Source organism: Mustela erminea, chromosome 10 (assembly GCF_009829155.1).
Source record: "Mustela erminea isolate mMusErm1 chromosome 10, mMusErm1.Pri, whole genome shotgun sequence".
NCBI classification, from domain to species: Eukaryota; Metazoa; Chordata; class Mammalia; order Carnivora; family Mustelidae; genus Mustela; species Mustela erminea.
Window position 1 is genome coordinate 40,938,524 of NC_045623.1, and position 1,153,433 is coordinate 42,091,956.

At 36.7% G+C, this 1,153,433-nt stretch overlaps 2 protein-coding genes, 3 long non-coding RNA genes, 2 other non-coding genes and 1 pseudogene across 28 annotated transcripts; 4 read left to right on the forward strand and 4 right to left on the reverse strand.

Moving 5' to 3' along the window:
- The first annotated feature begins 159,368 nt into the window (after positions 1-159,368).
- Positions 159,369-161,051, forward strand: LOC116568193 (annotated as a pseudogene).
- A 64,490-nt stretch (positions 161,052-225,541) lies between these two features.
- On the reverse strand, positions 225,542-292,789 carry LOC116567026. 5 transcript variants are annotated; one of them, XR_004276080.1, is made up of 6 exons: positions 292,687-292,789; positions 287,946-288,069; positions 278,704-278,850; positions 277,613-277,765; positions 267,428-267,571; positions 225,542-225,854 (listed from the first exon to the last, which is right to left on the reverse strand). It is a non-coding gene; the product is annotated as an uncharacterized LOC116567026 (long non-coding RNA). The 5 variants fall into 5 exon arrangements; XR_004276082.1 differs by lacking the exon at positions 225,542-225,854 and adding an exon at positions 255,791-255,858; XR_004276081.1 differs by lacking the exon at positions 287,946-288,069.
- Positions 292,790-333,180: 40,391 nt separating this feature from the next.
- ADGRL2 (adhesion G protein-coupled receptor L2) lies at positions 333,181-842,072 on the reverse strand. Of its 17 annotated transcripts, XM_032360958.1 has the most exons (25): positions 842,005-842,072; positions 723,499-723,604; positions 559,156-559,197; positions 486,760-486,932; positions 418,343-418,556; positions 389,680-389,789; positions 382,608-383,408; positions 376,033-376,326; positions 375,080-375,183; positions 374,023-374,208; positions 370,109-370,292; positions 360,312-360,437; positions 359,614-359,819; positions 358,344-358,517; positions 357,184-357,393; positions 356,013-356,233; positions 354,624-354,690; positions 346,403-346,494; positions 345,529-345,573; positions 344,392-344,560; positions 341,046-341,174; positions 340,441-340,537; positions 338,590-338,718; positions 335,910-335,962; positions 335,124-335,218 (listed from the first exon to the last, which is right to left on the reverse strand). In XM_032360958.1, exons 4-24 carry the CDS (start codon positions 486,830-486,832, stop codon positions 335,925-335,927), a joined length of 3,669 nt encoding a protein of 1,222 aa, XP_032216849.1. In that variant the 5' UTR covers positions 486,833-486,932; positions 559,156-559,197; positions 723,499-723,604; positions 842,005-842,072; the 3' UTR covers positions 335,124-335,218; positions 335,910-335,924. The 17 variants fall into 17 exon arrangements, with proteins under 17 accessions (XP_032216839.1, XP_032216845.1, XP_032216846.1 ...); XM_032360948.1 differs by lacking the exons at positions 335,910-335,962; positions 842,005-842,072 and having other exon boundaries at positions 333,181-335,218; XM_032360960.1 differs by lacking the exons at positions 335,910-335,962; positions 338,590-338,718; positions 842,005-842,072 and adding an exon at positions 338,277-338,329 and having other exon boundaries at positions 335,096-335,218.
- On the forward strand, positions 576,220-648,829 carry LOC116600724. 2 transcript variants are annotated; one of them, XR_004289777.1, is made up of 3 exons: positions 576,220-576,273; positions 645,642-645,793; positions 648,260-648,829. It is a non-coding gene; the product is annotated as an uncharacterized LOC116600724 (long non-coding RNA). The 2 variants fall into 2 exon arrangements; XR_004289776.1 differs by lacking the exon at positions 576,220-576,273 and adding an exon at positions 637,863-637,946.
- Positions 578,659-578,764, reverse strand: LOC116568353. Its single transcript, XR_004276571.1, has one exon. It is a non-coding gene; the product is annotated as a U6 spliceosomal RNA (small nuclear RNA).
- LOC116600723 lies at positions 783,500-805,125 on the forward strand. Its single transcript, XR_004289775.1, has 4 exons — positions 783,500-783,752; positions 784,555-785,188; positions 790,099-790,196; positions 804,295-805,125. It is a non-coding gene; the product is annotated as an uncharacterized LOC116600723 (long non-coding RNA).
- Positions 815,948-842,080, reverse strand: LOC116600722 (cytochrome c oxidase subunit 7B, mitochondrial-like). The gene is made up of 2 exons (XM_032360965.1): positions 842,005-842,080; positions 815,948-819,370 (listed from the first exon to the last, which is right to left on the reverse strand). The coding sequence occupies exon 2, from the start codon at positions 819,217-819,219 to the stop codon at positions 818,977-818,979; it is 243 nt and encodes an 80-aa protein (XP_032216856.1). The 5' UTR covers positions 819,220-819,370; positions 842,005-842,080; the 3' UTR covers positions 815,948-818,976.
- A 296,080-nt stretch (positions 842,081-1,138,160) lies between these two features.
- On the forward strand, positions 1,138,161-1,138,310 carry LOC116568444. The gene has a single exon (XR_004276636.1). It is a non-coding gene; the product is annotated as a U12 minor spliceosomal RNA (small nuclear RNA).
- Positions 1,138,311-1,153,433: the final 15,123 nt, after the last annotated feature.

The window sequence follows — 1,153,433 nt, forward strand, 5'->3', positions numbered from 1 at the left end:
TGCCAGGCAGATTACATTTGACCACTTACTTCCATCATAGCAGGGACAAAACTTAGTTCTCACTGGAATTACTCTGGATACATTTGCCTTCCCTGCCTGCAATGTTTTTGCAAAAACCACCACTAAGGACTTACAGAATGCTTCACTCACCATCTGGGTATTCCACCCAGCATTGCTTCTCAACAGGGAACTCATTTTATAGCAAATGAAGTGTGGCAATGGGCTCATGTTCGTGGATTCACTGGTCTTGCCATGTTTCCCATCACCCTGAGGCAGCTAACCTGACAGAATGATGAACTGACCACTTGAATAATTAGTTACAGCACCAAATGGATGACAATGTCTTGCAGAGCTAGGGTAAATGGGTAATGTTCTCCAGGACGTGGTCTACACTCTGAATCAGTAACCGAAGTAGAAATTTCACTCATACCTCAGATTCTCATGTCTAGGAATCGAAGAACAGAAATAGGAGTAATTCTTTCCACTATTAGTCTTAATTATAAATTAATGACATGTGTATTTCACATTCTTGCAATTTACAGCTCTGTTTGGTTTATAAGTCTTAATTCCCAAGAATGGTATGTTCCACCAGGGAACACAACAATGGTTCCATTAAACTGAGACCTGTAGGCTCCTGATGTTACTGAACTCAATGGAAAAAGGGCTGTTATTATGCTGGATTTGGTGATAGGTTCCGATTATTAATAAGAAATGGTGTCGTTTTTACATAATGAAGCCACAGAGGAGTGCATCTCAAAGCAGAACATCTTGGGCACCTATAAGCATTCCATGATATAATATGATATCATAAGATTTTATCTTATGATAAAAGTAAATGTAAAACTTCCATAACAGGCAGGAAAATAGGTAAGTACCCTAATGTTGCAGACTATTCCGAAGTGACGTTTTTGAGTCACCCAAAGGCAAGAAACTGGAAAGCTAATGGCAAGGAAGTTTTTGAGGGAATGATATGAACACAGATTTCTCTGATTGGTTACAGAATGTAAAGATATTCGTGTTCCATGTAAAGGTGTACCAAAAGGCAACCTTAGCAGAGGAAAGGTAATAGGTAATACAGAGTGGAAAAGAAAGGTTATACATATAATAAATGAGGACTGTAATAGTTATGAGTAGTTCTTCCTTGCTTTGAGTATTTTTAAATATATAGTAATTTCCTCTTTTTCATTCTTTTATTTCTTCTTTGTCCATCCCCCTTTTATCTATATGTTGCTGCTAATGCTTCTTTAAATGTAAAATATAATTTTTGGTCTTAAGTAATATTGGATACTATACCATGATAGTGAATGAAACATTTCAACGATCAATGGATGATGGTGATTATGGGAGGATTGTGGGCAGCAAAGGCAAATACATATTCAGAAGTTTTAATTTATGTCAAAGCACTATCCTTTCCATGACTGAAGAAAACTAATTAAACGACTTCCACCAAGCCGACTAACCCCTCCTGAGATTGGGGCTACATAAAAGTCTTAGTGTTGTTTCCCTTTGATATTGGCCAAGTTAGTCTCTGAACCGGGACAGTAACCACATTAGCAGAGGTGTGAGAAAGTCTATGTGTACAACCCTAGGCCAATTAGGTTATGACTTCACTTTAGCTAACCTGAGATTACAGAAAATTTCCGGGATGTATAGTGGGAGCATTTCAGCCTTGAAAAAAATGTGTTCTTTTTTTCTACTTTCCTGTCCACTTAAATAATACTAGATCTGTCGTCCACAGAGATATTGATTGATTCAAGTTTTAATTGTTTCATACATATGTTATAGCTATGATTCTGGCAGATGCAAATAGAGCAGCATTCCGCTGACAACGAAATAATTCTTGTGAATGAATACTGATTATATACGCATTGCAGTTTATCGAACACAATGGCCATTTTGCCCTATTAAGTATAGTATAGGAAATTTATTGAGAATGATAACAATCTCTTCTGTTTGGACCAATGCAACAAATTTCTAGTCTTTTTTTTTTTTTAAGATTTTATTTATTTATTTGACAGACAGAGATCACAAGTAGGTAGAGAGGCAGGCAGTGGGGTCGGGGGGAAACACGCTCCCTGCTGAGCAGAGAGCCCGATGTGGGGCTCTGTCCCAAGACCCCGAGATCACGACCTGAGCCACCCAGGCTCTGACTCTCTGTGAGCCTGAGCAAGTCATTTACACTTTAAGAGTTTTGATCCTCCATCTGTAAAATGGGATAATTAAATAGACTTCGAGATGTTCAGATGAAAGGAATGATGTAAGCACAAAATAACCTATTCATCATTAGGAGGACAAGATTATCATCTCATGAAAGTGAGTGGTACTAGAAAAACTATGGTCAAAGGGAAAAAAAAACACTTAAGGAGATGTTTATAATTATAACAAGCTAATTTGACTAACTTATTCATTAAGACAGGTATGCATTTTATTCCATATATTATCTCCTCTATAAGATAACAATACTATCTCTGCAATTCTTTAATGATAATAGTATCTCAAAAGAGTAATTCACTATGGTTTATAGTTCCCATGAGAATTTTAAAAGCATTACTCAATAATTTCTTTTAAATCTTTAAAATGGTCCCCATAAAGCAAACATATTAATTTATTTTGTTCCTATATTTCATTGTTTTGAGATTAACTGTGGATAAAAATATACATCTAGTTCTTTTAGGTTGTAATTCTATTTAGTTTCTGAATTTGTCAAACTGAAGTAGGGCAGAGATTTTCTACATAAGTTTTAAACTCTTGTCTTGCCATTGGTAAATAGTACCAAGGCAACTATAACCTCAATATCATAGATTCTAAGTGAACTTTATACAATTTTGATATTACTTTAAGGCATTCTTTGCAAGTAATTCCCAAGATCTATTTTTTTCCAAGCTGTACACCAAAATCAGGTACTGATTTTAGGATTAATTACAATGAATTATGAAAAGGGTCACTTGAATACATAAATACAATAAAATAATCAGGGTTCTCTGTACAATTTTTTCTCAGAAATATAAATTCTTTTGAGTACTTTTTAAAAGATTTATTTATATATTTGAAAGCGAGGGGCAGAGGGAGGGAGAATCCAAGCAGATTCCATGTTGAGTGCAGAGCCTTAAAGCAGGGTTCAATCTCATGACCCTGAGATCACGACCTGAGCTGCAACCAAGAGTCAGATGCTCAACCGACTGCGTCACCCAGATGTCATACCCAGAGAGAGAGAAAGACAGAGAGAGAAAGAAAAAGAAAATGTCTTCAGGGAAAACATAAGTTTTTACCTATACTTCTAAACCCCAAAGCTGCTGCTGATTCATTTGTCCCATCTGCAAGAATTGTGCATACCTTCCAGAAGTTCCAGTTTTAAGTAAAATGTTTATGTATAAACACTACATTCTCATTGTCATCAATTTATTTTCCTACAGACTAACCACAATAACATTTATATGTAATTGGCAGTAACAATTTCCAAACAGTTCCAAACTTAGAGGCTTAAAGGGGTAGTAACTTGGAGGAAAACCAAAAACAAAAAAACAAACAAAAAAAAAACCCCACAAACAAACAAACAAAAAAAACATAAAACAAAAACCACAGATGTGAAAAGTAGGCATCTGTGGGGTTGGTTTCCAGGGGTAGCTCTTTGGCCTCCTGCTCCAGTGAAGGGAAGTATCCAATTAACGCAACCTTAGATTTTTAAAAACTAAGTCAACAGCTAGATAATTGCTCTAAGTCCCATACTGAAAAGTATAAATTACCAATAGATTTCCTTTACAATGCAGGGAAGAACTTTATTCTCAAATGTATACAGGCGCAATTTTTAAATGTTATGGATCACTGAAAAAAGGAGTAATAAATTAAGCAAAATTTAAAGTGAAATAGATACCTTTATACTTCTCCTGGCTATCTTTTGAATATCTGGTGATAATTATGCCGCCAATAGGTATATCCATGTGGCATGCTGGGCTTCCCTGTCTGTCGTGAAAGAACCTGATACATGACTTTTCCCTGAGGCTAGGGAGAAAGGTGGAGAATATTCAAAACCATAAAGTTCAAGTATACAGCTAACTTCAGAATGAAATAAGTGACCAATGACATATGAGTTCAGTGTTGTGAAAGCAGTCAAAAGTAGGGATTTAAGGACAAAGAAAATTCTTGCTAAGTTATGAGGAAGCCCAGGATAACTGAATTGAAAAAGATCTAAGAGTTGGCTGGAGATAAATAAGCAGGGTCTAACTCCCTGAAAAGGAGAATAGCAAGGATCTAGTAAATTGCCTGGGGAGGTTTCCCAGGGAACCAGAATGCAAATCAGAAATACGGCCAGGGCATGGACATATGGGGTGAAAGAAAAAGTATGATGATCACTTTGGTGTTCTGTGTAAGTTTTCCTATTCAGTTCTCACAACATTGGGGGACATACAGCTCACAACATACAGCTAATAAGAGACAGAGTCTGCCCTAAAACCCCAATCTTTCTGTCTTCACAACCCACGACTCTGACCTTTATAAACATCTTTAATATATCAACTTCAGTTTAATCTTTACATTCATCCTGATAGGTGAGTATTTGTAATCACCATTTTGCAGATGTGAAAACTGAAATGATGAGATCTGCCCAAGGTCAAATAAATAATAAACAGCAAAAAAAGACAATCCTCCTGAATACTAGAGGACAGTAACAGAACACATACGGTTGGGAATAAGTTCCTAATAAGACACTATACTTTATTTTTAGTGATGCAAACATTGGTTAGGGAAGAAACTTCAGAGTTGAAGCAGCTAAATACTGACAGGTATTGATATAAAGACATTAAAATCTTTATCTTAATCCAGAAAAAAAGTGAGACTAAGATTTGTTAAACCCGTGCTCGCTTCGGCAGCACATATACTAAGATTTGTTAAACCCTCTTACTAGAAGTCAAAAGATTAGCAATTCAAGATATATAGAAGGGCTGGGAATTCTTGGCAGGAGCTAACTGTGAGAGCAATCAATATTCCAGGTAGGAGATCTGGAGCTACACCCAATAGGGAGGTTTCTGTCAGCCACAGAGATGCCATGAATGAATGGACAACTGGGAATGGAAGCCAGAAAACATAGCCAGAAATTGAAAGTCAGGAAGATAGCCATTCCATGAGTGACACCAGAATTACTAATCAGAAACAAGGCTACAGAATATGTGAAAGTTGACAAAGAGAGTGCTTTAAGAGCACCAGACATATAAAGTGGCATTTCCCCTCCTGACAGCCTATAGGTTATGCAATCACCATGGGCTACACATTGAGTTATTGTGTTATAACTTACAAGGAACTCATTCAATTTAACAAATGTGTTCTAGCTGCTACACATACAGTGAAGAACAAGACAAAGGTCTGGACCTCAGAAGGCTTATATTTTGCTATAGAAGACAGATAATAGAAAAATAAATACATGAAACATTGTTCAATGGTAGTGCCAACAGCAATGCTTGAAAATATTGGAAGAAAGCATAAAGCCTTTGAGAGGAGAATGTCAAAGAGAGGGTTTCTGAGGTAGGGACATTTGAGCATAGACAGGAATGAACTTTAAAGAACTAGACCTGAGACCATCAACGGGAAGAGAACAAAAGGAGAAGACCCATGAAAAACAGGTAAATTTCATGTTTGAGCATAATCAGGAAAACCAGTCTTCTGCTGCAGAATCAGCAAGGCATTCTGAGGTAGCAGAGAGAGGCAGGGTTCAGATTATGTAAGGCCATGTAGGTAAGGAAGCTGGTCTAAGTTTAAGCAAGAAAGTAACAACTTCAATTAGCATTTTGAAAAGGTCAATAGTGACAACAGAAAATAGCTCAGTAGCCTAGGTGCAAGAAAGATGATGGCAGCTTGGACAAGGGTAGTCAATGGTGGTCATGGATGCAGTGTATCTTTTGAGAGTAAGGAGGAGAAAATCTGCTTAATCAATATGTGGGTATGAGGGAAAGAGAGGAGTCAAGAACAACTTTCTAGGTGTTTTGGCCTAAGCAACTGAATAAGCAGAGGTATCACCCATTAAAAGGGGAAAGTTGGGAAAGGGCCAGGTGTCAGGTGTTGGTAGGGAGAGGCAGTGAGGGGTGAACAAGGCACATTTGATCAAGAGCTCAGTATTGGAAGTGTTCAGTTTGAGAGGATCATTGGACACCTAAGCAGAGATATTGAGTTGCAACTATAGAGGAAATGTCTAGGCAAAAACTATACACTAAGAGTCATCCATGTACACATTTACAGTCATGAGATTGGAGAAGACCCAGAGAAACACTGAGAAAGAAAGCATTCTCACTAGAAAAAAAACAGAGGCCTGAGAGTTTGGGCTAGGTTCCTCACGATGGTCATCTACATAGAAGGAGGAGATGCCAGGAGTGGAACCAAGACATCTCCAAGTTCACTATCTCGTTCTGTACTTTCCAAAACCCTGTACTATATAAATGCTGATTTAATAATCTCCATAACAACCTTGTGAACAAAGTATTCTATGACCATTTATATGTGAGAAAATACTTTTCAAAATTATGCACAGTTAGTAAATTACAAAACACCTGCATCCTATGAAAAGTTGAACAAATCATTATTGGAAAACACAGGCTCAGAAGATGAACTAGACACATCCAGTTCTAGCTCCATTGCTTGCTATGTGTCATTGGGCAAGTTAACAAAACTTTCTAAGTTTCAGTTTCTTTATCTATAGAGATAATAATAATACCTCCCTTATAGATTGTTGTGATGGTTAAAGTTGAAAGACTTGAAGAGTTCCCAGCACATAGTAAAAGTTATAAGGTTACAGCTAGGATTTTATGTAGGTCAAAGGCTGCATAGTAGAATGGCTAAGAGCAAGTGCTATTACCAGATTGCCTAACAATACTTTCTGGCTCTCTATTCATTGACTATTGGGCATTATGCGAGTTAACCTAGATGTTAGTTTCTTCATTTATATACTGGGCTTCAGAAAACACACACCTCACATGATCACCATGAAAATCCAATACATTAATACATCTATATCATTTAGAATAATGCATGGCACATAATAAATGCTCAATGAATTTTAAGTATTGATATCCACTCCAAGGTCCACTCCAATATCCAGTATACCTCAACTGTATTTTGGGCATCAGAAAATAACTATTACGAAAAACATAACTAGCACACTTACAAGAGCTCAAATTTCACAAAACTCACCTTTTGGACACTTTTATGAAACAAATCTATAAATATTTAGAGGCTTACTTGACACTAATCAACATCAGTGCTTTCATACAAGGCAATAAACACTCAGAATTTTCATGAGAGGTATTCTGAGTAGGACAGATGCTTTTGTTCATAAATTGGGTGGTAACCTCAATCATTAATAAACAAATCATGGTCAGAGCAGCAAAGAATGTAAAGAGTAATTTTGTAAGGAATCCAATAAATTTATTCCACACAAATAATCAAAACAAAGAATTTATTCTTAATCCTGCCATGCTAATGGCTTCTGTTAAAATGAAAATGATTAAATCAAATTTGGCTTTAATTTGCTGAGGCTAGATGCAGTTTTCCCCAATGTGATAAATTACTGTGTGAGCAAGTCAAATAATGTGAAATTTACTATGAGCCTGCTGTTGCATGAAAGTAGAATGAAACAAGAAACAATTCAAGAGTTATTTAGCATATAGTTCACTGAATTCAAGAAGGGAAAAGTATTACTAAAACCTCATATACCTTTACTACTGTTAATCTGTTGTTATAGGAAAAAAAAATGACTTTTACATCAAAGCTGCTATATAGCAAAATCTTCCATGTCCTGCCCTGCCGTGTGCTTCTTGGGGCAAACCATTATCCATGATCTGAATATTCTTTCAACTCCAGAGCTGTCATGGAATCACAGGATGCTTCTGCTCTGAGACCTGCCAGAAAGGGCTTATTCCATCTATCTCAATTTATAAACTAAGAAAAGTAAGCCCAGAAAGGTTCAGTGACCTCCTCAAGTCCCACTTGGGACACAGCCAGAAGTCAGACGCAGTTGCACTGAGCTCTTAGTCCAGATCGAAAAGAAAGAAGGAAAAGAAGTGAAGACAGTAAAGAGAGAGGTGCTAGTCTCTCAGCCTGTGTAGATTCAATATTCATAAAACACAATTTTCTAAAGCTCTTCTTTCTCCAGTGAGGAAGGTATTAACTGAATATCCAATCATGTAACAGCTCTGTCCCAACTTTTATTCTTTACTATTTTAAAAGTTGGGCTAGGCTAGAGCTGGGTTGGATTTGTGAACTTTAAATATATTTTTAAGAGATTATTTCAAAGAGCTCATCTATTTTTGTCCTGTCAAGCTTTCAAAGAAATTGGTGGATAACATCTGTATTTTTCCATCATTAAAAAAGAAAAAAAAAAAAAAAGAGTGGAAGCATAATTGAAAATTATAGGAAAAGAAAGTCGAAGCACCTGCAAACAGAACAGAAGGAAAGGCCACAGGGGGTAATGAAGGGTCACAGCAGAAAGAAGGAGAAAGATAATCAGAATGACTCAGAAATTTTCACTTGGTATCGAAACAGAATGTGGTAAATTTAATCTGTCATGAGGAAGCTGGCCTACTAGACACTGGCAAAGAGTAATTAAGGAGTCACTCTCCAAAGAAAACTATTTTTATAAGTGGAAATCAATGGGTGCATTCCGCCCCCACCACCACCACCGTCTGCCACGGAATTTGTGGTTTTGCATTCCACCTGAAGAGGCTGATTAAATCACTGACACTTGGGGCAGAACAGGGACTTGTAATCTTTATACGGCTCTACGCTAATTGGGCTAGCAACTGTGCAAGGGACAGTGAGACCTGAACTTCTGTCCTGACAGCACTAAGTGGAGGAAAAAGAGACATATTCAAGATCTTAAGCTATTCTGGGGCTGAGCACTGGTTATGTCAGTTTAAGAGAAAAGACAGTATGAGAAGACTTGCCTAAGGTCAGGACTTTAATCGTGAAAAGAAAAGATGATTTGCTGAAATTCACCATGCCAACTCCTGCCGAGAACACTTTCTTTTTTTTCCCCTCCCCTAGCTGCTACTCAAAATATGAACTAGAAAGAATAAAGAAAGGACTAAGGCGGGGGTGGGGGGGCGGGAGGAGTCCAGTATCCCAGGGTCCGGGTTGATTTAAGCTTTGCTCAAATTCATACACTAGTGATACAGGCAAAGGGAATAATAGAACATGGGTCTTCTCTCCTAGACAAGGGCCCTTTACATTATGGCAGAAGCTCTAATCCTTGGCTGAACATCAGGACTTAGGTCATAAATGGGTCTTTCTTGAACTCATCCAGCAACTCCATATGGGTTAAAATCACAGTGAGAATCCTGCAGATACCAGTTTGTAGAAATGAAATATTCTTATCACCGAACAGGCTTACCTGTCAACAGCATATGCACAATTTTCTCCATCCAAAATGGTTCAACTCCCCAGATATTCTTAGTTCTTCAAGCCTGCCCAAAACTCACTGTCCTTCACATCCATTCTGACAAGTAACATCTTCATATTATTTAATACTGGCAATATGGGTAATTTTTCTCTTTTCCTTTCTTTCTACCATTGTATACAAGAAACTGTAAGTACTGTCTTAGTCACTCAGGCTACTGTAACAAATTACCATAGTCTGGGTGGCTCATAAACAACAGAGATTTATTTCTTGCAGTTCTGGAGACTGGTAAATCTGAGATCCAGGCATCCCACAGTAGATGTCTGGTGTCTGTTGAAAGCCTGTTTCCTGATTCATAGATAACTGTGTTCCCCCTCTGTTCTTACATGCTGGAAGGGGAGAGGGAGTTCTCTGGATTATCTTATAAGAACACGATAGCCCATTTATAAGGACACATAGCTTAATCACCTTCCAAAAACCCCACCTCCACGTAATATCACCTTAGGAATTGGATTTTAATATATGAATTTGGGGAGGGGGTGACAGTTCACTCTACTGCCTTAAAAGGGTCTGAGTTCAAAAGGTACCAAGCCAGTTTGATATGCCAAGAACCAGTATCCAAATTAACTGATGGCATTCTATTTAAATTTCATTTCTATGAACAAATACTCAGGTGCTTAGTCTAGATCAATTGATTTTTACATCATTGTCAAATTAATTTGCCATGCAGAAGAGATTGCTGGTACGATTTACAGTTTATAGAGAATAAGCCACAACCTTAAATTTTAAATTTCTGCATGACCCATAACAACTCAGTCCAAAAATGTAGGATTTGCAATGAGTTTATCATATTCTGCCTCCACGCTGTAACATGATAAAGAGGCAGCACATTACTGAGACATCCTTGACCCTGTCCCACAGGACCCATTTGTCTTATAAACCAGTCCTTACAGTGTCAGAACCAGTGCCACGACTACACAAAACAAAGGAGCAATTTTGTTTGCAAGGGTTAGCTGCAGCTAGCTCAGATGCCTCACTTTCTGACAATGAGAGGAAATACTAAAATCTCAAGTTTTTGAACTGTGACTTTGAATCAGGGTAGAGCAACCATTAAAACCCAGACTGAGACTTTCCATAGCACTTTTAATGGATACTCTATCTGAGGAAGCAGACTCAGGGCCCGTCCTCTTTACTCCCTTTCAAGGAGGTTTGTACTTAGTTACTAGTGTTCAATAGGTCTGAGGACTTGGTGTCTGCAAGGTAGCAAAGGTGCTGAATATGCAAAACACTTGAAGCATCATCTTTCTAAATGGCGAGTCTGAAACTGGCCACTCCTCTCCCCCTGAAGTCCTTGAGTGACTCCTGTTGCCCTCTAGACAAATATGAAACTCCTGAGCCTACATTATCATCCCTGAGGCTTCTCCATCTCAGCTCTCACCAATGCTCTTCCCTCTTCTCTGCAGCTGGGCAGTTCTCAGCCACACTGAGCTCTTTTTACCTTGAGCCTTTTCACACTGGCACCAATACAGCTGCCTGGCTTACTCAACTTTGGCACCTTCCTCACTGAGCCAGCTAAAAGCATTATCTCCCATTCCATTTCAGCCATAGACACCACCAGTCAGATGCACAAAAAAATGAAGACAAAAAATGGGGGGCAATGCTTTATTCAAACATTTGAAAATTTCGATACCATTTATTCAAATATTAGCTCAAAAATTGACAGGTCAATTCTTATTTATTCGAGAGGACTTACCAACTATGGGGAACATTCCCTTGAAGGAACCTGTAATTTTAAACACAATGCCACATAAAAATATCAAACCCTTTAAGGTGAATGTGAGAGCAACTATAGGTCATCATTCATTCATTCTTTAAAACAGTATTTGTTGGCTTCTTTCCACATGTTCAAAGAAAGAACTGAAATCAATACATGTATTGGTGACTCACTGTCTGCCAGGGATGATGGGATAAGTTATGCTGCGGTATCAAAGAATCCCTAAATCTCTGTAACCTAGAACAAGAAAGCTTTATTGCATGTTCATGCTAAGATTCCACCATGATTGGAGGCTCTGGATCTTTTCATTCTGGAATTCAGGCTGACAAAATAGAGAACACTTTGGATATTCCTGTTCATTCTATCAGAGGACATAAAACTGTCTTCAGAAAGGTCTCCACTCTGAAAATAATGGAATGCTCTTCTATTCATGACCAATTAGACAGGAGTAGTCACGTGGGTCAATGCAATCACAAGGGAACCAGGATGTCCTCAGAAGGAAAGAGAACCTGTAATGTTTAACAAATATCAATAGTGTCCACTATAATCTACCCTTCTGGGATCACCAAATTTTTGTTTCATCCTTCCTTCTGCAGAAAAATATGCTTATCTTTACTATGGGTGAGAAAACTTCTAAATTCCATATATCTTAGCATCAAGCTTTGGGCTCTACCTGGTGGTTTCTACATTGGGGTTATATACCCCAAGAATAGGTATATAATAGGTGCATCATATCCAGACTGGTATTCTCTATATCTAGAGAACTATACATGAAGAACCCAAGTTATCCATATCTTCCACAACCAATATGAAATGTTGGAACGGGAACAAGATAATTGCAATAAACACCCCTATTCAGAAAGGGTAGGAGTGAGAGACCCACACCAGACATGCATTGATCTACAGCCTCTACCCTAGAGTACGGGGTACTTCTTGGAGTAGGCTGAAATTCTTTCCCCTGGAAAAGGTTCTTTAGTTCAGGGCTCTCCACAGCCCTTAGTTCTGATTTCTGTCCACTATACTCTCTGCCCATTTTTAAGTAGGCATCAATAAACAGGTCAAATTTGTAGGCCAAGAAGCTTTTCCGGTCCTCTTCCTACCTACTGAAAGTTGGAGGCCATAGGGTCATCTTAAGTATCAAGCAATCATTAAATCTTGTTAATCCAGGTACTAGTTTCTTACTCATGGGTGTCCTTTTCTCTTTTCTTGCTCAATAAATGCATGAGCAGACAGCTGCACCAACAGTTCCCCTTAAGACATGTCTCAGGGTCTTGACTTAGTGACATGTATCTGCAAGTTGTATGGCTTCTGGAATAGAGCCACACCCTAATCTCTTTCCCGAAATGATTTTCCTTTGAACTGAAAAGATCTACTGGGTACTTCTTAATCCCTTTAGAAGTTTTAACCATAGATTTGATAACCAAGTTCTTGATTTTATCCTTGTTCTAGGATGAGTTTTAATAGGTATTTGTAGTATAAAAGGTTCTTCTTAAGAATCTCTCTATATTCTTTCAGTCCTATTTGCAAATTGAGCAGTTATTTTCCAGAAAGGCTTATTTCTCTCTCTCACACCATCCTGTCAGATGCCACTAAAAACAGTCAACATACCCTACCAACATTCTAATACCATTTCTTTCCCTGAAAGCTGCAAACTTGTGGGGTCTATCATCTTCCTTCCCTTGGTATCCCTAGTAACATCCTATCAAATTTCCATGACCACAAAACATGGATTGCCTTTCTTCTAGCCTCTGATATCAGTTTCCTGACACTTGCCAACTGACCCCACATCAAACTAATCCCATATATCTTAATTTTCTATTTGTTTCAGTAGCATTCCACTCTTCAACCAACTTCTGGAGTATTCAGTGTGCGCTAGTTTAAACTGAGTCAAAAACTACCCCCAAAATTTCAGTAACTGATAACATGTAGATTTTTCTTTTCTTTACAGAAGGAAATCAGGTTTTTCTGCTCTACATTTTGCCATTGCCTTAGCATAGAAGATTCATATGATTTTTCCTTAGGTCATTTCAGAAGTCTCACTCTCGAGTCTTGAACTCGTAACACCACAAATGGCCTAGAGAATGATCTATGTATGATACAAATCTGATTATGTTCCTTGAATTTACGTCTTTCAATTCTCCCCAATCATATTGAAAGTAAAATCATTTTCTTTTCTTTTTTCTTAGTAACTTCTTTCATGATCTAATCATTGACTGCCTTTCAAGCTCATCTCTGGCCGTTCATCAACATACACTTATATTCCAGCCACACAAAAACACGCTGATCATTCCTGCCTCCATCTGGACAGCTTTCCCCCATTTCCTCCCTTTTGTTAATACCTACACATTTTTTTTTAAGACTCAGCTCAAACACAGAGAAACCATTCCAAGACTCCTGCTGCAATTTAGGTTACTTAAATTTCCTCCTTCCTTAGTATCCTGTGAATAACTTTATCATAAATTGCATACTGCATCATATTTTATGGTTTATTTTTATTTCCTAGAGTGGATTATAAGCCCTTTGAAGTCAGTGACTGTATTTCTAATTTGTCTTGATTCCTAGAACAATGACAGACACATGATAGGTGTCTACTATTCATTAATTCATTCAGCCCATATTTAAGGCATACTTACTCTCATTAGGCACTGTGCTAAACTCAGAAAAGAGAGAATAATTTGAATAACCTTTTCTTTCTTTAGCTCATGACCCCCTCTCACTGTATACATTGATGTCATTTCCTGACTATGCCATGAAACTCTTCTCATCCCTGAAGGCATAGATAGAAACATTGTATTATGGGGGGCGGGGGGAAGGTCTGATTTAGACAAGTGGGATGGTTGTCTCATATTTTAATATTGTCAAAATCTTGACCCTGATCTCTAAACACACTAAGGGTAGTCTGATTCTATCATACACATTTTTGTAATATGTTTTACTAAATTTAGTGTAAGTCATAGGACAGGATTTTAATTCTCTTATTTTTCTCTTTCTGGCACTATTTGCTTTTATTAATGAAAAATTAATTTACGAAACTTAAAGCTCCTTATTTTATTTAAGGGGTACAAAACCTTATTCATAATGATTATACAGATTTAGTTTTTGAACAAGTGGAATAGAGACTGTAAAGTCTTAAGTCTAGTTATTCTTGTTTTAGTACATGGATATTTCCATTTCCTATGGATTACCCCAATACCTATTATTGTTTAGGTGTCTTACTACTCAAAAATCTAGTTACTGAAATATTTTATGCTACTTTCAGGGTTATGCCTTTGTGCTCATAATTTTAAAAGATTATTTATTCCTTTTTGTAATAACTGCTCATAGCCCACGGGGTTTACTTTGCCATATGCTCACCAAAAATCACTTAAACTTTGAAGTTCTCTTTCTGTAGAAGTTGTTGTTTTTGCTGTTGATTTTAATTCAGAACTGTTAAATACTCTGAAAAGAAAGAAGAGGAATTCTAAAAAGAAGAAAGCTTTTAAATTTTGTGTGTCTGTTAATGGTAAAGATAAGAATGGTGCAAAGAGATGTGTGTAGTCAACATGCCCCTAACCCAGGGCCCAACTAGATGGGGCCGGACCTTATTTTAAGGTCCTTTTGACTGAACATGAGACATATGGAGGTTGTGTGCCATGATGGACAGAGAACAAAATTTGGAATCAGACACACCTGAGAATAAGTGGAGATATGGGCATATACTAGTTCTGCACCCTCATCCCATGACTCAGAGTAGATACTTGAAGGGATATAATGTTATATTATCTTTGAAGACATAAAGAAGGTCATTCTCCTTAAACCTTTATAATTTACACTATCAGTTATCTGGGGGCCTTTTCCCCTTTTCTCCCTATTTTTCACAGATTAGTATTTCTTTAAAAAACAGACCAAAAAAAATGGACAAAAAATTATGATCATGTTATTAAGCATTCTGACCACAGTTATGGATAATATTATTATAAGAAAAACTCTAAGGTGATCAGTGAGGATGAATTTTTAAGTAACAAATAAAGGGAATATTGTAATATGACAAGCAATTAGGGAACTGGAGTTGAACAGTTAGAGTCCCCATGGTTAGCAACCTGGAATGGAAATGGGAGGGCCCTCCTGGCACTCACAGTACTTTAAATTTAAGTCTTAGATAACCCAAACACTTTAAGGAATAGGAATCCTAGAATAACAGATGGTAGTAACCTGACAACTCAGCCCAGCAGAGAAGGTAAACAGTGATGGCAGCCGATCAGGATACACCTTGACTAGGAATACAAATAGAATGCAAGGAAAACTGACAAACTTGCACACCCTGCTCTTAATTTATGTGACAGAAGAGATATTTTTAATGAACAATCCAAAATCCAATAGAGTGAGCTCTTGATTAACTAACTGCAAATGCAGAGCAGGAAATGTGTGGATAGCATTTTTTAAAAAATCAACAATAATAAAACTTGCGATATGATGTTGAAAAGCAGGAACACTCTAAAGCAGCATTATACATGTTCAGATTCTTACATACTCACCTCTCAGACTTGAAACCTAAGGTAATCATACTATTAGTTGCTCAGATTCTATAAGTATGTGAGGAAAATAGTCTTAAGATTATTTAAATTTACAGAATTTGATGTTTATTTATATCCTTCTTTGATTTTTTGGGTTTTAGTCTACCAATTCATGGGTCCATAAATTTATTTATTTATTTATTTATTTATTTATTTAAATTCAATTAGCCAACATATAGTACACCATTAGTTTCAGATGTAGAACTCAATAATTCATCAGTTGCATGTAATACCCAGTGTTCATCATATCATGTGCCTTCCTTAATGCCCCACACCCAGTTACCCCATCCCCTTCACAACCTCCCCTAGAGCAACCCTCAGCTTGTTTCCTAGAGTTAAGAGTCTCTCGTGGTTTGTTTCCCTCTCTGATTTCTTCGCATTCAATAATATTTAAGTTATATTTCCTCCGTGAAAGCAATTATTGATTTCAAGGTTAGTTGCCATCAATTACCAATATCTGAGGCCCTTGGGACCCTGAAAGCCTTAAAAACACCAACCAGAAGACAGGGATATGGTCTTGGGTTGACATTGGGTTCACAGCCTCAGTGGGGTGGTGGTGAGGAGGGTTGGTGGTAGAATTGAGAAAAATGTGAACATAATAAAATGTCCATTTTTATTCTGCTTTCATCATATTCTGTTCTTCTGGTCTGAAGAGAAAATGTCAGATATGTAACAAAACAATATATCAGGAGGACCTCAGTTCACTTTTATAACACCCCAAAATAAGCTTAATAGGCACTGACTTCTCCAAAGGTGGATTATAAGTAACCAAAACAGTGGCCAAAGTGGCAGAATTAAGGTGCTTGGTCAGCCTTCTGTATGAACTTCCTAACCTTTAGAACTTCAGAACTTTAAAATTACAGCATTCCAGTAATAGAAATTTTATTAGGACATTCCTACACTTAAGAAGATGCTGAAGGTGTCATTCCCCCCTCCCCCAAGAAGCTAGTCACAATGACTTTAAATTTCTACATAACTTTTAAATTTCCTGTACTGGAAAAAAACAAAAAGCCCCACTTAAAAATCCTCAGATTCTGATGTACCCTCTTGCCTAAGTGAAAAATCCATCAAAAACCTCCACCTTTCTTTTTAAGAAGTTTGCTTATGTGCTGTGGTGAGTGCTCTGAAATGTGTAAGCCTGATGATACACAGACCTGTACCCCTGGGGCAAATAATACATTATATGTTAATAAAAATAAAATAAAATAATTTAATTTAATTTTAAAAAAAAGAAGTTTGGTTATAGTTTCACACTTTTGTCTGAGTGACACAGTGCCTCTGGAACGGTCAGGTTTTTATTTTCCAGTGTGTGTGTATTGTGGGGGGACTAGCTCAGTCATGCCACCTTTTAGTCCTTCAACTGGTATTTGTCACATATTAAATACATGCTATATATTGCTATGTTGGGAAGAGACACATGCATAATGACATACAACATAATCACTGCCGTTTATGAGAATTGGAGAGAAATGGACAAGACCAAAATTCAAGGAGCACGTTAAAAATGCCGTATGTATAGCATGAATAATACTCGGGTGAGGGAAAAAGATCGTTTCTGCCTAGAGCAAACTGCTTAATGTACTCTTAGAATTCTGTGCTCTCTCATATAATTCATGTGTTTTAATAGACTTACTGTCTCTTCACATGAAAAAAAATCTCCAACCTCCCAACTGTTTTTTTCTCTCCCGGGGAACCTGGTAGACTTCTACATTTTAGTGTCATAATCCCAGAGGGCCTGCCCCAGGCCGGATTAGGAAGTGTGCTATTGTGGCTCCTTATGATAATATATGTTTCGTAGTATACAGCTATATGTTACATATTATAAGTTACATCATATAGTACATTTCTATTTTAATAGGGACAATGCCATTAATCTGTTTCCTCAGCACACTGCACAAAGTCTGCAACACAGTAAGCATTTTTGAAAAAGATTATAAAACGATTAAAAAACCTGTTTTTATTGGATCTTCAAGGAGGAGTAGGACTTCTGAACAGCAGATGACAGAGAGGGGACTCTAAGGAAGAGCAGTACGTCTAAAAACACAAGACATATTAACAAAATGATAAAGGGAGATTAGGTTTCTAAAACAGGGAACAGGTAGCAGGAGAGAGAATTTAAAGGCAGCTGAGGGAAAATTTCCAAAGACTTTACATTCAAGAGTGAGGTATGCGGCCTCCAAAATCTTCACTACTTTTTCTCCCACGTACACCCAATCTCCTCCACACTTCACTGAATCGTGAAGGTACATCACAAGAGTTGATGAGACAGCCAAAGAGCTTAATAGGGTAGAAAAGAACAAGAGAAACTTTCAACAATGGCCATATTTAGGGAATAAGAAGAGGAAGAGAGATTGATGAAGACAGAAAGGAGGAGTAATCGGATTTAACTGAATTATGAAATTGCAAAGAGGCACAAGCTAAGGAGTTCTGAGAAGGAAAAGTGGCAAATGTACCAAACCGGCAAACGTGAGGAGGCAGATGCAACCTGAGGACAGTTTACTGAATGTGGTAACTCAGAGCTTTATTACCGACTGACAAATGAGACAATTCAGTAGACTAGTCAAAGCACGAGACAGATGAAAGGGACCGCAGGAAGGGGCAGGGAGAGGAAACCAGACAGAGATGTAAGCCACTGGGAAATTATCTCGATATGCCAGAGGAGGGGATTTGAAGATATACAGTATATATTATGGAGGTAATTTTATGCTGTTCCAGGACCCATGTATATTTATGTGTTGTCAGGAGTTTAAAATTTTGGAGAAGGAAAATTCTCACTCCGTTGACAATCTCCTTATTCTTTGCCTTCATAAGTAAAAATAAGAAAAGCTCTCATACATTCACTCGTTTTACAAACATATCGTTAGCCAGGAAAAAGAAATGAGAAAGGAAGGAAAGGAGGGGAGAGAGACTGGTTTATTTGGGTTCCTTCTATCTCCTCAAAGAGCAAGGAGCCCAAATGCACTTACGGTTAACCTTTCAATTTCCCTCCTATCTGGAAGCAGGAATGTTGATTTGGCATGCATCTGATTCTAGATGCTTTCCAGACAGATTCTCCATACAAACCCACTGACTGCACATATATTCAGTTTACTACTTATTTGATACGAAAAACCCACCAAGTAACACTACCACTTGGGGACCCCCTGGCTGACTTGAGTAGGAAGTTCTGAACTACAAAACAGTGCTACCACTTCCACCCTCGGACACTCACCGGTATGAACTTGTTGATTTCCTCCCCAAGCAACCATACTCATATTCACATTTTCTGGATCATTACTTACGATACCCAATTCACTTTGTGTTTGGGGACATGGCTAAGAATCTTATGATTTTAGAGTGGGAAACGACCGGATAGAATATATGTCCCAACCTCCTTATTAACAGATAAAAATTCAAAGCTCCAAAAACAAACATGAGCTTACACAGTTAGTGAGTCTCTAAGAAAGGTCTAGCATTCACATTCTGACTTGAGTTTCAGGGCTCTTCCCCAGTCATGCTTTGGATTGTGTGTTGACAATCATTTCTTATCACTCATCTATATTTCTACTATCCATTTTGCCATTAATTATCTTTTTCCAACCATAAGCACATTATTCTACTTACAGACCTCAGTTTTCTCAGGTGCAAAATGAGTGAGCTAAATGAGCTATCTATTGTCTGGTCTAGGAGATAGTATGATTCCACAACCATCAGGAAACGCATTGTCTTATTCCTAGGTATTTCTGTTTCATGTAACAGAAACCCAATCAAGCAAGTGTAATTAAATAGGCAGATTTATTAGAAGGATACAAAGCTATCTCCTAAGTCCCAAAGTAAAGAAGTATGGGGGTCTCCATACTTTTTCTCCATACCAGGAACTGGGACTATGAACTGGGACTGTCACAAGTTTATTGATTGATTTCTTCTGTCTCTGTGGGACCCCTGCATTCTTCCCTGCTAGTTTCTGAATATTACGCTAATTTTTCTTTCCTTTCAGATCAGTTCTCACTGCTTCACCAGGCACAGAATGTAGCCGTCCAGAAGGGCAGCCTTCCCACTCAGTTCAAATACCACTAGAGTCTAACTAGCATCTCCAAATCCCAATTCCAAAGGTCTTCCCAATCCAGTCTGGTTGATCCACCCGGGCTGGGTTAGATGTCGACCAGCCTCAGTAAGCTGGGGACCAGTATGAAGCTAGAATTCACTCCATCTTCACAGAAGGACAATTTGGTCTAAGCAGGGGACCCAGAAGAATGGATGCTATATATTCAGAGCTAGTAGACTCCGTTGCTACTTGATTGGCATGAGATGACAAAGATTCTGTGGCTAAATCAAGAATTACCTAAGCAGAAAGCCCAGTATGAATGTCTTATTCTCTCAGGGTTTGACCAAAATCTACATCAATAATATAGGTAACTATTTAACCTCCTTAGCTATTTCAGATGGTCCACATCGGAAAGATTCCATATTCAGGTTTCCAAAAAAGCCCACATGGAAAAGTAAATTCAAGTTAACAGTTTAAAATGAAAATTAAATGTAGAGCCAGGAAGTAAAGAAGCAACAAAAACCTCTCTAGAGAGAAGAGTGAACCCATAGCAACAACTAAAGGAATCCCACAAAAGAGAATAGTCTCCAGATACTGAAGAAGTGTAGCTATTCCTTTGGGAGGGCCTTGGTTTAAAGGGATTAAGGTAAATATTTAGGATAAAAAAAGAATCAACTAGGACAAGACAGCAAGGAATTCAGTGTGATTTCTCTTTGAACAGGAGCTGGTTTGTTATTATAATGAAACAAGCCCCCTGCTGACACCTTTTCCGTGACTTGCTTCCAATCCTATTGAGATTTCTACCCTTCAAAAGAAAGGATGTGGATTATTAGACTCTTGGCAGGGGGTACAGAAGAATCTGTGTAGCTCCAGGTCCAACCCAGCAGTGGCGGATTAAGGTGTGATTGAATGGATTGGTAATCGCCCCTTATTCAGAAGAGAACCTCCAGATTCCATCAGGATTCTCAACAAGGCAGTTTTTCCGGCAGAATTCCCCTTTGTTGCTTCCATGTCTTCTTTACATTTTTTCATTTACCTCCTTGAATTCCGCTGGTGAACTTACTGATCTGCCACCAGGCTGTTTCTTCAAATACCACATTTTCTAAAGGTGTTAAGAAGGGGAGAAAGATTTCCTTAGTTACATTTGAAGTAAACACAATGTTGGGGCATCTTTATCTTTATCATTGTATAGCATGAATTGTTTGAATCAATCTGCTTGTATCAGTTTGAATCAGGCTATGCCAGGGAACTTTTTTTATGGCAATTTAGTCTGCTATTCTTAAAAAAGAATAACATGTTTCATTTTCTGTTGTTTTACCCTCCAGACTTCCCAAATAGCATTTTACACATAAAGAGAACACCAGAATCTCGAATTCTCATATCTTTAATGGGAAAAAACTAGAAACATATCTAAATATTATCTATATTCACGTGTTTTATCTATATTATATATTATCTATATTCACATATATATGTATCACATTATTATACATACTATATATGTGTATACACACATATACACATCTATACATCATTACAACTATTTTCCTGTGTATATGTATCATATGTAATAAGTCTGTCTATTAATAATATCTATGCTGGGGGTGCCTGGGTGGCTCAGTGGGTTAAAGCCTCTGCCTTTGGCTCAGCTCGTGATCCCAGGGTCCTGGGATGGAGCCCCACAGTGGGCTCTCTGCTCAGCAGGGAGCCTGTTTCCCCCTCTCTCTCTGCCTGCTTCTCTGCCTACTTGTGATTTCTGTCTGTCAAATAAATAAATAAAATCTTTTAAAAAAATAATATCTATGCTGTATCAGAGTTTATATCAGCTTATGCTGTATCAGAGACAAAGGCAAATAACCTGAATGATTATCAAATTCATGGACCAGATTTTATTTAACATTCATATCTGGATTTGGGCATAAGCAGGATAAAACTTCCCAAGTAAGCCCTTGAAGACTTCTCTCCCTGACTTAGAAGGCTTTATCTTCCTTTCTTATACCATTATTGACTATGTGTAAATAAAAGTCAGTTTGTTTTTGCCTTGGCACTTTTTCAGCTGTGAATGACACTGAAAAAAGTAAAAGACCTTTCTTTAATATGTCACTCTTAAGAATTCAAGTAGAAACAGAACTCTGGTTTGTCACTTTAATGATCATGGTCATTATGATCACCTCCTTCTCATGGATTGATATTAGCCATTTTCAGTATTCACATGTCATGGCTGTTATGTAGCAACAGACCCATTTTCTGTCCAGCATGTTTAACCCATGCAAGAATATGGGAGCTTTTACCAAAATATAAATACCTCCCAAACTCTTAAGATTATTTTCTCTTCATCTTATTATTTTTTTTTAAGATCTGATTTATTTATGTATTTGAGAGAAAGAGAGAGAGGGCCTGAATGCATGCCAGTAGCAGAGAGGAGAAGAGAGGCAGAAGGAGAAAAAATTTCAAGCAGACTCCATGCTGAGCACAGATCCCTGCAGGAGGCTCCATCCCACAACCCCAAGATCATAAACTGAGTTGAAACCAAGAGTCGGAGGCTTAACCAACTGAGCCACCCAGGTGCCCCAGTTTTCTCCAATTTTAGATAAGCAAGGTAAAGAACACATGGTCTAATGAAAAATAGTTTGCTGCCTTTTCCTGCTTTTCTGAATTATCAAGACCCTCTTTTTGAACTAGCACTATCAGAACCTAACTAAAGTCTCCTAATCCTAATTCCAAATGTGTCCTCAATCAAATCTGATTGATTTAGCCAGGTCAGATTTCCACCCAGCTCAGTAAACTAGGGGCAGGAGGGCAAGGCCAGAATCCTTCTGTCTTCAGAGAAGGCCATCTAGTATAAGGAGATCTGGTTAGAGATTAGATCTCTAGAGACCCCTCTAATTTGGGATTGGTTTATGTCAGCCTACACAGTGAAAACTTCTTCCCTCTCACATTAAAACGAAGAACAAGAAATTGTAGAGCAGTGGTTTCCAAACTATTCCTTGCATCCCACATTCCAAGTTGGGGAATGTAAAGGGTTCTCTGTTTTAACAAAGAACTAGAGAACAGTAAGAGAAGACCAAGTCAATAGCAAGAAAGCAGAATGAATGAAAGTTTTAAAAGACACACCTAAAAATATTTCAACAAATATGTGACTACCCAAAAAAGTAGCCACTGAAAGTCATTATTAAATCAAGATGCTCTGAAGATGAAACATCCTTCCTCAATACTGCAGGAGTTTCATGTACATGTATAGTATAGAAGCTTTACAAAGTTTTCAAGGATTTTGTGGAAGCCAAATCTCTTATGGGAATACAGAATTGGGGTCTTCCTGGTCTAGCAATGTGAAGCTTTTGCTTAAAGATAAAAATTAAAATTTGCTTAAAGATAAAAAGTTTTGCTTAAAGATAAAAATTTTGCTGCCCCTTAAAAACTCAACACTTTATTAAAGTAAATAGCCCAATTTCCTTTGGAATAATAGGTATTGAATTGCAAGACATTTCATAAAAGAACTAAATACATGACTTACTACTTTTATTTTTCCATGCAGTTGGGAAGATAACTGTGGCCCACGTGAAGCTCAAGGATGGTGTGGAGAAAAACACAGGTCCAGAGATACAGTTCTACAACGAACTTCCTATCTAACAACTGAGAACTAAGTCAGGTCTTAGCTAAATTCCTTGATTAATAAATTTTGTGGGGCCTCATTCTCTAACCACTGATGAGAAAAAAGGAAAAACAAGATGGTGGAATTATGAATTTTTGCTGTTCTTCTTTCAAAGTCTTTGCTTCCTCTCTCTGTTTGTTCCCTCCCATTAGCCAAGCACAGTGAGTATAGAAGGGGAAAAAGAAGTTGTAATTGCTTAATTGATTGTTTATTAATTAATTGATACATGTACCTATTATGTCATGTGAAAGTTTGTAGGAATGGCTTTTATATTTAAGTGGAGGATGAGATCTAATTTATGTCACTTTGTTCTTTTTTGTATTGTTTGGTTTTTACATGCTAAACACCATGTGTATCAGAAGTACTTTTACTTCAGCCTACAGTTAGACTGCAGTTGAATTTTAGAATTTTCTAGATTTTTGCTTCTGACCAAAAGTTTGCACTTCTTACACAACCCATGATATTAGTCCTCGGTAAATCCTCCTGAAATTCAATCAGTTATCAAATGTGATACTACTTCCCAAAACTAAGTAGTCAGTAAAGTCTTCTAAGATTCTACCAATACCTAAAATGATGGGAATGTCCCAGACCGGTGCCATTTTCTTGACAAAGTTTGATTTCGGTCTAAACCTTGGCCAAGAAAGGGAAAAGATACAAATGTACAAATCCACTTGGGGGAAAAAATATTCTCAGTAACTGAAGAACAAAAATATTAACCAGTGACTAACTGTTCTTAAAGAAATGATTATTCATTACATAAAACAGATATTTTATATAGTTTTCCATCCAGTGTATCTAACTTTTTACTTTTATACATTCCTGTGAGAGTCAGGAAATGTCCTTAGGAATCTCATCGATTGATGATCAATAACAAATAAGGATCAATCTTCAATTATAAAGTTGTTAAATTAAAACTATGCAATTACACCAATAGTAAATTAGAATTCTTTGTAGGAAAATAATTATTTTACATATAACTTTGCATAATGTAATCCATTACTTCTGCTTTAAGTAGACCAGACCCTTTGGATAATGCTTAGACCATATTGTTTGAAAAGTTGCTGCAGAACCAGAATTGAATCATTCTATCTCTTCTAGCTACCATGTATTGAGTGTTTACTATTTGTAAGACATTGTACTTCATGGCTAATATATCTAGTTTAATTCTCTCAGTATTTCCTCAAGTAATTATTATCTTCCTCATACTAAAAATGAGAAAATCAATACGTAAACAGGTAGGATCACATTCTTCTACCATAAGGAAAATTTGGAATAAAAATCTTTGCTTGTCTGTCTCTAAAACTGTGTTCTTAACTACAAAGCAGCTTTTCTCAAGAGTAACAAAAGCAAATCCCTTGCCTTTGCTTGCAGAAGAAAAAAAAAGTCCTAAAGGCTAAAGACTTATGCTTTAAATTTATGTAGGGAGGAGAACCTACATTTCTTTTCTCTCCCTTAAAGGAGGTTTGGGGGCATGACATGAAACTGACAACCAAAGAAGAAGTAAATATTGATAATATCCCGGGTGGTTGAATGGGTTTCTAATTTTTTATTACTATTCAGGAAGTGTCACTCAAACTAGATTCCTTTATTGCAGTGGTGCTATGGATCACTGTCATAAATTTTCTGTTTGTACAATTTTCCCTCTCATATTGTCAAGTATCTTGTGGTTTTATTAGTGGCTTGCCTGTAATTAGATTCCAGGTACAGACTCACACTCATCTTTCCAGTCAGGAAATCAGAAAGACTATCACTTGTCTTCTGCTATTCCAGTGAATTCAGTTTGGGATATAAGATACGTTAGAGGTAATTTCGTTTGTGGGTTGCTCAATACCCAGTGACAATGGACTCTACTCTCCTGATGTTTCCATAACCTCCTCATTTGGGATTTTGTTCCACCTGAACACTTACATTTTTAAGTGATAATATCTCTTATATTTGAGGAACTATACAAATTAAAATCAGAAAGAAGAAAAACACATGTAAGTGTAGCTGCTTCTTTTGATTTTTCTGTATACTCAAGTACTTCACTGGGTTCCTTACAATCTTTTTTGTAACTCCTGGCATCAGGAGAAGGAATTAATTTTTAAATAAAGTATCCTTCCCATGAACAAAATCCCCAGAGGCCGTTTATTGTTTTCTTTTTCTGAAATCCATAGGCTAATGACATTTATTTCCTTTTATTTGTAGTTCTGCTGGCTAAGTATACACTCGAAAGTGAAGTTCTTGGTGATGCATGATTATTTTCTTCCTGACACCCAAATGAAATGTTCAAATGGTATGACTTCAATTTAGAAAATTTTTAAAAATCTGCCAGTGACTCTGTTATTATTACATGTATTAGCACTCTGTTCCCAGGGGCTACCAAGCAAAAAAGGGCAAAGAAGCCTTTGGATATGGTAAAATGGATAAACATTTTACTACAAGAAAAGCCAAAAACAATATTATAATCTTTCAGATCATGAAATGGCCACCCCAAGAAGGAAAATATGGAGGCTCCTTTTTTTTCCCCTATCAGCCCAGAAATTCACAATTCATCACGCATATGCACTTCAGAACAAATTAAGGTAAAAAGATGCTCAGATATTAATGGAAATCTCCCATTTTCTTTTGATTAATTAAAAGGGTTTTAGGAGAAAACTAATAATGGTCTACAGGGAAGAAAAGGCCATTAAAGTCATGGAATATATATTAGCAATTATCTTTCTTTATTTACAACCCATTTTTCTGCTGAAAACTGGAATGCATAAAATATATAAATTGCATAAAATAATAAATATATGTAAAATTCATGAAAACCTGATAACAGATTGTGAATGTAATGATATTATTAAGAATTAAAATAATTCAGTATTTTTCAGCAGCCAAAATATATGAGATGAGCTTTCAAATAATGTTAAATAAGTAAAGTAGGATTGTAATTGGATGTAGGCCTAATTAGCTTCTCTTCATTTTGATCTTCATTTAAACATCTTCTAATTCCCTTTTACAGAAAAACATAGATTAGAAATTGGTGTAAGATTATGTAATCAACTAGGCAAATTCGAGGGTTTATTATTGCATAGAGGTTGGAATATCAAGATGGATTCCTACAAGTAAATATCTGAGCTTTGAACTTCAACAAATATTAACAGTGTAGTCCTCGTCTAGATTTGTTCTGGGTGCACACTGACCTCTTTACTAAAAAACTGGAATAATCCCAAGAAATCTCTGTTTTCCAGTACCTGAATCTGGAATGTGGCTTACAATTTAAGGAAATTTCTCGTGGGAATCCCAGGGTTCCAGACAAAGGAATTACAGTATTGTGCATTTGGACACTGATGTTCACTTTAGCAGACCCAGAGGTCAAGCAAAGGGGTAAGTCTAAGTACCTTTTCCTCAAATAAAGACCCACTCTAAAATGAACTGACATGAGTTACTAATTACCAAATAGTTATTAAACAACTTTAGTGCACAGCACACTTTCTGATTACAGAAAAAAACAAGAAGGGATCTGTTTCAAGTTTAATTTAAAAAACATAAGCTATTGATAAAAGGTAAGTAGCATGGTGTTTGGGGGGGAGGTTAATCTTTGGAATTAGATTCCAACTGGATTATACATTTCTCCACCTCCTTAATCCTCAGTTTTTCCCTCTATAAAATGGGAGTGAAAAATGTCTACTTCATAATGTTATTCTGATGATTAAATGAGTGTTTGTTTACCAGGCTTCTGGCACATGGTGAACACTCAATTGATTGTAGCCACTAAATACATTTAAAATACTTAGTAGTATATTAGACACACTTGATAAAGACTAATTCTTTTCACCTAACTCTATGCATCAATTGGATAGGTGCCAAAATAACTGTTCAGAAAATAAGGATCATGAAAATTCACTGAGGATTAAGACAGTGACAAAAGCTTCCCAGAGAATGTGGGTCTTAAGTAAAAATGTGGGAGAAGACATAACAGGAAAGTAAAGGTATAGAGGAGGGAATTATTTGAATGTTTGAAGAATAATCAATGGAAAAATTCAGTCAGTCAAACTGGAGGCACAATAATGTAAAATGAAGTGAAGAACATTAAGACTGGAGAAGGGGAAGTTGGAGAAATATCCAGTTTTTCATGAACATCACATAGAATATGGATGGCATTTTAATCAAGTAGAAAGAAATTAAGGAAAAGTGTTCTGAAGTGCTTTATAATAAGACATTCAAAAAGAAAGCTTTTCAGCAATGAATGTTACATGAGTTATATTAAATTGCACTTTGACCATATATACGCATTAAGTAAATGGTTGCTGCTGTGACAAGCAGACCCCAAATCTTAGTGGCTTAGCACAATAAAGTTTATTTTCATTCACATAAATGATGTGTTCCTGGTCAGTGAACAGTCTGCCATATTGGCAATCACGGATCCAGACTCCTTCTGTATTACAGTTTTGCCCTCCTCTGGATCCCCATTTGGCAGAAAAACAGGCAAAGAGAAGAATTACTATAGAAGGTTTTAATTGGCGAAGCCTAGAAGCACTGTCCATCATCTGTGTCTAAACTCCATTGGCTAGAATTCAATCACATGAACCAACCAACTGAAAGGGAGGCTGGGAAGAAAGAAAAGGGTTTTATTTTTTAAAAAACACAAAGTGATATGCCATACCATCTAAGATGTTTTTTCATTCAGGCTAGAATTTATAGCACTCAACTTTTGGTAAACATAACATATGAGCAAGAAGAGATGAAAACTGATGTCTGTATTATTAATCATGGCATCATTCTTTTTTTTTTTTTTTTAAAGATTTTATTTATTTATTTGACAGAGAGAGATCACAAGTAGTCAGAGAGGCAGGCAGAGAGAGAGAGGGAAGCAGGCTCCCTGCTGAGCAGAGAGCCCGATGCGGGACTCGATCCCAGGACCCTGAGATCATGACCTGAGCCGAAGGCAGTGGCTTAACACACTGAGCCACCCAGGCGCCCTCATGGCATCATTCTTATTGAGAATTGACTTATTAGCCTCATAATAAAACACTATAATTTTCATTATTTTAATAAGTAGATCTAAATCAAGATGGGTGACAACTTGGATTCTAAACTATCTAAAATTTAAGAAAATATTCTAATTATTTAGGTCTGTCTTAATGCCTTGATACAGGGAACTATCTTAATATTTCATTTCAATACTGTGAATGAATTTTACATGTGGACTACTGAAAAAAAATTTTGTTGTTAAATATTACAAGAGTGTCATGGGAAATCTAGATGTAAGATACTGTAAAATTTTAAACTGCACCTGAAACACAGACAGAAATTTCTTAATTACACAAAAGTATTACATAAGAAAAAACATCATATAAACTAGCTTATGAAACACTTAACAACAGAGAAAGTACATGATAAAATTTCTTTCTATTAACTTAAGTAGTGGAGATAGTATGCTATGATGCAACTAGGGGCTACACTGTGCTCCCTCAAAATTCATAGGTTGAAGATCTAACCCCCAATATCTCAGAAGGTGATAGTATTTGGAGATAGTGCCTTTAAAGATTTGAGTACATTAAAATGAGGCATTAGGATGGGCCCTAATCTGATCTGACTCATGTTCTGTTAAGAAGCTGAAATTTGGACACACAAAGAAGAGGGATCCATGCACACAAGAGGAAAGACCATGTGAGGCTACAATGAGAAAGCTGTCATCTGTCATCCAAGAACAGAGGTCTCAGGGAAAAACAAACCTGCTGACACCTTGATCTTGGACTTCCAGTCTCCAGAACTGTGAGAACACAAATTTCTGTTTATTAGCTCCCCAGTGTATGGTATTTTGTTATGGCCACCCAAGTAGACTAGGGCAGATGCTTATGAGATGACATGACTGATTTGAAGTTGAAGGTCTCAAAGGCAAATATTCACCATAAGGATTTTGCCAAAGGAAGTAGTTTAGGGTGCTTCTACAATCAGAAAATCCAATAAAGAGCTGAATATCACCAGGGAACTGAAGCACAATTCTTTCATGTATAATCCTGGAAAATTGTGGAATTATCACCCAAATGATATATTTTGAAAGTTGTTTATAGCCTAATTATTTGAAGAATGCAAATTCTTATATTGAAATAGTAATAGTAGGGAGTTATTAATAACAAAAGATTACATTTATCAGGAAAATAGAAAAACGTTAATTTATATTCCCCTAAGAGCATGATCTCAAAATACATAAAACAAAATTTGACACACATAAAAGAAGAAATAAAAAATATATAATCCTGAAAAGATACTTTAATACACCTCTCCCACTATATAATAAGACAAGCAAACAAGAACAGTGAAAATATAGAAATCTGCACAATATGAATCACAAATGATATAACTGTTGTATGGAACATTGTATCTTACAACAGCAGAGCATTTCCTAAACTGACCATAATAAGAAACATAAAGCAAGTTCAACAGATTTCAAATGATTGAAATTATACATCTTTTATTTTTGAAATACAGTGGTGTTAAGCTAGAAATCAGTAACAAAAAGTTAAGAAAAAAATCCCCAAATGTTTGGAAATTAACCACTACACTTCTAAATAAGTCATAGGTAAAGAATAAATTTCAGTGAGTATTAGAAATACTTTTAACTAAATGAAAATCAAAACTAATTTAAAACTTACATATACATATTGAAAGAAGGAAAAAAAGGCTGATAATAAACTATGTATGTAACTGCCAAAAAAAAGTTAGGAAAAAAGCAGTTACTTAAACCCAAAAGTAGTAAAAAGAAGAAAATGATGAAAGTTAATAGATAGAAGAAAAAAAAAAACCCCTCAGAAGACAAAACGAATGAAGCATGAAGCCAAATTATGTTCTTAGAAGGACAAATAGAGTAGCAAGACTCTACGAAAAAAAAAAAAAGCAAAAAATAATAAACACACAAATATAAATAGTAAATATTAGGAGTAAAAAACAGACATCAATACAGAAATAGATTAAAAATATAAAAAGAAGCAGTTATATACAACTTTAAGTCAACTTATGTGAAGATTAGGATCAAAGACAGATAACTATAAAAACATAACTAAGCACAACTGATGGGAAAACCCCCAGAAATCTGAATAGTCTTGTATGTATTAAAGATATTAAACACGGAATGAAAATCTTCACCTCATTAACCATGAGAACAATGCAAATTAAAACCAAATTAGTACTATACACACCCACCCCAACTGCTAAAGTTAAAAAGACAGAAAATAAGTGTTCATCCGATATGGAGCTACTGTAACACCCCCTCACCACTGGGAGTGCACATCTGTGCAACCGCTTAGCCATCTGAAAACCCAGGGTTCAATCTCACACAAAAGAAGCATGACACAAAACATTCTTACTATGGGATTTCATTTATATTCTGTTCACAAATAGGCAAAACTAATCTATGTTACTTTTGGCATAGAAAAGAAGAGATACTGGTTAGGATATGTAAGAAGCTTCTAGGATTCATAAGATGTTCAATTTATTGATCTGAATGGTGGTAAAAGGGGTATGTTCATTTTTTATCAAGCTAATTATGTGTGTGTGTGTGTGTGTCCACACTTCAGTAAAATATCCATATAATAATAATATGAGATATGATCATTATTTCGTACATGCTGAGATATGTTACAAAATTCTCTGGCCCTTTTATTCTAAAACAAATGAGTCGATGTGTCATATGACCTGGGGAGAACAGGTCATTGTGAATTAATCATGAGCAAATGAAGCAGTGAAATATTTGTAACAACACAAAAAGAGCAGCATAGAATTTCAGTTGAGGAAAGGTTATTCCAAGTTTATTCCAGAATCAGAAAAAATATTGTATTTGTTACAAAAGCAGGACAGAAAAATAAAAACGAAGGTAAATATTGAAGACGACTATACCATAAAAACTGTACAGAGGTTGACTCCTCTAACAGACAGGAAGAACAGAACCTGTGAATTCAAAAGAATCAATTGAGACATTGTTGTTCACGCTAATTAACAAAGAGGTGTTAATGTGGCATGTAATGCTTAGATTTTAGCTCCTGAACAGATGAAAATAAGATGGGAAAGACTGAGCCCAAACGGTAATAAAAAGGCCTCAGCAAACCTGTGTATGCACTAATTTCCACCATTATCACTTTCCCCATCGAGGCAAGTTAACCTCCAGCAGTTTCAGCACACCACCACCTCTACCCCTCACCCCAACCCCACCTCGTCTGATTTGGTTATCTAGACTGGGGCCAAATCCACGAGGAAGTCTAGATTAGTCCAATCCAACAATGAATACTAGTTACAACCTCCTTGTAGTAAGTAGACATTAAAAAGATTGTATTGCCTAGTTTTTACCTATGAGAGTGCTTCGTGTTAAGGTAGCTCTGAAAGAGACAAGAAGATTAGGCATTTATTTTCCCCCATGCCTCTGAACACTGATGTGCCTTGAGATGTTATGACCAGCTTGCTCCATGAGGGGATAGGATCCATGTTTCTGAGAAGAAAGAGTAATGTTATTGTTGAAATGTCACATTAGTGAGCCGTCCTGATTAGGATACCTACCATCCTTTACTGCAAGACAATACATCCAGTTGTTTAAGTCAGTGATTCTTAAAGTATAATTCTCAAGTCAGCAGCATCCAGATAACCTGGAAACTTGTCAGAAATGCAAATTCCCAGAAACCACCCCAAACCTACTAAATCAGACTCTGGGCAGGTGATCTTGATGGACCCTTAAAGACTGCTAACTACTGGCTTAAGTCATTTTGAGTTGGGTTTTCTGTTACTCGTGGCTAAAGCTTCCTATTTGATAGAGCACACAGTAGCAAGCAAGATAAAACCAAATGGGGATTATGAGATAAGAGAGAAAGGAAAAACTGTGAAGAGCAAAGGTTAGGATAAAACTAGGATCTGGTGAATCTTCTTGTAGGTAAATTATATCTCACAAAGACATACAAGAGGCCAAAATTGAGTTAATTCCTCAATTTCTGTGCTATATACCTCAAGCACCTCTGAGACTGATAGCAGATTCATATGATAAAAATACCTCAAGATCTCAGCATCATCTTTGTTGTTGGATTCTTTACATTAATGAAGATTCATTACATTTATTGTAGCTTCCAGGATTAAAAAGTCAAGGAACAGAGTGATTATAGTCTTGCTTCCTCTTAAAAATCACTGAAAAACAATGAGCATAACTGAGGAAACAGAATCACAAATACTTTTACCTTTCCAAAATTACAGAATATCATAACACTAAACCATAACATTTGCTGAAGAACTGCCAAGTGTACCAAAGAGGGGACAAGTGTGGAAAAACACCAATGAGAAAGTCTACAGATCCCAAGCAAGCCAACAGAGCACAGTTATTCTTAAATAAAAACTTCATCTAAGGAGCAAAAGGAATGATCTTCTTTAAAAAAACTTTTCTGGTTATAACAAAAGAAATGGAATGCCTAGGCTAGTGAGAAAATGCCATATGCCACCAAGATGTATCAGAAAGTCCACAAGGAAATGCACAAACATATTTGGCATGACTGGAGGGATTGGTGGCATACTAGAAGAGAGAAACTGAGGAATTGGAAGCCTCCTATAACTGTTGATCTTTACTGGCTCTGGAGAAGTCATGACTAAAATAAATCTCTCACATATTCATCTTGGGTTTCTTTTGGTACTAAGGTGAATTCTGACCACCCCACAGGGCTACCATGTTCTCTTTCTCACAAAAATTTCCTGTAAAAAGCCAGGCCAGGAAGAATTGATTCAAACAACCAGACTGAAACAGTATGGAATCTTCCCCCTCAAATACTAGAAAACAATAAATGAAGGCTAGAAACAACAACCAGGAAAAATAACAACAACAACAACCAAACAGAAAACAAAAAGAATCACAAAAAAATAATTATTTTTTAATTAATAAAATCTCCAAAGAATTCAAGGCAAGTACAGTATGTAGGGCTTAAGGAACATATATGATGGGTACAAAGAAAAAGGAGCAGAGAGCTCAAGAAAGAAGCTGAGGAGGAAAAAAAAATTGGTGAAGCATCACTGATCACAGTACAAAGGAAAACATCATGCTAAACAGACAAAACAAGTAAATGGAGAACAAGATTAAGAAAGAAAACGTGTTATATATAGATACAATGATTTTTAAAAGCAGTATCAAGGATTAGGATGGAAAAATAATCAAAAATGTAATTCAAATATATTTTCTAGAATTGTAAGACTAACCCACAGAGTAAAAAGATATACACTGTGCAGGAAAACATGGATACAGAATGATCAACACTGAAACATAGACCATACAGGTGTCAGTCTTCTCTAAACAAGACAAAACAGAAAAGCTCTGTTGGGCCTTAAGTCAAAAACATAAAGTCACCAACAAAGTGAAGATTCAAGCCAGCCTTAGAGACTTATGTTCAGCATTCTTCAATGGTAATTGAGGTTTGCAAATGGCTACAATGTTTTCAGAGAAAGAAAGTATAACACAAAAACTTTATAAACCGTGAACTGTGGATGAAAACAAAGGCAGAAGATAGGCATTTTTACATGTTCAGGAATTCCAACTCCCATGAGTCCTTCTTTAAGGAAATCAATGGAGCCAAGGAAAATATTAATAAAGAAACTATGGGAAACAATTGGTTAATACTTTGGATTCATTCAACTGTAGGAATAAGACCAAACATTTGATAAAATTGTAAGAGCAGAAGAAAATGTCACAAACTACAAAATTTAAGCAAATATATACAAACAAAAAATCTGAAGCAAAAGGAAGAAATAAGAGAGAGAGAAATATAAGTATTTTATTTCTTCATTACTAAGCTGGTGATTAAAATATTATTTTTTAAGAAATAGAATAGAAATATAAAAATAAAATATAAGTATAATATATAGAAATGGAAATATAAAATAAATAAATAGAAAAACAATAGAAATAGAACTGTTTTTAAATATGTAAAGGTAGAGAGTAGACTAAGAAAAAGGTGCTATTTATCGGTAGTTTGAAAGTAGAAAAAAAAGAAGAGATTGGGGAATTACAGCAATTTTGCTATTCCACAAAATGGAGACTCAAAAGTTACTACCTAAAGACACAGAGTAGTAAGTGTATTATATAAAATTATGGTATAAACAATCACTAAAAGAACTGACAATGAAGATACAACCTACAATTTATCAGAAAGAGTCTACACACAAGACAAAACCAAAGAGAAGAACTCCCAAATAATAATACAAAAACAATCAAAGAAGCCATAAAAAGTGAAAGTATAATATAAAGGACTATGAAAGAACTAAGTCCGAACAAATCTGTCACCTCAATAAATACAGGTAGGCTAAGGACTCCTATTAAAAGAAAAGGAATCTCAGGTTGAGCAAAGCTTATAAAAAAAGAAACCAAAACAAAATGTCTCAAAAAGATTGAAAATAAAATGATAGGGAAAGACATACAAAGAAAATGCAAAGAAAAATAAGGCAGGATTAACAGTCTTAATACTATGTAAGGTTACATTCAGGGCAAAAATAAAAAGAGGCAATGCAAATAAAAAAAACTGAAAACTATTAAAAGTCATAAGAATTGGGGGGAATAAGGCTCTTAGATTATCTCTGTACAAACGGCATGACAATATATCTAGAAAACCAAAGAGAATTATTACTATATATTAGTATATAAAATCACATAAAGAGAGATGGAAATAACCAATTGAAGAAAAAAGCCATTTATAATGACAGCACAAAAATTACATATTTAGGAGTAAGCTTAGTAAGAAATGTGGAAAAAAAGAGAAAACTGTAAAAACACACCTGAAAGACACAAAGGTAGACCTGAACAAATAGAAAGCATTCCTCATTATTAGAAAGGTTACTTTTCAAATTTATCTTTTCCAAATGATACAGATTTAAAATGATCTCTCAAAAATACATCAGTAGTTTTTGTTTTTGTTTGAAAGCTAGACAACTTTATCCTAGAGTTCATTTGGGGGGAAAAAAATGTAAGAAAAACTAATAAAAATAAAGCCCAACAAAGAAGAACGCTACCACTGCTGCAATCTCACTAGAGTAATTGAAATTTAAACACTATCAAAAACAAAGATTAAACAACTGAAATTCACACACATTAGGTAAAAGAATGGCAATTCCTTATACAACTAAACGTTCATCTACCCCACACCCCCCAAATTTTACTGCTAGGTATTTACCTAAGAGAAAGGAAACATACATTCTCCCAAAGTTATTTAACAGTGTTCATTACACTTTTAGATGTAATAGCCCAAAACTCTGAGGGTTTATCAGTAAAATTAAACAAAGTATGGTATATTTATAGAATAGAACACAACTCAGCAATTAAAAGAAATTATTTACTCATACACACGATATGGATGACTATCAAAACATATTGCCAAGTTAAAAAAAAAAACTTGAAACAAAAGTTTACTTCAATTTTACAAAGCCCAAGAACAGGCAAAACTAATTTATGGTGGGGGAAAAAAAAAAAAAAAAAACCTACATAATAATTGTCTTTAGACTCTGACTGGGGATTTACCGGGAGAGTGAATGAGAGAACTTTACTATATCACAAGGTATATCAATTTGTGAGAACTTACTGGATGCTATACTAAAGATTTATGCATCTCATTGTAAGAAAATTTATCATAAAAAAAGAGAAAACTCTAACAAATATTTAATTCTATCTGATGTTATGGATACTGAAGTATTTAGGAGGATGATAGTGATGTCTGCTAGTGATTTACTTTGGAATGAACCCAAAAAATAAGATGGACTGATGGACAGACAGAGGGATGGATAGATGAACTAATAAAGAATAAAGTGAGCTTAGAAGAAAATAATTGTTTGAATATGTGTGGTTGTATATGGGTGTTCACCGTAAAATTTTTTCAACCTTTCTTAACATTTCAAATGTTTTCATGATGACAAAATGGGGGGGAGGGGGAGGAAGAAAAGAAGTGCAGGGCAATAGCCCTCCCTGAAATGAAAACATACTATAATGCTTCTAAAATTTATCAAGTAAAGTGGTACTGTTGCAAGAATACATATGACAGTGGAACAGAACAGACTATCTAGAAATTGACTTAAGTACAGATGAAAGTTTATATATGATAAAGGTGACCTCTCAAATCACTGAAAAATGATAGACATTTTAATAAACAGTGTTGACGTATGAGATAACCATTTGGATAACAGGTAAGAATGGATGCATACCACCAAACACCGTAATAAATTCCAAATGGATAAGGTTTGTGTGTTAGTCGAGTTCTCCAGAGAAACAAAACCAACGGGGAGGGAGAATTACTTTAAACAATTAATTCATGTAATCGTGGAGGCTTAGTGAGTCCAAAATTTGATGGGCTAGGCTGGCAGGCTGGAGACTCAGGGAAGAGTTACAGTTCGGCCCAAACAGTCAGCTGGCAGCATTCCTTCTTGTTTGGAGGTCAGTCTTTGTTCTGTTAATGCCTCAGTTGATTGGATGAAACCCTCCCACACTACGGAGGGCAATCTGCTTCACTCAAAGTCAACTGACTGAAAGATGAATCTCATCCCAAAAACACCTCACAGAAACATCCAGAGTAATATCTAACCAAATATCTGGGCATCTAGAAGTAATACAAGTAAAATAGTAATAGTTTTGACTATTTAAAACATGTTGCATGGCAAAAACAAACAAATGAAATAAAACAAAACAAAAACCACTATAAGCAAATTTAAAAAGCAAGTAGGTTTAGATTTAATTATAAATATAAACATCTTTTTTTTTTTCAAATGAAATATAGGAAGGATATAGTGAGATATAATAAAAGGGTTACCCACAGGTGTGTGTGGATATAGAAAGGCTACAGAATGAGTAAGAATATTCTTAGCACACCTATATGTGTTAGTATCCAGGCAGGAAAACAGAAACCATGTAAACTAGGCTGACAAAATAGGAGCTTATCTAGATCAATGTTGGAAGAATGAAAAGGTAACCATGGAACACTAAGGTTACATAGAGATTATAAATGCCTGGAGCAGCTCCTACCCAAAAAGCTGGAAGAAAAGGAAGGAAACTGAAGGAAGAAATTTACAAAGTTGGAATACATTTTTCTGAATGCAGGGCACTTCCCAGATGGTGCTAGAACCTTAGGAGCTCTGAGGCATCATGAAATTGGGACTCAGACCACTGAAAAAATAGTGTTCTTAGTGACTAGTCTAAAAGTATTAGAAGAAGAGATATGCTGAAACAACTATTACTAGAAAGATCTCCCACTGTCTGGATAAAGGGTTGTCGCTGGAGAGACTGAGAAAGAAACAACAAATAAACAAGAAGAAACCAGCCCTTTCTCCTATCTTCCTTCTTTTCTCCAGTCTCCTGTGACACCCTATAGTAGAAACTAATAGGACAAAAAGTGGCAACGGTGATACAGAGTTTAGAGAGTGCCAGCATCACAGAGAACATTAGGGAGTGTTTGGAGGAAGAGAAAATAGCCAGCACAGTCCATTCCTTTGGCTACTCAATGGCCATACACATGTTCCTAAACATATGTGAAATCTTATGTAGTGAAGTAACACTTTTAGGCTTTCATGAATTTGATGTGTTAACATTTTATGCACCTATCCCTCACTCAGATATGACTCTTCTTTCATTTTGCCCTAAAAGGGTAAACACAGTCTTCATTATATCGATATACATTTCTGGTCAGTGTTAATTACTCCCAAACACAATTGCAGTCAAACTTGAATATTACGTAACCTAAAGAAAAAGAAATTGAAACTAAATCACCAACAATTCTTACATAAAATAATAAAGGGAGCAGGGATTAAGAAAAAATAAAATTTAGGGGTGTCTGGTTGGCTTCAGTCAGAAGAGCATGAGACCCTTGATCCCATGGTTGTGAGCTCAAGCCCACACTGGTAATAGAAATTACTTAAAAATAAAATATTTAAACAAGAAAGAAAGAACGAAACACAGCAAGAACGAAAGACAGAACCAAAGAAAGCACGAGACCGAAAATAAATTTTGAGCAATGAAAACATTTTATATTTTCAAAAATAAATCAATAAAGTTGTAATAAAGGCAGCAAAATTAATTACACACAGAAACGAATGGATGCAACCATATCAAATGGGTAATATAATTACATAGGAATAACACAACAAATTTAACTATCTTTTGACTGTACTATTTCAACTATACATCCTGGATATATTCTAATTACAAAGACAGCAAAAATAGCTTTATCTTTACTCAGTGGGGTTGTGGCTTGCAGGATTTTGTTTAAAACTTTCAATTAATAAGTGAAAGATGATGATGATGGAGAAGGATGAGGAGGAGGAGACAGATAGATAGATGAATGAGTGGAGAGGCAGACAGAGTGGCAATGAGTAAACAGATTAATGTTATCTTGGAACCAGAATTCTCACTGAGAGAAGAAATTATGGGAGAAAGATGGGAAAAAACTGAGGTCCCTGTAAACACACATGATTTTTATTTTTTGTTTATTTCCTGGCTCTGCGCAAAGAAAAGCCCTAAAAATGGAATCCCAGTAACAACGAACAGACTGGCACCAGATCTTGATCTGCAAATGCCATTTTATTTTGTAAATACCATTTGAAGAAATAACTGATCACAAATGTGGGCAAAGAAATAAAAATAAAAGGCTTTTTATGCCTGAAAGTGCCCCAAAAGTATCAAAGGATTTAAGACGCTTCCACGGACTAAATTTGGGGAAATTTAAGCATATAAAGTTAAAATAATTTTAATAAATTATAACACATCAGATTTTAAAAATCCATGAATTCTACCTCTGGAAAAAAAAAAAAAAGAGGAGGAAAAAGGAAAGAAGGAAGGCTCACCTTTATAGAACACTCCCAGCTAATATATGTAGAAGGAAAAATGTAAAAACACTATTTTGCAAATGCCAGTGTAAAAATAGATTTAGGCTAGGATTTTCAATGGATATTAAAACCATTAAAGAAGGTTATTGAGAACATAAAATCCAAAGTCTTAAAGCTTTGGTGAAACTGAGTTTCCTACAGATTATGTATTACTTATAAAGGATAACAGATATCCTAATAGCGAATAAGTCTCAACTGACACTATCTCAACTAAGTCATTAATTTAACATTACCTAGAAAGAGGCAAAATTACCTTATGTATTTTCTGATGCAATGCACTGAGAAGGACAGGGTATCACCTATTTAGTATTATTTCCACAAATGTTGAATATGAACTTACTCATAAGGAAACAATCACACAAACCCAGATTGTGTGACATTCCACAAAACAATTTTCCAAACTATTAAAAAATATGGTTAAAAAAGAGGAAAGTTGGGGAGCTGTTGTAAATTAGACTTAAAGAGACAAATGCAAGCTGTGATTCTTGATGGATCCTCAGTGAGAAGAAACAGCTATCAGAGATATTATTAGGACACTGGGAAAATTAGGATATGGATTGCATATCAGACAGTTGTGTATCAATGTTTCATCCCTTGAGACGGACAATATCATCATGGCTACGCAGCAGAATGTCCTTATTCTTGGAAAATAAATGCTGACACTTCAGGGTGATGCATCATAACGTCTGAGACATTCTTCTGAAACTCCAGCAATTTGCACATGTATGTATACATATATAAAGATAAATGTGGCAAATGGGTGAATTTAAGAGATGCTCATATGCCTGTTCGTTGTACTTTTCTTTCATCTTTTCACAGGCAACTCTAAGACTAGAACAGCCCTTCGAAATTTCTCCAAGCTGGGCTAAGGTGACCAGGCTTTCCGTATCCCTCCACCCACATTATCAGTCATCTGATGGGGGCTGACCTAAACAAAGCGTGGTCTGAGCAGGGTCACTCTCCACCTGAGGCAGTCCCTAAAGGGGATTCCTGAAAGCCTTCTGTCTGCGGTGCTCCCAGCAGCTGGGCTGACAAGTGCCCCTTCTAGGGGCATCTGGGCAGCACATCACAGTGTCCACTATGAATGCTTCAAAATACATAAAGAAACTTCAGAAGCTATTGCCAGAGGGGACGTTATTTCCCCAGCTAAAGAAAAACAAATGGGAAGGCGGATCCTCTGTACCGATGTGACTCTTGATAACACTCCACATTCTCTCCTAGTATTGTCATTGCTGCCAAGGATTTATTTTTGCAGCTATCCATTTAAGCCAACTTGTGTTTAGGTGATTCTAAAGAAAACAACTCTTTTCACCCTGAAATTATGTGCCTGGTTTAGCTGAAAGAAATATGGTAATACATAATCTTAGCTGAAACATAGTACAGCAATTTTCCTCTGAGAAGGTCAGGGTTAACCTTCAACGCCCTTACTCGCATAAGGAAACATCTTAAACTTGTATCAGCATATTTTCATTAAGTTCACATCGCCCTTCAAGGTGCAAAAGGGCTTTCATCTCTAAGAAGGCAACAACTAATTAGAAATAAAGTTGCAAGAAAGGCACACATTAAGCTGCAAGAATGGCACAGCCATTGCAGGCAAAGCATTCCAAAGGATCTAGAAAACACTTAGAAGTGCAAAATAGAAACCAGAAACTCGGCTCTTTCACAGGAGACATTTCAAAGGTGCAGTGGCCTTTCTCTTACAATTCTAACATTCATAAAGGGATGGGGGAGGAGGGGCGCACAACAATTTAAAGGGCATTTTTTTCTGGTGGTTCAACGGGATGGGGTCTTCAGTTTGTGTAGGAAAGTCAGAATTACAAATGGCCTATCCTTTTGTTCCCAGAGCATAAACCATTATTTCATCAGCAACTTCCAAGTCTGACATTCAGAATACAACTATCAATTGGTATCTGTAACCTGAAAATTAACTTCTCGTTCATTGCATATTAGAGGTAGGAGATTACAGCTGATACACGGGAAACTGCAAGACCATGGGAAATGCAGGAAGATCCGCTCCCAGACTATGTGTCCATTTTTAAATTTTTATTTAGAAGAACAGCATCATGCCTGACACATAATAGGCATGCAATATGCATTCATTGTATAAATTTTCATGTCTCCCCAACAGAGAAAACCCTGTCATTTTTAGGAAGTATAAAAATGATACTGATTAAAATGCTCTGAGCAATTTTGATAGGTAGAATCTCATTAAGAGGACCTTATTTAACTATTGATGTCCTGAGCAATTTTAATGGGTAGAATCCCATTAAGAGGAACTTATTTAACTATTGATGTTTTATTTTTCATAAGCTCCATCAAATAAATATTTGCCTGGCTTTGTGGATAGTATTGCTCATCTTTTTTAAGAAAATATAATTTCTAAAAATCAACAGGCACGTTGAGTGTCTACTTTATATGTTGGTCCAGTGAGTTTCTGTGGCATTTTTCTGGCCATGTAACTAATTCAAAAGATATAGTATCTACAAATACATATTTTCTTTTCTTTCTTTTTTTTCCCCCTCAATACCCCATGGGGTGGACTTTCTAATTATTTTTCAGCTTTATATGAAAAGTACATAAGATCATACTTAGGAGTTGTCAAACTGAATCAATTTTTCTCAGTTTACCTTAAAGTGGTTGCTTACATAAATTGAATAAATATGCCCACATAGGGATAGCAAGGGGGAAAAGTCAATAGATTGGAAAATTCCTACATACATGCATCTTGAAACAAGTTGCAAAAGCTACTGGAAGGTTAATATTTGTGAGATAGGTATAGTTTTAATCATAAATTTAAGAACTACTGAGTTTGACAAAACAGTCCTAGGGCAATTTGGCTTACTACTATTTACTTTCCAAAATATTTGCTATTGCCTTGACAGGACAGAAAAGATGAGTTGTTTGAAGTTGAGTGTAAAAGTCTGTTTTCTATCAATTAAATCTGCTTCTCCTCACCCCATCCCCCCGCCTTTAAAATGTTTCTCGGTATGGTACTTGTTCTGGTGCGTTTGATTTTATTTTGAAATGAATTTTTTTGTAGTTTGTTTTGTTTTTTTTCTCCTTCTTGAGGTATTCATTTTGAATCTCTATGTCAGGAGACAGAAGTGTTATCTCTAAATGAGAAGCGTATGCAAGAAACTCAGCCAATGTTGAATTTCAATGAACTTGGTGGTTCTAATGTCATAAAACTCTGTCAAATGTTAACAGAAATTATAGATAGAATTCTTAAGGAAGCTTTCAAATCACACCCTTTTCTGTCAGTATTTGATAATAACCTAACATCTATGCTCTATCAAGGTACTGAAGTGTGCTAGTGAGCCCCTGAGGAAAAATCATGACATTCTTAGGCCAGTATAATAATATGCATTTCCAGTTTCAATCATTTCTAAGTTTCCTAAGTGTATTTTTTTAGACTGCTGCATGGTAAATATGAAAAATAATGGACAATGAAAATATTCGACATTTGGAAATATTTCTCATTAAAATGATGGTATGTTTACTTAACAGTTCTCTCTTTTCATATATTAAGGAAGAAAAACTAATATGAAAATTTTATAGGCTTTTCTTTATCCAAATATTCTAAATGTAGGCACAACAAATGTTATTTAATAACTCAACCACTGTATTAAAATACGTATTTTTAAAAGTCTTTTCCATTGTATGTGTCAATGCCATTACATTTCCTTAAAGACAAATACGCAGTAGAGATAATGTTGCTTACCTTACGTTAGACTGGCTTTTTAAAACAATGATGCAAAAATCTGTGGAAATCAATAATCAAGTGGTGGTGAATGCCTTGGAACATTTGCAGAGTTCAAAAGGCTGTCACTTTCACTTAACTAAGACCAACCTCATCCTTCTTCCTCCCTCATCTACTACTTTCTCTGTTCTTGAATATTCAAGGCTGGAAAAGTAGAACAGAAGTAGAACAGAAATTTGGAAGAAAAAAGGTTGAAGAAAACCCACGGACTATCTTTATTCCTATCCAAATGGGCCCAGTGACAAATGATTCCACGGCTGCTGATCTTGGTCCAAGCCGTTACTTACACCACTGCGAGGGAACATCTGGAATACAGACTAGCTACCTTCAACAACAGTTGATAGAATTAAAGACCTGAGTTATAATGGCCCACTCCATAAACAGCTGCAACAAAAGTGCCACATCATCCCATTCTTACATTGTAAGGGAAAGGGCTTTATAGCATTATTTTCAGGCACATTCACAAGCAGATACACTGTGTAAGCTCTGAAAGAATGGGGTCTGATTTACGTTCTGTTTCCTACTATTCTCTGTATTCCCTGCTCCTAGGACAGTGCCTGAGACAGTAAATAAATAGATATACAAAGAATGAATGTGCCAAGGCTCTTGAATCACTGTTACCAGCTATCTGGGTCTCTTCCTTTCCCATAGTCTCCCTGAAGCCAATCATACAACCGCAGTAAATATCCTTGAGCAGATACACTGTGTGTGTGTGTGCATGTGTGTATGACTATTATGAATGGGACACAACAGTGATGAATATCCCAGCCAAGAATATGGATTGGCAACTCCACATACCCTTTTAAGATACAGATGTTAAAGTTATGCCACTGGAAGTCAAAAGCACAGAACAATGCCATGTTTAGATAGTCAAATTTTCCCAAATTTGAATGTATTATGGAGTTATTCAAAATTTCAAAACTCCATTAGGGAGTTTTCCAATAGGAATTTAGGTTTTAATCTTCGCACTACCTGAAGACTAGGAAGGTTATTGCAATTAAAGTAATGATTAGTTGGGTTTTTCAAAAAATTTCTCAAAGATTTTATTTATTTATTTAAGAGAGAAAGTGAGTGGGAAAGGAACAGAGGGAGAAGGACAAGCAGAATCTATGTTGAGCATCGACTCCAGGACCCTGAGATCATCACCTGAGCCAAAACCAAGAGTTGGACGCTTAACCAACTGAGCCACCCAGGCAACCTGTGATTAGTTTTTAAAAGATTTTAAGCTGAAAATCAAATCACGGATTGAAATTCAAATCAAAGGAAATAAAGATATTTAAGTATAATGGAAATAAAACTTTCCAAGGCAATTTATGCAATACAAATATAATTTGCTATTTGTTTGGAGAACTGAGTCAAATTCACAACTAGAGTATTATTTCAATTATATTTTTACATCCATCAACAAGAAGGAAGAAATTGTCTTCTTCGACTCATACCTTAAATCACAATGCTTCCTACCTTTCTATTCATGTGAGATGTTTTTTGCTGTCTTCACAGTTTATATTAATTAGGTAATTTTCTCTCACACTCTAACTCTTGCAGATATTCCTAAATATCTTCAAACTGCTCTCATCCAAGAACTCTTTTGTGAGATTCAGGTTTACATATCTATCTAGACATCTCTATTTAGATGTTCACAGGCTTTAAATTCTTCATGTCAAAGCTGATTGCATCATCTCCTACCTAACCCCTAAATCCCAGAACTCTTACTATATTTATCTCATTATCTACTTAGTTACTCCAAATACTACAAAGCCAAAACCAACCACTTTTCTTTCCTAATTCTCTATACACAATTTAACATCAATTCCTATCAATTCTACCTCCTAAAGTTCTTAATTTATCCACTTCTGACTCAGGCCATCATTGTCCCTGGTCTGGCTGGCTGCCATGTTCTGTTAACCAGTCTCTCTGCATCTGATCTGTCTCTTGCCACTGACCCCGTCTCCATTCATCTCTCATCTGGTAGCCTGAATGATCCATACAAAGGGCAAATCTGATCACTGTAGCTCATCTGACAAAATCCTTCAGTGGTTCTCCAGTGCCCTAAGATTTATTAACTTAGACACACAGTCTGACATTCAAGCATTTTATGATCTTTCCCATTCCTGTACTTCATTGACTAAACTTAAGAAATACTGAACTGCTGGGGTGCCTAGGTGGCTCAGTGGGGTTAAAGCCTCTGCCTTCGGCTCAGGTCATGGTCTCAGGGTCCTGGGATTGAGCCCCACATCGGGCTCTCTGCTCAGCAAGGAGCCTGCTTCCTCATTTCTCTCTCTGCCTGCCTCTCTGCCTACTTGTGATCTCTCTGTCTCTCAAATAAATAAATAAAATCTTAAAAAAAAAAGAAAGAAAGAAAGAAAGAAAGAAATACTGAACTGCTGAAATAAGACTTTTCCTCTCTGTTATGGATGATTGTGTCCCCATACCCTCCTCAAAATTCCTATGTTGAAGCCCTAACCTCCAATGTGACTTTAACAAGATAATTGAGGTAAAATAAAGTCTTAAGGGTAGGGCCCTAATCTAATAAGATTAGTGTCCTTATATGAAAAGGAGGAGATACCAGGAGTCCATGCACACAGAGGTGAGGTCATGTGAGGACCTTGGTGACCATTTGCAAGCCAAAGAGAACAGCTTCACAGAAACCAACCCAGGTGACATTTTGATCTTAGACTTCTAGCCTCCAGAACTGTGAAAAACTGAATTTTTGCTGTTTAAGCCACTTAGTCTGTGGTATTCTTTTATAGTCCCCCTAGCGGACCAATATACCCTTCTTCCATTCTGAGCCTAGAAATACCACTCTGCCTTTTCTGCATCCCCTCTGCAATCCCCACACTGGACAGATTAATTCCTGCTGGTATTTCACACCTCAGTGAAACTATTAATTTCCTTAACAATCTTGACTTCTCCTCTGGGCAATGCTAAATTAGTTGTTTCTCATAGATTACAGACACATAGCTCCTTATTGTTGTATTCAAATGGTCTAAATTTAAAATTCCTAATTGCAAATTATTTGCAAGCAGGGAATGTATTTTATGCATTCCTTTATTCTCAGGGTCTAGAACAAATACTCAACATATTCCGCGAACAAATGAACAGGATCCAGTACGTACTAGATGCTCAGTAACTGATAAATAAAAGAAAGGTAGGTTATGTCAAAACTTCCACCAATACTGAAGGGAACTTCAACTGACTATAATTAAAGAGCTATGTGTGACTGCAAAACTTCAGTGAATGAGCAAGTCAAGGAAAAATAAAGCACTTCAGTTTGATGTCCAGACATATGGGAAGCAGAGACGCATAAACAACAGCAAAGCAGAGATCAGATAGCATATTTGGAAAAGATTTAGACAGAAGTAATTGTTCTACAACAAATAGCTTTGTGCATTTGTACAAGAGTGCAAATTTTATCTCCTTGGTGTCTTTTTCCTCTACATACACCTCTAGGAAAAATGGTTATAAAATAAACCTTTTAAGATTTCATGAGATATTTCATGTTTGGTCCTTCTAATGGTTCTATTAAGTCTCTTCAAAGGGGCACTTTTCTACCAGAGCAAACTTGAAAGAACAGAACATTTATTCCAAAAGCAATTTCCTTCCCCAGTTATTTTCTGTATTCCCTTGGCAGTATTTTTCGACAGTTTTACTTGAATAAGAGCTTATTTGGTCCCAAACCAGTTTCTCCTGCTGCTTGAACCTATACTCAAGTCTGAGACCTTTGTGTGTGACCCCTGATCTGCTACCATGGAAATGACTACGATCATACAAATACATATTTTCTTGCAAGATGAGTTCAGATATTTATAAAGAGAAAAATTAAAGCAAACTCTTACATTTTTTTTAATTCATTGTGTTGCTTTCTTTTATCCATTCAAAGAAAGTGAACAGATTCCCAAATGGAACTTTTTATATTTACAGGAAAATGTTAATGACAATGTGACAGTGGTGATGATAACTACATTACTAATGATAATGATTCCTTCTTAGTATGTAATATTGTAAAAGTTTGCAACAGGATAGCTTACAACCGCCATAGGAAGAAGGATGGCTTAATTTTTTTTTTTTTTTAAATTTACTTATTTGAAAGAGAGAGAATGAGAGAGACAGCATGAGACGGGGTAGGGTCAGAGGGAGAAGGAGACTCCCCACAGAGCAGGGAGCCAGATTCAGGGCTGGATTCCGGGATTCCAGGATCATGACCTGAGCCAAAGGCAGTCATTTAACCAACTGAGCACCCAGGAGCCCCGAGGATGGCTTAATTTTAATATTCCCATTTTACAGATAAGATGGATAAGAAAACAGATTCAGAGAAGTTGATTTACCTAAAATTGTTAAGTTTTTCAATGAGAAGAGTCATTACAGAAATGACTGGCACCAGTTCCTTTGTTTTTTTGTTTTTAAAGATTTTATTTATTTGACAGAGATCACAAGCAAGCAGAGAGAGAGAAGGGGAAGCAGGCTCCCTGCCAAGCAGAGAGCCCGATGTGGGGCTCGATGCCAGGACCCTGAGATCATGACCCGAGCTGAAGGCAGAGGCTTTAGCCCACTGAGCCACCCAGACGCCCCCCAGTTCCTTTGTTTTGCAAGTAAGAAATTTGATGATCAAATCAAAGGTGACTTTCCCAAGATCAAACATCTAGGAGGTGGTGAGCCTCTCCCCAGACTGCCCTATACAGAGAGCTGCATAGGCGAATGGGGTCTTCAATGCACAAACTCCACATCAGGAATAAAGCCAGTCTTTGGAAATGTTATTATCTTTTGGCCACTATTTGATAAGATTTGAAGCAATCAAGTGGTCTCAAGTAGTCATAGGTGTCAGTAAAAGAAATCTTCCTGGGATGTTTAGACAGTGACTAACAGAAAGAATCTGCCCAAGATTGAAGCCTGTGAGGGTTTTTGAGGCATATCTGATGCCCCAATAACTAGTTTTCAGCACAGTGTTTCCTGACTTTCAATCTTCTGGGGTGCCCCTTTGGGAGGAGAGCACATGAACGACAAGTGGGTTTTTCAATTTCTTCCAACTTTGAATTTTACCTTCTCTCCCTCAACACTGTTCCTACTGGAGATTTAAAAAAAAGTTTGTTGGAAAGGAAAATGAGTGCCTCATTAGAAAATGGTCATGGGTTCATGGTGTAAAAAAGCCTGAATGCAATCAAGTTCAGCAAGCATCCAAGGGATACAGTAATTCCTCCTAATATACATTTTCACTTTCCTTGGTTTCGGTGACCTGTGTTCCACTGTGGTGGACTTCCTTCTGACATACAGTTGGAAGGTTGATAGTGGCACACTGACTCCATCACTCACCTCACTTCAAGTCATCACATAGGCATTTTATCATTTCACATCATCACAAGAACGAAAGAGTGAGTATAGTACAGTAACATATTTTGAGAGAGACCACATTCATTTGACTTTTTTTACAGTATTATTGTGATAGTTGTTCCATTTTATTATTAACGCTTATTGTTAATTTCTTACTGTGCCTGATTTAAAATTAAACTTTATCATTGGTGTGTATATGTAAGAAAAAACATAGTGCTCAGTATTACCTGTAGTTTCAGGCATCTACTAGAGGTCTTAGAACCTATCCCCCATGGACTTTTGGACTTTTATGTCTTCATGAAAGTATTTTAAACTATACCATTAATAGCCTGGCAGGAGTAGTGTTATTTTTAACAATTACATATATATATATATACTTTCCACACAAGGAGCTATATAACAGTTTGCTTCTGCTTAAAGCCAAACTCCAAATCTATTCTTTTGGTAGGTGCTTAGTTTTCTGTTGTCCCACTCAAACCCTGACCATAACTTTAGAACTTCTCATGTTAGAAGACTACCTCACAATCAGGCAGATTGTGCTTTTCCATCAAAGGAGCAAAAATAACCACAGCAGCCTCTTCCTGATACCTCTCTAGGTCCTTAGGTGACTCCATGAAGTTTTTGGATCACTTCCTTTTCTAACCAACCACTTACACCAAAGTAGCTTGGATCTCATCAGATAAGGGAAAATAACCATTTTGTTCTCTAAACATACACTTCACATATCACTCAGAAGATTCCACTTGCCCCGTAGTTGTGGATTTTGGGAAGGAAATGGAGGCATCTTCCATACTTCCAGCTCCGTGGTAACACTATGTCTATGAAAGGACAACACAGGCGCCTTTCAGTGCAAGATTCCAGATCCTCCACCTCAGTTCCCCCAAATCAGCCCCAACCTTTGAATCTCCTTCCTCGATTCACCTTTCCCACCTCATTTCCCCCCAACCCCTGCCTTCTTTTCTCAGCCTTTCAAATAGTGCTGCCCGTGTTTGTTCTCTGACTGGTGTTTTAAGGCTGCAGTCCCCAGATGCTCATGCTAAAATACCTGGGGCAGAGAACATTTATAGTTCAACACATGTTTTCATAGTCAATGGGAAAAATTTCTTCCTCTACTCCTAATGGACTTTCTTTAGTAATATGCTTCATGGCACCCTTGAATATGTGGGGAGACTGATGTTGCCTGAATATTTCTTTTTTACGGCTTTTGTTGCTTTGACAGCTTTGATTTTATGGCAACTTTAATCATGTGTGTCCTATTCCTTCACCTCTGGCATTTTGTAAATATTCTATTTCTCTATCACTGCTACCATAACTGCCTTCAACAAATTGTGATTCATCAAATTGTTTCCCCTATGTCCTTCTACTACATCCACAGGGGAAACCCCAAAGGGAATTGCATCAAGCAAACAGGGTGATGCTAAATGCTCGTGAACAAGAAAATCTATTAATTAAAAGAGGGAGGGGAGAGGGAACAGGAAGGAAGAGAAATTACGTGTATAAGTTAATGCAGCCCCAAGACACCACTGGCAGTAACTTACATGCTGACACTTTAAACAGGCTTTATGAGTCTGTTTACTCTATTCACGACTATTCATGAAAACGAATGCGCTATCAAGTATAACAACACAATGTACATGTGTTATCTTAAAGATACAGTGACTCAATAAATCATACCTGAGATTTAACAATATTATACTTCCTTTTCTTGTATATTCATAGAATAATGGAAGTGGAAATGAAAAAGAGCTAGAGATGGCAAAGACCAAATAGGTTATCCATTCAATCTTGCTCTGACAGAGGATCAGTCTAGAGCAATACATCTTAGATTCTGTCATCTGGAAATTAGTGCCTTCTCTGTGTCACAGCTTTCTACTGCCTTTCTTAGCAGTTTATTTCTGAAATAGCAGAGTTCTTAGACGCTAGTTGTTTTCCCTTAAAGGCAGAACTTTAATTTGACTTTGCTAATTTTTTCTTCCTCTCTCTCATTCAAATTCCCTGGATCCTGTATAAAAAAAATCTCTCTGCTGTGTATATTTATACTAATATTCCAAGGATTATTCTCCGCTTCTTATTACTCATCCAAGATAAATCCAGTGGCTGGTCATATATACCAAGTATGTATCTCCCTTTGTGCCAAATGCTCTGTGTGCACTGTTATCCCAAGAGGGTGAGATTAGGACAATGTCCAGAAGATGTTTGCAAAAGGTAATGTCTCTCCTCAACCACCCTAATTCTAGCACTCTCTAAACTAGGGAGAGATTTGTCCATGAGCCTCTGCAGCTATCTCTCTTCACCCCCAGAAGCCATTTCTGCCTATTGAACATCTAGGTTTCTGATGGATTTGTCCCATTTTGCATTTGTATCTTACTTAGTGGGAAGCTCAATTCCTGTTCTAAGACAGTGTGGTCCATTTTTATGATTCCCTTTTTCTTCCAAATATTGGCATTGCCTTCAAATTTCATTAAAATGCTATTTACTACCCTTTATAGATCATTAAAGATTTTTTCACTAAGAGTGAAGTTAATGCTACAGTATACTAACTACCTCTTCAAATTGATCAATTCATGCCATTTTAAAACACTGCAATGTTTTGTTTACAAAGCTAAGCCAGTTATCAAGTTGTTGGCTTTGAGGGCACTCAAAAGGGGAAAAAAAAAGATATCATGCTATAAAATATTTTACAGAAGTCATGACTATTATCATAAGTATATAAATATCTAGTAACTGTTTTAGAGTTTGTGTCACTGGTGCAAAAAAATATAGATTGTAAGCACCAATCGTTTATTCACTTTTCCTTCCAGACCTGGCATAAAGCAGATACTCAATAAGTAAACATAGAGTTAAATGTGTATTTTTAGATAATACATTATTTGTTTAGAGCCAAATAATTTTAAGTGTGTTAATTTTGCTATATAAAACTTAGTTTTAGGGGCGCCTGGGTGGCTCAGTGGGTTAAGCCGCTGCCTTCGGCTCAGGTCATGATCTCAGAGTCCTGGGATCGAGTCCCGCATCGGGCTCTCTGCTCAGCGGAGAGCCTGCTTCCCTCTCTCTCTCTCTGCCTGCCTCTCCATCTACTTGTGATTTCTCTCTGTCAAATAAATAAATAAAATCTTTAAAAAACAAAAACAAAAACAAAAACAAAACTTAGTTTTAACTTCACAAATATGAAATCAAGGGTTAGAAGATGGCTGTGTAGATATCCAGAAATCGTGCTGTTGAATTTACATGTAAGTCTAAACTTTGCAAGATCCCTAGAAGTCAAAAGGGCAAGTTCAAGTACAGGAAGGTAACTTGCTTAAGATCACAACAAAGAGGAGGGAAGCAAGATGGCAGAAGATTAGCAGACTAAAACAGGATTAGGTTCCAGAAATTCAGCTAAGTTGTTATCAAATCATTCCAAACACCTACAAACTCAAGAGGAGATAGAAGAGAAGAAGAGCAGCAATTAAAGGAACAGAAAATTGACCATTTTCTGGAAGGTACAATGTGTGGAGAAGTGAATCCGAAGCAATGGGAAGATAGACCATGGGGGGAGGGGCTGGCTCCCCAAAAGCAGTGGAGCACTGGAGCATAAAATTGGAACATTCAGAAGTCTGCTCCACTGAGAGACATTGCTCCAGAGGCTAAGTAGGGGTGGAGCCCTCGCAGGGACAGTGTGATCTCAGGATCTGTGGCGATACAAAAAGACTAGGGGTGTCTGAGTGTGGCAGAGCTGCCAGGTATCAGAGCAGGGAAACCGACTACAAAGACAGAGCCAAAGAGTGAGCTCTCACCTCAGGGTTACCTTATGCAGTGATCCAAGGCACAGTTGGACCACTGCTCTTCGAGCAGGGACCCCACAAGTGGCAGATCCAGAGAGAGCCCATCCTTCCTCCTCTGGGAGGAGCAGCAAGGGAGCATGTAGCAGGAATCTACTGGGATTGGAGACTCCAAATGAGGCTTTGCACCAAAGATAGAAACACTTGGTCTCAGGCTGGGTGAGCACAAAGCATGGCCAGAAACCAGAGAGATGGGAGGTACTGACTGCTTCTCTCTGAGGGCACACTAAGGAGTGGGGCCCTGAGCTCTCAGCTCCTCCAGGCCAGAGATTGGGAGGTCGCCATTTTCATTCCACCATCCAAAGCTGTACAGATAGTGTTCACGGAACAAAAGCTCCTGAGAGCGAACCCAAGCAGATTATTATATTAGCCTGTCCCCTGGGGAGGGTGGTGCAATTCTGCCTCTGGCAAAGACATTTGGAAATCACTGCAAGAGGCCCCTCCCCCAGAAAATCAGCAAGAACATCCAGCCAAGACCAAGTTCACTGATCAATGAGAATTGGTACTCCAGAGCTAGAAGAAAGCAATGCATAGAATACAGGGCATTTTTCCCATGATCCCTTAGTCCTGCAAAGTGAATTTTTTTTTAATTTTACTTTTTTCTTATACTTTTTCTAACTTTTCCTCTTTCATCTTTTAGCATTAACTATTTTATCTTAACAATGACTTTATAAAAAAATCTTTTACAACTATCATATGATCTCCCTGATATGAGGAAGTGGTGATGCAACATGGGGGCTTAAGTGGGTAGGAAAAGAATAAATGAAACAAGATGGGATTGGGAGGGAGACAAACCATAAGTGACTCTTAATCTCACAAAACAAACTGAGGGCTGCTGGGGGGAGGGGGTTTGGGAGAGGGGGGTGAGGTTATGGACATTGGGGAGGGTATGTGCTATGGTGAGTGCTGTGAAGTGTGTAAACCTGGTGATTCACAGACCTGTACCCTGGGGATAAAATACATTATATGTTTATAAAAAAATAATAATAAATTTTTTTTAATCTTTTAAAATTTTCATTGTTAAAGACATATTCTATCCCTTCAATGTATTTAAGTTTATTTTTTTGTATACATATAGATTTGTATTCTTTAAAATTTTGGGATACAATTTCTTCTAATACATCAAAATACACCCTAAATCTAAAACATGGCTTTGTTCTAGTCTCCATCCTGATCACAGTCTCTCCTCTTTTGTTTTTCTTTTCTTTTTTAAACCAACTTATCTTATCAATTCCTTAAAAAAAAATTTTTTTTTTCATTTCCTCTTTACAGTCATATTGCATCCCTTCATCGTGTGTACATATATGAGTTTTTCTTTCTTTAAAATTTTGGGAGGTAGTTTTTTCTAAGAGACCAGAATACACCCTAAATCAAGTGGGGGGCTCTGTTCTAATCACCAGTGTAATGTGTATGTATATACACACACACACACACACACATATACACACACACACACACATATATATATATAATTTTTTTTTATTCTCCCCCTTTTCTTCTCCCACTAGTTTCTGGTCTCTTCTGATTTGGTTAGCATATAATTCCTGGGGTCTTTGTCACTCTTTTAATATTTTATTTTCTCATCAATATATTCATATCTGGATAAAATGACAAGGCAGAAAAATGCAACACAAAAAAAAGAACAAGAGGCAATACCAACAGCTAGGGACCTAATCAATACAGACATTGGCAATATGTCAGAACTAGAGTTCAGATTGACAATTATCAAGGTGCTAGCTGGGCTCAGAAAAGCATGAAAGATACTAAAGAATCCCTTTCTGGAGAAATAAAATCCCTTTCTGGAGAAATAAAAGAACTAAAATCTAACCAAGTTGAAATTTTAAAAAGCTATTAATGAGGTGCAATAGAAAATGGAGGCTCTTACTGCTAGGATAAATGAGGCAGAAGAGAGAATTAGTGATATAGAAGACCAAATGACAGAGAATAAAGAAGCTGAGAAAAAGAGAGGCAAACAACTCCTGGATCAAAAGGGGAGAATTCGAGACATAAATGATACCATAAGATGAAACAATATTAGAATAATTGGGATTCCAGAAGAAGAAAAAAGAGAAAAAGGGAAAAAGGTATATTGGAACAAATTATAGTGGAGAATTTCCCTAATATGGCAAAGGGAACAAGCATTAAAATCCAGGAGGCACAGAGAACCTTCCTCAAAATCAGTAAAAATGGATCCACACCCATCATCTAATAGTAAAACTTATAAGTCTTAGTGACAAAGAAAAAATCCTGAAAGCAGCTCAGGGCAAGAAGTCTAGAACATACAATGGTAGAAATATTAGATTGGCAACAGACTTATCCACAGAGACCTGGCAGGCCAGAAAGAACTGGTGTGATATATTCAGAGCACTAAATGAGAAAAATATACAGCCAAGAATACTATAGCTGGCTAGGCTGCAATTAAAAAGAGAAGGAGAGATAAAATTTCCAAGACAGACAAAAACTAAAAGAATTTGCAAATACCAAACCAGCCCTGCAGGAAATATTGAAAGGGTCCTCTAAGCAAAGAGAGAGCCCAAAAGTAGTAGACCAGAAAGGAACAGAGACAATATACCTTACAGGTAATACAATGGCACTAAATTCATATCTTTCGATAGTTACCCTGATTGTAAATGGGCTAAATGCCCCAATCAAAAGACGCAGGGTATCAGAATGGATTAAAAAAAAAAAAAAAAACAAGACTCATCAATATGCTGTTTGCAAGAAACTCATTTTAGACCCAAAGACATCTCCAGATTTAAAGTGAGGGGGCGGAAAACAATTTACCATGCTAAGGGACATCAAAAGAAAGCTGAGGTGGCAATCCTTATACCAGATAAATCAGATTTTAGGCCAAAGACTATAGTAAGAGATGAAGAAGGATACTATATCATAATTAAAGGGTCTGTCTAACAAGAAGATCTAAAAATTTTAAATATCTGTGCCCCTAACATGGCAGCAACCAATTATATAAACCAATTAATAAAAAATCAAAGAAAAACATTGACAATAATACAATAAACAGAAGAGGACTTTAACACCCCCCCTCACTGAAATGGACAGATCATCAAAGCAAAAGATTAACAAGGAAATAAGGACTTTAAAAGACACAGTGGGCCAGATGGACATCACAGATGTACTTAGAACATTTCATCCCAAAGCAACAGAATATACATTCTTCTCTACTGCACATGGAACTTTCTCCAGAAGAGATCACATCCTGGGTCACAAATCAGGTCTCAACCAAGACCAAAAGACTGGGATCATTCCCTGCATATTTTCAGACCACAATGCTCTTCAGCTAGAACTCAACTACAAGAGGAAAGCTGGAAAGAACTCAAACACATGGAGGCTAAAGAGCATCCTATTAAAGAACGAATGGGTCAACCAGGAAATTAAAGAAGAATTGAGAAGAGTTCATGGAAACAAATGCAAATGAAAACACAACTGTTCAAAATCGTTGGGACACAGCAAGGGTGGTCCTGAGAGGAAAATATACATTCTCAAGAAACAAGGAAGGTCTCAAGTATGCAACCTAATCCTACCCCTAAAGGAGCTGGAGAAAGAACAACAAAGAAAGCCTCAACCCAGCAGGAGAAAAGGAATCATAAAGAACAGACCAGAAATCAATGAAATAGACCCAAAAGAATGGTATCACAAATCAACAAAACTAGGAGCTGTTTCTTTGAAAGAATTAATAAGATTGATAAACCCCTGGCCAGACTTATCAAAAAGAAACGAGAAAGGACCCAAATTAATAAAATCATGAATGAAAGAGAATAGATCACAGCCAACACCAAAGAAATACAAACAATTATAAGAATATATTATGAGCAACTATACGCCAGCAAATTTGACAATGTGGAAGAAATGAATGCATTTCTAGGGAATATAAACTACCAAAACTAAACCAGGAAGAAATAGAAAACCTGAACAGACCTAGAACCAAAGAAAAAGATTGAAGCAGTCATCAAAAGATGACTGAAGATTGAAACAGTCATCAAAAATCTCCAAACAAATAAGAGCCAAAGGCCAGACAGCTTCCCAGGGGAATTCTACCAAACATTTAAAGATTTAATACCTATTCTTCTGAAACTGATACAAAATAGAAATGGAAGGAAACCATCCAAACTCATTTTATGAGGCCAACATTACCTTGATCCCAAACCAGACAAACACCCCACCAAAAGGGAGAATTATTGACCAATATTCTTGATGAACACTGTTACAAAAATTCTCACCAAAATACTAGCCAATAGGATCTAACAATACATTAAAAGGATCATTCACCGTGTCCAAGTGGGATTAACTTCTGGGCTTCAACGTTGGTTCAACATATGCAAATTAATCAATGTGATACAATATATTAATAAAAGAAAGAATAAGAACCATATGATCCTCTCAATAGATGCTAAGAAAGCATTTGACAAAGTACAGCATCTTTCTTGATCAAAACTCTTCAAAGTGTAGGGATAGTAGGTACATGCCTCAATTTCATCAAAGCCATCTATGAAAAACCCACAGCAAATATCATTCTCAATGGGAGAAACTGAGAGCTTTTTCCCCAATGTCAGGAACATGGCAGGGATGTCCACTATCGCCACTGATGTTCAACACAGTACTAGAAGTCCTAAGCTCAGCAATCAGACAATGAAAAGAAATAAAAGGCATCCAAATCAGCAAAGAAGAAGTCAAACTCTCACTCTTTTCAGATGACATGATACTTTATGTGGAAAACCCAAAAGACTCCACTTCAAATCTGCTAGAACTTGTACAGGAATTCAGTAGTATCGGGATATAAAATCAATGCATAGAAATCAGTTGCATTTCTATACACCAACAGCAGGACAGAAGAAAGAGAAATTAAAGAATCAATCCCATTTACAATTACACTCAATACCATAAGATACCTAGGAGTAAATCTAACCAAAGAGGCAAAGAATCTGTACTCAGTGCTCGCTTCAGCAGCACATATACTAAAATTGGAACAAAGAATCTGTCCTCAGGTAAACTATAAAGTACTCATGAAAGAAATTGAGGAAGACACAAAGAAATGGAAAAACATTCCATGCCCATGAATTAGAAGAACAGATATTGTTCTATACTACCTAAAGCAATCTACACATTTAATGCTATCCCTATCAAAATACCATCAATTTTTTTCAAAGAGATGGAACAAATACTCCTAAAATTTATAAGAAACCAGAAAAGAACCCAAATAGCCAGAGGAATGTTGAAAAAGAAAGCAAAAGTTGGTGGCATCACAATTCCAGACTTCAAGCTCTATTACAAAACTGTAATCATCAAGACAGTATGGCACTGGCACAAAAACAGACACAAAGATCAATGGAACAGAATAGAGAACCCAGTAATAGACCCTCAACTCTATGGTCAACTAATCCATAACAAAGCAGGAAAGAACGTCCAATGGAAAAAAGACAGTCTCTTCAACAAATGGTGTTGGAAAAATTGGACAGCCACATGCAGAAGAATAAAACTGGACCTTTTCCTTACACCACACACAAAAATAGACTCTAAATGGATGAAAGACCTCAATATGAGACAGGAATTCATCAAAATCCTTGAGGAGAACACAGGCAGAAACCTCTTTGACCTCAGCCACAGCAACTTTTTCTTAGAAACATTGCCAAAGGCAAAGGAAGCTAGGGCAAAAATGAACTACTGGGACTTCATCAAGTTCAAAAGTTTTTGCACAACAAAGGAAACCGCCAACAAAACCAAAAGACAACTGACAGAATGGGAGAAGATATTTGCAAATGAGATATCAGATTAAGGGCTGGTATCCAAAATCTATAAAGAACTTCTCAAACTCAACACCCAAAGAACATATAATCTAATCAAGAAATGGGAAGAAGACATGAATAGACATTTCTGCAAAGAAGACATCCTGACGGCCAACAGACACATGAAAAAGTGCTCCACATCACTTGGCATCAGGGAAATACAAATCAAAACCACAATGAGATACCACCTCACACCAGTCAGAATGGCTAAAATTAACAAGTCAGGCAATGACAGATGTTAGAGAGGATGTGGAGAAAGGGGAACCCTCCTACATTCTTGGTGGGAATGGAGCCACTCTGGGAAACAGCACGGAGTTTCCTCAAAAAGTTGAAAAGAAAGCTACCCTATGATCTAGCAAAGGCACTACTAGGTATTTGCCCTAAAGATACAAATATAGGGATCCAAAGGGGCACATGCACCTGAATGTTTATAGCAGCAATATCCACAATAGCCAAACTATGGAAAGAACCTAGATGTTCATCAACAGATAAATGGAGAAAGAAGATGTGGCAATGTACAATGGAATACTATGCAGCCCTCAAAAGAAATGAAATCTTGCCATTTGCCATGATGTGGATAAAACTAGAGGGTATTATGCTGAGTGAAATAAGTCAATCAGAGAAAGACAATTTTCCTATGATCTCTCCGATATGAGGAATTTGAGAGGCAGGGCAGGGCTGGGGCATTAAGGGGTAGGGAAGGGAAAAATGAAACAAGATGGGAGCAGGAGGGAGACAAACCATAAGAGACTCTTAATCTCACAAAACAAACTGAGGGTGACTCGGGGTGAAGGGTTAGAAAGAGGGTGGTTGGGTTATGGACATTGGGGAGGGTATGTGCTATGGTGAGTGCTATAAAATGTACAAGCCTGATGATTCACAGACCTGTACCCCCAGGGCAAATAATACATTATATGTTAATAAAAATACATTTGTAAAAAAGATCACAACAAAGATTAGGGGACAGAGACAGAATCCGAATGCAGAGGTGTCTCCCAACAATAGGCAGGATATACAGAATATGAATTGAAAGAAAAGACCAGACCTGGGGGTTAAATGAGGGAGCTAGTGAGGGATCTCTGACCATGGTCCACTGTGGTGCAGAAGCATAAACTAGCCCAGTACATACTGGGAACATGGTAAATTAAAGATACGTATAAAGGGGAGCTGCAGTTATTACAATACAAGAAATAAATAAATGGGGGCGCCTGGGTGGCTCAGTGGGTTAAAGCCTCTGCCTTTGGCTCAGGTCATGATCCCGGAGTCCTGGGATCGAGCCCCGCATGAGGGTCTCTGCTCAGCAGGGAGCCTGCTTCCCCTCGTCCCTCTCTCTGCCTGCCTCTGCCTACTTGTGATCTCTGTTTGACAAATGAATAAATAAAATCTTTAAAATCTTTAAAAATTTTTAAAAATAATAAAAATAATAAATATTTTTAAAATATTTTAAAAATAATAAAAAGAAAAAAAGAAAAAGTTAAAAAGAAATAAAAATAATTAAATATAATAAAAATAATTAAAATAATAAAAGAAAAAGTTAAAAAGAAATAAACTCATGGAAGCCTGGTCATAGAGACCTTGCTCTTTGCTCCCAAAAAGAGTTTAGAGTTTATCTTATTGGGAAATAGAGCCATTAAACACTTTAAGCAAAGACTTTGAGGGTCTCTCTGGCTTGTAGCATTAGGAACTGATTTGAGAATAAGGAGAGATAAGGAAACCTGCTAAGAGTGATTATACAATAGTCCAGGTAAAGAATGAAAAAGCCTTGAACTACGACAGGGACACTGATAGCAGAAATAATGAGTAACATTAATTAATTAATTTAAGGAAGGAGGAAAGAAAGGAGGAAAGAAGAAGGAGGAAAGATGAGTGAAAGGAAACCGGCTTATTGCTGAGTAACGTTGATGTCCTCTACTGATATGAATGTAGAGCCTAGAAACTCTTGTAGGACAAAATATCTATATATGGGTGTGGGTACATTGGAAGGAAAAGGGAGGGATGGGCTAGATGAGTTTGTTTGGAGATCCTAAGTTCAACTTAGTATATGCTGAGTTTAATATATCCAGTCCAGTAGAATATTGATGGCTGGGAGATCAGGGTATTAGACACAATTACTCACAAAATGATCTGTTTATTTTGTGAGAATTTTCCAAAATATGTATGTGTAGGCCTTATCTTAGATATCATGATTCAGTACTTCTGCGCTGAAGCTTAGGCTAATAAAAACAAACCAATAATAACAAACAAACAAACAAACAACAAACAACCGGCCCACACTAACAAAACACATCTATAGGACCTCTACCAGATAGAGCCCCAAAGTCTCTAGGTTACCTTCTTTTCACTGTTTTTATACCAGTAGTAGCAGTAGTGGTATTGTGTTACTAACTATGTGTCACAATCTCTTGATTGCTCATTAAATCAATTTAATAGATTGCAATAAATGTGTTAGTGAAATTTAACAACAACAAAAAAAATATCAGAACTAATTGCACACAGAAGACTAAGTATGTTGGGATGCCTGGGTGGCTCAGTCAGTTAAGCATCTCCTATCAGCTCAGGTCATGATCCCAGGGTCCTGAGGGAATGAGTCCCGCATCAGACTCCTTGCTCAGCAGGAAGCCTGCTTCTCACTCTCCTCCCCCCTAGTTTGTGCTTGCTCTCTCTCTCTCTCTCTCTCTCTCTGACAAGTGGAGAAATAAATTTTTTTTAAGTATTTTTTATAATTTTATACCTGTTTTATATATATTTGAGTAGATACATGTGTAGTGCATGTGCATGCAAATGCACACTTGTATTGGTTTGTAATGTAAGATTATACTTTCTTTCACAATCAAAAAAAGGTTTTTTTAAATATTTATTTATTTATTAGAGAGAGAGAGAGAGCTTGAAAAGGGGCAGAGAGTGCGGGAGAGAAACATTAGCAGACTCCACACTGAGAGTGGACCAGTGGGGGCTCAGGGGATCTCAGGACTCCAAGATCATGACCTGCAGATAAACTAATAGCCACAACTGTGGCCAACTGTGCCACCCAGGGCCCACAACATAATACTTCCTAAATATTAATAGATATTTCTGGGAGGAGAAATGATTGCTTCTACTGGTATTCAATAATCATATTAATCAATCAATGCCTAATAGCTAAAGATTTCATGAGATTTTTCTTTCATCACCCACTGAAGCCAATACTGTAGACACATACTCTAAATCTATTTTGCTGAGAAAATATTTTTCTTTCATATTTTGTTCAACTCTTGAAAGAGAGATTAATGATTATCTACCCATAATTTCCACTTATTTGTCAAAGAAACTCCAATTTTATCCGTGTACCTATAACTTAGAAAATATATTTCTGGGGTGCCAGGGTGGCTCAGTGGGTTAAGCCTCTGCCTTCGGCTCAGGTCATGATCTCAAAATCCTGGGATCAAGGCCTCATAGTGGACTGTATGCTCAGCAGGGAGTCTGCTTCCCCCTTTCTCTCTGCCTGCCTCTCTGACTACTTGTGATCTCTCTCTCTCTTTGTGTCAAATAAATTAATAAAATCTTAGGGGGAAAAAAAGAAAATATATTCCTGTTCTCAGCTCAAAAGCAAATCCTGAACATCATACCTCTATCAAGTTTATAAAAATCTCCTTAAGAATGATTGGTTTACAATGGACATATGACCCATTCTGGTCAATGAGCTCTAAAGAGAGGTCTCCTAAGTCTAAGGGGAGGGATTCATCAAAAGAAACACAAAGAAGAGACTGCTGTTTTATTCCTCTGGATGCTGAAGTTGTCTGGATGTGACTACTGGAACTGTGGGACCCATACTGCAACCACGAGAGCAGCTGGGCTGAGGACCGATGCAGCTCCCTGAAACTGTGGCAGTGGGAAAATGGAAAGAACCTTAATCTCTGATGATATTGTTGAGCTGCTTAACTACTTGACCTTGGGAGTCATCCTATATCCAAATAACTTACATGCAAAGTGTTAAACTTTCTCTAGAGTTAAGCATTTTAAGATATATTTTTCGCCCTTGCAGCCAAACATATCCTAACCAATAAAATCTCCCATACATACATTTGGTCTTTATGGCAAACTTTTGAGAGTAAATATCTTAAGTTTCCACTTAACTAATTTTTTTCCACTTTAACAATAATTTAGGAATATTCTAATCCTGCCTATGTTTTTTTAATACAGTTAATCTAAAATAATATTTTATGATTATCGCATTTTTTAATTGAGAGACTATTTTCCAAGATGTTTTATATATTTAGAGAATCCAGTTTTTATAAGCCATTCAGAAACACAGCAGATAAATAATGACATCCAATATATAAAAAGCATTCATATGATAATAATATCTCCAAAGTGTTTAATTTGGAAAATATTTAGTTGACTCATTTCTTACTTCTTTGACTTAACTACCATACGTGTAACATGGTCTATGTGTTATAAAGGTGGATGGTAACCTAGCCAGTGGACATAAGGGTGATATAAATGGCCTCGGGGTTGCATCTGACACCCTCCTGAAATTTTATTCAAAACTGCTTATGTGTGTTTATGCATATTTCTCTAGGTGGACTATCCATAACTTTTATCAGTTTCAAAGGATTAAGAGCTACTATGTATGAGAAAATAAATCCTTTCTTTTATTATTTTTGAATCAGATCAACAGAAGCCAACAAACTTTCATTCAAATAAAGAATGATTTCATCTCTGATTTGCCACTTCATATGACCACAGCTCATGTACACAGATTATATACAAGACTATACCACTTTGTGGAGACGGAAAAATACTAAAAGCATTCGATGCTTTTTCAGAAAGGAAAACATAAATTAGGCAATTGGATTTTTAGTTCTGCATCAATTCATCCACAGCAATATAGAGTGGTTTAATTTTCTTTCCAATACTCAATAAAATAAGCATAGGAAAAATGTAGAAAAAAATCTTTGGAATGGTACAGTATTCATAAGTTATACTGCTAAACTTTGAAAGAATAAGCCTAATACATTTATCATAGTGTCTACCATTGAAGGTTTATCTCTGAAAACTCTTGTCACACCCCCTACTCCAACCACTCTTATGCTCCAACTATAAAGAAAGTACTCTCCTTTCTAGAATTAAAACTGCCATTTCTTTGTGCCTTTGAACATCTCTCTTCTATAATGTCTTCCCCTTGCTCCTTTATTTATTGCCTGGCATAGTCCCATTACTCAATAGTTATTCCAGAATCACATCCACTGAGAAGAACCTCCTAGGAATAATATGACACTCCCCCCTCTGTGCTCTTGGAAGACCGCAGGCACTCATTCAACAAATATTTATCTAATGCCTCTAAGCACTGGGAATATGGCAGTGATCAAAACAACATTCTTGCTCTCATGGAGATAATATTCTCATGGGAGCAGATAGATAATAAGCAAATAAGCACATGATATATAGAAGAAGTAATAAGTTCTCTAAAGAAAAAGAAAACAGGGTAAGAAAGAGTATTAGGGGTAGAAGACCACTGTTGTGTCTAAGGTGGGGAGAAAAATCCACCAAAACAGTGGAATATTTGAGCAAATATCAGAATTAAATGAGGAAGATAGTGACCACTTAGGAGAATAGCATCTGAGGAAAAAGGGGCAGCAAATGCATAGGTTTGGAGGTGAAGGCAGATCTATAAGTTTTAAAGAAAAAAATAAAAGGAAGAGAGGGAGGGGAAGAGGGTGAGAAAAATGGGAGATAAGGTCAAGAAAGTAGCTGGGTGCCAAGGCATGCTCTTCTAAGCTTTGGCAAGGACTTGTAACTTTTATTTTAGTAAGATAAAAGCACTGGGAAATTTTGAGCAAGATGTGACTTGACTTTATTTCTATTTCTAAAGGTTCACTCTGGCTTCTTTGAATATAGTGCATGCTTGTCAGTGAGACAGCAAAGAGACATCGAAGAGGCTACTGCATTGGTCCAGGTGGAAACTGGTGGTGGAAGCTTGTCCTGGGATGACTGCAGAGGCAGGAAGTGAAAACTATGAACCTTGGCAACACTTAAGGGAGTTTGTTACAGCAGAGAGAAGAGAAATGGTTAATTCACTGGAGAGGGTAGTGAGGTCAATGGATAATTTTCACTATGATATATTATAGCACACATTACACCAATGGGAAAGATCCAGGTAAGAAGAAAATGTTGATAATACAGGGTTGAGAGGGTCTAATTGCCATGTCCTTTAGTAGGTGAGAGAGGGTGGGATGCAGGATGCAAAAAAATGAGGTGACCTTTGTGGACCAGTGACAGTTCAACTATAGTAGTGACAGGGATGTGGAGTATTTGGGTGCAGGTACAGGTGGAGTATTTGGGTGCAGGTACAGGTGGGGTAGTAGATTTTGTGGTATAACTAGATAGGCATTCTATACATGGGGAGAAGATAGGAGAGAATTGTGGCAAGGTATTTTCTCAGATGTGCAGGACGTGGCTGACTGAACAGAGACATATTAGGCTAACTGGGCAGCACTAACAGAATTTTTGATGTTCTGGGTTTTGTGAGTGCAAAGTGAGATCAATCAGCATGCACCTGTGTAAAGATGAATGCAAATAATTCTTATAATTATGCACTATAGAATAGACCAATAAAGGAAGGAAGTGAGAACAAATGGTAGTAATACACAATGAAAAGGGCAGGACCAAGGGTTCAAAGAATTATTGAAGCAGAGAACTTAAAGGAGTATCCTGGAGAAAAATGTGGGGAGTTAAGAATGGGATATCTCAAACTGAGGCTTTGGTGGTGGCAGAACGTTTGGTGTGACTGTAGGAGTGGGTAGCTACAGTGAGGCAGAAGACAAGATCATAAGAAGCACCTTATTGGGTGTTGTATTTCTCTTAGAAGGAAAAATATACTGTGGACAGTATGGAATAGTAGGCAATTCACAGGATCGTTGGGAAGGTCAAAGAATCATCAGGGCCTATCCAACCAGGACAATTGCCAAATTACAATGACACAATTGCTCACAGGACATAATTTTCCACTGCTTTTGGGAACCCCAGATTTTCCTGCCTATAGATCCCCAAGTCCAGCTGGTGGAACCCATAAAACACTGGCTATCTGTCAATTAACCTCAGCAAACAAATAGGCACTGTACTCTGCTTCCATCTTTCTGCAATTTGTCTCCTAACCAAAATCTTGCTTGGAAACCTTTGATAGGAGAAATCTACATCATATTCTTGAGCTCTAGTTGTAAAAGAAGTTTAAAATTTAAGTTTCTGGCATCTACCTTGGAGACTGAGATTTCATAAGGGGAGAGATTCCCTCAACATAAAAAGGGTACTCATGAGATGTGAGCAAACAATACTGCAACAAACATAAACTATGAGTATTTACATATTTGTCATAGTATCATCAAAACTTTTCTCAGTACACACAATAAAAATAAGCATATGATCATTTTTCTTGAATAAAAAATACAAATGAATGAGGAACTACATTTTTAATGCACAGTCACTTGTTATTTCTTTGTTTTGACTCCTGGTCCCCACCTTATATGATACAAATAATATACAATAACTGGAGCATTAGAGAGTTACATTGGGGTGTCTTATAGTATTAAAATACTACCTTCAATCTCTATTCTAGATATTAAGACTCTTCGGGGAATTGACTCATTTTGAGCTCCTATTCATTTCAACACAACTGTCCTAAGAAGGTTCTAGAGCTCTGGTACAGTAATGTTTGAGAATAGTAGAACAGAGTATTTATTCATGAAGTAGGTACTTATTGACCACCTAACTACAGTTAGATATTGTTGTAGGTGTTGAGCACTTAGCAATGTACAAGAGATAAAAATCCCTGCTAATGGCATTTGCGATTCTAGAAAAAAGGGATGCTTTCGACATGACAATTACCTTTAAGTTGTTACAAAATTAGAGCATGCTTATGACACAAAAGCATAAGAAGAAAAAAATTCACTATAGCACTAATGCAACTCTTGTGCTTTTTGATACATGTTACTATAGTTCTTTGTAAGTATATAAACAGAAATATTTATTGCAAAAATAGAATGCTATGTAAACATAGTTTTCTATTTTCCTTTTTTCACTTGACATTAGTTCATGAATATTTTTCTATATCATTATGCCATTTTTAAAACGTTTTTATATGTGTACATATTATTCTGTCATAATAAAAGAGCCATAACCAGGTCCCTTTTATTGATCATTTAGTTTCCAATTTTCCATTATTATAAACAATGCTGCAGTGAACATCCTTGCACCTGTATATCTGCACATTATCTGATTTTTCTTTAGAATAGTGTTGCAGATGTAATACTGCTAGGTCAAAGAGTAACCATATTTAAACATTTAATGTATAGACCAACTCCTCTCCAGAAAAAACTTGTGCCAGTTTCATTCTCAGTTGCACAATGCCTATTTCCTACACCCTAGAAGATTCTACTTTTCTGATTATCAATCAACTTCTGATGATTCAGCCAGTGACTCTCACAGTAGGGAAAGAGGTAGTTGGGCAGCTGTGGCTAAATGATAAGTCAACAGAGTTTTTTGATATGTGCCATTTTATCCACAAGGATTACCCTGCGCCCAGTGGGATCCTTACCTGTATCATGCTGATAGGAATGCTTAAAAAACTTCTGAAGGAAGAAAAGAAAAAAGAGGAGAGCAAATGTGTCAGTAAACCTCACCCTCATCATTGAAATCAACCCATTTTTTTCATTAGCAAACAATATTAATTGCACTGGAAAAATATTTAAATAATGTCGGTATGGCAAGGACAATTTAGCTATATAGATAGGTTTGTACGCAGTACACAGAGCTATTGAAGGCAAATGGGAATACAATTGAAATTGCATATTATGCATCATTAAATAATATACTCTGAACAATTGAGAAAGCATCTTCTAGCTCTTGGGATGCCCATATCCTATCCTGACAATCTAGAGAATCCAAAGAAGAAATGATGCTAAATGGAGTCATTTTTCATATATGTCTGTTCCACTTCCCAAATTGCATTAGTTAATACTTACAGATTTTAGTTGATTACGTTAATGTTTATTGTTCCAGTTTTATGCCAACTGTTTCCTGAGATGCAGCCAATCACCACTTAACACCGGGATAAGAGAATGTTCCAGTGAGACAACTCCAGAGGTCATTTGCCTCTAATTCAGAATTAGTCCCTCTAACTCAGAAATCTCTATCATGTAAGATCCCAGGAGAACCTGGACAGCTTAGCCAAGCCTGTGTCAACTAGGAAAACCACTCAGAGTGCATAGCCCTTCATTGTTACTATTGGCATTACCAGGATCCCATCTCTGTCTGCCCAGCCTGGGCCCAAAACCTTCAATCTCCCTACACCAGGAGAGAGTGGTTCATAACCAGAACAAAGGTGAGAAAGCCCCTATCCTCATCACAAGCAACACCTCGTCATCTTTAAAGGTCCACTGAATTGGTGCCAGTTCTGATCTGTACCCAAGCTCCTAATCAAAATCCTCTTGTTTCCTATTAATGATGTCCTTCTTCCTGGTTTGAACTCCTCCTTGGTGAACAAACCCTGCCTCATCAGATCAAAATCTGTTTATGGCTTCCACTCTGGCCTCAGCCATTCCCATCCATTTCCCATAGACCACAGTGTCTCCAGCTGTATAAAGAGGGTCCCCCCTGCTGGCACCCTAACTCTGCCTTTCTCTTAGCAGAAACAGATAATTATATATGTTCCAGAAAGGGAAATTCAGTCTGAACTCCCTTAGGATTCAGACTGAGCATCTTCTGAATGAGTTTGGTGTTAAATAAATTTCTATGATTTCGTCCTTTAATTTTCATAACAATTCTAAGGACTAGATCCTCCCTTTATAAGTGAGAAAACTGAAGCACAGGCAAATTAGGTGATTTGTCTAGCTTTTACATAATGGAGCCAAGATTGGAATCTAGGTCTCCTGAATCCAAACCAATGTTTTTCCACCTATTACATGAAGATGGAACGACTTAGGTCAGACTTAAACACATTTTGAAACAGAGGTGTTCTCCCCTGGCTTGATGTAGTAATTTTCAGATGAATAAAAAATTCCCAGGGTGCCTGGGTGGCTCAGTTGGTTAATTGTCCGGCTCTTGATTTTGGCTCAGGTCATGATTTTAGGGTCCAGGGTCGTGAGATCGAACCCAGAGTCGGGATCTGCGTTCAGCAGGAGTCTGCCTGAGATTCTCTCCCTCTCCCTCTGCCCTTTCCCCCACTTGCTCTCGCTTTCACTCGCTCTCTCTCTCTCTCTCTCTCTCAAATAAATAAATCTTAAGAGAAAAAAAAAAATCCTGTGTCCTGGCCATGTGGGTCCCTCACCTACACCACCAGGCCAAAAGATAGACTCATGCATCTGACAGGCAACCACCCCTTGCATATTATCTATAATGTCAGATTTGAAGTACAATCAACAAATAAAAGCAAATCTGGCCAATGTTTAATAACAGATGGTGGACTTAACTGAGCTATGCAAATCTTAGAGTGCACAGAGAAATTATAAAAGTAAGAAAGTATCATACTGCCTTTCTTATACCCCACATGGTCCCCTCAGCAAGATATGCCATCCCAACAGGAGTCCCATCCAAACATTTCCCAATTAGTAAGGGACCTTAGGCATCTCAACATGTAAAACAGCATTCAAAAGGATCGTGATTACATAACATGCCATATTTTCCCCCAAAATAGGAGAAAAAGAAAAATTCTACTTTATAGCTCTTGCTTAATTGCCCTCATAGACTAATCAGGAAAGAGAATGATGCTATCTCCTCTTGCTAACTTTTTGGTCTGCTCCCTAGCAGGGTTTATTTCATTTCCTCAAAACCACAAAAAGAATAGAACAAGGTGATCAAGGCTGAAGTCATCCCCTTTGCAGTTTTTCCTGACTTAACATACTTTTTTACTGCTAAGCCAAATCTTGTAAGATTTCTATTTAATAAATCACAGTGTTATTACTGCTTATTGTTACAAAATTTCTTAACAAAATGCTCCTTTATTTAGATGTCCATATATATATATATATATATATATATATATATATATATATATATATTTCTGAAATGCATTGTGGCAGTTATGTTAACTGATTGCAATTAAAATTCTGGTTTGTACTAAGATGGAATGACCTCTATATCAACACAAACAAGAGTTTTGGAGTTGACATAGCTAGTTTACAGTAAAAGACGAGTCAGTTTCTGAAACACTCCTTATGCCATGCAGAATATTACTGGAAATTCTATTAGGCTTTAAGTAGACACTGTGCTGTATTATGAATACCAATACTATTAGTTCCCAAGTTTGCACACAAATTGTATAATCACTCAAGACACTGCAGGGGTTACTTAGAAAACAAATGCGACATCATTTATCATATTGATCTTGTCTATAAACAAAGAACTTGTATCTTTCCCTCTCGACAGCAGTTTTCCTAATGTCATTTAGTATTAACCAGAGAAACAAAATAATAACATTTTCAAAATCAGTATTAGCATTTAGGTTGTTGCTGGAGATCTTAAGATATGAAGGAAGTAGCCTTTAGTCCTTGTCTGAGGGGAAAAAAAAGAGGAGGAGACTTAACAGATGCTCATGCTTATCTTAGTCTAGAAAATATGCTATATTATACTTCTTTCCTCTAACATCAGAGAATGGGCACCTGCTTATCTGTTTTTATCTAAGTAATCTTTTCTATAAGTTTAAAATAAATGAAGTGTTTTACCTCTAGAATTATAGAGTTGTGTTTATTGTGGGTTTTGTTTGTTGTTTGTTTTGTTTTGTTTGTTTTAATACCTTGAGTGGACCCTTGGTGATTAATGAATCTACTATGATCCAGAGGCCAAATGTGTCTGTCTGATTCTACCTTTAATTTACCAAACACAAGATTTTCCTAATCTTACTTATAGCTTAATGAAGATGTTCTCCAAGAAGAAAAATACAACAGTAAGTGATAAACATCATCAATTACTGTTCGTCAACTTATTATGCTTGAATAAGAACACATTAGGTTAAGAATTGCTTTTCTTATCATTGTCGTATGTTGGACATTTTACTTGATAAAAGAGAAAATGTCTTGTGTGCTACTTGTCCACAATTCTTCACACCAATATAGCTAGCCAAGTGAAATTAGTTGCCTAATTAGAATTGGAAGAGATGAATGTACTTTAAATGGGTCCACAATATATTATGGCACATGCACATTTTTTTTTCTTCTTCGATTCGACATTTTTGTTTGTAATTGGAAACTGTCAGAGTTCACATCAAGAAGATTTTAGCATTCTCTCATGATCCTTTCACAGCATAGCTCCAATCCACAATACCAATGTAAGTGTTATTTTACATTCCAAAATTCAGTCAGAACACTGCTTCTTTATTATCTTGAAAAAAATGGAACATAAAACCTGTTTTGACTAAGATGGTTCTCTGTTCTCTTATCTGTCCCTTCAAAGAAAGTTTCTCTCTTCCTCTCTTGATTATACCTTTTACCTATACTATAAACCTTATTCCTTCCCACTTTTATAATAATACATGCCTCCCCCGTGGTTTCTTCAGTTAAACTTTACATATTGGTTGTTATGCTTCCATCTTCAAAAAGGTTCCGGTTATTATTTTTCTATTGTTCTTAATAAACTAGTTATTTGTACCTTTTTAACTCCCTTCACCTCTTTCATATACCTCCCCTTGCGTGCCCACCCCAGAACTACCAGTTTGTTCTCTGCATTTATAAGTCTATTCGGTTTTTCTTTGTTTTTGAGAGTCCATATATAAGCAAAATAATATGGCAATTGTCCCTGTTTAGTTATTTTACTAAGTATAATATTCTCTATGTCCACTCATGTAGTCACAAACACAATAGTTCATTCTTTTTCGTGGCTGAGTAATATTCCATTGAATATACCACATTGCCTTTTTCCATTCATCTATCAATGGACATTTAGGTTGCTTCCATATCTTGGCAACTATAAACAATGCTGCAGTAAACATAGGGGTGCACCATCTTTTTGAATTAATGCTTTCATTTTCTTCATGTAAATACTTAGAAGTGGAATTATTAGATCATACAGTACTTCTATTTTTAATATTTTAAGGAAAACTCCATACTACTTTCCATAGTGGCTACACCAATTTACATTCCCATCAATAGTGTACAAGGATTCCCTTTCTCTAAAGTCTTGCAGACATCTGTTATTTCTTTTCAATACTAGCCATCCTGACTGGTGTGAGGTGATATTTCATTGTGGTTTTGATTTGCACTTCCCTAAGATTAGTGATTTTTGAGTACCTCATGTGTCTGTTGGTTATCTATATATCTTCTTTGGAAATATGTCTATTCAAGTCCTCTAGTCAGAAATGAGCACACACATCTATGGTCAATTAACCTACAACAAATACAGCAAGGATATACAATGGGAAAAATAAAGTCTTTTCAATAAATAGTATGGGCAAAACCTGGACAGCTATATGCAAAAGAATGAAATTGGACCACTTTCTAAATCATACACAAAAAATAAGTTCAAAATGGATTAAAGACCTAAATTTAAAACCTGAAGCCATAAAACTCTTAAAAGAAAACATAGGCAGTAAATTCTTGAATGCTGTCCTTAGCAATATTTTTCTGGATCTGTCTCTCCAAGTGAGGGAAACAAAAGCAAAAATAAACAACTGGGACTAAATCAAACTAAAAGGCTTTTCCACAGTGGAGGAAACCATCAACAACAACAACAAAAAATCCACCTATGAAATGGGGAAAGATATTTGCAAATGATATATCTGATAATGAGTTAAAATCTAAAATATATAAAGAACTCTTATAATTTAACACCAAAAAGAAAAAAAAATCAAATTTAAAAAGGTTACTGTTGTTTTAAGTAAATTTTTCTAGCAATTATGTTCCATTAAATTAGAAATAACTTCCTTCTAGTAATTCTAAATGGCAATTTTCTGACTGATCCTGACCTACTCCTTTCTGGAGATTCTTTCATGATTTGATTTCAGTGGCAAAGAACAATCATAAGTTTTTACTTTTTCCTCTTTGGTTGGTTTTTTAATCTCTTATGTTCCTCAGTTGTGTTTCTCATGACTCTTCCCTTAGTTCTTTATTCTTCAATTCTCCTTCGAGTCTTTCGATTTTAATCACTATCATCAACCACCCCTTCTATAGGAATAATTCCTGTGTTATTCATGGATGGCAAACCCCTAAATTTTTGGATTGCTCATACAATGACCCCACCCAGATGTTCCTGGTCAGTCACCTCCCTGGTCAGCTCTCCCACAATTGTCCCATTCCATCCATGAAGTCCTCAGAATTCTTCACTAGATCCTCTGTGAGAAAAAGAGGGGAAATAAAGTATTATCAGGAATTTTGTATTTCCTTGTGTTTTTTGTTTTGTTCTTATTTTGGACCCAGCTTGGAAGCTGTACCCATCACTTTGAGCCTACAGCATATTGGCCAACACTTGGTGAGATAGGGAATCTAAAAGATCAATAAATAATATAGAAAGAATGTATACATGGCGAGAGACTGCCTAATATAGTTGTAAAGAGCACAGCTTACAAAGCCAGGTGACCAGAGTTTGAATCCTTCTTGACAGTGGACAAGTCACTTAATTAATCTCGGTTCTAGTTTTCTCATATGTAAAATAGGACCAATGATATTCCCAAGCTCAAAGGGTTGTTATGATAATTAAATAAGCTAATATTTTCTGCAAAGCCTAGAACAGTGCCTTGTTGATAGAAAGCCCTGACTAAGTGCTTGCTGAATAGATGGGTGTTAACTGAAACAATAAAGCAGGGAAGATGGAAAGGCATGAGGTTTCAGAATTGTAGATCAGGTAAGCAGAGAATACCTGACTGGGAATGTGAGATTTGAGCGGAGAGTTGACAGAAGTCAAACAGCAAATTGTTTTGATAACTCATGGAAGAACATTCTAGGCAAAAAAAATCTTCAAGTACAAAAGTACTTAAGAAGGAGTTTGTCTAGTAGGTTTGAAAAACTCTAAGGAGGTCAGTGTATCTAGGGAGAGCATGAGAGGCACATTAGACAAATCAACGTGAAATAAGAAAGGGAAATAAAGTGCTGGTGGAGGATTTGAGGTACGGGGATATTGGGATTTTTGACTGTGATTTACACAAGTTCATTCTGGCTGTGATACTGAAAATAGTTTGAAATGAGGCAACAAACTATTTATGAGGCCACTGCAACATAATCAGATGAAAGATGTTGGTGGCTGTGATCAGACAGGGAGTGGCAAAATGGTAACAAGTGGTAAGATTTGAGATATATTTTAAAATTAGAGTCAATATAGTTTGCTGTCTGAGTAGATATGAGGTGTGAGGAAAACAGATGAACCAGGGAATTAATAACAGCTTTAGCCTAAGGAACTGGAAAGAGAATTACAATTAAATTAGATGAGAACCATTATAAGAATCATAGGTTGAGGACTAAGATCGCAAATGTGGTTTTCAATGTAAATATGAGATGCCAATTGTTTTTCTAAGATGTAGAGTACACAGTGGAGTCTAGAGTTCAAAGGGATGGTGAGACTAAAAATATACACTTGGGAGTTATCAGTGATAGATAGCAATCAGAGCCACAAGAATGGACAAGATAATCTAGGAGGTGCACATAATTTAATGAAACAGAGAACATATCCAAGGATTGATCCCCAGAGTACTCAAAGGTTTATAATAGAAATGAGCAACAAGCATAGGAGACTGGGAAGGACCAGTCAGTGAAGCTGAAAGAAAACCAAAGAAATGTGGTGTTCTAGAAGTGAAAGAAATCATTTCAAGAAAGAGGAAGTGGTCACCTCATCAAGTGATCAACTCTGTCAGGTAGTTTAGTTACAAAGAGAACCAAGAATTACAAGTTTGGGATGCCTGGGTGGTGTGGTAAGTTGAGCATCCACCTCCTGGTTTTGGCTAGGGTGGTGATATCAGAGTCATGGGAGTCAAGCACAGAGTCTGCTTGAGATTCTCTCTCTCTCCCTCTCCCTCTGCCTCTCCCACTCATGCTTTCTCTCTCTCTCTCTCTCTCAAATAAAGAAATAAATCTTTATAAAAAATTGTGAATTAGATTTAGTAACTGAAATTTCTTTAGTGAACTTGAAAAGATGAGTTGCAGTGAAGTCATAGGAACAAAATCCTGGGATCAAAAGACATGGAAAAGAAGAATTAAACAGAATGAATATAATTTTTAAGGAGTTTTGTTACAAAAGTAAGGAAAGAAATGAGGTGGTAGGTGGAGAGTTAAACAAAGACAAATTAGATTTTTTTTTTTGAAAAAATATTTTTATGCTAATGGGAAGAATCCAGTAGGAAAAAAAAAATAAATGAAGAGATCAGTAACATTTACTCCCAGTCCAATCACCGAGCCCATCCCTCCCCTGTGAACTACACTTTTACTGCTGCTCCTATCTACCTATTAATTTACTCAGTCCAATCATCAAAAGTCCAAATCCAAAGCACGCTTTTCTCTGGGTTCTCTGCCACCAATTTTATAAGCACCCCCATTTGTTTGCTAACAAATTTGGAAATCATGAGAATCTTTTCCTAGAATACTACCTCTATCCCTTAATGTTACATGGGGACTAATTTTCCCAAGATGGTGCCTCTTCTCCAGAAACTGATGCAAGTGGAGAATGAATGCTCATGTTCTCAGGCTCACTTTGATCAATTGCTCAATCTTTTTTTTTTTTTTTTTTAAGAGTTTATTTATTTATTTGACAGAGAGAGATCACAGTAGGAGAGAGGAAGGGAAGAGATCACAGAGAGAGAGGAAGGGAAGCAGGCCTCCTGCTGAGCAGAGAGCCCGATGTGGGCCTCGATCCCAGGACCCTGAGATCATGACCCGAGCCGAAGGCAGTGGCTTAACCCACTGAGCCACCCAGGCGCCCCTCAATTGCTCAATCTTGATTCATTTATCTGACTACTCTCTGGCACCTTGTGGACAATCATTTTGACCATATCATTGTTACTAAAACCTTCAATTCTCTTTCCTCCCCTTTTTGTTCACCACACTTAACTCTTGCACTGACTACGTGCACAGTAAATGTTTCCAATCTTCGCTGAACTTCAGTATCATTCAGAAATTATTTTACTTATTCTATTCAACAATTTTCCCCCATCGTCTGCAGTGGCTGATCAAATCTGTTAGGTTCCTATCTTCATGTTTTTCTCTCATTCTAAGATTATTGGGTTCACTCATTTTACCTTTACTGAAGGTAAAATGCTGTATGTTTAATTCTGGTTTTGGCCCTACTTATCCAAAGGTCCTTGACTTCAAAGATCTCAAGAGTGTCACAAAAGGAAGAGAATAGGATTAAAAAAACAAATCAAGGGAAAATAATGGAACAGAGAAAAATATAAACAGAATCAAACAAACAAAACAACCTCTCATACAATTTGGTTCATGTTTTAACAAAGGTACTAAGCAAATTAAGTAAGTACAGGAGAATAAAGAACGCTGTAAGGGGAAAGTCAGGAAAAATCTGACAGAAGAGGTGTTACTTGGTTTGGGAGTTAAAAGGTAACTGTAAGTGTTACAAGTTCCATTAGAAGAGACTGGGCAGAAGGTAATTCTAAGCAGAGAGAATTTCTAGAGCAAGATAATGAGGCAAAAAATCATTCCTTTCTCATGAAATAACCACTAAGTCCAATGTTCCTAGAGTACAGAGTAGAAGCTAAGGATTTTGGACTACTTTTCTACTAATCTAAGAACCATGAAAGGTTTTTGCAAAGAATGGGTAGAGACATGTGTGTGTCTGTTTAAAAAATATTCCTGGGAGTAATGTGGAACACAGACCTAAGAAAGAGACAGACTCAACACAGTTAACTGGAAATTATGGCAATTGTCTAGGAAATAAATGATAAAGGTCTCTAGAGCAATGTCGTCAGGGGGGGGAAAAAAGAAAGAAAGAAAAAGAAGAAGCTGGCTTGGTTAATTTTTATGAAAATATAATTTAAAAGATTTGCTGATAAACTGGATTTAGCGGACTATGAAAGGAAAGGGGTTAAGCTTGGCTTCAAGACTTCTAGCTTGGGCGATTGGGTGTATAGCAGGTGTATTAATTACACTAATGAACACAGGAATTTCTGAAATAGAGGGAATGGGAAAGCAACAAAGAGGTTAGGTCTGGGATGCCTTTAAAACATCTGAGTACAAATGTCCTGTCAAATTCAGCACTGGAGCTTCTGAGAGATATTGAGGCTGGAGATATTTATCTAGACGTCGTCAGGATGTAGGTGGAAGTTAAACTTGAAACACTGGACTAAATCCTCTGAGAAAGTGTCAAGGAAGGGGGGAAAAGGATATCATGAAAAAGATATACACTCTGAAGGCTGTTAGGGTTGTATCCAGAATATAGTCTCTTTACCATCTATACTTGCTACCTATTTCCTCAATCTTATTAAGTAATAAAAACTGACAAGGCTTAGCTCCTACACTTAAATCTTAAAAAGTACTGGTCCCAGCTTTTTTTTTACCTGTCCTAGCTTTCTTGTCTATTTTTTTTTTAAAGATTTTATTTATTTACTTGACAGAGAGAGATCACAAGTAGACAGAGAGGCAGGCAGAGAGAGAGAGAGGGAAGCAGGCTCCCTGCTGAGCAGAGAGCCCGATGTGGGGCTCGATCCCAGGACCCTGAGATCATGACCTGAGCCGAAGGCAGCGGCTTAACCCACTGAGCCACCCAGGCACCCTTTTTTTTTTTTTCTTTTTAAAAATCGATCTCTATTTTCAGAAAGTATCACCTGATTTCTTCAAGTTTCTCTTCCATAACAGGTGGCAGAAATGCCCGAGAATTTGAACCTCAGAGAATTCTTTCATCATTTGTTCATAATAACACCATTTAATTGGACAATTCCACCACTTTAGTACATTATCATCTGTTTTGTTTTCCTAATGGATACAAGTACTTTATTTTCAGAAGTTAGTTTTGGCATGTGACTGACATTTCAAGGCTCACATTCAGCAAGTGATTCTTCTAGATTCCAGAACATTTAACACTCCATGCTGTATCACATCTCCCTTAGACACCCAGTAACCTACGTAGCCTTTTTACTATAAATTTTTTGGATAAATTTGCCAGTATCACGAAGTCCACGATCACAAAAATAACATTCTTTTCCCTAAGAAGATATACAACATTTATGCCCCCGAATACAGGACACAAGGGATACACCTGGATAGAGTATGACTTGATTTCAGCAATAAATTGTGAGTCAACGCAACTAGGCAAAATATGAAACCACTGCAAGTCTTGAACTGGGATATTTTTAGAATTTCATTTGAGTACACTCAGATGAGAACCTGTCCTTATTAATGGATTAGAAAGTTAATTGATCTGTATTATGCCTGAAAGTGGCCAGAGAACATGAAAAATAAGGGTACTCATCCTGTGCCCTACTCATATATTTAAGCTCTCTCTATGTACTTTTAACTTACACCATCAGCACTTAATATACAGATAACTCATTTTAAAATTGAAAGGGTTACAGGGTTATAATTTTTATAATTTCTTCTCACTAATGCTTTATATATTACATTTAAAGCACCTAGTAAAATACATCCTAAGGATTTCTGCACCTCACAAACTTTACGGAAATTTCTTGGCCAGCGACTAAAACCCGAGCCTGTTTGAGACTGAATATAACTACCGAATGAGGTAAGCAATAAAATTATTCTTATGTGTATGCACTCTCAAGAATTTTTAAGCTCTTTACGTATTTTAAGAATTAAAAAAAAAAATTAAATCTGAAATTAGGTTCTGGGCTTTTACCAATCCTCAGTCTACACAGTCTTTTATCACTAGCAGAATTTGCAATTCACCCCTTCCTCTCTTCCTTCTCTCTCCACCCCCTGCCCCCAGAGCATAAATAAACTGAACCGCTCCACTCACAGTATAGTCTTCAGAGTATCCATTTACCTTGCATCATGTACCCAGAGGCCCATAGCGTCTTTCTGTTCTTTGTTTTCCTTCAGTAAGTGGTTTTGAAATCCCTAACAGTACCTTCGACCTTTGATCTTTCACTATTTAATCTTTAAAGGCTTTATGAAAATTCTGTTAAATTTGTTATCAATCATATCGTGTCACTCTTTTTGTTTCGTTTTGTTTTGCTTTTTTGCCTGTAAAGTTGCTCAAAACAATCTTTCAGATTAATGAAACAAAATTCTTTTAGAAGAAAGTTGTTTTCCCATACTCGTGAATGGTTATGCGCAGCCACGTATGATAACCAATCTCTACTTGTGGCACTGTGGTTCTGCAAACATATGCATGAGGAATGGGGGGAACCAATGTTGGGTTGATTATTACAGAGCAGACTCAAGGCTACTTCTGTACTATTTTCAGCATCAGTGATTTCAGTATTATGTGATCTAAAATTCTTTCCTGCCAGGATCCTGTCTTCCCTTCCAGAAGATAGTGTTTCTCTGCCAACACTAAATGACAACATTCCCTTCCGTCACCAACAGCTGTACATCTTTCAGTTCTCGCGTTGGATGTCACAGGCTTGCCTCCCACTCTTCCTGCTGCTGCGAGCTGAATGTGGAGGAGAACGCAATTCTCGTAGGCGTTCATAAAGGCTCAAATGACAGATGAATTTTTCTACCCCTGCTGCTCTCTAAACTTTGGGAAGTATCAAGTGAACCATTAGCCATTTCATGATATTCGACTTGGGTGACCATGCTGGGAAGAGTTGCAATTTAATTCCTTTTTAAATGTATGGTTATGGGTTATAGTGTATGTAGTTCTATTACATTTTTCTACCATGTTTTCCTTTTATTGTGCCATTAAAAATTTATTTTTTTTTTATTTTCATTATCACATTATAGTAATTGTTACATTTCCATTATTGTTTTCTCATTTCTTTTTATAATGGTTGTAAAATTAATAAAATGTTTGACATTTTCTTGGGAGGTCCAGAGGGCCCACGAAGTGCCCTCTGCAAGCTTGTCATTATGCATACCTTGCTCAGGTCCTTTCTGAGCACCTCCTGAATGCGTTACAGTGGAGAACAGTTGACTCAGTCAATTCACTTGCTTGTTTGTTTGCTTGTTTGTTTTTAAAGATTTTATTTATTTATTTGAAAGAGACAGTGAGAGAGAGCATGAGAGAGGAAAAGCAAACTCCCCGTGGAGCTGGGAACCCGATGAGGGACTCGATCCTGGTACTCCGGGATCGTGACCTGAGCCGAAGGCAGCTGCTTAACCCACTGAGCCACCCAGCTGCCGTGTTTGTTTTTTAATCTGTAAATTGTACATAATATATAAATATATATAATATACATATTATATATATAGTATAAATATATATAAATTATAATATATATAAATCTAACAGCCGGGTAATGGTATTCAGAAAATGAAACCATTTTTTCTTGGCAACCTAAAAAGGCCATTATTTCTAGGAAAAGTAAAGAAATATGTGAAAACTAAATACCTCAAAAATATTATTTAATGATATCTAAATAGAGTCAAACCATAAAATATCAGAGATGGTAATAATATTAACAGTGCAGCTGAAATCCATTATTAAAATTATTAACTTTAATAATTTTAATAATTTATTAAATTTATGTTATTAAATTTAATAATAACAGAGGAAGGGAGAAGTTTAACTTTAACAGGAGAGAACGATATTGATTCAAAATAGAAATGAAAAAAAAAAAAAGAAGCCCTGAGACATGGTATTTAAATTTATTTGACATCAGTTTCTTTATAAACTTAAGAGGCACTCCACTGTTGTAAATAAGGCCTCAATTAACAAGAGTTCTGTTTTTCCACTGCTGTCTTTAAATTGTCCTAAGTTGTCGCATTCTTTGTGGAGAAAACTGTTCACATCTTCAGCAAATGGTCAATCATATGTAATGTAATGTTCATGAGGGCACAGACCATGTTGAACTCACTACTGCAGCTCTAGTGCCCAGATCACAGATTCTCAATAATACCTGTTTGCTGAATAAATCAATAAATAGGATATATATATATATATATGTACATAACATAACATATATATGTTACATTAATTTAATACATAACTGATTGACACAAATATCACATTACATATGCAATACTGCACTTAGAAAAAAGACAACACTTGGACAACCTTTGTGGAATTTTACCTAAGTTTTTTATATTGATGTTATTAGAGAGCATACAGACAAGGACATACAGTTTTTTGTATACCAGAGTATGAGACTTTGTTTTAACACTTATCTTTCCCAGAGAATACATATAAATCAAAGAAATTTTTTTTTACTCTCTGTAGAAAGAGAAAATACAATACATTTAATTTTTGCTTTACAAGAGTACATGTCAATGCATGTCTCATATCTTTCTGATCCAATGCCTAGTGCCTATTGGCTACAAACTGAGGAACTACTAACACTAATTAGCAAATAAAATACACATCTAATAGGGCTCCTAAAAGATATGTTGTAGTATAACCCCGTACTTTGAATTTTAGCAGAGCAGCCAAAGATAAAAGAAAATAGCATGTCAGCCTCATAATTGATCATTATGTCACCTACCTTTCCTTATACAAAAACCATGCTTGTAAAATATTTGCTAAAGGCCATTTGATTTTCCTCAGATGTGAACACCAGACCTAATTAAAGAGTACATTTAATTTCTAATAAACCTCCTTTCTTTGTATGTTTTCTGTTCTTGAATATATTTCTACTCAGGTGTTGATTTCAGATCTTAGGAATTTTAAGTGATGAAAAAATTAAAACAATAACAAATTCCACTTACAATTTACTAAAATAACTTAATCTTTCATCTAATGTTTGGGTTAGTGATATAAATGTATAGTTAAACAAATACACATGGAACTTTTATAAAACCTCAATATAATTCTATCCTGGAGGTCCATAACTGAGAGCATCGTATTTATAAAGTCCATTGACAATTAGCCACTACTATCTAAACAAGAGATCTTGAAAGAAAGCCATTTTATATCAAATTCCAAAATATGTATTATTTCATTACCCGTTTCCAGTCTATATATTAAGACATGAAAAATGTATTTGGAGGTTAGACACTCACTCACTCAGGCATCCAATAATTAGACCAGTGAAACCTGGAAACCTGAGTGATCTATACTGAGATATGTATTATTTAAATGTGCTTTGATTTTCTTATAAATTCGAAATTTTCCAGATGTAAGATAGGTGCTTATATTAATATAGAGAAAAAAGATCAAGAGTGGTAGAACCCAAGAGCAGAGGCAGTATATCCTTCCAAACATCCTAGCTGGAAAGAGATAGCACTTTTAAATTAGGTAATTAGAGAAGAGTTTAAAAGGGAGAAATTTATAAAGACCTTGGGCTAGTAGTAGTGAGGAGCTATCCCTAGGTCTGATGAGAAGTAGAGAGAAGGTATTAGCATGAATGAGAAGACAGAGTCACATGGAGAGAACCCCTAACTTGATTCAACCAAACCTGGTGATCCCATAGGAAGATAACTGTGGAAATAATCTCCTCATAATCCCTTTTCCCTTTGTTGGTCACAACTTCCTCAGGAACTCCCCTCATATACTCCAAAACTAGTCCCTTTGAGCAAAGGGTAAGGGAGACCAAAAAAAAAATTTTTTTTTTTTTTTTAAAAAAAGGGAAGACCACACCAGATTGGTAGGTGGCAGGTTTAATAAGCAAAGGAATTTACATATGATGCTTGTCTTGGGCAGCCACAGAGAATACATCTTTGCACCTGCTTACAAAATCTTAATAGTTTATGTAGAGCCCTTAACTGGATTCAGTCACATATACCATCCTAGTGGTTTTAGTATCACATCACTATCTCCCTGGGGCAGCTTCTGGGAACAGGGAAAACAAGTGGAACACATGTGCCAAGGACAGAGGAGGGGGTAGGGAGCTTCTGATTGCTGGGGTTCAGTTCACGGGCCAAGCAGTCATCACACGCTCTCAAAGATCTCCCTCAGCACCCTTTCCTCGCTGGCCAAACATATATAGAAGCCAGGAAACATGGGGGTCATTGATGTAGACCATTATTTAAAACAGAGCAGAGTAGAGAAGAAGGCAAATGAATCTAGAGGAGCCAACAGAATATATTATGCACAAAAGAGAACTGAAAAGGACATCTGTCAGAGGACCAAGGAAGTAGACAAAGGAGATGTAAAATGTGCAAGGAAAAGCAATGGGTTATCAACTAAATATGCAAGAGAAATTAATGAGAATTCATCATACTCTCAACTGGATGTCACAATAGGTAGAAGCAAGAAAGCTTCTAGAAGAATCATGAAGAAATTCTAAAATAGATGAAGGAAAGGAAATTAACAATTACAGCACAACTGTTGTGTACCAAACATTGTGTTAGGTAGTTTTTTTTTTTTAAATAAGTAATATTTTTTAATTCTTACAATATTTCAGTAAGAAAGTTGTGATTATAATAATTTTAAAGATACAGAAACTATAATCTATAAGGCAATCTGCCCATCTATCCCTGTTTGAAGTGCCTCTGTGTATTACCACTTAGTCTCCACAAAACAGTTTAACTACCAAAGCTAAGGGATCCAAAGCTGCTTTTAAATTAAACCTAGTCTGGTGATGAATCACGGCTCAAGACTTTTCTGGCCTAAAAGGAATGGATAAAAACTTCTTGTCTCCTTTCCAGAAACTTCCGCATCTCTTTGTCTCACCAGGATCTCTGGAGACAATGAGCATAAGATTGTGCTACTCTGTATGCCAAGTCACCTTCTACTAGATCTCTCATTCCCTTCCCTTCAAACGGAGCCAGGGAAAGTAAGTCAGGCATATAGTCTTACATTACTAATGTATGGAATCCATTAGGCAATTCTATTTGGACCTAAAAAATAATAACTCTGCTTTTCTTCCAACTTGAAGTCAGCTGTCGCAATCCCACACTCTTTCAAAGCTATTTCCAGCAAGTTTACATTGTAGCTATGGTAGCATATATGCCTTATCAAATCCCTTTTATCAACAAAACTAATTTTGTATTTTTTGGCTCTGGCTTTATAGTTTTCCTTCAAGTTCCCCCCATACAAAACCACTCCAAACTCCTGAGGTTTAACAACAATAACAGCTAACATTTACAATGGGTCATGCCCTGGACTAAGGATCAAGACATGATTTATCTCATGGAATCTTCCCAGTGAATTTGAGGTAGGTGCTATTGTTAGCCCCATTGCAGAACTAAGTAACCTGAGGTTTAGATTAAGCAGTCTGCCATTATTCCCACACCAGGAAGTGTTAAAAATAAGCTTTAAATGCTGTGAATATACCTACCAATACTAAATTTGCACCTAACAAGGCTTAAGCAGGTAAATTTCATGTGATGTGTATTTTACCCCAACTAAAAATAAACACACAACAAAGAATCAGGAAAACAAAACAAAACAAAACAAAAAAAATAAATAAGCTTTAAGCCCAGGAATTCTGGCCCCACAAACTACACGTTTAACTAGTTAGTGCCCTCTGTTGCTTCCTGATGTTTTGAATGAAACTCTGTTCCCCATATCCCCTCCCTTTGTCTCCCAAGCAACCAACAGAGGGATGTGAAACTTGTTTTCCACTCCCTTTCTCAGAAAGCCACGTTTTCTTTTTCCCCTTGATTTATTTATTTATTACTTTCCCCTCTAGTTATAAACAGCATTGACTGGGCGCCTGGGTGGCTCAGTCCTTAGGCGGGCGTCTGCCTTCGGCTCAGGCCAGGGTCCTGGGATCGAGTCCCACATCAGGCTTCCAGCCCCACCAGAAGCCTGCTTCTCCCTCTCTCACTACCCTTGCTTGTGTTCCCTCTCTTGCTGTGTCTCTGTCATTTATAAATCAATCTAAAAAAAAAAATTAAATTAAAAAAAAAAAACAATAGCATTTACTTTCCCCTTCACTTAGGACAATATTAAAGCATCTTGCAACACTCCAAACAGTCAGTAATTTTCCCAGCAATGCCAGTTAGCCAATGGACAGTCTCAGACCATCAAGTCATGTTTAAATTTGTCAATATATATAGCAAAACCACATTTAGCAAAATTATACATTCAGACAAATTGTTGATAAGTACTACTTCATGAAGTGCTTTACCATTTTCAGCCAGGTAATCGCCAATCAGGGAAATTATGAAGAACAAAATGTACCAATTCTGATGACTACATTAGTGACATGAAATTAAAACCAAAAATACTTCAGTCCTAGAAGCACTAAGGAGACTGGTTTCAATATGGAAAAAATCAAACCCTCTTCACTAATAATTAAAGAATCCTGTGTGGAATCTGAGACCTAAAGGCAAAATCATTTTATTTGAATTTTCAGTATAATAACGTTTTCAGTATAATAATGTTTGAAATAGTGACTAACCAAACTCAGATGTGAGAAAAGATGGCTTCAGAAATACCAGACAAAAGAAAATGAAAGGTTTTCAGCATTCTCAAGGGGAGACACCAACATCTAATAGTTTCACTTTGGTATGTAGAATACCGTAAAGCTTCTATATCTCTATATTTTCTTTACATCCATGATAATATACCCGGAAGGTTTTTTCCTCTAGGGCACTGATTAGGATCATTGTTTTTGATTCTGCATTTTCATCTCTCTTTTCAAACACAGCATAAAACCATTGTTTTTGCTCCTTTCTTAGGTCTTATCATATGTAATTAGTATAGGTACTCACAGGACTGTGGGACAGCTGGAGTTACTATGAAGTTGGTGACATAAATTTTGCAGCCAGCCTGACACTGATTTAAAATGCATTTCAGACTGATGAAAGCTGGTGGATTCACAGTCCCCGAGACTGAAGTTCTCTGGTTCTCCACTGAACAAAGAACGCCCGGGGAACTGCAGTGCCCCATAAACTTGCTTCAGCTGTGAGGTGACATTCACCATAAAGAGGCATGTTGGGGAGGTACAGCTGAAAGAACTGGAAAGAAAGCCACTCATCACTGAGGTCTGAAAAGAGTAGTTGGATTGCTTCTATTGTTAGATGAGTTAAATTAGAGCATCCACATTGTCATTCATTCAACAGTAATTTTAGGATTGTTTATCATGTTTTTTCCCCTCAAAATGCCTAGATTTTTCAAATATATACAATTGCTAGAAATTTACATTTGTTTTTATTCCGAACTTTTCACTAACTTGTGCAAAATTAGGCAAGTCACCATGTCTCTGTATGATTTAGTTAATGTATCTATTAAATGGGGGCTAATCTAGGTGGTATATAAGACACATTCCAACTAAAATCCAGATATATGGGGGCACCTGGGTGGCTCAGTGGGTTAAGCTTCTACCTTCGGCTCAGGTCATGATCTCGGGGTCCTGGGACCAAGCCTCGCATCGGGCTCTCTGCTCAATGGGGAGCCTGCTTTCCCCTCTCTCTCTCTGCCTGCCTCTCTGCCTACTTGTGATCTCTCTCTCTCTCTCTGTCAAACAAATAAATAAAATCTCTGAAATCCAGATATACAGTCACGGTTTATCATGAAAGGAAAATGTCCTTATGATCCCACGGAGCTATCTTAACAAAGTAGCACACTGCGTTCCATCTGATTTGTTGGATTATAAAACATAACAGACATCTAGAATTAGGAATAAAGACAATCTCATGTAGCTTTCACAATAATATGGAGAGGTATATCTCAAAAGGTTTTGGTTTTTTGTTTCCATTTTACATGTTGAATGGGCATGCTAGCCATTTCCTGTCTCATTCTTATACAATTTCAGTTTGAGAAAAAGAGAGAATAAGAAGACAACTAGCCCTTGTCCCTTTGGCAAATAGATAAATGTTTTAAGACTGAGCTATAAGGAACCAACTCAGAAAAGATAGCTGTTGGAATTTGCTCTAACAAATCCAGTTCTCTATCATTCAGAAATATTCTCATGCTACGGGTCATGCTATTTGCCTCCAAACAGATTTTTCCAGTTATACAGACCTCATATTGAAATAAAACTGGAGGGGAAAATATAGTTCCGTAGAGTTGTCTTACTTCCCAACAGATTTAAACCAGATCTAATGGAATGGCAGGAGAATGATAAGCAGGGCAAGAAAAAACATAGCAAGAGACATAAGAAGCGTGTGCTCCTTTGGATTCTGACTGCAATCAGGGCTTGGGGTTTGGAGCATTTGGATTCTTTGTGTGAGGCATTTTATCTTGATTTTATTCTCTTTCCCACTCTTAATCCCTTCTGCTCTAATTCACCTAATTCACACACACATACATAGAAGACACTCCAACGTACAAATATTTAATTCAATCTACCTGCTTATTCTCTATATCCTTATGTTATTGAGACCAATCATACATGTCAGCATGTTACGTGATCCAAGGCAACATATGCAGGATGCAGGGACCTTCCAGCTACCTCCCCGTGTCACTCAAAAGACAACACTAGCTTCTTTTAAGTGTCGTAAAAATGACAGAAGAAAAATTTTGTAAGGAAGCCATCTACAGTTCCCCTAATTTAACCCATCACTTTAAAAATATCTCTTTTTTAGAGACACTAAAACTAAATACATGAGGGAAATAAGGCATTCATCTCCAAGAGAGGTCAGGCTTAATTGCTTGTGTTCCCATAAAAGTCCATTAGATGAAAAAGAAAGGGGGGGAGGGAAATAATGGGCAATAAGAAGTGATTATCAAATAGAGAAGGAAACCAGCTTTAATACCAAGTCTTTAACATGTAACAGAATGTATGCTATCGGCAGCATTGTATTTATGGTGACCTAAACCCCGTGATTACGCTTTTGAGTCAACTCTCTGAGCCAAGAAGGACAGACCTTTTGTCTACTGAACATGCAGCGTATAAAGCAAGTGTGCTTCTCTGTTTCCCTCAGTGTGTGTGTGACAGTGTGCCATGCACATGCTACCGCACAGCTTCAAATCACGATGTTCTAGAGGCGCCTGGGAGGCACAGTCGGTTAAGGGCTGACTGTTGGTTTCAGCTCAGGTTGTGATCACAGGGTCATGTGGTTCTGCACTGAGCTCAGAGTCTGCTTAGGATTCTCTTCATCTGCCCCTCCCCACTGTATTCTCTCTCTCTCTCAAATAAATAAATTAATGTTTAAAAAAAGAAGAAGAAGACACTCTAAATTATGTATCCTTCACATCTAGATGGGCAACTGTATGGCTAAGAAGCAGCATTGAGTAGTGGAAAGAATCATGAACATTCCATCATGTACAAGAAATTCTCTGACTAGTCCTGTCTCAGTTTCTTCAACTGTGAAATGATAATGATAGTGTCTTCCTTGTCTGCTTCACAGCTTTGCCATGAGCATCAAGTAAAATAAATAACAGCATCTTTATTTATTGAGCACTTAGATAATAAACATGCAAAAGATTTCACAAGCATTATCTCAATTAGCCATTAAAACAAACTGATGAAATGAGCAATATTGATCCAGTTTTGCAGTTGAGAATAGTTAGGCTCCAAGGAATTAAAATTCCACAGACTATAAATGGGAAAGCAGAGAGATTTGATCCCAGGATTTTAAGCGACATCTTGTGTAGGTGATATGATTTAAACTTTATGTATTCATTGAATACCAACAAGGACAGTGTTCTGTTCTTTTAGCTCTTTGTTTTCAAATAATGACATTTGGTGATAATAAACTGCACTTCTGCTGAAAAGAAAAAAAAAAAACTTCTACAGCCAAACACTAAATTAATAGGACACCAAATCACTGAAGTTTAATTAGAAAACTCGAAGGAAATTTAGAGGAACTTTCTCCTTTCATAGGTAAAGCTCTTTTTTGTTTGTTTGTTTGTTTGTTTCACTTTCTTTTAACTTCTGTTAAAAGGTTAAGGGGATGGTCTTGCTACTTTTCTTTCTTCTGTGCCCCTGAATGCTGCTAATAATTACCTTCTGCCAATGTTAAAGTCCTCTCATTTACCTAAAGATGGAACTCTTTTAAAATAGAAATCTCCAGTGGTAAAGGTGATATTAGGCCATGTAAGGTCCCATCTGCTTTTCAAAATCCAGTTAAGGGTATTTAATTTCTCTTATTCAGGAAAAGATGCAAATAACCCTTTGACCAAACTGCTATCTAATTAGACCAAGAGCACTAAAAAGTCGCTTGCTCTCCACTTGCTCAATGTAGCTTTGAAACAGACAAAGGTCTGTCTGTTTTGGATGGTTTTTCCCTTAGATGGGTAATTGAAATGCTTCTAGTTTGGTGGCTTAAGCACTAAAATGTCAGAGTGATGACTGTCATAAGATAAATATAGGGATAGCTTCTTACAAATACATATTTTTTCAATCTGATGTTGCATATGGATGCCTGGAATAAGTAATGTAAACTGGTCTCTTCTAATTTACATTTAAACAGGGGCTTAAGAAGGATCAGGGAGCACCACTCTGCCTTGAAAAGCTACAGCCTAAAAAGAGTGACAGGAATTGTCATCTGTATTATAATCATTACCAAGTTCCAAAAAAAAAAAAAAGACCCTTGTTAGGAATGGATCCATCTCTGCAGGGGATAGCCAAGACTATGGTGCTTGGATAAAATAAGAATCAAGGACTAATGCCAAAAATTCAAATTACATTTTTAAAAGATGTTACATTAAAATAGTGATAAGCTGGGTAATTATAGAGAATTTATGCATCTTTTAACATAATCAATAACATAAAACACTTTAGTTTGAAATTTGAAGTCCAACTATTTTAAATTTGTTTCTGAATTTACACGTATCATTAGAACAAAAATAAATTAGAATGGTTAGATTAATAACTATAAACTAAACATGGATTAGATTTTTGTCCATTTGTGAACATTACAAAAGAAAGCAAGAATTTCTTCTCATATTAAATAGATTCTAGTTAACTGTAGGGCATTTGCTAAAACTAATATTAATATTATCTTAGTTAACTTATCCTATATAAAAAGTGCTGGGTAAATAAACCCTGTATGAAATCTGGAATGTAATTTATAATGAATTTGTGCTAATGATATTTAATGTGCCTAGTTAAAATGGAAGCTTTATTGAGAATAAATGTTGCTCATTTACTTCAAAGGGAGTTACCAAACATGTGTAATTTCATGGTAATTGAAGAAATAAAACAATGTTAGCTAATATAAGTATGATTTACAAATTTCCTTATGAAAATGCAGTGCATATGTTACATATTTTTCTTAATTGTTTACTAGTAAAAAATTTAAGAATCCATGGGCTCACCAAAAATTCACACCAATAACTATTTGAGAATAAATATTTGTGGTAGGCAGAATAATGCTTCTACCCAAAATGTGTACACCTTAATTAATCCCTAGAACCTGTGAATATGTAACATTGTTACATAGCAAAAGGGACTTTATAGGTGTAACTAAGGTTATGGACCCTAAAATAGGGAGATTCTCATAATCCTGGATTATCCAAGTGGACCCAATCTAATCACATGAGCCTTTAAAAATAAAACTTTCTCCAGATGCAGTCAAAGAAACTTAGAAGAATAAACAGAAAGGATGATGAAGCCACAGAGGAGGTCAGTTAAGTAGGAAAGAGCCCCACCCATCTTTGCTGGTTTTAAAGATGGTTATCTGGGCAGCCTCCAGAAAACCACAAAGGATTCTTGGCCAAAAGCCAGCAATGAAACGGTGATCTCGATCCTACAACTGCTTGGAACTGAATTCTACCAAGACCCCGGATGAGCCTGGAAACAGGAGACTTCCCCCCCAGAGCAGCCTATATAGAAGTCAACTCTATTGCCATCGTAGTTTTAGCCCAGTGACACCATGGTGGCCTTCTAACCTATAAAACTGTGAGATAAGAAATGGGCGTTATTTTAAATCATGGAGTGTATGTGATAATTCGTTAAGGCATCATAAGAAACTGATATTATACTGTCTTTATATATACAATATAAATACTTATTAGTGAGTGTTAAAATGATCAAAATTCACTTTCACTGTAGGTCCTCATGGTATCGACATAAACTAAAATTTTGAAATTCTAAAATTTTAGAGAATAAATTCTCTAAGAATTGACATCTTAACTCATGATATAAAACAAATAAGTAAGCAATTAAAATAATCCAGAGCTTTAAAAAAAAATGAAAGCAGAGGTTTGCATATTCAACTATACTAAGGGAGCTCACAATGTGATTTATTTTTCATTATCCCAAGTAAAGATTGAGTGATCTTGCTCTCCCCTCTTTTATTTCCTCCAAAGAACTTTATCATTTTAATAAAACTATAGTTTATTACTATAGCTCATCTTTATTCATCAATGATATGTATTTTTTAATAAATTTTAAGAAATTTTAAGAAATATTTTAATTAGTTCCTGTGAAAAAGCTCCAGTTTGAATTAATGGTAGGTCCATTCTGAATCAAAGATGTGACTTGGCTCTATGACTATAATGCAATCTCATAGAAAATAACAAGTGAAAACCAAATAATAGTAATAATCATTGTTTATTAAAAGCATAATATCTATGTTATCTCAATAACTTTTAATACCCTACAGTTAGGTATTAATACTCCATTTTACAGATGGGGACATAGGTTCGGGGAGTTTATTACTCACTCATAGTCATACAGCCAGTTACTATAAAATTAGTATTAAAATCTTTTCTAGCATGTTCTTTCTCTTATAATATAGAAAGTACTTCTTGTCCTGTTACATTCTATAAGCATTAGCCCAGCACCTTGTGGATTCTAAAAAATTAAGGTAAATATATATACATACCGCTAATGCCATTATATCCATGATAGCTAAATAGCATGGTTTTTATCCATCTGATAAAATGATATCCATCTGATCTCTCTTATGACTAAAATGTTCTTTCTTCTTAACATACTTGCTATAAATTTGTTCTTTGATCTTCACCTTTGCTTCTATCTGCTGCCTTTTTTAGCCCAACTGAAAGCTGTAAATTATTAGCAATTTTTTTTTAATTTTAGAACTATGCATTGATCACTGTTTTTTGCTGGCCTACTCTAATTCGTAAAGAAGAAAGTGTTCTTATACCAAAACTTTTTGTTGTTTTATTCAAAATAAAATATGACACCCATATAACCAGAAGTTCAATTTCCAGAAACGTCAATCAATTATTTAGTTTCAACTTGCTACATCATCTGCTGTGCCTCCACAGCAAGCCATCCCTATTTCTCAAGCTTCCAGAGACAGAAAGTAAATTCTTCTCTCCCAGAAGAAAACAAAGAGCATGGAGTGTACACCCTTTTCCTTTTCCCCATCAGCATACTTCCCCCATAGAAGAGAGGGATTTTCTTGGCTTGGTGAGATCAGAGAGTCTAATTCCCATTGTTTGCCTATCAGAAATGCTCACTTTTTCTAATTTTGGAAATAACCACTGAATAATGTATTTCAAAGTATAGGAGAATTTTGATAAAATAATAAAACAAAGATAAACCATTCAACAGCTATTTTAAAACTGTGCTTTGTGTGAGTAACAACCTGACTTTTCATAGGGAAGCATAGGAAAATAATCCTAATATTATTTTCAGTCTCCCTACCTTGCTTGTAAGAAAAAGAGAGAGAGAGAGAGAGAGAGAGAGAGAGTGTCAAACTCCCAAACTCTATAATGGAGATTTCCAAAAATCCTCAGATTGTTTACAAATACATGCCCTCCTCTGCTCTCACTTAGCAATTTGTTCCTACCTCACCAATAAGACTTGCATTGCATTTTTTGTTCTTATGTGTATTTCCTGTCCTTCTAACTCCCCATCTCAGAACTTCTTTGCTACTCCTGATACTTTTTTCTCCTTTACATTCATTTCCAATTTATGTCCAAGTCCTATAGATTCCACTTCCCACTCTAAAATCTGTCCCCCCAACTGCAACCACCTGCATCAAAGCTCCTATCACCTAGCCTTGGAGCTTAAGAATTGCTTCCTAACATCTAATCATATCTCTGTCAAATCTTTTCTACTCTACAGACTTGGAGATCTTTCCAAAATAGGAATCAGATAATCTCTCCTGCTCTTGGCTACTTCTCAGTCTCTTCTTGAGTTACATTTATCTTCTCATATTTACCTTCTAAATATACATTGAATCTTAGCATATGCTGAACATATTGTGCCATGTGCTTTACACATATCATTTCACTTAGTCCTCACCAACCACTTTGAGGTTGCTATGTAACTTGTGTGATTCTCCTTAAACATTTGATAAAGTTATTGCAGAACATAGTTAAATAATTTGCTCAAAGGGTCACAGCTAGTTATTGGTAGTTCTTTGTTAAAAACCAAGTCATTTAGGTCCATAGTCTACACTCTGAATTACCACTCCATAATTTAGCTTTCATTTAGTTTTTTTAAATACTGCCTGTTCCTCTTCACTTTCTTCATACATCTCCCCCTCCACCACCTTCCTCTCCATCTTTGCCTCAATAGTCACTTCTGATTCATTGTATCAGCTCAAGCGTGACTTACTCACAGAACACGTTCCTAACTCTTTAGTCCCTTCTGTCATTGGGCCCTATTCCTTCCTTCATAGCTTTTACTGTATAATCAGTCACTCATGGTTGTATTTAGTCCTTCAGTGCCTATCTCCAACAGAAGACATTTCATCAGCTAAGCCCCCCGAGGAACAGGCAACTTGACTGGTTCTGCTCGCCATTGTGCCCTTAATGCTTATCACTATCCAGCAACCAGGTGCTCAACAAACATAGAATAAAAGACTGAAGCAATGCTTCTTCCTGCTTTCAATCACGTTCTGTCTAATGATCCCACTACATGGTATGGTACCAAACTGCCAGGATTTTTTGAGCATCACAGCATTTAGCTTCTCCCTCAGAGACAGATTCAATGAAGTTTATTCTTTCTGCTTCAGTTTGAAAATGTCTACATTGGGACCTTGTCTGGCATGACTTAAATCAGGTCCTATTCCTAGTCTGACTAATTCTGATCAAAGAAACCACATCAGAATGCACTTCCGACTAACGGGACCATTCTGAGAAAGGGGGATATTACACTTTGCTAACAAGACACTCCAAGCCATGTCCATAACATCTAAGTAGATAGATATGACTGGGTCTCAGAAACTAGTTCAATTGAACTTAATTAAAATAATGGTAATATAATAACCAATTACTATAAGCAAAGCATACTGCTAGATGTTTTACCTATGTTATTTAACTCATATTGATGATAATCCTGTGAGGTAGGAATCCTCTTTTGTATTATTATCCCATTTCACGAGTGAGAAAGTGAGGCTTAGGGAGCTTAACTCATTTACTCAGAATCACATTGCTAGAAAATGGCAGAGTGAACTCAAAATTATCTAAATCCAAAGTTTGTGTTCTGACCTGCTAAAAATCTTGCCTTGTTAACAGCAAAGCTATTCAAGTATATAGAGTGAGCCAAAACTTACTAGATAATCAGCTGTATTGGTATGCAGATGCAAAGGAAAGAATCTGCCCAGTAATTATATACCAAGTCTGTAGTGAAAAGGTGGCATGTCAGGAGGAATTAAAAATGTATACAAAATACAGCAGGGGCTATCTCTGTCTAGTAACAGTGAAGGACTACATGTAAACAAATAAGATTATGTGAAGTTGTATTAACCATAGTTATGCACACAAATATAAACAAGCAGAGGTGCCTGGCTGCCTCAGTCGGTAGAGCATTTGACTTTGGACCTCAGGGTTGTGAGTTCAAGCCGCAAGCTGGGTGTAGAGATTACTTAAAAATAAAATCTTTAAAAAAAAGAAAAGAAAGAGCATTTCACAAGCAAACACATCACAAATAAGCAAGGAATTTCAGGCTATTTCAATACTGTGTTGTGCATGACCTACCCCAGAAGTCGAATAAAGTCCTCTCTCAATATGGCAAAAAGAATAAATGCATATTATTGATCAGAAAACCATAATTAAATGAACACATTTTAATTTTCAAAGTTGAAAAATTTATTTAATCCCCAAAAGTATTGTATTCTAAATCTACTGAAGATAAATCTTTATAAATGAAAATACAAATTGCATTTCATATGCTGACACTCTTTATTTTAGGGATTCAGGAATAAAAGATAAAAGAAACTAATTTTCTGTAAATCCTGATACATTATCAAAATGGTACATTAAATTTTTCATATTAAATTATTTAACTATTTAGCACATTATAAAATTTAAAATGACATTTCTGTTTAAATGATTATGAGGCACTGAATTTGAATATAATTTAATAAAAGTATGCAAAATACATTACCATATGAAGTCAATCTGATCAATTTCATAATACTACATATTATGATGTAGAATACTATTAAAATTGTATTAACATAGTTCCCTTTAAAGCATTTTTTTTCTCTGCTATTGGGCATATGACCGAATGCTTTAATTTATTCTCTAAACATTATCTTGACACTATTGATTTCTGTAATCGCTTTTTAGATTATTTAACTATGAAAATTTCAAGATTTTAGTTTTATTAAGTATGTGATACACAATTAAACTGTATGACTATGTTAGATATCTCAGAATGTTCCCGTAATTAAACCAGAGAAGTATTTATAAATTGTAATTTATTCTAATTCTGATGTTTTTAAAAAATGAGGTGAAAATAAATATAAACATCTGAGAAACTTAAGGGAAATGGTATATTTATGAATCAGGTTTTAAACATCTACAATGGAACATTCAAAGAGTTCATTCAAAATAAAATAATAATAAAGTCATAGACTTTTAACATAACAGATCTGGTAGATATTTTTCTTTGTCCTTTTAAATATTCAATCAGTTACTATATGTATATTAAATATCTTCTGTGTAACAGAAATATTTCTTTACACACTGTAAGCTGGAAGAATATTCAATTATGTATTTGTTCGATTGACATCTGACTCCAATAAAATTTTTTCTAAATAAACTAATATAGGTTTCTTTTAAAAAAATAAATAAAGCAGCACAAGTACAGAGTAGTCGTCAGATTAGTGGACCCAATCAATGCCACAGGGCCCTCAGTCTAACATTTGGGCACAGCTCATCAGCCGGATAGTATACAAAGCTCTATGTTTGCATCTTCCACAGTAAAGTTCTCTCTGCCTCCCCATTCCTCTTGTCTTTTTCCTTAATAACTCAGCACCCCTTAACAGACATCTTACAACCAACAAACACCACTATTAGACTCATTCTAAACACTATACCTGACCAGTGGCCATCAGTTCATGTTTACATGTACTGCTGATGTGAACTGATATCACCAAGCCTTAATTATTCCTTTGTTTTTAAGAACTTACATATTTCAATTCTGGCTGAATACCAGTCTAAATGCATATCCTATAGGCACTTTTTCATTAACATCTTAAAAACTGAGTTCATACCATCTCTACTCCCTAATCCATGCCTGGGTCTTCACCTGCATCCGCTGATTCAATGCAACAATATCTAACCACAGTTGAAGGCAAGACTTGGGAACCATTCTAGGTGCTTTCCCTTTCTTACTCCACATTTCTTATCCCTTGCATTAATTAATCACCACTTACTGACTGGCTTCACTATGGACTCATGATCACTAAACTCTAGCATGCCCTTAGCAATCCTACAGCATCTAGACAATCAGTTCACTCTCTCTCTCTTAAGTGACTATTTCACGAATTTTCCTTCTCCTCAAAGTACCAATATCCATCTCTGGTCTTCACTCTCAGCTGATGACTCTGCATATTATTTCACTGAGAAATAAAAATGATCCAAAAGATTTCTATAAGTTCCTACCTCCACATCAGGACCCACATTCACTGAGTCTTCTGAAGCCAGACACTCTATACCCATTCAGCTCCATTCCCTTCTCAAGAGGAGGGCTCAATCACCTACCTCATCAACTTTCTTTCTCTCTCTTGGATTATTCCCCTAAACATACACACTACTATTAAGAAACAATTATGGAGGTGCTTCGATGGTGCAGTTGGTTAAGCATCTGACTCTTGGTTTCGGCTCAAGTCATGATCTCGGGGTTCTAAGATCAAGCCCCATGCTGCGCTCTGTGGTCAGTGTGGAGTCGGCTTGAGAGTCTCTCTCCCTCTTCCTTTGCCTCACACACTTGTGCTCTCTCTCTCTTTCTCTCTCTCTAAAATAAATAAATAAATCTTTTTTAAAAAGAAAGAAGAAAAGAAATAACTATGACTTCTCCTTGCATACCCCTCCAATGACTGCGGCTGCCCATCCCCTTTATAAGATTCCTCCCTTTAAATATAGTCTACTTATCCATCAAAATCCTTGAGGAGAACACAGGCAGCAACCTCTTTGACCTCTGCCGCAGCAACATCTTCCTAGGAACAACGCAAAAGGCAAGGGAAGCAAGGGCAAAAATGAACTATTGGGATTTCATCAAGATCAAAAGCTTTTGCACAGCAAAGGAAACAGTTAACAAAATCAAAAGACAACTGACAGAATGGGAGAAGATATTTGCAAACGACATATCAGATAAAGGACTAGTGTCCAGAATCTATAAAGAACTTAGCAAACTCAACACCCAAAGAACAAATAATCCAATCAAGAAATGGGCAGAGGACATGAACAGACATTTCTGCAAAGAAGACATCCAGATGGCCAACAGACACATGAAAAAGTGCTCCATATCACTCGGCATCAGGGAAATACAAATCAAAACCACAATGAGATATCACCTCACACCAGTCAGAATGGCTAAAATCATCAAGTCAGGAAATGACAGATGCTGGCGAGGATGCGGAGAAAGAGGAACCCTCCTACACTGTTGGTGGGAATGCAAGCTTGTTCAGCCACTCTGGAAAACAGCATGGAGGTTCCTCAAAATGTTGAAAATAGAACTGCCCTATGACCCAGCAATTGCACTATTGGGTATTTACCCTAAGGATACAAACGTAGTGATCCAAAGGGGCACCTGCACCCGAATGTTTATAGCAGCAATGTCCACAATAGCCAAACTATGGAAAGAACCTAGATGTCCATCAACAGATGAATGGATCAAGAAGATGTGGTATATATACACAATGGAATACTATGCAGCCATCAAAAGAAATGAAATCTTGCCATTTGCGACAACATGGATGGAACTAGAGCGTATCATGCTTAGCGAAATAAGTCAAGCAGAGAAAGACAACTATCATATGATCTCCCTGATATGAGGAAGTGGTGATGCAACATGGGGGCTTAAGTGGGTAGGAGAAGAATAAATGAAACAAGATGGGATTAGGAGGGAGACAAACCATAAGTGACTCTTAATCTCACAAAACAAACTGAGGGTTGCTGGGGGGAGGGGGTTTGGGAGAAGGGGGTGGGATTATGGACATTGGGGAGGGTATGTGCTTTGGTGAGTGCTGTGAAGTGTGTAAACCTGGTGATTCACAGACCTGTACCCCTGGGGATAAAAATATATGTTTATAAAAAATAAAAAATTAATTAAAAAAAAATATATATAGTCTACTTACTGTCTCCAATTTTTCACTCACTCTCTCTCTCTCTCAGATTCTCTTCTTCTCTGCCTTTTTTTTCTTATCAAAAGTATACATGGTAAGCAAAATTTGTTAAGAAAACAACACTATCTTATATTTTCCTCCTAAGACAAAAGAAATTTTGAATCATTTAGGTGAGATGAGTGTTTTTAGGTGCATTCCCCGCCCCACCCCCATTCATATGCTGAAGACCTAACGCCTAGTACCTCAGGATGTGCTTGCATTTATAGATAGGGTCTTTGAAAAGCTGACCAAGTTAAAATAAGGTCACTGGAGCATTAGAGTAGGCCCCAACTCAATATGACTGGTGTCAATAAGAAGAGAAAATCTGGATACACACAGGCACAGAGAGAAGACCATGTGAAGAACCAGAATGAAGACAGCCACCTACAAACCAAGGAGAGGGGACTCAGAAGAAACCAACCCTGCAGACACCTTGATCTTAGACTATTAGCCTCCGGAACTGTAAGCAAATAAATTTCTATCCTTAAACCACCCAGTCAGTCATACTTTGTTACTCACCTGGAAAATATAGAACAAAATAAATTATTAAGGTATATCTGATTTTTTTCAAATTCAGATTCTGACTGCTACAAATCACCTGGTTGATTGACAGTCTTACTATCCATGTTTTTCCACATGGTCATCCTTTGTACCAACCAGAATGTTGACGGTGATGTTTTCATAAAAGAATGCTCAAAATACTAAAAGGCTCTGATGTTTGTCTCTTCATCTAGTTTTGCACTATATACAGCTAGCCAGATTTTTTTACTCCCATTTTGGGAATATTACTAAATACCTGTACTGCACTACCTCACTTTGTCCCCACACCATCGGTTCCTTACGTATGTATACACCTATGTAATCATTATCAAATCAATTACAGAATACCTCCACAACCTCGTGATGCTGGCATTTGTTGATGTTCATGTTTACATAGCTAATGACAATCTTACTATGAATTGCCGCATGGCAAACAACATTTATAAAACATCATTTATTGTAAGATGGTCCTAATTTTTAGATATGCTAAACTGTGCAGGTTAGAATTAATAAAATTCAAAATATTATCATTTGGTTAAATAAGTATTTAATAATCATTTATTAGATTCATGAAGATGCTAATGACTGCAGTAGTGAATTTACTGTGAAGTTAGTAAAGGACCCCTCACTGGGAATAAGCACCTTCAAGGCGAGGGGAGGGGACCTAGGAATGTGTTTGCATCGTGATGTTTTGCGTAAAAATTTCAAAAGTAAGGCATTTTAATTGAAACCAGTTAAGTTCACAGGCCTTTTCTGCTCTGGGTTTACAGGTATCATCTGCCACGTTACTCCTCATGATTGGTTAGTCATAAACTTGTAAGGGAAACTGAGGTGAAGATACACTGCGTTTGGGTTTGGAGGGACACCTTCATGTACATTGCTGCCATTTCCATGTGCTAGCCACCATTTTACTGTGCCATCTCACCAGGCATTCATGACCTGAAGTTCAGAGTGAAATCTGATTGCAACTGGAACAGTCTCTAAGGTTCTGATGACATGCTTACCCCAAATCCTAAACCCTCTTCACCTGATAGTCTCCCTAAGTCTGATGTCTTCTTTTGCCAGTGTCCTAGGAAACTGTAGTTGCCTGAAGAACTTTGTCAATTCACAGCTACACACACTTGTTTAAAAAAGAAACAATTAAAAAAAAAAGAAACAATAGAAATATATAACTGTAACACAACTGTTCTCTCTCTCTTTCTGGTTCTCTCTTTTCTTCTATTAGACTCAATCAGTTAAAAAGAATCAATAATATAAATCCACACAGTATTTCACCAGCCAGGAATTTTGTTGTTTTTTGGTGTTGTTTTTTTAAAAAGCCTCCCATATCTCTTTCTTCACTTCTCTACACAACTTTTCCATCCTATTACATTGGCCCAAAAGTGGGTAACCCCACTTTTTCAAAAGAAAAAAAAAAAAAAAAAAAGCTCCTGAATTTAAAATAACTTCATGGAAAAACATAATCCAAAATAGCATATCAAATAAAGAATGTTGACTAAGAAAAGAAAAATATAGCATCCCTGAGGAGTCTGAGAAAAAGGTCTGTGTACTCCAAGATGGACTCTCCCAGCAGATTGCTGTTCAACTTAATAATGGTTTAAGATGTGCACATGTGAAATTAATATTTGGGATCCTGGTGATTTGAAAAACGGCAACTGGCCACTATTTGAATTCAGTCTTGTAATCCATCTTTTCCCATGAAACAACTATAATACAGTATCAGTGCTCAGATTTCTGGAAAGAGAAAGCAGTGGTCCTACTTTTTTAAAAAATAATAATGCATATGTAACTTGAATACGAAAGGGGGGATTACATTAAAACCGAGGGAAAACTACAAAGCTTCCACCGTTTTAGTCCCAAACCAAGAAATCCCCACTTAGTTCCTTAAATCTATTCAGAATGTCATTACACACAGACCAATGCCATATTCTTACAACAATCTCTGAGCCTTGCCTACATTCATGTACGTCATAGCTTTGCATGGTCAGAAGTAGAGATATGAAATTCAGGATGAGACCTAGACTAGTTTCACTGAAACTGCACTGATGATACCCCATCTTTACCTGCCACTCTTCCCCATGCTTGCTAACAAACACTGTCCAGGGACATATGCCCCAGGGAAATAAGCAAAGCGACTATCCTCTCCAAGCCTCCATTCTGGTCCAAAGAAGTTCTGATTCCTGGTTTCTAAGTCTCAGCATCTCCTTTCCACAAATATCTAAGGCCCCAATTTTCCCATGTCCAGCAAATCTCTGTCAGGGAGCCAACACATCCTCGTGGAACTTTCTGGCTCCTTCTCCATATCGGACACTTTTATGGGGATCATTCAATTTCATCCTCTCCATCCTGCCTTGTCACTATCAGAGGGATAAAACTTGGTATGTAGAAAAACTTCAAGTTTGGGGTGGGGTCTAGTCTCCATTTCTCTCTCATGGCCATGTAACCTTGGGTAAGTTACTTTACTATGTTGGATGCTTTTTTGTTTGTTTGCTTGTTTACCTAGATAAATATAGGTGCATTTTATTTACAGGATTGTAAGCATCAAATGAGAAAAATATATATATATATGTAAAATATCCAGAACAGGGACTACCACAGAAGATAGCACTGGTAAATCATGTTCCTTCCGCTGCCAAGAACAAAGCCAATGCCACTGAGGTCATGTTGTGCTGATGGATCCCATCAGATAGTTGACAGAGTGAGTGCTGAATCAAGCTGCCTCTGCTACTGTGGCGAGATATTGCCACTTCACCCTCTAAGCCTGATCTTAGATGTATAACCTTTGTTCACAGTTGTGTTCCTGCCACACTGGCTTTCCATAAGTTGGAACACTAATTCCTCGCTTTCCCCAGATTCTTACAAGTACCTTTCTCTTGGCTCTTCTTATGACTATTCTTTGTTCTTCAGTCTCATTGGAAATGTTATTCCCTCAGAGAAGCCTTTTCTGACTATCCTTACCTAAAGGAAGTCCTTTGTATTTTTTATTCCAGCACCTACTCCTTTTTTTTCTAAACACACAACACAATCTGTAATGATTTTATTTATTTGATTGTGTATTATAATAGAGTCTGCCTGAAGATCTTTGTATCTTTCATATACATCCAGAAGAGTACCTGGTGCACAGCAGATATAAAATAAATATGGTATTTGTTGAAGGAATGAATGAATGCACAAACTACTGTAATTTCACAACTACCTCTGTTTTGTTTCATCTTAAATTCAATTTAGGTCACATATACTGTATTATTAGTTTCGGGGACAACTGCTTCTGTTTTTAAGAAGCTTTTCTGGCTGCACTCCCACTTAGATGAAGCACTGGTAGGCATCAATTCTTTTCTTAGTTTTGAAGAAAGTTTTATGAAAAAATAAATTAAATGTTGGTACAATAAGGGTGAGTCATCAATACATAGTAATTATCTGTTGTAGTATTTTCATTAGTTAGAGACCAGTAGCCTCAGTACTATAAGAGCACATAGTACCTTCACCTCCCTTTGCCTTGATTACCTTAACTATAAATTAAGAAAACCAATCAAAGTGCATGGTGTACGTTATGAAGATTAAATAGGTTTATACATACAAAGTACTTGGAATGGTACCTGGAACACAATCAGTGCTAAAAGATTTGATACTTCAGTCTATAGCAAAGACTATTTCAAGTTAACTGATTGGTTCATCTCACTGAAGCCAGACGTGGGGAAAGGCAGCATCTATGTGGCACTGATCAATAGAGCCCTGCTGTCATACACAGGGTTAAAGTCTATAATTCTATTTAGTGAGAATTAGTGTAATTTAACACTTACATTATTTGACAAGATGAAAATTTTGTTTCACTGAAATCCCTGCAGAGGTTATAACCTTAAAAAGTTTTGGAGGAAACTATTTTCACTGAAACATGTGACTATCAAGTGTTAAATCCGTGCTGCCCAAACTGATTAGATATAACAAGATATTTATGGGTATTCTGGTCAAATGGACACCAAAGCTTCTTGGATAAAATCCATGCCAGTTGGATTTATGGTAATACATAAGTCAGCAAGTCCCTGGATTTGTCTGTTATACTTTCCGCTATGTATTATCACAACCCTTGAATAAAGATTCATTTCAGTACCACTGGTAAGATTTTCTTTTATGTGAATCCACTATAAATTCAGAATTTTGAACTGACAATAAACTCAATGTGTCTGTTTATAAAGATAAAAAGTTAAAAAAATGCTAGGGGAAAACTAAAAATAGCAAATGGTCCCATATTTATATCTCAGTAGTCAGAATACAAATAAACATCCTTGGTGAAAACACATCAGTGCTTCCAATTAAGGCAATATAATTGCATGCTTTGAAGTGGAACAATGGAAAAATCTGACAATCCATTGTATTAATATGAGACACAGACTTTAGAGACATATAAAAAATAACATTTAATCTTTGAGAGGCATCTGCTTCTATATACATTTTGCATAACATTTATGCATTGTGTGTAAACACACACATTAGATAGATAAATAGATAGCTGGATAGATAAACATATGTTAAAGAGCTAGATGAAATCTGGTGCAACCTTCTAATTCACTTTAGTAAGCCATTTTACTGTTACTGCTGCAAGTTCTATTGTCTTCTAGAGTTTCATTATTTTCAAGAGGTGATAGAAAGGCTCTACACATTTATACTCAATTAATGTACTTACCTGGCACAGATCTCAAATGACCATTGTCTAAGTAGAGGACAGAGTCTCAAATAAACTAGAAAGTGGTGTAAAGCTGAGAGCAATGCTTTTTCTCTTATGTATGCCTTCAAGTGTTTTATTTCATTTATAAAGTAGAGTGTAATATATAACCATTTGAGAAAAAAATAACAGGTCAACTAACAATCTTATGTAAACAACTATTTGGAACATACAATTGTTTCTCCAACTCTTCCTGAGATTGCATCAAACTATGACTTAGTGAGAAGTTTCCAAATATCGGTGTTCCCTTCCTTTGCTCTCTAAAACAACCTAAACAAAACTAAACATCATTTACAAATTTCTTTGTTAAGATTCTTGGTTTCTGGTCTACTGACTCTGTCTACAACAGTATTTGATTGTATAAACTTTAAGCAAAACTACCTCTTAAATTTCCTCCTCAAAAAAGACCTGAACATACAGATAAAGAAAACTAGGAGGGGGGGGTGCAATTAAGGTAACTACTTCGGTGAATGAATCATTAATATTCCAATACCGATGGTTGCAAATTATAGACCTTTATAAAATTCCATTGCAAGATTGGTTGTATGCTAATGGTTATATAATGGAAGAAGAATTTTCATTAGAACATTTTGGTCTAGATCTAGAAATGAAGTAGAGAGGAAGGCAGCCAGTTATAGAAAAGAGCAAAGAATTAATCACAGTTGCCTTGCAGTTATCACCAATAGATCAGTTACAATTAGTTATAATTACAGTCAGTTACAATTTAATTCCAACTCTTCGACCTTGGCCACAATCATAAGAAATTCTCTTCCTACCTTTTTCTGAGTTTTTTTTTTTAACATTAAAAATATATTAAGCTACTCTGTAGTACCTAAAATTAATTATCTATAATATCTGAACCATCTTCCACTAGAATCAAAAGTCCTATAATGTAAACATGCTACAATATTACAGATTGGAATAATTTTCTTTTTTTTTTTTAAGATTTTATTTATTTATTTATTTATTTATTTGAGAGAGAGAAAGATAGATAGCAAGAGAGAGCAGGAGCCGGGAGACGAGGGAGAAGCAGGTTCCCCACTGAGCAGGGAGCCCAACATGGGACTTGATCCCAGAACCTTGGGATCATGACCTGAGCCAAATGCAGACACTTCACCAACTGAGCCACCCAGGTGCCCAAGAATGACCAGTTTTTACAGAAAATTATTCCAGGGCACCAGGGTGGCTCTGTAGATAAAAGTATCTGCCTTCGCCTCAGGACATGATCCCAGGGTATGGGATCAAGCCCCACATCAGGCTTCCTGTTGAATAAATATTAAAAAACAACAACAACAACAACAACAACAAAAACCCTGATCATTCTTTAGTATCACATGTAGCTGGAGATAAATTTTAAGGAAGGAGTATTTATTTTTTTCTTAAGAAAGAAAGATAAGGAAGTTAACATTTACTAAAAATACAATGAGGGGAAAAAAATACAATGAGGGAGATATGCAAGTAATATAGAAGAAGCCATCAACTGTCAAATGACATTACTGTGCCAGGAAAGTTCAACATTTACCATTCTGCATAGGATTTCCCCATACAACTCTTCAGGAGTTAAAAGCTTTATGGTTCAGACTCTATAACACTGGGAAAATCATTCTCCTGGTTCATTTAGGGATCTTTGTAAATTTTGAGAGACATTTGAAGTGTTGTAGCAGGTTTAGAGTCAGACATTTGAAAGCTTTGCACTCCTGGGTGAAGCCATTTCAAATACTAAGATGGAATTACAGCAAGTGAAAAATAATAACACATTAACTTTTAATTCATTGTTGTCTTAGAGTGTGAAGGCCTCTGAGAGCTTTAACAAAAGACCACTAAGAATTACATGCTTGAAATACACTCCAAAGAAGAAGAAAGTAAACAATGAACCTCAAATAGTTCAAGGCAAGGCACACTTACAGCATGCAGGACCAAAAATAAAAGTCTAAAGAGAAACTAAAAAGCTTTGAGACTGGCCTTTAGGATGGTGCATATGAGAAGGGGAAGAATTTCCAGCTAAAGCCTTTCAAGATCCAACAGATTATACTTTTTGATGGCCAATAGTATCATTCTGACCTTGACTGCTGCTGTAGGAAATAGCGGGGCATTCAAATATGGCCATGCATTTGCTCCACGTCAGTCAGGCACTGGGGATAATGATGGCCCAAGAATAGAGGTCCTTTTGCTATATTCTTTGTTCTCTGTGGGAGGAAAATCTGAGAAAGACGTTCTATTATATCCCAAATAGCATTCTTTCTGGCAGTCCGTAATAGTGGGGAAAAGGGAGAGAATTATTAAATGAGGGGAAAAGTTTACCTAAGAAAATATGTACATAAAGAAACTTCAGTTTATTACATACCACAATAGTTTAGCATACTTGTAGGCAATTCATGTGAATTTATTTAATCCTAAAGACATTCAGAGGTAGGAACTGTTATTTCTATTTTGTGGACTAAAAACCAAGAGGGAGAGTGGTAAACCATTTGCCCAAACACACTCAGTAGCTGAGTGATAGAGGCAAGGTTGCACTAAAGCCTGTTGAGTCCAAAGCCCCAGTCTTTAACCATGATGTAATTCTACCCATTATTAAATCTCAGGAGTTGTAGGATCACCGTCCAGTGAGTCCTTTCTTTTCACGTACCCATCGTAGCAAATGTTATCTAGAAAACCTTGAATTCTACTGTATGCTGTAGGGAAACAGCTGACTGCTCGATGATGATTAAGAATTTGCCTTTGAAGGACGCGCTACCAAGCTGCACCCAGCTCTTCTACCAGTCAAGTTCCAAAGGACCTGAAGGATGAATTCATTTCACTAAAATAAAAAGACTGTAACTCAGCTGACCTGGTGAGCAGAACTGGACCACAGCAATCCATCCAGTATATGAAAAAACTTGACTCTTCAATCCATAGACATGACAGAAAAACTCCACAATCCAGGTGAGGAATATCCCACTGATGCAATTTCAAACGAGGACTGTCTCCCTGAAAAGTTACACTCTTCGCAGAGATTGTTTTAATGCCAGTACCAAAATAATTAAGGAGGCCCACACCTACAATAATCAAGTAGAGTAGATTATTATACTGCCATTTATTTGGGGCATTATTTCAAGTGTTTGCAATGAAATAACTCCGTCTTCAAAATAGATTCACTGATCTGGTAGAGAGCCCTCATCTAAAATCACATCAATAATTTATTTTTTCTGCAAAATGAGAAAATACTGTCCTATACAAATACCTCTTTCCATAATACTATAAAAAGTATGATTTTAAAAATCGAGTCCTAAATATCCCAGCTATAGTTGGATAAGCTTACAAAACTAAAATGATACGTGAATTCTGAGAAAGTCTCCATTTGAACTCAATAAGATTAACCATTCACAATAGAAAGCCATTTGAAATGCAGCATTTGGGAAGGATCATCCATCACAGAGACTAGCACATTCTCCATGCTAGACTGAAGCTTGGAACTTAATGGGAAGTTACTGACAGCTTTCGTCTTCACAGCTGCCCCTGAAATTTGTTAACAAGTCAGTTCTCCTGACAGGGAGATACTAGGAAAAACCTCGTAATATTCCAGTAAACACAATACAAGAAATGAAATCCGCTAAAAAATTATTCCTTCAGTCCTTTTGACTAAGTAAATATAACTTTTAGAGGTCATCAGCCAACTGTTTAACAAATCTTAGCCTTGTGGTTTTTAGCCTTCGATATAACTATTTGTAGCAAACAGTAAAAAGAATTCAATGTGTCAGAATTCCCACATTCTTCTTTTTTAAATTGCAACTCTCATATGCCAGTTCTATCATCAATTATGCCATCAGCAGCCTATTAAAATGTAAATAGTGTATTAACATTTACCATGTTGACAATTCTCAAACAATCTTCTATGAAAGGTATGATTGATCTTTTTTTTTTTTTTTTTTTTTTTTTGTGGCAGATAAGTAAACTGAAAGCCCTGAGGCATTAAAGGATATGACCAGATTATAAGTTAGGTATTGGCAGAATGACCAATTCTTTTCTATATCAGTAAAGATCTACTTTTCCATAGAGATAGAGAATTAACTTTAGAATTGAAGTGAGAATTAATGAATTGGTCTATTTTAATGCAAATTAACAATAGTTTCTTAAAAAAAATCATATGTACTGGAGTAAAAGAGAGTCAAAACTAAATTTTCTTACAGGCATCTTTAGCCCATATAATTTTTTGCATACACACACACACACACACAGAGAAATCTGAGAAACTCTATATAAATATCTATACATTAAGCAAATCATTGCTCAATAGATGAACAGGTGACTTCCTTTATAGAAACTCTGAAAGACAGGAATAAACCCTCTGCCAAAATTCTGACCACATTGCCACCATCACCATACTTATCACTAGGATTTCACAGTTCCCTAATTCCACCATGAGTCATATTCTTGACTTGAGGCATCAAAGACTCTTGTTAAAACTACTATGTGAGGTTGGGGTGTATCACATTCAGTCATTATAAGTCATTAATGTCATTCTACAATCCTGTTTAACTAATTAACTGTAATCATCTAATAGGTACTTGAAGAACTAGATCACCAAGAACAAGAACAGGTAAGTTTGATACCAGAGGATGGAGGAAGGAAATGCTAAGAGCTTTCATGGGCTTCATATTCCTAAAACATACATTGAATTTAATTTGCCAGGTTCTTCTCAGAGCTGATGGAAATGGCCACTGAACACATTAATGCAAAAAACACTCTAACAGATATTGTCACATTTTATAGTGATAGAATGGCTTGTTCTCAGCAGAGCCCCATCTCCCCACAGTGACCCTAGACTTTCAGTCTCATGGGGCTCTTCCATACAGTGCCGTCCATACATGATTTTATAGAGCATGTTTTTCTGTCTCCTTTCCTTCTTTCAAGTTCTGTTCTCCATTTCTCTTTTAACAGGGAGCAAATGAAGTGGAAGTGGCAGCTAAGGTACATTTTCCCCTCATAAACAATAATTGCATATTTGTGGCTAAACAATCACACCTAAATATCAAAGGCAGGTCCTGGACTGGTGCCAGGCGTAATAGCATAGTTCATCAGGAAATAGCTCCTGGAATCACAAACAACCTATCACAGGTTCTTCTCTGAAGACTCCCCTTGAACCACCCTATACTTAAGTAGAGTATGAAAAAAAGAGGATAGTTATTTGGGATATGCGTTATTTTAAAATGTATTTTAATAACAATTTCAAGATTGGGAGGACTAAATTTATATAGTTTTCGCTAAGCTTGTCTACATATTCTCATATATTTACATCTATGAGACATTCCAGTGTCAAGAAATAAAAGATTTATCAATGGTCCTAAAAAATATTACCTCTAAGAACACTGCTGAGGCCATAAAACCATCCACTGTGTTCACCCGCATCTGCTCAAACCATGCCAACTCAAGTTGCTACAGGTTTAAAAACTTTTCACTTAAAAAATGTATAGTTTTGTCCTTTAAAGAAGTCCCTCCTCTCAAATAGTTACTATTCTCTAAAAACCTCATAAGAAAAACTTGAGAAGTACCAAGATCCCAAAAAACAGATGAGCAAAGAACAAGGACAGTTTACAAATGAGTAAGCACAACTAGAATGAAAACACAAGAAAACTGTTCAAAATTGTTTAGGATTTCCATTAATAAAAAAAAAATCAAGTAAATCAAGTAAATCAAAGAGAATCCATCAATCCAATCAATCCAACGAGAATCAATAACTTTTTAATTATGTAAAATGAAACATAGTTGAGAGCATAAATTTCCTAAGGCTTTTTGGGAAAGTAATTTAGTAATATGTGTCAAGACTACGGGAAGTTGCCTTTGAACTCAAGGAAATAAACCTAAATGTGAGAGAGCAAAGCATGTTTAAAAAATTGGTTTATCACAGCATTTGTCCTAACACTGGAAAACTAGAAATAATCCAACAATATCCAACAGTAAGGGAAAAGGTATGTAAATGGTGTTATAGCTAATACATTGTATTTATAAGGTTTAAAAATGAGATGAAAACAGACTGGTCAAATGTAGAAGTGGGGTGATAGGTACATGAGCTGATTATACTCTTTAAAAACAATTAGAGAAATTCTTAAACCACAGTTTTAAAGGAAAGGAAACACAGCTTTGTGTTGGGAGAAAAAAATACATAAAAACACAGCAAAATATGCATAATGAATAATTTCTTAAAGACTTAACTTGTTTGAGCAGTTTTAGGTTTATTGTAAAATTGACAGAAAAGTACAAAGATTTCCCATTAACCTCCTGCTCCCACACTTGTATGGCCTCTCCCTATATCAACATCACTCTCCAGAATTGTACATTTGTTTCCAAAGATGAACCCATACTGATACATGGTCATCACCCAAAGCCCATGGTCTACCTAAGTGTTCCCTCTTGGTGTTGTATATTCAGTGGGTTTAGACAAATGTGTAATGACATGGATCCATCATTACAATATCTCGTGGAGTATTTTCACTGCCCTAAATATCCTCCGTGCTCCGTACATTCATCTTTCCTCCCACAACTTACTGATCTTTTTATTGTCTCTATAGTTTTGCCTTTTTCAAAATGCCACATAGTTGAAATCATGTAGAATGAATACATATTTAAAAAATTAAGATCTCTATTAATAATGAAAAAACAATCCTTGGTACATAAATATTACCCTTTGCATAAGACCTATCTATAGAAGCCATGAGGATTCCTCCATGAGAGTAAAGCAGGTATTGGTAAAGTAAAACCTCCAAGAAAATAAAGAAGGCTGATATGTTGATAATGATAATTCAACTCAGAACACTAGAAGAGATGAATAATTTGCTAGAGAAATATTATAAGTTTAGAAATGGTTTCTTTTCACAAACAAAACCCTTGGGAAACGAATTATCTGTCCCTGGCAATGAAACACCTTTGACAGCCTGATTCAGAATCAAGACTGAATGTGGACATGGAAGAGATGGAGAGAACAAAGTGGAGGAAGAACCAGAGAGCTATCCAAAAACTGAATCTTTCAGAAAAAAAGTAAGAATGCTTTCTGCACAAAGAAGGCGGAAAGAAGAAAGGAAAGGAGGGAGGGAAAAAAGGAAGGAAGGAAGCAGACAAATGAAGATCTATAAACTTTTCTGAGAGGACTCAATAATATTTCTAAAGAAATCTTTGGTTGCTTCTAATCTGAAAGGACTTCTATTGTTTTCCAGCCTTTCAGTATACTTTGGAAAGGAACCATGACCTGAGGTAGTGTTGTCTTTGGAGATTAAGAGAAATGCAGTCCTCTGCTATCATTCTTCTGATCCTCTCCAATTATAACCAGTTGTAGGCAGTTATGTGTGGCCTTTGCAGCTTGGTGACTACTAAATAATTGGAGTTGAGATGTCAAATATTTCCCTAATGAGCTCAAGGTCCAAAGTAAATCCTGAACTGCAATCGCAATACTGAAGCATTGCAATGTGTCTGCTTCTGGATGGGTTAGAGCGCTTATGCCTCCAAAAACATGTGCATGATTGCTTGGGGAAAAATAAAGAAAGGGTGAGAATGAAGATAAAAAAGAAAGGAATCTCTTTCCATAATAAATTATGAGGATTATTGTTTTTAAATTGTTATTTCGATCACTTAGCTTTAGAAACTCAGCCCCAGTATGACCGATATCTGAACACTTCTAATTCTATTTAAACCAAACCCAATGTAGAAAGCTAGAGAAAGAAAACTGCTTGGGAAAATAAAATGATACCATAAGCCCTCTTCAGAAATGACTAGCATATTGGTGGAAGTTTTGCTATTTTTGACAAAGGGGTATCTGGCACCTCGAAGCACAGATAAACACAGGTGTTACTTATAAACACAGCCAAGCCCCATCCCCCAGTGAATGCTCCAGGCTGCTGCCTGTTCTGTCATGTGGAGGTGAAGGTGAACCAGAGTGCTCCATAACTCCCAGCCCGGATGACTCTGACGGCTGTTGACTTCTTTGCTAAATAAGTAGTTAAAACTGCACAAGGATATTAATGGTGCTTGTTACTCTAAAATTTAAAGGGATAATATAGTGATTAAGGGCTATCATTATCACAGAGTCTCACAGCTTTAGTTAAAGGTCTCTTCAGAGACTTTCCTGGAGTGGGGGAAATCAACGTTCTGCTGGTTGATACGGTCTTCAAATCCTTACGCCATTACAGCAAGAAGGTGGAAATCTTAAATTAGCAATTTGCATTAGAAAATAATTTCCTGTAGTCCCTCCTCCTTCTTGGAACAATCATTGTAAGCAACCCTTCATATTGTAAACATGGCTATTTGAACTATATTTTATTAAACACAAGCTTTCCAATCCTTTGAATCAGTATGTTGGCTTGAGAGAAGACTTTGCCTCACTATTTGGAGTATGGACACGTTTGTGCTTGTCTCTTTTTATTGCTTTGGGGATTTTCCCAATATAAATCCTCTTGGAACTCAACTCTCCAGCTTTGTACAGATGTACTGTAACTGACTCTTTGTTTATGATCCTATATCCAGTTTTGTTTTGTTGTTTTTTTTAATGGGAGTAGACAGATTAGATGCACTTCTAAGGACCTATTGTGCATTGTGAGCACTGTGTACTTAATTGCAAAAAGGAAAGAAAAAAAAAAAACAGCAACAACCCAGCTGTTTAATTTATGGATATCAACAACAGGGCCAGCAATTTCTATATGGAAAGTGGAACTGCCATCATTCATAAAGCTGGCAAGAGTTTCTTATGAATTTCAGATCGAACAAGAATCTCTTTGTTTTTCTCCAATTACTTTTTCAAACAACTAAACTGAGTGCTCATGGAAGGTGCTTGTTTTCCTTAGTGAAGTCCTCTATTTCACCAGTGAACAGGTGCAACAGAGGGAGTGGCTTTTAAAGCATTACAAGTTTCCCCAAAGTCCACAAGTATGCCTTCTGCTTAATCTAGATGCTCTATTTTTTAAGGATCAATAAAGTTGAGCCTCTGTAACCTATCTTGGTCTATCCCTTGACATTATTCATAAAATGAACAATTATAATGGTAATTTTTCAGAATCAGCTAAGCCTGGAAATAAATATACTACTTCTCTAATGTATTACCTCATACAATTTTGACTCATTTCCTTCTGTACTTGGCCCAGAGCCATCAGTCTAGGGATTCCTCATTGCCCTCCAACTAAAACAGAGGTTATGTGTTGAGGATGGCAAGGACAAGGCCAGTGCCAACAGCTCTCTTCTTGGCCTGGCCTTATTCTTCTCTAGGCTTTCTGACCTTTTCTTTGGCAGAATGCACCCTTTCCCACCTAACAGTAAATGTTTTAGGGGATGGACCAGTGATACAAGAGAGCTCAAAATCATCTCTATCTTGATGTGCTACATAATGTGCTACTTTACAAGAATGTGATGACACTTTCTTATGAAGCTGTCCTTGGACTCTCAAGACTTTGGAATCTTCTTGAAATAAGACTGTGTGAAATAATAAGTAATTGCTGTTTTAGCAATTAAATTCTCTTGGATGGGATCCAAAAAGGATTTGCTTTAATTACGAAAGTATTTTCAGAGGCAAATAGTCTTAAAGTGGAGTTTCAGTGTACTGTGAACAGATGATCTTTAGCATGAAACCATGTCAGAAGAGTAAGTCATGAGAAGCACCTGTTCAGCAGTAAGCAAAAGGAGTCAGGAAAGAAAACACATGCACATGGAAATGTTGTTCTTAAAAGTAAAAATGTCAATGCACAATGATCCATTAAGCAGACGAATTCCAACCTAAATTATTCCAGCAGAGCTTCTAAAATTCCCAAATGCAATAGATTTTTGGTTACTAATAACTGAGTTTGGATTCCTGCCCACAAATTAAAGATAACATGCTCCCGTATCCCATTACTAATTCCTTTAACAAGGTTTCCTCTGAATAATTTTCACGTTTTAACCCTTTTGGTTACGGAAACTCCATTTAACAGAGTAGCTTCATAGGAGCCACCTCAATCTTATTTCTGTCCAAGCATTGGGATGCAGCTATTTAACAAGATGTCCCAATTGTTATTGTCATGTATTATAGAAAAGAGCCAGTTTTGCATAGCCACATTGAAATCTGTGAAGAAAGAACAATCTATTTCTGTATACAGAAAGATGCATATAAAATGACAACTTCAGTAAGCCTGACGATTCACAGACCTGTACCCCTGGGGCAAATAATACATTATATGTTAAAAAATAATTTTTAAAAAATGACAACTTCACTGTATATCCAGAAACCCTCTTGAACAGGAGACATTTATTTTTTTCACTCCATTAGAGAAGCCAGAACCTAAAGTAGAGACATGAACCAATGGTACCAACTTGTATTAAATATATTATACGTATTTGGTTTCTTTAACTATTCATAGAATGGGCTCCCAGTTAGAATGCTCCTATATATGTAATTAAAACAAACAAACAAACAAAAAATCTTGCCACTGGGCTAGGAATTGTGGGTCTTATTCTAGTTCTGTCACTAGCTAGTTTTAGAAGCAAAGGCAAGATACAGCTTCTTAGGTGATTTATTCATTTCCTCATGCACAATATAATAATTATGATTGGCTTACATCCTTCAGGATTGGTATAAAGATTAAATGTTGCCATACGCAGAAAGTTACTTTAATAAAAGCACCATCTAAATACATAAGACTGTTATATATGCCCCCCCACAAAAAATCTGGTTGTTAGACCATCAACCCAATGTTCATGAGATTTAAACTGGAACCATATACTAGCATATTGAAATGCAGCCTTTTTATAACCTTAACAAGAAGCTAATGGGCATTATATGGTGACGGATGGTAGCTACAGTTTCAGTGAGCATAATATATAAACTTGTCAAATCACAATGCTGTACCCCTGAAACTAATGTACCAATTGTATGTCAACAACACTTCAATTAAAAAAAAAAGAGAAAGAGGCTAATGGGAAGCCTCTTCTGGTTTTAACATTTCTTCATTCAACAAACCTTTACTCAACGCTCATCATTTCTCAATTATTTTGTTAGCTGCCAGTTACCAAGTGATCAATAAGTCATATGTAAACTTTTCTGCATGGAGCTTGGAGTCTAATGGGGGGCTAGATATTAAGCAGATAATCACATGACCATTAGACCATTAAAATCATGACAAATGTTATGAAAGAAGAGTACATTTTGAGAACGTAAAACAAAGCCTAAGCCCTATTTCAGGGTTTGGTGAAGTTCTGAAAGGAAATGACATGAGCTGAGACCTAAAGGACAAGTAGGAGCTACCCAGACACATGCAACAGGTAGGACAGCAGTCAGAAAGCAGAACAGATGAGAGCCTGAGACACAGCATATAAGGGGCAGAAAGGAGCTGGGGGTGACATTAAAAAGGTAGGAAGAGGTAAGATCCCACAGGAGTATAGATATCAAGGATATGGAATAGATATCCCTATTCCATAAGGATAGTATTAAAATCTTTAACACAGAAAGCAATCCAGACTGCAAATATAAACTCATGATTTCTTTTTATCTGAGTATAAAATTAAAAATATGTTCTTGCAACAAAATTAAAAATATGTTATTTAATATTAGACCCTTTCACCCTGTATCAGTGATGTTTACACCATGCTCTCTGGAGGCCTAGCCTTCTCCAGAGTTGCCTCAGCAGGAATCTGAGGTGGGCTAGGTACAGGAAGGAAGGCTGGGAGGAGGGTTACAGGCCAACAGCATCATATCGTTCCATCCACAAACCAACCTGCCACCAAGACAGAGCAGGCACACTCTTAGTTTATATATTGGCTTCTATATAAGAATCATTGTAAGAAGGATTCTGAAGTCAGGAAAGGCCGGAAGACTAGAAGAGAGAAAGAGAAAGAGTTCCCATCTTCTATGAGTGACAAGGCTGTTTATTTATGGCCTTCATCCACATTTTCTTCTCCCCCCGCCACAGAGCTGTGTGTTTTGTTTTCTGAGAGCTTATCGCTGTTTTCTCTGCTGACTTCTTGTACATGGATCATCATATTAAATCAGATCATTTGTCTTAAAATGGGGCCTACCTCACTAGTCCACAAGGCCTCAGGAAATCTGTGACGCCTCAGGAGGCAGGCTTGTGAGTACCCTCTTTATGGAAGGGAGGGCCTTCTTTTTCCACTGGGCAGCACTAATCTGCCTTGACTGTGGTGGTACATCCTCAGGCTCTCCTTTCTGAGGTTTTAAAACCTTTTTATTGCAGCTTCCAGGGCTTTGTTCAGGATGGTTGATGGTGTTCTGAGATCTGAGGAGAGAGGAATAACAACCATAATACACACCGTACATTGGGGAAATCTGGATGCTGAGCTCTGTCTTCAGACAAGAAACAGTGTGAGTGCCTGCCCACTGGCTCACAGGAAATAGGAAGGACACAGCCTTGCCTTCCCTCACCCACCTCATGTTCTGTCCCTCAGGTTAGCTGAATGAAGGCTAACCTTGATACAAACTGGATGTGGGTTCGGCAAACAAGGTAATAAAAGAAGGTAAAGTAAAAGTTCATTCCCCGAGGAGTCAATCCCAAAATCTCCAGAGAGCCAGTGTTGCTGATCCATTTGTTATTTTCTATCTATTTTTCTTGTTCCTGGTGGAATGCCACCTTTCGACATTTCCCTCCCCAGTCCAGCAAGCTGGCAATTCTATGCCAAATCAGGCATCCATGAAGCTGCTAAATGTTACCGTATATTTTGTAAATAAATGTCTTTCAAAATTAATTTTCCTAGTTTTAACTTGCTAAAGGAGGAAAGCATAGACAGAAGGTCGTGTGTATGCCTAACTTGGAGAAATCCCCACATGGAACTTGGAAGCCATTCCAGGATTACCTAGTTCTGACTAAAACAGTCCAGGAATAGCTAAAAAGCCTAACCTGCATGCTATTGTTTTAATACCTCAATAGACAACATGGCCTCCTTCACTCAAGTAGAGAGAAGCATGCTCAACAAATACAGTACATGCTCCCTGACATTTTCCAGCCTCTCTTGAAGGTACATTGGGGCCACTGACTCCTCAGGAAATCAGGCTGGGAGCTGAAGAGATGCCATGGTCTGATGCACTTAGGACTAGTTGTGAGTCCCCTACAATCTCTCTTCTGCTCCCTGAGCAACCAGGAAACTGGTTGGCATGCTGAGATGCTGCATGGATGAGGCTTTCCTGCTGTAACCACCTGAAGTGACTTCTTGAAAGGGTCCCTTTCCTATGGTACCAATAGGATTTCACCAAGGCTACCTTCCAATAATACAACCCCCGAAACTAACAAGTCAAATCTTCATTTAAACCTCCTGACCCTTCAAGTTCACAATCCATTCACTGCAATGTTTCTCTATATTGTCACCTTCGTGTCATGTGACTGACTTCAATCCTGCTTCCTCAGGATGACCAGTGAGTAGTCTGAGAATATCACGCCAACAATTTCTTCTTAGTAATCATCTTTTTATCTCCCTGGAACATTTGGCATTCAGCATTGAAAGCCAACCTTGTTTTTCTCTAAATTCTCAATTCCCTGTTTTTGTGTGTATGTGATTCTATTATACCAATTAACCAACAAGTGTCTGCTGAGCAACTATGTACCCTAAAATTGTCTGTATCACTTGGGCTCTGTTCCCTCCATACTTTCCCATTGAGTTATCTTAGCTCTATCCATAGATTCCCTAAGCTTTGGTTTCCTAATTGATAAAATAGGAATGACAACATTCTCCCTTTCAGTTTCTATGAAGGTTAAATGAGAGTGTTTATAAAGGAACCTGTGGCAAAATACAAACCATGGGAATTGTGGAGTCAATCTCCTTTACCGCTGCTGTTGTGAAGTGACAACTAACTATTCAAACTACTGTCTGCAGTCCTCATCTTTCCAGCAATTTCTGGTCTTCCTTCTTAATTTCTAAGGGACACTTCAAATAGAACATTCACATTCACCTCAAATTCTAACAACTGAGCTGACAATTCTCCACACCACTCCCATCACAACCATCCACCCCCCAAAAGTTTCTATTTTTTTCCAGTGGTCCTAGTACTAACCCAGTCATCATGGCTTGAAGCTGAAGAGTAAGCTTCACTCATTGAAATCTCCTGCTGATCTCTTCATTCTATTCAACTTAGTCAAACAGTAACTGAGCCAGAACACTACAATTGGCAACACTGCTATCAAGCAGACACAACCCCTGCCTTAGATTGGAGAAGTATAGAATAGATTTGTCAAAAGAACAAGATGAGTGAAATCTGAGGGTTTAGCAGAAGAGGCCTGTATGTTACTGCAACATGAAGTTGCAAAGAGATAATGATAGACTCTCAAAAACCTGGAGGTTATTAATAAGATGGAAGAGAAATTTTAGTGGAATTAGGGATCAAAGGAACTGGGGAGGCTAATAAGTTGTCTTGTTGTTGCCAATGAGTGGGTTCATAGAATGGAAGAGTCATGGGTACTGACAAAGGCCAGTTGTGGCCATGGGAGAAGACTGTTTAAAGGCAAAGTGTTTTGTTTTGTTTTGTTTTTTAAATACTGAAATTAGTTGTCAGGTGCATTATCTGTGGTGGGGGTAGGGAAAGAACTGTAAGAATATGTCAACTTCCTCAGTAAAAAGATATGCTGACAGGAGGCAAACCAAAAGAAACGCTGAACTCTAAGAAACAAACTAAGGGTTGCTGGAGGGGGCATGGGTGGGGGGAAGTGATAATTGGGTAATAGGCATAAAGGATTACTTGATGTCATGAGTGCTGGGTGTTACATGCAACTGATGAATCATTAAATTCTACCCCGAAACTAATAATGCAGTATATGCTATTTAAATTGAATTTAAATAAAGAATTAAAAAGAAGAAGAAGAGGAAGATGTGGTGACCAGAACACAGCAGATGATAATCAGAAGCTCATTCAGACGGCGTGAGCCTCAGGTTATTTTGTGTAAAGTTGGCTTAGTGTGAAAGAGGCAATGGGAGAGCTAGGAGAATGCCGTCTGTGGAAAAGCTCCAGATTTGCACCTTTTTGTAATGGAACCTCGCCATCCAAATTACTAATGTGGGGTAGAATTAAAAATTGGATGGGTTTCTGAAGTAAATGAGACACCTCACTTTTTTAAAGTTTCTCATATAGGAGGATTTCAACAGAGATTTCAAAGGCGCATTAAAGAATTTTCTAGCAAATTTGTGAGCTGTTAAAATTATTTACCTTAAATAAATCTCGAGAGTCTTCTTCGGTTCTAACTTACACAGGTCACTAACCAAGACTAACAAAGACCACCTACAAAGAAAGCTAAAAATTTTATCGGCTGCATCTTAGTCGTGTGGATGGCATCCAAAGATTTCTAGTCCCCAGATTTCATAGGATTGTGAATTTATATAAACCACTAACATTCTGAGGTTAGTGGTGCAAAGAATAAACAGAAAGCTGAACGGATAATTCAAGCTGTGTAGCAATTTGGAAAAAGTAGTTCTATCTCAGATTAATAAAATGGAAATTTGCTTCTAGAACTATGTTGCTTCCTGCTACTGCCAAATCTCTTTTGCATTTGTATGATCAAAAACTCATAATCCTATTGAATGCACACAAAATTGGATAATAAAGTTCTCCAAGTGTTATTGTTAGTATCTGCTCACCAATACCAACACAGAGGGAAAGCTGCATGCACAGAGGATGTTACAATACTATAAACTTCTGAATATTTTTAATATTTTATTTTCAGTGTTCAAAAGATATGTCCAAATTAAGAATTGAAAAGTCATTTGATCACGCAGAACAGTCATATCTATCACATAAAATAGTAATGTGATTAGCTATTGACTGTATGGGAAAAATAGAATTGTTACAATTTGCATTTTTTGCATCAAGAACTGAAGAAAAGTTTGGCTACAAAACCAATAGTTGTTCTGAAATGGCTTATTTTTTTCTTTTTTTCCACAGTATTATGTTTAGGCTGTGAAGTAAGGTTTTATCATATACTAATACCATAAAAGGGGAATCTGTGCAGGTGGATGAGAATGCGTTAGGGGGAGGGACAGAAGGCTGATGATGGTGATTAACAGAAATTGATAATACAATATTGATTTTCATTTCCTTTCTCATCCCAACATTGCCATCAGACAGACCACACAAACACCCGTAAGATAGCAAAAGTTAGGCACATAAACTCTTTCATTGAATCCAAACACAACATATTAGAAGAAATTCTAGGGCAAATGTTTCCTTTGGAACATTAAATTGGTACAATACCAAGTGCATTCTTTTATGAACCTTTAAAACAATATGACTCACAGAAATTCTGTGAAGTAGGATGTAAGTAGGGAGAGAGAATCCTAATTTCAGCTTTATCTGAATTTCAAAATCATTTGAGTAGGAGGGGGGTAAACTTATCCCTTACAAAGGGAATATAGTACTTTAAAAACAAAAGGACAAGTTTCCTTTCATTCAGTTTTGTTTTGTATCTGGAATTATAACAGAAATTGAGAAGTTCCTAGATTTAATGGCCTATACCTACTCCGTGGAGGTCATGCTGGTATTGAATAGTGCAGGAAGAGGAAGGGTGAGGTGGGATGTGCGGAATGGCATTCTGTTATGCATCCCCTGTTCAACATTACTGAATTATTTATGTGCCAGTTGTTTGCCACATGTTTATCATATAGATTATGCATATACCTTTTAGACAATGAAGAAAAACAGATATAATTTCTTTTTCATCTCACTCTGGAGACAAAAGAAGATTTGGAATCATTAAAGACATGTAGCTGTGTTCCAGAATAGTTTAGGTGATGTTCAACCAAAGAAGCCTGCATGTGTGATGTTGGCATTGACACTCTTCTGTGCCATTCTTCCTTTAGTGTCTCTTAACTATTAATTTTATTCCGTCCAGAAATCACTGCCATTTTGCTTTACCAAAGACACAGTATTCAGCATCCAGATGACTTCTTTCCTCTAATTCCAGCAGAGAAAAAAGAAAGCTTTGTGTTTAAGAAAATGTAGCCCACAAAATTGAAGTTTACAAAGGAAAAAGCTGAAAGATTCCCTTAAAAAATTTTTTTTCAGCCTGAAGTAGTCACCATAGATAGAGTAGAAAGGAGAAAACGACTAGGCGGTGTGAGAGAGAAAGTGGAAAAGAATAGAGAGAAACCTAGAATGATATAATATCCTACAGTATTAAATTTTTAATCTCTTACCAGAGCAAGCAATTCCTCTCTGTCGGACAGTGTCACCCTAATGCAACCTCCCAATATCCTGATGACTTTGCGTGACCCACAGAGCTTCTCTTGGTTATGTATAGTTTTCTAGAAATCTGGGTCCATGGTGAGAAATCACTACGCTAAGTTTTTCTTGTTGTTAAGCAAAGGCTAAGTAATTAATTTCTTGATATTTGTTTCCTTCCCCACAGGTTTACGGTCTGTTCTTTTTCTCTTTTTCAAAAAAATTATGGCTCCTAACACATGTGCTGGAGAAAGTCATCAATAAAATGTGTTTTATGAAGACTGAAAATAATACCTATCAGTTTTACATGCGTTAAGGTAAAGGCAAGCCTCAAAGATGAAATAATCTTGACATTTATTCAAAAAGTTTCCAAAATTTTCCATGTTTCTCACATAGGAAATTTCTGGGGTCGGGGGAGAAGAATATTAGAGATTAGCAAAAGATAGACTTCGAACACTATTTAAAGGATTAAAGTTATGAAAACTCTTCACTTGTATTCAAAAACCCCACTGGTTTTAAGGGAGTTTCCTTATACAACTGGGGCTGGGGAGCTAATACGCAAGAGCCCGGGAGACAGTGATGAAATAATACTTTATATGCTCCAGTGCGCATGCAAACATTTGGCTGAGGATATGTATGCTTTCCTGACATCAGAGTATGACATTCCATAGACCTACCATACGGCTCCATTATGCAGAAGGATCCACTAGAGAACTCCTGTTATGAAGCAAAGCTGAGATATCGGCCTCTTTTATGCAGGCAATATTCCATTTTAAAATGTTTTCCAATCTGGCTCGGAATAACCCCCTCTGTGAACCAAATGTGTTCGCTACCAAATATTCTCCATGGTTTCCCTCCAAGGACCAAGACAGCCTCCAGGTGTTAGTAATGACCTAATCATACAAAAGCTAGCATATTTATCTACTCGTACCCCAAGAAAATGTGGTTATGCTTCCTTCTTAGTCTACTTTGCTTCGACAGCCTTCATACATCTGCTGATTATATATTTGTAAATCTCTCCTTTTATCTCCCCAACAGATGCACGCTGTGATGAGAAATGCCGAAGCACACATTAGAAGCAATGATGGTTATCAGCCTAGCAGAGGCTGATGGGCTTCCTCGGATCTCGCCATGGAACCAATGGAATGCCAGAAAATGATTGGCTGGGGAGCTCTTCCACATTGTCAGGAGCATTGGAAAAAAGGCTGCAAGAGAATGATGAGAAAAAACCTGGAGAACGGCAAATGCTTCACTGAAGCAATCTGTTATGTGCCTCCTTGCAGAGTGGGACGCCTGGCCTGAGATCAGAGGAGAAGCAAGAGGGCTGGGAGGAAGCAAGCTAAGGAAATAGAAGCTGAGGAGGGCAGGACAGAGAGCAACGATTTGCAGCATGTTCCGTAACCGCACTCATATTTTCGGCTTCTCCTGAGTTTAATCCAACTTCCATGCTACTGAAAATACATTATTTCCCTTATGCGTTAGTAGAAAAGAGACCCAAAATGAGTATGAAAGATGGAAAGAGATGGGGGGTGAGGGGGACAAAAACAAAGGGAACCAGGAGTCTAATTCCTGTTTCTCCTTCTTTTGTCAGACTAAGTAAAACCTTGAAAATCATCAGCCGATATTGACTGATTCTCATCATTTTGAAAGTGGCTATTCCAACCTTTTAGAGAAGGGCCTGGTCCTTGTGCCAGTTATTGGCCAAGGTATGACATGCACTAATAGCACTTCAGGGACAATGGCCTTTCGATGACCATCAGGTACCAGTGCCTCTAAATTGGCCAATTTCGTGTGTCAGGAGGCCAGAAGACATACAATCACATAAGAAAAACACTTTAATCCAGTCATTATAAGGTAGGAGCCAAACAGAGTGGCTGAGGTGTTTATGGGTATTGCTGTAATTTCAGCCTAGGTTCATTCAGTCAAGAAGATTGTTTCCAGTCTACTAGAAAACACTTCCAATAAGCTTGAATTACAACCTCAATATCTTTTTTTTTTTTTCCAGGTTAACATGTGAAATAAAGAGATTTCCTCTGTCATACTTACTTTTACTGCCTCCAAACCAATGAATATCTTCCCTCTAGAACAAAATACTATTGTTTCATTTTAATCTCCTATCAGACTGGTAGTAACCAAATTGGTTTTGAATTTTCCCTTTTCATTTACTTTTCTGCAATTGATTACTGCCCTTAAAAAGATGAGAAGATAAATTTCAGCTGCTATCTTCTACGGTGGTTCTCATTCATTAGTTGTTTTTCTTTTCTCCCTTCTTTCCCTCCAATCTTTTCCTTGCCTGTTACATCAGCCACAGCTCTCACCGCAAGTTCACATAATTCCTGTTGTGTGTCTTTGCGACATCTAATTTGTTATGATGTATTATGCATGCAAATGCAATTGCAGAGGAGGAGTTAAGCAGAATGACAGCTTAAAGAGGCATATTTTTTTGACTCTGTCACTCCCAGAAAACAGCATAAAGAGATCTGGGACAACTAAATGTCGTGATGCAACCATTAGAATGTCAGGATATCAAATTAAACAATAGAACTGTCCTACTGAACCTGCTTCATCTGTCATAGGCAATGAGAGCCCCAAACAGAGAAGAAAGCTATATGAAGTCAAGGCAGTTATTTGTCCTAAAATCTGCCTCTAATTCTTACATGTGTAAAACAAAATGAAAATTGTGCTTTCAGCACAACACTTTTGGTGAGAAATGTACAAACATACTTTGTCACACTATATAATTACTTATTTTTGGACCACTTAGTTTGTGAAAAATCATATTAACAAAAACAATAACCTGAAAGCTAACTGAATAAATCTTAATAGCACCAACCACAGTCTTAAAACTTGAGGGATCTTACATTGATCCTGTGTCTGAAGAAGACTACAGTGATATGGGAAATAACTTACTTCTTATATCAAGTATCAAAGAACACGGCATACCCATTAAAAGTTAAGAGGACTTTTTTAAACACTTTATTTATTTATTCATGAGAGACAGAGTGAGGCAGAGGGAGAAGCAGGCTCCCCTCTGAGCAGGGAACCCGATGCAGGACTCTATCCCAGGACCCCGGGACTATGACCTGAGCCAAAGGCAGATGCTTAACCATCTGAGCCACCTAGGCACCTGAGGATATGTTTCTTAAACTACAATGCTAAAAAAGTAATTTCAAAATTATTAGTTTAAGTTGTTAATATGAACTGTAAAATATGATCTCAAATGGATTCATTTTATATGGAACACATTTCAGGCAATAAATTTTAATTTCAAAAAAAAAAAAATCACTGACCTGTTGTTTACATGGTAAAAAGTGAAACAGAGACTTCTTGAACAGGTTCTTAATCTGGAGCATCTTCCCATGCAAACCAGACTCTCCTTTTTTCAGATCTACCATTGCATATGCTCATTATTTCTGGAGACCCAGACATGTTTGGAAGATATTCACAGAAAGGGGTTTATATAGACCAAAAGTCCATAGTTGGGTAGTAGCCTCTCTACTTGAGCAAGAATAAAGCTAGGAAATGGGACACTTGACAACAAGTGTTTCTCTACACCAGCTAATTCCATTGTCCTGAAAATTCATTCTTATCCAGTCATGTTTTAGACAGTCATGGAAAGTAGAGGATGAAGAAAAACAGGAGTACAGGAGAATATGGCACTGAGAACAGAAATTTAGCAAGAGTAGCAAAGCAGAAACTCAGGCCTGAACTGGGGCTTAGCAGAATTCTGAGAAGCTGGGATTCAGATGGGTGACTGGTTCCTTATTTCTTTTTCTCTTTTTTTGAAATGTATGTATCTATCTTTCTTCCTATCTATCTATCTATCTCTATTTTAGGCCAAGGAGTAAGTCTTGTTTTCATTATTAAGCTTAAAGCCAGACTGACATTATTCAATATCTTTATACTGGAGAAAACACAAATCTTGGGGAAGATCCAGACAAGCGTTGACATGGCACTACTCTTCACTATTCAGGTCCCTGCTTAACCTGAAACAGAGTCTCCCTCTTACATTACCCTGGAATACAAGATGGGATACGAGATGAATGAATGAACGAATATAAGATGGAAACCAACTCACACAGTGACCTGTACTTTCAACATATTTGCTGCTGTAATAACAGTGAAGAAATCCACCTGGGGCTTCCGCTTATTTGCTACACGAACTCTCAGAAACCCATTTTCAACTTTTTTTTGTTCTTATTTATGGAATAAGTGCTACCCAAATACACCATAATTAAAGGGAGATTGAATTTGCAACTTGAGACAAGTTCCAATAATACTGGAACTTATTGTGTAGCTCAGATCAGCTTTTAAAAAAGGGCAGTTCAGACAATGAATGAGTGCTAGGTGACCCTTACCAGCACATCCAGGAAGCGATGGAATACTAAACTGCACTAGACTGGAAGAGGGTAAGAGAACACAGTCTCCTGAATGGCTTGGGATCTAAAGCAGTGGACATTTCCTTGCAGGAAAACACCACTGTGCCAGCTAGTCTTCTGGTTATCTAACAACCTTGTTTCTTTGACCTGAATTAAAGCAGGTCTTAGCACCAAAATCTAAATGACAAACATAGCTGTTTAAGCCTTACAGATAACGATGGTTCTCAGGAGCAAGATGGTTCCTCAGAATGCATCACTGCAAGAAAAAGCAGCCTGGCAGGGTTATAAAAATGTCTTTATTTTCTTTGGTTGCTTTCTCAGTAGCCCTACTACTCTGATTCCGCTATGTTCATAGCAGCCCCTCTTAACCTTTGTGGCCCTCCTGCTAGTGAATTACTGTATTACTCTCATGGGAAGAAGAAACGGCTAGAAAGACTAAGATCTAATAACATGTCAGAGGTAGTATCCAAAAATTTCTCTGCAATGACTTAAGTTCCTCCATATCCTAGCCTACACCTACCTTCTGGTTTTCTCTGCTACCCACTCTAAACTTCAGTAACGACCAACTGATGACTACACACTGAATGGACTATGGTATGTAATAGCTTCACTACTTTATGTATGCTGTTTCCTCTGTGGAACACTAACACCCCTTCACCCATCCTTTCTCTTGGCCAGATCACTTCCAAGATACTTTCCCTGACTCTCCACTAAAAGAGCCCATTGGGGATTTGCTTGCTGCAGGTGACTCTGTTAAATCCTCTGCCACACTACCTTAAAACTGTTGACTCACCCCTCCTGCACTCAGACAACTCTCAGAGGTCCCCAGTTCTCGTCATTATACCAGATTCTTCTAAGTCCAAATCATGAGTCGCAGGATAGAGGGAGAAGGGAAAATAGGAGTAATTTAGAAAGAATCCAGCTACAACTACTTTCGGACAGGGAGAAAAGTAAAGGCAAAAACAGTTTTAAAAAATCTGTCCTAAGGGTGCCTGAGGGGTCAGTGGATTAAGCCTCTGCCTTCAGCTCAGGTCATGATCTCTGGCTCCTGGGACCAAGCCCCACATCAGGGTCTCTGCTCAGCAGGGAGCCTGCTTCTCTCTCTCTCCCTCTCTCTCTCTCTCTCTGCCTGCCTCTCTGCCTACTGTGATCTCTTTCTGTCAAATAAATAAATAAAATCTTTTTTAAAAAATCTGTTCCATAAGTGCACAAATAAGTGATATTTAAAAGCCACAGTTTTAGGCTACCACTGGTGCTGCTGTCCGAAGAGGGATGCACTGGATCTCGGAGGCAGGACTGAGGGAGCAAGAGACCCGCCACTTGGGCACTCTCTGCCTGAGTGTAGATGAACCAAGGGGAATCAAACAGAGCAGTTAAAAAAATAAAATAAAATAAAAAAGTAAAGTAAAATAAAATTAAACCACAATTTTATCAGTGGTGCAGAAACCTGCATTTTTTTTTAATTTCAAAGTTACAATTTTATTTATTTATTTATTTATTTGAAAGACACATCACAAGTAGGCAGAGAGGCAGGCAGAGAGAGAGAGGAGGAGGAGGCAGGCTCCCTGCTGAGCAGAGAGCCCGATGTGAGGCTCCATCCCAGGCCCCTGAGATCATGACCTGAGCCGAAGGCAGAGGCTTTAACCACTGAGCCACCCAGGAGCCCCCAAAGTTACAATTTTAAATCACACTGCCTAATGTTACTGTGAAGTCCAAGAAATATAATCCTCCGTAAGTGCATTGATGGCTTCTGATATTTAACACATATTTTAGTTAGAACAGTTCTGCCACTGATATCAGCAGGGGAACAAAATCTCTTTCCTTTAATAAATGGTAGTTGGACATCCATTTGAACAGTGTGAACCACCAGCCACCTTTAAGAATATTCATCACCTGCCTTGTTAGACTTAGATGCCATCCTATGCTGGGAGGCAAACTGGTGAACTCTGTGACTTCTCTAAGTCCTTCTTAGCCCTCTGATTTTAGTTCTTTGATTTTCTATTTATGATCTTCCAGGGCAGAGAAATGGAGTTGATTTATTCACATTAAGCCCATTGATATATTTTGAATAAGGTGTAGAGGAGGGTTTTGAATGACTCCTCACTCATGCGAAGGTCTGTGACCTGTGAACTGCCTCAAGGCTCTCTCTTCAACCTCTCTCTGGGGTATTCTCAACCTTTTCAAGATCTTTCTTAAGCCCTCCACTCTTTGGATGAAGATTTTATTTTCAGTATTTATGGAATTAGTCTATTCATTACCAAACATGTGCCTACTTCACTAATTAGTAGGTATGTCCAATAAATAAGCAAATAAAGCAGTAAGGACAGAGTTTCATCAAGAATATCTCAATGCTCATTGAACATCTGTGATCTCAGTGTGTGAAGTACATAGCCCCCAGGTAACACTACCCTCTGAACTGAGTTAGCTCATATTTTTTTTCCTAGCCCATCTGTACTTGTCAAGTAAAAGCTTGATTCAAAAATGTGCTGTAAGGAAGGGCTTTTCTGCATGTTAGAGTAGTTATTTCACATCTCCCACTCTAAACCAGACTCCCAACGGCCCACATACATTCCTTTCTTATTCCTCAAGGAAACAGCAATTCTTCTATGATTGCAGTAATTTCTCTAGAAAGGCTATTTCTCGCAATTTGAGAAAAGCACCCCCTTTTTCCCTCTTCTGGGATGTGTGTACTTCAGGGCCGTGGTTATGCTACATGAAAGGGGGACTGAGTGCCCTGTGGAGGTGCTGTCACATCTTCTGAACCCACCCAGAAAAGGCACGCCATGGTAGCGTTTCTAACAACCATCAGTTAGTTGAAGAGCAGAACCAAATGGCTTTATCGCATCTGTACTCATGCGGTCAAGTTTGTTTTAGTAAATCCTGTGGAGAAAGAGAGCCACTTAGGTTTCTTTGAAAATAACACCCACAAATGAAATGAAATATCCCAATTCATGAAAATAATCCTTTTACAAGATGATTTTGTACAAATTAAAAGTATTTTGTTTTGTAACTTGTTTTTGAAAACATAATTTGGAATTGTATAATGGAATTTTGATCAAAAGTGTGAATAAGTTTTCTGCAAGGAACTTATATGAAGCCTTATATGCACTCTATTTCAATAGTAATTATTTCTCTCAATCACAGTGTTTTATGATTCTTATTCTTAAAAATAATAGGGAAAGCTACTGTGTGACAGTATAGTTGTGAGACATGTGTATTGACAAAACTTCTGAAAGTTACTTTTAGTTTTTTCATAAAGAAATACTAATTGAAACAAATAAATGCATATTCTTTTTTGTTGTCCCTGTATTCCAAAAAGACAATGGAAAAAAATAAGTCCAAGAAAGCTAAAAAGCATTTATTAAATATCTATTGTGAATCTGGCTCCAGAGTAAATGTGGAAAAACAGCTCAAAAAAAAAAAAAAAGAAAAGAAAGAAAGAAAGAAAGAAAGGAAGAAAGGAAGAAAGAAAAAGAATTGGGCAGGAAAAGACATTGCTATGCTAAGGATCACCTTTATTACCTCCACTAACGCTGGTTAAAAAAAATTAGCAACGTATATTAGCTATTATAATATGGATGCTAAAGCAAACCAACTGCCAAATTTCAAGGCTTAACCCAGTAAAATTTAACTCATGGCTCACATTACAGTCTAATTCCACTATCTCTGGTGAGCATGCAGCTTTCTAAATTTTAATTTACAGATAAAGGCATTTTCATATTGTGGCTCTGTAAGAGTCCTGGAAGGGTCATCAAGGAAAGGCTAGAAAGATCACACACAAGGGATGTTGAAGGATCGGGTCTGAATGTTGTGCCTATCACTTCTGCCTACATTCTCTTAGCTAGAATTAGGTTGCAGGGTATATCTAACTGCAAAAGGACAGGGAATGTAATACAGCTGTGTGCCCAGAAGATGAGGAAGAGGATCTGATGAGCAGCTAGCCACAAGATGACTTCGTAGAAAGAACAGTAGGTAGAAACTGAAAGTCAAAGTTTTAGATTTTGTGGTACTTCATCGTAGTATATGATGCAGGGTAAATTTTTACAGTTTTGGGCCATAATTTTTGCATAAATGAAGTTAGGTGTGAGATTCCGATCCTGCATCAGTAAAGTGTAAGAACAAATTTATGGAAGCATTGTCATGTTAGAAGGAAATTAAAATACAGTTGTTGCAAACTGGAAAGTGTTATAATAAATCTGTATAAAACATACTTTCTCAACAGCTTTATTGAGATATAACTGACATACAGTGCACATATTTGATGGAATCACCTTAAGTTTTCACAAACATACAAAACCATCTCATCAAAATTAACATATCCTATGCTCCCAAAAGTTTTCTCTTGCTACTCCATGCTGCATTTCTAGGCAACCACTAATCTATTTTGGCCACTTTAGTCTGCCTTTTCCAGAATTTTATACAAATAAAAACAAACTCTTTTTTTTTTTGACTGATTTCTTTCATTTATCATCATCGATTTGCGCTTTTTATGCTCTCATTGTTGTATATATCAATGGTTGCGTGTATCAGTGGTTCACTACTTTTGATTGTTGAATAGTCCAGTGTCTGGATATAGCACAATTTGCTTATCCATTTATCTGTTGGTAGATATATGGATTATTTCCAGGTTTTTGCTATTACAAATAAAGCAGCTATGAACATTTGTATACAAATGTTTCTGCAGGTATATGTTTTCCTTTTGCTTGAATAAATGCCTAAAAGTGGAAGAGCTGGATCATATTGTCCTCAGGTTCTGTTTTCTACTTTTTCTGCCTTCTCTTGGGTTAACTGATCAGTTTTTCTGATTCTTTTATATCTCTTCTGTTGAATTATGATGTGTATCTTTTTTAACCATTTTGATGGTTGCCATAGGGTTTTCCAATGTACATTTTCAAACTATCTGACTCTATCCTCAAATAATATATCACTTAAGCTGTAATGTTAGGATTTATAAAACTATATCCCCAATCTCTCCCTCATGTCCTTTGCACCACTGTCATATTTTTAAAATATATACACTAGAGCACACAGGGCACCATTATTATTTCTGACTTAACAATCAGTGTCTTTTAGAGATACTAAGCTGTAAGAAAAACACAAATTTCATTTTATCTTTATTTATTCATTTTTCAATATGCCTCATTTTTTCTGATTGATATCATAATACTGTCTGAAAAACCTCCTTAAAAACAAAAAACAAACAAAAACAAAAAAAACCCTGCCTCCTTTAAAACATTAATGCAGAGTAGGTCTACTAGAAATGAATTACCTCCATTTTTATATGTATGAGAAAGTATTTCTCCTCCATGTATAGAGGGTATCTTTGCTGGGCATAGAATGCTGGGTTAACAGGTTTTTGTTCTTCTTCTATCAGCATTCTAAAGATGTTACACACTTGTCTTCTTCCTTCCACGGTTTCTGATGAGAAGTCTGCTGTAAATATTATTTCATTCTACCATACATAATGTATCTTTTTCCCTCTGGGTGCCTTCAAGATTATCTTTTGTGTTTCATTTACAGTGTCTTGAACAGAAAATTTCTGGATGTGGTTTTATGATATTTATCCTACTTCATGTTGCCTTATCTTCTCAGACTAGTTTGCATGTACGTCACTAATTTTGCAACACTTTTAGCGTTTACTTCTTCAAATATTTGTACTACCTTACTTCTCCTTCTGGAATTCCAATTATGGCATTGTTGTTGTTCTTCACCACCACTACCCACCCTTAAAGGTTAAGGCTTTTGATCAGAAAGAGAAATAGGAAAAATAGTTGTGCGCCTAGTTTTGGCAATGGCTGTCCTTCCCTTCCCCCAAAGAGAACCATGAGAAGACCTATTTCAGGACTCTTGCTATCCTTCTCAGTGCCTTGTGGAGTTAAGGCAAGTGTGTAAGCATATTATTAGTATCTGAAGTCCCAGGACCTTTTTGCTTTGATGCCAACCTTCATTCCATCTTTAGCAATTTATTAAAAATTTTTAGATATCCTCTTACCATCTTTTAAACAGCCAATGGTGCCTGCCCCTGGTAAGCAAAGGCTTGGATCCTATTTCTCTTTGTAGTTGTCTTACTACCCCCAATAATTCCCATTGCAATTCTCTGGTAAATTCAAAAAACATCGTTAATTTACAGTTTGCATTTTCTTGTTGTATGATACATGTTCCTATTATTTCCAGATTTCTCCATCTCTAAGCTGAAATAAAAGATGACCTGGTTACAAAATTCTTCCTTGGCAGGTTTTTTTTTCTTTTTCACATTAGTATTCTTAGTTTATGAATCCTCTCATGAAAAACCTGCACAATCACCACAGATAAAGCCATGGCAGCATCTTTACTTCTCCTCTTGTCCAGTCTCTAATTCACTTCTTTTTCTCAGCAACAGTGGCTTTTGCAGTCTCCCTGCCTTTCTTCACTCTGTTCTGCATTCCTCTTGCTGTTGTTTTTTAATGTCTTTTTCTTCTCATACAGGCTGTGTCTTACAAGTCTATGTTGAGTTCATTTTTCTTTGTATACTCCAAGGAATCATAAACCATGCCAAAGCCAGTTGTCTTGCCAATATGGGTTCTGAATCCAAATACAAATATGACATCTGGTGCAGTCTTGTACATTTTAGCTAGTTTTCCCCTGAATTTCTGTCTTGTGTGTTATTGCCTTTCCAGGGTGAAGGACATTAATCAATGACCATCTGAAGCAGTCAATTGGTTACGAACTTCCTGGTCTAGATAGTGAATCTGCCTGAAGTTGTCCCCCAACTTCTGATGATCTAGTTTCATTGTTATTGTTTTCTTTAGCGTCTTTTCCATGTCTTTTCACTTTCCATAGCTTCTACTGATAGAGCTGAAAGTTCACTAATCATTTCTTCTGCAATGTCTAGTCTACAACTAATCCTATCCAGTGTATTTTTCATCTTAGACATTAGAGTTTTCATCTCCAGAAGTTTGATTTTGGTCTTTTCCTTATCTTCCGTATCTCTGTATAACATTTTCTATTTTCCTCTGGCTTTTTGAACACATGGAGTATAGTTATAATAATTGTTTTAAAGTCCTTGTCTGCTAATTCTAACCTGCGCTTCAGAGCTGGGCTGCTTTTCATTGACTAATTTTTCTCCTCTTTATGTATTTAATTTTCCTGCTTCCTTTCGTGACTGGTAATTTCTTGATTATATGCCAGAATATAAGTCATAACTTTTGGGGTGCTGGATATTTTTATATTCCTCTAAAATTCTTTATCTTTGTTCTGGGATCCAGTTAAGTCACTTGGAAACAGTTTGATCCTTTTGGATCCTGCTCTTAATATTCGTTAAATTGAAGTAAAACAGTAGTCGGTGTTTCATTTTTCCCCTCTACTGAGGCAAGACCCTTTTGAGTATTTACCCAATTCTCTGAATTAGATGATTTTCCAGTCTGGCTGGGAAATAAGCAATATTCTTGGCCTAGGGTGAGCTCTGACTACTGTTGCTTTTAATGCTATCAGCTAGTTCTTCCCTTGGCCTCCAGTAGTTTTCTCACACATATTTGCTGAGCAGTACTTTCCTAATTACTCCAGGAGGACTCCCTACAGATACCTACAATTATTTTTCATTTGGTTGGTTCGTGGGTTTTTGCGTACCTCAGTCTCCCAAGACTCTCAGCTCCTTTCCTCCCAAATCAAAAAGTCTGCCAGGCATTGTCTGGGTTTCCCTTCCATGCACTGCAGCCTGGAAATCCTCTTATACCAATAAGCTGGGACAATTATAAGACTCACCTTATATGTTACCTGACTCTTAAGAATTGTTGCCCTTCATTCTCTAATGTTCAAGTTCTTGAAAAAATTAATACATTTTGTCTACTTTTTCAGCTTTCTGGACTGGGGAGGACAAATCTGATGTCCTATTACTCCATCTTGATTGAAAACATCTTGATCTTAAAACATATCTGAATACACAAAATATGTGGAATCTCTACAGAATGTATAACTTCTTCATTAGAAACAACCACAGCATAATGTGCTCCTGGTGAAATAATGATATGGTGTAGTTTTAGCATTTATATTAGATAGTTGATTTTTTTTTCTTCTACCCAGCATTCCATTCTGCTTTTCCTATGATTACACCAAAATTTCTTTGGAGATTCCACCTTTCTGACTAGTCTGTGTGGATTATTTGGGGTTCTATTCCCAGTTTAAATAATTGAAAAATAGTATTTCAGTATATTTTACATTTGTGTTCATGTCATTAGCAAGGTTAAGCAAATCTTCATATGCTAAAGAATCATTTGTATTTCATTTTCAATGAACTGTCAGTTCATAGTCTGCGTCCATTTTTTCTTTTGGGTCATTTGATTTTTCTTAACAATTTCTGTAAGCATTCTCTATAGCTGAAAGATTGATCCCTTTATCTCATTATACTGTTGCACTGACCAATTGTTTGCCCACTGAATTTTACCTTTGCTTAAGGCTTTTTATTTTTTTCACTTTGGAGATGATCTTCATTTTATATAGTAAATCTTTTCTTTTTTGACCTCTATATTTTCAATCATAGTTAGACCTTTCAAACTCCTAGGATAATTTTTCAATGTCTCATTTTAGTATTTTTATTGTTTTTTTTAACATGACTTCTTACAAATTAGTTTCTAACATTTATTAACAATTTTCCCCAAATATTCCAGTCATGATGGATTGGTTTTGAATTCTTCCAGTGATGACTGGCTCACATCATTTATTATAATTATTTGCTTTCTTAATATTTTTATATTATAGTGTTTTATGTATGTCATGGTCCCAAACTAAATTATGAGCTTGTGATAAACAGATCACAGTTTTTCTTCCTTCATGAACACGAAGTCCTAGTTCAATGCTAAACACAGAATATAACTTGAGAAAGAATAGTTCTTGGTACCAAAGTGGAGAGGAAGGTATTATGTTTCCCATCTTATTAATTCCCCAGCATTTTTTAAGTGGTATGTTTCTAATGACTGTTCAATTAGTATTTTTAGAAAACTGGACTGTAAGTATAATAATTAAACTAAAGATGGGATTTCTTTGTGCTAAAATAATTTGACAAATCTAATAGCACATAGGGTATATATGATACATATGAAATGATAAATATATAATTTATAATAACAATATTCCTGCTATAATTCAATGGACTTTATATGGTTTAATTTCAACTTCAAATGACTTTCACAGTGACTTTTCCTATGATTATTTTCTGATTTCTTCAAGGTATACATGATCTCATTTGAGGCCTATGGTTTAAAAAATCATTTTCATCATATTTCCTAAACTCCTGAATTTTCTAAATATTATATATCTTAGACAAGTTAAATAAATTTCCTGAACCCATTTCCTTACTTATAAATGGGAATAGTAAGATCTTTGTCAAAATTCAAGAATTAGAAAAAAAAGAAAAAGAAGAAAAAAGGAAAGAAATGGGGGGCCTAAACTTAAATGCCTAGTACAGATCCTGGGAAATAGTCAGTATTTATAAAATGGTATTATCATCGTTATGAGTATCGCCATCATCTTTATTCCCATTGTTTATTTTAGTTCTTTTTTTAACCTCTTTCACATGTGTGATTCCTTTCATCTTTTCTATCTTTTCTACTTTTTTCTATTTTCCTGTTGTTTTTCTTTAGTATGCTCACCTGCTCCAGTCTTGCTTTAACTTCACTCTTCTACTCTGAGTACACTTCTGCACTTCATCAGACATCTTGAACTACTCGGAAACACTTAGGGCTTTACTCAAATTCCCAGTTTTAACTTATTTTTATCTGTATTAGGTAGGCATTATCTAAAAGATGTTCAACAAATGTAGGCTCCCAGCATGGGCACTGAGTCCCCATTTCCCAGAGGCAAGAGGTATAATCCTCGTCTCCTACTCCACCATGCACCCCTTCTCTCCCACTTTCCCCTTCTCCCTTTAAGCTCCATCACTGATGTAAGCAGAGAACATTGTTCTTTGTGTAGAAAAGTACCATAAAAGGCACCTCAGATCTGCCATGTGATAACCACTTTGCAAGAGCTTTAACTGCCACCTCTGAAACAATCATCTTGAATAATGAATCATAAAAGTAACTACCATTTACTGAATGTTTGCTACTTAGCAAGCAATATTCTAAAAGTTTTATGAGTGTTGTCTCATAAAATCTGCCATAGAACCTTTGACAGTGTATTCAGGTAGATATTCTGACCTACTTACAAAGAATAAGAGATGTTACGTAAGTTACTCAAGGTCACACAGCTGGTAGGTGGCAGGCCAATTGAAGCCAGACATGTATGACTCCAAAACCCATCCATTCTGCCTACAACGCTGATTCTATACTTTAAGAAAAGGAAGTACACTCACCATGTCACTTGACACCTCTCCTTTCAAAACAAATACCTAGTGAGAATGACAGACGACCAAAAAACTGGCTTCGAACCTGGAAAATGCCCAAGAAATTGCCAATCGAATGACCTCTGAACCACAGGCAGATATCACAGAACAAGTTAAAAAACAAATGCTTCACTGAAACAAAATTTCCAGGAGGGATTGAAAATGCTCTTTCAATCCACTACAATATTTTACCAAGGGTACAGTATATTTTCCCTTCAGTCTTGAAGTAGAGAAAATGTCAGCTTTGCTTTCATATTTCTTTAAGTTCAGGATGGTCAAATATTGAACTTTAGACCCTCTCAACTGATAAGGTTTCAATATCTCTTGAACTCCTCTTACAGTATGAACAAAATGAATTTCTATTGTCTGTTGTTTGTTCTAAACTCCTGCCTATTTTTTTTAAACTCTGTTTTTAAATTAGTAATTTTCACTACCTCATGCAATCTTCTAAATTACTTTTTAGAGTGCTGGCTATTAATATTTTAGGTAGCTTTGATGTTTTACTTTATAGTCTTCAATTTTATTTTACATTTCACAGGTTCCTAGTTGCAAATAATCCTACAGGCAATTTTCTCACACTGCAACTATTCCTTGAAAGATATGCTAATGCTGCACGACACTTGCAATACTGGGGGTTAAGTTAATCACCCAAAATGAGTTGTATTACTGTCAGCAGTGTATAAAGACATCCCATAGTGAATTACAAGGAAGGCTAGCTTTAAAGCTGCATTTCAAAAAACACCCAAAGCTAGAGATGAACAAAAATAAGCATTTATTTCAAAGTCCATTGAGCTAAAGAATCAAACATTTGTTATTTCTGGTCTCAAAGTTACCCAATATAAATAAAGGGATTCATATCCTTTTCAAAATTTAATTACCAGGAAAACCTTTACAAATCACACACTCTGTCTCTGGGCAAGACAAACACTGCAAAGCAGTTTCTGCCGTCATATTTGTCTGCAGAAAAAGGAAGAAATCACTATTTTGCTCTCTGTTTAGCTGAACCAACATGCCATCTCCAAAAACCTGGGCAGCAAATTGCCATCCTCTCCTCCCTCAGTGAAAGTGACACTCGTGGCAGGAACACAATCAAAAGATGACTTGGCCAGAAATCAGGAGGCAGTACGTTATACATGTATTCATCTACTTCATTCCACCGTTCAGCCGTTACTTGTGCTTTACATCTGGATTAGATAAGAGACTTAAGGACCTGCCAATTATGTGACCCTGTGAAATCTTTGAAATGCAAGTCACTTGTAAGACTATTTTCTAACTGTCCCATATCAGTAAGGACACATGTCCAACCACCTTAACTTCTTGCTTCCAATACTCCTGACTTTGTTCTTGGGAGAGATTAACAATACCTTGCCCCCATGCCCAGATGCAGAGCCACACTGCAGCTCCATTTTCTACGTGCTCTCATACACACAAAGCTAAGGGCAGCCATCAGTGCCAGCCCTGATGCTGACTGGCAGCATCGTATGCATTGCTGCTGTGTTTTTCCATATAGGCAGCAGATTAAGGACTTCCAGGAAGCCTTAATCCTTTCTTTCAGAAGCACACTTCTCAGTAGACTGGCTGCTCAGAGGCCAACTGAGGTAGAGTTCCGAGCTGCATTTTAAAACAGCGGCAAGTCTGCACTGACAATGATCTAGATTTCTCTTTTCTGCCTTGCAAAAATATTGAAATAAGATTTAGTTACACTGTTGTGATACGCATTTTTATGAGAGAAGAAATATATTGTGAAAAGCACGTTACTTTACTTGAAAAGATCAAGACAGTGGGGAAGGAATAAAGGTTTACCGGGAACATAGTATTTATTTGCCATGCATATTTGATATGAGTTCATTAAATACGCAATAGAAGTGTCAACATCAAGTGCTGTTTAGATCAAGCTATGAAAACAAACTGCCCTGGTATTAACATTGGAATATACTGAGCTATGGTTAAATATAAGCCTATTTACTATACGGTAAAGAAATATTTTATTGACTGTTGTTAAATAACCATCTATTTAGCCTAATTGAATTTACCCTTTTTTTTTTTTTATAAAGACTGATGGATCTAATTCTAGGACAGTGTGGTTGGCACTTTTATGCGCCATCCCTTTGCCGTTACATGGATTTTTCTTTGCTCACCCATTGACATTCAATAATTAGCAATTATCACCAGTCCGTGCCTAATTTGAGAGTATTTTCTCAGTCTCCCTGGACCAGTGCCAAAGCTCTACCCAGTGAGGAAGCAAAGAGCAGAAGCATCTCTTTAAGGAACGCTTGCTGTAAAACTGCACCACAGCGTGAAAATCCACTCACTGGCACAAGTAAGTGTTTCATAAGACAGAGTCGACTCGTTTGAGTCTCTTCTGGGATTTGAATTTAAACATAGATATTTTGGATTAAAAGGCAGATACCTCAGGCAGAAGGAGAAGGCTGGGTAGTCTTCCTGGCACATTGCCTTACTGACGATCATTAACATAATGTAAAAGTACGAAGCCGGGAGACTATTATTATCCTCATGTCTCATGCAATATGCAGGAAAGCTAAACCTGCTGTAATTAATACTGACCCTTTCTTTACTGGTAGCTCTCCTACCAATTTTGTAGGACAGAATATCAGAAGAACAAATGCATCGATAAAATTTTTAAAAACCCAGGTTTTGCCTTACAAATGATTTCTGCTCCTGTTCTGACCCGGATCCTTTAGGGTAACAGAAATAAAGGCCATGAGTACAGATGAGGCTGTCAGGATATATAAACATTTTACAAACATAAGGAAAATATCAGAACTTACTCAAACTCATTTCTAAGATGTTGGAACCATGTATTCAAACACCGTTTCCCCAACTAAGGTTAATAATGCAAAAAGTACACTTATCAAATAGTCTTAATTTCAGCCGTGCATTTTCCGTTTTTGTTCACTTTGTGATTTCTGAAGCATCTATTAATGGAGTTGTTGATGTGAAGTCGGAGATAGTAGTTTTTAAATTATTTTTAAATTTAATGGCAGGGCATATTCTTCCTTGGTCTTCCTCTACTTAGTCTTTCAGTTTAAATAGTTTGAAAGGATAACTATTTTTCAAGGCTCAAGATTCAAAAGAATGGGTATAAACTCTAAAATTAACTTCTAGTTGTAGTGATGGAATAGTGGATTCAAATTATATAGTTTCAGTTATCTGTCATTCTTCTTTAATTGTTTTCTACAAATTTCCCACTGCCACCTAGACTAAGGAGTTTCATGTCATAGTTGGACTCTGATAAACATGACAATTAAAGTATCGAGGTTCTCTCTCTAGAGGGAAAAACAGGGTCTTCATGTGACTAGGCAACATACAATTTTCCCCAGTGATTTCAACCAAGTCATTTTGTACAAATACAAAGTCATTACTTTGTATAAATAACACTTCAGACAGATGTAGCCAAAAAAAAAAAAAAAGACTTCATTTATAGTTTTTTCCCTTCAGGACCATTTACCACTTAAAAATCTCAGCAAACAAGTGATACCAATAACCAGGTAAGATGGTTCCAAACTAGCCAATTTCTGATAGATTTTTATTTTGGTTCATTTTTTAGTTGATACACACTGAATACAGAAGTTCTTTTCACTAATGAAAAACTGGTCCATTGTCACAGAATTCTCAAATACATAGTTGTGAATGTTCAGTACATCAAGACTGGCAGATGCCAAAGAACTATAAAAATTCACCACAATCTTCTCCATTGCACCCTCTTCCACCTTCCTTTCCCAACATATAGCTCCTTTGCTGGGTCCCCCTTCTCCTTTTAAAGAAACACCATTAATTCAGTCAACCAAACTGCAAACCCTGAAGTCATCTTTGATGACTCTTCCTCCCAGCTTCCGTTGTGTCACCTGTAGTCCTTCTTCCCTTCAATCCATCCTCTCTTGTTGCCATTGATAGCATTCTAAAATGAGGTGCACATACAGGTGCAAGCCAATGTGGTATGATTGAAAAGGAGAAAATATAGGGTGATGATAGTATTGATCACCTTGTTATTTACATCATTGATGTTGCTACATCTATTCAGTTCAAAACAAGAATAGGTTTTTGGAATCAAAGTTATGACTTTGGGTGTAACCCTTAAAATTAGGTGTTCCTGGAAAACTACTTGATGTTTATAAGCAATGCTTCCCTCCTCTGTGGAGTGCTCATAAATTGGAATCCCTCTTAACCAAAACGTAACATCATATAATTTATTGCCAATCAGGCCTCTTAAGTGAATAGTCTATATTCATTTTTTTTGTAGTTTCATAAAATCAATCCATCATACGAAAAATCTAAGAGCCATTTCTACCCCCCCCCAACTAAAACTGCTCTCGTCCAAGTCATCCATAAATTCTTTTTTTTTAAGTTATCTATGAATGCTAATCCCAGACTCAACAGACATATTTCAGACTACATCTTAGTAAACCTATATGTGGGATTTAGCTCTATTATTTTCTCATTCTAGTCCCTTTCATGGTTCTCTGTATCTGTTTGACTGTTCCTTCTTTATATCCTTCATGTGCTTCTATTTTATTCAAATCCTGATTTTTCCCTCAGGGTTCCATCTCAACAATTATTTTGCCTTACCTCTGTTTCAGATTTGTATATGAAATTGACTGGCGCACGCCTGTGTGTGTGTGTGTGTGTGTGTGTGTGTGTGTGTGTGTTGGGGGGGTGTCTCTAAAAAGTTCTAATTCTCCTTTTAGATATTAACATGAAATTTTCTTCAATCTCCAAAGGAAAAACCTACCATTCCTACTCCCTCTACATTTATCACCATGTACTTAATCACCTAATACTTGGAATTTTCTCCTGAATATTTCTTTTATATAATACCTGCTTTCTATTCTTAGTTTCACTGATCCAGATCATTCCCCGTTTTTTTGAACCAAAGCAATAGACTTCTTTCTAATGCATCTCTCTCTCTGGCTTTCCCTACTTTGTGCTGTATCCTCCCTACAACAATAAAGTGACAGATCTAAAATTAAGTCTGACTATTCCTCTACTCAAAAATTTTCAGCAGCTCCCCACTGCCCATGGCTTCTTAGCATGGTATGACCCTATCTACCCATACTTCATAGTCCACTCTCACTGCCATAAACATTATATTTGTTGTATTATACATTGTTATACAAATAACACATACCACACTTCAATCTTTAAGCTCTGTTAATTCACCCTTGTCTTTGCTTTGCTTTGCTTGGTCTCTCTGCTTGATATATTCTTCCTCCTTTTCAACTTCAAGATCCATTCTCCAAAACTCAGCAAAAAGAATTTTTCAATAAATTTCTAACCCAATTTAAAAAGATTTTTTTTCTATATAGTTCTTACCACTGACCACAATAAAAGTGAAATTATAATTTTATGTCAATTTCCCCTCCTAGATATAACCTACTCAAGGACAGAATCTGTATCTTAATCAACTTTGCACCGTCAGCATCTAGCATAGTACTAAACGCACAGAGATGATTCTGTGAAGACACCCAATTTCAGTCTTGGGTAACTGAGTAGATGATGATGCCATTCATTGAAACAAGAAATAAAGGGAGCCACAGGCATATGGAGCTAGACTGTATTTCAGATGTTAAGGGACAAACAGACGAAACTATCTAGTAGATAGACAAGTATATGCGTCTAAGGCATTTTGAAGGGATGTAGGCTGGAGATAAAGGTTGGAAAGTCATAATTATATAAATGGTAATAGTGTAATAAGGAAATTTGTGAATTGTTTTCTATTTAAACCTCCATGCTGAAAGCTAATTATTTAGACCTTCTGCTTTAATCAGAGTTGCTACTACAGAAAATCATTTTAATTAACTCAAATACTCAAGAATCTGGATGCCTGCAATATCCTTTGGTCTAGATTAAGAAACACAGTTTTGATTTCAAATAGACTGTTATGTTATTGTTTTGGAATTGAGAATTACCCATATGAAGCTATTAAATAATCATGACAAAACATATAAATTGAAAGGTTGAATTAAACATTACTGAGTTCTAATAGGCATGACACTAAAGAATAAATGCTGCTTTGTGGTACAAAAGTGGATAATATGCCTGTAATTCTAACATCCTTATGACTTCTAAACCCCTCTTATTGGGGCTATAATAAAATGTGAATTCACTTGTATATGCAAAGGCATATATATAAAATTGTCCAGCTAGGTAATAAAAAGGTCAAAGGCATACTAGATATGCATTTCTTTTTTAATTCCTAGAACTATGAACAGGATGATGGAAACCTATAATGGACATATAATGGACAAAAAATTATATAATTCATTTATTCTTTAAATATTCATCAAATGTTTTGAGTACCTGCTGTATGTCATCACTGTTCCGTGTACTAAAAATAGAGTAGTAAAGAATACAGGCAAAAATTCCTATCCACATTCAGCTGACAGTCTAGGTAGAAAGGCATGCCGTAATAAGATAAATAAATAAAATAGAAAGGATGCTAGATGGTGATGAGTCATATGACGTAAACTGAAGCATCAAAAGGCAATGTGGAATGCAAGACAGGGGCAATTAACTTGAAATGTGGTAGACAACAAAGTTGCACATTTTAACAACAATCTGAAGGAAGTTTAAGAGTGAGCACTGTGAGTATTTGAGGGAAGAAAATTCTGGGCAGAAGCCAAAACTATGGTGAAAAGATTGCAGGGAAGTCCAAAGAACAGCAAAAAGACTTTGTGTGAGAGTCAAGAAAGCAAGGGGAAAGTAGTCAGATAGATAATGGGCGCCCTATCAGGTAAAACACTTAGATCCTTTCAAGAACATTGGCTTTTACGAGCTTTTATTCTGAGTGGGAGACACTGATGTGAGCTGAGCAGAAGAATGTCATGATCTAACCTATTTTTTAATATTTCTAGTGCATTAGTATGGTGTCTATGCTAAGAGTACACAGTGGAGATAGAAGAACTTAAGCAATAATCCAGAAATAGAGGCATGGTGGCTTATACTAGTGTGGCAGCAGAAGACATGCCAGGCAGTAGTCGAAGTCAGGATATATTTGAAACTAAAACCACAGCATTTAATAACAGCTTAAATGTAAATTATAAGAAAAAAACTGAAGCATGGAGAATGACTATAATATTTTTGGTAAATCAATCAGAATAATGAAGCTGTCATTAGCTGAGCTGGGGACAACTACAGAGGCAGCAGTTTTGGAGAAGATGGTGGGGGGGAATCAGTTTTACTGCGGGTCTACTGAGGTACTTGTTAAACATTTCAATAGAGATGGTAGGTGGGCTGCTAGATAAAGGAGTCTGGAATTTAGGAATGAGGACTGAGCTAGAGATACAAATTTGAGAGTTGTAAATACACAGATAGTGGAAGAAAAACAGAGAACATGAAATAATGATGTAGGAGAGTTAAATAGTAAATGGACTAAGAAAATTCACTATGACTGCCTAGCTACACAAAGGGCCCACTTACCTACTTGATTATAAATTTAAAGCGAGACCAATGGCAAAGTCCAGGTACAGGAACAAAATCAGCAGAGATGGACTTAACTACTATTGTACTTTTCCCAGCTGTTCCCTATGCTGAGATGGAATTTGGAGTGTAAAAGGTTTTGGGGAAATAATGCCTCTGAAATGAAAGAGACGGAAGCAAGAATGGAAAGAGGGAGCCGGCAGACCCTGAAACAGATGGACAAACCCCACTAGTGGAATAGGAAGCCCATTAAAGAAGTCCTGCATTGAGTGGTAATGGCTAGACCTTGAGACCATCATTTGCTCAGTCATTGGCTGGAATCATCGGACCACTCCAAAGAGTTCACGGCAGACCCATAGCTGTCAAAAGCTGGAGACTACCAGTCAACTATATGCCCTACCATTTGACAGTTTCTTTCTCAAAGGGGGATCTGAGCAACACATCTCCTCAAGCCTATCAGACCAATCTTTTCATAACTCAGTGAAAGAGCTGAGGGTGAATGAAAGGAGGTAATTTTATTAATTGAACATGAAATTTAAGGTGTCTAGGGAGGACTTGTGAACACAAGATATGTAATGGACAGTAAAAACAGGAGAGGCAGTGGATGTAGGTTTCAGCAGGACTGAAAGATTGTTGGGGTAAAGATATTAGAAGAATTGAACGAGAATATAGGAGGTGGTGGCCACTGTGTGAATTTAGGATTATGGGAAGGCTTTTAGTAATGAGAAGATTTAGGATGTGACCCTGAGAGTGAATGAATGGATGCAATCAGGTGAGAGACAGAAAGAGTAAAGGAAGAGGTTAAGGAACTGAGAGGTCACATTATAGGAATGATCACCTATAATAATATTAAAATCACTGGAATGCCTGGGTAGCAAAGTCAGTTAAGCGGCCGGCTCTTGATTTGGACTCAGGTCACGATCTAAGAGTTGTGAGACAGAGCCCAGCATCCCCCTCAATGCTTAAGATTTTCTCTCTCTGTCTCCTTCTCCTTCAGTCCCTCCATCTCCCTCTCTAAATCAATCAATCAATCAATAAATAAATATGGACTCTGAAAAACAATGTGAGGGGTTTGAAGTGGCGGGGGGGTGGGAGGTCGGGGTACCAGGTATATAATACCAGGTAGGTATTATAGAGGGCACGGACTGCATGGAGCACTGGGTGTGGTGAAAAAATAATGAATACGGTTATGCTGAAAATAAATTAAAAATTTAAAAAATAAATAAAAATATAAATAAAAATCACTGAGACTGAGGATGGCCTTGGGTTGAGAAACAAAGAGCCAGGAGCAAAAATCTTTAAGAAATGAAGGGGTGTGACCCGAGATTGGGAGCTGACTTCAACAAAGCAAAGGTGGTAAAACGACAGATGACATGGGACTCAAAGCCGGGAGGAGAAAAGGAAACAGTCCTGAGGAACAGGGTAGATACCTACCATACAGCTATGTAAGTGGAGCAGGAAAAAACTGAACATCCACTTAGAGAGGGTTGCAGAAGTAGCTGTGTTGAGAACCATGTGGCCAGTCAGAGGGAGAAGGTGAGGTGAGTGTTCAAGAATGTGCTGAATGTACAGGGGATTCTGAGGTTCATTACCCATAATTTCTTCAGGGCCCTATGGCAGGATTTCCTGAACTAATACAGGGTGTTAGAGTGCAGGAGATGAAGGGTGGCCTGGGATTCTGGGGCATTTTATGGAGACAAACATAACAGAAATCACAGTATAACATGGTTTGGTCTGTGAGTCTCAGAGCAGCTAAGGGTGGTGAGACTGGAGTGACAGTTGGGAGAACAGGTAGGGTCTCGAGTCTCCACTACTGTTGATGGAGACACAAAACACGGCGGAGGGTGCTGAAGGCCTATATTATACACAGAAAATTATTGTTTGATGTTCTTGATTAGATAATGATATTAAGTGCATTTGCATTTTTATGTATGTAGACATTTTTACATAATAACCAATGCACAATACTGATTTTGAGAGAGAATGAACCCAAAGCAATTTTTTGAGTAGTCTGAGAGGTGGAGTTAATTGTTTTCACATACTTTATCTCAATCAACTTCTTAATACATCTATTAGAAGGGTATTACTAGTTTTTCACACATGAAAAAGCTGAGATTCAGAAAGGTCAAGTGGCTTGTCTAAGATCACAGCTAATTCTCAACAAGAAGTAAGATTTTTCAATTACATCTGTCTGACTTAAAGCCTGGACAACGTTTGCTATGCTATGCCTTAACACCCATCTTACAGGATCCCTCTCTATCACAGTGGTTTTAATTTTTTTTTTCTGAAAATAGTACCATTTTTGACATGTGATATTAAATATATTTTGCTATGAGTATAAACACATGTATATGTGCATATATGTAGTGAAATATTATCCCTTATAATAATTTTAAACAAATTAGCTTATAATTCTACCAAAAATGTCTAGTTCCCTATGTGTTATGCATTTGTTTTCCAGACTATAGCCCATTTGTCAGAATCACTGGTCATCTTAAATTTACAGAGGTAGCAACAGATTGGATGAGACTGAATAGAGAAGTTTGAGGGTCAAAGCATCCACAGCTTAGATTTCTATCACAAACTGAAAAGGAACTACATGTGACAAGAGCTTCAGATCTGGAACCCATAAGCACTAGTAAAACCAAAGGCCCAGATTCCATACAAACTATGCATTTTCCATCTATATCAAACTAAGTTGTTACAAATGTATGTACTTTCCTACATTTATGAAACTGGGTAAGAGACACCATATATATTAAACTCACTATATATATATATATATATATTTCTTTTTAAGATTTTATTTATTTATTTGACAGGCAAAGAGCAGCAACAGCAGCAGCAGAGGGAGAGGGAGAAGCAGACTCCCTGTCGAGCAAGGAGCCAGATGTGGGGCTTGGTCCCAGGACCCTGGGATCATGACCAGGGCTGAAGGCAGATGTTTAACCAGTTGAGCTACCCAGACGCCCCCTCCTTTTTTTAAAGATTTTATTTATTTATTTGACAGAGAGTGCTTATTAAAATTATAATAAATAACTGATTTAATAGTAATACAATAAAGTACTTTGAATAATTATATAAAAAACTTGTTATAATCATAACAATTTTTGTCTACAGTGTGGCCATTTTTATCAAATGTATTTTTATTAAATGTATCAACCATTATTTTGAATCATTCTATACTCAGACAAAAAAGAATGACTACACCCAGTTATATTTAATAGAAAGGATTATTATACTGTCCTTTTTTAAAAAACAAAATAATCCCAATGTAGTATTAAAATAGGTGCTCTAGAAATGATGTGGATTTTTTTTGGATCTGCCAACAAAGGCATCCACAAATATTTGACAAAGCTTGTTTCCTAGGCGCTCTCATCCTTGTAAGTGCCAATCAGCCAATTATACTGGTGACAAGGAGAGAGGAAGAACTTGAATTACAAAGCATATTCAGTTCCCAAAGAGAATAAATCCTTGAAAATTAATGCTACCGTATTTCATGGACTCTACAATGCATACTTTCTGAAATTGGGGTGCCTTTTTGTAATCAAAATCATCTTAGATTTGATAAAATTTGTTAAATCATTGAATGACTTTTAATCAATTCAGCTTGGCACAGGGAGAAGCAGGCTCCCTGCTGAGCAGAGCCCAACATGGGATGGGGCTCCTGGGGCTCATCCTAGGACCTTGAGATCATGATCTGAGTTGAAGATCATGACCAGAGGTTTAACCAACTGAGACACCCAGGCGCCCCTGAAGTTAGAATAGTAAAAAAATAATTTAAAATTTTTTTTTAAATCTCAAAGAAATGTTCATCTATATTCCCTCAGATCTCTCATGTTCCTTGTAATCCAATTACCTTTGTGCATATTGCAATTTCCCCATTATAGCTGGAAAACACCACTACATATCAGAAATCAGGATTAACTATGTATTAATTTAGAATGATAGTTATAGAATGGTAAATTATAGTAGGAAAGTAAAATAATGTGTCCAACTGAGAAATTTCTATTTTTGGACAGAATCTCTAGCACCTTTTTAGTGATAAACCAGTCTCTTATTAATGTCTTAACCATCAGTGAGTGCTGATTGTGATACACTTTACTCATAATATTTCACTTAATCTTCATGGCAATGAAACAGATATTATAATCCTCATTTTTACAGATGACCAAAAAAAGAAAGACATTAAATAATTTGCCTAAGATGAACTGAGCAGCATTTCTAAACTGGCCTTTCAAACCTCAAAATCCATTTTCTTAACCATTACACTATACTCCCTCCTGGCCCTACTGAATTGCCATAATGTAATTTGAAGGTGGGAATGCAGTGACATTACAAAACCAGGAATTGAGAACGAAGGATGTAGGAATCCCTATAATCAGCTATTTCTGATTGCTCAACATTTTCCAAATGGCATATCACATCCAGTCAAGACAAACTGTGTGCCGACAGAAATTAGTCCATAAAAGGCAAGAGTGCTGTGGAAAAGAAGAGGCATTCATGTGAGGAAACACGTTTTTTAAAAAATAGGATAGGCAACTTAATTTTTCAATTCCTTGAGTTTTACAGTGAAGATTTAAGTAAGAGTTACAACATGAAATGTTCTGAGGTTTTGAAGAGCAGAATTACTTCCCAAATTCCTCTGGAAGACATGAAAGACTATAGTGGGCTAATATTTTTAATGATACTGAACAAATCTCACTAGAACATTTAGATTGCAGAAAAGAAGCTTCTCAATACTAAATACTTAGGAAAATCTCCTTTCTTTGATGTGAATGATGATCTTTAGCATGAAAACACTTTACAGCCAGGGAGACTCTAGGCCAAAATCAGCAAAAAATGACAATCCCTGGTAGGCAGTACGTTGTTGCATGCGGATGTGAGTGAGATGCGAGAGGGCAGAAAGAAAAAGTTATATGGCAGCAATGACATCTCTATGCTGGGAGCTCCTGCCTGCAGACACACACAAAAGACTGCAAAGGTTATCTGAAAATCTCCAACATTTACACATAATCTTCAGTAGAAAAATTACTCCTTCAAAAATAAACGAATCTGGGGCGCCTGGGTGGCTCAGTGGGTTAAGCCGCTGCCTTCGGCTCAGGTCATGATCTCAGGGTCCTGGGATCGAGTCCCGCATCGGGCTCTCTGCTCAGCAGGGAGCCTGCTTCCTCCTCTCTCTCTCTCTGCCTGCCTCTCTGCCTACTCGTGATCTCTGTCTGTCAAATAAATAAATAAAATCTTTAAAAAAAAATAAAATAAAATAAAATAAACGAATCTGGAATTTTTTTTTTAATATACAGGTTTGATAGGTAATTCAAAATAGCCTGAGATGTGAAAGATCAAATTCTAATGATATAATAATCTTATAATTAGGTTAACAACCTAGGCTAGTAATTTTGACAACCAAATAAAAGTACCAGTAGTGGGAAGTCAGATAACATCTAAACAGGACAAAGTCATCATCAAGAACTAGTCATGAGCCAACTGTTAGTTAGGGGTTTTTGGGGGGGGCAGGGGGAGGTTGGGGGTTGGCCTCCAGTCTCCTTTCATCTCCTTTCATACAAGAAAAGTGAACCCTTACCTCCAAATCTATTTATCTCATTTATCTGAGTTCTCAATAATTGGAGAATTTCAGGAGCTACCCCAAGGTAACGACATACATGTGGTTCCAGCAAAATCCACATCCACCTAAGTAGAAGGAACTGCTAAAGAAGACTTACAGATTTTTCCCATCAGCCCTCCCATTCCTTGCTCCAGGGTTCACTCCTCCTAGCAACCCTTCTCTGTCTTTCATCCCACTCTGCTGGAATCATTTCACAGAACTTGGGGAAATGTTTCTAGCAGTGCTCATATCCCACTGTTGCCGCAAGTTTGAAAGAACTGTTTTGATCCCCACTTTTGCCAAACAGACTCTGACCTATACAGGGGATATGAAAGTCTATTATAATTCCAGGTACTATCTCAAATTGTTGGGGGAAAAATGAAGGTGGAAACAATCGAGTTTTATTCTGAACATATTCTGCCAATTCCAATTAAAAACGACAGCTATAGATATGTCTTTTCCAACTTGTGGGAAATCTACTGCTTTCTGGTAACAACCTCCTACTTCTCTCTACAAAATTGCAGCTTATAAGTGAGGAGATAATGAAAAAAAAGGGCAGGCTCCAAAGGCCTTAATTTGTCTGAACCTGTTTCATACTGGCACACAGAGCTGGAGAGGCAGGCAACTAACCCCCTCAGACAAACTGAAGGGGAAATCCAGCAGAAGGGCTGGAACTTACATTAGTCCTCCCAGACTATGGCACTGGGCTTCTTAACCATGCTGTGCCCTTAATTTTTCTTTTCCCAGAGCAGAACCAAAAGGAGGGAGAGAAAAGAGAGAGGAAAGTTGGATGTTACATCTCCAGTAGTTTTTCAGTCCAGGAATTTAGGAACGGTGCTAAAAGGAAATTCAAGCTGGAGCACCTTTAGCTACAGACCTTTGGAAAAAAGAAGAAAAAAAGAAATCTTGTCTCCATAGCCTCCCGCACACCAGACATCGTTGTCTTTATTTTATGAAGACGTCACTCTACCATCCATAAGAGTGCTGGAGGTGACTGATAATAATTAATATATCTCTTCAATTACAGCCTCTGACAATATTACTGATAGGCATGTCATGGGTAACATTACATAACAAAAGATATGCTGAAAGTATTTTGTTACATGACTATTCCATCACTTACATTTTCTACATCTGCTACTTTCCTTTCTCCTACTAGGATTGATGTAACTGTTTCCACTGGCATTTGCAAAATTCCAGTTGTACCTCTAGGACCAAAGCTTCATGGAGCACTGCTATATTCACTTGCAGAAAACCATATTCACTATTTCCAGAGATGGATTTGACTCAAGCAAAAATATCACCTAACATGGTATGCAGATGTTACACTTTCTTTAACTGAGGCCTGGGACTAAGGGAGTCTGAATTATGAATCTGTATTTTTTAATGTGAGAAAGCCAACTCTGTGCTTTTTGAAAATGTAGCTCTCAATGTATATTTGGTTCTCAAGAGGAAACTCAGGCATCATGGTGTATTTCCTAAATTAATCCAATTATAATGATTTCTATATTTAACGATGAGCCACAAATGTTTTTAATCATGTCTTTCTCCCTATAGTACAGCTTACACAATACCACTGCATATAAGCTACAGAACAGCACAAAAATACCCTTGTACACTAAAAGAATACCTGGCAAGTCAAAGAATTCATCCTCAAAGCTCAAATCACTCTCTGAGAGGGCAGAAGCCACAGACTTGAAACCAAACTAAAGTTTGTCACGCTTGTGTTTTCTTTGGCTTTTTCTATCTAGCCTAACTGGATGATTACAATAAAAAGAATTCACCTCGGGGTCTAAAATTATGCCCTTAAAATTAACAGGATAATTACCACTTTGTATTTCTCTTTTATTCTAAAGACATAGAGTTGTTTTATGGCTTCCCGGAAGAAATACTAAGAATTTTTTTTTTTTAACATTTTATGTATTTGAGAGAGAGAGAGAGAGGGAGCACAAGCACAGAGAGTAGTAGAGGGAGAGGGAAAACCAGGCTCTCCACTGAGCTGGGAGCCTGATGTGGACAGCATGACCTGAGCAGAAGGCAGATGCTTAGCCAACTGGGTCATCCAGGTGCCCCCACGGAATACTAAGAATTTTTTTTTTAAAGATTTTATTTATTTATTTGACAGAGATCACAAGTAGGCAGAGAGGCAGGCAGAGAGAGAGGAAGCGAAGCAGGCTCCCCACGGAGCAGAGAGCCCGATGTGGGGCTCGATCCCAGGACCCTGAGATCATGACCCGAGCCGAAGGCAGAGGCCTTTACCCACTGAGCCACCCAGGTGCCCCAATACTAAGAATTTAATAGAGGGAAAAAAAATTATCAGGATTAGAACCTCCCTACATTACCTTGGGTGCCAGCATCAAAATCCAGATTGATGACTGGGGTCCTGCCTTGAAAATACCAGAAAGCATTTGATGATTCTTTTCATTTGTGATCTAAATATAGTTACATAACAATGTAATTAAAAATGAAATTTTATCTAGAATTAAATAGAAGTCAGTAGAATTAGTTCTATGTGTTCAAAAGGATGTTTGGCAAGAACCAACCAGAAGCTACAGGATGAGTTAGGGTGACATCTTAGTTATGTGTGCTCATTTGGAAGCTTTGGCTCTTTAACTTTTGAATATTCTCCAAAGGGAAACAGTGAAGGGGATTGTGTTAGTTTCCTGGGGCTGCCAAAACAAAGTAGCACAAATCAGGTTGGCTTAAAGAATAGAAATGTATTGTCTCATAGTTGTGGAGTCTAGAAGTCCAAAATCAAGCTGCCAGAAGGGCTGTCCCTCTGAGGATTGAGGGGAACAATCTATTCCATGCCTCCCTGCTAGCTTTCATCTCACATGTTTCTTGACTTATAGGTGAGGAATTCTCTGTGCTTTCACACTCTCTTCCTTCTATAATTGTGTCAAAACTTCCCCCGTTTTTATGAATGCCAACCACACTGGATTAGAACCTTCCCTAATGAACTCATCTTAATCTGGTCATTGACAAAAACCCTATTTCCAAATAAGGTCATATTCAGAAATACTAGGGGTTAAGACTTAAAATATTTTTGGGGGGAGTGCATAATTCAACCTGTAACAGGGATTAAACTCTTTCCAAAAACACTGAGGATCTATTAATCTAGAAGTAAGTTTCCTAGAAAATTATTTTCCACCATGCAATATCACCTGCCCTTGACTGAGTAGTATAGAGATAGATGAGTGATTCTCCACCAGCTGTACAATGGGGAGAGTAGATAAAGATTAAGGAAGACATGATGGGGAGTAATGACTAAATATCATGGAAGAAAAATATACCACAGATGAGTATCAGAATCAAAACGAAGAGCCCAATGAAGGGCTTGGACGCACAACCCTGAGAAGACCTAAGCTGAGATCCAGAGTCATACACTCAACTGACTGAGCCACCCAGGTGCCCTAAAAAAATAATAATTTCTAATATTAAAGGCAAAAAGTAAACTTCAGCAAAGTATTGTTGGCTGGTGGAAATAAATGAAAGATATTTCTAGTCTCTCCTTGTCCATGCTCCTCCTCTAGGATCAGTATATGGCTTGGGAGTGGGAATTTTGGAGGGTTGCACACCACTAATCTCCTGTCACTGTTCCCTAGAAACAGTAGCTTCTCTGTCTTTATTTCAGTCCTCTGGTGGTCTACCAGTTCTCCTGGCACCCCTGGCCACCCTCACAGAAGCCCTGTGACATGCTGGAAATATCCACATCTGAGGTGTCTTGTGGAGTGGGAGCTGGTGATCTATAATCTGAAAGCCAATCCAGCCTACTAATTGATTTTATAAATAATGTCTTACTGAAACACAGACACACCCATCCATTTATGTATTATCTACGGCAGTTTTTGTGCTATTACTACAGATTTGTATTATGTAGTCCACAAAGCCTAAAATATTACCTGAGTTTTAACAAGAAAAGTTTGCTAATCCATGCTCTATATGTTTGCAATCTTTAGTTGTATACCCAAGGAAGTTATGCTACTACATACTACTACACACACACACACACACACACACACATACACACAACTATACATTCACAGCCATGTTCCTGGACTCCTCAGTAACATGTAGATAAGTATAATTCTTCATTTTACTTTGGTCTTACTTTTCCCATAACTCAAGAGCGCAATAAGGGGTAGATCTTTTTTATATCCTGTTCTTTTATTTGTTCCAGACACATTAAAAAACAAAAACAAAACAGTAACTTCTATACTCTAGTAATGCATGTCTGGGTCTTGTAAATAAGGGCCAAAGGAAATGGAAAATGCTTTTCTTTCTTGAGATTGTCCGGATATCACTATTACAGCCTTGTACTCACAACAGCCAGCCTTAAGATTCAAAGCACATCAATGACCTTATGGGTTCCAGGAAGGAGCCATTCTCTCTCATTCCCTAAAGCAATAAGCTTCACCTCTCAGCCTTAGGAATGGAATGCTAAAAGGGAATATGATTTAAGCTGACAAATACATTGGTTTAATATCACAAAAGTATTATCACAGCTGCATTAATGTGCATCATCATGCACATGATGTATAGGAAAATAGAGATTGCAGCATCCGTGTACAGGCTTTAGGGTTTGTTTGTTTGTTTTTTAAGGGGGGAGTCAGGCAAATGTTTTGGCAACCAGCCCTCCCCTCCACATATATCTCAATAAAAATGAGACTGTTCCTGTTGCTCTAAAACTCAATGGAGGGAAATAAGTCACTGCGTCATATTTATAACGTAAAAGAAATCTCCAGCTAGATAAAAAATTTGCAAAAACCCTCCTTGAAAGTTGGGAGGCCAGCCAACCTACTAAGTGGGAGAAAATATTTGCAAAACATATATCTAATAAGGAGTTAATATCCAAAATATTATATGAAGAACTCATACAACTCAATGGCAAATAAGAATAATTGTAACCAATTTAAAAATGGAGAGAGGATCTGAATAGAGATTTTTCTAAAGAAGATCTACAAATGGCCAGCAGGTATATAAAAAGATTATCAATATCCCTAATCAGAGCACTACAAATCAAAACCACAATAAAATATCACTTCACACCTGTTAGAATGGCTATTAGAAAAAAGACAAGAAATAACAAGTATTGGCAAGGATGTACAGAAAAGGAATCACTGTGTACTGTTGGTGGAAATGTAAATTGGTGCAGCCACTATGAAAATAGTAGTATATATTATTCAGCCATTAAAAAAAGGAAGTCTTTCTATCTGTGACAACATGGACAGACCTTATCGGCATTAGGCTCAATGAAATGTCAGATCGAGAAAGATAAATGCTATTATTCCATTTATATGTATAATCTGAAACTGTTCCAAAAAATAGAAATGGAAGGAAAACTTCCAAACTCATTTTATGAGGCCAGCATCACCTTGATCCCAAAACCAGACAAGGATCCCATCAAAAAAGAGAGCTATAGACCAATATCCTTGATGAACACAGATGCGAAAATTCTCACCAAAATACTAGCCAATAGGATTCAACAGTACATTAAAAGGATTATTCACCACGACCAAGTGGGATTTATTCCAGGGCTGCAAGGTTGGTTCAACATCCGCAAATCAGTCAATGTGATACAACACATCAATAAAAGAAAGAACAAGAACCATATGATACTCTCAATAGATGCTGAAAAAGCATTTGACAAAGTACAGCATCCCTTCCTGATCAAAACTCTTCAAAGTGTAGGGATAGAGGGCACATACCTCAATATCATCAAAGCCATCTATATGTATAATCTAATACTAATAAACAAAACAACCAAAAGCAGTTACAGAGAGCAAATATGTAGTTGCTTGAGGTGGAGGGGGTCGGCAAAATGGGTGATGGGGTCAAAACATACAAACTTCCAGTTATAAAATAAGTCCTGGGGGTGTAATGTTCAGCATAGTGACTACAGCTAATAATACTCTATTATATATTTGAAAGTTGCTAAGAGGTTAAATCTTAAAAGTTCTCAACACAAGAAAAAAAATCAAGGGCGCCTGGGTGGCTCAGTGGGTTAAGCCACTGCCTTCAGCTCAGGTCATGATCTCAGGGTCCTGGGATCGAGGTCCACATCGGGCTCTTTGCTCAGCAGGGAGCCTGCTTCCTCCTCTCTCTCTGTCTGCCTCTCTGTCTGCTTGTGATCTCTGTCTGTCCCATAAATAAATAAAATCTTTAAAAAAAAAATCAAAACTATGTGTGTAAAATAGACATTAACTGAACTTACTGTGCTGATCATTTCACAATATATATAAATGTTGAATCACTACACCTAAAACCAATGCTATATGTCAATTATATTTCAATTTTATTTTATTTTTTTAGATTTTATTTATTTTAGAGGGGAGGAGGGGGGAGGGTAGAAGAAAAGGAAGCGAGAAATCCAGGCAGACTCGGGACTGAGCATAGAGCCCCACACAGGTCTCGATCCCACAATCCCAATATCAGACCCCGCTGAAATGAAGAGTCAGATGCTTAACTGACTCTCCAACCAGGTGCCCCTACAACTCAATTTTAAAAAAGAAAAAAGTTGGGATGCTGGAGGAGTTATAAATATGTGTTTATATGTTTATATTTGTATATAATACCACACAAAATAATGATAGCTCCTACTTACTGGCTGCCAGGAACGTCATTAGATCTCTACACCCATGTACCATTTCATTGGTGTCTCTTTATGTTACGAAGAAGATATTATTAACTCTGCTTAACAAATAAGGAAACTGAAGCCAACTCACCTTACCAAGTTGCCCATAGTCACAGCGTAAAGGAGAAATAGAGCCAGGATTGAGCCCAAATCTACTGAATGCTAAAGTATAATCCAAGAAAATGCTTTCCACGTTGAGCGCTTACAATCTAGTGACACTTTGATAAGACGTGATGAAATTAACCTGTTAGCCAAAGGGACTCAGAAGGGTCAACTGATGAGGGAGAGTGAAGGGAAGGCACTTCTGAGTGAAGCATAGATGGGGAACAGCTGGCTCAACATTTTTAGGGAAATATAGGGGCACTACGTATCTAAGCACAAGGGAGTATCTTCATGGGAAATTGAATACCTCAGAGAGGGTCTGGTCCCAAGAATTTCTTCTCCTATTACTTTTTCAACTTACCCATCTCACGCACAACAATTTGCTAAGCTTATTAGGCAATAGTGACTAATACAGATCAATGATCCCCTTCAGCAACTGGAACTCCACTCCTAACCACAAGCTAACCTTCTACCATGCATCCAAATAGACCAGTGGTATACTGGTTAATGTTTCTCAAGCAAGTCTCCGCTAAAAGACAAAAACAAAATAAAAACAAAGAGAAAGGCACGATTTGTAGTATTTACCATCTTCCACATTATAAATATTTTCCATTGTGACCAGTATTCACTACCAACATGGCAACACTCAATTCAGAGTTAGGGAAAAAATACCCGTAGTTGGCCTCTGGGCGATGGCATGAGCTAGCTCCAGCATACCACTGACCCAAATGGTGTCCTTCTACCTCCACAGAATTTTCTTCCCAACCACTTTATCCCACATTTTCTTCTTTTTCAAAACACCTACAGCTTTGAAGTCAACGGCACATTGCTTGAAAGTCTTTCTTTTATGGCCATATTATATTCCATGTTGTATTACAGTAATCTCTGGCTACATCCAGCCTTAGGAAAAGGAACAGCTGATTTATCTTACCATTCTAAGTGTCACTTTACAGATAGTTTTGTCTATTAGTGCCAGGTATGATGAATGGTTAGTTTTCTTTTAGAACTAGTTCTCAAACTTCTTAAGGACAGAGAAAATATCTAATATTTCTTATTTATTTCTCAGAGAATACCTAAGAATGTGCTGGTGGTTAAAAAATACTTGTTGACTGATCTTTCTAGGTCACGTTCAGACCTTTGAAACTACTACAAACTTACGAACTGCAGCTACTGCACATGTGTTTTGGGAACTTGCAAAGCTTGCAGATAATACAGAGTTTTGTTTTGTTTTGTTATTTCCTTCCACCTTCATAAAGAAAATCTCAGGCTTTAAAGCTGAGGTCCTGAACAACTCACTCTGAACCAAATATATCCAGTGCTCTCTCCACCTCTACTCTAAAATCTGCTCACTGCTTAGTTCCAAACATCTCTAGGAAGTCTGCTCCACAGAGCATCTATGGGAAAGGAAGAATTTGCTGATTCAGGTTGGATCCTCCTTGTTGTAGAAATTAAAATCTAGGATCATAGTTAAAAAGTTCAAAAATTTAATAGCAGTTTTGTTTTTTTTTTCCTTAAGAGAAGCTAGTTTCCATGTGATCAGGGATCTTTTCTGGTTTGTTCACACTTAAATCTCTAGAACCTAGAACATTATAGATGTTCAATGAATATAAATGAAAGGCAGTACAGCCATAAAAGTGAAAAGAAAGAGAAAAGTGAAATGAAACTATAAAATATTGGGCAGAAACTCAAGTATAAAGAATATACAAATGATGCTCAGGTATGAATTTATTTTATAAGTTTGAATTCATAATATTCACTCAGTGAGACAATCGATAAGAAAACAAGATTACTGGACTGTACATGAAACTTTGAAATGAGGCACCACAATTGATGGTTGTAATCTAATTTCAGCATGAGTATCCAATTTATTTCTGCATTTGTTTTGGTTGCAGAGGCTAGAGAAAATTCTGATTTACACAGATGATGAGTAAATTATTTTAACATCTTTCTTTGTAACCTCAGAAGTCTTCAATTAAACACATCCAGAATCTTGAAAGAGGAGTAGTACAAAATCTGTGTTTGTAATATGAATTAGTAATATCTCAGAATTACATTTGATGGTTTTTTCACCAAGTTTAAAATTATATATATATGTATATATGTGTGTGTGTGTATACATTATATACCTCTCTTGAAATATTATGAAATTCAGTAATGTCACTGAAGAATATTATACATTTCAATGCCCATCTCAATCACATATTTACTCAGTTTTATAAGAATCAAATTTGCTTTGTTTTTACATTGAATCCAAATTTTAAGTTTCAATTTTATTGCTGATTTTATAGGTAGTTGTAAATGAGATTAACAAGGCACGCTAGCATTGTCATACTGAGTTTCTTCAGCTTATTAAAAATGTCAACAAGAGACACAAGCAGGCAAAACCATGTTTTAAGAGAGGGTCTGTTAATTGTGTTATTACCAGGAAGGAGGGGAAAAAAAAAAGAGTTCTTGTCTCTTTTGGAAGATTTGTATCAGCACTTAGCCTTGGGAGAAGTAACTTCAATTGAAAAGGGAATTTTGGAACTCATTTTGCACGCACGTGTGCGCCCGCACACACACACACAATGCTAAAAATTCTGCATTACAAAGAGTACACCTTTAAAATTTGGCAATTTCTACCAAAAAAATAAAAGATTGTTTGAAAGATGCTTATTAACCTACTTCATAGCAAATGATTGTCTGCTTAATATACCACAATTATTTGAACTCATTTTGGCAACTGCTCCTGTATTACAAATCCCATAGTTTTTCTAACCATTACTTTCTCAATGCTAATTGCATACCAATCCATTTTTGACAACTGACTTGATGGAAATTTTTTTTAACTAAAATTAGCTTAAACACTTTCCCTGTTGTATGTGCTTCAAGGATCTTATTCAGTAATGTATATCCTTTGTGTTTATTTGTTTGATCCTATCTTACCAACAAATTGGTGTACTGCGTAGTACTCACACCTTGAAACAGGTGAATTAAAATAGTTTCACATATTTCACTTTTTGAAATAAACAATTCTTTATGAGCAGCTTCTTGGTATCTTTTTCACACAGTATTTTAAAGGAATGGCAATAAGTGTGTACCTCATTTCTTGCTCATTTACCATGACTGTAGCAAAATCAATAGCATAGGATTGAGTGAGTCTTTTCCTGATACTTTGTGCTTTTTCCTTTACTTACATGATAACTTCAAATGGTGCTGTAAATACATTTTTACTGACAGATTTACATTTTTAAGTGTACTTTTTCAATAACATTAACTGGTGGCTCAAACTGTACTAAAAGATGCTGGGAGACTTATTTTTTAGTCAATCTTTCATTTCAGAACTTAAGAACACATCAGAATTCACAGAACAAAGAACTTTGCAAATTTTAATTTCACGAACACAATGAAGACTTTGTGTAGAGGACACTGTATTTGGGGCTGATGTAACTTAACTTGTGTCATGTTATCCTTATAATTTTCATAGTATTAGCCAGGAAATTCTATTTTCTTTGAAACTTCCTGTTTTTAATTAGTGATTGATTTCTAGTTTGAACAGCAATTATCCCACCTCAATTTTCACAGTTACACTTATGTGTATATTTAATTTAGGCAAGTAACATCTGACACTTCATTTGGAAAGTAGGGCCATGACGCAGTGTGTAGAGTTCACCTGTTACTGCACAATTGTCTAATAAGCCATGATGAGAGCATGAGCGAGCAGATGTGCCTGAGCCCTGCTTGGCATTTACTGGAGCACAGTACACACGTGCTGAACTAGTGAGCTCATTTGTACCATTTGACATGGGCAGATATGTACAGGCTTGAATTCAAGGAAAGACCAGAGAAAAGCTCCTTCCTTCCTACTAAAGTACACACTTGTAGGGAGGACAAATATATGCATAAATAAGCAAAAGGAACCATAGCTTAAAATCTGCATGAAAACAAAATAAACCCTGTGTACCTGATATGTTTCATAGTCTCTAAAGTGCTAAAAATTGGCAGATACATTGTAGAGTCTGTTGTTTCAGCTTTAAGTTTTCGCTTTGGTTTTGATTACAGCTTTTAAAATAATGAAATATAATTTTTAGTTGAATTAAACTTGAAACTCTATAGAAGCATCTTGTAGTAACCTGAGGTTCCCAGAAAGCAGTTTTGTTTTTTGTTTTTTAAGATTTTGTTTATTTGACATAGAGAGAGACAGCAAGAGAGGGAATATAAGCAGGGGAGTAGGAGAGGGAGAAGCAGACTCCCCACTGAGAAAGGAGCCTGATGTGGGGCTGGATCCCAGGATCCTGGGATCATTACCTGAGCCCAAGGCAGACACCTAACGACTGAGCCACCCAGGAGCCGCCGAAAGCATTTCGAAAGTACACCAACATCCCCAAAACACCTAGCCCAACATAAGGCATAGTCAAACTGTTTGGCTTGTCACTTCCCAAATAAAATCACTCGCTGAGAACAGGCATAAGGAAAATGGAAGGTCATGAAAAGGAAGAAGGAAGGGAGAGAAGGAAAGGTAGGGAGGGGATAGGGGAGGAGAAGCGAGGCAGGAGACGGAATGGGGGAGGGAGGGAGACAAGAAAAAGGGGATGGAAGGGAAGGAGGAAGGAGAGAAAGAAGAAAAAGAATGTGTCTTGAGCTAGTGTTGTGTGACTGGTCATGTTCACATTCTCTTAAGCCTCTACCTCCACTGCTTCCCGCTCTTACCTAAGAGAAGCCTCCCTCTCTTACTGTCCACCTCCCACTAGTCCTGCTCTCTGTCAAACTCTCCACACCCTGAACTCTTCTTGTAGAAGCAAACCTCATTTTACTGTGCTTCACTTTATTATTCTGTTTCTTTTGTGCTTTGCTGATATTGCATTTTTTGCAAATGGAAGGTTCGTGGCAATCCTGCATCTAGCAAGTCTATCAGCAACGCTTTCCCAACAGATATGCTTGCTTTGTGTCTCTGGGTCACACTTTAGTAATTCTCATACTATTTCAAACTTTTTCATTATTATTATATTTGCTATGTGTATCTGTGATCAATGATCTTTGATATTACTACTGTAATTGTTTTGGGGCACCACAACTGTGCCATATAAGACAGCAAACTTAATTGATAAATACCGTGTGTGCTATGACTATTCCATTGACCAGCTGTTTCCCTATTTTTCTCCCTCTCTTTGGGTCTTCTATTTCCTGAGACACAACAATATTGAAATTAGGCCAATTAATAACTCAACAATGGCCTCTAAGTGTTTAAGTGAAAGGAGGAGTCACATGTTTCTTACTTTAAATCAGAAGCCAGAAATGATTAAGCTGAATGAGGAAGGCATGTCTAAAGCCAAAGCAGGCTGAAAGCTAGGCCTCTGGCATCAGCTAGCCAAGTTATAAATGCAAAAGAAAAGTTCTTGAAGGAAATTAAAAGTGCTACTTCAGTGAACACATGAATGACAAAGCAAAACAGTCTTATTGCTGATATGAAGAAAATTTTGGTGGTCTGGATAGAGCAAACCAGCCACAGCATCCCCTTAAGCCAAAGCCTAATCCAGAGCAAGTCCCAAACCCTCTAACCCTCTTCAATTCTATGAGAGCTGAGAGAGGTAAGGAAGCTACAGGAGAAAAATTGGAAGCTAGCACAGGTTGACTCATGGGATTTAAGGAAAGAAGTCTTCTCCATAACATAAAAGTGCAAAGTAAAGCAGCAAATTCTGATAGAGAAGCTGCAGCAAGCTATCCAGGATATTTATCTAAAATAATTAAGGAGGGTAGCAACACTAAACAACAGCTTTTCAATGTAGACTAAATAGGCTTATACTGGAAGAAGAAAGACTTCTCATACCTAGACAGGAGAAGTCAATGCTGGCTTCAAAGCTTCATAGGACAACTTGACTCTCCTCTTAGGGCAATGCAGCTGATGATTTCAAGTTGAAGCCAATGCTCATGTACCAGTCTGAAAATCCTAGAACTCTTAAGAACGATGCTAAATCTACTCTGCCAGTGATCTAGAAATGGAGCAACAAAGCCTGGATGACAGTACATCTGTTTATAACATGTTTTAATAAATATTTTAAGCCTACTGTTGAGAACTACTGCTCAGAAGAAGATTCCTTTCAAAATATTACTGCTCATTGACAATGAACCTAGAGCTCTGGTAGAGATGTACCACAAGATCCATGTTGTTTTCATCTCTGCTAACACAACCTCCATTCTGCAGCCCAGGAATCAAGGATTCATTTTGACTTTAAAGTCTTATTATTTAAGAAATACATTTCTTAAGGCTATAGCTGCCATAGATAGTGATTCTTCTGCTGGATCTGGGCAAAGTCAACCCTTCTGGAAAGGATTTCCATTCTAGATGCTGTTAAGAACATTTGGGATTCACAAGAAGTGGTCAAAATATCAATATTAACAGGAAGTGAAGAAGTTGATTCTAACCCTCATGGATGACTTGGAAGGGTCCAACACTTCACTGGCGGCAGTAACTGCAGAGGTGGTAGAAGCAGCAAAGGAACTAGAATTAGGAGCGGAGCCTGAAGATGTGACTGAACAGTGGCATTCTCATGATCAAACATTCATGGGTGAGGAGTTGCTTCTTAGGAATGAGCAAACAAACTGGTATCTTGAGATGAATCTACTCCTAGCGAAGATGCTGCAAAGACTGTTGAAATGAAAACAGAGGATTTAGAATATCACATAAACTTAGTTAATAAAGCAGCAGCAGGGTTTGAGAAGATTGACTCCAATTCAGAAAGAAGTTCTGCTGTGGGTAAATGTTATCAAACAGCATCACATGCTGGAGGAGGAAAAAAAAATGTTGGTGAAAGAAATAATCAATTGACATGAAAAATGTCATTGCTACCTTATCCTAAGAAATTGTCACAGCCACCCCAACCTTCAGCAACCACCATCCTCATCAGTCAGTAGCCATCAACACTGAGGCAAACAACCTCACAAAAAGATCGTGACTCCCTAAAGGCTTCGATGATGATTAGCATTTTTAAGTAATAAAGCACTGTTTAGTTAAGGTATGTACATTGCTGCTTTAGACATAATGCTACTGTACTCTTAATAAACTACAGTATAATGTAAACATAACTTTTATATGCACTAGGAAACCAAAAAACTCATTTGACTCACTTGATTGCAATATTCACTTTATTGCAGTAATCTGGAACTAAATCTGCAAAATCTTGGAGGTATGCCTCTAATTTTCCTTCCCACAACTCAAAGCCATTTCATGAGGTGTGGTGTGTGTCTATCCCCAGAAGACACAACAGAAGAAGGCATGAGGTGCTATGTTCTTTGCTGGACTGGTAAGGGACTAATAATTTTTATGAAGTTGCAATTAACCATGCCAATAACAAACATGACTTTTTTATTTCATTAATCTGTGACTACAGGAAACATTCATTAAACAAATGCTTCTTGAGCACCTACTGTATGAGAACGAGTGTTAAAAAAAAAGATTGTAATGACCATTTATCAACCACTTATTATGTGCCAGGCACTGGGTTAAGTGCATTCCATACATAATCTTTTCATTTTTCACAACACTATGAGACAGGAAATATAATCCTCTTTTCTCATATGGGAAATTTTTGGCTTAAAAACATCAATAGCCTAAAGTCAAACAGTTGGTAAAGGGATAGGGAGAGAATTCAAACTATATCTATGTGATACAAAATCTGTGTTAATAACTCAAACTCCATAACTCTTCCTTCAAACTTGCATAATCTTTAGCTCACTGTACCTCCGACCAATTAATTGCTCAGGAGTTAAATTTTCCATCTGACTTAGTCCATTGTTGCAGATTATAATTTATTTTAAGAGATATTTTTTCTGTATCATCATTTTAACTTTACACTTAACCTGCCCAATGCAGGAGAAAGGACATAGAGACATTTTTTTTTTTAAAGACTGACAGATTTCAGTGTATTCTTAAAACCCAGGATTTTAAAATCCTGCAATTGTAACAATGGTCTGAAATCAATAGGAAACTTTTATCTGCATCTATGCTTCACCAGAAAAAAAATCCTGAACTTTTTTCAACTTTTAGTATTCAAGTAAAACTTCTGCCAAGCATTACTGGGAAAGCAAAGGAACTGCAGCTTAGCTAGATGTCTACCTCTCAGTGGAGAATGCACACATGTACAGAGGAAGGGAGCTGTCTGAATGTGCATTCACACATTCAAACACACGTACAAACACGTACACACACTCTGCACTTGGCTTCTCATCCCCTCACTCTGCTTTCTCTGCTGCAAGATCCTCTGCCTCCTGCTTTTTAATCCAGGGAAAGCTTTCTAAATGACCTCCTCACAGTACAACATTGCCAAAGTTAACCAACAGATTCTAATACTCCCCAGCAGTCAGTGACACTGAGTCTCCTTTTCCTTCTCAGACATCCTCTACACGATCATTTGTAAGCATTTCCCACAGTACTCCCTAGTAGGTAGAGATTGAGTTCCTGAAATTGATCAGCAGATAGTCAATCCTTGAGCTGTGGTTATTAACTGTGTCTCTCCTTTGTTCAAGTCATAGCAGGATAATATTTTTAAAGTGGAAAAGATTTTGCCCAACCCCCTTATTTCACAGATGAAGAAACTATGGCTCATTAAAGCCTAGAGAGGTAAAGTGCTAGGAATAGTCAAGCCTGCACAGTGAAGCTGTTGGAGTTAGAATCCTGTACTGCAGGCAGAGCTGATATATTCAGCAGTCCACTCCTGCACACACAGTGTAGTGCCTGTGGCATACCACCCACAAAGATGGAAATGCCATCTCAACTATTACTACTAGGTCTGTAGCCTGACTCTTAAGCATTAGCTCTTTTATCAGACAACCAACTGGCAGCTACTTGAGCAAATGAATTCTATGTCTCATTTTGTAAAATGATTTTATCCTTCCTTTATTATTCTATGATGGATATTCTTTCACATTCATATTACTCTGGCATGGTACACTCATGCTGGTTTATGGGGAAAAAAATACCCTACTTTAGAGTAGACTATTATTATACAATCTTGATATAACCAGTGTCACCTCATATAATGAATGAGTTAATAAAGTGCACAAAATGATTGCTTCTCTTCCCCATTTTCTGTATATCATAGTTGAGGCTGCTACAAATACATGTAATACAATAATTATTATTGTGTTCTATTGTCAAAATATATTGAAGGCTTAACAACTACTGATGAGCAAATCTCAATGGGGGTGGAGTTGCAGACTCTTTAGACAAAACAACAACAACAAAACACTCAATAAAGTAGACTTCTCATAAAATCCTTAGGGTTCCTTAGTCTCCACTGAGAGAAAAATTCTGTAATAACATTTTTCCTTATATTTCTGGCATATACGATTAAAATCATTGCCTAGACTGAGTTATTAGCTTAAATTCTATTCTCTCCAAACCCTCACTGTTAAAACGTGTGCTTCAATCAACAATCCTAATGCTGCTTTGTGTCTTTAATCTTTCAGGAGAATACTATTTATTTTTATATGCAGTATTTTTCTGACATATATCCTAGGTTTTAGGACCCATGTTTCACACCTGTAACAAAATTTTTCCTTCTATCTTTTAGTATTGTCATCCTTAATCCCAATGAAGGATGATTTATGTAATTTTTCACAGATGATTAATCCACATTCAAGTAGAAACAACATTTTCTTAACTAATTAGCATATACACAGCAGGAATGGGAAATCGCCTTCTTAAAAGTTGAATCCAGGTAAGCCTGGATTTATTTTATCTAGTTCTTGGGTCAAATATCAAACAGCAATGTTGCCATGTATGCCTCATGTTGTAAAAATGCAACATCACAATACATTGTTAATAATAAAATCAGGTGGTGCCTGGGTGGCTCAGTGGGTTAAGCCTCTGCCTTCACCTCAGGTCATGATCTCAGGGTCTTGGGATCGAGCTCTGCATCGGGCTCTCTGCTCAGCAGGGAGCCTGTTTCTCCCTCTCTCTCTCTGCCTGCCTCTCTGCCTATTTGTGATCTCTGTCTGTCAAATAAATAAATAAAATATTTTAAAAAATCAGAAAATATCATAAACTGGATATGTTGCCCAACTATTTTCTCTCATCTTTAGTATTCTTTCTAGGTCCTTCTCTTTAGCCTGTTTTCTGTGTTCCTTACCATTCCTTAACAAATATTTATGGTCCAGATACTATGGCAGGCACTAGAAATACAAAGGTAAAGAAGTTAAAGCACACCTCCCATTTCTGTCATTTTTCAATATGTCATTCCTCAATGTCATTTCTCTCTCTCTTTCACACACACACACACACACACACACACACACACAGTCTCATAAACACACAAACACACACACATAATTCTCTCAAACTCAGCTCAGGTCTGTTTCTCTCTAAAAAAGTAACTGCCATAATTATTGCAAGGGAACGCAGCCACACACCCTGGGAATTCAGCACATTCCCTGCTGACTAAATCTGAAGAGATACTTTGTGGTCTGGCTGTAATTCCTGGTTAAGACCCTGCCTGAGAAGTCCCCCTGAAGCACAAAGGACTTCAATTCTTGCCTTGCCAAGCCATCCAGATAAATTCACCCTCCAGCACTACTTTCAGCACCCCTCAAAGGAATGGCATAGAAAACTATGTGCTGTTCTACTCTACCCTCCGTGGGAGGGAAATTTTGAGGTAGCCAAGCCCTATCTTTGCCTACACAAACAAAATTCTGACTGTTCTATTGTTCTCACGTGCCTGTATGTCTTTCCAGATTTCCAAACAAGACCTTTCTACTTTAGATTTTTCTCTCAATCCTGCTAAGTTTTCTCCCTTGCTGTTGTCTTCCGATCCCCGTCTCTGAAGTCCTGGATCCCCGAAGGACCTAAGCATGTTCCATCTCCAGTCTCATTCCCACAAAATCTCTCCCTTGCTCAAGGCTCTCTCAGCCTTAGGAACTCTCCATTCTCATAGGCAGTGAAAACTTCTTTTACACGATTATGTTGAGTTGTAGACATCTAAAGCTTAAAATAAATCCTATGCTCAGTCTTGCTCCAATCTGGACTCATTACTCTCTAGGCCTCCTGTTCAGCTGGGCTTTCACTTCATGATTCTCCTGTATTGGATTTTCCTGTTTTCTAAACCCTATGACATTTTTTCTTTTAATTTTTCTATCACTGTGCTGAAACAGCTTTTAGTATATTTCTTAGAGAATTTGTTTCCGAGAATTTGCAGGTTTGACAATTTCTTTATTCCAACTCTCATACCTGATTGTTAGTTTATTTCTTTTTATATAGGATGAAAATTCTTTCCCTTCTATACATGAAATGAATCACTCCATTATTTTCTAGCTTAAAGTGCTGCTAATGAGTAACCAAGTAATATTCTCCTTTACCCTTCACATTACTTGTCATTGTTGTTTCTCTGTGTGAGTTTCTAAGTTCTTTTCTTTATCTCTGGGTGTGGCAGAGGCTGTAGTTGCTCCTTAATTAACTTCAGTCTCTGTTCTTCCTTCAGTAGTTTGAGCTCTAAGATTTAACCAGGCACAGGGCAGCCCAAACTAAGGACTGTCATTCCCAGCTTCCCTTGTGGGCGGGATGACCATGTGACCAACTCTGGGCCAACCAGATATGAGCAGAAATTATATACAGCCTCTAGAGTGGGCCCTGGAAAAAAAAAGACGGGCAAATGGCCTCACTTCCCCTTTCTCTTCTTCCTGCTAGCTATAAACAGACGTGACAATGAGAGCTAAAGCAGCCATCAAACCAAGAGAGGAAACCACATTTTAAGGATGGCAAGAGCAAAAGAGGAAAGCAGCTTGGGTTCGCGATACCATGAAGCAGCTTGTGCTTTGACTAATATTTGAGTGACAAATTTCCATCTTATTTCAGTCACTATTGTTTTAGCCTTTGCAGCAAAAGAAACACTGTATGATAAGTAATATCTGTTTCCTCATAAATTCATTCATGGTCATTGTTAGGAGCACGTGGTAGTCTCTTTGAACATGGAGACCTTTCTTTAACAATAGTGAAATCCACCTTTGTATAATTTCTTTGATAATTTCCTCCCCTCTGTTTTTTGTTTCTCTCTGGAACTAATTGTTGGATCTCTAAAATTGGTCTTTTAATGTTCTTAGTTATTTCCACCCCCCACCCCCCATTTTCCATCTATCTTTTTATTCTAATTGCAGGGAGATAAACTCAACTATCTACTGAACTTTTATTTTGAATGTTATACATCTAAAGCCTCTTTCTTTTTATTGCTTCTTTATTTTTAGAATCCTATTTTGTTTCACAGATACAGTATCTTTGGTTTTTGTTCTAAGAATATTATGACAGGGCCTTTGTTCAAGTATTTTCTGCTTCCCTTATGGCTCTGCTTCCTAAGAGTTCCATTTTACAGATTATTTTGTTTTTTTTTCTCTTTCATGGCAGAGACTTTCCTCCATTAACTGGCGACCTTCCCTGTCCATTTTTATATGTTTAAGAGTCAGATATTTAAAACACTCATGAGAAGTTCTATGTGTTAGGGTGGGTCTTGGTAAGTGTTGAACCTTGAGTGACAAGCTACATTTTTTTGTGGAAGATCCCACCAATGTCAAGATTTAAAGATTATTATTTATTCTTTTAGAGCCGTTCTGCTTTTTCAAAGAAAAGTTCTCCAGGCTTTTACCTGGGTATAGGAGTGGAAGGGGGCTGTCCTTCTGGCTCTCTGCATTCTAATAGATGAGAGAATGGGAGAGAAAATAAGAAAAAGAGAGAGAGAGTGTATGTGTGCAAGTGCAGGAAAGCAGAGCCCCAAGCTGGCTACCCCACCGTTTAATATGCAAATGTCAATCTTTCATCCTATTTTCATCAATTAAACTGACCCTACCTCCAATTGGGTCTGCGGTACCTAAAATCAGACATGCTAGTCCAATTTCAAAAGAAGTTGAACCTCTAGTCATGAATGAAAGTTACAGATTAGCCTGGAGATGTGGGGGGGGGCAAGGGATAGGGGTGTAGAGCATAAGAATCAGGGTTATTGAGGGGATCATGTTGGGAAGGTGACCCAGGGAGCCCAACTGTCCATACACAGACCCTTTATGTTCATTGCCATGCCTCTTTCATGTCTTCGGAGGTGGCCAGTGCCTCCTTTCTGCAGTTCTGCAGAGGAAATTTAATCCCCTTTCTGCAGTATCCTCTGTTGCACCTTGGCCTAAATCAGATTCAATCCTCAATCCTCTCTCTCCCAAAATTCATACTGTTGCCTTCTCTTCTGTTATTTTTCTCAGGTGTATGTGTGCTTTTTCTTTTTTAATAATTCCTTTACTGTACTAGGCTTTTGAGTGAGAACTTAAAGAAATGTGTATTTAATCATCCAGATGACCTGGCACACATTTAAGCTATCTTGGAGCATAACATGTTGCATCTATGATATCTCAGTGTGTTTCAAATGGCAAATTCCCCGGATTATTGTGATAATTGCTTCCTAGTGTCAAATACAGTCCTTTACCTAGTCTCAATACATAATTTAAAAATATTAATAGGTGATTCAGGTTTTTTTTCTCATTTTAGCCAATTTTTCTAGAAAGTACATATGTAATATAAATTCTAGTACATAAACAGCATAAATTCTATTTATAGAACAAGCTACAGTAATTTACTTAGAAAGAAAACAGGCTTTTTTCCTCCATGAAAACATTTCACACGCATGACTTTGTTTGCAAATTCACTTACAAGTAAAGATAATGTTGGCCAAAGAATCACACTAAGACTGACCCCAGACAACTTATTTTCCTGGAAAACTTCCTGTTAAATTAGCCCTGTTCCTCCAGGTCAAGCCCTTTGGGTAATGGGAGAAAGTCATTGGTAGCTACTGTTTCAAAGGGTCCCTAAGATATAAGTAAGTCTACTGGAGCCTCCAGGACAAGGCATGCCTGGTCTTTCCGTTATACTGTGGTCCTGAACCTCAAGTCACTACCCAGTCAAAAAAGTTGACAGAAATGTGTCTGCATCTCTGGAATGCCTGCTACAATGAAAATCTCATATCAGCTTTCGAAGGACAGACCCTGTCTTTGCTGAGTGTCATTACAGGAAATTTACATTCTCTGGTGAATAGAAATTAGTCCAAGGAAATGACATCTTGGGTTTAACAGTTACATGGTGTTGGAAAGCTACTGACATTTAATTTCTGTTAGTGTTCAAACCCTACAAACTTTGTATTATAAACCACCGAAAACTTCTATCTCATTTGATGCATTGCCATAATTCAGAAAAATCTGCCTTTGGAACTTTTCTGAGGTGTTCTGTTGTTTTTGTTTGTTTGGTTGGTTGGTTTGGTTGTTGTTGTTTTCAATCCCTTTACATGCTCTATGTTCCATTTTGCTCACTCATTGGCTATTATTTTACTTATCATTCTTCTTTCAATTATTCAATTATATTCACAATTGTACATATCCTGAATGCCATTCCAGGTCACACACTCAGCTGGTTTTCATCAGAATGTGGAGTTATGCTAATTTGCCTATCCCTACCCTTTCTGTTCCAGAAATCATGACTTTCTCTGCTCCTCTCCTCTAACCTTTCTCCCTCAAATTGCCTTCTGACTCCCTTGGAGTTCAGTCAGCTTTTCATTCCAGTTGGAAAAATGTCAGGATTATTACTCAGATACTTGGTTGAAAACTCCACTCCTGAGAAAGATTTTTTTTTCCCCCTCTCAACATTGACAGGAAATATAACACTGAGACTGTCCAAGGCAGGAACAACACAGGAACTAGGCCCAGTGCCACAATCGTTATGTCACAACTTCTGATGAAACTCAGCCTTCCACAATTCAGGCACTTTTGTAGCATAAACAGATTCCAGAGTCTACCCCAGATCCAAAAATCATTTATGGTCTACTTAGTTTGCCCTGATGAATGTCAATGCCCTAGTATTCGATTCTTCCTTAAAATAGTTCTAGATGACAAAAACGCACCATTGCATATCTGCAAACCCCAGGCATGTTAGATTCCAAATATGTACGTCAAATATGACAAGTTCTCCAGGTTGGCCAATGAGACTAATGAGATGAAAATAGCAGACAAAGGGATTAAGCAGGAGGGGAGATAGGTTTTTTTTTATTTTAGCTCATTAAAGTCCCATGCCACTGTCCTGTTACCAAATTATGAGTAGGTTATCAGACATGGCAGGATGCATTTTAAAGCTCCCACACTCTAGATTCAGCTATGTCTGAATTTGTTTCCCAACTCTGCCTCTGAGGAATGTGTGACATTGAATGAGTTTTTTAACCTCTCTAAATGGCCATCTCTTCTTCTGCACGTCCTAATAGTAATAGGTACTTGGAAGCTGATATTCAGAAACCACTGAAAAAAATAAGCATTAACGACAAACTATGCAAAGCAGACAGCCTGATGCAACATAAGTACCCAACAGGTACTTATGACATTAACATCATAAACATAGCATCATTGTCTCTCTTTGAGAGGTTGCCAAAAATCATCCTAAGTGTCACTGAAAATAAAACAAAATCACCAAGTCAGGCCTTATAAGAGAAAATACTGTATGCTGACACTGACCTATAACCTTACTTGTACCACTACAACCATTTTTATTCTTTAAAATGTTACATAATAATGATGCGCATACTGAGCAGAAGCCAAATACGTTTGAAGATTTTTTAAAAAGAAACACAGCTGCTTTTATAGGAGTTAGAGACTACTAATTCTGCCACCTGCCAGAATTAAATTTCTCACCCCCTCATGTTTAATCCTGGTTATGGTAAAGATACACAAATCAAAACTTGACAATATCTGAATTCCAGACATAAATGTTAATCAGTACATCCTCATTCTAATTAGGTTCTTCGTTCTTCACTGACTATCCCATATTCCAGTCAATGTGTTGACTTTTTAGTTAGGCGGTATTTCTGATGCTCTGGAGATGATGGATAGATAGGTAGGTAGACAGATAAATAGATACATAGTATAATAAAGATTTCATATTATTAAACATATGATTCAAATACCAGTTTCAGAAAATTTAATGAGTCCAGCTAATCTGTTTTTCAGCCTTCTTTAGGACTGAAGAAGTGGTTATTACTCATAATGTGTATAAAAATATCCTGGCATGCTTGTTAAAAATATGTTTTCTGGCCTGACCCCAGAAATTTTGATTCAATATATCTGGGATAGGGCCAAGAAGGGGCATTTTAATAGATGTCCCAGGTGATCCTCATGGGCATATGTCTAAAAGCTCACTTGGAGAAACACAGGGCTAAAGGCACAATTGATAATACTGTGCTTCCTTTTCATAAGAAATTCTCAATAGCATTACAAAAATCATTGTAGATTCCTTTAAATATCACATCTTCTCCCTACATACTCTTTTACAGCTGAAAAATTGTGCTCTTACACATACACAAATATGCCTATTTTTCCCCATTTTAATAGCAAGCTTGCTCAATCTTACTCCAATATTCCAGAAAACAGATATTAAGAAAATACAACTCATAAAAACACTGAAGCTAGAGACTAGACAAGTCAAGGTATGTTTTGTTTTGTTTTGTCTTTTACACAGGTATTTATTTTTCGAAAGGATATACTCTGGATTTATTTGAATACTGAGTTTTCAGTATTCAGTTCTCAGTATTAAGTGTGTATCACTTAATACTTCTTGCTATAGAGTCTGTTGGGACAGACATAATTAAAGTTAGAGTGGCAAGGCCACAACCAATTAAATATCAATCAGAAATGAAAATAAAGCAGCTCTGAAATTAGAATGTAAATTCAATGTAAATATATTCATCCATTCTTTTTATTAGCTACTATTTATTAAGCACCCACTATATGCCAAGAGATCATGTTTCAATTTATTTTAAAAAGACCTCTATTGTATAAAGCAAAATATATCCACATGGGATAACAGAGTGACATTTACTGGCTCTTTGGGGTATATTTAAATTTATGTCTGATCTTCAAGAGCAGGTCTTTGAACACAAAAAAAGCGATGGAGCTGAATTAAAATAATCACAAAAATTATCACGAAAACCTTCACAAAGTCTGCCCATCAATTTTTCCCAACCTTCCACAATCTTATTTTTAACTTCCAAAGCATGTAGCCCATAGCGTTAGTTCATGTTACTTATTTTTAAGCTGACTAAATTCAGTTTTATAATAAGTCTCTATAAAGGGACAGGCTACATGTCCTTGACATTCTTCAAGATTCCTCAACAACACTCAAAAAAGCAGGAGTCATCTTTAAAACGAAATCAATAGTATTTTTTAAAAAACACTGCTGAGATATCTGGGGAGGAAGAATATTTGAAACTGTATTGTTTAATGGCTGTCTGCAGAGTATTACTACATGTGTGGCCCTGGATAAGACATAGAACTGCCCTGAACAACAATGTCTTCATGTGTTAAATAGGACAAATAACATCTCATTGCAGGACTGGTGTGTAAGAATTCACAGAGGTAATGTATGTAAAAAAGCAAGTATAGAGTCCGGCAAGAGTAAGTGATCAATAACTAGAAGTTGGGTGATGAGATAATGAGGCTGATGTTACTGCTGAATTGGTCTCTAATTGTTTCCTGTGTGTATATTTTATCTGTTCTACTAGACTGTAAATTATTTGAAAGCAGGAATGATGTCACCTTTTTTTTTTTAATCTCCAGCAATCTGGTATAGTATTAAGTAAATAATATCCACTGTATGGATTCATGTAATTGAATTCATATCAATTGACAAGAGTGTAATTGTTTTTCTCTTACTAAAAGTGTGAGCCATATCTTACCTAAGAACATAACTTGAAGTGTCTCAAGTTTTGGAACAAATGCCTCCTGAAGAAAGCTAAGCACTACAATCATAGTAATAATAGCAAATTGCATTTTGGTGCTCTCTATGAGCCAAATGCTGTTCAAAGCACTTTGCATATATTAACTCATGTAATCCTTTCACCAATCCTACAAGGAAAGTACCATTATTATCCCTGTTCAATGAGTGACAAACTGGGAATGCGAGAGGTTAAATGACTTCCCAAGGTCACACAGCTAGCAGTGATGGAAGCAGGATATGGAAACCGGAGTGCTGGGCCCAAGTCTGCACTTAACTGCTATTCTGTACTTCAGCTATGCTAGATTAAGGGGGTGGGGGAAAGGCTGGGGAGGAGAAAAATTTTTGGTCTTAAGTACAGGAAAAAACAGATTTAAATCTAATAAAATAGATTGTTGACCCTTATGCTCATCACTTCCTTTTTAAATTGCAGGACACTGAAATGACTGTGAGGGTGTTCACTTCCTCCCTGAGGAACAAGTTTGTGCAGAAAAGTACCTTAATTAATACTCATCATGCAGTTCAGGCAAAGAGACACATATATATCATTATGGAAGAAAGCATTTTGTTGCATTTGGAATCACCCGAAAATTAGTGACGCCAAATTTAACAGCAAGTTCTAAATTTAGTGAGCTTGGAGTTCCCTTGCCTCTAGCAACATACATGTTCTAGTCTGCTACAGAGTTTGGGGGTGAGAGCTCTTAGTTTATTATTGGTTGTTGTTGTTTTATCTTCTTTCCCTACAGTTTTTATAGACATAGGAACAGAACTTCTCTCTAATATCAATATACTTCCAACTCCTCAAAATCTTCAAACGATTTAGAAAGAGAAGGTTAACTATTTACTTAATAGTGATCTTAATACCAGTTTTATTAGGGTCCAGCAAACTCTTTCTATAAAGGGTCAAACAGTAAATGGTTTAGGCTCTGCTGGCGAGACAGTCTCTGTTAGAGCTACTCAAGTCTGCTTTTAAAGGGTGGAAGTGTGAAAGCTGCCACAGACAATAAATAAGTTAATAGGTGAGGCTGTGTTCCAATAAAACTTTATTTACAAAGGCAGCAGATGGGCTTTGAATCCCAGGCTATGGATCCCAGGCTATAAACCTAGGATCCCAAACCATAGCCTGGGATCCTAGGCTTAGAGTAGCCCACGATCTTACAAGTCTACTTGTTTTTGAATTATTACAATTTGCCTGCCACTTTATCCCAACCTAAATTATCTTATTCAATTCTCCCAGGAACCCTTAGAAGTGGAAAAAAAAGGGGGGGTGGTTGGGCAGATCAAGTGGACAAAAATTAAACATGTAGCAACTTTCAGAGAAATTACAAGCAATTAATAAATAAATAAAACCCAAATGGTTTGTTTACAAGCTTTCATTCTGCATCTCACTCTGCCTGATACACAAGGCCAGAGCACTTATGGAAACTTTAAAATAATACATTCAAATATTTTTCATTTAAATGGATTGTAACCAGAGGTAATTGGTTTCAAAAGCAGTAACTTTGAGAGAATGGAAGACTGAATTATTGACCAAAATATTTAGAATACAGAGCACTGAGCTGGCCTTTGACTAATCTTCTCATAAGAATAGAAAAGAAGGCTAGAGAATGCATGCCCATCTAATACTTCAAAACAGTAAGGATATAATTAATAGCTAGACTGGGCATAAAGTCCTTATAAAAACTGTTCCATCAGTTTTATATTTAATCTGTGTTTTAGCATTATGAAATTAAATCCTAACTACTATGGTTATAAGATAACTCTCTTGGGACATTCTGACTTCTTAAGCTGCAGCATTATATATTGCTAATCTCAAGGTTATGATGTATGTTTTACTTGTTTGTTGTAGGAAAGTATATTTATTCATTATACAGTTGATAGATGATATTAAGTTTAATTTATTCATAGACTTTATACTATTTAATCATCTATGACTATGAAGAAAAATGCCTTCTTTCTCTTACATAGTTGTGCAAATAAAAATTATAATTGTAACAGAATCTTTTTAAAAATAATACAGAACCTTACCATTTTCTCATACTCTTCCTACTAATTTCTCTTATTCCAATACTTGTTGATCTGTATTGAGAATATCCAGGGTTGGTCACCTTTGAAATATCTGCTTTGAAAATTCCAACTTGCAACATTTTTTTTTTTTTTTAATGGTGGGTGGAATGCAACCATATTCTGAAAACTTCACCTAGATACCTGTCCGTGGAAAGGATAATATTCCCTAAGGGATAGTTTTTTTTTAATTGGTCTTTTAACTAAAAACGTTGTAAAGGGAAATTTTACAGTGTCATATCCAATCGTAATTAGAAACCATGGCTTGAATTTTCTAGTTGGAACATCACACAACACTTTCAGAATAGTGAATTGACCACAGTTTTATTATTCTTCAAAAAAAAAAAAAACTATTAGAAAATGTTCAATCAACTTGATGAAAAGGGAAATGCATAATAGGTCATTAAGCAGAAAAACGAATAAAAGGAAATGGGTTGTTTTTAATTAACACAGTGGTGCTATGTAAAGTGGTCATCATTAGAAAGGATGGAAATGGTGTCATACTTGGTATGAAAGCCTTGTAATTTGGGTCCAAATTAGCCTAGGAACAAGACGGAAAGGAGGCAGATACTACTCTTCTGTTGGTAGAAATCCTGCATCCCATTAAGTTGCTGATGCTCTGGCATCAGACTTCAACAGTCCTAAATTGAACCTCTAATGATAACTGTACTTTAAAAGGTAACTCCAGGGGCACCTGGATGGCTCAGTGGGTTGAAGCCTCTGCCTTCAGCTCGGGTCATGATCTCAGGGTAGTGGGATCGAGCCCCGCATCGGGCTCTCTGTTCGGTGGGGAACCTGCTTCCTCCTCTCTTCTCTCTGCCTGCCTCTCTGCCTACTTGTGATCTCTGTCCTTCAAATAAATAAAATAATCTTTAAAACGTAACTCCAGGGGCCCCTGGGTGGCTCAGTGGGTTAATCCTCTGCCTTCAGCTCAGGTCATGATCCCAGGGTCTTGGGATCAAGCCCCGCATTAGGCTCTCCGCTCCGCAGAGAGCCTGCTTCCTCCTCTCTCTTTGCCTGCCTCTCTGCCTACTTGTGACCTGTCTCTGCCAAAGAAATAAATAAAATCTTTAAAACAAAACAAAACAAAACAAAAACGTAACTCCAACCCAATCAACACTTAAAAAAATAACTCCATGGGCACCTGGGTGGCTTAGTTGGTTGAGTGTCCGGCTCTTGATTCTGGCTCAGGTCATGAACTCAGGGTCCTGAGATTGAGCCTTGCATTGGGCTACTTGCTCAGCAGGGAATCTGCTTCCTCTTTCCCTCCTCCTGCTGGCACTGTCTCTCTTTCTCTCTCATGAATGCACTCTCTCTCTCAAAAATAAATAAATAAATCTTAAAAAAAGAATAATACCAACTCTATTAGTCAGGATACTCCAGAAAAATGGAATCAATAGGGTGTGTGTGTGTGTGTGTGTGTGCGCGCGTGTCTAAAAACATATATGGAAATTACATACTGGCTCACTTGATTATGGAGGTTGGCAAGTCCAAACTCTAGTGTGGGCCAGTAGGCTGGAGACCCAGGAAAGCCAGTGGTGCAGTTCTAGTCCAAAGCTGGACAGGCATAAACCTAGGAGAGCCAATGTTCCAGGTCATCTCAAGGCTGTCTGGTGGAGAATTTTCTTTTGGTCAGGGAGGCCAGTGTCTTGTTCTATTCAGGCTATTAACTGATTGAATGACTGCCATCCACATTATGGAGGGCAATTTGCTTTATCCAAAGTTCACTGATTCAAATGTTAATATGATCCAAAAACACCCTCCAAGTTGACACATAAAATTAACTATCACACCAAAGATACCAAACTCGGAGGCAGGAATGTATTACATATAGAATTAGCTGCAGATCCCAGAGATAAAATATACTAGCTGTCTGACCTTAGGCAAAGCACCTACTCTCTCTAAAATTCAGTTTCCTCATTAGTGCCTACTTCAGAGAATGGCTGTGAAAATTAAATGAGAAAATAAGGATAAATGCACTCAAACAGGTCCTTGCTACTAACAGGGCTTTTTAAATATAATTTTAAATTTCTATTATCAGAATTACTGAAGGAATCCTAACTGACAGAAGTGCCCACAGTACCCATTAAGTAAGCATTTCGAGTACTGACACTGATCATCTTTATATTTAAATGCATTGCCTATGCCTTGGAGGGAGGAGGAAACATGGAACTAGGAAGGAGAAGTAGTAATACATTTTTTTTCTAGACAGATGTAATATGAATTTGCACACTGAGATATGCTATAGCTCACCTGAAACATTGCATTCAACTAAACGCCATCATAACAAAATTAAAAGAATTCAAGGGGAGAGAAGGCAGAATGCCTGTGAGGATAGAAGGTTACTGTAGGAGAACAATGTTCAAAGCCCTCAGTCTAGAAAGGTGACAGCTTTGGTGGGAAACTCAATCAAAGTTTACAAAATCAAGAAAACTACAGAGGCACCTGTCTGAGTGGCTTAGTCAGTTGAGTGCCTGACTCTTGATTTCAGCTCAGGTCATGATCTCAGGGTCTGAGGATGGAGCCCCACGTCATGCTCCACGATCAGTGAGGAGTCTGCTTGAGATTCTCTCCCTCTGCCCCTACCCCTGCCTGCATGCACGCTGTCTCTCTCTAAAATAAATAAATAAACGTCTTAAAAAATCAAGAAAACTAGACAAGAAGTTAAGAAAATCAAGCTGAACAAGGATGATATAAGCACAATTCATTATGTATACACTCCATATGCAATACATCAGCAAACCTTGTTGGCCCATGGCCTTTCCAGTATTCTCCAAACCCAGCTACTTTTCACCACCTCCACGGTTGACCTTCTTGTCTAAGCCATGGTTCTCTCTAACCTGAGTTATGTCAGTAGCCTAATTCATCACTCCACTACCAATGTTGCCTCCTTACAGGGTTTTCTCAACAGGGCAAACGAACTGTTTAAAACCAGTCTTTTCTTAAAACCCTCAAATGATTTCCCATCCCAAAGCAAACACCGAGTTTCTTTAATTGGCCAACACAAGGCTGTCCAGTCAGGGCCCCGCATATCCCACCACTTCATCCACTGCATGCAGCCTCCTTGCTTTTCCTTGAAAATACCAGGCCTGCTCCTTCACCAGGGCCTTGGCATCTCCTCTTCCCTAGACGTGAGACTTTCTTCCCCTAGATGCTACATGGATTACTCCTCACCTTCCTTGGGGATTTACTCAAACGCCATCTTTTCATTGAGGCCTTATGTGACCACCCAATTTAGAACCATCATCTCTTTCTCCCCAGACCCGAAATGCCACCCTCCCTCCTTTTCTTCTCCCTTGCCCTGTAGCTCACTTATCTCCACTTATTTTAATGTTTTTATTGTGATGATCTTTCCTTTGGAGTATAAACCCAAGGAGGGAAGATTTTTATCTGGTCTCCTCAGTGCCTGAAGCAATTACTCGACACAGAGCAGGTGCTCAATAAACGTTTGTTAAAAAAATTAATAAATATCTTCTAGCCAAGGTATGGAGCTCTGGAAGAAAAAAAAATACATATGCAAACAACAACAACAGTGTTTGTGTATTCTTGGATGATTAATCCTCAGAGGGTTTTACTTCGATATCAGGGTTTCTGCTATGCAAAGCCACCATGGCCTCCAGGAAATCCTTCTCCTTTGTGTCACTCTAAGATACAAAACACAAAGCTGAATAGGCCGCGTCATCGATTCAGTACAGCATGTTCTATGTTCTACTCTGACATCTAATAGTACCAGCGTTCTCATAATACCGCTTCTGCCCCACTTTTATCTACATTTTGAAAGGTGGCATTTAAAATGATAGGTCGCTTTATATCTATTCTCCTCCCTCTCTAAAAAGTAATCATGGGATAAGCACTCAATAGTATGAAAACAAGCACCATGGTAAATGCTCAAATGGCAAGGGGGAACGCCAAGAGGTTTCAGATTTCCCGCAACACGCCTATAGGAAAAAAAGAGGTTTCATAATCCAAATCCATTCCTTTTTGAATGCCTGCTGCCTGTGTAAATAGTGCTTAGATAAATGACTCCTTGTCCAATGTATTTGTTCCCCCACAGTTGTTAACAGTTCTCAGAGCAGTTGCTGCCTCAATCAGTACTAGGGGCTCTATCTCCACTTACCAGAGTCCTCATACCCTACTTTTGTCTCCCATCCAGATGGCCTTCATTACAGAGAGAAATTTTGCCAACAGGTGCCTCCTGTGCCTGGAAATGCCATCTGAAATCCAAGGAAGAGATAATCTTCTGTGTGTGTTAGTGATGTGTGTGGCTTTAATTGTATGCATGGTTTGAGAAGCCTATACTCTGTTGACATATTTCTTGACATCCATAGGTTTACTTCTTGCTCTTAGAAAAATCTACCCAAATCATAGGAAATGAAATCTCATAATCTTAATTTCACTCTCGTAGGGCTAGATGCCACTTGGAAGAAAGATAAACTCCTTCATAAGCCTGTACAAACCAGGTATTCCTACAGAACAGTTGAAATGGAAAGAATAGGTTATTATAGAAGTTCTTGAGTAGTCATTAACAACTTTAACCAAGCTCATTCCCTCACGGACATCTTCTAAATTGCCAAGCAAAATCTTCCATTTCAAAATTAGTGTGTCCCTTCTCTTTCCAGAGTTCGGTTTTTTTGGTAGTTCCATAGGATGGGGTTCGTTGGTCGCGCTCTAAATCCGACTCCTAATTCCGTAGCTGAAGGTCACTGCTTTCACCACGTGCAAAACAACTGTTTTACTATGGAAAAAAACAAACAGACACTCAGCTCATTGATCTTAGAAGAAATTACTGAGATGGTGGGGGAATCTGTCCTGACAAGAAATGATTTTAGGACTTCAAATGATCCAAAATTCTTTCTGTGGCACACATTAGTGATAATCAGAGAGCGTTGCTATGGTTCAGTAGAAGTCAGCACTGAACTTCACAGAACTCTTTCAACCTTTCCTCTCTCACTGTGTAAATGTGAAAGTAACAATAAATCTTGTTGACAATTACTTCCACGTCTATTGGCAGGAAGTCAGCAGCAGTTTGAAGAGTATTGTGAGCAGTATGTGCAGTGGAGCCAACACCCATTAACTATCTCCCTAGTTTCTCCTGTGACTTATAGAACATGTTATTTTTCCCCAGCGAGCAACGCTTCCAAATGTTGAATTAGTAATATTAGCACCAAATACCACTAATTTGTCAGCTAAGCTGTGTTTTTCCATAGCGCTTACAGTGGGGTCCGATTACCCCTTTGCAACAACAGCTGAGCAAAGACGAAAATCTGAAGACATTTTATTTATATAATTTCGCCAGGCTTTACAAAAACACATTAAAACAGTCACAGAGGTGATTTAGTTACAGTTCAAAATACTCACCCAGACTACAAACAGAATCCTGACATTTCAACCTAAGTCTCTGATGAAGGTGGCATTTTGGCAGAACCATGATTATTTCTGAATTCCACAAACTAAGCTTTAATTCTTTATTTTTCAATGTAAAAAATCCTATGTTCATCCTGAATAGAGCAATTTGTTGTTCTTCCTTTGAAGCTGTCTTGGAGTTTTATGAAGAACTAGGGGTGGATAGCTGAGCGGGGAAAGGAAGGAAAAAGGTATCTTGAAAACCCCACAAGTGTTTCCATCCGACACCACTGCCCAGCACAGGAGGCCAAGGCAGGATGCGTGTTCCCAGCTGCGGTGTCAGCTGCTCTGAGCAGAAGGGGTGGAATGCGTACTAGCTTGCTTATTTCTAAGAGCACAGATGCTGCCGAAGTTTCAAATTCGAAAGGGTTTTCAGCGTCAATTTGGAGTCCTGCATGGTTCATCAGAAACTGTACTCTGAACTTCATTTAATCAAAATATCCCACCTTAGTTGGGCAACAGATCTCCCTTACAGATCTTTGAAAGCTAAAAGGCATGCAATTCCCTACGCCCTCACAAATATCAGCCAAGGCAGCAAGCCCCCCGGGGGACAGAGCAAGGGGCCGGAAGAGCAGGAAGAGCACTCAGCAATGCAGACTGCCCAGGGACTCCATGTGTCCTCAAACACCATTCCCACATGGTTTTCCAGGGAAAAACCCACTACCTTAGAGAAATGAGTTATAAGGGGTTTTTTTTCTTTAAATATTTTGTTTCCCTATAACTAGTGAAAAAATAAAATTAAGATGATTGTATAACTTACTGCCCAGATCAGAACATTTTTGAGAATGCTAACAGGTGCTAGCATGTATGCCAAGAGGATGGGTGTAAATCAATGCCACTGGGGAAAACTGGAATTTGTGGACCTCCCCTACCCAAATAAATGCTGAGGTCTTTGGGGATGGGAAACATGCTCTTAGATGTTTGGGGATAGAAGGGAAGCTTAATTCTTTGCTCTTTGGCAGAGGACTGAGAAAAGGGATAGAGTGATCCAAATTTCCCCACACCCACAAGCACTCTCATCCAAAGTTTAGCACAATACCGGGTTTGGGATCATATCCAGTACATATCTGTTCAGTCCTAATGTTTGCAGACATTAAAATTTACCATCCTATGAGTACAACCTTATGAGAGCACTTGCTACTTTGGACTCCCCAAATCCATTTCCTGGTCATGGAGCATATCTGCTTGTAGCTTTGGGAAGAGATTTGAAATCTGTAGATTTGAGAAGCAGAATGAGAAAAATGCTACAAATACAGGCTTTGGGTCAGTGTCACACATCCTTACTCTCTACATGACTTTGCAAGTGACATAACCTTTGTGAGTTTTCAGTTTACACTTTTGTAAAGTCGTGAAAGTACAGCAACCTTTCAGGGTTCTTACAAAGATTAAATGAGATAACTATGTGCATTTAATTGTTGAGCACAGGGGCTAGTACTTGGAGTTCAATCGGTAAACAACAGTGGTCGCTAATAACAATGTTATTCTCATCATTAAGTGTCAAGAGGAGTGGCCTCAAGTCTGTGCTGTTGCCTTGGATTTCTGTTGCCCGAAGTTAGCAGTCTTGGTCTTTTTGTCATTCTGTGGTTCGGTGTACACAAACTGTAGTTTCAACGTGGACGACAGTAGTTTACAAAACAAAGACTGCCTTGGTGCAGAATTGGTGCTCTTTTCCTTGCCTTTTTACTGTTAAACACAGATTAACTGATCAACCGTAAGGACTAGTCAGTTTCTTAACATTTACTTAATAGACTTACGTCTTGGCAGCAGCGTTCCCCAACTTTTCAAGTTCTGACGTGCATGCAGATACTTGCATGGTCACCTACTGGCATTTTTCCTTGTACAGTATTTCTTTGTGTAATTCCTTAGGAAGTGGCCCCAGAGAGTTTCAGATGATCCATCAGGCTGCATGTGGAGGGGGTTAGGAAAAGGCCCTATAGGGGTTCTCCATTCAGAATGGGAAGGGGAGTACGCTAACTATGAAAAATCTAAACAATTTTGCATGGTATGTGGTTTCAACTAGCTGCTCAGTTCTTTCCCAGATGCTGGAAAGCCAGAGAACCAATAGATCTTCTTTCAGCTGACAGTTCTTCGCACCTTGTAATGCCCTTAGCAAAACTGTTTATAAGTGGTGACAACATCTACAGACAGTTTGTTCGTTGTTCTCGCACCTTCCCTTAAAAAAAAGCAGTATGTCCAAACATAAATTTGAAATAGTAGTTCTTTCTTACATGAGTCAAGTCCCAAGTGATGAAAATTCAAAACAGCAAGGAGAAGTGTGTTCAGGCCCCGGAACAGCTATGCCCAGACCTGAGGATGGCTTACCTTCACATGAAGGCAAACAACATAGTCCTCTTTTTGTCACAGTTCACCAGTTATATGCATACAATAACATTGATTCATATGACTTTTATTAATTAATCTTCTTAAAGAGGTAAATATAAAAATTTACAGGACAAATACATCAAAAAGAACAGCAGCAGGATATCCCTGTCCCAGCCAGCCTCAAAATAAACCTTTAATTTACTAGCATCTTATAATCCTGATGACTCTGAAGGAGCAGAGAATTTTTCAAGGATAGAACATCACAGAACCCCTACGGGGAGGACAGATAGATACCTCTCATACTGACTTCCCAAGCTGAGTTGATACAGGGAAGCAATTCATGTCTTAGTGTGTTATATGTGTTGCAGAATAAACATGGGAACAGCTGAACTCTGACACAGGCACTTCAGTACCCCCCAGGCCCAAGACTATGCTGGGTCTGACAAGGTGGTAAGTTAGAAAATAGGACCTTAGGTCCTGCCTCAGAGCTGGTCACAGATTATGTATCCAATTGATAAACCCAATCAACTATCCAAACAACTAGATGTGATTTTTCTGTATGTGGATGTTGGGCAGGATTCATATTCTACAGTGGTCTTTGTTCTCAAAAAAATTCTTCATAAAAAGGATTTTTTTTTAATTTTAGAAGAATTTTGGCAATATATCTTGACACAGGAGAAGTATTATATTATACTGGCATATTAACTAGCTCTTTTATCCACACAACTAACATTTTTTTTTCTTTTGCCAGTCACTAGGCTAGAGCATCCAGATGCAAATTTAAATGAAACATATGAAGTGTGATCAAGGAAGGAGCCAGACGTGTAAGAAACAATTATAATGCAGTGTGATTACTGCAAAAGACCAGCACAGGGTGCCATGGTAGAATCGAACAAGACATGGCACATTCATCAGAGAGGAAAATTAGGTCCTGACCTTCAAAGATAGGTGGGAATTTCTAGAAGCAGGAAAAAAGAACTACTGGCCTGAAAAATTAAATGTGATAATATTATCATCTAATATTTTTTAGCCCAGCTATGTTTCAAGTAATAAAACTTTACAGATATCATTTCAATGAAGCAATCCACTAATGTAGGTATAATATATTTACATTATAGATGAGGAAGCTGAGGTACAGAGATGTCAAGCAACTTGCCCAAGATCACACAGCTACAAGGTAGTGGAGTACTCAGGAAGGTTTAAATAATCATAACATCTTTATGAACAGGCCAGAAGTCTGATACAATTTAGACATTATACATGAGATTAAATAGCACAGAAAGAAAGTGTGCATCACCCAGGAGAGTCAGAAGTATATCAGTAATATATCACAGCATTATAATATTATGGTATTATTTACCAGCAGCACTAAAAGCCCACTTGAAGATCTCTGTGATGAATTTGAAGTGAAGCCATTCTGTGTGATGTTGGGTTTGTCTCTAATCTCTTTCAGCTGTATGGTTATGGACATAAAGTAGGCAAAGGGTTGTAAAGAATCAAAAGTCATGGTTTTCCTCAAGTGAATAAAATATAACAAGAGTAGGGTAGGGGGCTGAGGAGCCCAGTGTTAGAAAGATCAACCCTGTGCATACTGAAGTCATCACAAATGAAACCATGAAGTTGGAAGTAATACTGGAGAGACGGGCAATGAGCTATGTATGAAAATTGTTGTGCTAAGAGGGGATCACCCGGAAGTTAGTAGATGACAGCAACAATGGGGAGTAGCTGACAAATGAGATCAAACTTGGGATTTTTAGAGGGGAGGGGAGAGAGACTGATGTGAAAAGGGCAGGGAGGATCAAGGGCACCTACTCTACCTGCAGGCCAGTGGGGAGAGGACTGTGGGGAGAAAAAGAGAGCTCCCACTTGAAAGGGATGTAAGAAAATTTGTCCTTAGAACAAAACCAGATTTTCATTCAAATGAAACTACGAAGGGAAAATTTAGAGATAAAGTTGGGAGCACAGGATATTTCCCTAATATTACATTAGAATCACATTGGAAGAATGGCAGGAGTTTGCAGGAAGGATATGGGATATAGGTGAGTTTGTGGGGATTAGAGTATGGTAGAAAGGGGTGACCTGCACCCTGGGGGCTCTTGAGGTAACTGACATAGTCAGGAAAAAGTATGACGGGCTCAAGGCAGATAGTGGTAGAAAGACTTGTGATGGGAAAGGTAGGTTTCTGGGGCTTCCTTTTCTAACCATGAAGATGGACGCAGAAATCTGTGGGAAGAGGGCTCTCTCAGACTCAAGAAAATTCAAATTTACTACAGTATTCCAAACTGTTTTCACTGAGCTTATAGTAAAAGAGAAAATTCATCTGAACTGGAAGGTAGAGCAATCCTTCTAAGTTCTTTAAGTCCAGAAGAATAGCTGAAAGAGATGCCTGCTACTCAAAGCTGAATGTGGCAGGAGCTGCAACCCCCACGGGAAGGGCTCGCATCCTGAGCCCGACAACCTGCACCCTCTATGCTTTACGTCACTTCTCCAGTAGCAACCCCTCCTTGCTGTACATTCTTTGTCCATTTCCCTTTGCCTAAAATAAAGGCAAGATTGTTGCAAAATTATTTATTCCATTTGCTTTTTTTTTTTTCCAGTTGCTTTTGTTTTAAATTATCCAAGAATCAGAGGTTACTCCAACAGCAAACTAAGAGAATGGAAGAAGAAGGATTAATGGCGCTCTCTCTAAAGAACAACGGATCAGATTCTCATCCGAAAGACAATGGTTGTGGATACTACTAGGCAAGTGGAGAAATTTTAACATGAAGAAAATAAAAAGAAACAATCCAGAAGAAAACAAAAGGTCAAGGAATCGTCCTATCCTTTTTAATGCTTGGGGCCTCTGTTGAGCAGGGAAACATTGAAATAGACATTAGTGTCATCTCTTGCCTCTGCCTGTCCCATTTTGGTTGCTTTATCTCCACCTATAACTTAGAAAGAGCAATTATAAACAAATGGGGCCCAGCATGAGCACCTCTCTGCCAGCCTCTCAGGGTCAACTGTCTCCTCCCCAGTTCCTGCACCAGCAGAGTGATGCATAGCCCCTGGATGTCAGCATGAGGAGGAACCAAGGAGGCAAGCGGCCTGTGATTTAAACCCATGCCTGCCTTTGTCCGCTCCACGTGGAATTGCACCAGGAAGGGAGCCTGGACAAAGCTTTGCTACTTTAGAATACAGGAATGGATATGGGATATATGATGAGCATACAGAGTAATTTAAAGGAAAAAAAAAAAAGCGATGGAAATCATTTCCCATTATAATCCCCGTGAATTGCCTTACATCTCTAATATAGATCGCCTGGGAAATAATTTAAAAGCATTTAAAAATATCTTCCATTTTCTATTATGAGCCTTTGGATTTCCACAGTTTGAAAGAAGGAAGAGACTGTAGCTTAGAAAACTAATTACAAAACATAAAAATGCTCAAGTCTAATGGAATATATCAGATTGGAGGAAGATTCCAGCAATGGCAGGCAGTATTACAAATGTACCCCGAATGAAAGAGCCACATCTGAAGCAGAGACAGCAGTCCTACCTAAACGTCTTGTTCTCAACATCTTTGTTTTACATTTTCTTTGTTCCTGTTGGCTTACTAATTAGCTGTGATTTTTTTTTAATGCCCCTTACAGTAGGTTAATTTTGTCTAACTCACCAGCAGGGGTTTTTGTAATACATAATTCACAGAGCAATGTCAATGATTAAAATTCTTTCATTAACACAGCACCTTAAAGATAATAAATATGAAGCATTTAGCTCCCAATCTATGGGTGCAGAAAGCCTAATTCTGTATGGAAAGAAAGTGCATGCTCAGATAACTTGGCACTGGAGAACAAAATGAAATCTGTTTTAGGGTACTGCAAACACAAAGTCAAATAAATCATAGAGCACTTACTTTGAGAACAATAATGTAATGGGGGGGGGTTCAGATAAGGAATTCAAACAATGTACTTGAAGAATACAAAACAAGCAGCCAGAAGTGCTCTTCTCTGGCACTGCTGTGGGCAGTTCTATGCCACTGCAGATGCTCAGCTGAACAGAGGGTCAACAACATGGCTTGGGCTGAAAGTCATCAGTGGTGCGGTGCCAAGTTGCTTTGGTCTCCATGTCCATTACTCTTCACTCTCCCCAAGATTTTTAACAGGTCTGATTTATCAGGATACAAGAAGAGCAATGCAGTAATTAGACATAGGGCACGAGATCTCATTTTGAAAAGTTTTTATAACTCTTAGAACATCTGTTCCTCTGAACTTTATCACTTCCTTTCCACCTACACTCAAATGATTCTTATATTTCATCGCTACGTGCAGGCTGTTTGTTCCATGTGTTCATCCTGATACAAAAAGGATAATAATTGCAGATGCCTTGGCAACAGCAGCCAAGAAAACAGAGAATCTGATCACTAAATGTGATTTTGCTTAGAGCTCTTCCCCCTGATGCCTTTTTTTTCCTACTTCCCTTCTCCAAAGATGAATCAGATTCTTTTTTGTTTGGGGGGGCGTGGAACAGAGGGTATACATATATATTTGGGGAGGGTAGTAAGAACAATAATCACTTCTCCAATTCAAAATATTTTCCTGCTTTAAATATATCAACTGAGAGTAACTCTGCACAGAATTCCAAACAGCTTTAAGTTCAAAGACATGAAAGTAAAATTAAAAACCACATAATTGTCACCCAGTCCAAAGGTTATGGCTCAAATTTAACAGGTGGCCCTGACAAAATGCATTTTCTGCTCTCAGCTATGGTTCTAATGGGTTTGTCTCTGGAACCAAAGTGCAGCATCAAACTAAGCCCTCAACTGGCATTTTGCGCTAAAGAGACATAGAACCAAGTGAGAGAAGATGGTTCTCCAACATGTCATCCATTCAAGTAAATGGGCTGTCCACTTCAAGAGGGAGGTCAGCAGCAGGCCGGTCAGAGAGAATGTTCATGGCTTGTCCCAGCTCTGTAATTTGCCTGTGGCTCATTTCATAATTTCTATTTTTAGCATTTGGTTGCTCCCATCGCTCTCATAAGCACAAATAATTGCTCCCATTTTTTAAAAGAAAGAAATAGCCCTTTTAGTAAGGAGAGCCACTAATTTTAGTTACTAAAATTAATACTGAATACCACTAAGAGAAATTTGCTACTGATCAACACATTAACAGGAAAGTTGTAACAAATGGTTCTGTTTAAAAAAAATGATAGTGAGGCAAAGTTAGTTCTTTTAGCCCAGGCAGAGTTTTTAAACTAGAAGTGTTTTAATTTCACACATATAAACCAAAAATAATTGATTTTTTTTCCTTGTTTCCCCTTATAGATTAAAGTCTGGGTAGCTTGCCAACCTTGGTCAACCGATTACTGTTAACGATAACAGATGAGGTAGGTGCAGAGGGACTGACACCCGTAACTATTGGGCAATAGATACATATGATTCAAATAAATCAAGAATTTTATATGGATAGATAGAATCATAACTTGAGCATCTGAATTCATAGTTCTTCAATGTCACATAAAAGAGGATGGTAAAAGGCTAAGAGTAAAGCCTTTATGTCAAATCAATCACCTTCCTCCCACTGAAAAGATTCACAATTTAAGAATTTTCTTCTTCCTAGAGCATCCAGGGCCATGTCTAACCAGATTGGTCTTATTGTCAAAAACTAGGTTGACTATTTGTCAATCAAATACTCAAACCTCTATGTCCTGTGCACTCCATCTCCTCCACCACAGACAACCATATTAACAAGCTTCACCTTGGCTTTAGAAGTGGGAGTAAAGGAGGAAACTATCTATATAGGGCCTATAGGACATAGCCTTTCACCCTCACATCCAACCTTTCATACTAGGTACTTGCTACTATGGTCAAGGAGTTCATGGTAAGGACTTTGGATTTTGCTTTGAAATGGGAAGGGTTTTGTTTTTTTTTTTAATTCCAGTATAATTAACATAAAATATTATATTAGTTTCAGGTATATGTACAACAATTAACTAATTCTATACATTTCTCAGTGGTCATCATAGTAAGTGTACTCTTAATCCCCACCACCTATTTCATCAATGCCCTTCCTACATCCCCTCTGGTAATAGTTAGTTTGTTCTATAAAGTTAAGTCTATTTTTTGGTTTGTCTTTTTTTTTCTTCATTAGTTTGTTTTGTTTCTTACATTTCAAATATGGCTGAAATCAAATGATATTTGTCTTTTTCTGGCTGACTTATTTCACTTAGCATTACACTTTCTAGACCCATCCATGTTGTTGCAAATGACATTTCTTTCTTTTTTATTGCTAAGTAATATTCCATTGTACATATATGTACCACATCTTCCTTATCCATTCATTAGTCAGAGAATACTTGACTGCTTCCATAATTTGGTTACTGTAAATAATGTTGCAACAAACATAGGGGCACATATATCTTTTTAAACTAGTAGAAATGGGAAGATTTTAAAATTGAAGAGTGATATGATCTGGCTTTAAAAGATCATTCTAGATGTGCTGTGTTGACAAGAATCTTTGTTGAGCCAAAGAGCAGTAAAGAAGACCAGTTAGAAGGTTAATGCAACAGTCTAGGAGAAAGACAATGATGGCATGGACTGGACGGAAAAGGGATACAGATTATGGAAAGTGGTCGGATTTGGATTTATTATAAACAGAATTTACTGATAGAATGATAGACTAGGAGAGACAGAAGTCAAGTTCATTAGCATATAAACAATTTTGAGAGGGTGTATATGTGTTTGTCCAACTGACTGACCTACAGCATTTCTAATAGAGACTGCAAATATAACAGACCCTCAGTAATTATTTGTTGAATAAATATGGTGCCTCCACCTCCAAGGTTTTGAACAGAGAAACTAGATGAATGATGTTACTAATTACTGAATGTCCCTAGGAACAGCCGCAGAGGCATGTTGTTTGTTTTGTTTGTGGAAAAGTGTGAATCAGTAGTTCAGTTTTGGGCATGTTAAATTTGAAATGCCTACAAGATATTCAACTGGAGAGAGCAAGTTGGTAGTACATGTCTGGAATGTGGAGAAAAAACAGAGAATTATTAGAGGATAGCCCTTATTAGAGAAGAGATGATGCTTAGAGCAATGGGGAAGATGAGATCATCCAGGTTGTGAATACCAAGCAAGTTTAAGGATCACTTGAGTATGTATAGGTCACGTGAGTATGTATAGGTCAGGAAAACAAACTTTAAAAAAGCACAGAAAGAGGAGCCAATGAAATGGAAGGGGAACCAAGAGTGAGTGGTATCTCTGATACAAAGAAAAAAAATGTGTTCTGAAAAAAGTGTTAAGCAACTGTGTCTAATGCTACTGATGAGTCCATTAAAAAAATATGAAATTGATCACTGGACTTGAGACATACAGGTGAACAGTGACCTTGACAAAAGCAGTCTTAACAGCCTCAGCATAAATTAGCACTAAAAAATAAGCTGGATCCCTAGCATCCAGAACAGTGCTAACACAGCAGGTACTCAACAGACATTTAAATGAATGAAGAGCATTATCATTCTATTTAAGGTACATTTAAAGTAAAAAATAAATAAGTAAATTAGTTTTATGAAGATGGTGCCAAAAGCTAAGAAGGAATCCCCCACCCCTCCCAAAGCCAAAGCCAAAGCAAAGGCTTTGAACGCCAAGCAAGCAGTGATGAAAGGCATTCACAGTCACAAAAAACAGATCCGCCGGTCACCTAAGTTCCGACTACCCAATACTCTGCATCTCAGAAGGCAGCCCAAATACCCTGGAAAAAGCGTCGCCAGGAGAAACAAGCTTGATCACTATGCCATCTTCAAGATCAGCCATAAAGAAAATAGAAGACAACAACATGCTTGTGTTCATTGTGGATGTCAAGGCCAACAAGCACCAGATCAAACAGGCTGTGAAGAAGCTCTACGACATTGATGTGGCCAAGGTCAACACCTTGATCAGGCCTGATGGGAAGAACTTCTTCTTCCCATCTTCTTCATATGTTCAACCGGCCCCTGACTATGATGCTTTGGATGTTGCCAACAAAATTGGGATCATCTAAACTGAGTCCAGCTGGCTAAATCTAAGTATAATTTTTGTCATCATAAAAAAAAAAATTAAAAAATTTTTAAAGTGATTCATACATATCCCATGCTGGTCATGCCTCAAAAGGAGATTAATTTAGACCCTGAGAAGGAAAATGTATTTATCACATAAATCATTAGAAATATATGAAGATTTGGACCAAACATGTTTATCAGAGTATTATTTGTAATAATAAAATGAAAAATAACTGAATGTCAAACTATAATAGTTAATTTTAGCTTACCCATATAATGGACTAGTAAGTAGCCATTAAAAATGTTCAATGGAAAAAAGAAGTTAAGCGTCCAATAGTATGGGTTGATATTATGTAATAGATCAAATGATATAATATGCAAATTACAATTACAAGAATAACTTGAATTATTTAAAATGTTTATATGGGGGCACCTGGGTGGCTCAGTAGGTTAAAATGTTTACATGAATTTGATGAGTATTTGTGTAGAGGCATGTGTGTGTGTGTAATTGTTTCTTTATGGGAGGAAGAGATTGAAGGAACATGCCAAAATGTTAGAAGATTACCTCCATATGATTACTCTCTTCCCTTTAATATTTTCTCTAGTCTCCATAATATATTGTATTTCTCCATTTTCTTCAAATCTGAATATTTTGCTTTTAAAATTCAAAAGAAGTAAACTTTAAATTTTAGTTAACATTATTAATTATTGTATATATACACATATGTTGTATATGTAAAATTCAATAATTTTTAGAACGTATTTAATTGTCCACTAAACACCTGATATCAGCCAAAGACATCTATGATAACTAATGTGAACTGTAGTTAGAGTTATGTCCCCCACGAATTCTGTTTTTGTATCAACTATCAAAAGATGATGAGACAGGGTATTTATTAGGGGCCATGTCCACACTTCTTGCTGTATTTTTCATCAGTACACATTCATGTGTATTTTTCATCACTATCTTAAGCCCTACACATATGTGCTGAATTTCAGAATGTTCATCCATTTTCAGTCTTCCAAGTGGACAAATCAGATTTACTTCATAGTTAATAAAAGTGATTCTGCAAAAATAAATCATGAGACTGCCTAGAAAAATAAATAACTAAAAATAATCATTCATCAACTGTGAAGACAAATTTTTGGCAAAACACCTAACATACTGACCCAGTGATGCTAACAAATAATGTGGTATATCAGCTAACTACAGATTCAAATTAAAGAGAGATTTTATAACTTTAGTATCATAATGAAATCTGGTCCTCTAAATTCTCCAAATTATTAACTACCCTAATAGGACTCACGAAATATTTTCCTTACAACAAAGGCCACTATTATAAAATTTTAATGGAATCAATTTTAAGCAAATGAGTAGCTATTTTTTTCTTTTAGTTGTGTGACTTAATTAGTCTAAAAATGAGGCTGAAAAATAGTAAGAATATTGTTGTTCTCAGATTATTTTATTACACTTAAAATGATATTTTAAATGTTCTATTAGATGCTTTTAAACTTCAGCTACATTTGAATAGAAGAAAGGTATAATTAATGAGAGAATAAATGAAGGGGTAGATAGAGTAATGCATTTTAAAAACCACTATTATTTTCTACTGAATTCAGATTCAATAGCATATATTAATCATTTAGCCTCTGTGTTAGATTTCACATGTACTTAATTTTCTAAATAAAAGCAATACCTATTTTCTTACTAATCTCAGCCAAAAGAAATCCCTCTGTATAAATGACCAAATGAAAACCAAGTATTTTACCTAAGCTTTTTATCTTGATACATTTAAAGAGTCTCCTTTTTATCTTGATACATTTAAAGAGTTTATTCTAATATAAATGAAAATGCTTGTGGTTATTGAAAGGTATAATATAAATGAGAAATAAGCCAGATAACCTTATTATGTCATCAACTCTATGAATTCACCTACTTTTCTAGAGACATATACAGAAATATAATCCACTAAATAATTTCACTGTTATCTTTGACTCAACAATTTAGAGAACGCTGACACTAATCAATTGTCCTATTATTTAAAGTATAAGCCAAAGACTAATGATTTTTAAACACATTTTTACAATTACAAAATTAAATTCTTAGTATTCTTGATCAGGAAACACCAAGAATTACAAAAAAATTAATAAGTAAAGTCACACACAAGACATCCCCAAAACATAATAGCTTTAACATGCAGATGGATCACTTCTGTGTTATTAATGCATATATTATTTTCCATTTTAAAACTAGACACCTCTAGTGATGAAACTGGTCTTTTTGTTTTCAGTGAAACACTATAAATAATCCCAGAATTTTAAGTATCCAGATATGAGATATTTTTAATGGCAGCTTAGTATTGCATCAAATGGATTTGCCATAATCTGTTCAAGCAATCCCATGATGAATATGTGGATCATTTCTAATTTTCTCCATTATGAACAAAATGACAACATTCTTTTAGATAAATATTTGTACAATATCATGATTCTATCATTTGGCTACATTTTTTAATTTAGCTTATTATCAAGCTTCACTATATTTCTGAAACTATAAAAATGTATAGAAACTTGAAGTAATCTGTTCTTTCTCTCAAAAAGTAGATTCTTTCTTTATTGGAAGGGAACCCAAGATTTTGCAGGTGCTACTGCGAGGTGATTTTATAATCCTCTCAATAATCCTGTTTGATAGATTCTATCATCTCCAATCTTATAGAAAAGGAAAGTAAGACTCTAAAAGGTTAAGTAGCTTTGCCTAAAGTCACATCGTTGGTAAAAAACAAAACTAGAATTTAAATTTAGGTATGCATCCAAAGACCAAGCTCTCTTAATTCAAGCAAGTCGCAAGCTTCTGTGGGTGGGGAATGACTTGTCCTATATTACACTCCAGTTCCTTTACAGGATACTGAAAACCTAATCTAAGAAGCAGCAGAAAGTGAAAAATCAGATCACAAAATACATTGTTTTTCAAAACAACCACTTTGAGGAGCAAGATTTTGTTGTTTGGTTATAATCAGAATGCAGTATCATTGGCTTGTTTTATTAACTTCTTTTTTTTCTTCAAAGTAGTTATGGTGGTTCCCTCCACATTTATCTATCTATCTTTCTTTCTTTCTTTCTTTCTTTCTTTTTTTCTTTCTTTCTTTCCTTCCTTCCTTCCTTCTTTTAAACACTATGACTCTTTGGGGGTTTAGGATTGGAAGGAGCCTACAAGTCCAAACAGTTCAGAGCTTTCACTGTCCTTATTGTCTGGCCAGGCTGAATGTCTCAACATCACACTCAAGACAACCCTGGCATTACAATTAGCCACACTTCCTTTTGAGCACAAGCCTTCTGGAATTCAAACTTCCCCCACCTGACAGTGCATGATTCCAGTAGTGTGGAACAAAGCTCCTACACATCACAACGAAGGTAAAATCTGACAAGAGAAAATTCATGGTTCTCACTCTCTATGACTCCTTTCGATAGGTTTTCCTATATCCATGACATTAGACAGAGAGAACTAAAGATCCTGAGATCATTCCTGTATCATCCTAAGCAAAAAGATTCTTCCTTTCCAAAGAAGAAAGAGAATTCAATTTAATTTTAAATTAAAACTAAAATGAAGATAAGTACTCTATGGTTATTTTCTATCTGTTAAAATTAATCATAATTATGTTTGTCAAATATAAGTTTTTATACAATCAAACTGAAAAGTATATTATCGAAGTCTGCAAAGCATTTAATTAAAATTGAATTTTTTTTTATCCATTCCACCGCTCATCTCCCGAAGGTTCTTCTTATTTGCATGGTTTTTTCCTTATTTTGTTTAATGAATATATTTTCTCAGGACCTTCAATCAAATTGTCCATTTTTCCTAGGTCTTAAATCTTCTCAACCACACATACCTGAAGCTCTCTTTCTTTCCAAATTTATCTTTCCTTCATTCCTTTTTACAAAAATTTTACTGAGCATCTACTATAGCCCAGATGTTATTTTAGCTCCTCAAAATATAAAGATTTATTTTTGGAAGAAGAAAGAGTGAAATTATTGCATTAGAATATCCTCTGAGGGGTGTCTGAGTGGCTCAGTGGGTTAAGCCTCTGCCTTCGGCCCAGCTCATGATCTCAGGGTCCTGGGATAGAGGCCTTTGTCGGGTTCTCTGCTTGGCAGGGAGCCTGCTTCCCCTTCTCTCTCTCTGCCTGCCTCTCTGTCTACTTGTGATCTCTGTCAAATAAATAAATAAAATCTTTAAAAAAAAAAATCCTCTGAGTAACTGGAATTCATGAGATTATTTATCCCTCAATAGCAGTTCTGATATGCAAATTTCATGTCTCAAATTTCACTTTCCCAGCAATGTGTAAGCAATGTACAAACTACTGTATACCATATAGGTATGTGGTTCAACTTATTTTTTGGTTGGTGTTGGCACTTGTCTGTGTATTTTCTAATCTGTTGATGCAGGCACTACTCATATGAAACTTTTAGAGGTGGTTTGGGGATCTGTTTACATTTAACTTGGATGTGCATAAATCAGCAAGCATCAATATCAATCCAGACGGGTATTTATTGAGCTATTCAATAATTATAACACCCCTTAAGTTCTTAATATAGGAATGACTGTATTTTAGTGCACCACCAGTCAAATAGCCACACTATTCAGGCATTGCCTAGGGACCAAAATTATACTGATGGTAGCCACCCTATTTTGATATGGACAGAAGATTTACTCATATGTTTATCCATACAGCTTTTCACACTGGCCTTCAGCCAGGCTATGACAAAGTGAGAAGATCCTTGCCAGTTCCTATCTGGCAGATCCATGTGACTTGAAGGAATCTTTGGCCTAGAGTTTGATCAATAATGCCAGAATCGCCTGGAGAATTGAGAACATATGGACAACTTCCTGGGCTTCCAAACATTGATTAACTATATTTGTTGATTGAAGATATTTAATTATTATAAGAATATTTTAAAACTCTCCCAATGTGGTAATTTTTTTTATTGGCATGTAAAACTTTGGCATATACAGTTTTCTTCATTGACAGGTGTAGTTGTTAAGTGTACATATTGGATATTGGGGTGATATAAGCCTTTTTAAGTTCCAGAGGTCCCTAAAGAATAAACTATTTTACTAAAATGCAAGCTAACATGATCACCACTTGTAGAGCTCTGAGGTATATATGCTTTTCATTGTGGAGTTCCTCCTTTTTTGGGGTAGGGAAGAGGGACCTGGACTTCTCCTCAGAGGTAAAATGCCAGATACTCCAAATAGGAAAATTATCCTATACAGTATGGCTTACAAAACAATAGGACAATTCTGTCAAGTCTGTTTTTAATTGACTGGTTATCTTTCAAATATAGAAATCAGAAATAAACCATTACTTTAGGTTTAAAAAGATGATGGTAATTTATCTTCTGACCAAATAATGGTTCTTACTGGTACCATTGGGAGTACATTTTTCTTACCAGCTCTCTATGGATGAGGAATTGTATTAGCCTGTCCTTCACATAATACATATAGCAACACTGATAGATGGACCATCCATCTCTCAATCTAGTGGCCCAGTCCCCCTGGGGGTTTGCCTGGTGGCAGTTAAATAGTTGCTATAACCCCTGTGCGCTAGGGTTCCTAATGCAATTGAACAAGGTTTTGAGTGATGGATGACACTGAGTACCTCCAAGTGAAGGTGGTCCTTTTGGTGAGGACATCAAAGTCAAATAGTCCTGAGCCCTGCAGTTCCTCTGAGATCAAAATGCTTTCTTCCATTCCAGACTGCCACAAGATGAACATGGATAAGGGGAAAAGCCTGAAGAAATTAACTGGTAAATTTAACATGGATTATTTGCTTCTTCCCTTGTAGGAAATCATTAGGATAATAGATACAAAACTAAAATGGAATGTCATTAAAATAGTTGTATCTTTTTACAAACATACCTTTTCACTGCTATTACCTACATAACTATGTTTAAACAAGCATTTTAAAGATTTATTTATTTGAGAGAAAGAGAGAGAGAGAGAGCAGGAGCAGTGGGAGGGGCAGAAGGATTAGCAGACTCCCCCATGAGCAGAGAGCCCGACGTGGGCCTCAATCCCAAGACTCTGGAATCATGACCTGAACAGAAAGCAGATGCTTAACCAACTGAGCCAGTGCCCTTACATGAGCATTTTAAAGTTACTTTTAACTTTTATGAATTTGTTTCAAAGTCACCCATCACCAAAAGTTATATATATCAAAAAACTTCACAAAGTTGACAAGAAGAAGATAGCTAGAAAAATAAATCCATAAATAAGTAACAAAATGCTAATATTCATAATCTAATAAATAGCTTATATTTATGAGTACTTTCTGGGCAACAGGCACTGTTCTTAGTGGTTTACTGGTAATACTTCTAACAAATCCAAGGGGTAGTTCAATTCCAATGATCCCCAAGGGAAAAGAGGATAAGTAACTTGCAGATTACGAATAAGAGAATAGCACATGAACAGTGCCAGTACATGAACCTAGAAGTTTAAAATCCAGAATCAGTCATTTGGTTCTCTCCATACCCTAAAATTAGTTTTATGAATCAGAGAAAAAAAAATGAACTTCTCTTTAGGGAGAAAAAAAGGCCAACCATAGGAACTAATGATTCCAAAAGGAAAACAAATAGCAGCTGCCCCCTCTTACAAAAGAAAAATCTCACCAGTTACAGTGACATGCAGATTCCCATCATATGCACACTGCTGTGCTGTGAAAGGGTTCCAGGTTTGCCCAGACATGGGTCTGCCCAGAACCTTCAGCTGACTGGCTCTAATAGGAATCATCCTAATCTCCTTTCCCCAGTGTGCCTCACAGATGTAATAGTCTCAGTGTTCTAGGACTTGAAAAAGTCAGGCAGTTCTGATAAACGTCTTTGATTTTCAATCAGTGAAGTAGTCTGTAGGGTGCTTAGCAAAGTGCTAGGTACATCATAACCACTCAAAACTAACATTACCTGCTTTAGGCTGAATGATATATGCCACCCAATAGCCCATCAGCCGTTGTGAGAAATGTTTTATACCCATTTTTCCTCCTGCCAAATATTGCTGGTATATGCTAACCCACTACCCACTAGGGGATTTTTAATAAAATTGGTGCAAGGTAGCCATTATTAAATATGTGGAAGAACTAGTCTAACTGCAGGCCTGTACCAGCAGAATTCTGAGTTGGACACTTGCTCCTGTTACTGACTTCTAGGTTATGGTGAAGGTAATACTCTCTCATCTCAACCTCTACAAAGTAAAAATTTGCGTATTATACAACAAAAGTACAAAAGCTAATTACTGTATCTAGTACTTCATAATGCACCAAGAAGCAGAACCTATGGTAAAAGCCTTACAAATATCTACATATCACATAGTATGCCATTTTAAGAACAGACGCATTTGTTTGATTACTGGATAGCTTGCTTTAAGACTTGATCATTGATCATTCCCCTGCTCCCTGGAAGGAAGAAGGGAAATGATGGACAGTAACAAGGGGAGAGAAAAAGAGACGTTAAGTCATATCCAAAAGAAACAAATATAAAATGATTTGACAGTAACAATTTGTGAGTCAACAGGGAAGCTTTGTACAGTGAAGTGCGGTGAATCAAAATGATCAAATGATTTTATTAGTTTCGTTTTATTAGTCAGATCTATTACCTTTTTTTTTATGATCAGGGAAAAACAAAATAATTATAATCAGTTTATCAAGGCAGACCCTGGCGGAAAGCATACCCGAGTCCCTGATTCCACTCCAGCCAAGCTATAACCACTGCCCTTGGACAAATACTTAGCCTCCTAATTCATTCATTCCACACAGGGAGGACACTGAATGCAGCAAACAAAGGTTTCTCACAAAACGACATCACAACATCAAAAGAAAAATAAAGTGTGAGCTATTGTATTTAAAAAGCACTGGAGATGGACACTGCTCAAAGCTGAGGGGGTGGGGTGGGGGGATTCTTAATTTATCTTCAAGCCCCAGACTGTAAATACACTGCCAGCACTCACAGCAGAAGCCTTTCTCACACTACCGCCCTCTTTCCCAAGCCCATGAACCTCACCTGGAGTAATCACATTCTCAGTGGGAGAGAGGGGATTCAGTTACCGTGATAGCTAATTCCTGGACCTCCCCGAAGCAAAGACGAACAGTCATTATAAGCCATTCCGAATTATAGATGGGCACTCTGTGATGTAGACTGGCGTAGACAGGGCTGAGACAATTATCAAATGAAAGAAATATTATTATTTTAAGAAATCTAACATTTTAATACAATCTGAAAAATGATGAGGGAATAATAAATGGAGTACATAAAAAGAGCTAATAATAAAAAAGAGCTTGGTGAGAAGTCCCGCTGTAATATTTGCATTTACCCTGAAACTAATGCCATGCCATTTCTGAATGCAAATAATTCACGAGAGGAAGCAAAATGAGGGTGTTAATAATCATTTTTCCCTTAATGAGAAGCTGTTCTTTGACTGAAAGGTGCTTTAAGATGGACTAAGTGGGGCTTAACAAAAGAGTTCCTTTTGGGGGGAATGCATAAATGAAGGCAGTTGAGTTTCAGTCTGGGATTCAAAGGCAGCAGCATTAACATTATCATCACAAATATTATTTCTACATTTTTAAATAATAAAAATTCACCTTGTCAAATTAAAATTCCTCCTTGTGCTGATTTTAGCTCAAAGTGATATATCTTGTGGGGTTTCCAGGTATTAAAAGCATCTTTCAGTAATACTTTTAGCCATGTCAAACTTATACTACTTTTAATAATAATAATTAACATTAACTGATTGCTTATCATTGACCACGAACTGTCCTGAGTTTGACAAGGGTCACTCTCATCTTAGAGCTAATGAAACTCCCAGAGACAGGGGTGAAACTTGTCCAAGGACACCAGCGAGTAAGCAGAATTTATTTAAACTCAGGAGATCCAACTGCCCTTTCCATCTTGGTGGCCCCCGTCCCTTTTGATATTATGAACAGACCCACGTGGCCTCAGCAACAAGCCATAAGGACTGACACACAATGACACCAGAACACAATGTAAAGCCTAGAGATGCTCTGCTCTTCAAACTGAGTTTACAATCTGTCTTCTTTCCCTCCCTTCTTTCCTTGTTTCCTTCCTTGATTCCTTCAAGTAGGTGCTAAGTAAGGGGTGGGGGGTGCCTAAGGACAGGGTAAGTTTTAGAAAGTCAGCCCCAATTAATATACCTGTGGCTCCATATCCACCTCACTCAGTGTGATTTATTCCAAGGTTCAATGGCCTGACTGCCAGTGTCATTCCAATGGAACCAATTCATGTTACAGAAATGCTTCCATTCCAAGAGCAAACCATTCCAACATGTTTTCCTGCTGACTGATTTGCCACAGAGTCAGTGTTGTATAGTGGCTGATAATACAAGTTTTATAGCCAAAGTATATTGGGAGACAATTCTCCATGGGTCTTTCACATTTCTGCATGTCTTTCAAGCAACAGTACTGAATGACTTTCTTCCAAACTATCTCTTCAAACATGATTAAATAGCAAACATTTTTGTAAGACTGAGATAGCATTTCTCTCCAGAGTAAAAGGTAGTGATACTTACTGCCTATTATAAAAGATCAGTTTCCTCAACTCAGGCGTCCTGTCCTATAATGCAGCTCACTGCCTGTGCAAGTTACACCTGGCCCTCTTCTCGCCATTCTGTAGGAAATGCAGCCCAAAGAAATACTGACACTACGAGTACTACTATTAATATGAATAGTAAAGTCCTTTGTCTCTAATCTGAGAGTCTTAGGTCTTCTGCCAGCATCCATGAAAAAAGGTTAACTTGTTCAGTTTGCAAGGAAATTAAAAAGTTCCTTCATAGCCCTTCAAAGCTCTTGACAAGGCCCATATTGGAATCCTAGTTCTTTTGTTTACAAATTATATGATGTTAAAAAAGTAATTTAAACTCTCTAAGCATCAGTATAGACTCCATTGTCAGGTGGGGCCAGCCTTAAGAGTTTAATGCTACATGGTGTAATATATATTATCTTATATAGTATAAAACACATGCATTACCATAATGCAAGGCACAGAGTATAAGCTCAATAAATTTACCAACTATGGCTCTATTATAATGCAGGAATCACTAGGAATGAGGAACCCAATTCTAGCCCACATTCTATAGCCTCAGAAGTCACCCAACTCATCTAGGACTTTATTTTACCCTCTGTAAAATGAGACAGCTAGATGACTTGATCCTAAGTTTCCTAAAAGCTTTAAATCCTGAAACTTTATTGAAGCTTCTCCTCATCATATTCCTTCTTTTGTCTGAAAAGCAGTTTCTCTCATCAAATCTTTCCAGAGGTAACAGATCCAGCATAGAGCCTAAACAGAGCTAGAACCAAGCCCAACTCTGATCTAAAGGAGTAAAGTCTGGCTGCTACAGACTTTTGCTAAGGCCAGCTAAAAATGAAGCTAGCACTGCTATCACTTTATAAACTAAAAGAGTCCTGCTAATTTTAGCCATTTCTATTCTCTCTAACCCACACCCAGCTGGCTTTCCTGTTGTAGCTAAAACAAGGGCAGAGACTATGAAAATGTTGAAGAGGTCTTGGATATCAGAAATAATAAGCAGAATCAATAACTGGACTTGTTGCCTAAGTTGATATGGTGGGTGAGCAAAATTATGAGAAGATCTAACATTTATATCCAGCTCTGTACACAACAGACTGTGTGACCCAAATTAATCTGTTGACTCTTGCTAGGTCTCAGTTCCCTTACTGGTACTGTGAGGACACTGGATCAGACGATTCCTGAGGTCTTTTCTGACTTTATAATTCTATGACTAACTAATGTTACTAACACTTTCACCTCCGTGAATAATTTAGCTGAAGAAATGACTAAATTTATCTTAGTGCAACTGCAGGCAGAGGGATCAAATTAAATGACATCAAGTTTTTTGTACATAGCCAGGAGTGTGTAAGCAGAGAACTGTTAACAGTCATCTTGATCTAGAATCTATGTTAGTCCCATTGTAAAATCCAGCCAAAGATATGTCAGATCTAGGTGACAACTGACAAGTCTATGTGCATCTGAGTACTCCACTTTTGACATACTTTTCCATATTGAATGACTTTTCCAATAGCAGTGATACCCTTGCTCATTTTCACCCACAAATACCTTCACTGTTCTTCTTGGACCCAAGACACATATTCATGAAACAATTTGCAGAGGTAGGGCAGGCATATAGAATGGTATCAGAGAACACAAAGTAGACCAGTCAATGACTTAGCCCTAACAATTATCTTATTAGCAACAACCTCTAACCAACCAATGTCAGGAAAATACATTACTCAGCAATAACGACAATGGGGAAGAAAAAAAACAAAAAAACCTAAGTTTCTTCCCATGGTACATCATTGATATTTTTAACACTTAGCAAGATATATACTTTTTAATATCTCTGCCATGACTAAACTGATTTCTTCTGGGCTGCATCATTTTTATCTTTGCACCTACCCTTGTGATTCACTGGATAATGCTTTGGAATTTAGCATACTGGTTTTAAATTCTGGTTTTGCCATTTGCTAACTGTGTGACTCTGGGCAAGTTACTTAACCTCTCAGAGACATAGTTATTTCACCTGTGCAATTAACATAATAATATCTACCGCACAGAGAGGTTGTTAGAATTTACTGAGACAACTTTTAAGGTGTCAAGTACTTTGTCTGACCTATAAGATTTAATGTAATACAGTTTTTACTATAGCAGATCATCAATAAATACTTACTGAATAATATAGTTTCTTGATTGCTTGTGTACCAGGCCCTAAGGTGTTATTTCACACAAACCTATGTGAAGTAAGTACCATTACAGGCCTCATTGGAAGATACAGACCTGAGAACAGAGCAGTGAAGTGAAATGCTTCCATAGGTCCATCAGTCAGTAAACGGCAGAGCCAGAATTTAAACTCAGGTAATCTAGCTCCACAGCCCAAACTCCTAATAACACACAATTTTACCTCCAAATGAATGATTTGATTTCAAATAGAACTAGGCAGCCAGAATAGATTGAGATGATTTATTATATACTTAAAATCTTAAAACAAGTCCCCATATCTTTATCTTGAACTACATACAGACCCATATTTATTAAATTTATATTGTCAGTTTTCAAAATCCTGAAGAGGAAGACATGGAAGAGAAATATATTCCACTAATTAGCATACAAATATTTCTACATATTTGTGACTTCCAGTGTCCATAGACAGGAAGATAAATTAGAAAATTCACTAAATCTCCTATAGTTTATATTTCAGTTTCATAGTCAATATCATGCAGATAAGGCTTTTCTCTGTATAGGTATTATTTGAAATGGTCTCTGGTAGAAAAGAATGAAAGGTAAAATTCTAACTTACAGATGAAACTAAAATGCAGCTTTCTTGTGAATAACTGTTATTAAGCATACTGAAAAAAATCTTCCTAGTAAAAATGGCAAAATATTTTTAACAGAGTTTAAAGAATTCATTTGCAAACAATTCTTTGTAGTAAATCTTTAGCCCTCTTCCTATATTTTAAAGCTTTTTCCTTTGTTTTTCTTTGAAGATAAAGTGGTTTGTAAATCTCCATATTATAACAAGTACATTCTGATATTATTCATCTACTAGAAAAATCTTTTCATGCTTTAGGTTAAATAATAAAACTACAATTCAAGAGGCAATGTCATTCATCATTCCAATACATACACTCACACACGAAAGTGTGAGTTCATTGTTCTCACTGTTTTATGGAAGAGAATCCAAAACAAGGAGAAGAAAAGTCTTTGTCCAAGATCAGAGAAGAAATAAACCCAGTAAAATGGGCCTGGCTACTCAACGTCTCACCCAAGTCTGCAGAAGAAACAAATCTAAAAAATGCAGAATGATTCAAATAGAAGGGAAGCTTCTTTCTTACTTGCATAAAAGACTGAGATGTTCCTGTTAGCAGATGACACAGCACCCCTTCCCGAACCTCTACCACAAGGTAACTCAGAGACCCAGGCCCCTGCCAAGCTGTGTCCCACCCACCCTTAGTACCTCATCATGGTCTGCTTATAACTGGAAGAAAAGGAGACAGAGTGAAGGTGGGCATACCCTTCCTTTAAAAGCCTAGAAATGGCACACATAACATCCACCCTATTCATATTCCACTGGAGGAACTCAAACATATTGTTACATGTCAGATCAAAACAGTTAGGGAAATACAGTCTAGTGCAGGAAAAATAAGAAATAAGCATTCGATGAATAGATAATAGTCTTTCCCACACTTTGTATGCCCTACTCCATGTGACTCCAGAACTGAAAGAATTCAGATGCACAGAATTTCTAAGAAGTCTTCCATTACATCTTTTTAAACATTCTAGAATATTTCAAGCAACAGTTTAGCCATGTACAATGATACAATATAGGATAACTATAATCAAAATGCATTTTCTCTTTGTTCTACACAAATAAAAACCCTTTTAAATTTGGACAATCTTTGCCAGAATTCTCTTTTGTCTTACCAGAGTAACAATAACTAGAAATGGTATTTAAATATTATCTGATCCTGGGGTGCCTGGGTGGCTCAGTGAGTTAAAGCCTCTGCCTTCGGCTCAGGTCATGATCCCGGGGTCCTGGGATCAAGCCCCGCATTGGGCTCTCTGCTAAGCGGAGAGCCTGCTTCCTCCAATCGCTCTCTGCCTGCCTCTCTGCCTATTTGTGGTCTCTGTTTGTCAAAAAAAAAAAAAAAAAAAAAAAAATCTTAAAAATTATCTGATCCATTGTTCTGCACTCAGGAAGGTCAACACCTACACCATTCTATTTTAATGGAAACACTTTTTCAAAGATGCGCAAAAGCAATTCCAGCAAGTCCTTGTATGCCCAATAACCCTTACTGTCAGGAAATTCTTTCTTGTTGCTAATTTAAATTTGTTATCCTATAGCTTAAGCCCACTTCCTTTTAGATTTTTCTTAGACATAAAAAACAGATGTTCTTTTATCCCTAGTATATTACACATTCCCACATTTCTACATTTAGCCTTGTCCCTAGCAAACTGAATAATCCCAGAACCTTTCCCCATAGGTCTCATGCCCAAGCCCTTTAACTGTATTTATGACTCTCCTTAGAAATCTCTTCAACTTTCTCATGTTCCCTTTAAGTCGTCATGGTCCATAACGAGGTCCTTGTAATTTAGCCAATTTGTAGAAATACCTGCTCTATGAGTGCATAGCATACACAGAGAGAAAATGAACCTAATATCCAAGAAAATGATATTCTATCAACAATAAAATAAAATCTCATCACTATATTTTGTCTTTTTCTTGCCAGTTGCTGCTTTCACATTTGTCATCCCCCTTAAGCAGAAGTCTTGGCTCGCAATCCTCGTTTCCAGTTACAGAACTGGCAAAGCCTCATACTCCCTTCTCCGCACACCCTTATCTCAGAAAACTCAACACTTTTCCCCATAAATGTTGGGACTCTTTCACAATTTCACAACCAAGACACTTAAAATATTTCACATTCAAATAGCCCCTTTACAGTTTGCAGAATGCTCTAACACATATGTTCTCATTAAATCTTCACAATAACCATGTGAGGTAAATTACATATCTTCACTTGAAGGACAAGGAACCCAGAACTAGAGGTTAAGTGGTTTGCCTAAGTCAGCTTAGGGACAGGTGGCAGTTGTACATCACTAACTCAGAGCACTTAAGGCCAAATCTAGTGCTTTTGCAGACGATACAGGGGAACAATTTCTTTGTTTTTAGATCTACTGCTTAAGAATCTTAACAGAAACAAATAATACAATTCTTCAAAGTAAAAAGATGTTGTATGGGTCATGTCAATAAAAATATCTGATTTGAAAAGTATCTCCTATTATTATTATTTCAACAGGAAGGTGTTGAAATATAACTTGAATGATTTAAGATTGATTTTCATGCAATGATTGCATAAAACATTGGTCTTGACCATGATTCAATAAAAGTGTGACTGTATATATTCTTGGCAGGGGGATAATGTGTTTGGTACGCAGTAGATGCTTGGTAAATGTGCATCTGAGCAAAACATCCTTATTCGTTATTCTTATGTAACTATTTGTAGAGTTTAGCAGAGCTTTCCAAAACTTAGTCAAACCACTCACATACTCATGAAAAGAAAATCCAATCCATGCACGCATTGATCAGTCTTGATAAAGATAACAAACTTTTCTCACATATAGATCTTTTTATTTCAGTCAAGGTATTTAAGAGGTTTTTTTGCATATTTTCAGAAAAACTTTTTAAGGAGAAATTAAAATACATTTTTTTTCCTTTTTTTTTTTTAATTTATTTCCAGCATAACAGTATTCATTATTTTTGCACCACACCCCGTGCTCCATGCAATCCGTGCCCTCTATAATACCCACCACCTGGTACCCCAACCTCCCACCCCCCGTCCCTTCAAAACCCTCAGATTGTTTTTCAGAGTCCATAGTCTCTCATGGTTCACCTCCCCTTCCAATTTCCCCCAACTCCCTTCTCCACTCTAAGTCCCCATGTCCTCCATGCTATTTGTTATGCTCCACAAATAAGTGAAACCATATGATAATTGACTCTCTCTGCTTGACTTATTTCACTCAGCATAATCTCTTCCAGTCCCGTCCATGTTGCTACAAAAGTTGGGTATTCATAAAATACATTTTATGAGACATTGAAAACACAATATTTAATTCAAACTTCCAGGGCAAACAAGTTAATCTCATGTAAAGATACAGCTATAAATATACATATATATGTATGTGTGTGTACACACACACACACACACACACACACATATACATACCCGTGTATATATATGTATATGGCTTATTTTTATAAAAATAAATATATGACTTAATTTTTATAAAAAATGAAGTTTATTAATTTGGAACTTTTCAGGTATTTTTTGCCATTATTATCCATTAATCTCCTATCCAAATAAGAGTAATAATAGTTAAATTAGACCAAACCTTGCTTATCCCATGTCTGTATAAGTTTTATTGGCTATTCATTTGACTTAGGAGGCACGCATGATTTTCAAAGACTCCCTCCTCATTATCCACTTGATTTTTAAATTTTTTTCTTTTGAGAAAGTTTCTAATATCAAGTAATTTTTATCAGTATACACTTCCTTTTTATTTAAGGAATAAATAAAAAATTTGCAACTATGGAACTTCCTTTCCAGAGCTATACAACACTTCAAATCTTTAACAACTAATGGATTTTAATTTTCTTCAGTATATTCTGGGCAATGCATATTTTAATTATATATATATGATTACTTTTGGGATTTTTGCTTGAAAATGAGCCTAAAAATAGATACTGTATATTTGGTATCCATTTTTTACCTAATCATGGCAAACTTATTAGCCTATAAAAGAGACATTTAAATTTAAAGCATAATTTCACACTCTTATTCTGAATGATTTCACATATTTAGCTTTTGTCTTAATTAGAAGTAATTGGCTGGGGGGGTGCGGATGCCTGGATGGCTCAATTGGTTAAGCGTCCAACTCTTGATTTTAGCTCAGATCATGCCCTCAGGGTTGTGAGATTGAGCCCTTCTTCAGGCTCTGTGCTAGGTGACAGGCCTGCTTTGGAGACTCACTATCCTCATCCCTCTGCTCCTCCCCCAAACTTAAGCACTCTCTCTCTCTCTCTCAAAAGAAAAAAAAAAAAAAAAAACACAAAAACTTACTTGAAAATAATGTCATGAGAAGACGAATATAAATTTAGAATTTTTTTTTTAAGATTTTATTTATTCTATTTGACAGACAGAGACCACAAGTAGGCAGAGAGGCAGGCAGAGAGAGAGAGAGAGAGAGGAGGAAGCAGGCTCCCTGCTGAGCAGAGAGCCCGATGCGGGACTTGATCCCCGGACCCTGAGATCATGACCTGAGCCGAAGGCAGCGGCTTAACCCACTGAGCCACCCAGGCGCCCCAGAATTTTTTTTATTACTTCATACAAAGAAGAAACTTACATACTTTTGCTAATATCGTATGATTACACTACAGTTTCCTCTGGTACTTTTTATTTAATTAAAATATGCAATTTTTAACAATAATTTTAAAAACTTAAATAGGATGTTTAACTATCAAATGTTAATTTATTTATTTCATGCTAAAATATATGTTTTGTCCTAAAAATATAGATTTGTAAACCAAGCTCAAAACGTGACTGCAATATTTTATATTACAGATAAAGAATGGGATAAATCACTACAAGTTTTTCAAGCAGAAAAAGAATATGCTTTGAGCTTCACAAAATATTTGTTTTAGGCCCTAACACTCTTAAACTGAACTTTCTAAGGTGCGTTAATATTTGTAAACAAGTCTATCATTGAGTGAGGAGCTTAGCTTTGAGGGAATAATTTCAGCAACAGAAATATCTACCTAGTTGTATAATATAATTTCACACTTAGAGAGCTTGCTACATGGAAATCACTTTCCTCTTTCATTTTGGTTTGCATGTCCTTGGGTACTTGCCATTTAATTTCAGGTTACTCATGCCTTGGAAGTTAGAGGAAACAACACCTAAAATGCTGAAACCAAACTTCTGCAACCACAGAATTATGGATCATGAAGATATGATGTGAAATTCCAATGATGTTACATTCATTCACAAGGCTGCCATCATAGGCTGTTATAGAGAGTGCTGGGGATATTCACTGGTCTGTGCATTTCTATCAAGTAGGAATATTAGTATCTGAAAACTAAGTCAGTCCATACCACATTCACTAATTAAGCAACATCATTTCAAGTTCTGCCATTTTAATAATTAACTTTTATGGAAGCTATAATTTCTGAGCCAAAATCATGGCGCAAAACATTTACAGATGCAGTTACAGCTGCTTTTCTGTAAATCAATGTTTAGCATGAGCCACTGTTGAAGGGAAGAAAGAGAAAAAAAAAAAAACACTGGGAGAAATGCCTATAAATTAATAGATTTATTCAAAGAGATTTTTTTTAAAGATTTTATTTATTTGAGAGAGACAGAGAGAGCATGAGTGGAGGTAGGAGCAGCACAGAGGGACAAGGTGTAAAACTCCCTGCCAAGCAGGGAGCAGGACACAGGGCTTGATCCCAGGACCCATGACCTGAGCTGAAGGCAGATGCTCAATTGACTGAGCCACCCATGTGACCCCAAAGAACTTTTTTTAATCTTTTAATTTATATCTTAATTAGAAACTGGAGAAAGATGGAGATGAAAAATAAGAAGAGTACAAAGTAGGAAGAGAAATACAAGAGTACTGGCACCTTCCTTTCCACAAAGAAAAACAACATGGGCTTATCCTCAGAAATTTACAGCATGGATGTAAATAAATAACTAATAATGATAGACAGAACAACGCCACAGGTGATGTGGCAATTGTAATTAACTTTACTGTCATATAAGTGACAGGTAATAGAGACCCTTCACCACCTTGGAGATTTACAGAACAAAATACCTGTGTATAATTTAGCAAATATATATTTTTATAGAGGAGATTTACCATGTGTTAATTAGGAGGTAGTTTCAAGGATTTACTGCAGCAGAGGAAAAAAGATGCATCCACAGTAGGTAAACAGAGTAAAAAAGAGAAAAGGTCAGGAATGGGAATTTGGCTAATTAAAAGGAGAAAGCAGGTGGGTGGAAGACACAAGATGAAGTGGGAAAGTATTTTTCACACAAGATACCCAGATATGTCATCTGTAAAGCATGTACCTTTGCTAGTAAGCAGGTTAAATACATATTTCTCCTCCAGTTTTTGTTTTAGATTCATAACCTTCTGCTTCTTATCAAATGATGAATGACTCCATATGCTAATAGATACTACATTAGGAATCTAAGACCAACGGTGTCTAGCAAAACTCTGGATTTCCTAAGGAGAGTGCCAGCTAATTAGATGGCAGTATGCAGAGTTTGGATAAGGGTTTTACCACCCTGTAGAATCACTGATGTCCTTAGGACTTGAAGCCTGATTCCTTCGATAAAAAGCTATTCTGGATTCACAGGCTAATGAGTTGACAAAGAAGCAGAGAAACTATATATGAAAATAAGTTTGGCTTCTTAACAAAAAAGGAGGGGGAGAGAGAAAATATCAATATCAAATCTTTACTTCTGAAATTAAAACTGTTGCTTTAGATTTTTTCTCCTTTTTAATTTTTTTGTTTTTATTTTATTGGGGGGGGGGGGTCTGTTTTTGCCTTTCTTCTTCTTTTGATGAAAAGCTGAAAACTTAAAACACAAAGTGTTCACCAGCCCAGCAAATAGATTCATGGCTTAAATAAGTCCTTGAAAATTGAACAGGTTCCCATTCTTCTTTAACACTAGAAGAGGCCAGACTGGGGCAAGCATTTCATGGAAGTCTCAGATCTTTGCCACATTATTTACATTGTGTGGGAAAAGAGCCTTGGCCAGGTAAAGGTTTCTCATTAATTTATAATGGTGATGATGTTTTCCATTCGGCATGGAAGAGGTACACAGATGGGCCCTACGTTTCTTGATTTCCGCTCTACAAGACATCAAGTGCAATGCTTTGCACCAGATTCCTGGTGGGAGAGGTAGAAAGGAGATTTTTCATGCTCCTTATAGAAGCCGAAGGATAATAACTCAGAAAGAGTCATTTACAGAGTTTAGGGAACATTGGTGCCTGCTTCATTGTTCCTTTCACAGCAGGCTAGAGGGCAAAAGTTTATCAGAAGGAAAGAAAAAAAAATTGAGGGTTAAATGGAACTAAAAAGAAAATCAAATATGCTTAAATAAAATTTTCTCTTGGGCTTTAATTCTAGTCTTTGATTTACATTCTTCTAAAAAAAAATTAAGTGATGTTTTAAAAATGGCAGTCCTTTTGTATCCTTCATTTAATCACAAAACTTTGACTTGGGGCATTGTTAATAACATTAAATATTGGGCTTAGATTGTTAGCTTAATAGTAAGTGGGAAGGATGGCTTTGTAATTGTATGATTTTTCTCACTTGAGCCTTTTCTTTTAATAAGTCAGTTTAAAAATTCAAGAGGCAGTTTAATATTAGGGTCCTTACTAGAGGAACTACTCATCCAAGAAAGAAGCATAGCCAGTGCAAATCATTTAAAATTTAGAAATTAATGAGTTTTACTAACTGAGTTTATACTTGAAAATTACCAAAATACTACCTAAAATGTGTATTAATTGGGAATACAGTATCTTGGGATTCTTAAATATTTCAAGCCAGTTTTTAAATAACATTTGAAAATAATAAACCCAAAAGAAATCAGCCACTAATTCTTTATAGGACCTTCAACCTTCTATTCTAAAGTAGGTTGTTTATAATATAAAGTAACTGTGAAGTTTTACATTTAACTTAGCAAAATATCATTAGTAAGGGTTATTTAATATAACTGGCCTAAAGTCATGGATACTTTCTAATCTGAGGTGCTCACTACTCAAATCAGTTTCATGAATAATGTTTCAAGGTTAAGAAATGGTCACATAATAGTTTAAAGAGTGTTTAGGGATATTCAGTGGTTTGTGTATAATGCTGTAGAAATAATGGCACAGAAAACCAAGTCAATCTGAGCAAATTTATGTCTACACAGTTTTTCTCTTAATAAAAGAAATGGCGTGTGTGTGTGTGTAGTAGCATCACTTCTGTAACAAAAATCATTAGTTATCTATCAATAACTACTCTCTCCTTTTATGACAATAGGACTGAACTAAGCTTGCCAACAGTCCTCTCAGCTATAGAGGATATACTCTACCGTTAGAATGGCCATTTGCCTAGGTTCTAAGGAATAAGATCAGAGCAGAAGAGATAGATAGATAGATAGATAGATAGATCGATCGATCTATATACATATCTGTATTGATATATTCCAGTTTGAGGATTTCTCCCCGACAAAAGATCATACATGTACTCCCAAGCTCTTTGTTCTCTCTGGTTGGGAAATGATAGCAACTGGAGTGGCCACCAGGGTACCAGAGAATATAGATATGTAACGGTAGCACCATCTTCTTACCAGCTTTGGATCACAAAGTCTGGATTGTTGTAAGAGAAGTAGACTACTTTGAATTCTCTTTGTTAGAGAATTTTAGCCTGTACCCAGTTTAACACTTCCTATTAGGGAAGGAAAAAATGGCAGGTGTGGTGATGGAAAACACTCAATAAATGAGAAAGGGCACATGGTTGCAACTACAAAACACATCATGACAAATTTAACTCTAGTTAATATGCTAGAGTTATTTCACACAAAAAAATGGAAAAATGAACATATATTATTTGAATTTCTTTACAAAATCTTTTTAAAACATAATTCCAATTTCCTATGGTATTGTTTTCATCTACTAAAATTTATAAAAGCTTTCTATTTTCTATTTATCTATTCATGTCAACAGTTCTTGATATTAGTATAAGAATTAATCAACTAGAAAACAAAAGCAGGGTTAAAGACTTCGCCTCTGTTATAGGTAAGCCCCACACCAATTCCAAGAATGAAATATGCTGTGTCTTAACTTGTAAGGTTTTAGACCAAGATCACTAGGTTTTCTTGATGTATGTGAAAGTTTTTGGAAAATTTTAAAAAATACAATATAATATTGAAATATAAAGGGTTGTTATTATTACTATCATTATTATTATCCAGAGTTTTTTTTTTTTTTCAAATTGTGATAGCTATTAACCCAATGCTTGAGAGCTAAGATAGAGAGGGGAAGAGAGATATATAAAAAAGAAAGAATATTTCTGAAATTCATAGAATAATTATAACTCACAAAGCTGAATTTAGACTTTAGATTTTAAATGCTTTACCCTCAAAATGACTCATAGTCATACACAAATATGAGTCATTTTTGAGGGTATATAAATGAAAGCAAGTGGGAACACAAAGCTCTGAAATAAGAATTACTAAATTTGATATTAACCAATCATGAATCTTATCAATATTGGTTCATGTCCTTATAGGGAGATTTGGTTTTAAAAACTGTACAGCTTATCACTTTACAACCATGACTGACAGAAAATTATCTAAGTATAATTTATAGCTAAACAGAGGACTAAAATATGCATGTGGTCATTTATCTTGATTCTTCCAAAATCAAAAACAAGACAAACTCCATAGTGTCTCTTTTTATTTCTTTTCTTTAGAGCAGATGTTGGCATATTTTTGTAGGGGGTCAGACAGTCAAAATTTTAGGCTTTGTAGGTCTTACAGTCTGCATAGCAGCTATGTAACTGCCACTCAGAGCAAAATCAGCCATAGATGATACAGAAATGAATGAACATGTCTGTGTTGAATAAAACTGTTCATGAGCACTAAAATCTTCATTTCTGACAATTTTCACATATCATGAAATATTACTCCTCCTTTGATTTTTTTCTAAACATTTAAAAACATAAGAGAAATTTTAAATTTACAAGCCTCACAAAACAGGCAACAGGCCAGATTTTGCCTGTAGGCCATAGTTCGCCAATCTCTCATATAAAATGATCACAAAATCAAATCAATATATACAGATACATTTACCTACATAGGATGAATTTTAAATCTCTGCCTTATTTAGGTCAGTTAAAAGGGTTGCAAGACATAATTGAAAGTCATTCATTCACCAAAAATTAGTGAGACCCTACTGGGAACCAAGCACATAATACAAATGGAGCAAATCTTTGCCTCATGGGAATTATGGTCCAGTTTGTGAAACAGACATGAATGCATAACTCATGCAAATAAATTAATAAACCCCATCAACCACAAGACCTAGTTTAATTAAAAAACTAAGTAAAGCTATGGTTTTCAACAAAGTTTTGTTTCATTTATATAAACCAAAATTTTTATATTTTCAATCAAAATGATGATACAGAGAGGCTGAGCAAATTGAACAAAATATCAGACTAGTACCTCAAAGGTAAAGATGGAGCTAGAAGCTAGAACTAGCAAATGGAAAGATGTATATAATTACTCCGTATTTTAATATCTTGACCTTATTTTGTTTGAGTTTCATAACAGTCTCATATTGGATCCCAAGGGTCCTGAACAATACTTCTATTAAGACACAAAGACAAAAACAAGGAAAAATAAAAGGAAAGACAATGAAACAACCCCTTTACATCTTCTCAAATCAAGCTAGTTTTCTCCAAATTAGAACCTGGAAAACTACTTACCAATCATTAAATATTTTATACATGCAAAGCATTATGATACAGAAATAATAACAGATACTATTTGGGGTATTTGCTATATTCATTAGATACTATAATAATATTATATAAATATATATATATGTTCTCAAATTTAATTCTCACACAGCTCTAGTTAAGAGATAATATTCTCATGATTTCAAACATGAGATAATAAGTGTACAGAAGTAAAGGTGTGAATCCAGATCTTTCTAATGTCCAAACATGTGCTCTGTAACACTAGCCTATACTACCCTCCAGGTGCATACCACGGTAAATATAGAATGAATATAAAAGATACTAAGTTTCATGAGCACATAAAGCTAATATGAATTAATTAATAATATTAATAGTATGCAGAATTTACTTGAGCAATTATGTTGTGCCAAACGCTTTTTAAAGAACTTCTACAAATTTTAAGATTTAATCTCTACTTAATCTCTTTGAGGCAAGTATTTTTATCTTCCCCATTTTATATATAAGGACAATAAGGAAGATGAAAACAAAGTAACTTATCAAAGGTCAGAGGGTTCATAAGTAATGGATCCAGGATTTATATCCAAGAAATCTCTTTCCAGGGCTTAAACATTTATGTCGGGACCACTGCCCACTGCCACACAGGTAATAACTCTGCACAGCTCTTGGAAATATCATTCATTGATCACAAAGAACTTTGTATAATGTGGCAATGATACTGGACTTTATCTACAAATACTGGTGAGCCACTGAAATGCTCTGTTTTGGATAAAATGAATATGTTTTGGAATGATTACCCTAAAGACAGAGGAAGGACAGACTCTAATAGCTTAAGTTATCAATGCCATAGTCCTATCCAAAATAAATAAATAAATAAATAAATAAATAAATAAATAAATAAATGCTAAAAACCTGAACTGTGGCAGCAGAAGTGGGAAGAGAATGGTTCTCAACTTAATTAATCCAGACAGGAAAGTTGAGGAGGGTGTACAGAATTGGGTGTATAGATTGGATAGAAAAAGTGATTGATGCTTGAGGTGTGCAAGTTGTAAAGAGTATAAAGTTCTGTGGCACTTCAGGAAGAGATGGTTAAAAGGTTGGACATGTGGCTCAGGGTAGGAGTTGAATAGATTAACATAGTTACCAAAAAAAACCAGGTAGTAATATCTTGGGTTTTGGTTAAGAACCCAAAAATGCAAAGAAGAGAAAGACAAGATTTACAGATAAAACCATGTAAAACAGTTACAGTTAAGCAGTAAGTGAAGAAAGAGTTTTCCTTGAAAAGGAATAACAGGAATGGTCAAAGACATATAAGAATAGGGAAAAAATGATGACATGGAAGAGTCGAATGATGGCTGCTCAGAAGGCAAGTAAATCAGACTGAACCACAGAACTGAGCAAATAATTGGAGACTCCAAGTAAGAGGAATTTGTATGAAGTAAATTAAATAGTTGCAGCCTAGGTCAAAACATGCCTGGAAGACATCAAGTAGTTACTGAGTATCCATGATCCTCTCATCATTGTATCCAGTATTGCAGGTATGAGAGTAAACAAACTTGCAGTCTACTAGAAGAAATGGTTGGGAACAGGCATGAATAATACAGCATAAGTAATACAGTAGGAGTAAACATGAGGTTTTATTAGTGGGGCCCATTTGGGGGACATAAAACTTAGTCTGGTGTGGTAGAGGTCATGCGAAGCAATGCATTCTGGGTGGTGGGGGTAATGTCTAAACTGAAGAATACATTCCATTTTGCTACATATGGAAGGCTAATGTCCCACCAAACATATCCACACGGTATTCACCAGAATTTGTGAGTTATGTTACCCTATGTGGCAAGAGGGATTTAGCAAAAATTATTTAAGTTATTAGCATTTTATGATGAGGCGATTATCTTTTATTATCCAAGTAAGCCAAATATAATTACAAGCATTATTATAAAAGAGAGACTGAGAAAGAGGGGGAATAAGGGGAGTAAGAGAAAAAGTAGATGTGATGACAGCAAAATCCAAAATCCAAAATCCAAAAAAGCCTCGAAAATGCTACGCTGCATGAAGATGAAGAAAGAGGCCACAAGCCAAGGAGTGCAAGCAGCCTCTAGAATCTGGAAAAGGAATGAAAACAGATTCTTCTCTAGAGTGTCCAGAAGGAACGCAGCCCTGATGACACCATGATTTTAGCTCAGTGAAATACATTTCAGATTTCTCACCTGCAGAACTTAAGATAATAAATTTGTGTTGTTTGAACCACTAAATTTGTGATAATTTATGTTGCTATAATGCAACAATAGCAAAGCAGTAATACAGGAAATTAACTCTCCCCAGAGTGAACAATACTTGCTAAAGAATAGATGTGGGAAAGTTTACATTTACCAGTCTGAGCCTAAATTCTAAATTTGGTTATAATATCATGATATTCCCAACCATGTAGACCAATGCTGCTGAAATACTCTTGGAAACATTTTATAATCTATATCCTCCCATGGGAGTTGTCCAAACTTGGTCATCTATTATTGCTGCACACAGAATATAAACAATTTAATAACATTGGGAATAAACTGCATTACCCACGTAACCCAAACCCACCACACCCACTACTCTTCTTTACCACTTCATGATCATACCACTCTCTCTATTTGAAGTGACCCACCAAAACCTTCCATTTATACCATATTCTCTGCTGAGAAACCTTGTGTTATATGACTGAAGAAACCTGAAACAAACAAGAGTCCCAATTTTTATCAGTTTAGCTGACATAAATATAAACTGCAATCAGCAGTTTTTATTGATCAAAATTAACTCACACTTAGGAGGGGAAAAATATCACACTATCTTACTGAATACACTGTCCATGAGCATTTCCTTTCTGTAAATGATTACGTCTACCTAAAGAAAGATACATTATTAGACTGTCCAACTGTGAAGAAAATGCTAGATGCACATTTAATTTTTCCAGAGCAGCTAATTTATATAGCTGCTTTCAAATATTTTCTAAGTGCAGCAGTGTGGAGAAAAATCATGTGGTTACATAACTGTTCAACAGACACTGTGTTCAAGTTGATTTTAAAATTGTTCAAAAGAATGAAAAAAACACTCCTTTAAAAATGAGGTCACACATAAAAATAATTTATACTGGGATCATGCTGAACTAGTAGAGGTAAGGTACACATTATATTAAGTTAAATAACTCTTATATTATCTATACTATGGAGAAAAGTGAGAACTGACTGTCCTCTCAAGCAGTAAAGAGAATTTAGATATAGACAATCATAAAGAAAATTCATTTATTTCAGCATTTCTCAAAGTGTGCTTTGCAAATCACTAAGCTCACACATAGTATGAGTAGTAGGAATAGTAATTTTGGAAAATACTAACACATTTCCTTCTAAAAGGGTCAAAATGCATATTAGCACATTAATCAGGAGAAATCCTGCAGTAAGGAAAAATTTAATTTGTTTTACTAACTGTTTCCTTAACTATCTGACCTTTGACTAACCCCACCCATTAAAATTCCTTTTAACACTTGTTATATGGAAATATTTAGGGAAACTTTCACTAGAGCAAGGTCAGCAAACTTTTTTGTAAAGGGACAAATAAGTATTCCTTTAGGCTTTACAGTCCACTGTGGTATCTGTAGCAACTCTAAATTCTACCTCTGCAGCAAGAATAAAAAATTTTAATTGATATGTAAATGAAGGGGTGTGGCTGTGTTCCAATAAACTTTATTTCCAGAAACACAGCAGACCATATTTAGTCAGTGGGCCATAGTTTGCCAACCCTGAAATAGAAGCATGATCATTCTCCCAGGAATAGAAGCTGAAAATTCGCCATCTTTATCCATTAGGGTTTGTCTTCAGGGAGCAATGAGGAGTTTCCTTAAACTTCGCTGTGACTTGAAAAGACATATGCCAGGAATGAAGGTCTAGTTTTATCAACTGTGCTAAATAAAGGAAAGACACCCCAAGTACTAAGATACTACAACCCTCATCTCAAAATAAGATGCCTTCAGTTTAGTAGATGACTGGGATAATTGTACCAATTTTAAAGAGCTATATGCTTCTATGCAAATGGAAAGAATTAAGCTGGACATACACCTCAAAACCAGAATTGACTATTTTTACTAAATATGCTAGAAAATTGAAAAGATAATACTTATGTAGTTTTTATTTTGGTTAGTAATTATGCAAATTGCAAAGTTGTATTTTCTTACACTGACGTATTATTCTAGCAAGTGACTAAAAATAAGGGATAAATAGTAATCATCTCTTCACATATACCTAGTGATGTCTATCTTACCAATGTTCCCATGAAGCCAATACTATCATCTCATGGAAATAACCTCAGGTAACTAGAACAACAAATAGTGATGTAAAATGGAGTATTTCTCCCCATTACAGTTCCTTCACTGCTCTCATCCTGTTGTTTAGAAGTTCATATAACTTATCAAATTAGCAAAAACGTTAGCAAGTATTAGAGTCCTAGCTCCTAGCATTAGTTTTGATCATTTGGCTCATTTCTTCAATTCTCTGGAGGTTCAAAAGACCTTTGGCAATTCCATTAAATGATGTGTTACTTTCCTCAGTAAATGTCATTTCCCTAATCTAGTAATTAATAAAAAACAAAGAACAGTTTTCTCAGCGAATGTTGCTTGCTTTCTTTTTGTGCTGCATTTCTACCATTTGCCATTTCTTACCAAAAAAAATTAAAAAGTAAAAATGAGGTTTTTGTTATTAATGACTAGCATTTAATTAGGTTGTTTGATCTTTGGTTAAACAAGTTTGCAGATTTCCATTACCATACCTACAAAGATCAGCCCAACTATTTTAATGAATATGGATGTCCTCATATAATGACAAAGCCCTTGATTCTCTGGCTGCTAAATTACTGGGCAATGATCACAAGAAAATATGTGATACACACTAAGCAGAAAACCTTAATTTTTCACAGAAATCTCACTTGTAATAAAGGATTTAGGTCAATAATTTGTATTGTATGATCATAATTACATCAATATGGAGCTTAATAAACAGGAGAGTTTCTAATTATTCAGAGTTTAGGCATAAATGCTAAGTTCATATGGAACTGATTTTTAACATCTCATTTTCACAGTATTAGAAATTTTTTCAATAGGTTGCCCATATCAACAGACTATTTGACTTGGCATTCAAAGGCATTCCTTGTGTGGTCACAATGTACCATTCTGTGGCCAATCACTCCCTTTATGACCTCCATCCTCACCAACACTGCCACTAAGCCAGTTCATGAGATGCTACAAACATACCAAATTACTGATTGCGACTTAAATATATCATCCTGGCTCACACTTCTAGGATATTGCAGCTGCCTTCCCATTTACTTAAAACAACCTACTCTGCCTCACCTACACTGTTAATAGCTACCCATAAAGACTTTGCCCAAATATCATTTCTTTTATTCATTCATTTGTTCAAAAGTATACTGACTATCCCCTATATGCCAATTAATCTTTGGGCACTGGAGAGACAATGGTGAACAAGATAGTCCCCAGTCTCTGGGAGTTTACCTCTGGAAGCAGACAGACCATAAACAAAAGTAAAAATAAACATGATAATTACAGATCTTCCATGACTTACAATGGGGTTAAAACTCAACAAACCCATTAAAGTTGGAAATACCTTACATTAAAAATGCATTTAATAAACTAACCTACTAACCATCATGGCTCAGTCTAGCATATCTTAAACATGCTCAGAACACTAGTATCTGCATACAGTTGGGCAAAACCAGGTAACACAAAGCCTATTTTATAATAAAGTATTGAATATCTCATGTCATTTATTGAATGCTCTATTGAAAATAAAAGGATGGTTGTGTGGGTAAAGAATGGTTGCCAGTGTATCAGTTATCTATACTCAAGACAGCGAGGCTGACTGTGAGCTAAGTTTCACTGCTACTGCCCAGGATCATGAGAGAGGATCATACACATGTTGCCTAGCCCAGGAAAAGATGAAAATTCACAACATGATGTATGGTTTCTACTGAATGTGTATTGCTTTCACACCACCATTAAGTGAAAAAGTTGGAAGTCAAACCATCGTAAATCGGGAATGATCTGTTATAAACTGTTAAAATGGCCATGAAGTAAATGGGGTGATGTGAGAGAAAATAAAGTATGGGGAAGTGTGAATGCAGATACGTGTTGAGGGAAGGACTCTCAGTAGAAGTGACATTCCAACTGGAACCTGAAGAGGAGAAGTGACCAGGTATGCAAATCCTTGGGACTAGAGTTTGCCTGCTCAGGAATTAAAAGGAGGTCAGTGTGAATGGAGCATAAAACCTTGAGCTAAGGTGGCAGAACATAAGCTTCTGCTCCTAAACTTCTGGATCCCATCCTCTTGAAGTCAGTCTATCAGCAGCCCCTTTCATAACTGCACATGATGTCATAATGCACCATTAAAACTGTCTGCCTACAACTGAACTTGGAGCTCTCTGACAGCAAATTACCAAATATGTGTTTGTGTGTATATACATATGGGTGGGTGGGTGGATGTATGTATAGAAATATAGCCACACATATTTTACACACACATATTTGTGTGTGTGTGTGTGTGTTTGTATTTGTGTGTTTGCGTGTGTGTGTGTATATAACATACATATACATAACACATCTTTATAAATACAACACCTATTAGGGACAAGTATGTACTATGTATTCAATATTTGTTCACTACTAATGTCTGTACCTATATTCTTGATTCTTGATTCTAACCCCTTTTGATGCTTTCAAGGACTCACTTCATTGTTTTCCACATTTATATACACCTCAAGTAACTCAATGCATAAATAACTTCAAATCTTTCCAATTTAAAAAAGGGAGGGGTGCGCCTGGTTGTCTCGGTCGTGAAGCGTCTGCCTTTGACTCAGGTCATGATCCCAGCATCCTGGGATGGAGCCCCATATTGGACTCCCTGATCAGCAGGAAGCCTGCTTCTTCCTCTCCAGCTTTCCCGTGCTTATGCTTCCTCTCTCACTATCTCTCTCTCTGTCATAAATAAAATCTTTAAATAAATATTTTTTAAAAATCTTCCTTCAGCCTCACCTTACCTCTAGCGAGGACCTCTCCAATTTACTTTATGAAAATTCCTTGAGAAAGGTATTTACTCATTATTTCTACTTCCTGATTTCCCCTACACTTCCTCATCTCACTGCAATTCAGCTTTATATTTTGGTTTTGTAATTCTTCAGCACTGTCAAAGCTGGTTCTTACGTATCTGAACTAGGGCATCAAACTGTGTGGATATGAATATTTGTTTTGTTTTATCATGTGGGTCCGATGACTTAAACTCTTTGTGTGTTAGCAGCCTAATCTGTAACATGGAGACAAAATCATAGGACCCATAGTTTTGAGGATTAAATGAGCTATCATATGTAAAGCATCTGGCAAAGTGAGTACACTTGTTGTCTTACCCTTTACATTCACAGTAGAATTTACTCATCACACTGACAGTTCTATACCTCTTCTTGGTCTTGAAACTATTTCCTCCTATAGTTTTCATATCACCACTGTCTCTTCATTTCCCTTCTCCCTTTCTGGCCATTATTTCTCGATTTCATAAATCCTTTCTTCCTGTTCCTCCTAAATGTCAGTATCTACCAGAGCTTTCTCCTTTTCTACTCCCCACTCTTCATTCAAATCCATCAGTTTCAGTCACCCCTTAAATCTTAATGAACTCCAAACCCCTATCCTGAGTACAGATCTTTTATCTAAGTTTTAGACCTATACATCACTCCTTTCAGATTATCCCCCATCCAGCTTTTCAGAAGACCCTCAAACTCAATACCTCCATCTGTGAAATCAGCTTTCTAATTCCTCTGGGGCATCCCTGCTGCAAAGAATGGCAGGAACCCCATTCTATCCCAAGTATCCAATGCAAAAACATTAGATTCCTAGACTCTGATCTTCTCCTGTTCTTCTGAACCAGTCTTTTTTCTCCACTTTCCAGGTGTCCCCAGAATGTCTCCTCCATAGCTCATTTCCATTATAGCACCTTGGACCAGACTTTCACCATCTCTCTTGAGTAAAAATCTTCTTCCCTGATTTCTATACCTTCAGGCTCACAAACTTTGCATCTATCCATACACAGCAGCCAACAAGATCTTTTTAAAATGCAAATCCAATCATGCCATTGCCCTGCTTAAACCCCCACAATGATTCCCCAAAGCTTTAAGGATACAGTTCAAACTCGTCCATTTAGTTCAAGGCCCTCTGCCTGAGCCAGATCAGTGCCCTTAACAGCTCCCTCCTCACCGATTCAGGAGGCTGCAAGTGCCCTATAAAAATCTGCTGCAGCTATGTTCCGGCTGCTCAGGAAATTCCTCCAAGCCCCACATCACACCCAGGTTGCAGCTTTGAGCCTTTGCTCTAAGTCCCTGTTTTCCCTCAGTCTCTGCCTCCATCCTGAACACTGCCTGTCTGCTTCCTTAGATGTCAGATCTTCACACTCTAAATTTCTCAATCTCTCCAAAGTATGGTCTCTTTAATCACCCCTCATGCTCTGCTGCACACTGTGGCCCATGAGCAGGGGGCAATGCAGCCACAGTTCCTGATCCAGGCTCCCCTGACACTGTCCCCCAGCCTCACCCAGCACCCAGTTCCTACCTGCTTGTAAGAGGACATGGGAAATGTCTGCACAAGCTCATCAATTCTTGTGCCCCATCCACAGGAACACCTGTGTTCCCTAAACAGTTCCTGCTTTTTCACACCTTTGACCCTTTACACAAGCTCTTCCCTTTGAGTAGAATATGCTGGTCTTCCCCCACCACTCATGCATACCACATTGCCTAATATATATATATATGTGCATCAGCTTAGGCCGGCACTTAAAAGATTCCACTCTCCGAAGCTTTTGGTGATGCTTCCCCTGGTCTTAATTAGAAACCATTCTTTTGTCCTCTCAATTCTTCTATATAAATCTAACATAGTACCCTCTATTAAAAAGTCCTTTTCTTTCCATTTTCTCCACTATTAGACAACACCACTATCTGAGGTCAGGTTTGTATCTCAGTGCCCAGTAAAGTGCTGAATTTTCATGAGTACCTACTAAGTAATTGTTCAATGAATCAATGAATGTATTTCATAGTCCTGGAATAAACTGAATAAATGTCATTTTGAAACACTTTTTGGATGTAAGAGAAATTTCATTTCACAGTGATATGTTGGCAACTCTAATGTGTTTCGATATAGTACCTTTAAACTAGATATATTCAAAATATCTCTATTTTAACTTAGACTTATAATGACTGATTCCTTTCAAAATGAAATCAATATCCACCAATTTCCTTCTCTAGAAGGCCTGTGTGATGAGGTAGGGAGTCCCAGCAGAGATTATCCATGTGCAGATTTATGTAGTGTTTCTGATGTGAATAGATTCCCACCAGGGAATAAAAAAAGATGCCCCCATTCTTTTTCACCGGGTATTTGCAAGGCTTTAGGAAAGAACATTTGCACTGCAACTTTCTGAGCAACTTAGCTTCAGTAGCGTTTTTAATTGCGCCATTTATACCTGACACTATTATCCCTATGACTAAATGTAATATTACTGAACATAGATAGTTATTGGATATATTATTAAAACTGGTAAAGATAAATGTGTGGAATACAGAATACTGGTATTATTTTACCTAATATAATATTTCATAGTTCTAAGCCCTAACACACACACACACACACACACACACACATCTTTAACTATATTTAAATAGCATGTGGTGCATAATGTTAAGAATAACCAACACTTCTTGAGTGCTCACAATGAGCCAAGAACTGCTCTGAGAATTTTATATATATTTTAACATTTAGATCTAACAACAATCCTAAGAAACAGGTAGTATTACTACCCTGCTTTTTCAGTTGAGGAAATGGAGACAAAGAAAGATAAACAGCTTGAGGTCATACAGCTAGTAAGTGATAAAGCCAGAACAGAAATCCAGGCAGTCTAATTTGAGAGCTCTGCTTTTAATTTCTTTGTTATCTTGTCTTTGTACATAACATAGTATAAAACAAAGATTTGCATGGCTTTACTGAGAAAGGTGTTTAAAAGAAAGAGAAAACAGGTGAAAGTGCTTTCCATCCCATAAGCGGAATTCTATGCATGCAATGAAAATCAGTATGATTTGTGTGTGTGTGTGTACTTTTAATCGTAACTACCAATCTCTTCTCCCCCACAACAGACACTAATTAACCTTATACCTCTGATATATGGCAGAGACCCTGATATATAAAAGGTGCCAAAAAAGTTTTAATGATGACATTTATGAATACATACCAACATAGATAGAATTTCATAAATAAATTTTAAAGCTACAGATTAAACAATGTGATAAACACTTTGTTTTCAGTTATTATTGATTCAAATATTTTTGTAATTATTGATTCAGATTTACTGATATTATTGATTCGGGTACTGTTGATATTATTGATTCAGGCATTATTGTAATTATTGAGTCTTCAATAATTACATGGGGTAGAAATATCACATCTATCTTACCAATCTTTTTTGTGGGTTACAGAAATGAAATAACTTACCTAAGATTACATAGCTGGTAAATGGCAAAACCAGAATTCAAACCCACATCTGTTTTACTACAAATCTCAGTACTATTAAAGTTTTTAAGCACCTTTAACTTACAATCTTAGTACTAAAAGAGACCAAATACTGGGTTGGATTTGCCACAATCCTGTCCAGCCAGGGAAATTTTGTGTCTTTATGAGTCCTTAATCTCTAGCTGCAAAATTTTAAGACATCAACGCTGCCAATTATACAGGTATAATACATATGAGGCAAACAAATTCATGGACATTGTTTTCTCCAAGAATTTTTTACTCTCATTTTATTTAATTTTCATTCCTAATGTATATGCATACAAAAGTTAGGATACGGAACTCTAACATTATTATGCAAGAAGGAATTCGAGGTTAGTCAAGCTTCCAGGTGACCCTTGCAGAGCCTCACATTTCTGTTTCCATATGAGCAATGCTGCATGAGGTCAATGGAACGGGTGAGTCTAACAGAATTCTGGAGAAGCCCAAACAAAACTTATAATTCAATATATTGCTCAAAGTTAGAAAATGAGAATGTATCTTGAAAAAACCTCCTATAGCATATATTTTTTGATGTCAGCATAAAACCAAAAACACATTTAGTGGAAAGTAATGAAGAATAAAATATAAGTTTCATACTAAGTAAAGACTGGAAAGAGTAGAAAATTACTCATCATTTAATAAGGTACCTCCCCAGAGTAGGCACTCAGTAAATACTTACTGAACAAATAAATGAGGTTCACATTTGGTTCTATAAAATAGGTGACATCTCACTAAAAGTAACTTTGGTGACATACATTATCAAAATTATTATAAATAACTATAAAATCTAGCTCAAGCCTTAAAATTTCAAATAAATGTTTAAAAAGTGACAATTCCAATATCTTAAAATAATTTTCATCTACTTCAATTTATGTGATTAGTGTCTCCCCAGCTAGGTGAATAGCAGACAGATTTAAAAGTTATTTTCTAGTAACTCCAGAATTCAAAGCATATTGTGCTATTCACTAGTATAAAAGTTTTTGCAGAACACCCCTAACATACTGAGGCATTAAAATGAGAAGTGTTTACTGCTGCTGTTTCGGTTCTCGTTTTATTCAAGATTTTCTATCATTTTCCTAAAAGTCAAGAGCATTTTCTAATTCTTATTAAATCAGATTACAGGGGCACCTGCGTCGCTCAGTCGGTTAAGCATCTGCTTTGGCTCAGGACATGATCTCGGAATCCCAGGATCTGGCCCATGTCACATCCGGTTCCCTCTCAGGGGGAGCCTGCTTCTCCCTCTCCCTGTGCCACTTCCCCTGCTTGTGCTCTCTCACTCTCTCTGTCAAATTAATAAATAAAATCTTTTCTTAAAAAATTCAGATTACATACCAGCTGAGATCTCATTCAAATATAGTATCCCACCAGTCTATCATTCTCCAAAATTGGTAACAACTCAATTTTTTCTTTTTTCCTTTTTTTTTAAGATTTTTATTTATTTATTTGACAGACAGAGATCACAAGTAGGCAGAGAGGCAGGCAGAGAGAGAGAGGAGGAAGCAGGCTCCCTGCTAAGCAGAGAGCCCGATGCGGGGCTCGATCCCAGGACACTGGGATCGTGACCTGAGCCGAAGGCAGAGGCTTCAACCCACTGAGCCACCCAGGTGCCCCAACAACTCAATTTTTTATGTAAAATTGAGATTGCTATTCAATTGACCAGACTTTACAAGACAGAAAACATGTTCTGAACATTAAATGACTCTAAGCAAATCCGATCAGAAACAAGTAATAAAATCAACCTGAATAATTAGTATCACTTTTCACTGTAGGAGTAAAGGATGGCTCCTTCAGAACTCCACCATGGCCTAGATAATCTCACCAATCTACTTTTTTTTCTGTTATGTCAATTAAACATCAGACATCAAGACTTAATTTAATAGTATTTTTACCCTATTGATCACTATTTCCTTTAAATAGTTCTGAGTGCCTTTGCTACAGCTTACTTTTTTTTTCTTTAAAATTATATTAAGAAGTAGAAATGTTTCTTTTTCATTTATTTTTAAGGACAAAACCGAAACTATATATTTTTTTAAACACAAATTTTATTTTACTATATTAACAATTACATGGAGTTAATATGATTCCCCCCCCACACACTAAGAAGATATCTCTATCATCATCCTAGTATTGATACTAGGGAGTATAAACGTGTTATTAGTCAAATGCCCTTTCTGTATGTCCTCAGTAGTCTCTCATATAGATTAATATTGATACAAGTTAATTTTCTAATTCTAAAAATTTTAATTCAAACAACTTTGCCTGGTTCCAGATCCAAATGTATCTCCCTGAATCATTTTTTTCAGATCCTTTTGTAATATCCATCCTAAACAGAAATCCTGGTTTATTCTGGCTCTGATTCAAGCTTCCAAAATTTCCTCTCTGTTTACTTGGGTCTTTGGAAAAGTTCCAAGTTTGACTCCAGTCTCTGAAAAAAGATGAATGAAATTAAAATTACATTTACTGTTCTTCTGATTCTCGTGTTTGTGCTCAAAGACAGATCTAATTTCTCTGACAATTTTCATAAAGAAAAACTACCAAATTCATTTATTTTAGCACTCACTAAAACGGGGCTTATTCACAGCTAATATAACCTTATTCCCATTCTTTTATTAAACAATAAAATCCTTATTAAATTAAAGATTATTTTTTCCCAAGTATACCTATAAAAAGCTTTATACAATCACAAGCATTTTGAAGTAACCTAAAAGTTAAACTCCTTTAAGAGTTGAAGAAATTGAAGCCTGGAACACTTAGAGGCTCCTCTAAGGTCATGTGGCTAATTAGTGGCCAAGCTAAGACTGGAAACCCAGTCCAGTACTAGATTGCCTGTAAAAATTCTCAGATTATTGAACTGCTGATTTGATCTTCAAAGATTTTATGGAATGTTGAAAAGTCAACTATTTGTCTCATTCTTTCCATTACTGTGCACTGCTGTTATCCTGATCTTTCTCAAAAGAGAAATAAGAATAAATAAACATCAAAAATCATTATGTGCCATAAATATGGAAAAAAACCACAAACTGTATATCTTGAGAAAATATGTAGAAAATGAATGATAGGGTGATAAGCACCGTAGAAGTAGATGGCAGACCCAGAGATTGATTGATAGAAAATTTGCCCACTATTACATTTTCAATACATAACACTTAACTCCTCAAAGGTTTTTGTGCACACATACAAAAGAACCCTGAGCTTAGGGGCATCTATGAATTTTTAGTAGTCTGGGAAAATATTTCAATTCAAAAATACAACATGTCAAGTATTGTCCTACAAAGATGTAAAATACTTTAAATTGCTCAAAAGAAGATGTTTTGTACGAGACAAAATAAAGTTTTATATTATCATTATAATGATTTGCTTATGTCCCATATTTCTTCTGATTATTAGTTTATAAAGGCATACAAGCATCTGCAAAAGACTGAGAAATAAATATGTACCTGGCCTAATGCAATAGCTAGGTTTCATAAAATTCGGGAATGAATCAATTTTTTGTAAATCATAATATTATTTTAAAATGCATTGCAAGCTTTCTATTTAGGGGCACTCTGCGGTAACTCTTACAAAGAATAATTCAAAACAATCACCCTATTTTATCTACAAAACAGGCAAAGAGAGAAACCGACCGGATGGATGTCTAAGGCAAACCCTGTGAGGCAGCCAGCGATATGATGGAGTGAGCATGCTACGGGATTTGGTCCCTGCTTGGAAGGTCTGGGCCAGTTCTCAGTCCCAGCTACAATCCGTAATCAATTGGACAGCTTATAAAAATATAACAAGTCCCAGGCCCCATCCCAAACTAATTAAGTCAAAGCCTCTGGGCATCAGTATTGATAATACTAATAAGAGCAGCTCCACTGGAGTACAGCTACCAAAACCTGAAAGAAGTGGGTTCAAGAAAAAACAGGAAGAAGAGAATTAGAAACAAAATACGAGCAACTCTTTCAGGGAGGTTTAGTCCAAAAGGAATAAATGAAATAAGCATTGGAAGTAGATTCATAGACAAAAGAAGGTTTTATTTGGTTGGTGTTTGGTTTCATTTGTCTTTTAAGATGGGAACTACTGTAACACGTCTGCGTGTTGGTGAGGATGATCTGAGAGAAGAGAAGTTTGTATCATCAGAGCAAGAAGGACCAATTGCTGGTGTGCTGGCCATGAATCAGCAAGAGGGAATAGGATGCAGAGCACAGGGGAGAAGGTGAATTTTACATTGGAGCAGGACAGTTCATCCTAGGAGCTGGGGAAAGGCAGACTGTGCGGGCACAAGTGCAGGAAGAGGTAGCATTCTGGCAGAAGAAGCTCACAGAAGTTTCCTCTGGTATCTTTCATTTTCTCAGTGAAAAAAGAACTAAGGTCCTCAAGTAAGAGTGAGAAACGCAGATGGGATGTTGCAGATCTCTAGACAGGGCAGATGTAAAATAATCATGCAACTAGATGGATGATATGCCTAGAGAAACGTCACCACGTTGGTCTGTTGCAGCAGAAAATCAATTTCATTCAAAAATGAAATGTATTCTTCTCACATGCTTTGATCTTACTGAGTCTACACTGAGTCCTAGTAACCACCTTTTCCTCTAACTAAAGTGTGAAACCACCTTCCTCTAGTTCATTCTGGTCTTGCGAGAGATCAATGAAGATGGTCACTCTATAGTTTGCAAAGTATTTCTTCCCTTTTTCAAAACTGAGTGATATTTGCTTATCTCCAGTTTGCCGAATCCTTGTCTCCATAATTCTTTAACAATAAAATCACTGAAAATTGCTCCGCAATCTCATTTTTGAGCACTCTGAAAACCACTCAGAAAAATCCCACTGAATCAGTACATGTGAACTCATTTAAAAATACTAGGATCTTCCCCCTCCAGCTGCACCATAACTCAGCGCAGTGAGAAATGCTTAACCTAATCTCACTGAGTTCCATTCTATTTTACCAGCCTGATCTGTTACACACCCAGCAAATTCTGCACACCGCATTTGCTCATTTCTAAACTCTTAAATTATGTAATAGTCTACATGCACTTGTAAGTACTTCCAAAGATGAATTTAGATGAACTTTTTCTTATCGAATGAATGAAAGACCTGAAGTGACTTTTGAACTTCTGGAAACTAAAAGCATTTAAGAGACTTAATAAGCATCACTTACACTCAGAAGAAATAAAATCACATTATTCTTTTGTCTAACCGTAGTATCACCTTAGTTAAGGCTTCTTCTTTTCGGCTCTGGATTTACTTTATTAAATTCTCAAAAAATCCTCTCATTCTCAGTCTCTTCCCCCTTCCAATTTATCTAAATATTGCTTCCGGGCCAACTTTCACTTAATATAATTTTGTTGATCTCACGGTAATAGGAAAAACACACAGCATTTGCTTCCCCCACAGACTTTGGCTCAAGTCCTCCACTGTGTTACGGGTTAGTTGCTTCATCTCTTTTAAGTAGAACTGTCCTTATTTGTAAAGTGACGATAACAAGGTAATTACACACAGTATACAAAACAGGCTGTCTTTCCTGTGCTTAGAACATACTAAGTGTTCAATAAAAACATGTTCTGGGGAACCTGGGTGGTTCGGTTAACAAGTATCTGCCTTCGGCTGAGGTCATGATCTCAGGGGTCCTGGGATAGAGCCCCCCATCATGGTTCCTGCTCTGTGGGGAGCCTGATTCGCCCTCTCCCACTCCCCCTGCTTGTGTTCCCTCTCTCACTGTGTCTCTCTCTGTCGAATAAATAAATAAAATCTTTTTTTAAAAAATGTTCTGCTCCTTTCTTTCCCTCTCCTATTCACAATTGGCCCCATTTTCCCAATAAGACTAAGTGTGAAGTAACACTTCTTTTTTTTTTTCTGGTAAATGCAAACAACGACCTCTATCATTTTCCTTCTTGAAAATTTTTCACATTTTACTCAGTTCAGAGTATACTTGCTCATATCACACTCTAATATATCTTTAAGTTATTTTGTAGATTAATATATCATTAGTTCCCAGATGAAGAGAGAGCAAGAGAGACAGAGAAATATATAGATAAAAAGATATAAAAATTGATGGAGGTATAGGTGGATGTCTGTTTAGATACAGATATGAATATGGTTATATATGTGAGTTTTTTGTATATGTATGTTTTTTTTAGATATATAATTTTACATATACACAGCATTTTATTTTAGGTACAACAACTTAGCATAGAGAGCCAGGAAGAAAAGTCTGTTCAGCTAGACAGGTAAGACTTCAAGCCCTCACTTAGGATTTAGGATTATATTCCTATATAATTGTAAAAACAAATAAACAAAAAAGGCTTAAATTCTCTAAGCCTCCATTTCTTTGTCTGTAAAATAAAAACTTCACTGCAGAGCTGTTGTATTTAGGGACACCGTTTATAAAATCCTGGTACATAGTAGGTTCCCTGTGAGTTGCTGTCATTTGTATTATTATTTTCACAAGCCCTATTTTTTCTGTAGTGCCAGACATTTTTAGCAGCAACAATAAATAAATGCCTGCTGAGTTAAATATTGCTATGATTTTATCTTGTTAATAGTAATGAGTAAATTGGCAGAGTTGACGTTTTCAAATTTTAAAAGATGCCATCTTTTGAGTGAGTCTTATAACATCTGTGGTATAGCTACAAAAAGATTACTCTGATAGATAAGATTTTTTCTTAACTTACACATCAAATGAAACAGCTATATGACATTATATTGCTGAAGTAGTCCTTCCGCAAGCGTGTGCAGTTTTGCTACAGTGTTCCAACATATGCATGAATAATAAAGGTAGGGGCTCTTTGACAAATAAAGTCCAGCTTCTAGGACATAGTTCTTTATTTTGAATTTTCTCTCCTTCCTTTTCCCTCTCTCTCTCTCTCAATCTTAATATCTTGCTCTCTCTTCCTCACTCTCTCTTCCCATATATACTTCTGATTTCATATATATTCACTATTCTCTTTCAAGATTTTTTTTTAAGATTTATTATTTGAGAGAAAGAGAGACAGACAGAGGGAGAAGCAGGCTCCAGGGAGCTGGATGTGAGGCTCAAACCCCAAGACTCTGGGATCATGACCTGAGCCAAAGGCAGATGCTTATTCTTATCTGCCTGAGCCACCCAAGTGACCCCCACTGTTGTTTTTTTGATAACCAAATTTACCTTTAAAGACTCTACTACTGACTTTTCTGTATTTTCTCCATTTTTCTACATGTCATACAGAGCAGAAACTAATGAAAATTGAACAATTTCTTGTTATTATATCTCCTACTTTTCCTTTTCATCAATAATATTTTTTGCTAAAACAAATAGTAGAGATATATCTAGTTCAGTCACTGAAGCTCACTGCAAAGGAATTTCAAGGCCAAAAATACAAAACAGATATTATTGGCTTGATAGTTAGAGAGACTAGAAGAATAAAAAGTTGCACTAGATCTAAAAGAATTACCTCTGAATTGATTCCTGAAAGTAAATCAATCTCCTAGTCTTTTTACACGTTGGCAAGTTAATGGAAAGAAATAGGCTTATTTATTTATTTGAGTGATATTCAACCTAGTAACATTTCAGTGAGTGAGAAAAAGAAACTAAGGGAGAAAATTCCTTAAGGGATGTAGTTAAATTGAAAAATGTAGACTTTTTTTTCCTCTTCAGAGGAATGTTTATATTCTCAAAATTGATGAAGGATTGTTTTCACATGTACTTCATTTGACTTGCATAGCATAGTATTTTGGATCAATAAATATGCTTACTTAACCTAGAGTTGTTGTCAGACGCTGGGAGTACATAGTTGTCATTCCGGTATTTTTTTAATTCAAAAATGGTTGTGATTTTTTTCTTTAATGCACCTAAAAAAGCAACTTCGTGTAACAAACACAAAAAGTTCTAGTCTTTGTACAATGATATATCCTAGAATGCACAATTTTTTACCTCTCTGACTTTGGGAAAGATATTTGGCCACAATAAGTCTTAATTTTCTCAACAATAACATACAAATAATAGTAATATCACTTTGCAGATTATTGTCAGATTTAAAATATGTATTTCATGAAAAGTACCTGGTAAATATTCTTATGAGAATGGACCATTAGTGCAGGACCAAAGTTCCCCAGTAGTATTACTTGTTTTTCATTTATGTGTGTGCTTGAATATTCTCAAAGCAAATATTTCTAAGAATTTTTTAAACTTTTTAAAAGCTGTGAAAAGAGAATAATAATAGGTTTGCCTCTGATTTAAAAGGTACCATTTGGCTAAGCCACGAAAATTTTGATGAAGCACTGACATATAAGGAAGAAATGGCAACTCCCAAGATAACAAGTATGTGTTTGCTACCTCCAAGTGCTTCACATGCATTGCACCATCAACATTATACACCCATCGGGAGATTAACATTTCTTTCCATTAAAAACCCTAAGTTTATACAGATTATGAAATCTAGCTGATGATTACCATATCCGAACTCTAAGGACTGAGCTCTTGACCACTATGCTGTCATCATCTGCTTGGGGTAGGTATAATTAACTCCAAACAAATACTTCAGGTTGGTGCAGCAAAAGGGAAAGAAACTCTTCTTGTACAAATCTCTAAAGAGAACACTGTGATTTACACCCATTTCCAAATTTTTTCTATTTTATCCTTACAACTAATCATAAGTCCATTCCTGCACATCTCTTCGACCAAAATTTTCTGCCAAGAACCATGCACTCAGCCCTATGGGACCTCAGAATCAAAGATAACACATACTAAAATAAATATTTGATGATAAAATGTGGGTAAGGAGAATAAATATCAAATCTAATCATTAACATAAAACTATTCCTCAAAGTTTCAAATGCCCCACTACAGAGAGATAAAATTCTACAAATCAAGCTATCACAAAAAAAAAAATTAAAATATAGTTCCATAGCCTGTGGAACAAGTAGAGATATAATGGCTTAATATGATCAGCACAGCCATTATTAAAATAAATTTTCTTTTTAGTAAATCACTAAGTAACAGATTTAGCTCTACAGAATTAAAGGCAAAAGAAATTTGAAAAAAAGCTATGGGCACTTGGTTGTGTTAAAATGTAGGCAGAGCACAGTAAAGTGGTATGCCAGTGAGAGAAGTGAACCTTTTTATTTTGAACAACTCTAAACTTACAAACCAAGGACATTTAAGTGACATCCAGATAATATTTGATCCTATCAAATACTGAGCGTGCAAATCAGTAAACTGTGTATATAATGGATGATTAGGTGAGCACAACTGCAGTCTGTGCTTGCAATTCAAATTTACATGCTTAATCATCACACATATATTTCATGGAGAATCGTTTACACATACATATAAATTGTAAAGTTTTCATGCATATCTATTTTTACACCTATGGTTTCTATTTCTGGTACAGACAAATAACCCCCTTGTATAGATTTCCTTTGAAGTTAATCTTATTTTCTGTATTATTACATACATTATATAAACACCTTAGGCTGCTGGACTATGTGTTTATCGTTTGTCAATTTCTTTGGTTGTATCTCTGTACCCTGCTTCAGATCTGGGAGCACAGTATAGTAAGGAAGGAAACAGGTTTTCTACCTTTTGAACATACTGCTTTTTCAATAATATCTTAAGCATTTTAAACATCTAGAACATTTGATTTTAAAATTCAAAAAGAAGCTAGGTAAAGTATAATACAATATATACTGATATGACATAATTCTCAGTCCAACACAGCTAATCCTTAAATTCACACTTCGCATATCTGTTTCAATTTGGGAACTGTCCCATAGGGATCATCCAACATCAGGTTTAGAGAAGAGGAAACTGAGGTCCCATAAGGCTAAGTGTTTTTCAAAAGCCACTACTCTCCCATAACTTTCTGATATTATTTCAAAGGAAAGAAAAAGATAATGTATCCTGTTTAATCATACAAAAGACTTACCAAGGATTTCACTTCAGCCCTTTGCAAGCTTCAACCTAACTTCCTTCATCTTAGCTGGGCATTTCTGTCTGGATGCCACTCTTGCACTCAACAAAATGTTTCTCATTCTTCCTAAATCTGTTAGTCAATTCCTAAAATGCCCTACCATTCCTGAGTCATATCACTCAGAAATGCTTCTTCCCTTTGATGCCCTCGGCTGATCAACAATAAGCCCCTTCCATTCTTCATGTCATTGTCCCTCTTTGTGTATCATGACTTCCCACCCACCATACTTGGCCCTTTGAACATCACAGCAGCTTTACTGCCGAAGTATCTCACTAGTCTTGTTGCCTCACATCCTCTCCCCTGCAATCCACCACACACCACACCATCTAATTCATTCAAAACTCTTCTTTCGCTATGTATTTGCATCTGGGGCTCCACGCTCAGGGGAGAGTCTGCTTCTCTCCCTCTTGCTCTGCCCCTCCTCCTGCTTACACACAAGCATGTTCCCTCTCTCTCACTCTCTCTCTCAAATAACTAAATCTTTTTTTTTTAATTTTTTAAAAAGAACTTAAGATTATTTTCTTAGAGAAGGAGAAATCCTTGGTATCTATTCATAAGTTTTTCAAGTATGCATAGAATTAGTGAGAAGAGGCTGGCTGACCACTTGTTTCCCATACCTCATAGGAGCTGAAGAGAGTTCAGCTAAATGAACCCTGGTTTAGTTTAAGCTAAAATGTAAGGAATATCAGTTGCACATCAGGCAAAATTCCATTAGGAGAAAGGAGATAAAATAATAGGCAGTGGGTAAACTTAATCTTTTATCCACCACATTTCTGTTTTGAATATGTAGAATCCAAGATCATAAAGGCACAATGGAGATTATTTTAGACAAACTCTTCATTTTACAGGTTAGGAAACAGAGATCCGGAGAATTGAAGTGATTTGCCCAAGGTCACAGCTGCTCAGTATCAAAAGCAAAATAACCGCTCAGATTTTCTACTTCAGAGGAACATCCACTTTTCTCCATTCTCTTCTCAACTCTCATGTGATTTAGATACTCAGTAGTTAATTTCTTGAGTTTACCTTTGATTTATAATTTAGGAAAACTTTATTTCCCCAACATGTAATTTTTTTTTTCCCAACATGTAATTTTTAAACTGCAGTATTTCATCAAATCAAGTTGCCATTAATTGTAAGATGCACCACTAGGAAATCAAACAAATGTTGACAAACAAACTAGGACACAATGCTTTCTTACTACATGGGGGTTTTATTTCATATTTTGTGAAGGAGCTTTTTTTTTTTTTTTTCATGATTTTAATTTATTTATTTGACCGACAGAGATCACAAGTAGGCAAAGAGGCAGGCAGAGAGATTGGAGGAAGCAGGTCCCTCACTGAGCAGAGAGCCGGATGTGGGGCTCTATCCCAGGACCCCGGGATCCTGACCTGAGCCGAAGGCAGAGGCTTTAACCCACTGAGCCACCCAGGCGCCCCTGAAGGAACTCAGATTCATTTACATATAGATTTTTATCATGCATTGTTCTCATTCATAGGTTAAAATAAAAATATTAACACAATATATTGTTATAGCTTAAAAACTTCTGCACTAGAATCCAACCTTCCTGAGCTACATTTCATCTCAGAGTCATAGATATTACATTACATGATAGTAACCTCTGTGCTATCAAGAGCATTGGTGACGCAGCATTTCTTAAAATTGTCCCCTGCCTCTTCTTTCAAACTGACTCCCATTTTGCACTCATATTCCTTCCTCAAATAATCCTGATGGTTTTTGACTGAAATGTCAAGAGGTTCCCACTGCCCAGGCACGCCACAGAGAATAACAATTAGGCTCACACATGCACACAGTGACACCTTCCTTACAACTGCCACTTCATCAATAGCTAATGTAAAACTCCATCAATTATAATACATTCTAACTTAAACTATGTTAAATGTGAAAAAAAGTGCATAAGAACAAAATATAGTATTTTTTTTCTATTTTACCCCTTAAAATAAATATGCATAAATAGCTTCCATTTCATTTTAAGATTGACTAAGCCCAGGAGTGCCTGGGTGGCTCAGACGATTAAGCTTCCCACTCAGTTTCAGCTCAGGTCATGATCTCAGGACACTGGGATCCAGCTCCCAATCCAACTCTGTACTCAGAGGGGAGTCTATTTCTCTGCCTCTTCCTCCTCTACCTCTGCCCTTCCCTTGCTCATGAATGTTCTCTCAAATAAATAAATAAATCTTTAAAAAGAAAAAATTACTAAGCCTCAGGGCCCCTGGGTGGCTCAGTTGGTTAAGCCTCAGACTCCTGATTCCACTCAGGTCATGATTTCAGGGTTGTGAGCTGAATCCTGCATCAAACTCACGCTGGGCAGGGAGCCTGCTGACGATTCTCTCTCTGTCCTCAAGATTCTCTTCCTCCCTCAAATTCACTAAGCCTTTATGTACAACTACAGACCAGCAAATGATGTATTATTACGCAAGCAGAGTAAGAATCCTCTGGTTTCTCCAGCTCATACTCACAGGGAGAGTGGACAGGTATTTCTACTATTCTTTAAAGTCATTGATACAACCTTCTCAGTTGCAAAAACTGTCCTATCCCATTTGGGAATGGAGCTCATTATGAGGCAACTAATACCTCCTCACTGGTTCTGCACTGTCACATTCCTTTTCCCAGAAAAGAACAAAACCAAAAAGACTTGGAGATAGGTAAAGGTCAACTCACTTAATTATAAGAGGAACTCAGTTAATTACCTGACATGCTGGCATCTCACCCCATTGTGCCATCCTCCTTCCCTTCATTCCCCACATTTACTATCTTTTATTCTTTAAAAAAAAAAAAAAAAAAAAAAAAAAAGTTGCTATTCCTCCCTCTGCCTTAGCTCCTCTCTGATCTTTCCAAAGTGTATCATAGATGTTAAAAGTTATATTGTTCTACAGTTTGTCTTTCCCACTTTATCTCTGTCTATTTCAAAATCTCATTCAAGGAAGAGCAAAGAAAGGTCAGGATTGGCCTTGGCTGGCTATTATAATGTGCACCATAGCCTCACCCTTAGCCCAAGGGCCCACAAAAGGAGTAGTATCCTTTAATGCTTTTGAAAGCATCAAGAGAAGAAGAAAAAAAGAAAGAAAGAAAGAAAGAAAACCACTTCCAATCCTATCCTTGTAACCAGGAGCCCATTGATCAGTGTAGGTAAAGGGATAGCACATTAAGGGGGAATGACATTCAGAAAGTATGATTTGATCCATACAGCTGAGTGATCACGGCAAGTTCAAATCCCATCTGAGCTAGGGAATAAATCTATACTACTGTCAGCTCTGAAATATCTAATTCATGAAGCACAGGTAAGAAATCACCTCTAGTTGCCATTAATTATTAAACATATTTGAGTTAAGTAACTACTTCACCTATGCAGTGATCCATGTATGAAGTTTTACAACTGAGAGAACAATGTAGCTACAGAAACTCAGTACCATCAGTAACCTAACATCAAGATCTGAACTCTAGTTTTTCTACTAAATGGCTGAGAATTGGGTCTCAAAAACTGCCTGTCTAGGATTCAGTTTATTAAATAAAAAAGAAGAAGAAGAAGAAGAAGAAGAAAGAAAGAGTTTAGCCTATTAAAATGGCCAAAATCTAGAACAGTGCCAAGACCAAACACTCCTGAGGAAACAGAGCAGCGGCAATTCTCATTTACCACTGGTAGGGGTGCAAAATGGTAGAGCCACTTTGTAAGACAGTTTGGTGGTTTCCTAAAAAACCTAATCATACTCTTACAATCCAGCAATCATTCCCTTGATAGTTACCCAAAGGAGTTTAAAACTTATATCCATGGGGCTCCTGGGTGGCTCAGTGGGTTAAGCCTCTGCCTTCAGCTCAGGTCATGATCTGAGAGTCCTGGGATCAAGCCCAGAGTCGGGCTCTCTGCTCAGCAGGGAGCCTGCTTCCCCTCTCTGTCTCTGTCTGCCTACTTGTGACCTCTCTCTCTCTCTCTCATAAATAAATAAATAAATAAAATATTTTTAAAAAAAATAAAAAAATAAAACTTACATCCACGCACACACACAAAACCTGGATGTGTATGCTTATAGTAGCTTTATTCATAATCACCAAAACTTGGAAGCAAACAAGATGTCCTTCAGTAGGGTAATAAATAAATGGGGTTCCTCCAAACAACAGAATATTATTGACACTAAAAAAGAAATGCACTCTCAAGCCATGAAAAGACATGGAGGAAACAAATGCATATTAGTATGTAAAAGAAAATATTCTGAGAAGGAAACATACTAAATGATTCTAACTATATGACATTCTATAAAAAGCAAAACTATGGAGACAATAAAAACATCACTGGTGCCTGGACTTAAGCAGGAAGGTGGCAGAGCAGAGGCTTCTTAGGGATATGAAAATGCTCCATATGATGTTATGATGAAGTATATATATATATGTCATTATATATTTGCCCAAACCCAGAGAATGTACAACACGAGTGAACCCTATGGTAAATTGTGGATTTGGGTGATTATGATATGTCAATGTAGGTTCATCTTTCATAAAAAAATTCTAGCAAGTGAGTATGATAATGGGGGTGATTATGCATGTGTGGGGGCAGGAGGTAAATGGGAGATTACTGTACCTTTCCCTCAATTCTATTGTAAACTTAAAATTACTCCAAAAAATAATTAAAAAAAAAAAAAAGGAAGGGTTAAGTGAGCTTCTCTCAAAAGAAACAGCTTCCAGTACAAGTTAAAATCTTAAACTCTGGAGGGGCACCTGGGTGGCTCAGTGGGTTAAAGCCTCTGCCTTTGGCTCAGGTCATGATCCCAGGGCCCTGGGGTCAAGCCCCACATTGAGCTCTCTGCTCAGTGGGGAGCCTGCTTTCCCTTCTCTCTCTCTGGCTGCCTCTCTGCCTATTTGTGATCTCTCTGTCAAATAAATAAATAAATAATAAATAAAATCTTAAAAAAATAAAATAAAATCTTAAACTCTGGAATCAGAAGAGTCTTGAGTTCAACTTCGAACTCTTACACTCACTACCTCCTAACCTTGATAAACTTACTAACTACTCCAAGCCTCAGCTTTTTCATCTATAAAATGGGGATAACAATTGTTCTAACCTTAAGAGGTATATAAAATGTGTGCTATAGGTCAATAATATGGTCAGAATTCCAAGAACATATTTCAGTTTCCAAATATTGAAAAACAATTTCACATAATCTCAGAACTGTCCTCCCTACTTGTGTTATTATGAATATCAACTGAAATAACATCAAAGTATTTCAAAAACTATATATCAATGTATAGATATGAAGAAATATTCACAGTATTTTGCTCTTCTTACTTTTAAAGGTCTAAATAAAAACCATCCCTAAGATGGTTTTTATTCTCAGTATCAGGCTGAGAAATGTAAATTCAAAATTAAAAAAATCACCTAGTTTTGGCAAAATTTTACAGAGGAAATTTGAGACAATATGTCTCTAAAAACCAACTTCTAAAAATAAGTACAAATATAAGAAAAAAACATTGAAAAATTAAACTAACCAGTATAGTTAAATTATGTTGACCAAAAATACTTTTGACTGATATGGACCTTGTTTTCTCTTTTCCATTGTATTATGATGAATCAGATTGTTTTTATTCGGCATGAATTTTAATCAGAGCTGCTAAATCACAGGTAAGAGGGTGCCAAAACAAATGGACTTCATCTCAACTCTGGGAAACCTGAAATGATTAACAATGAGGGAAAATAGAGCTGAAGGAATGTCAAATCTCATCATTTTCATCCTCTTTTCCCTAATGATTGAGTTTCTTTCTCCCATATTTCTTGTACTTATCATTCTTTTTTTCTTCTTCTTCTTCTTCAGGCATTTTGGTCATACACACATACACATAAAGGTCTGCCTGTCTAGAAAACAACAAATCAAACCAAACACTTGCTGGAAGTTGCCGAAGTCAATAAATCCCCCATGCTGCTGAATTTGGAAATGCTTTACAGCTGCTTAACCTAACTCTTCCATGATTGAAATTTTAAAAAAGCAATTCATTAAAAATAGAATTTTATTAAGACAGTTAAGAATAATTTCTTTGTTCCATGCAACTTCATATTCTTAAAAGTCCTGTTGATAAAGTGTGAGAAGAGGAGAATTAGTAAAAGTCATACTTCAGTATTTTTTTTTTAAACCACTAAGGTACGACTTCACAAAAATGATGTTGACCTGTCAGTTATACCTTCTTTTCTCTGTGGGTATGCCTCCATTTTGCATGGGAGATATACATATTGGCATGTATTGAAATAGTCTGAATCAAATTATCATCTAGTTGAGATGGGGATGTAGCAAGGGGATGTCTCCATGACTCAAAATTCCACAGAGAGGAACCGCAGTGTCAAACTTGTGATATGGTGTCAAGATGAAATATGCTTTGAATTTTATTAATAGTAGGGAGCATATTTCACTGCTCATTCAAGTGTCATGCTAGAACTAGGTGAGTGTTGCCAATATAAGTGGATGGAAATCAACACTTTTTTGACACTCCTGCTACCAAGTGCCTATAAAATGTTTATACCTGTAATTGTGTCAAATTATGCTAATTGAGTACTGAAAAGACACTATAAGTTGAAGTATTCAAAAAGTATATTTCTCAGAATCTCCTGGGGCTCTTCAAGTTAGCACTTGGGGAACATTTTTCCCTCCACCAAGTACCATCAAAGTACAATGTCTTAGAGTGTCATCTTGGTCTTAATTTAATTTTTAATAGTAAGTACCAGGAAAGCAAATTCATTTAAATTCTTGATCATATATGCATTAGATATTAAGGATTCTATCTTCAATAGTTTTTTTTTTTTTTTTTACAACCCAGCTATACTAATATCAGTTAGGAATATTTATTTTATACAAAGTTTGTGTTTATTATAAATGATACTTCAAGCACAGCTCAGGGGTGTTTAACAACCTCAGCCACCGGTAGATGTTAACAATAAATCAGGTGTGATTGTGAGTCAGGAAGAAAGTGAAATAAGATATTGGTTCCTAGGAGAGATTTTTTTTCCCCTAACTCCTTCTCTCAGGTCAAAATAAATAGGGATTTTTCTGTATGTCATTACAGAAGAATACAACTTCAATGACTTCTCAATTTTATGTGAAAATATTCTACTTTCAGGAATATAGATAACAATCCTTGAGTTCCCAAATTCTGACCATATTCTATTAAAATCATTTTTCCACTTTTCTGTTAAACTGCATTTAATCCTTTGTGTCAATGTGCTGAGGAAGATAGTAAAGATATATCTGAACTTTGCCTTAAACTTCTTTAATCTTTTTTTAAGCTCTCATTCATGTAACACAGCTTCAGCAATCTGATTTCAATACCCTGTCTCCCGGGGGAAAAATGCTAAGATTTCCAAGTTCAGAGACCAGTGTGAAACTGGTTCTCCTCAACTAAAAGGTATTTAATTCTAACTGCAGATTCTCTATAGTGCCTCCTGGAGGCCTTTCAAGTCTTTTGAATTCCAATGATAGTAAAGAGGTCTTTTGTACTGGCTAAAGGGGTCCTCGAGCTGAGGGGATTGGTAATGGCATATGGCACAGGTGGTCACAGAGAATTTTTATCTGGTGTGGAAAACATCAACCCTCTTACAAGGCAGTATATGCCGCCAAGAACACATTTACCCAAAACCTTTGTTCGCTTTGCTGGCTACAAGTACAACTTAGCAGCCAATATAAAATGCTGTTGTATTTCCAAGGCCCTTAATGATGTGGGATTCAGTTATGGAGGAAACCAACTGATAGCACATGTCCAGCCACATTCCCTTCGTTTTTCTACAGCACAAAAGGAAGAATAAATCTCTCCAGAAAATGTTTGTTTGCAGGCCTGAGAGTCTATTCCTAGCTCTTGTCTCTTCTCATCCAATTCCAAGAGCACTCTCCAGGGTGAAGTAGTTCTGAACTATTTTGCCTGTAAACAAGAAACCCCACTGTTTTCGACCATTCCTCACTGTTTCCATTCAATGTCCCTTATCTCAATTAAAATAAAAGTCACTTTATCTCATGCCTCTTTGGTATACTTCTAATATTTTTGCATGAGAAATTACGTTCCAATAGCAGTGATAGTTCCATGCCTAAGGAGATCTGCTGGCAGATGGAGTGCAAGTCAGTGCTCTCTAGGCCTGAACTGACAATTAAAACATCTAGCCCAGATTGGCGGTGATTACTGTCTACCAGTTATCCAAAAGCTTTATGACCCAAGCTGATAGTGACAGTTCATGCTATGGCAACAGAACCAAATCACAGCACACACTTGATAAAGAGCCTTTCATTTATATGAATAGCTTTAGCAATTAGCTTCTTTGTAACAGAGAGAGCAAGAGATTGCATTCTACTAGTATCATATGACAAAAATGGTGGAATGATTTTTTTAAAAACCTTAGCCATCCAGAGCAAATATAAAAATTATCATTATAATACATAATATTGAATTGCAGTACCGATGCATTGTACATAGAAGCTAAACTAAAAGAACAGCATGCTATATTAGAAAAACCATAATCAGTACACTTAATATCCTAATATAGGTTTGGTTCCCTTTCCTGGAAACACCATGGTCAGTAGAAGAAACCATGGAATTATTATCCCTACAACTAACCATGGCTATGAGATAGTCTTTATAGGGAAGAAATGACTATCTTAGCCAAACTAGATCTTTCAGCGTTATGAATCTTTTTCCTTTTGGAATGTGTAATGTCTTCTGAAAAAAGGATTTTTGTTGTTCACTGCACCTCAAGTCAGTGGCAGTTTTAAATGATCAACTTATCTGACAGGCATTTTGAGACCTTCCTATCTTTCTCAGAAAGAAAAGACGGAGCAGCAAAATGGAAAGTAAAACATGATAAGTGTAATAGTTGTAGTTATTTCAGCAGATGGAAAATATGGACTGCTAACTCAGCTTTCTAGAAAATTAATCTCTGCAACAATCCAGGAAGTAGGGAAAATGCTTAAAAAATTTTTCGTTTTTGCTCAAATTGTTCCACATTTAGCCATTGAGAACTCTTGTGTGTCCCCTTAGAAAATACCAAGATTTTGTTTTGTTTTGTTTTGTTTTGTCCTGGTTATTTTAGCATTTCCTTGCTTTCTAGCATGGCTACAGAGATTAAATCCTGCATGGGTGGCACTGGAAACACAGCAGAGATAAAACCTCCATAGCCTGGGTTACCAAGTGACTACATTCAGCAGAGCTCCCAGTTGCCCTGCAACTAGAAGAGAAATAAACTGTGATATATCTAGCCAATGGAAATTTGAAATTGTTTGTTACTACAACATAACTTGAGCATTGCAGGAGATACACACATTATCTATCACTTAATAACACAACAAGTCTCCAAAAGTCACAGCAGAAAATTAATTCCTTAGGGGATGTGTATTTATCACAGTGTACTTAAAATATAGGTGCAAATCAAGCATTTTAGGCAGATTTAGAATAGGAATAAGACTGAGTCTTTTACATGATTGGCTTACTGCCAATTCAGAACTTTTAAACCTTTTTAGTGATTCTCTTACATTGTAACTATGGAGATTTATCTTTAGTTATGAATAGGAAAACTGTTCCTATTGTAGTTTATACTAGATTTTCAGGTAGACAAGGGTTAAATCACTGTGTCTGGAGATAATTTGGGAGCTTGTTCTCTTTTCAAACCACTCTTAAAATTGTTCTTTCTCCCTTAATGAGAGAGGACAAGTAAAATGGCGACTATTTTTTAAGGGAAAATAAATGTTTCACAAAGAGAAAAATCTTGAAAACATATCCAGCAATAAAGCATAGGGAAGATTCATTTTTTTATAATGTAATTTTAAGAGGGAAAACAATCTTTTATGATCCTTATAAATAGGTTAGTTAGATATTCCTTCCACACTGATGTACATTAAAAAACATAAAAACTGTTGTAGAGAAATAGACTAATGATCCTCTTGAGGAGGTATAAAACCACCATAATGCACTTGATAGTGTGGTACTCTGGAGTATCAAGAAAGGATAATTCCTTCATTTCCCCTCTCAGAGCTCAGTTATGCAGGAAGCATTAGGATTTTAAAACTTCAGGGCCTTTATCCGGATTCTGATGGCCATATGCTTATACCTTCAATGACATCCTCTGGCACTATGTTCCAAAATCAAAATTTGTTTTATTTAAAATACATTTGCCAATTAAAAGCTATTAACACACATGACTTTCTTTACTAAGCACAGAAACATCACTGGGCCTGGGGAGTTTAATAACTGTCATGAGAACAGCACTCTCTTAAAAATAAAATACGGGGTCTACCATATTCCTTTCTAAAAGACTATTTTTAAAAACATAATTTGTAATAAATTAACCCATCTTAAAGGCCAAACCAGATGTAACCTCAGCACATGACAGATTTTCCATAAAAGTATATTTTTAAAATATTGTATATATACACATATATATTATTCCATAAGAATATTACTCTGCTTAGCTCAATAAACTTATTTGACTGAATGAGTCTTGCAAAGTATTTTGTTTGCCTCTATAACAGTAGATTCATTACCTCATATTTATACTTCAAATAGTGATAGAAACTCAGAAAATGATTGCTTATCTTGTATACCACCAGTTTTACCATATTGTCATGGCTGACACTGAATAAGGACTGGTAATGGAAGAGAAAATTTTCCCAAAGGAAAAAAGATGACTTTCAAAGGGGCTAGATAAAGAAAAAATAATGACTTAAAAAGACATGACTTTTTACCATAGCTATACAGAATTATAGAGAACACAAATACATTTTTTGATAGATCATAAAGAAAAGTTAATTGTGTTTGGGTGGAAGGGTTGTGGGATAATGGGTTTTAATGCTCTAAAATGATCACTACTAAAATACTCTGAGGAAGGAGATAAGTTGATCAATAAGGGTAAATGAGATAAATGTTGAAAATGCAGGCAGAATATTCAAAACTTCAAGCTTTTACAAATAAAGTATATTTTCCCTGGCACCTTAAACTCTTTAAAATAACCAAAAGGTATTTTTTCCCACAAAAATCCATTTAAAATAAAATGTATAACACCCAGGAATCCCACTGAGCTCATCTCTTCTTTTGAAAACTAGCAGGTGTACTTTAAATAGTTGGGGTCTTGATGTGATAGTTCAGTTTATAAACTGCAACAACACATCTCCCCTTATTACTTACAGGAAGATCATTTTCCACAACAACTCACTGATGTTTCTCCCTCTAATCATCATTTCTGCAGCATTTAGGTACAGGATCCATGATGCCCTCTTCTCAGATGCCAACAGAATGACAATGAGCCAGCAGCATGAGCTGATGGAGTCACAGGGAGAGGCAAACACAAGAGGACTTCCAGGCACCAGAGAGAGGTACCCTGCAAATGTGGCTCATCAAGAATACAGGCTACTCTCAAAAGAACATGTAAACTAAGGAATATCACTGCCCATAATTGCCAGATACTCTGTCTCTGGGATTTTAATGAAGCAGAGCAAAATCCGTTAGCCCTTGAGATTCATGTAGAACAAGGAAGGAAATATCCTGTCATTCATTGTCCCTTCAATTACTGATGTTACCTGACTCTATCACACATTCTAATGTTTAAGGGGGGAAAAAAAGAGGTTCCCTGGACAGTGTCCTGGAATTGAGTTCATAACTAGCAAAATATAGTGTTTTTAAACACGTTAAAATAACCTGTGATGCTGCGATGATTAATTTTCTGTGTCAATATGACTGGGCTATGGGTGTCCAGCTATTTGGTCAAACATAATTCTGGGAGGGGAGGCAAGATGGCAGAGGAGTAGCAGACTGAGATGACATCAGGTCACAGGAGTTCAGCTACATAGTTATCAAACCATTCCAAACACCTACAAACCCAACAGGAGACTGAAGAGAAGAAGAGCAGCAATTCTAGGAACAGAAAATCAACCACTTTTTGAAAGGTAGGACTTGCGAAGAAGTGAATCCAAAGCTACGGGAAGATAAACCGCAGAAGGAGGGGCTGGCTCTCCGCAAGCGGTGGAGGAGCAGAACCCAAAATCAGAACTTTTAGAACTCTGCTCCACTAAGGGACATCACTCCAGAGTCTAAGCAGGGGTGGAACCCTCGAGGGGATGGTGTGGTCTCAGGTCCCGTGGGGTCAGTGAAAGATCGGAGGTGTCTGAGTGTGGCAGAGCTCACAGGTATCAGACCAGGGAAGCTCCATAAAGACAGAACTGAAAAGTGGGCTTTCTCCCCATGATCCTTTAGTCTTGCAAAGTTAAATTAAATTTCTCTTAATTTTATTTTTTTCTTACTCTATTTTTTTAACTTTTCATCTTTCCTTTTTTAACTTTATAAACTAGTATCTTAACAATACCTTTCTGAAAAAAAATCTTTTTAAACATTCATTATTATTGTCATAATAATGTAATAATTGTCATATTTGATCCTTCACTGTATATAACCTTATTTTTTGTAAACATATAGGGTTGTTCTTTTTTTTTTCCTAAAAAATTTCAGGACATAATTTCTTCTAATAGATCAAAATAGACCCTAAATCTAGCACAGGGTTTTATTATAGTCTCCAGCCTGAGCACATTCTCTCCACCTTTTTTTTTTTCTCTCTCCAAACAACTTACCAATTCCCATTTTAGAATTTTTTTTTTAATTTTCATCTTTACAGCCATATTCCATCCCTTATCATGTTTACCCTTATCTTGTAAGTGTATATAAGTTTTTCTTTCTGTAAAATTTTAGGAGGTAATTTCTTCTAAGAGACCAAAATACACCCAAAATCAAGTGGGTGGCTCTGTTCTATTCACCAGTCATATATATACATTATATGTATGTATAATCAACCAAAATTCGTTGAAATATATTTTTCTTTTCTTTCTTTTTACCCCCTTTCCTCTCCCCCCAATTTGGGGTCTCTTCTGACATGGTTAGTGTGTATTTTTCTGGGGCCTTTGCCACCCTTTTAGTAATTTTATTCTCTCGTTCATATATTCTTATCTGGATAAAATGAAAAGGTAGAAAAACTCACCACAAAAAAAAAAAAAAAGAACAAGAGGCAGTAATGAAGGCGAGGGACCTAAAAAGTACAGACATTGATAATATGTCAGATCTAGAGTTCAGAGTGACAATTCTCAAAGTGCTAGCTGGGCTCGAAAAAGACATGGAGAATATTACAGAAACCCTGTCTGGAGAAATAAAAGCCCTTTCTGGAGAGATAAAAGAACTAAAATCTAACCAAGTTGAAATCAAAAAAGCTATTAAAGGGAGTAAACAAAAATGGAGGCTCTTACTGCTAGGATAAATGAAGCAGAAGAGAGAATTAGTGATATAGAAGACCAAATGACAGAGAATAGAGAAGTTGAGCAAAAGAGCGAAAAACAACTACTGGACCACAAGGGGAGAAGTCAAGAGACAAGAGGTATCATAAAATGAAAAAATATTAGAATAACTGGGATTCCAGAAGAAGAAGAAAGAGAGAGGGGGGAAGAAGGTTTATTGGAACAAATTATAGTAGAGAATTTCCCTAATACGGCAAAGGAAACAACCATCAAAATCCAGGAGGCGCAGAGAACCCCCCTCAAAATCAATAAAAATAGGTCCACACACATCATCTAATAGTAAAACTTACCAGTCTTAGTGACGAAGAGAAAATCCTGAAAGAAGTCTGTAACATACAATAGTAAAAATATTAGATTGGCAATAGACTTATCCACAGAGACCTGGCAAGCCAGAAAGAACTGGCATGATATATTCAGAGCACTAAATGAGAAAAACATACAGCCAAGAATACTATACCCAGCTAGGCTATCATTGAAAATAGAAGGAGAGATAGAAAGTTTCCAGGACAAACAAAAACTAAACGAATTTGCAAACACCAAACCAGCTCTACAGCAAATATTGAAAGGGGTCCACTAAGCAAAGAGAGAGCCTAAAATCAATAGATCATAGAGAAACAGAGACAATATACAGTAACAGTCACTTTACAGGCAATACAATGGCACTAAACTCATATCTCTCAATAGATACCCTGAATGTTAATGGACTAAATGCCCCAATCAAAAGACACAGGGCATCAGAAAGGATAAAAAACAAAAGCCATCATTATTCTGTCTAAAGAAACTCATTTTAGATCCAAAGACACCTCCACATTTAAAGTGAGGGGGTAGAAAACAATTTACCATGCTGATGGACATCAAAAGAAAGCTGAGGTGGTAATCCTTATATCATATAAATTAGATTTAAAGCCAAAGACTGTAACAAGAGATGAGGAAGGACACTATATCATACTCAAAGGATCTTTCCAAAAAGAAGATCTAACAATTTTAAATATCTGTGCCCCTAACATGGGAGCAGACAACTATATAAAGCAACTAATAACAAAATCAAAGAAACACATCGACAATAATACAATAATAGTAGGGGACTTTAACACCCCCTCACTGAAATGGACAGATCTAAGCAAAAGATCAACAAGGAAATAAAGGCCTTAAATGACACACTGGACCAGCTGGTCATCAAAGATATATTCAGAATATTCCATCCCAAAGCAACAGAATACACATTCTTCTCTAGTGCACATAAAACATTTTCCAGAATAGATCACATCCTGGGTCACAAATCCAGTCTCAACTGGTACCAAAAGACTGAGATCATTCCCTGCATATTTTCAGATCACAATGTTCTGAAGCTAGAACTTAATCACAGGAGGAAAGTTAGAAAGAACACAAATACATGGAGGCTAAAGAGCATCCAACTAAAGAATGAATAGGTCAACAGGAAATTAAAGAAGAATTCAAAAAATTCATGGAAACAAATGAAAATGAAAACACAACTGTTCAAAGTCTTTGGGACACAGCAAAGGCCATCCTGAGAGGAACGTATATAGCAATACAAGCCTTTCTCAAGAAACACGAAAGGTCTCAAGTACACAACCTAACCTTACACCTAAATGAGCTGGAGATAGAACAGCAAAGAAAGCCTAAACCCAGCAGAAGAAGAGGAATCATAAAGAGCAGAGTAGAAATCAATGAAATAAAAACCAAAGAACAGTAGAACAAATCAATGAAACTATAATGTGGTTCTTTGAAAGAATAAGATTGATAAACACCTGTCCAAACTTATTAAAAAGAAAAGAGAAAGGACCCAAATTAATAAAATCATGAATGAAAGAGGACAGATCACAACCAACACCAAAGAAATATAAACAATTACAAGAATATATTATGAGAAAATACACACAAGCAAATTTGACAATCTGGAAGAAATGCATGTATTCCTAGAGAAGTATAAACTACCAACACTGAGCCAGGAAGAAAGAGAAAACCTGAACAGACCCAGAACCACTAAGGAGATCGAAGCAGTCATCAAATATCTCCCAACAAACAAGAGCCCAGGGCCAGACAGCTTTCCATGGGAATTCTACCAAACATTTAAAGAAGAATTAAGACCTATTCTCCAGAAACTGTTCCAAAAAATAGACATGTAAGGAAAACTTCCAAACTTACTTTAAGAGGCCAGCATTACCTTGATTCCCAAACCAAAGACCCCATCAAAAAAGGGAATTACGGACCAATATCCTTGATGAACACAGATGCGAAACTTCTCACCAAAATACTAGCCAATAGGATCCAACAGTACATTAAAAGGATCATTCACCACATCCAAGTGAGATTTATTCCTGGGCTGCAAGGTTGGTTCAACATCTGCAGATCAATTAATGTGATATAATACATTAATAAAAGAACAGGAACCATATGATCCTCTCCATAGATGCTGAAAAAGCATTTGACTAAGTACAGCATCCTTTCTTGATCAAAACTCTTCAAAGTGTAGGGATAAAGGGTACATACCTCAATTTCATCAAAGCCATCTATGAAAAACCCACAGCAAATATCATTCTCAATGGGGAAAAATTGAGAGCTATTCCCCCAAGGTCAGGAACATGGCAGGGATGTCCACTATCACCACTGATGTTCAACATAGTACTATAAGTCCTAGCCTCAGCAATCAGACAACAAAAAGAAATTAAAGGCATCCAAATCAGCAAAGAAGAAGTCAAACTCTCACTCTTTGCAGATGATATGATACTTATGTGGAAAACCCAAAGACTCCACTCCAAATCTGCTAGAACTTGTACAGGAATTCAGTGTCAGGATATAAAATCAATGCACAAACTTGTACAGGAATTCAGTAAAGTGTCAGGATATAAAATCCATGCACAGAAATCAGTTGCATTTCTCTACACCAACAGCAAGACAGAAGAAAGAGAAATTAAGGAGTCAATCCCATTTACAATTGCACCCAAAACCATAAGATACCTAGGAATAAACCTAACCAAAGAGGCACAGAATCTATACTCAGAAAACTATAAAGTACTCATGAAAGAAATTGAGGAAGACACAAAGAAATGGAAAAATGTTCCATGCTCCTGGATTGGAAGAATAAATATTGTGAAAATGTCTATGCTACCTAAAGCAATCTACACATTTAATGCAATTCCTATCAAAGTACCATCCACCTTTTTCAAAGAAATGGAACAAATAATGCTAAAATTTATATGGAACCAGAAAAGACCTCGAATAGCCACAGGGATATTGAAAAAGAAAGCCAAAGTTGGTGGCATCACAATTACGGTCTTCAAGCTCTATTACAAAGCTGTCATCATCAAGACAGCATGGTACTGGCACAAAAACAGACACATAGATCAATGGAACAGAATAGAGAGCTCAGAAATAGACCCTCAACTCTATGGTCAACTAATCTTCTACAAAGCAGGAAAGAATGTCCAATGGAAAAAAGACAGCCTCTTCAATAAATGGTGCTGGGAAAACTGGACAGCCACATGCAGAAAAATGAAATTGGACCATTTCCTTACACCACACACAAAAATAGACTCAAAATGGATGAAGGACCTCAATGTGCAAAAGGAATCCATCAAAATCCTTGAGGAGAACACAGGCAGCAACCTCTTCGACCTCAGCCGCAGCAACATCTTCCTAGGAACAACGCCAAAGGCAAGGGAAGCAAGGGCAAAAATGAACTATTGGGATTTCATCAAGATCAAAAGCTTTTGCACAGCAAAGGAAACAGTTAACAAAATCAAAAGACAACTGACAGACTGGGAGAAGATATTTGCAAACGACATATCAGATAAAGGACTAGTGTCCAGAATCTATAAAGAACTTAGCAAACTCAACACCCAAAGAACAAATAATCCAATCAAGAAATGGGCAGAGGACATGAACAGACATTTCTGCAAAGAAGACATCCAGATGGCCAACAGACACATGAAAAAGTGCTCCATATCACTCGGCATCAGGGAAATACAAATCAAAACCACAATGAGATATCACCTCACACCAGTCAGAATGGCTAAAATCAACATTTCACGAAATGACAGATGCTGGCGAGGATGCGGAGAAAGGGGAAACCTCCTACACTGTTGGTGGGAATGCAAGCTGGTGCAGCCACTCTGGAAAACAGCACGGAGGTTCCTCAAAATGTTGAAAATAGAACTGCCCTATGACCCAGCAATTGCACTATTGGGTATTTACCCTAAAGATACAAACGTAGTGATCCAAAGGGGCACGTGCACCCGAATGTTTATAGTAACAATGTCCACAATAGCCAAACTGTGGAAAGAACCTAGATGTCCATCAACAGATGAATGGATCAAGAAGATGTGGTATATATACACAATGGAATACTATGCAGCCATCAAAAAGAAATGAAATCTTGCCATTTGCGACAACGTGGATGGAACTAGAGCGTATCATGCTTAGCGAAATAGGTCAAGCAGAGAAAGACAACTGTCATATGATCTCCCTGATATGAGGAAGTGGTGATGCAACATGGGGGCTTAAGTGGGTAGGAGAAGAATAAATGAAACAAGATGGGAATGGGAGGGAGACAAACCATAAGTGACTCTTAATCTCACAAAACAAACTGAGGGTTGTTGGGGGGAGGGGGTTTGGGAGAAGAGGGTGGGATTATGGACATTGGGGAGGGTATGTGCTTTGGTGAGTGCTGTGAAGTGTGTAAACCTGGTGATTCACAGACCTGTACCCCCTGGGGACTAAAAATATATGTTTATAAAAAATAAAAAATTAATAAAAAATATATATATACAAAAAAAATCAATGCACAGAAATCAGTTGCATTTCTATATACCAACAGCAAGACAGAAGAAAGAGAAATTAAGGAGTCAATCCCATTTACAGTTGCACCCAAAACCATAAGATACCTACGAGTAAACCTAACCAAAGAGGCAAAGAATGTGTACTCAGGTAAACTATAAAGAACTCATGAAAGAAGTTGAGGAAGACACAAAGAAATGGAAAAACGTTCCATGCATATGGACTGTTAGAACAAATATCGTGAAAACATCTATACTACCTATATATACTATACTACCTAAAATACCACCAATTTTTTTGTTTCAAAGAGATGGAACAAATAATCCTAACATTTATATGGAACCAGAAAAGACCCTGAATAGCCAGAGGAATGTTGAAAAAGAAAGCAAAAGTTGGTGGCATCACAATTCCAGACTTAAAGCTCTAATCATCAAGACAGTATGGTACTGGCACAAAAACAGACACACAGATCAATGGAACAGAATAGAGAATCCATAAATAGACCCTCAACTCTATGGTCAACTAATCTTCAACAAAGCAGGAAGTTCAGAACGTCCAATGGAAAAGACAGTCTCTTCAACAAACTGTGTTGGGAAAATTGGATATCCACATGCAGAAGAATGAAACTGGACCATTTCCTTACACCACACACAAAAATAGATTCCAAATGGATGAAAGACCTCAATGTGAGACAGGAATCCATCAAAATCCTTGAGGAGAAGGCAGGCAGAAACCATGTCCACCTCAGCCGCAGCAACTTCTTCCTAGATACATCGCCAAAGGCAAGGGAAGCAAAGGCAAAAATGAACTGTTGGGACTTCATCAAGATCAAAAGCTTTTGCACAGCAAAGAAACAGTCAACAAAACCAAAAGACAACTGACAGAATGGGAGAAGATATTCACAAACAAAATATCAGATAAAGGGCTAGTATCCAAAATCTGTAAAGAACTAATCAAACAACACCAGAAGAACAAATAATCCAATGAAGAGATGGGCGGAGGACATGAACAGACATTTCTGCAAAGAAGATATCCAAATGGCCAACAGACACAAAAAAGTGCTCCACATCACTCAGCATCAGGGAAATACAAATCAAAACCACAATGAGATACCATCTCACACCAGTCAGAATGGCTAAAATTAACAAGTCAGGCAATGACAGATGTTGGAGAGGATGCAGAGAAAGGGGAACCCTCCTACATTGTTGGTGAGAATGCAGCCACTCTGGAAAACAGCATGGAGATTCCTCAAAAAGTTGAAAACAGAACTACCCTACAACCCAGCAATCGCACGGTATTACCCTAAAGGGTATTTACCCTAAAGATACAAATGTAGTGATGCGAAGGGGCACGTGCACCTGAATGTTTATAGCAACAATGTCCACAGTAGCCAAACTATGGAAAGAACCTAGATGTCCATCAACAGACGAATGGATAAAGAAGATATGGTATATATACAATGGAATACTATGCAGCCATCAAAAGAAATGAAATCTTTTCCTTCACAACGATGTGGAGGGTATTATGCTGAGCAAAATAAGTCAATCAGAGAAAGACAATTATCATATGATCTCTCTGATATGAGGAATTTGAGAGGCAGAGTGGGGGGTTTGGGGGGTAGGGAAGGAAAAAATGAAATGAGATCGGATCAGGAGCGAGATAAACCATAAGAGACTTTTAATCTCACAAAACAAGCTGAGGATTGCTGCGGGGAGGGGGCGTATGGAGAGGGTGGTTGGGTTATGGACATTGGGGAGGGTATATGATATGGCTGAGTGTTTTGAAGTGTCTAAGCCTGACAATTCATAGATCTGTACCCCCTGGGGCAAGTAATACATTATATGTTAATACAAATAATAATAAAAATATATATTTCTGGGCTTTTCTGAATGAGATTAATTAATATCTGAATCAACAGACTGGGTAAAGTACATTACCTCCCAGAATGTGTGTGGGCCTTGTTCAATCAGTTGAAGGCCTGAACAGAACAAAAATGCTGACTCTCCCTTGAGTAACAAAATTCTTCCTGCATAATGGCCTTTAAACCATAAGGCTTGACTTTGCACCCAAACTGAAACATCAGTACTCCCTGAGTCTTAAGCCTAACACCGTTTGGATGGGAAATAAAACCTTTACTATCATGGTTCTCAGAACATTGGACTCAGACTTTAACTATATAATTGGCTCTCCTGGATTCCCACCTTGCCAACTCACCCTGCAGATCTTAGAACTTGCCAGCCTCCATAATCAAATGAGTCAATTCCTTATAATAAGTCTCTTTCTTTTTCATTCTCTGTGTGTGTGCCTATATATATATATCTTATTAGTTATATCTTACTAGTTCTGCTTTTTTCTGAAGAAATCTAATGAATACAGTCACCTTTGTAAGGGAGAAAGGTTTGGCTCACTCAATTTTATAGATGTGCTGAGCAGTGTCTGCATATACAGTGAACATAATTTGTTTAACTGAGTTGGCCAGTCAATTTAGAAAAGCATAATCATCAACCACTTGGTTTTGTTCAATGGAGTAGCCAGTTTAAAGATCAAACAAACTGTACATGTACATGTGGAAAAGGGAAGAGGGGATTAATCTAAATTATGTGTAAGCAGTGTTTAAACTTCAATATAAAAAAAGGTCATTTATCAAAAGTTTCATTTAAGAAGATCTGAAGATTAAGCATGCATGCACACACACACACACACACACACACACAGGGGAATAAATTGCAGTTAGGAAAATTTCAAGAGAACTTTGCAGCCCTAATATTTGGAAATTGAGACAATTTCCAATAGCTGAAGTACATGTCAGAAATATTATGCCCCGAATTAAGGGACAACAAATGAAAGGCTGCCTTTAAATATCTAACATTCCCCATACAGTTGATCTGGCAGAATATCAGAGTATCAGAATATCAGAAGATCAGAATGATCTGATACATAATCTGTTAGCTGCTCTCAGAAGGATCTTTGTTCAATGGTTGGATAGATTTCACCGATTGCTAGCCCCTGAGGATGTCAATAGTACCAGGTAGATATAGAAGACATAGCCCAGCAAAAACAGGAAAAACTAAGAGAGGAAGTAATGATGTCTCAGCACTCTAGTCCAAAAGGAAGAAAATTTTGCTCACCCTGATAAATATAACTTTAGTTGTAATAATTGTATGATCCTATGGTTGTAGCCTCCTTTGCGAGCTTTTCGAGTTTCTATAACAACTTGATGCAAATTTTTAATGTGGTTGTAACTTTCTCTGAATTTAAGATCTCTCAGAATTTTTTTCTTCCTGTGGCTTAACAATAATGAAATGCAATAACATTAATTTCATAATTAACCTCCTTTAGTAATTCAGTTCCAGATCTATTCCAGCTCCAAGGCAACCTATGTAATTTGAAGAGGGAAACATGACTGTTGAAGACTTACAACCCCTGAGAGGGAAGTTCAGTGTTTCTATTTCTCTTATCTGTATCTTGTCACTTAAAATATTTTTTAAAATATTTTATTTTATATTCTCAATTTATAGTATCCATAGCTATTTTTACCTTTTGATTCTGACTTACCATTCCAAGGCTTCAAAGGCTATGGTCTAACAGAGAAGCAGATAGCAGAAACAGATGACAGATAAGAGAAAAGCAGAAAGGGGATTAAGCTAGAGGGAAACCTTACCATCTTATTTGTTTCCTTTGCTCTATGTATTAGATCAAAATTTTTAAGTGAGAAGGGGTTAGGCATGAAGGTCAATTACATAAGCCTTCTAATCCTCAGTTTCCACATCTGAAAAATAGAGAAAATAAAACCCATCATATATATAACATGTAAAATACCAAGTGCAAGCACTAAGCATGTTACAAGCCCTCAAAAAATAGCAGAAAGAGGTCCCTGCCTCTTGGTATTATTTATTTTACTCATATTATTAGTTTCCTACTAACAATGTTAGTCTCACTCAATCCCCCATTAAATGTGGGAGTCTTCCACATTCTATTTTCTGGAACCTGTGAACAGGTTATGCTACAAGGTTAAAGGAAGCTTGCAGACCCAAACAATGTCATAGACTATACAATCCCCACCTTCCTGGGGCTCACAATACAGTGGGAGAAATAGACATGTACAAAAAAACAAAAACAAAAACACTACGAATTTGTGAAATAGAAGTCATCTCAGGAATATAATTCAGATTATTAAACTTCATAATACTCCAGATTTCAGTCATGTGCCTGGCCCAGAAGTTAATGCCAACATCTGCCACTGACCAGGTAAACAGATTCCTTGCCTCCAAGTAGAAGCCACAAGTTGTACCATTCTCATGTTCTGTGATTACAGTTCTTGTTGTAAAGGCCATAGCACCAAGGATGATTTTACATCAATTATTTGAGCCTCTTCAATACAAACTGGATTGCAAAATGAAAACTGTGGAAAAAAATGTTAGGATTACTTAAACACAAAACTTAGAAAGGCAGCTCTTCTTTCTTCCTCCTTAAAATGCACATACAAACACAAACCTCCTTGCAAACTGTTTAAAATTTTGAATACTGAAAATACTGTATCAGGAAAAACAGTGACTTCACAGTGGAGAAACCCAGGAGACACTACCTTAACCAAGTGACCATGATCAGTATCATCAGTAACAAGACTTAGCCACATCACGTACTCTAGATATGAAACACATGTCATGTCTGTAGTATTCTTGCACAAATGCATAACCTTAATCTAATGTTGGAAAAACTGAATTCAAAGCAGACAAACCAAATTCAAAAGACAATCTACAAAATATTGACCAGTACTCTGAAAAAATGTCAAGGTCAAGAAAGACAAGGAAAGAGTAAGGATCTGTCAAAGATTCAAGCAGACTACAAAGAAATCCTAACTAAATGCAATGTAGGTATCCTGGCTTGGCTTCTGGAACAGAAAAAAAGACACTAAAGGAAAAACTGATGGTATCTAAATAATCTTGAATGTGAAAAAAATTAAACTATAATTCATTTAATACCATGACAGACGTTTTAACAAGTGTGCCATGGTTAAGTAAGTTTAAATATTAGTGGAAGCTGGGTAAAGAGTATAGGTGAACTTTCTGTAAGGTTTCTCCAAATCTGTGTAAGTCTAAAATTGTTTCAAAATAAGCAATTGAAAATTTAAAAAAAAAAAATAATCTATCATAGCAGGAATTAGGCAGCCCCAGGTTGACTCAGTGCAAAGCAGCTCTCCCTTGTAGTGCCATAGTCATATTTGAGCTTCTCAAAAGCTTCTCTCCAAAGTGGCCAGTTAGGGACAAGTGGGAAGCTCAGCCATAAGACTGGCCAAATGTTTTGATAGAGCGGCCCCGGGGAAAGCTGGGAACTGAATTGTGAGACAGGCCTGCTAATTTCACTCAGACCACCTGCCTGGTTCGGATACAAGCCAGTGACCTAAACATGATGGGCCATTACCAGCCCTCTGCTGGCATTCTGAAATGACTACATAGAAGACAAATTTGGGAACAATGAGATTTGCAAATGACATGAGAACAATAGAGGAGTAATGACTTTTCATGAGCATTCTGAGACACCTCACACACACAAACATAAAGTCACCAGGAGCTATGCTGCATGAATTAACAGGGATTATTCGCCCAAAATAAAACTTTCCACCACTAAGTTGCAACACGCAATGCAATGCATTATCAAAAAGAAAAATCTCTAAATGGAACTTTTCATCACATTTCTTGAGGCAACAGAATAAAAATTTTTAATACAATTTTTTCTTAGTTTGCTCCTTTTCTGTCAAGCATGCAACTGCTTTTCCTTTCTTCTGAAGCAGTTCATATTATGATGAGTGAAAGGAGAGAAATAAAAAGAGCTATGATCATGTCAACCACAACTGAACAAATACATTTATTAAAAAGAACTCCCACCAGAAATCTTAGAAGCCTCACAAAGTCTCATTCTTTTTCATACACTACCTCTATTATGAACTGAAATGTCCCTTTCTTTTATTTTAAATTATTGTCATCGTCCCCTGTGCATGTACCAACCAGTGATTTACGCTGTGTCAGATGATAATACACTAGTAAATTTGGTGTTTTAATGGCTGTAATAGCTCTAATAAAGAAATTAAATCAGATGTCATATGCAGAATGTACGTTTTTTGCCGCTAACAATAAACTGAATTATAGCAAGCTAAATACTATAAAGGAACACATGTATCCATTTGCAATTGAAAGCGTGTGTTGAAACTACTCTAAGATAAGCCGAAGAGGCTCTGGAGGAGGCAGAAGAGCAAGGAAGGTACTGGGATTTTTTTTTTTTTTTTGTCCTTTTTCCCAATCCTTTCAACTCCATCCTTTATAATGATTCACTCCGAATTTTATCCTGAAGACCACCATGCTGTACCCTTTCCCTCCTCTGGTCCAGTGGAAATCCTAGAACCCAGGCCCGTAATTTTAATATGCATATAATTTCACACAGTTGATGAATATAACACACCATGGGTAAACAGCAGGGAGGGGCTAAATGGAAAACTCATTTGTTAGTTTTCCCTCTTGGAGGTTGTTATTTCTTAAATTACTGATATTGGACACTGTAGGAGTGCCCTTTTTCATACACACTGAAGCACTCCACTGGCCCCAGGAGTCACTAAGACTAGTGGATTTTAATAGTTATAGATCTTAAATGGAGGGTTAGAAATTGTTTCTTTTCATTACAATTACAACAAGGAATTAACCCCAAGGGTATCCACTTAATTTCATAATATATAGACTGGAACGCTAATGTGGCTCTTCTACAGTGTAATAAAGAGGCAACTGGCCCTTCTCTCCCCGGGGTGGGTTTCTATAAAATGTATCACCAAAAAAATGTAAAACGAACAAGATTTGAAGTTAACAAGCTCCCTAATGTCACCAGCTCCAGTGCCCAGCATGAGTGGGCCCTCACAGGCACTGAGCGCTGCTTTTTCTTTTTCCAGTGGGAACTCAGTACTGGCAATGTTCTTTGAACCGCTTCACTGACACAAAGAAAATGGAAAAGGAGAGAAGGAAGGATAATTTACAATTAAGCAGAGGAAGTCAAAAGGATGGAAGAGACTTGGAGCAGACAGTGAATCACCAGGTTCGGAAGACGGGACCAGCAGTACAAGCTGTCCAATTGCGGTCAGGCCCATTTAACCCTTTGCACTCTGCAGTGACCACGGCTCTGTGTTATGGGAACTCCTTCCCTACTTGCTGGAACCTTAAGCAACACCAAGGGTTAGGATTTTCCATCTTCAGGCTCCAAGTGTCTGAAGCCACTTCCTGGCAGAGATTTGAAATCTTGAATCCCTGCTGATTAGCCCTCCCAGTTGAAGGCATTTTTTATTTCCCAAAGCTTTTTCATGATGTTTGACTACGTCTCTCTGGGACGAATGAAAGGACAAAAATAGAGCTTGAAACAGAAGTGGGACAGGGACAGTGGGAGAGGCAAATGGCAATTTGATAAAAGCACATCCTGGAAAGAAGAATGTTCTGCTTTTGTATTATGCATTTCCAACACGTATTGTAACATTTGGCCCACTATAGGCTTCCAGCCAGCCATAGCCTGAGACTTCACTTCTTCCTTTCCCAATGAATGTGTCAGCCTGGTAAAAATCTGCAAATTTGCCAGTCAACTAGGGAAAGAAAAACTGATGATCCAGAGAGAAGAAATTGCACATCATTCAACTCATTTGTTCATATCTATCATGCAGATCACATTTCTGGAGGCAGATAAGATTGTAGATGAAAGCCACAAAGGAACTCTGGCTTCAGTGAAAAGCACCCCTTTACAAATCAAAATTCCCAGCTTCCCTCCTGAGACAGGAAGCAGCGGGTTGAAGCAGATGTCAAGAGGCTGCCAGGAGAGCCACAAGAGATGAAAAGTCACTAAAGAGGGCTGAGGGAGATATTTATCACAAGAGAAAGTTGAGAGTTCCCCTTGCTGGCTCAAGCTATAGGAACCATTTCCAGGGGAAGTCGGTATTGTTTGCACACCCATGAGATACTGAAAGGGGAGAAGAAGGCACATCACCCCCAGAAAACAAACCTACTGAGGATTCCACCAGAAAACCAATGAGATGGGGTACATGATTTAGCAGCTGGTAATTCTCAGCTTAGCCAAGTGGCCAAAACTTTGTAAATATAAACCATGGACCCATTATCAAGGATGACAGGCGTGATGCATATGCTGCTCAATGGTTTATAAACTTTTCTATCCCCACACTTCCTCATTCCCCATTTCCTCCCCCTTAAAACCGCATGTCCCATAAGCTAAGCATCCCGAATATATCAATTTTTGACTTATTAAAAGTTGTGCGTATCACAAAATAACTCCTTAAGTGTTTTTCCCCAGTGGCTTTAATTGTGTTTGTTCTGGGCTCATAAACTTGGGGAACTTGAAGCATTTAAAAAACACACACAAATGTGGTATCCAAATGTTTTGGTTTTTCTAAGCTCAATGCACTCTAATTGGCTCTTTCCTTTAAAAATTATAATTAAAAGGAGCAAGCTCACCTATGTAGAAATTTCTCATTTCTTTATTTGCCTTAAATCTCTCCATGCAGTAAACTGTTAATGTTCTTTGTTTTGTTTTGTGTTAAATAGAAACAGGATACAAAGTAATTCTCTAATTAGAATTGCATGGGATGTATGCCTTACAAGTTTGATTTTCTGAATTTCCCCCTGACATTTTCAAATTGAATATCATATTCAATATCAATCTAACCAATATAAAGCAATTTAATTTTTATAATGAACCAAGAGAATATCTAAATTTGGCATATTAGACAGTTTTTTGTCTCTGTTGAATTATTTTAGGAGATAGTTTAGTTAACTGACTTACAATAGCAAATTTCACACCCTTCAAGTAATATAAGGGAATAGCCTCCTGATACATTATCATTATTTAGGGCTAAAATTTATTCTTATCAAACCACGCTTGCTGAAGTGTCTGAAATACCTACTACTATTTCTGCTTCTAATGGTACTTGCTTTATAGGTCTTAAGAGATAGTAAGCTTTTCAGTATCAGATACATCATAGTATTTGATTTTCCAGTATCTTTTACAATGTTAGTGATTATTTGGATTCAACAAATACTTAAAATAGCATAAATGATACAAATGCTTATACTACAATATGAATAGGATAAGCAAATCTATTTATCATTTGTTGCCTCCACCAAAGGACAAAGGCTATTTCAAAAACAGAATATAAATACACCAAAAACAACAAGAACAATAAGCCTTTTGTTCTTTTCTAGATTCCCAAGATCACACTGGTAGACGGTCAGAGAAGAACAAAAATCTTATCTCTGACAGCTATATTGCATGAAAATTAGAAACATTCCCCTAATTCTTTAACTCTGGTCCCCACAGTCTCTTGAAATTTCACCCAACATGACCAGTGACCCTGGATACAGTGGTCCAAAACTGAATGCTTTGGTTTCTATCACAAAACTGTTTTTTCTCCCATGTTTCCCTTTTTGGTCAAAGGGAAAAATCATTTTCTAAGGCAACAGTGATTTTAAATCTATAAAATTATCTAAATGGTATAAATGGAAAAGAGGAAAAATGTGAGAACTGAGTTCTAGAAAACTCCAAAATCTAGAGAAGAAAAGAGGAAGCTACCCAAGGATGTGAAAAGGAGCAGGTGGTGTGGAGGGGTAAGTATTCTGGCTCCTGCAATATCCTGTACTTCAAGTGAAGCAGGTGTTTGGAGAAGGAGAGCGATGGACCCTGTCAACCACTACTGATAGGTGAGGTTTAGATAATCACAGGCTTTATCAACATTGTGATTATCAGTGAACCCGATAAGAGCAGCGTCAATGAGTGCTAAGGGTGAAAACATTATTGGAGTGGCTCCAAAAGTGGAGTGGTAAAGACAAAGAGGAAAGATTTTAAGACATCTCCAATAAGAGGGAGTGGATAACTAAGGTGGTAACTGGTAAGGGATGCAGAGTCAAGCATTTCTTAAGATCAAAAAAAAAAAATTTACAATCTGCCTATGTATGGATGGGAATGAACTATAAGAAAGTGAAAATTTGGTTTTGCAATAGATCAAAGAAATGACTGCTGTCTGATTCCCTTGAATAGGAAAGAGAGGATGGAATCCAGTTGACAAGTGAGGGAGACAAGCAGGGGGAGTGAATCCACAGCACTAGGGAGTAGGGCAGAGTTCATGAGGTGGATAAATGTGGTGGTGGCAGCACATGAAAATATCTCATCTGATGGTTTATGTTTTCTTATCACTCAGGTCTCAGAGCAGCTGCCACCACTCAAAGAACCTTCCTTGACCACTGAATCTAAGGAGCTCTCCCTTTCACAGAGTCCCATACAACCCTATTTCACTACGTTTATCGCACTTGTGGCTTTTTTTGAAATTGGTATATAATTTGTTTTCTTAATAATGTGTACATTTCCCAACTAAGACCATAGACCTTACTTCTCTTCTTTACTCCTATATCCTCAGTTCCTATAACTGAAAAGCAAGGAATACAAATACAAGCTTAATATTATAACAGCTGAATGAATAAATCAATGAGAGCTTCAGAAATAAGTATTTCCTAGAATCCAAATGATTTCAAATGTTATATTACCAGTTTCAAGTATTTTTTCTAGATTGACTCATATAAGTAGCAAAGTCAATGGATAGTTGTGCCTGTACTACTTGCTCCATTGAAACTGTATACTCTTGAGTTTTGTAGTAGTGAGTTAGGTCACTCATGGGCATGTTACAGGCTGTATACCAGAAACATTACAGAAGAAGAGCTGAAATCTCCAACACAAATGGTTTAGATAGTCTTGCTGAGGCACTGCCCTTAGCTTACAAAGGAGGATGCAGGGAAGGAAAAGGTTAGTCCGAAAAAAGAAAAAAGCCCAGGAACTCAAAACCATTAAACAGGAGAAAATTATCCTTAAATGTTTGTCTAGCACCTGATATTTGCTTTCCATAATTTTTATTAGTACTGCACAAAATCACTTCAGAGGTCAGTTAGTAGTGTTGGACTCACTTTTACACAGCCATAAACTGAAACTCTAAGGGCTTCAGTGCTCTGCTCAAAAGAAGTTATCTGCATTTGCTGAAAAAGAACTCACAATCATGCTTCCTGCTTTTCTTAGCTCTCCTGAGCTTACCATTCCCTAAAAGCCACAGAATGATAAGAGTCAATGGTAGGATGATCACTAACTGCAATAGTTGACATTTTTCATTCATTCATTCATTCATTTATATATCTTCCCCCTGATACTAACTTTACTTCTCTAGGTTGACTTGCATTGACCTGAATTGAGAATATTTATAAACAAGAAACTGTTTAATCTATGAATACCAAGTCCGAATTCTGCTAAGAGTGTTCATGCTTTGGTTGAGCTATGCCAAAAAGCAATTAGAACTTCTCCAGTACTCCTGGGGTTAACCTGTTATTTCTACCAGGTAGGCAGAGGGAATTCATTGCATTATCTATGGCTAGGCACCTTGGAAATTTTCCCAGGCTATTTTCAAAGGTTAACTGCTATTGCTGGTCACCTTTGGCAAACAGAAAAAAGAAGAGGGAGAGAAATGAGGGAACTGAGAAATAGGGACACAGACATTCTCAGGGGAGAGGGAAGATGTTTAGTAGAACACGAGGCAATTTTGATAAGAGAAAAAAAGGAAAATACAAGATTAAATCTAAGAGTTTGCCCTTTTGCTTTAATTTTTTTCATTTTTAGAAGTGGAAGAGACTTTGTTTTGAGAAGTTGATCATTCTTCTTCCAAAACTGTGTTCCCAAATGAGAAATAACATTCCATTCTCTTCTAAGTCTCCGATGAAGGAGAATTTCACACCCCAGTTCCAAACCACATATTAGAATAATAATATTCTGCCTGAGGTGTAGAATGACTCCCAAAATCCGCCCCCTTGTTCACCACACAAAGACTTTTGCAAAAGTAGAGTACAAAGCAATATTGTTTGATTATGTTCCCCCAAATGAGGTAAGTGTCATTTAGTTAAGGGGAAAGTAGAAGATCAATTTACAAAACCCATAAATGTGTAAGGATAATCGAGATTTGTTCACTCTTTTGTAACTTCTTCCTCCCTTCTTTCTTTCCTCTTCTTCTCTATTAGGTTTTATGATGTTTACTGCCATTCTTGGACCATGAAAAATAATCAGATTGTGGTCTGGTCATTAATAAATGTCATCCTCAAACTGAGAGAGAGAAGTCAGACCCTGTTAATAAAATAACATACTTTGGGGCCTGATCTCTTCTGTTGGTCTGATCATCTTAACTGCTTTCCCTCAACCTTTAAACCTGAATCATTTTCTACTTCTGGGATTCTATCCTAAGACATCATCCAAATTTGAGGGAAACGTTGTGAATAAAGCTATATCCATTAACTTGAGAAACAAGACAGAGGATCATAAGGGAAGGGAGGGGAAAATGAAACAATACAATACCAGAGAGGGAGACAAACCATAAGAGACTCTTAAACTCAGGAAATAAACTGAAGGTTGCTAGAGGGGAGGGGAGTGGGAGGGATCAGATGGTTAGTGGGGATGGACATTGGGAAGGGTATGTGCTATGGTGAGTGCTATGAATTGTATGAGACAGATGAATCACACAACTGTACCCCTGAAACAAATAACATATTATATGTTAATTATTTTAAAAATCTAATAAATAAATAAATAAAATTTTTGAAAACCATATCCATTAAAGCAAATTAAAAAATACAAGAACTCTCCCAAATTAGAAGTTCTAAGTAAATTCTAAATTATTTTTAAAAGTTATTTACAAAAACATTCAGTACATATGGGAATTCTTTGGATATTCAATGTTAAATGAAAAAAAAAAAACAGGATACAAAATTGCACCTTTATGATTAAAGTATATAGAAAGTAGAAAGAGAAAACACAATTAAATGTTAAAAGACAAGTGAAGATCGTTTTGTTTTCTCTATATTCCAAATTTTCTATGAAGTCAAAATACATTTTGACCTGATTTTTCAGTTTAAAAGAGATGTGTGATATAAAAGAACCCATACTTATTCCAATTGTTCTTTTTCTTTTTTAGGTATTTCTTGGAATAGATGTTTGTGGGCAAAGAAACATTTTTGGATTAAGCCAAGTTTCTCTTCTCTGAGCCAGTTGATAAGGGCAGGGATTTAGAAGGAGAAAGAGTTATATAATCAGAATTTTATTAAAACTGCCTGGGATTTTATAGATCATCTGTTTGAGAGTCCACATTTTATAATGGAGAAACCGAGAAGGGATAGTTAGAAAAATATAACAGGCAGACATATGGGTGGATCCAACAGACATAGTGTGAGTTTAATGAAATTTTTGTAATAGTAATTATTTCAAAGAGCTCTGAATATAAATAACAATAGATCTAAGTAGTAGAATACCACTGTCTAACTCACTCTCCCTGGCCCCACTCTTTCCTAGTGACCTCCAGTTCTTTGCATCAGAAAAAATCTGTTTCTCTGGAGAGTCCACAGAACAATGTTTACAGAACCCCGAAATGGTACTGTAAGATATCTGTTAGAACTGCCTAAGTACCAGAAACAATATATGGTGCTGTGGGACCCCCTCTGTGCTGAGGCTCCCATTCTGTTTCTGGATGTGAGGGCGGCTGACTGCCCTCTCTGAGTCCCTTTCTGTGCATCACCCTTGGTCAAAGCCACCTCACTCTCCTCCTGGGGTGGCAGTCTGCACCCCAGACTGGGGTGGTTCAGTGGGGGCATGAAGACCCAGCTCTCCTGCTATGATTTGGGACAGATGAGAGGACCATTTCATTTCCAGAGCTGCCCATAGCATCAGCCAGGGCTCTGCTGCAAATACATTCTGCTCAAATTCTCCCCATACCCATCCTGCTTCCCTTGCTCCTGAGTAAACCTCCTACAGGCAAATCTCTGCCTCAAAGTCTATTTTCCAGGGCACCCATCCTAAGGCAATGAAACTGTACCAACACATGAGAAGCCCACTATAAATCTTGGAGTTCACTGTAACTGAAATTGTGTTATTTTCAACTTCTTATTGAAGATGAAACAAAAACAAGGGTCTGGTTTTAAAATTAAACACCCTCTCTTCCCAAGCAGCAAAATTAAGTAGAGTTGAACAATTGTCTTTTGAATTTTATCAATTTAGACAACTAATCTTGCTTGAATACTCTTTCCCTTAATAAGAAGCCTATACACTGATTAATTTTTTCTTTATTTCTTATCCTCTCTGTTGAAGTTATAAGCATGTATGATAGGAAAATTAATCAAGGTAATCTTTATCCTTGCTACTCAAAATGTGGTCACTGTACCAGCAGCATGGGCATCACCTGGGGGGAGCTTGTTAGAAATGCAGAACCTCAGACGTCATTTCAGAATGGCGTCTACTAACTCAGAATCTGCATTTGATCAAGATTCTCAGATGACTTCTATGCACATTAAAATCCAACAACCATTGAAATGCTCCACTGTTGTCAAATCAACCTGCTAATTAAGACTGAGCATCATCAGAGGGAAAACAAGCACTGGAGTCGGAGAATTCAGAAGTCCCAACTATGCTTCCAGCTTGTTGAGCATCTTAGGCAGGTAAGTCTTCATTTCCTGAGTACCTATTTGATCACCCTTAGAAGTTCTTATAACAAGATGTGCCTTACAGGATTTTTATGAAGATTTATACTTGCTTTTATTCAAATACATTTTCCTGTGCATCTGTAATGGGCCAGACATTGTTTTAAAGCCTCAAGCACTATGAAGAATAAGACAGATTCAAGTCCTGCCTGTCAGACATTCCACAAACATGCATGGAGCATGGACTATGTGCTGTGGTGCTAGAATTGTAGCAATAAAAAAAGATGGACTCTTTTGGAGCCAAAAGTTGAAAACAGGACAAACACTGAATGAATTATCATGAAAAAAACTATCAGAGTTACAAAGGAGAAATATAGGTGCCAAGAGAACTTATAGTAGGGGAATTAATGTTGGCTAGAGGAGGGAGTTCCCAAAATATCTCCATGTTCATGTGGCTTCCTGGCTAATGAGTGTGTACAGACAAATATGAAATCTAATATCAGGTATGATTCATGTCAACAGTGATGTGTGGGTACATAGGGGGCCCTCCACACAGGCCTGAGGGGGAAGGGGCACAGAGTGGGGATGAGATGGATGAGACTAAGGAAGCATATCCCAGAAGAAATGTCATTCACTGAGACTTATAAAATAAATAGGACTAATTCTCCTAAATATGGAGGTTAAAGTGAGGCAAACAGGGAGAAGAGCATAAAATAATTTAGGGTTTTAAAAAAAGAGAAATGAACATAACAACACAATTTTGAAGAATCTCTTTTCATTATAGAGGTAGATTAGATTGATAGTATACCCTGTAAATAAAGCCTCTTCCCTCTGCTGCTTGACCAAGCCTGGTGTTTCCCCATGAGGCCTTACATGGTGTGCACCTGCTCCTCTTGGGAACTGTAAGTAACAAAGTATCTTTTCAATGGCGGATCCTGATCTGTTGACCCCACCATATAAGAATAAAAATAAAATCTACACTTTAAAAGTCACAAATATACAAATATACAAATATATTTGGAATGTGTTTGGCTTTTTTTTTTTTTAAATGTATGTTCTAAGAATTGAATCACAGAAAAAAACTCTCTCAATATTCTAACAGGTAAAGAAAGCTGGAGCCTTTTTAAGGATGCCACAGAAATTAAATCAACCTATTATTCTCTTTTTTAAACTACTTTATTTCTCTATCAGCTGCTTCTTTTTATTCCATTATCAGTGTCTCTCTCTGTGGCTTAAGAACCACTATACAGATGATCTAATTGGATCCAGTTAGCACCTCTTTGGAACTGCAGCACCTCTTTGGAACTAAATTCTCAAATGGGGTCCCTTTGTAGATCACAAGCCAACCTGCTCATGATTGCCTTGGTCAGGCACATAATCCTAATACAGCCTGCCACAACCAGACTTGTGGAAGGTCTTAATGACACTTTGTGCCCCGTAACTCACCTCTGGCAGCTTAGCTCTGAAGGCAGCTTTGGGTGAGACAAAGTCTCACAGTTTCATAGATTCTTCTCCAAAATAGTATTGTGAATGTGTTTTCCATGAGTAGAGCTGCATTCATTATTTTCAGTTTACTGTTGGCTTAGTATTCTAGAGAGTAGGAAAATATTGAACTGTAGGGTTAGCCACCCATGGCACAGCTAACAGATGGGTTTTTCAAGACAAAGAAAAATATGTAAGACACACATCTTCTAGCCATTTTATCTCCGTTATGCATAGAATTTTTTCCTAGATTTTTTTAATGGCACCTACAACCTTCTACAGATTGTCACTATTTGTTATAGTATTGGGTTTTGATAATTTACATTTTGAATTATTACAGAAATGGTACTGTTACCATGACAAAAATGCAAACTGAGTTATTCTCTCAAACATGTAGGTCACCCAGTGAGCACAACAGAAAACTATGATAATTGTGAATTTAAGCAAGAAGAGAAAACAGATCAATTCTGAGCAAAGGGCACGACTAATCTATAAGTAACCTTTAAACTATGGAGCATTATGTAAAATATTAAACGATTTTTTTAAAGGGTAAAAAGGAACTGAAACAAAAACTAAAATTTATCTCATAAATTCAGCTTTTTATAAACATAGGAAAGACACATTAAAGAAGAAAACCTATCAGTTAACTGGTATACATATTTACTTTGGTCACTTCATTGCAGTGATAGGTATGATGGGAAGGGGATCCTGGAAGCACCCTGTGTCCATCACTGGAAAATGGATGAACCAAGGTGCTGAATGCACAACATGGAGCATGATGTGGCAAACAGAAACACCAAATGAGATTTGGTCAAGGTAACATGGATAGATCAAAAAAATAAAATAAAAAGAATAAAGAAAAACAGAATGAAAGAACATTATCCAGTACCATTTTCATAAATTACAAAATGTATATACAAAACAGTAAAACACAATCTGAAACAAAAAGATGCACTAGAAAGTAGTTGCCTATGGTAATGGAACTAATACCTTTCAATAAACTATCCAAATAGTACAAGAATTTGCTGAATCCCCTTCAGATTACCTTGTGTGCCATCTTCGATGGCCAAGAATTGTGGGAGCTAAAATGCCCAAACTAAGGCTTTGTAAGCTCTTCCATTCTAGCTGCCTTTTCTCTAAGGAGAATGGGTGCTATAGAGATAAAAGGGAATAAAGTTGAAACAAGTAAGAGAAATTCTCTGCACCAAACAGATGCTAGTTTGTCTGCTAGAAACCAAGGAGTATAATTAGACAGCATGTGAGATGGGGGTGGGGAAAAAGCAGAGGAAGAGAGAGAGAGAAAGATAGCACTCTCTGGCTATCACAGAGATAGCATTAATGCTAATGTGCTAATGTCTAATGTCTAGCACATTAACTAGACAGTATATTCTCAGTTTATGTGGGGTTTGGTTTTGTTTTGTCTATAATACCCCAGGTTCAAGAGAATTTAGACCCAAACACCTAGGAAAAGTATTACAGTTAAGAATCAAACCTTAGCAGCCATTCCATTAGTTGCTTAAACCTCAGCACAAATCAATCGAAAAGCAATAGACTCAAAACTACCTAGAGATGTGGATTAATCATCAACAGTACATCCATCACTTGGTTAGGTTTGGGATTCTGCAAGCCACAAATATTATGTTCCAATAAGTAGGATGTGACAAGTAGGCAGGAAAATAAAAGGGGGTTGTGGTACTGAGTATTGCAGGTTATCGGAAGTCAGGCCCCAAACCTTCCCACAATTGAAAATGATTAGTGAGTATTCCCTGTGATAAAGTTTCAGGGCACTAGATCCTAGTGAGCCTGGTAAAGACAACTTTTCTAATAGCTAAGGGAAAGGTAGAAGGACCTAAGTAATAGAAAATAGCCAAGACCAGTTTGGAAGCTTGCAATCACATGTAACAAAGCACATTCTTTTTTCAGAGCATTGTGGCCAGGTGGGGGATTGGCTTATGAAAAAGAGTCTCTACATGACATGATTTATGGAGAGAACCACAAACTTGCTGACTCGATGCCATACAATGACACACTGGACAAGTTATATGGCTTTCCAAAGGAGATGTATACGGGATTAGAAATAGAAATGATATTTTATTATCTAAAAAACAAATCACAGCCTTCCTGCAGTCACATGTTCAACATTTAATCTCCAAATTATTACAACCGGAAAAACCAATATTTCCATTCCTGAAGAATGAGTGACACAGGGTTTAATGTTCCTCTCCCCTTCTGGGAATGCACTTTCCCCAAGAGCCCAATGAAAGGAGGCTTGTCTGGTCGTATCTCTGGAAAGGGATCATTGACTATGCCAGCTTTGATCTTTATTACCTTCCTACAGTGAAGCTAGAAAATTTTGAAAAAAAAATTTAGAAGCAAAACAAAGGCTGTGTCTCAGTATACTCTCATAGAAGTTCTATGTAGTTCTGTTTTGGCAACATTCTTTCTTCTCCTAAGGCCAGGGGTGACGTGACATTCACCATTATGAAACAGCCAATGTGGCACCCACACAGACCAACCAAACCACATAAAAATCAACTATACTCACACTGGTCCTATTGGCATGGCACGGCCTAAAGTCCTACTGAGATAACCCCCAAATACTAAAGACTATTTTCCTACTTTGTACTGGGATAAATCCAAGGAGCTGGTTTAGTTTTCCAGAATCATCTCATAAATTTGCTGAAGGCCCCTCTAGTCCTTCACTGCATGGATTCCCAAGCCTGGGGCCACCGTACATTGTCCCAGTCAAACTCAACAGGCACAAAAGCAGAACAGTGCCTCAAAATGACGGGCTACCCCCAGATTTATCCAGAGAGAAAAATATTCACTCCACTCCATATTCTGCTAAGGAGCTAAGGAGCAAAGAAGTCAGAAGATTAAAGTGCCCAGTCCCACTCTGAGCCCCTCAGAGGGTACATTCCCAGAAGGAACTGGAGCAAGGGCAGGCAACACAATTCCACAGTGCCACGTGTGGAATTGGGTTCCCCACTCCTTCTTTCTCTCCTAATAGGGTCCTACTAAATGAACAGAAAGCCAGGGCTTTTCCCAGGATAGTGGAGGTATAGGAGCCCACAGTCACTTTTTGGGCAAGAGGAAACTCACAGAAGGAACCATAGAACAGGCTCAATACCCCGTCTGACCTAAGACATTCTAATTCTGAAAGAACAAACAAGCCAACCCTGCCACACTGATCCTAGTAGTACTTTTTTGTTTGTTTAACTTTAATACTTTTTACTTTTTTAAATTATAGTTAATACACAATGTTATATGTTTCAGATACACAATAGAATGGTTCAACATTACTCAGTGTTCATCAGGGTAAGTGAACTCTTGACCTCCTTTACTTACCTGACCCACCTTCAATCCACCTCCACTCTTGGCAACCACCAGTTTGCTCTCTATATATGAGAGTCCATTTTTTTGTTTTTCTCTTTTTTTCTTTGTTTCTTAAATTTCACATATAAGTGAAATCACATGGTATTTGACTTTCTATGATTGACTTATTTCACTTAGGATTACACCCTCTGGGTCTATCCAGGTTGTTGCAAATATTAAGATTTCTTTCTTTCTTATGGGTAATATTCATAGATAGATAGATAGATATAATATTCATATATACATGTATACAATATTAATATATATAGTATTAACCATGAAGATATATATATAGATAGATTGATAGAAGATATAGATATATATCTTCATCTTTATCCATTCATCTATTAATGGCTAATGGGTTGCTTCCATACCTTGGCTATTGTAAATAATGCTGCAATAAACATAGGGGTGCATATGTCTTTTTTTTTTTAAGATTATATTTATTTGTTTATTTTAGAGAGATAAAGAGAGAAGAAGCGGGGCAGGGGAGGGACAGAGGTATAGGCAAACTCTTCCCTGAATAAGGAGCCCAATGCGGGGCAGGATCCCAGAAGCCTGGGATCATGACCTGAACTGAAGGCAGACACTTAACCAACTGAGACACCCAAGCATCCCACACATCTTTTTAAATCAGTGCCTTTGTTTTCTTTGGGTAAATACCTGGTAATAGAATTCCTAGATCATATGATAATTCTATTTTTAATTTTGGGGGAATGTCCATATTGTTTTCCACAGTATCTGCAACAGCATGCATTCCCACCAACTGCATTCTTGTAAACACTTGTTATTTCCTGTGATTTTGATTCTAGCCATTCTTACAGGTGTAAGGTGATATTTCACTGTGGTTTTAATTTGCATTTCCCTGATAATTAATGATGTTAAACATCTTCTCTTGTGTCTCTTAGCCATCTGTATCTCTTCTTTGGAAAAATGTTTACTCAGGTTCTCTGCCCATTTTTAATTGGATTATTTGTGTTTTGGCTATTGAGTTGTATGAGTTCTTTATATTTTTGGATATTAACTGCATATTGGATATAGCATTTGCAAATATCTTCTTATATTCAGTAGGTTGCCTTTTTGTTTTATTGATGGTTTCCTTCACTATCAAAAGCTTTTTATTTTGGTAGAGTCCCAATAGTTTAATTTTGCTTTTGCTTCCCTTGCTTAAGGAGACATATCTGGAAAAAATATTTCTATGGTTAGTGTCAGAAAAATTACTGTCTATGTTTTCTTTCAGGAGTGTTATGGTTTCAAGTTTCACATTTAGGTCTTTAATCTATTTTGAGCTTATTTTCATGCATGGTGTCAGAAAGTTTCATTCTCTTACATTTAGCTGTCCAGTTTTCCCAGAACCATTTATGGAAAAGACAGTCTTTTCCCCATTGTATATTCTTCCCAACTTTGTCATAGATTAATTGACCATAAATTGTGGGTTTATTTCTGGGCTCTCTATTCTGTGTTAGATCTATGGGTCTATTTTTGTGCCAGTACCATATTGTTTTGATTACTACAACTTTGTAGTAGATGTTGAAATCTGAGATAATGATATCTGCAGTTTTATTCTTTTTTCTCAGGATTGCTTTAGCTATTTGGGGTTTTTTTGGTGTTCCATACAAATTTTAGCATTATTTGCCCTACTTCCATAAGAAATGTTGGTATTTTGATACGGATTGCATTAAATCTGTAAATTGTTTTGGATCATACAGATATATTAACAATATTCATTCTTCTAATTCATGAGCATGGAATATCTTTCCATCTGTGTCATGTTCAGTTTTTTTCATCAGTGTTTTATAGTTTTTGAAGGATAGGTCTTTCACCTCCTTAGTTAAGTTTATTCATAAGTACTTTATTATTTTTGGTGCAACTGTAAATGGAATGTTTTCTTAATTTCTTTTACTGCTGCTTCATTATTAGTGTGAAAAATTCAACATATTTCTGTATATTAACTTTGTATCCTGAGACATTACTAAATTAATTTATTCAGTTCTAGTAGTTTTTTGGTGGAGTCTTTAGGGTTTTCTATATATACTGCTATGTCACCTGCAAGGAATGAAATTTTACTTCTTCCTTAACAATCTGGATGCCTTTTATTTATTTTTTTTCCTTGTCTGATTGCTGTGGCTAGGTCTTCTAGTACTACACTGAAAAAAGTGATGAGTGGACATCCTTGCCTTGTACCCGATCTTAGAGGAAAAGTGCTCAGGTTTTCATCAGTGAACTTGATGTTATCTGTGGGGTTTTTATACATGGCCTTTGTTATGTTGATGTATGTTCCCTCTATACCTTCATTGAGACTTTTTATTATGAATAGATGTTGTACTTTGTCAAATGATTTTTCTGTACTTATTGAAATGATCATACGGTTTTTATCCCTTTTCTTGCTAATGTAGCATATCATGTTGACTGGTAAATACTGAACCACTCCTGCAATCCTGGAATAAATCCAACTTGACTGTAATGCATGATTTTTTTTTTAATGTATTGTTGGATTCAGTTTGCTAATATTTTGTTGAGGATTTCTACATCTATGTTCATCAGAGATATTGGCCTGTAGCTCCTGTATTTGTTATGTTTTATCTGGTTTTGGTATCAGGGTAATCATAAAATGAATTTGGGTGCTTTCCTTTCTCTTCTATTTTTTTTTTGAATAGTTTGAGAAGAACAGGGTATTAACTTCTTTGAGTGTTTTGTAGAATTCACTTGTGATGCCATCTGGTCCTGGACTTCTGTTTTTGGCGGGGGGGGGGGGGGGAGTTGATTACTTATTCAATTTCATTGCTAGTAATCAGTCTGTTCAAATTTTCTATTTCTCCCTGATCCAGTTTTGGAAGGTTGTATGTTTCCAGGAATTTATGCATTTCTTTTAGGTTGTCCATTTTCTGGAATATAATTTTTCCTAATATTCTCTTATAATCCTTTGTATTTCTGTGGTGTTGGTTTTTTTTTTTTCTCCTTCATTTATTATTTTATTTACTAGAATCTTCACTCTTTTTTCCTTAATAAATCTGGCTAAAGGTTTACCGGTTTTGTTTATCTTTTCAAATAACCAGCTCCTGATTTCATTGATCTGTTCCATTGTTGTTTTAGGCTCTAGTTAACTTACTTCTGCTCTAACATTTATTATTTCCTTTCTTTACTGATTGGAATTTGTTCTTCTTTTGTCTGGTCCCTTTAGATGTAAGGTTAGGTTGTTTGAGATTTGTCTTGTTTCTTGAGGTAGGCCTCTTTATTACTATAATATTCCTTCTTAAAACAGCTTTTACTGCACCTCAAATATTTTGGACTATTGTTCATTTTCACTTGTCTCCATATATATATATTTTTTAACTTCCACCTTGACTTCCTGTTTGACCCATTCATTGTTTAGTAGCATGTTATTTAGCCCCCATGTATTTGCGTTCTTCCCATGTGTTTTTTGTGGAATTTGACTGAATTCTAGTTTCATATCACCATAGTTGGATAAGATGCATGATACAATTTCAATCTTTTTTAATTTATTGGGACTTGTTCTGTGGCTCAACATATGATTGATTCCAAAGAATGTTCCATGTGTACTTTCAAAGAATGAGTATTCTGCTGGCTTTGGATGGAATGTTCTGAACATATCTATTAGGATAATCTGGTCTATTGTATCCTGGTGGTACTTGTTATCTCAAAGAAATACAGAGACAGTCCTGTCCTACTGCTGTGGAGAATTCTTATCACTTGTTGGAACACTAAAACAATGCTTTGAGTGTACACATTCATGAAATCATATGCACTGTACAGGGGAATGTTATACTGTCACTGTTGACTAATACAGATTTTACAGTGTAACTCTACTTACAGAGGGGTTACATCCCAGTAAGCCCACATAGGTTGAAAATATCTTAAGTCAAAAATGCATTTAATACACCTAAGCTACCTAACATCATAGCTTAGCCTAACCTACCTCAAATGTGCACAGAACACTTATATTAGCCTACAGTTGGGCAAAATCATCTAAGACAGAGCCTATTTTATAATAAAGTATTAAATACCTCATGTGATTTATTTAATATTGTATTGAGAGCAAAGTATAAAACAGTTGCATGGGTACAGAATGGGTATAAATATGTATATTGGCTGTTTACCCTCATGATCTCATGGCTGACTGGAGCTATGACTCATCACCCCTGCCCAGCAGCATGACACAGTATCATACTGTGTATCACTATCTCAGGAGAGGATTACAATTCAAAATTTGAAGTATGGTTTCTACTGAATGCATATAGCCTTTGCATCATCATAAAGTCAAGAAATCTTAAGTCAGACATCATTAAGTTGGGGATCATCTGTACAAATTTTCTAACCACTTCTATATGAGAACCCTCATATACACTTAGAGACATATATATGTAGTAACTGAAAACATAGGCTAGAGCCAGACTAATATCCTCACTGGCCCACTTAATGGCCATGGACTCTTGAGTCAGTTTCTTAAACTCTTCAGGTTAAGTCTCCTCATCAATAAAATGAGGATAGGGCTAACATCATAGGATCCTTGCGAATATTAAAAAAATTTTACATGAAAGGTGCTTACAGTAATACACATAGTAGGCATTTCATAATTAATAAATGGGATATATTTTCACAGCACAGACAAAATAGTTGATTCTGATAAACCAAAGCAAGAATCATCAGACTTTCTAGAATCTTACAGATAGTTTTTTGTAAAAATGTTCACAATTTACCTGATTGGTTTGTCCTCATGGACTTATGGATTTAATCAACAGATACTTCTCAAGACATAACTACATGTCAGACCCAGTGCCAGCAGCTGAGAATATAAAAAGGAATGAGGTGCGGTCCCTGCCACTATAAAGATTATAATCAAGTGGTAGAGACAGATATATTCACACATAATGCAATGCAGAGAGTGGTTTTAGAAAGAAGGCATTACCCCGTATCAGAGAGCCAAACTGATACATGAACCCAAACACCTGGGAATAGTGGCACTGTGGGGTCAAAACTTATATATGATACAAAATTAGACTCATCGTACCTATAAGGCTTAATTGATGACAGAAGCAAAAACCAGATTTTTCCCTTTCAAAGTAATTTAGACCCTTCTTTTTTAAGCTTAATCTCTTCTGGAGAGCCAAATTCCAGGCTTGCCCCCAACATCATTCTCCTATCCCTAAATGGCTTATTAATTGTCTTGTCATTTGGGGTGCATGGGTGGCTCAGTCGATTAAGTGTCTGCCTTCAGCTTAGGTCATGATCCCAGGGTCCTGTGATTGAGCCCCATGTCCTCTGGCTTTGGACTTTTTACTCAGTGGCGAGCCTGCTTCTCCCTCTCCCTCTGCCTCCTACTCCCGCTGTTGTGCTCATCCCCAGCCCGCCCCATCAAATAAATAAATAAAATCTTAAAAAAACAAAAACAAAAACAAAAACAGAAAAACCTGTCCTGTTAAGAGAAAGAATATCTAGCTCTTGCTTGGCATCTAAGAACCAACCACATCCATCACTGCACCAAACTGTATGACCCCGATATCTATGGTCTGATTCCCTAGCATAGAGGTGATAGCTTTCAGGTAACTCAGTTTCTCTGACAATAGCCTCAGTCTCTCACCTCAGCACTAACATCCACAACTGACATTCTGAGATTTAGCTATACATCCATCCACATGGGGCCCCTGTTTTGGACTATCCAATCTGTAGTTTCCAATTTAAGTTGTGGCAGCCTCCTGGCAGACATGCAATTTTCTAATTCTCATTTTCCTTTGCTTCAAATTTGAAGAATTTTAGGGACTTCCCTGGATCTCATCTCTGAATCTGAAGGACAGCTTGAGAATGGGCCGGCTCAGGCCTGATCATCTCACACACATAACACCTTAATTTCTGCTCTACCAAGGAAGCCCCTTTTAAGGAAATCACCTCCATTTAGTGTTCCAGGCAAGATGTGAGGACCAAGCTCCCTTTAATCAGTAATGTTAAAGTCACATAGGGTCTCTGACTCACCCAGGCCCAGGAATCCGACCCAACTCAGGACTCCACATTCTTGCTTTCCTCTTACTCTTTCTCTCCAGACTCCTCCCCATCAGTTTTGGTTGGCTTTGTTTCTTTACAGGGATTGGAAAATGAATTTTGTGTTACATTCTGCATATTTTGTATTCTGTGGCTTGTAGTACACCTTTCTTCCTTCAATCCTGTAACTTCTTAATATTTTAAAGGAATAGTTAATATTTAAAGCAAAGCTTCTGATTTCTCTTTCAACAAATCCAGGTATTGCAAGTGAATGCCTTGGCTTTTCACAACTATTGTCTCTGAAATTAGCTTCAAGAGCATGATCTGGAATTCAAAAACTGAACATCGTTTCCTTTGTTCTGGCTGAGTCCTGCCCTCCCCCTGAAGCAATGGATATCATGACTCAATGGACGGAAATATAAAGCCAACGAACTAAAGGGAATTAAAAATACAGAAGAGAAGTTTCAAAATCATGCCTTCTTTGCCCCAAAATTTTAAAAAGAAAATTAATTCTAGGGGCACCTGTGTGGCTATGTCAGTTAAGCATCTGCCTTCAGTTCAGGTCATGATCCCAGGGTCCTGAGATCGAGCCCCGCCTCGGGCTCCCTGCTCAGCAGGCAGCCTGTTTCTTCCTCTCCCACTCCACCTGCTTGTGTTCCCTCTCTCGCTATTGCTCTCTCTATCAAATAAATAAATAAAATCTTTTTAAAAAGAAAAAAAAATTAATTCCAAAAGATTGGGTAACAAAATGACATTGAGTACTTCTGATCTCTAACATACCTTTGCAATCCCGTGGCCTAGAGCATGTCACAGGAATATAAAAGCAAAAACGTTTTCAAACAGGTGGAGCTTTATCATCATCCTGATTCCGGGGTGAGTGAATGTCCAACTTCAGCAAAAAGAAGGATTTGCCACTCTCTGCAATAAGCAAGGCTGTTGTGGAGGTGAGAGGAAGGACAATGGGAGAGGCTGACATAAAGACAGATGCCGTGGATTTAAAAAAAAAAAAAAAAATCCTATATGACTGTCCATGAGCTGATCATTCATTCAAAATTACCTAATTATAGTTTCCAATATCAACCTTAGACATTAAGAACCATTGTTCTAGCTCTCTAAAATTAATTAGATGTGTTCCTGTTTATTTTATTTGACTTTCTCTATGAAGTAGTTACAGGAACCAAATTTTCATTTGAAGAATCCAAAGCCCACTGACTTTCTCAAAGCCAAATAGTGCTAATGATATAAAACAGGTTCAGACCTCCATACTCCACCTTGAAAAGGCTATTTACATTCTTCATCCTTCAAAATGTTGTTTCTTAAGCCTCTTCTTAAAATCATGCCCAACTTTTATCCCATGGCTTGTAATTATTTGCTTATGATGTTTATTCTTCCCAAATATCGACAGACTGAATTATCACTAACTCATGCAGGTTCCCTCCCACATTGTGTATATACAATGGCTTGCTGACCCTGAATGTCATCAGTCAGTTCATCTGCATAGTTCTTCTGTCCCCTGAAATCACCCCTAATCCTGAGGAAGCTTGCACTCTGTATAAGATGCCTCATGAGTTCTGTTTGTTAGCCACTGTTCATTCCCTAAAGAAGATACTTTCTTCTGTCACTTTCCAACTCCTACTCAAGATATCTACTGTCTCAAGTCTTCCACTGCCCAGGTCATTCCATCTAGGACTCTCCTTTTAAAGAAACGCCCCATGTGTATGTCAGATCTCACCACCTATGATCTTAGCAAAATATAGCAACAGCTATTTTAATTTAGCAAATTAAAAAAGTGACGTATCTATAATAATTAACTTCTACTGCATAGTAACCCCCAAATTTAATAGTTTTAAAAAAACATTTATTTAGCTCACAATTCTGCAGGTCAGCAATTTGGGCTAAGCATAGCTGCTGTGTAGTTCTGGCCTTGGCTGGACTCAGTCAATGCATCTGTACTCAGCTGCCAGGTCAGCTGGGAACCAGTTGGTCCAGGATGACCTCAGCTGGAACGGTTGCCTAGACTTGTTCACAAAGCAAGAGAGCAGAGGGAAGATAGAGGCTTAGAACTGACATACCATCATTTTTGTCACATTTTACTAGCCAAAGCAAATTCTAAAACCAGCCAAGATTCAAGGACTGGGTAGAGACTCTTGATGTGAGATGCTGCAAAAACACATCATAATGATGAGGTGATTTTTTTTTTTTAAATCAAACCAAAGGATCTGTGGCAAAAAGTGGTCCAACAGCAAACTTTATTAAGTTTGACTACAAGACCTGCACTGCTAGGCACCCTTATATGAATAAATATTTAACCATTTCCCAACCAACTATTTATTTGCCAAAGGAAACAATTATTTAATTAAAATTAGTTTAATTCCATTCAGTCTGCCAAACATTACTCGGGCATCTAATGCTAGGCACTAAGCTAGTCATGAAAAACAGGCAAATAAGAAAATCACTACCATTAAGAAGCTTGTAGTCTAGTAGAGGAAACAAATAGTAACATGCAATTATAGATATTTGGGGTTACAAAGAAAGGGGACATGACTCAGAAAATTTCCCAGAGAAGATTACAGAATGTCAAGTATCAGAGAAATCCAGAAGGATGAGAAGTACTGCATTCTATGTGTATGGGCAAATAACCATGAATCCATAGCTCCCAGCCTTGAGCGATGGTCAAGAAATTACTTCACTGACAGACTTGGGTCACCATGAATAGCATACTTGATACCAGAGGCTTTCAACAACCTAGCATTAAGTTGATTTAGCCCACCAGTCCCCTCCCATTACCTTCCAGCAATGATCTTAGGTAAACAGTCTTGCTCTCTGCCAAAAATATCAAAGTCAGCATTGCTTGTTTTCTATCTCCCCAGCACTCCTCACTATTCAATCTATGATCAACATCCAGGTTCCTCTACTTTTAGCATTTACATTCCTAAAATCTCCTTCATCCTCAATACTGAGATGTGGCTTCCATGTCAGTTGTCTTAGGCAGTTTTGTTTGTTTGTTTTTAATATTTTAATTTTTTTATAAACATGTAATTTATTATTAGCCCCAGGGGTACAGGTCTGTGAATCGCCAGGTTTACACACATCACAGCACTCACCGTAGCACATACCCTCCCCAATGTCCATAACCCCACGACCCTCTCCCGACCCCCCTTCTCCCAGCAACGCTCAGTTTGTTTTGTGAGATTAAGAGTCTCTTATGGTTTGTTTCCCTCCCCATCCCATCTTGTTTCATTTATTCTTTTCCTAACTTACTAACCCCCCACGTTGCATCTCCACTTCCTCATATCAGGGAGATCATATGACAGTTGTCTTTCTCCGATCGACTTATTTCACTAAGCATAATACCCTCTAGTTCCATCCACGTTGTCACAAATGGCAAGATTTCATTTCCTTTGATGGCTGCATAGTATCCATTGTATACCACCTATTCTTTATCCATTCATCTGTTGATGGACATCTAGGTTCTTTCCATAGTTTGGCTATTGTGGACATTGCTGCTATAAACATTCGGGTGCATGTGCCTCTTTGGATCACTACGTGTGTATCTTTAGGGTAAATACCCAGTAGTGCAATTGCTGGGTCTTAGGGTACCTCTATTTTCATCTTTTTGAGGAACCTCCATGCTGTTTTCCAGAGTGGTTGCACCAGCTTGCATTCCCACCAACAGTGTAGGAGGGTTCCCCTTTCTCCGCATCCTCGCCAGCATCTGTCATTTCTTGACTTGTTAATTTTAGCCATTCTGACTGGTATGAGGTGGTGCCTTAGGCAGTTTTTACCCTATTTTTCAAGTCCAATACCAGTCATACATTAATTCATGCAATAATGATTTACCAAGACCAGCTATGGCCTAGAAGTACTATATAACAATCAACAATATAATTACAGCCTTTATTCTCATGACTCTCGTAATCTGTAGAGACTGACATTAAAACAGGAATTGCACAAGTGATTTTCAACTATCTTTATATGTCCTGTGAAGAAACATATAAAAGGTATAATAACAAAACAAGGAACATTTTAAGTAGTCCCCTAACAGATGAGCACAAATTCATCCTAACAGAGAATTGCAGGGACCCAGAGGACACAGAGCCTTTGTCCTAGGCTAAGGACACACTGTGAAGGAGCTGGGTGTGAAGGAGCCTGGCATGTTGGAGGAACAGAAAGATAGCCAATGGGACTGGATGTGAGTAAAAAGATGAATCATAGGCAATGGGGCTGGGGGGGTAGAGGGGTACAGAAAACAGCCAGTCTGAAGGAATGGATTCACCACTCTGCATAAAGATACTTTCCTCCAAAACCACATGAAACTTAGGATGCATGGGACTTCAAATTAATTCAATCTTAAAATTTTTAAATTTCATTTCCAGTTTATCATTTAAAGAGTATCTTAACTTCCCAATCCACAAGTTTACCTATAATTTTAACTAATCCCAGTGTCTTGTATATTTCCTCAAAATACGGTTTGTTAACTTTGATCCAACCAGTCAGAAACTAAGTAGATAAAACACATTTTACAGGATTGTGCCAATTGAAAACATCTCCTGGGGCATAAAATAAAGAATGGTAGAGGAACCAGAGCTAGGATCTGGTTTGCTCTGCTTTCTCTCTAAGGACGTTAATTAAAGCTTAAAGTTAGTTATGCCCTACCTCCTTACTCCTAAAATCTAAGAAGGAGAGGTTACCCCAGGGCATTCTAAGAATTTCTCCAGGCCTCTTGTCTATTTTACTACCCAAAACCTTTCTTTATCTCTAATATTCTCTGTTACATTATTTTAAAATTGGAGTTTAGAGTAGAATGTACTTTATATGCAAATAGTTGGCTGTTTATGTGTGTAAATGCAGTTCAAAATAAAAGCTATAAAAACAAAAGTAGAAAACCCTGAAACCTCTGTACATCCATTGGTCTGAAGTTGGTGTGGCTGGATATTTGAAGATGGCTGGAAGTTGCTGGCAGAAAACAAACCAGAAGGAAGAATTATACTATTTCTTATTTCTGTGAGGCTTACACATTTATTTGATCAGACTCCGATTCCACCCCCCCTTTTTTTCAAATTTTATCTAGTTAAAGAATTAATATGCAACCATTATTCTTTCCTCCCAACGTTTCCTATGCCACCCTTCCCCAAAGCAGCAGTACAACAACCTTATTCTGGACTCATGGTCATTGTGGGTTTTCCTACTATAATGCAACTTAACCCATTACTTAAGTCTGTATTCTTCTAGCATTTATTTAGTGTGTGATACTTGGGTCCACACTATTCAATTCACCTGAGTTCAAAGAAAACCTGTGCTAACTCTGAGGTCAAAAGTTTGTGGGCCACTCTTTTTCCCAGAAGGTACACTTGATCTGGGAGTGTGATGCCATTTTCTAACCATTTTCAAAGTTGAAAACATAATCCCGAATTAAAACACTTTGCATTTTAGGAGCTCAGTTCCTACCCTGAGTTCTGTTATTTTAAAACTTTAGCTAAAAATTTCCTGGAGGTGACTGAGTTTTCTCAGTCTCGGGGGAAGCTGCTGTGAATGACTTTCCATAATGCCTCTTCTGAGAGTCGCCAAGTTCACTTTTTGCAACCTAAGTGCATGCCAGGGGCATTTAAATTGAAGGAACCAATGAAAATTCTAAAAGGAAAGTTTTTAAATGAACATAGGAACAGAGAGCTTAACTTAAGGAGGTAATAAAGTAAAAACAAAGCTTAGGGTTCCAATCTCACCCTAAGCCGTGGGACCCTAAGCAAACTGCTCTGGCTTCCCATTCTATCTCAGGGACTTCATGGCATTCTTTCAGAGTTTAAATGAATTAACACATGTAATTCATTTCTTGCCTTTGGCTTTCCTGATGTCTAACTAGACTGCATGATAAGACAGGGAGTAACTCATGTTCTTTTTTTTTTTTTTTTTTTTTAAATGAACTAATGGAGATTCATTGATTTATGCAGTCAATTATAAGTGTGGGCAACAGCCAAATAGGCAAGTTACTTGACGGGGGGGAAAAAAAAAAAAAAAATCCTCAGGTCACTGAAGCAGCAATTAGCAAGTATTGTGGGGAGAAGAGGAAAAAGGAGGAGGAAAAAGGCCTGATGAGGCAAATTGCCTTTAATTATCTTTAAACATTTTCTCCTCTTCTTTTGATGCCATAAGCCCCCCTGCAGTTCCAAAATAAAATAAGCCAGAGTTTTGTTTTGCTCTTTTAAATAGGAACATAATAGCCACTGTGGAAACATGTTCTTAATCAAAGGTATTAAACTCCTGGCTGCTCTCCTTCTTTGAAATTGCCTGGGTTCATTATTATCAAGGGGAAGAGCAGTCTAGTCACCATTTAGCTCCCTTCTTAGTAAATTAAAATATTAATTACAAAATACGTTATTTTTATCTTATATCTTAAGCTATTGGTTACTGTGGCTGGGTTAAAAAAAAAAAAAAAAAAAAAAAGAGGGTTCATTTTGTGCTGAAGTAATTTCCCTAACAAAGCATTCATAGTTACTTTCTAGTTCCTGGACATCCAATCCGTACATGAAATGCTGCATTGGGAGAGCCATCTGAATAAATTCGATAGCAACTTCATTTATTTCTTGTCTCCGAGATAAGTGTACAATTAGAGTTGCCGTGTCCATGTGCTCATGGCATGTGCCTGCTCAGACAAGGCCCTGGCTGCAGCCAATGCCCAGCAGAGCTCAAGAGGAAAGAAAGAATGTTTCCTTTTCATTTCCACCACACAATGCAGTAATCGATCTTATGCCCATAGACACAAATGCTCAATCTTTGGGAAAGAGGCAAATAAAGCCACAGAATAGACATCAGAGCTAACTAAAACCCTCATTGTCTGCCTCTTCAAAGACTCAAATTACCAGCAAGGTATTGGGGTAACAGTAGAAAACCTTAAGAAAACACAAACCAAGGACCAGCAAACCCACAACCGTATGCAGATGACCTGGTCCTGTGGTGCCTCAAGTCATCACAAAGTAAACCAAAGCTGTGCTCTCTTTTACAGGTGAGGGGCACACGCAGTAAGCATGCATGTAGGCAGTTGATTTGTCAAGCCTCTAAAAGCCACCCACTCCCTTGCAAAATATTCCCTCCTTTCCCTACTAACTGCATGATGCCTGAAATTTGATTTTTCCCCCTCTTACATTTGGAAGGATATTCAGTTTAAGAGGTCCCTATTTAATTCCAGAAAGCTAGAGAGATAAGACTTACAGCCAATACCATTTATTAAGTGCCACTATGTACTAAGTATTTTACATACATTATTTTCCTGAATCATTACAATAATCTTATGATGTAGACATTTTTTTTAGCACCTTGTTACTTGCAAAAACTGAGGCTTAGGAAGATTAAGTAACTTGAACAACTGACAAGTGATACAGTGAAGATCTAAAACCAGGTGTCTAACTGTAAAGCCCCTGCTCTTGCTCCATCTATCAGCTTCTATCTGATAGTATGTGTTGGGGTACAAGGAACAGAGGGCTGGGGCACTGGAAAACAGAAATGAGGATGAGAAAGGTGGTGGAGGGGCACTGGAGAGCACTAGACATGCCCTCGGAAGGGAGAAGTCCTCTTTGCCAGACTGCCAGATGGAAGCATTAATGCTTGCCTGCTCAGCCCTCCCACTAAACATCATCCAAACCAACCTTCTTCTCAGAACTTTCGTGCATATATCTCACTGAATTGTCCAAAACTCATGGTGCCTGTGAATGGGCAAAGAGGCTGTAATTCTTTCACACACTTTTTTATGTCCTTAGTAAATTTCTGACATATGACCCCTTCCCTCTGAAAGGGGCAGGCTCACTGGTCTCCACACATCAAAGCCCCTGGGAAGCAGGAGAGTGTAGGGTAGTGGGACAGGGCATGACTCTGCTGCCCATCTATGTGTACCTTAGGCAAGTGACGTAAGCCTCTGTTGCCTCAGATCCCTCATTTGAAAAAAGGCATCAATAATAATGCCTCCTTCACAGAACTGCAGTGGCTAGCAGATAGAAAATACTGAATGGATGTTAGCCTGTGCTGGTAGTAGTAACCCATCAACTGACTTAACTGAATAGGACAGCGTTCCTCAAAGGTATACTGTAAAACAACTCCTGAACCAAATAAATTTGGAAACCTTGGCCACTTGACCTGCTCTTACAAACACTCTTCCGATGTACCTTAAAACACAAGAGAGTCCCTTAAACTGCAATCAAGAAACCCAGTTTAATATATTTAACATGTTCATTCCATGAAGCACGCCTGAGGGATTAGTGTTCCAACGAATTCCCTACGGGAATTCTGAATGGGGACAAAGTAATGTAGTGCATTTAACTGTACCAGTTCTCTTGTCTCTGTTACAGATTCGTACTTTAGAACCAAACCCCTTTTTGGATTAAAAATTCAAGTGGCCAGTTAGGAGACTGGCCTTGAACAAACTACTCATCTTTTAAGTCTCAGTTTCTTACACACACAAGTCTGTCTTGTCAAAGATAGGGATCACCCTTAGTCATCTCTGAATTTCCAACATGTATGTTTGTAAAATGGAACAATGAGTCTCGACTGGGACCTAGATGGAACAAAATGGTTGATCTACTATCACCAGCTCCATCCAATCCCATAGACTTTTGCAGAGTCAATGCAAATCCTTCTGCCAGCAGACACTGAAACTGCATTAGGAGTGCAAGAGGTTAACCGGCAGATACTGCCTGTGAAAGATAAAGCGGGAGGAAGCAGGACTTGGGCAGAGAGTCTCAGACTGCATTGCAGACCTGACACTCAGCCAGCCTAACCTAATGGGGAGCTCCAGAGCAAACACTGTCCTTTGTAGGTGCCGCGCAAATAGCAGAAGTGGATGAGCAGCCCCAGCACCTCCACCATGCTCAGTGGCTGGGGGCTGCACAAAATGAGCTTGGCCTTGGCTCAAATGCTGCAGTCCATGGAGGCAGATCTCCAAACCACTGCAACTGGAAAGTGTCAGCTAACTATTCCTCACAGCTGAAGGGGAAGTTCTTTCCTGAGATCAGACCCAGCAGTGCACCTCTAGATGGCTGAAATGACCCTCTTCCATGTCCCTAACTCAGATCCAGAGATAAACAAGGCTTAAACTTTACACTAGACTATAGTGTGATAAAATTAACCAATGCTTTAATCTAAGAAAGCAGTACATGAATAGTTCTCTAAGGAAAGACAGACCTGTTATGGGATGACCGATTAACAATGTCTTCCATGAACAAAGGAGGAGACAGTAATTGTGCAAAGAACATGTATTTGCCATCCCTGGCCTACCCCTTCCCTCTGCTAACTCAAATGTCCCTCAAGGTTCAGCTATAGTTTCACATTTTCCATAATTTTCTTGACTCTGGAAAGGTCTCTCCATAAGGTCTTTCCTTTCATAACCAGCTTCAACATTTATTATTGTCTCAGAATTCATTACAGAATTTATATTTCCTGTATTATCTGACAACTGCTTCTTTCCATTGCAGCTAGTCTCAATTAACCAACTATGAACAATTTGATAGCAGATATAATGTCTCATACTTTCTTTTTTTTTTAATTTTTTTTTTTTTTTGGACAGACAGGATCACAGAGAGAGAGGAAGAAGCAGGCTCCCTGCTGAGCAGAGAGCCCAATGCGGGGCTCGATCCCAGGACCCCGGGATCATGACCTGAGCCAAAGGCAGAGGCTTTAACCCACTGAGCCACCCAGGTGCCCCTGTCTCATACTTTCTTACTCTTCCCTTCTTGAATAGCCCCACAACCACTCAACACACTGTAGAGAAATAGGATTTGGTCAATGCCTACATTTACATTATGGATCAAATTACTAGATTCATAGGTCAAGATTCATAGGTCAAATCAGCAACTTTGTTGGGAGAAATTCAGGAGTATATGTCCTTCAAAAGTCTCCAAAAGAAAATAGCAAGCATCATTCCCAACTGGGATGGATCTGCACACCTACTTGTAGGTTTCTATTGCATGTATTCCTTTTATGGGTCCTACTACCTACTGGCAGCTTATAGGATGTCTAAGGAGAGAAATGAAGGCTTTACGAACATTTCTATAATCTCTATCAGTTCCACCCCACTATCATCTGAAATGTCTAACCTGAATTTTCTAGTTTAACATAAATTTCCCCCTAAGCACAACTTCAAGCATCCTGGCCACCAGCACCCCTTCCAACAACAGTACCACCACTGAGCCTCACAGACAGAAATCATGAGGCTGCTTCTGCTACTTTCCTCTGAAATTCATTCAGATAATAAAGTGTGGTTTCTGCTTCTATTTTCAAGGTCAAAATCCTCTAGGGACTGGTGAAGTCAACTCCATTTCCCTTACTCCCACTTCTGCTATTTTGGTTCCCATCCAACCTCTCTTCAAGGATCAACTTTCCAGTTAACACGTTATAGAAAAAAACAAAACAGATCAAGAGAAAAAAAGTATGTTTCGGATGAATCGTTTTTTTTTTCCTGTAAAACAGTTTGCCTTCTATACATTTGGCTTTATTTACAGGGGGGTGGGGCGTGGAAGGGAAGAAGGACATTTGCTTCTAAACTCACTGAAGTTGAATCTACTCATTCACAATAGCTTACCTTTTTAAATTTTAGCTAACATTACCAGTCTGCTCCTTCATACTACTCATAACATTTAAAGTAAATAGTAGCTTTCAGGAAAATCTCTTTAAACCCTAACCTAAAAACTAGTTCTCATCACAGCCCATATGTTTACATGGTCACAATTGCCATCGTAATTTTAAAGCTCACTTAAAAGAGCGTCAGAAGGTAAGTGATTTGCCAGAGGTCACAGGGAATCCAGGGTGAGTTAAAAATAGAAGCCAGCTTTTTGGACTAGCTGCCCCATGCTCTAATCACCTCAACAACATTCATTCCCACACACCCCATTATTACAGAGACACTTGTCCCAGAGCCCTGTCCAATTCATCTTCTACAACACAGGCTGTGGAAACACTCAAACTACCCCTCTCACTTCTCAAATTTGACTCTGACTCACTGCAAAGCCTCCTTCCCAGTTATACTCACTAAGTCATTTTCAGATCAAATAATCTTGTTAGTAAATTGGCAGGCTGTTTTCTTATTTAATACTAAATATCACTGTAGATGCTAAATATTTTGCCAACTCACATGTGTAGAAATTTTTTCTCACTTCATATGTTGGTGTGAATTGAGTGAGTGCTCCCTGTGTGCTTGGCACTGTACTATTAGAGATACAAAACGGAGTCCTCAGCTTCCAGCAGTTGACCCTTTACTGTAGAAGACAAACAATTAAGCAGACAATAAAATATGCTAAGTCCCATCATAGTGGAAATACCAAGACTTTACATTCACAGAAAGGATACTTAACCTCAGCTTGGAGGATCACAAAGACTGCTTAAAAGCTGAGTTCTCAGAGAACATACCAGCCAGCTATTATGGGTCAAACAGTGCCCCCCTAAGAAAGATATGTTGGGGGGCACCTGGGTGGCTCAGTCATTAAGCGTCTGCCTTCAAATCGGGTCACTATCCCAGGGTCCGGGGATTGAGCCCTGCGTTTGGCTCCCTGTTCTGCAGGGAGCTTGCTTCTCCCTCTCCCACTCCCCCTGCCTGTGTTCCTTCTCTTGCTGTCTCTCTCTCTCTACCAAATAAATAAATAAATAAAATCTTTAAAAAAAAGAAAGAAAGAAAGAAAGATATGCTAGAGTCCTAACTCCCAACACCTCAGAATTTTACCTTATTTGGTTATAGAGTATACAGATAATCAAACTAAAAGTAGATAATTAGAGTAGACCCTTATCCAATGTGACTGAGACGGTTTGGACAAAGAGACAGATGGGCACACAGGGAAGTGATGTGTAGACACTGAGAGAGAACACCATGGGAAGATGGAGGATTGGAGTGATGCATCTATAAACCAAGAAACAACAAAGACTGCCGACAAACTACAAGAAGCTAGGAAGAGGCAAAGAAATCCCCTACATACAGGTTTCAGAGGGAACAGGGCCCTGCCAACACCCTGATTTCAGACTTCTCGTCTCCAAAACTGTGGGAAAATAGAGTTCTGTTGTTTTAAGCCACACAATCTGCAGTACTTTGTTAAAGCAGCCCTATGAAACTAACATGCCAGGACAAAAAAACCAAAAACTAAAAACCAAACCAAACACAGCAACAACAAAAACAAAGGAGCATACAGGTAAGGAAAATCAAAAAGGCAAATGCCTTAAAATAAAACATCTCCCCTGGCTAGTTTGAGCTCAGCGTGGTGAAGACCTGAATGTAGAGGAGGGGAAAGCAGAGAGCCAAGGCATGATAGGGAGTCAGAGCCCAGCCCTTGAGTACTCAGTGCAACATATTTAGTCTGCCGTTTGTAATCGTGGAAACTATGGAATCCCCAGTGTTTCTACTATGGGGAGAAAATTTTCTGGATAGTCTATGTTCAGTACATCTTAGGGCATTTGACTCATTAATGGCACGCTTTCTCCACTGTGAAAGCTCCACTGATAAGCTTTACACCCTGCATTTCCTCTGCAGTCAGCAGCTTGAAGCATCAAAGCTTCTGTTTCAGCACTGCATCAAAACTCAGGAAGCTTTAAAGTTCATCCAAACACCCAGCTTTTGCTGAAAGAAGACACCAGGACTCTGGAGACAAGCAATGTACTGTCTTCAGGGTCCCTCTGAAAAATAAATATCTGATAAGTGGTCCTTTATTTATATCCTCCAGTGTCCTTTCCTGTTCAGGTCTTCTCCAGTCAGAGATACAAGACACTATATCAATTCCATCTAAGGAAAGACAGTGCCCCAGCATAGGCCAAAACACAAGTACAGCAAAACCCTGACACTCAGACCACTAACAGCCCCTTGCTTTTGCTTTATAAAGAGACATCTAGGGCCATCACCCTGGACCGTGCAAACATGTTCACGTGGAAATGGGCTAAAATTAGCAGCTTCAATTCCTCTCTGAAATATCCCTACACTAAAAAAAGGTATTTTTGGCAGACTTCCCATGAAGTCCAGCTTAATGCATTTCCTGCCAGACATCTGAATGGAGAGAAGCTCATATGATCCACCAAACTGAGGAATTCTGGTCAGTGAAGGAAGGCTTCCCCTAGCTCAGCAGAACTGAGAAAGGGAAGAGAAAGGAGGAGATGTCCTTCAGGAAGATGTGTGAAGAGTCAAGGACTTTGTTTCCACCTTTGATGTGGGTGGATATAACCTTTATGAGAAGAGCTGCCTTGTGGAAACAGTGGAGAAAGCGTGCCATTAATGAGTCAAATGCCTGCAATGCTTGCTTTCACAGCCTGGTCACTGGGTCTATGTTTAGAGCAAGTGTCACCTGTGCCACACTTTAACCTCTTTGTGAAGACGGAACTCCTTTAAGAGGTTTGAGGGCTGGAGAAGACTGAGTTTTCCTCCTCCTTTCAAACACAAACACTGGGTTTGAATTTTGATGGTTTTTAGTTATAGCTGATTTTGTTTCCTTTGTGTTCCTGCATTGAAATTAAGGGGATTAAATGTGGATTTATTGCTAGGCACAACACCCAGTTGTACAAACAGCAGGGGATTTGATTTTAGTATTACAGTACATTTTTACTCATAGTAATCTGCATTCACCTTCCCTAATATATCCCTGGATAGAATTTTCCCTTCAACCCTGTCTCGAGTCTTCGTCCAGAGTTTAGTGAAGAGCTTACCCCCACATTCACTGTAACTTAGTGCCATATCTCTTCCTTCATAACAATGGCATCTTAATCACCTTTGAATCCCCAGCTGCCAAGACAGAATAGGTACACCATTAATTCTTCCCAAATTAATGAATAACATACATCTTGGACAACCACAATATTGCAGAGCCAAATTTGCCATTTCAGCTAATCACTGCTTGTCCTGAGAGTTGTACCAATACTCTCATATGTGATTGCTGAAAACACAAAACAGCACACGTAAGGCCCCTCAGAGAATGCTCTCCTGTTGCTTAATTTCAAATTTTTCTACCTTTGATTCTTCTCACTTTCCTTAGAAGGCAGAAAATAGCTTAAGTGGGTAAGGAGCTTAGAAGATGTCATTCTAAAACAAGGGAGTTGCAATCATATAGTATGTTCTACTATATAGATATTTATATACACATAGTTTAATACTGCATTTATATAAACTATGCATGCTAAATTTAATGTCTACTCTTTATTTAAATGCGTTCTTTGCAAAATGCAATAAACTTCTTTATAACCAGGGTAGCTTGGCTTGTGATAGTTTGTCTTAAAAATACAAAGCATTTAATTGGCTTTCCCATCTACCCTTTTCACACCCTCATCATCTCAGGAAAGGAGAGGCAAAGTATTTCCCTCATTTGCTGAGGGGAAGACAGAGCCAGTGAGTCAGTGACTGAGTTAAAAAACAGCAGTGCTCTGGAACCACTCTGGAGTAAATATAGCAGATTTCAGTACAGGCCTGGTCCATCTTGGCTTTCATTCAAAAAGGGTTTTGTTAGGGAAGCAAAATATTACCTCTATTAATGAAGAAGTTATGCTCAAATGGCATACTTTATTGTCAGAAATCTTATTAGCAGAGCAAAAAATATATGAGGCATTAGGGATTTGGTATGTCAGTAAAGGACCCAATTATGGTCTGATCATATCATCAACACTAACAGAAATAATATCACGTTTTAGAACATAAAATTATGATTCAAAGATCTTATGACAAAAGGAGGGCAAAATTTGGGTTTGAGGATGTCTGAAAACAGAAAAACTATACAGGCTTCCAGTTATTGGAAGAAACATGTATAGCTAAAATATATATGGCCCAATATCCTCATCTCAAAACTTCTGGGCTCTACTCAGAACCCAGAAATAAGTCACCCAGAAACAACTATAACCAAGCCTTCTCATTTTTCCTATAAAAGTTAGCAGTCACCCAAGAGGAGAGAATCATGAAGCCGTTTTTGTAAGTCCAACTAGTAAAGAGAGACAGTGAGAGACAGTGGAAAGAGGAAACAGGCTTACAGTCCAGATAAGCCAGAATGAGAATCTTACTGTCTAAACTTGGCTAAATTACCTCACCTACTGGAGCCTTAGTCCTCCTTATCAATAAAATAAAGGTGTTTAATTTACCATGTGATTTGAAAATTTGAGAATATGTAGGTAAAGCATTTAACATGGTTCCGGCAAATACCAAGTGTTCAATAAAAGGGACCTATTATTATAACTAAAATATTAAATTACATTTACCATCAGTACAGACTTGTGGAAAATGAGATTTAGTAGTATTCAGGTCCAAAAGCAATTTGTCTCCTATTAAAAGAATTTTAAATGTCAGCAAACAAGAGGAAGAAAGTCTTTTCTTTATATAACAGAAAGGGATATGTAAAAGGTAAGTGATTGAAAGATTAAAACCACACTAAAATGTAATCAATCAATCACCAAGTATAAATTGTTGACACTAGATTCTTTTCCATTTTTGTTTTACTGGAGAAGAAAAAGGATAATAAAAAGCAGGGAAATCGAAGAAGTGAAAGAAAGAACAACCTGAAGAAGAAAAGGAACCAGAAAGGAGAGAATGGGGGTGTTCAAACTGAGTTTAAACAAAAGATACATTTAAAGGAAAAAAATGGAAAGCAACAACCATTTATAACAAAAGAAGAAGATATTCCTATTTCCAAATTTTCCTAATCAAAACAACTAAGATGATAGATAAAATATAAAATAATATTATTTTAATATATTATTAAGCAAGCATAATATTTTTTAAAAACCAGGGAACTAAAAACAAAGTAATAGGACCCTGGAGTAAAGTTGGCTTTGCCCCAAGAGTTCTTCATCTTAGACACAGTGTGAGCAACAGATAGGAAATAAAATTGGAGAGGGTTCAAGGTGAATGATCTAGTAGAAGATACCTGCATTGATGGAATCCCAAAGATCTCTATCCTCAGTGTAAGAAACTTGAAATGAAATATGCTGTAGAGTGGTGATTAACAAAGAGACTTTCCTGCCAGGGCCTTGGTTCTGTGGGGAGAAAACAGATTTCTCCTCACCATTTTTAAATGCAACTGTCCCACAAAGAGGTTAGTGATCCAAATTTGTGTTTATATATCTATATATCTATATCTTATCTATATGATCATAAAATATCAAAGTGGGTAATTTAATATAAAGTGATCCAGAGCTGTTAGTGCCACAAATGACTGCTAGAAGCAAATATAAATCCTCATTAAAAGAATTAAAATTCAACCTGGTCTTTGAAAAATATAACTGAATATGTAAGAAAAATAGATAACCGACAGTAAAAATCAAAACAAAAAAATCACATCACAAAACATACCCAAAGAGAAGACATAATGAATGGGAATCATAAGAAATAGCAGAAATAAGACACAGGACCACAAGGACTTCAGAAACTGACACTTAAATACAGCACAGAAATGAAAAAAACATGTGTTTGAATTTTTTTAAAAAGACAGCAAAACATGAAAAGTGATCAGTGAATGAGTGATTAAAAAGGATGACCAAACATGTTTGAAAAAGAATCGAAACAGAATTTCTATAAATTAAAAATGCAATTACTTAAGTTAAGGGAACCAATGAATGCATTAAACAAAAGAACAGATAGCACTGCAGAGAGAATTAGTGAACTGGAGATAAATTTTTAAAAAACTATCCAGAACATACTCTAGAGAAACAAAGAAATAGAAAATATGGACATATAGATTCACAGAAATAAAAATGAGACAATATAATCAAAGTTCCAGATGGAATTAATAGAGAAAATAGGAAAGAGACAATATTCAAAGACATACTCGCTGAAAACTTTTCAGAATTGATGAAAAAAACACTAGCAGTCAGATAGAGAAAACTCCAAAAAATTTCCACACAGGAAATTATTAGAGTATCACACCTAGATAACTCAGAATGAAACTATAGGGTACAAAATTTAAAAGGGAACCTAAATGCAACCAGAGAAAAATGACAGCTCATTAACAAAGAAGTAAAGCAATTAAACTGACTTCAGAATCTAAAGGCAATAAAACAATATCTTTGATGTTTTGACAGAAAATAACTTACAGCATAGAGTTTTATCTAAGTTGAAACATGGAAGCAATCTTTCAAGAACTGAGGAGGAGGGAGAAATAGACATTCTTAGAAAAACAAAAACTGATGTTTTTACCACAAGAAAAATGTTTTTACTAAGGAAAACTGCAAAGGGTCTTCTTCAAACAGAAAGAAATGATCCAAGAAGTAAGAAGAAATGCTGAGTTGGATATTTCTTGTGTATCTCTTCAAATTCTCTTGGTCAAACCTTTTATTCCAGCCAAAGCTACACCAGCCAATTGTATGCAAACTTTAATCAACTTCACCCATCTGTAGCCTGACAGCTCTACACCTTTCACTTCCTGTTCGGGAATTCTTACACTTACCTAACCTAGGATAAATGGAAATTTTGACCAATGGGGACTAGGAACCAACAAATAATGCCTCTACTTCTTTCCCAGAATCTGAGACTCGTTCAATAAGGCTCATCCCATGGTCTTAAAAGATTGCATATGCAGTTACCTCTAGTAGTGGTTAATTCAACATCCCATCTTTATACTATCTCTCCCTCTGTCTATCTCACTTTACTCCCAGATAAACTACTTGCTTATAAACTTTTGTCTCAGGCTCTGCTTTCTGGGGAACCTGGATAATAAAATACTATACAAAAAAAAAAAAATTATAATGACTAATTTGCTGAATGTGGAAGCATCAAGAAACAAGCTAAGTCAAAAATACTTCAAATAAAGGCATGTTAAATTGGGAAGGAGCTGGTAAGAGTCAATGCCTTCTAAAATCCTTTTATTGCTTGAGCAATGGGTAAAATATTAAATAATTTTAGAATTAGTTAAGTATGCATTTTAAATTAGCAACAAAACCACTAAGGGAATAAATATAAACTGTACAATTTCTAAAGAAGGAAGAAAAGAGGAAGATTTGGGGTGTGGGGGTGTTGAATAAGGAAGGCAGGGGTAGGCTGACTGGAAACTCATCCAGCATAAACAAACAAACTAAATTAAGGCAAAACAGGAGCAGGAAAAAAGTAACAGGCAGACACTTGTCACTATCCATTTACCCAGACTCAAAGAATCCACAATAGCAAGAGTGAATCATAATGTAAACTATGGACTTCAAGTAATTATGATGTGTCAGTGTAAGTTCATCAATTTTAACAAACGTACCACTCTGGTAGAGGAGGTTGATTATAGGAAAAGCAATGCATGTGTGGAGATAAGGGGTATGTGGGAAATCGTTGTACCTTTCCCTGAATTTTTTTGTCAGCCTAAAATTGCTCTTAAAAAAAAAAAAAAAAAGTCTTAATTTAAAAAAGTAACAGGAGAAAAGGGACAAATGGAAAACACAAAATAAAAACTAGAAACAATTCAAATATACCCATGTAGACTGCCTAAGCTTTCTAAATAAAATAAAAATGTTATTGTACAGATTAAAAGAAAATTCAGATATATGCAATATAAGATATTCCTAAAATGTAAGAAAAGAAAACAGAAAGTAAACAGTTAATAGGATAAATAGGAAAGCCAGTCTGGAATAAGCTAAATAATGTGCCCAAAGTTACAGGTTTCTAGTGCTGTTTTGTTTTTGTTTTTGTTTTTGTTTTCTAATCCCTGCATTCAATTGTTTTTCCATTATGTCATGCCAGTTACTGAGGGTAGGGCCACTATTTTATTCATCTCTATGAAACTACTATCCAGCATAGCAACAAAGCAATATCTGCTGATTTCATGAAATCAAAATTGTACTAGTGTGCAATCCATCAGAAACATGGTAAGCCTTCTCAAAAAGAGCAACAATGTTTCATTTAATTTATGAAGACTGATTTATTCTGATATTTCTAACATAATAAATGAGCTTTATATCTCCCTAGAGGATAAAATCAAAGCATAACTCAACTTAGGAAATATCTACATGTGTGGTCATTTACAAGGTGACAGGCAAGACCATAAAAGATGGCATTCATTTATTCTACAGATATTTATTCACCTAATCTGTGCCAGGTACTGGGTAGGCATTTGGATACAATGATAAATAAAACAGACACAATCCTTGACATTTTGAAGTTTCCAGACGAGTTGTATAACAAAGTGCTAGTCTAAAGTAATTTAGATTAGTTTAAACACCCTAAGTTTTACTGCTTTTAGATTATATTGTAGTTAGGAAATATCTTGACCACAAAGAAAAATTTCAGCTAGTCTTAATTTCTTAGTTTATAATCTTGGGCACATCATACAGTCAATTAGACCATTTGCTGCTCTGAAACTCAAGTTTCTTATCTCAGATTTTCAAAATAATCCCAACCTCTCATTACGACAATTATCTAAAATGATGTGCCAGGCATAGCAATGTTCAATAAATGCCAATTCTCTTTAGAACCAATTTGTTACTAGCATGTTCAAATTTAATATATACCATATCCCATTTACAAATATTAAGTATTATGCAGTCTAGGAATCAGGTTTCAGAAAAAAGGGGACATCTAGATGCGGCAAGACTGTTATTTATTAGAAACAGGTTTACTGAGGTCTAAATGGGAATATAATGTATGTATATTTATTCAAACTTTGTATCTATTACATAGATGGTGACCTAGCCACTATGATTTGAGTAGTCTACTGGCATTGACTAGCAATAATGATCCTATTATATTCTATAGCGTTTACACATATAGTTTAAGGTATTGCCTTCCACCCCCGAAAAAGCATATGATCTAATGAAAACTTAAAATTTTAACACTGTTTTGACCATTATTTCCAAGCTCATTCTTCACCCAAGCAGATGGAGAAATGTATTATTAGATATGCTGCATAAAGCTAAAGACTTTGAAATTAATAGAGACCTGGTTGCCACAGGATATGACTACACCTAATGGGCTATTAAAAAATGATTAATATATGTCCCAGTGGGCCAGCAAAGAGAAGGGCCATGATTATGCATAAAAATGAAAGATTTGACTTATCGTGGCAACAAGAAGTGCTAGTCCAAGTTGCAAAGCATTGACTGTGGGAAGAGGCTAAAAGCTTTCGCTGGCTTTATTGGCTTCTAAAAAAACAATATTTCCTAAAGAAGAAGAAAAAAAAAAGCAAAGTTTACTAGAATGAGCTTTGTGTTTGGTCTTGCCGCAGTGGCTCAATCTTTCAACCTTAAGTGCTATTTTGCCTCTGATTCACCATGTCAGTGTGCCATAAGTCAATTGCATGAGAGGAGCATTAAACAGTGCCTTTGGGAAAAATACTAAACTCCTTAGGATGTTGTAATGAAAGGTACTTTATAATTGCAAGAATTTATTAATAACTCTTTTTATTCAGACTCTGATTTTCCAATATTTTCCATTATAGATGCAAAGTTTAAGATGGCAATGTAGGAAGATCCCGAATTCACTTCCCCCCACAGATACGCTGAGTCTACAGCTACATACAGAAAAATTATCTCTTTAAAAACCTAAATGCTGGGGTTCCTGGGTGGCTCAGTACCTTAAGGTTTAGACTCTTGGTTTCGGCTCAGGTCATGATCTTAGGGTGGTGGTATCAAGTCCCACATGGCTGGGCTCCAAGTTCAGTGGGAAGTCAGTTTGGGATTATGTCCCTTTTCCTCTCCCTCTCTCCCTCTCCCCACTAGTATGCATACAGGATCTCTCAAATAAATAAATAAAAGCTTTACAAGAAAACAAAACCCTAAATGCTGGCTGAGTGATGACCACATGTGGAGCATATGCGAAGAAAACTACATCTTAGCGGGTAGGAGAGGACAGACCCAAATCTTAGCACACACGCCACCTCTGGCGCACTGACCCACCGGGGGAGGAAAAAGGCAAGAGCTTCTCCCTGAGGAGCCAAAGATTTGAACCCCACACCGAGAACCCCAAAATTTAAGACATGCACTTGACAAACAAGTCCCCCCAAATATCTAACTTTGAAGATCTCGGTGTCTTATCCCAAGACCCACAACACGGTAGCCATCTGAGTAACAACTTTTTTAAACGGTTCACACGCTGGGATTCACCAGGCCCAGAGCCCAACTCAGGGGCAGCAGATCACATCCGAACTTCGAGGGAAAGAGGCTGGCCACTTGTATGCAAGCGGTGGACTGAGGACAGGCGTCTCATTCAGCACACACACCTGGGAGGCTGCCGGGACGCTCTCCACAGGAGCCCGGCTGGCGCCATCTTGGGGCTCCTGCGCCTGCTCCAGAGCGCACGTCTGGGCAGGCGGGAGACTTCACAGCCCCCGCGGCTCAGGGGATCCTCCGGATCGCTCAGCTCTGGAGGCCGGGGAGGTTGCGTTCAGGTAAGGACACTGGAATGATGGCTGTCACCCAGAAAGGAACTTGTAGCACCCCTATGTGGCGCGCCCCTTCTCGTGACTGCTGGTAGGAAGACACCTCCCCCATTGCTTGTCTCTCATGGCCCCCGGGATTTGCTCCCTCGCCTCACAGGACTGTAATCAATGCAGAGAAAGTTTATAAACAGCCACTGTCAGCAAGGCGCAGCAAGAGGAACAGACCCAAAGGGTACCTGGGGACTTAGTATGTTGACCGTCCGACTTGGGCTCGGTCGTGATACATCAGTCGTGATACCTGGGTCGTAGGATCGAGCCTCAGGTCAGGAACCCTGCTCCGTGGGGAGCCTGCTTCTCCCTCTCCCTCTGTGCTCACGCGCTCTCTCAAATAAATACAAATCTGTTACACACGCACACACACCACACCCCACCCCGGTGGCAACAGACCTGGGAGCTTGATCTTCCTGTGAAGGAGACCTATTAGCTAATGATCACGGCTGGGACCTGAGGCGCAGGCGTTTTTTTTCAAACCTCTCGGGGCCGACAGTAGTCCGTTCCAGAGACCTGGGAGGACGGACGCTTTCTTTTGCTCGTCCTCTGCCCGGCCACAGTGCCAGCGTCTCCTGGAAGGCAGCCTTACGTGAGGGTGACGTACAGGGGACACCTTCAATGACTTCGCTCTGGTGACTGAAGAGGCTTACGCGGCGCGATTCCATGGAGAGGTGGCAATCAGAGGCCTGATGTGGATAGGCTGCACCCCTAGGGCACTGCATAGATAGCCGACTGAGGAACACCCCACAGTCTTGCCACTGGGCTTGTCCTAGAGCTTCAGACTGAGAAGCAGGCTTCAGGTCTGACACACATTTAGTGGCCTATGGAGCTGCTTTAAAGGAACACAGGCTGTGGCTGCCATCTTGACACTCTCCTGTGCCCAGCTGCAGCTCCCCAGTATCTCCCAGGAAGGAGCTTCTAGATCATGTGGAGCCCAGATTGTTGCAGCTCAAGAGGAAACTTCCAGATCACCGGGCTCTAATGACAAGTGGGACGTACTTGCAGCCCCTTGGGACTATACATTTATATTTGTAGCCTCTTAAAAGTTGTTCCCTGAGTGCCTGTCGTCCAACCTGAATCTAGGTGCTGAGGTCCTTCCCTTTGGGACACTGACAGGTATTGGCACATCCTCAGCTACTGGAAGCTATTAAAAATATAATAGGCTGCTTGGACAAGCACAGAGGTTGGAGAAATGATCAAGAGCTGGGGTGGGGCTGAACAAAAAGGTTTATCTTCTACAGGAGGCCATTCATTCAAGACTGGAACAAGTGGTGGTTTCATCTACTCTATACAAAGCAATACAGAAAGTCAAGCAAAATGAAGAAACAGAAAAGTATGTTCCAAATGAAAGAACAAGATAAAAAATAAAACTCTGGTGTTGGGGAGGACACTTAAATGACAAATAGCTTACTGATAAAGAGTTCTAAGTAATGGTCACAAAGAGACCTCACTGAACTGGGGAGAGGAATGTGAAAACACAATGAGAGCTTCCAGGTGGGAAATATAAGAAACTACCAAATAGAAGTCACAGAGTGAAGAAAACAATATGTAAACAGCCTAAGTATCAATCAAAGATGGATGGATAAAGAAATTGTGAGGTATATATCTCACAATCTCACACACACACAATGGAATATTAGACAACCATAAAAAAAGAATGACATCTTACCATTTGCAACAACATGCATGGACCTCAAAGGCATTATGCTAAGTGAAATAACTCCAAGAAAGACAAATATTGTTTGATCTCTCTTATATGTGGAATCTAATAAGATAAGCTCATAGATACAGAAAACAGACTGGTGGTTGCAAGAGGTAGGGAGCAGGGTTTGGGGGAGAAGAGTGAATTGGGATTTTTAGTTTAAATAAATTGAATAAAATTATTTTAATAAAAAATAAGAAAAAAAATCCTATTCTTTATGAGCAATGTAAAGCCCCATCTCTTCTTCCAGAACACAAACTAAAGATGCTTAAAATATTATAAAGCTTTGTGTCTTTACTGTTTTGTATTCAGGGCCACATATGAATAGATTATGTCTTTCTTCTCAGCAGCTATAAGATGAGCCATTAAATCTCTTAGATAGTTTGGATGCCTTAGTTGTTGAATAAAGCATTTTTAAAATTCAGATTCTTTTTTAATTGTTACTTTTAAAACATTCCCTCTTTGGCTTCAATGTGAGTATTACTGGTTATTTCTTATTATTACCTGCTAAATACAGTCAGTCAAATGATAAAATTTTCCAGAAGCCACACATGAAAGAATAAGTTGTGGAGGTGTCAAGAAAATTGATCATGACATTTGTAAAATTAAAAACATAATAGTCAGATATCTTCTTGAAATAAATGACTAAAGACAGTTAAGTACATTAATTTTTAATTCACCATTTTAGGAATGGAAAAGCCAATCAGACCTCTTTCAAGCATTAATAATATAAGTCGCTAAATCCAAAAATTTATTTAAATAACTATACAAACATTGCACAAAATAATGAGAAAAAGCCCCTCATGGTGAGAGGAAAGATAGGAAAGAGATTTCTAGAAAAGACCAAGATGCCAGGTTTATAGATGCTTCCTCCTACTGATTGGCTATTTTAATATCTGTCCCACAAACACAAATTCACACATTTACGTATTCACAGGGGAAGGAGGACTATACTTTAGTGCTTATTATGTCCTAGACACTTGATATATTTATCTTCTTTAATCTTTACTTCTAAAGATTAGGAAGCATGTATTATTATTATTAGCTCCATTTCACAAATGTTTATAGTGAAACTCAGAAACCTAAAGTAATTTGTCTAAAGTTACATGGCTAATAAGAGGTAAAGTTAGATTTTCACACACAGATCTGATTAAGACCAAGCCTAAACTCTTTCCATTATTTCATTCATCCATTCATTTTGTTGAACACCTGCTATGTTTCTGGCCATATAAGGGGGATGCAAATCCTTCTAAGATAATACTCTGAGCCTTGGGAAATCAAGAGCTCCATCCTGGGAAATGTGTAGGAAGTTGAAGTGTCTATGCTACCAGGCAAGAAGTAGAGAAGAGGTTGGTCAGAACAGATGATAGGAAAAGGTGAAACCAAAACCAAGTCTTCAGACATGAGTAGGTGTGGCCACAGAGGCCAAGCAGAGAAGGCCTTAGAGACAGCAGTGTGGACAAAGGCAGATTAGCCTGAAATTTTAAATTTAGGAGAAATTTCTAGAAATACAAGTTTCAAAGAAGGGTGTGGGATTTGGGTGCCATGTTTTAGATGGGAACTTGAGAAATTTTTCAAATGCCTTTCCCACATAAAGTAACCTATTCATAAAATAGTGAAATCTGTATGAGAAAAAGCAAAAACAAACAAACAAATCAATTCTAATAAAATTGGACAGAGGATCAAGTGAAAAAGCACTGTCTATACGGAAAGCATGGAGCAGGATTTACCTTCTCATAGTGAAAATGAATCTAATGACTGTGCTCATAGTCTGCACCCCTAGTTATAGCACCAGGGTACCCTGAGATTTTAGCAAGGGCTGGGTTGGTTTTAGGGGTGTCACTTGGAATTTATGAACATATTACTGGAACCAACGAATATCCACAAGGACATTGTATACTGTAGCAGCTCCTATTTCTTGACATTTCTTGACTCTACACCACTTCCTCTAAAATGCACAATGAGTAATTCCGTTTCAGTGTAACACTAGCTACTTTGTGATGTGCTCTAGAGCCAGCTTCACAAAGATTGTCCTGAGTAGCCTGTGAGACTTCCTCTTGGCCTTTTGGCTAATGTATGCATTGGCAGGAAGAAAGAAAGAACGAGGTGAAGTACTCCAATTAGGATGCTCCAAAGGTAACCCTAGATTGTAGGAAACAACGGGCAGATTAACTCAAGTTGGCACCAGGCTCCATGAGATGCTTACCAGAAGCAGCTGCAGCAGTCTCTTCAAACACCATAGCTGCCAACATCTGATGAGATTCCCTGGGGCCCTGACTGAGTGAACCAGGCACTAGATTGATTTCACATTAATAAGCTTCAGCCTCTAGGTTTTTAAAGCACACGGAGTGATGTGCTTCTTTTCGGCGGGGAGGGGAGGTGGGGAGTAGCAGGAGGAAGCAGAGTGAGGTTATATTTAAATTTCCATTGTCTTTTTGTTTTGTTTTGTTTTTAAAGATTTTATTTATTTGAGAGAGAGAGAGAGCAAAATCAGGCAGAGTGGCAGGCAGATAGAGGGAGAGAGAGAAGCAGGGTCCCTGTTGAACAGGAACTCCATTCAGGGCTCCCACCTAGGACCCTGGGATCATGACCTGAGCTGACCTGAGCTGAAGGTACATGCTTAATGGACTGAGCCACCCAGGTACCTCTCCATGATCTTTTAAACTCCTGCTGTGCAGATAAATCCAAAGATGAAAAATGGTGAGCAACAGACTGACATAATAAATTGCCCCAAAAATGTGTTCATAATCACATGATAACCAAAAATGGGAATCAGGCCACCAATTACATTAAATTCATGCTACCTTGGCAAGGATTGTTAAATTAACTTTGAAAGCAACAATTAGACACTTGGTAGAACACCAGGAAGATTTTTCCACTCCTGTCTCTGCCTCCATTTCTCTTCATCACTTGCCTTTCCTTGCCTACTGTCCCTGTCTGCCTTTCTGCCTTGCTGCCTTCCCTGGATTCTTTTTTCTCTCTCAGTCTATTTCCAATTTCTCTGGAATTACAGCCACGATCCTCTAAAATATTTTAGGTTTAGGTTATTGGAATAATGGTTTCATTTGATAGAAAAGTGCCTGTGGGTTCTTGACCAAAGTAGGACACACACTCTCAGAATTAAACTATTTCTAGCAATAAAATGAGACTCAACCAGAATTTCCTTTCATGGCTCTCTAAAAATTGAGGGAATAAACAATCTACTGCAATAAATTTTTGTGTCAAAAGATAAAGATGTGGATAAACCAGTCACAGAGCCTTTCCATTTCCTTCGAGCGATATTTCTTTATGCCAAGTGTTCTTTTACTTTCTTTGGAAAGGTGGAAGCTAACACATTGCCAAGTGTAGATATTGTTTCCCACACATGGGAAAGAACTTCCTTGAGCTGTACACATGCCATGTTAAAAAAATTGATTAAAAAATTTCTTAAACTTGCCTTCTAAACTTTATGAATGAACCCATTATATATCTAATTCTGTACTTTCTTAAAAACAGATTTGTAATGAGGTGTTTCATGCTCCTTAAATAATTTAAAATCTCAAAGATGAAGTTTTCACTAAGGCTTTAGCATACACATTGGTATGTGCTGCCCTTCTTTTACCCATCTAGTCAAAAGGATATTTCAGGCTTTCAATATTTTCTATATTGGTTTGAAAGAGCTATTTATTATCGCAGAGCCATCTCACCAGTAAATATTTATAGGCAGTTTTATTTCTAGTTTAGGGTTTGAGCTTTGTACCTAAAAGAGGTATTGTTGATTTCCTATTTTAGTTTTTGATAGAGAGTGTGTTTATGGCATGGCTGTGGGAGGTTTTTTCTTTAATAATTTACAAAATTACCTGCAGTAAAATCTTCACCTGTTCTTTGTTTTCTTAGCACCACAAAATTGGAATTACATATAAAATCTTTCCTCCAGGAGATTTATGTCTACCATGGAAAGAAAATCTCCACTTAAATTTTTATGAAACATCGAAATTACAGTCAGCTTTAGCAAAACAATACAAAGGAGCCTTTTGTTGGGTGAGGAGTATTTCCAATATTTGAGGACATCATTCTTTATCTCCCATTTAATTTTTATTTTCCTGTGGAAGCTTCTTTTGGTTTCATTGATTCCCCTGTTTGTAAGTGCAGTGTGCTAATTTGTCTTTCATTACAGAAAGTTCCTAGTGCCAACCACAGAGGCTAACCCCAGCCAGAGGACAGGCCTCCAGACTGGCTGTGCTTTTCACAGTTTAATTTGAGGTTGTTACATGAAAAGGCTGATGGCTGGTTGTTTCTCTCTTTTCCCCAAGAATGAGCACCCCATCCTTGAAGAGGGTAATAGTCCTCACCTGGCAGCCCCAATTTAGCTGCACAGGAAAGCAAAGAAAACCAAATGCTGTCCTTCACTTGATTTGGACTTAAATCTCTCATTATTGAATTATGTGTTTTAATAAAGGGTTTATATAATATCCACAGAGCAGTTATCAATTAATTACCCATGGAATTTAAGGGATGTTACACAGTGGTAGTTATAATACCCAGGGTATTAGACATATGTTACATAAAAGATGCAGTCACCTTGAAATTATATTGGCAAGGCTCCCTTTTTTCCTATAGAATATTTTACATTCTAATGTGAAAATTGAGTTAAAAACCTATTAGGATATAGGAATGGCATGTTCCAAATGGTTTAAGATAGGCTTATACACATTTCCAGTAAGCTCAGCAGACTTTTAGGAAAATGTGCCCACTGTTTGAGACATGTGTTACTTTCTTAGGATATTCTTGTCTTCTGTGGATTGGATTCATTCAGAGCCACCCACTTAAGTGGAGGGAGATGATGTGTGTCCCTCCAGGTAGGTGCAGTCCTAAGGCTGAGAGTTTTGTGCCTATGCACGAGCACTTAAATGCAGGTGCAAGAAAGACAGGGTAACATGAATAATGGAGAAGATTGATGGATGGTGACAGTGACCCAGGGTATGACTAAAAAGAAGAAGAGAAAAGAGATCTTCCAGATCCCAGAACAGTGGTGGAACCACTGAGCATAGCAGGGCCATTGGGGGAGGGAGGCAGAGAGGAGCCTACCAGAACCTCAAGCCAGTACAAGGCTGCCAACAGGTTTAAAATTATTCCGCTCTGTACATGCCCTGAAAACTGCCCAAACTCTCAGCGTCCAAACAAGTTTTCCATGGCTGAAATAAAAGCTTACCTTGCTTTAGGGGAGAATAATATGGTACTGTTTGTTATTTTGTGTCTTCTCAATTTATCAGGGATAAAAATTACCTTCCTTCCTGGCTGAAGAAATTAAAGAGTTGCATTAGCTATTTTTGAAGCTATAATCTAAAGTATCAGGAAATCAAAGTCATTACTTTGGGGCATTGTACTACATTGATTTTTAGAAAAATTACCTCCACGGTTATAGTTTAATTAAAAAATACCAGAAACCAGTGAAATGTTTTCATTTAGCTATTCATTAAACAAATTCGAACAAAACCTAAGTCAAAAATTCACCCTAACACACTGCTACTATAAAAGTAGAAGGAATGCATTCAAGTATTCAGCATTCAGTTTTGATTGAGTTCATCCCTGGAGAGTCACTATTGGGGAAACATAAACAAAAGACATAGCCCCTGAGCTCAACAGTAAAGGGTGAGGCAGCAATGAAAACATACAGCCAACCCTTGAACAATAGGGGGTCAGGGATGCCAGCCCCCACACAGTTGAAAATCTTCGTGAAGTTTTTGACTCCCCCCAAATTTAACTACTAAGAGCCTACTGTTGACCAGAAGCCTTCCCAGTGACATAAACTGTTGATTAACACATATTTTATGTATGTATTACGTGCTGTATTCTTTCAATAAAGTAAGCTAAAGAAAAAAAGTTACTAAGAAAATCATAAGAGAGAATGCATTTACAGTACTGGGTTGTATGTATCCAAAAGAAATCTGTGTCTCAGTGGACTTATGCAATTCATGTGTTGTTGAAGAGTCCACTGTAATCACGTCCCAAGGGAATAAGTGATCTGCCAGGATACCATGGGAAGGGATGTGAACACCAAGAGGCATGAGGGCTTTATTTTACAAGCAAAACCTGGGCAAGGAATGCAGGGTCACAGCTGAGCCTTGACAGACTGACAACAGTTCAAAAGATGGAAGAGGGGAAAATGAGACCCGTGAAGAAGACCCACAAAGCACAGAGTGAGTCCGCCAGGGTCCACTCTCCTTTCCTACAACTGTGATTATAGAAGGCATCTGCAATGACACTTGGGTTGGCCTCTTCTGGTTGGTGTACCTGAGCCGGACTCAGACACTGAGAAGGCCTTGACTATTTCTGGGAGCCAAGATTTTCCCTGAAAATCCCACTGACTCTACGTGAGAGTGACTATGAAAGGCAGTGAGGAACCAGAAATATCACAGATTCTTTTCATCCAGGGCCTGATTTGCTCTATTAGAATTTTGGTCACTCACTGACATCAGCAATAGCTTACAGGAAAATTAACGAGGTGCTTATGATGAGCTCTTAAATGAACCGCAAATGACTTATTAAATACAAAAGATCATCACACCTGAGAATGAACTAAATCTGCTGTGCAGAGAGTGTTCTGGGGGTAAATACATGGCATTTTAATTACACAATCAGATTAGCTGTCAAATGACAATAATCTCTAATATTTAATGTTGTTGTCACATTCATTCTACCCTTTGAGCCTTAAAACAAAGTCATGGAAGCTAGGAAGATGGTACTGTTATTGTCGTTTTACAATACAGAAAGGTTTGATGATATACCCAAAGCAAACTGGATCATCAATGGCAAAATTGCCAAAGTGCCCATCTTCCTAAACCTATCAGTTGAACCTCTATTTAGTGGTACACCCACCATCCAAAAATTATAACAAGCTTCTCCAAATTCAAAATTTTAAATATAATATTAAGCTAAAGATGAGGGATTCTTTTTCATACTAAGTCAAAATGAAGATTATCCACTAATTTAATCTACTTCTCTTCTACATAGAGGGTTTGATGTTTTCTGTCACTTATAGCATGGAATGACCTGACATGGACAATATATCATAGAACAGGGCGATGTTCTGAGGCTGCCCCAGAAGAAAGCTGGTAAACCCTTATCTGTGACATTTAACAAAGATTTAGAAGATGGAAAGAAATTACTGCTTATATTAAAATGGAAAAAATAATTAATTGACATATGAAATTAGAAGTCAGAAAAGAAGCATAGTTCAAGTAGATAATGAATCTGAATAATTTGGGCTACCAAAATAACCCAAATATTCCTGGCAGCATTAATTATCCAGATTCAAGTTTTACTTTGAGCTTATTGAATAAGGGCCAAAATCATTTTATTTATATATTTATGGTTTATATTAATTGTGAATTTTAAAGCTCCATTAAAAAAAAAAACATTTGATTTATTTAAGAAAGAGAGCATGAGTGGGGTGTACAGAAGGAGAGGGAGAAGTGGACTCTCCTCTAGGCAGGGAGCCCGATGCAGGACCCTCGGATTATGACCTCAGCTGAAGGCAGCCACTTAACCAGCTGAGCCACCTAAAGCTTCAAGTGCCCCTAAAGCTTCATTTTTAATAAGCTTTAAATATTACTTCCATAAGATAATTGTCTTTCTCCGATTGACTTATTTCGCTAAGCATGATACCCTCTAGTTCCATCCACGTCGTCGCAAATGGCAAGATTTCATTTCTTTTGATGGCTGCATAGTATTCCATTGTGTATATATACCACATCTTCTTTAGCCATTCTTCTGTTGATGGACATCTAGGTCCTTTCCATAGTTTGGCTATTGTAGACATCACTGCTATAAACATTCAGGTGCACGTGCCCCTTTGGATCACTACGTTTGTATCTTTAGGGTAAATACCTGATATGAGGAAGTGGTGATGCAACATGTGGGGTTAAGGGGGGTAGGGGAAGAATGAATGAAACAAGATGGGATTGGGAGGGAGACAAACCATAAGTGACTCTTAATCTCACAAAACAAACTGAGGGTTGTTGGGGGGAAGGGGTTTGGGGGGGTGGGGTTATGGACATTGGGGAGACTATGTGCTATGGTGAGTGCTGTGAAGTGTGTAAACCTGGCGATTCACAGACTTGTACCCCTGGGGATAAAAATACATTATATGTTTATAAAAAATAAAAAATAAAAATATTACTTCCAGTTCCAAAGTAGAAAAATAAATACATTACTAATATGTAAATGAGCCTTAGTCCTTTATTCCACACTTTAAAAACATGTTTAAGATGGAAATTCAAAGCTACTAATGACTCTCTTTAAGTTCTTTAAAAATATTATAAAAGTAACATCTTCTGTAGTGCTGACAGAACAATAGATTTATTCATCTTGTCTTACTGTTTTGGCTTTTCATTACTGATAGTACATTGTGTTCTTGTTGCTGTTTATAATAATTATAATCTAAAGAATTGTTAGGGCTAAAAGGTAACTGCCACCAGAAATCTATGAAAGCAAATTCATTAATACATTTTATAGTTTAAGAGGAATATATTTTAAACACCCATTGCATTCGTGTACTTATAGTGTACTTAAATGGTCACTGTATTACTCAGGTCTAATGCTAGGTCTGCCATATTTTAGGACTGCCATAACAAATCAGCACAAACTTAGTGGCTTAAAACAACAGAAGTTTATTTTTTCACAGTTCTAGGGGGCAGAAGTCTGAAGTCAAGCAATCACCAGGGCCATGCTCCCTTCGAAATCTAAAGGAGAGTCCTTCCTTGCCTCAGGTTCTGGTGGCTTTGGCCATTCCTTGGCTTATGGCCAGGTCACTCCAATTTTTGCCCCTGTCTTCCTGTGGCCTTCATTTCAGTGCCTCTCTCCTCTGTGTGTCTTTTCTAGAAATACTTGTCATTGGATTTGGCACCCTGACTGATAATGCAGAACAGTCTCATCTTGACATCTTTAACTTAATTATACCTTGCAAAGACCCCTTTTCCAAATAGGACCACATTCACAGTTTCTAGGAGTTAGAACAGAGACTTGTCTTTTGGGAGGCCACCAGTCAACCTGCTATTGTCACCTGCCAAGGATTTTTACTCATACACTCATCCCCATTAAATGGTTATTCAATACTGTCACTGCAGGGATAGGGGCTAGAACACACCAAATCTCTGATGCCATTGCAGAGTCCCAATCATGGTGATCATGTGTCCAGGGAAGAAAGGGCTCTGAGAAGTGCACCTTTTGATTTATGTTAGCAACAGCCTCATTGAAGAAAACCCAGCCTCAGACTGCTAATGTCCTGGGCCATCAGTTACTCCTGGTTTCTTCTTTTGACACAAATTTAACCTAGCAGTTTGCAAGTACATGTGTCTCTTGTTACAGGATCCTTCAGGAGAACCTATTGAAATCATGTCCCCTCTTTTTGGTTCCTCCCATCTGTCTTGAAAACATGTTTTTCCTATTAGGTTAGGTTTGAAAGGGTCCCCCCCACTTTTTTTTTAATTAAAAATTTTTTTCGTAAGTCTGGACTTCACTCAGGTATCAGGAACCCCCCCCCCCCCACTGTTCTAGGACATTTTTTCCATGTTGACAAGTCCTTTAAAAGTGCTGTCATTGCTTCTTCAAAGAAAAAAACACATTGGAAAAAATCTACAGCATTTGTTCAAACTGAAAGATTTTTTTCATGAGCCCCCAACAGGCAAAATAAAGAGTATTCAACTTTTTCACTTGTGCAGTTTACCACTGAATGATTTTGCTGCATTTTACTTTAAATCTCAGGACACTTTCAAGAAGGCATTTCTCTCTAATGAGTGATATGTCAGATGGAGAGTGGATACAATAGTCCCATCTGCCCACATCATAGCTACCAAAGATTTCATTTCTCATTTCTTTTTTACAGAGCCCTTAACCAATCCTAGCCAAGGTGGGCAGATCACTGAGCTCCCCAGCTCAAGAATTAATCTTGCTGTGACAGATCAAGTTTCAGTATGCCCAAGGCAGGTAATAATATCACTCATGTGCAACATTGTCCCAGACCCTGTAGGCACAGCATCTGTCTCACCCCCAGGTCAACATAGGCTTAGTGATTACAGAAGACATTTTAGACAGAGCTTCTACATATAAATAATTTAGCTGGACTTAGTCCCTGGTTCCTGAGAGGTAACTTCTAAATTTTGGAATTTTCTGAGTGGGAGGAGTGTTATTCATGGTGAACCTGACCACACCTGAGTTTATGCTAATGAAATGATGCAGAGCTGGCCCTTAGATCATTTGTGCTAACAGGATGACTCAGAATGGGAGCTGGCCATGCTAGAAAAGCCGCCCACATGATTAGAGAACTGGGGCTTTGAGCCGTGTGATATTAGCCCAACTTCTGGGGATAAGAAGACCACTAGGGATTAAGGTCAACCACATAGCCAGTGATTTAATCAGTTGTGCCTGTATAATAAGGTTCCAATAGAAACTCTGGACACTGAGGCTTGGGAGAGCTTCCTTGATTGGCAATACTCTGCTATTGTCACATATCCATGTGCTGGAGGAATAATGCATCCTGACTTTATGGGGAGAAGACAGCAGAAGCTTCACATTTGGGACCCTTTCAGACCTCACTCTGTGCATCTCTCCCTTAGGTTCTAATTTGTATCCTCTTCCTATAGAGAAGTATAGTCATAGTATAATGCTTCCTTGAGTTCTGTATCGGTTGTTCTAGCAATTATCAAAACTGAGGGGTTAGTATGAAATCCTGAATCTGTAGTTAGTTGGTCAGAGTGAGAGTGGCCTGTGGACCCCAGGCTTATGACTGAAGTGGGGGCAATCGTATAGAGGACTATGGCCTTAAGCTGTGAAGTTTGGCCCAAGTCCAAGTAGCTGGTATCAGAAACCATTGCAGCCCCAAACTTACTACTTACTAGGTACTTTGTGTAGTGCATTAGTTTCCTATTACTGCTGGTCACAATCACCACAGACTAAATGGCTAAAAACAATGCAGTGATCTTCTTACAGTTTGGGAACTTAGAAGTCTGAAATGAGTTGAAAAGTGCTGCATTCCTTCTGGAGGTGCTAGGGTAGAATGTGTTTTATTTTCTGTCCCAGCTTCTAGAAGAGGACTGCACTCCTTGCCTTATAATATCATTGTATTTCCTTCATCCCCTAGTCTTGTGTACACAAGACTCTACTAGTCTTGTGTACACAAGACTCTACTAGTAGTGTCTACACCTACCCACCATAATCTTAAGAGTTTATATAGAGACCTTGACTGGGTTCAGCCGTGTGTGTGGTCCAAATGGTATCAACAATACTTCACATTCCAAGAACAGAAGAGGTGAGTGCCCCGTTCAGCTCACAGGTAAACAGGTAGTTATATCCTCCAAATGACCTCCTCCAACACTCTGTTTCTATTGTCACACAACTTCTCTGACTGTTGCCTTTCTGCCTTCCTCTTCTAAGGGCCCCTGTAATTGCATTCAGCCTATGTGCAATCCAAGATATATCAAGATTCGTACTTTAATCACTCTGCAAAGTCTCTTTTGCAGGTGAGTTAACATATTTACAGGTTCTGGGGATTAGGTCATGGGCATATTTGGGGAACCATTAGTCTGCTTACTATATATGGCTTTTGCCAATGGAAGAAAGAAGTAGACTTCCCTAGGTTTTTGTTCAAAGCCAAAACCATACTTCGAAATCATTTCAAAAGGCACAAGTATATTTTGCTAAATGTAATTGGTTTCTGTCTACATAGGCCTTTCTTGTTAAAATTTAATTATTACTACCCTTAGGGTTGTCTTTACTTTTCTTTTTATTTCCTCTTACATACCTATTATTATTAACCCAGATCCCTTACACCAGAAGTTTATATCTGAGAACAGAGAATAGGATTCTAAATTCTATTGCTAAAGTTCATTATAATCCTTCTTAAAATGGTTTCTGATCCTAATGCCCTCATTTTTCTCAATAGCAATATAGCAGAATAGTAATTGTGGATAAGACAATGAGCAGAGGAATTAATTGTATCGTAGTTACAAGTTTGGCTCCCCCATTTCACTAGTCATACGTTCTCAGAGAAGCTACTAAATCTCTCTAAAGTTGAGTTTCTTCATCTGCATAATGACAATAATAGTTTTATTGTGATCACATTAATTAAATTGCTGTGATGATGAGAGACCCAGTACAGTGTCTTGGACACGGTAGGTCAAAAAATTCCCTTCTTTCCTTCACCTTCACCAACATTGCAGACCCAAAGGGATGCCTACCTGCTCATGTGAGACTGTAATTCTATCTGCCCACCTTAAGCCATACATTCTACATACACACATCACTGAGCCTTGGCCTGTGGGTCTGTTCCCAGTGTCAATGTTTTTTAAACCATCCAGGCATGTATTACCTGGCTGTGGGCGGTGTGGGTGATGGGGTGGTGGGGGGGGGGTATGAAATATGCTATGAGAGGACTGGTTCTGTACCGACTCTTACTATATTCTTCCAACTTCATCTCATTCTACTCTGCAGCCAGAGTGCTTGAAATCTCCATGAGAAAAGAAAACAATGTCTGCCCTGTTAGTCTGTTTCTCTAGCCACTGGCAGAATGTGGGACACACAGACCTCCCTCCATAAATATTTGCCAAATTAATTGAGAAAACTAAAAAATGCCTTGCTCCTTCTTGGTTGTGTGTGCACGTGTGTGTGTGTGTGTGTGTGTGTGTGTGTGTGTGTGTGTGACTTCTGCTCTACCTTCCACTCCCCACTGTTATTTTTCATCTCTGACCTACAGTCATAATTTAAGGACCAGCCCAAGGACCACCCAGGCCTCGCTCTCTTGCGAGGTTTTTCTGACCACTTCGCAGGGCCGGTCCTCAACAGCTTCTAAATTCTTCCAACATTTCCACTATCTGGGTCTTCTAGTGGGCACTGTATTTCTCATAACCTCTTCACCACTGTTAAATAATATCAGTTGAAAGCCCCTCAAGGACAAACAATTTGTCCTATACTTCTCTTACTAGTGCAGGTATCATTCATTTTATTGCACTTGACTTTGTTGTACTTCATAAATTCTGAGTTTTTTTTTTTTTTTTACAAATGGAAGTTTTGTGACAACTCTGCATTGAGCAAGTTTATCTGTCCCCTTCTTCCAATGACATTTGCTCATTTCATGTCTCTATGTCACATTTTACAGACTCTGGTAAGAGTTCGAACTTTTTTGTTATTAATATATTTGTTATGGTCATCAGTGATTGCAGTGTGCCAAAAGGTCAGATGATAGCATTTTTTGGCAATATTATTTATTTACGGTATCTACATTTTTTTTTTAGACATAATGTTACTGAACACTTAATAGACTACAGTTAGTGTAAACTAACCTTATATGCTCTGGGAAACAACAACAAAAAAAAGATTTGATTTGCTTTATTGTGATGCTTGCTTTACTATGGTGGTCTGGAACTGAACCCACAGTATCTCTGAGGTGCACCTGTACATAGCCCGAACATGTAGTAAGCATTTGATAAATGCTTCTGGAATTGGCCTTCTCTTGCTCCAAGTAACACACATAGCAGGAGAACCGTAAGGAATATGACTGTGGTTGTGGTTATACTTATAACTAGTTCATTTTGATGGAATTGGCAACATTATTTAATTAAATTGCCCTTCTTTTTTTTTTTTTTTTAAACAACAGGCCTCATTGATATACTGAATTGACTACACAAAATCCAGTTGCAATTCACATTTGCAGTTTGCGACCATTAAATGATATGTACTGGGGGCCACCAAAAATGTTGCTGGGCTACTAATGGCATTCCCAGGTTGCATTTTATAGAATTTTTGCCTCAAGTTTTGGGATTCCTCATTGTTTCTTTCAGAAAGTATCACTCCACGGTGTGTGTAGGGGCTGGGTGGTTATAGCAAATGGCAAACTGTGTTAATGGGAGTCAGGGAGGAACTTAATTATTCTTCCAATTTCCAAAGGCAATGATGTATCACATTAATACTTTTGCTTTGCTTTTCCTGCACGCTAGTTGCTGAAAGTGAAATGATGTCCCAATCCCCAGTGTGTTTGCAAAGGTGTCATAAATTATACTTCTGCACCTTTTTCAGTGTAAGAGCTGTTTTCTCCTGATGCTTGTTGTCTGCACAGACCGCAGACAGAATGGCACAGGCCACAGACATAGTGAAGACAATGGGTTATTCCAAATTTACTTTAGGAATCTTTTGTTTTGTTTTGTTTTATAATTCAGGGATGTTCCATAAATGATTTCCATTCTGCAGGGCTGATGATTCTTACTAACCAACTCTTCCTAGGGTGTGATTTTTTTTTTTTTTTTAATTAGCCTATTCAATCAATTTTAGTAGTATCCTTCAAATCTCTGAAATTCTGAAAATAACACACCTGCGATTTTACAATTCTGTGACTGGGCAACTCGATACTTCCTGATGAAGGATATAAATCGCTGGGGTGGTTCCTAATGGTGAGTGACTAGGGCCAGTGCCTCCGCATCACTCAATCCCCAGTGCAGATGGGGGAGTCAATTGAACTGATGATTCTCACTGTCTGAGCCAATGCAACCAAGTTCTTAAAATATCAGCTTACGTGACTTTTAGCAAAACAAGCTTTGAGTGTAGCTTGTACAACTGTCAGGTGGAATCCTCAAGTTAGAAATGTTCTGAGGATTACTAGATAAAATTGCTAAGGCAGTAGAAATTTGTAGAAATAAAACTTCCCCTTAAATTCAAAATATTATTAAAGTCTATAATGTTGAGTATAAACATCCAGTTAAGACAGAATAGTTTTATATGGAAAAAAAAAAAAGAAAAAGAGGGAGAGACTGAGGGGAAGAGGGAGAGAAGAGAGAGAGGAAGAAAGGAAGGGAGAGTGAGAAGGAAATGGATTTTGAGCTCTTTAAATAAAGTTAATTCTGCCTTTTGAGATTGCATATCAGTTCTTCTTGCTTATCTCAGCTTACTTTCTTATATAATAATATGTCTTATAAACAAAAAATTACATTTGTGAAAAAACTATATAGAAATGTCCAGAGTGCCAAAATATTTATTTTATGAAAAAATTATTTAGAAGTGTCCACATCCACAGAGAAATGCCTCATCACCCATTTTTCTCAGCTACCCAGATTTCCATTTACTTACTTGCTCAAAACAATAGTTACACATTTCTTTACACATTTTTTCATGAAAAAGTGATTGGAAAATACATTTTAATTTTACTTTTCCACAATATTTATTTAATTAAGCTCTCTAGATACTTCAGCCTTATAGATCAGATGTAAATTGATGGTCCAACTTTCCTTTTAACATATTTTTAAAAAGATTTATTTATTAATTTTTGAGAGAGAGAGAGAGAGAATCTTAGATTCCACACTAAGCACGGAATCCAGGGTGGTGCTCGATCCCACGACCCTGAGATCATGACCAAGTCAAGAGTTGGATACTCAACCAGCTGTGCCATCCAGGCACCCCAATGGCCCACCTTTTCTTAAGTTATAAAAAGTAACAGAAAAATTCTTTATTTTTAGGAGCATTCAGCTCTTCATAGCTACTAAAAGTCCAGGTATCAAGTGCAGGATGAAATGCTAGCATAACAGTTATGTTTGGTTTTTTGTTGCTTGTCTAGCTCCTTTGGTTCTCAATTAAATTTCTGGGAAAAAATTAAGACTTAAGAATTAAAATAGTCTAAAAGGAAGAGAACTGGACCTATTGGTAATAAGAAATTGGGCTTCTGTTCTTGGATCTTTCAGGCCCGACTGGCCTTGGGAAATAATTTAATGCCTCCATTGCTTTTATTCCCACCTCCCACCCCCAAGTAAGATAGGAATGAGAGCAACCCTTTCTACTCAGGGATGTAATAAAAGAACAATAAATAATAAATATGTAAAAGTCCTATGTACAGTTAACAAGGAGTATTATTACCAGATTGTTGGGGGGAGGTGCTCCAATTACCCATTAGTTTGTGACAGGCCCTATGCTAAGCACTTGGTATGCATCATATCTTTTAAGCCTTCAACAAGCTATACTATTATTGTCTTTTAGAGTTATAAAACTCTAACCGATTCAGTTTATGCATCCCCAAAGGTCTGATTGTTTGCCGTGCTGTCTAGCTGGAGAGACTAAAGCAAATGTGGAGGGCTGCTCCGCCATCATTGAGCTGGTCTCTGTGGTCTGCTATGGCAGGTGTTCCCCACCCCACGTGTTGCTCATAGCCCAGCAGCCTCCTCTGTGCTCCTGGACTTCCCTGTCACCACTGAGGCGTGAGGTTCTGCCACATCCATGCATACACAAATCAGAAATGTCTGGGAGCTCAAATCTCATAGGGCAAATGTTGACCAGTACGAGATGGAAGTGAGAAGATATATTTTTCTCTCTTCTTGTCTATCCTCTATGCTGTTTGGAAGCACGGTAACTTCATTCAGCTTTTCTGAAGACATCTTCAGAAACCAAACAGTTTATCACAAAGTTATGGCCAGCTCTGTACCACCTTAATATCTGTTCTTTCCTGGCCTTGCCTTCCTTCTGCCTCACCTCTACTTCCCCGGGTTTCCACTTCCATAAACTACTAATACTTAAGCTTTCACTTCCAGTTTTGTCTTCTAGAAAATCCATCCTAAGAGAGAAAGCCATCAGGAATAGACCAGATAGGGAATTAGAGAATCGTAACCAAAGGATCTATTTGGTAGAGTACCACAAAATATAAATCATATGTCAAGAAAAATTTCTTTCAGATCACTATTTATCTGACATAAGTAATAGTATATCCTTTCGACACAACAAAATGTGAAAGAATAATAGCAAACAAACTCATAAAAACACCAATATCTCTCTATTAGTTAGAGCTGGCTATACTTTTGTCACAGTAACAAACTATCCCCAAATCTCCGTTCCTGAAAATATAAACTATTTTTCAGACAATTCTCCATAGAAGTCAATCATCCATGTGATAACTAAAGGATTCAAGCTGCTTCAGTCCTGTAGCTCTGCCATCTCAACCCATTGCCTCTACTGTAGACAATGAAGGGGGAAAGAAAGAGCTGGAAAAATCATGCAGATGTTCATTGCCTCCACTCAGGAGCATGATTCTTAGTCATATGTCTTCACCCAGTTGTAAGAAAGTCTGAAGAGTAGCTTTCAGTGGTTCTCTGAAGAGACATCATACTGAAAAATACTAGTGTTGTCAACTATAATCAACCAGAACCTACTTATAATTTACACATCTGAAGTAGCTACTGCTTGTCATTGTTTTATGTTCAAAAATTTGTTTACCAGGGTAATAATAAACCCAAATCTGAATTATTTATCAGAGTTCACTGATGCTACTTGGTTCAGTAATCTGTCACAGAAATCCGATGACTCAATGCCCATTATTATTCAATATCCAAAGTCACTTGGGAAAGTCACTTCAACCTCTTGGGCCTTAGTTTCTTGACCTACAAGTAGGACTTGGGAGTAGAGTCCCTTCCAGAATTTCCATTTCATAAGTTTTGCCTCAGTTGCACTGGGCACCTAGGATAAGCTATAAAAAGACTGCCCAAGACTTTTTGCTCAGTCTTCTACTGCCATCTCGCAGTCAGTCCTGTGGGCGCCGTCCGCCCAGGATTTGACCTGGAGGATACCCCTCATTTCCAATTTCAGGAATGAGGATGCTGATGTCGCACCTGCTAGTGTTTCTCGTGTTTCTCGCTGTGCTCCAATAAGTGACTGAATGTCAAAGTAAAACTTAGTGCATGACTCTTAACACAGAAAATGGTGCACTAAATTTTGTCATTTTCCCCACTGTTTTATTATCCTTACCTGTTGAGAGAGAAGTGATTAAGCAGTGAGTGTTAACTTTACTTGCAGAGTTGGAAGAAACAGTGCATGCTGGTGGAACGGCTCCTGCTCCATGATTAGCTAATGAAGCAGAGGGGAGAGTGTATGAGAGGAAAATAATAACAGCAGCCTGAACCAGGGTTCAGGGAGAAATAACACCTTCCCTTTGGGGTGAGGGGGCAGGTTTGTTAGGTGAAGTTCACTGAAGACACATGTGATTTTCCTCTTCTTTTTTTGTTTTCTTGTCCCAGTCTCTGACCTCTAGGTTCAAGCCTTGTGTCATGAAGCGCAAATATACACAGACGGATTATGGCCGTTCTGCACACAGCCTGAGTCTGATTCCTCCTATCAGTGCTGCAAAATGGTACCCACTGCACTACTTCTTAATAGTGCATTGAGTCCCGTTGTGCTACCCTTACGCTTTTCTAAACGAGCTAAATAAAATCAACTCCTGTTGTCTACATGCTTACATTTCAGACCACGCTATATTAGTGTAGTCAAATAGAATTATCCAACCTGGGTAACGTTAGTGCCAAAGCAAGCCAATTCCAAATAAGTATTACATTATGTTTTGAGTTCAGCAGTTGTGGGTTTTGAGGAGTGAGCAAGTAGCATGTGAGAATAAAGGAAAGATTCATTATCACACACTCGGACTTGATGGGCTACAGGGGGGAAGGGAGATGAAAGACATCTTTGGAGACGGTGAGGGAAAGTATTTGGCAAATCCAAGAAGGGGAAACACTGTAGACATGGGGGCTGGAAAGCATAAAGGTATGCAATTAGAAGAAAATTGAGGTGTCTCCAGAATGAAGGAGAACAGAAACTGAATGAAGGGTGGAAAATTGAACTGAGTGGTAAGGAGATTAGTATGGGAGGAGGGAGAAGAATGGGCCAAAAGATGCCAAGAATAACTAGAAGGAGTAGAAGAAGGCATGAGAGAGTCTCACCAGCTTGCTCACACTCCAGTACACACGGTGCTATTTCCTTGCATGTACAATTGGAGGTACTGCTTCTCAAATTTCTTTTCTTCCTCTATTTTCTTGGAGTTATGAACATCCAAATCCTGTGGCTGGCATTTCGGTGTTTGAACTGTTGATTAGACTCAGGTGATTTGCCAAAAAGTCCTCAACTTTAGAACAATTTTCTGTAAAGGTCTGGGAGAAAGGTCAGCTTACCTGCTTGACCCATTCATTTGAGAGACATTTACTGAAATAATCTATTCCCTTAACTGCCTGAGTTGATTTAAATCTCTTTGTTATTTAGTCACAGATTCAAAAATATCCTTGGCTTCATTTTGCATGTATTAAGAGACCAGGGTTTTGGCAGGATATTTAAAATCTGAATAAACAAATTAAAAACTTATGAAAGTTAATGACCTAGAGAATTAACACATTTCAGAAATTATGGTCAACTATATGCAGATACTATTCACGATACATTGTGCAGATGCATTCACCTACCTATTTATGAAATTGATAAAAAGAAAATACCTTCAGCTTTCCTTTCCCTCCCATGACATACAGTTAGCAATTAAGTTCTATGTATCCTTTCTCCATAATGTCTCAAACTAAGAAGACCTCCTGCCCATCCCCACTCTTCTCTTCCCCACCTAGTATCCAAGCTACTTCAATACCACAAGACTACAGTTCTCACCCTGACACATATTCACCACTGGAGTAAGAACTACGCGCGGTGCTATAAACACTTCCATAGTTAGTCATTCCTGTCCTCAAAAGCTCACGAAGGCCTGCCTTGAATAAAATACAAACCTGTATCACAGTGTCCTAAGTTTCCCACAATCTACCCTCAGACTATTTTCCAACCAGATTGTCCTCCATGGCCCTTCACATCTACACATTTGTCTTAACCCTTCTGTGTTCTAATTTCTTCATCTCAGAAAAGGACAAGAAGGGGTGCCTGGGGGGTTCAGTTGGTTAACCAACCGACTCTTGATTTTGGCTCAGGTCATGACGTCAGGGTCATGAGATCGAGCCCTGCATCCAGCTCTGCCCTGGGCATGGAGTCTGCTTGAGCTCCCCCCACTGCACTTGCACGTGCTCTCTCTGTCTCTCTAAATAAATAAATCTTAAAAAAGAAAGAGAAAATTAAACTGCTTCCTTCAGGGAGTTATTGAAGGATTAAGTATCTGGCACATAGTAAGCATTCTCTGCATTAATATTATAATTATTTGTAGCACTAATGTAAACCCAGCTTTCAATATTTGAACAATGAATATATATATATATGTATATACATATATATATATTTTTCCTAATTCTCAACTATATGTTCGCTACAGTGCCCAGTTTTATTTGCTGAAGTGACTGCTACGATCAGAATCTGGGTGAGGAATTTTCACATTGTTCACGTTGTTACCTTATTTAATCTGCTCCAGGTGGACCCTGAGAGAATATTTAATTTTCATAGAACCACAGGGTTCTTTCAGTGGAGAGGGTAACTTGTTCTGTTTGCTTGATATTGTAACAAATCAAGTACTGTGTGTAAGTGGAAGCTATAAAGATAGAGGAATATTTTAGCCTGGAGCCTGAAAGCTGGTTTTATTGAGCATCGAGGTCTATTTAAAACATGCCTTTTTAAAGCTATCTTGCATAAGGTCTGGATTTGGAATCACCACTCCAGAGTGGTCCTTGAGAAGGTTTTTAGTAGAGCTTCCAACCTAAAACAGAAGCACCCTGAGATAGAAGAAAATCTCTTCTGTTTTAAAATATCATCTGAAAAGATTTTCCATCTTTCATAACCTACTGCGAAATTGGTATCTCAGAATATCCAAAATTCTCAACTGCAATATAAATTATCCTGTGAGTACTACTTCCTATTTTTCTTTTTTCTATTGAAGTGATCCAGTTAGTACCCTTTGATATAGTAATAATTCTACTTCTACTGTTTTAAGCAATTCTTTTTCTTAGATTTAATACATACCAGTTTCTTTGAGTTTGCTATGTAGGTCTTACAATCTAATCATCCCTGTGCTTCTTCATTGAGCTTGCTTAGAAATTTCCTACATAAATTTGTAAAGGTCAAAACAATGCAGAGAACTGTGGTTTCACTATTGACAAATTCAGTAAATATAGTAACTCGGGTTCTTCAGTTAGATACTTTGCTGTGATGTTGCACTTATTTTACTACCTGATGAGTTCTCCCAGGTAAAAATTTATGTCTGCTTGATACAGTAAACTTGCATCTATTTTAATATATTTTTAAAAGATTTTATTTATTTATTTGACAGAGAGAGAGTGATCATAAGTAGGCAGAGAGGCAGGCAGAGAGAGAGGGAGAAGCAGTCTCCCCGTTGAGCAGAGAGCCCGATGGGGGCTCGATCCCAGGATCCTGTGATCATGACCTGAGCCGAAGGCAGAGGCTTAGCCCACTGAGCCACCCAGGTGCCCCTGTATTTTAATATTTTTATTAAATATTGCTTTTTGTATTTATTTTCATTATTTATATCGAGAGTTTTATGTTTCATGTGACCTAATCATATTTATATTGCTTTTCCTTCATTGATCTGATGATTATAAAATCTTTCTATATCTAAGCCTCTCTATCATATTTTTTAACTTTAAAACATGCAACTTTTATCTTTAACTCATTAATGTTCATGATTTTGTTTGTTTGTTTGTGCATGTCACCTCAGGTAAGATTCTATTTTTTTTCCTCCAAAAGTAAAATATTTCCTGTAGTAAAATATTATTTTTAATACATGAAGGTCTCATATAGACCAAAGGTCTCCTGTGGGAAAAAAAAAACCTATTTTTAATTAGTCACTGGGTCTCTTTTAAACCAGTTGTAGATAGGTAAAATAAATATTTAATTAAATAATTGATATTTTATAATAAACAGGAGATTAAACATGGGAAAACACTCCAGATAAGTTTTTAAATTATAACAAAATACATGTGACATAAAATTTACCACTTTAACTTTTTTTTAAGTATACAGTTTGGTGTCATTAAGTAGATTCACGTTGCTCTACAACCATCATCACCATTCATCTCCAGAACTTTTTTGAAACACCAAAACTGACATCCCTTTTCAATAAGAGAGGAGGCTGATATTTTCTTTCCCTTTTGCTATAATATTTTATCATGGCACCATTTTGTTTTGTTTTGTTTCATTTACCCAATAGGGTCTGTGATTGACTTCCCAGTCTTTTGCCTTCCCGGGGGCAATCCCTTGAAATCCTCAGCTTGTGGGCAGTTTGATATAAATAATTCCTAACCCAAATCCAAATGACTATGTATTCTTGGGAAAGAGCTCTCCTAGACCAGGCAATACCCAAGCGAGACCAGGTAGTACCAAGACCTCGGTTGTTTCGGTTTGACAGGGTTCATGAAAAGCAGCTGTCTGCAAGATGTACCAAGATCCTGGCTCTTCCTGACTCTGGCTACAAAAAGGGCATGAAATTACTATAATACTGAATGTCAACTATGCCTCAGTAATAAAGAAAGAAAGAAATCAGTGGACTTTGCGTAAAGCAGATTGTGGGTGGGCTTCCTCCAACTACCTGAAGGCCTGAATAGAACAAAAGTTTGACCTCCTCTGAACGGAAGCGAATTATGTGGCCTGACGTGACAACCTTTGGACTTAAGCTGCAGCACTGGGTCACCCCAGGCTCTTCCCATTTTCTGCCAGCCTGCTGAGTTTGCACCTGCTGCCCTCCGCAGTAGTGTGAACTAATTCCTTGAAACACATCGCTTTCTTCATGCAGAGACACATCCTACTGGTTCTGTTTCTCCAGAGAACTTTGACTAACATAGCAAATATCAAAATATTTTTCCTTGGGAAAATTCTTTCCTTCCCCAGCCTGTTTGTTAAGGGCAATGTTTCTACCGGTTTTCTGATGATCAAACTCAACTCTGTGATGAAACAGCCTTCCTTTAGCTTTAGTGGGTGATAAAAATCCTCAAGGATATTCTACTTCATTGCAAACACCTCCTTTCACTTCATGAAAGTAAATCTTCCTCACAGAACTCTGTTAAACTGGGGCCCAGGAACATTTAAACTACATCAGCTTGCTACTGTTAAATATTCATATTTGCACTGCCAAGCAATATTGCATTTTAATACCGGTTGCATCTTTAGGAAGGCAAGAGCTTGAACTTGCTGAATCAGATTGTATTCTCGACACTTCCAAACTTCTGTCAAACTCCTCTCAACTCTTCATTTTCTTCAGCATACACTGCCACTTTTCCGCACTCATTGGCACTGTTTGTACATTAGTCAGTGTATGTCAAGACAATGATAATTAAATCTCACTTGAAGATCAGAGACAGCGTGATTTCATTTAAACTTACATCATTCTGAAATAGGTAGCTTTCTTGTATTTCACAGAGGGAAAATTCTACTTGAGTATTAGGAGGAATGTAATTATCTTGTTCAAGATACTAGATCTTTCAAGAAACAATACAATATTATCTTGGGTAGAAAGAGGGTAATCAGAAATTCAGAGCAGGTTTTCTTACAGTTATTTTACATTTTCAGGATGTAACTGTCCTTCCCTCACATACAGACATTTGCTGCAGCCCCAAAGAGAAAGGAGTGCAGGGAAGCCTCTGTTTACCTTCCTCAATGTAGAAGAAAAGGAGGAGAAAATCTGGCATCTCTCTGTGGCAGAAGGACAGACACCTGATGAGGTGATCTGATCAGCAAAAGCTTCACAGTCGCATGGCAATAGTAGCCTCAGTTCACTTTCGCAAGAATCTGTGGGCCACCAAGATGCCTGGCGGCAGAGTCTCCCCAGGAACGTGGAACCCTGTCCCGCATGTGGCTCTAGTCCCTCTCGACTGGGTCTGGGCATAGGAGGAGGACAATCTTTGCTCAAAATTGGTCATGGTCGTTAAGGATACCCGGATTGTCAGATCTAGTTGTGCTATCAGTGATCTCATTCAAATTCGCTTCCCGAGCAGCAGGGCGATTCCATTTCCCACTGCCCTGTGACTTTAATTCAGCTGCGTCCTCTCAACCTCCATCCAGCACTGATGAAGGAATCTGAATGCAGAAGTCAAAGCTGCATTACAAGCGGAGGCTGTGCATCAGTGCTGAAGTGACAATCATCCCTATTCTCGGTGTGAACTGGGAGCAAGCACTAATTAAAATTATAAGCTAGAGAGAACATGCATTGAAAAAAAGAAGCCGTCCCTAACCAATAATTCCAGGGATAAATTATACTTGATTTGCTAACATATAGAAGTGTCCAGGAACTATGATCTACAAATGTCTTGAATATGGTTCTAATCAATCTGCAGAACAATAATCAAGGAGGCATATAATTAGAACCGACTCATCCGACGATCAGCACATAACATTGTCTCACCTTGAAACAGAGCAGAGCATCCTCTCTCAAAAGTAAGAACTAATCGCAAACAGAGGCTGTTTTCTTATGGGAAATGCTTCCTGACAGACTTCTGGCAGTCCCTGAAATGCAGTTTTGGACTTCAGAGGTGTCCCGGGCAGGTCTCACTGAGGCTCCAGCTCTTGTGGCATCCTTCTCCCTTGGGATTCAGACCCAAGAGGCCCTACTTGGCGATGTACACTCCATAGTGAAAAAGACAGGAGACTGAGAAAATGGTCTGTCGCCACCTTTCCCAAGAGCTACTGACAACCTCCGGCAGCTGCTGGTCGCACCACTGCCCTCAGGTAGGGACGGCAGGGGAGAGCACGAACAAGAGGAAACGGAAATGTGAGCACTTCTTACTTGCTTTGTGGGTGTTCTAAGCCTTTCTGTAGATCACCACAGAAAGACTAATGCAGTGGATTATGAAAGAGCGGTGTAGAAAGAAAAATGCCTCTGGTAGGTGTTGAAGGTGATGTTTGAACCCATGTCTCTATAGCTCTAACGTGTCCGTGGCTAAGGCTGCTTTCCTCTCCACTGTCCTCCTTTCTGACCTTAAACATGCCAAGCTCGTCCCTGACTCGGGAGCCTTTCTACCTGATGTTCATGGCGCCTGGAATGTTCTCTCTCCAGATCTTCAAACAAATGCCACCTCTTCACTATTCAGATCTCCAGCTCAGACATGCCTTCCTCGGGCGGCCTTTCCCTACATGCTAACCAGACCGGGCTTCTCATCACCATATTCTTTATCATTGTACCCCTCCTAGCTCTGCGGTTATGTGCACAGACCCTGGAGCCAAACCGTCTGAATTTGAACTCTGGTTCCTCCGTTTACAAACCGGGGCACGAACCAGGGAGGACTTGTCCTCTCCAGGCTTCAGCATCATCATCTGTAAAATGAGGATCACGAGAATAACTACTGTACCTATCTCATGGATTTGTTTAGAAAAACACACAAAGTAATACAGATAAAGTACTTAGAACAGGGCATGCTACGAACTCACACTGTATGCATGTTTCTTACTGTCTTCTTCATAGTACTGTGAGTGCCCAATTCTACCTTCTTCTCACCTAAATATTTATCGGGAGGGTTTTATTCCTTACTACGTCCTTAGCAGCCAGAAGGATCCGTGGTACACAGTAAACTATTATGTAATGCACTCAATAAGGTATCGTTAACTAGAGATTCAATGATTCAAACCTCATGTTATACTGCTCTTCCAGCTTTCGGATGGGATGGTCCTGGGTCAAAGACTTTGTTCTGGTACTTTCGAACTCTGTGATTTAAAACTAGTTATTTAGGAGCACCTGGATGGCTCAGTCAGTTAAGCAGCCGACTCTTCATTTCGCTCAGGTCATGATCTCAGGGTGGAGGATGGAGCCCCACATCAGGCTCCATGCTCAGTGGGGAGTCTGCTTGAGATTGTCCCTCTTGCTCTGTACCCCCCCATCTCTTTCTCTCAAATAAATAATCTTTTTTAAAAAATCGTTATTAACCTCTCCAAGTTTTGTCATTTTAATATTAGCTATTCTGCGTCTAGATAATGAATTTATGATGTAGTCATCAATGGAACATTATGTAACAATGAAAAGGAATGAACTACAACTGCATATGCCCGTCTGAATGGATTTTGCAAACATAGTATTGAAGAAAAGAAACCATACACAACATATGATATATTGCCATATTCTAGAGTTCAAAAGAGGCAAGGTTACACTATGGTGTTAGGAGTCAAGTAGTGTTACCCTTGGGGGTGCCATGACTGAGAGAGGAAACATGGCAGTTTTTGGACTTCCATATTCTGTTTCCCATTCTGCATGCTATGTTAGTGTGCTCACTTTGTGAAAACTTAGTAAGATCTACTCTTATCATTTGTATGCTTTAAGTAATAATAATAATAATCACATACTTCCTTGTATGGTTGTGAGAATTAAATGAAATAATGTAAATAAGGGACATAGAGATCTTACTAAACACTAATTCCCTTCCCTTCTTCCAACATGGTTATCAAACAACAGATCATTTCCAGCGCCTCAGGGGCATTCAAGTCCCTTTCAATCTGGTCTCCATCTATGTCCCTAGATTTTTGGTCACCACACACCCATCAGACACATTATAATGTTCCGGCCCCACAGAACTTCTCCCTCAAATCAGCTCATGTTTTTTCACACTTGTTTGCTTTTCACATGATCTTCCATCTACCTAGAATACTCCTGCTCTATTTTGGTCGCCTAGCAGGCTCCTACTTATTCTTCAAAGTCCAGCTCCAACACTGTCTCCTCAATAAAGCCTTTCTTGGGATTCCTTTCAGTCAATCACTCTCTCCTTTGTGCTCTCACAATAGTTAAGCCTTTATCTTATGTTGTAATTATCCTTTCAAATATGTTTTGGTTTCAAGCTGTGTAAGTTGTATCATAACAAGGTCTCTTAGGTTCTCAGGTTCTCCAGTGACTAGATTTTTAATCCTCAGCAAGTTGTTTCACCTTGCTAAGCTTTTGTTTCCTCACTTACAAGAATGTAGGTGATAATAGTTTCTACAGGAATATTACAAAAATCAGAATTTTTAAATGAAATAATATTCATGAAGGGTTTAAATACAGAATTTAGCAAACAGTAGGTGGTCAGTGCTAGTTATTACCATTATTAGTTGAAGGGGAGACATCCTTCATTTCTGTGTTCTGCCACCAATTTTATAAAACACATAGTAGATACTCAATATCATTAAAGAAAGAGGCAATCAGTAAAGCAAGAGATTTGTCTACTGCTTTGTAGGCAAGAGCAAGAAGGCAAAGGGAAGGAAAAGAGGAAGTACAGAAGTGGAAAACTGAGTGACACACGTCTCTGCATAAGATAAATATTTTTTTTAATTAGCTAAATTAATATTCCATAAGGAGACTGAGAGACCTGGTCCCCTTTGCTCTCATTAACCCACATCACTGCAGGGAGCTGAGCGTTCCCTAGAGTCACCCATCTCTCACAGGCGGGAGCCGGTGCCTTGGTCCTAAAGTGTGACTGATACACCCTAGCCACATGGCTTGAGGCAGATAATGACAATCCAGTTGAAGTCCTGATGACTGATTATTTTCATAAAACTTAGAGTCAGGAGATGTTTATGCTACTCACAGTATTTTCCTAAGGAAAAAAGCTACTATCTATTGAGTGCCTATCACGTGCCGACGCTGTGCTAAGGCACTTTACATACATTACTTCTAATCCGCACAGCAACCCTTGGCAAGGTAGGCTGATTCCAATTTTACGGAGGCGGAAACAATTTGAGAGAGGTTAAGCAATTTGCCCAAGAGAGAGCAAAGTTAAACCTATGTCTATGTGAATCTCAAGTTTCCATAACCATTATACCTCTATTTGATTAAATTATTTATGTGAATATCTTATATAAAATAAACACTAAAATTGGGATAAATATATAAGAATTACAAGTAGGACTGACATGCTGGAGACTTTTTCAACGCAGCCATCTTCATGGCAGTAACTCTGGCTGACTACTGGAAGAGAAAGTTAACAAAAAAGAAATTAAGAAGAAACAGAGGGTCTTTTTTTCTTTTTTAAGGAATGTGAAGGGCAAAAAGAAAATTAGAAGGAAATTAAAAAGTAAAATTAAAAAGAAATTTAAAGTAAGCAATTTATTTCCAATAAAGTTAATACTAAAAATAATATAAAATTATGAGATTTATAAAAACGCATATGAAGCTAGAAGATGGTGAGATTAAAGAGGAAATCCACAGACTAAAATATATATGCTCTAGTAAGAAAAAGGGCTAAAGTCCATTAAATGAAAAGATGATATATAAAAGTAGATATGATTAAGAACTAAAATAGTTTTTCCTAATAAAATAAATACCACCACCACCACCAAAAAGCTTGAAGAGAAAACAAAGGAGGGAGAATAAGGCACCAAGGGAGGCAAGCAGGTGCCAGCAGCATTAGGAACAGCACCAAGAAGGCCATTCAGACAGCCCTCAGGTGTGGTGGTCAGGCGTGGGGGGGTGGTGGGGGTTTGGGGGAAGCAGGGAAGAGACAGTGTTTAAGTGGACAGGAGCCCGTAGGACAAAGTCTCAGATCCCTTGTGTATTCTTCCCTTTCCTCTGTCACCCCAGGACCAGCTACTTAATGAGCAGAAAAGTCAGTGCTTTTTGGTACTTTTTGGTACATCCCAACTGCTGGGATGGAGGTGGGGGATGGCTCGAGGCTGACTGACCATCCCCAGACAGTGTTTAAGTGCCTGGGCTCAGGCATGAAGCTGAGTTCTGATTCCCACACACTGCTTGTAGTTGGCTAAGTTGATGTACTTAGGTAACTCAGTTTCCTCACTTGTAAGAATATTTACCTTCAACAGTTGTGAGAATTAATTCAATAAATCAGAAAGATTCATATAATACCTGCCTTAGTAGACTACATTTCCAACAAACTTCATTTTTCAAAAGAAAAGAATAGGTTTCTGTCCGAATGTTAAAGACAGTGCTACATTATGAACTTGAAAAGCCCTAAATACACACACACACACACACAGACACACACACACATCCACTCACCTCATTTTACACACCATTTAAATTTAAAACAATATTAAGAGTTAAGGAAACTCAAATAATTTGATTTTTTCACATGTTTTTTTCATTGTTATTATGACTTGATTGTGAAGGAAAAGAAAAAGCATGTACTTGACTAAGCTGTTTTTCATTTTTTGTGGCTGTTGACTGAATGAGCGAGCATTATTCTAATGGTCAGGCGAGGACTAGAAATTCGACATCCGTAATGAAAGTCTTTTGCTTCTTTTTCCTGTCACAACTCCCTCATGATGACCTTTTATTTCCAAGGGAAATGGTAAATTAATAACCAGTAAACTTTCCAGTAGACTACCACTTAGATAATATGCCCACTTCTGCTAAAATTTGAGGTAAATAAGTGGTCTTTTAGCTGGCTATCTTCTTCTGAGCACTTTGACTTAATTAACTGACTTCTTTACTTCATTTTTCTTTACAGCCCTAGAAACCCAAAGCCAACCAACCAACCAGCCAAACCCCTCTGACTACCACCAGAGACAGAGTCCGGGAAATAAAAAAATATTCTTGGAACTCCGAGTTAAACCAGAGGTGACCTATGTTGGCTAAATCCTCAGACTCTGTAGCCAAACAAACATCTCGCCAGCTCAGGTCTGGCCACCCACCAGCTGTGAGACCTTAAGCAAATTATTTATCTTCTTTGGCAAATGTGGATAAGGAGTCCACTTCTCAGAGGGCTGTTGAGAGGATAGAGTGCAATGGACCACGTAATATTTAGCACAGAGCCTGGCACATGTGAGACATCTATTAAATGTAGGCTGGTAGGCACTAGCACTTTTATTGTTGTAATATGTAAAAATTAGTAAATGGGATGTCATTTAGTCTGAGACATCTTTTAAAAATTACACAGTGATTCTTACAGTTCCTTCATTATACCGTTAAAAGAATTTACTGTGAGCTAGTGCTATGTTTTGGTGTAAAAGCTATCTATTAGGATTTATATTTCAGCAGAAAAACATAAATGAATCTTTCATCTAATCAATATCTCTGATACCTATCATTATTATTCCTGGGTGTTCTATATAGTAGCTGTCAGCCTTTCTAAGAGAGTATCAAAGGGTTGGTCATTTTATGCCTAATAAAATCAGACAACAAAGCCATCTTGTTGTGACTGCCAAAATGCTTTTTAAAAAGCTTAGTTCTGACATAGGACTTTAAATGCTTGTGAAAAACATTGAGGAAACTATTCAAACCTTGATCATTCATCACTGGTCTCTTATGCTCAGACAACATTGGTTTGCTTAAGACTAACTATGTCTTTTAAACATTTCTAAGGCATTTTGGTCTTAAATTTTCAATAAGCAAATAGGGGAAATGTGTGAAAGATTAACAGGCAGTCTTTTTTTTTTTTCGTAGCAGGTAGACTTTGGTCAGTTCAGTTGTGCTGGGTTATCTGTTTTGTTTCTTATTTCATACAATGGTCTCGAATGTTAAATATTAGGACACCTGACAGCATTTCACAATCTATTAATTCAGAAAAATCTTACCAGTTAAAACATTAGGCTTTAAAAATCAAACTGACATCTGAAGACTTCTTTCTCAGAACCTGCACACTCAGTAAACAGTAAAGCCATCAGGAAAAGGAGGAGGAATTCAGAGAAACCTTATTAAGACAACAGGGAATGATCTATAATGTTTGTAGTAGGTTTAGTGAGCCTCATTATATGGTGCACCTACAGCTTACTGTTAATACATTCTGACAGATATTTTACCCTGGCCTTGAAAGTTCAGTGGCCACAGTGCCTTGAAATGAACTTGAATAATGTGCAGAAATTTCCACCGGTCCCAAACATTTTGGAACAAAATACCAATAATATGCACAAGGTACACGTTGGTTAAGTGTGTTCTCTCCTTCTGTTTGGTACATTTAGCTAACATAATGTGTTTCTATGACCATTTGGAGAAAGACCCAAAGTGACATAACAGAAAATCCTCATTCCATACCATTCCATACCATTCAAATGATAATTAAGACTGCCATGAATTAATCTGCAAACCACCAGTGCTTCCAGTCTGCCAGTGCATACTATTGAAGGGCTACTCAAAATCAACATGGTGCTTACCAGCAGGAAGCGCGAGATACAGCGTTTTCACCAAAAAGTACACTAATTTGATTACCCTGTGAAGCAGTCCTCATCTGTATTCAGCATGCTCATAACTCTTCATACTAATGTGTGAGATTAAATGCAACAATTTCATGGAAAGAGAAGTATGTGAAACAGAGGACTGTGTGAACACTTGGTACTCAGTTTTACTTGAAAAACTCTGCAGGGATTACTGTCTTTAAAGAAAATTTCAATATCAACCAAATATGAAGAGCTGTTCTCACTGCAGAAATTCAACTTGTATGAATTCATTCAAGCTTTTCTAGTTAGGTTAAAACTGCAATAAAAATTTTCTGAGTTAAAATTCTTTACAAAACACTCTATCCTACAAGAACATGTTGAAGGGTGGCTCAGTGGGTTAAAGCCTCTGCCTTCGGCTCAGGTCATGATCCCAGGGTCCTGGGATCGAGCCCCACATCAGGCTCTCTGCTCAGCAGGGAGCCTGCTTCCTCCACTCTCTCTCTGCCTGCCTCTCTGCCTACTTGTGATCTCTGTCTGTCGAATAAATAAAATCTTAAAAAAAAAAAAAAAAGAACATGTTGAAGGTCAGTTTTAAGTCTGAAGTTGAATTGATGGAAACATACATTTTCTCCTTTCTTAAATAAATAAAGCAGACATCCGAATACACCCCTTTAATAAGTGCACATAAATTTGTTTTTGAAATTTGTTAATGAATTTGTGCATAATGCCTCTGTGGAGAGAGGATAGTGATGGTGATTTTGTCAAATATGTGCAGCTGTTGTTTTATTGGTTAAAATATTATCTATAACTACCCTCAAATGAATGTGGAGGAGGAGTTTGAATTGACAACTATTTAAGTAATTTATAGATTTGTAAGGATTGTCTTCCTTATTCCCAAGTGATTTTAAAAGCCTATAAGACAACCTATGTGTGTGTGTGTGCATGTGTATAAAAGAACAAAACCGAGCCTATATTTTAAAATAAAATAAAGTTCAATCTGAATTAACCTGTATCAAGCTGTGTCTAAAGTAAACGGCAAAAAAAAAAAATTTTATTACTAGTAGACCAGTTGTATCTGTCCCTGAGACCAGGTACACTAATGTGAACAAGTTTACAATTGTGACTATTGTAAAGAGAAACAATCAAGGATGTGGAAATTCTATATGCAGGTGAAGTCCGAGAGCATCCAAAGAAATCACTGGGTTAATAAACAGACTAATGTGTCGGTCAATGGATTAATAATTTTAAATGTAAGAAATTAATTTGTACTAGGGAACATCCTGAATGGATTTTAAGGCAACATTTATGTACTTTAAAAAAGAAATCCATTTTAAAAATGATTCTTCTTTTGGTGACAAAGATGAAAGATATCTTCCAGACTGTATTCTCTAATATAGACTCATAATAAATTACATTTTCTAAAGAGAACAGTAACCGTGTAGGTACTATGTACTTACGTACCTGTTCACATCATACCAGTTTTAAGAACTGCTTCAAGAGAAAGAAATGAGTACTAACTGAATAATCAGTGCCTTTTGTGGGGGGGGGAGGGGGGACGCTAATTCATTCATCCAGCCCAGCCCTACTTGGATTATATACTGATAAGTACGTATCATACAACACTGTAAGTTTGATAGGAAAAAGGTGTAACAAAATAGAAAATTAAAATGTTTGATTATATAATGCCCCAAATAAAGTCTTGTAAATTCCTGAAGGATTTTAGCCAAAGAAATAAAAATACCCTTTTAAAAGATTTATTAAATCTGTTTGAATATTAATACAACTTTTTATAGTCAGTCTCCAACCTAAATATTAACTATGTGTGAATACACACCTCTGTTGTTACTCTATTATTAAACTATGGATACTATATCATACAGTGCCTGCCTTACTATATCTGCATTTAGATATATCAATATATACTTGAAAAAACTTTTCTCATTTTTTTTTAAAATTCAATAGGCATGACGAAGTGTGTCCACATTAAAAAATCAAGCTATTTCTAACTTAGCTGAAGCACTTGAGAGCCACTACCCTTTAGAAGAATCTGGTATAAATCCTTTTGATGTAGACAGGAAAAATCTATTTGTTGAGATTCAATTATATGATTTTTGAACCTTTCTCTGATAACAAATATTGTTATTCACGGCAGCCTATAGGGATAGTTTAAAATTGTAAAAGTATGCTTTAGGAATGTCTTCTCAATTCTGCTGAAAAATTAATTTTTTTACGATGCCAAAATTTGTAGAATTTCCTACCCTTCTTCTTTTTGTAATTTTTGTTTTAGTTTTGACACAATGCAACTTGAAAAAAGTACTTTCAGTAGATTTCTCTATTGAAACTTTTCTGCCAGATCCTGTATGTGGGAAATGGGCAATTTGAATACAAACATATTCTCGACAACACCCAGAACCATCAAGGCAGCTTAAGTGTATTCTTTCTCATACCCGTGGGTTATTATTATGAAGGGACCCACGTATGCCATGGGGGAACACCATTTAACACCAGTGTGTTAAAGCCAGTTATGTCTCATACATAAAAGTGCACGTTATAACTACTTGAAAAAATTCACATTTATTTACTGTCAAACCGTGTTAAACTTTACACTGGATATTAGTGATGGGCTCATTATTAACAGGTTTACACAAAGGGATGAAAAGAAAAGCAGAATTTTGCGGAAACAATTTACATTTCATTAGAACTTTATCATAAAATAAATTAATTACTAAATATAGGCAGAAGGAATATGGAAGAGTAATATTTATGTTTTATTTTATTTTTTAAAAAAGAATAGGCACCTTTTGTTCACTAGAAAGTTTGTGAGAAGTGCCCAGTGCCCTCACTGCCCTCCGTTCAAGAATAAACAGAGGGGTAACACACACTCTTTTCTAGATTTCACCACATTTGTGCAAGGCATGGCGTAACTGGCTTCGAAGAGTTTTTTTCCCCCCATAAAACGCGTTCTTTTGGCAATAAGAAATTTAAATGTAAGAATAAAGACTAACTGGTCAAAGCAGAACACTGTGTACAGTGGAAAATAAGTGAAAATGGGTAGAACTTACCATGACAGAGTGTAAGAAAAAACATTTCATAACATATGTGCAACCAAGAGCTTTTCACAATATTTTCTTCAAACTCTTTAAAATTATTTTAATGACAATTATATTTCAGTTGGACACAAATGTATTTATTTTACCCTAGCAATAGAACAAAATATAATTTCTTTAGCCATTTTTCATGAGAATAGTTCATTGTACAGTTGAGGAAACATATGAAATAAGGCCTGTGGCTTGATTGCTAGTGGTTAAACATGTTTTCAATCTTTGCCTTAATGTAAAAGATTTGCAGCGAACGAACTGCAAACTGACGCAGAATGGCTCTCCTGCTTTTCCAAGTCTTGTCAGGAACAGTAAGGTACAGTAAATTTGTCCCACAGGATTTTAAAGCCTACGTCTTGTATATAATACAATGCAGGCCTACAAAAACGGTGCAGCCATATTTACAGATCTAGTTCACAGACTGCTGCAGTAGAATGGCTGGAAAAGTTTTGTTTTGCTTGCTTCACAATTTCTCTAAACAGCAGCAGAATCTTAAAATACCTGGTTGGCATCTCTTTTCTTTGTAACAAATAATCATTTTAGTATACTCTGTGTATATACAAAGTTTCTGTACGTTCTATAAAAATTCACAGAACTTCAAGGTTCAGTCATCTTTTTACACTGGAGAACCACAGGTCAACAGAGCCATCTCTCCGAGCAGAGTCTGAGGGAGCTGCACTGGGCCAGCGGAGTCTTTATTAATACTTGCCTGTGGCCCCTGGAATTCCTTAGCTGCTCTATTAAAGACTCGTGACCAGCTGCATTTGTCCTTCTCTAACGTCTCCTTCGGGAATACACCCTTCCTTGTTAATGGGGATTATGTAACCATCACTATTGCCCCTGCTGATCTGGTAACACATCTGAAGCTGATGGCCAGCTCCAAGATTTGGCATGCTTTTATAGTAAATGTCCTCGTTCTCACTCCTCCTGGAGGGAGAGAGGTCCTCTTCTATGTCAGGGCTGCTCTCCTGGTAGGGAGAGTCTCTAAGATTGGGCATGCTCGTATAAAGAGAGTCTCTGTTGGGGGACTGGAGGTGGTCCTCGGCCTCCGCGGTCAGCTGGGAGACGTAGCTGTCAGTCCCCTCGGGCTTCACCTTCTTCTGCGGCTGGTACAGAAGGGAGTGAGTCCGCTGAGGAATGAGCGGCGCCTCGAGCTCCTTGTGGTGGAGCTCCAGCCCCGGGTTGTCGCCGTGCATCAAAGAGGAAGCGTCCGCCACGATCGCGTCGTCTTCGCTGCTGCTGCCGCCGATCACGGGTTTGACTGGCAGCGTGAGCTCGAGGTTGTGAGTCTTGCTGCCGCCCCGCAGGTTGTTGTGCACTAACTCTGAAATGATCATTTTCTCGAAAGCGGTATCATTCAGACTTAGTCCACAGTCCACGACTTGCACGCTGTCATTATAGTCCCCCTTGCGCAGTGAGTAGCTGTTGTTAAAGTTACCATTTAGCGGTAGAGTATCCATGGCACTTGTATCCCTGGCATTGTTCAGTGAATGTCCTGAAACGGGAAAGGGGGGGGTTTCCGTTACTGCCGCTGTTCCTTCCCAAAGCATCTTTACTTCTTTCGTACAAAACTTTTTAATGTCGTTCAGGACAAAGTTGTATTTGAAAGCTAACACTTGAACAGTGCCAGGCTTTCCCGCATTCCCAACGGTAAACAGTTGCAACCCCTTAGATAATAGGAAGAAGTGTGAAAGAATAATACTGTTTTCCAGGGAGGGAAGATGGCATACAGAATATTATTTGATCAATTTCGGGGAGACGGTAGTTATCAATTGATTTTTGGTCAAATCTCTGACACTCTTACAAGGAAGACTTCACTCCATGCCCTTGCATAGTTAATGCAAAGCAATTCATTAGTGACATTTACATTTTAAAGTACAAGACTATGGTTTATAAAAATAAAATTAACAGAATTTGTCCTAAACAACACTAAATTAAAAAAGGAATAAGTCACATACAAAAACCGAAGGCAAATGTACAACATAAACCCACATAACTGGCAAGCAACTTTTTAAACAACATTCTAACATTTCCTTTTTCTGGAGATGGAGTAAAAAAAAGAATGAAAAAAATGGACAGATACAAAGAATCATGTTCAACGAAGACAGCCATCTCTCACACTGACGGGACCAAGGGCCCACAAGCACCATCCGACAACACGATAGACAGCAGGTGGAATGACTCACTTTGGACAACTCACATCATGTCTGTCTGCTCAGGCTATCTGGCCTAAGAGTAGCTGATATATAAAAGAAAGTAAAATGATTTATTGTAACATGATGAAGAATTTCTAAGCTTCTCAGCAACTTAGTCAGAGCAAGGGTTCAACAAATTAGATTACCAGCAATAGCAGCCTTTTGCTTTTTCATTTAATAGTTATCGTTTTGATTTTTTTGTTTCCTTTTGGTACTAATACTCTCTCTAATCGCAACGGCCCCAGGCTCCTAATGGTCAAAGTTTGCCTGCAGCCCTGCAGTTGCATCAGCCACAGTGACAGCACCGAATGAACCAGCAGAGTCTACTGTACGAGACTGGCCCACAGACACCATGGGCATGGAGGTTAGACGCAGAAATGTTAGAGATTTCTTAAGTATGGGTCACAGAAATCAAACCAATAATAGATATTAACTATGGAATGGGAAAAGGGTGTCAGCCTTGGCTAATATATATTTATCTCTAAAGGAATGAAAGACTGGATAAGTCTGCTGAAGATATGAAAAGAGGTTTAGAAGGAAAAAAAAGATGGTAACATGCTCTCTTGGAATCAGAGTTGTATTTCTACAGACACATAAACATGTAAACTGAGACATCACAGTGCTTCTCAGGCAAATGAAAATAAAAAGTTTTAGAGAAAATTAAATGATCTGCACCATGGTAAGTTAGGTTATTCATTCTCAAAATCCTAGAGAAAAAAAAAAATCACTTGTTTACAGATAGGTCTGGAAAAAAAAAAGAATGAAATGATGTTACTGAATGACACTGGCCACTGTGAGGCTGCTGCATTGTATGCAAGGCTTGGAGGAGTCGAGGAAAAATTTCATTCTTGGAAAAAATAGGAAATTTCCCTTTTTTGTGCTGACTCCACTCTTAAAGCTGCAGATTATCCTAGAAAACTCGATTTCATGACCAATAAATATGTGGGAACTGTTCAATAGCTTCTCATTAGCAGAAAATGAGTAAGTGTGTGTTGTATGGGGGGTATACCTGTTGGTGACTGGTTTTATTTTAAAAAACTCTGATCCAACGTCTACATTGGAAAAACAGACAATTTCATTTTTACCAGGCTCCACATATAACAAAATGAAGTTATTACAATAGTATCTGTAAGGCTTCCTTTAGTTTGATTCACATAACTGTCTAGCTACCTAATTCATGCATGTGCCACCATCTTTATTTAGAAAACATTTGGTGTTTAAGTTCTAGGTGACACACAGATCACTTTCTAGCATTTGTTTCCTCTATCGAGGTTCGATCGTGCCATTTTTCTTTCCTTTTACCATTGCTTAATAAATATAAAAATATATACTGGGTAATGCAAAAGGTGTTTTCTATGATATACTGCAGATTTAAGCACATCTTTGACTGGTTTTGAAGAGGCAACTTTTTCTGCCCAAGTTCAGGTAATTCACTTGAAGACTTTCCACAGCCTGTAGCAAGATTACTGTGGGAATGCAGAAATGATAAGTCAATTATTAAGCTTTCTGGTTGACAGCACCTCAGGCTTTAAAGAGCAAATTATTTCAGCATTGCATATACTTAAGTATGGACAGCATTTGCTACAGACCTCTATTACTGACAAAAGGCAGTACAGACAGATGTACTGTTTGAATTTGGTACCAGTTTAGTTGGAAATTGTGAACCACTTGCCCGCTGAGTCTACTTCATGACTGCTAATTATGTTTTAATTGTGCCGGTTAAAAATCATGCTGAAAAAATTTACATTTGATAGGCAAAGTTAAGTTTGACTCCCATACTTGTCTCTCTGTAGGTTGCTAGAGGAAAGCATAAGGAAAGTAAGAAAAACAAGAGAATGAAAAGAGAAACTGCAGTTACGTTAAAAAAGAATTTAAGAAAAAAAAAAAGGAAACAAAGTTCTTTGTTTAATTTAGTGGCAAATATCAATCACAAGTAAATTTTACGTGCTAACAATAATTATGTGATAACTTTTACTGAAGTCTTGCAAACTGTGTTAATATTAAATGCTTTTTATTTTAATAAGCTATTAGAAAACATAGTAATACAGGATGGGTTAGTGACAATCTCTCCCCCTCCCCCAATAAACAACTAAAGGTATAAACTGACTAATAGTAACTTCATTCTCAAAGTTTTTTTTTTTAAGGAAAAAACAAACAAACAAACAAACAAACAAACCAAAAAAAAAAACCACTACCATAAAGCTGCACTATACTATAGTTTGGTTACATTGATAATGCTGGGTGTAGTTTTCTATACCTAGGCATCCAAATTATCTTTATTAGCTAATTCATTCCAGAAGCAAATTCTGTCTGCAAGCTTTAGGGTAAACTGAACAGTATATTACATAGATAGGATACCTCTAAATGATATAAATCTTGAAGATGGGCTCTCGGACCATGTGATGTCAGTCCTGTAATAATATATTAAGATTTATGCCACCTGTGTTAAAAACATGGATAATTATTGGTAAATACTATCATGACTGAATTTTTACTATAATATAGTGCAGTTTTAGAAGCCTGGCATGGGCAATACCGTAGTTCTTTAAACTGAGAAATTAAAGATGTAATAATAAATATATGGCAACTTGAGTACTCTAGAAAAGGGGCAAAGATCAGAGCTCTGTTTAGCAGCAAAGAAAGGAAGTTTTATTCGTAAGTATAAGCACACCTGGTGAGTTAAATACAGGAGCTGAAGGGGCATTACATACAACTGTTTCAGCGAGCAATGTGTTATAGGGGTTGTTAGTGCCGTGGGGTCGAAGAAGAGGGTTTGTTAGTAGGTAATTGCCAGTCATTCCTAAAGCAAAGAAACAGAAAAGAAAAATACATCAGTTCTCTTATTTTTGTGTTACAGTTGCAGTAAAGTACTTTTTGTATTCATCAAGGGTAGCAGACAAGTTGGCAATGGATTATCTGCTGAAATTTTCTGACTGTATTTGAACTACTAATTTGAAGGAGAAAGGGGAGAGGGAAGTTAAATTTCAGTAATTCACAGGTGCTTTCTAAGTCCCTCAAGTAAACACCTGCTGAGGATGACATTTACTAATTTATACAAAATCACTTTTAAACAAAAATGGCAATTAAATGCACAGAGATCAACATTATGTTTCAAGATGTTACTGCTTAATATTAAAAACCTAACCACTGAGGCCCAGAAGAGGGAATCTCAAACTTTCAGATTTACAGGTGTGGGATTATCCCTCATGAAAACATCTGTGTTAATATCAACTTTGACACAAGCAGGAGGAAAACAACTTTCACAAACAAGTAAAGTACGACACACTGCACAAAGCTTCTCTTAGTAAATGCGAGAGCACACATGCCAAGGGGGAAGAAAGAGACTGTGTGTATGATGAATTATTAGACCATTCACAAACTCCATATAGTAAGAATTTTCATTCCGTAATCTTATTTGCCAGGTTTCAAAAATGAATCATTGAATAATTCATTTCCTTTTTGATAGTCATCTTAACAGAATTAGGTAAAACATCAGAGCAATGGAATAAACACACATTTCACTCATTCTAATTGACAAATTACAAACCTTTCAATACTTATCAAACATATGTTTTGCATAGCTAATGTAATTTGACTAAAAATACTTTAAAATTCAAGTTGGTTTTGATGCCATACATACTCCTTTCTTCATTTTAAACCAGAATCTCATCAGAACAATGTCAACAGTGAAAAATGTCTTTAATATTTGTGATAAAATAGAACATGTTCTATTATATTACAAATCAATATATCAAAACAAATTACCTGGATAAATTACCTTTTTAAGGATATATATATATATATATATACACACAATAACATTATTTTTTTCATATCAAATTCAAATTTACTAAGCTTGCACTCAGGATTATGTGTGTCTATGTGCACTTGTGTCCTCATCCTGCTTAATTATTTTATTTGCCAGCTTATTTTAAGTAATAATTCGTCATTTATACAAGTTTAAAATTGTAAACACCTTAAAAATAGTAATTCAAATAGAAAAAACTGCTTTATAGATTCTCATTTATTTAACTAGTCGCTTATGAAAATTTACTATAAATGTTTTTGACACTTTTTTACTTTTGGAAAGAAGTGTAAAGTAAAATAATTTTACAAATAAGAATTTTCACCATAAAATTGGCAGTTTAATGTGAATAGTAGTTATTCTAACTATATTAATGTTTTAAAAAGAAAACTTCCACAAATGTCTCAGAAAAGATAAATTTGTATTCACTAAAGGAAAATATTTTTAATCTGTGGCAAAATATGTTCTTAGTAATTACTTTTTTCACCCTTATTCTGTTACTGTGGAGTTTAAAATTCTACTTTTTGCATTACATTATTGAGTAAGACGAATTTATATGTACTTTCATAAAGGATAAAAGTTGACTCAACAGGTTTAATAGCTTGTGAGATAAACCCATTTGAGAGGAAAAAAATCAGGAGTTTCTCTAGAGTTATTGTAAATTGGCAAAAAGGTACAAAATTTATATTGTAAACTCAAATTTTCCTAGTAACTGACCTTGATTAAGTGTTGAAGTGCTATTGATGTCACCTGAGATAAAAGAAGATTCAGACTGTTTTCTCACAGTGTCATTCCACATCCTTCTTATACGACTCTATTAATATAAAATAGCAAGACATATGTTATGTTAGTTTCCCCAAGCTCACCTTATGAAAGACACATAAAGATCTACCCTAAGCAATCTGTGGAGGATTATCTGGTGGCTGTTAAAAAGAAATGTGTGTTGATTCTGGTCTAAAACTAAGGAAGTCTAGAACTGAAGAACGAATATTTAATCCTCCACTCTTCGTGGAGATGACTGATTATTTAACAAACGTTTAGTGAGTACCCACCAGGAGTACCGTGCTATGTGACCTCAGGGTATCCCCAAAATGATCATATACATCTTAAAGAAGTTACACTTCTCAAAAATGATGCTCACGCCTAAAGAAACACCTTGAATAAATACTTAAGAAGAAATTAAGACCAAAAAACTAAAAGAGCAAGTATTTGCTACCTAGATCATTATAATGAGGAGACAATTAGTGCATGTGAACAGAACATGTCTCTGTAGGCTTTCGATAAAGAAGGTTAATTAAAGATGTTGTCAAATTCTTTGTTACCTGTGTGCCAGAGGAATACCGAGCACTAGTTCTGGTGGTTGATGCCTTCACGGAACTGTGGGGGCTCTCAGTCGGGAGGCCGCCGCAGCAATAGGAGTGTCTGAAGCACTTGCCATATTCTTTTCGTACCTGCATTGAATAACCACGAGACTGAGAGATGAACACAAACATACCTGCTTCTCTCTGTCACTCTAATTAAATGAGCAGTGGAAACAACTAAGAAGAGTAAGTTCACTAACACTTTTCTGTGGAGCAAATAAATTGAATTTCTAAAATCAAGTTCAACTGAAAATGCTGAAAGAGTAATCAGAAAAATAATCTTTGCCTCCCAGACTGACTAGTAGGAGCTTCAAAATGTGATGTAATATGTGAAAATGTTTGATGCCTATTGTTACACAAATGTTATTAATACATACATAATAATGTTTTAAAGCTTTATCCATATACTTAGCAACTCCGATTTTCTATTTTATGCTAAGAAAAAAAGGACAAAAAATTAGAATTTTCCTGCTTAATTACATTTAACCACTCATAATCCAGTCATTTAAGTTTCATACGCTTCATGTCCTTTTAGGTAGGTCAATACATAAACTTCTTTTACCGGATTGCACACTTTCGCAGATAACCTCTTTATAATGACAAGACTACTTTGGCACACGAATAAAGAAGAAAAGGACTTTGATACATATGCTATTAATTAGGATGGAATGTTTTCTTCATTTTCTGATGTGTCTAGCTTTAACATTTAGTGTAGAGAGTCTAAGATGCCTATTCACTTCATTAGCACACAAGGGAACTATTTATGCAATTTCCAATCACATTAATGTGTGACCCATGTAATTTCCCTTTTCCCCTGAAGCTAGGATATATGAATAGATAGGAAAGCTGTCAGATCTAAAGAAAGTTTAAAGTCAACTTTAAAAACTGAATCCCCAAAAATTGTAAAGAATAGGGCCCCATTTAGGAAGGTGATGCAGAATTGGGAGGAGCGGAGAAGAGGGCTGGATTTTGTGCAGCTCTATTGGCCTGTGAACAAGTTCTGCTCTGGCTTAGAGCCAGACTGAAATTAGAACTCTGCGTAAGAAATTACTTTCCTTTTTTTTTTTAAATTTATTTATTTGATAGACAGAGATCACAAGTAGGCAGAGAGGCAGGCAGAGAAGAGAGGAGGAAGAAGGTTCCCCACTGAGCAGGGAGCCCAATGTGGGGCCCGATCCCAGGACCCTGCGATCATGCACTGAGCCGAAGGCAGAGGATCTAACCCACAGAGCCACCCAGGCGCCCCAAAGAAATTACTTTCCAGTAGGTTGCCAAAAACACTCAAAAAGACTCCTCCCTCCCCCCACCCCACACCTCCCTTCCCCACCCAACACCATTCTATTCTCAGTAGATCTGCTTGCAGACCCAGGACTTTGACAATTATTCCTTGAAAAAATTACAGAATTAAAGTTGCTAGATGACTTTTTAAACCCAAGTGCACTTGCATTTTCATCCTGTTAGCCTTATTTAACTACACCTATTAGAACAAATAACAATGGGCTTGAGCTTTCAAAGCATTTTCTTGGCCTAAATATGCTCACTCAAGCAGTAAGAAGCATGATTTTAACTAACTCATTTTGTATCATATTCTTAGCCATTCATTCTGGCAGCACCCAACAGGACATACCCAAGACTAGGTAGAAGGTGTTCAAAGGGAAGCCTAACACATTGTTCAAAAAATGTGATTTTTAATTAAAAAGCACAGCAATGGGGTGCCTGGGTGGCTCAGTGGGTTAAAGCCTCTGCCTTCGGCTCAGTTCATGATCCCAGTGTCCTAGGATCGAGCCCCGCATCAGGATCTCTGCTCAGCAGGGAGTCTGCTTCCCCTCCTTTCTCTCTGCCTGCCTCTCTGCCTACTTGTGATCTCTGTCAAATAAATAAATAAAATCTTTACAAAAAAATAAAAAAATAAAAAGCACAGCAAAATCTCTTTGTTCAATTAATACACATAACCTGTATGAGGAAATAATTCATGCTTTATGTTAAACACTTTTGGAAGAAATTATGATATGTGATCCTATACATGTATACAAAAGGCTCGTTTGAGTAAGGTAAAGTAAAACCCAAAGTAATTACACGATTATACCTGTATAATGTTTAGAAAACTAAAGTTCAGTGTTATTAAATAACACCTGATACCTCAACAAAATTTTTTTTTGGACATTTCATGGCTATTAACTGCTCTGAAATGCTGTATGACCAAGTCTATGGCAATCAAAATGGTATTTTATCCAAATAATACACTCCAGTGTTGGTTTTGCCTAATGCCTATATTGCTGTGAATGTACATTATCTGTCAGTATTGCACATCCCACTGTCATTATCTCAAAATTATAGCTTACTCAACAACTGATGGAAGTAACAACACTATCATCTTGTCAGGACTGAAAACATAATAGTTTTCACTTTCAAAATTCTATTTCGCTGTTCAATTTAGTGACCAACTAGTAATAACAGAATAAAAAGACTATATTAGATATGCAGGCAGAGAAAAGATGATACCTAGTTAAAAGGCGGCTAAGCTATTCTCTTAAGGTTTACATCGTCTTGCAAGTTTTTCATCTTTAACTTTAATTTTTGAATCATTTTTACTGACTCCAGTTAACATAAAATCAGGACAAAATAATAAGATCTGAGATATTAAATTACTGGGTTTTAGATTTTTCACAACGACTCAAAAGGTAACATTAATATTAATTTTTTGTATGTCTGGTGCTTTTAAAATCAAGGTCATTTATTCTTATGTTCAATTTCGTTTTGAAACACTGCATTCCCTTTATCAAGCAAAAAATGAGATTATTTAACCTTTTTTTTAAATCTTGTATACTTTTTTTTTTAAGATTTTAGTTATTTTTTCATGAAAGACAGAGAGAGAGAGAGAGAGAGAGGCAGAAGGAGAAGCATGCTCTCTGTAGAGCCAGGAGCCCAATGCAGGACTCGATCTCAGGACCCTGGGATCATGACCTGAGCCGAAGGCAGACACTTAACCAACTGAGCCACTGAGCCACTGAGAGGCCCCCATCTTATATACCGTTTGCACAAAGCATGTTTGTAGACCCCACTAGCAAAGAAGAAATCTTAACATCAGTGTCTAATATTTTCAAAGTGAGATCCAAAAAGATGATTGGTATTGACTTATTTTATATGTGAAGCCTGAATTTCCAGACATGCGTGACAATTAATTTATGATTAAAAATGATTCTATTTCGTAATATGTCAGCTGTAAAATTGTAAAATCTTCTCCATTTCATCTCTGATTTTCAAACCAAAGAACAAACAACTAGAATCCGTAGGTGTCTTCACTTACTTTCTTTTGGAGAGCACAGTGAAAGATGAAAATGAACACTCCCTGGAAAGCATTAAAGATGGTGAAGAGATATGCCATCACAATAGTCTCCTCATTAATAAAAAGCAACCCAAATGACCAGGTTAGGCCAAGAAGACATAGGAGAGCAAAAGCGCCAAGCACCCAAGACCTGAAAAAATAAAGTGAATTTTATTAACAAGTCCAGTGAGAGAACACCACATCACACTTAAATATCAACATATCAGTAGTAGCGGTTGACTTTCTCTATGTTCACATTCAAATTCAACAGCATTTTGGCTTTAACCTTTCATTGATTAGAGAAAGAACAATAGCATTTAGTACTGCAGCCTCCAGTGAAAACAGCAACAGCAGGTATGACCTTTTCTTACTCCAGCATTAACAAGGTATCAGAACTATATTAAAATACAAGGTGTAAAACATCCCCCGTGACTTTATTGTCTTTTATGTGCATTTTAGTCAAAGAAATTAAGGAGTCCTTAATGAGTTTACTCCTGTCTTTTTATCCCTGTGGAGCACTCATGACACTGAATAATGTGACACATACAGAAAGGTTAAATGGCAGATAATCACTTCACACCTAAACTGCAGATTCTAATAAACTGATCTTAGGTGAGCCTAAGGTATTTTAACTAAAGCATGAAGAAGCCTCGCTGAAATGGGACAAAAATATGAGAACAACTTCAAAATAAAATAATTTTGGAGAGATTTCATCATGAATAGCTTAAGGAGAAAAGAACTGTAGAAAATAGGACGGAATGGAAAGGATTTAAAGTCAGTGCATTCCATGTCTAACTAATGATCTTACTTGATAAATGGCTTATTATCTTCATAGCTAGAAAGCATTATAAGCAGAAAAGAGAAACAAAATTATTAGACAGAATTAAAATAGAAAGTAATAAGAAAGCATTTATATATTTTATAAATTAGTCAAAATTAAGAAAGTCAAAATGCAGAGGCAAGCAATTAAAAAATAAAGGCATATTATAGTTTTAAAATACTACAGCAAATTAGATATTCCAAAATAACTATAAAAATTAAGGGCAATTCATGATATTGACGGATTTGTAAAAAATATAAATCATGCCATAAATTTGTTAATGTAGGGTTCTACCTTACCCAGGTAAGTCCGTATTATAGTAGCCATCACAAACACGGTAATTACTGGTGTAGATGAGAAGACAGAAAGAGGAAAAGGAAGAAAAGAGAGAGATGCTAAAGATTAGCTCTCTCTCTCTTACCATGCAACATGCAATGAAGCTGGCACTAACCTATCTAAAACATCTACTTTTTTAAAAGAAAAATTACCCTTACTAGAGATCTGCCATTTTTTACATTACAAATATTTTTCACAATCCCATTATAACCAACTTGAATAATACCTCCTCAAATCTTAAATTAACTCATATCTAAAAGATAGCTCTGAAAATCCTTCCATAAATGACTTAATGAATCAACAGCTATCAATTATTTAATTAGATAGCATTTGCCATTGATAGGATATTGTAGTTTTTATTCAATATTGAAATAAAGTAAACATTTCTTCAATTATCATGAAAAACAACAGATAATCTCCAAGTTAACAATAGTAATAGAGTAAATTATCTTAGGAAAACAAGATTAGAAGTAGAAACTGCTCAGAATCCTTAAATCAAAAAAGTCATTTAACAAAACAAACTTAATATCATCATATCAGCCATGCAAACAGCAACATCATTTTGAACTGCATTTTAAATTTAAATGAAACTGCTACAGTGATATGGAATTTCCACAAAGCCACTGAAACAATTTCTTGGCTCTAGATCAAGACAGAAATCATCATCTAATTTTTGACCAATGTCTGTGACATGGTTAACAGTGAGACTCAACCTTGATCAGTAAAACTTCATTCTGAATAATTTCTACAGTTGAAGGAAAGCATTTATGTATTCTCTGTGGAGGGTATCTTTCACTTAGTTTGTCAAGCACTAAAATTCAAATACTAAATACTTACTTAATGTTTTCCAACCTGCTAGAATCTGGTTTCAAAGTGTTTGAGTGCTTCACCATTTTGCATAATGTGATCACCAGGAAGATAATATTTAGCTGTTACAACAAATAAAGAATTAGACCACTGTAACCACAGAGTAAAAAAATGAGCAAGTTTTGCAAATACACTTAATGAGTTAATGCAGCTAAATATCAATGACATGAGTATATAGTAGACATTCACTGACTCAGTTTTACATAGGCAATGATCAAGTTGAGTCTAAATAAAAAATACTCCAGCTATGTATGATCGTTTTTTTTTAATAGATCATTTGACATGAAATTACAACCTCATTAAATCAGCATCATGTGGTGATGATTAAATAAATTAGAAAATCTAAATTAGTTTCTTTAGCTAGAGGTACTCCAGGGCCTAAAAGCCATCTAATGGAAATACTGAAGTGAATTCTTCAGAAGGGACATTTACATCATGTAGCTTACAAGGACTGCGGGATTTGGGACCCTAAGACTTAGCTGAGAGTCTAGCTTTTGATTTTGACTGATCAGAGAAAGATAATCACATTTGTATGATCTATTTGTGAGGTAATTGTAAGAATCAAATGAAATAAAATATATGAAAAATTATGAAAAAATACATGAAAAATATTTATTAGTTCCAGAAAGACAAACTTTTAAAATATTTATATATTTGCTACTAAATGGTTAAAAGCCATCAGTCCTTTTGTTCTTATGCCTCTCTGATGAATGGGCGTAGGTAAATTCTGAAGAAAGGCTGCTTTGAGTCCCTCTAAACACTGAGCTGTGTAAAGAATCTAGGTGCAAACAAAATCAAAAAGAGGGAAGATGGAACCAGACATGGAAGGAAGGTTTGGGAGGTCAACATGAGTGAACTGAGAAGAAAAAAGACAAGTTTTGACTGGAGAGAGATAATGTTTGCCATTTTGCATTTGGTTGTACAGAAACCTAGCAGAATGCTGGACAGAGGGAAGGCAGTTCCATTTCTAGCTCTAAAAACAGAACTAAGCCTGATCACTCCTGGATTTCTTTGACATTTTATTTACTCCCGATTATTACTTTTAAAAAGACAAAACAAAATTATATTTTGTGAGCTTTACTTGGCTTAGACAGTGCAAGCCCCAATGGTGTATTCAGGAAAGGACAAATAGGGACAAAGACAATTCCTTGGTGGTAAACATTCAACATAATTTTGTTATAATAAGATGATCACTTTTACTGAGTCACAATACCATCTGATAAAATGATAATGCTGTTTTACTCATTCATCACTACTTCTGATTTTGTAATTAGGAAAATTTATATAGGGCAATAAATAAAATTTCCAAGTCGTTCCTAATGAGGAGTTTAGGAACACAGTGAAGGCTTTCATCTAAGCTGTTTATCACTCATTTTGTCAACTGTGCCTTATTGTTTCTCTTAGATGTAGAATTTCCTCTTAAGGGATAAAATGAGGTCAATGGCTATAATTTGCAAGTGTTGGCAGATAGCATTCTATTGTTTCATGTTAATTACTTAATATTAACAAAAGAGGGACAAAAGAAACTCTCTGTTTAAAACACCTACTTAAACATTAACTTATTAAAAAACTTGTCCAGAGAAAAAGCAAACAAATATGTAGAAACACTAGCTTTATATTCTAATGATTATTCCAGGTGGTCACCTATAAATAAATGTTTACATTTTCAGAGATATTACAATATAATGCAATTCATTCAACTAATATGTATTGACCTTACTGCTCCATACAAGAATGTGCCTATTGTATTGCACGTAAGATACAATTTCTACCTTTGAAAAGTTAGGGAGATCCTTCTGATAGGACAGTAAATAGCTGACTTAATTTCTAAAGATGATGGTACAGTACATCTCTAATTTTTTAAAGGCAAAATCAACAGTGTTTTTACTTTTTATTTTATGCAACACTAGGTCTTAACTAGTAAAATTAGAGAATGGTTACAAATAAGATCTCCAAATATTCTAAAAACAAACAAAACAAAATGCAAATAAACACTGATGCAACTCTTAGGGAAAAAAAGCTGCTTTGTAGATTCAGAGTTAAAATCCTTTAAACTTCTGGACCCTTCCTTTTGAATGTCGTAATATAACCATTTCTTTCTTTCACTCCGTAATTCTGGACTTTGGGTTATTTTTTCCCCCTTCCTTTTCTTATACAATTTCGTAAAACATATAGGGTCACAATTTGGTGTTCATCACTTTCTAAGCATGTTAATTAACCCCTCAGGAATAAATAGTAGTGGTAGTACACTCCAGGAAGGAAAAAGTTATACAACTTCCTTGTAAAATTGTATAATGTAAAAACTACAAGAAAATAAAGAATGCGAATTTGGAAAAATGTGGATGTATAAGGTATTATGTTATGAAAAGAAAAGGAGTACAAAATGTGAAATCTTGAAGATGAACACATACCAACATTTTTCAATGAAGATGACCATGTTAAAATTCTGAAGTAAAATAGTTACTTCAGAACTAACACATTTTCAAATAAAACTGAAATGGAAATGGAGTTCACACACTGAAGAATAGAATTAAATTTAAGTATGATACAAAACCATTTTTCTTTCTTTCTTTGTTTCTTTCTTTCTTCCTTTCTTTTTTTCTTTTTTTTTAAGACTGAGAATTAATCAAGTTGAATGTGACACAGAAAGCCTATCTTATTTAATCCTTAAAAAACAACCTGGTAGATAGATACCTCTTCTTCCTCTCGTATCACTCTACTGAGGATTGTTAACATTATATATGTGTTTAGTTCTTCTTTCTAGTTACAAATATAGTACATTCACTTATAATAATCCTATGTCCAGAGGTAACATGAAGCACTTGGAGAGTCAGTTTACATTCTAAGATGTTAAGTACCTTGCCAGAGATTACTTAGGTGCTATAATATCAGTGCTGGGATTTAATACACTTTGTGATGGCTCCATAGCCCAGCAACTTTACAGATAGAATTAACCAGTTTATTCTGGTGAGAAAAGTAAGAGTCTCTCCTAGCAAAGCAAAAACATACTAGTTTTTTATTTAAAAAAAAAAAAAGATTCTACATCTAGAAAGAGTCATGCATTTTAGAAATCACTCAGAGATGATGAGTGAGTTGAAGATAAATAATAAATTCATATACAAAATACAGCCTCAAGGAAATTCTGAACATAAGGGATGTGCTCTTCAAATGACTTCTACCTGATCGACTTGCTAGAATAACTAATTCTCTATTTCTTTGTTAAACACTACCATCCCATGATCAGCAAATGACTAAAGTGTCCACACACTCCTACTCCCAGTAGACAAACAGTATGTTTAACAGTTAGTTCTGTTTTCTCAAACCTGTTTGTGTTCCACTCACATAACTAAACATCACACAAACTCATAATTGAGTCCAAAAAAGGACTGTCATTTCTAACATAGTAGAATTGAATGTTTCAAAAGATGTTTTAAAAGAGAATCTTTTAAAAAAACAATTAAAATAGTAGAAAAATAATCATAAAACCAAAGAAAGATTTTTGCACTCAAATTGTTTCACGAATATCTGTGATTTCTCCAATTTAAAAAGCCAAACAGAAGAATTATGATTAGCACTCTAAAATTAGAGTTGCCAAGAAATTTATAGTTAAATCCAATACTAATTTAGACTTTGAAATACAACTTGAAAATATACAAATAATGAAGCAATGGTGTCTTCAACAGGACAAAAATACCATCATTTCAAGAAAAACTAATTACGAAAAAAAGCACACAAGACATATTATAAACCATAAAACACAACAGGGAAAAAAAAAAAAAAGCTAAACACAAGGTACTTTTCTTTTCCCCAAATCCACATTAAAAACTTCACTGATGGGGCGCCTGGGTGGCTCAGTGGGTTAAAGCCTCTGCCTTTGGCTCAGGTCATGGCCCCAGGGTCCTAGGACTGAGCCCTACATGGGGCTCTCTGCTCAGCAGGGAGCCTGCTTCCTCCTCTTTCTCTGCCTGCTTCTCTGCCTACTTGTGATCTCTGTCAAATAAATAAATAAAATCTTTAAAAAAAAATTTCACTGATGTGTTTATTAGTCTTACTAAAATAATAAAAAAGATACTCATGTCATTTAGGTATTGAATATCTTAATATATTATCACCAATATGTATGACAGTAAAATGCTTTCTGGAATTAAATAGAATAAATCCTGAAATGTAAACAATTTTTTAAAAGGAAGTTTTAGAGTTCTTTCTTTCTCTCCAGTGCTAAAAAATATACATATATTTTCATAGAAAAAATACTGTTGGCTGTGATCTTTTTCAGGAGGTGATAACACTTCATAAGAGTCATGATTCTGTAGAGTAAAATATTTTTTTCCCTCTCTTCTTTGCCATTCTCTTAAAAAGTAACTAAGGGAATCAGAACAAGAAATCGAAGGGCAAATAGAAATATCTTTGATTAAATCTATCATTCCAAACAGTCACAGGCAAAAAAAAGTTAGTTTCAAATGAATTACTGATTGCAAATCTGACTTGTTCCTTCTTTGCATTTTCCCCATAACACAAATGGCTCTTTCCAGACATAAACTTCTGGGCTGCTGCTGCTGCTGCTTTTTTTTTTTTTTTTTCCTCTTTCTAATTAGAGTAAGTGATCTCCTTCTCCTCACTTTTATTTCCTCTCAATTTATTTTCCTGCATTTGGCATGCATTTAAAAAATAAAAGAAATCCCAACCATCAAAGGAATTTCTCCTATTTCTTCCTGGAAAGCAGGCAAAAAGCCAGGGAGAGAAGAATGTCTCTATCATCAAGTGCTGCTCTTCTCCCCTCAAATTCCAATGCAACCACTTTTTGTCCACTTGCTTTTTTTGTTTCTTTCTTTCCAACATGAATACCAGTAACCTTAAACAGAGTACATATTTTGGGATAGGTTGAAAGGCATTACGCATCAGTGAGAAAGGAAAAAGACGGAGTTACAACTCTGTATACAAAAAACCTGGAAAGTGCATGTCATGACTCAATCATTCACAGAGAAGTCACTAGTAAGTACAGCTGTAGGACTGTGTTACATACGAAATACCAACCCACCAAGCTTAACACCCACACTGATGATTAATTTTAGAGATGAAGCAACTCATCCAGGAATTAATCCAATTTTATCTCTGCTGTGTGTGTGTTTATGTGTGTACACACAGGTAAACAGGCATCTCTTAATGAAATTCTACGTGAAAGAGACAGCAAATTCAGAAGAAACAGATTTTCCTATTCAGCTAAATGGAGTTAATTGCCAAATGGGGTACTCCTTCTCTTGTAATGACAAATAAGACTCTTTCACTTATCTCAAAATAATAATTTCATGAGTTCCAGTACAGATAATCTGCCAGTATCATTTGCTGCTTGATGACAGGGCATAGCCAACTACCCACCCACACCGGGGACACGAAAATCAAAGGACTTGGAAACAAGCAGAGGGAACCAATGATGGCGGGAGCGCACCGTTTGTTTTAGAGTCATCAACCTGCTCAATTGAATCACATCCGTCTGAGCTTAGCAGCTTAAAATTCATTCCACAGCTCGCAGTGCTGACATGGATATGATAAGACAGAAGAACAGAAACACCACTCTGAAGTAACCTAACTGAACTGCACATGTTCTGACCCTTTTTGTCCTCCCTGGAGCTTTTGCTACCTAGCAAATGCAACTCTAAACTGCACTTGTATCTCCAGATCTTTCCTGTTAGCCGAGCAGAAGCCTATTTCTCCCTGGGACTAGCAGCCAGAGAGGTGTTCTCTGAAGAAGACTTCTAAATGAGTGTGTGAGCTGAACTCTTACTGAACTGAATTAATTATTAACGATGCAGATGGAGCTGTCCAAATGATAAGAACAGCTCCTGACGTGTCATGATCCAAGCTTTCATTAAACCATTTCAGGCATACTAATGGTTTCCCACTGCTCATTACTTACAAGCACTTTTCTCATAGATATAATAACTCTAGTGCCTGTAGGCAAGACAGTCTATAGAAATACAGAAGCAAGAAGTTTTATCTTCCATAGCATGTTATTTTTCTTCATAGAACATTATAAAAAGCATACACTTACTTAATATTACTAAGTTAAATGGCTTCAATTCAGAAAAGTTGGAAAGGCAAAATTCCAAAAGGAACACAATCCCCTTCCGGGAATTGTAATGAGTACTTTTTGTTCTAAGAGTACTCCTTAAAAGGGTAGTATATAATGGAATTTATGTTACTAAGATTTGTGTTTGTATTGACTTTTAAATATCCTTTCTCATCAGCAGGATGTATGTGTTATAAATATATTAACATTCAACAAACATGCTGAACAATCATATATCTCAGTTTAGGTTATGCATGATGTTTTACACCTCTATACCACTCTTTGCCTCTCTGCGTCCGGAGAATTAGAGGACAAAGCAGCTGCAGGACAATTACTCCTAGGATCTATATTGTCAAAACAGCTACTTGCTGTGTTTGGGTTTTGTTGGTTTTTTTTTTTTCCCCCTTAAAGTTGGGAACACTATTCCTCAAAGCCCTTCACATTTCAACCTAAATGATTGGGTACAGGATAACAATGATGACAAAACTAATAAATAACAGTAGGGTTCACACTGTAAATGGGCAATATAATGTCCTTCACTTCTTTTCTTACTAGAAACTGAGTATATGTGAACATTAATGTCTTTTGTCCAAGTGAAAGAAATTTTAATACTCTAAAGTGAAAATAAAATTTAATACTCTAAAGTCAGTATTTATTTTTAGATGGAAATAAACAAAACTAGTACAACAGAAGTTAACACATACTTTAATAGATTAGATTATCTCTGAAATGGTCTTTATAATTTTCAAAGTTATCAATATGATTAGCTAAGGGTTCAGGGGGAAAAAAAGAGAAGCGTGTGTCTTTAAGGATCATGCCACTTCAATTCAGCTGTTTACCATTTAATTTGAGAGTGGTTTAGGGTATGTTAACTTAAATAAACCGAGAACTAAAACGAGAGTAATCATTTGGATTGAGTAATTCTGGTGAGAAATAAGCTTTCCTAGGAAGACTTGAGAATGATTTACTGGCTTGATTCATACAGGCATTCACCTCAAATTTTCATTTTGCTTTGTGTAAGTGTATAATTCATTTTAAAGACAAAAGTACATACATTTGAAGTGGTTTTAAGTTTCCTTGAACTACTACATTTTTTCCCCTCAATTTTATGAAACACTAGTTAAATACAGAAATATCCTAATAAGTTCATGTGTATCACCTCTTTTAAAAAGTCCTTAAAATAGGTATTTAAAAGAAAATATTTAAACTTGCTTATGTTTCCCTTTCAATCTTATAATGGTCAGTAGCATCTATCTGTAACAGCATAATGTTAAAACTCAGTGAAAAGTTTTAAATACCGAAAACCAAATATTTTAGCTACATCCTTTTATTTCAACTATATTTCAAATATTTGACTAATGATAATGTAAGCAGTTAAAAAACACCTATGTCATGTTATATTTAACGGGTAAACAATTTATTTTTAAAAAATTTCTTGAAGACCAATATTTTTATTTGGCATTTGAAAAGTAACTTTAATTTCTTTTGAGTTAAAAATTGATTTAAGATTCAGTTATTAATCTAAGCTTAAAAAATGTTTTTGTGCTCTAAAAAGCTTAGGGTGTGGACATTTATTTAAAAGCACTAAATTATTATGTGGAAATTAATATAATAAGTATTAAGCTAATGTTCTTTCAATTCCATAAAACATTCGTTTAATTTATAAATGCCACATAACTTGATACAGGGCTAATATTACAGATTTTGGAGACAAAACTCCTGAACCACAACTCTTAGCAAAAAACTCAACTATCCAAAACCAAAATACACTATACATTTCAGTTATTCCTTTCTAATTATTAAACTAGGCCCGAATCATGCAATCTAAACATAATTTACATATTTTTTTTAGATTATGACATGCATTGTAGCAAACTAAATTAGATAAGAAAAAGTATTTTTTAGAGGAAAAAGGATTTTTGAAATAGACCAATCAGCAAGTACATAAACTCTCAATAATGGTATAACATTTAAGGTATATACGCAGTTTTATCCTGTAGGTTAGACATGTTTATAAACCCTTGAATGCACAGATTAATTAAAAATAAAACCAGTTATCTTTGTTTCAGTGGCACTACAAAAGTAGCAAGCTAAAAATGAAGGGAAAACACAGAGTTTGCTTACCAGAATAATGAAGGTAACTGGTCCAATGAAACTCCATATAAAATAGTTATCAACATGAAGCCAGCAACTATTATGAAAAGAAGGTTATGTATTAAGTAGCTTCAATGGATCCTCAACATTACCAAAAATATAGGATTCTTAAAAATCTAACAAAACTATCTTTATATCTGCCTTTGAAAATTCATTTGTCATGGCTAAGAACAATTTTAATAATTCTGAGTTGGCTTTGATATAAAGAGTAGTAATTTATTTACTTCAGTTTACTGTTTTTCATTTCAGGTTTTAAATTTGGTAAAGGCATTCATTATTCTGCTCGTATGGGATAAACAATAAACCCCACCACACCCCAATCCCTAAATCTTAAGACCTCTGACTATATCAAGGAAAACTTGAAACTCAATATTCCAAATGGTCTCATCATTTTAAAGTTCTTATCTTCAAAATTTGCCTTTCAGATCAATACCTGAGCGACAGTGTTTAACCCTATGAAACAAAACAGACAAAATATTCAGCTGTTATGCCTGTTTCAAAACAGCACAGCATAAATATAATACCTCAACTGGGAATGGATGAATACGAGATAAAAAAATCAAAGCATAGCACTCATATAGTATTAGAGTAAATGATGCATAAACTTATTAAGACAGATTTTACTTAGTGGTTCATTTTTCATATAACATTGAATCCCCACTGAATTTTTTTTATTTGTCTTTCATCATCTGTTTAGTCAAAAAGCTTTCTTTAGTCCAAGGAATCTTTATATAACTAATTTTATCAAAGGCAAATACAAGCAGAATTGGGAGGCAAATTCATGCTTCTAGCAAATAAAAGCCTTACAAATATGGCTATGTCTACCTTCTGTCATTTTCCATAAATATCTATATTTTTTATAAATGAAAGACAGTGACTTATTTTAATCCTTTTAAACTGCCTGACAAAATATTATCAAAGTAGAACATATGGGATGGAATGTGCTACTGTCACAATTCAGAATGAGAGTTAGCTAGAGGGTCGGCTGCACAAAGAGAGCTAATGAAGCATTAGGTTAAAACTGAGTAGTTAAACCTGTCAGATGCTTTAAGTTCAGAAGAATTTTTACTTAATATCTTTCTAAGGCCAAAAAGTTATTTACTTTTTCAATTTGTTTCAGGTCAATCTTTTGTGTTAAAAATAAAGTCCATAATTTAGAATCTGCCTTGCCAGAGTACAAATCCTCTGAACCTAGAAAATTACAAAAGACTTGATTGTAATTTGTGCACGGCATGCCCATTCTCTTACCAATAAAGCTTTCAGATGCTATTTTAGTCTGTCAGGGACCCGCACTGACAGCTAACAGGCTTTAAAAAATTATTCACTTGAAAAACACTCAGGTCGCTTGCAATTACTTACGCTTTTTCTGTTCCATAGCTCTTATAGTCAATAGCAGCTGAAACCCCAACCACGGTGGCAGGAAACAAGTAACCAGCAACATAATAATATTTCTTCCTTGAATATTCACTTTCAAACACTTCAACCAACATCAGGTAGAGCTGTACACCTTCTAGACACATCCAAGCAAAAGCGGCCAAAAAGAAAAAGTGTAAAAGTCCTGCAAATATTGGACAAGCAATCTAGAAAGGAAAAGAACAAAAAACCCAAGAGAGAACACATGAATACAAGCAGGGCACCCCAAAATGATGCAATATTCACAGACAGTGCTCATGATTGTCTTTAAAATACAACATTATTTAGAGTAAATGTTTCTTAAAAAAAAATTTTTTTTTAACAAATGGAAATGAGTTCTAAACACTACAAATTTGAAGAGTTTAATGCTTAATAGAGCATAATGGCAGGTGTGCTAGAAATTTCATCACTGTGAGGCCCAACTATTTTTAGTAAAATTAAGTGTAAATAAGAAAATACATGTTAATTTCCTTTCTAAATTATCCACTATTAAATCTGAATATTCTACTTACAGATTATTTGCTCCATATGTCTTTAGAACAATTGTTTCCAAGTATATTATTTTTATTTTTTCAGTAACAGAATTTAAAAATTCACTTTAGTGATGAATACCCTGGATCTAATTCCTAACATTCTTTTCCTGTCATATGCGGAGCATTCTTAAAATTCATTCCAGTGCAGATGAATACAGGGTAAAGCATTAACTACTGATTAAGTACTATTTCTGACACGGAGGCCTCCTGATGATGAACAAATTGCTCAGAAGACGAAGAAATGATCACTGACCAGAATGACTATGTAAGCAAAATGAAAACTGTAAAAATAGGATCTTTTCATTTCAGTGTCCCTGGCACTCTTCTATTCAAATTACGTGTCTTAATAACGACCCAGAAAAATGCAAAAGCATTTTTATCTGCAATAAATGCAAGAAATGAGTTCGCTCATAATAATAATACCTAACGATTACGCTTTTATTACAAATTATCTGCCAAGATCACCACTGTCAACTTTATTGTTACAAGATCAAATAAATATCTATATAGGCATCGTGTGTGGATTCACACCTGATATAGTAATTGTCAGAGATCCAAGGGTGATAAGCTGAAGGGGTGCTTACCATGTATTTCGTCTTGTCAATGCCTATTAGGAAAATAAATTCCGCAATGAAAAGGTTGATACAAAGGTTCTTGTGAATAGTATTGCGGTCACTCTGCAGACCACGGAAAAAGCAGAAGGTGAAGATGCATATAGCCAGGCAAACAAGGGAAATGACAATTCCCACCCAGGTGATGACTGTAAGGAGTAATTCGTGAACTCCATCTTTGTACTGAAAACAAAAATAGTATGAGGAACATTAGTATTCCTGCATTGCTTCAACTAAAAGGTTAAGACAGCTTTCACCATGGTAGCTCATCTTTTAATACCAAACTCTATGAATATTCTTATGTGTTCAAGCTAAAATGAAAACTTGATCACATAACAGATCAATCTTATCTTATATCCAAAGAATGACCTAAGAAAGTGAAAGATTTTACCTAGAAAATAATGCAAGAATCCAATCATTTCAAAGTAACGGCTGAAATAATTACCTACATAAACCCAGATATTTATATAATAGGATAAAGGATATTCAGTTATGATTAAAAATAATTGGTATCTTAATGACTTTCCTGGCTAACTAAAAAATTTTAAGTTTTCATTTCCCCCTTGAGTTTTGATATTTATTTATATACTGAGTCAAATACACAACAGACCTGTGAGTTTTCGTGCTCTATTTCTTAAAATGTTTTTATCTTCTGGCTATCATTCCCTTCATCACAGAAAGGAATATGAAGAAACATCCCAGAAGCTATCCTGACCTTTAAAATCTGCAGTTCTGCACAGTGTGTAAAGTTGTGAGAAAAACTTAAAACAAAAGCTGTAAAACAAGATTCAAACATTCCAGATGAAGAGAGTGTGTTCAATTTTAGAGCCCTCGGTCTCTTTTGTAGGACCCATCGCTATTCATTTTTTAAATCCCCGATTGCCTCTGCTAAACACCTGCCCAAAGGAGAAAAATTTAGAATGAATCTGCAAAACACATGATTTTGAGAAGTAACAATAAATAGAGTGCCAAGACATTCAAAAAATATACGGACAGTGTAATGACATTTAGAAATCCACATTACTTTGTTTGCTTTTTAGTTACGATAAGCACCCAAAGAAGGGACTATTATAAAGCTGTTTTGAATCTCCTGAGGTTTTTCTCTGCTACTAATTAGAAGTGCAAATACTTACTGCAATTTCCCTGTGGGCCATGAGAATTGCAAAATTGGTTAGGTGGCTGCATGCACACGTTGTACGGGTTTTATTAGTGTCAACCAGCTTGCAGCCCTGGGTAGACCAATATCCCATCATAGTTCTTTCTGAGTAGTTCCAGAAGGAGCAGTTTGCATTGAAATAATTGTCAGGCTGGGAAATAAAATGACAAGATAAAATTAGGATTTTACACTCTAAGATGGCAATAGCAATTGTTTAATATGTGTAAAAGGTAATTTAGATTAAACTTTGCATGTTTCGGACTATAAAGTTTTTCATCAGCAAAATTGTAGACTATGTTATACAAGGCAGATATCTAACTTAAAAGGGGTTTTATAGTCCGAAACATTCTAAAGTGTACTCCAAATTACCAAAGACCCATTTTACACAATTACAATTTCCATCTTATGATTTTACATACTGATGGTACATTGGAATCATTTTTTTTTTTTCTTTTCTGACAAAATGACACCCATGAATTTGTCCTGTCCTGAGAAAATTCTGTAAGGATCAAGTGTTTTAAAATCGATTTGGGGCCCATTTTTATTCTAAGTGACATGTTAGCAACATCAGGGTTTTTAAGAGAGTGAACCAACTGCAGCAGATGTAAGAGAATGCCTGCACGAATTTTTTTTTTCTTTGCCGATTCTGGAGATACACTTGGGCTGTCTGTGGGCACTTATTCATTCTGCTTATAACAGAAGCCAAAATCCTGCAATCTTCCAACACAGTGCAATAATTTAAACCAACTTCATTCTAAGGCACTGCAGAGAAATCACGTCTTCAAGCCTAGATTTTTAAAAACCCAATGCTTGATAACAATTGTGTCACATAGGATCAGTAAAGTCAAAAAGAACAAAAACAAAAACAAAAAGGTCTGCCACACTAAAAAGGCAGAGTCCTAAGAGTTAATGTTCGGTTATCCTGCTGTTAAGGTAAGAGTTAATTTTCATTCTCAAACAAATTACAGTCATTTACATTTTCCTGTTGATTACTGAATTAGCTTTCATTAAGAATACACTTAAGTTCTAATAATCACTGAACCAGGCTCATTTAATTTTATGTTCACAGACTTAAATAAACTTATGTCTGACCTAATCCAACATTTGAAATTCAAATGGAAAGGTCTTTCCTCTCCTCTCCGCAATCTTCCCATTCCCTCTCTCCCCATCCCCAGCACGTCAAGTTTTGCGTTCTTTCCTCACTGGTTTTATAACCTTCCACTACTTCATCAGCACATAGAACTTACATCAATGTGTGGCAGGGTGAAAAGCACAGGATCTGTCAAGTAGACTCGGCTGGATTCTTTATTGAGTGAAACGGAAATGACGTGGGAATTCACTGCAATCGTGCTATTCCGACCAATAAAGTCAGCACCCAGTTTTATGGTTGCATTTTCTGTACTAAGAAACTGTCCCAAACTCCGGTAAATGATGAACACCAACTTTGCAAGCCCTAGGAAGGTAAAAGTAGTCATATGCCTTTTTTTTTTTTTTTAAAGATTTTATTTATTTATTTGATAGACAGCGATGACAAGTAGGCAGAGAGGCAGGCAGAGACAGGCAGAGAGACAGGAGGAAGCAGGCTCTCCAAGGAGCAGAGAGCCCGATGCGGGGCTCGATCCCTAGGACCCTGGGATCATGACCTGAGCCGAAGGCAGAGGCTTTAACCCACTGAGCCACCCAGGCGCCCCAGTCATATGCCTTTCCAGGAAATATGCTTATGAATAAAATAAAATACATTCAAGTAAGAATAAAAGGGAAAAAAAAGTCCTTATGGACTCTATAGATTAAGTTTCTTGGGAAAGAGTAAAGCATTATTTTAAATCTGCTTTTAAATGGTAAGCAGCATTGTTACATTAGGAGTCAAATAGTTGGCATTTTAGGGTTAATAGAGTTAAATGAACAAAAAACCTGCCAATTTTTAAAAGACTCTGCTCCATCTTACCATTCCTGCTGTTCTGTTTGACAGTATTTGCAGAGAGCTGGATTGAGCTGCCTGCGCCTTTGATGCCCAGAGGAAATTTAAAGTCTTGAACCTGTCCTTCGGTACTGAGTACTGCAACTTCCAGAACTGGATGAGGGGAAGGAGAAAAGGGCATTCTTTAAACTACAAAGAGGCAAATGATAATTGCATGAAAACCACTGCTTCTTTTTTTTCTACTTACAAAACTTTACTGTTACATTTCAATAAAATCATGAACTAAATGACTCGAGGAGGTCTAAAACCTTGACCACTCTAAAAATTTTTATATAATAATTTTAACATTTTTTCATAGTTTTGTATCTTTTGTTATCAACTAATTCCAGACATTGACCCTAGGAATACTAATGGTGTATGAGCTGAAAGCGCACAACTTTCAAAGTTTCATTTATATTGAAAATAAACAAACCTATTTCAAAATGAGTTTTTTGGCTCTGTACATTAAATAACTTTTCAATGAACATTCCTTGACAATAGCAAAATGAAATATGAAGCATAAATCTGAGTGCCTTTATTACATGTATACATTTATTTCTTTGCATAGGATACATTTTAATAGATAATGAGATTGCATAGCTCAATTTTGCAATACTTGATTTTCTCTGATTTCTAAACCTGGTGAGACCAGCACAGCACAACATTTTATGAGAAAATGTCTGGCATTATGTTAAAACCTCCCATTAATTCTCACTAGTTACTATAAATGTTTACATATTTAAGTTGGGCAAAACAGGCCCTGTGTGCCAAATCTGTCCTGTCATCTTTTCTTGTAAATAAAGTTTTTACTAAAATACATCCATGTATGCTCATTTACACATTCTTTATGGCTGCTTGGGTGCTACAATGTCCGGTAAGCGTTTGCAACTCAGACCATGTGGTTTAGTTGCCTAGGATATATATTATTTGGGCCTTTATAGTAAAAGTTTACTCAACTACTGTACTTAATATTCCAAAGTTCAAAAATTCATGGAAAGGCAAACAAGCTGACATACAACACTAAGAACATTAACCCAATCAACAAGACCAATGTTAAACTTTTTTTCCATACACACACACACACACATAATTTAATAGTCATCAACATAAACATATCTACTATAATTCCAATAAAGATTATAATACTTTACATCAATATTCATCATATTCACATAATTTTTAAAAAGAATGGAAAAGTACTATTGTTTCTGCTAAAGTCAACTACTTTATACTAGTAATAAGATTATGCCATTTTACTGATGAAATGAGAGGAATTATATACAAAATTCATTAGTTTCATATATTAGAATTTTTAAAAGTAACAAATACTTTTTAAATAATTCAATACATACAGTTCATACATTTTTCTCTGAACTTCACTCTACTGGTATATATTTTTGTATAGCTATTTCCATACATAGACAAAGGTGAGTATATGTGTTTGTAGACACACACACACACACAGATATGATTAATTCATCCACCCCCTTTCCTTTTACAGATAAGAACTTATACTATTGTAGTAACTTTTGGATAATAATTTATTCTTCTAAATCTTTCATAAATTTGTTGTGTAAATTACACATAGATTTAGTTTTATCTATGAAATCAGAACATTGTAAGATTTTCATGTGTCAAGCACCTAAAATACAAATTTATAATGACAGCTATACAAATCTTAGAATTCTATAAGCAGCAGAAGCTGGTTAAAATATTTATTTTATTGGTTTACGCTGAGAAATATTAAGCAGGTGGGTAGGTAGGTGATCTTCATTCATCATATCAGATCCCATGTGTGTGGGAAGAAGGAAAAGTAGGGGAAGAAAAGAGAAAAATATACATCTAATGTATGCCTCACTCTTTTTACACTGAAAGAGACTCTCAGTTATTAACTTTTCTCTTTTTTTCCAATTCCTAACTTTTCTTAAAGCAAGACAGAAGACAGGGTAAAAAACTGAAATCTTTTGAGTTTTCATGAAAAGTTCCAAATATAGACATATACGTACAAAGAGTTAATTTCTTTTTAAAGATTTTATTTATTAATTTGAGAACAAGAGGGAGAGGGAGAAGTAGACTCTGCACTGAGCAGGGAGCTGATGTGGGGGCTCCATCCCAGGATCCTAAGATCATGACCTGAGTCAAGGACAGATGCTGAACTCACTGAACCACCCAGGCACCCCCCCAAAGAGTTAATTGTGTTCAACAAATATTTCTGATCAAACTTTAATTTCAGTCAATGTAAATTTACATAAGCTTAAAAATCAAATCCATAGCAAAAAAAGGGTAATAATTTGAATTTTAAAAGGATCATTAATACAGATCTTTGTAGAGAATCAATAATCAACTTCATATTAATCAATAAATTTATATCAATAAATAAGTAAATTTAAAAACAGACAAAAGGGAAAACTTCCAAGAAACAAAAAACTGAAAAAAAAAATATGAAAAGCTCTAACAGTTTATCACCATTACAGAAAATAAAATAATAGCTAAATACGTACTCAATCTTAAAAAACTGTTCCAGAATACAGAAAGAATGCTTTTCAACTCATTTCATAAGACTTGTATAATCCTGATGCATAAAACAGCATAAGGAAAAAATTACAGAATATTCTCTTATTAAAAGGTTGTAAAAATGTTTAACAAATTATATGGACACTAAGTATAATCTTGAACAAACTGAGGTTAAGTCTAAAAGGCATTAGAAAATATATTAATGTAATTCACCAAATTAAGAAATTAAGCACACAAAAAAATTATTAACCAAAAGAAATCAACAAACACCAAAACCAATTCAATTTAAAAACAGTTTACAAAATAATAAAAGAAAAGAAAAAATCTTTGCCTGGGGAAAGGTTTTGTTATCAGATGAAGTTTTATCTAACTAAATCTACAGGCAAAGTGAAAAACTCAAGAAGCATTCTTTCTAAAGCCAGGAAGACCCCTATTAGGGGTTTTATTTATTAGCGTTGTACTAAAAGACCTAACGAATTCAGTAATTCAAGAAAAAAGTTGTATGACACCTGGGTGGCCTTAGGTGTCAGTTAAGTGTCTGCCTTCTGCTCAAGTGATGATCTCTGGGCCCTGGAACAGAGCCCCCATTGGGCTCCCTGCTCAGCAGGGAACCTGCTTCTCCCTCTGCCTCTACTCCTACCCTTGAGGGCTCATGCTCTTTTGTTAATCCTCTCTCACAAATAAATAAGTAAATAAATAAAAAATTTTTTTAAGAAAAAAGAAAAAAAAAGGTGTAAAGACTGAAGAAAAAAGCAAACTTTTTATTTACAGAAGATATAATTAACTACATAGCAATTTTGAAAGAGCCTCCATATGATTGGAAGTAAAAGAATTTAGCAAGGGTGCAATCAGCAAAATCAACTGTGATCCTATACACTGAGCAACAGACAATTAGAATATGTAACCTTAAAAAAGATACTTTACAATAAAAACAAATAGTGCAAGTTATCTAAGAATAAACCTGATTTTTCTAAGTGCAAGACATTAATGGGAAAAATACAGAACGTCATTAGAAGACCTAACAACAAATGGAGAATTATATGAGATCTTATTTGAGATACTTCAACAGGTAAATAAATCTGTGAAACTTCTTTCAAAATCAATCTACAAACTCAGCTTAATTCTTTTTTTTAACATAATATTTTATTTTTAATTTCTTCAAATTTTTATTTAAATTCCAGTTAGTTAACATACAGCATGATACTCATTTCAAGAGTAGAATTTAGTGATTTATCACTTACATAAAACACCCAGGGCTAATCACAAGTGTCCTCTTTAATGACCATCATCCATATTTAACTCACCCCCCACTCACCTCCCCTCCAGCAACCCTGAGTGTGTTCCCTACAGTCAAGGGTCTCTTACGGTTTGTTTCCTTCTCTTCAGCCTAATTCTAATAAAAATTCCAACAAGACTTTTTGTAAGGAAAAAAAAAAAAAAAAAAGATTTTTTGAGACTGTGGAACTCGATGACTGACTTTATGGAGAAGACATGCCAAAAGCAGCTAAGGCAATTCTTCCAGGAGCAGAAATAAAAGAACTCACCAGATAGCAATATCATTCAAACAAAAACAAAAGGAGCAATGCATAACACACTTCTAATGTGTATAGAAAACAACAGAGATAGCCTTGCAAACCAAAAGGAAAAGTTAAGAATTATGAAATAAAAGTACTGAAACAACATATTATCCCCAAAAAACCCCAGAAAACAAAAACCAAATTAGTTTCTTCCTTCATACCACAAACAAAACATAATTATTAAAAACACATATATTAAAACAAAATTATAAAAAGGCAAAATTTTTATCATTTCTGAATTCTTATATAAGATCATTTAAAAAGTTACAGGTATAACTATAGAGAAAATTTTCTTGAGAACACCAAAAAGGAAACCTGCTTAATAACACCCCAAAAGCACCTACCCTAAGAGAACAGACTGATAAATTTGACTTCATTATTCTGTAAAACAAAAGATACCATAAACAAAGTAAAAAAGAGAAAGCATGCACAGAAAAAATATTTTCAAACTATACAGCCTGCAAAGAATTAGTGTCCAGAACGCATGAACTACAAAGAAACAGATGCATACGTCAAAGTCGTGGAGAACAAATTCACAGAAGAGAAATCTGAAATAACCAATAAAGGCATTAAGTAATCTGAGAACTGCAAATTAAAACAATAATGTGATCAATTCTAACCCATTAGAACAATAACATTTATGTCAATAACAAAGTGTTATTTAGCAAAGAGATTGATGGGGAGAGAACAATGGCATTAACAGGTGAGGATGTAAATTGGTAAACAATATTAGAGAGCAACTTGGCAGTATTTAATAAAGTTGGAGATGGGCATGCTCCATCATTCAAAAATTCTATTTCTAGGTATGTATATCCATATATGTCTAGAAAGGCACATACACATGACAACAAAGACATACAAAAACCTTCACGGTTTTCCTTATTATTAGCAAAAAAGCATAAGCCACTAAAAAACCTATCATTGGCATATTAAATAATTGTGATGTACCTTAGATCAAACAAAAGAATTAACTAGAGATGAACATATTAACATGCATAAGAATAAAAATATAATGGCAAGGGACAATTATACAACCACAACTATAGTGTGAAATCATTAATGTTAAAAGTGTAAAAAGCAACTGTTAAATGTACATAGTTGTAGACCAAGTTTGGGGGGGGGGGCTTATTAAGGAAAGGTTACACCCTTCTTGGTCTGATCAAGAAATAGAGGACCCAGAAGACTTACACATTATTGATAACTCCATATTTTCCCCAAAATGTGAGGCGAATATGGTACAATACTAAGATGTGGTTCAGCTGGGTGACTGGAATACAAATTATTTATGATATTTTCTGTATCTATATATTCTGTATGCTTAAAATAATATATGCCTTGTACCACAGATTTCCTGACACTGAATACACTTCATTCATAGGAAAGCCTCCCTCACAACCAATGCTATAGATCGTATTTTAATATATTTTTCTATCCTTGTACTTTTCAGATTCATTTCTGAGTAATGGCTCCAGTGAAAGAAGAGGGGAAGAAGAGAGAACATACAGGAAAATCTATGGTGTGTGCCAGAAGACCTGCAGCATTCTAGGCTCCATCAGTCTGAATCCAAGGTACAAACAATATGGAGCTGACTAAAGATGACAGTCGCACAGCCAGAACCAAACCTCAGTGGTGATGCGGCGTGAAGGAGTATAAGCCTTCACTCTTGCAAGATGCTGTGACTTTGGGGGTTTTGTTACCACAATATAACTAAGTCTAAATTGACAATCATGTTGGCTGCTAAGCCCACTGGGAAAATAAATGATACGGAATTTTATAACAAATGGATTAGGCTGATAAAACCTAAGTCACCTAATCAATCATAAGATCACAAAGAAAGACAACCTAACATGTGCCTCTTTCGCAGGATGCAGCAGCAATTTCTTTGAGAAAATATACAAAGAAACAAACTTAAACCTGACCTGATCAAGCCTCTAGATCCAATTACAGTACATCTCAATCATGTAAAATGGTATCACGGGGATGAAAACAGCCAAATATAGGATGTGGGAAATTCCATAGTACAAATCATCTGCTCAATTTCTTCAAAAAAAGGGGAAAAGTTTATAAAAAAGATGTAGAGAGAAATGACTCAAGCAATGTATCAAATGTACTACATGGACTTGTCTGTATCCTGGTCAAAACAAATTAAGTATTAACAAATTTACAAAATGAAGTAAATTTAGACATATTTTTGAACATACTATTTTTGTTAATCTTCAAATGTGTGAAAATGATATTACTGTTCTTTTAAGCATGGGATGCATATTAAGGTATTTACAGTAGTAATATGATACTAAAATTTGCTTTAAAATACAATGGTGAGAGGAATAAGTGAAGTAAGATTAACCAGATGCTGTGGAAGGTGCATAACTTTTTAGCAACATGAGAAACTTCTGCTCCTCTTAAGACATCATTAAGAAAATAAAAAGAAAAGTCACATGCTGAGGGAAAATATTCACAGTTCATACAGTCAGCAAGACTTACTATATAAGGGATAGATTATAAATCTTCATAACTCATTATTAAGAAGAAAAACAGAGCAAATAGAAATGGGGAAACTATAGGGACACTTTACATAAAAATACATGAATGACTGACCTATAAGCACGTAAGAGTTGAATAGTTATCAGCCCTAAGAACCACAGCGAGTCTATAAATGCAAAATAGAACTAAGATGAGATGACACTACAAGCCACTTGAATGGCTAAAATTAAAAGGACTGACAATCCCAAATGTTAGTGAGGCAAGTCTCATGGCAGTCAGGAGTATGAAATGGTACGACAACTTGGGAAAACTGCGGCTTTACAAGTAACAGTGAAAAGGGGAAAACGATGCAAACCCCTAATAAGAGAATGAAAACACAAGAAGTGGTGTTTCCTTATAATGGAATATTACTCAGCAACAAAAAGGACTAGACTACAGATGCTCCTACCAACACAGACAAATCTCAAAAACACTACTCTGTGTAAAAATGCACGATCAAAAAGAGTACATATTGTATGATGCCATTCAACTAACGGTCCAGAGTAGGCAAAAATAGATTACGGTGACAGAAAACAGATCATTGGTCATCTGGGGCTGGGGTTTGAGCAGATCTACTGCTAGAGAATAAAGGGCCCTTCTGAGGTGACAGAATGTTGACCATGCTGTCGGTCACATAGTGTGCATTTGTTGGAACTCACCAACTATACACGTATGACAACTATTATATATAGATTTTATCTCCAAGTTGACTTAAAAAAGCTATAATCAGATATATTTATGACAGATATAACTGTACCATTTTTATGAGGTCATATATTCTAAGGATAAATCACACAATGAAGTTAAACTAAGGATTCAAGCAGAAATCACTAAGGAGTAAATCAAATTGTCTTAATAACCTAAGATAGTGTACCATGCCCTAAATTTAGATAAGAACTTCAGAAAAGTGAGGATCTAAAGGAATAATAAGCTATTTTAGTCCTCATGTCTAAAAAAAGAACAGTTCCTAGGAAAAAGGTAAATGCTTTCCTCATACTAGAGCATGGACTGTATTTGCCACAAAATTATATTTTAGCAACAAACAAAAAGACCTAACTGTGCAAGAGAATGTAAAATGACTTTCATACTGATAATTCTTTGGTAATCTACATGCATATGGTAAATTCAGGCCATTATTTTTGAGAAGTCAGTAACATGTGTACTACATACTGTAAGAGTCTTTACCCACAATGTTCTTTTTAAATTTTTGTAAAGATATTTTAGTTTTTTAAGCAATCTCTACACCCAATGTGGGGCTTAAACTAACAACCCCAAGATCAAGAGTCACATGCTCTACTGACTGACCTAGCCAGGCACCCAATCTTTTTTAATTAAAATTTTCTTTTAAAAAACAGAGTGAAGATGAATCCCTTATAATTCTGAAAAACAGGCATTAGAAAAAATCTTTTCCTGGACATTAACATTTTCAGACTCTGTCTCAAGCTGGTGTAGAAATATCTCAGAGATTGAACAACAGCGCATCCTGTATATGTGAGGCTCATGGGAGCATAGCACGTCGTGCTGGTCCATCCAATATTCTTGCACTCTTTGAGAGGGTGTAGGAGGGAAATAACAGGTGTTTTTAAAAAGATAGCGATTGGAAGATTTGGAAAACAAATGTCACTTCAAACAATATTTTCTATGATTCACTCTCTAAGATGATCAAGTTTACACTCTCTTATCCGTACAGGTACATTGCTGGGAAAATTTGAGAAGAATTGTTCAATGCACATTGATTCAATGCACAAGGGATTTTATGAGACCAGCTAATAAATTAGCCAAATTTAATGAAAGCTTTAGACAGAAAGAGGGAGCTTTCTTCATTTTGTATTACTGCTAAAGGTATGGTAGAGCGTCACTTTCCTTATGACTAGTATCCCAGATCATGGCCAGCCAAATTACGTATCTTGACTTCATTTAATTTGAAGTTACTGAGTTATCTATCATCCCTAAAGCTCATAGTACATAAAAACATGATTTTCATAATGATTTTTTCTTTCTAAAATTTCAGCTACTTAAAATAAACTTGAGGTTTTAAATTTAAATTCCGTTATTGTAATTTGATTCTATACTTTTTTTAATTTTTATTTATTTATTTGCTAGACAGAGATCACAAGTAGGCTGAGAGGCAGGCAGAGAGAGAAGAGAAGCAGGCTTCCCGCTGAGCAGAGAGCCTGATGCAGGGCTCGATCCCAGGACCCTGGAATCATGACCTGAGCCGAAAGCAGAGGCTTTAACCCACTGAGCCACCGAGGCGCCCCAGATTCTATACACTTTTATTTTCTGCATTTTAGAATACAAATTCCCATGACTTAGGAAGGCACAATTAGGCAATGAGATAGGGCGTCCCACAGAGCAATACCTTATTCAGTACCTGTTGTGCCAATGCACTCTTTTGCTGCAAAAGTTGTCTGTGTTCTCTTCTGGCTTTTTTTTTCCCACTTGAATGATTGGGAAACTTTTTTACTTTACTAAAAGATATTATAAATATCGCTTGAGTTCAACCTCTCTGAATAATCAACAATTCTACATCAGTCAAGCCTAAATGAATATAATTTTACTGTACGTACTGTAATTTTTCAAATATTATCAAAAGTGAATTCCCACCTCTCATGGACAGCATTTAAATGCCAAATTTAAGTGCTTCGAAACTATCTGCAGCTATTTTGCAATCTATGAAGCATGGACAGTCTGCATTATGGGAGATGTAGTTCGCAGACCACATTTTCACATGAAGGCAGTTGTGTTTAGTATAAACATTTGGCTCAAATTCTGTGTGCCTAAAATATTTGATTTGGAGAACACATTCCAGAAAGTAATTTAAATTCATTAGGAACATATTACATAAAATGGAAAAGCATTTGCCACAGTTCCATACCAAGTACTTTCATTACTTACGCAATCCATATACTGGCATTTAAGTACTCTAAGCTTCTTTCCTTTAATGATTTTTCAGTTGGGGGTGGGGTGGGGAGAAACCCTACATAAAACCAACTTTTAAAAGATATAGACAGATTTCGGCTTTTGCATTAAATTTATGAAGTGTGATCAATAATAATTTGATGAAAGAGAAGTCTGGCCCTGGGAAAGAACAGATTCAGAAAGGAAGCATCATTCTCTTAAACATTTATCTTCTAAATCAAAATTAATCCTGACAATGTACTCACTTACCGATATTTTCTGTAGGCATGGAGACCCTCGTTGGTTCTACAAGATTGTCAGCCAGGACAAAAGCTCCTTCTTCCAATGTATCAAGTAACATTGTTGCTGTATGAGCTTGCTCAGAAGAATTCATGTGTTTCCAGGATTCCAAAGCTTCAGGTCTCAGAAGATTGTCCACTGTGTCCACAATTGCCTACATCCATTAGAAAACCACCATTAGTTCTGACTGCTTCTAGTACCAAGGTGATTTTCAATCACTGACTAGTGACAACTGTAGTATTTATCTGTCATGATGATTTACTCTTACTTCAAGATGGAAGAACACCTGAACAACATACACCTGGCTGATTAGGAACATATCTTACCATCTCAAAATAAAACTAACTGAAGATTAGTAGATTGCTATGTGATTATAAAGGGTAAATGTGAACAGATGGCTTGTGGATACTTACCTAACAATATCTCCATTGTCAAAGAGAAGCCCAACCAATGTCAACTCTTAACCTGAGGTATTACTGGTACATGCATGGTCACTCTTATTTATGACCTCAAGGTTTAAATGTTCTAGATAGAAACACTGATGTCTCTGGAATAGCCTTTTATTTATGCCTGAAAGTTACACCATACTGTTTTCTGGAACCTAAACTAAAGTAATAGCCAAAATTGTGCCTTAGAACATTGTCTACTTATTACGCCATTGGGGAAAAAACCAAGATGATTTCAAAGTTCATATATTATCTGTGAATATTTCACTTTTCCAATTCTCCATCCAGCTAGAAAACACTTGAGAGTACACCTTAGATGATAGACAATGATCTGTTTTTATAGAAGGATCAAGAGATCAAAACGTTTAAAGCCTATTTGAACAATTTAATGAAAACTAATAGTTTAATGAAAAATTTTAATGAACTATTAAGAAAAATAGAATAAGGTCTTCATAAACATCCAGGTTGTACATGTTCGTATTTGTAGGTTTTGTTTACTACCATGCAAAATAACAAATAAAAAGTAAGACCCAGTCAGCTAAGCAACTGAAGGCAGGCCTTTGTACTGATACTTAGTATAGCTATATACTGACCATGGCTTGAATACCTGAAACCACTAAGTTTACTTACTCTACCCCATGTACCCAGCCACAACATGTCATTAAGACCGTACATAAATTGTTTTAATCTATTGGTAATCACTGAGGGAAAAGAACATACATTGTGCAAAGAACAACAACAAAAATTGCTAGTTTGAGGTACGACATTGAAATAAGCAGGGGGAAAAGTTGTGTGAAGCTACTGTCAGAGTAAGAGTAATTAGCTTAATCCATCTTAATATCCTCGTTCTGTCTGCCTTGTGAGCCCCCATAACCTTCCTGGCAGGTGGAAGATACTTCCAAGTGGCGTTAAAGGCTTTCTTCCCTCTCTCTAATGGGAGACAGAATAGTCAAAATGCACACAGTGATACTGCCGCAGCCATTAACTAGAGTGGAACAAAAATTGGTCTGCCGAGGCCAGATTCATTAGTCACCAAGAAATACAGACTGGAGTCTCTAATCTAAGTTACAAATGAATCCTCTGTCACAAAGTGGGAACTCGCTTCATTTGCATAGTGTAAGTCAGCTTCTGATTTGTAATTTAAGAAGTTTTATTAGTCTTATCTGAGCAGAGAAGCTCATTTTGAGAGATACTGAAAATGACACTGGTCAGAAATTAAGGTCATGCTGAAACTTACTACATACACACATAACTCGCTGATGACATGCTTTTATTAATTTGAAACACTCTTTATTTATTACCATTTGTACTTTTCTAGCAGAATCAAAAACGATCATTAGCCTAATCATATTCCTTAAGTAGTCTCTCCCTGCCAAAGAGAAAAAGCTATTCTCTTGCCACTAAGATATATGTCCCGGGCAACATACCAATTATTACATTTCATACATTAACTAATACCTTAAAGGTGAACTGAAAATTTCAGTACGACAAATTCTATACACTTCAGCAGTTTTTTCTTTGCCCCCATTAAACAGGCTAAAAAGGACATTCAGAATATTACTACCTAAAAACGGACTTTCCCACCACTTTTCCTTGTCAGGTTCTCGAGTCCAACAATGTCTATTTGCAAACTAGGGACATGACTTCGTTCTTTTGTTCTTTTTTTCCTTCTAGATCTTGCTGACCGAAACTGGTAGTCATGGCTTTTGAATAACCTCTATTCCACAAAACTACAAGCTGCTTTTGTTTTGTCGTCATACTCATATGGGTTAGTTCTTAAGGTTTGATTTACTAAGGATATGGTCCTCAGATGAGTACGATTAGAAAATAACCATCACCCTAAAAGAAACATCTAAAATTCACATAATAAAACCAAATGCAAGCTGGTAATGTTATTCTGATCTATCACACAGAACTAGAATGGCATAGTCTACCGTCAGCCTCAGCATGCTTCCTATTACTTGGATATACCAGGGAGAAAAACCTGCTGGAGTGAACAAGGATTCTGAGCCAAACAGTGGCTTTCTGTTTCTATTAGCCTGATAAAAACCAACATAGAACATACATTGATAACTCTGTCACATTATGTATATTCCATTTCTAGTAACCCATCCCCATGTATCAACCTGATTCTAGAAATGACTCCTAAAAATTTCAGGACAAAGCCTATTTTATTTAAGAGTACACCACAGGGATAAGAAAGCAGTGACTTTTTCATGCACATACATTATGACTATACAGTCTTTGATATGATAAACTGCCAAGAATATATCATAGCTGTTTTAACTCAAGTTGTTCTTAAATCCACATAGATGACAACAGGAAACAAAGAGATTATAGGATTACTTTCCAATTCAGAGGATATTTCATTTAAATTCTTGTATGTTTGGATGAATGGAAAAAAAGCAAAAATTATAAAGGTAAATTATTTGCTTTTTCTGAGAGTAATATACCTGAGAAAAGTCAACATTTGTACAGCTGATATGGGGCACATTATATAATTATCAAAGACTGAAATACATTGGATCATGCAGCAAGATGATAAAGCGTGGCTGAAGAAGGGAGAAAGCAGGGTGACAGCACAGGAGAGATACCTTAAGGTAAGCCCTGCATGTCTTCTCTCGTTTTTGGAGCTTTTTAGTGAAAGAAAAGAAAATCAGAGGTTAGATTTTGTCTTTTGAAAAGGAGGAAAAAAAGAAATCCTCAAAACTTAGGCTGGTGTTCCTGATTTCAAAGTTTGTTATGCAAGGTGGTCCTCTGGATTTTTGTGAGTTTAACACTGATTGCCAAAACTGCATATTTATAGTTCATAGCTGCATTTTGTTAAGTGTACTAATCCAAAGTATCACGATAAAACCAGAACAAAAATGTCTGTTTTTTAACCCTATAACACCATATTACCCACAGATTTTGGCTTAATATGAATTTCCTATGCTTGTTGGGTAGTATGGTTAAAATAACTATCAATTTTTTGTTGTATTAGAAAAAATTAATGGCACTAATATACTATCCTCCTAGAGAGGGAAACGTGCCCTTCTCCCAAAACCTGCAATTGAAAGCAGTATTGTAGTGGATAACATTCCTCTGTGCATTACAATTTTAGTGCAACCACAAAAGCTGCATGTATTAGTGTACAGAGTATATGAGACGTAGAACACGCACTCTCTCCAAGTGCAGATAATGCATTCTTAAGTGGGAATACCGACCACAATCAGGCAATGTCTGCCACCAACTAAAATCTCCCTAGAAATTTTACCTTCCCCACCCCCCCATGTTGTTCCTTTTTCAACTGTAATTCTTTCTTGGGAAATTAACCATATCAGAAATTTTGTTTCTGAGTATATGTCAAGGGGGCCAGAGGTTTGGCAGTCCAGTGCTGGAGGAATCAAGAGCTGCCATATAAAATGTCTGATTAAATAACAGGAAATTCCTACCTACCTTGTTATAACTCCGTCCGGCGGAATCCTTTTCACTAGGTTTCAGTTCCTGCAGCTGTGCATCAAGAATGTCCACCAACTGCTCCATCAATCTCACTGAAGAACTCACATCCCCAGCAAACACCGGCCCTTTGGTATGTTTAGCCAGTTCATTGGCAAGACTAGCAGCATTTTCTCCACTTCTGATCTGAAATGACAATTTATATTATCTCAGTGTGATTTCTTGCTCTGTTTGCGGCTTCTTGTTCTTTTCCTGAGTATCTTTGTTGTGGTGAGAGAAATATTTGCAAATATGTCAAAATCTGCAACTAATTGAGGCCAATAACTTTCTCCTCATTTCATATGATTAAAGGTTCTTAGATCCTCAACACACAAAAGAAATTCTTAACCAGACCTTTAAAAGGAATGAAAGGAAAAAAAAAGAAAACCAGAAGTCTTTTTAAGTTTTTCAGATAGCTTTCTCATTTCACCGCCACCCATTTGTAAGCTGCTGTTTAAAAATCTTATTTATTTATTCCAATGATCCAGAAATTTAAATTAGAATGTAATCAGTATGATACTGGGAGTTATTATCTACTCTTCGCTTGCATTTCAGAAAGGTAAATGACAAAGAGGAAACTAAAATGCCACCGCATTGTGTTGTAATATTAAAGTTACTAATGCCTTTTAAAGTCGTTTTTACTTATTCTATCATAATCATCTGTGATATAAACATCTGCTTGCATTCTGTGGATTCAGTTGCAACCTTAATGGTATTTGATTTATTAGGCCGATGGGCTATTCATCTTACAAACATCAAAAGAAACAGAACAAACTGAATATAAATGAAATCAAGCAAGTATCTACTCATTAAAAAGCTTAACTTAGAAAACAGCATGCCCCAAAACATAAGTAACTTTGAATAAATAGTTTACAGACAAAACTATACATGATTTTCTTATTTTTCTACTGAACAAAGAACGATGAAGCCAGTTTCGACATACAAAGCTAAATTATTTATGCTAGACCTTAACACCCTTAATCATCAATGTGTATCATATTAAAAGGTTCCAACCAACCTTCTGAGCCAGCTGATTTACCCAGTGTGAGGTACAGTTGCTAAGATCGGGGCCCTTAGGGTTCCATGTTCCAGTGGAAACCATGCAGAGATAGGATGCAGTTCCTACAACAGATGTAGAAAACAGCAGTGAAATTGAAACTATTTTTCTGCATGCATTCAGGAAATCAGCTATGATGATACTACACTACATGTTAAATTTTGAATAAACACCAATGGAACTGGTTGACAGAAACTGACAAAGAGTAGGGTATAATGCAGATTATAAACAGTAAATATAAAGTCAGCATAGAAATATCAGCAGAGAGAGTCAATTATCATATGGTTTCACTTATTTGTGGAGCATAACAAATAGCATGGAGGACATGGGGACTTAGAGTGGAGAAGGGAGTTGGGGGAAATTGGAAGGGGAGGTGAACCATGAGAGACTATGGACTCTGAAAAACAATCTGAGGGTTTTGAAGGGACGGGGGGTGGGAGGTTGGGGTACCAGGTGGTGGGTATTATAGAGGGCACGGATTGCATGGAGCACGGGGTGTGGTGCAAAAATAATGAATACTGTTATGCTGGAAATAAAAAAAAAAAAAAAAAAAAAGAAATATCAGACGTTTATAGCAAACAAACAAAGAGCCCTTGATTTTCTTGGGACTTATCCAAAACGATACTTGCAATGAGAAAGGCAGCAGTAAGGAAGCCTCCCTGGAGTCCATGGGCAAAAAAATGTCAGGCTTGACCCCTCTAGGCCTTCAACAGGGAGAGAGGTAATTCGGGCCTGACCTTAAATAACTATGAGCCTGTAAGTTATCTACCAATGCTCTATTACCAAAGTTAACAAAAATAGTAAAAAAATAAGCTATCATAAACGTCTCTCTTTCCTCGAAATCACTTCAGTGTAATTCAGAACCTACTCACACTAAATTTAAAAATATAAGTTTGGCATTTTACAAGAACTACCTCTTGTTCCCTTGGGACATGGCCGTTCAACCATCATTCCCCTTTGTGTCTGAGGCCACTTTATCCCCCTCGCGTCTAATGCTTCGCAGAATCTCTCTGGCAGGGGAAAAATATTTGTTACAGGAGGAATTTTGGTTGTAGAAACTGCTGGAGGTGGTTTTGTCCCTTTGCTTCCTTCCTGTGATCCAGCTACAGTTGTGCTCATGGGGCCTTTCTGTGAAGTAGTGCTTGTGGTTGATACTGTGGTTTTGAACAGCTCAGCTGAAGAAGTTATTGTCACAGCTGTGGTAGGCACTACGGAAAAAAGATGAGTATGTTAATCTCACACACACTCGCACTCATATACAGGCACACACGTGAATGTGTATATGCACACACACAACACAAAACCCCTCCCAACCAACTATCCCAAAACCACTAAAATGAGAATTAGTGGGAACACCAGTTGGGAGGAGCAAGAATAAATCCCCTCATTTATTCCAATTTATTCATATTGTTGGCTAAGTAATGATAGTTTAGACTTTACTATGGATTTTTCTGTATGACTCTAATTGTCTTAAGTCTACTTCTAAATGAAATATTTGATAATACAGCTTAAGTATACTTCATCATTTATCATCCAACAGAAACTGAAGGACAGTTTTAGTGTCTAGACCAGGTATATGTCACTATGAAACAATATAGAAAAATTCTTTTTTTATATAAGCCCATACCCTGTAAGTAATCAAATTCAAAGCATCAATAAAAATCTGAGAATTACATATAATTAGGACAACAGAAAAATCAGTCACCCACTCTACATCTTGCAGGAAAATAAATACTGTGACATCTTTCCACCCAGCAGCCATTCTTGCTTGAGAGATTTTTGAGCATGCCTGATTAGATCCAAACAGAAGATAGGCTTGGCATGCTTGTGCTGTGTTAGTAAGGAAACATCTGAGGCTTCATTAAGCATATTTACATTTGAAAACGTAGGTAGAAAATGCAACCAACTAGTTCTGGTCAGAGGTTACGATGTAATCTCTTATCAGGATAACAGGTTAGATCAAATTATGCCTAATTTGAAACCAACCCTACATACCATACTGACAATACAGAGTGTAAAAGGAACTACAGTTACACATTTGAAATTATTTTAAAAGGTTATTTTTTATTTCCAGCATCACTTCCAAACTGTTTAATCTACCAGGTTTAAAAAAAAAAAAAAATGGAGCTTAATGTTTCCTTCATTGATTGCCATTTAATTAGTTTTAACAACTAAAATTCTGCCAGTAAAACTTTAATGCTACCACTTAAAATCTATTAGGTGATCACACTAAAGTTTCATCAACATTTGCAGATAACTGGCTCTCGAAACCTTATACATATGATGCTTCTAATAGAGTATAACAAGTTAAAAAACTATTTTTTAAACATTAACTTTTTTTATGCTTTCTCTATAATGTAAGAAACAAACCAGAATATTAAAACTTAAAAAACAAGTTCATCTTATCACTAATATGTTCATTATTTTAAGTTTTGGTTCAAAAGTAGTTGTTTATATAGTATGGATACTACTGACAGAATATTCTAAGTCCATCACAAAAAGTAGTGTGTACTTGTTTATAGTTCTTGAAGAGAGAGAAACTTCTTGTCAAAAAAGGCATAGACATTTCCTACACTTTTTTCCTTCTACCTCAAGAGAAATTTTTTAATCATGTGTTTTATTTCCAGGGCATAATTTATTGACCATATGAGAGATGCTGTGTCAAACATCATGTCTACCCAGCTGCTGCAGAAACCGATTCAAACCTGTCTATCTTTTTCTGTAAAGCACTTGCCTGACATCTTGTTAAACCTCTGTAATTTTCTTTTGATTACAATGCAGCCAGGCTTTCAGTGCTTTCTCAATTAACATTTGTCAAAAGCATCACCTTCTTTTACACAACTGTCAAATGACTGCCTCTGAATCAAATCTTAAGTAGTGGGAAATTGGAGCATAAACGAAAAGGACAGAGGAAAATGGTTTAGTGCCACACCACCTTATGTATCCCTTGACACTGCACTAATTACTATGTCTTTAGTCATGGAAATATGTCTTAACAATACTACAATTAGTGATCTGCTAGCTAAGCATCAGGAAAGCATCATGATAACTGAATCAAGGTAGGTAATAAAATGATCTCTGGTAAATGCACAAAATTTCTTGTAGCATGTGAAGTAGTGCTTGTGGTTGATACTGTGGTTTGCATGTGTTTTTGATAATAAATTTCATATATTTTCACCTTTTGTTCATCAAAAGTTTAAAGGAAATCAATCTTCTTCAAAGATAAATCAAAGAAATATTGGGACATCATGAAGAACCTAAAAGTAAACTTGTAAGTGGCAAAACTAAACCCTTTTGAAAGGCCATCAGAATTTCTGGAATTTTGCAAAGCTGAAGTTTTGCAACTGTACAGAAAGCAATTTTTTCTAATGATGAAGCCATAAGCACAGAGGTTGTTTCTAAAAATTAACATTTCTTCCATAAGTGAAGACAGGTCCCAACAGGGCATCTGATAGTGATAAAAGCCGGCACTTATTCAGATTTATGTACCAGATGCTATGTTAATCACCATTCATGGATCATCAGATCATCTTATTTAATCCTTACCACACAACCCCATGAAGTAGCCACTATGATCATCTTCCTTTTACAGATGAGAAAATTGAGCCATGGTGAAGGTTAGGCAATTTGCTTAAGGTCACCTGGACATACTCTTGAATGTTATGATCTTACTTTTCTAGGCAAAAGATTTTCATAGAATCTGGAAAAAGTATGGCATCCCACAAAGTAATCTGCCCTTATTCTGGAGCATCTAACTGATACTTTTCTGTGTAAATCTCTAAAACAAGAAAAGATGTAGGAAGATAATATAAAATACTAGAGCAACAGATGATAAAAAGTTTCGTAATGTAACTTCTATGGCAAAAGATTCAAAACTCAGGAATGTCCTATAAATAGTAATAGAAAACATGGCAATTCACAGCTGAATTGTATCTCAAATCTAAACCTTATTTTACAAAGTTCTGTCCCAGAGTTATCAGAGTGTCATATCAAGCAACCAGATTAAGTGACTTAGCACTCTGCTTAGTTTTGTCATTTGGGTATAGAGACCCAAAAACAGTACTAATAAAATGCTCATAAACATATTTAAGAACTGCCCTTGAAAATTTCAACAAACACATACAGAATGCCTCAATTTACTATTGAGCAATCATTATCAGTGGAGAGATGTTTCAAGAAGTATATATTCTATGCTAAACACTTCCTAAATAAATAAACCTAACTAGTTCTCTTGATAAAAATTTTTCCCTCATACTACTGAAGTGTCTTACTTCATAATTTCTCTAAGACAAATATTCAGGAACTGCCAAAACCCAAGACATAAAATCTTTTCAATATTTGGGAGGGACACCTGGGTGGCTCAGTCAGTTAAGTGTCTGTCTTTGGCTCAGGTCATGATTCCAGGGCCTTGGGCTTGGGCCCCAAGTCAGCTCTCTGCTCAGCGGGGAGCCTCCTTCTCCCTCTCTACTCCCCACAGCTTGTGTGCGTGCTCGCTCTCTCAAATAAATAAATAAAATCTTTAAGAAAAATAACATTTGGGACATCAAATTTGCAGACAAAGTAAATATAAAGCAATTCAGATTAAGAAACAGAGTTGAAATAGGACTGAAAGGGTTTTTCCTAAGCCCACTTTAGAGGGGGAGAAGGTAAAAGGAAATAAAGAGCTAGTCTAGAGAAATGGAGCAACTGAACTATGTAGAGATAACATAAGGATAAAAATTCAAAGGAAAAAAAAAACATGTATCTGAAAACCATGATTAGGGCAAAGAAATAATATACTTGCCCTGTTAGGAGAGAAAAGGCTTGCGTTTATAAAAGGGGAAAAGTTTTGAAGCTAACGGACTATGAAACAGTCCACAACAAAAATTGAAAGGAATGGTAATTTTACAGCATGCTGTATACCTTAGAAACATAAACAGTAGCAAATCTAGTACATAGGCTAAACTACAGCCAACCAGTCAATCATTGTTTTATGACGGCTAAAGATCTGAATTCTCTGACTGCTCTGTCCTATCAGTTTTGTGGATCTTGCTTCAGAAAAGCTGACAGTGGCTTATTGATTTGACCTAAACTGATGGGCCAGAATAGTTCTGCAAGGCCCCATTTACATGCATATAGATATCAGCCCATCTGAGAGAGACAGGAGTCTCTAAGAGCACATGAAGATAAATCACAAGAGAGAAAAGAGAATATGTTTCAATCAGGAGCAAGAGAGATTTAGGTCATATAAAACTTGGTATCACTAAGAGTTTAATACGGGGCCAATAAGAATTTTTACTTTCTGGGAATATTTATGAGTGGCTAATTATATTGGGTAACAAAACTCAGTTGTGGAAACACAACTACCAAATATGCCCGTTTCCCATTTTCAAAGCTGATAACTGGTTTTCAAAAAATATCTAAATTATTGAAGACTTTTTCATCTGAAATGGATCAAATTCTTTACTAGAATATAAGCCACATATGGAAAATCACATCAGTACTCATCTTGCATTCACAAAGTACTTTGTGACAAGTAGACAGGGCAATGACTCTTTGTTGAATTGAGTCTGTCCTCAATTTATTCACAGTCTTTCAGGTGTTGTCTGATTATGAATTTGCATTTTTAAAAGTATTTTATTTCTCTTTTTCCTAATGGAGGGGGAAGAGATTTATTGTTGCACCAAACAAATGTAACAGCTGTGTGTGAGTAACACAGGTTACAAAAAGATTAACGCAGCAATCAATATACAATGTCAGATTTTGTCAATTCCTGAATTCTGCCTTTGACAAACCTATAGGATAAAGGAGAAGAATGGTACTAGCTTTTAGAAAAACAGCCGAGACATTGGGGGCTATGGTGAGTGCTGTGAATTGTGTTAGACTGATGAATCACGGACCTGTACCCCTGAAACAAATAATACATTATATGTTAATAAAACAAGGAAAGAAAAAGAAAAACAGCTGAGATACAGAAAATGTTCCAAATTGCTGGCCTTATGAGAAAAAGACAGTCTGATTGAGTCTCTCTTCCTCTCCATCTCTGCCCTTTGGCTCATGTTCTCTCCCTCTCTCTCTCTCTAAAATAAATAAATAAATCTTTTAAAATATTTAAAAAAGTAAATGATGCTATGATATTATCCTTGAAGATTTAATTGCTGAAAATTTAACAATGGACATTACTACTATAAATTTAATGCAAAAACTTCCAGCCATACATGAATTAGAATAAAAGGGGTCTTGCGTTAAGTCAATTTGTCATTATTCTCTTACTTTTTAAAGAAAAAAAATAACATATTTTGGTATACTATAACGATTCAAATTAGAAAGTCAACTATAAAAAGTTGTGACTTTTGCTTTTAAGGTCCTTCCTGACCCTATTACAATATTTAGAACTTAGTAACAGTATATCTTAAAAAATGTTTAGGTACATGTAATTATGTTTAAGTGTGTAGAGTGTGAGTATTGCTTTGACAGAAAGATATACTAATTTCTTTTTCACCTTGTTGAAGAGATTGATTTAGTCACTCCAAAGAACTTCTTGGTTCCTAAAATTTTCAAGTAACTTAATACTTGGAAAATTCCAAATAACTGAGTATATTGAAATATTCAGATCTTTAAAGCACAAATATCACTGTTCAAATAGAAAAGACTTATAATTAGTATAAGCTCTGTAACAACGTATGAATAGGTTACTTTTATCATGAGTATAGGTAATCTTGTTTTAATGAAATATTCATTTAATTTACCCTCATAAATTGTTTCCCACAGAACTGAATTCAGTTGATCAACTAAAATATATTTCCCAAGATTTTACATTACTTTCTAAAGTAATGATCCTCCACAAAGATACCTAAAGAGAACACAAATCGAAAATGTTAGCTGATCCATCTTCATAAATCACCACGTGGGATCACTTAATGCTTAGTCTATGTGTGACAGTTGAAGTCAAAGAAATATTTACTTAAAACCATCACTAATTTATCAGGAAATAAAAATGTGTAATTTTACTAGGAGGATGTTGGATGACTCCCTCTCCTATCCCGACAGCAATACCAAAACTTCAGAACATTTATGCCTGACATTTTACATCAAGCCTAGCAATTCTCCTGGGACTTCCTAACACACATTTCCCTTAACCACTGGCGCCAAGAAGTTAAAAGGTCTACACATAGATTGTAATCAATTCAGAAGTCAGGTAGGAAAAAAACAAAACAAAACAAAACACAAAGCTAACAGGTTTGTAGCTGGTTATTATATTTTTAGCAATGAAAAACTGAACTGACCAATGATGCTACAATTTTCTGTCATCGACATTTAAATGAAAAAATTCAGTGAAAGAAAATAGGCCAAACTAAGGCTAAAATGTACCCGCTATGTGACGGCATGAAATACATTATCCTTTGAGCTTTGACTATGAAAAGGAGAAGGAAACAGACAGGAAAAAAAACTTTCAAGTCTTTTAAAAATAAGCTTAATGCCAAAAGCATTAGCAAGCAAACATTCTTACCTTGGGCAGGATCAGGTGGACCAAACTCCAGAGAATATCGTAAAATGAAGTTATTGTTCCACACGTAGAGTTGGTTATCTCTAGGATTGTAATCCACTGCAGCAATATACTGGTATTGGTTGGGGAAGGGAACATCTACATATTCTCCTCGGTTTAATCGGGTATTGTAAATGTAATCGATTGCATTCTTGCCTGTTTCACTCTCATTGTCTTGATAAACTGACCTGACCACATAGAGGACTCCGCAGATCATAAAAGCATTTGATGCAGCACGTTTGTCATACACAGTCTCCCACGTTGCTTCAAATCGAAGAGTATATGGATTTAGTTGGCTAATAACTATCATTCCATTGTTCTGTTCAGTGGCGTAAATGACCCATAAGCCATTTTCATCAACTGCTAGGTCGATATCAGTCTTCCCTCCCCATCTATATGGTGAGGTATCATGATAGTTGGCATAGTTAATTATGGCCTCTCCACTCTTAATTCTAGTCCTCAAGTCAAATTTCACAATGTTCCTGGTTCTCTCTTTGTTAAAGAAGACAGCACCATCATATACCACAAATCCAGTACCATCTACTCGATTTGGAAGTTTATATGTCGTTGTTTGGCGACTATTTTGGAAATCTTCTAAAGAAGCATATTCTATTAAAGTATCAGTACGATAGGGAGTCCAGGGCATGAAATAAATTTTATCTGCAGCCTGAAGAGGGTCCTTGCACCAAGCACCTGCCTTTTGTTCAGCTTCATATATACATGGTGAATCCACAATTGCTTTCAAGGTCCCAGGGCACACAAAAACTAACAGTCACAGAGAAAAGACAATAATTAAGCCAAGTTAGAAAATGAAACAGGCAAACACAAATTTTAATGATCATAAATCAGAAGAGAAAAAAAGTGTTTTATTAACATTAGATTTAACCAAAATTTATACTTAAAACAGTACCACCCTTCTTTCCTTAAGTTACAATAATCAATGTAGCAGCATACAAAGTGGCTGGGGTTTATTTTCACACATACAAGCCTAAGTTTAAGACCATTCATAACTGAGCTGACAACGTGCATTTTTGTTACGAGCTTTTAATCTTATAATCTGGTAATTAATATTTCAAAACTTTGAGCTTTGTGTGTAACAGCGTACAAAGTACTTTAATTTAGTCCCAACGGTGTCCCCTCCCTTCCCTACCCTACTTACAAACCCCCAAAAGCAAAACACTAAAATAAAGGAAATAAAACAAAAACCCAATGTGAAGGCTTATTTAGAACTTTTATAGAAGTCAGACTGAAAACAAAGGTGCTTCAATTGAAGAAACATAAATATTCAGGAAATGTAATTAGGAACGGAGAAAAGTAAATACAAGGAAAGCAGTGATGAAACAACCGGGAGACCCTGTAACCATGGCATGCTATGGAGAGGGTTCTGGAAGCCAGGCAGGATGACACGTTAATAATAAAATATCCAGGGGTGTCCGAAAAAAGAGATAAAGGGTAAAAAAGAAACCCAGAAAGGAGCAGCTCCCCCTCGCCGACTTCAGAATTTTTACCCCATCACCAGATTTAGCAGTCATGTAATTTCATCGTAAACAGTTGACTTCTTTATGAGGTGCATTTATGAGATCCTGCTGATTATTTTAATGTCAGGAGTGTTGTGGAGGGAGGGAAGGGAGGGGTGACATCCATAAGGCACATAACAGGGAGCTGGGGTTCAGACTGTATACGTTATTTACCTTTTTGCTCCACTTCTATTTTAAGCATCGGAAGAAAAACAAAAAAAAGTGCGAGGAAAAAAGAAAAAAGATTAAAATAAATTGACTATTAGTCTAAGACTGAATTCGTAATAGATGCTAAATATAGGAAGAATAAGAGCTGTACTACTTTGGATAAAGAGAAACACACAACAGGAAAACCTAGCAGGAGAAAGATTCTAAAGTTACATAAAGGAACATGGATCAATCATTTTAGTAGATTAAGGAGGCAATACAAATACGTTGGCATGTTGCTTCACTTAGTGTACCTGAATAAATAATGAAACTCTTCACTAATGCATGGTATATATACTCTTGCCTTTCTAAAGTCACTCAGCATTTTTATCCAGTTTTACTTTATATACTTATGCTACAGACACAAATGCATGCAAAGGTGTATCATCCCCATCTATCTTATTATTAAGCTCAATATTAAATTGACTAAAATCAGGTAAGCATAATAACAGGAAAATATATCATAAAAAAACGAAACTCAATTTTAGACCTTAGGTCAAAATTAATGAATATTGATACGGTTATATTTTAACACTCTCCCAAAGACATTTATGTAAGAATAAATATATAATTATGCATCTTAGTACTTTTTAATGTCTCTTTATTATTTTCTATTTCTAGAAAAATCCATCTTAATTATAAGAAAAAAAAATGCCTCCTTTGCAGGATATATAAATCTCTCCTGCTACCCCAATAAGGATTCTGAAGGGTGGGGTAACATAGTGTCTTTCTTTCCCACCAAGAATTAGTAAATTTGCTTATTTAGGTTTATATATACTTTACAAAATAAAATTCTTACTAAATTCCCTATATTACATATCTCAAACTCGTTATATTAAGTCTATTTTTTTTTAAAAAAAGTAAGCAAAAATACATACAAGGAAAAAGCAAGCACAGTAGGCAAGGAGAAAAAGGAAGAAAGAATTATGGTTAGCTTATTATGACATTGTCTACCATCATCAATTTACACAGAAAGCAAGCTGGCATGCAACGACAATCATACCAAGCATTCAAAGCAAATACCTTGACTCCACAGACCCCATAAGAGGTAAATGCTTTCATAAAACAAACCTGATTAGTACAGTTATATGAGAGAAAAAAATCCTCCCTCCAAGAAGTCTAAAGAAACGGATTATACAGTTAGGAAGGGTGCTATATAAGATTCTTGTTGGTAAATAGAAGTCTAATAATTACAAACCATAAAACACTATTTTGGATTGTATGTAGGCTCTGAAGTATGTTGCCTGAATTTCATAAAGTGACCAGATTAATGTCTGTGATTCTCCCTCTTTCCTTATTAAAATGCATTAGGGTGTGCTAATATTCTATCTCCAAACTGATTACTCAAAGACACTGTAGTTGCACATTTCATTAAGATGTCTTAGCTTGATTAATTTTTAAAAATTACAATAATTCATCAAGATTAAATACTGACCTCCGGAAATACCTCAGGGAGAAATGCCATACAAATATTTTGCTACAGGAATAGCATATAACCCTCTGCATTAAGCAATACCACCTCCCCATCCAACTTGGTCTATTTGACCACTTTCAGGAAACATACTTGCCCTATAATGTGTAATTCTGACTATATCCAGGAAAAGTAAGTTCAGCGTTACTGATATGAAACAGATCTTTTTTATAAACCAGTAGGCCTAAAACTACTCTTCAACGAAGAGCAATATTATACCTGTTTAGAATCAATAACGGAAGGGCGTGGTGGGAAAATGAGCATAAGAGAAATTATTAGTCTTGTGACTTCTCAGACTATATTTAAAAACAGCCATATTCTTTTTTTCTGGAAAGAATGATTTTACTGAGTGAATCAATTAAATGTAAAGGATGGGAATAATACATTTTAAAATATGTTACATATTTAAAACAGAACTTAAAACAAGTTCATTAAGGAATGTATAAAAATATATTGTTTCCCATTCATTGAAAATGGCTAGGCTTTATTATGTGATACACTAAAATGACCGTGCATTTGCTTAGCACAATACTAAATAGGGAAGTCTTCCTTTGTGATTTAACTAATCACTTGAAGAAACGAAAATGTATAGAAGTTGTACATAATTTAAAACTGATGAAAACAGAAGTAACAGCCAAATGTAAAAATAAAAAATAATTAAATAAAACTTTGATGATTGATGAATCATGTAAGATATGGATATTGAAAACAAAAGTCCTTACATTATGATTTTTATGAAAACCGAAAGGACAGAGATCTGTCAAACCAGCCAAAACTTCATCAACCCAGAAGAATATAAAAATACGATAAAATTAATGAAATTAGCATTCTTCATCACATGCCAAATGTATATTGCAACTTGTTTTAAAAGACTATGAATTAATTCATAACAATATATTTGCTATTCTATAGACCAAACATAAATACACAACTCACTAATATCAGTGGAGGACTAGATGGATATGCAAAAAACAAAATTGCCCCAAACAAACTTAAGCCTACATACTCTGTATCTGAAGTGACACACTATTTCATTTTGAATAATCTCACATAGATTCATTAAAAAATTTAATTAATAGTAATGGTTATTTTCTCAGACAAAACTTATAGCTAAAATTATAGTATAATTTGTATAATTTAATGATAATTTGAAAAATAGGGCACAAATAGCAAAACCAATCTTGCCTATAAGGTACGAAATTCTAATAATTATTTTCAGGCATTATCTGGGTAGGTATAAATGTCACATGTAGTATTACATGTGTCTGTCTATAAACATAAAAAGTAAAACAATCAATGACATTTCTAATAAATTCTGTTGGGTAAATTTATTATAAAATTTTCAAAAATCATAGAAAATTTCTGGATTTTTTTTTAAAAGGAGGTAAAGTATTTAGATGTGTAAACCGCTTGAGAATTTGCTCTGGATAGAAACTGGCATAAAGCCAGATGGTAAAAGACATATAATTAATGTTTTAGTGACAATTTTTATCAATTATATAAAGTTTGAAGGGGGTATGCAAATTATACGGGGTACTAAAACAAGGAGGAGGGGCATCTGGGTGGCTCAGTCAGTTAAGCATCTGCCTTGAGCTTAGGTCATGATCTCAGGATACTGGAATAGAGCCCCACATTGGGTTCCCTGCTCAGTGGGAAGCCTGCTTCTCTCTCGCCCACTCCCCCTGCTTGTGTTCCCTCTCTTGCTGTCTCTCTGTGTCAAATAAATAAATAGAATCTTTAAACAAACAAACAAAAAAACAAGGGAAAGGGGAAAATACGGGCTTAAAATAAAAGTATAAGGGATGGGTATAACAGAAACATAAAGAAACAAAAGGAGAAGAAAATAAGGAAAAGAGATAAGGAAATACAGAATCATACCTAATGTCAAAACAATTCAAATGATTCTTTGCATTAATTTCTGTATTAGTGAAAATCATGCAATAGATAGTGTGTCACTACTGTACAGTATATAGGAAATATAATTCTATTCTTTAGCATGGAATAATTTGGGGGAAAAAAAAAAAAGCCAGACTTATTTCTGCCTCGTGCAAACATCTAGAAAGGTAACAGCGAATTAATTACTGTTTTTTTTTTTAAAGGACACAAACTAAAAAGAACAAATACTTCTCTGAATATAGCTATTTGCAAGTTTAGTGCACAATATACAATACTTCTGGAGAACTGAAAAAGTAAAATTTTGAAAGTTAGATGTTCCAGAAGATATCCACATTTTCCTTTCTAAAACAGCACAAGAAATAACTTAAGAGTCTGAAAATAATATTTGCTTAACACTGTTCTTGGTCTATAGACTAGGTTACAGGAACTGGCTCCAGAAAGACAATTCTTGGCAGCTCTGACTGATTCCACTGTTTGGGAATGGATGCTGTATTCCTTTTCTAATTTGAGGACAGAAACCATAATAAATTCAAATGAAAGTGACTTTACAGAACAAAATTTTGGTTAGCTCAAAAGAATACAATATTCCTCTAGTGGCACAGGAGAATGATTATGTAAGCCACCAACACTACACACAAGAGAAATAATATAAAGATCAGTGCACTCAGTAGGCTTCCAATCCTACAAATGGTATAGAAAATACTGAAAACATAAAAAGCATCCATTTCACTGTAACACAGGAACACAGAGCGGGGATGAAAAGAAAAGATAATCTGTGTTTGGCCTTTAACTGATACCCACAAAAAAACAATTTATCGAAACTGTGGGCAGAGAGGAGAGAGCCCGCACCATTCACAGGACATGTTAGAATGTACTACTAGTATATTGGACATATATTTATCTGAATTCAGTCCTTTGGTTTTAAAAATATTGATAGTTTGGACATAGAAATCTATCAGGAATAGTGATCTAGCTTTTGAGGTTCTAGAAAAGGCAATTTCATTATTTAGTTCAAATCCACCTTTTTAAAAGAGGGAAGTGTATAAAACTTTCTCAGATCATTGCTGCTAAAGATAACTGCTGCTAAAAACTTCAATTCAAATGCCCATGAATCCAGGTTACAAGATACATTTTTTTTTATTTGAAAAAGTAAAGAAGAACACTATTAAACAAACTAGCTTATGAAAATTACCTAACATACTGAAACTTCTGGTCGTCTAAAATGCTTTTTTCTACTGAAAGGGCAGAACACAATTCAGCAGTATGAATTCTGAGGTTAGGAGGAAAACTACACAGAATTAGAGCGGGAGCTGAAGAGTACTTATGAAACTTCCACCTGAATTTTAAATATCCCTCTACAGGATCTAATGGATGTTGTCAAATTAAAAATAGACGCATATGCAAGGTTTTGTTCTATCTATTTTATTTACTCTTAAGATTTTAACACTGAATCTGGTAAAAGAAAGGCTCGTGTAAGGACAAGGAAACAAAAAAAGGAAAGCACTTGCCTCAGTTACTACAACGGTAGCTTTTACCGGGCACTAAAGTTACCACAACAGCAGGTAGCCATTCAAGTAGCTCACGATTAAAACCGAAGTCAATTCCTTCTTTAGAAAACTGTGAGCCAAACCAATTTGTCAGCAACTGGTATTGGGCAAAAGTACAGATTTCTATCTGCCCTAGTGAATAGCTAATTCAAGTTTGTTTTCTGGAAAAACACTAGTCTTAAAAGCCAAACACTTAAGAACACAGACAGACACTTGGCCAGCATCACACTGTGGCTTCCTTCCACACTTCATGAAGCTAATTGGAGGCCCGAGTCTGTTAGTGCTCTGCATGCATAATGGTTTTGTAGGCCATAAACATATGCTTCTTTCACATGTGTAGTCTTTCAGCATCAACGAGGAATGCTGGAGAAAGTGAACATCACAAACTTCATACTTACTGTAAGGGACACATTCATACTGGACTTCAAGATATTTGTATGTTCCAGGACAGGGATCAGGAAATACATCTGACCCAGTAACTACTATACACTGTGTTCGATTGTTGCACCTAGAAAACAAAACAAACCAAACTTGTGTAACGTAATCATTAGTTTGTTTTTAATAAAGAAATCTAAGACAGAACTGATTCATATTTTAAGCAACTAGTACCATAAAACAAAAAAATTCAACTGATATTAGGTTGCTCCACATTATTAAATACAGAGCCATAAAAATCTTATTTTATATTGTACTATTTCTTTATCACGGGCCACACTATATTTTCATTCAAAGCAAAAAGAAAGGAAGAGTTCTCTATTATTCTACTATACACCTAATTGGAATTTTTAGCATTTTCGACATGTACTAAGAAAAAAGTATATTTTGCATATTTAAGAACTAAAATAACAATTAAAAATGATACTATGGTTAAACAGAAACAGTCAGAAATTGAATAGCTTGGAAGTAAGTTCTGAGAACAATTAAAACAAAGAAGAAGCCAGGTTTTTAGGTTTATCCATTAAATCCAGTTTGTGTTACATTTTCTATTACAGGAACTTTCTGCACTCTTCCATAACAGATAGCAAGTTGACAGATCACACCTTCAGTGCTCTGGCTTGATCGATGACAGAACACATTTAGAGCAGTGAGCACAGTGCCTGGCACATATTGTGTCTAAGACTGTTCTTACTCCTGTCATGTTCATTGATTCCCCACATGCTTATACTAAATACAACATGACTATGAACCTAGGTTCTTTTAAATTAATACTCTCTGAAATAGAATGTTAAGGAGAAGAGCACTAACATGATGTCTAAGATGTCCTATTTATTATTTTATTTTTATGTTGTCACTTACTCATCAAGATTATTAGGATTAAGGCAGAATTTTAGGTAAGATGATACTTATTTAAGTTCTATGAATTTTTTCAAAATGATCTTTTTATAAGCTTTATAAAGGCAAGAACCATTTCCCTTTATAATTTGCCCTGATTACAACTCAACGGAATGTAATGTTTGCAGGATTTTATTATATTTTGAGATAGTGCATAAATTAAGAAGGCAAAGCAAGCAGAACAAGAGCATTATAACAAAATTTATTTAACAATCTGAATACCAAATATTCTTAGAGTGTGTAAAATAACTGGACTAAAAATGGCCGATAAAAAATGGAAAAAAAAAAAAACAACCCAGCTCCGTCTTTTTTTAGCATGACAACTAATGAAGACAGTGGAAGGAGATATGCATTAAAGAGGGGTAGGCATGCTAAGTCATGCAAACTTGCAGCCATTTCAACTCAAACCAGGCAGTTTCATCCTTGAAGAGCAGCAAGACCTGAAAACTCTTACAGGATCAAACAGGTAAGTTTCATAGGTCAAAGTATATTCAAAAACTTCAAACAAAAGTCCTAAATATTACATAAACTATAATACTGCTTGCACAGATATTAAACTAATAATAACTTTTATCACAATTCATCTAGAGTAGTGTATGCTATTTATTTTAAAAAACATACCACATAGAATAATTTTCAAAAGCACAGACAATGGAAATGGTGCAGTGTCACATTCTTAGGCAACATCATGTTTTACTTCCATTATCTGCATTTCTCTTAAACTGATTCAATCATTTGAAGAAATTTGTCAGTGGTTCTCCATTTAGTGTAAGTGAATTATTTTAACGTGAACCACATAACCAATTTCATATCTTAAAATTTTAAACAACTGATGAATTTAAGATTTGTCAATACATCAGTATCTAATGTTTCATATTTTCTTCTTTCTTAAATTTTACAACAATAAGAGAGTTCCCCACTTTGTTCTTGATCTTCCAGGAATCCTCACCCACTACCTGGTCCTTTCCTTCCTTATACTGACTTATACCTCCAAGGATCCTCCCGTTTTCTCACTCCCATACCTATCAGAAACAGGCAAATCTAAACTCCTGCGACTTAACATCCCTGTTATATATTCCCTTAGTGTGCCTTTTACAGCTACTCGACAAAACCCTGCCATGTTTTCGGGAAAACATGGCCAGAGTAAAGGAGCTGCACTCAAGGTTGAAATAGACCAAGACTGTGAAGGATTCTGGACCAGAGTGAAAGAGGGTATAGCCCAAAGGATTTAGGAATTCACATCATAGAATAAATAAATAAATAAATAAATAACCCATGCATGTGTTCTTTTTCTCTCTCTCTAAAATAAATAAATACATCTTTTAAAAAATAAAGAATATATCGACAATTATCCATCTCCCCCCTGATGATCAGATAAATAAATATGAATATAATATGGGATCAAAAATGTCTTTTATTTGGGGCACCTGGGTGCCTCAGTTGGTTGAGCATCTGCCTTTGGCTCAGGTCATGCCCTTTCCCCCTGTTCATGCTCTCTTTCTCTCTCATTCTCTCTCTGAAAAAAATTAAACTCTTTAAAAAATCTCTTTGGGGCGCCTGGGTGGCTCAGTTGGTTGAGCAACTGCCTTCGGCTCAGGTCACGGTCCTGGAGTCCTGGGATCGAGTCCCACATCGGGCTCCCAGCTCCATGGGGAGTCTGCTTCTCCCTCTGACCTTCTCGCCTCTCATGTTCTCTCTCACTGTCTCTCTCTCAAATAAATAAATAAAATCTTTAAAAAATATCTTTTATTTCATACATTTCAATGCCACAGGATGTCTGCAAGAGGTATACAAGGGGTAAGATTTCCTTCTTCCACTATATTTTAAGAGAGACCAACACCATAAAATGAAGAATAACTATTCATATTTACTTTCTCTGAACTTTTTTGCATTAGTCATCTGACCACAAATACAAGTTCAAATGAATGTCAAACGCAATTACCAAAGTTTATATCAACCATATGATTTTTATGTCTTTTAATAATCACACTGTACAAAACATTTATTTTATGAAAGCAGAAAGTGTTACAGGGTTATAATCTTAAGTAAAATGAAGGTAAGAAGACTTAACGGAGTTCCTGAAAAAAAAATTATAAAGATTTCTAGAATTCAAAGCTTCCCAAGATATCAAAAATATTCTTTTTATATATGGGAAATACTAGAACTTGATCTTGAGGAAAAAAAAAATGGAACTGGGGGCTAAAACAAGACCGGCAAGAGAAACGCAATTGTAAAAAGAATAAGACTATCAGATTTGCATACCAGTATCATGGGAAAGAATACCTAAGCTTTTGGAGAACAAAGTGATGGAAATAAAATACAATTATATACATTCATTTATGAATGAAGAAGTGAGAACCTGAAGTTTTCAAATTCAGTAAGTGTGGGGACACAAGGGGAAAGAAAATACCAAATAAGAGCTGTTAAGACTGAGAAAAATCTGAAAATTCCTTAGCCAGTATATGGTTAGTAAGATTGTAAAGCTATAAACGACTCTCATTTAAGAAGATAGGGAAAGAGAAAGCAATTAGCCACAGAAGCAAAGTAAATTCTCACCAACTGCTCTGCTTCAAGTTTTCATTCTAATGAAAATGAAAGGTACAACTAAGCCAAGAAAAGAAGGCCTTCAGTTGCTTGTGTTCTCAGTCCTGGGCATAGTTCCTGGCTTAATTTTCTCCCTCTTCCCCCACAGAAAAAGATTTATCTATTAATTGTTAGATTATCGGCATATTTTGGTAATATTATATGGATTCATTGTTAAAAATCTATACTTTTCTTAAACGTTAAGCATAAAAAATTAAGTATGAATGAAAACAAGGCAGAAGAATACGGTTTTTTAAATAGGTGCATCTCATTTACACTCATTTTTAATAACAGAAGGAAGATATAATCTTTTTCTAAATATTTGCTAGCTAATGAAAATTTCTAACACTAAATAAATCTGGATATAAAACTTTTGACAATCTGTGAAATTACACCATGCTTCCTAGGAGAATGTCATTAAAAATAGTAACAACAAAAAAGATCCACTCTAATCACTGTAAATTTTTCTATATTCAACCTATGACTTCTTTATTAAAACAAATTTTAATAAGGTGGTTCAACTACAGGAAGAAAATAATCGTTTTTAGAACTCGAGGGCATAAAGGCAACCCTTGCAAATAATGTCTAAGCAATCTCTGGGGTATAATGTATGCTTTAACACAAACTAGTAGATAAATGTTGACGTACCTAATAGGCACTCAGTCTCAAAGTCTAAGCATTTAATCATTTTTAATACTTAAGCACATTTCCAAAAATTTCCCAAAGCTGGCATGTACAGACAAAAGGCTTATTACTTCACATCACTGTGTTAAAACCACTATTAAAAAGATCACCTATATATTATTTCTACACATTATTTTAGGTTGTAACTTTCTATCATTTTAAATATTTTTTCTACTGATTTTCTTACTAATCTAAAATACACAGAGTACAACACTCATCCTGAGAATTCCACATGTTCACTAAAATAAATCCAATAATAAATGCTTTGTAACATTATCAAATTCAAACACCAGAAGAAAAGTATTATTTCTGATATTAATATTCGTAAAACTTACATTTTAATCATAAAACCCATCATCTACAATGATGAAAATCCTAAATCCTACTTTATAGGTCAAAAAGCTGCTTTAAATGGAGCAAAAAACCTGAATTTTAAAAATTAGCTTAAAACTAATTTATGCAAGTCTTTCTACTTTAAATGGAAAAAAATATTCTACTTAGGAATGAAACCAAATGTACATCTCAAGAGCTGATGAAAATAAAACTACATAATTTTGGAGATTAGTACCTATTGGTTTTACATCCTTTGCATAAGGGAATGACAATACCTTTGTTTCTCAGCAAAATTCAGAGTATGATATTTAAAGTCATTGATAATGTCTAGGTTTGTGCATAATATATAATAGAAAAATACTTTACAAAATATCTAATGACTCTCTTAACAATCACAATGAGCATACAGTAAAAGTTGAAAGTATTAAAGCTGTGTATCTATCTTCCAGATGCAATCAATATTCTCAGGTTTCAATATTAACTTTTAAGTCATCCACAGTCATTTTTGAAATTAAGTTAAACGTTGCCACCAAAATGTATAATTGATGAAAAGGCAATTTATAAATGTGTATTATCATTAATTTACATATGTATATGGAAATTACCTTAGAAATTGTCATGCACAAATTAGCAGTACTTTGAAGAAACATTATCTTTTTTTATTTTGGGGACGGTACTGATTCATCACTAATGAAATATTAATAATGCAAACAAACTATTAATATGTTGCTTTTCCTTCATCTTTTAAAAGTGTAAATGAAAGAAAGCTCAATGCACACATTACTTATAATCTGAAAATAAACTATATAAGAATAACAATATAGAGTACCATTTGACTTTGTTCAGAAGCAAAATCATTTGCTATTAGGGAAAATTAGTGTTTAAAAGCAGACAATTTAGAGTCAGAAAAAACTGGGGTTTCTATTCCAGTCTGTTTGTTGCCTTTACTAGGAGCCCCTACGTAATGTAGTAAAGCTTACAACCTTCTTTCGAAGTTTATCTCTAAGGTTAGATGGGATAATGCAGGCGAACTCTTTGCACAATGCAACAAAAATGAAATACCAAAAATATCAATAATAAGTACTCCCTTACATAAGGTGGACATAGATTTGCAAACCTGAGGGGGATCTGACTAGGGGCAGAATATGTTTTATTGTTCCAGAGTAGTTCCTATCCTGTGCATAAGATTTCCTATGTACAGTTTTAAAAACAGGCCAACTATTCATGCAAATTTGTTTCCTTTCCAATCCTAACCTTAGATTGTACAATGCCCAGCAAATTGCTTTTACTCTTCTTCTGATTATCTTATGCTCATTATTACACTTTACCAAGTGCAAAGTATGGAGATGAGATTCCATGTGTAATCTATTGTGAGAGGTGTTTTAATCAATAGTCTTGTTCTGCTGATTAAGCAGGGGCTTCTGTTTTGGGAAGATAACATTAGTTTTTCCAGTCATGCTCCAAAAACCATTGGGAATCTTCAGCAGATCATTAGATATGCTACAATAAAGCTTTGGTACATTCTCTTTTCTTCCTTAAATTACTTCTCCACTGTCCCATCATTCCCTGTCTCCATGGCACTGCATTATTATTGCATCTCCCCTGAAACTTGCACTACAGCTATGTCTCCAGGCCATAGGACGCCATTTTCAATTGAAGCTTCTGCTTGAAAATATAAATTAAGAAAATTTCATTATCTCCTGCCAGGGGCCATTATTCACCACAGTTCTAAGGAAGATTAAAAATGCAAAATCTACCGACTTGAACAAATACTCCAGCATTCAACAGAAAAGCTCATGACAGAAACTAAAAATTAATGTTTGCGTAAATTTGGAGTCACCCTCTAGAATTAGTCCAATTCTTTACTGAGCCTGTAGGTTCAGTGAAGATTGCTTCCACAATTTCAGTTTCTTCATGGCATCTGTTACTTTTAAAATTCAATTATAAAATACTAGCAATAACGGGTCTGTTTTCTTTCCTGAGTAATCTTCTACCTCAGTTAAAACTGCTCACTTTTTTGGAAACAAACAACATGTTTTCAAGGTACCAGGGTATAATGTAATGACACTCCTTTCCAAAGTGCCATATATAAGCAGAACATTCACAAGAGTACCCTGGAAGAGTTTAAACCACATACACATGGGGGATAATTTCTTCTTAATGAACCCAACATCTATAGTTGAATTACTGCAACTGAATCCATTCTCTCATAATAAATAGGAATGATATTAATTCCTGAGTCTCAATTACTAAAACCATAACAAAAACTAAACAAACCTATTGTATGTCTGTAAGTAAATTTTATTCTACTCAAATAAACCAGTTTAAAAAAAATTAGAAAAGTTACCTCAAAGGGCAAACATAAAAAGAAACAAAAGAAAAAGGATATTGTCAACCTCTACATTTTTATTGGAGGTGATTATATGCCTGGCACATAACAGAGATTCAGTAATTGTTTTTGAATGAATGAAATAAATGATGAGTAGTTAGCCTGGCTATTTCTGTTTATAAATAAACACAGTTAGTAGAAAATAAATACCAGACATCCAATTCTGCTTCAATCAGCTGTACCTGATTCTCAGAGAATTCTGTCAATTTGGACATAATTTTGTATCATGAAAGCCAATGATACAGCACTTAGGAGAGAGACTATTTAAAGACAGAGGAAAAAAGTACACTTTAAACTTCCAAATCACTTCAAACACTAACAATTCCAAATGACCAAGAACGAATGTACAGTACTCTAGGCACTAGAACTCTTGACCTTCTGAGTCCAAATTAAGAATAAATTTTTACACATATAGCAGGTGACCTTAAAATACGAATAGGTAAGATCTAATGAGAATAGATTTATTCAAGGAAAGTAATCAAACCGAGGGGATAAAAAGAAGCTATGTTCCAAGATAAAAGGCGACAATGAACAACACAAATCAAAGAGGGAAACTGAGGCGAATATCACATCAAACCTCTTCTTTTCTTATTGTATAATGCTTTTTTAGTATCTAAACTTCTATTCTGTAGAGCTAAGAAAAGTGGGTCCCGTTTTCTTTAAATATTTATTAATGATGATTTGTGAGCCTAACTAATTGCTAGGTAAACATAACATTAGGAAGCTAAATGGTGTGTAATTATTATGGAAAAAGAAGAGGTGTTCTGTAGTAATGTTCCCATTTGTCACATAACTATGTTCTCATAATTTATTTAGTAACTTGTGCATTCTTGTAGATTTCAATCCATCATATAGTATTTAATTGTTAGGCATGTTAAGACATTATACTCAAAGCATTACAGAATATGTGTTGGTTGAAGTATTTTGAAATCACTGAAACGAAGCTAAATTACAGAAAAAAAGTTACTAGTAGAATCTCTAGGAAAATATTCTTGAATATTGGTACACGACATGAATACATAATTTGGAAAAAATAACAATTTCTGTTCTGTTCAGTTTCCAATATGCTGGTGTTTTCAAAATTTTTAAATACCAATCTGATTCCCAAAAAACTAACCGTGATTACATCTCTGCAACTGTATTTAAAAGAAAAAGGTATAGAAAAAGGCAATTGATTAATTAAGTAACCAAGAGCAAAAACACAAAGTAAAGTTCTTTCAGTACTATCAATACATAAACGTAAACCTAGTTGGCTGTAAAAGTGTACAGTACACAACAGAAATAGAAAGTCAAAATAATTAAATATCAGATAACCCACAGCAAGTGAACAAAAGCTTTCACAGTCAAATCCTGTTTAAGCCCATGTCTAAAATATTTTCATTCCATTTTTCAGTATATTAAAAACAGGAATAACATAAAGGTGATACCTTCCACAATCATTTTGTGTCTGAATAAAATGTTAGGAATTATAACCAGTTTGCATACTTCATTATTTGCAAGTTAAATGTGCATCTGAGAAACTTAATAATCCTCAGAAATTCCACATTAATTACTAAAATAAGCATTTGAAATGGCAATGCTGATTTGCTTAAAAACAACTTACTATGTTTTAGAAACCTCTGAAATTCCTTGCAGTTTTTACTGGACCTTGGGGTCAGTTTAATGCAAATTAGGCTTGACTCATTCAGAGCCTTATTAATCCAGTACAAAATCTCTTGTTTGCAGAAATGCACATTCAACATAAATGTGCTTGCTTTTATTAGCAAAATAAGAAGTATTTATTTACAAAGCATGCCACTGAGACTAAGTTTCATTCACAGGGTCATCAGGTCTAACTACTTAATGAAAAGAGTAAGATAATTTAAGTCAGGATAAACTATAAAATTTTGGAATACTTAAAAAATATAGCTTCTGTGTCCAAATTTTCAAGACCTCTGCTTTTAATAATTCAAAAAATTATTATGACCTGTATCAATTAAGAACAATTATTTATAAAAATGTTAACCTACTACAGTTTGCATTTGCAGAAACTATCACATTTTTAACAAGGGAAATGGGAAATCACTTTGGGATGCCCTAGTTAGATTAAATTAGCAAGAAACTTGTTACCAGACCATATAAAAGACACAGCGTAATAAGACATGACCTTGCTGAGCCTTGGAGCCAATCTGTGATGTTTTTCCTTTCTATAACCCTTGCTAATTATCTGCAAAGTTGCAGACCCTTTTGTCGTGGGTTATTTTTCTTCAAATTGTGAGGGGATTTTTGGTTTCTAAATATTTAATTAGTCTTGTTATGATACGAGAATTGTTGTACATGCCAAGCATTTTGATTTTCATACTCTATTCCTTCTAATTATCCTCAGATTTAGATTGGTCATCCCAAATCTTTTTCTTTTGTAATTATTTACTTCTTAAAGATCATTCGGTGAAGAAATATTTCCACCCTTATGGCTCTTCTTTTTCACAAATGGCTTTTCTGGTCCGTTAATTACCCGCTCAGAGGATTAGAGTTTGAAATAATGCAAAAGAACCTGCAACTAAAAGGAGTTTTAGAGGACAACACTGAGTAAACTAGATTTTTGTCTTTGCAATTTTAAATTCACCTTAAAAGATTATTCCCTTGGTTTGGATGTGATTTTGAAAAACAAGAAAATTATGCCATAAATACATTTTTCTGCCTCCCAAGATGTTTGATGGGGCATCATTTGGTCAGCATTGTAGATCTCTGCATATAGAATAAAGGAGTATCTAATCTAATTGATGGCTAATATAATTTCGGCTTTTACAGACCTCACTTTGATTACAGCACAGCCAACAAATGTTCACAGAACTCCTATACAAATCAAACGGCAAGCAAAGAAATAAAATCACAAGACTTGATAGCATGACTTTTAAAAAATTTCCATCTATAAAAAACTTAAGACTAAATACAACTTTTTGCTGAAGTATTTAAATGACTCAGAAGTATTTCATTTTTTATTAAAATGACCATATTCTACTCTACATGCCTGGGTTTTGTTTTTTGATCAAGAGGCAAGAAAGCACTGCTATTCTTTACCCGAAGTGAATTCTTTTGGCATAAAATCTTTTTCATATTTCACTACTATTATTTTCTCATAAAAAATCTTCAATTAAATATACTTTTCTTGTATAGTTTTTATATTAATTTATTTTCCTCATGCAACTTATGGAATATTTAGTAATAAAATATGTGGCATAGTTTATAAACAAAAATATAGGAGGGCCTTGCATAAAAGGGGATGCAAAAGCATGAGTGAGCAGTGTCTTAATAATAGGATTTGAATCAATAAATCAATAAATTAATAAACGAATGAATTAATTCAGGGAAAATGCTTCGTCAACATTTCCCCAAAGGGTCAAGAAAGTGAAAACACTCATTCCAAAAATAAAGTGCTACATAATTAATCTAAAAGTTATGAACATGCTTCTATTAGTTATCTTTTTAATTTTGCACCCATAAAAACTGTTATCTGTGTTTTCTTTATGTTGTTCTTGTTCATCTAGAAAGATGCATCAGAACAGAATTCTCACAAAAATAACTATCTGTATATACTTCTTTGAACTATTTTCTTCTTAACAAGAAGACCATTGGAAAGACCTTAAGTCTCTGAGGTAGAACATTTCTAGAACTGAGGACAATAGGCTACTAGTTTGCTAAACTTTTGTTTTCCATCTTTCAGTCGTGCCTCTATGCAAGTCGTTGCCATGTACTTCAGTGTGAGGGAGACACACACATTTGCAGGAAGTATCTAAGAAGTATCTAAGGTGGAGGTGTAAAGAAAGCCAGCACATCAACGATGCAGGTCAACAGTATTATATTCATCCCTGATTAACGGCACCTGAAGTGATCTTTGTCTCTCTCCCTATAGCAGGAATGGTCTATGTAACTAATTTGGCAATTAATCACATTCTGCTTTGTGGCATCTCTTGTATATTTTGCATTTTAGCTTTTATTTAACTCAGCAAGTACCTTGCATGTTTCGAATTAACTGGTAAACTTCTCAAGTTCTTGTTTACATTCTTTCCCAAATACCCCCTAAGAGTGCCAGGCACTTATTTGCATCAGGTTTCCAGGTCTCATTCAATGCCCTATTATTAGCTCTCCAGCTTCTTTTAAATCCATCAGAATGCCTAGTCCTGTTAACAGCAGAAAGTACTCACTCAATAAATACTTTCTATATCAGAATTCTCGTTCCTCTATTATTTTATGAAGGGTTTATTTTTTTTAAATCAAAGAGACAACTCAAAATATTCCTGTTGATAGATACCACTTGTCATTTCTTTAATAAAAAGGTAGGAATTTTGTATAGATGTTTACTTAACTTTCTGTAAGACAAGAGATGAAAATTAATACAGACAAAAAGCTGGAACCATAGAATCTTGGGTTAGTCTCAGCAGTAGAGCAGGTGTAGAAAGCTAAAAACAATGCTTAATATCTATAATCTGAATATAAATAATCAAATTCATTAGAGGCTCTTTATAAAGAGGTGGATACTGTGTGGTTCATACACTCTCTAAATTAATGCAGTCTCACCTGACTGATAAAAAATATGGCAAATTTCACTGGCTTACTTATGATAAATCAGAAGTAATCTTTAATCATGACAAAATATTCATAATCTAATCCTTTTATCAAATTGACTATCACTGCAGGAGTCTCATGTGTTTGCACAATTAAAAACCCCATGTTAGCTGTATATAATAAGGCATTACATTTGATGCAAATCCTTTTCTATTGAAATAAGTGCCAAGCTGACAGCAGGAAGTAGCTGATAAGAAAGCAACAAGGCATTGCTCATGGCATTCTCGATAACTGAACACCTACTCATAAGCATTCAGTCTTCAGCATATTAACCCAAGTGCTCTTAAAAAAAAAAAGCGCACAGATCAAGGGAAGTGTCCTCTTACTACATCTCAGTCTCAAAGGCAAGAAATTATCAAACAATAAACAAATGACAGATAGGTAGAGATAGAAAGTAGACAAATAGGAAGGAAGGAATGGAGGGAGGGAGAGAGAAGGGGAGGAAGGAAATGAAAATTTTATATCCACCTGTGATTCTGGCACTAGAAACAGCAATGTAAGACATATGCTGCTATAGTCTAGATATAGAAATACCTACAATTTTAAAAGTATAGAAATACCCTAAATATACCACATCCAAACAATATGCAGAAGGAAATTAACAATGAATATGAAATTATGCATTATAGTTCTCTGCCATAAAAAGGGTGAACTCACTTGCTGAATTAATAAAGGATCTAAAGCCCTAGTGTCATTTTCCATATTCACATTACAAGGTTAAAAATAATTTTTAAAATATATTTTATAGAATTTTGAGAAACATGAAGAACACAATCTTTGAAAGATCCTTCCTTCCTTAGCCTAAGTACAAGAAAAGAATTTACAGTGCCCCAAAAGAAGAAAGCTATGAGATGCTCCATGGTATAGGAAGTTTGAAAGGGTGAGGTCAGAAGTTGAATAACTCCCTAAAACAGACCTTATTCAGCATTCCCTCAACATATAGCACATCTTCCTACCTCAGGACATTACTCATCACTTTCCCTTCTCCATCAGTTTTTAGTAGTCTATTGTACTGAGAGATTTGGTATCATACTTATTTCTGCACACATCTCATCTTCATCACCAGACTACATCTTTGAGGGGCTCATGCCTGCTTTAAGAATCTCTGACAACATGCAGTGCATAATGCTGTGACTTATTCCACAATTTATTAACTCCATAAACATCTGTCTGTAGACTTACAAATATATATCCTTATCAGTTGTTCATAAATACCATTACAGAGTTTGGCACATTCGCTTGTATATCATATAGCTCAGGAATTATCTGGGAGCATCAGTCAATGAATGAAAGATAAAATATAATTTTCAGAAGTATAGTTCCATACGCATATGACAGAAACCAAATTAAAACTTTCCTGATTTACATGGTTTGTGTAGGTTTTTAAAAACAAAGAAGGCAGACGCTTCCATTCCATGTTATACTCCTAGCCCGAATTAGCTTCATATCAGTAACTTGTCTGAAAGGCTCAGTTCATCGTGACCTATAAAATGTTAGACTCAAGAGCTTTTAATACCACTAACACCATGTACAGGCTTGGGAGTACAGGGCTGTGTGCTGTGAAGCAGCAACATCACTCCTCTGAAAGCGGACATGCCGTCTTAGGCCACAGATATAAACAGGGGAGCATAGTCAATAATGAATGTCTAGGAAACCATCTTTATCACTGCAGACTAAAGACACAATGTATACCTTATTACATTGTACATATTAAGATCTATGAAGCTATTTAAAATTTGTTACAAATCTTATAAAAGTTATAGAGATATGTAATATTATCTTAATTTAGTAAACTGCATTTGAGGTTGTGTAATTCATAGCTAGGGAGTGTTAGAATTATTTTTATTTGCAAAAAAAAATTCTAATCCTTAAAGTTCTACACTTAACACATAACATTACAGATTTTATGTTAGGAATCATAGTCAATTTACTAAGTGTATTTGATATCACTATTAAGAAAAAGAAACACTAGAAAAGCTTGCTACTATTCTTATCTTTGACCCTTCAACTTTTCCATTTCAATAACCTCATTAATGTCAAAATGCCATGAGAATGTTGGCCCACTTTTAAATCTCTACAGCCTGGGCAAGGCAAAATCTTTTGAGTTCAATCAGGAGTGCTTTCTTTCTGCATTCAGCTAAAAAGCATAATAATACCACAAAGGTCAGAATATTACCTTTATTAAAGAAAAAGGATCACATGACAAAGATAAAATGCCATCTGTAGACCTGAATTGGGTAATGGGGGGGGGGGGGGTTTACAGGGGTTGTGGGGAGTAAAACTATTTTAGTTTTTAATTGCTGTATTCCTACAATGTGTGTACCCAGTCCCACTGACAGGACTTGTTTTTATATTTATTAGTAGTACCTTTCTTAGGTTAGGTAACATGGGAAGCACAATCGGAGGTGGAGATCTCTGGAAGGCTTACTGTACTCTTGGAACTATCAGGGAAGCAGAATTGGATAGAGTCTAATGTGGCTGCAACAAAGGCGCCACAAATTCCTTAGGGAGGGAGCTCTGGAGTTAGGAAAGTGCCCTTCAGAGCTGTCTCAAAATGAAGCAAAGGATGAGGAGGCCAAGCCTTTGTACTTTGGCAATCAGTGAGGGCTGTCTCCGGGGAGAAGGGTTTCAGATCCCTTTAGCCCAAGGCAGTCTTGGACGGGGACTCACTGGGAGTCCAACAGCAGGCTGGGGGAAAGATTGGCCGGTCCTGAATGGGGAATCTGAGGGCACACCACAACATCCACTACCACACCGTTATTGTAAAGAGTTTAATGAACTGTTTTCAAAAACAGTTCTTTTAATGATACTTCTCATTTTCACAGATTTTATTGCATTTCATCTTCTTGTACACCCTGACATGTCAATCCTGTTTACTAAGCGATATTCAATGGGTTTCCTATAGAGCAATGAACCTTAACAGGCAGCTTTTAATTGGCCCACATAGGCAACCGCATTACTATTAATTCCACAGCTACCGCAAAAATAAAACCATTGCTTCTCAAACTCTAGAGCAATTAGACCTCTCGGCTATTTGGCTAACTCTGCTTCATGATACCCAATGCAGTTAATTATATTTTTTGATGTTAATAGTCTCTGTCAGTTTCAAGCATAACTTCTCTTTGATGAATATTTAAATTATATTTGAATAAAAAAATAATCTTGGTTACATTTCATATTCAGTAATCATCACAGCTTAATAAAGGTCTACTCGTCAAGGGTTGAAATAAATGGCAATGCACATATAAAGGTCTCAAATCAACTTATCGGATAATGTATTTGTAATGACCACTATTTATCTTTCTGTCTAACATACCTGTTTATACACATTTTCAAATAGCATAGTCTCATTCACCTAACAACCCACTAACAGATTTCAAAAGTTACTTATAAACATTTTTAAAATTATATCTACAGAAATCCATGGATTAACAATGAGAACAACTTAGGACTGTCATAATATAATATAATGTAGGGAAAAAACCCCACAAATTATAACATATCCTAGCAAAATCGGCATACTTTCTCTTGCCTCTTCTTACTACATTGTTTTCGCAAGTTTCAAGACTAAGAAAAATAAAAAGGTTTGATTTACTAAAACGTTTTTTGATTATGGATCTTATAGAAACCCATGAAATAATTACTAAAGAAAAGTAACTTAAAAATATATTTTTTTTTCTCCATATAAAGGCTATAATAGGACTGTGGGATGAGGGCAAAGGAAACTTCCAGAATTGGGGAATGGGGAGAATGGAGAAAAGTATAAAAGCAAAGCCTATTAGTACAATTTCTTAAAAATTTGTTTAAACCACATTTAGTTTAAAACTCTCTTCATTTAGGGACGCCTGGGTGGCTCAGTTGGTTAAGCAGCTGCCTTCGGTTCAGGTCATGATCCCAGCGTCCTGGGATCGAGTCCCACATCGGGCTCCTTGCTCCGCAGGGAACCTGCTTCTCCCTCTGACTCTGCCTGCCACTCTGTCTGCCTGTGCTCGCTCTCGCTCGCTCTCTCTCTGACAAATAAATAAATAAAATCTTTAAAAAAAAAAAAACAACTCTCTTCGTTTAGCCTACATCATAATAGAAAGGTTTTATATAAAACATTTATTATCTTATCTACTTAATATCCCTTAATAAATTTATTTGTTTTTAATTTTTCACATTTTCATCCCAAATTCTAAATCTTTAGCCTATAATGTAGACACAATGAAATAAAATAAAAAAGATACAATGAAATGTCCTGAAATGCATACATCAAGCTGTGAATGTCAAGTAGAACACTGCCAATTTCTCAAAATCAACATATTATAAATAAAAATGGTAGGGGTAGATTCAAGTTTTGTGAGGTCCAAAGCTCAAATTAAGGTGTACCACTTTAACGAAATAAACAAACAGAAAAATTACACGTAGAAAATTAGGTACCAAAGTGAATAGTTATTTAGGAAAAGAAAAAAATCACAAAACAACCGTGTATCACAAGCAACAAAATCCAGAGACCTGAAATAACATTTTGATAAATTAATTGCCGGCATTCCTTTATGACATTTTCCTTAGTAATTTTTTTTTTTTAAAAGGATCTTTTTTTTTTTTTTTTAAAGATTTTATTTATTTATTTGACAGAGAGAGATCACAAGTAGGCAGAGAGGCAGGCTGAGAGAGAGAGAGAGAGAGGAGGAAACAGGCTCCCCGCTGAGCAGAGAGCCCGATGCGGGACTCGATCCCAGGACCCCGAGATCATGACCTGAGCCGAAGGCAGCGGCTTAACCCACTGAGCCACCCAGGCGCCCTCCTTAGTAATTTTTTAACCACAAATCCTACCATTGTCTCATACATAACAATTTCACAAATTCACTTTCTATAATTTTGGTTTTCCTCTAGAACAGCTGCTCAGAATTTGTTATTTATTACTGATGATTTGGATACATAAAGTGAATGAATGCCTACAAGGTCACGGGGGCTTGTGTTTGTTGAACTGCTACAGCCTATGCCCCATGAATACTGGTATCCTGGTAAATTCTATTTTATCTGATACTCACTGAAAAACAGAACAATATGTTGTCTTTATAATTTTAAGTGCTATACCTGAAATGGTGTCCATGTACTCCCCCAAGAATACATAGGAGAGAACTTCTGTTTTGATTAGTTATATATAAGAACCAAATCCCCCACTTACTGTTTAACACAATTAATAACTGAAAAGATTCCACAGACTAGCTTCTGGCTCCCTACATTTCAAACATTATTTCTTCTCCACTTGCCACATATTTCAGGTGCCATAGGACACATTCAAATTGTAATATGACATCTGGCCTTGCACATTTATGTCACAATCAGTAAGGCAATATAATGAATAATAGGAGTAATTCTAGAGGCCATTTCTTCTCCAGAACAGCTAGCAATAACTAAACTGTACATGAGTGTCTGCAGAAACATAAAAATACCTCACTGAATCCAAACTGAATTTATCACCAACTGAACCTCGACTTAACAGAATCCTGGTAGCTTTTGGCTACTCCTAAGTGACCATAAATGAGGAGAAGTGTAACAGAGAAGAAGTCAGAGAATGAAACCAAACCCTTAAAAGATTGTGTTTAAATATCATACTTCAGCAAACTTTACAAAAACATACGATCCTTTGAGCACACTGGTAGGGGCCCCAGCAGTGTCTTAGAAGAGCCTGGCAACTGAACGGCTCTAACATTTAAGATTCTTTAGCTTCATGGTAAATCCAATTTTAGGAACAGTAGTATTTTCACAAATTACAGGCGAGCTCAATAACAATGACAGATCTCTGGTCTGAAAGAAATGAACAGAAAGACCACTGCTTGGGCACCAGGGTGGCTCAGTTGGTTGAGCGTCCAGCTCTTGGTTTCAGCTCAAGTCAGAATCCTGGGGTTGTGGGATCTAGCCCTAAGTCAGGCTCTGCACTCAGAGAGGAGTATGCCCGTTCCTCTCGCTCTCAAACAAATAAATAAATCTTAAAAAATAAATAAATAAATAAAATAAAAGACCACTGCTATAATCTCAAGACAGCTTATACAGAGTAACTATCATTTCAGACACTCTAAGGCCTGGGGAGTGTTGTTTATGTGAGTTCTAAAATCATGTCTGTGTTGGCTGTATATGACGTGAAGAATATTGGGAAAACGGGGAAATGCATTAAACAATAAACTTGACTGATTTATATGAAATTTATCAAGACTACAGAATCGTTCACTTCATTTCTTCAAAACCTGATTTTTCCTAGAAACACCAGAAATATTAGGTCCAAACCTACTGTGGAATAGCAAGCAGCATTAAGAACTATAACTAAATTGCTTTATTTGTAAAAGTAAAAAGTAAAAAGAACAGGTCTTTAAAACCTCTAAGACAGATAAATCTGTAATGCTATCAGAAACCTAATTAACCACAATAATTTTCTTTAGACTACATACAGAGTAGTATATTGATACCAGTGTTTTTTGTTACCGCTGCTATTGTTAATATGGTCCAGGTATAATTTCATTATATGATATATAGAAAAATTAGTAAGCCCATAATAAATGACAGCTGAGCTCTTTTGAAATAATTCAATATCAAATATTTTTCTCTATATATTTGATAAAATTAGCCATTAGAATATATTATAAATGATATTGATTCACAATTGCTACCTGCTTTTGAGTGGCAAAGCAGAATTCCTCATCTCCTACTAAGAAAATAAAGTAAGGATTTGGAATAAAACAAAGACTAAGGATTTTTTTTCTCTACCAAATAACATGTAAGTTTTTCTCTTTTTCTTACTTAGGAATTTCAATAAAATAAAAAAGAAAGTTAGAATGGAAGATTCTCATTTTCACTCAAAATTGTATTTTATTCTCATTTATTGCATAATAAAATATATTAAATAATCAACAGTGTATTTTCAGGCAGTGAATTTTTGTCAAAGTCTTTATGAATACATGTATTAATTTCCTGGTAATAAACATGCTGTTAAGAAGTTGCACTACATACAAAAAACAACTCCAAATTCTTAAGTGAAGTTAAAATTCGCAGTTTATTTTTATAATGGTAGAAAATACATATTACATTGCACTTCAGTAGCATTTTGCTATGACATTTTGGTGGGGAGTGGTAAGAGAAAGCCAAAAAAAAAGAAAAAACAGTGACTATGTATTGATTTGAAAATCTACTAAAATATCATTTCTATTCTCTATAATTGACCAAGTATCTATTTTTTGTTTAAAGTATGGCTTTTTTAAAAAAGACGCTATATGACACTAGTAATATGCCATCAGAGAACAGCTATACACTAAAAAAAAAAATCACACCGTACAAAACAAAGTACTCATCGGGTATTTGAAGCTAGTCTAATGTAAGCAGATACAGTGTGCTTTCATTTAGTTATTTAACATTGATTATGTAGTACATTTAGGTAATATAACACTAAACTGGACTTCGTTTCTGTCAATTAACATAATTAATGTTTAAACTGACTTTGTAAATAGAAACCGATATTTTAGTGTGATGAAGTCAGGAATGTTCTGAGTAAAAACTACAAGGTATATGACATTGTATGTGCTATTGAGATACCATTGTAAACTCATCAGAAACATCTTTCAAATGAGAAAGCAGGAGTAAATAATACTTAAAACTATGAAAAGCATTATGAACAGATTATTTACAATGATAGTGAAATTTGTATGTCTAAACAATGTTCACATTTGCTCTTATTTTATTTCTTTACCTCTCCACTTTGGTTTCACAAAATAAAGACAACTTCTAAAAATAAAAACTGAAGCAAAATTAGCAATTGAAATGTGATGTCTTTCCTTTTGAGAACTAACTTCAACTAACTTCCCTTTTCTCTCATCTGACCAGAATCCGAAACAAAAATCAAATTCAAACTTTTAAAGTATTATTCAGACCTCTTATTTCACTGAATAAGCCTTAGGAAATACTGAGGTTAGTAATGTTTAGTCCTAAGGAAAACTGGTCCTGGCTTCCTTGACCAAAAGACATAAGATAAAAGGTTAAAAAAACCCTCATATTAGCTAGAAGTGGGCAATTCACACTTATTCTCTCAGTCCTCATTAACCAGTAGAATTGTTTCACTAATTTTCATTTTAAAAGGAGAAACAAAGGACCCTGTAGGGCAGAATCTTTGATGTGACATTGTTTCTTTCTTCCACATTTGATAAGCAGGGTCGTAAGGGATATTTAGATTATTTGTCTTCTAAGCCATTTTACAATTTATTAGTCTTTCTTGCACAGTAAATGTGAATGTTTAATATGTTTCATGTTTATTACTGCCAACAGTCTCCCCTTCCTACAATGAATGCTTTGGTTTAAATACCCATCAGTAAGTGACATGCAAAGTGTGTGTCCAATTAGATAGACCAATTAGAGCTTTAACGGTTATTTATTCCTATACTAAGGTTCAAGAGTCTATACTAGTAACCTCCCAATCCTTGGCCAAAGAGAGATGCTTGTAATTCAGTTAGCAGTCTTAAAGCAGCTTGGCCAAGAGTAAAAGAATTAGTGGAAATGCATCACCTAACAGAAAATAACCTAATATATTGCACAGAGATGATGAGTTAGTAGCATCTGAGTTATTCATTTTCCCCAGATACATTTCATCTTAATGGACAAATGGCTGATAAATCTGACACCACAGATAGATAAAAGCACTTGAGATAAACAGTACAAAGGTAAGAATGTAGTTCTTCAGAAATGGCAGGCTTAAATCCTATGAGAAGGAATAGGTTCAATGAAAAAATACACTAAACAAGAGAAAAGTATCCCTGACCAGTATTTACAATAATGCAAGAAGAAAATATACAAAACCCCCAAATATTACAAACTATGAAATTAGGGGGAAAGGCAGATTGGCTTATTTTTTTCTTCTAAAAAAGTTCCATTAATAAAAAAAGGGATATGAATATTTAGAAGCACAGGTTTTAAATGTATTGATAACTATAAAGAGAGACCAGGAAACAGGAAAAATAATTAAACTCTCATACAGCTCTGACTTGGATACAAAGCTTCTTTATAAAGGCTGAATGATCAATATAAAAGTTGAGAGGGTTGTATGTGAAGGAAAATAAACCCATACCGAAATCTATAATCATGAAGTCTCCCAGAGAATACTGGCAGAACTGTGACTGCATTCTAATGGATTTTCTTGGTTAAATTGTGAGAAGCTTCCAATCTCCATCAGTTCTCATAGGAAAATTTGTATATATATGTGTGTATTTAAGTATCTCTTTTAAATATTTTACAGATACTTAATATCTTACCAGTGTACTTGAAAATAGCAGAAACAAGTTTTTAAAACCTAGGTAACAGAATTATTATTTAAGACTAGTTATCACTAATAATAAATTTTCATGCCATTAAGATACTAGCTAATAAGATTCCAGGTATAGACGAATTGAAGTTTCAGTTCCTATTGTAAATCACTCAACCTTTCTGAAGGTTCATAAAGTGAAAAGAGGGATATCATGTTGTCACACCTTCCCAAGTATATTTTTAAAGCAAGTGAGGAGAAAATACATGCTGCAGTGTGGACAAAATGTACTGAATGCAATGACAGTTGATTCCCTGATGTAATGAAAGGGAACTAGAATATGATGAGTCCCAAGTTCCTCAGCAGTTCTAACAATGTTATTCAATAGCTCTCTTAAAATAGAAACAATCACATATGTCCCCACCACTGACCCGCACAGAGGGTCCCTCGTTATGTGCCCTGACTGGTAGCAAGAATGGGAGGTAGAAAGGCAGAGGAAAGATTCTTGTGCTTATTCCGTACTAAGGTATGCTGGTCCTTTCCATGGAGCCTTCTAACTACATGCTGAGAATACGCACTACATTTCCGAAACTCACTCTTCATCACTACAATGGAACGAGGCATGGAACAGAATAGGTAATGCACCTACATATATAATAGCATGTTCCTTCGAATCCTCATACACGCAAGGAACTGTCACCACTTGAGTTGCTGTTGGGTTGACATGTTAAATAAAATGTAATTATGCTCGGTGATAATAGGCTGGGACACTGATAGGTTTAAAAAAGGGAAATTCGAGGATACAAAAGTTACTGAATGGGATACAGGACGGGAAGGGATTACCTGGTTCCTAGATATTTGAGCTCATCTTCATCACCCCAACCAATATGGAAAAGATCTAGGCTCTGAAATAAGTTTTGTCATCTACATATTTAGCTTCATTTAATGAAATTGTACCCAAGTTCGAGAAGCAGATCCTTTCCCTTTAAGACAAAAGTCCCTGTACTGTACCCCTACTTTAAGAATCTAGGTCATGTATTTATTCATTGGGGGCTCTGTGACTTCTAGTCTAGGCAAGGCTAAGTGCCATTTTCTTGATTTCTATTCTCAAACTCTACCATGAAAACCCTATGTATTCTTTTATATGCGCTGTCTAGATAAAATAAAGATCTTCAACACCAATAAGAAAAAAGTGTACACCTTGGCAGGGCACCTGGGTGGCTCAGATGGTTGAGCGTCTGCCTTTGGCTCAGGTCATGATCCCAGGGTCTGGGCATCAAGCCCTGCATCGGGCTCCCTGCTCAGCGGAGAGCCTGTTTTGCCCTTTCCCTCTGCTGCTCCCCCTGCTTGTGCTCTCTTGCTCTCTTCTGTCAAATAAATAAATAAAATCTTAAAAAAAGAAAAAGTGTACATCTTTTATACTTTACTATTATTATTTTACTATTGCTATGACTATTAACTTTGCTATTGGCTCTATGAGACATTACCTTCTTGTGCCTGTCCTGGTTCCTTTGATGGCAACTTTACCTCCGTCCCTTACATTCAGGTGTTCTCTAGAGTTTTTGCATGCTTTAACTATAGAACCTCTGTGCATGACATCATCCTTTCACCAACAACTGTCAACTTTGCGTTTGTTTGCTTCATCTATATGTTCTTTCACTAGTCTTGTGAGTGCCAATTCTGTATAAACAACTGCTTGCTGAACTATTCATTTATATGCAAAATTGCTCCCAAAAGAAACTTAAATGGGTAGCACAACCAAAAATACACTGACCTTTATTTAATAAGAAACGTCATGCAGTTATGCTATAAGGTTCTAGCCAGTTGGGTCTACATGTGGGCTAAAATTTTGGCCAGAAGTTTAAAGGAGCCAGACTAGTTCTCCATGTCTAGGACAGTCCTTTATTCTCCTTGGGCAATTCCAAAATGACAACAGCCTATTTTTTAATCAATTACACAACATAAACCTTTCCTACAGTAAGAAAAAAACTGAGGCATGTATCCTTTCTATCTTCTTGAGGGGAACACATATTAATTTCAGAACCTCTTTGCATTGATAGAAGTACAATGACGCATGTCTGGTAGCATGAGTTAAATCTGTAACTCATCTGATGTAAAAACCTCACCTACCCATGCCCATTCAACTAACATTAAATATTGAAAAAAGTACATATTTACTTTCAGATCTCTAAACCAAAGTGCTAAAAACTTAAGGGCACATTATAAAGCATCGTTTAAGGCAGCAAACTCCCTTGATCAGAATGGGCAGGCTCTCAGAGTGAAGAACATGAAGAGAGAAACAGCCATAAATGACAATGGAAGATGATCGCAGATACAATTCAGCACATCACTTTAAAAACTAGATTGTACCTGAAGGCTGCAGAAACCCGATTTTATTGGGAAATTCTAATTTCCTTATTAATCAAATACTTCAGAACAGTAGTAAAGTTTTTTGTTTCTGTCGTTTTAATGAAAGCAAAGAGCGGAAACTGTTGTACAATTTTTTAAGGTATCTCACGATAATTATCTTCAAAAAGTGCTAATAACTTTATCTTTAATGGTCATTATTTTATTATTTTTTAAAGATTTTATTTATTTGTCAGAGAGAGAGAGAGGCAGAGACAGAGAGAAAGAAAGCACAAGCAAGGGACAAACAGGTAGAGGGAGAAGCAGACTCCCCACTGAGCAGGGAGCCCCATGCAGCGACTCAATCCCAGGACTCTGGCATCATGACTTGAGTTGAAGGCAGATACTCAACCGACTAAGCCACCCAAGGCGTCCCTTTTTTTTTAATTAAGATTTTATTTATTTATTTGTCAGAGAGAGAAAGCACATGCTGATTTTTAATGAATTTATTAAGTTTATTAAAATACATAGCATTTTAGGGACGAATTTCATTTCTCACTTGTTCAGATGAGCCATTTGTTGTACTTATAAGACAAATGTACTATCAGTTTCATATAGAGCCTTGGTTTCACACTTTTGAGTGAATAGGAAATAAAAAGCGAAAGATGAAGCACAATTATTAATATTTTTACCACCACTACAGCCAAAATTGTAAGTGTCTTTATTTACTTGGCTTTCAACTGTTGGAAGTGATGACAATGGAGAAAGTACCTCCATTTTACCCTCCATTCAGGGGTGAAAAAACCTTGAAATACAATACAAACATATTTTAATTTCAGTAGTATTGAAATTAGTGTTTATCTCCATCATTATAGTTTAGAAATTTAATAGAAAACTTCAAGTGGTTTTTATTAGAGCTTTCTAGAGGAATTTATCTTATCTCAGAGCAAAAAATGTCTCTTTCCTATATTATCAAATATCACATTTTCTGATAATTATAAATAGAAAATTTGCTAAATTATTAGGAATTTGCTAAAAATAACTCTTACTTTTTATCTGTAAACACTGAAAGTATTTTTCAATAAAAAAAAAACAACAGGGATATACTTAAACAATGGGGTGCCTGTCTGGCTCAGTTGGTGATGTGTAAGACTCTTGATGTCCAGGTTGTAAGTATAAAGCTTACTTAAAAAACAAAAATAAAAACAAAAACCCCAGGGCACTCAATTATTATTCAGTAATAATTCAGCTGCAAAAATGTTGTCTGCATATTTTATTACAGTTTTTTGTAACTTCATACTGGTCAAGTATGGTAGACTGAAGGTTTATATTCTGACAAAGGCAGAATGAAGTACTTACAAGCTACTACTATGAAACTCTTTTTTAAGTTCACTTAACATCGTCTTCCTCACTAAAGTGTTCTTGTTTAAACTGTTATTGTGCTGACTAAATAATTATAAGCCACCAGTATAATACAACAATGTAAAAATGGGGGTCCTACAGCTAGTTTTGGAATTAACCCCTTATTTGCACTAGTACATCATAAATTGTTCGAAACTTTTGATAATAAGGGTACAGTGAACAACTGTATGCTTCCAAAGAAATTAAATACTCCCAAAACTCTAGTTCCTTTTAAAGTATTATAAAAAATGCAGCCCTGCTTTTATAACATGATGAAACAATAAAAATAACTTAGCTTCTACATGTTCTATAAAATGTAATTATATTTACTAGATACAAATATGATGTAGACCTACACATTTTGTTAGATATTGAACTGTGTATTTAACTGTAGACATCCACAAACAACGATAAGTTACCTACAATGTACAGTCCCCTCAAGGCCAACTCTTCCAAACCTTCTCTTTGTACCAACTCCTCTGATCTTTGTTTGTCAATTTTGTAAAAACAGAGAGTTGCACATATTTCTCTACTTCCCACTTCTCTCTGGCCTACTTCTAAATGCTCATCTAATACCAATTAAATTAAATTGTTCAATTATATTTTTTTAAAGATTTTATTTATTTATTTGACAGAGAGAGATCACAAGTAGGCAGAGAGGCAGGAGAGAGAGAGAGGAGGAAGCAGGCTCCCTGCTGAGCAGAGAGCCCAATGTGGGACTCGATCCCAGGACCCTGAGATCATGACCTGAGCCGAAGGCAGCGGCTTAACCCACTGAGCCACCCAGGCGCCCAAATTGTTCAAATATTAAACAGCTCAACATGTAAAGAATGGATAAATGGTCCATTATTAGTGGCTGCCTTTACTGTCTCTCCAGTATGGACGGTTCCCAAAATTTTGAAATACTATGTGCAAATTGTTCTATTACAATTTACTGGAGCACAGAATCCATTCTTCCAAAGAAGGTGAGTTATTTTTTACAGTTTATTTCACAGACCAGATTCCAAATGGTACACAATAGTGAACTTCTGTTTTAAATTTGAAAAACCTTTCTCAAGTACCATTTATGCAAATAAGATTTTGTCTTAACTATTTAATAATGAGACCTTAAGAACTAAAAATAAAACAATTTTTTAAAAAGATCTTATTTTTTTCAAGTAATCTGTACATCCAATGTAGGGCTCCAACTCACAATCTTGACATCAAGAGTCACATGTTCTACTGACTGAGCCAGCCAGATGTCCCCAGAATTAAATCATTTTGTTGGAAAATCTTTGGTTATGATGGAAACCAAAATAAAAATCTGATGAAATCTGTTCTCTGGTTTCTTAAAAAAATCTTGACCAGTATTAACACTAAAGAAAAATTACTTATAATGTGCTACTTATAATATGGCCAATACCTATTCTCTATGAAATCAAAGATTTTACAGCAATTTGTACCCATATTCTTATGACATGGGTTTTTTTTTTTAAGATTTTATTTATTTATTTTACAGACAGAAATCACAAGAAGGCAGAAAGACAGGCAGAGAGAGAGGAAGGGAAGCAGGCTCCCTGCGGAGCAGAGAGCCCGATGCAGGGCTTGATCCCAGAACCCTGGGATCATGACCTGAGCCTAAGGCAGAGGCTTTAACCCATTGAGCCACCCAGGTGCTCCTCTCATGGATTTTTTAAAAAACAGTTTTTCTACTTTTTTTTTCTTCATTGCCTCTTAGCACCTTCTGATGTTTTCATTTTGCTTATACTAACCAGACCCCAGTCTAGAAATTTTGCTATTCTACTTTAAGGTACACTAAGAAATAAGCTAGAAAGTTAGACAAAATATTGTGTCCAGTGGGGGAAAAGAAGCAGGAGAAAAGGGTGAAGGCTTTGAAGGGAAAGATGAAGGGTTTTCCTAGTAAACAAAATACAAAAGCAATAATGTATAATAAACTCTGTGATATTTAAATGTTCCTTCAGAGAGTTTCTGTGTTCCAAATAACTACAACTGCAGGATATTATTGTATCGGTTGACCATAACTAACCACAATTTTAATATCTTATATATAAGAAAATTTTAATTAAGATGCCAAGTGTAGCAAAATTGAGAAAAGAGAAAAATATAAGGCCAGGAGTTAGGTGCTCTGTAGTAAGGCCGAGAAAAAGCAATATCCATTCTCAGCAGTTTTTCTGGTATTCTATCTATATGTAGGAAGGTAATTATCTCCTTAAGAGATATCATTTATATATTTTAAATTTTATAACACACCTTCCAACACACATCATTTTCAGAAATCTTTTTTTGTTTTTAAAGATTTATTTAAGAGAGAGAGAGAGGGTAACAGGAGGGGCAGAGGGAGAGGGAGAGAGCTCAGAACCAGACTCCGGGCTTGATCTCACATCCCTGAGATCATGGCCTGAGCTGAAAACAAGTCAAGACACTCAACTTATGGAGCCACTCCAACACACCATTTTAAAAAACATAATATTAATCAATGAGATAAATATATGGAAGGAGAGTTAGACAGAAAGCACACTATTTGTTTTCTTAACCCGAACTTGCTGTTTTTTTTTTTTTTTTTTAAAGCTGTTTTGAGAGAATGAGAAGACAACAAACCACAGGCTGATAGGAAATATTTGCCAACAACCCTATCTGATAAAGAATTGTTACCCAAAATATATAAAGAACTCTTAAATGAACAATTGACTAAAAAATGGACAAAAGACCCGAATAGACAACTCACCAATGAAGATATATGATGGCAAGTAAGCATATTAAAAAATGGTCAATATGACATGTCACTGGGAATGCAAATCAAAGCTATGACACATCACCATACACCTATTAAAAGGGCAAAACTACGTTGTACGATACTACAATGATGGACACAGGCCATCATAAATTTGTCACAACCCATAGAATACTCAACACTAAGGATAAACCTTCACGTAAACTATGGACTTTAGATGATAATAAGGCATCAGTGTGGGATCATCTATTCTAACAACTGAGCCACCCCAACACAGGGCGTCAGTAACTGGGGAGGTTGTGTCTATGTAGCAACAGAAGTATGATAACTCTACTTTCTCTGCTCATTTTTGTTGTAAGAAATATAACTCTAGCAACAGAAGTATGATAACTCTACTTTCTCTGCTCATTTTTGTTGTACGAAATATTAATCAAAAAATTAAGGACTGGGGTGCCCTGGTGGGCCAGCCAGTTAAGCGACCGACTCTTGATTTTGGTTCAGGTGTTGATCTCACTATTGTGAGATCGAGCCCCATGCTCAGCAGGGACTAAGGTTGAGGATTCTTTCTTTCCCTTTGATCCGGCCCCTCCCTGTTCTAAAATAATAAATAAAAATTTTTTTTAAACATTTTATTTATTTATGTGAGAGAAAAAGAAAGTGTGAGCAGGACAATATGAACGGGGGGAAGGCAAAGGCAGAGGGAGAAGCAGACTCCACTGAATAGGGAGTCTGATGAGGGACTCTGTCCCAGGACTGGGGATCATGACCTGCACTGAAAGGCAAACATTTACCCAACTGAGCCACCCATATGACCCTAAATAATCCTTTTTAAAAAATTAAGGATGAGGGCGCATGGGCGGCTCAGTCAGTTAAGCGGATTGCCTTCAGCCCAGGTATGATCCTAGAGTCCCGGGATTGAGTCCCACATCAGCTTCCCTGCTCAGCAGGGAGTTGACTCCTCCCGCTGACCTCTCTCTTCTCATTCTCTCTTTCTCAAATAAAAAAATAAAATCTTTAAAAAAAAAATTAAGGACCAATTATGCCAAAGACCCAGAGAGTTATATATTTTTAATGTTACAAAAAAATTCCAAAATCCTGAAGACCTAAAAAAAGATTACATTTGGAATATTATTCTTACTCTGTATTTTATGATATATAAAAATCAAAGAAAGTTATTACATATTCCTTCTGATATGTCAAACTATATAAAAATGATATTGAGATTTAAATATTGAAAGCTTAAAAGGAGAAATCAACATTAGTAGGTAAAAGCCTCATTCAGTTTAATAAATGGGCTGAGATATGGACTCTATTCATCTACTTTGGAATTATTATAATTTTACCAGTTTGGATGCAGTAGCTAAAATGGGATATTAACACATAGGTATTTACCTTTGAGTCATAATTTTGAAGGCATCTGGGAGGTAGCAGTCTGTATTCTCCATCTGAAATGGGTCAGCATCGCAAATCTTGTCATCCGTCCGACCATAGTTAGCGCTCTCAATCATGATGACATCACTGCCTGGACATCGCAGATCTATAGAATAACCTTCACAGGATAATTCTCGCCTAACTAGCCCGAATGGTAAAGCTGCTCTGCTGAAACCTTAAAAATAAAAGAAAGAAAAAAGAAATTAAAATCAACACATTTATGAAATATATTATTTTTTTTTAAAGATTTTATTTATTTATTTGACAGACAGAAATCACAAGTAGGCAGAGAGAAATGAGAAAGCAGGCTCCCTGCTGAGCAGAGAGCCCGATGCAGGGCTCGATCCCAGGACCCTGGGATCATGACCTGAGCCGAAGGCAGAGTAAGCTTTAACCCACTGAGCCTCCCAGGCGCCCCTGAAATATATTATTTTAACAAGGCATTTCAAGTAATATGATTCATGTCTACATTCAAGAGGTGTCACAAAAAGTATGTTTTTTAAGTCACCCATTCACACATTAAATAATTCTTTGACTCCTTATGTTAAGAGTTTTTTATCTTTTTAAATATGTATCTTTAGCTGAACTATTCACCTGCATAATTTAAAATTACACAATCAAAATATTTTCTGTATAATCTAATCACAAGCAGAAACTAAACGACTCTTTTGAGTCAATCCAAAGAAAAATGACCAATTTAATCAATGGATTTATAAATAATGATGTTTTACAAATACAGAATGGAACAACTAATCAAGAAACAATCTTCATTTAGGCAGTGGATAAAATCTCTGTATATAATGACTTGACTTTCTCATTTAATGTAGACATATTAATTGCTGTTAGTAGCATTATCTTAAAAAATACTTTTGTCTTAGCAGTTTTGCACCCCTCCAAGAAAAAAAACCAAAGATACAATGACAACAACATATTATGGCATATTAGCTTATGTCAATTTATAGACACTTTATTTAAAAGTGGCATCAATGGACGCATGCAGCAGCTAGGCATTCAAAGGCGTCAACACCCCCTGTCTGACAAGCTGAAAAAACCCAGGAAGGGCAAAATTTGTCTAAGAGTCACTTTTGTCATCTACAGAACGGAGATGAAACACCTGTGATGTGACTTTTCCTACCTGGATGACTCTAAGATAAGATCATGTACATAACCGTGCTCAATTAAAAATGCTATATGAATGTAAGTGTGGTGTATTAGAAAGAGTGCAGACACCTTCTGTTCATGAGTGCTGAAAAAAATCTGCAGATGGAATAAAAGATTAGGATTTTAAATTACCAACCAGGGACCCATGAAGTAGCAACACAGCGTAGGACAAAGATAAGTGAGTGAAGTCCATCTTCACTGTGCTGGTGTTCTACCCATGCATGGTTAGCTACCAGTATCAAAAACTTCTCCAGCATTGCCTCAATTTTGTATTTCAATTTTCTAACCTGTCACCATCTCAAACATTCCTGTTATAAAAGACTAGCAATAATTTTAGTATTTTTTCTTATCTCTATCCTTTTAATTACTCTGCATCACGTAAGTTATCCTTTATGTCCCCTTTTTGTAGGAAAAAAACCTGACCTTCAGAAGTAAATGGTTCCAAGTTATGAACTTCAAGTTCAAAACTAGGTTATGGAGGCACCTGGGTGGCTCAGTGGGTTAAAACCTCTGCCTTCGGCTCAGGTCATGGTCCCAGGGTCCTGGGATCGAGCCCCAAGTCGGGCAATGGCAAAAGCTTTGTGGAAATTCAAAAAAGCAACATACAAAATTTTGAAACACAAAGTATTTTAAAGATATCTATTTTGTAATGATAACTCCTTAATAAATGAGAATAAATCATATTACTAGAAAGTACCGTGAATTTTAGAACACATTAGAAGACTGGCTAGGAGCCATAATTCACAACTTTCACTACTTGTCAAAAATATAGGATTGACTATGAAGCATTGTGGTTTTTAAAATAAGCCCTTAATTTTTGTTGCTGTTGATAGTATGCAGGATTACAGTTATTAAGGTTCTAAGTTAATTTTTCTCTGCTTTTGAAAGATATTTAAGAAATTGCATTGTTGAGTGTCCTGCTGTTTCGGTAATTCGGTGAGAGGATTTTTAAACCTTAGCTATAGTCATCCAAACAGGTAAAGTAAGGAAGAAAAGAAAAAAAAAAAAAAACAAGGGAAAGGGACAGAAAGATCTGTATACTTTAATAATTTCGATTTCTAATGTAGAATCTTCTGGAGAAGAGAGATCATGGTGCTTACGCTTTGCAGAGAACTAAATGAGTTCTTAATAGTGAATATTGCTTTATTAAATGCCACAATGTCTATTGTTTTGAATCACAAGTGTTCTTTACAAATTCTTGCTCTCTCCCCTGTTTCCATTGAACTTTATACTTCTTCATGAAAGTGCTTATTGTTACCACACAGTACTATGCATATTCATTTTTAATTTATATCTTCCCTGCTAGACTATGATGATAGAGTTCTTATAATTCCAATGCCTAGGTGGGTACGTGACACGTAATTCCAACAAGTATTATCAAACCAAAGCTAAATCGAGCTGGTGTTTGTTAAAACCATAAATAATTACAATCTTTCCCCTCTGTAATACCTATTTCCTTTGGTCATGGAAATAAAAACAGTTAGCATTTAGAAACAGATAAATCACTTATAATCAGTGAAAATGATATGCCATCCTCAAAAAAGAAAAAAAATTCTGCCAATTATTTTCTAGGTACTGCTGGGGTTCATTAATGTTTAACATAAAGACAGGTGAGTAATTTGTTTGTGAGCTTTCATTTACTTAAACCCTGTTTTTCCAATCAGAAACACAGAAGTTCAAATAGGAACACAGAAAACTTGTTATAATAGCTAACATTTACAACACTAATTATTATGTTCTGGCACTGTGCTAAATGCTTTATATGGATCCCTTTTTTAATGCTAACCAACATCAAGATCAACAACGGAGTAAGTTACTATTATAATACCAGTTTTACAGAGTATGAAACTAAGGCATAAAGTTCGGCATCTCAAGGATTACTACAGGCTTGTCTATAATGTACACAGGTTCTCAGACTTCTGAGCTCACGCTCTTCTTAGTGGCAATAAACAGAAGAGTATTGTGTGACTTCTCAAGCCACCTTACTGATAATAATTTTATAAATTTTCACACAATCTGAAAATCTACCAATGAATATTAGTAAATTTGACAGGACAAAATTATGGGAAAGGTTCACAGAACATATAGATAATAATGAAAATTCTATTTTTGGAAATGTAGTGTAGTATGCCATAAATATAAAGAGAGCACAGCCTACACTCTTCAAATAAATATACATGGCAAGAACATGGGATACTAAAGCACGTGTGTCTGGGTGAGGCTTGTGGGTTTGGCAAAAACATTTTATATTCCTGGGTTATAATTTCTTTTTCTGAAGAATTAAAGTCATTTCAAATTTGCATCAAATTTCATCAATCTGTGATTCTAAGTAGGCAAGTTCCTTTTGATCAGGTAACACATGCTATTCTAACATTCTCAAGCAGTAACTGAGTAATAAATTACTCGCTGTTTTCTTTAAAATATAAACATACATGAGAAGGCTAACATGGATGTGTCATGGCACAACTGTGTAGCTTACTACTGTCTGTGTAGCTTACTACTACAGCTTACTACTGTACTTACTACTGTAGCTTACTACTGTCAAGGTAATTCTCCAAAGCATATGTGATGACTAGGCAGCCAGGGTTCACACAAATCATAAGCAGACATCATTCTGGATTAACTATTTTAATCAAGGACAGTCAAAGGGATAAAATAAACATAGGCCAACATGGGATCACAAGAAAAATTCACATTAATTTCTTAGTAAAATGTAAATGGCTGTGCCTTCTTCAGCCACTTCACACTATTTTTCCTAAAAACTTCAAGGAGTGGGTTCAGTCTCTTCAACAATGGTACACAGGAGAAGCTTTGGAAAGGTCTTAAATAAAACTGTTGCCATTGATATTAATTTTTTTAATTCAACATTTTCACTAAGAAAATGTGATGGGGAAAAAAAAAAAAAACAGAACAGATCTTATTCCCAAATACATTAATTTACTCCTTTATTTACAACACGTTAATGACTTACTATATTGAGTCACAGAAATAAAACATTACAGGTATGGCTACTATTTCTTAACCACACTTTCTTCCTTTGTATATGATGTAACTCTTAAGTGTTTAAAGTGGGTATTTTTAGGACTTTTTTTTAAGTCACTTGCCAGGACTATATAAGTCATTCCCAAACATGATTTTGCATCAGAGTCAACTGGTAAATGTTTTCAAAAAGATCTTCAAGCCCTAATTCAGACCTACTGAATCACAATTTCTGGGTTCAGATAAAGCTGGGTATCTGTATTAGGGAAGGAAAATGTTAATTTATTTGCAACACAATGATATAATAACTAATATGTGCCAAGAATTTCTCCAAGGCCTTTTTAAATTAGTTTTTATTTCTCTATTGAGATTACATACTTATTAAGTCATTGCCATCATATTTCCTCTTAATTTTCTAATATAGATGTAGTTTTACTTTAATCTTTGAACATATTCATAATAGCCACTTTGAAATTTTTATCTGCTAAATCTAACATCTGGGCCTACATCAGACACAGTTTCTACTCAATGCTTTTTCTCCCGAGTATGGGTCAATTTCCTTGTTTCTCTGCAAATCTTGTAAATTTTTTGTTGTTAGAAACTAGACATTTTAAAAAATATTCTGTTAGCAACTGCAGATCCAGATTTTCTTCCCCAGAGAATTGCTGCTACTGTAATTATTTTCTCTTTAGAATCTTGACTGATTTAAGCTACAGAATCTGTCCCCTCCATCTTCTTCCGCTGCTGTCTCTGCTCACTATTGTTATTTTAATTCTTATTTTCATTTTCTAGCCTGGCTTCCTAGGGATCATTCCTGTCTCTGCATAGCTTAGTGATGGGCCAATGATTGGGCAGAGTCTTTACCTTAAACACCATGAACACATAACAAGGTCTGTACCCTCTGCTGACTGATCTGAGTGTGTGTTAGGGAGAGTGTGCAAGGTTCAGGCAGTTTCCAAGTCAGCCTCAGTTATTTACTTTCTGCCAACTCCTCTCACATCTCTTTGGCATGTGTGTGTAGCTTCCCACTTAGTCAAGAATGCATAGAGAACTTTGGCTCTTTTCATTTCAAAGATTCCCTGGGTTTGTTTCAGACTGGCCCTCCAGTCTCCCCAATAGGGACTACAACCTCAGGCTAGCAGAGCTGAGTCTTTCCCATCTGTTTTCCGCAGTGTTTACTACTTTCATTGGCAACACTGCTGGGCACGGGTTTCCATCCTCCACTCCAAATCAAGCCAACTCTCTCTGGCAGCAGTCACTGACTTTCAAGGCCAGCCTTGCCCTAATGAAACTAGCACAAAGACTTAGTAAGGAGTGGAGGGTAGGAGCAGCCCCAGGCTAGAAGGCTTTGAACTTCCATTGTTCATTCCAGAAGTTGTATATCTTTTCATAAATAAATGCTTCCCAATTTCTTATTTGGCTCTAGTTCATTTCCACAGCCTTAAATTGTTGTGGTTCACAATTCTGTACAGATTTATACTTGTTTTGGGAGAGGATTTGCCACCTTCTTCATCCCCAACATCTGAAGAAGCTCCTCAAAGGACTTTATGAATATTTACAAGTAAAATGCTCAAAACTGTATGGGGTAGGTGATATTACCATTATCACCATTTTAAAGAGGAAGAAACTGAGGCACAGAAAAATTACTTTTTCCATCATCATATCATCCAGTAAGAATGAAATCAAGGTTTGAGATACATTAATGCAGATACATTAAGTTCATATCCTTAAATGTTACTTTAATGCCTCTTAGAAGCAGGTCTGCAGACCCTGGGCAGGGGAATTAGTTAGTAGGATGTACTGGGTGCTTTCCAGTCTTAGGGGAAGAAGAGCAGGAAAGGAAATAATAGTGTGTTTGATTGTTAAGCTTACTATGAAACTGTCCAATCAACATAATCAACATAAAGAAATTCCCAAATTAAAGCCCTTTAATTATACTATTACTATGACATTTATTCTAAGTCGTATTTTCAATCTATTTCTATTTCAACAAAGTGGGGTGGGGGAGGGGGAGCCTCCCAGCAAACAAAGTATAATCCAATCCATCGTGCAACCCTGACAATCAAAGAAAAAAACTTGTGGGAGACCCTGTGAGCAAAAAAATCAATATTGCAGCTTTGTGCTGTGCAAATGTGAATATCCCCAAATAGTGGTGCTTAGAGTAAAATGAACTATTTTGCTCCATTTTCTCCACTCTGAACAAATGATTTTGAAAAGACGGGTTTTTTTTTCCCCCCAAGCTATAAAATGTCAAGCAATAATTCTCTGTGCTTTAGGCTAGTGATTGGAATAAATATCTCCCAGCAACAGGTGTGGTGACTTAGGACTGAATCATTCACATTCAGAGGATAACTCCTAATAAACAGATGCACTTCTTTGAGATGTGAATTTGTAAGATCGGAATTGGAACTGTCATTGGATTTTGCATCATATAAGCATTTTTGCAAGAATAGATGCTACTCTGGTGACAGTATACTCTGCCATAAGCTTACACTTGTGATAAACTTTAGGCACTTGATTATAAAAACTTTACTTTTCTGACATTGTCTCCATTCATTTTGCTCTTTATATAGATTTCTGCAAAATCATACATTCCTATATAAGTCTTATTAAGCTATAATATAAAAACATCAACTTTTCTGGAACCGTTTTTTCTTAATTACTTTGAACTAAACCCTGTCATGGATGCTACTGCTCTTGCTGTCTGGGGTCCTGGTAAGCACCATGTCTTCTGATTATCAGGGACCTTTATGGAACTGAGGCTGTGACTTCAAGCTCTACTGAAACATTAACGCAAGTCACAGTCTACTACCAGTGCTGGCATATTGAAATCTGATTTATTTCTGTTTATATATGTTAATGATTTTTCCCCCTAAAATGGAAATGAGAAAACTACTTAATAGGTGGGGACATGGTTTCAACCAGGCTGACCTACAGCCTACAAGCTTCCAGAAAACTTTTTTCCATTCCATTTTCGTTCAGATGAAAAGAAAATGTTAAAAATAAGCGTAAAAGATCATTTATTTCACTAATGGTTCAACATTTTTATTTCTTTCTGAATATTCATGATGTCATCAAGACAATGTTAAAATTCAAGGATGTATAAAAAAAGCTTTTGTTGGTAGGGGAACATGATTGGCTCAATTGGTAGAACATGTGACTCTTGATCTCAGGGTCATAAGTTCAAGCTTGATGTTGGGTGGAGAGCTTACTTACACTCATTATTAAATCACAAGTGCCACTAAAATACAGCAACTTAGTGATATAATACTATCAGTTTAATATTAATTCTCAATATTAATTAATTAACTAATATTAATTCTTTTAGAAAAGAAAAATTCCTGGGCGCCTGGGTGGCTCAGTGGGCTAAGCCGCTGCCTTTGGCTCAGGTCATGATCTCAGGGTCCTGGGATCGAGTCCCGCATCGGGCTCTCTGCTCAGCAGGGAGCCTGCTTCCTCCTCTCTCTCTCTCTGCCTGCCTCTCTGCCTACTTGTGATCTCTCTCTGTCAAATAAATAAATAAATAAAATCTTTTAAATTAAAAAAAAAAAAAAGAAAAGAAAAATTCCTGATAAGCATGTCTACTGAAATATTACATGCAACTTGAAGAGGTGCTTTTAATTGCTTCAGTAAAAGCTATAACTTCTTCAAAGTTCAGAAATGTAGGATACTTTAATTCTGATCTACTTCTAAAAGAAATTAGTAAATTTTGTATTAAGCCTCAATATTTCCCTGCCTATGTTTAAACTGTGCCCTCTGTGTAGAATATTCTACTCATTTTTCTCTTAGGCAACAATTACTCTCCAAATCCTGTCAAGCCTTCTCTACACAAAGAGGAAAAGAATCTGAGCTCAGGTTTTGGGTCATCTATTTTTTTTTTTCTTCCAATAATATTTACTGCCCCCCTACTATGTGTCTAGCACTTTTCTAGGCGCACAGGTTAACAGTGAACAAACATGACAATGATCCCTGCGCCTAGGTAATTTACATGGGTAGTGAGTTCTCCTTGAGAAAAGGTATCACATCTATCTAGTTCACCATTACAAGGCCAAAACCTAACAGTTAGCTGACAGGGCTCTCTTCATAGAAGGCATGAAATAAAGATATATTAAATAAATGGATGTGCAAAAGAACTAAGTGAATGAACAATTATGAGCTCCTCTGGCAGAGGAGGCAACATGCTTCTAAGAGTCTCCTTACTTAATATTCCTCCCCTGCTGAACTCTGAGCTACTCAACAGAAAAAAGTGAATCCTATTTACTTTTGTATCCTTGGTTTCCGGCACAATGCATAATGCACAATAGGCATTCAATTTTTACTTAATTTTATTTAGTGCTGTATTTTATACCTTAATTCCTTATACAAAAAGATGTCAAATACACCCAGGAACATAAAATGAAGATGTTTTTACAAGGGAAAAAAACAAAACCACAATTCTATATTAAAATGTTTTAAAACTTAAAATAAAATCCAGATATCAGGAAATAAAGAATACAAATGTAACAAAGATGACATCTTCACCGGAGTCCCCAAATCAGTGGGTCTCAGCAATGAAATGCACCCCTAAATGACCAACCATCTGCTGGACTTCACAATCATCCAGGAATCCATGTAAAAACATTACAAAAACCAGAATAACAACTTTACCCTGTTTTCCCTACCCCACTAAATAGGAAACACTCTTTACATTTATTATTTCTTAAAACTAGTTAAAACCAGTTTAACATTATGAAGTTACTATCAGAAATGCAATTTCTCAAGTCAGTCACATTGGATTATCCAATTTAAAGTCTTAACTAATTCTGTATAATTTATTCATTGACATCAAAAAACCCAGAGGTAACAATCACAGAATAAGTAACAAAACAACAATTCCATCATCTCCTCAGGTACAACAATTTATTTCTACTTCCACATTGATTAACACAACTTTCTAACGATTTTCTTTCTTTTACTGTTCTGTTATAAATTCCATTAACAACTCCCAATCCCAACCAGGTCGAGTGTTTGTTCTCAAAAGAAGTTAAACAAAAAGCAAAAATGGAAAATTGTGATTTGTTCCCTCATCCATTGACTTACCCCAAAACATACTAGCTAAAAGATTCTATTCCTTTCCTGTCACTGTATTATTAGTCTGACTAATAAAACTAGTTAGAGGCAGAGCCCTCATTTAAAGTACTCCCCAGATAGGTCTCCCAGGTCAAAGAGAGTCAAAATTTGGATTCTGAGTCTTTTTCTTAGTGCCATGTGTATTTAAAATAACCAATATTTTTTAAATGCCCCCCAAAACCCCCCAAAAACTGCTAGGCATTATTTCATTCTTCAAAACGTACATTTAAGTAGACTCAAAAAGGGAAAACAATGTACATGAATTTAAGATTTCCAGGTCAATTACATTTATTTGACAACAATTAACTCTCTATAAAAAGTCGTAAAGAAGTTACCTGTGTAACAACTGGGTTCCTCATTAAAGGTATCTAATAAAGGGGCCAAATTAATACTAATTCTAAAACTTATTTGAGTTAACTACATTGAAACTGCACTGAAACCACCCACTCATTTCTCTCAATCCCAAACAGCAATCCAAAGGTAATCGCATTCAACGACAGTGACTCACAAAGTGTCCTAGAAGGAAAAGACATTATATCTCCATATACATTTCTATGAAGTATTTATTTCTCACTTCAGGTAGGAAAGATTAATGTAGCCTGAAACCAGTCTCAACTGTTACCCTGACTTTTCACAAACTGTCACGTACACTAACACTTCGATCATTTAAATAAAAAGTGTCAGCCATTTAACCTTTTTCCTACTGAAGAAGGGAGAAATTTCATGTCTTTCCTCTACATGCTGTAAAAGGTACTCTTCTTTCCCTAAAACCTCAAAGGACTCCTGAAAGTTAGTTTTTTGTTCTGGGTTTTTGTTTGTTTGTTTGTTTGTTTACTCACAGTAATACTACGGAAGATGACAGAAAGGCTTTTCTGTTACAGGAGTGAGAAAGCATCTTCCAATAAGATTCTAGGGAGAAAAATGCTTACGGGAGTACTGTCCCATCTCAAAAAAGCTATTCAGGACACCAAAGTTGATTTTTAAAATTTCCTACCTTTTTTCTCTTAAATAATGCTTAAAATTTGATTCTAAATTATGCTATATACATGAATTTCTTTTTTCAAAAGAAATTTATTTTATTTTAGAGAGAGAGAATGCACTCACACATGGGGAAGGAGCAGAAGGAGAAGCACAAGCTGACTCCCTCTGATGCAGGGTTTGATCCCAGGACCCTGAAATCATGACCTGAGCCAAAATCCAGTCACACGCTTAACCGACTGAGCATCCAGGTGCCCCTACATGAATTTTTTTCTAGCCCAAACTCTGGACTATCATTCCTAACATGTAAAACTTCCTTTAAAGCTGAAGGTTATTTTTATCCCATGAAAAATTTGGAAAGATAAATTTCTAAATGATACATGGAGCTATGGAAATAACTAATCACGTGACTAATACCATCTACAGGAAACAAAATTACTCCACTGTACTATTATGCTATTACTTTTTTCAATGAATATTCCTGGGCAAATTAAAAACTGCAAAATGACAAAATGAGTGAAACTAAACACAGCAGTGAGCCCATTTTGTGAACTTTACTTCAAAATACAAACTCAAAATAACCCAAACCACCACTAAATGAAAATAGCATCTGTAATGTTATCTCTTACTAACATCTTTGTCAGCCTCACCCCAACACTTTATTGCTCATTCATCCATCCGTCCATTATGTACTTGTCTCTGTAGCACATTCGAATTCCTCCATCAGGCTATTTTGGAATAAGCCAAAGAAACTAACAACTCTCAGGTTGGAAGCCATTTCATTACTTCTCCAAGCTACAGAAAGCCCACACAGTGGTAAAAATCCTCCCTGCAGTAAAGAGATGACTTACAGAAGTACTCACTCCTCTACTAACTGTGATAGTGTGAGTTAAAACAGAAACAGCTTCCCAAAATGCTATGAAGGTTGTCAAATAATTCCTTAAACGACCGTATCACCCAGTTCATGGTTAGTTTTGCTGTTATTATTTTTGTGTTGGGCTGTTGAGGGTTGTTCCATTTTTAATGAAAGATGAGATTTCCAAGAACACACAAACTATTCTCAAATATGTGTCACCAGAACATTCTGGGAGGGAAGCAAAGAGAAGAAGAGAGGGAGAGAGAGAGAGAGAATAAGAGAAAGAAATAAGTTTAGCCTGACATTGTAAAGTTACAAAATGCTGCCTTAAAAAAGAAATACCACTACTTTTCTGCAGAGTTAAAAATTATATCCTCTCTCATATTTAACTGCCAAACTAAATATCAAGGGAACTAAGAAACAGCATGGTAGCAGATCCAAAAGCACAGGCCCTGCCCCTACATATATAGCCCATTGTTGTCTTTCATACTCGCTCCCTACAGGTACCAACAGTGCAGAGACAAAAGAGCAGTTCCAACTTCTGGACTCAGACATTCTAAGGAATGGCAGGAAAAAGGCTCTAAGAAATCCTGTTTGAACCAGTGTTGCTATGTCCTAGTGTACTACTCTAATGCCACTTCCCTGGTACTTAAAATGTTTATTTCCCTTGGGGCCACCTGGGTGGCTCAGTCGGTTAAGTGTGTCTGACTTCAGCTCAGGTCATGATCTCCGGATCCTGGAATGGAGTCCCCCGCCTTTCCCCCCGCCAGCGATGGGCTCCACACTTAGTGGGGAGTCTGTCTGCTTCTCCCTCTCCCTCTACCCCTCCCTCTGCCTGTGCTCTGTCTCTCAAATAAACTCTAAAAAAAAGAAAAATGTTTCTTTACCTTTGCAACCTTAAATACTGTTATTTCACCATTATGAAGCTGAAGTTTTACCATATTAAAAAAACCTCCCTTACTGTTCATGGCAAAAAACAAAAACAAAAACAAAAAAAACTTGAAAGAATCTCAAAAACAAGCAGTGTTTCTTATCAGAAAATGAGTGTAAATTTAAGTGAATCTGATTTATAATGACAACAGGAATGTTTCAGAAGATTACATATCCCAAGATAAACTGTCTAAACAAATAATCAAAGGTTAAATACTTTATATAAGCAGTGCTTACAAATCCTGGTATTAATTTCAAAGTAGGTAAAGAAAAATAAAAGAAAATGAAATAAAATATAAGTAACAAATAAATATACACAATGCTCAGTTTAACTGGTAAGAACAAAAAGAAGGCAAAAAATAAAAATTTGGTCAAATCTTCTCCTATAAATTACCAAAAATTTATTGGGAGTATTATAAAACAAACAGCCTCATATTATTTCTGAGGCTTTACAAATTAGTACAATCTTTCTAAAATAACCTTATCAAATTCCTTCTGTAAGTATACATTCTAAAAAGAAGCCAAAAATTTGCCAAATATTTGAATATTTGTAACAATGAAAATTTTGAGACAAACTCAAGATCCCAATTAGGGAAATGATTTAAAAGTAGACTGACAAAATAGAATATGATACAAACCTAATCAACAATATAGTAAATATTATAAATAATAATGACTTGGGAATGTATTCCCAGAGAATTGTACAAAAGAATTACATGTGGGGGCGCCTGGGTGGCTCAGTGGGTTAAAGCCTCTGTCTTTGGCTCAGGTCATGATCCCAGGGTCCTGGGATCGAGCCCCACATCTGGCTCTCTGCTCAGCGGGGAGCCTGCTTCCTCCTCTCTCTCTGCCTGCTTCTCTGCCTACTTGTGATCTCTGTCTGTCAAATAAATAAATAAAATCTTTAAAAGAAAAAAAAAAAGAATTACATATGTACTTCAATACAGACAGATAGATAGATAGATAGACAGACAGATACCTAGAGGAAAAAAAATCCAGAAGTGGAAACTCTTTTTGGCATAGCAGTGACCACTATGGTAACCAGCTGGGAGCTGAAGAAAACTAGCCACCAACCCTGAGATACCAAGAAACAGTACTCAGGTTAAAGTGAACAAGTGAATGAAAAAACATTCAGTCTGGGAAGATAAGAGAAATCCTGTTTTCCTTTCCAGGAACAATCTGAAAATAAACCATATCTCAGCTTGAGAATGAGGGTGCTTCCCTGACTTTCCAGGTTCTGAGTTCCAGCCTTTGTGTAACAGATGCCTAGGTGGACATGGGAGATCCTGGTGGTTTTTCCAAAGCTACATAGATCCGTCCTCCCTACATCACAATTCCCTCACTGCAACTGGGATACATATTTCTTGGATAATCTATGCCGAAACACACTTACTCCATAAGAAATATTTTGCTCATGCAGGGGCCTGTCTCCTACAGACTCCATGGGTTTTTCCTATTGCCCATCCCTCCCAGCTCATACTTTCTTCTCACTGTTTGCTCCAAATTTCCTGCCACTTAATCCAGACTTCCTCCAAATACATCCCAGGGTGGCAACTTTGTTGTTGTTTGCGTTAACTTTTACATGCTGAAAGGTAGATGAATAATCTATTTTTATGGAATTAACTATTTATGTAAAAGAAAGAAGCAAATGGTACTTGAGACATCAGGTGTTATGCAGAAAATTCTAATTTATGTATTCCTTATATAATGTATTAAAATGTACAAAGCTAATCTGTTTACACTATGGAATTGAGTCTTAAATAATTTATTCATCTAAAATCTAGTATATGCATTCCTGACTTTGTAATTTTTTTCATACAACTCCCCTTGCTTGGAATTCCTTCCTATATGCTCAGTTTCCCGGCCACCCCCTCGTTTCCCTCTTCTAAAAGCCTAGGAGAAGATACAAAATAAAACCTTCAGAAGCGAACAGAAGGTACACTTGATTCAGAGATGGGATAGTAAGTTTTGCATTTATAACAATTATAATCACAAGACTCCCCCAAATCACACTAATAAATGGTAGGTTTTTCAAAGAGAATTTATTGCCAAAGGAACAAGAGCGTTAAAGGAGGGGTCACCGGCTATCACAGTGACCCACATTCACCACTCTGTACAGAGAGTCTTACTGAGAAGTTGAAGAGTACAGCCAGCACATCCATATTCCTCAGGATTCCCCAAGAATGCAGAGACAAAGAACCAATACTCCCCTTTAGTGAGATGCTCTCTCTAGCTACCCTGATGATGGAGAATTTTGACTTCCAGTTTCAGCTTTGCAACAGTATTCTGCAAGCTTGTCAGCCATATTATCTTGTAGGAAAAGTATCCACTTATATTCCATAATCTAATTTGCTTGTTTCCTATGTGCCTTGAAACCTAGTTATTGGTTGCACATTTATCTTGAAAATCTTAGTCTTCTGGCACAAGAATGCTTATTTCTAGGACCTTCTTAATCACATGCTATTTTTCAGATGAACACTGTCCAGCAGAGACCGTCTAGATTTGAACCTAGGCTCCTCTGTTTATTAGCTAAGTGATGTTATTCAGATGGAAAAGTCTGTACTTCAGTCTCCCTATCTGTAAAATTGAGATAATAATAGCTCTTATGCCTCATAGGGTTTTGTGCTGACTAAATAAGTTACTACATGTAAAGTATTGAAAAACAGTGCATGGCAATTCTAAGTGCTCAATTTTGCCAACAGACTTTTAAGTGATTCACGCATGATATCTAGTCATAGGTTCTAGGTTCCACCTCCAATAAACTAAGGAAACAGCATAACTGGTAAATTACAAACCAGATATAATTGAATAACTCATTACATGTAGATAATTTGCAGATTATATTTAATTATAGGTAATTAGAAATAAGCTGGACTGTGTCGTTCCCATTTCTCTTCCCAATAGTTTCTTTGAGGGCACAAAGTTCACTTGCTAATTGGGTCTGTGTGTGCATGTGCGGGTTCAACTGCATGTGTGACCAACTCTATGTGCACACAGAGTACACTGGTAGACAGGTCAGGAAAAAGGCGAGACACAGAGTACATTATCTCACTTAATTATCACAATAACCCTGGCTGCATCCACAGAATATACTGCCTGCATAGTGCATTTTTACTCATACTTTTTAACATTAGAGATCGGAGAAATCTATTCTGACCATCTAACCATGCTATCCCATTCATCTCCTAAAATGTAACATAATCTGACCAAGCATCCATGGTCATTCTCTGTAATTATCACATGGCTTCAAGGTTATCTAGTCATGTGTTACCCCTTTAAGACTAAAACTTCCTTGAAGGCAGGAATACTTACTCCTATTTTAACCCAAGCATCTAGCAGATTGCCTGGTTATAGTAAACACTTAATATAGATATGATATTAACTTTAGAGCTAAGAAAATGGAGGCTCTGGGGTATTGATCTATGGTCACATTACTGCAAAGGAAATCTGAAGACTGGCTTTAAGGCTCCTCTCACTATATACCATCATACCTTGTCAAGTCCAACTGTCAATACTTACTTTCTGAGATTCCAAACCACTCTCTTTCAACACTCTTTTAACCTATTTTACCATGGGCATCATTGCAATCCTAAGAAGTTTCTCAAAATCTTTCCCAGACTTTTAAATTAAATCCGTCAAATACACATTAAAGGGACATACTGATACTTTTTTTTTTTTCAGATTTTCCAAAGGTTATATTAAAGCTGTTCTGTAAACTGTGTTTGAATATATAATTCTCTCACCTAGTAACACTTTTGTGTATTATACAAGTAGAATATTTATTTGGAAATCTGATAAGCAAAATCTCAAAGCCATCCAAACGTTAGTAACAAACATTATAATGATGAAAACTTCATAACACATAACATTACTACCATTTTTTTTCTGAGCATTCAGATGCTAGGATCTCTTATTACCCAAACCAAATGATCAAAGAGCATAAAAACTCTATAGGATTCAAAGGAAATAGACTAAGAGGTTCTATATATCTTGGTCTATTGCCTTGGTCACCTTTGCTTTCATGGTGTCTAGCACAAAGTCAGTTTGTTGAATAAATTAATCATCTTACTAAAAACCCATTTCATTATTTCTGAGGAAATATGCTTGCCTACACATTACTTTGTAGAAAGTATATATTTAAAGTCTATAAAGATGCACCCTCTGTGGATATGAAAAAGAAAGAGATCATTCTATACAGGAAGCCCAGATAAGTTTTCCTAAGCCATAGAGAGCTTTAAGAGGAGTATGCTTTCTGGAACTGGAAAATATGTGCTTATATTATAATAGAGGCATTGTCATCGTGCCTCAATCCCATTCTCAATCTCCAATTTCACTAACAATTTTACCTGAACCAAAATAATCATATGGCACTCCCTATTCCTGAAGAGTCTTACCATTCACTTTTTCAGACTTAATATGTTAAACGTGAACATGGTCTGCAAAAACAGTCGATACTGTGGTGATAAACGTCTAATGTCAGTAACTGCTACAACAGAAATTATAGAACTACCTTTAATAAGCAACTCCACTATTTTCTCAAGTATAATTAGGAATTTTTTATGACATTTTCTCAGTGTCCATCATGCTGTAATTTGCATTCACATGCTCTCTGACTAAAGATGAAAAGGCCAGTCTACAGGAATGTATATACAGTTTCTGTTCCATTCAATCATAATCACAGCACCTGTAAGGTGGGTGGGTGGATACTTAATAAATCCATGTTAACATGCCAACAGCAACCATCATATGTCCAAATGTTATCAGACCAAATTTTAAAGTTTAATTCCTTGAGATAATTCTATTTTTTTTTTTTAGATTTTTATTTATTTATTTGACAAAGAGATCACAAGTAGGCAGAGAGGCAGGGCGGCGGGGGAGGGGAGAGGAAGGCTCCCTACCGAGCAGAGAGCCCGAAGTGGGGCTCGATCCCAGTACCCTAAGATCATGACGGAGCTGAAGGCAGAGGCTCAACCCACTGTGCCACCCAGGCTCCCCAAGATAATTCTATTTTTAATCTTTTAAACTCAATGCCCTATTTATTCCCTTAATTTTATTGCATATTTCAGTTTTGGTAGCTCATTCACATTTACAGAGTGGTCACCATATACACGTACATAAATGTGGTACATATAATATACCATACACGTGAGACACAATATACTAAAATGAATTTTGCAGTTTCTAGTTTTAAGCAGCTCAGTCTAAAAAGTACGAAGCAGGAGTACATACAGTGAGGGGAAGGTGAATGACTTCATAAAAGAGAACCGTCTTGACAGAAGGGACATCAGGGAAAGTTCCTCAGGGAAAACAATGTTTTAAAAACCCCAGTATCAACTATATGCAAACTCAAACAGGTAAGGGTCTAGCCAGAAATGAAATGAGAGAAAGACCACATCAAGTTCATTTTCAACCTATTAATACTAAGTTTTTCTCACTGCATTTTTTGTTTAATTAACAAAGGTGGTCATTTGTCACTCAAGATTTCATGTTTGCTTGGGTATTTTGCAAAAGTATAGAAAACTGCTCCAGTATTTTCAAAATACTAAAATAAAACTCGGGCACCTAGGGGACTCAGTGGGTTAAGCGTCTGCCTTCAGCTCAAATCATGATCCCAGTGTCCCTGTCCAGTGGGAAGCCTGCTTCTCCCTCTGCCTTTGCTCCTTCCCCTGTTCATGTTCTCTCTCTCAAATAAATAAATAAAAACTTTAAAAATAAATAAAATAAAACTCAATGTGTTGGGAAACTCAATATAATCAATTAGTGTATTGTATAAGGACTAAAATTAATCAATTTTATTGTTTATCAGAAAAGGAGTTTCTCACTGTCTACAGCCCCCACCCTCGTCAATTCAAGAATGGCCCTTCTGAAATTCTCCTACAGCTCATCATCTCTACACTTTGATCTTTCTCTACTTCGGTTCAACCACCACTCTGCTACCTTTTTCTTTCTTAAAAGCAGATCTAATTCTAGCAGGCTTAATAGGTTTGGCGCTCTCCCTGGTCTTCACAATAAACTTCACATGCCTAAGTATGGCATGCAATGCCTCTTGACTTTCTAGCCACATTCAAAGTGTCCAGACTCATCTCTCTCAATTTTCTATCTAAAATGAATCTAATCATACTCATCTTTCAAGGATATACTCTAATGTCATGAAGTATTTTCTGAGCCTGACAATCACAACTAATCACTTGTTCTTTATGCTCTTATAGCTTTCATACAGGCCTAAATTATCGCACTTAGAAATTAGGAATAATTACAACTTACATAAGTTTTACTCTTTCAGAATATCAACTGTTTTATCTTATCTTTTTATTCCTAGAAGTATCTGCTTGTGGTAAGATTTATTTTTAAAAAATGCAGTCTCATAAAACACTAGGTGGCTCAGTCGGTTAGGTGTCTGCCTTTGGCTCAGGTCAGGATCCCAGTATCCTGGGATTGAGTCCCACCTTGGACTCCTTGCTCAGTGGGGAGCCTGCTTCTCCCTCTGCCTGCTGCTCCCCCTTCTGCTTTCTCTCTCACACACAAAATAAATAAATAAGATCTAAAAAAACAAAAATAAAAATGCAATCCCAGGAAAGCCTAAATAACTAAAATTTCATTTGGGGATGCTGGAACTGGGACAGACCTTTGGAACTACTCAGCCCAGTATTTCTTCATATGTATACATTGATAGTATCAAGACGTAATATATTTATGTTCACATACAAAGTTACATATTTCATGAAAAATATTCTTCATATATAATGTATTCTATTTACTATTCTCTTTCACTCAAGTGCTGATCATACCCACTAAATACTATATTCACAGTCTGTTATTCAACGGCAACCTACAACCTGAAAAGCACTGATCTAGTCTAAATTCTTAAATTAAGAAATGAAACTCTGAGTTGTTATATGAATTCCCTGAGGTTCCTGAACCAGTTAATATTAGACATTATATTCTAAGATACTGGTCATACTAACCTAGGCAACTATTCTGTATATTCTTAGTATGCATATCTGTGTATTCCATCAATTGGTTCAGTAAGAAATCTGAGGCTTCCAATGAATACTTAAAGCTCTACTCTGACATAGTAATGATTCTCTTCTAATCATATTTTATAGCAGTTATAAATTTACTTATAACAATCCCTATTGAACATACAACAGTATATACTCACAATGTCTATCTCTGGCTAATTACACTAGGGGGCACTTTTCAAAATCTCTAGACTTTAGGACTAAGTGCATCTTTCTGAGAAAGTGTGTCACATTCCTGGAATTTCAGAGCTTTGGTCTTTTAATCCATTACCAGTTTTCTATCAAGGGATTACCATCTTGTTTTTCTTACATTAATTATATATAGAATCCTCAGGCAGAAATTCTGACAGAAAGAATGTAAACGAGCTAAGCAGATGCTATTTTAATTAAAAAGAGTACATGCAAATATTTCATTTTGCATAGGAATTCAATGAAGGTTTAAAATTATTTTTATTTGGCAGGTTTTGTTGTTTAAATAAAAACCACATGTTAAAAAGCTTATCGCATTTGATTATTAATGATGCAGAATAAGTAGTCAACTAAGAGCTTCATCCGCAAAGATAATAAGGAATATTTGGGAATCTAAGGAATATTTGGGAAATGGAAAATTATCTATGGTTAACTTGTTCTAAGAAGCTGAACTTCTGCTTTCTGGTGAAAAATCATCTGATGACTATCAAATTAAAAAACCTGCAATTTGAACAATATGAAAGGTGTATAATTATAATTGTAACAGCAAAGAAGTAATGTGTAGTTTACCTTTAAAATGATATACTGAAATACAAATCATGTACAAACTATGTAAAACTGCTTTCAAGAAAAAAAAAAAAGATAAAATTCACTTGTTGCAACCATGCTGCACTGAATATTTCCAGGGAGGTCATTACTAAGTTATTAATGAATGTTGATTAACATCAACTAATATAAGATGCATTTAATTTCAGTTAACTGTTATCTAAGTGACCTGCCTAGATTTTCATAAAGCTACAGGCTAAGCCTAATTTGCCCCTGTTTCAGAGTAACAACAATTTGGAATTGTCTCAATGTACATTTTAACTATAGTAACAGGATATTCAAATTTGGAAAAGACAGAATTTATGGAAATCCCAATGCTTAATTAAATCACAGAATGAGGTTTTGAAGTAGTAAATAATAAATCACAATGAATCCTCAATCTGGTTGTCAAGGAAACTACTTTGCCTCTGCCATAATTGCTGTGATCCCCATCTTGCCCTTTCTGACACCAAGCCTTATCATGCATTCTGGTCAGAGACTGAGAAAGTAGCTTTTCTATTCCTTTTAGGCAATCATGTAACATGCATTGAGCTTGACTGAACAGGGCCATGCGACCATACAAACGCTGAATTCAAGGCCTTTCCTTTTCTATTTAGAGACAGTAATTAACTAGTGAGCAGCAGTATATTTCTATCAAGCTTTAGATAGGAAATGGGACCAAGGCGCCTTGGCAGGTCTTAACAGCTGTGTTTACAGGAAGTTTTCACTAATTTACTAATTTATTATCAGAAGACCTGTTTGTGAACCAGCAATCATTAATATCTTAAAGTTAAATATCATTTTTTGATTGCTCTGAAAATAAAGATCAGATTATAGCTCTGAAAGAGATGTATGTAAAATAAACACAAATACACAAACAGTACATTTAATAATGGTAAACCAAATACTTTTAGAAAGCAGTAGAAACAGTGCCAAATAGGTATTGCCAGCTCAGAATGGTTTCCTTAACTCATCTCTCTTATTTTCTTTTATACTGGTCATGTTTCAAAAAATAACTATTTTAAAATAAAATCCTAAAGTAAATTGGCAGTTTTATGCCCCTAAAACCATACACTGCTTCCATGGTTTTCTATTATTTTTACTTCCTTAAAAGTATTTGTTTTCTAATACAATTCTATTCATTTTCAAATTTTGAGTTCTCTCTACTCATTTCAACCACTAAATAGTAAAAAGCAATATTACCATTCTATCTTCAGATTCTATCAGTCTACAATGAAAATCAAAATCATCTTCACCAGGAGGACAACTACCATGATTCAGTGTCCTCAATCTTTCTTCTTATTTACTTAAACTCAGTTTGTTTCTCTAAAGCTCATTACTTACCCAGCAATAAAGCTAATAAAACTATCTCATAAGTCTTAAAAAGTTTCTGAGTGTTATATGAAAGAACGCATACATAGTGTTTAATTCTGCTCAATGCCTGTTTAGTCAGAAAGCATTCAATAAATTTTAGCTTCCAACATCAATAGGAATTCTTCCATTTTCAGTTCAAAACTAAAATACCCGACAGGTAGAGGTACCTGGTTGGCTCAACTGGTAAAGCATTCTACTCTCATCTTGAGGTTGTAAGTTCGAACCCCATATTGGGTATAGAGATTATTTAAAAATAAGATCTTAAAAAAGGAAAAAAAAAAGAGAGAGAGCGAGAAAGAGAGGGAGGGAGGGAGAAAGAGAGAGATGGAGGGAGGAAGAAAGAAGAGGGGGGGAGAGAGAGAAAAAGAAAGAGAGAAAAAAAAGAACGGAAGAAAGAAAACCTTGTCTTGCCTAAGCATGGAAAGTAACTAGTTAAATAAAACTAATAAATTGTAATAATTTTGGGAACTCAGGCAGAGCTTTAGAAATGGAAAAATAATAAAGTTAAAATAGCTAATACCTGGAAGAAAAGGATCTGGAATCAGAGTTTGGTACAGTATCAAGAGAAATGCAGGGCAAATAGCCAGGATGTAAAAAAAAAAAAAAAAACACACACACACAGTATGAAACTTAATGCTTAAATATTTTCTCCCCATTTTTATCTTATTTCAAATTAATGGATTTACTTATTTTCTTTTAGAATTAGTAACTATAAAATGTCCTTGAAAAGAGGAGGAGCAAGAGGGTATCTACATTTCTTCCAAAATGTGCATCAAAGTAATATAATCAAAGCTTAATTAATCATGCAACTAGATGCAAAAAGAACATGATCCCACACATTCCTATTGGCTCCACCATGTTAATTCAATGATACACTGAATACTGGTACTTGATTTTCTTGATGCAGCTGATAAACTTAAAATAAGTACTTTCTATAGTACTTAAGTACTCAAGTAGTGTTAGAATGCTACATATGATTCTTATTCTCTGCTTAAGTTCTCTCATATAAAATACACCATCCCGAAAATGAACTGCATAACATCTCAGACTAAAGCAACATACCCTATGAAATCCTCTGTCCCACGGAAACACACCATACCTTAACTGAATCAGTTAATTACGTGCTTTGGTTTCACAAACAAACTGCTGTTGCCAGCTGTATTCTAAATAAAAGTAAACAGAGACAGTCTGAGCTGTCAACAAAAGACATAATTAAATCGAAAAAATGCTGTCAATAAGACATGGCTACAACATTTAAAACTTTTAAAACAAGTAAGGTCAACCGGATTTGGAATAGACCATCCAACAATACATCTTAACCACTAATTAGATGGGTCAGATAAAAATAATCTAGAGGGGAAAAGCTCAAAGAAACATATTTGTGGGGAAATATTTTATGTAAAAGAAGGTTAACAGAGATTTTTAAAACTTTTTTTTTAGCTTTTCTCAGCTAGGATTCCACAAGAGAATAAAGCCCTACCTAAAATGATTGAGAGTCTTATCCCCCAATTTTGCTATTCTAAATACATTGGAAAGAAGTTGATTCATTACATATGAAGGATGTGTTAGATCTTAATTAGCTACAAGAACAGACTGAAAGGTGTAAATAGAGAATCTCCTTAAAGCCTATAAAAACAGACTCCATATTTTTATTTTTAAGTTTAAAAGATGCTACGATTACAAAAAGCTACAGTTAACTTTTCCTTCAGGGGTATCTTCTAACCATAAAGCTAGTTTGTATGTTTACAATGTTCTAATTTTCTAACTGCTTTCCCATTTGTTTACTATATCATTACCCATATAAACAACTCTAGTTATTTGAACATGTTTTTACAGGAAGCTTAAATTCATATTGTTTAAAAAAAAATTACTGTAATTTATTTTAGATAAAATTAACTTCCATTCTGATAAATACTGAAAGGGCCAAGAAAATATGTAGAACATTTTAATTATTGGTAGTATATTTGGCATAATCAAAGTCCTTCCATAGATTTGCTAAAAAGCAATCTCTTTTTCCTATATGATAGAAACCAGGAAACTCACAAACCGCAAGGATTATGGGGGAAAAACCATCTCCACCTATTTAGCACCAACCTAATTTTTGGTTGCTTGATCACCTTTCTCATTTCTAGTTAGAATCATTTTTCCTAATACCTAAAATCAGAAAACAAACTGCACAAAATCTGTATAACCTCAAGGCTTCTACAGTACATCTATCTATGTCGCCGTATCAGAGAAGCAGGGAAGTCAGTTCTAATGGCAGACTCAGGAAAAAGGGGGTAGGTCTCTAAACAATTCTCACCATCACTGAAAGAAAATATGCATCAATCAAGTATCCACTGACTGCCACTTAGCTGCTTTAGCACAGGGTCTGAGGCAGATTTAAGGCAAGATTAAGATAAGACATTGTCTTCACCTTGGATAACTTGGGGAGCAAAGAAACAGATCTATACAAAGAATATATATATATATATATCTCCATTCAATTATGCAGCACAGACTGTACGGTGTAAAAATTGGAAGTAAAGAAATATTAATGAGCACTAGTACGGTGAAATAAGATGTTATGAAGAAAGGGAAATCTCTTTTTAACCTTCAAGGATGAGCGGAGAGACAATATAGAAAGGATGACAACCAGAAGTTAAGAACAATCTTAAGAGTAGGTTCCTTCCTGGGGCGCCTGGGTGGCTCAGTGGGTTAAGCCTCTGCCCTTGCATGACCTCAGGGTCCTGGGATCCTGCCCCACAAAAGGCTCTCTGATCAGCAGGGGGCCAGCTTCTGCCTGCCTCTCTGTCTACTTGTGATCTCTCTCTGTGTCAAAGAAATGAATATAATCTTAAAAAAAAAAAAAAAAGTAGGTTCCTCCCTTCCTTCCTGCGTTCCCCCCTCCCTCTTATTCTTACGTCTGTCTATCTTTCTTATGTGCTGTTTATAACAACATGAAAATAACAAATGTGATTTGACAGGAACAATGTAAACATTAGCATGGGATTAATATTTAAAATACAGAGGAATTAATACCTTGCCAAAAAAAGTTCTATTACTCATTATTTTGAGTGCCATATTCATCAATCCCCATACAGTTTCATAACAATCTAATTTTACACTTAACATATAAACCTATTTAATCCCATAATATAGAATTTGAATACACTGGTATTTCAAAGAAATATATGAAGAAATGAAGCTGGGGGCCTAGGGGAGTCATACCACCACAATGTTAAAAACTGAAAGATGCTATTGGTTCAATTCAGGGTTTGAAGGGGTAAGACTAAGAGATTTTAAAATTGTTTTCTACAAAAAAACTTTCAACGCCAAGAGAACTTAATCTTCTATCTAAAACAATCAGAAAAGGTTGTTTCATGTCCTTTGCTCAGAGGGACAGGAAATGTCCAAGTACTTGAGAAAAAAAACTGCCCTGACAGTATCTGAGGTTTAAGTAATAAGACCGAAAGCATTCTAACAAGGGTGCCCACAATATGTGCAAGTGATCACGCTTTGAAAAAGGGAAAAAAAAAAAAAATCAAGGAATTTCTTTAAAAGAAGACACAGTGAGGCAAACTAAAGTATAATTTTTTTTTTTAACCTGCAGTATTATTATCTTCAGTATTCAGAAGAGGAAACAAATCTCAGCACATTTAAAGGGCTATTTTTGTTCACAGTACTAGAAATTAGAACTGGAAATCAAATTCAGTTGTTTTATATTTTAGCTTCCATAACATTTGATTTTTTTTTACCACAAGTGTGAAGAACAATCACTAGAAGAGTTCCATTTCATTGCATTTCAGTTACATTTCATTGCAATACATTGAGATACACCTTTCTCACTTGGGCAAATTCATTTTAAATATTTTATTTTGGTTGAGTAAATAATCACCAATCAAGTAGTTATAAAGCTTTAAAAAAACATGTCTAATCCAACTGGTCTTGTTCCAGATAAGAAAACGATAGTCCATAAATAATAAGTCTCTGCCCAAGGATATGTTTAGTGGCAGATTAGTGGCAGGGAAAGGTCAAAACAAATGATTTACTTTCAACTGTGATGATTCTAGCTTTTCAAACAGTTATAAGTATTTTGAGATTTTTCCCAAGCCTCTTCAATGATAACTCTATGTTTTAAGAACAGTCTGTTTCCCCAGATATTTTCTAATCACACAGACTCTGAATCTACTTATCCATATGATGCATTTCTAACTCCTGAGTGCTAGATTCCCACAGTGTGGTTCTACACTGGAAATGACTCAACGGCTTCAAAGTCAAGTAGACATACAGATCATTCCCGGAAAGTGTCCAGTGAGTGTAAAAGGAAGAAACAGAAAAATTACTTTAATATTTTATGTCATTGTTAGGTTAACACATTCTTTTTTTTGCTTTTTTTTTTTTTAAAGATTTTATTTATTTATTTGACAGACAGAGATCACAAGTAGGCAGAGAGGCAGTCAGAGACAGAGAGTTGAAGGGAAGCAGGCTCTCCGAAGAATGAAGAGCCCTTTGCAGGGCTCGATCCCAGGACCCTGAGATCATGACCTGAGCCAAAGGCAGAAGCTTTATCCCACTGAGGCACCCAGGCTCCTCAACAAATTTGTTTTAATTAAATGGTTTTAGGGGAAGTACTGTCTTTCAGAATTTTTTTTTTAAGGTTTATTTATTTCTTTATTTGACAGAGAGATCACAAGTAGGCAGAGAGGCAGGCAGAGGGAGAGGAAGGGAAGCAGGCTCCCCACTGAGCAGAGAGCCCGACGCAGGACTCGATCCCAGGACCCTGAGATCATGACCTGAGCCAAAGGCAGAGGCTTTAACCCACTGAGCTACCCAGGCGCTCCATCAGAATGTGTATTTATTTATATTTTAAAACTGCTAATTTTTATATAAATCAATTATAGTCTATAACATGCTATCTTTTTAAGAAAATACATCCTAGTGTGTTCATGAATACAACTATAAGCTGTATTTATTTCAAGTTGCCCATGGTGCCATTTACTCTAGTTTTTAGCCTTTTATGTGACATTCAGCCAGTTCATGATTATAAAAGAGTTGGAAAGAATAAGCTGTTAATTTAAAAGGGACACATTACAACATCTCTCTCTGGTATTACAATATTTTAATTTCTTTTTTGAAGACAAACTCCTTGGAAAGATACCATCTGCTAGTGTGTTAGTACTACTCAGCAAAGTAATGAATAAATGTCCTCCTCTGCTGTGAGAAGGGGACCATTAAAATGAAATACAGAAAAAGAAGTATGACTAACAGACTGATTCAGTGCCATGTAAAAAGCATTTTTCATTATTTAGTTTCTAAACAAAAGAATGATTTTTAAATGCATGCTTTAATAAAAAGTATAAATAAATCTCCCAAAATCTATTTTTTACACTAAGTAAAGAATATATTAACAAAGTAAACAACTAAAAATCAAGTTTCCTATCATTTCTTTTCATGTGATATCTTCACCATCTATTTATACATAGTTAGGCTCTGTCCCCAACATAAATATAATTTTAAAAACATACACATAATAACTTAGATTTTATATGTTGCTACATTTTCATGTATTTTGAAACATTTTCCAAAATTGTGTCATCAGTATTCAATGAGTGGAATAAAGTAATGTCTATTTATAAATAATTGTAAGAATATCAAATCAATTAATAACTACACTTCTGATCTCTATTACAGTAATTTCTATGTATGTGTGATATGGTACCTGTGTACCTTATGAGAAACTGCGTCATCTCAGGTTACGTTAGGGAAGAAGAGCAGGGCAGGTCACTGTCTAGTCTTCCTATGCCTAATGGATTGCCTTTGAACACAAGAGATTTACTCACTTAGAAAACTATGGATCCCCTGAATCCCTATGGAAGCTTACCAGAGGAGAATAAACCTCACCCATTACTGTAGTACAATTTCAGGACCAAAAAGTATAAATGCTTATTCATTAAAACTACATAATACTCTAATATAGTAAAACAAATGGAAAATTATAGATTTTTATAAACACTCCCACGTAGCTTTTTTTTAAATCTGTAAACATGATTTACAGAGATTTTTCTTTCTTTCAAACACAATTAAACTTCCTTTGTCAAGTCTGACTCATGATTAAAACCTGGTAAACATTTCAAATGGTTCTGATGGTTATTAAGTAGCTACACTGTACTCAGTAACTTCTAAGGGCAAGGTATCCTGTTGGCTATCTGTTTAAGCTGGTGGCAAAATTTCTTTTAAGATCCATCTCAAACCTCTTTTCCCAAAATACCAAGTTTTCGTTTTAAAACAAAGTGTCTTAGTGCTTTATAAATATTCATTTCTTGAATCCTCCTAACAGTGCTATTGTAATCAACCCTCATGTAAAGATAAGTAAAACCAGACATCAAGAGGTTAAGTAAGCAGCCCAAGGTCATGTGCAGGAGAGTACTCCTATTTAAGACTGAACAGGCTGATTCCAGACCCAGACTATGCTCTTAAGCGCTGTGTCATGCCACCTTAGTCATGTCAATTACAGCAATAAATTCTGATGCACAGCGATAAAGGCAAACACTTTTTAGTTTGAAAGTCAGTCTGGAGAATCCACATCATCTTAAAGTGAGAATAACTATCACAACAAATGTTGTTACTTCACTGGCACTCAAAAAAAAAACAAATAAGAACTATAAAAAAGGCTGATTAGGGAGACAGGCATAGGAATTAAGACTCAATATTGTAGAATGAGGGGCTGAGCAGGAGTGGTTATGAGGAGCACGGGGGGGGGGGGGGGCTGAGTGGCTCAGTGGGTTAAAGCATCTGCCTTAAGCTCAGGGCATGATCCCAGGGGCCTGGGATCTAACCCGCATCAGGCTCTCTGCTCAGCAGGGAGCCTGCTTCCTGCCTCTCTGCCTACTTGTGACCTCTGTCAAATAAATAAATAAAATCTTTAAAAAAAAAAAAAAAAAAAAAAAAAGATGAGCACCCAGGGAATCTTGTTTCAGAAAAGGAATCAACTCGACTTTCCATTCTACTACAGAAGAAACTGAGCTTGCTGATACATAACCTCAGCAGTCCACAGTTTAGAAACTGTGGCTGGGAGTTTTTGAAGCTGAGCTTTCATCAGTAGATTTAGCTGGTAAAAACCAAGGCAGAGAAGAACAATGGAAGTCAAGAATTTTTAAATATTTTTTTTTCTCTCAGTCTGAGGGTTTGAGTCACCTTGAATCTGCTACTAACTTACTGCTATCTTGAACAAATATCAACTCAAAAAATATTTCTCAAGTAAAAATGAAGGGGTTGGATTTAAATTATCTCTGAAGTCCTTTTTAAATTCCACAGTCTTTATCTTTGTCATTCAAGTTAAACAAGCATTTATTGATAGTCAGGTGACTCCACTTGTTTTTACATGAATGGTCTGTTAAATGTAAATCAAGGATTTCTTTTGTGGTCCAAAATGGTCTAACAGAATCAATGGAAAAAACTCACTTTGTAGTACATCTGCATTAGTGCAAAAGATCACATGTTGTCCATTTTAGTATCATTAAGAGCTTTGTAACGAAATAATGGAAAACAATATACAAAGGTATAGCCTTAACAAATGTTGGAATTCTTAAATTTTATTTTAAGGTAGAATACGAAGTTATGACAGGAGTAAATGAGAAAAGAACCTGTATCTGCTTTAAAAGAGATTTCAAGATCACATACAAAGCATATGATAAAACCATCCTCAATTTCTCTTTGGCCAGGCATTAAAACTTTTTATACTTTTGATTTCACTTATATTGTATACAATCATATGTGAAAAGCATTTTGATAGTTTAGCTTTCAATATTTTAAAAATTAGCTCAAATATGCTAATTTTTGAAAATGTCAACTTTTTAAACTACCTACGCCATTCAGTGAAAGACACGCAGATGTGAAAATTTTCAAGGTCTAGATTCTTATTCAAATGAATAAAGACTTATTTCACAAGCCCTTGATATACAGTATTCTCCTTTATGTACTTTAAAAAGTTGAACTACTATCACAAATACATAATTGATTTATGAGGGAGAAGTTCAAGTGAAGGACATATTACTAACTGTGCATTAAAGAGGCAGGGTGGAAGAAAACGTACCTCTCTGGAACATTTTAAAAGCAATATTTTAAAAATGCAAATGCTGGATACAGGCAAAGCTCTCCATTTCACATCAACACGTAAGTCACAATAAAACCAAAGTCCCCCTCCAAAAGTAGTAACAAAAAGGGAAAGTATGTATCAGGACACAAATAAAAGGCAAATCTTTTTCCATGTGAACATGGTAGGAAGGGTGCTGCAGCACTCAATTACTCTTTTAAGGAATAAGATTTAACTGTTGTTCCAAGTTTATAAAGTACATCAAGGATCTAATCACAACATGGTACAATACTAAAGATTCAAATGTGTCATAGTTCAAATGCTATGTAACAAGAAACAATGCAATTAAAAGTCTATGGAATGGGATGTATTCACAATGTTTCTGTCACTCAAAAGCATTATACAGGTGCTTTAATAAATTTTACTCCATAATTCTCTATTTTTTTTTAAAGGATAGAAATGGATCTTTATTTTCTTATCCATTTTCACCCCATCCCCTTAAGAAAAACTACTTAAGTCAGTGACTTTTTCAACCAAACAGTAAAAGATAATTATTATTAGGGAAGTGGGCTGGCAGTTGGACAGTTGTTCACTCTGCCTGTCACATCCCTTTAATGCAACTCTGATTTGCCTTTGTTCTGATGGTAGCAAACAGCTGCTTGTAAATGAGCCACTATCCTCGGGCTGCCTCCCATTATTCCCCACTTTTGTTTGACAAGGTCACTTGCTGAAGGTATTTTGTGAAGAAAGGATGTGCTACCTATAGAATTAAGAGTTTAGGACATAAGCAAGCCAGGTATTTTTCTTTTGGTAGCATGAGCAAATCACAACCACAGGGAACGTTTTCTGGCCATCGAGGAGGTCAAACATTTCTCCTTTAATACTAATTTCAAAAACCTAAAGTTATATCACAATTTAAGACTTTTCTCTAAGTTCTCTTTCCTTTAAATCTACATGACAGTTGTATAAAAGACAGACAATCACAAAATAATATTTACAAGCACGTTAATAAATGCTAAGATGTTACTCCTCTGCTATTTTATAATGGGAGTTCATCTGGAAAACAGCAGCTGGAGAAATATTTATGGAAAACTGGAGAATATAAACCTATACTTTTTTGTATTTCAAATTTCAATAAAAATTTCATTTATGACTAATTTCATTAAAAGAAATAAGGAAAGACCTCCAGGATCAAAAGTTTCAGTTTCATTCCATGTTGATTGTTACCTTTAATGAACTTTACACATTATATAAATTAATCCACACTGAAACTGATTATTAAAATGTTTGATCAATATTCTACCAATGTTCAAAAAGGTGTAATTGACACTATATAGCAAGGCTCACCTTTAATTTTCATCTTGACCTATGATCTTCAGAAGGACTTAAAGATACATTATGACACTCTCGTACAATTAAGTTGTTTCCAAAGAGAAGCATGCAGAAAGAGTGGAATGGCAGGTTTTTGATGTCATGGATGAGTATAAAGGGCATGTTGGAGCAGCCACTCATCCAAAATGAATCATGGTTTTGTGGTTTTGAAAGTCTATGAGTGGGAAAAGATCTAGGAAAGCCTTTATGGATTCTTAAGATAAAACCACCCAAATGTCTCACAGAAACCTGGAGATAAAGAATTATTCACAGGGGCGCCTGGGTGGCTCAGTGGGTTAAGCCGCTGCCTTCGGCTCAGGTCATGATCTCAGGGTCCTGGGATCGAGTCCCGCATCGGGCTCTCTGCTCAGCAGGGAGCCTGCTTCCCTCTCTCTCTCTCTGCCTGCCTCTCCATCTACTTGTGATTTCTCTCTGTCAAATAAATAAATAAAATCTTTAAAAAAAAAAAAAAAACTTCTAAAAAAAAAAAAGAATTATTCACAAATATGACTTCTCACTATTCCATCTTTTTACCTATATCTAAAATTAGACAGCTTTGTACATTTTTCTCATCTTAATATATAACCATCAGAAGGAATGAGAACCTACAGTAAACTTTATCAATCAATAACTAAAACTGAAATTCTTTTCAGCAATACCAGCACACTTTGGATGTGTTCACTGGTGAAAATGAGGTATTTCCAGGGCGCCTGGGTGGCTCAGTGGGTTAAAGCCTCTGCCTTTGGCTTGGGTTGTGATCCCGGAGTCCTGGGATCAAGCCCCACAAAGGGCTCTCCGCTCGGCAGGGAGCCTGCTTCCCCTCTCTCTCTGCCTGCCTCTCTGCCTACTTGTGACCTCTGTCTGTCAGATAAATAAATAAAATCTTAAAAAAAAAATAGGTATTTCCATATCAAGGAGAAAATCAAGAATCATAATCATGTGATTATCTCAAGTTCCTTCATTCTCTACTCAAGTATTACAATACTATTCATAGAATATACTATAGAAGTTTTCAAAAAATTCCCAGCCTCCTGCCATTTAATATACTCAGCGAATTTTACCAGTCTTGTTTCATGTGGAAGGCACCTGAACTCTAAAAGTATTTTTACTACCTTAGCTAGGCTGACTTTGTATACCTCGTAAAGGCTACTCCTCCTCATTCTTAGCCGTAACTCTGATCTATCATTTATGGTATTTGAATAAAATGTTTTTTCCTACATTTCAGTCAGAATATGTCAAAGCACCTTCACCAAGTACCATATTTAAAGACATATTAAAGAGTATTATAACCAAAATATATTTGATTATCCAGTGTTAACAAGTATTCGCATAATAAAAAAAAGAGCTAATGGTAATCCCTTATAACAGCCTTCACTATTGCACAAAGATTTGAACAGCCTAGTAGTTCACTACCGAGAGCACAGGACAGAAGATTTTCAGCTTCATTTATATTCAGAGGCAGGCAAATCACCCAAACTCATTTACATCCCTCCGTTTTCCTTACAGTGTGTTAACAGCAGGTGTTCTATCCATACCATCTCAGAAATAGGTAGGTGGCTTAAAATGCCTTTACATTTCAGTCAAGACCCTGAATTAAAAATAAACTTGAGCTTTAACTTCATTATTTTCTCTACAAGATGCAGTAATACAGAATAAACGCAGTACAGTTTGTTCTTATTTTAATCTACATTTCACATTCTGGTTTCATACCATACATTTGCTCATTTTAATCCTTCACGTTCCCCAAAGAGTTAAGCATTTAAGCTAACAAAACAAATAAAATGATCTAGTAATAAATTACAAGTGCTTCTGATAGTCTTATTTTATTTTATTTATTTTTGTACTCTATAGACTTGCCAGCATTCCTTTTTACTGATGAACACTAAAAATAAATAAATAAATAAAAATAATAAAATAAAATAAAATAAAATGGGGGGGGGTGCCTGGGGTAGCTCAGTCAGTTAAGCATCTGACTTAGGCTCAGGTCATGCTGGGGGTTCCCTGCTAAGCAGGGAGTCTGCCTGTCCCTCTCCTTCTGCCCCTCACCCCACTCATGCGCTCTCCCTCTTGCTCTCTCAAAAATCTTAAAACAAAACAAAACAAAACTGTAAAACATTTTTTTTAAATAAAAAACTATTTTGACACCAACACAATAGGAAAATCATGATTATATAGACTATGTACTACTCCTAAGATATCCAGAATATACCTACATAGGTATTTATAAAAATATTTTCGTGTCATCTATTGGCAATGATTTTTCAGAAACAAAGTACAAAACATTTAATAAAATTTCTAAAGACATATGCCTCCTTCTTCTTAATCTGAAATGAGTATTAGGAGAGCCAGATTAAAACACAAAAATCTGTTAGTATCAGTACTTAACGGTAAATAAATAAATCTTTGTGAGAAGAATATGTCAATACAAAAAGGTTACAGGGAACATTCAAATCATTAGCATCAGAAGGACCTTCAAAATAAAAATATGAGGGGCTCCTGGGTGGCTCAGTGGGTTAAAGCCTCTGTCTTGGGCTCCATTCATGATCTCAGGGTCCTGGGATCCAGCCTCTCTGCATCGGGCTCTCTGCTCAGCATGGAGCTTGCTTCCCTCTCTCTCTCTCTGCCTGCCTCTCTGACTACTTGTGATCTTCGTCTGTCAAATAAATAAGTAAAATCTTTTAAATAAATAAATAAATAAATATGAAAGATTTAAACTACACAGTGGAAAAATTGGTAAGAATCCTTCGAGGCAAGGGAGGTGATTCTACTACTTGAAGTTTTTCACACTAGAGTCAAGATTTCTAAGAAACTGTCTCCATATCCATGAAAACTTACAACTCAGAAAGTTGTGGCCTGACTTTCAAGATTTTCATTACTACTTTGGTCCTGTGCATTTCCTTGAGAATACAAAATAGGTAGGGAGCAAATCAATCTAAATCCCCACCTTTTAAGAAAGATGTCAAGGCGTGCCTCAATGGCTCAGTCCTTGGGCATCTGCCTTCGGCTCAGCTCATGAACCCAAGGTGCTGGGATGGAGGCCGTCATCGGGGTCCCTGCTCAGCAGGAAGTCTGCTTCTCCCTCTCCCTCTGCCCCGGCTTGTGTTTCCTCTCTCGCTATCTCTCTCTCTCTCTCTCTCTCTCTAACAAAAATAAATAAATTAAATTAAATTAAAAATTAATAAATAAAATAAAAAAGATGCTAGATTTGATTTCTAAACAATTTTAATCTCTCTGCCTATCCATGTCTAGTGACAAATACTTAAAATCAACAATAAATGAAGTAAGACTTATTTAAACACTTGACCTGAAAAGTAGTTTTACTTTTCATATTCCACCAATAACATAGTCACTTAAAATTATGTATATAGTTCAGAACCAGACAATAAAAGTATTGTCTCCAAAAGAGGCAAAAAAGATTATCATTTACTAATGATTAGGTAATAACTTTAGGTAAAATGGAACAACTTGTTTTTCAAAAGTAGTTTCATATAAGTACCAATGAATGTAAGCCTATGAAAGTATTCTCGAACAGAAAAATAGAAAACCTACCAAAAAAATAAAAAGTATGGTTATGGGTGTTTTAACTATGCTAACATGTAAATGAATATACTATAAATCGAAACTATTTTTGACATATAACATCGATAAAAACCAGAACCTTGATTCTTCATAATATTGCCTGCAAATGTAAAAATGTTTCCATTAGGACTAGCTATTCCAACAACTTAAAATGTAGTTTATATTCCTATATCTTTAAAATAATTTCATAGCCCAATTAAATTATCATTATGGGTACTTTCAAAATGCGAGACCATTACTTGAAATTGACAAAGAGAAAGTCCCTATGCCTACCTGTTTTACCTGAAAACTGATTCTTGCAATTAGAATGTTACCTTATAAAGTGTTACTTTGTGTTAATATATATGAAGATGTTGCAAGAAAGGATAAACAGAGTATTTACTTTTTATTAGAGAATTTCAAGTACTAATGGGAAAAGAACACTGGTAATTTCTTGTTTTTAGACTAAGTTAGATGTACTAAATAAGATCAAAGGAACCTAATTATTCCAATTTAGGTAATTAAAGTTAAAAAAGTTTTTGTACAAGTCATAAGCTTCAACAAATGTTAGGTTATCAAAAAACGTATTTTTAATAAATTAACCACATTTTATTCTCCTTTCATAAAAACTCTCATGAATATGTATAAAAAGTTTTATGTGCAGATACACAATATGTATGAAATTAACTCTGAATAATTGTCTGGCACAAACCAAGTCTTTTAATTTCATACAACTCTCATAATGAATGTTACCAATTTTGTGTTTTTGCTCCATATAGGAAAATGTGCATTTCCTACTGTTCAATTTCAACATGATGAAACACTACAGTTTTCAAGATTAGTAGCTATAATATTTGCCAGTGTAGCTCAAATGACTAACAAGTTGTCATACAAAGATACGGACACTTAATAAATAAATACAAAAGAATTCAAAATTAAATGTGACCTTTCTACACAACAGTGAGAAATTATACTTCTTTATAAACTGTTGAGAGAATAGTTGAAGTATTGAAAGAATACCTATATGTTAGTGATTTTCTATTATAGTACTTTTATATGTATGCTCAAGTGTATTTACCATGGTTGGAAGTCATTATACAGAGCAATCTAATACTACTTCTACAGTCTTTGAAAATACTGGAAAACATATCTTGAAGAGGAAAATGAAAGAAAAAAGAGACCTGGAGAAAAACACAAGAAACAGATTTGTACCTGTACCTGGACAACAATGTGGTCTTCTTGTATCTCAGTCAAAAACACCCACATAGGTTGCACAAGCCAGAAACCCAAGAATCCACCTGACACCAGCTTTCCCGCCTCAAACTCTGGCTGGTTTTAATGTTTTATTTATTTATTTTTTCATGCCTTTCCTTTTCTTTGTCTCTACTTTCAGCAAGATAATCCACTTACTGATCTTTTGATTCCTGAGCTCTCATAACATCTTCTCAAATCTCCCGCATACATTTTAGTTCCACCCCCTTTCCTCACAGCAACAATGACCTTTCCAAACACAATCTAATCAGGCCAAGCTCCTGGTTATGACCAGCTCTTAGCATAAAGATGAAAATCCTGAACAGGGGCCATAGGGTCCCACTTGATCTGAACACAAGATCTCTCAGCTCACACAGTACATTTTACTTCCATTAGTCAAATGTGTCAAGCACCTTTCAATTCTCCACAGAAGAATAACACGGCTCCCCTAACTCGGTCAAATATTCCCACCTACATTCCAACTCTTCTTTTTATTTATTAAAGGATGAGAGCATACTATGTACAAGGAGCTGGCTAATACAAAGATAGGATTCCCTGCCACATGGAGCCAAAGTTAGTGCAAATAGTGGGTACCTATCTACCTCTCAAAAGATGTAAAATAAACACACATTCATGCTGCAGAAGGTACTAATAAAGAAATAGATGTTGTATGTCTGGAGGATGTAGGAGAAGAGGATATTTAACTGGGCAGGTAGCTTCTCTGAGATAAGAATAGTTGAATTTTAATCTAAAAGTAGGGGAGGGGAAATTGTCAATAGGGGAGGCGAAAAGAATTCTGAGCAAAGAAACCACAGGTGTAAAGGCCTTCAGAGGTTTATAGGAACTAAAATAAGACTGGTAAGCCTGAAGACAAGGCAGTCTATCCAAGAGTGGCTTCATGGAAAGCCAGAGAGGAAAAACATAAGTTACATCATGGAGGGGTGTACACCAATTGAGGACATAAAGGAATTTTGAATATGGAAAGAAAGTGACTCAAATTATGTTTTATAGAGCTCATTTTTGCTAACCTGTGGAGAATAAACGGAGAAAGAGCAGGGGAAAGGGAGTCAGATGAAAGTGAGGACTCAGATGAAAGTGGCCACTACACCAAGAAACCATCATTGTAGAACCTAGCCCATTTGTAATTTACTTAGTTAATGTGGTCTCCCCCAGATTTTAACTAAGTGTAAGTTAAAACTTGTCTGGTTTTTCTTCAACAATATCACCAATGTATGGGATAAAGCAAGTGGCAAAGATGGATATAATCAAGGAAAGCCTTAAAGACAAAAAGAAAAGGTCAGTAAAATTTTTATAACACACACACACACACACACATCTACTCAAAGTGGAACTTCATTATTAAGTAGATTTTAAGGGTATAATACTTTGTGTCTGTGTGAATCTTCTTATTTACCTGGGAGTTGTTGTCCAGCTTTTAGCATATTCTCCAGGGGGGTCTATAAGCTCCAAAATTTTAAGTGCCACTGAAGCCTATATCTCACCATAAATCTAGAAGGTAGAGTTGTCATAGGACTAGAATAATCTAAAATAAAACAGTGAATAGAATCTAAGTTCTTCACAGATGCATAAATTAATATCTGATACTCAAATGAAGTGCAGATACCATACGAATTAAATTTTTTAAAAACATTACTTTCTTCGGTGCCTGGGTGGCTCAGTGGGTTAAGCCGCTGCCTTCGGCTCGGGTCATGATCTCAGGGTCTTGGGATCGAGTCCCGCATTGGGCTCTCTGCTCAGCAGGGAGCCTGCTTCCCTCTCTCTTTCTCTCTCTCTGCCTGCCTCTCTGCCTACTTGTGATCTCTCTGTCAAATAAATAAATGAAATCTTAAAAAAAAAAAAAATGACATTACTTTCTTGACTCAGCAATTAATTATTTGGTTTTCCTTTATAATTGTATTTCATTTTGGAACTTCATTTATTAGCAATCCCAAGGAAGGAAAAGCAGTGCACAATCACACTTTTTTTTAATGTTTGTGTATAAGTATTAATCTATAGATAATCAGATATTGTTTTACAGTTATTTAACAAGTTTCTTTCAAGTACAGAATTAAATACAAAACTCACTCACCAGCCTCAATTTTGTTTTCTCTCTTGTATATTAGTAGAGATACCTCCTAATCTCTGACTTTCTGGTACATATCTAAAAAGAGCTAAATGGCACAGGCCCATGTGCCCATAGCAAAGGAAGTCAGAACGCTCCAGGGAAGGAGTTTGGTTTGTTTTTATAGACACCCAAAATAGCATTCCCCTCTTCCCATGGGGCTTAGCAACAACACTACCTTGTCCACTCTAGTTTCACAAAACACTATGATATCCAAGCTATGTTTTGTTATTTTTGGGAAGTAGACATTTCAAAACATTGAGATTGGGGCAATCACCAAACAGTAATCATAATAGTAGTCTTCTGTCAAAATCAAGTAAGATGCATAAGAATTTTGAGATATGAAAATATTGTAATTTTTAAAGCAGAATCATTGGCTACTATAAGATCACTAGAAATATTTTACAAGGTTAATCTCTCATTTATCTTGTCTAATTAGACTAGAAAGGAATCACTCCTATTAAATTTACTTAAGAAAAACTACTTAAATTAGTGGAGTTTTTTTTTCCTATTCTCCATAGTTTAAAAAGAAATCACTATTCTATGTAACAAAGATTTCAAATTCTTTTGTCTAGAAGCACAATGCAGTCCTTAAATAGCTTAGTATACTTTATTTGTAACCAAAGGTAGCAACTTGCATTCTAGCAATGAAAGCATTTACTTGCCACTTACCATTTTGAGCTCACCTTTGGTTAATGTTTGTTAAGACTTGTGTAAGATTCTCCAGAGTACCTATTTCATGCAAAAACTGAAATCACATAAATCCCAAATATCCATGAAAGATTACTTTCTTTTGTGTAAGATATACAATCAAGTTAACAGCTCAGTAATTAAAATACACTTGCAGAAGTGGATCTTGTGTGGAAAATGAATGCAAGATTACAAAATGTCTTATATCAGTAAAACATAGCTTCAGTAAGAATTTCCAATAATTTTCATGGAAATTTACATATAGGTTATTATTTCTTTAAAATATCTTCCCTTAAAAAAAAAGATTTATTTATTTGACAGAGATCACAAGTAGACTGAGAGGCAGGCAGAGAGAGGGGGGAAGCAGGCTCCCTGCTGAGCAGAGAGTCCCACGCGTGGGGTGCCATCCCAGGACCCTGAGATCATGACCTGAGCTGAAGGCAGAGGCTTAACCCACTGAGCCACCCAGGCACCCCTAAAATATCTTCTGACTACCACAGTAACAACTGGAAATTAACACTGAAGTGCAGTTTTAATGATTTCTTTAAAACTTTGAGAAAATAGGACTTCTTTATCTCTACGTATTTAAAAGGGAACAAGATATATAAACAGCTGTATTTGTTCACTGAACCAACAGCTACTGAACATGCTAATGCAAGCCAAGTACTGTTATGCGAAATAAAACTTGAGCAAACAAAAGCGAAAAATGACAGATCCTTGTCCTCATAGAGCTTATAGTGGGACAGACAAATAAAAGTACTTACAGATACTAGAACTGTTAAAGAAGAAAATAAATAGGATGATGTAACTTGGGAGGTGCTTTCCATAAGATAGTTATGAATAGTCTCTCTGGGGGTTGACATTAATTAGAGCCAAGACCTAAAGGATGAGAAAAAATCAGTGATGTGACAACCCAAGGAATGAGTTCCAGGCGCAAGAAAAAGTCTGGCATGTTCCAGAAACAGAAGGAAGGCAAGTGTACGAAAATGTTAACATTTCTTCCCTATTCCTCTAAGTTCAGCGTGATTTAACAGTAAGAACATGGACTCTGGAGCAAAGTTTGGATCTGAATCTCAGTTGTACTAACTTAAAAATTATGTGATCTTGGACAGTAAATTACAAAAATACTTAGACCATTTATCCCTAATCTACACAGTACAGAAAATAAGATCCATATTTTATGACCATTAACATAAAAAATCTTCCGGAAACAAAAAATACCCAATAAACTATTCCTTTTTCCAAAAGTGGCATCACTTTTATCTTTCTGAACTTTAAACAATTTTTTTTTAATTTCACAATCTGTACAGAACATTTTTTTTTTGTACAGAACATTTTAAATAAATATATTTCAAACAAATTTTTCAATGCCCTTCAAAATAATTAAGTTTTCATGGAAAGTGATGATGTAAACCTTTCTCCCTCCCTTTAGGGTGAGGAACTATCTCCCTGGGAGTTCTGTTCTCAGCACTGCCTGTGGGGCATACAACAAAGGTTACTTACAAAGGCCACTACACTTCCCTGGGTATTTCTTAGAAGAAACAAACTACTGGCTCAAAGCCAATAGCTAAAACAACTTATCCCACATTTGAGGAATCTAAGAAGCTAGGAAGAATTAGGGATCATTTCCTAGAACAGGTAGTTCCTAATCTACAGTGTTCAGAGTAAAGTGATCTCTTTATATTGGAAGGAAGGAAGGAAAATTGAATAAATTATAATCATTAAAGTAGATACGATGAGAACGTTCATATTCCCAAATAAAAGTGATAAAAAATAGCTGCAATGTAGTGAGGCTGATAAAATGTTTCCAATTTCAATACTTCACATTTATCTTTGTATTAGTAAAAGTCTAATTAGGGAATGATTGGGCTGACTCACCAATATCATTGTATTTTAGCTAGTAAGTCAGAACTGAAACATGGCAAGAAAGTAACTGAAAAAAAAAAAATGTCCCGTGCTTCACAACTGGGTTTGTCTAACCAGCTGAAATTAAGTTAAATTTTCGATAAACAAAAAAGGTTACAGTTTTAGAAATATATCCAGGAAGCTGAAAGACAATGGAGCATTTAATCTAAATTATTCCTTTAAGGTAGTTAAGCCTCTTTGTTTAGAGTGATAGTAAATAGAGAAAAAGGGTGGAGATAGCACATATGGAGAATTTGCTACCTGTAAAGCAGTATATGTGAGTTTTCTCAAGTTTTAGAAATGAAGTAAAATGGATGGTCAAATCCAGGGAGATGCGAAAATCTTATTTTCCTACTTCATTGTAAATATACTTATAGTGACTGAGACTTTCATACTAACAAAAATGCAAATGAGACTGTCAAATTAAATAGAAAACATGCAATAATCATATAACTATATATACACATATGTAATTTTAATCATAATAAGCCACTTGCCAATTCATTCACTTGTGCAATATGGTATCTATGTCAATGGCTGCTATTTGGAGGAAAAGGAAAAAGAATTCTTCGAAGCATTGTCTCAATGCTATAGCAAACACACTGATTTTTTTCCAAATCAGAAGGAGGTCCTCACTAAATATGTACACATTTGCCAAGTGATACGCTGCCTTCAGACTCATCACTTGGCAATTCATTTTGTATGAATACTCTGAGTACTTTACTGTTAGAAGGATATATGGAATTAAGCCATGAAATATATGTGATGAGTTACTATTTTGGAATGCATGTGACCGTTGCCATATTGTTGTTGACCCATACTCAGTAAAGTATGACTCATACTTACAGTAAATAAGTGCATACTAAAGTATGAAATTAAAAGTCCCGAAATGCTAAAAATGTAAGTTTTCACAGTTTTAGTGACATTTAATAAAGAAAAACTTAATTCCAGAATTTTTAGTTCTTCCTCCACGATAGATTGCTACATATATCAGAAAATTACAATGGCTTTCTAACATTTTTTTCTATAAATACCTAAAGCAGTTTAAAAACAAAGTATCTGATGCTATCCAGATAAATTCAATTCCCAGTACTAAGGGACTACAAAAGTCTGGAGGTGATATAATACTTGTGACACATAATTCAATAAGTTTGGGTCAAATATATTAACTTCTAATTTTTTCAGACAACATCATTATTTTATATACAATGTATATAATACTACCTCCAATCTTTTTGTGTGAGAAAACGTGCTCCTTCATTCTTTATCAGGCTCTCAATATATGATACCAGGTTTCTTGGGTTTCCCCATTAACTAGCTCTAATATAAACAATTAAATCTCACTTTACACTAAATCAAATGTAAATAACAGCAAGAGACTGAGATACCCCCACCCCACCCAAACAGCTATCTTTTCTTCTGTTCATTACAATCCACTACTGGCAACTTAAGAATCATCACAGGAGAGAGCCACTGTTGTTTAGGGTGAAGTGTCACATTCTTCAAAGGGGTGGTGGGACAGGCACCAGTGAAGGAAAAGGATTGTCAAACAGGGTTTTAGATGGTTTTTTTTCAGTTTCTAGGAGAAGATTCTTCCTGGGATTATCATTTAAAACCCCAGGCTCCTCGGGAACAAAACATTAGAAGACAACAGGAAAATACTATGACTGAGCAACCCTGAGTCACATTCAATGGGTACTGTGGGGTGGCTACTTCGAAAGCATGCAATACAATATGAAGACCAACATGAGCTGTCCATCTAAAATTCAAATCAACAGGGCCTAAAGCCATAATGGAAACAACCCTACAAAGCAAAGATCAATAGCCCAAGAATCATATAAACCAACTTCTAATTCTTGTTCTGACACCATTTATCTCTAACTGGTCACAAACAAATCACCTAAATTAACTGCACTGTTAAACTCCCATAAAATGGAGGCCCCTTGCTTTTGTAAAATCTATACAGAACAGTATCTATGAGAAAGTATAAATATGACACTAAAAATCATATTCCCAGTCTTCCAGTGCTTGCTTATGTTTCTCTGTGACTGCGTACTTACAAACCAGAATAGTTTTTATGTCATCTGGGTTCATGGAAAGTTTTTTTCCACCAAAACAAGGTCTGATCTTTTCTGTCTTTCTTTCTCTCCTCTCTCCTTTTTTTTTTTTCTTCCCCATTTCGACAATAGTGTAAATAGAGAAGGGATTATTCATTTACTCATTCTACCAAAAAATATTTATTGAGTATCTTCTCTAGGTCATACACTGCTTTGGCTGCACAGTAGATATCAGTAGATGTGAGAAGTGACAGGTGCACTTTCTTGGTCAAAGAATAAAGGATGAAAAACTGTTATCTTTTCTCTAGAGTTTATAAAATGTGAATCCAGTCCAGAAAAAGGCTTACTCAGCTCTGTTAATATAATCATTCATTCATTCATTCATCTAGTCATTCATTCACCAAATATTTATTCATTTAAAATGTATTTGTTGTGACTTGCCCTTTCCTGAGGTCTGAAAATCACACCAGCAAAAGACATGATTCCTGCCTTCCCATAGAAGAAAGCTAAGTAAAACTACCCTTCAATCTAGATCTATTTATCACATGAAAAGACTGCAGTTACCTCATTACTGTCAGAGAGGAACAGTAAAGTACAGAGGAAGATTAAAAAAAAATGATAGGAGCTACTAGGTGGCTAAAAGAAAGTTAAAAAATTAGTGACAAACTAGAAGGGAAGCAGGAGTTATTAAAGGTGTTGGTTCACTATGGTTTTTTCTAGTGCATTTACTGACAGGATAGTGTAAAAACATGGTTAATGTATTCTAAAAAAAAATCTACTTTTCAAAACTTAAGTTCTTTTCTCTTCATCCCCTCAGACTCCTTCTTTAACAATAAAATTCCTTGATACTATAGTATGATGAGTACATATTAATTTTCTCATAATTTACAAACTTTGCTAGTTTTAACTTTGGCAAGTGAAATAAAGTTTGAGGAAAAATATAGGATTTCTTTGTTCACAAACTGACTTCTGCTATGACAAAACTGTACATAAACACACTGATATAACACAAAAATACTAAATCCTTTTATGACAAAATACCACACAGAATATGTTCAAGGTCTATAGTAAACACATTCATGGATTTGTTAATAAAGAACAATATCAAATGTTAAAAGTATTTTTGAAGTGATACTGACAGAGTCCATAAAATATAATATATAACATATAAATCAGTGAAATTTATATTTCTCTGGTCAATAGTGCATAGCAGCACCTTTAAGCCAACATGCAGAACTGGCCATGACACTCTTTTTGTCTTGTTTTTTGTTTTTGTTTGTTTTTTTTTTTAAGATTTTATTTATTTATTTGACACAGAGAGAGAGAGAGAGAGACAACGAGAGAGGGAACACAAGCAGGGGGAGTGGGAGAGGGAGAAGCAGTGCTGCCCCCCCAGCCCCCACCCCCCTGAGGACCCTGGGCTGGGATCATGACCTGAGCTGAAGGCAGATGCTTAACATGTAACCACCCAGGGGCCCCCTGGCCATGACATTCTAACATCTCTTAACGAATGGTAGAGAAGTTTCTTAACTGATTTAATATTACTGAAAACATTAAAATCTTTGCAAAATTAACTATGACAAAATACTTTATCATCCTATTAAAATGTCAGTCAAATGTGCACATGTTCTAAAATTAATGAGGCAGCACGATTTTAAAGTTAAAAAGAAATATATTGCTCCAGTAGACTTAACTTTATTTCAAAGTTTAGAGTCAGCATAGATACTGGCCCCCTCCCAATTTAATTTCATAACTTTTGGTATTAAGAAATTTGGACCAGAGAAATTGTTTAACTACACTCCAAGTTAGACCAAGAACCAAAATTTTGGATTCCCAGACACTTTTTTTTTCCTCTAAAGCATCTCTTGTGTCATGTTACTATGGGACATTCTTCCAGCTAACACAGAGACCTATGTAACTGAAACCATAAAATATGTGATTATAAAATTTGCTAGAGATAGCTATACATTTAACATGTTAATGTACACTAAAAAAAATCTAAGGTAAGAACATATCATTTTGTTTTTTTTAAATATAGAAAACTGAAGTATATGGGGGAACCTGTGTGACTCAGTCAGTTAAGCATCTGCCTTCTGCTCAGGTGACAACCCCAGGGTCCTGGGATCAAGCCCCAGGTCAGGCTCAGTGAGGAGTCTGCTTCTCCCTCTCCCTCTGCTGCTCTCCCCTTGCTTGTGTTCTCTCTCTCTCTCTCTCTCTCTCTCTGTGTCAAATAAATAAATAAAATATTTTTAAAAAAGAAAAAGAAGGGTTTTTTAGTGCCTTTTTTTTTTTAAGATTTTATTTATTTATTTGACACTGAGAGAGAGACAGCGAGAGAGGGAACACAACAGGAGGAGTAGGAGGAGGGAGAAGCAGGCCTCCCGCCTAGCAGGGACCACAACCCTGAGAAGGGTCTCAGAACCCTGGGATCATGACCTGAGCCCAAGGCAGACGCTTAACAACTGAGCCACCCAGGGGCCCCAACAAGTTTTTTGTGTTTTGTTGTTTTTTTTTTTTTTTAACTTAAAAAAATTCACCAACATGTTTCAAGAAAACATCAGTTTGTTGATATCAGGATTTCAAATCCTTTTTTTTTTTTTTTTTAATATTTTATTTATTTGACACACAGAGAGAAATCACAAGTAGGCAGAGAGGCAGGCAGAGAGAGGGGAGAAAGCAGGTTCCCTGCGGAGCAGAGAGCCTGACGTGGGGCTCGATCCCAGGACCCTGGGATCATGACCTGAGCTGAAGGCAGAGGCTTTAACCCACTGAGCCACCCAGGTGCCCCTCAAATCCTTTTTATCCCTACTTTTTTATGACATCTAAATTTGCTTAAAATACTTAAAAATATTAAAATATCTCAAATATTTTAAATATTAAAAAATATCAAAATACTTCATATTTTTAAAAAGCCTCACACAGTATGACAGACCAAAAAAACAAAAAATAAAAAACCTCATACACACATATGCCCCACACAAAAGTGAGCATTTATCAAATAATATTTCAAAGAATATTTAAATTATTTTTTGGTCATTTTTACTTAAGAGAATTTCAAATCACGTAGAGGCTGAAGAATGAAACATTTAAAAAATACTACACAGTACAAATAAAAGTAATACTATTGAATTGACTCAAATGATTTCAACAACACAATTTCTTTCATAAAAATTAAAGAACATTTATACACAATCATATCAGAATTAGAGTGGCAAATGTTTTAAAATCATACAATGCTCAAATCATTAAAATATTATAAAACTCAGTTACTTTAATTTACTTCCCATCTTAAACTATGCCAGTTATTTAGAGCTTGTATTGGTAGTATGTTCTCAATCCTTCTCAATTATTATTAAAATATGAATGTTCATAGTTACTGAAATTCTGCACAATTAACTTCATAGAGATACCCAGCAAAACTATTTATTCAGTCAACATTTTCCAATGTTAGAGAAACAAATGGCAATACACATTATAGGACTATGAAGTCCATGGCATGTTAAAATAAAAACTCCATAGCAGGCTGAAAGTCACCCATATTCAATAGAAAATAAGCATTCTAAATTACAAACACCACACTTACTATTTATTATGTGGGGATGATGTGTATACAGTTCATTTCATGTGTCTTAGGTTTTGTAAATGATTTTTCTTTAGGACTTTCTCCATTTGCTATCATTGTTAAATTTTAATCTGGCCCTCATCTAAGTAATCATCCTAAATTCTTATAATCTGGGAAGTAAAATGCTAACTCAAATACTGACCCTGTTCTAATTCAAGCTGAATCTCTAAAGAGGTGAGAACATGCCCTGCTTCAAAAGACAACAAAGATAAGATCAGGAAAATCCTGCATTTGGTCTTAGCTCTAAATAGTTTCATAATACGTTTGTTTTTGCCTTAAGAGAAAGTTTATGGGAATAGGTAAAATGATGTTCATTCTTTTTGGTTTCAGTTCCTCACACCACCAACTGCAAAAAAACCTGCACACAGGGGTGCCTGGGTGGCTCAGTGGGTTAGGCCTCTGCCTTCGGCTCAGGTCATATCTCAGAGGTCCTGGGATCGAGCCCCACATCGGGCTCTCTGCTCAGCAGGGAGCCTGCTTCCCCCCTCTCTCTGCCTGCCTCTCTGCCTACTTGTGATCTCTCTGTCGGATAAATAAATAAAATCTTAAAAAAAAAAAAAAAAACCTGCACACAGTAAGACTCAATAAATGTATCATTTGCTGAATGATCTGACAAATGACTCCAGGAATAAATACAGTCAAGGAGAAGTAGTACTATTGGCTCAATGGCATTAGCTCTGTCCTAAATGTCATTGGGTCTGGCTTTCTCCTGTCTCACGTGCCATGTATAGACTTTCAGACTTTCTACATGTAGCCTCATTTAAACCAAGACTGCCCGAACCTAGGAGAGTAACTGCAGGTTTCAATGGCAAGAAACTCACTGCTTATACCTCAGAGAGTTAGAGTATTATAATATTCAACTTTCATCCTCCCTGATCCAGTCTCATCTCTATAAGTCCAAATGTAGTCAATCTTTATCTTTACATTTCCTTATTTCCCTAGTGCAAACTAACAGCTAATTTTAATTTTCCATTGGAGATCAAATGTTTTACCATTCCTGTACATTTTCAAGGGCCACTTCTCAAACTATCACAGTAAAGATTTAAATGACAGTTCTGAGAGTAAAGATTAACTGCTATATAAGCACAAAAATAATTTTTCTAAGAGGTCCATAAATGGTTCTATCAATGGTACACAGCCAATAATATTCTATCTAAAGTGATAAAAGGGTTTTAAAAATTGCATTGCTTTTTTTCAATTACTTATTTAAATCCTATACCAAGAACCCACAAATTTAAAATTTAAAAAATAGTGTTACATTCAAATCACAACATAATCACCCAATTGCGTATTTATTGATGAGGAACAGACCCCTCTCTGAATAGAAGCTGTCAATGGATGGTGCATTTGAGAGAACTGCCACCAGAAGGAACCATCTGTGGGCTGATAGAGGCTTTTCTACTGATGTGTCAACACAATGCCAAAATATGTAGTCAACGAAGTAAAAAAATAAAGCTAAGTAGGATGTCTGACACCAGAGACAAAAAGCATATGTTGAATGCCTACATATTCCACTTTCTCAATAGGCTTTCTGGTGTCCAACAGACGTAGCCTGAGTCTGAACAGTGCATGTACATCAATGAACCTTTTAAAAGCCATTTCCTTTTTATCCATATGCATTGCTTAAAATACAAATGGCTTAATTGTAAGCACCACACAATATACATCTAGAAACATTCCAAAACTGAAAATGAAAGTGGATTTTCATGAAAACGCAAATTAAAAATCATCAAGAACGTGGTGTCTCACAGTCTCGGGACAATGCATCTCCTCTCTGCATTTATTATTGATATAATGCTGCCTAACTCGCCTATCTGTGAGTTTCCTCACGGACAAAATTGAGAAAATAACACAAACCCCACAGAGCTATTGAAAACATTATCCAGCACAATGAAGAAAAGAATCTTGTAGTCTCTGATATCTAGTAGGATCCCAGGACAGTCCTTGTTTTTAGATTTAAATTAAAAGCACAAACTAGAGAAATTAAAAACTAGTTGTCTCTGTATACTTAGAATAAAAGTTTCAAAACTTTATTCATATTTATTATTTAATGAATAAGGCAAGTTTCATATTATATGATTATAAATCGTGGAATATTAAGACGCTAGTAATATATTTTTAATTCAGTATGTACGCCCCACTTACACATTTGTCTGAGTCTGAACTTACTCTTATTACGCTTCTAATGGTAGCAACTGATTTAGGAAAGATGTTAGGGTTCGAAGCCTATGGCCAAGAAAGAATTCTTGACACCTTTGGTGCAAAAAGGTGGTTTTATTAAAGCACAAGGGGCAGAAAGCTGCACTGGGGTCATGAGAAGTGGCCCATTACATACTTTCCATTTGGGAGGGATTATGGATAGTGTACACCTCCCAGGTATTTTGGAAACAGGCTTCCAGGACCTTGAGGGGGTTAGCTATTGTTAGGAAAAGGTCATTTGTTACTGTTATGTATATCAGTGGGTCACATGCTTGGAGGATAATTACCAACATGCATTTTGGGGGACAGAGATAAAGGAAGTTTCTGAAGGAATTTTTATATGTTAAAGTAGTTTTACAGGATCCTGGGGGTCGGGCCTTTTGCCCTTAGCAAGTTTTAATATCGAGGCAGCTAAGTTCCTAGAGGAATGTCACTCTAGGATTTATCAATGGGTTGTAAGTAGTAAAGACATTTAATAATTTTTCTTCTGCCTTTGTTTCCCACATCAGGAACTTCATTAAACTGACCACACAAATTACCCATCAAATCCACTTCTCTTTTTATATTTCTCATCTTAGTGAATTCACGATTCAATGTGACTCCCCACATTCATCACTTACCATATCTAAATATTAACTGCCATTCTTGCCAGCACTCAGTTCATTTTAACTAAAAATGCTCTGCTTACTATAAGCACTGCCGAGAAGACAAAGCCAATCTGACTATGAGATCCTATCAGCAACCAGACACAGCTGATTGAAAAAGAAGATTCCTCAATGCAGGAACAGTTGGTAATCTCAACAGAAATGTATGTGACTTCATACAAAAGGAGTGAGGCCCATGGACTTCTCTCTTTCTCAAGAATCTCGATTAGGAAAACTGGGCCAATTCCAAAATTAAAAGAATTAAAAGAAAGCGCTTAAGCTAGGGAGAGGGTGGCTGGGTGATGGACACTGGGGAGGGTATGTGCTATGAAATGTGTAAGCCTGATGACTCACAGACCTGTACCACAGGGGCAAATAATACATTATATGTCAATAAAAATAAATTTAAAAAAATTTTAAAAAGAAAGAAAGAGCTAAAGCTGTCAAGGTGGAACAAGGCTGGGTGGAGTATACTGAAGTCATCCCAAGATAAAACTGTGAGAGAGGAGAAATCATACGTAAGGCAAAGGGGGGGAAAGATAAGAAGAAGACAGAAGAGAAAAAGAAAAGCCAACTGGAATCCTGGATTCCGGAAGAAGAGTAAGTGGATGCCAAGGGAACCCACAGCAAGTAAAGAGAGTCCCCCAAACCCCTGCTGCTCCTGATCTTGGATAGGTGCTGGATATGACCAGTTTCCTTACATCTTTCAACCACCACAGGACAAACCAGGCAGTATGACTCCCTGGGAGAGTCCAGTTTATTTTACTCCCCCCATTAATTTCACATCCTTACTACCAATAAACTTGAATAAATCACCTTATCCCTCATCAATGATTTAGCAAGTCAATTCAACTTTTTATTCTACCTCTGAAATCTCATGTATTCATTCCTTTTTATCTAATCTCACGCAACTTTTTCTCATTCTTTCTCACCTAGATTACTACAAAAGTCTTAAGAAAAAGAGTTTAAATGGGCAGACAACAGGATGATGCCTACTCACAGGCACCCCCACCATATTTGAATTTGTGTTTTGAATTACCTGCCAATGTTTCAAACTGTGGAAACACATCTTTCAAAATTAATTTCTGGGGTGCCTGTCTGGCTCAGTCAAAAGAGCGGAGGAGACTCTTGATCTCAGGACACAGGTTTGAGCCCCATGATGGGTGTAGAAATTACTTAAAAATAAAATCTTACCAAAAAATCAGTTTCTGACTTCTGTTGGGGAAAATAAATCAGATCAACTGACAACATGCACCGAAAATAATCACCTGGAGCTGAGTAGCAATTGTCTACTTTAGACAAGCATGCATTTCTCCAGTTTTGTTCATTTCTTTATACTCTGCCTGTTTCACTTTTCTATATTAATTGCCTGACCCCACAGGAACCCATTCAACATTCTCTCTCTATGCTTTCAATAGTCAATCCCATCCAATGCAAACAAATGCATCCAGAATAAAAATCTATAATCACCTTTGAAATTATACAATAATTATCCTGTCACTTACAAGATAAAACCTTAAACTCTTTCATATGACCTGTCCTATATTCTCCATCCAGTGCTATCTTTTGTCACCGCCCCCTGTCCCCCACCCCTGCCACCTTACACATGCATTTGACCACCCACAATTCCCTCCAGTTTTTAGTGGCAATGTTTTTGCATACTCTAGTTTCTCTCCTGGAATGCCTCATTCTTCTTCAGCTGCCCAGTTCTTACTCATTCAGGTATCTCTGCCAGAAAGTGTTTCTTGACATATCTAGTTTCAGCTGGCTTTGACACCTATGCACGTCTCCCTGGTTCCTTGTAGGTGTTGTTATGTACCATAATTACTGTTAAATTCATTAAAGGCAGAACCCGTGCCTATCACACAGCACAGTCCTAGCACTTGGCAGGTGTTCAATAATTACTGATGAATAAATGATTTTTTAAACATCTCATTTCTAAGCATCAACAGTTCTAAAAAGTAGGCATTTTCCCAACTTTATAGTAAATAAGAAAATGCAGACTCAAGTTAAATAATTTGCACAAGTTCCCACAGCTGGTAAGAGTCAGAATATGAACCAATGGACTTTATACCAAAAGTTGCCGCCTTTGACTATATACTCTTTTTCACTCCCATGGGAAACTCTGGTATAAATGTAATTTCACTACAGGATATGTCAGTGAAAGGAAACAGAGACCAAGTCAATACAAAAGACAATAATGTTTAATCCTAAACCAAAGCTGACAGGATAAATCCTGTGAAATGTTCAGCAGTATCACTGAAATGTGACTGGCTGTCAAAATGCCATGACAACTTTCACAGTCCTAGGCAAACTAGAGGAAACTTCATAAAATCTTCATACTTTGAGCACTTAGCACTTCATTATCTTACCATAATGGAAAAATGATTAGAAAAAAAGAAAATGAAAAAGCAATCTACAATGGAGAAGAAAACTCAATGCCCACAGGACAGGCAAAAGATAGATCACAAACTCTTAAGAAAAATGTTTATGACAGTCAAGAAAACACAATTAACAGAACTAATTAAAGGGTAGTTTTGTGATTGAAGTTATTAAATTTCAAAAAAAGTAACTATTATAAACGCTTCAAGCACAAATTAATTTGAGCAATATTAGCAACAACTTGTGATATAAATTCATAAAGCATAATAATTCTAAATTTTGTTTTGAAATATCATAGTAATATATTGCACAAGAATTTCTTTGAAAAAGATAGGGAAAAAAGACAATTACACCATGTAATAGTGAAGTAAGATAAAAAAGTTTGAAGGAACAAAAAAATCATCTTTAATATTCCTTAACAGTTGTTTTGCCTTCCTTTTTTTAAAATCTTTGAAAATTCCACTGCTCATCCACATAGGTTGCATATCATGAAGTTTGGTTTTTTGTTTTTTGTTTTTAAAGAGACTCAAAATAAAGCCTAATTAAATGTTCTAGCATTCCTAAAAACACTAACTCCCATGTTTTTCCCCACACAGTATCTCAGGGCCAACAAAGTACTGACAACTATTGTTTTCAGTACATTAGAGAGTAAAACCCTTGAAAGCAATAATCTTTTCCACACAGATGGATATAGATGTTTTCAGTGTTCTGTATGGCATCTTCTTGCCACATAAGCACCTGCAGTCTTGCATTGTCCTGCTAGGCATTCCTAAAAACACCTGGGCAAGCTGTTTACTAAAAAAACTAGACATTGGAAAAGATGAGGGATAATTAGCAAATAGAACTATTCCTGGCACTCTCTCGACATTAGTGCAGAATGGAGCTTCAAGCCGGCACCTGGTGAAGGGAACTGCTAGATGTGATAATTCCAATTTACACATTCAGCACAACATTCTGTCTGCCTGTCAATTTGAAACAGTTTCCTATTCAGTGATAACAGATACCCCAAAAGAATGCAGTGTCGAAATGCTGACATGAATTTTTTGTGCACCAACTAGACCCTCTCTCCTCTGGACCAGCTGCATCTGCCTTCTTCACTCTCGGAATGGACTGACAGTTGGGTACTTTTTAAAGTACACCAACAACAAAAAATTGAAATTTAGAGAGTAAATTTAAAGTATCAGATCTTCATGCAGAAAAAAAATACCAATAAAACGTCCTTAAGTATAGTTAAGAAAAATAACTTAAATGAAGTTGTAAAAAAATTCACTGGGTAAGTATATCCTAATTTATTTATTTATTTATTTAAAGATTTATTTATTTATTTATTGGACAGAGAGATCACAAGTAGACAGAGAGGCAGGCAGAGAGAGAGAAAGAGAGAGGGAAGCAGGCTCCCTGCTGAGCAGAGAGCCCAATGCGGGACTCGATCCCAAGACCCTGAGATCATGACCTGAGCCTAAGGCAGCGGCTTAACCCACTGAGCCACCCAGGCGCCCAGTATATCCTAATTTATATAGTGCAGTATTATTGCTCAGCTGCCAAAAAACATGAAAGTACATATTTCTACTAAATACACAATGTACTTTTTTTCACAGTATCTTTTGTGAAAGATACACAATACTTTCTTACACAGTATCTTTTTTTCTAAATTGACATAAAGAGAACAAAAGCAAGCAAGAAAGACACACAGAGACAGCATGGTAATCGAATACTTATCTGCAAATGCTAAATAAAAAATAAAGAGAAATTAGAACCTAAATGCATGCAGGTTTATTTTCCAGATACTTTCATATGATCATAGTTTGAAAAATGACTATATAAAGATAATGAAGTCAATTGTTATATTCAGGAAATTATAAATTTTAGACTTTTTATTCTCTTCATATTTAAAAGGCAAACACATGAACTATACCTTTAAAGTACTACTATTTGTGGGGCGCCTGGGTGGCTCAGTGGGTTAAAGCCTCTGCCTTCGGCTCAGGTCATGATCCCAGGGTCTTGGGATCGAGCCCCGCATCGGGCTCTCTGCTCAGCAGTGAGCCTGCTTCTCTTCCTCTCTCTCTGCCTGCCTCTCTGCCTACTTGTGATCTCTCTGTCGAATAAATAAATAAAATATTAAATAAATAAATAAATAAATAAATAAATAAAGTACTACTATTTGTGTTTTTTTCCCATACGTATACAAGATAATATTAAAAAAATCTCTCCCCGTAATATGAAAAAATATCTCTCCATAATAAGTCACCTGGAGGTTTATTCATTTGTTCTATTATCATAGCCATGGCTCAACAATTTCTGGAACTCTCCTCTTACACCTGCTGTATGAAATGGCAACACATTCTTTTCAATTATTTTCAGTGATACCAAATACCCATTTTAAGAATGAACTGACTTGCTAAAATAAATATAAATCATGCAGAAATGAAGCTAATAAAATAATGCTTCGATCTGAGAGACACCATTACTGTTATAAAGCAAGAAGTGGTAATGAACTATTAGATGTGGGGCTTATAAACCAGCACTCCAGAAACCTCAAATCAATGCTGAGCACGTTAATGAAACTTCTTAAGTTCTCTGAGTAAAGCTTTTAATTACAAAGTGTTTAAGGCTAGAATAGTTAGAAGTCCAGAATAAAGTATTTTTTAAATCACCAATATAAGTGAAATATTTTCTTCTGCAAAAGTTGCACTGTGCATTTAGCTGCTGGAGAATTTGTCATTTTCCTACATTAGAGACAAATAGGTAGACAGAAACAGACAGCATGTTAAATCAAACATCCATTTGCAAATGCTATTTAAATAAAGAGAATAAGAAATGTTGGTAATGTACAACACTGATGACTATAGCTAACACTACTGTATAATACATAGAGAAGTTGTTGAGAGTAAATCCTAAGAGTTTTCATCACAATTTTTTTTTCCTTTTTCTTTTTCTTTTCTGTTCTTTATAAAACCACCTATATGAGAAGATGGGTGTTAACTAAAACTATTGTGGAAATCATTTCACAACATATGGTAATCAAACCACCAAGCTGTACCCCTTAAACTTGTAAGCAACATATATCAATTATTTTTCAATAAAATTGGAAAAAAATTTAAAAAGAAATTTGAATGACGGTATACATATGCACACACACATATATATATATGCACATGTGTATATATATCTATAAAGATATACATCCACATATATACATAAATATGTGTATATTATATACATATATGTTTAAGGCATTTTATGAATCTTTCCTCAGCAAAGCCATCAATTCTAATATTATAAACTATAAACACTTTAATAATAGTCATTACAAACATATTAAACAAAATAGTAATAATTTTCAAATGTGATATATAAGTTTATGTAAAATGTCATTATACTTAAAGGCTATTATCTATTATAAAAATAAAACTCCCTCTGTCTTAAAGCTAAGCTAAAATTAAGGAATTTTCTAATTGCTAAAAGAAGAAATTCACAAGCTAAGATCACAAGAATTTCCTAAATGACTACATTACTCATCATTTTTAAGCTGATGCCTTCATAACTACTTATCCTCTAAAGCATTTTCTCAAACCATCGAAAGCAAATGGCAGCATCAGCTGAGTTCATCATTAGATTTCAAGAAAGAAGCCCTATTAGGGAACAGAAATCAACACTAGCTCACTTAGATGTAGGTTATTACCATCCAGATAATTTAAAGACCTATCAAAATCATGTACAAACTGAGGCTGCAGTCAGCAACTAGGGTTGCTACTATTACATCTAAAAGTATATTTAAACTCAGCTGTTAATCCCAAAGACTCCATTCCTTCAAGCTACATACTATGTAAACAGCTACATTTGCTTTTGAAATTCACAAACACAACACACTGCTTTCACTGATAGTGAAACTCCTCTACCATTAATGAAGTATATATTTAAACCACTGCTTTGGTACTAACACACCTTAATGCATTTCTCAACTAACTGAAATGTTTTTCTAAGCACCACAGCACAATGAAAAGTATAGAAATAAGTAAACCATTTTCCCTGACCTCAAGGAATTCACGAAGACATATAAAAGGCAATAGCTGACCCAAAAAAAGGGGTGGGGGTCAAGTGAACAAAGAAAACTAAAGTGCCTACAAACTGTTCTGTCCATTACTGTAGCTACTAGCCATTGTGGCTACTTAAATGTAAAATAATTAATATAAAATTAAAATGTACGTATTCAATCATATTCGCCATAGTTCAAGTGCTCCATAACCACTGGGGACTAGTGACTGACTCTACTGTACTGCTGCTATGTAAATTCAAATGATTCCTGTTTATATGAGAAAAAGCTTCGCAAAGGTACTAGCTTTTGAAAAGGATCCTAAGGGACAAATAGGAACTGAACAGGTGGGAGGGTAGATTTCTTGGCATTTGTTTTTCCTTCTTCTTTTTTTAATTTATTTTTTAAATTTAAATTCAACTAATTAACATATACTATATTAATTGTTTCAGGGGTTACAGGACTGTGATTCATCACTCTTACATAACACCAAATGCTCATTACAACACATACCCTCTCCAATACCTATCACCCCATCACCCCATGCCCCATCCCCTTGCCCTCTAGCAACCCTCAGTTTATTTCCTACCCATAAGCTTGGCATTGTTTTTAAGGAACACATAGTAAACAAAGCGTGGCTGGAGCGATGGGAGGAAAACCTCACTTTGAAATCAAAGTTCAGGTCTTTGAATTTTATGCTATGCCTTTTAGATTTGGTTTTATTCAGTGGAAAACTCATAGAATTGACATGATTAAAGGAAATAATGCATATATAAAAGACTTAGTGTTAAAGTTGTAAAAATGGTCAGGAGAGAGGAAGAGGACAAAGAGGACCAAAATTGGTCCTTTCTAATAAGAAAGAGAACAGAACTGCACACTTTTAACTTCGTTCACTGTGTTAAACTAGTATTAAACAGCTATAAGACTGCACTGAAATCTTACAGTTAAGTCTCAGAATGGTCTACTGATGCCTACAAGTGTTTCTTTTATACTTTGCTCCAGCACACAGATTGGTAAGGAACCAAAGTGGCATCCACCACACACAGCCATGAAGAAAGTTTACTTTGGTAAAGGTGTTCAAAATTAGGGTGGAATCTTGTAGTGCGGAGAAAGAGTATTTAAGAAGGTTGTGTTAAATTTCGATTTGTCTACTGACTGTGGCACAGGGTCACCCTATCATGTGTCCTTGGGCTTATTGGTATATAGCTTATTGGTATCAAATCTATAAATGAGTCTCTGGTTTGTGTTCAACTGAAATGCATTCCAAAACACAGAAGTGCTAGTCATTCAAATTATTAATTTATCTTTCTCTTCTAAAGCTACGTATTTGAAGTTGTCAAAAACCATGTATCAAGATTTATAAAGCAGACATTGCTTAAAAAGGTTTCCACTGTGACAAATTTGTCTTTAATGTTTTACTACTCTATTAAAACACGTGATCTTAAGACACATTTATGTATTTATCAATATCATCAGGAAGTCAATCTTCCCAAAAGACCAAAATATTATTTAAAATTAAACTCAGTTCAATCCTTTTTTTTTTTCCTTTTAAAGCAAAATTACTAGAAACATTTGTTTGGACCTTGTCAGAAGGGTTTCAATTTTACATCATTACGTTTTAACTTGCCTAATCAGTTGAACAAAAGTACTTTATGTAAAATGATTCTTTTAGTTGCCTTAGCTACAAATCCCTGCAGGATACTATAATTGAAATCTACTCACGTAAGTTAGGAATAATTAGGGCCCCAAATTAAGCCAAACACAAAGTTAATTCAAACAGTCAGCTGCTGTCATTTAAATGGTTACGGAGTTTTATTGTTGCTTAACATTTCTGAGTGCTTTTAAATGTACTTTGTTCTTCTAGTCTATATTTAGTATTTTAGTACAAATAGAAATGGGATCAAGAAGCAACGATTCACCAGCCTTGAGACTGGAGTAACACCTATACCCAGTCTTCGTCACTAACGGTTTTCCACACAATTTTCGCTATCAGTCAATTAACAACACGGATGAAAGAAGAGAGTGACAGCTCTCAAAGACAAGCTTTCTGGTAAATAAAGAGAGATCACAGAATGTACCCTGAGTGCCATTAATGCAGGAAAAGTAAGAGCTTTTGAAAGCTAACAAGGATGGTCTCTATTTGCCTAAACTCTAAAACAAAGCAAAGGATTAAATCAACTTCCTGTTGTAAGCAAAGAAAAGAAAAAGGATAATGTCTAAACCCCATACGCGAAGGAGGGGCTCCAAAGGCTTGCCTTCAACTATTTTAATGGTGACTGCTAGTAAGTGTGAACTGATAAATTAAATACAGTAAAATAAAAATTACTGAGGCATATTTCAGTTTTCCAGCGTTGCGGCAGTAAATCCTTCTTAGCAATAGTTTGTACTTTCAAAGAAAAACTGATTTTTGAAAAAAATACATGCCTTATGGCTGTATAACTTCTCAAGATCATTGGAAACTTGCAGAGTTAGCTAATACTTTTTTTAATCTGCAATGGTAATGTTTAAGAAAACTGAAATAGAGGATTTTTTTCGATCACAACCATTAAGTTAAACAATGTTAAGCAATATACTTTAAAGTATATCTTAAATACTCCTGAGTGACAGCCTCATGAGGTAGGAAAATATACCAATGACCTGAGGCTATTTATCAGCTTCTCCAGAAAGAAAAAGGGACTGGCAGTAAATTGAGCTTAGCAGAGGGTTGAGCTCTGCAGACGTTTCTTAGTTTCTTCATCCATAAACTGAAAACTTCTAACTACTAATCTCAAATTGTAGTATTACGTCTATAATTCTTCAATCTATCCCCCAAAACAAAACAAAACAAAACAATTTTGACCTCTAAGATACCCACGTAAAACTCTTTGTTTAAAATTTGCTTTTTAATTACTCTTCAGATGGCTTTAAAAAGTGGAAGAATCTAATAAACTTCATGACGAAATAAATGTAATTTGTGATTTGTATTATCATAAATCTAAAGTAAATAATTATAGTGATCTATATCTCTGACAGGAAAAGTAGAGGGAGATTATGTCCACTACCAAAAATGAATAAAATCCTTGATTATGTATAAAAAAGTAGAAAAATCATTAAATAATCTTAAGCAAATAAAAAACCTTTAAGCTGTTTTTGATAACCAGTTTACATTCCAGTACTCATCCTCACTCTCTTACGGGGCCAACATGTCAGGGTGTTAATACTGAAGTGAAAGGGACAATTCTTAGTTGTTGTTGTTTTTTTTTTTTAAATACATGGACTTTGAGTAATTAGTAAAATATAAACTTTTTCCAGATAGGTTAAGAAAATACACAACCTGCACTATATGATTTTATAATGTTACTTTAAGTAATAATGCATTTATAGTAAAATGTTATTAAAAATAACGCTTCCACATAACACAGAATGAAAATAGGACAGATCAACGGGGAATAGAAGGAAATATTAGGGGGTAAGGGTCAGGCTGCATTGTTACTCAGGGATCTTTAAAACAAATCATCAGATAAAAGGTCAATAGAAAGCATATAAAATTGGGTTACAAGTGCAACAAAATGTAAAAATGTTCAGTAATTTTCAAAATAGCTTAGTTCCTTTTTAAAATAAAATGAATTACAAAACTGAAAGTGATATTTTTTCTGTATTTTAACTATGCTATTAAGGTTAGAAAAAAACTTGATTTGCACTGGTAGAAATCACTGTCAAACAAAATCTGATTTTCTAGACTAAACATTTTAATAACCAAACTCTGATACAGATGTCCTCTCACAGACCAGAAACCTCAGCATCACCTGGGAGCTTATTAGAAATGCAGACTCTGGAGGCCCATCCTGGATTATTGAGTCAGAATCTACATTTTAACAAGATCCCCAAGTGATTTATGTGTGCATTAAATTTTGAGGGGCATTGTTCTAGATAAACAAGAAGATTAAAAGCATCCAGCATGTCTGTCTTAAATTTCTTTTTCTCACATACACATCTCTTCCTGACTTTTCCCCTCCTTGGATCATCATACATATTCTCTCTTCCTAGATGAGGAGTCTTTCTGTCTTTGCACTGGATCCCATTTCCTTTCTGCCTGGAAATAAATTCAGGTACCCAACCTATCTACTAAAAACAACTAAAAAAGAAAACTGTAAAAAGTACTTTCCTTAAACAATGGAGTATACTGAAATACCACCTGTCTCCTTTACTTTAGAGAATCCCCTGCCACCATCACCTCTGCACAGCATTCTGTCATGTAAATGTGGTTCTCTTAAAATCCCAGACAGCTCTCTCCCCACTAACCCCAGCAACAACCCAGTCATCCTTCCTATGGTGTTTGACTATTATGTTTGACTAAGTTACGAAGTCCCTGACTCATAAGCATATTGTCTCTAATCAAAACCTAAATATTAGTTATGTCTACCACATGGTTTGGATTTTAATACCACAAAGAAAAAATAAAGAGGAGAAAGAGCTAATGATTAACACACATACATATACGTAAACACACACAAAGAGACAGGAGTAAGTAGCATTCTATAAATAACCAGCAAAATGAATGAGAATTTTACTTGATCTCTTTTAGATTAAACCTCGATGCCAAACAAAACTCTGCTATCTCCGAATTTCTCTATTTTTTTCCAGAAATTTCCTGTGTTTCTTGACACTCCAGAATTCCTAAAATGCAAACTCTATTTTTATTATGAGGTGTTTTAATTACTGTTGTCATGCTTTTTATTCATTCTTCTCACTCACACAAAAAATTTCTCTGTTAAAAATAAAATTTATTAAACAGACTAGATAAAAAAAAATTTAAGCAGAGAAGAGCACTATTACTGAAATCAGAACAGTAACATTTCATCCATAATTCAATCTGTATAGATATAAAATTGTGTTCATTGCTTTTTCTTTTTTTTTTATTATCCATTATCCTTTTTTTATATGGATAATGTCCCAATTTTATCTACTTTTGTTAGTTAAAATCTGATTCACACCAAAACTTCATTTCAAATCAACTGAATGAGAGCTGAGAGCTCTCACCTAGTAACAAAGTTAACTCCTAATGGATTAAAAATTAAAAATATTTAAGAGCTACAGGAAAATGGAAGTGAATAAATATTTAACCAATCTCAAGATAAGAACTTTTAAGATAAAAATAATGGAAGATCTCACAAAAGAAGAGAGCAATACATCAAAAAGCAAGAAAAGAAAAAGACAAATAAGAGCAAATGAAAAGTTGATAATTTTAAATCTGTGATTGTTGTTATTTTATAAATTTTTCTTATTTGAAATTTTCGTTACAAAATTAAACAGAATGGAGCGCCTGGGTGGCTCAGTGGGTTAAAGCCTCTGCCTTGGGCTCAGGTCATGATCTCAGGGTCCTGGGATGGAGCCCCCACATTGGGCTCTATGCTCAGCGGGGAGCCTGTTTCCTCCTCTCTCTCTGCCTGCCTCTCTGCTTACTTGTGATCTCTGTCTGTCAAATAAATAAATAAAATCTTAAAAAAAATTTTTTTTTAATTAAACAGAATGAAATGAATTATAAGGCAAATAAATGAGGATTTTCACAACAAAAAATGACATAAAGATATTACCAAAGTTTAAAAACAAGAAAAGCTAAACAGAAAAGTTGACAAAGGCAGTGCACAAAAAAATTCACATTAAAATTACAACTAACCAATAAATAAATCCATGAAAACTAATTTTTTCCTCACTATTAGCCCAGAAATTATAAATTTAACTTACAGATACCCTTTTTCTCCTATCAAAGTGTCACTTCTTCTAAAATTTAAAATCAATGATAGAAAAGTATGTAAGATCGATACTTTCAGACACTGGAGATCAAAATGAACAGTGGTATAATCATTCAGAAAAACCAGTCTGGAAGACGTCCACATCATCTAGACATTTACAACATCAGAATTTTAGAGTTCCAATCTCAGGAAATAATGAGATATGAAGAAAAAACAGTTATATATATATTTAATTTTACTTATACTTGAAAGAAATTAAATTCAAATGGTCAACAATTACAGACCGAGGATTTTATATCATTTTTGACATACAAATGATAAATAACCATGCAGGTGTTAAAATCCATTATCTAAATATATAATGACATGGTAATACAAGTTATGATAATATAAATGAAAAATCAGAATATAAAAGTATATGGAAATGAAAAACCTAATTTTGCTTCACACATTATAATTTTGTTTTAGCTGTAATATCAAGCAAGTTGGTGGGGTACCTAGGGGCTCAATCGGTTAAGCCATCTGCCTTGGGCTGAGGCCATAATCCCAGGGTTCTGGGACCAAGCTCCACATCAGGCTCCCTGCTCAACTGGAAGCCGGCTTCTCCCTCTCCCTCTGCCCCCTCCTTCCCTGGCTCATTCTCCCTTTCTCTCTCTCTTGTGTGTGTGTAGGCGTTTGAGATATTTCTCAAATAAATAATTTTTTTTTTTTTAATCAGGTATGTTGTGAAAGAAAAAGAAACGTGCCGTGGTTATGTCAAAGTCCTACAATTATGAATATTTTTAAATGCTTATTTCAACTTCCTAATTTTTTATCTTTTCTCATGAGAATGTATTACATTCAAAATCAGAAGGGGGAAAAAGTACTTTCAGGGGAAAAAAAAAGCCCTTCAAACAAGAATAATGGCAGACATAAAAGTCAAACTCAGTAGAGTCCCATGCTGATAAGGAGGGATTATAAATGTTGTTTTTGCTTCCTGAAGCTCTGATATGGAATTCCCTTCTCAGCCTTACATTTTAGCCAAGAGATCCCAGGACCGGCACTAGGTATTCTCCTGAAATCACTCCTGTCAAGTTGACAAAAGGAGTTCAACAATAGGGTTGAAAGATGTCATGAGATATTCACTAATCCACATTGATGTCTAATACATGTAGACCGCACGGCTGTCATATGTCATTCTCTGTCATGCAAGAGGTGAAAAGAAAATAAAGAGTACCATAGGGTACCAAGCATATGTTTCAGTAAAACACTCCCTTAGTAATGCGGCAGATAAATCGGTTCTTGGAGACATACCAGTTCTACATTAATACTCCGAAGTGCTCAGTCATTTGTATTATCGTATTCTTTAATACCATAACCTAAGTATATAACATATAAAGAAGTGAAAAGCTATATTAATTCAGAAAATGAAACAAAAGATTCATCAAAACTGAAATTACTCAGTAAGGAGTAATTAACACAATTACTGTTTGGCAAAATTAAGATGCGTTACATGCTTCCTATGCTTTTAATTAATTTAATTAAGCTACCTTTAATAACACTGTTCTTTCAAAAAATATAACAACTGTGATAAATTCCCAATATGGATGTAAAATCAATACTTCAAATATTTACTCTGATATGGACAAGTTCATAACCTCTTTACTTTTAGCAAAGTATTGTTTCATAACAACAGATTTATTTACTTAGCATTTAATGCAGTCTTTTCTGTCAGAAAACGGAGACTTGTAAAAATTGAACAGCCACACAATACACTGTTATTGAGGTCTGCTGGGCGGCTGTTGTGTGTGACACACTGATTTATAACACTTTTCCACCAGCAACAGACCTACCTGTGAATCAACATAGAGTGTGGATAAACAAACCTTTTCTAACATGGGAAGAGGACAAAAGAGCATGAAATAGGGTAGAGGATGGGAAGAAAGTGGGAAATCAAACACTGGAATTTAATCTTCAATATATGAAATATGGCATATTTTGACACTGAATATTGGCACATAAGATGATAAATGTATATTCTAAACTAACTTTTTAAAAGATGCTCGTGTCTCCCAGTAAGTTTAGTCTTAATTTTTTTCAATTTTGAGTCATATTCTGAACAAATAAACCTTATTCTTAAATCTTGGTAGTAATATAATAATGCATTTGGGTTTTTACAAGATAAGAAGCAACATTATATAATTTGTAAATGGCATTAATATTTATATGTTTAAAACTGAATTACATCTCTACCTATACAGAGGAAAGCTGCTGCAATCAAATTACATTACACTCATATAATACAATAAAATGTCCTAAGAGCAATATAGTTGGGTACTTTCTCAAGGAGTTAAATCACATTGATCTGCACTAAACATATAAATAAAATCATTATTTTAAAAAATGCATTGTTTTAAACCAGTGTTAATTTACATAATTTGTGAATTTAAAAAATAAGGTTACATTTGCTATGCAGCCAACATAGATACGCTGTACGATTCCTATTAATTTAATGAGAGTTGTGACTCCCATTAAGTTTAATAGGAGTCATACGGCCAAATCTCCAAATACCTTGCTGAAAATTTACTTGCTAGCTTTCAACTAATCAAAAATATACTGAAATGAACAAAAGTAGTCAATTTTGCTAGATTGGGAAATCTAAAGTCCCTACAGTAAGTCAATTCAGCATTTTCACAGCAACGGCCATATAGTTATTCCCAACAAGAAAAAGAACAAGGTTATCACAATGAAGAGACAAATTGAAGAAAGGGTTTAGGAGCTCTGGAAATGTAACAATTTCCCTTAACAGAAAATATGTCCTGTTTTTTATAATCTGGAGCCAAGTTTTCCATTTTTTTTTTCCTTCTCCATACATTGTCAAGAAAGAGGGGGGAAAATCCCATTTTAGAGCCTAAAATTATAACCAAGAAGCATGATCAGAGGAGTAAAACATCATATGAAAAGATACAGATAGTAACTCCTAGTAATCAACTGGTTACTATACTGGGATCACAGTGAATTAAATCACAATTTCTTTTCAAAAACACTTTCAAAAAAGTAACGTTATATCCATATCCATCATCTCTACACCTCAGCTCAACTACCCACACACATACAATACTATAATGGTCAAGTGTGATGCTGAGGGACATCAGTGTTATCCCTCAAATCTGTCAGAAATACAATGCTTAGGCCCCACCCTAGGCCTTCTAGGCAATTCTGATGCTCTAAGAATCACTACAGTGTTTTTATTCCACACCATGCTGTTCTGTCTTTTGACTTTTTTGTCTCCATCCCCATGCTCACCACTGCCTTTACATAGCTTGGTCAACTCATACTGAGTCAGCTCAAGTATCATGATCACCTCAGCTGGAAACCTTTACTGATATATATCCAGCCACCTCCTCCCCTTCATCCCAATGAGTATCATCATCATGGCACTTACTACCCTGGTATTACAACTGTTTATTAACCTCTCAAAAATTTCGGGTTTTTTATGTGATGGATATAAAATGAGTACTTACTATAAGCCAGGCATTGTTCTAGGCACTTGGACACACTGATGAAATAAAAAACAAAAACAACTGCTGCCCTGTGATGCTGACATAGTGTGTGTATGAATATATATTTTATACATTTTCTTATATGTGTATGTAAATAAAAGAAAGAATGAATACAGACAGGTCTGAATTATCGTAATCCTTAAGTTTAACCTTGGATAAAAAGCTACTACTCCTGGGGCGCCTGGGTGGCTCAGTGGGTTAAAGACTCTGCCTTCGGCTCAGGTCATGATCTCAGGGTCTTGGGATTAAGCCCTACATTGGGCTCTCTGCTCAGCAGGGAGCCTGCTTCCCTTCCTCTCTCTGCCTGCCTCTCTGCCTACTTGTGATCTCTCTCTGTCAAATAAATAAATAAAATCTTTAAAAAAAAAAATGCTACTACTCCTTCCAAATTATGGACCAGTCTGAAGAAAATATTTATATGACTAAAACAGTTTTTTAACTCATACTTAATGCCTAGATCTACTTTTTTCTGTCACTCAACTAGCAAAAAGACCCTACAGCCAAACATCATTTTTGATGTAAGATATCATTAATACAGTAAGATATCATTAATACAAAAGTTATTGTAAAATATGCTTAGAGAATTTAGAAGTACATTTAAAATTGGTTAAGACACTTTCTACACCGATATTCTTAAAATTTCTGGATGTATATAAAACTAAAAGGTAAAGCTGTATCTTGCATAGCTGGCATTTATATGGACATAACATTTTTTTTGGAAATATGGATAAACAACAATGTAATTTGAACTAATTAAAATTTTGACTAATGAAATCTAATTAAATACTCACTGCATAAAGAAGTCAACCTGAAACCCATTTAAAAACCGACTTTGCTGAAGAATTGCTATTATTTGTAACTTGTCACTTGAGCAAGCCTTCACATGTCTGACTTATGCTTGCCAGGGCTCCATTATATAGCATAATTTAATTCTCTAGGACACAAAAATTCAATTTACTTTCTTACTTACTGATACATGATACCACAGTGGTTACTCTGCTTATAAAAACTGGCCAAAAAAATCAAAGCACACCAGTTTCTCAACAAAACTGATTTTTGAAGGGCTTGAGATTAGTTCTGTAGGAATAAAATCAATTCGAAGAAAAACTTACAAAGTATTTTGAAAGTCTGATCTTTCATAATCATTTTTATTTGGAAATTCTAAACAACTTTCCAAAATACACAGGGGAAAAGAGACTAAGAATAAATAAAACATTGTTCTTATTTTGCAAAAACAAGTAAATTTAAGGGGTGAGACTTGATTGTTCAATACTAGATGACAAAGTTAGAGATAAAGGGAGAGAAGCTAATTCTAACAATTAAATCTTTATGTAATTAGATTTTACTGTGGTTAAAAACTTAAAAAAACTGTTTCGTAGTTTGCTCTTTACTGTGTACCCAAAACATGACATATTTATAATATTCACCTGAACATAAAACAGGTAAGTCCTTGCAAATGTGGAAATTTACCTCTCACAAGTATAGATGTAAAATAACTCTAAAATTATGTTTGGCCTATTTTAAAATAATATACTAAAGTGAAACACTACTGCAAAAAGGAGGAAAAATAAAAGCTCTGAAAAAGGCAAGTCCATCACTAAATATAATATATGCTTGTTCTATTTTGATCTTAATTAGCTAATACTATTTAAAATCCACATTTGATTTCCACATAAAAATCAGAAGATTGGCAAAACCAGGCTAAATTCTGGCATGGCAATCACGGGTCCTCTGGCAAGTATTTCCCTGCCTACTGCAGACCTTCACTGGCCTGCTGCCCTGAAGTTAACTTCGCCTGCTTGGCAGCAGTAAGTACCTGAGGTTTCTGCCCCTGCACAGGACTGTGAACTCCTCAAGAAGCAGAAACTGTGCCTTGTGCATTTCAGAATCCTAAGCACCTGGCTCAGTTTAGTCACTCAGTAAATGAGAAAGGAAGAAACCACCTAGGAAACTTTATCTAAGTCATAACTGTAAGAATCCAGAAACTAATACAAAAAGTGCTCATCTCTGTGAGATTTGAAAAGGTAACCATCATGCAAGGGCTCTGAAGAAACTTAATGGGCTGAATGGTTAAATTTATAACTCCTTTCCTGTGTTCTCACACCTAACTTTGATTGGTTTTCTCTATAGGTGTTCACAGAACATTATCTGCTTTCTGGCAATAAAGGACGATCATGTCATGTAAAACTTTACTAAGACAAAACCACGTGATGCTGGATCAGTATTCTAACAGTGTGCATTAACTGTGTCTACTCTCACAGCCAGCAGTGTGGATTCCTCCCAGGTTCTTTTTACCCGTAGGAGGGAGCTGCTTCAAAAGCAACACCCCCTGGCCTGATGCGCCAAAAATGAAATTTCTCTTAACAGCAATATGAATCCTGACCTGATAGGTGACACTAGAAATAAAACTGCAGTATCTCATGAAAAAGTCTCTGTTTGCTAGCCCCCCCGCTGAGTTAAGCTACTGTGCCAGCAAAGTGGTCTCTATCTTGATTGGAAATTTTTTCATTATGTGGACTAATGAGCCATTGGTCCACACCTGGAATCTTTTTTAAATGTATAAAAACATTCAAACATAACAGCAGGAATTCAGTTAGTTTCCACCCCCCCCAAAAAAAACAGATGCAAAATTATAGACTATACACAAGATTTTCTGAACAATCCAACCCAGAGATTCATATTCTTAAACTATGTTTCTGCTTGTTTTTTATAATTATGGTACTATTCATTCAGACATGCTGCATTTTACTGTTAGAGATTTGATATATCTTTCAGTTCTGATGCGAAGAGCATTATCTTCTAAAAACAGAATATCAACCCATTTGTAACTTTCAAGCTTGACTTAAATCCAAGTGAACATTATTTACTTTCTAAATACAGAATTTATTTTAAAAATATTCCTAAATTTGTCATTTATTTGAATTATTAAGTTATGTCAATACTGAAAGGAGGGGACTGGGAAGGTAAGAAGATTATGATGAAATATAATTTGGGGACAGCAATTCAAATAAAATTCTTTCAGCAAAATAAAATGTTAACACTGAAGCTTATTACAAAGATACTGGAATAATAAGCTTTTCTTAGTAGAGAGCTGCCTCTAACCCCCACCTATCATTTTGTTACTAGGTATAAATAGGATCACTTAAAAATACATATAAAATCAATTTTAAAATTCTAAAGTATTTTCTTTAAGAATATTTAATTGGGACAAATAAAATCCATGCGTTTCTCAGAGATTTTGTATTCTCCACAGATTTTACAAGATTAATATAGTTTCACGCTGAATACATAACTACCACTATCAAGTAGCTATAAAATTAACATATCTTAGCTCCACATTAACTTCTGACCTGCTCTATAAAAAGCACCTGAAAGGGTGTTATTTTCACATGGAAATAATATGTAAAACTAAACAAATAAGATACTAAAAAAATCATATAGTAATTATTAAATGATGGTTTCTATTATTTCACTAAGCCTCAAAAGTATTTATTTCTTTAAAAGTCATGTCCATCTTCAAAACGATATAAATGACATTCAAAAGGAAGCACTACAAATTAAAAAAAAAAAACCAATATTTTCCAGAAGATATGAAAAAACTTTATTTAGGAGTTTTAGAACTAAACTATGACTCCACTTAAGAAGCAAGCAAACTAAAGAAGTAAAAACACTGACATGAAATACTTTTGATTTTACTGGAATAAATTTAGTCGCTAAGTGTAAAATATTTACCAAAGCAAAGTTTTCATTTACTTCTCTCAGGATATTAACAATAATATTTTACAAATTTACGTGAAACATAAATTCAGATTTCTAGCACTTTCTTCACTACTATAGTTGTGTGTAATGAAAATAAATTCAACCACCAAAAAAAGAATTTGACAGTCGGGAAATCTTCTTAACAGCTACTTTTTAAAATAAAACTCATTCTAGCCACTTCTGTATAGAGAATACTGCACAGTTTAAACCAAGTTCACCCAGATTTTAAAAATAAAATTTAAATTGCATCTTACCTTCTGTATTCGGTAAGAAGCTGATTATAATGACAAACCACAGACTTCGCATTCTGCAACCAGAAGACACCATTATTGATCCCTTTAAATATTTTCTTTGTATTCCTTAATGAATCTAGTTATAAATGCCCAGCTTCATCGAACCCAGCAGTCTGCATCATTGATCCTCATATCTGAAAAACAAACAGATCCATCATTTACTCTTATGGTCCTGTTACGTCACAAAAGAAATGCAAAAATAATAAGTCTCTCTCTCCTTCCCTGCCTCAAGCCATCTCCTAAGTATAAAATTTTATTTTAAAACAGTATGTATTTTGACTCTATATCCAATATGGGAGCTGCACCTGCATACTGGATATCTGAGCCTTAAAATAATATAAAGAAAACAATCAAAGCTCGAAAAACATTTATAGATAACCATGACCTATGAATTCGTAGAACAGCTATATAAATCCCTAACGATTTTTTTCTTTGAAAAGCTTAGGAAGTCATTCGAGAACAATACATCTCTCTATGCCATACATCAGTCTTTTAATCAAATTACTAGCTTTAGTATAGGTTAAATACATATATGTAATATATATTATATATAGAATTAAAAAATTTATTAATACCTGTAATTTTTTTTGTTTGTTTCTAGTGATGTTAACAGTAATATTATCTACTATTTTATCCTGTTATCTTGCAGGACAGATGAGAGATAAATTAAGCAGTTTATTTTTCTATACAAGGATGTACAATTGTTGACACACGGGTGCACGTAATTTATATAATAATGACATTCTAAAAATATCACATTCTTAAACACCATATATCAAATTGCTATTATTACGGTTATTCATAGACAGAGAAGTTTAATAAAGGGTCTCTTAACTACTTCATTTTAAAGTTTCAGATTTTCATATATTGGGTTTTTTTTTATAGCAAAGTATAACTTAGTAAGATTAAACCTGTATCCTTGAGCAGGTTGGTCCATCCCCTAGACCCAAATAAAACCCCAAGACTATGATGATTGCTTCTCCAAGGTTGTAACACTATTTTTCTAAAAACTGGGAGAAGAGTAAAGAATATAAAACCTGGAGCCAAGTCTAATTCTGACTAGCCCTTAAGAATCCAGTTCTTCAACTGGAGAGGCTACAAAAACTTCAGAAGCATGACTTAATCAGAATTCTCAGTTCCTAGGGCATAAGACCAGGTTATTCTCTGGGTTGTACTGAAGTGTTGCACTTCTTCCTAGGTTTACATGAGGAATCAGAGTAAATACTAGCCCTACAATACACATAAATGCAGACAATTCTCAGGCGTCTGGGTGGCTCAATGGGTTGGGCCGCTGCCTTTGGCTCGGGTCATGATCTCAGGGTCCTGGGATCGAGTCCCGCATCGGGCTCTCTGCTCGGTGGGGAGCCTGCTTCCCTCTCTCTCTCTCTCTCTGCCCGCCTCTCTGTCTACTTGTGATCTCTCTCTGTCAAATAAATAAATAAAATCTTAAAAAAAAAATGCAGACAATTCTCAAATACATCCAGCCTCCTGGTCTAGCCTTGAGGATAGAAAATTAACAAAATTTTCCTTTAAAGGGATATCTTAACAGTTTCTTCATACCAACTTCTGAAATTTTCTTCTAAATAATACTCCTACCAAGTTCTCTCAATCTACCCTTAATCTGCTGCAGATAAAGAGTTTCTTAAAGTGGGGGAGTGAGGGGAATATCTCCCATTCTGAAGCTATATCTATAAAAAGGAACTCATATAATTTAGATCTTGACACAAAAGCATAAAAACTTTTAGAAAAAAGTTCCTAGATAGCCCTGTAGTTCTTTCACATTATCTGAGCTATTCTGCATTTGCTACATGCTTCATATATCATGTGAGTCTATTAGTAGTTTACTATATCCTATTATTAGTTCACTATATTATATTATCAGTTGACTATGATGTAACTTCAATGGAAAAGCAGTGAGATTCTAAATGGTTTGGAACACTTATTACCCTACAAAGTCGCTATCTTGCTTCACCAACAACCACACCAAAAAGAATATAAAAAATTAATCTGAAGCTATTATCCGGTGTTTAAATATAAAGATCCATAAAAATCACAGATGAAACTAGCAAGATATTTCCATAATACGCAGTTTGTTTTAGCATGCCTATAGTTTCAGAGATGAAACTGCTTCCCTATACATCCCTCCATGACCCAGAACAGCCCAATTTTAGCTGTCTCGGAAACTACTGAAGACATCTAGGTATCATGATGAAAGGAGTCAGAAATGTTACTACCCAGTTCTGAGAACATTTCAGATGATTCTGTGCCCAGAGAAATAAGACAAAAAGAGCAGACTTCCTCTCCTGAATACCAAAAATATTCAAAAAATGATATATCAAAAATTAATCTGATGGGGAAACATGGCACAAAAACCTTGTAAAATGGGCAATCTCTATTCTTTTTTCACACTGAACTCCCAAAGACCATTCAAAAGACAAAACGCAAACGAACCTGCAGTTTATGAGCGCTGTGGTCAAGTACTTGCCTTAAAACTGCGAGCTATTTTATATAAAGCATAAAGAGAAGTCCAATAATTTCATGACCTGTCAAGACTGAAAAGGCTAATCAAGAAACAACTTTTTTAAAAAAAGATTTTATTTATTCATTTGACAGAGACAGACGCAGCCAGAGAGAGAGCACAGCACAAGCAGGAGGAATAGAGGAGGCAGAAGCAGGCTTCCCACCCAGCAGGGAGCCCTATTCGGAGCTTGATCCCAGCACCCCTGGGATCATGACCTGAGCAGAAGGCAGACACTTAATGACTGAGCCACCCAAGCGCCCCAAGAAACAACTTCTTATATCCTCTATGTTGTTCAAAGATCTGACCAAGCAATCAGAATAATTTTAATGTTATGGATGAGGCACATTAATTAGTACACATGAAATTAAATCAGCCTCTGGACTGCTCCTGATTTGAGCAAGTCCAAGTTCTGCTTGTAAGGAGTATTTCATTTCAATGACATGAATACAGGCTGCCTGCCCACATGCACACAACTCTTGAACACATTTCTACATTCTTAAAGCAATCCAAGTTTAGTCTGTCTTCGGTCATCTGTTATTTGAAAGAGTCCTTGTTTGTGGGGAGAAAGGGAAGGAAGAAATCAGAGACTGATGACTGCTTTGTAGGAAACAGCTGCCAAGATAGGAAAACCTCTGTTAGTAAAGGGAAAATGAGGAGGAAACCGCACAACCAAGACCTCTTTTGTGGTCGTTGGCCAAGGCAGATATTTCATGAGCTGATTCTAACTATACTAAAAATTTAAGTGTATTCTTAAGAATCTTAATGTGAAGCACAATTTTAAGGTTTGAGAATGTGAAACACAATTTTAAAATTACACCGTAGTCAATTATGACACTTAGTATAGACGATTATTTCTAACAAATAGAAACAAGTTCTGGAATGTAATAAAATCATGGTTTTCTTTATGCAAATAAAGCTTACGTCCATCTGTGCAATAAGTAAAAAGAATATCAAATTTATTTTTCTCACCCTACAATCTATATCCAATCATCTTTAGATCAAACAGAACTATTCATGAAAATTCAAGCTTTAAATGCAATTTTGAAAACTAAAGTCCAAAGATTTTATCGCTGTGATCCAAATGAAGAACAACCTTCCATTAAAAAAAGTCAATGAAAACTGAAATACTTAACCACAATCAGTTAAAGACAGAATGAATAAATAATCAAACATGGTGAAACTAATCTTAGGAAAACATTGCTCCTAACCAAAGTGGAGCCAAAGGACACTTCCAGGCATAAATGTAGCTAGCTAACGGACGCCTCCAAACATTTTACCTGCAAAATGAAGCTCAGCAAAATCTTCTCATAATGCAAAACAAAAACAAGGAAGAGATCAGAAAAGAAGCTATTAAATTTCCTTTCAATGAACAGAAAAGATTAAGTAACTCTCCATACTAATAACCAGTTTGTCCTTAAATTTTGGAAAACCTCTTTCCAAAAACTTTGGTGAGGAAAGAACTGTGACTATAAAGGCACAGGAGACAGATCAAACTCCTCTTAATGCTAAGTAAAGTTTCATTTCTTAATAAAATCAGAAACACTTCTACTTAAACTATAAATGACCATGGTTTTTAAAATCCCAACCCACTTCTAATGCACAACCTTGTTTTCATCCTTCAAATAAGAAGATAAAATTCAAACAATTTTTTTAAAAGATTTTATTTATTTATTTGACAGACAGAGATCACAAGTAGGCAGAGAGGCAGGCAGAGAGAGAGAGAAGGAAGCAGGCTCCCCGCTGAGCAGAGAGCCCGATGTGGGGCTGGATCCCAACACCCTGAGATCATGACCTGGGCTGAAGGCAGAGGCTTTAACCCAGTGAACCACCCAAGCTAAAACAAGGATAAAAACAATTTTATCCTAGTCTTAGTTCTACCAAACCTCAGTCAAGATTTTTTTTTTAGCTCTACACAGCTTACGACACTGTCATGTAGAAAGTGAATTAATGCATCCTTACTACTAAATCTTCCAAAGCTGAAAAATGACTTCCAGGAATACACCTCAGCACTGCTTATACCCCTCGATATTTTATACACTACTTACAATGTACAGTCAGGTGTAGTCCTTCAAACAGTAACCTGCTTATATTTATCAGTTGCATAAAACATCCCATGCTTTAAACTGTCAGTAAAATTAGGAAAGTATTACTAACCAGTTTTAGCATTCAGGTGTTTATGTTACATTACCAGGAAATCACATTTAACCTCATATGCAACATGCCTGTTCAGCAAAAATAGGAAACAAAACAAAACAAAACAAAAAACCAAAAAAAAACAAAAAACAAAAAACACCACCTGCTTGTTTTTAAGTATCAATGAAACAGGCACACTAGACCATGCTTCAAATTAATAAAAGGAAAAGATAATTTAAGGTTTTCTATCACAGCTTAACTAAGGCTGATATTCTATTAGGAGTAAAGCCAACATAAAGATTCATATACAAAGCTTTGTCTTTGACTTCTACTTACAGACACTGAGGTACTAAGACCACTAGATGATAAACCCAAAAATAACTAAAAGCATAAGAACAGGGAAAGAAAAGCACCATCTAAGTATGAGACCTATCAAAGTCACCCATCCTTGTTATTATACACTAATGCTGTGTAAAAGGAAACATCAATGCTTATTCTATGCCCTAAATGTATGTCAGCACTAAATGAAAGCCAAAGAAGCTATGTACAAAATCAGTCTTTCTAATCTTATTTGCACTATAAAATTGTAATTATGAAATGGAACTTACTAGCAAAAGAGAGCTGCTATTCTATATTTTGCCCATACAAACAACAAAAATGGATAATACTAACCCCATTATGCCCCCAAGCAAAGTCTTAGAAAATGAAAAATAAATTAGTTTAATTTCAATCTAAATCTCATTCGGGATGTTCACTTTCCAGAAATATCTTATGTGTGGGCTTGACAGGCCAGAACTCCCCCTTCTTGTTAACATCGTAGAAAACACTGATACTCTTGGGAGTTTTCTTTCAGTAAGTTGTCTAAGTAAAACCCTTGCTATTGGTAATCAGTGAGCTTATTTTAGCTCCAGACATTCAACGTTCTTTTGTGTTTCAGTTTATTTTCTTCCCTTTCACAAAGATAGTATGAGGCTGGGAATGCTGATAGAGATTTGAAAACCACATGGCAAACCACAAGTTGCCACCCTCTTTCTCCATTTCATTTCTGTGGACACTGGTATCAAGTCCAGAGTACTTTAATTAAACTATTTATGCCTAAGTCCCCTTAACATTCATTACTGGTCTTACCCTTTACTGAAATTTCTGCACTGCGAGGGAATAAATTCTTCTAGGTCTTAGAGCAGAGAGGGGAAGAGCTCAAGAATGCTCCGAGAAAATTACATCAGCAATCTGCTATAACATCTACCAGCCATGCTGAGCATTCAAGAGAGCCTTGTAGCTGTGGACACTGGAGGCACAATGCAGGGCAGTCTGCCATTCTCTTCATTAAAATCCTTCCAGTTGAAATAATAAAAACAAGTTGCTGTCATTTTCAAATCAATGTAGGGGACATTTTATGACTGAAAATAAACTTGCAAATTAAGTCTCAAAAGAAAAAAACAAACAAACAAAAAGGAAGTTATATGCGCAGTTCAAAATATCACCTATATCATAAAAAGTTGATGCCTTCCTCAACTCTTCTACCAAAAAAAAAAAAAAAAAAATCATTAAATCTGTTTGTTGAAGATATTTTGTATTTATTATTAAATTATAATCCACTTACACAAGAAGTTAGTTTTTTCCCCATTTGGGGGAAAGGGAAAGGTATTTTTATCTTTATTCTTTTTTAATTTTATTTATTAATTTGACAGACAGAGAGCACCAACAGGGGGCGATGCAGGCTCCCAACTGAGCAGGAAGCCCCATGCAGGGCTCAGTCCCCGGACCACGACCCCAGCCACAGGCAGACACCGGACCACTGAGCCACCCAGGCACCCTGGGAAAGGTATTTTTAAATGGCAGTCCTCTCCAACTTTAAGACATTCTATTTCCTCATAACTTTCTAATAGTCCAGAATTCTTAGAAAAATTTTTTAGTAAATACAAATTATGGGTACTACAGCCTAAAATTATTTCCTGGATGCCTACTATGAGCAAAACACTATATTATATATCATATATTCATGAAGAATATGTATTCTTCATGAGATCAATATTATAAAGATCAGAAATCTGAGACTCAAAGAGGAAAAGTTTAACTCGATTAAAGTTATTCAGCTAGCAAGTAGCAGAGCTTGAATTCTAATTAAGGCTAATTAGAAATCCATTCTTTCTGCTAGTCACTACATTATTCATTCAACAAATATTTACTGAGCACCTATGATGTGGTAGGTACTAAGGAACAAAAGAGATAAAACTCCTTACTCTTGGGAGATTACATTCCAGCTCAAAAATAAACCTTCCCCAAAAAAAGTTGTAAGTGCCTGGTACACAATTAGTGTAGGTCTAAATAGTTTATTCACAAGACTTCATGAAATCTTCACAACTTGAAGAAATAGATATTTTGCTGAAATTAATCACATAATCTGTTCAAGGACAGTAAGTAAATACCAGTGCTAGGATATAAACCCATGTTCTAAAACCATTATTGCCACTAATTAAGTAGTTCAGATAAACTTACTTAATGTTTTATCATCTTTCCCTTTAGAATAAAAAAATGGAAGTAAAACAAAGGCATTTTGGGATTGGGAAAATGAAAAAATACCAAAAGAATAATGAGTTGATTTTCAAAATGTTTACATTTGTAAAACTAACATCCCTTAGGTAATGATAGCTAAATGTTAACTTAATTTTTATTATTTCTAGTCAAGCTATCTTAATTTCATTCATTTATAGTGCTATTTAAATTAACAAACTATTCTTAACTAGTAAGTCTTATCAGCCAAAATACCTGTAAAGTTGCTTACAAGTCAAATAATAAACTTAAGTATTTCCAACAATTATAATTAATAATAAATCCTAACAGTACTGGAAAGAATGTTTTCACATTAACATCTATAATATTATGGACTAATCATTCATTGTTCAGACAAACAAAAAGGAAAAAAATCTAATGTTGCTCATGAGATTCAATCTTATGTTTGGTTTACTGCACTGGATCCTTTGTTCATAAATCATTGTTACTAGTCATTCCCTAAATCAATAATCAGATTCCCTCTTGGTCTATATATATAACCACTAAATGAAATAATAATGACCCAGGATCTGTTGTATATTAGATCATCAATATCACCATCAGAGGTTTCTTAGAGATAATTAGGTAATCTGAGTAAAGTATGTCAAATGATCTTAAAAATAAATATGAAAAATTATTATGAACACAGAGTAAGAAGCTGAAGAAAATTTTGTGAAGTATAGCACATTGCCTTATGTAATCAATAAACAATACAACTCATTTGCAAGCTATGTCAATATATAGTGTCATATAAACTTACAATTTTCACTTCTAAAATAAAGTAGATTATATTAACAATATAATCACATGTTCATCAGTTTAGGTCAATGAATATCTAGTAATTACATTCTAGATATTTCTGAATTGAGTACTGGAAGGAATGTTACTTATTTGTTAATTATTTTTACCTTATATATTATTAGTTGGTCCTGTGTTAGGTTCAAAAGGAATTATAATACAGAATAAGATATGGTTGCCACCTTCAAAAAGTTAATAATCTTCTAAGGAGAATTAGAAACTGAAGAAAATACCTAAGACCCAAACTATGTATTAGTTAATAATTGTTATAATTCCCCAAAAATCTATGGTAATAAATGTATTTCATACCAAAATAGTGAGAGAGAAGAGAAATAAAAGGATTTTCTGGACCTGTGTTTCTCCTGAGATGTGCACCTAGATCAACCAACATCATCTAGACAGCAAGAATCCAAAATTGAGATCAGGAGCAAACTCTGGAATCCAGACTTAACCTACCACTGTGAAAGTTAATACAATTCACAAACATGTAGTCCCAAAGTCCACCAACTATATATGAGTGTAGGAATAGACAATAAATCTACTATCTCATTATTTTCCCAATTATTCCAATTATACATTTATGGTCCTGATTCCACTTTAAGTAATCTTAGAGAAGAATTTTAGGGGTTATTGCAATATGTTTGACTAAGGACTTGTCCCATCTCTCAAAATATGTCTCAGCAATTATTCTAATAATTCACATTCTAAAAATATCTAAAGGAGTTGCTATTTCAGAAAAACATTTTTTGAAACCTACTTATACATGATCACATTGGCAGCCATAATAATAATAACCTAAGTTACTCAGCTCACATATTTCACACTCTGACTTCATTGGAAAACTACACATGATCAAAAAGCAAGATGACATCTTGCTTTTCTTCCAGAAAAAGCAAATTTTTTGGCTTAGCCAGGGTTGCTTTCCATCAAACCCTATGTTCCATACCATTTAATGTGTGTGTACAAGTAAAACTCAAGACAATAGCATTTTACTGAGTTGTAAAAATATATATATCAATTATTTCTGAAAATTAATTAACACTATTCAAGTTGTAGCCTAAGTGTAAGAATAGAATAGACTCTTACTTTATTGTTAAACACATTCTGTATAGTTGGTATGGCTGACTCCTCTAAAAAACATTAGGACTTAGATGGGAAGGCAAGAAAAATCATCATGGACCAACTATTAAGAAGTAGTAATGGACTGGGTTATTCTAAATGGTTGTTAAACACACACACACACACACACACACACACACACACAAAATAAAAACTCTAGTTCATTAAAAAGTTGAAATCAGGTTGTATGTGCTAGTGCTTCTTAACTACTCAATCATGGAGTAGGGGGAGGTATGTGGTTTTTAGAAAAGGGATTTGCAACTTTAAAATATAATTTTACAGCCTCTATTAAAATTTAAAATATTAAAGTGGTAATAAAAGAATTGTTGTTTAATAAAAAATATAGGTTATAAACAGCTGAGAAAAACTGACTAGAAGCTTGAATTAACTTGCTAACACTCTTTTTTTTTTTTTAGATTTTATTTATTTATTTGAGAGAGAAAGCACAAGTTGGGGGGGGGGCGGAGAGTAATCAGGAAGCAGAGGGAGAAGCAGACTACCCACTGAGCAGGAAGCCCAATGCACAGGACTCCATCCCAGGACCCTGAGATCATGACCTGAGACAAAGGTAGATGGCTTAACTGATTGAGCCACCCAGGTGCCCCAAGACTCTCTTAGTTAATAAATAACTAATGTATTTCATAATATTTCAACAAATTTTTTAAAATCTCCAATTCAGAAAACTTTGAGGAAAATATATTGTTATTAGGCCATATATAAAGAATAGCAAAAGGCTGTACTTAATAACTACCACTGATAACTAGTGAGTCTTCAAATCTCATAAGCAAAAACTTATCAATAGTATCCCATTATGTTTGTAAAGATTAGAAGCAAGGGATTGTGTAGACTGATATGACAGAGCAGGTATCAGGAAACATTTTTTACAAATGACCAAATGGTAAATATTGTAGGCTTTAAGGACTCTATAGTCTCTGCCATTATAGCATGAAACCTGCCATAGACAATACGTAATAATGAATGAGCATGGCTGTGGGCCAATAAACTACCACAAAAAACAGTCACCCAGCAACGGTTTGCCAAACCCAGCTGTAGATGAACTGGCAGGAAGAAGATAACTAAATGCAGTTCAGTCAAGTAATGAATTGACCAGTAACTATCAATGTCTGCCAACATAACCAAACCAATTTTAGTCTGTTATTTCAAGAAATTAATTTAAATGTTAATGTAAAGGTAAATTAAGCATGCTGGAATAAGAAAAATAAAACAAAGCAACGTTATACTGACCAAAACAAATGAGTGTTTCACTGTGTGTGTATAACAAAGCCATTATGTACAGCTTACAGTGTCTGGGGAGAAACTCCAGAAAAGAAAATAAAGGACATTACCACAGTAACATATCTTGCTACTTTGTTTGGCAGAAGAGAATGTAAAACCAATCAAAACAGTAAGTAATGGAAGACTGAAAAATAATGAGGTTTGGACAAGACCCCTGAGGTATTCTACCATTAGCATGATGGTTTCAAATAGCTGTTGGTAAAAGTGGCTTCAGACTCCTGAAATTTCTGTCACCATTGCTACTCACCCATATGAAATACTGGATATACCCCAGTTCCACATTGTATTCAACAGGAAACTGCTAAATTCTAATTTGCTGATTTTCTGCTAGAAAGTTAAAAATTCTACAAGGCCAGAATCACCAATCTTAATTCCAAAAAATTATTAAGTCACAATGAATACACACACTTCTTTTGGAACATAAGCATTTTTACTGCTTTCTAATTCCCTGTATCTAGATTCTCCCCAGTAAATATATTTTAAGTGTTACTAATACAATAAATATTTTTATTTTCTGCTATCTAATATATCTTAAAATTGAATAACCATCCTATGACATATCATAAGAGTAAGAATAACATTTCTAAGCTACAATTAATAGGTATCATTAAAATACATGAAGGCTAAACTTTTCTGCAAATATTATATATAAGACAAAAGAGTGGAAAAGGTTACAAATTTTTAATAAGAGCATTATATTATGGTAGTAATAATCTAGGTGTTTTACTGAAAGTGAAGTGGATTACTGTAAATGAAATTTTAAAATGTCCTTTCCATTCTACAGATAACACAAAATGACTTTTTTTCATGTCTCTAGCGATAAGGATAAATTTGCCACACATTTAAATGGTGCCTTCACCCTTTCCACTCTGGCTCATGAATTAATAATTCAGTGACATTAATACAAGAAGATAAATGATAAAAAGGTTAAGGCGCATGGGCCAACCATACACACATACTTCTTTTAGCACAGTTAATACTTCTCTGCCAATTATAGCTAAAACTTTTTAACAGTTTTCAATAGCGTTTTTACAATCTAAGTAGCAGCTTATGCACACACAATTTCACACAATTCAGGCTTAATAAATCTCCTGCTGGTACCAAACAATCATTCTAGGGGATTAAAGTGCAACATCTGTTAACATTAATAATGTTTTATATAGTCATATGTATTAAAGAAGCCTCTACTCCATTATTAGTCTCCTAAAAAACCTTCTAGACCAATATACTGATTTAGTATGAATTATACATATATCCCTCAATTGGTGACTTATAACAACAAAGAAATGCATTAGTATGAAATGGTAAAAGAAAAAATTGCATTCTCTGTGAAGTAACGGGGTTTTTTTGAACCCAACTTAACTAAATGTATTTGAGTGTACATGTGCAGATATACACACAAATGAAATTAGCTCAGTCTCTAATAGTTTTTAAAACCAAAAACCCTCGGTAACATTACTCATTATAAATTTCAGTAAGCCAATGTTCTGTAAATATAAAAGGTACTTCAATGTAAGGTGGCACACATTCACTCACAGCTGACTCTGAAACGTCTTAATCCCCTCTCACTGATTTCATTCCCAGGGCCCTAACACCTTCTCTCTAAACTTGTGTAAAAACCTCATAGGTGATTCTTCACCCTCCATCCAACTTGCTAATCTCCACTGGAGTAATCTTCCTAATTTCACTCAACAACATAAAAATGTGTAAAACTGGAACCAATCCCAGAGATCACTTCATACATATGACAAAGAAAAGACTTGGGGTTTTGAGTTGACAAAGGCAGATCGCAGAACTTCTGTTTTTTAAATTTCCCGTTAAGTTACATATATTGTCTTGCTGTAATTCAATTATCACAACAAATCTAGTATCTCTATTTTAACAGGGAAAGTACAACTGGGGGCTGAAGGAGTAGTAAATGGAAAGTTTAATAAAAAGTGGCAAAAAGCAGAACTAGGAATAGAATCCAAATAGATCTGATTTCAAAAATACTTAAATGCTCTGCTTCTGTCAAATTTATTTGCTCAGTAATTCTGAATATGCCCTTGGAACTGATTTTTACCAAGATGCTCATATACAAAGCATCACCCTCCTTTCCACCTAAGGAAATTTATACGGATTTCATAAGTTTAAAAACCACCTAAACCATAAAGCCAACCTGACCGCCTCAAGATGGAAAAATCTTTCCTTCCACAAATTCCTATAGTCATCATCTTTATCATTTGTATGGTAGGGGATCTTGGGTTATCTTAGGACTCCCCTTCAATTAAGCTTTTAAACTATTTTTAAAAACCTCTTTTGTCCAAATTTCTCATATTTATCTTTCTTCAATATAAAGTCTCTTCAAACCAAACCAGAAAGTTTGGTTTCCAACATACATACTTTGTTCAAAACACTGAGGCTGATACTACAAGCAATACAAGGATACAGGAGATCAGGAAATGAAACAAATAACTACAAATTACTTCAATGTAATTAAGAAAAGTGGTCCTCGTTTTAATCGAGTCTGATATGTAGCATAATATCCTGGTGATCAACAGTGAATATACAATAAATTAAACAGGCTTCTGGAAATCACTATTTTTTAATGGATTTCCTTTTTTAGCTAACATCTAAGCTTGAGAATGACCATCATTCATTCATTTCCCGTTCTTCCTCTTTAAAAATTAGGGAGATTCAGTTTTTGAACCAAAGGAGGCTTGCCCTCACCTCTGTACCTTTCCTGGCATACTTATGGTGTTCCTTCTGCCCAAAATGCCCTCTGCCACTTGTTCCCCTGGCCCACGACTATTCTTTTTCCAATACTCAGTGTAGACCATGACTAAACTAACTCCCTCCTTCCCCTAAACCTTAGCACAAACAAAAGGGCACTACCATTTGTATCCATAGCACAACCTGCTATATCACAAAATATCATCTCAAATTATTGTAAGTTAACTGAAAACAGAACCAATGGCTTTCGCATCTATAATCTCAGTGCTAGGCAGCCTTGCCTAATGCTTGGCAAATAGCACATAACAAATGCTCTTGACAGAAAGGAAAACAGGGAAGAAAGGAGAAAGCTGTGAATGAATAAACTGAACTACCGATGCAAAGGAAAGACCATGAATGGTGGAAAGAATAAAGAAAAGTGAATGGAATCCAGAAACTAATGTGTGAAAGAAACATAATATTTTAAAAGTAGAAACAAATGGAAAATCTCCTAGAATAGGGTTTTTCAAGGATTTTTCTTCCTCTACAAGACTATTTTTAATTAAATGTTTAATTAAATACTGAGAAAGCTTATTTAAAATACAAAATACAAAATGAATGTTTTTCAGAAAGCTTAATTTGCCATTGTTTGACATAAAATATTTTAACATTTTAATCCCTTATAGAAGCCAAATAAAATGAGCCTCCTAATTATAAAAGCAAAACAGGAAGGTCACAATTAATGGGGAAACTAAACCTACACATCAGCTCTAACCAAAACCAAACTACAGAAAAATAATCTCCTGATGGAAGTTTTCCTTTAAAATACTTGAAAATCTGAGGTGCCTATGTGGTGCAGTCAGTTAAGCATCTAACTCTTGGTTTCAGCTCAGGGTCCTGGGATCAAGCCCTGCGTCTGGCTCCGTGCTCAGCAGACAGTCTGCTTGAGACTCTCTCCTCTTCCTTCTGCCCTTCCCGGCAACTCCCTGTTCTCTTTCTCGCTTTCTAAAATAAAAATCTTTATGTAAAATAAAATACTTGAAAATTTAATAGATCTATGAAAACAATTTGTAATTTTAAATATTTTAAGTAATTTAAAACTTCAAGTATTAGGAAATATGAAGCTCCATGAAATTATGTTAGAAATGCCTGATAAATAAGCTTTTAAATAAAAATAGACTGGGTATACTAAAAAAATAGACACTGATTTTCAAAGTACACCAAAAAATACAAGAAATTTTTTTCTTGCAAAACTTTTTGACAAGGTAGGCTTCACATCTACACATTGGCCCAGCAATAAATAAATTCCAAATACTTTTGGAATTTAGAAAAATGCTATTTCTGTATCAATAATTTTTTTTTAACTGTAAAAGTTCCCTTAAAAGTGAAAGCTTTTAAATAGAGAGAGCAACACATGGATACCACACACTTTTATCACCATTCAGAACAAAGAATGGACAAATTAAAATCCACACCTCTTTTCTCTCCCAAAATTATGAGACTGACCTTAGCACTCCAATTCAATGCCAATTTGAGGGCTTATACCTCACCTCTAAATGAAAAGACAATACATTTCACAATGGGAATTACACTTCAGCCTTACTCTGCAATTAAGTTACCTGATATTACCTATAAAGCATGCGGCATTGTAGGTTATTTCTTTTTGGTATTATGTTTTGCTGAGGCTGTTGAAAAACTACAGCGATTTCCAAATCCTAACTTTCCACCCTTCCTCAAACCAAAATTTGCGATTTAATCAACTTTAATTATATGAATCAAGCACTGATAATAAATCTAAGCAGCTTGTTTGCAGAAAGATATCTGAATATTAAATATGAAATTTAACAGGTTTTAATAATTAGACTCTGTATTTTGTATAATATATATATGTCTGTCCTAATTTGGGAAGATGCACTTCTCACATAACACTCATCAAACTGAATATAAGAAATTGCTCTGGCATTTCACTAAATTAAAATCTTGAAACCCTACAGCTACAATGTGCAAATTTAGAATTTATTAATACTTTAAATCAAATCATAGTTATTATTCAGTTTCATATAATGCAATTTCTAGTAGTCTTCTATTGTAAGTGCCAGAACACAATCAGATTTTAATCAGAATCTACTGTTAGTCACTAACACACATTTTGGAAGGTAACAACCACCATGACCAACCTCCAGAAACACTATCATTTAACAGTTAAAAGATAAAAATTATCCACCTGTGATACCCACGGAGTAAAGGAATTGAGGAAGAATGGCTCCTTACATACCAGAAAATGTTTCTAAACCTCAGATTTAGGCTACCCTTACTAGAACTTCCATGAGATATTAAATGCTGTTTTTTCATGGTTTGCTAAATGCCTAGATGGATTTGTTAAAATACTTTGTCACAATTTTTCTTGATATATTTTATCTCATGACCATTAAAATATCTTTTTAAACATTTCTATTATTCTTACAGTTTCCTTTAACAATTAAAAAACTAAAATTCACACTAGAATATCAATACCCACGTTTAGTTAATCTCCTTTTATTTCCTGTTGATTACCTTATGCAAATCTATCTTCAGCATAACTGGTCAACCAGGAGAAAAAAGAAGTCAGCCTTCATACCACGGCACAGTTCTGACAAGCAGGCTCTACTGACTTCCTTTTAAAACTATTAATACATGGGAGGATCCTAATCTTTGCGATGATTTGGGGGCAGGGATTTTGAAACTGTGATTGTAGGTCAGGGGGAAGAACTACAAAAAAAGAGTCCTACTTGCATATTTTCCACATGGTAATTCAATCAGATATCAGATTATAATAAAATGAGGAAAATTATCCATCTTTTTTTCTTTAATCACACAGTAAAAGTGGAAGCAGATGTTTTTAGGTGGGTGGGTAGGCATCAACATTTGTTTTCAGTCTCAGAACATCAATTTTGATAAAGGCAAATCAGGTCAATCACTAATTTATCACCTACAGAAAACTCTGAGCAGAACTTAAAAAGGAGGAAGAGAGAATCTCCCAACAAAAATGAGGGAAAAAATAAAATAAATCTAAAGAGTGAAAATGGATCCCAAACAACAGGAGCCACTGTGAACTAAATATGGGAACCAAATTTAATCCACATCAATAATGATAATAGTAAGTATTTACTATGAGTTTTCCATGTATGAAGCTCTATTAAACTCTGATAAGTGCATCACACATTTTTTTCTCTATTATATGTAAGTAAGAATATGTTCAGATCACCACTGAGAAATCAGTACTAACTCTTGTATTACTACCATTATCACTCTTACATCTGTGACAGGAATCTGAAACTGGTTAGATTCTAGCCCAGTTTACTGTGATCTTTATTATCATAAATGACAACTATTTATTCAAAAACATATTGAGAGCCTACTCTGAATTAATAACTGATGGTAGGTGCTGATAGGGGCTTATGGTTGTTGTTCAGCCTTGTCACCCATAATTAACCAGCTATAAAACACCAAAGTTATTACTGGGTCTAAAGAATTGAAAAGCTATTGAGGAAATAATTGCATTGTTCTTAATAATGAATAAGATGTAGCTAGGAAATTTTCTAGGTGCCAAAAGAATAAATAAGTAAGTTCATGCTAATAAAAAGAGAAAGCCACAATAAATTGTAATGAATTACCAAAAAAGATCTTTGAAGGCATAGAAATTCCTAAAGCTTTCCAAAAAGGGACAAGACTTGCATCTAAGGAAACCTAAGAATATCAAATTAGTTTGTGAAAGAGCTGTTAAGAATGTTAATAAAATGGCCCTCAACAAAGCCAAAAGTATTCTTTCACAAAATAAAAGATTTCTCTCTAACCAGATTTTAATAACTGACTTTTGTAAGTCTTGATTACCTTAGAAGAAACCTCACACAAAATACAAATAAACCAAAAACCTACATCTTACAGCCTTAAATCCACATAATAAAATTTTTCATTTTAATCAGCACTTGAAGAAACTTGAGTATCATTTAAAACATATATAGGTACATACTCAAGAATATCTCTAGGAACATCTGTAAAGGAAGCATAATTACTATTTTTTCACAAATATAACATTTAAAATATGCATATCAACTTAAAGCAATTTTTTTCGACAACTGGTATTATTTAGGCATAATGCATGCCCCTCAAAGTCCAGGCAAGAAAATGGACTCGTTCTTTCTCCTTGCTCTCAAGCAAGCTAATGGCAAGAATGAACGATGTTTTGAACTTGGGTTTGATTTCTAGCTCTCTTTCTACCCCACATTCAATTACCAAATTCTACCCCATCATTACAAATGTTTTCCCATCTATAAGCATTGCTTTCGCACCTGGACTGTCATCCACACCTTCTAAAGTTCTATTTCCTCCATTATTTCCCTGTTCTAGTTCACTGCTTACACCATCTTGAGAGTTAGCAATTAAAAAATATAACACATTCTCAATCAAAAATATTAACAGCTTTTTATGGCCCACATGTAAAGTCTAATTTTAGTGGAGTAGGCTCTTTAAAATCAGGTCCCAAACTAACATATCATTTTCATCTCCTTCCATTTTCTGTACGACTCATACCCTACATACACATTCTCCTGAAGGTAACATATTTCTTCGTTTTCCAGTGCCTTTACCTCTGACCTGTCCACCTCTCAAAAAAAAAAAAAAAAAAAGCCTGAACCTGCTAAAATCATCTTCTGCCTTCGAGTCTACCTCAATGGAGTCTCTTTTTTCCATACTTCTCATTTTGAATTAACCCCACCCTACATCCCGCAGACTTTACTCTTCATTTTGACATGTGGCTACAGTATGCGTTATATTATAATTATTTGTTGAACTACCTGTTTCTCTCACAAGATTATAAGTGCCTTTTATAGAGCAGTCCTTAACACAGTAAATTTTTCTAGGCAGGACCTTAATAAATGGCTGTTGTCTCAAAATGAATAAAATTAAAGCCCAAAAGTTGGTGGATAATTAGATGAAATGCACTTATAGATAAAACTGTTCTTGTAAAGGATAAAATACAATCAATATTGTAAAACACAGACTTTAAGACCAATTCAAGCAAATGCATACTTTTGGTCTGGCAATTTTGGCGAACTCAGTAGTAGGAGTTCTCACATTTTTAAAACCACATGTGCTGCCATAATAACCTCTGTGGCACTGCAGAAAACCAAAAATAACATCTTGAAAGTAAAATCCAAAGCATTATAAATACTGTGAATTATTAAAGTAAATCCAAGCCCTCATCTGTCACTTACACACATGCAACATTATCAAGAATGACTGCTCTGAACTACAGAAGCATAAGGCACTTTAAGAGAATGTACCCACTTGGGGCGCCTGGGTGGCTCAGTGGGTTAAAGCCTCTGCCTTCGGCTCAGGTCATGATCCCAGGGTCCTAGGATCGAGCCCCGAATCGGGCTCTCTGCTCAGCAGGGAGCCTGCTTCCTCCTCTCTCTGACTGCCTCTCTGCCTACTTATAATCTCTGTCTGTCAAATAAATAAATAAGAATTTAAAAAAAAAAGAAAAGAGAATGTACCCACTTATGAAATATCAGACTTTTCAAAGGGTAATTTGGGTTTGACTTTTATTTTAATTGGACTCTTAAAAAATTTTTATATAGTAAGTAATCTCTAGTACTGTGCATCTTAATACTACTTAATTTAATCAATATTGGGACTGAAAAGTAAGACAGTGGCAACAATTTAACCACTCTGGCTTGGTAAAACCCTCTGGCCTTGAGAAAACTATAAATTGCACAACATAGAAGGGTGACAAGGCCGCCAAAAATGAAGATTTACCTCATCAAATTTACCTTTATGATCTTAGCAATAGCCTTATAAATGTCCCTATAAATGAAAAGTTGACTTAAGGAGTTTTAATTTAGATGAATATAGTCCTGAATACAATTCCAAAGATGGAAAATCTGCCTTTCACCTAAACAGCTAAATATACCAAATGCACTATATTCTGAAAGATAAAAATGAAATTCTACAATATTTAGAACTAAGAGCAATTTTCAATTTTTTAAAAATTTGTCATATTTACATACATTAAACCAAAAACTGCTATTCTAGATTATTCAATTCTTTATCTGTTGCATAAAATCAATAAAACTCAAAGTCCAAATAAAGAAAGCTTACTACTAGAGACAGGGAGCTTTTAATTTGTACTGAATTATTCATTAAAATATTTTTCAACCTATTTACAAATTTTGCAATAATAAAAAAAAAAAAACGGACTTAAGTCCTACTTTTAAAGCAGTTTCTATACCACCATGACAGGTGATTTCAAAACATTTTAACCTGGATGTTAAACACTTCAATTTCAACAACTTTTGATTGTATGTTAAAATGATGTAAAATATTAGAGTTTTAATGAGTACTCAGCATTAAGAAGTCAATTTAATAAGTAAGGAATTAATTTTCAAATAGATAAGCAGAGCTTTATAAATTCTGAATGGTATAGTTGTGAATTCTGTTCAAAAGCTAACCTTTATAAGCAATGTTAATGAAAATCTTAACTATTTAGTCAAAATTATATATTGTTTCCTGGAATCTTTCCTAAGATTTTTAGTTTAGCTTTCTAACTACTTGAATTATTCCTCCGTGTTATATATAGTTCCTTATCTAAACACCTACCCTTATAGAGGGTTTCTTAGGTTCTAACAGGAGAAAATTAATAGATACTTAGGTCTTAGATATAATGCAAAAATGTTTAAGTTTAGAGAACACACAGCCTACTCTTCAGCCAAAAGTGAGATCAAGAAAATGCTGAATCCTTGGCCACTAACATAAACATATTTGCCTTACTATATTTTGGTTGAAGCAATAAAAATAAAAATAAAGTACAATGGCAGGCCAATCAAAGACATCAATTCCCACACAAATCCTTCTTTATACAAACATTTTTTTTCTTTTAAAATCATTTTTTGGGGGCAGCTGGGTGGCTCAGTGGGTTAAAGCCTCTGCCTTCGGCTTGGGTCTTCATCTCAAGATCCTGGGATCAAGCCCTGCATCAGGCTTTCTGCTCAACAGGGAGCCTGCTTCCTCCTCTCTCTCTTTGCCTGCCTCTCTGCCTACTTGTGATCTTTGTCTGTCAAATAAAGAAATAAAATCTTTTAAAAATAATAAAATAAAATCATTTTATTCATAACACAAATTAAAGAATGGCAAAATATATACGTTCTTCAAACTGTCATTTAAGATGCTTCAATAAAAATTTTCATTATTTTCTTTGAGTAAAAATACATGGATTGTAATTTTTATTTTGTAGGTTGAACAATAAGCAAGTATTAAAATACACTCATATATCATTACAAAAGATGGATTATCAGAACAAAGATTAAAAGAATATTTTACAGGAGTTAAATAATGCCAAAAATGAGGTATGTATGTGTGTATATACAAACATACACATACACATTCAGTCATATAGAAACAATCTGAAGACCATTACCACATAATTCCACATTAAATAAAAACTTATATATTAATACTAATCACTAAATTTACACCTTGGTCTTTTTCAGAGGTAAAACAGCATTTACTTGGGAAGTCAAATGAATAAAAATGTGATTTAATTTTTTTAAAAAAGAAATGAGACCCTCAGCCATCAATTCAGAAATGAATATCAAATTATTAAGGATGAAAACATTCTATCAGAGGAAATACCAAAACACAGTACACAAAACACAAAGAAGTGTTAAACATAAAAACATCAGAAAAGGGGCGCCTGGGTGGCTCTGTGGGTTAAAGCCTCTGCCTTCGGCTCAGGTCATGATCCCAGGGTCCTGGAATCGGGCATCGGGCTCTCTACTCAGCAGGGAGCCTGCTTTCTCCTCTCTCTCTGCCTGCCTCTGTGGTACTTGTGGTCTCTATCAAATAAATAAATAAAATCTTAAAAAAAAAACTATTTTAAAAAAATCAGAAAATAGCAATTTTACAAATACACAGGAGTTGGTGATTTATTCTTCATAAACAGACAAAATCAATTTTAATAAAATTGGTAATGTTCTTGATTTTCCCAGATTTAACAGGCAATACAGAGAATGAGATTATTAGTGTACATAATCTATAAAATTCTCAATATTCTTCAAATACTTAAGCAATAGTTGTACTAAAGGCTATTCAATTTAGTATTGTTCTAAAGCGTTCTTATTCTAATTTTTTAAGAACACTCTTAAGCTATTAAAAATCAAATCTAAATTTTTTTTAAAAAAAGCCAACTCTGGAAAATGTGAATTCTAAGATACCTAAGATTTGTTCTTCAATTTTTTAATCATGTAATATTAGCGACTGAATAATAAATGCTTTGAAAAATATCTTTTCTCATGTAATGAAACCAATTATAGGTTTCAGGCTGAAATGTCAAGGGAACTTTGCACTTAACATATCAGGAACACAATATAAGAATATTAGTAAAAAAACAACAGCAAAACAAATGGGAGGTGTGAGAGAGTGACTACACTATTAAAATAGACTACACTATTAAAAGTTATGTTTGACCATCAAGTTCATTATAATTTTATGTCACCATAATTCGACAAAATATTTTATAAGCACTAATCAACCCAAAATTCCTACGAAGAGGACAAAGAAAAGTGCTTTTAGAGTGTACTCTTAAATACCTTAACATATTGCAGCTGTTATCTGAGTCCCATGTAGCAAAGATCTAAAACAAAGATTTTCCTGAATGTAATTCAAATAATTTCAGAGGTCCAGGTACTTATTTTTGCATCTGCCAACAGCTACAACAGGCCAGTAATTACTACTAAGAGATAACAAAGCATCCCTTATGATGCTCTGACAAGTAATAAAATACTAGGCTAAGCTATTTCCTTGAAACTTCAGGCCTCTGATATGAGTAATAACAACTACTTTTCTGCTTCGACTGGTATTTGGTCAAAACAAAAATGTCTTTCAAATCAGTATTCTGAATTAAAGAGCATTGAATATAAACTAATTTTTAAAGAACATTACATATAACATTACATATTATATAAAAATAAAAATTCAATGAGTAAATGGCTTCCTTAGTTATGTCCCAAAAAGATTATTTAAATTTATATTAAAATCGTATTTGTATTAAAGTAAGAAAACCAATCAAATATGAGATAAGATTATTCATGAATAGAAAGTATCAATATTTTTATTTTGAATTCCAGTTATATCCATAGGTCTTGTGTTTATTCTTATATATAGGTAATGCAATCATGTTTAAATTACTGGAGAAAAAGATATACTATCTTATAATTGATTCTTTTTAAAAATGAATAGAATTTTGATATTCTAAGATTTTAACATTTTCACTCTTCAGTGCAGCTTTGAATTAGCAATAAACTATGAATGCCATAGAATCATATACATAAAATGTACATAGTAAAAAGTAGTCTTTTAAATCTTTGTTAGATTTCAACTTGGTGAAATCTATGCTTTTGAAAAATTTAAAAGGAAAAAGGAACTAATATTATTTATCTATTATTATAATTAAAATGAAAGTCTTTAAATTTTAAATTAATTCTATTAATAAGGCAATATAAAATATATTTTTCAACAGTTATTAAAACATGGAGATTCTTAGTTTTGAATTCCAGACTCTTCATATAGGTATACATAAATTTTTAATAAATATTATTTAGGGTTTTTTTTACATGTTTTATTAACTTCCATTTAAAATTTAACCTGTTAAAATATTTGACTTGGTTCAAAGAGAATAAAACATAGCAAGTTTTTTAACAGAAACTTTCACTTTTATAAGATGTATATTAAAAAAGATTATTTCAAGTAAACATTCATAACATATACTACTCTTATCTCGAGAATTATTCCTCATATTTTATTTTACTCATAATACAGCTTATTTTTTTCAAAATGCCAATCGGCTTAAACAGGTATAGAAACAATTTAATACATACACATTCATTCAACATATATACAAATGACCAGAAGATATTATATCATAATTAATATTTTATTATTCATTCAAGAATATTTGACTTTGTTAACTTACAAAGAATGTCAGTTATTTTAAACTGAAGACCACTGCCAATTAACTTCCTTGTCATAACATCCCCAGTATAATACCAATAACTTTTACAATAACTTAATTAACTTGTCAACAAAACAGTTTTTTGCAATGGATTCAAATTTCACTGCTTTAAAAAACACTCAGTAGTTAACCTCCAAATTTAAGACAAAACATGTAGAACTTACCCTAGCTGTGCCTTTCCAATAACCTCAAAGAAGTTATGCACTCTGTGACAGTTACTGTTCCTCACGTAACAATTTTCCTGGAATGAATTCTCTAGTAACCCTTACCTCTCTGTGAAGGGAGATGTGATATTCAAGGGAAAAGGGTAATGAACTGTAATATCAGATTCTATTTTCCAGTGCTGATCATAGTTAGCATCAACAATGATAAGAAATCTTTTTAATCATATTATTCAAGACAATGAAGTTGGCAGTACAGGATGCCTATCAATAATTTTACCGAAAAGGAGCATTTGTATACTTGCGTAAAAACATACCATCATAATCCTATTGAAGTGTAATTGCTGTTGCTAATATTCTTACCCTGGTATGAAAATGCTCTGCATAAATGTAGCATAGACTTGTTAAGATAATACATGACCATGCTGAGAGGTTAATACTTATATAAAAGCCCATGCCAGTACCATAAATCTCTTTATTAGACAACAGTTTCCTTACTCAGAGGGTCATTCTGTGTAACAGTAACAATCTGATTTTTCACATTAGTGAAGCTTAGCTAATAAAACAGTAAATCTACAACAACGAATTTCATTAAGAAACAAGGCCTCTTAAAATACAAAATAAGTTATTTTTACTTGTCATATCATTCCTTGGTAAACTAAAGGAAAGAAAATGAACTACTATATCTCTTTTCAAGGATGCATTAAAGGATAAACTTTCTTTTCTTTAATTTTTTTTTCCAACAAGCAAATCCTGAATAACATTTTTATACTAAAATGTAAAAATAAAAATAAAAAGGTTCATCTTTAGTATAATTTAATATAACATCTTACCCTAAATTTCCTGGCACAATTACGCATATGATGTGAAAATTTTAGCTAAGTGAAAAGAACCAAATGCTCCTAAAGGCTTTTAACAATGATTACCAAAATACCTGAACGGAAAACTCTCAAATATTTCTGAGTATCTGGCTTATAATTTCTTAGAAATTTAGCTGACACAGTGTTCATAAATATAATCCCATTTTTTAATTAAGTACTGCCTATCTTACCTGCATTCGTGTTTTTCCAAGTCACTCAGCAATTTTCTAAACCATTTAATATTAGATCTTTGCTGGTGGTTTCCCTGTTTTTAAGTGTCACTGCACTAATCAGTCCGTTATTGCAAGCAAAAGTCATTAATCCAAAGTGATCATTTTTGTTTTTAGAAAAGAGCATATGCAACTCACCTACTTTGATCTATTAATTAAATATAGAAGAATGTAATGTACTACTTATTGTTCAGTGATCACTTTATAATATTTCACATAATCTGGAAAATTTTATAAAAAATCCGACCTCTCTTTTAACAATTATTCGATATTTAAACAAGACACAGTTCTAGTCATCCAGAGTGTTGGCTGATCATAAAAATAGCTAGCATCTCAAAATAAAACTGATTCATTATCTTCATTACCTTTCAACTTATTTTCACTAATTAAGGAAAGGTAAAAGGCACATTCGTAAGCTGTGAATACATGAAATGATAAATACTTGGACACTTAGTATATTAAATTTCACTATAATTTGGCTAATCCCAAATGCCTTATATTCCTTAGAACAATTTTTCTCAAACAAAATTTAAAAATACATTAAAAAATACAATTTTCAAAAATGCAATTCCAATTGATATTGCCTTGATTATTTTATCTCATATACAAAGCTCCCTCTGCAGGTAATAACAAGGGTTAGCAAAAATATCTGAAACATGTAGGCAGTTGCCTGGTAAAGATGCAGGTCACCATTGTATGAAAATACTATTATCTAGAGTCTCCTCCTTACCAATTATCCGATTAAAATAACTGCTTTTGAAAATTTGCGGTTCAACATGATTATTCTTGTCCTTCAGCTTGGTTAAGAATGTGGCTTGAGTAGGCAGAATAGACAAACTTTTCAAAGTCACCCAAGAGCCACTCTTACAAAGTGTCTTTCAAGGAAAAGAAAACATTACCTTGCTTACACAGCACCAGCCTGAAATGATAGACCACCCAAAACAAAGCTGTTCTACCCGTTTATCTGATGCATCTTCTGATCCCAAAGTACACAATCAAAGATGGTATTTTAGGATCGACTTATGGTGAAAAATAAAAGATGAATTTCAAATAAATGCAGTAACTACCATATTTTCTTATTTAAAAAAATTCTGAAATGTGAACCTGGAAGTATTTACTTCTGAACAATAAATTTATTTTCACTAATTCAATACGAAAAGAAAAACTGATTTGATTTACAAAATGCCCTTTACCCCTCCATCATATTTTTTTCAGAATCAGTTTTAGATTTGTGTTTGCACACTCTCCTCACCATATTCCTTTCTCCGTGTACACACAGATACAAGGTGCATCTCTGACAAGGGTGCAGGGGAATAAAAGGCCAAGTTAAGAGAATTTTCAAGCTCTTGGGGGCAATGTGTTACTAGAAATTATTACTGGGTAATTTGATGTCCCCCTGATTTTCCCCTTCAAACATGTATGCACCACCTTATAGCATATAAGCAGTGACTAGAAATTTGAGGCATTCCATTTGACTCAGCTATAAATGAACTGACAGGCTTAGAAAGTGATTTTTTTTAAACTAAGATCTTTATTAAACACCTATAAATTATAAAAGATTTGCTCACTTTCATGCTAAACATACAAAAATGTCATACAGAGATAACCAGTTAAATTTTTCTACTTGAACAAAGAAAACAAGGTTAAGGGTAAAGGCAACTTGTAATAAGCAGCACTTGTAGTGAGTTTTTCACTTTAGAGAAAGATAAAATTTTGTTTCACTTATATTTTTAAATATTCAGGCTGCAGACCTAGTTTAAAACCAATGATAATATGAACAGTGACTTCCATGAAGGCTGTGAGTATCACAGCATTCCCAGCAGAAAAAACAAAGATGGGGAGACATCTCTATTGCTCATCTATAGAGCTATCCAGAGGAAGCAACCAATATCCCAATACGACCTTTCTCATGACATTCACGGAACTTTGTAAGGACAGAAACAGTTAAACATCCTTAATAAAAATGAAATGTCTAGACCATCAAATTTTAGTATAATTTTAATCTGTTGATGTATGAAATGAAATGAAACATTTCAGAATTAGATTAACCTTTTTTTGAATGTAAGACAAGATACATAAAGTGTTTCAATTCTTCATTTAATACATTAAAGCTTTGTCAAATTCTGTACAAATATGCATAATCACTGGGATGCAGATGTGTAAACCTACAACACCAAAATGAATGTTTCCCAAACTGTCTTGGACATTAACCGTAGGAAGAAGAGGAATTTTAAGAATTAAAATACCATAAGCATCACAAGATTAAGAACACAAAAATGAGTGGAGAAAATATTGTATAAAAACATGTGTTCTGTAAGTTCTAATCAATAACCACAGTAATAACCACTGAAAAAATGGTTGGCTTTTAAGGCAGAGGAATAAAATTTCTGTATGGAAAGTGCCTGCAGAATAAAGAAATAATAATTCCAAATAGAAATAATTTGTTTCAAAGTAGAGAAAAGGAAATAATTTTCGACATGTCGACATGATTTTTTTATGTAAATTGTAGTTGAGAACCAATTAAGTAAATATATCTACATAAGAGAGAAATATATCAACTAAAGACCTTTTCTAAAATTTTGTAATGATTCCCTCATTATATGAAGAACTGCTGTCACAGTATTCTATTTTAACAATAAATGATTAAAATTAGAACTTACTTTATGAACAAACCAGAATTCTCTTTTGTTCTCTTTATCGACACTATTTACTGTACTCTACAAAAGAAAGCATTAGTCAAAAGCAAGGTCCCCGAGCCCACCCTTAGCAGCCTAGAATCATTTTCTACAATAATTGGGGTTAGATTATTTTATCATCTAAATACAAGGCAACAATTTGTTTGAGGCATGGGCTGATGTCAAGTACCTACATAATGTTGCAAAGCATGGGTAGTACAAGCATTTTGTGATCCAAAAGTAGTAAAGACCTTTGAGAACGAAAGAGAGATTAACTAAGCCATATCATTTTCAAAATCAGTTTAAAAAGCTATTTCAATCGTAGATATTTTACATTTTAAACTTATATTTGCAAAAATTTTTGGTCAATTAAAGTCATAAATATTGATATATACAAAGGAACAGAATATAAATTCCATGCTTATGTATGTACAGGTGTGTATATATTTATTTGATCAAGAAAGGAGCTAAAGAGAATTACCTAATAATTGAAAGAGCAAAACTAATCTTTCTTCTTTTATGAGGAACTTCATGGTGCATTTTTCACTGCTATAATGGCTAAAGATTTTATTACTCATCTAGAAATAGATCTATCCGGTTTTGTTCTAACAAAATAACAAGTCTTTGAACTGATCTAGGTCTAAAGTTAACCATCTTTTCAACTTCTTTCATCTGTCCTGGTCAAGAACTAATAGTTCATTTTTATCTCTTTCTTTTTTCTAGTATCAGATTTATTAAAACAACAACAACAACAAAAACAGACACATTTTTGAAGTTACTTAATGCATCTTGAACAAAATTAAGTCATTATTTAGGATGTTAACTTCTGCTTAACCTGCCTGCTTTTTAATATTTCTATTTTTATGAAAATATTGAATTTATCCTCACAAAACGCCTGCCAAAGATTTTTTTTTTGTTTTAGCTTTAAGTAGGCTTCTTTTAAAGCAACTAATTTCAATACTGAAATTCAGAGATTAAGGTGTAATCCCTGTGTGTGAATTTTAATGTTTATAATGTATTCCTCACAGACTGGAAAAATCAATGACAAGACCAACAGGGGCCCGTTTTGCTCAGCATAGGTTTTCTTGTCAGGTAGTGATTAATACTGTGCTCTGTAGAGGGAGACATTACATCCGGGCTAAAACAGACCTAAAATTTACCCTCAGGCAGAAATCTGATTTAAACATCTCTATTTAAAGTGACATTTGTCCTCCCTTTTCAACTGGTTTCCCCAGAAATTCCAGAAAGTTGACTTCATGACCTAAAAACAGCTGGGTGGCTGTGAGCAGCAGTTGTGGCCTGTTCTTGCACTTCGGTAAATCTGGGTGCCAGAATCAATCAAGGTGGTAATAAAACAGGTGCCCGGCTATCCGCTATGATGAATCCCATGTCACCTTATTGCTACAAGAATTTAAGACTTAAAATTCCTTATAACTCTAGAGTCAGTAGTAAAAATTTCTAAAATATGTTTCTGTTGTTGATAATAACCTAGCTATCTATACTGATGGGCTAGATCTCTTTTGATGCCTAAAATATTTCACTACATTCATCTGAAATATCAGCAGATTACAAATACCATGAACCCAGAAAAGCAATTACAAAAAGCATATCTCTAAAAAAATTAGAATATGCAAGTGGAAATGGCTTCTTGCATGAAATATAACAGCTTCCAAAAAAATGGAAAACAAAAAGAAAAAAAGTTTACATAGCAGAAGTCACCAAGTAAACAAGATATACGCATACTAAAACAGGCACAATATCCTTATAGTGTGAAACATGGTAGCTTTTGATATTATTAAGCAATTTAAACATTGCTGGCAAAGTCCTACTAACCAAGGTAATCTAATTTCTGTTGCTTTTCAATGTAAATTGATTTTTTTTTTCTTTTAGCCATTCTGGTAATTGAACAAATTTATACAACTGTGATGGGATTTTACTTACCACCACACAATGCATAAAATTCTCTATGAAGACAAACTATATTACTTCATAAAACTACATTTTTGTTGTAATTAAACAAATTGTATTTAAACTTGCTCTGTGCTTCAAAACAATCAATAGTGTTTTGCTGTAAGCTGCACTTTACTTGCAGGTGTTAAGCGCTAGATTCCTTCACTCGACCTACCTTTTTTAAAGATAATTTTTATTGGCAATACATGGGAGGTTATTTTCTTCTTAAGAAATAACTTTTTAAAAATCACTGCATAAGACTATATTAGAAAATGTCTGCAAATTATTGCTTACATATAGTCTATCAGATAAGTGATGTAAAAAGATTTTTAAGTATTTTTTGTTTGATTAAGACCTTTTATGACACAGTGATCCACTTTAAAAAATACCCACTCATGTCAAAACACCACTAAGAGATTTTCATTGTTTATAACATACATATAACAAAATCTATAAAAGTCAAAATGCCACACTGACGTCCCGAATAAAATTCAGAAATTACAGACCTCCAGTTATATAGTTTCTCCTTTAAAAGATATTCACACTTAGGTCAAGAAAAATGTCACCATTTCAGGATTCTAATTTCCCAATTCCAATCATTAACTATCTCTATATTCACCCATTTCCTAAGCGTTTTTCTTAAAGCATTAAAAAAAATCACTACTTGACCAATCTTTAGTGGCAAAAAGATTTCAGAGAATAGTCTCAATTTTTCTGATAACATCAAGTCTAATTACAGTAATCGGGGTGATTAAATACTTTTCAACCTTTCAACCTTCAATCAAGAATTATTTGAAGAGATGAATATTTAGGTGGGGCTAAAGACTAATTAGTATTATGTCAGAGAGACTTTAACTAAGCTATGATTTTAATCTTTAAAATAGAAATGTTTTAAACTTTCTTGAAAATAGTTACAGAACAGTTATCTATTTAGGTAATATGAACTGATATTTAAACAAATTACCTGAAGAACTGATATGACCAAAACATAAGTAGGATTTCAAGGCCTTTTCAGGACTAGGAGCTAAAGTTGTTATTTTTAACACTTGATCAAAACCATTAATTTGCAAAAATTTTTAGCTAAGTATTCTTGCAAATAATTTGATGAACATTTCTAAATAATCATGCACTTTATTTCTAGAATTTATTAGTTTGAAAATAATTCCACCTTAATTTTACAGGAACCTTTTCCATAAAAAAGCAGAGAGATGTCAAATGTGTTCCTCTCCAACACTCAAAATCAGATACAGTGGACGTGAAGAGGCAAAGTGTACAGTCTTTGAGATTTTTCGTAAAAACAGCAATCCTGAATTCTTCAATCACTGAATTCTTAAAATTTCCAAGACTGTATTTCATTCCTAATCTAAATACAGTTAATCTGCGCTCTTAAATATTAGCAGTTGAGCAAGTGGTATGGATTCTTATTAAAACGAGAACAGATTTCTCTCAGGTAAGTTTAGTGTGTATAGCCCATACCTAAATTGTAATGCTCTCTTCATCTCATACTACTTCTGTCAATAAACTAAGCATGATTTGAGTATTTATGCACAAAAGTTAGGTCAAATAAATATTTTGATAGAAAATACAGCAAAAACATTTTATTACTATGGTGTACAGATTTCCAGTTACCTCCTGACCTTCCCAACTTCTCAATCTTAGCTCACATATTCCTATAGTACTTAAGACATTAAAATACTATGTCAGATTTTTTGCTAAAACACAAAAGGCTTCAATAATGATCAAATAAAGATCCCACCTTAAGTAAACCTTGGTTTTAAAGCTCTCCTCTTGCTTATTTTAAGGAAGGAAACGCCCAGAAGCTTGGTGTTAACGTTTCTGCTGATTGTGAAAATTGCAGCAATAAAAACTCCAACTGCTTGTCTTAAATTAAGACCTATAGTACTACTCCATGTGAGATCCGTATATTTAATATTAGTTTTTATAACATTTGGAAGTTTTGTTGTCTGCTTTGATGTTAGTCCATTAATAGAGCAGAATCAAAGCCTTAAAAAATTATATTTATTGGAAATTCTCAAATCAAAACCAGAAGTAATGTTTGTTTTACCTCACATTACTTAATATTCTGATTCTCCAGCTACCTGGTCCCAGAACTATCTGTATTTCTAAATTCATTTTTTGTTGCCAACACATAGTAACCCACAATGATTGGAAATGGCAGCTGAAGTGCTTCTACAACACATTAATTTTTCTCTAAGTAGTCCAATTTTGTCATTGAGATGTTGAAAAATCTTTTCACTGCATTTTACACCTTCAGAGATTTGCTGAATTCAGGCTCACCATCATATAAAATGAAGAACAATGTTTTCAAGACAATTTTTAGATTATCACTAATAGCTCTAAAGGATAATGTTTTCTTTATACCACTCTGCATTCAAAGCAGACTAGTTAACAGCAACTTAAGTGCGATAATAGCAATTACATCAATGTGGGCATTTTTACCTCAGAAGTACTTCTTAGATAACCGAAGGGACCAGATAAATAAACTATAATAAAATGATTTCAGGGGAATGATATACAATAGGAATGCCACTAAAAAGAAATCTTCTCAATCTAAATAAAGTATCTTATTAAACGAGAAACTAAAAATGTTAGGCAATTAATGTAATGATATTTATCCCTCCAAAACTGAGTTAAGTTTCAATATTAGAATAAAACCAAGGAATTGCGAACATTAGTTTATTTAAAAAAAGAAAAGTCCTCTTCTAATGAAAGAATATAAGCTTCTGTTCAAAATCAACTAACCATCAAAGGTAAAACTATTAAAAATATAGGTTCCAAAATCTTCTCTGAGGTTTGTTTTCATCTTAAAACTAGGTTTTAGGAAATCTTAAGCTAAATAAATAAAACCAACACTTCCCCAGAAGTTGATAAAAAAAGTTCTCCCTTGACCCATCTGCTTGCCATGAAATGACCCAAATGACCCAAGTACTTGTTCTTATTTCTCCACTAATGGATATTGAGTTGTTAAAAGGAATTCAAAGAACTTCTCTCTCTGCAAATGTAAAAAAGGCATTAACAAATATGCTATAAATATTAGGAAAAATAAACCAAATGTAAGCTGAATTCTCCAGCTTACGGTGTGTAGAAAATACAAAACTTTTGAGACAAAACAATCAATATTCAGAAAGAATTACTACTAAATAGAATTCACAAATAATCTGAGTATCACCTATTACCCTTTTTCAAATTTACACCTACAAAAGTTACATTAACAACGTTCATGCTGAGTTTTTAATATTCAAACCCTCCTTTGATTTTTCCCCCTTAATTTAGCAAGTGTATTAAAAATAAGTTTCCTAGGTGTAAAAATGAGTGTCCCTTAATCACAAGATTTCTATTGTTTTATACTCTAATTAAAAGTCTTCCCTACCCATTTTAATAATATAACAAAGTGTAGGCCCTAGAAAAGTATGAAGTTGGAAGGAAAAGCTTTCTCACTCTCTTCCACTGAAGGGACCCCAAAAGACAGGCAACAGTGACTATCATAAAATAAAAGGTCACCCTTTTTCTAGGAACAAACCATTTATCAATAGAAAATAATTGTCTTGCCATTTGCAAGGGCTCCACAGCATAGACAATGTTTTTCGCTCACATAATTACAAAACAGTGAAAGTTCAGAAACACAGCCTGAATCCACCTCCCTATTTTTACCCTTTACAATTCTCATTGCCCTTTGGGCCTCTGCTTGGAAGCAAATGGAAGACAGGCTGAAGTTTTCTCAATTGAGCTGAAGCTAAGAAACCTTTGATATGCTAATAGTCCCCTTCAAACGGTAAGAATTCACACTTGCATTAATTCAAACAATTTGTGCAGAATGATGTGAAATGGCACCTCTTTTAGAGGCAAGCAACAAAAGGAGAGAATCGGAATGTCTGAAGGAACTAAACAACAGAACATTTGTTCTGCAGTATTCTCTCTATCATGCATAAATTTCCTAGAGGGCGGAGGGAGGGACAACAAAAAGTTCCACAACACACCTGAACAGAAGTAGATTTTCTTATATAACGTTTTCCAAATATTAGAAACATACTAAATTTAAAGTTACCAAGTTACCTTTAGTTACCTCTTAGGTCAAGAGTCCCATAACAACTTTTCTAAACTACTAAACACACCACACAAACTATTCTATTTTTTCTGCTGTGGACGCACATTGCCTCCTTAGTACCCAATTTTTAAGGTTTGCCCAAGATCTAACTTGATTTAGTAAGAGACATCCCGACAGGAAATTATTTACCAAACGGATGTGACTTTTCTTCATCGTGCAACTCGAGTTGAGCAAAGAGCAAACTCGGTGGGGCCCGTTGCAGACACAAACACTGACAGGGAAATGAATGAAACAGCGTCCGTTAAATCTACGCCCCTGGAAAGGGGACGAGAGAAGTACACATACTGTAAAGGCTGCAGAAGAAAATTTAAGAATTGGGGCGGGGGCAGGGAGGAGAGTGCCTTAGAACCGGGCCTTTTGTAACGGGAACCATATGGTTGGTGGCTGCGGCTCAGACGCTCTCAGGCTGCTTGGAGGAGCTGCTAACCAGCCTGACACCTTTCAAGAAACAGGAGGAAAACATTTCCTCGGTCTGAATCCGAGACAACACAGTTTGCATCAGGAAGAACGGAATGAGAGGGCCCGGGAAGGGGGGAATGATGAAGGGGGAGGAGTCCGTAAAAGACGAGGAAAGACTTTTTTTTTTCCCCCCTCCAACTACGTTTTTAGAGGACGGAATGAAAAGAAGATAAATATAGAGAGAGGAGACAGAGAGAGAGAGAGAGATTGAGGGGAAAAAAAAAATATATATATATATATATGTATGTATATATGGCATACGTTCCTTAGCCTCCGATCAGCGACACTTTGGGCACAACGTAAAGCTTCCAGCGATTTCCCCTACGCTAAGCCCCGTAGTTTGGCGAAAGGAACAAACTTTACTGATCCCAAGTGAAGCAGTCCTGCAAGCGTGCCTCCCCACTGCTAAGACGCTTTTTGTCGCTTCGCCCGCCCTCGCCTCCCCACCGGAGGGGTCGGTTCGCCCCAGCCAATCAAGGAGCCTACGCTCGGTTAGCCCGGGGGTCTCGCCTTTCCTCGCGCTCCTCCCACGCCTTTTCCTCCCCGTGGATCCTCACCCGGCACCCCCATCCTACAAACCAGACTTCCCAAGGTTCCCAGCCCCACAGCCACCCCAGGAGCCCACGGTTGGTAACTTCTCCCGCAGGCCCAGCGCGGCCCGCTGCTGCCCTCTCACTGCGGGTCCGGGAGGCTCTCTACCCTCCCCAGGGCCCGCCGGGTGCCCGGCTCCGCCGCCAGCTCGCCCCGTGGGGCCGCCCCTAATCGTTGCCAGCCCCCGCGCCGGCCTGGCCACATCTGGCTGCGCTTTGCTGTCATCCTTGCCACTCCACACCACCTAACCACCGACAAGAAAAAACAACAACCCGCAACAACTCACCCAAGCCCCCCAAACCGCCCACTTCCCCCGAACTCGCTCCCAGAGCCCGGCCTCCCTGCTCCACTTGCAGCCCGGGACAGGTCTGCAGAGGGGGGCGGGAGGGGCCCCGCACCCCAAGCAGAGCGGTCCCACGGAGGGCGCGCCTCACATCGCCCTCCCCAGACGGGCTCTAAGAGGGAGACCGACACCTTCCGACCCAAGCTTTCAGAAAATCAAAAAACGCTAACCCAAACGTACTCCCCCACGCCCCCCTGCAAACAGACTGATGCCTAGAGAGCGTTACAACCGCTCCCCGAGAAAAGGAGAAGCTGGCTGGACGGGACTGGAGTTCTGCGTATCGATTTCTGAGCAGAGGAGGTGGGGGGAGGGGGCGCAGCAAGAGCCAGCGCGGGTCTCTCCCTCGGCCGGGCCGAACATAAACAAACAGGCGAGCCCCAACTCACCCGCGGCTCCCTCCACCTCCAGCATCCACCCCCGGGCAGGAGGCGCAAAGCAAACAGGTCTCCGAAGCCCGGCACAGAGGCACATTGTTCGCTCCTGCGGATCTTACCTCGGTCTGCGAGCGCGCCCCGGGGGCGGGCCGTCTGGCGCGAGGGCCGCGCGGGGAGAGGAGCAGAGGAGCAGCGGCGACCCGGGCCGGTGAGGGCCGAGGCCGGCCGCACGCGGCTCGCCGGCCGCCGAGTCCGCGCCGGAGGCAGCGCCGCGGCTCGCCGGCGGGACACGGCGCCGCTGCTCGGCGCGTCCTCCTGCTCGGCCGCCGCCGCCGCCGCCTCCTCCAGCCAAGCAGCCAGCGCCGGGCGGCTCCTGGGGTTAGGTCAACATTGTCCCGCAGTTTCCCACACGCCGCTCCGGAGAGGGGTCTTTTATACACGCGCGCACACCCCCAGACCTCACGCTCCCTTAGAAAAATCAAAATTTCGGGAATCAGAGCGAAAGGGGTGGCGGAGGTAAAAGCCCGACAGAGGTGCGCAGACTTGGGAGTCCCCTCGGAGCGGCGGCCGCGGGAGGGGCGGGCAGACGCCGGCGGCGCGAGGCCAACTCAGTTTGTCAGGCGAAGCCCCTCAGCCCGCGGTCTGCGCCGGCCGGACTGGCATCCCTCGCGCCGACCCTGCGGCCTGGGGCGGGAGACAGCGGCGCCCCCTCCTCACATTTCGGGGCTCCGGCCCGAGGCTGAGCGGTGGCCGCTGCCCCACGAAAGGCTGAAGGCGAGGACTCTGGCTCGGGGAAGCTGGGAGGTGCACGGAAGAGCCACGCCACGCACAGCTACGGAGGGGAGATGCCCCCCAACAATCCCAAGGAATTCTCCGGTAAGCTCCCGATTTCGCTCCGGCACCTCTGCGAGTGTGTGTGTGAGCGGAGAGAGAGTGAGAGGGAGAGAGGGAGAGAGAGAGGGAGAGAGGGAGAGAGATGGGGGAGTGCGAAGTCCTGACACAGACTCTCGGCGAGGTCTGAACTGGAGTCACCTCCAGCCTCCTCCTCCTCCTCCTCCTCCTCCCCAAATCCCCACCTACCCACCCCCCTTCCCGAGTTCGACTAATCATATAAACATATTAGCGTGTACAGCGGCAAAGGACAAATCTCTCCCTCCTGATTTTTCCAGCAAGGGGCTCAGGCAAACTCAAAAGAAGATTACAGGCAGCTAAGTACAAAACGTGGAGCAGATAATCTATAACTCATTGCCGCCCAATGGCCATTTTCCACTCCATTTGAGCAGCTGCGGCGGCGGTGCGCCCGAGCAGGGGGGAGGGGAGCGAAAGGAGACACTTACGGGCTTGAGCAGTTCGAGTGGCGGTGGCGGTGGCCGAGCTACCGCCCTAGGACAGGCCGGCCCCGGCTCCGCCGGCGGGGCGGCCGCAGGGCTGTCCGGGCAGCGGCGGCGAGGGATGCGCGCGCTCGGCCTCGGAACGCGCCCCGGAGGCGGCCTGCGGCGGCTGGCGCCCCTCCTCTGCCTCTCTGTCGGCTCGCCACCCCCTGTCTCCCCCCTCCCACCATCAACACACGCCTTCCACCCCGACCCCCACCCCCAAACTCCACTCACTGCGCGCGAGGTCCTCCGCGCGCTCCTCCGGCGCGCGCTCTCCATCCTGTCCACACACACGCACTTTAAAAACATTTATTTTATTTCTGGAACGGGGTGAAGGGTATTTGGGAGAGCACGGCGGAGTGCGGTGCTCGGGCCTCCGAGGCGGGGCGCAGGGGACTGGCCAGCGGCTCGGGTTGGCGGGGGGGGGGGGGCCTCCCCTCTTCCTTCCAGGCCCGGGAGCTTTCTCCTTGCCTGCACTTCGGAGAGGCGCCCAGGATGCGTCTTTTACCCACCCCGTCTCCAGGTTTTCTCTTTTCTCCACGCAGCGAGCCAGAGGCTCCGAAACTTTTAGTTTCCGCAGCCCTCCTTTTGTGTGACTGCTCCGAGGAGAAAAGAACGTCTGTTCGCCGCGGTCGCCTCCGTCCGGCTGCGGCGCGCGGGGGACGCTCCAGGGTTAATGCGTCTTTGATACCTGAGATTTCCGGCGCGCTCGTTAATGAAAGTTACATTTTTTAAAATTGCGGTGACTTTTTCTTTGTAGTTACAGAGACCTCGCCAAACTTTGACTTTATTGACTATATTTCACAAGAGCGTTTTGTTTGTTTTTGATTAAACCCACCAGGATAAGCAAAGGAAGGAAAGGAGACTACAAGGCTCTCTTTACTCGCAAGTGCATTCATCGTGCTGTTAGGTCTGTTTCCCTCATTTCCTTACATTGAAACTGCTTTTGCTCTTGTCCTCTGACCACACTTCCTTGCCACCTCTCTGATGGTAGGGTCAGTAAACAGCCAGGCAGCGCCAGCGATGAACCTGAGCTGAAGAGAGCAGACCACGACGGGACAAATTACGCTTGAAAAATATTTTAAAGCCAGTTTAAGTGTCCTCTGTATACGAGGAAGGTCAAAACTGGATTTTTTTTTTTAATTTTATTACAAAATCTCTAAGCTGAAATTCCCTAAATTTTCAGACGTATTTCTCAATCACTAATACTACTAATGAACGCTGCCCTCAATTAAAGAAGCATGTATGCATTGGTTTTCAAGAAAAACCGATTCATCAAGGTTTAAAACCTTTAGAAAATAGGATGAAACTTGAGCTGCTTTGCTTTCAGAAACTCTGCGCTTTTTGTTGCTGCGGGTTTGTTGTAGTCATCATACTTCAGGAATCATTTCAAACAACAATGTTATTAAAATGTCAACAGCAGACTGTTAAAAGACTTGAAGCCTCTAAATACCTATCAGTATTTTGTCACAGAGCCAGGCATTTGTAGTATTAAAGTAAATCCAGCTATTGGTCAAGTTTGTTCTCAACTTGTAAAAAAATCACAAGTTAAAAGTACACATGTGCAAATAACCAAAACCTACTCTTTCGGTTGATCCATTATACTTCTCAAATCAAGAATCCTTGATGATCAGATTTCCTTGTACTTAATGTATTGATGTATTAATATTCTCACCATTCCAAAAGATAAGAGGAGCCACTCAGAACATTTGTGTTTTAAACTACATAAACACTTCCATTTGGAATTTCATAGATAACATAATTCAAATATTATCGATAGAGGACACAAGCCTCATCTGGGAAAAAAAAAAAAAAACACGTATGCAGAGGTGGTATGAAACCTTACTATGTACCTAAGGTTTTTAAATCTGTCAAAATTACACATACAACAGATCTACCTAGGAAAATTAAATCAGGCTTCTTTAGTTGAAAAGAGGTAAAATTATGAGATTCTTAGACCTCAGAGGTTATTTGTATCTTGGTCTCTTCTAGAATTCAAAATTGTTTTATTCAAGATTATAAACCAAAATATGTCAAATAATAATCTACATTTACTGAAAAATTTTAGCCCTTTCCTTTGTTCATCTTTGAAGGTTTTTCACTCATCCGGGCATGATTCACAAGAAGCCCCAATGAGTGCATAGATCAGTCTAATCCTATTTTCTTTTGGGAGGCAAAACCTGGGCTGAAGTTTTTATTTAGTGAGCTTAGTAAGTAATCAATAGAAATTTTTGACTGAATTAAGCAGGCCATATGTTGGCTCATTTACTTATTTATTTAACTCTCAGAAAGAATCTCTGGAAGAGCCCACTGTCTACATTTCATAGGTCTGACATTCTTTGATGCTCTGGACCTAAGTAAGTCACTCTCCACTATGTTCCTGAAAAGAGTTGTCAGAAGTGGGTTAAAACTATAGGGAGTGGAAAATGCGTCATACAAGTTTTTAATTTTAATTCAATAGGATGTGTATTTTATAGAGTTCAAAGCATTCAAAGCTTTTTTGCAAATGATATAATAAGCTTGCTGTGTTTTTAAAATTACAGCTAAATGTATTCCTTCTCTAGGATGTTTTAAATATTAAAGAATTTTTAATTCTTTCCTTGCACTTTACCCATAATAATGGTTCAACCTTCTCTGTGTCCACAAAAAGGAATTGAAAAGAGCTTTTAATTGCATTGATATATTAAAGATTAAGCTGTTAGCCACAAACCTGCCATTACAAAGGAACCTTTAAATGACATACACACCAGAAAACATAATTTGCCTGACACTTCATGACAATTCAAAACATAATTTATAACAATACAGGTGTTATGGCAGGGAAAAAAATGAAATGAGAAGCTTAATAATGTCTGCAGATGTTAGCAAGTTAAGGGGAGTTGGAGTATATTATGCATTCCCTAAAATCCAATCAAATTAACTACTCAATCTGTATTATTATTTAAGTAATGGCAAAATCATTGACTTATTCGTAATACTTGCTAATTGTTTTTAAAAATAAATTCTGCAAAGGACAAAGGAAACACCCATTTCCATTTGTTTTATGTTAAATCAACATCTAACCACTCGTGATTTCATTCAAAGAAAACAGAAGGTACTCGTTAGCTTACGTGGTTAGAGAGATTGATGGGCTTCAAACATTTTAACCATATATGTTTTTTCCAACTCTAGAAACTCATGTTTTTAATTTAAGCAACTTTAGGAAACTAGATTATCTTATTCTGTGGGTTCACATATTTCTGATACAGAAATTATGCTAATTTTTGAAGCTATTACCATCTAAGCACCTTTGTTTAAAGGAAAGTGATGAGGTACTTGTCAAAATACAAGTATGAATAACAATAGTTTGGGTACCAAATTAAAGAATCTGAAGAGGTAGGAAAATGGGCATTAAAATATTATGATTAGTACAAGCCAGTAGAACAGTAAGTAACTTCTCCACTGTCCCACTCTGCCAAACTCGGATATAGATAAGACAGTTCTAAAAGGGGCTACATGGAGGTGGGCTGGGGTGGAGTGGGGAGATTTGGGACTTGATACTGGGCCAAAAATTCTAAGTTTGAGCTATGCAGCTGTAGAGAACTGTTAAGGAGAGTAGGCTGTATTCATTATGGGGAGTATATTTTTGCCTGTGATGAGAGTGATGTGAGTTCTAAAATAAAACAGACAAGTAAACAAATAACAGGTGAAACTGGTCTGGTTTCTAATACACAAACAGAAATAAAATTCGCTACATTTCACCCTAAAGTTAACCAGTTCCCATTTCTTCATCTTTACTATTCAGTGATGCTTAGTGCTGAAACTAGCTTTCCCTACTCTAGAAAGTAAGTGTTATAAAGCTCTGGAGCAGATCAAAGCAATGTGTGAATACCAAACTTAACTAGAACTGGTTGAAAGTTGCTAGCTTTGTTTTTCATTTTAGCTTTGCCATGCATGGAGGCTGAGAAGAAATCAAAACTCATTTTCCATGAGAGTAGAAACATATGAAAGCATTTGGCAAAGCCAATAAATTTAACTATTCTCCCAGCTCTCTTCAGGCAGAGTAAATCTTTGTCCAAGAAAGCCAAACTCCATCTAAAATGTAGAGATGCAGTCTCCAAAAGTAATGACATTTAAACAACAGTATACATATAATTATGGTGAACTGTGCTTAATGATATTGTTTAGAAGTATATAATCACCACATATATTATTATTATTATATACCTATCATTTTTTAATTAATACTTTTTTAAAAAATTCACCAATACAACTGGTAGCATGACTGTGCACTTAGAGTGTTTATATGTATAAATATATATAAAAGATTATAAAAATTTTATACCATTGCCATTATGATTCTCAAAAGTAAGCAAATTAAATAAGATGTTCTACGTAATCATTGTTCCACTGAGTCTTATACAACTCTAAATTAGTCTTTCTTTCCCATAGATTGTTCCCATAACTCTTGTTAATCTCTGCACTTTGAGGATTTTCTATAATTGGGTCTTATAGATCTTTTACTATCAATGTTTCTGTCAAACCATGAAGTATAACTATAATAACCCTTATTTTATACAAAGCTGTCTATAACTTCTTATAGTAATTTTTTGTTCATTGTACTCACATCCAAATATTTTATTAAAGTCCATAGTTTAAAAATAGGTCTCCTCATGCCTTTTTAAAATATTCAGAAAACCTGTATCACAATAGAGATAAAATTTCCTTAATTTTTTAAAAAAATATTGAAGCTAAACTAAGAGTATCCTAAATCACAACTCTTTGTTTTAAATATAAAATATTTGGATGGGCAATTCTTCGTAAAGCAAACATGTATATCTTAGATGAGAACAAAAGCAAGTCATTGGTTCATAGTAGAGGCAACTCCACTCTATTGAGTTATCAAAGATTACCAAAGACCAATTTCAGAGAAGTCCAAATAGAATTTTTAGTGTCTCTGTGAATGATTTTGATTATTCATGTCATTGTTCATTATAGCACAGCAAACTTGCAAAAGGCTTTTAAAAGTAAGAAAACAAACTGACAAAAAGCCTCCTGCACCTTAGATAGTGAGTCAAAGGTACAATTATATAACATTTTCATATTAGAAAATGTTATGATTTTTTTAATGATAGGCATGAAATAATAAAATCATAATTGTAATCTATGATCTCAGTATTTTTTCAACAAAAAATGATTTCGTTGCAGTTTTGAAAATATAGTGTACAACTGTATAAAGCGAGATGTTTGACCTTGGCTTTGGTTGATCCTTTTGATCAGATAAATAACCTATTGCTAACACTTTTCACTATTTTGTTCTCTAATATGAGAGTTATTTTTAACTCCACTTAACTACTTTATTTTCTAAAGGCCTTTCTTTGTTATGTATATTTCAGTAACCATAAATTTGTCTGAGCATGTGGAAAATAGAATAGCAATTTGCAAAGATTTTTCTCCTAAGCCTAGCTCTCATCATAGTTTCTTGATAAGATAATAGAATGTTGCCATCTCTATTTTCAAGAATAATTTAAATCTTTATAATTAAGTTTCAACTTATTGCAGCTCATTACAGTGCATTCTTAAGGTCACTATGAAATCAATCACTAGGACCTAGACCAAACAATGATGTAATGGGCATATGTTTTTTGATAAGTAAAAGTGCATTAGAAAAGAATTTGTTTTCTTTAAAATAAGCATCCAAATTTCTAATCATGCTACAATGTCATTTATATCTCAAAGGACTACTGAAATGATTTGGAAATGATAAGGTTTTGTGGAACTACGTTCAATGAAAAATTTTTGTTTTAGGTTAAAAAATAAAAACACATAACCTCTTCAGCTACTCTACATTAAAAAAGAAGTTGCTGAACTGTCACTTGAACAATATATTCTTTGAAAGGTTTTGTTTCAGTGGTGGAGATGTGTTACACTGAACCATCCACCCTCTTATCCAGCTGTCCTGGTTACCAAAATCACGTATCTACAAATAACTCTTTCAGTGCATTAAAAGAGTGCCCCCCTTCATTATGGGAATGTAATTTATGACACCAATTTAATTAGAATTATGTCCTTACTACCTGAATTAATGACCCAAATTCAAACCACATATATTTCATTGTTCAGACAATGCAGAATACACTACAAGAAAAACTAATTTCCTGTTTATTATCTAATGATAATTGAAACACAATAATTCATTATAATACTGGATTACATCTATATATGAAGTAACATGTCTCAAAGAAATGGGTCATGGAGATAAGATGAAAAATATTTTAAAATAAAATAAAATTTTAGAAATATTGAGTAAGAATATTAGGTATAAAATGTAAATATTTGAGTATTCAAGAATATAAACTATTTTTAAATGATATGGATCCCCAGAAGACAATCATTTATCATTAAAAAAAAAAACTATAGGTAATCAAATAAAGAATCTGAAAAATATTTAAAAGAATGAATTTTGACATTTCATATAATTACTCAATATTTACTTTCTGTCCAATACCTTATTGCAAAGATATGATATATATAAATCAAAGTGTTTTATACAGGTGTTGATTTGAGATGATAATGCTAGCCTATTTGTTTATAATGAATATTTCTATACAGGAGGGAATCATGTAATGTCAAAAATAAATATTAGATTGAATATTTAGAAAACTACCTTTAACAACTTAGGTAAGTTTACAGCTTATCAAAATTTGTAGATAAAATATTACAACTTATAACTAAGAAAAGTCTATCTTTGCCTCAGTTTTCCAGTTAATGAAAGAAGTGTTTAAATACTCTATAGTTAGATTATTAACTTCTACAAAACTGAAACAGATGTGTTTCTTAGTATGCCATTAAATTTATGATTTACATAGAACCCTTACATAGAGCTGAGCAGAGGCCAGCGATTCTAATTTGCTCTAGATTTATAATAACCTGATCTGGGTTTTGTAAGTATTGAAACACTTTAAACAAAATTAGAAAGCAGTTTTGCTTTGTGTGATTAAAGATGCAATTCTCTTTGGAGTAATGAGAAAAGTTAGAACATGTTTCTTTCTTTATGGATGTTTCTATTATAAACATGAATACTATACATTATATAATTTTGTTACTATGATTTCCTTGTTTTTAATTATAAAATAAACCAGTTGAATTTCACTAGAGTCTCAGATTGAAACTGTGCCAAAATTTGGCTGAAGAATGTGTACTGAGCTTCATAAAAATCCTTAAAACTTTTTTCCCAGGGTCTTAAGCTCTTGTTATACAAATAGTAGTTCACCATAATTTTCTAGAGCAAAGCATCTTTTTGATGAAGACCTGTGCAGCAAAAGGGCGTAAGTGCTAAATAAATTCCAAACCCTAGAAAATGACATATATAAAATTGTTCAGGATTAATGACTCATATAAATTACATATAGAAAAAAAAAAGCCTATTTTATCTCATTACACAGATTATAACATTTATAGCACTATTATTTAAACCTTCTTCTACTTAACTTGGTGAATTATAATCCATCAGCTCCTAAAAATCAGATCTATAAAAACCCTTTATTTTCAAAACTCTGAATACTATTTCCTTAAAAGTCAGTTAAAAATGTTGATATAAATATCATTGTAAGCATCCATGTGTATATTTATGTATATAGAAAATAAGTACATGCAAAAGTATTAATTCATTAAAAGTTTATCTCTCATAAAACCTTTATTAGCCCTTGAAGTCTTTGCCACTTCATATAAAATGATTTATCTTTTGAATAACAAGGTTCCATTAATCTGTTTGACAAAGGAATTTTTAAATCATTTAAATAATTTATTTGAATGAATTATTTAAATTCTGTAAAATATATATGCACATGTATATGTATATATCTGTGACTATATATTTGTGTTCTGGCACAATATCACAGAAGAAATACGAAATAGAAATTCAGAATACATTGTCCTTGACACCACCAGTGTGACTTGTTATTTCTGCAAAGTGTTCTTTGATCACCCACTGCTTGCATAGGACCCCTGTTAGAGGGCCATTTGTGCTACATTTGGCACAACAGGGTGGTTTAATGTCAGAGAAATGTGCACATTATTTCTTATACTCATTTTTAATTTTGCATTTTTACTGAGATTGCAGGCTGACATATATTTTCCAAAATGTAAGAATAAGAAAAACAATTACTCAACACTCATAGAAAACTTGCTTTCCTCAATTCAGGGCTCTAGGTGCTAGTGGGAAGTGGTAAACACTCCTTCCCCAGAGAAATAAATCATGTGTGGAAGCAAAGGGCAAATATGCATGGAAAATAAGTAAGAATATACCCAAAAATTTATAAACAAATACACAAAACTAACTAGGACATAAAAATTTATATGATATGCTTAATGTGCATGGCATTTAGGAATTTTAGTTATATACTATTTCTTCACAGACTATTACTTCACAAAATTTGCTCTCAAATAGGTCTTATTGTTCTTTTTTCCCTGAAGATCCATTTTTACTTATAAAAATAATGAAAATGATGAAATATTTCCCCAGTTTTGGTAAGGTTATAGAATACATTTATGAAAGGTTCTCCCCAATTTTAGTTTTAAACATGCAGGAAAATAAGCTTTCACCTAAGTATCTCCTACAAGGAGATAGATAGATAGATGGATAGATAGATAGATAAATAGATAGATGGATGTTGTGTTTTTACTTTATTTCGGAAATTCCATCCAGTTTTTCCTTTGTGATGCTATACCCCTGTCCATTCAATTAAGTTTTGATGGGTTCATTCAGGTTTTATTTGAATTTTGTGACCCATCCTTTCAACAAATTCATTTTAGCTTGATATACCAGAGAGGTCCTAATTTTATGCATATTAAAATCTCAATCTATGTTTGTGACAATTAGTAAAATTTTGAAGCTTCTATTTTCTCCAGTCCTTTTCTCCCTTACCCAACAATCCATAAACCCAGTTATTACACAATATGGTTTTATACCCGTTACCCACAATACTCAAACCTTAGTAAGCAGGTATAAGAAGCTCTCAGTGGACTGATACAACTATTAAAGGTGCTTGTTATACCAATGTAGCATCATGAACTCGTGGGGAGACAACAGTTTTTCAAAAATTCATTACATGCCTAAAACTCCTATTTGGAGCTTTCTCTCTAAAACCACAAGTACACACCAATCGTGTGAAGTAATTTTTTCAACACTTTATCTACTCTCAGATTTTTTTTTAAGATTTTATTTATTTATTTGACAGACAGAGATCACAAGTAAGCAGAGAGGCAGATAGAGAGAGGAGGAAACAGGCTCCCCGCCGAGTAGAGAGCCCGATGTGGGGCTCAATCCCAGGACCACAGGATCATGAACTGAGCTGAAGGCAGAAGCCTTAACCCACTGAGTCACCCAGGCACCCCCTCCTCTCAGATTTTTGAAAAATAGTGGCCCCTTTAGTGTCTAGCAAAGGACCTGAGCTATAGTTGGTTATTGAAAAGTATTTATAGAATATATGAGTCAGAAGCCTATAATCATGAATACTACTATATTATTTAGTTCAATAATAAGGCTACTTCTTATCCAAATATTGTAGCATTGCTTTGCTGATATGGATATTACAAGTCAAATAACCTAGAAATCTTATACAAACATACTTATCACAAGTGTACATATAAACACACATACATAAATTTACTTAACACATTTGTTTAGTCAATTTATTGAAATATTTCTATAGACCATCTGTAAATATTTTACTATCTTTACAAATTGGTGATTACAATGAAAATTTGAATGTTTTCCTAAAAATTAATTTAATGACAATATTTGTGTGTGAGTGTGCTTGTAAGTAAAGAGAATCATAAATACAGACAAAATTGTTCAGGGAGTATATAGCACTATTATTTTCGTGTGTGTGTATGTATGTGTGTTGGAGAGGTGGGAAATAGTTCAAGGAAGGCAGGAATTAATATGTTTGAGTTTTTTAATTCAGAGAAGTTGAAAAGTTGGCTGTCTGTTCCATATTACCTAGAACAAGCTTTCTCCCTTCTACTGTTCTCTCCCAACAATTTATATAATGTAACGATGTATCTAAGGAACTTCAGAAATTACAATCAATAAGACTTAGATGAAGCATTTCAAGGGTTTTATATTGTACCCTAGTACTTGTACCCTAGTACTTTTATTCAAACACAAAACATCTGATATTTTATGCATTATGGTAAAAGTATCATATTTCCATCTTTGTTCATTTATGATTATTAAGTAAGGACTGGAACCCTACATCCAAGACCCAAAAAACATTTTAACTTTTTTTTTTCCTGCCAAATCACTTGTAAATTCTATTAATGTTATTTTAAGGAGTAAATTAATTAAAATTTCCAAAGAAGATCTCATTTTCTGCTGACACTTTGCATTCTATTTCTTTTTGTTTATATTCCTAGTTTTTAAAAAATCTTTTCAAAATATATTAGTATAGTACTTTGCTATCTAAGAAAATCATAGTGAATATTATTTTTATCTTTCTTTGATGACATGCAATTTTTGAGTGTTGCAGAACCATAAAAATGAAAATTGATTATCATAGCTCTTATTACACATCATTGTATTTATTGATTTACTCCTCTTGCACTAAACAGTTAGCTCCTTAAAATCTCACTAAACTCTCTATGCCAGCTCTTAGCACAGCATACAACAGAGGTCATGAACTGCTGCCCTATATAAAATCTAGCCAACAAATGTAACTTATTGGCTCCATAGATCTTGGATTACATAGTATTTTGTTTGTTTGTTTTTAAACAGTTATTTGTCAAGTTTTAAAAAATAAGGAGGTTTTGATCAAAACATGGATTTCCAGCTTCTGGGAAAAAAAAAAAAAAAAAGGAAAGGTCTAATAACATTGGGTGGATGTTAGTTCATAGTAACATTCAGCAGGAGAGGCCTTCCTTTTTTTTTTTTTTTAAGATTTTATTTATTTGATAGAGACACAGAGAGAGGGAACACGTGCAGAGGGAGTGGGAGAGGGAAAAGCAGGCCTCCCACTGAGCAAGGAGCCCAATGCAGTCTCTATCCCAGGACTCTAGGTCACAACCTGAGCCAAAGGCAGATGCTTAACAACTGAGCCATCCAAGTGCCCTAAAGCCTTCCCTTTTAATGAAAACATGTCTCCACCATTCCCTATGACATCCTTAAAATTAAGGCAAAGTATCTTGTGCCCAGGTGCCTGGGTGGCTCAGTTGTTAAAGCCTCTGCCTTTGGCTTAGGTCGTGATCCCAGGATCCTGGGATTGAGCCAGGTACCCACCAGGCTCCCTGCTCAGCAGGAAGCCTGCTTCTCCCTCTCCCACTTACCCTGCTCATGTTCCCTCACTGTGTCTCTCTCTGTCAAATAAGTAAAATTTTTTAAAAAAGTATCTTATACCATGAATCATCTAATCATTGATAATGTTTTGTGTTCTACTTTAAGTGTCATTAAAAGAAAGTGAAATATATCTTCACCCACATCTTTGTTTTTGTTTTGTTTTTTAATTAACTTATTTATTTAAGTAATTTCTACACCCAACATGGGGCTTGAACCCATGAACCCAAGATCAAGAGCCCAATATTTCTCCAACTGAACTAGCTGGACCTGCCTTCACCCATATCTTTGGAAAGTGAGAAATAACAAGATAGATCTAGAGAACTATATGTTTAACCTAACTGCCCTTCTCTCACTTTTTCTTTCTTATTCCTATAAACATTTTAATTTTTTAGCTCCAGTGGTCAAAAACTTATATGTGAGTGAATGCATGAATTACACTGCCAATATATATTGAAAGATATGAAGAAATGTATTGTATAGTAGTAATGGTGCTTTGCTGTATTCAAAGGGTATGTATATATACTACCTCATCTGTGTACTTACTGCACAGCTAAGATACTGAAGTTACAATGCTGCACCCCCCATTGCCACCAATTAGCTCAATCCTCTCTCTACTTATATCTACATTCACCAGTTGTCTCTTTTTCTCCTCACTTGACAACACTTTCTAGCATTCTTTCACTGATGTTTACTCTTACATATTCTTTTCTTTCTGTGATCTGTTCAGTTTCCCCCTATGTGGTGAGGTAACTTGACAATAACAAATGATGGTTTTGATTATTTTTGTATTACCTAATATCCCATAAGTGTAGTTCACCAAGGCAGGACACATGAAAGGAATCAGTCTTTTCCAACCAAACAAACAAGTGGAAACAAATATCCTTTGAGTATTAATTCACAGGGTTTAAAAGTCTTAACAGTTAAAACAATTAAGACACACTGATACAGCAGAAAAGCTAACCACAAAATGCTTTAAGGCAAACAAGCTAAGCCTTTACTAAAAAATACTAGAGGCAATTGATTGCCTCAGATATGTTTAAAAAATATTCTTTGTTTAGGGTGTATTTTTCAAAGAGAGAATTTACCAAGAATAATGATAATTTATTGAACCTGAGTCAGGAACATTTTTATTTTATTATCCCAAGTTTGTTATGCTTCTTATTTCTGAGTATTATTAGTACTATTATCATAATTCCTAATTTTATTTTATAATTTGTATTTTCATATATAAAAATTTTATTATGATTACAGGTCAAAACATTTTCCCATATGAATGTAACTCAATTTTTTGTAAGTATATCAACTGGAAAATATGATGATAATGAATTAACTCCCTAAAGTGAGAATCACCTATATTAAATATACCAGTTTTTAAAAATTCTTACAAGTTATAGTTTGCATACTATCCTTTGTATCAGTAAAAAATCCTAATACACACTTTCTGAAAAGAGCCTTTTGTGCTCATTGTAGTAGTTCACTAGTTCAGTAGTTTTACTGAAATACTGTTGTCCTTATTTAAGTTTCATAAAATTTTAGGGGCAACTGGGTGGCTTAGTAGGTTAAGCACCCGGCTCTTGATTTTGGCTCAGTTAGTGATCTCAAGATCCTGGGATGGAGCCCAGCATCAGGTTCCACACTCAGTAGGGAGTCTGCTTAAAAGACTCTCTCTGCCCCTCCCCTCCTCAAATAAATAAGTAAATCTTTAAAAAAAAATTATTATAACAATTATATATGGCAATTGTTGAGACAGACACTATTTAAAAGGAAACAAAAAACCCTCAAATTTCCCATACAAAATAGAAACTGATATTGGCATATATGATTGGATCCTTTTTATATTAGAAATTTTCAATTTTTTTCACTAAGCAAAGCTCTTCTATAATAACAAAAGTAAATTTGTTTCTAGTAATCATAGTATTTAATTTCAAAAATTTTGTCTTTTCTTCCTTTTCACTTTTCCTGCCAAGTTGTAAGACAAAAGGTATATTCCATTCATAAAATTGGATAATTAATTTGATCAATTAACTTAATCTGTGTCATACTAAAGAGTATGAAACATTTTTATTATTGTTTTTGACTCTTAACAGAACACATACATTGAGGAGTAGAATTTCTTTTCTTAATGCTTAATAAGTATCCCATGAGACTATACCTAGCTTAAATCATTTATATTCACTTCTTAAAATTCTATGTTTTGGTACAGTCAAGAATTTGGTAAATACCATTTGAAATCACTTAGCTCTGCCAAAGTTTTTGAAACACTACCATTGAAGCATTTGACATACACTTTCAAAAAAAAACCCCACAGACAGACCTACTTTTTTTTTTATTAAAATATTTTATTTATTTATTTGACAGAGATCACAGGTAGGCAGAGAGGCAGGCAGAGAGAGGAAGGGAAGCAGGCTCCCTGTTGAGCAGAGAGCCCGATGCAGGACTCGATCCCAGGACCCTGGGATCATGACCTGAGCCAAAGGCAGAGGCTTTAACCCACTGAGCCACCCAGGTGCCCCCAGGCCTACTTTTTTAAGATATGTTGAAGATGAAACTTTTCTTCTACCTTATCTTGAAAAAGATCTGTAAAGGGCTTCATAAAGTATAAATTTACTTAATTTGATGAATGTTAATTTTAAGATATTTGAAAAAATTGTTTAAAAAAGGAACACAAGCTAAAAGCTTTGAATTTGGACCAGACCACCAGTAGTTTCAGCTCTACCATGTTCAGGCTTCCATAACTTGCTCAAGTTATGGAGGCTTGTCTTTACTTTACTTTAATTTTTTTTAGATTTTTTTAAAAAATTTATTTGTTTGTCAGAATGAGAGAGCATAAGCAGGCAGAGCGCCAGGCAGAGGGAGAAGCAGTCTCCCCGCTGAGCAAGGAGCCCAATGCGGGACTCCATTCCAGGACCCTGGGATCATGACCTGAGCTGAAGGCAATCACTTAAACAACTGAGCCACCCAGGTGTCCCAGGAGGCTCATCTTTAAATTAACTCTTTCTTTCCTTGTTTCTAAAATGGAGATCACAATTGTGTGTATTTTATAGTGTTGTCATGAGGGTTATATAAATTAATACAAGTAGTCTTTAGCACATAGTAAGTCAGTTCTCAAATATTTACTACTATTTTGGTACCTTAATAGCATAAAACAGTTGATCGCTCTTCAAAATGTGTTGCTTCATAAATGCCTAAAACTGTATGAGCTAGGGGTGCCTGGATGGCTTAGTGGGTTAAAACCTCTGCCTTTGGCTCAGGTCATGCATGATCCCAGGGTGTGGAATGGAGCCCCGCATCCATCCATCAGGGCTCTCTGCTCAGCAGGGAGCCTGCTTCCCCTTCTCTCTCTGCCTCCTCTCTGCCTACTTGTGATCTCTGTCTGTCAAATAAATAAAATCATTAAAAAAAGAAAAAAAAAACTGCACGAGCTAGTGTGAAACAATTTTGAACATTCCTATATATTCTCACATATTGGGCTGTATTATAGCAGATTTTAGACATACTTTTTAAACATAGAGCTTTAAGTTGACTAAATGAAAATTTTTTGTCACAGGAACTGGTAGTTTTGATTGCTTTACGCTCACAATTTGAAGAAACCGCTCACTCTTAGTTATGTTCACAGCTTATGATTTTCATTCTTTTTTATTCAAAAGTGCTTCATTTAGGGGCACTTATTTGGCTCAGTCAGTTGAGTGACTGACTCTTGATTTCAGCTCAGGTCATGATCTTGGGGTCATGAGATTGAGCCCTGAATCTTCATCCAGCTCTGCGCTAGTTGTGGAACCTGCTTAACCGAATTCTCTCCCTCTTTCTCTGCCCCTCCCCTCTGCTTATGCATGTGCACTCTTTTTTTTCTTTCTCCATAAAAAAAAAGCTTTTTTTTTTCATAAATCCATAACATTAGAAGAATATCTGGTTACGCTTATTATACTCCGAAATAGCTAAACACGATTGATGACAATTCTCTGTGAAGCACTCTAATTTTGATTTATTAATTTATAATCCTTCATATTCTAAAAAGAATTTAAGCCTGGTGGTGGGTATTAAGGGGGGCACATATTGTTTGGAGCACTGGGTGTGGTGCATAAACAGTGAATCTTGGAACACTGAAAAAATGAAATAAAATAAAAAAAAATTTAAGGATATTTAAAAATAAATAGAAATACAAGTAATAAGAGCAACTAAGAATGACAAGGCAAAGACAAAGTAAAGATTGGAAAGTAAAAAGCAGGAAAATAAGTACAGGCAAGATATGCTTATATGCACATCAGCTTTATATTTTTGCCTTTAGTCTAAGAGCTACACAAAGAGAAGGGCTGTTACAAGTTTCCCAATGCCCAGCAAATGCATGACCTGATGGTGAGACCCGCGAGGACCCTGACTAATTAGTGATACTCATCAATTACTTATTCTTCCATCCTGTCTCTACTTCTGGTCCATCCCTCCTTGCTGTGTTCTCCACTACTGAAGTTTATAGTCCAATTTTGCCTTTGCTTACAAAGGTCTCCTTCCTTCTTTCCTCTGTTGTTCCAATAACAACAGAAACTCCCCAAAGGCTAGTTTAGCGGGTTTGTTTGTTTGTTTGTTTGTTTGTTTGTTTTAAGCCAAATTACTTAAGGAATCCTATACATACTTCCGTTGGTTCATTCTGGCAGGTTCTTTTCTTGTAAGAGAGCATTTCTCCATTGATTTAGGTCTTCTTTAATTTCTCTCTCAGAGATATTTTGCAGTTTTCAGTGCACAGGTCTTGCACATATTTTGTTAAATTGATCCCTTAGTATTTCGTATCTTTTAATGCTCATATAAGTATTTTTTTACATTTTCAATTTCAATCACTTTTTGCTGGTTAATACAAGTAAAATTAATGCTTTTATTGAGATATAATTCACATAGAATAAAATTCACCCTTTTAAAGAATATAGTTTAGTGGTTTTAGTATGTTGAGAAGCCTGTGCAATCACCACCACAATCTGATTTTATAATATCTTCAGCACCCCAAAAAGAAGCCCCATACCCATTAGCAGTCACTCTGCATATCCCCTCCTACAGCCCCTGGCAACCACTAATCTATTTCTATCTCTGTGGATTTACCTATAGAATTAATTTTTATGTATTGACCTTATATCATGAGACCTTGCTATACTCATTATTTCTAGAGCTTTTAAATAGATTCCTCCCAATTTCCTACATATATGTTCATGTTGTCTGAGAAACTGAATATACAAATAAGTAATAGACAGACCAAACATGACAGTAGAACTCTGACCCACAACCTCTATAGCAATCAACCCAGAATGATCAAACTACATCAGCTACTGCCAGCCCTGCTGTTTTTTTTATCCTGCTTCTAACTCAAGACAACCAGAAAAAGACAAATGTATTTCCCAAACCATCACAGGAGATTCTCACTTCAAGTTAACCCACCTCTATCTTCCCCATGCCAACAGCCTCCAATCAGTGCTTACTTGAAGCCTTCCCCTATTTTCATTATAAAGCATCCCCACTCCCCAGCCTGACCTCCAGTGTGCCAAATGCAAGTCTTAGTGACTATCTGCTATAGCAAACTCTGAATACATAGTCATTCTGGAAGATTCATAATAGAAAGGAAGGCACCAAAATCTCTGGAAGGACTTTGGGGAGGTGGTTTTGGTGGAGTGTTCCCCATTTCCACTGCCAACACCTGGGAAACATTGCCTTAAAGAACTGTAGAATCTAAGTAAATTTAAGAAATTAACCCTTCCTAGTAGGGAAATTATAAACTCCGAGGAGAGAGACAATGGTCCCACTGGGTATAAATTAAGATATAGTAATAGTTAACAGCTGGGTTCTAACTGAGGGAATAGTTTACAATTAATATTTTTTTAAAGTGTATCCATTTTAAAGTGTATCCATTTTACTGTAGAGCACAGAATGAATTTTGATATTATTGGTGTGAAGAGAAATGATCTCCATTAATATCCCATTGCCATAAAATAATAAACTTGACTTGTCTGGTTATCTGAGGCTATGTCTTCTTGGAGTCGCTTTTTTGCTTTCACTGGAGTTTGTTCAAAAGGAAGTTGTGAAGCAGGGTAGGAGATTAACATTAATCAAACACCATCTCTGTGTGTCAGATAGCATGAGGACATTTTAACGTTATTTTGTTTTAAGACTGGCATTCATCTGGCAAGCACGAGCAAGGCTTGCTGGTAGTTTATGACCAGCATCTGTTCCGATCTATTAGTGCCCAAGCTCAACCATTTACACATTGCTAAATATCTTGGTGTTACCCTTACTTTATTTAATCTTAAAGATAAACCTCCAGGGAGACAGGAACACAGGAAGCTCCAGGCGGAGATACTATTCAGGGGCCCCTGACCCTGGCTTTGCCTGCTCCTCCCCATCCTGCCCAGAGGAGGTTTTTTCCCTTGTTCTGGTTTGGCTCTAGAACTGGGAGAATGTGTATCAGTAAGCATTTTCTTACATGGAAGTACCTACGGTATAAATCCTTCTAGAATAGAAAGTTTGAGTTTAAAAAACTGTGTTTTTCAACCCTGGCAGTAGTGTCTCTGGCAGCTGTGTGGCCCATAGGGAACCAGAGGAAGAGAAAAGCAAAGCCAAGGTATACTGTGTCCGCATCCATCTGCTTCTGATACAGACGGCCACCTGCATCCAAGCGGAATCCACTTTGGTATTCTTGGCTAAATATTGGGAAATGGCAGGTGTGTATGTGATATCTTTCGGTCCATCTATAACCAACCTGAAGTGCTGTAAATTCTAGGATAAGTGAGGAAATTGTGACAAAGAAAGGTTACTTTATCTGAGGTGCTAACAGTAAAATAAGTATTAGATGTGTCTCTGAGACTCTAGAGCATACACATCTTGTTTCAACTTCTCTTAGCTGAAAAACATTTTTCTCTAAAAACAATCTTACATAGCAACCAATCTGTAAATAAACAATTAATGTATGCTCTGATTAAAGCAAAATGAAGCCCAAGAGTTCACACTCAGCTACGCCTTCTCTACTTTGAGCAGTGCCCAAAGTACCTCCGTGAAACTTAATATAGTGCTCTTAAGAGTCAAGTTGGAAAAACAATGACTTCCAAAATACTGCTGCCCTCAGACCCACTCTTGTTCACCTTGGTAAATAATTTACTCAACAAACATACTGTGTAGCTATTGAGTGCCAGACTCTTAGAATATGAAGATAAATAAATACTGTCTGCCATCAAGAAGCTCATAAACTGAGGGAAGAGAAATATACAGGAAAAATAAATTAACAAACAAACAAATAAAAACAACCACCAATATTGAGACTTTCAATATCAGTTCTCACAACTTCAAGAGATAGGAATGTTTAGGGGCTGCCTGGGTGGCTCAGTGGGTTAAAGCCTCTGCCTTCGTCTCAGGTCATGATCCCAGGGTCTTGGGATCGAGCCCCACATGGAGCCCCACATCAGGCTCTCTGCTCCGCAGGGAGCCTGCTTCCTCCTCTCTCTCTCTGCCTGCCTCTCTGCCTATTTGTGATCTCTGTCTGTCAGAAATCAAAAAAAAAAAAAAAAAAAGAGAGAGAGATAGGAATGTTTAGCTCTTTAACAGATGAGAAAACTAAAATCAGAGAAGAGGCTGTTGTATTACCATGCATCCCCTGAGTGGCAGAAAAGGATTATCATCCTGGTCCCAGGGGTGCCAAAACCCAGATTTTCTTCTGTAGGATGCAACCTGCAATTTGTTGTAAATCTTTAACAAAGTAAGCACATTTCACTACAGATTTAAATTTAAAATGCAAATCTCAAACAAGAAGTGGGGGAAAGCCCACAGAAACCAACAGATTAAATCATTATCATAATAATACCGCTTTACACTGTTACTGTCATTACACACCTATTAGCTCCTTCCCTTTCAACAACAACTCTGTGAGGTAGGAACGGGCAGGCAGTATTTGGCTTTTACTGAGGGGAAGTAAGTCTCTGGGCCATTCATGGAAAGCAACCTGGTGGGGGGAAACTTACTGGCCTAAGGGAATAACACCTTATCTTGCAACCACTCTCTCTAACTAGTTGTGAGACTGTGGACAAGCCAACTAACCATGTGAGGTGACTGTTTGCTCCTCAGTGAAAGCAGAGTCCAGATCTTTCATCCTTCAGTTAAGGGACTTTCAGTTCTGACATCGGCAAGATACTATATGGCTTGGTCAAGAATAGAATCTACCTTCTATTCCAAAGCCTTCTATGATTTCGTGCTGCTTGTTAATATTAAGCTGTAGGGAAACTTCCTGGTTTCCTAGGCGTACAATTTGGTCATGTTCAATTTAATTTCTAATCTATTTTTAATTATAATTAGACCAAACTAATTGCAAAAATAGGTGAGAATGGTCCTGACTGGTTAGAAGTTGTGAATGCACGTGAAAAGTCAAGAACCTGTTGGTGGGGGAACACTGGAGAAAAATCTAGATGAATATAAATAAGACACAAAGAAGTGATAGCACTATGTGACTGCACCACAGACTTCCTGTAAAGAAGGATGTTTTTCTAGAGCTGACCACAAAATTATCAGGGCAGAAAGATACCTTAGTGTTAGGGATTTCTATCTCAAAGTATCTGCAGAAACTTTCATTCCTCAGAAAGCAAAACACCGACAATTTCTTAACTGACCTTGCTGATAATTTCATTTCCCAGACGGCAAAGTAGGCAGTAAGAAGAACTCCTACTCTAAACCCAATTCTGACAGAAACCAGTAGGTAAGACGGAAATGATGGGAACCTTGGGGAAAAGCAACCATGCACTCTCAAGAGTTTGATTTAAGCAGTGTTCTGCCTTTGCAAACACAAATGATTCGAATGAGCAAGAAAATGGGGAGGAAACCAAAGAAACCGGTGTGCAGCACAGGCACCAACTGACACGCTCTGAATTTAAAACAGCATGTGCAAAAGATGGTAAAAAGGGGCACAGAATCAAGCACAAATATGGGAAGGTAGCACATAGACCTATAAAAATAACATCAGCAACACTGCACAAAAAGAGCTGGGGCTTGTGAAAGATGCCAAGGAGAACAAAAATTATTTCCTTAGCACGAAATGAAGAAGAAGAGCAATACAGGAATAAGCTCCCCCTCTTTTTTTTTTTTTTTTTTTTTACATTGAAGATGTAACATTTATTCATGAAAAAGAAAGGAAAGCATCTTTACTCCTCTTGTTTCTTCCCTGTAAGTTCATTGGTATCTCTGCTCACATGTCATCTCTTCAGAGTGGACCCTGACCATCCTTTATAAAATAATTCTGACATCCTCTGATTCTTAAACTTTTCATTCTTCCAATCATTGACTGCCATTATTTCAAATACTTTGGTGTTTTTCTTCTCCTGTACTAGAATGTAAGCTCTCTGAGTGCAAGAAGTTTGGATTTGCTCAGTACAGTATCTTGAGCACCTTGTATGTACCCAGTACAACTCGATAAATATTTGTTTAATGAATAAAGTCAAGGCCATTAGCCATTGGCCAAAAATTGAAAGACAAAACAGCTAAAGTGATTTTAATGTAATTAAAATTTATTGAGGACCCAGAAGGTGTCATACACTATGTATTGATTTGCATTTTTTCTTTTTTTAAAAAAATATTTATTTATTTATTTGACAGAGATCACAAGTAGGCAGAGAGGCAGGCAGAGAGGGGAGGAAACAGGCTCCCTGTGGAGCAGAGAGCTTGATCTGGGGCTCTATCCCAGGACCCTGGGATCAGGACCTGAGCCAAAGGCAGAGGCTTTAACCCACTGAGCCACCCAGGAGCCCCGATTTGCATTTTGTCATTTAATCATCCTAGCTATAAAGCATGCATCATTATCAGATTGAATAATTTGTCCCAAATGATACAACTAGAGAGATGTAGAGCTAGGATTTGAGCCAAGAGTTAAGCCCATTGTTTGAGCCCTTCACCTATGTGCTATACTAGGAGAACCTGACTGGTCTAGGTGCCAATATGTTTCTGGACCCCTCTGAATTATTACTGGAGACCTTCTAAGTGAGATTATGGAGTACTTAGCTGGTTACCTTTGAGAACAGAATGAAGAGAAAAAGAGAAGAATATTTTATGTTTAAAAAAAAATGGCAACATCTGGAAACTTCGAATCCATGAAACTAATGTTGCTTGGAAGAGAATAGCCTCGGTTATACTTATGAAAGACAATTACAAATCACAATCACAAATGAATTTTGTGAACGTTTTTTAAGTGGCTATTAGGAGAAAGTATAAATTCAACAAGAATAAGCAATTCAGCTCAATCTTAAATATTCTTTTCTATAAAATTGATAAACCAGTATATTAGGGCAATAGAAATAGACATCTGGATTCTAGCAAGTCATTTAATAAGGTTTTCTTTATATCCTTGTGGACCAGATAGAGAAATATAGGTTTAGGAATAGTACTATTATATGTTTTCATAACTGGCTGAATGATTGCACCCAATGGTAATTTTAAGGAATCTGTGTCAGCCTGGAGGAAGGTTTTTCAAGTGGTATACCACAAGTCTTGGCCTTGGCTTTGTCTGATGTAAACATATTTATCAATGACTGAGATAAAGCTGTAAGAAGGCATACTTGTCAAAAATTGGTTATATGAGATAGGAGGAGTGAGTAGTATATACATTAGATTAAAAGATCAAGCTCTAAAAGTTCTTAACAACTAAAAAATCGGCAAAATCTAACAATATATAACTTGGTTGGAATAATTGTGACGTCCTGTCTTGGGACAAAACACCAACTGCCTAAATTCAATTAGAAGGATATGAGATTTACTAACAGTATTAAGAGGGGAAAAAAGAAGAGCTTTACTTGGCAGTGAATCCATGGTATAATATGGTTACAGAAGAAGTACAAGGAAAAAGGTGGAGGAAGAGAAGGAGGAGAGAAAGAAAAAGATGAAGAAGAAATAACTTCAACTGCATTAATAAATTTAGGAGTGAACAAAGTAATGGAGAACATAATCTGATTATATTACAAGCTCTTCAGATTACCAAAATCAGATCTCAGAGCAACATTTTAAGGAAGATACGAACGGAAAAGTTATAAAACTTCCAGTATTTAGCAGCCTTCATGGTTAAGGGGACTTAAAACTATCTCACATGAGAAAAGCTTAAAAGAATCGAGGAACTTTTAGTCTGAAAGTTATTAAATTTGATGGCTTTATTAGAACAGTATAAATATAAACGTAATAATTCTAATCATTATTCAGCATTTACTATTTGCTAGATACTGTGTTAAAATACTGTGTTAATTAATGCTAGTCACAACCTCAAGAAGTAGGTTCTAGTTATAGATTAGAAAATTGAGATTGAGAGAGATTAAGTAACAAGTCTGAGGTTATAAAAGCTAACAAGATAGTGCTTGACCTTGAATCTAGGTCTTTCCCCAGTGCCTGTCCATGTATCTTCTATGGTAGATTTCTTCCACTAGATGGGAACTCAATTATGTATTGTATGTGTGTGTTTACATATGTGGTGATAAAATTATGTTAAATGAGAGAGAATCCAAACTATTTACAGTAAAAAGCCTGGAAATGAGACACCGATATTTTTAAATGTGGGTGTCTTGGGTAATGGGGATAGGACTAGTTCCTTCTTTTATCCACTTCTTTTAATTTCCAAATTTTCATGATTAAGCCTATCTGAATTTCATGAAAGTCTCACCAATATTTTTTGAATTAAAGGCATTATTATTTGAAAGTGAGATTAGCTTAATTCTGAATGTCCCAAGATGCTGAATTAAGATGCTGCAAGGTAAAATAAGGCATGATTCAGTTTAAAAACAGAACCACTTACAGTCAGAATTTTTCAGAGATGCAGTATCTTGATTGTAGAAATAGTGATCTTTCTGTTTCTGGAGATGCTAACCCAAGTCTAGAAACAGTACAGTTTTATTGTTCTATGTGGTTAAGATTATAATTTGAAGGATCAACCATGTTAGATATATGAGCCAGGAAAAAGTAAGCCAAGGACTAGGTCGTTGTTAATATGTCACTTCATACCAAGGTCTTTCAGTCTGCTTAAGAAGCCTTATTTTTATAGGTACTTGTAATAAAATATTTGTGTAATGAATACATGAATGTATACATTTAGAACAGGGAAAGAAGACCATGGATAATATTTAGTTTTTGTACCAGACTTTTTACAAAGTGTGCACAGATAGCAAAGACTGTACTGAAAGAGGGCATGCTCATTTGTTTATTCAAGTTCTAAAGTACTCCTGGCTGTTGACATCTGAGTACAGAATAAGTGGTCCCTCCAGGAAGTATCATTTGGGCATGACCTCTACTCATACATACTCTCCTTCCCTGCCTCTGTTCCAGGCTCCTATAAGCATACTATTTTTATTTTATTTTTTTTTTCAAACCAGGACTTCCATTAACTAAACTGAAAGTTCCACAAAATCAAGAATCAATATCTATTCTGATATTTCTATATTATATAATGCTTGATATCATAGACACAAAACACATAAATTAATGGCTTGGCAGATATATTCAGCAAGTGTTTCTTTTGTTATCTAATTATGGTGGGGAAAAAGTGCTTTTGATTTCAAGTGTAGATAATGTAGTTTACTTTTAAGTATTGCCATTATTTGTTATCTTTCTTTTTAAGAGTCATGTTTCCTATCTATGGGTAGATACAAAGACCCACTGCTTCAGCCTTGAAACTTTTTTTTTAACCAATTTTTTTAAAGACTTTATTTATTTATCTGACAGAGAGATAGAGAGAGAACACATGTAGGCAGAGCAGGAGGCAGAGAGAGAGGGAGAAGCAGGCTGTCTGCTGAGCAGGGAGCCCAATGTGGGATCATGACCTGAGCCGAAGGCAGCTGCCCAACTCACTGAGCCACCCAGACACCCCAAAAGTATTTTTTTTAAGGTAAGAGGAGTAATATGATTTTTCTTCTCAGAGCATAAAGCTGTCAATTTTTGCCAAATGATAAGTACATAAATCGAGTTTATAATACAGAAGACAACATTAGAGTTTGAGATCTTACTTCCTTTTCAAAGGTGAACTCTAAACCTGCATTCACGTGTGGTCCCACCACACAATTTGTGTCACTATGAATAGGGCCAGGCCACAGAATAACTAACTGCAAGAGAAGTAATTGTTTCTGCCAGTCCTTTTACATAGTTGGAGGCAGTGGTGAAGGGTTTTACAGTGAACAAACTAGATAGGCTTCATATATTTTTACTATTCTACATATTAAAGTATCTTTATGACTTTTTTGTAGCTTCTCAGGAGGCACACATATTGTAACCTACAATAGGTATAGACCTTTAACAAGAAAATTTCTGAAATTGCATTGTTAATGTAAAAGAATCACCAGTTTACTTCAAAAAGGTGTAATATTATTCAAGAAACACTGTGATCATGGAAGGCATAGTAAGAAATATATTTTCAAAAGGCTGAGGTCAGAAGTTTGGAGGAAGCTGTCATATGATCATTAATAAAAAGATGGGCAAATAAATTTAATAGATTCTGTTATTCATAAGATAAACTTAGGAGAATATTAAAAATACCATTTTCTAGACCACATGCCCATAGATTTTGAATCAGTAGAAATTGTCTGGGGCCTGAAAATCTATAATTAAAAGAATGCCACCCAAAATTCTGATGCACAGCCAGGTTCAGGAACCATGGGCTTTACCCTAGGGATAAGAAGAAACCGCAGAGCAGAACTTGTTCTCACTAAGTGGGTTTGCCAGCATGACTATGAATGTTTAAATTAGAGTGATGAGAAGCTGGTGGCTGCTGGAATATTTCAAGTAAGAAAAACAAAGCCTAAACTAAGGCAATAACTGTGGGAACAGAGAGTAGAGCAGACATTTCTGCAACACATTTTATGAGTAGATTTGACAGACAGGCTTATTTCTTCTGAGAACTTTCCCTGGCTTGTAGATGGCAGTCCTCTCCCTGGGTCTTCACATGGTCTTCCTCTGTGTGTGTCTGTGTCTTAATCTCTTCTTATAGGGACACCATCATATTGGATTAGGGCTCATCCATATGACCTCATTTAATCTTAATAACCTCTTCAAAGATTGTCTCTGTAAATATAGCCATATTCTGAGGTACTGGAATTTTTGGATTTTTTTGAAGTAATCACTATTCCCAACATGGGGCTTGAACTCATGACCACAAGATCAAGAGTCACATGTTCCACTGACAGTCAGCCAGACATCTCTAGAGTCTTGGATTTTAATACATGAATGGGGGGGCACAATTCAGCTCATAACACCCAATGAGGAAAGGAATTAAAAATGGACCAAACAGGTCTTTAATATAGTGTCATATGCTCAATAAATATTACATTCTTCTTTAAATTTCAGCCCTTCCTCTTCAGGCCATGTAAAAATCTCTAATTGTCAAAATAATAGGGATACTAAACCTTATTATAAAGAATAATCTTAGGTAATCCTTTTAACTTTGACCTGACTCAAGAATAAATCAGAGGGAAGAAATACATTCTGGTCAAGGCAGGACTTCAAAAGAACTTACCCAGCACTCTTTCCAAGTCCCTTCCCTTGTGGTGGAAAAGGTATTAAAAGTATTATTCATCCATTGCCTTCTATGACTATCAGCATGCAGTGAAACCATCTCAGAATTTAATTTTCTTTATATAAGTGTAGTTATCAGGACCATTTTCGTTGCAAGTTATAGAAATAACTCAAACAAGCTTCAGCAAAGCAATTTACTGGTTCATGGATCCCTAGAAAGTTTAATAACTGGAATTAAGTCTCAAAATCAGCCTTCCTTGGGATCCATAAACCAATGTGTTCTCCCTTTGCCTACAAATCGGCTCCATGATTCCAGTTTAAAAAATTAAAAGGGCAGATCATGATTGGCTCAGCTTTGGCCAGTGGGCACAGTAAGACCAATCAGGAGTTCAAGGTCAAGTGAGAATACAATTCTTTTGTAGAAAATTTCAAAACACAAATGTAAAAACATTTGAAAATCCTTGAGATTTTAGGTGAAAATAACATGCTACACAAAGCATATTTTAAGAATTTAGAATATCCCTATTTTAAGTATTTAACTAAATGGAATCTGTCTACAAAAAAAAAAAAGAAAGAAAAAGCTTGAAAAGTAGATTTTTTCCAATAGCCACCAATATATGTTTTGGTATTTTTATCCTAATAAAGTATTTACCATCTTATTGGTTTGTTTAAGCTGAACAGAAAAGTACCTATTCTTATTTCTATTCCTTTTTTGTTTTCCAGAATTCTTATAGCTTGGTAAATAAATGTGATCAAATTCCATTTCAGTATAACCAGGCTTAGCTTGGTTATACCAAGTTAAACTGGGCTATATTACTAATTTATGACATTATAGAAAGGAAAGTTTATGTGTTATTCATGAGGAAATTAAATGCTAGAAAAATATTTTTGAATTTAGTTTTATGTGCAACAATGAATGAGAATAAAAAAGAAAAGAATGAAAATGGTAATTCCAATATTTGAAGTCTTTGTGGGTCTGATTCTGCTTTTTATCTTTTTTCACCTGATTCTTGATCATTTGTTCCCCACCTCGCCCTCCTTTTTTTAAAATAGTGTGTTTGTGATTTCTGTCTGTGGGCTTATACTAATGGAATTTTATCTGTTAAAATTCTTGGAGTAATGGCATAAAGATGAGCTCTCTAGAATGGATTTTGTTTTGATTTTACCGAGCCCAAAAGGCACAAGTAGGGATCAGCTTAAATTCTTATCTTGAGTATTTAGACCACTGAGATTATGTGAATTTTTGCTAGAAACAAAGTAAAGCTGGTTTATAATTATGACTTTTCAGAGGAGAATTTTTTTTCTTTTTAGTTATACATTTAAGACTTACAGTTTTTCTTGCAGTCCTCTATGGGATGGATTTATTTGTAGATCAAGTTAATGATGAGGATATATCCATTTTGGATCCTAACGCTAAGCCTTGGGCTTTGTCACTTTTCCTAGTACCAGCAAGAACATGAAAAGTAAAATTCTTGCTCACCTCATTCAGTAAATGTCCTTAAGGTAAGAAGTACTTCAGTGTTAAATATCCATTTGTGAGAAAAATTGTGTTGTCCTCTAAATTACTGTAGAAGAACACGATAAATTTCATACCCATCAAAGATTTAAAAAAAAAAAAAAGGAAAATTTCTTAATTTGATAGAAGATATCTGCAAAACCCATACAATTTAATGATGAAATTTTCATAACATTTTCTTTTTTAAAATTCAGGAAAAAACAAAGTTCCATACTATCACTATCTCTGTGTAATACTGGGCTAGAAGTTGACTTGGTGGAATACACAAAAACAAAATGTTATAAGAACTAGAAGAAGTAAATCTGAAATTACTCACAGAAGAAATCATTGTTTTCATGGGAAATATAAAAGAAAATACAGATAAATTATGAGAATAAAACAGAAAGCTAAAAACTAGATCATAAAAGATAAGAAAAAGCTGGCTTTGAAGATCGTTATGGAAAATATAAACTCCTCAGTACATGGTGTAAAGACTATAATTTCTATTTAAAAAAATATTTCTACTTCATACTATACACAAAAGTTTCAGAAGGATGAAAGTTAAGATACTTGAAAGTTAAGATACTTGACTTGCTGGATAAGCAAACATTAGAAACTATCACTTTTTTTTTTTTAGAGATTTTATTTATTTATTTGAGAGAGAGATGGTGAGAGACAGCACGAGCAAGGAGAAGGTCAGAGGGAGAAGCAGACTCCCCATGGAGCTGGGAGCCCAATACGGGACTTGATCCCGGGACTCCGGGATCATGACCTGAGCCAAAGGCAGTCGTCCAACCAACTGAGCCACCCAGGCATCCCAGAAACTATCACTTTAAAAAAGAAATCACTGGGGCACCTGGATGGCTCAGTCAGTTAAGCGTTTGATTTTGGCTCAGGTCGTGATCCGGGGGTCCTAGGGTCCTGGGCTCCTGGGATTGACCCCCACTTGGAGCTCCCTGCCCAGTGGGGAGTCTGCTTCTCCTTCTGCCTCTCCCCACCACTCCTGCTCTCTCACTCAAAATAAATAAAATCTTTTAAAAAAATCATTAAAAGTAAGTAATTAAAATAAATTATAAAATAACATTTAGAGATATATCTAACAAACTTACGGTAAAAATAAAACCTTTTTGAAACATTATATTATATATATTTTATATATATATAATATGTATATACATATATATACATATATATAATATGTATATACATATATATACATATATATAATATGTATATACATATATTATAATATATGTATATAATCTAAGAGTTGCACAGAAAAGAAAAGGGACTTAGGAGCCAAGATACTCTTGAGGAAGAACAAAGAGAGGAACTTACCAGATTTTTAAGTTAGCAGTATAATATTGGTGAAGAGATAGACAAATGAATAAAACAGAAAGCTAAAAACTAGATCATAAAATATAAGAAAAAGCTGGCTTTGAAGATCGTTATGGAAAATATAAACTCTTCAGTACATGGTGTAAAGACTATAATTTCTATTTAAAAAAATATTTCTACTTCATACTATACACAAAAGTTTCAGAAGGATGAAAGGCTTAAATATAAAAAGTAAAATGTTAAAATACTTAAACGATCAAGGGAAAAATTTCTTATGTAGGAAATGTAAGATACCAGCAAAAAAGAAAACTTTGTTAAATTTAACTGCTTTAAGATTCAGAGTTCTGTCTATAAAGGGGAACTTAATAAAGGGAAAAGATGGGGATCACCCAACGACTTCTGGTTTGTTGCTGCTCTTTTTGAATCAGTATTGGGTGAAATATACTCTTTATTTTTTTTTTTTTCAAATATGCTCTTTAAAAAAAGTAGGGGGGGGAGGCAATCCACAACTAGAAAAAGATATTTATTACACAAATAAAGAACAATGAATTAGTAAAGATATTGCCTATAATTCAATTTTTAAAAAAATATTTTATTTATTTATTTGACAAAGACAAACACAGCAAGAGAGGGAACACAAGGAGGGGCAGAAGGAGAGGGAGATGCAGGCTTCCCGCTGAGCAGGGAGCCTGATGCAAGTCTTGATCTCAGGGCCCTGGGGTCATGACCTGAACCGAAGGCAGATACCTAACAGCTGAGCCACCCAGGCACCCCTACAATTAATTTTTTTTTAATATTAAAAGATTTTATTTTTAGTGTAATTTCTACCCAAGGTGGGGCTTGAACTTACAACTCCAAAATCAAGAGTCACATGTGCCACCAACTGAGCCAGCTGGGTGCCCCTACCTACAATTCAATTTTTAAAAATTGATTGATGGCTGCATAGTATTCCATTGTGTATATATACTACATCTTCTTTATCCATTCATCTGCTGATGGACATCACTATTGGGACATTTATCTTTACATTATTGGCAGGAATGTAAAATTGATACATTTAACAAGTTAAGAATTCTCTAATAAATTTGAAATCTTCATACTCAGTGGCTCAGCAATTTCTTTTTCAAGTGTATATTCTAGAGTAGAGTTTCACAACTTCACACTATTGGCATTTTAGTCCAGAAGATTCTTTGTGTGGGACTCTCTTTTGTCTTACAGGGTGTATAAAGCATTCCTGCATTCCTGGCCTTTATCTGCAAGAAACCAGTAGAATCCTGATTGTCAAGTTATGTCAACCAAAAATTTCCAGATAGTGCCAGGTATTGCGTGAGGGCAAAATCACTCCAGGTTAAGAACATCTTGCCCTAGAGAAATCTTTGTATATATCCCTTTATACATGTTCAAAAATGTTCATAGCAGCACTATTAAAGAGTAAAAAACAAAACCAAAAAACTGGAAGCAACCCAAATATCTATCAGTGTCGAAGCCAAATAAATTATGTCACACAAGGGAATACTATACAACAGTGTGAACTAATGAACTATAGTTACGTGCTGCAAATGTTTGAAACTGGAGAACTTAATGTTGAATAGAAAAGTCACAGACAGATACATATATTTTCACTTACGTATCATTGTAAATATGTCAACCAAACAATAATATGTTTAAGGGTGCAAACACATGAAATTAAATTACAAGAAAAATAAGGGATACAGAAAATTTAGGATAACTTTTAGTTCTAATTGAAGAAGAAAGTTAAGGAATTGTAGAAAGGCACAAAGAGAGCTTGAAAGGTCACAGGGGACACAGGTATTCATGATATATTTCTTATATATGTAATGGAAAAAAATTTTTGGCTACTAAATATTTAAAATTTTTTAAAAGGAAGTGAGTATTTTTATCTTATAAATTTTGAAAAGTAATGCAATAACACACGAGAAATGTCTCTTTATTTAATAATTTTTATTTGTATGTTTTAACTGATACGGTAATAAATCATTCTTAAGCCAATTTAGGATATTGCTTAGGAATGTTCTGAGGTTAAAACAAAATGGATTAATCACCTATCAAAAAAGACATCCTGTCTTCAAAGAAAATGGTTATCAACAGATAACATATTTAACTGCTCTAAAAGCAGAGCTTTATTATTATTATTATTATTATTATTATTATTAAACAGAATAATCTAGTGGCAGTAGTCAGTGCATGGAGTGAATTCCCTCTTATAAAAACTCATCAACTGTTTTTTGCTAATTAAGATGAATATTATTCCTGTGAAATGAACCAAAAAGTTATATGAAACCAGAAATCCCAAAAGAGATCTATAATCTACAAGAATAATTGCATGCAATTTTAATTGAAGGAAAAGGAGAGAACTGTTTTTAATCTTTACTTTTTCAATATCTTAAAACTAATCAACCTGTTGGCCAATTAACATTTCTTTACTATTGCTACATCTGACCTAAAAATCGACATTTGATGTATCAGAAACTGTTGTGGAATTTTAAGAGATAAATGGCAAAGTGGCTTGGCTATAGTTAACTCCAATATGAAATTTTTGTCTTTAATGAAATAACTAACAAATTTTTATTAATGTTCTCAGAAATAAAATATATTTTATTATTCATTGAAGACTAGATGCTGTGACTATTCACAGAAATATGCATTCAATCTTTGTTCATTAAGTCAGAATTGGGAATGAGAGGAAAGATCTATTTTGTTGAAGTGCAGATTAATTATACTGAGAAATTTGCTTTATTTAAATAGTTGGCATTTATCTCTAATCTACTAGAAAAACTTGTTAATGCTGAAGATTTATTTTATTTTAAAGTTAGTTTGAATAGATACATGTCAAACAAAATATATATTTACATTTCAATTCAGTTTGTGTAATAATTCAGAAAATGAGTGGCTTGCTTAAATTTGTATAGTTACAAATCAGAAGGAAATAATTGGAATGAGGAGCTGTTTTAGTTATCCAATAATTTTTTTTAAAGATTTTATTTATTTATTTGACAGACAGAGATCACAAGTAGCAGAGAGGCAGGCAGAGAATGAGAGGGGGAAGCAGGCTCCCAACTGAGTAGAGAGCCCGATGTGGGGCTTGCTTTCAGGACCCTGGGATCATGATCTGAGCCGAAGGCAGAGGCTTTAACCCACTGAGCCACCCAGGTGCCCTAGTTATCCAATAAGTTGTTATGTTGAACCGATCTAGGTTATGGAGGAAAGTTTATTTTTTTCCCCCTAAAATGTCATGATATGTCAGTTGTACTAAAGATGAGTAGATGTAAAAAGAGAATTATGAATTAAAATTTTGATTGCCCAATACATCAAATTAGCATCTTGACAGAATAAACCTATTCAAAATATACATTTCCAGGGGTGCCTGGGAGGCTCAGTCATTAAGCATTTGCCTTTGGCTCAGGTCATGATTCCAGGGTCCTGGTATCAAGCCCCCATCGGGCTTCCTGCTGGGTGGGAAGACTGCTTCTTCCTCTCCCAGTCCCCCCTGCTAGTGTTCCCTCTCTCACTGTCTCTCTCTCTCTGTGTCAAATAAAAAAACCAAAATCTTTAAAAAAAGAGAAATATATATTTCCATATACAGATAGGTATGAATTTGATTTCCCATTCTTTAGAAAAGACTGATGCTAGATTTTTCCTTCACATTATTTACAGTGTTATTTAAAGCACAGTGAGAAATTTCAGGTTAAATTTTTAGGCACATCTTTTTTTTTTAAGATTTTATTTATTTGCTAGAGATCACAAATAGACGGAAAGGCAGGCAGAGAGAGAGGGGAAAGCAGGCTCCCCCACACCCAGCAGAGAGCTCGATGTGGGGCTCGATCCCAGGACCCTGAGATCATGAACTGAGCTGAAGGCAGAGGCCTCAACCCACTGAGCCACCCAGGTGCCCCTTTTAGGCACATTTAAAAAGTAGTTCTGTGAAAAGAATATTATAAAAATGCACAAACATATAGTCTCTTATTTACACAATATAATTTGTGTTTTTTGGAGGGCTTGATTTAGTTTTTAAGATTTTATTTTTCTATTTATTCGACAGAGAGCGAGTACAAGCAGACGGAGCATTAGGCAGAGGAAGAGGGAGAAGCAGGCTTCCTGCCCTAGCAAGGAGCCTGACGCAGGGCTTGATCCCAGGATTCTGGAATCATGACCTGAGCCTAAGGCAGATGCTTAACAAATTTGGATAAAAGGGGCACCTGCCTCTCTGACAACTTGTGATCTCTCTCTCTGTCAAATAAATAAATTTTTTTTAAAAAGTGGATAAGACTTTAAATGTAAGTGAATTTCACAAATGAATGAAAATAGCCCTTTTAATCATTAAAACCTTTTCATTCTAATGACTCCAAATATCACAATATTATCTTGTGCTCTTTATAGTAAGTTTAAAGATACATCATTCTATTGTAAAATTCTAGGGCTAGAAAGGAATTCAGATTTCATAAAAAAATCTTTCAGTATAACTTTCTGATTTAAGACATCAGGAATTTTAAACCCAAAGTACAGGATATATCTTCTCAAAATCATACAGCTAGTCTTTGGTCTCTCAATTCTTAAAGCTGATGAATAGTTATGAAGGGACTCTAACTTTTCAGTTCATTTCTCTTGCCCCTCATGGCTTTTATAGTATCCTTTCTCGTTTGTGAGCTAGACAAGCAGAGAACAAGTTCTGTTTTAATTTTATGTAAACTGAGAGCAAGTGGGATGAAGTGAGAATTCGGGAAGCATTAAAGTAAACAGGATTAAAATACCTGCTAGAGCACTCTTTTTTTTCTTTCCTAAATTTCTTCTGAAATTATTGGCCTATGTCCAGACAAAGTTGCTGGATATTCAAGATACAACAGCAATTTATACTTATATGCTAAGTTTTCACCCTATAATAAGTCACTCTTGAGAAGAAATTTTTAATCTCAGAAATATTCTATTTGTTCTACTATTGTGTTTATGATTAAGAAATTATTTATTAACATCATTTAGGTTAAAAAAAGAACTCTGCTAAAAGTTCCTTATAATTGCCTAGTTGTCTATTATACTTTCTTTTCATCTTGGACCTTAAAATAATTTTGCACATTAAACTTGCAAAGATGACTCTTGGTTGTAGATGAGTAAATTACACAGATTTTAGATCAGTTTTTTATTATTACTGAGTAGTTTGATTTACTGACTTAAAATTTGAGTTATTTTAAAAGTTTCACCTTCATGTTTTAGCTTTTATGTAGCTAGACCTTTTCTCCTTTTTAAAAAAAAATTATTTTTATTTATCTGTAAAAGATTTTATTTTCAAGTAATCTCTATACCCAACATGGGGCTCACATTTACAACAGTGAGATCCAGAATCCGATGCTCTACTGACTGAATCGGCCAGGTGCCCTTAGACCTTTTCTTCTGAAAAAGTTCATAAAATATCACATTCTTTTATATTAAACACCAATGTGAATCTAAAGATTTTTTAAATTACAGTTTTAAAATGTTTATTTTTTACACATGCATTTCCTGAATTCTAGGAGTACTTTTGTATTGTAGTAAAATTAATAAAATTGATAGCTTTAACCTCATTTAAAATACTTCATTGTCTTTTTTTAAAAAAGATTTTATTTATTTATTTGACAGAGAGAGATTACAAGTAGGCAGAGAGGCAAGCAGAGAGAGAGCGAGGAGGAAGCAGGCTCTCTTCAGAAAGCCCGATGAGGGACTCGATCCCAGGACCTGAGATCATGACCTGAGCTGAAGGCGGAGTCTTAACCCACTGAGCCACCCAGGTGTCCCAAGATTTTATTTATTTATTTGACAGACAGAGATCACGAGTAGCAGAGAGGCAGGCAGAGAGGGAGGAGAAAACAGGTTCCCTGCTGAGCAGAGAGCCCGATGCAGGTCTCGATCCCAGGACCTGAGCTGAAGGCAGAGGCTTTAACCCACTGAGCCATCCAGGCACCTTTTTTTTTTTTTAATCCAAGTAATCTTCAATTTCTATTTTGGATCCTTCTGTGACTAGGTGAAAGGGTCTTTTTGTTTTTGTTTTTTCCTTTTTTAAAATTGTATAAGATCATTTTGATTATGCAATTGGCACACGTGGTATTTCCTCTATTATATATATCTGTATTTCATTAATAATAAATATACTATTTTAAGTTAACTATTGAAATAATACTTTCATTCTGATTACAAAAATAATACATATATTTTTAAAAGATTTTATTTATTTATTTGAGATAGAGTGAGAGTGAGTGAGCGAGCAAGAGCACAAGTAGGTGTGTGGGGGGGGCAAAGAAAGAGGGAGAAACAGGTTCTCCACTGTGCTAGGAGCCCAACACAGGGCTTGATCCCAGGACCCTGGGATCATGACGTGAGCCGAAAGCAGATGCTTAACCAACTGAACCACCCAGGCAACCATAATACATATTTATTATATGGAATGAAGATGGAGTGAAGACTATTAAACTACCCATATTCTCACTGTTTTGTGCACCTTTTGTGAAACTTTTCTAAGCTTACCACCAGGATGCTCTCAATTTTCTCTCCATTGGATACACATGCACATGTGTACACAACATATAATATATGTATTCTGTGCCTTGCTTTTTCACTTAATAGCACTTTTGATGATTGGTTTATTTCAAAGAGATTTTTTTTCTACTGTGGGAAATTCCTACTTTTTATAGGGACTATCCAAGACCACTGGGGGAAAAAAAAACTTCATAGGAGACAGTAATAACTTCCTGAGAAATGTCACTTTACATTGACCTTTCCCATTCAATAAAATTAATTTTTATTGTTATTTGAATTGTAAAGAGGTTATGATTAAGACTAAAACTAAATATTACCTTTTTGCATCATAAAAATGTAAAGGCAAGAAAACTATGTGTTTAAACAAAATCATACAGTAGCTAGCTTGCCTAGGAGAAGTTATGATATATACTCTTAAAAAACAAACACTTTTAAATTCACAGATGCTGCAAAGCCCTGGTCAAACATAAATTACAATCAGTTTTTATGTAACAGTAAAAATTCCAAAGGACTCTTACTCACCCACTCTCAATATGTATCACAGATATGCTTTTTCTCTATGTTCATAGAATATAAACCACATTTATTTCTGTATCTGTGTATATTTTAAAATAAATTACCCCCAGAAAACAAAATGTTGACTCCACTGTGTTCAAATTCCATACAACCAAGAAAACAGGAACCTTATATTCCCTTCAAAGAGCCTGTAGCATATATGGTGAGAATTTTGGAATGCTTATAGAATTTGAATGCAGCATCCATTTATTTCAAGAGTATAAGCTATCTTATAATTATCAGATCATTTAATATATTTAGCAAATGCCACTCCACTTTTATTATAGCAATTCACTTTTTCTTGTTTGTGTTGAGTACTATCATATATAGAAAGAGTTCTTTACTTACCGTTCTGGGAAAGATGAAATTTATCATTATGCCATAAATACCCTGGAAAGCAAAGAAAATATTGTTATTTATTATACCTCCATCCACAGGGGTTCTAACCACCAAATGTAATGCATCAGCAGCAAAACAAAAATGAAGTAAATCTATTGCAGAAAGCATGAATCAGTGTTCTAAGAATTATTGAACATGTATTGCATGCCTGTGGACAGAGCTACTTTAAGACTAAGCAGTTGTTGTTATAAGTAATTTCAAGGTCAGAAATAAAACATTTTATTTTCCCCAAACAAATATTATAGGATTAAGAAAATATTGCCAATTAACTGTTTATTCTTCTCCCCTTTCGCTCAGTTGAATCTTTCAATGATACAGATGGGACAGCTATGCCTAAAACTCTTGAAGGGGAAACTGAGGGTCATTCTACTTTCTTGAAATCAACATTAATGACTATTTATAAAAAAATCTAAATTAGTTTCCTGTTTGGAATCTTGAACTGGAAATCTAACGTAGGAACTGAGAAACAAAATTAGAGTCCAAACTTCTACTTTTTCATACTAAATAAATGATAATAAGGCATTATTTATATATTTATATTGTTTTCTGTTGATTAAAAATAAGGTTTTAAATCGCATCACATAAAATTAGAGCAAAATCATATTTTAAAAAGCTATTTACTCTTGAATTTATTGTGTTCTTTAAAGATTTTTAATCAACAATTTCACATTTAATAATTAGTTAAAAAAAAACCTTTCTTAATGTCAATAATTCTAATATAAAGAAACATGTCCAGATGTGAGAAAAAAATGCTTTTCTCATATCCTGATAATGTTATTACATATTGGTCATTTTCCATTCCTTTACTTAATTATTTTTTAAATATCATAAACTTAACTTAGAGAAAAACACAATGAGTTCATCTCCCTTAACTTCTCTATCAAAACTAGATGATGGCTAAGGAAATTTTAATAGATAACATACTCAGAAAAGGGTTTTTACTTGAATTTTTGAATAATGATATTTCAGACCCTTCAGGATTATTTTTGAATGAAGTAAATTTGAATAAAAATTTATCATGTGTTAAGTAATCTGAATCATTATTTCCAAAAAAGATAATGTTTCTACAAATGAAAACTAGCTAAAATTTCAAATGGCAAATACATATTTTTAAGTAAACTCTATGCCTAACATAGGGCTTAAACTTATGACTCTGAGATCAGGAGTTGCATGCTCTAATGACTGAGCCAGCCAGGTGCCCTTAAATGACAAATTTTGGTGTTCACAAAATTTGCTTTTTCCTAGAGAATAAAATTAAGATTTGAAGTGTGTCCTACTTAGATTTTGACATCAAAGATATCTTTTTTAGTCATTTGTATTCTTAAAGAAATATTTGGGTACAAAATATGGAACTCTGAAATTCTGTAGTGATTCAGGAATTCTGCCAATGAGTGTAGTTTCTTTTAAGAAAACTATTTTTGTACTTAATTGTAAATATTAATAATTTATTTCAAAATTTATATTTATTGATTTTTCTTGAAATTCTTTAACTTAGAAATATTTTAATGGAAAAAATTCTTTAACTTAGAAATATTTTACTAATGTCGTGCTTATTCCCAAATAATTATCAATACAATATTTGATATTATAATTCATATTTATAATTTCTAAACTGCTAAAAAAAATAAAAGTAAAGTATTTTTAAGCACCAGCTCCTGAAGAGGGCAGCACGTTCTAGATATTATTGAATTCTAAGCTCAAATATGACAGCTTTGGCTTTAGTATACTTTTTTAAAGAACTTGAGGGGAAAAAATTGGATATTTTTTATAGATGTCTGCTCCCATGATACAATAAACTAGCAGAAATTCTAGGCAGTTATAGACCAAGGTCAAAACTGTATTTGATTATTAAAAGAGAACATTCAAATTAGACACCTAAAGCAATGTATTTAGAAAGGGAACAACAAAATACTAGTAAGGAGACTTTCCATGAGGAATGTGTTTTATCTTAATACTGTAGATAACTTTTCCTATTGGCAGTGCATTGACTGTCAAAACTACTAAAGGGGTTAGATTTAATTATCTCACTTCTTGCACATTTCATCTCAATTGCTATGGCAACATTCAGTTGCCTCAGCAGCAATGCACACTTTAATCAGATATTTCCTCCTTATTTCTCTATGAGCCAAAACTGTGTAGTCAAATTTACAACCAAGTCCTGATGAATCTGATAACACTTCTTACAATTTAATGGGCAACTTGCCCCCACCCACACATATAAATATTTTCAGAGAGGCTTGTAACTGTTGGACAAGTATAAGACTTGATAAGAATATACATTTGGACTTTCCTATTTCACAGATTTTTTTTTTCTCTCTCTTTGTGCCACCATTCCTTTATTAGGAGTTTTTTTACCAATTTGAAACTCACTCCAGCAAGTCGCTGCAATGGGTCATCTAACCTCAGTGGGAGAGCCAATGAGTAAGGGAAACAGCCTCTCACATTCAAATGTAAACTTTTCTGAAGAAGGCTATTGATTTATTTGCATTTTATTTGAATATACTTGGAATTGGCACATTAAAGAGCCTCATTCTATTTCTTGAAAGCAGGTAAGAGAAGGAAGGAAAAATAACTGAAGACAAAGCAAAACATGATGGTGTAGGAGGAAAACTGTAGGGTTTCAGACTTATACAGAAGGCCAAGCATGAAGAAAATTTAGTCGAGCTTCAGTAATAGCAATTTTAATGAGAAGAAAAAGCATGATGCATTAAATTGTTGATGTCACTTGGGTGAATATTAACCATCTACACTGTTGGACAAATATAATCATGTTAGCATTTTGCAAAAGACTAGAGAAACTTTTGTGGGCATATAAGGAATATTCAAACTGTCTTCAAGTCTGATTTAAAAGGTTAGCTCATTATATTTTCATAAATGCTTGAAATTTCTCAAATAGTAACTATATTTTAATTTGATACTTATAATAATTTTGGGGGGAAACTGTAATTAAGAAGCAAAGTGTTCTAAGGTGTTCCTAACAATTTTAGGGGCTGCTAAAACTTGTATTTAGATAGCAAACATTTAATCCCAAAGTTCTCATAGTTTTCTGGTGAGAAATTTTACACCAGTAGATAACAGTAATATTTCAGCATGATTTTTCAGTCACCTCTTAGTAGTGTCCAGTAAAATTTTCATTAACAGAAGCAAACAAAAAGATGCTCTCTGCAGCTGGGTCTACTAGTCTGACATTTTAATAGCAATTTCTGATTATATCTTAGGTATTATAGACCATTAAATATAGTATTCAATCAAAACTTAACCAAACATAAAAAAAGATTATTTAACCTTAAATTTATATTTAAGTAAGTTGTACATATTTTTTATTTTAATTGAGCTGATTATTAACAGACTATGTTCAAAATCTGCTCATTAATGATGAAGTTTGGATGCCATATAACCTTAGGAGTAGCCGAAGGAAGAGTAGTTTAATTAAAGAGAAACCTGCAGAGGAAGAGAAGCATGGAAACTATCTTTAAATATTCAAAGGGCTTTTTATATAAAGGAGACAGTGAGTATCTAGAAAACCAAGAAAAATGGCAGAGAAGTGGATTCCAGCTCTATATAAAGAAAATTTTAAAACAATTAGAATTGCTCAAACAATGGCTCAAGCTATGAAGCAGTAAGTTCCTCATCTAGGCATATTTTATAAACTGTTTGCATACGGACTCTTTATTTTCTGCTGTTTGGATTCTGGAACAACACTGTAGAAAATGTGGTAAAATCACCCCACAGATTGAGATCTGGGAGTTCAGATGAGTCACTTCTTAATGAATTTTTCAAGTACCAGTGCTTTATGTCAGTATGGAAACCAAGCAATGATCTGCAAACAGCATATTCAGCAGCAAGTTTGCAAATCCTACTCTGGAGAAATGGTCTAAATGAGAAAAACAAACAGTTCTTAGTGAAGAGTTATCTAAAACCTCCAAGGAGACATGTAAATCGGTCCTAATTGGCATTCTTTCAAGAACCTCAGTAGATGCCAGGGAGTGACTAGGGGTGAAGAATGAGTTTCCCTTTCAGTCTTCACTTGGTTCTTCTACCTAAAGCTGGGGTGTTGCCAGACAACATATGCCGCTGACTGTGTCAGACTTGTTCTCTGGATGAAAGGGAGATGTTGGCACTATCCTCAAACTCTATATTCACTTAAGAAATAATAATTGCTCAATTAAGGGTCCAGAGCTTTTTTTTTTTTTCCTTGCACCCAGAGAAATTAAACATTGAAAAGAAAATTGCACGGGATGTGGGAATACTCACCTTCCCCAAGATTGCTGAAGAAGATAAGGGAAGGTTGTAACTAATTTGAAAATGATAAATAAAAGGAAATTGCTGGTTCTTTAACCAAAGTGATGGGTACTTTTTGTTTAATACCAGATCCTATAACGTTCTAGTTTATGTTATTTATAGTCTTTTTACTCAGTTTGGTTTTGAAATTTCCTTGTGTGATCCTGCTCTCAAATCACACTGAAGAAAACAAGAGGCTCACAAAAGGTCTTGCATAATATCTAACCTTAATGTACTCTGGTGCTGTTGTTTGGGGCATGCAACCTTTTGAAGGGTGACTGTCTTCCAGAAACATCCGTTTCTATCCAAAGAGCCAATGGGTAGTTTTGTTACTATAAGAAAAGCTAACTTTGATTTTTACCCTCAAAGAATATGGGATGTTACCTACTTCATTTTCTCTCTCGTTGCTCCTCCAGGCTTTTTCAGCTGAAGCCTTTATATTAACTTATGTTGTTTAAAATTCTACCTGCTGAGGTTTAGCTGGCAAATGGTCTTGAAACTTGTTTCCAAACTGCTCACCCACAAAAGCTTTTACTAGCCAGTTCCATTTGGTTGGCTATACTCCAAAACAGTCTCTGGTGAACAAAAACATTAGCTACAGAGAAACAGAAACTTCCATGGCACCCTGGAGGAACTTTTTGATCCAAAAGACACTACTAGTAAACCAAAGTGTCATTGCAAATTCATGAACATTTCCTTATGTCATGAAAAGCAGTAGGAGGAAAGGGCTGCATTTGTGCAATGGTTGTTCCATGTGTGTAAACCTAGTCCCTGACTTGAGATCAAAGACTGTCTTCCATCAACAAGTATTTATTTAGTGCACACCATGTCTGAAGCCTAAAGAGTCAGAAAAGGACAAATAAGGGCTATTTTAAAATTCTGCTATTTGTTGAACGAACAAAGAAAGACATATTGCCATCCTATTAAAAAACCCTTAATCATCTGTAAGATCATAAAATTAACATGAAACCAAGTACAGTATCCCTGTCTTGTCTCTATCAGTTAAAATGTTTTATCTATTTGATGCCACAGAAAGTTTTAATATATTTCAACAGCACTACTCCCTTCATTTAGGTAGTTTTTACAACAAAAAAGCACAAATCATGTTGCTTTATCCCGTATGGCCCTGCACCTCCACATCTACCCATTTGCCCTATATGTCTGTGGAGCAGAAGGCATCTCTACTGAACTGTTTCTTCTCCATTTGTGAGCTTAAGGAAAGCAGGGAAAGTCTGTGTTTTTGTTTGCATTCTGACCAATGCAACAGTGCCCAGTAAACAATACTAAACATTTAGAAAATGATTATTCAATGAATAATGAATGATAATAAATAAGAAGAATGAAATGGTACTGACCTAAATGCAGGAATGTTCAGCAAGGTTAGTGTGGCTTGAAATGGTGTTGGTTTCATGGAAGGTATAGGATTTTTTCCATGGGCCTTTAGAAACAGATAGGATTTAGATAAAGGGGGAAAGGAAATAAAACATTTCTAGTGGTGTTAAGATTACGAGCAAAGGGATTGTTTGGATGCAGAGATATTAATGAAAGGACTTTATTCTTTTTGATGGGACCATGGGTTGTGTAATGGGATAGTGATTTTGTTTGGTTTAGATTAATGGAGGTTGTGTAGTACTGTTTCTCAACCTTTGGTTTGCATTCGTGGGGATTTTGGTAAATTGCAGACTCTAATTTAGTAGGTCTGGATTGAAGTATGAGATTATCTATTTCTAACAAGTTCCCAGGTGATGTTGGTGCTGGTGCTGTATTCTGAATTGCAAGACTATGGGTGATTCTTGAGTCTAGACACAGTCATATGGGCTTTATACAGCAGTTATTTGAAAATTACTCCATGTTCTCCAGCAGTTTTGGCATGATGAAAACTGCATGAAAGAAGATTAGTGTGTCAGCCTTATGAATATAAGGTTCCTTATGCTAAGGAAGAAAGAATGTGGATATAGGAAAACCAGCTGGGAGGCTGTCTTACACTTTATCTGCATATTTCACAGATTTGGTTTTCAATTACTTGTTGATTGATTAGTTTGCGTGGACATGGTCAATTCAAAAGTACTTTCTCAGTGGAATAACTGTGGGCCCACTGACTTTTTGAAAACAAGTCAAGTTTAGATAAAACACATGGGGAATTCATGAATGCTCTTCCCTTCCTCTCCATCTGGAAAAACTGCATTCCTTCTTAAAAATAGTTGAAATGTTAGCTCTTCTGTTCTTATCATAGTATAAAATTTTAAGTGTACCCTCATATGTATGTCTCAGACTCTGATCTTATTTTATCATATAGATAATAATAATAATAATAAAACAATAGTAATACAACTTGTGTTTTTTGACTGCCAGGCAAATTGCTAAGTTTTATCATTAAATCCTTATAACAATGCTGTGAGGAATACTGCTATTATCATCGCCATTTCTACAGATGGGGAAAAAAGGAATACTTGCATGCCTTAATACGGCGTTAGTTATAGGCCAATACATATATTTACTCAGAGTGCAAAGAGAGTGTGCTCGGCATGGGGGTGTCTAGCTATGTGCTAGGTGAAATGCCCTTCCCGCAGGCCAGCACTGGAAAGAAGAGAACTAGCTCAGGCTGGCATGAAGGAGCAGCAGCTGGGGAAGCCAGAGCAGATGTGTAGCCACTGAACCAACCAGGAAGTGGCCTTGATTGATCAATGTTCTCAAACTAGTTTTAAGAATCTTTTCTGTCTGGAGCAAGATGGTGGAGGAGTAGGAAACCTAATATCATAGGGTCCCAGGAGTTCAGCTATAGTTATTCAACCATTCTGAACATCTACAAACTCAACTGGAGATCGAAGCAAAAAAGAGCAGCAATTCTAGGAACAGAAAAGTGTCCACTTTCTGGAAGGTAGGAGAAGTGAATCTGAGGTGATATACAGGAAGAGAGACTTCAGGGGGACGGGCCAGCTCCTGGCAAGTGGCAGATCATCGAAGCACAAAATCAGAACTTTTAGAAGTCTGCTCCACTGAGGGACGTTGCCCCAGAGGCTAAGCTGGGGGTGGAGCCCTCATGGAGACAGTGTGGTCTCAGAACCCATCAGGTCACAAAAAGACCAGGGGTGTCTGATGTGGCGGAGCTAACAGGTATAGAGTGGGGAAGCTGGCTGCAGAGATGGAGCCAAGCAGTGAGCTCTCAGCTTGAGGTTACCTTAAACTGTTATCCAAGGCATATTCAGGCCACCGTTCTTCGAGTGGCAGATCTGGGTAGATTGCCTTCTTCCTCCTCTGTGAGAGGTGGTGTGGGAGCATGTTGCAGGAATTCGCTGGGGTTGGAGACTACAAACAGGGCCATGACCAGACATAGAAATGCTTGCTCAGGGGCTGTGTGAGCTCAGAGTGTGGCTGGAGACCAGGGAGACAGGAGAGGTTGACTGCTTTTCTCTGAGGGTACACTGAGTACTGTGGCCCTGAGCTCTCGGCTTTACAGAGCCAGGGATTAGGAGGTCAACATTTTTATTCCTGTTCTCCAAAGCTCTACGGAAAGCGTTCAGGGAAAAAAGCCACTGAAAGCAAAAATGAGCAGATTGCTTAACCTGGCCCCTGGCAAGGGAGGTGCAATTCTGCCTCTGGTAAAGACATTTAAGAATCACTTTAACAGCACCTCCCCCCACCAACCCGCAGAAGACCAACAAGAACATTCAGCCAAGACCAAGTTTACCAATCAATGAGAACTGCACACTTCAGAGCTACAGGAATACAGCACATAGAATTCATGACTTTTCCTCATGATTCTTTAGTTTTTCAAAGTTAAAGTTTTCAGATTTTTTTTTTAAAGATTTTATTTATTTATTTGACAGAGGGAGAGAGATCACAAGCAGGCAGAGAAGCAGGCAGAGAGAGAGGAGGAAGCAGGCTCCCTGCTTTATGGATCCTGGGATCATGACCTCCCTGGGATCATGACCTGAGCTGAAGGCAGAGGCTTAACCCACTGAGCCACCCAGGCGCCCCCAGATTTTTTTTTTCTTATTCTAATTTTTAAATTTTTCCTTTTTCCCTTTCTAACAATTTTTAAATATTTTATCTTATCAATACCTTTAAAAAAATCTTTTAAAATTTTCATTGTTATAAATTTTCATTGTTATAGTCATATTCTATCCCTTCATTATATTTAATCTTATTTTCTTTTTTTAACATATAGGTATTTCCTTCTTTAAAATTTTGGAATACGGGGCACTTGGGTGGCTCAGTGGGTTAAGCCGCTGCCTTCGGCTCAGGTCATGATCTCAGGGTCCTGGGATCGAGTCCCGCATTGGGCTCTCTGCTCAGCAGGGAGCCTGCTTCCTCCTCTCTCTCTATCTGCCTGCCTCTCTGCCTACTTGTGATCTCTCTCTGTCAAATAAATAAATAAAATCTTAAAAAAAAAAAATTGGGGGATACAATTTCTTCTAATAGATCAAAATATACCCTAAATCTAGCATTTTGTTCTAGTCTCCAGTCTGATAACATTCTTCCCCCTCCCTTTTTAAACAACTTTTTATCTTATCAATTCCTTTTTAGAATCTTTTTTAATTTTTCATGTTTACAGTCATATTCTATCCCTTCATCATGTTTAACCTTATTTGTGTGTGTGTGTGTATACGCACACACAAAAGAAAGAAAGATTTTCTTTCTTTAAAATCCATGGCAGACAGTTTCTTTTAACAGACCAAAATACACCAAAAATCAAGTGTGTGGCTCTGTTCTAGTCTATATATATATATATATATATATATATATATATATATATATATATTTCCTTCCTTCTGCCCCCGGTTTTATATCTCTTCTGACTTGGTTACTCTGTATTTTTCTGGGGTCATTGTTACCCTTTTAGTATTTTGTTCTCTCATTCATCCATTATTATATGGATAAAATACAAGGTGGAAAAACTCACATTAAAAAAAAAAAAAGAGGCAGTACTGATGGCTAGGGACCTAATCAATACAGACATTAGTAATATGTCAGAACTAGAGTTCAGAAGGACAACTATCAAGGTGCTAACTGGGCTTGAAAAAAGCACAGAAGATACTAGAGAATCTACTAGAGAAAAAAGCACAGAAGATACTAGACATTCTAGAGAATCCCTTTCTGGAGAAATAAAAGAACTAAAATCTAACGAAGTTGAGGGGTTCCTGGGTGGCTCAGTGAGTTAAAGCCTCTGCCTTCAGCTTGGGTCATGATCCCAGGGTCCTGGGATCAAGCCCCACATCGGGCTCTTTGCTTGCCTCTCTGCCTACTTGTGATCTCTGTCTGTCAAATAAATTTAAAAAGTCTTTTAAAAAATAAATAAATAAAAAATAAAATCTAACCAAGTTGAAATAAAAAAAGCTATTAATGAGGTATGATAAAGAATGGAGGCTCTTACTACTAGGATAAATGAGGCAGAATAGAGAATTAGTGATATGGAAGACCAAATGATGGAGAATAAAGAAGCTGAGCAGAAGTGAGACAAACAACTACTGGACCACAAGGGGAGAATTTGAGAGGTAAGTAATACCATAAGATTAAACAATACTAGAATAATTGGGATCTCAGAAGTAGAAAGAGAGAGGGGAGCAGAAGGTATATTGGAGCAAATTATAGCATAGACTTTCCCTAATTTGGCAATGGGAACAAACATCAAAATCCAGTAGGCACAGAGAACCCCCCTCAAAATCAATAAAAATAAGCCCACACCCCATCATCTAATAGTAAAACTTACAAGTCTCAGAGACAAATAGAAAATCCTGAAAGTAGCTCAGGACAAGAGGTCTGTAACATTCAATGGTAGAAATATTAGATTGGCAGCAGACCTATCCACTGAGACCTGGCAGGTCAGAAAGGACTTGCATGATATATTCAAAGCACTAAAGGAGAAAAATATGCAGCCAGGAATACTATATCCAGCTAGGTTGTCATTGAAAATAGAGAGACAAAAAGCTTTCAAGACAAATAAAAACTAAAAGAATTTGCAAACAACAAACTAGCCCTATAGCAAATACTAAAAGGAGTCCTCTAAGCAAAGAGAGAGCCTAAAAGTAACAAACCAGAAAGAAAAGAGACAACATACAATAACAGTCACCTTACAGGCAATACAACGGCATGACATTCATATATTTCATTAGTTACCCTGAACGTAAATGGGTTAAATGCCCCAATCAAAAAACACAGGGTATCAGAATGGATAAAAAAACCAAACCCATCGATATGCTGTCTACAAGAACTCATTTTAGACCCAAAGACACCTCCATATTTAAAGTGAGGGGGTGGAAAACAATTTACATGCTAAGGGACATCAAAAGAAAGCTGGGGTGGCAATCTTTATATCAGATAAATTAGATTTTAGGCCAAAGACTATATAATAAGAGATGAGGAAGGACACTATTTCATACTCAAAGGGTCTGTCCAACAAGAAGATCTAACAATTTAAAATATCTATGCCCCTAACATGGGAGCAGCCAATTATATAAACTAATTAATAACAAATCAAAGAAACACATCAACAATAATACAATAATAGTAGAGGACTTTAACATCCTCCCCCACCAATGAAATGGACAGATCATCTAAGCAAAAGATCAACAAGGAAATTAAGGCTTTAAATGACACCCTGGACCAGATGGACATTGCAGATATATTTAGAACATTCCATCCCAAAGTAACAGAATGCACATTCTTTTCCAGTGCGCATGGAACATTCTCCAGACTAGATCATATTCTGGGTCACAAATCAGGTCTCAACGAGTACCAAAAGACTGGGATCATTCCCTGATATTTTCAGATCAAGCCTTTCTCAAGAAATAAGAAGGCCTCAAGTACACAAACTAACTCTACACCTTAAGGAGGTGGAGAAAGAACAGCAAAGAAAGCCTAAACCCAACAGGAGGAGAGGAATCATAAAGATTGGAGCAGAAATCAATGAAATAGAAACCAAAAGAATAGTAGAACAAATCAATGAAACTAGGAGCTGGTTCTTTGGAAGAATTAATAAGATTGATAAATTCATGGCCAGACTTACAAAAAGAAAAGAGAAAGGATCCAATTTAATAAATCATGAATGAAAGAGGAGAGATAACAAACAATACCAAAGAAATACAATTATAAGAACATATTATGAGCAACTAAACACCAGCAAATTATACAATCTGGAAGAAATGGATGCATTCCTAGAGAAGTATAAACTACTAAAACTGAACCAGGAAGAAGTAGAAAACCTGAACAGACCCATAATCAGTAAGGAGACTGAAGCATTAATCAAAAATCTCCCAACAAACAAGAGCCCAGGACTAGATGGCTTCCCAGGGGAATTCTACCAAACATTTAAAGAAGAATGAATGCCTATTCTCCTGAAACTGTTCCAGAAAATAGAAATGGAAGGAAAAATTCCAAACTCATTTTGTGAGGCCAGCATTACCTTGATCCCAAAACCAGACAAAGACCCCATCAAAAAGGAGAATTAGAGACCAATATCCTTGATGAACACTGTTGCAAAAATTCTCACCAAAATACTAGCCAATCCATTTAAAGGATTATTCACCACGACGAAGTGGGATTTATACCTGGGCTGCAAGGTTGATTCAACATCCACAATCAATCAATGTGATACAAAACTTTAATAAAAGAAAGAACAAAAACCATATGATACTCTCAATAGATGCTGAAAAAGCATTTGACAAAGTACAGCATCCTTTCTTGATCAAAACTCTTCATAGTGTAGGCATAGAGGATACATACCTCAATATCATCAAAGCCATCTATGAAAAACCCACAGCAAATATCATTCTCAATGGGGAAAAACTGAGAGCTTTTCCCCAAGGTCAGGAACAGGGCAGGGCTGTTCACTATCACCCACTGCTACTCAACATAGTACTAGAAGTCCTGGTCTCAGCAATCAGACAACAAAAAGAAATAAAAGGCATCTGGATTGACAAAGAAGAAGTGAAACTCTCACTCTTTGCAGATGATACGATACTTTGTGTGGAAAATCCAAAAGGCTCTACTCCAAAAGTGCTAGAACTTATATAGGAATTCAGTAAAGCATCAGGGTATAAAATCAATGCACAGAAATCAGTTGCATTTCTATACACCAACAACAAGACAGAAGAAAGAGAAATTAAGGAGTCAATTCCATTTTCTTTTTTTTTATTTATTTTTTATTTTATTTTTTTGTCAATTCCATTTTCAATTGCACCCCAAACCATAAGATACCTGGGAATAAACCTAACTAAAGAGGCAAAGAACCTGTACTCAGGAAACTATAAAGTACTCATGAAAGAAATTGAGGAAGACACAAAGAAATGGAAACTCCTTCCACACTTATGGATTGGAAGAACAAATATTGTGAAAACGTCAATGCTACCTAAAGCAATCTACACATTTAATGCAATCCCTATCAAAATACCATCAATTTTTTTCAAAGAAATGGAAAAAATAGCCCCCAAATTTATATGGAAACAGAAAAGACCTTGAATATCCAGAAGAATGTTGAAAAAGAAAACCAAAGTTGGCAACATCACAATTCCAGATTTCAAGTTCTATTACAAAGCTGTAATCATCAAGACTGTATGGTACTGGCACAAAAACAGACACATAGATCAATGGAACAGAATAGAGAGCCCAGAAATAGACCTTCAACTCTATGGTCAACTAATCTTCAACAAAGCAGGAAAGAAGGTCCAATGGAAAAAAGTCTCTTCAACAAATGGTGTTGGGAAGATTGGACAGACACATGCAGAAAAATGAAACTGGACCATTTCCTTACACCACACATAAAAATAGACTCAAAATGGATGAAACACCTCAATGCGAGACAGGAATCCATCAAATCCTTGAGAAGAACACAAGCAGCAACCTCTTCGACCTCAGGCACAGCAACTTCTTCCTAGAAACATTGTCAAAGGCAAGTGAAGCAAGGGCAAAAATGAACTATTGGGACTTCATCAAGATCAAAAGCTTTTGCACAGCAAAGGAAACAGTCAACAAAACCAAAAGATAGCCAACAGAATGGAAGATGATATTTGCAAGTAAAATCAGATAAAGGGCTAGTATCCAAATCTATAAAGAATTTTTCAAACTCAACACCCAAGGAACAAATAATCCAATCAAGAAATGGGCAGAAGACATGAAAAGACATGACCTGAGCTGAAGGCAGAGGCTTCAGCCCATTGAGCCACCCAGGTGCCCCACAAATCCTCATTTCTTAGTGTAGCTTCCATTTTTGCTTGATAGCAAATTTGATCCCAAATAATTATAATAAGAGATAGGAATTTGTGTTTCTTATGTCCTAGGTACTACTTTCAGCAATTTACATGTGCTGTCTCATGTAATGCTCATAATAATCCCATGATTTAGGTGTAATTATTACCCTTGTTTTACATATGAAGAAAATGAGGCACAAAGAGGTTAAATAATTTGTCTAAGTTTCCATATTTATAGAACAGAATTATAGTTTGAACCCTCTATACCATGTTACTGATCTTAGCCTAACTTGTTTTTAGTAATATAGAGTTCTCTTTTCTTAAGTGAACACCATAAATTTCTTCAAATCATATTTATGGAAAGTTAATTTTCTCACAAGTTAAGAAAGAGTCCATGAAATGTAAGAGGTCTTATTGTTGTATTTTTGCTTCTATTAGTACGTCGCAATGCCTGACTAGGAGGAATTCCCTAAGACTGGCAGATATTTAGACATGGGCAAATGTTTCTTCTATGAAAGCATAGCAAATTTCAGATATCCTGGGGCTCCCATACTCCTAACTTCTCCAGTCATACTCCAAACCCCTCATGCCCACAACTCATTTCTACGTAAGAATGAGTATTCTCCAAAACAGGGGAAAAGAATATTCGAAGGATAGTCTCCTTTAAATATTTTTTGCCTTTAGGAAGATATAGTCAACCTCTGTGATCTCTTGTTAGGTTAATTATGATAATCTTTCAGCTACTTTAATTGCCAGATATAAAAATTATTACTTGATTGGCCAACTAAACAAGCATTCAAATACAAGTAGAATATTTTATACCACACAAACTTAATATTGTAATTTTCAATTTTTTAAAAAGATTTTATTTATTAGGGTACCTGGTGGCTCAGTGGGTTAAGCCTCTGCCTTCTATTATTTGCCATACTATTTAAAAATGGTTGTATTATAGTAATGTGGGTAAGTATAAAAATGTTATCTATCCACATATTATTTCTGCTAAGTTTTCTGCCCCTCAGGAAGTATCATAACTTCATTTTAAAGATTTTTTTTTTTTAAATTTATCAGAGAGAGAGAGGGGGAGAGAGTGAGCACAGGCAGACAGAATGACAGGCAGAGGCAGAGGGAGAAGCAGGCTCCCCGCCGAGCAAGGAGCCTGATGTGGGACTCGATCCCAGCACGCTGGGATCATGACCCGAGCCGAAGGCAGCTGCTTAACCAACTGAGCCACCAAGGCGTCCCATCATAACTTCATTTTAAAGCTTATTTATTTATTTGTCAGAGAGAGAGAGAGAGAGAGGAGTGCACAAGCAGGGGGAGTGACAGGTAGAGGGAGAGAGATAAGCAGGCTCACAGCATGGGGCTTGATCCCAGGACTCTGGGATCATGACTAGACCAAAGGTAGATGCGTAACCAACTGAGCCTCCCAGGTGCCCTTCATAATTTCCCATTTAGGCAATATTCATTGATGTTTTAATACCTATCAGAGATTTGACTCCTTCCTACTAAATTAAATAAAAAGACCTTTCACATTTAAACAAAAGAAAACAGAAAACCATCACTATAACCATTAGTACCAAACATCTGAGAAATCTTAATTGTTTTCAATGGAAACCCCACAAAGCATATTGTTCTTTTTTAATTATTTACCTACCTTATTTTAAAAGGGGGAGCCTGCAGTCTACACTTCAGATTGTATTATACAAATTCACAAAATATACATGACTTTTCTATAACCTGAACACTACTTTAGGATTATGACAAAATTGCATGGAAGATGTTGAATTTGAATTTTTTAAGTTATTTTCTTACTTTGAAACAATTCCAAGTTACAAAAATGTTGTAACTGCAGTACAAATAATATTGTTCCTGAATGATCTGAAAATTATGATAATTTGAGAGTAGTAACAACTGAGCACTTGAACATATTTTCCCCACAAACATGGACATCTCTTTATAAATGAAATGCAGCCACTAAATTCAGAAAATAGATACTCACTACCATATAATCCTCAGACTGCATTTAAGTTTTGTTGCTGGTTTCAATAATACTCTTGATAGCAAAAGGATCCAGTCTAGAATCAAGCAGTGCATTTCATTATTCTGCCTCTTTAGTCTCTTATAATCTAGATTTCCTCAATTTCCCCATAATTTTCATGGATTTGACATTTAAAAAAATTACGACTTAGTTATTTTGCAAGATGCTCTTTGAGGTTTATCTTCTACTTTCCTATTACTGGATTTAAATTGTCTGTCTTTGAAGAATCATGAAAGGGATTTTTTTGTTCATCTCACAGTATCCTATCATTTGGTACATAACTTGTGAAGTTAGTATTAATTCATGATTAAGGTGATCATGTAAAAGAATTTTTGGTAAGTATATTATGGAGAAGTACATTAACTTTCAACTTACTGACTTACTAAGATAAATATAAGCTCATGGATATCCATTTTATCCAACGGGTTATCATTTGCTTTTATTATTATTCACTTTGATCTTCTAATAGTCTTAGATATGGGCAGTATGATCTTCTTTAATCTGACTTCTTCTTTCTTTGACATGTCCCTGGCATTTTTTTGAGTACTTCCATATTTTTGTACAATAAGAGAGGCTCTTTTTGTCTTTCTCATGCCCCAGCTGTGCAAACAGCTACTTCTCCAAGCAGTCCTAGTTTCTTTTATTCAGAAATGGTATTTAGAAACCAAGATTTGGGAGGTAGGTGTGCCCATTGTTTGAGTGTGTCATTGTTCTCAGGATTTGGAACTAAGAAAATATATGTAGGAAAAATTCATCTATCCATCTATTTATCTATTTTTCCATATATACACATATTAACATATATCTTCTATCTATATCCATACACTAGAAATTCACACTGATATGTGCGTTTTTAAGCCAACACCACAGGATCCAACATAGTTTCTTTCTTTTCATATTTGTAACTTCTTTCTACAACAGTGGAAACCCTATCTCCCAATTTTGCTTAACATATTTATTTGATCAATTTCCTCATGTATATTATCCTATTGATGCTGAACATCCCAGTCCTCCCTCCCCACTCCAGATGCTCTTCTCATCCTTCTTGAGCTCCAACACTGCTCTTCAGGCTGCTGAGTTCTCCCTATACTCTATACTCTATAGAGTCTATATACCTATACCTATACTCTCTATGGATGCTAACCTTATTGTCCCCATCTAATGAGTTTGGGTCTAAATTATTCAGGAAAGAAAGATAAGTAAAGAGAAGGGAAGATGGAAAGGAAGATGAAAAAGAAGAGAATGGGAAGAACTTGTAATATTTTTAAATTGCTTATTTGTTATGTGGATTCTAATGCCATTGCATATTACATATTTAATTGAAAAATTCTCTTTTTATTGAGTAACTAAAAACAAAATAACAAGTCTACTTTAACTAACTAAACTTCACATATTTGACAAATATTTATTAAGTACCTACTCTGTGCCAGTAAAAATAAATTTTAGTAAAAACCCAATTAACTACAGTTCTCAATTAATCAATGTATTTTACTTACTTGCTTTTCAGGGAAATTGGCCCTTTATAAGAAATCACATCCAAATTGAAGATTTATTCCAAACAAGGTCAGTCATAAAGTCAGTATGGATTTTACTGTAATTCTCATGACTTATGTATTATACTATATAATAAGAAGTGATATTCAGGATTATGACCCTGAAAGGGAATATGAAACTCAATCACAATCTAAATACTACCATGCTCATTAGAGACATGTTATAGATATTTTCAACAAATATTGTTTTATTTTGTTAACCATAAAACTATTTTTAGTTTAGTTTGGTTTCCCCAAACAACCAAAATTCATTCTACAAATATTTAGGAAACCTATGTGTCAGGCACTGTTTAAGAAAATCTATTGAAGTTCCTGTTTTGATGGAGTTTAGCATCTTAGTGAGGGGGAAAAAGTCAATAAACAGGCAATTTGTGCTATTCCAGGTATTATAAGTGCAAGAAGAAAAATAAAGCAAGCTAGGGGAGCTGCCTTAGACAGATGGTTAATTTCGTTTTCCTTGCCATCAGTTTGTCATTTATCCAATGAGATTTTCCTTCTCAAGGTGAGAAATACATTGTTCTCATATTTGTTTGCTGGATTTCTTTAGTATGTTTGGGTCAAATTTATAGTAAACTCTTAGTTGTATCTAAATCATTTTGAACAGACTAGGCAGATATTAATCAAGTTAGCAAATTGGGGAAGGTAAAAGGGAAAGGAAGAATTACTTGAGGAAGGAGTTTGAGTGGATTTTTAAATTAAAAAAGAATCTTCTTCATGTTGCTTAGGTTTTCTATGTGAGTTCTGATATCTTCATGATCTTTAAAAACTATTTTTGTTAAAAAAATACTTTCATAGTGGTTGAATTCTAGTTCAAATAATATGCTAATAGCTTATGTATCCTGAACAAGAATGAATGAAAAATGAAGTCATTGAGATAGACAAAAATCTGTAAATCTTTCTATTGTTCATCAGCCACTTTCCAGATTTGTATGTTTTACTAATTCCTATTAATGGTGATTCTACTTTAATAATTTAAATTATAGATAAATGGCTGAAAACCCTTCTATTATTCTCAAGCAAAATTTGGTATCTTATTTCTTAGCTCAGTAGATTTCTGTCTACTCCAATGGTACTGTTATAAATTTAAAGAATTAATAATATCAGTTTAACAGAAAGAAAAATAAGAAAATGAAAGTGATTAAATTCTAGAATAAATTAGTAAATAGAAGTAAGTAGCATCCATATGTGAAAGAAAGAATACTGGACAGGAATTTTGAGATCTGATCTGAACTCTTCCTAGTTCTAGTTAGGTAACTTTGGGCAAACAAATCCTATTTTCTTATCTTGTCTTCTTTTTGGCATAATGAAGATGATGTCAGTTCGTGTCCAAAGTCACCATTTTAGAAACAAAATCCTAGAGGTAAAACCAACAAACCCAATAAAAAAATACCAGCCTCATGTGTTTTGACACATGCACTTTCTCACACTGTACACACATACTGTACTAAAAGAAAAATTATTTTTCAGTCCAATAAGAGAATATGTTGAATACTCAATTATTAAAATTCCTATTCACTACGATTATTGCTCTGTTAGTTTCGATTCTTTCAAAAATTATAATAATCCTCTCGAATGATTATATTTGAGAAAAAAGGATAGGAGAAATAGCTACATTACATTTCTCTTTTGATGTTTGTTTTTTCAGTAGGGTTCACAAAAGACATCTCTATCTCAATCATTTAGACTTTGCATATGTGCAAAAATACATTTTATGAAAAAATTCCTGATGTATTTTATATTATTTCTCAAATAAAAAATAATGTACAGGGTTGAATTAGTTTACTCATAGAGAGAAAGGGACCCAAAATAACTATTGTACTATTAAAATTATTGGGAAAAAATCCAATAATAAGTTTTGTTAACTATAATAATACCTTGACTTTTTTTTTTAAGATTTTTTAAAAAATTTATTTATTTGACAGATAGAGATCACAAGCAGGCAGAGAGGCAGGCGGGGGGTGGGAGGGAAGCAGGCTCCCAGACCCTGGGATCATGACATGAGCTAAAGGCAGAGGCTTTAACCCACTGAGCCACCCAGGCGCCCCCCTTGACTTTTATATAATATATTTATTCACAGTAGAGAATACTTTACAAAATATGCATGTGATTTTTCTGGTTCATTTTCAAAGGCATTTTATAAAATACAGATTAAACAGTTTCAAAAATGTATTTCTTTGACTCATTTTGTCTCCATAATATTTAGCATCCTATACTTTCAATTTTAATGAATTATTCCTTTTTAATATGTACCAATTGAGTATACATATTATATACGTATTTACATGTGTATAATGCATATTGTATACATATTATATGCATATGTGCAAAGACACAATGTTCACTGGCAAGGACCTTACAATTCATATTTTATTTTATTTATTTTATTTTTTAATTTTTTTATATGGGACACTTCATGAATTTGCATGGCATCCTTTGTGCAGGCACCAAGCTAATCTTCTCTGTATCATTCCAATTTTTAGTATATGTACTGTGATTGATATTTTAGAAGTTAAAACCAAAATGGAAAAACTTTCCACAAAAAAATCAGAATATAAAAACAAATAACTCTGAATTTTTATTTTATTTCTTCCTGTACATTATATTATATAAATTCCACTTTATTTTTTTTTTAACCAAGCAATACCTGAATCCACTAAAAAATTTCCTCTGACATGCTTTTATACCCCTATCTAAGTTGATGAGCATAAAGCTACTCATTTTTTTGGCCTTAAGCCATTTTATAAGGTAAAAGTCACATGAATATTTGTTAAAACCTCAACTACAAAACTAGTGACGTATCCAGTGGATGGCAAATTTGGATGGGAGGGAAAAGCAGCTCAGAGAACTTGTTAGCGGCTGATACAGTATATATACATTGAGGAGCCTAGAAAGCACTGGACAAAGGGTTATGTTGCAGTGGTAATTGTTGTAAAGCTACATTCCTCCCCCTTATAAATCCATAAAGGGTATATGTTTTTTCACATAAATTTATACCCAAAGGTGGAACCCAATTATCTGTCACAGGACTGTTTTAAGAATGAAGTGAGATCATATTTATAAAATTAACACTGAGTGTGTACTAAGATCTTGGCCCTGTTTTAAGTGTATTCATCTTTACAACAACACTACAAATATTAGGTTGAAGCATATGAAATTGCCATTTCTGTACATGAAAAACAGCTGAATATCTGAAGAATTATATTTCAACCTCATCCTATCGTTTCATGTTACAAATGAAGAAACTGAGGAACAGAAGGGTTAAGTAACTTGCCCAAGGAGAATTATTGTTTTTCTCACTTTACAATTGAGAAAGCTGATATTTAAGAAAGAACAAGCAACTTTTCTGTGGATACACAGCTACCTGCCTCTCAGGGAGTTAGATCAAAAGAGATTATATCTGCTTATGCACTTTGTAAATTTCATATTGCTAAAAATGTTAAACTATTTCTGCTGTTAACATAAAATCTTCTTTTCCTACGGTCATATTGGGTCTTTCATTCTCCAATCATCAAGGATTACAAGGAAATCATGCCTTTGGTTTGGTTTCAAGATAAAAAGGCTATCATATTTACTCTCCTCTGAGATGTTTCCCTCCAAAATGACAGGGTGACTGCAGTCATCCATCCTGCCCTTTCTGTTATCAACTCAATGCCAAATGATTAAGGTGCGAGAGTACTTTGGTTTGTCCTCAAATTATTTTCCATGATGTCCTTGGGACAGATGAGGTGCAAGGGCTATTGGAGATAACATAAAAACATTGATGAAACATTATCATTTCTCAAGTAGCACACAATAAACTTCAAACAGAATTTCATGGGATTTAATTTGAGCTGGAACGAGGGATATTTTAGAAAGCATACATGGCAGAAGAAAGAAGAAACTAAGTAGAGACATCAGGTTGCTCTTCTTCTTATTATTATTTTTTTCTCTTCTGCTCTACTTTTGTCAATGCCCTTGTAATAAGCTAGGCACTTTGACACATTTGAGCAGCATTTGGTGCACTGCAATGAGGCCAGGAGAGACCATCTTCAGCCTTGGCAGAAAGAACCTGAAGATCTTTCTTAGCAACCTGTGCTAGGTGTGCTAGTCCAATGAAGTACTTCAATTCCATTAGTGGTTTCCTTGTAAAAATTTCAACTGCAACAGTAACAGTGTATCTTTATGGTTCTCTTGGACACAGAGGGTATTGTGACTACCAGTGCCTACCTCAGGAGTCAACCTGTGCATGAAACCAGATTCCACCTGCATTTGAAATTTCTGCCACTTCTTGTCTGACTTTGGGCAAGCTTCATATTTCTGTACATCAGTTTTTCATAGGGTATATATTCGTTCCTACCTATATTATTTAGAAGCATTTTAAGTGGGATAATGCTCGTAATCTTTAGAACATTGCCAAACATGCTCAGCATTTTAATTGGTATTGATTTCTTATGAAATTTTGAGCATATCTTAATTTAACATTTAGAAACACAAGTGCTTTCATGTGTTCACAGAATGCTTAACCATCCATCAGGAATTTAGGTTAATTTCCTTAGGAAATGATTCATCACACTCCTTGCATTTATCTTATTCTCACTTTATTTTTCTAGATTTATCTTTAGTGTATCCTTTCCCACTTCCCAACATTTACATACCACCTCGGTTTTCCCAGAATAAATACACTTCATCATCAGTTATATCTATCCTTGTCCTTTCCTTCAATGTTGTAACACATTTCATTGTTTCTTCTTATTTACTGATAACTGCTGTATTACCAAAATAGACATCAGTTGCAAATACACAGTAGCTACACTGGGTGCTATTTGAAGCACAGAGAAATTTCCCCCTGAAATTGAAGCTGATGAACTAGAGGCACATTAAAAACAAATTAAGATCCACTCACTACAACCAATATGGGTTACCACAACAGAAAATTGCTGTGGCTATTATACACAGTAACAGAGAACTTGTACTAGAAGAAAAAAGTAGAATGTGAGTTATAAATCACAGTAGGTTAATAGAAGACTGTTAGCTCTGATTTTCCTTTTTTCTTGTAGAACCTTTTAATTACTGCATTTTTAATGCACTTACATTTGCCAGTAGTTCTCTTTTTTATTCTTCTAATAATAGTTCCTAAGGTACATCCTATAAATTACACCTTTCCTTTTCCTCTCCCTCTTCTCTTTAAACAATTCTGAGAGAGAGAGAGAAAAGAGCAAACTGTAATTTTAAGTAACTCCTTTGGATTAGTTCATGTGCTCCTTAAAAAAAAAAAAAAAACCAAAAAAAACCCTCTAACTGTCATTAGCACAGTGCTTTCCTGTCCCCATTCTTATACATGCCAATTTATCAGCTGCAGCATTACTGCTGGCTTGCCGTTTTTCTATTAAGGCACCAACTCTAGACAAACAAGCCCTCTCCATTCACTCCCTACATTCTTTACTTTTTTAACTTGTTCTAATTCCAGGTTTCCTCTAAGGACCCTCAATTTCAAAACCCTTCATTAGACCGGCAGAAAGTACTTCTGTTTCCTTTTACACTATAAAAGGCTAGGTTTCTCCCCAAACTCATTTGTTCAGTTTTGTCGCTTAACCTCCTTACCTCTTACATCATTTTTTGCAAGGACAGTGCCCTTTTTTTTTTTAAGTTCTCTAAGTCTTGTCCTTCTATCTTTGAGATGTTTCTGGAAACTTCACCTCCTGATTAAGTAGAAAAAATGTGTTGCCACTGAACTTGCCAAACAAGTTAAGGGATGACTACAGGTCCTACATTTGATAAAATGCCAACGAATCCCAATTTAGAAACCGTAGGAAAAGCAATTATGTGGGGGACAGAGAAAAATTTGTGGTAAGAATGACTCCATGGCAAATAATTAGGTATATGAAGAATAGGAATTATTTTTTTTTCTTGCAAAGATAGAGACATTCATTCATATAATAAATATCCCAGATTCTCTACTACACTAGAGCCTGGGATGATGATAATGATCCACACAGTAAAATATCTACTTTCTGGCATATTCATTTATGGAATAAGCTATTTTTTGTTGCAGTCTTCGCTTTCATTCTTCACTCTTCACATGATACCATTCAAAGTCAAAAGATACACATAAGACATCAAACACGTGTTTTTAAGTATTAAATTCAGTATCATTTCCCTCAAAAGCTTCAACTAGAATAGTTTAAATTACGGTAATAAAGTGATGGATTGGAGAAATAAAATGTTTTTATCTCTTCCTCCCCTTTCTTGCCTTTTCTCCCAGTAGAAGAAAAGTCCAAGATATGATAATTTGAAGAAAAGAGAGAGAGCCATATGTTGGATAACAAATGTTTAGTGAGTGAAGTTGTTTATGACCCCTAAGGAAATTACACTTAAATAATGAAATTATGTTTCATATGTTTTTATAGATTTTGTTTAAAACTACATTTCTATGTTCAACAAACTAGGTAGGGAATATATTATTCCCAGTTGAAGAGAGAAAAAGTTGTATGTCAACTATATTTCAATAAAAATATAATTAACCAAAAAAAAGATGCTTGTCACAGAAAAAAGAGAGAGAAAAGTTAAACAAGTGACATAGCTTATAGACAAAAGCAGGATTGAGGCTAAAACATAGGTTTCCCAGATCCTGGTTTGCTTTTTATTATTATTATTATTATTATTATTATATATACTTTTGTCTTTTAAAAATTCTCATGCTAATGTATACTGGCAGTCTTTGTCATACAAATAGTATACACCACATTCACATTAGCTTATGTTTTATATATTTCATAGATAATAAGATATCTGAAAACAAATTAAGTTTTTGTCAAAATTCTTGGTAAAGTGTGCACTCTCCTTTTGTGTGTTCAATTTTTTGATAAAATTTTAATATGTATATTTTATATTACAGTAGGAAAAAAGCATGTATACTTTGATTTTTCAAAGTGAAGTGAATCTTGAAATTCTGAAGCATGGCTCTGATATCAAAGATAGTCAAATAATCACCACACTGATAATATTAACTTGATTGAATATTGCAGTCTTCTTGGTTAGATGTACTTAAAACTGTCTTCAGTTGATTTCTCCTACTTAGAAAAATGCAGCTTCTAAGGGGAATTCAGTTAGGGGCATTAGTGTGTTAGCTTTCAGAAAAAATGTGGGTAGGTTTGTGTAGACTTCACATGCACCTTTATTTATTTATTTATTTATTTTTAAGACCCCCCCTCCTTTTTTTTTTTTTTTTTTTGACAAACAGAGAGCACTAGTAGGCAGAGAGGCAGGCAGAGAAAGAGGGGAAAGCAGGCTTCCCGCTGAAGCAGAGAGCCTGATGTGGGGCTTGATCCCAGGACCCCGGCATCATGACATGAGCCGAAGGCAGAGGCTTTAACCCACTGAGCCACCCAGTCACCCTCACCTTTATTTTTTTTTTATTTTTTTCCTTTTTTTTCTTCTCAAACTATTTCATTTTATTTTTTTCTCCACTGTTTCAAAATTCATTGTTGATGCACCATACCCAGTGCTCCATGCAATACGTCACTTGCACCTTTAAATTTTAAATGTAAAATATCCCATGTCTTGTGAGAAGTAAGGGTAATTCTCAATGAAATTTAATTAAATGTATGTAATTATTGTGTTCTGAGTATGATCATTACTATGTTAAAGTTGCTGTAAGGATATGGATCTTGAAACTCAAAGACTACATCTCCCTCGATCAAGTTTCAGTATCTTGGTGGTTAGTACTCAAAATTGCTAAAATATACTGCCCCAAAGGTCTGTTTTCTAAAAGTAAGATGACCCTAAATTCAAAGGAAAGCGTAAAATTATTTTTGTATGCTTTTCTTTTCCTTATAGTATGCTTTTCTTTATCACTGATTCCTTTTTTTCCCATTTCCTGTGTCTATTTTGGCTTCACTCTTCATTTCACTGTAATTTTCTTTACCCTGATCCTATAACCTGTCACTTCTCTTAGAATTCCCTTGTCTCATCTTCACCTGAGATTAGCCTCTAGCCTATAATACACAAAAGGGGGGTAAGACCATTCCCTGTACTGAAAACATAACACTCCAGTTTATAATATATTTTTTTCCCATTTGAGGCCTTTCTTTCTGTGGTAATAGAAACCTTTACCCATGTCTTTCTCCATTCTGTTCTATAATCCATCACTCTGCTTCTCCACACTCAACTTGCAGGTTTTGACCCTCCTTCTCTATTACTGTCTTTGAGATCTGAACCTCTTTCATCCCTTTTGCTATATTGCATGCCTGTCTCCTCTCAAAAGCTCCCTACTTCTGTTCATGGCAGCTGATCCTCTAGATAGCTCATCCAGGGAGGGGATATAGAGGAGAAAGCCCACCAAGTGGTTTTACTTTCAAATACTAAATGTGAATGTTGGCTGGAGTGCCAAGTGGCAAGTCTATACAGTACGAACAGTAAGCACTATGGGGGCTCAAAACTTTAGAATTATTTCCCTGTGTATGTCTGGACTCCATATCTGTGTCTGAATAATCATGCGCTTGTCTCAACTTTGTTAAGATTATTCAGTGCAGTCATTCAGACCAAAAGGCAGTGAAGTTGTAAAAGATATACTGCCAAGCCAAAGAGTTTGACTTAGGCTCACAAAATAACAAAAAGTGAAAAAAGAAAAGAAAAGAAAGAAAAAGATTTTTAAGCTATATTGTGTGAATGACAACTACTCGAAGCTCAAAAATAAGATGCCACTTCAGACGTGGCTATTAAATAGACTAGAAATCATATTCAAGGATGCCAGAAACTCACTGTGCTTTGTTCTGATTCAAATAACCCTTTAAAGTGGATATGTATCCAAGACTGCTATGTATTCAGTAGCATTTAATAAACCCTTGTTTAAAAGGATGGAAACTGCATAATAAGAATTTTGTGAGAAAATTATTTGGAAGAAAAACCATGAACTACACTCTTTTCTTTAAAGTGACTTCACCCCAAGAGTTCCTCTGTTAAGAAACACTGGTAGTGTCTTGGAGATTGCTTGGTAGGCAGGTGGGTGAGTCTAAGCCCTATAAATATAGGGCCCCTGTGGACGTGCATATCCCCCATTTCACTTACCTGCTTTATTTATCAATCAATATTTATTGTTCATCATGAACAATTTAGGTTCTTTTTTGATTTTTCTCAGCCCACAAGGCTGGGCTGGGGTAGAAAGAAATTAGTTTATATTCTGCCCTAATATAAACAGTTAACAAGGCCTTATGCTGTCTCCTTCTCAGTGTTTCCGGCCAGGGCATTTTCTTGAGTGAGCTCATGGTTTTGTGTCTAAGGTAGAGGAAATAGGTCGATGGACTCTATCAAAGCACTCATAATTTTTTGAGCACTACATATGTGCCAGCACTTTTGAAGATATTTACATAAATGATTTCATTTTCAGGCTCCCAACACATCTATCCTCATTTCAGAGAGGGATGGGTAAACTGAGGCACTAATCAGTTAAAAAAATTGTCTAAGCTTATGCAGCAAGTGGGAGAGCCAGGGATGGAACCCTGACTTGAGAGCCTGCCCTCTCAGCAAGTAAGGTTGTCCTAGGGTAACTGAGTTAATTAATTCAACTCTTGTTGTATGAAGTTGTGGTTTTGTTTTGTTTTGTTTTCTGTCTGCCAGGCTTACTTTGCCAGGTTGAATCATGCTGAATAGACTGTCTTGTCTACAGTTGCCAGCACAAAAGATTTTGTTGTTGTTTTGTTGTCTTGTTTTTGGGTGAAGCTCTTTCTCTTGGCCTGATTATTCCAGAAGTAAAACACCAGCATTATCAGGAGGACACTAGGCCACTGGTCCCTGGGGCAGCAGGTATAGAAAAGCACCCAGTGGAAGACGTGACAGCAGTATCCCTAAGTCCTGCTGGCTACAGCTCTCTAACAAGGTTAATTGTTGTGAAGATAGAATCTAGAGAAATGATCACTTAGGTCACCAGGTTAAGGGTGCTAGCTAAAGAACACAGAGGTCAGGGCCTGAGGTAAGGCTAAGGGAGCACCAGGAAAAGGAGGTCAAAAACACAGGTGTTAGAATACCAGACTGCATCAGGAAAACAGGGGTAGGAAAGACATACCACAGCTCATGCTCACTGTGTAGAATGGGGAAAGGTCAAACTGCCAGATAACAGAGCAAGCATAGTCCACTGTACTTGGTGGGGTCCCTTTTGCATCTGTAGCTACTATGGCAACCCCTTTGTGCCTAGCCTATCTACTTTTTCCCTATGGTTCTGATAGTGAACACTAATTTCTCACTTTTAGTTCTAGGTTCCTAAGCTTGTAGAATTACATTTAGGAATGTGTGGAAAGGTTTCATTTTCCACTCTGCATTTTCATTGACCTTCCTTGTGTTGGGCTATTGCTTTTGATGGAGAACCAGACTGAGACTGAACAGTTTCTTCAACAGCTGCTGACTCTCATACTAGAAACTACCATAGAAGAATGAGGGCTAGCTCAGAGAATCTGTCATTCTTCTAGTCCTGAGAATTAGGGCCTTGGTTGGTTAAGGGAGACATTAGTTGATATATTGTTTGTAATGTAGCTTAGCATTCAATCTTGACCTAAATCCAGATCCTGCTAAATTGTATGACACCCTAAAGACAAACTTTGGCAACACTGATACATTTCCTGCATTGTAGGATACACAGAACTTGTTTATGACATCACTATTTATTTATAATTCGTTCTGAGGCCACCATGATCTGTCTTACCAGACAGTTTCAAATTTTGAATTCTAACCTGGGTTTCAGTTTGTTTTCAAGGCTTTAGTTATATCCAGTGAATCAAAGGATAGTTTGATAATTTGAACAATAGTATTTTACAGGGTAAACATATTTGGGGTTGTGGAATTTGGACATCTAGTTTTGCAACTATAAATACAATTTATATTTAATATAAATTGTATAAATAATTTATATTAATATAAATTAAGAAATATATTTATTATAAATATAATTTATTTATATTATTATATAATTAATTAATAAATATATAATTAATATTTTATATAGTATAAATATAAAAATAAATAATTTATATTATAAATTAATATAAATTGTATAAATACAATTTATATTTAATTTTAAAGGCCACACGTGAAAGTTTCCGCTTGCCAGGATGACTGTAGAAGCTCAATGGCTAGTATCCTGCTTGTTGTTTAGTCAACTTCTGTTTCTGTTTGTTCAGATCATCCTTACAGTATCACACACTCTCAAAGAAATGGAACATAAACATATTCTATGGACTCAAAGTATGTAAATACATGAAAATATCTGAGCCACGGAAATATTTCCTGTTTAATGGTTCAGACTTAAAATTAGAAAAACTGAGTTCTATCAACATGACAGAAGTCATTAGCTGGAACCCGGGTTAGGGATGGGGATTGAGGGAGTTTTCTCTAGGATATTATTGGAGAAGAACAAAATCTTATAAATAGATGGGGCAAGAATGCTCACGTAAAACTCCAGCTGCTATCTCAATCTTTATTCCTGATAAATTTGTCCTCAGTGACCACTTCTACTCTGTTCATGATATGTAGAGTCCAGAAAACTGAAGAAACAGCTAGGAATCAGATGGAGGTTACTAAGCACAGAGATCTGGGTATAAAGAGAAAGTCAAGATGGCAAACTGAATATGGCCATATCAAGGAAGAGCCCATTCCTGCCCAACAATGAACTGCAGGTGATACTGAATTCAGTAGAGCCTTGAGGGAAGTAATAAAGCATAGGAACACGAACTGACATAGCATGGTTTGAAAAGAAGGGGACCTCATTCCTCTACCTTAGTTTTGGGATGATGTTGGGACAAGGCTTTCCCTACAATAGTCCCTATCAATATCAATTCCCTATGATATGTCTTCTGCCTGCATCTTGCCTTTCTCTGTAACTGCCTCCATGGGTCACTGCCTAAACTCAATAAATTGAGCCCTTTCAGCGCAAAATATTTAATTCACTATAGCTCCAAGTTACTTTTAATCTGTCAGTTTGATGCACCATAATGGAATGACCACAAGACCACATCAAACCGATATCAGTGTGAATTCTGGCTTTGACATTTACTGTCTGTGCCTCCCTGAGAAGTTTACTTACACCTCCTTAAGCCTCAGTGTCTTAATTGTAAAATGGGTGAAATTGTACCTATCTCACATAGATGATAAGAGGATTTAAGGGATGATATATACATAAGATAGGGCCTTGCACATGGAAGTCATCAGTACATGGTTTTTTCATTATTTCCCTATACCAGTATCTGTATTCATTTCCCGTGGCTGTTGCAACAGATTATCGCAAGCTGAGTGGCTTCAAACAACAGAAATTTATTCTTTCACAGTTCTGGAGGTTAAAAAAAAAGAAAAATAAATCCAAAATTAAACTGTTGGCATAGCCGGTTTCTTTTGGAGACTCTTGGGGAGTTTCTTGGGGAGAATCCTTTTGGAGACTCTTGGGGAGTCTCTTGGGGAGAATCCTTTCCATGTTTCTCTCCTCGCTTTTATGGCTGCCAGCAATCTTTGGTAATCATTGACCTGTAGACACAACACTCCAGTCTCTGCCTCTGTTTTCACGTGGCCTTCCTCTCTGTGTCCTGTGTGTCTTCTCCTGTTCTGTTACTTAAAAGGACATATGTCATTGGCTTTAAGGTCCAACCTAATTCAGAATGATCTCATTTGGAGATCTTTCCCTTAATTACATTTGCAAAGATCCTTATTCCAAATAAGGTCATACTGAGAGGTTCCAACTGGACATATCAATTGAAGTTCCAAGTGGACATATCAAGGAACATAGGTTGCTCTACTATAAAATATGTGGTTAGCTGAATTGTATCCCTCCATGTTCATATGTTGAAACTCTAAACCCCAATACCTCAGAATGTGACTGCATTTGGTAGGTAGGGCCTTTAAAGAGGTAATCACATTAAAATGAGTCCATTAGTGTGAGCCCTAATCTAGTCTGACTTGTGTTTTTATAACAGGAAATTTGGACACAATGAGAGACACCAGGAATGCACACGCATAGAGGAAAGCATGCTCTGTGTGAGGACACAGTAAAAAGTGGCTATTTGTGAAGCCAAGGAAAAAGACTTCAGAAGGCCAACCTTCTGACACCTTGAGCTTGCAGCTGCAGCCTCTAGAACTCTGAGAAAATAAATTTCTATTGTTTAGTCACTTAGTCTGTGATATTTTGTTAGGCTGCCCTCATAAACTAATATAATACATAATTAATGAGTGGCCTATTTTCTTTTTAAAAAAATATTTATTTATTTATTTATTTAATCAGAGAGAGAGAGAGCGCAGAACAGGGGGGAGGGGAAAAGGAAGAGGGAGAAACAGACTTCCTGCTGAGGAGGGTGCCCCACTCAGCGCTCTATCCTAGGACCTTGGGATCATGACCTGAACTAAAGGCAGAAACTCAAGCGACTGAGCCACCAGGTGCCCCCTTTTTTTGTTTCTTTAAGGGTCTAGCAGTTTACACAAAGAAACTGACTTCTCTTTTTCTGTTTTTCACCTTCCATACAGTGTTTATGTTTTATTTTTTCATATTAACATACATTGTATTACTAGTTTCAGAGGTAGAATTTAGGGATTCATCATTTGGAATCCGTCTTCTTACCATGTGCTCATGAATCCCTTGTTTGCAGTCACCTTACAATGAGGAAGCTCACTTCCCTCCTGCTCAGATACTACTTAATACAGTAGGTAGTGCCACTTTACTGAAATCCTGCATGCTTTTGTAGCTGAATTAAGTGAAATACAGTGAATATAGTCAAGTACCTGACAATTAAAATTCTGTAGTATCTCAGACCATCATCATAATGAATAGTATGGTTATTATGAAATCTAAAAGGTACAGAGGATTTAGATTAAAAATGACAGTTTGTTTCTTGTGATCTACATTTTTCTTTTGCAAATTGAATGTTAAAAAAGAATCTGGTTAATTGACAATTTTGGTTTTTAAAGTAAAAATAAAATTCTTAAAACATATACATGATATTTTACCACATTTCAAATTAAGAGCCATTTCACTTGTATATTAAGTTACCTATTCAATCATCTTCCATTTGCAAATTCTAAAAATAGCCTTCATGAGCATGAAACTTTGCATCTTTTAATTTATGGGCTTGAAAAAACCCTAAACTCCTAAGTGTTATCTTTTTTAACTAGCTTATGATTAGCACAGCTGTTATTTTAGCTCATTGTTTTATTGCTTTTGTAAAGAGCTTTGGGAGTTTTATGAAGGTGCTATGCTTATAGTATATTTTTAATCACCAATTCAGTTATCATTATCTTTGTCATTAAAAACAGCACATCTGTAAGCCTATGTTGGCATTCAAATAGTATACATAAGCAATTAACAGTAAATATTAATAATGATATTGTCAACCTCTAAAATAGAAAGGCAGAATGATTAAGTTAAAGAAGCATATATAGTTCTCTTAAGATTTTCTCTGACAAGTATCATTTCAAATATATTTATTGTTGAGATATTTATCTGGCATATTACTTATGACTGGCATACCTAGAGGTTTTTGGGGCAATACATCAACCAGTACTCTGGGGGTGGATCTCACATTGTACTCTCTTAACAATAGTTGGCAGCAGGTAGCATTCCTTTCCTCTGTGTTTATTCTGACCTGCTCCAAGGTCAAGACAATGAATATGTGATCCACCACTGTGTTCCCTCTGAAAATTCATGGATTTCTCACTGTTACTGTAATCTACATGTTTCTTCACTGTGTTAGCATGAATAAATAGGTTACTGAGCAAAGCAAGGGAGACAAGGCTACTGATACTCTCTAATCTCTACGGCTAACATCTGAGAGTTGGAATGACACCGGAAAGCATCAGGATTCAAGTGCTTTGAATAGACTCTTGGGTCTAGAACTGTTTCTCACTTCTGTCATTGTGTCCCAGGTCCTCAGCACAGTGCCAGGCACCCAGGAGGTGATCAATAAATAATTTTTAATGGGTAAATTAGTGAATGAGCAAACTGAAAAATATATCACCACTCTTCATTAGGAAAAATATTATCAGTTGCTTAGTCAACAGTGATAAATGGTACTGAACTCCATCTGGCGAAATTAAAACAAAACCCAAAAACACATAGGCCACTTTGCCTCAGGCTCAAGCAAAGCATTATCAAGATGCAGAGAAAGGAGCAAACACAGACACACATCTGTGAAATAAGGAAACAACAGCAATTACATATATCTCATAACCCATCAAGCAGTTTAAACAGAACATATAAACATGGTGTCTATGCGTTTACCTCCCCAGTCCTCCCCCACCACCAGTGATAGGACGTTTGAAATCTTAAGAAGTCTCCAGAGGAAATGCAAAATCAAATGAAAAATACTGTGAAAAGTTCTTGGAGGAAATAGATTTGCTCCAAAAAGTCCAGTTTTGAAGGAAGTGCAAGCTCTCATTTGGTAAGAAGTGCAAACCTGATAGATTAGGAAGCTACAGTAGGAACTTGAAATGCCTAATGGAATTAAGGGACAGAATAATGTGGACACGTTTTCTAATGAACTCATACAACAGAGAAACAGAAAAACTTGATATATATGTAGAAATGTTCTAAGAATGTATTAAGCATACTGCAATGGTTCATTTCTGTAAATAATATCCCTGGGCCCTAACAGAAGGGAGGCTGTCTCAGATAATGGCCTCCTGAAGTCAGATTGTTGTACTTGCCTACACAAGCCTACTTAATAATCTTTCAAAATCTAACCACCTGTGAGTGAGACATTGAGGAAGTGGTAATAAATAAACTATTTTACTGCACCTTAGGGAAACACACTCATAATTTTACCCTACCTGAATCATGGGACAGTAACTGTAATCCTTTAGACATGGTTTTCTATGAAATCACAGGCTTTGGCTGTATAGGTGAATTAGAGAATCAAATCAATCAATAATGTTGAATAAAGAATAAAACGATAAAACAAAACTTCTCCCTCTATTACCTGAATCATTAAGGTAAGAGTGGGTTTTATAAAGAGTACATTTTCTAGATCAGTGGTTATCATCCTGTTTAAACCAAGATAAGCAGTATCTGTTGACTGAATAAATAACACGTTTCACACCTTTTTGGGAATAAGTATAAGTGTTATGATACTTAGAAAATCAAAATTTCATTTACAAATATTTCTGACTTCAAATATAGCACAAAGTACCATTTCTGTAGATGCAGGAGCAGTTCTCAGAGAAAAGGGGTTGGTTAAGGCAGTGCAAAATGTGTCAAAGAGTATTTGTTACAATGTTCCTGGTTTGGGTCATTGTATGCTTTTTTAAACAAAACGAAAAGTGGAATTCTTCAACAGTGTTTTCTGGTATAATACATTCTTATAACTGGAAAAGGTTAGGGACCATCGAGCTAGACAATTGCTTGGATCTGTGCTGACAGTTGTGACTTTCTAGGATCACAGGATTAAAGAGCATCTCAGCAGATTTGACATCTTTGGCTGTCTTTGTGATTGATGCTCATCGCATAGCCAGAACCATGATGAGACTCTCCCCATCAGTCATTAAGGAAGGCTGTCATTTCACGCATATTGCCATAATTTGAGGACATGTCTGAATAGTGGAAGCAATGAAACTGCAACATGGCCAATCCCGTAAATTTAGCCATTTATCACATGTTACAAGATCTAGAGTCAATGGCCAGGGTGATGGATATTAATGATGGAGATGACTTGATTTAAATAGTTTATTGTCCACAGGTATAACTTAAGTGTAATTTATTTCCTTTTTCCTCAAAATAACCATGGTTAAGACTGGGAAGATTAACTGTCAGAAATTACTTAACTAAGAAAGAGAAAATGATTTAGTTTATCCCATAACAGATTTAAATTAGATCAGAATTGAAGGAGAAAAATATAAAAATTATGAAATAGAAAGAAAATGAAAATATGGAAGAAATACACACATCATCAAGTCATTAGTTCAGACGAATCATTTTGCTTAGTATATAGAGCATAGTTAATAATGGATTATCTCCAAAAATGCTTGAAATATGGCATTGCAGAAGGTAGTTCTGTTCATTTTTTAAAATTTTTTGCAAAGTCAGAATAATTTTGAGAATAACAGTACTGTAGAAGGTAGCAAAATTGCTAGACACAGCATCTCAGTTAAAAATAGTTACAAATAGGAAGCTATCCTTGGTAGAACAAAAAATAAACTTGGAAAAAAAAAGTTTTGTTCCAGGGAATCAAAAATCTCTAGCAGGGATGAATGGTAAAAACCTTAAGTTGAAAAAGAAAAGTAAAGGAGCTTAGACATAGAATTAAAACTAGATTGAAAACAAAACAAAATCCTGATGATCATAAATGATTTTTTAAATGGTAAAGTTCAGAAGACATTTTAAAATTATATATTCAAGTTAGATTAGTGAATTATTACATAATAAGGGCCACATTCTACCTATATTTATAAGCCCAGCTTCTAATACGTGAAAAGCACGTATGATGTACTCCTTTTGAGATGTTTACTAGTCCTAACCCTCTTCTTCAAAAACTAGTCCCATTTCTGTAGTGGATGCTAGGTCCCAAATTTGAATGAGGTGGTCCTTCCCTGTCATCATAGCAGATAGGACTGAGGACAGAGTGAAAGAGATCTTCCCTAAGATAGGCAGAGCTGATTCTCTAGAGAACTGGAAGCTGAAGCAGTTAATTAAGGACTGGAATAGGAAAAGAATGGGCAGCCAGTTCAGGGCTATGTTTGGGCATGTGCATGTGCAGAAGCAGAGAAAGTCACCTGAGAGAAAGGGAGGAAGAAAGAGATGCAGAGAGCATGAGAGAGAGAGAGAGAGAGAGAGAGAGAGAGAGGCTGAGGGACAAAAGCAAGAAAGGCAGATACTCAGTGAGAGACAGCCCCATGAATCTTTCTGTTGTTCTGTATGGCTACAGTTTCACATGAGCTTTGATTGGTCCCCAATCTGGGTTTCTGAGATCTTTTCCCATAGTTTTTATGATAATCTTCAATTTGCATAAGGATTAGGCTATGAGTTAAATTTAGGGCATGGAGGAAAGCTAAGGTTTTGCAGAGGTTGGGGGGGGAGCTAAATATGAGGCAGAATCATCACATTTCTTTTAAGATACTCTATTTGGTAATTTATTAAAACATGATACCTGCATTTATAGACTCTGTATGTTAACACATAATAATGAAATAAGTAGGTTTAGTAACTTCTCCAGGTCTTATGGTTTCTTAGTGGACTGAAATATAATTTCCGATCACATAATTCTCCTATCAGGTTTTACTTAATCAAAACTTTAAGATTTTGAAACAGTTACCCAAAATTAGGCTGAAGTTCTTCCTCTACATAACATGCTTTTGCCTAAGTAAGCCTGATGTGCCACAATTTGTACTTCTGGTAGAAATACAGATGTTAGAAGAAAAACTGTAATAAGATGCCATCTTTTGTCTACAAAACTGAAAAAAAAAATCCCCCCAAAACCTAAAGTTGATGAGTGTTTAAGGAAATGGGCCATCTCACACTTGGGTATTTGAATTATAATAGGAAATACAACAACACTCATTCATTCAGCAAATATTTATTGGATGCATTTTCAGTGTCAAACACTGTTCTAGGCGCTAAAATTTAGCAGTGAACAAAAATCTGCAGACAAAAATCTGCCTGCATGGAACTTACATATTTTTCAAAAAGTTTAAATCTGTACATATCCTTTTAACCTAAAAGTGGTAGTTTCTAGATATACGTATATGTATTTTTTCCACACAGTGAAATACTATGTTGCACTTAAACACCTGCTTTTAAAGAATATAATGTTAGGTTAAGTATTAGGTTACAAAGGAGTAACTACAGTAGTTTCTCATCCTTATGAAAAATAGTTCAAATAGTTTAATAGTGAGATGAGTACTCACACACATATGTTTTTTAAATCAAAAGAAATATATATGAAAACAGTAATGGTAGTTGCCTTTATGATAAGATTATAAATAATTTTCATTTTGCTCATATCATGTCTCTAGATTTTCTGTAATAAACCTGTAATAGTTTGGTATCTTTTGCCTCAAGTATAAGATACATACTGTTTCACATTTTTGTATTTTTAAGATTGAGAATTATGAGTTCAATGTGGGCAGGAATCTGTCTGTATTGGAGCCTTAGTTGAATCAATGAATGTGTTAGTGTCAAAAAGAAAGCATCCATACTTTAGGCAAAGGAGTACATTGTAGTACAATTGTCACTGTTCATGTTTAACATTAATGATGCCTATAAGCTGATTAATACTTTTGTCCCTCCAGTTGAGCTATTTGTTTCTGAAATGCCACATGAATTTTAACTTGTTTGGATCCATATATATATAGTTTAAAGTGTCCTTTGAGAAGATGAGCACAGTGTACCTAAAAGACAATTTAATTAAAGCTAGTGGATCCCTAACAATAGTTTCTCATTCAAGCCTGAACAGCTCTGTGTCCAAAGTTTCCATTGTATGCATTTTAATTAAGGAAAACAAAACAATAGAAAATAGAAAAACTGTGAGTAATATAATGCAAGCCATATAATATGAAATTAAACTGTCAGTCTAAAAGATGTTAATGAAAAGTTCAAGTTTTAGGGTACATTACAGTGAACATCTATTGTTTTTACCCCTTGGCATCTGTATTTCCTACTCTGGAAGATAGGACCTGCTTTTTACAAAAACTTTTCCTTTGGGGAACCCCCTCTCCACTCATGTCATCCATGTAGTTTTGACCCACAAACCAAACTCTAGAGCTGCGCTATTCAGTGTCGTGGTGGCTACTATTTTAAATCTAAATTGCTTAAAATAAAATTTAAAATTTTGTTCCTCGGTTGCATCAGGCATATTTCAGGTAACCAATAGCCACACAGGACAAATGGCTACCATTTTGGACAGTGCAAATTATAGACATTTCCATCATCACAGGAAGTTCTTTTGAATCGTGCTGTGGAATTAAGTAACTCGGGAAATCCCATGTGACTCGCCATAGTGATGAGTTCAGAGGACACATGATCCAATCAGGTAAGTGAGAGCCAGGACCAGGACTTTTGTAAGGGTTGAAAGAGAGAAGTTCTCATGACTCTATTGGGGAAGAAAAAAAAAAAAAAAGCATATGAAATTGGAGCTAGTGCAGTTTCCACAAGGGACAAACCTGCTGACTATGGAAACTGCATTGAAGAGAGAAATGATATCATGGTAATGTTTCTTGAGTCTATGAACTGGCAGTGACTGAAGGCTATTTACAGATTTTTAAGTTACAAAAGCCAATAATTTTCCTTTTTGCTCAAGATCATTTGGGGGCTGTTTGGTTGTTTAGTTACATAACTGAAGAAGTATTGACTGAGATATATAATCGAAGGTGAATTAACTGAAAGGCATGGTAGTTGTCTCTTTGATGCCACCAGCAACATTCGAAAATGACTCCAAGGATACAAAAAAGATTTTGAGTCAAACTTTGTAATTCAAATACAAGAGTGATATATAACTATATAGATATATGGAAACTGTTGCCAATTAACAAACAGAACTCTCGTGTGTAAATTTCATGTCATTTCTTCTCTGAAAAGCTGTTACCAAATCAGTGGAAGTAGATTCATATAATTGATAGCTTCTTAGAATCTATGAACATGATACATATTCATGTGAATATAGAAAACTTGGGGAGGACAATAATTTTCCCCCCATATTCATCAACTTATACATTCTCAGACTTGCTTTACTCGTGTATCCATGTTTATGATCTTTTGTATACTGCTTGATGTGGCTTGTGTTTCATTTTGGTGTAGCCTTCTTCTATCCAATAATTGGATACATAGTCTTTTCATATTTAGTCATAGTTCTTATGATGATATAGAAAGAAATTTGTGTAATTTATTCCTAACATTTTGGTGTACCATACTTAATTTTATATTTCTTTTCTCTTATTTCTCTCCCCTAATTTACACCTATTATCACTGGCTTTGAAGGTCCAAAAAAGTAGTTAAAATGAACTGTAAAGCATAAGTGAGGAAAATGTAAATACCCAGCTTGTTATTATTAAATAAAGAATGATTTCATTTCAGTGAAGGTCTTGTCAAGTATTTTATTTGTTTGTTTTCTCCTTTAAATATCTGTAATACAGCTAGGAGAATCATCATCATGTCCCAAGTTGAGCTGAGTTCTCCACTTTCGCTCTGATGGCTTTTGCAGCAATTTGTTTGCCCATGGTTCCATTCCATTTTCATAATGAAATATAGTTAACAAAGATGAAATGCCAAGAAAATAGATGTGTTTCTAAAAATGGCAGGGGATTGGGTGTGGTAACGGGACGTGTCTTCTAACAGAGTTTACAAAATTACATTTTCTTCCATTTCACAACTCTTAAACAGACTAACCAGGTAGAAGACAGCCCATTTTCAAAAGGGCTCCCTCAGGAACAGGTGGGAAATATTCAAAAAACACTCTGAGTCAACATGCTGACAGTGATCAGGAAAAAAAGAATAAACTCCACAAACTCCACTAGCATTTGGGCTGTGTACAAAAAGCCATCACATCCCCAGACTTAGGGAATGATATATGATGCACCTGGAAAAGTGCATTCAGTTTGGATAAACTCAATTCCAGAAATATGTAGAAGATTGGAGAGAGTTAAGAGGGAAAAAAATGATGAAGTGACTGGGGAGGTGGGGTTGGGAGGGGGCTTGGGAGGAAAGATTAAAGCAACGGATCAAGTAACTTTTAAGTTCTGACATGATAAGAGCCAACAAATATTTTAAAATAACAAATACTATTGAGACAGAGAAATTATTTGGAATGGCAAAAAACCACAGGAAAATAAGCAGTACCGAGAAATCCAAAATTCTGGCTATGTGGGGGGAAAATGAAAAACAAACACACACAAATAGTAACTTTTGAAATAATTCTCTTGAGGAGACCGTAGGAAGCTTTAACTCATGGCAAATTTACTACTAACTACAAAGAAAGTCATGGGTGTTGTAAGATGGTTGTAAGGAATGGGCGGTGGCTGATACAACTGCAGACGTTTTCCCCTACTTAGTATTTCTACAAATCTACTATAATATGTAAATTCAAAATTATCTTGAATAAGGGTATATTCCTTGCCATGCAGTGAGGCTTAAACCAAACTTTTAAAGAACCCATTATTATTACACAGTTTGCCCTGGGATCTCTGACTAACATAGGGGAGAAAACAGTTTTTAATCTGCAGTTTTCCAAAAACAATTCAATTAAAAATAATAAAAAATCTGAAATGCTGCCCACAAGGGTTAATAACTACAGAGGTGTCCAACAGATATGCAGTCACAAAAATTTAAATGCTCTTTTTATTAAGCCTCTTGTGTCTTTTTCCATGGCTAAACCAAGATAATTGTTTTGGGGCTAATTTCTGAGGCTATTTAATAACACCTCCTGCTAAACTTCTTATGTAAACTCAGCAAGAGGAAGCATCCAGAGTAATAGAAAAATAGTTGTGCTCATTTTACAGCTCAAATTCATACTTTTCTTTATAAAAGAGATCCTGCTGTTTGAATTTGGCAACTGCCTTACCAACTGCATTGGGAAAGATTGGATTAGGAGGCAAAGCTGACTATGCAGTAAAGTCCCCACTCTCTAGCAGGATTTTTATGTAAATTCCATTACAGTTCATACTTCTGCAGATAATGAAATGGATACAAAAACACTTCAAGGTTTCTAAGTCAGCAAAATAATGAACAGGATAGCCTGTAAACTGCTTTAATACATTTTTGACATTTGGTCACTCATAAAAATGGGCTTTATATTTCTTTTTTTCATTCAAGTTTTCTTTTTTAGTGCAACATTCTAACAGCTCATAGCTCTACACGTTATTGCTAATGTGTGAACATGAACTACAAAGAGTTCATCGTACTTTAGATTTCAGCAAGTGGCAAATTTTGCATTATGTTTTCTTAGGAAAATAGGGACAATTTTTTCCCCCAAAATGTCATTACTTCAGACTGAAAAAAAAGCACACATACCTTATAGACTAATGGCAGTGCCAGAGGGATATGCTTTTGTAATTAACTAACCACAAAATTAAAATTATGTAGATTGATCTATAAGTATTCTTTTATATAATTTGTGATGACATGTATGGGTAAAAGTGTGTTTTCAAAAGACTAGCCCCTAGAGACAATATGTTTTCAGATTTCCAAATGGATCTTTTTAGCAATAGTCAATGACTATAACAGAAATAGTCAAGAAAAATATTATGTAGCACAATGTAGACAATGTATTCTTTACCTTCTGCTATTGTCATTTTAGTTCCATATACTGTCTGTGCTAGAAGGTGAAATTCCCATTAGTGTCAATGGAGAATCCAGGCATGGGGTAAAAGAAACTTAAGACTTTGGCAACAATGACACAATTTTCCAAGTGAAGCAAGAATGTGGACAAAGTACCCATTTCAAAAATAAAGCATTCTGGTGATCCATTATCCCATTAGTGTAGCTGAACTTTTTAGGAAAGTATACTCATCTTTATTCTGGGATGACTAACATACATGCAATATTCCCTTTGGTATATTCAACAATTTCAGTCAAAATAGGAAGCCTATTGACATTTCACCTCATTGCCAAGTCAAACAAGATTAGTCATATGAACTGAGTCTCACTGATAGATGATTTTTGATGGTGAAATGTCAAAACATGATGCATGACCTTTGGCTTGTAGTTAGTCTTTTGGGAACATGCAATGCCCTTCTCCAAAGAGAAGCCCAGCCTCGGGTTCCTGTGGGGCTATGCAGAGAATCCTATATGACTGGCTCATAATTTACATTTTAAAATGTTTCACTGTCATGGAGCTCTCAAATGCACTCAGGTGTTCTGGAAGTAAACAGTCCAGGACTATACATTAGGAAGTCCTGACGACTTAAGAGAAACAGCCAGATTTAAAAAAAAAAAAAAAATGGGGAAGTGACCATGCTAAACAGAGGCAAAATGCCCACAAGCACTGGTAAGAATATTGAGTGCTGGGGCCCCTGGGTGGCTCAGTGGATTAAGCTGCTGCCTTCGGCTCAGGTCATGATCTCAGTGTCCTGGGATCGAGCCCCGCATCCGGCTCTCTGCTCAGCGGGGAGCCTGCTTCCCCTTCTCTCTCTGTCTAGCTCTCTGCCTACTTGTGATCTCTCTCTGTCAAATAAATAAATAAAATCTTAAAAAAAAAAAGAATATTGAGTGCTTACTTGGGCTTATACTTATTGTTTTATATGCATTATCCCATATAAGCCTTGCACAGTCTTATAAAGTAGGTCTATTATTGTCCCTATTTTACAAATGAGAAGATTGAGGATTAAAACCATATAGCACTCTATTTTTTCTGAAGATCAAATGCTGTATAGTAGAGTTGGATTTTAAACATTCTTAACCACTTTAAATACTGTCTTTCCCTTCAATCCTCCCCAACGCAATCACCACCACCAACACCAAGAAGGTAATTTGCCCTTTATACATACTTTTTGGGGTACACATTGGTTTTTGTAGTTTTATTCTTTTATGCTGCTTTTGATGGTTTTTTAACTCGGTTTAATTCAGGTCTTAGATTATGATTTTGTTGTTGGTGGTGGTAGCGTGCAGCTCTTTGTACAACCCTGGCCAATTACAGTTGGTTCTGCTCTTATTTCCCTCTAAGAGATTTTTTCTTTAAAATTGGTAACCATATATGGAAGAGAAAATAGAGATTCCTCTCTTTGCTGTTGGTCTATATGACTCTGACAGTAACAAAATGTAATCTCTGGGAATATAATTATATTTTTAAAGACAATAAAAGCAGCCAATGAGGGGTGCCTGGGTGGCTCAGTGGGTTAAAGCCTCTGCCTTCGGCTCGGGTCATGGTCCCAGGGTCCTGGGATCGAGCCCCGCATCGGGCTCTCTGCTCGGCGAAGAGCCTGCTTCCCCGCTTTCTTTCTGCCTATCTCTCTGCCTACTTGTGATCTCTGTCTGTCAAATAAATAAATTAAAAAAAAAAAAGCAGCCAATGAATGTATGCACACTCATATCAGCCCCTATGCTGGGTCCTTTGGGTGTAGAAACTCATTCAACACTCATGTAACACTGGAGTAAGTATTTTTGTGACCATTTTACAGATAACGAAATGGAGCTCAAACAATTTTAAGAACTTGTTTAAGATTATAAAAAGTCTGTAGCAGAACTGATCCAACACATATCTGTCTGCCTCTGGACCTTGTGCTTTCCATATCCAGGAATATTAACTCCTCCAAGCTACTTTGTTTTAGGCTAGAAATAAACTTTTAGGATCTGACATGTTCTGTTAGAGACAAATAGTGAAGATCATTAGCGTAAGATACAGTAGCATAACTGCCTTTCTTTCTTCCCTTCTTATCACTTGCATCTTCCTTCTGTCCACTCTTGTCCCATTTTTACGTGAAATGATACTATGTATTTCAGTACTTTGAGCAATTGTGATGTTGTGGTTTTCGATGTCTGGCAGTGATTGTCCTAAGTGAAGGGAGGAAACAAACCATCCCTAACGCTAGAAGTGCCAAGCCTACTGGTATCTGTGGGAATAGGCTGCCTTGCCTACCTTGATCTAGTTGGCCTCAAAACCTTAGCTTTTAATTATAATACCAGGTTTTACTAATGTGTACCCTGGACCTAAGAACTCTGCTTCCTTTGAATTCTGTTCCTCATTATGTTATGTGTCCCTGGTCTCCCAAAGAAACAATAAAAGAGAAAGCAGGGGGGATAAGAGATAGTTCTCCCAGCACTTGGCAATTTGACATGTATGCAGATCTGTATTTATCTCTGTCTCCCCCTTTTGAAGGTAGGCTTGTGGGGGGGAGGGTACCATGCATGTGAAGTTGCATTAAGTACACAGCACATTCTTACTCTACGCTTAACATAATAATTCTCATATTCGTTCAAGAGAAAAGCCTTCTTTTCTTATGTCCGGCCAACTGAAAAGATTCATAAGGATGATTTAAAAAGATTGAAAGGCTACTCTAAGCACAAAAATTTACAAGATACACAGAGAGAGAGACAGCAAAATCTCACGGTGGTAAAAGACGCTCTGAGTTGTTGCTCTTTCTCTTGTTTAGACCTAATGTCTGCATAAAATGTTTGTTCAAAGCGGATACATACTGTGTCACTCAAGAATATATGTATGTCTCTTCAGAATTAAAAAAAAGAAAAAAGAGGGGAGCATGGGTGGCTCAGTCGTTAAGCCTCTCCCTTTGGCTCAGGTCATGATCCCAGGGTCCTGGGATCAAGCCCCTCGTTGGGCTCCCTGCTCAGTGGGAAGCCTGCTTCTCCCTCTCCCACTCCTCCTGCTTGTGTTCCCTCTCTCACTGTGTCTCTGTCAAATAAATAAAACCTTTAAAAATAAATAAGTAAAAATGAAGAAAAGAAAAAAGAATAACATCTGTTTGTTAACAAATCTGTATTTTGAGTGGCCTGTTCAGTTGAAAGTTTATAGTACTTTACAAAAAGCAAAACAACCCCCCCCAAAACAAAAGATCTTACTAAATTAGCTTCTTCTAGGAAATAAATCTGGATATGATTGGAACAGTCAAAGCAAGAAGCAGTAAAATCCAAAAATAATATTATAAATAGCTTAAGTCATTTAACTTTATGTAAATCTATGGGGGAGGAAGAAAATGAGAGCAGAAAAAAAGATACTGAACAAAGCAGGTTAAAAACTGGGAGGAGAGAACTCTTGCATCAAAGAAAAAGAAACAAAAGAAATTATAAGCTATTCTTCTTTTACTGGAAAGAAATTAAGACTTGCACCTATGATACATTGGAGTAGAAGCAACTATAAAAGAAGAAGAAGAAAAAAAACATGCCCAAACCTGTATTTGGATCAAGGTGGAGTAGCTACCTGCCACAATTATATAAAACCATCTCAAGTTATTGTTACAGGATTATTTCTGAAATAGGAAAATACTCAAGTATGCAACATGCTTCCCAGAATTTTCTCCCCTCAATCAGTAAGTTATAGCATTTCAGAACACAGCAAGTGCCACATTCATTAAACTCTAATGCTGAATTAGAGTTTTCTAAATCGTCTTTATCCCCTTTAGAGTTTTATACCTGACTTCTGTTTCATTGTGTATAAAAACGTATCAAAAATTATGCATATTTTTTAAAGTATACTGTCATTTTTTAAATTGCTAGGTAAAAATTTTTTCTCAGCTATCAAGCATACACAAAAGTGTTTACCGTTAGGTCACAAAAGTTTGCTTAAGGTAAAATGATTAGTAAATACTATAAAACAAAGAAATATCAAAATGCATTATTTTTAAGAAGTTTAATACCATATAGTCCCCATGTTTGCCTAACAATAAGTAACCATTTATCTGGGCAGTCCCAATTTATATCTTTTGCTCTGGTACAATTATTAATAACATCTCTTTTACTCCCAAAGACATCCAAGTTTATATCAAAATTATATAGTCACCCCTACGTAGTATCAAGGCAGCATGGCATGAAAAGATCTGAGGCTTTTGAGACAAACCCATGGGGGTCTGTGTATATTTCCTTCATTTACTTACTGTGTATACTTGGGCAATTACTTATCTACTCTGAGACCAATTGTGTCGTCAACAGCATATGGATAATAATAGCTCATAGACTTGTTGGGATCACATGAATGCAATAGTATTATGTCTGGGTACATACACAAATGGGGATAATAAGATCACCTTATAAGATTGTTGTGCAGTTAACTTAAAATGATGAATTTATGCATAGTGCCTGGCACATGGTAGATACACAAAAATACAGTTTTCGTCACACTCATTCTCATAATTATCATTATCATCTGCCATTAGTGGCTGTTTGTAAGTAAATATTAGAGCTAATTGCTTCTCTCCTTCTAACGTCATCTTTTCCAGTACTCGAGTCACATCTGTGGAAGATATCCCCATAACATCCAGGAATTAGGAGCACTTTCCTGGCACTTTAGACTGGCACTGTGTTGAAAACTACCAGGGCAACATTTGGTCTAGTTCCTGGGGTGACACATTGGTTCACTTTGATACAGGAATGAGTATCTCAGAGTGCATCTCAAAAGTCCTCTCTAAGCAGAGCAGTATGAACTCTGACTTTTGGACAATCTGGGAAAGTGCCTGATTCTCCCCTCCTGAGAGAAAATTTCTTAGACGTCTCCATCTAACTCTTTATTATTCAAGTGGTTTCCACTTTATTTCATTACATACCTGTTTTTGTTTTGAATTTTAGAATGTTTTAAAAATTTGCCACCAAGGCCACTCTGGGGGCTGCAGTGAGGTGGGTAGTGTGTGTTCCTGATGCTCTCTATCTCCCGATACACTTCTGTCTGCTTCCAGGTTACCTCTACCCCAGTTTGAGAAAGAACAGAGACTCCCTCATTGGTACCGCTGGCTTAGAACCTAGTTCTGCATTTTATGTACTTTGTGGCCTTTGGCATACTACTGAATTCCTCTGAACCTCAGCCTCCTGGTCTTAAAAATAGGGCTACTATGGGGCACCTGGGTGGCTTAGTGGGTTAAGCCTCTGCCTTCGGCTCAGGTCATGATCTCGGGGTTCTGGGATCGAGCCCCGCATCGGGCTCTCTGCTCAGCAGGGAGCCTGCTTCCTACTCTCTCTCTGCCTGCCTGTCTGCCTACTTGTGATCTCTATCTGTCAAGTAAATAAATAAAATCTTTAAAAAAAAATGGGGCTACTATAAGTACCTATCGAATTGTTTGATTATGAAATGTGATCATGTCTGTAAGCCTACTAACTCACATATTAGGAATTCAATCCATGTCGGTTATTTTAAATTCTTTTTTGTGTTAGTAATATGGTTAATGATACCTAACCAGGTCACGCTGATGAGGACCAATTTGAATTTATTTCTGTTGGGACACAGAGCCCAAAAGCACATAAAATAGATGACATCTGGCTTAACACATAAAAATGTCTGTGCAACACAACACGGAGCCTCATGCAACTATCCAGGTTCTCTCTTTCAAATTCCCATAGTAACTCAGCTTTGAGTGGTAATAGCTTATTAATGACCTTACTTGACTAGGCATGCACGTTTTTTGGAATCCAGTTGCCATATAGGAACCATATGGTTGAGATCTCTTTAGACTTTACAAAGAGCATTAGTAAAATGAAAACAGAAATAATGTTGTGAGGTACAGGATTCAATCAGCCAGACTCCATCCTTTACCTGGTAGATACCTAGTCGTCCTTCAGGATCCCAGTCAGACACATTTTTGTGGGTGGGTGGGGGGGAGAATGTTCTTCAACATTTATCCTTTATCCTGTGCTTTATCCTTTATCACTGTACTTATCACAAGCCACAGAAAATTAATGTTCATTTATGTATCTGCTCCCTTAACCTTTCAATCTCTAGCATAACCGTTCTCAAAGTGAAATCAGCAGACTCCTCAAGGTCTCTGAGACCCTTTTAGGGGGATTTGCAAAGTCAAATTTACTTTCAAAATAATACTAAGACATTACTTGTCATTTTCACTTTATGGACACATCTACTGAAAAGCATTGGTGTATAAAACTGCTAAAATTTTGAATTAAGGCAAGTGGTACCAAACTTGCTTTATCACCTAACCCTTGCAATAACAGAAAAGCAAAACAATACCAAACAAAGAACAAAAAGTAACATACCAATCTCAATTAAGAATGCCCTTTTAAAAACAATGAAAATTAACATTCATTTGATAAAGTCCAAATTCCTGAATACACATCTTTAATATTCTGCCAAAATATTCTGCCAAATGGGATGTGTATAAAAAGCACTCGCACTATAACCGAAGGATGATAATTGTCAAGCACTTGTGAGATAAATGTTTGGGTTGCAAGCTGAAATAGCTTCTCTTTTCATGGAATACCATTTTTACTTTAAAAAGCAACTGACAGACAAATCATGGTTATTCAGAGTTGGGTACTTCACAGATATTTTTCAAAAGATGAATGAAAGCAAACAAGTCAATTCAAGGAAAACAACCAATGATATTTATTGCCAATGATAAAATTCAAACATTCATACCAAAATTATAATCTAAAGAACAATTTATATCTGCCACTGTGAACTTGACAACTTCCCAGTACTTTTCTGGTAAGCTTGGTGGTGATATTAACAGTGGTGATTAAAAAAAAATAAGTTTTATGACATATGTCAACTTTTGGGAAATCTGCATAATTCAGTAAAACGGTATTTTCCATCATGTTATAAAATCATGCAAGTAATGCATGGGTAAAAGATCTATTCAAAATGTGAGATAAACCAGGGTTCCTGGTTGGTTCAGTTGGTAGAGCATGCGACTCTTGATCTTGGGGTTGTGAGTTTGAGCCCCATGTTAGTCATAGAGATTACTTCTAAAAAGTGTAAGATAAACCAATATGTTTCAATGCAACAGATTTTAAAATGTTCTTTGATATGCTTTCAGATTCCATCTTGCAAATGACCTTTAAAGAACTATTATTGTTGAAGTCTGGTTTAGTACCAAAGAAGAATATCCCATTTATCTGAAAAGGCTATTAAAATAATTCTCCCTCCTTTCAACTAATATCTGTAAAGCTGATTTTTTTCATATACTTCAAACAAAACAATACATTGGACTAGATATACAAGTAGACGTGAGAATTTGGATGTCCTCTTTTAACACAGATATTAAAGACTTGGCAAAAAAAAATGTAAATGATGCCGATTTTCAGACTACATTTTTGTTTTCAAAATTTTAGTTTGTTTTCATAAAAATGTGGGTTTTTAAAAAAATATTATTTATTTTAGAGAGGGAGTAAGAGAGAGAATGCAAACAGAGGGAGGGACAGAGGGGGAGAGAGAGAGAGAGAGAATCTCAAGCAGACTCCTCGCTAAGCAGTGAGCCTGAGGTCGGGCTTGATCTTAAGTCACTGATAATCATGACCTGAGCAGAAACCAAGAGTTCGATGCTCAACTGACTGAGCCACCCATGTGCCCCCAAAATGTGTTTTTATGCCAAAGTGCAATGAGTTTATTACTGCTATTTTTAATTAAAGAAATAAATATTAAAATTTTTCAGTATTCTAATATGAAAAATATCAAGAGCTATAATCCACAAAAAAAGCTTTGGGGATCCTCAATAATTTTTGAGGATGGAAATGGGTACCAAGATCAAAAAATGGAAAAATCACTGCTTCAGAGGGCAGTGCCATTCATCTTTCTACCCAAAATGTCTGTTATTCACTAGGTGCTTTATACATGTTTATTTAAGAGATGGATGGTTGATAAAAGAACTGAATATTGTATATAATGCCGCAAAAGTCTTTACTATGATAGAACATATCTTGATAGGCAATATATAAGGAATCCATTACAATGCAGTTTATTATTACTGTATTATTATTTGTCTATCATTGTTTCTTGCCTCATAATGCCTATCTCCACAACTGAGATAAGGAAAAGGACTCTTTGGTCAAAATTTATCATTTAATTAAATCACTCTAGAGACATCTACTGGGAAAATACTATTTGCCCGGCTCTAGGTTGGATATAGGTGGTGATGAGAGGGACAATGAAATAGTTTATTTTTCTTAAAGTTCATTATTTGACAGCCAAATCAAATATATTTTACAGCAAACATGTTTGGGATAAAATAGTTTTAACACCTTTTGAAGATTTTTACAAGTTTTGGTTGACTGTTTTTTATATTGCTTTATCATTGTGCTGTAAGGAATATTTAGTACCCACCTCTTTTCGAGTTTCCTGTCATAAAAGCTTGAATACCTATTAGTCCCAGACTGCGTTGGCGGGGGAGTTTTGATGGGCAGAAAAACAGAAACCTGAGGGGATAGAGTGAGTGGGGACACAGAGTCTCAACTAGATTAACTTACAAACTAAACTCTCACATGAATCATGTCAGAATTTAAATTCTAAATCGTAAGGGTTTTTTTTTTTTTTCTCTTTGTATATACTATTTTGCCTCCTTCAAGACAAAGTCAACTCTGTCCTCACCAAAGGAAAAAAAAGAGAGAGAGAGAGAGAGAGAGAGAGAGAAGGAGGAGGAGGAAGGGGAAGAAGAGGGGGAGAAGAAGAAAAGGAAAGGAAAAAAAAAAAGGAAAGAAAAAGTAAATATGTGTAGGGATGGATGTGTTAAATAAATCAATGGGAGAAATCCTGTCACTATACATATATCAAATCATCACAATGTCCGCTTTAATAGCTTACAATTTTATTTGTCAGTTATAACTTTAAAAAGCTGGAAAAAAGAAGTCAAAGTCTTTCAAAAGGGAGAATATCTTCTTGATAACTCTTATGAATGAGAAAAGGTAGAAACAGTTTGGAATACGCAGTACATATTTTTAGTCCCACTGAATGAAGGAGATAATAAATCTTCTCTTGCCAAGAAAGAAATGCCTTTCAGTTGTGCTGATATAGTTAATATACTATATCCAAGATCTAAAACTCTGTAATTATTTCTTATATGCTATTTTATCCATTGTGAGATCCATTTTCTCCCCTTGTTTTAACATTTCTGAAATTGGGATAAGGCTATTCAATCAATGATATATCACAGTTTCATTGGCATAGTTTTGAATTTTCTTTGTATAATATAAAATATTGGTGCATCTTACTATTGACAGCATTTTAAATTCAAAGAGACATAGTTTCTCAGAAAACTCCATAAGACTTGATTCTACAGTCATATGGTGACACTGTAATCAGGATAGTGGTCCTTAATGCCTTGAATTGGTTCTATTTCCCTTTCCTGTCTCATTGGAAAATACTACTATTTTTTCATCTAAAGAGCAAATAAGCTGATTTGCTTCAAGGCAAGGTAAGCAAATTTGAATGACACTATTTGATCCCAGAGAACTTCAGAGTTTGGTATAAAGTTTGCACAGGCCCAAAAGGAAAAAAAAATCCAGATGTTTAGCTAATGTATAAATAAGATGTGATCACAAGGCAGAGATTTCTATATAGTGTATCCTAATTTTTATGTTACAAAATATTAAACATTCCCAGCTTACAGCTGATTATATATATTTTTATACAAACAACAACATATGCAATTTTGCTATGCATCACCCTTTTCTTCTGAAGTGTCAAGGAAAATAAATGTGTGCAAAAGCATTTATGCCATGTCACTATCTGTACATTGGTTAAACAATCCAAAGTACTTCTGCAGATGCACGTATGAAAATTATGAGCATTCCCACTTCCTCAGTCAAGACAGTCATGCTTTTCTGGCCACACAGATGCATAATGGAAACACAATTGCTTTAAATAATCAAAATACACAAAGGCACATTTTTCTGAGTGATTGGAAATAACCCTGACAAATGCTCACATTTGGTAAATTATGAGCTAGCCAAGGTACGTTTGCATAAATATAATGAAAAACATTTTTTAAAAATTTAGTAAGCATATAAAGCAAGTCATTCTCTTGGTAATGAATTTCTTTGACAGATCAACCAACAACCATGCAGGGCAAGTTTATGAAGGTGCTGGAGTGAGTGCTTGACAGTGTGTGCCTGTGTGTGTGTGACATGCACGCATGTGTGTGTGTATACATATATAGACAAAGAAAATTCCTGTAGAACTATGTGAGACAGAGATCTTCCTGCAACTAAAAATAAATATAGAAAAAGCCTAGACATATCACATAGCTACTAGTATTTTGGAAAGAACACAAACGATATGCAATGGAACACTATGATAATATGGTCCACAAATAATTCATCTTTCCCATACATAACTCTTTGGTAACAGAGAGTATTACATAAGTAACCACATAATTATATTCCCTCCCAACAGTCTAGATACTACACCTCAGCTATACACTTAAACAGGCATCAATATATAGTTGAGAGGATTTGTAGGTGTCTGATAATAAAAATGTTTGAATAGGGCAAGAGATAATTTTCTACTCCCAGGTAAAAATAATTTTTTTTTCTTTTTTAAAAAAGATTTTGTTTATTTACTTGAGAGGAAGAGAGAGTGAGAGAGAGCTTAAGAGGGGAAAGGGTCAGAGGGAGAAACAGACTTCCCGCTGAGCCATGAGCCCGATTTGGGACTCAGTTCCTGGACTCCGAGATCATGACCTGAGCCAAAGGTAGTAGTTCAACCAACTGAGCCACCCAGGTGCTCTAAAAATAATTTTCTACTCCCATGGCACTGTTATCTGATTGCTTTGGGTAGGTCTGAGTACTGAGCACTACAACATGTGGATACAACAAAGCAAAAAGCTTTGGAAAGATGTTATTTGCTTAATATTTTCTAGGTTAGCTTATTTCTTAAGAGAAGCATAATAAGGTAGGGAGAATGACCACTGAGTTTGCTACTTAGATAGTCAAGTTATTCCAAGAATTCTGTAGTCTTTAGAAATTACTAGAAACTGAAGAACACACCTTTAAACGAACTGGTTGTTTTATCAAGGTATTTTCAAATGGTCTTGCCCCGGAAGACAATCACCCACATCTATAAGTGTAAATTGTGCTCAAAAAGATAAAATAAGGGGCTCCTGGGTGGCTCAGTGGGTTAGAAAGCCTCTCCCTTCAGCTCAGGTCATGAACTCAGGGTCCTGGGATGGAGCCCCACATCGGGCTCTCTGCTGGGCAGGGAACCCGCTTCTCCCCCTCCCCTCTCTGCCTGCCTCTCTGCCTACTTGTGTTCTCTGTCTGTCAAATAAATAAATTAATAAAATATTTTTTAAAAAAAGATAAAATAAGCCAAGGACAGTGGGTGGAGTAGAGATGACTTTTTGGAAGGTGGGGGTGTGGGGTGGGAGTGGGGGAGATACTTTTAATTTTTAAACATGAATTGTAGGAAGAGCCTGATTGTCTTTTACAGCCTTAGTCATCTTTGAACATCATCAACTTTTCCCCATTAACTGCCACCCACATTCCCCTAACAACAGGAAATAAAAGCTTGAGAGAAACGAGAATTACAACAGGGCACTGGTTGGGTAAAATGGAGCAGCCAACCAAGTTAAACTGGTGTCACTTGCCTCACTCTTTGAGGTCCTTCTTATTTTTATCTCTTCTTCCTCTCATTTAAGACCCAACTTCTAGAAAGCTTAATGCTTTGCTTTACTTTCAATATTCAAATACACTGAAGGTATTTGGTAAAGATTTATCACTTAGCAATATGATTTCTCTTCCCATAATTTCAGTGAAATCTCTCTCCTATTGGTCTCAATGACTAACTCATTGGGACATCCAGTGTTTTCGTATTTCATCTTCCTTGTCTCTGTATCCTCCTTTTCAGCTCAACAGTCCTTTCTTTTAGAAACTCCCCGCCCTTCCTCTGTATGGACATTCCCAGTTTTCTTTCTCGCTCCCCTTCTCTCCCCTCCCCTCCCTGCCCTTCCCTTCCTCCTTCCCTTTTTTCCTTTCTCCCTCCCTCCCTCTCTCTCTTTCTTTCTTACACTGGGGGAGGGGAAGAGGGAGAGGGAAAGAGAGAATCCTAAGCAAGGCTCCATACCCAGCTTGGAGCCTGATGTGGGGCTCGATCTCACAACCCTGAGATCATGACCTGAGAGGAAACCAAGAGTCGGATGCTTAGCCAACTGAGACACCCAGGCACCTCTCCTAGTTTTCTTTCTAACTGTGTGACTGAAGCTTTTGTCTCCTTCCTCTTCACATGTTCATATGTGTGATTGAAAAGTTGGTTCCTCAACCCTCGTCTTGCCTGTTCTCTGTCTTTTCCTAACAATCTCATCTACTAGTTGGGCCTTGAGTGTGAGTGACCCCCATAGTTCTGTTATTCTCTCAAAGGGCTGGATACAGGTGTCTACCTGTACACTTCTCTATGAAGATAGGCCCTGGCACCTCGAAAAACTCAGTATATCCAAACTGAAATTATCCAGTATATCCAAACTGAACTATCACATTTCTATCTCCTCATGTTTCCTATTTTTAAAAAATGTCATCACCAGTGTTTGAAATCTCAAAGTCAAGTACGACCACTTTCTTGGTCATTTCCACAATAATTTACAAAACCCTGTCAATACTGCCTCTGAGATATTGCTGTGATTTCTATCTTCTTTTCCAGCCATTCTATAGACTTCCCAATAACCTCATAAATGTTCTTTAGGTTCTTCGACATCTAAACCACTTTATATGTTGCTGCCAGAAAAATCTCTATTTTAAAAAATATTTTATTTATTTGTTTATTTGTCAGAGAGACAGAGAGAGAGCAAGCAAGGGGAGTGGCAGGTAGAGGGAGAAGCAGGCTCCCCACTGAGCAGGGAAAAGCCCCATGTGGGACTTGATCCAGGGACCCTGGGATCATGACCTGAGCTGAAGACAGACGCTAAACAGACTGAGCCATCCAGGCATCTGAGAAAATCTCTTTAAAACAGAGTTTTTTCATGTTAATGTATATTGTCTTACCTAAATGCGTTTGCTTCAGTCATTTGCTTCGCTAATATTTTCCTTTTCCTACAGAAGAAATCTCTCTCTTGTTGGTGCCTTTAAATTATTAAGTATTCTAATCTAACAGGATAGACTCATTTGTTAGTGAGCTCTATAAGTAAAGGGCCTGATGTGTCTACTTCAAATCTCTAACATACCCTGTAGTGACTGACATAAGGTAGACCCTCACGAAATCTTTGACTTGGGGGTTGGATTTATTTTATTTTATTTTATTTTTAAGATTTTATTTATTTATTGAGAGAGCGCATGAGAGGGGAGAAGGTCAGAGGGAGAAGCAGACTCCCCACAGAGCTGGGAGCCCAATGTGGGACTCAATCCCAGGACTCTGACCTGAACCAAAGGCAGAGGGTTAACCAACTGAGCCACCCAGGGGCTCTTGGGGTTGGGTTTAGTATCATTCATTTGTTTAGAAACCTTCAACATTCCCTATTTGTTATACCCCACGAACTTTTACCTGGTCAGTCAGACCCTTTGATTTGGGATCTGGGAAAGCTTGGCAAGAGGATAGTCCAAGGTGGGGGAAGAGGCCCAAACAAAAAGGAAATTGAGAGAAGCCCAGCAAGTGGCAGCTGGAAGCATTCTCAGACAATATTTGTATTGTTCTTTTGCCTGCTGAGTGTGGCCTGTTCCTTGGGGGCCCAGACGTGCACATACCACAACCACCAATCTCTCCAGGAATCATGGAATGCTCAGTGCCCCTGTTATACCACACCCAGGCCTGCCACTCCCAGGGGATGCCCTGTGTCTGTTGGCAACCACTCAGTGACTGATGTGCTATGCTCCTGTCTTCTGGCAGGAAAACTGGAAGAGCCAGTTAAGCCTAAGAATGCACCTGTCCTGCAATGCTAATGGTAATTCCATACATATCAAGCACAGAGTTAGACTTTTGGGGCCTTCTCTCTGCCAAATGACCCATGGGTACTGTATTAAACTCTGGTTTTTCAGAAGATGCTGCCCTGCTGTTGGTGCCTAACCCAGGGGGTATGAGTCAACAGGAATCTGGGTTCTGTGGGAAGAAAGTATTATGATAAAGAGAGACTTGGGCAGTACCACAGAGCTTTCTCCTTTGTTAAATAAATACATTGTCACCAACAAGGATGCAGGAGAGCAGAGGGAAAGGGAAGCTCCAGAGAGATGGTAGGCTTTCTCCCAAAGATGAAGCTCCTTTGTGCATTGAAAGTGTCTTCTATTTCATGAGCACATGTCTTCCCCAGAGCTCCTCTCTCACTGTGGAATGCAAGAGTGCTACATTGGAAACAACTACTTTAAGTGTACTGATAGTGGAGAACGTAAACTTATAGACTATTAGGTAATTACAAGTCCAGTCCTATTACTCACTTTACCTGGGGGTGAGTCTATGTCTAAGTGAACCTTTTATTATAACCCATTTCCATTTCTCCATTGTCCCTCATTTCTTCACCTAATTTCATGGTCATTTATTTTGCAGTACCCCCTTTTTTTTTTTCCAGTAAGAAAGTAAATTCATTGTTATCTCCCTGCCATGTCCACCCTTTCCTACATCTTCCCAGGAGACGATCTCAATAACATCTTCACTAGGATCAGAGGCATCTGGCATACAGTCTCAAAACTTCCCTCATTCTTACTCCAGATTTTTTCTGTCACCATATTCTTTTCCTCTTTCTTCTTGGAGTTAAAAAAAAAAATTAAACAAGTTTCTTTAGCTAGTATTATAAGCTGGACTCTCCCCAGTTCCTGCCCCATTAAGGACATATTTCCTCCTATACTCCAGATTGTTCCTGCTCCAGCAGCTCTTCCTCTCATGGTCAAATCTCCACTTTCCTAAAAAAATTTTTTTTTTCTTGCTTTACTTTTCTCCTTTCACTTTTTGAATAAAGATTCCACACATTTTCTATTTCTAGTTATTATACCTTCATTTTTCTCATGCCCTTGAAGGACATATTCTGTACCCATGAATCTGTGGAAACAGCTCTTGTTGACCTAACTCTTGCTGAATCATTCGCTGTTGCCAGCCCATCTACGGTTCTCACTCTGTAATAATCTGCACAGCAGACCCTTCTGAATCATCCTGGTTGTGCTTCTACACTGGGTTACAAGCTTTTTTTTTTTTTTTTTTTCATAACTCTTCCAAGCTAGAGCTTCCTCAGATTTCCTGAACACCTTCCATCTCCATAGTAAGTCATCTTCCTTCTTCTCTACACATTTATTCTCTTTCCTTCTAACCCCATAATTGTTGCAAGGAATCACTTCTATCATCTATGAATAGAGGTCTTTTCTTAAATCATCACAACCCCACACTAGAAGTCATTTTCTGCAGACAACATCCTCTAAGATTTTTTTTGATCTCCTTGGTAAAGATACCAATATATCTACATCCCAAATGTGTGTGTGTGTGTGTATATAAAATATTTTCATCCCAGCCAAGATGCAGACATATTTTGGGAATTTATTTTTGGCTTATTTTTGTTTTTCCTTTCTGATTTATGGGTGTCTGATTGTCATAGAGCTTCGAGGAAAAGTTGTTTCAGCTCATGGTACTTGGGATTCATAGTTAGCCTTTTGAAAACTGCTGTTTCCAAATTACCATGTACACATCATGGAGACACCCTTGAATTCTTGCACTACTCTGGATTTTCTCTTTCCTTCCTTGCGTATTTTTTATATGTAGGTGAAAGGATTAGGACTGCCCCAAAAGTGAAGTGGGAGCCTCCGTGATGTATATGGATGTTTTCATTGTCCCCTTTTTTCTTTTTCTTTTTTTTTAAAGATTCTACTTATTCATTTGACAGATCACAAGTAGGCAGAGAGGCAGGCAGAGAGAGGAAGGGAAGCAGGCCCTCTGCTGAGCAGAGAGCCCGATGCGGGGCTCGATCCTAGGACCCCGGGACCACGACCTGAGCCGAAAGCAGAGGCTTTAACCCACCGAGCCACCCAGGTACCCCCCCCTTTTTTCTTTATACACATGCATATCTCATATCTGTAGGAAATCTTTGGCCATGGGATATTTGAATAGGCTTTTTAGGAAGGAAGGGTCATGTTAGCGACCATTCTATCCCCAGCATACAGATGAAGACATGTAGATGGCTGCTTACTTTTGGTCAGATCAAATGGTGTGAAGCATCCTATATCCAGCCACAGGATGTGTCCTACTTGCCTCCTTGAGAAATGACTATTCTTAAAGATATAGGCTTTCAGAAAAAGATATTGACAGCCTTCCTCTTCAATCTATTCTTCTATAGATGGACTATGGGGCTCGCCTGATGGACTGTTTGACAAGTCTCTCACAGTGTCCATTCAGCCCTGGGGGCAGAGGCAGCTCCCTTTATCTAACACAATAGGGTCAAAGAAAAGTCAGAGAGGGAGTTAGTCTCCCAGAAAGGCCATGAGAACTCTCTTTATGGAAGGCCATAGATTCAAGTTTCAGTAATGTGGGCTTCTCTGAGGTAATAACTGCTAAAAGCATGTATTTCCCAGGGAAACTGAGTTAGGTTCCTTTGTACAACTCCCAAGAGAAAAGAGAAGGCAAAGGCAGGGATCATGTCTATCTTGCTTACTTTGCGTCCTCTGACAGAAAGAGGTTCTCCCTAAATATTTGTAGAATTGAAATGTGGCCAAAGAGGTAGCACTTGATATAGGTAGCACTTGATAGTAGTACTAGGTTTTGGGGACTTAGGCAAATTTCTTATTTTCTTATATTATTTTCTGAAGAAAGGATCACATATTCCTGGGGTTGTGATTGTGACTTAAGATTTTTCCCTGAGGCATTGTCAAGGAAGTTAGGAATTGGTAGAAATTGATCTCTGCTAAGAGATTCAGTGGGCAGATTGGAAAATCCCACCTTAGTACATTTAAGGGTTAGAAGCTCTCCTAAAGAAAGCAGTCCTTTTCTTAAAGGCTCTGGCCCTAGCTGAAGCTGGCCATAAGATACTAGATTTGGTAGACAAGCAGACAATTCAACTGTGACCACTGCTTTATTCCTCCCGGGATTTAATTACCAATGTACCTTTTTTGAAGATAGTTTCGCCAATTATGAAAAATGACCTCTTTGGATAATTACATAAATGTCAAATAGAAATAGCCTATAACCAGTATAAATGTTACTGCCATCAAATAGTTATAAATCGGCCTTTCAGCAATGTTTAGTGTACCCTCAACAGTTTTTTTTAAAACCCAAAACATTTTATTTTAATCAAGAAGAAAACAAGGTATGTCACAGATGAAAATGACACACATATTTTTGTGCTTATTATTTAAAGAAAGGGGAAACATCTGAAATCTGTTTGCTAACTACAGTATAATACAAATTAGCCTGCAGGCACCGTGTGTGCCATACCCTGTCTGCTTGCCAGCCCTGCTTAGTCCCAATGTATTAATGAGCAAGTGCAAGTATTTGAACAATCAGCATTTCCGCATTTGCATGCAAACTCTCATGCTGTGTAATTATACACAGAGCTGGCACTCAAATTAATTAAAGCTGATTTCTCTGTGACTGCAAACTGGTCAGATCCTCAGCTTTGCCTTCCTATGAAGTCATCACTCTACATTCAACGTGACACTTCTGTCCCTGGCATTCTCAGTAATGCTAATGTTCGACAACTGTGAATCCGGCAATATTTTAGACTGCAGCTGACAATGGCTGGGTGTTCTTGTGCTTTTCCTCTCCTCCCTATTTTTCTCCCTTCTGGTATAAAGATAAAGAACAGCTTTTGAACGCCTGCTTTGTAATTATCTCAAATAATAATGCAAACAAATTACATATATTGTTTCAGTCGGTTCCCTCCCTCTTTTATGACTCCACCCACTTGATTAGTGCTTACAAACAATTCATCAAACTTAAAAAATCTGTTTGTTTGATAGTAGCAAACAATTAGTTTTGATGGCTTTTGTCTTAATTTTGAAAAGGCTTTAACAAATGGTGTTTTATTTTCATAGATAAGGATCTCATAATTCAGGATCAGGAAGATTAGGAGAGAAAGAAGCAGGAATGACTGCTAGATTTGATTAAGACTTTTTGAATCCTCATCAAACACAGCAGTATTGCAACAGAGACTATTATTTGCCAAAGAGATCCATAAACGTTACCTTCTAGGACACGGGCTTTCCTCAGCTCTTCCATAATAAAGTCATCACCTTTCGGTTTCTCAGTTCCTCAGAAGGAACTGTTTCTTTGACAATTGCTTTGAAAAGACATCCTTAGAGCAATTAAGATATCATTATGAGTCTCTCTTCATAAATTTAAATCTCTGAATACAGGTGGCTACTAAAAAACACTATCATGTAGGGCCCAGGAGATGAGCTGCTTTGACACGTTCCTCTGAAATCACTCCTTAGCACTCAACTACGGCTCACCATCGTCCTCATTCCTCTGTATCCCATTAGCCAGAAACCGCACAGATAACTATTCACAGGGGCTGGATGTCTCTTTTTAGAGCAGGCACCAAACAGTTCTGTCCCTCAAGTTCAAGACACTGAAATACACTGCCAAGAAGATTGCCCTAGTAATCTACATTTGAAAGGAAAGATCAAGCAGGGAAATCCTTTATAATCAATCTCTAGTGATCAAACCAGGAGATATAATTGCCCTTACCTTATCAGTAGTACTTCTGGGTCCACATAGAACATCAGTTAGCAAGCTCCCTTCAAATTCCAGTTGGCATACAGGTGAGAAAGGAGCATTGAGTTTCTCCCGGAGAGGCTTCTGGGGAGATCACAGTCACTATTATTGTGATCCGAAGCCTGCCCTTCTGTCTTGTCATGAATTTCCTACGCAGACAGGTGTCATATTGGCATGAATTTCGTTGCCAAGTGCAGTTTAAGAGGTGGGCGTGGCCGTGATCATGTAGCCAGTTCCACCTGTCTCTAAACCCTCATAACCTCCATGCTTTCAAAATTTCGCTCAGGTCTTCGGTGACTTCATGAGTTACCCACGCACTGGGTCCGACTAACAGAGGTGTGGGAACAGTATCGAGTTAAGCAGCACTGTCATTGTAGTACACAATGCACATTGCTACTGGCAAATACCTATTTGCTGAATCAGGATTGGGCTGCACTGAGCAGGACTAGGCAGTTCTACCGCTTTCTGTTTGTTTCCTTTTTAGAAACCATCCTCTTCTAATTAACCATTTAGCAAAAATAGATTCTTTTTGATGTTCATTCCCTAAAAATACAGCTTTTATAAGCATAGAGAATTACTATATTTTAACCTTTTTTTTTTTTAAAAAAAAGCAAGCACATGCAAAACAAAAGGCAAAGAAAATTAGAGTTCCCCAAACAATTAAAATGAACATGACCGCATATGTTGTACTTTCTGCTCTTAAACTTTCTGATAGCAAGTTGAATACATTTGTTAGTTACGATTCTTTAACTTCTTATCGGAGAAGGATAATAGGAGAAATGTTCTGTAAACCTTGTAAGAAAAGGGAATCCTTTAGCTGGTACTCAAAAAAGTTTTTTTTAATTACCGGTGGTATTTTTTAAAAGTTGATTCACTACATATCGCCTTTACCTGTATGTATAAATGGAATTCAGGTTTGAAAGTGACTAGATAAGATTTTAGAAACTTGACAGCGTTATATGTTTTATTAATCATTGTAAGTATAACATGATCACAACAAAGACTAGAAAATGAGCTCAATAGATGCAAATGGCATGTCTTTGAATTACAGTTTCTACCCATTTTATCAGTGTACTCTGGAAGTGGTGGGCTATTAATTTTTTTAGACTCCTCAATTCCTCAGTGACATTTAAATCAAGAAAACTCTTTTTTTGTTGTTGTTTGGGGGTGGGGGGAACTGGCCTAAATTCAAATATCAAAGTATGGCCCAATATCCTACCCAAAGCAAACATTTCTTATGTAACTTTGCTTTTTCTTCAATCTGCCCACCAGCTAGCACAAAACTGACAGGTACATAATGATATTTAACTGATTTTTTAAAAAAAGATTTTATTTATTTATTTGACAGACAGAGATCACAAGTAGGCAGAGATGCAGGCAGAGAGAGAGGAAGGGAAGCAGGCTCCCTGCTGAGCAGCGAGCCTGATGTGGGGCTCAATCCCAGGACCCTGGGATCATGACCCCAGCCGAAGGCAGGGGCTTTAATCCACTGAGCCACCCAGGCGCCCCTATTTAACAGATTTTTGCTAAGTAAATAGTTAGTGGTACATTTAAAACTGTGTATGTGGACTTTGTAAATGATATAAATCAACTAACCTCAGACTCTTGAAGGTTTCCTTCTTGTACGGGGCTTACGCAAGGTTTGCATATAAACACAAATGGTAATCATTCTCTAAATAAATTGAAATTAAATAACTTTGACGAGAATACATTAGTAAGTCTAAGATGATCCATTCTGATTTTAGATAGAGATCTTCCTTATTTTGACCAATATCTTCCTGAATTGTCTATTCTTCGGTATGATTTTTTTCTGAGGCTTCGCGAAGCTTTGAGGATAAATTTAATCCCTATTCCACATGAAAGTTATTCAACTATTTGAAAAATGGCTATCATTTTTCCCTAAGTCTACTCTTTTTTCAGTCGAACATTCCTTTAATCATCCTAATATGAGATGGCTTTTAAGGTTTCTCACCATATTGGACAGATTCCAGTTTGTCCATGTCTCTTCTAAATGTGACATCAGAATCGAATGCATTACTTGAGACATCGTCTAATTATGCAAAGTACATGGATATTGATGCCTGCCTTGTTCTGCCTTCTATTTCTAATAATTCAGAATTTTATGGAGGCAGGAAATGCATTCTGAGAAGGGGTTGGCATCATTATCATACTCTTAGTTTTTGAATTTTTAAAAAATGAAAAAGTTTAAATATTTTCATCCCGAATTCTTTCCATTCCAGCCTCTCGGGACGTGTTCTTACTGTCGTAGAACTTTGGATGGAAATAGAAGACTTTATATCCATCCATACTAGAGCTCACATTTGGTACCAGCCATTGTTCTCATTCCTTGAGGCATTTTTGAATCCCGATTTTGCTACCTGATGTCTTAGTTATTATATTTTGTGTCATTTTTTGAAAGACATCTGCGTGGCTCCTATGGGTCAGGCACTATGTCAGTGTCAGGCAGTGATGATACCAAAGGCAAGGAGACATGGTCACTTTCCTGAGAAAGCTCCCAGCAAAACAATGACACTGCCAATGTAATTATTATGCCTTCCATGGTTTTTTTTGAAATCACTAGCAAAAAAAAAAAAAAATGATAGTACAATTCTCAGAGATCTCTCTTCAGATTGACAACACTCAATCACCCTTAGCTCATGAGAATAAAATGTTAACACCTATCATTTTTATTGAGCACTTGTGTAAGGAAAGGTAAAAAGCACTTCATGTACATTATATCATTTAAAAAGCACAGCATCTTTAGGATGTAGATAGCTTTAATCTCTCACTACAGTTGAGAAGATTCAGGCTCAGAAAGTTAATGCAACTTGCACAAATTGACATATCTGGTAAATTGCAGGGCTTTACTTTGAACTGCCGAGGTTCTGTGACTCCAAATTTCATTCTTCATCACTCTTAAAGAGGTAATTCTGTCATTCTTGGAAACTTTCTAACTATACTACAAACTAATCTAACTTATCTTCTAAGAATGCATGAAAGTTTTGATTAAAAGACTTGCCAAAATTCAGTTATACTTTTTTTTTCTTAAGAGTAAAAGTGATATATTTTACCCGGTGCTATTTTGTTCTTAATGAACCCATATTGATTCTTTTTTTTCTTTTAAGATTTTATTTTTTTAAGGTTTTTATTTGTTTGACAGAGAGAGAGAGAGCACAAGCAGGAGGAGTGGCAGGTAGAGGGAGAAGAAAAAACAGACTTGATCCCAGGACCCTGAGATCACGACTTTAGCGGTAGGCAGATGTCTAACTGACTGAACCAATCAGGTACACCGAACCCATATTGATTCTTAAAAGTCACTGACATTGTCTCACAATGCTCACTTTTACTTTAATAATTTTGTCCAAATTTTGCTAGAGAGTGATGTTGAAGTCAATGGTTTGCAGTTTACAGAATCAATCTTTCCTTTCTAATAAAATCAGATTAGTATAGACTCATCTTCGGTTTTCTTGATTCTTCCCTATTCTCCATGATACCTCGGAAATAATTGGTAGAGGTTCTACGAACACATTTGAAATCCTTTCTTTCTTGAGCACACCAGAATGTATTTATGTAGCTATCTGCTTCACCTTCTTGGGGTTTGTTTCCAGAAAGTGAGCTCTTGAAAGTGAAGACTGAATTGTTCTGTACCAAGTTTTATATGTCAAACACACTTTTAAATATTTGTTGGAAAAAAATTGACATAGTGGAGAGGGAAAAAAGCTCTACAATCTTGTTTTATATAAAAGAAAAAAGACCCCTATTTTTTGCCTTCTTGGGAGGAGAAACATTAATATCACACATAAATGGTTCTTTTGTTAAGGGGGAAAAAAAAAACAACTAGAGAAATCTGTATGAGATATTCAAGTTGAGAAAGTCAAGGTACTTTTGGACATAGCCTGATGGGCAACATTAGCTAACAGGCGGGCTAAATTTCCCTATAATAGATGATGAACAATTTGTCAGTCTGGGAAGTGGGACTTGGACATGGGCAGAAGGGAAGAGATATGAAAGTGTAGTGATGTGAGGGGCTTCCCAAGAACATGGCAGAAAGGCCAGAATACAACAGAGGAACACAGACGGGGAGGAATTCTGAAGCTGCTTACATGCAAATCTCAAAACATGGCTGTGCTGGCCCAAGAGGGGACTCGGAAATGATAATAGAGGACAGAGTCCTTTTCTTCACAACAAGGGATGATCCCAATTTTATAAAGTGAAAAAATACCTTTGAAAGAGGAAAGACCTTCTCTGGGGTAATATTAATTATTCTAGTTTGAGTGGATATTAGGAAATAATAAAGCCCTGATATTCTATAACAGTCTTTTGATATAATTTTCCCTAATTGTACTTTTATTACACTGTATTTTGAAGAGTTGCATTAATTCTTTCATGGAGTAGTATATATTTTTAGTACATAGAAAAGTCCAAGATTATTTCTGGTAGGTAAGCAGAGAATGAAAGGAAGATATGTCATCCAGAGAATGTCAAGTCCTCCAATATGAAAGGCTCTTAAAAATGTTATTTTACTCTAGCTAGAAAAGACTAAAGCATCATTTTAATATGAATTTCACAGAAAGAACCAAAAAACTGTCAGGAAGAAAAAGGCTTTTTAAGACCATTTTCTTCCAGAAGAACAGTGTATGTGTGTGCATACACATATAATATTATTTTCAATATTCCTAAAATATTCTTAATAAAACAAATGTTTAATAATAAAACTAATTCTGATGGGAGTATCAATAATTTATATATTATATTATTAAAAGAGATATGTGTATATATGTGTAGGTGTGTGGCAAAAAAAGATTCACAATTTTTAATCAGCTTGAAAGTAAAAATTTGTTGCTGAGAATGTTTCTCTTTGGTAATATGCAGTATTGGAAGCATCAGCACAGTAGTATTATGCTAATGCATTACAGCTGGAAGATGAACCTCGCTGAAAAATTCAAGAAACTGAATACTGAACAGTTAGTTGCAGAAGGGCAATTATGAGACCTGGTCTGGTTTCATTATCCAAGATGAGTGAGAATAAAATGCAAAACTGAAACATAAATGATGCAAAGCATATTAGGTATTAGATTTCTTTTTTGTTTTAATTATCTAAGTTTTCATTAATAAGTGCTTTGAAATATATGATCTTTTCTTTGATGCTGCCTATTTCAAAGCAACATATTATATGGGCTTCTACTGCAGTATATTATAATAATTCTAATAGCTAACTTTTTTCTTACTATGTGCCAGGTATTGTGCTAAACACTTCATGTACATTATCTTTTTTATTGCTGCAATTTATGAAGTAGATAATATTATCATCTCCTTTTAAAAGCAGGAGCAACTGAAACACAGAGAAGTTAAGCAACTTGTCCAAGGTCACATTGTTAGCAAATAATTGAGCCAGGACAAAACTCATGTAGAATATGGAGACTGTACACTGCTCATTTATTTTGCATCTATTGTGTCCTGTCTTTAAGTATCTGCTATGTGCTTAAGTGTTTTCATATGCTGTATGCCCTCAGGAAGGAAAAATCCATCATTCTAAGTTATTTTGTAATGCTAACCAGTTCTTAATATTTTATTCAAGGGATGTCTCAGTTGGTTAAGCATTTGCCCTCGGCTCAGGTCACGATCCCAGGGTCCTGGGATCGAGTCCCACATAGGACTCCTTGCTGAGCTGGGAGCCTGCTTTTCTCTCTGCCTGCTGCTCCCCCTCTTGTACTCTCTCTCTTTCTCTGACAAATAAATAAATAAAATCTTAAAAAAATATATCCTATTCAAAGTGAATGTAAAATATACTTTATCTGTTAAGGCTAGCTCAAGTGTCAAGTTACTTATGGATTTTGTTGATTTCATAGAGCAGAGCTGACTGCTGTCTCTCTTGAATCCCCAGTGCCCTGTTCAGATGCCTGTATACACCCAAAATATCCATGGCTCTTATTTATTTACATATCTACTTATCTGAGGGGCCTACCTTGATGTTGAAATGCAATAGCTGTTAACAAACATTTGTATAATGAATCAATAACTGGGGTAGCCCTTATCTTTTCTGCATCATTTTTTGACACATAATTTTCCCTGCCAGGCACCAATTTGTCTCCTGCTGGGGGAAAGCAGAGTACTGCCTTCTCTACACTTTGAATTAATGTTTTTCCTGTTGACTAAACTAAAGTGGTAAGGAAACACGAGTTTCTCTGCTCAAACTAGCAGTACTCTTAGTAAATACATGAAAAATATGTAATCAACAAGCTTTGTGTTGGACTACCCCAAAGAGAAGTTGCCTAAAATTTGATTATTGTGCCTGTGATAGATGAGGCTCAATATTATTCTTCCCAAAAGTCTTTATTATTAAGCAAAGTGACCCATAGTTGAAACAGAGAAGAAACTATAATGTTTTCACCCCAACAGAGACCTCGGAAGAAGAGAAAGTCAAGTGCAGACTAGTGCATTGGCATGATACTACTCTTTGCTTGCTTTTATCCACTCATCTGACATTTATTGAATAGATGAGAGGATGAAGAAAGGACAGGAAGAGGGGTGGGACACTGTAGGCGGGCTCTGAGATGGCTGCAGAGAGCAGGAGACCTCTGAGTGGAGCACTAGAATAAAATGTAGTTAAAAGAGGGGAGAATGACTGGGGTGCCTACGTGGCTCAGTGGGTTAAGTATCCGACTCTAGATTTCAGCTCAGGTCGTGATGTCGGGGTTCTGAGATTGAGCCCCCACTCGGACTCTGTGCTCAGTGGGGAGTCTGCTTTAGATATTCTCTCTCTCTCTGCCCCTCCCCTCCTCTAAAAATAAATAAATAAATAAATCTTTAAAAAAAAAAAAAAAAAGAGGAGACAGTGGAAAGCCGACAGTGTGAAAAATATAAGGAAGAGCATCAACCACATGGGGACCCAGGGGCACAGGTCCTCTTGGGTGACTGTAAGAAGTTCAGTGGAGCAGAAGTTTCTTGGAGTAGGGAAGAAAGTGTTAGCCACATGGTCTAGCAGATTTTATGATAAAAAAATGTGGCAGTAGACCTGTACTGGAGGCCTACCTCTGTCAGGACTTGAAGAGTCAGACTTATAAAAGTCTTTTTACACTATGGGTGCAAAAAGGAAATGCCTAAAAAGGCCTAGGAAGTAATGGTTAATGAGTAGGGAGACTGGGAATAAGGCAACAGGAAGTGCTATACTGAGTTGCTGTGGGCCACGTGGTAACCACTGGGAGCAGAGCTTTCAACTATCCCAGATAAGTCAGCTACCCATTTTTGTTGTTGTTGTTTTGTGAAATCTCCAATTTTTAAAGTATGGACAACTATTTTGAAGTTTTTAAAATATTATCATGGCAAAAGTAATGCCTATTACCATTCTGTAGGTCCTGATGTAAGTTTTCTATTCTATGAAGTGAGTTGACAATACTTGCCCGATATTTCTCAAAAGAGTATTAGAAAGATCAAATCACCTTGTAGATAAAAACTTAAAAAATTATAATGTGCTATAACAATTAAAATATCACTTATATTATTATCAATGCCAGCAATTCTCATTTTTTAAAAAGATTTTATTTATTTACTTGTCAGAGAGGAAGAGAGGGCACAAGCAGGGGGAGTGGCAGGCAGAGAGAGAACCAGGCTCCCCACTGAGCAAGGAGCCTGATGCGGGACTCTATCCCAGGACCCCAGGATTATGACCTGAGCCAAAGGCAGACACTTAACCAACTGAACCACCCAGGTGTCCCAATTGAGTCTTATATTTTAAACAAGCCAATCTGTGTCTCACTTTATCCCATCTTTATTTTTATCTAATAGTAATCCCAAAAGGAGCAAGGCACACTAGAGCCTGACGTCAGAGGAATGAATCCAACACTGCTCACTGCTGAGTGAAGGTGGGTTGGCACGTGTGTTATCCCACCTGATTCGAGTTAGTTGAGCACCGGCTCCCTTGGCTGTAGGGTGGGTAAAAACACTTTTAAAATGTATCAACAAATTCGATGACACTATAAATGGGTATATATGTTTATATACATATGAAAGCCATTTTGTCTCAACCTCATAACTCCAGATTATCAAAAATCTAAAAACGAAAATGGAGAGTAGACAATACCTAAACATACTGGTATGAGCTATCAAAATAGACTCTGTTTCTAAATTATTATTCCTTTTCTACAAAGTAGAGATTCTCATGTACTTACAGAGATTTGGGACAAAGTTTCATTTATCCTTACCCAATTTTAGGCTAAAAAAAATTAATAAGCATGGCTGACACCAATAAATGCTAAAGACGGGGTCCTAGAACTAAAGATAACACTTAGATGCCGGCAAGGCTCCCCAGTTGAAACAGTTGCAGATTCCCTTTCTGTGACTTGAAGTCTTTAACAGGATTTGTCTCATTTTTCTAGGAGGATTTGAGTGTGGTCCTGCCAAACAGTGACCTTTCCAATTTTCTGTGCATGTCCTTATTCTGGTTGAGAGGCCTGTACAATTTTCATAGAACGTATTCAGATTCTCTGTGGCATGTGTGCTCTTTTAAGAAACCAAAAATCTCATAAGCATCCCATAAATTTGACCCTGCTGCTGATTGGAACTTCTTCAGAAGCAGCACCAGAACAAGCGGGTCTTCTTTAAGTGTTTGTATAAAGACTTTATTTCAGCAGCTGTGGTCGAGGCTTCCACCGCAGGCAGCACAATAAGGTTTAGATTAAAAACGGGAAATAACCCTCTTGAAGTCGAATCCTGAATGTACCTACCAGCAAGAGTGAAATGAATCACATGTTTCCTGGAGGTGACATTTTACTCTATGACTTAAGGAATCTCAGCAGGAAAAGTGTAGGTTTGCCTAGAGAGAAGTGTAGGAAAAATTTACAAAGAAATGAAAAACCTAGAAATGAGGAAGGCAGCTTGCCAATTCTATGATTTTTAACTAGGAATGTTCAAAAACCGAGCCCTCTGTATAGATAGCCAAAACAACTTTTATAGTTTTCAGAAATAGGACTGCAACTCCATTCCACCCTCTCCAACATCGCCCTGGATTTCATGATGAATAGAAGTTGGGCACTGAATTTCACATTCTGAATGAGGCTAAAAGCAGACTGGATAGTGAGAAGTTCAAATCTACAGAATCTGCTCTTGGCAGTCTGGGTCATCACAAGAGAGAATTGGCAGTACTCCATTCCTGCTTCCTGTCAACTTCTTTCCCGTTTTCTTTGTCTTCCTACTCCTGCGGATACGTTGGAGTCAAAGAAAAATTAGGGACAGAGTGAGAAGAGCCTCAGATGTTGGGGAAGGGAAGAAACAGCAACAAAGCCTGAGTTTCAGGTGTCCAGGAGAGCTAGATCTCATCCAGAGACAGGGTCTGGTCAAGAAAATGGAAGGGCCTCTGTGTGTGTGAAATCTCCAGTAGCACTATCCTCAAGAGAGTTGCAAAATCACCATCCGATGGAATTTTAGGCAATCTGCGAGATCAGATCAGTCAAAAATAGTTACTGAGACTCAATCTCCAACAAACTGGTTCCTCCTTGCCTTTTGATGACCTTTCCTCCCATTCCACTCATGGGAGCCACTTGTAAAGGTCCCTTCCTCCCTTCTGTCACCCACACAGCCCCCTCTCCTGCCAAGTCTGCGGGTGGTAGAATGGGGTGGCAGAACAAACAGGTTTGGGTGTGGGACGGGTCTTGTCAAAGGGTCACAGTCATTTGTTTTTAACCTTTGTATGTATGTCTGAAAAGAAAGATGTACAGCACTGTCTTGAAAATCCTCACATTATGTTTTCCCCTTTTACAAACAGATCAGTCAGTTAAGTTGCTTTTCCTAGTTTATGGTTTTTGCCACAGGTCTGGGACCCTAAAAAGAGAGACTGCCAGGTAGTTCTGAAATCTAGAAGTACCTTCGATGTAATAGGTGCTTCACAAATATATGTTGAATAATGAAACACATCTAAAAATTTAATAGCCTCTTAGATGCTCATTTAGCATAGTTACAGGTTAAAGATAGGGAAAGAATGATGATATCCCAGGGGAGGGAACTAGGCAGACTTCTAGTGTGAGCTTAGGTCTAATTCAAACTGAGATACGTGACATGAGGAAGGCTGACAAGCACTATATTTTAGTTAAAATCATTAGTCCAAGTCAGCTACTGTATTTCCTTTATGTTAAATAAATATTTATATTCACTTGAAAGCATTCTGCGTAAGGCAATGGGTCTTAAGATTTTGGGGGTTATAAGTTCTTTTCGGGAATCCACGAAAAGCTATGGACTCTCCTGAGATGAAAACACACATTCAAAAAAATCTTTTAAAGAAATAAAACCACAAGAATCTTTGTTCCCGAGTACCCTGAAGCTTATTCAGGGACAAACCTGTATCCCAGGTTAAGAACTTTTATAAAGGCGAAGCCCTTGAATGGTGACCTGCAAGGTTCAGAAGAGGGCTTTCAAGGAAAAAAGGAAAAAACAGTTTTATTTTAAGGTTTAGAACAGTAGAGTCCTATACAGCATAATCACAAATTCCATCCATTCCAAGAGACTGAACTGAACGAAACAAATATGCACAGAGCTGCCCCCTTTCTGGGAGGTAATGGAATTTTCACGCACACGCCACAGGGCAGAAGAATTCAAAGGTGCTTGTTTAAGCCAGAAGACCAGGAGATGTGCAACAGTATTGTGGCCATATCACACCGTAGTCACATCCAAAGAGTCCCACACAGTAGGTCCACTGTGCTCAAACACATTAAGCCAAGCGGAGATATGGGGGTCTGTGCCCTGGAAGTCTAACATGAGCTTAAGATATTTCTTAAATTAAAAGAGAAATTACTGTCATTAATCACTCTCTGAATCCTTAAAATATTTTTTCCTTGGACCTAAAATTTAAGCTGATTACCAGCCATTCCCAGAGATGCAAAGGAAGGGGTTGTGGGGAGAAACTTACAAGAGAAAACAATTGGCATCTCAAGTGTCCTTTCTGACCCCTTGTCTCCCCTCTCCCCAGCAACTGCTTCCTTTCTCTAATAGTTTCCTCCTTGTAATGGCAGAAAGAAAAAACACTGAACTTCCTAACTGAGCCAACTTCAGATTGCCAAACTAGAATCTGGAAGGTTGCTTTTTGAGATGCTTTTGTAGCCAAACAGATGTATTTCTAAATTTTACTTCACTTCATTCACTGGCTTCTCCTCCACTATATTTAGGATTCAATGCTCATTTTCTTATCATTTTCCATTTCATTGCTTTTGTTTCACATTTGAGTAACTGTAGGTCAAATGTACTCCAGATCTTCTGTTAAAGACATGTTAAAATCAAATAGAAACTGTATGATTAACCACATGAATCATCGGTTTTTTAAAAACAGGAAAGTAAACAAGTGCTTGGTGAAGCCCCACCTGCTTTGCTGCTGTTGTGGTGCTGTGCCTATCATGAGGAAAACAATTCCCCCTTCTCAAGGCTGAACTAAAATTAGGCTCCACCTGCAAGATGTTAATGAAAACTTACACAGCTGCATTCCAGAAACAAGTTACCCAGATTGCTTTTGGAAAGCTCTGTGTAAAAGCAAACTTGTTAGCTCTTTGCCTAATTCCCAAAATGTAGTATTAATTTTAATGGCAATTATTAGCACAATAACCAACTGATAAGTAATCTCAAAATAGATCCAATATTATCAAATAGGAAACATACTGTAATTTTATCGCACATCCTGCCGGGTTTAACCCCTTACTCACAAACGCTAACTTCCTGTCTCCTTTTTGGCACTTGTGCTCAAACGGAAGACATGAGAAAAAGTGAAGTCACAGGAATGGTCTTCTGACAGTTCCATTTAGCATGGGGCTCCCCTTATCCACATGTGGCTAATGAGAAGAAGAACGCCCTTGATTCCTTTTGCAGATTCTCAAGCTTTCTTTGGAAGAGAAGCCTCAAATCAGAACCAAATCACATCAGACACCCTTTTCTTGCAGATTTAAGGTACAGTGGGCATTCATACATTCTCATCAGAGAAGGTGGTCTCCTGTTCCATTTCCAGGTCAAGACTTCACCATTCCATTCGATAGACCAAAGGACTCAGTTTTGATCCCCATTACTTTTCCAAATCATACCATAGTGCTTACCCTCAGAGAGAGAGAGAGAGATGTTACAGTTTAATTATTTACTAAACTGTGCATGTGCAAAATTAAAGAAGCTGTCGTTTGGGGATGGAGGATCTCTGCCTTTTAAAAATCCCAGCCTTGGAAAAAAAAAAAAAAAAAACCCGCTTTACTTCCTTTACTTGCAATTTAGTCTTATCAAAGGATCAGGAAATGCCTACAGTTGTTCTGATTTGATCTATGTTCCCGATGTTGCATGTTATCCTATAGATTCTTAATATTTTCACAATTACACCTTCGTAAATGCTCTTTGGAACACGTTAAAAAATTGTTTCGAAGTCAAATAGGCCCAATTAGACCTCGAGCAGCAAATTCGGTTTCTGTCAGAGATTAAATAATGAAGAAAATAGCAATGCTAACAAGCAGGAGGCTGCCTTTCATTACCCTATCTGATTTCATTAGCCTAATTCACGCTTATTAATTATTAGTTGGATGAGATCATCAATGTAAGTATGCCAGCCTCACGATGGTTGCATTTGGGGAATAGTCTGCCTTTTTCAGGACTTCTCCATGGTCCTCCGATGATACTCCCATTTCATTTCCATTTCAGGCTGCTGCCCTATTCAATAAATGTATCTGAACCGCCTATGAAAGCAACACTGCCAGAATAAACATTTTGTTTACTACACAGCCCTGCTTGCAACTGTCAACAAAGAAATATAAAAGGAGATTTAAGTTTTCATTCCTAGATAGTGAACTCCTGTGTGTTTCTACAATACAGGTCATTACTGACTCGGCTGCCCCCCTGAGATTGAGCAATTCTCACGCACGTTGTGACAAAGGGCTCCAGGTCTGGCAGTGTGGGAATGGACTGGGCCACTTAGATAAGTTTCATTCACTGTAGGAGCCCAAGGGAATAGTGCATCAAGGCAGCCACACTGCCTCAGTTCATGGTGTAACTTTACACTATTTTCCCTTTAAGTCGCTACTAATCCCTTGGGTTTACATGTTTTGGGGGCTGCATCAGAGAAAAGCAGTGTGAAATTGCCTGAAAGCCTCCTTATAAATAAGACGTATGATATAGACCAGCTCTGTTGATGAAAAGACTGAGAGAAATGCCCTTGAGGGCCCCAGGAGCCATTTTACAAGGCTCCCACTGGTAGTGTGTTTTGTTTTTTTTGTTTTGTTTCCATCTGATGGGCAAGGAGAAATTACTAACTAGGTTAAAAATCTCACTGGCTCTGAATTCAGTTAGAAACGAGCCTATCATTAACATAAATCCCGTCTACATATTTACTAACCAATACTGCTTGTTTAAACTTGATTTTGTCCTCGTAGAAGGTATCTTCCTCCTTTTGACAAAGAGAAGAAGGAGAAAGCAAACAAAGCAGGAAACTGTGATGTCACAGATGAGAACAGGATCATAAGTTTCCAGGGGCTCTGGATTTGCTTCCTGAAGGGTGCACAAGGCACCCGTGTGGGCCATGTATGTGCTTCATCTTCTTAGGTCAAGTCTTTGAAGTGTTATTGTTCCATTTTAAAGATGAGGGAACTGAGGCCAGTAAATGACAAACCCATTCATTTAGCATGGGAATGTCTTACTTCAAAAATAATTATGCTTCTTCCCTTCCTGCCAATCAGGGAAGCTAGAGGAGGAGTCCCTACCAGCAAAAGGAACATGGAGAGACAATAGAAAAAACTCTTCCCTCATTGTTCCCTTGGGTTCTTCAGTATCATCAGTGCATCTCCCCTGTTCACTCTTACACTTCTGGAAATTGGCCTGATTTCCTACCCTGATCCTTTTATGAAAACACTAACTCCTCTTACTCGTTCCATTTCCTAACACTGCGTCCAATCCACCGCACCCTGCTGCCCTTCAGTTTTCCTACTCTCTAAATCCTCCTACAAACAGCCATTTGGAAACAATTTGGAAGTCCACCTACTTTCCTGTGCATCTGTCTTTTGTAATTTAGAGGTTAGGGACTGTGTGTTTTCCACTTGTCATGTTTATGCCTCATACTCTGTGGATACCTAATAAATGCTGAATAATAGCAGCTTTAAGACAGTGCAGAACCGGAAACACAGGTTCTTATGTTTAGTATTTCATCACCAGCAAGGAACATTTATTCACTGTCAGCACTATGCTAGGCACTAAATGAAGTTAATTACTGAAGCCGGGCTCCAAGATGTTTTACTTTCCTCTCTTATTTTCTTGATCAAAAAAAAAAAAAACAAAAAACAAAAAAAAAACCATTGAATCTTCTCATTAAAATCCACAGTATCCTAAAGATATAGCTACTTCTTCTTCTTTTTTTTTATGTTTATGGTAATTGCATGGAAATATTAATTTGGGAAAGAATTCAGTTTCCGGCTTAAAGAACTCAAGCCTTCATGCAACAGAACAAATTTATACAATATTAAGAAGTAGAGAAACTCCCTTTGGCCAAGGGTCAATGCTAGAAGACTCATGAATTTAATGTCACCAAGAGGGCCTGGATCCTAGAAAAAGGTTGCCAAACACATTTGTTGGCTCTGTTGTTGGTAAGTATGGCTTCTAAGCCGATCCTCAGCACAGCCATACCAGCTGTTGGAAGCCCAGGTTGTCAGTCCAAATGGATGGTGGCCACTGGTCCTTGGAACTCCACATTCTATCCCTGCCGCAGCATGGCTAACCATTCTCCGGGAAAACAGCCTCCATGGGGGCTGAGCTGTTGCTGTGACCGGCTGTAAAACTCCACACTGCCGATCACCATCCTTTAGCACTTCAGCACTCAAAACCTCAAGGCATTGCCAGTGCTCATCCCTCAAATACCCAGCGGCTGTGCATGTGATCACACACTGGCCACCCCTCACTAATTTGTAAACTGGGTGGATGGAGAAATTCAAGGTCACTCTTCAGATCCACGGACTTCAGGACACAGGTATTTTTTGTAGAAAGAGGAACCAAGGTACAAAGTGTGCTGAATGAGAACTTTTTGAGACTCACTGATAAAGTCCTATGTAAACACCAGTTTGCTGTTGCATGCATGTCTTATTTCCTTTGTGGTTGCCCGCAAAGGGAAAGAACAGACTATCTCAGTGGGGTTATGCACATTGGGGAGGGTATGTGCTATGGTGAGTGCTGTGAAGTATGTAAGCCTGATGATTCACAGACTAATACCCCTGGCGCAAATAATATATGTTAAAAAAATAATTAATAAATAAAAAATTAAAAAGAGGCAAAAATTTAAATATTAAAAATCAGTAATTGAAATAAAAAGAAAATGAGATGAGTGCAAAATATTAAAACACTATAGAAATAAATAATTTTGAAATGAAAACCATGCCAGTGATGATCAGGGTCCAAATTTCAGTGTATATTGCCCAAATATATTTCAAGGGACATGTTAATATTTTCATTAAAATGAGATTATACATTGAGTCCTAAAAAAAAAAAAGAAAAATAGACTATCTCAAATTTGTGTTTTCTAAGAATAATAAAAATACCTCTGAGTTCCTGCTGTGTCTAAATAAGCAGAGTAAATTGGAACTTTTCAATGTGAGATAATTTAGGCCAAAGATATATTTGTTTGTAATAGCAATATAATTAATTCAAAAGATTTTTTTGTCCTATTTGTTTTGTTTTAGATTTCCCTAAAAAATGATCTCAACTCCATTTCTTTTGGTCCCCTGTATGGAAAGAGGTTACGAATATACAGTAAAAATAGGAAGGTACTTGCCAATTCGGGACATTAATTCATGAGCAGACCTATGGTAACATCATTGATTTTTTATTGTTTTTCCCAATCACTAATTCAGCAAATATTTTTCAAGCACTACCTACCATATTCTTGGCTCTATGCCGTGCAGTGGAGCTCATAGTATTGTGTAGAGAGAGACATGTAAACAAGCAATTAATAAAATATGGTGTGGTATAATAGAAATAAGTCCTACAGAAATGATAAATTCTTCCTGTATGCTCTAAGAAGGTGACATGTGGGAGATGACATTTCAGCTGTGTCTTAAAGACAAATAGTTGTCCACTGTCACAGGGTGGGAAATACATCATAGGCAAAAGGAACAGCAAGTGCAAAGATAGAAATCCATGGGAAAGGATAGTATAGTGCATTTATTACATAGTGTATATGATAAGTAGAAGATGATGTTGAACTACCTAATGGTAAATGCCTTTTTCTCTTTATCTCTTTATCTCTAGGGAAATTAAATTCTGTTTTATGGGCATCAGGAAATCATGAAGAGTTTTAAGCAGAAAATAATATAATTATATTTATTCTACTAGAAAGAATTCTGCATAAAGAATGGGTTGGCAGTAGTTGAGTCTGTAAGTAAGGGTTAATTACATGGTCATCCTATTAGTCAAGGTATAAGGCAATGAGGGTATTTCCTTAGGAGGTATAAACGAAGACTAAAAAGATGCAATTAGAGAGAAAGGAGGTATAAATGAAGGACTTGATAACTAACAATTAATACAATATGTGGGAGAGGGAGGTTAGCTTGAACAGTTGTCTAGATAGTGGTGCTCCTATGGTGAAATATTAACATTTTCTTGTCTTCCAAATATTTCAGGAACTGTAATGAGTTATTTCCATATGTTAGTTTATTCAACTCTCACAATAACAATGTGACATAAACAATAGGGAGTTTTATAAAGAATTTTGTATGAAACTCAGGATGGGCAAGAAAGTTGCCCATATTCCAACTAGAACACAATAGAGTCAGGGTTGGAATCTGCATCTTCTCTATACTTTTCTGGAAACCTGCTGGTAGCATTAATGAAATTTCCTTGTTAAAACCCTGATATGAATTTTGAATCAAAATAAATCACAAATTTGACTAATGAGTATTATGACATATTTAAGACTTTCATTTTGAGGGAAATGACTTCTTTTTTCTAGAACTAGACTATTTTATTATCATTTTTTTAATTTTTAAAAATTTTTAGATTTTTTTTTCCTGCTAAACAAAAACATAACAGAAAACAAACTTAAATTCCCATTAACTGTTTTGTAGTAAAAAAAAAAATTGACATCTCTTTGCTAAGGAAAAATTTCTACCGTAAAGTACTCTGCTATAGAGATGAGGCCTAACACATCAGTAGAATAATGGGTTTTCAAATAGCTAATCATTTGATTTCAACTCATTGGAGATTTGAATTTCAGTATTTCAATATTACTGATTCAAAATACTTAAGAAAATGTATTATCAAATATAAATATTTCTATAGTGAGCTGAGCAAAAGTTTCTTTTTTCCTAACAAGCACAGTGGGCTTTTATTTATTACATAATAGGTTATTAGATGGGGGGGGGGGAAGCTGTGCTTTTTATTTATTACATAATAGGTTATTAGATGGGGGGAAAAAAAAAAGCTGTGCTTTTTCATGCTGAGGCCACTTCATTTTCCTGTTGTTTCCATTTCTCAGTTAAGTTATCTCATTCTAAGTACAGTGGATGCTGTATTTCCCAGTATCTTCTTTTGCTTTTGTGGTGATTGGGAAGGTATTCGTTTGCATGAGCTAGTCGCACCTGGCCTGAGATCTGTGAAAGAGAATAGGATGAAAAAAATGACATGGCCTCCAGCACTTTCTTCTTTCTTTTTTACTTTCTTTTATTTATTTTTTATTTTTCATATGAAACATTTTCCTGCAAGGATCTTCTATATACAGTTGGAAGATGCTTTTGATATGTAGATCAAGCAAAATGGTAAATACATAGCCCTCTCTTTTCAAATATTCCCTTATTCTACAATGTGCCTGTAGTGTCACTTTCTTTGATTTCCATGAGGCTTGCCCTTGGGTTTGTATTGTAACTTGGTATCTTTCCATTGTCCCTTACCACAAAAAATTCCTTTTAAGAAACTGCATCAGAATGTAATCCATCAAGCTTTAGCTCCTCTTTCTCCTTCCTTCTGGAAGATTTAGTGACTAAGCCTTTGCTTTGATTTTCTTTCTCTGACTTTGAATGCTCTCACTTTCTCTTCTAATTGCTACAGTGTGGTGTCCCCTTTTGCTGGGGAGTAAACAAAAACAGAAACAGTGAAGAGACAAACAGGCTCAGGCATTCTTGTGCCTGACTGGCTGATGGATGGCCAGGTCTGACTGTCGGGGACAAGATCTTCCCAGCACACCATGTTGCCTCAATTTCAGGATGGGCTCTCCACTAGGCAGGATGGTTAAGTGCTTTACATGCATTAGAATCCTCCAACCAACCGGGCGCCTGGGTGGCTCAGCGGGTTAAGCCTCTGCCTTCGGCTCAGGTCATGATCCCAAGGTCCTGGAACTGAGCCCCACATCGGGTTCTCTGCTCTGCAGGGAGCCTGCTTCCTCCTCTCTCTCTGCCTGCCTCTCTGCCTACATGTGATCTCTGTCTGTCAAATAAATAAATGAATAAAATCTTAAAAAAAAAATCAATGATAAAAAGGAATCCTTCAACCAACCTACATAGGCCTTGTTATCACCTCCATTGTTTCGGATTAGGGAACTGAACCTAGAGGACACGAAGTACCTTTCTCAAGGTCATTCAGCTAGTAAGTGAGAGAATGAGTTGGTAAACCCAAGTTTTTCTCATTTCAGTGCCTGAATTTAAATGATTAATTTATATATTTTTTTCATCTGAAAGGTTGTTCATGCCATTGCCAAGGAGTTCTCTGAATTGGAGGAGTAGATTGTCATTATACTATTTCTTGAGTTCTAATACTCCAGAAAGTGTATTTCCTTTGATGCCGGTGGACTTGTTAACAATTTTCTAAAAATAGGGAAAATGGAAGAGTTGCCAAGGTCACCCATTAAAAGAAAAAGGAAAGCAGAAAAGAAAGTATATAAACCTATTATTTTATTGCAATAAATGGAAGTTAAAAATGAGCTGGGGGTTAAGCATTAAAATTGGCCCTGATTTTCTATTGGCCTGTCCTATTTGGTTTCCTACAGTAGTAAACAGCATACAGAAATTACCATTGGGTGTGTTTTTATTTATGTGTTCACTGGAGTAGTACACTATTTTGCAAACTACAAATACTATTTGGAATGCACATGGAGGTATCTTGACGTATCGGCTATCCTATGAGCTATACATTGAGTATACATGATTCTATTTATTTTCAAGACAAGAGAGGTTTAAAAATAAGAAAAACACCATTAAAATGATTGAAACATCCATATTAAAGAGATTCATTAGACACAAAGCATATTTTAAACTGTGATTTTCTCTTATCCAAATTGTATTTAAATATTAAATTTTGAAATATTGCCAGGGCTCTATTACTTTATAGTAATCATTTACTAGGTTGTTTCTTAGAAAGTCAATATGATGATTGGGTGATCTTAATAAATTCGTTCACAGTGCACTTATCCATAGTCATTGACAATTAGAAAGGTTTAATTCAAGCATTATACACTATACGTTTATTTTGAGAAAGCATTGGATTATGCTCTTTTGGAAAAAATAACAGTAAAAATACATTTAAATAAATGTTTTAAAATTTAAATAAATTAAATATTTTAAATAAGAAATAAGTAATATATAATGACTTTTGTTCCCCAGGAGCTCACCTTCTAGTACCAAACATATCTAGTTGCACTCCACAAGGATTATATGAAGGATTTAATATTACCTGTGCATAAATTCTACTTTCAGAATACAAAAGAGTGAGAGACTAATTCTGACTGGAGGAATACAGATCTGGAAGAGAAGAGATATTACTGATCTTCAAAACATGGGTAGGATTTTAAGAGGTATGACTCTGAAGACAATAATGGGTATTTTAAGATCAAGTAGAATTCCTCTGTTTAAGAATGGCTTTGTCTCATTGAAAAACAAAGCAGATACACTTCTTGAAAAAGACAGGTATTTGTGTCTTGAAATGAAATCTTAAAGGGATATCTTTTGTTTAAAGGCCAGAAATAAGATATTTTTTCTTTCTTATTATGTGGAATAAATAAGGGTAAAAGCTGGAAAATTATAAAAGTCACTTGATTAAATGAGGCAGGCAAATAAATGCTTTCTAAAGGTCTCAACTCAGTGTGCTCTTTCCCCGAGGCTAGTTGGAACTAATCCACAGTCACAATTGCTCCATCATATGGGTGGCCAGTCAATGTGGTCCCAGTAATAAAATGTGTAATCAACTTTCACATGTTTTTAGACATTCCCAAATCTCTTTGATCATGGCTAACAAGAAAACTGCCATTTCAGTTAATAATCTATAAATTCTTAGGGGGAGGTTTTAGTCCATTACCCAGCAGAATATTTCACATTTTATTTTAAAAATGTAGATGAACACAATCTAGAAATATATCTACCCCCTAAAACATTAGTCAATTTTCCATTATGTAATCTTTGTTAATATGAACTGTTAAATTGCCATGTCTTCCCAGTCTGGGGAACTTGATTACTGACATTATGTTGGTTTTGAAAACATACGTACTTCAGATCCCACTTCATCTAAGTAAAATGAAAATGGCAACTTTTGTGATGGCTTCAAACCTGCTTTTTGCAGTGCAACCTGTGGTATCATTGTCCTTCTTCATGTAATTGAATTTTGCTCAATCCAAGGAAATATAGTTATTATAGAAAAGAAGATACCAGCGTAAAATCTCTCTAAGCCAAGTGCTTTTTTTGCTGTGAAGATGTTCTTAAATATCTCTCAGTTCCATGCCACAGGTCTCAGTTAACATGAGTAGTTAGAAGTGTACCAAGAACAGCATCCATCCAAGAAAGTAACATACAAGAGCTTGTTGAGAGTAGGAAATGATTTGGAGTGGGAAATTTCAGAGATGGCAGCTGTTTAATTCTAATCAAAATTTCTTTGCTACACCAAGAGACATTTAGTCTTCCATGGGCTCTAATATGTATCTTAGAAATTTGTAAGGTTTTGGAAAGCTGCTACAGTTATACCTGAGAGCCCGGTTCAAAAATAAGACTCGGTGACATCACTGATATCTGATTAATCGGAAGGAGGAATAAGTAGGGATGAGAGGCTGTTGTCTGGGACATCATCGGAGACAAGAATCTTAATAATGATCATCTAAAAGCTATGTCTTTTAAACTCTTGCTCCTGTGTGATTTTTCTTTTTACACTCAGTATTAAAACTTCCCATCCCAAAGCAGCAGCATGTCCACACACAAACACATCCATACACAACAGAAACCACCAAAACTCTCATGGGACTTGCTACCCAGAGTGTGGGCTATAGACAGATGTGACCTGGGAGCTTATTCGAAATGCAGAATCTGGAGCGCCACCCCAGACTTACTGACTCATAATCTGCATTTTTACAAGATACCTGGCCTGTTCTCATGCACATTAAGTTTGAGAAGCACTGACCTAAAAGCAAGTTTTAAAAGTTGCACAGCCCTCTCATACTTAAAACCCATGCATCTTCCGTTCCAAGCTATTATGAATTTCCGCATTATCGAAGGGTAGTACACTTTAGTGATTGCTTAAGAGCAAGTGTTTCCAGAAATTCCCTGTCCAAATAGCCTGAAGCCCACTTCCACAGCCAATTTAGGCCTCTTCTCTGGGTCTGTCCTCCTAAAGGTGTGGCTGTCTGGGGTCGGGACAGGTAAGAGACAGAGGCTGGACATGCACTATGGTAGGCCCCTTGTAGTCCTGAACAGAACGGGGTGGGAGGTGGTCCGGCTGGTCCCCTGTTCAGCCCTCCATTTGTACTCCATTTGCCCAGGCAGCAGGACTTGCAGTTGTTAGGGAGTATGGTAATTATTAAAAATCAATCTGTGACTGTAAGTTGATGATTTTATGAAATAGAGAGTCTAGTCTTAAAGATATATATATATATATATGTATATATATATATATTTTTTTTAAGACTAGACTCTCTCTCTCTCTCTCTCTCTCTCTCTCTCTCTCTCTATATATATATATATATATATATATATATTTGCAATTTCTTCCACCACTCCTCCTACTGCTCTGGTTGGCAGGATCACAGGTGCTAGTCCTGATGCCATGTCCTTCCTTTTCATCTATTTTCTCTCCTTCCATTCACACTCTTGCTAGTGTGGCACCGCCGAGAGCAACGTTTCCTTAGAGATTCACGTGTATGCTTGGGCTTCCAGGCTCTGTGCCAGAGGAGGCTGACAGTGACACAGAGGGCAGTGTATTTTCCTAGATATACAGGCACAGCTCCCTCTGCCATCAGTGGGAGTTCTACAATCCGATTGAGAGCTGAGGACAGTCTAGAATTGGAAATTTGTCCTCAAGGTGAGGCAGTGTTAAGTGGCTGGTTCCAGAAAAGCCAAACTCCACTGTTAAGTAGCCAATGCACTGAGAATTTAGAGAAGAAATCCCCCAAGTTCTAGAAGGAAAAGCAAGTAAAAGTAAGTTATGATATGGCCAATCATCAAAGGAATTTTTTAAATTCCGTGAAAGAAATTATGTAGTAAGCTAACAGTTTATTAAGAGGTCTTTAAAATTAGCCATTTTACCTAGTTAGAAGATTCTGGAAATAAATATTTTCTAAGCACTGCTTATTTTCCTTATTTGGCACTCTTAATTCTGTACCATCTCTGGGACTCAGCTGAAATGGGAAGGCATCATAGATTGGTTCAGGTGCCCTCTTGTAAGTGTACTTTTCTCCTCCTGCGTTTCTCCTCCACAGCACCTATCCAGTCCAATTAAATAATTGGCTAATCATGTGCTTTATGTTTATCTCTCCCAGTAGACTGTAAGCTTCCTGAAGAAAAGGGCTACGTCTGAATAATTATATACCTGAAACACACAGGCTACTCAATATATACTTGTTACATAAGTTCACATTTAGTAGCCTGAATATAGACTCCAAAGACTCATATATAAAACACATCCACCAAAATTTAGAGGAACCTACTGGACCCTCACCCAGACTTATTTACTGTTTAGACAGAACCAAGGGGATTGTTTATCCGATTTCCTAAATTACAACAGACCCAAGTAGTCAACTAGAAAGAAAAAAAGGATGAGGGGGGTGAAAAAAGCCAACTGGATGGACAGTTTCACAGAGTAAGAGGACAGAACACTACAGATAAAAGAACTGAAAAAACATCGCAACAACAACAACAAAAAGAATCTATCAATGTGGAGCCATTGTCAGGGGCAAGATATTACAGAGGGGACCTTTGTAAAATGTCATAATCCCACGATTACTATGATAATTATCCATTCCCTTTAAAAAATATAGGAAAAATTGTATTCCATGTATGTTGTTTAAGAAAGCAGAAAAGTAAATATTTGGGAAACGCTTTTAGAAATAAATTATCTGAAAACAAGTTTGTAGCATAATAAAAATAATAGTATCCATTATAATGCATTTTAAAGTTTATAGAGCACTCTATATGTTATCTCACTTGATTTTAATGGAAAAAGGAGGGGCTAAACGCAACTGTCAGAAAAATTTGTGTGGTACATCATATTCCAGGGTGAAGCTGATAAATTAGGCATTACTACAATTTTCTCACCAAATATTATTATTGATTGATTTATTATTATTTAAATATTTTATTTATTTACTTGAGAGAGAGCATGAAGTGGGGGGAAGAGCAGAGGGAAAGGGAGAAGGACAAGTAGACTCTGCGCTGAATGTGGAGCCTCATGTGGGGCTCCAGGCAGGGTTTGATCCCAGCACCCTGAGATCATAACCTGAGCGGAAACCTACTGAGCCAGCCAGGTGCTCCCTTCTCACTGATTATCATAAGGAGTATTTAGATGTTAATTTTTTCAAAGAATTGTTGGAAAGAGATTTCATTGTGATTTCAAAAAGCTTTAATATCCAACTTTTTTTCCAATAATGATTTAATGAGAGTTAGGCAGTATATTTAAATTAAGTCACCTAAATCTTACAACAGAGATGCATAAATAATATAGACTAGATCTTATATATATGTAGTAGATGCAAATTTTATTATTTATAATATTTTAAAAGTAGGTGTGTCCTGGACATTAATTTATAATTTTACATTAATTTTGCTCCTGTGTGTTGGCAGTGCTCTTATAGAATGCCGAATTTTACAAAAACTACACTCACATACACTCTCAAAATCACACTTACTTTAAAGTATACCATGAATGCAAAAGTATATTTTAAATTTCCAACAGTTGTTAGTATCCAGAATTACATTTAATTTTTTTCTTGAAATAAAGAATAGTGACAACCATGTAAAAAGTACAAAGTATGTCAGAGATGATAAGGAGAACTTGTTGACAGACAAAAGACAGTCCCAGGAAAGTTGTTTCATCAATAGCAGCTGTTACATTGCAATATAAAACTGTCTTTATATAAGATGTTCACTTTATGGTTCCTTCTACAGGAGATCAAAAATTAAATATATGCAGGAACATAATTAGAGAATTAATGGCCAGAGACAATACGCAAAGGGAGAGATTTCCAGGAAAAAAATGTGTTATAAGCAGTTTTTTAATGACTATGCTTTAAAAACAAACCTGAATTATAACAACAATTGTTCTCTTGTTGTGTGGGAAAGGTCACATTAAATAATTCCTCTCTGATTTTATCCAACCAACAGCATCCACCCAAACAGGGACAGGTTTTGCCTCTTTGATTTGCTAGTGTAGTGATTATAGCACAACCCTTTCTTTTTATAGTTGTATAGATAATCAAGGGCAAAAAATAACCAATCACTTCTTTGTAATGTTATAAAGACCCATGTAGGTATCTTTGCCTTCTGATTTCAGTGTGTGCATTCTTAAATATAATAGAGCTGCTTTCTAGCTCTTTCATTTTGGTGACTTCTCTTTCCAAATCTCACCTAGTCAACATTTTCTTTTGTTGTCAAGGATACAGCATATACATTCTAAAAGCAGAGACTTGTTTTCTGCCATAATTAGAGGCACATTCAAATCCAATCCCTGGCATTCAGTCTGTTTAGTAAGATATCTAGGGTGGTTGACCATAAGGCCAATATTTAAGTCACAATTCTTGTGGCTTAGTCTGAACCAAGAATGGGATTCCAGGCCTCTGGGATTAAGCATGGTGAAGCTTTCCATGAGCTTCCAAACATTCTCTTTGGTAACAAATAGTGAACTGCTTGAACTCCAACTGGGTTGTCATATGTTTTATTCATGGACCATCATAGGAGCCGCCAAACAGATTACCATGTTTACATCAGGCCTCCTTGGAGAGAAAAATTCTTTAATAGTTGAACTAGCAGGGTCAGTCAGTACAGAGATGCCTGCGGGCGACCAAATAATAAATAAATAAATAAAATAAAAGAAGAAATGAAATCAAACATTGAGAGTTTAATGATGTCCTTCAGCACGCACCAATCAATATGTTTTTATCTCTTGCTGAAAAGGTTATATTCAGGCTCCCTCATTTTAGTAGTTTTGTTTATTTTCTTATTTACTTACTTACTTACTTATTATAAGAGTGAGGAGATGCAGGGGGCACAGAAAAGCATACAGTCCACAGAAACCACTTCATTAGAGTTGACAAACCTTTCCCGTGTCTATTAGGGTATCTCAATTTTATTTTATTTTATTTTATCTTATTTTAACTTATTTTATTATATTTTTTAGCAATTCGGCCTTTTTCAATAAGCTAAGTGCCACATGGAGTTGTTCTATTGTTTCTGTTGGAAGTAAATGCACTTTAGCAGATGTTGTAACATGCAGTAACATTTCCTTTTCTTGAGAGTCTGATTTCAAGATTGATTTAAAAAGACACATTACAGTTTGGCCGGGCAGTAGCTCTCCTTGGTTGGGCTTGCTTCTTTGTCTGTTTAGGGATTTTCTACAGCCCTGCCTGACTGAGCCCGGCCATTCAGCTTCAGGCAGGAAACTGTTTTCTAACTAGAAGGAAATCCATGAGCTAACAGGTGAAGTCATTATTCACAGGCGTTCTTTCCTTTTAGTTCAGCTGACTTTATGAGGTGTCAAAAAAAATGTTATTTTGATCACTCAGAGTATCATGGTGTATCCTGGAGGTTATTGATGTAAACTAGACCCTCCACAGGTTCATAAGGCAATTAGTCATGGTGTTCTAGAAATGGGAGGAACTTTAAACATCTCCGTGTAGAGGGATACCTGCACTGTTGTTAATATTGGGGGTTTCTAAGTGTGATAACTCATTCAGAGGTTGACAATTTATAACATCTAGAAGCTCCTATGCAGAGACAATATGATATTTATGGAACATGTTTGTCAAAGGAAGATCAACCTCCATTTTGTAGACTAAGACTCATAAGGGCGGAAGACCCAGTATCCACTCTGGCTACTCATTTTGCAGACAAATGTAATTGTATGAAAAATGACATTTTAAAATTGGAACTGGGATTAGTAATTCCTTCATGAGAATTTATTGCCTCTACTGGCAAGTAAGAAATGAAGTGCTTCTCAGCTTAGATATTACTTTATTTAAAGATAATGGTCAAAAAGGATCAACTATTTTATCATTTGCATAGAAAGCACGTAAGATATAAATTTTTAAAGGGAAAGACTACTTTTATACTAGGATACTTCCTCTGTGATTTCCAGATCCTTAGGATCTTTCTATAAGGTACATTTGCATGTCCACTACCTGGAATGCTTTCGTGAACTATGTTTACTTGGCTCACTGTACTAATTCTAAAAGATTCAGCTTACCCATCTATCTCTGAAAATTTATTTTAAAACTTCACACAAAGCTCATTTGGAATCACTTTCTTCTCTGTGTCATCACTGTGCCTTGATCAACTCTTTCTTATTCTCTGAGCCACAGCATTTATTTTAATTATTTATTGACATTCCTCCCCTCTCTGACTATGATATACTTATGGGAGGGCCAATGTCAGATTCATTTTTTATTGTATTCTCACATCAACTTCAGTACCTGGCACAACATAGTGACTCAATAAATACATATAAAATAAATGAATGTGGCCTGAACATCACATATATCAAATCTGTTTCAGACAAAAGTTCTACCCAGATAAATATAATAAACAAATTAAATGAGCTTAGGCAAAGACAAAATATTTATGGATACCTTAGGACTATAGAGGGACAGAGAGAAGAAAATGATAATGTGATACTCTCATGCATGGACTGAAATGAAAATAGCTTAAAAAAAAAAGATATTATTTATTTCTTTAGTTAGTTAGTTATTTTAGAGGGAGAGAGATTATGAGTCAGTGGGGGAGGGTAGAGGAGCAGATGGAGGGAGACAGATTCTGCACAGAGTGTGTAGCCCACCCAGGAGCCCCAATAGAAGTGGTTTCTTAAATTGTCTCAATTATTTGTGCCCTTGTCAGAATTTGGAGGCTTACTATGTGTTCTTTTTCAATCATCCTCTAGTAAGCAAGGCAATCACTGAGAAATATCTTGAATCTATGCCTGGTTAGGAAAACTTTTGAGAATTGAAAGTATTTGATTCACAAAAAGCTTTGGTACCATTTGTGGAATGCATACTCAAATCACTACTTGTTGTTGTTGTTTAAAGGAACTGATCATTTCAGAAGGAAGCACGTCAGCATTACTATAGCGGAACCAGAAGGGAATTATAGGTTTTTCTGCTGGAAAATCTTTTACTGCTTTTGTGAGAAGAAGGAACATATACATGCAGATGCTAACAGACCCTTGAATTATGAAAATGTAAGAAAATATTTTTATTTTAAATCTGGGAGATAGTTTATCATATATATGTACATACATATATATATATGAAATCTGAGGTATCTGTTAAGATGTGAAGAATCCTTTCATTTGTTCATTTGACAAGTATTTCTTCAAGTATTAGTTATAAGGTATTATGCTGGGCAATGAAAATGTAAAGATTTCCTAGATATGGATAATTTAGAAATACAAATACAAAATAGAATGGTTTAATAAAAAGAAAAAAATACTTCTTTCGATACAGTATTTTCCTCTGACTGTTGAGATATTTTATAATCTGTGGTCATGCTTTAGGGTAGCAAGATATATAATTTATCAATGATCCTTTTAGCTTTGTGAACATATGATTACCCAAATCCTAAGATGGACATCCTTCCTTTCCCCTTCGAAAATAAAAACCGTAGTAATATTTGTTTAAATATTTTATTTTTAACTTTTATCTACCAAATTTTTTTCCATACTTAAAAATAAAACAACAAAAACCCCTATAAATCACATAGAGGAAGTACTATGAGAATAAGAAGCCAAGTCTTAAAGAACATTTTCTCTTCCCTTATTATGCATCTAAACTTGACTTTAACAATTAATATGGTTAGCAAATGTTGCACCCTACAAACAGCAAGACAAATGGCCAAATGCTTACCACCTGCCCACACCCTCTTGCAATCAATCAGGACTAACTTAACAAAGCAACCAAAATACAATGATTAAAAGAATTAGACCAAGTGTACTATTACCAAACGACTTGGAAGTAATTTTGCCACCAATACTTGAAGAACATTTAAGCAGACTGCATTCCTTCTTTTTCCTCCTGTACTCTATCACAGGTAGTACTTACCTGGAAGATATTCAAAATTATACACAGACAACACGAAGATAGGCAGTGGAGAGCTGGCGTGGGTTAGGGAGGTATATACCCGTTATTTCCAACCCATTTGACCAGAATATGGTGGATAACGAGGGTGATCATGTGGTTTATTATTGAAACTCAGTACTTCTCAAGTGAGAGAGGATGTTATTTTCAATTATGACAATTGGTGTAAACTGGGATTATCCCAGGCAAACTGGGATGTATGACCAGCCTATGAATAATTAGCCATAATCAGACAATTTAAAATTAGTTAGGACAGACTGGTGACATTAGTTGTATACAATCTGTGTAAAGTAAGAGTTTTTATTTTTTTAAAATTTTTAAGTAAGGCTTTTAGAGTTAGGACCACATAATTGGTTAGCTTGTCTTTGAAAATCATGTCATTGACTCAAAACATCTTGTTCCTCTGTATTTTCTCTGGTTTAAATGACATGTATTTACATACTTTTTAAAAAAGACTAGTTCAGGATTTTTCACTTTTTATTTTTCTAAAAGCTTTTATCATCTAAAACACTCATAGTAATACAATTTCCTGGGCAACCAAAAACTTATGATGATTAACAAGCAAGATGTAGAAACTTGAAGCTAAATGGAGAGACCATTAGACTAGGAGTAAAGGAACCCAGAATATTGTTCTGATTTTAAAACCAGCACCAAGTAGGACCTACCTTCACTGTACCTTTAGTTTTCTCATTGCTACAAACATAATAGCCTTACTTATTAATTTCCTGGGGAGGGCTTATGGAAATACTTTAAAAACACCTAAGAGAGGGGTGCCTGGGTGGCTCAGTGGGTTAAGCCTCTGCCTTCAGCTCAGGTCATTATCTCAGTGTCCTGGGATTGAGCCCCACAAAGGGCTCTCTGCTCAGCAGGGAACCTGTTCCCCCCCATCCCCCCTTCCCCCCACCTGCCTCTCTGCCTACTTGTGATCCCTCTCTCTCTGTTAAAAAAACAAACAAACAAAAAACAAACAAAAATACCTTAAAAACAAAAAAAACAAAAAACACCTAAGAGGTTTAAGTTTAAATATCTCACTTTCAAGAGCTTTGTAACAATAAAGAAGGCAAAAGAGGAGAAGTAAAGCGTCTTAGAATACAGAATTAAGGGTACAGATAAATATATTTAAATAAAATGGAAGAAAAGTGCGTCTTTCTGACTGGAAAACTTTCAACATTTGATGATTTGCTAACACTTCCAGAAAGCCTTCTCAGAATCCTGTAACTTCCCCTTGAATTCCCTTATGGCACTTAATTGTTATTGTTATTTATGTTCCCAATTAAACTATATGTTTTGCAAGACCCAACTATGCTTTATCTGTCATTAAATTACAATGTCTCACCTGAAGTGGATACTCAATAAATATTTTTTTACCAAATATATTCATGTTGGTGACAGACTTAGGAAGACAGAATAAGATACCTCTATTTGAATATTAATACTCTTTCTTAGGTTTCTGCCAGGTTCTCTTTTCTTTAGAATTTTATGTTCGACTTTTTTCAACAATCCCCTTTCCACTAAACCTGGAAAAGGAAGCTTATAAAAACTACTAAAAGTTCTATAAATTTTCACTGTAGGGTACCTCTCCACTGCGACACAGGAAGAGCTGGTTTGGAAATTGGATGTGAATATGGCTCTGTGCAAATCATCTATTTGCTTTTGGAGGTGTTAGCTCAGTTGGTGAGAGGACAGCACTAATAAGGGTAAGGGTGCAGGTTTTATTAGCTTTACACAGAGAGAAACTGCCCCAGAGTCACAGATTGTACCTCCAAGCTCAGTGAGTTCTCCTGGGTCACAAAGAGAGTGCAGATTACTCAGAACAACCTATTAACAGTTTGGAAAACAAGCAGCTGATGGCAGATCTGGTACATAAAAGATAACACTTTCTTACTTTGCAGAGGGCTAAAAAAAAAAAAAAATTGAACCCATCAAACAAGTGTCAATTTAAGAAGTGTCCCTTTGTCATATATACCCTTTGGACTACAATTCCAAAAACGGGCATATTGTGAAGGAAAATTTAAATCCAAATTCTGAGAATACATCCAGTTCGTTACTGGACTCTGTGCTTGGTAGGAAGAAAAGATGGCCATGTGATATTGATAATAGACTGTCAAATGGCAAAAATCAATCTGAAAATCATTTGTAGTGATCACATTAAGCATTTCCACGGTGATAGATTCTGAAAATATTTGTATATTGAAATAATGGTTTTCTTTGCAAAAATGTGCTTTCCCACACACAAAAGCACATTTTCATTGTATGTGAAGTTCTGTTTTTCTAATAAACATTGATTCATGGCTCACTACCTAAATTAATGCCAGAAAAAGAAAATAATTTAGAAATATTTTAGATACATTCTGTTAAATTCAGCTACGGTAACTTCTTCTTCTTCTCCTTCTTCTTCTTTTTAAGATTTGTTTATTTATTTGAGAGAATGAGTGAGAACTCCCGTACACACATGTGTCAGCAGGGGAAAGGGCAGAGGCAGAGGGAGAGAAGCAGACCCCACCACAAGGGGAGAGCCCTATGTGGCCTTGATTGCATGACCCTGAGATCATGACCTGAGCCCAAGTCCAGAGTTGGGCACTAAACCAATTGAGCCACCCAGTCACCCCAGTTATAGGAATTTCTCCTAAAACATCGTAAACCAGTTGGATGCTCTAAAAGAAACTGTTGAAGAAGCTAACAGTGACATGTAATGGCTATCTGTTAGTCATTCAGCAATAGGAAACTATACCTTCTTTTTTAACTTTTTTTTTTTTTAAGATTTTATTTATTTATTTGACAGACAGAGATCACAAGTAGGCAGAGAGGCAGGCAGAGAGAGAGAGGAAGAAGCAGGCTTCCGGATGAGCAGAGAGCCCAATGCGGGGCTCGATCCCAGGACCCTGGGATCACGACCTGAGCCGAAGGCAGAGGCCTCAACCCACTGAGCCACCCAAGCGCCCAGAAACTCTACTTTTTAAGAGCTCTTCACTTACGGCAATGGTCTAGGGTCATAGATGTTGCCCATCCTGTGGCCAATCCATTTTTATTTTTATCTATTTATTTTTTAAAGATTTTATTTATTTATTTGAAAGAGAGAGAGAGAGAAAGAGAGAGCATGAACAGGGGAGGAGTAGAGGGAGAGGGACAAGCAGACTCTGCTGAGCAGGAAGCTCATTGCAGGGCTTGATCCCATGACCCTGAGATCATGACATGAGCTGAAATCAAGAGTCAGACGCCCAACTGACTGACCCACTCAGGCACACAGTCAGTCATATTTTTTTAATTTCCTTTTTTATCGCCAGTCAATCCATTTTAAAAATGAACATGTTCTCTGGGAAGGTCGATAAAAGGAACCCACTCTTTTTACCTGATTCTCAGGCAGGTGGAGAATCCAGATTCTAGGAGTGGAAGACTTAGACAGGAAAAAACCTTTATACTAAATTCTTCTGCAGAATAGTTCCCAGTTCCCTTTTAGTTAAAGGTGTACTTCTTTCATTCTTATTGCATGTTCTTTTTGGGACAGGTACAACAAACAATCATCACTCTCATCTCAAAATTACAACTAATAAGCATTTAATAAAGCAAATGTCATATTAGAAGCAAGCATTTATAGGGAGGGCACATGATGTACTGAGCACTGGGTATTATATAAGACTGATGAATCACTGAGCTCCACCTCTGAAACCAATAATCCATTATATGTTAACTAATGGAATTTCAAGAAATAAAAAAGCAAACATTTAAAAATAGACAATCTTTAACTAATGTAATATTGTGTGTTAACTATACTAGAAAAAGCCAGCCAGTGTTTGTGTATATAAATAAATAATGATATGATTAAACGTTAATTAATGTGCTATAGAATATGTGTTAAAACTCGATGAACCTATCAAAAACATTCTGCCAGGTACGCTAGGCCTGTTGTCTTGCCATTCTTTCTATTTTTATGCTTTATAAGTAACTTACCCATCCTCACAACAGTGAAATAAAAATATACAGGTACTGAGGTCATACCATACACACACACACACACACACACACACACACATTTCTCACAATTGACTGCTCCTCCTGGCGAGAGAGTTGAGATTTGGATACCTAGGGGCTTAGTAGGAAGAGAGCAGAAGTGCTACTTTTCTTAGGATATTTTAACCATGAGGGAATTACGTTAGCAGACCAGATTCACCAGACTTCAAGCTGTGTCGTAAAACAGAACTCTCTGTATCACTGGTTTATATTGGAGTCTTGAATTGCTGGCTCACCCTCATAGACACTGCATGACTCTCTCAACATTTTAAAATTACATGGGGTACATGGTAAACTGTCTCAGAATGTGGCTCTTTAGTACCTGTTGAAGAAGATTCAGAGACTAGGGTACCTAGTGTTTTCCCAGAAAATGTTACAGTAGACGGTATAGTGAAATAACATTAGCCAACATTGGTTAAAAGCCAGACATCTGGCATACAGAATCTAATTCTAGAAACAGTATGTAGAGGTATGGTTCTGCCTGTTGTAAAGATGAGATTCAGGAACATCAAATACTTTGTCAAGATCACAGAGCTAGCTAAAGACAGACAGGGATTTGAATCTGGGTCCATCCAAATTCAGAACCTGAGCCAGACAGATCTTGGTTTGAAATCTCCTCCATCACTCACTAGCTGTGTGAACTTGGGCAGATTTCTTAACTTTGATGAAGCTAGTCTCCATTTACATATTTTGAAAATGGAGAGAAAGCCTACATTGCACGACTGTCTGGAGGTTTAATATTTGAGACAGGCCATGCTAAAGTGCTGAGCACAGTGTCTTCCGTCTGTGGACCAGTCTTGAATAAGCAGTCTGTCATGGCCCTGAGTTAGTTGCTGTTGGAGACACACTCTCCATAAGACTCTCTCCTCTCACAAAGTGTTGGAGATGCAGTGGGAGAGAGAAGACAGTAAGTTATTATAGGAGGTGTTTAGACGTTTACCCCAAACTGTGGAACAGATAAAAAGGGGACATTCTGTGTGAAGCGCTGTGGGTGTGTGTAAGGTCACACATGTCCGCCCACTCGGGCTTTCCCAGCCACCTTTGGCCACCCTGGACCATTGTCCTGTGAACCTCCTTTGAACCCTGGGACCCTGAAAAGCATCATCAGGCAAGATGATCTCTGGGGGATTTTCAGACATAAAATCCAGGTTTCCATTGTAGGTGCACAAATATCTGTGCTGAAAGGCATGAATATGATAACAACCAGAGCATATAGTTCAGTTCAGACAGAGATTGAGATCACACAGTTGCTTGTTTCATGGAAAAGGGCAGGAGAGGGTCAGTGATGGTATCAGAGGGAAGGTGGCCTTTCACAGGAATGGGCAGGATTTTAAGAGGCTGAGATCACCACTGAAGAGGAAGGAGAGGAATGAAATGCATTTCAATAGAAACGTGTCAGGAGGAAAGACAAACCATGAAAAGAAGGAAAGGGAAAGGAAAAAGTACAAAGCATCTTTGAGGCATGTGAATAAGCTGACTCAACTGGGGCCGTGAGCACAGATGTGCAGGAAGTAGGAGAGATGGGTCTGGAAACCGGGGGCGGTGACACACTGTGTGAAGACATGGGTTGTGGAGCCAGACAGGTGTAGCTGAGAGTTCCTGTTCTGACAATCGGCAGTTGTGTGAGCAGGGGCAATTGACCTAGCCTCTAGGAGCCCCGTGTCCTCTTCGGGAAGATGGAGATATTAGTATTAATAACAGTCGTGATAGGAGTAAATGGACATAGTAACCTTTATTGAGCACCATAGGCCTGGGTCTGAATATTTTAAAGTTCACAACAATCCTCTGAGGTAAATGCAATCACTGCCATATTTTGCAGGTGAGGAGACTGAGGCAAGAGAGGTTAACAAACTTGTCTAGCAAGTCATTTGTCACACAGTTGATAAGATAAGGATTGGAATCCAGGGATTCTGGTTCTGGAATCCCCCTCATTATTAGAAGTTCAGCCATTTACCTCACACAGTATGGGCAAGAATTAAATGAGATTAACACCTATAATAGTCCCAGTGATGGGGTCAGGACATGCTACCCCCAAATTGAATATATTAAGCTAAAGGAGCTCGAGAAAATGGCAGAAGCAGGAAGGTCAGGGTCCCCCCTCTCTCCCTTTTTCTCCTGAAACAGGTCATAAAATCCTCATGGGAGAGGGCCCTCCCTTTGCCCAGAGGGAAGCTGCAACCTTATCTCATAAGGCAAAGAAATGCCAGGAAGAACCTGGCAATTAGGTCTAGCTATTACACTTACTTCATTCTCCTTAAACTATCATATTTGAACACAATGCTGACTCCTCATCAAACATAGCATAAATGTACTCAGGTCTGTTTCCCTGGGTCTTTATTTCCTTATGAGGATTCCCATGTTGTGTGAAACTTATATATTAAATAAATGATGCACTTTTCTCTTGTTAATCTGTTTCTGTCAGTTTAATTTTCAGACCCAGCCAGAGACCCTAAGAGGATGGAGGACTATTCTTCTTCCCCTACACTAGCAAAGTGTCAGGAGTAAGGGTTCAAGTGAATAAATCATAGCATAGAAAAGGAGACAGGGAGTTTGAAGCCAAGGCACAGGAAGGCTCTTGAATGCCATACTTAGGCGTTGTTTTTGACATATTCCAGTTCACAGTTTTTAATTATATATGGAGTTGCAACAAGCTTGTGATGTGATCAGAAACACGATTCAGAAAAATGAACCTTTTAGGACATATTAGCTTAAAACAAGAGAGAATGAGTGTAGAGCAATTAGACATTTTTTGCCACAGTCCTTAAGTAGGCCTGACAAAATGGGGAATGAAGGAGGAAACAGAGTTGTAAAAGCTATTGCAGCCACTGAAGTAAGCACAGCCAAGGAAACATGACTCGAGATTTCCAGGCTGGGTGACAGGGAGCAGCGACTGATGTCATCAACAGAAACAGATCAGAGGGAGAAACTGGACCATGATGGAGAAAATGATGATTCACAGAGTTTGAGGTGATGACAAAAAATTTAGGTGGAGATACACAGAAGGCAATCAGCTTTGCAGGAATTCAGCTCCATATGATAAACATACAACAGTATCTAAACTTTTTTCCTCAGGACATCCTTTTCAATTAAATATCTTGAGCACACACTTGCTTTATATACACATGCATACATAATATATACATATGTGTATATCTGTATATATGTATTACACATCTATCATTTGTTTATATTTATTGACAAATTCTTTGCATATACTATTGCACTTTATAAAAGATGCATGTTGAAAATAATAGAATTCCAATATTTTTCCTATGCCCCCAAACAGAAGGATGTTTTTGAGTACCCTATGACAGGCATATAACTCATTTTAGAGACCACTGCAATATCTTTGACCCCTTTCCAGTGTTGGGAAGGGACTTGAATGCATTTGCATTGAACTAAGTGAACAGATGAACAAAACTACTTCTTCTCCTATGAATGAAAAATTCCCTTTTCAGAGTCTCTTAATGCTCTCAGAAGGAAAAGCAGTAAAGACCTCTTTGCCGTATAAAACTCTCACTTATGTGCACAGAGCTGTGTAGATAGGATGTTCAATGTAGCATTGTTGATAAAAATGAAAATAAGGTCTATCAGGAAGAAGATAATACAAATTATGATAAATCATTTTATGGAATAAAGAATGAAGGTAAACCAACATGTATTGAGCAGGTAAGAATCTGCAAGACATATTAAGTAAAAAAATAAGTTGCAAGAAAGACAAGGTCTTTTTTTAAATTTAATAGTCTCCACAAGTAGACTTGTGGGCCCACTGTGGCCCTGAAACCATGACCCTGAGATCAAGACCTGAGCCAAGTCAAAGGGTCAGACGCCCAACCAGCTGAGCCACCCAGATGCCCCAAGAAAGACAATGTCTTGATGAAGAATACCCCATAACTTATAAAGAATTTTGAATGAGTAATACATTTATTTATATATACATATATTATACATATTTTTGGCATGACATTGAATCCAAGTAAGCCTCTAGATCAACTATCAATTTATAGAAATTACAGAGAACAGTTATATTGGATAACACCAGGAATGCAATCAGTAAAATCCAAATTGGAGTGGGAGGAGGGGATCTGTTTAGGACAAATGATTACATTATTTATTTTACTCAACAAATTACAATAATAAAAAGAGTGAGAGAGAGCTGGAAGGGAGTTATGATTAAAGAGACTTCAAAAATGGAAAAGTGGCAACACTTAAATATTATAATATTTAAGGAATCACCTGAGTGAGTGATAAATTTCACCTTCCATGTTGTTCTTTTCAAAGTAATGTATTCATGTGCTATTTGTGTAGTTAAATATAACATTAAAAGATGAAATATTGAAACATAGAACATAGGGCATGATTTGGCAGAATGGAAGTTCTAGATGTATGTTGAGTGGCAATCCCACTTATGAATGAATAAAGCTGAAGATGGATTTATATTTATAAGGACATGTGTCCAGTGTCACATTATTACATATTTTCAGTTAGGAAACCATAGAAACATAGCTTATTGCAGAACCAGTGAAATGAACTAGCTTGTAAGTTTCCTTTCTCTCCCAATCCTAGCAGTCTTGCTTTTTTTTTCTGTTGGATTCCCAAATAGCTCAGAGAATTTTTTTTTTTTTTTAATTATTTGATATCTTTGGTCTTTGGGTCTAGACCCTAAGATAGTATGACAAAATTGGCATTAGCCCTATACCGGAAAGTTACTAACTATTGAGATGAAAATCTCCTGGCTGATAAATTCAGTTATTCAAACTAATTCCAAAAGATGACAAACTGATGCCTAATAATGAACCTTCAGATCTAAAGGATGATTGAATTCAAGAGTGGGGGAACTTCACCATGACAGAGGAAATAGGTATTGTTTCAATATTCTTTATTCTCCTCATTTGCTTCAGGTCTTCCAAATCACATCTTTATTTGATTGCTTCGCCTAAGTTCACAGAAAATTTTGCTTCCTGAAATACCATTATAAACAAGTTTTTTTTTTTTTTAAAGATGTTATATATTTATTTGACAAGGAGAGATCACAAGTAGGCAGAGGCAGGCAGAGAGAGGGGAGGGGAAGCAGGCTCCCTGCTGAGCAGAGAGCCTGATGCGGGGCTTGATCCCAGGACCCCAGGATCATGACATGAGCGGAAAGCAGAGGCTTTAACCCACTGAGTCACCCAGGTGCCCCATAAACAAGTTTTATTAAGCTTATTGACCAGAGGAGTATTTGATTTGAGAGTAAGAATTTGTTAATCTGTTAGCAAGGCTCTGTCCCAAGCTACATTTACAAACTGTTTTCAACATATTCTTGGTTTGATATTTAGATGCTAACAGAGATGGTAGGAATTGTGCAGTTGGATTTTTTTTTTTTTTTTTCTAATTCTGGTAACTAGTAGAGAACTCTAAACTGAAATGAAAAAGAAAAAAAAAAAAACCCAGTGTGCATCTTCCCTTTTCCACGACCAACAATTTCTAAGCTATTTTGCAAATATAGGACAGCTGCTTTATTGAGCTAAAAAAACACTACAAAATGTAATGATAGCACTTTGGACTCTATTCTGATCTCCCTTAAACTCCACACAGCTTGGATTTTTCTGTAATTTTAATGAAAATGTGGCATGGCACATCTCTCTCATTTAAATTATGCACTGTCAGTATTTTCCTTCTTTGCCACTGAAGCACTTCTTGGGAAACATGCCAGGTACAAGAAGGGAGGGTGAGCGCCGAAAATAGCAAATGGAGTGGGGGTGGGGAAGGGAACTGGACTAAACAAACACACTCTCCATACAGCCATATTTTTAAAGACTTGCAAATCACTGGGAAATGGGGTACAGAAGTTCAAGTAGGATTAAGATAGCTTTAGCAAGCCTAAAGGGGGCTAAACACAGGTCAAAGTAGGGCTTCAAGTCAAACCTTGAAAACCCTGTTGATTTGTTAAAAACTAACACAAGATCTCATTCATTTTAATGTAATATCAGAGTATATCTTATTACTACTTAGCGACAAAGGGCTCCATAAAAGTCAATAGTGTTTCCTCATACCAGTGACAATTTCTCAATTAAGAAAACCTTCTCCCTTCACCTGTCATGCTCCTCTTTTGTTTTCCATGCAAGAATCGGTCATTCCCTTATTTAACCAGTATTTGTTGAGTGAAGAGCTTGAGTGAAGAACAAGACAGAGAGGGTCTCAGGACGCTATCCTCAATGTTCCAAGTTCATCTGGTGTAGAATTCGCATAAACATAGAAATAATTCCTTTGGGGTAGAGGTGGTTAAAAAGAAGAAGAAGAGGCACCATATTTATATCAGTGAGAAATTGGTACCATTTTGTAAATCACTTCTCACATTTAACTCATGTTAACCCAGCATGATAAATTTGTTATTAGCCTGTTTTACAGATTAGGAAGGCGTTTTAGAGAAGTTAAGGAAATTGGTGATTATCATTCCTTAGTAGCAGAGCTACAACTGAAATCTGGGTCTTCTGACTGGGAGTTAGTGTTTTTCTCACAACGGTGCAGGGGTTGAGAACATGGGCTCTGGGATCTGAACATTTGGATTTGACTCAGGTCTGCTTCTTATCATGACCTTGAGCAAGTTACTTAATGGTTCTAAACTTGTTTTTTTCTAAAATGGAGATGTTGATAGAATACCCCTTAGAGGGTTGTAGGCAAGAGTAATAAAAGATTTGTGCTAAGTACAAAATCCATTTTCAGAAAGGGTTAACTAGGATAGATCAATCCATCCTTCCACCAGGATCAGAAATACCAGTTAACTTTCTTACAGAACTCTTTAAAAACACAGAAAGTTCAGGTGAGTGGAATTCTTAAAAGAAATGAGATGTTCTAGGAAAAGAGAAATGGAAATTCACCACTTAGTGCATCTTCCTGGTCAGAACAAGTACTGGGACTAGTAGGGGTGTTCAAGGAAATCTGGGATCTCAGCACAAAAATACCTTTTTACCCTTTGAGAGATTCCTTTAGGATAAATCAACAGATGTTTTAACATGCAGATCTTTGAGAGTAGGAGGAGCAAAGGGATAGTGTTGGTGAATGATCGGCCTGTTATAAACTATTTTAATCAAATAATATCTTATTTGAGATCTCCTACACAACAAGGAGAAGGAAGAGTGTTTTTGTGCATTTTGGGTAGGGTAGATCTAGAAGAGATAGAACTGAATAGGAGGTAGAATGCTTCTGGCCAGGATGGTGGAAGCCTGAGGGCCCCAGGTGCTTGGTGATAGGAGGTGGGGCATTCCAAAGGAGGGAAGAAGAATCTGGAAAATGTGGGAGAGCTCAAAATAAACTTCCTTTGTTTTGCAATTGAGGTTGGGATTGTTAACCCCTTGGTCAGTAACAATCATCTCCTGTCTTCCCTTTGGCACCGCTGCCATGGTGCTGATGCCTGAGCTGGGATACTTGGTCAGAGCAAACCCTCCAGGATAGCCCAACACCCTGGTCCCAAGTGTCCAAGAACTCCAAGGACTGTGCGGGCAGACACTTGTCCAGTAGGACAGTCAGAATCCCGGGGAATGCAGAACTGATTTTCTCCCTGAAACCTGCTTGCATTCATTATTTAAATTATACTTTTACACATCTTCTCTGAAATATGTCAAGCTAGGAAACCCAGGAATACCCCCTCCCCACTACTACTAAAAGCTTTAGTTAGAATGAAACTGGAGGCTTATGGAAATGTCACTAAGTAACATATATCCTTAGAGCTGTGGGAAGCACCCCCCCCACCCCCCCCAACTACCCCACCCCCCCACCCCCGCTAACCCATCATTCAAGGAGGATCGGAAATGAGGTTCTCTTTAGAGCTTTTTTTTTTTTTTTAAAGATTTTATTTATTTACTTGAGAGAGAGACAGTGAGAGAGAGCATGAGCGAGGAGAAGGTCAGAGAGAGAAGCAGACTCCCCATGGAGCTGGGAGTCCGATGCGGGACTCCATCCCGGGACTCCAGGATCATGACCTGAGCCGAAGGCAGTCGTCCAACCAACTGAGCCACCCAGGCGTCCCTCTCTTTAGAGCTTATTAACCCTTCATTCCCCTCTTCCCATCTACTGCAATCCTTCCCGATGACATTACATTTTAACTGCAATTAACAATAGCATTTATGTGTGATCTTGTGCCCAGTCTTTTGGGAGAAGGAAGATGTGTTTTTCTTTTGTTTTGCCTCAGCAAACAGAAATGATTTATAAAGTGTTAGGTTTTCCAACATCAGTGGTGCGAAGCCACAGCTAAGAGGGAGGCAGGTGGCTGAAAATAGCACTGTGGGGTGGAGATCCCTAAACTGAGCCCAGAGTTCTGGGTTTGAATCCCACCAGCTGTGTCTCCTATCTGGACTTCAGCTACCTGATCTAGAAAATGAAGGCGTGGGATTCGGTTGGTCTGCAGTTCTAATCCTCTGAGTTGGCACAACCCAGTCATCCTTGCTATCAAGGTGGTTTCCAGTTCAGCTTTAAATTAGCGGCGCAGCCCCTTGATTCTTATCTCACTGCGGGTTCTGGCATATAACAAGCATTTGCTCTGAAATCCCTCTCTTTCAGCCTCTATTTAGAAGCCGAAATCCCCACCTGCTAGCTTCCTGACTGCTCTTATCATTCCCCACGTTTAGTGTGCTCTGCATTTTGCCACCCAGTGACCCACATCTAAATCGGTGGAGGTGGCATGACAAAAGGCAGAAAGTGAAGTCAGAGCCGAACTGTAGATCAGTGGCTGCAATTTCACCCCAGAGCAGGGCTGTGCTTCTGCAAGGACTAAGATTTATTGGTTTCAACACACGAAGATGTAAAATGTGCTGTTATCGCATCTCCCCAGAATGTGTACTGGCACCAGCCTGGGGAAATTGTGTGGAAGAGCAACTTCCTCGTTGCTCTGTCAGGCCTACCATCCATTTCGTGAGTCCAAATTCCAGTACCTTACCTATCGATAGATGCTGTTTTGTTGGGAGTGAACCTTGAAACTTACACGCTGTGAGGGATATTGATACGACTAATGTTATAACTTAGATACTTGCCTATTTAAATAAAGTGAAATCTCATGGCATTCAGAGTTCTGCATTTAAACACATTAAATTTTCCTTTATGTATTCACTTAAAATGCAGTTATTCAACCTATGAGGTGTGATACACTGTAAAATGATGAAGGCAAAGTCCGTGCAGGGTAGAATCTAGATTTTAGACTCAAAGATTTTATGTAAATTTTGTTGTTGGTGCTAAGTTTACCTTAAATGTGATATTCAATCTCCCTGAGCTTCCACATTCTCTTGCGAACAATAATATTTACCTCATAGGATCTTTGTGAATATAAATATGACTCTCAGGTATGTGTAGGTATTCAAAAATATTGTTTTATTTGTTTATTTATTTAATAATAATTGCAGCCCCTATCTACAGTTGATAAAAGTACTTTTGCATATTGCAATCTCTTATCACCTTGTGAAGCTGTTAAGGCATTTTACCTTCATTTAAGAGAAATTTGAGGTTCAGAGTGATTGGAGTCAGACATTTCTTCAAACTGAATCCTTGACCCAAAGGCAGTCCTCAGAGGTAGCATATTTGCTAACAATAGATTCAGAAAAGCTTTATTTATTTTTAAGGTTTTATTTATTTATTAAAATATTTTATTTTTAAGCAATCTTTGCACCCAGAGTGGGGCTTGAACTCACAACCCTGAGATCAAGAGTTGCATGTTCTACTGTCTGAGCCAGCCAGGCACAGATAATAAAGCCCTGGAAGAGCTTTATTAATAAATCCAGGAATGGACTTGCTGAGTGGTTGAAATGTTTGTCTTCTCTTATAAACTTGGAGAAAATATTTCTGATCTATAAATATACAACCACACCTCAACAGGGTTCCTGTTAATATAAATGAATTTTGTTGCAGAATTCTAGCATCTCATCTTTCCTCAATAGTCATACCATGTTGCCTTTTAGAAAAGAGTTTAGTGCATTTGCTACTTGAAAAATTCTCTGATACTGAGATGATTTGAATAGCAGTTGGCATAAACAAGTGTTTTCTAACCAGAACATCATGATTTTCCACACATCAATAAGTCACTCTTAGTGGATCTTGTCTAAGACCTTTAATAGTGTGACTTCCGGAGCTATGAAAAACCCCTCATCCAAGAAATAATTCTCCTCTTATATAATTTTGTTTTGTTTTGTTTTAATTATTTATTTATTTGCTAGAGATAGAGATCACAAGTAGGCAGAGAGGCAAGCAAAAGGCGGGGGGGAGCAGGCTCCCTGCTGAGCAGAGAGCCTGATGCGGGGTTTGATTCCAGGACCTGAACCGAAGGCAGAGGCTTAACCTACTGAGCCACGCAGGCGCCCCTCCTCTTACATAATTTTTAAAATCAGTCCACAGTCTTTTATTTTGCAATTAGATATGAAGTTTGGAATGCAAATATCTATAAGAATAGAAGCTAATTGATTTACATTTGTAAGAAGGCAAGTGATATCAGATTCTTTCCTGAGAAAAAAATTGCTAAAAGAGAACTAACCAAACTTCTTCAGGGGAGTTGGGAGGGATAGAGACCAGAAACTGTGATGGGAAAGTCTAATACAGAAAAGAATGATTGAAATCAAGGATGAGATAACATTTTTACCTCTTAGTTTGACTTATTTGATAACATCAGATACTCGTTAGGATGTGGGGTTCTTTCAGACTTTGCTAGTGAGAAGAGTGAATTGGTTCAGTGACTTCTGAGGATGAATTGACAGTATATTAAAAATGAATTTCATCTTAATATCTAACCAAAGGAACATTATACATATGACCAAAGACACACATGCTAAGATGTCCAATATATCGTTTATTTTTTTTTATTATTTATTTATAGAGAGCACAAATGGGGGAAAGGGGTGAAGGGAGAAGCAAACCCTCTGCTGAGCAGGAAGCCCAGTGTGGGGCTCAGTCCCAGGATGGCAGATGCCCAACTGACTGAGCCACCCAGTCATCCCTGCAGCATTTTTTATTATAGGAAAAGAGAAAAGGAACAGTCTAACTGTCCAGCAAAGGAAGATAATTTCACGGGATAGAATACATTCATATTATGACATACTAAGTAGTAGTTGTAGAGAATAAAGACAATCAATATATACTCATATGGAAAGAGAGTTAATGCACACTGTGAAATTTTTAAAAATGGTGTCTCTCCCTTAAATCCTACTATATCTATATATCTATATCTATCTATATCTATATCTATATCTATATCTATATATCTGTAAGTATATGGAAATGCACAGAAATATACTAGAAGACGTAGTACTTAAAATAGATAAAAGTGATGACTCTAGGTCTAAGATTGGGGAGTAGTAGTTGAAGGATATTTTAGAACTGTAATGTTTGATTTTTCTATTAGAATGTACTCACATATGAAAAAGAAGGAATGCACTGTACATGTATTAACACCTAATTGATAGGCACTCTGAAAAATCAAAAGTGAATCATTGAATGTGAAAGCTACAAGGGGCTCAAAAGGTTTTAAGCACAAGCTACCCCTTTCTTCTTAAGTATGAAGAATTTGCTGAAGGTCACATTGCTTATTAGTGCTTCAAATGGAGTGCTATCTTGGATCTCCTGACTTTGGTTCTAGCACCTCTTCTACAACCTGGGGCTCACTCTTAGGATGCCAAAATCCCCTGCTGTGCAAATGCAAGATGCTATTACTCTTATGGATATAAGGTGAGGGGTTAGGGCAGGGACAACTTGTGAGAAAGGGTGACTTCAAGGACAAAAGCTGACAACCTGATTCACACACTTTCAGATGGGTTAGAAGAGTCTATTTTATACCTTACTTTTAAATTTTCAACTATAAGAGCAGGAACTACTGAGAAGTGTGGGAGATTAAGGCAAAGAATGGCTCTTAGATGTCTTCTTTGTGGCTTTTCCACTTTAATAATACCAGCCTAAGCTCTGATAGCAACAAAATGAAAATGGCTTTTGCAAAGAAAATTTATTAAATTTTGTTTAATTAAAGAGCTAAAAGACATTCAATGGTAATGTAGTAGAAAGTGCATTCCAGATAAAGAAATCTGGGTTATATCCCAGTTTGCCCCTTAAAAGTTGCATGAAAAATCTGAATATAGTATAGGAAGAATGACATTTTCTTATCCAGGTTGCTGGTAAAAATAAATATGATAAAATGTTTGACAATAGCTGCCACATTGATAAAAGTGCACAATAAATTCTTGTTGAATTGAACTCTATTATGCTATTCCTCAGTACTCTTGTGTGAGAACTTCTGCAAATTAAAAACAAAGAGAAAGATGAGATACAGAGAGAGGATAACAGAGATGCTGTAGCACACTTTAGAGAACGGAGACGAAGAATCATAGAATGTTGGAACTTATAGAAATTTAGAAACATTTTTAGTGATTCCAACAGCCTCCTTCTACAAATAAGAAAATGGGGAGCCTGAGAGGTTCAATGACTTGCTTAAAGTCACTCAGTTGGAGATAGGGAGGTCTCAATGGTTTCATTCAGTTGCTTTATTTTTCAGGAAGTTTAGTGATGGGTTCTTTGGAAAGTAAGAATGTAGACATCCTATTTGCTTCCCAAAAGGATGCCAGAAAATAATCTACTGTGAAACTGTGTATAAATGGCTGCTCGGGGAGGGAGAGGATTATATGGTGTACCCCAACAATGTGCTATCAACTCCTTAACTGTTTGTTAGCTCATCAAATTGACCTACAGCTCTTACTACCAATAGGGACAGGGATATATCTATCTCAAGGTCTCCTGGTTAAAAATATGAGTGGAAGAAGAAAAGTTAAAGACTTGGGCTGATTCAGTGATGCCACCTAGCTTATTCTACCACCAGAAAACTGCTCTTTGTATTAAAAAAAAAAAAAAATCCCAATAATTTTTCTCAATAGGGTTGCCATATGTTCAGTAACTAGAATTTTACAGTCCTGTATTTTAGCTTTTTTCTGGTAAAATGAAAAAAACAATACAGAGCATGTGAAGTTTTAAAAAATGATTTAGACTATTTAAAAATTTGAATTAAAAACCTGTATATGATAATAACTTTGGTATGTGGATAAATGTGGTACCTTTCATAAAGTGTTTCCTTAGGTCAACAAACAGCATTCACTAGTGTTGCTGAGTGTTGCTCTACCATTCAAGGTCCTTCTAGCAGGACTAATAATCAAGTTGATGTGTGACAGACTAACAGGAGAAAATCAAGTTTAATGGAATCCACACATACAGGGAAATTGCAAAGACACTGTGATAACATGACGCTTAAATGAGCTAAGGAGAGGAGTAGAGATCTGAACATACGAAAGGAAGAAAGACCATTAGTGGAAAGAAGAGAGGAGATGTTTGGAAACACAGGTTGCCCTATTATGTGGATAAATTTATTTAGTAAAGAGAAATTTCTGTTAATAGCTCCTTTTAAAAATATAGGTAGGTAGTTGAAGGGGAGGTAAAGAACTTCTCCTGAATCTGCTAAGTTTTGATTTCTTTTAACTCAAAATAATATTCATGCCAAAGTGGCCCATCTTGGGGTGCACTGCCCTTGTGCCCTATACTAGTTATGCTGTATGTTTAATTTTAAGTTAATATTTTCTTAATTACTTTAGAAATCTTAATGATTTCACTCTTACATGCTTCCATGGGGGAAAAAATTTAATTTTCAATATACAAACCCTATGTGGACTGATTATATAAAATAAATTCAAACTGAAATTTTGACTTTTCTTCAAAATTCTATGAAATTGTTGAAAATAATTATTCTTAGGAGGAACATAGCATAAGCAAATATTTTACAAACAGCAAATAAAAATACCAGCTGAAATAAGCAATAGTTTTTAAATATTTAATTTTTTATTCACCACCTCCCCTTTGCCAAGTCCCTTATTTTTCGGGGACATCTGGCAATCCTATTCTTTAGCTTCTGTAGATGCTCTTTCTAGGTCTTTTTCAACTGCGTTAAATAAGAAAAAGGGCCCTTGGAACCAGACCAACATGGTTTCAAATTCTTTCCCCACTACTTTCTAGCTGGGTCAAATTATTTTACTTCCCAATTTTCTCTTCAGAAATTTAAAATTGTATTTCTACCTTGAAGGTTTTTTTTTTTTTCCTTAGGATTAAAGGAAAATGACATAGTCACTCATTTACCTTATAGGTATACAAATTCCTTTGAAAAGCATTTAGCATGGTACCTGACTAGGAAATGTGCTCAGGATTTGAAATACCATCTTTTTCCTTGTGAGTCAGCACAGTATTTCCCAACCTCATTTTGAAAAGCTCTAAAAAGGATTTCAGAGTCAAGTAAGTTTGGGTGAAGACCACATACTTGGTCCCTCTCTTTGGGATAAGAAAATGTACATTAGTATAGTAAAGGTTCCAAGGAGACTTAATGTGTTGTTTTCCAATCTTTTTTTGAGCACAGATTTTCTTTAATCTCTAGAGAATGTAAGTTAATGGTTCTGAGGAACTCAGTTTGGGGAAAACTGGGCCAGAAAATGGGGAAGTATGGGTAATGGCTTTAAGGCTCCTAAGAACAGGGAAAAGCTTAGAGAAAAAAAATAGGGATAGCTTGTGTCACAGTCCTTTCCCATTAGAGTTTACTTTCTTTTTCCAATTAGATTATGGGTCCCTTAGAGGAAGGTTTTCAGACTTTTCCATCTAAGTACCCCTAAAGCAAGGGACATTGAACACTCATTTTTTTCATGAAAGCCCATGAGAATCTCCCATGTTACTTCATAAGGTATCTGTTTTTTTAAATAAAAAAATAAAAATTTTAATTATTGAAAAGTAAATGATTTAGTGCTTTCCTGCACATATACATACATGTACTTTTTTCTGATTTAATTCATATTCCTGGATGATGTGTCATATTTCATGCTTATTGGGTATATAAACACAGAATCCCTGTACAATATGAAGCAGTCTTGGGAGAAGTCCATGTACTCCAGGGTGAGAAGGAAGGCCTTAAGTCAGCCAGTCAGACTGCTTTCTCTAGTCTGGGAACTGTTTTTGGAGCTGAGCAAGAAGGCAGAAAGAGTTTGTGCCTTTAAGGAATTCTTACAGCTTTGTGTGTCATGGATGCATGGGGTGGAGTGAGTCGTGTGCTGACTTGAGGAGGGGAGACGTGAGACTGCCAATAAACTCACAAAATGATAAATAAGATAACTTTTACTTTTTAATGTTATGAAGAAGATATGACAGTGATGGAGTGACTGGTAGAAGTTAATTTGAGCTAAACAGTCAGGGAAGCTCTTTGAGGATGAAGCATTCAGGTTGGAGCCCGCTGATAAGGATGCCACGCAAAGGTTTGAGGGAAGAGATTTTTAAGTTGAAGGCAGAACAACTTCCAAAAGCCAGAGGATGGAAGTGGCTTGATTTGTGTTTTAGCTTGAGTTTCTCGCAGTGGACCCTGAGATAAGGACAGGGTACAAGTTTATTTGGGAGGTCACCCCAGGAAGCCCCAAAGAGGAAACGGAGAATATAGGCAAAGAGAGAGAAAACCCAATAGGGGCTGTGTTAGCCGAGGTTCATTGTTATGCATAATGGGGGCTTATCTCCTCCGGGGTGGAGCCCTTTAGAGAAATCATTTGGGACTCACCCCACAGTCATCCTAACCAGAGGGCTGGGAGGCTGGGCGGTGTATGTGCCTTCTCCCATTTCCTACTGACTGAGTATTAACCTCAGGGTGTTCATTCTCTTGCATTTTTAGGTTGTACCTGAGGAGGTCAAGCAAATTCCTAAAGAACTAGAGAAAGTCCTCAGGCAAATAAAAGGAAACATGGTTGCCAAAGATAGGAGACTGTCAGTGTGCTGAGAACTTTTCAGCTGCGGGGAGGAATGAGGCAGGCCACTAACAACGCCTGTCGTTCACCGAGTATGAGTCAAGGCTCACTTGGTCATAGCATAGTGGGAGAATATGAAGGGAAATGAGTTCAGAGAGGTAAGCCGATGTCAGATACGTCTAAAATTTGCCAGTTTTAAGTCTATGTGCAAGCAGTAGTATTGGAGATCTGAAGTGGGGAAATGGTCTGATAAGATCAAGCTTTAAGAGCGATAGCTGCAGGGGGGGGGGTGTTTGTTTGTTTGTTTGTTTTTGTGGACAATGGCCTATAAGGAAGCAAGGCAAGAGGCTGGAAGATGGATTAGGAAGCCATTGCAGTAGTTCAGGCAAGGATCATAGTCTGTTAGGTTCAGTGGTAGATTATTAGTCTTCCTTTTATTCATTCTATAAACAGTATTTGACATAATCAATCACTTCCTTTTGAAATACTCTCTTGCCTTAGCTTCTGGAACACCATTTTCTCTGGGTTCTTCCACCACTTCTTTGGGACTCTTCCCTAGTCTCCTTTCTTGGAGTGTTTCAGGACTCAATTCGGGGACATTTTTCTGTATCTTTATATACTCCCTGGGTGATCTCGGGCAGTTTTCCAGCTTTAAATACTGGAACGTCTTTAAGCTGGCTCCCATAAGTCTTTCAAAAATATATCTCTAGACCAGACCTCTGTCTTGAACTCCAGAGTCGTTTATGTCACTACCAGCTTCATTGCCATTTGGGGGTCTGACTGACCCCTCAAACCTAACATGTTAAAAACAGAACCCTTGGGGGAGGAGTCAAGATGGCGGAGAAGTAGCAGGCTGAGACTGCTTCAGCTAGCCGGAGATCAGCTAGATAGCTTATCTAAAGATTGCAAACACCTGAAAATCCATCGGCAGATCGAACAGAAGAAGAACAGCAATTCTGGAAACAGAAAAACAACCACTTTCTGAAAGGTAGGACCAGCGGAGAAGTGAATCCAAAGCGACGGGAAGATAGACCCCGGGGGGAGGGGCCGGCTCCCGGCAAGCGGCGGAGCAACGGTGCACAAAATCAGGACTTTTAAAAGTCTGTTCCGCTGAGGGACATCGCTCCAGAGGCTAAACCGGGGCGAAGCCCACGCGGGTTCAGCGTGGCCTCAGGTCCCGCAGGGTCACAAAAGGAGCAGGGGTGTCTGAGTGTCGCAGACCTTGCGGGTATTGGAACGGGAAAGCCGGCTACAGAGACAGAGCCGACAGTAAGCTCACAGCTCGGTGTTACCTTGAACTGGTCGCAGGCTCGGAGAGCTCGGAGCGCGGCCGGAGGTCAGGCAGTTGGGAGTAACTGGGCGCTGTTCTCTGAGGGCGCACTGAGGAGTGCGGCCCTGGGCTCTCGGCTCCTCCGGGCCGGAGACCAGGAGGCCGCCATTTGTATTCCCGTCCTCCAGAACTCTACGGAAAGCGCTCAGGGAACAAAAGCTCCTGAAAGCAAACCCGAGCGGATTACTCACCCCGGCCCCGGGTAAGGGCGGTGTAATTCCGACTGGGGCAAAGACACTTGAGAATCACTACAACAGGCCCCTCCCCCAGAAGATCAACAAGAAATCCAGCCGAGACCAAGTTCACCTACCAAGGAGTGCGGTTTCAATACCAAGGAGAGCAGCAGAATTCGGAGGAGGAGAAAGCCAAGCACGGAACTCATGGCTTTTTCTCTGTGATTTTTTTTTAGTCTTGCAGTTAATTTAATTTTTTTCTTTTTCATTTTTTTTTTTTTTTTCTCTCGCCTTCGGGTAAAATTTTTTTTTTTTTTAACTGTTACCTTTTTCTTTTTTAACGATTTTTTACTAGTTTATCTAATATATATATTTTTTCTTTTTTACATTTTTCTTAGGTGTTTTCCTTTTTTTTTTTTAATTCTTTTCTTTTCTTTTTTCTTTTTTTTTTTGAACCTCTTTTTATCCCCTTTCTCCCCCCTCACGATTTTGGATCTCTTCTAATTTGGTTAAAGCATTTTTTCCTGGGGTTGTTGCCACCCTTTTAGTATTTTACTTGCCCCTTCATATACTCTTATCTGGACAAAATGACAAGACGGAAAAATTCAACACAAAAAAAAGAACAAGAGGCAGTACCGAAGGCTAGGGACCTAATCAATACAGACATTGGTAATATGTCAGATCTAGAGTTCAGAATGACAATTCTCAAGGTTCTAGCCGGGCTCGAAAAAGGCATGGAAGATATTAGAGAAACCCTCTCGAGAGATATAAAAGCCCTTTCTGGAGAAATAAAAGAACTAAAATCTAACCAAGTTGAAATTAAAAAAGCTATTAATGAAGTGCAATCAAAAATGGAGGCTCTCACTGCTAGGATAAATGAGGCAGAAGAAAGAATTAGTGATATAGAAGACCAAATGACAGAGAATAAAGAAGCTGAGCAAAAGAGGGACAAACAGCTACTGGACCACGAGGGGAGAATTCGAGAGATAAGTGACACCATAAGACGAAACAACATTAGAATAATTGGGATTCCAGAAGAAGAAGAAAGAGAGAGGGGAGCAGAAGGTATACTGGAGAGAATTATTGGGGAGAATTTCCCCAATATGGCAAAGGGAACGAGCATCAAAATTCAGGAGGTTCAGAGAACCCCCCTCAAAATCAATAGGAATAGGCCCACACCCCGTCACCTAATAGTAAAATTTACAAGTCTCAGTGACAAAGAGAAAATCCTGAAAGCAGCCCGGGAAAAGAAGTCTGTAACATACAATGGTAAAAATATTAGATTGGCAGCTGACTTATCCACAGAGACCTGGCAGGCCAGAAAGAGCTGGCATGATATTTTCAGGGCACTAAACGAGAAAAACATGCAGCCAAGAATACTATATCCAGCTAGGCTATCATTGAAAATAGAAGGAGAGATTAAAAGCTTCCAGGACAAACAAAAACTGAAAGAATTTGCAAATACCAAACCAGCTCTACAGGAAATATTGAAAGGGGTCCTCTAAGCAAAGAGAGAGCCTACAAGTGGTAGATCAGAAAGGAACAGAGACCATATACAGTAACAGTCAACTTACAGGCAATACAATGGCACTAAATTCATATCTCTCAATAGTTACCCTGAATGTTAATGGGCTAAATGCCCCTGTCAAAAGACACAGGGTATCAGAATGGATAAAAAAACAAAACCCATCTATATGTTGCCTCCAAGAAACTCATTTTAAGCCCGAAGACACCTCCAGATTTAAAGTGAGGGGGTGGAAAAGAATTTACCATGCTAATGGACATCAGAAGAAAGCAGGAGTGGCAATCCTTATATCAGATCAATTAGATTTTAAGCCAAAGACTATAATAAGAGATGAGGATGGACACTATATCATACTCAAAGGGTCTGTCCAACAAGAAGATTTAACAATTTTAAATATCTATGCCCCCAACGTGGGAGCAGCCAACTATATAAACCAATTAATAACAAAATCAAAGAAACACATCAACAATAATACAATAATAGTAGGGGACTTTAACACTCCCCTCACTGAAATGGACAGATCATCCAAGCAAAAGATCAGCAAGGAAATAAAGGCCTTAAATGACACACTGGACCAGATGGACATCACAGATATATTCAGAATATTTCATCCCAAAGCAACAGAATACACATTCTTCTCTAGTGCACATGGAACATTCTCCAGAATAGATCACATCCTCGGTCCTAAATCAGGACTCAACCGGTATCAAAAGATTGGGATCATTCCCTGCATATTTTCAGACCACAATGCTCTAAAGCTAGAACTCAACCACAAAAGGAAGTTTGGAAAGAACCCAAATACATGGAGACTAAACAGCATCCTTCTAAAGAATGAATGGGTCAACCGGGAAATTAAAGAAGAATTGAAAAAAATCATGGAAACAAATGATAATGAAAATACAACGGTTCAAAATCTGTGGGACACAACAAAGGCAGTCCTGAGAGGAAAATATATAGCGGTACAAGCCTTTCTCAAGAAACAAGAAAGGTCTCAGGTACACAACCTAACCCTACACTTAAAGGAGCTAGAGAAAGAACAAGAAAGAAACCCTACGCCCAGCAGGAGAAGAGAAATCATAAAGATCAGAGCAGAAATCAATGAAATAGAAACCAAAAAAACAATAGAACAAATCAACGAAACTAGGAGCTGGTTCTTTGAAAGAATTAATAAAATTGATAAACCCCTGGCCCGACTTATCAAAAAGAAAAGAGAAAGGACCCAAATAAATAAAATCATGAATGAAAGAGGAGAGATCACAACTAACACCAAAGAAATACAAACTATTATAAGAACATACTATGAGCAACTCTACGCCAATAAATTTGACAATCTGGAAGAAATGGATGCATTCCTAGAAACATATAAACTACCACAACTGAACCAGGAAGAAATAGAAAGCCTGAACAGACCCATAACCAGTAAAGAGATTGAAACAGTCATTAAAAATCTCCAAACAAACAAAAGCCCAGGGCCAGACGGCTTCCCGGGGGAATTCTACCAAACATTTAAAGAAGAACTAATTCCTATTCTCCTGAAACTGTTCCAAAAAATAGAAATGGAAGGAAAACTTCCAAACTCATTTTATGAGGCCAGCATCACCTTGATCCTAAAACCAGACAAGGATCCCACCAAAAAAGAGAGCTATAGACCGATATCCTTGATGAACACAGATGCGAAAATACTCAACAAAATACTAGCCAATAGGATTCAACAGTACATTAAAAAGATTATTCACCACGACCAAGTGGGATTTATTCCAGGGCTGCAAGGTTGGTTCAACATCCGCAAATCAGTCAATGTGATACAACACATCAATAAAAGAAAGAACAAGAACCATATGATACTCTCAATAGATGCTGAAAAAGCATTTGACAAAGTACAGCATCCCTTCCTGATCAAAACTCTTCAAAGTGTAGGGATAGAGGGCACATACCTCAATATCATCAAAGCCATCTATGAAAAACCCACCGCAAATATCATTCTCAATGGAGAAAAACTGAAAGCTTTTCCGCTAAGGTCAGGAACACGGCAGGGATGTCCGTTATCACCACTGCTATTCAACATAGTACTAGAGGTCCTAGCCTCAGCAATCAGACAACAAAAGGAAATTAAAGGCATCCAAATCGGCAAAGAAGAAGTCAAATTATCACTCTTCGCAGATGATATGATACTATATGTGGAAAACCCAAAAGACTCCACTCCAAAACTGCTAGAACTTATACAGGAATTCAGTAAAGTGTCAGGATATAAAATCAATGCACAGAAATCAGTTGCATTTCTCTACACCAACAGCAAGACAGAAGAAAGAGAAATTAAGGAGTCCATCCCATTTACAATTGCACCCAAAACCATAAGATACCTAGGAATAAACCTAACCAAAGAGACACAGAATCTATACTCAGAAAACTATAAAGTACTCATGAAAGAAATTGAGGAAGACACAACGAAATGGAAAAATGTTCCATGCTCCTGGATTGGAAGAATAAATATTGTGAAAATGTCTATGCTACCTAAAGCAATCTACACATTTAATGCAATTCCTATCAAAGTACCATCCATCTTTTTCAAAGAAATGGAACAAATAATGCTAAAATTTATATGGAACCAGAAAAGACCTCGAATAGCCAAAGGGATATTGAAAAAGAAAGCCAACGTTGGTGGCATCACAATTCCGGACTTCAAGCTCTATTACAAAGCTGTCGTCATCAAGACAGCATGGTACTGGCACAAAAACAGACACATAGATCAATGGAACAGAATAGAGAGCCCAGAAATAGACCCTCAACTCTATGGTCAACTAATCTTCGACAAAGCAGGAAAGAATGTCCAATGGCAAAAAGACAGCCTCTTCAATAAATGGTGCTGGGAAAATTGGACAGCCACATGCAGAAAAATGAAATTGGACCATTTCCTTACACCACACACAAAAATAGACTCAAAATGGATGAAGGACCTCAATGTGCGAAAGGAATCCATCAAAATCCTTGAGGAGAACACAGGCAGCAACCTCTTTGACCTCAACCGCAGCAACATCTTCCTAGGAACAACGCAAAAGGCAAGGGAAGCAAGGGCAAAAATGAACTATTGGGATTTCATCAAGATCAAAAGCTTTTGCACAGCAAAGGAAACGGTTAACAAAATCAAAAGACAACTGACAGAATGGGAGAAGATATTTGCAAATGACATATCAGATAAAGGACTAGTGTCCAGAATCTATAAAGAACTTAGCAAACTCAACACCCAAAGAACAAATAATCCAATCAAGAAATGGGCAGAGGACATGAACAGACATTTCTGCAAAGAAGACATCCAGATGGCCAACAGACACATGAAAAAGTGCTCCATATCACTCGGCATCAGGGAAATACAAATCAAAACCACAATGAGATATCACCTCACACCAGTCAGAATGGCTAAAATCAACAAGTCAGGAAATGACAGATGCTGGCGAGGATGCGGAGAAAGGGGAACCCTCCTACACTGTTGGTGGGAATGCAAGCTGGTGCAGCCACTCTGGAAAACAGCATGGAGGTTCCTCAAAATGTTGAAAATAGAACTGCCCTATGACCCAGCAATTGCACTATTGGGTATTTACCCTAAGGATACAAACGTAGTGATCCAAAGGGGCACGTGCACCCGAATGTTTATAGCAGCAATGTCCACAATAGCCAAACTATGGAAAGAACCTAGATGTCCATCAACAGATGAATGGATCAAGAAGATGTGGTATATATACACAATGGAATACTATGCAGCCATCAAAAGAAATGAAATCTTGCCATTTGCGACAACATGGATGGAACTAGAGCGTATCATGCTTAGCGAAATAAGTCAAGCAGAGAAAGACAACTATCATATGATCTCCTTGATATGAGGAAGTGGTGATGCAACATGGGGGCTTAAGTGGGTAGGAGAAGAATAAAGGAAACAAGATGGGATTGGGAGGGAGACAAACCATAAGTGACTCTTAATCTCACAAAACAAACTGAGGGTTGCTGGGGGGACGGGGTTTGGGAGAAGGGGGTGGGATTATGGACATTGGGGAGGGTATGTGCTTTGGTGAGTGCTATGAAGTGTGTAAACCTGGTGATTCACAGACCTGTACCCCTGGGGATAGAGTATTATGCCTCCATCAGAAAGGATGAATACCCAACTTTTGTAGCAACATGGACGGGACTGGAAGAGATTATGCTGAGTGAAATAAGTCAAGCAGAGAGAGTCAATTATCATATGGTTTCACTTATTTGTGGAGCATAACAAATAGCATGGAGGACATGGGGACTTAGAGTGGAGAAGGGAGTTGGGGGAAATTGGAAGGGGAGGTGAACCATGAGAGACTATGGACTCTGAAAAACAATCTGAGGGTTTTGAAGGGACGGGGGGTGGGAGGTTGGGGTACCAGGTGGTGGGTATTATAGAGGGCACGGATTGCATGGAGCACGGGGTGTGGTGCAAAAATAATGAATACTGTTATGCTGGAAAAAAAAAAAAAATAAAAAATTAATTTAATATTAAAAAAAAAAAAAAAAAAAAAAAAAAAAACAGAACCCTTGATTCTCCTCAGCCCTGCAAGTGGTGGTAGGGCTTAAGGTTATAGCAGTCGAGGTGGTAAAAGTGGTTGGCTCATGAAACATCTTGGAGGAATAGCCCACAGGTATTAATGATGGATTAGATATGAGCACCAGGAGGAATCTAAGACGGCAACTTAGTTTTGACCTGAAAAACTGGATATGCAATAGTGTTATTTACTGAAATGCAAAGGAGTAGATTTGTCAGAGAAAAATCAATGGTTCTCTTTTGACTGCATTAAGTGTGAAATGCCTATTAAGTATCCAATAGGATGTGTGAAGTATTGGGGTGCTAAAGGAGAGGCTCCATCACCCATAGTTATATTTAAAAAGCTAAATGAGGGGACACCTGGGTAGCTCAGTTGGGTGAGCAGCTGATTCTTGATTTCAGCTCTGGTTATGATCTCACGCTTGTGAGATCAAGCCTCATGTCGGGCTCTGTGCTCTGTGGGGGAGTTTGCTAGAGATTTTCTCTCTCCCTCTCCCTTCACCCCTTCAATCCCACCTGAATGTGTGTATGTGTGTGTGTGTGTGTGTGTGTGTGCGTGCGCACGCGCATGTTCTCTCAAAAACGAGTAATTCTGAAAAAAAAAATTAAAGCTAAATAAGAATTTTAGAAGATTTAAAATAAAGACTCTCTGTTTCTCTCTGTACATTGGGACTGCAGAACTGAATAGTTGTCTAACCATTAAACCCTTGGGAAAGAGGAGAAGATGATATGGGCTGAAAAATACTCCCATACATATATCCTAAAATGTTCACAGGCAGGTTAGCCACCCGAAACAGTAGGGTATCCTTATCAAAGACAATTTGATGTAAAAAAAAAAAAGAAAAAAAAAACTACAATAGTCAGGTTAGTCCTATTTATTATTTAAGGTTTTGTTGTTGTTGTTGTTGATTATGTATATATGTATGTAATCTCTATAGCCAAGGTGGGACTCAAAGTCACAATCCCAAGATTAAGAGTTGCAGGCTCCCCCAACTGAGCTAGCCAGGTACCCCAAATCAGCCCTTTTTAAACCCCCTGCACGAATACCTCCAGAGCCTTCCCATTTTATTTAAATAAAAGTCCTGACTATACATGATCTGATTGTCACCACCCTTGATCCCTGCTCATCTATACCGTTTTTCCAGCACAGCTCCCTTCCTCACTCAGTTACACCTACATCAGTATCCTAACTGTATTAAACATTCCAAGTTGCCCACTCCCCTTTGTCCTAATTGCTTCCCTCTGCATTCTTCCCCCCAGATATGTGTGTGGTTTTTCCCCTAGCCTTGCTCAAATATTCTGGTCTTGCTCAAATATTTCCACCATAGGAGATGGTCCTTGGACCATTCAATGTGAAACCAGACTCTGTCGTTTTTCCATTTACTCTGTTTATTCTTCATAATTTTTATCACCACTTGAGTTTAGTTTATCTATCTATTTGCTTATTGCCTGTCTTTCTTTTTAGTATGTAAGCACCAATAGGCTAGGGACTTTATTTGGTCTATTTTGTTTATTGCTATATCTTCAGATCCTGGAAAATTGCCTGGCACATGAAATATACTTGGTAAGGATTTAATTGAATAAATAAATGAAAAAATGATTCTTTTGAAGTTTATATCATCAAATATTTCTTATGTGACTATGGAATATTATAGAAATCCACATAAAAATATTTGATGGGTAGGAGAGATCTGCTTTGATAGGAAATCTCAGAGCCTACATTCAAAGATCTAGGCAGGCAGGCCCTATAATCAGGAAGGAAATCTCTCAAAATTTAGTGAGTTGCCACTAGCCATTCAGGGAAAGAGCTGCAGTGTCTGATTCAGGGGTAGAGGTTAGAATGATAATAATCATGGTCGTCTGGGTGGCTTGGTTGGTTAAGTGGCCAGCTCTTGGTATTGGCTCAGGTCATGATCTCAGGGTCCTGGGATGAAGCCCCACTTTGGGCAGGATTCTCTTTCCCTCTTCCTCTGCTCCTCCCCCTGCTCATGCTCTTTCTCTCTAATAAATAAATAAATATATCTTAAAAAATAAAGAATGGTAATAATCATATTGTATGGATTGTTGAAACTAGATCTCAGGCAAAGTAGAACAATCAAAGATCTAATTATCAGAACTAGGGTAAATATTAGTGTCTCAGACTTTGTTGTCCATTAGAATCTACTAGACAATTTAAAAACCCTCCATCATGAGGTCTCACCCCATACCATTAAAGTCAGGATGTCTAGGGATAGGATGTGGGTCCAGTGAGCAATTTCAAGGTGCAGACAAATTTGAAGATCAGTAAACTTGTGGTTGCTCTTCAAATTTTGGTCCCCAGACTGGTAGCTCTAGCATTATCTGAAACTTGTTAGAAATGCAGAATTGAAGGTTCCATCCCTCTGTACTTGAATAAGAATCTGCATTTTTAACAAGAGGTGAACACTGAAATTTGAGAAGCACTATTATAGACCACAAGGTCAGAGCTAGGCAGGAGATAAGGTCATTAATCCTCAAGTCTCTGAGGTGAATTAGAGAACCATAAACCCACTATGATCACTCTGCTTTCTGATTTGGTAAGAGTTAGTTCCAGAGCCTGGGAGTGGGGGTGGGGGTGGGGTTAGGGATCATTCAAATGGAGAACAAATGGTCTTAGCCTTAGAAGAGGTCAGTTAAAAGAACAGGGATCTAGGCAAGGTTTAAATCCAGTGTAGACAACTGGTTGGAGATGGCATTGGAAAGATACGTTGGTTCCAGAATGTAAAAGAGCCACAGATAGTGATGGTGTTGGAGCTGGTGAGTGACATGATTAAATCGATATTTTAGATTCAGATTGACTAGGTAGAAATTCTTGATGCTCTCCTGAAAAAAAAAACAATATTGAGATAAGGATAGTAAAAGAATGAGAATAAGCAGTAATTTTTGCACTATTCTTCAATATTGCAGTATGTCCACAAGTCTCAGAATTAGATTGTGTAGCTTATTATTTTAATCATCCAAATATTAAAAAATCACTTAAAATTAGGAGAACATGTAGAAACCAACAGTAGATTAGAAATAGTTTTGCTTGGTTAGCTTTGTTAAGATGCTGCTAAGTTCCTTTCTTCAGAAATATAAGTTTTTATTTCCATGTCAATAGAATAGTTGACTTTTTTTTTTTGCCACTTCATATAACTATTCTTACAATTGCAAACTTTAAAGTTGTAACACATTTTACATATTTTAAGAAAGTATTGGTATATTCAGAAATTCCTCTGGGCTGCTAATCAAGCTTAATATATACCTTCACATTCATGTCACCTCATTCTAAATGCATGTGCTAGTTTCACTGTGAAGGGTGAGGAAAATACAGGAAAACTAAGGAAGGAGAGAAAGATAAGGATTATCTAAGGAATCTGATTTGCAATGTAAATGGCCCCTTTTTCTGTTATAAAGTATTTTATGATATGTAGTCTGTGTTTTCAAAAATTACAATTGGGCACTGACCTACTAAACTATAATCTCAATGAGGTGAAATCAGATTCAAAAGTGAACACCATTCTTGGCATGGAGTAGGTGCTCAGTAAGTATGTGTTGAATAAATGAATGGATAATTATCAGCTTATCACTGCCTCCTTCTCTGGAAGGGGGATGCCCTTGGCTGATGGGAAATTTCCTAGAGAAAACTGGGAGGCTAGACTTCTGAAACCATAGCTGTGCCTTATTTTCTCTCCACTTTCTACCTTATAGGTGTCTCCTAAAAACGCTCTCTGTATGTCATTTGCCCAGGATCTCCTGTCTCAGACTCTGCTTCTGGGAAATCTGATCTGAGACACTCTATGCATGACTATCATATATTTTATATATGTATGTACACATACTATATATATATATATATATATATATATATATACACACATGTGTATATATGCAAGTATATGTACGTGTGGGTATGTAACACGCAAAATTTTTAAAAATTTTTATCCTGCCCTAGGTTAAAAAGTCCATTTTACATTTTGATCCAGTATAGAAGATTAATAAAAATTTATGTATCTACACATACATATTCATTCATTAGCAACAAATGTGTATCTGTTTCCTATTATGCGCCAAACCCTGTTCTCTGTTCTATTTGATGGGGAAATAGCAGTAAAAATGGAGTTTACATTTGTAACAGAAGACTTAACTTTACCATGTTAAATCTGTAGGCTGATACACTGTATTCTACTCTAATATTTTATTTTATAGTCTATTGTGTCTTTTCCTTTTAAAAAAAAATGCTGTTCATGATCCACTAAATTGATTTAACAATGTGCTTGAGACTTATAACCATTAGTTTAAAAATATTGCCTTAGATATTGTCGAGCCTGATTTTATAAGGCTTAAGGATGTTTTTGTTAATACCTTCAGGCATTTAATATGATATAATACTTAATATGGAGGAAAAATATGTAACTGACATATGCATGGTATTATTATCTTCTTCCTTGAAGGCTTATATGATTCAACCTTTATTTTTATTAGTATTTCTTTTCAAAATACCCTTTTCATCTTCTTCAACTAGAACTCAATAAATGGGGTTTTTGCTCTATGTCTAAACTGTCAAGGTCTCTAAGAGAAAATGTGCTTTAAAGCAGTAGGAGTTAATGGTCACTCTTGCACTATAAATTCTATTGGCAGATACTCTACTGGCTGGTAGATATAAGGATGACTTTCTCCTTGAAAACTCTAATGAGACCTGGGAATAATATACAATCTGTGATTCAGGTATTATCCTCTAAATGTAAAAGCTTTTAAACAATTTTAAAACCTTATCTAAAATAAATCACAGTATTTCTTGTTACTTCTTTGAGAAGTAAAGATATCTAATATAGGCCATAAATATTTGTGAAGCAAAAGAACTTCAGTTTTTGAAAAAATCATTTGCCTCTTGAGAAGAGGTTATGACATATGTTTGCACTTGATTGATTGAGAAATGATGAAGTTTCGTAACTTCTACAAATAATTCTTCCTGGAGAGGGACTTAGAAAGGCCAAGACCGAAGCAGTTGTGAATGGTGGAAAGAAAGCACCCTCCCAAGCGTGACCTGGATTTAAATACTAATTCTACCAAAGGAGTGTGTGGCATAGGGCTTGCCTATGAACTGTAGTTTCCTTCTCTGTAAAATGGGATAATGATGCTAACTTCTCAGGGTTATTTTGAGAAATATATATGATGGTATGTTGAATGTCTGGCTCATTATCACTCAGTAGACACTCAGTAAATGTTAGTCTATATCAATCAAGATTCATCAAGAGAGGACATTTAGCTTCCATGGTAAAAGAAGTCACAGAAACCATAAGAAAATTCTCTGATTGTTTAACATACCCACTGAGACTTCTGTATCCCAACATTAGCTCTGAGATGCCACTCGTAGAGTCCAGTCATGATGTTCTCACTCCAAACATCTTCAAAACTCCCCTCCAGGAGTTGCCTTCAGAGGAAATCTTACTTTATAGTCACATTTTATTAGTGATGTTATTCAGTATTTATCCAGCTGTACCTTTCTCGTCAGACTTAGATCTCAATGAGTTTACATGGTTCTGAAAATCCAATTCAACCTTAAAAGGTTAAGTCATTGGAAAAAAAAATTATGATACAGGATCTGAGGGCCACACGGAAAGAGGAACTCTGAAAAATACTCTGATTCTCTGCGAGTAACATGATCCTTAGGTGATCAGCTTGGCTTGTCAAGAAGTAGAGATAAAAACAACCGCACATTAAGCCAAGGACAGTTCCCAGCTGCTCAGGGTCATACCCCAGCGGCAGGTCAGAGCCAGGCTTTGAAATCTTGTGGTGTACTGAGGCCAAGAGCTTAGAGCGTAAGGCTTGGGAGCTTGTATAAATCTAGAGCTTTAAGGGACCTCTCAAGGATCCACGCTCAGAATTTGTCTTAGCTAAGATATGGCTGGTTTTACAGTTCTCACCCAGTTCAAGCTCTGTGTCTTACTGTTTTAAATTTGCCCTTGCATCTCAGAGTCTACTTTTACTCAGAATGAGACAGTGCCATGATGATCACGGGAAAAGCTGTTTGACTTTTTTGAACCTCAGATTCCTTATGGAAAGTGAAAGTAGTAATAATGCATTCCAGTAGGGTGGTTGTGAGGTTACATAAGATAATGAAAATAGAGTGGGCAATGGGACACCTGGCACATAGTAAACTCTTAATAGATTATAGAGATCATTATTATTATTATTACTATTATTCAGAGCAACCCGATCTACCTCTGTGCCCAGCTCAATGCCTAGGAAGCCCCGCTCAATCAGATGCATATTTATCAAAAAATGGGATCCTCGACAACTATTAATTGGGTAAGAAACATTTGTAGAGTTCTGAGTTCATACCGTGGGAGAAGAGAAAGACATTAAGGGCACCACACTGGTTGGATAAATTGGATATGTACATTCAAGTACTTTTTTTAAATGGTCATGTGCCTTTATAGTCACATTGGTTATGGAAAGATGGATTCAGTTTTCATGACTTCTGAACCCATTACCCACTTCTAGAATAAAATCACAGTAATAAGAATAATAGCTAACATTTAGTGATAATTACTAAGGGTACTATAAAAACCCTCGGAGTAGTATGTATATCTGGCTTGACATCACTGTAATGAATAAAATATCAAAGCAAAAAGAGCAGAGCCTCCCTTCCCCCATCCTTCCCTCAGCTCTGCCTGCCTCTCCACCCACCAGGCCCTTCCCTCGTCCAGTGCTCGTGAGGGTGGAAGGCATCATTAAACTGTGTAACCGCCGATCTTCTCTTCCTTTTGGTAAAGTAGAGATACAAATGCTTTCACTTCCACACCAGCACATATTTATTAAATGCATTCTCGGAGGGACTGGTCAAAACACTGAAGTGAAATATTCCTTATTGTACCCTCTAGTCCAGAGGCCTTGGGATGTCTCCTAGGTCCATTCCTCTGACCAGTTCATTAAGTTAGAGTGAAGAATCTTCTCACACAGATTTCCCGTGTCTTAAATGATGATAACATTTGTCTTATTTTATAGCTTTTATGAAAGTGAAGCACGTCACTGACTCGACAGTTTGCTGATTGGTGACGCCACCACTACCTTGGTCTTTGGTGGTGTTTATTGGTCATTGGTATTTACTAGGCAAGAGGTGGAAAAGAATGGAGTTCTTCCAGGGAAGCGCCACTAGAAAACTATGTTAGGAAGCCATCCATCACTGACGGGGTTCTGTGGCAGGATGTTTAAGCCACTGGGTTTTGGGTCTCAAGTTCCTGCAGCCTAACCCAATTTCCAATCATTTGGGGGTGGGGGTGTATCACTTGGGATTTTTATTGTGTCATAGTGGGAAAAATAGAGCTGAAATTGCTGCAGGCTAGTCTCTCTTCAAAGGCAAATGAAAGAAGGAAATTCTTCTCTGACAGTTTTTTAAACAGAGAACTTTTAACTATATCTAGTCCAAATTTAGCTCATGCAAACCATGCCATGATTTTTATGTGTAATTTACTCTTAAGATGGTAATAACTTAAGTCTTTACACTTAAGATGGTAATAACTTCCAATAGGAAGTTATGGTTGCTGATGGCCTATGTGTTTTCATAAGAATTGTTTGATGTTGGTTGTTGTTTTTCAACTTTTCAGTAACAGCACCCCAAAGAATGCAACTATAATAAGAAAGGATAAAATTTTAATATTGTGGAAGTACATCAGGAATGTCTCTTTTGAAGGGGTGAGACAGCTTAGGAATTGACTTTTTCTAAAGCACAAAATGAGGCCCAACTCTCACGACATAGATTTGGCAGCTCTGTAGTTTCTTTCCATAAGGAAAATACCACTGATAGCTGCTCTAGTCCTTAAAGACTGGAAAAAACTGACAGCTTTACAGAAATGATAGAGTATCTAACATAACTATTCTTTATTCATTAACCCTAAGAAGGAGAAACTTTGAAATAACCAGGAAGAAAAATACCTATTTTCCTGATCACCCAACATGTCAATTATTTCTCTTTTGTTGAGTGTCAAATAATTCTGTAACAAAAAATCTATTTTTACAAATAGGGGCAAGGTAATTTAGAGGAGAGAGGGAGGGAAGGTGGGGGATTGTGATGCGTCTTCTAGCAGCATTTCTAGGCTCTTTATATTGTCATTAGTTTTTCTCCTGATAAGCATTCTGCCTCATTCATACAATATATTACACCGAAGACTCTTTTTCATTTAACTCTCCCGTGTCTCGGTTTCTTTATCCTTTAAATGATGATAATGCTTGTTCTGTTTCATAGTGAAGGTGTTAGGATTAATAGTGTATTACAGATAAAAATGTTTTGAACTTCCCAGAAAGACACAATACAAAGTATTCCTATTGTTGTCATTATCACCAAACATACTCTGTACTCCTTCTTATTGCTTCTTATTTTCCCAGTGTCTAGCCAAAGTGGGAGCTTAATGAGGAGTGTAAAATAATAGAGCTGCAAAAGAACTAAAGGCTGTTGAATTCAGCCTTTTTTGTTTTTTTTTAAATACAGAATTGGATAGTGGGATTTAGAGACATTAAATCACTTTTTGGGGTTACTATATTTCCCTGCTTAGTTTCCTCAACTGTGAGGGATTTTCAAGAGTAGGTTGTCAATTCTTCTTTGTATATACTTCTTTTCTTAGTGGCTTGAACTATTTTAACTTGAACTATAGTCTCCATTCTGAAGTTTCTAAAATTGGCACCACTATCTCTGACAAGTGTGTTCTTCAATATCATACTTCTATTTGTTTTCACACCTTAACAGTTAGATAACCATATTAGTTTCCTAGAGCAGCCACAGTAAATATCACAAACTCCATGGCTTAAGACAGCAGAAATTTATTCTCTCATGGTTCTGTAGGTAAAGTCTGAAATCAAGATGTCGGTAGGGCAGCACTTCCTCTGAAGTGTCTGGGAAGGCATTTTTCTTTGCATCTTCCTAGCTTCTGACTGTTGCCGGCAATTCTTGGCATCCCTTGGCTTGCACCTTCTATCACTCCAGTCTTTGGCTCTGTCATCACATGACCTACTTCCCTGTGTATATACATGTCTCCAAATCTCAATCTCCTTAGAAAGACACCTGTCATTCGATTTTAGACCCACTTCGATCTAGTATGACTTCATCTTAACTTGGCTACATGTGCAAAGTCCACATTTCAAAATAAGATCATTTGCACAGGTACCTGAAGTTAAGACCTCACCATATCTTTTGGGGGGACACAATTCAACCCATCACAGTAACCTACTTTTATGCCATATTCAAGATGGCTGAAATGAATTTCACCACAGTCTTTTGAAACTGTCTTCATTTCTGTTGAATGGTATCACTAATCTTGAGGTGTTTGGGAACAAGAAACACATGATTATGATGCTTCTACCACTCTTATACTCTAGATTCACTTTGTCATAAGGCTGCATTGTTTGTCCTTTGGCCATGTTTATCAATTTCTTTTACTGTCCGTTGCACTGTGTATGTCCTGGGCCAGGCCTTTGATTCCAAGTTAGTTATTGATTCCAGCCTCTCCATTACCTAGTCCTTTGCTACTGAAAGTGTAATTCAAGGATTGGGAGCATCAGTTTCAGCTACATGCTTGGTAGAAACAAGAATCGGGCCCTATCTAGACCTGATTCTGATTCTAAATTAGAATCTGCATGTTAATGAGATCACCAAGTGAGGTTCTTTAGAGTTTGACAAACTTGAAGTAGGTTAGGACAAATTTGATATCCATTTAATAGTTTTCCAATGCCTTTCTTGTCGAAAAATTTTATTTTTTATTTTTCATTTTTTAGTAATCTCTATACGAAATGTGGTGCTCAAACTCATGAGCCCAAGGTCAAGAGTTGTATGAAGGTCTTCTGACTAAGCCAGTTGGGTGCCCCTGGAAAATTTTAAAGTCCTTTCAAATCTACCTCTATCTAGATTGGTTAAATAAGTTAAAAAAAATTTGTAAAATGGAATGTCATATAAAAAACATTACAAAACTAACAATGATGTCAAAGATCATTAAATAACTTAGAAAATATGCATGGTGTATTGCTAATTTAAAAATGCTAGTTCTAAAGGATACATAGTGCCAATTTTGAGTATAGATATATATAAAAGGACTAATGAATATTGGATAATGTTAACAGTGGGCATTTTTTTCATGCTACTGTTTTAGATGACTCCTTTCCTGTTATGATTTACTTCTTGCAATGATCACATATGTATTCCATCATAACGAGAAAGGAAGTCATCAAAAATCCTAACTATATAAATGTATGTTTCTCTGCTTTTTAAGGTTTATTTGCATATTGGGAATGGAATGGATTTTAAAATGGTAATTGAAGAGAAAGAGGCTTTTGACCTATGGTAGAACTATGCATTCTTTTTTCTTTCTTTCTTTTTTTTTTTTTTTAAGTAACTCTACACCCAATGTGGGACTCAAACTCATGACCTCAAGATCAAGAGTGGCACACTCTATTGACTGAACCAGCCTTGCACCCCAGAATTACTCATTCTTGGATCACCAAAGGAAAAATGCCAGTGTATGGTGAACTGCAACTCGTTGCAGAGGATGTAGTGAGGGAGTCAAGTGCTGTCTTAGATTCAGATACCGGTGTCATTTGTCTCTCTGTTTGTTCAGGCTAAAGTCAGAGTGTTAATTTCCTGTTGCTGCATAACAAATCACCACAAACTCTGAGGCTTAAGACAGTACAGACATCTCTTATTTCATATATCTGTAGGTTATCTGTAGATTAAGAGACCAGGCACAGTTTACAGGGGTTCTCTTCTGAGGGTCTCACTACGCTTTAATTGGGGTGTTGGCTAGGCTGCATTCTGATCTGGAGGCTCAGTTAAAGGAGAACCTACTCCAGTTTCATTTAGGTTGTTGGAAAAATTCATTTCCTTGCAGCTATATGACCCAGGGCCTTCGCTTCTCACGAGCTGTCAGCTGGGTGCCCTCGGGCCTTAGGTGTCACCTGCGGTCCCCTGCCACATGGTTCTCTCCATAGGGAGCAGACACATGGCTGTCTGCTTCTCTAAGGCTTCTAGGAAAACCTCTTTTTCCAATCTGCTAAGGCAGAATGTTAGAGAGGTGTGGCATGCCATCATGCTTACATATTTTATTAGCTAGAAGCAAGGCAGAGTCCTGCCCACACTCAAGGAGAGATAGAGCATAATGCCAGAGCATGGAGATCAGGGAACCACCTTGGAGTTCTGCCTACTGCCCAAACCAAAGCACACTGTGAGTTTCTGAGAAACACTGAGAGAAGGAGCAGCCAAATGGACTTCACCCTGAAACCAGTCTCTTCCCTCCTCAGGCCTTCTCAGGTGGGGGTTGCTGTCCTTGGGAGCCAAAGAGAAGAAACTCTTCAGCCTTCAGAAAGCAGGAATAACAAGAAAAGACATAGTGGTATCTACAACAAAACCACCGGGGCATAGGAAAAAAAGACACACAACATCCCACTGCACACCCTGGGAGATTCTGACATAAAAGTCTGGAGTACAACCTTGGGTATTTCCATTTTTTTGAAGTTCCACAGTGAGTACTGGTGAGCTTCTCCGTGCTCCCTAACATGTGGAAAACCTTGCCACCTGTGTAGAGCCTTACATATTTAGAGCCTCTACAAGCCCCACTCTGCCTCTGTGTTCATGTGAAGCCTTTTCCGATTATTCCAGTACACGCTAATGTCTCCCTACCCTGAACGTCTATATTTGAAGACTGACTTATGAATACTACCTTACAGGTTAGTCAGCTTGTAAGTTCCCTTTCACTTCTTTTGGATCTTTCTCCTCAACTGAAACATTCCTTCTTCAAGGACAGAGTTCTTACATTATCACAAACCAGATTTCTGAGTGTATCACAAGTGCATAATTTAGTTTCATTAATTGGCTAAACTCAGAAAATAGGGATGGAGCACTTCCCTAGTGGTCCTTAACTCGAATTCAGATGACTATTGTTTCTGAGGAGAATGTAACAGTATGTTCCAGTGGAGTATTCCTGAACTCTAGACATTCGTGGATAGTGAGTTAATTTGAGGACCGTATTTGTGTTTATCTTATGCTACATTTTAAATAATATTTTTCTTTAAATAATATTTTAATTACTTGACCTTAATCTAAACACTAGTATCCTTGAAGCCATGTACTTCATATGCTACTTATACATTTTACATTTTTCAACTTCCCAGGAAAGTACTTAATATTGAAATAAAGTATCATTCATGTACTACCTACAAATGTTACAAGTGGTACATTCATGTACCACCAACAGTGCTTATCCAACCTGTGGGGTATGACTTGCATAGTGCAGAACACTTCCATTCTCATAATAGGGCTCTATCTGCTCTAGATCTTAGCTCTCTGAGCCGGTAAAATACAGGATAAGGACAATAGTAGTAACAATTAGTGTTTATCCTTAAACATTAGGTGTCTGGTAAATCTCTAAGTGTTTTATATATATTCATTTATTAAATCCGCCAAACAATCCTATGTCATTATCCATTTTGTTTTTTCAGACAAGGAAATGAAGGCCCGGAGAAGTTAGGTAACTTGTTCAAGGTCACACACCTGCTAAGCAGGAATCCGGGATTTGAACCCAGACAGTCTGACTCCAGAGGAAGTTCTCTTACCTACTTCATGCACTGCGTCCCTGGTTTAATCCGATATTGTGAAGATTACATGCAAAGCAAAATACAACACACACACACACACACACACACACCCCTTACCTAGCACCAGACCTAATTTATAGAAAGAATCAGTACAATTTAGTGATCTTTCTAGAAGATAGATTGGTATATTTTGTTTCATCCATATGTAGGAATCAGGAAATGTGTTATATCAGTCTTTAAGCCTCAGACTGGATACGTCTGTTGCCTTCTCCTGGAGACAACTAAAACAACTTCAGACAACTTTCCGGGGGAGGTGGGGGGTTAGAGAGCAGAAGTGCATCTGATTTGAGGAATTTTACATTGATCCCTGACACAACAAAGGTGGCTTAAATTGACCTTCCTGAAAGTTTGCAGGTCATGAAGACCAATTAGTTGCTATGGTGTCAATAAGTGCAAATTGCTTTAGATCGTTGGTGAATAGGGAAATCTCCACTGGGTCAGTGCCCAGGGCAATGAGGTACTAAAGGCACTGCAGGTGGTTTGAAGGCAGACTTAAAAAAAAAAAAAAAATCCACAACTGTGCTGGGCTCGGGCAGTCCACTCATAAATGGTGATATGCCCTGGCTTCTTCAACCTGGTCAAGCAAATGAAGATGCAGATCTCAGCCTATACAACACTGTGTGGCCTAGATTAGTTTTCGTTTAGAGATTATATTTTCTTTAGATATGGTACAGCAATTTGGATTAGACAGAATTGTTTATTTCCCGGACCTTTTGATTATCAGTAAAACATCAAGGTATGACTAATTAATGATCCTTCCCCTCCAAACAGTTTTCATTTTAAAGGACTTCATTTCAAGTTAACAGAAAAGAAAATATATAAATAAATGTCTGAGTGGAAATGTGGAAACCAAATGTTCAGCCTTTTAAAAGAATGAATTCAGAACCCAACCCAGAATGTCATTATGTTACAGTAACAGTTAAAAAAAAAAAAAAACTTTTCCAAATTAATGATGCATATACTGTCACAATAAACAGAGTTAACTGAGATAATTAAAAGTATTTTTATTCAGCTAATAAGACAAAATGTCACAGTTGAGAATGATTACCCTGAACTTCTGCAGATCGGGTAGAGCAGAACACCTTGTCTTTGTAAAAACATAACTATATCCAACAATTGCAACATGTTTTATTCATATGGTGTTTATGTCTGGATATGTCCAAGCTATTTGCTAGGTGAACAGTCACACTTGATAGATCCAGGAGGGAATTTCTTGGTACAATGAACAAAAAGAGCTATTTTGTTCTTGTGCTCCAACCTCAGACCAAGGAAAAAAAAAACCTGTCATAAATATATGGTCACCTTTCTGCCTTTAAAACTGTGCTGGTGCCTGGGGAAGGATTCTCAGAATGTAAAAAAAATTGGTGACATTACATGGGAAACTTTCTGTTCTTCCTCTTGTAATAGTCAATCTTGTTTAGTCAGTAGCCTCTGAGTGGACTGGGAACAGTGTATTATGAGTGATGGCAAGGGATTCAGGGGCAAGGGATCCACAAAACTATTATATGGTGACCAAGAACTGATTTTTCTACTAAAACTTTACTATTGAAGCTTTGTTTCTAGATGCTTTGATATAGTCAAATGTCAATATCCAGTGCCATAATCCAAACTACCTATGATAAAAATAAATCACTTACTATACCTACTTAATGCTCTTTTCCTCTCTTTACTTTTCCTATGCTGCAAAGACAAAGATATAGTCTCTATAATTGGAAGGGAAAACAGGCAATGTGGCCTTTAACCATAAAGCTTTTCGTTATGTAGCTGTAAAAATTCAGCAATTGAAAATAAAGGAGTGATATAACAGAGGGGAATCCATAACCAACTAAGGTTATGCTCTGGGGTGTTGCTCCTTCCACATTTCAAGGGTAATATTAGGTCGCCATCAGAAATAAGAGTGGGTGGAATTTTTGTGTTCATTTTAGTTGCAATGACCCTGGCAAAGGGCTACTTACTGAAGTGTGTTTGTTTGTGGAGGTAACTCCACAGGGACTATTTTAGATTATGCTACAGGAATGGAGCTTGCAACAAAAACACCATTTAAAGAAACATTGACATAGCATCTGAGCTCTGCTACCTTTCTGGGACAACTAAGAAGTTAAGCTTGTTCTTGAAAAGGAAAATGTTCTTTGTGTAGACTGTGAGCCCCATATCAATGACATAGTTGTAAATCCATGACATAATTGTAAACCCATGGCTGTTCACATCCCAGGTGGAGATGAAGTACTTAAAAGCAAAATGTGAAATGAAAAACTGAGATTATTACCAAAGCCAATAAAGAAAGCTGCTGTGGGGGTCATCTGGGACATTGGCAATAGGTAACCCAGGAGGAAGATGCCTGAGAGAGGTATTGCCTGCTGTCCCTCCAGTAGTCCTATAGACTGATGTTCAATGAACTTGCCCATGGTAGTAAGTGTTTGACCTCTTTGAAAACTAGTATTGTGTACTAATGTGTAGGCATCCTCACAAAGTGAAAGGGCTCACAGTGCTAAAGACTTAGAAGTAGTAACATTATAAAATGGAACACTTGAGGCACATTGACCTCAAGGAGTCAACAACCACGAAAGCACCATTTCTCTGAAAAACTGCTCTACCCTCCCTGAGGTGAATGTGAAGGGGCAGGACCTGAAAAGAGAAAATGTAGGCAAAAAGAGAAAAATAGGCAGCTACAGAATAGAAACAGCCAGACTTTGCAAAATTCCAAACATAGTAGATGAACTTGGATGATCAGACCTGCCTCTTGTTTTGGACAACTGAGGCGACTTCCCTGTGTCCTGTGCTTGTTGTCTGTTGGAAGAGAGATGGGGAAAGGGGATGCATTATACCTGATTCCTCCTTTCTGAGCTTCATTAAAATTCAGTTACAAAAGTTTCTTAGGGAGCCTGCAGGAGTTGTGTACAGTGTGGCTTCCTCTTACATTTGATGATTTGGGATCAGCCCTGGACTGGTTGAGATGCTCAGGCTCTAAATGCTTCTGGGGATGGCTCTGTAGTTGACTAGGGCACCAGTGAGCAAGGTTGAGTGTTTAAGGTCTTGACTTTGGTCAGAAGTGGGAAATCATTAGGTATGGGTATGCAAAAAGATAAGGTATTGGCATGGTGGAGTGAATGATTGGCGTAGGCGATCTGAAGCTTCTGCTTTGAAACTCCCAACTCCCTTAGGCGAAAGCATGTCCAAAATAGAAACATTTTGATTATGGTAAAAAAATTAAAATGCTCAAAAATACAAGGTCTGGATTGCTTTCCCCATTTATTCCTCCCAACTAGATTTAGCTTCCTGAAGCTAGAGACCAGTTAGTCTTCATTTTTCAATCTTGATTTTTAAAATTTGGGGGGTTTCCTAGAGCACACACTAGGTCTGACACTTAGACTGGGCCTAACACTCAAAACGTATTTGTTGAAGGGATGAATGGGAAGGCCAAATCTAGCAGTCAAGATTAGAATGGCCTGCAGTATTCTGTGTTTATGTTTACTGTCTTTTGACTTAATGATACCTATTTTGAGAATTGCCCCTTGCAATGGAGACAGCCTCCCCTCTTTCTTACATCATTTCTTATGCCATTCCAGTATGCCCCCACACACTGGCAGCTTTGACTTCTTAAAGAGCTGGGATTTAGGAGTAGAACTGGAGGTGGAGGTGAGAGATGGAGAGGCAGCAGTGAATGGAATGCTAGAGAAGATGTCTGTGACTTACTCAGGCACTTCCGGACTCACCTAAAAAAAAAAAAATTAAAAAAAAATATATATCCGAGCCACTGAGGAGACAGCTGTCTTCTCTGCAAAGAAGAGATTTTGATGCCATAGAATCTGGCTTTGGAAACTCATATCCCCAAAACACACACACACACACACACACACACACACACACACACACACACACAGGGCCCGCAGGGCCCCCAGGAGAGGCCTGGCTGAGCAGGCAGAACCCCTCAGCCGCAGAAGCAGGGCCCCCCCCCCCTGCCTCGCAGTCCCCAAGGCCCGCTCACATGCCGTCTATAGGTGACTTCAGCCCCTAAGGGAAACGGGGAACTTCAGGACAAAAACGAAACCTCAGAAGTAAAAAGGCTAATAAGTGTAGCAGAGTGATGCCGAAGTTATATACACGGGCGGTGGCGGCCCTCCTCAGAAACACACACATACACACACACACACACACTCTTCAATCACTGTACTATGGGGTGGAGATATTGATTAGGTCTATCCATTAGGACATTTGCATTGAAGACATGGAGCAAGACCTCATTGATTTACATATGCATCATCAAGTAACATCTTTTTTGGACTGCATATATGCCCTTGTTTGAGATTAAATCAAGATGGCCAAACCTCATAGGACCAGCCTAGAGAGAGCCCTGATCTTGCCTAGTGAAATCTATCTAGTTCATAGATGCGGACTAGAGTGTACTAAGCAAATTTCAAGGAGTTTAGAAGTATTATGTCAGTAGCAATCAGCATATTGAACTAGGTGGAAGTGTTCAGGGAGGGAAGTGCCAGGGGCAGTGATGGGTCTGGTTTTATTTAGCGCATTTAATAATGATCTGGGAGAGGGAGAAAACACATTAAAATCACAGATTATACTAAATTGACAGGTGGTGTAAACACAAATGAGGGCAAACAAAAGGATATAAAGAATTTAGAACAGAAATGAGATTCCATCAGAAAAAAAAAGCGCTTTCACATCTGTGCAAAGTATCTTAAATCAGCAATGGAAATTGTTTTAAAAGTCATTTAGCTCAGAAAATGTTCATAGACATTGCTCACATTTATAAGTGCTAACCCCTCCCCACTCCTAGCTATTTTTATTCCACTGGATTATATTGTTTATTTTTAGCATTTAAAATACAAATCTGATCATGTCATTCCTCTGATTAAAATCTATGAAAGGCTCTGGGTTTTCTACAGGATGGAATCCAAGCTCCTTAGGGCTATAGGAAACCTTTCCTTTGCTATTTTTGTCCATCTTCCTGGCCTCTTTCACATATCTGTCTGCTCTGAACTCCTTTCTGCATCCAGGCAGAATTATTTGTAGCTCCCTGATTGCATCCCACCTTATTACTAACCACACCATCTGCTTAATGTGCCACTCCTTTCTCTTTTCTGGGTTATCTCCATATGACCTTCAAGATTCAGTTTTGGCCTCTCCTCTTTCATGGGCTTTTGTACACATAAACCAGCCCCAGCCCCAAGTTTGGTTTGGTTCCTTGGCACTGCCGTCACACACACTGCCCACTTCTAACATAACCGGTTGACCATCACGATGGCCATGTTTATTGAGCACTTAATTACGTTCCAGACTCAGGGCTATGTATTTTCATGCATTGTCTTTGTAACCATCACAACAATCTTAGGAGATGAATATAATCATCTGTTTTATATATAAGAAAATTACACATTTGGGTAAGTAACTTGCCCAAAATTGCCAAGCTAGTAAGTGGCAGAGCTGGGATTCAAACTACTTCCAGAGTCCATATCTTTAAAAAAATTATACTCTTATAATAATTTGTTTCCTTGGCGCTCCAGGGTGGCTCAGTTGGTTAAATGTCCAACTCTTGATTTCGGGTCAGGTTATGATCTCAGGGTTGTGAGGTCAAGCCTGTGTCAGTCTGTGCTTGCACTTAGTGGAGAGTCTACTTGAGGTATCTCTCCGTTTTCCCCTTTTTCTCGCTCTCTCAAATAAATAAATCTTTTTTTTTTCCAAATAAATAGTATTTAAAAATGTGTTTCCTTGTCTGTTTCCCCTACTAGTGTAAACTTCTTGAGGCTAGCGACTGTGTCATAATTGCCTAGCATCTATAGTACCTTGCATGGTACACATAGCTTGATGATGATGATAATAATAATAATAATAGTAACAACAAAAACAACAAGAACAACAAGGACAAGAATAATTAATATTTAATGAGTGCCAATTGTGTGCTTAGAAATTTACATGTATTTTTGTGTGCATTATTCACAAACATTGCAGAGCGGGTAAATCATTTTTAGCTTATATTGGGGAACTTGGGGCTTAGAGGGTTGAGAAACCTTTTTAAGATTATACAGATCTGTCTCTCCATACCCCACTCTTTTTGAGGTACCCTTTTGCATTCTCATCCGACAGCAAATAGGCATAAAATGTCTGTAGGATTCTCCAGCAATTGTCAATGAACCCCAACTTAAATGCAAGCCAGAGACCAAATATATGCATCAACATGGGCAAGCTCTCTAACGTTCATTAGGCCTGTTGATCTACTTTACTTGAGCCCATTCCGATTCACTTTCAGCTTTAATCTCATGGGTCCCTGCTTATTTTTGTGATTAAATGAAACAGAGAGATCGTGTACCATAGAAGATTAGCTCTTACTATTGCTACCTCTCAAGGTTTTTTTATTTAGAAGGATCAGCAAGACCCAGGCCCGGGATGGTGCCCTGGCATGCACGGGAGTCATGTTGGTCCAGACTGGAAAACAAGGCTCTCAATCCAACCGTGTTATTGGGTCAGTCAATTTACTTCTCTTCATTTTGGTTATCTCACTGATAAACTGGCTTCCCACGTGTTGGGTTGTGCGCTAGCTGTATCACCATCACCAGGGGAGAATTTGATACATATTGATCCCTGGGTTCCATTCACAGATTCGGATTCTGCAGGTTTGGGGCAAGCGTGTTTGAAATCTCTCCAGGTGATTTGCTGTAGTGAATTTCTGCATACCATTGAAATGACTTTAGCTAAGAGATAATGTCATTTATTATCCAGGCTCACTTCTTGGAGGCTCAGGAGAATGTATTTTTGTTAAAATTGGTAACTTATTCACGGCAAAGACTTGTAAAATGAGGGCTTTAGATGTAGTGGGCTCAATGAACGAGTTTCATATTTATTACAGTCACAAAGGAGGTCTGTGTTTCGTGGAATGTTCTTTTTTATAATAAAAAAACTGATGGCTAATATTACACAAAGTTTTACTAAGTTTAAAATTTTTTTGCATATATTATTTTATTCATGTTCATGTCATTGATTATTTCCTTTTTACAGATGAGAGAACTGAGGCGGCCGGGTTTGTCCAAAGTCACAGTGTGAATCAGGAGCTTTGCCAGAATTTGATCTCATATCTCCTGAATCCCAAGGCCATGATATATTCAGCCCCTCAGTCACTGCCTTGTGGTCTATCACTGTCACAGTAGGACGTGTAGTCTTTATATGAAAGGCAACTACATTTCATTTTCACAAAGCTTTTAGATTTTTAGATAAGAAGGGTAGGATTTTTTATTGCAAGACTGCTGAACGAAATGGATGGCATAATGCTGCTGAAGGCTTTCGTATACCTCTAGCAATTTCCACAAACCTGAAAAAAAATCTGCCAGGCTCATTGGATGAAACTGTCTTGAGAACCACCGGTTTAGAATTTGTGGCCCTACAGGCGGATCCTGATCTCCATGTTGAAGATCTCGTTCTAGGGTATTGATTCTGCTTCCTATCTGCTCCCCGAAAGATTATATTTGTCCCTCAGCCCTCCCCATTTTAGCAAATAGAACCACAAGCAGTCTAGCTGGACAGTCCAAACTGAGGTTCTTGCTCATTTTACCCTCACTCTCTTTCCTAATTCTTACTAATCACTAAGTCCAATTGGCTCTAGGTCCAAATATATTCTACATTTTTCCATTTCTCTCTACCTTCCTCTCTTACCTCTTCTTCAAATTAGACCCCCATAATCTCTTCCATAAATTGCCTGGGCTGCCTACAGAGGACTCTCAGATTCCTCTCTTGGCCCCCTGCAGTCCATTCTCCTCACTTAGCTGAGAGACCTCTTTGAAAATGTAAATCCCATGTCATTCCCCTGCTTACAACTCGGGGATGAATTCCCATTACATTTGGAATAAAATCCAAACTCCTTAACATGGGTCCTTCCTCAGTCCCGGTTCTCCTGGTCCTTCTCACCTCATCTCCCCTCATTCCAAATGGCATCTCTCCATGCTAGTCACATGGAACTTGTTTCAGCTCTGAACACATCAGGCTTCCTTTTGCATGCGAAAATCTGTACTCTTTCTCCTCTGCTTGGAATGCACTTCCCCAAGATGTTCTTAAGTCTAGCTGCTCTCCTCCTTCAAATATTAATTTAAGTATCTTTAGATATCACCTGTTCTCCTCCCAGGGACCTTCTCAGATAAACTCCAAGTACCTAAGTTGTTTTGTTTTCTTTCTAGGACTGAGAGAGGTCACACTGTAATTTACACAAAATGTATTTGATTATGTGTTGTGATCTAACAGTGAGTTAGTTGAAACTACACTCCAGGTGCAGACAGCACTCTCATCAGGAATTCACACTCCCAGAGGAGGGTGGGAGGCTGTTAGCTAACACTGTTCAAAAAGGCCACACTCCAGAGGAGACTACTCCTAGCACTTCACTATCTTCACGCTAAAAATGCTCTGCTAATTAAGATCATAAATCTAAGAAGTGGATTTTTTAAAAAAAGATTTTATTTATTTATTTGACAGGGAGAGAGAGAGAGAGCAAAAACAGGGGGAGTAGGAGGAGGAGAAGCAGGCTGTCCACTGAGCAGAGAGACGGACTTAATCCCAAGACCCTGGGTTCATGACCTGACCTGAAGGCAGACACTTAACCGACTGAGCCACCCAGGGGCCCCGAGAACTGGATTTTTATGGGTGAAAATAGTGCCTTGTTAACTAACATGATGGATGCTAGAGATAGACTCTGGTAAAATTAAAGGTGGGTGTGTAAAAACGTTTTGGTTATATCTCCTAATGCACAAGGCCTAGAAAACTTGAAAGCACTTTCTTTTTGGAATTGGAATGCAGAACTTGATCTTGAAATCTCCCACGTCTAGCTTTTGGTTTTGAAGACTTGAGTGCCTTCTGCAAATCATGAGGGTACCAGAATCCTGCCTCTGGGATGTTGTCACATCCATCTTGAGGAAACCTTTCATGGAAGATAGTGATGGGAAGATCTGAAGGACAGAGAGGTGGCACACCATCAAGCCACAGAACAGATTTCATTAACTGTGGGAAGCCTGTTTGCTAATCCATTTTATTTAATAAAGTCCTTAGTGTGTGGTAGGAGTTAGTGTGACTCTTGCTTTTGTTTATAACCTAATAGCAAGGTTGTAGAGGGGGTAGCTCGCCCTTACCTATCTCAAAGCTTATGATGGTAATTGCTATCTATCAAAAAGAACCCAAGACTTGTGCATCCCAAATGGACTTCGGCTTGGTTTATAAGAATTAGTAGGTAAAATTCACTTGCATGTTCATTTACTTGTTAAGTATCTCCTTGCTGCACCCCTGACTCCAGTATAAATCTCCCAAGAGCAGAAGTCTTACTTGATCTCTTCCCAGAGCCTTGACAAGAACCTGGAACCCAAGTCACTATTTCAGTCACTCAGTGGCTATTTTAGATTTCCAAAAATGGAATAAAGGGAAGGGAGAAGGAAAGTATAAAGAATAGAACAGCCACCAGGGTGGCTCAGTGGCTTAAGCGTCCAACTCTTGATTTCTACGTGGGTCATGATCTCAGAGTCATGAGATTGAGTCTTAAGTTGGACTCTGCACTCCGGCATGAAGACTGTGTGGGATTCTCTCTCTTCCTTTCCCTTTGCCCGTACCAGCACCTCCCAACCTCGCTTGCTCACATTCTCTTTTTCTTTCTCTCTCTTAAAAAAAAAGGGAATAGAACAGAGAAACAGGGGTACGGGAAACTGGAGAGAAGAATGAAGAATAGATGTATGGAGAGGACAAAAGTGTCCTTAGTCTTAAATAGGCAATGGAGAAAAGTAGTGCAGCTAGGATTCCAACATGTGTTTCTTGGAATACTGGCTGGGTGAGATGCTATGAGAAAAAACATATTGAGTAGATCACTAAGATTGATAAGGACTACATAAACCTTTCCCTCAAATATCCACAATGCACATTAGCATATTAACAGCTCTGAGAGGCATTTTAGGGAACACAGGCACACACACACATACACAGGCATATATACATACACCACAACACCTTGTTAACTTTGTTTTACCCTGCATTTCTCAAACTTATTTGAACATGGGGTTCTTTTGTTCTCTGTGACATTTATTAACAAACTCTGAAAAGGGCTTTAGAAAAACATAAAGGTGGTAGATAGGGAAGCGGCAAAGAAAATACCAGTGCTTTCATTATCCTGTGAAGCTAGTTCTGGGGCAAGGGTCTAACCTTCCCTTCCCACATGCCTCAGGCATGGAGGGCATCAGCAACTGGGTTCTGAAGCAGCCAGGGAAGCAACTCTCAGTCTACTTCTGCCTTCTGACCCACCCTTCACCCAGAGAAAGGAAGATGGGCTGAATGGCTGAACCTTCCCAAAGCAGGAATACGGAGAGATAACTAGGAGCAATCATGCACTGAAAATCAGATATGAACGTGCTACCCAGTGTAGCAGAAAAAATGAACCCATGAGAGTTGCCAGTACAGTGAAACCCACTTACTACATCCTTTTAAAGATCAGCCTAATGCTCACACATGCTCAATGCTTCCTTTTCTTGGCCCTAGGAGAAATATTATGAAGGTGTTTCACTTTAATAGGGTTCATGAGTTTATGGCCTTGAGAATGCCCTTGAGGATAAACTCTAGGGATTGAGAGAGAGGAAAAGAAAAACCACTTTTAATGGATTTTGTCTCTATCTCTTTTCCATAATATTGCAACGAAAACATTTGAATTAAATTTTCTAGACTCAGTAAATGCCACAAAGAGATGACTATTTTCCTTCTCTTATGATCTATAGTTAACTAAAAATCAAATCGAATCAGAGAATTAAGGAAATACATTTTGGGAGAGATTCCTAAAACATGAATACTCCAAAAGGCATATGACTAAACCATTACATGTTTGAATAGCACCAGGGACATATGAATGTGTGCAAAGGTGAAACAATAATAAAATAATGTGCTCTTTCTTAGGCCCCAAACTTCACATGGGCTTTTCTTTCCACTTGGAGCTCTTTGGTCTTGTCTTTGCCTCGTTAATTACCATTCATCGTCCGGTCTGCAGTTTTGATGACATTTACTTTGACAAGTCTTTCCTGGGCCAGCCATCTAGTCTGGAAGAACCTGGTCAGATGTCCCCATTGTAACTTCCCTTATCACATCTGGTTGTGTATTTAATTGCCCACTCACTGCTAGATTATAAACTCCAAAATGTCAGGGACCACATATATCTCATTCATTGGTTAGTACCCAGAGCCTAATGAATTGTCTGGCAGAAAACAGATGCTTAATAAATTAGTTGATTCTATAGATTTTGTTTAACTAGAACATAACCTACATTTTGATATCCAAAATTGCATTCGGGGAGACTTACATCAGCATAAATATGAATTCCTTGTTCATATATCTACCGGCCATCAGAGAAAGATATATTCCTGGGATTAGCTCCAGGGTAATTTAACCAGAATTCAAAGAAAAGCTTAGTTTAAGAATTATGAAAATTAGAAATTAAAAACTTAAGAGATAAACTTTTTAAAGTAATCTTGAGTTTTGCAAGTTTGTGAAATTGATGCACTTTATGAAACCACTGTTTTTGGTTATAAAGTTTAAGTTAGATGATTGAGAGGCATTTCATTGTTTAAGATGTTTGTTTCATTGAAATGTACAGTCTGCGCTGTGGTTTTGTAGTCACATGACTGTAAAGGTCACATACTTATGTGAAAGGTACAGAATAAATAAACAAATAGTTGAACAATCTAGGTTACATACACACATGTTCTTTTTTCGAGACCTTCATTTGCATGTGGGTTTGCATGGCTATATTAGGGTGTATAGAGAGGGGGAAAAGAAAGAGAAAAGAGGAAAGAAATAAAGAAAAGTAAAGTAAAGAGACAGGCAGAAAGAGCAAAACTTGGGTTCATAGCCGAATTCTGGGTTCCTGGTATAAATACATTAACTAAATGAAAGAAAATCGATACTTGATTGAGATAAGTTAAACTGAAGCCTCAGGTATGGTGTGTGTGTGTGTGTTTATGTATGTAGGAGTCTTTTCTTAGTAATGCACTGTGTTCATTAGCTTATGCACACTTTGTATCAGAAGTCTGTAATCTTTGATAAAATTCTCCTTTGTACAAATAAAATAAGTAGTAAAGCACTTTGCTGATGACCAGAACGTGGTCACACCTTGCAGAAAGATGAAGTGAAATGGAATAGTATGGAATTTTTACTGTAACTGGTTGCTATGTGACAAGTAAATCTTTACTGGCCAATCACGATTATACACACAGAATGGTTTCAAAGTAGCAAAAACCCCAGAACAAAACCCAAGAATATACAGAGTGGGAACTTTGAAAGAAAACATAGCCTCGTATAGAATACGATGATGTCGGGGCAGGAGAGAAGGAGCACAAACTACATTGCGGAGGAGAATACAAATTTTTGAAAGTCAAGTCTCAGAATGCTCAGTGTGAGTGCAGTACAAACTATCTTCACTTCATTCTAAAAAAAGCTGCTTGAGCATTTGGAGAGGTACAAAGAAGGAACAGAAAGATCGAGGAGCTCACGATGAGCTATAAATCTTGATGCTTAAATTGAGTGGGGGGGGAGTTGAGACAATACAGAGCAGTACTTGTTAAAAAAAAAAAGTGACAAATGGTGTTTCCATTTGCAAAAGTCATTTACAATTGGCCATTAATAAACGGGTCGGGATGGGGGAGCCTCTTGCAGAAGTTTTAAAATTTCAGTCATCGGATTTAGCCTATTTCATTTAATTCCATTTAACAGCTTAGAGTTGATTTTATTCAAATATGTATAAGGTCTCAAATGGAAAACATTTTGGTAATTTGCATGGCTATTTTCAAGACTGCAAAATCTAATCGTCACAGACAATAGAACCAGACTGTCGGCAATGGAAATAAGGGACAAAAATGACTGATGTAAATCAGCCCTTGAGAAGTTAGGTTTCTCCCAAGATAACCCAAATCAGCGCAATGTCCTTGCTCACAAAGTTGATGTTCACAGAAGTAGCTGATGACATTCCCAGAGAAACGGCAAGTCCTGCCTGGGGCCATGGTCTACCCGCGGCTGAGTCTCCCTGTGGTGCTGTCTTCTACTGTGAGGAGATAAACCTTTTCATCTTGACGAAGAAGGGTCTCGACATGTTTTATTAGTTGTGGCTTAGTTTAAACTCCTTTTCCTTTAAGTGTCTTTGGGGTGACTGTTAGATTCCTTGCTCTCTTGATATCCTGGAGATCCATTGGGTGCTATAATTATTATAATTGTGGGCCATAACTGTCTTGTTTTGGGGCCATCTGCTCTTCTCACTTGAATAATCTAGTTTGTCATTGGGCACACATAAATCACAGACACGATAGTTTTCTCTCTTCCTGACTTGACAAACACCAAGCACGTTTAGAATTCAGCCTTGTAATTAAGCAGAGCCCAGTCTCCTCAGGCAGGGCGGATACAGAAAGATTTGCAGCCTGGGGAAGGGCTTTTGTGTTGACCTTGGATGGCAGACATTCTAGCATCGGAGGGAATTGCTGCCCCTACACCGTTCTCATCAGTGACTCTAAATCACATCTCCACATTATGTGGTTAGTAGGACATTGGGCACTAAATTTGGAGTGAAAAGTCTCCAGTTGGTCTTTGGGGTGTGTGTGTGTGTGTGTGTGTGTGTGTGTAATGATGTGTGCATAACAACACATTTATCTGTTTTAGGAAGAACCAACTGGTGATAAGAATAAACGCATAAAGACTTTCTCAAAGTGTATGAGCGTGTTTGTATACCTGCTCTCTCTGTTGTGGTTTATAACAGGGGTACCTTTTCATTGTGCCCTGCCCCCCCACATTTCCCTATCAAAGAATCTAGAGCTCCCTAATGCCAACCACACATGGCTCAGATGAATGCTAATGGGCTGTGTTCTCTGTGGGAAAATCTTGATGTTTCTACCCTCTCAACATCGAAAGACATGAGTCGACTTGTTATCTGGACCCTCATAGAGGATCCCTTCGGTAGGGGGAACCAACTGTCTTGATTTGCCCAAGACAGTCCCAGTTTTAGCAGTGAAAATTTTCCATTCCCAAACCCCACAATTTGGGGCTTGATTGCTTCTCATTTCTTAGCGTTTGCTCAAGAAAACTGACCAGGGGCACCTGGGTGGCTCAGTGGGTTAAAGCCTCTGCCTTCGGCTCAGGTCATGATCCCAGGGTCCTGGGATCGAGTCCCACATCGGGCTCTCTGCTCACCGGAGAGACTGCTTCCCCCTCTCTCTCTCTCTGCCTGCCTCTCTGCTTAATTGTGATCTCTGTCTGTCAAATAAATAAATAAAATATTAAAAAAAAAAAGAAAGAAAGAAGGAAAAGACGGACCAGTGTGAGGTGGTTGCTTGCAGTTGGCACTCTTGCCTGTTGCTTTGACAACCTGCTTTGACCTTACCTACTTACTTGATTCTGCTGGAATGCAGCTTATGCTTACCTTTGTGCTAGGTTCTAACCTGAGGGTTTTCAGACTGTAACCCACTGCACTCCAGGAGTCCACGGAGAGCACTGCCCACAGGAATTCAGGTACTGAGAGCTCCAGAGTTCCTCTCACCATTTCAACCAAAGTAGCTCCTCCACATTCTGCGTAAGATATTGGGTACTATATTACATTGACTAGCAAAACAATGTTTCTTAGGGGCACCTGGATGGCTCAGTTGGTTCAGGACGCAACTCTTGATCTTGGTGTTCTGAGTTCGAGCCCCACGTTAGGTACAGAGGTTACTTGAAAGTAAAATCTTAAAAAAATATATGTTCCTTAAACGAAGTTTAAGAACCATAGACGTAATTAAGTTGCTAACATTATTTAGACTTTAATAAAAAAGCCAGACTGGCCTTTAAGAAAAGGGAAGGAGTAGGACTAGCCTTTGATAGGAAGACCTTTGCTTTTCCCTTTTCTTTTGTTGGGTATAAAAAAAAAAATAGTGCACTAGTAGTCAAATGTTGGCAATTAGTAAAATATTTTCTCCAAATGTCCCCTCTTTCTGAGCATCTTTCCCTTTCTCTCTGATGGCAGAGGTTACCATGTAACAGTCTACTTGTGAGCATTCTTCTGAATGTCGGGGATTCATTAAGGGATAGGACTGTCAAGTATGAGAAAACAGTTTTAAAAACTTGCAGTTTCAAAGTTTTCCTTAATATGTCAGAAATGTATGTTATCCTGTGGGCCTGGCTGTTGGCAGAGAAACCTAGTGTTATTATAGGCTGTGATTACTATAATCACATAACTATAATCTCATTATAGTTATGAAAGGGATTTGTTGCATAGATAAGTGCATCTATATTTTCTGGAAAACAAGTAACCATATTGTAATGCATATATCATTACACACACATACACACGCAGTCACATGCCCCATCTTTGGAAAGAACCAAACCTTGAGCTGGACCCTACAAAGAAAGCAGGACAAAGTGCTGAGGTCGAAGAACAAGTAGCCAACTGAGATTGGTGAGAATTTCTTGGGGTTACCTTATGAGAAAAAAGCCTAAATTAGGGTTAGGTTCAGGTTAGGAGAGAGAAACCAAGTATTTCAGGTCAAAGAAAAGATATTCTAATGAAAATTCAAAGACACAGGAATAGCCATTAGGAACATAAAAGACTGGAGGGACGCAGGTGTAACGCATTGATTCTCTTTATTTTTCCATTCGCTCACTAACTTCCTACCATCACGTGGTGTTGAAACCTTCATGATACTGTAACACCAGCCTTCCTCACTTCACCACCAAGGCTTCCTGGGCTGGTCATTTTTCTGGTTTCTTCCTCATTTTTAATCTCTCAGGTCTATATATCGAGAGAAGTGGATTTGAACTAGGAAGTGATATAGGTCTTTATTTATATGGTGTGGCTTCTAGACTAGAGTTCGAATTTGGGTACAGGCCCTGTCAGCCTCTTCAGGCCTGTCACCCAGACACTCTCTTTTCTCATACGTTATCTCTTGAACTGTTTCCTCTTCCTTTTTCTCTCCTTCTGCCTCTTTTTTCCTCTATGTGTATGTTTTTCTGGCTCTGATGTTCACTAAATGGTTACATGACTCTTCCCTTCCAGACTGAAAACATAGGCAGGACAGTGAGGAATGATGTCTGAAATAAAAGAGGGTCACTATTGTCACACATCTGAGGGAATCTGTGAAGTACATTATTAACTGGGAAGAGATTGGCCACATTCCCAGATGAATCTAGAATATTTCAGTGGCTTTCCTGGTATTGCATTCTGTTAGTTTTTGAATTTTCTCTTTTATCTATTTTTTTTTTTTCCTTACAAACACAAGGAATAGTCCTGGGCAGAGATAAAATGGCCTTTGTCAGGTTATGCTTCCACAAGGACGTGGCGGGGGAAAGGGTTGTATGTGAATGTGTTAATACGATTCTAAGTGCTTTCAAACCATTCTGTTTAATTCTCTTTGTGGCATGTAATTCCTGAGGGACGTGCACCAAATTGATAAGCTCAGTGCTAAAGTGAACTGTCTCATCTAGTCCCCGGGAGCCTCTGACGGAAGTGTCAAAATACAATTGTGCACCAGCAGCATTGCTGTCGTGCCGAAGAAGCCCACTGTTGACATCACAAGCAAATTAAAAGACCCACCAAAGTTAATATTCTCACATTATAACAACATCTCCTATAAATTATTAAAGCCCACACAATTTATTACCCATGTTAGGAAAAAAAAAAAAAAAGCAAGTTGAATCATGAGCCATGCTACTTAATGATTTATTTTTTTGGTCTTCACTGTGTTGAGGTTTATAAATCATCCCGCTCGACTCTACACGGCACCAAGGAGAAAGCAGTTGCTAGTCATGCCCTTCCCTCACCGATGATCACCTATGCACAGGGTGGAAGCATACTCATTATTTTAGCATCTATCACCAGCCTCTGCGTTTCAGACTGGCTGTTCCTTTTCATTACTATAATGCTTAAGCCTGGCATTGAATGGATATGATTTAAGGCTTGAGATGATAGATCTAAGCCTTTTCAGAAATAAATATTAACCTCATTATTTAGGCAGGGAGGCCAAACCGACTTGCTGTATTCTATCTCAAGGCTTCTAAGTAAATCAAGATTTACTCGGAAATCTTGTGCTCTTGAGTCTGGTCCACCAGCTTCCCCACTGGTCTATCTTGATTATGTTTTATGTTTTTAAGCAAATAGATATATTTTATTTCACCCTGAGTGGTGTGTTTTATCTCTAGCTTTACCATTGACTTGGGCAAGTCATAGACGTTCTCAGAGACCTGCTTCCTAATCTAGTCAATGAGTATATTATTTTAAATAATCTCTAATTTCTCTTTCATGTTGAAATTCTGGTAGTCAATAGTGTGTAACTGTAAATCAGGCAGTGATTTCTCCTGCTGTTGGAGTTCCTGAGAGCCCTGTGAATATTTGCCTGAGGCATCTTTCTGCCTTTGCCCTAAATTAGCTCTAAGAGGCCTGGGGTCTACGCTGGACCTGTCTGTCCCTACTTGTCTGTGCTGGCCATAGAGCAGGAGAAAGATTTCAAGAGAAATGAACTATATTTGAAAAGAAGAAGTTAGAGATGGGTTAGAACCACTGCGATTTTTCTAGAAATGTTGGGCAAATGTTGTGAAGACTAAAAAAGTCCTCTGAGGTTAGGTAACAGTTCAAGGCCTCTGGTGACCATGTGGTCTGACTCTTTTGCTTGTTGCCCATCCCATGCTGGGGTTCCCATGGTGTGTGAGCACTGATCTGTGCTGCAGAAACAGTACATTGGATGTTGCAAATAGTGTCACGTTATATCACTGTCCTAAAGTTAACAGTAAAATAAATACTTGAGAGTAAACTAAAAAGGCATGTAAATACAAGTTGTTTTAATCGTTTCTTTTGTAAAGGCAATTTGATACACATACTTCTTGGGAATTAAAATAATAGACATCAATAATGCATGGACTACACATTTAATTTGCTTTGCAGAAGTAAACAAACATGTCTGCATTTTTTATGTGGCATCTTGAAACTTAGGAAACATAGTTTGAACTTCTAAAATGTGCTATTTTTTATTATGTATGATAAGCTTGCATCAGTATCCCAGTCTCTGATGTCATCTGCATGGAATTCTGACTTTTCTTCTACATAAATATGTAAGTCTGGGGCCATAACTTAAGCTCAGTGACTTAGTTTTCTCATCTGAAGAATAGAGACAGTGGTTCTTAGTCACTCCACAGGGCTGATGTACCACTAAAAAGACATCATATATTTGTGAACGTTCTTTTTAAAATAATACATTTGTATAGAAGGAAAATTATTGTTTGGATTTTAATTGATATATGAATAATGACTATACCCAATGGAATTCTACATTTCTAACCCAAGTAGAAAAGTGGTATTTCATTCACCTACCATGAATACCTTTCTCAGATCACATTTCCATATTACTTTCCATGCTTAAAAAGATTGTGGGATGGGTGGGGTGAGGGAGGGTCTTCACTTTTACATTTCCTGTCCCAGAAACTGTACCATGTTGCAGAAAGCGTGGAACATAGAGTGGTCAAAGCTGATAGCTTTGCAACTTGCTTATTAAGTTGGGCAAGCATTTATTGGACTCCCACTATGTGCTCAGCCAACTATGTTCTCGCCCCTTATTCACACAGTCGGGTAGATGGGTGGACTAAGGATTTACTACACATAGGAAAACAATTTTGCTGTGTAGGTATCTCCCCCCCCCCTCAAAAGTCTGAGTATTGGGAGATGGTGAGGATGGGGTATTTATACTTGGGAAAGTTAAGTTCAGGCATCGGTTGCCTCAGATCTCTGTACAGACGTTCAACTTATTGTAGAAGTTGTAGGATAATGCCCCATTGCAGAACAAAGGCTTCAGCAGGCTTTGCTAAAATGTAAGGTCCACTCTGCTGATTAGATAGAATCATTGAACCTTATGCTACCCTATATATACAATGGAATCCATAAGCGCCCTCCTAGGAGGGAAGGCATTTAGATGAGGTCTTTAAGATTTAGGTATTGTATACCATGAATGAACATGAAAGGCTGGTGGGCATAAATAGCCATTCATTCTGTCAACAACATTAATTGAAAACTCAGGGGTGCATAAAGCCCCATTCTGGTTTATTGAGTAAGCCACAAGAATACCTTCACATCTGTATGCAAATATTTCACAACTGTGAAAACCCACTACTGTCGGGGAGTGAGAAATGCCGGTGTGAAGAGACCGTCAAGCGATGGCACATACACGTCGGCTGTGACCCTTCTACAGGGCGTTTGCCTAACCACCTGTGTGTCATAATTTTTCTGCAATATACTTGTCCTTTAAACATATGATGGCACTTGTAAACACTAAAATTGGTTCCAGTGTCCTTGGCAAAATGCCTCCGTTGGAATGTATCTTGGCAGGATATTAGTATGTCGGCCACGTAAAGGATCATGTATTGATATTGATATTTGCACTCTATGAAAGCTGCAGGTTTTGAATAATTTTATTATATGTACAGGGTGACTAAACTTTCAGTTACTGGAAGACCTTTGCAAAGAATACTTTTCCGTGTTTTAGTATAGTATCTCTTCTCTCTCCTAACCTACACTTGGAAAACAAGGACCTCCCTCTTTTTGACAGTATTGGGGAATCCACCCCATCCCTTACTGGCCTTGCTTACACCAACTGTGTGGCTGGGGATTGATTAACCCCACTCTTGCAGAGGCTGGTCAGCAGACTTCGTCCTGCCCTGTCCATGTTCACTCAGCATCCACCTCTGCACCTGAAGACGGCTTACTTACTGTGAACACCTGTGACTCTGGAGTGGAGGACTTTTTTTTTTTTTTTTTTTCCCTCTGAAAGTAAGCTTGCTTTGCAAATAAAGCAAGCCAGAAATGCCCTAGAATTGTTTTCTTCAGAGGCCAATTTCGACCAAAGATGGACAGGGAGTTGGTAGATAAATATACTAGCTTCTTTGCCCCTTGACTAGGCTGATACTAAGCTGTGCTCTACACCATCCTTCAGGGGTCCCCAGTAGGGCTAAGCTCCAGTTGCCACATTGGAACTGTCTTGAAAATGCACTTTTTATTGGCTTTCTTCCATTTTCTGTCTCATTCCTCACACCCTGTCCATGTTTCCTGGGACCAGCTCCCAAATAAATTACAATGGTCCCCCTACCTCATCCGGATTTCACTTTCCATGGCTTCAATCCCCTGCAGTCAATGGCAGTCAGAGAGCAGATGATACTCCTTCTGCGGTGCTGTCGGAAGGTCAGTAGTAGCCTAACATTCTGTCACAGCGCCTACTCATTCACATCCCATCAGCTCACTATGGAAGTGTTTCATCTCACGTCTTCACAAGAAGGGTGAGTACAATAAAGTCTTTTGAGAGGGAGAGACCACATTCACATAACCCTCATTACAGGATCTTGTTATGATCGTTCTATTTCATTATCAGTTATTGTTAATCTCTTGCTGTGCCTAATTTATAAATTAAACCTTACCATAGGTATGTTGCATGGCAGAAAACATTCTCCATAAGGTTCGGTACTACCACGATTTCAGGCATTTGCTGAGGTTCTTGGAACGTATCCTCCTATAGTGCCCTTGAGTGTGTGTGTGTGTGTGTGTGTGTGTATTCAATTCAAATATATGCTTTGAAAATTGTGCAACTCTAAATAAATTCATACTAAAATTTTAATCATTATTATTGCCATTGCTATTGTGTTTTTCAAACTTTAATTCAGGTGTGTAAAATATTTGCAAATATAATCTTTATATGAGCTAAAGAGAAAAATATCTGAAAAAAATAATGTAAGATAGAAAGTTATTGACAAAGGGTAGAGAATTAGCACCATAAGGTGAAGAGAACTTTTCAACTACTACTGTAATACCACCCAACACCCACATAACCCTCTCCCCAAAATGACAGATGTCAAAGACAAAGGATTAAAAAAGAGACAACTGGCTTTCCCTATTGTCACTTACTTTTCTAGGGAAGAATATCTTTCCATCTTTTCTTTGTTTGGAAGGTGCCTTTTCATTACGTTATAAATTCATGGGGCAGGGACTGTATTTAAATCTTTATTTTGTAGAGTTCTTTTAAAAGTTAATCATGTTATTCAAATATTCAGAAAGATTAAAAAAAAAAAAAAAAACTTACTGACCAAAAACAGACGGTTTGGAGACAGACAGAGGGAAGAGTTTAAGAAGCTGCGATTTTAGATGGCAGTGGCCTCTTATCAACCAAAAGGGAAGTTGACCATTGAGGCAGAGAATTAAAGTCTATTCAACCTTGTGTGTTACCTCCCAAATAAAATGCAAGGGGGGAAAAATTGTCAACGCAGAGGTTTTCGTCGCTTAATACCCTTTAGCCATCTTGCTCAGAAACCCATCTAGAAGTAAAATCTGTGCATTCTGGGAGCAAAGTGGAGGAGAAGTAAATCAGATAAAGAACTTTGGTGGTCATCTGTTTAACAGCCTACAAAGATATGAAAGCAAATGCCAAAGCAAAACATTCATATTACAGGTTTGTGCAATTAAATCTTGCCGACTAAATCAGTTTTATTTACTGAATGAAGAGCTGAGCATGTCACTTTTTGTAACTTACTTGATATCAATCCATTGTGACCACATTTATTCCAGAATTGAATACACCACAGTGCTAGTTTACTTGTAGCATGTGGCCATCTGCCATGTTGAAATAATGATCTTTTGTCATTGTTAATGATTTTAGTGAAATTTAATGCGTTCATAGTTACAGGGATACTCTTGCACAGAATGAGATCGGTCATTAGAGTCGCAATTTAGTTCCCATCAAAACGTTCCTGAGATGTTAAAGTAGGGACAGTGCTCACAATCTGGTGGCTCTTTGTGTGTGTGTGTGTGTGTGTGTGTGTGTGTGTTTTAAAGATTGTATTTATTTGACAGAGACAGAGATCACAAGTAGGCAGGCAGAGAGAGGTGGGGAAGCAGGCTCCCTGCTGAGCAGAGAGCCTGATGTGGGGCTCAATCTCAGGATCCTGAGATCAAGACATGAGCCAAAGGCTGAGGCTTAACCCAGTGAACCACCCAGACCCCCTCTTCAAGTGTTTTTACTCCCGCTTTTCCTGGGAGATTACAGTGAAGAATTTTCCTCTCTCTTTGTCCCAGGAACAAAGATTAGCTTTTGTTAATCTTTGTTCATTTACTCACTGCCTTTTTTTTTTGGTGATCCTTGGCTCTTAAAAAGTTCTTACTGCATTTCCCGATTTTAAACCACATTTGGGCAGTCACTTTCTTGCCCCTGCTCCCATAATATTTAACTGGTGTTGCTAGTACAGCACTTGTCATACTGGATTACAGATAGTTGCCGCAGTGGCTGTCGCCTGCATTAGACTATGAATTCCCTGAAGGCAGTAACCACTGTTTCATTTTTGCATTGTTAGCACCTGTCACAGTCCCTGGCATTTAGTCGGCTCAATAAGTGTTTGGTGATTGAATCAAATAGACACAACGCAATGTGTTGATGTTTAATGTGTTTGTTGGCTCACATGACACCAGTTGTTCCCTATTATATTATACTTAAGTTCTTATTAAAAGAATGAATTTTTAAACCAGAAAGGCATAATCACATTGAGGTTGAAATAATTTAGTTCTTTAGCTGAATTATCTTTCAAAGACTGTTTGTGTCCAATGGCTTATTGATTTAAATGTTTTCTTTCTGAAGAGCAGGATTTCAAAAGATTTCTAATTTTTTTTTTAAAAGAGATTTTTACATTGCCAAAGAAACAGTGAGACCTGTAATAGGTGAGACCAATCTTTCACCTGATAATTCCTACCACATTATGACTTGTTCAATTCAAGCCACTGATTTTCAATAGGAAAAGGAATGGAATAAATGTTTTTAAAAATCCCAACTGTTGAAAGTTCTGTAATATAATCTAAAATAAATACACCAACTTAACTTTTCCTTATAAAAAGGAAGCTGGTTGGTTTAAAAACCATCTGCAGAATAAATATTTATGGAGCAGAATGACAACTTGACTTATCCAAAGCATTGGCATACATTTTCTTAGTTAATGTTTGATGAAGCACTTCCACTTACAATCCTTCGGTGAACTAAAAGAAGAGATTCATTAACTATTTTTGAAAGATAATGAGGCCATGATCCCTTTCCAGATGTTTCACTCGTCAAATAATTGTGATCTTTCTTCCAAATCTCCCTGGTTGCTTGGTTCCTATTTTCTTGTTTATTGAGCAGTGATTTATGAAGATGAAGAGAGGTAGTGATTTATAAAGATGAAGAGAAGAAGTACAAATGCTAGACAGACAATAAGGATCAGAAAATTAAGTCATAATTTTACCTTACCAAAATTGGAGGCTCTTGAAGTTTTATTACTAACGGAAAATTATCTCAGATGTGGTTAGAGAAAAAAAATTTTTTCTCGCTTTCACTTAGAAGCATGGGTGCACTTCCAGTGCTTTCTCTACAGAAGGGACACAAGAATATGGTTCTTTGCAGAATTTCCCTTGGGGTTTAGAAAGGAGACTTGAAGTTTTGCTTGAGAGCAGACTAATCTAATTCTCTTTTCTAGCATTCTGAAGTGCAGGACTAAGAAATAGGACTCAAAACGCACAGTGAAATTAAGGGTACACTGAAAAAGTTACTTAAATATAATAGTAAAGTTAGAGGTCACAATAAATATAATAGCAACAACAACAATAATAAAGTGAACATTCACTAAGTGTGTACTATGCACCAAGTACTATTCTAATAGTCTGTATATTAATTGATTTTTCCCCCTACAGTGACCATAGGTGCTAGATAGTGATATTAGCGCCATTCTACAGATGGGAAATGGAGGCACAAACAAACATTTAGGTAACTTGCTCAGGTTCACACAGCTAGTATGGGATTGAGAGGGAGAGCAACTGAAGCAGCTGGTCTCCATGGTGATTGCTGTTATACTATGTGATAGTGAACACCAGATGATATGAGAACTTTGAGCTATTTGTTTTACATCTTGGTACTCCCCATGTTTTCCTTAACTGCTCCCCAAACTGTCATCTCAATTCTATCCACTTTAACTATGTTGGTTGTAGTCTGACAGAAGGCCAAGGAAAGTGATAATCAACACTATAAAATATATAACAGAAACTAACAGAAATGTTTTTAGATACTTTTAAGCATCGTTACTATTCTTTGTATTGTAACCATTTCATTTCTATCCTTTAGAAATTAATGAAAGATGTTTCCAAGCTATTAAGAAGATTTGGGGGTAAAGGTTGCCCCAGGGGAGGAACAGAGAAGTACCCATTCTCCAGCTGCTGGGAGGGGTGGTTACTAAAAGCTCACAACTGCCTTTATTTTCTGAGAAGGGAAGCTGCCTTGCTTGGAATGTTCCCCCATGGGGGCAGCCAGCAGCCATGATCAACTGATATATATGGAATGTAAAAGGTGGATTGGAGAGTGGATTGAACTCTGGTGCTCTAGGACTTCCCGTAGGACCACGCTCTCACAATTTCCAGCTGAATACACATCTTTTCTTAGCTTCTTCCCTTACCCACCTCGGGCTCCTCCCATCAACTTCTCCTAAGAGCACTGCCTCAATAAATCATTTTTGTAAGGATCTTTTTCTTAGATTCTGCTTTGAGAGAACCCAAGCCAAGATGGATTATACTAGAAGTGGTCCCAAGAGACAGAGTCTAAGATGGGATCCTGGAGGTTGATAGAGATGAGTCCTCTATGTCACCAGTGGTAGATATGCTCTGTAGCAGTGTGATTAAGATCAGAGGTCAGCAAACTATGATCTTTGGGATCAATCCAGCTCACTGCTTTCTGTAAATCAGAAAGTGGCGCACATTCATTAGTATTGTATTGTGTCTTTAGAATCGTATAGTGTCATTAGTAGAGCTGAGTATCTGAGACAGACACCGAATGGCCTGCAAAACCTGAAATATTAATTATCAGTTCCTTTTTAGAAAAAACAAATTAGCTCCAGGCTAAAGTTTTCATTCATGGTGGTACGTTGGATTGAGATACAGGTAGAAGGGATTGCTGTAGCTAGTTTAATGTCCTTGGCCTTGAGAGGTATAAGGAAATTGAAACTATGAGGACTGTGGTGTTGGGTAACTGTTAGTATCACTGATGCATTAAAGAGAGAAAAGGACATGCTCTATTAGTTACTACTGCTGTATAATAAATGATTACAAATTTAGCACCTTAAAATAATACACACTTATTGTTTCTCTGTTTCTGTGGATCAGGAGTTAGAGGAGTTAGGGGTCCTCTGCTATTGGGTCTTTTAGAAGGCTGCAATGATTGCGTCATTTTGGGCACAGTCTCACCTGAAGGCTTGACTGGGAAAGCATCCCATTGGAAGCTCCTGTGATTTTTGACAGGATTCAGTTCCTTGGGAGCTATTGGCTGGAGGCCATCCTTAGTTCCTTGTTACATGGACCTCTCTAAGATGTCAGATTAAGTCATCAAAGCCAGCAAGAGAGGGATTATGCTAGTAAGAAGGAAGTGACAATCTGATGTCACCTAATCATGGAAGTGGCATCCCATCACCTTTGCCATATTCTGTTGGTTAAAGACAAGTCTCAAGGCCAGGCCATACCCAAGGGAGTAGATTATACAATGATATAAATGCCATGAGGCAGGGCTCATTGGGAGCCATCTAAGAGTCTCTTTGCCACATAGGCTCAGATCTATTATTCAGACTTTAAAGCAAACTGTGGGAGTCAGAAAGATTCATTAGAAGCATTTAAAGAGACACTCATCTTTTGTAGCTAGGGGGCAGACACATCTGAAGATCAGGCTCACATCATAATTGTAAAAGTGGCAAAACTTTAAAAAAAGAAAAAAAAAGGAAAAAAAAAAAGAGAGCTTAATTCTCAGCCTTGACAAGTCTCTTAGACAGAAGTCAGAGCCCTGAAAGAAAAGGAGTATCATCTTGAAGTTTGGGATAAGAGGATTTGGGGAGTTGAGAACCTTACCTCTATATGTTCTCCTGAACACTGGGTTGGCAGCAGTGACTAGTAAGCCCCTCCTCTCTTGTTGGAAAAGGGACCCTCTGTTTTAAAGACTATAAAGAAGTCTCAGATGAGGCAGGTTCCTTACAGGACAAGCTTCCAAATCTGTCTGTACTTTCCATCACAGACTGATAATTTGGGTCATATCTCAGCATCTTGACTAGGAAAGTAATGGCCTACTAGGGGAGGAGTCGAGCTACATACCAAGGGAATGCCAGGTATTGGCTGACATATATGCCTGGAAGTGGACCCTGAGGGATCTGGATCGAGGTGGGGACAATATGGGCTGTTCACTGATACGGGCTTACTCCGCCATGACACTAAATTTAACACCTGGGCAAAGCCCTCGATGATATGCCTAATAAAGGCTGGGAGAGCTTGGTTGCTTGGAAAAAGTGATGGTTCACATGAAATGAATTAGGGATCCCAGCGCTCTAGTAATAGATTGTGGAAGAAGGAAAAAACAGATAGGAAATAGACATGAAAAATGGGTCCATTAAGTAAGACTGAAAAATCCATATTCGACTATGTTCCTCAGGAGGGCTTGCAGGACAGTCTGTTTATTAACATGCTGAAGAATCTGTTGATGAAGGGGATTCCAACACTGGAAAAGCACAGTTCTTTTTAGGCTAGGGATAGTTAGAGATGCTGTCACAGGACTGGAGTCCATGGAATAGCAATGGGGATGGTAGGTTCCAGATTACCAGAGATGACAGGGCAACACTGAATTGTCAGAAGCAGAGTAGGTGCAATCACCACAAAGGGAAGCAAGCCTGGGATGGCTGTCCTGTGGGTGGGAGCGGAAGGTGTTCCGAAGTACCTATGGAAATGGTTACCTTATGTTAGGGCAAGAGGGATGGGCAGCCAACCAGGGTATTATCTGTATATATAATCAAAAGAGATTAAAAAAAAAAAGTAGATTGGCAAAAGGCTGAGGTCAGGCAACTGAATGAAAGTCTTAATCTCTTGCTCTGTTTTCAGACCGGAGCCAGTTCTAAGACCCAGACTCCACTGACTGAAGGAAATTCTGGGTCTCATGTGAAAGGAACTGCAACACTATGGCAAGTGTAGCTCCCTAGTCCTTCCTCCAAGGGGCGAGAGCTATTTACTCAGGAAACTGTACCCTAGGGGAAAAGGGGTACCCTGACATCTCAGTGACTATTAGATACAAGGTATGAGTTGAGGTTTACAGCACCTCATGGGTCCCTATTAAAGTGGGAATACATAAATGTTGGGAAGGAAATAGAGTCATGCCCCAGATTCATTTCCTGGTGGGTCAGCTGGGTCCACATGCTCACCCAGTGGTCATTTACAGAATCCTTGAGTGCATAATTGAAGGGATCCATTAGAAATTGGAAGAATTCTATTGTTGTTTTCTTGATTGGCTATTGCATTAGCAAAAGCCATGTGGAAGTCCTTGAAACTATCTCGTCTGCCAAGTTAGTAAATCAAAATCAATGATTACATCCTGGGGAAAATTGCACAGATTAGTACCATTCTCATAGATTTAAAGAATGCAGGGGTGAGGATCCCCGTCATTCCTCCGTGCAATTCAATGGTCTAGATGATACACCAACTAGACGGATCACGGCAGATGACAGTGGAATGCTGCCAAGTTAACAAGTGGTAGTTTCAATTGCAGCTGCCGTGCAGTATGTGGCATATGCACTGGGGCAAGTTAACTGGATATGAGGTATGTGGTTATTGTTCTGGCAAATACGTTATTTTCAGTACCCATCAAGAAGGAGGATCAGAAGCAGCCTACATTCATATGGGTGAACAACAGCAGTCATGGTCTTGTCTTAGTGTTTTGTTAATTCTCTGGCTTAATCAAAATACAGTCTGAAGGAACTGGACTGTCTGGACATTCTGCAGAGCATCATGTGTGTGCACTATATGGATAACATCATGTTAATTGGACCAAGGAACTCACTTTATGGCAAAGGAAGTATGGCCATAGTGGACATAGTGGACATAGTGAGCATAAAGTTCACTGGCCCTACTATACTTTGGTGTAAAAAAGGCACTGACCTGGGCGCCTGGGTGGCTCAGTGGGTTAAAGCCTCTGCCTTCAGCTCAGGTCATGATCCCAGGGTCCTGGAATCGAGCCCTGCATTGGGCTCTCTGCTCGGCAGGAAGGCTGCTTCCCTCTCTCTCTCTCTGCCTGCCTCTCTGCCTACTTGTGTTCTCTGTCTGTCAAATAAATAAATAAAATATTTTTTAAAAAAAGGCACTGACTTAGAGACGATATCCTGTGAGGATAGGTACCATCTTTCAGGGTATTGTACACACTCCATTTTTAAAAAGATTTCATTTAGTTGAGGGGCACCTGGGTGGCTCAGGTGGTGGAGTGTCTGCCTTCGGCTCAGGTCATGATCCTGGAGTCTTGGGATCAAGCCCAGAGTTGGGCTCCCTGCTCAGGGGGGAGCCTGCTTTTTCCTCTCCTCCTTGGCTCATGTTCTCTGTCACTATCTCTGTCTCTCTTAAATAAATAAAATATTAAAATCTTTTTTAAAAGGTTGTATTTATTTGAGAGAGAGAGAGCATGAGTGGGGGGACAGGCAGGGGGAGAGGGACAAGCAGACTCTCTCTGAGCAGGAATCCCCCCTCCCTGATGCAGGACTCGTTTCCAGGACCCCAAGATCATGACCTGAGCCAAAGTCAGACACTTAACTGACTGGGCTACCCAGGAGCCCCTGTATACACTTTAAACCACTAGCTATTATGTTGCTCTATCCCTGATAGGTAGAATACATGAATCCAGGAATTAAAGGGTAGATACAAAAGGGACCTAACTCATTATCAGTTTGGGAAAGCCATCTCGGGAAATTTAGGTTTTGTGAGCCTAGAGCTTCTAGGCCCCAGTGCAGGGAAACCTGCCCCTGGGAATCTAGCAAGATTCTCAGTAAACATAAAACTATTGCCACATTACTTTGGCCTCCCTGTGCCAGGAAATAAGCCGGCACCACAAAAAAGTTACTATATTGGCAGAGAAACTGACCTGATGGTCATGAGAAGGAGGAAGGGATGACACATATCAGAGAGAAGGAGCAAAGTACTTGGCACTCAAGTGATCTGTTGGGACATATTTTGGTGTCCCTGTCCCTTATTTAACTGTAGGGGGCAAGTAGAGCAACCACAGCCTGATTAGGGCAGGAGAGCCCAGGGCTCAGAGTCCTCAGAGTTGATCATTCAGTTTACTTTTCCGCAATCTACTTAGACCTGCAGAAGTACCAACCCGTAAGGAGGAGCATCTAGAAGGGTGATCGAGGAGGGAGATCATGACCGTGACTGGACCTTGGAACACACCACAGCTGGGGAAGCTCTCATTGGCTCTGCTACCTCTTCTCTTACACGTCAGCCCAGAAAATGCGGCTAACCAGAATCCTGAAGCAGCTGGGCCTGAAAGGAGTTTGCTTGATCTGAGAAGCAAGTGGGTCTGAGCCACGTAAGGGACGGACCGCGGGGGGCAGTTGGTGGAGTCGTTCCCACCCACCAGCGGCTGTGTTTGGCTGCGATCTGCTCATGGCGCTCCTCTTCACAAAGATTTGCCCTCAGCTGAACAGTGCCAACTCCGCGGAGAATTACACTTCCTGGGAACGAGAGGCGTTCACCCTGTGGTACAATTTATGTTCCAGAGTCCCCCGAGGGGACCCGGCTAAGCTGACGCTGGTTTTCAGCGGAGACCACATCCTTCTTGGCTAAGTGCTTTCACCTAGTTGACTTCTCCAGCTCCCCTTTTGGGAGCACTCCCTTGATAAATCATTTTCAGAAGTATTTCAATCTCAAGCCCTATTTCTAGGAATTTTGACTTGAGATACTATCTTCTGCTATTAACCCTGCTGGAACAATCTTTTCTTCACCCATTTTGTTCTGAGTCAAACTTGGTAGTATGCACATGAAAAGTTATACAGATTGAGGTTGCCAATTAAAAAAAAATGACCTTCTAAAATCTCCCCTTGATTTATCAACATGACAAAGCTCTCACTCATTTCCAGTTCTCAACTTTACTATAACTGATGACCATTATTCTATTCTTGTTACTCTCTAAGACTTTCTCTACACTGATGTCAACTATCTTTTAAAATGCCATTCTTATCATGTCACTCCCCTGATTAAACCTTTTAAACATTTAGTGACCTTACACTATTTCCTGGATGAAGTCTCAAGTCTTTAATATGACATACAAGACTTTGCTTATTGGGTTGCAATTTTGAGCTGAATTGTAGTAGACTCATCCCCCTACCACACAGCCCACATGCCGCATGCTACAGTCAGACTGAAAAGAGTCTTCTTCCCTGAATAAGGAATGCTCAGATTCAAATCCATGCTAATTCCTCTGCCTGGGATGACTCCTCTTTCCTCTTCTACTTGTGAATGCCTGATTAAACTTTAAGACACAGATTTTTTTATCAGCTTTTCTGTGAAGCTGTTATTGACCAACTCTGAACTTTTTCCAGACTCGAGGAAGAATTAGTAAGTCCTTTCTTCGTGCTCTTACAGCATTAAGTACTCACCTGTGTTATGATGCTTGTCTGATTTTTTTGTGATTAAACATTAATAAACATTAACATGTCTTTCTCCCCCACATAAATTAAAATTCTTCAAGGGCCGTGTAATTTGTTTTTGTAACAGTACTAATGATAACATTGCATAACATAGTACTCTTAATAGATATATACTATATAAGTATGTATTATATTTTTTATATATTATATATATATATATAAAATATATATATATGAATAAAGAATTTGACGGTTCTGAGATAGTTCCTCAACCGACAGGCTGGACAGGCTGGTCAGTTCTTCTTTTTTTCTTTTTTCTTTCTTTCTTTCTTTCTTTCAAGATTTTACTCATTCATTTGAGGGAGAGAGAGACGAGAGAGAGAGAGAGAGCACAAGAGCAGGCTGAGGGGAGGAAGGAGGGAGAAGCAGACTGCCCCCTGAGCAGGGAGCCCGACGTGGGACTTGATCCCGGGGACTCTGGGATCATGACCTGAGCCAAAGGTAGACGCTCAACCAACTTAGCCACCCAGACATCCCTGGTCAGTTCTATTCTAGTTCTTGCCTTTGATCATTTTCCTCTTGTTGGAGTTTTGGAAATTGAAGGGAGTCTTTGGACAACTGTCTGTTCGTTTAAACCAAATAGCTGTTCGCTATTCAGTCTTCAGCTATTCGCATCTTCAGTTCATTATTGCATGAGTTTAGGTAACTTTACCTGCTACACATTCACACAAGTTCATGTCCCCTGTGATTTGTAAAAAACAGGGCCAAGAAATATACTTCCAAAGGGTAAGAGCAAGCCTGAAATTTAGCTCAGTAACATAAGTGCAATCCTATATTTGATCTCTGCTTGAAAGACGTAGCAAGCAAAGGAGAACAGAGAAAACACTGCTTTCCCAGGATAACCCCCCACCTACTTCATAACTTCTTTACACTGTAGTCAGCCTGGGGATCAGTTTGTTTGACTGGTGTTTCAGATTCTTCTAGATTTCCATTTATACAGCAAATGGTGCTTTTTAAGTTTTCAGAGTTTCCTTAGAAGAACCATTATTTCTTTATATTTTTGAGGGGCTGGAAGTTTAAATAAATATACTTAAGAAAATCCCTAGTATAATATTAGAAATTATATTAGTGATCTTGAAATAAACAAGAAGGTAAATAGGATAATAAAAGCCTCTGTGTTATAGGAAACTCAATGGTTAATGTGGCACAAAACCTGGTTATAAGAATCTGACCTGATAATTTTCATTCTTTTCCTCCAGCCACATTTCTCAGCCTTGGCTCCTCCAGCTCCCTCCGACTTCAAAAGAAACTCTGAATGAAGAAGGAGGGCACACAATAGAAGAATTGGTCTGATTATCCCCCTCTGTTTGGAAATGGGTAAAGATTATAGATATGTTTTCTTCTTTCTGTGCTTTGGACTATGTAATGTCAATTACCTCAAGCAAAATCCCCTACTCAGGCTAATACACAGATTTGGATCATACCAAAATTGCATAAAATTAGAAACAAGATATTAATAATAATCCATAATAGTGTGACCAAGTGGAATGCATGTTTATTCTCATTGGTTTTAGCCGGTATAATAAAAAAAGGTAAATTAGTTTAGAGATTTAAATTTATATTTATTATACCCTGACCTTTTTCGCTCTTCTCTTACCACTTTATATTATGAATGAGGTAATTAAAAAGAGTCTCTTCTCTTTTATTCCATTATGGCCCATTTTTGCCCCTTAAAATGTATTTGTGTGTTTGTGAATATGTGTGTGTGTGTGTGTGTGTACATTGATTATTTTAACCAATGTTTGAAAATGAAGTTGTAGTGCTAAAGGTCAAACAAGTGAATTAGCTTGACCTGGTAATTAAAAGACCATGTATGAAGTACTAACCAGAAACGCTGTAGGACTTTTCATTCTCAGCCTAAAATGAAAAGGCAAAGCATAATAATCCCTTATCACCTGTGAAAATGATGTCAGGAAATGTTTTCTCAGAGTCAGCTACTGGTCAAGACTTACATCAAGTTAAACAAAATAATGAAGGATCAGGATTCTGGAAGGGCCAAAAGTTCGAACAGGAGACCTTTAGCCTTTCTGCCTGCAATGCATAATAATACTTCCTGTTTGTTTGATAGGTGCGCTCCCTGAACATAAAAGCCTTTATAACTTTTAAGTTAGGAACTAAGTACTCTGGTCTCATTCTTCCTGTTTAGGATGGCTGTCCACAGAAGTGAATCGATATAATTTGAACTACTGAGTGAAAACAACAACAAAAACAAAATCCTTACTGGACCAATCAACTTCAAGCTGTGTCTTATTAGGCTTCCAAAATATTTGGGATTGTCTGAATTAAAAAAGAATTATATGTGATTATGAATGAATTTCATCCAGGTTGGTTTGCTGTTCAGATGCCTTTAATAAAGACTCCATTTCCTTACAAGAGTCTAGATAGACCACACCGTTCTGTATTAACCAGACATACCTTATGGCAATAACAACAGTTGGAGATTTGACCTGAAGAATGCTTCAGTTTGAACTATTTCTGCTCACGAATAGAGAAGATTGCAGGTAAATAATGTGAAGTAATTTTCACTACTAAAATAGTTTAGAAATATATAAGATATAAAAGAGGTTTTTTTTTTAATGAATTGAATTATTTAGTAAGCCCCAAGCTTTAGTGGTTTATCAGTTTTTAGCCAGTTTTTAGGTCTGACTTACCAATGCCCCAAGAAAACAGAACAAGAAACTTGAATGCAAACCTTTCAACCAGGTAACTCTATAGTTTATAAGTGGCAATGAATGACATTTCCTCAGGAAAATCTTGGAAATTACCAGTGTTGCACGTTTTATTAATCCGTGTTTAACCTGGAGCCTAGAAGCTAGTGCCCCTTTCTTCCTGTCTTCAAAATTTCTATTACCAACTGTACTATGTTGAAGTTTATATGACAGGCCATTTCAACACTTTTGTTTAGTTAAATGGAAGTGCATCACTTTTAAAGAAAAGCCCTATTGCCAAAAAATATAAACAGCCCTAACTTTGATTAATATAAATATTTAAAAACCAGAACATTCTGTTACATCTTGCAAAAACAATTCTGATGTAGCTGATGGGAAAGAAAAAGTGCTTTCATGCCTTAGACGAATCCAACAAAATACAGCTGCAGAACAAAATTTTAAGTAAATATGAATTGTTTGTCTTTTCACAGGGCTACGGTGTTTACCTAAGTGGAGTTATTTTAGAACACTTTATGTTTTATTAGTAAAAATGAAAGTGGTTTTTTTTTTTTTTACAATTTTAGTTCTGAAGTATTTTATTTAAATTTGAAAGTCCTCTAATTAAAAACACCATTAAAAATTATTCCTCCTGCCCAGTTTAGCGTTTTGCTAATAAGCCACTGGACAAGAGATGTGTGAAATGAATAGATGAAGAAAAACGTTGACAGCAAAAGCAAGGTCTGAGGGGGTGAAGGTAGTTTATTAGGCCCCGTTTGTCACGAATGGCCCTGCTGCACATATAAAAGCAAATCCCTCTACCTTAGAAGATTAATTCTGAAGGAGGCACTCTTGGGTCAAAGTATACATAAGCGTGTGCCTAATCTCAGAGAAATCAGGCTATTTTCTCACAGCAATTAAGCAGAGGTCTGGGGTTTCACCCACAGTGTATTTAAACACAGGATACAATTAAACCCCAACGTATTAATATCTTTGCTCTGCAAAATTGCTCAGGAAATAGATTTTGCTCTCTTTCAAATGAAAAGCATGGCAAATTAAGAGAATAACTTGATGCTTTGCTAAGTTGCTTGAAATAAGAGTGTCGTATTTTCTTCTAATTGCAAATGTCTTCTGTACCTAAAGACAGTTCTTACTCTAGGATAGGGTTATAAAGTTTCTAGTTCTTTTGGTCTAAATAATGAACCTTAGAAGTTTGCATGAAAATGTATTGTTTTAAACTGTAATTTAATTTCTTATTGAGCATACGCTAAAAATCAACTTCTTAAAAAGAACTCACTGTTTTATAAAGAACTCACTGTCCACCACCACCAAAATGTCACAATTAGGAAGCTTTGCAACCTATGTAAAGGGTGAAAAAGTAAATGTAAATCTTAAGCAATCAAATGTTCGGAGGGACTGCTTTCTGCAGAGGTTTTTTCTGAAGCTTTTTTATTCATCATCTCAAGTCAAGAGCTAATCTTCCAGAGAAAATTACTGCCAGGTTAAAACACTACTTCGAAAATGCTAAATTTAAAAACAACAAAATAACTTTTATTTCTTGTGTGTCAGTTCCCTAAAGACAAAGATTTTAATAGTACAAAAGCTATATGAATAAACCATCACCTTCATTCAGATCTTGAAAACAAGCAAACAAACAAACAAACTCTTCTGGTATTAAACAAATTTTACCCATATTGTAATTATTGTTACTTCTCTTTTGTCTCCCTTGAGATTAATATCCCATTTAATTGCCCAACCAAGTGCTCTGTCTTTTTGAGGAGGGAAGTTGTTCTTGGAATAGGAAAGGATAGAAATAGTTTTTCATATATATAGCTGACTCAATAGTTATTTCATTTATATAAGAGTTTCTAGCAAGATGGTTATCAGTATATGACACAGAGAGAATTCTTATCATTCATGACATATAGGCATGTTCATAGAAATTAATAAAACTGAAAGAATGAAGCAAAATTGAATCTGATGGGCAGTGGGGTGTGTGTGTGTGTGTATGTGTGTGTGTACACTAACATGTTTCCCACCTAATACTCCTTTGTTGCTTTTAAGAGATGAGTACTTAAGGTACTCATCTTCTTAAGGTGAAGTACAAAAGGCAATGTCCCCTTGGAACCACAAGATAAACAGCTTAGGCACTTTTTTGATGTGTGCTGGGCTATGTGAGAAGGCATGCAATCTGAATTTTACGAAGGATTGTTTTAATAGGACCAATGACTTTAATAGTCCTTCTTGCTGACATCACTGGCAAATTGGTCTACTCTGTAACCTTTAAAAGTGCAGCATATCCCAAAATGAGTTACTTATTAAACAAATGTTCTTTTTTTTTGAGTGTAACTGACCTTTAAATGATTATTTCTCAGCACTTGCAACAAAGAGAATCTCACCTATCACCTTTACACTTTTGATGCTACAGTGAGTAGATCCATAACCTTTTCACAACACTTACCATGCCACACAACATGGAATTACAAACGCTAATGAGCACCTTTTCTTTTAAGGGGAAGTCGTGTTACTTTATTAAATTGTTGCAGTATACAGAAGCCATGGGAAAGTCTAACAACAAATCATTATTTTTTTGATCAAGCTGAAACCATTTTAGAAAATAGAATTCCAAGGCACCAAAGCGTAATTTACTCCTAATAACAGTTTCTACTGAAGTTTTCCCCCTTTGGCTTCCAGGGTGTGTGTGTGGCGGGGGAGGGGATGGGGGAATTAAACAGTGGTATTTGACTTAAAAACATCATCTTTAGGTTCAGGCACTTACAAATATTTGCAGGCAATTTGAACTAACTTACAGACAACTAGTACAGCACCCTTTTTCACTAACTAGAAGGAAAAGCTTTGAAATTTCAGAAGTATTGTTGATGGAGTATATATATATATATATATATATATATATATATATATATATGTATATTTATACACACATATGTGTATATAATATGTTTATCTCCTGTGGTGTTAGAGATTTTAAGATTATGCCTTCCTCAGAAACTGGCACCTTTGTAAGATATAATGGGTATAATCAAGTCCTGGTTTTCTTTATTAAATAGAGCTGGAAATTATAAATCTTATTCTTCAGGAATCAAATCAAATCAGCACATATTCGAAAGAGTTAATGTTTTCTGGGATCTCTTTACTAATGTAAGGAAATCCATGTTACTCTAAGTCCCAGTGGTCTTTCCTGGAACAGGTAACCTATTTATACTTTAGTAGAACTACTGAATCTGTTAAAGGTTTCATTAGCCTAAATATTTTCCCTCTTAAAGAGAAGCAATATTCCAATTTTGAAAAATTCTGAGAAAATTTTCTTGATCTGAAGGATTCAAGTCCTGGAATAACCTAGTATGTCCATCCCTGACATACATTTTACCCGAACAGTAAGGCACAAGTACTTTCTTATGTTCCAATGTAAGTTTTTTTTTTTACCCCTTGCAAAGCTGACCTTATTTATAAAATACTGTTTTTTAAAAAATGGGGTCTTAACGATTCTTGAATATGAATCCTCCCTAACATAAAAAGGTGTTTTCATGTGTGCATTCTCTGTCTCTCCTCTTTTCCCACATTTCTTACCAAGTGAGCCTTATTGGCATGAATTATAGAGAAATCTGGGAAATTTTTCCTTAATAATGAAAAATAACTTCTTGAAATAACATTCACTTACGGTTTTCTTTTCGGCTCTGACGCAGTAGTATTTTGTAAAGCATGAGAGGCAGACAAAAGACTTCATCAGAGAAATCAAAGTTAATGTCCTTTGGAAACATTGGGCTCTGAAAGGGAAAAAAAAATAGCAGAAATATGACTTATTTGGCTCCCCCTAGTTTAATTTACAAAAAGGCAAATCAGTTATGTTATTGGCATGTAATCACAAAGAAAAATACACAGACTTAAGACTAAACCGACTCATTGTCAAGACTTCCAGGGTCTTATTCATTAATTATGGTGGCTGCCAGCAAACAACAGAGGAAAATCAACAATGCTGGATAAAATAATCATCAAGGGCTTCTATGTCTGTAAACTATTTAAATTCTTGAAATTGAATATTTATGATGAGTGATGCTTCTTTAATGTATACCATATTTCCATCAGCTCTCCGCTCTGCCTGCGCTTGGAAAGCCCAGACGCACCGGTGCTTCGTTCACACCCACATTTCACTCGGTTCCATCCTGGCCCCCTCAGCTAACACCATCCCATCAGAAAACTGGACACCCAGAGTCACTTGCTGTTTTTCCGGGGCCTGCTTATTTTCTAATACCCCTCTCATCTTTAATAATAGCACAGTTCAGTATCCTCTCCGCCTGTGCCCAGGCAGCCCCCGTGTAAAACGGCTGTGAAGTTTATTTTGTGCCCATCAGTACAATGCAAACCAGAGTGGGCTTACCTCCTCGGGGTTAGTGAACCCATGTTGTCTGTGAGCACAGACAGCACTTTGGCCCCAGATGTGCCTGGTTAACTGTACAAGCAAAGAGGATAAATCCACATAACAATACTTCATTCACCAAGGAAATCTGCAGTGGATTACAGCTTCTCTATGGTTAAGTCTGGTCTTAATTTACTGCTTTTATTCAGTTTTCAACCACAAACGAGCCCCTTATGAGGCATTCACTATGCAGAATTGACAACTCTTTTTATCTACTTGAAAAATATTTTTGGATAATAATTTATGGTTACAAAATATGTTAAGCAGTTTCAATAGTTATATTATATTCTTTCAATGCTTAATGATGCAGTATCCCCTGTAAAAATGGAATGCCAGGAAATCTGGTAATTTTACATACAGTATTTATAACAACAGAGCAATTTGGCCATATAGAAACACAAATTAAAAAAAAAATGCTGCATATTTCATGGGAAGTCTTTTAAAGACATTTTTTAAGCTCTTAAATTGTATCTCAGGAGAAAATCAGAGTTCAGAACAGTGTCTAAAGGCCCTATATATGGGTGAAAAAATAATTTTGGCAAGCACTGTATTTTATTTATGGATTATTATGTTTAATATAGCATATTTTGAACACTCTTCAGAAGGAAAAAAAAGCTGCAGCTCTCTTTGAGGACATGAGGGAGAGTTCATATGCTATTTATATTTTATACATGAAACCAAAATATGTGGTAAGTTTGTACTTTTTTGCCATCAAAAGTGTTCTCTTAATTTATATTCTGAATTAATGCCATCTTTTAAAAAAATCCATCTGAAGGTGCTCATTATTATTGGGCATAGAGTCCTTTTTCAAGCACTGATTGCCAGTAACTGGAACTACTCTGGAAACCCCAAATAGACTAAAAAGCATCATATCCCTTTAATAGTGGCAAGTGCCAGTAACAACGTTTGTCATTTTAGTTGTACAGCTTCTAATATTGCCAGCCTAGTGACCCTATAACCCAAAACGGAACCTATGTAAGTAAATAAGAAGGAATGTATTTTATAAATGGAGACAATGGAAACAATGTGGCTGATGTTCTTTGGGATGATGGAGTTCCTTTCCATCGCTTTAGATTAATTTAAACTGTGGGTATCCAAAGCTTTATAACTTTCTTTTTGGCAGAATTTGAGCACTTTCAGACTCATTGATACTAAGGGATTCTTCCCATTGCAGAATGAACTCCCTGTAGATAAACAAAGGGAAACATTCAACTGAGGTACTTGCTGTGTTTTCCTCATTAGTGGCTACACTGTCTTGAGCAGGGAATGAGAGCTTGGGGAAAAGCATCCTTGGCATTAACAAGAAAGGACATTGCTTTTACAAGGAAGAACACTTTATGGTTTTCTAAAGCATCTCTCCTCAAGTGCCATATGTAAATCATATGAAAAAAAAAATCCACCCAAATTGTATGTGTGCTTCAGGGGGGAAAAACTACGTAAACGTGCAATAGAAAAATAATGAACTGTATCACTTTGGTTAGTTAAGCAATTATTGCTTCTTTATAGACCCAAATGCAGTTTGGTTTTCATCATAAAAACAGGTGGAGTTTGCTCTTGTTTATTGTTGGTGGTGATTTGTAATTTTGCTGGAAAGAATTCTTTATGTTCTCATTCTTGTTATTTTAGGACTTGGCATGTTCTGCCTTTAATCTGGTAGCTAGGTTTCATTACCTTCCTAGGTGTTCTAATGAAGGTGTAAAAGAAAAGGTTAGAAAGGTGATAAATTAGACAATAGAAGCATCAGATTCAAATGCCACTTACTATAATTCCAAAATCATGTGTCAGAATGGTTTCAGTAACAATATTACAGCTCCTTTCTGTTGTTTATCTCCAACACGTTAACATGTAGTTAAGAGCAACTTCTGGAACCGAGTATAGAGCTTTGGATTTATGACAACGGCGGCGAACCAGCCTCATTAATCTGGGCAAAAATAGTTTCTGATCATCAACCATGGGCCGATGAACTCAAGATTCTGAGGAAGGCTTGGTACATTCTTCCCGAGCCATTTAGTACGCAGACCCAGAATGTTCCTCCGTCCTTTATACTATGTCCTGTGTACCCGGATGCTAGTCTCCTTCCTCCTTCCTCTTCCTGCCAAGCAGTATATGTGAAGCTAGAGTGGGAGGGTCATTTAACAACGAATTTCTCCATTGTATAACCATTACAAAGCTATCCAGGCTAAAAAACTTGTTGTTTTTTAAGTCACTGTGCAATTTCAAGGTTTTAATGGTCCTTAAAATATAATACCCTGTGTCATTTATTTCCTGAAGTGAAAGCTAGTGGCAGCCTTTGGAATTCATGTAAAACAAGTGGTTCAAAATAGTTTGAAGAGAGAATGAAAACTTGATAAGCAATTAATCTACCCTGAATGCTTTCCTAATGGTTTGTACCTTTTCTTGCTGGTTTAAAAAAAAAAAAAATCCAGATGTATTCAAAAGAAAATCAAAGAAAATATACATCTAGATTTTTCTATAGTGCATTTGTTAGAATGAAACCCACACACAGTGAGGCAGGAAAGATTGAACGTTCAAATAATTTAAAAATAAAGGTGTTTCTGGTTGAACAGTGGCAACTTGATTTCTTTTTTTTTTTTTTTCCCGCTAAAAAATTTTGTGCCTGGAGCTATGGGAGAAGGGAAGGATTTGAAATGGGAAACTGCATACATGAACATAGAGACGGGGCTAATTTCCTAACAAGATAATCCTGCAAGTGACACCTTGTTGAGGAAAAGAACTTGTCCTAATCTGACTGCTAATTTGTAGAGGCCCAGGTTTAAGAATTAAGGCAAGCCAGAGACACAGAGACTCAAGATTCAACTATGACATAAAGCTGAGCCCACTTGATGTGTCTGCCAGCCTGTGTATCACCAAGGAGCATGGCGAGACTATTTAGAAGACCTGCCGGTCTGCTGGCATATTGTCTGAGACACTGTATAAGCAGAGGTGACTCTTGTTGGAGAACCGTGTGTGGCAGACAGATTGAAGACCCAGGAATCCATAAGTAGAAGGGAATGCATCTCAGTGGTTAATGGGACCAAGAGGATGAAAACCCGGCACAGATTCATGCAGGGTGTCAATAGCTGAGATGACAAACAAGATCATGACTTTTCCCACTTATTAGAGCTTATGTCTTTCTCCCTCGGCAGAGTGGAACAGGGCAAAAATGGCAAACGCAAAGATAGAGAAAATCAATGAAAGGCTGAAGAGTTACATGAACAAAATTAACAGGGATAGGAACAAAGTCAGAGAGCTTACTTTTGAGCAAATGCCAAAAGTCTTAGGAGCTCCTGGAAGCTGGGACATTTCAAAAGATATTCCTTGTAGGAAAAGGATAACCATGCCTAAAATGACAAGCATGGGATCCAGCAAGATGATGTGGGTGTATGGGACTGATCCTGAGACCGTGCCTCTTTATTTCTTAGTGAAGAAGTACTCGAGGTTGAAGAACTTCGTAATACCATACTTACTGCATAAGTATGGGGATTGCATATGTACATATGTATATCCCTACACCTAAATTAATTGTTTGGTAAGCATGTATAGGCTTATAACACAGGTTACCAAAGTCCCAAGGCATAGAACTCTTACTTAGGGACCAGGTAGAAACACCTGAAATGTGGGTGTGTGGTACTGGGCATTCCCTCCTATTTTTTGGCACCTACCAAAAGACAGGCCTCGATGGAATCTGCCATACATTCTGTAACCCGGATGAGTACTGCATGCCTGTCATCTGAATGGGGTTAGTCTCTGACTGGAGTATTGCCAAGTAACCCAATTTTAGAATAGCACAAATTTTAATTATATGTTTCATTTAACTGACACCTGTCCTTGGAGGCTGTCATTAAAATCTAACAAGCTATGATGTGGGAACTATTATTATCTATGATTTATAGAGAGGCAAAAATAAATAAGGAGAAAAAAGGAAAGGCTGAGAGGTTTGGAGGAGCGGTATGATTTAAAGACTAGAAATTCCACTGGCAAAAAAGCGCATCATGTCAACTACCTAGAAAACTCATAGGAAATGAAAACCCAGATCATTGAATTACTTGTGTTTGTGGTATAATTTTACTAAATGTCCATTCATCCTTCCGTTCATGTTGTGGGTATAATATACCACTCCTTTCCTCGGTAAACTGGGGAAAAGTATATTTTTAAGTAAAATGGTTGAAACTGGGCGCCTGGGTGGCTCAGTGGGTTAAGCTGCTGCCTTCGGCTCAGGTCATGATCTCAGGGTCCTGGGATCGAGTCCCGCATCGGGCTCTCTGCTCTGCCTGCCTGCCTCTCCGACTACTTGTGATTTCTCTCTGTCAAATAAATAAATAAAATCTTAAAAAAAAAATGGTTGAAACTGAAATACATCAGTTTTAAAACTAAGCTGCACCAATTGTAGAATCCCCTACTATTCGTCTTGCACATTTTGTCTGCTGAAGAGGAAAAATGTGGTAAGGAAAGGTTTAGGGTGCAAAGAAAACAAGGTAATGTGTTGATGGTTAAAGAATTTGACTAGTGGGTACATGGGGGCTCATTATACTATTCTATTTACTTCAATGTAAATTTTGAATTTTCCATAAGAAAAATTTAAAACCGTGGTGCCTGGGTGGCTCAGTTGGTTGAGTTGCTGCCTTCGGCTCTGGTCATGATACCAGCGTCCCGGGATCGAGCCCTGCGTCAGGCTCCTTGCTTGGTGGACAGCCTGCTTCTCCCTCTGCCTCTCCCCCTCCCTCTGCCTGCTGCTCTGCCTACTTGTGTGCTCTTTCTCTCTCTCTCTGTGTGTCAAATAAATAAATAAATAAATAAATAAATAAATCTTTTTTAAAAAAGAAAAATTTAAAAGAAATTTAATTTGGAGAGGCTTTTAGGTCTTGTACAAATTTATTTGGGAAAATTAATTCATTTTATGCTGCAAAATTTGGCTATAAACAGGAGAACAGAACATCTTACATTAATTATATTATATTACTGTATTTATGTTAATGATCCCACTGTAATGATACTATTCTCCTAAAAATGGAAAAACCAAAAGATCTGTATATACTTTTCTACTCTCCACATTCACAACCTGTCTTTTTTTTTTTTTTTTTTACAACCAGTCTTTTTATAACAGCCCTGGGTTTCTAGACTGAATGCCAAATATGCTTCCCGTTTAGATCAAATTTAGCTTTAACTAAAATAATTAGCCCTTGGTCCTAATTCTAATGGAAATGTAAGACTCTTAATATTCAGTAATAGTAGCACCATTAGATACTGCTGCTAACAGTGATTTATATGAAATAATTAGCAGACTGTTTCTGTGGTAGATACATGCAGAATTTGTCCTAAACCAAAGGCAAAACAATAATAAAAACTACTGCCTTTTAACCTTTCCTTGAATTTAAATAAAAAAATGTGTACTGGAATTGCACATTAATAAGGCCTGTTAAGCTCTGAAGAATATTTTACATTCATCTGTAGTTCATCAGACAGGTTCATGACCTCAGTGGAATTGCTTGTAGCTCCTGCAGTTCTTAAGCCGGCATGGGAGAAGACACGAAATACTATTTTATGATTAGAAAATTCTACCAGAATTGACAGAAACAAGGGAACACATTCCCATATTGAGTACATGCTATGAAATGAGCACATATAAAAATACAGATATTGAGGACTGACTTTTCATCCTCTAGGTACCTTAAAAAGAAGCAGCTAACAAGAGCGAACTATAATGCCGTAGTTCTAGTCTTAAAGCAGGAAATGGGAGGGGTCAGCCTCTTCCCTGTGTCTGGAGGTGCACCCGAAGGGAAACCACAGCCTTGTTTCCCAGTTTTCTAAGTTACATGATCATCACCAAAAAATTCATATGAAGTTTCTCATTAAAAAGACTTTTTCCTCCCTAAGCAATATCTGTTTGGAAGTATCCTAGAGTTCATTTATCTTGCGGTTCCCCGAATCCCCCCTGAATGGCCGGTATTGTGTGAAAGGCATTTCCCACAAGGCTGGGCTTGCGGCTAGCAGAGGTCCCACTACAGCCGGGAAGTTAGTCCAGTTGCTTCTCCATCCCTCAGCCTGAGAAAATTTCATCCACAGAGCTGATTCATGCTACTTCTTTGGATCTGCTACTGGCAGCACAATAAGGGATGAATGAAATAAGCACTCAGCAGCTGAATGCCCTTAAAGACCACTTGGGAACTTTATTTGGTGCCAAATAAAGTGACCTGCCAGTGTCAGCTGCGGGAAGCATATTGTACTGGGCTCTGCAGTCTGTCCCAGTAGCCTATTCATTTCTGAGGAAATTTTCAGGTATTGAATTTTAATCCATGATGCCCAATTATAATTTGGGACCCTTTTACATTAGAGACTGGGCTGCACCCCATTTGGCAATTAAGTCAGAGCTGCCTAATACATGATTTTAATTTCCGGAAAGCAGGTGCTTCCTTTGGTCAGTTACCAATCCCTGATTTTCCTTCATTCTTTAGCTTAAACCATTTTCATTTCATAGCCCCCGCCCCCCCCCCCCTTCTATAAGTATTCACCACATGTTAGATGATTTTCCTGCTTAAGCCTGTAGGGATTCCCATAGGCTTCTTTTTAAAAAGTGCATATAACTTCTTCAAAAACTCATTTTGTAGGTATCCATTTGATCTCAATTTCATAATAACTTATTATATTTTTTTAAATAACCTGAATAAAGATTTGCTTACCTTACCTACCACTTGCAGTTATGAAGTGAGACTCCCCAGAAATATTTTCTGCATTAGCTTCCTTTGTTTCCTATTTTAACCAGTTCAACTAAAGACTTTCCTAACGATTCAGAAATGATTTTTGTTTGAGTTATCTTTACAACTCTGTGTCTTCTCCAAACAGTGCTTTATGGTTCAAAATAAATGTTTGAGAAAGCACCTTAAAATACAAACAACTCAAGTATCAGGTGCCAAATTTGGAGGCAAATGCTGTATAAGTTAAAACCTATTCCGGAAAGAAGTTCCCCTCCACACACATGCACTGAGATGGTGCAGTTTTATCTTCCGAAAGTACTTTGTGTAAGATTCAGCCAGTACCAACAGAGCTGTAGCGAGGAGATTGGGAAACCAGATGTCCATTTGTGCTGATAATGACAGTGTCTTTAGCCCTTCCATTGCTATGAATGAGCTGCCTACCTCACTATTTCCATTCCCACATATGAATTATAAAATGCTGTTGAAATGCTGTATAAAATGCTGATGACCACCCTAGGATTAAATTTAAACCTTTGGTGGCCATAGATGGACTTGTCATTCCTAAGGGAAGTGAGTAAAAGGAAGCAGAACCAAAGCAAAATGAAACAAAATACAAAACCAAAAATAAAGAAAAGAAAGAAAAGACGTTAAGAAGAGAGAAAAAAATGGAGGAAGCAAAGAAAAGGGGTGCTGAAGTTGAGTGCTACCATCAGTTGGCTTGATGAACTCATTGTTCGACTCATCCTCTGCAGGCTGAGGCCACAAATGCCTCTTGCTACCTAGCTTGACTCCACTGAATGCTGTTTCATAATTAGCTGAGGATTAGCAAAATTGATCGTCTTTAATGGGACCATGGCAAATGTTTCTTTTAAAAAGACCGAAGCAACCAAATTCTGGATTTGAAAAATGCAGAATTAGAGAAATTTACAAAAACAGTCTGTTACCTAACAAAAAGATCTATTTAATATTTCAGTTTAAGAATTAGCTGTCCTAGAATATAATAAATATGATTTGATTAAAGTCTGTGAAATTGGGGGTGCCTGGGTGGCTCAGTGGGTTAAAGCCTCTGCCTTCGGCTCAGGTCGTGATCCCAGGGTCCTGGGATCGAGCCCCACATTGGGCTCTCTGCTCCGCGGGGAGCCTGCTTCCTCCTCTCTCTCTGCCTGCCTCTCTGCCTACCTGTGATCTCTGTCTGTTAAATAAATAAAAATCTTTAAAAAAAAAAAAAGTCTGTGAAATTGAATGTGGTTGTGTTTCTCAAACTATGTTCTAAGAAACACTAATGTCCTGCTAGATATTTGATGCTTCCTTAAAAAAAGCATGTTCTCATCAAATACACTGTAAGACTCCAAACCATATTTGCCCTCTAAGGAAGTCACAAAGCTTATTACCACATTATAGACGCTGCGAAGACTGGCATGGGAAAAAACAAAACAAAACAAAACCTGTTTATGTTGAATCCAGCATTTTATACACACACACACACACACACACACACACACACACACACAGGCTATGAAACTTTTTTTTTTCTCCTTAAAACACTGTTAATAATTTGCATTTTCTGGAACACAGTTATAAAGCAGTGTATTCCAATATTAGTACTTATTATTTTGTTGTTGTTGCTTTTGTTTTGAAGAGTAAAAATAGCTGAATTACAGGTTGGTGTTGACTTTGGGACCAGAATATTAAAATTTAGTACATCTGCTTAATGCACAATTCATTGAAGTTGGGTATGAACCTTGTACTTCATGTCACTGCTTGTGTTTACCGTGCCTGTTCTTCTGTATTCAGCCCCTTAGTGTTTTAGGGTCCATATTTAGTTTTCCATTGTATCTATGAGGACTTGCATGGTGCTTAGTACAGTGTAGGCACTCAGGGAATATTTGTTCGAATGAATAAATGAACACTGTAGTAGACATCTTTTTACATTTTGGTTATAACCACATTAGAATGTAATTTTGGCCTCAAAGTAAAAATAACAGAAGTAAAAGTGAGAATGGCTAAACTGAACTGGTCTTTAATAGCTTTGTCAGAGGCCAGTAAATTCCTCACCAATTATTCTATTGTCTGATGCTTCATTGCTTCTGTTAGCCGGTCTGTTTGAAGTCAATATTCATTCTATTCTGTAATTTTCCAATTTGTTTTTTAAGTCTTTATATCTTCAATTATCTTCATATAGCTATTTTTTACCTGCCCTTTACTTTTTGTTGAATGACTTCTTAAAAGCAGACTCATAGTGAACTTCATATATCATAATATGCTCTGAGAAACTTCACATTGAAGAGAAGAGAAAAGGCAGTGAAGGCGTGGGAGTGAGTGTGTGGTATAGAAGAGGTAAAAGAGGTAAGATGTTTAATTCATTTGACAAATATTTACTGAATGCCTATCCTATGCTGGGCACAGAGTATAGTCTAGACAATTCAAGGTCAGACAAAAATATGAAATATTCATCAGACAGGTATCAACAGAATTAAGAATTTTCAAAATTTCATCCCCCCCTCCAGTTAGTTCATACTAGAGAATGGCTTGGTATTTTTAGAGTGATGATTTGATGTGTAAATTGTTTGTCTTATCTATTTTGCTCTGTTTCTATCTTGACAAGGCTGCCAACTTTCCTGAAATTGTACAATATTTTATGGGTCAGGACAAAAGCACGTAATATGATTCTATCACATAAAATTTAAAGTAAATTTAGTTACCTTAAATCAAAGTAGTAACTATTCAAAAGTCCACCTAAAGAATGGTTCTGACCATTGGTTGGTAAACTATATCCTTTGGGCCAAATCTGTAAAGATTTACTGGGACACAGCTGCACTTACTCACTTACATCCCATCTGTGACTGCTCCGACTGGAAAGTTGAGTAACTGTAAGAGGGACTGTATGGCCTACAAAGTCGAAAATATTGACTATCTGGCTATTTGTGGAAGTAGCATAGATAACCCTTGGCAGTTCAAGTAGGAGCAAAATGGTGGATCACTAAAAATACATTTAACATCTCCCTTTGGATATTTTTGTTCCTATATTGGAGTGTGATGAGAATATTATTCTGGAAATTCTTAAAGATCTAAGTCAGTAGCAGTTGGAATTCCATTTCACTGCTGCTCTTTTGTTCAATATTAAGTATGGACATGAAAAACTAGAATGTTTGAATTTTATGTCTAAGTTTTTATATTCTATGCTGGCAATATAGGACTTGTCTCTGCAGGCGGAATACTTCAGTACATATTGTAGGCAGGTTCCAAGGGGATCTATTTCCTGATATCCACTTTCTTGTGTCATCTCATCCTTCACAGAATAGGGCTGACTTGTGTAATCAATGGAGTGTGACTTCTGAGTCTAGGTCATAAAAGGAATTGTGATTTCTGTCTTGTTCTGAAAGAACCAGCTATTATGTCTGGAGGACACTCAAGCAGCTCCCTGGAAAAAGGAACTGAGCCATCTGCCAATGGCCAATGAGGAGACTGAGGCAATCCATGAACATCCAGTGAGTGAGCCATCTTAGAAGCATACCCTCAAGTCCCAGTTGAGCCTTGATGACTACAGCTCCTGCTGACATTTCCACCACAACCTCCTAAGAGACCTGGAGCCAGAACCATCCAGCTAAGTCACTCCTGAATTTCTGACCCTCAGAACTATGAGATAATCAATGTTTACTGTTTTAAAGCCACTAATTTTGGGGTAATTCATTTTCATTATGCAGCAATAGATAACTAACACAATGGGGGTTCCCGGGTGACTAAGTCGATTAAGCCTCTTACTCTTGGTTTCCGCTCAGGTCACGATCTCAGGGTCCTGGGATTGAGCCCCACATCAGGCTCTGTGCTCAGTGGCGAGTCTGCTTGAGATTCTCTCCCTCTCCTTATGGCCCTCGTCCTCTGCCACTTGCACACTTGCATACATGTGAGGGCGTGCTCTCTCCTTCTCTCTAAAGTAAATAAATCTAAAATAAAAAAAAATCTTAAAATCTACCATGGTGTATGAGAATGTGGGCTCTGACGTCACACAACTTGTGTTTGAATCCTGGATCGACCACTTACTAAATGCATGACCTTGGGCAGATGATTAGCTCTGTTACTTAGTTTTCTCATCTAGAAAAATGGGGGTATAATTTACATCAATATCATAGAATTGTTGTGAGGAATTCAATGAGGTAATGAGTGAAAAGACTTCCTAGGAGGTAGTAATTGTTGCATAAATGTTAGCAGTTATTTGCTTTTAATTACCATTAGAATGGGCTCCAAGTTACAAGTAAGAATTCTTTCAGACCTCTTTTTGTTTTTTTGACAACTAAGTGAATCCATAGTAGAACTTTAAAGGACTTTTATCGCACATCCTAGAGTTTATACGATTTAGAATAACTCAACTAAATATGGGGTGCGGGGAGTCAGTAAAGCAAGTAACTACAAGAAAAGGCCATTGTCATTATATTGGAAAACTAAGATATATACTAGTTCTGCATAATATTATGTATAAAAACAACAGAGGATGAAGAACAGGCTGTTATCCAAGAAAACAGGTAAAATTCTATAGTCTAACCCTGACCACAAATTTTAAAAAACACAATGACAAATGAAATTTTTGGTCTAATTTGCTAAAACCTAAACCACACATCATAATGTTTTTTGGTAAAAATAAAAGATAAATAGCAAAATAATATGATGCTTTGCAGGTTGTTTGAGTTATCTAACCCTTCTTTAATCCAGGGGATTATTGAACAAAACCAATGTTCATTCAAAAACACTTAGGAAATCTGTTGTGGATTACCAATATCATCAGTTAAACCTGTTTCAAATTTATTGCTTTCATTCAGGTTAAATAATAAAAGGGTCCATTTGTCCCACCACATGTATATACATGAATTTAGCTTTCATCATTCTCTACAAGTTTAATCCAGTGATTTATGTTTTTTAACGCATATTCAAGGAATCTGTTGAAGAAACTCATCCAGACAGACAGAAGAGCTAGATGGGATTAATAGGGTGTAGGCAGGATTTAAGCTGGTTGATTCAGTTCAGTATAAGTTAAAAAGAAACAAAGAATAGAACACTGTAACCCTCCTTGAGGTTCTAATCATTTTAATGACTTTAGCAAAAAAGAACAGGCTAAGGTCAAGAAAGTTCAGAGACAATGATCCCTGTTTCTAGAAATACATAACAGGAAGAAAAGCTACTGCCTCAGATGTTCTTTTTTTGACAGTGAAAAACACCACTGTATTTTTTTTTTTTTTTTTTGGGCAAAAATCTGCCTTCTCTTTAAGTCATCATATTAATGGTTAAATTTGAGGTTTCAGAATTCTTGATTTTCTTTGTGAAACCATTGTATTTCACTTACCACCACAGCAGGCAGCTAAGGCTAGGAAAAAATTGGGCTTGCTGACTTTTAAAAAATGTTTTACAGCAAGACAATGTATTACTTTGAGATCTTCAGATAGCAACTGCTCAGATACAAAAAAAATACTATGACTTATCTTATTATTGATGACTTTGAACCTTGAAAAACATTCAGTTTAAGTCTTACAAGAACAAAATATTGGAACATGAGGAGGAAAAAGCTTTTTCTTTTCTCCCCCCAAGTAAAGCGAACGTGGTTCCATTCTCTCAGGTATTTTGTTTCGGTGACATTCTAATCTTTATACACATTAAAGACTTTCTTTGATAATATTGTTTCATTAGTGTAAAATGTATTTTAACAAATATGCTCTTTTCCATTAACTTCTTTCCAAACACAGAGGACAAATGGAGACTTGATAAGCATATATCAGCGCTTCATTGCACCCGATATGTCTTTTCAACACTCATTTTGTTATAACTTTCATAGTTTAATGGAACACCTTGGGCCATGAAGTATTTTGTGTTCATTAACTTTTAAAAAGGAAGAGATATGCTATCTAATTACCAGCACTAGAGCCAGAATATGAGGTGCTCTTCATAGTTTTCTGTTTTCTGATTCTACCCATGACACAGACCAGATGTGGGGTCATGGAGAATGGGAAGTAGACTTTGGTGCTGTCTGATTGCACTCTGTGATGGTGGGAATGCATTGTCGCTGTGCTGGCAGAATGCAGCTGCGACAGGTGGCCCTTGTTCACTTGAAGTGTGATTAGTACAAGCGAGGTACTAGGTTTTTAATTTACTTACATTAATTTGTTTCAGTTTAAGTAGCCCCATGTTGTTCGTGCCTACCACAGGGAACAGTGCGTTTCTGACCAGATTTTCAGAAAGGACAGCCATTTCCACAACAATTGACTATCTTAATTTGTGGCTCCCGCCATTCTTATTTCCTGTATAGATAATGTCTAAAAAAGATCAACCTTTGTGTTATTTTAATTTTTTTAAATTTTTTGTTTTGGGGGGTTTAAATACTACAGGTTTAAATTTGCTAGGGAATGCCTGTTTCTTGAGGTACTTTGCATATACAGACACTACAAGATGTATTTAACTGCTTTCTACAAAACGTTGAACTTCTCAGATAAAATTAAATTTACATGTAATTGTTTCAAATTTATTATTTATTTACATAACTGGGTTTCTGTCTTGTTCAATGTCGTGACTAGTTTAAAATTTCTTCAAACAAGTTTTCAGAATTATCTTCAGTATAAATAAAATACTATGAGATCTTAATTTCCTAGTTATATGGAAAAGTAAAATATTGGTTTCAGCTTTGTCTCAGGCAAAATATGCCTGGAAATACACAATATCATATTATTCAAGTGTTGCTTACATGATGACTTGAGTTCAAGTAAATTTGTGGAGTCAAAGAAAAGAATGGATACAAAATCTGCAACAGACTCCTGTATTTCTATAATTGGCTGGGTTTAACGTATTATGTTAATATACATTTTATCCTTTTATTCTAGTTATGAACTTCTTAATTCATCATTTTATCTTTTTTTAGTTCCTACTATGTTGTATTACAAGATTATGGGCAGGCCATTTAGTTTAAAGTCTTTTGTTTGATTCCAGTTAAATGGGTAATGCCATTATCATCTGCTGATAAAGTTATTTTAAAATTGTGATTGGCCAAAGCCAGTTAAGCATAACCTAATGGCAACCAATACCTATTTGTGGGAATAGGAATAGTTTTTTAAGTTCACTGAAATACCCTTGAATTTCCTTTCTCTTATAACTCTGTATGCAAATCCCTTTTTTGTTGTTTGTCTGAATTTATATATGCAACCAAATCCACAGCATATGCAATATTTCAGTACTCTAAATTCCTCATTTTCCTTTCTCAATTTTTGTTCTTTTCAGATAAGCCCTGTCCATGTATCCCATAAAGAGCTGCAGTATCTTAACTATTCCAGCCCCAAATCTATTCTGCACTGTCAATCACATCCCCTCCCAAGGTACTTCACTGCACACAAATCAAGTTTGAGTCAAGTCTACTTCTAATCAATAGATCCTTATAGATTGTTTTAGTATACCTAAATCACTTCCCAGAAAATATCTCGCCATCTCATTTCTAATGGGAAAACATTAGATGAGATTTCAATCTGGGCCACTAAAGAAGAAAGGCTAATGTACTCTTCTGGTCCATCAGGGGCCTAAACGCCATGTAGTTCTTACATGAAATGGGAAAATGTTTTCTCTCAAGTCAAAGACACACACATGAGGGGAACATTTTAGTGCCAGGGCAGCGTAGAATGAAGGAAAACGGCTGAGGGAAGTTCAGGCTGCCAGATTGTTTTGACACTGTAGAAAGTTTATGCGTTGCCTTGAAATCTCTGCAGTGTGGTCAGGCAAGTGAGTTCTAAAAACACAAGTGCCTCTGAAGCAAAAAACGCTAGAAATCTTTTCTTTTATTTTCCCTCTCTCTTTAGCAAATCAACAGCAAATGTGGCTACTAATGGTACATTTTGAATATGGCAAAAACACAGTCCATTTATTATCCATATTCCAGAAATATTTATTGCTCTAATAAGACAGTTAAATAGTATGCCAGGCAGCTGTTCTTAACAATCTGTCCTGTTCTGTAGCTAAGGGGAGTACTGACAAAATTTGTCTTTATATGTTGTACTTTCCAGTTAACAAAATGATCTCCTACCGATAATCTTATTTAATCTTCATAGTAGCACTGTGAGAGTTAGCACGTCCTTGAACCACAGTCCAGAAACTGAAGCTCTGTTGGGTAAGGGAGTTGCCTGTGTTCAAACAGCTGACATATTAGAGATGTATCTTTAAACATGAACAGAAGATTCCAGAAACTGCCTGCTTTTCATTATAATATACCAAAAATGGCTGGGGCACCTGGGTGGCTCAGTGGGTTAAAGCCTCTGCCTTCTGCTCAGGTCATGATCTCAGGGTCCTGGGTGGAGCCCTGCATCGGGCTCTCTGCTCAGCAGGGAGTCTGCTTCTCCCTCTCTCTCTGCCTGTCTCTCTGCCTACTCGTGATCTCTGTCTCTGTCAAATAAATAAATAAAATTCTCAAAATTGACTTAGAGAAAAAAAAAAAACAAAAATGGCTACTTACACTTACCATTTTATTTTTTCTGATATTTTAAATGAATATTTAGTTTTGGAAAAATAAAAGAATTTTGGCCTATGTGACTCCTAGGCAAACCTACAGTGTTTCTCAGGGTATGCTGGAAATCCATATGCTGTAATCTGCATAACATTAAACTCTGTGTGAATTTGGATGGAGGCTATTGAAGGACATTTGCTTCAGGAGTTTTGCTAAACCTAGACGTAGACCAGAGTCAACAGAGACTTTGGTCTTCAGTATCCTCTGAGAACAGTTTCTTGACTATGGTGGGCCACTTCTAAGACAGCACCAGTAATGCCCTTCTCCTAGTACTCATGTAAAAATCTCCTCCTCTGGAGAATGAGGAGGGACCTAGTGACTTACTTCTGTTGAATAAAATATGGTAAATGAGATGGTATGTCACTTCTGAGATGAGTTTACAAAAAGACTGATTTCTGTCTTATCCATGATCTCTTGTTTTTCTGCTTGCTCATCCTCATGGAAGCCAGCGGCCATTCTCCAGGCTGCCTGTCCTATGGGGAGGCCTATGTGGCAAGGAACTGAGAGGGGTTCCAGCCAATGGTTCATGAGATGCAGAGGCCTCTAGTCCAACAACACACAAGGAACTGAGTCTTGTCACCAACCATCAGAGTGAGCCTCTAATCTAACCTTGAGGTGACTGCAGCTCTGGGGATCACTTTGGTTGTGGACTTATGAGGACCTGATCCAGAGGATCCAGTTAAGCTGAGCCCCAATTGCTGGCCCAGAAACTGTGAGATGAAATATTGGTTGCCTCATACTGCTAGGTTGTGGAAGGATTGGCTACACAGTGATATATAACAAATGCATTGATTAAAAGAATTCCTTTTCCTACCCTTTATGTACACAATGCCCATCCTACTATCCAGAATAACTTCTGGAAATGGATTTGATGTCAGTAACTATGAAAACTGCATAGTGGATAAAATCATTGCTTTGGGATTAGAAACATCTGGACTATGTCTGGATTTGTCATTTACTACTCTGAGACACTGGAGAAGTTATTTAATATCTCTGATCCTCCCTTTCCTCATTTGTAAAACTATCTATCTATACTACTTCATAGTGCTTTTTAAAGCTAGATTATGAAAACAAAACAAAAATGTTTAGTATCTAGTAGACATCCAGAAAGTATTAGCTATTTTTATAATTATTCCTTAATTTGAATTTAAAGATATTAACTACATCTACCCCTTTGGTCTTACATTCCTAACATTCTTATTCCTATGGAAAGGATCAATCAAAAGCATTTTGTAAATATCAGTGAACACATATAAGCCATTTCTTTAGATAGGAGGAAACTGGTAATCAAAAACTCCTACTAAAAATATAAATAATAATGTCCTAAACACCAGAAGGATGTCAAGGAATAACAATGAAGCCATTCTAAAATATTTTGCAAGACGTGAAAATAATGTGAGTGCATGATAATAACTGGCATGTAATGTCTTAAAATAGAAGCCAAACGACAATGATTTTCATTAGATGCTTCTCAAATCCTATGGGTGACATGAACCCATTTCCTCTGTCACATTTCTGAAGAGATAATTGCAGGAAATACTGTAAACAGCTTAACATTCACAGGTCATATTGAGAAATGTTTATAGATATTGACAGCTAAATACAACATATCACAGCCTCCTGAACAATGTAGCATCTACCTAACAATGAACTTCCACAAATCAAAGTCAAAAAGTCAAGCTTTGCTTTGGCAAAAAGGAATATAGAAATATTTGTTGAATGGGTGAATGAATGAATAATAAATGAAATGCTTTCCAGGATGATAGACTTGTATGAAATATTATAGAAATAATATTAATTTAAATATTTATTTTTCTTTCATAATACTTAAGTTTCCAGGCATTAACCTCCTGAATTTAGAAATTAAATAATAGTTGACCCAGAATAAAAAAAAAAATTCCCTAAACAAATCTACTAGACAGATAGTAAATTTAAAAAACATTTCCTAAGATTCATAGAATTAGGGTATCAAATATTTTTTTGAAAACTGAGAACTGAGCCTGGCTGGGCTCAGTGACTGTAGCATGGAACTCTTGATCTTGGGATTGTGAGTCTGAGCCCCGCATTGGGTGTAGAGATTAAAGATAGAGTCTAAAAAACAAACAGGGGCACCTGAGTAGCACAGTCACTTAAGCCTCTGACTCTTGGTTTCGGCTCAAGTCATGATCTCAGGGTCCTGAGATGGAACTGCAACTTGGGCCCTATGCTCAGTGCAAAGTCTGCTTGAGATTCCCTTTCCCTCTCTCTCTGCCTCTCCTGCTCATGCTCTCTCTTTCTAAAATAAATAAATAAATAAATATTTAAAAAAAAACAAGCAAAAAACTGAAAAACTCATTCAGTTCACAAAAAATTAAAAATGAAATTTGGGGCACCTGGGTCGCTCAGTGGGTTAAAGCCTCTGCCTTCAGCTCAGGTCATGATCTCAGAGTCCTGGGATCGAGCCCCACATCGGGCTCTCTGCTCAGCAGGGAGCTTGCTTCCTCCTCCTCTCCCTCTCTCTCTGCCTGCCTCTTTGCCTACTTGTGATCTTTGTCTGTCAAATGGATAAAATCTTTAAAAAAAAAATGAAATTTGCTAAACTCTTAGATAGAAATATCTGCTAAGAAACAGTAGCAAATTAACAAAGTCTCTATATAAATTATATTTTCCAGCTGATAGGGTGTAATTTAATATTTGGGTTTAAGTGGAAACAAAGTTATTTACATTTATTGAACAAGAGAATAATTTAAGTGTAAATATAGAGAAATGTTCACATTAGGAATAAAAGGGTTAACGTCTCAATCTTTGTTATTTAGTACACTACACATACACAGTCTGGGTGTAACTATTTCCTACTCTTTTAATGAAAATATTTGTGGGTAGAGTGGAGATATATATTCATACACTTGAGAATGTATATACAGAACAAAGTCATTGGTGCTTCCAGTTGAATTACCTTTCTTACCTACCTAAGAGTCTCAAGACTTTTAAATTACTGTATATCTTAACTAAACAGCCCCTCCTAAAAGCTCCCTAATCTATTCATATTTGTCATATCTTCTATTATTTATTCATTGTATTTTTCTTTACAACCAGAAAAACTATTTCAGCTTCTTCAAGAAAGATTTGAATTAGGAGTGTTTTTAAATAGGTAATACAAACTTTTGTATTTTGTGATTTGCCCAGAAAGTCATGAAGTTTGGCTGAACGTAACAAAACAAAGCAAAGCAGAATTTTGCTCTTTTAAGCTGTGTATAGTCTTTGCTCATATTAGAACTAGGACAGAATACAGAGTGTCAGTTGTTTCATGGAAATCCTATAACCAAAGTAATACCGGTGCAAAATGAAAATTCTCATTGGATTTAAACAGCAAGAAAAAAACAATAGCAAAGAGGGAAAGGCATTTTTAAAAAATGAGAAATTATGCCACTAATATTTATTTAACACTGATTATGAGTCAGGTACTGTGCCAGGTCCTTGGATTACATTAGTAAATAAAATCAATAAAAAACTCCACCCTCCTTAGGCTTTTATTCTCATGGGGAGATAGGCGCTTGAGTGAAGGGAGAGAGACACTAAATAACAAACATAACAAATAAACTATATGATGTGTTAGAAGGTGTGGTGTGCCAAAGACAAAAGAAAATGTAGAGCCAGGGAACGGAAGTGTGTATGGGGGCAAAGTGAGAGTTGGCATGACCTGGCTGGTATTAATAGGAAGCTGAAAAAGTGACATTTGAACAAAGACTTAAGAAGGAAATTATCCCAACAAATATCTGAAGAAAATATGTCTGAAGCAGAGAGAATAACTTCAATGAAAGCCCTAAGGCAAGAGTGTGTGTGATGCATTCAAGGAACAGTGAGAAAGTGAATATGGCTGGAACAGAGGCAGGAAAGAGGGGGAGAAGTGATCTTGAGGGGCTTGTAAGCCATTGTGAAGACTGATTTTGGATGACTCCTGATTGGCCAATTTTTTGTCCTTGCCTTATTTTCCTCTGCCTCCTCCTCCATCACCAAGGTCACCTTCACTGCCAAGGCATTTATTTACTGAACACTTTTCTTGATTTGAACAATAATAAGATTCTAAAGTTCTAGGAATGTATTTCCAGATTTTTCTTCTTTTCATCATTTCTATTCAATCCAAAAATATGTGTTGGATTCCTAATGTGTGCAAAACTGTGTGTCAGGCACTACAGTCTATCGACTCTGACAGTAGAATATGGTCCTCTGGGCCACCATTGAACACGATACAGTACTTAGCGTTCTATATGTGGTATCTCACTCGGTCCTCCCAACAACCTATAAAATGGATGCTATTTTTTTTTTTCATTTTAAAGATGAGAAAAATGAAACATGGAAAGATTAAATAACCCATCCAAAATATGCAGATAGTGAGCTACAGAGCTAAAACTTCTCAAAACTAAAAGTTCTCAGGTGTTTTTGACCCCACAATTTAGGATCTTAACCATTCACAATACTGCCTTCTATTGTTGCAATCCTTCACAATACTCATACTCTTTAAGATGTTTTCTTTATCCACTTGTTCATTCAGCAAGTATTTATTACCACTCTACTGTCTTCTCAGTGCTATTAGGCATTGAGGACAGAGGGCAGCTGTGGGCCTCCAAGGTATCTTTGTGTGAATTAGAAAAATGTGTCTATTCCTGAAGTCACTTTACTTTCTTCTGGTGGAAAATTATTGTAATATTCTGATCTTTGAAGAGCAAGTCATCTAACCGCTTTTGCTGAGAAATGGTTATAATAGATATATAAATTTATTCGCAGGTGCACAAATAGAATATATATGAAAGCCAAGATATTAAAGGTGTTTGTGAAGTAAATACTATCCCTTAGATGTGATGCCCTAGTGAAGTCCATGGTGGTGTGCATGACACCATCGTATGAGCCAAATGAAAGAAAATAAAACATTGCTCCCCAGAGATGAAAAATACAACACTCATAGTAGGTCAGAAAACTCATTTCTTTTCTATAAGGCCTTTTGGGGCTTGGTTGATAGACTCTTTTAAAATCTTCCATGTGAACTCAAATAACTCAGCAAAGTTGAAAATTATTATTTGAATGGTAATAAGACACTAAAGTTTTAGGGAGTGTATTCTTGTCATTCTTTGAGAATCATCTCTTATTTTATCAATTCTATTCAGTTAAAAAACATGTTGAATTTTGAACAAGTGCAAAATTGTGTGGTAGGCATATTTGTTAAGATTTTATTTATTTATTTGGGAGACAGAGAACATGAGAAAGAGCAGGGGGAGCAGTGGGAGAGGGAGAAGCAGATTTCCCGCTGACTAGGGAGCCCGATATGGGGCTCCATCCCAGCACTCCGCACACTGGGATCATGACCTGAGCCAAAGGCAGATGCTTAACGGACTGAGCTACCCAGGTGCCCTGGTGAACATATTTTTAAAAAGTCAGACAATAGTCTGTTAGCCACAGACCCGTATACTGTTATGCACGAGGGCGGTATTGAACTGTACATGTTACCAACTTTTTCTAGTATTTATATCCATCACAACCGACATTAATCAGTTACCTACTTAGAAGAGGATTTTCTCTCATCAGGATCAGAGCATACCTATGCCATTACTTTTATATTAATTAGCACTTATCCTCAAAAGATTTTGAAGTTTGACTGGTTACTAATTGTGTCTTCACAAATAATTTAAAAAAAAAAAAAAAGAGGTTTGGGGAGGCTAACTAGTAGGGCCAGGTTGAGTTAAGAATTTCTGACTCCCAAGCCCACCACGGCAGGCTGCCTCTCAGCATATGTGGGAGGATGACCCACTCCCAGGCCCCAAACAAGGGGATAGAAGAATCAGAGGTGAAGATGATGGAAGTAAGAGGGCACATGGCCAGAGTGAAGGACTAGTGAGGATCCTCTCTGTGCCAGATTCCAGCTTGCTTACTCCTCCCCAGACCAGGAGCACCTTCTATTGTTTAGCAGCCAATTCAAATGACTAAGCTCTGAACTATAATTTCAAATGCACAAAATAGTCCCAGAATTGGCTTCAAGGTTCATTAGATCCCTTTCCTTTCCCATGTGTATTGCTTCTAAGCTTCGAGCCTTTTTTCTGAAAGGGTAATTTGAAGATATCAGGGGGTATGAAATGAGAAAAACAAACACATATGGAAAGTTAACAAGGTGCCAGATACGATCATGAGCACTTTGCTAAATTCACACAGAAGGAGTGAGAATCAGGTTTTGGGGGTTTGGGGGGATTTTGGGGTGTTTTCCTAAGAAGCAATCCTAAGAGCTTAGATCCAACTTGGAAATAGAGCTGGAGCTGAAAGTTTGGGTAAAGGAATGAATATAGAGGAGCTGTTGTACCTCCAAGTCTCCCATGTAGCAATGTGGCCCTGAAGGCATTGTCAACAAACCAGGGGATGAGACATCTCAGCCACGGGAATAAGAGAAAACATGCTTACGAAAGCTGCTGCGGCTTCACATAATTCCTTCATTCAAATGGCCGTTTATATTTTACTTATTCATGTAGTCTCTAAATGACTGGTGTGAGAAATAATCTTTCGGGGCTATCCTTACAAAGAAAGTCAGACTTTCTCGAAGCTGATAAAAATCATTTCTTATAATGTTTTCTTAGTTTTTTCTCCCTCTTGTAAAAAAAAAAAAATCCATGTCTGGGCTCTGTTTTCCCTGCCCTGCTGGAAGCCCCTCAAGAATAGGAGCTAAGTTTTATATGAACTCTTTGAGATTTTTAGTGATTACCCTTTCACTTGACACATGGAAGACGTCAATCGTTTACTAAGTGGTGATTTTTTGAGTACTTACTTATGTGTCAGGCGGTGGACTGGTTGAGGGAGTACAAAGATAAACAAGATACAGTTTTTGCCAAAGTTGTCACTGTTGTGGAGAAGCCAGACAATAAATAAATAAATACATTTCAGTAGGTATAAATACAGGCTAGGGCAATACAGGGGTGCTACCCAGTGTAGAGGGGTACTGAACTCAATCTAAGTTGATCAGGAGAACTTCCCGGAGAAGGTGACGAATATTCTAAATCATAAAGAAAGTAATAGTTAAGAGGGGAAAGGGCAGGTCAGGTGACATTTACTGCGGGAGCCAAGGCCTTGAACCCATCAGCAAGAGTGCGGTCTGTTCTGGGAACTTCCAGTATCTCATTCTGGTTAGCATGGTGAGACCTTGTCTGATGAGAGTGGACGTGCAAGCAGGAGACTGCTTAGGAAGGCGACTGCACCAATATTTGTTTGTGATGCTCCTGAGGCCGTTGGTAGGTGACATGATTACAGCTGGAATCCCTATAGGTGTGCCTAAAAAGCAGGTGTCTACACAGGCCAGTCATCATGACAAACACCAAGGGCCTCTCACAGAGGACAAAACAATAGGCGTTCTCATTTCCAGGTGAGTCAGAGAGCGGGGTAAAATGGTTGAAGGATCCAGATGCCATCTCTTTCTTGACCTGTATGCTATAATTGTGAGAGTATTAGAAGAAAGGTAGAATCTGCTCCGTCGATGAATATTCTTCAGCTTCTCCAAACTTGTTTGCATATCATCTCTATGACCTTTATGTATACGTAACCTGAATCTTCTAAACTTCCAGTCCATACAGAAGCAGAATAGCTTTTGTTCTATTTGCATTTTGCAAATTAAGCATCCTCTCTGGGTATCTATCCTATCGCGAGTAGCTTTTGCCTCTCTCAACCTTTCTTGGCTCTGAAAGTATTTCTCCAATACAAGCTAGGTACTGAACTTTGAAGAAGAGTCCACTGTAATAACAGTAAAGTTTAATGATGCATAACTTTGAGAGACTGACAAATTTCCAGCCAAAGTATTGATTCTTACAGAATTTATGAAGCACATGCTGTATTCTGTGTCATTATGGTCCATTTTTGGCTGAAAGAATCATGTAAAATAGATTTTTAAATGAGTGGTAATAGCCAGACATAAAGAAGGTATTGATGTGCGTCATGAAGGGTGAAATAGCATGCCAGATTAAGGCATATACCAAATCAAAAACAACGGTACCCTCCACTACTACAAACATAAATTTGCTTTCCCCCTTAATCACCCCTTCTATGCACCAATTTGCACATTCACAATTTCCTTTCCTATAGAACTCTTCTCAAGGGCATTAAAAATGTGTAAAATTTTTGCATAGTTGCATATATTGCTTTGGGGGATACAAAAGTTCAGAAACTGGTTGTTTAAAGTTGGCAAAGTAATTGCTCTTATATGTAAATACTGCCCTTTGTAAATAATGCTAAAAGCTCATAATCTAATCTTTATTACATGCATATAAATGGACTATTTAGCAGATCAATATTTAAATACCTTTATCAAGTCAATACTTTTAAAATATTACTGGAAAATTTTATTTGTTTTTCAGAAATGTAAAAGCTTATTCTTCTTTTCTAACTTCCAACTAAGCTCTTTTTGGTCCTCAGAAGACCTCGCGGATGACACTTCTACGTCCAACTTGTTTGAAAAGTATGAAGTGTGTTCCTATGGTCCTCTGCTGCCTGTTTGTGCCCTGTCCATATTAGTGTCTGTTATGAATTCGTTTCTCAAGAAACAATTGAAATGTAAGTCTTTGCCCCTGCCCCCACCAGTCTACATTTTGTTTTGACACACTGGGAGAAAAAAGTGGCTTTGAAAAAGAGTAATTTAAGCTTTGATTTTACGCTTCACTTTGGAATACATGTTTATTAAATGCGTATCTCACCGACAGAGTAATCAATACAGATTGTGTAGTACATTAGGAGGAAACCATGTCTGAGATTATTAGAAAAATTAAATGCTTTTAGTTTTGCTTACTTGAGCAATATGTGAAAATTAACCATTTAAAGACTTTCAGGCATCTGACCAGACTTAGCCTTAGTCAGAACTCCCGTTACTGGGGCTGAGCTTTCTGTCTTGTCTTTCCCCTCCCTACTCCTCCCTCCACTGCCCTCCCACCCCTGCCCTCCCCTCCCTGCCTTCTCTCCCCTAACTCTCCTGCCCTCTCCTCCCCTCCCCTGTCCTCCCTTCCCAACCCTCTCCTGACCCTCTCTCTTCTCTTTCCTTCTCTTTTCCCTTCTTTCTCTTAGCAAAGCTGCATGTACTCTCTCTGGTTAGCATTCACCTGGTGAACACCAAATTACTGAAATCTTAATTTTAAGGACTAACATGTATATAGAAATATCTGGCTTGAGATGGGACACAGGAAGAAAAGTGATTGAGTGGCTATGGCTTTCTCTGAAAAGCGGTGCTGTGTTCCCATCACATTCCAGAAACCTTGTCCGAGTCTGAAGGAGAAGTGGTAGAGCTCTGTGCTGGGGACCAGTAGATCCCAGTCACAAATCTATCTCCCCGACATCCAGAAACCCCATAAGAATAAGCTAACTCTTTTTTTGAACAGCTGCTTTTCAACAATTCAGGAGTTTAAAAGCCTAATAAAAAAGTAACTTGGCAGTAAGAAAAAAGCTGAAAGTCTCAATAGGCTCTTCTCAGGCCTAGTGGAGCCTGAAGAACCCTTCAAGGTCTTAGTCCACAGTGAACACAGGAGCTTGAATGAGCGCCCTCATCCACACCACAAACAAGCTGCTGAGAGACCCGGAGAGAGGTCAGTCTTTACATAAACATTTTTCCCAGGCCACAGGCAAGTAAATTCAAATAAAATCGGCCAAGTCCTGGTTGGAGGATTAGAACAAAAGCTCCGGGAACAGGGAAGCCAGTCCCTTGCTCCAGGATCATATCCCACAGCAGTGCCCATTTAAAAACTGCATTTAACCTGAGGCATTTTAATTCATGATGTCTACGTCCATAGCTTTTCCAGCTGGACTATTTATTTATTTATTTCTTTAAGAACAATTTCTAGTTTAATGGATTCATGTGCTAGAACTAAAATTTTAGAAAGTTAGACATTTTGGAAGCACTTTTTAAAAATGTAGCCACACTCAAAGATACTTGAGATACAGAGGTTGTCATTCATCTTTGGATCTTAATTTCTTTTTTTTTTTTTTCCCCAAATCCCAGCATTTGTTAAGACACTCTAGGCAGACTATAGATGTACAATGTGTCCATAAGTGTACATAATTGTAGCATTTGGTTGTGACAAACTAGTTTTGTTAAAATGGAAGATTTAATAGATGAAATGAGGAACTATGTCAGTGTAATAGCATATTAGATTGTGCAAATGAGCTATTCCTAAGGCAACATGAATTGCTTTGCTTTTATATTTCCACAATCGTTCGCTCGTTTGACAACTAACATTCAGAATCCATCTTTGATCTTGGAGGACTAGTACAAATCAAAGTACAATAAATCTTTACACTTGGGAACATAAAATGGCACTAACAGAGCTCATGGCCTGGAGAATATGCAGACCCACCCAAGACCTGATGGCAGGGCTAGCTTTAGGTAGGCTTGGAAGGCGGTCAAACTTGTCTTCAAGCCTTTCAACATTGCTCTCTGCCGCATTTCCCACCGAGCACCAGGATCCTAAGATTCTAATTACCCATCGTGAAGGATTTGTTAGGTGCCATACGTTTATACGAACTGTTTCTGATCCTCACATGACCTTGCAGGATCAGTATTTTATTTCCATTTCACAGGTATGAAAATGAGGCTCGTTAAGTCTAACTACTTCCAAGGGGCAGAGCTGGATTTCTACCCCAGGTCTTACTTCAAAGCCCCTCCTTCGGCTCATGACATCATTATGTCTCATCGGAGACCTGAGACTTCCAGGTGGAGTTCACGCCCAAACTTGTTCTTCCTGTTTTGACTCCTGACTCCCTTTGGCTTTGGGGCTGTGGGGCTTTGGAAGACAGACAGCAATTAATTTTTTTGGTGCGGTCTTGGGGGGAGGGTAGGAAATGGAAGGCATACACCGTTCTCCTTCTATTAACTTTTATTACCAGAATTCTATCTCGTTTCTGAGAGGGACCTCTGGAAACGATACCTTTATCCAGAGGACTTGCAACAGGATAAATTTAAAGCAGCGTAGCATCTTGCTGATCACGCAGACGACATGACTGCCAGTTTAGCGTGCTGTTAAGATTAGCCGCTTGTGTTGGCTCCACGATGTTGTGAAAACTCCTGTTAGCTTCTTGGAACTCCAAAACCTGTGATGAGCAATTTTCCTTATTTTACTTTGTGACTATCTGCCATTTGATTTTCACTCTAAAACATAAACTGACATCTCTTGGGTTTGTAACAGAATTTTCCCATTGTGAATAAGTCCCCCAAAACACACTTGGTTGGCAGAGCAGTCCAGCAATCTGTTAAAAATCACCAGAAATCAGTATTTCCATTAAAGACTCCTCTCTGAAATTTACTGCGTGACTTTGGGCAAAGCCACTTAACCTCCCTAAACCTTCAAATATAAAATGGTCATTGTGAGGATCAAGCGAGATAATTTCTACATAAAAGGGTTTTACAAATTGTTAAGTATTATACAAACGTTAAGGGAATTTCTGGGCATCATTCTTAATCTGATTCATTCCTTCCAGGGAAGCAATCTTGCAATATAAAGGCCTTGACTTGAGTCTTCCATCTGTGATATCCTTTTGACCCTACCCTATAAAGGAAGAATCAAGAGTCCTAGAATTCTCTCTGTAATTTACCACACAGCTCTGCCAATAATCATATGTCATGAGCGCTGAACATTTTCTTCTTGGATTTCCTAATCCTGATTAAATGGTAAATCCTGACTTTGTTAGGTAGCAAAGGTTCATCCATCAAACCCTTAGAAAGTGGCTTCTCTTTTTGGAATTTTTTCCTTCTCCTATCAGTTAGCAGTTTATCTTTTATAATCACAGGTTGCTGTCTAGGCAGTCTACTTGAGATAGAAGGCAGGGAGTAACAGAACCATATGAGGAATGATAAATGAAGGTATCTCTCTGTTCCTTACTTCTCCCAGGCCTCCTTACACTTGGGGTAACAGGTACTTCTCCTGTCCATGCACGATTCTTCTTCTAAAAGGAACTTAGTGCCCCCTGCAGGCTATAGGAGTTTCTCCTCCCACAATCTTGATACTTTTTTTTTTTTTAACCCTCTCCTGAAACGGACAAGTGCTAGGCTTTTCTCCATTTGCTGGAGTCCAGGAAGATGGTTATTTCTAGCACTCTCTGAAATACTGAGAAAAACGACTCAGCAGTGGTGATTTTGATCTCATGTGCCATGAGAGGGTACTAATGGATCCTGAGTATCTGGCCTCACGTTGGTCACTATGAGACCATTGACAGGTGATAAGCTATGGGGGACACATACAGGTGGGAAATCTGAAGTTTAAAAGGCCAAGTAACCCACTGTGGGGCTTCCAAAACTAAGTTGCAGTGGTTGCAGGGCTAGAACTCAGGTCTTCCAGGGCATTACTCAAGTGCCCTTTACTGTGTTTTGAACAGCTTCTTTTCACTATTTTCAAAAGTACATGTTTATGTCTCAAAAAACCTAACCCTGAGAGCTACTAATGTCATCCATGGGCTTCCGTAGATAACCGAAGGATTAGAGCTTCCAGCCTGCAGAGAGGATCTGCTGGGCAATACTAATCCAATTTGTAACCATATCCTGGTGCTATTGCAAATGTCTCCGAGGTCAAAGGTACAATTTAGTGAGAACTAGAAAGTGCAATAAACATGGGGGAAGCCTCATTTCTTGATTTACTTGCAAGTTGCCTAAAGCAAAGTACTTCAGCACACAACCTTTTAATGATTCTCTGCTGAAAAAGGCAGAAATCTATTGAGTTTTTCTAGGTTTTATGATCTTGAAATTCTTGAACATTTTCTGAACCTTCTGTTTCCTGAAAAAAATAACTCATTCATCCGCAAATTCTTCATTGCCATCCTCGGTCCTGTGTTTGCCTTGCTAATTCTAAGTGCAGAATGTCTGTTGACTCAGATTATTTGTCATCTATAAATTCGGAACTCAGGAAAGCCTTTCTTTTTTGAAGTTATTTTGAGATTTTGAATACAATATTGAAGGAACAAAGGCTATGTTTTCATCTAAATCCTTGGAAGGTAAATTAAAATTCTGGGGTATAATAATTAAGTCCTGTAGATCAAAGTGAAGGGTGAAAATCTCTAGGTAGAAGTTCTGAAGGCCAAACTGAAGAAGACTTTGCAAAAGTGGTAAATGTTTAAACCACAAATCTATGTTTGTTCAGCTTGTGGATTTCCTCTTACTAAGTAGTTTTAAAGCTACTTAACAGTATTTAATTGACATTTTACTCACTATTTTACTTGCTTGAAGTCTTTTGTACTCAAGCTCTCCCAATTACAACATGTACACAAAAAATTACCTTCGCTTATTTCTAAATGGCTAAATAGTTTGATGTAATTTCTATTAGAATTCGGTAATATTGATACTGCAGAGGCTGGAGCAGCATTTTTCAGGTGTCAACTCCAGTTCGTTAGTACACTGTAAAATCGATTTTGTTGGTTGTGCCCGGCATGAAACAGAAAAGAAGGACAGAAAGCGAGAAAGAGAGAGACAGAGAAACACAGTCGCATGGGATGTAGGAAAAGAGTGGTGGTTAAGTTTTGTGTGGAATTCTGCTTTGGTTCTTGTGTGTATTTTGACTATGACATAGATTGTCCTTCTTCCTGGCATTGTAGTCAGACCGAGAGACACTATTCTAGACTTCGGTGGATAAGGGCAAGAGCTCCTTATCAGCTGTGGGTATCATTCTGTGCCTCGGTTTTCTTCTCTGAAAAGGTGTGAACTAAGACTGATAGAAGAGGGTTGTTGTAAGAGTTAACTAGGAAACAAAATAATGTTGATGCACAGTGTCTGACATAGTGAAAAACAAATATTGTTATTATTTCAGTACAATTTATACTTGAAATCATATTTGAATCATTTGAAATAATAAATCAAAGTACTTACACTTCTCCCTTATATCAAGATCTCTTACCAACTTTTACCTACTGAGCATATAGCCCCAGGAAAGAAGCTGGGCTCTCCCAAGTTAGAACAAAGAAGCCATTGATCAGTTTTAGATCTCATAAACGAACGCTTCCGAAACAACAGTCATGAAATTTGGGTTATAACAAAGAAAAGGATTTTCTAAATTTTTCCATAACATACTGAGAAGCTGGCCAGACAAACAACAACGGAGAGTCTTAACTGAGAGGGGGACAAGGTAAGTTACAAAGAAGGTAGGACGTGCCTGGCTTCTCAGGTACCACAGGAGTCTGGATAGAAGAAGGAAGAGAGGTAGGAAAGCATGGTTTCATGTTTCTCTACTCTTCCCAGATTCATGGAGGTGAGGGTTCAGTGGGAGAGGAGAAGTAGAGAGTTGTTCTAGGGAGGCTGAGGGGAATGATGAGAAGAAAGTGGCTGCCGCCCTCTAAGAGGCTACTGGAAGCTATTGCCTACAGGCTTCTGCTTAAAGTTGGGGGCTGTTATATCAAATTAAATTCAGTGGCTTTACCTAGGTTTGTACAGAAAAGTCTAAGTTTAAGCCTCTTAGAGTCTCACTCAGTTCCTGTGTGATGTGAAGCTATCCAGAAGTTCCTGAGCGTCCTATGGAATGAACTAGAAGGATCTGGCTGAAAGTAATTGAAGGACCTGCCTGGCAACTTCACCTAAGGAGATTGCCTAAGGGGAATGAAGCCATCCGCCACAGACTAAAGTCCAACTGGGAGTCACAGTCCCGTCCTCTGTCAGGGATACACATTATTAGAGAAAGTGGAGACAGGGCCCAATCTCCAAGAGGTAATGGTGCCCCACAGCATTGTCAGAGTTGAGTGAACAAAATAAGACCCATTATCTCGAAAAGCAGCTTTTAGCAGTGGGTGCATCAGAATGCCCAGGGTATGTACAAGTCACTCCTGAGATATTACCAGCTGTGGGAGTAGGCCAAACCAGGAGAACCAAGAGGATCCCTCGGGCACTCCAGGACTCCTCCTCCCCTAAGATAGCATACACCTCAGTCATCCTACAGATATGCAGGTGGAAAGGGCAAAACTCTGACGAGCATTTCCCTGACTCATCTAAGCAGAAACCGGGTTACGTAAAGAGATGGGCTGATTTACCAAGGAAGACGGAATTGACAATTTAAAACAATTTTTCTAAACCACCTGGTGAATGTAGGATTGTAGTGAAAACCCAATCATTTAAAAAAAGAGTAAGGAATCCTCATTTCTCTGCACATCTGAGCAGAGTGAAAACACATTTCTGATTTTTCTGATTTATCATTATTGCATTCTATCATTATATCTGTGGGAATTGGCTTTTTCTAAGACTTTATTTGCTCCAGTCTCTGTGTCATGGAGTATTTTGAGTAACAGCTTCTCTGATACAAATTAACCACTAATTAAGATGTCTCTATCCCAAACTGCAACTATAGAACCAACCTCAAATGAATATTGAAGAAAGAAAAAGGGGGAAGCCAGTCTCTGAGTTTCCATATAAAATGATGCCCAGCCCCAGTGTAATCCACAGTGATGGACATGAAATTAATGGTAATTTTTTTTTTTTTTAAGTTTGCAGAGGACCTTTCTGCTTTGATAGTCAATTGAAATTCAACTCTAATTTTTGTGCCTTGACCTTTAGAGTTTAGTCTCTTCCCAACAGTTGTAGAGGAAGGATGGTGGTGGAAGTAGAGGGGATATAAATTATTAAAATGAAACAGGAAAAGGACCTTCTATGTTCAGGGCACTGATTTGTCCAGAGCTATTCGTGCCCCCACCCCACCCCCACAACTGGAAGGGTCCATGGCTGCCCAGACATTTGCTAAGCAGAGAAAGCAAAGGGCTCGCTGACACCCAAGGCCGACACACCATCGAGCTGGTCAGGGCTAGGCTAGCATGTGTCCTTGCTTTTCATACCATTGGAGGCAAGATGATACAGTGGGAAGAAGTGGAGTTGATTGAGAATGTGGGGGTGGGACCTCTCACTTCAGTTGCTGGAATGGGCTGCCGTGCGTAGAGGCACCATCTCCGGGCTGTGTGAACAAATTGTGGAAATCTTCCTAACTTTAGCCTCCTATAAAATGGGGAAAAGAATTGAAGCTTCTCATGAGGCTGTTGGAAGTGAAATGTGACAATTCATGGAAAGTAGGTGTCACACTACCTAGAGCTGAGAATGGGTTCATCAGCCAGTCTTATCTGTTGATCCTCTAGAGCAGCTTTAGTGTTGAACCTGACTACCTACATGAAACCGCATAAAATACTTAAGTTTTTTGAAACTAATTTCCCCTCGTTTGTAAAGTGGGACTAACTCACATTACATGAGAGTGTCTAGAGATTATGATAAGAAATACATGTCAAGCTCATCACCTTTCCCCTACTTCCTTTGACCCGTGTCTTCTGGTCGGTGTGGGTAAGAAGTCCAGAAGACCTCGGAAGAGATGCAATGGGAACATCTTTGGGCCTGTGTCTCTGTTGCATATCCAGACTCTCTTGGAGAACTCACAGGTGTGGGATAGGATTAGGTAATCTCAGAGAAAGCAGATACAAAACTGATGGAAAGAGCATCACAGTTGTAGGGAAACCAAGAGTTAGTACGGAATTAGAAATGAGAATCATCCTCTGTCTTCAGCTCAGGTCTTGGTCTCAGGGTCCTGGGATTGAGCCCCGCATCGGGCTCTCTGCTCAGCAGGGCGCCTGCTTTCCCCTCTCCCTCTGCCTGCCTCTCTGCCTATGTGTGATCTCTCTCTCTCTATCAAATAAATAAATAAAATCTTTTTTAAAAAAACTGAGAATCATACTGACCTCCAGGTCATTTGATACATCACTGTCAGCGATATCTTTCTACCAGTTCTGAGGTTTCTAAAAGTTCTCCAGATAGCGGCTCTCTATTGTTTCCCACAGAAAGTCTAATTGCCTCGAAGACCACCTATGTTAAGGTTCCGGCCTTCTCTTCAGTATTATTGCCAGCTGTCCCCCTCTATGTGCCTTTCCTAGTAGGGAAGGAGGGACGGAAATTAATGAGGAAGTTATTACTGAAATAGAGTTGGAAGGCCTTCACAACTTGGCAAAAATTAATTTCAGATGGAGGAAGGTGAGTGATAAAATTAGAGAAAGAGAAGTCATGAATGACATTAAGCTGTTTCTTTCTTACCAGATATTAAATTAACTCTGGCAGCAATGAGTTCAGAACAATGCAAATGTCCCCTGATTTATATTTCCTAGATTCTAAGACATAACTGGCTGTAACATACATCATAAATTCTCTAAGAGGAAAAAAGAAAACATATCATTTATATGACACATCTTGATTTTAAAAACATATGGCAGATATTCTTTTTTTCCAACATTCAACAAATATTTCCTGAGAACCTAGTATATGCTAGTCCCTATTCTAGGAACTAAAAGTAGAAGAAAAGTAAAAATTCCTGCCTAATGGAATAAGTAAGAAAATAAACATAATAAATTACTTACTTATGTAGATGATAAAGTACAGTGGGCAAAAGGTAAAGCAGGATAAGGGGAATCAGAATGCCTAAGAGGGTGCAGGCAGATGTTGGTATTTTAAATAGGTAAGTGAGAATCAGTCCTCCTGAGAAGGTAACATTGGAGCGAAGCACTGGAAGGAAATGAGAGAGCAAACCCCGTGGTCCTCAAGGAAAGACCCCTCCAAGCAGAGAGAATAAGTTGTGCAAATATATCCCAGATCTGGTAACATACATTCCAGGGTTCTAGAATCACACGAACTGCAGAAAGACAATCCTATCTACTCGATCTCCTTTCTTGGAGGTCAAAATAAACCTTAGCACATTATTAAAGCCTTGCGAAACAAAAATAAAGCACTTTTAACTGTTTTAATGCACACATCTCAAACGTGTTAGGTGACATAAACTGTTGTGATGGACATCTACAAAGCTCTCTAAGGACACCAGTTTTCTGTGAGAGTGATGCTGAGTTAGAAAAGTATGATTTCTATAACAGGTATTATTTTCTGAGAGATACTGTCTATCCAATCTGACTAATCCATTGACATGAATATCTTTCATATTTCTTTTTGAGCTTTGGAGTATTATCATGTGGCTATTAACTAGGCATTCAATCGCAATAATGCCCTGATTCCATTTATTGAATTGATCATCACAATATGAGACCACTATATTCTTGGATTTTATACCTCTTCTAGGAGTAGAAATATTATACAAGGGTTATTGACCCTACTATTCTGAAAATGTCCTTGCAAATGAGGACCTAAATGTTTAAATTATATCCTTGTCCTTGCACAGGTTTGAAAAGTTGGTTCTAGATGACAACACCCTTTCATTCACTGCTGAAGCAACACTTGCTGGCTGTGTCCATGCCCCGCCTAACAGCAAAAGAATGTTCAGAAGCATGATGCCCAGCAAATTGAAACTACAGGGGGCATTTAAGTAGGCAAAGTGTTATTACTCAGTTTCAAATGTTTCCAGGATATCAAAATTAGCATTCCCTACTCCTGCAAAAGGCACTCTGGGAATGGTAATGGCCACAAGTGGCTTCCTTTTCTTTCTCTTGTTCCAGTTAATCCTGATGGAGTCAGGGGATGAGAACTGAGATTACCTCGAAGAATGCAAAAGTCTGGGAGTTTCCCATGCCATTGATGTGAGGCTATCACAAGAATTTCTCCAATGTCAGTAATTTTTAAAAATTTCCCTCAAGGAATAACTTAAGCAGCCAAAGTATAGTCCTTTCCTTCTAGGACTTTTAAGTCTGAGACCAGTTACTCAGTTTATTTCAAAATATTGCTTTGAAAGGTATTCTTAATATGGCTCACTGATTATTTTAAACGAGATCATTTGCTACACTTGATCTTCTTTGCTGATTTCAATTAAATCAGTTTTTTTTTTTAAATAATTTTAGAAAGCAAATAGCTATCAGTCTTCTCTTTAGGTAGAAGTCTTTGCAAAAAGTGGGTCTTGTGAAGAAGCCAGAGTTCAGGATCTCTGTAAGCAGGTGTGAGTGAGAGCTTGGAATATACTGGCAAAGTCCAAATTGAATGTTCTTTTAATCTTTCCACTGCCTGCTGCAATCTGGGGCCTACCCCCTGTCCAGAACCTGGCTTAAATGAAGAAAAATATGATAGGTGAAAATAGCAAAATAGCCTATTTGGACATTGCTCACATTCTGGTTACTGGCACAGGAAAATCAGGCTACAAATATTACAAGTAACAGCAGTGACCTAACCCAAAAACATTATCTTCAGATTTCTACATATTTTCCCTGTTAACCTAAAGGAATAACCTTGCATAAGGTGTCAGGTAGAGGTTCTATGAGATTACTGATACAGTTTTTTATATGTTAATCCACCCCCCCCCCAATAAATGATAAGTTCTCAGAGGGCAGGCACAATACATCACATAATTTCTGTCTGGACACATGGTGTGCCCTCAAAAAGTGATTATTTGTTGGTTGGTTGTGTGTAGTGTTAGGTATAATGAAGCATTTAAATTATACTTTGTAAAAGTTTTTGGTTTGGGTTTTGGTTTTTTTTCCTCTCTCTTATTGCCACCTCTCTATCTTCATTGCTACCTTTTCTCCCTGGATTATTGATTATTGGTTTCTCTTTTGTTTCTTTTCCACGAAAAGCAAAAGTGACATTAAATTAAAAACTGAGGGGCGCCTATTTGGCTCAGTCCATTAAGAGACTGCTTTTGTCTCAGGTCATGATCCCATGGTCCTAGGATTGAGTCCCACATCAGGCTCCTTGCTCACCCAGGAGCCTGCTTCTCCCTCTGCCAGCCACTCCCCACTGCTTGTGCGCTCTCTCTGTCAAATACATGGAAAAAATCTTGAAATAGAAAAAAAAAAAAGAGAGAGAGAAAGAAAGAAAGAAAAAGAAAGGAAGAAAAGAAAATTGGTTCACATAATTCCCTTGTTTGAATCCCTTCAATGTCTTAACCTTTCCTTGGAAATAAATCGGAATACATCCACATTTCTTACTAGGACCTATCCGTGTCGGTATGATCTGGTCCCTATTTATTTTTCCATTCTTGAGTCACTTTCCCTCTCCCCTTCCCCTTACTAGTCTCTAGCCCCACCGGTCCTTCTTTCCACAGCCCCACCCCCTCCTCCCAGGTTGTAGGACCTTAATACAGGTTGTTGTCTAGGCCTGGAATGCTCTCCTTATCCCCACGATTTGCATAGCCAGCTCCTTCTCATCTAAAGGTCTCTGTTTGGTCTTTTGTGATTGGTTTTATGTAAAGCTGGTCACCTCTGTTAGTCTCTTGTTTAGACATTTAACTATTTCTTTCATTGTGCTTGCCATAAACTACAATTGTATTCTGTCTATTTATCTGTATGGGAGAAGAGATGGTGCCAGTCTCGCTCACCATTACATCCAGTGTGTAATTCAGTGTCTGGCATATGGTAAGTGTTCAATACGTACTTGTTTAAAGGAAATATGACAAAGACAGAGTAAATCTTTTTTCACTAAATTCTGTCTTTCTCCCAGAAATAAACCCATGCATAAATGATTAATTTATTTACTACAAGGGAGGCAGAATGTACTGTGGGGGAAGGATAGTCTCTTCAACAAATGGTGCTGGAAAAACTGGACAGCAACATGCAAAAGAATGAAACTAGGCCTTACTTTATACCCTGAACAGAAATTGAAATGTAAGTTCTGAACAGAACTTACAGAAATGTAAGTTCTGAAACCATGAAACTCAAAACATAGGTGATAAACTCCTTGACATAGGTCTTGGTAATGATTTTTTTTTTTAATTTGATACCAAAAAATGAAAAGAACAAAGCAGAAATAAACAAGGAGACTGCATTAAACTGAACTACAACTGAATAGCAAAGGCAACTATCAACACAATGAAAATCAACATGACCTACTGAGTGGGAGAAAACATCCGCCAAACATGTATCTAATAAGGGTTAATAGGTGAAATATGTAAAGAACTCATAAAATCAAAAGCAAAAAACCATGCAATCCGATTTAAAAATGGGCAGATCCAAATAGACGTTTTTGCAAACAAGACATACCAATGGCTAACAGGTACATGAGAAAATGCTTAATTAATCAATTAATCATCAGGGAAATACAAATCAAAACTACAGTGATCTATTACCTCATACCTGTTAGAATGGCTATTATCAAAAAGACGAGAAACACGAGTGTTGATGAGGATGTGGCGAAAGGGAACACTTTTTGGTGGGAATGTGAATTGGTGCTGCCAATAGAGAAAATAGTATGGTGATTCCTCAAAAAATTAAAAATTGAATTACCATATAATTCTAGCAATTCCCCTGGGTATTTATCAAAAGACAATGATAACCCTACCTCAAAAAGATATATGCACCCCCATGTTCATTGCAGCAGTATTTACAATAGCCAAGATATAGAAACAACCTACATGTCTGTGGATGGATGAATGGAGAAAGAAGATACAATACACACACACACACACACACACACACACACAGTGGAATATTATTCAGCCATAAAAAGAATACAGTCTTGCCCTTTGTGACAATGTGGATGGACCTCAAGGTTATTACGCTAAGCAAAATAAGTCAGACAGAGAAAGACAAATACCGTATGCTCCCACTTGTATGCGGAATCTAAAAAAAGAACACATTTGGTGGGAATGGGCAAAAAATGGGTGAAGGGAAGTGGGAGATACAGGCTCCCAGTTGTGGAATGAATAAATCACTGAGATAAAAATTACAGCAAAGGGAATAAAGTCAATAATATTATAATAGCATTGCAGATGCAGTGACAGATGGCAACTACAGTTGTGTTGAGCATAGGATGAGGAATAAGTTTGTGGAACCACTATGTTGTATACCTGAAACTAATGTAACATTGTGTCCAGTATACTTCAATAAAACAACAGCAGGGACTAAACAAGACAAGAGATAGCTAGAATGGAATTGTAGTTGCCAGAGGCGGGGAGGAGGTGGGAAAAATGTGTGAAGGAAGTTAAAAAAAAAAAAAAAAAGATTATTTGTCACTTTGTGCAGTGTGAATTAAGAAGAACCAAGAGTAGGAGCAGGAAATTGAATAGGACATTAATGCAGTAATACAGACAAGAGACCATGGCCATTCCAACTAGGACTGTAGTTGAGGAGAGATGAGACTGAGTTGGGGAACAGGTTTTAAAAAACAAAAAACAGAAAACAAAAAAACAAAAAACAGCCCCCTATTGGACATACATGGCAACAATCTGGTACAAAGGTGGGATGACATTAAAGTATATTTAGTAGCTGCTCCAGCCTAACACTGACCAATTAAAATAGACTTGGGCAGTGGCCATGGAAAAACCCCAAACTTCTAATTTCTTAATGTATTTGTAAAACTGGCATGGCTTTTGAAAATACAAATCAATAACCTACAATGAATGAAATAGAAAAATTTTAGGGAAAAAAGTTTCAAGACAGAGTTTCAAAATTTTAGGGAAAAAAAGTTTCAAGACAGTAAACTTGGGGTGCCTGGGTGGCTCAGTGCATCAAGGCCTCTGCCTTTGGCTTGGATCGTGATCCCGGGGTCCTGGGATTGGGCCCTGCATCATTCTCTCTGCTCTGTGGGGAGCCTGCCTCCCCCTCTCTCTCTGCCTGCCTCTCTGCTCTCTGCCTACTTGTGATCTCTGTCAAGGAAAAAAAAAAAAAAAAAAAAAAAAAAGATGTCCTAAGCTTTATAGTATACTCTGGTACTCTGGAATGGAAATTTGAAATAACCTATTCAACACCCCTTTTCTCATTTTGCAGAAGAGAAACCAAATCACAGAAGTGAAATGATCTGCCTGAGATCTCAAAGCTGATTAGCAGCAGGGCCAGAATTAGAGTGTCTAATTTGGGGTTCATTTCACCATGCCGCTAGTCTGGTAGAACAGTATCTACTAGTTACTCATAGTTCCTATGAGTTATAATTCATAATTTAGAAAGGTACAGACACATGTGTTTCAGGCATAAGCATGATGCTTCTATTTATGTACATATGTAACTACATAAATAAGCATCCAAAATCCCCAAATAGGCACACTACCATGCCAGGTTTCCAAACGTATACAATAGATAAATCTTACAAATTTAAAAATAGTAATTTGAAAACAGAATAAAAGCAGGTTAAGGGACTTGGAATTTTTTAAGTGGTTAGCAAATATTTTTTACAAATAAAGTTCTTTCATATTTAAAGAAATATGAACTTTTTTGGATAATTATCCTTAATTTATATAGTATTGGCCTACTGGGACATTTATATTTTCACATAATGACAGTTGCATAATTATGTTGTGATTTAAGGACCAAATATATTTATGCAGTGCGTAGTTCAGTGCCTGGCATTCAGTAAGCACTCACTAAATATTTGGCTACATGAATGTTGAGTGATTATATTCCTGAATGATGTACACTCATATTGACTCCCATTTTATCATTATGTTGATTATAGAACAGACCAATTAAAATATTCTAACAAAAGAACTCAAATAATTCTTTTTTTTTTTTAATTTTATTTATTTGTTTGACAGACAGAGATCACAAGTAGTTAGAGAGGCAGGCTGAGGCAGAGAGGGGGCAGACAGCAGGCTCCTTGCTGAGCAGAAAGCCCGATACGAGGCTCGATCCCAGGACCCTGAGATCATGACCCGAGCTGAAGGCAGAGGCTTTAACCGACTGAGCCACCAGGGAGCCCCAGAATTCGTTTTTTATTAATTATTTTTATTAACATATAATGTATTATTTGCCCCAAGGGTACAGGTCTGTGAATCATCAGGCTTACACATTTCACAGCACTCACCATAGCACATACCCTCCCCAATGTCCATCACCCAGCCACCCTCTTCATACCCTCTCCCCCCAGCAACCCTCAGTTCGTTTTGGGAGATTAAGAGTCTCTTATGGTTTGTCTCCCTCCCAATCCCATCTTGTTTCATTTTTTCCTTCACTACCCCCCAAAGCCCCTCACCCTGCCTCTCAAATTCCTCATATCAGAGAGATCATGTGATGATTGTCTTTCTCTGATTGACTTCTTTCGCTCAGACAATTCTATTTATAAGTCTGATCTTGTCCATTAAAAAAACATACAGACATAACAATCAAAGCAAACAAAGAAAGAAATGAAAAAAACTGGAATCTTGGTAATCGAGTGAGTTTCTAAGAGAGCAAATTCTGAAGCCAGAGATGAGAACAGAAGTCGTGGTGGCTGATTCCCCATTTCAGTGCTTTGTTTTAGCTGACCACACTTCCTCCCTCTGCAGAGAAAATCGATGCACAATGAAATTATCTGTACTCATCTCTGGTAAATAAATAGCAGAAATCTTTCTTGTTTCAAGACATCAATGTGAAACAATTGTTCACATGAAGATTTGGTTTCTTTTTCTCAATAGCGCTTCAATTTTCCATTTTGCCAATTAAAACAAAATAAAAATTTTCATAAAGTGAGCAAACGGCAACTACAGAGATGAAATATAAAATTTTAAAATTATTTAGAGTAAATGTCACTCAAGTATCTGCTTGACATACATTATTCAGAAACTACAAAGGTTTGCATGTTAATGCAAACTCATAATTTAAAAAAGAATTTGGAAGGAATTAAAAATGTAAAGTAGATGAGCAGTAAAGACAGCAATTCTCAGGTGGATGCCTGCATTTAGCAGCTAAATGTATCACCCTTAAGTTGCACATCTGAGACCGACGTGCTTACATCTGTACACATATCAGATCTGTGTAAGTATGACTCTATTTACAATGTCTGTATGTACGGTTAAGGGATTTAACAAATTATGTCTGAAAGTACACTTAGAATGCCCTGATGACGTTTTTACATGTGTAGAATGTTAGGCTTTTTCTGGGTATTTTATACTCTGCCTCTCCAATTTGTTTTTAGATTTCAAACCTGTTTTGCAGGAACTGTATCTAATTCAGTGTTCTTTGCACCATAGGCATACTACTTGTACTAAATAACTGTTTATCATCGTCGAGCGCCTTAAAGTAAACACAGCACAATTTCATCTGCCAAAACCCTGCTATGCATTTATATGTTGCTTTTAAAAACACATAACCCCAAGTAAATCACTTAAACATGGTCTGTTGTACCATTTGGATCTGCTGTCTATTTCTTCTTCTTTTTCCAATGTTACACATTTCATGGCATCTCCCTCTTTGTGTATAGATCAAACCATTTTTACTACAAATTCAGTTCTTCGCAAAGATAAGTTTTTGGTCTCTGATAAAACTTTAACATTCAGAGAAAATGCTGAAAGAAAAAAAGGAAACAAAAGGACAGGACAGAACACACACACTCTTACACTCACACACAAGTACAGTAAAGAACGGTATGTCATTACAGAGCAACATTCCAAAGATAGAGACATTGAGCTACGGAATGGTTAATCACAGATCTTTAATTTGAAAAAGATTGGAAAACCAGAGATATTTAAAATATTTTAAAATCACTCTCACATCTTCCTTTGCTGCTTCTTTTCAGTTCTTTCAAAGAAACCTGACAGCTCTGGGAAAACAAAACCCTTCAACAATTCTCGAAGCATAGAGTCCCAATCCTCAGAAAACTCTTTCTATGCTCTACACACTTACAGCAGACTTGAACTCAAGTACTAAGCAACAGCTCAGTAGCGGCGATTTCAAATCACTAAGTTTCATTCAGAGATGCCAAAAAGCTTAGAACCAGCAAGTCCTGATTGTGGGTTTAAGAGAAAAAAGAGGGAAAGAGAGAGAAAGGAAAGCTTCTCACATGTATGCTGTTGTCATTGAAATTTTTAAAAAAATCACAGCTTTCACCCAATATCCGAAATAATAAAGAATCTTTAAAAATAACTTGCATGTGATTCTGTAACCTTTGAAAAAAACTTTAAAGAATGGCAGCATTTTTCTATTCTTACCAGACACCAAATATTCTCTGGCACAAACCATGTAAAGATGCTAGAATCCTAGATTGACAGAAGTGGCATCAGTGAGGTGTAGCCAGAAACGGATGAGTTCAAGAATCAGAAGACCTCACTAGGTATTGGCCTCAAACACTAATTCACTCTAACTTGGACAAGCTGCTTAATCTCTAAACCTCACTTCTCTTACCTGAAGATTCTCTCTCCCTGTGGCCCTTTGTACATTCATGTGTGCTCACTTGCACTTTCTCTCTCTCTCAAATAAATAAATTAATTTTTTTAAAAAGGTGTGTGAGTAGTCGACATTTCTTTAAAAGACGATTATGCAAATAATTCTAATCACTCTTCAGTGGGTCATTATTGTGATACAAATTACTCCTTTATTCATTAATTTCACGTAGATTTTTGGGGTTTCCAGGTGGTAAACCTAAATTATTCTGTGATTTTAGTTTTCCTTCAGTCTGAAAATTCCTTGGAATAGTTTGGGGAGAGGGTAAGATCTGCAGGCCAAATTATTATTCATAAAAGATTAGTGCTTAAGCTCAGACTTATACTCAATGGATGTTAAGATTGCAACAATTTAAGAAAAGGAAATGTGCTTTCTGAATTTGATACAAAGCTCTTGCAAATCAACATATCCCGAAGCTCTCCAAGCAGGAGAACTTGAAAAGTAAAGGAAAAGCTATGGTAATCTTATTTAATGGGCTTCTAAGGATTTATAACAAAATGTCAATTATATATAAAATTTTAAATGGGAAATGGGAAAAATGAGCGTAAGAATCACTGGACTAATTAGTAATAATAATAGAGCTGCAATTTATTGAACTCTTATGTACATTTAAGCTTTATAATAACCCCGAGGGGCAGTTATTAGTATTCCCATTTGCAGATGAGGAAATTAGAAATAGTCGACCAAAGCCATGGAGCTCATGAATGGCTTAACTGGAATTCATATTGAGTTCTAACTCAACCCAAAGTCTAGGGTGCAAACTTCAGTTATCTGGGATGATGAAATGGCAACAGAAATATTCAGTTTCTTGCACCAGCTGAACTTAATATGTGGCTGTGGTTCAAAGATGGGTCCAGGTATGGTGGGATCTGAAGCCTATAAAAACTCAAGAAACAAAAACAATTTAGATATAGGGGCTTGTGCAAGTGAGGGATCCACTGACCTTCCTGATAAATCTATCTTAGAGTTACTTGGTTTCAGGAATACAGCTAACTCCTCACCCAGGCCCTTCATTCTAGTTAGGATTCTCATCTTAATCTTAAATCCAAAATACCTCTAAGTATTTGTGCTAGGCCTTAGGACAGTGGTCCTCAATTTATTATTAATTACTATTATTATTATTTTGTTTTTTTTCTGCTCTAAGTTATGAAAGGATACAACAAGGTCCTTTCCATGACAGTGATTCATTAAGACATGAAATCCTGGCAGTAAATGTCATTGTTCTGAAGCGAAACTCACAGCATCAGAATATGGGAATGGTTTTCTTCTTAAAACTAATATTGCATATTATTTATTCAAAGCCCTAATTATTTATTGCCTGTCTAGTATGTATTAAGTATGCTGCTAGTTTCTAGGTTACAACACAGAACCACAGAGATAAACCTACTCTAAAGAAACTTTTAATTCTTGGAATTTGTTTGTTACATCACCTCCTCTCAAATACGCAGGTTAAAAACCTTAGTGGCATCCATGACTTTTTTCTTTCTTTCCCCACATATCTAGTCTCTTGTGTTTATTTTCCCTGTGAAATATCTTCTTCTTTATTTATTTATTTATTTATTTTTTTATTTGACAGACAAAGATCACAAGTAGGCAGAGAGGCAGGCAGAGAGAGAGAGGAGGAAGCAGGCTCCCTGCCGAGCAGAGAGCCCGATGCAGGGCTCCATCCCAGGACCCTGGGATCATGACCTGAGCCGAAAGCAGAGGCTTTAACCCACTGAGCCACCCAGGCGCCCCAAAATATTATTTGATTCAATCCTAACTCCCCTTTTCTGCTAGCTCAAGTCCTTGTGTCTTCAAACTCTGATTATCAGAATACATTTCTTTCGTTTTTCTTATTTCAGCAGATATTTATTGCATACCAGGTGTGCACCAGATAGAGTGCGAGGTACTTCTGCTTCTATGCGCTCTTCTTTTTCTTCTCCGATCCATTCTGTACACCCAAAATACACTCTCCTCTGGTCATGCAGAGCCTCTAGAGGTTTTGTTCCAGTGAAATGAGGCTGAGTGTGAGGAAGCAGACAGCAAGGATGTTTTTGAGTTGGTGCCATGGGGAGAAAGGAGCAGCTTGAAGTGATCTGAAATAAGGTGCGTGCCTGGATGGATGGTGTCCTGAGATGACACTGATGTGCAAGAAAAGCGAAAGCCCAGGAAATGGGAGAGGAAGCCCTGTTCATCCTGAACTCCTGGGCCTGTTGCCATTGGAAAGATGACTGGTCACCAGGGAGTGTCGATGAGTTGATGGATTCCAGCATGTGCTGAGCCACAGCTCTGTGCCAGGCAGTAACCCTCAGCCATCATGTGGCCCCGATTTATACTTCCATGGTCTCCCCCTCATGACTCACCCTCATGCAACAGTCAGGCCAGTCTTTCCACATTCGTTCCTTTCTGTGTAGTTTCTTCTGTAACTTCTCTTGTAAGCCCTGTCTCTCTCCTTCTTGTCCTGAACCAAAATTCATGATTCAGGTGTTCCATTAATGACTTCTATCCATGGTGAGATTGTGAGCTCAGGGGTCACAGTGTTGGGATTTTATTCCCGACTCTTTTATCTTCCAGTTTGTTATATCGGGCAAGTTAATCCACCACTGTAAGACACAGTTTCTGTGTAAGTGTCTGTGTGTGTGTGTGTGTGTGTGTGTGTGTGTGTGTTTTCCCCTTAAGTTATCTCTGTACCCAACATGGGACTCAAACTCACAACCCTGAAATCAAGAGTCTTATGCTCTACTGACAAAGCCAGACGGGTGCCTCCTTGGATAAGTATATCAAAGATAAATTGTAGCACCTCCTTATAAAGTTGTTGTGAGGATTAAATAAGACAGCCTATTTAATGTAACTAGTCTGGACGTACTGTGTGCTCAACACACACTGCTATTAATATTCTTAATATGCCTCCTCATCAGTATCTTGAGGTCATCCACGTCATTGACTCACTTCCTTGCTATTCCCCATAGCACCTCATATAGACTGGACAGAGGGTAATCATCCAATAAACACATAATTGTGCCCAGCATATATTGGATGGTTCGCTGTAACAAATAATGCAGTTATTCTCCGAAGAATGTCGCAGGGCCCATCTGAAACGTGCTGTCTGTTCTCGCGGTGGTCCATTATTAGCATCATTTTCATCTTATCTTCCTGGCTCCTCATCCTTAGGCTTCATATTACAAGTCACTAAATATTCTGGGTTCTTACTTGAGCATCTCTCCCAAATCTCTTCCTCCCTTGTCGTTTCCACTGCCCTTCACCTCCCCACCAGCTGTTTTGCTGCTCCAACCTCCCCTGGTGGGCCGGCAGCTCCAACTTCCTTCCTGAATTCCATTCCCCGCTAGGTTAACTCCCTAAAACAGCAGTTTTCATCCTGTCTTCCCCGCACTGCTCATTTACTTACCCAATAAAGCCCACACTCCTCCACTTGGTTTTTAATGCTCTTCGTAAATCTCTTTTCACCTTTCCGAGGAACGTTTACATTTAGTTCCACACGCTCTCCATTCTCGTCTGGAAACCTTACTCGTGGTCCTTGTAACATACGCTCTTCATTTCCTCCCCGGAGTTTGGCTTCTGCTCTTTTCCCCACTTAGAATATACATTCCTATTCTCCTCATCAATACAGATCCTGCCCATCCTTCAAGATGGAATTAAAATTCTATTTTACACATAGATTTTCTTCCTACATCAGCCAGCAATGAATGGTCAAAGGCTTGAATCCTGCCACAGCGGTTTGAGCAATCACTACCTGCCAGGCGCTATGCTGAGGACTTCGACTACCGGGGACAACAAGGCTCTGTGTCTATTCTCAGTTGTCCCCTTTCTAAGCCCCACAGTACTTGCTGCATCACTAATTTGGTACAAAACACACGTTGCTTATTTCATCCCATTAACATCACTTTGAGACGAGGAAATTGAGGTTTGAGGCGGCCGCGTGACTCCATCGGCTTCATGCCGCTGACAAATGATCTACTTTGAGTGTTCCTAAAGGGCGGATAGATCCGTGGTTAGCAGAGTTTTTGGTGATGCTAACAGTACCTGAGAGAGCTAAGTGCTCCATTCCAATTTCTCAAATAAAAACATCTGGATTTTTGTAAATGAATTTTTGGTTTTGCTTTTGCAACTTTTATAGCTAGAAGTGATTGAAAGACCATTGGCTTTTGATTTTTTTAATACCTCAGAAACGCATCCTTTAACCCCAGAGCCAAAGGAATGTCGCAGTCAGAGGTGTCTCAAAACAGTCAATACAGCTCTTTCAAAAAAGGTAAGTACGTGTGTGCGTCGAGCCATATGAGTAGGTGAACTTGTGTTAGCTTTGTCCTTAGGCAAACTTACTCCAGAATTTTAGTAACAAACAAATAGAAATGGGTTCAATTTAATTTTTGTTTCCCAAATATGGAGAATTTGTCTGTTTGAAATAGACTGCCCTTTGGACAGTGCTCTTGTAGGTAATGGCAAGGTAGGCATGTTTACATCAGCAGGAGCTGTTTTTGAAGCAGGAAAAAGATAAACATTCACCCAAAACAAAATCTTTTCCCTCTTGAACATGTATTTACTTCAGAGAAAACCCTCAGTAGAAGGGACTCTTAATTGGGGCTTATAAAAGCTTAACACAGGATGATGTTAAACATTACATTTCCTTTTTTTTCTTTACACATTCAAAGTAATTTTCCTTTGAAGATGTATAGGACATTTTGCTTTCTCTTTCATCACATTTATTTTAAAAAGGTTAATTTTATTTTATGGCCATCCGTCTCTTTACAAGTAGTCTGCTGCTTATCAAGCTGTTACATCTAGATAAATTGGTTGTGCGAATTCCATGTGAAAGGGGGCATTCTTGGAGGGAAAATATCTACAGTACATAAAGTGCAAAATAGCTGACCAGAGTTTTTATTATCATAACTTGCATCATTTCTGGACTACTGTCACTAGACATTAATTCCCATAGGGTCAAAAGTTATTCTGCATGCCTATGTGTTGCAAAGTTGCTTTCAATTATTAATAAAACAAGCAAATATTAAATGAGATGCACTGTATGATACAAGGAAACAAAATAAGCTTGCAAATCTGCTTAATTTTCTCTCTTTAGTTTTTATATACTTGCTTACAAATAGGACATAGAGCATTCTCTGTACATTTAAACTGGGAAGGCACAGCGAATAGCATCTCCACACTCTCATTCTTCTCAATGAGTGCCCCTGCTTGTGCAACAAGGTGGGGATATATTTGTAATTATGAGCCCTCCATGCTTATCTTTCCTTATCAGCTCCATTATCAAGTAGATATCAACCCAGTTATTAGGAAAGAATGTCACGTAATCAGAAAGTTTCAAAGAAAATCATGGCAAGAGTTAGAACATTTGAGTCGAAGCTGTGCTGGGAGGTGTCTAACCACTGGATTTCCCTGTTGCTCACGCTAATAGTACCCTGATTTGTAGTGTTTGCTGATTTCCTTGGGATAAATGTGTCCATCAGTGTCACTGAAGTGCTGAGCTGGGAAGATATTTTATAAATTATGTCAAAAAGTATACTTAGGATGTCCATTTTGACATTTTTCTGTGGGTAGAATATTAGGTTCTTTCTGGACGTTTTTTAGACCCTGCCTTTCTAATTGGTATGTAGATTTTAAGTCTACCTATTTGAAGGGAGCTGGTTCCAACACACCACTGGGCCATTCTCCCTTTAACTCTCTCCCTTTAAGAAATATGTGCTTGAAACCAGTCACACTGGGTTATGGGGTATAACTGTTAGTCACAAGCTAAGGTGTTTAAAGTTTATCATATTTCAATTTAGTTTTTAAATATTAATATATTCAAAAGATTCTGATTCAAAAGATGCATAAGTTGTGAGAAGTCTATCACCCCCATATCCTAGCCAAGTTTTATTCCCTGGAGATGAACCATGTTGTCAGTTTCTGTATCTGTGTTGTATATCTACACAAAAATATTCTATGCAAATGTTTATAGCCCATTCCTTCATTTTTCAATGGTAACACACTATACATACTGTTTTTCACCTTTTGTTGTTGTTAATGCATATTGATAAATGTTTCACATTTATATATGAAGAGCTTCCTTATTCTTTTTTTTTTTAATGATTTTATTTATTTATTTATTTGCCAGAGACAGTGAGAGAGAACAAGCAGGGGGAGCAGCAGGCAGAGGGAGAAGCCGGCTCCCCATTGAGCAGGAAACCCAATGCAGGACTCGGTCCCAGAACTCTTGGACCATGACCTGAGCCAAAGGCAGATACTCAACTGACTGAGCCACCCAGGCATCCGGAAGAACTTCCTTGTCCTTTTAAATACTGCATAAATATTAAATAGCATGGCTGTCCCATTATATTTCTGAACTGTCTCCTATTGATGTGCATCTGTTTAGGTTATTTCCTATTTTTTGCTTTTACGCATGCACAAAGTTCCCATTATGGCATTTTATATGTGTGGTTTTGCATATGTGTATGTATAGTCTTAAATACGTTCTTGATTAAATCCTAGAAATGTAATTTCAGTTTCAGTATTACCAAACTTGGATCTTTGCTAATGTTATACCTGGAAAAACAAAAATCTCAGGATGACTTTGATTTTTATTTCCCAGATTATGAATGATACTATCTTTTGTTTTATTTTAAAGTGCTTGCTTTTCTATGAAGTTTCTGTACATTATAGTTACTGTGCAATTTTTAAATCTTTTCTTTTTTTCCTTCCTTTTTCTTTATATATATATATATTTTTTTTTTTTTTTTTTTTGAGAGAGAGAGAGAACACCACTGTGGGGCAAGGGAGAGAGAGAATCCTAAACTGGGCGTGGAGCCTGATGTGGGGTTCAATCTCACAATCCTGAAATCATGACCTGAGCTGAAGTCAAGAGTTGGACGCTTAACCGACTGAGCGACCTATGTGCCCGTAAATCTTGATATATGGTAAAGATAAGTCATGTATCCAAATTATTATTTTTTTCATATGACTACCCTACTTTTTCAATGTCCTTTATTAACTCTCACTCTTTTCTCCACGGGTTGATATGCCATTTTACATGTTAAACTCTTCTATGGTTTTATATCTTTCTGGACTTTTAAAACTGTTCTATTTATGCTTGCACATGTTCACACATTTGTGTGTGTATACATGTGCATGCCAATATTATACTGTTTTAATTATTAAAGCATTATTGATAACTGGAAGATGGAGTTCCCCCTCATGACTTTTCCTTTTAAGACTTTTAATGGGGGCACCTGGATCCGTTGGTAGAGTCCTGAGTTGGTGAGTTCAAGCATGGGTTGGGTGTAGAGCTTACATACATACATGGATATATACATAAATATTTTTTAAAAAGACTTTTCATGGCTCTATTTGTGTATTTTTTCACATGCATCTGCTTATCTTGTTTCAAAGAGCCATGGATTAATATTTTATATTAGGATCAATATTTATAGGTAAATTTAGGATAATGGACATCTTCATGATGTGTGTCTTCTTATCGAAGAACATCAGATTGTATGCTTCTCTGTTTATTCAAGTCATTTCTATTCTTCTGTAGTTTTTAAAGTTTCATTATATGATGTTTGCCCCTTTTTTTGGTTAATTTTTTCCCCAGATATTTTGGATTTTTTTCTGCTGCTATTGTGAAGCCAAACTTTTATTGTACTACAATTTATAGGTTTTGAATGACATAATTGGAAAATTGAAAAGTATGGCATCTTCCTCAGAACATGTTCAGAGATGAAATTTCTATTAAGCCTTTGAATGTAAATAAATGACTAGAAATGAAGCCATAGACTTCTCGTTGGGTCAAGTTTCTATTCTGTTTATTGGACTGGAAAATGGCTACAAACCACACATGAATTAGCTTTATCATCCTTACAACTTACAAGGTAAAATATCAATTATATCTTTCTTATAATTACATGTTAGCTCACTGATTTAATCATTTTAAATGTTAAATTTTAGTGCTTTTTTTTTCTCAAAAAGTCAGCAAGCAAGCAAACACAGAAGACAATAAAAGTACTGCCTACACATTACATACCTACCCTTTTTAAGGTGTGTATCACTTTTATTGCAGGTCAATCTAGGGATTCTACTCCTTCTTGATATGTGCTGTGACCACTCCCGCTACCATTTGGGCAACGTTGTGCACGCACTAATTGAATGGAGATGAAGATCTCCTGAGCTGACTCAGCATATTCACAGTGTTCCTCCAATAATGTTTCTTCCTTCTCCTATGTCAACGTACTCCTTAATCACAATGAACCAGCCATTTTTTCTAACGTTTTCTCAAGTTTCTTGGTCTTTACCATTCCACCAAATCTTGGCGTTGATTTTATTAAATCAGCATATAGTCTTAAAAAAAAAAAAAAAAGATGTACCTCATTGGCATGTATCTCATGCCAATGACAATGTCTTCTCAACACTGCCCACAGCAGACAGAGGTGAACACACACAGGGGAAGGACTACTAAATCACACTGCACATTTTGTATACTCAGCCAAAAGAAAAGAAGAATTTAATTCCTCCACATCATCTTTTCCCATGTCTCGGTAGCCTGACACCTTCTTCAATCACCTAACTAATGTGCGGAAAGAATGAAAACTCTTTGAGAAATCAGTGACCCAGAAAGTTACAAACCAAAAATTATGAAGCATCAAATGACATGCTATTTATCATTTTCCTTCTTCATAAAATTCAACACTTATATACTCTGCTTAGTGGCTATATAAAAACGTTCTCTGTGTGGTTCATGTGATTTTAATATGGCAAATATATGCACATACACACACACATATGAGTGTAAGATCTTTTTATTATAAAATTATTACTTGATTATTAAAGAAGACTTAAAAATAGAGAAGTGTAGGAACAAATCCCTGATTCATTCATGTTCCTAAATTCCAATGCAACCTCTCTTTCAAATATTTTGAGAGCATAATTTTACCTATATATATTCTATATAAAACTTTATTCTGCATAACATATCAAAGCCATTTTCCTTTTTATAGTACACTTGAATGACAAACTAGTTTAAAAATAAAGCATATAAAATAACAGACTCCTTCCATCATTATACAGTCTAATTAGCTACAAGAGACAGTAGACTATAGCATGGCTTAAGAGTCAGACAGATGTGGGTTCATCAACCATATGTGTCTTCCTCTGTATTTTTTACACTTTATCCCTACTGATTGAATTGCTGATTTTTAGCTGAGTATATGACCTCCCAAGACGAGGATAACATGTTCTCCCTTTCTTACAGCTAGCAGTTCTATCCAATATGATGTGAGTGAAATGGTGTATGAAATTTCTCAACTTTATCTTAAAAGTAAGATTTTATCTTAAAAGCAAGGATGAGCATGCTTTTTCTTGCCCTTTCCTCTTTTCTGCTGGCTGGATTGCATGTATAAAGGCTGGAGCTCAAGCAGCCATCTTGATCCCAGTGGCAAAACTCACTCCTGGGATGGAGCAAGATTAGAAAAACTTGGGTCTCTGAGGACTTTGTGGAATGCCATATTCACCCCAGACTGCCTACCACCATGGGCTTTTCTGATAGAGACTTTTATACAAGGTTAAGTCCCAGTTAAGTTGGACAAGTTCTAAGTCACTCACAGCCTTATTTAATTTTCACTAATACAATTCTTTCAGTGCCAAATAATAGATGAACAGTGGTTTATACCAAAAAGGTGTATATTGTTCCCATAAAAACAAAAGAAAACAAAACTAACAAAAGAACCCCTCAAAGGCAGGCAATACCAGTGTGGCTTGGCAGCTCACTGCAATTGGCAAGAACTTAGATTATTTTCCTTGTTTATTTTATCATTTTCATTTTTTTCTCTAATCCCTTCATGATCCCCAAATGGCTGTTTCAGACTCTAACATCATCTACTTACATAAAAATGTATAAAGACAAGACTAAAGGGAGCAGAAAAAAAAAAGAAAAGAGGGGGAAAAATCTTAGGAAGCTGTTTTCAAGAAGCCCCCAGCAAATTTGTTCTTAAATCTCATTGACTAGGATTATATCATATGCACATCCCTAGATTTACTACTTGCAAAGGAGTTTGGGAGGTTGGGACTACTCTAATCAGTTTGGACTGGTTATTTAACTTTCTTCTCAAATAAAATCAGCACTCCATTAGCAATAAACAGAATGGCTGAAGGATGAGTCATTAGTTGCATCTGCCACACTTGCTGTATGACCTTGACTTTGTGGCATTATCTATGCAATGGGGTGACAATGATGCCCAAATCCTAGGAAACCAAAAGAGATGTTATTTGAGAGGAGCTAGTAGAATGTGCTGCTCATACTGGGTGCTTAATATACGGTAGTTATCATTATTATTATTATTTCCTTGAGTTGATGTATCTGATCTTATGCAAAGGATATTTAGGGTTAGTTATCTTTTTTGGCTATTATATATAACCCTAAAATTAACATCTTTTATACAACTGTTTTTCCTCTCTCTCTGTTTAGCATTGTTTTCTTGGATATACTACTAGAAGTATAATTACTGGGTCATTCAATATTAGTAGAATAAATTATGGCCCTTCTGAGATACCACAAAAATTACATAGAAATCAGGAAGTTAAATACTCCTTATACTTTCTTGGCAAGAATACTGGGCTACACATATAGAAAGACTCAGCTTCTGGGAATCATTAATACTTTCAAACAGAATCAATCCTAAAATGTGTTCATCATGCCATGCCGAAATCAGTAGAAATCAGTGTGGCATAACAGAAAGTTCATCAAACTTGTCTTCAGATTTCTGGGTCGGACTTTCTGCCTTGTCGCCATCTGTGTAAGTCTGAGCAAGAGCATAATCTCTGTGTCTCCATTCACTCACCTGTAGAATGGGGACGATAGAACCAGCCTACCTACCTACACGGCGATGACTAAATATGTAAGGCAACACTTTGGAAATTGTAAAGGAATCTAGATATACAGATGATTATATAGTATCTATGGAAAGGTCAGAAATTTTAAAAAGAAGAAGAATGCTTTCAACTTAATAAAGCAAATACTTGTACCTTCCAGACATAGTTCTCAGGACGTCAGTGCTATTACCTCATTTAATCCTCACAGTACCCTAAGGAGATAAATACCATTATTATGACCATTTTGATGAAGAAACTGGTGCAAGGATGTTAAATACCTTTCCCACAGTCACTATAAATTTGAATAGAGGCAGTTTGATTCCAGAAAGCCTAGGCTGAGGCACAGTACTACAGTGTTTCTGTGTGTTTTTAAAAAAATGCTAAGATGAATGTCTCTTTCCCAATACCTTAACATCAGATCAGAAGACTTGGAGTTAAGTAGCCTCTTGCGGAGCCCACCCTTTCCCTTCCCCTGGACAGAGGGGCCTGAATGCAGCCATATGAACTTGAAGCAGAAGCTAAGGGGATACCTGACGGCTCTTGGGCTACTTTTCTCTTTTGTGTATGATCGCACACATTCACAGATGTTGAGGACTGACGAGAAAAGAGCAATCAATCTGTCCCGAGGACCAACTGTGGAGAAGGTGGCATTTGTCTTTGATGAGCTTATCTATTGTCCCGATCCCTCTGGGTCTTCACATCTCCCATCCTGCTCTCTTCCCCACTCGGGACCTGCCTGGCTCATGCTTGTTGCTCAGAATTAAGCTGTACATCCTTTGGGCTAAAAACCCAGTTTCTATTAGTTTTCCCTTCCAAGGGTTCTCATCAATGAACTTATGGACTAGGTAAGGTGTTAATAACAGAAATGAAGCAAGGTACTGATTTTCTTTCCAAAGATAAATGCATTTGGACATATAGGGGTGATAGTTTAATTCACAGATGATAAAATTTAGGGCATTCATAGAAACTGGTGGGTGAGGAAAGATGGTTGGTTGGGATCTGCAATATCCTTCAACTCACGCAACTGAGCCTGTTCTGTCTCAGACAGGAAGCAAGTAAAAGAAAGAGATATGGCAAAAAGAAAAAAAAAAAAAATAAGGATGGGGTGGGGGGAGGGGAAGAGACATTTCTGGCAGGCAGACAATTACTCTGGTTTTCTTTGGGAAAGCCAATGCCAGCTCTCCAAACCTCCCTTGCAGTGAGGAGTGGCAATGGCCCATGAGACATTCACAGTCTGCTCTGGATTTCTCTGGTGGGTGCTTCACCTCCCTTCTGGTCACTTCTTTCCTCTCCTTTTCAGAAATGAGGACATGGGATTAAAACAGCAGCAGCAGCAGCCATATGTTGATGGCTGAGGGAAAAGGCTAAATTAATCCCAAACAGCTTGGTTCTGACATCCTTAAGCCACTAATCAACACCAACAAGCCCTCCCTCCAAGAGTGGGATTATGTGGGAAAGAAAAAGTCCCTTATTTATTTAAGTTACTCTTTTTCTATTACTTGTAGCAGAATACAATTCTTAATCAATATGACCTCTGGCTGAAATGGGCTAAAGGCATTTAAAATGGCCTTCGATGACTACCTTGCACTTTCCCTGTCTAAATATATCTAAAGGATCTGCTATTGATTAAGCACTCGTTGCATACAAGGTGTTTCTCTAGCACCACTGACTTCTTACATAATGGTATGAAGATGATATTATTAGCTTCTGACAGAGGATGCTGAAGGTCAGATAGCTTGAGCCTTTTGCTTAAAGTCACACGGTGTCAACACTGGGTCTTTTTCTGAAAGGCTGTCCTGTCCTGTCTCTTAGGCAAGGATAGAGTGATTGAATTCCCTGATCACTTCATTCTGGTTCACCCCAGTGATGATTACACCCCCACATGGAAGCTGGTCAATGTTGGACTTACAGGAATTTTTATGAAGGTGCCTTAGTGGCTCAGTCAGTTAAGCATCTGACTTCAGCTCAGGTCATGCTCAGGTCATGCATGATCTCAGGGTCCTGGGTTCAAGCCCCACATGGGGCTTCCTCCTGAACGGGGAATCTCCTTCTCCCTCTGCCCCTCCTCATCCTCATGCTCTATCTCAAGTAAATAAAATCTTTCAAAATATAAAAAAAATTTAAAAAAGGATTTTTATGAAATGAAGACATTCCTTACAATTAACTACTATTTTATCAAACCATCAGGATTCATTATAAAAATGGTCTGCATTCGTGGAAAACACATGGGGCTCATGGGTAGCTTAAAATAGACCTTAAAGTTGAGGTAATACTTTGAAGGAGTGAGAACGGTTTTGAGAAAGATAAAGGAAAATAATAATGCAGGAAGATGAAGGAGGGAGCACAGGACTCTGAATCTCAAGAGGGAGTGTTGGAACTACACTATGTTAGCCCCTTTGGACTTGATGACCACCCACCACCTGCTACCTTCCCAACCTTCCGGCCATCTTGCAAAGGTGAGTGATTGGTCCTGACAAAGATCAGATGAAGTCATGGAGACAGGCCCTATACCCACTGTTATTTTGAAAGAAAAAAAAAAAAAGTGCATTCTATTTTTGTAAATATACTTCATAAGCCTTAACATTTTGAATAGTCATCTCAGTTCTGGACATTTATCCTAAAGAAATAATTATTGACATGGGCAAAGATTTTAAGTAAAGATGGCATTTGTTGTGCTATTTATATGACCAGTAGTCAATATATTGGAACAACCTGAAAACTAATATTTTGAATCATTAAATTGGAATAATCATATTTGAATAGTTGGATGATTAAATAGTTCATTCCAACAGTAGAATACCACAGAGACATTTAAAATATGGCATAATTGTCTGTGACTCTGTATGGCCAGTGAATAAGGAGGTATGGGCTATATGATATCATTTCTTTCTTTTTTGTGTGTGGCCTTGTGGCACTGAAAAGTGCTCCTCAGACCACTCGTCCCCATGCCCCCTATATGATATCATTTCTGTAAAAACAGAACGCATGCATGTTTATGCATAGAAAATATGGTAGACGGACCTATATATGGCAAGTATAAGTGACAGTTATTTGGGGAAGAGAGATTTCAGGATTTTTTATTTTCTTCCGGTTGCATTCATTTTATGTTTCTCCATATCATTTTTGTTCTAAGAGAGGACACACTAGAAGTAAAACTAGTGAAAACAATAAAAGCGCACATGCAGATTGCACAACCAACAAAGCGAATGGCCCACTCCCACACTGTCTGTAGACACTGCCGTCAACCATCACCAGAAGATGGTGACTTACTTTCTGCTAACAGAAAACTTTTTTTCCTGAGGTGCTTGGCTCCTTGGAAATATGATGCCTCTTTCCAAACGGCTTCTGGTTGGAAGGCACCATTGTCATGTTCTAAGCAGAGGCAGAACCACATTCTTAGCCATGAATAAAGGGAAGCCATTATTTTAGAAGCCCTAAAAATAGCACTATCAGCCACAAATGGAGATTCTTTTATACTACCTCCTCTAAGACGTAATGCTGCAGTTTAAATTATTTATTTTCACTCCTGCCTGTCCTCCTCACACTGGTATCTGTCTGGTGATGGGGAGGGACACTGCCGACCAGAAAATCTAGCATCTCCTGCATCCTGGTGGCAGAGGTAGAGCTCCAGTGTGGGTCAGAGACTGAGCGGAGATTGTCTGAAGGATGGAAGAAAATTAGGTAGAAGCTGTCACTGCACATATCATTTGCCTCCCATTGCAGATAATATCCTGTTAATATTTACATCAGGTAGGAGTACCGGAATAATAATAATAAAAAAAATTTGACCTTGTTTCTTTTCCTTGTCCCACTTTTCCTTTCACCAGATCAATATCAAAATTATATCTATAGAGAGCACATGGCCAGAGAGAGGCATATCTGCACGTCCCCAACACTGGAGACACGGCAAGACACATGCCTTATTAAATTTTATGCCCTATGCCGATTTTTTAAAGTTTGTTGTCTTCCACCCAAATTTAATATTTTGGGGTTTCAGTACATATAAGCTTGACAAATCAACTTTCTGTTCTTGAGTTAAAGGCAAATAGAAAGCATTCAGAAAACCTCATGAACATCAAATGTCAATTGCAACACAAGATTCTGATACAACTCTAAGTAAATCTGAAACATATGGATCGAATTTTCCTTGCAATATTCTAGTGTTTGGAAGGAAAATCTGTGCAGAAATGTGTTGCGGGTTTTCTGAAACCCCCAAAGTTGAAAAAACATTTTGATTTATTTAGATTTAGAAGTGGGATAACCATTTTGCACCCCAGGAAACTTAATTAGGTACCAAATTCAGTTCAGTGCTGTGTGGCACAGGGGCCTGGATGAGTGAACCCCTCCTTTGCAGTTCAAATGAATGGTTTTAGTACATTGGAAGTATGGAATCTAATCAGTGGCGGAGCCAAGAGGTTTCTTTCTGGGGCTCTAACTACTCCCTATAATCTCCTTCAGCTTCCCCTCAAGTCACCTCCAATAAACATACAATAAATAAACAATAAACAAACATAATATGTAAACCCAAACAACTATACCACGTAAGTAAAAACTTCAAAGTTGTTACACAAACCAAGCCTCCAGACAAGTTTTCCGATCCTACAGAAATTCTTACCGTCTCCACCGAGTTAAGTACAGAGAAACACTGACGACCACCCTGATTTTGCTTTGTTTTATTTTGGTTCTTATCTCTGACCCGAATCCTTTCGCTTGATTTAACAGCGTTGCTTTCCAACCCTTACTAAAGTTCCATCGAGGAACCATGTTCCAGCACTTCACACCTTTCTGTGGCTCTGTTGGGTCAGGGGATTTGCAAAAGGTAATGGAGAGAAGAAGTGGACTAACAGAACCTTTGCAGGACAGTTGCACTGCTGTGGATTTTTCTAGCCTTAGCTACACTTACAGCAAATTAGTGTTCAAAGACACAAATTTGCAACCGAATTTCAGGAATCTCCTTCTTCAGGTTAGAAATCTCCAAATTAGAGATTCAGTACATGGAATTGGTTTAAGACTGCCTTTTGCTTGACTTTCCAAAAAATGTGAAATCGTTACACATAAACACAAAAGCAAAACAAAAAAAAGTGTTAGCTTTGGGATAACATTTTGGTAACTCTATGTAAACACTGAAAGAATTACCTTAAATCATGAAACTCATTTTCCTTCTTTATAAATATGGACCTACTAGTGCTTCCTTCATGGCACTGTTTCAAGAATAAGAAACAGAGGGGTGCCTGGGTGGCTCAGTAGGTTAAAGCCTCTGCCTTTGGCTCAGGTCATGATCCCAGGATCCTGGGATCCAGCCCGGAGTCGGGCTCTCTGCTTGGCAGGGAGCCTGCTTCCTCCTCTCTCTCTGCCTGCCTCTCTGCCTACTTGTGATCTCTGTCTGTCAAATAAATAAATAAAATCTTTAAAAAAAAAAAAGAATAAAAAAGAGAAAAAACAGTTTATCTGGTAGTGTTTTGTACGTAATAGAAGCTCAGTGAGTGTTAATTCTTCCTTCTCATTTCTTTGAATATTCTAATAACCACATGGCCTGGTATTTTGTTACAAATCATCAAATAAATAATCAAATATGAACAAAAAAATCATCAAAAACAATACCCATAGTTTGTTGAGCTATTATCTGATTTTTGATGCCCAGCAATATGGAGCTTGTATAAGCATTCACTCCAGAATCATGACCAATTGTAAAGTTTTATTCTCAACAAATGGGAAAACTGTTGCGAATAATTAGAAAAATGAAAAAAAAAAAAAACCTCTCTCATTTTCAAAAACCAGTAAGCATTAAAAAGAGAAAACAATAGAAAATTTTAAAGAAGGTAGATATTTTAATTATTCATATAAAAATATACAATTCTTTCCAAGGCCACAACTGCATTTCAAATTTAAAGATTCATGCTCCCCACCCCCATCGGGTATCAAACACTGGTTTGAGAGATATTTGCTGTTACCAGGCATTGGGGACTAGGTAAAAAAAAATTAGTGAAGAGAAAGCAACGATTCTGATTAAGTAAATTCCATTGAACTCTTTCTAGTAAGCATTATTCAGGTCATGAATGCTAATTTGTCCTGCAGGGGGCTGTGGGTAATTACCCAGAAAAACTATCAGCTTTATTGAGTTGCTACAGAACAGTATTACTGAATGGTACACGGTAAAGGAAGACAACCTTGATGTGTACTCACAGAAGTGGGTATTTTTTTTCCCCTACTGGGAAGGTTTGATAGCCTGGATAGAAATGATAATAAATGGCATTTTGTTTAGAAAAATAAAGGCACGTCAGCATCACTTCCTGTTTCATAGTCAAATAAAATTCCTGACAGGCACAGACATATATCTGAGAAGTGCCACCAAAATACCCAAACAATTTTAGCTTCGTGCATATTTAAAATTGTGTAGAATCAGAACCATCTTAAAAAAATGAAGCAAATATGGCACATTGGCCGCATTCCAGCAACTCCACAGAACTGCTGACATTACTAAAATCTAGATAATTTAGTCCCATATGGGAATCCATACCACAATTATGTTGTCCCTGCTCTGACACAGCCCTGATTTTGCACTTCTTTAAGCCTAGCTTTTTATAATCTTAATTCCCTTCACCAATAAAGCAATTTGCATTCACATAGTCTTCCTGGCTAAGACAGAAAGAAGAAGAAATCTGTTATATGACCTTGGTCTCTTTACAGTTGATTACAAGGAAACAAACTCTTCAAGTAACCCATTCTCTCATCTCTTCTAAATTGATGTGAAACATCACACTATAAACTGTGGGAGACTGCCCGCAGCAGGCTGGAAACCCACATATTAAAATGGAGGAGGCTCACATGTTTAAAATCACTTGGTTTGCTCATTTAGCACGATGAGGTAAAATCCATACTGAGTTCATACAGACGTGCATCATGGACAAACACCTCCATATTAAAGAGATAACTTTTCCTCTACAACCAAACTGGAAAACGCTATCCCAAGTCGTTGAGATTTAAGAAGTTGTTTTTACAGCTCCATCCTTTACTGAAATAATTTGAAAAATGTGCTTGCTTGATTCACTCAGGCTTATCCCAACACTTCATAAGTTTAACAAAAAGTAATCATTTCCAGAACACTGTTTTCTCTATAATTTGGTCCAAATAGTGTCAAAGCTAAATATTCACATGAAATATGTTTTTCTTTTTGCTTCACCTTGCCTGCCTTAAAAGACAAAGTAGCACAGAAGAAACATGTGGAAAGTATAATCGTATCAAACAAACTTCGATGGAAAAAGTGAGATTACTAATTAAAAAAAAAAAAATCCCTTCCCCTAATGCAAAGCAAATAAAAGGTGCAGGGTACTGATACGAATCAACAGTAATGCTGTTAGAGGACTGGGAGATGAAGTCCCTAGTCGTCTGTGTACTGAGAAGTCTGTGGTCTTCTTCAGTTGTGCCCTTAGTCGAAGGGATACGATGTCTATTTCCAGGTACTGGTAGCATTCTGATTGCCAATGATTATTTATTTTGGCTGCAGCTACCTGAGACATTTCATGTTATTTTAGATTTACTAGAATGTTTACTTTGAAGGTAGGGATCTGTTTTATTTTATTATTATTATTATTATTATTATTATTATTATTATCCAAGATCAGGAAAGAACTCCATGCAGTCTTTGTTCACACTCGCACGAAGCACCGAGCTTTGGTTAAGAGGTGAAGCTTGATTGTGTTCCGAGTTAATATGATTAAGCTTGCAGGACCTGCTCCTCATTTACTTTCTTGTGAAAACTTGTGAAAACTTGTAGGTACTCACATATCAAACCCAGAAAGCTATTTTTTTTCTTGTCAAATGGTTTTTTTAAAAGAGCCTGAAAAAGGCACTGACTATGAAAAAAGGCGACCCAATAATGGAGAGTTCAGACTGTTCATGTGTACTAATAATGAAATCCACCAAAGTATTTTTCATTCTTTCTACACCTTGACAGTGACAAAAAGGAGCCAACATCACTTGTCCCCCCCAGCGGATTAAAAGCGGCTCTTGGTTTTCATTGTAACTATAATCTATGTCTAGTAATAGCCTTTCAGTAGAATTAAAAAAAAAAATCAATATTATCACCAATGCATATCTTCTCTGGTTCTGGCCTTGAGAATATAAAATTGTTTTTTTATCATGGCTCATTTTAAGGGAAAATGAGTACCATATGTATTTCATATATAGTATTAAAGAGATTCAATGAGTATGTTTGTCAGGTTAACACTTCTGGTTTTAATAAGGAATTTTGTTTCTCAGCCCTCTTTTCCTTGCTCACCTAGGACCTCATCTACCGTCCAGACTCTGAAAAACTTCCCTCCAGTCTGCAGAAGTGGGCCCCGCGGGTCCTGGTCCAGTGGGCTTTCAGCGGGAGGATATGCACCTGAGAAATAGCATTCCATTCAGCCTTGGCATTATTGTTACCACGCCGAGCACAGCTAGCTCTGTAAGTAATAATTGTTAAGGCGAATGCTAGTTTAGTCTAATTTAGCTCATTAGCAGGGTAACTCCTTTGATTTCCAAAGAGGCATCAGGATGCTTGCATCCGTGGGTCGCCCCAGCCTGCGTACTACCATCAGGCGGTTCACGTTGGCTCCTCGCGGTGGAGTTTGTTGAGTGCACAGAAACTGAATACACACCAGAGCTCCACCAACTTTTTCTCCCAGACCTGAGCCTCAGTGCCAAGACAGACCTGGGGTCTGCCTTCATCCGTCGTCACCCTGGCACGCCCTGGCTCGGGCGGACTGGCCAGGGGGAAGAAAGCGGTCCCGGGCATGTCGTTCGCTAACTCTTCGCATACCGTGGCGAGTGGCTGCCGCCTAGACACGTTCCTCCTGTTTGCACACAAGCCATGGCTGGTGCAAACAATTCCGCAGAGAGCCTGCCTGGCACAGTGAGTCGGGGCGGCAGCTCAGCTTCGTGCCCGTTGTTAATCCATTTGCTTTACATAAAAGATGGAAAATAGGGCTTTGTTGCGGGAGCTGGCTCTTGGGGCTCCGTGTGAAGGAGTCCTTTTTCATTCTTCTTCTTCTTCTTTTTTTCTTTTTTAACAGTTTCTAACCTCATAATCCTTCTGGTTAGGAATCTGGTAATATGATTTCTACCACGATGCAGGCAAGCCCCAGGTTTACGGTAAATGCATGGAGCTGTCTGTCAAAATGCTGGGTCTTCCGCTTCGGTGACAAAGCGCGTATGGGGACGGGGCAGAAGGTCAGTACAGTGTCGGCGAGCAGATAGAGTGGTGAAGAAGGAGCCGGGAAGCAGCTTTTTTGTGTGTTCCTAAGAGAGGCGGCATCTTTTTTTTTTTTTTTTTTTTTTTGCCATGTCACTGATGTATTTTTTTTTTCTAAGTGATTTCCCACTAAAGGAAGACAATACACCTTGAGCCGAACAAGGGCTATGTTGTCCCCCAAGAGAAGCAGAGGCCACCAGACCTTAAGATGCAGTTAATGGGGTGTCAGAGTTGCGAGCAGGCTTGTTGGCTTTGTGTGTTTTTGTGCATTGATCTCCGATTCATTTTGGCACTTGCGGCACTCCATTACTCTAGATTTTAATCATCCTGAAAGACAGGGATTTGATACACAAGGAGTGTGGCAGTGGTTGAAAGAAAGGAGGAAGCAAAGGGCGACTTTAATCAAAATGTGATTTTAGCAGAGGAAGAGGGAAAGAGGAGCTATGGTATCGCATACATTAAAAGATGGAAGAATTGCTCCATTAGCGGATCAAAAATTCCTTGAGTTGAGCCTCCAGGAAAAGGGCACATGGGCTGAGAGCATTTTGAGCTTAGTTGTACAAACTAAGTCCTGAAGCTATTTTCAAACTAATATTTAATATATATTCTTGGTGAGTATTTCACCTTCTAAAGGTTATGTCAGAGGTAGATCTGGAAAATTAATGAAGGAACAGAGTGTGCAACATTTCTTGTGAGGTGTCTATACCCTCATCTGTGGTCTCCACATTGCACTGGAGAAAGTTGGCAGGGCCGGCTTCTAGGGTATACGACCTGAGCACATGGCCTCAGGATTTAATGCTCTGCTGTCACAGTCTTGAAATTCCTTTTTTTTTTTTTTTAAAATTGTGGACTGTGCTTTATTACGAATGGTGTAATCGGATGGATATAATATGGCGTCAGCCAGTGAATATCTTGTATTGAAACAACTAGTTTCTTCTCCCTTTCTTTAATCCAAATTTGATGCTATTAACCAATTCCATTATTTAAATTGACTATTAAGGGGCGTCTGGGTGGCTCAGTGGGTTAAGCCTTTGCCTTCAGCTCACGTCATGGTCTCAGGGTTCTGGGATTGAGCCCTGCATCAGGCTTTCTGCTCAATGGGGAGTCTGCTTCCCCCCCACCCCCCTCCTGCCCTTCTGCCTAATTGTGATCTCTGTCAAATAAATAAATAAAATCTTAAACAAATAAATTGACTATTAATATTGGAATCAGTTTGATTTATCAGGACATATTTCCCATTAATTAGGTTTTCTTTTTTGCCTCTTTCTGTAAATTTCATTCTGTCCTCCATTTTTCCTGAGATATAGTTGACCTCGGATGTTGTCTAAATTCAAGATGTACAGTGTGGTGATCTGATATGTATATATTGTAGAATGATGATCACAATAAGGTTAGTTAAGAAATCCATCGCTTCACATAATTGTGCTTTATTTGTGTGTCATAAGAACATTTAAAACCTACCCTCTTAGCAACTTTCAAGTACATAATATTCTTTTTTTTTTTAAGATTTTATTTATTTATTTGACAGACAGAGATCACAAGTAGGCATAGAGGCAGACAGAGAGAGATAGGAGGAAGCAGACTCCCCCTAAGCAGAGAGCCCGATGCGGGGCTCGATCCCAGGACCCTGAGATCATGAGGGGCTCGATCCCAGGACCCTGAGATCATGACCTGAGCTGAAGGCAGAGGCTTAATGCATTGAGCCATCCAGATGCCCCCATAATAGAGTATTCTTAGCAATAGTCACCACACTGAGTATTAGATCCCTGGAACTCATTTATCTTCTCACTGGAAGTTTGTACCCTTATCCAAAATCCCCTCCCCCCATTTTCTCCACACCCCACAGTCCATTCAGCCCATTTTATTTTGTGTTTCTGTGAGCTTGGATTTTTTTTTTTTTTTAAGATTCCATATAGAAGTGATATCATACAGTATTTGTCCTTCTCTGCCTGACTTAGTTCACTTAACATCATGCCTTCAAGGTCTATCCATGTTGATATAAATGGCAGGATTGTCTTCTTTTTTATGGCTGAGTAATAGTCCAATATTTATCCCACATATATCTTCATAGCTATATAGATATGATATCTATCTGACATATATACAGATATCACACTTTCTTCTTCCAGTGTCATTTACGTTGTTTCCATGTCTTGGTTCTTATGAATAATGTTGCCATGGACACAGGGCACAGATTTTTTTTGAGATAGTGATTATTTTCTTCAGACACATACCCAGAAGTGGAATTGCTGGCTCCAAAGGCAGCTCTATTTTTACTTTTTGGAGGAACCTCCATACTGTTTTACATAATATATATACAAATTCAGATTCCTACAGACCAGGGCGCCCTTTTCTTATAACTTCGTGAACTCTTGTTATGTCTTGTTTTTTGATAACTATCTAGAACTCTAATAGGTGTGAGGTGATATCTCAATCAAAATCTCAGTTTTGACTTACATTCCCCTGATCATTAGGGATGTTGAACATTTTTTCAAGTACTCTTGGCATTTGTATCTTTTTTGGAAAGATGTCTAGTCGAATTTCCTGTCCATCTTCCACACAGATGATGAGGAGGAGGATTGTTATTGAGTTTTATGAGTTCCTTATATATTTTGGATATTAAACCCTTACTGACATATGGTTTACAAATATTTTCTCCCACTGCCTCTTCATTTTGTGAATTGTTTCTTTTGCTGTGCAGAAACTTTTTAGTTTTTTGTATGAAATTCTTAATAATTTTATCTTTGGGGATGCCTGAGTGGCTCAGTCAGTTAAGCATCTGCCTTGGGCTCAGGTCATGATCCCAGGGTCCTTGGATGGAGTCCTGCATTGGGCCCCTTGCTCCATAGGGGGCCTACTTCTCCCTCTCTCTCTGCCTGCTGCTCCCCCTGCTTCTTCTCTTTCTCCGTCAAATAAATAAATACAATCTTTAAAAATAATAATAATAATGTTATCTTGGAACTTGTGTTGTATGAAGTGAACTCCGCTAGAACAATGGAGCATGAACAACACCAGAGTAGATGTATGTGGTCTGTGAGTCTGTTGTTCCTTATCTCCCATGCACATAGACCATTTGTGGTGCCCCAATGGGCACAGAATTCCAGTGGGCCCATAATGTGTGGGAGAATAGTGAATTTAAAAGTGAGCACAAGGTAGGGGGGTTACATCTGTCACTGAGGTTCTGGTGATAATGATGACATGGAAAGGAAATAAATTATAGGGCAACACGTAGCTCTTTTCCTGTTCAACCTTTCCTACTCTTCAGTAAGATACAGAGTGACTATAGAACGTGCATGTATCAAGAAGTGAAATGAAAACAATTGAGTTAGTTTTCACTGTTCTGGTAAAAATAAAATGCATATACATATCTAAGCTACAAAATAGGAATTGTGTGATTTCAATGTTTCCATGTGACTTAAATGCTCTTATATATTCATTTAAAATGGGCATCGCACAATATAAAATTGAACGGTAAAATTCATGCTAATTTAAAATGTACTTAGAATGGCACGACATAGCAAATAAACACCAATGTAAGTCACGAGAATGGAGGCTATGGAGGAAAGGAAAAGAAATATGTGTATTTTAGGACCTTTACTACCACTTTCTCCAGTTTTTTGAACAATATGCCCGTATTTTAATTTTGCACGGAACTCCACAAACTATGTGGCTGGCTCTAAAACTGGGAGATACTTCTACCAGGGAAATGGAAATTAGGATGTGTCCCCAAGTCCTATAAGACAAACTTTCCAGCTTTCTAAATTACTTTATCTTGGAAGGAGTCATTCAATCTTGATCAAACAGTAGTAAATGGAACCCCTTCTTCTGGTCTCAAGAATCAACTCAGGCAGCAAACATGTCAGTGCCCTGTCATCGTTCCCCTCAACACAGCTCAGCAACTTGATAGCTACCTTTCTGGTTATGACAAATAACGTATGACCCGTGGCTCCCATGTGCTACCTCCTTTGTGAGGAGCAAGATGAATGGCCATAGTACAATGTGAAATAGAGGACTTGAAAGAAGCACGCTTCCAGAACATGCCGTCACCGAGGAAATTGTCACTAACTAGAAGCCAAGGAACAAACAATTCGTAGACTAATTAGTAAATGAACAGTGCCCTAGAAGCCCCAAATAGTTAATTTACCACAAGGAGATAAGCCATTTACCCATCCACATTGGTAAAATTGGTCCCTTAATAGAATTGCTTAAAGCTAGTGTGTTCATGTAGAACTTCCTTATCAATATTAAGTCTCGTCTGTTGAAGAGAAAGTGCAAAGGGGCTTCCTCTAGAGGGAATGTTTGGTTCCCATATTCCTTGTGTGCTGCCATTTGTCCCCCAGAAACTGGTCAGATCAGCACAACTCACCTGTCTCCTGTCCTCTCAACCTTGACCACTTTCTCTAAAAAAGCAAGCAACCCTTTCCCGTTGCTGCCTGAAAATTTTTTCAATTGCACTTAACTCTTTCTGACACATTATATACAGTACTTGTTTTGTTCAGTCTCAGTCTTCTCCTCATAATATAGTTGAACAAAGCAAATACTTTGTTTTTTGTTCACTGCTGTATTCCCAGAGCCTAGAACACTGCCTGGTTGAAGTAGGTGCTCTATGAACTAGGAGCAACTTCTACTAAGGAAATGGAAAATGGGATGTGTCCCCAGATACCATTAGGTGAACTTTTCAGTTTTCTAAATTATTTTATCTTTGATGAACGGGGGTGGGGGAAGAGAGGGAATAGTTGAAGGTTCAAGAAGTTTGGGAAAGACTGGATTAAACAAACATAACTATCTTCTTTATTGCAGTACTTATAGGCCTTTGATAGCTCAATGTTCATTGTCAATCTCTAACAGAGATAGAATGTACGTACAACTCAGCTGGGCCCTGGGACTCTTTTTTATCCCCATGTAGAACAATATTCTGTGGAACACATTTTGGGAAATGTCATCTTAAGTGATAATTTATTGACCTCACAGAATTGCAAATGAACCCTGTACCAGAGTAAATCCACCTCTTCCCTTCAAGTTCTTAATATTTTTGGAAGCAGCCTTTCTTGGGCTGATTAGAAAGGTACTGCCATTGGGGTCCTGCTCTTTCCAGATTCATCATATTCTTGCATTTCACACTAAAAGAAGTTTACTCTTAGCCTGTATTTGATGTAAATGCCACAGTCTTGCTTACTGTGCCCTACTGTTTTCTGTATTTCCTATAATTCTTCATGCTTATCAGTCTGGATCTCTCAGAATTAGAACGGAAATGCCCCCAGGCAGAAGGAAAGGGCCCTTTGCACCTGTAATGATCTTTAGCGCAATATTTAGGCCTTGTGCACAATGTGGTGCTTTCTAAATGATTTTAATGAAAATAGCATAATGATATTGATCCCCTATTAATGAACAGCAGTGGAGGTAGATGTAAGAAAGTAAAAACAAAATAAAATAAAAAGTCAGGGTTTCTCAGTTCCAGGCTTCAGGACCCCACTGTTATAATTGACGTTCACGTTGAAACAGAGACCCTCTCTGTACCTAGATGAGCGAACCAAAATACAAACAGGATAAGGTATACAGTTCTCTCTCAGAACAGAGAGTGAACTATTACTGAGGGACTTCTAGACAAATCATCATAAGTCTGTAGTCAAACCCATAAAAATTTGCTCATAATTTGAGGGATAAAATGTTGCATTTGTTAAAAGAAGTGAACAGAATCAATTTTATAAATATAAATACTTTCATACTGGCGTTTCTCTAATACGGGCATCAAATCTATCCTTAATCAATTAACACTGCAGAGACTAATCCTGAGGGTACTAAAGAGCACCTTTAGTTTCTAGGACAAAGGGTATGAATCCAATACAAAGAATTTTTGATCTAGTTCGAACATGTTACCCATCAATTGACAATCCACAACTGTGAGATTTTACTATAATTAAAGTCAATACGTTTATATGAGTTCCTTTCTGATAGAGTTAAATTATTAGTTCTGGATATCAACAGTTTTGTCGGGGTAGGGACTCTATATATTTAAGAAACGTACTTTTTTACTGTGGTGAAATACATACAACATAAAATTTGCTACTTTGGCCATTTTTCGGTGTACAGTGACATGAAGTACATTCATTGTTTTGCCAACTATCGCCACCAACCCATCTCCAGAATTTTTTTCATCAATCCAAACTGAAACGTTACACTCATTAAAATATAATTCCTCATCCATCCCTCTTCCCAGCCCCTGGTAACCACCATTCTACTTTCTGTCTTTATGAATTGATTATTCAAGTTACATTGTATACATGGAATCATATAGCATTTGTCCTTTTGTGTCTTGCTTATTTCACTTTGCATAAAGTCTTCAAGGTTTGTCCATGTTGTAGCTTGTGTCAGAATTTTAGTCTTTTGGAAGGCTGAATAATACTCCATGTCGTGTATATACCACGTTTTGTTTGTCCATTTCTCTGTAGATGGACATTTGTTTCCATCTTTTTGTTATGGTGAATAATGCTACTATAAACATTGGTGTATAAATATCTATGCAAGTTCTTGCCTTCAGTTCTCTCAAGTATATACTGAGAAGTGGAATTTCTAGATCATATGTACAATTCTATGGTTAGTTTCTTGAGGTCCACCATACTGTTTCCGCAGTGGCTATGCCCATTTTGCATTCCCATCAACAATGTGTTCAATTTCTCCACAATTTCACCACCACTTGTTTTCTGTTGTTGTTGTTATTTTATAATAGCCATTTTAGTTGGAAACCTTGTTTTACCTTTGTGTTTCATAAATATTTTTCTTCATTTTGTATAAAACTCTGGTGATAACTATTTCTAAGTTACTGATACTGAATTCAGTATTTTTTTTTCCAGTCCAAAAATGTATTATTCCTTCTTTCTCATCAGATCTATTAGTTTTGTTCAAGAAAGCATGATAATATTCTATGTGTCTGTAACAGGGATTATGTTTATGTGTGTGTGTGTGTGTATAATATTCATATCTAATAAATAAATAACTAATTATTACCATGTTGTTTTTGGTATGTTATCAATACTTACTGGCATAAGAATAATGAAAGTGAATATAAAACTACTATCAGAATTATAAAAAGGGTACTCCAAACACTTTCTTCGGACACTTGATTTTGTATGTATTTGTAGAAGCGGTGGGTTTTTGTTTTTTGTTTTGGGGCTCACTAGCAATGCAGTCAGTATATCTCTTTTTAACTTTTTGCATTCAGGTCAACATTATGCTGCCTCACACAAGCTTCATAAATACAGATGCTTTCTGCCTGAGAGGTTCTCACAAGGGCATAGATTCTAGACTCCAATGATGAAACATGACCTTTGTGAGAACCAACACCAGCAAGATGTTCCTATTAAATAAGACAAACAGGTAGCTTGATGTTTTGTGATAATTTTCACAATCGGGTTCAAGTCCATTCTCTCTTCTAAATTAAGTGCAAGGAGATACATCACCCTGGCCAATAATTTCATGGCCGGTCTTGCGGACCTCACTATATAGGCTCCTGCGATCATGAGTGTGAATCATAGCATTTATACTGCCTAAGGCACTGGCATATGAAAGCATAGCCTACACCCAGCTGATTAAGCTGTAGCATAAAACAACACTTCAGTAGTCAGGAGCATGACAGCCCACAATGGTTTATTGGACCAAAGAGTATAACATTGTAATTTACTTCTCTAATACATGTCATGTTCTCTCTTATTGTTTCCCCTTATGGAGTGAAATATGTAGGTAAGAGATTGCTGTACAAGCTTCATGTGTTATGCCCCTCCAAAATTAGAGGGTAACAAACTGTCTTTATTATCCTGTGCCTTTGGTAAGCTGCCACAAATCACAGAAACCACTGCAGGTGAGCATCTAGTGGTTTAAAAAGTCAAGGCAAACTAAAAGACTTCATGTCTCTGCCTGAAGCTATTTTTGAACTACAGTACAGCTAGACACAATTATTATACTTCCTGGCCCTTCCTTTTTATTGTACGTTCCTACCACTTTTTTCTTTCTTATTGACAGGAAATCAGGATTTATGAAGTCTGGCTCAATGCAAATATTTAAAGACTTAATTTTTTCTTTCTTTCTCCCAAAACATAACAAAATAAGTTGAATGGTGTTTTGGTGAGTTTATTTTTCTTTTTAAACTGGAATTCATGGCTGTTCTCCAGCTGCAAACGGCACTAGTCACAGATAATTTAAAGAGAATAGCTTGCTTGTTTGTCAAGCAAACATGTGTAATCTGATGAAATTATTAATGTCATAGTGTTAACTCTCTTCTCATAAATACAGTTAACAGTGCTGACACTGCAATTATACTCGAATGTTCCGGCTCTTTGCTTATTCGCTCAATCTGTCAGTCCAGTATGGGGGAGACAAATTGTGGTGGGCACTTGACAATGCACAAAAGAGATATAAACCTCTTCTGATTAAACCTTGATGAAAGATTAAACTGTTCTGAATGCTTGCCAGATTCTTGTGATATGACATTTTTAACCGGTGGTAATAAAGTTCTATTCAATGGAGGTTTTTGAAAAAAGATTATAGAGATGACATATATATATATCATGCCTCTATATAGATATATATATCTCTCTATATAACTCTATATATAGATATATCTATACCTATAAAGAGATATATATCTACATAGAAGCATGATATATGTATCATATATACCTATGCATATATTAGATAGAGTAAGAAAGAGCACAGTCATCTCCTAACTTGGATTCAAATTTTGTAAAGAAGATAATATCAGGGGTGCCTGGGTGACTCCGTGAGTTAAGCCTCTGCCTTCAGCTCAGGTCATGATCTCAGGGTCCTGGGATTGAGCCCCACATCGGGCTGTCTGCTCAGCGAGGAGCCTGCTTCCCCCCTCTCTCTGCCTGCTTCTCTGCTTACTTGTGATCTCTGTCAAATAAATAAATAAAATCTTCAAAAAAAAAAAAGATATCAGTTCTGATACTGACAGGTTTTTATAGCTGTTTTTTTTTCCTAATAGAAATGAAACAACACATCCTTGAACGTTACCAATATTATCGTCCTCTGTTGTCTTCAATCTCCCAACGTAATAGTTGCTCACAATATCCCCTTCAAGTTGAAGGGTCCCTACTTTTATTCTGTAAAATTCTTATTCAAATTTTTTTTTCAGGTTTTTGTTTTGTTTTGTTTTTTGCTTTTTTTTTAAATTTTTAATTTTTTATAAACATATATTTTTATCCCCAGGGGTACAGGTCTGTGAATTGCCAGGTTTACACACTTCACAGCACTCACCAAAGCACATACCCTCCCCAATGTCCATAACCCCACCCCCCTTCTCCCAACCCCCCTCCCCCAAGCAACCCTCAGTTTGTTTTATGAGATTAAGAGTCACTTATGGTTTGTCTCCCTCCCAATCCCATCTTATTCAAATTTTTAACATACCTATTTGTCAGTAGGTAAGAATGAGAAAAGATTTAGTGTATGCGCTAATCTTGTTATCATTAAAATGAATTCACATCTTTTCATTGTTGGCTTTGGATCAAATGAAAATGGACTGGCTCATAATAACGGCTAATGATTATATGGCACTTACTATGTCCCAGTAGTGTTCTAGCACTTTATATACTTTAAATCATTTAATCTTTACATGATGTAGCTACTAGTATTTTCCTCCTTTTCAGATGAGGAGACTGAGGCCCAGAAAGATTTAAATGACTTGCTGAAAGTAACGCAGCTAATAACGAGTTGAGCTGGAAATTTAATACAGATCTGTTATAACATAAAGTTGTCATCAACCTGTAGACTGATGCATAAAATTCATAAAAATAATTATAGTGTATATTTTAAAAGCCTATAGCATCATGGACTGATAATTATTAGTATTTATATTAAGAAGTGCACTAAATCAAAAAAGTTTCTTTAATTAAAAAAAAAAAGCAAAAACAAAGAAAAAGCTTTTGCATTTCAATATTCCAGTGTCTGGAGCAAATGCATCCATTAAGTGTGAAGGAAACAGGGAACCCAGACAAGTTGAACCTGGCCACCTAGACCTTTTAGTTGACTTACTCTGAACAGATAAATTGAAATAATAAAGAAACTGGCAGCTTTCTACACTGTGTTATTACTACAGCCTTGTTGCAAATTCCGAAGGAACCTATCGCAAGTCATTCCTGACCCTTTTGTTCTCTATGTTGTTAACAGAAATCGCATAGTTGTGCTTTCTGTTTTCCACTGCAAAACTTGTGTGAGGAAACATCATTTTAGGAGGATGGAGAGGGAGAGAAAGAAAAAACTTAGTGTCAGGTAGAAAGGCAAGGACAGAGCAAAGGCGCCAAAGAGAAAAAAAAATCGTTTTCTTTTTTAATTGTGCTAAACAGTTGTTTCCCTCTCTGAAAGTTCATTATATTTATTTGTCATCAGGGTAATTGAGCTACACTTGTTGCTAAGTCTGTTGCTTGCCTTCTGATGAACGGATTCATTAAGTTCATTTCTAATCTCTGTCTTCTAAATTCAATAAGCACTATAAAATTTCTTTCCTTGTATGGGAATTCTAAGGTCTTTTTTTTTTTTCCCTCAACAGCTTGAATTCCTGTATTCTGATTAAGATAGATGAAGTATTTGCATTCTATCCATATTCATAATCCTCTTTCAGAGTCAACCTAAAATACCACATTTGTTGCCCAGGCAGACACAGGCAATGTGTTCCGATGGCTCTGTAGCTTTTTGTTTAGATGGATAAGGACCTATCCCTCTTCAAATACAACAGAAGAGGTGGTCAGTAGGTGAATTCAAGCTGTTAAGAAACCAGAACAATCATTGCGTCTTTTGTGTGTGACAGAAACTGTAATTAATGATTTCCCCCCTTTTTTGCTCAAGAAAAAAAAGAGAGATGTGCAGTTGACAGACATTTTATTAATAGTTTCTGCCAACTTGCCATGCATAAAAGGCTTTATTGGTTGCAATGCCAGTGTAAGAAAAGTTCTTTTTGATGAAATGCTCAAGATGGCTGTTTGATGGATGAAAAATGAAGGCAATCTGTCTACCGCCATTGAAAGTTTGGGTTTCAATAATAAAATTAAAACTATTGTGACATTTCCTATTGTGTTATTTAACCATCTACCTCCCACTGGTCCAATCAATAGTAGCATTACCTAGGTCCTCTCTAGTCAACAAGAAGACCTGCCAAAATGGTGTCTCATGGTTAATTTATGAGGAGATTTATTATTGATTAAGGTGTTTATATATTTGGTGACTGCTGTTCTTCCTATAGAGGGGAAATACTTTAGTCTCGTTTTGAGGGTTAAATATTCTCCTTGACAAAACATGGATGTTTGTATCCCTTCTGTAACTAGAAATCTAGGGACTCTATGAGAAAGCAACAAGGAATGTATACCAATGACAAAGTCTCATCAGGTGTGTAGGATAGGACTCTAATTAAGTACCTATTGTTTTCTTGCTTAGCATTTCATTAAAAGGATATCCTCCAAAAGGTTTTTTTTTTCTCAATATTGGCACATTCGATCCATAGTTACCTGAATTAGAATTTTTCCCCTTTTAAAATTGTTTCATGCAAGTTTTTATTGAGAGTAGATGTGTGTTTCAATGATTTCTGCTCATCAGTCAAGAGGGAAAACACATTCTGCCACATGGATTCACGATAAAGCAATGAAGGTGCTTCACTGCAGCTCGTTTAATCCTCCATTACACAGGGGTGAGAAGAAAAGGGATATTCAATATTTTAATAAGTCTTTGGACTTTGCTGCAGTCCCAAATGGAATTTAGTCAAGAAATGTGAAGGGTAAGGTACTAAAGCACTCTAATCATTGCACTGACCAACTTGCAAATATACTAGCTTTATTTTGTTTACAACCGTCATCATTATTAATTTAAACAACCTTCAGTATTTGCCCATACTTTTTACAAACTTTAATTTTTAAAAGTCTTAAATAGCTCATGTTTCGGAAGAAGGCAGGCAGCTGGAAATGTGCTCTTTGCAATTGATCTTCAAGCAGTTATTCCTTTTCTCTGGGAATTTTTATGTAAGCTCCCTTATCGGGCATATGCTAATGACATCCGCCATGATTACTGATTTTCTTTGAATCGTTATTCCTCTGTGGGCAAAGCAATCAGAAAGGGAGAACAGGAGATTTCCTCCTTGCTTGTATGCCTTCTTCAACCATCTGCTCTATCCTGACTCATTTGAATTCGATCTGCAGTTTTTAGATCCTTTGCTCGTACATTCAGAGACATTTGAAAGCTTAAAAGGAGTTAATAGTTATCTATCTATGTCACAGTGTGGTTCTCGGATGGGTTCTGAGTGCGAACTTACCCACCCAGGGTTTACATGAGCAGATTAATTTTGTTAAAGAAAAAAATGGTAATGTAGTTTAGCAGCTTCATCATACGGGATGTGTCGTTTTGAACACTTTTATTATTAGTGACCTTGAGCTCAGGCATTGAAAATATAAAAAGCTAACTATAATACTTTGTGTTGAAACAAAATATTCCAGGAAAAGAATTGTTGATTCTAAACTTCTCAAGGGGAAGAAAAAGTAAAACTGGACAACTGGAGAGAGAGAGAGAGAGAGAGGGGAGAGCAAATTTGTAAAAAACAAAAACAAACAAACAAAAAAGCAAAAAGGCAGTCATCATGTACACTTTTTAGGGTGACATTTGTAGGAATTCAGACAAGAAGTCCAGATTAAGAATGAAGACTTCTGGGTGCCAGTCTGTATCCTGCCACCAAAGCATGATTTTCTCTCTCTTAGGAAAGTTACTTAATTTCTTGGAGCTTCTGTTTCCTCTGAGGTGACATGAAATGAATGGCATACTCTTCTGCAGTGACACGAAATGAATGTCGTAGGTGATATTTAAGGTTCCCTCCACCAGTGAAATTGCGTGGCCATATTATTTATTCCCATGAAACACACTGTAGATGATGGGACAGTTACTTTATGGATTTGGTTTTCACAGGGGCATTTGATCTTGCCCAGGGAAAAGCCATTTCAAAATAAATCATCCACCTTCAGAAGAGGGGCTCCGAGCCTCCTGATTACACTTTTAAAAATGATGAGTATGGATGAAATTTTAAAAATGGGACACCATATCTTGCTTCAGTTTTCACAGAAGGGATAAATTGCTAAGGGTGTTGCTGATTGATAGAAGCAAGTCTTCTACTTCAGTGAGAGAAAATCAGCAAGATTCTGACACCCCTAGCAAAACAGAGCTAACTTAATATGCAGAGTTGCCATGTAGGCAAGAGTGTTTGCAAAACTTGATGCTATTAGGTCAGTGAACGTTGTCAAAACATGAAGGAGACGTGAGTTTGGGAATGTTGACACTCTCTTGTATTCAGCTCATTTAAAAGCGAAGGGAGCTATTAATGTAAAATTGTTCCAGAAAGCGCCTCAATCATACCTCCCCCAATAATACCTCCTATTTTCTCCCCATCTAGAATGAGATGGGGAACAACCCAGCTGCCCTCGTCTTTTGCACAGTTATGAGGTTTCTGAACAAGGCTATTGCCTCCACCGACCCTCCCTTCTACGGAGCCTGCTGGCTTGTGCTGTGAATGACCACTGACCACACCCTCCACCTTATGAATGCGATTCTTCCGATTCTGTGTATTTTCTCTGGCAGCCATTCCTGATTTGGGTCCTGATTTCTGTTGGATAGTTCTGGCGTGTTACAGACTGAGTGGCAAAGCCAAGACTTAAATAGAAATTACTTCACTGATGTGTTTCGGCTGACCAGAGACAAACTCATGCCCAAAATAATCTCCTCTCCCTTCCTTCCACATATCCCAACAAAGGGAAGAAACATACAGCCACTGTCTTCTTTTTTGATGTATTATACAAATAGAATGCTTTTGAGAAATAGGACTAAAAATAGGAGAGCACAAGCCTATCTTAATATTTCATGAGATAAAATTTCAAAGGCCTGAAATTAAAGATAGGCAGGTAGCCAGTGATATATGGAGAGAAATGTTTATTGCAACCATTGGCCTATGTTTGATGGACAGCAAATATTCTTTCGCTAGTAGTTTAGCTTTTGGGTACTGTCATATACTGTCTTGGAATTGCGACATGCTGGGCAACCTGATATTGTGTCTGCTTAGCTATCAAGCGATCGCATTTACTTTTTTAGGATTTTGTTTGTTTCCTTGCTCCTGAAATATAGTTCATACATCTCCTTGAGGTTGAATGACTTTGCCTCTTGTAATGGTTAGAGCATATAACATTTAGATGTTGGTATTTCTCACTAGCACTAGGCTTACATAGAGAGATATGTTGTTTAAAACGGATTTTTATTTTTTTGCAGGTTTTGTTTATCACTTACATATATTTTATATTTCTTTCTAGATTAAAAATTATGCATTACATATTCGATGTCAGAAGAGATCATAATCCAAAGAAGTCATTTTATACTTTTCACATACTCTTCTATTGTGCCTCCCTGTCGTGTCCCTCCTACCCGCGCCACCCCCCCACCCCCCCGCAGCAAATGATCTTCCTGTTCTGTTTCTGGATGAGGAAGAAATCCAGAAAGGAAGTCTATTCACCAGTTCCTGCATCAGCAAATTTCGGATCTACGTCAGTAGCGCACTCTGCACACTGCTCTCAGCACATCAGGACAGTGTCTGGATGGTGATATTAAATGCCTTGCTGTTTAAAATGTCTTTCTGAACACAGATTATTGAACATTATATCCAATTTTGAGGACGATTTTATTCACATGAAATCAGTTTTTCCAAGTTTAGAAACGAAGCATTCTTAGTTTGAATGTCGCACAGTGATGATTTTCAATGATTAGAAACACATTCATACTATAGCACGTCTGGGCCCAAGAATCCCTCATTTACAGCCCATTTTTCTCCAGAAACAATCTAAGTATTTCTAGGTCGTATTACATTTCTCCCTCCCATGTGCTCTCGGTCAATAGACTGTCATTATCAGAATAAAGTTCTTTATATTTAACTGAATTTTGAACTTATGAAAGATACACAAATCTACTTGAAAATTGATATGAAAAGGTGAGTAGAATTTAAAGTGTTCTTCACTTCTTTGGTCATTTTACAAAGACATTTATGTAAAAATGCCTTTATGTATGTTCCACATCTCTTTCTGTCTGTCTTTCTTTTTTTAAGTAGTTCAAACCACCTATGCAAAATCAGCCTATTAGGTAAAGATAACCAAAATATTATTGGAAAAGATGGAAGGAATATCACTGGGGATTTGCTGTTTTATATCCTCCTGGAAACAAAAGGCATGTGCTCTTTACCGAACTATTTCACTGAATTAAATAAAGATATTACCATGTGTAGCTAAAAAAATCCAGCAATATCTAAGCATTTGTGAGGGAAATATACTTTAGACTGACATTTGTGTACATTTTTCTGTATCTCCTAAAGCCTGTCCATTTTTCAAGTAAAGGTTTATTCAGATAACCTCTGCCTCAAACTCTAGAATATAACCTTGAATGATCACAGGAGTGGACAGCATTATTGAATAAACAACTTCAGCTCCTTTGTACCCCAGCAATATTCCTCACTTTCTAATATATCTTTTTTTTCTAATTTTATTTAATGCATTTTTAAAGATTTTATTTATTTATTTATTTATTTGACACACACAGAGAGAGAGAGAGAGTGAGAGAGGGAACACAAACAGAGGGAGTGAGTGGGAAAGGGAGAAGCAGGTTTCCCGCGGAGCAGGGATCCCAATTCAGGGCTCTATCCCAGGCAGACACTTAACGACTGAGCCACCCAGACACTCCTCTAATTTAACTTTAAATGGACTTTTATTGCTAGAACTTCAGATGTAATTAGCCCCTTTTATTTTCATTTATTTATTTACTCAGCTTTAAATTGATAAAGCCATTAGCTCCCCCTGCTACTTCTTTCTGGTAGCTGTATCACTTCCTGCCTCCTTTCTTAAGTCTTTTTTTTTTTTTTTTAAGATCTTTATTTATTTTGGAGAGGGAGAGCGTGCAACATGAGTGTGTAGGTGCAAGGGGCAGAGGGAAAAAGAGAGAAACTTGAGCAGACTTTGAGCTCAGCATGGATCCCCTCCAGGTGCTTGATCTCATGACTTGGAGATCAGGACTTGAGCTAAAACCAAGAATCTTAACTATCTTAACTATCTGTTCTACCCAGGCACCCCTCCCTTCTAAGGTCGTAAGACAATTTTTTTAAAAAAGATTTATTTATTTATTTGAGAGAGGGAACGTGTAGGGAGAGGGGCAAAGTGAGACAGGGAGAGAGAAAGACTAAAGCAGATTCTGGGCTGAGCACAGAACCCCAGGCTCCATCTCATGACCTTGAGATCATGAGCTTAGCCAAACTCAAGAGGTGGATGCTTAAACAACTGAACCCTCCAGGTGCCCCAAAAGACTTCAGATATTTTCAAAAAGGTGTACATTTTGATGAGGTTACTTTCCCCCTGTTGAATCAATAATCACAAACTAGAATTAAAAATTAAATAAGAACTAGAAACGAAATTAGAAATTTATCACTTGTAAGTCTGCCAAACGTGAGGTTGGTTTTCTAATTCGTACATGCAAAGCATGAGGAAAACATCCACATCTCTGTGTTGTCTAAATGAACAAAAGGCAATTTGAGGAAGATTTCTAGAACTCTGGAAGTGAGAGATGAATTCGGAGTTATACATGCTACTTGGGGAGAAAAAAGAAATAATGATATAGAACTTGATGTGCTTTTTAAATAATTTGCAACAGCACTATACACTATTGAAATTTTATCAATTTGTAGTAGATATTCTGCATTGATCTACAAATAATTGGATTTTGCCTTTAAAATTTCAGAACATGTGTAGTTTTATTCATCCAAATAGTTAATACTTATTACAAAGATGTTCACGTTTTATGATTCTCTTTTGGATTGCCTTCAGAGGAAATTTATGAACCATACAAAAAGATCAGTTCTTTTTTTTTTTTTAAGATTTTATTTATTTATTTGAGAGAGAGAGAGAGCAAGCACGAGCATGATGAGGGACCAAAGGAGAAGCAGACTCTTCGCTGAGCAGAGAGCCCTACTTGGGGCAGGATCCCAGGACCCTGGGATCATGACCCAAGCCGAAGGCAGAGGATTAATCCACTGAGCCAAACGGGTGCCTCAGATTAGTTATTTTCAACCAATGAGCAATGTGCTAGGAGTTGATACAGAATGATGGCAATAGTTTGATTCCTGACTTTGAGAAGTTCATGGTCTAGAGGGACTATCAGTGACATTTTAAATGGGTGACATCCATCAGCTGCCGTGAAGGCTGACACAAGGACGTGCACACAGGGGTTTTGGTCCCATGTGCCTTGTTTGGTTTGTTTTCTCATGTGATTCCCTGAACAAGGGTACAAGCAACTCTTGCCTGTTTTCAAAACCAAACTCCTCTCAGAAATTACCACCTCCTCCTGCTGAGGATGTTCAAAGGAAAGATTTGGGCACATTTTCCTAAGAAAGCTAGCACAGTGACTTAAATATAGAAGTTGTTAGAAAGCTATCGAGGCTGCCCACGGGCATGAAGCACGAAGGAGGTGTGTGGAGGGCAGAGGTGCTGGCTCAGTAGATGTCTAATCTCAGGTGGAGGTTAACTCTGAGTCTTCACTTGTACGTGCCGATGGCCTTTGATCTTCAGTCGTCCACTTGATTTATCATTTATACATGATTCATTGATAGGTGAATCAGGCTGGACTGCTAGTCAATGTTTACTTGAGTGGATCTGATTCTCTCTTTCCCAAATGTTTGTGTATTCATCATGGAGGCAAGGGCAGTGTGCCTCGGCAACCTTTTCACGCAGAGAGGTCACAAGACTCTTTGGCATTTGTTGATACCTGTGTGTACTCTACAGTGATACTGTCTAAGAAATTATCATTTCCCTAGGAGACTGACTTCATTGCTCTTGAGGCATCCTAGAAACATCTTTTTAAAAAAGAAAATACTGCATTTAAAGCAAAGCACAGAAATACCATTTAGACCATATAAAGGAACGTTTTGATGTTCCTGTTTTTATTCTGCTTCAATTTAAAATACAGTTCAAAGTATACCATTTTAATATATGACAGAAAATTTTTATCATAAATAAATTTCTGAAATTATTTAAAAGTTTAAAACAGGAGCAATATGGACACCCCCAGGCTTTTTATTTGAGGTAATTATGCCTTTTCAAGTAACCTCTTCTTATAGACCTTTATCATTTCCCCCTCTAAATTATTCTGATCTTAAAAAATCCTCTAAAGATTTTGATTTTTTCCCCCTAGTTTCTAATTACTGTATGTCACGAAGGTAGGTAACTTTATTTTCACTCTTCAAGCATATTTTTCCCCATTTTAATTCCTTGCTTTTCTTCTTTAGACTCAATTTCTCTGTCTAAGCTGAACTAATACTTTTATATTGAACAACATTTGAATATTACAGTTTGTCATATCATTCAGGACATATCGTATATTTATTGTTCTATGAAGTTCTCTGTTTTTCTTCTGAATTTTTCCTCTAAATCTGGTTTCAGGCATAATTACTAAAACAAAACAAAACTAGATTTTTCAGACATTTTTATGGGTATAATCTGTCAATTGCTTATACTAACTTTACTCAAATTTCCATTACGAAAAGGGTATCTGAGATATGCAAACTTATCAGTGTTAAAGAAGAACAAATAAATGCTATTTGGGCATTTCAAAATTGTTTTCTTAGTATAGTGCATGGAAAGATGGAAAATCAGCACATCAGAATACATTTTCTCTTCTAAGATGGCTATTTTTTTTTTTTTCCTTTTAAGATGCTTTGTGCCAGGCTGTCCTGTATGTGAAGTAAAGAATGAAAATGCTGCCTACACTGTGGATAAGATAATGTACTCTACAGAGTTCATAATGGAAATACTACTGAACCACATCATAGTTATGTAAGAAAACAAAATGTGGTTCTCCTGCTACTGACTTTATCCAGCAGTAAAGAGAAATCCTTGCAACTGTTGCTCACACAGTACGAAATCCTTACAGAGTCATAGTGGGGCATGTCTGCTATCTGACCCAAGCTTTAGGGCTCCTTAAACACCTGTGGATTTATGCAGTTCAGGTGTCTGCAAGGGCATGTGTGGAAGTTCATTCAGAAACCTGGAGCCCAAATAAAAAGATCTGATGACATGGGCAAGCTGTTTCATTCCTCTGTAGTCCAATCAGTCTTTTGAATTAGGAAAGAGAGTAAGATTTAAGAATGTGTTCTTTAAAAAAAAAAAATTCTGTAAAGAATCAGATTTAACAAGGAAACACAGATGCATTTTTTATTTCATTGTGTGATTTTGCCCAGTTAATCTTTAAATTTATTTTCAAATTTAAATTTATAAAAGCCAGATCATCAGGGTATTGGGTCCCCCACGTTATCCGTGTATAAGTAGCCCCCGGCAGGTATGCACAAACATCTGGTGAGGGGGAACTGGCCCTTTTATACTGAAGACCTACACAATTTAAAACATGAAAACCTATACCCTTTAGAAACTTATACTCTTTAAAAATGATCAAATATAGCCACAAAGTTGTCTTAATTAACTCCATCACAATTGCTTTCTTTTTGGGATTTGATTTCACCTTTTGAAAATCAGAGACACCATGACTTAGAGAAGTTCAGTCTTATTCTAAAGAGTTTCAAATGAACTTAACTTATAATTGTTAAACATGTGTCTTTCCATATGTCTTTAAAAGGTTTTATGAAAGGAAATATGTTTGAAAATACCTTGTTTAAACTCAAACTTCAAGTCATATCCAATGTGAAAAATAGCCTGGTCAACTTCTCTCTTATTTTTATACTCTAATCATGCTGTGCTTGACAGTATGTGTGGAAATGTCGGTAAGACCACTATGCCTGGCGTCTTGATTCTGTTTACACATGGCTAAGACTTATTTTTTTTTCTTCTGAAAAATAATATATAATCCTATGCAGACTTGGGTTTTACTTAGGGTTATCAGTGAAAGAATGAATTACTCTGAAATAAAAATAGCTATCAGATACTGATTGGCTCTATATATACTATTCTGTTCCCTCTTCTGCTTCCTTCCTCCACTCCCTCGCCTTTTAAATTTGCCCCAGGAATATTCTATTATTTGTCAATATACTTCTTTGCTTCTAAATGCACAAAAGTGCTGGGGCATTTGTCTTGGATGCTCTTTACTCTTCCTGGCGGCTTCATCTGCCCTATCTTGCTAGGATGTAACAACCATGAATCTTTTTTAAATGGATTAAATAACATGCAATATGCAAGGCATTGATCACTCCTAACTTGAACTTAAAGGTCTAAAGAATGTTCCATGGTAGGCTGCACAAAACAGACATGGTTTTAGGAACAATTCTATGACATTCCCTTTAGTTTGAGTTCAGGTTTCATAAAACACCTGATAGTCGTTTTATTGGCGAGTCTAGGTCCTGAGGATGACAATTTGTTTCCCTTTGTGGTGTCATGTGGTAGTCAGCTTTCTACAGGGAGTTTGGAGACAAGCCAAACAAGCAAAATAAACCCACAAATTTGGGCAAATTCAAATATAGATAGATAGATACATAGATACATAGATAGATACATAGATTGAATGATTGGAGGGAGCAGGGGGAGTCAAGGAGGAGATGGTGACCAGTTTAAATAAAAATAGAGTGGTATATAATAAATCTCTATGTGGCCAGTATAAAAGGTAAGGATGTGTATAATGTAGGTGTAAGGCTTAGAATGATCATTCATTAGAAAGAATTTTGTTACATCTAGAAAGAGAACACTAGCTAATATCTGCTGGTCGTAAGTTCGAAGTAAAGATGTATTCATGCAGTGATACATTTTAACAGTTTTACAATTGCTACTATTCTCCCAGCAAAATACACTGATAGTGATGGAACACAAATTAAAAGTAAAGGAACTGAAACTAATATAACATTGAATGTCAGCTATACTTCAATAATTTTTTTTTTTTAAGTAAAGGAAGAATACTCAGTGAATTCTCACAGTGTGAAGTGGAAATTTCCAGAAATTTCAGGTATTTGGGCTTCATCTTCAGAATCACACAGCTCAAACAAGGTATAAATGGCTATCAGTCTCTTTATAATAATTTATATGTGCCAGTTCAAAACAAGAAAAAAAGGCAGTGATTATGTATTTTTTAAATTTTTTTTTCCAATCAACATGCATTACTTGGGTAGTAAAAGAAGAATATACATTTTTTTTTTTAAAGATTTTATTTATTTATTTGACAGACAGAGATCACAAGTAGGCAGAGAGGCAGGCAGAGAGAGAGGAGGAAGCAGGCTCCCTGCTGAGCAGAGAGCCCAATGTGGGACTCGATCCCAGGACCCTGAGATCATGACCTGAGCCGAAGACAGCGGCTTAACCCACTGAGCCACCCAGGCGCCCCAAGAATATACATTTTTAAGGAGATACTGAAATGAATCCATTAGCACTTTCCCAAAGGGAAAACAAGGCAGAAACATGCAATGCCTTATTCAGACTTTTTTGGGGGGCCACAAACTATATTCTGCTCTTTATGTCAGAAATAACCAGTATCTGTTTCTACTGAACCCCAGTTAATTGATTAATGCACTCATAACACAGTTAAAATATTGAAAGGCTTGATATTTTAAAATAGTATAAGCAGTATGTGGGTTGGATTCCCCCCCCCCCCCAAGGCAACATTCAACCTTGTATAGATTCAGTCTTTACAGACTGAAAGAGGGATTAGCAAGGACTGTTGGGAGACAGAGAGCTGCAGAAAAACAAGTCTTGGACCCATTGTGTCTGGAAACCTCAGTGGAACACAGAGATGTGGGAAGGTCCTAAGGATTCACTAGCAACTGGCTTGGAAAGATGGGAAGAGGATATGGGTGAGAGGGAAGGAAGAAACAGGGAAGGACTCAGCCTGGAGGTTGGAGGGTGGAGTGAAGGAGGAGGAAAACAAGGGATCTCTACAGGCGTAGCTATGAAGTAGTTGCATGCGATCTGCCTTTTTCAAAGTGTTTTCTGACCCTCTTTGAAAACCACTCCATGCTGTAAATGGGGCCAAAACTGGGTTAGGGAACATTGTAACCTCATTTCACCTTATTTAGCTATGTGCCAGAGATCTCAGCAGGTAGTTCAATTAACTCCCACTAGTTAAATGAGAGGAAAATGAGGTTACCCAGATTAACAAAACACAACTCTTGGTTCTCTTCCAAATCAGGGGGAAGATGGCTCCTGGCTGACCGAGCTGGTTCAGCCCTGGGCAATTGCCCATTTGCCCAGGAGCTTCTGAGCTAAGGGCCACAGTGCTTTCTGCAACCTCACCAATGGCAGTGGAGACAACCTCAAAGGATGGCTGAAGCTTGAAAAGTGATGTTGAATATTGTATTTTTCCAATTTTCTTCTCTCTCTTTATGGAGCTCATGTGTAACCTCCATGGGGACAAGATGTCTCATGGGATTTTACATCTTAGAGAATTGGAATAAGACAGTTGTATTTCTTAGACCTTGAATTTTGTAAAATTATTTCCCTATTGACAGTTTATTGGGTTTCTTGGTTTAGAAATCTCAATTAGCTCCTTTATTATTGTCACAAATTGTTTTCCAATATGTGCAGTTATTTTTCGTATGTTTAAACTATTTGTCACAGATAATGATAGAAATAACTGGAAAATATTTAATGAACAAATATTTTTAGTGTTATCTAAAGTTCAAATTAAGTGTCTTTAGTCTGTATTTATTTTCAACTTTAATGAGTAGTTCTATTGACAATGACTGATGTTAACAAGTAAAGAAATGACATAAATGCTGCAATACACTGAAGTTCTAATCTGGGAACACAAGAGTTCAGAGCATGTCTTCATTACTGTTATCTATATGCTGATGAAGAGTTATTAGTCATAGTTTATTTATTTTAAGGCAATATATTGCAATGATATATATGGGCATGATCAGCAGACTGGTGTAAATCCCTGCACTGGATGGCCTTGCCTCTGTGCCTCAGTTTCCTTATCTGTAAAATGGGCTTAATAAAAACTACACATCAGATAATTTTGTTAGGAGGATAAAATAAGCTTGTAAAAAGCACCTTGTGATTACATAATAAGTGTTGGCTATTGCTACTAGTCTACCATTATTATTATTAATTATATAAAGCTTTAAAAACTGTTTAATTCCTTTCCACCAATATGTTTATCCATACCTTCTGCTCTTTAGAAAAATATTTCTCATCTGTTTTATACAGAGGCAGGGTAGTCTTACACTATATGTTCTAAAATAAAACTTCTATTTGACATTAAAACTTTTATTTCACACTGCTTCAGGACAGATTGTCAAGTTTAATGTCATACAGTTCTTAGCTGAACAACTGAGACAATTTCAGTTTCACCTAGTAATATTAGGTTGGGCATCTACATTTTTGGTATAAAAGAGAAATGAAGTTAACTAACAGTTACCAAGCTAAATATTTGCCCTTTTACCTTATTTAGTCTTTAGTTAAATGAGTGAAGCATTTCTCTATTTTACAAATACTAAGCTAGAGTCTGAGAAATTCAATTACTAGGTCAAGGTAACATGGTTGATGATGTGTGAGGCCCCTCTTAATGCGTAAGGGCGTCTAGTTAGTTGCCCTTGATGGAAGTTTACTAGGCAAGAGATTCTGGATGAAGGTAAGTAGGTCTGTTTAGAGTCACCTAGCGGGTTAGCCTTGTGTTATAGAACAGGCGTGGGCTTGGGATCTGCCAACTCTGTCATCAGCTGGGTGACCCCAGCCCACGACGCAACTTGTCGGAATTTCTGTTTCCTTGCCCGTAAGATTCAGAATTGTCATGAGAACCAAATTAAATAGTGTCCAGAAAACACTAGGCATACAATTTAAGGTATCATTATGACATGGAATGATAATTTCAAAAAAGGGTGATCGTGAAGTTGAGAGAATAAATAAGGACATCTGGTGGGAGCTTAGACTATTACATAAAAAATGAAGTTATTTTATTTGGGCACTTTCATTCTTTACTTCCAAAGTTCAGTTATTACCTGATACCTCAAGAGCATACAAAAAGGTTTTCAAAGAAATTAAAGAAAAGACAAATATTTTTATCTTGGGGACCAAAGCCAAGAGACATACAGGCTGATTATAAAATAGATAAAAATGCTATTTATGTAATAACTTTCAAGTGCAATACATATCAAGATAATTTATAAGACATGAGTTGAAGAATGATGGCACAATAGTGTTCAGAAAAATAGAAGACCAAAAGTTCTTACATGCTCATTGTGCAGTCTTGGATATTAGCACCTGTGTTATTTAGGAAGCACTGCAATGAAATGGAGAGCATCTAGAAAGCCTCCCATTTTTGTCCCATAGAAACAAAAAAAATCTCCAATAAATGCATGTAGATGCCAGCATTTTTCTCATAACTTGCACTGATCAACAAGAACCACCAAAAATGCTAAAAGCGATCAGCACAAACTTTGAACCACAGAGACAGCGATGGCTGTGTAGAGCCTTCCTTTGGGGTGCATATCATTAAGGAGTATCGGAACACTGCTACTATTAATAAGACTACAAATTGTAGCCGATCAAACCAGAAGGAGCCTTGAATGTATTTGCTGGGAATTGCTTAAGGCTTAAACACCAGGGACTTGAAACAAACTGTTCTTATCACCTTTTTCCAAACAGAGATTTAAATTTACAATGAAAGTGCCAGCACCAGCTGCACTTGAAGAAAGCACCACATGTCTCCATCAGCCCCAAGAAAATGGAATGGAGCCCAGTTCAAGCTGGAGGTGTCGTCGTGCTCTAGCCAGCTGGGTGACACCAAGCTGGTGTAAGTGATGAGGTGCTAATTAAAGGGGGTGAACAGTCTTATTGTAGGCACCTGCCAGTGGCCTCCGCGGACTCAGCCAGAGCCTTGGGCATCCCGCCGGGCCTGCCGTGCCACGGGAAGCACGCGTGAATTTCGGCATTTTTCTTACGGCACCTCACCTTTCATTATTTTACCCCACTATGGTTTTCGTTGGAGACGATGACTCCTCTCACCCCTCCCCCTATTTATCTACTCTCCTGAGTAACAACGATCACGTGATCCGAAGTGTTAAGCACAGACCCTTGCTGCCAGCAGAGAGTAAAACAATAAAAACTAGATTAAAGTCTTGAAAAAACACAAACAAACAAATGAAACCCCAAACTACATAAAATGCAGATATACTGCACCTGGGGGGTGGGGGCAGGAATCATACCCAAACACACAAGGAATGTTCTCTTCAATTTCCCAGCAGTTTCAGAGTTGTTCCATTCACTCCGCTTGGCCCTCTTCCTGTTGAAACCACACAGCGTGGCCACGCTGCAACCAAAGCTACGTTATAGGGCAGGAGCATTTAGAAATACTTGCAGCAGCCTGTGGAAGCTGCTTTTCAAAGACAGAGAGCATGACATAAACTAAAGCAGCTGAACCACTGAAATAAGAAAGAAAAAAAATCACTTTTTTTCTATTTAAAATGATTAAGATTGTTGAGTCCACAGTACATTGATTATCCAATATTCACTGTATCTATTAAATGTTCATGGGCATCTGTTTAGTTTTTCATGTGACTAGTAAGCAGACTATTGAATCTATTATCCAAAGGAGGGGGGAAACATTATTTTATAGTGAATTTTAGGAGTGTGTGTGATCTAAAGTTATTCTCTGTCCCAAACACTTTTTCCCCCCATAGTGCTAAATCTGGAGCCATTATTTTGCCTACAAACTTTTTTCTCTGTGTTCTAATACCACTTTTAAAGAAGTTCTTTGATAAATTGGTTGAAGTCCTTATTCACGTAATTTCTGTTCATTGTTCCAGTTCTGCCCTCTGTAGAAACAGAATAAACCCACCTCCCCTCATACACATTTCCTTCAGGGTCACACAATGTTATTGTGCCTCAAGATAGTAATTGTTGGTAGGGATTCTGACACTACAACCTAATAATAACCTAGTATTTTCTCAGGCAAGTTCCTTACCCAACTAGTGCCTCCATTTCCCCATCTGTAAATTGGTTATCATAATCCCTCTCAGAGGGTTGTCATGCCTCTTCTATGATACATCACAAGTAAACCTTAGCAAAATGCACAGTGAGTATTGAGTATCGGTTCAAGAGTAGTTCACCAGGAATGGTCAACCAATCAAGAGAACAAAGGAAAAGCAGGTCTGTGAACACAAAAGATATATTTGATTTTGGACAAGTTGAACTGAAGTATGTGCGGGACAACCATGGATCTTTCTAGTGGGCAGCTGGAACACAACATCACCATTTAGGTGGTCTGGACTAAGCAGGTAGATTTGAGTATTCGTGAGATAAAAATATGGTTTAATTCATGGTTGTCATGAACATATAGTGTCTGAGGCCAAACATTTGGAATGAGGATGGAATCTAAGAAAATACTAATAGTCAGAACAGGAGGGGCCAGATGAGGAGCTTGAGAAAGACACAAGGTGACTACAGGCAAACATATGGTCTTGTACATTAAAGTAACACAATGTTATCTGAAAGCAAGTGTAATGAAAGATATTTAATGATGTGCTGCAAACCGGACACTTAGCAATTCTTTATGTAAGAATTTTGTGAGATTCCAGTGGAATGAAATGAAATCCATTATAAGGAATTAAGAGGTCCTAGAAGATGAAAAAGGGAAGGTGGCTGAGCATACTATTCTTTCATTAAATTTGCTTAGTTAGAGAAGAAGGAAGGCTCTTGGTATGACAAGAGGGAGCACAGGTGGAGGTTTTCACTTTGGAGAAGAGAAAGGGCATTGTTTTCCCTGCTAAATGCAATTCATCTTTTTCTCCTCTTTTTGAGCACTGAAAGAATATTTGCCTTATAGCTAGATTTATAGTATTTTTTGTACCTCCATAATTCATCCTTCCTTCCTTCCTTCCTCTCTCTCTTTCCTCCCATCCCTGCTTCTCTCTCTCCCTCTTTTTTTATTCCTTTCCTCTTGCCTCCCTTTCTCTCTTTCTCTCTTTCTTTCTTTCTTTCTTTCTTTCTTTCTTTCTTTCTTTCTTTCTTTCTTTCTTTCTCTCAGTGGCCCATCTATTCAAGCTTTCTCAGTACTTTAAAGTATAATCATGGAGACCTCAGAGATGTGAACTAGTCTGAAACTGTCACATGATTTTATTCTCCTCCTTTTTTCTTCCTCTTCTTCTCCTTCATCTTTTTTTTGTTTGTTTGTTTGTTTATGTTCTTTCCAAACCATATATTTGTTTTAAATTTAAATGTCTAGGGGGAAGAGTTTTCTTTTTTCAATGGAAAAAGTAAATTTGGAACTAGTTCTTAGGGTTCTTTGACATTGGTGGTGAGTCTGGAAGTACATGGATTTTGTGACCCAACTCCCCCTTCCTGCACTGTGATCAAGACTCTCTTTTCTACACAGCTTGGAATAGCCTTTTTTTTTTTTTTAAGATTTTATTTATTTATTTGACAGACAGAGATCACAATTAGGCAGAGAGGGAAGCAGGCCCCCTGCTGAGCAGAGAGCCCGATGCAGGACTCGATCCCAGGACCCTGAGATCATGACCTGAGCCGAAGGCAGCGGCTTAACCCACTGAGCCACCCAGGTGCCCACAGCTTGTAATAGTCTTAAAAATTTTCAAAACAACCAGCTCCAGGAAAGTCACTCTTAGTCTAAGTTGATGCTTGAGTTGACAACAATTTGATATCCTTATAGTTGGCTCCTTTTCTATCTATTTGATCTCCTTGCTCCCATCTTTATCCTTGTACTGTTGTCCTTGTCTTCTGTACTACTCTGCCCATCTCCTCTCATAGATTATCCTTTCCAGTGTGACAGTCATTTTTCTCCTTAAGAAAGAGGAAATCATTTCTGAAATTATTAAAGATTACAACATTCTTTTCCCACCGTCTATGAGGACAGCAATTAGACTAAAATTGGTCAAATTTTTATTTCAAGAAATAGAAAAATAGAGAATCCTAATTCTCTTTCATAAAATACTTTAAAATATGCATAAATGCTTTTAAAATCTTTGGAGAAAGATCTCATCTATATAGCTTAAAGGCAAGTTGTGGCCTTTGAACAAAGTTGTCAGGCAAGGAAGAAAGGGAAGGCGGTATCAGGACATGGACCAAAGTCATGGAAACTGTGATGGTCAACCTGTGCTTGGGGTAGGGGCTGACTGTGCACACGTATTTTTAGCTAAGTACCCACACCCAGGTAAAACAATCGTCACCATTTTTGGTATACTTTGAGATATAATAGCCATGAATAGAATATGAGTATATTTTTATGCCCATAAATATATTTTTCAAAACTGTTCAGGCACAAACTTTTTTCAACTAGAAGTTTAGAGTTTTATCATACCCTTATTGACTTTGAAGTACAAAAACTGATGTCCACGAGTTCCAGAAAACTGATGAAATAGAGCACTAAAGTCTTAGAAACCTAAGAGCCCAGCACGCTGAGGCTGATTGCTTTAAGGCCCTGGGTCCTCAGGGCAGCAATCACATACTATCTAACAAGGTGCTTTGTTAGAGAAGGTTAGGAAGCGTGCAGGTGGCAGCATCTATCTTCGTCAAAGTTACAATCTTTCTCACTGTTCCTTGAATCTACATAAAATAATGATGAAAAGTGTTCATCATACTCAAAACTCAATCTCAAACAAAATGACCAGTAATTGAAAAAACAAAGGTAATTGGCCATGAATGATAGAAGAAATTTCACAAGGGATCTTACTGACTGAAAGAAGTTCAATAACTCTAAAACACTGGAAATATTTTAAGCACCACCAGCCTTAATGTGAGAGTGTTGGTAAGGAAAATTTATAAGAGTTCTTGATAGAGCATCATGCAGTGATTTGACTATTCTCTGTAATTTCTGAAATGGACTGCATTTGCTGAACTGATCAGCAATCCCTCCCCTTATCCACCAGCAACTTCATGCTCATTAAATGACACAGGCATTGCTTTTCTTAACCCAAGTGTTGAGTTTATTGAATGTGCAAAACTCTATAAGTACAAAAGGAAGCATTTTCTCTCCAATTTATTCATCCGTTCAACCCATATTTATTGCATATCTATTATGTGACCAGATACTATTTTAGGTCCCTTAGGTTAAGCAAGTGAAAATAAAACAGAACAGACACAGTAACCCTGCCTTCTTGGAGCTTAAATTCTAATGGGGAGATAGATAAGAAATATAATAGGTCTTTTCCTGCTTCAGAACTCAGACATATTCCATAGGTTTTTTTGCTTTTACATGAATTAGACATGTCACTTTCAGCTATTAAAAAGTACAGTACTGTGCAAGCCAAAATGTTTCTTTCACATCCAATTCAGAACTCCTTTCTCTTCCCCAACTCAAGCCTGCCCACACCAGGACCTCTACTAGGGACAGGAAACCTAGCCTCTTCCATCTACCTCTTCGTTTTCCCTTCTCCCATCACTAATTCAGCTTCTGAATTCCTTCAACCGTAAGAAGCCTGGGTGGTTTTTCTCTTTCTTTCTTTCTTTCTTTCTTTCTTTCTTTCTTTCTTTCTTTCTTTCTTTCTTTCTTTCTTAAGATTTTATTTATTTATTGACAGAGAGAGAGGCAGAGAGGCAGGCAAAGAGAGAAATGGGGAAGCAGGCTCCCTGCTGAGCAGAGAGCCCGATGTGGGGCTCGATCCCTGGACACTGAGATCATGACCTGAGCCAAAGGCAGAGGCTCAACCCACTGAGCCACCCAGGTGCCCCCTGGGTGGTTTTTCTAAGAGCCCTCTTACCACCTTCAGTTCCAGGTACCAGGAGAAAGAGTGGCTTAAACATTTCAGCACTCTAGAGTGAGGAGTTGGTCTCCTCTTCAGATCTACATCTTGATTGGAACAAATGGATCTGTTTTGAAGTTCCTTGCTTGACTTGAAGTGGGGAGAAAGTCCAGCCCTTGCTCCATGGAAGGAAGATGCCACGATGTCACTCCTGATGACAGGCCTTAACTTTTCCTTTTCAAAGCATTTTTCACTTTTCCTAATTAGTTTTATGATGTTAAGGTGGAGGTGAGTGATGGTAAAAGCTAAAAGGTGACAGAATCATTTTTGTTATCTGTTAGAAAGGCCTTCCTGGATGGCGTCATGCGTTGGTGCCCGGTGGAAATACAGGGTCAACAACCATTACAGAGCTCGTCCCGTGTCCCAGTCCTGCAACGCGGTTAACACTTAGTCCTTGGAAGAGGAGATATGATACACACCTCTAGGTTACCCATGAGGAAACAGACCATGAGAGGTTAAATTGCTTGCTGAAGGCACAAGTGTAATCAGGGTTTGAAACAAATCTATCCCCTTCCCAAATCCAAACTCAGTGCAAACCACTTACATAATTTTAAATCTTTTGGTAGCCATAGTGAAAAAGTCAAAAGAAAGAAATGAGGTTAAGTTTACTAAAACATTTTATTTATCCACAGAAATCCAAAATTGTATTTTAATGCATAACTAATAAAAAATATTAATGAGATCATTCATATTCTTTCTTCCATCCACATCTTTGAATGCTGGTATGTATTTTATACCTACAGCACATCTCAGTTCAAGTAGTCACATTCCAAGTGCTCCATAGGTTCATGTACCTAGTACCTACAATGGCGGACAAGGGGCTAGTCCCTCCCTTGAAAGCAGGGTATCACTTTTTATTCTTGCCTTTTAGACCTCAGGCAAAACTCTGGGGCACTGAGGTCAATTGAACATTCTGAACCAACACAAATCTTTCCTGCCTACCACTCCACTCCCTCTGTCACTCCCTGTGTGTTCCACATCCACATATCTTCCTCCTCTACTCTCCCTGTGTCTGCTCTGCTTACTGTGATCCATCACATAACAGGCACTGGGCTCCTCATTGTTAAGAGGATTTTCATAAAATGGTTGGGAAATTAATGAGTGGTCTCAGATGGAACCTCGTGACCTCACTTTCCTCCCTCCCTCCCTACTGTTTTTACTCTTTCTTCCTTTCTAAAATATTTAACACATTAAGTTATAATCTTACATAAAATATTGCCAACTTGCAGTGTAGATGGGGAAAGACAGGCAAGGAAAAATAGAAACTTCCTAATATTGTCCTAAAATATCATTTCCTGTCTTAAAATGTTATTACAATACAATTTTGCTTAAGGTTGGGGGTTAGCAATGTTGGATACTACTAGGATACACAATACAAAATATTGAGACTAAAGATCAGGCTCAAAATCTGTCTTAGGTTAGTAGATCTCCAAGTTTTTTGTTAGCCTTTTTTTCCCCCTAAGATGAACAGATATGGTACATGACAGATTGAAAGAAAAAACACAAAAGTTTGGGACTGAGGGAAAAAGCATACATCTAATAATGTTCCCAGATAAAGATAATATGGTTTCTTTTCTTCTTTGTTTATCTGATTTTCATTTTTTATTTGTTTTGAGATCTTTTTCTAATTTACATATAAGTCAGGACACTCTAATGTCAAAGGAAAGGAGATTTGAATTACATTTCTGTACATCAGTAAGAGGTTTCAAAAAAATAATAGTTATTTAGTATGTTCAGGAAAAAGTTGTTGACTATAATTTGAGGGTTAAAGATTGAAGAGTAAATACTCAAGCCTTCCAAAGCTCAGTTTTGACAGGAATTTAAATGATCTTTAGCCAAATAGCAAAATAGCCAACATCCCAAAGGAAATGGTTGTAGAAATGCCTTAGTATTTCTTCCTCAGAATTACTATTGTAACTATGAAAAGTTAAGACGTTACCTTTAAAATGCAATATAAAATGTAGGTCTTATCCAGTTATGAATAATAAAGATCTCATTGTCTTTCTGCAAGTAAAGTACCTGGAGAAAATCCAATTAGGGCAATTATGTTCTGCCTATATACATTTTTCTTAGCAATTTAAATTTGATTCAGGCTTAAAACTCTTTCTATTCAGCAACTATTTATGACTGGATGAGGCAAAGCATTTCATTTGTTGGTGGAGTGATTTCCATAAATATGACAGCAAAATGTTCTGAAACACTTCGATATTAACATATCTTGCAAAAGAAATACATTACTTAATCATTAAATAGGATACAAATGAGTCTTTATTAAACTTCCCAGATAAACATTGTATTGACATCTAGTGGCTATAGAGGCTGATAACAGATAGACTATTTTGAAAGCGCATGGAGTATTAATATTTTCCATTTAAAATGTTCTTAAATGAAAAATGGGCAAAGTATACCTAATACTGAACAATGCTGAAGTATGGGTAAGAAAGTATAAAATTTCTTTGTGTTGATATGTTAAAAGCCAGGGATGGATCTGGGATGGTCTGAAAAAGAAACCTATCACAGCTGTTCAAGAAATATAGGAAAAACACCTAGATACTTGGTAATAGGTGTCATAAGGTACATCAACAGTAACAGGTCACAACCATTACAGGAGCTCCTCCCATGCCCCAGTCCTGCAACGTGGTTAACAGATCTTTTCTCACTTAGCTCTCGGAAGAGGAGATATGATATACACCTCTAGGTTACCAATGAGGAAACAGACCACGAGAGGTTAAATTGCTTGCTGAAGGCACAAGTGCAATCCGGATTTGAAACAAATCTATCCCCTTCCCAAGTCCAAACTCAGAGAAGCCACGCTGTGATTAATACCCAACTCTACATGTTAATGAACAAGTTAAAAATAATCATATTCATCGTTCGAACTCACTTAAAAAACAAAAAAAAACAAAAAACAAAAAAAACAACAAAAACAAAACAAAACAAAAAAAAGCACCCTGTGATTTTGTGACAACTGAATCTTGCCTATTGATTCTTGAGCCATTATTATTCTGGGGTGTTACTTTGAGCTTGTTTCTACCTCCGGGATTGACATTCATAATCATTTGACTCATGTGCATTGAATAACTTCGAAACGCTGTGCATCCAGAAAGAAGATAGGGTTCTCCTCACTAGTATAGATTCTTGGACTTTAAAAAAAAAAAAAAAAAAAAAAGGTTGTTTCTTTTCCTCTGAAAGAAGACGTCTTTGAAAAACTATCATAGAAAAGTATCACGGCAAGAAGTAAATTTACAGGAGGGAGTTAAGAAGTACGAGGTGGTGGCGACCTGCTAAATGAGAGTGTAGAACTTGAAAGAGGGTAATGGAGACATGAAAGGGAAGAAGGAGCCCAGGAAGAAGCTGAGTATAGCATCGGATGAGAGGGAAATGGTGGGCGGCAGTGGGGGTGGGGGACAGAAACGGGTTAGTGATGGATTTTACAAAACTCAGCTCTTATGGGAAACGTAAGAGCTTCGGTGGAAGGCAAAAAGGTACCCCTGCCTTCTACAGTTTTTCAAATAATGTATAATTTGCATAATCTGACAAAGACTAGAACACAGACGTAGATGTACACACATACATATTTTAAGGTTCCGAATGTACTTTATTTCTTCAATCATGCCCTATTTTAAAGGGTGCACAGTGCTTCTAGTTGAAATCAATTCTGAATTGGTTTTGAAACAATTTAGTGTTATACCAGCTGGGCTGATTACTGGTCTCTCCATTCCTTTGGGGTGCCTCTGCTAACAGGGGACAGGTTCCATTCTATTCCAATGTGTGTTGCTGTATATGCACATACAGCAGCACAGAAAGTGGCTCCATAAGTGAATACAGCATTACCATATTTGTCATGGAAATCAGGTGTCCGCTTCTGGCTGCTCTGCCTTGCCATTGTTTGCTGAATGCTTTGAAGTTGGAGACGACTTAGAGCATTTTTGGCCATGGGAAACATCCTGAAGACAGAACAGTGTGACTATAGCGGCTGGGTTGCTACAGCTTCGGGTCAAGTCCCCTCATCCAGACATAGATGTATATAACTCTCCGTTCAGTGTAGCCCTTCCTGCCCCTTTGGGTGATCCCAGCTCAATGTCGGCTGTGTGAATCTGGATGAAATGTGTTGAGGAAAGGAAGAACAGGGTGAGGAACAATTGCATTTCTAAGGCTTACAGTAGCTCTAGGAAATCTAGAGAGGCTCTTGGTCATTTCTGTCGTGGAACAGTCCTCTGTATGCCTCCATTTGGTATACAAGCATTTAGGAAGTATTTCTATCAATTCCCAAAGCAGACACTCCTCCAGATCTAAAATTCTGAGGTTAACTTGGAACCGAAGGAGGCTCTGGGAAAGAGAATAGGGAGACAAATTGGATAGGATGTGTTTAAGAAACACACTGGTAAGGTGTTCATAATGAGCAAGGGAAATGACAAGAAGTCTGACAGTAGTGTTTTGTGCAAGAAAACAATGAGCATTTGGGGATGAGACAGAAAACTACAGTCTGGAACAGAGAAGTTCACTCTAATGAGCTAAAAAAATCGCTAAGAGTCTTGACTTTGTTCTTGGGTGAAGATTGAAGAAAGGAGTAGAGCCTGCCTGTGGGTTTTCGGATAACGAGAAAGAAATGGGTAACACTGCTAAGGAAACCTTTTCATGCTTAATCTGGCAATGAGGTACCAAAGATAGCTAAAGATAGGAAATTGGATAAGGACTGGAAACTCAGAGGATTACAGCTGATCTGTAGTAGTTTGGGGATGAAAGAGTATAAAGGGAAAATAAGAAAGAAGTCGAGAGCAGACGAGAGAGGCTGTAAGCGGGTTTGCCGGAAGCAGGGAGCACTGTGCTGTGATCCTTCTCAGAAGACAGCAGATCAAGGAGCTGTGTGCCTGAAATCAACAGCAAGATGGAAAAGCATTTTTTTAAAAACTATGTGTGAGAGAGGACATCGGCATCTCTTCAGACCAATTCAGAGAAAACTGAGGCAGAAAAGCCTTGTCAGCTGTTTGCCAAATTTGGCTGCATGTTAGAATCTGCTGGAAAGCTTCGAGAAGTCTCCTGATGCTTACGTGGTGCCCCATGCCAAGAAATCAGAGTGTGCAGGGTAGGAGCCATGCCTCTACAGTTTTTAAAGATCAGCAGGTGATTCCAATTTGCAGCAAAGTGTGAAAAACACTTATTAACAGAGCATGCCTTGAACTTTTGGAGGGAAACTGAAGAGCAGATGGTGAGTGAGTTGATTAAAAAAGAATGACCAAAATCATCTCATGATATGGACGTGTGCATTATGCATGACCCACGCAAATCCTAACACTAGCCACTCATGGGGTTGTGCTTGTTTTCCTGACCTCTCACTTCTACCGAGGTTCCCTGACAGTTTATTTTTGTTATCGTGATGCATTGGATTTTCTCTTCCTATCTCAGGATATTAACATACTGAGCACACAAATTACAGAACTTTGTATGTCAATTGAAAAATGAAAAATGCTAGGTTGATGAAAACTTGGCATAAATTAGTCACAACATATTCAAAAAATGCAGCTTGAATGCTGAGCTGCGCACAGGATATGCATAAAAATCTGATGCAGTGATTATCTCGTGCACGGGGTATTGGATTTATGTGGTCGTCCTTTAAATAGTAACAACTTGCAAGGTAGTGGAAATGCTTCTATCCGAATTTGTGAGGTGATTCCAAGTCACACAGTTTGCTCCGATTTGGTTTTGTTTTTTTAGAAACATAAGTTTGTGTGCATTTTTGTCAGAGAACACTTCTTTTCCCACGAGAAGTCAACCCTTAGCAAAACATCCTGAAAAATGATGGTGTGCATCTTACTTTTCTTCTTTGATTAGGCTTGCTTAATTCTGTAGTATCTGCCCTTGCTTTGATGCCAAACAAGATTAAATTTTCAAGTGTAGTATGCTAAATTTATAATGTGAATTTAAAACAAAATTACTTATAAGAAACCAACATCAGCATCTAGGGACAAGGCTGAGCTATTAGCATAATTTACACCAGTAAAGATATTCTACCCTAATTATTTGTGGCCAATTATCAATTACTGGTCAATGCTAGAATCATTCACTATAATTATTTCCCTGAGGAATCCTCCCTGGATATAATGGAGAGCTTCATCACTTTTCTTTTCTTAGCAAAACAGTTTTTGTTTTTTTTCTACAAGATTTTTCATGTATGAGAAAACCAAATCTAAACCTTTGCTACTGTGAATGTCTCTAAGATTTTAGATTTTGGGTCTTAAATATCCACAGCAAAAAACTAAATGTATCTGTGGCTGACATAAGACATTTCTAGAAAGAATGCCTAAAATATAATATTGCTATTTCATCTTCTCCTTTTTATTAATTTCAGTTCTGAATTCATCTTCTCCTTTTTATTAATTTCAGTTCTGAATTTTTTTTGAAATTGAACAGATTGATTTATACTTCCTAAGTTAACATTTCAAACATTAATTCCTTTCCTTACATACAGGGTTTTTTGGTTTTTTTTTTTCCTATTAAAATCAATCGCAAAGCCTGCAAACACTAACCTTACATTTGAATTCCTAATGACTCCTCCTATTGTCTCATTTCTGTTTGAACCTGTCAATCAATGGTGAAAAGTGCTAATCACTCCCAGAAACCCCAATCTTGCTCACAAAAGTACCAGTCACTGAAAAATAATACCGATTGGTCATGGATGGGCAGGAAATCTCACTAGGGATCTAACCGCACAATGGAGTTTATTAAGTCCATTTTGCTCAAATCCAGCTCTCCCTGCATGCAAGGGTTTGGAACTTTAATTTCAAAGTCAGCTAAAACCAGCAAAGGTAACTTATATTCATTAGCCTAGCTCTGACTGAAGCACTGGGAAACCTCTTGGTTAGAGCTTCTGGCCCTTGATAAGAGCAGAAGCATTTATTTTTACTCTTTATTTTTTCCCCTCTTTATTTTTTAAGATTGTATTTATTTATTTGACAGAGAGAGACATGGGGAGAGAGGGAACACAAGCAGGGAGAGTGGGCAAGGGAGAAGCAGGCTGCCCACTGAGCAGGGAGCCGGATGCGGGACTCGATCCCAGAAACCTGGGATCATGAACTGAGCTGAAGGCAGACGCTTAATGACTGAGCCACCCAGGTGCCCCCTCTCCTTTTTAGAGAGGGGGAAAGAGTCTCAGTTGGATGCTAGTTGTTTTTAAATTCTTAATTGGTCCACATTCTTATTCAGCTGCTTATTATTTTGACATCTTGTTCTTTGGAGTGACTAGACATCCACAAGAAGGATATTTCCCATTAATTCTCCCTGTGCAGCAGTGTTCTCTCAAAGCCATGGCCACATTTATTACTAAAAAGCAGTTATGATGTGTACATACAGCGTGGGCCATAAAGTATTGCAGCCTCGGGTCACAGAGAGGGATGAAGTTTCGGCAGGCTTATTGTCCACATTATGCAGAACACCAACTTTCTTTCAGCCTCTCTCTCTCCCTCTTTTTTTTTTTTTTTTTTTTAACTGCAGCTTATTTGCTTTCCGTGAGGTGGCAGCTGCAGGGGGCTGGTGTGAAGAAGAGGAAGACGGTAGTATCATTAAAGAATAAACAGTAATTACCTTGTAGAAATCTCTAGAGTGATTGATTACCTCTCCGGCTTATAAGAATAGGCCTGGGAATATACAATAATTGATTTCTATTACTTATGTGTGTTTTCCTTTTAACTTTCCGAAGAAGCAACGTACTTTAATTGACTTTAATTCCAGATTACGTATTTTTATGACTTCTTCTGGAGTTGGCTAGGGAGGAATACAGTTGCTAGCCCCCTGAGCCGTATTACCCATTGGAAGCCGGCAGAGACGTGTGTGTGTCCATGTGCACGCGTGTGCGCTCTCGCATGTCGTATGTCATCCCACATCTTGTGCTCATCACTGGGTTGCTCCTGTCTTTCCAAGTAGGTACTCATTTAGGTTTAGATGGGCTCAGAGGAATTTCAAGGTTTATCAAGATTTCATAGTGAGCAGTGGTTTTAGCCAGGCCCAAAATGATGAAATTATTTATTTATTTATTTGAAATAAATAAACTTATTTATTTCAAATAAATAAATACAATGGAACAAGATTGCCCCGAAGCAAGCCTGCCCTATGTTGTGGGACAGTCCCTTGAGCAGGGTGAAGCTGGGTGCCATCAGACCTTAAATTGTGCCATTCCTATTGTGATGACACAGGTCTAGCCATGTCCCTGTGAAATTGCAGGGCACCATCGACTTATATTTTGACATTGTGAAGATCAGACATGTTTTGGAATAACTGTATGCCTTTTGCTGGCTGGAAAATTGAGACATAGTTTGCTATATAATGCATCTAGAAGAAAAGGAATCAAATGAAACCAGACCTTGCATTGGACAACACTGACAGCAGCTCGGACTAGATAAAATTTTGAGACTAGACTCAGTAGAGAGAACGTTATTCTCTGAAGCATCGTGTCTCCTGGCTTCCTAGGGAATTAAATTACTTTTGGTTTCTCTGACAATTTACACATTCTTTATACACTATATATTCATACGTATACATATATACCTATGTATACATACCATATATGTATACATACTGCATATATACATACCATTATATATATGTGTGTGTGTTCATGTATATGATCTTTCACAACAAGTAATGAATATGGGTTAACTGACTTTTCTCCTCTTTTTAAAAACAATTGTTCCTTTTTCATATTTTTTATTCCATTGCTTAGCCCTGTGTCTGGCATATTTTAGGGAACTGAAAATGTGTGTTGTGAGTCTCTGATTCCTGAAGGACTGATTACATCATTTGGGCAGATGCTGAGATGTCCATTTTTTCTTTGTTTGGACAAAAGCAATTAGGATAATATTTATTCTTTGGTATATACACAAAGCAATGTTACAAAATAACAGAAGATAGCAGAAGTAAACAATGCCTTCAATACTTCTCTAATTTCACCAGTGCCAAAGAGCTGCAGATGTTGGTTTGGGCATGCAAAACTCGCTAGGAGCTAGGACGTCAATATCTGGGAGTACTAAAGAAGCTTTTGAGTTCTTCATATTCTTGTGAACTAGGATTCCATTAATGAAAAATCTACTGGATTAGCAAGAATCATGGTAGCAGTTAGCATCTGCAGCTTAAAAATTCAGGATTTTTTAGAATGATTTTTCCCTCCTTCTAAACATGGACCAAAACTGATTATTTTAGCGGAACGGGTATACAAAATAGGAGTTCATGTCTGTTATCCTGCTTACACAGTGCCTTATAGAAATAAACTCAGCTGCCAATTATCCAAACTATAATTCTGATATCTAACTTACACATTTCCCTAAAAATAGTATGGGAGCATTTCCCAAATTCGAATGTAAAGACTCTGGCTCAGGAAATTCTCAGTGAGTCGACGCTGCCTGGTAGCTCTCTGTCGAAATAATGATTGCTTTTATGTTGTGTAAAATATTTGTAACTCCAGGAAGTCAGATCGTAGAATTTGAAGCTGTCACCCTAATAGCGAACGGTTTCACAAACAATACGGTGGACCTAAACAATGCCGCTGAAATATGTAGCCACAGACATCGGGGTATCACTTGGACAAAGCCACCAATAGCGTGAGTGACACTTGACGGTGGAACACTGGGCCACTGGTACTTAATGGTCTCGAGCTTTGTCAAGTATTCCTTTTTCTTTCCTTTTATTTTCTCTCCCTGGTGGCTATTTGTTATTCTCCGAAGACTACAGACTTCCCTTCCCCTGGACCTTTTTGAACTCTGCTGTCTTTGAACATCATGGATATTGCAAAAGAAACTATTTACTAGGCAGTAATTATATGCCACCCCTCGTGTAAAGGTAAATGATAATGAGGTATGTGCGAATAATAGGCAGCCCTGTCAAAGGGAAAAAGAGCGGCTTTTAAACGTAGAGCCATACAAAATGCCTTATAGACTTGTTCTGGAGTAACTGTATCAATTAAGCAGGCTAAAAGCTCTAACTCAGATGGGCACTGCACACAGCTTGTCTACTAGTGTTTTATTATCAAGTCCATTATGATGAGTTCTTGTCCTAGACAAAGGGAGAACAGAAAAAGAATTCAGGCTGACAAATTAGACTTGAAATCAGTTTCATTTACATAACGACTGGAAGTTCATTAATAACAGAGTTTTAATTATTCATGCTCTTGTTTCACTAGATACAGCAGTTTTCCCCCTGCTGTGCGGGATGTCTGGATTAGCTAAAATGAACCTTCGCAAACTGATAGGCTGCCCAGATACTCAGATGCTTTTCTATTTTCACACCACTAGAGATGGGGGTGGGGGTGGGGCAGGACAGAGTGTGTGTACAAATTGGGGCTGCGTAATGAGGGGAGGGGTGCAGAAGAGGAAGGCACTGAATAGAGAAAAAAGAAAGCTGGCTAGCAGGTTTGCGGAAAAGAAAGAGAAAGGAAAAAAATGCAATTGTTGTATAAATGTGTACTTGATGGGAGCTTCCACCTGAGATGATAACACTTTAAATATCAATCAGTTTAAGATTTCCTGATGGGGACTACTACCAATATGAGTGTGTGTGTGTGTGTGTGTGTGTGTGTGTGTTTAGGAGCACGCATGGGTGCAATTCTTTTCCTTTGGATATGGGAGCACTAATAGGGTTTATTTAGGTATGTTTGTATTCAAAAGAGAGAGAGAGAGTGAAAGAAGAAAAGAAAAAAAAAACTTTTTTCCCCAATTCCACAATATCAGGACAAATCCGAGAAACAGATTTAGAGTGGGCTTCAATACAAAGTTCTTCAATGAGAGCATTAGTGATATTTTCATTCCTGCTAGTAATAAATACTGACACGAAGGACACTTTCCCGCAAAGAACTTAAACTGTTTTCACACACATCAATCTCCTGCTACAGTCTCCGTGCCACCTCGTGAAGTAGCTCGGGGCTGATTGGACAGGGGATTATTGCATTTCTGGTTCATTTGCTGGCTGTATATTTTACGGGCTAATTTAGGTAACTATCTCACAAAAGGAGAATCCATGACAAATAAAAACAAGGCTCCGCTCTTCCCAACACCCACCTTGGCTCGGCGAGGTGGGGAACGAAGCTGGAGGAGAACCTCTGTTCATTTTGAAATCGCACAACAGCTGCTGGTTGAGGCTCCCAGGGCTGTCTTTGGAACAACTTTGTAATAAAAGTTCTTAGTTTGGGGAAGCATCGTTTCTAACACATGGAAATATTTTGAAGAAAAAAAAAATTAGAAAAGAGAAATGACATTTAACAGGAGTGAACCGAGTGCCAAGCACTTTGTGTTTTCCTGCTTGATTGAACCTACACAAAAATTTTATATCCATTTTACCATTTTACCGAGGACAAAATCAAGCCTCAGAGAGACCAACAGTGCAGCTAGTGAAGGAGCAGGTAAGAAATCAGTCTATGTTTGTCCACACCAACTCTCCCTCTGCTATATCCTTATTCTGGAGACAATGATTACTAATATTTTTATACAAAGTTGACACATTTTTTTTTGTTTTTCTACCTTAATTTTCTTTGCCCTCCCACCACGTAATGATTTTCTACAGAATAAATAGAAGAGTCTGGTTTTTTTGAGAATATAGCTTTCTTAGATCTTGACTAACCAGAAAGTCATAAAATCAAATATTTAAACAGTTAATCCAGGAGCAAGGTGCTAATATGAACAAGGCCTATTTCTAGTAACAGAATAATTGAGTAAGAATTAGACAGACTACTCTACCTGATAACTTTAAGTCAAATGCCACATTTGTAGATCACACAGGGAAAAAATTAATCACCAAGAGCTGCCACCTCTCATTACTTGAAGTTTGCTTCTAAGTGGGCATTTTGTCCACATACTGTGAAGGGCAGTCACGGACTAATAAAGACGACGTTTTCTTGCTTGCTTGCTCCTCTCCCTTTTCCTTCCTCCTTCCCTCTCTCCCTTTCTTCATTCCTTTCTCTCTCTTCCTCTTCTTTACCTCTTCCTCTTCCTCCTCCTCCCCTTTTCCTTCCTCTTCCGTTCTTCGGCAAGGCTATGCTCTGAAGAATTCACACTTACTGGCTAGTTTTATTTATTCCTTTTCTTGGGCATGTCCACCTTCCCCCCACCCTGTTTTGGCCTGTTTTATAAAGCTATCTATCTTTCCATCAGAGATTTTGAATGGTTAATTAGCTTCAGAGTGATCAGAAGTTCTCAACTCATTTACAGTATTTCACTTTTTTCTCTCTCCGAAGTATAGAGATATTAAGGAACAAAGAGGGTACATGGCAAGACTCAGGAGAAAAACAACAACAACAAATGTTTGAAAAGATAAAACAAGGTCCTTCACTGGAGAGCAACCCCAAGCAACACACTAGATTTCCGAGTAAAATACAATAAATCGGCAGATAGCAATATGCAAACATCAGAATCCGGGCGGGTGGCTGGGACTTTATTGACTCCAGTGACACCCAAAATGGCACATTCGCAAAAGTTGCCTTGGCAATCTGAGAATTAAGCTAAGGATACTCTTCTTCTAAATCTTTGACCAAGACTGCTACAAAAATCGGATGGTTTTGGAAAAGATGATGAAAACCAACCTTTTAAAAAGCCGAAACAACTAATTTTTCAAAAACACCTTCACTGCGCAATGGGTGGTGTGTCTGTTCGGCTTTACACTCATATTTCTTCCGATTTTCTGGGCCCTTTGACTCCTTTAGAAATGTAGAAATATTGCCAAAGGACAAGGGAAACAATGGAAGGCTGTGTGGGAAGAGGAGGAGACGGGATAAACATCTGGATTGCGTTTGATCTGATGGCTCTCTCCCGGTTAGGTGGCCGCTGCCCTGGGCAAGCGGGAGGGGGCTGCCTGTGCTCGTATTTGATTTCCAGGTGCAAGTATTCACTCATCTAAATCCTGACCATATGCTGCCACACATCTGCAGAAGTACTGCTGTTGCTTCTTGAACTGGACATAAAACGTACACCTGACTGAGGCGTGCAAGATAGATGGTCCCGAAGCCTCAAAAGCTCCAGCATTTTCCCAGGGAAGACTGAAGCCATGGAAGTGTATCGAATAGCTTGTGTCTTGATGGGTCTTTTGCCTGGTTCGTATGGCGTTCAGAGGCAAGTTGCAGGACCCAGGAGAGAAAACGTCTCGAGCCCCACCTTGGACCATTTTGTTCATCATTTATAAAGTGAAAGGAGTGATTTTTTTAAAGCTTTTATTTATTTATTTGACAGACCGAGATCACAAGTAGGCAGAGAGGCAAGAAGAGAGAGAGAGGAGGAAGCAGGCTACCTGCTGAGCAGAGAGCCCGATGCAGGCCAGATCCCAGGACCCTGAGATCATGACCTGAGCCGAAGGCAGAGGTTTTAACCCACCGAGCCACCCAGGTGCCCCGAAAGGAGTGATTCTTCAATCCCCTAAGGGAAATCCACCCTGTGTAGGGGGAGACATGTTGAAGACAGCAATCCCACTGCCCAAGATACAGTTTAGGGGGAAGAGTAAATTCTGGAGGTCTACTGTGCAACCCTGTGCCTCTTGTTGTATTATACACATAAAGATTTGTCAAGAGGCCAGATGTCATGTTAAATGCTCTTACTGCAATAAATGAACCCAACGAGACCACACCATTCACTAATTGTTGGCCAACTGCAATCTTGCAGGACATGGCTGTTTGCCAAACAGAACCGAAAGTTTATACGGGATGGTTAGTGATTGTGTGATTTTGGAAGACATTGGTTTACATATCTGATTCATAGTTTTCTCATCTGTAAAATAAAGGCAATACTAGTTCTCATATTGGGTCTTTGTTAGAATTCAATATAATGCAAGTAAAAGCATCATGGTTGCTTAAAAGGTGGCAGTTATTGTTACTATGGGACTAAAAGTTAGGAAGCCAGTTTCGTCCATCGGGCATTCAATTTATAATTTGAAGTTCCATCAATTCCACGGTGGCAAATTGAAAGGCATGTGCGGAATGCTTTCAGGCCTAGGGTCAATAATGATCGCAAAGGTGGCTCCCATTGTGGAATGATACAGGGCCTCCATTTGGAGACTGTAACCAGTACTGAGCTGTGATCAGAAGAAGAAAGCCCTTAAAAGGAAACACTTTGAAAGTGTCAAAACTTTTTTATTTCACCTCTGGGCCATTTTATATATAAGCCCAATATTTTTTAAAAAATTCACATGGCTGGAAATCTCTGTTAAGTCTGTTTTGTAAGGTTTTTTTAAATTATTTTTTATGTTTATTACAAAGGAATGTAATAAACAGGAAGAATTACAAATATATTTTTGTCAGAGATATTTTACTGTATTCCAATCTTTTGATTGTTGGTCAAGAATCAAATACTGTTAACAGTATTATTGTATTAATAAACAAAAACTTAATTCCCTGACAATGGTAAGGAATAATACTATTAAAAAAAAAACTTTCAGAAAAAGCTGGTTAATATTGAATGTCTTTTTTTTTTCTAGTGTATTAAAAGTAGAGACCTATGTTTTCCTTCTGTAATATTTTGATGTTTTTAAGAATAGAGAATGGAAAATTACTGTTTGTATTCCATATTAACTTACTATTGAGTAAAAGCATTTTTTTTTCTGTATCAAAGACTTGAAGACCTTGAATTTTTGTTACACTGAAGGAAAAAAAAAAAGGTAAGGGGTAAGAAAAAAAGAAATTGTCCTTACTGCATTTTGTAGCTTATGAGTTTGGTAGAATTCTTGTTCCCTTTCTTGTATCAATCCTTTCTTATGATAGATAGAAAATGAATTTAGTGCCACACTGGGGGATTCCTTGGATTGTTATTTAAAATATCCAAAGGATGGGGCACCTGGGTGACTCAGCTGGATAAGCGTCTGACTCGTGATTTCAGCTCAGGTCATGATCTCAGCCCCATGTCCTGCTCCACACTCAGCAGGGGTCTGCTTGAGATTCCCTCTCCCTCTCCCTCTGCCCCTCCCCTAGGTCTTGCATGCTCATGCACATACTCTCTCTCTAAACAAATCTTTTTTTTTTTTTTTTAATTTATATGAGAGAGAGAGAGCACGAGTGGGAGAGGGAGCAGAGGGAGAAGGAGAGGGGGAGGCAGACACTCCACTGAGTATGGAGCCCAAGGCGGGGCTCCATCCCGGCATCCTGGGATCATGACCTAAGCCAAAAGCAGACACTTAACTGACTGAGCCACCCACACACACCCTAAATAAATCTTTTTTTTTTTTTTTAGATTTTATTTACTTATTTGACAGACAGTAGGCAGAGAGAAAGGCCGGGGCAGGGCGGGAAGCAGGCTCCTCACCGAACAGAGAGCCCAATGTGGGGCTCGATCCCAGGACCCTGGGATCATGACCTGAGCTGAAGGCAGAGGCTTTAACCCACCGAGCCACCCAGCTGCCCCTAAATAAATCTTTAAAAAATAAAATAATGAAAGGATAAATAAAGCGTGAGTCAAACTTACAGTTCTGTGCACTGGGTTTCGGTTCAAGTAATAATGTACTAAGGGCAAGAGGAAGGGAGGAAGGAGCGGAGGCAGGGAAGTGACGTGGAGAAAAGCAGGGGTAACAGAAAAAATAATGATAGCAAAGAAGGAAAGGAGAAGAAGGGAGCAAAAAGGAAGAAAATAAAAGGCAAAAGAAGGAGGCAGCAAGTGGGATAAATTCTTTGGGAAACTATAAAATTAGGAACTATTTTGTGGGAAAGCAACTTGAAAGAGAGATACACAACAATGAAATAAAAACATCCATAAAGAAGCCGCCTGAAAATGTTTTACTGTCCTAGGCTAAAAGTTGTTCCTTATTTGGGAAAGGGGTGCTATGCAAGTGCCAACTGAGTTTCCTCAACAAATGAGTGTTTATGGACCAGGGACATGACTAAATTCTGTGAGGCAAACAACCTACACAACATGAATAATGATTGGAAAAGGAAAATAATTTGTATCATACAAACATTTGCTATTTCTTTATGGGTCATATCCTAGTGATGAGGGAGCAGGAGGCTGGCTGAGGACAAAGCAAAAGCTGGCACCTTGCACCCCCTCTTCACCCGCTCCCCTCCATATGTGTAGCATTCCTCAGGCACCCCTGACTGCCATAAAACGATAAATAGTTAACTTGCAGGGATCGCAGTCCTGCAGAACAGGAATCTCCCTTGCTCTACAGATGTCCTAGAGACCTAAACAGGGAGGTTACCTTATCAATAGCACAAATTTCCAGAGGCAAATAGCTCTCGGTTCCTGAAGCCCTAATGTCTCCCTCCCACCATAAACTGGAGGAGACTGAGGTAGAAGGGAATGTAAATGATAGCAGGATCATAATACCCCACCAAGAATCTCCCAATTATCTTGATGTTAGTGCCTGACCTAAAGACGACATTGTTCAAGCCATAACGGCAAAGACTCCCCCCCGGCACCTTGTAGGCCCTCCCTAGCATGTGAGAACTCTGTCGAAACCTCCCATCCCTTCACCACCTCCCCCCAACCGCAGCGTATATAACATGCCGACCCTCACAACCCGGGGCAGCAGCTCTTCCTGGGGTCCTGTCTCCGTGCTTTAATAAACCACCATTTTGCACCAACAACGTCTTAAGAATTCTTTCTTTAGTCGTCGGCTCCGAACCTCCTCACCCCACCGAACCTGACTTAAGTTCTGGGACTACATCACTAGGTAGTTACTTGAAATCCATGCTTACATTGCAAACGTAATACTTTGAAGATAATCTCGGCAATAAGTTCTACCAGTACGTCGACACTGAAATCAATTGCTTAGACCCTTACATATTTACTCTTTTGTTTATGAGATTTTTACAGCTCATTCTGAAAATGAGAAACTTTGAAATTTGTGACTGTAATATCTGGTGGTTTAAAAGTTATTTGAATTCAAGGTTCAAGTACCTGAGTGCTACACACCAAAAACACACCACGACTTTAGGAAAATCTCACGATGGCCTCCATTCTTGATTCATCCCTTTTCCTTCCCAGCCTTTCTAAAGCCTTGACTCAAATTTCAAAAGTCTTAAAAATTCTATTCTTCAGTGTTGGATGCTACATCCCTAGTGCTGAAATTATGTATACACATACGTTTAGTTCTTTCTTCTTAACTTCATCAAAAAAGAAGAATATATACAATTTTTTTGAATTGATCTCTTTTCCACCTGCTCTTAAAGGACTTCTCCAATTCCCACGCAAAGGGTAAAACAACACCACATGGGTTCTTCTTTTATCATTTTCTAATAAGTAACATGCCTTTGAGGTGCCTGGATGAGGTCCCTCCTAATCCGCATCCGATGCACTGTCACTTTTAATTCTCACGAGAAGGAACTTGTAACTTTTACCCCTTTTTCAGGGAGACAGCGAGTGTCACACAGCACAGTGTTGGATGTGGAATAGAATTTAGGTGTGGCCAATTGCAAAGCCATATCTTTATATATTCTGCCGTCTAGTCTTTTATCACGTATGTCTCAGTCTGCTTCCATCTTCTGCCCATTGACTTCTGAAGCTAAGGTTCTCTAGGGCAGCTATCAGGTTCTACTCAGCTGTGCTTCGATATAGGGATGGGCATGGAAGGAGGTTCATAAAAAATTTTTGGCAAGAATACAGTAAACCCAGTTCCAGCTTTATAATCAAGCTACCCTTAAGCTTTGCAGAAAGCTCCTACATCTTCTCAGTTTCTTATTACCTCAAACAGATCTGCATGCTCTACGCACAGGGTTCGAGAAGGAAGTTAAGAGTATGATATATACTTGGTCATATACGGGGACTCCAGACTAACAGACCCAGTCCTAAATTTCTTGTTTAAAGTCATTTACACAAACAGGATATTCACTCTAGGTTTCTGCAGAGAAAGCCCTTCTATTGGTAAACTGGGAAATTCTCAAATCCCAGAGGCACAAGTACTTCAGAATCATGGCGACGTTTCTGTAGCAGAAACGTATGAGCAAACCTGGCTCTATGGAGGGAAAGGGAAAGCAAAAAGCATTCTGATGATGAGGGTCCCAGATGAAGGGAGTGCTCTTAATTTCGGAGTGTTTGTGAAGTGACATTCCCAAGTCTGTAGTCCATTTATTATGGCTCTGTTCTGGCAGGCTTTCACCAGGTGTTTTTCAACGAAGCACTAAACTTCCCCTCGTTGACTCCAAAAGGAAACCTTCAGGTAGGTTTAATGCAGAAGATTAAGACTGCATTAAGATTAAGTCTGAAATGTTCTGCTACCAATTAGCCCTCTAGTATTTCTGTAAGCCTTGAATTTTTGATGCGATCAATGACACCAGTGGAGCCATCTTCTGTGGAGTGGTTATTAAAGATATAAAAATCAATACAAAGATGATACTTGGAAATCTATATCACAAGATAATGAATCACCATGAGAGCAGACTAAGAAGAATGTCAGCAAACCAAACAGAAGGTTTGTGCATAACAAAGTATCTCGTGCCAGTAGAATTCAAGCTAAATTTTGCATGAGACAGAAGTCTTCAGGCTACACTTATGATACATTTGCATGACAAGGTTTTAATAAGATGAAAACACAAGCCCAACCAGGCAAAGGGCTTCTAGTAACATTTGGGGGGGGGAGTGCGGGGAGTGGGGATTGAGATGTTCAGGACTGAGCCAATAATGGCATGATTTAACTTTAACTAATGATAAAATAGCATTAAAACTTTCTCTGTCACTAACCCTCATTCAATTTCTTTTAAATGAAACATTATTTGCCTGCATTTTAAGTCCATAAGTACTGATTGTTATTGGAGCTACGTATCGGAGCTTCACAGAATAGCCCAAATTTAATTTGAACTGGGGATTGATTTCGTTTCCTTCAAAGAAGATTTTTTTTTTCCTTCCAAAATTGAGCTGGTGCATGACTTTGCAAGTTCATTTTGGTTTTCTCCTTGACACAATTGTAAGTGACAGGAGAACATTTATGTGTTTTGTCCTTAAGGGACATCACGAAGTTGCTAATGAAGCCACAAATGACTGGGAGCTATTCTACAGCTTTAGACATATGGATTCCCTATGATCTCACGTCATCGCTGACAGAAAAAGCACAAATAAGCAAGGCTGCCCTGTCTCCAGTACACTAAACCACTGTATATTTAATAGATATAGAGTTTTATGCTTGAGATTTTCCAATTTACAACTACATAAATAAACTTTTATAGACAGGGATTAGGTGAGGGTGTGTTTTTGTGTATGTTGGGTGGTGCAAAAGTCATAAATGTTTCTATTTCGTTTTTTCTCCAGGCACATATATGAGTCCCTCATTAGCACTCATCAGTGACAACCCTTATGGAAAGACCTGCTCATAACCACTAAGCATCAAGTCTTAAAGAGCAAAGCCTGGCTCTTCATTAACCAATAAACTTACTGATTTACTGAGAGATGTCTTTGCTTTTCTTGGAATTTTTTCATCCACGTCTCATCCTAGTGACAACACCATTTCCAGAAAGTGAAACGATTTGTTTGTGCTGTTGTGTATTACGTATGGTTTTCTCAGTGTTTTTGCAGGTTTCAAAGGTTACCTTGATCAGTCAGGGTGGGTTTCCCACAGATTGATTTTTTTTTTTTTCTCCCAACATATCATGTAACAGTAAGAGAGCTAGATACATCTTGTGCAGTCTTAACAAGTCTTTGCAGTTTTGACTTAATTTGTTTCCCTCCCTTTTACCCCCTGAGGGTCCCACAGCAAATGAACCATTCAGTAGCATAAAACAAGGGGAATTAGTTTAGATTTTAATAAAACACAAACCTCTTGCGGGCAGTATCTGCTCTGATGTCGAACGTGTACAGATTAAAATATTGTGGTGTTTTGATTATTCTCACAACTCATGATAGTGCCCTTGAACCCCCATCACCTGGGAACCTCAGCACCCAGACCTGTTCAGTTCTCAGCCTCATTGATGGGGACAATGGGGCCATCTTGGGGAAGATACTTTGTTGTCTGTAGAATCTACACTACAGAGCCATCAATATACTTAGCTGTTTCTCAGTACTTTTAGACTCAGGATTTAAGTTGAATAGTCCCTCTTATCTCTTTTAGGTGTTGTGAGGGGTGAGGGAAGGGTGAAAAATGCTATTCTCAAGGACAAGAGTCTTATAGGTAACATTTAAGAAAGTGGTTTTTGGAACAAAAAGATTTCGCAAGCCATGGAAACTTTTAGCCTTTATAACCTTTGTCCTGTTAGCTTGGGGATGGGTTTTGATGTCTTGAAAGGCATTTGTTTCAAAGCTATTTGTTTACAAATAGCTGATCATGGTATAATTCATGCTAGTTGCTAAGGATACACCTTATGATAGCAGAGGAATTGTGAGGAAGGTATTCAGTAAGACTGAAAAGCTGTTTCTCCTATGAGGTCACATTTTAATGTTTTTGGGGGAAATGTTGGTTAGTGTCCTTACAAATTTGGTTACCAAAAAACCCAAATTGGATAAGTATCTACACCTGGGGAGAATAATCAACTATTATTTTTAATAGGTGGAAGAAATGAGATGCTTAGCAATTACGTAAGGGCAAAGTCCTTCCTAACTGTCTAAAGGATAAAAACTTGAACCCCAAAACTTGGTCAGGTAAGTTGCATGGAAAAAGTTAAGTTTTCAGACAATGTCTGTTCACCAGATAAAAACCCGATGAATCACTCTTGATAAAATGAGCTGAGGTGATAAAAAGGCTAGATATCTGAACAAGAAAATTTCATTTTCCATGTAGTTAAGATGGGCCTATAGGCAGGAGATAAAACCCACAAAAAACATTTACAACATTAGCTGAACACAAAATAGTTTTTTAGGTCTTTAATTTAATTTAGAAATCAAGAAGACCAATATATTATTTTATAATACCATGTCCTTTTTTTTTTTAAGATTTTATTTATTTATTTGATAGACGGAGATCACAAGTAGGCAGAAAGGCAGGCAGGTGCCGCCGGGAGCATGATGTGGGGCTTGATCCCAGGACCCTGAGATCATGACCTAAGCTGAAGGCAGAGCCTTAACCCTCTGAGCCACCCAGGCACCCCTATAATATCATGGCTTATATAATGTAATATTAATATATTTTTCTAGTTTCTCTGCAATAAAACAAGAGTAGTTTTAATTAACAGAATGTTAACACATAATGGAAGCAAAAAGAATTATCCAGGAGTTTCACATAAGATCTGATCTTTGTAAACAAGCTCAGAATTAGGACTACTTCTTGACCTCTATGAATCAATGCTTCACTAGGCATTAAGGGTCAACCCTCTGACTGGTCACTTGGTTTTTATGAATCCAAATCTTAGAGGCTCTAATTTTAGGAGAAACAAAGTAGGATAAGAATATATTAAGGCAGGGAGAATTGAAGTTAAAATATAACCAAATGAGGGGCACCTGGGTGACTCAGTGGGTTAAGCTTCTGCCTTTGGCTCAGGTCATGATCTCAGGGTCCTGGGATCGAGATCGAGCCCCGCATCGGGCTCTCTGCTCAGCGGGGAGCCTGTTTCCTCCTCTCTCCCTGCCTGCCTCTCTGCCTACTTGTGATCTCTGTCTGTCAAATAAATAAATAAAATCTTAAAAATAAAGTATAAACAAATGTGTTGAAAAAAGCTGGAAAGAAATATAACAAAATGTTAACCATGTTTTTCTTGAGGTGTTGGCACAAACAATGACTTTTATTTTCTTTCCTGTATATTTTGAAATGTATAAATCTTCAACAATAGCACTTCTACTCTACCCAGAAAAAAATAGATCAATGAAAAGCACAATCTAGTGGTTGAAATTACTGTTCTATACAAAATGAATGCATTTTACCACTGGTAATGCCTTTGGCTATAGAGGAAAGAGGGTTTCTATAGAAGGATTACAGTGTTTTATATCTAATTAGATGGGAAAGCTTTAGGCAAAATCAGAACTACCGATCCTGGAAGCTGAATACAGTGAAGACTTAAGAGACTTGAGAAGAAAAGGTAAGATCAATGGAAGATCTTCCAGACAGTGAGAACAGTTGGTTAGAGAGTGGGTAAGAACATGAGGAATGTGGAAACAAGACAAAGTGAGCTTTATATGAAAGTGAATAATAAACGAGAAGAGATTAGGAAGTAAACTGGCCTTGAATCTGAAAGTAAAGAGTCACGACAGAACTCTGTATTTTGAATGTCAAAATTGAGGAACTCCATTGGGAAATAAGACTATGGAATGAGCAAAATCAACCTTAGAGTTAGATTGATTTCTACTGGGGTAGGGGGACTCGAAGTTATTAGCATTGGGTCCGGTTTATTAACATCTTAGCTTTCCCTTTACTTCCAAGAAAAAGCACATATGATGCTTTTGCTCTTCATAATTCACTTGCTTAGTCAAATACTCATTGATTTTTCTGAATCTGTAGCCTATCTGCTTGTGAAACATTCATTGACTTCATGGGACTAAATAATAAGTATTGGTTGATGTTAATGTACATACATGCAATAAAACTGTCAACTTAGTCATCTTCCTGGTCTACCTGAGTATATAAGAAAAGCATCATTAAACAGTGAGCAGCACTGTCTGAGAGGTAGTACACATAATGGAAAGAGCATGCCCCTTGACCTCAGATAGACACGGGTTTGAGTCCTGACTCTGCTACTTGCTCCTTGTTAAATCTGATCAAATTAAATTTTTGAGCCTCATTTCTTTATCTTTAAAACAGGAACAATACCTTCTTCTGTATATAAATTTTGTGAGGATTAAATGAGATATACATAAATTAAAGCATAGACAGAATGCCACATATGCAATAAACACTCTATCCACAGTAGCTATAAATATCACTGCCATCAACATACTCACAGTTTACTTTCACAACACAATGCGACTTAGAGTTTCAAGAACAGTATCTAATTTTAATTTCTTTTGTGTGAGCCAAGTTTTGGATTATTAATATAAATGTTCTTATTTTTTTCCTTAGATGGCAAATGGTTAATTCATAGAACTAATTCAGGGACTCATCTTCCATATTCTCCAGTCTTTCTCTATGAATGTCAATAATGGTATTAGCTTTCTCTTTCTCAATCGGTTCCTTTTGTGGTTGGTCAGAAACCCAAAGACAGCAGGGACAGCTGAGGAGAATGAGTCTTCAGGGAGAGAATGTTTATGCTTGATGAACCTCTGAGACCCTGGGTTTTTATTTTGAATAGCTGAGGTTACTCAGTAAGCTTTACACCCAAGCCCAACATTTGGGTCTTAAAGACTTGAACTTAGCTACAATAACTGCAGTTCTTCCTGAGGGGAAGGAATTCTTTCTATCCAAGATGGATCTTTGCAGTTGCAATGTGATGGGCATGTCTCATAGTCCAGGAAAGCTTGGGATTTTGGTAAGATGTCTACTCTTACTGGGCACAGATGAGTGAAAGAAAGACCTGTTTGCTGGGTTTTACCTGGCTTTCATGGTGAATTAATCAGCCCCTTCATCTGACTACTCCTTTGTCTTGTTTTTAGGGGTCAAGTAGCTCATTATATAGACCCTGGATAATGTAAATATAGGACCACTGGTTATTTGGTCCTGAGAAGAACTATGTCTCCAAGCTCTACTCATTATTAAAATCCCCATTTGGATCCCACCTCTTCTGTCATAACTCTGACAGAATTGATCATTTATAATACTGGAATGAACACATACATATATTTTTTGTGATGATATATTCATTTTTATATGTTGATTTTACTTTTATAAATAAACTGGAGAAAGCAACAATCACATTTTTTACTCTTTTTGTACTCCCTTGTGGAACAGTTGAGGAGATGTTAGAGACCCTCAATAAAATTAGCTAAATTACTTTAAAAAAGCAGTTTCTAAACATCTAGCCAGTGAGACTGCAATAATATATTTAGCTCATGCTTTTTGTGATTTTAAGGTTTCTAATGAATGTGAACAGGGTTCATTTGAAACTAACCCTTTCATTCTTGAAATGATGGGATCCGGGCGCAAGAGGAAAGGGCAGAGGCTGAAGGAAAGCCTGAGAACAGAATGTGGATTTGGTGCCTGTTGGAATTCACTAAATATTTTTGGTGCTTGAAAGTTTTTCTTAAAAATCAGCTTCAGGGGCGCCTGGGTGGCTCAGTCGTTAAGCAGCTGCCTTCAGCTCAGGTCATGATTACAAGGTTCTGGGATCGAGCCCCCCATCAGACTCTCTGCTCACCCAGAAGCCTGCTTTTCCCTCTCCCACTCTCTCTGCTTGTGTTCCCTCTCTTGCTGTCTCTCTCTCTCACTCTGTCAAATAAATAAATAAAATCCTTGGGGAAAAAAATCAGCCTTCACTTTTGAAACTCCTTTATTTATTTTTTCAAATTTTACATAAGAAAATTTTGTTAGATCATTGTTAATTGTTCAAGATCACTCGGGAAATTCAGTAGAAGGTTTGGGACTAGAACTCAAAAATGCTATCCCAGCCATGTTTTTTTCACAATGACACTTACCTGAAATGCTGGTTACAGGGAATAGACATTATTCACTCATGTCTCTTACATTACCATAGCAATCAACGTTTATTTGTAGCATAAAGACCCCCCAAAATTATGCTGGAATAGTTTAAGATAAAACAATTTAAAATTTCTGAAGTGTTACACTAAGCATTGTCTTAATAGTTAATATTATTGCTTCCACCATAACTGTTACTTGCCTTATTTTCAATATTATAATGAGGTGATCTTTTTCAAGACTATGTTAAGACAATATACGTGAGTGGTCATTATTCAAGACTAGATTGAGATCTGCTATAATTACTGGATTTTTTTTTGAAAATAGGAAAATGAAAAAACTTCATACCAACATATGAGTAAAAATCATGATGCGGAATGGTCTCTATTATTTTTACAAGAAATTTTCTCTTCCAATAGACTGCCTATTATTAATATCTGTTCTTTAAAAGATACCTTGTTATTTCTACTTTGCCAAATATTGCCCATTTAAATGATTTTAACACTAAGTATCACTGTGAACTATTATAATAGTATGGTAAATTAAAAAAAGATTCTAACTTCAGTTTAGGTCTTCCTTCTTTTTCAAATTAATAGTCTAAATGGCTCAGCAGATAACTTGTTTAAAACTTATAATCACCATTTTCTACATATGATTATTAAAATAAAAATATAGTCATAATCAATGATGGCATTTGTAAGAAATATATAAATTATGTTAAATAAACCATCTCCCCTATGTGTGTTAAAAGATCAATTGCACATATTTGCATTTCCCAAGTTATCTTCAGAAATAGAATAGTGATCAATTGCATTTTGGAGCTGAGAAAACTAGGTCAGAGAGCAGTTACTGACCCAGAACTGAAGCTAGGTGCTGCAGGGTTCCATAAACCATACGCTGATGTTATTTATTTTCTTTTCTGTGTTCTGTTTCTTTCAGTTCTGAAACTGGTGGATGGCAGCTTTTAGAAACATGCTTTTGCTCATGGAGGAGGAAGAAATCCAATGACTTGTTCTGACCAACTAGCAGGATGGTCACGTTCATTAGAAGAGAAGGATGGATACCAGTGGAAACACAGACTACTGGCAAACCTACTGGAGAGATGAAGTCATTAGCCATATATAGGCTCATTAAGCTCTAATGGGGATCATAATCATCCGTTTGTGATTTGAAAGAACGGTGCCTCCATCCTTTTGAAAGGCTTTTTGTTTTGTAGATCCCTTTTTATTCTGCTTCCTGAAACTCTATGCCAGTTGATGTTTGCGTGTTTCTGAAATGGCTATGAGTCTTCTAATTGATTCTCCCACTCCACCGTGCTGGAGAGCTGACAGGCACCCTGCCTTCAGGTCACTTTACACGTCACACCACCTAGGGTTAGCCAGGGACCCATTCAAAGGGCAATGGGATGCCAATTATTTCCCTTCCTGGCATTTACATGAAAGGTATAATATATCTCCTTTAGGAAAGAGGCTGCTAAGAGCGAATTGGGAGTTTGCTTCCCTTAGTACTTCCCACAACGACCAAGTTTCTGGACAGGAAAATTAAGAAGCTGAAACAAAATGAGGAGGTAGAATGAAAGCCCTTTCGTTAATCAGTAAATTTAGTGTTTACTGGGTGCTAGGCAATATTTCAAATGTTTTGTGTCTACTCATTTGTTTATACTGTGCCGCAGCACTTGGAAGCGAGTCTTATGGTTTCCCCCACTTTGGCACTAAGAAAATAGAAGCCCACTGTATCATAGCCAGTAAATGGCAGAACCACAATTTGAATTTGGTTTGGCTCTGAAGCCCAGGCTCCTCACCACTTTGCTGTAGGTGATATCAACGATCCTGTACGTACCTTCATCTAGATTCGATACCTTCTAAAAATGAACAATCATTTAACAAGCAGGAAAGCAAATGATGACTGATCTAGAGAAACAAAAATATGAGGCCATCCTCTATAAATTCCTTTACCACGTACTTCGTACTTCCTCGTCTGACTTCGCCTGTGGTAGAGGTGGTCTTAAAAGGAAATTTTATAACCCCACTACTTCAACACAGGAATGCATCCCAACACTTTTGGGCTTCCTGTATGAAAATAACGGCTCTTGTCACTTTCCAATTGACTATGTGATTTGTAATGTCCTGGCATACCCCAGAGCAGGTGCCCCCTAAGATCATAAAAAAAAATTTTATAAAAATTCAAGGTACATAGCAAGCTTTAAGTGACACACAGTACAGAGCCTGACTCTCTAGAGCGCCAACCTAAAGCACAACCCAATCCCCAACAGATGAATGAGAAACAACACATTTATACAATGCTGGATTTCATACTATAATTGAATCCATTGTGTCATAGTTTGAAATTAATCATTTACCTTATGAATCTACGTAGGCTCCATATTCTTCAGAACTAGTTGTGTGGCTCAGAGTTGAGATGTCTGAGACCTAGAAGGAAGACAAACAACCCACCGGTCAAATTCAACGGGGAAAGAATGTCAGTAGGATTAAAGATACATTCTCAATGTACATAAAATATTGCTTTGAATCAGATGCAAATTATAAAGGCATTTACTGTTTTGGAGTCTCAGAGAAGAAAGAATTTAGATGACATGGGGTATCTGTGTCAGTGTCCCTACGCTTTGAGGATCAGCTCAGACAAAAACATGAACGGGTTTAAGATGTTTCTGGAACTGAGCCAAGTAACTGAACTCAGGAGGGAGGAGCAGGCTTCCCTCCCTCCACCCCTTACCCAACCTGGGGCACTGGTTAATAAAAAGATCAATTGCACTCTTATCTTGTTAGTCTTTAGACTGTCCATTGATGCCACCTGCTTACTTTAAATGTGAAAGCCTGGGCCAGCCATTGGAAAGCTGCCACCATCACTTGGGAACCCCCTTTCTTTCTGCTCTACTGATAGGAAGGAAAAGGCCAAAGTCAGACCCTTGGAAGCCGAGCATCTGTTCCTTTGGTAAGCACAGATGTGAGCGAGGGCAAATCAGAAAGCAAGGCTTTACCCAGGGAAGGGAGGGTGCATGGTTTCCTCTTCAATGACTATACCACGATGTGAGTAGGTAATAAGTTAATATTAATGTGAACGCAAGAAACATTTAAAATGTACATAATAAAATGGCTTGGAGGATTTTTCTTCTTTCTTTAGGTAACCATATCCCTCAGATCTGCCACAGCCATGTATTAAAAACACACAGATTACACAAACTCTGTGTTCGCTTTCATGGTCTTTGGGAGTCACGTGTGTTTTTCAGTTGTCCATTCTTCTTTTCCAAAAGCGTAAGGAAAGGTTAACCTAGCTCGTTTTAGGATCAGTCGACAGTGATTAAAGTTTCAAAAGAAACATAACATATGTCCTAAAACAAAGAAAGCGCCTGCGAACCACTGGTGGACAGGGAAGAAACTTTATATTTTTTATATTGGTAATGGGATCTTTTTCCTCAGAAGCCAGTGGCTACTTCTCTGAAACTCTGCAAACGGCACCATAAATGGGCCTCCTGACTATTTTCTCACCCCTGACACTATGTTTAACCCACATTGCACACGTGATGGGAAGACTCCAGACCATTCATTCCATCTCTGTAGAAGATAAGTATTCATTTCTCTCTTAATAAAATGAGTATGTTTAATTTACCTTGTGCATATTTGATGGAAGACATATTTATTATTTATTGATTATTACCATTCAAGCGGTGAGCATTTATTTTACTACCAGTAATAGCTTTCTCTCTCTCTCTCTCTCTCTCTCTCTCTCTCTATTTTACATGTCGATTCCAGTCAAAAACATTTTGCAAGGAGTGAAATGTTAACTTAGAGAAACGGTACTATGTGGCAGTTAGCTATGGTTTCTCAGAACACTGAGATGGTAAATCCAACTCGTCGTCTGTTAAGTACTGTTCTCTGCTATGCTCACTTTAGGCTTTAAAAGTCAAGGTACTATTTGTAGGTTCTGAAGACTTAAGATTAATTCTTAATGCAGCAGTGTGTAGACGGACAGGTTTTCCATCAAGTGATTCATACCTGCAAAAGAAAATCGAGCACTGTCTCTAGCCTAAAAGGGACAGAGTTTAATAAGGGAACAGACCAAGAAATGACTGCCTATTAAAAAAGTAGTATTTAGTAAATTTTAAACAATAGGATTCCAAGATGGGCTAACTATTATGTATTTTGGAGGCTAGATGAGGTAATAGTTGTTTCCTGAATGTAAAGGGACTTACAAATATCACTCGTATCCTTGATGGAAATATGTGGCAAAGAACAGGGCTCTCTCTCTCTCTCTTTAAAGGTTTTATTTATTTATTTGTCAGAGAGTGAGAGTGTGGTTCCCAGAGAGTGAGAAGCAGGTTCCCCATTGAGCAAGGAGCCCGATAAGGGACTTACTCCCAGGACCCCGGGATCATGACCCAGGCCAAAGGCAGACACCCAACCAACAGAGCCACCCAGGTGTCCTGAATATGGTTTTCTTATGCTTTTATATGTATAAATTACTAGTAAGAGAACAAGAGAGTAAGTTTTGGAGACCAGTAATTTTTAGTTTTTTTGACAAATTTTAAGTTTGATGGTAAACAGAGCAGGATTTTTAAAAGTGTTTTATGACTACATAAGGCTTTGACCAGATGGCTGAAGGAGGCTACAAAGCTTGATCTTAAGACGGTTGATGGAAAATGGACATACGCCCTTCTTCCATGTGATCTTGCATCAAAATGACGATTCTTGGATGCAGTTCAACCAAGTCTAACACTGAATATTTCTCCCTAGCACCATGTTTTATGATGAGGGTCCAACATAACTATAAGGGTTCTACAATGAGTAACGAAGGAAAGTTTGCTAGGTAGACTCATCTTCAGGCTTCATAATGTCCTTGGTAAGTCCACCTCCAGATGAGCATAATATCTTAGAAATAAAGTAGCACTAAAGTTTTTTTCTTGTCAATTTCGTCATTTCACCGTTAGCTAGTAGAAATGAAATTAACGTAGAAATAATGGACACCTGATTATGTAATTTTGTGAAAGAGGGATATTTTCATCTGTAATAAAGAAGCTCATTTCAGAGGTGCCTGGCTGGGTCTGTCAGTGGAGCATGAGATTCTTGATCTCAGGGTTGTAAGTTCAAGCTCCACTTCTGGTGTAGAGATTACTTAAAAGTAAAATATCTTTTTTTTTTTTTTTTAAAGAAGCTTATCTTGTAGGATGAAGTAATATTGGCTATCAGACTATGCTATCTTTAAGGGATCAAAGGTAACTTAGTAATTGTTGATAACTATAGTAATGAGTATAGCTTTTGAACAGACAGCCAGGCTTCTATTTTTTGAATAGGCATTTATATTTGAAAATGCAGGGATCAAAAATTTTTCAATGTTTAATTGACAGTTTAGACATGTGGTTTAAAATTTTGAGGTACACTATATCAGATAATTTAGAATATTACAGATATAGAATTAAGTTTATATATGTCTTTTCTTTTTTAAGATTTTATTTATTTATTTATTTGACACAGAGAGAGAGATCACAAGGCAGAGAGGCAGGCAGAGAGAGAGGGAGAAGCAGGCCTCCTGCAGAGTGGGGCTCAATCCCATGACCCTAGGATCATGACCTGACCTGAGACTTAATCCACTGAGCCCACCCAGATGCCCCATTATCTGAGTAACTCTTACCCAGGCTATAGAAGTGGTATCAATATTAAAAGAACACTCAAAAGAAACAAAATAAAATAAAATAAAAATGCAAGGCCAGAACTTTAACAATCAATTTAGAATGAGTATTCTTTAAACCATGCTTTAGGGGGAAATTTATGAGATTCAAGAAGAAATAAATTCCAAGTAATATGAAAACAACATTTTGATCATCAAGATGCAAATGGAGAAACTATAATTCTGAGTATATACCGAGCAGAGAGTACATAATTCAATATGAGAAAAAGCTCAAGAATGAAAAGAAGCCAGTTTAGAGAAAAAGTGCATCCGATGCTATCTTATCTAGCCAAAAAAGGGCAAAGTGTAATGAATTTAAGTAAACTAGAGGAAATTTCTAGTCTTATCTTTTTTGTCTTTTACATCTAAATAAGGCAAAATTATTTTGGTAAGATTTGCGAAAATTCCGCAGCCTTAATAGTTTGTTATCTTGAAATAGGTACATCCCTTTTCCGTGGCTCCCACTGGAACTATGATGATCAACTCAAAATTCTTAACTAACTGCAACTTCGGTTTCAGAAGCAAGTGTAATTGTTGGGGATGATTAGCTGGGCTGCTTTCTTGGTTCTGCTGCATGATGTAGGCTGGGGAGGCTTTTGAGGTCACAACTAATATTATCAGTTTCCTAATTTAAACAGCAGCAACTCCGAATATTCTGCGTGGAATGGAGCTTTCAGAGAGGCAAGCCTGGCCTCCTAACTGGAGCCTCATATTCCAGAAAGGGGACATACGGCGATAGGCAATCAATTGGGAAGGGCTGAGGATATTTGAGCAAGGGAGTGAATTAACTAGAAATCCAATTTAAGTAGATGAAGTGTGTGTACTATAGATCAGAGCAAGGACAGAAAACAGATTTCTTCAATAATTAACTCAACAAATACTTTGAGCAGTGTTTAACATTTGATCGTATATTTTAATAGTGATATTCTATATTAATTCTATAGTATATTAATACTATAGTAATATTTAATAGTAGTAGTACTAAGTTTAATAAACAGTTCTTGTTGGTACTATTAGATACTGAGGATACAGAGGTGAACTTGTTAGTCAAGGTCTCTGCTTTCACAGATGAAAGATAGACATAAAACATCACACAACTGAGAGAGAAGAAGGGAGGGAGGAGAGAAACATGTGTTTTAAGAGAGTCTGATTCTGGAAGAATGCACTTGTTATGTTAAGCTGAGTCTAGAGCTGTGAAGATTGGAGAGTAGGCTATTGTTATAGTCCAGACAAGAAAGAGATGAATGAGAACCTAGACGAGGTGGGAGCAGTGGGAATTAAAAGGAAGAAAAAGAGGCAAGAGGTATTTCAGAGACAATCAATAGAAATTGGCAACTGCTGAGATGTGCAGTATAGGAGAAAGAAGAGACATAGATAAATTAGAAAATTGGAGCCTCACTGGAGAAATCAGGATGCTGTTAACAGAAATACGGATGTCAGACACCACTCGTGTGATGGATTTGGGTGTGGTACCTTGTGTTTTCTGTATCAAAAACTCTCATGGAGGTGACATAAGTAGTTAGGACTGTCATAGTATAAATTAAGAGAGAAACTAGCGCAAGAGAGTTGGGTGTTATTCTGATAGACAGTTAAAGCTGTGGGATCGTCTATAATCCTCAAGGTAATGGAAGAATGGGGCCTTCACAGATGTGGGGATTCTGGGAAATTATGTCATTAGGGGAAAGGGAAAGAGGGAAGACAAGTAGAAATAATACCAGACAGTTAAATACTGATTCCTACGTCATTGACACTGCTCACAGCACTCTACGGGAAGTCAGTTCAATTCATTTTCACAATGACCCCAAATGAGCAGATTCTGTAATTAAGCATACTTCATAAATTAGGAAATGGAGCTACAGAGAGGTTGCTGAGGCCACACAGCTCATAAGAGAGAGAGACTCAGAGACCCTGTCTTTAAGACTATGCTGGAGTGCCTCATAGACAGAACAAGGGATTATGAAAAGAGGGTTGCTCTTTATTAAAACTGATTATTTTACAGATTAAATTTAAGTGGTTAGGTTAGCAAAGCATAGGCCTGAGCTTGAGAAGTAAAGCAACATGCATAAGAAACATGGGCAACAGAGGGGGCTTTCATATTAAGCAAATGATGACCTATGAAACTTTAGTTAATACTTTTGACAAGTGCTGTAAGGACAAGCTCAGGATTCTGTGAAAGTCTATATGCGAGTGTCCTAACCTACTATGTGGGAGACACAGAGGGTTGCTATTAGGGAAGTCTACCTTGAGAAGGTTACCTTTTACATCTGCAAGAAGGGCATTCCAGATGTGAGGGTCCTTTGGCAGGAGGAACTTACAGGATTCAGGGAGTAAAGAAATCTGGGGCAAAGATAAGGGAGACGAAGCCCTAAGGACTCTGGGCTTTATCCTAAGAGTAGTGGAAAGGCAATGAAGGAGATTAAGCAGGAGAGTGACAAGTTAAGGCACAGAGAGTTTAAGGATACTGCCCCAGATCTTACAGCTCCTAATTGAGCCCCAAGGAAACCAAGATCATCCCAGCTCCAAGGTTCTCCCTCTCACAAAATTCTATTACTGTCCAGAGCTGGGCGGCAAAATTTTTAACTACTAGCTCTCTGGGGGAACAAGTAATGATTTGTAGCACCTTTTTATATTAGCAGTATAATCGCCATCATGGATTTTAAGCTACTCATGTGTCCCAAGTTACCGATGCACAACTGGGAAGAGATGCTCCCCATCACACCATGATATGGCATTTTTAACATTCAAATGCGATAAGCAAAAACACCCACAGGAATACAGAAACCAGTGCAAGGTCCTGCAATAATTAGGAAGTGGTGAGTTCTGTGTATTTACTGACTTTGTTTTTAATATAATGTATTTAAATAAAAATGTATACAACTAATTTTTAATAGTGATTCTGGGGGAACAGACAACCTGCCAAACTCCTGAAAACTTAATAATAGGGTCTCCTGAGCAGGTACAAGCTGCACCGCCTCAAAGAACCATTCTTTTTTTTTTTTTTAATATTTCTTTTTTTTTTTTTTTCTTAAAGATTCTATCCATTTATTTGACAGACAGAGATCACAAGTAGGCAGAGAGGCAGGCAGAGAGTGAGAGAGGGAAGCAGGCTCCCTGCTGAGCAGAGAGCCCGATGCGGGACTCGATCCCAGGACCCCGAGATCATGACCCGAGCCGAAGGCAGCGGCTTAACCCACTGAGCCACCCAGGCGCCCTCAAAGAACCATTCTTGGGTGCAGATTTTTATTATTGGTTCCTGGACTTCTAGATAAAACCTCACTCATGTGTTTGTACTTATCTCATTGTGTGGATCATCAAGCGTATTCAATGAGAAGAAGGCATTATTTTTTCCCCCAAAAAGGAGTAGGAGAGAGAAACTTGGGGGAAGCGGGGCTGTGCAGTGTCAGCCGTGGAGACACCAGGTGACTGATGGCAAACATTTCTAGTCCACTTTTCACCTTCGCTTTCAAATAGGAGAACAAGCTTCTGGTTTCAAATACACATTTATAACTGTTGCACTGAAGCTAGACTTATATTCTCTGTATCCATTATCGTTCAGTCCTATGATTGTCATGCAACCTCCTCTTTAGGAAAACCATTGGACCTTAAAATAAAATGTTCAGATACATGCAAATGAAAATGGCTCAAACTCTCAGACTTTGGCAGTGTTACTTGAGTTGCTGTGGCCTCAGAAGGGACAATCATAATATTTTTCTGGCTGTCTTGTCTTGATTTATAATTTGAATCTCCATAAATGATAATAGAGAGGGCAATTATCAAAGAAATGGAAAGGGCAATTATCATTAAATTGAAAACACATCACACATCCAAGAGGATGAATGACTGAGCTAAAAACAGATTTTGTGGATCTTGCAACAGTTCCAAAAGAACTTAATGGAAACAACTTCGTCTCCCCACCTCCTCCAATTAACCAGATGACTTTGGATATATTTTCCTTTTTTTTTTTCTCCTTGGATGATAACACAAGGCCTGTTAAACTAATCTGCCTGAATACTGACACTACTTAGGGGATGTAAATTTAAGAGACTAAACCAGTTGCTGTTTGCCTAGTGTGAAAAAAAGCTTCCCCTCTCCCCCTTTTTGTAAAAACAGTAGAGAAAAATTAGTTTCTTGTTTGTACATTTGTGATTCCGGGAGACTGCAGACGCCCTTCTCATCTGCCCTTAACCCTTGCAATGAATCTTTTTAAGTGAGGCAACACAGTGTTTTTGTTCATGAGGTTAAATAGTAGACTAGACAGTTAAATTCCCCTAAAGGGCTTTTGTCTTGGTTGGATAAATTGAGTAAATGACAATCTAAACTATAGGTATTAGTGAGCATTACTATAAATATGGAAGCAAGAGGTAAATGTTTGGATATGCCTTTTGTGGAGAATTCATGCCATTTGGATTTACTGTTTTAGAGTAGAACTAGAGACAATCTTTGGAAAGGGTAAAACGTGGAAGGAGGAAAAAAAAACAAAACAAAAATTCCTTTTCGTCAGCACATCTGTATAGTAAAATAGTGGCGCATGAACTTCAACCTCTGCCCACATGAAGCCTTATATAATTCTGATCCAATCAGATCGTGATAGGGAATAACGAGAGTTCCGCCTTTCATGTTAAGCCCTGGTATGCTTCTCTTTGTGATATCTGGATCACGAAGAAACTAAACATGGAACGATGGAAATACTCAGATGAATTTAATTTGTATTTATTTCAAATGAGTTTCTGCTTTCCGCATATTGGTTCTTGACTGAACCATTGGTCCTTGACCTGCCGTTGTTAATGCTTAACGGAGATTAGGTTTGTTTACTTGAGAACAAAGAACCATAGGATGATCAGCCCATGTAGCTAAGAGCTGGGGCATTGAGGTAATAGATGAAAAAGAAAATATAGTTCAGAAGAAAGAGGGAAAGAAAACTGATATTTACTAACCACCTATTATTTCTCAGGCACATGTAATTTTAATGTTGCCATTATCTGGCATCAAACCTGTATTTGTACATCCTCCCCTGCCCAAAGGAAAACAAATCAATTACATTTTACTATACTGTACTGTGACTTTTGCAAGTACCTTCCCCCTCATGTTGGAGGACTGAACTGGGCTTGCTTTGTGCATGCTCTAGGGTTCTGTTCCTTGGAGAATGGAATATGTGCTGTACTCTCTAGCTGCCGGCGGTATGCAATATCAGTGCTGAATATTGTCCTTTCAAAGACATGTGACTGATTCTCTATTAAGTCCTTTTTTTTTCTAGCGTCTATCTTCCACATATTCTAGAGCAGTTTTTCAATGTAGGAAATATTTGAGAGCTTTTCCAAAACAATAAAACAGAAAACAATTTGTCCAATTTCCTCACTATGAATTTATAGAAGTATGTATGTGTATCCATAAATTGCTCATCTTGAATTGATTTTGTGTGTGTGTATGTTGAGGAAAGAAAATTGTTATATTTATCAGTTTATCTTGGTTGGCAAATTTATTTTTAAATAAGTACACTGAAAACCAAGAAGTGGTTTCCTTTAAAAAAATTCCCTAAAGTTCTGAGTGCTTTGAATTTTTTGAGCTCTCAACCAGTACCATCTGTTGATTAAGTAACTGACTTCTGGACATCCTCATGAAGGGGTTGGGGCGGGGGCATTCCCCTTGAATTCTAGGAAGTGTTCCTTGGACATGATGTTTACTTCCTTTGATGTCACAATTTTTCTTGATAAATGTAAATATTTATTTTTAACATGGTTGTTAAGACTTCTGCAATATTCTGTTTCAGTTCCTGTGACAAATACTGGGTGGAGCAGAGGGGTTAATTTATGGATTGATATGCTTACAGATTGACTGTTGAATTCAGCAAAAGTGAACTTCATATTGTTTTAAAATGGGTCTGGAACATAAGAGGACTTTTTGAAAAATAAAAAATGAAAAGCCATCCCCTCTAATATAAAGTACAAGTATATTCAAAGTCATATCAATAGTTTCTTTATCATCAATATTTTTAGATATTAGTACATGTTTATCAGTTGTGTCCTGTACTTGTGTTGAAACCCTTTGTTAATTGTTTTTAATTCTCATAAGAACCCCATGAGGTATGCCTTGTTGCCTGATTTTGCAGATTTACAACACAGAGAAGTTTACAAAAACTTGTCAGGTCAGTAAGCAAGCAGATAAGCAGATAATAAAGCAGGGACTTAAACCCAGGCCTCTCAGATTCTAAAAGCAGGGACTTAAACCCAGGCCTCTCAGATTCTAAAAGCAGGGACTTAAACCCAGGCCTCTCAGATTCTAAGGCCCATGGGTGGCACAGGGCAGTTTTCAAATTGTGCCAGTTGTTGGCTGTTCTGGAGGCAAAGTGGGACTTGTTCATATATTTGTGTTTCTTAAGACAGTTTCAGTTAAAAGCTATGCCAGATAACAGATGATATCTTAATTTCTAAAACATTTAAATAAATCAGAATGTCAATCTTCTCTGACTCTTCTCTCTGATCATAATATTCTCCCAACCCCAATCACACTCCCATTTTCCACAACCAAACATCCAAGTTCTATATTTGTCAGGGTTTGCTCACTTATTCATTCAACAAACATTCATGATACTCTTATTATATACCAGGCATTTATCTAGGCCCTGAGGGGAAAAAAATTGAAGTCACTGTGGTTGTGAAGTTTATATTTGGATAGGTGAGAGAAAATAAACCCATATATACATAAATACAAACATTATTACAAGTAATTTCAAACAGCAATAAATGTGAAGAAGAAGAATATAATGGTGTCAGGACTAGGAAATAAAAATAACTGACTTTTATTGAAAATATATTACCAGCGTCAGACACTGGTCTAGGAACTTTCCATAGATGAATTACTTAATTCATATACAAGATTCTATGTGGTAGATATGGTATCTGTGGTACATTGAAGATGGCGGGAAATCATTAGCTACTCCTGAAATTGAGAGGTAGAGTTTATCTTCTCTCCCTATGAGTCTGAGCTGGCCTTAGTGTCTTGCTTGATGAATAAATAGGGCAGAAGAGACAATAGGGTAGGTCTGGACTTCAGCCTTTTTCCTTTGGAACCTTGAGCTGCCATGTGAGAAGTCAGACTAAGGTTTCTGTCCTGTGAGAAAGCTCAAGCCACATAGAGAAGGGAGGTGTAAAGTGAGTCTCAAGTCAGCTGTCAGCCCACAGTGGGAATGAAGTATATTGGATAGCCAGCCCCCTCAAGTCTACTATCCAGTGAGTATCTGACCCCACGAAGTAACCAACCCCAAATGAGACCCACCCAATGGAGTGTAGTCATTCATAGAAAAGTGAAGGATAATAATAAATTGCTGGTATAAACCTACATGGTCTAAACCAAGTTTTGGGATGTTTTGTTATGCAGCAATGCATAATTAGAAAGATTATGATCTTTCTTTTATAAAGGAGAAAACCAAGGGAAAGAAACACTGAGTAATCTGCTTGCGGAATGGTAGAATCGGCATTCAAACCCAGTCAGGGTGACCCCCAAGCTCCATTTTACATTCTATCCTATAAGCCTCACCCCTAGAGTGAAATCAGCATTCTCAGCGTGTCCCTGACTAAAGTCGGCAGTTAACATCTAGTTTACATTTCATTTTCTCCATTGAATCACAATGGTTAAAACTCAGGGCACACTGCCATTGGAATATGATTGCTCAGCGGGGTGCTTTTGCAAAGAGACCTTGTGGTGTCCTTGACCCGGAAGTATTATGTGGTCCAAGACCTTTTGTGGATTGGAATCTTAAGAAAAATAAGGAGAATATGGAGGAGATTGACCTGTGCTAATCTATAATCCTTTCATTGTGTTGTAAAATTATTAGAATTATTCAAGTGAAATAGGAAATTGCATGGCATTTTGATTAAAGAAAGGGAGCATGAAGTAATTTTGTTAAAATAAAGGGCAAAATAATTGTCACCAAATCAGATTTCTTGGCATACAAATATGTTACATCCCGTGTCTAATACACAGAACTGATATTTGGGTGGGAAAGGAGTAACCGGATGTCTGTAGCATGATAGCATTCACCGGCAAGTGGCTGAACCAGATGTTCCTTCCTCAGCAAGGAAGGACAGATAAAAGTACAATGTTTCCAAGCAAGCCCACAGCACAGATTTCCAAAGCCGCTTTTCCTTAGAGTATTTACAGTTTAGTTTAGCTGTTTCCATTCTGAAGACTTTGTATACACAACAATGGAACAGCTCATGATAGCTCAAAGGAAAGAACTTTACAGATGCTGCACATTTACCCCCTCAAGCCTTCAGGGGAAACTCCTGGTATTCTTGAAACTTTCCTGTCAGACAATTATACAATCCAGTGCCTTTTCCAAGCAGGAAATAAGATGTTCCAAAGACAGCTTGACCTCCCGTTTGAAAATGGTGGTGGTGGTGGAAGGGGGGAGAGGTAGGGAGACACAACAGGCATAGTCTAAGTATGCTTAATTCCTAGACCCCCTCACAAATACAAACAAGTTAATGTTGTTAAGAACGCAAGATAACATTTCACTTAAGACAAAATCCCAATCATTTATTCTCCTCTGGAGTGCTTCTTAGGCATCCTTGAGTTTTTAAAAGTTCAAGTGTCGCATAAAAAATCAACATAATTACAGAAAGCAGTCCTTAAACAAGAATATCCTGTTTTGTTTCCTGCATACTCACTGGGGTGGCTCATCTGAATCCTTGACAACATCCAACTCCAAGAAGAAAACATCAAGACTGCTTGCTGATCTTGGTTTTTACATAGAGCTCCTCAGCAGTAGGGCTATTGGCCCCAACGTGTAAGCCAACAATCACCCTATTGTTTACTTTCCAGTCAGAAAAGCGATGCTGCTTTTCTTCACTCTGTATGGTCTCTATAATCCTAACAGTCATGTTCACTCAGCAGTAAGCCCGAATATATGTTTCCCAGAGGAGTTTCAAATACATGAGATAGATTAGCATCTCTGTGGCTTGATGCAATCTGCGACAGATTCGACAGTAATAAACATTTGAAAGTGTGGTCAGTACTAAATTATTTGCTGAAAAACAATTTTGTTCCTGAGGTAGAAAAAAAAAATTAGCAATAACTTTTGGGTAGTAAATACATTGGCTGAGGGATAATACAACACCCTGAACCTCTTGCCCTCTCGGCATTTCATTCTGTGTAAAGGGAGGAAAAAAAGCCCAATTGTGTGCTGATGAATTAGAAAACTTCATGAACATTCAAGAAATACACATGCCACTACAAATTAACCATTAGCAGGGCATGGTATTCATCCTTTCTGTCAGATTCTGTGGGAAGTATGCCTTATTAGCATGGAAGCCCAAAGAAGTAATGTATCAGTCCATGTTCACTGATCCTACAAAAAAAGAACAGGCAATCTCAGTTCTGGAAAAATAAATAGCGTGGATCTTTCCACCCTCCCCAGGGTTGCAATCCTGAAACTGAAAATCACTAAATGAAATCCTACTTCTCCTCAGCTTCCAGTTTGCCTGGGTGTTTACAATGGAACGCGGTTTTGCATTTTAAATCAGTTTCATCATAACCCTGAAAGTGATCACAGGGCTGCTAATTCTCAGTCTCCAGTTTCCACCACCACCAGCAGGCCCCTCCTTTTGAAGCTTTGAATTTGAATGGGACCAGAAGAATCTCTGGGGGTCATGTTTGTGGCCCTTGAGAAGCAGCCTCTCTACTGCTTTCAGCTGATTTCCTGGCATGTTTCGTGGGGATTTGTGGTGAGTGGCAGCTCTGGAGTCACTTTTCATTCTGTCAGGTTGTGGTTAGGCTTAGTGGGGTTTCTTTGTTATACTGGCCACTACTAGTCAATTCCCTTGAAAATATCTGGTTTTCTCTTTTCCCCTTGAAGAAAAAAAGAAAAAAAGAAAAAAAAAAGTAAGACAAAACAAAAAAAAAGCAAAAAACAGTTCCAGACTCTCCACCTTACCACCAAAACACAAACACAAAACAAACGCGGATATCCCTTGGAAATCCTGGGGGGAGACAGAGAAGGAGGAGAGGCCCAGATGTTCTCAACATCCCAATTTAATTTTGATATCAGACTATAAAAGATCTTGGGAGGGCCCCATTTCCCGTACCTGTTCTGCTGACATGCTGTTTTATTAAAGAATCAGGGATAGATTTTACTACCGCTTTTTCATGTTAAAAACAAACTAAAATAAACCAAACACACAAAATGTACATTTTTGAAGCCCAGTGTTTCCCTTCTCATTCAGAATAAACCTGGAAAATAAGAACTACGTTCAAACATTAGTAAAATAAAACAAACACGAAGGATCCCATTGAGATGGACTTTTCCATGGGCCTGGTGTGGGGGCGGGGAGGGACTTGGCACTTTAAATACATGTCGTCTTAAGCCAGAGCTTAACAGAGTTTTGTATTTCATGAATTACTTTGGGGGAAGGAAAGAAAAAGAACAACATAAGGTTGCCAACATTTTATATTGCCAAGTCAGGCTATTTAAAACACACACACACACACAACTAACATTGAAATCTTACATCATTTCTTTAAAGAAAAGACATGTTAACATCAGTGGGGGGTGGGAGGAAGGAGCAAAGCCCTAATCTTAGAATACGAGTCAGCCTTTACGAGAACGAAGCCTTGGCAATTTGTACACCAACATGCCACAAAGGCCTTCAGAAACAGCCAGTTCCTGAAGCACACCATGCCTCTTCCCACCTTCTTGCCTTTGCACCAGCCGTTCCAGTGACTGGAAGTCTATTCCCCGCGACACTGGCAGAGCTCTCCACTCAAACCCAGCCACAAGAGGCGGGGCTTCTCTAACCACACTGTTTAAAGCCCCAGCCCCCAGCCCCCGGCCCGGCAAACCCTCCTCCCCACTTCCATTTCTCTCCGTTTCCTTACTCAGCTTTAATCTTTGCCCAGAATTTGTGACTACCGGGCTAGTGTTTGCTCATCTGTCTCTCCTGTTAACAACATAAAATAGACAAGGTCGGGGGCTTTACATCATGTGTTTGCCCCTTTTTCTCCACTATCCAAAACATTGCTGGCACCTGTGAGACACTCTGTACTTATTCGTTCCATTTATAGATGCATATAATTTCATGGTCCTTATTGTCCTCATATTAGAAAAAGGGTCCACAGTGCCTGCATTGCTTGGTGTATGGAAACTATTGTTTTAAGAGAGAGATTGGGAGTGCCTGTCTGGCTCAGTGGGTTGAGCCTCTGTCTTCAGCTAAGGTCATGGTCTCAGGATCCTGGGATCAAGCCCCACATCAGGCTCTCTGCTCAGCAAGGAGCCTGCTTCCCTTCCTCTCTCTCTGCCTGCTTCTCTGCCTACTTGTGATCTCTGTCTGTCAAATAAATAAGTAAAATGTAAAGAGAGAGAGACAGATTGAAGAATGCTTTAGTCATAGATGAGGATGCCCCTGAAGGAAGTAGACATTTGATGTATGCGTTCTTTTTTTTTTTTTTTTAAATTTTTTTTTAAAGATTTTATTTATTTTTCAGAGAGAGAGAGGGGGAGAGAGAGAGAGCACAGGCAGACAGAATGGCAGGCAGAGGCAGAGGGAGAAGCAGGCTCCCTGCTGAGCAAGGAGCCCAACGTGGGACTCGATCCCAGGACGCTGGGATCATGACCTGAGCCGAAGGCAGCTGTTTAACCAACTGAGCCACCCAGGCGTCCCGATGTATGCGTTCTTTAGGCAATTGATTTTGCCCAGTAGGAGTGAGGATTGTGCTTCTGATGGGCAAGGCACTGAGGGTAGGCTGAAATCCTGTTCCACTACTGATTTAGGGACAAGGAGTACTCTTTGAGCAGATTTAGGCCTTATTTATGCCCTCTTACTCCCTTCCCAAATTACTGAATAGTCTAGGTTTGGCTCCTTGGATTGTGTACGCAATTAAAAAAAAAAAAAAATATATATATATATATATATATATATATATATATATAAAGATATTCCATTTTTTTATTTTACAGAGAGAGAGAGCACAAGTAGGCAGAGAGACAGGCGCGGGGCTGGGGAGCAGGCTCCCTGCTGAGCAGAGAGCCCGATGTGGGGCTCGATCCCAGGACCCTGGGATCATGACCTGAGCCGAATGCAGAGGCTTGACCCACTGAACCACCCAGGCACCCCCCAATTTTTTTTAAACAAGAGAATGTTTTCCGAAAATAAGAGACTACAAGAGTGCAAATATCTATTGGATTAAAAAAAGAAGTAACAGTAGCATCCCCGTGACAGCACAATAGCTATGGTCTGTCACTGTTACTCACAGTGAAGTAATGGAACCAGGAAGTTAGGTCCATAGATGGGCCTTACTACCAAAAACAGCGGGGCATTGGAGAACAAGCTGCTTGTGGAATGCATTATGAAGAGTTCACAAATGTAGGTAGTAGGAGTCAAAAGTGTATTTTCCAAGATTTTGTGCTATCTGGGATCCTGGGTAGGTGACTCTGATTTTTTTTTTCTCAAAAAATATCACTTAATGGCATGTGGGGTTCATTTTGGCATAGATTTTCTTCCCCTGAAAAATAATGAGTCCAAAATGTACCTAATGCACTTTGCACAGATTTGTTTTTGTTTTTGTTTTTAATTTGGGTACAATATTTGGTGTGGCACCAAATACCTCTTGGTGCCACACTACTGATTACCAGTTACAGGTTGTAACATGACGGTGTACAAATAAGTGCGATCTGGCAATTGGTGAAGAAAACGAGAGTTTAGAGTACATGCGTGAATGTGTGTGCATGTGCGTGTGTATGTTTGTGTTCAGTGTATGTATGTGATAGGGTTAACATATGTCGGTTATTATAATAACGATGATGGGATTAAAGGAAAGTGTAAAAGCGTTGATCTTTTGAAGTTCCTTTCTTTCTCTCTCTCTCTCTGTTTTTCTGTGTCTCTCTTTTCTTTTATGCTCCAGAATGGAATGGAGCGGGGGGATTTAGAAAGCCTCTGCTGATTAATCCATCATATTCTGACAACTGAATTCCCAGAAACAGCGTATCACACTTTCGCATAAAGTGTCGTTTTGACTGGAATTTTTCAAGTTCCAGGCTCTGAAGTCCTCAGAGGAAGACTGCCCCATAGTGGGGCCTCAAATAATAATAGTTTCTAGTGTTGTTATTAATGACTCGCATTAAAAAGGCAAGTATTTCAGTGTCTGAGGAGTCAATTCCTCCATCTCAATACTACCTCAATTATTGTGTCAGAGAATGTTCTGGAAGAAGCAAAGTCTGATGATGGTCGGACTTATACACTGAAGGCTAAGAATAAAAACATTTACTGTTTAAAAAAAAAAAATCAGAAAAGTGAGATTTGGGGCCATCACCTTGCCAATGAATTTATTTTAGAATTGTATATCCCAAAGATTAAAAATGAAACTGAAGCTTAACTTCACTGATATTTGAAATAAAAATGTGCACTTAGTTTTCAAAACTGCCCCGGCACAATGATAGAGGCAGTTATTTTTGGTAAAAGTGGACTGTGGACAGAGTAGCTGGTGAAAATTGCTCTTAAGTATTCACGTAGGACAAAAACCTTCCTGGCACTAAGAAGTCTCAATTGGTTTTTCAGCTGCACTGTGGTTTATTGTGTGCTTTAAATCAACTCTAAGACTGCACTACATACCATTGTGTCTGTTAGAAAATCATTATGGGGCAATTAAAAGCAATGTTGTTTCACAGATGAACATGGAATTTTCCTCTGTGTCTGACGGCTGTGCACTTCCTTCGTGCCTCTTGTGATGCTTTATATTTGTGATGGCCAAGAGATACAGCTGTCGGGAAAACACTCAACAGATGGCCGTTGGGGGGTGATGCTTCATCCTTTTTTGCAGGCTCTCGGATACCTAAGCTCAGGATTTCCGTAAGTGCTGGTGAGCAATGGACTCCTTTTGAGCAACATACGTTTGGAATGTTCAGTGACAAAATTCATCCTCCTCCAAAAAATGAGAAGAAACTGATGTGTCCATATGAAATTAATGTGCACTATCATACTCAAATGTATTGTCCTTGCAAACTTTGTAACCAGTACGGAAAAAAGCAAGTAACTAGATAGAGAGCCTGATATGTTGGGTAGATGGTTAGATCGCTTTTCTTTCAGCAGGAGAGTGAGGCAAGATCAATCAGTTCTTTCATTTTTGTAAAGCTCTTTAAAGATTGGCTTTATATTTTTTAGAAAGAGCAATTTAACCTTGGCTTCAGTAATGACACGACTTGTTGAATGACTTAATCTCTGATGAAATTAGTCTGAGTGGTTTAAGAATTAATTAAGTGGTTTTTTTTACATTTCAGGTAACATTTTGCCGTGAAATACTTATGCTTCTATCTTTGTTATTTATACAGCACGTGGATGTGTAGAACATTATTATGGGGACGGGAAAATAAGAGGAAGTTGATTGACAAAGATTCGAAACACTGCACTGAACCATTCTTGTAGTTGTGCTAGAGTATCAGTATTCAGAATCTGTGTTACAGAATCCATTATAATTTATGACCGACTCATGTTTCTTCCTCTTAAGGACACAAACTCTTATAGTTCTAAAACCTCATTTCTGTCCAGGGAACATTCTGGGTTGTCTGGATGTATCTTTTTTAACACAATGATGAGACAGTATTGAATAATAGGTATATATCGTGCTTCTGTGCTCTAGACAACGTCCTGAGCATGCCTGCCTTACCCTCAATCCCCCTCTATTGCTACTAAATAATATTTGACTATCTTCAGTTTGACCTGAATGTGAGTATAAGCCAATAAAATCTTAAAAGCAGCAAACATGAGGATAACCATGTCCCAGAGGGTTAAGTTTAATTTTGTGAAAATTGTCTTTTCTTTTTTGTGTTAGCAAAATCATGTCCAGCAGTTCACAGAGATTTGTATTTCTTCTAAAACATGACACTGTGACATTAGTGACATTTTCTATTTGTCTATTTATGTCCCCAAAGAGGTAACCGCATGCCATATATGCTTTCTGTTAATATATTTGCAAGTTGGTCTCACTGGTTGGTCTAAGAAAGATTTCCAGTGGATAAAACATGTGGAATGAGAAGCTATAAAAAGAAGTCTTTTTAGGAAATGCTTAGCAAAGCAGGGAAAGAGAAGAAGTTGTAAGAAACATGGTAAACTGCATAGTAAAGTTTTGAAACATATTTTATGTGTTTTGGAACAAAACCAACATTTCACTTATTCTAAGAGGTTAATATGTGCCAGGTATTATGATAACTACTTATTTTATTATTTTATTCTCACACATATATGAGATTGGCATTATTATTGCCACAGCACTAATGAGCAAATGGTGGCCAATAGCTGATAAATATGTTCCTAAGGTCACACAATAAGATGATCTTCCAAGTCCTCAGAGTTCATTACAAGAGTATAATTGCTTCTTCACTAAAGAAAATAGTGCATCATGTGTATAAGATATTCCCTGTTATTCTTATTGGATGTACATGCCATTTAATAGAACAATGAAAAGGTAGATTTGTTCTTATGATAAAATACATCACAATTCCAATAAAAAAGAAGTTTGACAGATATAAAAATGTGTGTCTTTCATCTTTTTATCATTATTTAAAAAAATGTGGTTTTTTTAAAATAACACAATTCCAATAAAAAGAAGTTTGACAGATATAAAAATGTGTGTCTTTCATCTTTTTATCATTATTTTTAAAAAATGTGTGTTCTTGGGTCACGTGGGTGGGCTTGGATGGTTAAGCGTCTGCCTTTGGCTGAGGTTATAATCCCAGGGTCCTGGGATCGAGCCCCACATCTGGCTCTCTGCTCAGCAGGAAGCCTGTTTCCCCCTCTCCCTCTGCCTGACTCTCTGCCTACTTGTGATCTCTCTCTCTGTCAAGTAAATAAATAAAATTTTTTTTAAAAAAAAAGAACATAAATTAAAAAAAAAAATATGTGCTCTTTTAAACTTTCAGGTATTTTTAAAATAAGTAAAGCACTCATGAAAAATTTTTCTCCCAATTTCATTTGTTCTATGACTGATGCAAAAATAATTTTATGACATCTTTTAATAGAAATGAAAAGAAAATTCTTCCTTTCATCTGTTGAGTGAAATGAGTCTGTAAGTATAGCTACTCAGAATACTTTAGAGGCCTTCTTTCTACCGTCTATAGAAAGTAATATGTTTCCAGCAGAGACAAGTGTCGGAAAGACATGACAGGATACATTTTCAAAATAAGCATATCATAAAAATGATCGGTAGACTGTATATTCAGGGGAGGGGAAAAGAACACGTGGTTGAGATGCTCTGTGGTTACCTCCAGTAACTTGCCACGACACTGGCAGCTAGTACGACCCCGGCATGACAGGTCCAACACTTGGGTGGATAGTACAAACCCACGGTGGGCCAAGGCACCATGAAAGCACGTGTGGCATAAAGATAAAGACCTTTGTCTTATGACACGGTTTGCACTCGTGAGTGTACTTATCACTCTAAAGCTGAGCCGAGCGGGGAGTGGATAGCATAGTTATAATTGCCATTTGAGATAATTCTGCCACCTAATTCAAGTAGATGAGAAGGGTCTAATTTTTCTAACGGTCCTGCAACCTTACTTTACGGCATCTATTACTGTACAGTTTTAGTTTTGAATAAGTATGAGCTATATCTCGGGTTACGATGTTCACATCCCCATAAGTAACAGGAGGATCAATAGTAAAAGGAAACCAGCAAATTGTAGGCTTTGCAGTAAATCTGAGGTATTAGGTGGACATAATTTAAACAGTTGTTTTTCTTTTCCTGAAGAATAAACACATAATAGAAGGAAAAAAACCTGAGGCTCTAAAGGGATTATGCATTCCTAAATATTTTATAGCTGTGTTAAATGCAATGTTGTGCTTTAGTTCCACTGCTGAATATTTGCTGATGATCGTTTACTCACCAACTGAAAACCCAAAAGATGCTGTTTGAGGGTGCGGTTTCAGCCTTGACCCTTCTGTCAGTGTTTTCACTACATGATTGTAAAGAGCAACTCTTTGCATATGAGAAGACAGATGCTGGTGATTTAAGCAGGGAACACACCACAGTGCTTTTACTCAGTAGATCTTTAATGATTTAGCTTTTAATGTAGTTCATCTTTCATAACCCTGAGTTCAAACAGAAGCAGCTGCCATTAGGGATGCAGTAATACTGAACTTCCCACCAATGACCTGGGAGAGCTTCTTTTGTAGTTTTAGCTACTGGACCTATCTGGCCTTTCCACCAAGCGTGACAGTGGAAGGAGAGAAATAGTTTGCTTCCCGTCAATAGCATCCTGGACAGAATGTATAATTATGCCACAAAAAGATTCTTAAATCAAAACTCCTTGTGTTAACATCACTGTAATGTTGGTGGATGAAACAACACACTTTATCTCATAAGCAAAAGAACACTGAGAAAACATGGAAAATCATGCTGAGTTGAAGTCCGTGAAAAGGGTAGAGGTGTCTCCTGCTGCAAACCTAGAAGACGAACTCATTTTCTTATAATTTTGACTTGATTTTATTAGTATGGGAGGTTTTTGGTAAGGTATTTGAAAAGGCTTCTTTCCTCCAATTTTAGAAGGTATTTAGATAAATATAGAGATATAGACATTTACATAGGTGGATGGATTGTTGACAGAGGACAGATAGAAAACTTAAAACAACAACTTAACAACTTAAAACAACAACAACAAAAAGCCTTCCACAAAAACTGAAGCATAGAAGATAGACATGAGATTGAAGTCTTTTGGAGAAAGGATGATATCTAATATGCTGATGAGAATTATGATATTAACGTTTCAAACAGAGTGCTTTAAATGTGTATTTCCAATCCAAAGCATTATCTAATTTAATTATCTGTTTTCACTTTGGCATTATTGGTAAATGATCAAAAAGCAGATTATAGGCCAGTGGTTTCTTCTCTCTTTCTCTTTTTTCTTTCTGATTTTCTTTCCTTGTCTGTATATAATTTTAATATCTGTGAGTATTTACAAGAAAAGAAAAGGATTATGAACTTTCATTACAATCACAGGCCTACTGACAAAAACATTGCCTAGTTATGAGTGTATTTACTTTCTGGACTGCTTAGGGTAGATGAAGAATACTTTCCTTTTCCAGTAACATATTTCTAGAAGACAGTGAAGGCAGGTAGACCTTCACCGGTGAGATGCTTTCACTGTGAGACACATACTTTAGTGGTGTCAACTCTGATGGGCTTAGATGAACTGAAACTATAAGATGGACTCTCTCTGCCTCTTGACAGCATTTTTCGTTTATAAAGTGAGTCAGGTCTTTCCTCAGGGGATTTTCCTGTTTAAAGATATTTCTTCATGGGCACCTGGGTGGCTCAGTGGGTTAAGCCTCTGCCTTTGGCTCAGGTCATGATCTCAGGGTCCTGGGATCGAACTCTGCATCAGGCTCTCTACTCAGTGGGGAGCCTGCTTCCCCCTTTCTCTGCCTGCTTGTAATCTCTCTCTCTGTCAAATAAATAAATAAAATCTTAAAAAAAAAAGTTTCTTCAAAGGCTTTGCCCATGGTTCCAGAAAGCATTTGTATTTACCTCTATCCATCATTGAAAACACTGTCCTAAAGGTATTCATGCGTTTTCCAAAGTTTAAGGATGCTTAGTATTTTGGATTCGTCATTCAGCAAGTAATAGATCATTTGCATAGCATTCATAATTATGCAATTATGACATTTAAAAAGATAAAGAAGATTTTCTTCATGAGGTTGCTGCTCAACAGTCCTAAAAAGTGTAAATGTGCTCTACCTTACATTTTACTATTGTAAAGGTGTTGATCAAAAGTTTCTTTGTCCACTTTTGAGGCGGACTTCCACTGCCTGGTCTGGCCCTGGCTCCCAGTGCCCAGAATCCCTGCATTCTCTGCCTCAGCATTATTTGTGGAGGAACTATTTCAATTGTTTATTTATTTGTGACTCCTAACAGAACCATATGTGGGGAAATGGCTACATTGGTCAAAATGGCTACATTGGGTCAAAATTATTATGATTTCATTTAAAAAGGAAAGATCGAAGTATATATTCTAACTTGAAACTGTTTAGGTAAATTGCCACAGTTTGGAAAACAGGTATAATGGATCAACTTCAACAAGTTAGAAAGTTTGACTTGGAATCCTATCCAAATTCATTTTTTCGGCTTGGATACAGACAAGTATTTTATGAGGATTTTATTTCCCTATTTGCTCAATTCCAAGATTTATAGGAGTTCTAATTGGAACCATGGCAGAAATGCCACCACAAAACCAGTGGGGGGTTTTCTCCACAAAATTTTATTGTAATTGTTTCCAGGCCCAAGGGCATATTATCATGTGGAAATATATATTTTAAAACAGCATTTCAAATTTATTTAGTCTTTAAAATTTTCAAAATTAAAATCCATTTTTTGATTGTTTTTAGAGGGGGAGATGTTATGGTTCATTTTATTTTGATTGGTCCTAACATATTTGTTGGATAACCAGGTGTTGGACACAATGTTTTCACAAATAGCTAGAATGGCTTTCAGTCTTTAGTGAGCCGGATTATTCAGGTGAATGTTTTAGAGCACTTAGAGAATCTGAACATTTCAAAATTGTCTGTTACTATGAGCTGTTTCCAAGTGAGCCTCTTAAAACAAGTTCTTTTTAAAAAGGGGGAAAAAAAAGTAAATGTGTATTGTTATACAAAGAAAGTGTCTAAATGGTGCCACCTTTGACTGAAGGTTGCCCTTAGGCTAATATCAACTGAAATCTCCTAAAGCAGCTTGGGGATTACTGATTTATTTTAAACAACAACAACAAAACTTGCAAGAAAGAGAAACAAAGAACCAGACTCTTAACTACTGAGAACAAACTGATAGTTACCAGAGAGGAGGAGTCTGGGGGGGATGGGTGAAAGAGATAAAGGGGATTAAGCATACATTTATTGTGATGAGCACTGAGTAATGGATAGAACTGTTGAATCACTACCTTGTGCACCTGAAACTAATATAACACTATATATTCATTAAACTTGAATTAAAAAAAAAAAACCAAAAAACCCTTGAATTAAGAAAAATAAAAAGTCACCAGATCTTACAATGACAACATTCAAATTAGAAAAGGTTAGAAATATATCAGATTTTCTTTTCTTTCTTTCTTTCTTTTTCTTTTCTTTTTTTTAATTTATTTGACAGAGGGAGAGAGATCACAAGTAGGCAGAGAGGCAGGCAGAGAGAGAGGAGGAAGCAGGCTACCAGCCTAGCAGAGAGCCGGATGCGGAGCTTAATCCCAGGACCCTGAGGTCATGACCTCAGAGTCTTAACTCACTGAGCCCCCCTGGCGCCCCTATATCAGATTTTCTTAATGAAATGACCTATCAACCTTAGTAGCAAGAAAATCATGTCTGGAACTCTTATTATGAAATAATAAGCCAACATTTCTAAGGGAGGATGATGATAGACCCTAATAGAAGAAGTAGAGGCTGGTCACAGATTTTCTATCTACTCTGACCTTAAATAATGTCATTCTGTCCACAACCCGTAACATGCTATATTACTGAAGGACTTATAGAGAAAAATAATTCATTCAAAGAGTTTGAAGTAAGGCATTATTGACATAAGAAGGAAAATAGATCTTACTTCTCTTACTCTTTTCTAAAGGCCTAGGTAAGATTTATATTAGGACCCAATGGAATATTTTGAGGGAAAATTACAAAAGAAATTGTTAAAAAAAGTACTTAGTGGAAACTTCTGAAAATTATTCTGTAAAATGATAGTTAAAGTAAATGACCAAAAATCCATCATTTCCCTCACAATAAATTATCAATTTAGAATTGGATGATGGCAGTTGAAGTATTTTTCTTATCAAAATGTGAGTTTTTAAAAAAAAATTACATTTAATAATCCCCATTAATCCCCATCCTTTTAGAGGGACAAAAAAATACTATAGTAGTCCTCATGGATCACAACAGATTCTTCTGTAATTGTTGAACACAATTCAGGAATATTTAGATTGTGTTTTATAGAGAAAATATAATGAGGAAGTAAAAGAAGATACATGCTGTACCTGGAAATTTAATTCTTAAAACAATGATTCTTAATGTATGTTCTAAAGACCGCTTGCCTGAGAATTACCTGGGATATTTGTGAGAAATGCCACAGATTTCTGGGCTCTGTGCCAGATCTACTGAGCCTGATTCTAAGGGAATGAAATTCAGAACCTGTTTTACTACATACATGGTCACAGGTTCCTAGGTACGGACAACACGGACAACATTCAGAATCACTCTCGTAATGGCACATCTTCAGCCTATATGATCATTTAGGACCACTGGCCAAATCAAAGCAAACCAGTGGGATTAGGTGAACTCTGAAATATGTGGCATAAAGAGAAACTGAATGTTTTCTGTTGCATCCTTAAATTTTGGGAGGTTATCTTGCACATGGTAGACACTCACCAATGTATGTGAAGTGAATGGATAAATGGAATTTTATCCATTGAATACAAAATAGATATGTTAGAATAGAAGATCACAATAAGAAATGTTCAAAGGATACTGATTATTTTATTTACTACAAGTGTATAGGAATATTTGGAATATAGAAGATAAATAAATTACGAGGAGGTGAGAAGTGAGAGATGAGGGGACAGACTGAAATACAACTAGAAACTCTTTAGAAAGTTCTTGCTAATATAAGAGTTAGAGAAGTTGAATTTGCTAGCTATTTATTTTCTTAACTCTTACTACTCTTAATCAGGAAGGTTATTTAGGGTAGCACAGTGTAGTTTATATTTTTAGGGATAAATTAATTACACTTAAAAAAAAATCAAGGACATGAATTGTCTTACTTACCCAAGTAAGATTACTTCCTTTTAGCAACGAGAAAAATGAGAAACTAACTTTTACATGTTTCTTCATTTACTTATTCATTCAGCAAATATTTACTGATTGACTACTGACTATTCTGCGCAGAGTTAAATATGTTCCCTGGCCATTAAAAGCTCTTAGCTCAAAGTATTGAGAGGAATGGCTAAATCACATGACAGAGGGATAAGGGCAAGCAGAGGTCTTTAAACATGTCATGTCATATTTTGTGGATGATTAGCAGTGTACCAGGGGCTATAAGTTTCTTTCTAAAACCTCTGCATGAGTCTGCTTGGAGACCACATAATTTGATAGGTAAATACTTATTGAAGGTGAAAATCAAGGACTAGTTGCAGGAATCCTGTCTCCGTTGGTATTTCTGGGCTAGCCCAGAAGGAAACATTCCCCTCTCTATCACAGATGGTTACCCACTGAAGTCAGATGCTCTGATTTGGGTCATACTCATTGGGAGTATTTGTGAGCAAAAGGCATTAGCATGTACATCTAATTCTGTCTTTGTTGAAGTGAGCTGTCAGAGGCTTAATAAACATGAACTGGAGTGTTTACAGACCATCAGTAAGCATTGCAGCAATATTTCCCCTTCCTCTTATCATATCTTTGTTAAGTTCACCTCCTTCCCCACTATTGTTAAACTGGGTGTGTCCATATCCTGCTTCTATTGTAATATCGACTTAACCTCTTTGATGGTTGTGTCTACTTAATGAATGGACCAGCCCCTAACTGCGGAGGCCACCATTGCATAATTTTAACAAAGAGATTATATAAACACACACGCTGGTGTCTCTTAATTAAGGATGTGACGGTTAGATGAAGGTATTTGGCAATAATTGAAATCAGTAAGTCATTAAAAATTCTTCCGTGATACTACTAATTTGTTTGTAATAGCCTTGTAATTGCAGCATATTAAACAAAGACGAATGTGGGCTAGCCTACATGTAAAAAGTATCTGTCTTGTGTTTTCCAGCCAGCCACAGTTTTCCAGCCACAATTATAATTTCTACTTCTGGTACAGCTGAAATAAGGACTAAGGAAAGGAAGCTACATCCCGTGCCTTTGGCTGACAGGCTTCTAACGTACAGGTGCCTTTCCTGAAGGGTGGTCTTCCTTTGCACAATGTTTGTTGTCAGTTGGTAACATTGTGTAGTCTAGGAGAAATCCCAGAGATGCAGGTGCCTTATGAATACCCAGATGGGAAATGGAAGATGATCAGACTTCCTCTTAGACCCTATGAGTCAAAGGAATGACAAAAGATTTTCCTTTGAAACTTGGAAAGCGACTGAATCTAAAATGTCTCGTATACAAATGACGATAATTCCTTGCACAAGCCTCTTTCTCAAAGACACGAAACCTGTCTGCTAGAGCTTTTCCCCAAACCAAAATGCAACCATAGTCTGTGATGAGACTCAGCAGCTGTTTAACAGTGCCAGAAGCACTTACGAACTTCCACAACGCTTCCTTCAAGCCAAAAGAAAAAAACAACAAAAAAACAACACAAAAACCCCAACCCTCCAAAGAGCTCACTTTGAATGCATTCACCACGGACTCAGAGGGAACAGTGCCCCCTGTTGAACCATGGCCTCAGTATTCTCAGCACCTGATGGGTCCTTCCCAGGCTCCCTTGCAACTGACCCACTAGCACATCCTGTCTCCCTCAGAGAGCTGGCTCTAACAGAGCTCTGAGGTGGTCCCAAGTTCACGTGTAAGCGTGCTCATATCATGCTCTATAATTTGAGGAAAACACATGAATTTTAATCAGTTTTTAAAACAACCAGGCCTCTCTTCTCATTTACTAGAATGGAAAAAATTTCACTTTTATTACCTTAAAGATGCCAAACAGTGCCATTTTATTACTGTGGGAAGCTGGAAGTCATTTCCGAACTCTTTTGGCAAGGGTGCTATGTAGAGCATCCAATTCAGCCCTTTAAGTGTCTTCTGAGAACCACCACACAAACTGTGATTTACTGTCTTCAGGAGTTAAAGGGACTCTTTCTACCCTGAAACCAAAGAAAGAAAGGTGAAGTGTGTTTAAGAGGTGTCCCATGAGACTTGCAAGAATATGAGTCAGTGCAGAGAAGGCCAGACATAGAGAATGTTTTGATAACCCACAAACATTTTCCAACTTATAATTTTTAATTTGGTTTAAAAGTTTACGTTGGTACTTTTCAAAATTGTGAGGACTTTTGTGCATGAGTCCATCTGTCTTAGGCCACTCGGACAAACTTTTTACACTCAGTGGCTCTGTTTTCTTGCTGTTTGTATCCTGTAGAGGTTTAGGAACACATCTACTATGAATATATAGTGTCAAAGTTTTAAAAATATTTAAATATATAAAGTACATATGCATATATATTCATATATATTTGTAAATGCATATAAAACACATATGCATATATAAATACATATTTTATGTATTTATATTTATTTATACACACACATATTTACACACACACACACACACACACACACACTCTCTGATTCTGTGACAGTGCCTAAATCTTTTACACAAATATTTGGCCCAACAAGAGTGGAGATTTTGCATATTTTCTCGTTTACATAACCAAAAGATGGCAACACTCCAGTTACCTCTCTTGCCATTCAGTAGCAACCAACAACAATTTGAATTTATGTGTTCTAAAGCTGACTCAGATCTCTAATAGTTTAAAATTATGTAAGCTGCAGACTGCTATTGCTCTTAATTAAAATAAACTCCCACACATGTATATTTTGCCCCCAATGTTATTTTATTTGGAGACTTTGACCGGCTAGTTTGTGTAGTCATAAACACTAGGTCATTGAGGGCAAAAACATAGTGAGAGAGAAACAAGATATTTAACCACTAGTCAGAAAATACATTACACTGTGGTGCCTGACAAAGAGTAGGCTCTCTATCGACATCTGAAGAAATAATTGAAGGGATAAATTATACCACTCTGGAAAAAAAATTAGTCTATCAGATAAAAAATGAAAAGCTGTTTAATAGTGTCAAAGGAAATCCAGTAAACTCTTTTTCTTGACTAGAATCAGGAAATTGTTGACTTCAAGTAAAAGACCAATCTTTACTTGCCTTTATATTTTTAAGCTTTGACTAGTAATTTTCCAGTGCAACTCTCCAAGCAGTGGCTGTATCTCTGGTTATAAACAGCCCCAAATCCTTTGTGGAAAAATTTTTCTCTGGTAATTGTACTCTAAACAGAGAATTATATTCATAAATGGTATCAGAAAGGCATCTGAAGGTAGCTTGCGATTTCTGTGGTTTTTTTGGGGGGGGCGAAATTAATGTTTTCTTACAATGTTGTGATTATTAATGAGGAAAACATTGTTTTTTTCCTTGCTCTGACAGGTAGGTAAATATAATCTGCCATTTGGAATGGCATAATATTAAAATACAGAGATATTATGTGGGTTATTCCTTATTAGGACCAGGAGGAAATATCTGTTGTGAAGTAGAAGATTCACACTTGGCAGTAGTTTAGGATTTTATGCTATTTTCATTGCTAAAATCTTGTAGGGTTAACAGAGGCCAAATCTTCAGGGAGCACCTGCCAGGCAAATGGTGGAGAAAAGTAGGGAGTAGCTGAAGCTAGGAAGCCAAGAGTGTGATGCATCTCTTCTATCCAAAGGTATCTAGGGTGTCCGATTTCAGAGGAGTGAAATCCAGCTCCAAAACCCAAAATTTCCAAGAGCAAATTTACCACTAACTTGCTGAATCATAGTTAATGACTACTGAAAGGAAACACTAGCAGAAAGAACAGTATTCAAAGGTAAGATAGTAAAATGGATTTTTTTTGAAGACCTACACCCAAGAAGCTCTGTTCATTTGAAGTTTGGCCCATCCATTGGACGGATCCATGAATTTCCTGTCTGCATGTGATAGGTGTCCTTTTCTATTTCCACCCCTGCATCTCTCATCCATCTTTCATCCAATCATCTCTCTCTTTCAACCAAGTATTTACACACTGTTTTCTTTCTTCGTTCCTTCATTCATCAATGCAACCTGTTTTGGGCACCTTCTACATGACGAGCGCTACTACCAGTGACCAAATGATGTGAAAGATGGAGTGCCTTCCCTCAAAATGCTTCAAGTCCGGTGGGAGAAAAAGTCAGGTGTATCAATACAGCCCAGTGTGACAGATCTCATTACAGTACGACTCTGCGAGGACAGAGCGGCTTGTAAATCACACTGATGACTCCGGAAGGCGAATGGTAAAGCCAGATTTTAAAAGACAAGCAAGAAGAATGAGGTAGCTAGGGAAGAGAAAAGGTAATTCTGGACAAAAGCTATGCATATGTAAAACATGTTCTTAATAATTGGTGTTCATTTATATTCGCAACATAATCATGTAATGAAATGCCACTCCTTTACGTACAGTGTGATATAATGATTCGATTAACAATGACCTGAGGAAGCAATAGAGCTGGTGGTTATTTAAACTGTCTCTGGAACCAGACAACTTGGTCTAAATCCTGGCTCTTTCCCTTTTTAGCTGATAACCTGGGGGAAAAGTACTCCACATCCCTAAGACTCAATTGCTCTTTCTTCAAATTAGAATAATAATATTATGTCCTGTCCTGTATAGTGGCTATTACATTAACTTATACAAGAAATACACCCGTATCTGTCATGAAATAATCTCTCAGTGTATATTAGTTAGAATGATATTCTTCCTTGGCGAAAATTATTGTATTGATAAGAATAGGGCTGAAAATGACAATAGTTTTTGTTCTGTTTTTAACCTTTTGAAGGTACGTCTAAGAGCTCTCAGGAGCTGAGATTTACTATGTTCAGAAGCCCAAGGAGATACTGCCTTTTCTAAAACTTGAAACTGCTAGCAGCACGAGGGAGAAGGCACTGGAGCTTCTTTTCAATGCCCTGAGTTCAAATTTCATTTCTGTTGCCTTCTAGGGTCTTGGACAAGTTGCTTAATGCCTGTGCTGCATTTTCTTATCACACAAGGAGGCACTAAAGACGCCAAGATCTCCCTCAGGGAGGACCCAACGGGATAACAGGTGTAAGTGTGGCTAGCGTCACCCAACGATTTCTTGCATCCTCCCCAAACCCTTTGAGAATGCTTAGAGAATGCATAATGGCTAATCTAAGGACTGTGAAAAAACATCTCTCCCAAAATACTTTCTATAGTTTGAGAGATCACATATAAATATTCTCTTCTGCATTCGCTAACTCTGGAAAACACTCTCGAATATTACTGCTGACTTTGATAGGCTGCCTTTGCAGCTTTGCCAGAACTTGCTCTGGTGGCTGCTATTCATAGAATGCCCTTGGATAATGTGATAGGTTGAATTTGAATTACTCCTCCAATCATTTCGGCAGGAGTGATAATGGCAACTAAAATGGTCATCTGGAGAATGAACTGAGCGTGGACATCTTCTAATAAAATCTCTCTCTCTCTCTTTTGTCCTTAGGATAACCCAAAAACACATAAGTTGAATAAGTGAGCATTAAACATGCTAATATAAGATGACTTTCCTGTAGGTAGATAATATATACCTTAAAAGACCACTGATCTCAGGGGGAATACAAATACCAAATAGGTTTTTTTTTTCCCCAAAACCTAAACCACAGGAAAACAGATGCTGCACTAGATCTTTCCTGGAATTATATTTTGGTTGGCAATATTGTTTTAAGGCTGAGAACTCACCCTACCCAAGCAGTATATACAGTCTAGTTTTAAAGAAATTCAGCCTATCATCATGTTGCTAGTGCTCTTAAAATCTTTGGTCTCTCCAACATCTTTTCTTCTTTCTCCCCCCCCCCCCCCTGCGTCCTTATTACTTAATACTGTCACATCTAAGGCCAGAGCTCCTTAGTCTGCCTGAAGGAATACAGAAGTACCAGGCTGGCATAGCTTCTATTTTATTAATTTTTTTTTTTCTTGCCTGCAACCTGATTTCTTCTGGGTCTGACCTAATTCCTTTGATGCCTGGGGCTTGGAGGCCTGTGCTAATCTGCATCAGGGATGTGTGGAGAAAAGCAAGACAATTGAGAAAAAAGTAAGCGAAAAAGGAATGGCACCTGAGCAGGGGGACCCTTCAAAATCAAAATAAGCATTTTGAAAGCAGGACATTTCTGTTCTACCCCATCCTTTAAAGAGGAAACTGCATTTACTACATGGCCTCAAATATACATTTCCCCCTTCTTTCTGATTCTTTAAACCCTGTTATGACCAGGACAAAACAGGCAGTGGCAGATACTAATTGTTAGCATCGTACAATAAATTCCGGTGTAAGGAAAATGCCCATTTATGAAAAAGAAGTCATCTTCTAGAAGTAAAATTGAAAGAAATCGTGTGTGCTGACTTTGATGGACAGATTATGCAATAGTCTAAGCTTTGTTACTAAGCTCTGGAACGTGCTGATATTGAGAGCTCCTTAGACCTGTCCACAAACTTATTGCTCCTCTGGGTCTGTTCCCAGTTTCTCCTTCCCTCTGGGAAGCAGTTCTTCTTCCTGCTCGAATAAGCGGTAGACATCTTGTAGTCATTAATATCCCAAAAGCAGGGGGTAAAGGAGCAGATTTTCAATGTGTCTCTGCTCACTTGATTTTGGATTACTACGAATCTCGGAGAAGTGGAAAGGTGAAATTTATGCTTCCTTGGTAACAAATCACAGGTTTTTTGTTTTTTGTTTTTTTTCTTTGAGATGCTAAGAAATTGTGATTTCGTTTGCATGGGTTTACCAAAAAAGTGTGTGTGTGTGGGGGGGGGGGTTTGTGTCCATATGTGATTTGATTAGTTACTGTTCCCAAAGCCATGAGTACACCTGCTCCCACCAAAAGAGACATAACTTGATCTAAAGCAGAAAAATGATCAAGAACAGTAATTGTTTTCAATACAGTAGGGTGCCTTGGTTCAGGGATATTTTCACTTCTCAGATGTTTTCAAGTCATTTGGCACTCAGCCTTCAAACTTGCTATTCATTTGGTCTCCAAACTCATGTCTCAAAGCCACGTGACTATCTAATGTGCCATAAATAGAAACAAGACTCTGAATTTAAGGGCTAATACCCTTGGCCTCTCCTGGCTCCCCTGGCTGTCTAGCCTACGCAGCTTCTTGTTTCTGGATGTATTTGCCGATTCAAGTTCTTTATTTGGGTGTATTGTTTAAAACCATGTATTCGTCAGAGATTTAGTGCTGCTCATTAGCATAAATCTGTGTACACTTTGTGTGATGTGTGTCTTCTTTATAGTATCCTTTTATTTGCAATTCTTTCTCAGCGGTGGGTACAGCAGTGAGTGGAATGACCCTACCCAGGTGCTTAGGAGGAAAGAAGAAGAAAAGGAGTTTGGGGTGCAGATAACTCACAACCTGGAAAACTAACATAGCCATAGTTGATAATGAATAGACTATCTGAGTATCAGTTTAAGCCATTAGGAATGATCACTTGTGTGTGTGTGTGTGTGTGCATTACTGCTATATTTTAACATAAGCCCATGGAATCCGCATTTTTCACACTGATGAAAAAATTTTTGCAGTTAAATCTGAACACTGTTCCTAACTGATCTGGAAATGCCATTTCAAAACACTGGTTTGCCACATTATTTCCGATTGGATTCAAAGAATAGAATGTCACAGGGTGGTGCAAGGTATTGCTACTTTTCCTCGGCCCCTTGAACATAAACTAATGAACGTCTGAGAGCAGAAAATTCAGCTATAATTCAGGACCCCAAGCCATGCATTATAGTTTTTCTTTGGCAGAGCTATCTAAAACAATCTCATATTTAGTGGTTTATGTCCTCCAACTTTGAAATACATTGTAGTTTGAATGTTGGGCAGATAAAAGATTAATTCGCCTTTGTAAAATTGCACACCCTTGGGGGTGGTTGTATTTTATGCACAGGTGAACAAGAATTTTTTTAGCAGCAAGTCTACAGAGCTGACATTTTTAATGCTTTCTGCTTTTCTTTCTTTCTTTCTTCCTTTCTTTTGTAAAGCACAGGTCTAAGCTTATGAACATTAGATTCCCATTTTATTTTATTTTATTATTTTAAAATAATTATATAATAAATAAATAAATAAATAAATAATTTGACAGAGAGAGAGAGAGAGAGAGAGAGAGAGAGAGAGTGAGATCACAAGTAGGCAGAGAGAGAAGGGGAAACAGCCTCCCCGCTGAGCAGAGACCCCCCCCCATGCGGGGTTCGATCCCAGGACCCTGAGAACATGACCTGAGTGGAAGGCAGAGGCTTAACTCACTGAGCCACCCAGGTGCCCCAGATTCCCATTTTAAATTGCTTGTTGAACTCTTTTTTTTTTTGGTCGAATGTTATACTTTATGCAGGTCATAAACCAAGGTTAGGTGTAAACTTTGAATGTATATATTCAAAGTTTACACATACATAGACTTCCCTTTTTATTATCAAGTCTAGTAAAGGGATCTATTTCTGCTTTTATTAACACATAGGATCCATTTCATAAAGGATGCTACCTATTGTGCTGAAATAAAAAAAAATTAATAAGTGAACACTGTCATCATATAGTGCACCTAGGAGAGATTGCCTATTTTCTTGCTCTATTTTTGCAAAAAATGAAGAATCACGATGAATATCAATTTTATAAGTTTTCTGATGACCAACCAATGTGCGATGCTGAATCCCTGAAGCAAGCTACCCCGAATACTTATCATAACCATTGGAACAACTATAAACACAAAAGATGCATGTTGCCCAAGTGAGATCTGAACTCCTGATAAAAGGAAAACTGGACCTCTTCCTTTTTCCTGTCCATGTCTTGGTTAACTGCCCCATTGTCCATAACTAATAGATAAAAAAGCAAAGAGGTGTTTCTGTAATCCAACATACAATGAAATAGAAACCCAATTGCTTGCATTTCTACTTGCTATGCTAACCCTTTTCTCAGATGATCTTGGCAGCTTTGCTTTCCTCTAATTTCGCTAACATCTCGCAGTTATAAAAAAAAGTACGCACCCCCCAACCCTCTGGCTCCTTCCCCTCCCTTCTTTTCCCCTTCCCGCTGTTTCATTACATTTTCTTATGTGCATACCATCAAGTCCTCTTGGACACATAATAAGATTTGTGCCAGACTATGTTTCTTGGCTTTAATGGTTAGTTAGCTTTCCAGAATACACATGCTGCTTTATACATGCTTTTATTACTGACATCATGAGAATGCATCTCTCCTATGTTTACAATTGGGTGTTCACCCTTAAATAAAAGCAATGAGATCAGGTTGTTTAAGAGAATCTTTGAAAAGCAGAATAAAAACAGCTGTTATCTGCTTGAACCATTTCATTTTCTTTCATGATCTGAATGATAATGATGTGTAGCAGTGGGCAGTCTCCGGCTCTCATTATACACCACACATCAGAGCCTCTTTCAGGTTGGAATTGGGTCTCTGTCCCGGAGTTCCAACAGGATCGTTTCAACCTCACTTCTAACAGGTGTTGGTGTTTGCAGGAGGGGGTGAAGGGCGGATAAAACACCTTTGCTTGTTCCCCACTGACCTCTGGATTCAGGAGGCTGGTTTTCATTGGCAACGTGGGTTTGAAAGTCAAGCCAGGTCCTTGCTGAAATCTCTCTCACCAGGAACAGATTACAAATATTTCCACATGTCAGACAAATGAACAATAGGGTGGTCCTTATTAATCAAAGCTCTCCTAAACCAAATACAGATGGTAGCAATGAACTTCTCTTCCATGAAGATTTCTGGACAGGGGAGGAAATCTATCTTGCAGGAACACACATTTCTTCCAGCAACACCAGACGAGGAATAAGGAGCTTAAACCAAATGGAACCCAAACCAAAACATGACAAAACAATAATAAATAAATACAATTTTTAAAAATCCCAGCCTTCTCAATGATCCAAACTGGAAGGTTGATTGAGCTTATTTCCATTCAACACTCCCCCGTCACAAGCTGTTTCTGAAGATTCTGCGGCATTTGCCTAGAGACTGACAAGCTTAAATTGGTTTTAACCTCTGGAGTCCCCTTTCATACTGCAGATGTTGCTGATTGGGGTGCAGGGTTCTGCTTTCCCTAAAGTCAGTGATTTTCGGGCTGTGGTGGCATCTACCAGGGAGAAGCACAACTTCTCTCAGACAACAACGGTGTTTGTTATTTTTAATTAACAGAAAAATATTGATAGGACTCGTTGAAACTGCACTGTAGTCAAAACTTGAGAGTGAGGAGAGTCAGAGAAACAATTCTACTTAAAGAACAGCCCAGAGACTAGACCCATGGCGGCACCTCGTTGACCTGAGCCATGTTCCTGAAGCCTCTCGAGCAGCAGAAAACTGGGTTGGGGAATCTCCTGGGAACAAAGACTCCTTGGGACTTTCTGCATGACCAGGTGTTACTATTTAGGAAGAGTATATTTCAGATGTTTTAGCAAAATCGGTTCCACTTCTTTACTCAAGATTGGTGCTATTATGGTCTGGTTCAGCCCTTCAAGGTGAGGGATCAAAAGATGCTGAGATGCCTCTCAGTTCACGCCTTATCTCAAAACAGTGTTAAACCTAAATTGTATTTGAAAGGTGAAAATTCTATTGTGAAGCCCTTAACACAGAGGGTCTGTGATTTCCACTGATAAAAAAAATTTCATGATGTGAGAACTACCAGAGGCCATTTCTCTCACTAGCCTAAATCTTTTGTACTGCTGCTAAGAGTATATTTCCCCTTGGTCTGTTCTTGGAAAAAGAGAGCAATATTCAAAATTGTTTAATGCATGAGTAAAGATTTTTTAAAGTCTCATCTCAAACTTTTTCAACATAATTATAGTAGAGATGGAACATTTTTCTACTAATAGATTAAATATGTGTCTGAAACCTCAGATTAATTATAATCTTTTTCAAGAGGACTAAAATTTTATAACTTTTCATGAGGAGATAACATTTTATTGGATTTTAAAAGGAAATGAAATAAAAGTATTATATATAAGAACAATTCCCTTACATGCCATAATCATGATTCCACAATGACTCCCCCCCCCCCCAGAGGGGAGAAGATGGCCCAGCTGATTTTTTAACATATTAGAAAGTAGAAAAAACCTTATGAAAATAGTCTCTATTATTATTTTGAGGATGTGATATATTTTCTTTAAGGTATGAAATAGTGTATTTCAATATTCCAAATAGTTCCCTGAATGTGTGGAAGTAGACTTAAGTCCAGGTTTTGTCCTATCTGGAGCAGATGATCCAATTCTAAGTTCACACAGAATCATTGGCAGATGCCAAAGGAAGACCTAATTCTTCTGATTTCCTTGTGGTGTTGAGTAAGTGATAATATCTCAATGAAATTTAATTTTGAGCATGCTCTCAGCCACCCTTCCCTCCCCTGACTGGACATTCCTCAGAAAGTACTTGTAACTCTTTTATGTTCTGTGGCATAAATTAACCTGGTAATTTCTATGAGAAGACAATGGGTGGTTAGTGTGGGTATTGAAATCTCAACCCTATTGAGGAATGCCTGAAAAACTGTCTTAGAATATAAACATGGGATTTTAGAATCTTAGCTACCTAAGCCATGTTTATACTCAATTCAGATATTATACACTTCCATAAGCATTTTATAATACTCCTGGCTTAATTAAAATAAGGAGAGGTCACATATCTGCCCACTAAAAGAAATCAATGAGAGCACACATACAAGAGAGAAGAAAAAGAGAATGACATTTTTGTCCAAAGAGTAAGGAGGAAGAGTGGAAGAAAAGGAAAAGGAGGTCTAATTATGCATCTAGAACATAGTAGTAATTTGGGGAAAGTTGTAATTGCTACTCATCAGAACATAGAGACATACATAATCAAAGTGAATAGGAATTCACATTTTTTTTTTCCCCCCTGTGGATATGTATAAAGCACTTTCATTTAGTGCTTCCATGTGAAATGGTAGAGAGAGCAAGTTCTGGGTTTGATGGTGAGACTTGCCTTTTACTAGTTGTATCACCTTGGCCAGGTCACAGGTAATATGTGATAAAGTGTCCTAATAGAGCCATCCTTATTGCTATGTTATGAGGATTGAATAAACATTGGGAAAGTTCTTGAAACTGTGTTTGAGACACAATAACCACTATATAAATGTTTATTAAAACACATGCTCATTTAATTCTCACAAAACTCTTTTTGATTAAAAAACAGCACATTGTTTTCATTTTAAAGCCAAGACAGCTGAGGTCCCCCAAATTGATGTAATTTCCCTGAATACTAGTAGGTGGTAGAGAAGCGGTTGGTATTTTGTAAAGTTAATTCCAGGGCCCAGAAGCTTCACTGTGTTATACGGTGAGCTAATAGGGCATGAGGTCTGGCCATGAACTTTTAACTGCCAAATAAGATACTATAATCAGATCTTCTGATAAAAAAACAAGGACACTGACTTTATCTACAATCTCTGACATTTTAGGAAAGAGTGGTAGATAAAGACCAAAATATAGAAACACATAAATTGCAAATACGCATGTAAATGTGTATTTTCTTTGTCTAGCAACTATTTTTAAACCTATTTTTCCTTTCTAACAGTACACATTTCTTGAATTCTTTGACAATACCACTAATTTTGGTATGGGAACTGGAGGTATTATCATTAAAGTGTTATGCAAATTCCAGTGGATAGTTTTTATTGTTACTATTCTGGAATTAATTGCTTGTTACCAAGGTCATCTCATCAAGAACATATTCCCTGATTCCTCTGAGTAGATTACACCTGTTGGTTAGATCATCTCTCAGCCATGTGAACTTTTCTATTTTATACAAGTCACCATTTTTAGCATGGATTTTTAAAAAAATGATTGAAAATATGAATGTCTTCTCCATTTTATGGAAAGCTCTATGAATGTAAAAACTAATTCTGGTTTGCTCATTCTTTTACCTCTGGTATCTAGAATGATATCCAGCATGGAGTGGGATAATGGCTTGGTAAAACATTTGCCAGATAAATAAGCAAAAGTCACTGGTCCCTGCCAAGGCTGTTTGGGGGTGGTGGTGAGTAGTTCGGGACAAGCTTAGTTGCCTCTCAGAGACAGGGTGGAAGCTGTGTGAGTAAGAGTGCCCTGTGCAGGGGCGCCTGGGTGGCTCAGTGGGTTAAGCTTCTGCCTTTGGCTTAGGTCATGATCTCAGGGTCCTGGAATCGAGCCCTGCATCGGGCTCTCTGCTCAGTGTGGAGCCTGCTTTCCAACCCCCTCTCTGCCTGTCTCTTTGGCTACTTGTGATCTCTGTCCAAAAAAAAAAAAAAAAAAAAAAAAAGAGTGATCTGTGCAAAAAACCATTTCGTGGTTGTTTTAAATAGTAAATGTGGAAATATAAGAGTCAGAAAAATGGAGAAAACAAGATCTGCTTAAAAGGAAAAACATGAGTTATTTTGTTTCTGAGGAGGATAGGAAGTTTACAAGGGAATTTAAAGATTTTTTCCAGTGTGTTTTGCAGTCTTGAGTTGAGTCTCTTTCTGTAATTTTATTAAAACAAGCTGGCTGTGGTTAGAACCTGCAGGTTAGAACAATGTATACCAGAAGGGTTGATGGCAACAGTAATATCACCTTTATATGGTGGAATCTCTTGCTATGTATCAAGGAATCATCACCCATTGACCCCTGGGTGCAGGAACTCATATGTGATTAATCAAGGAAGCACTTTCTTTGTTGAACTCGGGAGAGAAGTTTCTGTACCCAGCAGGTGAAATAACAGATCGGGGAGCCTGGCAGGCAGAGTGGCATATTCCCTCCTGACCTCAATTTCCCAAAGACACTGTGTAGTCTGTTTGTGGATGACACACTCAATGGGAAAAGCACCAGTCTAAGAAAACAGTGAGAATCCTATCATAACCTTATGGTATAGGAAGATAGTTATCTTCTCATTTAGTCAAGACAAGAGGCCAGATTTCACTGGTCTGTGAGGATGAAGAAAGAGAGACTAATTCAGTTACAAAGAAACCATGCCGTCTATCCATCTATTAAGTCCTTTGTTGCCAATTCATATCCATTCAGTTTACTACCTTGGAATTGAAAAAAAAAAAATCTGCTTTTAATCCTTTAGAGAGAAAGCCTGGTTATTGTATTATTTCCTCTGTATAGTTGAAAGAGTGATTATCTTCAAGGAGAGAATGCTGCTAGGGATTTAAGCATAATGTATATTTGTACTTACTTTATATTAAATTTAGAAGTTAAAGATGCGGCATAATTATGTGGGTTTTATTCCCCTAAACAGGCAATCCACGAATGCACAGTGGGTTCAAGCAGGTAGTTGAAAATGATGCTGCTTAATTACTTCATGGATGACAAAGACATTTCCTGACTTGATTAAAGATTTTTTTCCTAGAAAATCAAGTTTTTATAAACACTCAAAATAGCATAAAAGGTGCTCAGTTGTAATTGGTAGATTGATGCATATCTATGAAATTCTACGTACGTACAACGATTTTTCTGGGGCATGGAATTTTGTGTTTTATCTGAACTTTCTGCATACTCAGGTTATAATCACTGATCTCCCCACCTCAAAATGATAGAGACAACTGGGAATATTTATATACAGCTTGCTGAGAATTTCTGATTTGTTAAAAATGTAATTGCTAATAAAATTTTTACCACACAATTTATCTCTTCCATAATGAGAGGCCAGGGAATTAGTTATATATATTTTTTTCTTCCTCTTTTCCTTTGTAATGTTAGATCTCAGTTGGAGAGAAAAGGACTAACAGCTGGAACTTATAACTATTTGGAAACATCAACAATATTGAAATTTACACTCCCATGTGCAGATGTTATCAGACAATCAAAAAAATGTGTACAAACAATGGAAGAGGAAAACAATTTTATCAAAGTGTGATTTGGTTGGATGGGGCACAAAAAGTTACACTTGTCTGTTTTCAGAAAAAACTTTTGGATCAATAAAATGAGATAGATTATATTAAAGTGAGGTTTTGCAAAAGATTTTCTAACTCAATGATAGGTATGGTCTATACGAGATGACTGACTATGAAACATAAAGTTTTACCCTCACCACACTGTATAAGCAGGAGAGGCTGAACTAATAAAAAGAAACCATGCCAGTTGGCAACCTTTCCCACTGGATTTCAAGATTGTAGTCAAACACATTTCTCCCTAATACTATTGGGCATGGTCTCTTAATAATATGCTTCCAACAGAGAGGTTGGGCCAATCCTTCCATTGCTAATTTATATCTTCCTTATCTAAGAGAGATTGGTTAATCCAAGTACGGTATTTTGGGTTATGGGATTAGGCTAATACTACTTTAATATAGATAATTTTTTTTTTTCTTCCTTGGGGCTTTATCTGTCAAGCTACCTCCTTTGTTAGCATTAGCTTTCTCTTCCAGCATAATTTAGTAGAAATTGGTAAAAATAGTGAGACTTTAGTATCCATAAAGACCCTTAGGCAACAAAGTAACACGGGAAGATAGGTATAAAACTTAAATATCTCAAATATATTCAAAACTTGACTCCTAAAATAAACTTTATTTTTATTCATTGCATCCAGGCAGGAAGTGTCTTCTTAAGTCCAGGAAACATTGCTGTTTTGGTATGGGGGTGGGTTGGAGTGAAGGGCGAGGAGTATACATTTGGTGCTTTTGCACGTGGTTTAGAAATATCAATACCTGGGGCACCTGGGTGGCTCAGTGGGTTAAGCCTCTACCTTCGGCTCAGGTCATGATCGCAGGGTCCTGGGATCGAGCCCCGCATCTGGCTCTCTGCTCAGCAGGGAGACTACTTTCCCCTCCCCTTCTGCCTGCCTCTCTGCCTGCTTGTGATCTCTCTCTCTGTCAAATAAATAAAATCTTTTAAAAAAATATAAAAAAAAAAAGAAATATCAATACCTGCAAGATTTGAAAACAATCCTTAATTGTGGAGGTATTGTGTAGTGGCTGAAAGTCTGCACAAAGAAATAGACAGACGTGGATTTCCATCTTGGCTCTGCAGTTTGCACCTTCTATGGCTTCAGGAGTTACCTCTTCCTTGCCTCATGCTTCTCATGAGTAAATCAGAGAAACTGATTGCTATGGAAATCAAATAAGATGACGAAGTGCTTAGTGCAATATGTAAAGCACTATCAAGGTGGTAAGGATTTAATAATTGGTTGCTATTATTATTTATATTATTATTATTGTTATTTTAGATGTATTCTTTTTTTTTTAACAGATTTTGGTTTTTTGTGAGGGGGAGAGACAGAGAGAGTGAGCACATGAGCACATATGAGTGAGGATGAACAGTTGGGAGGGGCCGAGGGAAAGGCAGCCCCCCGCCCCCCTCAACGGAGCAGGGAGCCTGACACAGGACTCGATCTCAGGACCCTGGGATCATGACATGAGCTGAAAGGAGATCTTAACCCAAGGAGCCACTCAGGCACCCTATTTTAGATATATTCCAAAGCTTCTTGAACACAATAAAAACACTTGCTCTAGAAGAGGGATCCAAATAGGCACCTTCTGATCAGAGAAAAGACTACACAGCATTCGTGGTGGCACAGGTTTGCATAGAGGGTGAAGTGTAAGTGGTTAAATTGTCACTTATTAATCTGAATTTAACATAGACAGACTTCTGCGAGAAGAAACCTCTGCTGCATTTGAAGGGCACATAAAGATACACAAAGGAACAGAGGACTTGCTAGAGAGGTAAGAGGAGGGAGATAGATCCCTCCTTCATTTTGGAGGAAAAAAATACATGAACCACAGATAGGAAATGATTACAAAGCACATGAAAACTAAATCTGTTTGCCAAATTCTCTGTTGTTTTTGTTGTTTTCTTCCACAGAGAACACCGAACAGCTACTGAAAATGCCTAAAGAGTGACTGCAGACACGGGTAGAGAGCTCAGCAGCTCTAGTCCATCCTTTTCAGTGTTCACATTAAACTGGCGGAATTACAGGGCACCTCTTCTATGACAACACTCGCTACATTGTACTGCAATTTATGCGAACATGACTGTCTCTCCCACAAGTGCTACAAGCACAGGACCATATCTTATTCGTGTAGCGCCAATGCTGAGCACAGAACAAGTGCTCAGAAAACGAGTTTGCTGCATCAGTGAATCAATTCCGGTCTGTCCCAGATAAGGGCATTCATTTACCTCATTTGTTAACAAACTTGATTGCCTGTTATACTTCAAAACAGCATATGCTAAACTAAGCTCAAAACGAATTTCTGACCCAGTAGTTACCAAGTTACATGAGGATTTCCTGTAAGCATCAAAAATTGTCATGAGTGTTTGCACTTGAATAATCTCTTGATTGAGAAAATACATGACACAGCATCGAAAGCAGCTCCCATTTCTGTTTGGAGTTGGTAGCAAACGGAGTGTTTGTGGCAAATGGAGTGTTTTTGGCAGCATCCTGGTAATAGCGAAACAACTGGAGACAGGTTATAAAAACGTAGTTAAGTGTTTGCCCATAGTGGACGGGTTAAATCAATTATGCTACACTCACGTCATGAAATACTTTACAGTATTGAAAAGGAAGATGTACTGATACAGAAAAATATCCAAGGTATATTAAGAGAGAATATCAAATTATATGTACAGCATAACTTCCTTTGTGTTTGAAAAACTGCACAAGTCTGTCGGAGAGGAGTATGGAAAGGTTCTGGAAGACTACAGAATAAGTGGAAATGAGTGTGCTAGGAAAGGAGCATTTGCTTTTCAATTATAACTTAGACTGTTTGAAGTCTTGCTTCATGAGCATGAATTATTTCTATCTTAAAACTCAAAATGTATCTCTGTATATATTAACTCTTTCTCTATTTTATCTACATATCTGTATGCTTTATAATATAATTATAGGATTATATATTATATAGCTATAGTCTTTATACATTTTATATCTAGATATATAGATTTTTTTCCCCTTTCACTTTAGACCAATATGTTCTGCCAGTGGCTGATGTTTCGTCCATGCTTCCAAGTGGAAATCCTTTGCGATAATTTGCAATTCCCCCTTAGTGCTTTCACCGTCAGAATGAAAACCAGTCTTACACAATTCTTATAACTCTTTTACCTTTTCAACAACAACAAAAAAATCAATAAACCAAAAGAACAGTAGATTTTCAAATGTTTGTGAGCTTCCCATTCTTTGTGCATGCTCAGGAAATGTTACAGGAAAACCCAATACTAGGAAGGATAATGGGGAACGCTAGTGTTGATTTCCAAGCAAAGTTTCAGAAGTACCCTCCTCCCTTGCTTTGGGTACCGTCAAGCAAGAGTGAGGAAGAGGGAATCTGCAGAACACTTACTCTTCCAGGGAGCCCGGTGTGAAAACTGCCATCTTAATCTACACTATCCAGATCATCTGGTTGACTCGAGGTCAAACTACAGAATTGAGATTAGAATTCGGATTAGCAGATGTGAAGTTTTATACATAGAGTACCCCTTCCCCCGGCTGTATATTAGCTCCATATTGCAGGAAGTGCAGAAACCCTGCTTTGCTCACCTTCACACTTACTTTCTTTGACCATCTCCATCTAGTGCAAGCCCAGTGCCTTGCGTTTATAGATAACGCAAAAACTGTGCAATGATTTAGTGGTTAAATCACACTGACTAGGTCAGATGACTTTTCCAAGACCAATACTCACCAGGGAAATGACACATGGGCTCCATCCCTGAAACCCCATTCCCCATCCAGTCCTCTTACTGTTAAACCCTAAATCATGCTGTGCCTGAGTCATCTGTTACAAGGCATTTAATTTGATGTTAACCTCTTTAAAATCTTAAGTTCCTTTCTAGATTATTGTTGGTTTTCCAAGTTCCTTTGAATTTAGGAAAAACAGTAAGCTTTTATATAATATCTACTCCTCTGCATCCCTCCATTAATATCTATGTCTACTCACTGTGCATTTTCTTCATGGTTCATATTATAATTCAGAATCACTTTTTCTTTTTACACCATTCTTGGTACAATTCTCTGACTAGAATGCAATCCCTCTTAAGAAAAAGACATTGTCCCATTATTTATAGGGCTTCTCTTTTCAATAATGTCTGCATCATTGAATGTTGAATGGTTCCATAAAGGTTAAATCATTCAGAGAAATCTCGTTGAAAACAAAATCTGTATTTAAAGGTTTTCTGGGGGTGCTTGGGTGACTCAGTTCTTTAAGCATCTGCCTCAGCTCTAGTCATGATCCCAGGGTCCTGGGATTGAGTACCACATCTGTCTCCCTGCTCAGCCAGGAGCTTGCATCTCCCTCTCCCTCTGCTGCTCCCCCTGCTTGTGTGCGTACTCTCTCTCTGTGTCAAATAAATAAAATCTAAAAAAAAAAAAAAGATTTTCTCTAAAGCATCTAAGAGGTGACAAGATGGTAAAGCCTACAGGACAAAATTGAAGAAAAAGTTGAGATATAGCAAGGTGAGTAGAGAATGAAGCTCTTAAGTTGCCAGTGTCCCAAGGATATTTCTATATTTTGTCAAATGAGAGTTATAACTTTGGCAGATCCTTTGAGGTCTCCAAGTATGGGAATGGAAAAGGACATACTACTTATGTTGAGCTGGGGTCCCAAAGGGTCCTAATCCTCAAAGGACAAGGAAACCAGCAGTAACAATGTCTTTGCCTTTCCATCTCCTGCTCCTAAAAGATTGTAGTGAGGATGGATTTGGCACATTGTTGAGCAAGCAAGAAAAGGAAAAGGGAAAATAACCTGTCCTAGAGAACTTGCGAATATTTTTAAAGATTTGCAGCCTCCCTTATGCACTGCTTTGGAGGTCTGGGGATCTCCTATGAAACTTTTATTTGAGATGGTTCCAAGAGATGTCTGGCAAAAATCAACATAATTTTTTTTTGGAGGAAGGCATCTCTGAGCTAGAGCCCAAGGAATCCCCATGACTCAGTACAGCAGGAAGAAGGCCCTTTGCGAGACTGCCAGGACCAACATTAATCAGAAGGGACATGTCTACAGACTTCAGACATTGGGATTTTAAGCAAGAGACATTCAGTCACCACAATAAAGGAAGTAAAAGGCAAGGCTGAGAAGAGCTGCAGGGAATAGGAACTGTAAAAAGCTGCAGAGAAGATCTGAAAAGACTATCACCTCAAATTTGTTCTAGAAAACAAAACTTCAGAAACCACCACTAAATCCAATGGACAAATGTGAGAAGACATAGAACTCCAAAGATGTAGACAAAGAAATAATTCAGACCAAAGCTTCAAGAAATAAAAAGATGGGAAACAGAGGAAAATGTAACAATATATGGGACGGGCTGAAAGATTTGAGTATACATTAGACACCAGAGGAGAGCTGAGGATGAGATGGGTTTTATTGGGAGAGAAAAGGGGCTGAGAATTTTTCTCAGCTGAAGAACAATAGTAATCCTCAGTCTTGAAAAAGACAGGATCTAGAAAATTCCCAGGCAGGATAAATAGAAAGAAAGGCATACCACCTATGTCATTGTGAAACTTCAGACTGCATTAGAACCTAGAATGCAGCATTTGGTGAACAAGTAACTTTCTAGAAATGAAGCAATTTGTCCTGAAGACTGAGGGCTTTCAGGTGGGACCGTCCTTCAGTCATATGACACAGGCTAAGTTACTTCGTTTCTCCAAGGTTAGGTTCCTCTGTCTCAGTCAAAGAGGATAATAATAGTATTGACTTCATATGATGGTAGCAAGAAATATTGAAAGCATGTGAAATAATGCCCTACTTGAAAAGCAACATAATAAATGTAAACTACCTTTGTGGTTGTAATAGAAAAAATAAAAAGACTACTTGTATGATGAAGCATTGTTGTATGAAAAATTTCTCCATTTAGTTTCCCAATTTTCTAAAAGTTAAGCTTTACAGTACACACATTTTGGAATAATCAGCTTGTCTGAATTTGAATTATTTTAGAAAAAAATATTGGTGAACAACATGTTCTACAAGTTTTGGCACAGACTCAAAAGGACAATCATGATAACAATAAATATTGGTATGTTGTTGTATAAGTTCAAAATGCATTAGTAATATACATCATTCCATGACCCACTTTGCTAACATTATCATCTTCTGGAGAATGGGTAACTTCCTGTGGAATATTACATCACAAACGATACTACTGAAATTAATTTTGAAAATAAAGGTCACCTGCTATTAAAGTTAGGATATATTATGATCAGTTCAAAAAAGGCCACGACTGCGTAATATTGTGACATATTGCCTAATGACTCCTCAAGGTAATGGCGAAACATTGGTTTCAGCTGTCCTCATGCAATATAGACTGATAATTGATAGACAACAGAGTAGAAAAAGATATTATTAAGGACAGTTAGAGATGAGAGAAGATTTAACAGGGTGCACTTTGAAAGTGTGCTTCTATTCATGAGAGTGGTAGCAAAGCTGTATTCTGTAATGACAACTGATTCAATGCCTATTTATTTAGCACCAACTGTTTGCACCAAAGTGGTCATGGATCTTTTAAACTTAGTAAATGCACATCACATCATTTCTTTTAATGTGCTTTTATTAGCCTAATATATATTCTTTTGTAAGGTGTGACCATCAAAAAATACAGGGTACCAGCACAAAGACAATGTGTGTGCTTCTAGACTGTTGCAGAGAAAATCATGGTGAGTTATTGTGCATTCATTTGATTTTGACTGGGCATCTGCTATGATGTGATTACCAAATAGAAGAGGAGAAAGAATTTTCTTGAAGATGTTTTGGTGCACAGTTAAACACACACACACACACACACACACACACACACACACACACCACACACACACACACACACACACACAGACACACACACAACCAAAACCCACGAGAGAAGGCAACATGGAGACCAGCAAACAAAACCAGTTCAACTATCACCTCACCACACATGAAGGACTGCTGGTCACCTTTAAAACCAAGGCCAAATCAACTAAAGTAAATGAAATGGTTTCCTGCTTATTAGGTTGATTCTATTAAGTCCTTTATAAAAGAGCCTGTGTCTGTTTTATTTCATTTAGATACAAGAATAGTCAGACATGTCATTAAATTACCTTTGAATTTGACCTTGTACCTGTCATTTTTTGTGGTAAAGAGTAAGACTTTTTTTCAGGAAAAAGAACGAAAATTCTTTCAAGTTAGAAACATGGAAACCTAAGAGATTGTGCTATTTAAACAGAAAACAAATTAAGATTGCTCTGGAGTCTTTTTTTTTTTTTTTTTTTGTAATTAGCCACAAGTTCCTAAAGGACATTAGACAATTATAGAAACATACTGAGCTATGTGGTCTTAAACTTCAAGTTAACACTTATTTTCCTGGTTTCTGAAGACCTTTCATTTTCTTTAGCAATCATTTTGGGGATCATTCTCTTTTGCTTCTGAGCAAATCTTTTTATTTACTTTGTGGCAATTCTAGATTAGACAAGTAGAATTATCTCCTTAGTCTTCTTCCAGGGAATCATCTTGATATAAATATTGCAGGTCCTTTTTAGTTTTTATTTTAGTTATTAATTACATGAAGCCCATATTTCATAACTAGCACACTGTTAACTTATTTTCCAATTCTCCTGAGTGAACACCATAACTTTCTGTAATCCGAGGGCAGGCATTCCAGTTTCACTGAGTAATAGGTTGGGACTTTTTCCTTGCCACTCTCTCCAAAACAGTGTTTAATAGCCTTACGTATCAGGGAATATTTCTATATGTCTTGCCTAAATCACTCTTGTGTTTATTCTTTCTCATTGATATGACACTTCATCTGCCTTTTCCCTTGGATTTAATTTACTTGACATCAACCAGTTATTGTGACTAGATCAAATTTTCATAAATTTTCGCATTTCACGAATGTAGTCATATGACATCTTTCTAGCTCTCATTTCAGGCAGGCTTTGGAACATATTTCAACTTGGGGAAATAAAGCCAGTTTAAAAACTGTATTTTCATGCCAGGCTTCTATTCACATGGCTTTATGATTTTCCTGGACTCACCTAAGCCCCCAAAGCTGTATCTCACTAAAGGAAAATAGAGGGTTTTAAATAAATTTATAGGACCATCACTTTTATATGGCCATATAATAAAAGAATATGTGGAAATAGTATTGATAAAATTTAAGTATTCTCTTCAAGTAGAGCAGAAGAACAAAGGAATGGAATACTATGTCCCCTTTTTATGTATTTATCAAAGACTACCTGACTGCAGGCAGCATTTATAGAACTGACCACAACTTGGTATCTTGTGAGACAACTGTGGAGCTTATGGTAGCAACTGGGTTATGGTGTTTAAAATAAGTAGGAGGAAGATAAAATCATTTTTTTTTTTCATAAGCATTAACAACCAGCAAAGAAAATAATATATATCTGAAAACTATTTGTAAAACCTCCTGTACTTCAAGTGAATGGATGAAATTGTTAATGTGGCTGTTTCTTTTGACCACACCTATTACCAGTTACATCATGAAGTAGCCTTTTAAGCCACATTTTCAAATATATGAGTCATTGTTACATTGTTACATTGTCAGTTACTGTGTTTTAAAAGTTCAGAAGTTATATGGGTGGAATTACGCCCCCCTCAAATTCATATGTTGATGCCCTAACCTTCAATGTAACTGAATTTGGAGATAGGACCTTTAAGGAGGTAATTGAGTTGAAATAAGGTCATATGGGTAGGACCTTATTTCAACAGGACTAGTGCCATTATAAAGAGACGAGAAGACCTCAGAGCTCGCTCTTTTCTTGCCACACAGAGGACACCTTGAGAAGGCAACCATCTGCAAGTCAGAAAAGTCTTATCAGAAACGAACCCCACTGATACCTTGACTTTGTACTTCCATCTTCCAGAACTGTGAGAAAATAAATGTCCCTTGTTTAAGCCACCTAGTCTGTGGTATTTCATTATGACAGCCCCAGCAGAATAGTACAGAAGGCATTCAAATGTTTCAGATCACATAGCAGTAAAACGTCAAAAACACGTAATGTATAGAGTTATGGTGATAGTGGCAGAAATCGGACGGTACTTCCTGATTTCACATCTGTTATAAACTTGTCATTTTATACAACTCAAAAAGAGAAATGAATGATTCATTATTTAAAGATTAATTTTAAATGTTAAAGTAATCAAACAATAGCAGAGGCACAAAGGAAAAGAATCCTTCTCCACCTCCTCAGAACTGCCCGCCCTCCCTAGCCCGGTCACTGTTTTAAGAGCTTCCCAGATATTTTTCTGGTATCTTCTACTCATTCACACACACATACATACACAGACATACACCCTTTTTTTTTCTGTGCAAATGAGATTTTACTATACTTTAATAACTTATTTTTAATCCCTTTTCAAGCCTATTTCTCAACATATAGTATATCTAGATCTTTATCACTTTTAAAGACTCCATAACATGCTGATATGAGTGTACCCTGATTTGTATAACCAGTTCCGAGTTGATGGGAATTTAGACGGTTTCTAGTTGTTTTCTGTGATAAACAAAGCCATAGTGTACATTGTCACTTATATCTTTGCACATTTACATGAGAATTCTCATGCAAAAAAAAAAAATCTTACAAGTACAATTACTGAAAGTGTTTGTACATTTTTTAGTTTATTTTTAGTTTCAATAGGCAGTGTTAAATTTCCCTTTAAAAATGTTGGGCCCACATTGCTTTCCCACAACAGTCCACACACTGCTTTCCTAAGGCTTAAGATTGAGTAATGTAAAAGCTTTTAGGTTTTTTAAAAAATTCTATCTTTAGCATTACTTTTACTATCAGAAGTTGGACCTCTTTGACAAACTCTTGTCTGAAGGACTTTTACTGTTTTAAATAAATGTTGAAGTTGCTTTTTAAAAAGCAAAAAATCTAGCCAGTGCCATGTCATTGAAAATAGTTCATTTTTATCTTCTGCATGTTGGGTCACCGGGTACACAATACAACTAACAAGTGGTTACTTCACAATGGCTACCCCTATTGTGTGTTTGTCTTTAATGGGCATTCAGATTGTTATTATTTTAAACTCAAATAGCAATAGTAGTCTTGATAATAATGGGATAACAAAAATTCCCATATGTTGAATCTGGGTGATTTTAAAATTTTAATCAGGCAGAGGAGAACAAAACCCTTTTTGTAACAAGGAATGTTGATGTGATTTGGTTTGAGAGTGAAGGGTGAACAGCAGAGTAACTCCCTTGGGAAAATACTATGGAATGATGGTTATGTCATGTATGTCATGGTATCCTGAGACTTAACTTAGAACCTTAAAGCACAGAAAGGCTCAGTTAGGCCAGTGCTTAGGAAGACAATCTTTGAAATTCTTTTCTGTCAAAAATTAGTGAAACAGAGGAACAAATATCCAGGGAGAAAAATCTAAACCACTCTTAGACAAAAGAATCATGACCAATGAAGGGCATGACCTTCCTCAGCACAAATCAGGCCAGACAAGCTTAATTGTTTTTTTTTTTTTCTTATAGGATTACCAAATTGGTGGATAAAGAAAGGCAAGTGGGGTTATAAGAGCAGGACGTTAGGGAAATGTTTGATACAACAATTATTATTTGTTTAAATTCTTGGGTTATAAGTTCACTATTGGAGTCCTGTGAAAAGTAATTTACCACAGCCATGTGAGGTTTAATCTCAAGAGGGAAGGCAGGATTCAGTATTATAAAATCTATTCATGGAGAATAGCAAATTGATACGTTAAAAGGAAATGATATGTTTATAGGAAAAGGTGCTGAAAAGGACACTGAAAACGTCTACAGACATTCTTCATGAAAACACTAAACACTTTTCCTTAACATGATAGTCACTATTTTAAACCAACCGCCAGTATTTATATAATGGTTAAACTAGAAATAAGATAACAATCCCCCTCATGATCATTAATTTTTATTACTATTTGGGGGTTTCTGATTAACCAGTGTAATGTGAAACCAAATGTGGAGTATAAATATTGGACAGTTATAATCCCCAAAGAGTTATATGAAATCACTTAAAATATAATTGTGTTTAATATAAAGCTAGAAATACGATTAAAAGAATTCACAATCAAAACATCAATAAAAGATATCAGTAACATGGGATAATCTTAAAAAGAAATCTCTAAATCATATGTAAAGAAAATTATAAATATAGCTATAATCTCTACAAGTAAAATATATATGAAAATTTAAAACTTTATTGAGATCTTTAAGGATAAAAGACATGATTCTGGAAGAGACGATTGAACCTCGTTTATTTATACATGTAATATAATTCCCACATTTATTTATGTTTTATGTAAATAAAATAGAAGCTCTTGGGGAAATTTAAAACTTTTTTTCTAACATAACATTCATCTAGAAAGAATAAATAGGCAAGACTATCAAGGTAAATTGGAAACAACCACCACTAACACTACAGAACACATTATAAACTTATAATAAGTAAATTTGTGGTTTTGATATAAAAATAGACAGCTGGATGGAAGAGAATAAATAGCTAAAAAATAGTTGTTATTTTTTAAAATGCTGTGTGTAATAAAGTCATTGTAAATCAGTAAAATGGGGGAGGAGAAGGCTTAATCAAAAGTGGTCAAGGGTAAATAGCAACTCAGAAAAAAACATGTATTTCCTTACCTCACATTTTATTTCCAAATAAGTTCCAGATGGATTAAAATGTGAAAAATGAAAAAAATCGAACCATTGTTAAGGTAGAAAAAAATCGAATAAAACAAACAAACTTTTGGTTAGAAGACTGAATTTATAAATGATTAAAAAACAAGCATAAAGAAAAATGCCAATAAATTTAGTTTTATAAGTATTTTTAAAAAATCCTTATTTTGTAAAGAATACCTCACTCTATATTTGACAAAGGGTTGATAACTTTGCAATTATAAAAAAAAACAACCCATACAAATTCATAAGTACCCGGCACAGGACAGGAACAGACAATTTACCAAAGAGGAAATACAACTAGTAAACAAACATATGGGAAAATGTTCACCTCATTAGTAGTCAAAGAAATGCAAATTCAACTGAGATTGGAAAAATGAAAAGTCACAGTTTGTTTTTGTAACTTAGGCTTCTGCAAAGAGAAGGGGAGTAGCAATAGTTTGGAAAAAAAAAAAAGAAGTAGTTTGAAAAAATAGTTAAGAAAAAAAAAAAAAAAGAAATAGTTTGAGTCCCAGGATTTTTTCCCCAGCTGGAGACTGGGTGGAGACTCGAACTAGCAGGAGAAAACTATGTCATTGGACGTGCTGTGTCCTGCATCTCTCTCCCTGAAGGTGTCCTACGCACAGGTGGCTGGGTGGTGGGGGAGGCATAGAGAAGGGAAATTTGGATGAAAAAGAAATTGGTCAGTGTGATATTATTTCCTTTAGTTGAGTTGCAATAAGAATTTTAATAAACAGCTAACAGTTTTATTAACAACTATGATATATGACACTATCTTTCCCTGGTCACATCAGCAAAACACTAAAAAAATATATCCGTTGATAGGAAAGGGTGGTATGAACCTGGAATTTTGCTACCTATAACATCATTTATAAGATTGCATTAGTAGCCACTAACAACCAGTTAGGACCGGCTAAAAGACTAGGGACTGCTGTCAAACATTGAAGTACTGTATTCTGGGCACTGCAGAAGGACTTCACATAGATGCTCTGATTTAGTTTTCACAGTGAGGTAGGCGTCGTCATTGTTGTTACTATTCCTTTGTTTTTACATAAGCAGAAATGGAGTCTTGGAGAGGTGAAGAGACTTGTAGAGATTACATGGATGGTAGACAACAGGCTTGCATTTTGAACCTGGACATCTTGATGGCCAAACCTACTCTTAATCCCTGCAATCTACGTGATAGGAAAGACCATGCTAGGATAGCATATACACATTATTATGACTACACATGCATGCAGATCCAAAACGAAATCACAAAAATGCTGAGAGATGTGGTATTAAGGTAGCAGGATAGATAATACGTCAGTTTTCTCTTTCTGAAGTTTTTTAAAATTAAGGCTAACACTAAGATATTTTTAAAATGAGGAACAACTGTCAGGCAATTTAAAATATTCACACATATTATGTCAGCACAAATGTGCCACACTAACAGGAAGCCTACCAACCGACCTGCACTTGGGCTGTTAATGAGTGTAATGTGGTCCGCTCAGGAAGCTCAGCGGTAGTGTAAACCTTAATGAATCTGAGGGTTTTCCTACCTAAATTGCTTCTGAGATAATACCTCTCTGGCTATCTTAGAATGATTATATACCAAGCAATATCCAGCTAGTATCTGAATAAGATTTTACCAAATCCTTAAGATTTTACCTAATTTTAGGGGTGCCTGGGTGGCTCAGTCAGTTAAATATCTGCTTTCGGCTCAGGTTATCGTCCCAGGGTCGTGGGATGGAGCCTTGTCTTGGGCTCCCGGCTCAGTGGGAAGCCTGCTTCTCCCTCTCCCTCTGCCTGCCCCTCTCCCTGTTTGTGTTCTCTTTTTCTCTTCAAATAAAGTTAAAAAAAAAAAGATTTTACTAATTTCAATGCTGACCAATACTAAAGCATGAGAAATGTGAGAATGATGATGATAACACCATTTACCAAGCATTTCTTAAATGTCAGCAATGGTCTGAATCTGAATAGTTTTCTCATATTTTCTTCTTGTGCCTTCAGCTCACAGAGTAACTTCGCAAGAGTATATTTATTTCACATATTTGAAGATGACTGATTTTTTTTTTTTTTCCTGAAAATCTATTTATCTCTTTTCTCCAGTACGGTTGTTTCTGATAAATAGAAAAAGTCATGCATTTACTTTCTTTCTTTTTTTTTTTTAATAATTTTTTTTTAAAGATTTTATTTATTTATCTGACAGACAGAGATCACAAGTAGGCAGAGAGAGAGAGGAGGAAGCAGGCTCCCTGCTGAGCAGAGAGCCTGATGTGGAGCTCAATCCCAGGACCCTGGGATCATGACCTGAGCCGAAGGCAGAGGCTTTAATCCACTGAGCCACGCAGGCGCCCCATGCATTTACTTTCTTGACCAAGCTCTGTGCTATTAGTGTTGGCAGCCCCTGCCTGACCACACTACACCTCCAACAATCACAGCTTGTGTTTGGTCTGGTTGGGTCTCAGGGAAGAGGCCAGACACGTCCTGGCAGTGCTTAGCCTCTTGTAACATGCCTTATTAGCAGAATGGACCTCACGCCAAATCACAAAATACTGGGGTGTAAATAATTGATAGGAGATATGGGAGGGAAAGAATAAGAAAAGGAGACCAGAAATGTAGGGAGGGGAAGGGAGGAAGGAAAGAAGGGAATAAAGGCTGAAGGGAAGAAGGAGGGAAAGAAAGGAAGTGGTGAGACCCTGACTAAAAAGGCCATAACATACAATTGTGTGAAATCACTATAGGCTTCGTCAACCCAGTCAGGCACGTTGAGAACACTATGGTGTTTGAGCTGCTTGTGTGAAGCAGGCTGGAAAAATTCCCAGATTACCAAGTTGCTAGGCAGTGTTTTCTTGCTTGGCAGTATTGTGCCGTTCCCTTCTCAGAGCTGGAAAAGTGTGAAAAGTGAAAGTTATCCCACAGGCAGCTGGGTAAATGCCTAATGGTTCTCTGGAATAGGTTAGCAAGAAACCAGTAGGTCCAGCTTTGAACGTCACAGTTTTGAGCTGAACGAAATAGACTTTTTTTTTTTTTAAAGATTTTTATTTATTTATTTGATGGAGATTACAAGCAGTCAGAAAGGCAGGCAGAGAGGGGTGGGAAGCAGTCTCCCTGCTGAGCAGAGAGCCCCAGGTGGGGCTCGATTCTAGGACCCTGGGATCATGACCTGAGCTGAAAGCAGAGACTTAACTCACTGAGCCACCCAGGCACCCCAAAAGAGACTTTTTAACAAAACACTGTAAAATGACTTGTGAAGAAAGGCTGAAGTTATCTATATTACTCAGCCTAGTAAAAGGAAGAGAGAACAAAGCCAGTGCCAGGAGTGGCAGGGGCCAGTCCACCAGAGAGGAGAAGCTGGTATTTACTGCAATCTTGGCAATGATGTTATTATAGTATTAGAAAATGAATCCACTTATTTTATTGAACACGATAAGCATAGGTCCAATATAGGTCTCTTTTTTTCTAATTAACAGAATGTCAAAAATAGCATCAAGGACAGCATTTTGAAAAAAAAAAAAAATCATTAAGTTCAAGTGATGAAGCAGAGCTGAATTTCTCCCTCAGGCCATCACTCCATTATAGCATGAATCTAGTACATGTCTCCCTAGAAGAGGGTCCAGGAACCCCATTTACTAAGGGACCACTGTTAACCATAGTCGAGGAGTCATCCAAGACAGAATGCTGAATAAATAATGTCAAATCATTCCACGCACTGATATCCTTGCAACATTCCACTTTAACATTCCCTAATCTGAACCAATAGTAGAATGTCAGAAGTACCTGAAGAGGGTCATGTGCTTGTAAGTAGAACCAGGTTCTTTCCATTCGCACAAGTATTTCTGACAGCACAATGTTCAACTGATACTTGTTGCTAGAGTTAGTTCATTCAGAGCTTCTCAGTCAAATTGCTCTTTTTGCTCATCTCCATACATTATGAGAGTTACCAGTTCTTGTTGCTGTTTGTTTTCTTAGGTACATTTGAATACGTTTCAAGGTCCTTCCTCATCTTGTCCTACTTAACTGTCCAGCTTTATCTTCCGCCTTTTCGATGGTGAAATCTGATCACTTGTCTTCAGCAAACACCTACTCATCTCTCCATTTGGAGGCTTAATGATAGCCCCATATGAAGATTTCCTTAGTACCCTGAGCCAGACTTCAGTGGTCAGTCTTGTTGTCATGATGCTTTGTAAAAGTGTACTTGTAGAAACAAGTATCAAGTGAAGCCTGCTCATGGGTGCTCATATCTCATTTGACTACAAGCCTCCTGGAGATGGAGACAATATCTCATCTTTGTGGGCTTGGCAGCCCGCGTGTGGTCTGGAACAAAACTCCACGATAACTGGCCTCTGTGGGAGTCCTGAGGCAGACAGAATATGATTGGTGCTGGGCACGGTCTTCCTCCCATCCCTGATCTCCAATGAGGGCTGACTGAAAAGGGGTATTTTCTATTCAGGAAGTAGAATGCAATGAATGGACCTCCATGTCTCCAGTACTCTCTCATCCTACCTACCTGCATGGGGACCAATGAAATAGGTGCCAAATAATTAGGAAATGTCTGAAATAGCTGTGACTATGCTGAAATTCTCAATAAAGACTGGAATCCTAAAAGAATATGGGAACCAGTGGGGACAACACAGTGGGTATGTATAAGCTAGAGTGGGCAGTTTCTACCATGGCTGGGCCCTGCATCTGTTTGAACTGCATGTCAGGATCTCCAGAATGACCAGTGGATTAGCTGGCACGTTTGCCCTACTCATTCCATGGGTCTCCTAACAAGGCATTTTTGCATTTTGTGGAATCCTACATTATAAAAAAATTTTAAATTCCAGTTAGTTAACTTATAGTGTTGTATTAGTTTCAGGTGTACGATACAGTAATTCAACCCTTCCGTACATTACTCAGTGCTCATCATGAGAAGTGCCTTCCTTAATCCCCACCATCTATTTCATGTGTTGCCCACCCACCACCCCTCTGGTAACCATCAGTTTGTTCCCTGTAGTTAAGAGTCTGTTTCTTGATTCTTTTTTTTTTTTCTTTTTGCTTGTTTGTTTTGTTTCTTGAATTCCACATACGAGTGAAATCATATTTTTCTTTCTCTCATCAACTTATTTCACTTAGCATTATAATCTTCAGCTCTATCCATGCTGGAGTTCAATATTTCATCCCCTTCACTGTCATGTTGGGGCTTTCCCATGTGTTTTAATACATGGGTTTGAATCAATAACTGGATAAAAGGATGTGATGTCGTACTTTGATTAGTCTGATTTTCTCAGTACCTTAAAGAATGGACTATTATCCTACTCATTCTGATTCTACTCTCTCTCTCTATATATGTTTATATCTATATCTATATCTATATCTATATCTATATCTATATCTATATCTATATCTATATCTCTATGTGTGTGTGTAATGTATTACAGATATCTACTTATATGTGTGACTGTATATTTTATAGGTATATTTATATTCATATATATTTAAATAAAATATTGTTGGGTCCTGTTGAACATATTACTGATTATCAGCATTTCTCATACATGTTATACTGAATCTAAGGTTTATGTAATTAATCTTTGGACTCACTATATTTTCCAACCATCAGATTTATGAAGTGTAATCTTTGCTTCAGTTTATTACCTCAGACTGCCTGGATTCTGCCAGATTCACATTCTGTCTCCTAAATTGCTGATTTTCCCCCCAACTGTGAATCCTCTGCAATTTTGGTGGTTTACAAACCATGTCATTGTCCAAAGAACGAGGTGCCCTATCTGTGCCCTACCATTAAAAATCATCTTCTGGTCTGACATGGATATATATACCTAGGTCTTTATTAATTCATCTATAGAATTTTTTGGACATCTAACTTACTTTTCCATGTTATACTAGAGAAGCAAGGCCTTTTTGTGGCCCCACGTACCTTATAGCTCTTGCATGTCCTGTCTTTGAAGTACTCCATAAATCACATTGCTAAGGAAGTGCTGCCCATTAGCGTCTGTTATGATGAACTGATAGGATTCTTTTGATTGCTGCTTCCCTTTTCTACGTTTTCACAACCCATCCTTTTAGTGACATGTTTTGAATTTTCCAAGGATTTATGCGGAGCTCCTTTGTCTATCATTGAGGAAACTGAAGATGGAAATGTTGTTCAACATTTCCAGTCATAGGTCTTCAGCTTTCACTCTGGTCTTGTCCTCAAACTCATCCCACTTAGGGTTTTTCAAAGGCCAACATTTTGAATGAGATCTTTCCACCTTAGAGAACGAACCCAGGTACAAGTATTCATTAATTTATTTAATGTTTCAACATTGATTGAGCTATTTCTCAAAGGTTCTGTACAGAAGTAAGACTTGGTTATGACCACTTAGGTAGTTACCAGGTATTGGATAGGACAACAGTTCTTCAAGTGTGATCCCAAATTAGCAGCATCAGCATTATACGGAAATTGGTAGGTATGTGTTGAAACTACAGAAACTCTTGAAGCTATGTTTTAATAAACTTTGTCACGTTGTAGAATTACAGTGATAGACATCAAACTTTAGAACTCCTGGAATAAGACACATGTGTAGGGAAATATAGTGTTATATTGCTATTGTTGTCAACTTGCTTCTGGAGGATAGAGGAGTCACTAGCCAAAATGATATGATTGTGCATCATAAATCTGTGGGTTTCAGTCACATATACAGGTGGACAGTTATACTTTGGTTTCAAGGGTTTCCTTGTGGGAAGAAAACATCTACCTGCTTGTTGATGTACATTATTTTAACATGGGGTAAAATCTATATTAAACCACCAGAAAATTAGTTATCTCAAAAAAGTTTTTGAAATGAGAGGGGGTAACAAACTTATCAACTAATTAATTAGAGTGTCATAACTACAGGAAGCCAGAATCTGATGAGGCAACATCCTGAAATGTACTCAAACTAACTTATGATCAGTCAGTCCAGCTACCGGTAAGCTTTTCAGGTTGTATAGGAGCCAGCAAATAGAGGCAAGTAAGGTACACGTAAGAAAAGCAAACTTGACTGCACTGGTATTCCTTGCCTTCGTTACATAAGGTGAGAGTGTTTAGCTTTGCCCAACACTATTCAGTCTTAGAGGTTCCTGAGCTTTATGATGCCCGCATATTCTTTGAACAATTTACAAAGACTTTTGTTGACTTTTTATTTCTGAACAGAGTTTAATCTTTATTCTCAGATGTGTCACTAATTGAAGAATTGCTGTAATAGTTTCTAGGTTTCTTTTCTTTTCTTTTCTTTTTTAATTAAACATTTTGTTTATTTGAGAGAGAGAGAGAGCACAAGCATGGGGAGGGGCAGAGAGAGAGGGAGAAGCAGGCTCTCTTCTAAGCAGGGAGCCTGATGTGGGGCTTGATCCCAGGATTCCAGGATCATGACCTGAGCTGGAAGCAGACGCTTAACTGACTGAGCCACCCAGGCACCCCTCTAGGCTTCTTTTTCAATAGATTGACACACAACGTATGAAGTCTTAACTAACATGGCAGATTCAAGGATGACCTCCCTTCTCACATGTACAGGGGTCAGTTGTTTGTTTCACGCTGGTAGGTGGTATCTCAGATCTTTATGCCGTAGCTTACTATTGGGGGAGACAGAGATCACAGTGTTCTAGAGCTCCTGTGCTGACTCTGCTCACATGACTTCCCTACAGCTGTACCTACAACAGACCCCCACATCGGCACTTGTTCCTTTGTTCTTTGTTTATCTGTTGCTGTATCTACCACCTCCATTGCAGTTAGAACATACTGTTCATTTCTGTGCCCAGTAACTAATACCATGCTTGAGAGATGATTTGTTCCATAGGTATTTATTGAACATATGAGTGAATGTTTGGATGATGAAGTACATGATTTTTCTTGTTCAAAAATCGTGGCATACTTTCTGAAAAATAGCCTCTCTATTTCCTAATAAACAATCGCAGTAGAAGCTGACACAGAGATTTAAGTCTATACCTTTACATTGTATTTCAGGTTACTCCTTATATATGATAGAACACTTCATTTATAAAGAACAAAAGTGATTAATGATGGAATACATATCTTGCACTGTGCTGCTTTAGAAGTCTTCTCTCCCTGTATGTTCAAAACAAGCAAATGTTTAGAAGTGAGAAAAGTAGTAGACATATTTAATAATTTCAATGGAAACATTTGTTTTGGAAGTCCAGGTTTAATTCCACGAATTCATCCTTTTTATTTATACTTTTCCCTCATCTTTATCCTGTTCTCCGTCTTTTAATTACCTTTCTCTAGCTCCAGTTACTTTTTCTGCCTTATGTTATTTCAGCCCAATTTGGTATGTAAAAGAAGAATTTTGGGGAAATAACTACCCCAATTTGTGCAGAACACTGAGGTTTTATCCCTGTGGCTGTGGTCCAAACAAGCAGAAAAGGGAGCGGTGGTTGCTTCTAGTTGCCGTGGTTCATTTAATGGTTCTGTGGGTGGTGGAGCCCCTAAGGATGCTTTTCCACTTATGGTCAATATTAATGAACTACAGAAAACGAGAACTTCTTCCACTTTTTAGTAACATCTGCTTCACTTGGGTACACATGGCCCCAATAGATAGATTTTTAAAAGCATTTTATTAGCATACTGAAAATTCCCATTAAACGCTAGACTAGAGAACTTGATAAGTCACACACTATATTGAAAACTGTCCTTCATGAGACTTCAAAGGGTAGACCTAATACATTTTTCTCATCTCTAATATCAATGATTCTATTATACTTAGTGTAACTTAATTCTTTTGGTATTTCCAAATGAAAATTTATTACATAAAGAGAAGTGTTTTTTTTTTTAAAAGCACAGGGGGTAAAATCATATTTAATGAGGGATGAGATGATTTTAAGTGCCACAGTGTATTTCTAGTGTATTTCTAAAAGGATTGGTATCATTCAAAATTTCTGAAGTGCTCTGCCCTAAGCATTCTGATGGTAAGATAAGTTTTAATTGTCTTCAGAGCTTAATATCTGAAAACTTTTTTTTTTTTTTTTGCCTTTGGCAAGGGAGAGTCTTCTGAGGATGAAACACACAATGATCTTTAGGATGCCTATATTTGGTTGTGCAAATAATTTTGTGACTCTAATAATTTCCATGTAGAAACGATAGCAATTATTTCAGTTTCTTTGGTACACAATATGGTTTTAATAAACCACCCTCTTTAGAATTTTGTCTTAGATAAAACAGACAAAAGCATTACCTCAAATAAAATTAGGATTTTTTTTTGTTAACAACAAGCATTGTGCTATTTTATGAAAGATCCCACCCCCAAGAAAATTCCCCCCCAGCAATTATTGAATAGTTTTAGATTTTATAAAGTTTTATATCTTTTCTTTAAAATTCTGGGTCAGTTCCAAAGTTCAATTTCTCCTACACCAGTTGTATTCCATAAAAATGGTAAAAATCAATTAAAGTTATATATTCTGGAAGAGCATCTAAATGTATGGAAACATTATTAAGTTAAAGCCTTTTTTTGTTTTTTCTGGCAGTTCTCCTCCAAATTGTGTCCAAACCACTTTGTTTCACTGTGGAATAAAGGAAGCTGTGTGTTTTCTTTCCTTGGCAGGTGAAGGTAGAACTAATACAGAGAGGAACTTCTTTGGTAGTGTATGGCGCGACGGAAATTGGCTAACTGATGACATCACCCAGTAAGGAAGAAACTCTCAAGGCTATTCCCCTGGCTTTGGAAATCAGCGCAAACTGCTGTCAGGTTTGCGGTACCAAAAAGCTTAGTGATAACAAAAAATAAATAAATAAAAATACCTAATCCCAATACCAAAGTCGTCTAGTGCTTCCTGTAAGATTACAAGTGCTTTATGCAGATTAATGATCAAATTCAATGATGCCTTGTTTAATATAACATGTTTTTCTGCCATGGGTTTTCTGAGCCCAGAGTTTTTTTGTTTTGTTTTGTTTTGTTTTTGTTTTTCTCATGTCGTAGAAACTACACACTGATTTAGTCTGGTTTTCCCTTGCTCATGGAAAAAACAAAAAAGGATACATGGCCTTTCAAATGAGCCAAACACGGCAGAATAAGGTCATCCATTCAGCTGAAGCAAGGTTAGTTTTAGAAACAGAATAACAGCTCTGCACAGGGAGGCATGCATTTTGCCCGAAGTAGACTATATCTGAACGCTTTACGCTAAATCCTTTAACCCTAACTCAAAATGTGCTAAGTGGCTACTAGTCTCAGACAATTAATGTGTGTGTGTGTACATACACACATATTTATACACACACATATATGTATTTATAGCTATATGTAAATGTACCTAATCTCTAGCTGCACACGAACACCCACATTCTTTTCTTTTTTTAAAAAAAGAATTTTATTTATTTATTTGACACAGAGAGAGATCACAAGTAGGCAGAGCAGCAGGCAGAGAGAGAGGGGGAAGCAGGCTCCCAGATTGCCCGATGCGAGGCTTGATTCCAGGACTCTGAGATCATGACCTGAGCTGAAGGCAGAAGCTTAACTCACTGAGCCACCCAGGTGCCCTGAGCACACACATTCTTTATTTTATCTCTGATATATCTAGTTTGATTGAAGAATAAACATACTTTTACATCACCATATATTAGTTGTCATTTGTCAAAAATGCATGCCATGCAGTACCTGGGTGGCACAGTTGGTTAAGTGTCTGAATCTTGGTTTCAGCTCAGGTCATGATCTCAGGGTCGTGAGATCAAGCCCCTCATCAGGCCCCGTGCTCAGGGGATTTCTGCTTGGTATTCTTTCTGCCCCTCTCCCTCCCCCCACTCACTCTCTCCAATGAATAAATAAATCTTTTTTTTTTTTTTTAAATCATACAGTTAAACATATTGTAGCGTTTGCTTGAAGGGAAAATCCATTTAAAAAATCTACTTAGCAAAAAGAAAAAAAAATCTACATAGCAAAACATAAACTACACTTAAGCTATCAGTACATGAACAAATATCTTTATACCGTTGCTGATTATAAATATTTAAGGATTTTCTTTTGGTGAATCCTCACAGAGTACTGTTTCAAGGAGAAACAATAACCCAAACTGCAACTATTTTAATGACTATTTTATTCTTGTGGCCAAACACTGTTTTTATTGAATCCCTAAATATATATTTGTGCATTCTCTCTTCTTGTCCCCATTTCTCTTGTTCTGTTACTTTTTGTTATCTTGTTATCTCTTTGTCTCTGTCTGACATACACAAACACATTCCTACGAACATAATTTAATATAAACATTAATATAATATATATGCTAGGTATAATAACAAAAATATATAGAAGATTCAGATTTGGGGGTGGGGGGGAAATGGTCTTGTAGGATTTTTTGTGGTGACAGAAGGTTTTGAATGGGAGTTATGCCTAAAAGTAGGTAGAATAATACGAATGAGCTTCCCAAGTGGATGGGGACATACAGATGTCAGTGAACACATTCTGTGCATCAGTAAAAGACATTCAGTGGAACGCAGGGATAGAAAACCATAGTGTGGTAGGAAAATGGGGGCATAAAGATAGTGGGACAGACTGTAAGCAGTTCAGTGTAATACGAATGTAAATTTTGGAGTAGAAACGTTAAAGACAGATGCTGAAATCATCAGGGGTTAAATGGTAAAGGTCTTTGTGTGCCATTGATAGAAATTTTTGGCTTTACCTTGAATGAGAGTTGTTGGGGGCTCTTATGGAGCATGAAATCATCCGTAATACCTGGCTTGCTAAAATGTAACATGGAGGCTGCTGGAGGTGATGGATGGTTTCAGAGAAGGGCATAGATAGGCCTTTGGAATGCCGAGTCCCATGTGACCACTCTGCCCTAGAAATGTCCCAGGAGTTGCCTTCTCCTGACAGCTTTCTTAGACCAAAGAGCCGCCCTGTGCTTTAAGATACTTATGCTTTGTCCCTTAGGCTATGTTTAGTAGACTACACGGGTTAGCATATCACATATTCTATCTTTCCCAGTTCCTGTAAGACCCCTTGTCACACATCATGTGCTTGAGAAACAGTGATAAGGATTTGTAATTATCCTGAAGAACCAATAAAGGTGGGAGCAAAAAAAAAAAAAAAAAAAAAAGGCAAAGGGTCATTGTCCCTGAGTGCTGACTCCCTTGCCTTCTCCTCTCTTTCACAGGAAAGTCTGGAGTAATCTTCCAGCCGTGGGTACAGGGATTGCTGGCCATTCCCAGCAGAGAGTTATTACAAGATTTCGAACATTGGATTGACATATCCAGATGTACATTTAGATTCATCACTCAGAAAGATGTGTGGTGAGTAGGGATGGCTGGGGCAAGGAGATATATGGAGGCTTCAACTCAGGAAGTGGCCAAGGGAAGTGGAGTTAGCTGAATTTTTGAGAGACATTAAGGACAAAATTGATGAGACTTGGCAAATAATTAGGTAAGGGGAAAGGAAAAACAAGTTAAAAAATTGTTGCCTCATTACAGGTTTGTTCAAGTATACAGAAATTTGTGACACCAAGACAGATATATGAGGAAGAAATAGCACTGGTAGGAAAGTTGCTAGACATTTGAGGATAGTTGACACATAATGTTTCATTAGTTTTAGGTGTACAACTTAGTGATTTGACAAGTTTATACATTATGCCACTAGTATAGTTACCATATTAGTATAGTTGCCATCATTACATTGCTACAGTATCATTGACTATTCTTTATGTTATGCCTTTTATTCCTATGACTTACTCATTCCATAACTGGACACCTCTAGCTCTCTTTCCCCTTCACTTAGTTTGCCCAACCCTCTACACTCCTTTATTCTCTGTATTTGTAGTTCTGATTCTGCTTTTTGTTTATTCATTTTTTAAAAAGTGGAATGATATGATATTTATCTTTCTCAGTCTGACTTATTTCACTTAGCCTAATATCCTCTAGGTCCATCCATGTTATCTCAAATGGCACAATTGGATCCTTTTTTATGGCTCTGTAATATTCCATTATACATGTATACCACATTTTTCTTATCCATTTGTCTATGGACATTAAATTTGTGTGGCTATAAAATAATCAGTTGGCTGTCTGGGTCTAGAACTCAGGAAAAGTTAATGGTAGGAGAATTTATAAATCACAAGCATTCAGAGTGAGTGAGATCATCTCAGGAAAATAAGTAGCATAAAAAGGGAATAAAATGTATGATAAATCACAGGAGGTACAACAATACTTAAGGATAGATAGGAGGAGAGGAAGGATAGAAATGGTCAAAGAAGTAGAAGAAGAATGAAGAGAGTCTTATATCACAGAACCCAATGGATGGGAGGTTTTCAAGAATCATAGGTTTGAAAAGAAGGAACTAAAATTCATTAGAGAGTCTAAAAAATACATAAGGATAAACTTTAAATATTGAGAAATTTCATATTATTTTATCTCAAAGGGGTGTTAGTTGAATTCACAGTCCAACTGTGAAATTCAGGTCAGTGCACAATATTTCTCTGTTAAATCAGAACAGAAGCCAGGGAGTTTAAGAGATTGAAAGAGAAATATCTTCTTGGTATGTATTAAAGGATATGTGATCCTGGGCCAGTGAAAAGCATAAAGATAGCCCCAGTGAAGCAAGAAAACTAGAAAACCTAGAATCTGTATAAAATAAGCTCTACATTTAATTTTACAATCCTTTGTTTTACTACCTTCTGGCATCTGAGGCTTTGTAGGATTTCTGGCATGTTCCTGTAAATATTTGTGTACTGAACCTACTTCTTTAAATAAATGTGATTTAAAAAAAAACACATATCATTCCTAATTGAATTTACTATTTCTCTTTCTGGAGTCACATGTATTACATCCAAGCAAGTTCCCTAGTAAAGAGTTTATGAAGATGATGGAGATGCATGAGTTTCCTGTTACCTACATGACTTATCCTTAACTTTAATAGAGTAACCAGGTCACTTATAATTCAATAGTAGGAAAACACAAGACATTTATGATGACTGAAAGAGCCAGGTTAAAGATTTTCATAACTACTTTCAGAGGAATGTGTGAGAATACTTGTTGAGAACCAATGTAAAATCCTTCATGTCTCCATTGTTCAGCAGAAGAGAAGGACCAGTAGAAAATAAATAGAAAGAAACTACCATTCTTTAAGAGCTTATGGGGAATTGCACCCTTCTGCTAATAGTGTTCATATATGTTAATAGATGTATTTGGTCTTTTAAACAAAATTTTTAAAGATATTTTACCCTATTAGCCAATGAAGAAACTGGACCTTGGGAAAATCAGGTAATGTGTTGAAAATCAGATAGCTAGTCCATGGTAGAGATATCATTTAAAATCAAACTACCCAATGTCAATGGTATGGTTTAAAATCCAACAGATTTCAAATAAGTTTCAATAAGTGCAAAAATTGAATCAGGGCAGTAAAATGTAGATGTCATTGAAATCATACTTATAGATATTGTGGTCATCAAATGAAGATTCTCGAGTGTTTTTCCTAACCAATAATTCGATGCCATGAAGAGATGTCTTTTATGCCACAAAGCTGGAGGATCTCACTTCTTTTGATTCAAAAAGGAAGAAAGCACTTGATTTTCTTTTAATCTTGATAGAAATAAACATCACAGAAGTGGGGTTAGCCATGAGATAAACAGTGACAGTGGCATACATAACCATGTTTTTTTTCCAATTTGAAAGAGAGTGTGAGATAGTGAGATATTATATATGAATAGAAGTGCAAATGAAAGATCAGTATTGATAAATTCCATTAATTACTTTCCCTGTATTTGGAGAACTTTTAAACTCATGTATACTTTCTATGCCACTAGTCTTTGCTTTGGTCTCCACCTTAGTTCAGTGCGACTTACGTCTAAACCACTTCCTCATCTAGTTCATGATTTGCTGCCTCAATTCTGGCTTGACCCAGCTTGATTACACACAGATTGACTTTTTAAAAAAATTCATACCCCACTTGGGTAGATGTCCCAATGGGAAGCCTGGTAAGTCTTGGTCCAATATACCTCCACCTGAGATCTAACCTCAGGTGAATCAGCTATCAGAATGGAGAAGCAAATCAAATCAAGTAAACAATTGGTTATCACAATCCAAGTATCAGATAAGTCACAGATTCAAAATATTCATTACCAGCACGTTATTGTTCCTGACCTGAAGACTTCTGGTGACTGATTACCAGAGTACTGCTTAGAATTTTGCAGTTTTACTAATTATTTCATTCCTCTTACCCCTCCCAATCCCCCCTGCACCTGGCTCCCACCGTCCACCCCCCAACAACAATGCAGGTAATAGAAGGTGCAGTCTTAATCTTTCAAGTGCTCAATTATCTCATTACATTTCATGTTAAGAATGGTTAGGTCTAGACAGCAGAGCTAAACATCCATATCTGCTATCTAATTGTCCTACACTTTGCTCTATCATATTAAAAATGATAAATTTTCAACTCCTTTTGTAGCTTTATTTTTCTGTGTCTTTACTCATGGAGTGAATCTGTAAGTTAAATCTTTGGTTGTAAAGATGACCCATGAAGAACTGTATTTGGATATGGAAATTGGTCAAAATATGATTGGTGGGTTTCCACTCCAGTATGAAGAAAAGAAAGCATGAGCCTGGACAAAGAAAAAACCGTAAAAATTATGAAAATAGAAAATTTCAGGGCTTATCCTTTCTTTGTTCTATTAAAAAAAATCACTCTCCCCCCACTATGTTTTTCTTTCTGTCTGGCTTTCTGTTAGGTTTTAGAGTGGTGGGAGGCAAGGAACAGAGTGAGAGGAAAGAGAGCTGGAATAATAGATTATTAAAACAAAAACGGAGCAGAGACAAGCACGGAGGAATGAGTTTAGTCCTCTACAGATATTGAATTTAAAAACGAATTACCCTCACAAAGAAACGGAGGTCTTTCAACAACATTAAATGTTCTTAGAAAAGTCATTTGCAAAGCAGTCTAATTGAAGGGAGTTTAATTGTTCATTGCATACTAGAAATAGGAATGTATTAATAGAGTAGATATTTTCAGAGGGACAGGAGGAAAATACCATGGTATGTTTCCATAGATTTTTATTGTTAGGTTATTGTTTCCTCCATATAATTTATGGAGGCATTAATTTGTATCCCAATGTGTATTTGAGAAAATTTCTTAACCTGGCAAGGAAGAAAGCTACCTCTCTGAATTGGGGAAAAAATAAATAAAATACAGCTCTCTTACAACATTGTTGCTACACAGAGATAACATTTAAATGACTTGATTGATTAGCAGTACACTGGATGACTTTTGTTATTTTTTTGACCAAATGAACCAATTGTTTATGCCTAGGGTTAACATAGTTTTAAGCTCCCTGGTGACCACTCCTATGTGAAAATTCTACCCAGTTGCTGGTCCTGCTTTCCCACAGAGGAAGAGTAATTCTGTACTAAAACACATTTTTTTTTTTAAATTGTCAAACTTTATGGAAAATTTGTTATGTATAGACATCTCTAGAGAAAAAATTATTCAGTTGGATTACCATAGGATTGACTCATTAATAGCCTAATTTGAATAATGACTAGGTTACCCTTTAGCATGCTTGACTGTAGCAAGTTATTAAAATATCACAGAGAGTTTCGTTTTCCAAGATTAAATCAAAGTTTCCTATTCTTGATGTTATAGCTGTCAGGAATACTGCACATTACTAAATTTTGTCTTCTAATTGCAATGTATTTTTTCATGTCAATAGTTACATCCAAATACTTAAATGACAATATATTTATTTTGCTTAATAAATTTTTCCCAGTAAACAAATACATATAGCAAGTGTATAAATGCTGATAAATGGGAGAAGAATCCAATGTGGTGAATACAATAAAGTGTATATATATCTGGAATAATCTAACAAGAAAAGTGGCAGAAGGTCCTACAGATGATAGCACCAAAAGATAACAGGGTTACAATGAATAAAAAATAGGAAACAGCCTCCATGATTAAGATATTAGGATAGGGTAAGTTAATTAGGCATATCCACTCAATGGAATATCACTGATCATTTGAGAAGAGGTTTTATACCTGGGAAAGTGTTTGAATCTTAACAGATTTTGAGGAGATGTAATAAAATATTAGTCATATGTGATCAGTTGATGATCAAAGCATAGGCATTCTTCTGCCACTTCTTTTAGTTAAAAAAATAGGAAGGAAAAATACAGACAATAAATGCTAAAAGAACAGGTAATTTTTTATGTGTATTGATCACTGCTCTATTCCCTCAAAAAGTGAAAAACATATTTTTTGAAATAAGCTTTTGCTAAAAACTTTTTTACGTGTAAATTTAGAGACTCCCTATTCTCTTATCTTGTGGAGAAATCAGCTTAATGTTAGAAGGACAATGTGATCAATGTAATGGCTAAAGTTTAGTTGTATTTCCAAATCTAAGCTTTTTGTTGTTCAAAAATTGAAAAAAGCAGCTGCCAAAGTTATAAAATTAATTTTGAACATAATGAAAAGAATTCTTTGGGAGAAGAGGGGATTTACCTAGCTCTTAGTTTTGAAAAATCTTCTCGTGTGACATATCATAGAGAAAGGGGACTCAGAGTGAAATAATGAAAAAAAAAAAAATCACGCTCAAAAAAATTCCCTGTATTAAATGTCAAGGTAAGATTTCTACAGTTTTTTTCACTATAGGATGGCTTAACAAAAGCTTAGGACACCATACCAAAGTATCTTGGAGAAAGCAATCCTATAGAGGGCCCAAAATTATCATTTAATGCCTAGTTTCTTGGGATACCTTAAGCCAGACACAGTGTCTATTAAAGCTTGAAGGAAGAAGAGACTATCCTTAATTAAACATAAACCAGAAGAAACAATGGTTTTCCAGGAATGGAGGGCAGCACCAACAGGGAATTTTTGAAAAAAATACTGTGAACTCTACTAGAGCAGAAAATTATTGAGGGAAGCAGGAAGAATGTCTAAATATAGGTATGGGTCTTAGTGGGATTGTCTCTGAATAGGTTTTTTTTTTTGAGGACAGAAAATTTCTTAATTGCTGTGTGTTTATTCCATGCCTTGCATATAATACGTGGTTATTAAGTGTTCATTGTATTAAGAAAATCAGGGAAAAGAAAGTGTTTATACCATTGCCACTTCTGAAGGAAGTTTCTACTTCACTCTTGAGTCCTGAAGTGGAAAAATCAGATTAATAGGACTGATTGTTCATTTTTCTTACTATGCAGGTAGAAATTAATATTGATATATTTATTTATTCAGCAAACATATAGTGAGTGCCTGTAATGTACCAGTCCCCTGTGTAATACACTGATTTATACCACAAAGTCCTTGTCCTTAGGAAGCACTTACCCAAGGACTTCTTCAAGTCTTTGGGCCACCCTGTGTAGAATCAGAGAAATCTCGGGCAAGAACTCTGATATGATTCATCAAATTTGAAGTGCTGAAAGTAAGCTATAAGAGCAGACAGAGCCATCTTCTCTTAGCAAGAATGTAGCTCAAACCCCAATCAGGGTGAGTCTGAGTATAATTGAGAGACTGTTTTTGCAAAAAGCACATCAGAGTATTTCAAATGCCATTATAATATTTGCATTCAGCAGTCTCCAAAATGGCAGCTTTGAGACTTTGAAATCAATGGAGCTCCACTCGGGAGGGAATAATCACAGTGTGAGAACGTAGCCCAGTGTATCATCTACTGAATGATACCCAACAGAATAAACAAGCATTTGAACTGTCATTGTGGTTTGTTGTCTTTTTAAAAAATACAACAAAGGAGAAGATAAGATAATGCAACTAACACTGCTCAGCAGTGCAACATTAGGTTCTTCTTCTTTTTTCTTTTTCTTTTTTTTGTTTCTCTTGTCTTAAGTATTCCTATTTTATCCACAGATTTACTACTCCGTTTTTAAAATGTAGATATTAGATAAGTAGACATTTTCCCCAGGGTACATTAAAATGTTTTTGGAATGCTTTGGGAGAAATATTTGCCCCCTTATATCTAGATTGGAGACTGATAGTGAAAGATAAGGGATGCCAACTTGTTTTTATTGGACACAATAACCTTGTATTTTTTTTTTCCCTTCATTTGTTCATTTACATATCATTTCTTCCTTCCTTTTTTTCCCTTTCTCCCCTCCTTCCTTTTAATAAGTATTTATGAATCACTTTTCCAGGTACTAGAAATAAAGACAAAAAAAGTTAGGTACGATTCCTGTTCTCACAAAATTTATAATTTACTTGGAATAGGAAAAGTAGGCACATTCAAAAACAGAGAGTAAGAACAACACAGAAAACAAAACTACATACAATTATAGGGAATGATTTGGATGAGCAAAATACTACATCATATTTTTTGTTGGGAAAAATATCTTTGATGAACTAATACTAAAGTGACAACTGAATGACACACCAAAAGAAAAGATCATGGGGCAGAGAGGTCCAAGAGGAGGAAACAGCAAGTTCAATACCCTGCTTGATTTTTTTAAGCATTAGTAAAATAGCTTATGTAGGTGAAGCTGATAACAAAAATAGGAAAGCACTGTATGAGGGGAAGTAGGAGACCTAGACAAAGAGTAGTTCTGCTTATGGGTATGTTAATTTTGAGATGCAGAATCTCTAGGTCGAGATGATAAGGATGTGGGTAGACATACAAGGCTGGGCCTCAGGGGCAAGATCAAGGTTGAAAATAGCAATTTTATCATAAGTTCATGAGATAGTCATGATCCTCCTTTTCATCTACCACTCGGGGAGGTGGCATACTTATACTCCTCATCTTGTCTTTTTTTGTGATTAGTGGCAGAGGGTTGGAGAAAACATTAGGAATGCAGTCTACAACTTCATAACCAAACAAAGCAATCAATACTTTCCAATGACCATGACTTCATGAGTGCCATATTATTAATGCTGTGTGTTAGCTCTTCACACAGCAAAAAATTTACTTATGGATTCCCCAAGGAGTACCTATCACAGCTGCTGGGAACTTACACCCGGATCTCTGCAGACAATTGAAATCTAGTGGGAAAGTCATGGGCAGAGCAACCATGAGTCTTCAGAAATGTTTAAACCAGATTCAGGAGCAAATTCAGAATTTAGACTAAAAGATATAGCTTGCTAAATCACTCTTTCTCCCACATATGTCTGGATTTGTAAAATTATACCTCAATTGATCAAGAATTTTGCTTTGTTTTTGAATAGGTCCATGTAGTAACTGAGTAAAGATACACTCTGTAGAGCTTGTTTTCGAAAGGGTAACCAGAAATGTATTTTCTATAGAGCCATTAGTTTTTCCAGAATAGAGGACACAAAAGAATGAATGAATGAATGAATGAATGAATAAAAGAAAGAAAGAAATGTAATATTTAAACAGCTATTATTGAAACTTGGGATTTATATCAAAACCTGGAGTTTCTTTTTCTTTAAAAAACATAGGTAACCAAAAATGGATTGAATCTATAGACTCTGAGCTTAATGTGGACAGAAACCATTTTTATTTTTATCTTTTGGGGAGAACTAAAGGCCCTCCCACATTAGGGCTTTTACATATGCTATATGCAATTTTCCCTTTTACATATGCTATATGTAAATTTCCCTTTTCCTGATTCTTTTCTCTTTTCCTGCTCCTCTACCCTCTTCCTCTAATTAATGCCTGCCAATTTTTTAGAATTCAGCCTAAGCATCACTTCTTCAGTGGATTTTTCTTGATTTCACTGAGAAGATCTCTCTTCTATCACTTTATAATGCTCCTGTAGAGCAGTTACTAAAATTTCCAATTATACATTTGTGTAATTGTTTAATTGAGATCTTACTCTTTATAAAACAGGTTTTGCTCACCATTGTATCTAAGTGAGGACAATAATAGGTGTTTATATAAATCAAATACCCTCATTATTTCCAAAGTGACAGGAATCTCTAAAATGCAAGGAATAAAACCAAGCTGTTTTATTCAGGCTCATGTTTAGCTGTACCAAGAGAAATTAATAAAACTATCCATTAGATTTCTACCAGAAAGAAAATTTCACATATACCCTGTCTTTGAAGAAATTAAAGAACACAAAGGCACCATTTCCATATATCTGTCTTTAAATTGGATTATTCAAAGATTCAAACTGAATTTAATACAATAAAAATCTAGGGCACCATCAGCTTTCAGAAAATCTAGATTCAGTGCTCGTACTTTACCCTGAGCACAGAGGGCATGCAATGGCATCTTCGACTTAGTCATCAAGGCACATTCATTTCACGAGAGGTGAGGTCACTGCTTTCTCTCACTGCACCTTATTCACATGATGTGGGAAAAATATTCTCATACCTGCTTATGAAAAATCTGTCTTTCCCCATTGCCTTCACCTAGTCTTAAAGGTATAAAATTTATCCTGTTTCCAGGATAAATTAGCTCTTGTGATTATTTTGGTTAAATTATGTTGAAAAGGGAATTAGAGGTCTAATTTCCATACTTGGGGGTTTCATTCTTCTAAGTAAAAATGGCTAATTAATAAGTGCCTTTTTGTTTAATATGTATAATAGCTTATAGAAAAATGATTGTTACTCTGCATTTACTAATTTACTTTACTATTACCCCATATTTTTACAACACTTTAATGTTTATCAAGCACTTTTATTTCTTTGATTTTCACAAGAGCATTCTGAGCTATGCAGAGATTAATACCCTCATTTTGTAAATGAATAAATTAGAGATTAAGGACTTTAAATAACTTCTGAGGCATAATAGTGTTTAGTGAAAAAGGTATGCACATAAGAGTCAGGAGTGCTTGAATTTGTATATGGATTTTATTAGTAACTGGCTATAGGACCTTAGGCAACTTACTTATAAACTCCCTCTCACTCTCCAATCCTGCCAAGCTTCATTTATTTCACCTGTAAAATGGTAGCGTTATTCATCTCCTATCATTTTTGTACAGAACATAAAACAAGACGTATCTAAATTAAAAAATATATATATATATACTTAAATGGTGCTAAGAATTTCTTTTACCAAGTCCGGTATTTTTTCTATAAAGCCATGCTATGTAACAGTAAGCACAAGGGTAAAAACAGTTTGAGTTACATCTTAACCAGTATCCTGGAGATTTGGAAAGAAACAACTAGTCAAAGAGTAATTTAGTAGAGCTAGCAGACCAGTCGGCTGAAAGTAAAGGAGGTGGGAAGTAAAGGAAGTGGGAAGGTGTTGTAGTTTCAGACGTGGGATATTTGCAACCTGAGAACTGAAGAGAGAAGGAGTCTGGACGGCGGATTACAAACATTAGTCTCTCCTAGTCTGTGAATATAAACCACAAGCCAAACAACAAGGCAAACAAGAACAAGGTCCAAAGACTTCCTTCTGGCTAAAGGGGAGGGCCAACTTGGGAAGGCAAGTCTTGCTAGGTTTACACGTTCTCCGAAGGTTATTAGATGTGAGTAACCATGATCTGGGCATCTCTTGGACCGATGAGCTTTAAATACCCAGCAGCTCGGATGAAAGGAGGTCTGTGACTCTTAACAGGATTCAAAAAGAAAACTTTTCTTAATGCTCCTTTGAAGACAGACCAAAGCATCCCACTACGATGTTTTCGAGGCTTCGGTTAGAAGAGACTCTGGTACATATTGGTCTATAACTCTGAGAAAATATCCAAAGATTCCTTCACAGAGAATTGAATGTGACCCTCTCACTTCTTTCTCCTTAATCTTCCTTTTGCTTTCTAATTATTTCAGTCCCCCTTTCAACAAAAATTAATTTTAAACTTAGGAATTGTGCTCAAGGTCATACAGTAACCAGAGGAGACATAAGTTTAATCCACATCTGGCAAAAATTCCATATTGTTTTCATTGATCCACACCTTTTTTTTTTAAATGTAATCTGAGAATCTTTTTTTGTTTTTTTCTTACCCTGAAAGGAGATAGCATTTTGCAAGGGATAACCTAAGCCTCAGTGAAATTTTAGGTTGAATTTAGCATGCTTAATTTTTTAACATTCCTGTTAGAGATGATACCATTTCCCTTAGTTCATTTTCAATCTAATTGAGGAAAGCCACTGTATAAATATGGGGGGTGGGAGAAAGGGAAGCATTTGAGAATTGTCCTGGAGTGCTGTCTTGGGTGCTTCCACTTCTATCCACTGGCAAACTGTTACCAACTAGACTAATTTCATATCAATCGGGAAGCATTTGGTCAAGATTCCTTCAGCCAACCATGTTCATATCCTACCCAAGATAAAAAGAATACCAGGAAAGAAGAACATGTCATGGTGGCAATAAGAAAACATTTTCTTAATTTTGTAGAGGATGAGGCTCCTAGGCAGTTGTCAATGTTACCTGTTAAATGCAGACCAATAATCTAATTCAGGGGTTATGAAGACAGTTGAATAGCTCAGGCCAAGAGGGAGTAGGTCACCATTCATTGAGTAATGGCAGATACAAAACAACACTTATTGCTCCAAAGCACCTGTGAGAATTCAGTAAAGCTGTGGGCCCAGTGAACCTGCTGCTAATCACCTTTCTTTTCCCATGAAAGATTCTGCATGTTGTCTGCAGCACACTTTCTGGGACTGCAATTCGTTCTTTTTCAAATGCTAGCTGACTTGATGTTCCCTCTGTGGACAGCTGTGGACCTTCACTTTCATTGTATCCAACTAGGTACCCGAAGGACTTGGTAATTTACTTTTTGTGCCATACATCCAAACAAGTTTACAGATTAAGATAATGCATACATACCTATTTGAAACTTAAAATTGCATGCCAACTTTCAACTGAATATAACTCAAAATGCATAAGAAGTGAAAACTGCAAAGTGGAATTTATTAAGGCATAGCAAAAGGTTGTCTGCTCTAATAGTAAGTAGCAAAGAACATTACTGAGGGTAACTGTGAGTGTCTGGCACGTATTTTGTTTTTTTTCTATACAGTTGCCTTTGCTAAAATCTATATTTTACATCTTTAGAATCTTTCTCAAAAAGATGAAGGGAGCATAGTGATATTTGTGACACAGCTATGGGTTATGTGCCATTTAATATTCTGATTTTAACCAGTTAAATCAATTGGCAGACAGTTACTAAGACCTATCTGGTAAAAGGCATGGGCATACTTGACCTGAAGAATACAGAAGTAAAAGGCATGGGCGTACTTGACCTGAAGAATACAGAAGAATACACAAATTTCCGTGCAAAGCTCACAGGCTGATTTTGAAGCAAGATAGAAGAATTCAGAAAGGGAATATATTAAGACAAGACCGAATAAATTCTATGTATGCGGTACAGACAAACGTTGTATGCATACAGGGGAAGGAGGCCTGGCTTTGGATGAGCCTGATAAGAGGCCTTTATGAAATAAATGTGAAACTAGTGATATGCTGATGGCCACTAAGGTTAGTGGGAAGGCATTCGGGGAGGAGCCAAGAAGATGAAAGGAAGGACAACAGTCACTCTTCAACCCTTATTCTTTCTTTCATTCAGTCAATGTTTACTGAAGACTACTCTCTCTCTCTGGGAGTACATTAGATACAGGGAAATACGGTGTTCAACAAGATCTTCGTCTTGGCACCTGAAGTGTGAATTTACAGAGGTAGTTAAGCAGATGATTGATTGGGAGTGCTGGCTCCGGGGGAAGAAGTGGGGTCCCAGATCCATCAGCAGCTTGTTAAGTGACCTTAATCCTAATATTTATTAGGATTAGCCATCCAGACGCCCCTACAATTGGTGCCTAAAGGCTGGCTTGGGCAATTGTAGGGGTGTCTGGATGGCTCCATTGGTTAAGTGTCTGCCTTCAGCTCAGGTCATGATCCCAGGGATCGAGTCTTGCATTGGCTTCCCTGCTCAGTGGGAAATCTGTTTCTTCCTCTCCCTCTCCCTCTGCCTGCCACTTCCCCTGCTTGTTCTCTCTGTGAAATAAATAAATAAAAGCTTTATTTAAAAAAAAAAAAAAAGACTGGCACCTGTAGTTTCCCTTTAGGGCTATTTGTGAAGAGTACATGAAATAATGTGCGGAAATACTCACACAGTGCCTGGCTCATAATATTTGCCCCATAAGTTCGGATCCTGTCTGCTGGTCTCCAAAGTCCCTTTCCCATCATGTTATCTTCCACATTCCATCTTTCTTTGGTGCTATTTCTCCCCCTTTCACCCCTACAACTCTTCCAACACTCGTTCTCAGATTACTCTTTTTATACTCATGCATTAAATGCTACTTGGGTGCATGTTTGACCCTTTTCTCCTACTCCACATATTTTAGCCTGGGACATAGTCTTCCTGTCACGATGGTTTTAACTACCCACTGCTCATCTGTAACTTTATCCAAAGCTGCTCTTGGGAGCGCCAGAACCACAGCATCCTCCACACGTTCACACTGTCATTCCAAAGCCATTTTAAATGTAGCACATCCGTCCTTTTCTTTCTCTTATTGATTACGTTTGTTTGTTATGTATGTTTGATATGATTGTTTGAAGGCAGTGTTGCCCAAGCCAGCCTTTAGGCACCAACCTTGGCATCAACCTAGACTTTTTCCTCTCTTCACCTTTCCACCTCCAATCAATCATCACGTCCCATTAAATCTTCTTTCACATATTTCTTTGCAAATTCACTTCCCTTTTTCTAATGTTCTTCCTGCTTCACTTATGAAGGTTCTCATAATTCCAGAAATGGTCATTTGTAGGTGTGATGTGGAGCCCAAGAATCTGCATCTTTCTAAATTCAGATGTGTTCAGTGGCCTCTAACCTGGACTATGGCCCCTCTCCTTCCAAACGTGCTCATCAATTTGTCCTTGTAAATTGGATAACAAATCTGATCATGATATTCACCTGCTCAGAAATATTCAAAGTCTCCCTAGTATTTATAGAATAAATGGACCCAGTTTAAACTTGCCATCATGCCAAACAAGGCCCATGATGCTCTCACATCCTTCCCTGGCAGTCTCATCTCAAGTATTGCTGTTAGCTGTATGGGTGGTCCCCGAGTGCAAGGGTCTGGCAGAGAGACTACCTGGGTACAAATTCTGGCAACTAAAGTGAGGTTAATAAGAGCATCCAGCCATCAGGTTCTTGAGATGATTAATTCACACGCATACACCCCCACCCTCACACACGCAATATTGTCCTCCACGTAGTAAGCAATCATTACACTTTGGCTATCAATAATTTTTCCAACCTGCTTTGCAGCCCCCAACATTGAATTTAAGTTCCACCACTACTCTCTCTGAATATTCTAAAAACATCTGTTTATCTTTCTATCCCACTCCCTAACCTGATTTGTTTACCTAAGCCCTTCTACTGCTAGTCAACACTAATTCAAAAGTCATCTCATTTTTGAAGTCTTTTTTGACTTAACCAGTCAAATGTAAATACTCTTTCACTTCACTTCCACGGCTGCTTCTTTAATTCTACTAAATTGGATGTATTTCTCCTTTCTACAGTGCAAGTATCTAGAAGACTAAAAGAAATGCTTATGAACTAGACAAGTGCATAAGATGAACCAAAGGAGCTTTAAAAACACCCCTGTTTTCTCACATGGAACATCTTCCATTGGATGGAAGCTCATACAATAGTAACACACAACACTATTTAATCACCACTGGCTTTAAGAATTTAAATTATTGGGGCACCTAGGTGGCTCCGTTGGTTAGCAGCTGCCTTTGGCTCAGGTCATGATCCCAGGGTCCTGGGATCAAGCCCCGCTTCAGGCTGCAAGAAACCTACTTTTCCCTCTCCCTCTGCTTCCTGCTCCCCCAAATTGTGTTCTTTCTCTGTAAAATAAAATCTTAAAAAAAATAGAGTTTATTACTATGAAGTCCAACAAAATTTTTCAAGTTTTCCAAGATTAGTTTGTCTGGCCCACCCCCACTGGGAGTTCTGGTATTCCCTGGCATCTCCCTAACTAGCACAGTGTCTTACCGACAACTTAAACCATTCTTCATAGTATTTAGGCTGTTCAAACTCAAGTTTTTACGGGTAGGGCTTAAGCTTGTTGTGCTTCATCTATAAGTGGAGAGGAGGAATAGAGTATGACTTGTGGGGATTTTGCTAAATGTTGTGTCCTTCCAGTGGATAGGCTGGAGGTCAATACACTACAAGAAAATTTCAGCACCGGAAATGCCAGGTGTGGTCTACCAGCATGTTCACGGGGGTACTGAGACTTTGCCCATCAGGTATTTGCGATGGTGCAAATTCTACTCTGTGGCCAGCAACTTCACATGGACATCCAGGCACCCACAGTGGGGCACCGGGCTCAAGAGTTCAGTTAAGAAATGGTGATAGGTGAGAGTGAATCAGGGCAAGCCAGAACCTGGCACACATGAGTGCACCTAGCGCCGATCTTCGCTGCGACTCTTTTGTCTATGCAACGTATTGAGGCTGTGCCTTTGAGGTTACAGGCAGCACAAGCCTTTGGAAAAGACGTGTGTTTGCCTGTGTGACATCTCTGCTGCCATTCTCTGGCTTTTGTGTTTTGGCTACCTGCCACTGAAATGAATGGCTTTCAAATTGCTTCAAAAGTGAAATGGCACTTTTGTATAATTTCACAACAAGGGAGCCACTCTTAATCTTTTTAAACTGACTTAGACACTTGTCAGTTATTTGAAGGGGTTTATAACTTTGTCACCTATGTAGTCATTCAGGTTCTTAAAAAGCAAGTGCAGTCGATAAGAGGAACCGTTTTTTTTTTTTTTTGACAAAATGTAATCACTAAAAACATTATTTGACTTGAACTTGATTCTGAACACTCAGTACCTTTCCTCTAGGATTCAGACCTCCTTCCACCGACTTGAAGGTTTTACACGCTGGGTAAAGGACATCAAAGACTTTCCCACAATTAATCTGAGCTCATTTTTTTTCTTTGTGCATTTGTCAAATACCTTGTCCGTTCAGTAGGATTTCATCGTTTGGTTTAATATCACTGGATTGTTACTATCATTGGTCTTTAAAATTCATTTTTATTTCTAATCTTTATCATAATACATATAAATAATTCTGGAATCTGGTGGGCTTACTTTCATCATGGTGTGGGGAGCAGATTCCTTCATCTTATCATATTTTTAAATAAAAATATTGATGGCTCTGATGCAGGAAAATAAAAAGTTTAAAGGTTTTAGTTTTTGTGTACTTTGGAAGGTATCAATAGTTTTAGAAACCCTTTCAGTGCATCAAGAAAGAAAAGAAAGGGTAAAAAGAAAAAAAATCTCAAATAAATAAAAAACATCTGTTCTGACAACTTGTATAAGTTCCAGACTCCTGCAACTTTAAACTGCCAAGTTTTAAACCTCTGAAAGTCGAGATTTGTAATGGAAATGCTAAGTGACCCTTAAAAGGCTTAAAGGGACACTGTCAAATAATTTAGGGTCAAATTTTGAGCAAGCTTTAAATTGTCATAATCTAGTGGGAAATATGTCCCAGATTTAAAATATTTTTATTTTTGTAATTTTGTACTTAATCACAAAAATCAATGAAAAGATGATGGACATTGTTATTTAGAACCATCCTTTTGAGTCAGTCACAAGTCAATAAAAATGAGCAAATTTTTTCTTTCCATGATCAGAGAGCTACTGATAGAAAATCCATGCTAATGTTATAAAATCAACACTAAGTCATATTGTGCAATGTTTCATCACAATCAAGAGATACCTACGTGTGTGAACAAACACTTATCTGTGAAACACCTAAAATTTTTAAAATTGAGATGTGGGACATAAACACTGTCAGATATCATAAACCAGTTTTACTGTTATTAAATTTTGCCACTGAAAGATATTACTTAGGTAGATATGCTCCCTTGCTTTCTTTGTATTTCCACGCAGTCTGGCCCCAAATTCTGTTAATGAAGTCCAAACTGTCTTAGAGTTAACAAAAGAAATTCTTACGTATTGGCAGCGGCTTTCTTCAATATTTGATGTTGTTACATTAGCTTCTTTACTGATTATTCTTTAGATTCAAATCTTGGCAATTCTTTTTAAATTGCCTTCAAAGTAATTTTTGGTAGTTTTTCCTGAAATCCTTGAAGATCCAATTTAATTTTGGCTCACAGGGAAAAATGTCTTACAAATATTTATTTGAATCGATGTCACACATCTTCAGACCCTGTTTCATGCAAATTTCTGATAGCAATAAGCACTTGTATTTTTGTCAGAACATTCTCAGGTAAGGTAAACAGTGCATCATCTCAGTCCATCCTATGAGAAAGTGTGTGGCAAAATTATATGCGTGCACTAGCAAAATCAAAGTGAGTTATTTGCCACTTAATATGTTTTTCTTAGAAATTGATTCCTAAAAACACAATCAGCTTTCAATAGAAGTAAAGCTCAACACAAGAGGAACAAAAGAAAGCTGCATAATTAATTGTAAGGTTGCCTAAATATTTCATGAAATAATTGATATTTATAATAATTATTTTAAATTTAATATGGACAGGAAGGTTGCAGGGGAACAAAATAAAAGAGTAGGAGAATAGAAGATTATAAGGCGCTATCCTGACTAGGGAACGAGTGTCTAAAGAGTGTTTTCAGAAAGTATTTATTTCTTTTGTTTGATTCCCCCCTCCACCTTTTTATGAAACATCAGAAACTGGTCACTCCCAGAGGCAAGGTACAGAAATAGATAAATGTGCGGTCTTATCTGATATGGCAAATTGGCTGTTTCTATAGTTTCCTTGTATCTGCTTCCAGTCAAGCATGGCCATGCTGACGAGAGAGTGCTTGGCTTTCCTGAATGAGCGAAAGCTGGTGTGCGTGTGTGCAGCTTGCAAAGCATGTCCCTCTTTAGCGTCTCTTTCTTTGCATTTTTTTGGAGACACTGGTGCAAGGAAAGATACCGAGGAGAGAAAGTGTGTGAAAGACACACACACACACACACACACACACACACACACACAGAATGTGAGAGATGGAAGCTTTTCAAGAGTTCAAAATTCAGAGCACTAACATCATCCCTACTTTCCTGTCATTCTTGTCCTGACTTACCCTGGTTCTTGGGTTAGCTATGTGCTAAGCTTCTCTGGCAACTAGGTTAAAAAGAAGTGAAAACAAACAGGGAAGTTTACACCACAAGACATGAATAGAAAGATCAGCGTGTGACTGAACCTTCATATAAACAAAGACATTCCCCTGATAAGAACAACCACCCATCACGGCCTTTGTCCAGCAGCATCTGGTTACAAACAGACACCTCTTTAGTGGCTGTGGAGTGAGGCCTGTGGGAGGGCCTGGTGCCAAGCTCCCCACCATGGTTCATGGTTTCGCTCGCATTGATTTAAGCCTAACCCTCGCTATTGGGAGGCAATTTTGCTCGGGTGTCATGATTCTTTCCAAAACAATCAATAGTTATGAATATACACTCATAAAACTTTTTTCAATGAAGAAAAAAATATATATGGGTTAACATGTAATCAAAAATCAGTGTGACTGTTTGCATCTCTCGGAATATTACTGCATATTACTTCCCTTGATGCAACAAAAGGTCACACAGTTATACATTGCCTTTAAAAATCAGTGAATGCATAATAGTTTTTGCTACTCGGAACAAGAATCATTAAACAAATTCATAAATCAATGAAGCATACAGATGCATTACTTTAATTATCATTTCTGCTCAGACGGTTGGTTTATATAATGTAATTGTTTACTGTTTCCCAGTATTACCCTGGAAAGGCTTGGTTAGGCCACTGCAAATTTCGTACTGTCCTCACTTAAAAACTTTTATTTTGGGGGGCACCTGGGTGGCTCAGTGGGTTAAGCCTCTGCCTTCGGCTCAGGTCATGATCTCACAGTCCTGGGATCGAGCCCCACATTGGGCTCTCTGCTTGGTGGGGAGCCCACTTTTCCCTCTCTCTCTGCCTGCTGCTCTGCCTACTTGTGATCTCTCTCTCTCTGTCAAATAAATAAATAAAATCTTTCTAAAACATGAAAGTAAAAATAAAAACTTTTTATTTTTTTAATAACAGCGACAAAGTATAGTCTTCAAAAGATATTCACCATGTACCCTTTTTGTTGTGGCTGTTTTTGTTGTTAACTTGTTCTTGGGCTTTCTTCCCTTTTTTGACATTTCTAAAATCTGGCTCTCCCACTCAAGAACTGGCATCTCACTCCGTGCTTCATTTAGTCAGGCTTAGGGAAATCATAGCAAGTTTTTAATCAAGTTGCCTTTGCTCTAGACCTAGCAGACCAATTGTACCTTTTAGGGTCAGAGAAGTGGAGCAGAGGTTAAGTAGGGACGACTTTGATGAAGTTAGGGTCTGCATAGCGCTTAGAAACATTGCAGTCCCCCAGGATATGCCTGTCCCGATCCTGTTTTAAAACACCAAGAGTAGCTGAACTAAGTCAGTGGTGAGTGTGTGTTTGGTAGCGGTGGTGGGGTGTGTGTGTGTATGTGTGTGGTTGAGAATCTTAGCTACAGAAGAAGGTAAAATCTGTTAGACTCGAAGGCTGTAATCCTTTGGGGGGCTCTGCACTGCTGTCCAGGCCCACTGGGGTGGCCGGGGCATCTCCCTGGCTCTGCAGGGTGACCTCACCCCTTAGGTTCAGTGGTGGGAGAGTCAGAACGTTTTGCAAACAAATAGCCCTGTGGTCTGGCCCTAGAGAATCCTGAAGTCCAAAAACCTTCCTGCATTTCGTCCTGCTTTCTCGGTGCCCTTTATTTCTGACTTGCAGTGGCTCTCTTGGTCTAATCTCTATTTCTGGCTTCTGCTCAGACAGGTGCAAGTCATGACTGGCACTCACGACCTCTGTATCTCATTGGTCGTTCAGCCACACACTTGGTGTTTTCTCTTTTTTTTCTTTAAAGATTTTATTTATTTATTTGACAGAGGGAGAGAAGCAGCAGAGGCAGAGGAAGAAGCGGATTCCCCACTGAGAAGGGAGCCTGAGGTGGACCTTGATCCCAGGATCCTGAGATCATGACCTAAGTTGAGGCAGACCCTTAACGGACTGAGCCACCCAGGCGTCCCAGCCTCACCCCTCAGTGCTTTCTTCAGCACTAAGTGAGAAAATGAGAACAAACGAGAAGAGGGAGAAAACGGAGAACAAACTTTCTCTGCTTTTCGCAGTATGGATGAGTTGAGAATTTTCCAAATCTCCCAAGTTACGGTTCCTTTTGCTTACCAAGTCCTCCTTCAATTTGTCTTTCTCTTCTTGCATTTTACTATAAGCAGTACAGAGAACTCAGGATTCAGCTTCAATTCTTTACCTAGAAAGCGCCTCTGCTAAATATTCAACTTCACCACTCTCATGGTTGACTGCCCCTGAAATTCTAGAACACGATTCAGTCAGGTCCTCTGACATTCTGTAACAAGGATCACGCTTCCAATAACCAACCATCCAGTTTCCAATCACCTGTTCCTCATTTCCATCGGAAACCTCACCGGAGTGGCCATTAGGGTGCATATTTCTACCAACATTCTGTTTCTGATTATGCCCGCATTCTCTAAGTATAGGGAAGTTTTTCCTCCAGCTCTCTTCTTTTCCTTCATCTCATATTCAATATCATTTTCCTACCAACAGTCCCTTCATAGACATCTCGGGTTTTTCAGGCATGTGCCTCGAAACTCTTCCAGCCTCACCTCACTATCCTGTTCTAAAGCCAGTTCCACATTTTTAGATACGTTGTAACAACACCCCGCTTCTCAAGACAACATCTGTCTTGGTCTCTTCAGCCTGCCACAACAGAAGACCTGAGACTGGGTGGCTTAAACAGCAGAAATTTCTCACAGTTCTAGAGGTTGTAAAGTCTGATATCAAGGTGCTGGTCAGTTTGGTTTATGGTGAGACCTCCTGGTTTGCAGATGCTGCTTTGGAGCTGCGTGCTCATATAGCAGGAAGAGAGAGGAGGAAGGAGGCGGGGAGAGGTTTCATGCTCTCATTATCAACCACAGTCCTTCCAACTGGATTAGAGAGCCTTATGACCTCATTTAAACTTAATTCTCTCCTAAAGGGCCTATCACCAGATACAGTCACACTGGGGAGTGGATCTTCAACATACGAATTTTAGGGGGACAAAATTCAGTCCACGGCAGTCTCTGATGCTGTGGTCATCGAATCTGGAATGTGAAGTACGTAGCGTTTGAATGAAGATCATAGCCCTGAAGTAAAGATGGCCAAATTGTTCTTCTGATTATGACATTGTAATGCCACAAATGTGGAATGGTGTTTACACTAGTCAAAAGGATTAGAACTGCAAAAATGGGACTGTGACCTATTTCTACATAAATATGATGGATACGTTTTATTTTGCAGATATTTTGCAAGCCTGAGTAAGAAGCATTATATTCCCAGTAAGTATCTCCCACTCCATCCCCTTTTACCTCCCCACCCCCAAATACCTGTCACATTTCTCAGCATGCAATTTAGCTTTGGGTTAACAGACAATACTTTTATAAACTTGCTGCAGAAATTGTTATGGAAAAGCAAAGTATTACTGTTGCTGTATTATATCTTGTCACAGAAAATCAAATGTGAAACAATAGAGGCTAGAACTATAAAAAATTATTTATTCATAAAATTCAGAATCCAAGAGCAGATCCAACAAAAGCTCAAATCCTTTGAAGTGGTACTTAGGTAAGTGAATAGAATATATAATGAATATTCCAAACTTCATAATCTCAATTGAATATCAGATTTTTACTAACAAATTTTAGAATATAATTAAAAATTCCTTAAGCATTGAATTTTACATCATTTTACAGTTTCTTCCTTCCTATCTTCCTTTCTGCCTTTCCCTCTCTTTCTTACTTTTTTATTAAATAATTCTAAATCTAGGACAGTTGTGGCTAGTAGGCCAAAAGCAGATCACCTAAATTTTCCAGGTGCTGTACAGATTCTCTGACATTAATATTTATAAAGAGAACATTGTTCCATATATGTATTTTTCATCCTGGCATTAATGGGTAATTTACTTATCATTTCTTTTTCCAATATTCTAGCAAAATACTATTAGTCTTCCCCTTACTTCCGGAAGGGGGATTGTGGGGATACGGATAGACGGGATGATTCAGGGGATGCATGGCTTTCAGAACCTACCGGGCCAAAGTGTGGTTCTTTAAAAACCATTATGCATTGATGGGATCTGGTGGCTATTGTTGAGATTAAGTACATCACCTTGGTAAAGACTGAGAGAGAGATTTTCCGCCTTACCTTGGTTGGGGTCTCGGCTTAGTGACAGACTTAGTGTTTGGGCTGCTATAGCCAAAGTACCGTAAACTGGGGGACTTATAAACAACAGAAATTCATTTCTCACAGTTTCGGCAGCTGAGAAGTCTGAGATCAAAGCACAGGGAGATTTGGAGTCTGGTTCATGGCTGGCCATCCTTTCACTACAGCCTCATGTGAAAGAAATGGCCAGGGAACCTCTTTTATTAGGCTTCAGACTTTTTAATAAATCTCTACCCTCATTTCCTAAGTGCCTCCAAAGTCCTCATCTCCTATTGCCTTCACACTGTGGGGTAAGTCTTCAATATCTGAAGGTATGGGTGGCGGTGGACACAGACATCCGATCTATCAATAGCAGTGACTTATATCTACCTGAACGATCTCTGAGAACAGCCCTAAATTTAGGTTTGTTTCATGGAGAGAGAAGATGCCACGTGAGTGCTAAGGGTAGGTCGTGAGAAGGGTAGTTTCCATCTGGTTCCGCCTCTCCTGCTTCCCTCACTCTGGTGGAAGTCAGATGCCATGTTGAGCAGCCCTGTGGAGAGGCCACATGACGAGGAGCAGGGCGTCATGTTAACAAGCAGCATCGACTTCCCAGCCTAGTGAGCGAGCTGCAGTGGAAGCTCAGTCAGCAAAATGGTATGCTGGTAAATGCTTTCCTGTTCTCTGAAAAGGAACGCATGTCTCTTTATTTCAGTAGGTGCATATACCCACATTAGTTTCTTACAAAGATTTATAGTATTAGGGGCGCCTGGGTAACTCAGTCGGTTAAGCATCTGCCTTTAGCTCAGGTCCTCATCCCAGGGTTCTGAGCAGGGAGGGTGCTTCTCCCTCTCCCTCTGCCTGTTGCTCCCCCTGCCTGTGCTCTCTGTCTCTCTGTCAAATAAAAAGAAAGAAAGAAAGAGAAAAAGAAAGAAAGAAAGAAAGAATAAATTTATGGTATAAAATTTTACCAATAATAAAAATATATACTCGTCTTTATTATAAACTCTATATCCCTACATTTCAGCATGATCAGTTAGTCCTATTTCTTGCAAATTTTAATATCAGTTTTTGTAATTTATTTCTAACAAGACTTACAAAATCAGACTTTGGATAAACTGATCAGTAGTCAATTCAGCAAAGAAATCACTCATTGATTAATGAGTATAGTTTTGAAATGGATGCTGGTTGATATTTTTGTTTACATCAATGACTAAAACAAAAGCAGAAAAATAAACACTTAAGCTGAAACTTCACTTGTTCATGAAGAGCATGTATGACTTCTCTGCTGAATTAGTAGTTTTCAAATACTGGAAAACGCTTCCTCAATTTTTTTTTTTTTTTTTTTGATGTGACAGATAATGTGACAGCTATCGATACAACACACTTTTAAATATAGTTTGCATTATTGGGGCGCCTGGGTGGCTCAGTGGATTAAGCCTCTGTCTTCAGCTCAGGTCATGATCCCAGGGTCCTGGGATGGAGCCCCACATTGGACTCTCTGCTCAGTGGGGAGCCTGCTTCCCTTCTCTGAATAAATACAATCTTAAAAAAAAGGAAAGCCTATTGAACAGCTTGACAGCAACCCTGTGAGAGAGACTGAGTCAGAATCACCCAGCTAAGCCACTCCCAGATTCCTGACACATAAACCCTGTGAAATACAAAAATGTTTATTGTTGTTATAAGCCCTATGTCTTAAGATAATTTGTTACACAGCAATAGATAACTCATAATCACACGAACTTTGTATTAGCCATAAATGTTCAGTAAAACATAAAAAAAACCATCATATTTTCTTAAGACTAAAAGAACAAATCTTATCAAGATAAGATAAAAACGGGGTACCTGGGTGGTACAGTCGTTGGACTCCTATTTTTCAGCTCAGGTCCTGATCTGGGGCTCTGAGATCCAGACCCAGCGTGGGCTCTGCCCTCAGCACCAACTCTGCTTGAGATTCTCTCTCTCCTTCTCCCTCTGCTCCTCCCCCCTGTGCTCCCTCTCTCTCTGTCTCTCTCTCACAAAATTAAATAAGTAAATCTTTTTTTAAAAAGGATAAGATAAAAAGAAAGCATAATTAATTTTGCATTTTTGGGGAAAATTTTACATGCAAGGAAAAAATGATCTTTTTTTTAATGAGAAAAAGACTGCAAAAATATCATTTAGCTGTTTGATATGAGTACTGAGTGTTAAGGAAAGAAAATCACTAATTACATGATCTGCACAGTGAATTTGGATGCTTCAAAAATAATTGTTTCATGTAGAAAAATCGCTTTATGATTTCTGAGAACTTAAAAGCTGAATTTGCTGATTTGTATTTTGACTTGTTCCAATTTTCATTATTTGATTCAGACACAAATATTCTTTTCATTTAAAATATTCTACCAATCATGAATTCATGGGAAATATTTGTTATATAATTAACATAGGACAAAAAATTAACAATCCAAAATACTTATTAAAGTTAGAAGACAAATTACAAAGCATAGTCCATTATGAGCATGGAGTTTAGTTGATTAAGGTTGCCTAAGCTTAAATGTAGACACTGAACCACACCATCCTTTTGTCAATCAGATGATATCCCATTTAAATACTGGGTTTCTCAATATGGCAAAAATTGTTTTCCTCTCTTTTTCTTTCTCTTCCCTACAACCTTCCTCACTTTAGGCACCCAAAATTGGATCAATCATAAATCACACAAATTGTAACTCTTGGCTCACCCCCATCACTGGTCCATGCACAACCTTCATTTATTTATTTATCTTTTACTTTTCTTTGTCATTTGTCATTAAACGCCAAAACTAGACAATTGGCAACCATTTACACTTTTTTTGTGTCTTACTTCCTTAAAATACCATGTAATAATTTTCTACCTGAGGCACTATGGAATGAATGTTTGCATCCTCCACAGATTCATCTGTTGAAGCCCTAACCCTAAGTGTGAAGGTATTAGGAGATAAGGTGTCTGAGAAGTGATTAGGTTTAGACGTGATTATGAGGGTAGAGCTGCCATGATGGTGTTAGTGCCCTTGTAAAGAAAAGAAAGAGCTACCACAGCTTACTGTCTCCACCACATGAAGATCAGGCGAGAAGGCAGCCATATGCAAGCTGGGACGAGTGCCCTTGCCAAGAACAGAATTTTCTAGCCCCTCTTCATCTTGGACTTCTTAGTTTCTACAGCTATAAAGAATAAAATATCTGCTGTTTAAGCTGCCCAGTCTATACTATTTTATTATAGCAGCCTAAGCTAAGACATGGAGAAACTATAGTTCTGAATTTTCTTAATCTTTTACTGGCTTAAAAAAATATCAATGTAGGGGCATCTGGGTGGCTTCGTCATTAAGCATCTGCCTTCAGCTCAGGTCAGGATCCCAGTGCCGTGGGATCAAGCCCCGTGAAGGGCCCCATGCCCAGCAGGAAGCCTGCTTCTCCTTCTCCCTCTGCCTGCTATTCTGCCTGCTTGTGTTCTCTCTCTCTCTCTCTCTCTCTGTCAAAAAAATAAATAAATCTTTAAAAAAATTATTGTATACACTTAAAACTATAGCAAATATTTTATTACTAAAGGAAGATTATTGTATGATAATGTCAAATAAGTGTAGTTATTATTTTCTTTACATATACTTTAATTTTCTTTTATTTTAAGGAAAAATAATGTTACTTGCATTTTACTTGTTTACTTGCTACTTGTTAACATTTCTAGAAAATCAGAGTACAATTGGGAAAACACTGATGTTGTGATAAAGATCCAGACTTTGCAAACGGAAAGAACTAAGCTCAAATCTAAATTACACAACGTACTTACTGTATGTCAGGAGACAATTTGGCTAACATTGTGGACCTTGATTTTTTTTCATCAGTAGGGTGGGGGACAATAATACTGGCTCCCTTAGGCTGTTATGAAGATAAAATAAGACACTAAAACTTAACACGTGCATTAAGAATTCAATTAGGAAAAATAAAGTTACTTAATGGAAAATTAAAATTTATTAGATTACTTCAGGGTCTTTTTTTTTTTTTTTTTTTTAAGCCTGGATGAAGGGGTTGACTCAAGTAAATTTGATTTCTACTGACATCTATCTAAAATTATATCCAAATAGCCAAATGGAAACTTTCAAGCCATCATTTGCTGTAAAATGGTGACTTGATCCATGAATCACAGGGAAGGCATGGCTTGATATCAGTTAGTAGAATAGCTAAATTCAGATAAGGCCAATCAGTGTCTTTCAAAACCATCACAAAATAAACAGAAAATTGTTGAAAGCCATGTGATAAATTAGAATATAGATCTAATTTGGTTTGATCAATCCCAGTGTAACTCCATGTTTCTCACTATTGTTGTAATTTCTATAGACTCTTAACATAGGATCTATAATATATGGGCATTTAAGCGATTTTTTAGTGGATTAATTTGAGCATTTATAATGAGAATTTTAAAGAATTTATTTATTTATTTGACAGACAGAGATCACAAGTGGGCAGAATGGTAGGCAGAGAGAGAGAGAGAGGAGGAAGCAGGATCCCTGCTGAGCAGAGAGCCCGGGGAGGGGGGGGCTCGATTCCAGGACCCTGAGATCATGACCTGAGTCATGATCTGAGGCTTAACCCACTGAGCCACTCAGGTGCCCCTATAATTTTAATAGGGGGAAAACTGTAGGACATTTTGGTTGTTATTAAAATTATCTATTCTAAAGTCCGTATGCTTGGTATATTATAATTCCAGACCTGCAGTGAGGTGTAAAGCTACCTTTGTTTCTCAAGTTCTGTGTCCAAGAAATCTGACTCTCACTACGTCGGCAACCCAGTCGGAGGGGAACGCATTTGCCTAACCAACATTAACCACTGCTCATCTTCTATTTTTTCCTTAAGAAGTAACTACTTTTCATGCAATTCATACTTTCTACAGGAAAATGTAAAATTGTAAAATTTGGACGCACGTTTGTTTTAGTTTAAATTTTGATCCAATATAGATACAATTACTAATGTTTATCACAGTGATTGGTACTAATTCTCCAAGTTTTGAAGGGTTTTAGCAGATAGTTACATAATGGATACATAAATGTATATAACTCCCAGTGAGCTCTACAAATATATTTTTATAGAAATATAGGATCATCCAGTAATGTGATCACATGAAAGTAACAGAAGTATCACTTCCATTAAAATGCTTAAGAATCAGAATAAAATAAATAGTAAACTGTTACTTCAAACCTGAAAAGAACCTGCTTTTATAAAGAGAATATAAATGCTCAGTTGGTAGAGAAAACTGATGTTTGAAGCAAAAAGCGTTTAAGTCTTGAAATGCCGGTCCATGAAATAAAAGCATAAAAATAGGCCTATATAAGAAACAAATCCTATACAAGAAACAAATGTCTTTTTCTAAAAGGCAAATCGCCTGGCTGATAAATCATTTTTGTTCTTTCTGCCCCGTGTGAAGAGGCCAAAGAGATGACATGTCTTTTAAATAAATCTAGGCGCCTCTCTCATTTAAAGTCTCTTTGCTGCTATATTTATTCCAGGAACTAAAACAGTCCCATAACCTTTCAAAAAAAAAAAAAAAAAAACATTTTTTACTCTTAAAAGAATCAATTTGAGTTTCCTGTTAAATCTAACATTTTAATTTTGTTTCTTTTATGGACATAGGATTGAATACAATTTTAAGCCAGGATGTGGATGCATAATGTTGGAATATCTTAAAATAGGCATTTTACCTCAGCTCCATGTTATTCCAGGGATACATTATCAAGAAATTATTATCTTTTTCATCAATTGTTGTACCCACCCATGAGCTTAAAAACGTAAAGAGGTTTCAAACAGATGCTTAGAACTATGTTAAAAATAAAAATAAGTAGAATAATATGTGCTTATTGACAAGGTGAATAATGAGCTTGTTGGGAAGACGTTTTCACCTTTAAGACCTTTAGGATTTCATTTAAAAAGACCTTTGCTTCTTAAAAACTTCCCATGAAAAGAATGCTGGATGATTTGAACTTATCAGACATCAACCTAAATAAGATTTGTTTTAGAATGAAGTTCTGTATAGACCTTCTCACACTGGGGCACACATTTCCTCTCCTTCCCCCCCACCCCCCGTATGTCTCTAAATTCTAAAATACCACTGAGAAAAACACTTTCTTATCTGGTGTGCCACAGACTTACACCATCAATTTAATTTGGTCTTCACATTTTTATTGTCATAGAAATACTGCCAAACTGCCTCTTCTTCTTCTTCTTCTTTTTTAATTTTAATCATAAATGAGTGTCAGAGATGGTTTGGGCATAGATAATGTGCGAATCCTTCTTAGAATGAGTAATTTCCTTTGACACTGCCATTTAATTCCCTTCCTATTCATCCAGGACCATGGAAAGCCCAATCAGATGACCCTGTACCCTAGAAGAGAGAAAAGATGCTTCTGTACCAGAAGCATTGATGTGGACTTGTGACCCAAGCAGAAGTGAGCAAAGGATTTTGACTCTTCAAAAAGCAGAGGCTTGTATAGTAGCAGTAAGGTGAATGTTTCTTCCTATCATTAATTATATACTGAAAAAGCAAGAAAAGATGGAATAAAATATCAATCTCTTACATTAAATCTATATTTTGAAATAAGAGTTAATAACATATTATTTGTTGGTGACCACATCTTCAGATTACTTTCATTAGAAAATGACAGAACAGTAACACATAACTTTCCAATGAAAGAGACCTCTTGTAAAGATAATGTTATTCAAAGTATCTCCTCCAGATTTCGCATTTATTCATTTACTACATGATGTTTTTGAGCACACTTTACATGATCCATTCTTCTAGGCCTGAGTACTGAAATGAATAAGTTCCTTTCTGTAGTCTTCTAGGGGGAAGAGATCCAGGTAAACACAGAATTGTAACACGGTGCAAGTCATGAGTCCCGCTATCATAGAAACATGAATACAAAAAAGCAGAAAAGAGCACCTGAACCCAACGAAGCTCAAAGTTAAGCTGAATTCAGAAGAACTTATGGTTTGCCAGTCAGAGAAAGGAAGGAAAGGCATCCCAGGTGAAGGGTGAGCGTGTATGAAGGTAGGAAGAAAGACAAATACTGGGAGACCTCAGTAATGGTACTGGGAATTAGGGAATCACAAGATACAGGTGGGACCTACAGCAACAGCAGTGAGGCTCACCTAGGTGAGAAGCCCTTCTAAGAACTGAAGCCCCGGGAACTAGGTATCAGGTGAGGACTAAAGGAAAAAATGAAGGGAACCAATAGGAAAGAATCAGAAAAACTTAAAACAGTTAAAATTTCTAGCTATATTTATTTGCTATGCACCCTGGGAGGAACTGGGGAGATGAAGTCAAATTTGTTATCACTCTGACTCTCGGGGTGCTTTCAGTACAGGTGAGAAACCAATATAGCAAGTAGTATGATTATAGTTGTGCGTGTGTGTGTGTGTGTGTGTCTGTCTGTCGCATCTATTTTTTTTTTTTTAAGATTTTATTTATTTATTTGACAGGCAGAGATTACAAGTAGGCAGAGAGGCAGGCAGAGAGAGAGAGAGAGAGGAGGAAGCAGGCTCCCTGCCGAGCAGAAAGCCTGATGCAGGGCTTGATCCCAAGACCCTGGGATCATGACCCGAGCCGAAGGCAGAGGCTTTAACCCACTGAACCACCCAGGTGCCCCTGTCTTTAGCATCTAGATGGATATGGTGCTTAAGGTGTGTGGACTCAGGCTGAGTCTGAATCCTGGTTTTTTTCAGTTATCATTATTTGATTAATTACAGTTATAAGCAAATTCCTTACTTATTGGTGTACTTCAGTATTCTTTCTGTGAAATGGAGTGTCTTCCCTACAGTGATGTTGCAAAGATGGAACAAAATAATCCATGGAAAGGCATTAGTGCTTGGCACATAGTAACACTCAGTAAATATCAGTTATCACACACACACACACACACACACACACACACACATGCAAGTATTATAGCAACACAGGCTGCATCCAAATTAGACTAAAGATTTAGGAGAGAGAGTAAATTATGAGCTGAATTTTGTAGGATAAGTAAGTTAGTGCCACAAAGAAGACGCAGAGAAAAACATTCCAGGCATTAAGATAGTGTAATGAGATGAAAGAATAAGAAAAGAGTTGAAACTCTCAAAACAGGAGTAAGAAGAGGGCATTTTAAGACCTAGAGGTCAAGAGCAGAGTTTAAGGAGAGGCTGTCCCAGGTACTTGTCAGAAGCTTGACGCTGACGTCAAACTCTCTGGGTTCGATTTCTAGCCCTGCCCTTTGAAGGTTGTCTGAATTTGGCCAAGTGACATAATCACTCTGTGGCTCAATTTCTTCATCTGCAAAAGAGAGATACCAAAATTCCTATGGGTGGAGTTGAAGAATTATACAGAGCATTTCTGCATCGAGCATGCTGAATGCTACATAATTAACTATTGTTATTAAATTCCCAGGTTTATGGTGGAGTTAGCCCAAAGTAACATCAGTGATTGTGTGCCCTGAGCACTCTTTGCCTTTTCTGAGTTAAGTCATTTAATTTCTATCACTATGAACTCAAAGTTAGCTGCCAGGTAGTATTAAACTCTTGTACTATGAGTTAGTATCTTAGTACTTAGTCTAGAAGAGATACCAAGAAAAGTTTGTTGATGTATGCTAAGAGGAGAGTTAATTGTGGGAAGTCAACATTCCTTCAGGGTAAATGATTTCTAGATAATCATATAACTAAATATTTTCCCTACTTAAAGAAGGCCACTGGAAAAAAATAGGAATTGAAATTTGAGAGTCATATTTCACAGACTTCAGAACTCTGGCCCTATTTTGACCTCCATTTGCAAATTACCTGACTAAAGACTTGAGCAGAATCACAGATTTATAATGCACATTGTAGAACCTCCAATGAGTGGAAATGACCATTCCACTTGCCTTCCTTACAGTGATATTCTAAGAATTTCTTTGAACAAAAGAATATGCTAGTGTATGAAATGTATGGTAACTGTTGTTAGCAATTTTTTGCTGTTGTTTTATTTTGTTTTCAACCAGATCCTATAGACCAGTAGCAATCTTAAAATAGATCTGAACAGTGGAATAACTCATTGGTGAACTTGGAAGAAGATTATATTAGCAGCCATGGAAACTAAAGGATGGCTCAGTCTTTCCTAGTTTAAAACAAATGGTATTTCTCTGAGAGATCTCATGGTGCTAGGATGACACATGCAAAAGTTTATGAACTCTTTCCAGAAGGACCAGACCATCGAGACACCCTAAATGAGGATGTTCTCTCCCCACTCTTGAGGATTATGGTATTTACAGAATAACCTTGTACATTGACAGCCATGGATAGATACATTGGTCCAGCTGTCCTTTATCTTAACAACCCTCAGGGACCTGGGCAATGAGCACAAGGAAATTACCAAGGCAATGAACACGTATTCCCAACTCAAATGCAACATCAAGGAGACGGATACAATTGACTGGCTCCATGAAGATTTACAGTCTCACCTCGCTGTGTGTCTGGCTAATATTTGAAACTAGAAAATGATTTCTACTGAACATCAAGAGGGAAATAAAAGGGAGGTTGCAATAACATATTGTGTAACTATTCCTTTTTCCAATCCTTGGTCAGTATCAGAGTCACAGTCCTATTTTTATCAGCATATTTATAAAAAGGAGCATTATTACAGCTTGCACACACAATTTTCAGAAATCTGATTCTGAATGTTACAGTCGAGAAAGAGAGGTGAAACAGGTCTGGAAGCGGCAGATTGGCACAGTAGAGGAGAAACTGTGACACGTCGGCTGAACGTTAATCAGGAAGGAAAGGAATGATAAAGTGAAGGTCATCACAACGGAACGCTGATGGCAATCACTCTTGTCTCACAAACAGCCACACTTAAAGCAGCTTCACTCGAAACAGGGACTTGCTGAAGAGAAGGAAGTGTTAAGAAATGTTGAGATCTAGACCCCAACTAATTGTACTATTTACAGAACTAAAAGTTTTCCACTAAACATTGGTAAGAATTGGTAGTCTCCCTGAGTGGGACAGGCAGTGTCTGTTTTAACATTGTTGCCCCAGGGCTTGGTTCAGGATTGTAGCTATTAGTAGGATTTAATAAATGTAGAATGGAGGAACGAAGGAATCTCAAAATCCGTGAAAACTGAGACAGACTGTGGGCGAAAAATGCTTGCATTACATTCTTTCTTCCAAAATTGATTTTGAATGACCAATACTAGGGGAACATGGAGGTAGGAGGAGTGGGGGGGGGTAGCTGGAATCATGCATGTAAGTTACATTTAATTCTGTATTTGCTCATTGGCTCCATGGAAGCAATCTTAAATTCTTTTGTACATGCGGATTTTATTTCTCAGACTAAATCATATGTTTTTGTAAATGAGGATCACAGTTTTTGGTTTGGGGGTGAAGGATTGGTTATATGGACTTCATTTTGATAATCTGTATATGTAACTAATGAATGAAAACAGGTTGGTGTACTAGAAAGACACTAGACTAAGTCAGAAATTGTGGGTTCAAGATTCAGTTCTGGCTATGTGATATTAAATTATTTGCACACTCTGCGCTTTGCAACTTTATCTGAAAAATGGAATAATGGTATTCGACAGGTTTTCCTTTTCTTTTTTCTTTTCTTTCTTTCCTTTCTTCCCCTCTCCCTTTTTTTTTTTTTTTTTGGTAAGGATCAGATGAAGTGATTCCTCCCACATTTTTAAAAATACAGAATCACATGCAAGGATTTTTTTTTTTTTTTAATGTGTCTTTGTCTTGTTATCACTGCAGTTATAAAGCTTTCGAACCAATTTGGTTCATATTTTGGCTTTTCCTGTCTCAGTCCTTGACATAATCCACTTCCTTTAATTGCCACCCTTGACACTTCTTTTCCTTTTCCTAAGACACTTTTCCTTGCCCCTCAGCTTCCACTGTCCTCCTCACATCCGTCCTATGAGAATTTTTACCGTCTGTCTTTGACAGGCAGCTAATACCTCTAAGGTGTTGACTGATAATCAATGTGTGATAATGACTTCAGGCAGAGGTGAACAACCATTTTTTTTACAAGTGCCAATTCTAGGAAAATAAATGTGTTAATAGGCAGTATAAAAAAAGGAATACAGTAAAAGTCATTTGAAATCCTACTATCCATTGATGGCTCCATTTAAATGTTAACAAACTACTTTCTTTCTTCTTCTTCTTCTTCTTCTTCTTTTTTTTAGTAAGACTTTCGGGAAAAGTGTATTCATGTAACTTATCAATGTATTGGCCAGAAAATCATAACTGAAACTGGTGTTTCTTTTAAGCCCCTGATGGTAATACTGGTGAAATTTGGGGAGGTTGCAACATGTAAGTCATTTTCTAACCTTTCATCCTAAAATTAGCAGTGTTTTAGAAGGAATAAAACTAGTATGGCAGAAAGACTGGCTCAGGGTCATAATAATAATTCAGCTAACATTTTTGAGAATTTATTTTATGTTAAAAAAAAACAAAGTATAACATGCACTTTACATGCATTATCTAATCAATGCTCACAAGATTACTGAAATCTAGGTATTGTTTTTAGAGACAAAGAACCCAAGACACAGGGAGGATGAGCAACTTGCACAGTCTCACAGCTGGCCAATGGGGGAACCAGACTGAGACCCAGACTTTACAGAGTCCGTGCTATAAACTGTCTGCTATTCTGAGATATGGGGAAAGGTTCCTTATTTGCTGCTTCTTCAATCCTGTTCTGAAAGCTAGATCTGGAGTCTGGGATTGCAAGAAAACTCATATCCAGGCAAAATTGGATGGGGGTTACTAATATTGTATTGTGTATTCTTCTCGTGACCAGAATCTAGTATAAGGGATTTATGTTTTCGTATTTTCCCGTATAAATAGAGATAGTGAAATCATTTTGTAGTTTGGTTAAATTACCATACACATTTTACTGAACTTATTTTGGTAACAAATACCTTGGAAAAAAAGAAAGTTGGAGGTCACCCCCACTGCCGCCCACCACCATGATGGTGTCACAACTTCATGACCACAGTAAGAATTTTAATGATTTTTTTTTACTATAAATGTTGAGTGCTTATTGTACTTAATTACTGAGGTGCTGAGTTAAGCTCTTCAGATTTGCTATATTGTTCAACACTCACAAGACTTGTAAGTAGTTACTATGATTTCCATTCGGCTGAGGGAAATTGCAGCTCAGAGAGGTGCAGCAACTTGTCCTGGGTCTCACAAGTCCGAAAGGATATAGCAGAGACTTGAAAGCAAATGTGCTCAAATGCGGCTTTGGTTACTTTGTTACACTGGTTTCTCCACCTGTCATTCCTTGTCGAGCATATTGCATACGAAGCTTTATTGCTATGCATTCAAGTATATGTTTCCTTAGAGAAGTTGGACATTTTTGGTACATTTCAAGCTTGTATAAGTTTCAAAGTTCATGTAACCATCAGGTAATGGCAAACAAAAACATTTACCTGGGATTAAATTGTATTTTCATGAGGAAATTTAATGTTTTTTAAGCTTTTGGAATATAGACATCACCGAATCTGATGAATACAAATCAATTTGGCCCCATGAGGTACTTATCCAACTTGAACGGCATATGAACGTCTATGAAAACTCTATAAAGATTCTTACGTCTTCCCCCTAATCTCTGCAAAAAACTTTCCTTTATTGATCAAATATCAAAAGTATTTGATTAATGAAATGGGACACTCCAGAATTTAGGGCAAAAAGTATGTTATCTATTAAGGAAAAATAGGGGTCGCTGAGTGGCTTGGTCAACTAAGTCCCTGTCTTTAGCTCAAGTCATGATCCCAGGGTCCTGGGATTGAGACTTGTGTCAGTCTCCCTGCTCAGAGGGGAGCCTGCATCTCTCTCTCCCTGCCTCCCCCTGCTTGTGCTCGACCTCTGTCAAATAAATAAATAAAACCTTAAAAAAAAAAAAGGAAAAGTAAGTGAAGTTGTGAGAGAAATTACTCTAGAACCTTCGATGTAAATAATTGTTTTGACTTCTCTCATGATAGTTCTGAGTGTAAAACCTACATCGTGATTTTGCACTTAAATGAAAGGTGTGGAGTTGAACTTTTTTTTTTTTTTTTTTCATTTCAGCTGGAAAGCTGCTACCATGATGTCTACAACAGTAAGCACCCTTGTGACTTGCAGAATCCATTTGTCACCCTAAACTATCCAGCGTGACTCGGGCCCATGGAAAGTATGCGTGCATGCGGGTGGAACAGGGATTTCACTTGTTCGCAGGTCAACAGCGACTACTTATCTGGCATAGTGACTTACCTACTTTTGTTTGTGTGTGTATTTTCTAAAATTAGCTGGCTGTTCCAATCTGATGTCCAGTCATTTGGTGAATTTACCCTGGTTAGAATGCTGTCATGAAATCTTCAGGGAAGTGATATTAGGTTTTTCATCATAATGCATACTAAGCACTCACAGTTTCAACTTTTTTTTAATATTTAGTAAATGTCAATAAATCTATGGCATGTAAAAGGGCACTGCTAACATGGCAGCTATTTGATTTCTATACTTTGTCAAATATATGTACCTCTTAATTCAATAATCCTTAAAGGCAATGCTCATTGTGGTTTCCCATTCATGATACCTGACCTTTCCTTAATGTCAAACATCATTTTCCACTAGCAAGGGAATAAAGTATATTATTTATATAAAGCTAATAATTATTTGGGGAAAATAAATATAACATAGAGGCAATAATCGTGAAAAAGATGAGCATTTATTCACTGCTCTATTATGTCTGTGACTTGATATGTTATTGTCTATATTTGTATTGCCTGGTTACCATGGTCCCAATATAAAGAAAAAATAACATACTCACCAAGGGTCAAAATTTACCTAATCATTATTTCAGAGCCAAACTAGTAACATGAATTAATTCCCAAACCATCCATTTTACTTGCAAATGTAAAATCTCTCTGTAACTTACTTGTTGTCATTCTGCGTATTTCTTATTATTCACGGCAGTCCCATACGACTTGATTTTTTAAAAAGGAATTAAATGAGAAATGAATATGGGGAAGTTAAGAGATCTAAATTTCAAAGATCTTCTCCTTTTCAATCGATGTTTTGGTTTGATGTTGACGTAAGGTAAAATACTCATTATCATCAAATATTTATTGAGAGCCTACAGTTTACCAGACACCGTGCCAGGCACTATGGGACATGCAAATAAGTTTGAGATGTGGTTCCAGCATTCATGAAATGTAGGATTCAGTCATGTATGTACTCATCAACCAAATTAATCTAATGTTGCTAAACTTTTAAACTGCTACCAATAACAATTACTAACATGTGTTCTTAGAATATCTTTTGGGCAACCCTTACATGTTTTCTCAGATGCATACAGCAAGTAATAATAAATACAGATCTTACACACTTTTTTCCCCTTCTACATGGCGCAGATGTCAGCCTCCAAAGGTGTGAAACCATTCTTTCGAGGACACGATTAGAATACATTTGTTGTTGACTGATACAGCTGTTGGCAGCAGGTGGTGATGATGATCAGGTATGCTGTGGCTTAACGCCTTGTGTATACTTGAGTGATAATGGCACAGTGTAAGAGGAAAGATCCACTAATTTAACGGAATTTCAAAGGTATCCCAGTTTAAAATAATATTTGACCTAAGGACATCCAAGCTCTCTAGATAATGAGCCCCTACAATGTTCTTGGTCTCTGATCAAATAAGACGTCATAGCTACTTTGGGATTAAATTTAGACAAATTAGAGTTGCATCATTTGTGTGGTCCTCAGCAGTGGAATATTCTCCAAGGAGGCGTGCAAACATGTTAACATAAAAATGTGTGACCTCTCTCTTTTTTTCGGCTCTCAGCTACAGATGTCACAGACCAGCCCGTGTATGACATGTGCTTCATTCTGTGGCATGTGGTGCTTTTAGAAATCTGTTTGAATTAATCTCTACTGGGTCAGTATTTGAGATTATCTTCTGACCTTCTTTTTCTATAAAACATCAGCATATTTCAGAGAGTTTTGGTCATCCTCATCATAATGATGAGATGCTAAACATGGCCAGGAAAAATCCGTATTTTAATAGTCTTTAATCTTGTGATGCTCTAGTTCATTAGCTTATGGCAAATACCTGCTAGAAACTAAAAAGCTTCTCGGATGACCAAAACATGGCCATTTGTATATGAGCAATTTAATTAAAATGAAATTCTTTTTTCTATTTCACCGTAACTCAGAATAAAAACTAATCATTGAAAATGTGAAAAGCCAAAGAAGGACATCTGTACCAGTGGAGTTGTCAGATGACAATCTGTGAAGATTGTAATTTCTAGAATAATAGAATAACGTGCTGGTAACGTTGCATTTGAGGGGAAACAGAATGAAAACATGTATAACGTAAAACCAACAATTTTTCTCTCTGATTCTCTTAAGCTGTGAAAATAAAAGGTGCTTAAGTCATAGGTGCCTATCACTTCAACGTTTCACAAGTGAAAAATACGTTGATACCTAAAAATATAGTTGGGGGTTGGAACGGGTTTGATTAACCAAATTATCTTCAAGTTTGCAGTTTATATTGGAACATTTACTGCTACAATACAATGCTGTTCAAGCAGGCAGATGAAGCTAAAGGATCTGAGCTCACAGAATCTCCATCTGGCTTTTGGAAAAATAGTTTGCATTAGATTTGGGGCTACAGGTCCCCAAACAAGCCACCTTGAAAGCATGTTTAAAGCACCAAATTTCAAGACCATATGGAAGGAAACTATTACCTGCCCACCTTATACATATCCCCCTTCTCTTCTTAAGTGAGAGAATTCCTATGTTGTTGGAAACAGCAGAGTGTATGTCTACAAAACTATCTTTCAGCCTCTTTTCAAAATGAGGCTGGATAATGAGATATAAATACGAGTCGTTTGGGTATGTGGTGGGTGGTGCTATTTTGAGAAGAATGCAGTAGGATGATCCGGCAGGCCATTTTCCCCTTGCCCTCTCTGGTGTTTGGAAAAAGAATGTAATGGCTAGAGTATTAGTGTTATCTTGCAAATAGGAGAGAAACTGAAAGAAAGCAAGCCAGTATGCAGGGGGGAAGAGTAGAAGACAACAGGAGCATGGGTGACTTGTAACTAGGAACCACCATACTACTCATGGCAGACTAACTCCAGATTCCCTTTGCATGAAAAACAAATCTATCTATCTATATCTATCTATATCTATATATCTATTAGCTGGTTTTTAGCGCTATTAATTCAGTTTTACATTATAAGCAACTAGACCCAATCCTAATACAGATGATAGATCCTCTATAGATCATGTAAAATGTCATTTACTAGCAAATAAGGAAGGAAATAAAAACCTTATTCAAATAGTCCAGGTAAAGGGCAGACTATAAAATGATAATTAAGTACATCTGTACCCTTTGATGTTTTGAGTCAATGCAGTGTCAAATAGCATATTTTTTTTTTTTCTGGTATGTGAAAAGGGACGGTGCCTAGAGATAGCTTATTGCTGAGTTGGGTAGTTACAGATACTGAAATTGAGGTGATCTTTATCCCTGGTAGTTAGTTATGTTCAAATACTGAAATATTGTTCTCTCCATGTTATCTAAGTGGAATGATATGATGTTTACCTTGGCTAATTACTAAATTATATTTTTATGGTGTGCCTAATCAATATGTACTGTTTAACTATTATAAATTCACCTTTTAGTAAGTTTTCCAAGGTAGTATACAAATTTATTACATAGAAGCTACAGTTCAAGAAACTAGACATTATGAGTGTAAAGACAGAAAAAAGGAAACATAGTTAAGCTTCTAATCTGGTACTAAAGCTTAATTTCTACTTTTTCTTTCTTTCTTCCTTTTTTAAATTTTTTGTTTTGTTTTGTTTTGTTTGTTAAGGATGGGAAGTTGGCCTAAGTTTTGTGTTTACAAACATCTAAAATTTAAGACTAAATCAAGTTCATTTTCAGGGGGCTAACAAAATTTGATGTTGCCTTTTATGCTTTAGTGATAGAATTTTTCTGGCATCCGTGAAGATCTTAATCATTTGACTTCCTCAGAAGTCTTCCTTTCATGAAAAATACAAATCATTCTTCTTTGGATTAAGATTATAGCCACCTAACATGAAGCCGTTGAGTCTGTGGTCGGCAGGGAGTCTTCCCCTTTTGAGGTTTACTGAGAAGAAATGTTGGTGCCAAGTCTCTCTTGAAAAGAAAAGGTTTGAAGGCTGTGATATCCTATAAATGCTCTTTACTTCCAATGAAATATAGTAAGCTTGTTCTCGGGACCACAACTTTATAAAAGCCTTTTTGTTTTTCGTAGAGCGTATAGATGTTTTGAAAAAGTGATTTTAGCCACCATAGTGCAGGGTCAACTGGGGGCCGTCAAACTCCTTCCCTGGGTTATTCAAATCTAACACTGAGCAAGATAATAGCTCAAGAAGCAACTAATGAGCCTTGTCCATAGTACTGAGATCGTGTATCAGGATGACCCACACATTTTAAACAGTCTTTGTATTGATTCGCAACTCTTTCAAAGTTTAAAATCGGGCTGCGTTGTATACAAGAGCAAAGTCATAGAACAATGATCGTTTAACATACAGAGGGCATGACATTTGATTATATCTAAGCTTCTTCAAATGCCAAGAAGAATCTGGAGAAAGATATTTGATATTGACTTTTAAAAGGTCCACATAGATAAAATTAATAAATCTTATTAAAGTTTATTTTAGAGATATTGATTGTAAAGTAGAAATGCACCCACAAAGAAAGTCCCATGATAAAGGCTAATGTGTAAATTCCTTTAAAACCCGTAGTTACTGTAATTATATGGAGCATTTTACAAGCAACTAGGGACTTCTTTGGATAGATGACTGAAATTTAATCAGTTTCTGGCACAGGCTGCCTTTCTTTCCCACCTCAGATTTCTAAAGCACTATTTCTAGGGCAGACCTGCTCAGATAGTGAACCTTTATTATCACATTTGATCTGTCTTTGAGCACTTTCCGAAAGAAAGGCTCCCACAGATCTCCTAGAAGATAAAGCAACAGACGATTTTTCTCAATAGCCCATGTTCTTCCTCCCACCCCATTCCATTCTCAGCAAACCTAATTCAGCTCTACAGTCCGGATTTTATAATCACGAGGAGTATTATGTATGAAATGCATAAAACATCGATGTGCTAATGTCACCAGCAGAGACTATCAGATGAAGAAACAGGCATATCCCTTTGTACTCCTGGACATAAGTGTTTGCCCCGAACCTCTTTAAAAAAAACAACTCATTTCATTTCTCAGCATTTTGGGTTTTATTTGAATTAAGGGGCCTTGTCCTGCCAGTCTGCTGAAGGGAAATCTGAGTTTGATATAGTTTTTTAGGCAGGGAGGAACTGGAAGAATGATCACAAATGATAAATGTGAAAATTAAGCTGCCTCTGGAGTTTATGTTTTACAAGTATGAAATCACTGAGTTTATCTCCCAGATGATTTAGACATATCTGATTATTTCTGATGGTTCAAGATGTAATGGTCCGAAAGTCTAAATAGAATTCTTAGACTTACCTTTATTAGAACCTGAGGATCTGAAGAGATAACTGTCTGGATTGTTGACTATATTTCTGCTGTGGAGGAAAATAACAGTCCTGAGTCACTGCTTGTTGTCCACATCTTCATTAATGGGCTTAATACATTTCTGTCCTTAGAACAAATTAATGTGTTTTTTTAACTTCTTTTATATTGTAGTTCACTTAGACTTAGATTCTTTGAACATAGCTGGATTGCAGGGTGACATCTGAGTTCTAGAGATCAATTGATAGTTCTTAAAGATCATGAAGAATGGCCCATTAAAACAGTTAGTGTATGACAAATAACAACGTTTGTGTTTAGTGTGGAAATTTATCAACTAGACAGAGCACTTATTCCTGAGAACCGAATGAAAGTCTACTTGAACCAACTTATTAATCAGTCAGTTGCCCCTAGTCCTTAACAGACCTGTCCTTATTAAAGAGCTCTAGATATATTAAAATTGAACTCTAATGTGATAGGTACTATCTCTGAACCACAGTCACAAAGCACACAATTATTACTGAAGGCTAAAGTCTATGAAAAAGAAAAATAAGCCTTTTTCTCCTCTCCCCCGCCCCCCACCCCACGACTCCCGCCCCGAGGACTAAAATGTTTTGCCTCAAATCTCTGGCTCTGATTAGGTACAGTGTCTACAATGGGTTGCTGGCTATGTGGCCAATTCTTTCTCCCACTCTTCACTTAATGTAGGATCACATACCAAGTTATTATGACAAACCTAACGATACAGCGATTTTTTCCCACTCACTTGTGTTTATAGAGACCACACTGCAACATAGTCTTAAATTTGCAAAGCTTTTTCAGGGGGGAAAAATGAAGCAGTACCAATAGAAAAAAAGAAAAGACTGCCCGGGCTGGCAAGGGGCATTAATTCTCAGTGAGATGCTCCAGTCCTAGAAGAAATCATCATAGCTTCTCATTCCCTGGGGTTGTCTGTGTGGGTAGATGCCCTTAAGAGCTGTGAGTTATGGGGTTTAGCACTCCTGACAGCCAGGTTGGAGATCATCTCAAATGACAATGTCAGTCAGAAGGTATTGATTATCTGGGAGTGCTAGGTGGAAGAGGATGCTTGGGGCTAAGTTTAAGTACAGCAAGAAAGCCAGCCATAATAAATTAGTGACATTTGCATGAGGAGAACTTGGGGTCATAACAGAAGAGACATCTCTGATTCTGACCTTTGCCGTCTAGTCCATTTCTGGCATGGTGCTGACCTTAGCTTACCCAAGAGGGAACGTGCACACACTTCCCTAAATAACCAATAGTTGCTCCATGCAATCAATAACCCTTCTGGTAGAAAGGTGCCAGGTACATGCCCGGTACCAATTAAATGGTTTACTAAACACCTGCAGTGACCTAAGTGAGAATCTTCTTTGTTTTCTTCTCAAAGTTTTATTCTATTTACTTATTTATTTTTAAATATTTTATTTATTTATTTATTTCAGAGAGGCCGAGGAGACATCCGAGCGGGACAGGAGGGAAAGGTTGAAGGGGAGGGAGAAGGAGAGAATCTCAAGCACACTGTGCACCAAATGAGGAGCCCTACATGTCACTCGATCTCGTGACCCTGAGATCAAGATCTGAGCTAAAACCAAGAGTTGGAGTCATAACCAACTGAGCCACCTAGGTGCCCCTCTTCTCAAGGTTTTAAAATATGATTCCCAAAATTGAACACAATAGTGCTGGAGGAGACCCAAGTCCTTTCCTACAGACCTTGGTCTCTGCCAATAGACCTACTCTGAGAAGAAATTTAGCCCCTTCCAAGTCAGTCTTCTTCTTCTCCTTTTTTTTTTTTTTTTGGACAGTTTAGTTCTTAAAAATCATTCTTTCATGGACTGAGTTGAATCTGACTTCTGGTAAATTTGACATTGTGGTTGTAGATCTGTTTTTGTGAAGAAGACAAAATAATTCTGCTCTCTATTCTGCCTGACAACTCACCAGTTATTCACCCAAATAATGTGAAAACTTTATAGTTTTTGTTTAAGATATTTATTTATTTATTTGAAAGAGAAAGGGTAAGCAAGGGTGTGGGCTGCAGAGGGAAATGGAGAGAGACTCTCAAGCAGACTCCCCACTAAGCGCTGGGCCCTGTGGGGGGCTCCTGACCTTGCTGAGATCATGACCTGATCTAAAATCAAGAGTCAGAGGCTTATCGGACTGAGCCACCCAGAAGCCCCTGTTGTTGTTTAAACAACTGATCCTGCTTTTCAAACTTATTGTGGCCAAGCCAAGGCATTCCAACTTCTGCTTTAAAGTCTCTCCACTTCTCAGTCATTCATCTCCTTACATGTATCAGAAAATGGGGGTCTTGCTCAGTCTCGTATTTTGTTCTCTGCGCCCACATTCAATCCATTGACAGAATCACTTGATATGACCTGCAAAATGTGTTTGAATCTTTGTCATTCAATCTTCTTTTTCCAGTGTAGGTCAAATGAGCATTCTCTCTTGTCTCTTTTACTGCTATAGCCTCTGAAGTAGACCCTTCACCACCGGCAGCCCCGTTCCGATACATCATCCATACAAAGCCTGAGTGATTTTTGTGAAAGGCAAGTCTCCTTACCTTACCCTGTGCTTAAATGCCTCCACAGCTACTCCTGGCGCTTAGAAGACATAATGTGTCTCCAAAGGCCTAGAACAATCTGGCCTCTCTTTCAACTCACACTATTTTTCCTTAGTCATTAATATGCCCTAATCATCCTCCCCTCTTTCCATTCCTCAATTCTGCTAAGCTCTTTTCCTCCTTAGGGGCTCTGATGATGAGACTTTGCATGGCCATTATCATTGCTTGCAACGAAGCCTGCCCTCCCTCCTCCCCCACCTTTATTTGTTTGATTTAAATGTCACTTCTTCAGAGAGCCTTCCTTGATGTTGTGCTCCATCCCAATGAGATCAGTTTATTTATTTTTTCATTGTAGCTTTTCTTTCCCTTTCCTAGCACTATTTGTTATCTAATGTTCATTTGTGTGATTATTTAAAGTCTTGTCACCTCTTCTTGACTTTAAAGTCCATTAACTAGGGGATAAAAGATCAGTTTCTTTTTATTTTCTCTGTTTAGCCCAGTGTTTGTATCAGGGTGTCAATAAATATTTGTTGAAAGATATCTATATCAGTTATTTCTTACATTTCCCTTAGTCTTCTCTTTTCTAGGCCAAGTATCTTGGTTCTTTTGCTATTTCTCACATGACAGTTTTTAAACTCCTTTCCAACTTGGACACATTTTTTTTGACACGTTGTGTTTTCCATTTTTTTCCTTTAAATACAGAGGACTAATTGCAGTATGTTAGATGTGATCTAATAATTAGAGAATTTAATAGGATTATTCTTTCCAATGTCCTTCTTACAATGTCTATTAATTTAGCCTAAGGTGTTGGTATTTTTTTTTTCTTTTTTAGCAGCTGGATCTCGCCATTGGTGCATATTAAGCTTATGATTAACTAAAACCCATATATCCTTTTCTCCTTAACTAAGGTTCCTTCCTAGAGAGCTTCATTTTAAATTGTGCATTTAATGTTTTTAACTGTTCAGAATTATCATTTATCTCGTACTAAGTTATACTTACAGCTTATTGTCACATAAGGTACTGATTATCCTTTTCAGGTTGGTCTCATGTGTAATCTGGGTAAACATATTTTCTTTGTTCACATTCAGTGCGACAAAGGCAAGGGGCAAAGATGAAGCTCTGTGATTTAGCCCTTTCTTATCCTGGGTAGGGGTCAAGGATCCCACTATTTGATTTATTATATATATTAGTTTATATAAATAAAATATTTTTATAAATAAAAAATATTAAATTAAGTATATAATTTATGCACATAAAATTATGTAATGTGTATCATGGACATATGTAATATCATTCATATTACTTTAATAAACTTATTTTAAGTTTTTTAAAAAAAATAGCATTTGTTTTTTAAAATACATTGATAAAAGGGTAGTAGTTCATCCAAATTTATACTCAAAAGCATTTTATTTCCTTAAATTTTGAAATAAGGGCTATGTCTCAATTACTTTAAAATTAATTAAAAACAAAAATATTGTTAACATCTAATCAAAACTGCATCCTATGAAGAAGTTTAGCTATACGTGTTAATATAAAGATTCAAAGAACAATTCCAAGAAAAAATTAGAAAATGGTACATGGGTCTTATTTTCCTCTTTAATTGTTGTCTTATTCCAAGAAATAAAATTAATGAATGCAATAAAAACTCATGATCATTGGACTCATGATTATCTTAGCCTCTATAGAATCATTCCCTAGAAACGTTCATTATTCCGGTTCCATTCAAACACATCTGTTGAGCTCCACCTCTATGATCAGCCTTCTAGAAATGCTGTTCTCAGACACTTTCGCCTCCTGGGATCAGAGGAGAAGAAATCGATGAAATCCTCCTAATTTAACAGGAGACTTACATATTTCACAGCCTTTCTTAGCTAGGATGTCCCTCATTAAAAAAATAAATAAATAAACAAAATAAAAAAAATTCTGGTTTTGTATTTACAATTATGTTGCTCTGGTGAGTCATATCAAGACATGGAGATGTGGAACACAATGTCATTGGGTTTACTAGAGAAGTGTAAGTCTGAAACTTGCTCTTAAAAATTCTTTCAAACAAACTTGTAAACATCTTAAAATTGGTAGGGGATAAAATGAATGTTCCATGCAACACATGGATGGAAGTAGAAGAAAGCAGACAGACAGCATCAGAGAATGAATGCTGTTGGATATCATGACTACAGTTTAAAAAAAAAAAAATTGAGAATTTCTTTCTTCCAGGAACCTGGGTGGCTCAGTGGGTTAAAGCCTCTGCCTTTGGCTCAGGTCGTGATCCCAGGGTCCTGGGATCACAAGTAGGCAGAGTCAGGCAGAAAGATGGAGGGGGGAGCAGGTTCCCTGCTGAGCAGAGAGCCCGATGCAGGGCTCTATTCCAGGACCCTGAGATCATGACCTGAGCTGAAGGCAGAGGCTTAACCCATTGAACCACCCAGGCACCCCCTGAGGTAATATCTTAAGTGCTATTTAAGCTAAACCCAAACACCCTGGACTGTATTGTTCTTAGAGATAAGCCAGATTTCATTCAACACCATGTCCTAATAGGACAGTTATATCCCACAAACCGTGTTAGATATCAGCAATAAAGAGTACAATTTTCAGGAAACTTTTGGTCTAGGATGGGATACAGAAAAGCAAATCAATCAAGTTTAGGGATATAGTGGTGTGATCACATAATGGTGTATAATTATGATCAGATGACAAACCAGCAGAGCTTTTCAGAATGCAGTGATGACTGCCCTGAGGGTTCTGAAGGACGAAGAGAAGTTAGCCAGATGCAGTCAGGATGACGGAGCATTGGGCTATGGGAAAAGAGATGCTATGAGGTTGAGATACATAATGAAGAACCTTCTCCCTCTTTCTTACAAGGGAGGTTTTTCAACCTCAGGGCTGTTGACATTTTGGGCAAGATAATCCTGTGCTTGGAAAGCTCTCCCATGTACTTAAAAGCATGCATGACTTCTGCCAGCTACATGTTAGTAAGACGAACATCCACCTCTCCTCACCAACCCAAACAAAAAGTGTCTAGTACCAAATATCCCTTGGGAAGTAAATCACCCCTCACTGAGAAGTCCTTCTGTAAGCAAAAAGAGAGATAGCTATCTTTGGGCACTAGATTAATTTGCTAACTCCACATAGACCAAAAAAAGGGAGGGGGGGCAAATAGTATTTGCATTCTCCTAGTTTGTTTCCTAGATGCCGTTAATTGCGGTAGGTGAGAGATAGTTATGTGGTTTTCTTACGCTCAACAATCTGGGCCCCAGTATTTACAATTTAGGGATTGACTATTTCTAGGTATGAGTGTAGGTATATATACACACATATACCACAGAGACATAAATCAGAATATTTCCGATTTGGACATGATACTTAGTGACTGTCCAGCTTTTATTCTTATATCTTTTTTTATTTTTCAAGATTTTATTTATTTATTTGACAGAGAGAGATCACAAGTAATCAAAGAGGGAGGCAGAGAGAGAGAGGGAAGCAAGCTTCCTGCTGAGCAGAGAGTCGGATGCGGGACTCAATCCCAGGACCCTGAGATCATGACCTGAGCCGAAGGCAGAGGCTTAACCCACTGAGCCACCCAGGTGCCCTCATTCTTATATCTTATCAGAAAACAAACAAACAAACAAAACACAACTTCATAAACTTACCAGAATACATTATATGTCTTCTGGCAGAAATGAGATTTGAATCAGCCTTATAAATACGATACTGCATGAATTACAAGAGTCTCCTTAAGGGGGGAACATCTGTGTAGTGAAGTTTGATTACACTCCTCTTTAAAGAAAGAACAAGCCATGAAAATGATAAAATATGATTGACTTAAAACACAATATATCCAACTTTAATCATTTTCTAAATCCAAAGATATTTTTAGATGAAAGCAAAGGAGGTCATTTCCAAATCATTTTGTGAAACTTAAGCCTACCCAGAGGAAAGGTAATTTTGTTTGATCCTGAACATCAAGTGAATTTGTTCACCAAACCATTTATTCCAAAAGGTAATTAAAATAATGTAAAATTGATCCAATATATGTTTAACAAAATTAACTAATTATAATCTGCTTAAGCCATTTAACCTTTATAGTTCCTATAAAAATGTTTGATTTTCTTTGGAAAAATAAACAACGTGCTTTAAAAAGGTAGTGTCTTCTTGTCTATCTTTCTTCTCTTTCTCCTTTTCTTTCTTTTTAAAATTTTCTTTTATTTTTTGGATGATCTGTTAAGGTGCCAATATAGCAAATAGAGTAGGCAAATAATTCGGTGGTGGTGGGGCGGGGATAAGACCTCCCCTTAAGTCAAGAGCACATGCAAAAAGGAAAAGAAATATTTTAAGATGAGCAAGTCGGACTCTTTCCTTTTTGATAATAAGTTCTGTTACATGAATCATTGATGTATGGACAGAACAACGACTGTATCTTGCAACTTAGCATTTGTTTGTTTTCAGCTGCTTTCCATTTATTCAAGTCATTGTCACACCACCTTAAAAAAGTTCAACCAACTGACAAAGCCTAATTGTCTGCCACCAGCTACACTTATTTTATACATATCTCTTCTAATCACAGACAGAAACACCGAGTAGATGTCAAGATTTGGAAGGGTTTATAGGGGCTCTTAAGTGTCTGTTAGAGGTATAAAGTAGTTATGTAAGGGGAGAAATGTGCTGTGACAGCTCCATCGTTTCAAAAGAGTGGAGGAACTAGGAAATATCTTGGGGGAAAAAAATGGTAGAAGTAACCATAGGTCCTCAGGGACTTCCTAATCCACATCTATTATTAATTCATTAAAACTTTCTATTATATTTTGGAGATAAAACTGTCATTTATGCCACTCCTAAAACCAAGTGACATTATAAAAGACAATTAATGGTAAGAGTAGTAACAGAAGTAACTGTCACTGCTACACAGAGACAAACAAGTTAGACATTGGGAAAAAAAGAAAAAAAAATCTGTGAATATTTTTGATCACAGTGAAGCAAGTCACCCATTATCCTGAGGTTAATTTGTTGACTCATGATTTCCACTTATCCAATGATATTGAATCACATGAACAAACCTCTACATCTAATCAGATTTTTTTTATTGAATTGTGACCTTTAATCCACCTTCTTCTTGATTATGAATGACAGTGACCTTTATCTAATTTAAAGCAGACACTCTGATGCAAAAATATGCAAACTACACATGTAAATTCTGAATCAAACTGAAGATGTGCATAATCTACTGGGGAGAAATTATTTCAGAAGACATTTATATTAAGGCCGAATGAGAGTAAGTGAATTAGTCAGCATACGAATGATTGGTCAGAAGAGTTGCAACGACCAAATGCTGTTTATATTTGCTCAGCTTCTATTTAGAAAACTAAAATGTCAATATACGTATCAATTTTTATTATTCTACTCAGCATTTTACAGCATTCAGGAAATGATCACAATGTAATAAAGTCAGACAAAATTATTTTTCAGAGAGGCTGGCACACTGTGCCTGTATATTCAATCCATTTTCATCTCTATTCGTTTTCTGCTGCACAAAAACCTGGTGGAATTGAGCCACGGCTAGTGTGACGTGTCGCCTTGCTATACTATTTTATCTCCTTGAAGGAAAACTTGGTGCCCAATTGCAGCCGGCAGGCAGTAGTGTCTCTAGGATGTATTTACACTGTACTACCTCAAAAAAAAAAAAAAAATGCTTAAAAGAATCAAAGAAGCACATTGGCATTGAGAATCAGAGCGACGCCCTCTACCAGACCGACCTTCTCTGAGTCCCCTTCTTTGCACTGGCTCTTTCCTTTCTCTGGGGATTAATACAAATGATTCTGAGCTGCCATTATGGAAGCAAACCCTGCTCTGGGCACAAATGAAAATGCAGGCTAATCCTGTAACCCACTCTTGCCTTTCTCGAACTTGTCAACTTTGTTTGCTACCCGTACGAAAATGCCCAAATGAAGTACATCACAAATGCCTAAAACACATGATCGCATGTCTGTATTTTATTACTTAGGACCCCATGCATATGAGCTTATATATGATAAGGATCATGCCACAGCAGGAGGCCATTGACAGCATTCTGCTCTCAGACCCCACCACACCGTCCCCGGAACGAGAATGTACTTTCCCGATTAACACCAGGGGGTTGTCGGGTTGCCGTGTCTCAAATAAACAGATTTACCCTGACAGATAATCAGCATTTTGCACTGCCTAATACATGTTTATCTTCTACTATTGACATAATTACACTAAAAGTGCACTTAATATAATCTTTCATAGGAAATTAAACAGGTTTTAATGATATACTTATAATGGATTGGGGACAGAGTTGAGGGAGAGGAATATCGATACTAGATGTTTTGGGAGAACACATACATGAAGCAATGATGAGGAGATCAATGAACATCGGGAGAAATCAATGACAGCCTGTGTTTAAGGAATTCATTTACATAGTTTCCAAAGAAATCAGAAAAATCCTACAAAGCTGTGAAATGCCCTCCTGATTTTCACATGTCCTCATGCTTGCTTTCTGATGTGGGCCCCGAGCTCGTCTCCCACACAACAGACGCTAAAAATAAGAGTGCTCTTAGGAAGGATTTTAGATTTGACTACTTCCTGGTCAATCCTTCCAAAATTTCTCAGTCTGGCTTTTGAGCGTGGGTACTGGAAACTCAGGTCTGCACAGAACCTACTCAGAAGGAATTCCACAACTTTGCAGCTCAAGCCCATTACCCAAGTGCCACAGGCAAGCGGTTTCAAAAAGCTGTGAAAATTAACACACGCTGGGCATTAGGCATCAGGCCTTCAGGATATATTCAGTCTGGACCTGAGAAGCAGAGGTAGGTGAAAATAGTAATTTCAATCAAAATTATAAATATAACCCCCAGCATGAGAAGCATCTTTCTCGAAACATTTGCTCTTCGTGGCTATGACTGACCTCACTGCTGTCCGAGAAGACTTAAGAATTTTAAGTATCACCACCCTCAGATACTAGTTTAGTAACAGTTGGGATCAGTGCTTTGTGGTCTTTTGAATCTTTTTTCTTTCCTTAGCTAGACATTAAAATAAAGCCATTAAGCATCAAAATACTTATGTCTGTGAGAGAGGTCCAGGGTCATGCGAATCTGAATTCGAATAGAAAGCAAAATGAATATGGGGTCGTATTGTAAAGCATCTTTCAGAAGCTCAGCATTGTTTGGGGGAGTATGGCAGATATTTAGCTTTTCTAGAAAACTGAGAAGTGCATGTTTTTATTTCTAGTTTACAGATGAGGCAGCTGTAACTCTGAGAAATGAAATGCTATGGCCAAATGCTGGGATTCCAGCCAGGGTCTGTCTGTCTGTTCCTGTTGCTCTTTCTGTTTCATGATGCTACCTCTTTAAGTTCAGGTCACGTGATTTTAAATGCCTTTGATTGTTGTTTTCCAAGAAGGCCGTTGATTAAAACATGGTCCTCTATTTCTATCATTAATTAGAAATATGCATCTACAAGTCTCCTGCCAGCTGCTCTGTCCCTCACTGAAGTCCACAGATTCCAGGTAACCCGGATGCAATGGCTTTTCATCGGCTCAGGGGAAGGATCTCACGAAGAGCCTTTACCATCTCCACAGCTAGGTGTGGAAACATGAGACGACAGAGTGCTGAGACCATCAAGTGCTGGTCGCCTAAAGCCAGAGTGCCCCAGCGAGGAGGGGCGCAGCTCATCTTCTGAGGAACTGGGAGATTTTTCCTGCCCTCAATTCTGGGATTCAGAAGGGGATAGATGGGGAACCCTGCTTTTGCCCCAGGTTGGTGACCCCCAAACTGCTTCTGTTTCACTTCTCCCAGTGCTGCTTCCTGAACCCTATGTCTCACTTCACACATCCCAGCCTTTTTCCGGGAGCATGCCTGCTGACAGTCACACCTTGGAAGCAGCCCACTCTGACAGGCTCCACCTCCACCCGGCCTAGGTGTGGCGGTGTGGCTGTGTGGCTGAGGAAGACGGGACTTGCCCAATTCCTTTTACAATCTGATTTATGGTTTTAAGCTCCCTGCGTGGGATCTCTTCTTGGATTGACAATTCTAGAGTTTGTTTTAGTTTGTTTTAAAAGCCGCCTCATATCCTCTTTGCTTTCATCCGTACTTAGGACCCCAACCCTGCTTAGTATATCCATTCCCAAGGAGACAAAGCTTCAGGCCATAGAATAATTTCTCTTTGAGATTAATTACGATTTCTCTTCCACTTACTGTGTATGGAGATTTGATGATAGGAATTAAAAAGCTGTAAACTGTGGTTCATAAGAAAGGCCAAGGTCTGCTTTCTTTCAAATCTTCTAACCTCCTCATCCCTCAAGACATCTCCCCCATTCCTCCACCATCTTCTATTTTATTTCTCTTTGTCTTTTTTGTTCTCCTCCTGCTCTACCTTCTATCTTAGTTCTCCCGCGGGTCGCCTGCTCCTTTAAGTTCCAATTGAAAAGTCATATACCTATATATAGCATATACTTGTAACATATATGATATACTTATATATATGATTTTATCTATTGGAATAATCTCCTTTCCTATTGCTGTTTTTAAAAATTGAACGGTGAACTGTCATATGCTATCAGAGCACAGGTCCTGCGTCTGCTATATAGCTAGGTCTTAAGAAATGTTTTGAATGAATAGATGTTCCTCACTTTGCCCTTGAAACAAATTTAAAAGTATATACATAACCTAAGCTAACTAGATTTTTTGAAAATTCCATCAATCATTCACATATTAATCAAGACTGATCTCTGGCCTTTACACTGGGCCAAGTTCTGTGAAAGACACAGAATAAGTATAATTTTTACCCGTAAGTAGTTTACAAGCTACTGGAGATACAGCAGACTATGACCCATAAAACAACCAGAGAAATAGGAGAAAAGAACAGTTAGAGGCTAACTTCTGTGATGTAAACTGTAGGCTCAGTCAATAGAGAGGGAAGAGGTCTCAGTGATTGGGGGAAGGTCGTTAATTTAATATTTCTGGAAGAGGATTGATAGGAAAGTAACATACATAACAACAGTTGGAAACAAATAGAATTTCCAGTCATGGTGTAAGGCTGTGTAAAAGTGTTGACTTTGCTTCCCCAACAGTAGATCTTACCAGTGAAATTTTGTTTTTTGAGCTTGGCTGTGTTGCTAACCGTCCAGTCAGCGCCCATACATTTGAGAATTAATTTATCTGAATATTTTTGGCTCATATCATAAGCTTTCCACAGTGAGAAAAATCTTTTGATTTTACTTTTAATTTCAAGAAATTGACATCTTTTTAGATAGGAAATTCAATTATGCAGCTGAAGAGTTTAGGAACCAGGGACACAGTCTTCAAATGGTTTTAGGTCTGTTTTAACTTCCTTGACTGTTTATGTCAACTCACAGCTCGTAACAATCATGCCCTGTCCTCCCGCCCCCTCTTTTTCTTTCAAAGTAGAAATATCCACCAAGTAATGGAGAAATCAAATCTGAAAGGAATGTCTCAGAGGCTAAGGAACTCACTCAGCAAGAGATGATGGAAGGGTAAGCTCAAATTTAAATTAATTCCCAACCTTCCCTGTACCAATGGTCGATGTCTAACTTAGCTAATCCGGGCAAAAGTGATATATTAAAATAACTTTAAAGATAGGTTCTCGGGCTTTCTGCCTGCCAGCAGATAGGGGTTCTGGATATACAGGGCAGTCCATCTGCCTGATACTTCAAATAAGATCTAAAAAAAAAATATGCTGGTATCACAGAATGGCATCAAAATTGTTTTTCATTCGTTACTCGAGAAATGTGTGGCTTGCTCAATTGCTACTGACCCATGTTCCCCACATTTCTGCCTCTTGATTATGTGTTGGTGCTGTTCAGATTTTTGTTTACATTACATATCGGATATTCAGAGGTCAAATGAACACAGTCTTTGAATCAGATTCCTATGAGTTACATGTATAATAGTTTATCTGCTCACACTGGGTAGAAAAACAGTGGGAGACAGTTCAAGCTATCCCAAATAAACAGACAGAAGTAAAGGCACAAATGCTTTTCTGTATAGACCTGTCCTTGCTCATTTCTCCTTGAGGAGATAACACCTTCTAACACAAGGACAGATAACTATTTCAGGATTTCAGAGTCCGACCATTTAAAGATGTATTTTCAGTCCATTTGTTTTCTTTATCTGCTTTTTTAATGCTTTGGTATATTTCAACTTGGGAAATTTTCCTTCAGATGCACCCAATTGAAAGAAAGACAAGGAAAAAGGCTTCCTTTTCACTATCTAGGAGATTTTGAAGGGTGATATGACAAGATAGAAGAATATGTATTTTCTGATGGGAATAGTTGTTTGCATGAAAATTTTAATTGTTACCAGAGCTTCATTGGAGTTGTAAGAAAAGGTAGTTAGATAAAGCCTCAGGTTAATTTCCATCATTACCAAGCATTTTACACCACTGAAAAATTCCAAACATGTAAAGAGTTGTCAATCTTGTTCTTTAGATAGAAAAAATAAAATAAAATAAAAAATAAAGGTGGGGGGCTGTGCTTCAAAGGCTGTCAGTAGACAAGTCAGCCAATTACAGATCTGATTTGGTCCTTAACCCCTTGAGGTAAAAGACAAAATGTTCTGTAATGTTCTTGGCATGCATTAAATGAAACAACTTAAAACAAAAACAAAAACAAAAGCCCTCTGCTTTAATGTTTATATAGACAGACGTAAAAAGCTCTGGCGAGAGTTGAAAAATTGGAATCAGATATTAGAATCAAGAATATAAATGGGGCAATAAAAACATTTCTGCTATTGGCGTGTGGGGTGGGTATCCACATTATATTTAGTTATGTGAAGGAGGCATGGTTGTGTGATGTTTTGAAGCCAGTAACAGAATAAATGGGTTCAAATCCCAGTTCTACCACAATTGTGTGGCCTTGGCTGTACCACTGAAGCTCCCTATACCTCAGTATCTTGATGTGCGAAATGAAGATGATGGTCCCGTCCACCTCACAGTGTCGTGCAGATTAAATTAATACGCACAAAGCAATTAGTATCTGCTGAGTGTTCACTTGCTATTATGATCAAACCACACACAGCAATGTTTCAAGCTAGAGAAAATATGTATGGCACATTATAGTCCTTCTTGAGGATTTTTTCCTGTCCATAGATGATAAAGGCATTGAATGTCTGCTGATGAGGCACATCATATCCCCTGGAGCAGGGACGGAAGTTTCCCGGGCACCACTGAACACTCCGGAAGTTACAAGAACTTATTAACACCCTCCACAGCATCCCTTTAAGATGATAATTTATTTTTTTAACAGCACTCAGTAAAACCAGCAGAAGAGAGCCAGGTGGGAATAACAACATGGTATTATATACAGCTACAGTTTGACCAGTTCTATAGATTCTGCTGCAAGGCACAGTAAAATGGAGTAAAATGTAACTTATCTCGAACAGTTGCTCCAATGAGTTACTAGAGGAGTGGCAAGTTTACAGACCAAGCGCAAGAAACCCATGCGAGTTAAAGGCTGTGACCTTTTTATTTAGGATGCACAGTAAAACCTAATTTAAGGCATGCAAGTTACTAGGTCTTTGGAGAGTTTCCTAGGAGCTTTGCAAACAAATGTGAAAGTCTGTAAAAGATGTGATTTTGAAATAGCTAGGAAATGATGGGTTGAAATTCCACGGGGGAACGCCGTCATACCTATCAAATACTGGTAATTTGGTTGAAAAGAGAATGCCTCGTTGTTTGCATTTTCTCTCTCCCCAGATCTCCCTGGCCACTTTTTATATCTCTGCTCAGCTTGACTGCTGACAGAGTATTGCATAGTGTTCCTTTGTTCTGAAGGGGCAGCCTTTGGTTTCACACTAGTCTCAAGTTCACACAACCAGGCAATCTCACACACCTTTCCATCTGTTCAGGCTTTCCTGTGTCGGGTGCTCTTCCCAAACTCGCTTTAAATATGAAAGAATCACCCTCCACCATTCGTGAGGAATCCATTTCTTTCCCTGTAATCCTGAAGATGTGAATGGAATCCTCCAGTGACAGTGTCTGGCAAGAAGATATTCATGGGCAACTACATGATTCGAATAGATACATTCAATTAGCCCTTCCTGGAGAAGCCTCAGTTTCCTTTTTACCACTCAGTATTTCAATGGGTTTTAAAGAGATTCTAATTACTGCATAGAAAATAAGTCAAATTCTTCTTCTCTCACTGCGGAAGGCTTTTATTACCACTGCTATAAAACATATATCCTTTTTTTTTTTTTCTGTTGCTATCCTAGCAGAGTAGCCTGCATACCAATAGGATCACTAAAATGCCACGAAGCAGAACATATTCATCTGTTAAATTCTATGTACAGTAACCTAACAAATGCCAGAGACAGAAAGATTGCCCTCTGCACAGTAATACTTGTGTAGATGTCTTCTTTATGCTAACAATGACAGGGCTTCATGCCTTGTACTGTACTCAAAAATCAGAGTGCATTTTTTTTTCTCTGTAGAAGAGTCTGTATCCAAAAGAAAAAGAACTGCACATTTTTGGCACTGAGATATTTTATGTGGATAATAAATTTTTTCCCTTGAACTCCACTAACTACAAGTATCTACCTGGAAGATGAAATCGAAGATTTATGTCATCAGAACTATTCAGCATACCAGAGGATCATTTTTTCTTCTTTTCAGGACTGTCAACTTTGTTTACTGTTTATGTTCAATTCCATACTACACAAGCGATTAAATGGTCTTGTCATAGCTACATGTCAAACCTTCTTAGGAAAATAAGGTAATAAATGTAAAATTATATTAATAGGGAGTTCTTTGAAAGACATATTACATTTATTGAAAACTAAATTGTAACTGAAATGCTATAATTATATTTGTACTAATCAAAAAGAGATTTTTGAGTCTATAATTTTACAGCATTTAGTATGTTTTAAAATTGAAATGACTAAGGAATGATTAAAATATTATTACAAGGAACTTCAAGGAAACACATAAGAAGTCATGGAAGCCCAGAAACTGACTTCATAAATCAACACGGATCTCGTCAAATCTGTTAGCCTCTTAGGTGCATCTTTAATCTAAACGCAACAATTTGGATATTGAAATCAGCCTTAAAAAATGACATCAGACAATGTTGTACAAACATAAGCTTTTTTGTTAGCCCTGCGATGTTAAACTTTTTTATAATCTAATTTCAATCTCAAAACAATAAATAAGCGCGTGTACAATCGCAGGAACTGAATCCTGGCTAATTATAATACTTCTGCATAGCCTCGTAACATTTGTAAATTGTAAAGAATAAATCTATTTGACAGGCCTGTTAGCAATAAGGCCTTCAGCTTCTTGCTTTGCAGCTGAATGAAGTAAAATCTATCCTTTTCTGGCTGTGGTTAAAAACATTTCAACAGTTAGTTCTTTCTCACAGAAAACGCTGCAGGTAGGTGCCAGGTTAGGGGGGGAAAAAAAACAAAACAAAAAACCCCCCAAAAACAGAGCCCCCAAATTAACACGACTGAATTTTACCCTTGACTATGCTTGGCCAGGATGCATGAGAAGTTAAAACATACTGAGAGATTATTTTTTTTTTTAAGAGGGAAAAACTTGATAGAAAGGATTGTATTTCTAGATCAGAGAGTGGACACTCTAATCTTTCTGACATTGTAAAACTGAAGCTGGCTGCAGGGAAAATAAACATTACAATACCCAACACTTAAACAATTGTACCTCTCCCGCTAAGTAACAAAAGCGTGAGGCACCTGGAATCCCAGCATTTCTGCCTAATGCCAGCAACAATATAAAGCATTCAAGTGACATTTGATAATGAGCAGACAGTGCAGGCATTACACACGGTCTTTAGAAGAATCAGACTTCCTACCTTGAAAAGACAGATGGAGGTAAGTTCCTTTATAAAAAAAAAAAAAAAAAGTTGTAAGTAAAGCCAGGCGGCAGCTGCAGTAAATTGAGTCCTTTCAGTCACTGTATACATACAGCAGTTCTGCAATAAGGGGAAAAATATAATGGGAGGAGCGGCTGTGAACGAGTGACCTCCTCAAGCCGAGTCCTCTCTGTGAACCAAGCATGGAAAGCCCCTGCTCCTGATTTGCATGGATTATCTCCACTTGAACAGATACAGAGCAGATACATTTAAATTGAGCTGGCACAATGGCAAAAAGATGGAAGAGTGAATGAATGAGGGACAGCGCAAGTAGAGGGAGAGAGAAAGAGAAACAGACACGAGATCGGAGAGCGTGGATAAGCTGGTTCTTGCAGAACTGTGTCTCAGAAGAGCTACAGCTCCCTCTTCATGTCACAGTTGTAAGATAAGCAACGTTGTCATTAAGAACTGGTTAATCATAGGGAAAAATAGACCAGATTAGCTGACGCTCTAGCTGAGCCGGGTTTTGTCAGCCTTTTAGGAGTCTTTCTGTTTTGTCATCAGGATTTTAGATGGTATAGAGAAAATCTTTTATTAGGAGCCGGGTAAACACATTTGGATAAAACTCTTGAGTTTTGAATGCGATCAGAGCTTTGACTTCATTGGTGTACCCGTATGTCAGTGAAGGAACGTAGACAGTTTGTTAAGTAGAATGTTTATTTTGAAAGAGAATTAATCCCTGTTAACTTTTAAAGAGGTAGTGCTATATCCTGCACTGCAAAAAAGGAAAGAGTATTGGAATATTTATTAATGATTAATTCTCTGAAAGAACCCAAATGCACAACTGAAAGGGAATTCGTGGCTTTTTTTTTTTTTTAAATCTCCTTAGATTGTTAATTGGGTTTCCCCCCACCTTCATGTTGTCTTTCCCTGGCGTTTCAGAACAGAAGAAATCCTTCTTTCTCTACCGTACATGTATCTTTAAACAGACAATGATCATTTGCTTTTCCATTTAGCATCATCAGAGCTTTATATATTCTTATCCTCGTTTTGAAAATGAGAGAGAGGGAGTGGAATATGATTGTAACTCTTGCCAACAGTCACTCAGTAAGTCGGTGGCAGATCTCAGAAAGAAAAGAATAACCCTCAGTTAGCAAGTTAACGTGAAGCCTGCCTTCTCTTTGTGTAAAGGTGTCTGCAGATGTCCAAACAGGCAGGCAATTAGGTCAATTCAAAGGAAAAATCAGCCGGTTGACTGAATTGATCATAGCCTTGGGGAAGCCATGATTAACTTGGTGTGAACCAAATGACATTGGTTAAATATATTTCAACAAATGACATTAAAACTCTCAACATACACATGTGTGGGATATTTGCAGGGAGTAGTAAAGAGACCAGTCAGATTTTTGCTGCTGTTGGGAATCCATATCCTGTCAGGAAAGAGAATGAATTTAAATATACTATACTTGGGGCGCCTGGGTGGCTCAGTGGGTTAGAGCCTCTGCCTTTGGCTCAGGTCATGATCCCGGGATCCTGGGATCAAGCCCCGCATCGGGCTCCCTGCTCTGCAGGGAGCCTGCTTCCTCCCCTCTCTCTCTCTGCCTGCCTCTCTGCCTACTTGTGATCTCTCTCTCAAATAAATAAAATCTTTAAATATACTATACTTAAAGGAACTCTGTCTTGATGGACAGAAGTATTACTTTCAAAGAAATCTAAAGGAAAATGCCAGCACACATTTTCATGAGATTTCGTGATGATCTGGAATTTCTGAAGTGTGCAGATTTAGTGACTATAATAGCGTTTAGGAAACAATTGCTTGAAAGTAAAAGGGTGAAGACAATAGTTATTTTATGTCTCTGGCATCCAATGGTCTGATTGCTCTTTGAGAGGATGGGTGAGTTCTCAGGTTTCTGATACCAATATGGACACAGCTTGCACACAGGTTGGCTTTGGATGGTTATTGGGATCTTAATATTACTTTTCAGATGGTAAACTCTGGAGTCAGGGGCCATATAATGTCCTTTAAATTATCTCTTCAAATATTTTGAAAGTGTCCTTTACATATTTGGGATATTTCTTAAATGCTTATGGAGGAGATATTGGAAATAATGGTAAAGCACATAGATGCTCTATGCCAGTTGTTTAAAGTAAAAATTGGATTCATAAATGGTGATGTCTTCTGTACCTTCATGAAATACAGGGAAATAAAATTAATACCATGAACATGTCTTGCCATCCATGGGAGTGTAAGGGGTGTTAGGTAGTATATTGGCATGGAAGCTTATTTAGGCATCCCCTTCCTCATTCCAGAGGGTACCTCCCAGAAAGTGTGTTTAGGATTTAAGTCACAACTTTCTAGGCACCAGTACTGACTCAGATAGTTATCAGCCTCTGTGTCCATGTGCAAGTTACTTAACTTGTGTGTAAAATGGGGATTAAAAAGGCCTTTTCTTGGGGCACCTGGTTGGCTCAGTCAGTGGCCCAATCCAATCATGGATTGGGTCATGATTCTGGGGTCCTGGGATTGAGCCCAGATTAGGAATCCCCACTGAATGGAGAGTCTGCTTCTCTCTCTGCCCTTCCGCCTCCTTGTGCTCACTCTCTCTCCCTCTCTCTCTTTTCTGTCAAATATATAAAATCTTTAAAAATCCCTTTTTTATATGGTTGATGAAAGGAATAAAAGAAAGGGCTTAGCATAGCACGTGGATAAATAATCAGTGTAAGCTATTGTTGAATTATTTTAAATCCATTCCCATTGAACACTGTTGTCTCTGAATTGGGAAGTGTTACTATGGGGTCTATTGGATGTAGGGGCGGAAAATAAAAAAAAAGAAAGATGACTTCTTTGTCTGTTCTTGGCTTTTTCTTGCCATTGTATGAAGAAGGCTCCTTCCTGGTCCCCGACAACCAGAAGGACTGGTGCCTCTACCTTTTTATAAAAGACAGAAATAGAAGTACTATTCTCAGGAGAGCTAGAGAGTGTTGTAGCAAGCAGATCCAACCTTCTGTACAGGAATAGGAAATGGCTTGTGTGGTACAAAGTGAAGGGCATCCAGAAGCTGCTGGTCCAGAAATATCTTCCCATCTGTCCTCTCCTATTTCCTGAAATGCCACCATTAGAAGTTTATTTCTATGTTTTACTGGCTTCCCATTCTCTTTTCAATGCACATATTACTGGCAAAATTGACACATTAACAAGTTTACACTTAGAGTAGCACATGAACTCATAGTTATTTTAATTATTATATCAGAGATATTTTCTTCTAGCAACGAGCTGAGGACCAACAACGCAAGGAAAAGCCAGATTTTAATGAAGGTGGAGAGAAAGCTCCTTTGGTGAACACCAGACAGTGTTTAGGGATGAGATCCTAACAAGGGTAATGCTAGAGCTGCACTTGGGTGCACTCGGACCCAGGCCGTGAGAGATCTTGCAGCAGGAGGCCCTCAGAGACCAAAGTGCGGGTGCTCATGGCCCGCCCCTCCCCAGCCCCCTGCCCCCCACCCCCATGTGTGGGAACAAGGAACAAGGGTGCATTCATTCATTTAGTCATTCAGCAAATATCCATTGAGTGTGAATATAGCAGCAAGAACCTAGGGCTGCTTATCTCAAAAGAGATGGTCCTTGCTCTCATTTTTATTGGAAATGATGGAAGCGAGCATGGAATCAGATTGAGTCTAATACCGGACATCTGAACAAAGGAAAAGAGTACAGAGGAAAGAATGCGAGGAAGGCAAAGCACAGTTGAAGTGATTAAGGCCTTTACAAACTAGGCAACGCTTGATAGGACTCCTGAAGGCAGAGTGCTGTTGGACAAGCAAGGGGAGCTGGCGGGGCTGCAGGTGTGTGCCAGGTCTAGTGAACACGGGTACCGAAGCAGGGCGGCACGAGAGACACAACCAGCTGGGAAAATCAACTGGGTATGCTCAGAGCCAAGGATAAGATTTTATTTATTTATTTGACAGAGAAAGAAAGATCACAAATAGGCAGAGCAGCAGCTGGGGTTGGTGGGGGGGGAAGCAGGCTCCCTGCTGAGCAGAGAGCCCAATGCGGGACTTGATTCCAGGACCCTGAGACCATGACCTGAGCCGAAGGCAGAGGCTTTAACCCATTGAGCCACCCTGGTGCCCCAGAGCTGAGGATAGAAGGATGAGTGGGAAATGTGGAGAGATGTGACTGCAGTGTTACAAAGAACCGAGGAGCGGGTCTCAGGAAGGAAACACGGGGCACAAGTACGACAGATCCTTTGTACATCTGGGCCTCAGCCAGGCACCTTTGTCTCCCCTCAACCCCACCTCCCTATGCCGCCTGCACACACTCATCAGGGCTCCCCAGCCCTGGGAACACATACAGAGAACAACATTTAAATGACAAGGAGTGCTATCCCCCGTGAGGAAAGGGGGATGTATTGCCAATTAGATTAGAGATTGAAGTCTGTAGGGAATTGAAATATTCCAAAATCGTTTGTGAGGGGCCGCCACCCCATTCTGTAACCTAAAGTGCTGAATGGCATATTCATCTATGAATTAAAATTAATTGTGTTTGGAGACTTGGGGATGTAGCAAATCAGGGTGGGAATCACTGCTGGAGCCCTGAAACTCATTTAGCATATAAAAAAATACAGCACTTTGAAATCCTCAGTGAGACAGATTACCAGCATTAGTGCCATTAATACTAATGATGGCTAATAATTGGAAAATCATATTTATAAAAACAGTAACGATAACGGACTCAAACCGGATAGCAAACCTCCCAACTCTAATCTAAAATGCTGTATTATAAGCTTCCTGTTCTCTACTGTTGCTTGAATCTTAGTTATTTTGACACATTTATCCAGAAAATATAGAAGTTTCTATACTTAACCCAAGAATGACAAATTGCTTCTTGTAAATATTATACTTACAGTAAAATTCACTGTAAGATAAATGATTACATAGATATTGGACCCAGTTGTGGGAAATATATTTGAATTCTAATAAGGACTGGTTCAAGCTGAAAAACAATTAATAACTGTCAATTTCCCATAAACACAATGACAAGTAAAACCTCCAAAAAGGGCACACAAACCACAAATGATTAAAAAATTATGCTGATTAACAGAATGACCGAATACATTAGGATTCTTTTAAATTATCTTTCGATTGCCATCTTCGTGCTGCCAGCCACCTGCCCAGTGGAGGTGACAAGAGTTCTGGTTAGTCCCGCATCCAGCTCTTTCCCCAGTATTTTAAAACAACTTCCAGTTCTCTGGCAGCCAAGGAAGGGGGTGTGTCACTTGGATCTCCCTTCAAGGAAAACCCTGGGGTGCTGCTGCAGGGAGGGAAAGGAGCTGACAGCCAGCAGCCATTGGCATTGGCACAATTCTCCTCTTCAGGCAGCTCTTAGACAATGACCAAGTGTAATGGGGCTCTGAAGGCCCATCTCTGTTGCCCAGGGCAAGACTCCTCTGAGGCTTTCCCTGCCCAACCCTGCCTCTCCCAGCATTTGACTTTGGCAGGCTTGGGTCCCTCCTTGAACTCAGACCCCTTAACTCCTCTCAATCTTCACTTCCCAGCAAATGCAAGTTCCTAATCATCAACAGTATATTCACTTAATGCAGACCAACTTCTCTTTCTTTTTTCTTCATCCTTATTCCCCTCAATTTCCAAAGAACTGAACTCTCACTCATCATTTATCAGTAGGACCCCTAGAAAGCTCCTCCTCACTGTGTTTTCACTTCCCAGATGTTTTTGTTCTTGGAAAAAGGGAAGATTCTTTGGAGAGCTGAAGCTTTTCCAGGAGATGCTCTAGGGGAATGGCTTCTCAGGTTCCTCCTGTGTTTCCACACTTCTGATGTACTGAGTACAAAACACAAGGACCCCACCAAACACAGAACTGAACAGTCCAGCAGGCTTATTAGGCTAACTGCAGCAGACAGGCAATCCGCACAAACAACATGTTGATGTATTTAGATCAATGAGGCTCTGGAAGACATTCAGGTTCAGTGTTGAGAGAAGTTCGCATGAAGGAGGGTTTGAAAGATGTAAAAGAGTCTAAAAGGAGTTAGAGTAAGGGAGGTAGGTAGGCTAGGGAAGGAAAAACCTTCCCTTTTTCTCTTCCAGATTTTTTGGATGGTCTAATAATTAAATTGATACAAAACAGGTTAACCAAATCTAATTTCCCACATATGGGAGCCCCATAAAAATGTGAATCCCAAAGGCAGTCAGGCAATTGAAGCTTACATAACATCCCTAGCTAAGGAAAGGAGTTGGGGACTGGGGCTACAAAGAGAAGAAAGGCCATCACAGGAAGGCAGAGGAGGTGTTTGGAAAGCAAAGGTTGCCCTGTTACGAAGATACAAGATATTTCTTGGGTAAAAAGTTGTCTCTGGTGATGGCTATCTTCCTGGTACAGGCCCCTCTCCAATGTAAATTTAAGCAGTTGACAGGGAAGGAAAAGAGCTTTTCCTGGGTTTGATTGCCTTTCGCTCAAAATAACCCTCATGCCAAGGAGACATTTTGGGGTGACAGAACCTGTTCTGCTTCAGTAGTGTAAATTCTTCAGGGTGCATGGAGTAATAGAGAAAAATGAATGAGGCTTTGGGGATGAAGTCATTAGTGAGCACTGAGATTTTTAAATTCAGTTCTTATCTCTATCACCAAAGCCCTTATATGTTTCCACTGCAAAAAGAGTAACAACTTGCTTCTGTATTCCATTTGTAAAACACTTGGAGTTTCCCAGACAATAGCATTGTTTAACAACAAAGGCATATCACCATTAATGAATCCTTTGCCTGAGATTCTAAGATGAATATCAGTGAAGAACAAAAGCATGCTTTTGAAAAACTTTGGTTTCTGCAAGGCTTTTCAAAGGAGACCAATGTGACTTATGCAAAGAAGAGATTTACTTGAACTATAACCCCTAAAGAAAAATGAATCTGTATAACCTCAACTACAACTCAAGAGGTAACTGTATTGTTAACTTATATACACAAATACAACTGTTCCACAAACAATCTAAAATAAATCATTGTTCTAGGTGACTATAAAGCCAATGAGTATCTAGCTCCCTTAAAAAGTTACTCCAAATATGTATTGTGTTTTTAAAATTTAGAAATAATGCTTATTTTGACCATTTCTTACGAATGCCCACATTAGTTTAGATTTTTTTTCCTCACTCATTCTTCCACTCATTCATTTAAAAAAAAAAATGTATACACACACACACATATATTCAGCATCTATTGTTTTGGGATACAGCAGTGAACAGGAGAGACTTGTGTTCCTGCTTACAGGGTAGTTAACTGGGAAGAGAGACACAAAAATAAGCAGTTATATTAAATGACACTATAGATTTGCAAAAACCTCAATAATACATAGTAACTTCTCCAAAAATAGAGGGGATCTATTTCCTCTTCCTTTGATGCTGGACTGGTTTTGCGGCTTGCTTTGACTAAAATTGGAGGAGAAATTGTGCCAATTCTGAACGTGTCAGTCTTCGAGAGACTTTGTAACTTTTGCACGAACACTCTTGGAACCCTTGTACTGCTTTGAAAATAAGTTCAGGCCAGCCTGTAGAGGATGAAAGACCCCAGGCATCACAGTCATCTCACCTGAGACCATTATGATTCAGCCAGCTCCTGCTGACCTACTAAAAAATTATAGATGCATGAGGAAGTCCAGGCAAGATCAGCAGTCCATGGCCCAGCAGAAGCACTGTCAAGATAAGCCAGTTGTCGGTCTGCAAAACCATGAGCTAAATACATATTTTCTGTTTGTTTGTTTTAAGTTACTAACTTCTGGGGTACTTTGCAAAAACAAACTAAAACAAGTGACCAGAAACTTATAATAGGGATTAGCTTAGGGTGCAGAGCATAGAGACAAGTTTATCTAAACTTCTGAAGTCAGAGAAGGGTGTCAAAGGGAATGATATCCATCCTGAAACTTGTTAGATGAGGACTAACAGCTAGTTAATGACCTTGACCCCCCAAATATAAAAGCTTTATAGAAATAGAGGCATTACTACTGTATCCATCCAAAGTAAGTCACAAATATTTAGGCCCAAGATCTTGGATTCACCCTTGACTCTACCTTTTATTTTACATTTCACATAAAGTCTTTTGTAATTCTGTCATCTCTACTTTTAAAATATATCTAGAATCCAACCACTTCTCACTGCCTCCATTACTACTGTTCACATACAGGCCACATACTCACCTGAATTTTCACTTTGTGTCTTGTGGTCTGTGGGATTCTACTGTGCAATTGTCCTGATTCCCTATAGTCCATTGTCACCAAAGGAACTAGAATGAAATCCTGCCACTCCTTTACTCAGAACTCTATGAACAGATTGAATTTGGACCCACAAAAGTGATGTTCACACGGTAACCTCTGCAACCTCTGAATGTGACTTTATTTGGGGAAAAAAAGAAGTCTTTATATATAATTAAGGTAAGGATCTTAAGATGATTATCTGGGTGGGCTCTAACTCCAATGACTGGTGTCCTTCAGAGACAGAAAAGGAAAAGACACCAGAGTGATGCAGTGGAGATGACATGAACACGGAGACAGAGATTTCGTTGATGTAGTCCCAAGCTAAGGAATGCCTAGAGCCAGCAATGGTGGGAAGAGGCAAGGAAGGAATCTCCTTTAGAATCTTTGGAGGTAGCATGGAATTTTGATCTCCATAACTAAGAAAGAAAAAAATATCTCTTGTTTTAAGTCACTTAATTTGTGGTATTTTGCTAAGACAGTCCTAGAAAAGTAGTAAACCTCCAAGGGCTCCTGGTCTCATTCAGACTAAAGCATAACTGCCAAGTCCTTGCATTGATCAATGAGTCCCTGCCTGGACTCCTTTCCCCTTACTCTGACCCCTTTGACATCATCTCCTACACCTTCTTCCTACCTTCTCCACATGGACCTCCAGCCTGCTTGCTGTGCCTCCGACACAAAAGGCATGTACCTTTTCAAGTCCTTTGATTCACTGTCCCCTCTATCTAGCATGTTCTTCCTCTAGATACCTTGCCTGCATGACTCACGATTTTTATGATATGTCTTTTATGTGGTGAGTGTGGGGAGTGATCACTCTATTAAAATTCCATTTACTGCCCAATATTTCCACTCTCAGCTCACAGTCCTGTTCCCCTTTCCTGACTTACTTCTCTCTACAATATTTGCCATCCTCTGAGCTAATATATATTGTACTTACTCATTGGTTTGTTAACTGTCTTCCCAAGTAGAGTATGAGTTCCATTAGAGAGAAATTTGGGAGCTTTTCTCATTGCTCTTTGCCCAGCACTTAGGAGATATGGCCAGTAAATAACTGTGCAATTTAATAAATGATGCATTTATGAATTGAGGAAAGTATATAGGAAATCTAGGAACTTCCTACTTCTGCTACTAGGGAACATTTCCAAATCTCTCCAGAGTTCCTATTAGCTGTCAAGTAGCATTCATAGTGCTAATTCTCTGGAGTAAAAGAGCATAGATTCTCTAATTTTAGAGGACAATGACACTATTCTGTTATGGCAAGAAGATCATATACAATTTGTACTTTGAAACCCCTTGGTTTTCACTTGTCACTTTATATTTGACTTCATACCAGGCTCCAGAACTCCCAGTGAAATAGTAATGAGGGAATAGCAGCCATGCTAGCAACCAGTAATGCAAGTTAAAATTTAGGGGCTTAAAGAAGGTTTGAAGGAACAGGTTCAAAAGGTGGATATGCATGTAAAGCGGTCTTGGGATGAGGCACTGAGAACTTGTCCTTTGCTGATTTTCTTTGGCGGTATTTCAAAGAATTTAGAGTATGCTCTTACAGAATGGCAACTTCTAAGCATCAATTACATATATACTTGCTTATATAAACACATAAAGAGTTTGCACTAATGCTGCCAGCTCATGCTTCTGACATTGGGGACTATGAACTTACATGTCAACATTAATGCACTTGCTAATTTATCTATATCTGTATCTATATCTATATCTATCTATCTATCTATAGTCAGTATTCCTTTCTCCAAAATGTACAGGACAATAAAAAGTGTCACAAGACATCTTTTGCATCATGCTCAGTCATCAGAGGAAGAAAAATGGATAAAACAGAAGGCTCCAGAAGTTTCTGTTACCATATCTACGTTATCTGGCTTTAGTAATTTCGCTTTCTCTATGTAACTCCAGAGATGTTTTCACAGCAAAAAAAAAAAACCAGGCAATACTTCTATCCTTTGAAAAGCAATGGGAGAGCCGAAATGAAAATATAAGCAATCAGCAGAAACATAAATGAGAGGCTGTATTCCAGAAGTGGAATTAGTTCAACTAAACCAATGTCTAACATAGTCAAGGAGTTAACAATGTTGTGGTATTTTAATTAGGGTTGGAGTTCAGGTTTGATTCAAATAAAAATCCTCAACTGCTTATCCCTGGCATACCAGGACTGCCCAAACATCTTGGTCTGCAAAATTAGGCTGGGAATAACGCCCAAATAGGATTTCTGAAAAGATTTTTGGGATTTTCTTCTTTGACTAAGGCTTGAAATTCTGCAAGGATTGTAAGAACAGTCTTTTTTTTTTTTTTTTTTTTTAATGTTTTGGTTAGAAGTGGGAGTGAAATAACACAAGAAAAATGTTTACGTGTACTTGCAGTGAAAAGTTACTTATATTGCTTATATATCTAAGTGATGTTTGAGTGTAATCATTTTATTTATTTATTTTTTTATTTTGCTCAAGATACAAACAATAGAGAAGCAGACTTAACTATCTGCTTCATTTTTGTGATAGAATAAATGGATATCTATTTAAATATCCAATTCTAGATAGCTGGAAATTGGTCATGTATGGAAAAACAAGAAATTCGGTGGTCAGTGGAAGTTTTTAAAAATGCATTATAGCATTTTAAAACACCCTGCAGTGTTGTTTTCTTAATGCTTTGCAGTGGAAAGGAGTAGGTGAAATGTTCTCTCTTCTATTCTTTTTTGCACCTAGTAGAAAGTGGTCAGGGGAAGGAATTTTTAGACATCTAAGTAAAATAACTTGGAAGTATATGAAAATTAGTTACATAAGTTCAAAGAAAAATGATGAAAAAAGACAAAGGTGTATTTCATTCATTCAACAAAAGTTCACTGAGCACTTTGATGTTGAAGATCTGGTGAATAAAAGAGACTCCATGGAGGTTGCAGTGTATTGGTTTAGTGGGGGAGGCAGACATTAAAGAAGCAAATAACAGCCACCTATCTGTCTACCTTTCTGTTGATCTATCTCCCTATCTATCATGCATCACTATAATCTATCTAATTACAGGCTGCAGTATGTTTTATGAAGGATGTGAATTAAGTGCTATGGTATAAATTAGAGGAAGACTGTTGGCTGCTATAGAGAATGTCATGGAAAGAAGCATAAGTGGAAGTGGAAAAACCCAGGAGGAGGTCTTTGTCATAGGAAAAATGTGGCATGAGGGCGGCTTGGACCAGGGTGATAGTAATGGAAATAAATAGGAATGGACAGATCCAAAATACAACCTGGAAGTAGAAAAACTAAAGGACTTGGTGATGGGGGATGAGGAAAAAGGAAGACACATGAATGGCTTCTAAGGCAGTGGGTAGATGGTAATGTCATTCACTGTCAGAGATAGTGAAGATTGGGAGAAGAACTAGATTAGAAAGAAATCAAGAATTTTGATTTTTCTATGTCTGCAAGATCTGTGATACCTTCAAATAGAGAAGTAAATAATATAGGCTGTTGGACATATGAATCAGATACTCAGAAGAGAGGCCTGGTCTAGGGGTATAAATGAGGTAATGTAATGAAAATCAGTATCTCTTCTGCTTCAACACTCCTAGTGGATTCCCATTGCTATAGCATGCAGTTCAATGTCTTTAAGGTGTTATTGTTGAAAACCATCTACTATCTTACCTTTACAACCTTATAGGATTTGTGATATATGAAATTATGTTTTTTTCCTGAATGCTAGTATGAGTTAAAATATAAAATGACAAGTGAAAAGTGAGGTGCTCAATTCTGCGTGAGATCTTCCTTCAGCAAGATAGTGTCCTCTCTGCATTCACAGTTTATTTTCACCTCAGTAATAACACTTAATAGACTACATCACCATTTATCTATTTATAGTTCTGTCTACTCTACTAGAACATGCATTCTTCAAGGAAGGAATAGTTTTTATTAATCTTGTTATACCCAAGACCTAATATCCAGAGCCCAGAGTGCTTGACACATAGTACATGCTTAATAAATCTAACTGGTAATGCATACTAAACAGTGCAAATAAAAATTAAAATTGCTTGGACAATTTTATAGACTCTATGAGTCAATTCTAGAGTATTGTTGGACCAGTGCTAGGAATCCCATGTGGGTAAACTAAATGTTAATCTGTGATATTTTGATCTTCCATGAAATGTTAAACTGGGGTGTCTTGTAGGTCCGATGCACAGTAGTGAGAGTTCTGAATTCCACTGACATGCTTGGTACTCAAGAAGGAAGCCGAATGGAGGGAATGTCATACAAAAAATGTAGCGGAGTTTCTTTCTGCCCTCCCTGCTCCCAATTTGACTTTTATACATATCATTACCAGAAGAAAGGGATACCATTTCCTTTCCACTTCTAAACATATTTAGTCTGCTTTTTAGATATTTCCTTCCCTCTTCAAGTCTGTACTGGAAGTGAATTTTCAACTGTTATTTCTATAATAGTATGTTTTGGAACCAAGGAGTATATTTTATGCGATACTATGGCTGACCTCTTCATTTCCTAGTATGATCTAGGATGAGTCCTGTCCCAGTTCTTCTTCAAGAGAAATTTAAAAGATCTTTAGAGCCAATCTGGTCTCTAGCTGGCAACAAGCTCATGATTTCTGGTATGTCTAGTTTTTAGGCCTGAACTATTCTGAGTGCCGTAACAAGTCCCAGAAGACTTGGAAGTTTTAGAACTATTTTACAATTCAGAATGTTAACATGGCAAGGTCTGAGGAAAACTGGTGCATCGAAAGAAAAAAATGACACATAAAGGGTAGCAGCTTGAGCTTGTGTTTTAAGAATTGTTTCCTATTATGTGGTAAGAGACAGAAATTGTAAGAGCTTGGAATAAGGGTCACAAATCCAAGTGCCACCGGATGCAAGATAGGTAAAGTGAATGATCAGACAGAAAATCAATAAGGAAACATTGACCTTAAATGGCATATGAACCAGAGAGACTTAAGAGATACATACAGAACATTCCATCCAAAAGCAGCAGAATACACATTCTTCTCAAGTGCACATGGAATTATCCAGGATAGATCATGTGTTAGGACACAACACACATCTCAGTAAATTTAAGAAGATTGAAATCATTTGAAGCATCTTCTCCACTCATAATGGTATGAAGTTAGAAATCAATTATAAGAAGGCAGCTGGAAAAACACAAATATGTGGAAACTAAACAGCATGTTACTCAATAACCAATGAGCCAAAGAAGAAATCAAAAGGGAAATTAAAAATAAAGTTAGATACAAATGAAATGAAAATGCAACAATCCAAAATCTATGGGATACAGCAAAAGCAGTTCTATGAGGGAAGTTCATAGCAACTGGGCTTACCCAAGAAACACGAAAAGTCTCAAACAATCTAACTTTACACCAAAGGGAACTAGAAAAAGATGAACAAAGCCCAAAGTTAGTAGAAGGAAGGAAATAATAAACATTAGAGTGGAAATGAATGCAATAGAGACTAAAGAATAAACACCACCATCAACAACAAAACAATAGAAAAGATCAATGAAACTAAGAGCTAAGTCTTTAGCTCTAGCTTTTAGTTTCTTTTAGCTAGACTCACCAAGAATAAGAGAAAAACATCAAATAAATACAAGTGGAAATTAAAGAGAAGTTACAAGTGTTACCAAAGAAATACTAAAGATCATAAAAGATTATTATGAACAATTATATGCCAACAAATTGGACAACATAGAAGAAATGGATAAATTTTAGAAACATACAATCTTTCAAGGCTGAGTCATGAAGAATAGAAAACCTGAACAGACTAGTTATGAGTAAGGAGATTAAATCAGTCAAATACCTCCCAACAAATGTACAGAAGCAAATGGCTTTGTTGGTAAATTCTACCTAACATTCAAAGATTTAGTAGCTGGCCTTCCCAAACTCCTACAGAAAATTGAAGAGGATGAAATGCTTCCAAGCTCATTTTATGAGCCCAGCCGAAACTAAATCCAGATAAGGATACCACAGAAAAATTAAAAAGAAAGAAAAAGAAAGAGAGAGAGAAAATTATAGGCCAAGATCCCCGATAAACATAGATACAAAAATCTTCAACAAAATATTAGTAAGTAAAATTCAACAATATGTTAAAAAGATCATACATTGTGATCAACTGGAATTTATTCCAGAGATGCAAGGATGGTTCAACATCACAGAACAATGTGATATACCACAATAGTAAAATAAACCATATAATCATCTCAATAGATGCAGAAAATGCACTTGACAAATTCAACATCAATTTATGATAAAAACTCTCAAAAAAGTGTATATAGACAGAATGTACCTCAACATAAGTAAAACCATATATGACAAAACTATTCTAACATTATACTGCATGGTGAAAACCTGAAAGCTTTCCCTTTAAGATCAGGAATAAGACAGAGTTTCTCACTCTTCCCACTTTTATTCAACATAGTGTTGAAAATATAGAAAACCTTGCAGACTTTACCAAAAAGCTGATAGAAGTAAAATACGAATTCAGTAAAGTTACAGTATACAAAATTAATATATGGAAATTGGTTATGTTTCTATATTCTAAGAACAAATTATCAGAGAGAAAGTTAAGAAAGCAGTTAATTGCATCAAAAAGAGTATGATATCTAGTAACAAGTTCAACCAAAGAGGTTAAAGACACTGAGAACTGTAACACATTGATGACAAAAAATTGAAAAACAAATAAATGAGCATTCTATGCTCATGGATTGGAAGAATTAAATTATAATTAGAATATCCATGCCACCCAAAGCAGTCCACATATTCAACTCCTATCAAAATTCCAAAGGCATTTTTCACAGAACTAGAGGAAGTAATTACAAAATTTGTACAGAACCACAAAAGACTCCAAGTTGCCAAAGTAATCTTACAAAGAAGAACAAACTGAAATTATTACATCCTCTGCTTTCAAACTGTACAGCTAAGTTACAGTAACCAAAACAGCATGGTATTGGCATAAAAACAGATGGGTAGATCAATAGAACAGAGTGAAGATCTCTGAAATAAATCCACACATCTATGACCATTGAATTTGTAACAAAAAAGCCAAGAATATAGTGGAGAAAAGAACAGGTCTTTCAGTAAATGGTGTTGAGAAAAATGGACAGCCACATGCAAAAGAATGAAACTGGACCACTATCTTACACCATACAAAAATTAACTCAAAATGGATTAAAGACTTCAATGTGAAACCTGAAACCATAAAACTCCTAGAAGAAAACATGGCAGCAAGATCCTCGACATCAGTCTTGGCATTGAACTTTTGGATCTGACTCTAAAAGGAAGGGCAAGAAAGGAAAAAACAAACAGATGGGACTACATCAAACTAGAGAATTTCTGGAAAGGAAATCATCAACAAAACGAAAAGGCAGCCTACTTAATGGGAGAAAATATTTGCAAATCATACATCTGATAAGTTGTTAAGAAAAAGAATATATAAAGAACTCAACTCAATAGCAAAAAAAAAAAAAAGTGATTAAAAAATGGGAGGGGCGCCTGGGTGGCTCAGTGGGTTAGGCCTCTGCCTTCGGCTCAGGTCATGACCCCAGGGTCCTGGGTTTGAGCCCCGCATCGGGCTCTCTGCTCAACAGGGAGCCTGCTTCCACCTCTCTCTCTGCCTGACTCTCTGCCTACTTGTGATCTCTGTCTGTCAAGTAAATAAATAAAATCTTAAAAAAAAAATGGGAGAGGATCTCATGTCATTTTTCCAAAGAAGGTATGCAGACAGCCAACAGGCACATGGAAAGATGTTTAATAGTACATAATCATCAGAAAAATCAAATAAACACCACAACGAAATGTCACCTCACACCTGTTAGAATTACTATTTTAAAAAGAAAAGAAATAACAGGTTTTGGAAAGGATGTAGAGAAAGAGAACCCTTATACATTGGTGGTGGGAATATAAATTTGTATAGTCACTATGGAAAAGAGTATGAAAGTTTCTCATAAACTTAAAAATAGAACTACGATTTGATTCATCAACTCCAGTTTTGGGTACTTTTCCGAAGAAAATGAAAATATTAATTCAAGAAGATATATGTGCCCTTATGTTAATTGAAGCATTATTTACAGTAGCTAAGATATGAAAACAACCTAAGTGTACACTGGGGGATGGATGCGTAAAGAAGGGTGATATAATATACAATGGAAGAATACTCTGCCATAAAAAGAAGAAACCTTCCCTTTTGTGGCCATACAGATCGGCCTTATGCTGAGTGAAATAAGTCAGACAGACAAAGACAAATACCGAATGATTTTACTTGTATGTGAAATATTAAAAAAAACAAAGCAAACAAAACAAGCAAAACAAAACAAAACTTTGATACAAAGAAAAGATAAGTAGCTTTCGGAGAGGAAGTGGGGGTTGGCGGAATGGGTTAAAAGGATCACTTGTATAGTGTTGGATGGTAACTAGATTTATTGGGGTGATCACTTATTGAATTGTTATGTTGTACATCTGAAACTAATATAATGTCTTCCAATTTGACCTCAATAAAATAAAAAAGAGGGTAAAGTGCACAAGTGGAGCTGACCTCGCGTGAGACAATGGAGTGAGCATAGTACATGCAGCCAACTGGGCAGTGCATGTCGTGCTTGAGCTCACAACACACACAGTAATTTAAAAAAACCCAAATGTGAGAGAGTAAGCCTTAAAAATATGCATCCAATCATGCTACCCCTCTGGTTAGAGCTCTCCTATTATCCGCCGCGCTCTCCATGGAGTAGAATGCAAAACGTTTCCATTGCCTATGAGACACTGCTTGATGTGGTCCTCCTCTGACTACAAGTCTTACCACCTTCTACTGTTTCCAGCCCTTCCAGCCCCTTGGTCCCCTCACTGGGTACAGAACAGAAGCAGCATGCCTTTGTTGCATCCTCCACCTGGAATGATCTTCCCCCAAACTGAAAACAGAGTCCATCAGCTTGACAGTTCAATAGTCAAATGGTGCCTTGTTATAGATGCTGTCCCTATTGCGTGACAACATGATGCCTCCATCATTGTCTAGCCCTCTTATTCTGTCTAATCTTTGTAATACTTACCACAAGCAAACATTTTAATATTTCTGAAAACACTTGATGTGAACATGCAATATTACTTCAGTAGATTCTTTTCTTAAATAGATATGTGTGCATGTGTATATGTATATATGTTTATATGTGTAAATATATTTACATATCTATCATATATAAATATATTTACATATCTATCAAAATTATGCTGGTTAATTTTATATACATGAAATGGTTGGTTAATTTTGGTTTTTTTATGTATATAAAATTTTATGTATATAAAATTAACCAGCATAACTTAGTTTAATCCTGATTAGACATTTCAGTGTATGTGTATAATGAAGGAGCTGGATTTTGTTGGGTTTTAAGTAGCTCACAAGTTTATTATTCTCAACTTCTCTTTCAATATACTCTGCTGAATTTTTTTCCTGCCCCAGTGTGAACTTTGCAGTGTAGCAAAAGCCCTACAACTCAAAGAAATGCAAATGAACAATTATTCCTCAAAAATATGCTATAGAAATGAGTAGAATTATGTAAAATATAAATGTATATATTTGAATGATTTTTACATTTTTTATTTATATGAATGCAGCATATACATTTAATAGTCATTCAGTGCGGAGGAAGATCGATGGCAATATCTGTTAATATATTTGAAATTCCATTACAGTGAGGACATTACTCTAAGGGAAAAATACAGTAGAATGAGTTTAAGAAAATTGGGACAAGATTATCTGCAAATCTTCTCAACAATTTGTCTATAATGACACAGAATTTGTGAACAATATCAAAGAGAATAGAGGAGTCTTTATATTTTTGCAATAAATAACCTTTTCTTTTCTCCACCCTATAAAACAAAGAGAAACAATTTTAGAGAGAGTGATGGTGAAGCATTATGAAAGTAATGGAAAATGCTAAGGAACTATTTCTGTGTCTCATTATACATCTTAAATTGCTATTCCAGTATCCTACATTTGCTTAAACAGTTAACTACTGCCAAACATAGCAGTAGTCTACTCTCTGGAAAAGAGACAGTGATTGTGCTGTCTGCTTGTAGAACATGGAGCACACAAATGTGGACGGACCCCCAGACAGGATGGAGGCCTGGCCCAGACTAAGCCATGCGGTTGGTGTTGGAGCCTTGGCAGAATCTTGCCTTTGAAGAGTTGAAAATTGAATTAACCCAACTTGGCAATGAAGTTAAAATTCCCTCAAAGATCAGGACAATAAAATCTAAGGAACTGAAATGCACAAATGATATAAGCCATAGAATTGTACAGAATTTTTGTTCTTCTTTGAATGTCGCTCCTACATAAGAAAGCAGGCTTCAGAAATTTGGGGCTGTCTGAATCATCCAGGCTTTCTTCTTTTCTAGGTGTTGAGAAGAGAATATTGGGTATAAATCCCCCAATGTCTTATCCATAGAGTAATAGTTTAACTAGTTGCTAAAAAGTGGAGAAAGGGACCAGCGCCGCTACCTCCAAACTGGGGTTTTATTTCCAAAATTGAAACATTATAATAGGCTGAAACCATTAGTGACCCTCTCATTTGGAACAGATTTAATATATCACAACATGAAAATGATACTAGAGGGAAGAAGAAGCACATATACATTCAAATCATGTAGATTATTAATAATACATAAACATTTTCTGATTTGGTTTTGGGAACTTCTTGTAAGTTGAAAAGTAAAGTTGAAAAAAACTGAAATTTCGCATTTGCTCACAGTCACTACTTGGTTATCTTTTAATCAGGAAAAACACAATGCTAAAGTCAAATCTTCGAAATCAAAGTGAATTACCAAACATCAATATGAAGACAAATATGATCTTTGCTTTAATTCTCTCGATGAACTCTACCCAAAGTATTGGGTACTGTACACGTATCTAGAGACACAGTGGGGAGCCAAGGGAACCTAAGGACAGAGATCATCGAATGTTTAGGTCTAGGGGAACCGCAACTCAGAAGCTGTAAAAAGAGAAGATCACTACCTCAAGCCTACCTAGTAAGGTTATTTCTGCTTCTCGCTTTCTCCATCTCCCTCTCCTGCCAAGATTCCCAGTTCTATAGCTGAATAGTCTGGCATTACTTTATATGCACATGAATGGGGAATTTAATTAATTTCTCCAAATTTCAGAATTTTTATCAATTATATAGGGATACAAACAGCATCTGTCAAAAGGTTTAATAGTGATGTGAGTTTTAGAGTAGATGGTGGATGATAAACATTTAACATAATGTCTGGCACAGGGTAAACATTCAACATTGGTTAGCCATTGTTACTCTTCCTTTTCTGCCACTAATCCTCAGTCTATACTAGTTTACCCAACTTCAGAGGTTATGTAGCTTTTAAGTTTAATTCTTCATGGCTAACTAACTCAGTGTCTTAGATGTTCCATTCCAAATTCCCAAAGGAAGATCTGATTGGCTTGGGCCACAAGTCACTACCATGCTTATGGCTTATGAACTGCTTGCCTTTTCATTGGTGTCCATCCCTGGTTGAATCAGCTGCACTGGGGTTGGGAGCAGGGGGAACATAAGGCAAAAGGTGGAATCAAGTGAATTACCATGCATAAAACAGGAGTTATTCATAAGGAAGTATTCTTCAGGATGTATGTGTAGGTTGAAGAGGCATGATATAAGTTCCTAGTCCACTAAGATTCCCACACTGCTGCTACAACATACATCTAGGCTTACTATTGGCATATCACGTAGATTGTTTAGGTCTCCACATCTGATTTAAGAATTTTCAGGTTTCCATTATTGACCAAAGTATACTGGATGATTTTCATCTCTTCCCTTCCCTCTGATGGCATGAAGTAGACTCCGCATCTAAACATGAGAAGTAACTGGTTGCCTACGTGGCTGAATTGGTCAGTCTTGTTTGTCACAGCGGGTCCGCACAATCAATCCAGAAGTGCCACGGTCCTGCCGCAATCAGGATTGATTATTATGAAAGCCAGCTGTGGCTCATCTATTTCACTGCAGATGGCCACAGCCTTTGATTCCATTGAGAAAAGTAATTTGTCACCAAAAACTCAAATGCTGCCTTCACAGTATTTTATTTTCAAAGACATAGGGAGGATAAATGGCCATATGGACCTGAATGTGGATTTGTCAAGCCTGTGACTGAGAGTCTTGTCTGGGTTGCAAGTGATGAAATGAAGGGCTATTGGTTCCTAGTTTGAAAGTTCCTTTGCTTAAACGAATTTCAGTGAGTTCAACTGGACACAATTTTTGGTTCTTTGCCTTGCACAGACGTGACATGTCTGAGTTCACAGCCTTTAAAAAAATCCCTGTAACTCCCTATGAAAAGACAAATGTATCACTCTAGTCGTAATAATATAATAATATACGAAGCTTCTAACAAATGGCTTTATTGTTGTACTTATTGCTTCCCAAGTTTGATAAGCATTTACGTTTCCATACAAAATTACTTTATTCATTTTAGTAATAAAGAAAGAAATAGATGAAATAGAAGTTTGATTTAAAAGTCTCTGTTTTGCTCAAGATAAGCTGGTAAAAAGACATTTGTGGAAGTTATGAAGGACCAATTTTCAAAAGCTCACTGCTAATTTGAACCCTATCAAAAGAACACACATATATGCACCCATTTTTCAGGATCAATCAGGAAATATGAATAATTGAAGTGCTTTTGTGCTCTAAATTTTCATTAAATATAACTCAAATGTTGGTCCCAGGACTCAGTCTCGTGTAAGGTTTACTTTAGCAAAATAAATTAGAGAAAAAATGGACCAGATAAAGCCTTCTATTGGAAAATGCACACAAACTGAATTAAAAAAAAGTTTAGAAAAAGTAATGGATTTCATAGATTCCTGTAAATGTATTCTTTTATTATTTTTAAGGGTACATTATTTTGGTCATTCCAAGAGCTGATCTTCACTGCCTAAATGAAATCAGATTGCTATCCAGTGTAATGAACTCCCCAAAGAATGGGTAGAAATGTTTCCAGGGAAGAAATCAGGAAATCCTGCTTAATAAATTGTTGCTAAAACTTGAAAAAAAATACACAAAAGAAAATCAATGGCTGTAGATCTTTGTGAAACAGACCAAGTACATTTCAGCTTGTTATTGGATAATTTATGAAGCATATGTAAGTCACAAGTCATGATGCTGTGTAAAATATGTATGTTATGTTATTGTACTCATTCTAGATTTGCACTGAAAGGAACATATTATTAGCATGCGTTTTATGGATAAACTAAAATGTAAACCTTTATGATAGCTTGAGGAATTTATGTGGTTAAACAACCTTGGATTCTGAATATTCTGTAACCATGTCCGGTCATCAGATATCTAGAGGTTGGCTTTATTTTGTCCTTCACTTACCCCCCCCCCCAAAAAAAAAGAAGTGATGATGTTTATCAGAAACTCTTACAGCGGATGGAAGAGCAGCAAAGATCAATAGGTTAATACTTATAAACCACAATTCAGGTGACAAAAAGTCTGCAGATGCGTATAATAAACATTATGCTAATGATAGACTATTGATCATAAAAAAAATTACTTTGCTCCTTAACATCTTTCACTTGTTCTGTAGGTTATATATATGTTAGTCTCAGATAACTATTAAGTAAGAGTTATAATGATCATTTAATAACCCCAAGACTGATGTGGAGACCAGTAGTTTCAAGATACTTTCTAAAGATTTTTTTTTATTACCACAGTTTTACAGCTGAGACATGAATAAATTAAAACCTTTCACATTCTGTCAGACAAAGCAAAACACATACTAACATGGCATAATAAACTCAGCCTTTCTGGCTTTTTGCTTAGGAATCTTATAAAGAAAAGCATTTTGAAAAATAATTTATATTTTGTGTAATATTATAACTTTCTCAAAGAATTTCTTATTTTTGAATATTTATATTCATTTGCTGCTTATGAGAACCAAATGAAGTATGTAGAGATGTAGGAAGGTCAGAAAGAAATTACCAGTTGATGATATTAGAATTTTTTTGATCATTCAGTCATAACTTCAGTCTAATCTCTATTTTTTCTCCCTGAGTCGTTTGTCAGTTCTATATATTCCTCAACCAAAATATCTCTTACACCAATCTATTTCTTTTTATTCTCATTGCTTAGACATGATATCTTTTCATCTGCCTCAGTGTCATAATCTTTGAATTGGCCTTCCTATCATTAGCTTTACCTTTCTTAATTCATTCTTCACTCTGAAGATCCACTTTGCTACTTTCTCTGCTCAAAACTTTCCATGATTCCCTACTGCACCTACACTAAATACAAATTCAGTATTCTGATTTCCCTTTTCAATCCCAGATTCGGGTTTAATACAGAGCCTTTACTGTTGGTTTGAATCAAGTTTAAATCCCAGTTCTAACTCTTGCTCTTTGTATAACTTCACAAATATTATTTAAGATATTTGAGCCCATCATAGGATTCATGGGAGGTATAAATGATATAAGTGATTAATTAATTAGACAAATATTTATCAAATGTCTGTTGTGTGCCTGGCATTGTTCTAAGACTGGTCATAAAGCTGGGAACAAAGTTTCTAGGAAAATGGGCAGTAATCAAACAGCACACACACATACTTTTTAATTAATTAATTTGACAGGCAGAGATCACAAGTAGGCAGAGAGGCAGGCAGGTAGAGAGATAGGTGGAAGCTGGCTCCTCACTGAGCTGCAAGCCTGATGCGGGACTCCATCCCCGGACCCTGGGATCATGACTTGAGCCAAAGGCAGAGGCTTTAACCCACTGAGCCACCCAGGCGCCCCTTAGATTAGATTTATTAAACAATTGTAAAGAATTTAAAAATTGTAAAGAAAGTACAGAGAGCTCTCTTATACATAGTTTTCCTTATTAATGACATCTTACATTGATATATTATTAACCTTAAGTTCATAGTTTATTCAGATTTCCTTAGTTTTTACTTAATGTCCCAGAATACCATCCAAGATACCATACAACATTTAGTTGTCATGTCTTCTTAGGTTCCTCTTGACTGTGACATTTTTTCAGATGATCCTTGTTTCTGGTGACCTTGATTGTCATTTTAATGTTGTTTAGAGACAACTAAGAGGAAGGAAAATAGGCTAGGTAAATGGTTTGAGGGAAAAGGGGGCTGTTATTTCAGATAACATGGGTAAGTAAGCCAACTTTTGAGTAGATGACAATTGAACAGAAACTAGACTGTATCAAGAGATTAGGTGATTAAACTGTCTACAGAAAGAACTTTTTAGACTCACAAAATGTCAATGTAGACATCCTGAAGTGAGGCCTTTGTGGGCTGAAAAGGTAGCAGAGAAGCTATAAATGGAACCAAGTAAATGAGAAAGAAAAGGTGATAGTTACTGAATTTGGTGTGGCAGCCATGGGGATCATGTGGAAAAGGTCTTGGATTTATTCTGAGTGAAATGGAAGTATCTTGGAGCATTCTGAGCAGGGGAATAACATAACTTGTTACATGTATTTTTCCAAAAGCTAAAGTATAATAATAATTTTGCATCATATTCCAATCACAATATTTTTTGATTACTAGTCATGTATTAAAACTATAGCTCACCTGGATTACTATTTCTCCAGTCATACACCAGGGTACCCCAATTTTTGGTTTATATTATTCCCTTTGCTGAACATGTTTCTGTCTTATATTTCTTTTGGAATCTTATCTAATCTCAAGATCTAGCTCAAATTTCACTTTCAGAACTCTTTCCAATCCTTCCCTCTAAGATATGTCCTTTTTCCTGTGTAATACCCTGGGCAACATGATTGTCTAGAAATATTATAGGACTTAATGTTGGACAAACTCTTTTTTGAATCCAGGATTGATCTACAAATTATTGGGTTACTCTGAGTTTGAATTCTTTACATACAAGATAAGGATATTTAATTGTCTCATGAAGTTATGTCACCAACTAGATGCCAAGATTTGACCTTTGCTGCCCACTTGCTTGTACTTACTCACCTGTGTCCTATATTTCCTCTTGAGCTCTTCTTTCCAGCTTACATCTTTTAAAAAATATATATATTTAATATTTAATTTAATTTATTTAATAATATTAATTTATTTAATAATAATTTCATATTATATATAAATTTATATATAATATAATCTATATTATATATCTAATTATATATAATTAATTTAAAGCATATATAAATTATATATAAATTACATGTAATTTATATATAAATATTAAATATATATTTAAATTATATATGTTATATATAATAATTAAATATATAATATACTATATAATATATAATAATTTAATAATATTAATTTAATACTATTTAATAAAATGTTTATTTATGTATTTATTTATTTTAGAGAGGAGGGAGGGGAGGGACAGAGGGAGAGGGAGAGAGAGAAAATCTCAAGGAGACTCCCCTTTGAACAAGGAGCCCAATGTGGGGGTTTGATCCTATGACCATAGAATCAAATAAGAATCAGACACTTAACTGACTCTACCACCCAGGTGAGACCACAGTGTATGTCTTAACTCAGGCACATGGAAAGAGAAGCTGGACTTTGAGCAACAGTGTCTGCCATGACAAGTCCTCCAGCTGGCTCAGATCACCCAGACAGTTTGAATTTAACTCCTGATTTGTGCCTGTGCAGATGGACCATGAAGTGACGCCTAGAATGACAAATGACTACCTTTACTTCATTATAAAGCTGAAATTTCTACCCAAGGAGGAGCACAAGCCTTATTTACATATCATACAATGTATGTATAGGCATGTTTCCCTAACCTTATGCTTGCATAAGACTTGTCAGATGACAAGTCTTCCCTATCTAAGTATTCATCTTAACCTTATATAAAAGAAGCATATCCACCCTTGCTCAGGGAGTCACATCTCTGGAAGCCATTCCCCATGATCTCCTTATTTGCTGCAAATAAAGTTTTCTTTGTGCAACAACTCAACTTGGTGCAATTTCTGAATCACCAAGAAGTGAACTCATGTTGGTTTAGTTACAGTTGCCTTTGAGATAATGGCATTAGAGTTTAGTATAAACTCCAGTTATTCAGAGTAAATTCCTTAAACTTCCATTATGACATTTACCAGTTCCCCTTTGATAACAGCTCTTTTTTTTTATATAGTTCTAAATTCAGTGTCTACCATGTCTAACGGCTTTGTCAATGCCAAAGATGAGAATAGGAGATAAAAATAATATCATCATAGAGTCCCTGCACTCAAAGGAGCTCTTACGTGAGTGGAAGACAAGATATGTCCACATATATTACAAGGCAATTAATGGAAGGAGGAGAAATGTGAAGAAAATGGGTTGAAAGTAGAAAGAAGCAACCTCAAGACTCAACAAACAGGCTGCTGATACTAGGTTCGGTGAGACAATTGAAGGCATCCTAGAACCACAATCTCTTGCCTGAACAGTTTTTTTGATTGTAGTAGGCGCTTGAGAAATGTTAGTTGAGATAGATTCCTAATTTTATAGAGGTGAACACAGGCATGCCTGGCATGTCCAAGTACATAGGGCCACCCAGAAGAGTTAGGGCTTGAAGAGAGCTTTGCTGATGCTTAGCCTGTGCTATGTACTACAATCATCTAGGCAAAAAGGCAAGGGGCTGCCTGTAGTCACACATTCATACAGATTTCTTTAGCAAAAACATAAGACCTGTGGACCCTTAGACTTTCTTCATAAAGAAATGACAGAAGAAATAGGTTATATTTGGCTATGAGAAACCTAAGACAAGTTCTGAAAATAGTTTGATCTGGAGAAGAAAGCCAATTATTTTCCTAAGTCTCGATATACAATGAGACATTATAATTGATATTTTGCTAATGACCTGGTTTACAACAACTGCAAATGCATGCCCCCGCATCTTAATTTCTGACCTAACTGCCAGGAACACCAACCAGTCACTCAGCAGGCAGTCATTGAGTGTACTAGCATACTGCTAATACTGGGTGCTTCCTTCTAAGCCGTTTTATTACTTAAAATAATCAGTTAGATTATGAGGGTGCTTTTAACTTGCCCCAAATAAAGTATACACAAAAAGAAGTCCATAACCTTATCCGTAAATGCCTTGATGTTCTCTATCGACCCTGGCCTGTCACTATCAGAGCTAATCATAGGGGTGGTGACTTATCTCCTACAAAGTGCTTTTGCATGGATTTTTAAGTGTGTTCCTTACAACAGCTTTGAAGTAACTTTTTCTATTAATATTAGTTTTCTAAATGAGGAAACTGAGCCCAAGTAAGTTTTTAAAAACAGCTCATTTTGCAAATGGTCCATACAGGAGTTGAACCTAGATATTCTATTGCTAAATTCCATCCTCTACAAGAATAAGTTAAAAAATACTAAAATAAAATAATACTAAAATGTAGTCCTCTCTTGGTGGAGGGATGTGATCAAGTAGTACACAAGACAACGTTTGGTTCAACCATATTATTTTCCTCCTACATCCTTGATTCATAGCAAACTGTCCTTTATCTTATCTATAACCTCAGAGGCTCAAGGTCCTCATGTTTTCCAGATGACCAACCTCCCTGGAGTCTTTCACTCAGCTCTGCCCTGCAATCAAAATGCCTGAGATACTTTGATCCTTTCATTTCCTCATTAAGCAGCTCCTTGGTGCTGCGGATTCTGGCATGGTCTTAGGAGGAAAGAAAGCTCATGAACCAGTTCAATAATGACTGTTCATTTCCATTCTTTACCAAGTGACTTTCATCCTGAAGGGAATTCTCTTCACTCATGAATTCATTCATCCATTCACTTAATAACTATTTACTTGGCAACTAGTTATGCACTAGGCACTGTGCTAATTTCTGTAGAAAAAATGGTGAACAAAGGAGACATAGATCTTGCTTCATGTTTTTTTTTCTACCAGCAACTACTTCTGTGACAAATTAAGTGTAATTGTAATTAATGCAATGATCAACATGTACAAGATGTTATGAACGCTGATAACCTTTCTGAGTCTAGGAAGTTCTTGAAGAAATGATTTGTAAGCAGAGATCTGTAGATGAATAGAAGTTTATAAGATGAAACAAATATTGATTAAACAATGAGAAAGTACAGAAATAGACTTAGCAAAGAACTCAAGATAAATCAGACTCAAATTCTGCACCCAAGGAATTTTAAATATAAAAGGTTAGATTAGATTTATCTATAAATACAGTAGACGATAGAAAGTGTCATAAGAAATATATAGCAAAGTTCAGTGAGAGTTCAGAAGAGAAATATGGATTTTTTCCATCTTAGAAGAAAAAGGATGGAATTTGATGGAGATTTTCAGGGATGGTGTAGTGAATGCAGGGTTGTACCATCCAAATCTCTCATGATCAAGATTTTCATTCCCTCAGATTCTATGAGTGAGTATTGTGCTAAGAGCTCATAGCCCTATCCCTCTCCAATAACTGCTTTTGACTGAAAGAAACACATCATTCCCAAGTGTACACTCCTCTTAGGGTTGAGGGGAGTCCTCAACCAGGCACTAGTTACTGTGGCATTACAAAGATCAGGGCCCCTTGTCTGGGTTGAGATAACCTCTAAAAATCATTTGTTTCAGAGTTTCTAAGGGCATGAGCTGAAGCCGTATTTGCAATTATATCACATTTCCCCTTCCCCTTTCTGCCACATTCTACTTCCTTTTCTCCTTCTTTACAAATGTTCTCAAAAACACTGTACCATAAACCTCTGCACACAAATCTTAGAATTTCAGTGTCTGTTCCCTGGAGAACCCAACTTGTGTCAGTTGGTATTGGGAGTGGTACTAGAAAGTGGACTGCAAAATTGAATTTTGGAGCTGAGCAGACTAGCTAGCCATGAGGATTCCATCACTGGTGGTGACTGGAATATGGATAGCTTATGAAATGCTATACAAGCAGGGCAGTTATTAACACTTTCAACAGTCCAACAGTGAATTGGACATAGGATAGGTTACTGAGGGAAAGGAATACACTAGTGGATGCAATATTTCAAGTATTTTAGAGGTTTGAGGAAAATTATAATTAAAAGTGTTGTGGCATTGGATGGCTGTTGTTTGGGGGAATCTATATATTGGAGTTAGCCAGTGGAAGGCTGAGCAAAATTGCTAGTTACAAGCCAAGTATAAAAGTTGAATTCTCCATATTAGCAAACTTGTTCTGTCAAGGTGAGAAATGAGTTAAGAATGTCTAAGTTTCCATTCGAAAGTTCTCAAATACTTAGATTCTCTGAACTCTTTTGGACTATAGAAGTGGTCTACTGCTCCCAGTTCTGCTTGAAGTTGATGCAGAGGTCTCTGCTTTGCAAGATAGCATATTTACCCTCTGAATCTAATCCTACCTTCCGTCCTGGCCAACAGGCCAATAAATATGGTCAAATCACAAGGATAAATCTAGTGGATAAGTGCTTAGCCCGCTAATTGGTAAAAAGAACTATACTTTGATAACAAAAGCCATGGAAAGATCCCAAAATATTACGCACTTATAAGTGCGTATAGTTATAAGATATGATACAAGTAAGGTGGAGTTGTAACCTGGATGTATAACAGACAGGGTGTGATTTGCTGAGACAAATGGAGATGATTGATAGATAATGTTATTTCTAGATAAATTGGCAGCCATCAAGTGTACTGTCTATTTATGCAATTTAAAAAAAAAAAAAAAGAAGAACTGATAACCAGGAGTGCAAGGGCAGCTACCATAAACAAATCATATCTCTTGCTCTATTTCTATGACAGTTTGTTTTCAGATCTGGAATCATCAATGACTAAAGAAGTGACAGGAAGTAAGATCCTGCAATACCATAGCAAGTAATATATAATAACTAATGCCCTAGTTCTTTTAACAAAATACCTATGCCATTGTACATTTGGAGGACTGTTGGATATGACGACTCAGTTGATCTTAATATCAAGGTACCTGTTAGAGTGGAGTTTATGAGGTCCAAGAAGAGACATACTTGGTAGTGGGCAAAACTCTCACATTGACTACTTTACTCTGTGGAATAAAAAGTAACACAGGGAAGTCCAAGCAGAAGCGTCTAAACTGTTCTCTCAAAACCCTGGCCAAGTCAGTTGATAAAAAACAATACTTCATCCTGGAAAGAATGATAGATATCTGTGCCAGTATTAGAGACTTCAAGGATACAGAGATGGTGGTCTTCATAACACCCTCCATTTAATTCTTCAGCCTAGTTTCTATGGAAACAGATGAAATCTAGAAGATAACAGATTTCTGCAGATTCAACCAAACAGTAACACCAATTGAAACTGTTATGTCAAATGTGCTGTCTTTGGCGGAAAGACTAACATGGCCTTAGTCATGTGGTGTATTACTACTGATTTGGACCATGTACTTTTTTCAATATCCATCAGGAAAGAGAACTAGGAGCAAGGAGAATTCTCATAAGGTAGATAAGAGTATTTCCTCACTGTCTTGCTCCATATCTTGTACTTTCTATCAGAATATAATCAGGGGGCGCCTGGATGGCTCAGTAGGTTAAAACCTCTGCCTTCAGCTCAGGTCATGATCCCAGAGTCCTGGGATCGAGCCCTGAATCAGCAGGGAGCCTGCTTCCTCCTCTCTCTCTCTCTGTCTGCCTCTCTGCCTACTTGTAATCTCTGCCTGTCAAATAAATAAATAAAGTCTTAAAAAAAAAAAAGAATATAATCAGAAAGGACCTAGGTTGATATATGCCATCCATATATACCACATGACAGCACATTGGACTCCTATATTGATGATGCATGTGAATCAGATAAATTGAGCATAAAGTGGCAAGTACATTGAAGGCTTTAGTAAGTACGTGAACTCTGAAGGATTGGAGAAAAATCAAACAAAGAGTCAAGGTACTAACTCATTAGTGAAATTTTTAGGGGAGCGGTGTTTGCCAGGACATCTCTTCTAAAATAAAGGCAAATGATTACATCTCATACTCCCACCACTAGAAGTAAATATGGTATCTGGTAGGCTTCTGCAGGTTGTGGAGGCAGCGTATTCACATTTAGGAATATCCAACCCACTTACTGAGTGACATGGAATGCTGCCACTTTTAAGGAATATGCTCTGTGAAATCCAAGCTGCAATCTAAGCAGCCTTGAGGCTTGTGCTATCCAGTCTGGCCCATCCTCTGGCATTATAGGTATCTGTGGTGGGTAAAACTCCAAAAGAGAATCACAGTGAGACGTGCAGTTACCTGGTGCCCATCATGCCACCCACAGCATAGTGCTACACACTATTCAAATAAACAAACTCCCTATGAGCTCCTGAATTCTGATCGATGTGGAGAATCTACTATGAAACATCAAATACTCATGGTTCCAGAGATGACCATTGTGAGCTGAGTTCTGGGAGATCTACTGAGTCATAAGTTTGGGCAGGCCAGGCCAAGTCATAGACCATTATAAGATGGAAGTGATTCATTGGAATAGGGCATGAGTAGAGCCATGAGGTACAAGTAAGAGTCTTAAACAAGTTGCCAAGACCCCATATCATCTATCACAGTTGCATTGTCACTTTTTCCTTACCTTATACGTATGTCCACAAGAGGTAGACTGTGACCAGGTGATGGAAGAGGGAAAAAGAGGTCCGATGTGTTTCGCAGTTGAATTGACTTGGAATGTGAGTACCCGCACACTAGAACTCCTCTTAGGGTTGCTCCTGACAGAGTGTGTTAAGGGAAATTCTCCCATTAAGTCTGGCTTTGGTCAGTGTACCTAGTTAAGCACTTTATGTGGAAAAGGTAGTGGCCCTGGCTAGGAATATATATGGGCTTGTGGACAGTGTCAAATGGCTTAGATTATTGGTTATGTGGCTTGAAAAGAGAAGGAAAGGAGTATTCAGAAGGAGGTCTAGTATGTGACTAGACCTTTGTGAATGGGCACAAAGTGTGGCAATCTTTGCATTGCATGTTAATTTCTGCCAGAGACCACCCACTATGGAATGTTATTTAGTTACTAAATAATTAAGTAGACCGCACCAGTCAGCCAGTTTACATCAATCAGCCTTTTGTTGCCAGCCACCCAAGAGCTGCCAAATGACTTAGAATCAGAGTTAGCCATGGTAGAATGGGTGGCACTCTAACATATGTGTATCTACTTACCTTGACTAATCTAACTACTGTTGCTACTTCGAGTCCAACATGTTGATAACAGAAACCAGTGATGAGCCTCAGATATGGTACCATTTCTTGAGGGGATCAAAACCCAACTTGATGGCAAGTTGATTTCACAGGATTCCTTTTATTCTGGAAGAAGCTGTGACTGATATGAGTAAAATCAGGAAACATTCCAACTATGGGTTTCTATTTCCAGATTACAGAAGCTCGGCCAGCACCACTACCTGAGGTTAGTTGATACATGAACATAGAATCCTGCCTAGCATTTTCTTGGATCAAAGAAGCTTCTGTAAAGCAATAGAGATGTGACATTGGGCACAAGGTCATGGAATATACTGGTCCTGTTAAATACTGCACCACCCAGTTTTGCTGACTGAATATCTCTTGAAAGTACAACATAGGTGCTAATTTGCTGATAATACCTGGTGTGGGTAATTACCACCCCATGGAATGTAATACTCAATTAAATAAAGGATTATTATAGGGTGCTCTAGCCCCAATATGTGAAATATGTAAGTCTGGGAATCAAAAGGTAGAAATATAAGTGGTCTTACTTCCCATTTTTCACAAGGACCTGTTTGGGGAGTTTGTGATCCCTACATCTGTAACTTTAAACTCTGTATGTCTAGAAATTAAAGTTCTTAGGCAGGAACAATTACCTCCGGGGAGATCTCATGTATTCTATTGTTCTTTCATGTGATCGCCCCTGCCCAGTCACATCAGAACTATAGATATGGAGAACAACAATGTTGTAATGTTATAATCAGGAGGAGATAGGACTGCTATTATACAATGTGAGCAAGGAACAATAGAGCAGGCAATCCACTGGGGCATTTCTTGGAACTCCCCTACATAACTTAATAGTGAGAAAAAAAAAAAAGGTACATCAGTCATGGTCTGAGAAATGGGTGACCGGGGGATAAGACCCTTCAGCAATTAGGATATAGTTCACTCTACATGTAACCTACCTAAACTAGCAGAGGTGCTAGGCTAGAAATTAAGGAATCTATAGCAGATATTGGAGGAAGGACAGGGAGTATTAGATGTAGTCTTGGGCTCCACTTTTCCCACCAACCTGCATCTCCTGAATTACCACAAGAAAAGAGACCAACCAGAATTCTAGAGCTTTTCCTAGGTAGGATGAACCTGCGCTATGAGGAAGTAGTTCTGAGTGGCACATGGAAGTGGCCACCTGAAGTGAGTGTGTTTTCTTATGTAGATCTGCTTTTAGGATATGCCTGATGGTCGCTATTTACACCTAGCTACATCCCATTCTTTTCCTCTCAGCTGAAGACAGCTGCCTTGCTAAAGTCTATGTTCCATTTCCAAGGCAGCTTGCATTCAGTGATAGGTCGGTATAGTGGTACAAGTGCCTGCCTGGCTCCTCTCTACCACTAAGGATATGATTGGGGGATTGGGGACTGGGATATGTCTGAAAAGCATCCCCAGATTCTTAGTTCTCTGCAAGAGTTGCTGAGCCCCATGTTGCAATATTATCCAACTAGAGCTTCAATTTCTACCAGAACAGTCCTATTTCCCTTACTCTTTTATAGGCACCATTTCAGAGGTCACTCTCCAATTAAACCTTCATTAAACCCCTATCTATACATTTCAGAATCTCAGAGCCTGTTTTTTGGGGAATCCGTCCTATGATTCTTGGGTAGGAGGAGAGAATATTTCCTTATAAGGAAATAGCTTGTACAGATGCACAGAGGTGGGGAAGTGATAGGTATGAACAGTTAGTAATTTACTGTTGGAGTTTAGATGTATTGGGGAACATGCTTGGGGAGAAAGATCAAGCCAAATCATAAAAGACTTTGAATGCTAGGATGATTGCTTTGAATACCTAATTTAATTGGCAATCTGGAACATTCATGCCTTTTAGAGCAGGCAACTAAACTGATCTGAACCTTGCTGTGGGAATATTGCAAGATATGTAAATTGCATTTACATGCAGTTGAGGAAGAATTCATATTAAAGACCCATTGGAGGGATTACCTTCGGTTTCCTTAGGGAGAAATCATTGTTTTTGGCCATGGTTAATGATAGTGGAAATGGTAGGGAGAGCTCCCAGGCCACAGTGTAGAGGTAAATGAGGCTGGGGATTTGATTTGTTGTGACGAGAAGTGGGAACTGGCAAAATGTGATATTTCTGGAAGTTTGAGAAAGATGCTTTGGGGCCTTTAGAAGTCTTTAGAAGAACCAGGAAGTACCAGTTCACTGGGTTTCCTTGGAGATGATATTCTAGATATTTTCAGAGGGCATGGGGAAGCTTTTTGTTCAGCAGCTCCCTACTAAAATCCTCCCAGCTGATTACAGAAATGTTTCCTAATCTTTGTTCCCATTTTCTCCCTAGATTCAGTCTGCTCCATTCATTCTGTCTTTGTTCTTTTGGGGATTAGCTGAGACAGACTGTGCGTAGGTCCAATAGCTGCTTCTCTCTCCCACAAACCAGGTTACTATTGTATAGGCCCTTTTTAAGAGCAAAGGTTTTTAATGTCCCCAAGCTTTGACTTAATTATTCTTATTACAGTGTTACTTAAACGCATTTAAACATAAAAATAGGTATAAACTCTGTGTGCTTATCGGTTTTATATGACTATGTATAAGAAAAACCATTTTATAAGTTCAAGTCAATAAAAACTATAAAACTAATAAAATTTAAATTAAGATCATTAATTTAATGGACAGATGAAGTTGTTCTGTGAAACTTAAATTGCTACTTACAACCTAAATGACAATCAGGCTCTTCTGAGTTTGGAATGCCAGTGCTATCTTATCACTTATTGTGACTTAATTTGTTCACCATTTTCTGTATTCAAACTGTAGAAAAATCTTCATGAGGATTTCAAATGAAATTAGCTAACCTTTTCTGAGCAGGTACCCTTCAATTGCCTATGATGCACATTTCTCTTTAGCCTTAGACAATTAAAGTGATGCAATTTGATCCAGTGACATCCTGAACATACATGTGTATCTGGGAGCCAAAAGTGAGTTATATAATATTTGGTTATAGACTTTTCATCCCGATGATTCACAATATGATTACTGAGAAGTTTTTAGGTTATCATACTAAACATACAACTAAATTTTTAGGGACTCAGGAATCCAGCAGATTTTTTTTTTTTTTTTTAAATTAAGTGTCTTGGCCCACAGCTTATCTTGAACTGCTACAATAATTAAGTTCTTTCTTTGTTTTTTTTTTTGACTACTGGCAAGAAATTCTATAGAATTTCATCTTAATGTACAATTAAAGCCTATTTACCAGTAAAATACTATGTAATTTATTCAGGGTTTAGTGTTTATAAGCCAAAATTTGTATAATCTTAGATTTGCTAAGTATCTTTTTTTACTAAGTGGTCTGGTTGCCTCACACAGCTTGGACAGTCTGAGAAGCTTCTGGAGGTGAGTGGCCTTCCATCTTCCTCAAGAAGGCTGCTTGCAGAAGTGTTGCAAAGCCTGTCTTACACTGGTGATGATTTTTAATTATTATTCTTGACTTCTTGGCTTTAATGGTAAGTCCCTTTAGGTTTAGGTTCATCATGATCAACATTGTTGTGTATTTATTTAATCATGCTCTATAGTGTTAGCAAAGCATAATTATACTACTAATTTTCTGTCTTCCAATCTTATAATAACTTGACGTTAAGGTATGTACTCTGAATCATATATGAATCATCTGTATTATCTAATCCTAACCTCCTCCCCCAAATTTAATTGTACAGTGAGTGATATTTCACTGCCATCATGGAGTAATATTTTCAATGGAAATTAAGAACAGAAAAATTAAGTGAGTTTCAGGGCCATTTGCCTTGTTGAAATGAGTACAGGTCAAAACAGTTTGAAAGTTACTATTCTAATTAGCAGGACACCTCAAACTAGGTTATTTGTCTTTGTCTCCGGCTCTAGAAAAGTCACACTTAGTAAAGTGATCTTTGTGTAAACTTAGTTTTCATAATTTTCTGCCTAAAATCCATGATGACTGGGACACTTGGGTGGCTCAGTCAGTTAAGCACCTGACTCTTGATTTCGGCTCAGGTTATGATCTCAAGGTTGTGAGATGAAGGCCCCTGAGTTGGGCTCTGTGCTCAGTGGGGAGTCTGCTTGAGATTCTATTGCTCCCTCTGCCCCTCCCCCCACCTCTTTCTCTCCCTCTCTCTCCCTATAATAAATAAATAAATCTTTTAAAAAAATCCTTGATGACTGGATCACAATTTAACTAAGAAATAATGTGAAATGGACCCTTAGTGTAATTCTAGCCCTAATAGGTCAGATTTGGTATCAAACTAGTACATGTTGGATCAAATCCAGATGGGTTTATTACCAAATGATCTTGTTAGAAGACTTTTACATCGAACATGGTCCCACAGAATGGATTTCAAGGATAGCATAGTGAGAATGTGGTGCAAATGAAAACGACATGGATAGCTCTTTTGATGCATGAGAAACATAGGTAGAACAGGGGATAGAAAAAATGTCTTGGGGAACACAGATGAGGATGATATAGGGAACCTGAGTCTGGAGTTATTTTAAGCATTGGCCTTTGGGTATGAAAGGCAAAGGAAACAAAAAGCAAAATCTATGAAATTTACTTGAATATCAGACAAGTGCCTGGCTGAAAACATTTGAAACTGTTACATCTCAAATCAGTTCAATATGTTCAGTATTATTATTATTTTTATTACTAATTTATTTATTTTAATACTGTTGAGCACTGTAATAAACCAACACTTCTCGGAATTTTTTCTGGCACCTTTTTACAATAGAGTCAAACACATTTTCTGCTCTCTGGGTTTATTTAGAGCATTCAGTTGTCTACTTATTTCCCTTGGTATCTTAGGTACAAAAATGTGAATTTGAGACAATAAGGGAAAGGCCCAAATTTTTATTAAAAGAAAGTTGCTGAGGGTTATGGGTAGCCTAACAGAACTTTGTTATATTGTATTTCATTTCTTATTTTTATTGTGTTTCTTTATTATTTACATACAATTAAAGATCCTTCCTAGGAGATTGGTAAGGACTTTGGTAAGTGCAAAACAATGGCAGTACTTTCGGAGGAAAGCTTGGTGGTTAGCTGCTGATGGCAGGATTTACAGGAGCTCAGGAATTTAAAAGATGGTTTCTATTGCTTAGTCTTTCTACAGAGTGAACATGATATGGATGAGAACATGTAATTCCAACACTCTTCCTTAAAAACACAGGAATTACCGAGGTAGTCTGTCTCTACAAACCTACTTCTAATTTCTTAGATTCTCTTGAAGACAAAACTGATGGGTTTCTCTTTCTCTGGTTACGTATTTTTCTGGTAATACTACACATGCATAAAAATCACAAAGTGAATAGATAGAGTGCATTAAAATCATTTTTTGATTCCATGGCATCTTAACCAAACCTATACTTCTTGATTTTTGCCCCTGCCTAAGAATATACATCTCAAACATTATTTTCTTATACTCATAATGAAAGGGTAGTTATTTAGGCAAAAGTTTTCCAATAAATTCAGTGACTGAAACGCATACTCTCTTTAATCTCTGCACTTCTTCAGAGCAGGGTGGTAATGGCTATGTCTAGAATATTGAAATTCCAGAAAACCAGGAAAAGTGAATGTGCAGATTTTAGGTCTGAGAACCAGAGGTGCCCTAGTTTCAGTACAGTTCCGTCTTCCCCAAGTTTGTATAATCCTTACCTACTCCTTATCCATGCAACACTGTTTCCACACACTTTCTGCCGCTGGGGTCTTTCCATTTATGCTCTGTCAACTGTCTCTTCCGTTGCTTGCCAACTACTTCCTTCCTTTGGTTTCTTTCTCCACAAGGAGACATTTTTTAGTCTCTTTTGGTAGCTGCATAGATTGAAGGAAAGGAGACAATTCTGAACAGGAGTATACTTTTACATTTCCCCCTAAAAATTGGAAAACTTGAAATCTCTCCCAGACTCAAATTTCTTCATGTCATATATAGTAATAAAGTAAGATACAACTGCATTATCTTTGTGTGTGTAAACAACTTTCTGGAACTTATTTGGATCTTTAAAATATACCTATGTCCACATAATGCCCAAACATCCTGTTGAAAGATTCAGTCAAATCATATAGTTGTTTGGTTGACATGACACCGTTTTTTGAATATTTGTTTAATCAGAAGATATTGAACAACTGCATCTTAATAACTGGATGAATGGGTATTATTTAAATAATGAAACAGACATCTCTTTTTTTTTTTATTTAGTTATTCAGGTTTCAGTAGTCACAGCTTTGCTATTAACACCTAGAGAGTAATTTATTCACTGTGACCACATTGCTGATATTTTTCTATAATCAGACTGATTCTAAGAAATAAAAATGTTAGTTTCTGTTGATTACACAGATTTATTTTTTTCAAACAGATTTGTTTTTATTCTAAATGTCACATAATAAAAAAATCTTTATGTATATATATTTACATACATACTTTTATAGGTTTATATATATTAAGTAATAGAGATATTCATAAAACTCAGTTTTAACAAATAAAACATTATTTTATTTTATCATGCAGTAATATATAAAAATAGTAGCTGCAAAATTCATTTTTCATTTTCTTATAAAATGTGCAAAATAAGGCATTTAGACAGGAAGGGGAGAATAAAAGAAGCATTTACTTAGTCTTATATTGGTGTGACTATAAGTATTCTTTTTCAAGTAGTTACTGTTTATTACATCATTGGCATCAGCACACTATTTTTGATCAATGAATATTTGTTTATTTGTTTAATCAATTTTTAAATTTCTTTCCTTTCTTTCTAACTTCCTAAGTATTTACATGGTCTTTTTAAAAAAAAGATTTTATTTATTTATTTCACAGAGAGAGCACAAGCAGGGGGAGTGGCAGGCAGAAAGAGAGGGAGGTAGAGGGACAGGGAAGGGAAGAGAGAGAAGCAGGCTCCCTGCTGAGCAAGGAATCTGATGAAGGGCTCAATCCCAGGACCCTGGGATCATGACCTGAGCCAAGGGCAGACACTTAACTGACTGAACCACCCAGCACCCATACGTGGTCCTTAACTTGAGCAGACTTTTACACAAACTTACCAGGAAATATTTCCATATTGCATTGCAAATGTTGTGTGTGTGTTTTAGATTTTTATTTACTTATTGGACAGAGAGAGACAGTGAGAGAGGGAACACAAGTAGGGACAGTGAGAGAGAATCAGGCTTCCCACTGAGCAGGGAGCCCAATGCAGGCTCCATCCCAGGACCCCGGGTTCATAACATGAGCTGAAGGCAGATGCTTAATGACTGAGCCACCCAGGCACCTCTGGATTTTGTTTTTTTATTTGATTTGTTTCTAAAATTTTCTGAACTTGAGTCTACACATACACACACACCCCATTTTATGGAATACAACCAATTCTTTAGGCTATTAACTAGATTTTTCTGTAATAATAATGTAATTTTTTGGTCACAATAAAATAAATAATTTGCTTTTTTTCTTTTAACCTAATTTAACAAGGGTTTATTAAGTACCCATTTTATATTTGAAATGATATGCATATGTAATTGATGAAGTCTTAGAATATAAGTGAGCTTCAGGGGGGTGAGGTCTGGAGCCAATGACCAAGAAAGAATTCTTGAGACATCTTTGGTGCAAAATGGTGGTTTATTAAAGCATGGGGATAGAACCCCTGGGCAGGAAGAGCCGCTGCCCCTGGGATGTGAGGGGTGGCAGGTTCTGTATAATGATTTTGGGGAAGTAAGGAAAAGGGAGGTTTCAATAGAACTTTCATATGCTAAAGAGGATCTACAAGATACCTGAGGCCTTGAGGCCTTGCCTTTGTCACGGTCATTTTTCCCTCTAGCACGTTATTAATATTAAGATAGGTGGGAGATTCCTAAAGAAGGTCCCATAAGTCCCACCCAGGAGTGGGGGTGGGGGAAGGTTGCAGGGTGTCAGCTTTTGCTTTGTCTTCAGCCAGCATTCTGTTCCCTCATGATAATGGCTGTTTAATGCAGTCAGAGCAGATACATGGATTTAAAAATAAGAAATGACATTTATGCTTTTTGGTTTTGTGATCTGGATGCACTTCTCCACTCAACTTATTCCTATGCTTTCTAAAATAAACTTTTTTATGCAGGTATCTTATTAGCTGAAAATTGAGAATTTAAAAATATTTATTAGTTAATAGCTTTTGTCTGGATAACTTAAACATCTTAAAATTGTGACTTAAATAATTTGGAAATTTTTATTACCTCCTTTTAAAAATTCCTCTCTTGTTTCTATCCTTGCCCATATTATGTGCATAATATTTGATAGTTACTTTATTAATTTATACTAAATTGTTATGACTTCCATGTGAATTTATATTGCTTATTTCTTTACAGAATTAGCAAAATTTATTATTAGAAATACAATTTATGTAACTGTATAGTTTCTGCCATAAAATTGGCTGTAACTGTGACAAATATTTGAAAGTAGAGGAAAAAATTAAATGGAATCTGGAGTAGCAATGATTGATTCACAGAGCATTTATTCAAGGGCTAAGTTTAGCTTTCCTCTTGGTAGTGAATATCAAAATATTTATAGATAGTATGTGTACACACACATAAACAAAATATACACATTCATATATATGAGTATTTAAAATTTTTTTGTCACTTTAATTGTTTAAACAATAACAAAAACAAAATGGAAAAACATCTCTCTACAATTATATAAAAATACTTTCCTCAAGTAATATTTTAGAAGAGTAAAATAACAATGAAAAAATTACTGTGGGCAATAATATTGGAAAGTTTCCTCTTTCTGTAGCAAAAATAATAGGGTACATGTTTCTGAATAAAACGAGGAGACAGTATAAGATATCTACCCCAGGCAAATGGCTTAAATGAGCACATATTGATTTTTAAAAATGAAGAATTCATACAAAAATATCACTATTGCTGATAAAGAACATTTTATGACCTTCCATCTTTAGGACTTCAGTCAGCAGGAGTCTGAGCTTGCTTCCCACTGTCAGTGCTAAAGAGATTAGTGATGTAATTGTCATTGAATCCGATGTCCTTCTAAAAAAAGACTTGAATTTGAAATGCAAATCACAATTTATTGAATCTTTTATGACACGGTGGTAGAATTAAAGAACTTGGTTTATGATGAGAAGACAAGACTGACAACTAGATAAGAGCTATGTTTTTCACAAAGTAACAGAGCAAAATAAACAATGAAATCAGGTTTTTGGTGGTCTCTTTGTAATATGCAAACAGAATTTTTTAGTAATTCGAGGACATCAAAACACTTAAAAGATCATCTTCTAGGCACCTTACCATTGAAACAACTACTTTCCCTTCCTCTGAGCCAATTAATAGACTCCAATGAAATGCGTGTATAAATCTTAAATACTTGAAACCCCCATCGGTGATAACAAGAATTGCACGTACACAAACACTATGCCCAAGAGTTGTAACCCTGAACTGTGTCAATAATAGTAGATGTATCTCTTTTGGCTTCAGGAAATGGAAGGAACCTGACAGACATATCCAAAGTCTCTATTTATGTTCTATAATGCAACATAAGACATATAAGCTGTTTGGAAATTCTGCATTATAGAGGGAAACTGTACAATCTTGGACTTTGTTGGACTCAGTCCAAGGAATTTTAATGTGTGTGTGTTTTGTAGTCCAAAGGCAACTATGGAGTTGCCATTAAAGGAACATGGATTATTGTTTTGTTTTGTTTTAAATATTTTATTTATTTATTTGACAGACAGAGATCACAAGTAGGCAGAGAGGGGCAGAGAGAGAGAGGAGGAAGCGGGCTCCCTGCTGAGCAGAGAGCCCCATGTGGGGTTTAATCCTAGGAACCTGGGATCATGACCTGAGCCGAAGTTAGAGGCTTTAACCCACTGAGCCACCCAGGTGCCCCTGGATTATTGTTTTTTTTTTTTTTTTTAAAGATTTTATTTATTTATTTGACAGACAGAGATCACAACTAGGCAGAGCAGTCCTCTGAGCCACCCAGGTGCCCTTGGATTATTTTTTTTAAACAAAACAAAACAAGCTAGTTCTCTGCTGATACAATGGGGTTCTCTGACTTGCCCGGGACAAATAAATGATGTTGAGAAGAGTGGCTAGAAAACTCTTTGGATTAGTATAACTTTAACTGTGACTGGTTGTAGACCATGTATTACATGTCAAATTTAGGCACAAGAAACATAGCTAGTGTTCCCTTCTCAAAGCAACTCGTACATATAAGAAATGTTTAGAGAATAATACATATATTAAGCTGCGATTGGGAGAGAGAGCTGACATAAGTTCCAAGAAGAGAGAGATCATGTTGAACTGGCGCTTAGCTGAGGCATGAAGAAAATATTTAATTTACAAGGACAAGACAGAAAGGGCAGACCATGTCAGGCAAGGAGTGTAACACGTTGAAATTGAAAAGCTTGAACAGTATTAGGTTGAATGATAATATCAATCAAGATAGAAACAAACATTTACTGATTTCTTATGGGTGTCTCTGTTCTAAGCACTTTCAACTACTACATCATTTCACGATCAAGCTTTTTTCATAGAAACGAAGAAAGAAGATTCTCAGAGAACTATGTGACTTCCCTAGGAAGGAGCTGGATGCAGGTAATCTCTGTGTCAGTTTAATTGGTCGAAATGACAGATGTAGAACTTGTTTATTGTGGGAAAGAATCAACTTAGTGTTGACCTGGTATAGACATCTTAGTTGGTTTTATTAACTAATGTCACTTATGACATATTTTATTTTAAAATCAGATTATTGCATTTGTCTATCTTCAATTGTAGAAAACTCCAATTCCAATGTTTGTATAAATAAGTTACTGGTCACATAGTGGTAGATACATAGCAAAAGAGAACCACTGTTATCTAGGAATTTTTAGTTTGTCTATTTACTGAGTTTCCTTATTGCCCCAGAGCAAATTAAGTTGTTTAACTCAGAAAACAAAAACAACAACAATAAAAACCTCATAAAAGATAAAGTTTGAAATGACCAGTTGTTCAATTAGAAAAAAATAGAGAAAAGTCTCAATTTCTGGACAGTCTAAACATGGAAAATCATTAAACACTAAAACTTGAGGCAAACTTACAAATTCTCTTCCTAAATTAAAATCGAAATTAATATTGCGAAGTCATTACACTATAGAGCTGGACATAAATGTAATTAATTGATGTTAGAAATATCATACAACTTAATAGAATTATTTTGCTAATAGATTTTCAACTGAGACTCCAGACTATTAAAAAAAGTCAGTTTGATGGACTTTTCAGTAGAATGGTAATAGACACAGTTAATATACATTATTTATGTTCAGCAGTGTTTTTTATTATATACATGTGCCCAAAGGCTTAGGCAATGGGCACAGATTTTTTTTTTTAAATAAATTGAAAGAATAAATAAATAAAATTAAAGCCACATGTTACATTTGGGGGTAGGGGAAGAGCCATATTCATGTGACTGGGGCTACTCTGGATGTTAAGCTTGAGTCTGGTTTCAGGTAATCTTATGATTAGAGACCTATTCCCTAAATAATCTAGGGCCAGTCTCTAGTAACACGCAGAAAAAGCAGTGGATGGAGACTCAGGTCCAGCACATCCTCAGAACCTTGAACATAATCCATGTGGGTTTGTGATCCAGCTGTGAATCATCTTGGCAATTTAAAGGGACACATTATTCTAACTAGGTAACTTTGAAGAGGGAGGTGTTCAGTATAATATTGGATAGTTTAGATGATCAGACATGGATTTATATGAGCTTCCTCACAATCCAATACCTGAAAAAAATATGAACCAATTAGAATTCTCATCTTTTCCAAGGGATTATCTGGAAAAGGGATAAGGGAAAACAACAGACTTCTCTCTCTACCTTTCTTTTCATTAAAACTAGGGAAAGAAAGGAGAAAGACAATGTCTAAAATGCAATGTGAAATTGTTTTCTTAAAAAAAATCTGCTATTATGGATTTACTTCTAATCATTCTTAGACTATATGATTATGTATTATGACAAAATGTCATAATACCAACTTTTTGATGGAATGTCAGAAACATTTTATAAAGTATGTGGCTCCCTGAAAACTCAAATGCTTTTATAACTCCATAAAGTTACTATAATAGGCTTTATGATTTCTTTTAAATGACTGTCAGAGGGACCTGCTATTATCTTGACACTTGTATTTGAGAAACTTTTGCTCGAGCTCTTATATACCTTCATGGCGACACTCAATGTCTAGGCTCTTTTACGACTTCCTTTTTCTGCTTCTCATTATGTCTAAGCAGTAATGTTTTGTCTGTTTTGATTAGCAAGGTTAGAAGTGAGCTGAAGTCTGAACACTTTTTTTCATGCGCTGTTATTCAGTTCTGTTTAAGAAATATTTACTAAAGCTCTGGACCCATAAAAATGAAGTAGATTTTGAGATTTTATTGATGTAATGGAAGAGGAAGTATTGCCCTTTGTTACTATACCCAAAACATCTCAGAAGTACAAGCAGAGAAATATGTCTCTATCATGAGAATTTAATATGAAATCATGTTCTTCTTCTGTCATACAGAAAATTCGTCATAGATTTTATCTGCAATAAAAGCTATGTCAATGGTGCCACGTAATACATTTGTAAAGGTTAGAGATATTTTAACCCTCATCTGTGACCAGAATAATAATAATAAGTAACCCAGTGAAACGCCAACGGCAGATGGTTAATAGTATAAGAACTGTCTGCACATATTAATGCAAAACAGCATAGGAATCCCCACATTGTAATGCAGGGGGGTCATTTCAAATGGTGTCCTTGGAATGATAAATTTATTACATAAGTAAAAAAATATGACTACTAATTCTATCAATCTTATGTCCTTGTCACAGATTTGTGTTTATAAAGTCCAGAGAGATTATACTGCTGTATTAGTTCAAACTCTCACAAAGGCCTGTGAAAACATAACAGCCACGTTACTACAATGACTTACTTTTTGACATGTGTCTTGTAACAAACCCTGCACAATGAAGAGCGTATTCTCAGAAATATAGGTTTTACTTATCTGGCTTTCAATTTCCAAAATTTATATAATTCTCTATTTTTAACTTCTGCTAATTGGGAAAACAAATACAGGAGTAAATATTTATACCTGGATCAAATATTCCTCCAAAAATTAAAGTTGCTGATATTTATTTCTGTAAAATTGTAGTATCTCTTGTTTTTCTTCCCTATTTATATCTCCTTTTGTGGCTTTCCAAACAGAATTTACTTTTTCCTTTAATTGCATATTATATTTTTATATGAAAAGCTGAATTTTGGATGTTAAACCTTCTTTATCAGCAGTTGAACTATGGCTAAGCAGCCACAGGACATATATTTAAGTCTCCCTATACCCAACATTGGGTTAGAGCATAACTACAATTCAGAACTAGCTAGAAAACATAAAACACATTTTTAGATTTTGTCTTTCACTGAATAGACGTAAGAAACAAATAAAAGTTTTAATTGGGAAAATCCAAATAAAACTCTCCTCCTCCTCCTTGTCCTCTTTCTCCTCCTCTTCCTCTTCTTCTCCCTCCCCTTCTTTTTCCTTCTCCGTCTCCTTCTCCAACAGCCCAGACAGACAATGTATCTAAACAACCAAATTCCCTTCTTAAGGCTCACATTGACTTCTGGTCATTTTATTCTGAAGTGCCGAATGTATTTTGAATACAAGATGATTTAATTTAGTTGGTTTAATCCATAGTTTCAACTTTTGCCTTTTCTTTTAAAACAAGTTCCATGAAAGCATCCACAGAAGCCTTGTTTTGATTACCCTTTATCCTTCAGCCTTAGATCAGTATCAGCTCTTTCCTCGTGCTCACAATCCATTATAGAAAATACTGTAGATTTCTACAGCATGACCAAAACTCACATTATGTTTGCAATTTTCCGTAAGATTTGTATAGTATAAAGTAAAAATGTTTGCTTTAAGAGACATCTGCTATAAATAAAATGACAGTGTAAATTTTCAAGAGAGCTGCAGAATTGCTGTAAAGGTTCATAACATGAGCCTTCTAGAGTGGGTTCCAGCACTTAGCAATTTTCCAGAGGGTCAATAGTATTCACCTCAATGTTCTTGAACCCCCACCCAGCTCCCTGTTCTCCCACCCTCCCTCCCAGCTCCCAAAATTGCAATGAAATTAGTCTGTAATGCTTTCAACGCCCTTGCAGAGCAGCTTTCATTCTCAGAGAAACATGGGAATGGCATTAAAATATGCTTCCCACTCTTACAAAATATTTCCTCAAAGTGACTTAAAAACTCAAACCAGTTACTTCAGAGTCTGATAGTATCTTTATTCAGTAGAATCAACCAGCTTGAAAGGGTCAGCCATTCTGGTCAGCGACACATATTGTTTAAGAAGTTTCCAGAACTACTCATTAAAGCTCTGCCTCAGGAGAAATTTGTTAGGGAGAACAGAGACAGGCTAGCATTGCTTCTTCCAAATTTTCCTGTTAGTGTTCTTCAAAAACAAAGAACAGAGTTCTCATAACATGGTTTTTTTTTTTGAGTGACAGAATCTTTTATGTTACGTAAAGTAAAGATCTCCATAGCAGCTGTGGTCAGAGACAGTTGAGAAATCATTAAGTAAGAATGATGACCAGAAGTCAAAAATATACTGTAGTTCAGAGGGAGCCAGAGCCACTTTCCTGTACATGGTTGTTGAGGAAGATTTTAAAAATACATTTAAATACTCCTCGATGATGTCATTTTTATATTTTAGTATAGATGGTGAAATCAGAGCATCAAACGTTACTTTAAAATTCAAAACATACCATTCTATAGAATGACAAATACATTATATTCAGGCTTTGACCTTAAGAAGGGCTTCAGGGGTTGATGAAGAAATGTGTAAATTAAGGTTCACTATTTTTCCAATAAAAAGAAGAACTTGTGTATTTTTTCTCTTATTTACTGCATAGCTAGTATGACAATACTTTTCAGTATTTATAGGAATATATTTTAAATGGTTTTTTCATTAGGTTACCCCAAAGGCAAAATAATTTTATGGGAAAATTGATTTGCTATCAAATAAAACAAAGATAAGTGTTTAAAAGGCCCTAAGTAGTCAAATGATAGAAATTTTGCTCACTAACATTCCCGAAAGTGTTATACTATAGCTTTGTGCATGCACATGTGTGCGTGTATATTTTCAAAGCTTTCCATATTTATTGTTCTCAAAAATTACTTTTTGTAGCAATGGGGGAAATGTTAGGCTGCCACTTTCTCAGACAGCAAGTGCCTAATGCACACAGAAATTACATAAATTGTTATGACTATCAAAACCAATTGCCAAATTTTTTTTACAAAATACTTCCCCCTCTTATAAATGGTTTAATTTTCCCCTATCTCTTTGAGTCCTTTATCTTCTCCAATGCCCTACCCTGCAATATGTGTGAAATTTTATCAAAAGCTTTCTGATATTACCATAAATTACTGTGTAAGCAGAGCTATTGCTTATCTGTCAAGGGGGCTTTTTTCTCTTTCTTTAGCAATTTTCTCCATTCCTATATGTGTGAAAGGTTTCCCTTGCTATTTCTTACCAAGGACTGTACCTTAAAGGCTTTGACTTTTACTAAGGGGATATGGTAGAAAGTCGTTCATAGAATAACCTCATGACACCACACAGGGGCAAGAAAAGCATTGTATTTCATATGTTCTTTTTTTAGCAAGTATTTAGGGTGAATAATTTCTATATGACAGGACAAAGTCCTATGTTAAATATAGAAAATGTATTTCTTTATATTTAATGTGTTTTTCTAACTTTTTAGTCCATTTTGTTTGTATGTTTTGCATGCAATGACTACTTCCTCTTTTTTCCAATTATTTATTTTTAAATCTCTTACAATATGTTTCATTAGTGCAACATGGTAAATGTTAATCTTTTGATAGGAATTATTTTACGGGCCCTATTGTACCTGGTTAGTCATAATTTTTGACAACTATGCAATTATCTTTTCTATTGTGAGCTTTCTTTAAAAATATTCAAGGTTAATTGGATGGATATTATACTTTGGAAAGAAGTTATGATGATATCCTATTATAAACGGTATCATCTGGAAAGAGGCTGAATATCAGGGTTGTTTTATTATTGCCACAGGCAGAGATGGAGTGAAATTTCTATTTTGGGCAGTGCAGGGAAAAGGTCACTTTGAAGATCCAGACTTTGAGAAGGATTGCCATGATAACAGAATATCTGGAAAGTGCTTTAAAGAAGAATAACATACAGCCCTTAGTGATGCGCCTGGGGGGCTCATCAGCCAACGGGAATTCTGTTTCACACTCAATGACTCATCCTGCCATATTTTTAATTCTACATAAATGTCACCTCAGGTATATTTAAAAGCCCTTTACAAAAATTAGATAACCCACTGTTCCTTCTATAGCACACACATGTTAGGCCCCCAGATGAATTAAAAAGCAAAATAGAGAAGATGTGTCTTTGACTCTGTTTGTATTGAGATCCATGCAATAATGTAGAAAATGTTCCTATTTATCATCAAGACTATGTAAGTCAACAACGATCAAATTGTTTTCAAAGGCAACAGCAGAGATAATAAGCAATGACAACAAACTATTAGGCTTCCTTCTTGCATGGTAATTTTCTTCTCAGCACAGCTACTCCATACGGATGTCTTCGCTCTGACCACAAGGAGTGGGTCGTCACTGCACGTGTGATGGGAAAAACACTGCAGCTTCTGTGTCTTCCAGCTCTTCTTTTATTGCTGTATTTCTCTTATGTATTTAGGCTTTTGGTGAGAGTAAAATCGAGAGCGCTGCTTCTGGTGGTGATCCATTCTGTGTCCACTCATACAGCTTCCGAGGATTAGCCATAGGAGCTTGGACAGGAGTCAGGTAAGTCAGGCAAGGACATTTCCCCATTTTCAAAATAAAGACGACAATAGAAACTACATCAAAGAGATTTTGTGAAGATGAAACAAAATTAATATATTTTTCTATTATCCAATTAGAAACTAAATATATTTCTTTTTAAGAGAGAAAGCACAAGGTGGAGGAGAGGGGCAGAGGGAGAGGGAGAGAGAAAATCTGGAGAAGATGCCCCACTGAGCCCCATCCCAGAACACTGAGATCATGACCCGAGCTGAAACCAAGAGTCAGTGCTCAACTGACTGAGCCACCCAGGCGCCCTATAAATCTATTTCTTTATTTAACTTATTGGAATTTTTTTTAAAGCAGTTTACAGAAAACTTGTGCAGGAAGTACAGAGAGTTCCCATGTATTTCTGCCCCCCATTTCCCCTCTTATTAACATCTCGCATTAGTATGATACATTTGTTATGACTGACAAATCAGTATTGGCACATTAACTAAAGCTTGTGGTTCACATTGGGATTCATTCTTTGTGTTCTACCATTCTGTGGGTTTTGACAAATGCACAATGTCATGTATTCACCAATACGATATCATATGAAATAGTTTCTCTGCCCTAAGAACTTTCTGGGCTCCACCTGTTCATCCCTCCCCTTCCCCCACACCCCAAAAGCCCCAGTGACCAGTGATATTTTTATTTTCTCCGTAGTTTTGCCAGAATCTCACAATCCATTATGTCACCTTTTCAGATTCACTAATTTCACTTAGCAACATGTATTTAAGGTTTTTCCATGACTTTTTGTGACTTGATAACTCATTTATTTTTATCACTGGAGAGTATTCCATTGCTGTTGATGTGCTACGTTTTGTTTCTTCGTTCACCTTCTGAGGAACATCTCGGTTGCTTCCAGTTTTAGTGATCGTGACTAAAGTCACTATAATCACTCCTGCGTAGGTTTTTGTGTGGACATGTTTTCAACTCCTTTGGATAAAAGCACAATTGCTGGATCATACAGTGAGAGTATGTTTAGCTTTGTAAGAAACTGCCAAACTGTCTTCCAGAGTGGCTGTACCATTTTGCCTTCCCATCAGCTGTGAAGGAGAGATCCTGTTGTCTCACAACCGTAGCTGTGTTTGCCATATCCATGTTTTGGATGTTATCCATTCAGAGAGATAGGTAACGATATCTTGCTGTTGTTTAATATGTATATTTTTAAAACAAATATTCTTTAGCTATTTTGTACCAGGCCCTGTTCTAAGGACTGGGTTTCAAAAGGGAATGAAACAGACAAAAGAAAATCTCCCCATGTAGTTTGTCTTCTCGTTGGTAGAGGCTGGAAACAAAGAAATTAGTGGTAACTGTATATGGAGGATGGTGATAAATGCTGGTGCGGAAGAAATTTGAGGACAGAAAAATGCTGGGCTGAGGACTATGATTTGCAAACTGTGTGGTCAGAGAAGGTGTCAGGGAGAAGATGGCATTTGAGCAAAGACCTGAAGGAAGAAAGACAGCAGTTACACACACATCCAGGGGAAGTGTTCTAGGCAGAGAGACTACCACATACTGGGTGCAGGGGGAGGAGTGTGCCATGAAGTTTTAAGGAGCAGCACAGAAACCAGGTGAGCAAGGAGGAGATGTTATCAGGAAAGTCCTGGGGGCCGCCTTAGGTAGCATCTAGGAGGACATGATAAAGGCTTGTCATACTCCTCTAAGAGAGGTGGAAAGTCATCAAAGCAGGCAAATTTTTAGCAGGAGAGCGATATGGTATGGCTTATTCTTTAAAGTATCATTGGGCAGCTACACTGAAAATAGGCTGTAGGGGTCAAGGGCAGTAGCAGATAGACTAGGTAGCGAAGCTCTTGCAATAAAACCACACAAGAGACAGTGCTGCTGACCTCAGGTTTGAAGGGAGTGATTATAAAGTGCTCATAACAGTTCCTGTCACGTGGTATTATAGTTAGTATTAACTTTCTTATCATTTTCAACACCAATATAAATATATAAAATGCCCATATTTCCTACACCATGTTTCCAATTATTATGACATATTCTGATGTTGATTATTCAACTTATTTTCAGTAAAATTATTTATAATGTGGTTATGGATCTTAAAATCCATAAATTTAAGTCAAAATCCAAAAGATTTAAATCAAGATCTTTAAATCTTTTACTTTGAAAAGTTGCAGAAGTTCCTAATGGATTAGATTTGCATGATATTTCTAGGATATGTCTCTTAAATATTTTTCCCCTTGTGGAATATATTTAGTTCATTTGAAATATAATTCAGTTCCAATCTGCAATCCTTCTATTTAGCAAGTCGAAGTGGTGTCATAGGAAATAAAGGGAGAAGCTTGTTAAAGTTTGGGGCTTCTACGCATTGTTTTTTTCTTTCCTAGGAGCAGCAAAATTAGGGGAAGGAGTGTGGTTACAATAGGTGTCATTCAGAATTATGAATGGGAGTCTTTGGTTGGAGATTCAAGTCTCTGAGAGAGGGACTGAGTGCGGAGATGATGAAGAGATAGCTTTTTTTTTTATTTTTTATTTTTTTTTAAATAAAAGATTAAATCAGGAAAGCCAAATGTCCAGCCAGCTGTGGATGAGAGAAACTAAAATCAGCCCTCCTATCCTCCCAGTTTTGTGCTAGATTGGGAAAATGGCCACTGGGTCTCAGGGAATCTAAGGAAAGCATTAAGCATACTACAAATGAGTAAGAATTCTCTAGAATCTCTCCAGTAATTTGCAGGCTGAAGTGGCATTAGGCAGTTATCTAAATCAATTCCAACAATAACCTAAGTGTAGGTGTGTAAATATAGACATTAATTCACGTAAGAAATATTTGCTGAGCATGTTCTCTATATAAGAAACTCTTCTAGGAACTAAGGATACAGAGATAAAATAAAAAGTCCCCTCCTCATTGAACTTACATTGTAGCGGGGGATTGGGACAGCTGATAAACCTGTATGGAATTGAATATATAATATAATGTTATGTAGTAACAAGGACTAGGCAAAAAACATGAAGTGGGATAAAGGAGTGAAGAGTGACAGGAGTGCATTTTGGTTAGGCTGCTTGGGAAAGAGATCTCTGAGGAAGTAACATAAGAATGAGACAAAAATCCATCAAAGAGGTAAACCATTGTCCTAGAGAAAGCATTCCAGGCAGAGAAAAGTCCAAGCACAAAGGCTCTAAGGTGGGAATATTTCTAGTTTGTTGTAGGAATAACAAGGGGGTCATGTGACTCCCTACCATGAGGGAGTGAGGAGAACAAGGGCAGGGGATGAGGCTGATGGGGAAGGACGTGGGTTTCCATGCCATGGACAGCCATGGGTGGTTGAGAACATTGAAGTGTTATGATCTGATTTTCATTTTGGAAAGATCATTCTGTGGGGCAAGGAGAGAAAGGAAACACAGGTAGAAACAGTAGGCAGCTACTGTAGGCACCCAGGGGAGACCTGGGCTTGGATATCTTGGTAGTGAATAAATCCGATCTATAGGTAGAGGTGACAGTATTCACTCATGTGAGAGAAAAAAAAAGAAAAGGGAGGTTTGGCAAATGAATAGCTGTGTGAGTGGTGATATTTCACCCAACGAGGAATGTAAAGTCAGGAGAGTGCAGCTGGAGTGCAAGGGAAAGTTTTTCAAAATTCGTAAGATAGGTTGCTTTTTTGTGTTCCCCATAAAGTCCACAATACTTCTGAGACATAAAAAACAATTTCTATTTTTCCAAAAAAATAGCATAACTTGAGACAAAATGGAAGCGGGCCATTTAACTTTACTCCTTTAAGATAAGCATAAATATGGTTTATCACAATAATTCTCAAAGAACATTCTGTGTCCCATTGGTGGGCTTTAAGGGGCTTTCCACATAACCTCAAACTGATTGAAATATACAGAAGGTCCCTCTCAACGTTAATGCAAAATCAGGCCTTATCCCATAGACCTATCTTATTTTTACTTGTAACTAAGAAGTTTTTTATTCTTTTTGTTGTTGTTGTTGTTGTTTGAGTTTTTTTTTTGTCTGTTTGTTTGTTTTTACTAGCAACCTATGATAGTAACATTTGGTATTTATATACCAAAATACCAAGTTGTTAGAGCACCCTGAAGGCCAATTTAGTTTTATACTCAAAAGTGTTGACAATGCTTGACAATATTCCCTCAGTTTAAGGGGAAGATAATTTGTTATAGGTGAGCCAGAAATGTCTAGAGTTGGCCTGGATTTTAAAATTTGCAAAAGAGTGAAGGAGCCCGTGTCAATAGTTATTAATATGTAACATAATCCTGCTCTTATGAGGACATTCACATATTGAGGGATCATCACTCTTTGAATGTGAAAAAGTTAAAAAGTTAGTATCCTACTTTAATCAGTTTAAAAGATGGCTTCAAAAAATTTAACAAATTAAAAAAAAACGTAAAAAAAAGTTGCTCAAGGTATTATAGAATTTCAGTAAAGAAGAAGTTTCAGTGTTTTGAGATTTGAAGAAATGATTATATCAGGAACCAAAACATGGAGTTGTGAGGCTACTTGTGAATGCATTTCAAAAATCATAAGCTGGAAGTTGTGGATGAAACCCAGCCCAGGGACAAAGGGATTAGTCCCTGATGGTAAGCTTGAAGACATTTAGCCACTGGTGTAAAAAAGCCATTTTCTTCTATTAAGGTTTTTGCTTTGTCTAAGAAAGCATGAAAGAGATTTAAGAAAGTTTGTTTCCATAGCTGTAATAAATGTAGTCACACATGAGACAAATGAGTCCCCATAAGACCTGAAATGATTGGTTTCATGATGTTCCCCACGCCTGTCTTACCCAGGGATGGTGTAGAAAATGACCTGCCTTCTGACCATGCTGCACATATGGGACAGGAAAGGGCATTGCTAGAGCCTGGTGGTACATTCCTGAACTTCTGCCTGAGTCCTGATCCCCCTGCATCCTTAGATGCAGCAAGTCCAGAAAGAAACTGGGAGGATACTACTGAAGCAATTGTTTAATATAATTCTTGTTTAATATAATAGTTCTTTGTTTCTTGCTTTAGCCGTAGTTTGGTTTCTGTGAATTTTTTCATGCAAAGTCCTTTCATTACTCTTCATAGTAATGTTTTTGTATACCCCTTGTTTCCTGTGATTTCTCTCTTGAAGAGACAGTTTAGCAATCTAAAACGATTTGCCTTCCCAAGGGGCAGCTACCTGAAAAGTAAACTTTTAATGAAGAGCAAAATTTTACTCCCACTTCATGAGATCATGAAGTCTTAAAAATGTGAAGGGTCTCATAACGATGAAGTCTCTAACTGAAAGAAGGCAGAAACGACACCTTTTTTTATTACCACTGGGAATCCCAGTGTACCATTACAAAGAGGGAAGTCTAAGGGCCCAAGGGTAGGCCATCCCAAAATGTACCACAGTGGTGCATTGATTATTTTGAATTGAAGTTACTTGAAAAACAACCAGTGCAAGGAGACTGAAAGCCTCTCCTGTCACCCTGAAAGCAGGAAACAAATCTCCCATATGAAAAATACCCTAATTGGCTTAAGAAGTAAAAAGGCATCCCTATCACCAGAGGTAGGGACTTTAAAGTCTATAGAAGGATGCAGAAATAACAGTGGGTATTATAAATAAGTGATGGAGCACTAAATTCTACAATATTACGCTATATGTTAAATAACTAGAATTTAAATAAGAAATTTGGGAAAATTAAGTTTTACATAATGGATTGTTCAGAAAAAATAAAAATTTAATTGAGTTTTATAACAAAAAGAAAAAAGAAGAAATAAAGCTGTTACCTTTTTTAATAATCTACTGCTTCAACCCAAATTCCACTTGCAATCCCTTGTTGATTAACACTCCCAAACATCTGTTTTCCTTATCCTGTAAATTCCTTATAAATGTATTGTTTGTTTGAATAAAATGTATAAAAGCTGCCTGACTCAGTCATTTCCTTGGGTTTAATCTCATTATTGGGTCTCAGTACCCAGGTAATAAAACTTCGTTGTTGTTATTTCTCTTGTTAATCTGTCTCATGTAAAATTAGCTCTTGGCCTGGTTGGAAGACCTTGAAATGTAGAGGAAGAATCCTCTCTCCCCTGTGGAGGCATAGCAAAAAGAATCCCGTGACAGCTAATTTTGGGGAGTATTTATAAATTAAGGCTTTGTGAGTTATTAGAATCAGATCAGTTTAGAACAACCTAAATTCACAAAATTTCATCTGTGCCAAAGTACAGTTACAACACACTTCAGAGCTAGAATGGTTACACTTAAATTCCTGCTGTCATTCACTAGCTGCAAGGTCTTTGGCAAGTTAGTCACTCCCATGTCTCAGGTTCCTCATCAGGAAAATGAAGATCCTAATGGAATCAACCAAATAGGATAGATTACATGAATCAATAGGTGGAAAACACTTAGGAAAGTGCCCAATGTCTGAAATTGGCAAATACTATGAAAGCAGTTAGCTTTGTTATGATTTGCTAGTTCTTCAAGACTAGATTTTATGTTGTACTAGGTCAGTTTTCACCTGAAAATTACTAAATTGCCTCTCTCTTAGATGACTTCTGGAAAATATGATATCTAAATTGTAGGCTTGGTCTGGTGTGTGTGTATGTGTGTGTATACCTGGGTTAAATCCAAGTAAATGCTTGCCACTGTTTTCATTTATTGTTATTTTGTTGCAATCTCAAAGTATGCTACTTAGGGTTTTTTTGGTCGTTTTTTATTTGTTTGTTTTTGTTTTTGTTTTAGGGATATAAAAAAAGTGACTATTTTAGTTCTTCCATACCATTTAAGGAGTTCACGCATTCGTTTACTCTGGAAAGCATGCAATTGTGTTTACAAAAACATATGGATGTTTACTATAAATGCATCATTCCCAAGATCTGCTTTCACATGTGCATATCAGGCATAATGATAATATTTTAACCCTGGTAAAGTATTGCATGCTATATAAATGTGTATAATGTGCTTCACAAGATCATTTTCATCCTCAAGTTAATTATTTGAGCAAAATGCAAATATTTAAGTGAATGAAAAAATTGATCCTATACATATTTATTTGCTCTATCTATTCTCAGAGTAAATTCAGTATGATTACTGCGAGCATAATTTCAACTGACTTCTATGAAGATTTCACAGTCACCTGAAGTAACAGCCTGCAGCTTTTATTATGGAAAGCCCCTGAAAGGAGCTTGCAGAATCTTGGGAGGATTTTTTAAATATTAAAAAAAAAAAAAAAAAAAAAAAAGAGGAGGGGTGGGGGAAGAAAGTAAGAAAAGACCTCGCCTTGAAAAGAAATCTGAAAATGTAGCATTAGAAACGGAAGAGTTCTTTATCTATTGACATATGAAGCTCTTACTACGCAGACTACGCTTTCATTGATCATTTGATATTATTATGTGTCTCATTTCTACAGTACTTAAAAATTGCTGCATGTTCTAAAGTACCAAAAACAAATGAAAATTGAGATGTAAATTTTTGTACTTTAAAAGTAATTACAAAATTATTTCTCTAAACTGATTCCACACTGACAAGGGATAACATCAATGCATTAAGAGAAGCTAGAATACAATATGGTGTGGTTCACCACTGCAAAATACAAGCGAGGTTACTTGATTTTATTTCTACCAAAATGAATCTTGAAAACCACTGATTAGATGTCTCCTCTTTTCAATGTATTGTTTAGAGGCTAGAGTAAAGGACGGAAGTACTGATGAAAAATAAATGGACCGAGACGGGTTTTGTGAATCCCAGATCTTGCTGTTAGTATGTTCATAAACAATATGTGAATGTTACAGTCCACCAGTTTTTTGCCCTCTTTAGAATAGTGTAAGCCAAAATACTTTACATAAAATGCAAGTTTTTTTTTCTTGCCTTGTTTTTCTGCTTTGTTACGTTCAACTTATACTATGCTTTTGATATTATAGCAACTTGGGAGTTTGTACCACTAAATGGGACTCTATAAAGGGCCTCTGATACCGTACTTTCTTTTATTTATGCTTTTAAAATTAAAAAAAAAAAATCTACCCTCGAGGGTAAACAAAATCTCAGAATTGCACAATTTTAACTCATTTGCAATGTGGCTTGTTTGACATCACATAGAGTACACGTATATCACTCATAAAACAAAATCTCCGGTTCTTGTACTAATTCAGAAATTTCAAAAATTTCAAGACTTGCATTTCATGACATTTTAAGAAAATAGGTAGCTTTATAGGCCAACTTACTTAATCTGGGATTTTTATGTAACTAAAAAAAAAGTTCTAGACAAAGACAAGTGAACAAAATCACTTGAGGAGTCACAAGGGAGACTCTCATTGCTTTTATTTTTTTGAAAAATGCCTTATCAAAATTTACCTATCTATGAGAATGATCACTAATGATTTTATAATACTATTTATCAACTTTCTCATAATAATCTTTATTAACAACTTTCACCAAAAAAGTTAACTCTTTTCAAATCTTTATTCACGTACCCTATTTTGGAGCTCCTTTGGTGGGTTGTGTTAGTCCTGCATCCAATATCGAATTATACTCACACCCTCACAGACACATGCACATTCGTGGACAAAAACAAAAAACAAACAAACAAAAACAAACCTGAGAAACATGGGACAGTAATGTGTGTTACCACATACTTGGAAAACATGTGAAAGATAAAGGAAACTAGAAAAAGAATTACTCACACAGCTGTGGATGACCTTTCCATCGTTTCCATGGACTCTCCTATCCATCTGTATTCAGCAACAGCTGAAAATGATCATGCCATTAAATTTTCTCAAAATCCAAGATATTCTGTTTCTCACATGTGACCCTCGATAGACCTCACTCTCTCTTTTTTGTGTTCAGAACATGACTTCCACTTGGAGTGCTACCTAATTTGCTGTGTAGCTTTAGGCAAAGCACTTAGCCTCTTTGAACTATACTGTTTCTTAATATGAACATTTGGGTTAAAATATTGGTCTCTGTCTACTCATAGGGTTGCATGAAGATCCCAACAGGAGGATTAAATCAACTCTAAACATGGACATATAGTTTATATGAGCAATACTTAGCTAGACACACAGCATTAGATCTAAATAATTTTCATTCCTAGGAGTAATCCGTGGTTCTTTAGGTTTTATAGACATCTACTACTATTTTATTTATTTGTTCTGAAACCTTTGTTTAATACTCCCATTGTGAAAAATGGGCGTGCAGCTGAGGTATTCATAAGGGAGCACTTCAGGGGGGACCTGTGGAAGGAATAGGTTTTTGAGTCACACTTTCTGTACCTGCGCTCGCTGTTGAACTTTCTGGAACCTAATCAAGAGATGCCGGCTTTAGGTGCGTAAAGCCTGGAGGGATAAGATTTAGACTCTTCTCTGCTTCTCAGGAAGTAAGTCCTAGAGATGCAGAGAAAGGGGAACCCTCTTACACTGTTGATGGGAATGCAAATTAGTTCAGCCGCTCTGGAAAACAGTAAGTTTTCTCAAAATGTTAAAAGTAGAATTACCCTGTGATCCAGCAATTGCACTACTGGGTATTTACCCGAAGACTACAAAAATGCTAATTCAAAGGGATGCATACACTATGAAGTTTAGAGCAGCATTATCAACAATAGCCAAGTGGGGAAAGAGCCCAAATGTCCAGTGACTGATGAATAGATATAGAAGTCGTGGTATATATATATACACATACACATATGTATACATATATGTATATATATACGATGTACATATATATGTGATATTATATATTTAAATACATACATGTATAATACAAAATATTACTCAGCTGTGAAAAAGAATCAAATCTTGCCATTTGCAATGGTGTGAATAGAGCTAGAGTATTACGGTAAGCAAAACAGGTCAGTCAGAGAAAGACAAATACCATATGATTTCACTCATATGTGGAATTTTAGAAACAAAACAAATAAACATGGGGGGAGAGAAAAAGAGAGGCAAGCCAAGAAACAGACTCAACCACATAGAACAAACTGATGGTTACTGGAGGGGAGGCGGGCAGGGGGATGGATTAAACAGGTGGTGGATATTAAGGAGGTCTTCTGTGGTGAACGCCAGGTACCAGGTGTTGTATGTAAGTGAAGAATCACTAAATTCTGCCCCTGAAACTAATACCTCACTGTATGTTAACTAGCTGGAATTTAAATCAAAATTTGGAGAAAGTAAATAAGTAAATAAAACTTTAAAAAAAAAAAAAGACATATATCCTAGAAAGGGAGCTGCTGTGTCTGCTTGGAGTTGGGGGTTCTTTTTTCCAGTCTTCAAAAGCCGAAGAATGAGGTAATTCTGAGTGCCTTCCTTTGGGACTACCACTCATCTCCGCAGGCTAAATAGCATCATCATTCTTGGCACTCTAAGAAATGCCAGGTTCCTCAAGACACATTTTAGATAGTTTTTCTCTAGGTCCTCACCATTTCTCAGACTATAATACAGGGACTGTGCCTGATCATATAGTTCTAACAACCCCACAAATTCCACCACATATTAGAACGGCACCAGGGACAAAACTCTATCAACAAGACAGAGCGTAGTGCCTGCAGAAGACGGTCTGTCTAACTTGTTGTTAATCTTTTTGTGGACATTGCCTTTTAGCTCTCAGGGTCAGAAGATGACACACATTTTATAAACATTTTTATGATTACAGTTTCACTGTAGAGTATTTGGGTTGAAATTCTCTGCTATTTCTGCAAACATCAACATAATTAGTTTCTAAAAATATGCTATTGATATGGTTTGGAAAGTTTTAAATCTTGGATTGTACAAAGAGAAAAGGGAAAATTTTAAATATATATGTCCAGTCAATCTATAAAGCGATCTTTAAATATTCTCATATATTCTGCCTCAAAAATCCTTACTTTCCATTCAGACAAAAATCATGTCATAATCCAAGAATATAGAATTATTAAAACATATAATTTCTAAAACTTGTGACTTGTTCCTGGAAATAATTACATTGAGTGAGGCACTGTGAATTTGTAGTAGAATGTTTTTGCGAGTTGCTGCAGGAGAAAACTCTTAGGCTTCATAAATTTAAATTGAGTGACTGAGGAAAAAAAAAAGAAAAGGTCTATAAAGCTATGAATACCTATTCTGGTAAAAGATGCAAAGATTTCAATAAAGAAATAATTGGTAATCTTGAATTCAGTGACAGAAAATTATAAATCTGTCTCTTTTATGAAGTCTCTTGTGTGAAATATGGATGAATTGAGGTTATAAAAAAACATGTTTACCAGCAGGAGCCTAAATCAACAGCTTTGAACATGATAGTTCAGAAAGTAACAGGGAGACACTATTCCTGACATGGGCAACACTAACCTTTCTTTAATTTTTTACTTTCCCACTGTAACCCTCTCTCCTCCTGCCCTGCCTTTCTGCCCTTCTCTCCCTTTGTCCTTGGTTAAAATAAACCATCATAGCATTAAATCTGTCTCCCAAAATTAATTACTGCAGTTATGTGTGAAAGCATTTAGTTGCAACACCTTCTCAATGGGTTTTAAAGACACAGTTTAATATTAGTTCCTATGGTGGTTGCTGTACATCTTCAAACCATAAAGACCATGTCAAGTGCTCAAAGGAATAATGAAATATTAATTTCAAGACAAAAAAATTAAGTGGCTTAAGGAAGAAGCTGTTGTCTATCCCATGAGTGGCTTTTAAGACATTGATATCCGTGCTTTGAAGATATCTATTCTTAGCCATTCAAACCACACGTAATAAGCCCTAAGTAACTGTCTGCTCTCAACCATGTAGCACACATATTGAAACCACCAATCCCTTCTCTCTGTCAGAGTGCAGCTACGAAGAAAAGGCCCCTTTTTTTTACCTACATTCTTGTATTTTTTTTCTTTTTAAAGATTTATTTATTTATTTATTTGACAGAGGGAGATCACAAGTAGACAGAGAGGCAGGCAGAGAGAGAGAGAGGGAAGCAGGCTCCCTGCTGAGCAGAGAGCCTGATGCGGGACTCGATCCCAGGACCCTGAGATCATGACCTGAGCCGAAGGCAGCGGCTTAACCCACTAAGCCACCCAGGTGCCCCACAGTCTTGTATTTTTGACAACATGAGGCCGATATGGAAGATCTGCAGTCTTCTGCACACTGGTGAGGGAAAAAAGAAAAGGACATCTAGTCCTTAAAGAAATAGTAACATGCGTGTATTTTGTGTTAAGTACATATGGATTTGGTATTGCTTTTCCATACTTACTTCATTAAATACTTTATTTGTGAAAAGAAAATCCCAAAAGCCAAATGGAAACCTTTCCCTCATTCATTCATACAATGAATGGTCCTAGAGCATCTTTTGTGTGTTACAGTTGATACATCAATGATCTTGCTTATCCAAAATTTAAGAAATGATGAAGACAAAAGTGAAAATAAGTTGTTGTTATAAGAAATGACTGAAAGGCCCCCAGCAATCCATAGACATTGAGCAATAAGAAAGTTGTTTCAGGAAGTTAAAAAAAATAACTTATTTTGGGCTACATATTGTGGGTTTTAAAATTGAAAGCTCCATCATAAATGTTACATTATTTTGATGACGGCATTAGCTTTTCTATTTTGCTGCCAATTTTCTGGCAAAGTAGGAGTATTTTGAATGCCTAATTGACTCTTAAATCACAATTATTTGTAAGTGGTTTGTGGGATTAGGGTAAGATGGGGGGGTGTATAGAGGCCAATCACAATAAGGGCTGGCTGAAGCTTTAGGACAATTCTTGAAGAAGATGCTGGTGGAAAACCTGAGTAGATATGTGAACTAGCAAGCACTTAGAAAAGCCTCAAAGAAACAAGATAAGAGGCTGCTAGAGAAACACCATTTAAAGAGTAAAGGCTTAAAGGAATCTCTTTTCTCATCAATAATTTTATAAAATATACATGGCCCACATGGATTATATGCGCACATTAGGTTGAGGGACATGATGTCATGAGAATATCTTTTCTGTTAATGTTCCCAGAACTCTTTGATAGAATCAATACTCACAGTCTTAATTCACTAAAATATACATCTGTCTCCGATATAATGAAAGCTTATGGAACCCAAGTTTTTAAGGCTTTCCTATTTAATATTCAAGACCTAGATGAACAAATAGGATAGATACTCTGCGGATTCATTAGCAAATGCCTGCAACATACCGCGTTTAATGCTCAGATTCAGTATCCATACTGGGATGGCTATTAGAAAGAGCCACAATTTGACTTTACAGACAGAGCATGTTTGAAATCTTATGACAGTCTGAAAACACCCAGACTGTCTAAGAATGTACTGCTTCCAATTATCCTCTCTGAATGAGATGGTCCCATCTCTAAAGTCTGTGCTCTTCATTTTGATGCTATCCCATATTGAAATTCATTTGGTTTAAAAATTAGTTTATTTTTTCCTAAGACAATATGACAACTTCATTTTAATTTCTTTGCCGAGCTTCCTTTTTAAAAGTCCCACTGGGAAGCAGATTGAGGAAACAGGATTGAATGTTGAATGATTACATCTGGACTTTTGTCCACCCACAGGTAGAAGCAACTGCCAAAAGTAGAAGGAGGAGGAGGCTCCACAATGGCCATGCTGTATCCATAGTGTTCACCTCTGGGTGGCATTTGTCAGTTTCCATCTAAAACCCAGCTAGTGTTTTTAGTGACACCTTTCCCGAGTTGTTACTTTGAGCATTCTCTCTGTATCATGCACTAGACACAATATATCCTCAGTAACTCATTTATTGTCCCAAATTTAGCAGCACTCAAAGTATGATTATTTGTTTCTTGGAAGAATGCACCTCAGCAAGGTCAAACTGAGCTAAAAATGGAATTTTTCTTTTTCTTTTTCTTTCTTTTTTTTTTTTTTTTTTTACCTAGAATGTCAACGTATTCAATACCCAAGAGATGTCTCTTCTCACTAACAAATAGAAAGGTAAACTTCAAGAAGTGTATCACTCTGGTGTATAATGTCTATGTGGGGGAGGCTGTGAGTAGGTGGGAGTTCGGGGTTATGGGAACTCTGTATACTTTCTGCTCATTTTTGCTGTTAACCTAAAACCACCTTAAAAAATAAAGTCTATTTCAAAAGGAGGGGGAAATTAATACCCCATTTATATAAAGAAATGACACATTTACATTTTAAAAGAGGAGAGATTTGGTTTCATGACTCAGGTTGATTTGATATTTTCCATCATTGAGTCTCTGAGGTACACTTACTAGTGAATTTAAAATCTTAAGCCAACTTTTTCCATTGTTGTTTGCTGAATGCAGCTTTCTCTGAAGTTGTAATCACCATGCAGAAAATTGTAAGGATGTTATATGTACTTTTCAGCCTGAACAGCTGAATGAATGAGGACATTGAATTATAAAGATGGCAATGTAGAAATATAAAATGTTGGCTTTTGATATTTTCATGTATATATTGTAATATGGAAGAGAAACGGCATGAAAAGAAATATGTATGGGGAAGGAGAGTGTAGGAATAATTGGGAGACCAGTCTTACTGAAAACAAACTCACCATTGAAGACTGTTGGTTTTCCCTTCCTTATGTGTTCATGATCTATCCCTGTTTTAGTCACCATTTTGTTAATGAAAAAAACATGTTTTTGGTCATATCATGATCTAGAGGACACCAAATCTAAACCAGAAATGATATTCAGTGTTAGAGCCTTAGACTGTATATTAATGTCAAAAGTATATTTGATAAACTATAAATCAAAGAATCAAACTTACTCATCAAAAAAAAAAAAAAAGAGCATGGATATAGTTGAGTCACACTCACCCAAACAAACAACACATAGCTTAGGAGTAAGAATTTATAGAGACATAATCTTTTCTAATCTTCATCCCACATATATATTGCATGCAATCACTCAAGATTTAGAAACCAGAAAACAGAATTCGCAATGTGAGACTTGGTTCAGAATGTTGAACAAAGAATTTGACACTGTTCATTGCTTCACAAACAGAATTTTCAGAATCCCAGACAGCCAAAGACTCGTACTTCGCATAGAATGATATGCTTAGATCTAAGAGAAGAAATTCAACAGCGCTGACAGTGTCTTGATGTTATAGAGTCCTACGTGGTAAATGGACTTTTCTTCCCCCTCCCCCCAAATTTTTGTGATTTCCCAAACTACAGACTTCTTTTAAATCTACTTAAAATATGCAGGTTTGTTTGTTTGTTTATTGCTTCATGTGCTTTTGTAGACTAAGGTGATTCTAGGTCCACATAAGCTGTTTGAGGGATTCCTAAGTGCTGGAAGGGGCTAACTTACCTCTGGTGTAGTCCCAGATCCACAGAGAAAATTAGATGCTCTCACACTAGAGCAAAGGTGGTAGCTCTACACAGCGCAAGTGTAAGGCAGTTTCTCTCTTCTCAGCTCCTTTTCAGTTAGGTTAACAGTAAAAGTTGTGGACATGAAAAGAACAAAATAACAGCAAATCCAGATGACACTGGGATATTTGGTAGCTTGTAGGGGCCACCTGATTTCCTTCATATTTACAAAATAGAGGAGTGTAAGAAATAATTCAGACTATATAAAACATAGTGTTCTATAGATTTGAAACCCGCTGCCCATCACTGAAGAAGAGAACAAAGCAGGAGATGTTTATACACACCCAAACCAAAAGAGATGACCCTAGTCAAAGATAGCACATGAAACCACAAAGACACAGAAGAAGGGATAAAGTGGGAATCAATATGTAACAGTGCAAAAAGAAAAGTTTGAATTTAAATCCAAGCTGCTAAATACTGGATGAGCAAGTTCATTGTTCTCTTGAAAAAGAAATTGCTACTTCAGCATCAAGAAAGCCCCTTTAGGCTTTGACTATTTTCACACTACCCAATTAAACCGTACTGGCGCATACTAATGAAGGTAAACACGAAGGCGGGGCACTGGGAGACCAAGGGGGGCGGTGGGGGTTGAGAGAGAGACAGAGGGGGCGGGTAGAGAGGAGAGGAGGATCAAGCCTCTAGGTTTCTAAGTACTTTCTTTCTTTTCCCAAGAGCGTAGAATTTTAAGTTCCTGAAAAGCAGAGTTCTCAAACTACTAAAGAATTCATTATTACCTTTTGTTTTTGCTGATTTCATTTGACAGTACAGGTAGCCCTAGCAGAAATCTCAGAGTGATCATTCGAACAGGAACTAAGAGAGAAGGTTAGAGGAAAAGAGAGAGAAAAACAACACCAAGTGTAATCCAAAAACCAATCCCAGAACAAATAGGCTAACTTAGTCAGTCCAGGTGAGTCTGTCTGAAGGGTTCCCACTCCTCTCCAGCCCCAGTCAGACTTTCGCCGCTGCAGCTGCCTTTCTCAACTGCCTGTGGCATTAACTCTTCAAATGTGAATGTTCCAGTCAGATGCCAAGCATACCTGAGATCACTTATGATGGGCACGATTAGCCATGCTCCTTCTCCACAGTAACCGTGGGGTCTTTACCACAACGAGAAATGGAACTTTAAAAACTTACCCTGATTTACAACTATACAAATTCTCACAACGTCGTAATAAAGAGGCTACATGATGAAACCTGACAGGATGTTAAGCTTCCTGTGCAAGTGTGGACAGCTGAAGAGGCAAGAAATAATACAGTTGTCACCGGGCTGTTTCACCTCAACACGGAGGAAACAAAAAGAGCGTTGTTAATCAGTTCAACTCTTCGGCTGGGTAATCCTAAACCAGTAATTGATAAATGGGAAAACCATACGGTCTCAACTCTGTGATTCATAAAACACATGAATATTCATACCATCTCCTTTGGTCAAGAGGCATTCTACATGCTCCTAGGCAGGCTTTGAAAGAGGAATACAAATAGTTTCTTGCTTCGCAGTAAAATACTGCTTCCCTTTTAAGGCCCATTTTCTCCTATTAAAAGTGAAGTTTAGCAATACACAGAGGGCAGTAAACACAGTAAATGTAGGTAAATGACAAATGGTTCTGCGGGAAGCGTTGTATTTTCGCTTTTTCATACAGCTGCATTTGGAAAAATATTAAATCCATAAAGAAAACGGAATACTTACACTACCAGAAAACGTGGCAATAACACATTTTCACCCTGGACATACTTAGTCTCTGCATTATAAGAATCATTTATTTTTTCAATAAAATCTTAACATGAGAATTTCTGATATGCTGGAGACAAATAGTTTAGCCTGTGGATGGAGCTAAAATAATTTCCATTATAATGTTGATATAAAATACACTGGGTTCATTCTTAATAAAATTAGCTTAAAAAGTACTTAAAAGTAAAGTTTATGGTGTTTGTACCAATTTATTTTACCTTTAAGAAAGGTATGGAAATTCTAGTGAAATAAACTCAACATACATATCAACACAACAAGTTTAGGTACTAAGGCATATAAATTAAAATGCTATAAATACAAGTACACTTTAAGTGCATCTGTAGTTAGAGAACCTATGGGAAACCATTCATACAAAATGAAGAATTTATTCACAGCTTTATCTTTTCTAGAAATTGATGTTCCTATGTGACTTTTCCTTAACTCAGAGCACCTGTTGCTATAGCTCATCTACAGTATAAAAAATCATCTATTACCTCAGACCTCAAAGATAAAAGCAAATGAAGAACCAAAAATAATTGAAAAGAGTGGTATATATAGCTATGTAAAAATATCAAAATGTTCAATCTAAGGGTATTTTACAACATCATTTAGAATACCAGCTAAGTGCTGATCAAGCATGGCCATCCACAAAATAAAATTAATAAAATAAAATAAGATATGCCCATATGATGACATTCCAGCAGCAATTAAGTCATACCTTCAAGAATCTTTAATGATATGTACAAATTCTCATGTTATATATTTATTTTTAAAATGGATTAAAATGCACATATATATATACACATACACACGTGTGTGTGTGTGTGTGTGTGTGTGTGTGTGTGTGTGTGTGTGACTAATCCACAGGTTTTGGAAGATTTTTCAATTCCCAGACTCCTCCCTGTAGTTTTTTTGGAATATATTAATTCTGCCTAACCACTCTATTCAACTCCCTTTCTCTGAATTTCTGCTTGAGAGTTGATTTAAAATGTCTTTTCTTTCATCATGTTAGTTTTGTATCTCCAACTAAATCATATGCAGTTTGAAGATGGGGAAAATTACATATATATATGTATTTATATATACATATGTATACATATATATGTATTTGTATATTATTTTAATATAATGTATGTATATATGTATTTATATATAAATTACATATATACACACACATACATACACACATATATATGATTTCCAATGAAGTACTGCACATAATAAAGTGTCAATGTACTCTATTCTTTGACTTTTCTATTATTTGGATCCTAATGATATTTAAAAATTAATTCCCCTAGCACAACACATGGAAAGAAAGAACCTTTCCAACATGTGTGACATTATTTTTCTTTTCACTCTTCATCAAAAGGAAACGGAATTTAAAGCAATTCAGTGATCCATTTTCTGTTTTACTGATAACTTTTTCAACAAGGTTTATTTTACATATAAAATAGAAATAGAAATAACCTTTCCTAAAAGATAACACAAGCTTTTGCGCAAAATATAAAAATTCAGAAGAAATGAAAGTCTCTTGCCAATTCCTACTTTTCACAGCAAAAACTACTGTTAGTAGTTTGATGTATAATTTTAGACTGTATTTAACTGTCTCTAAAGCTTCCCCCACCAAACATTTTATTATGAAAATTAAAAAAAATTAAAAACATACAGAAAAGTTGAAAGTATTGTACAGTAAACATCCATATACTCGCAATGGAGCTTTACCGTATTGTATCCTAAGCTTTTTGTATTTCAAAAAATTGTGCATCTTATTTCTTAATCATTAAATGGCTTTTATTTTACAGATATGGAAAGTATGTCATGAAAGGAATCCTTCCATAAGAAGAAAAGAGTCGTTTGTATTTTTTCCTGGTTTTCTGAGGACTTAAGCCTCGGAGTGAAACACAGTGAGAGCTTGACAGAAAGGGAAATGTGTATCCTGTCTATTTAATGAACCCCCCAACCCAAACCAAAGAAACAGAAAACTTTATATGTGCACTTAAATAAAATACGTGTTACTGGATTGCTTTACCAAGTGCTTGTGTTTCCATAAATGTTGCCTACATCTACTGCAGTCTTCTAGGGGCAGCCCCATAAGGATGGTTTGTAAGAGCTACAATACATCCAATTCTATCATAATTTTGGCCAGAAAGCAGCTACAGTTTCCTACAATTGCTTATTTATGCACTTACTGTTTTGGGTTGTCTACAAACTGCATAACAAATCTTTAAGCAAACTTGAGGACAGACATTCTAGAATCCTAGAATGAAGACATAATAGCTCTTATTTAGCCAATGGTAGATAGTTAAATAGAGTGGGCAGAGTAATGGTAATTTTTTGAGAAAAGTCTTTGTATTTTTAGCACAGCGTAGAGCATTAAACCTAGAAGAGTCATTACCTCAGTTTTCTTATCTACAAAATGTGGTTAAACACGGTGCCTCTCCCAAATATATTTGTGAGATAACAAATGAGATAACAATTAAAGCCTGTAATATAAGACTGCTATATAATAAATAATCGGTACATATTAGTATTGGCTTCCTAGTGCTGTTTTCATTTTTCAGTGACAATTTTTCTGTGATTATACTATATCACTAAAAAATAACCAGCCATATGGATTACACACACACACACACACACACACACATACACACAAATATATATACTAAAACTATTTCATCAAAATATATAGGTATTCTTTCCAGGTCAGTTATAAATATTACAAGAGTGTTGAACTATGTCTACAAATAGAGTGTGTATTTTGATTCAAAGTCAAAAGTTTGGGTTGCACTTGAGGAAGAGAGAGAGGGAGGGAGACCTACATATAAACATATTATCCTTTCATTCAGCAAGGAAATGGTTCAAATTCTGTCTACTAAAGCACTACTTGTGGTAGGTTTATGAATAAGGTAAAATGCCACCGATTTGAGAATTTACCACATATCATGAGAGTTACATTCTACCTTTCAGAGTAAGCAGGACCTAGTAAATTTAAAACAAGATCTTTAGAAGAGGGGCGCCTGGGTGGCTCAGTGGGTTAAGCCGCTGCCTTTGGCTCAGGTCATGATCTCAGGGTCCTGGGATCGAGTCCCACATCCGGCTCTCTGCTCGGCAGGGAGCCTGCTTCCCTCTCTCTCTCTCTCTGCCTGCCTCTCCATCTACTTGTGATTTCTCTCTGTCAAATAAATAAATAAAATATTTAAAAAAAAAAAGATCTTTAGAAGAAATTTTCTATATGTTCCATATGTTATAATATATATAATATATAGTATATATTATATAGGATATGTATTATGTATAGAAATTCTATGTATTTTAGATATACATATACATGCATGTACACGATAGGCTTACTCATGAATATGAGTTTTAGTCCTATATGATATTTTGGTCCAATGTCTTTTTAGTGAATCACATCACTTTTTCCCCTTTAACAATTGTTCTCAATGATTGTTTTGAATTAATAGCAATAAAATATTTAAGAGGCAACTTAAAATTTTTTTTTGTTTTAATTTTTAAATTTTTGTTAAATTTGAAATTTGCTTATTCTTCCTAATTTAATCAGTTTAGGAGTGGACATGTCCTCTTGGAATTTAAGAAAATTACAAGGACTCTCCCAGCAATGCTTAGGAACCCACTGAGACTGTGCTCATTTTTAGTGATGAGGATTTAAATAAGTTTGGAAAGAGAATTAGGTACATAACTGAGAGAAAGCTCTAAGACTGAACTTTCAGACATTCACTTACTAAAATTATAACAGACATTATTAACTGACATTTAATGTGAATAGCTCTGGGCAGATCCAGACTCAACCTATTTTTGTCCATCAACACTTTGCTGACAGATTTAATGGACACCTTTGTAAATTATTTTAACTGGTATTAACAATACCAGATCCTTAAGCCCCCTCAAACCTTATCCCACAGATTGACTCCTAATGGATTAACTGAATTCAGCAGACAAGAGCTGCCAAAGCATTAGCATTTCTTTACATTTCAGTTTTGGCTTTATGCTAAGATGTCAATGTTTACTTTAAAACTAAATCCAGTCTCTGAAAAATATTTATACTTTATGTGCCAGTAACATTGTCTCACACCATGGCACAGGTAATTATATCTAATGGAAATCGGCAGTGATAAACTTGCTTTATAATTATCTCAGAGATGCTAGCTGTATATGGAACACATGCTTTTTCAATCCATTATTAAAAACATCTGATACATCTGTGAGAACTGGAGTTTCTCTTTTCCTCTTCTCTAGTGTTCTGAACACTGGGAACAGTTACAAGTACATTTTAAAAGGCTGTTTTCTGGTTGTTGTTTTGTTTTTCTTTTGCTTTGTTTTGTTTCTCTTCATACACACACACACACACACACACACACACACACACACACCCATGAAAGAAGCTTTTACAGGAAGTAACAAATACTCCTAAATGACATTTCATTAAAAATGTGTTCCCTTGGAAAGCGGACAGAACTAAAAGCCATGCTTTTACTTGGCAGAAAAAGTAGTACAGCAGGCAATGTGTGAAACTAAGGAGCATCAAAACCTACTTGCCATGGATGTGAGCAGCATTCTGACCTAGAAAATAAAAAGGCCAAGGGATTTTACATGTGTTTTGATATCTTTTAAAGTAAAATTTCAGTAGAATTCCCATTTCAAGACAAGAACAAACAGAAAACGCAGAAATTGTATAAACTATGTTAATACAAAGCTACCAGATCTTTTCTTGCTCTTTTTTTGTTTGGTTTTGTCATTTTTAGAATTCTCCATTATGGCCATAAAAGCTAAAGGTTTTGTTTTTTGTTTTAAAGAAAAAATGATTTGGTCATGCACCTGCACTAAATATGTCAATTTTCAACTCTGGATAGATCAGGGATATTATGTCAGTCTTTTCCTTGTATATCTTCTTCTCTTTTTTTCCTTATTGGATTTTGTTAACCCTCTCAAGTGTTAACTGTGATTAACTGGAAAATAAGAAGAAGAACTTTAAAGTTGTAAGCACAGTGGCCAAAATAATTAATACTTCAAATCATTCTTGCTTAAGACATCTGCTTTTGGCTATTCTTACCCGAAGGACAAATGATTAATCAGAGTCATTTCCTTCTCTTCTAGATAAAAACATGCCCAAGTCATCCTTCCCTTGCCCCCCTCCTAAATCCTAAAAAGGAAGATTAAAATTGTCATTGAAAAATCTTGTGTCTGTGACAAGCTTTAACATACTCAGTAAAGGAGTTTGCAAAGCAGAGTTAAAACTCTACTGGGAATGGCATTGCCAAGTTGTTTTTCAAGGTTACTTTCTCTTCATTAAAAACTTTGTAAAATAATAATGAAGAAGAAACAGCTTCCCATTAAGGAAAGAATAAGATTACTTGTCGGCTTTACTGCTGCCTTACTCGAACTTTCTCTTGGTTTGAGGGTAATGCCAGCTTGTGTTCTGTAAGAATTCTTTGCATCACATTCACTGTAAACAGAAAAGAGCCATAATTATGCCATATTTGATCCATATCAAAGCAGCTGATCCGTGTATCGATTTACATAAAGTAAAGCACATAAAACATTTTTGCTTTTCACCCTTACTTCATCACTTTCTAAGGAAAGTTTCCTTTTGCATACTTCATTTGAATACAAAACCCTCCCGTTGAAATTTGTGATGTTAAACAAACCATACCAGTCATTCAACTTTTTAATTAAGGATTCAGTGTTCCATCCCTTTTCAGACATTAAAATTCAGGTGCAGTCATTAATCTTTCTAAACGAATTCACCTGTGGCTAATACTGATGTATTTTCTATGAGGCTTGTCATGGGCTACATGCCGCATGCATAACCGCTCTACAGTTAATTACACAAGGGATTATCGTTAGTGTCATAAAGATAAAGCCTTGCTTGCAGCATTATAGAGAAGGTCTTTTTCTTTCTCCCGCCTCCCCTCTTTTTGGAGCAATGCCCTATTTCGTTTTGTTAACATCCACATAAGTATTTAAGAATAATACGACCTGTTTACTTCCATGGCCGACTGGAAGACGTTGAGTCAGGAAAGGAGCAGATAGGCATGAAGGGATATCTATTTTAGAGTTTTGCTCTTGGGAACTGGTTTGCAAGATCTTGCCCAAATCCCAAAGAACTGAAAATATAAATGAAATGTACCTTGCAGTGTTGGGCTCCTTGATTAAATCTATGCAAGATTTTTTTTTTTTTTTTGGATTGAATGAGAGCTCATATACCGCATTTAGAAAACTGAAAGGAAAATGTTTGTTGGCTTTACTAAAAATCCCCTTGAGATATGTAATGAGTTAAAGTTACTGAAAAGTAACTTTAAAAAAAAAATGTAGCTTTGATAGGCTAAATTAACAATAAAAACAAAAAACATACAAAACAAAACCAAAAGATAAACAATAGCCAGTATAGCAGGTAGATAAATGTATTTGACTTTAACAACTTAGACCAAGCATATATAACAACTCTATACACTTATACTTTGGTAGAAATAAAGTCAGAATGATTCCTTCTTTGTAGGCACGTATCAAAATGTAAATATATATACTGTTGTTGTAATTAACTGATCATTTTCTTTGAACTTGTTGTCCAGGGTATAGTTGTACATTCCCATAAAATAAAGAAAAATGTGTCAAAACAAAATAGGAGTGAGAATAAGTGAAAATACAGGAAGTGCATCAGCATTAGTTTAAGACAGTTTAAAATTAGCTTAATCAAAAAAAAAAATTAGCTTGTTGATTAACAAGAAGTCACAGTTAAGGAGCCTGAAATGCATTCCAATACATTAAAATGGGTGGGAGGGATTAAAAAAAGAAACTTCAAGAATATTAAGTTGTCATCAGATGAATAAAAAATGTGAGTTTTCTTTCAATTTGTTTAATGCAGATTAAGCAGATTTTAATTTTAATAAAATTTGAAAAAATAATCTTTAGTGTATCTTTTTACTACACCTTTGTATTCAGATATAAGAATTATTCTTGTCAGAAATTTAGGCATTTCCAGAAGATAGGTAATTGTCTGAATATTTTTTCTCCAGTTTTGGATAATGAAATAAAACCTTGTTTTTTAACAACCTGGGGATGACCAATTTGACATTTATTTTTCACCAAATAGATCCTTTCATACTGAGTAGACACAGACTGATTGCTAAAATTAAAAGGATTACTTGGGAAGCTCAAAGCACATTAATTGCCACAAAGTTTCCAATTTCCCCAAATTAAAAATTTAAAGGGCAACATGTGATCATCTCGGTTTTTCAAGCCGATACCTCCCTCCCTGAAAACTCCATTTATACTTTGCTCTTTTTTTGTTGTTGTTTTTTGGGTTTGTTTGTTTGTTTGTTTGTTTTTAGCTCTAAAGATTTGTTTCTATTTAAAAAAAGCACAGTAGCTCATTAGATTTATGCGTGTAATTTGATTTAAATTGATTCTAACAGTAATGGAGTAATGCTGCGGTAGACACTGCGCTGTCAGTAGACGATCTTTTCACTAACACCACTCTCTTTGTCTTGAATGATCCAAAATGGAACTAGGTTTGTCATAGGCCAGATATATCTTATCCAGGCGTTGGGTCATTAAAACACTTCAGTGCAGTTCTCTCCCCTGTGCAGACATAACTGTGAACAAACAGGCCCCAGGATGTGATTGTGGGTCCTTGTTCTTTTGATTAGGTGCATGGTGATAATGTAACTGGATCCTTTCTCATGAATCCCTTATGTTTCTTAATGTTTTACATTCATGTATTCTGAAGACTATCTGATGTTTTTGTTCTTTCATTCTTCATGCATAAAATTAATAATAGAATTATAAAAATTAATAATAGAAGCACCTATGAACTTTGTTTAAAAAGAACTAAATTATTCTTACCCACTCAACATCTAAAAAGCTTTCAGACTTAAAAATGATGGAGAATGTTTTTAAAAAGTTTTCTATCCAAGTTATAGAAGTATATTCCAAAGCTCTGATGTAACTTAAAAAAAATCACCCCTAGCATGGTAGGCATTTATGCCCTTGGACTATGACTTTATACTAGTTGATTTTATCAATTTTTTTTTCAGAAATGAAGTGTTTTCCTTGAAGCAATCTTTATAAAAAAGAAGATTTTGCTTTTTATCCTCAAACTGTAATATAAAAGTTATTAATCTCTTGATGAACCTTAAATTTGAACTAATCTGTTAACCCGGAAAAGAGAGTGTATGAAGATAGATGTATTTGGATAGGGAAATTTTCAAAATTTGTGATATTTACTGTTTTCTTCTCCTCATTACATGTAACACTGACTGTAGACATACTTAAAAGAAAACAAACAAACTGGTTTTCTTTTCGCTTTAACTTAAAATGATTTAAAGTCATATAGACTTTATAATGCCATGCTTTATTTCAAGACTTCTTTTGGATTCTCAATAGTTCTTACCCACCCTGTCTGTTTAAAACTAAATTTCTCGAGATCCTTTATATGGACCTTATTCCCCTCTCTCAAAACTGTTAAGAATGTAACAATATAGTGATGCATAAGCAATTTAGAATATAAAGCTGACAAATCTTTCATTTTAAATCTATTACTCTATATAAAATCTATTTTAGCTCAACTAGTGTAAATATTATTCAGGGATGCATATGTGGGTTTCTGAAATTCTTGGGTAGAGTTAATAATTGGATTAATCAGGCTTAAATATGTATTTAATCTCTTTAAATGCATATAATAGTTGGAGTTTAAATGGATGTGTCCTCAAAACAAACTGAGGGTTGGGGGTGGGTGGGAGAGGGTGGTTGGGTTATGGACACTGGAGAAGGTATTTACTATGGTGAGTGCTGTGAAGTGTGTAAATCTGGCGATTCACAGACCTGTACCCCTGGAGCTAGTAATACATTATATGTTAATAAAAAATAAAAAAATAAAAAAAAAGGATGTGTCATGTGTGTTAAATGCAATAGTAAATTTTATGTATAGTAAATGTATTTTGGGAATTTTTAAAACTACATTTCTCTGTCAATTGGACAGATGATTGAGGAAAAAACCCTAAACCCATGGACTGTTAACATATTTCCTTGACAAACATCTAGGTCAGTATATGTCTTATTGATCTATAATAATGCAAACCATTATAAAGCTTTGCATAATTTCTAATTATAAGAAGGCAAACTTGACTCTCTTATTTGTTTGGCAATGTTGACAAATATCTGTATATGTACATCTGTATCAAATATTTGTATCTATAAGACAAAGTTAAGACTTTTAAAAAATACTGAGTTGCAATATTTATTCAGTTTTTATTTGCCTTTATTGCCTACAACTTAATCGTAATGGCTGGTAACACTAAATAAATGTATATACACACATATGTGTATATTCCAGATGTAGAGAAGTCTTATGTAATTTTAGAGCAAAGAAAAAAATGTGAGGTAAAATCAGTGTAAATAGTATTTGAGATATGCCTATAAATTCTGATTTTAAATTTCAGAAAGCAAAACACTGATTTTAGATTTTTTCCTTTTTTAGTGGAACATATCTTATTGTTCAGTGTTTTTGATCAAATGAGTAATAAGTAACAACACTCTGCGAGGAGAAAAATTTTGTATATGTACAATTTTCCCTGTAAACCTCCCCTTAATACTTAACTAAAGAAGTAGAAAATCCTCTCATTTAAAAAAAATCTCTTCCCTTCATTGGGTTATAATCAATAATTAAAATACCAAGTATAAGTTCCAAGAAGTTATTCTCAAGAAATATTTTGAAATGATTTTCAGGCCACGACCACTTTTTTCCTCCCTTCTTTCTTCCTTCCTTCCTTTTTTTCCTTCCTTCCTTCTTTCTTTTTTTAATTCCAGACCCTGGCTAAATCTCTAATTTGAACTGGCTGCCAGTGACTAAATTGAAAAACATTTAATATGAAATTAAACTCATACTGTGAAGACAATATCCTGAAAGACAGAGACGAAATTGAGCGTTGTGAGCTGAGATCCCCACTGACCTCACAGCATTTGCCTTTAATCGTCATGCTCCTTTCCAGTTTTTGCATATTATGTATACTCCTAATCTTCCAATGCAGGATCTTGAATTCCTCGTTTATCAATATCTACTCCAACTGAAAGCATATCTCCTAGCCTCACTTTTGCACCAAGAGAAGAAAAAGAATGTTCCATTTACCTTTCACACTGGTTATACACAGTAGACATATGCTACACCCTTAATAGTTCTATACCATGACTTCGGTTTTATTGCAGGCAGCTTGCAAACCTACTGACAGGATACAGTATAAACACACCAGGCTTTATGGAATTAGTTGATGCACTTGCAAGGTTAATGTAGCATCTGTGATGCAAATCTGTGACCATTCTAATAGCTCTATTGGTAGACCGATGCCATTTCTCAGATCTGCTCTTGAGTTCCATTAAGCAGTTTCCCAGTCGCCATTAACTTCAAGTATCATTTACGCAGTAAATATATGAATCTATGGAAAGGAATACCAGAAGTGCAACCCATTTACACACCGCAGGATATTGTGGAATCACAGAAGCACAGACCACATTTAGAATATCCTGGCCGGACGACACACTCCGAAGCATCACTTTGCATCTCTGGACACATACATGTTCAGCTTCTGCTCACGAGTAAGCTGGTCGCTGGCCTGACACATTTGCTATGAAAGGCTTCATTTTTTCTCATTGAGAGGTTTCAGCAATGTGTCTTGCTGAAGATATTTACAAGATGTCGTATTCCTACAAGAGTGGGATAGATGGACTCCGGAGATCAGGAGCGAATTTCACACAGGACAAGCTCTCTTTCACATTTGAGAGCACTGGGGCTGAGAGCCCAGCAGGATGCGTCTGGCCCACAATAGCTCTTCCAGTCCTGCACATGGTGTGGGCTTAGCCAGAACACCCACGTATCGTGCTTCCTGACCAAATGACATTTTCTGGCTGCTCACTTCATATTTGTCGCTTGCATACGACGTGGCATGTCTAAAGAAAGCATGATCAGCGTGGGCATCACTAATCTCATTACTGTAATAGCTCTGAAAACATGTAACAAAAAGTAACTGGTAAGCCACTCCGCACATGCATGCCATACTCAGCATGCCCCTCATTGAGACACGCGAGTCCCCGGCTGCTAAGAAAGGCAGCAGTCAGCAGTGCCAATGGGACTCCTCACTCCCTGCTGCAAATGAAGAATAACTACTCAGACCTAAATGAAAGGAGTGCTGACAGGCCTATCTACCTTAAAGGGCTGTCAGGAACGAGGGTGCCGCATAAAACCCACGGACCTTTCAGATCTGATGGAATATTTCTCTTTTTTGGAGACAGGAGCCAGGGAGCTCTGTCTGCTCATTGGAAGTTTTCTTATTGTCATTTATTCGCCCTTTCATGAGAATATGACTCCTTAGACTTCAATTTGAGGTCTCTCGAGACCCAGATTACATCATTACTGTTATGCGGTATGTTCCACACTAATCATAACCATTACCACTTACAAGTCTACAGCTTCATTCAATTAGCTGCCTGACATGGATTTTTCAGTTAATTCATGGTGAAGGTCAGCAGTGGTCAGAGTGGCAGGTGCATTCTGCTACCTTTTTGAATGCCAATTATCAGTCTTGGATAATTAGAGGGACTCATAGACAAGTTAATCAGAGAGATCAACACCCAAGATAAGAGGCTTATGGTACTGTCCGATACTATAAAATCATATAGCATAGTCTATGTATTTAAATAACCATTTATCCCTTAATTTATTTAAAATTAAAATCTGTATCTTTATGCTTATCTCCTTTATAGTTATTACAAAAGAGAATGTTTCAATCACAGGTAGAGGGGGTATATATGGTGTATACCTATATGTAATAGACTTCAATGAATAAGTCATCTTTCAAATTCTCAAAAATATGGTTAATAATAATTTTAAATATTTTCTGTATAATGTTTGTGAGCTAAATCACATTTCCAGTTTAAGGCTCACCCCGCCCCCTTCCGGAGCTGTTTTTCTTGAAAAATTGGTATCTTCCTTTCTGATAATTAGAATTATATATCATATGGAACTCCTTTGTGCTGTGGTTATCAAAAAACTTAGAGCTTATTATGGTATTCATTTAAAGTATTTATGTTAGTCGTATCCTTAGCATACTGCCCACTTTCCTGACTCAAGGACTTCAATTATTTTAAGTATCTTTTACATAAGTGCTCTAAACATATATATAGTCTAATAACAATATTATATATTTAATAATTTAACATTATATATTTAATATTTATATATATTTTTGAGACCACTTACCTCCTGTCTCAAATACATATATGTTTGTATTTGAGTGCACATAGGCACACACACATGCACACATAAAGACATAGATACTAAAATCATTCTGAGGGGATATAAATAATGATATAAATCAGTCACTAATTAAAAGCCGGTTGGTCACTATAAATTGTTTTGAATATTAATGATATCAACAATATATTTTCTAGGTTTTTCCTATTGAGAATATAAGGCTCTGAATCCACATAGTATCTGGTGAGTGTGCCCTGTGCCAAACACTCGGCTGGGTGGGCAATGGGGTTATAGTGATAAAAACCATGGTATGAGGAATGGCAGAATAATAACTGTTTATCTAGTTGACAGCTGCAGGGGAGTTCATTATATCGTTCTTTCTATTTTGGTATTTTCGGAGGAAACTAAATCCGTTTTTTAAAGTTCAGTGTCCTTTGTCAGGAGAAAATTCTGTATCAGCTTAGACGGGTTGTGGTGGAATCAGTCAAGTGAAGGCACGCGCAAGGAATGAGTGGGGTGGGCTATGTCTGTGCTGTCTCATGCTCAGAAGACCAATGCAAGTGAGGAGGCACCGAGTACCTTCTAGGCAGTGAATGGAATATAGGTCAAGATGAGGTCAGGGTTTCCAATTTATTGTTTAGATTTTATTTTGAAAATAATCTGTCCTGTCTTGGACCAAAATTTCTAAAGAACTATATAAATAGTAATATATTTTAATAACAATGTTACATTTTCAAGGAGTTAAATCAATACCGTGGGGACAATTTCTTTGTGTGTGAAAAATAATTAGAGGCTTTGAAAACATGATACAAAAATACAAGAAGCTGGTACTTTATAAGAAGGCTAGAGGAAGGTGTGTCTGGGTGACTCAGTGGGTTAAAGCCTCTGCCTTCGGCTCAGATCATGATTCCAGGGTCCTGGGATCGAGCCCCGCCTTGCATCAGGCTCTCTGCTCAGCAGGGAGTCTGCTTCCCCCTCTCTCTCTGCCTGCCTCTCTGCCAACTTGTGATCTGTGTCTGTCAAATAAATAAATACAATCTTTAAGAAAAAAAAAAAAAGAAGGCTAGAGGAAGAGTTGAAACTGGTGTTTCTAAGTGCATACATTTTAAAGCCAACATTTTAACCCTTCATACAATAGGGAGAGTCCTCATACAACATAAAGAGAGCCATATCTCTGAAAGATTTATTGAAGTGTGGAGGTGGCATAGATGCTGACTAGGACAGTCAGTTTGTCCCATCTGTGAAAGGCCATGCAAATGGTATGGGATTGTTTGTTCTGGAGCCAACTGCTGTGAAGACAACGATAACCAGAGATAATCAACTATTCAATAGGTCTTATTTGCTTGAGTTTATACTAAACATAGACTAAGTTAGTCATGAAAAAACAAGATAAAAGGAATGTTTCATACACACACGGAAATTTTGAATATTAACTTATTAAATGACTAACAGTTTGTGCAGTCCTTCAACCTTCCAGAATTTTATTTGTTGTTGTTTATATCAGTCATTGCTGCATTTTATTGATTCTTACATTTCCTTACATTACATTCTACAGTCTCCTATCTCTTAAAATGGTTAATCTAAGCAGTGGTAATGAAAATCCAATGGCATCTGTTAAAAGCACTAACTTTTCAATTGTAACTTGATAGCCTCATTCCCAAAAGTTATAAAAAGTATCCAGGCATCCAGAAAAAGAAATTTGCATGCAACTCTTTTTTCTGTAAGACTTTTACTATCTGTAGCACAGAATACTTCAGAAAATAACATTATGATTTGTAAAAGGTATATTTGTAATATACCTGGGAAATATTGATTTTTAAATTTGTTAAGAAGGTAAGAGGAAAATAAAAGACAAATTTAATGTCTGGGCCAAGTCAAAGACTCAACATGAAAAGTTGGTAATCAGTTCTGACTTTCCTGTCTTTTGCAATAAGAAAATAACATCATATTCAATAATGGGACAGAGGCAAGTATAGATATTTAGGTTCATAAATACCAGATGATTGCAGAAATGTGACTCTAAAAGGATCACCCTGATTTAGTTTTCTTCTGAAAATTAATGCTCTTTATTTACATTGATTGGAAGTCTCCTTCATTGGAAAATATAAATCACCCATCATACGTGAAGGATAATATGTCACTGCTATAGTTTGGTGGATTACTTAAAGTGCTGGAGAACTTCTAGCATTTTACGTCTCTCAAAAGAAGTAGCATATAGTTTAATAATCATAACATTCTGCCAATTATCATTATGTTCAATTTTGTGTTATTTTACTAAATATTTGAAAGTTCAATAAAGTGTCAAATATCAGAACATTTAAAACATGATAAAATACCTGAATAAAAGTAATATGTTCTAAAACACTCTGAGAAAGAACATTGGTGATATTATCTTTGAGAAATAGTATTAAGTAAGGAGATTTGAAGCAAAACCAGTTACAAATGTTTACAAAAGGAAGATCTATTATCTTATTAATTAGCATCCTATTTTTAAAAAATATTTTATTTATTTATGTGACAGAGGGAGAGAGATCACAAGCAGAGCATCAGGCAGAGGGAGAGGGGGAAGCAGGCTCCCCCGCTGAGTAGAGAGCCCAATATGGGGCTCGATCCCAGGACCCTGAGATCATCACCTGGGCCGAAGGCAGAGGCTTAACCCACTGAGCCACCCAGGCGCTCGTAGCATCCTATTTTTGAGAAATAATTTTTTCAGTAGAGTTTGAGATCCATCCAAATATGAGATGACCAAAATATAGTTTTGTTGTATAGAAACTATTATCATTAAGTTACATGAAGAGAATATGTTTGCCTATAGTAAAGAAAAAAAAAGATGAATAGAGTTTGCAATACAAACAGAATTCTAATTTTTCCCTATTCAAAACACCATCCCCTTTTTAAAATTTTTACCGATAGTACATAATCTTTAGATTAAGTCAAAGACTTAACATGAAACCTAGATAATTACTCCTGGCTTTCATGTCTTTGGCAATAAGAAAAAAATGTCCTATTAAACAAGGCAAGGCATACATACAAGTATAGACATCTAGGTTACAAATGTCCAACAGCTGAAGAAATTTGACTTTAAAGGATTATATTGATTCTAAATATATACTGATTTTTATTATGGCATTAAAGGAGAGTTTATGGAGAAGCAGAATTGACTTTTGACATTTCTCGAGAAACTATTATACACAAAAAGTAATAGTGAATAACAGTTCATAGATTTAAGAAAGGGGAAAATATATATGTAATGGCATATATTAGAATTGTGATTTCACCATTCATGGATAGTGATTTGCTTGGGAATTATTCTTCGGTGCCTTTCATGGAAAGTAGTTTGGTTTACACTTAGCTGCAAAGGGTACAAACTTGAAACGTTAGCACTCTTTCCAATTGATTTATTAATTATTATAGAAGCTTTTAAATGAGAAGCTTATTAAGAAACATTAGTTGCGTACTTCACTTCTAAAATGTTGCCTTTTCATTTTCAAACCATAATTAAGTTTACATTAGAATAAAAAGTGGCATTCTACCTACAGATTTTTCTATATATCCAGGTCCCAATGAAATTAGTATTCATATGAAATATGTATTCAATGCATACTTATTATTTATTTACTAGACGCTGAGTCACACTGCTAGGTGCAAGGATACAAGGATAGAGATTTGTACTCAGTGAAGTTTTTTTTTTTTTTTATATCACATCTGGCAAGTAACAAATGAAAATTTAACTTTTTTTGTTTTACTTTATTAATATGGCAAATATGCATCCAGTGCTTAGAAGTGAAAAACAAAACTTTCACTTATGATATAACCTGATCTTTGGAATTTACTAGTGAAGGTCACTACATTAAGAAGTTAAACGGAAATTGAAAGGAGCTGCCACCACTCACCATAATAGGTCTGAGTTGAACAATCTCAAATGAATTCTGCAAACTTACAGAAGAGTTACCTAAAGTAGCCCCTTTAAGATTAAATTTGCAGTGTTATGGATCAAATCTTCCTCTTCTCCCACCCAAATAACCCTAAATGTGTTTTGATTGGTTTTTAGAATATTTTTAAAATCTTCCTTTGACCCTTGGAGGTTACAAATATTGACAGTAAAGGTGCCAAATGGCCAATTGTTTATCGTGACTTAAAAAATTTAAGTGAGGGACGTCTGGGTGGCTCAGTGGGTTAGAGCCTCTGCCTTCAGCTCAGGTCATGATCCTGGAGTTGTGGGATCGAGCCCTGTATTGGGCTCTCTGCTCAGCAGGGAGCCTGCTTCCCTTCTACTCTCTCTCTGCCTGCCTCTCTGCCTACTTGTGATCTCTGTCTGTCAAACAAATAAATAATATCTTAAAAAAAAATTGTAAGTGATAAAATCCACTGATTTATGACTATTGTATGTAAGCCACTTTGAGTCATGACATAGGTATGTCATACACATATGAGAAAAGTAACAAAGCAACTCACAATTATATAAAACTATGTAGTGATAATACATTTATGTAAAGTATTTATGTACTTATACATTCATATATAGTACATATTATGTGAAATGAAATGTTAAGGTTGTGTGTGTGTGTGTGTGTGTGTGTGTGCGCGCATGTGTAAAAATAGTAACGTACTTTCCAGAGATATAACTTAAAAGCTTTCACCAGTTGCTTGCTACTATATGCTGAATAACTAATTTACACAAGTAATCTAGAATAATGAATATGTTTCACATGATTCTTCAAATTTTATCTAATAACTTTAAATATAAAATTTGTTTAGTATAGATACTAATGCATTAAATTTTAATATTTTTGAGCTACTTAGAGCATAACGTCTTCTATCATAATTTATCTATCTCTGTTTCACCTCTAAAGAACAGTTTCAACTTTGTGATATGTATTTGCTTTCAATTAAATTTTATAAATTTATGTAAATCTGACATTGTGACCAGATTATGTGGTAAAAAGCAAATAGCATACATTATTGAGAAATCCTTTAATATACTTTATAACAGTTCAGTCACTTTTGCTTATTATTTTTTATTTTCAAATAACTTCAGCAGAAAGCCAAGAATATTGAATGAGAAATATAATTTTTATTTCTTTAAATGACTAAAGATTACCTTCCTCAGAGGAAGGCAATGTAGAGACAGGGGGCTTGGTATAGGTTCTTAGTTCTAACAATGACCAGTTGTTTCTCCTAGGACTTCTTTCTGCCTCCTTTTTTCTCATTTACAAAGTAGGAAGGTTACAAAACAGAACCTATTCCAAAGGATACAAAGAAAAAAATTCACAGCAAATGCCGGTAGAAACAATTGGTAAACATTAGCATTGTTAGCTGGTGCTACCCATTTTCAGTATATGTACATGTTTTTCATCATTATAATTTCATATATATGATTTTATCCTCACCGTGGTAATATTTTTGTACAAAGGCAAGAGGATGAACAATAAATATTCTTCAACCCGTATTTTCTCTGAAAATGATTATATTAACTCTTTGGTACAAATTGCCAAATTTGAGAAGTACTAAAGATTTAAAACATGATAAAATCCAATGAACATGCAAAGTATACTAGATAGACCAAAACATGTTAGAAGGACAGGCAGCAAGTTTGTTTTTCTCTTAATTGTGCACTATGAACAGAAAGGATGTAACAAAGTAATTTTTTAATCTCTAAAAAGAATTATTTTACTCAGTTTTTTATGTCCTACCAAAATTATTTAATTAACATTAAATTAAATTATTAAACATTTAATTTACATTTGGCAAATAAAAGCAGAACATGACATTATAATTAAAAAACATATATTAGGCAATTCTATATTCTTGGTATATTACTATGTGTTTTTCATTGTAAAATTAAACTATTGGTCCTTATCATTAAAAGCATAGAAACCCAGAGCAATACTGATCGTACAAATATTTAAAGGGCTTGGAAACAACTGAAAAAATAAGGAACTAATACCAGTCAAACAAAGTTCTTATTTGAAGTACACATTGGTGGGATTAGACCTTATTTACTTTGAGAACTGTGATTGTATTACCTGCAGAATTGGGTGGGTGGGTATTATTGTACGCTTTGTATACCACCGGGGTTCAAAAGTTCACCACCCTCTTTTCACCCAGGGTTAGGTCTGTTTGTTCAGATTTTCCTTCAACTGCTCTCCCCCCTCACCCTACATGCTGGCATGAACACACGGGTGCGCGTGCACACACACACATACACACACACACACACTCCTTGTAGTGTCTTACTAACTTGTTACATGTAATATGTAACTTCTTCTTCACTTATCTCCCTAGATCTGCACTTAGGTTTTACTTATGACAGGTAGATTAGCTGTGACCTTTCGTCCAGTTACCTAAGCTCCCTGAACCTCAGTTAATTGTGTTGGTTAACTCATTGTAGCTCTTACAATTTTTTGCCAGTGAGATGGTCAATAAGTAGGTAAAATATTTGTTAAGCTAATTTTATGAGAGTCACATCTTTGCTTTAAAATACTTCTATTAAGTCAATGAACCTATATCTTCCTATAAACAATTTTCAGATATAAAGGGTCCCTATGAAGTACCCCAAGTGTGAGATTGTCAAAAACCATATCTGACAAAAACATGTTATAAAATGCTTCCACCAATCAAAAAATACCACTTTAAAAGAAAACTCTGAAGCCAGTAAAGATTTGATTAGAGGCATCTTCTTTGGGATACTACCTGGTTTGCAGAGGTGACATTAGTTTTCTTCTGGAACTCTCAGAAATTTGACAACACCTTAAATGATGTCTGTTTCCCTATTTCTCAGAGCTCTCTTGGCCCATCATTTATATGCTTTCTTTGTCTTGTTATCTCACTAGACAACAAAGCCCCTCCTGCCTGAAAACTCTTTCCCTTTGGGTCTGCCAAATCAAGGCCCTCTGTAGATTCCCTCTTTATGCCTGCTTTTCTGAAGTTTGCAATATGCACTAGGTAGAACATCAGTAGGACAACAATAGGCACCCTAGAAATAGACTGATAAATAATACATGGAAAGACAGAGATGGTAAAAGCTATTGACTCTTTCCTTCCATAGTTAAAAAAAGAAAAAGAAGAAGAAAAATGAGCAGGAAAGATGGATAGGTGATAGAAACAAAACTGGCCAACCCTTTAAATATTGAGCATTTTCTTGTAATTCATTAATGCACATATTATAAATAACAGTCAGGAAATACTTCTTTTATTATGCTGAATAAATATGTAAGACCAGCATTATTAAATGGATTAAGTTTCAACTCCTAAAAATAAAGAGTGACTTAATAAGATGTTAGTATTAAAAGTGAATGAATTAGATGCCAGTATTTACCTCTTCTGAAGATCGGTGCTTCCACATCAGATTGCTAATCTTTATATAGTGTTAACTATGTCTCTAAGTAAACTAACAAATTCTACATAGATTAATTAATTTGATTCATACCAAAAAAGCCCCCAAATTTGAGGAAGATACTATTACTGAGGTGCAAGGAAGTTAGAGACCTTTTACAATAGCATAAAGAATTTGACCGAATAAATTCAGTTTAGAAGCAGAAAAGAGTGCAGATATGGATGCTGGCCATGTGATGCCTCTAGAACCAGTGCTCCAAGCCTTTATGCCCAAAGAACTAACAGAAAAAAACTGGCATTTTTTTTTTTGCCAAAAAAGAAGTAAAATTGTGTATTGGCAAATGACATGAACAGCAAGACCTACTTTACAAAAAGGCAACATAATTTCTGAAGGGCATTACTTTATGTTAGAATGTAATTATCTGAATAAAATGTTGCGTTAAATTGTTCTTGTATCAGATTCTTTCCATGTCCAGGAGAGGTTTTTAGGTGATTGGTTTTTTATTTGTTTTTATTTTATTTTATTTTATTTATTTATTTGAAGGAAGGAGCAAGACAGCATGAGCAAGAGGAGGGGCAGAGGAAGAGGGAGAAGCAGATTCCCTGTTGAGTGGGGAGCCCAAGGCGGAGCTCTATCCCAGGACCTGAAGATCATGACCTGAGCCAAAGGCAGCTGCTTAACCGACTAAATGACTCAGGTGCCCCTGTACAGGAGAGGTTTTAATATAAGATATTACCTTGCTGGCATGCAGACAGTTTACAAAATAAATATATTTTTATAGTCTGTTGACAAACATTTCCCCAGAGTATTTTGTCTCATGTATGTCCAACAACATTTATTTCACCTCTCAAAAAGAAAGTAAAGGCTTACATATTTTACTAAGAAATACTTATTTAAAAATTACACATAATTCCAATGTATTTGCCTATCCATATGTCCATTTGAGAAATGTCTCCTTCCAGATTGTCAATTTGAAGTAAGCGTTTTTACATTCATCTTTATATATTCCTCTAGTACATTATGTTCTTATACTATGTATATATGAAGTAATTATTTTGTGATTTCAGTGTTTTAAAATATAGATATATCTGCATTTGTACAAGCTCAATGAGAATTTTTTCTTTATATGTAGGTGATTGGGACAATAGTAAGTAATATTTTTTTTTCTCCTGAAAGGACTTATTTGAAAAGTCACCTTTTGAGAGAATACAGACTCAATTTTTTATTCTTAAAATGTCAGATTGTGTTTTATAAACTGATTTTTTAATAATTGTATTATTTTATTTTCCTATATCACTAAGAAAAGTCATTCTTAACAAATAGAATTAAGCGTGGTGTTGCACACACACACACACACACATTACATATAAGATTTTGATATTATAAATTTAGATTAAAACAAATGTCAATAGATACTGCCTATTAAAATTGAACTTCCCTAAGTTCGAACTTCCTATTCAGGTGGAAGGAAAGTTGGAAGCTGAAAACAATATATTCTAAAAGAGAATTTTGGAAATTTATCCTAAAGAAAAGGAAAGTTTCATTTATGTGATATATACACAGAACATATTAGTGCGACTGTAAAGACTTAAGAATATTTTAATTACCTCAAGGACTAGAAAAGGAAGAACAAGCTAGGTCTGAAGTTATCAATAGGAAGGAAATAATTAGATAAGATCTGGAATAAATTGGAGACCAGAAAGACAACAGAAAAGATCAATGAAACTTTAAGTTGTGTTTTTGAAAAAACTGAATCGAAATCCTTAGGTAGATGAAGAAAAAAAGAGATATGACACAAATTAATGAAAGTATAAACAAAAGAAGAGATACTGATACCACAGAAAAACAAAGAATCATAAGATACCACAACAAATAATTATATACTAACAGAATAGACTCTTGGAAGAAATGGATACATTTCTAGAAACACATAGTTTATGAAGACTGAATCATGCAATAACAGATAATCTGAATAATCCAATAATGACTGAGGAGATTGAATCAGTAATCCAAAATCTCCCAACACATCAAAGCCTAGAATCAGATGGTTTCACAGGTGATTCTACCAAATGTTTAAAGAAGAATTAATACATATCCTTCTCAAATTTTTCCAAAAACATTGAAGAGGAAGGAACACTTCCAACCCCATTTTATGAGACCAACCTTACCTTGTTACCAAAACTAGACAAGGATATTGTAGGAAATCAGTAGTTGGATGCTTAACTGACTAAGCCACCCAGGTACCCCCTTATCCAAAGTTTAGGCAAAAAAAAGACCTAAAAGGGGAACCTGCATAGCTCAGTTTTATTAAGTGCCTGCCTTCCCCTCAAGTCATGACCCTGGAGTCCCAGGATGGAGCCCTGCATGCTCAGCAGGGAGTCTGCTTCTTCTTCTGTCCCTCACCCCGCTCTTGTTCTCACTCTGTCTGTCTCTCTCTCAAATAAATAAATAAAATCTAAGAAAAAAGAAAAAAGAAAAAAAAAGACATCTGAATTGGAAAAAAAAAGAAGTAAAATTATGTCTTGGCAAATGACATGATCTTATTTCCCAAAATATTGTTAGAGCTAATAAATGAATTCAATAAAGTTGCCAATACAAAATCAACACACAGAAATCAGTTTCATTTCTATATACTAATAATGAACTATCTGAAGGTTAAATTAAGAAATAATAAACAAGGAAATAAAAGCTCTGTACATTGAGAACTATATGACACCAAGGAAAGAGATTGGAGAAGACACAAATAAAAGGAAAGATATCTCATGTTCTTGGATTGGAAGAATTAATATAGTGAGAAAATGTCCATATTATCAAAGTAATCTCCAGATTTAATCTAATCTGTATCAAAATTCCAGTACCATTTTTTCACAAACAGAAAAAAACTATCCTAATATTTGTATGAAACCACATAATCCCCAAATAACAAAAACAATCTTGAGAAAAAACAAAACTGGAGGCACCACACTGGTTAATTTCAAGCTATTTACAAAGCTTTAGTAGTCCAAACAGTATGGAACTGGCATAAAAATAGACACATAAACCAGTGGAACCTAATAGAGAGCCAGACATAAACTCACACATATATGTTCCACTTAATTTTGACAAAGGCATCAAGAAAACACAATAGAAAAGGGTAGTCTCTTAATAAATGGCATTGGTAAAACTGGATGTCCACATCCAAAAGAAAGATACTGGAACCCTATCTCACACAACTCATAAACATTAGCTTGAAATGGATTGAACACCTAACTTTAATGTTTGAAACTATAGAGCTCCTCAAAAAATAATGAAAAAGGTTCTTGACACTGGTCTGAGCAATGATTTCTTGGATAAGACATCAAAAGAATAGGCAATAAAAGCTAATAAACAAGTAGGACTACACCAACTTGAAGAGCTACTGCACATCAAAGAAAATAATAGCCTCAAATGTTAACTTACAGAATGAGATTAAAATATTTGCTAACTATATAACTGATAAGTGGTTATATCCACAATATATAAAAAAAAACTCATACAACTTAATAGAAAAAAGCAAATAATCTAATTAAATAATGGACAAAATACCAAAAAGATGTTTTTCTAAAGACGACATATCAATGGCCAACAGGTACATGAAAATCTGCACAACATTATAAATAATCAGGGAAATGAAAATTAAAACCACAATGAGATTTCATTGCACACCTGTTAGAATAGCCATAAAAAGAGAGAGATAATAGATAAATGTTAGCAAGGATGAGAAAAGGGAATGCCTATACAATGTTGGCGGGACTGTAAATTGGTATAGCCATTGTGGAAAACAGTATGGTGGCTCCTAAAAAAATCAAAAAGTGAAGGGCACCTGGGTGGTTCAGTCAGTTAAGCATCTGACTCTTGGTTTTAGCTTGAGTCATTGTCTCAGGATCATTGGATCAGTCCTGCCAGCAAGGAGTCTGCTTGAGATTCTCTCTCATCCTCTCCCTCTGCTTACTGCCCCCCCCCACTGCAACTAGTGTTCACTCTCTCAAATAAAATAAATAAATCATAAGAAGATTAAAAATTGAACCACCATAGGATCCAGGAATCCTGCTCCTGGGTATAGACCCAAAGAAACTGAAATCAGTATTTTGAAGAGCTATCTGCACATCCATGCTTATTTTAGCATTATTTACAAGGCAAGATATGGAAAAATTCTAAGTGTCCTTTAGCAGATGAATGAGAAAGAAATTGTGATATATATATCACAATGTCACACACACACACACACACACACAATAGGATATTATTCAGCCATTAAAAAAAAGAAAGAAATCCTGCTTTTATGACATGGAGACAACTGGAGAGCATTATGCTAAGTGAAATAAGCCAGACAGAGAAAGATAAATACTGTATGACATAATTCATATGTGAAGTCTTTAAAAAAAAAAAAAAAGCTGAGTTCATAGAAATAGGAAGTAGAATGGTTGGTTTTCAGGGGATGAGGGTAGGGAGAAATGGGGTGATGTCAATCAAAGAAGATTTTCTGTTACATGATGAATAAGTTCTGAGGGTCTAGTGTAAAGCTTGGTGACTATAGTTAGTAATGTAATATTATATTTGAAAGTTGCTAAAAGTAGATCTTAAGCATTCTCAACACACTCACACACACGCACACAAATTAACAATGTGAGGTGATCTATTAATTATCTTGGTCTTGGTAATCATTCCACAATGTATATATATATCAAATCATCACATAGTATACTTTAATTGCATATAATTCTATTTGTCAGTTATTCCTCGATAAAGTTTAAAAACAACAATCATATTAACTTTTAAAATCTAGCTTGGGGGAAAAAAAGGAGAATACTTCACTGCTTTCTGTTTTCAAAGTATTCAATTAGTAATCCAACTTCCTTCCTGACACATACATGCATACTTAAAAACACTCCAAATTAAAATCAGAAGACAATTGTATATTTTAAAATAACTTATAATTTAGCAAAAACCACAAGCAACTAAGATTGTCTCATGAAGTTTACCTGGCATGCTTGATATGCAACAAATGCCATGCTTGTCAAATTCTACTTGAAAAACATGCAGGTTCCCAGTCTCTAAAGTCTCTTTTGGAGTCCTTAACCAAAGCTGAATTTCAGATATGAAGACTATTAGTCTCCAAAGGATGTTCCCTGCTGACTTCTTTCCCTGTTAACAGTATTAAATCATCTTTGAACAGAAATCCTTTATAGTTTATCATAGCCTGGCAGCCCAAAGATACAGGTAACTTTTATTCGTGGTCATTCAGGTGGGGCACCTCAAGTCATTGATATATATCTATTTCTGTAATGTGGTTTTGAAAGAAAAGATTATCTGTTTTCTTTTTTGTTCTTGATGTAAATATATCCCCTCCCCTGCTTTCTCCCCAGCCACTTTCTCCCACCTCCAGGAGAAATTTCATACACGCTGAAATACACACACACATCAAAGCAAAGCAAAACAGAACAAAATTAAACAAAACAAAAAAAACCAGGAAGCTGAAAGCTATTCATTTAAAAAAATTAAAACAACAACAAAAACCCAACAGAAATGCAAATTGAAAGAGAGCTTCTGAATGCTTTAATTTTCTTCCTACATTGCATAACATCTATCACCAAATTGCATTGTCTGTGCTGTAAAGATCTATTCGCTTTAGCCAGATAGATCATGAAATGCACTGTCACTGCAACTTCTACAGGAGAACTGGAATGCAGCTGAGTGTGTCTATTTCGTAGTCAGGCAAGGCAGACTTCATATGTTGTTTGATAAATTCCATCACTGTGTACATAATTAGGTCAGTTGTTTACTTCTTAGTTATTTCAAGCTTCAGACTAGACTAAATCAAGAAAATATATCAGTCACTTGAATTCATTTGCTTGAAAACAGAAAAGAATCCATAAGAAATGGCAATTTTATGAATTAGGTGACCAACCAATTAGCAGACAGCTATACATTGGAGATAATGGAAAAGCATAAAATTTTATTCTTATTGAGAAGATACTTCGCATTAATTTAAAGATGACTAAAATGAAATGAAAATAATTTTTAAAGTCTGGGAGAATTGTCCGATAATTTAAAAATTTTCATTGGCCAAATGGTATTTAACTTATCACTTTGTTAAACTGCAAATTAAAATTTATCTTCCATCCATCAGGAAAAGATGAACTAGGTAGCCCACCAAAAAAATTCTTTTGGCTATGAAACCAGAAGTGTAGAAAAAACAAGAATTGTGTTTCCAATCTAATGAAAAAGGAGATACCTGACATGAATTTAATAAAATAAAATCCTGAATTTAAAATGTAGAATATTTTTCTCATTTTCCTTATTGTATTTATATTTCAAAATCAAACACAATGAAATCATCTAGAGTATTGTTTTTGGCAAGAATTAAAAGGAGTATTTTAAATGGAGGAGAGCTCCCATATTTGAAATAAATAAAGAAAAAAACTATATTGTTTCTTATTTTAGTTGAAATCTTATAAAAGCGATTCATTGCTTCTTTTGAATCTAAGCAATCATCTGTACTGTAGCCTAAAATTAACTAGTTTGAAATTAAATTTTATGCTGCTATTCATATTACATCCTCAAATGTATTTTAAAAATATTTTATTACTTAGAATAGCTAAAAATGGAATTTAAGTGAGTATACAAATTACTAAGATTTTTAAATTCATATATACATAAAGAGACTGTAATACAAATTCTCTCTGAGCCTCTTGTAGCTTTTTGTAAATTTAGGCAAATTCGTTAAACTCTGAATCTCAGTTTCTTCATCTTTAAGACAGAGACAGTTTCCATCTCACAGGACATGGGTGGTGATTAAATGAGATTCTTTGTATGTACAAGGTCTAATTTGGTTTCTGAGATCCCCTATAAATAGTAAGAGCAGTAGTCTATAAACAGTAAAGAACAGAAATTTACCCAGGTGACTTAGACACATAGTTTACAACTGCAAGGGGAGAGAAAAGAAGCAATGTATAAAATACATATGATTCTTCCTCTTCCCTCCTGTCCTCTAATCTCTTTCCCCACCTCTTGCCCTTTCCTTCCTCCTCCTCCTCCCCATATCCTTAACCCCCCCTTCTTTTCCTCTCCCCCTCCTCTTCCTCCTCTGTCTCCTCCCTCTCTTCCTCCTCATTTTTTTCCGATGCTTAATCTTATCAAGCATACTGCTAAGTGCATTTATTTTATATAATTTAAACCTCAGGGCAACTCTGTGAAATAGTTATTACTGTAACAATTTTCGTTCTCTAAAAAGTACACTAAAAGTGGAATGGCCAAACGGTCTTGTTTAATTAACAGTAGATTTGCATTTTTTTCTTTTTAAGCCCCTATTTTTAGCCCCATAAACAACCTTCATTCTAGATTAAAAAAAAATCTATTTCCCCTAGTTTTTTCCTTTTTGATTTGTTTAACAGTTATTTAGGGGCATCTGTCTCCCTGCTCAGCGGGGAACTTGCATCCCTCTCTGTCTCTCCCACCTGTTGTCCTCTCTCACTATTTATCTCTCTCTCTAAAATATTAATGAAATCTTAAAAAGAAAAAACCCACAATTATACAAACCATGTTTATTGCTTTTTCTGATGATAAATCATTACAAAAAATCAGAAAGCACAGGAAAGCAAAATGAGATAAAATCATGACAACAACCAGGAATAACTAAATGTGTATGAACTCCCTTTGACTCTGTAGGTGTAGATGTGGGCTAAGAAGAAAAGGAGCAGTTTACCTTCAGAAAAGAAAGTGTCAACATTGTACACTTATTGTATATGTCATTAATAGGAATAGCTCAATTCTACCATTCACTGGTGTAGTCACCAAGCAAAGAACAATAAACAAAATAACATGGTTTCTCTGTTCAAAGAGTGTATTGTCTAGTTGCAATGGTTGAATAAAAGAAATTTCAGGTAAGTTTTCTTGGTGGACTAATTCCAGAAAGATTTGAATCAGAACATAAATTAAGATATTGAGAAAAGTATTCATAGAATATTGTGTATTGAATTTCTGTCTATGTGGATTCTGAGAGATGCATAAATGGGATAGTGTGGGGACACCTGGCTGTTTCAGCTGATGGAGCAGGCCACTCTTGATCTTCGGGTTGTGGCTTTGAGCCCCATGTTGAGTGTAGAGATTGCTTAAAAATAAAATCTTAAAAAAAAAAAAAAAAGATGGAAGAATGTGGTAATACTATGTCCCACTAGAGGTCAAAATTTTTTTTGGAAGAGAATATACCAGGAACAAGTCATACTCATCACAAGTAATAATCTAACATGACAGTTCAAAATAATTAACCAATAATTCTATATTTATAATACCTCACAAAAATTATTTCCAAGTTTTTAAAATTTTTAATTTCTATTTGATCTTTTATTATACATTGTTTTATTATATATGTATTGTGTGTAATGCATCTCAAAACTTTTTCTGATGTGGGTAGGGTAGAAATAACATATATTTAAAACCACACAAGATCTTTTGATTCATTTTCCAAAATTACACACAAATCTGATTGATTACTGATAGTAAAAGATAGAAAGCTCTATAATTTTCTTCCTTAAACTGATTTAAATGATTTCTTAATATTTGATTAAAAGGTAAGAAATAAACCATATGTTTATATGGAGATTTTTTACATAGGTAGAGACTATAAAACAATCTTGAAAATTATGTGAGTTTAAATTTGGACCTATTTAAATTTTCCACTTATAACCCACATTTGCAAAGTTTTAAATAAAAGAGGGAGTACACTTAACCTAAACATATAGATTATAAATAAACTGATCACTAAGGCACATATTTTGGTTCTGAATTACACATTTGTCTGTTCTGACACTAAAAGGGCTTCTTGTAACCATTCTCTTCATCTTCTGTTTTATAGTCACAAAACAGTGTATCTCATCTGAGAGCTTTAAGCTCCAGTCATTGGTAATGAGGCTGCAGTCATTAATAAATACACAAACATGGAACTATTTTTCCATCTCTACCTTATGTCCACTCCTATCCAAAATTAAATAAGGTTTTTTGAGACTATGCAATGGTATACCCAAGGAGCACAAGGAGCACGTTACAGTCCACTTCTTCCATTTGTAATCTTAGCATTGTTAGTGCTAACAAGACATCCAGGGTCTTTGAACATTCTGAACAATGCACCTTGAAGCCTCAGTGAGTCAGCAAAGTCTCAAAGGTTGTACCATGTAAAAGTCAAGTAATTAAACACTGATTACTTAATTTTTTTTTTTTTTTTTTTTTTTTTTTTTTTTTAAGACTGTTGGGAAATGTTGGATTCAGATTTGGTTTTACATGGAAGATTTCAGAAAAAATTAAGCTTTTAACTATATTCTGCTTGACTTGATTTGGAAAGAAAAGAATAAGAAGAAAAGATTATTTTAAAAAAAGAAGAAGGAAAAAAAAGATTATAAAAGCTGCTCAGTACTGTTTTTCTGCAGCAGAGTTTTGGGAAGTGAAAAACAGCTACTGGTAATTCATTCAGTCATCTTTTCCCAAAACAGCATTTAGATTCTCCTTCAAAATTTGGTCACAAATCTTTGGTTTGATTATTTGTTCAAATTACCAAAGCTCCTCCCTCCCTCACTATTGACTCCAGTTGAAATGTTTTGCTCTGTATATACAGAATTTCTAATAAAGTTTGAAAACATAGCAAAATCTATTTTTCCTGATGCTGTTTTATTTCCCATACATGAAGAAGAAGTAGAAGAAGAAGAAGAAGAGGAGGAGGAGGAGAGGAGGAGGGAGAGGAGGAGGAGGAGGAGGAGAAAGGAAAGAGAGAAAGAATGAAAAGGAAGAAAAAGAAAGAAAGAAAGACAGGAAGAAAGGAAGAGAAGGAGAAGGTGGGAGGGAGGGAGAAAGGAAAGAAAATAGGAAAGAAAGAAAAAAGGAAGGAAGGAAAGAAGGAAAGAAAGAAAGAGTAAGGAAGAAAAAAAGATCAGGATAATCAGATTAAAATATATTTAGGTGTTCTTCTTTCTGTTCAACACCTGCTCCCCTACTTGTCCCAATGGTTAATATGAAAAAAATGCTATAGATGGCTCAGGAGCTAAAATTATTTTTCTTTCTGAATGTCATCTCCGTTTTTATGTCTTTCACTTCCACTCTATATGTTATAGGAGGGCATATCTTGTCATCACAAGGATGAGATGTAAGATTGTCTAAATAGAAATAGTGATACTGCCTGTTAAAACTTAGTTTTTTGAAATATCATCAACTCTCTGTTCATAAGAACATATAAGATTATTTATTTTCTTATTGGTCTAGAATTACATGTGTCAAATTTAACAGATATTTTCTTCTTCAATTGTTCCTAAGAAAGAATATCTATTTTTATTGACAGGGAATTGGTTTAGAATATTAATGCCTACCAGAACACAACATAAGTGAGCCTATTCACACCTATTTATATTATAGGTTAAATACTATTGCAGGAACTTTTTGTAGCAAAGAATGAGGAGCAAAAGAGAGTGTCAAATCATGTATAAGTTACTTAACAATTAGACATCTTTGAAGATGCTATTGGTAAAATCTATTGTAGTTGAAAAAAAAAAGACCTTTACATAGGTAATATTAAAATATGAAGCATTTTCCTCTTCAGTACCTTCCTTGATGGTGCTGCTTTTTTTGATTAGTTTTTATCTTGTGTATGACAAAATTTGAAAACAGTAGAGTGAACAATGATTCATAGATCTTGGCAGCCAACAAAATTTTTATAAGAATAAAATCATAAATATGTACTTGTAAAAAATATTAAATGCTGGCATTCTTAATGGTAAAAATATTTTAAATACTGGTTAGTATAGAGGTGCCTGGGTGGTACAGTTGGTTGAGCCTCTGACTCTTGGTTGGGCTCAGTCATGATCTCTGAGTCATGAGATCAAGGCTCTGTGCTCAGTGTGCAGTCTGCTTGAGATTCTCTCTCCCTCTCCTCTGCCCCTCCTGCTCCTGCTCTCTCTCTCTCTAAAACAAATAAGTAAATCCTTAAACACTGATGAGTGTAATCACAAGCATAAATTCAATGTACACCCAGTATTTCCATGTTCTTCTCTTGGGGTAAGCTTTTTAAATCAAGGGGGAAAAAAAAACCCACAAAAAACAAAAATACCACTGTTCAGCAGTAAACTGCCTGAAAGACAAGTGGTTTTCCAAGAATATCTGTATAGTAAGGAGTAAACGTATAGTGAGAAGAAAAATGTGTCCTTTTGTAAAGAAAACAGATATCATAAGGGGGTATTAAAGTGGTTTTCAAAAAGTGCCACTAGCAACATGCCCTGTATTATCTCTGTATTTGACAATAAGCCCATTAATTCAGATTCTTTTCTTTGAAGCATTTGCATCTAACTTCTGAACATTTCCAGAGATTGAAGATTTTAGCATTGTCATGGCTGATAGAATCAAGAGGAAAGTAAGATGTTGCATTTGTGATATACAAAAGTGAAAGAGTGAACATTAATGTCCCTTACGAGGAAATACAACCATTGGATTTCATCAAGGAAAACAATATCTTTGCAGATGAATTCATATTAGACAGAATGGTATTATAATACTTTTCCTTGAATGACTTTCAGAAAAATGGGCAAGCGATGTGGATGGTATCTTGACCACTTATCTGGCAGAAAGACTGGAACAGAAACTGAAAGTCAGAAATATTTCATTTGTTATAGGATCCTAGTCTTATCTTCATTCTGGCAGCATCTCATTTTACTTATTAAAATAAAAATAGCAATCCCCCTATTTTAATATAGTTCAAAGGGACTGTGTCGAAATGAGGGTATTTCCTTGATTTATGCCTTTTTTTCCTGTCTTTGATCCACCTATGAAATCACAAAATCTCTTTATTTTATTCTTCAAGTTAGTATTAACTAACTGTTCCAGTAATCTTTAAGACACACATGTTTTCTATAGAACTTTTACTTTACTTAAAAAAAAAAAAAGATTTTATTTATTTATTTGACAGAGAGAGAGAAAGAGCACAAGCAGGGGAGTGGCAGGGGAGTGGCAGGCAGAGGGAGAATTCTGCTCCCAGCTGAGCAAGGAGCTCCATGTGGGACTCAATCTGAGGACCCCAGGATCATAACCTGAGCCAAAAGCAGACGCTTAGCAGACGGAGCCACCCAGGCACCTGTAGAGGAACTTTTTCCTCTGAATGTAAATACCAGCAGTAACAGTTTATTGGTTACTAATATTTCTTTTAGAAAGTAAGCTTGCTAATAATTTCAGACTTGGAAACTTGTTAAAGATTAATCATTAGCTAGAGAAACTAGATGCCAGAGGCTTTGTTTTGATAAATCACAATTGCATTTTGGCAGGCCTGTTACTTTGAAAATGTAAAACTATGTAGTACATAGGGGAAACACAATCATTGACTTGAGATCCCTGTGTTCTTTTATCATCAAAATCTTTCTGAGAACTAATTCGTTTCTAATGACAACACTAATCTTATCAACTGGAAATTTGTACTTTCCTTTACGTTTTTTTTTTTTTTTCTCTAACAACTAGCAAATAGCATATCCTTAATACATTTAAACACAAAAGTGTCCCAAGTTATTCTGTAATCCAAGAATTTGGGGATTTAAAAGATTTTTCATATAGAGACCAAAGGATATCAAACCCATAATGATAGTGATTGCATGTGCCATATTGAATCAAAAAGAAAAAAAATATTTTGGCTGAAACAAAGTCTGTATAGTAGTGGCAGAAACCAACCGAGGTTTATTTTTCTTCCACGTTAAGAGTATCAAAATCGCTGATACTGGTGGAATGGCTAATGGATCGGAAGGCCAGCCTTAGACTTTCTGTTATGTTCCAACTCACACATGAAGTTTCCATTCGAAGCTGGAAAAAACAGGGTAAGTGAGAGGGGATAACAGACAACTAACAGTCATCAGCAGGAAACCTCGTGTTTTCTCAGATATATCCCAGCAGATGTCTGCTTATATCTCATTATTTAAGCTCTGTTACATGGTCTTTGCTCTCTGTCTTGGTAGCTAGAGATAGAAGGGTTTTGTTGTGATTGACTCCTTCAGCCTCTAACGTGAAGGCAAACAAGAGAGGAAAAGTTAGCAATGGGTGTTGGGTTATGGGGCTTGCCCCCTTGATTTTATTCTTTCCTCTTTAGAGAAAACTTATTATTATAAAATAATAAAACACTGTCTTAAATTGGCAAATGGAATATTTTTAAAAAATCACACGTTTCAATATTATAACAGAGTAATTATCATTTCATCTATCTCATTCTAAGTTTCTATATTCCCACTTTTAAAACTTTGGTTTTAATCATGTTATGCTGCAATGTAAGAGGTTTCTTTTCTTTTACAATGTATCATGAGACTTTTCAACATTTCTATATAGTCTTTTAAAGATTTTTTTTTTAATTACTTGACAGACAGAGATCACAAATAGGCAGAGAGGCAGGCAGAGAGAGAGATGGAAGCAGGCTTCCCACTGAGCAGGGAGCCCAATGTGGGGCTCGATCCCAGGACCCTGAGATCATGACCTGAGCTGAAGGCAGAGGCTTTAACCCACTGAGCACCCAGGTGCCCCTCTGTATATTCTTTTTAATCATTATTTTTAATGGTTATCCAGTAAGAGCCATCCCTGTTTTCCTACTAATCCCAAATACCAACGCATATGTCTCCATTTTCAGATTGCTATTGTTAACAACATTTCAATTCAAAGCATAGTAGAGGCTTCCTGAGGATTGTTTTATAGATGGCAGGGAGCAAATATGACACAAAGCCAGTGAGATACTGTTAAACTGATGGAGTTAACCTCAGTTAGTTACTGGAAACTTTTCTGAAAAGTAAGTGTTGTAAATGTTAGAGTATGTTATCATGGAGGGAGAAGTATCATCTTTACAGAATGTTCTCTGGAAGACAGTCATATTGGTTGATTGAATTTCTGTTCAGAATAAAGTTGGAAGAATAAACTGGTTGGGTTCTAAAGCATCTTTAAAGCTTGTGGATCTATGGTCATGTTTCATTGTTTCATGACTCTTGATCTTAAGTTATGAGTGCCTTTAAGAGAAAGTGATACCCTTATATCGAAGGGTCCTTAGAAGTGGTTAATATTATGATTTAATGCAGATTTTATTTTAAAATAATTGTTTTATTGATAATTCCTTTTGAGCCTGAAGTTACAGCAGAAAATAAACTATCATCTGTGTCTAAGCTTAGAAAGCATTCATAAAAGAGACATAATAAAAAATTATAAAAGAATATGTATTGAAATTAAACACAGTTCTTCCAAAATTACACACCAAAGGATTTCACTAACTTGAGAGTTACAAAAGAGAAGTCATGAATAGAATGTAACAACTTGATAGTATTTGAAATAATTCCTACTTTAAATAATCGACCAGATGAAGCCGTCAAATGGCATTGTATGCTACCCAGTGGGAAGGTTTTCTATAATTCAGCTCTTAGATATAAATGGAGCTATTACCATGGTAACTATTTTTGAGGCTAATGAAAGTGTAACAAATATGGACAAAAAAAATCCCCCTCCCAAACCCCACCCAAACAGTAAATTTTCCTATTTTACTAAAAACGTCACTGAAAAAAGTAAAAAACTTCAGACACATAGACTGCTTTGTTGTGTAGGGAACACTTGTTTTCAGCTGGTTTCTTCTTTTTTGTGGAATGTCTTACCTTCAGGGTAAGAGTGAGATTTATCCTGCTGCATAAAGGGAGGAAAGCCTTTAGTGAAACTGAAATTTGTGGAATGCACACACTTTTAAAAATATGGTTTTCTTCTTAACCTAAGCATAAATCATAGTTTATGAGTATGTTCTATTGTTTCTCCTTTCTTTTAAAGCAGACAAGGTTATAATGCAGTATTGGTAATTTATAACTGTCCAGGAAAAAAAAAATCTGTAGATTTTTCTTCCTGCAACTTCTCTGATAATTATATGTATATTTATGTATGTTTACATACATATATAATATTGCATTTATATTACATATGTATTTATGTTTGTAAGTAAAATTTATTTTATTTTTGATGCCATTTAAAAATTAGTGTTAATTTTTTAATTAAATTTTGAATTAGCTGTAGGAGGAGTATAGATGAGGATTTGCAATGGAAGGGAAATTTTACAAGCAGTTTTCAAAAAAAAACTTTTTTTGAACTTCAATCTACTGGATTAATAACTCCTATCTCTTTATATGACTAATCAAATAGTGTTTCACGAAATGGAAGGTAATATTCTGGTTAATGCAAGAGGAATAAAGGCTAAATATAATTCAGTTCCGATTCATTGATAGACTATTCCAAAAAAATTAAATGAATAGTTCACTGAACCATAGTAGTTACCATCTTTCTACGAGGTTGCAGACATCAACACCTAGTCTCTCAGACATTTTCATCAGCATCCCAGTATTCTTCTGCTGTGCTATAGAAGTTTCCTAGCTCCAAGCAGGTGTTGCCTGGCCAGACTGGATAGAGCAATATGCACTATTATTCAGATTAAAACAATCCACTGGAATAACTCATATGGAGTGTGAATAATCTCTGGGTTTTCCAAGCACAGTGGGCAGAAGAAACATAAGGATGTTGACAGCATATCTTCAAGCCCCGTGACATTGGTACAAACTGCCTGAAAATGCTACCAATTAGTCCAACCTGATGTACAGTAAAAAAAGTGATGGAATTTTTAGCCAAAAGTAATGAAGCAAAGGGCCTGTATAGTGGCAGAAGCTTTGTAATAACAAAATTATAGAAAGGAAAATTACTCCAGGCTGTGGGCCTTGTCTTAATACTACTTGCAAAAAAGAAGAAGAAGAAGAAGAAGAAGGAGAAGAAGAAAGAAGAAGAAGGAGAGGGAGAGGGAGAGGGAGAGGGAGAGGGAGAGGGAGAGGGAGAGGGAGAAGGGGAAGGGGAAGGGGAAGGGGAAGAAGAGGAAGAGGAAGAGGAAGAGGAAGAGGAAGAGGAAGAAGAAGAAGAAGAAGAAGAAGAAGAAGAAGAAGAAGAAGAAGAAGAAGAAGAAGAAGAAGAAGAAGGAGGAGGAGGAGGAGGAGGAAAAAAGAAAACAAGAAAAAAAGCCAGAATCCATGACATCACATCACATCCATTCACAGATATTTATTAAGCACCTCCTACTACTCCAGGCACTATGCACTGGGGGTGCAATAATGAGTAATACAAAGTCCCTGCCCTCATGGAGTATGTGATCTTCTGAAAGAAGATCCAGTCAAACAAAAATATATCATTCACTTCCTATGTTAGGAATCGGATAAAGAAGTTATCTACTATTTCATTTAATCGTAACAACCTCATAAGATTATATTAATCTATTCAGACTGCTATAGCTTGGCTTATAAACAACAGAAATTTATTTCTCACAGTGCAAAGGTTGGAAGTCTGAGATCAGGGTGCCGGCAGGGTCGAGTTCTGATGAGGGACCTCTTGGTGGCAGATTGCTGACTTCTTGAATGCTCACATGGCTGAAGGCAAAAAGCAGCAAGTTCTCCCCTGACACTTACAAAGGCAATGAAGCCATTATGAGGACTCTGCTATGATACCTCACCTGATCCTCATTACCTCTCAAAACCCCAACCTCCTACTACCATCACATTGGGGGGGGGGTAGGCTTTCAACATATGAATTTAGGGGAGATACAGACATTCAGTCCATAACAAAGATACCACTAATATTCCCATTTGAACAGTCAAAAAGCTGTGTAAAATAGAGTCAGAATTTGAACTTAATTTTATGTAACTCCATAAAAGCAACCAAATTCTGTGGAGTATACCATCTATCATCTATCTATCTAATCATCTATCCATCTATCATTTTTGTCAATATTTTTCAAGAATGTTTCTTTGCCTCTACGAGGAAAACATATAAACAGAAACCACGTGATTACTAGTTGCTACATGAACAACTTGAAGTATAAGTTGTTATACTTCAGCTATAAAAAACATATTCAAGAACAATCCTATGTGGGCTGGACAAGTCAGAAAAGGTTTCATAGAGGGATGACTGGGAATTTTTGTTGTGGTTAAGGTAGAGTTGACATACAATGTTACATTAGTTTCAGATGTACAACATGGAGATTTGCCAATTCTATACATGAAGTTATGCTCACCCAGATAAGTACAGTTTGCATCTGTCACCATATAACATTATTATAATATTATTGATTATATTCTCCATGCTGTAATTTTCATCTCCATGATTTATTTATTTTATAACTGGAAGTCTGTATTTCTTAATCCCCTTTACCTATTTCAGCCGTCTCCCCTCTGGCAACCACCAGTTTGTTCTGTTTTTATGGGCCTGTTATTCTTTGTTTTGTTTTTCAGATTCTATATATAACTGAAATCACATGGTGTTTGTCTTTCTCTGTCTGCCTTTTTTCACTTAGAGTAATACCCTCTAGGTCTATCCATGTTATTGCAAATGGCAAGATCTTATTTCTTTAATGACTGAGTAATATTCCATTGTACACACACACACACACACACACACACACACATACACACACATCTCACATTTTTAAAAGTTTTTATTTAATTCCAGTACGTTAACTTAAAGTGCAATATTAGTTTCAGGTATTGGTAGAATTAGCCCGGGAAGCCATCCAGCCCTAGACTTTTGTTGTTGGTAGATATTTGAATATGGATTCAATTTCTTTGCTGGTTAATGGTCTGTTCCTGTTTTCTATTTCTTCTTGTTTGAGTTTTGGCAGTTTATATGTTTGTAAGTATTTATTAATTTCTTCCAGATTGTCCAAGTTTTTGGCATACAGTTTTTCATATTGTAGTTGTATTTCTGTAATGTTTGTTGTTATTCTTTCTCTGTGATTTTATTTATTTGGGTCATTTCTCTTTTCTTTTTGATAAGTTTGGCTAGAAGTTTATCAGGTTTATTAATTTTTCTAAAGAACCAGCTCCTATTGTTTTTTTAGTTTCTATATCATTTATTTCTGCTTTAATCTTTATTATTTCCTCCTTCTCCTGGTTTTAGGCTTCATCTTTAAGTCTTTTTATAGCTCCTTTAAGTGTAAGGTTAAATTGTTTATTTGAGATTTTTCTTATTTCTTGAGGTAGACCTATATTGCTATTTACTTACTTCTTTGGACCACTTTGTTGCATCTCAAAGGCTTTGGACTGTTGTGTTTCATTTTCATCTGTTTCCATGTATTTTTAAATTTCTTTCTCGACCCATTCATTCTCTAGTAGGATATTCTTTCACCTCCCTTCATTGGGGGTCTTTCCAATTTTTTTTTCGTGGTGATTTCTAGTTTCATAGTGTTGTGGTCAGAAAACATGTGTTGTATGTTCTCTGTCTTTTTGTATTTATTGAGGCCTATTTTGTGACTTAATATGTGATCTGTTTGGGGGAATTTCCCATGTGCACTTGAAAAGAATGGGTATTCTCCTGCTTTAGGATGGAATGTTCAGAAAAGATCTGTTAAGTCCCTCTGGTTCAGTGTGTCATTCAAAGCCATTGTTTCCTTGTTGATTTTCTGTTTAGAATCTTTCCATTGTTGTGTTATTATGCATTAGCTCCTTTATTTTTGTTACTAATTGTTTTATATATTTGGGGGTTGCCATGTTGAGTGCATAAATATTTGCAATAGTTATTTCTTCTTGTTGGATTATCCCCTTTAATGATTATAGAATGCCCTTCCTTGTCTCTTTTTATAATCTTTGTTTTAAAGTCTATTTTAACTGATACAAGTTTTGCTACTCTGGCTTTCTTTTGACATCTATTTGCATGATAAATGTTTCTCTACCTCCTCTCTTTCAATCTGCAGGTGTCTTTAGATTTAAAATGAGTCTCTCTAAGGCAGCATATAGATGAATCTTGTTTTCTTATCCACTCTGACACCCTATGTCTTTTGATTGGAGTATTTAGTCATTTTATAGTCAAAGTAATTATTGATAGATTTGTGTTATTGCTCTTTTATTACTTGTTTTGTCATTGTTTCTGGAGATTTTCTCTCACCTTTCTTGTCTCTATCACTTTTAGTTTCTCCTTTGCACTCGAAGAGTTCACTCTTATATTTCTTGCAGGGCTGGTTTAGTGTCACGAACTCCTTCAGTTTTTGTTTGTCTTGGAAACTCTTTACCTCTTCTTCTATTCTGAATGATGGCCTTGCTGGATAGAGTATTCTTGGCTGCAGACTTTTCTCATTTAGTACTTTGAATATACCATGCCACTCCCTTCTGGCTTGCCAAATTCTGTTGAGAAATCTCCAGCTAGCCTTACGGGTTTTCCCTTGTAAGTTAAGGACTTATTTTGTCTTGCCTCTTTTAAGATTTTTTCCTCTATAAGTATATTTTGCAAATTTAATTATAATATGTCTTGGTGTTGGCCTGCTTTTTTGATCTTTTTTTTTTAAGATTTTATTTATTTGTTTGACAGGCAGAGATCACAAGTAGGCAGAGAGGCAGGCAGAGAGAGAGGAGGAAGCAGGCTCCCCGCGGAGCAGAGAACCTGATGTGGGGCTCGATCCCAGGACCCTGGGTTCATAACCTGAGCCAAAGGCAGAGGCCTTAACCCACTGAGCCACCCAGGCGCCCCTGCTTTTTTTGATCTTGATGGGCATTCTCTGTGCCTCCCAGATCTGGATGTCTATTTATTCCCAGATCAGGAAAGTTTTCAGCAATTATTTCTTGAAATAAATTTTCTTCTTCTTCTAGGCCTCCTATAATATGAAAGTTGTTATGTTTGATGGAGTCACTGAGTTCCCTAAGTCTATTCTCATGTTCCATAATTATTCTTTCTCTCTTTTATTCAGCCTCATTATTTTCCATTATTTTATACTTTAAGTCACTAATTTGTTCTTTTTCTTCTTCCAGTCTGCTGTTCATTGTATCAAGCCTGTTTCTAAGCTTATTAATTGTATTCTTCACCTCTGATTCTTTTTTAACTCTTTTATCTCTGTGGTAAGGGTTTCACTGATGTCTTCACTCTTTTCTCAAGTCCAGTGAACAAAAATCACTTCTTTATCTATTCATTTATTGATGGATACTTAGGTTGCTTCTATATCTTGGCTATTGTAAATAAAGCTGCAATATGCATAAGGGTGCATATAGCTTTTCAAACTAGCGTTTTTGTTTTCTTTGGTTAAATACCTAGTAGTGGAATTGCTGGATCATATGGTAGCTCTATTTTTAATTACTTGAGGAAGTTGCATACTGTTTTCCACAGTGGCTGCACCAAGTTACATTCCCAACAGCAGTGTACAAGGGTTTCCTTTTATCCACATCCTCACCCACACTTGTTATTTTTGTGTTTTTGATTTTAGCCATTCTGACAGGTGTGAAGTAATATCTCTTTGTGGCTTTGATTTGTATTTCCCTGATGATGAGTGATGTTGAGCATCTTTTTATATGTCTGTTGATCATCTGTATGTCTTCTTTGAAAAAATAGCTATTCAGGACCTCTTTCCATTAAAAAAATTTTTTTTTGGTGCTGAGTTGTATAAATATAAATTTTGGATATTAATCCCATATCTAATATATCATTTGCAAATATTTTCTTCCATTTAGTAGATTGTATTTTATGCTGTTGATGGTTTTTTTGTTGTCGTTCTTGTGCAAAAGCTTTTTATTTTGGTGTAGTTCAATAGTATATTTTTGCTTTTGTTGCACTTACCTGTGGAGACATCTAGGAAAATGTTGCTAGGGTCAATGTTCAGGACAGTAGTGCTTATGTTTTCTTCTAAGAGTTTTATGGTTTCAGGTCTCACGTTTAGGTCTTTAACCCATCTTGGGTTTCTTTTCATGTGTGGTATAAGAAAGTGGTTCAGTTTTATTCTTTTGCATGTAGCTTTCCAGTTTCCTCAACAACATTCATTGAAGAAACTGTTTTTTCCTCTATTATGCATTCTTGCCTTCTTCATAGATTAGTTGATGATATAAGTGTGGGGTTTGTTTCTGGGATCTCCATCCTGTTCAATTGATCTGTGTTATAATAATCAAAAAAGTATGGTATTGGCACAAAAATAGACATACAGATCAACAGGAAATTCTTATTATTGTCACCTCTTGGAGATTCCTCATAACTTATACTATCTTCACAGTAATTTTAAAATCAAAGACATATGATAGATTTAATATTTTCCTTGTTATATAGATGTTCAAATAGAATCAGAACTACTGTTTCCAATTTTACATATCGAGTTTTGTCAGGTTAAGATAAGAAGAACAGGGCCCCTGAGTAGCTCAGTTGTTAGGCATCTGTCTCTGTCTCAGGTTGTTGTCCCAGGGTCCTGAGATTGAGCCCCACATTGGCCTTCCTACTCTGTAGGAAGACTGCTTCTCCCTTTCCCACTCCCCCTGCTGTGTTCCTTTTCTCCCTGTCTCTCTCTCTCTCTGTCAAATAAATAAATAAATAGACTTAAAAAAAAAAAGATAATACAATTATTTCTGTGCCTTTAGCATGGCAAAGCACTAACCTAGCTACTTAATATTCGGTCCTTCTGGCAACCAAATAAATGAGTCTGTTATTCTTATTAACCCTTTTCGACATATAAGGAAACTAAAGCTTAAATAAATAACTTGTTTAAACATAGAACAAACCTGGAGCTATTTATTCATACATTAGCTACCCTATACTTTATTACCCCTCTATACTACCTCATAATCAAAAGAGTTAAGCAATTTCATTTATGACATGGAGTAGAGCTAAAGATATTTTTGACTAAAATCATGAATTTATTGGTTTGGTGTAGATTGGGTAGATACAGATTTGATATCCTTATGTGTTACGTTTTCTTTCCCTGAGGCCGAAAAATCTCCTCCCACTAGGCACACAAACCTTTTCTTTTATGCAGTAGTGACTAAGAGTTGCTTCCCAGTCTGTCCCTGCCCCAGCTGCCAGCTATAAGCCACTAGCCACTGAGATAAGCTGGGGAGTGGAAATGGGGTGGAAGAGAGGACAACTTCTATATATTCTAATTACCCTGATTGGAAAGATTATAGACTTGAAAATAGGTCAATTATCTACTCCCCCTCTATTACAAAAAACAAATTCACAAATTTTAAATAGTCACATAGGCCAAATTACATTTTCTAAGAGGTTTTGAAATTAGATTTGGGCTTGTGTTTCAGCTCTGCCATGGATTTGTTGTGTGTAAGACCCACTTCTAGGTCTTGTCTTCAGAGACAGAGAGAACACACAATTGCACCTGTACACCCCTGACACGCTCACAAACTTCTTTCTCTCCTGCTTGCTGGAATGTAGTTAGGAGCATTTTGTACATTGTGAACCAGAGCTTAGAGGTGGTTGGGAAATAAATCAGCAATGAGCCTATGATCCTGACCCTGGGGTACCATCATAGGCCTGATCTGCTTTCACTTTGACAGTAACACGGGAGAGAAATAAAATTCTATCTTTTAGAAGTAACTTAATTGATATCTTCTCCATAAAACCACTCTCCTACCTCAATTGCTCAAGCACACATAGCTCTAGCAATCCTGTTCTTTATCCTATATGATAAAGTTTTAACTTCCTCCTGGAGTTTCCCCATCATTATACAAATATACTGTTAGTCTTACTATCTTAAAAAAAAAAAAAAATCTTTTCATGAACCTCCTTCCTTTTCCAACTGTCACTTCTCTCTTGTCCTTTATAGATAAATTCCTTTTCATCTCTACTGCATGTTTCCACAAGAGTCAGGGCACTCTTATCAATCCACCAAAATTGCTCTTATCAAGGTTGCCAGAGACTGCCATATTGCTAAATCTAAGAGTCAACTTATGCTACTACTTGAGGACATTTGCTTTTAATTTTTCTTCTTACTTTGAACCATTCTTCTCCAGATATCAATAGAGTTTACCTCTTATTCTCCTCAATGTTTTCTCCAATGTCCCCTTCCCTGAAATGTTTTCCTTGACTGACTTATTTAAAGTCTTCAATCAACTACAAACTATCCCACTTTACTGACTTATTTTTCTCTATAGCATTTGCTACCATCTATTACACATTATCCATTTTTATTTTATTTATTACTTAGCCCAACCCATGACAACGAGATAAGCTCCTCTAAGGTAAGCATTTTATTTGTCATGTTCACTGTCGTATCCCTAAGCCTAGATGTAGTAGATATTGAACAATTGAATGAATGAACAGATACATATTGAGAATTTATTAGGTGTCATTCACCATGCTAGGTACTGTGAGGATAAAGTGAACAAGATAGATGGGGTCTCACCTTTAAAACTACTTATGATCTATTTCATTCAATTTCTATACTACATGAAAAATGCTCTGGAGATGTATAATGGAGATATGCAGAAGAAATATAGAACCTAAAATTGAGGCATCAAGGAGAACCATGATATAAACCAGTGAAGAAAGTCCTAGAATCAATCCTAGAACCTTATAGACCAGTAGAAGTCATCCCTGTAAAACGAATGGGAGGGAAAGGAGTGGGGTGGCAGGAAGGGTATAAATCTAGGCAAAAGGAATTGGTTTAAGTGAGACTGCTATGCTGCAAGAACTTCTAGAAGTTCAGGGTCCACTGGAACACAGAGGAGAAAACAGAAGTGATGAAAGAGGAGATGACATTATATAGTAATTAAGATTAGGGCTCAAAAGACTAATTGCTTGAATCTGAAACTTCATTGTACCACTTACCCATTCATGTGTGGTGGCAAATTATTTAATCTCTCTGTGCTTCAGTTTACTTACCTGTGAAAGGGAAAAATGGTATCCTACTTGGTGTTCTGAGTATTAAATGAGGTTTAAATGTAAAGAATATAGCATCAAGTCTGATAAACAAGAAATCCTTGATAAATGTTGCTTGATATTGTGGTTGTTCAACTTGTTAAATGATCAGAGAAGAGATTATTACAGTCCTTGAAGGTCATGTCCAGGAACTAGATAACCCATCCACTTCCAACAATCTGTGAGACATTATGTATTGCTAGTCTAATCATTTTGTGATTTTATCATAAATATTACAAATACACACTTTTCCTGTTTCCCAGAATCATTTCCATGATATTGAATAGAAGACTGATAAACTGGCTTCATGTTAGCCCAAGGAGAAGTGGGGATTGATTGGGGGCAGGGGATTGTACACTATCTTAATTAAAGTTCTTGCTGAAAACACAATTCATTTTATTTACAGAGATATATTTTAGGAGTGTGTTTGTGGTAACATACAACAAAACTTAACAAATCATAGGTGATTGAAACAATGCAAAAAATGAATATAATCATATTTATTTATTTTATTATATTTTTTTTTACTTAAGCTGATTTTTAAATTTATTATTTTATTTATTTAAGCTAAGATTTTATTGAAGTCTATATATTCTAAATAGGCACCTGAAGTTTGTTAAAATTAAATTCTGGGACAATGTTAAAATGTATCTTCACGGGCACGTGGGTGGCTCAGTTGGTTAAGCCACTGCCTTAGGTAAGGTCATGAACTCGGAGTCCTAGGATCGAGTCCCACATCGGGCTCCCAACTCTGCAGGGAGTCTGGTTCTCCCTCTGACCTCCCCTCTCATGCTCTCTTTCACTCTCTCTCTCTCTCTCAAATAAATAAATAAAATCTTAAAAAAAAAAAGTATCTTCTCCATATCCCATTTAGTAACCTTTACCGGTTACAGGAAAGAGACAATTGAATTTCAGTGTATTTGGGAGCCTACATCATCGGAATAATTACTTTAATTCTCCAGTAAAAGAAAGGTATCTTAAAAGGGATTGACATGTGTCTGCATTTTTGATTGCATTTTGATTGACATGTGTCTGCATTTTTTAGAAAAAGACATAGACAAAAGAGATAATGTAATGATTGACTTTTACTGCGTGACACAGTGCGGGCCGTCAAGGGCCCAAACCCTGGAGATGTGGAATACCTTACTGCAAACTCTTTTCTGGTTACTTAAAAGGCTCTCCTCACTTCCTATTAATTACATGTCAACTGTGCAACTAACTAGCAGTGAAACCGAACATCTATTTCTAAGAGGGTAGAAGGGTTATTTTTAAGCTTCGTTAAATCCATTGTGCTTTCTCTTGTTCATTTGTTGTATTGTCTGCTTTTGGCACAGAAGTGTCAACAGGTGTAACAAAGTTTAAATGGATGCATAATGCCAACTGCTTCTCTAACTCTGGCATGAGAAAGGACCTCCTGTAAGAAGAGTTGCCTCCTGAAGCATTTTGTTAGCTGTCATTGGCTGGAACTCCTGTCAGCCTACAAGAGGCCAGCCAACTTATGAGTAGGCAACCTGCCATCTAAACAGATGGGCATTGGTTTGGCAGCCAAGAGGCCAAGTGTATAAAGTGAATGTAGGTATCAAGGCTTCATTTCCAACTGAGCTTACTGAGAAGTCTGTTTGTCCTGATATCATATAAGCTGCTTTGATGGCTTTGATCAGTTTTTAAAAGGCACAAACGACATTAAATACTTATCACAATAATATTTCAATACCTTTAATTTGATTGATTATTAAAACTTATTAAGAAAATTAGAAAATTAAACTGAGACAGCATTTGTAAAAGATTTAAATCCATAGAAACTGGTTTATGTACTGATATGCCATATTTTCATGGATGAAGCTAAAACTCATGATGATTTATATTGTCCCCTTAGACAACAAGTATTCTGAGGCCAGGGAAAGTTTTCAGGGTATGTCTGTGATAAAACATGCAGCAATACTCAATAAATGATAGGCAATTGAATCAGTACAAATAATGCATATGATTCTCTAAGTAAAAACTCTGTGAGGGAAGGGGCCTTGAAAGTCCTACTGCTGCTACTTTTCTCAGTGCTTAATAAATTCTTGGGGAATGAAAGTATAGCAATATAATTCTCTGCTTACTATGTAACATGTGTTTTTCAGGTTTCAAATAAATTCAATGTAATACTTAAAGCATGAGACAGGAGTGAACTTGATTAAATCTCTGATGATTCAGAGGGTACTTAAAAAACTCACAATATGAATGTGTGGATATTTAAAAAAAAATGTGTGGATATTTGAATGAAACCTGTGCTGACTTAAAATTTGCATTTGCAAATTTTGTCAATGTCAAGTATATAAGATTGACCTCATGTTTATTTTCAATATATGCAAACAGATAAATACAGAAGTAATTATATCCACAGGCTGGTACATATATTGCCTAGCTCTGTCCCTTAAGATATAGTCAAAACAGTGACACCTACTAGCAATAATCCCACCTAACACCCAGATCTTGGTTTCTAAATACCATTCTCTAATAAAAGGAGAGAGGGTTCCTTGGAGAAATGATAGATTCTAGGCCTGGGCCAGGAAATAAAAGTGAGCCTGGAGCCTTAAGGAAGTGCTTAAGGAAAGAAAAAAAAAAAAAAAAAAAAAAAAAAAAAAGATGGGATCATTCTATAAGGACATTAGAGTCAACTTAAAAAAAGAGACACCGATGGCCAACTCTGCGCATTTTGAGCAAGAAATGAACAATAACCATAGTGGATTATAAAGCAAGAATAAAATTAAATGATCATGGATCCATATTGATATATTATTAATCAATAAACAAATGCTGAAGAAAGTTTACATTTTCCTCATAGAATTCCCAGTACTAAATGTACATGGAATGAGGGAAGTAGAAAATCACAGTTAGAGTACAGCAGTAATTGCATCAGGCAAACCTACTGATGAATGCCAAAATTGGGTAAAACATTAAGGAGAAACAGGATATTTGCACAGCCTCAAAATATCTTTCCCCATATATTTATCAGTTGTTAAATATTGTATGATCCTTTTTCCTCCAGGGGTGGGGAGAGGTGGTGTTTTGTTCCCAACCCTTGAGTATAGGCTGGACTTAGTAACTTGCTTCCAAAGAATAGAATTTGGTAATTGTGGGGTTTATTTTAAAGTAAACTGTATGCCTCATATGGGCTTGAACTCATGACCCCGAAATTAAGAGTCTCATACTCTACCAAATGAGCCAGCCATGCACCCTGCAAAGAATAGAATTTAGAAAGATAAAAATAGTGGAGAGGGGCACCTGGGTTGCTCAGTGGGTTAAGCCTCTGTCTTTGGCTCAGGTCATGGTCTCAGGGTCCTAGGATCGAGCCCTATGTTGGGCTCTCTACTCAGCAGGGAACCTACTTCCCCCTCTCCCTCTGCCTGCCTCTCTGCCTACTGTGATCTCTCTCATTCTCTCTCTGTCAAATAAATAAAATCTTCAAAAAAAAAAAGTGGAGAAATCAGGCAGACACCATCTTAACCAAGCAATGAAGGTTAACATCATTTCAGTAGGTCATGTTGATATATACATCCTATACGGTGTGACATGAGAAGGACACTTTGCCTCTGTGATGTTCTCCTCCAAATCCACAAGTTCAGCTTAATCATGAGGAGACATTAGTCAAACCTAACTAGGGAATTCTACAAAATACCTGACCAGTACTTTAGAAGTGTCAAGGTAATGAAATACAGCAAAGGACTGAGAATTATCACAGATTTGGGGACCATAGGAGACCTAAATATAGCATAGCATACTAGATTGTACCATGAACATGTTGGGCCGTTAGTGGAAAACCTGGGGGTCTGAATGAAGTTTCTAGCTTTGCCAACACTCTCATGTGTTTGTTAATTTCTTACTTCTGAAAAATGTCCTGTGGTTAGATAAAATGCTAACATTAGAGGAAGTTGGGTAATGGATAGACAAGAACTTCTTTACTATCTGTACAGTTTTTCTGTAAATTTAACTTAAAGTTGAAAGTTTATTTTTAACTTAAAAGTTAACTTAAAGTTGAAAAAATTACATTAAAAATGCCTATATTTACTTGCTTATTGTTTGACTTAGATTTTGAAACAGAGAGTAGAAAGTAAATACAATTTTGTTTACATGATTTTGTTTTGAAACAAAAATCTCTGTACTGTTATAAGTATTCTGGAATAAATTTCAAGTGCCTTGCTAAAAACTTGATTATTGAATTTAGTTATTTATTTGAAGACATTATAATTAGGATGATCATATTCAGACCAAGATGTAATAATGAAATACGGCTACTGAATATTTTTTCATTCTTAAGAATAATCAACTTTGCAGACTTCAGGTTTACCCACAAACTATTACAGATGATCATATAAGGGTCACTATTTTCTTCTCTATATAAATCACAAAAATCTGAAATATATATATCAAAAGCTAACTTAATTTTGAACATTTCCTCAAAAATTAACCATAAACATACCCACTTTACAGCTAATGAGAACTGACTGATTTTTTATTTTTTTTAAATTGCATTGCAAAATTCTAAAATCATCTCCATGTCCCAGCTTTGAGCCTACCAGAATAGGACATCTGAGGAATAATGCATTGCTATAGAGTGCTTAACTCAAAAACCTCTGGGAAAAATAAGAAAAACAAAAAGAACACTTCAGAAAACTTGAGTTTCTTATATTTGTTTCGAAATGAAAAGTTATACTGGGTTTCTTGAATAGCAAGGTTTTGGCAATGATCACACAGAAAAAGTCTGGGTGGGGTCTTAGTATAAGCTCCTCTATTTCATAGTAGCTTGAAAATTATAGGAAATGCTAAACAAATTTCCCAGATTCAAACTGCACTGAGAAAGAGCAAAAACATGAAAATATTTACAGTAATTTTTTAAACTAAGTTTTCTCTAGTTCACTTCATTTCATCAGATTGGAAATTTGGGGGCAAGTGGGAGATTCAGTGTACATGTTTGAATTCTGGGAAATGTGTTGATTGAGGGAGGAAGATATAAAACAAGAATATTTCAGTGGTCTGAACTCAAACTTCTTATCCCAGTATTCGAGATCTTTCTTGTCTGACCCAAGTTTATTTTTTAAGTCATTCAGGTCAGGAAGTATTCGGTTTCAGGAGAAATAGGACCATTCAAATGAGGTCAAACAAACAGGTGTTTTTTTGAAAGGGTGAATTAATTTTAATGACAGAGGGACCCACTGATGTGGGAAATATAGGCAGGAAAATGATGGCTTAATGATTATAATAATAATAGTTACCACTGCTTACCATGTGCCTGATACGGTTCTAAAAACTTTGTGTACATTATCTCACATAATTCTCATGACAACTCAAAGTTGATTCATGCTACTTCACCTACTCTACAGGAAAGTTTAGTAACTTTCCCAATATCGACACACTGGTTAGAGGAATAGCTGGCATTGACTGCTGGGGGGCTAGTCCCAGACACCCCACATTCAGACAGTCTACTGTGTATTTCTCTGTATCTTTGGCTCTGTTCCCCCACTCCACCCTCTTCATTCAGATGCCATCTGCTTTCCCATAATAACTGTATTTTGCATGTGCCTTCAGTTTGCCACAGCACTTACTCTGATTCCATGAAATTGCTGTTTTGCTTTTTACAGCTAAATGACTCAATTTTGCAATTTCCAGATTTCTGGAATAGATAATCTCATTCATCCAGCTTGTGTCAGGTGTCTAACCCTGATCCAGTCAGGTGAGGGAGAGAGAGGGAGAAGGAGGTAGAAAAGCAGATTTGAGTCACCTTATGCAAACATGCTAGATTTAATCCATTTAGAGTCTAGATTCTTGGAAGGAATTTAGATATAATGGCTCGCATCTTCCTCCATTGACTTCCTATCCTTATTTTTAAGCCCTATTCTACAAACCCTTTACAGTAGTAGGCCAGATACATTCATTAGTCTCTGAAGACATCTAAAGTGTTCTTCCAATGGTGCTTTTGCTCACAGTATTTTTCTGGCTTGAAATTTACTTTGTCCTTAAGACTTAAACCCTCTGGTTATTATCAGTACCTCAAGGCCCAGACCATGTAGTACTTCCTCCTTCTGAACTCCCACATATCTTCTCTTTTCATGTGCTTGGAGCTTTATCAGGTTCCCCCTCACATTGCCATTTATGGTTTTATTAGTATGGCTTTTCTCCCCACCTATATTAGTCAAATTAGTCAAATTAGTCAAAACCATAACTTTCTGGAGATCATAGCCTGTGTATTTAAATTTGTATGCCAACCACAATGCTAGAACTGTTGTGCATTGATTGAAGTACCTATTGAATGATGAAAGGAAGGAAGGACCAAAAAGCACAATTAGAACAGAAAGTGGAAGCTGTTAGACTGAGGGGGAATATGAAGATATTTCAAAGTTGAGTTTTCATTTCATTTTGCCTCATTTTTATAATTCTTTCCAGGAATTACAAGAGAATTTAAATTCCCAATGAGTGATTTTTCCCTTTACTATTTAAGTCTCATCTAGTTCCAAGTAGATGTTGGCCATTGGTTTTATTTCAGTGTCTAACTTCTAATAAATTGTGTTAGGTTTTTTTAAATATTCCAATGCCAACTATAAACCTAGTAAAATTTTGTTTTGAGATTATAATATAAAATGGGAAATATATTAATTATACATCTTAAACTTGAGGTATATTTTTATCTGTAACTCCCTCAGGCCAAATCTTCAAAATTGCTAACCATTAAAAGACCACATATGGGGGTCCCTGGGGCTCAGTGGGTTAAAGCCTCTGCCTTCGGCTCAGATCATGATCTCAGGGTCCTGGGATCGAGTCCCACATCGGGCTCTGCTCAGCAGGGAGCCTGCTTCCCCCACTCCTCCTTTCTGCCTGCTTCTGTTTACTTGTGGTCTCTCTCTGTCAAATAAATAAATAAAATCTTAAAAAAAAAAAAGATGACATATCCTTCATTATTTCCATTTCTGTTTGAAATCCTCCTAATTCTATGATTAGAATACATATAGGTTAATCTTAAAAACTCATTTCAAATAGTTTGGACTTGTTTCCCTAACTCAGTTTCCGGAAATATTTATTCTCCGATGACGGATGTTGCTTTTTGGATCTGAGAACTGGTGAAGACTAGAGATGCACAGCTACAGAGCCCAGGGCAGTTTAATCTGTTCAAATAGTCATTTAGGTTTAGTTAGTTCCGGGTTCCATTTGAAGTAACCCTAGAGATTTTAGTCAGAAGACGATTTTCCAGGGTTACCGCCATTCTGTTACTCAACAAAGATTAAAGGCCTGCATGGTGTCATCGTTCCAGGCTTGACCCAGAACAAAATTGCACATATGTGGTGCTTGATGCCAGTCATCTTTCCACTCAGGTCTCCAGTGCCAAGTCCTGATGGGCCTCGTGCCGCACGCAGCCTTGCCCCTTGACCTCCTCCCCTTTGGAAGTGTGCTGGAGTCATTCTCCTTGGTTAGGCAAACTATCTATCTTTCCTTTTTCTTTTATTACATTTTTTTAAGATTTTGTTTATGTATTTGACAAAGAGAGAGCACAGCCAGGGGGAATGGCAGAGGCTGGGGGAGAAGCAGGCTCCCCGCCTAGCAGGGATTTCCCCACTTCAGGCTCCATCCCAGCACCCGGGATCATGACCTGAGCCAAAGGCAGGTTGCTTAACCACTGAGCCACCCAGGAGCTCCCCAACCTATGTAATTTTTTGTAAGAAATGTTCAATGATGTAATACCCCTCCTAGTAAGGTTTTTTTTGGATTTTAAGCACCTCTAATTTCCAAGGAGGAAATATATTTTATATTGTGACCTAAGAAGAACATGCATGTTTGTCAAATGAATGTTTTATGGAACCATACTTACACTTACAGCTGCAGTGAAAGTCACGGTCAATGCTGAATATGATTTTATTAATAATGAAGTGTGAGTTTATATTTGATTCCATTTCCTTAAAGTACCAGTCAGAACATACTAAATTTACCTCCAGACCTACTAAAGGGTCACAAACAGGAACGACTTTATTGTGGGGTGTTTCTGGCCTGAAAGTGGCTTTTCAGCACACTCCAAGTTATACAAAGCGGGGGGCTGGAGAAGCAGCTCCATGATATTCACCCATGTTTCCCCCACACTTTCGCTTTCTTCGAAGTTTGGAAGAAAGTGAAAGGGACAGCAGAGAAAAGCATATATTCCTAAGGAGCACTTGAATTATCTTTTTATCATTTAGACTCCACAGAATTCTTGGGGAAGGCTTCTTTGAGCAATTAAACACTGACACATACGTCTGTGTAATCAAATTTGGAAAAGTGATACACATGCAATTTTGCCTCCACATACAAGTCTGGTCTCCTTCTTCCAGTCCAATGAATGCACTCTTCTTGAGTGTTGCTTCCTGTGTTTTCAAATTTAAATAGTCATTATACACAAAAGTTATTTTTTCCATGCTCACGAGGGTTGTATAACATCTAATGGGATCAGACTCCTGACTGAGTAATGAATATGGAAATTAGATAATCAAACTACAGGAGAAGGTTGACATGAACCCCAAGACCTTACACTAATAAAGCTGAAGGATGTGGGCAATTTTGTGTCAGTGAGTGAGAGTGTGTGGTCATAGTTGCAAAGGACATGTGTGTGTGTGTGTGTGTGTGTGTTTAATCCAGTAGTTTTTACAATTGTTTTGACCTCTTATGATTGAGTACCACTATAAGTAGCTTCTAACCTAATGACTGAGAGGTACCTTGGACCTGATGAAAAATATTTCTGCAATTTACTTAAAAATCTTAAGTAGCTATACTCCTAATTTAGGAATTGTTGTTGTTGTTTTTGTTGTTTTTAGGGAGCCAGCTAAGGTAGCTCATATTCTGTGATCAGACTCGTCCAATTTTAAATCCGCTGAATCAATAAGCCAGGTGTAGCCAAGCAGTGAACAACATTTATTACCATGCTTTGGGCACTTTCTATTGTCTTCTTCTTCTATCTTTTAAATGTCTAGGCTTCTTGATTTCTTATTATTTGATTTTGTGTGCATACAGTCACCTCTGCTTATGGTCATGTAAGTAAGAAACTCTGTCAGCAGACTGTACTTGTCTCTCCCACTGCATAGTAACTTTCCTAAAGGAGAGGAATGAAATCATCTCCTTCCTTCGCAGTGATCTATAGCCTCTGTTCTGTTCAGAAACACGCTCCATGAATGCTGTCTATATGCTGACCAGTTGCCCGTAAATGGAATATTTTATAGATTCTTCCTAGAGTAAGGGTGCAAAAAGGTCAGAACTAATGAACTTTTCTGGAAAAGCATTCAAATGAACCCAAAGGTAAATTCTAATTCAAGCCAGATGCTCAGAAGTTGAAGGAAGTCCCCTTGAAGGCATTATTCAAGCCAACCAGTCAAAGCTACTGTAATTTGGTCTCAAATATTTGAGTTCATTGGTTATATCCAGTGGATAAGCATATGTATAGAAAATTTAGATCAGATGATATATTTCATGTAAGAACAGATTTAAAATTAATCACAAATGAACAGAAGTGTCACATAGAAATCTCCGTGTTCTGATCTAAGTGCTATGCAAAGGGACACATTTTAATATTTTAATAGTCATCTTCTATGTCGTAGGACCTAAGCTCAATTTCTTATTACTGAAGGAACAAAAATAAAATGCCCTCTGTCTCTCTCTCTCTCTCTTGTTCAATGTGTGTGTGTGTGTGTGTGTGCACGTGTGTGTGTGTGTATTCTGCTTCTGATAAATATAAAAATTGTTAAATAAAAAAACAGACTTATTCTTTGGCATACTCTTAATAACTAGACAAAAAAATCTTTCTTTTATTCTCCTTTTGGTAATTCGGTAGCTTTATGATAGATGGCTTTGCTCAATTTAAAATAATAAAAAAAAAGAATAGAGAAAAAAAAAAAGCAAGCTATTTCTTTTGCTTGAAAATGAAATAATTATACCAGAAATGTCCCATATTCCTCTGTACCTCATCCTCCCAGAATCTTCCCTTATGGGCAGTCGTGCTCTATAGGCCTGGGCGGAGAAATGAGGAGAGAACCCTGTCAATATTTGATGAGGTCAAAGGAGAAAGTCTTGAAGAAAAAGGCTTGGCTTCTTTCCTTATGTGAGTTCTTAGGGGAAATTGCCTCTCATTCTTTCAGCCAAGACTGAGAGAAATAATTGTTCAGTTTATTTGACAAAACAATGAAAAATTTAAATAGGACAAGTGGAGTTAGAATAATAGGATCAAATTAATGCTGACTTTCTTTATATTACTTCTATCTACTCGTGAAATACAGCTGAAAAATTATTATTTTTACCCACTTCCTCCTTTGTAGCTGAAGTATGTCAGTAAGTTCTGCTATTTTACCTTCAGCATGATCTTTCCATCTCTGTTGCCACCATCCCTCCTAGGATAAACCATCACTAGTCCTCGTTTGGAAAATAGCTTAATAATATGTCTTTCTACTTCTGCGCTTGCCCTCTTTTAATCCATTACTGGCATAACAGATGGTGTGGTCTTTGAAGAACCTCTGTTAGATGATGCCACATTCTTTGCTTCTCTTGCATTTGGAAGCAAGCAAATGAAAATGCCCACATGTCTTAGACCATTCATAATCTGGCTCTTACTCTCCAAATTCATCTCACTGCACTCATCCTTTCCCTCTTGCCACACCCATGGTTGTCAATTCCCTGAGTTCACCCAGTCTTTCATCCTCGCAGGCAGGTGGCCAACTGCCTGCATTTCTTTCCTCCTCTCCCAATTCTTCAGTTGACTCAAACTTCATTTTTCAGATCTCAGCTTAATTTCCCCTTCCTGGAGAAATCTGCCTGGATCCTCCAATCTCAAGTAGATCATCCTTATCATTTTCTCCCACTGAGATTTATTCTTTTCTTCCTCCCACTTTGCAGAATTTACAGGGACACATGTTTATTGGTTTGTTTGTATGTCTTCTCAAACTGAATATCAAGAGGGCAAAGACCTTGTCCCAGCATTGTCTCCAACACTCAGCACAGTATCTGAAGTCCAGCGGGTCCCTGCACGGAATCGTTGACTTAATTCACTAATTAGTTGTTATATTAATAAACAACTTAATTAATTCGTTAAGTCATATGAATACATTATAGTATATGGTCCAATAATAAAAAATTTAAGTCTCTTTACTTAAGGAATTGAAATAGGACCTTAAGTACATATCTGAGACAAATTGAATTATTCTCCTTCCCTCTCTTAAAAAATGTCTTGTGGTCTTAACTTGTTGACTCTTAAATGATTTTTTAACTTCCAAACCCTAGAAAGATGCTCTGTCTTGCTTGGTCTACAATGATCAGCGGTCTCCACTTGATCATGAATGCAGGGAGATATTTTAAACTTTTTTTTTTTTTTTTTTTAAAGAAGGAAATCTCTCTCTGAAGAGAATCTAAAGAGAAAATAATCCATCCATTGGTGAGAAAGATGAACCTCCACTTGATCATGAATGCAGGGAGATATTTTAAACTTTTTTTTTTTTTTAAAAGAAGGAAATCTCTCTCTGAAGAGAATCTAAAGAGAAAATAATCCATCCATTGGTGAGAAAGATGAACAAGCGACTTCCTGTATAAAAATATGAAGCGCCAATTTCTTCAGTGCGAGCAGCTTAGAATTTGGGAATTCTCAGTATTAGTATTCTACCTGACATCAGACTTGGTTAGAGCCTGAGAGAAGCAAGTGCTTGGGCAGCCTCTTCATGTCCTGCCCCATCAGTGATGCCTTGTATACAAGCTTCAACTGCCTTCAAAACGATGGAATGATTCCTGAACCAGCATCCTTCCAATCCATGTAAATGGAATCACTTAAGAGCCAACTGACAAGTTGAGTTCCAGCTCTGGTTCTTGGAACATTCTTCTTCCCAGGGAGAGAGAATTTATGTTCTTTAGTCTAACGGCACAGCAGAGTTTGGCAAACTTTCCTAGTCTAATGGCAAAGGCATTTTGCTGCTCGTCCACTTTTAATAGCGGGTCTGCATTCTGGATTCCATCTTGAAACCTCTGAACAAATCTCCTGAATCCAGATCCATTCTGCAGAGATTTAGGAACTGCTTTCTGTTTTAAAAGCTTTTCTGAAAACAAAAACAAAAACAAAAACCTCCTCCACCAGGAGCTCTTTTCCTGACACATAGTATTTTAGAACTTGGGCTCTGGGGCCAGCCATATCTGACTGTGAATTCTCAGTGCATAAATGCTATGGGTTTTTCAGAACAAATTACGTAATCTCTCTAAATCTTAATTTTCTCAGCTACATGGAGATTAAAAGGACAGCAGTTTTCTCACAGGAATATTGTGGAAATTAACTGTGATTAGTCATGTACTGTTTTGAAAGTAGTATGAAGTTCTATCCCTAGAAGCTATCAAGCAGTGACTATTGGTTCCCATCTATATTGTCCTTAGATTGCAGAAGCCATCCTGTATCAGGAGGCAGAACTCTTGATTTTCCTATCTTCCTGAACCTCTCCTCTGTTATTTTCTATGCCAGTTAATGGGGCTATCATCTCCCAGATTTCCTAGGAGCTGTTCTTGATTCCTTTTCTTTCCCTCAGTCCTTACACACAATCCTTCAGTACGTATTTTAGGGTCAGTCTCAAAGTGTTTCCTGAAATGCACTACTTCTCATGATTTTCACTCTTAACACTCAAGGTCAAGTTACTATCATGTTTTATTGAATGATTGTGGTAGCTTCCTGATCTCTCTTTTAGCCTCACTTCCCTAAGACCCCATCCCCACATAGCGATCGATGAAAGGGTATTTTAAAAGTATAACCTTACCCTAACATCCCTTTGCTTAAGACCATACACAAGCTTTTGATTTTAGGTTACAATAAAAGGCATGATTTTGCCACGGCTTCAAGATCCTCCCAGTCTGCCTTTCAACCTACTCTTTGGCTTTATTTCTTCCAAGTCTTGCCCTTGCTCGATTTTTTTTACCATGTCTCTTTTCCTCACATGCCAAATTTATGATTAACTCTGAGCCTTTGTACTTGTGGGTCCCTATGTTTGAAACACATTTTTCTTAGGCCTTTGCCTGACTAACTCATTTTTATTATTTAGATGTCAGCCTTAAAATTCTCTCTTCAGAGTTGCCTTTCCTACTGTTCTTTCCTAAGTAAGACATTCCCACAACCCAGTCCCACTCTGTCCCTCTCCAGTCACCTGTTTTCTCCACAGAACTGCTTACTATCTGAAGTAATTTTTTTTATATTCCATCTCACCTCATCATATGCCCCCAAAGGCACACTCTATAATCTCAAAAATCCTATTCTCCATGTATCCCTCATCTGTAGAACAATGAAGGCACATGGTAGATCTGTAATAAATACTTGATGTGTCTTCTTCAATGAATGAGATTTGCGAGTTTGCACTTCTTTGCTCTGCTAATTGGTACCAGAAATGATGTGGGAAGAAAAAGCATAAGAAGAAGAGTTGACTCTACAAAAGACTCTTGCTACCTTTCAACAATTAAAACCACAAAAAAATGACAGGTCGCATAGACCTGACCTTTTAAAAGTGCACCTATAGCTGAAAGGGCATACTTCATTTTGTTTCTACCACATCTGCATACTTAAAACAACAGTTGGCAATAAGAGCAGCACTAAAAAAACAGAAGACAGGAATCCTTCCTTTGACATTTATATCTTTAACTATTTTTAGCAGTGTTGATGACCTATGTTTCTTTCTTTGGAAAAAAAATTCTTAAAGAGGGTTTCATAATATTTTAAAAAATAAAAACAGATGCTAGCAGCAATTTCAATCACGGATTTTCTTCTCATCTCCATTCCCTCTCTTTTAAGACTTACATTTCAAATTAATTATATTATGTGCTCAATGAAGGAAGATTATTTGATTATCATAGTTTAGGTTCATCCCTCATCCCCGATACTCCAAGGAAAGGAGGTAGTTCATTGTTACTCTAAATATTTTTGTATTCACCATAGAGAAGGAAGATACTATTTGTCAGTAGAAGAACTGCAAATAATAGTATATAGTAAAGCCTCTCATCAAGATACGTTGTTCCCAAGGTTCTGAAACATTCAATTTTGAACACTTGTCGAGCAGGAACATTATTGATTACAAACAAGAACTGAAGAGTGCATACAAATAGGACACTTAACTTATGTAGATATAAAAGTTTAGGTTTGAGTAGAAAAACAGAACAGAGAATTGATATTAACTTATGAACACAGGCAATGTGGACATTGCAGTTTGAGGACACTTGATTTCTTTTTTACTTCTTCTTTTTTTTAAGGTTTTATTTATTTATTTGACAGAGACAGAATGAGAGAAGGAATGCAAGCTGGAACAGAGGTAGAGAAAGAAGCAGGCTTCCCACTGAGCAGGGAGCCTGATCCAGGCTTGATCCCAGGACCCTGTCATCATGACCTGAGCTGAGCCACCCAAGGCGCCCCCATTTGATTTCTTTAAAAGCAAAATTTTCAAATATCTTTGCCTATGTTTCTGTCTTTGTGTCCAGAAATATATGACAATACTTAGATAATTTAAAAAAATTATCATCTGTTTGGAAGATAGTATATTTTCATAAACCTTTACAATCTTGAAGTAACAAAGTAAGGATATATGAAAAAAATCTTTAGAACAAACCTTAAAATAAACCAGAAAAAAAGAAAAAAAATGAAAGTGGATAATGGATTAATCTATTAACTTAAAATTGACTCTTTTTTAAGATTTCACATGTGAGTGATGCCATGCTATATTTATCTTTATCTGGTTTACTGCATTTAGCCTAATGCCATCCAGTTTAATTCATGTCTAAAATGGAAGGATTTTCACAACTTTATTTGTCAATTATACCTCAATAAAGCTGAAAAAAAACCCCAATAAATGGAACTTACATTGCTTTTTAAGGAAAAGGCTTTTGTTTTTATTTTACTTTTTTTAAAGATTTAATTTATTTATTTGACAGAGAGAGAGCACAAGCCGGGGGAACAGGGGAGGGAGAAGCAGGCTCCCAGCTGAGCATGGAGCCCAACACAGGACTCGATCCCAGGACCCCGGGGTCATAACCTGAGCTGAAGGGAGACACTTAACCAACTGAGCCACCCAGGCACCCTAAGGAAAAGGCTTTTAGTTAATACATAAATCATATGTGTGGAAATCTGTCTTTGAATACACATCTGTAAATGTGTGGATAAGAATCAGAACATGCACCTAAAGAGATGGTTTTCATTGTACAGCAACACCAAAGTTGGAAGTATAAATTACCAACAAATGTCCACTTCTCAATTGTATGACTATAAGGCAGAAGAATGGTGAACTTGACATAGATAGAATGGCTAATATCCTTTATGCTCTGGGCATGTGCTGATTGTGCAAGCTACTTATAATATCCTTAATGATTTCCACATGCCATATTCCCAGTCTTGTGTAGAAAGCTTATGGGACAGTTTTCTAGATGGTGAGTTGTATCACTGATGAGGAGATAGATGAGTGATTCCTGAAAGTTACTCTGTGATTGAGTGGAGACTGGGAAAGGAAAGATGTCTCAGAAGGCCAGAGAAGTTTTAAAGTAGCATTGTGAAGATTGATGAAGATAACCAATATATGTTAAATAATCAAGTTATTCAAACATGACAATAAAAACATACTTGCTGAGAAAACACTCAGTCTGCAATCTACATGTTAAAGTGAAGCACAGTCAAACTGAAATATTTTTAAATCTCCAAATTGGATGTCATAAGAGTTTGAACATTCAAGCTTATTCATCTACTGTTAAAAAATTCCCTTAAGTCCTGACAAAAGGACAGTGTAAATATATTAAGTATAATATAAGTAATATAGTTAAGTATAAGTATTAATATATTACTTATATAAGTAATATATAAGTATATATATATACACATTTATGTACTTTTATAGATTTTACATATATATAAAACTTGGACAACTTTTACATTTAGTTCTCATTTAATACATTTTAGAAGATTAAAAGTGACCCCCCGTAGAAAGAGGTTATAAGCAAATTCATTGCCTTGGGTATAATGTGACTTGGACAATATGGGGGAAATCAGAAAGTTCTGAAATGTATATCAAGCAGTTCTATGAAGGCTTTGAGATCCAAATCATATTTTGGACCCTTTTAACATATGATCACACAGCTTTATATACTTCCTTACAAATAAATATAAGTATCTGTTGAAGATATGCATTCTATTCAACGACGTTTAGGTTTCTTGAGGCAAAGACTGAGTCTTCACAGTTATAGCCCCAGCATGAGTCTAGTAGCTGGCAAAAACAGGAGCTCAATAAAAGTCTTGCTGTTGAAAGACTGAGTTTATATTTTGGGCTCTAGGGAAGATGTATGTCCTCTCTTTGTATATCTTTTAATCTAACTCCCTCATTCTTGGAAGACTTCAATGGATGTCTTTATGTTGATCACAGTCACTAGTGATGAGCGTATTGTTAATAAGGTATAACATGGCTGATTCTCTTAAGTGGCAGGTTCTAAAAGAGGATGCACCATGTGGCTTGAACATACAGCAGTTTTCTGTATAACCTTGGACCATTCATTTAACCTCTCTATGACACAGGTTTCCCATCTGTGAAATGAGAATGATACTATCTCCTGCCCACTTCACAGGAATAGTATGTCCACACCTGAGATAATGGCTATTCATCACTTGAAGCTCATTGGAGAAAAGTACTATTTAATTACAATTGTTACTGTTTCCTACACGGAGTGAATGATGATATGGGAAAGAAGAGATGTTACCCAAGTTACGTATAAGTGCGTCTAGGGTAGGGACAAGAAAGAAAAGGAAAAAGAACATCACTAAAATTCCTGCCGACTGAAATATTTTTGCTCTGGATTACCCCCTAATTAAAATATTTTCTTCTAAAGAGACAAAAAGAAAATGGAAAATAAAAAAAAAAGAAGATAAGAAATAGGATTTTTTTGGTGATTTTTATCAGAATAGGGATAAAGAATTTAAAAAATGGAAAAAAATTAGCAGGAGAGAAAAGTTTTAATAAGGTTTCTGGTTCACTTTTTACAGACAAGTGCCTCTTGATTATATGTTTGTGGCTTATCCACTTTCTGTACTATCTAGGTTAAATCTGCACCCCTGGGCAGACTTCTCCCTTGTCTGCAAGTTTCTGGGTCAAGTCCCTCTTTCTGTGACCTCTCCCTGAGGCAGTTTTTATGTCAAGGAATGCAAACCAATTTTAATATTAGCCTAAGGTAAACATAATTAGAAGGGTAAATTCTCTGCCAGAAGGGGGTGAATCGTGCAAGGCATTTCAAACTCAAATGTAATTTTTGTAAAAATTGCTTCTCCAAAATGTTATACCAAAGCAGCTCAGGGTTAGATATCATCCATAAATGATTACCACTTGTCCAATGAGTAGACTATCTTCGACAATAATTTTTAAAATGTCACTAAACCTGCATTTTCTTGCAAAATATTTAACAGATCCCTCCAACTTACCAATAAATTCTAACACCATAGATAATTATGTAGAACTCCATAAATATTTAATATCCATAAAATGCAATTCAGGTAATTAAAAATAAGAAAATAAAATAAAGGGAATGTGTGAAAAAGGGTAAACAGGGGAAATAATTGCCATTTAACAGGGCAGTAAGTTAATGAATAGGAATAGAAAAGTGGGTATTAAGAGTATAGGTATGAGTTACTTGGGCACAGAAAGGGATTCCTCTTTCATCGTTATATTCCCCCAGCAAACAGAGGAAAGTCTCAGTAAATCACTGGAGAATGACGTGTAGGACAGAGTAGGCAAAGGATAAAACAAGTTTGAGATTAGTTCAGGAACAAAAACAAAAAAGAGAGAGAGAGAGACAGAGAGACAGAGAGACAGAGTAGGGATCTGGCAGGAAGAAAAGTTTGTAAGTAATGAAAACAAATATTATTTAACTGTTTAAAAAGCTTGATTTTTTAGAAGTTCTATAGATGAACTTTCAGGTCATTGTGACTTTCATGGCTATTTTCTAGTTTTTGTTTTTTTTCTAGTATTTTCTAGTCAAGCTCATTTCTGTCCGTAGTGTTCCTCTGCAATTCTTACGTTTGTATATGTTCTTACAGTCTTGAAATTTATGCATAGGAAAGAGGAATCATTTTCTAGTTAGCAACAGGAGGATCACCAACCTGGATGGCAGTTGACTTCTAAAGAAGAGTTTACCCAACAAGGGTGATTTGACTCCTGACCTCCGGATGCAGAGTTCCCCTTTTCCCAATGCCCTTCTCTGTCAGAGGATGCTAGATTTGTAGGCCAGAAGATGGGAGTTCCAAAGCAGAGAACACTTATAACACAAGGGTTGGTGAATTCCACACATATCTCAAAGCATTTCCATCTTTTATTTTCGCCCATCGTGGCTGGTGCTCTCTCGTAAGTAGATTTTAAACATAAATTACACTCTGCCACTGGTTAATTTAAAATATTTAGAGTATAACTTTGACCCTTCCCTCAAACTTGAGGAACTTCTCTCTCATTTCTTCCACTGACTTAGTATCAAAGAGCTTTCTAAGGCAACCTGAGAAGAAGGTCAATATTAAAGAACAATTATGTTTTACTTTCAGAGCTCATAATCAATCTGTTTTCGGAGACATACAAACCCTAGGAGGTTTAGAAGGAATTTGGTCAAGTATCTTTTAATTTGTTTGTTTGTTTGTTTGTTTATGTTTGAGTATAGTTGACACACAAGGTCACATTAGTTTCAGGTTACAACATAGTGATTTGACAGGTTTACAGATTATGCTGTTTTTACCATAAGCGTAGCCACCATCTGTCTGGATACATCACTATTACGGTATCGTTGACTATATTCCTCATGCTGTGTCTTTTATTCCCGTGACTTATTCACTCTGTAGCCTACTGCTCTTTTTAATCAATAGCTTTTCTTTAAAAAAAAATAAAAAAATAAATAAATAAATAATCTACCTGTTGAAGAAAGTAGTTCAGGTGTTTCAGTGACTTGAAGTTGGGAAGTCGGGATCTACCAAATCTAATGGTATAACACAACTTTCTGACTCTCTGTGAGCCACAGCCCAGCAGCACTGCAGCCCCTGATCCCATCTCTGGGTGCTACTCTGGGGACAGAGGGTAATTCGCATAAGCAGTTTCTGGGGGAACAAATGATCTCTGCAACCAAAGTCTAAAAACAGCAACTAAAAATAGGTAAACTTTGCTGCGTGAGAATTCAGTACTGGCCCCTTTGACCTTAGTCCTCTTTTACAAATGGATCTGTGATTCTAATGGGGGTTTTATGGATATTAGGCACAGAACGGTAACCAACCTACACAGTGAGATGAGGGAGTAAGTTGCATGTTTCTGCAATCTTTGAAGATGAGAGAAGTCTGTCAACAGTCTGATCTTGCCCATCTATGATTATTAATGGCTTTCCAGTTTTCAGAACCTGGCTGTATATTGTTTCCAGCATTTCCTATCATTCTGTCTCTGTTTATATCTCCCTGGTAGACACACACTCCACTCTAAATGAGAAGCTCTGCCTAAGAGACAGCTGCAAAGGGTTCTATTTATGCACACAAGACTTGAAATAAGACATATCCTAACCTTTAATTATGAATTACTACCTAAGTTTCAAGGAGTGTGAAAGGGGTTGGAAAAGCAATGAGAAAATCATGCCTTTTTTTTTTTTTTTTAGATGACAAAAATCTTAAAGTTGATTTAACAGGGTTTCTTTGACTTTAGAAGTCATATGCTGAAAGCTCTTGTAAAAAAAAAAAAAAAAGAAGAAGAAGAAGAAGAAGAAGAAAGAAAAAAATATTGCACAGGTCACACTGCCAAGGATAAACAATCATTCTTAAGTCCTTTGTTTCAGGCCACAGTGAAACTTAATCCCCGAGGTGTTCCTGTCCGTCCATGCATGCATGCGGAGCTTGCCATTCCTCTAGTCCTGGTGCTTGCTTTCAAGCACAGAGCTCCTGACTGCAAGGCATTTGATTTCTGGTAATTAATCAGCTCATCATACCCGCTGTGTTTCTCCCCCAGGCCCAGCTCAAGTGAGTGATCCAAATCTGGCTTCGGGAAAAAAGAAAGCATTTATGCCCTGAGCGCACAGAACGAAACACTGATAAACAGTTCTTGGTAAAACGTGGGATTCAGATGGCATTATTTTTCTTCGTAAGCCATAAGTCATCTTAAAACACACACAAACACACACACACACACACACACACACACACACACAGAGCAAAAAACCAAAACCAAAACGAAAACCAAACAAAAACATGTCGAATGCCCTTTAAGCAGAAAGCAGTTTGTCTTAATAAAAAGAGTTATCAAGATTTGCTGGTGCTTGTGTCTGGTGCCACAGCCTTTTAACGTGTTTGCCTGTAATGTTAATGTTCATTTTTTAAACACCATTTTGTTTGAATCTTTAGACACAGTACTTTATCTCAGAATTTCTTGTTTGGCTTGTCTCTGTAATAACCCAGTTTCTACTAATTTTATCAGTTGTTGTGATCAATCTGAACTTATATTAGGAATTCCTTGTGCCCAGAGATTTGGCAACGTTCATTCTTTTCAAGACTTATTTATCTGCCTCAAGAGCCAGTTGTAAAGTAAGGTTTTGTTATTAGAACTGAGAATACCCTTGTGAATTTGTCTTGCAGGTAATTTTGAGCCCTTTTGTTTCTATAAATAATGTAGTCCTATAATGGGTTCCCATTTCTTGCCAATTATTCTGCTCAAAACTGAGATTAATCAATCAATCAGTTGTCAAAAACATTTCTGAATTGGCTGTATTTGATTTATAGAAGCTATGCATGAACATTAAGCAGTGGGAAACATGGCGTATCAAAGCTATAATAGACTTAAATGATTTTGAAGGTAGCATGAATTTCAAATAACGCCAAATCACAGGATCTTCTCCCTGTACGATAATACTACTCTTGCTATGAGGAAACAGCCTTAAAGAACTATTTTTTCTACACATCTGATATATACTTTTAACAATGATAGGTTTCACCAGAGGTCTCAAGATTCTGTTTCCCAGGAGACATTTGAAAATCCTGAAGACACTTTCAATTGTCCCAACTGCGAAAGAGATATGTGACTCCAATCTAATAAGTAGAGGTTAAGAATGCTACTAAACATTCTACAATGCAAGGGATAACCACCACCCCCACAGATCAAAGAATTATGTGTTCTAAAATGTCAATAGTGCTGAGATTAAGAAAACATGGGTAACATACATAAATATTTATATATTTATTTTTCATTTCAAAATAAATAGAGGGAGTGCCCGGGTGGCGGTGGCTCAGTCTATTAAACAACTGCCTTCGGCTCAGGTCATAATCCTAGAATCCTGGAATCGAGTCCTTCATCCGGGTCCCTGCTCAGTGAGGAGTCTGCTTCTCCTTCTCTGCCTCCTCCTCTCCCCAGTCACGCTCTCTCTTTCTCATTCACTCTCTCTGTCTCTCAAATAAATTTTTAAAAATGTTACTAAATAAATAAAAGCATGAATAAAGTATATATGTCTTAAATATACAACTTAAACACATTTCAAAAATTGAATGCAGGGGCGCCTGGGTGGCTCAGTGGGTTAAAGCCTCTGCCTTCGGCTCAGGTCATGATCCCAGAGTCCTGGGATCGAGCCCTGCATCGGGCTCTCTGCTCAGCGGGGAGCCTGCTTCCTCCTCTCTCTCTGCCTGCCTCTCTGACTACTTGTGATCTCTGTCTGTCAAATGAATAAATAAATAAAATCTAAAAAAAAAAAATTGAATGCAAATAACAACAAGATCAAGTAAAAATAAGATGATCAGCATGTCAGAAGTCATCTCATGCTTCCTTCTACCCTTGACAGTGATGACTACTGTCCTGATTTCTAAGAGCATCTAAATGGAATCACAGAGAAGGTTACACATATATGTTGCATAAACTGTATAGACACATTTCTCTCCTTTGAATCCTAAGGCCATTGAATCCTACAAATTAAAGGTAGGACTTATTCTGGCCCAGGAAAAATTGGGGAACTTTGAGATTATGGTGAATTTGTTGAGGGTTCCCACTTATTATCACTGAAGCTTTGAAAGAGAAGGCTGTTCTTCCCAGTGCATTTCTGTTTACACACCTCCCCCCTATCTCATTTCCTACCGCTTTACCATGATGGGACAGGAAGACCCGGATTCATAAAACAAAGTAGACAAGTGCTGGTCAATAAAATAAAAAGAAGATGTGTTCGCTGAGATTTTGTTTATTTTACTTCCAACGAACTCACATGCAAAGAGAGAGCTGTCGAAGCCACCAGTAAATGATGTAGACGCTTAGCCAAATGGGAAAAAGTGCCTTATATGTCCTGTCTTGTGCCCTTCTGCTGTTTCCAATTTTTCCTGATTCTTATTTCTAAGCATACCATCCACATAAGTGAAGTAAACCGCATTGGGCAAGAGCTTAAGTTAAATATCAAAATCACTGCCTGCTGACCGTGAAAACTCACTCATGCTGAACATTTGTGGGTTATCAGGATCAAAGAAGACTTCGATATTTATCAAAAAATTTAGCCCACCATGGTTTAGCCTTCATTAACTCGGTATGTATTTGAAGAATTCAATGGAATTAATGCAGGCCAAGCCTGCACTGAATTTTTTTTAACTTAGGAAAACCCTTATCCTCCTGAAGAGATGGGTATCAGTTTTTAAATATTGAGAAAGGACAGAATAACATAAGGTTCACACATGCTTTGGTTGTCTGAATGCAACGAGCTCTCTGCAGGACTGAATTATGCTTTGCACATGAAGAGACACAAGAACAAATTTGTCTCTTATATAATGCTTCTAATGCTGATTTGAAGCACTATGGGAAATCAAACTGAGTCTAGACAACACAACTTTTCTGGTTCAGGTCCAAAATTATTTTAAATGAGGACAAGCCTAGTTGCAAAATTGTGGCCTGCAACAGATATCAGAATAAGCAGAGAGACTCTTCCAAAAAATTTTACTTACAAATCTATCCCCTGTAGAAAAGTCTGGATGATGGGGTGGTCCCTCCTGAACCAGAGACAAAGATAAGTTTACTTTAGAAAAAGGACCTCCTCATTTATGCTATCATTTTCTTGCTGCATGCAAAGTGGTTAGATAGTCCATTATTTTATTTTAAAATTTCAATATTATGATCACTGGTGTGTTTATTGCCACTTACCATTTCAATGTATTTCTTACTCAGAAGCAGGAATATTTTATTAATTGATCTGTTGGGGAATATTGCTGGTGTGGGGGAGGAGGAGGGAAGGTTGGGTGGAGAAAAAAATAGTAATAATAATCAGAGATTATTTAAAATGCTAAAGAAAATTTTCCTAGATGATTTCTTGGTGTAAGAGAAATGCCCTGAATCAGAGAAGGATAGACAGACAGAAGTAGAAAATCACACATTTAAATCAAGAATCTAAAAACTTCCCAGGCAAATATTTAGCATAACACTTATTATTAAATGATTTCAAATATGCCACCCCTATCTAACATGGAGATAAAAGATAATAAAAATTTTCTAGGAAGTATGCTTAGGAAAAAAAAATCATTTGCTGTTACTACTTTGCTTCTTTTATTAAATGTCCATTATTTGTATAACAAAAATAAAGATTTGCCATTTTCCCTTTAGGTGGAGTTATAATTCAGTGCTTTATTACTTTCAAGGTCAGTTTCTTTTCTACACCTCTAAGAAACACTATCTGGTAATAGAGTTGCTGGTGCATAGTAAGTATGCAAAGCTATAATTATTTCAAAATGTCACTTAATTTCTGTAACTATAGAATCAATGTCATACAAGTTGCACCTGTGTTTTTTCTGTTAGTGCAAAGCATTCCTTGAGAACTAAGATATAAATAGCTGCAAACAATCACAGGTATCCGTTGGTGAGAAAGTTTCACGTTCATCTTAAAACAATGTTTTTCTAAGTGTAGTCTGAGGATTACCTGCTTCAAATTCGTTGGAAAGCAGAGGATGTTTAGTGAAACATTGGATCCATGGTCCCTGCTCTCTTTTTTACTGTTGAAGTTTTAATTTCAACATGTAACAGAAATCTGGATTTTAAAAAGATAATTTTTTATTCGTATAGCTAACCTGACATATCCATATAGTTAAGATAACCATGAAGCAGGGACCATTACTATCCATTTTAGAATCGAGGAAATTTAGGCTCAGAGATACTGTGACTTATCAAGTTCACAGAGATAGCTAATTGTGGAGCTGTCATTTACAGCAGGCAATTTAATGCATTTTTCCTATTTAAATATTATAGGATGTTAAATCTGATTTTTACCTTAGTTAATGCCAAAGCTGAAAAGAAAAGATTCTAGGTAACCCTTTATTCCAAACTTGGCTATGTTTCCACTGTCTGATTGGTAAGGGAACTGGTACTTGGATTTCTTTTTTGGGGTCTGGGACACCATGGAAGGTAACCGACCCAAGATGGCATTGCTGGGTCCCCACCTAACCGAGGTTATCCTGCACTGGATGTGGAGAACCTATTAGCTCTTGCTTAGAAGCTGAAGATGAGTTTGAGCCCGAGTCTGAGCAGAGTACTGAGGAAGCTCCACTGGGCAGACCAAATCTCATACTTGAAGCCACAAACATCAACATTCCAACAGTGATGAGACAGAGGGCATTGCCAGTCAGTACTAATCCAAAACACTTGCAACACTCTTGCCCTGATATATAACAAGATGTTTGCCTTCCCTTCCTCATCTCTCTTCCTTAACCCAACATCAAAAATTTAGGTGGAAGGGAGATGTGTAGTGCAGTGTATGCTTCTGTCTGTGTTCTTATTCCATGTGCCCAGAAGCTCAATCTCTGTTGAGAGAAGGAGAGCTTCATGAAGCAATACATGACTGAAGTTTAACCAACGTGAAGCGAGTTGTAATTGTCAAAAGCACCCTGAGAGTTCAAGGATCTCTCACTCTCTTTAATGGTTGAGGTCTCAAAATTCAATAAAGTGTGACTAGTAGGAGTGATTGAGGAAAAATCACATTTATACTACCCTCCCTTTAATTAAGACTTGTAATAAGTTTATTTAAACTACATATTTCAAGCAGAATTTCTTTTTTTTTTTCTTTTTTAAAGATTTTATTTATTTATTTGACAAAGATCACAAGCAGGCAGAGAGGCAGGCAGAGAGAGAGATGGGGGGAAGCAGGCTCCCCTCTGAGCAGAAAGCCTGATGCAGGGCTTGATTCCAGGACCCCGGGATCGTGACCTGGACCGAAAGCAGAGGCTTTAACCCACTGAGCCACCCAGGCACCCCTCAAGTAGAATTTCTTGATCATAATACCCAAACTTCTACTGAGAGTTTATAGTAAATATAGTAAGGTATAGTAAGAACTTCCAGAAATTTCCTAAAGGTTAGAATATAGGGCAGAGAGCTCGAGTTTATATTAGGTATATTTAGGGCTATAGAAGTGGCATTGAGAATCTGAAGATATGCTTTGGGTTTAAAATTGGAAAAAAATGTTTATGGACCTTTTAAAAAATAGATTATTTTGATGCTAGTCATCCATTATATACACCTAGGCTTGGTAATGATTATTCATGTCAGGATATAGGTCCTGATACCAAAGACTCTCTATCACAGACTTTCTTCTTTTAGTCCAGCAATAAACTCTTTTTTTTTTTTTTTTAATTTGAGAATAGTTGACATACAATGTTACATTAGGTACAGGTATGCAACATAGTAATTCAACTTCTGTACACTTTATACTATGCTCACGAAAGTGTAGCTACCATCAGTCACCATACAACACTATTACAATACCGTTGACGGTATTCACTATGCTGAAACTTTTAGTCTCACGGCTAACTCAGTCCATAACTAGAAGTTTATCTCTCCCACTCCCCTTCACCCATACTTCCCCTCCCCCAAGCTCCCTCCCTTCTGGCAACCATGAGTTTGTTCTCTGTACTTGTAGGTCTGATGGTGCTTTTTGTTTGTTTAATTATTATTATTATTATTTTTTAAGATTCCATATATAGGTATGGTATTTGTCTTTTTTTTTGACATATTTTACTTAGCATAATGCATTCTAGGTCCATCCATGTCGTCACAAGTGGTAAGATCTCATTCTTTTTACAGCTAAGTAACATTACATTGTGTGTGTGTGTGTGTGTATGTATGTGTGTGTGTGTATATATATGACAATATCTTTATCCATTCATCTGTCAATGGACACTTGGGTTGTTTCTGTATCTTGACTCTCATAAATAATGTTGCGATAAACACAGTGGAGCATATATATTTTTAAATAAGTGGTTTTGGTTTTGAGGGGTCAATATCTGGTATTGAATTATTGGATGATATGGTATTTTTATTTTTACTTTTTTGGAGGAGACTCAATACTCTTTTCTATAGTGGCTGTACCAACAATAAACTTGTTATATCAAGCCAAGGGGTCAAGATTATGTTCCCTTTTTGTTGCACATCCAGTAATCTTTACTTACTGGCAAGGTTAATGCAGAACTGACCATATAGAAGAGAAACTGGGTGCCAACTGCTTTATTAATAACCAGAACTGAGGGCCCCTGCAGCTTTAGAACTATCCATTTTGAATGCTTCCAACACACTCCTCTACACTTTGACTACCCCCACTTGGTTTTCTAGAAGCTTTCTCCAAGAGCATTGCATTGTTCCTGTAAGAACATGAAGATGTGTATACAAATCTTGGGGTCACACGAAATGGCAAACATGAGTTGTTCAGTGAATCATTTAGCTTGGAATGGGAACATAACACAGTTTATCTGTGTATTAATTTTACCACTTAATTCCGTTGGTAGTGAGAAAGTTCATAACATTTATGCTGGTCGCTGACTCAAATTTGAATACTCCAGGAAAAAAAAAAAAAGAGGGACTACTCCATAACCCTATGAAGTGTGCAAAGAATAGGAATGCTCACTATGGAGCTGGTGGAAGAGGCTCCAATTTACATTTCCATGAGTACTTCACAGGCCTGTGTGGCTAACCTGTAGCTTCCCTATTATTCACAGCATACAGCACAGCTCCAGTATGAAGAAGTAGCAGGCTACCTATCTTTATTAAAAATGACACACTGGAATGTATCTGCAGTTGTTTGAATTGGGAGAGGGAGCCAAATTATTTTACCAGAAATCCTCTCTTTGGGACAGAATGTTTGCACATGTATATTGTTACAGCACTCAGGGATTGACAGAACACTTTGCTATTGTTGGGGACCCGTCTCATTGTTCAAGGAATGTGTCTGGCTGGACATCTGGGACAGCTCATCACTTTATGGAAGACTTATTCCAAAAGTAAACAACAGGTCTAAGTGAGATCTTGTTTATTCACTTTACTTCTTGCTGTCCTGGGGTTTTTGAGTAGTTTTCATTTAAGAAGTCAGTAGACACAATTGTTTACTGATAAGCTTGGATGGGAGCAGAGTTTCAACCCAGTAATCTACAGCATATTATTGAGATGTGAATGCAAGGAGATAGAACACAAGAATTGAAGTACCATCAAGAGACTAGAATCATTCATCTATTAATAAAAAATGTATTAATAGAGTTTCGAGGGGAGAATAACACATAAATACTGTGACTTTGTTAAATATTAGGGCCTCGGTTGAAAACAACTGCCTAGCAATTTGGTAAACCTGGCAAGAGTTAGGGATAACATTTATAGACAATTTGGTGTGGCATATTTTCCTGAACATTCTCAGAGGCAAGATACAAAATTTTGCTTCATTATCAAATTCATTTGATATTTTGCCTTATTTAGAACCATTTCCCTTGACCAGGGAATGTACTATCCTAGATTTCCATGGGCGCATTCATTTAAAAGCAGTTACTCAACAGATTCATAGAAGGTCAAGCCAGTTAATCATGTAGCCAGTCTATGATTGGGGTTGTGGTGCACACCAAGGTGGATTTTGAGGCTTTTAGACATGCTTGGCATAACATCACTTTCCAAAAAGAATTGCCAAGCCTTTCTCACTTGCTTAAAATACCCAAAATATATTTAAAGCAGCGTTTTAAAGGCATTCGTATGTGAACTCTATCTTTTAGAGGTAATGATATTTTAAATGTTGGGGAACTTCAAGACATTTCTACAGCACAGCTGCAGAATCCATGTCACCCCGGGCTCTTCTTTTCTCTCCTGCTGAAAGCTGGCAAGATTCAGCCAGTTTTCCTTTTTTTGATTAGCCTCTGTTCCCCACTCTATCTTTTGGGGTTTTGTTATCCACCAAGAAGGAAGGCAGAGGCTTGTGAAGTCAGGCCAGTTTGACCCTTTATTTACCTAACTTTGACAAAATCACACAGGCTTCTTTTGTTCTAAGGATTTTCCTGCTAATTCCTCTGGGAAAAATATTGAAGAGATAAAAATAACAAACGTGAGAAAGTGATGAAGGTTACAGACATTTACAAAGTTCTTACAGTTTTATTCCCTTGGTAACAGTTCTTGACTCTCTTCTGAAGACAGAAATTGAAAACTTCCCTTTGAATTCTGTCCTGTGATTTTATTTCTAAGAGCAGGGATAATCCAGTGTCACTCCCCCCCTGACCCATCTGTGGAGTAGGTGATGCGCAGTCTTTTCTCCACGAGGCTCCTTGCTCACCATGGGGAAGGCTGGAGGCAGATTCAGGTTTTTCAGATTTTTTCCCCATTAAACTGGTTTTGATTCACACAGAATTACAGGTTTCAGACACTTTCTCACAATACGTTACATTTGACTATCAAAAGTCTTGATTCCTTACCCATGCCAAATAAAGCATGTTGCTTTTCTATCTTACTTTTTTTTTTTTAAGATTTTATTTATTTATTGGACAGACAGAGATCACAAGCAGGCAGAGAGGTAGGCAGAGAGAGAGGGGGAAGCAGGTTCCCTGCTGAGCAGAGAGCCTGATGAGGGGCTCGATCCTAGGACCCTGGGATCATGACCTGAGCTGAAGGCAGAGGCTTTAACCCAGTGAGCCACCCAGGTGCCCCTGTTGCTTTTCTTTCAAGTTTTAACTGTGTTTTACCTTGTTCTAGAGTTTCATATTTTAGTCATAGCCCCACACACTCTTTATTTTCATCTCTTCTCATACGTGACTACATTTCTCTTAACTTTTTTCTTCTTAGGGATTTTTCTTGCGGTGTGATATCTCAGAATACAAAAGATTCCAATTTATTACAAGGTCAGATTCCTCCATTTAGCAAACACGTATTTATCAGCTGATGAGGGCCAGGGACTCTTGCTGTTGAGGACATAACTATGAACAAAGCAAAAATACTTTGCCCTCATGAAGGTTACCTTTTAGTGGGTATAGAGAGACACTATACAAAGAAGCTAGGCACATAGTACATTAAATGGTGGTTAAGTATTTTAGAGAGTATAAATCGGGAAAAGGTAGAAATTGTTGGCTTATAGGGGAGTGTTAATAATTTTGGGTTAAGTGACAGGAAAAACCTCATAGAAAAGATGTATTTGAGCAGAGGCTTTAAAAAGATTAGGAAGAGTGTCATGTGGATATCTAGAGGAACAAAACCTGAGTATTAGCCATCCAGCTGCAAAGGAAGAAACAAAGCCAAAGCCCAGAGGTGGGAACATGCCCAGAATATTTGAGCAAGAGCAAGAGGTTTACTGAGAGTGGTGTAGAACAAATGAGGGGTGGGGAGAAAGTTGAATAAACCAGAAGGATCAGTGATAATGCTTTTCCCCCATTATGGTTGCTGTTTTTTATTTTCTTTTTTTAAAAAAAAAGATTATTTATTTATTTATTTATTTGACAGAGAGAGAGAGAGAGCTAGCGCGTGCGCAAGAGAGGGAACACAGCAGAGGGAGTGGGAGAGGGAGAAGCAGGCTCCCCGCAGAGCAGGGAACTCAACGTGGGGTTCAATCCCAGGACTCTGGGATCATCACAGGAGCCAAAGGCAGATGCTTAATGACTGAGTGACCCAGGTGCCCCAAGGTTGTTGTTTTTTCTAATAAACCCAATGTTTTGTAGGACATTTTGACAACAGATATAGTACAGTTTCTTTAAAGACAATCTTCAAAGACATCAGTCCAAAGGTTTACTACTCAGTCTTTGCTTATCAGAAATGCTATTTCTGGTTGAAACATTCCAATAAATTAAAAAATGCTAAGATGTTTGTCCAATTCTTGCATTTCATCTCAGCAATCGTACCAGAAAACATAACACAATAAAAAAACCCTAAAAAATATATTGGCAAATCAGCCAACTAATGGATCCTTTGTGATTAAACAGCTGAGTACCTGTGAGATCCAGGGAGCTTAAAATATTTGCCAGGAGTACCTCCAAGTGAGGGCAACTCATTTTGTTAGTGTATTCTCATGATTATCAAAGATAAGCACTTTAGATCAGATTCATTTTAGGAAACTAGACCAATCAGAAATCTGTTATTTCTAAGAAAATAAAATCCATATTCAACTGACTGCAATAATAGAAGGGAATTTATTGGTTCACATAGAACTGAAAGGACTAGAAGGCTCAAGTTTCAGAGGTAGCTTCATAACAGTAATTTAATGAGAGCACCAAGGAGTACTTTTTGTTATCATTTCTCCCCCCATATGAATACTCTGGCTTCTGTGGGGTTGGTTTCATCCTCAGGTTAGCTGTCCTTAAGATGGACATTTTTCTGCAGGGAGCTCAGAAGATTTTATATTCCCATGATGCCACCAAGTACAAGAGAACCAGTGATTTTGTCCCAGAATTCTCAGCGGACTTCTGAAGTTCAATGTGATTGATAGGATTAATTAATCTACTAATCTCCAAACAAATTATTTTAGCCAGAGAGATGCTATATGATGGGAGCCAGGAAATGAATCCAGATTCTCCTGAAGCTCATAAGCTTAGAGTAAGGAGTAGGACATGGTTTCCTCAAACTAAATTAAGGGAATCTTGCCCCAGGAAGGAAGAATATGACAGGAAGTAAGAAATGAAAACGTTCCCACAGTGATACAACACAGTGATACAATAAATTGTCTTTTTATTCTCAGGACTCTGTACTGTCTGGTATATGGTAGGTGCTTATGTTGATCAACTTAATAAATGTTTACTGAGTGAATAAATGTTCCTGATTAAGAATATACGTGGACAAGACATAATAATCTTTGCCTTTGTATATTTTGTAGAAAACTTTGTATTCCAGAGTCCATGTTGAAACCTACATCTCAGCTATATCATTTTTAAGAAATGATCTCTCTTCTGATTTTACCTTTAAAACTCTCAATAGAATGATTTAGAGGATGAAACATGAATCTGGTTTGGAATAGAATTAAAGTATTCTGAGAGGAAAGGATTTCACACCTAGAGATGTATAGTGAAGTTCAGGTAAATGTTCTTTGCACCTGAAAAAAATAGAACAACTTTTCTTTGCCTTTTCCTCAAAGTCATAAGTCAAGTTTCACTTTCAAGTAAACTCTTCTCTTTTGCAAATTTCTCAGTTCATCAGGGAATCAGAGGGCACTCAGAAGTTATGTCTTGGCACATTGCTAGATACCTTAGACACCTTGCTTCATTTAATTCTCACAAGAGTCTCACTAGGCAGTATAGAATAGAGGTTAAGAATCCAGATATTGGACTTGAACTGCCTGGGATCGCAGGCTGGCTCCTTTTCTTGCTAGCTTTGTGCCCTTGGGTCTATTTAATTTTCTATGCCTCACCTTCAGCATCGGTAAATAGGGAATAATGGTTACCCCTTAAGTTCATTCTAAGGAATAATTGTGTGAGAATACGCAAAGTACTAAAGAACATGCCTGGAATATGGTAAGCATTTAATACATACTATCTATTGCAATAACGCTGGTGCTGCTCCTTGTTTTCATATGTGGAAACGGGGGCTCTGGAAGTCTCAGGAACTCTATCAGAATTCCAAAGCTATAATGTCATAAAGCCAGACTCAATTACAGGTATAGTTGACTTTGATTCCGCAGCTTCTTGTATCACACCCTGACCCCTCCAACACTTGTATTTTTACTGATGTGTGCTTACCACTTTCTTAATATTAAATTGTCCTCTCCATGAAATCCAGGTCTTGAGTATTCTTCATAAGTACCACATGGCCCTCACACAAGGTTTGACACCCTGTGGGAGCTCAATATATACTGCTAATGTGTTCAGAGATGTCCTGCAGGGAATGCTCGCTCCGGGTTGGCAATAGATAAGACACCAGCACTAGAAGGCATCCTTAAAAATGCACATCTTCACCTAGGAGGATGGGGCACAGCAGCCCTCTTCATTAGATTTTGCTCATAAATATCATGCCACAAAGTGATTTATCACATCTTGTTAAGCAAATTGGGAGGGCAAAGAAAATAAGATTAAATTAAATAATAAAAAATTACATAATAAAAGGACATTTATGGGTTCACATATAGCTAAAAAACCTAGAGGACTCAAGTTTCAAGGGTGGGTTAAAACAGCAATTTCATGATAGCATCAAGGATTGTTTTTACTGTGATTTTTTTTCCATCTGTGCACATGACAGGATGAGACCAGAAAAGATATATCATTATATGTGAACAGGGACCATAATGTTCACTGGGTCTGGTTAAAGATGGTACAGAAATGAGGGGCAGTTTGTATAGGGGGCATCAAAGGTTATGCAGAGAGACTGCTACCCTTCTATTGTATTTTCAGGATGGTTATAACTAAAGTCATAGGGAAAGCAGTCTGTTTTAGAATGCAATAGCTGAAAGAAAAACTTCAAAAAATTTTCAAAATTAATGGAGGTAGGATTTTAACTATTTAAATATTTTTTCCATATTTTCTTTTGTAATGTATATATTAGTTTATTTAAAATGAATCTGTGCATGAGAAATATAGCAATATTGAACTTTCTACTCAACTTAAATGGTCTAGAATAATTTTGAAAAATTTCAACTTAAAAACTCATTTATATTTATTCATTTATATTTATATTACTCTTCATTCGTTTATATTTATATTGCTCTATGTTGAGTTAATGAGGGTTTTTGAGGGGTTATATTGACATAAAACTCCATGAACAATGATGCTATATATTCAGTAGAAGCAATTCTCAAGAATTGTAAGATGCATATTTAACGGGGAGACAGAACACACACACACAGACACACACACACCCCCACAAGCATCAACCACATCACAAACAAAAAACAAAGATTCAGTGAACTCAAATTTCCAGGCACTTGCCAATGAAATTAATTATATCAATATATTGCACCTATTATAAAAGAATTTCAGGTCAAACTGAGTCATGTAACAGATAAAATGTAACAAATTAAAATAATTATTGTATTTTCAATCTTAAGAATTTTTTTTTAAACCAGAAGAAAATGTTATTCTATATGTTTATGTACATGGGTGTATGTACATACTGTTAAGTGATTATCCAAAGCATATTTAACAACATGATTTGTGGTAACAAGACGGAGCTAATTGCATTTCAAAGAATACATTTGATCTCTCAATGCATGCATTTTTAGTCTCCAATATTTAGAAGGAAGTTTAAAGATGAAGACATGTCAAAAGATGCTCCTTGTTGCAATTGTCAGAGGATTCTGGCAATTTAGTAGGATCTAGAACATTTTGCAGTAAATGATCCAAAAAGAGAAAGGCAGATTAGTCTGATCTCTCACTGTGTTAAGTTTGATCAAATTAAGCTGCATAACTAACCCAAAATAGCTAGCTAGGGAGATGGGCAGTGGGGTAAAAAGTCAGAAATAAAAGAATAAAGAATTCCCATAAGAAAAAAATATGACCTTTTGTCTTTGGAAGTAGGGCACTTGTCAAAAAGGAGACTGCTTTTGAGTAGAATCTAATTCAGAGCATTGAGTTTCATAAAATCCCTTTGTCAGCATGTTACTACTTTATCTATTTTGTCTATAAACAAAGAGAGAATAGAACATTTTAATGCTTTCCTAACACTATTCTGATATGTAAGAATTATTTTTACTTCTTTTATTTTGGAAACAATTATACTGGATAGAAAAATTTGAAAAAAAAGAAAACTGAAGCAGATCATCATTTGGTTAAACCTATTTTCCTTTGTATTCTGCATTCTTAGGTTTATAATAATTCTATTTTTAATCCTCAGAAACTTTGGTCCACGGCACATTACTCTTGCAATTCTCATGCTCTAGTTTCTTTTTAGTCTGTATAACTCTCTCTCTCATTCTACTGAAAATAATAAAATATATTGATATTTATAAATGCTTACTGTTGTAGAAGTTCAGAATAAGTTAGCCCATGATGTGCCACTTTGGCTGGAAGATTATTTCAAGCTAAAAACAATCAAGGCCCAGAAAACTTAGGAAGAAACTTTGATCTTCTCTCTACCTGCCTAAAAGGATTTAGATAAAGCTCCTGCTCCAGGAAGAGAGCTATCACCATAAATAGCTACATTATAATGTGAAGTAGGGGTAGTAGACAGGGAGAAATTAAGCAATGTCTGATAAAATTCTTTCCTATGTCCTATCATTTCCGAAGGGGCCAGCAAATGTTTGTTTACCAAACATGTACTCTTTTTCATTTTCCTGTAAGTTGCTTTCCTTCCCTTTGAAATCTTAGATGCTTAGTCTTTTTAGTTTAAAATGACATATATATCTCACTTTGCATGATTGTCTTTGAAATCTCATGTTTATGTGGATTCCTGGTATCTATTCAATTAAATTTTATTTCCTCCTGCTACTCTTTCTCATGTCAATTTAATTCTTAGACCAGACAGAAGAAGGTTGAATGGTATAGGTAAATTTTTTCCTCCCCAACAGGTTTCATGCAGGATATAAAAAAACAGCTTATGAGAGAGGAGAAATCCTACATGGGTTCATATGCATCCCAGGCTTTCTCATGGACATTGGCACAAACTCTCAGGATCCACTCTGCCCCTTTGGTTGGTAGGGCTCTCAGGAAATGGGGATCTTGGAACACCCAGAGTGGAAATGGGTTGCAGTCTGACAAACCTATCTCAATTCTCAACTGTGAATGAATATTGGAGAATACAACTATAGATTTTATCCTGAGCAAATTTCAATTTTTGTTTTACTCCTTCAAGTTGAACCAGAACCATGAAGTACTTGAAATGGAATCCTAAGACCTAGGTCACTTAAGCTGTCTTGGAACTGTACCACATTGTGAGTATTTTCTGCTGAAGATTAGTATGAAAACACCCAGGTCTGAATAGTGTCTTACCAGCTATAAAATTAGAGTGGGATTTAGAGATATGGACCTCATTTTGTCTTGCATGTATTGAAATGGTCTAGAAACTCTCTGTGCCTCTACAGCCCTGAGCCGGTGTTGTCATGATCATTCAAGAAGAGTTGTTAAAATGGCATGAAGGCAATTATACATAAAATAATTATATTCATGTCTTTTTTTGTTTTGCTTTGTTTGGGGCCTTAAAAATATGCAAGAGCCAACAAACAAGATAGACCCACAAGCTTATTGTGAACTAAAGCCCCAAATCAATATTCAATGCTTGCAACTCTCCTATCTATTCAGTTCTCAGCTTTGTGTCTCTCTTTTGCATGGTTATAGCTTTATTTATTTAGTTAGTTGTTTACAGCTACTTTATCTTCAGATTTTTCTTATTCAATACAAATTGCATTTAAATGTACTCAGCTAATCACTAAATGTACTTTATGGAAAAGAAAGCCTAACCAGGAACATCTGAGGCAGTGACAGCAAAACAATACAATCATTTATTTAAATGAATTAACCTAAATGTTTTATGCATAAAAAGTTCAGTAAGTTATAAATCTCAGAAGTTAGCCTGTGTTTATCAGAATTTTAAGGGCCTTTCATCCTCTGCAAAATATTTCTATCTAAATCATGGTCATGACATTTCATTTAAAATAAAAGGAAGGCTCTGAAAAATCTCCACAATTTCCCTATTTGTAATCAGGAATACTGATGAACACAAGTTCAGTTTTCCATTACAGGGTAATACAATGATAAGATAAAGCTTCAATTTCAAGGTTGAAATAATACTGCTTAATTCTACTGTGTGTTTTCACCTTGAATTTTTTTTTTTTTTAAACTGGGGTAGTTACATTCCAAGTAATTAAGATGCTGCAACTCTCTTTGAAGCCCCAAGAATCTAATCACTTATACAAAAAAGGTTTTATTCCCATAAGTTAACTGCTGGCAATTGCAGATGTTTTTGAGCAATTTTACATTCCAGACTTCTGCCACACCTCCTGACTAAAGAATAGGATGAACTTTGCTACTTAGTGTCATCCACAATTTTGTTAAAGAAAACCAATTCACTTTTAACTTCACCTAGACTTTAGCCACTTTCACCAAAGCAGTATATAGTAAAATGATTTTTATTGATTTTTCCATAGAAAAACAAAGCTTTCTAAACATCAAGCTCCATTTTCTTTGTAAGAAAACAATCAGGATTTGTAGCCATCCCCGGTTAAACCTGTTAGCCCAGATAATTCTCCATTTACACTTTTCTTCCAAATCCCTCAACAGACAAGCTGCAAAACAGAAGTCCATAAACAATCTTTCCTCTAATATTCTGCAATACTTTCTTGATTTTTTTTTATTCCCCCAGAGGAGATATCTTTATTTTGGACAGAAGGTCAAGAATTTAACCTCCTTGAATTTATACAGTGGAAGTATTTCCATCTGTGACAAATGGATAGAACCAATTAAAGACCAAAGAGAGCAGAGAATGATTGAAAAGCAGTTTTACAGTTGACATCAGAGATGACTTGAGAACAAGATGGCATTCAAAATTTACCATACGTAGGACCCTTTCTCACACATACCTGAAAGAATTGAGGGACATTTTGAGGTAGAGCTTGAAGATAATCAGATGTCACACAGAAGGTAGTTGCCCAACTCACAGATTGTAAAATATAATCTTATGTCAAACAGGTATAACTCTTAAAAGGCTAGTGTACTGAATATTTATGGTCATGTTTTGACATGATCATGGTTTGACACTAGAGAAACTTCTGTTACTACTATTCAAATACATGTACTGGCACACAAGAAATTTGTATTTGACAGCTCAAGTGGATAGAAGGAGACTCAAAACCAAAGCATCTGCCTCAGACATGGTGTGGGGTAGGAAAAACGATTTTCCCTTTCCTCTTCTAGGTTCTTGACTAAGACATGCCTGTAATTCAGAGAGATTAATAGGAGAAAAAGAAACAAGTTTAATAACATGTGTACTCCCTATAGACATGGTAGATACCCAGGAAAACTGAGTAACTCCCCCAGATGGCCTAAGCCATTACTTTAAGTATCATCTCTAGAAGAATAAATGGATGTTGGTGGTGACGTGGGCAGTTTTGAGAGTTTACCAGGAAACTATGTATATAGTAAACAAGGGTAATGTTGTTATGCAGAATTAGATCCTTGCTTTCTCCTTTGAAAAATTTCTAGAGATTCAGCCACCCTTCTTTTCTTGTTACAGAGAGGGTGATTTCTCTTATAATTTTAAATGTCCCTTACAAAGAAATAACCTCTGCTTTGTTTTCAGAGCTTCTCTTGTGTCTGCTGTTTCTTAAAAATAATTATTGTGTCAAAGAGGCATATTTTGACAAAATATGCTCCTTGTCAGCAGGCATATTTAATGCATTATTACAATGGATACACTACAGAATACTATCAATAATTTGTTGACCTGGAAAACACTGATGAGCTCAAAAATGAAATAGTGTGTTTTTAATGATATTTACTTTGCATAGCCTTTAGATATGTCAATGGAATGACAAGGAAACAAAACAAAGAACAGTCAAGTCAAATTAAAAGTAATTATTTGATAGAAATAAAATTTAGGACTTCCAAGCACTTGAAAAATTATATAATTTCCTAAAATTATAATATTTTCGTACATTAGTTCTAATTATCTAAAGGCTAAAGAAGCAGACAAAAAAAGAAATACAAGCTTGTCATGAAATTTCAGTCTCCTGTTGGAACAAAAGTCTCTTTATTTACCAGAATAGATGAATATGTAATGTGTTTGTTGAATGCAAATACATGTTGATTGAATGCATGAGTGACTGAATGAATGAGTTAAATATGTAGAGGAGGAAAATCTGTCCTTTACCCTTCTAGGTTCTTTTGGCTGTCTTATTAATTAAATTGACATAAGACAGATTAACAGGAGAAAAACAAATTTAATTGCATATGCAAGAGAGCCCCACAAAGACATGAGAGGCTCAAAGACAGTCAAGTAGTTGAGGTTTATATGACACCCTGAGCTAAGGAGAAGCAGGTAGGGATCTGAGACTTAGAAGGGAAGGAAGAATTCACAGGAAGGTGAGAAGAGCAAATATTTTGTAAACAAATGTTTGTCATGCCCTGCAGAGATAATGGGACACAGAGAAAACAGGCCCCGCTGAGCTCCCTACAGTTCAGCTCATCTAGCTCTTTGTAGTAATCTCTGGTGATGGCTATCTTTCTGGACAAGTTTCTCTATTGAAATGTTTAGAATCAGTTAAGGGGAAGGTAAAAATCTCTTCCTGAGTGTTTTCGGCCTTGATAATTTTTAATTCAAAATAACCCACATATAAAAGTGGCACATTTGGGGGATGCTCATTCTGAATCACTTCAGATACCTTTCTGTTAGTCCTATGAACATTGTCTAGCCTCTTGAGTGGAGTACTTTCTGGTATTATCAAAAGGAAAACCAGAAGAATGTTGCCCCCTCCAGCTCTAAGTGGCAAACCTGTATGAAATATTTATTTCTGTGATATGTTTATTCATCTTGATGGAACCCCAAAATAGCCCATGAAAGCTTTCCAAACTTCTACTTGAAGATTGTTGAAGAATTAAATTTGAGGAATGTTCTTTACAACTTCTGTAACAACAACCCATGTGATAGTAAACCCCAGATTTCACCAACCCTAGAATTCACTACATTTGACCTGTCATTCGACCTTCATTTTTATATGAATGGCTCAATTGGCTGAAGGTTCTCAAAGACAAAATATTTCAGTGAGTTCACAGCGCAAAAGACAAAAGAGAAATTGGCCACTAGAATACTAGAATACTAGTATCTAGAAATTGGCCCCTAGAATACTGTCCTGTAGACTTTTCAATCAATATCATCTTACAAAAGCAAAAGTGGAGCAAGTACAACACAAGAGAGTAAATAGAGGAGGTAATTGGGAGTTTCAGTTTCAAATTCTGAGTATTTGGTACCATAACAAATTCAATTCACATTTTAGTAGGAGAGTCTTGAGAATATCACTGAGAAGAAAAATCTATGTTTTCAACATCGATCTGTGTAAATGTTTGAAAACAATATTTAAAAATATATTGGAATTATATTACTCAGCTATATTTTTCATGGTCTTGGACTTACTGGCCAGAAGGATGAGCTGGCTGTCTTGGATATGATTCTGCTTTAGGTAATAATCTTTATGAGAGGTTGAAATAGAAGCAGAAGCATTCAATTCTGCTGTTATTCTCCATGAATGCTTTGATGCTGGAACATTGAAGAACAATCCTCACATTGGTGTTCTGCACAATTAAAAATATCTACTACATATTGAATGTCATAGCTGTTGAAATTTGAGAGTAGTTGATAGGCTAAATCACACCTGAGTTGGCAAAGAAAGATTCACCTCAAAGTGAAAGTAAGTTTAGTATAAAATTTAGCCTTGAAATTTGTACCAGTTCCCTTCTAAACTCATTGTATGTGACAGACACTGTGTCCTTATACAAATACACCCCAACATGTCTCGAGTTTAGTATGGCCAGGGGAACATCCTTTCCTTCATTTATTATGTTGAAATTTGAATATTGCTGTTAGCTTGTCTAATAGCTTTGATCATGGGCACCATAGAAATAGATGAATAGCTAGAAAAATGGATTGAGTTAAGTGTTCATCAAGTTTCATGTTTGTTGTTGTTGAGGATCCACTAACCCACTAGTTTTCTACTTAAGCTTTTTTGTTGTGTTAAAAGTCTCCATATTTTTTAGTGAATGACGATCACCTTCCAGACCCAAGAGATCACTATTTCAACTAGAACACAATAAAATGTCTGTGAACAAAAGGAACAGTGGAGACTCCCATGTAATTGATCCCTATTTATTTTTAAAATAATCAATAGTTGTTTGCAAGTAATTGCACAGTATAATCTGTAAGGTAAAACTGAAAACACACATCTGAGTTATGAGGTCGACTAATCTGTTCACATTAGGAGACAAATTACAAATAATCCTGAAACATCTAGTTTTGGTAAATTATCGTTGTGACTCTTGCAAGGTTAGTTTTGTACTACATATTCGGTGTGAATCTCAAAGAAAGAGTAAACTTCCTTGAACTACTGAACTACTATACTGATTGAAGTTAAAGTACTACATTTCTATAGAAATCAATGAAGCTAATCACACAGGCACAGTTCAACGTTTCCCATTCAGCAGTCTTGAAAATACTTGAATATCATAATTGGTCTGCAGCTGAGCACATTTGGTCTTCAGATCTAAGGGGGATGAAGTATCCTTCTAAATTCACCATGCAAAAGTGCATAATGAAAAATTTAAATCACAGAGAGGTATGGTTGTTGTTGCTGAAGGGACTACTACTAACAAATGGTTGCAGAGGGCTAAAGTCTCTTATTCCTACTACCTTTTAAATGAGTAAGACTGAGCACTGCAAACATCCTAATTATTTGTAAGTATACAATGGATTTAAAACTGGACCTTTACCTTTTTGGAAAAAAAATGAAATGACTTTTTTCAGTAAAAGGACCTCAGGTATAATAACTCATGGTTTTAAGGGACATGTTAGGTTAAGGCATTGTTCTAAACACTTAATCCAGCATGTGCTCTGAAAACAATAGATTATCTTATGAACAAGATAGTTGTTTCTGCTTTTCAGATTAGAAAACTGAGATGTAAGGCAGCTTTCCAAGTGTACAGTGAGAGCTGTCTGACACCTTTGGACTTGAGTTTAGACATGCAATCCTTTCTCTAAAGTGGCCAAACAGAATTATCAATGTGGGAAGTGTTCTGTTTGTAAGAGGGCAGAAAGGTGTATCCTTTGTGTATTTCTGCTTATGGGCAATGCATGTGAATAAAGTGCAAGTGAGCAAAGCAGAAAACCTTGTGTCCAGACCAGTGTCCAGGTCTGGTTTATGCCTCAAATTACAGTAGTACCACTAATGTAAGCAGATTTTAACTTTCTTTCCTTTCTTGGTTTTTAATCTACAAAGTTAAGATATGTCTAGCTTCTATGTGTTACAAGAATATTGAGAATGTATCTTGCACTTAAAGAACATATTAATGCATGGCTTTGACTATTTCAAGACAGCTGTTTCTCGAAAGGGGAGTCCAATTCTTCTCCCTGGAAATGTCTCTGCTGTGATGTTATCAGGGTGTCTGGAGTCCTGAAAATGGCCATTCATGCATGTTTTGAGAGAAGGAAAAAGGAGAGGAAAGTGTAATACTTCTTATAAAAGGTAAGATAAGCCCCATGACCCCAGTATCTCAAAGCAATGTTTCAACTAGGGCTGCAGAATATAGAGTATTTGGGAGTCCCACACTACCACAAAGAAAATCAGTTCCACTTGCTGTCCATCCACTTAAAGAGAAATGCTCTACTTTATTGAAATACTTGGTTTTCTGTCCACAATTAAATTTTGGCAAGGACATTTTTCACAGCTTGTGAAGGCTGACACAGGCACTAAATTGACTTTTTGGGGAGGGGGGGTAAAAGTGCACGTAGTTACAAAACAAGATGTGTCTGCTCTAATATGCTTTCTGTCAATTTCTATTATCTCTGCAAATCAACTCCTTCCTGAGTGGCCCAAATCCTGTCGTGGCATTTCCACTTTCCATTCACCAAGGCTCAGTAAACTAATTCACTTCTCAACAAATATTTATTGAACGTCATTGTTGTCTCTCTCCTCTCCCTTGCCCCACATTTCAATCAATTGTCAGGTCAGCTACCTCAAATCCTTTTTGGAATGAAATTAAGTATAAATAAATTACAAAACAAACAAACAACATCAAATCACCCAATCTTATTGAATCAGTCCCTCCAACTATTCTATTAACTCTGTTTTTTTCTTAATTTCTACACAAAAATAAAAATTATGAAGAAATTCTACAGCTCTTTGAAAATCCACCCAGAGTCACAGTTCTCAGTAAGCTTTTTAAACTAAATTCTTCCTCTCACCCCATTTATCACATCCCTGTGTTGACTCATCCTTTCTGCATAAATTTAGTCCAGTCAAGCATGTGGGTTTTTATTAAGCCATCACTATTTCCATGAACTTTTCCTCAATTTCCCCAACTGAAATAATTCTTTCTTTTTCTGAGTGTCATTAACTCCACTCATATTATAATGAATTTTGTTTTTCTACTCGTAATGATTGATGCATTTACCTTACTACAGATTTGTAATTTTCTTTTTTTTTTTTTTAAAGATTTTATTTATTTATTTGACAGAGAGAGATCACACGTAGGCAGAGAGAGAGGAGGAAGCAGGCTCCCTGCTGAGCAGAGAGCCCGATGCAGGACTCGATCCCAGGACCCTGAGATCATGACCTGAGCCGAAGGCAGCGGCTTAACCCACTGAGCCACCCAGGCGCCCAGATTTGTAATTTTCTTAACAAGCATTTTTTTTATGGAATCCCAGAGATTATATTCTAGAGCATAGTAGGAGGTTAATGATTATTTTAAATTAATTCTTTCTTCTTAACAATTTTCTATTTAAGGTGAAAGAAGAGTAAATTCTCACTAATATGTAAATGACTTAAAATAATCCTCCCAGAAGTGCTGAAATTAAAAAAAAAAAAAGCCACAATAGACATTTGTTGTTTAGTTTCAAAGTATCTATTTCCCTTCTAAATTTATATCTATTTCCACTTAAATTTATGTGGCAAAACCTCAGTTCTCTTCAATTATTCTTTTGAGTGGAGCTTATTCCTACTAATTCTGTTCCAGGGGTAGGGCATAATGCATAAATCTGATAAAGGGAAAACAAAACAAAACAAAAACCCCAATTCTGATAAATGGGACATTTTGTTATTTTTTTGGTCAGATAATAGCCCTTTGATCAAGTTAGAGCCTATTGTATTCACTGGAACTTTTGCTGGGATTGCTAAAGAGGCAGGTGGTATTTGGGCACCTGGATGGCTTAGTTGGTTGAGCAACCAATGCTTGATTTCAGCCCAGGTCATGATCTCAGGGTCCTATGATCAAGCTCCATATTAGTCCTGCTGGACATTACCTCCCACTCCCTCTCCATCTGCTTCTCCCCAGCTCATGCTCTTTCTCTCACATTCTCTCTCTAAAATAAATAAATGAAATCTTAAAAAAAACCAAAAAAAAAACAAAAACAAAAGCCAGGGTATCTTTATCATAAGACTCCAGTTGGAAGGGTGCCTGGGTGGCTCAATGGGTTAAGCCTCTGCCTTCGGCTCCGGTCATGATCTCAGGGTCCTGGGATCGAGCCCCACATCGGGCTCTCTGCTCAGCAGGGAGTCTGCTTCCACCCCGCCCTGCCTGCCTCTCTGCCTACTGGTGATCTCTGTCTGTCAACTAGATAAAGAAAATCTTGAAAAAAAAAAAAAAAAGACTTCAGTTGGAGAGGATTAGAAACTGGGCTGTCAAAACCATTTTCCACCATACCTGAGAATGCAGTCAAGATTAAAAATGGTGGGGGCACCTGGGTGACTCAGTCAGTTAAGTATCTGACTTTGGTTCATATCATGATCCCGGGATCCTGGGATCAAGCCCCATCTTGGGCTCCCCACTCAGAGTGGGGTCTGCTTGTCCCTCTCCCTCTGCCCTTCCTCTTGCCTGTGCTCTCTCTCTCTCACAAATAAATAAATAAAATCTTAAAAAAAATAAAAAAGATAAAAATGGTCAAGCAGAGAGTAGCACTGGGTTATGTTGCTCTATTCTGGAGCTACCCTGTCTAAAGTCATATGTAAGCCTGGGTATTTCAGTTATGTCAGCCAATAAATTATCTTTACAGCTCAATATAGTTTGAGTCAATATATTGATTAGCATTCATTATAGAAAATGGGAACCACAAGGTAGTTTAAGCAGAAAAAAATGTAAAAGAGTGAATTAAGTACTTACAAAATGATTGGAAATCCCAGAGTATCAGACCTCTAGAGAAGACCTCCAGAGCACTGCAGAATTGTCCTGCCAGGAAGTCTCTTATCTTAACTACATCCAGAGTTTGGAGTGAGGAGAACTCATAGTTTAAGAACACAGTGCAGGAGTTAAAAATCTGGCAACAGGATCAATATGCCTCTCACTCCAGAATCTTCTTTTGACATCATCAAAACTAGAGCCTGCATACAGGAATGTGGTACTTGCTGTCCATCCTGCCATCCTGCCAGCCATGACCCACAGGGCTAGAGGTAATGCAATGGAATGCAATGGAATACTTCTTCATGACCTTGCTGACCAACAAAAAGAATAAACATTAATAGCACATGGTTCTGCATCCTTCCCCTCTTCTTATTGTCTTTTCAGTATGTCTAACTGCAAGAAAGCCTGGAAAGTGTAGTTTTTAGCTTTTCAACCATTACCATAGAGAAAGGTACAACAGAAAGGGGTGAAAGGAGAAGATGCTGTCAATTGATCCCAGAGAGTTTGAGGAGGGTTTCAGCCACTTGAGATCAAGATTATTGGCTAATACAGAAAGCTCTGGTTAACATAGGTGAATATCTATTTTTTTAAAAATATATTTATTTTTTACTTTTTATTTATTTATAATTTAATTTTATTTCTTTTAATTTCTATTTATTTATTTATTTTTATTTTGTTTCTTTCTTTTTTTGTTTTTTTACTTTTTATTTATTTATTTTAGAGAGAAAGAGAGAGTGTGGGTGGGGGAGGTGCAGAGGGAGAGAGAGAATCTCAAGCCGACTTTCCTGCTGAGCACAGAGCCGGACACAGGTCTCAATCCTACAACCCTGAGATCATGACCCGAGCCAAAATCAAGAGTCACACACCCAACCAGCTGAGCCACCTAGGTGCCCCTCATAGATGAATTTCTAAATGATAGAATTTCAAGGAGTATAATCCAGTGCAAATACTTCTGTAAAATAGAAAAAAAGTACCATGAATTATGTGGCATTCATGTCTTAAAATACAATGTCAGGAACATCATAAACCTTTGGATAAATATTGTTGAGATTTTCAAAGAATGAGGACTCTCTTGTTTCATTCAATGACATCTCTTTTTCCTAGTTATAAAATCACATTTTGTTTTAAATTTTTAAGTTTTTCCTTAAGTCTTCTGAGGCAGGAAAGGTTATGCACAAGTAAAACATCCATTATCATTTTTAAAAGTGTTAGTCTATACAATCTGTGTCACACTTTTCCAATAAACACCTTTTAAACATTAAAACACATTCAGACACCCATGTGATTGTTATGTACTTTTAGTATATTAGCTTGAGAATGTACTCTAATAAATACACAGGTAACTGCAACGACATTTTTGTTGAAGCTTAAAAAATAAAACACAATAGATGCTACATACATTTTGCAGATAAAAACACACATTGTGAGAAAAAAGAGTGCGAGCAAGAGAGATGTTCAAGACATTTTATTTGGTATGAAGACATTATCTGGTACACACATAGCATGAAGGACAGAAATCATTAATCTATACTAGAACAGAATACTGATTGCTATAAAAATGCCATTGCAGCATCTGTGAACTGGATGAGATAATGAAATTTTTGGAAGTGTTGAGAAAGTTTGGATAAAAGCAAAGTATTTGGTCCTCAGCTCATGAAATTTCACAGGATATAGGATGGCACCTTGTAGAGATGTCACTGACATATTTGGTAATTTGATATGTTCTACTTTTACAAATATTTCATCCATTGTGTTACCTGCTCTAGAGTTAAGAAAGAAAAATAGAACTTGCATGTGAAGTGTTTATGGATATTGGTAAAAATTTTGACCTAATAGCTTGCATGAGTGAAAAATATTTTAGTTGAATGTGAAGAACTGGCTAAAGTGAGTAATAATGTGTCATTTATGGCTGGCTCATGCTTTTCTAGATAAAATAAACTGAAAATGACTGAAATGCAGAAAACCTGTATAAAAATGTAAACTGCCAAATAAAAGTTGACACCCTAGAATAGTAGCTTAGTGAAATCTTAGAACAGTAATTATGTAGCAAAGAGAAACCATTTTCCCTGCTCTGCCCTGAAAATGTATTTTAATATGACTATAATTTGTTTAACTTCTTATTCTTATGTTTTATAGTATTATAATGTTATAAAATGAAAATGCAAACTACTTCTGTCACTTATAATCATGTTTGATTAGTAAGTAGACAAAAATCTGATATGACACTTCAACTTAAAATTGTCTTTCACTATCTTAATGTTTTGCTTAATAAAGTGGAAAAACAACATTTTATTCATTAGAAGCTTATTTTCAATGGAAAGTAGAATAAGGGGATCTATGAAACATGCATAAATATGAGATTCACACTAGATAAATAGCATGTTAGAATCTGTGGAAATAAAATTTGTGAGCAAGAGATTGCCTGGAGAATCTGAAGAGTCTAATGAGGTACCACTCAGATGACTGACTTATATACTTCCTCTCTCCCACAAATTATTTGAGTATCACCACAGTGATTTTCATTCCTGAGGACACCATGTTTTACCTTGGTATTATAACAGATTCAAAAGATTCTTTCTTCAGAATTCTTCAGAATCTTCAGATTCTTTCTCTCTTTTTTTCTCCCCTCACAGTGATAGTGAACACTGCCTTTTGTAGATTTTTCATGTAGTAAGAATCTGTGGTTTCACTTTCCATAGTTTCATTTACCCATGGTCAACATAGTCTGCAAGCGCATGATCCTCTTTCTGACAGAAAGAAAGTTCAATAGTAGCCTACGGCTATTGTACTGCCTATAGTGTCGTTCAACTCACCTCATCTCATAGGAAAAAACGAAGTAGTTACAGGGTTCAGTACTATCCATGATTTCAGGCACCCACTGGAGGTATTGGAATGTATCCCCAACTGATAAGGGGGGGGCTATTGTACACCTAAGATCCCTTGAGATAGATGATTCAGTATTGCAGGATGGTAACGATGATGGGTAATATATTTTATGTTGTAGTGTAAGTATAAGTAAATTATGAAAGATGTTTGGTGTTTCAAGTGTTTGATAAAGAACCTCATTGTTTCACAACTGAACTCCAACCAGTGAAAAATAAGACAAAAAGGAGAGGTAAATGGGAAACAAAAGTATCAGCCTTAGTATTGCTATTGCTTTCATGGCCTATATGGCTCATAGCTGAAAATAAGCAAGCTTCCTGATCTTAAAACTCAAAATTAGGTAGAATATCAAGGAGTCAACAACTTTCACCATGAGGACAGGGTTTTTCATGGCCATGGTGACTATTTGACTATATATAGTATTTGGGAACCCATACTTTTTACGGCTAAGTATACTCTCAAAAAGCAAAGAAAAGTGACTTGGCCTCGAAAGACCAGTTTTCATTTCAAACTTTTCTATCTGCTTAAAAATTCATGTGTGAGGAAGAGTGAAGGAGAAAATGGAAAGGCCAGGAAGCTGCATAAGTACAGCTTGCTTCATGTAGAAGAAAACTTCAGGGTGGGGGAAAAATTTTTCTTCCTAACAAAGGGTACTGAAAGAATTTTATACCAAATCTAAAAACGATTTAATCTTAAAATAATTAGGGTACAAATAGATGTATTTCTAGGATTAGCTATCACTTAAAAACAAAAACTCCAGTCATTAATTCATGTTGTCATTATAACTTTGTTGAGTTTGTTGGCTCAGTTGGTTAAAAATCTGCCTTAGGATCAGGTCATGATCCCAGGGTTCCTGGATTGAGCCCTGATCCCATTTTGAGGCTCCCTGCTCAGCAGGGAGTCTGTTTCTCCCTCTGCCTACCCCAAGGGGCTTGCATTCTTTCCCTTCTCTTCCTCTGTCAAAGAAATAAATACATAAAAATATTTTCTTTCTTTTCTTTCTTTCTTTCTTTCTTTCTTTCTTTCTTTCTTTCTTTCTTTCTTTCTTTCTTTCTTTCAAGAATCCAATGTTCAGAGACACAAAATGTGTGAGACAGTCTCTGTTGGGGAGGTTGGGGAATGGCACATAACTGGATTATAAACTGAAGTGAAAAACAATCGCCCAAAACTTACCTTGCGGCCGGCAGTTTGCTAAGTGTTTTGTGTGGGTGGGTTCCCATTTCTCTCCACAACAACTCTAGGGATTCAATAATATTACTGTCCCCAGTTTACTAAAGGAAATGTTGAGACTTAAACAAATTTAATTTTTCCAGGGTTGGTGGTGAAACCAAGATTCAAGCTTGGGTAGCTTGCCTCTAGAGGGTGTGCAGTAGCTACCATACTATTTAGCTTCTGAGAGGGGACTGAGAAGAGGAGAAAGTAGATATGAAGGTGGAGACTGCATCCTAACATGACTTGTGGCACCTTGTCAGGGACTTAGATTTTATCCTCTGATCAACATGGATAATTTGTCATCATGATGGACAAAATCTTTGCATAAAATACAAGTATATCCCATGAAGATACCTTTTTTTAAAAGATTTTATTTATTTATTTGACACAGAGAGAGATCACAAGTAGGCAGAGCAGCAGGCAGAGAAAAGAGGGAAGCAGGCTCCCCACTGAGCAGCGACCCCCCCCATCCCCCCATGTGCAGTTCGATCCCAGGACCCTGAGATCATGACCTGAGCCAAAGGCAGAGGCTTAACCCACTGAGCCACCCAGGCATCCCAAAGATACTTTTTCTTTTGTTAAATATTTATATGTAAATTAAAAAAAAAAAGAAAAGAAATTTTTTCACAGTTAAAAATAAACTTTATTTCTTAGCCTATCAAATTTCAAATGCATTTCTTGTACCTCTTAATGCAAATGACATCATTCAAAGAGAACGCCACAACTGTAAATACTGTCTATATTCTTTCTTTCTTTCTTTTTTTTTTTTTTAAAGTAGGCTCCACACCCATCATGGAGCCGAGCACAGGACTTGAACTCATGACCTTGAGATCAAGACCTGAGCTGAGTGTAGAGAGTGATGCTTAACCAGCTGAGTCACCTAGGTGCCCGGAGACTGTCTCTATTCTAATTCTATACAACTGAATAAATATATCAAGGGTCTTTAGTGAAGAAATCTTGAATCATTTGGTCAATCACATGTTAAGCTAAATCATTAGTTCATTATCCAATATTTATTGAACAGCTAATATGTCTCAAGGCCTGTTCTAAATAGTGGGGATACAGTAGTAAATAAAACAACAAAAATTTCTGCCTTCATAGAGCTTGCATGCTATTAGAAGAAGATAATAAAAACATATAGATATATAAAACATGTGGGATGTGAAATGTTAAGTGCTATGCAGAAAGTAAAGTGGATGGGGTGGATAGGAAAAGCTGGAGGGTTAGAATTCTAAATATCATGGTCAGAGAAGACCTCATTGAGAAGTCGCTCTTTGGGCAAAGATCTGAAGGAGACAAGGAGATGTGAACCATGTTGCCAGTATTCTAGACAAAGGGAATACCAAGTGTGAAAGTCATATGAAAGATGAGTTGTGGTTATTGGCCTCAAGGAGTTCATAAAACTAATGCATGCTAATAATTGATTACAAGATAGCATAAAAAGCAGTAAAGTGTAGTGTAATATCAGGCTCTTTGTTACCTTGGTTTGAATCCTGGTTCTTCTTTTTGCCCACTATTTTAACTTGGACAAGTCATTTAGCTTTTCTGTTTTATTACTTGTACACAATAGTATCAACTATAATGTCATTCCAGGTTTGGGAGAACAGTCCATGGTAAAACTGCACAGGAAATGCTGGGTATTCAGAAGAAAATTGTCATGGTGTGTTATATTCAAAGAATACTTTAGTATTTTCAGAGTACTTTTTCAGAGATGATCTTAGATGATTTTGCAGCTGACTTATGGAAGACGGTTATTATTAAACCCATTTTTCAAATACGGGAACAGAGACCCAGAGGGTTAAGAGACCCAGTCAAGGTCATGCAGTTGTTATGTATTAGGGCTGGAACTAAAACCTTCTTCCTAGTTTCTAGATTTTGTCTGGTTTCCACTGCAGCACCACACTGCCAAGTCTACTCTGTAAGATCTATGCAGATGCAGAAAAATTCTTCCAGAGTGAGTGGAGTTTGGAAGGTGGACACAATAAGGCAGACAGCTAAGTGGAGGGAGAGAGGGAAAGTGGTTATTTCAAGCGAAAAGAGAGAGAGAGAGAGAGAGAATTAGTATTCTAGAGAACACTAATTTTAGAGAATACTAAGAGAGAATTAGAAAACTCACTGGAAATTTTATTCAGGGCTCTGAAAAAAGGGTGATGGAGTAACAGTGCTGAGATCCATTTGACTAGGGGATGAGGCAGAAACCATAGGCAAGTCGAGGCCAGATGGCAGAGAACTTTAAATGTCAAACAAAGGCATTTGAGCTTTATTTTTGGCATCAAGGAAACCATCGATGGTTTTTAAGTAGAGGAGCGATATGGAAAAAAATGTGCATTTTAGGAAAAAAAGAATCTGATCAAACAGATAGGAGGTAGGAAGGAAACAAAGAAACGAAGATCAATTCCAAGTTCAGAGGAATCCACAGGAATTATAAAATATTCAGAAGGTCCATATTAGGATAAATTAGTCCAGCTAAAATTACATTCATTTCAACACCGAGTCTTCCTATTCTATTCAAGCAAAGTCAACCTATGTTTGGGAGTTTAGTTATTTCCAGGTGCTTCAGGTGGGCTGCAAGCAGGCAATAGACTTCCTGGAACATTTAGCCTGTGTGCTGTTCTGTTTCAGATGGTGACAGTTTGAGTGTGATCTGTTGCACATGCTGCTTTGGAAACATATGAAGAGGCATCAAATGCACGTGTTGCGCAATGCATAACTTAGAAGAAGATTTTTTTTTTTCTTCTCCTGCTTAGCAGCTGCAGTTAACAGTTTTTGGAATTTGAAGTACCCCCCCCCACCACACACACACCCCCCAGTATCTCTTCTCTTGGCTGCAGTAGCAGCAGCAGCTCTGGGAAAGTAGTGTAGCAGCTGGCTGTGTAATTCCCAGGGTGCATCTAAGGAATGCAAAGCTACCTGTTGGAAGCAAGGGGAAATGGTCCACCGGGAAGCAAAGCATAGGTGAGGAGAGAACTAATAACCAAATGTAATGTGATCTGCGAGATCATGTGAGACTCACCTCTCTCCTTTTCTTTCTAGTTTATTAGTAGTTTAAAACAGAACCAAAAAAAGGAATCACATATATGGCCAAATGAGTAGACTCCCCAGCTATCATTGATCATTTCTTGGTATGTGTGTCCTGGTGTCAAATACTTGAATGAGGCATTGTTGATAATGGTGACTAGAGAAAGAAATTATTATTTTACTGGACTCATTGAAAATACCCGTTAATTACCTCCGGAGGGGGTCGGGGCCTGGGGGAGGGCTTTTTTCAGGCCTGCATCCATTCCCTGTCACGTTCGAATCTCATTAGCTCTCCTGAGCTAAGTAGGGTCTGAGCCTCCAGCCCAGTCAGTGAAATCTCAGAGGCTTCCACACACAGCACTGGAGACCAGGTGCATTCCTTCTGCTCTTTGTAATGATGAAGGACTCTGAATTGCCGAAGGTACCAGTGTGGCCCCTTTCATGCGGAGATTCATACTGTGGGAAATATCGAATTGAATTCTCTGTGCACATTGTCCATTACTTCCCAACTCAATAAAATCTTTCTCTTATGGGGAGATAAATATTTTCTGTCAAGTCTGAGTTTCTTTTAAAGACATGAAGCTTGACTCAGGATCATGGCAAGATACTCAGTTTCACATGAAACTGGATAAAGATTTTCTTTCCCCATAATCAACTGATGGAATTTCAAAATCTTGTAAGCTATTTCATTCTATAATTAAGCATACATGTAGGGGTAGGGAGCAATTATCTGGAACACAATTGATGGGATAATCCAGTGGACAAATGTGAATTTTCCTGATTGGTTTTTGATGTAAGAGGCAGTGCATTTATTTTGGGGGGGAGGGGGATTAAGAAAGAATAAAGCATCCAATAGGTAGGAAGAACAAGAGAGAGAGGGGGTTGATAGCCAAACAAGAAAATGTATACAGAAGGAGGCAAAGAATTATGGACATTGGGGAGGGTATGTGCTATGGTGAGTGCTGTGAAGTGTGTAAACCTGGCAATTCATAGACCTGTACCCCTGGGGCTAATAATACATAATATGTTTATTAAAAATTAAAAAATACATATATATATGTATATATATATATGAAAGAAGGAGGCAAAGAGGACTAGGAAACAAGAGGAGGTGTGAAAAGAATAAGGAAGAAGCTGAAAGGAAGGACTCATCCTGGGTGGAAACACCGTTTGATATCCTGACCTGCTTGGTCAGCATAGCTGACTCCATTTTCCAATTTTTAGAGTTTGAATAGCTGCATGGCTTTCCTCTCATCATAGTTAGGGAACAACAAATGGTCATCAGGTTTATTTATTCTGGATAGCAGAAGTCATTTGGCACTTCCACTGGAGATGATTTAAAACTAGTGGAAAATGGCAGGGTGGAGTGCTTTCATTTACTTTGATGCATTATTTAAAAATAAGGTGGACCGCACAAGTTGAAAGGAACTTTGCAGTATTTCCATTCATTCCTCTGATAAAATGTCTCCTCGATAACTTCCTGGGGATAAGACCTATTGGAATTTCTTCCTCGGACTTTTTTAGCCATCAGACACCCCATCAGGATGCTTGAGAGAAGTCTCTGTAGGTCAGATTGTACTTTGGTCCACTCATGGAGTTGTTGCGGTCAATGGAATTGTCCTCAGGATGACAGCCAGAGAACTTGCCTAGGCCAAGATAAATGCATTAGAAAGCAAAAGAGGAATGCAGCTCAATGGGCAGTGAAAATCAATGAGAGCAAATTGGCCCATTTTTGCCTCACTGACTTGTACTGTCCATTAAGCCCTATTTGCTGGTTCATGCTTGTTCACTTCATTTACTTTCTAATCCTTCTTTTGCCAGCCTGGCGCATCTCCAGGTTAGTGCAATCCTGTTAATTGCATCGCCTGCTACTGACTAACTGTGACACAGGCCTTATCACCTCGTTACAGGGATTGGACATGAAACTCTACACATGAAACCCAGCATGAGTCCCGCTTTGTTTAGGATTGGGACTTAAATCAGACATGATCTCACAGCTTCTTGGGAATGGAGATTTTCCATGTCCTCATACCTCCAAAGGAGCTGGGATTTGCTTTAGCTTACTTGACTTTATAGCTCACTGCCACTGTGATTACTGAAGTGCTTTAGACAAGAAAGTTGGGAAAGTGGAACACTCTATGAGGACACAAAGTTTTTGGAATTTTCTTTTCCTTTGGAATCCAGGTCTGCCTAAGTTATTAAGTAGCGGGCTGTGTTAGCAAATGTATTAAACTGTATTGTACTGCTGGTCTGTGTGTTTTTGCACCAGAGAGTGAACTTCTCACGGGCAAAGAAATTATGCATCTTTTTTTCGTTCCCAGCGGCTAGCCCAGTGCTGGCCCATAGTAATTTGTTGATTGAGTACACCGCATGGCATTAATGTTAGTATAGCAGCTACCCTAAGATGGCTCATTCTCAAAATAACTCTATGGGGCTGAATATTATTATTTCAAAAGTCTCAATGATGGAACTGAAGTTCAAAGAGATTAAATTTCACGTCTGTGATTGGCAAAGCTAGAATGCAAGTTCAGGGTGCCTGACCCTAGAGCCCCTACCTTGTTTTCCTATCATATACTAAAGAGACTTAGTAGATATAATTTTAGAGTGAGCCCATTAGAAGTGGACCACATACATTAAAGGATCTTTTGGTAAACTGAAGATGAGTTACAAAGTTTTTGCCTTCATAAAAAATTGCTAAACATGTTGACATTTGAAATATGTATATAAGCCTTATTTTATAACATATCTCACTTATACTGAAGTATCTAATAATACAGAATAGAAAAAAAAAACCCTACTCTTTGGAGAACATTTTATTTTAATCTTTCCTTTTTTACCCTTATATGGTATGCTTAGATGTTCAAAGAGAGATCAGTTTGGGCTTATCTTGATATTCCATAAGAAAATCTGATCTCACATAAAAGATCTAGTGACTTTATGAACGCCAGTCTCCAATGGATGACTCTCTTTTAGTTACTGAAAATTGTTTGGAGCTGTAATTGTTCTGTTTCTGAGTCGAAATGCAGTCAACTGCAGAATTATTTCTGGTTAGAATGGTTAGAATTCTGCAGCGTGTTGGCCTCGTTCATGTATGTGTAACAGCGTGAAGACCTCGTTCATGTGTGTGTAACTCCATGATCCCACACAAAGGCTTGTATATATTTTCCCCCAATTCCATCTGATAAGCTCTACATGGCTCCTGTTCCAGCCTCGGTGTTCTGGATAGATGCCAGTTTGATTCTTTATTTTCTTACCTCAGTTCCCCCTCCGGCTCCAGATACATTCCTCTCTTCGATGTTATATTTTGAACTTTTGCATAATGTTATTTCACAGTGTTTGAGAACTATTTTTATGTGACTTTGTTTTTCAGCTTAAATATCAAAATACTCACTTTTTTTCATTCTGTAATAAGTGCGAAGTTTTGAACTTAAAAAAGAAAACTCAACTGGCAGTACATTTTTTTCATATTTGCATAAAGTTGGTGCACCAAATTTATGTGCTAACAAAGATTTCCCATTTTTTCTATTTTTGTCTTCCTTCAAACTCACTTTCTAAGCTATTGTCTTTTTCATCATTCAACTCCATCAATTAAAGATGCAATTATTTTTCATTTTAATTCTGTCTCTGGCTGCCTTTAAGCTGGTTGTTCAAAGTTATGTAAGATGTCTCTACTCCTCCTGCCCCTCCCCGCCTCGGTCTCAATGGTAAATATCAAACTTACCAGGGGCAAAATAACAGTTGGCAATGTTTGGCCTACAATCCTCTACATCAGACTTCCACAATCATTTTTTCTTTGTAGCACAGAATTCAACTGAGAATTTTTTAACAACTTCACTTTGTTTTTACCAAAAAAATCAGTGTTATATACTAAAGTGCACATGAAAAATCTTTGGTAATTTTTAACACCAATGCTTTTGCATGGTGAGGAACTTTGTGAACCTATGGTCTCCCTGTTCCTTGCTACACCTTTCCAACTCTGGGTACTGGGTTGTTCCAACAGAGACAGTAGGAAAAGAGGCAGGGACAAATGCCTTTTATAAGTCAAACATTACCAGCTCAGATCTTGAGTATTTATTTGCTTATTTACTCAACAAACATTTATTGAGCAGCTAGTGATGCTAGCTTGTTTGTGGGGATGTCTTGGTAAACATCACTTTTTTAGACCATTGATATCTGATTTTTAAATCACTAACTCAGTTTGGTCTACTCATTGAAGGTAGCCTCAGTTACCTTCTAAACCAAACCTGAATTTTAGAAGGCTTTCTTCCTGAAAACTCTCTGGACTTTCCCTAAAGACTACAGTTCTTATATTGAGATGATAGGATTATTTTCATCTGAATATAACACAAAGGAAATGTTTTTATTATAGCTACACTATCTGATGCAGTGGTCTGAGCTCAGACAGCCCACTTTGACAAGCACTCACAATTTGAAGTTGTATATTTGTGACCACTTTTTATTCAACCAAAATACACATGCAATGTTTAAACTAGCTCAGTCCTTCTAAAATGAGATGGAAACAAGTTTTGTGACTGAGCAAATGTTGTACTGTCAACCATAAAACTATCTCTCCCATTAAAATCAAGTAAAAAGTTGAATTTCTACTATATAATTTACATTGAGATAGAACTTCAGGATTAAAGTAAAAATATATGATTTTATGCTGTTTTAAACAAAGCTATTATAATTAAGTGAGCAACTAGTGAACTGTAATATTTGTGTAATACACAAATACACGTATATACAATGTATTACATGGTATAAGAAAAGATAGGTATGGCTTAAGTCTTTAAAATATAATATTTATAATCAAATCCTTATAGTTATAATCCTTATAAGCAGAATGGCCTCTAGAGGTATATATAAGAAAATAATTATGAAAGGTAGATGCAGAGAGATCATCAAGGGAAATAGTATTATTGTCTATATGTTTTAGTTCACAAATATACATTAAAATGAAAATAATATTGTTGGAGCAGATTTCAAAACAATTTAGAAAATCAATAATATTTTATTTTGATTTTGTGGCTAGAAGACTATTTATTTGATTCCATTTTGGATGACTTAGACACAAAAATATTAGTGACAGAAATAGAAAATAAGGGACTCTAATAATTTATTTTCCTCTTATTGTTTCTTGGCAAAATTTAGAAAATTCTAGAAAATCCAGAGTATATTCACACAGAATTTCCACTCTTTTATTTCTCTATAATGGCAATCTCGGAATTTTAAAAGATCAGTTAAGAGTATGACACCTAAACCTAAAGAATAAGAACAGTCTCACCAATTAGAAGCTCATGCAATGAACTAACTAACTAACTAACTAAATATCCCAGTATCACCATCCAAGATATCCTTACTTAAGTACTTACAATAGAGAGAAGAATAAAATGAAGATATAAAGACATGGCACTTTCAAAAGTTTTTTTTTTTTTTAACTTTTCTTGAAACTGCAAAGTTAGTAAAATAAAAAATTCTAAACACATGCCATTATAATTTTTATAAATGTGCTTATGAATACATTTAAGGCTTTAATTATTACATACATAACACATAAACAGTTTGCTAAATATTTTCTTGAGTTCAATAAATCCAAGAATTAAAATTAAAGCTTAAAGCTCCTTCATAATAATTAATTTGGTTGAATTTAGACATTTTGTACATTGTAATCTTTAAATAAAGAGCTTTGGATATTTTAAAATTATTTTTTCAATAATTATTAATTGTTGTACTTAGTGAATTTGATCATTAAGATTTTTGTGTTTTTTCAAATATGTGCATAAAAAGAGTGATTTATTTAAAAGTCTATACTTAGTAGACATCGGGAAGTTGGGACTAATGAACCATGATATTTTGTGACATTTCATTAATAAGGTTTTTTCCTCTGATCTTAAATGGTTTTTGTATACTTAGCAATTTTCTGCCAAGTTATTATCAACTAGTGACTAATTTTTCCTGCCTATTCGAGAAATGTGAATGAAATGTCTTTGTGTCATAACCAGAAATGGTCTTTTTGCAGCTTAACTTTAACAATAGTCTCCGTTCCTACATTATTATATCCTGGATAAATTGTTCTAAATATTTATGAAACAATATTTTGTGGGATGACAGTAAAAACTAAGGGTCAATCCACATACACTCTCCAATCAAGAGGGCTACGTTTAACTATGTTTAAAACCCTTCTTCACGATGCTGTTGTTAAAACATTTTTCTCTTAAAAACTTAATTAAGACTTCAATCTTAGAGCTGTTGGTCAAAAGTTGAGTAAGCTGGACTTAAAGTTATTAGGAATTATTGACAGCTACTTAATATTCCATGAAATTGCATCCCTACTTTGATTTGTAGATGCTAACATTTCTTATTTTACTATATTGGAACCAAGCTACAGATTTTCAGGTTCTTTCTGCCACTTGCTCCCATTTCGGCTAGGAGTCCATTTTACAGTGTCTTGTATCATTTAAGTACTTGATAGAGAAACACTTGAGAAATGTTCGAATAGTTTATTATGGTTGCCTTGACGAAATATTTCCCCTTCGTTTTCTTTATTGTTTTTAAAGAAGATAAATATGTAAAAATTTGGTCTTGAAGAAAGTGTCAAAAACAATGATAACGGTGAAACTTGAAATTGGGGTGTGTGGTAGAATATTCAAGCTTTGCTATGCACCACAGCTGAGTCAGAATGCAATAAGTAGGTAAACCCAAATCAAATAAGGCGAGTTGGTGCACTTCTGACTGTGAAGTTCAAGTAATCTGGCCCATGTCTACTTATCCACTAGAACACATTTGCCTAGGATCTGCTGGATATGTAGAGCTTCTCAATGATGAAGCAGAACTCTTTTTTGATTGGTTAGTCTGGTACTCGACTAACTGTAAGATCATTTCTGTGTATAAAGGATTAGATGGGCAGGACCTTAAATGTCTAGATCTCAAAAGAAATTATTAGAGACAGGTAGGGAAAGGAAAATGATGTTTGCCTAGAACCTACTATGTGTTCATTCCTGGTTAGGACTTTTTATATCTTCGCAGACTATCCATTATAAAGGTGGGGAAATTGAAGCCCAGGGTTCGAGATGAAATAAAATAGCACAAGTAAAATGCTTAGGTCAACTCTTCTGCTATTCATACCCATTCAGAAATTCATGAGCACTGAGTGTTGTATGTCAGTGATGAATCACTAAATTCTGTACCTGAAACTAATATTATACTGTATGATAACCAACTGGAATTTAAATACAAACTGGACAACATTTTGTAACAGATTCATAAACCTGTGCTTTCTGAAGGGGAGTCCATTGTAATACTTAAATCCTTTAAACCATTTTTTTCCTAAAAACCAGTGATTTACACATATGAACTGTGTAGTGCTATCAAAGATAGACTTTCTGAGAGAATAGTGACAGATTGTTACCATGGGAAGTTAGCTTTTTGATTACATAAAGTAACCTTTTGGCTTTTGAGAAGCTGTGAAGTCATGGAACAGAGAAATTACATGATTTTCCCAATTCCTGTATTATTAAAGTCAAAATTACAAATTTGAATGTACTATAAAGCCTGTTCTTGTGTTGCTCCTAAATTAGAAGATACTAAGCTACTTGAAATTGGGACCATGTCTTCCATTTTTTTTCTATTTCCATGTTATTAACTCTTTAGTGCCAACATATGTTTAGTACAAATGTGAAATTTGGTTACTATTTGGTTGACTAATTCATTCAACAAACATTTTGAATCTCTTCTTATGTAATAAATACTGTGTTAGAAAAACAGAAATAAAATGATGCTTGTTCTTGAGGTTACGTAATATTAGGTGAGGTGGACAAGGACAGGAATACTCATTAGATCATGTGTGATGTATGGTGGTGGGAGGGATATGCGAGCTAATGGGAAAAAGACGGGAAAAACTGTCAGTTCTGTGCATACTGTGTGCCTTGCACAAGTTACTCAGTCTCATGGGATATCTGTTTTCTCAACGCTAAAACAGGTACTACCTAGTAAGCTTGTTGGAAGGGTTTGATTCATACTAGGCACACAGGACATGACACTACTATTAAATATATTATTATTATTATTATTGTTATTACTATTATTATTTACAAAGTGCTGTAATTCTTCCTAAGTGTATCAGGAGAGACACTATTGAAGCGGAACTATGAGTAGGGATTTGAAGTACAAACAGAAAAGTATCAAATAAATAAGAAAGTATTGTAAGCGCATTGAATGATCCCCAGAAATTTAGACTCATTTTAACAAGCTTAAAATGATTAAATTACTCATTTGGGTGGGTGTCAAGTTTGCTAGCTCTTTATAGAAAGTAGTATAAACTCAATGACTCACTGACTCACCCCGAGAAGAGGAAAGTAAGTGTGTGTGTGTATGTGTGTGTGTGTGTACGCACATGTGTGTAATTAGCACGCAGTTTTGAACTTGTTTGAACCTGGCCTTTTTCAGAAAAACAGGAAGATTTTTTTTTTCTTTTTTACAAACTGAAGGCTATATTCTTTCACAGGTCCATTAAAGCACAAAGTGGGAAGTCATTCTCAAGTAACAGGCAGCTATGGTAGACGTTTTGCTTCATGTGCACCAAAAAAAATGAACTACGTTAAGTCCTAATATTTTTATGGGTATCTTGAGTAACAAATTAGGAAAAGCACTAACTGGATCCAGAGAAAATTGATTGATTCATTTTTATATCTAAAGTTGATGGTTGATAAGTTTGCTATAATATAGATGTGGTGAACTTCTGGCTATGGGTATGCCAACTCTGATCCAGATCAGTGGACATTCAGAGGCAGGTGACATAGCACATGAGTGGGCATTAGTAGACTCAGAGAAGCTAACTAACTAACTAACAAAAACAACAACATCAACAAAAGACCTGGTCAGACTAAGACTAGTCATATCAGAGTATGGGGAAGGTACTGTAAACATCCCTAATTTACCGAGATATGACACACAGAGACATTAAATAATCTGTCCAAGTTTATAGGTAGTAAGTGAAAGAACTCGGCTCCAGAAGGCATGTTCTTATTCACTGTTCAGCTAGGATGAGATCAGTTTGAAATGTACTTTGTTTGAGATCTAGATATAGGTGTCCAAATATATTAAGATATAGGGAGTTAGAAATCTGGCTCTGGTGATCAGGTTAGAGATAGTAACTGGGTGTAGATTTGGAAACATAAACATGGAAGAGATCACCCAAAAAAGAGTGTCTAGAAGGTTATATCTTTGACTGAAGTAAGACATACTAGAGAAGAAACATGCTGTCACAAGTACAGGTGGCACCAGTGGTAGGAGCTGGAATGGCTCAGGGATATAATGAAATGCAGAAGTATTGACATGAAGAGATTGGTTGAGAAAAAATGAAAAGGATGAGAGGTGTTAAACAGAACAATCAGAGAGATAGGAGGTAAAACAGAGAAAAAAATAATATTTCAGAAGTCAAGAATGTTCAGGAAAGAATATTGAGAAGATGGAAGTGTTTGGCTGTGTTAAATCATATTTAACACATATTTGCCAAAAGCAGAGAGGTCTACAAAGAGGCCTTTGAGATTTAACAATGAATAGTCAGTGGTAAGTTTTGGTGAAGTGGAAGGCTGAAGTCAGAGTAGAGTGGGTTGAAGAGTGAAATAAAGTGAGTGAAGATATTAAGTAAAAACAGACTTCGGTCATCTGTCTGGCACTTCTCATACCACCCAGATGTATTTCCATTGCTTTTTTTTCAACATGAAGATAAGAATTTCATGTCAGCCTGATAATGATCCCATATGGACATCAGTCTAGTCTTACATCCAGGTTCTCAGGCTCAGGAAGGAGTCAGCTGAGATGATTTAAAGTAGAAACCAGGGAGGGCCACAGTTCTCATCCTCTCATTAGTCCATCTGAATATGTCTGTCCTCTTGACTGGGAGAAGGAAGGAGACAACTGTGAGTTTGAACCCAGCTTTGTGCCTTCAAAATTCTGTGGCCCAGAGATGCTTGGGTGGCTCAGTCGGTTAAGTGGCAGACTCCTGATTTCAGCTCAGGTCATGATCTGAAGGCAGTGAGGTAGAGCCAGCACTGGGCTCAGTGCTGCGTCTGCTTGAGATTATCTGTCTCCCTCTGCTCCTCCCCTGGGCTCACTCTCTCAAGTAAATAAATAAATCTTTAAAAATACAAACAAAACAAAAAACCCTTGTGGCTTTGACCTATTAAGTTCTAAATCTCAGGCTTCTGATCTCTAAAATGGAGGAATTGATAGTGTTTATTTCACAATTTGTTCAGATGATCACAAGACTCATCACAAGCCAAGTATTTATCATTGTGTCTCACATCATTAAATGCCTAATAAGTGGTAACTGCTATAATTATTATTTTTTATTATTATCAACTGTACTTTAATTCCTTGTGATTAAGGATAGTGACGTCCTCTGGGAATCTGCCTGAGTTCCTTTATGGCTATCCTCTAGCTATAAGTCCACAACATGTCATTTAGAGAAAAACAGAAAAAATTCTGAGTCTGGATACACTTATTTTTAGCTATTTCATCCCCAGAAAATGACTTATTTGTTCTATTTGTAATTTCTTCATATGTACAATTGGAAAAAAATAATACTTTTCTTAGAGGACAGTTGCAAAAATTGGATGAAACAACATTTATTTTAAGGGTTCTGTGCTGGCACTTCCTAAATTCAGTAAAAAGGTATGTTTGCGTTCATTTATTTTCAGGATTAAACATGAAGAAAGAAGTCGGGTTACTTCTTTTCTTTCTTCTTTCTTTCTTTCTTTTTTCAGTTTACACTTTTTTGGTTTCAGATACTTTGCTCTTTCTATTTTTCTTTGCCTGTGAAAAGTCTGCAAGACCCAAGGGTCCATATCTATAAAGGGCCAGCCTGTCTCATGAAAATATGGAAGCACAAACAACAAAATATTTTCAAGAAGATTTTATGTTGGGCATGGGAAGAGATAACAGTTCTAAATAGATGAGCCATGTGCTCACTATCAGAGTTGTCACTGCCACCGGGATCTCACAGGATCTGGTGGATTCAACATGTTATGACATTTTGTTCTTATTTTCACACTCTTTAATCCAGAACCAAATTTCTGCTTCAGCTTTTTGATAATCTCATTCACTTTGTGGAGAAACTGCTGTATACCCAGTGTGGCGAGGTTCCCCTCAATAGTCCCCCTTGTATGGCTCTAGTACTTGCTAGACTTTCACTTTTAAATAAAATGGTTAATAATTCCTCCGGTGTATTTGAGATTTTTAAAAGTATTTTTTCAATCTAGTTTAATCTGTGCTTAATTTAATATATTAAATCTTAATTTAATATTTTATAATTTGAGCTAATATATTTAAAATGCATTACACCTTAATTTTATATATTCAATCACAGTTTAATAAAGTTTCCTTTTAACATCTTGATTAAAAGGACTGTTGCACAGTAGTTACGCCTTTCAATTAAACTCCAAGCACTGTTGTCTCAATGGGCTTCTGGATTCCTTCAAGGGCTAGAAGCCTGAAGTCCGAACAAGGAAGAAGAACTGCCTGTAGAAAAATGTAGAAACTTTATTATTGACATGGACTTACGACCCTAATGACTTCTTTATTAGTAAGAAGAATGCTAGTTGTAAGAAGAATGCTAGTCACAGGCAAATTCCTAAGTTTTGGTGGCTTAAAACAATGGAAATTATTCACTTAATCTATAAAACTAATGTTCGTGGTCCATGTGTGGTTTTTCAAATGTGATTCTGATACCCAGTGTTGTTCCATCTTGTTGATCTATCATCTTCAACACTTGTCACAAGAAGGTAAGAGAGTATTGTGGAGCATGTCGGGTGAGTTTTAATGAGCCAGATCTGGAAGCAGTGCACATTATGTCTATTCTTTTTCAGCTGGTGAGAACTCAGTCACATAACTCTGACCTCCAAGGGATGATTGGGATTGTGGTTGAGCTGTGTGCAAAGGAGAAAAAGAAATAAGATTGTTTGTATTTAAGATACTATTATTTATATCCCAAAGTACATAAAACATTAGTTGGACATTTTATTCCTAGAATCATGTCTTTGCACCTAGCATGAAATTCAGTACTTCTAAGAAATTAAAAATCTCTAACTAAAAAAACAAAACAAAACGAAAACAAAACCCCTGCTATTTGAGAAAGAACACCAACAAATAGAAAGCCAAAATAGAAAATTTCTCATTACTTCTATATATCTGAGAACCATAGTCTGCTTGTAGTCAGTAAGCTTCTGTACCAAAGTAAACAAACAAACAAACAAACAAACAAAAGCAAGCTATAACAACCACAAAAGTACTTTGATGGGAACACCCAGATCTTTGTATGTTTGTATAATTGTACTTTTTTTTTTAAGATTTTATTTATTTATTTGACAGACAGAGATCACAAGCAAGCAGAGAGGCAGGCAGAGAGAGAGAGAGGAGAAAGCAGACTCCCCGCGGAGCAGAGAGCCTGATGTGGGGCTCGATCCCAGGACCTTGGGATCACGACCTGAGCCGAAGGTAGAGGCTTTAACCCACTGAGCCACCCAGGTGCCCCAAGTATAACTGTACTTTTGAAGACATCAAGCAAAAGTGTGTACCAGGTGTTCAACTATTCAATATACAGGTAAGTACTGATTGCTAGAAACAGAAAATATAGATGCCTTGATCCACCGTCCCTCAAAAAAGATAAGGAATTATGACAGAGCCACAGATTCTTATGACTACAGCATTGAAATTTTGCTAACAAGCATATTCGGAGTGACTCAGAGAAAGATCATGGTATAAAGATGATGAATAAGGACATGAAAAAAGCCCCAAATGTTATTAGTCATTAGGGAAATGCAAACTGAAACCACAATGGGATACTACTATGCACCTTGTAGAATGGCTAAAATTAAAAAGTCTGCCCTTATCAAGTGCTGGGGAGGAAGTGAACCAACAATATTAATTCTTATTAAATGCTGGTGGATGTAAAAAGGCACAACCGCTTTGGAAAAATATTTGGCAATTTCTTAAAGAGTTAAACATACACCTACCATATGATCCAGCTATTTCATGCCAAAGTATTTTTCCAAAAGAAATAAAAGCATATGTCCACACAAAGACATGTGCATGAATGTTCATAGCAGCTTTATTTGTAATAGTCAAAAACTGGAAACAACCCAAATGTCCATCAACAAGTGTCAACAACTGCGGTATACCATGCAATAGAATACTTCTTAAAAATAAGGGATAAATATTGATACATGTAACAACATGGATAAATCTCAAAATAATTATGCCAAGTGGAAGAAGCCAGACAAACAATATTACATTTAAATAAAAATCTAAACAATATAAACGAATCTACAGTGACAGAAATCAGATCAGTTGTCTGGGGGTGAAGGATGAGGGTCGGAGGGAGATACAAACAAAGTCTTCAGGATACTTTCGGAAGAGTTACTGATGTGTTCATTATCTGGATTGTAGTAACAGTATATACATAGGTCAAATCATTTAAAATTGTATACCAGGAACAGTTTATTGCTTTTCAATTATATCTCAGTAAAGTTGTCTTAAGAAACGAATAGTATCCAATGATAGGAATTAATCATCACTTCCAGATATTTCCACAAAAAATATATCATCAGAATTTAAACCTAAAATAAAGGACATTCTTCAAAATAACTGACCTGTAATCTTTTAAAGTGTCTAAGTCCTAAAGATATAAGAAAGAGTGAAGAAATGTTGCAGACTGAAGGAAATTAGGAAAGCATGAAAATTAAATGTGAAGTGTGATTCTGGAATGGATTTTTTGTTTTCTGAACAATTGGTAAAAACTGGAACAACAATTTTTTGGAAAAATTGCCAAAACTTGACTGGTGTTTGACAACTAAGTGGTAATAACATATAATGTTAATTTCCCAATTTGATGATAGTTGTATCATGTTTATATAGGATAATCTCCTTTTATAGGAAATATCCCCTACTGATGCAGTAGGGGATATCAGGTTGACAAACTACCTTCAGATTGTTAAGGACCATGACATCTTTGTGTATTTTTTAAAAGTCTTATTTAACTGTAGTTTGTAAGTATCTCAAAACTAACAATTTTGAGGGGGAAAGTCTCAATCATAAGAAAGCAAAAATATTCAAGTAAAAAATGGGCAAAGAATTTGAATAGATATTTTACCAAAATTGATGTATGGGTGGCAAATAAGCATATGGAAAGATGTTCAACATCATTAGTCATTAGGAAAATGCAAACCAAAACCATATGGAAACATCAGAAAACATGTATTAAAGTGTGGGAATGACTGACAATATCAAATGTTGGATGAAAAAGTACAGAAACTGGAACTTTCATTCCATACTTTCGAGAAAATGGCATAGTATAACCACTCTGGAAAACAGTTTGATAGTTTCCTATAAAAATCAAATATTACCTACCATATGATCCCATCATTCTAATCATGGATATTTGCCCAAGAGAAATGAAAGCACATGTTCATACAAAGATTGCACACAAATAGCCATAGAAAATTTATTAGTAATATTAAAAACAAAACAAAACAAAAAAAACTAGGAACAACTCTTAGCCAGGGATATACATCCTTGTAATGGAATACTACTCAAAAAAGAAAAACAATCAACCACTAATACACATGATGGCATGGATAAATATCAAAATAATTATGCTGAATGAAAGAAATTAGACAAAAGAAAGTATATACTCTATGATTACTTTTGCATAAAATTCAAGAAAATGCAAACTAATTTGTAGTGATAGAAAGGAGAGAATGGGAGAAGGGGAGAACCAGACAAGGGGTAAAAAAGGACACCAGAAAACTTTTGGGAGTGATGGATATGCTATGTCCATTCTGTGATTATACTGATGGCTTCACTGGTGTTTATATAAGTCAAAACACATCAAATTGTATTTTTAAAATATGTGTAGTTTATCATATGTAAATTCTACCTTAACAAAGCTTGTAAAAAAAGGTAAGTGAAGGAAGGAAGGGGGGGAGGAAGGAAGGAAGTCAAAGAGAAACACTTAGCTGAGTTCTTGGTAAGTTTAAGTAGAAATGAGCACAAGCTTATACACTTGGTGGGAATCTGAACTACACCAGTCCAGTGTTACCAGGTGAAGGTAGACATATCTGCCTAATAGACAATGAAGATGAGATTATGGTTAAAGGTTTTTTTTTTTTTTTTGGTGAAATCTGAGGATGCTCACAGAATGCTTGAGAGTGGGCCAAGGAATTCCCTGGAGCAAAGTGAAGGCACAACTCAGAAATTTTTTTTTTTTTTTCAATCTGTTCCACCTTCCAAATGAATGATTATTAAATAGTTTTTTTCAATTTTCTGGTGTGGAAATATTTCATAGAGAAGCAGAAGTCCAAAGATGCCAGGAAAGTGGCAGATACACCCAGTTTTCCCACAGGAAATCTCAGATACTTAGTTATACTAAGGGCTTTGTCTCTACCAGCACTAGGATATGTACTGGGGCCATCAGTTCGTGGGGTTGCAAGTATCAGGAAGGATGTGAATACCGACATCAGTCCATATTTTCTAACTATCAGAATCCAAGGCAGAGAGGTGAATGCCGTGCTCTTCTCTCTCCTTCCTTAGCTCAACAGGCATTTGTCCTGCCTTCCCTCAAGGACTGATTTCTCAGGCAAAGTTGCCAGGAAGAAGCCGTGTATTTGAAGACACCGAGCTGTTAGAGGTATTTATTAACACCACACAATTTTAACTATCCTGGCCCATTGTTTTAAAAGAACTTGCATTTGATGAATTATGGACCCTGAATTTCTATCTTAAAGGTCATTTGTAGTTAAGACTTAGACTGAAATAGAAGTAATGGTCAATAGAAGCAAATTGATCCCAAGTCCACAGACAGCTTCCAGGATTTTTCCACTGCATTAATTAGTTTGGAAAATTGAGAACTATTTAATCAATACATAATATAATCCACAATTACCCCCATGACAGTATTTGCATTCAATTCTACATCTTCAGCCATGGAAGCCACAGGTTTTTCTAGAACTAAGATTTGGTATAAACAAAATGATGTGGGCTACTGAGTATTAAACATGCAAAGTTTAATGCCTTAAACTTATGAGTTAACAAAATAATGATTCGGGGTGATGCCCAAATGCTCACTGCTAATGTGAGATGAATTTTTGTGCGGGCAAAGGTTGCCCTTCAGGTGACCTGCCTACTTTGCGGGAGGCCTCCGAGTGGCAATCTGCCCATCCCCCTTTAAAACTGAAAGATTAGACTGGTATGAAGGTAATAAAGAGGTTGAGAAAGAGGAAAACAAACAACAACAAAAAAAATGCCAAGTTTACATCTGTTACATGGCCGACATGTACTAAATTGCCTGTAGCTAAAATGAAAACAAACGTATTATCTCCCAGAGAAGATAAAGTGAATATTTGGCTATCTGGACTCAATGTCAAGAATAAGGTAATTATCTCAAGAAAGGAAGAAGACTAATATGACAGTGGCCCAAGCAAATCTCTACATATTTTTAAAATATTACCATTATTGGCGTTGGCCCACCCAAATGTAGTATTTAATTCTAAATACACAAAGTATTTCAGAGAGATAGCTTAAGGGTTTTCTTTTCTTTTCCTTTCCTTTCTTTTTTCCTTTTCTCTTCTTTTCTTTTCTTTTTTTCTATTCTTCACCAAGACATGATGCTACAAGTGCTCCTTTCAATAATTTGATAAAATTGAGCTCTAAGCCAAAGAGAGCATCTGTTAGAAAACATGGCAATATTCTTTCTATTTATGGCTCTTTCTTTTCAAACTACCGCATCATTTCTGTTGTGAACACCCATTCCTTGAAAACACAGAAATCACAACGACAAGATTTTGGAAGAAAGGAATTAGGAAAAATCACCCAACACCTCTTAGCGATGGGAGATAACTCCCTCCCTTCAATAAGTTCAGAGATTTCTCTTTGCTAATAGTTCTGTAGAGTTGGGCCCCATCAAGGCTCAACCGAAGTGGGAGACTAAAACACCCAGCCAGAAATGAAATTAGAAACACATGTGAGCCACTACACTTAGAGAACATTTTAAGACCAGAGAAATTATGCACTGAACCCAAACCACTAATTGTTGCACCTTGAAAGATTAATAACTGACAACAAAAGTGATGTTCCAGAAATTAGTCTGACATATATGATAAGGACAGAAAACTAAATAGAAGACCATGCATGTTTCTAATCCTCTTAACGTTACTCAGCTGCCAGTGTCCAATAACTTGGGGTAAGGAGAATCAGAAAAAAAAAAAAAATGGCTTTTTTGCTTTTTTGTAACTTGAATGGATTTCCATGTCTAGGAAATTGGTTTTCTCATCAATTAAAGTTTAAGAACTTATAAAGGCTAAGCTATAAAGAGGCAAAAATGCAATATACCTACACATTATCAATTTCAGGGAGACAGTGAGCTACTTCGGTCATTACTGTCATGTGGATGTCAAGGTGGCAACTCTGAGTGCAGTTGCCATATGCTGTGGTGGCTTTCCCAGGAAGAGAATTTTTTTTTTTTTTTAAAGATTTTATTTATTTACTTGACAGAGAGAGAGATCACAAGCAGGGAAGAGAATTCTCTCCATTCCTCTGCTCAGAGTCAGGGGCAGAGTCGGGGAGGAACTCTGAATATTTCTGGTAAACAAAAGTGACTTCATGACATAGCTTAGGTAAAGGGAGAAGGAGACCATGAAATAAGGGATCCTCAAATTATGAACCAAGTCAAAGGCCAAGAAGAAAAGTGAGTGAACATAGAGTCTGGAAGATGATATCTTTTTTTTTTTTTTTTAAATGTTTAGTTATTCATTTATGTATTTATTTATTTATTTTTAAGAGATTTTATTTATTTATTTGACAGCCAGAGATTGCAAGTAGGCAGAAAGGCAGGCAGAGAGAGAGGAGGAAACAGGCTCCCTGAGGAGCAGAGTGCCTGATGTAGGACTCGATCCCAGGACCCTGAGATCATGCCCTGAGCCGAAGGCAGAGGCTTTAACCCACTAAGCCACCCAGGCGCCCCATCTTTTTTTTCTTTTTTTTAATAGAAAGACTCAAAGGGATCGAGTAAGGTATCCAGGCTTCAAGTTATACTGTTGTCCTAAGTGATTCAATGCTTTCATTCTCAACTACTCTATCACCCGGGCCCCCAATACATTCTATACCCTGCAACCAAACTAATCTCTTAAAAGCATATATTATATCATATTACTCCTCAGCTGAAAATCCTCCAATGACTTCCTACTAAAAACAAAGAAGCTTGCCTTATAATACTTTAGAATGTGGTGATTAATTTCACCCACAGGTATTGGTCGTCCCTCATTTCTTATCACTCTTTCCTTTGTTTGTTGTGGTCCCATTGCAATGACTCCCTTTCCAATGCTGAACACACTCCACTGGCTGTTTCCCTTGATTTTACTCTAAATATTCACACTGACTGTTTCATCTTTTTCATCAGTAAGTTCTCAGTTCAAATATTATCTCTTGAGAGAGGACTTTCTGCAGGTTATATGGCCCCGAGTCATTCTCTGTTACATATATCTTTTTATTTTCTTGATCATAACTATAATTATGTTTAATTCTTATATTTATTGCTTTGCCTGTTTTAATCTGTCTTCATCCTAGCTCTAAAATGAAAGTCCTGTGACAGTAAAAATCTGGATTGCCTTTTACCATTACCCAGTTCATAAGAAAGGGCCTCTCACACCACAGTTGCACAATGATTTTTTGAGTTAATCCAAACATCTTTTGCTCAAGTTGTGTTCAGGGAAAACTACTAAAGTCTAGATCAGCATAAAATGAAGTTGGGAAATTAATGAAATAGCAAACCAAGGAAATAGAACATTTCATTAGGGAAAAGTAATTGTCTTTCTTGTTTCAGCTTGGTTACATGTGAGATTTCCTGTTTCATGTTTTCCCTGTTTAAGAATCAAAAAATTAAATACATATAAGATAAAACAAATTGTCAGTTTTTTTTTAAAACTGCTTTTGCAGTGAGTGACAATCCAAGAAAAGAAAAAAAAAAAAAAGAAAAAGAAAAAGAAAAAAGAATAAAGGGATATTCTTATACCACACAGAATTCTAATTCAAATGTCACAACTCACATTTGAAAAGCATTTCCATTCTGCATTTTTCCAAGGAAGACTGACCAACATTAGCCATATATGCCACTTACTTATTTAGGCAAATGGCATATGGTGATAGGATTGGGACAAGAGAACCTGACATTTAGGTACTGGTGAGGCCACAGTTGGAGTCTCATTTAATTTCACCCAGAGTAAAAGCTCTTTGCCTTGGCCAGAGGCACAGCCTTTGAATCTTGGCTAGCTGCATACAAAAGTCATCTCCTCCTCTCAAAGCAAGGTTTATGCCAAGGAAGGCAGATGAGTCTCTAGTGATCCATCATATTGACGCAGACTATTTATTTTGCTGATAAATTGGTATCATGTTCTTAGACAAAAGTCAGAATTTGTGTTGTGTTTATTTGCAAAGACAGATACAACTTTACACAATTGATGTAGTCTTAAAAGAGTACACAATTTTGTAAATAATGCTATCTTTTTAAAAGTGTTAAAAGAAACAATTACTTATAAGAAACTTTTAGGGGATTCTCTCTGGAAAGGAATAGATACTTTGTAACATGAACAGGGTTGCTGAGAGCTTCCTGACTGTGTCAGTTTGGCTCAGAAATTAGGAGAGGGTGATCATACTGGAATCTGTATATAGCTGGACAGAAGTGAGAAAAACAGATAACCTTAAAAGATGATCTTTTAGAAAATTGGTATGACTAGGTTCTATTACTGACATACACAAATGTGTGAATGTAATTTGTGTAAGGTATGCCTATGTCCCCTAAACCTCTAAAGTTTATTTTGACTTTGACCATAAAGGAGGGTCCCTCTATCCTATGTCATGTGGTTAGAGGGCCCCATGTTGGCTCTCATCTGGGTACACCCACCACATAGGTGAGTGGTAGGGCCTGTCTATAACTCCTATACCCCCTTCTAGAAAGTACTACAGGTTCCAGGGCATCTGAATTTCCAGTCCATAACCCCCACACCCATTTCTAGAAAGTTCTACAGTTTCCAGGGCATCTGAATTTCCAGTCCAAATATCACTGAAATTGTTTCTCAGGCTTCTGTGGGTCTTTTCCCAAATCTGCCTTCCCGAAAGCAGACTAGGCTATTGGTGGTGAATACACCCTTCAACGTGGGAATGTGGATCAAGCATGGAAAGGCTGCTGGGAATGTGTTAATGATGTAAAAGCACAAGGCCCTTTGGGTGCATGGAGAGCAGGAGGGTGAAAAGAAAAGGTCCATCCAAGTGGACCTGGCATCTGGGATTGGGCAGACTGTCTTTGTTCTGTTATGTTCTGAGGAGCATCTAGCCTTCTCAATCGTAATAAGAATTTATGTGGAAAGTTAGAATGTATCCTACGTGGGGCGCCTGGGTGGCTCAGTGGGTTAAGCTGCTGCCTTCGGCTCGGGTCATGATCGCAGGGTCCTGGGATCGAGCCCCGCATTGGGCTCTCTGCTAAGCCGGGATCCTGCTTCCTTCTCTCTCTCTCTGCCTGCCTCTCTGCCTGCTTCTGATCTCTCTCTGTCAAATAAATAAATAAAATCTTAAAAAAAAAAAAAGAATGTATCCTACGTAATAGTTTCTGAGCTTGTCATGATTTGAAAATATTTAGACATATAATATATGAACTTCCATTTGTATTCTTGCTTTGGGCCCTGCAAATGTTTGGACTGTTAGAGTGTCTACTATGTTTAGAACCACATTAGACACTGAAGGTTGAACGTATTTGGAGGTCTGATACCAGGTAGGTGTGTATCTCCCTGCACGTCCGGAACTCTGCCCTCCAGTGTGTCCAGACAGATGTGAGTGAGGGCAGCCTCATGTCACACTCCCTACATATGAAAAATGCCTATGACTGCCTGAAAGAGATATGGTATGCCAGAAAGTGGCCTGGGGAGGGGGACAGAGAAGACCAGTGTGCTGGGATAGATTATATTATTTTAAAAATTTGTTACTTCTTCCTGGTAGAGTATTATATTTCTCCACACTGTTAAAATCAGACTTGGCCACAGGACTCCTTCTGGTCAATGAGATGAAAGTGGAAGTAATTTAAGCACTTTTTAACAGGAGCTTTATGACCTACTTATATTTGGTTCCACTGTCTTTCCTTTCCTTCTACTGTGAGACTTGGCAAGTCTTTGATAGGAGCCACTCATTCAGACATACATTCATGGATTTCCTGGAATAAAGACTGACTTCGGATGATACTGCTACTGACCTTCATTGAATATGTAGCCCCAGCAGGAAGTAAATCTTTGTTGTCAGAAGCCCTTGTGATTTGGGTTTGTGGTGGTGGTTGTTGTTATTGTTACTGTAGCAAAATTAGCCCATTAATAAAAGTGAGTACAATGAAGACACACTATGAACTTCTTGCCCAGAGGCCACAGGGGTCATGGACATCAGCTAATGCACAACGAGAACCGGTATGAACATGTCATGCAAGAGTGGAGAGCAGCCAGGGTGCAGGATGGCCTGTGGCCATGGGGACCAAACAGCTCTGACCTGATGTCTGGACCATAAATAAGGACCAGAGATGAGAAAATGCAGAGGGACCAGGTGTAAAATCTTAATTGGATCCAAAATCCTGAATTAAAGTCATTTTAAAACTGGAATGACTATCACCTTGAAGTGCTAAGAAATTTGCTGATAGCTGGAAACAAGGTTGCAGAACTATATTAATTTTAATTTTTTAAGGAAATAAATATTAGATTTTTTCAAATACTCTTTGAGGCTGAAAATTTGAACTCATTACAATAATAGTACATAGCTAGTATGTCTAAGCCCTTAGTAGTCCCAACAACCCAATGAAGAGGTTCTATCATCATCTGAGTTCTACTGAGTAGTCAACTGGGGCACATTGTAAGTGTTACCTTGCCAGAGTCTCATAGCCCATGCTCACAGGCACAGTAGCATCACACCTCACTCGCACCTACACTCGAGAGCTATGTCCAAACTTCCCAAACTACAAGAGTAGCTCATGTGAGGCCAGGCAGCTAGACTATCTTGTCCCCACCAGTCAGCTGGCTGAATTTTTCACATGGGAATGAAGATAAAGGTAGAGAGAGAACATCATAATCACCCCTTCTATTGAATAATGCTTTAATCTTGTCTCATTTACTAAGAATGCATTTACTAAGAACCCTACTGCGCCTACCACGTAGTTATCACAGGCGCGGTAGGTAGGGTTGCTACTCACACATTATCAATTTTGAAAGAATGGAGTGAGTATAGAGTTCAGGGTGTGTTCCTAAGAATCACGTCATCCCTGAAGCTTCACGTGATTTGATAAAGGAGCAATATTTTCTCTATTTTAAGGTCACAGACAAGGACCCTACAAGATGCACTGAACTAAGAGACATGAATAATGTCCATTTTAAATAGCGTTAAAATCCTAATAAGAAAATGTGTGGACAGCTCTATAATAAATGTATTGATGGAGGAAGTTCTATGGAGTACTGAAGAGGGGCTGGCATTAAGGAGGTCATTATAGACTCACCTGGACCACTGTTGAGAGGGTTCCTGAATCTGCTTGCTGTCATCTTATTTCAGAACTTGAGATCTGCATTTCCAAAAGTTTTCTCTGCAACACCAATGTGGACAATTGGTCAACCCTTAAAATCAGCCCTACTGATCTTCTCACAACTTGTTCCTGCTCCTGGTTTCCTCAGTTCTGTAATAGTAGCAGAATTTTCTGTTACCCACTGTTAGTGCCTCAGATTATCTGTAAATCTTCATTTGATATTGCCTCACACAATTTAAGTACTTGTCTGTAGAGTCTACCTCTTCTATTAACAAACAAGCAACAACAAAACAAACAAACAAAAACAACACCTTCTCCCTTGCTCTCCAGTCTCTCTGACAGAAGGTTAGTTCAAGCTCTCATTATTTCTCTTCTGGATCATAAAAATAATCTCTCTGCACTAGCACCTCCTCTCTCTACAAACGCACATTTATTATTATTGGGCTACTTTTGATTCTAACCCCAACTCTAACTCTTTTTCATGCTCTTTTTCAAACTGAATTGGATTCTCATTGTCTATGGAATTAAATGTGGTTTTTTGTTTGTTTGTTTCCAAGTTGGAAATCAAGAGTGGGAACAGTATTTCTTTACTGTAACATATAAGTCTCCTTTTTTCTCATTGTTCTGCTGCATATAGCATCATCTCTAATCAAATTGAATTACTTATTTCATAAGATGCCATTTACTTTCTCACTTCTTTTGTTTTTGCTGTTCTTTCCATATTTGAAATCCTTTCTTCACGTCTACCTCAAATGACTATACTGTCATGAAGGCATCCCTTCTAGGGAAGATTAAATATTATCTTTATGCAATCATGAAAGATCATGTTTTCATAAATCATCATTAAAAAATCATAATTGATATCCCCTTCACATAATCATGATTGATATATAATAATTTTAATTTTAAATCAATTATGTGAAATGTAGCTACCAATACAGCATACATTCTAACCTTGCTCTACTACCTAGAATATTGCTAGGTCCTAGGGAAGTGAGATTGTTTTTATTTGACATCTTATTCTATGTCATGTATTGCACCTAGATTGTATATGGAGACACTTATTTATTGAGATGAATTAAAAAACATTAGCCTAAAATTGTAGTATACTTTCTAATTGCCTGAAAAATACTTGGAACTATTATTATGTTATCTATTGCCAATAAAAACATGAAGTCAGAGACTGGAACTGTTGAGGAATAAAACTACTCTATTTTATTATTTTAAAAATATGTATTCTACATTAATAATAAAAGGCAATATTGATTTTGGATATAATCATATAAGGAGAATGATTAGGAATTATAGAAACTTGTTGCTCTTGTTGCTTTCCTATGACTCTCATGAAAATTTGAAACTGTAATTTATTATCCTCAAATCATTTATAGAGGCCACATAAAAATGAAGACTGGAGCCCTGCCCAACATAATGCCAAGATCAAAGGCTTATTTTCTATTAAATGAGAATCCAGATTTTTATATCACAAGTTTACAAATTTATGGAAGTATAAGCCTTGAAATAGTCTGTCACCTGGTCTTTGCATTTCAACACTGAAACACTGTAATTGTTTAAAAACAAAAGTTAAAAAAATAGAAGTATGAGTGACAGTCAAAAGGCATATAGACTTTGGTTATGTTTAAAGAGGGAACTGTAACTGTCCATAAAATTTGGTTTAAGGAAGGAGTGTGCACTTTAGGTCATCCCTGAGTTCAAAGGCCACAATATTTAATGAATATGTTGTCAAAATTGACCACTGCTTAAAATGGTAAAGAGGTGAGAGGTTTATATAATACCGGGCCCCAATAGAAAACCAAAATCACAATCTGATTGCTTCCCAAGGACATAAAGAGCACATGGGTCAGTAAGAGTTCAAACAAGAACATGATGCTGAAGTCCAACCTGGGGCACATCAGCCTGGATGAGATAGCCCCAGGTAATGTTCAGCAATTGGGGTGACTCTACTGAGTGATGATCATTGCTAGCTTGAATAGTATTCTTTAAATCTTTTAATTCCTACAAAAAAAAATCCACTGAAAATTCTAGAATTGGAAAAACTTCCATTAACAAAGCACTGGACACTAAGATGTAACTGTCAATAAAAAAATTGGCAAACAGTTTTTAAATTTTTGCAGAAAGAAGAGTCTGTAGACCTGATCTTATTGATTTTCTAGATTTGCCTTTAATAAGAGACTGCTAAATACATAAGAAACAATTTGATACAGATGTAAAATCTTTAGATCTCCCTTTCTAATTGTTATAATAGTCAAAACATTATAGCAAAATAGTTTCTTTCATTAGAAAAGGTAATTTTTTTTCTAAAAGTGTATAATTTCCAAATGCTTGTTTGTAATAAAAATAAATGTTCTATTTAGCACCAAAGTAATTAGGATATACACAATTTTTTAAAAAGTAATTGAGTGCTTCTTTGTGAAAACTAGCTTAAAATTGATTTGTGGTGGTTAATAATTACTTGCCAATAGAGAGTGAACATCTTTAGAGAAGGATAAAATATAGGGAATGGAGGGGGGATTTACATTTGACTATTTGCGTGTAGCAAAAATAAACACCAGTACATTGTTAGTGAGATATATGGTTTTCTAAAAGAGTGAAAGTTATTTCTAAGTGGAAAACACCAATTCCATACAATACCATATAACTTTGAACAGAGAGCTATCTGACCACTTCAAGGGATGCCCTTGGTGAAATGAATGTAGGCTGCTTTAATGTTGCTTGGGAAATCAATGGAATTCAGGAAGAATGATTTATTGAAATAAGACCATAGTAACTTAAACATAAAATGTTATTCAGGAGTTGAATAAAAGTATACATCCTTCAAAGTCCATCTTCTCAATAAAGCCTTCCATGACTATATAAGCCTTCAAAGACTATATGAGAGGGAAGGAAAAAACTCTTTTAAGACAAGATGTGAATAGTTGCAAGTAATTCTTTAAGAAAGCTTAAAAATGACACACTTCAGGAAGAAAAAGATTATTATGGAGATTTAAACTTATTTCTGTACTGAGCATGCTCTCTTTCACTAACATGTTGATAACTTTATCACATTTCCCCACCAAAGGGGGGGAAAAAAGTTTTGGATGTTTAGTGAGTGAATCAGGAGTTGTTTATCACCCACAATGTAGGTTAATTGCAATGTGGGACCTAATGAAAGTCACTGTGTGTCAATGATGAAAAGGAGCTGAGAAATTCTTGTAGGGGCAGTTTTTCTTTGTGAAGGTAAGATATGTCTCATATACTTTATAAATTCTTCCAGGGAAAGAACGATACCTTTCATTTATTCAAGGATCAGTTATAGGGTGAGGCATACAGTAGTCTCTTAAATAATAGAACTAGATCAGCTAATGTAGTGACTTATTAATTACTATTAGAAAAACTGAATTACAAATAACCTATTTTTCATCTCTTCTTTGGAAAAGTGATAATAGTAGTAGGTTTCTTCCCATACCAGGGGTGTTAAAATTTAGGAAAATTTTCTGGAATTTTAGGAAAGAATTAGAAATGTAAATCTGTTGAATAATTGTAAAAAGCAATTGGTAATGTAAATTCCCTGAAAAAAAGTTTACAGAGAACGTTTAGGCTAAACATTTAGATTTCTTTAAGTTAAGAGTAATGGTGATTATTTACAACATACATATTTATCTAATGTAATTCAAAAATCCCTATTCATGTAAAAAACAGCAATCAATGGGCTGAGACTGTAAGGGCACACAGCAAGTAAGGGCACAAAGTGCAAATCCCAATAGCCAGGGCGTGAAACCCAGTGTCACTTCCCTTCTGTGTGACCAAAGGTAAATGAGGGTAAGACAAGCCATCTCCATAACTCATTTCTCCTCATTGGAAAAGTGGTAATAATAGTAGGTTTCCGCTCGCTGAGGTGTTGTGAGATTCACACTGGTTGACAATTAGGAAAGCACATAGAAAAGTCGTTGGCATATATTAAAGTCTTCATGTAATGTTTGCTGTTATGAATATCATCTTAGGTCATTCTTAACATTATATCACTGACTGAAAGAAATACTTAGCAAGAGGATACACACATATACACACACATAGACGTATATTAATCATAACATTTTAACTAAATGAAATGACAGTTATCAATATAAAGCATACCTTTTAAAATCTTACATAAAAAGTCATTGCTGATAAGACATATAAAACACTGAATTTTAGTTCACTTGATGCATAACGTGTCAGAAAGTTTGTAAGAAAAAATATCATTCTGATTGACTATTATTTTGATTATCACCTTCTGATTTTACAGATATACTCCTCCTAAAAATATTTATTTTATTATATATTATATATTTTAGAATATTTAGAATATTTAGAATTTCACCTTAACTATCACCGTTTTTCATCAATATGTGGTCTGAACCACAAGTTTTCTTTTCTTCCAAGTCACCTCTGAGGGAAATTGGTAAATATTAACATAAGTGTGTCTGCATGTGCATGGGTGTGTATATTTTATTCCAAAATATACATTTACAGTAGTCATTTTAGGACAGTCACCAAAATATTAGCCATGGTTAACCCTAAGAAAGGAGATTAAAAATGATTTACTTCCCATTCTAGAAAATAAATTATATTTTTCTTTGTATTTCAAAATATGTATTATAATCTTGGACTTCTTCCATGAAACACAAAAAAATGTTACATTATAGACACTGCAGTTGTTGTCAAACCCATAGTTCCTTTCATCTGAAGTCTTCAGAAAACATACATACTGGCTGCAAAGCTTGATCAATAATCAAGGGAGGAATATTTTCACAAATTCTTAATTCTACTTTTAGTCTGTGTCTCTCACATCAAGCACTTATTTGTACATTTTGGTAAATAACACATTTTCTGAACCAGACTTCAATTTATTCAATGGCAGTCTATGAACAAGCCAGGTATTCTTTCTTACCCCCCATGAAGTGAGATCGTTTTCAATCTGCCCTAGCATGTGCTCACACATTCTCATTTTGAAAATGTAGCATTCAAGTTTAGTCAGGGCAGACTATTGCTGTTTCCCTTTTGCAATTTGTATGCTGCTCCCAGAAGTCTTCTGGGCATTTTGAATTCTGTCTTCAGTGCCTCTCTCCTTGGCACAGATCCGGGAACACCAGATGCGGCTGAGCCGAGCTGGTCGCGTGGACCCACCGCGACCTCCGGGGAGCCGAATGCATCAACGCATCGATGTCGGCTCAGCGCACGGCCCAGCTTGGCAAATGACATTTTTACCTTCCACTAATACTTGAATATGTAAAATAAAGGCTATCAAGGACTTGTAAAAATTTAGAATGTTAATTTCATGTTATACTTTCTTATTTCTTATTAGTCATGAACTGTATTGGCTCCCTACGACTCCTACCCAACAGGTCAAGAGATCTAATTTGTTTGAAACCTTCTGCACCTTTTACTCCGCATGTTTGGGCAGTATGAGATTTGGTGATGTTAGAGAAATTAGGCATAAAACACCCCTTAGGCAATTTCTTCTTGGATGGGAGAGTTCCAAGTCTATCAATGGGCCCGCTTGACTATGAATCCTCTGAGGGGCTGGAACTGTGTTTTGTCCTCTTTTGTGTACCCGTCAGCTGTCGGGTGCAGGCCCTTTGGTGTCCACTCAAGTAGAATGGAAGTCGCCATGCGGCTTTCCTGGTGTGTGGGCTCTACATCCTGCTCCATCCCAAACCTTCCACATCTCAATCAGTAAGAGTTCCGTCCCTCTATATGTCGTGTCTTGGGCTAACACCCATGGATTTCTCCTTAGTTCGCACCTTTCCTTCACACCTCACACCCAATCCATCCTAAAAGACTATGTACTCTACAAAGTCTATCCAGAATTCAGCTCCTTCCTTACATTCACTGTGTGGTGTCAGCCTCCTCCTCTCTCTCATTTGGATTTTATCAACAGCCCCCTGACTTCCTACTTACAAGGGACATTCCTGTCCCTCTGCATTCTAGGCCCAACCGTGTAGCCAGAATCTTCTCCAAGTTGAAATTAGTTACTGCCCTCCTTTTCAAAACCGTTAACAGTTCCTATTTCACTCAGAGTAAAGAGCCAATGGTACACAAACACCTACCTGATCGTGTCCCCTACCTCTCCCACCTCCCCATCTACTACTCTCTCCCAAGTTCCTCCTCTCCAGCCAGCCGCCATCTTCGCTCTCACTGAATGCTGCAGGAGCCTGAGAGCCTTCACACTCTGCCTGAGTATCTCTGTGGCTAAATCCCTCACTTCATTCAAGGTTTTACTCACCTCACCTTCTCAGTGGTGATAATGTCACCAGCCTCTCCAAAATTTCAAACTCTACCTCCTTGCTTACTCTCTCAGTTCCCATTTCCCTGCCCTGTTCTCTTTTTTCCCCTATGGAGTTTTTGACCTTGTGGAATATATATATGTCAGTCTCAGATGTTAAAGTACAAACTCCAAATTAGGAATTTCGTTCTTTTTCTATTTCCCTAGTGACTTATCCCAAGTGTCTAGTGTGGTTGACAAAAAATTATTTGTTGAATAAATGAATGAATGAATTGCATTTATTTGATTATGTAAAGTGTTCTTTTCTCCATTATTTGTAGTTTGAGTGTATTTTTTATTAAGGTACAATTGTCACCTTAGTTCATGTATGCCTGTATTTTATTTCCATTTTAATTCAAACTGTCATTGACCTTGTTTATTTATTAAATATTTATGCAACTGCACTGTATCTTTGCTTCATAATAAAGAACACATTGGAGAGTCAGAGAAATGTTGAGGCGAAGCCCCGATACTGAAAGCAATCCTTGAATATGCTCTAAAAATAGTTCTGATAGCAATGTGTTTAATGATCTAATGACTGTATAATTGGTAAAATGAAATTCTAGGTTCTTAGCATTTCATTGAAAGAACCTGCTTTTAAGGTTAACTAATCAAACAAGAATTACTGAAATTGTTTTAAATTCACTTTGTGCATGCTAAAGAGACTTTAAACACACAGTCTATCACAAAAATAAACTGCTACCATTAGAATTAATTCAATTAGTAAATTTGACCCTAAACAAGGTAAATATTCATAGTGGCTGACCTGTATAAACAACTAAACATATACATAAATTAAAAAAATATATTTTTATATAAATGGTACCTTCATGTTCAATGGTGATAACATTTGCTCTCTTTGATTATAACAGAGCTTTTAAATACTTATGTTAGCTAATTTTAGCAAAAGGATTCGTACAGGTATTAATCCATTTTCAGGTGAGGAAATTAAGGATTTCTGTCAATTATCTCATTAATGAACAGGTAAAATTTTCACTCCTTTTGTTTCCCCTTCATTCTTTCAAACTTAGCAGTATCTTTCTCCTATAAAGTCATTTATTTTCATTTTCAATATTTTCTGGTTCCTCGGCTGTCATTCCACTTCTTCTGATGACTTTAGTCCTCACAGTACTTAAATATATTTTTCTTTCCCAATCCAGACCTTGTCATGCGTTCTACAACCATAGCATTTAAGTTAATAATTAATATTCTAAATAGTTTATTTTTCTCATTGTGTATTGTGTATACTTGATGCATATTAGAATGCACATACTACATATGAAGGGTATTCTTGGTTAATTTTGGCATATACACATATATAGAATAAATTCTCACTCAGCATAATTACTTTGAGATTCATCTATACTGTGGCATATATTAGTAGTTCATTCTATTTTATTGCTGAATATTATCTCAGTGTGATAACAGGACAATTTTCCCGCTGAGCAGGAAGCCTGATGCAGGGTTTGATCCCAGGACTCTGGGATCATGACCTGAGCCGAAGGCAGACACTTAATGACTGAGCCCCCCAGGCACCCCTCTTTTTCTTTTTTCCTGTATGAGAACCTTTCTGATACTCTGTCTCACATCTCTGGGTGCTGTCTACTCTCAGCATTCTAGTTCTCTTTTGTTAGCACAGATAGTTTCTGGGTTCCTGAGTTCTCTATCTGTATTCTGCAACTGGGATACCCTCCCTACTGACAGTGGTAGGATGTTCTGCACATCAATTGTTCAATATCTGAAAATCTTGGTTTCATGTATACAGTCTAGTATTTTTTTCCGTCTTATTTTAGATAGTGGGTAAATCAGTTTCCAATTACTCCATCTTGACAGGAAATGCAAGACCTCCATGGAGTTTCTAAGTATCATCAAATCCGAAGAACTTTTATTATACCACTCTTTCATGAGTTGGAAGGAACTTAGTCTCACTTGGAATCATCTTCTCACTCATATTTTATCTCATACTGTGCCTCTTCCTTATGGTATCATAATTTCTTATTTCAGTTTTTCTTTTCTTTTAGTTTTCTGCATTTCTTTGCATTTGTGACTGTATATCATTCAGCTAATCTTGATTGTTTTTCTGATTTCACTGATTGCAATTTACTAAAGTTTTTGAAAAAATTCTTGAAGTTACATAGTTGATAGTATATAGAATAAAGCTATCTAAATGTAGAAAAGTTTGAAGTAATAAGAAATATTTTCCAACTGTAATGGATTGAAATGGAAGTCAATAAAAGAGGTAACACGGGAATAAAACCTCATAAATATGTGGAAAGGAAACAACACGTTCTTAAACAACTAATGTTGACTAAAAAGTCATTGAAAAAATCCATAGAAAATTAGAAAATACTCAGCAAAAGCTCTGCTGAGAGGAAAATTTGTAGCTGTAAATACCTACATTTAAAAAGAAGAAATATATTAAATGAATAAACTAACTTTACATCT

Excerpts from the sequence above, each read along its gene's own strand:
- ADGRL2 (XM_032360948.1), bottom strand. The coding sequence starts at position 486,832 with ATGGTGTCTTCTGGTTGCAGAATGCGAAGTCTGTGGTTTGTCATTATA. Across the intron at positions 374,209-375,079 it reads TAAATCAGCTGGCTCAGAAG|ATCAGAAGTGGAGAAAATGC; the intron begins GTTGGTTGGAAC and ends TTGTCATTTCAG. Across the intron at positions 354,691-356,012 it reads AGCTATGGAACAGAAAAAGC|TTGCTGGCTTCATGTTGATA; the intron begins GTAAGTAATTGC and ends TTTTCATAATAG.
- LOC116600722 (XM_032360965.1), bottom strand. The coding sequence starts at position 819,219 with ATGTTTCCCATGGCCAAAAATGCTCTAAGTCGTCTCCAACTTCAAAGC.